Source organism: Suncus etruscus, chromosome 10, assembly GCF_024139225.1.
Source record: "Suncus etruscus isolate mSunEtr1 chromosome 10, mSunEtr1.pri.cur, whole genome shotgun sequence".
NCBI lineage: Eukaryota > Metazoa > Chordata > Mammalia > Eulipotyphla > Soricidae > Suncus > Suncus etruscus.
Window position 1 is genome coordinate 76,383,558 of NC_064857.1, and position 1,153,433 is coordinate 77,536,990.

A 1,153,433-nucleotide genomic window follows, 5' to 3' on the forward strand; every position below is an offset into this window, starting at 1 on the left:
GGTGTATTGTTGGAAAGATGTGTGCAGAAATAATGTTAACCGTATATTAACTTCTGATCCTCAATAAAAATAAGCTATTATAAAAAAAAAAGAAGTACAAAAAATTGAAAAATTTTCTGTTTACTGCCAAAGCATTTCATAATGCTGTGGATTATTTTTGTATTTAGAAAATAAATAAAACTGAACAAAACAGTATAAATTGGCTGAAATATAAAAAAAAAACATGTCTTATCAGGCAAAAGATCTTGGAAATGTGAGGGAAAACAGTTTAATTGCATGTTTTTAAAAATTTTTAGTTCAAAAATCTCAGTTATTTATGATTGGATTTCAGGCATACAATGTTTCAACACCCATCCCTTCACTACTGTCCACTTAGCTGTACTTCACCCCACCTTAGTTTGCCTCCCGCTTACTAGTTTGCTTCTACTAGAAGCAATTCTTTTAATATAATTTTTTGCTCTATATACTAATGTATATAGTATTGTCCGAATGGGGTTTCATACATGCCACTTTATCCCTTTTAATCATCACCCCCCCTGCTCTCAGTTGAATTCTTCCATCCACCATAAATATTATCCTTTCTGTTCTAGTCTTCTGTCCCTTTACCATGGCATGTTCCCTCCTGAACAGTTCTTAAGTGATTTATTTCCATTGTCTTTATATTTTACCATATGCTTCTTTATATTCCACATATGAGAGAGATGATATTCTTCAGGTCTCTTCAGGTAGCAGCAAATTTTATGGCTTTATTGTTTTTATGACTGATTAATATTCCATTGTATATATGTACCATATGTTTTTTTAGTTAAATTATCATGAGCTATGTAGATGAAAAGTTTTGATGCTTGAGTTTCAGTCATACAATATTCCAACATACATCCTTTCACCACACTGCCACCAGTGTTTACATTTTCTTTCCTCAGTCATCTGTTCTTGGACACTTGGATTGTTTCCAAAGTTTGGTTATTGTGGATAGTGGTGCAAGGAACATAGGGGTGCCAATATTTTGTCTTCATATTTTTTTGTCTTCAGGTTTTTAGGCCTTTGGGGGATAATTCAAGGAGTGGAGTTTCTGGGTCAAATAGAAGCTCAATTTATAGGTGTTTCCAAAATGTCTATGTTGTTTTTCATAAAAAATGAACAAATATATATTCCCACCAGCTGTGAATGAGAGTCCCACATCTGTGCCAGCACTGGTAATTCTTGTTCTTTTGATGTGTGTCAGTCTCAGTAGCATGAAATGATATCTCCTGGTGAAACATTTTTATGTATATTTTTATGGGTTCTTGAAGCTGCTCACATCGTTTGTTTTTAAGAATATTTTTATCTAGAGAAATTTACTGTACAGCTCTTATTTTCACTGTCCAGTATTATTTTCCCCCTTCATCCCCTATAAAGACACATGGTGTCCTCCCTTTACCTTTTTCCATCTCATCCAAACTTATACCACTGTTGAGCTTCAAGAAAGGAGTAGGTGAACAGTAACAAGAACCAGCAATGAATGAAGGTTCCTTATTTTAATGTCCATCAACATTGATTGTTACTATGCTTTTTATTTATGAGGTGATATCTCACTGTTGTTTTGATTTGCACCTTCCCTATTGGCTATCCATATGCCTTCTTTGAATATATATGCCTGATTATCTCTTCTTCACCTTCATGATGGGATTATTTAATTTTTGTTGTTGTTAAGTCATGCAAGTTTTTATGTCTTCGTTTTTCAAATTTTGTCAGAGGAGTGATGAGCAAATGAGCCAATGCTTAGGTAGAGTTGAATATAATTAGCTATGGTACTTTTGGTGAAATCCCCTAACTTTACTTCTATTTTAGATCTTAAGTAGCTTGTATGTCAAAAATTTTAATGTTTAAGCATTGATAATATTTATAGTTATATTATTTATAAATTAGAACATTGTAAGTTAGGGAATATTAAGTTATCCTATTTGATGGACATACTAAATATGTGAGGTAAGCAAACTCAATATGATCCTTGTGTTATAAAGATTAAAATGGAACTAGATATACTGAAATAGATAATTTTTTAATCTGTTTAAGAGCCAGAAATTTATAATTATAAGAATAATTGTTTTTATTTGTTTGGGAGCCACAACCAGAATAGGGCTTAGTTTTGGCTTTGTATTTAAGGATCACTCTGGTCCAGTTTCAGAGTAATGGTATGAGGTGCCAGGGATCAAACCTGGGTTAGTTGCTTACAAGTCAAATGTCTTAACTGCTGTACTATTATTCTAGACCCTCTGTAAGACTTATTCTTCTGAACAAAATCTATAGCATTATACTTTTTTTTCTTTCATTTTCCAAACTGGATCATTGGTAGAACCAACAGTTACTAACTTACCATCAATGTAATAACCAAGGACTCTAGAGAGTTTAATTTTTGCAGTTGATTTATTCTCCACCAAGATATCTCTCAAATCTGTTAGGCATTTGTCTCTTATTTATTTGTAGTTCAGGCTTCATGATCGTATATGGATTAAAATATAATCAATCATAGTACATTGGTGTCTATTACTGGTATAAAAACTTCCAACAGTTTTAAAATTGGAATCTAAAATCTGAGATTAAGTTGTTAGTAGGGTTGCTACTTCCTCCAGAAGCTTTAGAGGAGAATCCTTGCCACTTCAACTTTCATTGCCTACCACAAGTCCTTTGTGGCTAATACTACAATTTATAATTTTTAATCTGATACTGTCTGAATCTTTCTTTACCTTACTCTAAAGGGAATTCATAATTAAATTAGAAGCTATATAAATAATCTAAGGTAATCTGCCCATCTCAAAATTCTTGGTTGCATTAACAAAAGATGTTTCCCAATCCATGAAAGAGAAAATTTGCCAATTTCTGTAAAGCCTGATCTTATTATCTTAGATAAAGTTAGGGCATGTACTCCACTGAATTTACTGTGAAAATATGTCATGTATGGGATTTGACTTAAAAATTACTATTATCTAGAAGAATCACTAGTGAGCTGTTCTAATGTTTAATTTTTAAACACATACTATCCAGCTACCCTTCTAATTATTTGCCTATATTTTTGGCTTTTTCACAAAATAATTTCTTCAAAGAGTCATTGCCCATATATTGCAATTATTTTATAGCTTTTATTCCTTCTTTTTTCTATTATAATTTGGCTTCCTTTCCTGTTCCTTCACCAAAACTGCCTTAATTACTAAGTTATAAATTGTCAACCAGATGAGGACATTTTGAAAGTCAAAGTAGATATTGCTATATCAACTACTGTTTTATATAATAACCACAAAATAACAAGCAGCACAAACTAAGTAATCCAAGGAAAACTAGAGTACAAATATATTTACTTATAGATTTTTTTTATTTGTACCACTAAAACATTCTACAAGTACCCACTTCAACTTTATTTATTTATCACTATTATACCTTTCTTGCACCCCCCCATTTTAACTACTTAAAATTGTTTCTCTACACATAGTTGAGTGAATGGTTAATATTACTTTAGTAGAAATGTGCAAGGAGAAATGAAAATATCAAGGGTATTGACTCTTTTATATATGATAAAGCCCTGTGGTGAAGTAGCAATGTACAATGAAATTCTATATATATAAGAAAGGAATTTCTATTTAGAAGACTGTGTGTATTATCTTAGATAAAGTTACTTAGATAAAGTTACTAATATAATTCTGGAAAAGAAATATATCAGAAGGTTTGGTACTATTATAGAAAAAAATGGTGTCGTGATATGCCAGGTAGAATGAGTATTGCCATCTGCATATGACAAACAAAAAATCACTAATTTCAGCATGTTCTCTGTGGGGAATTTGAATGATATATGATTTTAGAATCATGGAATCCAGCATAGGATAAGGATGGGATGAGGAAAATAACTCCCAAAGAGACTTTATAATAAACTGTAAATGGCTCCAGATGCTGTTATTCCACCCTAAGGAAGTGGGTCTGGAGCAGGGGCTACAGAAAATAATCCAAACCAGGCTGGTGAGGATGACCTATGTATCTGAGGACCTTTCCACCACAAGAAGCAAGAGGAAGAGACCGCTGAGACCCAGTATTTATTGGAAAGTTAAGACCCCCCCCTTAGGTGGGGGAGCTAGGGTAAAGGACCTATCTAGAAATTCTTTTCTCCTACATGGGTCTTTGACATGTAAAAGAGGAAGCCATCATTGTTTAGGGTGAAGATTGGGTAACCAGATAATGAACAGTACTGTTAAGAATGGAGCAGAAGGCAAGACTCACAATTATAATTATTTTATATAAAATGAAATTTAGATCATTTCTTGAAGGAAATTATGGGATACTTTATGCAAAAATAGAAGTGCACCATGTCTCCAGGTGAGACCACAGCAATAATAACCAATGGAATTCACAGTGATGATATGGAGTGAAGAGCATGCATCAGAACTGAGGCCCTGTAGTCAGACACATCAGGTAATCAAGGTGCCTTTCATAGATGCTTATGTGAGATTAATAATGCTAGGAATTTGCCCCAGAAAATGCAGAAGAGACAGGGAGTTATAATTCTATATAATTCAATCCTAACTAACCACAATATTACTGCTTATATGAAAAGAAAATAAACAACACTCCTTCCATTCACAGATTAAAATGTATCTCACACTGTAGAGAGAATTTGGAATTATGAGCAAGACAAGATCAATTGTTTAGACAATATAGAATGCTACATGACTTTATATATACAATATATGACAATGTGTACAATTGTGTGGATGTATCAAAATTTTGGTTCCCATAGATCCTGATTATCACTTTTTTTTGTGCTAAAATGCCTTCAATTTCATTTGGAGTCTAAAGTTGGCAGTATACATCAAAAGACACAGAAAGGTATAGGCTAACTTGCATTCAAGTGTTTCTTTTCTTCACTCTTTCTTACTAAGAAAAATACAGATAACTATCCATCTATCCTTAATTTAGATAAGCAAAGATCTTTCCCTATGTGAGTTTTGATTAACTTTACCTTCTTCTGGAATGTTCCTTGTTCCTCAATACTCATATGGATAGCTTATTAGAATCTATTCTCTTGTGTCAGTTAGATGTTTACCCCATGAAAAAATGTTTGCTATCTAAAATTATCCATCAATAACTGAGTCCTCCCTACAGATAAATTACTAGACATTTCTTAGTCTATATACTCAGTTATAATAATCATTATTATATTAATCTGTCCTTTGCTCATCTTTGTAAGTAAATGATAAATTCATTATTTTATTTCAGTACTTATTCAGCTCTTCATACTTAATAAATATTTGTGTATGTTACAAATTTATATATGCATTTTCTCTTGCTTAGTATATTGTAATGAGCTGTCAGATTTATCCTGTAATTATTACCCTTAGCAGTATGTCTGGATGTATATACCATAAAAAAGACAAGATTTTAATAACAATACAAACTTTTGAAAACTTCAAATGCCCCTTATTTATTGTCACTATGTACCATAAATAATTCTGTGAAGAAAAAAATATTTAGAACCATATCGAAATCATCTATTAGATAAATTTACAACTATGTGGTTTTTACATATGTAAAGTATCACAGATATTATGGAGCAAGACTAAATACAAAGTTAGTAGTTATCTTTGTGACATAAAAGTGGTATTTATTAGGCTTTTGTCAACTTTTAAATTACATAATGTGTATAAAGCCCCTGGGCTCAGAATATTCTTATGAAGTAAATGTATAATTCTCGAAGCATTGTGTTTAGAAAAGAAAATAATTAATTCATGGGGCCAGGAAGTTAGTACAGTGGATAAAGAGCTTGCATTGATTATAGATAACCTGGGTTTAATTTTGGGCACTCCATTTGGTCCCCAGTGTACAACCAGGGCTGATCTCTGAGCACAAAGCAATCCCTGAGCAAGCTGGTTGTGCCCCTCCAAAAAAATTAACAACATATTCATAGTCAAATTTATAAAATTAAAATGTCATTGTTAGGACAGTTCCACAAAAAATTGTTTAGTTTGAATAAAAAAATTAACTTACAAAATCTACCACAAATTCAAAGCATAAGAATTGAATCTTAAAGTAATCTTAAGGTGAAAAATTGTTCTACTAAGGTGTATTTTGTCAAACTTATATAGTCAGAAGGGATATCAGCAAAGACAGGGAAATTAAAGGACTGTCATTAATTTATAAAGAAGAATGTTAATTAAAACCTGAAGGAATCTGGGAAAAATAGTTCTTTTATTTATTTCAAGAAATCTTTTGAACTGCTAATGAGAACATTTGGATTATTTCAGGAATAATTGCCTGAGTACTTATTGTATCAAATTATGAATTTCTAAAGTTAAGGTGAATGAGAGAGATTAGTCATATGTGAAAGAAAAATGTATAACAATATAAAATGGGAATAACTAAACACAAAAGAGGTTAAGTTTAGATTTAAATAAATAAAAAAGATGATACAAATTAGGTGGCTTTGAAAAATAGGATACAACAATTGCAAAAGTGTTGGAAGGGTTACCCCTAAAAATCATTTGAATTTTCCAATGATATTATTTATAAACTCATAAAAATATGTTAAATATATAATTAAAATATATTAACACAGGAAATGATTAATGAACTTTAAGTCCATTTCTCTTTGCAGAATTATAAGTAGACTACAGAAAAGAAGAAATAGGTCATTTACCTATCTTGAATTTTGTTTGTTTTCAAATACTCTATTTGGTGATCAGAGAACCAGGTAGATGGAAAAGATCACTTATTGAACTAAGTTACAGTAAATGAAACCTAATGAGGTTATCAGAGCAGAGAGTTTATAGAACTCAAGATGTAATAAAATGGGTCTGGGAACAATTTAAATATACAAATAATCCATTAACATTGATGTGAATAAATTTTCATCATTTGAAAGTGAGGGGCAGAAGGAATAATGGCGAGAAATTTTAAAAATGCAACAATAAAATTATTACTACTAGTAGGATCAGTACTCTTACTGATTTGACCTTACAGTACTCTACAGTTTGACCTTTAAAAAAATAACAATGCTATAGATGACCACGAATACAAACAACAAAGAGAAATGTGTGGAGAAAAAAATTAAGAAATGAGGTGATTTTGAGAATTTTTAAGAATTACAAAAAAGGGGGGCGGCGGAGCAGTGGCACAAGTGGTAAGGTTTCTGCCTTGCGTGCACTAACCTAGGATGGACTGTGGTTCAATCTTCATATAGTCCCCCAAGCCAGGAAAGATTTCTGAGTGCATAGCCAGGAGTAACCCCTGAGCATCATCAGGTGTGGCCCAAAAAGCAAAAATAAATCTAACAAATGAGTAGTTATTGATAAAAAATATATTCCATGAATGAGAGACATCAACCTTCTAGATAACAATGTTGGTTAATCCTCTCTGACTTTCAACTTACTTTCTGACCTATTACATTCACCTACACATGCACTTGTAAATTCTACTCAATTATAGTATCTAATAAAAATTTAAGATATAGTATTGTTTTCATCTTTCAAAACAAAAACTCTCTATATTAAGCAATTTCTCCCAATTATCCTATCTTCTCAGCCCCTGGTAGTCACCAATTGGCTTTTTGTCTATTGCATTTGCTTATTCTAAGTAACTCATACAGGTAGAATCATACACTTTGTCCATTTTTAAGCATATTTTACTTAGCATAATGTCTTCAAGGTCCAGCTATTCCAGTAGGTATTAGTGTCATATATAAGGTTAATGAATATCCTGCAGATAGAAATGTTACATGCTTGTTTGGTAAGTATATGAGTAACATTCACACTTTATTACTCTAAGCAATGCTTCTGTGACCATGGGTGTGCAATGTTTGTTCAGATTATATCTATTCAGTTACTATAACTATATACCCATAAGTAAAACTGCTGCCTTAATGATAACTTCTCATAAATTTTGAGGAATTACCACCAGTTTTCTTACTAACCATACTATACAGTTTTATATTCCCATCACCAATAGACAAAGGTGCAATTTTGCCATGTTCTTGGCAAAATCAATCAATTTTTTCTCCAAATAGAATGATTGAGATTAAGAACTTGATGATCTTTATACTGTTTCCTTCTTGTCATCTGTGATGCACTGCCTTCAAGCAAAAAAAAAAAAATTATAGAATTTTCTTCATGTCCCCAAAACTATTACAAACATTTAAGAGGCAATTTTATCTTAAAGAATAGAAAATATATCTAAATAAATATTAATAGTAGTGAGAGAAATGAAATGAGAGAAATCCTTAGAAGAACAAGGAAAGAGAGAAACAATGTGATTTAAATCAGGGGTCAGTTTCTAGGGTGCAATATCATAAAACCAATGAGAGACTTTTAGACTCAGTTGTTCAGGAAACTCTAGAGAAAAAAATGGTTTAACCCCTAAAAGTTGTCTCCACCAGAAGCAAAATAACTGGCATATCTGTCAGTTTTTAGTAAGCTCACCTCAGATATATCCTATTCTCTGTGAGAGCAGGCAAAGTAAATTGTGGAAGTCTAAGGCAATCCTTCCATAAAAATGTCTGGGCATTGGTTGTTGAGAAAAACAAAATGCTGGCAATATAAATGAAAATGGCCAGATCCACTGGGCAATTGTAGAGTACTATATCCGAAGCAACAAAGAAAGTAAGATCTATTCTTTGGATAGGAACATTTGGATATTATTAGTGTGATGACTGAATAAATACAAGAAAAGAATTTTGTATCAAAACTTTATTTATTAAACAAAAAAATGCACCATTGGAATAACATTTCTATAAAAAATGAATATGAGACTGTTCTACAGTGATTACAAAACCCCCTTTTCCTCGTGGAATAGTATACAAGATCATGTGTAGAAACAGTCATAGTTTTAAACTGTAAGCAAGTTTCCTTTCTCATAGAACAAGATTTACACTTAAATATTGCAATCACTAGTCTAGTTTGGTTAACAATGCTAGAGTCCAACAATTCAAAGAAACTCTTTGTGGGCTCAAAATACCTTTCTCCCTCTACTCACTCCCTTTTGAAGGTATTTTGTAGGCACAAAAACTTTCTTTTTCCACTAAGGCTAGTTAAAGCTGTAGTATACCCATTTCTACCAAATAAACCTACCACTAGCACAACAACTATTTGTTTGAATTGCAAAGCCCTTTGAGAGAAAGAGTAGCACTGTTGCCAAGTGCTACCAGAATATTTTAAGTTTGGTGTTAAATTGTTTGAATGACCCAGCATGGAAGAAGACAGTGATGATGGAGTCTCAGTGAGGCTTTGCCTGGCATTACTCTCATACTTAGCAATGGACAATTTACTTCTAAAGTGGCCCCTCTGAGATAGGGGACACTACAGCTTTAATAGCCGTTTCTAGATTCCCAACCAGATCTCCCGTTTTTATCATAAATTATCCAAAAAAGAAGCCACTCTAAATAATAAATTAAATATTACTTATAAAAAGTACACCCACACCCGCCCGCCCATCCCCCCGAACAAGCTGACAATTCACAAAGTTTAGAATTGCCAGGTTTCCCCTACAATAATAAAAAACAGCATTTCTCCTCCTCCCCAACATTCCTTTCTTGCATCTGAAAAATAAACTTTCAGCATACAGCAAGATCCCTTGGCCCATGCTTCTGTGATCGTGACATCTTGCAGAGTTTTGTTGTTGCTCCAGCCGACAAAATATCAGAGGCTGACAGTGTACAAAGGCTCTCTACTGAGAGCAGGAGAAGAAATCCTTCAGAGTGCAACTTGAAGCCCATCGAGTGAACATTATTCAATAGTGGCAATAGGAAACCATGAAATAAGATTCATTTGCTGCTATGGGTATGGGATATTTCTTCTACAAGTTCTCGCTCACCCACAGGCATTTCTTTTTTTTTTTTTTAGAATCAGTGCTTTTGTAAGCAGGTATTTGAATAGCAAGGTATATGAAAGTATGGGACTGCATGTTTTTTTTTAATGGAATCAAATCTCATATAAAAGAGCTCCATGATTTTCCAAAGTCATTAAAACATTGGAATCAATTGAAAAGATTTTCTATATAATATTAAAGTGATCTCTAAAAGTTACTGGGAAAATACAAAGTATAGCCCAAATGTTGCTCTGAAAGTGATTTTTACAAAAGGAGATTGTAGCTTTGAATTTTAGAACAACTTCTGCAGCTCCAGAACGCTGTGGGCTCTCTCATATCTATGGTTTTGAGCCAGCAAGAATATTAACCTCTGGCATTCAGATTGGTCTCCTGCTTCTTGAAATAAATTAGTTGAGAGAAAACAACTTTGTCCATAGATTATTTTAAAGTTCAGTTATTTTTTTCCCTTTAACCTTACCTAAGGCTAGAAACTTTTTCTGTTTTCTTTCTCTCATGGAGTAGAAACTGTCAATATAAGGCCACAGAAGTTTGACTCTAGGGTATACTTTTATCTCAAATGGTAAAGTCTTTAAAGTTAACTTTTTGGTTGGAATTATTGTTTGGTACAGTCCAATTGCCATTCATTTAAACAAGAACCAGTGGATCCATGTATCAAGAGTGACTAAGAATGCCTAAACAGAGTCTGATGGCTTCCATGTATACTTAAAGATTATGGGAAATGCCAATCAATTGTCAAACTTTCTTATCTTCAAATATTGTTTAGAATGAGGCACTATTGTTGGACAACTTTACTTTTTGCCATCTGTTCCAAGGCAGAAGACTGTTTATATAACTCATTTTGAAATATCCAATTTTTGTAAGAATAATGTTGTATCTAATACTGTCAGGTATTCTTAATAGGTTCACTGTTTATATTCCTAGACTGTATCTTTTTATGCATTGCTCAATTGGTTTTGCAATTTATAATACTAAAATGTAAAAATTCTCTTCTTTACATAGTCTAGAAATGTACAGCTCTTTTTATACAAAGAGGTAGCGATGATTAGGTTTGTCGTGAAAAGTGAATCACTAAGAAATATTTAACATTTTGTTAGACTATCTTCCAAATATGCTTTATTCATCTTGAACTATCTATACTTTTGTGAGTCTTATAAATGCAAAATTTTCCAGAAGAAAGAAAATAGCTGTCTTTTCAGAATTAAATACTAAAGAAAACTACCAAACTTTTTTCAAGAAAGCATTCCTTTTTGACAGTCAGCAGGATGCAAGGGAAGCCTGAGCATGCCCTGCCAAGCTTTATTTTCTTCCTTTTCAGAGAGAAATGAGTCCTGGTGGCAGAACTGCTGGTTGGCTGTCAGCATCACCCTATGGGATCCAGAGAGATTTATGAGCTTAAAGAGCCCTCTATGTAATGAACTAGACTCACAGTCGGAACAAAATAGAGGCTATCTTGTAATATTCACAGGTTTATTCTTGTCAAGAGATCAGGAGACTTGGAAATTAAATTTTAAAAATTACCTGAAAACTGAGGCAGTTTCACACAGGTGAATCATTTGAGAAACCAGAGAGCAATGTTGTACAGAAGTTGTGGTAAAGTTCATGCATACGGAAGCCGATGGGTAAAATCACAGAGCAAAATTTAAATTTGAGAGAAGGCAAATGGATTCTGCTATATGTTGGGGATTTACTTAGCATGGAACTAAGACTTATTAGCACTGCCAGTTAGTATGATAAACTTGTTTTGTTTAAAGAAGTAAGTTTCAAGACCATGCAACAGTAGTATACCTCCTACTAAAATGATGGATATATAAAACGTCCATGTGTTAAATTTTAAGTTCTTTTTTAAAGTCACTGACTGTGAAGTAGCTCTCATTTTATGAAAAAAATCTACCTCTTTTTATTTTTCATATAGTCTATCTGGTGAATATTGACTTAATCCTTGAAATCTGAGGTCAGGGATGAGAGTTCCTTCTAAACAACTTTGAGGATGAACTTCCTTGCACATTAAATGCCTTTTAGAATGTTCCTTATTTGTGAGCATCAGCAAAGAAAGGCCACTCTAGGACTTTTGGAGGGTAAGGCTAGCCTAGTAAACATTTTCTTTTCTGAAGTCAGGGAATATTTATGCAAGATTAATTCTCACATTAAGAAATGCCTTGTTCCAGATCAATGGAGGGTTATTTACTTAAGCACCCAGGTGTTAAACAAAAGTAATCTGCCCCATAGAATAATGTCATATAGTTTCACCGAAGGACTTCAAGAAAATCAGTAAGTTGTGAAGCACTCTTGTTGAAGGAACTATTTCACAAATGGACCGGACTTTCTAATGAACCATTGAACGAGCCCTCTCTTTGACATCAGATTTCCTTCCCGACATAAAACTGTAAAAAAATAATCTGAATTATTACTTCTGTTACAGTGCCATTTTGCTCAAAATATTTCATTCAGGGATTCATATATAATTACCCACCTAATAAAAGGAGCTATTAGGTTGTAAAGATCCTATCCCTTCCATGCTCTTTTAAAATTATGACCTACTCAAGCTTGAAATCAAAGGCAGAGCTGAAAGGAATAATTCAGCTGAAACTCTCTTAGTGGGTTTTCAAGTTGCCTAACTGATAAATATGCAAACTAGCTCCCTTTTGGAGATTCAGCTGCATAAACAGGGATTAACTCCAAATGCAGCAGAAAATTCAGAAACTAAAAGGGTACACACAAAATGGTCTTAACTTCACCTAGTTCCAAGCTGTATATAAACATGGCAAGAGAAGTTTAAAATTCTAGCTCACAATGAAGATGCAACTTTGAAAAGCATCCACTGGATATATGATGAATCCAAAGAGTTAATTGAGACCTTCCCCTCTGTTCCTCACTGTTTCTGGACAGGCCTGGTATAGAAAATTCCTTTGGCAGTGGGCCTGGTAGTTGCCACTTAGCAGTTCTATCTGCTCTAGTCAGCAAGGACCCTGTTAGTGGTAGAAGTGACTACACTCAAGAGAAGGTGCTATTGGAAACTACCTTCCTTTTTCCTTCCTTTCCTCAGGGGCTGTTGGTTCCCAGGGAGTTAGTTATTTTCACAGAGTTTCAGGGAGGCTGGTGAGGAGTCATAGAGTATCGCCTCCTCAGGAAGGAAAGGGTGGAGAGGGGCGCTCTCTGCCAGACTCCTTATGGAGATGGCCTTGGTGAAGCTTTGAAGTGTCATCACAGTGTGGTATGGCACAAGAGCCACGCAAGTTGAAAAGTGTCCTATCACAAGCATAAGCATATAATTGTCTGGGAAGATGGCATATCATATCATCTCTCAGGAAATGGGCTGTATGTACTGCTGCTGGCCAGTTGCCATTACTTGCAGATTTTATGTTCCTACTCTCCATACAGCAATGTTAACCAAGGGTGGATTTATAAATACTTGCGAAAATAGGTGAATTTTACAGCCACTTACTAATGTCCACTGCTTGTGCAAGATGAATGACTGAGATATAAAACCTAAATATTTGCTGCCTGTCTTTTGTTTACCGATTTACATTTTTTTGTGCTATCAAGGAAACATCCAATCCTTTGGTGCTATGTAGAGAGAAAAAATTCCCATGGGTGCTTTTTACTTTAAAGTTAAAAACGAATTAGTGAGCTTACACTGATTTGCCATGGCATGGTATAGGCTTAAATAAATGCACTTGCATTTGTAAGACTAGATCTACACATGAAGAAAATGACAAGTCTTAATGGAGGGAAAACATAGCAATAGTTATGATATTGTGGTCACTGCAGTGGCAAAGGCCCAGGACTATCCCAGCAGCTTCAGCTCTAACATTGCAGTGAAGATGCATCTTTACTTTTGTTTAGGGACCCCCATAATTATCACTGTAGATTCCCCAATGCCTATGAAAGAAGGGATGCTTATTCATTCTTGTTGACATTGCAGTGAAGATGCATCTTTACTTTTGTTTAGGGACCCCCATAATTATCACTGTAGATTCCCCAATGCCTATGAAAGAAGGGATGCTTATTCATTCTTGTTGAGCTGCTTCAGGATCTTCTGTAATGGAGGGATCCCAATGTTGACCTGTACAGTGGTTAGAGTTCTTGGACACAGGTGTGCTGTTTATGGAAAATTGGTATGCTGCAAAGTTCCTGGAAAATTCACTTCATCAATTCAGCACTATGTTAAAAGGCTGAGCCTGTGATGGCATTGAGTTGTTTCATTAGCCCTTCCAAACTTGCCATTTGTTCACTCAAATCATCCTGTTCATATACCTGCAGAAAGAAGGAGATCAAAGAGTTATCAAAAGAGAATACCAGTACATCCCTTTGTGAAGGGAAGGGTCACGTCAAATTACTTCATTTTAAATTCCCAGGCAAAACAATGGACAGAAAGCCAGCGGCTAAGCTCAGAATATAATTACTGAATAAAGATGTTGGTGAGAAAAATAGGTAGTTGTATGTAATTGCATAAGATTTCATTAGTTTCATCTCCTCAACAAGAAAAGGATTTGAAGGTTTCTAATCAAATTCTACTAATCACTGGTTGTTTGGTTTGGGTCATGGTAGTTAAGCTTTTTGTTATATAGTTCTTATGAAATTTTGACGTTCTTGTGTGTGGTGGGGGGAGAAGGTAATGGAAGCATCCGTGATATTGGTACTTATCAGTTTTCAGCACAGGGTGTGTGTAATATATGTATGGATATATATATTACATTATTTTGTTTTTGGTCACAGCTGGCCCTGTGCTTGGGCATCACTTCTGCAGGCATCAAATTAACTTATATAGGGCCAGGATCAACCACATACAAGGTAAGTAAGGTAAGCAAGATATTTAAGGTAAGGCAGCTTACTTTCTGTTCTAGTTCTCTGGTCTCATGTGGTACATATTTATTAAATATTTCCCTTTTTGTCACACACATATCACTCTTCAAGAACCAGAATTTGCATTACCAAGTTTTTCTTTGTCTGCACTGTGTGTATATGTCTGTGCAGGAGCTTAATGGACTTTCCTTTGACTAATGAAAGGTCTGTGAATGCTAATGGTGTGTAGAAACGGAGTCTCATTCTAAAGAGGAATGGCTATACTAATAGCTGTAGAGAAAATAGATTGATTATTATTATTATTGTTGTTGTTGTTGTTGTTTCTGTAAAGACACAATTTGATGGATAAAGTGAAGATGTTGAACTACTTTTTTTTGGGGGGGGCACACCCATTTAATGCTCAGGGGTTGCTCCTGGCTAAGCGCTCAGAAATTGCCCCTGGCTTGGGAGGACCATATGAGACAACCGGGGATCAAACCGTGGTCCTTTCTTGGCTAGCGTTTGCAAGGCAGACACCTTACCTCTAGCGCCACCTCGCCGGCCCCTGATGTTGAACTACTTAAATCTTAATGAATATAGTTTCTACCCTGTGTGCTGCTAGAATCCTGGATTATTAATTATCAGAGAACCAGATTACTGGCTTCAAGAATTCTGATCTAATAAGAAGAACTTGAATTATTTATTTATTTATGCCACACGTAGTGGTACCCAGTGCTTATTTCTGGTGGGCTCAGGGATTACTCCTGTTAGAGTTGGGGACCAAATAGGGTTTCAGAGATAAAATTCATATTGGCCTTGTGCAAGTCAAGTATCTTTCATGCTGCACAACCCATTTGAAGTTTTGTGTTTTTATTTTTGCTTTCAGACACGACTTCTTTTCAAAGTGTCCTTACATTGGCTGGATCTTCTGTTGGTTTGTGGCTCTCCTCAGATACTTCAGGGGCTGTCGGTACAGATACAGGAAGCAAAGGAGATCTTGCCTTTCCAGCTAAACCAAGAGAGGCTGTTTTAACGTGAGTCTTGGGTAGGGTAGGCCCTGAAGGAGCAAAAACAGAGTGAGGATGATAATGTATAGAACATTCAGGGAAACAATCTCTCAAGAATGTAAGTCAACTCTAGTGGATTGGCATTGATTTTAGGGTATTGTTCATTCTGTGGTATAGAGATGAATTCTGACACAATGAATGAGATCATTTTATTTCTACTCAATGGAAGACAAATTCTGATTAGGCCTCTCCAGAAGAAGCTCTACCCGTCATAAGTAATTTTAAGTGGATTCCAAATCATGCCCTGAAAGTTTTTCTGGCAGCTCCTGGCTCTTAATCCTATCCTATAAGTGTCAGGTGAAATCATTTGGCCGCTGCCTCGGCTTTAGGCCCCAAACTGCTGTGCTAAGACCACTTGAAAAAGCTCTAAATTGTTTAAGAGTTCTAAGAATATTTGTGTGGTTAAAAGATATGGTTATTAATATTAAATTTTGTAGGAAATAAAAAGTCTCGATAGTTAAGTTAACCTAATATTCTCATTAATAATCTCTTTTGGGGAAAACAACATTGTGTACTAACTAGTACAGTTTCTTGTGAAAAAGTTAACTTTCTAATACTGATACAACCCATGTGAGGAATAGCTGAAATTCTTTTAGGAGACATTTCTGTCTTTATAAATAATGTTGACTCTTTCTTTCTTTTTTTTTTTTTTTTTTTGGTTTTTCGGGCTACACCTGTTTGATGCTCAGGGGTTACTTCTGGCTATGAGCTCAGAAATTGCCCCTGACTTGGAGGGACTTTATGGGATGCCAGGGAACGAACTGCAGTCCTTCCTTGGCTAGCGCTTGCAAGGCAGACACCTTATTTCTAGCACCACCTTGCCGGCCCCAATGTTGACTCTTTAATATGAAGTCTAAAATTTATCTTATTGCTCTTTCTTAGCAACTTTGTCCTTACAGTTTAAAAGTTTTATCAGGGTTAACATAGTCAGATAGTATATACCACATGTAAGGACTTTTTGCCATTTTTAGCATTTTAACCTAAGCCTGAACATAAATAATAGTGATAAGACATGGAGAGAAGATAATGAAACAAGACATGGAAAGAAATACGCCAGTTATTTTCTATAATCAGTGATTACATTTGAATACTAATCCTAATAGCACACCTACTAAATACTAGGGGGGACATTCTTTTTTTGTTTGTTTTTTGGGCCACACCCAGTGACACTTAAGATTTACTCCTGGCTATGCACTCAGAAATTGCTCCTGACTTTGGGGGACCATATGGGATGCCAGGGGATTGAACCAAGGTCCATCCTAGGTTAGCAAGGCAAATGCCCTACTGCTTGCATCACCACTCCGGCCCAGGAAATATTGTTTTGATCATATTTTAGAAAATTAAGTCTGGTTACTAAAACTCAAAATTTATTCAGCCATCAATGAACTAGGAAGCATTTTTTTACTAGGAAAGGAATAATGCAAACAATTTGGGAAGTCAACAATTACTAGACAATAGTAAGTGATACATACCAACAAACACACCATTTAATATCTAAGACTTAGTATATAATTTTTTCACATGTGCAATATTTTTACTCTTAAAACTTTTAGATCAAAGTCTGCAGTTGAAATGATTTATCACTAGAGGGTGATCTTCAGTTTTTGGAAGCTCAGATGAGAACAAATAGACAAGAGAAACATGAATAATTTTTCTTTAAAAAAATTTACTAAATATCTACTAAACTCTAGGCCTATGCTGAGCCATTAGTTCATTTTAGGCAAATTAGAACTGAAGATAAATTAGGGATTTATTATTCTAATCAATGTTCAGGAGCTGTAAAACACAACTATATACTAACTATATAATCTTGTTCCACTAATTTAATTTCCTTTGCTTGCCTGTTTATCTGTAAATTGTGAGCAAAAATAATCTTTGAGAATTAAATAATATATATTTTAATACTATTATAGATTTGATATCTATAAACTTTCAGTAATATCTTAGGTATTATTATCTATTATTCATATCAAAATAATTCCACTATCATTTCTGGGGGGGGCACACCCGTGACGCTCAGGGATTACTCCTGGCAATTCGCTCAGAAATCACTCCTGGCTTGGGCGACCATCGGGGACGCTGGAGGAACAAACTGCAGTCCGTCTAGGTTAGTGCTTGCAGGCCTTATCACTAGTATCACCACTCTGCCCCCCACCCTTTGTGTGTGTGTGTGTGTGTGTGTGTGTGTGTGTGTGTGTGTGTGTGTATGTGTGTGGTTTTTTTTTGGGCCCACTAGCTATTATTCCATTTGTACATCAAAGTAGAGAGGAATTAGTTTCCCAAACTCACACATTTAGACAAGGGTACACAGAATAAGTGTTTGCATCAATCATTAACTCTACAGAGGACATTAAGATTTCATCGTTAATATGATGATCTAGCCTATCTTATTTAAATAGGTTTCATTTGATTTTGAGTTTTGGGGTCATACCTGGTGCTCAGGTCCTTGCTCCTGACACTGAGGAGTCCATATGAGGTGTCAGTATACAAATAAAATTTGGCCATGTATATGTACCGTAACCTCATACTATCTCTCTGTCTTTCAGTGAGTTTTAAAGAAGTATTACATAAACAACTGCCTAGTTCAAAGTAATTTTAAGTTAAAAACTATTTATTACGGTTTCTTATATTGAACCACATTATAATATAAAGGGCAAACTCCAGTACTGATTTCAATAACTGATTGCTATTTTATTTAAGTATATAAAATTTGGAATAATTTTTATAAACTTAGTTATTCTAATGAGGTAAAAACACATTTATAAAAAATTCTATGATATATAAAATATATTATATAACATAATATATAAAATATAAAATCTCTATAAATATAGAACAACTCAAATAACATTAATTTACTGTGTTGCACAAAACTTGAAGGTCAAAGCAGAATGATCATAAAGTTCGATACTGACTGCTGGTTCAGAGCTATTTTCAGTCAGATATGCTGTTTTTACTCTCATTATTTTTCTGACTGAATGAAAGACTAATATTTCAGAAAAATGTAATAATATCTGGTCTTCCTTGGATGTAAACAAACAATTTGTTCACTGCTAGCTACCTCTAGCCTTTTTTCTTTTAGCATTTGCTATAAACATGATATCCCCAAGCTAAATCAATTATCTAACTCAAATAAGAGCATAGGCAATCAAAATTCTAATACATTGATGCCATAAGATTCCTCTTTAAGGGCTTGATTGGTAGCACAGTGGTATGGCATTTGCCTTGCATGCGGCTGACCCAGCACGGACGTGGTTTAATCCCTGACATCCATATAGTCTCCATGCAAGGAGAGATTTTTAAGCACCACCAGGTGTGGCCAAAATTTTTTTCTTTAAATACTTTAGCTATATGTACCTCACATTAATATTATAGATGATTTCAAACCTAAGGAAAGTTTTTATAAACTACTGGTAAACTTGGAGAGCAGATTTAATCAGTCTCTATTTTGACTTACTTGGGTGAATAGGCCCTTCTAAAAGCCTACAGTCTCTCTCTCTCTCTCTCTCTCTCTCTCTCTCTCTCTCTCTCTCTCTCTCTCTCTCTCTCTCTCTCTCTCTCTCTCTCTGTTTTTGCCACACCTGGTGGCACTCAGGGGTTACCCCTGACTCTGCACTCAGAAATCACTCCTGGCAGGCTTGGAGGACCATATGGGATGCCAGGAATGGAACCCTGGTCCATCCCAGGTTGGCTGCATGCAAGGCAAACATGTATATCATATATATGTATATATAGTGCCACAATTTTAACTTAGTTTCATTTGATGACAATTTTTTATTCATTTTCTTTTTTCATATTTTTTGCCCCCCAATTCACAATACAGACCAGGCAAAGGGCCTTGGTTGAGGTGTATATGGGGTGCATTTACTGTACCTCCTCTTTCTATACAGTCAGTGTAAAGAACACAGCCTGTGGTAAGAATTGGGAGGCCTTATCTTTTCTTTTCTTTATTTTTTGATTTTCTAATATATATATATATATATATATATATATATATATATATAAAATTCTTCACCAGTGCAACATTCCTATGATCAATATCCCAAGTGTCCTTCCTCCCCATTTTTATTTATTATTTTTATTTATTTATTACTTACTTATTTTTATTTATTTTTTATTTATTATTTTTATTTATTTTCGATTTTTAGTCTTAAATAGATTTATTTCTCTTGTGTGTGAGGGTCATACCTTGGTTAGTAGCATGGGTGCTACAGAGTCATACCGGTGGTGCATAGGAAGAAAAGACACTGGTGCCAGGATTGAACAAGGGCTTTACCCATGCAGAGCATACCCAGACCAGACTTAATTATTTTCTTAATTATACCTAAAATTATAATATAATGTTTAACTGAACACAAATAACACATATCTATCACACATAGAAAATCTTTCTACAAAGACCCAAATAAATGACATAAAGTACAATATCTTATGTAAAAAATTAAAATAGGCCTCTTTTTACACTAAGAAACAGAGGATTAAGCATTCCTTTAGAATGAATCAGATGGGTTTAATTTCCCAATATTTTTATTACTCTTATTTCTGCATGCAGTTTTACATGTAGTATTCACTAAGAAATTATTTTATAATAGTGTATTTCCCACCTATAATCTTAACACTTGGATAAGTCTACAGCATTTTATATTGTCTGAAACACTTCTTTTATTACATTAAGATGCAAGTATGCCTAAAAGAATACCATTTCTCAAACCTATTAGAAATAAAAGCATTATAATAATTGATTTTCTTGAGTGTACAGGCAATGGTTACACATTCCAATCCTACTGACAGCAGAACAATGTACAAGACACTGCATTTTACAAAAGGAATTGAAGACATTGTTTTGGCTCAAAGACCACACAGTATGTTTAAACCTCAGGTGACTGCCTTTTCTTAAGTAATATTCACAGATTCAAAGAAATTTCAAGTTTTGGAGTCTCCAGGGCTCTTGGAGTTCATCTAGTGACCTTTACTTTATTTTGTTGAAGAGAATACTGAGGTCCCCAGAGAAGAAGAATTCAAGGTAGAATTAATTTCAATAAGATTCCAGTATAGGTGAAGAATTTGAACTGTTTCAGGGTCTTTATGATCCCAGTTGGTGTTCTAAATGGACTTACTTTTTTTTTTTCATTTTATTTTTTCAGAATGGGAAATTAAAGTATTATGAAGAAAATTTACTATTAGAGAGATATCAATTACCAGCAAGACAACTCTATTCTCCAAATTGCCTATTTGTATAAAAGATCAGACATCTTCAAACAGACTACATCCTATGTCAGAAAGCTAACACCCAGCTTTTTGGTGGTCTGTGCTCATAGCATCTTTATGCTGTTTGTATTGGACTAGATGCATTAGTTAATGTAATACACAACTACAAATAACACTACTCAAATAAAAATGGTCAAGTACAAACTAGAGTATTGACAACCCAAATACCAAATAAGTTAACTAGACCTAAGATAATTTAAAATTATACCTTTTCCTTCATTGTGTATTTGGAGATCACCATATGTTACTGACTCTTGTCTTGATTTTTCTGCTCTACTTAAGGTCAAGAAAAATGCCTTAAATCCATAACCTATATACTGGATATTTTTTATTCACTGTCTTCTAAAAAGAGTGTTTTTAATCCACTTTTTATAGCATTCAAACAGAAAATATCTTTCTCTAAAATAACTAGTCTCTGTACTAAAGCAATAGTTCAATGGGTAAGGCACTTGCTTTGCTCACAGCTGACCTATGTTTAATCTTTGGTATTCCATTTGGTTCCCCAGGGCACCACTAGGAGTAATTCCTGAGTGCAAAGCCAGAAATAACCCCTGAGTATTGCTGGATGTGACCGTAAAACATCCCTAAAATAAATAAAATAACCACTCTTGCTTTCTTTTGTTGTTATTTTGTTTTGTTTGTTTTGGGCCATGTTTAGTGGAGATCAGGGTTTACTCCTTGCTCTGAGCTCAAGGATCACTCCTGTTCATAATTCAAGGGAATATATATGGTCCAAGGAATTGATCCCAGGTTGACAAGCACCCTATCTGCTGTACCATAGCTCCAGCCTCTAAAGTAACTAGTCTTATAAAATGTTCAAGTGAGAGAGCAGTTTAATCACATGGCATTTGGATTTGTATGTGATGGTTGGACCTTGGTTTAATCTGAAAATGTCACTGGGAAACACTTTGTTGTCTCTCTCCCACTGATGAACTGTAATTATATATATATATATATATAAACATACAAACATATGTATACATATATGTAACTTTATATATATTTATATATACATACAAACATATATATATATATATATACTGGCTTTGCTCTTCCATATCAAATTTTTTTTGGATATCAGTGCTGATGATGCTCTGTCTCACTTCCTGTTAGGTGTTTTAGGGCTACTCTCAAAAAAACAGCTGCATAACAGCTTATTTTTTTCTTGTGTTCCTGTTATTCTCACCATATCCCCAGTCTTTGTGCTTTTTCCATAGTGGGCTGCCTTGAACCAATATATAGCTTTTGTCTGCTCATGGTGTTTTTATATACTGGCAGAGAGCCCAACTCTTGCCTTCCCAAAGAACTCATGGAACATTAACAATTAGAGAAGGCAGAGTATTAAACTTCTGTTCTTCTATGTCAAAAAATGACAGATATTTAAATAGCTGTTCTTTTCATCTTCATTATTATTATTTTTTAATATCTAGGGAACAGCCAACCAAGAAGGTTTAATTTATAATTGGTCTAAACATAAATAATGTCAGTGACACTTTTATGAGTTTTATTGAAGCAACATATCAAAGCAAAAGAAAAGAAATATTTAAAGAATCTTTTTAATGGCTTCCAGCTGCTACTTTAATATAATTTTTTTGCTTGACAGGTGAAATCTTTTATGATTTTTTTCCTAAATATGAAGGTTGACTCAGAATGTAATAAAGAAAGTCCATATCTCTTTCAGAGTGGGGACAGGAGCAAAGTCAAGAATGGCTGGAGGTAAGCAAAATAGCCACACTAGTGTATGAAAAACCAGAGTGTCTCCCTGGTATTCAAAGATTGGCTTTGAGAGATACAGGCTTCCAGTCCTTCAGATCAAGATAACACAAGGTTGTCAGTTATTAGATTATTTACTTCCTCTCCTCATGATAGTAAAATATGTCTGATCTGTACAAGGAGTTTTCTGCAGAACAAAACAGAATGAGGATTCATATCAATATATAAATATTCTGGAAGAGTCTTGTCTTGGGAGTTAGGACTTGGTCTTATATAGCCTATATTATTTGAGTATTAATCTATCTCTGTATCTCTATGTCCACATTTCTACCTACATCTATGTCATCTATATATCTATGTTTACATTTAAAAATGTGAAACAATTTCATCTCCAAATAATATTTATAAAAGTTAGGCAAGTGGGCCCGGAGAGATAGCACAGCGGCGTTTGCCTTGCAAGCAGCCGATCAGGACCTAAGGTGGTTGGTTTGAATCCCGGTGTCCCATATGGTCCCCCGTGCCTGCCAGGAGCTATTTCTGAGCAGACAGCTAGGAGTAACCCCTGAGCAATGCTGGGTGTGGCACAAAAACAAAAACAAAAAGTTAGGCAAGTAAAGAGAATATAGTTCTTCTATTTATCATTATATTTGAATTTCTTTGTTCTCTTTAAGATGTACAAAGCAATAATTAACCCATTGTTTAAAAATGAATTTTTAAAAAATAGTCCCTAGCTTGTGAATCCTTATCTCCTAAGTGACAATAGGATTTTAAAATTGCTGCTTTCTAAAAGATGTGTCCTATCATTCTGTATTAATAATATTAATGAAATCTATCATAAGTAGTCTTGTTTTGCTTTTCTATTTCAATCTAATGACAGTTCAACTACATTAAGTTGTATTAAATGGCTCTGCTTATTATATATTCAGCCAGCCAAGATTAATTTAAAAAATTAGATTTATAAATGTTCAATCTGAAATCTAAAGATTTTTTCCTCCCCGGGGTTCATGCGGATGCAGTATTTCAGGTGACCCTTAGGTGGAACGCATGATGTTGAGATGCGAAATAAATGGAACTACACTGATACACAGCTAATTAAGTGAGCATCACTTTGGTTTTAATGCTACTTTCCTCAGCAGGACTAGCAGAAGGGGGAGCAGCAAAAGCTCCGGCACTTCTGAGTGGGGCCAGCGGTATGCATCAGGTGAAGATGAGCTGCCTCAGCAGGAATTTACTGTTTTAAGCTTTATTTTCACAATGCAGTTATTAAACATTTCATTTGCTCATTAGGTACATAATCTATGACTGCCAGGTGCAGGTGCCTGCTAGCATCTCCCTGCTGTGGGTTCTCCCAAGTAAAAGGATGCTTGGTGAGGAGTGTGCTATTAAACTGCAGCAGATAGGGAGGGAACAGCTCACCTGGGTCCAATCAGAGACCAGTGCACCTCGAATTGTGATGCCAATACTCATTTCCACCACCATGTTCACTTTGGCTGACTTCCTATCTTTTCCGATCTTTTTCGTTTCTTTGCCCTCAAGTACAGAATTCAAATGGGTAGCTTTGAAGGCTTGACTGGAGTGTCATCTTTCCTTTGTCTCTGACCCATTCTCAGAGCTGAGCTTGCTAAAGTGAAATCATTCTCTCTGGCTTTAGTTTCTTTGAGAGCCATACTATTGATGCTAGTAAATGATTAACGAAAGTGGGAAAGAACCACTGGAGGGTGAAGCTCTCTTTTATCCCTAGGATCTACACCAGTGCCTGGAAGATGTTATACATTCTGAAATTTATTCCTGAACTAAAGACTGTCACAGACACAGACAACAAACAGGCCGCGGAACAGTCATCTCAGTTCTACTGGTCCAGAGGCTTCTTGATTTAGAAACTTCATGGACTATAAGAAGAGTTTCGGGCAAGTCATAGGTGATTATGAGACCTACATTAACCAGAACAGTTCTTTTGTTACCCTTTCTCAGTATTTTTTGAGAATGTTCCCAGGCTACATATTATTAACAAAATAGCTAAACAAAGTCACTAAAATATCAGACCTACACACCCTGTTTAATATAGTGTCAGGTTCCTATAAATAAGACTTAAGATGTTATTTCCATATTATCAACAGTACCATTTTAAGCAATCTATTTTACTTCCTAAGTTCTTTTGCATATAATACCAAAGTAGGGAGACTATTTAGTTAATTTTGTGCATAATACACATAAAATTTGCTTAGTTTGTTATAAAGGAGATATTTGTATAATCCCCTTTTATCCTACACTATTTGCAACAAATATATCCTTTTTTCCCTACACTATTTGCAACAACATATAACAAGTTTGAGCTCTTTGTTATTATAAAAATGAAAAATAGGCTAAAGAATACCTTTTTCATCTCTTTATTTTTGCTGGTACCCTAGTGATTAAACTCCAGAGAAACCACATTTTCAATTCATAAAGAAGAAAATAACAATCATATCTGCAATCAAGCTGTTTAAATAAGATATATTTATTATAAAAGAAGAAAATAATACTGTCTAAAGTCTTTATGTTTCATGAAAATATCAAAATTTGTGAATGCTCTAATTTTTCATAGTATTATTTGTAATAGGTTAAATTTCTTGTAAATATTTCCTAAGATATAAATGATAATAATTTTACTTCAAACATAATGCATTTATAAATATTGGAGAAATTTTCCTTTGGATTGTCAATATGATTGCCATGCAAAATTCTCTCTTTTTTTTTTTATAAAATCTTGATTACTCAGGACCACAGTTGTTAATATTAGGACATAATTAATTATGAAATTTGATTTAATTCTTATTCCTTTGGTTTGGAGACTTACTCAGAAGTCTTCAAGGCTTATGTGTGGCCCTGCACTCGGATCACTCCTAATGGTGTTCAGGGAAAATATGCGATGCCTGGAGTCAAACCATGGACAGCCATAGCCAAGTCAAGATATTTAATCCATGTACTAGCTACTCAAAATTATCAAACTAAATGCACACACATATATTCACTCAAACACAAATAGAAGCATGAATAATGCATGCACTCACATAAATGCTGGAAATAGATGCCATGACTGTGGCCAGACAGCTAACTTCCAGATTTTATTTGTAATCGCTGCACTACTAACTTAATCTAGTCTGTTTCAAATTTTATATCCATTCTTTGAGGCTGACTAAAGAAAAACAAGAAGAGGTAGTACTGGGGTATTTTTTTTTTGGAGGGGGAGGGTTCAGGTAGAAAACTAAAGAAAAACAAGAAGAGGTAGTACTGGGGTATTTTTTTTTTTTGGAGGGGGAGGGTTCAGGTAGGGGCATTTCCAAGGAATGCTCAGGAAACCTGATGCCACTTTAGAGAAAAGTTTGCTGACCAGGTTTCAGTGTTGCTGCTTCTGCCTGGTGTTGTTCATGGCTACACCAAAGGGTGCTCAGGGTCCTTAAGAACCCTGTAGTTTCTAAAACTACATTTCGCAATGCTTAGGGAACCATGTTGTACTAGGGATCGAACTTAGTTCCTGGTATATATAATGTATACATCCTTGACCCTGAACTATCTTACAGTTGAGTAAATAGTTTTTTTTCAGTTTATGTATATTTATATATACATAAATATATTCTATATGTTAATCTATACATATATTATAACTCACAATCATATTTCTAAAACTCTGTGAAACTTAATGTAACCTGATGATTTTAACTTTTGAATTATTTTCAACAGTACTTGTTAACCGGCACCCCAAAGGTTAACACCACCCTAATGAAGGTGTAAAACATGGGGAAAATAACTCAAATAGCATTGTCATTTACTCCATTGGTCACATCTTTCATCTATTTTGCTGCCTTTCTTCTAAAAGGTGGTCTACACTTGCACCTCCCTATTTATTTATTCACTATGGCTCTCTCAATCACCAGGCTTTTGCCCTCACCAATCTATTGAAATGTCAGATGGAAAGGTCATAAATACGCTCATAATTTTTCAGTCTAATGGGTATCTGCCCTGTAAACCTCTCCCTGGGATTTATTAGTTTTATGTTTTAATGCAAAGATTCAAAGCAGTATATTTGGAATTAGGTTTCTTTTTAAAAATGATTTTGTGCAATTATTACAGTTAAATTTTTTTCTCTTAAAATTATAGAACTTAAATTAATTGTATACTCCAAAAGCTCTGACACATTTAAATATTTTATATAGGTAAAGGTAAAGTGAACTGATATTGTAGTTTCCTTGGGAATGTAACAGAATTCAAATAGAAGGGTAGATAAGTCAATGTGATAAAGAAAATTGGAGAAACTAACTATATACTGTGGAAAGTGAGAATATGGAATTATACAGTTCTCTGGAGTAGTTGGTATTTTTTAAAATTAATATTAAGATAAAAAATCTCTGGAAGTTCTCAGTCAAGGAAATAGCATATCTAAAACTACCCTTTCAATTGATTTTTATTTTAATAAAAAATTAGATATGTAATATAAATATAAAATAAAATAAACTTTCTAGTACATCTTGTTACTTCATGATAAAATATAAATTATTCTTAAATTTCAATCATTGAAATATTTATTTTCCTTCCAATTCTTTCCAGAGAAGTTATAATTTATTTATTTCCACTGCAGTCTAAAACTCTTCTTTGAAAATAATTATCTATTTCAATTCTTTAATTCTTACTCCTCTTTTAATTCTTAATATTTTACCATTTATATACTGTATAATTCCTGTAGGATCTCCCATTGCCCCTTCATAATTACTGCCACATCTTTTCTTACTTATTTCAAGGAAAACTCTCGTCCATCTCATCTCTGTTTTCCTTTTTGTTTATAATCATGTTTCTAAAGACATAGGATTAAAAACAACTCACATACATCTTATCTCATCTTTGTTTTCCTGTTTGTTTATAACCAAGTTCCTAAAGACACATGATTAAAACTGCTCACTTTGGAACCCATGTTCTCCCTCATCCTTCAAATCTAATTAACTCTTTTCCACTGCCTCTTCCATCTGTTTTAATGTCATCAATCTGCATTGCATACTTTCTGTCTCAATTGTGATTTAGCATTTGATCCTCCCAAATCATTACTGTTTCCACTCACCATTCAATGCCCTTTCCCAGCTTATTATTTTCCAATTGCTCTTGGAATCATCTCTAAACAAGACTGCTTTACCTATAAATTCAGAAAAATATCTTATATTTTCCCATTTCTCGTCCTTTCTTTTCTCTGTTCCTTCTCTCCCTGGTACATTTGTGATCCACTAGAAATTGTGAAAAGAGGATAAATATTACAGTAATGCAGAACTAGTCATATTCTGTCTTGGTATTTAGTAATTTTGACCTTGGAGATACTATTCAACTATTCTATTTCATATATAATGACATAAACCTACTTTTTTCTTTTTTTTTTTCTTTTTTTGGTTTTGGGTCACACCTGGCAGTGCTCAGAGTTTTTTCCTAGCTCCAGGCTCAGAAATTGCTCCTGGCAGGCACGGGGACCATATGGGATGCCGGAATTTGAACCGATGACCTTCTGCATGAAAGGCAAATGCCTTACCTCCATGCTATTCCTCCAGCCCCGACATAACCTACTTTCAAATATGATGTGGGATTTAAGCAAAAGACATCCGCAAAATGGCATTTTTCTCAGTCTTTAGTTTATAGCTTACATAGAATTGACAACTGATAAACATTTATGTATTATAAAATAATTTCTATTTTACTTTGAGCTCTCCAGAAATGCAATTTCCTGAGAACAGTTTATTCCCCAAAAGATACTAGTTAATTGAGATTTTATTCATCTTTATTTGCAGTAGAACTAAATGTCAATGAAAAATTCTGACTAATCCTGGCCACGCGGTCCTAAAAGATCTCTCAAGCCAACATAAGGAAAATTATTTATGAGGTAAATATGTTTCTATGTGGTATTTTATCAACTCTTCAATATTCAACATATTCTACAGCATAAAATTTCTGAATATGTTAATCTGTAAAATGATTTGAAGCTAGTTCTGATAAATAGGTTGTAACATATTTTACACTCAGCTTAGATATGAGTGCATATTTTTTTAGACATTTGATAATTGCATAGGCATTTACTTTAGTTTTCTGGTGAAAAGTATAACTTTATCCAGTTGGTAAGTTAGACCTACATTAGTATAAAAATGTATATAAAACTAATGTAAATATAACATATCTAACATAAACATATCTAGAAAGAAAACTGAAGAAGTGTTACAAAATCAAAACCAATGAAATTATAAATAATACATAAAGAACATTAAATAATGTTTTGTAAATTTTCTTTTTCTCCTATGAATGCATAATAAGGTCATGACTATGGATTTCAAAGAAAAGCATTAGGATAGCTCTAGAAAAAATTGATTGCAACATATATACAGCTACATTTTAAGAGAGATGGCAAAAGATGTTGAGTACTGATTATTTGCAACATTACCAGTTGTAAAATTATTATTCTTTTATGTAAATATATTATAGTCATTCTGAATAATAAACTTTGGTTTTAGAAATATGTGCACCGACATTTAACTATAAAATGACTCTAAGTGATTTATTTAATCTTCTTCCACCCAAAGCTCCATCAGTAAATTTGGATAAGTAATACATTTCACTTTGTTTTCTTTTATTTTGGAGCTACACCTAGTTGTGCTCAAGAGATACTCCTGGCTTTTCCCTCAGAAAGCCTGTCTCATATACAGGAGGGGGTAAGGGGTAGGGAGTGGGGGAGGGAAGAGATGGGGGCATTGGTGATGGAAAGGTTGCATGGGTGAAGGGGGTGTTCTTGTTATGACTGAAACCCAACTACAATTATGTTTGTAATCATGGTGCTTAAATAAAGAAAATAATATATGTATATATGGACATATATATATCCCAGAAGATTCTGGGATGCTGCTGGGAACTGAACTCGGAACATATGAAAGGTGAATGCCCTACCTGCTCTACTACTGCTTCATCCCTACACTTGGTATTTTTATAAGATTTTATAAAGATTTTTTTTTGTTTTGTTTTTTTTAGGCCACACTCGGTGACACTCAGGGGTTACTCCTGGCTCTGTGCTCAAAAATCAATCCTGGCTTGGGGACCATATGGGATGTAGGGCGATTGAACCGCTGCATGTCCTAGGCTAGTGCCCACAATGCAAATACCTTACTGATAAATGCCACTGGTCTGGCCCCGAGATTTTATAAAGATTAAGACTTACTTACTGTTTAGAGTCTACTAATGGCAATGGTCAGTAATTTAGTTTGCAAACATATCACCTTGGTTATATTCAATTCATATTTCCTTGGTATTGTCTGAGGACTCACACATATTAGGCTTTTTCTTTACAGTGAAGGATATTAAGCTTTCTATGACATTATATTTAAGTCTTGGAAGACATATAATGTTCCTGTTACATAATATGTATAATATTACAGACTTAAGAGATGAAATATATACTTTAACTCGGAAAAAAAAATAAGGCAATATTCTCAATGTGTGGTTTCTAGGAGATAAGTGTGTGAGTGTAAAGACAGGAGAGAAATTGTGCTTTTCCTTTTGTACAAATTTGTGTCAAAATACAACATCTAAGAGTTAGATGTCTCACCATCCATTGAATCATCAAAAGTTATTTTTAAATTTCCTCCTAAATGATTTTATTGTTCCTTACAATCAACAATCCTGGCCCCTTACAACTTGCCTTGCAACTAGTATTGTTGTAAGGCAATGCATTCTCCAGATTATTCCAATCAGAATTTTTTTAGTTAGTGCAAACCTACTTAACAGGCCTAGGTCATGTTCATATGAATGGTCTCTTTAAAGGAAATGGAGCAAGCTTTAGGGTTTATATAAAATATCATATTGTTGGAAAATTGAAGCACAGTGATGTTAAATAACTGAATGAAGCCTAACCCAGCCAATAAGCAGGGGTAATGGGCTCGGTGGCATTTATTTTTCACCCGTCAGTACTCTCAGTCAGTTTGTAGCTGCCCAGAAGACCTGGACAAACTTCTACTGGTGGAAACCTCCTTGCCATGTGTCATGAAACTGCCTTTGGTCCTGTGCTGTGGTAGACATTTGCTCAGACTTATGTGTACAAAGTAGACTGTTTCTATTAACCAGGTATCACTCCAGAGAAGTGCAAAGAAAACAGACAACTATAATTTTAAAGGTTGCTTTGTGTAAACTTAGGAGTGAACTAATGGTGTCTGACATTAAGGCTATATTAGATGATCAAATCATTGCCATTTGTAGTAAGTAGCTTTTGCAAGATGACATCTAGTCAGATGTTCTGAAACAATTTTTTACAGGACCTTTTAATTCTTCAGTAAATTCCTGATAATCAGATGTAAGAATTAATAATTCAGAAGTAGGAGCTTAAAAGGGCTTTCCCTTTCCCATAACATAGTTTCACTAATCCATTCATATGGAAGTCTATGTGGACATTTTCTGTTAGTTTCAGAATTTTCCCCTGATTTTGATTAAAGCAAGTGGCACAACTTGATGAAATGTAAAGAACTCTGGTGACCACTTCGAATACTTAAAATGCACACTATGTAGCTCAGAATCTTTATTCAAATTAGTATCTTTTTCTTGAGCATATTTTTCAGCAAGCAAAGGAAAAGTACCAGGAGAATTACCATCTTTTTTCTGCAGTAATTAAGAAGGTTAGAATTCACATTTTATTCCTCTTTAAAGAGGAGAGTGTCTAATTTCACAGATGAGAATAAACAAACTTTAGGGGAGGAAAAGCCCTTCACAGTCAATAGAATGAAGAGAATAATCGTCGGGGCAGGCTCGGGGACCATATGGGATACCTGGAATTGACCCAGGTTGGCTGCGTGCAAGGTAAACAAACGCCCTACCGCTGCACTGTAGCTCCGGCCCTATTCAGAACTCTTTCTACTGAGATCCATAACTCTTTTCTTATGAACAAAGTAGATACTATTCTCCTCCACTGTGCTGTGGACGTAATTACATGTCTATTTATTCTCATGAAGTTAAATTACTGAATAGCAACTCCAGAGTGTGTTTTTCTGTTTGTTTGTTTGTCTGTCTTTGATTTTTTTTTAATTTTAACATTAATTTTTTGCTTTTAGATATACTGTTTAGAATTGAAATTGGAAGTTTGAATTTATTTTCTAGACTTTAATCTTTATTATCCTATCCGGACCAATTCAGCAAATATTTATTATATCTTAACAATATTGTTCGAATCCATTTTTTGAAAAAATCCTCAAGTTCTGCCACAATTCCAGATTACAAACTATCTGAAAATTCTTCATTTATTTTTGCATCTCTAAATGTGATTAGTTAGTCTTGCTTCTCGGGTAGGCATGGATTTGCTTGGAAATGTTCTTGATAAACAATTAAAGGGGACAAAGTATAAACAATTCATTTCAACAAGGCTAAATTTGAAAACGACACTTTAATTCTCAGCAAGTAAGGACCAGGGAGATGTCTTAGAGAATAAGGGCACCTGATGTCTATGCAGGAGTCCTTGTTGAACCCTCGTATCATATGGTCCCCTACCACTTACTAGATGTGGCCCAAGGTGGGAGTGGACCCTGATTACCTCAAATTAAATATATATGTATATATATGCACTATACACATGCACACACAAACATACACATATATGTATATATATATATATATATGTATATAGTCTAGGACTCTAGGCTATTCATAAATAGTTCGCTTCTGAACTATCAGTTTCTGAGGAAATGTAGAATAAATATTTGCTGCCTTGAAAACAATATATCACTTGAGGTTTACAATGATGTGTAAGCACAGTATAATCCAAGTATATTAACACATTTCTGAAAATAATTTAAATGCTCTCATAGTTATGTAAATGACAACTAATACTTTCACTGTAGAGTTTAATTGTACAAAGTTGATTTTCACTTTCATTGACTCCTACATTTCTCTACTAGAATTCTGATAAATATTCCCACATGTCTTAATTTATATCTGCACTTGCAGTTACTTCTGCTACTCTGTATTTTAGTATTGAAGTAATAAAAACAATCATCCATGGTGCTGAGGGCAACAGATGTCAACTCCTTGGCTTGCTGCCTCTTTGTCAAGGGATGTTTGAGGTCTGGAAATAGTCATCATTCTTGTTATTACTTCTTCCATGCATTTGGCCTATATAAATACTGAAATATTTCCTTGAGTAATAAGCACAATGACTCCAGCTACCTGCTATCAAGTAGTTCTTGCTGAGGGATATTTAATAATCAGAGTAATAATTATTTATAATAATTATAATAAGTACTTTCTTTTTTTTTTTTTTGGTTTTTGGGCCACACCCGGCATTGCTCACGGGTTACTCCTGGCTGTCTGCTCAGAAATAGCTCCTGGCAGGCACGGGGGACCATATGAGACACCAGGATTCGAACCAACCACCTGGATTGGTTGCTTGCAAGGCAAATGCCGCTGTGCTATCTCTCCAGGCCCTATAATAAGTATTTAATAATCAGATATTTAATAATTCTAAAAGTCCTCTAGAATAGTTCTAGAAGTGTATGGGAAAGTACACTTAAGAAGAACTAGTCACGTTATGAGTAAGCTAGTCACATTATAACAAGTCACATTATAAATACAATTTATTGTTCAAAATGAATTGTTTAAAATTTATTTTTTTATTTAATGTTTTATTTATTTATTTATTTTTCTTTCGGGATTTCCTCCCCTTCCGCCTGCCCGCCCCCCTGCCCACCCCCCCTCTCGTCCACCGCTCCTTCAGACTCTATTTAATGTTTTATTTTAATGCTTCTTTTATTTATAATTATTTACAATAGTTTTATTTATAATAAAATAATCTTTATTTATAATATAAGAACTAGTCACATAATAAATAAAAATAAATAAAAATCATTGTTTCTGTTCAGCGTTGTTTTATATGAATCTCTGGCTATTTTGACATTATCTCAATTGCTAATCTTGGGTGAACTTATTCATCATTTGGTCTTTTGTCTCTGTAAAGGAGGCACAAAGCATGAGGCTTATTTCTCATGTCTTCTCTAGAATTGTTTGTTTTCCAGAGTCCACGATTAATTTGTTAAGCAATTGTCATTAAGCAAGACAATTTGAAACAAAAAATTCAGATGAACTTACATATGAAATGAGATTTAATAGAAAGCAATATATTTCTTCACTAGAATCAATTGCTGACATTTTTTCCAATAGCATCAACCTATCTCCCTACTTAGCTGTGCTCATGATATATTTGAGCGAATTGGCCTGGAAACTAACCCTCTTGTTTCAGCTGCTAAGAAATGGCTGATCCCTTATGACCTCTACTGCCTGTGGCTGGTTTCAGCAGAATGGAACAACTCAGGTTGGATCCTTGATGAATACCCCCAATGGTGGCCCGTAAGTGGCTCAGGAAAAGCCACTGTATTAATGCTAGCTAGTAATTTATTGGCAGTTTTGTGTGATAGCATATTTACTGAAAGGAGGCCTGCCAAAATAGATCAGGTAATAGCAGGAACCCATGATTTCCCAACCAGACATAAAATAGAAATCAAATGCCTTTTCTGTCTACTATCGCCCCCCCTTCACCCCCTGCTTGTCCTCATTCCTCAGACAAATTGTAGCACATGCCACAATTTGCAGAGGGAAAATCAAACTCAATTTCGCAGTACAATGAAGTGCATTTTGGTATTGTTGTGTCCACTGACATATTGATCCCAAGAAGATTGAAATGATCAGTATATTTTGGGATTTTTTTTATAAATAAAAATGTGTAACAATGCATTGTGTAAAGAGAAGTCAACCTAACATTTATGTAGCTTTACATGATGCAAGAACTCTAGGGGGCTAATGTAGTAAAACATTGCTCTGTTCTAACAGTCACTACGTAAGAGGTCACATTTTCTTTCCCTCTAGAATTACTGCCCTGAAGACAAATGGTTTCCTAATCCAGGTTCATTTAAAGTGCAGCTGATCATTTCACAGCTAAAAGGAATTTTCAGTAGCAAAAGGAGGAGGGAGAACCTCACAAACAACACCTGATCTTGGCCCTTTGTAGAATTGATGTCAGATCTATAATACCATAAGTCTGACACTCCATCAAATATTTTCTATTTAACCTGAAAGGGGACTAAGCCAAATCACTTAGATATCCACAACTTTGATTTGCAAAGCGCAGTCATTTCAGCCTCCCCCAAATGCTCCAGGACTGCACAATTCCTCACGTCTAGAGATGAAGTATTAAGAAACAGCACAACTTCATCATAGATGATGATGGAATTTTAAGAATCACTATAAAACATCCAGGAGTCTGGGAAGCTAAATTTCAACTTGGCAGGAGGAATGGGAAGGAAGAAGCAACAACAACAAAAAAGGACTGAATCTGTTTTTTCAGGTAGGCAGAATTTCAGTTGTTATGACAACACGATGACTTTCTAATTATGATTTATTAGAGAAATACTGAAAATTTCTCTGCAACTTTATGCTGAACATCACTCCTTAATATGTGTTGTCCTAGAACTCATATAATATGACTGCAAACATGGCCCAGCACTCCTTACCAGAGGCAGACTGGGCACAGAGTGAGAACACTATTCATGAAAACACACAGACATATTTGAGTAGGCATTCATGCCCATTTCAAAGGTTCCAAGCAGAAGAAGCCTCTTGCTTGGCATGATCTTTAAAAAAAATTCATAGCACTGCCTCTCATTACCATATTCCAACGTAATTAGTCAGAGTAAGTAAAGATAAATTCATTAGTAATCACACAGTCCTTTATTGTGAAATTTAGAGCAAAATTATTTGAATTATTTTTTTTCCAAGCCGACAAGAGAATGACTTTCCTTCATCAATCAGTTTGACTAAAGTAATGATTTTCTTAGAATTAAAATTTGTTGAAAGCTCTAAGTATTTCATTTTTTAGGCTAAGAAGCATGTAGTTAATGTCACTGCTAATACATTTGTCAGTCTGCTAATTTTCTTTTTCTATTAGAATAAGTAAACATCAGTCTGTTCTTAAAAGCATACTATTTACCATGTGTCAGGAGCAATGCAGGAAGAACCTATTTGAAAATCATGAGGTAAGACATTATGAAATGAACAGGAATCATGGGGAGATAATGAAGGAGAAACATGCAAGGGAAAGGCTTTTAATAATTCCAAAATGATGGCAAGTTTGCATCAAGGTGGGTAGGGGAGGATGGCATTTAAAGGGGAACTATAAAAAAATCAACCCAAAAAATCAAGGCAGAGCTATTGAAAAATACAAAGGAGATGGTTCATAAGAAATAGTTCAAGTTATAAAAGAACAATAGTTAAACAAAAGAAGGCTCATAAATATACAATGGAACAAAAAAAAAAAGTGAACTCTTCCCCACAAGGCACTAGATCAGAGTTCTTCAGTTATAACTACTATTTCAGAGAATAGTCTATTGAGACAAAAAAAGATTTTTTTTTTCATCTCTTTGCGCAGGGGCCATGCTAATCTTTTCTGTATCATTCCAATTTTAGTATATGTGCTGCTGAAGCGAGCACTAATTTTTTTCATCTCTTAATGCACTCATTTGTGTTGTACTGTATCTGATTTTAGATAGTCTTAGATATTTTTTGGAACTAGAAGAAATATTAACTGGAAAATAACCAGGTCAATGCTTCATTCTGTCTGTTCTCAGAAGTTAATCCTGAAACTAGAAACTTTGGGATCATTTTGTTAGCATCAATGCCTGGATCATGGGTTGATTTTAAAATTTTGTGTTAGAAAACAAATATCACAGCCACAGTAGAATTATCATTTAAAAGGGACATCATATTATCATTTTCATCTTTTTTCCCTTCTCTATAACTGATGCTTATAAAAAAAAAACTCTTAACTATTCAAGTAAAATAGCCAAGAGTGAAAAGCACTCTAGTGCTTTTGGTTTTTGATGTTATAAAATTGGCATTTCTTCATGTAAAAACCCGCTTAACTTTTTTCATTAATATGTGAAAAAAAAGAACACTCCCAAGAAAATATCTTCCTCAAGTCAGAATTAATACAGATGTTTCCCTATTTTATCAGTCTTGAAATAATTTAATTTAATTGGTTTTTTATTTGTCTTTGATTTTGTCATTATATAAATTAGAAAAACTAAGATGTGCAAATGAGTTCATAAAATTTTAAAATTCATGCTCTCTGCAGTTAAAAAAGGAAAAAAGCGGGATCATTCACTGTGAAACTAGACTTAAGAGACTTCAAGATGCTACTTAAAATTTTTTGTGTGTGTATGCTATAATTTTCTTATTTGCACAATGAAGCTAAGAAAGAAGCTACTTTTAAAAGTGATTTTGAACACAAATAAAAGCTACAGATGTTCAGAAGAATGTCACTCAAAAGCACACCTTACTCAAAGCTTAATACAGTTGATCTTTGGACTATAAACTGGGGAGGTGGTGAATCTACTGTCTACTGAGTTTTGGATTTTTCTCAGTAAATATATTTTGGCATATATGCAATTATATTTTATTTTCACATTATAGTTTATTTTCACACTATCTTGCTATGATTGATCCCAGTGTTAGTACTACATATAACATTTACAGTGTTTTGTACCATATATGACAATATTGATGCAGGTACTGAAAGATGGTTCATCTTGTTAACACATGACAGAACAGATGGTATTGATGAATGCAGCAATACACTGTAAATGTAAATTCTCTTCTTGATTTTTAAAAATATTTTCTCTAGCTTTCTTTCTTGTTAGAATATAGTATATATATTGGCACACATCACAAAGAATGAGAACAAACAGTGTTGGCGGGGATGTGGAGAGAAAGGAACTCCTATCCACTGCTGGTGGGAATGCATTCTAGTTCAACCTTTATGGAAAGCGATATGGAGATTCCTCCAAAAACTGGAAATCGAGCTCCCATATGATCCAGCTATACCATTCCTAGGAATATACCCTAGGAACACAAAAATACAATACAAAAACCCCTTCCTTACACATATATTCATTGCAGCACTATTTAGCATAGCAAGACTCTGGAAACAACCAAGATGCCCTTCAACAGACGAATGGCTAGAGAAACTGTGGTACATATACACAATGGAATATTATGCAGCTGTCAGGAGAGATGAAGTCATGAAATTTTCCTATACATGGATGTACACAGAATCTATTATGCTGAGTGAAATAAGTCAGAGAGAGAGAGAAAAACGCAGAATGGTCTCACTCATCTATGGGTTTTTAAAAAAATGAAAGACATTCTTGCAATAATAATTTTCAGACACAAAAGAAAAAAAGTTCCAGCTCACCTCAGGAAGCTCACCACAAAGAGTGATGAGTTTAGTTAGAGAAATAACTACATTTTGAACTGTTCTAATAATGAGAATGTATGAGGGAAATGGAAAGCCTGTTTAGAGTACAGGCGGGGGTCGGGTGGGGAGGAGGGATACTTGGGACATTGGTGATGGGAATGTTGCACTGGTGATGGGTGGTGTTCTTTATATGACTGAAACCAAAACACAATCATGTATGTAATCAAGGTGTTTAAATAAAATATAAAAAAAGAAAAATTCTTAAGAAAAAAAGAATATAGTATATAATACAAAATCATACAAAAACTGTTAACTATTTATGAAATTGGTAAGGCTTACAGTCAAATTTGGGATAGTCAAAAGTTTCATACTGTTTATGAATCATGAGTAGGGTCAGTGTCTAACCCCCCATGTTGAACAAGGGTCATCTATGGTCGCAGTGCAACTACCATCTATCAGGAATATCAGTCTATTACAAGAGTTTTTCCCTTTGGTTGATTTTACAGTAGGAAGATAAAGGCCACACGAAATCACTAGGGTTTCTTGGCATAGGGATTTCAAGAAAATATTTTTCACATTAAATTATGCCCACTCAATTTAAAAGGACTTTAGAGATATAAGACAATATAGAACACCAGACTCATATGAAAAGGGTGCAAAACATGCTTATTGGGGAGGCTAGAGAGAGGAACTAGGGAATGCAGTCCTGCTTTAAATTCAAAATTGGGTTTTCTGTGGGGGTAGAATACTATTAGGTCTGAAATGAATGAGCCTAGAGTTCAGGGAGGAGCTGACCAAGCACAGGTCCTATGTCCCTTCCAGCCAAGAGAAACCTTCCTGTGCTTCAGCTCACCTTCCAGGGGCTGGAAGTGAGCTGAGAATTCATACTATATATCAGAGTGAGAATACTTCAACTCATGAAAAAAATTAATTCATAGTATACAGAAAGAAAGATACATTTTTATAATATATAAGATGTATTCTTCAAGAGTAAGATATTTTCTTAATATATTACTTGTATAGAATGAAATCTATTATGCTAAGTGAAATTAGTTAGAGGGAGAGAGACATATAATAGTCTCACTTCTTTATGGATTTTAAGAAAAATTAAAGATATTGAAATAATTCCCAAAGATGAGGGCCAGAAGAAAGGTCTTAAAATATGAAGCTCACCACAAAGAATGGTGAGTGCATTTAGAGAAATAACTACATTGAGAAATATCATAACAATGTCAGTAAATGAGGGATATAGAAAGCCTGTCTCAAATATAGGTGGGGCATGAGGAGGGAAGAGATGGGGGCATTGGTGATGAGAAGGTTGCATGGTGAAGGGGGGTTTTCTTGTTATGACTGAAACCCAACTACCATTATGTTTGTAATCACAGTGTTTAAATAAAGAAATTATTAAATATATATTATCTGTATAGAATGGTATTCTTAATATATCATAAGGAAGAACATTATAATTGCAATCTTTTCTTTAGTTTTTTTCAATGATCAGAATTGTTTATATACTTACAGTGGCTCATTAATATAGGTAGAGATGTGAGCTACAGAAACTTATGTGTTGGTGTAATGGTAGACTGGCCAGTCTCTCTGTCTTTGTCTATTGTTGGTGCAATCTCACTTAAGTGGAATCACTAAACTTTTCTATCAAATGCCTGATATATATGGGGCAATAATTATTCTACTATTACAAACAACTCACAGCATTACTCAGTTCTCTACATATCTACATAAACTTGTCATCTTTCATTCTATCTCCCTTTTATACACCTCCCTTATGGCCCACTGTACCAAAAGTCTATCTCTAGTCCTTCCCATTGGGTTACAGTAAAGGTAAAAGAGTGCCATTCCTTGAGGACTCTGGTTTTCATCTCTGCTATCTGTTTTTTATTTTTTTTCCAAAAGCATAAGAAATGAAATTAAATCTTGTTTGCACTTTGGTTTATTTCTAAAATTGAAGTTATTATCCATACTGGTTCAGATTCTCCTTTCTGGCCTTAGAATAAAAGCTCTTGGGAAGAAAACTATAAAAAGGTACAGTGTTTTTACAATCTTCCATACCTTTAACTGGAGTCATGGTTTCTAGCCTTAAATCCTCAAATTTATGTGACTGACTGTAGCTAAACACACAGAGCACACCCTGTTTTCCCCAAAACAGAAATTTTGCCCTAACTTCCTATTCCCTTCACAATTTTTGAGATTAACATTGATTAACATTAGATAGGCAGTTTTTGTTGTTGTTGTTGTTGTTAATTACCTTGGAATGGAATCTGATCAATAAAGATCTTATAGGAAGGACAGTTGGCATCTCAGTCATAGAAGCTGGAAACTTCTGAATTCATGCTTTTCTCCTGTAAGTCTACCTTTTTCTCCCCCATTTACCACCTCCCCCTGCCTATATTCAAGACAAGCATTTTACTTCTCTCACTAACTTTTGCAGTGCCCCTGCTTCAGACTTGTTTACCTGGGGTTAGATTATGGCCAGTAGAGCCTCTCCAACTGACTAAAGAATCAATAAAATGATTGCATATCACCCAAAGTACAGATGTACAACATATTTTATAGTTCTGTATTGATATTCAAAATTAATGAACAGTTTTCCAAAAGAATTGAAGGCAAGCATCCAGTTGTTTGCCAGGCAGATAATAAGAGCTGTCATAGATTATCAGTGCTAAAATATACAGTGGGCAATTATTCAATATATTGAAAAAATAAAACAGACCCAAGCTTTCTCAAGAACTTAAGTAGAGATGCTAAGGACAATAAAAACATTTTTAATTATAAACAAAGAGCACTTTACCTGGCTGAGACAAAAGCGGTGTGTAAGGGACTTTCGGTTCTATTGCACTCATTGGTGGAGGTAGCAATGGATTAGCAAAGCTGCGGAGTGGATGAGTTGGTCGAACACAAGCTGTGGGGATGGTTCTACTTGGTGCCTCCTCACTGCTGGGGTGCTCAGACTGAGTTGGGGGTATGATAGATGGCTGTTGAGTGGTTGGTCCTTCACTCACTGCTACAATGGAGAGAACAGAAGCCATTCATTATTTCAGGCCAAAAGAAAAAAATAGGTCTAACGTGATGGGCTCATAATTATATCAGATGTGAAAGAAATACCAAGGTCTGGCCAATCTCTTCAACTTACAAATATACCCTCATTGTTTTTCTTTTCTTATATTCATATAATTAATAGCATTTCTCTTCCTTAAACAATAGAAAAGATCCAGGAGGAAGAGATCAGTTTTCAGGATGAACATGAAGATAAATACAGCACTGACCATATTGTTTGAACTGTCTAGCCCCTGTAATCAGAAGTGATGAAGCGAGAAGAAAGACTTATTTCTTTTTTCATAAGTAGCAATGTCAGTGAAATTCAATGTACCAAATCCAAACTCAGCTGCATTATTATCCACCAACCAATATGCCAATTTTGTCTGTGATTTAAACATGCTATGTCAACTGTCAAACAAATCAGAGTTACTGAATGCTCAAGGCATTGCAAGGAAAATAATACAAATAGTAACCACTATCATTATCTTCCCTAACAAAATAGAAGTATACCCAACTTCAAAGTTATTTGAAAGCTGATTCTTTTTTGAACAAGTTACCTAAATGTAGAATTGTACTTCTTCCTTTTGGGTAGCTAGCCTTATAATTTTCCATTATATTACTAGAGCTGAGGAGGTTTCCCATAGTCATCTGACAGCCTTTGGACATGTAGACAGTTTTATATATAGAAACACATCTTTTCTCCTGAAAACATGGTTGAGTCAGACTATAGTATTGTTAAGACTGGAATACACTTATGTATTCAGATTCCAAGTAAACGAGTCTAGTTTAAGGTATAAATCAAAAGAACTGTAGAGTGTGAATGAAATAAATATATCTTGTTATCCTTTGAATAAAGTTTATTGATAAAATACAAAAAGAGAGGACATGATATCATTTATGAAAGAGAATTTTTAAACAGAAAATATTTTAAGGTAATTAGCTGGTGAGATAGTTCTGAGACAAATTTCTGGGAGGCTCAGCGAGGTTGGCAAAGGGCAGAGGAGATAAAAAAATTTGATACTGCTGAAAGAAAAGAAAAGATATACAAATAATTAAGGAAGACATATGAAAAATTAAATATAACTTCATTGTTAGTACTGGGTTTATATAAAAACTTATTTTTATATACCAAAAAAGGTTAAAGTTCCTCTGGATCATGAACCAGGCTCAGACTTCTTCCCTTCAAAGATGGCAGTAAGGAGATACAGTTTGACTAAAGACAGATATAGTCACAAAGCAACAGAACAAGCAGTTAAGCAAATATCATATTATATTATATTTTTCCTAAGGAGGCACAGATAAAAAAAACTACAGCAAACTGGAGACAACTTTGAGGTAAAAGGAGTTTGAACCTAAGAGTAAAACTCTAGGTTAAGAAGTCCTATGAAAGATGGAAGTCCTTGGAATGTGAAAAAGGTGAAAAAGGAGTCTCAGAGAAAATATTAAGGGGCTGGAGAGATAGCAGAGTGGTTGGGCATTTGCCTTGCATGCAGGTGACCTGGGAGGGACCTAGTACAATTCCTAGAATCCCATATGGTTCCTCAGCCCAAAAAGGGATCTTTCTTTCTTTCTTTCTTTCTTTCTTTCTTTTTCTTTCTTTCTTTCTTTCTTTCTTTCTTTCTTTCTTTCTTTCTTTCTTTCTTTCTTTCTTTCTTTCTTTCTTTCTTTCTTTCTTTCTTTCTTTCTTTCTTTCTTTCTTTCTTTCTTTCTTTCTTTCTTTCTTTCTTTCTTTCTTTCTTTCTTTCTTTCTTTCTTTCTTTCTTTCTTTCTTTCTTTCTTTCTTCTTCTTCTTCCTTCCTTCCTTCCTTCCTTCCTTCCTTCCTTCCTTCCTTCCTTCCTTCCTTCCTTCCTTCCTTCCTTCCTTCTCTTTCTTTCTTTCTTTCTTTCTTTCTTTCTTTCTTTCTTTCTTTCTTTCTTTCTTTCTTTCTTTCTTTCTTTCTTTCTTTCTTTCTTTCTTTCTTTCTTTCTTTCTTTCTTTCTTTCTTCTTTCTTTCTTTCTTTCTTTCTTTCTTTCTTTCTTTCTTTCTTTCTTTCTTTCTTTCTTTCTCTCTTTCTTTCTTTCTCTCTTTCTTTCTTTCCTTTCTTTTTTCTCTCTTTCTTTCTCCTTCCTTCCTTTTTCTTTCATTCTTTCTTTCTCTCTTCCTCCCTTCCTTCATTCTTTCCTTCCTCCTTCCTTCCTTCCTTCCTTCCTTCCTTCCTTCCTTCCTTCCTTCCTTCCTTCCTTCCTTCCTTCCTTCCTTCCTTCCTTCCTTCCTTCCTTCCTTCCTTCCTTCCTTCCTTCTTCCTTCCATAATTCCCTAATTCCTTCCTTCCTTCCATCTTCCTTCTTTCACCATACCTGGTGATGCTCAGGGGTTACTCCTGGCAATGCACTCAGAATTTTTTTTTGGCCTGGAGGGATCGAACCACGCTCCACCCTAGGCTAGCATGCCAAGACAGACACCTTACCATTTACACCACTGCTCAGACCCACAAAGGGCTATTTCTGAGTGCAGAGCCAGGAGGGACTCCTGAGCACGGCTGGGGTTGCGCAAAAACCAATCAATCAATCAATCAATAAAGTTTAAAAAAGAAAAAGAAAAGAAAATATTAAGATAGTGTTTGATGAAACTGACTCTCTGGGAAGAAAAATAAAAGATTTTCAAGTTATGTATTATTATATTAAATTTTTCCATTAAAATAAAAATTATGGTTATTCTTAGAAATATGCCTTAATTACTTTCTTTATTGAAGATGAACTTTAGTCTACATTACTACTTAAATTACTTTAGGGAGTAAAGAAATTTTATTTTGCAATGTCTTGTTTATTTTGCAATTCTATTCTTTTATCTAGTGATTTTGGTTTTAGAAATGAAAGAATTCTGGTTAAAATATTGTGATAAATTTAGTAAAATTTATATGTGCATTTTTAGTTCTCCAAAAAGTAGTTTCTAGTATGGCAAAAACATATACTCCCCAATAATTCAGATGACAAAAAATTTGACTATTTCTAAATAAAATGTGCATCAAAATATTTAAAGACAAAAATCACTTTATACCTCATCTCCATCTCCTGACTTTCAGTGGTGTCATGATTCTCTCTAAGAATACCATGATAAGTAGAGGATCGTGTCATCTGCAAACAGCGAGAGTTTGACTTCTTTCTTTCCTATCTGGATACCCTTGATCTTTTTTTTTGCCTAATTGCTATAGCGAGTACTTCCAGTGCTATGTTGAATAGGAGTGGTGAGAGAGGACAGCCTTGTCTAGTGCCAGAATTTAGAAGGAAGATTCTTAGTTTTTCTCCATTGAGGATAATATTTGCCACTGGCTTGTGGTAGATGGCCTTAATTATATTGAGAAAGGATCCTTTCATTCCCATCTTGCTGAGAGTTTTGATCAAGAATGGGTGTTGGACCTTATCAAATGCTTTCTCTGCATCTATTGATATGATCATATGATTTTTTTTGTTGTTGTTGATGTTGAGACTACAGGCATATTCAAAAAGGAAACTGCACTCTCCAAGCAAGTGAAAGCAGAGATTAACAGATGGGAATATATTAAACTGAGAAGCTTCTGCACCTCAAAGGAAATAGTGCCCAGGATACAAGAGCACCCCACTGAGTGGGAGAAACTATTCACCCAATACCATCAGGTAAGGGGCTAATCTACAAAATATACAAGGAACTGACAGAACTTTACAAGAAAAAAAAATCTAATTCCATCAAAAAATGGGGAGAAGAAATGGACAGACACTTTGACAAAGAAGAAATACAAATGGCCAAAAGACACATGAAAAAACGCTCCACATCACTAATCATCAGGGAGATGCAAATCAAAACAACTGTGAGGTACCACCTCACACCACAGTGATTGGCACACATCACAAAGAATGAGAACAAACAGTGTTGGCGGGGATGTGGAGAGAAAGGAACTCTTATCCACTGATAGTGGGAATGCCATCTAGTTCAACCTTTATGGAAAGCGATATGGAGATTCCTCCAAAAACTGGAAATTGAGCTCCCATAAGATCCAGCTCTACCACTCCTAGTAATATACCCTAGGAACACAAAAATTCAATACAAAAGCCCATTCCTTACACCTATATTCATTGTAGCACTATTTAGCATAGCAAGACTCTGGAAACAACCAAGATGCCCTTCAACAGACAAATAGCTAAAGAAACATTGGTACATATACACAATGGAATATTATGCAGCTGTCAGGAGAGATGAAGTCATGAAATTTTCCTATACATGAATGTACATGGAATCTATTATGCTGAGTGAAATAAGTCAGAGAGAGAGAGAGAGAAAAACGCAGAATGGTCTCACTCATCTATGGGTTTTAAGAAAAATAAAAGACATTCTTGCAATAATAATTTTCAGACACAAAAGAAGAAGGGCTGGAAGTTCCAGCTCACCTCATGAAGCTCACCACAAACAGGGATGAGTATAGTTAGAGAAATAACTACATTTTGAACCATCCTAATAATGAGAATGTATGAAGGTTATAGAAAGACTGTCTAGAGTACAGGCGAGGGATGGGTGGGAGGAGGGAGATTTGGGACATTGGTGATGGGAATGTTGCACTGGTGATGGACTGAAACCCAAACACAATCATGTATGTAAAATCAAGGTGTTTAAATAAAAAATATATATATATAAAATAATACCATGATATTGTTTTTGACTTGAGAGTAGAGTTAGACCAGTTCTTTGAGGGTCTTAATCCTATTACTTTCCTTAGCAAAAGCAAAGTAACTAATCTAATGCACCGAATGGAAATGGGAGGATCAATTCAGTGACATGGGTGTATTACTAATGCATAAGGGGCCAGTTTTTCAAAGTGTCAGTTTTTCACAATATGGATGCAGAGGACAAGAGAGGGGCTTTCCACTGACAATTCATAATTCTTACATTTTAAGTGGAGAGAAAAAAATGCTTTTCGGGGCTAGCTGATATTTAAGAATATGAAAACAGTTACACAAACTCAACAGCAATTGTTGAAAAGTTATCATTTTGGAGAGCTGTCTGTTTGTCTAGTTAAGTCACAAGCTTCAGGAAACCTATGTAAAGCAAATTGATTTAGTAAAGTGGCATTTTGTTGTACTAAGATCTCTGAAAGCAAAGGTAACCTCCTTAACCCACAAAGTATAGTTTTGCCACAATTTAGAGTGAAGGAAAGTAAGAATTAAATATGTACTGGCAAGATATTCAATTTCAAATGAGAATATAGTATGAATTCTTTGTATAAATAACATACAATAATATGACACAGTAAAGTTTTCAGGTACTTTATAATAATAAATGTCAAAGCATAAATAATTTCTATAAAGTAACGGGAAAAATAAAAAATAGGAATAAAGATTTTTCTATCAAAATTCTACTATTTGAAAAATATAATAATAATATACTAATAAGACAGAAGCCTTCTAAGAAACAAATTCACTCATCAGCATCAGAATATCATCATAACCATTCTTTTGGAATCCAAATTCCGTTAAGCTTGAATTCTAAAAATTATTTGAGATAAAAATCCAGGGACTCCATTTTATTACAGTCAAATCTCATTTGTTAGCTGATTTTATATTTTAAAATTAATTTGGGTATAAATATAACTTGGATAAAATTGACTAACTTCTCCCTAATCCAGTGTCAGATCTGCCAATAGTAGGAATAATCTATCCTCATTTTGTATCTCCCTGTTTTAAGGATGAATCAACAGTAGCAACAATCTTGTGGTGATTAGGAAGGCTTTGAGATGGTCAGAATTTTAGGTACTGAAATTAATAACATTGTATAGCATACAGGTGGCCAGTCTATTTCTTGCCTGAGCAATTGCACAGATGACACTATTTCCACCACTAATTGTCGAGTCATCATCCACCACAAATCATTCCCCTTCTACCTGTTCAAGCTGAAGACCACATGAGATGCCATATTACACCAGTGAGAATGGCACATATCAAAAATACTGGAAACAATTTGGGTTGGCAGGGATGTGGTGGAAAAGAAACTCTCATCCACTGTTGGTAGGAATGTTGTCTGGTTCAATCCATGGGGAAACAGTATGGTGGGTTCTCAGTAAACTCAGAATCAAGCTGCAATATAACCCAGCAATTCCATTTTTGACTATCTATCCCTGGGAAAGAAAATCCAATAAGATGTGTGCACACCACAATTTATCATAACACTCAGTACAATGGCTACAAGTTGGAATCAGCTTAGTGTCCATCAAAAGATGAGTGGATCATGAAGATTTGGTATATATATATGATAGATACACATAACTGTAAGGAATGATATAATCATGCAATTCATTGCAACATGATTGGAACTTGAAGATATATGTTATCTGAAGGAATCCAGAAGAAAAAGAATAAATCAATATGATATTTTATGTGGTATTTAGATTACTTATAAATTAATACAATAGTTTAAATGGGGGTTATCTGGAACACTCAGTTCAGAGTATAGTGAAAAGGAAAGAAATTGAGTGGGGGACTAGAAAGACAGATGTTAAAAAATAGGTGACAGCACCAAGAAGACTCAGGTGCATTGGTGGTGTTAAGGAAGAATAGAAATATGGGGCTGGAGCAGTGATGCAATGGTTAGGTGTTTGCCTTGCATGTGGCTGACCTAGGATGGACCACAGTTGGATCCCCTGGAGTCTCATATGATCCTCCAAGCCAGGAGGGGTGGGTTGGTAGTGGTATGGGATGGATGCTGGGAACATTGGTGGAGGAAAGATGACACTGGTGGTGAGTTTAGTGCTGAAACTCAACTATGAATAACTAAGTCACAAGTATTTTAAATAAAAAAAATAGATTTAAGGAAAGACAAAGATCTCAGTTTTCAAAATAGAGTGATGTTTACAAACTCTTCTGGACAGCTCATTTGCCAATAGAGGTGAAAAGCAGAACTCAAGTTTATTCTTTGAAAGATGAAATATTTTTCTATCTCACACATATATATCTTTATTGATGGGTCACTGAATATGAGTAACAAAAATGCACTCAGGCCTCTATATTTTTTTTCTCTGTAGTAGGAACAAAATTCAGTATATTCCTTCTGAAAACATATCTTTGGGGGCAGAGGTTTAGCGATTCATCTTTTTATAAAACTCAAAGGTCCTTCAGGTCCTTTATGGAGGGAATAGTCTCCATAGTCGGCACAACTGTTTCTTTTCCTAAGTGTGTCTTTCACTGTTTCTCAAGGTGACTAATACGGCATCTCCAGTCAGAGTCATGAAATGTTTTCTGCTTGAGAGAGAACAGGGATGTTTAGTGTTCTCCAAGGCATTTAGAAACCGATACCGAATTGCTGGAAGTTAACTGTTTCTGACAGTGATTTAGAGAATATTTAGTTTCCTAGAAAAGAGGGAACTTATTTTTACTTTTCCTAGCAATCACTTGGAAATACATATTTTTTCTTTTTCTTTTGCACTGTACATAGTTTTTCTTAAAAAATATAGTGAATTTATTCCTATATACTTTTAAAAATCTATGAAATCTTACTCGGGGTAGACTCTCCCTCACTACTAATTTTAGATAAAACTCCAAATGACTAAGCTAAACACTACTATAAATCTTTCTATACATAATTTATGATTACATTTATTTATTATACAATAGTTAAGTATTTATGATACTTTCAAATAACTATATGCAGTAGTTAAGTATCTGTGATACTTTCAAATAACTTCAAAAACTGAAAATTTATGATGTTAAATGTTTTATTTATCATTTATCTTAATTTTAGATCAGTTTTATTTTCATAGTAAAGCTAAGTAGAAGATAAAAACACTTCCCATGTTTCCTCTGCCATATACATATATCAAAGTCTTGCACCAGAATGGTACATGGGTTTCTAACCTCAGATATAAATGATAAATTGTCTTTAACTACAAATGAAAAATATTTTACACTAGCTCATTTATCATTTTTTGGTATAATTTCTTCTATTCCCTCCAAACTAAGACAAAAAGGAAGGGGTCTTTAGGATGCTGTAGTTTCAATATGAAACCTGACTTCAAAATTGAAGAAAACCAGTTTAGTTCCCAGGACTGCTTATGATTCATCCAGCATTGACATGTGCAAGCCCTGGGCACAGCCAGTTGTGTCCCAAACCCTCCTCCTAAGACAAAAAAATAGGGGAGAAAAGATAGATAGATACATAGCATGTATACAAATTAAATAATCTAATTTAATTAACTTTATTTTTGTGATCAGATAAAGATCATTCTGTGATGTGTGTGTGTTTGTTTGTTTTACACTTGCATTTAAAGATAAGAAAATATGGGGGAGGGAAGACAGGAGGCAATGATTCAAAGAGGAAAAACTAAACCAAAACTAGAGCTCCCTCTTTCAAAGTCAAGGAGTAGTATGTTTTAAATTTACCTTTCTAGTTTGTCATTCTAGAGCTGGTCATTTTTTGGTTGTTCTATTTTCACATCTTTCTCATTAAGCTCCCTAGAGTTTGGGAGACTTTTTTTTCTAGAGTCCCTTGCACACAACTCTATTCTGTAGGTCTGAAAAGCACTGAGAAAAAGGAAAATAAATCTAATTCTCTCTTGTAAGATTTTTGATGCCTTTTAATTCTAACCTTGCTACATCTAGACAATTTATGGTTTCTTGGAGCTGTCCCTGTTTGGTTGGAAAAAATATAGCTTTCCTTAGAAATATATTTTATTGCTGTTACTCTCTTATCTATCACAAAACATCCTATCTTACATGAGCTGCTGAGTCACCTGTTCTTAACTAAGAGAAGAAAGCCATAAAATCGATTTTAAAATGCTGTGCTTGAAGAACTAAAAAAAAAAAGTCAAAATGACATAGGAAAAACCACCAGGGTGTGTATAATAACTTGAATCTCCCTCTTTATTCTTCCCTTTCTTAAAATAAATGAAACATTACTCTAAGGAAACAAATTAATATATGAAAATATGCTGTTTCTATATACTAAACACCAATATCAGTGAAATTTTAATAAAACAATCTCATTAAATAAAACAATCTCATTAAATAAAACAATGCCACCAAAACAACAAAGAGCTTAGCAATAAACCTAATAAACTAGTTGTAAATATTCAGCTAAAAATTACTCCAAGCTTTTGAGGAAAAAAAAGGACACTTCAGGACAGGCATTCTATTTCTCTCACTATCATTGTCCATGGTAGTTGTCAGTGCAATTAGTGCTCTAAATGTACTCACTGCTCTTTGTGATGAGCTTCATATCATGGGTTGTCCTTCCAGCCCACATTTCTATTTTCTATTACCATATTGTCTTTTATTTTTCTGAAATCCCACGGATGAATGAGAGAGACTACTCTATTTCTATCTCTCTTCCTCTGACTCATTTCACTCAGCATAATAGTTTCCATGTTCATCCATGTATAGAAAAATTTCATAACTTCATTTTTCCCATCGGCTTCATTGTGTACATTGTGTATATGTACCTTTGTCTCTCAAACCGATGATGAGAGCCTATAGAAGGATCCCGCCCATTTTCGGCATATTAGACTTTTACCCTGGTTTATTACTTTTCTCTTCTTCAAACAAAACCACATAACTTGAACTATCTAGTCCTGCCTCCCAGTTAGAGGGGGAAATAAGGGAGGCAATAAGACCAAACAGGTGCAAGACTACTACGTAGTAAAGTAGGTACAGAGGGGACCACATTTTCTAGCAGCCCTGGGGGTGAGGGAGGAGGATTTGGGAGGTAGGACAAAAACAGAGGTATAGGGAGGACAAATCGGTGATGGGAATCCCCCTGATTTTATGTAAATATGTACCTAAAATATTATTGTCAACAATATGTAAGCCACTATGTTCAAAATAAAAATTATATTTAAAAATTAAAAAAAGAAAATATTGTTATAGATAATGTTTAGTTATCTGGATTAATAATGTAATGGTTGTATTAAAAATCTATAGATTTCAAAAAGTCAACTGAATATACATAGAACTGCCAATATAATGAGATTATAATTCTCTATTGAAAAACTATAGTGTCTTTTTAATCAAACAAATTGTATATTTAAAATAGAAGTGGAACAAGAAACAAAATTTCAATTGAAGAACATAAGACCTTTGCTTTTACATCATTATGAAAAATGAAATAGTCAAAGAAAGCTTTGAGAAAACAGAGATATTACATTTCCTGACTTCCTGATTTAAAGTTATATTACAAAGTAGCAATCAAAAATATGATATTGGTATAAACAATATGATGTTGGCAAAAAGTACCGAAGCAGATCAAAGAAGCTAGAAATAACCTTGCATGTATCATGTATGTTGCAAGTCAGCCCCTGAAGAGGTTGACTGATGGAGGGATAAAGGATGAGGTCTTTCCCCTCCAGCTCGGAGCACGCGTCTGCCACCGTGTCCAGCAGATGGTTCTGAGGTGAAAGGCGGGTAAACAGCTCACAGACAGTCAGGCTTGTGGAAATATTAGCTTTATTTGGTGGACAAGACTGAAGTCCAAAGACTCAGCATCAGTTCCAGCCAAAAGCCTCTCGCCTTCCACAGACCCTTGTTTTTATCCCCCAGAATCAGGTACCACCCAATGGTGGGATCAGATACCACCCAATGGTGGAAGCAGAATCAGGTACCACCCTAGGGTGGGGACAGAATGCCAGGTCACACCCTAGGGTAGGGCACAATCACCGATCAGGGTAGGGTCAGTAACATAATAATCCCCTAAAATATTTACATACAACAATCCCCCCATTTGTTTTTAGTAAACAAACAATATTGTCTACAATTATTAAAGGAAAAACTAGTCAATAATAAAAGAGCAGCTGTTTGCATAAGCGCATCACAGGAAAATGTAAAGAAAAACTTCTAACCTAAACACAGGGTGTCTAAAACCAGAAACATGTATCAAGGAATCAACTACAAGCTCCTGAGAAGATAAATGTAGGACGTAGATAGATCCTTCGAAGAGACACCAGAAAGGTTGTGTAGCAGACTAGAAGAAGCACCTTTTCTTTATTTGTAGTTAATGTTGGTGGTGGGTTTTAGGTCACACGTGGCAGTGCTCAGGAGTTACTCCTGGCTCCACGCTCAGAAATCGCTCCTGGCAGATACTGGCATTCGAAGCAATGACCTTCTGTATGTGAGGCAAATGCCTTATCGTCATGCTATCTCTTCAAACCCATTTTTATTCAAGTCCAGGTAGACCAGAAAGCCCATCTTTGTGGTCATTGAATTAGGCTCTTATTTTGGAGGAAGACACATATACCCCCTGCACAGTGGGGGGCCACTGCAATGATGATCAATAGGCTTCTGAACTTAATCCAAGTTCTTTTTTTTTTTTTTTGGTTTTTTTGGGTCACACCTGGCAGTGCTCAGGGGTTATTCCTGGCTCCAGGCTCAGAAATTGCTCCTGGCAGGCACAGGGGACCATATGGGGCGCCGGGATTCGAACCGATGACCTCCTGCATGAAAGGCAAACGCCTTACCTCCATGCTATCTCTCCGGCCCTAATCCAAGTTCTTAATCCAGGCTGAAGTCCATATGATGTCCGAAATTGATGTACTAATAAGGTCGATTATTTATAGATGGGAGCTTAAGTCACAAACCAAAACAAAAATGTTTAAGGCAGAGACCCTCCCTGTGTAAGTAAACAACTTGAGGGCCCATCCAAAATGGATGGAACCTCCTATAAACCTAGATGAAGCCTCATCCTCCCCATTCTTTCTAGGTAACTTGACCTTACCTGCAAGACCCCACCCATTTCCTGGGAGGGATCTTGGAAAGGGTAGATAAAGATTTGACCAGAGGGGATTAGGCCCTTTTTGGTCTTTTGCCAGCATGGAGGTCAAAGTGAAGATGGCTGAAAGGAGTTAAGATGCAGAGCTAGCTAAGAATGGCTGAATGCTTAAAAGGTTATGATATAGGCCACATATATGGTGGATAGGGCATGAATAAAGTTGATGCTTCCTGATGCCTGTCTCTGGATGAGTCTGATTCCGCTGTTCACCTAAACCTGGGACCAGCCAGCTGAATGGGGATTGTGGAGCCACGTGGCCTGGGATGGCAGAGAAAGATAATCTTCATCCATCCACCTCTATCGAGCACTATCGTTAATTATTTAATTCTACAATGTATATAAAATGGAAAAGGGAAATAGTATCAACTGGTGTTGACAAAGCTAATTCCCACTTGCATAAGAAAGAAACTGAACTTCTATTTTCCACTATATATAAAATGAAATAAAAATATTTTAAAACTAGAACATGAGATCTATAGCCAGAGGAATTTCTCCTTAACATGTATCTTACCTATGTTTTGGGGTTTATTTTTCCCTGAAAATCAAGACACGAAGATCAAAAATAAACAAACTAGACTGCAAATTAAAATTTCTGCTACTATGTAACAGAGCAGAATATTAAAGATTTCAGGAATATTTAACATTTAGGGTAGCAAAGGAGACAATTAACATTATTAAAATGTAATCACTAATCTGTAATATATTATATAATAAACAATTCTTTGCCAAAATAGTAAAAATTGGGCAAAGAGCTTATTATGAAGAAGAAATAGAAAGTATCAATAAGTATTAAAAACATTTACATTGAAATTAGTTATTATCAATGATTGAGAAAAATCTATTAAAAATTACAGTGAGATAGAGTATTTCAGACTTTTAGGATGTATACTATCAAAAACATAAGAGATAAGCTATGTTAGCCAAAAAGTCAAAGAAAGGAAATCCTTTCACATTGTTGGTAGGGATTCTATTTGGTGCAATTACTATGTAAAAATAGTATGGCGTTTCTTAAAAATGTTCTAAGATATAACCAAAGAAGCTGAAAAGAAGATCACAAAGAGTTATTTCTATTCCCATATTCACTGAAGCATTCTTCAAAGTAATCAGGTATGAAAACAATCAAAATGCTTATCAGAAAGTGAATGATAAAGATGTGGTCTAGTACATGTATAACAGGATACTATCCAGCCATGATAAAAAGGGCATCGTATCATTTAAAATACCCTAGATAAACTTGGAGGACTTTATGCTTAAGGAACAAGGCAGACACAGAAAGACAAATCATGGAGTTCAAATAAACCAAACTCAGAAATCAAGACAAAAATTATAGATAGCAGGTGTGAGGGGTTGGGGGAAAACTGGGAAACGTTAGTTATAGATTAAAATGTCCTATTGTGCAGTGAATAAATTCTGATGATTCATTATATAATATTGTCATAATCATTTATTTTATTATGTCATATATTCTTTAAAGGTTGTAAAAAGAGATCTTAAATATTCTCATCACTTGTCCAAAAATATTAATGATAATTTTAGGATGATAATGGGATTAGCTAATTCTATGGTAATACTTTGCATCCATTATCTTAACAAATAAAGACAGTATACACCTAAATGTATGCTGTTATATGTCAGTTATATTAAATTTATAAAAAAAAAAACTAGAGATAAATAACTGGATCAACAAGCCATATGGTCCCCCAAGTGTACCAGAAGCAATTTCTGAGTGCAGAACCAGGAGTAAGCCCTGAATGCTGCTGCATGTGGCCCCGAAACCACAAAACCAAAATCCAAAAAAAAATTAAAAAAAAAGAAAATATAAATGAAACATAACTTTCCTTTCCTTTCAACAACTACTTGTTCTTAAATAAAAAAGTTTTGCTTAACTGATTTAAAGAAAAAAAAGATTATTGATCTAGCTATTGATTCATTAGGAATCAGGGGAACATCTTTAAATATAACAGACACTTCAAAAATATTGGAAAATAGTCATATGATTATTAACTTTCTAGGTTACAAAACATAAACGGCCACCACATTCTTTTTTTTTTATCATTTAAGCCTTTATTTCCATATGACTTACCAAATTATCCATCTTATATACTCACATAGACACTTACAGAATTAGTCCAAAAATAAGTGAGTTGTATCTAAAGGAATAGACATACTAAAAAGATAATCCTGGTGCCCAGATCTTAGGTAAGTCAACCTTCCTTGTGATAACACTATCAAAACGCTACACATTTTTGTAAGACAATAATTTGTTATTCGTAAATAAATAAAAATACACCATACTAACTTTTTCCTGCTCCAAAACCTCTGTCCACTGACAGTGTTGGGAATGGAACAGGCCGGAGGGTGAACTGTGGGTGGGGGTATCCACATGTGGGTGATGGAAGAATTCCTGGGTATTGGGCACTCTCCAGGGTCGGCACAGGGATGGCACTCACCACAGCTGCAAAACAAAGATGCTGATGTTAATGTTTTGATTTACTGAGCCAGCAAAAGAGAAATGACAATATTTTCTCATTATTTAATCCATGGACACTCTTCCTACCATTAAGTAGATCTTTAAATTTGCTACCTGTCAATACTGTTCTTTTCCTACTTTTGGAAATTCAGCTCTTTTTTAACTAGAATCTGACTTACTTGTCAGCTTTTTTTATTTTTATTTTTTTGAGCAATGCTTAGGGGTTAATCCTGACTTAGTATTCAGGAATTACTCCTGGCAATGCTTGGGAACCATACGGAATGCTAGGGGATGCTGGGTCAACCATGTGCACCCTACTTGCTATTCTACCACTCTGGCCCCATGATTTTGGAGAGTTAAACCAGAAGTCAAAGACTTTTCATGATTTCAAAGAAATAATGATACAAACCTTAATAGAGCCACCTACAAACTTCCTGTGTTTTGTTTTGATCTTGACTTTAAAGGCATTAAAATTGTTGAGTCATACAGCGATCAGATATATTTAGCAAGAGGGAAGGGTTAGGGGATTTTTGTACAATAATGTTATGCCTTTGAAACAGTGTTGGAAAGAGGGAATAAAGGTATATTCTCAGTAATCATACCTAGATTTATATTTAAATCAACAAAAGATGCCTTCAAATAGTGTGGCTTGATGACTTAGTAGTATATTAATTTAAATATGGCAACATTTTCCAGGAATACCAAATAATGTTAGTTATGTTAGCTAAAAGATACAAATAAAATTTTACAATATTTACTCCACAATGACATTTATTCTTCCCATTATTTAAAACCTACTTAATGATAATATATTATAAATTATTACATATATTCTTATACGATATTTGATTAAAAATTAAATCAGTCATCATTGTATATCATGCTATAAATGTTTAATATGATTGCATATTATTAAAATTAATTTATAAGAATGATTAATTTTAGTATAGTCTTATCTATGAAACTCATATAGTTATTTCAATTAAAGGAATTATTTTGATTTAATTGTACTCTAACATGCATTTAACATGTATAAGCAGGTACAGACACCAAAGGAAAAACTTTCCTTTTTACTATTTTTATGTGGTTATATAATCATAGATATAATCATAGATATGTTATATGATAGTATTGTAACTTTAAAATATCACTGAAACAAAAAATACTTTCAAAAGTAAAGATGTAAATTATGTTAAATACAAAATTTAAATTCAAAGAGCGACTGCTAGCAAAACAACTTTAAATCTGCATCCTAGAGTTTGCTGTCCAGTATAATTATAATATCCCTTGAACTGCATATTACCATATTTATTTGAAATGTAAAATGAATAAATTTTTTTTAGGTACAAAAGTTTCATTGGCTTAAAATTAAATTAAATTGGCTCAATTAAATGATAGGGTCACCAAATAGATTGAATAAAAATAGAGATCAATAAAGACTATAAAATTTTTTATTGGGGTGGGTCACAGCTGGTGACACTCAGGGGTTACTCCTGGCTTTGTGTTCAGAAATTGCTCCTGGCAGGCACTGGACACAATATGGGAACCTGGGATTTGAACCACTGTCTGTCCTGGATTGACTGCATGCAAGGCAAATGCCCTACTGCTGTGCTATCTCTCCAGCCCCATAAAAATATATATTTTTGTTTGTTTTTTTAGGTCACACCTGACCAATGCTCAGGGGTTATTCCTGGTTCTATGCTCAGAAATCGCTCCTGGCAGGTTCAGGGGACCATATGGGATGCTGGGATTTGAGCCATCAACCTTCTACATGCAAGGCAAACGCCTTATCTCCATGCTATCTCTCCGGCTCCCATAAAAATATTTTTAAATTAAGTATTTCAGGGATGTAGTTCAGTAGAACAGTATCTACCTGGCAGGAAGAAGGTCTTAATTTTACCTCTCAACATTGACCCACATTCTCAAACACTTACACTGGTGATTCCAATGCCAAAATGAAGCATGAAAGCTCTTGTGCTCCACAACTCTGAGGACCACAGCTTGTGTGTAAACATTGCAACCTAGTGTGTGACATCCTGGCTATTGCACCAACAAAGGGAGTGAGAAATAAATTCCATTATAAAACGTGATGTTTTCATGGCTCTGATTCTACATCGATATATTGTAGTACAAGCTCAATTTGCCTTTAAGTGAAAAAAATGCAGATGGATTTTACAATTACTTTCTAAGCATTGGTAAAGTTTTTGATGGGTGAGCCTCTTATTGAAGAAGAGAGTAAATAACTTGAATGAGTAACATATACTTTTGAACAGCAAGTTTCTAATTTTCCTTCCAGAATAACTGAAGAAAACCATTATCTAGATTTTAGTTGAAAATTATTAAAATTAACTTGGGGTGAGAGTTCACAGTATGATTTCAAATGTGATTTGGAAGGAGTTCAAACCAATGAATAACTGCTAACAAATCTCATTTTTATTACACTCACCCACACATATATGTAAACAATTTTTCTCAGTGTAGAGAGAGTCTAGTTTTCAGAATGAAAACAACAATATTGTAAAGTCATTGCTTAATAATTAAAGGCACAAGAATACACTACCTTACACTACATGAACATAGGCAGTAATGGCACAAAATAAACTTCATTTCCATATCACTGAGTGACAGATGATTATAAAATAAGGCACTACTTTATTATACAGTTATGTGGAAATACTAATTGTAACATTAACACAATCTAAAAGGAAATAGAAATGAGCACATAAGTGCTTAATAAAATACAAAGTTTCCTTTCGCATAAGATTATTTTTTTTAAAAAATTAAACAAATGATGATGCTCTCCCTCCAAAAATAATTTTATTTATATATTTTGATGTAAGAAAGGCTAGTTTTAGGTCTTACTTCCGAGATGACCTTTTAAAGTGTTTATCAAGTGTTCATCAAGCTCAAATCACCATGGTATTCTTATATTTGGGGGGTTATTTGAAACAGTGATATACTAAAGAAATTGCATCTCTAACAGATGTTTCATTTACCCTATTTGCAATGTTAAATTAGAAATGTACTTGGGCTAAAGAGATAGGTTGGAAGTCTGGAGCACATGCATTTCATAAAAGAGGTATGAATTTAATCCTAGGTAGTTGATTCCCATGTATCACCAAGATAAATATCTAACCACAAAGACAGGAGTCTTCCCTAAGAATTGCTTCTTGCAAAAGAAAGAAGTTCTAGTTCCCCTAAATCTGCTAAAAAGAGGGTCCAAGAGACAATTTAATGGGAAAAGTTGGCTTTGCACATAACTGATCTAGATTTGCTCCCTGGTAATGCTTATGGGCCCTCAAAGCTTCAGCAGACATGATCCCTGAGCTCAAAGTCAGGAACAAACCCCACTGAGCAAAGATGGGTGTGGCCAAACTTTTTATTTTTTAAAGACGATGTTCTAAAATAGTTTCAGGATATTTTGAAAAAATTGTATACAATTTTGACAACAATTAGTATAGCATATAATAAATAGATATTTGATATTCATTAGATTACTTAAATGATTAACAAAGATAAATAAATGGTGGCCATAATAATACAAGAAAAGGCACCATAAAAAAAATTTGAAGAATGTTTTGAAAAGATTCAGAGATGCAAGTTGGCTACTTTCCAAAATGATGTCATATTTTAGATATAAAAGTTTGGGGTTGGATCGGTGGCGCAAGCGGTAAGGCATCTACCTTGCTTGTGCAAGACTAAGACAGACCATGGTTTGATCCCCCAGCATCTCATATGGTCTCCTAAGCCAGATGTGATTTCTGAGTGCATAGCCAGAGGTAACCCCTGAGCATCACCAGTTGTGGCCCAAAAACCAAAAAAAAAATTTTTGAATTCAAAATATTTTAGATAAAAAATTGGACATATATATATTTATTTATATATTTATTATAGTATATGTATTATTTATTCATTATTTATTATATATTCATACATTTATTATATATTAATATACATAAATACATATATATTTGCTTGATATATTGCTATCTCTCTTTATATTCATATAGAAATATATAATAGCCTCTGCAATCTATATTTATAAATCTGATATATGAATGCCATATTTTCCAGCGTATAAGACGACTTTTGAAACAAAAAATCAACTGAAAATCGGGGATCTTCTTATACGCCAAAAAATGTTTCAATATGCCACTAAATGAAAATTATCTGAATATTGCCACAAAATGAATTTTCCAACTCGATCCTGCACCAATCACTGCAAGGTTGCTCGGACCGCTTCTCTAACTCAGCCAATCCAATCAGGCTTTTTATGCATGCAAATTAGATAATGTTCTGGACCCGAATCTACACTGTAAAAAGCCTGCTCAGATTGGCCAGAGTCAGAGAGGAAGTCTATTACAGTAGAACCTTTGAACCTTTGCTTGTTGTGATTGGCTCACTGTGGTACATACAGTTGCAGCACAGGAACGTTCTGTCTGATACAGTGAATATAGGCCTATGTTTTAACTGCAAAATTAGGGGGTTATCTTATACGCTGGCAAATACGGTAACTTAATATAATATACACTTAAAGTAATTCATTGATTCTGTTTGTACTACCTCAGAGCAAGAATTTTCAAGTATATACATACAAATTCCATGGCTTATTTGACTTTTATCTGAAAAAGGCATAAACATGTAAGTTCTTTATTTTTATATTATACTATTATTATTATTATTATTATTATAAATTTATAGATTCTGGAGGATCCATGATTCATCAGTCTTTAAGGTGGATTGCCAGAATGCATAGCTTTCCCTAGACTGACTATTTTTACTCTCAAATAAATTTGACAGTGATAGCCTCTTCTAGATATAGAAGGTATCCATTCCACTGTAAGTAAATTGTAAACATTTACTTATACTTTGAATAGTCTGTAACATGACTATAAAATTTTTTAAAATACCTTAGTATAGATAAATATATAAATAAATAAATTATAAATAAATACACTAGATAAATTATAGATAAATATCTGAGAATAGGTGAATACATTTTAATGCAGCAACATAAAATAATTTGGGAAGTCACTTAATGTCAAGTTAAACAACAGGGAGACCTAAAAGTATATTCTAGTTCCAAGTACACTTTTGACTACTAAATAAAGTCAGGTACAAAGATTAGCCAAAAAAGGTCCTTAAAATATTAAAGCTGTTGCTTGTTTATATGTCTTAAAATTTCTCATTGTTTTGACGCTCTTCGACTTTGTGTTCTCCTTTGAACATGGACCTGTTGGCTGATCCTTACGTTGCTTTGCTTACTTATTATAATCTACTCTGGATAAACCTGTATTCTCTCTCAGACAGGTATTTCTCTTTTTCTCTCTCTTTACATCTTTCTATATAAGTTTCCATAAAAATGCCTTGCTTCACAAAATTTTTTTCATTGTTTTATTTTCTGAAATGAAACAGAATACCAAAGCAGTAAAAGCTTTGGTGTTGAGGAATTTTGATCCACAGTTTATTTCTAAAAATGCTTCGAGTCTACACTGACATATAAGTTGGTTGTTAGAAAACTAATCACTTGTAAAGTAAGTTGGACATAACAGTATATACTGAAGTGTCTTTTGGTAATTTTATGTTAGATGTCAGTTTGGAGAATAGCAGCATAGACATGCTATGATTCAAATCATTCACTGTGCTTCTATATTTATGTAAAACAGCTCTGGGAATGATATCATCAAGTATTTTCAATAAATCTCCATACTGTGGCCAAATATGACAAGAAATCTGCTCTGACACAGAAGGCCGACAATTGAATTACATCTCACACTGAGACACAAAAGATTTTTCATGAGAAAATTCCCTCGACAAATTATTAGCTCCCTAAACAATATACTTTGGTATTTGAAAACTTTTACAACATCTTAAAGATGTTAGCATTAAATGAGACCTATGGGAAGTCTAATATGGAGGTCTTTTTGATATTACAATTTTAACAAATAAAGCCCCTAGATGTTTTCCAACATCTTTGCAGAAATATGTTACACTACTAAGCCAGAGCAGCATGATATCTTTAGGTCCTAGTATTGAACCATCTGGCCCATTTGACCAATACTTATTGGTGTAGTTCCTCTAATCTCCTGAGCACTGTTTCAGTACCCTTCAACCAGAAAGATAAAAAAAATAATTGAAATGCGTGTCATGCATTGAGGCAACTAAATAGTTTCAAGATAAATTGTAATGCAAGAACCAGAATACTGTAGATTTTTGAACTTAGAAAGCTTATCTCCTGAGGATAAAAATGTAATCATGATTATTGAAGAAAACCTACCTTCAAATTCTGGCCCTGTCATTTATAAGCCAGGAGAAGACACTTTGTTAAAGTCTTGCTTATCCATCATTTCTGTGGCCTGCACACACTTTATAAAATGAGCTATAATGTGGGTTTTGAGAAATGGTGACTCTCAATCAATGAAGTGTACTGGGAGTCCCCTACCTTCCCCCACCACTTCAGCCTCCCCCACTTTTTTCAACTTGATTCTTTGAAATGAGAGCTGATTGTAATGTTCAGAAATGCAAACCAGGTGTGAACAACTGGGAGTACATGATAACAACATGAGAATCAGGGAGATGAGATATCAGAAAGCATCAACCCTGATCTGAGTATGAAGGATTCCTTATATGAACTAAAATGAAATCCTAGCTCCTTTGCTGACCAATGACCCCTAAGTGAGTTTACTTGCCATAATCTTTTACAAATTACCTCAACCCCTTGCCCCTCAAACAATGACCTCTTAGATGAAAAAGGGTTGGGGTAAAAAATGCATTTTGGGGGCCGGCGAGGTGGCGCTAGAGGTAAGGTGTCTGCCTTGTAAGTGCTAGCCAAAAAAGGACCATGGTTCGATCCCCCGGCGTCCCATATGGTCCCCCAAGCCAGGGGCAATTTTTGAGAGTTTAGCCAGGAGTAACCCCTGAGAATCTAATGGGTGTGGCCCGAACAAAAAATGCAATTTGTTGTGAAAATCTCAATCCAAGTGCCCATGAAGAGATGGCTGAATAAAGAAACCATGGTGCACATACACAATGGAATATGGCTCAGCTGTAATAAAAGATGAGGTCATGCAATTTTCTGCTAAAAGGAAGGATCTGTATTGCTCCTCTCCTATGGGTATGGCTGGGAATCTGGGCAGACAGCTGGCCAATGGCCTCCTGGGCTGACCACTTAGTCTAGGAGCCCGAGATCCCCCCATGCCAAACTGGTCTTCAGGGCCAGGTTTGGCAACTGGGCTCTGAGGGGAGGGGGGAGGAGGGAAACTCCTCCCGTATTCATACTGGAACTAATGCAGCGGTGTCTTTTCTTACTAATACTCATTTTTATAACCATGCGGGCGCATTATCGAAAAATGTTCTTCATTCTAGACGGTTCCTAGGAAAGGAAACGGAATACCAAAAATTTGGATGATAACACTTAAATAGATCTTTAAAGTCAGTCTTTATGGATGTGACTTTCCATACTGACTCCAAGCTGAAATCACAAACAATTCATATATATATATATATATATACATATATATATGTATATATATATGTATATGTATATGTCTATGTATATGTATATAGTATATAGCCCCTGTCATGTATTGCCTCTCCCCTACCCCTGTGTCTCCTCTATCCCCTCATTTTTCAATCCTGATTCGTTATCTTTCCTTAATTTAACCCTTTTTACCCTCAGTTCTTAACTTGGTAGGCACCAAGATTGACCTCCTGCCCCAACAGACCACCTACCAGCCTCTCAGTGAAAGACACCCTCTGGGTCCCCGTTCTCATGCCTCGGCAAAGAACTACAACCAGCATGCCTGCTGACTCATGCTTGATGGTCCCTCTCACCCCCACCAAATCGCGGACTGTTGCACGATACAGGAATTTGCCACAGCAAAACTCCCAGCTCAAAGACACTATATGGTCTCAAAATGCAGCAAAGCATCTCTCAAACTCAATTCCAAGGCCTGTGAATCAAAAAGTACCTTGGCTTTTACTCCCCACAAGAATATATCAAAAGACTTAATTGGAGTCTTATATTGCCTATGGAAGCTCAATACCTGTATAGCAATACATCTTAAGATGTGTATTCCTAAATATACAAGTAGCCTCCTCCACCACTTGTTTTATTCGAATACCTTTTCTTTTTAACTCAGTTTTATTTATTTGTTCTATTTTAATATATACATTTTTCCTCTATCCTTACCATTTTTGATGCTGCTTGGTACAAAAAGCCTTGACTGGGATAAAAGCTCAGAACAAAACCAGACGACAGAGACTGTGTGTGCAGCCTGTCATCCTTACCCAGAATAGCACCAGCAACACAGTATTACACCATACGATTTTGTATGGGCACAGTAAAAAAAAGAGGGAAACCATAGACACAGAAACAAGATCTTATCTTTTAGGAATAAGAACTCACTTTTTATAGCAGAAGGGTGCCTCCCATCCTGAGCATGTGTCATGTGGATACAACCAGTCCCCAGGAGATTGGACAGTGTTAGTCCAATCCGAAACCCCAGATCCCCGATGTAGAAATGATACAGCTCCGGGCAACACCACCAAGAACTAAGCTCCATTGGGAGATTTATAGCACTACTCTGGCACCAACTTGTGCCAGTTTTGATATGACAACGGGGAAAGGAAAACTTGACCTAAGACCAGGCTGTCCTATTACATCACCTAACACAAATGGAAGTCAGAAGAGATACCGTTCTTTGAACTGTGAAAAATAAGAGCACCAACAACAGAAAACTGACTTTGACAACCGTGATTGAACCGAGCCTACCTTGGGACTAATAAGGAAAACCCTACCCTAGGCTGTAGTCCAGGACACATTAAAAACAACAACAACAACAACAACAAGATGTCTTATTGCAGAGGTCCAACTTGGACAACAGAGACTGAGCAGAACCTTTGGATCCATAGTATCCTAGGCTTCGGCTTAGGGACTGAACGAAAACAGGGAGCAAGTGTTACAGAAGACTGAATACCATAACAAAGATGGATAGGAACCTCCTAGAGACTCTATCCTAGACCTGACCTATAACCTGCACAAATACCAAGATTGCTAGCTACAGTGGCTTGATTTTCTCACACACAACCGAGAGGAAACTTTCCTGGCATCACAAAAAAGCCTTTGGGATGGGATAATGAGTATATATAGAGCCAGGGGTTGATCCCATGATGGTATGCTTCAAAGATGGAGAAACCGTGAATCTCTTAGGCCACGGGAATTCCCTTTCTTCCCCAATGCTTACTGTGCCTATGCAAAATAAAAGTGGGGGAACACCAAACCCTACCACTCCAGCACCCATACTTTTTCTTGTTTTGTTTGATTTGTTAGTTTTTTACTTTATTTTCCTTCTTATTTTTCTTCCACTTTTCTCTTTCTTTTTCACTCTTGTGGTTATTATTTAGAGATTTATTTTTATTTTTATTTGCCGGGTCCACATTTTTCTTTTTTTTAATTTTTCTTTTCTTTTTTTCTCTCTCTTCTTTGTTTTTTTTTTGGTTGTTGTCAGCAATTTTTTTCTCCTTTTTTTCTTATTCTTTTTATCTCCAATGATGGTGGAATAGATGCTCAATCTACAACAAGCTGTAAAGTGGAGACCAGTTGCACTAGCATACTGGGGGGTAGAGGAGGGAGATATGGGATGCATACTGGGAACAGGGGCTGAGGCAGGACAGCATTGGTGGTGGGAATGCCCCTCATTCATTGTCACTATGTACCATAAATGATGCAGTGAAAGATTTGTAGTGCACTTTGATCACAATAAAAATAAAAAAAAAGGAAGGATCTCTAAAGTACCATGCTGAGTGAAGTTAATAATGAGAGGAGCAAATACAGAAGATCTCTCATATGCAGGATATAAAGAAACATAGAATGGAGATATTAAGTGGTCAAAGTTCAACAGAACTTGAGAACTGGTATAGAACTGAACTAAAGATATTGGGGGTAAAAAGTGTTAAGGTTTAAGGAGGGACCCTTTGTAGAAAATGTGTGGTTGGAATGTGTCACACTTGAAACCCTTTGATTAGCAGTAGCATAAATCATGATACCTAAAACAAAAAAATTGTTTTAAATCTCCTAGATGCTAGAAATTCAGAAAGAGATGTTGGGGATGGAGAGAAAATACATTGAAATAGATATTGATTGACCTTCCATGAGGCCAACCAGGATTTAATCCCTGATGTCACGTATGGTCGCCTGAGCACAACCAGGAGTGAATCATAAGCACAGAGCTAGGAGTAAGTCCTGAGCAATTCTGGATGTGCTCCCCACCAAATAAAAAAAAAAAACAAAAAAGAAATAGATGGCATAAATATTATAAATCAATGCATCTGCATATTTTCCAATTGTTAAAAACTTCTAAAACCTTTGTTTGTATTTGTTTTCCACTGTGCTATCCAGAAACCTTACACCGAAACTCATGGTCTGATATATATCTGATAAGCAAGCCATTTTGGTTTGGCAAAATCCTCCTTAAAGTGAATTTCTGTTCTCCTATAGGCATATTGGAGAGCTGGAAAACTGCAATTTGACTGTGTCTGCACAATCTTCCTGACCTGCTGACTTTGTTAATCCAACAGATGAATGACTAATCAATTAATTTTATTTAAAAAGCCATGTGCTTATAGAATTACCCAGAAACAACCTCTGTGCTTTCAACTTATTATCCATTACAACTCTTTTTAAGCTCCTGCAAGTCCTCTTTTGTAAAACCACTTACACAGCATTGTGAGAACAGTTAGAGCAAATTAAAACAAAAAGTGCTACCTTTTATAGAAATTCATAGCACAGGAGGGAGGGAGTTTGTCATTCAAGAGTCAAAGAATTAAAATGGATCTTGATAATGTTATGATCCAAAACTATTATTATTAATGCAAGTTTAAATGAATGTCAAACCCTAAGTTTCTTGCTCATTTTGAATAGTTTACTTGATATTTTATGGTATTAGAGTATTGCTTTCAACCTTCATCCCAAGAAATATTTTGATTAGGTCAGATTTTCCACAGGTGATAGAATAAATCAGTCTTAGAAGCCTTCTGCACCAGGGTCCCATTTAGAAGACTGGCTTCTCACAGTAGGTAGGTCTGTGAGGGTCCCACGGGGAGCTAGGCTTGGAATAAAATGTATCAAGGAGTATCCTCTCAATTGCCAGATTTCTCTTTCAACATTCCACAGTGGCACAGGACCTCAAGCCAATGGACTTCAACATTTTGGGATTTTTGTTTGTTTGTTTTGTTTTGTTTCATCACACCTGGTGATGCTCAGAGGTTACTCTGGGCTCCGCACTAAGGAATTACTCCTGGTGGTGCTTAGGGGGACCATATAAGATGCTAATGATAAAACCCAGGTTGGTTGCATGCAAGTTGAGTGCCATACCCACTGTACTATCTTTCTGGCAATAAACTTTAAACTTTTGAAGTCTTCTCAATAGCTTCTCTAACTCACTGAGTTCTCCAGTAAAGTGACAGAACAAGATGGTGGGCTTGGAAGTTAGACAAGAACTGAGATCTTGTGCCTTGTATGTAGTCTCCATATGGTCTCCAAGGTACTATAAATATGGATTTTTGGGTACTGAGTCAGAGGTAGTCTTTGAGCTGCTGAATCTGAACCAACCACCTTCCCTCACAATAAAAAAGAACTGTAAAAAACTGTAAAATAAAATAGAAAGTTGGAAGGCCTGGGAGACTTCATAGTTATGGAACACATACCATACTTAGCCAACTTCTATCCCCAATACCACTTTATAGCTCCTGAACAGTGCCAGGTCTGGCCCTGATGGTCCCCAGCATCACAAAGCTTGAGTAATGAACCCTCAGACTCACATAACTGGGCCAGATATCACAGGAAGTGACCCCTGAGCACTGCTTGGGAGTCCCCCTTAAGAAAAGTGTTGACATCACAGTGAGTGTTCTAGAAAGCCTCAAAATATACAACCACAGGAGCCCCTCAAGTAATCATAAAAGTGAAACTGTTTCTTCCTTGCTTCTGTGTTCACTAGATTTCTAAGGCAATCTTTTGAGACCCATTTTTTTCCTTCAAAAGTCAATTTTACATTTTTTTACTAAAATGTTTTTAAGGAATGAGGAGAATCTAAAATTCAAAGGAATTCTTCCAAACACTGATGTGTTGTAAGGTTTTCTGTAAGAGAAATGATCTTAGATGTCATCAGCTTCCCTCTAGATCTTTCTAGCCTGTTTCCCTGCCTTTCCAGTATTTTACAAAAGATGGCATGAGTTACAAAACAGCACTGCACCTTCCAAAAGTGAGGGCTACTGTAAGTTCAACAGGAGAAACAACAGTGGGAAGCACACACTGGTAGAGGGTGTAGTGTTATAGAGTAGGTATGGAGTCCTAGTTTGAACAGTATTGTAAATAGTTTGAACAGTATTGTAAATCAAAAAGCCCTTACTTAGTTGCATTGTGAACTAGAAAAGAAAGGGTCATAGAGTATTTGGGAGACAGATGTACACTGGTGAGAGACTTTACATTAGAATTAGGTCATGGGAGGCCATTATTAATAGCATTGTAAATTATGCAATCTTGATTTTTGATTTAAAAAATAAATAAAGGTAAGAACTTAAAAAATAAAGCTCTGCATTTATAAACAATAAATGGAAGGGGAAGTTTTTTCAATGCCGAACAAATAGTTTTCTTCTGCTAAGTAATACAGCTCTTGGGAGTAACTAAATCCAGATCTCGCTAGAATCACTGTCAGCTAAAGAAGTTGCTCATCATCAGGTACAGCCTATGTCCTTGGACAGCCTGGAATCAAAGACAAAATTCAAAGTTACATTCTCCCTTGTATTCTTTGGGATGAGTCCCAAGGACAGTTTCAGTTTCAGGATAACCATGGGGTCCACTCAGTCATCCAAAGAATTAGAGACTTCTCTCACCAATCCAAGGTCTCCCTCTCTCAATCTTGCATCCAGTTGTTAGACCAAAAGTTCTATCTAATAAATTTCCTATATTAAAAACTGTCTTCTTTGGATTTTCAGAAATCCAATATCTCAATCTAATCTATCTTTTAAAATTTCAAGAAAGTTATATCTGATGCCACTGATAACTTATAATTAATTTCAATTTCTATAAAAATATCGAAAATAATAATTTGTCAGTTGTCCTCTGACACCAATTTACAGCAAAGAGCACTGGAGCAAGGCATAGATAAACAGATTTTTATGCTAATGAAATTAAATATTTTTCCCCATAGAAATGTTTCAAGAACAAAAAGTATACTGAAGATAGTTTATTTTATCTGCTAATTAATATTTTCAGAACATGGTAAAACATGTTAAGGAAGAGGGGGAATAACCTAAGAAAAATACTCTTAAATAGAATGATAAATTTCTTTATACATTGACTTAAAATGTGAACAGTGCTATAATTTGAATTTTACATGATTCAAAATTTAATATGTTGAGAAATATAAAGAGTTATAAATGGGGACATCAGTATTTTGTATTCTGAATGAAATCATAACACTGTCAAGATATAACCACAGAAATTTTAGTGTCATTATCTAAATCCTTATCAGGCATGTCATTTTCAAAGACTCTATCATATCAGAAAGCTTAAGAATTTTCTATAGGGCGGTGGGGAGGGGAAAAAAAGAATTTTCTATAAAACCAATTTTATTGTATATTGGAGCCATTCCTTTTCTAATAGATTTACCAATAGAGATCAAAGAATGCTATGTAACAAAGGTATTAAAATATATGTTCTATTACCTTTATAATTTGAAATTTTGTTAAAATATGCTCTAGGTAGTAAAAACTACAACTAAGTAGTGCTTACTGATTTTCCAAAGTAAAATGCTTATAAAAATAATCTGGGGTATAAAATAAAAATATTAGACACTGCCCCATGGGCACTTATAGTGACTATTTGTAGACTTAGTTAAATTTAACCCTCAGATCATTTTTGTCTTTTAAAAATAAATCACTTTGGAATGCTATATTTCTTTAATCATTTTATCTAAGAGGTTCTTCTTACTGTCTGTTCCATGTGTGTTCATGTTCATTTCTGCAAGTTATTACTACATACTACAAGGCAGTACAAAGTGTTAGCAGTATTAAGTTCTACAAAGCAGTAAGGGTGTGAAATAGTGAAGTATTGAAGTATACATTACTGCATGTTTCTTTTGGGGTCCCTTTTATAAATTTTTACTGGTCATATATCTGCAAGATTGCAGCATATATAAGAATGTATTTTAGGGCCCGGAGAGATAGCACAGCGGCGTTTGCCTTGCAAGCAGCCGATCCAGGACCAAAGGTGGTTGGTTCGAATCCCGGTGTCCCATATGGTCCCCTGTGCCTGTCAGGAGCTATTTCTGAGCAGACATCCAGGAGTAACCCCTGAGCACTGCCGGGTGTGGCCCAAAAACCAAAAAAAAAAAAAAAAAAAATGTATTTTAAAGATTAGAATATCTTGCCTATTTAACCATTTGAAATATAGGTCATGAATTTTAGGATAATTTTTATGTCTAGTCAGAATATACTATACCCTTCTACAAATTGTGCAAAAAAGAAATAACCCCAAAATGGGACTATGGCAGAGACTAACTGGTCATTTATAGAAAGAATGGAAGGAGCAAATGTTCAACAAGTCCATGAAAATTAGCTATCAGTAAAATGCATATTAGGATGACAGGAAGAACAACTTTCTCACTGCTCCAGTATGGCAAAAACTCTGGCCTCACAATGTCAGGTATAACTAATAGTTACCTTTATTCTGATGTGAGGTTGTCAATGGATCATGTGTAAATTTTCAGATTGATTAGGGATTTTTATATTTTTTCTTATTTTTTAGATTTTGGGTCACACTTGATGATTCTCAGTGTTTAATCCTGATTCTGTATTTAGGAATCAATCCTGACATTGCTTTGGAGATCATATAGGATGATGGAAATTGGTTAGCCATATCTTTTTTTTTTTTTTTTTGGTTTTTGGGCCACACCCGGCAGTGCTCAGGGGTTACTCCTGGCTGTCTGCTCAGAAATAGCTCCTGGCAGGCACGGGGGACCATATGGGACACCGGGATTCGAACCAAACACCTTTGGTCCTGGATTGGCTGCTTGCAAGGCAAACGGCGCTGTGCTATCTCTCCGGGCCTTGGTTAGCCCTATCTTAGGTAAATGCCCTTCCCCCTGTACAGCCTCTCCAGGTAAATGATTAGGTATTTATGACAACTTTAAATTTTATTTTATTTTATAATTTATTTATTTAAACACCTTGATTACAAACATAATTGTAGTTGGGTTTCAGTCATAACAAGAACACCCCCCCTTCACCCGTGCAACCTTCCCATCACCAATGCCCCCATCTCTACCCTCCCTATACCCTACCTGTATTTGAGACAAGCTTTCTATATCCCTCACTCACTGACATCGTTTTAATAGTTCTCAGTGTAGTTATTTCTCTAACTGCACTCACCACTCTTTGTGGTGAGCTTCATATCTTGAGCCGGTCTGTTTAACTTTTATCTCTGGGAATTATTTCAATGTCTTTAATTTTTCTTAAAATACATAGGTGAGTGAGACTATTCTGTGTGTCTCTCTCTCCCTCTGACTAATTTCACTCAGCATGATAGGTTCCATGTACATCCATGCATAAGAAAATTTCATGACTTTATCTCTCCTGATGGCTGCATAATATTTCACAGAGGTACATATGACAACTTTTTAAAGAAAAACAAGACATGTCTTTTTATTCGAAACATCTCTAATATAGAGCAAGACATGAAGAATAAGAGAAGGTGATAAGTTGTTATCAAAAGTTAGCTCAATTCATTGGACAGATTGAGCAGTTTCCAGGTTTAGGTTCTGAGAGCCTAAATTTTTATATTTTTTTAAAGATGGTGATGAACCCATAAAAAACCTTTTTGTGGTGAGATCATATCTGAGGTGCTCAGTTGTAATTCCTTGATCTGTGTTCAGTATTGACTTCTGGTAGTGCTCAGACGGCCATATTTAGTGCCACAAATAGAATAAGGGTTGGTCGCATACAAGGCACATGTCTTATCTGTTTTACTATATCTCTCTCTATTCAATAAAAAATTTTAGGGATATAAATATTGTAAGATATTTTTAGCCTTTGAAAAGCAGTATACCATATAAATTTATATTTGCCTTTATGTGTTCTGGCATTATATTTTTAAGCTATGTCCCTTATCCCGTCTATAGTAAGAATAACTACATGGGAATGTTGCACTGGCGAAGGATTTTATGTATATATATATATATATATATATATATATTTAAATAAAAAAAAAGAAAAGAAAAGATAAGGCCTCCCAATTCTTACCACAGGCTGTGTTCTTTACACTGACTGTATAGAAAGAGGAGGTACAGGGCCAGAGAGATAGCATGGAGGTAAGGCATTTGCCTTTCATGCAGAAGGTCATCAGTTTGAATCCCAGTGTCCCCTGCACTTGCCAGGGGCAATTTCTGAGCATGGAGCCAGGAATAACCCCTGAGCACTGCTGGGTGTGACCCCAAAACAAAAAAAAAAAATGAAAGAGGAGAAACAGTAAATGCACCCCATATACATCTCAACCCAGGCCCCTTTCCTGGTCTGTATTGGGAATTGGGGGACAAAAAATTAATAACTACATATTAATATTATGAATATTCTACTAAATAATAATGGCAAAATATTTAACAAATGCATAATATTAATTAGTTTTCAATATTTATTAAATATTATTTTATTTATAAAATATTTTTCTTTCCAGTTTAATAAAACAATCTAAGTACCCTTAAAATAATAGAAGATTATAACATATTTTATCTATTGCAGATAGAAAAATATCCCTAAAATATTGATAATATAATACTAAGCATCTATTTACTTAGTTATCTGGCATATATTTACCAAGCAACGATTTTGTGCTTGGAATTATGATGCAATATACCATCCCCATTCCATTAGCATCATGTAATAATAATTCACAACCTATAATAAGAAAGAAATTTTGACTTGAATACCTAAATATATGAGATAGGACTATGTGTAATTAATGCCATAAGCTGGCTAAAAGAAGTGCTATTTAAACAAGGGAAAGGAAATCATATTTTTGCATAAGATAATCATAAAATAAAGAATTTATGAATGTAAATATCTGCTCTGTCTTTGAAAGATGCACAGAAACTTATTAGGTAGATCACTTGAAAAAAGACAAAGGGGTTCTAAAGGGACAATAAAGGGCAAATCATATTTTTGGACTAGTAACAAGAGTCAAGTACAGGTGTGTGTGTATATATATATGTATATATATATATATGTATGTATGTATGTTTACACAGAGTAACATATGTATCCACACAGGAATGTGAAACTTAACCTGTAAACCTGATGTTACATCCATGTCATATGTAAATTTTGTGTATATTTTTCCTATACAGACAAGGAAAACATGGTGAAACTTATAAAAAATAATAAGATGTTTAACTGGTTATACAATAAAATTTGGCAAACACAATGTGTAAGATTATAGAGAAAGCAAGAGACTAAATAGTAAATTGTTTTGACAGTTAACATGTGAGATCATAAAGATAAAAAAGTCTCTTCAGAATGAGAATTAGGGCTTTAGAAGATACTGTGAAAGAAAATATCAATAAAATATCAGAACTTATTAGATGAGAAAGTTACAAGTGACATAGTCACAAAGATTCTGAAGCACATGGTGTTTAATTTTTAAAAAAAGGCAATAAAACTGGCTGTAGGGAGGGTAGAGGCAACAAAGTGTAGTACGATATGTCCCATGTACCATAAAGGTTGAAAGAAGAAGGAATACTGACTGCTTTGCCAAAAGAAAAAAAAATGTAGCTGAGGACTTAATGATAAAGAAAGCAGAATTTTGAAGCCAGACCTTCTGAGTCCAAACTTTACTCAGGTAACTGCACATTTAGTACTCTAATTCTCCATGCCTCGGTGCTCTTATCAATAAAACAGGAATGCATAATAACCTCCTTTAAGAGTTGAGTAGTTGTATTCATTACAAATCCTAGGTAACTTTCTACTTTCATTATAGTTCAATTGAGAGTTGTCTTAGAATATACAGGAGACATGCCTTATAAGATAGTAGAAAGAAACTTATTTATACACTAATTTGATTAAACAGCTTTTAAGGAATGTTTTTTATGTGCAATATTCAGAATTAGATGGTAAGAATATGAAGTGTTATGAACCCAAAGCCCTATCCTCCAAAATAATATGTTAAGATACTGGAAACAAATAATAGAACAAAAATGCAAGGAGGCTAGCCATACACATGTATAAGGAAAGAAAAAAGAATCAGAGAGAAGGAGCTAGAACAACAGGGGTGAGACAATTCTCAGAGATCAGGTTGGGGCCTTGGTGCTTGAAATGTAGAAGGAAGTGAAGGCAAAGCTCTGAAATATCAGAGAAGAGAGATTCCAGGTCAAGAGAACAGTAAGTGATATGTTGCAGAATGAAAATCAGAAGAGGGCTTTCCTGTTGCAATGAATTACAGAGTTAATTAGTAGAGGTGAATTGAAGAATCTAGCTAGAACTTGGATCATGTGACACCTAGTGAGATGCAGTAATAATTTTGTTTTACTTTGATGAAAAGTCAAGAGGAGTTACATTATCTAATTTATATACTGAAAGTTGTCTGTGTACACAACTAACCCCATGGCCAAATGGTAAAAGAAGAAGAAATTATGAAAACGTTTTAGCTGGGGAGAGAAGTAGCACCAAATTCCAAACAGGAATTAAAGCAGAATGCTTGGATACTTTTTAGAATTATCAATTAAAAGGGGGAATCAGATAATGCAGGAGAGTGAAGGATGATTACAGGAGAGTCCCTGGTTGGTGGAGAAGAGATGAAATGATTGAAAGAGCTGGCCTTAGCCCGGACAGATCAATCTTGTTTTGAAGCTTATTCTGGGTGCTTTTGTTAGTAGCATAAGAAGCAAGAATATTCATTGAGAGTTGGGAAGGGAGGTATTGAAAGGCTGAGAATTAATAATATATATGTAATATACATGTATATATACATGTCATGTATTATATATATATAAAATATTCATCCTGTAACAGTGGTTACCAACATTTTACCTTTCAAAACTGTAGAATAGTAGTTGAGAATTCATCCTTTAAGGAGTGATAACTTTTTTACCCACAGAAAATGTCAGCATACTAAAACTAACCCATGAACCAGTAGTTGAAAGTCATTACTATTAAACGAGAAAAAGAATGACTAAAGAAATTCCAAATAGTTCATAGTTTACCCTAGATTTCTGGGCATAGATGACCAGTGAGAAATTTAAGTATTTTTGTTCAGTTAGTTATTAGAGTATGTGTTAAGTGTTGGTATAAAAACTAATTGAGCAAGACCAAGGTATTTGCTTTGCAAGCAGCTAACCTGGGTTCAATCCCCAGCATCCTATGTAGTCTCCACAGCACTTCCAGAAGCATTTCCTGAGTATAGAGCTAGGAGTTACTGCTGAACATAGGTGAGTGTATCCCCACAAAAACAAAACAAAACAAAAGCCACAAAGAACTGATATAACCATAGCTGATTTTGTTTTTCAAGTATGATGTGAAAAAAAAGGTCAAGGGAAAAGAGGGTACTCATATGAAATTATAAATGACTATGAGTTCTAAATTGAGTTTGTAGGGAAATGAAGCCAGTGGCAGGAGGGACAGTGGAAAGGTGGCAGGATTAATGCTCCAGAGGTCTTAGCAGAATGACGAATCGGTGGCAAGAGAATACTAAAATAAGTGAGCATGAAAGCTATAAGGTAATAGAAAAGGGATGATAAAAATGGACATTTGTAGTGGGTACAATTATTGGTTTAGTCTCTGATATAGAAATGATGAATGGAGGAGCAAAGGAACCTCTGTCACAGCAGGTCTCATAAAAGAACCAATGTCTAGGACATGAGATGGATTATCTGCACAAAGTTGTAATTTCCAAGACTGATCATTGAGATAATTAGAAAGGAAGTGATCCCCAGTTGCTAATATCTTCAACGGGATATGAGAATGTGACAGAAAACTTGGACAAGAAGCAGGTAGTGAGTATACATCAGTCAACAGACATTTCAAGGGCACTAGGCTATTTAAGCCTAGAAGGGCAACCTTTAAAACAACTCTAAAACACTTATATAATGATTAGGTATATATCCAGCAGTTTGCCATTAGACAGACAATATAAATATGTAAAATTAAACTCTTTAAATATAATACTTTTAATTAAATTACTGATTTTAAATGATAACGAGTGTATGAGACATTGTCCATTAGGCCTTTTTAACCAGAGAATACAAAGGAAACAAATTTTGATGATTTTATATAGGTAAGTTCTAGACAGAAAGTGTTTTATGAAATCATTTTTACTCACCAGGGTTGTTGGACTGGGCATCCATTGGAATCATAAGCTTGGCCCGGGTGGCACGGCGTGCAGCCAATGACCTCTCCAAAGTGGACATGGAGCTTCCTGCTTCCTCTGTGTCTTGCCCTAAAAGACAATGAAAGGATACAAAACGCAATAATGCAGCACTTTAGGCATTCCAATACCTTCTTCATATAATAATATTACATAATAATATTTTACATAATAATAACTTTCTTATTAGAAATCAATAAATTCTCATTGTATAAACACTAATAAAGGTTACTGTAATTTCATAACCAAAAGAATCATTATTCATATTTTGTTTTTTAGAATGTTTGCCTGCAAGTGTGACATGGTATATGAAAGATATTGAACTTTCAAAAATGGTATTATAGCATAAAGGTATTTTATAATCTATTTAAAATAATATGAGCATCTCTCTGCCAACAAATGTAATTTTTTATTTCATAATACTCAACTGTATAAGTTGGCTACAGTTTATATAGCTATATATATATATATATATACAGTTTATATATACAGTGGAAAGTGATTAAACAATATAAAAAGTAAAATGTAAACTATATTTCTCAGAAAGATATTCATATTTTATGATTTATTTAGATTTAGTGAAATATCATACTAATGTATCAAAAAATAAAAATAATTATATGTTGGCCCGGAGAGATAGCACAGTGGCATTTGCCTTGCAAGCAGCCAATCCAGGACCAAAGGTGTTTGGTTCAAATCCCGGTGTCCCATATGGTCCCCCATGCCTGCCAGGAGCTATTTCTGAGCAGACAGCCAGGAGTAACCCCTGAGCACCACTGGGTGTGACCTCCCCCAAAAGAAGTATATTGGCTATACATATGCATTTTCTATTCTTATTTATGTATATGCATAGCACAGATATACATAGGGTATGTATATAATCTGCATAGAACATGTATGCATATTTATAAATTATGTGAATGCTAAAATCAAATACAACATTTAATATTATTTGCCTTTAACAAAGATAGGGCTAATTTATTTTTTAATCTTTTCTATAAGTTTTATGCTTGATTTCCATTATTTTAAAAATTATATACTATATTTGCATTAAATTATAGCTAATAAGTCTCTAAGTTAAATATTTAAAAATATATTCTACATAAAAATGCCAGTTTCTGTCTAAATCTGAACCTGTACAAATAGTCTTAAATATAGATATATATCTATATTTATATGATCTAAATCAGACAACAAAACTGTAAGTTCTAATTCCTCTGGAACAATTAAAAGAGAACACAACAAACTTAGAATTACTTTAAATAAAGAAAAATAATTTTCAATAAACCATTACTCATGATGCTGCTACAAATACATTGCAATATTTGCAATATTGTACACTGAAATTTTAAAATTAGATAATTCCAAGCAAGGCAGAGAGAAGCAGCAGTCTCCTAAGATTGAGCTAAAGAAAACCTATACCAATAATAAAATAATTTGTTAACTATTAGAACCACAGCATATAAAATACACTTTTCTCTGTTGGGCCAGATCTGATAAAACCTTGAGTATATTTAGCAGGCATGATTTTGAGGGAAGGGATAACCACCTTCCCTGTTATCAGGAGGCTATTTATGTAGGTCTTTAAATTAGAACTAGAGGTACAAAAACTTTCTAATTTTAAAGAAAACATCTGATAAGTTTTTCCAATACTTATTAAAAGACAACAAACTGTATCTAGCTGTCTCAAAAAATCACTTCAGTGTGTGAAAGTAAAAGTACGAAGTCAAGAAAGAGGAGTCCTGGAAGTTATTGACAAAACCTATGAAAGCAAAGAGGCAACTCTGTGCTCCTTCCTGATTGTTGGTCAGTAAGAAACACAGCTGTAAGTATAAGCACCTAGAAAGTGTGCTAGTTCCCTAATACAAAAATCTGCCTTTCAGTCATTCTCCAGATTGTGAACTGCCCAGACATAAGGCTTGTTGGGCTACTCTGTGTCTGCTTAGAAAGAGAAAGAGATCATTGGAAGATGACTGCAGTGGAACAAAAATGCTCTCATTATTTAGCCTGATAAAGAAACATTATTTGAAATAAGTGGACACTTGGAAAGTTGGTCAGAATGAGACTTCTTGCTTTATTTTATATACTCCAAGAGCAGCTGACCCACTGCAAGACCAGAGAGGGTACTGTGGGGAGCTTCTCTAATTTGAGAAAGTTAAGAACTAGATATCCCATAACCCAGACTTTTTCAGTTGAGTAATCCATAGGGCTATATAAAGAATGTTTGAAGGACTGGAGAAAGAGTTCTCAGAGAAAGCACTTGTCTTACACCAGGTTCTATCCCAGGCCTCATATTTGGTTGGTGCCTTGAGCAGTATTAAAATAAATTCCTGAACACAGAGCCAGGAGGAAATTCTGAAAACTACTGGGTCTGCGAAGAGAAAGGAAGGAAGAAAAATATAAAGAAAAGGAAGGAAGGAAAATATAAAGAGAAAGGAAGGAAGGAAGGAAGGAAGGAAGGAAGGAAGGAAGGAAGGAAGGAAGGAAGGAAGGAAGGAAGGAAGGAAGGAAGGAAAGAAGGAGGGAGGGAAGGAAAGAAGGAGGAAAGGAAGGGAGGGAGGGAGGAAGGAAGAGGAGAGAGGGAGGGAAGAAGGAAGATAGGGAAGGAAGTAAGGAATAAAAGGTAGGAAGAAGGGAAGGGAGGAGGACGGGAGGGAGGGATGGAAGGAAAGAAGGAAGAAAATGAGTAATAATGCCTTTGTGGGGGTGCAAAATGGGAATTTTGGAGGTTACCTGAATGGGAGGTACTTTTGCTCCCCAGTTGGGTTTCTGATTGGCTGTGACTAGCTGGTGTGAGGTCTTGACAACTCTGAATAGGAGAGTCCCTTCCTGCAGGGTCAGGGACTGATGGCTTCTCAATATTTTTCATCTCCATTTCTTCATGATGGATCCAAAGATCAGGGGGCCGAAGATCCTTCTGGCTCCCCTTCCTCTTACCAACACTGTGGGTGGCACGTTTCCTATTGAACAAAAGGAAAGAACTGTGAGAGCCTCCGTGCAACAATGGCCCTTCCTCCCTTTTTGTCAATCAATTCAGTTAGAAGTAGGAAATGAAACAAAAATTCTCCCAGGAGGAAACTTCCGAAATCCAGGAATTGGCAGACTTATCTTGGCTGCCTTTCCTCTTCTCCCCTAGAGTTTTCCCATATTATGGGAGCCATGGTGTTAAATCTCCAGAGCCCCGGCTGTCTGCCAGCATGAGCCTGACTGCACCTTCCCCTGCTGCAAATTCATGCACAAGGTGACAAAGGTTTAGAGGGAGCCATATGCCAATCTTTGAAGGTAGGCATAAGGTACCTGGCGGCAACATCTGTTTAGTAGATAAAAGAAGAAGTTGCTTTGAAAGGGCAAATAGAAATAAAAAAGGCCAGAATCTGTGCCAAGTGCCAAGATTGGGCCTTAGAAGAAAGTCTATACCACAGCTGTGCGATTTAATGTGAAATTTGTGAAACTTGCTATTTGAAGACAAAAGGCAGAATGAGGGCATTAGAAGAATAAAGCTCCTTGCCTTGGATTCACTAAGAGTCTTGATTCAAACGCAGTAAGACCCATCCTTTTTTGCAAAGTGAAGGGTGTAGTTCAGAAGTATGCTTCAAATATAATAATATATTTTGATATTGGGGCTGGAACAGTGGCGCAAGTGGTAGAGCATTTGCCTTGCAAGCGCTAACCTAGGACAGACTGTGGTTTGATTCCCCCAGCTTTTCATATGGTCCCCCAAGCCAGGAGCGATTTCTGAGTGCATAGCCAGGAGTAACCCCTAAGTGTCACTGATGTGCCCCCCCAAAGATGTAAATAGCTATCAGAGAAACACATACACAAAAATACCAAAAGAGACACATACATGCACAACAACCAAGATATGGAAACAACAAAAGTGCCCAATTACAAATGAGTATATAAAGATGTGGTATTAATACACAAAGGAGTACTATTCAGCAATAAAAAATGATGGAATCTTGCCTTATTGGGTAACATGGATGAACGGATATCATGCTAAGTGAATTTAGTCAGAGGGAGAAATACAAAGACTGTATGATCAATCTCACTCCTATAAAGGATATAAAGAAACAAAGCCCAGTGATTGACAAAACCAACTAAAAACAGACTCTTCGACTCCACAAAACTGAGAGGTTCCCCAGTAGGAGAATGGAAGAGTGTTAAAAGTGTAGAGAAATCCAAATGAATTGAATAGTAAAGGAAAATGTGTAGCCTAGGTGGTGGGTAATGTGATAACATACATTTTGAAGAGGTATGAATATTATTCTAAAACTGTCTTTCAAATTAGTATTACCTCAAATTAAAAAATGTTAGGACTGGGGAACTATTATAGAAGTGAAGGCACTTGATAACCTTACATGAAGTTGAACCTGACTCAGTCCTGAGCACAGAATCATAAAGTATGATTCAAAATCACCTCTTCTTTGTCACCCCAAAATATAGCAAACATAAATATATTTTTCAGTTATTTTTTCATGTTTTAGAAGTAGTGAGATTCAAATGTTATTTGAATACAAAATGAAATAATATAATGCCCCTATTTAGCCATTTCCTACAGGAAGGCCAGACAACTATGGCTTGAAGATTAAATCATCCCACTGCCAGTTTTGAAAATAATTATTTATTGGATTCATTCCAAATTCTTTCATATTCTTTGTTCAGTAAGTTGAGTGGCTGCATCAAAGACTATATGGCATCCCAAAATCTAAAATATTTACTTAGGATTTTCCTGCTTTCCTGTGTGAGGCAGTCAACAAAGACACCATTGAACATAATATCTTCAGGGCCCTATAAACAGTAGGGCTGTCTCTGCCCAAAAGAATGGAGGCTGATTCTGGCCTTGTGTTTGGGCAAAAGAGAGACATTATAAAGGGCTGCTGCTTTGCTCCCTGCTTGGTTTTCTACTTTCCCGTGTGAGGCAGCCAACAAAGATGCCAGCAAACATAATATTTTCAGGGCCTACAGGTTGGCTGTCTTCACCCATGAAGGATGGAGCCAGTGGAGTACGACCATTCCTCTTCACTCAGCACATGCAACTTCTAGCCCAGGAACCCTACCACAACACACAGTAAAAAGCCACAATTCAAGCATGTCAATGCAGAAAAAATGCAGGACAACATTATGCATAGAGAATGAAAGTGCAGCTCTGATGACCTGAAAAGTACCAACCACCTAGTTAGCTCCTCAGATAAGGAATTTAGAGTAGAAATATGGAGGATGTTCAAAGAACTCAAAGCATAGACCAAGCTGAAAAGACTACAAAAAAGAAAATAGAAAACTCCAAAATGAAATAACATGACTGAAAAGCTCAGTAGATGAAATGAAAACCTCAATGGAAAGCCTCTCCAACAAAGTAACAGCAGCTGAGGACAGAATCACTGAGCTGGAAGATGAGATGCAGAACAACTCCATACAATAAGAGACTGGAAAGAACCTTAAAGTAAATGATCAGGCAATGAAAAAAATTCTCAAAGAATGTGAACAGATGAAATTAGAAATCTTTGATAAACTCAACAGAAACAACATAAGAAACACTGGCATCCCAGAGACCCAGGAACAAAATCCCCAGGAGGAGTCAATAGTCAAGAACATCATTACAGAGAAACTCCTAGAGCTAAAGACTTCATGCAACCAAATAATGCATGCCCAAAGTGTACCAGCTTAAAAAAGATCCAAAGAAAAGTACCCAAGACACATCCTAGTCAGAATGACTAATCCCACAGATTGGGATAGAATGCTGAAAGCAGAAAGATCAAAAAGAGAAATTACATTTAAAGGAGCATCCTTTAGATTTACATCAGACCTGTCACAGAAACCTTCAAGGTCAGAAGCCAGTGGTAAGATATAGTGACAAAACTCAATGAAATGAATGCTTCACCTAGAATACTGCACTCTGCCAGATTCACTTTCAGGTTTGAAATAAGCATATATAGCTACACGAATAAACAACAGCTCAGAATTTTACAGGCTCAAAACAAGCCTGAAAAGATAAACTGAAAGGTCTACTTTAAGAAAGAAAGACCAACAGACACCAAACTTCAACACAAAGATGGCACTAAATTCCATGACAATTATCTCACTCAATGTTCATGGGCTAAATGCACCAGTTAGGAGACACAGAGTTGCAAAGTGGATCAATAAGCTAAATCCAATATTCTGCTGCCTACAAGAAATACATTTGAGTAGTCAGGACAAACACAGACTCAAAACAAAAGGTTGGAGGAAAATCATCCAAACAAACAACTCCCTTAGAAAAGCTGGAGTGGCCATATAAACATCAGATGACATAAACTTTAGACTCAGAAAAGTAATAGGAGACAAAGGTGAACATTTCCTAATAAACAAATGGTATGTACAAGAGGAAGAATCACACTCTTAAACATACACACCCAATGACAGACCATCAAAATATTTAATACATTTGTTAAAAAATCTGAAAGAAGACTTAAATAGCAACACAATAATAGTAGAGACCTCAACACTGCCCTGTACCCCTTGATAGATTAACCAGACTTAAACCGAACAAGAATATACTAACTATGAAAAGAAAAAAATATATATATATATATATACTCCATACCCAGAAAACTGGAGACACATTCATTTCCAATGCACATGGGTTATTCTCCAGGATACACTACATGTTGCCCATAAACCATATCTCTATAAAATTCAGAGGATAGAATTGTGCAGACTATCTCAGATCACAACACATTGAAATTAGAAGTGAACTACAAAGGGACACAGAAGAAAAACTTTAATATCTGAAAATTAAACAGCTCACTACTAACAACCAGTGGGTCAAAGAGGAAATCAAAACATTCCTGGAAACAAATGCCAATGAAGACACAAATTATCAGAATTTATGATACACAAAAATGGTACTAAGAAGAAAATTTATAGCTTTGCAAGCAAACATCAGAAATAAAGAAAGGGCCTACATAAATAGCTTAATGACACAGTTTATAAAATTAGAAAATTATCAACAAAATCAACCTAAAATAAGTAGACAGAGGAAATAACAAAGCTTAGAGCAGAAATTAATGAAGTGAAAACAAAAAAAATCCAAAAGATCAACAAAAGCAAAAGTTGGTTCTTTGAAAAAATAAACAAGATTAATAAACCACTAGCAAAACTCACAAAGAAAGGGAGAAAGATAAACTTAACAAACCAGATTAGAATGAAGAGGGGGATATCACTACCGATAGAACAGAAATTTAAAGGGTATTCAGAGACTACTTTGAGAAACTCTGCCACGAAACATGAGAACCTGGAAGAAATAGAAAAAAGAAAAAAAAAAAAAGGAAAGAAGAAGAAAAGTATTATTGTAATAATGTCCAGAGACAAAAGAGATCAGGGTCAGAAAGACATGCTCATGATGTGATGCTCACCACAAATAGTGGTGAATTCAGTAAGAGAAATAACTACACTAAGAATTATCATGACGATGTTAATGAGGAGTGAGAGAAGTAGAATGGCTGTCTCAAATACAGGCAGGGAGTGGGGGAAGAGGGAGGAGAAGAGTACTGGTGGTGGAAATGTTGTACTGGTGAAGAGGAGGTGTTCTCTCTATGACTGAAATCCAACTACAGTCATATTTGTAATCATGACACTTAAATAAGGATATTATAAAAAATAAAATAATTGAGGCTGGAGCAGTGGTGCAAGTGGTAGTGGGCAAGGTAGTGCCTTGCATGCGCTAACCTAGGACAAACCATAGTTCAATCTCCTGGCATCCCATATGGTCACTGAAGCTAGGAGTGATTTCTGAGTGCATAGCCCGGAGTAATCCCTGAGCATCACCATTTATTTATGTTGGTTTTTGTGCCACAAAACTAAAATAAATAAAGAAATGCATATTTAGTTGGCATTTTCCTCAATTTTTTTCCATCTCTGACAAACAGCTTAATAATTTTTAAAAGCTCTACTGGTAGCTTCTATTGCTTTTAAATTAATAATGCCTATCCTAGGAAAAAACCAGGACTATTAAACAACCTTTGAAGGAAACCCATAAATATATCATTTCTGCACTTTCTTCACTAGAAATTAATGGCTCCTTAAAAAAAAGAAAAGAAAAACTTGCTTTCTTGTTTGTAAAATGCTTCTCACAACTCTGGGTGAAAACATTTTGCAGTTTGTGCCAGGCAATTAAATGTAACTTTGCTTGCCCAATTAATGCACATAGGCCTCTGCCCATACTAAACAATTAATTAATGTTTAATAATTTTATTTGGCAAATTTTCCATTAGCATTTTTATATCTTTTTGTAAGCATGTTGACAAGAATAGGAGGTGAATGAACCTCACACTTAATATTGATCTAGTAGTTTGGTAGACATATCACTCTATTTTTCTTCTCTAATATTTTCCCAACTATTACCTACATTTTGCATATTTCCTGGCAACAATCCTGGGCCAACTCCAGACAATGGCCTCTACCAACCCCTAGGTCATGTTCTTGTGCCTGAGACAATAAATCTCAGTTAACCATTCATCTGCTACACTTCACCTGCCCATAGGAAAGTAGTTTGCAGCTCATTTACTGTTTTTTATGTAATCTACTCTATGCAATTAACTTCTTAGAAAAATGTATGTCATCTCCAGACTACATACTTTTTTTTTTCTTTCTAAGGATTCAAAATGTTAAAAAAAAATTTAACTCCAGCCTGCAAGCATTATGACTGTAAACAGAAAAGTAGTAGGTCCTAAATCCAGGACAGGGCAGCTTTTATAACACATTATCTAAATAATTATGGTATATAAGTACATCAATTTTTTAAAATTCCTTAATTGGTAAATTATTTATTTACTTTATTTATTGTTTTTTGGGGGGCCACACCTGGCTATACTTAGGTCTTACTTCTGGTGTGGCTCAGAAAGACCATGTGTCATATGGGGGATCAAACACAGCTTGAGGCACATGCAAGGCAAACATGATGCCCATTGTAATATCTCTCTGGTCCTTGGTAAAAACTTTAAAAGAATATCCGGGCCGGAGAGATAGCATGGAGGTAAGGCGTTTGCCTTTCATGCAGGAGGTCATTGGTTCAAATCCCGGCATCCCATATGGTCCCCCGTGCCTGCCAGGAGCAATTTCTGAGCCTGGAGCCAGAAATAACCCCTGAGCACTGCCGGGTGTGACCCAAAAACCACAAAAAAAAAAAAAAAAAAAAAGAGAAGAATATCCATTAGCGTTAGGGTATAGTAATCTCACTAAACTGTGAGTATAGACTTATATTCCATCTTGAGAGCAGTGTAGAACAACCTCCAGGAGATATAAGATGCTCATATTCCTTTTTTTGATATAATTTTTATTTTGACCAAAGTGGCTTACATATCTTTTACAGTAATATATTAGGTACATATTAATAATGTGTCAGGGGAATCCCTATCACCAAAGTTGTACTCCCTCAACCCCCGTTCCCATCTTGCATCCCCTATCCCCCACCCTTAACCCCCAGCTGCTAGTATAAGTGGTTCCCTCTGTGTCTAGCTTACTACATAGTGATAATACAACTGTTTGGTCTTGATAACCTCCACTCTTTCCCCTTCTATTTGAGAGGCAGAGTACATAAATTTTTAAAAGTAAAGCTATATTATGACACTGATTTATTTCTGCTTGCTCTCACACATTATTATCTCGTTCATTGACTCATTTATTCACCCAGAACCCCAGGACCTCTGTCACAATGATACTCCTCAGTAATGTCTTTTCTTAAAAGTTTCAAATCTGATTGAAGTAGAAGTTGTATATGTTATGCTAAATAACCTTCATCTGTAAAGAAATATTATTCTTGGCCCCCTTCCCGCGCCCGGCATCTCGCGAGACTTCTCCGAGCCCTCCCTCTTGCGCCTCTCCAGCCGACATGCCGTCCAGACTGAGGAAGACCCGAAAACTCCGGGGCCACGTGAGCCACGGCCACGGTCGCATCGGCAAGCACCGGAAGCACCCCGGAGGTCGGGGTAATGCTGGCGGCATGCATCACCATAGAATCAACTTTGACAAATACCATCCAGGTTACTTTGGGAAAGTGGGCATGAGGCATTATCACTTAAAGAGAAATCAAAGTTTCTGCCCAACTGTCAATCTTGACAAACTGTGGACGTTGGTCAGTGAGCAGACACGGGTTAATGCTGCCAAAAACAAGACTGGAGCAGCTCCTATCATTGATGTGGTGCGATCGGGCTACTACAAAGTTCTGGGGAAGGGAAAGCTCCCGAAGCAACCAGTCATTGTGAAAGCCAAATTCTTCAGCAGAAGAGCTGAAGAGAAGATTAAGGGAGTGGGAGGGGCATGTGTCCTGGTAGCTTGAAGTTACAAAGGAAGCTTCATTAAAGGATACAACTGCTTTTCAAAAAAAAAAAAAAAAAGAAAGAAAGAAAGAAATATTATTCTTGATAAAATATATAGAATTACTTGATCAAGTTTAATCAGGCCCAAACTTCTCATTCATCTGGCTGTCAGTCAATAACTTAAAGCTCTCAAAACAGACTGTATTTCCTTTTAGTATTTTCTGTATTTTATCTGAATACTTAATTTTTATGTATTTTATCAGAAACCACCCAATTGCTGTTGAATCTTATAGTGTCTTAAAATAAACATTTGAAAAGCCTCTTATTCCTGCTTGTTATCCAGGAAAGTTATGAATAAAAGTGGCACATGCTCATAACTAAATCATCTGATATTTCTGTTAAAAATGCAGCAAATGGGCCAGAGCAATAGCACAGTGGTAGGACATTTGCCTTGCACATAGCTAACCAGAGAAGAACCAAGTTAAATCCCCGACACCCCATGTGTCTGCAAGTAGTGACTTCTGAGTGCAAAGCCAGGAGTAACCCGAGTGCCACTGAGGTTTTCCCAAAAGCAAAACAAAAACAAACAAAACAAACAAAATAAAAAAATTACAGCAATAGCTGTTACCTTGGCCTTAGCAGAAGCTGTTGGTCCTGATTCTCTGACACAATGACAGATGCCCAGCGAGAACGTTAGTTCCTCAGTCTCACCACTGGAATCATCAAATTTTTATATGAAGAGCAGCCCTGTGTAGTGGTTCCTGAAGTTTGGTCCTTGGATCATTAGCATTTGCATTACCTGGAAACTTGTCAGAATGCCTTCTCCACCTCAGATCTTAGGAGTCAGCAACTCAGAGGTGAGACAAACCAATTCATTTTAACATCCCTCTGGGAAATCTGAAGCATCTAAAGTTTGACAACTGCCTCGGAGAATTGTTTGGTTTCCTTTATAAAATTTAAACCGAGTATTTCTATTAGATATAGTGTTTCAAATATTTATCTTTTCTCAAGTCACGTTTTTTTCCATCAAATCACTCTTCAAGACCTGATCACTTTAGATCAGTATAACAGAATATCTAAATAATTTATTTCCTCTCTTTTTTCTTTTTTTCTTTTGATATTTTTATTTAAACACCTTGATTTCAATAAAATTGTAGTTGGCTTTCAGTCATGTGAAGAACACCCCCTTCACCAGTGCAACATTCACATCACCAATGTCCCATGTCTCCCTCCTCCCCACCCCACCCTCACCTGTGCTCTGGACAAGCTTTCTACTTCCCTCCTTTATTTATATTGTTATGATAGTTCTCAGTGTAGTTATTTCTCTAACTGCACTCATCACTCTGTGGTGAGCTTCATGTTGTGAACTGGACCTTCCAGCCCTCTTTTATCTCTGAGAATTGTTGCAAAAATGTCTTTTATTTTTCTTAAAACCCATCGATGTATGAAAATATTCTGCATCTATCTCTCTCACTTATTTCACTCAGCTTAATAGATTCCATGTAGAAGAATCATCTACAGTAGATTTCCATGTATAGGAAAATTTCATGACTTCATCTCTTCTGATGGCTGTATAATATTCCATTGTGTATCTGTACCACAGTTTCTTTAGTCATTCATCTGTTGAGAGGCATTTAGGTTGTTTTCAGAGTCTGGCTATTGTAAATAGCGTTGCAATGAATATAGGTGTGAGGAAGGGATTTTTGTATTGTATCTTTGTGTTCCTAGGGTATATCCCTAGAAGTGGTATAACTGGATCATATGGGACCTCAATTTGCAGTTTTGGGAGAAATCTCCATATTGCTTTGCATAAAGGTTGGACTAGTCGGCATTCCCACCAGCAGTGAATAAGGGTTCCTTTTTCTCCACATCCCCACAAACACTGCTTGTTCTCATTCTTTGTGATGTGTGCCAATCTCTGTGATGTGAGATGGTACCTCATAGTTGTTTTGATTTGCATGTCCCTGATGATTAGTGGTGTGGAACATTTTTTCATGTGCCTTTGGCCATTTGTATTTCTTCTTTATCAAAGTGTCTGTTCATTTCTTCTCCCCATTTTTTGATGGGATTAGATGTTTTTTTCTTATAAAATTCTGTCAGTACCTTGTATATATTAGATATTAGCCTGAGCCTGCCAGGAATGATATCTGAGTATTGATCTAGGAGCAACCACTGAGCACTACCAGATGAGGCTCAAAAACCAAAAATAAAGTTAAAACAGCTGATCCATAGTACCAAAAGAAATTATTTTTCATGTTTTTAATATGTGGTAATATTTGAATCTTGTGTACATGTCAAATCATATAAGAGATTTGGTCAACTGATGATTCTGGCAAGTGAAGCTTGAAATTTATTTATATATTCATATAAATGGTTGATCATTTTTATAACTATTAGAGATGAAATGATCATTGTATCTGAGATTTTCAGGATATCATAAATGTCAAAAACTTTGTTTTTACTATTTGTAGATATGCTCTAAGTTATAAATATGCTACATTTTCCAAATAATATTACCAGAATAATATTATAATATAATATTATTTATCAAATAAATTTTATTTTCATAAGAGATGCTTTTTCTATATTATGATATTATATAATTAAAGGATAAAGATAAGAATGATACCACTTATATTTTGTACTTAGAATAACTGAATGAAGGCATACAATTGTTTATAAATTTCTTTATAAAGGAGTTTATCTAGATCACCCTTTACCCCACAGTCTAGGGAGAAGGTAAGAGACAGAGTGAAGGGGAGGGAGAATAAGAAAGATGAAAAGTAATGATGTTTGGAATCAAGGGGAAATAGGTACATGTTAAGGAATAACAAACCTAAGTATAAAACAACAGGGTCAATAACTATAAAATCATAAAACCCCAAGTTTAAGAATCAAATTTAAAAAGTGCCTGATTGGGGGGGGGTATTTTATATGGAAGAGAACTTGGGAATATTGGTGAAGTGATGTTGATACTAGTAGTGTGATTGGTGCTGGAACTATTTTATATCTAGAACTCAACTATAAATAATTTTGTAAATTATGGAGCATTAACAAAATAATATTTTAGAAATGCAGAGAATCACATTATAAAATATGCTATGTAAACATAGAGCCTTCAGAGTGAGATGAAGAAAAACAAACCAGTAGTAATATATGAGTTCTAAGTTTATTTTTTTTAGAGTTTCAGTCATTTGTAAAATGATTTACCCTTCTTCTCCGTTCCTAATTTGAGTGGGGATCATACCCAGTGGTGCTCAAAGTCTATTCATGGTTCTGTCAGTGCTCAAGGTTCAAATCAGAGTCCTGTATATAAAAAGGAAGCACCTGTACTTGGGTCTCATTTTCTGGTCTTCAAAGAAAACTAGACCCAGGGGTAGGCCTCTGTTTTCTGAATAAAATATCCAAATTTTTACCAAAGTGTTTACTGTGAGATTAAGACAATGTAAGTATTTCTCAGAAGTATCAAATCCCACTTTTGTACACAGAGTAGATTGACATAATCAGTGTAGAAAAACAATATCCAAAAAGAAATGCATAGTTCACTGGGACATGACAATCCTAGATATTTTCCTTGCAATGATAAAAATAGAAACTAAATTCATGGGACTGGAGAGATAGCATGAAGGTAAGGTATTTGCCTTTCATGCAGAAGGTCATTGGTTCAAATCCCAGCATCCCATATGGTCTCCCGAGTCTGCCAGGAACAATTTTTGACCATGGAGCCAGGAGTAATCCCTGAGCGTTGCCGGGTGTGACCCCCCCCCCCAAAAAAAAAAAACAAAAAGAAAGAAAGAAAGAAAGAAAGAAAGAAAGAAAGAAAGAAAGAAAGAAAGAAAGAAAGAAAGAAAGAAAGAAAGAAAGAAAGAAAGAAAGAAAGAAAGAAAGAAGAAAGAAGGAATAAAGAAAGAAAGAAAGAAAGAAAGAAAGAAAGAAAGAAAGAAAGAAAAGAAAAGAAAAGAAAAGAAAAAAGAAAAGAAAGTCACCCCTCCATGGCTGAATTAAATTTAGTAAATGCAATCATAAATTCAAAACCTAGCATAGAACAGTCAAAATTATTTTGTGTGTCATCTCTACATCCACTATCTTAAACTTCCTCCTCTCTTGTTCAGAGACTCATTTTTGCAAAGTTTTCCAATCCAAGTTTGTATAAACCCTGAAGAAATCTGTAACATTTTTTTTTCTACTTTTGTTTTGGGGTCACACCTGACAGTTGTCAGGGCTTACTCCTGCTTTTGAGCTCAGAGATCTGTCTTGGTGGGGGTTCATATGGGGTTCAGGAGTCGTCAAACCCATGTTGTTCACATACCAGGCAAATGTACAGCTACTGTACTTCTCAGACCCTAGACAAAGAAAATTTTAAACAGCTGACTCAATCATTTCCCCAACTTCCTTAATAAAATCCCAGTGTCTTAAATATATATGTGTGATTATGAATTCCCAAGATGCTTTAAACACAAGACCAGCCTTGGAAAGCTCATTCTATTTGATTTCTTGTTAGGTCATAGTGGACAAACTCCTCCAGCTTTGAGATGATACAATATAATGCTACCAGATATAAAATCTGTCATTCCACATAAATAAACCAAATATCAAGACTGTGTTCACATCTCATTGTCATTTCTTCATGTACATTTTTTTGTATACTGATTCTAAGAACCCTACAATGCTGGAATATTTTCAGGATATCCACAAAAAAAGGGCACCAGAGTTTTACAATGGAAGCTTAGGATATTAGAAAATTAGTTACTAGAGAATATTTTTGTAGTAATATTTAGCCATTTTCAAATTAATTATCTAGCTTTACCTCAGGCTTTTAAAGTTAGCACAATGCCTGTCTCCATTAAAGAAAAAAATATCAAGAAAAGAGCCAAGTATAGGCAATGCAGTGATAGTACAGCTGGAAACAAACAAACATTATCAGGCTGGAATTCAAATGTGTTGGGTGAAGTAAAGAGAGCAAGAACAATGATAAGGTTCTTGCTGATTCCCCTAACTGATAGAGCCCATGTTCAAATGTTGGGTATGGGGTGTTGGTGAAAGGAATAAACTTTAAACAATCTTTGTATTATAAGATTTGCACTTTTCTGGGGGTATTTCTAAGAGCTGCACAATATGAAAATTCTTTTTAAATCCTCAAAAATGGTAAATATGGTGTTGGAGTGGTGGCGCTTGCCTTGCAAGCACTAACCTAGGACAGTCTGCAGTTGGATCCCCTGGCGACCAATATGGTCCCTCCAAGCCAGAACGATTTCTGAGTGCATAGCCAGGAGTAACCCCTGAGCGTCACTGGGTGTGGCCTCCCAAAATAAATATACTAAAGTCAGGAATCAGTAACATTCTGAATTTTTGTTTGTTTGTTTTTGTTTGGGGGCCACACCTAGTGATGCTCAGGGGTTACTCTTGGCTATGAGCTCAGAAATTGCACCTGGGTTTGGGGACCATCTGCGATGCTGGGTGATCGAACCATGGTTTGTCCTAGGTTAGCTACATGCAAGGCAAATGCCTTACCACTTGTGCCAACCCTCTGGCCCCAACATTCTGAATTTTTAAAACTTCTTCCAGCTACTGTTCTTAAATAAACACCCCATAACTTTTGACTACATTTGGTCCATGTTATTTGTAGTCATTTTTGCAACAAGCACTAAAAAATGTCTTTTGGTTTCCCTATTAAAATGTTTAATAATTGATTCAAGGGAACCCTGAGCTCCCAGAACAGGCCAGAGTGGGTGCAGGAGGTCGCGGACTGGAGCAGGTGGAAAGTGGCCATTCTAGGAAACCCTGAGCTCCTGGAACAGGCCAGAGTGAGTGCAGGAGGTTGCAGACTAGGGTAGGTGAAAAGCGGCCATTCAAGGGAATCCTGAGCTCCCGGAACAGGCTAGAGTTGGTGCAGGAGGTCGCCGACTGGAGCGGGTGAATAGCGGCCATTCAAGGGAACCCTGAGCTCCTGGAACAGGCCAGAGTAGGAGCAGGAGGTTGCCGACTGGAGCAGGTGAAAAGCGGCCATTCAAGGGAAACTTGAGCTCCCAGGACAGGCAAGAGAATGAACCTGCACTGTCTGGCTGGAAGGGAATGGTGATTGGTCAGGCTTGACTGAGGACGAGGGAAGGTCCAAAACTCAGCAACATCACCCAACATACTCACATAGAGACACATCCTGAGAAGAGACCCAGCCCCACACCACAGGTGGCAAAAGCGGACTGAAACCTGAAGGCACTGAACACCAAGCCAAGCCAATAAATGCAAAGAAAGATGGGTAAACCAAGGAAAACATTAACAACAGGGGAGATGGAGAGAAATCAGAACAAGTTCCCAAGTCCACCAAAACATGCAGACCCAAGAGAGGAAGACCTAAAAGCAGCCATGAGAACAGAATTCCAAGCCATGCTAGAAGAAATAAAAGACACACTGTCCAGAGATTACAATAAATTAATAGATGAACAAATAAACCAATTTAAACAAGAATTCCTACAAAATATGAAAGACTCCATACAAACAGAATTAGAAGAAATTCATAAAACCGTAGAAAGCAAAATCACACAGCTCGAGAATCACATAGAACAACTCAAAGATAAACTGCAATCAAAAGACAACAAAGAAGCCAACAAAGAAATAGAATGTACAGCACTGGAAGTAAAAGTCCAGTATTTAATGAACAAAGACAAAAGAAACAATCTAAGAATTGTAGGTATACCCGAAGGGGAGGAAACAGGGAAAGGAGGGAAAGGGGAAGAACAATTAGTCAGGGAGATAATAGCAAAAAATTTTCCCACCCTCTGGAAAGACTCATCTGAGCAAATCAATGAGTCCCCAACAAAAGAGACCCTAACAAACCAACTCCAAGACACATAGTAATTCAAATGGTAAGAAATAAAAGGAAAGGCAACCTACTTAAAGCAATAAGGGAGAAAAAAAACCCTCACATACAAAGGAAGGAACATTAGAATCAAACCAGATCTCTCATATGAAATACTTCAAGCAAGAAGACAGTGGAATGACATATTTAAACAACCGAATAAAAGAAATTTTTAACCTAGAGTCCACTATCCAGTAAAACTCATTCATATGGAAGGAAAGACTAAAATCATTCTCAAACAAAAATGAACTTGCACTATTTGAGCAAACAAAACCGATTCTAAATGACCTACTCAGAGACGAATGATACAATCCAAACCCCCGATTGTAACAACCACCCTAAACAACACAACTGAACAACAGCCCTCTCTGTCAATAATCTCCTTAAATATTAATTTAAGGACACATAATTTAAAAGACACATAATAGAGAACTGGATTAGAAAACATAAGCCAGATTTTTGCTGCCTACAAGAAACACACCTACAAGTACAAGATAGGCACAGGCTTAGAATAAAAGGATGGAAATAAATAATCCAGGCCAATGGAAATAACAAAAAGCAGGGACAGCCATTCTTATATCAGAACAAATTGCATTCAACCTCAAAAAAGGACAATTCAGTGATGGGAATTCCCCTGATTTTATGTTAATATGTAGCTAAAATATTATTGTTAACGATATGTAAGCCACTATAATTACAATAAAAATTATATTAAAATATTTAATAATTGTAGAGGAACACAGATATCTACCTTTTGTAAGTAACTGCAGAAGCCTCTGTAGGTCAGATCATGAGAGAACAAATTTCCAGGGAACATCTACCCTTACTTTAAAAGAAGACTCTGATCCAGAGAAGCAAAACCAAACAGAAATGCAACATGGATCTCCAGGTAGGTTCTGCCTTTATTCCTATAATTGAGTGCCCAGCACCTTATGTTTTGGACCAAGAATTGTTAAAAAGGCTAGTGTTTTCCCAGGTCAGAAGAAAAGGGGCACACAAATAATGAGAGAGCACAGGAAAGACCCATTTACAATAACATTCAAAAGGATCATCACCCTGACTAGCAATGACTTCTTTATCCTTGGAATCAGCTGTTACCTACTTTCTTTGCTGGGCTGAAGAGCGCCGGGTGCAAATCACAGCCACTGCTGCCACGGCCAGCACAGTGATGATGCCAATAGTGACCACAATGATGACAAGCAGGTTGCTGTTCTTCTGAGGGGTAACACCATGTGGTGGGTGCATCTGGCCAATGGGTGGCTCTGGGAAAACACAGGCAAATGGAGATCAAGTTTAGGGAGATGTTGTCAGTCACTGATTTAGATTAAGCTTTACTGAGGTGCAAATATTTTTTTCTGGGAAATCCTGAAATTGCAGTAAAATCAATGATAAATTAGATGAATGATATGCATTATATGTACTAAACAGCACTAAGAAAAATGTCCACGCTAAGACCTCTATAGGAAGAAACTTTTATAACAGCATTATATAGCATAAGCAAAGGTGGAAGTTGCCTAAATATTAATTGATGGGTGAAAGATTTTTTTAACATTGTGGTATTTATATCCATCAATGATTACCTGCTAATAGAAAAAAATAAAGAACATGCTATAATAAGCATGTAACAAGGAAATGATATGATAATTGAAAGAAGCCAGATGTTTTACATGGTTCCATTTAAAATGAAATATCCAAAGAGACAAATGTATAGAGACTGAATTAGATTAGTGTTTCTTTGTAGATAAGAAATGAGTAAATGGGGAAGGACTGTAAATGGGTACAAGATTGGGGGGTAATAAAATTCCTGGAATTAGTGATAAAGGCATCATAATCTTATAAATAAACCAAAATTATTTTATTGTGAACTTATGAGGGTGGATGTTATTTTAAACTATATTACAAATTCAAAATTAAGTTATGGAGCCAGAGGAATCGACAGTAGGTAAAGTGTTTGCCTTGCATGATTCTAACCCAGGTTCAATTGCCAGCATCCCATATAATCGCTGACAGAAATGATCCCTGAGTGAAAAGCCAGGAGTAAACTCTCAGCACCACCAGGTACGGCCCAACCTTCTCCTCCAATAAATTTCAACAATTAAATTATATATTAAATAAAAAATGGAGTGGGAAAGGAGAATGCTTCTTCTTACACTAAAAATTCCAGTGTGAAAACAACCAGAGAGATTGGGATTTTTGAAGAAATACCATTTATTTGATGGTGTAAAACACAAATTACTTGACGTTAATTACTCAAAATTTACTTCATTCCTTTTAAGTAGCTGTCTATAAAGATCATTTAATTCCCTTCTTGTCAAGGATCTATGAATCTGTCTTAAAAGCAGCCACTGGATTCAAAATTTTCCATAAAGTCTCACATATAAATATTTTCTGTGTTACAATTGTGCCTCATGGAAGATAATTTAAAATAAAACCAACATATTAAGACTTTTTGATAATTTGTTATTAAAGTAGATTAAAATAGTCAGCTATATTATTTTTTAAAGACTCAATTAAAAATAAAAATATTCTACATTCGTTATTACTAGTTATATATTTTTTAAAATAAATATAAACTTTATAAATAAATTTAGAAAGATTGAAGCTGTGAGTTCAGAATTTTCTTAGATCTGAGTCTGAATAAATGTTTTCCTTTAATAACCTAATTTAACTTTCTATACCTATGCAAAATACTTATACTGCTTATATTCTATATAAACTATAAAACTGAAATAAAGGGTTTTTTGTTTTTGTTTTTTAGCTTTTGGGCCACATTCAGTGCTGAGGGCTAACTCCTGACTCTGAACTCAGGAATAACTCCTGATGTTGGTCAGAATATCATATGGGATGTATTAGATCCTGAATAGAGATGTGTAAGGCAAGTGCCTTACCTGCTGTACTATTGCCCCAGCCCCTACAATAGAACTTATTATTGTACAGACCTATTATGAGAATTACACATATGAAAATAATATAAAGTACTTCAATGTATGATTTTAAGTGATTACTTATAATTGTGATACTAAAGTAGTAAATAAAAGTGTTCCCAATTTAATAAACTATTAGAACATTTAATTACTATAGGTACAAGATTACAAACTACATAATTTTTAAAAATAGCACATCGCATGAAAGATACAAATTAACATAACAGTATTTACCTCAACATTGAGACACTATTAAGAAATCAAATACAAATCAGTGCTCTTTGACATACAACTCCTTTAAATTTACTTTTGATCCATTATTATCAGAAAATAGTAAGCATTACTGATATAGTGTGTATGAGTTATATAAGTTAATACCTTGCATCTCAATATATATAATGTGCATTTTATGGGAGGAGTACATAAAAATTCTTTCAAGAGGACAATCTACTCAAAGATCTGATTATAAATGAAAGAAATAAGATTCCCTTGAAGCAATTTTTACATTTACTACAAAGGAATGAGGAAAGTAATGAAAGGTCAGATCTTTCTGTATCATAGTTTTACTTACAATTTAAAAAGTAATTTTACAGTAGTATCTCAATATGCCCTTTCTGAGCTTAATAAATTAGTTGATTGGAATAAATTAACCTTTTATGTGAGAACTTGCAATGGAAATAGAGAACTCACAGACTTTTAGATGCATGACTTATTTTTTAATAACTTACTATAGACATAGGTAGCAATACTTCTTATGAACATTTTGGAAAACACTATTAAATACATTTTTTCAATTTTCTTTTTTTTTCTTCATTCAGGAAAGTCAGAATTAATAACTGGAGCATGCTGAGTATTAGTGAGATTAATTTTAATATAATTTGACACCAAAAAGTCAGGTTTAGGAGGGCTCCCTTTATAAATCCTTTATTACCTGTCTTTATGACTTCCTCATAAAAGTTCCCTTCAGCCTAAAATTTACTATTCAAGACCTGTCATTAATTTTCCAATTTTCTCAGTCCTCAAGCCAAATAATCAGAATATCTTACATTGACTGGACAGGTAAGTAAATCAGGTGCACTGTTATCCTCAGATTCAGTAAATCTTTGTTATTTGAGGTAGAGATGCTTTATAAAGTCACTAAAAATACTGAATATTGCTTAGAGAAAATAAGTCAGATTTCTCTGAACCTTTTGTCAGATTTCTAACAACAAAGATATACCTGGTTTATATGTATTTGATTAAGCATTTTATTTAAATTTAATGCTGATTCTTTACTATTGAACTCATAGCAAACAGCACTCATGCCTGAATGAAACTTAATTAACATACATATTTGGTTTTTTTTTTTTTTTTTTTTTTTTTTTTTTTGGTTTTTGGGCCACACCCGGCGGTGCTCAGGGGTTACTCCTGGCTGTCTGCTCAGAAACAGCTCCCGACAGGCACGGGGGACCATATGGGACACCGGGATTTGAACCAACCACCTTTGGTCCTGGATCAGCTGCTTGCAAGGCAAACGCTGCTGTGCTATCTCTCCGGGCCCTACATACATATTTGTTTTTTAAGCTGCACCAGGCAAGGCTCAAGGAATCGTCATAGTTGTGTACTCAGTAATCACTCCTGGTATGCTCAAAGGACCAAATGGGATGCTGGGAATGAACTCAGGTCAACCACATGCAAGGTAAGTACCCTACTTGTTGAGGTGAAGATGAAAGAATTGGGCAAGACAGGGGAATTATTTGCCCTCAGATAATCTCTCCAGCCACAACACACATATTTTCCTCTACGGTACACCACAGTATTTTTTTTTGGAACACAAGATAACATGTCAGCACCTTTCAGAGCCCAAAACTATCACCGTCTACAATTAAAAGTAGAAATGTGAAAGAGTAACAGTAAGTCTATTGCAGAAAGGATACTTGTTTACAGTATGAGCAGTGAGGCAATACAGAAAGCCATCACCTTGATCTATCTCTGTTGAGTTCATGAGCACTGAATGTCTTAAATATTGACTGTCTGCATAAGTGTATAAATCACCATAAAGGTACCACAGGAATTGATTTGGAAAGTTACAAATTCATTTTAGCAGGTAAGTGAATTGCTAAGTACAGAATCTGCAAATAATGGTAATCAAATGTATATTATATATGTCAGAAGACTGCTCCTAAGTAGAAAAATATTTGGAGCAGAGGCTGGAGCAATAATATATTCTATCATATAGTCCCATGAACCTGCCAAGGAGTGAACTTTAACAGAGCCAGAAGTAAGTCCTGAGCACTATTAGGTATGCACCCCACAAAAATTAATCAAACTCAAAAATCAGATTAGTGCAATCTAGAGTTTTGGAAGACAAACTTATTCTAGAAGGAACAAGATGACATTTGCTATTTGGTGAAAGGAGACACAGGGCATACTGCAAAGAATTACAAATAACCTCTGGGTCACTGTGATTATTATTTCATGAGGTAAAGATTCAACACATTGATAATAAGTCCAGACATGGGCTGATATCACAAAACATTATGATGTTGTTCAATCTATTACATTTAATGTACTTTGTTCTAAATAAAAGGAAACAAAGCATCCTGCTCAATCTGCTTCCTGGTGTTGCTTTAACAAGAACATCTCATAGCAAAGTATTTATGATCTAGATGTTTTTTAGAACTGGAGAAAATAGTGTATAATTTTTCTAATTAGATGAGCACTCTATACATTTAATATTTTTATCAGAAAACTTTTATCCTTTTACTAAGTTTAGTAATAGGAGCATATATTTTGTAAACTGATTGCTCCATAGACAGCAATAAATAGAAAACAGGTTTGTGAAATGTTTTTAATTTTTATAATGTATTATAGACTTAACAAGACATGTTGTTTCTTACCACAGACACTTAAATAAACTAATTAATGGGCCTGCACAATGAGTACTTTAAATATTGTTTAGAAAATAATGCCACACATAGAATCCAAGACTCTTGGAATCTGCTTTTGAGATTAGGGTCCTATTGCTTGGCTGGCCATGTTAGCTCTAATAGCTGAACATTATAATAGGCAGGTAAACAATGTAAACATAGGGTTAACAGGCTCACTTGTAGTTGGAGAAAGAGCAAGTGAAAGCTTTTATTTGGGAGCTGAACTACTCTCCTACAGTCCCTGTCTTCTCAGACGTTTGCTATTAAGTCATTAGAATAGTTTGAACTCAGCATGTCTCAATAATTTCATGGGTCTTTAAATTTGAACAGAAATTCATATGGCATCAGAATCTTTCAGAACATTTTCCCTTGGAATAAAGTGTCATGTGGCCAATCATATAGACGAGATCTCACTGATAATCAAGCTCAATGTTCCCAAAAATGAAATATTAATCAATATTATAGAGAAAGGGGGTACTTTTTCTTGGCCTATTAAGTTGGAAAACATATTTCTTCCCTCAAATCTCAAATCTTTTGACTATAATAATAGGACCTGTTACTTGCCATCTGAAGGTAGAGAAGAAATAGTGAAGAATGTAGTCAATTGTTACATGAATATTTGTAGAGAGATCCACTTAGGTTCTGGGAATATAATTTTTTGACTAAAACAATAAAGGTCCTAAAAGAAGTAAGCTAAGTATAACAGACAGACATAAAAAGACAAAATCTGTACTATATTCCTTATATGTTATATTAAAAAGAGACAATCTCATAGACCATAAACTAAATGGTGGTCATTGGGCTTGGGAATAATGAGAGCTGTTGGTAAAAATATATAAACTTTCAGCTTAAGATGAATAAATTCTAAAAATGAAACATACAAGATAGAGTTAAAGCTATTATATTACAAAATTAAAGTTGCTCAGATGAAATATCCAATGATCCCATCACAAATATAAAATGTACTTGATGATAAGATAGAGGTATCAACCAATTTATATTAATAAAAATATTTCAATATAAATATTTATCAAATCAAGACATATACATTTCACTTATACAACACATAGGTCAATTATATCTCAATAAATCTGGGGAAATCATGAAAAATTAAAGCAGGTAAAAAACATGTATTAGATAAAAAGTATATGTGATTGTAGGGCTGGAGTGATAGCACAGCGGCAGGGCAATTGCCTTGCATGCAGCTGACCCAGGACAGTCCTGGGTTCTATTCCCAGTGTTCCTCAGGACGAACCTGGCTTTTATCCTCAGCATCCCATATGGTCTTCCAGATAGGAGTGATTTCTGAGCACAAAGTCAGGAATCCCTGAGCGTCACCAGGTGTGGCCCCCAAACAAACAAACAAAAAAGTATATGTAATTGTTTTTTTTTAATTTTTATTGTGACCAAAGTGCATTACAAATCTTTCACTGCATCATTTATGGTACAAAGTGACAATGAATGAGGGGCATTCCCACCACCAGTGCTGTCCTCCCTCCACCCCTGTTCCCAGCATGTATCCCACATCTCCCTCCATTACCCCCCAGAATGCTAGTGCAACTGGTCTCCAATTTACAGCTTGTTGTAGATTGAGCATCTATTCCACCGTCATTGGAGATAAAAAGGATAAGAAAAAAGGGAGAAAAAAAATTGGTAACAACTACCAAAAAAAGAAAGAGAGGGAAAAAATGGAAGAAAAAAATGTACCCAGCAAATAAAAATAAAAATAAAAATAAATCACCAAATAATAACCACAAGAGTGAAAAAGAAAGAGAAAAGTGGAAGAAAAAAAGAGAAGGAAAAAGTAGGGGTGCTGGAGTGGCGGGGTTTGGCTTTCCCACCACTATTTTTTTTTTTTTTTGCATAGGCACAGTGAGCATTGGGGAAGAAAGGGAATTCCCGTGGCTTAAGAGATTCAGGGTTTCTCCATCCTTGAAGCTTACCATCATGGGATCAACCCCTGGCTCCATACATACTCATTACCCCATCCCAAAGGTTTTTTTATGGTGCCAGGAAACTTTCCTCTCAGTTGTGTGTGAGAAAAGCAAGCCACTGTAGCTAGAGATCTTGGTATTTGCACAGGTTATAGGTCTGGGTCTAGGATAGAGTCTCTAGGTTCTAGGTTCCTATCCATCGTTGTTGTGGTGTTTAGTCTTCTGTAACACTTGCTCCCTGTTTTCATTCAGGAGACTGATATGTAATATAATTCAGGAGACTGGATCAAATGAAGTGAAACAAACTAGTTGAACCAAAATAAGAATACAAATTCTAAGGGCCCGAGCGAAGGCAGAGCAGTAAGGCGTTTGCCTTGCACACTGTTGACCTTGGATGGATCGTGGTTTGATCCCCCAGAGTCCCATATGGTCCCTCAAGCCAGGAGTGATTTCTGAGCGCATAGTCAGGAGTAACTCCTGAGCGTCACTAAGTGTGCCCCCCCAAATAAAAAAGAAGAAAAGGAAAAAAAGAATATAAATTCTATATAGTAAATGCCCTATCTTTTCTGTGCTTAAAACAACTACTGTCATGTTGTTATGCCATAATAGAATGTGAGGTTAACTTCTCACCTGGGATTAAGGAAGTTATTAGAGGAAGTTGTGAAAGCTCCATTTCCGACATAAAAGCTATTTTTCTTGAAGGGTGAAAAGGGAATAACAGCTAAGCTGTAAAAAGCACTTCTAAGTTTTATTAGTACCATTCTTAGATAGTTTCATAATCATTTCTTTGTTTTTGTCTTATATAATATATGGGCTAAGAGTAATTTCCATATCACAATAATACAATTATTTTCTATACTCTCAACACTAAATAGAAGATATGATTGTTGATTTGGGGGAGCTTGTCACTTAACTGGCAAGTTATGAAGTTAGGTCATGAAGTAAATAAATATGAAACTGTAAGTCTGGTACTTACAAATAGTTATGACTCATATAGAAGATGCAGTATGAGGATACAATTGGAGTAAGACAGAGGCCATAAAAATCTTTATTCCAGAAATAACAGAGGTTACTGATGTACTGCTAAGATCATGTTCCTCTTTCTTTACCAAGTAATTGAGACAGACCAGAGGTCTGGCACACTGAAAGGAAAGGGAATTGTCCTAAAATGTGACTACAAAGAGAAATAGGACCAGGTTGATAGAGAATCTGTAGAAAAGATTCTATGAATAGTAGAATACTAGTAAGTGTTTTCTGCAAGGATGAGTTAGAGTTGATTTGTGGCATGAATACAAACTATTCTTGCTATGTGGAGAGGGGTTGTGGTTGAAACAGAGAGCAGTTAAGAAAGATGATGAGATCTTGAATTGAGATGATAGCAATAATAATCAGGCAAAGTGGATTAAAAAATAGTATATATATATATATATATATATATATATATATATATATATATATATAGCCTAAAAAGTAAATGAATGAAAGAAATTTCCCATAGCGGAAATAATGAGAAAATGGAAAGAGGACAATTAATGAGGAAAGAACGTTTAATTTTGAACATGAGTTTCAAATCTCCTGAAAATTTATGGAGAGGAAGCTAAACTAGAAAGTCTACAGTAGAGATACAAATCTGGGGACCAGACTAGAAGTAGAATATGTAAATTTTGATAATGAAAGAGAGCACTGGAAGAAAGAGTAAATGAGCAAAGAAACATTCTCAGTACTGACTTTAGTGTTCAGGTAAAGGGTGAACCTGGAGAAAGAGGTGCCCAACCGATTTTCTAATGCTTATATGACAATGCAATTATTATTTCCCTACCCCCCAGGATCTCTCTTGGGACCACTGTCCCCACAACAACCTTTAGAGAATGGCCATTTAAATCAATGATTTTGAACTTATGGGTGGGGAGGGATTTGTCAATGTCTAGAGACTTTTTAGGTAGCTACAATATAGATGAGGTGGTACAGTGCTGACACCATGAGAATAGAACAGGGAGGCTGTTAAACATCCCACAACCCCATAATGCATATGACAGGCCCCATAATAAAAAGCTATCTAGCTCCAGGTGGCAAAAAGCGGAGGTTGAAAAAAATACAGAGAATTTAAGTGACTCAAATTCAAGTCATAAATACTAATCTTTGGCATAGTTCGTTCTGTACATTAGTTTGAGATTAATTTGAGAACCTTAAAATCATTTGAAACTGGATATGGAGGTGGTGAAGAAACCTTTTTGTAGTATAGCATTAAGGACTCCAGAACATTCTAGTTAATTTATTACGTTAGGGGGTGTCCACTGGGAAATGTTCAAGGCTACTTTAGGTTCAATACTCAGTGTCATTCTCTGTCATGTTCTTAGAACAATGAACTCTTGGAGGTTAAAATCCAGGCCTTCTGAAAGCAAAGCATGAGCTCAGTTTGAGCTAACTCTCTAGCTCTAGCTAACACTTCATTAATATTAGTTCAAATGTTACAAAATTATGGAAAAAACAACTAGTTTTCACAACTAGAGCTCAAAGCATGGCAATTTTTTCAACACATACTGTAAATCATGACTTATAGATATCTATTATAATAAATATTAAAAATTAATAATATTGATTTTAATGCATGTGAAAGTAGTTTTCAAATATTGATGCCAATATAATAATATGTTTATAGAATTTATGGATCTGTTAGTCAAAACCAAATTTTTTTTTTTTTTTTTTTGGATTTTGGGCCACACCCGGCAGTGCTCAGGGGTTACTCCTGGCTGTCTGCTCAGAAATAGCTCCTGGCAGGCACGGGGGACCATATGGGACACCGGGATTCGAACCAACCACCTTTGGTCCTGGATCGGCTGCTTGCAAGGCAAACGCCACTGTGCTATCTCTCCGGGCCCAAAACCAAATATTTTAATCAAAATTACTAATTCTATAAATTTTAGGAAAAGCTAGTATCAAAATTTAAGGTTTACCTTTATGAAAAATGATTGAACTGAAGCATGATTGAACTGAATTATTATTTTATTTTATTGTTTATCTCATGCATATGAATGACAAAATTGATTTTTTAGAAATTGAAATTTTTTCTTGTGATTCATAATTCACGACTGAATGTGTTGCAAAATAAATACAGTAACATATCACTCATATCAGCTTTGATTCCACTTGCCATAAAGCATAATTTAGAAAACCTCTTAAGTTTCTTCAATTTAATTAAGGGTTTCCAACTAGAAGAGAAAATATGAACTGTTGCTTTATTTTCTATGACTTGAATTCCAACAAGGAGTGAGATACAGTCAGAAAAAGTAAATGATCATAAAGGTCTAAATTTATTTCAACTGGTTTTGAATCGGCAAGTGTAATTTGGTCATTCTAAGAGGAGAGCCTTGAAATGCTTATTGTATATGAGGTTTAAATGCTTAGTTTTTAAATGTTCTTGTGAATGCAGCCAATTTTGTTAAGGTGGGATGGGATTGAACTTTTATCAGTCAGGATTCTACTTGTACATCTAATTGAAAAATAGACCCCCTTCTAAAGGTACAAAACTTTAGCAGAATTTTAATTAGGAAGCTAAGGTTTCCTGATGCCTTTGCTGATTTGCTTGTAATAGCCTAAGCAAAGTCAAATGGCATATTTACCATAATTTATCTGTTAGCAAAATAAAATAGGAAGCATATTAAGTTTGCTCTCCACTATTCATATCTCTGAGTTTATCAATTTTTAATAATTAGCAAAGTAGCCTATAATAATGTTTTATTCTAGTAGGGATTATAGAAATAGTTCAGGTTCATTTTATCTATTTAGCATGAAATACCTAAAACATCACTTAGTGATGCAGAAAATTGAAGCAGGGTAATGTCAATAATTCATCTAAACTATTTTGAAGGCCTTGGAAGCTATTAGTTTATTTTATTTTCATAATTTTCTCTGAGAAATAATATATATCAAGTTGAATTTAATTAAAGTTATACATCTCAATAGGAACCCTAAATTAAATGATAAAAGAGAAATAGAATGACAAGTATCTCCCTCAATTCCTATCATCCTCATCTGTTCTGAATTAACTGTCAGTTTTCTAAAGTCTGACTTCTATGAATAGTCTATTTTACTGGTTTGTTGAGGTCAAATTTAAGCTGGGCTTCTCTTTTCACTCAATTGAATTCTCTTTTTTATATTTGTTTTTATGGGGGGGGGTGCATACCTACTGGCGTTCAAGGATTACTCCTGGCTCTGTGCTCAAAAATTGCTCCTGGCAGTCTCGGGAGACCATATGGGATGTCGAGAATTGAACCCAGATCCCTCCTATGTTGGCCACGTGTAAGGCAAACACCCTACCACTGTTCTATCTCTTGGTTTCCAAGAGAATTCCTTTTATTTTTTAAAAGCAAGTAAGTACAGAAAATTGTTATCAAATATTTAATCTTAATCCAAAATTTGAATGACCGAATTCAATGAGCATAAATAGGTTTGAATTATTTCTAGTGCCCTATACCTTTGTATTGGAAACACACACACACATACAAACACACACAAATATATATACATATATATATATATATATATACTTTGATGAACTCTCTTATTTATTTTGATCATATTCTTTGAAAATTAAAAATACTATATAATGTGGCTAGAGTAATAACACAGTGGGGAGGGCATTTGCCTTGGACGCTGACAACCATTATGGACACGGGTTTGATCCCTGAAATCCCCTGAGGTCCCCCAAGCCTGCCAGGAATGATTTCTTAGCGCAGAGCCAAGAGTAACCTCTGAGTGCCACCAGGTATGGCCCCCAAACAAACAAACAAAATACAAACAAAAATTATATTGTACTGGTCTTCATATTTTAGTTGCTAATTCTGCAATTCTCTCCAGGGTAAGAGCAGTTTAGGTCATCCAGCTTAATAGAGAACAGAGTTCTGTCTGTTCTACCTTTAACACTCATAATAAGTACTCAGTGGAGGTGGACTCTACGAGAGAACAATTATTGCTTCCAAGTACCCATACCAACTCCCACTTTAATTTTCTAGTACTCTTTTTCTCCAAACAGCACTACAGCACTATCATTCATATATATATATATGTCAGGGCATAGTCACACCTTCAACCAGAAAAGAATTCCAATTTGTAATTCCCTATAGAAAAAATATCTCAAAATTAACTCTGCAGGATGATCATTCTGAGGACAATTCTGAGAGGACAATGTTCATTCCTTGCATGGGTCCAGGCCTAGAACTTTTTTCTCAGGGTATTGCATATGACAGGTTTTCAATACTGCCTCAACAACTTCCCTTAATGTTCATCACATCCCTAAGATTTTTCTCTCTCTTTTTATATTTCTGGAGTGTATTTCCATGCTTATCCACAAAGAAGAAATTTTCACTACTTGTAGGATTGCTTTTGCAGTGGTTTGTTTTTCACATTTTTCAATCTATGCCCACAGCTCGAGCAAGGGCCCCACATTCAATGAGGACTTAGTAACAGTTCTTAAGAGCTTGAATGCATTAAGTATGCTTGGATATTACTTAAACTGGATAAAATTTAAAGGAATAAAAAAAGTAAATGTAATGTTTTTGGGGGTGAGTACTATCTACCCATTTAACAAAATAAACCATTAGTCTATTTTTAATTCCCAGACTTTCTTCTCATCCTCCTAATGTGGTCTATCTCCCCAAATTGTCTCTTACATATACTGAAGTCTAGAAATGGTCAGTCAGGAGCTAAGAATAATAGGTATTTAAAACAAAAATACCTACACAAGAAAGTCATGTCATATAATAAGAGAAGAAAATCTGTGTAACAGACTGGAGAGTTGTGACATTTGCACCAATCTGGAAAAATAGAACCTTAGAGACATACATATAGAGATATATAAAAGTCTTGGATATCATGTTAGATAGACTTCATTGCAATATACTTAGAAGTTTAACTATTAGAAATTGTATGTGTCTGTTGGGTTAAGTAAAATTTACTAAGAACAAAAGAGGTTATGTCCAGCTAATAGAAAATGTAAATCTACATTTGATGCATGTTCATCATATAACCAGAATCAAAGAAACTCTGAGTGTTTGAAGCATCTGGTCTTCTTCATGAATGCACAAGCCTCCTATGGAGAGGTTCATACACTAGATTATCACAGTGGTAAGAAATCATAACTTAGCTCACATAAATTTTTCGAATTTCTGATTCAACAAAAAACATTTTAAATACAATTTTAATTTTGGGGGGGGGGTTTGGGTCACACCCAGGAGCGCTTAGGGGTCACACTTGGCTCTACACTCAGAAATTGCTCCTGGTAGGCATGGGGGACCATATGAGATGCCGAATTTGAACTACATCCTTCTGCATACAAGGCATACAATTTTAATGTTTATATAGATTATTGTTTTTAAAAAAGATCAGCCCAGTAATTATTTATCTGTTTAGTAACTCAGTTTCTTCTAAAAACCTAACAAAATTATATCCATATACTGAGTCAGTTCTACAGAATTGAATATTACATAGGTGCAAAAGTATGTGAAGGTGAGCTATACATGCATATGGATAAATATAAAAATTATGCATCAATGAAAATTGCAGTAGAATATATCGTATAATAAATGCATAAATTATAAAGATGTCATAATATCTACACACTCATATTTAATAAATGCCATGTATGGGATATTAGTTATGCCATAGTAGAGAATGGAAGAAATAGGGGGAAATCACATGAAAAGCCTGAGCTCTAAAAGAGATTTCAATTGCCAAAAGGCACATGAAAAAATGCTCCTCATCACTAATCATCAGGGAGATGCAAATCAAAACAACGATGAGATACCATCTCACACCACAGAGATTGGCATATATCACAAAGAATGAGAACAATCAGTGCTGATGGCGATGTGGAGAGAAAGGAACTCTTATCCACTGCTGGTGTGAATGCCATCTAGTCCAACCTCTATGGAAAACGATATGGAGATTCCTCCAAAATCTGGAAATTGAGCTCCCATTCGACCCAGCTATTCCACTCCTAGGAATATACCCTAAGAACACAAGAATACAACACAAAAACCCCTTTCTCACACCTATATTTATTGCAGCACTATTCACAATAGCCAAGCTCTGGAAACAACCAAGATGCCCTTCAACAGATGAATGGCTAAAGAAACTGTGGTACATATACACAATGGAATATTATGCAGCCATCAGGAGAGGTGAAGTCATGAAATTTTCCTATACATGGATGTACATGGAATCTATCATGCTGAGTGAAATAAGTCAGAGGGAGAGAGAGAGACGCAGAATAGTCTCGCTCATCTATGGGTTTTAAGAAAAATAAAAGTCATTTTTGCAACAATCCTCAGAGACAATGAGAGGAGGGCTGGAACTTCCAGCTCACTTCATGAAGCTCACCACAAAGAGTGGTGAGTGCAGTTATAGAAATAACTACACAGAGAACTACCATAATCATGTGAATGAATGAGGGAACTGGAAAGGCTGTCTGGAGTACATGTGGGGGTGGGGTGGGATGGAGGGAGATTTGGGACATTGGTGGTGGGAATGTTGCACTGGTGAAGGGGGTGTTCTTTACATGACTGAAACCTAATCACAATCATATTTGTAATCAAGATGTTTAAATAAAGAAAAAAAGAGATTTCAATTACATGGTATTTAAAAATTAAAATTGAATGTGAGTATATATGGTGACATGTGTTTGATTATATAAAACTTGCTTTATTAAACCAAATATTTGCTATTTATTTGTTTATTCATTTATTTATTTGGATTTTTAGTCCACACTTGATGCTCAAGGGTTACTTCCTGACTCTGTTCAGGGATCACTGCTGGCAGGGTTCAAGGGACCATTTGTGTATCAGGGATCAAACCCAGGCTGGCCATGAGCAAGGCAAGCACCTTATCTGCTGTACTATGGCTCTGCCCCTAAACCAAAATTTTAAAATCCTATTAAGAGGAACATAAAAGCATACATATATCTATAGCTAAAGATGTGCTTATGTACACACATATCAGTCCTTTAGGAGTTTGGATAATATTATTTCATTCTTTGATATTTTCAGCTTCAGAATAATTGAAGACTAACTTTTAACAACAGCTCCAACTCCAATCTGCTTTCTCCATATGGTTCTAGCTATTACCTCATCTGGTCATCTTCAAAGCAGCAGATGAATGCTCTATTAGGATGAACATAAATAAATATCTAATCATCAGTGAGAAATAATAGCAAGAAGGTGTAGGAGGAATTTTGAAAAGTAAACAGTCTCTAGGGAAAATATCCCAATACATTCAATTTATAAAATTCAACTGCCTTAGATAGTCAATCTAAACCAGTTCGATGCTTGGAAACATTTGATATATAAATAACATGTGAAATCTCCTATGTTTGGTGTGTCATGTGGGAATCAGTTCTGGAGCCAGTCAGAGCAGGCTGGAGGAAGTGCTGTCACTCTCTAAGCAGCTCTAAGGCTTGATGGCAAGTTTGGGCCTAGTGTCATGGATCACTGGGCCCAGGCCCCACTCATCCTCTAAACTCAATTAATAACTGCCATGCTGATTAATATTTGAGGCTAAGTGTCATGTGTTCCATCTCTGTGCCCTAAGATAGGGGTCCTGTCTCACAATGGAATAAAGGAGAAGACGGACTGACCTTTGCAGATATAGCTGTGCATGTTGCTCTACATAATGAAACTCAGTTATACCTGTGTTACAAAGTAAGGCTGGACCACTTAGAGTTATAATCTCTTTAATTTGAAAGTGTGAAGCTGAGGTTGAGCAGGCACCATCTATGCAGAACATTTCTTTAAAATAACTAACTGCCACTGTTCACAAAACTCACAGCAGATAAGTCTCCACAGAAGATTCACTTCTGTTGAGGTGCGTGGCTCAGACTGCAGAGATGCATGTTGAGCAGAAACACTGTAGACTGGGGTAAGCGAAAAACAACTCTTTGTCAGTGACAAACCTCAACAGGAGCAGTAAGCACACTGCAGAGAAATGCTTCCAAAACAATGTGGATTAAGTCCCATTTGTTAACGACTGAAAATTTATTTTGTCTGTGTTGTCTACTTCCTGTGGAAATGGTGAAAAGGATTTTGGTGCTAGCTCAATATTCTTCCAGCATCAGACCACAGGGGTAAATCGGATAGGAAAAATGAGTGCTGGGTAGCAATACACTGGGGAATGCTCATTACTTATGGACTAATGAGTGAAAGACCTAAATGACCAATGCAGTCATCTCCATCACCATAAAATTCCCCTAGAGAAGATGGTGTGTGGCAAAGAAAAGATGAAATGAATATGGAAAACCTGTGAGCAAAATTTACAGCCTCAGAGATCGTTGGTAAGTTCACATTGGAGAAAAGTCCTGTGAGTGTGGAGAGTGTAGAATATTCTTGTGGAATAGCTTTAGCTTCATTCAGCACTAAGAATTCATTCAGGAGCATGAATGTTATGAACAAGGAAAATAATTTAACAAGAAATCCCACTTCAGTAAACATCAGAGAATTCACACATGACAAAGGTCATATGAGTGTACTAAACGTTGTAGTTTCTTTACTTGACGCTCTAGTCTCTAGAACCCCTGAGAGTTCACTCTTTAGTAAGGCTCTGCAACTGCTTTGAATGTGGAAAAATTCTTTACTTGAAACTCTTCACTGAACATCATCTAATTCTTAGTGGAGAAAGACCTATCAGTTTAGCAAATGTGGGATGTCTTTTAGCCAGACTTTGTACTTCTTCAGCTTTGAAGAAAGATTTTTTGAGGACAGTGAATATGAAAAGTTCTTTACTGAGAACTCCAACCTCTAAAACAGCCAATAGAGTTCACATTGGATCATGGCCTGATGAGAGGAATAACGATGAGAGACAGTTATGTTAGTCTCTTTATGCATAGGATTCTTACTGGATCCAAGACCCAGGAGTGCAACAAATATAGAAATTCTTTTAGCCATATTTGTACCCTCATTAAGTACCAGAGTTTACACTGCAAAAAAAAAAACCTTCAAAATGCATGATTTTAGCAAATTTGCTTAGCCAGAATTCCAGCTATCGTATTCACAATGGAGAATATATATATATATTGTGTATAGTTGTGTGGTCAATTATTTACTGATAACTTCAAGTACTTACCAACAATAATGTTCATAATGGATGGAAGCCTTACTAATGTATTTTATGTGATAAATATAAAACCTAAATCAAGCTTTCTAACATTTTAGAAAGAATTATTTCTTTATCCATTATAACAATGATGGAAATTGCCATTTGCCTGATTTGAACCTCATACATTTGAAAACTATTCAGCAATTCAGGTAAGAAGGGGTTTATTGTACTCCTAAATTTACCTAGGGTTACTGCCATATTATCTTTAATATCTATAGCAGAAATCACTTCACTTCTCAATAAGAAAATCCATATAGTGTTCGCTTCGGTAGCACGTATACTAAAAATCGGAATGATACAGAGAAGATTAGGATGGCCTCTGCGCAAGGATGACACGCGAATTCGTGAAGCATTCCATATAAAAAGAAAAAAAATCCATATAGTGTGTTACAAATAGACCTTAGTGCTCACCATTTGTGAAAATTTATGAGTAGTCTGAGCACTAATGCCTTTTTTCTCCTTACTGATGTAAGTTAGGTCTTAGACCTTATACAATTTTTCCACAGAGGCTCAGTTGGTAACTAAGAAGGATGAACTATATTTGCAAAGGGTCTCATGCAACTTAAGTGATGAAATTTTTTAATCTTTAGGGCACTAATCTGAAAGTAGTTTGTTTACCTCTCATTGTTTTAGATCATACAATAATAAAACTTATAAATAAGCAGAAGATAATTCTTGGGGTTCTAGCAATTGCCTGGGTGGATGGAGATTTACTGGGCTGGCCAGCATGGGCATTGTTAGCATTTTTATGACTCTCTCTTAAGAAGTTGTCAGTAATTATCAACCTCACCTCCTTGTGAAATTTGCTACAGGTATATCATTATCTTAGTTTCTTTTATCCTTACCAAAATCCTTTGTCCTTGGTTCTTGCCATTTGGACCCAAGAGCAAATTTGCCTCACAGGTACTAAAATTAACCATTATATTAACATAAGTAATTCAATAGAAGCAAATTTGCATACATACCATTGAGAGTGCTTCGATCAATCAAATTAGTGTCAACGGGCCAATAACCTCCATCCCCATGACGACCTGTTTATTGAAATAATACAACATAATCTTAGTGAATGCACAATTTGAAAACACAAAGAAAACAATAAAAGACACAAACAATGCATTTTATAAAGTAGACAAAGAATTGGCTGGATTATTTTGTCCTTAAAAATATCTGGGAGGAGAAGGGCCAGAGTTATAATACAGCAGATAGGGTATTTCCTTGCATGTGGCTATCTTTAGTTTGAACCCTAGCATCCCATGTGAAGGGTTCAATCTCTAAGTCTCCTTATAGTCTCTAAGACCTTCTCTAAGATCCTTGAGCACAGAGCTAAGTCTAATCCCTGAGCACAGCAGAAATGACCCAAAATAAACAGATATATAAATAATGATATACTAATGCCATACCATTATACTTAATGAAAAACATGAGTCTATATGTGAGAAAAAAATTGAAAGAAAAGTTAGGGTGTCTGAATCTAAGTCCAATTCCATTCAGAAAAGCTGTTTTCTTCTCTTGTTTTCATCCAGTTCTTTTCAGTGGTACATAACCAAAAATCACAGCAGTATGAGTTTCAATATCACTTCCCTAAGCATCTCTGAATGGAGTAGTGTCGGTAATTTTCTAGAGCGTGTCAATATCCTGTATGTTGCAAGAGGTCCTGCCTACAATACTGCTTATCTGATATGGCTTTGGGGGAAAATGATCATTATGCTTCTACATGGAGACAGAACATTTTATCTTATAACTGAGCTTTGACTAGTTTTGTGTGACATGTCACATAGACACGTAGGGATGAGGTATTAGACATGAAGTAGAGAATGGCAAGGCTACTCATGTACCACATGGTCTGAGTACTGCTAATAAAGATTCCAAGAAAGAAAGATGGTTTCAAACCAACTATCACATTGTTTGAAACACTGTCTTCAATTAGGTGTTCAACAGTTGTAAAGAAGTATTTAAGATAATTGAGCCAGACATTAACCAGAAATAATTATTCTCTTATCTAACTGTAACTAATGGCATTTCATCACAGGTGATACCTTTTCTTTTGATACATTTGTAGAACTGTAATTATTTGATTAGAATGTAAATTCTAGAATATCTATTAATTAAATCATATATAGAAAAGACTTTAAGCATTAAATTTGTGTATAAACATATATAAGAATAGAATAAGTTCTCTGTTTTATTCCCTGCTGAGGGTCATTTCTGGATGCAGTTTCTGGGTAATGTTAGTTATCAATAATATAGAGGAAGGCAACTGAGGTAATTAGCTACAAAGATTTAGTTGCATTTTCATATATAGATGTTTTAATTTTCTTCCTTAGAAAGAAATTATTTAAGTCTTGTTTTTGTGACATCCTATCATTCTTGTTACTAAAGATTTCATTAACCTACGCCATTTTATTTACCAAATAGCTTTTTTAGTTTACCAAAGAACTAACTTAAATCTCTTTTTTTTGTGTGTGTGTGTGTGGTTTTTGGGTCACACCTGGCAGTGCTCAGGGGCCACTCCTGACCCTACGCTCAGAAATCGCTCCTTGCAGGCTCAGGGGACCATATGGGATACCGGGATTCAAACCACCGACCTTCTGCATGCAAGGCAAACACCTTAATTCCATGCTATCTCTCCGGCCCCAGAACTAACTTAAATCTTGTTACTAGATTATAAGATACAGAATTTTTTAAAAATGCTTTTATTACCAACCATAGCTTAAGATAAGATGTCCTTTCAGATTAGAACAATAAATTGAATCAAACTCAGCCTTTTCTTTTTTCAGCATAAAATAGCATATCATAATCTGTTTTCATTTTAAATAAGCACATTTCTGGTCAATGATTATGGTATAAGAAGGGTGAGGACTAGCATGGAAGGTCTTAGGTCTGCACATATATAGCACTAAGGAAAAAATAGAAGGAGAAATAATTGAAATAAGAACAAATTCTGAGAAAATATATGGGTTTCACTGTAAAGAAGATAAGTTTTGCCTGTGGGGCACTGTGAGATCAATGTAGGTAGTATTGAAGTGAGACAGATTTCTGCAAGAATATCAAGATGATTTTCCAACATCTAAAAGCAACTAGATTGCAAAGCAGTCAGCCAAAAGAGAAACTAAGAGCCCCATCACTTAGGCTAGTAAGCAATAAATGGTTCCTGTTGGGAGTAATCCTGTATTGACTGAAAATTAGGAAGCTACCCTGTGGAGAATTTTCCTTTTCTTATAACATCCTGACAAATGACTTTTTAATGAAGTTTTTCAATTTCCAAGGTAGTTTGTTAGCAGATGCGAAAACAAGCTCACCAGTACAACTCATTCATGTATTATTTAGATTTAAAGCTCTTGATAAAGCTAAAGTAAGTACCTATAACATTAGGGAGGTTCTTGATTTGGTGAATTTTGATCAGAGAAAACCAGATTTTATATAAGACTAGAATTCTGGGTAAGATAAAGGAATTCTGGAAATCCTTTCTAAATAGGAGAAGGTAATTAAAACTTGTGCATTCCATGCACACAATTCAGAGGACTGACACTGGTAAACTTCCTGTTGGTTATCACTGATTCAACCAAAGAAAATTAATTAAAGCATAACAAACCCATCAGAGAGTACTTTAAAACTTGATATCATCAACAAACAAGATTAGATTTATGGTAATTAGAGTCCAGTAAAAGAAACAAACTTCACTAGTCCACTAAAAAGAACAAACTTCATTTCAAGGATATTGATGAAGAGGAGGATCTAAAGTCACCGGACTTATATATATTGTTTGTTTGTTTTTGGGCCACACCAGGGGGTGCTCAGGGGTTACTCCTGGCAGTCTGCTTAGAAATAGCTCCTGGCAGGCTCGGGGGACCATATGGGACACCGGGATTCAAATCAACCACCGTTGGTCCTCGATCTGCTGCTTGTAAGGCAAACGCCGCTGTGCTATCTCTCCGGGCCCAGGACTTATATTTTTTATTGTATGTGCTATTATATTCCTATCTTCTAAAATGTGACTTTTAAGTTGCACTAAGTACTCCTCAATGAAACCATAATTCCACTTTTGGGGAGGAAGGAAGAACCAACAACCAAGAACTTGTCCAATAGGAGACACAGGAGATTGAGGAGGAGAGGAAATGACACTGTTTGGGCCTGTCAAAACATTGCTAAGGATGTTTCTTTCTTTGCTGTGAAGCAAATAGTGAATGTGCTTAATTAACTTAGTTAATTTCATAAGCACTAATTTGGAGAAATAGAGAACTAATTAGACTCTGGAAGGTGATTGAAAGGAAAGTAAATTAATGAAAGATAAAACTACATCCTATCCCAAAGGTCTTCCTTTTATTAATGGAGTTTAAAACCGGAAATAACTGCATGTGAAATGTACTCAGTGCTGCTGTATCTAAGTTAGAACTCTCGATCCTGAGGGATGGACATTATTAAAATATATTAGATATAGAACCTGTCATGATAGGTAGAGATAGAGTATCATTTCCAGATCCCATAACGGCCTGCTTATACTTAACTTTGGATTAAAACAAAGGGTTTTTAATTTACTCTGAATTAAAAACTTTAAGAATAGGGGCCAGAGCACTGGTGCAAGCGGTAAGGCATCTGCCTTGTTTGCGCTAGCCTAGGACAGACAGTGGTTTGATCCCCCGGCGTCCCATATGGTCCCCCAAGCCAGGAGCGATTTCTGAGTGCATAACCAGGGGTAATCCCTGAGTGTCACCTGATGTGGCTCAAAAAACAAAAAAAAGAAAGAAAAAAAATAAAAGAAAGAAAAAAAAACTTTTAAGAATAAATAATTGACCTAATACAATAAAATTATATTTATATTTATTTAAAAATATTTATTGCTTCTCTAGAAATATTAAGAGTCCCATACAAGTAAAATACAATGTATCACTTTAGTCAGAGATCCCAATTATACTAATCTTAAAATATATTAATTACTTTCATGTTATGTAAACCTTTGTCATTATATATATGTGTATATGTATGCATATATAAATATATATATATATATCACAATTCTATCCTTTATTTTGTGAGATTTGCAGGCCATATCTAGCAGTGCTCAGGGCTATTTCTGGCTATGTGTTGAGGAGTGACCCCTCCCTGTCCTTAGGCAATTTATGTACTCTGAGGCTTGTTCTACTTGTAGTCAGCATTAACTAAAGTATGAAATAAATAAAAATATTTTTCAATTTTAAATGAAGTAAATGAGTGCTTGAAAATGTGTCACTTTTATAGATTTAATGAAATAAATTTCAATGTATGCAGGGTATTTCATTCAAATGAAGCTTAACATGACAAAATAGAATTCGGAAAAGGGTATGTTTATAAAATTAATAACCTCTTAATTTTATATGAATATAGTAATCAAAATCTACCATATGAAGACAACATATCAAATTTTACATTATTCTGGATGCGATTTTTAATAGCATAAACTGAGGTTGAAATAAAGAATAAAAAACTAGAAAGGCATCATTTGATGCATTATTTATCCAGCCAAAAAATTCAGCCAGATAATTTCAACCCAAAATAAATAATAATCTACAAAGTTTTGATAATGAAAGAAAAAATTAACTTATGTTTAAAACTAAAAGTTTCAGAAAGATAAATAAAATAAATAAGATCATGATAAACTTTATTTATTGGGAAATCTCAAGCAGTGCTCTGAGTCCCAAGGTTATCCCTTGTGACCTTTTCATTTCTGGACTGGGAGTTTCAATAGTATAATCCCTAGTACTTCAGTGATGGGAACATGGTGTAGCTAGGAAAAAAATATGCCATGTGGTACCAGAGATTAAATCTGGGTCCTGGCACATCATTGTATATGGGTCCTATTTCCTTAGTCTCTTATGATTAACTCTAAATAGTACAGTGTTTCATAGTTCATTTAAATAGTTTTATTTTAAAATTTAAGGCTCTTTGAGTAGATTGATAACAGACATTTTAACTTCATTTAATAGAAAACATGGCTTGCATTTTTAAAAACTTTATATACAGAAAGTCATTTTTTTATGGTTTGTTATTCAATATTTCTTAAAGTTAGTATTTCAGAATGATCTTATTTTCATCCTCTTGGCCATCCTCTTGTGTATATATATATATACACACACACTCTCAAAAAACCTACTAGTTTCCATTCTTTTTCTGGCTCTCAGTTTCTGAATTGAGGAAAAATAGAGGTAACAGGAATTGGTATAATGAGAGTGGCCACATAAATATTATTTGATAGTTCCCAAAGTGAAGCTGATTTTTTTTTTTGGTTTTTGGGCCACACCCATTTGATGCTCAGGGGTTACTCCTGGCTAAGCACTCAGAAATTGCCCCTGGCTTGGGGGGACCATATGGGACGCCGGGGGATAGAACTGCAGTCCTTCCTTGGCTAGCGCTTGCAAGGCAGACACCTTACCTCTAGCACCACCTCGCCGGCCCCGTGAAGCTGATTTTTCAATGATTGAATCATGATTAGAGTAGTTAGAATTTCTTCTGTCAAACTATTATTTATATACAAGTTATTTTCTATTGATTATGTTCTTGCATATAACTTAAAATATCATTCCTATATTTTAATGAGGTATGAGTAAAATGCAAAAAAAAATAAGGTTTATATTATATTCCCATATTTCTCACAGATGGATATTGGAAAACAATTCCTAATATAGATCTTTCAGCACCTGCCAGAGATTCACTCAATTCTGAATTCAGTACCAGACTCTGTTTTTTTTTAAGTTTATGTTTTTCCTAATGTTTATAAGTTGACTATGAGTAAGTTAAAAATTAAACTGTAGGGGCCGGCGAGGTGGCGCTAGAGGTAAGGTGTCTGCCTTGCGAGTGCTAGCCAAGGCGTCCCATATGGTCCCCCCAAGCCAGGGGCAATTTCTGAACGCTTAGCCAGGAGTAACCCCTGAGCATCAAATGGGTGTGGCCCGAACCTTCCCCCCCAAATTAAACTGTAGAGGATGTAGATAAAACTGGATATGGTAGTTCTATTTTTAACCCATCTTCTCCAATTGTGGATAAAAGAGTTATTCCAGAATTGTACTCATATAAGAAAATCTCAAGAGAAGCCATATGACCCATAATTTAAATCAAATGTACAAACTGGTTATTTAATAAATATTCAGAATACATCTACCAAGAATACAGAGCACTGAGATAAATAGCTTTTTGATACTAGAATTGGTTCAGTGAAAATAGTTTTGAGGGTAGTAATGGAAATTATATTGATTTGATGTCTTTTGTATCAGTAGATAAATAATCTATTAATAGCACTTGAAAAACAGTTTCATAGTTCAATACACAGATCATATTGATATACATTTAAAGCAGATTAGTTTTCATAGGCTGAAGAATGTAGCTAAGAGATTAATTTATCATACATTTGATAATATGTTTATTTGATCAGAGACATCAGGACATCTTAGAACCAGGGAGTGAAGTTACATTCGTGCAAATGCTATTTTAAACATACATCATGAGAAAAGAAATAACCTCCTCAAAATTACCTCCTCAAAATTTCCTAAGGTTCAACACATGTACTCAAGTAAACATGAAAACCTTTTGACTAAGAAATATAGAAGATAAAATGCTTTATAAAAAAAAGAAGTGCTCACAATTCTACAATATTTGACACTTGATGTTCAATAAATCATTCTTGCCTTCCATTTTCTTTTTAAACAATCTCATTTAAATGTGGCACTTGCGGGTGGTGGAAGAGCAATAATTTGTAGAAATAGGAATTTTTAGAACTATTTAATGATCTCTCTAATTCAGACATAGTACACAAACAAATACACAATTGTCTGTCTTTCCTTCTGTGTTACAAGCAGGTTTTTGAAGGGAGTTATAGAATGTTTGCTTGTCTTATAAACATAAAATTCAGTTTTTAAGACTCAATCTTAGGGGCCAGAGTGATACACAGTGGGTAGGGTATTTGCGTTGCATGCAGCTGATCTGGGTTCCATCTCTGGCACTCCATGTGATCTGAGCCTGCCAGGAGTTATTCCTGAGCTTAGATTCAGGAATAACCCTTGTATTTAGACAGATCTAACAATTATTCTAAAAATCTAAGATTATAATTTTATACATAAATGTTCTTTAATAGAATGATTTGGCAATTATGAAAATTAGGACTTTTAAAGAAAGAAAGAGGATACTAGGACCCAGGTATTAATTAAGAAAATTCTGGAGAAAATGGTAATACATTTTCTTAGACATGAACAATTAAATAAATGAACCTTTAATTCCTGGTTTTAAATGACATCTTAGCTTGATTTTAGATTCCAATCCTTTAAATACATCTTTTCTCAGTGAATATCTAGAATCTGTAGCTACTATATGAAAACACTAGAATGTGAGCACTCTGCTGCCTATAGCACTAATATATGTTAATAAAGACAGTGTTGGAAAGTGAAAATCTTTCCATCTGTTAATTTTCTATATAGTCAACAGATGTGCTGTGTGGGTCCAATATTCTAAGCACTTGGGACATAAAATGTTGATTGTAAGGCTCATACAAGTGAGACATAGAGGGGGAAATGTTAAGTGAATAATAATTATTATTATTGTAATTCAAATACTTCTAAGTAGGTGACACATTAGTAAAATGGGATAACTGACTGTTTCTACCTAGAAGAAAAAAAAGGCTTATTAGGAAGTAAATTTGAAATAAGAATTAAAAGAGTAGAAATGTATCAGGTAGTGAAAAAGGGTGATTTGAGAAAGAGTAAAAGGACAGTGATAAAATGACATAAATCCCTATATGTTTTATCAAATCTGGAATTAATGTAAATAAAGATCCAGTGATGCATATCAGTGGCTCAATTACATAAGTAAATTAGAAGGATTTTTCTGGTGAAGTATAAAGTGTCAATTAATTAAATAGTTCATTTCACGAATTGAATAAAACTAATTTCAGATTTATGAGATAAATATTATTATCTCTATTTTTATCAAAGAGTAAACAGTGGCTCAGAAAGACTAATATATTAATTTAGAGGAGTCAAATCTCTCTGACTCTGATGATGATCTTACTATTTGTGGGTGAGTGAATAAGTAATATACGGAGAAGTGAGGAAGTTGGTCAGAAGTTAGAGAATTTTCTAGATATATAAAATTGAAGATATAGCAGTGTTAGTATGACTGAAGGCAATTGTTCCTGGTTCAATGGAACATACAAAGCAAAAAAGACTTTGGAGGGAAAGGTAATAATTCATTCTGTAGCTACACAGGAGCACAGAGCCAAGTGAAGGACTCACTTCAAAAAAGGCTGAGAAGAAGTCGACAAATGAAGCTAGGAAAACTCTAAGATGACCCATGCTAAGACTATTACTATTTCTGGTCCAAGTCATTCTTTCCTCTTTTCCCACAATACACCCAGATGAGAAATGATAAGCATCTACAGCTAAGACTGAATGAGGTTTAGTCTTGAGATCCAGGGAACAGTCAGGTAACCAGTGTAGACTGTAGGCACTTAATGGGTTGGAAAGCAGGAAAGCCCGAGTACTGCTGTTTTATAATAGAGAGAAATACAAAGCTCCTGTCATGAATTTATCTCATTATCACAGTGCATTCTCTGCAAGCTGGTATCCTAGTTGTTCCCTGCATACAGCCTATAATCCTTACTGTTTGAGCTGCTTCTTATTTTTTTTTAAAAGTAGAAAACATGATTTTATTAATAAATAGTGCTTAAGCATCAATGATAACTGTGAAAACATTAAATTCTTTTAAACATTCATATCTTGGCTTTAACGTTGTGGACACTGACCTCTATGGTACTGCAAGTAAACACATAAAAATATTTCCCATTTCCATGCTTAGGTATTGAGCTATGTTACCATTTACAGATTATTAAGGACAAGGTAACCTTTGCAATAATATTCATTTGAGCAGACACCATTAAATGAATATAAATCAAGCAAAAAGTCTATGTTCAATATGCTCTAGTTCATATTTTAATGTTGATTATTGAAAACTTAATTTTATTTATTTTAAAAGAACATCTTTCAGATGAGTGCTAAAATGAAAAGTGAGAAGTATGTTCTTGGAGCTGCTTCTTATTTTAACTGATGTTTTAAAAAAAGATTTTAAAATTTTATTTTTAAAAAAAATTTATTTAAATATAGCATCTCCAGAATCCCTTTATGGCAAGCATGTTTCCCTTTTCCTTTAATCAACTTTAAATTTAATTTTAAGTTAAATACTAAAAGTATATCATACTTACCCTTTCCTCCTTTCAACATCTAGTACTCATCCAAATTGACTGCCACAATTTTCATCATTGAAGTCGTCTCCTCCCTGTTTTAACTCCTGCCCCTGCCCCATGACAAGCTACCTACAAAGGACCTTCTTCACCTTTTGATTTTCCCACTTTAGGATTTCTCTGAATAAAAGTTTAATTTCAGGTTATAAAAGAAGAATTTAAGTCAGGTCATAGGATTTTAGAAGTTTCTTCTACTGCAGCCCCTTCTGAACTTCCACTTGAAATCTCATTTGTAAATAGAGGGTACAACCTGATGGTGTATTTTGTGTCTTTCATGTCAAACCAGTAAAATTTATATCCTTTTACCACAATATTGTGGATTTCTTAAAGATAGATCCAGGGAACTAATCTTCTTTCTTATGTTTGAATATCCAGCACAGTGCTAAGATACATAGCTGCATGCCAAAAAACAAGACTCTGAATCTTTCTCATTGGCACATTCAAAATTTTACAAATTCATCAACAGAGATTAGTTTTTGTTTTTGTTTTTTTTTTTACTTTATGTACTCAGAATTGAAATTCTGAAATGTGAAATGCAAGTGGATGAAATTTCTATACAAGGAGAAAGAAACACAGGAGGTCACAGCATGATCTACAAATGCAATCACCGTCATGGAGAACTTATTTTTCTGTTTGGCTTTAATTTCTGAAGTCAATAATAAAGGTCCTTATTCTGTGTTGAAAAAGTGCTTACATCTTTTAAACTACTTTCAGGATGTCAAGCACATAGTATTTATAGCCATGAGCACTATTATTTGGGGGCTCTCCAACACAGACTTTTGGTTTGATAGTATAGTTTATCTTTGCAGTTTATACTGTGAATTTTTCTGAAATCTATCCTATAATTCAGTTCAACAAACACATATTGGGCAATTTTAAGAGGTTCTAAATCAGAATCTAGGGGTGTAGGGTTGTGAAGAGCACAATGTTAATCAGGCTGATCCCCTGCCATCAAGGAATTTATAACCTGATGGTGGGGATATAAGTGGAAAATCATTAGAAATAGACAACATCACACATCATAAGAAATATATTGAGCACTGTGGTCATGATGAAGAATAAAAGACTGGATAGGAAAGAAAGAATTCTTGGAACAGATTAGAATTGTTGAGGGTGTATAAAAGGATATTCCCTCAGGAAGAAGCAATATCAGATTGGATATCAGAGAGGATATCTGATAGCAATATCAAAGAGGCTGCCAAGTGTGGAACCAACCCAGGTTTGATCCCCAGCATTCCCACACAGTCCCCTGAGCCCCAACAAGAATAATTCCTGAGGGTAGAGTCAGGAGTAACACATGTGTATTTCTTGGTGTGCCCCCACCCCCCAAAAAAAAGGGCAACAACAGAAGGATGAGGACTTCATTTCATGAAAACAGAAAGTATCAGTAAGTTTAGTAAAGAACAAATCAGAGCATGATGTTAAAGTGAAAATATAAAGAGTATACAAGTTTTTTCTAGAGTTATTTGTGATTTTTATTACAGGAATATAATGTTTGTGTAAGATATATTAATCTTGAGGGTGGGAAAGGAAGTTGGAGTTAAATAGCAAGATTTTGAGAGTTAACTTCCAAAACTGACTTTCATTATGGAAGTCATAGTGAACCATCTATATTTTAGAAAGAAACGTGAGCACAGATAGAGGAGCCTAGAGCTTGTAGAAGTGGAAGGAAATAAAATTGAAAACATGGTATTTGACACCTGATCACCACAAAAGGACACTGGGCAACTCAATTTGTCTTACAAATAAATATCTTGTTTAAGAGGTCTGCAGCACTCTTCACAAATGTCCTGTGTGTTTTCAAGCAAGGGTGTGGCCTCTAAAATATATAATAAATGATTACAAATAATTTGGGGAAGGCACGCTCAGCTGTGCTCAGATCTTACTCTGAAATCATTATTCCTGGATGCCCCCAGAACATCGGGGGTTTCCAGGGATCTACAGCATGCAAAGCTTTAGCCACTGTCCTTTATCTGGTCCCTTGACAAAAGGTAAAGACAATGATATCTACCTCTTCCAAGGTCTGAGAAAGTCTGAATCACATCATTTCTGGAGTACTACTTTTTTTCCTTTCAGAGTTACCTATCAAAACGCCTGAAGACCTCCTTAGGCATTGGCTTGGCTGTTTGCTGGGAATGATAAGCACTAAAACAATTTATTAAAATCACATTACTCATTTTTTTACCTCTGCTTTTCACCATAACCATAATTTTTTTCACCATAGCCATAATTTGTAGGAGTACAAAAACTGAACTCAGGTAAAGGACAAATGAGAACAGTTTTTTTAAGGAGGTGTAGCTAGCAATTGATAACTAAAGTGAGCTAAAATTATACATGATAATAGTCAAAAGAGGTTTTAATTTTTAATTAAACTGCTGCCATCAAAAGGTGATAAAGGTTTCCATTTTTTCAACAGCAGCCTGGCGGCTGTAATCCAGTCCCCATAAAGTCTGGATTACATTAACTAAACTCCAAGCTTGACTAGACTGCCTTGAAAAACCCTATTTCCCTGAAACTGGAAACAATTAACATTCTGTTTATTCATGAGATTAAAACTGCTCAGGTGTAAAATAGCAGGTGTGGTGTTAAGTACTTTGCCTGAATGCCCTATTGAGGAAAGACAAAGACCTTTAAACTAGATGAACTTAATGGTTCTGCCTTACACAAGCAGAACCTTAACAAAGCTTGTGCCAGGGAAAGCAGGACATTTCAATAATTTATACAAAGGTTAAGCGGAGTTAGTCTCCTTCCTTGGCCTCCTATAGATCACTTTTCTCTTCAGTCTGGAGAGCAGATGGGTGGGTTTAAGTCTTGCTGTGAGTCCTTGGGACTCAAATGACTTGTTCGAAGCACTGAAATGGAGATACACTGGAGGTTTAACATTGCAAACAGGAAGAATTGAGTCACGCAGGAGTTGGGGTAAGGAGGGGAGAGGTTGAACGAGGGCATACAGGGCAGGTTTATGCAATAAGCGAAGTCTCTCCCCTCCCTTTAACCCTACTGCTGACTCAGAATCCAGAATCGAAGTTCGCTGGAAATGATGTCAATGGAAATAATGTTCCTAAACCAGGTTTCTTACTACAGTGCTTCACAAGGGGTTGAGGAGATAATAAGTTCGCAAAGTCCCAGGAGTTCGAACTAGCAAAGCAATAGAGCAGACCGGAAATGATGGGCCTGCCCACAATTTGCAGCAGAGGAACCAGGTCAGATAAAAACTCAGTGCAGTGATTTAGAGAGGGCTCCCCCTAATTCTTGGGCCAGCTCACTCTAAACATCTCCAAGATTCCCTTTCTTTCCCTACTTTCCATTCATTTCTTAAAAAAAAAAATCTGTCAATGTCCTGTCTCTAAAAGCTTTACAATAACTTTATGCAGAAATTAAGGCAATTTTTTCTTAAGTATAGCAGCAAGCTACATTCTGGCAATTAAAAATGTGTATGGGTGCCAACTATGCCCACAAGTACATTTGTGTGACTTTGGACAAAAATTCCTCCCTACTTCTTCACCTGACAGAGAAAATAAACAATGTAAGTGAAGATAGAAAGCAATGTCAGTTTGCAATGTGTATGCCTTAAGCTTAATTGTTCTCTACAAATTTTCATTCCTTGAAGTCCTACCACACCAAGTATCTGTGTAGGGATAGGGGGTTGGTAATTAATAGTTCAATGAGTTCATAAGGGTGAGGTCCTGATCTTATGAGATTTTTATCTTTAGAAAATAATAGGGTTAAGTTTGTTCTCTCTGTGATGTGGATGAAAATATCAAGGTAGTGAGTGACTGACTAGATGCAAGTCAGGAAGAAAACTCCCAACAAATAGTGCTGGATTTTGATTAGAGACTTCTGGAAAGAAGTGTGGGAAAATTAACTCTATTTACTTGTCACCCATGATAAGCAGTGGAAAAGTCATCTCCTTATGTTTCTTAAAATAATGAATTAAACTAGCATAATCAACCTTGTTGGTCACACAAATTTCTATGAAGATAGTGCTCGATGAAAGATAAATTTTTGTTCCTTTGTTTTTAGAAGTGAAAGGGAAAAAAACAACATTGAGAAAATGTTCATATTACAAACTTTAAATGTAGCACTAGAGTGCTGTGCCAAATAAGTCTGATGGCTATGTGTGCATATATGTAACATAGGTGATAAGTATACTTGATAAGTATATATGTTATAGAACCTGGTGGTCTGGATTGGAATCATGACTGCTCATGGTTTACTGGCTTATGACTATAGTCAAATCAAACAGTCTGAACTTCAGTTTCTTCACCATAAAAACAGAGGCAAAAACAGTATCTCTCAGTAGTGGTAGGAGGATTAAGTGCATTAATACATATTAAGTGACTGGTGGCAAGATTTTAAAAGTGGTTCTTTTAACCATTACACTTACTCACATAGACATAAGCAAGTAAATAGTATGTACCAAAATTCATAAAATAAAAAGGAAGTAAAATGGAAAGTAGAGCATTGCTATGCCCTCTGCATCAACTTCATACAGGCCACACAATTTCCTAATGATTGTAGTCAATCTATTCTACCTGATCTTGCAAGATATTAGTCTGAGGTTAATCTCTAAATCTCATGATTACTATCCAACTCACTGGCCACTTATGCCTGGAAATGACTAGAGAATTAATCAGTACAAAGTACAAGTGATAAGGAACTGCAAGATAGAGGAGAGCATTTGAGTCGAGTTAAGAAACTTCTAGAGTGATCAGTTGTTAAAGTTTTCCATTCTCATTCCATAGAGGAAAGAGTTCTATGGAATTTTTCATCTTCACATTGCCAAAACCATTTTATTTTGCAGAAGAAAATATTTTTCCCAATTGCAACTGATTCCGATGTAATTGACTTTCTGTTTTCACACTTTGGCTTTTCAGGTAAGATACTAGATTCCCAGAAAAAGTAAATGTGACATGAGTCTATAAAGGTACTTGTTTTTTTAAAAACAATTAACATTTTTTCTCACTTCTTTTCACAGAAGCCAAATGCAACCTCCTGGTTTTCTGTTTAGGATTCATCTTTGCAAGCTTAAGTCTGGCCCAATGTGCCAACCATTTTTTTTTTTTTTTGACTCAGAGGGAATTGTCTCTTGACAGAAATTCAGCTCCTGTCATAAATGTAACAGTAGGATCATTTTGCCATGGGAAGAGGCAAATTACTCTAACTGTGGGCACCATAAACATATTCAACTGGATTGCTATGGACTGAGAATGAGAACAATTGAAGCAGTCTTTTTCTATTATTTTCATCAAGCTCAGAGGAATCTTTAATCTGTTATTTTTCTTATATATGTCATTAACTCAGAAGATTGATTTTGTTTGCAAAGAGCTTTTTATGGGCAGTAAATTTTATATACTTTTCTTTTTTAAGGATGTAGAAATTTTATTCAAAGCACCAAATTATGTTATCTGTCCTCAATTTTACAAGTGATTTAAGTTTGATGCAAAATACAGAATTTTATCTGACCATCTTTAAACTAGCTGTGACTGAATAAGTCACAAAATAGACATACATACATTCATCTCAATAGTATGAAATGAATAAAAGGATTAGTCATAGAAAAAAATAAATTGATTCAAACACTGGCAATTCTTGGGAATTTCATTTTTTTATAATAAAATCGAAGAATTTTATATTTTTTTACTATTGATGGTAAATCAAAGTATAATCCCCATGAAGATAATAATAGAGAAAATAGGGAATATTTTTTCTTTTATAAAAGGAATGTATTATAAAATACATTTTAGTAACTTCAAAGTTAATTAACTAAAATGGTTAAGTTAAAAAAAATAACAAAAGGGGAAAGGAGAGATAGCATGGAGGTAAAGCGTTTGCCTTGCATGCGGAAGGTCGGTGGTTCCAACTCCGGCAACTCATACGGTCCCCTGAGCCTGCCAGGAGCAACTTCTTAGCATGGGGCCAGGTGTAACCCCTGAGCGCTGCCGGATGTGACCCAAAAACCAAAAAACCAAACCAAACCAAACCAAACAAAAATAATAAAAGAAAATTTTTAAAAAGAATCAGAGATTCATTACACAGTTGGAAATTTATTGAGAAACTTGGAAACTTGATTTGCTATCACTATGTATCCGATAGCATACAATGTAATCTGGTTTGTTTAAATTTTTGTTGTTGTTCCTTCTTATGTAACTTTTTCTTAAACATAATTTTAAAATTTGGAGTTAATCTGCTTACGTAAGTTCCCAACGCATTTACAATAATAAGATGAGAGGTTTCAATTATTTACCAATTGAAATAATAATTTCTACTAATTAATCACCTCAGCTTTGGAATTGGCTACCACTGGTTTTTTTTTTTTTTATATTTTTGGGCTACACCTGTTTGATGCTCAGGAATTACCCCTGGCTAAGTGCTCAGAAATTGCCCCTGGCTTGAGGGGACCATATGGGACTGGGGGATCGAACTGCGGTCCTTCCTTGTCTAGCGCTTGCACGGCAGACATCTTACCTCTAGTGCTACCTCTCCGGCCCCAACCACTGGTATTTTATTTCCCTAGTAAATATATTCTAACTGAAAATTATTCATCAATAATTTTACAATTATTATTATTATTTTAAAGGTATTGATCAGATGGAAGTATTTCAAGGGAAAACAAGCAGTAGCACGGAGTGATTCATGAAAATGCTAAGTTTTAGGAACTCCATTGGATATTTTATAATATGGTTTCATAAGCAGAGTTAAAGTGTAAGGATCATTTGAACCTGAACACACACACACTACTAATGTGTGCAACCTTCTGTTATTAGTAAGCAAATTCATGTCTAATATTTATCAAAACCTAAAATGCATTCACCTCAAAAAGAATGTTGCCTCAATTTTACAATCTGGTGCCTTATGAGATATGATATGTACAAGTAGGTTCATTCTGCTGACTAAGGATATTCAATGCTTGAGATGCTGACACAACAAATATCACAGTGTTTTCAAACTCTACCTTGTTAAAAAGCAATATATTTGGAAAAAATAAAGCACATAAGCTATCATTTTTTCTCCTTTAGAATCCTATTAGTTATCCTTGGTATAAAAATAATAGAATCCTAATTTATCCATCTCAAAATCATGTAACAGTATTTTCATATCTATCTTTGAGCTAACTTATTTATCACCATTTTCCTTTGTGTAAGAACCAGTCCTGTTTCTCTCTACAAACAAGTTATTTTTAAGACATCATTTTCTACACAAACAAGTTTTTAGGAAAATAATGGGAGAGGGTAAGTCAAATCAGCATCTGATTCATGAAATGAAAGCTTTCTGGCTTCAAAACGAAAAATAGTAGCGCCCTAAAAAGTTGATTTAGCTTTGTTTTTATTTATTAAAAGAAGCTCGTTGTAAAGAAAACACACGTATGATTTATATTTTTTCTCCTCTGTAGAGCTACAGAACTTTAATCCATAGCTCAGGAAAGAGTGCAAGAACAGCTTGAAAATTATGCTGAGCTTAATTATACTTAATGTGAATTATTCAGAAGTGCAGACAGAGACTAAAAATTTATTTCATACAAAGAAGCTTGACATTTTAATTGGTCCTTTAGAATAGAGACAAAACAATTTCCTTTCAAGAAAATTTACATCTTTCCTATCAGAGTCACAGCCTCAGCCAAGCAGAACTTCATTAACAAGATTAATTATCAGGCGAGTGTCTATTTTATCAGGTGTATGGCCCAGGTGAAGAGAGGAATAGAAAATAATGACGGACATTTCTAACTGAGAAGATTGATTCAAATAAGTGGGAACTGGGAATGGGGTGGGGAGGAAAGCACAGATTCTACTACTTACCTTGATCATTAGCCATTTTGTCAGGATGTTCCACTGTGGGGGGGAAAATAACATGATCAACCTTTGACATTTTCCATCAAGAAAGCTGACACCACAATTAACAGATAACTTTATAGTAAGATTGAAATGAAAATTGATAAGAAATCAAGGTCAACATAATCATTATATAAATACTCAGAGGAAAGAAATGAAAAACGAATTTTATATAAATATGTTCTAAAAGTGGCTTCACAGTCCTTTAAACATGAACTTAGAAGAATCATCACATAAGTTTAATTACAAATAAAATGAACAGCAAAAAGTACTTGTGATTACCAAAGATTATCATTCATATATTTAAAATAAATTAATCTTTTCTTGTAGTCAAACTTTTTTAAACAAGTGAACCAATTCTCACCTCAGTATTGTAAAATAATAAGACAGCTTAAGTCTGGTTTAATTTAAATTGATACATATTTAGAAGTTGTGAAGAAAATTCTTGAGATTTTCAAATTATGTGTTATAATATTTTTAAATATTTTTTTTATTTATAATGTTCTTCAAAGTAACTTATAATCTAAAATAGCATCTAAACTTTTTATAATGTTTCACATTTTATCATTAAACACATATGACTATATTAGGAGGTAAATCTCCCCACCCCCTTTTTATATGAAGAGGTCAGGTGGACCATTTTTGGTGTTCAGGGCACTCTTCCTTCTGTGCTCAGGATTACTCTTGGCAATACCCGAGGACCTTATGCAAGAGCACAGATGGAACCAGAGTCAGAAGTCTGCAAGAAAAACTGCACTATCTTTTTCTGGTCACAGGAGGTAATTATATCATTACTTTTCTGAAAATTGTGCTATGGTATTTTGATCAATACATATTGTAAGTCTTTATTAATTAGAATTTTTGCTTATCTTGTTTTTATTTGTACTTTGAGTGTCTCGGGGATATTTAATTCATTTAGTTGTTCTCAAGCTTTTCACACTGTTCTATCTTTGCCAGTTTGATTCCTTCATTGTCTGAATTAAACTCACACACAGAAAAATGAAATAGTATTCACATGTGCAATAGTTTGCAATCTAGCCTATTATCTTATTATATGCCACAAATAACTTTAAGCAAATGTCTTGCAAGAAGTGTTTTTTTTTTCTCTAAATTAAGAAATACAATCATTTTCTAATGTCAATTAATGTATAGAGTTTAAATATTCTGGGGTAGAAGAAATAGTATAAGTTTAAGGCACTTGCCTTGCATGCAGTGACCCTGTTTGATATCCAGGATAGAATATGACCCCCCAGAACAATGCTAAGAGTGTTCCCTAAGCACACAACCAGGTGTAAGCTCTGAGCACTACCAGAGATGATGGCTGCCTCCACTCCCAAATACTACTGAAATAATGATGCTGATTTTTAGAAGCCTTTTCTGATCCACATAGTTTATGAATGTTCTATCAAGAAAGAGAATTTTTAAATTAAAGATTCTTCACAGCACCTTTTTTTGGGCGGGGAGGGGGGCACACCTGGCAGCGCTCAGGGGTTACTGCTGGCTCTATGCTCAGAAATCGCCCCTGGCAGGCTCAGGGTACTATATGGGATGTCGGGATTCAAACCACCACCCTTCTACATGCAAAGCAAATGCCCTACCTCCATACCATCTCTCCAGCCACCTCACAGCATCTTTTATTTTGAAATAGAATGGTCAGCATAAATGGGGTAGACAACTGACTTGGCTGCGGAGTCAAAACACTTACCTCTAAGGGGAAAATTCTCTCTTGTTCAAATATTTGCAAAACTTAGCAATTAGAACATTCAGTCATTCCCTAGAGTAAACCCATTTGAGTTTATGCATAATTTTGTGCAATCCTTCCATATGTTAATATTACACCTTTTTTCCATCTTTAACTAGCTCCCATCTTTGTTCAGGTTTTATTTTTCTTTCTGATGCAGGTCAAATGGATCCAGAATTAGAACCTAAAGGTTTTATTTATGACTGTAATTTTACTTGTGACCTTCCTAAACTATTTCAAAATAAAAATTATTGAGAACTAGAAGCTATAAAAGATATCTTAGCATGTAGTTGACTTTGAATTCTGAATTACTATAGAAATAGTATATGCACAAGCATTGTTATATTAATATTCTAAGTTTTACGAAGTTATAATATTTTGAAGATATGAAAATATGCAATATATTCTGTTAATTTCACCAAGTTATCTTATGGAATATTTTTAAACTAATTATGTAAGGTAGTATTTATTTGATTTTTATTTCCATAGAAGACCAATAGTTTCTGATTGTTTCATTGCAGTATTAGACAGTGGAAGGACAATGATTTTAATTGGTAACTACATTTTCCATAGTTAAGAATGCAACTTCCTTTCTTCCTTATTTCCTGTAGAAAGAGTGAATAATTAACTTTTCATAGTTCTTTTTTGTTGTCAGTTGATGGATTGTTTTGTGGTGTTAAGACTGAGCACAGGTCCTCAGAACTATTTGGAACAATATAAAGAAAGAAAAGAATACCAAACTCATGTCAATTCCCCGTGTTTCCTCTTTATCTTAAACACATGCATTCTAAAATCTATTAATCAAGACATTTCTTTCTTTAAAATTTTTTTTTATTTTGATGGTGAAATAGGGACCAAGTCTGACTGAACTCAGTTTACTCCTGACTCTGTTTAGGATCACTCCTGGTGTGACATGAGGGACCATATACAGTGCTGGACATTAAAGGTGGGTCAGATGGGGCCAGAGTTATATAGAGGGGAAAGAATTTGCCTTAATCAAGCTGACCTGAGTTCTATACTCTGTATCCCGTACAGTCCCCCAAGTAACCCCGGAGTATCACTTGGTATAACCCAAAAACCAAGTAAATGGATGTCAGCTGCATGCAAGACAAGTACCTTACCTAACTGTACTGCTTTTTAAGCCTCCTCAAAATTTATCAAGTTACAAATGAATCTCTTACAGAGAAAAGTCTCATTCTTATTCTAATCTTCTGGATTTATTTATTATAGCAAATAAGTACATGAGATATTTTGAACTTGTCGAGAAAGGTTATCGACTAATGATTATTCCCCATAGGGATCAGATACAGACTAATACTTCCTTTTTTTTTTTAGAAACAAATAATGGTGTAAAGGTATAATAATTTGTGCCTTGACTTTTTAACTTATTTCATTTTTCAAGAAAATCATTTAAGGGTGCCAGAAAGGGAGTTTGTGATGTCTAGGTGATGTCTAAGCACAGAACTAGGAGTAATCCTTGAGTATTGTCAGGTGTGGCTCAAAACAAAAAACAAACATAAAACCATCTAAGATCCTGATGATAGGTCAGTAGTAGAGCAGCTGCCCTCACAGGCGCTGAGTTCACTTTCTTCATTTTTCAAAACAGTCTGTAACTGGGAACAAAGCCTCTGTCAGAAAGCAACTGAATTTTGCATGTGAGGAAGACACTGAAGCATGCGACCCTGGTGAACAATAGCAACAACAAAAATATTTTAATCCTATCATTGCAACCACAAAAATAATTCCACAGCAGAAAAAGAAAACATGTACTATCAACCATGTATTGATAGTAGACAGTACTGAACCACTATTTTGTAGTTGAAGAATTGACTCCTTTGATGAGGAGAGACTTCCTTTCTACTGAAATTCTCTTCCTCCTCCAATAGGACCACCTTCTCTCCTTATTACCTAATAGGTAACCATGGAGCAGGCTTACAGGGACATACATGCCTGTGGTGTGTGTGTGTGTGTGTGTGTGTATGTGTGTGAGTGTGTGTGTGTGTGTTTCAAGATGATCTGTAGGCATTCCAATGGCAAGGAATTGAGTCAGATAATTTCAGACTCATATGTGTTCAGAAAATCTGGTTCAAGTTTCTTTTAATTAGCCTTCCAAGGAATCAGATATATGCTGTATTTGGATATACATAACAGCACAGTAATTTATGTATTTATTTATTTATTTATTTATTTATTTATTTTAGTTATAGATGTCATTTTAACTAGGCAGTGATAACTAAATTGAGTTTCCTCTACTCCTCTGGCTGGTAGTTAACATTTAAAAACGACAATAATCTTTAGTGAAAACACAATAAGTTATTTCTTTTAAAGCTTCGCTCTCTACGCCATTGATAACAATTTCTATATCTCCATCTAAGGGGCAATTCAGTAGGCCCACAAGACAAATTTTCTAAATTTTCCTGATGTGGAGAACTGGTAACCTCATGGAATTCCATCAAAAGGCCCGCTGTGGAAGCTTTACCCCTGCGTGGAGAGTTGAGGAATTTCCGAAGAGATATTTCTGAAGTTCATGTCATAGTACAGACATTACATTCTCTTCACATTATTCAGCCTAAATATTATTCCTCCTTTGTATATTTACAGGCCAAAATATGGCCTCAATCAAATCCTTTTGCCCAGAGAATTTTCAAACCAAGACTATTTTATTCTCTGTCAGCCCTATTTACATCATAAAGCCTGGTCAGAAACTTAGCTCTGGTCAGCGAAACTCCTAGCTAGGCACAAAATTTGTATTTCTTTGACCTGGCTCTTTTTTGCTCAAAAGCAACTTTCTCTGCTAGTTGGCAGAATCTGACAGACAAGTTAGCCCCTCTTTTTGGTATGCTAACTTTCTCCCTTCTAACTCAGGACTTCTCAAATAGATCCTTTTCACCTGAGCTGTTTAGCCAGGTAGATTGTTATGTATATCCACCAGGCTTGATGCTAATGTTTCTGTTTTTCTAAAACTCATGCTCTTTTTTAACACGGAAATTTCTTTCATGCCAAAGACTGTTTTACTCCTTAAATACTCCTAGCATAGAAATTAAATTTGGAGCATGCTTGCCAGAACATGTTTCCCCATACATTCATTGTGTGGTCTCATTTCTTCATATTTTTCCTTATGCCAGTTCGTATTTTTCTCATTCCCTGAAGCAGATTCATCGAAATCCTGCTGGAGCTGCAGGCCAGAAGCCACCTATAGCATTTTGCTACCATGGTTTACCATTATTGACAGGGTTATATGCAAACACATTTTAGCATCTATAATCTACTACCCTGGTCTGCTTTCCTCCACCATTGCTCCAGTGTGTACCCCAATCCTATTCTTCCCCTTTCCCTACCCTTTGTAAGCTTCCTACTGAAGACCAGTTCTCAATTTCTGTGGCCTTTGGGCATTTGATATTGTCCTACTATGTTTCTTTTTACCCACATACAAGAAAGAGATAGATATATTTTTCTGTGTCTATCCCTTTTCATCTGACTTCTTTAGCATAAAACTCTTCAGATATATCCACATAGTAGTAAATTGCATGATTTACTTATAGCCGAGTAGTATTCCATAGTGTATATTAAACCATAATTTTAAAGCTACTATGTTAGCAGAAACTGACTATGAAAGAATGAATGGTGTGGACATCTCCCTGGGGCATGATTTGCAATGAGTACTTGCTCATTATGGTGTCCTGAGAATGTTCTTAGCTTTCAGACAGAATACAAGGTTTCTTCTCTGTCAAAAAAAAAAAAACACTGTCTGAACAAGAGAGATCTTATGTTTTTAGCAGTTTTGAAAACTGAAAACCTTATATCAGGGAGAAGAACCAATATTTTTTATGCCTTTAATGATGATTTTTATTGTGACTTCAAATATTTTATGATGAGTATTTATTTGGGGCATTTGTCTAGACTACCTATCAGATGCATATTTGTAAAGTGTCAATTTCTTTTTTATTTTTGTTTTTGTTTTTGTTTTTGTTTTTGGGCCACACCCAGCGATGCTCAGGGGTTACTCCTGGCTGTCTGCTAAGAAATACCTCCTGGCAGGCACGGGGGACCATATGGGACACCGGGATTCGAACCAATCACCTTTGGTCCTGGATCGGCTGCTTGCAAGGCAAACGCGGCTGTGCTATCTCTCCGGGCCCAAGTGTCAATTTCTTAAATTGGTGGGCAAGTCAATGTTTCTGGAAACTTAGAAGTTAGTCATTTGATTCTTAGTTTATCACATGAATGAGAACTTATTTAAAAATCTAATATTTCGTATTAATCCTGCGTCAAAATTGCTAAACATTCAAAAGTCAGGACATTAGAAATAACTCATATGAACTGTTCTGACATGTAACAGATTCTTGAATTTTTCTGGCCTTGGGCATCATTTAATAGGTGAGTGATGATACTTAGGGTCAAGAATACCAAATAAGTTTTCGGGTTCATTAATCTGTCATATGTTTATCAGGGTGGGCCTCTGAGTCCTGTGATACCTCAGCATTTAATTGCTCAATACTTTTGGATGCTGTAAGTCATTTAAAACCCTCCCTGATATCTCTAGCTGGCACACATTGTGAGCATGAAATTAATTTGGCACTTGTCGATAGATAAAGATGAAGCATATGTGAAACACTATCTAGTTACATTTCATGCTCCTACAAAATGGATAACCAATTTCCTTTAGATTGCTCATTTGAAATGAAGAAAACTGATTTAGATGTGAAGGAGTAGAAACCTGGATAGAGAAAGATTAGCTCACTTCCTCCTGCCTCTTTCCCAATTCTACTCTGTCGTTTAGAACTGTCATGCAGACTTTGTCTGAATGCTTGTTTGTGTGTTTCTGGCAAATTTTCAGATGAGCTGTTACTGAATCTAGCATTTGAATAGTTTACTCACCAGAATTCAAAAGACCCACTATTTATTAGGGCACTTTCCTGGGAGAATTGAGAAATAAATTTTAGTGTCATTCTCAAATTCTCTGAATGGTAAGCAACTGAGTGAGAACTATCAATCATTAATGCATTTCTAATATTTTATTTGTTTGCCATCATGAATTAGTCTAGTTCTTAGTGGGATCTACAGCATAATATGGTCACAGATTTAAGGAACAAATCTTTAGAACAACATTGTATTATAATTAAACATGTATCTTTAAATATCAGCTATAGAATATTTAAATTATTTTAAATTACTAAATAGAGGTGCTAGAAGCCAGGCATCTTCCAGAAAAATAATACTACACCCTAAAACAGTAAGTATTTCATCTAAGATCACTCTGATATACTTATTATACTTGGACCTAAGTATTTTTTCTGTATATTTATATTATATATAAAACTAAGCTTACAATTGATATATATTTTATTTCTGTAAACATGTGGAACTTTCTTATAATAGTGATATTTCAAGATTTTGCTTTTGTATTTGCTAGTTTGTACCCTTAAACAAATTTATTTGAAATTTTTCTGACTTGCCATGTTAAAATTTCTTTAATACATAAGAATATTTCCTAGAAAAAAAATGAAAGTTGGCAATAGATGTCATTTTTAGTCAATGATTCTTAATTTTTATTGAATTTAAGCATTAAATGCTTAAGTGATTTCACTTTATTTTGAATAAAATTGGTATTATGAATCAGTAAAAATTCCTCAGAAGATAGTAGATTAAGATTAATAAAAATATGTCTTCTAAGTTTATTGGCAAAAAATGTAATAATGCAATAGATATCTCTTTGCTATATTGAATTTAAGTATAAGAAAGTATGGATTTTAATGTATTTTGTATATTGTAGTCATGTTGCCAAAAGAAATTGCATATGGTCATTCCTAATTCAAAATCATTTTTGATCCCAGAAGAAAGGAAAGTAAATAATAAAAAAAGAGGCAAACCTTTCAGAGTCCTGAAGAGAATGGGATCAGAAAGAGGCCCCACTCCTTTGGAATTGCGTGCTTGAATGCGAAAATAATACATAGTGTCAAGATTGAGATCCATAATTTGATGAGTTAGTCGATCACCACTGATGGTTTCCATAATCCAGTCATCAATTGGTATGTTCTTGTCCAAGGTATAAAACAAGATGTAAGCTGCAAAAATAGAGGGCAATTTTGCTTAGTGTACTGACTGCATATTTATTTTTTCCAAACACTCAGATTTCTCAAATAATTTTCCATTATTAGGTGTCCACAATCTATAAACTGTAGTCTTCAGGTTGGCAAGTAGTATTTTTTTCATATTACACAAATTAGATAAATAATTGCTTTTATATACAAAATCTGAAAATTGACTAGGCCATTACAAATAAAGAATATGTCACATTTAAAAATCAAGGATTCTACTGCCAATAAATCCTGATTATTGGTTTGTTCTAATATATTTGCATGAAAAAATGTAACACATAGCTGTTCAATTTTATTGTAGTCCAGTAATAAAAATAAGTAATGTTTATTTTGATGTGTGCTTAAATAATAAAAATATATTGAAAAATATAAAATGTTATATCTGTTTAAAAGCTTATAAAAGCAAGTGTCATGCTTGACTGTTACAGTAACTGTACTGTGGGCAGGGATGTGATTCTGTTCTTTCATAGATGATGATTTTGAGAATGACTCAAGTAGACTGTCAATGCCTAAGAAATACCCTCTATGGCCCAACTAACATTACAGCACTATTTTCTACACTTTAAACAACCTGGACAGATTAACAGAAAAGGAAACAAAAACTATTTATGGATAATTAAAAGCTATAATATTTCACTTATCAGTAGTCTCTCATCTTTCTTTTTTTCTTTTATTTGGGGGCGGGCATATCCAGTGACACTCAGGAGTTACTTTTAGCTATGTACTCAAAAATCGCTCTTGGCTTGGGGACCATATGGGATGCCAGGGATCGAATCATAGTCTGTCCTCAGTTAGCTGTGTGCAATGCAAACAGCCTATCACTTGCGCCACCATTCTTGCCCCAATCTCTCATCTTACAGTGATTGCTAGTACTGTACTAAGGCTAACGTGCATGTAATCCAATCTAGGTATCCCTTTAAAATGACAACACTTTATTTATCCAATATACAAGTAAGTTCTCATTTTAAAAACATTAAATAACTCACTATTTTGATCTTACACTATCAGTTGAAACTGACAAGAAATTCATTATGGACACCTTTGCTATATGACATGATACAGCATTCATATCTGCAATGATATTTGAAACCAATGTTCCCAGGTCTATTCTTATGCATTGAATACATTTTTGATGAATGATATTCTTAAAAATAATGTCTTCCTTTTATTTGCTTATTTCTTCCATTTGTTCCTCATGAGTGGGAGTGCTTCACACATAGATCTTTGCAATAGTATGTCAGAAGATTCTCAAACTCACATTTACTTTGTTCCCAGATAAGCAATTCTGGTTCTTACATCTCAGTCTAAACTTTTTCTCCACAATAACAGCCTCTTCTTCCTCTACATTGGCCTCACTTTATTTCCCCAAATTCTACCCATTCACCAGTCTCTAGTGACATCTCAGCTTCATCAATTGTTTTCTCTCCTAGTTTACAGAGATGTAAATTCTGCTAAATACTTCAATAAACACAGAAGCATTTCTTTGATTTTTGTATCATTCATAACAGACTGTAATGATAGATAAAACTGTCTTTCAATACTGAATTTAAAAAAATACTGAATTTAATATTTTCTTGTCATTCCATAAAATTCATTAATTTACAAACTCCAACATCCATAAGTACATTTATTTTTAAGTCTGAATTTAAGATTTCAGATGAAAATCTGAACCCATATATCTATTTTATTTGGGACTCACCTGCTGTCTGGGTTAAAAAATTTCATTCCCAACTAATCATATGAATTACTTGGGAGCTAGATACAAATGATAGGCTCCCAGAGAGAAGTTTGACTTAATATTTGATGGGCCCCAATTATTAATATATCCTATAATCTTATCCTCTTTTAGCCCTTTCTGTCACATGTAAGCAAGACCTAAATCTTTTTCAAAAACAATGTGATGGGCTAACACTTTTGTAATTTTTTTAAAAATCAGATAATAATTTATGTCTGACTGGCAGACTCTATAAACTCGCTTTTGTTGCTTTGGATGAAATAAGCCACCCTATATATTGGACCACTTAGCATGAACCAATGGCTGGGGCCAGAAGATTATCCAGTAAAGGATTGAATTTGGCCAACAACTACTGTATTTTCTGGCCTATAAGACTACTGGGCGTAGAAGACGACCCCCTAATTTTGCAGTTAAAACATAGGTTTAGGCCTATATTCGCTGTATCAGACAGAACGTTCCTGTGCTGCAACTGTATGTACCACAGTGAGCCAATCACAACAAGCAAAGGTTCAAAGGTTATACTGTAATAGACTTCGTCTCTGACTCTGCCGATCTGAGCAGGCTTTTTACAGTGTATATTCGGGCCCAAAACATTGTCTAATTTGCATGCATAAAAAACCTGCTTGGATTGGCTGAGTTAGAGAGGCAGTCCGAGCAGCCTTGCAGTGATTGGTCCCTTATCATAGGCACCTTTTTTGGCAATTCCCTGGTGGAGTCAGTTAATCTCTCCCACTACATGCACCAAACAACACCCCATCCTCGGACCCTAGCACTGAACCACCAACACAGTTAGCTGGGTTTTGCCGGAAGTGGCCCTCAGATCTCCTGAGTACTGTTTGGGAGCCCCCAAGAAAGAGATTTGGAAACTCTGTGGCCTGATTTTTTTTGTTTCGTTTAGCGGCATATTGAAACATTTTTCGGGATATACTCAGTGTATAAGACGACCCCCAATTTTCGGTTGACTTTTTTTTGTTTCAAAAGTCATCTTATAAGCCAGAAAATACGGTACATAAGCTTGGAAGCTAATGCCAAACATCAGCTGAAGCATTCCCTCAGGCTGTTTTCCTTGAAGCAAAATAAAAACCAAGAATTCTTCGAATCCAGACGGACAGATACAGAAACCAAATACGTGTTGTTTTAAACTGTTACTTTGGTGGTAATAGCAGAGAACAATCATAGATATATCATACAACAGTTTAAAAGTACCAGCCGCAAACTCCATCATTGCTGATTGATTACAAGTAATACTAGCAATATTCAAGATTGTTGAAAGGTCAGAAGATTTTGCTTTCTTTCATAATAAAGTCTTAAAAGTAGTGGTATGTGTTGGGATGTTAGCACTATGGAAACGAATGGCTTCTGATGCAAAGAGTTCAGAAACAGATAAAAGACTAGTTCAAAGGGCTGAGGAAATACTTTGATGCAGGAGGCCTGGATTTGATCTTGGCATTACAGGGTTTCTGGTGCCCCATCAACAGCAAACCCTGATAACAGGCATATCAGTAGCCCCTGAGCAACACTTGGGTAGTCCTAACCACAACCAACCACAACCACAGCAACCACTGCTACCACCACATCAAAAGAAAAAGATTTCTTCCAAATTTATAAAGGTAAAATGACTCCTCCCTATGGTTAATAAGTACACTGGAAAATTACAATTGAAAAGGGTTGTGAAAAACCATCAGATAAAAAGGAGCTGCTTCAGGCTCATAGATGCTTATTTTCAATTCAGTCTCTATGATCAACATCAATAAAATTTCATAATATTTTTGAGCCAGAGCTGTCTCCATTATTGTCTCCAAAGAAATACATCTATTGAATGTGAGATTCTGTTATAATAAATATTTTTCTTTGCTTTTATTATATCATGTCTTATCTCGTTAAACAAATACAACATACCTTTAGTGCCAGAACCATATCGCATATTACTTTTTTTTTCAAAAAAATAACTAATAAAATAGCCTACATATAATAGTTATTGAAATTCACCACGGAATAAAATCTCCCAGTTGGTAAACACATAAGTTTTGTAATGCAAACATTAAATGATATTGTTAAAGTGTCCACGAACTGTTATTAAGTGCACAATGAACCACAAAGTTTAGAAAACCGTGCTTTTATCACTGCTCAGCTACACAGTTCCCGATTATCCTCTCATTTTTGCAACGGATGAAATATTTTCATTCTTCTGTTTTGTTTTGTTTATGCATAAAATTATTTAATTATGCCGTTTTAAAATAAATGAGATTCCAGAGCTGAGGGGATTCCAAGTACAAATGGTTAGAGTGCATGCTAGCATACACCTGGGCTCAGTAACCAATAGCCCCTTGGACTCCTGACCACCACTAGGTATGCAAATCCCCAATAACAAATGGCTGGGGTGGCAGTGGGCAGTTTTGATGAATGGTCAGTAAAATGATGGGTACAGAGAAGAACTATGGGATAGAGTGAGGTGTCATTAAGACAGGCAACTAGAAATGTACACTATGTAGAATGTGTATAGTTGGAAAACCTGGGATAAAAATCAATTGCAGAGGCAAACTGAAGCCTGGCTATCATGTAGACACATTTTCAGAAAAGGCATCAAGGGGCATAAAGAGACCTGTATTCATGGAACAACACTTAGTATATATAGGGAAAAGTACCTGCCAATGAGTTTGGCAAGTTATAGCCTGGAAGATAGAAGGAAAGTGAGGCGGTGATTTTATTTTTAAAGGGTTTTGAAGAAAGGTGGAATTGGTTGAGAGCAGTATTTCCTAAAGTGGGTGAAAATCTCTGGGGGAAGCTGAGCCAATATGGGAGGGTAGAATAACCTTTGATATAACTGGAGGTTATATTTTGTTTTTCCACTAAAGAAGGCATGGAGGGGTGGTATGGGATGCACCTGGAGAACACTGGTGAAGAGAGGTGACACTGGTGGTAGGATTGGCCTTGATTCACTGTCTGTCTGAAACCCAACTATGAAGGACTTAATAAATCATAATGGTTTAAATAAAATTAAAATAAAAAATAAAGAGTAGATTTCTGGGAGACTAAGTTCTGAATTTTTTTTTATGAAGAGAGGGTGGTGGACCAAATACTTTAATTTGGTATCCTATGGTTGGTTAAGATTATTTTCCATTCATAACTCATTATTGCCCAGCATTCAACAAGAACTAGCACTGCCCAAAACATTCAGACTCATTAAAGGGTTGATTTTGAATTATTATTTTGTGACTGCACTTCTTAAAGACTTTACTGTTTCCAAGTCTTTTTTTATGACCCCCACTTATATTTATGTGACCTTATATTAATGGGTTGTATTTCAAAGATAAGAAGCTCTGGTGAAGAGTATCAAGTGACAAAGAAACAGAGTAATTAGACACTTAATTGATAAAGAAAAGGTCTACAGACCTTGTGTCTGTCCTTACAACTTTAAATCTAGTTTTTCAACTCTAGATGTACATAAATATATATTGAGAAGTTTTTCAGATATGTTACAGTCAAATAAATTATAGATAAATTAATTAATCAATCAGATGATCAACACTGTTTGTACCAATAGAATATGAGTAAGTAGGAGCAAAATAGTATAAAGAGTATAATAATATGGCACAGTTTTTTTTTTGGCCAGAATGATAGTACAGTGGGTAAAGCACTTGTCTTTCTTAAGGCACAGCTAGATTTGATCCCAAACATCCTATATAGTTTTCCTGAGCATATCAGAAGTTATTTCTGAGTGCAGATCCAGGAATAAACCTTGAGTATCTGTGAGTGTGGCCACCCCCAAATTAAAACAAGCAAAAAAAAGTGTATAAACCTCATTTTGAAATATAAGTTCTGCTACATTGGGAAGCATTTGACTTTGGAAAATTTGTCTCCCTTAGAAATCTTTCAACTTCAAAATAACAGGAATATATGATCACTTACTGCAACACTAAGAATGCCAATCATATAATAAATGTTTAATTTCCTTTGAACCATTTTCTTCTGATGATGTCAGTTCAAATTCCTGATTTGCCAGTGGATATTCAAGGAATTCAGACACTGAAATAACTCAGAGTCCTCTTTTAGGCATTTAATCTCTTGAAAGTATATATATATATATATATATATATATATATATATATATATATATATATATTCACAAACTGATTATTTGGTGCTATGCAAAAGCACATTAGTAGATACTTCCCCGGAAGAGATTTAAAAAACAATACTAATAAAAGAATAAAAACAACAGGTAATAGTTGACACTGGTTTTGAGATTGGAGTTGAAATATGATATGCTTAAAACTCAACTATCAATAGTTTTATAAGTCACTGTTCTTTAATTAAATAAAAAATTTAAAACCATAGGTCATTTGTTTCAATGTTTGTTGGACATAGGAGATTCTTCTTAGCACTCTATCTTAACAATTCTCCAGAACTGATTCTATCACTGTCTTTGAAAAAGAAAAATCAGGCTCCGGAAGGTTAAAAGATTGCCCAAATTTTTGTTCAACATCCTGTTCTACTATCGTCAATATGCAAGGACTAAGGAAAGCAAAGGAGGCTTTGGGCACAGCTATCCAGTCTGACACTGAAGTGTCCTAACACAGCGGCCATTTCCCTTTGCTTTTTCATCAGAAACAGAGTGTAGCAGTCTGGGGTCTGTCACTATTGGCTTGGTATGCTGAAAATTGTATCATCTTACTTTTCTGAAATTAATTTGACTGCAAAAAAAAACAAAACCTAAAGTATGCATGGGACAGTTGTCAAAAGAATTTGAATTTGTATTCTTCTTGAACAAAGTAATAAATATCAACTTGACAATTGTAACTTGTTTTTGACAGATGAACTAGGCTTTTAATGGCAGACAGTATTACCTCTGTTACTTTTGCTTTATCATGATAAAGAAATGTATTGTGCTGTTCAGAAACAAGAAATATCACGCCAAAAATAGAGTCAATTATGCTAAGCCCCAATTTACTAAAACGAGACTTAAACTTAATTATAGTTTCAGCTTCAACCGGAAATGAATCCCTTTTTTTCCTTGGCCTCCCAAATTGGGGAATGGAGATCATGGAGTCTTCCCCATGTTCTAAGCCAGCTGTAGCAAAGTCAGTGCAAGAGTTATACTAAATGCAGGATGCTATATTGGGGCTCAGACCTAATGGTTTCATGCTACAGTGCTCAGGGGCCACAACGCTGCAAATCAACAATGCTCAGGGATTAGCTCATAGCAGCAGTCATTTAACTAGCATCATTTGCATGAAAGGCAAGTGATTGAATGAACACCTTTACTATATCTCCAGTCCCTCTCTAGGAATGGAATCATTAGTTGATCTGTAATGAACTGCTCAACACTGATGTGATAATCTATCTGCTCACATAGTTCTGCCGGCCCCTAAAGGAAGGCGACCATGCCACAATCAATTTGCCTTTTACTAGCTCATCTTCCTCATCCTGCTCCCTTCTGTCTACAAAAATTTGAACCAGTTTTTTGAAAGACCCTTCAACCTGCTTGGTTTATGAATAATTGAATGAAGCCAGTAAAAACTTCAATATATTAGGTTGATTTCTAATGTTAACAGTAGTAAGAACCGATAAACGTTTTACTCTAAATAAAAATAAAACAAAATATATGAACAATTTTTCTTTGACATGTTCTGTGATGTTGGTATAAAGAATTTTGTTGCCTTGTTGAATTTGCAGTTCTTAACATGAGAAAGACTTCTATTTTATCACTTAGAAAGCAAAAGAAAATTCTTTTCAGAGTTGAGAACATATTCTCTTGTTTACATTGATTAATATATAAAATTTACTTAAATAAAAGTGGAGAATTGGATAGTATATGATTCATTTTATCTTTTACCAAAAATAGATTTTTTCCTATCAGAACTTGCCTCTATTTCAATAGCTATTTTTTGAACTTTAAATCCTTATCATCATGCATAAATAACTATTTATTACATAATAAAGCAGTCATCATATAAACAAACTAAAATCTACAAACTACTGAGATAGAATCAATGAAAGTAGATCATAACAGTAAGTGGGAGGGGGAGAAAATTAGAATTGAGAAAGTTTCAATTTAGAAAAGCTTGGCAGAGTGACAATTATACATATACAATTTGGGTGAGATTTTATGTTCCTCTTCTTTTCTTCACATTTGTTAGTGCAAATGAATATTCTGTTTGATATTGCTCTAAGAACAATTTTCTGGAGAAAAATAGTCTTTATGTAAACTTAAAATCACATTTGAATGTTCACATTTGTTTGCATTTTATAAGATTCAGCAAGTAACTCAGAAAGTATGTGGTCTATATAAGACTAATTTCCCAGTCTTATATCCATATCATAGAACAACTGAATTTTTGTTAACTTATAAGTGTTACCCACCTCATATGCAAAAAGAGGAAAGAAGTAAGTCTTATGTGTGACTAACCCAATGGTTCAAGTTAATTAGACTATAAAGTGCACATTTTGAGTTATACAATATTTTTCATAATAATTATATGCTATGGAGACATCTATTAAAAGCCTAAAGTGATCATTTAAATGCAAAATCCCTGATAGAACTCCATTATATTTTTCATACTAAATTAACATTACAGGCTTCTAATGGATGCTTTAATTAGGCATTGATGTTATCAGCAATATTTGGCAAAATAAAATCTGTCACTGTGAAATATTCATTAAGTTCAATTTGTGCCAGTCAATATTAAGTGTTTTCTGAACCTTATTATTTAAGTAAAAAGCTAAAAGCAAAGAGAAAGAAACTATCCCTACCCCCACCCCAACACAGACAAGTCTTCTCAGTATATATACGTTAAAAAGTACAGGCTCATTAGATTTCATTTGTACATTACTACTGCCAAACAACAGATTTCAATTCTTTTGAATCATCTGAGTTCCAGGCATTCCATTTAAGGATTGTCTTAATGCTCAACATGAAAAAAAAAAAAAAAAAGGTTTACCCTAATTAATAGAATCCTAATTGAGAAAGCAGCTCAAAGGAAATGTGTGTGTTTATTTGTGTATATTTGCACTATCATGAGAATTCCAAGAAGATGGTAATATAGTAAGGGAAAGAAAACCATCTGAGATGTTGAGATAAAAAAATAACTCACAAAGGACCTGGACTGTTGAGGTGGTCAGCATTCACCAGCCAGAGAAAGCTGTAGAAAGGAAAGTGTTGGAAAGGAAACTGAGGTGCTTACCAGTGATTTTCCCATTGGCTTCCAAGGGAGGCTGCCAACTCACAATGACAGCACGAGGCTTTCCTTCTCTAGTAATGACTGTCAAATCCTTGGGAGCAGAGGTTGGGGCTGCAAGATGAGAGACGGACAAGGCCTTATCATTGGATGCGAAAGAAAACAGACATTTATGAGACTTCTACTCATGAATGTAACACTCAGAATCTAGCATACAGGTTGTCATGCTTATTTGACCATTTATAAATCTTTCGAGTATTTTGTACTGAATAAGCCAAGGAACAAAAACATAGCAATCAATGATTTTCTAAGGAATTTAAGTCACTTTCATAGATGTGGGACTATAGAGAGGAGAATAGAATATGTGCCTATATGGAAGAGAAACATACTTTCAATTGGGTGCTACAGTACCAATGTAAAAATCCTTAAATGGTGAAAGAAAGGTACAGGAAGGGGAGCAGAATATATCACCCCTTAAAAGATACACATTTCGGCTGAGGATCATTTTTGGCTAGATATATTTGAGAAACTGTATATTTAAATAAATCTCAAAAAAACTATGTCGAAATTGTCTTTTAATGAGGTATTTATGTTTTTAAGGAAATTTCCATTTGTAAAGTGACCTTTCTGTACCATCAAAAGAAAGATAACAATAACAACAACAAAACTAAAATTAAAAAACTAAAATAAAAACCATTTTAATTAAAAATTAAAACAAAATTTAAAAAAATCAATGAAAAAGATAAAAGAAAGTTATACAATAATATCTGTATAACTACACTACCCTTATTTATATATCTTTGCCTGATAATCTCCCATAAAGTCATCTCTCTCCAACATCTTCTGTGTTCTTCAGTGAAACAAGGAAGGTATTTTCAGTGAGTCACTCAACATGTTTCTCTTGGGCATCTACCATATACAGTATTTAAAGCTCATGCTTGAAATAGTAAGATACAGTTGAGTTTAATTTAAATCTCAAATGGAATTTATTAAACTACTCAAAAACTAAGTAACATCTCAACTAGCAAGAAGAAAGATATGGCAAAGAAAGTTATAGGTAATACATATTAGAGGGATTTTATAATAAAGAGAAGGCAAGTATGATCAGGTCATTAACCAAAGAAAAACAGAATTACTTCAGGCAAAGTCACCTTCCATTAAGAAAGTGCTTTGGGTTTTAGGTAGGTTACTTCCTCTGTGCCCACTAAGGATGTGCTTAATTTAAATTTCTACTTTGGGGAGAGCCTGAATCCATACTAGGTTAGACATTATGTCTTGGTGAGGTCCCAGAATGAACATTCCCATTTTAAATAACCCCCCTTAATTTTTAAAAACAGTGTGATAAGCTCTTGTTTATTTGTTTCTCCTGATAATTTGTTTTTATTACAGCACATGTGTGAACCAAACACCTAGAAAGTAGAGAAGATTTAGTTTTCCTCTGCTATATCTACATACTTAGAGAGAATGATGATTACAAATCTTCAAAAACAACACACACACACACACACACACACACACACACACAAAGCATCTTTCTTATTAGGCTGAAGATCTAAACAAGAAGTAAAGAAGGCAAACAAAACAAAACAAAACAAAACAAAACAAAAACTTTAAACCTGAGGAGATAAGGATTGTGTGAGAGTTTTGGCATCAACCTGTTGTGAAATAAGATGACATGAAACCATGAAACCACATTTTTCTAAGAGCTATTTGACATATGTGTTGTACTAAACAAAATTTTAAAGACATGGTACTGTTGGCAGAAAGCCCTGGAAAGCAGTCCAATATCTGCCAACCTGTTCTCACAGGTTGTAATGCTTTGAAATAGTTAGTTTGTTCTTGCAAGTGGCTCACTATGCTTTAGTGGATCGTCCACAGTCTTTTAAAAAAATTTATCATGCATTTTCTATAGGTAGGTCAGAACATAACTAGGTTCTCTGACAGGGTTCTAGAAGAACTTTCTGATCTTTGTGAAACAGTAATGTAGGAAATTTGGCAGAAAATTTTAAGAAGCCACAAAGCCCAGAAATCTATAAATATTGATATATCTTATTACATAATATTAGTATAATATATAACTATATTATACAATGACATATATGACATATATTATGTTTGTATAATAAATACAATCTGATATATAATATGACATATAAAATATTATATATTTTGTATATCAGAGAACTATCAGAGTGCATTCAGAATTCAGTGTGCTTGTCTGTAGTACATCTTGTGCAGATGTCACTGCTGGCTAAGGCCGTAGGTTGGACTAATCTGAGGCCAATAACAGGAAAGAATAATGCTAGATAAGTCATTCCCCTTAATAATTGCTTGGCAAAGACTTATGGACCAAGCTAAAATACATAGGTTGACATAAACATTAAAGAAAAAAAAACAAAAATTATATAATCAGCTACTCAAACTTGGGGTGCTTCAGTTTAGAGATTTATGCTTACACCACTGTGGTTATGGATTTTGTTCTTTTAATAAGACTTTCTTTTGCAATCTGCTAATTTCTTCCTTATATCTTCTCTGTAATGAGGATAAGGAAGCAGATTCCAGGTGGAACTTGGGACCAATTTCTTTTTTTGTTTCTGCAAAAGAGATAACCTTAGTTTTGGTTCTCTTAGTTTTGGACTACCTGGGTGGGTATCAGGATTATTTCTAGTCGTCACAGATCAAGTGTGGATGCTGTGTGTAGACTGTCTTAGTGGGGCTGTGGAAGCTAATGTCCATACTCTGTAGTAGTTTACCCAGATTTCTTTCGTTCGGGGAGGGGGCAACACCAGGTGGTGTTCAGGTTACTCCTGACTCTGCACCTAGGAATTACATCCAGCCGTGCTTGCCCACACTTTCCTTGTCCTATCCTTTCTTGTAGAAGCCTCTGATGACATCTTCAGAAGCATATTTTTGTCATACAGACAGATAGACTGAATTCTGAATTCACTCTATTCTCTTTATTTTCAGTTAATTCTCTTCCTGAATTGTCTCAGAGGGGACATAATTATTTTCTTTTATCAATTTATTTCTAACATTTTTATCCTCCAAGTCATGAGGGTTCCAGATTAAATAAACTTGCACCTTATTTAATGTTCTGAAAATATGGGTATTTCATATACATAATTACAAAAAATAAAAACAAAACAAACAATAAGAGAAAAAAGGAGTTGAAGGAAAAGAGACAATGGAAAAGAGTATCAATGGGTATGAGGAGGAGGCAGAGAAGGAGTAAGAGAAGAAAAATTTAGAATAAATGATAATAAATGCAAATAAAATAAGGATTTCTTTGCAATAAAAATTGTAAGAGCAAAACACTATCTTAATGTGATGTTCTCTTAAAGAAGGATTATTCTCATTCATAAAGATTCATTCAGGATATTTTCTTAAGTACAAATAGGAAGATAATGCATAGTCACAATTTGACTTAGAATGTTATACAATGCATAAGAAAGAATTTTCCAATTATGTAAGTAATTAAAAGATCTGTCTTTTTAGCTACTCAGAATAGTTTATTTTTCCCTAAGTATGCTAAAATTTAAATTGTTGTTTATTTAGAAAACAGTCAAAGGATGATTAGACTGCTTCACTGAATCTACTATGGTATTCAAAACCGATAAAATAATTCTAACTTTATGTAACACAATAATACACTGAAATGTTTGTTATTAAAATAATATCTAACAACTTGGGAATAAAGAGACAATACATAGGCATGCCTTCCATGCAACTGACCTGGGCTTGATCCCTAGTACCCAATATGGTTCTACAAGCCCTACCAGGAGTGATCCCTGAGCTAGGAGTAAGGTCTGAGCACCACCAGTTATGCCCCCCCCCAAAAAATATAAATATAAACACATACATATATCATCTAATCTACTTCTGGAGAAATCCAATTTTTTCCCTCAAGTTATGTGAATGTTGGTGAATAAAGCACTGTCATATACAAAATATACACTATTGACTAATATTTAGGAAAGAATGTGGCCCTACAGACACCAATGATCCCTTTTAAATCAAGCAAACACTCTTTGTACTATGCCTCTCTCATGTTTCTACCTAGAATGCTGTGGTATAAATTCTCTTGACTGTCCATCCTCTGTGGATTAAATGTAACATACATAGCCCTTCTACATTTATATACTACCTTCTTTTACAACTTTGTTTCCCCTTATTGTCCCATAAAGACTATACTCAAGTTATCCATATCATTTGTGAGTGTGGTGTGTGTGTGTGTGTGTGTGTGTGTGTGTGTGTGTGTGTGTGTTTGAACCTTGCCTGGCAGTGTTCAGAGCTTATTCCTAGCTCTGTATTGCTCAGTACTTCTAGGTCTGTATTCAAGGATTACTCCTTGGTGATGCTTGGGTCTTTTTTAAAACTATCTTTATGAGGCTCTTATATATTTATATAAGCTGTCCTTGTCTTTGGAAGGCTCTGGAATAGAAACTTTAGGTTCTACCTAAGCAAGAGCCCAGTAATTACTTCTTTTGTGATACTATTTCTTGTTTTGCCAAATAGAATTTATTGTTAGATGTCTTTTTTCTGATATGAATTTGCCCAACATTTTTATTATTTTTCTCATATTGTTACTTCAACTGTTTTATTTTCAAATTAATTGTTTTCTTCTGTATTATATTACAGTGCTATCAAAGATACTGATTGTATCACCTTTTATACTAAGTTCCTATTTCAGGACCTGAAAATAATAAGTTATTGAAAAATCATAATAAATATCTGGGCCAACTGGATAAACAGTGATTTCTGTTTTGTTTTTTTTTTTCTGTATGAGAAGTCTCACCCTAAGGCATGGATTTATATTTTAAGTGCATGAATAGTACACAAGATTTTTGTTCTATTTATTACACAGATCATCTGCTACACCATCCATTTTCCCTGAATCTTTCTTCCCAGTAAGGATGTATTCACTAATCCCCTATTTGTCTATTTGATTCTTTTCTTCTTGAAGACTAAATGAATATATAAGGAAGGAAAATACAAAGATGTGAACTATTGGGATGGCAAAACCTTGGCCATGAGGCAGTGCACTGTTCTCATATCTAATGCTTGGGGATACTTCTGATTCTTTTCCTTTCTTTTTTCTTTTTTTTTTTTTTTTTTTTGGTTTTTGGGCCACACCCGTTTGACGCTCAGGGGTTACTCCTGGCTATGTGCTCAGAAATCTCCCCTGGCTTGGGGGGACCATATGGGACGCCGGGGGATCGAACCGCGGTCCTTCCTTGGCTAGCGCTTGCAAGGCAGGCACCTTACCTCCAGCGCCACCTACCCGGCCCCTTCTTTTCCTTTCTTAAGACATGATAATTTCAGGTGTCTTTCAATTTTTATTTTACTTAAGTAGAATAAAATTGAGGCTTCATCACTTGGACAAACGAAATGTTTGATTTCAAGAGTTTGCCAGCTGTTCTTATCTTTCTCCTGAGCAATTTTAGCACAAGCACATAACTACACAGACACAGTACCATGCAGTCTTTACGTTGTTGCAAAATTAGAAACAACCCCCAGAGTTACTTTATTCATTTTATTTCCGTCTCACAGTTATAAAATCTGGAGACACTTGTGAATTACATCTTGCCTCTCATCATCACCCCCGGATCTCATCCACATGTTATTTACACCTTTGGTCCAGATCATTATCTACTTTGACAATCACCATTCTGACTAACCACATTTCTAAAAGTTAATATATTTTTTTCAGCAATAGTCTTACCAACAGTTTCCCTACAAGACTAGGTAGTTGATAAGAAATCAATAAAATGCATTTATCAAGTCACATTTGGTGTGTATTTCATGTTTAAAATGGGAGGGCTGAATAAATTTGTTTGCTTAAAGAGGAAGTTACTGCCCCTTCCCTTTCACTCAGAGAAGCTCAAATGCCTCACTGATTTACATTTAGCGCCTTTCATCTCCTTTCAAAAGGAAGAGCAGAGTATTTATTCGCCCTCAGTACATAACTCATTCAGCTTGTCTTAATCTTCCAAAGAGTCTGTGAACATTGGCACATACAATTCTAGAAGAGAATGTCAAGATATGTAAACATGCAAAAAAGAAGACTAAGCTAGGATATTCTTGTACAAAAAGTAGTTACTCAAAAGGAAAATATTCACAACATACTATTTTGAGCTATTGTAAAAGGCAGAAAAAAATCAGAAATTTAAGGCCACACGACAAAGTCTAATGAAAATAATTCAATTTTCCTAAATAAGACTGTAATTGTCATAAGATTTTGAAATGTGGAAATACGTTTTACCTTCAAATCTGATATACTATCATTGAATTAATGGAAAACCTGTATTCCTGCCACAGTTGAGTTTCTGTACACTATAAATGCTAAGTGTATTGACACTGTTTGTTTAGATTTTAAACAAAACCTTAATAAATGAATCTGGTAAGCTTTAAAATGGCTCTTTTCCCCCTGTATTTGGACTCAGAGATCTTGCATGAATAATTTGCATTGAGTTTCCTTTTTTCCCAAAAAGTGCACATGAAAAGTCACAAACATCACCCCAAATCCACTGAAGTCATTTAGGTTAAGTATATGTGAGACTTCATGAGCAATGCAACAGTTCTTTTTATATAATTCTTCTCCAATAGTAACTATAACAATGTGACTGCTGACTGAGGATGTACATTTTTTGGGCAGAGATCCAGGTGAATTGCTACCCTTTTTTTTCCCTATCTTTATTCTATTAATAATTTTCATTTTGACCAAAGTGGATTACAAATCATTCACAGTAGTATTTCAGGTACATAGTGACATTAAATCAGGGATTTGCTATCTTTTTTTTTTTTTTTTTTTGGTTTTTGAGTCACACCCGGCAGCGCTCAGGTGTTGGCTACTCCTGCTCTATGCTCAGAAATCTCTCCTGGCAGGCTCGGGGGACCATATGGGATTCTGGGATTCGAATCACCATCCTTCTGCATGCAAGACAAACGCATTACCTCCAAGCTATCTCTCTGGCCCCGGTTTGCTACCTTTTAAAAAACATATTTTAAAGACATATTCAAATCCCCTGAGTTAATTGCCCTGGTTACTTCATTCCCTAGGAACCCATACTCTTATTTTCTAAAATGGGCAGAATAATATATTTTAAAATGTTATGGAGGATGGCGTGTCTTCTGATTTCATCTTTGATCTGTTCAAAAACAAAGATCACTAATTACAGAAGACAGACTGATAACCTCGACTGGGCAGAAGTTTTCCTGGGACCAATAAGAAAGATCCCAGACTATGCTTCGGCCTAGGATTTGTACAAAAACCAAGACCTTTAATCCCAGAGTTCTGACTTTAACTACCATGATTAAGCAGAACTTCTGGAGCCATAAGGAGGGACTCTATCCTAGACTTTGACCTAGGATAGAGTGCAAAACCAAGATCACTAATTACAGAAAACTGACTACAAGTAGCGCGATGGAACAGATCTTCTAGAATCATAACAAGCTCATTCCTCTTCATTGTCCTCTTTGTTGACCCATTGAAATACCAAGATCTCTAGCTACAGAAGACTGATTTTGTCATTAACAACTGAGCAGGAAGTTTCCTGGCACCATAAAAAGACCTTGAGATTTGAGAATGAGCATGTATGGAGCCCATTGTTACTCCCATGATTGTATGCTTCAAGGGTGGAGAAACTCTGTTCCTCCTAGGCCAAGAGAATTCCTTCCAACTTTCCCAATACTTATTGTGCCTATCCAAAAACCAACCAATCAAAACAACCAACCAAACAAACAAACAAACAAACTCCACAAAGCCTTGCCACACCAGCCCTTAATTTTTTTCTTTTCTTTCTTGTGGTTGTGGTTTTGGCGATGATTTATTTGTTGCTCCTGTTGTGTTTTGTTGTCATTGCTTTTTTTTTTGTTTAATTTTTTGATTATTTTTGTTTTTCCTTTTCTATATTTTTTCTTTCTTCTTCTGAATTGAAATTTATAGCCTCCAGACAGATTCCCCCAGCATTTTTTCTTTTTTTTTCTCTTCTCTTCTTTTTTTTCTTTTTCCAACAGAATCACAGAACTTAAATCAACTTGTTCTCCCTCATAAATTGAGGGGAAAATGGATGGTACCAGGAGCAACCAGTAGTATGAACATTGAGTGGAAATAAAAGTGATCAGACTTAAACACCAAACTCAAAGTCAACAACATCAGAATCGATACCCAATCTACACAAAGGGGAACTTTTATACTAGCAGTCCATGGGGGCTAAGGGGTAAGGTATGGGATGCAGGCTGGGAACAGGGGTGGAGGGAGGACAATACCAGTGGTGGTAATGGCCCTAATTCTTTGTCACTATGTACCTTAAATATAACTGTGAAATACTTGTAATTCACTTTGATCCAAATAAATATTATTTAAAAAATGTTATGGAGGAACAAAGAGATAGTAATCCAAGTGGAATTCAATTCCCAGCATCGTATCTGGCTCTTGAGTAACACTAGGGATAATCCTTAAGCACAGTGCAAGAAGTGAGAATTAACCATAGCTAGGTGTTAACCCCCCAAAAAATTTAACTCAAAATGCTATGGACTCTATAATAACTTGTCATAGAATGATATATAATTTAGAGATTACTGTACACACCTGTTTCCACGTCTACAGATCCCAGGAAACACCCTCACCAAATATACAAAATAGAACATGTGAAACTTGCCTGTTTGGACCTACCTGCTTCATAGGTGGTGGCATGTGCAGTCATGCTCCAAGTACTTGATCTTCTGTTCTTCGTGACCATGACTGAGAACTCATACATTGTGTTGGGCTTGAGGCCTGTGGCTGTGTAACTCAAAGATGTTGTGTCTTCTGACTACAACAGTGGGAAAGAAGCAGAGGAAAATAATAATAAATTCTATTCACTTGGTAAGAAAAGTATTCAAAATGAAGATCAATTCATACAGCAAAACTGGAGTCCATTTCCACACAGATGTGTCAGGACTGTGCTCTGACTCTACTTCTTTACTGTTAACCAGTTTACATGTGCTGATTGTCCATCCAAGACACAATTGATAAACATCAGGAATTATGTTGTTTAAAGGGGGCAGCTAGCTGATAGATTTGCCCAAGGAAGGCAATAACCACAGCAACAGCAATAATTGCACTTCCTTCTGTCAATTCTTTTTTTTTTTAAGATTATCTATACTGACTTTAACCTCAATTTATTTCTAATAATAGAGCTTTCTTTCTCAGAGTTTTTAATGTGACATATATTATACAGATTCTCAGCATTTTCTTCTAGTGGTGAAAAGTTCATATTGAGAATCCTACTGTTTGTGATGCTTTATTTGAATTTAATTTAATGTGTTTTAAGGGGGTCCCATTTTCAGTGCTACAGGTCAGCAGAACTACAGCCAGTGCTGCTGGTGAGGAAACATGGTGCTGAAGAGGTTGGAACCTCATATATGTGATCCGTCCCTTGAGAAATTATGTTTGGGCCCCTGTTGATCAGGTTTTCATAAAAGACTTTTAAGTCCTGAATTTTAGGGATTACAGAATCTATTCAGCTGTTAAAAAGCAAACAGATAAAGACACTTCTCTTTCTTTGTGCACTCTTCATATTAAACACATTTAAGTAAGGCCACAAAAACAGTTAATCAGGAAACAAAGGATTGCATTACCCCTGAATGCTTTATCTTCCACATCCACTTTTCTTTTAAATAGCATATTAAAGATATTTTATTAGAAAGTAAATTATCTTTATTGTTTACTTTACAGACTAAAATAGTAATAAAGAAGAAGCAACTTAATCTCACAGATTAATGCATGTTTTTATATTATCTAGGAATATTAAGGCAACTCATGCATCTTATAACGATAAATTTATAACTGCTACTTAGATGTCGATTTGCCTTCAAATTTACGTATTTACTTTTACTTTGAATTTTATTACACTTGCTATATGTCTATGACTTTTAAAAAATCAAGGAAATATCTTTTTATTTCCACTCATATTGTATCTCTTTCCTCTCTTACTTTTCTAGTGTGGTCTATCTTTTTTATTCTATCATGAATCCTTCTTAGCTTATAGCATGAAAACCCTCCATTTCACTACAAAACCAAATAAATATTTAACTGCACTAATGACATTTTGACGATGTGCTCATCCAGCCTATTAAAATGATGAACTCATAAACATCTCTCTGAACCTCTTTTTTTTTAAATATGTGCCCTAAATAAAAGTGAAAATAATTTGTACGCTCAGGAAGATGGAATTCCATCAAATAAAATATAAAATGGGCAGCTGTATCTGACATACTGATAAATAACTTGCCCAATCTTGCCCTCCTTTGCTACCATGAATATTTCTATGCCTTGGATGTAGAAAATAAGGAAGAGAATGGAACAATGAGAAAATAGTTTTATCTAGGAGGTAAAGATCATGTTTTGAGAAAATTAGTCTCTTTGAACTTGTACACTATTGATTTGGGGGAGCTAATAACCTATATTGTATGTATGTTTTAGAATGATATGCGTGAGTACTATGAATACTATAAATACGGTTTTCTTTTTTGGAGAATGTTGCACACCCAGTGGTATTCAGAGCTTATCCCTGGCTCTATTTTCCGTACTTAATCCACTCCTGGTTGGTGCTTAGGTAATTCTGGGGATTGAACCTAGGTCAAGCATTTGCACAGACAATACATAACCCTTTATACTATCTCTTCAATCCGTGGAAAAAAATTCATTTTAGTTATTTTAATAATCATAACATAGTGAAATACTATATTTCTGAGCCTTGGTTTCTTCATCTATAAAACATAACCATAGCACTAACCTGTGTTTTTTCAAGTACAAAATATAGAATCTTTTCATAAGTAAAGATTAATTAAATGATAGGTGTAGCATTTCATACATTATCCAGTGTGATTACTTAAGTATTATATTAAATATTTTTGAGTTGTATCATGAGGGCTGCAAACGAGCTTTGTATGAGTAGTCTTTTTTTTTTTTTTTCTTTCGGTTTTTGGGTCACATCTGTCAGCACTCAGGAGTTACTCCTGGCTCTACACTCAGAAATCGCCCTCGCAGGCTCGGGGGACCACATGGAATGCCATGAACCACCATCCTTCTGCATGCAAGGCAAATGCCCTACCTCTATGCGATCTCTCCAGCCTGTGTATAATTAGTCTTATATGACTTACTTATCTTCTGTAATTTCCAAACTGTATTATGTAAAATTAGCCCATAATTAGTACATGCAGTTTTGAAATGTAAATTTATAAAAAAATACTCATTTAATCATGGAAAATGTTAAAAAATAAATGCCACTATTTAATTAGGACCATCAACAGAGAGTTTTGATCAAAATATAAATTTCTTTTCTTTTTTCTGGTTGCTGGGTCAGACCTGGCAGCGCTCATGGGGTACTCCTGGCTCTATGATCAGAAATCACTCCTGGCAGGCTTGGGGACCATATAGGATGCCGGGATTTGAACCACTGTCCTTCTGCACGCAAGGCAAATGCCCTACCTCCATGCATTCTCCCTGACTCCAATATAAATTTCTTGAACATAGTTTTTATAGGAATAAATGAAGTAGAAGAATATTGTGCAAAAAAACCCCTTGGATTATACTTTTATGTTATCTGAGTTCTAGTCTATATTACTAGTGAATTTTTTGTTTGTATTGAGACTTAACCAGTTGGGCTAAGAGGCTACTTCCAGATTGGTACAAGGCAACCATGCAGTGCCTGGTAATGAATAATGTTCTTTTATATGCAAAATATGCATCCTATCTTTTTGAGCCATCTCTTTGATCCAAATATGGAATTGTATGTATATATATGCATATACATAAGCATATATACATATAAAGGTACAGATACTACTAATACCTTTATCTTCAGAGAGATATTAGTATATGGACTTAACTAGCTTCATAGTATACATTATTTTATAGCAGAAATAATTTGTCAATCACTTATGTAAGAAAAATGGGATTGACCAAATTAACATGACAAGACAGCAAAAGTAATTCTTGAACTCTTTATATGTGTGACACTTGAAAAAACTTTAGGTCAGGTAAGATGAAAGGGTGAGAGACTATTAGAGTCTTTCTTTCAATTATCAAAGCACAATCCTGAAGAGAAATTGGACACTCGTTTTTAGAACTAGTTTTTGAGTTGACTGATTTTACAGAAATTTTTGGCAAAGTCCAGTAATTCTGAGTCTGCTGTAATAGCTTTTTCACTGAAAAAATAATTGTCTCAAGAAATCTGGAATGCAAACATATCTGGAGAATGATCATTGTTCTTCAGAGCATTTATCATACCAAAAGTACCATTGGCCTTTTAATAAAATAAATTTATCTGCTAAATACTGGGGTTATGAGCACAAAAATGTTAAGCTAGTTTTTAAAGTAAACTTAAAATTTGTCAATCTGTATATGATTGTTATTTTTGTTTACTATTCTCCTATTTTTAATATTCTTATATTCTCATATGTTTCAGTGATTATTTCACCGATTGTCTTATATAATAATGTTAACTTTACTTGCAGTTCTGTTGAGTCTTAAATAAAATATTATAAGGAGATGGATAGGATACTTATAGCATATCTCATATCAATAATTCAATTTGAATTTCATGAAGAGTTTTTCTTTTTTTAAATTTTTTTTGTGGTTTTTGGGTCTCATCCGGCAGTGCTCAGGGGTCACTCCTGGCTCCAAGCTCAGAAATTGCTCCTGGCAAGCACACGGGACCATATGGGATGCTGGGATTCAAACTGATGACCTTCTGCATGAAAGGCAAATGCCTTACCTCCATGCTATCTCTCCGGCCCCCAATTTTTTTCTTCTTTTTTGGTTTTTCAAGCCACACCTGTTTGATGATCAGGGGTTACTCCTGGCTAAGCACTCAGAAATTGCCCCTGGTTTGGGGGAACCACATGGGATGCCCGGGAATCGAACCATGGTCCTTTCTTGGCTAGCGCTTGCAAGGCAGACACTTTACCTCTAGTGCCACCTCACCGGCCACCATGGAGAGTTTTTCTCAAAAACTAGAACTAACAAAGCAAAATTTCTAAAAAAAAAAAAAAATTTGTTTTAAATGGTTTTAACCAAAAACTAATTTATAATGAGATATGAATGTTATGCTACTTAAATGTGAAATAAAACTATTACAGATATAGCATGATTACAGAAGATAAAGGTAGAATTAAAGATTTTGCTTGGATTTTATTTTGTCTCAGGATGTTAGAGTTAGAAGTGGCAAAAGTGAAGGGCCGGCACAGTGGTGCAAGCAGTAGGGCTTTTTCCTTGTACATGCTAACCTAGGACAGACCAAGGTTCGATCCCCCAGGGTCCCATATGGTCCCCCAAGCCAGGAGTGATTTCTGAGTGCATAGCCTCTGAGTGTCATTGGGGGTGGCCCAAAAACAAAAAAAAAAAAAAAAGATTAGAAGAAGTGGCAAAGGTGATGTCTCATTGTCTCATTTCACTACTAACTTGAACTTGAATTAAGTGAAATGGCAGCTTGGTAGCAAAAACACTGACTAAAGTACAAACAATCCTAATTTTCTTTGAACATGACACAAATAAAATGAGTGATAAAGATACAGGATAAAAAGGGTTTGGGGTAGGTCAGTTTACAGGAAAAAAAACTATTAAATATCTTGGTTGTTAAGAACATTTACGATCTTATCGTCAACACTATCTTCTTTTTACCATCTTGTAAAAAGAAAGCTTATGAAGCCTTAAGAACTATATCTTTGAACTATATCTATGGAACTGTATATAAAATTAATTCCAAAATGATACATACGAGTTTAAGTACAAACAACTAGACTGTGTTTAAATCTTACATACTTCTCAGTAAGTAGTAGTAGGAACATGATAATCATGTATTCATATTGTCATTTTTGTCTATGTTAGTGTACTTATTTTTTACATGTGCTAATGTGATAGAAGTCTTAGGAAGGAATAGACACTACTGAGGTTAGCATAAACTTATGAAATTAGGAATAGGCCGGTAAAGATTTGAAAGTGATAATGTCAACATCTTATATAGCTATCCCTAAAGTGCTCTTATGTGGTTGTAGGATAACTCAGTTATTAGACAAGGTGTCTGTCTAATTCATTTTAATTTAAAGGAACTCTCCATTGTGGGTTTTCTTTACCACACAAAGTTGCTTGCAGCTAAATATAAAAGAAGATACTAATGGCTTTGAAAGCATTCTAAAGATATTTAAAATATCTCCAATTTATGTGTGCCCTGTCGTAGTCTCAGAAAGACTTGCAGTATTAATAGGAATGCCTTGGGCATCAATCTAGCTTCCAAATTAAAATAAAGACACCAAAAATCTATCTATCCAGAAAATGAATGTGAACCCTGCTATTTTCTAAGGGGAATGGCATTTTCTGGTACAGAATCAAATTATTTACACAAACTCAGCATCTGTTGGAATTCGAAGAACATTTTACAGCTCTTGATTTTTCTCTACCTTCCCTCAGAATTATTTCCTAAGGCACGATTATTCCTGTGCTAATTTTAGACACGGAGCTATTAAAATACTCGTTTTTTCAATTTAGTGTCACGGCAGCCAGATGACTCACGGCAAGACAGGAAACATTTACAACAAAGTATTAAACAAACGAGAGTTCAGTGAAAGGCCATATTACCAATGAGAGGTTCACCTTGTATTTTGCATTCGCGGAAAAGCTGGTCCTCCACCGGACAGTGTACAGTCGCACATCAGATGTTTTTTGGTTCTTAGGGACAGAGTTGTCTGCCCAGCTGACTCTCACGGCATCATGGGTAAGAGCCACAGCCTGTACACCTACTGGTGGGAGCATGGGGGTGGAGACGTCTGGGACAGAGGTGGGGAAATCATCAAGCAAAGGATAATAATCAACCGGGTCAGTGGGATCTGGGTTAAGAAACCCATCAAATGAAACAAACAAATAAGTATGTAAATAAACGAGTTAAAAAAATAAACATCAGTGGTCACACATCACAATGAGTTAAATGCATGGCAATAATGATGAAAGGGAACATAAGAAGAACAGAAAGATTCAATTAATTCCATTGGAAAACTCATTCAAACTCGTTTCTATTTTACAAAAATCATAATTTTCTATGACTTGAATATTTTTCCATAAGTGGTTTTAGCAATTTGGCTGTTACATATAGGTCAACATTCAAAAAAAAAAAAGTATTTCTTTTTAGAAGCTCCCACGTGGCTTATTAAAAGATCTAATGTAGAATCTTTTGGTTATGTAAGTAGACAAAGGAGTGAAAAAAAGGTGTCAGGTTTGCATGTTCTCCTGTAAAGGAAGTGAATGTGTCATGTATTGGTATCTGCTTTCCATGTACCTTGTTTCTTCTTCTATCTCCAACTGGGTACATTTCTCTAATGCTTTCATTGTTGGTTAGTTTCTAACTGAATACACGTTGTTTAGGCAAAAGAAAGAAACGATAAAGACCCAGGAGCTCTGCGATCTGCAGTTTTATACAGCTGTCTGCACTCGACAGATCCACCAGGCTCGCATGGCTTCATGATGACTTACTGGTGTATATCTGAAGTATATATGTCATTCAAATCCTCAGAGTAATTAGCTACATATTTAGATTTCGTGTTTGTTTACTTGTTTCTGAACCACTAAAGTTGTAGTACTCCTCACTCTGCATCAGGGATCAGTCCTGGGAGGTCTCAGTGGACTGTCATATGAGATGCCAGGAATCAAACCTTGATTGACAAGGGAAAAGGCAAGCCTCTTACTCACTTTACTATCTCTAAGCCCCCCCCCCCCCCTTTAGACATTTTAGGTCAAGCTTATATTTTACTTTCCTTGCTGTAAAATTTCAAGTTTGGTGAATGATTGTGTTTGTAGATAATGAAACAAAAGGAACTACCTCTAGACCTAACACAATCACATCTGTATAAAGCCATGTGTTTCTAGAAAATGCTCTCAAAGGTCATGCTTTATATACTGAGCTATTAATATCAAGAGCTTATTTTCAGGCTTTGGTGATAGTCCAGGTTTTGAGTCTTTTATTTTAGACTTAAAAATTTGCACTTAATATTCTTTACCTTTAAATTGTTTGTCTAATAAGAGACTCTCATCAATAAAATAAACAAAAATAACAGCAAGGCTCTCCATGCTGGGTCTCTGTTATTGTCTGGGGAGAAGAGACCTACTAACAGTTGACTATTGGAAGCAGTCTCCACATAGAATTTATATATTTAAACAGCCGGGCACCAAGTGCAGCAGCTGCTGACTGGATTTTGATGATTGCTTCACTTTGTCCACTGCATTTCAAATGCCTAGCCCCTACTCATCATTCTGTTTTCTAATGAATTATTTATTAGTTTACTGGGTTGTAGTCTTTGGAGTAAAATTTAAAATCTGAAAACAAAACAAAAAAAGAACAAAAGAAAAGCAAAAAAAAAAAAAGAAGAAGAAGAGAAAAATGTGTGTTTAAAATTTTATGACAGAGCCCAGGCATTCCGCATTTCCTTTGATGTGTCTTTTTATTATGGCTTCTTGAAACCCAAATGAATTTATGAAAGGATAAACAGGGACTGAAGATGCTGCCACCTCCAGGAGGATCCCAACATCCATCTGGTAGCCAAAGACCTGCCACCATGCACTTGTTTATATTTTTAGCTGATTTGAAAGAAGGTTGTATGCACCAGGGTCCTGTATAAATTACAAAGACCCTTTGGATTCATTCATTATTAAATGATCCTACTTATTGTTCTTTGGCTTAGTTTTAGTTTTGCAGGTAAATAATAGCTTTGTAGCCTTTCACTACATCCCATCCATTAGAAGTTTGCAAAGGTGTGTTTTTATTTTAAGACTCGGGAATATACATTCAATATATTTGTATATATTTTTATTTGTATATTTTAGAAGAAAAAAATTTCATGATCTATTGAGTTACTTGGCAAATCCTCCACATCTTAAGAATTTTTACAAAACTTGTCTCTCAGGTTCCAAGCTGTTGGCTGGTATTTATTGATGGACTAAAAATGATCAAACTATCTACCCTTATCTATTTTAAGGAATAAATTTTAAGTTTGGCTTGTCATTTGCTTTGCCACCTCCTTTCGAGCTTTGCTGTAAAATAGCCACTAGTTACATGGAAAATATAAATTGATTTAATTCAAAAATAGCATCTTTGGGTGTACTGGCCAATTTCAAGTGCTCAATGATCAGCTATATTGAATAATACAGAGACAGGGCATTTGCAACAAGGCAGAATATTCTATTGAATAGTTATAGTCATCACTGTCCTAAATGCATATTTGCTTCATATATTGCTAATTAGCTTTTTCTCTAAGGATAGTATAATCAAAAAAGCAAAATAAGACAAGTATTTTTCATTTCCATTAGATACTTTAATCAGGGTCTATGCGTTTTCAGTGCAGTGAGATTTTTAAAAATAAGTTTTACATCTGGAATAGAGTTTATGAATACTCTGATAAAATAGGCCTTCCCAAAATCCCAAACAACCAAGCAACCAACTCGCTTTATTATTTCCCTGCTTTCTTTCCTTCTCTACAATTAAACAGCCTTGCTTTTGCAAAAAATATAAAATAAAAAGTTTTACAGTGGAAATGAAGCTGTTTTACTGCCATGTTGACCTGGGAAAGTCTCTTCCAGTTTTCAGACTGACTTTGTGAAAATGAGACAAGACTCCAGAACACAGGAACCTGAGCAACTGCATGTAGCAAGGAGTTAGCCTGCTACTGGTATAGCTGTTGTCTCTTGTTTTATATTTGCTCTTCCAGACCTGCTTTTGAGAATACTCAGCGGAAGCTGAGACAGTTTTCTGTGTGGCACAATGACACATTTACTGAAAGAACTTCTGCCAGAACTGTAATGTTTGATTCCATTTATTTGACTTTTGTTCTCTGTGATGTAGGGAAACACAATAAAAATAAGTCTTCCAAATTCAGCAAGAGTCTTTGAAAAGCATTGCTTTCATCATTTCTTCTCTAAATTTGTTTTTTCTTCAATAAAGAATTTCTTTATGAAACTTCCAGCTTTTGGTGTCATTTTATTTATTGGATTCATCAATATTAATCATACCAGGGAAATAAAACATTTTATGGTTCACAGTATTTTAAATACAGTATTTGTTAATGCAATTTGCTTCGAATTAAAAAGGGCAAACATAAGCTAAAAGAAAGACATGGATAAGACCTCCAAAGTGTTCTTCTAAGCAAATTGTCCCTGGTTCAATACAAAGTTCTTGTTTTGTTTTGTTTTGTTTGTATTTGACAGACTCTGGTTTGGGTGAGAAAACAAGACAATTAAAAGACCAGCCATAGTATGATTCTATGTGGCATGATCACTATCAGTCACTGTTTTAATAAAAGTTTTAAGCATAAAAGAAAAAAATAAAGACTAGTCAATGGAAATGATAGCAGGCACAGGCATGATCAAAGAACCTGCTAGTTTTGTTTGTTTGTTTGTTTGTTTTTGTATTGATCCTGGCTGGATATGAGACTTAAGGAAAGTGAAAATCCTTGTCAGCCAATGCTCACACAGTTTCCATTTTGGTCTTATTTTTGTCTTATTTTGCCTTTTTTTGTTGTTTTTGGGGGGTCATCCCCAGCAGCACTAAGGGTTACTCTTGGCTCTGCACTCAGAAATCGCTCCTGGCAGTCTTGGGGGACAATATGGGATGCTGGGATTTGAACCACCATCGGTGGTCCTGGGTTGGTTGCTTGCAAGACAAACGCCCTAACACTGTGCTATCTCTCTGGCCCCTTATTTTGCTTTTAAAGATGATATTCTTCTCATCTTAACTCAAGCCTTGGCTTGAGTTGTCACAGAGGATGAACAGTCTTTGCTTACCTGTGATTGATCTGGTGGTGGCACTCTCATAAAGAGGAACTCCTTCTCCTGCATTGTTAAAAGCTTTTAGGGAGATTACATAATGGGAGCTTGACTCTGGAGAAAAAAACAGAAAGAATATGAACTGATTTGTTTAGTGTGCTGAAATATTCAGAGTAAACATCTTCCTGAAATCAAATTTAATATAATCTATTAAGTAAATGCTTGTTTAAAAAATGAGCATGTTTCATTCTGGGAAGAAGATGGCAATGATAGAAAAACAATTTTTTGATCTGCCTAAGTCTCCACATTAACTTGAAGAATGATTAAACAGAAAAAAATGAAGTACTTGGACATTTGCAACAAAATAAGATGTGACAGTAAACCCACCATCTTAACACAAGTGGATGAGGAAAAACCACTAGCAACTTTTGGGTCTCTGTGTCATCTGCATCTATTTAAGAGAACTAAGAGACATTCGATCTAAAATCTGATTTTACATTAACTATTGGGCAATACTTAGCAAAAGCAGTAGAACATTTTGATGATCTGCAATATTTCATTTTTAGGACAGGCTCACATTGAGGAAAAACTATAAGAAATAAGTTTTACTAACAATAAAAAAGAAAGACAGTAGACAATAGAAACAAAATGGTAATTTCAGATCAGAATAAAGGAGGATGGCCATGGGAAGTAAGGAAGCTATGTGATGGTTAATGAAAATCAGGGGTAGCCCACTGGATAGGCAAACAGTTTTATTTTACACACCACATCGTCACTCATTTCTACTGGCCCATGTTGATCTGCGTTTGTTTACAACTCTCTGGGAATATTCAAACTTAGTTAAGGGACTCCAATGAAAACAGGAGCAGGGACAGATTAGAACTGCAGAATCTATATGGTATGATATGCTTTGGTAAAAATCAAACCAAAACAACAAACAAAAAACTAGGAAGTGGGGCCGGTGAGGTGGCATTAGAGGTAAGGTGTCTGCCTTGCAAGCGCTAGCCAGGGAAGGACCGCAGTTTGATCCCCCCGGTGTCCCATATGGTCCCCCAAGCCAGGGGCAATTTCTGAGCACTTAGCCAGGACTAACCCCTTAGCATCAAACGGGTGTGGCCCAAAACAAACAAACAAACAGACAAAAAACACGCCTCTAGTATATTTGAGGCTGGCGTGGTGGCACTAGAGGTAAGGTGTCTACCTTGCCAGTGCTAGCCTATGTAGGACCGCTGTTGGATCCCCCAGCATCCCATATGGTCCCCCAAGCCAGGTGTGATTTCTGAGCGCATAGTCAGGAGTAACCCCTGAGCGTCACCGGGTGTGGTCCCAAAATAAAAAAACTAAAAACAAACAAACAAACAAAATTAAAAAGGGAGTTGGTATGCTCTAAAAAGCAATTGTTATTGCAAGAAAACAATTCACATGAAAGGAATTAGCAACAATCTATTAGGGTTATTTCTTTTTTTTCAAAATAAAAAAGGAAAATGTTATTCCTTATGCAAAAATATGCCAAAAAAGATAATACAAGAAAAAAATATAAATATCATGCAAATTACTAGTACAAAATAAGCTGAAAAACATTAAGAAAATAAAAGGCCAGGTATGAAAGTTCAATATAAATCAGAGTTATGGTAGTATAAAAAATGGCCTAACTAAAGAAAGGTCCATTTATAGGCAAAACACTAACTTTGACAATCAAAGGTAAGTGGATAAATGTATAAACCAAGGAGAATAGAAATGAAAGAAAAATAAGAAGAAAAACAATTCAGAAAAGGACAAATATTAGATAAGGTTCACTGATCAGACAGATTCATAGTTATCTTTAAATGGCCAGAAAAATAACAGTGGATAAGGTGTTTGTCCTGCACACAGCCAACCCAATTTCAGTCTTCAGTACCCCATACTGTCACCTGAGCATCACCAGGAGTGACAACAAAGCACAGAGCCAGTAGTAAGGTTTAAGCCAATAATGACTCAAAACCAATCAACCAAACAAAGAATAATTGTCCTTGAGGAAGAACATCAAAGAAAGAGATCAGAATATAGCCTTTTCTCAAAAAAAGTAATTTAAGATAATTTTGCTGACTTGAAAAGTTTTTGGCATTCCTATAGAAAAATTACATGACTTAGATGGTAGAAAACTAGGTAATTATTAGGCTTTTGGGCAGCAACACTTTATGCCAGAAGAAATTGGAGTGATTTATATGAGGCTTGAAGTAATAAAATGCGATTTTTCAAGGATTTTAGAGTCAACAAAAGTTGACTTTAAATATAAAGAGCCCAACCAAACTATTATTATCTTGAAAGCAATCAGAAAATATTGTTCCCCTGATCCCAAGAGCTACAAGAATATGAGCTTTGTACATTCAAAATGACCAGGGAGAGATATCAATCTAATGGCTAAGTGCTGAATAACAAAAGTAATGTACTAAAGCTAAATCAGGGTTAAAGGGGAAAGATTTTAAACTACAATATCTAAATGTTCTGATATTATAGCTACAGTACAATTATCAGATAAATTATCAGTTGAATCTACTATAATATATATATATTAGAATAATATATATAATAATACAAAAATAAATGCCCAAATATTAATATTAACCATGATATCTCCACTTTCATCATTATTATTATTATTATTTGATTAATATGAGATCACACAAACATGGCCATGACAGACTTGAATTATTTAAGGCTAAATTAAGCCATTATATTGTTGAGAGTCAGGTCTCGGTGTCAGTGGAAGGACAAACAACAGTAAAATAAATTGAATATAGTCTTATGTGCCTAAACTCATTTAAACTGCTCTGTCTACTGAAAACTAAATTGACAGACTATGTGTCAATAACAATAAGAATCCCTAGGACATAGAATGGGATTTTTGCCAAATATTTCACATTAGAAACAAGCAAACACCACAAAGAGTTTCTTAAAGATCCGATTAATTTCTGGTCTGGGACAGGAAAAGCATCAAGTGAGTATGAAATATCTTGACTAAGGAAGTGATGAAAGACTAAGAACTGATTTTCACAGACCAAGGATGAGGATAACCTGAGCTATGATTATGAGTTGCAATAAATTGAAACCCAACATCTATGTGAATGCTTAAGGATAATTTTTAAAGAAGAATAAGAGTAGCACACTACTGAAGTTGAACAGAAAATCAAGTTAACATCTTGAAAATGAAAATCAAATATTTATCATATTTTATTTGAATAAACTCTACCAGTATGTCATCAAATAGAATAAGAAGGGAGACATTTTCTTATATTATACCATCTAAAAAAACTAAATGATAGAAGTCAAATATTAGCTGTTTTGTAGTCCTAAAGAATAAAGAGTTTCTGGCATTAAGCATTCAGGACTGTCAAGAAAAAATAGAAACATATAGACATCATGTACCTCCTGAGGGAAAAAAAAAAGAAATAAAAAAAAATGCAACCTAGTTAGTCTTGTCAGGTCCCAGTATTTTCATGTTAATTTGCAGGAAATAAAGCAAAGAAAGAAGTTCAACTCCAACACCTCCATAACTCATTAAACTATGCATCTATTGCCATGATTTTCTATATGTGATTTTTATTTTACAATAAAAAAGCTTTTAAAATGAGTTAATTTATCTCCAGCACTGTTCTTTGAAAATTTATTAGCAGGATTTTCTTCAGGAAACTTTTATGTGAACTCTATATTAGTGCCAAATGTAAATGACTTTCCAAACCACAATGATTTAAGAACCACAATATAGCATGCAGAATCAAATTCACCTATATTTGATGTAGTCAAAAGGCTTTTATTGAGCAAATTACTTCCCTTACAAGGGGGAATATTTATGCATATTGAAATGTATCTTGTCATATGTAGATTATTAATAAGAGCATAATCGATGAACAAATACTAAATGTTTTTGGAGAAATAACCGTATTTGTAATAGATGGCTTTTTAGTCAAGCTATAATCACAATTCTGGTCAGTAAAAACGATGAAAAATACATAAAATTAGATAGAAAATGTTCAGGATAAAACTTATGAATGCTGCATGAGTTTAGAGGTCTAAAACTTTAGTGAGACTTAGGTCATCTATGTCTTCTAGGCAGGTATGAGCAGGGCTCCACAATTTGAGCACCTGGGTAGGATTTTAAGGGAGAAGTTCGATAATGTTTAGCAATTATGCTAGAGAAAATATAGAGATGTTGAAGATATAATTAAGTAGATCAACAAAAAAAAAACCACAAAATCATTTTCTGCTCAGAAAAATTCATGCTTATAATGAATGACTAAGAAAAATATTCAATTTGACATCAAATACGTTATCCACAGAACATACTATGTATGTTTTTTCATTACATCAAACTCTATAAAATGTAAGCAAGTTAAATTGTCGTGGTATACAAGAGAAAATAGGGCCATCAGGTTCTTGACAGTAATTTAATTAAGGATTAAGCCACCATTTAGCTCCATGATGTTAGAAGTATATGAAAGGCAGTTCCAGAGTTGTCAGAATTTTTTTCTCCTGAATCCAGATTTTATATGAAATCCCCAAATTTTTCCATGGTGGCAAGTAATTTAAACAAACAAAATAAATGCATTGACAAAACAAAGCATCTCTCTGAACTGAATCCAAACCCAGGACGTCCAGTCTAAAAGCTCATTATCATGAATGAATACTCACCTAGCCATATATAGAAAATTGAATGATTAGTTTTCACTCACTTAGCCTAGATCAACAGCAGCCAATTAGAAACCTTTCTCTGTGGTGAGGAGGGTGAAGATAAAAAACAAACAAACAAACAAACAAAAAACAAACAAAAACCCTGATTGCTTGGACTAGCTTGATTACAAGGCAATTGAGTCGAGGTCTTCTCTGTTCACCCTCCACTTTGGATTGCAGTTTGGGGGTGATTGACTATGTGGCTCAGGAAACTCTAATTTCAGCCTCACTTCTCTCTCCTGGGTGCCAGCTTTCCCCTTTTATACAAAACTCTGAGACATCACACTCTATAAATGCCTCACTCATTAGTGCTTCCAGGCTTCTGGAATGTGCAATGTATCATTTAAAACACAAATCCAAGGAGAGAAATTAGAGAGACAGCAGACAGACAGAGACAGATAGAGAGAAGGAAGTCACCTTCATGATCAGGTTCATTTTCATGGTTCTTCCCCCTCCCGCCCCCAGTCTGAATGACAATTTCACATCAATCTGATCTGGAGGTTGCCTCACAAGCAGAAGTCGGCAATCTGTCTCTGTTCCTTTATAGAAGTGATTTCCGTTTCTGACTCTTGTCTATCACCATTAAGTGACTATTATCTAGGTAATTGTGACTTCTCCCAGTCTGGGTCTAGTTAGGGTATGTTAACAGAATCCCTAATTCTGTCATTAACAAATGGTTATTTTTACAAGTTGGTTAAAAAATTTCACACTGAGCATTCACAAATTCTAACTACTTCGCGGCATGCATCTTAGGGAATTCATTCTTAAATATAAAAAGAGGTAATGATTTTGTTATGGAAAAGTCAAGATTTGCAATTGTTATAAATGGCTTAAGAGTATCCCAGACACATTTTTGTATCTTAGTGATTCATTTACATCTCAACCTGAGATGTATATACGTATGGTCTCTCTTTTATTTTTCTTTCTCTCTCTCTCTCTATTTTTTTAATATCACAGAGAGCTAGGAGTGCTGGAAACCTCTTGGCTATTTTGGTATATCCCTGTGGTCAGTTAGTAGTTTGATCATTTTCTTTAATATTCTTTTAAAGTGTGGCCGAGACATCTTGCTTGAGAGTGAATTGAGGGGAAAGATTCGGTAAGAGAATGGGGAGCAAAGGAAGGTTCCCCTTTCACCCCTGAAAAAGTGTCATTTTTAACTTCACCACAGGAGGGCAATGTGGAGCTATATCTTGCACATGCTCAGAGCTCTCAAACCTTAAAACCCGTAAATTACAAAAGAATAGCCTAGAATTGGTCTCTCTACAGAAGCATCAAATGAGTCAAACACATTTAATATTACCATAATGAATTCCAAATGAATTAATCATTAATTATGGTCAGACCTCATTGTTCAGGAACACGCTTAATGACAATTGTAACAGTAAATTTATTTTTGATTTGCTGAAATGTTGCAGATTTACATTTTTGTCAATTGCCCCGAAAAGGAAGATTGAGTAGTGTTTTATCATATGAATCTCCTGTAATTAAATTACATTTAATTATATATTCTTATGGTAAAATTTTTATTTTTAATTATTTTTCTTTGAGTGAACCACAGATTTCCTATGATTGATCAGGTTTTCCTCATTGTTTGGCCAACATTTCCTATTAAATATATCATATTAAGGACCATCCATGTAAAAGACTCAGTGGGCTAGAGTACATGCTTTGCACATGGGAGAACTGGATTCTATCATGGACACTGAGCATGACCAGGAGAGAGTGACCCCAGTCAGTATTTGGGGAGTATCCCTTGATCATGGTCAAATATAGCTCCACAAGTCTACAAAACCTTCTTTTCCCTTCACCAATTTCATAGGATTATGAGAGCTTAAGAAATACTTAAGAACTTCAAATGACACCTCAAAATGTCATCTATCCATGGATAAGGAATTAACTCTGAGTTAGTATTTTTTTATGATCATAAGAAAATGTAAGTACATTGGGGTTATAAATTTGAGGTATGCATAAAAAAGAGAAGTTTTGGTTGTCTTGTTGTCCAGAGACTTGTTCAATGAAAAATCCGATATTCTGGGAATTTTTTTGCAGGCCTGCTTTTCTTGAGGATAAGAGTGACTCTTTGGAGATGTGTGTGAAGGTTGGGGGAGGGAGATCAATAAAAAATTCAGAGACAGCTCCTCAGGGGATAGACTGAAATGCCTTAGTAGGTAGCAAAACCAGCCAGAACAAAGTCATTATTTTTAATTATCATTTGTGTGAATTTAATGCCAATGGCATGTGCCAGATTGACAGCTGATAGTCCTTTATTCATTACAGATTATGGACTTTATTCAGTGGCCCCATTCACGCCAAGTGTTTGTCTGGGTCCAGTCTCTATGTCCCTGCATCTCCTGCCCTGTAAGCATGGCCAAGTCAATTAGAGGAAGATCAGTGGTTGCTGTTTTTCTACTGCAGATGTCTGCTCATTGCCATTTATTAGCACAGGCACCAGAGGACAGGCCATTGGATGGCTGTCAAACTACATGTTCCAAGTACCTTTGAACCCATCGGATCTGAGTTGTTTCATAAAGAGTAATAGGCAGTTAGTAAACAGAACTGGTTTCATCATCATCCGTCTCTTAAAAGGATGAGAAATTCATACTGGGGAATGAGGCAATCTACATAACACATTCAACATTTAATGCACTTGACTACAAATTGAATTAATAGTTAATCTTGCAAGCATTTATCTGGAGAATTCCCCCACCTTCATTCCTAGGAAGTCTGTCCAAAGATCAGATTTTAATACAACTTGCTCATAATCACTTGCTTATAACCAGTCTTCTTGGTATTGGAGCTTTAGCTACTTTGTGTGAAGAAGGATTTGAGTTGAAGAAAAATAATTAGAAAACATGCTCTTTAATCAACCAAGATCTAATTCCAGGAGGAAAATTAGATGCAAACAGACCTTTCAAGAAAAATGCCAGTTTTGGCAGATAGAAAGTACTTAAACATTTGCTGAATTAATGAATGAGTGAGACACTCGAAGAGTAAGTCACTCAGTGAAGGCCCAATAGCAAGTCCCTAATCACTTTAAATAGAAACCAGATTTCTTAAATTCATGTCAAACATTCTGTTATCTGTAGGTCCATGTAAAGAGAATTCACGGAGATCACACAACATATCCATCCTGCATGTCCATATTCAATTTCTTCACTCATTTGTGCACTCATTTACTTATCAATTACCAGATAGCATCTTCAAAAACCAAAAACCAGGGATATACATTTTCTAGCACAGCATAGTGTTTAAAATAATTAAAACCTTATTTGTTCAGGTGAAAAATTTAATAAATAAGCTACGTTTAAAAGTTACAAAAATAAGATGAAGGTGTCTGGGAATCAGAGAGATATTTGTAGTTTTAATAATTATTTTGGGGGGCCAACCCAGAAGTGCTCAGGTATTATTCCTGGTTTTGTGCTCAGAAATCACTCCTGGCAGGCTCAGGGGAACAAACCCAGGTTGGCTGTCTATATGGCAAATGCCCTCCCCTTCATATTATCATTCTAGCTCCAGTTATACTAAATATTTTAATGGACAAAGAATGAACAGAGTGAAATTAGTTAAATACAAGTTCACTCTGGGAGGAGGTAGCATCAGGCATGTTAGACTCTATATTCTAGGACAATAAAATTTCTCCTCCACTTTGTCTTCTCCTCTATTACTTCTTTTTTTTCCTCTCACTTTTCTCCTTACTGTAGTAAACTGGTTAGATATCTAGGCTCTTAAATTAGGTTTTCTTGCATCTCTTATTTTATTTATAATTCATAATTCATACCTTGATCCAGGGTCTGGTATATAGCAAAAATGCCACAAAGATTTGTGAAATAGAAGTATTTTTTGCACTTCTAATAAGTGATAGAATTTCTAATTTCATAATTCAGTTTTTTAACATAGGGACACCTTATATTTTTATCATTTTTTTTTGTTTTTGGGCCACACCCGGTGACACTCAGAGGTTATTCCTGGCTATGCACTCAGAAATCGCTATTGGGTTGGGGGACTATATGAGACGCTGGGGATTGAATCGAGGTCCTTCCTGGATCAGTCACATGCAAGGCAAACACCCTATTGCTGCACTAATATTATAGCCCCATATTACTATGATTTTTAAGGCATTTTGAATAAGTATTTATCTCTTTTTGAGAAAATTAATTCCTTAAAACTATTTGATCCAGAAAAGATGGAAAAGTAGTTGCAAGGGGTCTACTTCATATTACATAGTAATATTTCCAGGGCTCAGGCCATGACTATATGGGACAGAAAGAACTCAGTTCAGAGATGAATGTCACCATTTGTTTCTACATTTAGAGGGACAATGCAGGAAGGGAAATCAAAAATGACATCTAGTTTGGAAGAAACTACACAAGCAAACTGCACTAAACACACACACAAACACACATGCACAAATTTCTAGAGTTTTAATCTCGTGATAGTTCTGGGTCCAGGAAGATATGAATAAGAGAAAAATATTCTGCTTTTGTTATTGATTTCTATGGAAAGCAGATGCAGTCTAGGAATTTCCTCTCTGATCTGAGTCCTGATCTTGGTAGAAAGATTGTATATAGTCACCCAATGGGGTCTCATTCTTTGAGTCCTAAGAAAGAAATTAGTCTCCTCCAGAGATTTTTCTAATAAGAAATTTCTCACCTCCTTTCTCTTTATCCCAACAGCCATTATATTGGTGGGTGGTTTAGAGTAATTAAGGTTTACTCTAGAGAGATTCTGTTTGGACATGTGATTCCTTCCCTGTGAGTTCTCCTATATGACAGAGAACATTCTGTCATAGTTAGGAAAAACCAATGTGGATGTGCCCAGTATTTGGTTTTTAGTAACAGTAGCTTAAAATCAGGATCTCAATAACGTGAAATAGTAGACAGAAAAGGGGTGATCATTCTTGTTTAGAAACATTGTGATATCAAGTCAAGATCATGTTATAGCCAGAGAATCCCTAAGAGAGCAACCTTCTTGCCTGTCTCAGCCAGGACTACAAGGGCTGGGGTTTGCTCCGGGGTGTTCTGCAGAGCAGTTTTCACCCACAAATTAGAGAGAATAAATTCTCCTCATTGGCTTCTGTTGATGGAGTGTTCTTTGGCAGAGAGCCCTGAGAATCACAGCCATGACTAGTAAATGCTTAGATTAGGGAGCACTACAAAATAGATTATAAAACCTCTTTATAAAGAGGCTTTTTAGTCAAGCTTTCCATCAGGAAATTCCCTGAGACGATGTATCCAAACATAATGAGTTTCTACTTCTGGGACAGATGTTACACACCAAATATATGACAAAGTAGAAATTGTGTGTGAGCATACAAGGAGACAAATATTAAGAAACACAAATAATAACATCATAGTTAACTCAGAAAAACTCATTGCTCATATATTTAAATGGTTAGTCAAAACTCAGTACCCAGCATTAGTACAATAAAGTACAATTAGTACAATTTTTGTGAGAAACTGAAAGAGGAAATACAATTTTCCCTTTTATCCTTTTTCCCATCCTTCCCTCTTATCCTATGGTCTTTCTTCCTTTTCTTTAGTTCCTGGACCCTTTTATTTTTCATTTTGTAAATTTAGTTACTGTGAATTAGAAAGTTACAAAGTTATTCATGATTCAGATTCAGCAGTACAGGTTCAGGAGAACACTTATACCTTCACCATTGTCTTCTTCCCTCTACCAGTGTTCTCAGTTTCCCTCTTGTCCACCCAGTCTGCCTCTATGTCAGGTACCATTGTCTTTTTTTTCCATTTAGGTAATGGGGTTTATGATACTGTTACTAATATGATTACTGTGTCAGTGATCACTTTCCTCTATCATTGACATATAGTGGTCAGGTAGTGGGCCTTCTTATCTAATCTAACCCATGTTTTTTCCAAAGCAGCAATTTTCTTTTCTTTTCTTTTCTTTTCTTTTCTTTTCTTTTCTTTTCTTTTCTTTTCTTTTCTTTCTTTTTTTTTCTTTTTTTTTTCTTTTGGTTTTTGGGCCACATTCGAAGACGCTCCAGGGTTACTCCTGGGTATGCGCTCAGAAGTCGATCCTGGCTTGGGGGACCATATGGGACACTGGGGGATCGAACCACCGTCCATCCTAGCCTAGCGCTGGCAAGGCAGGCACCTTACCTCTAGCACCACCATGCCGGCTCCCCCACCCCCCCCTTTTTTTTTTTTTTGTGAAAGCAGTAATTTTCTTACCTGACTAATTTCTTAATGTTTCTAGGAGAGAAGATTTGAGAAGCAGAAAATAGAAAATCCAAGACAGGAAGAGAAAGCATGCTAAGGAAACATGTGATAGGAATGCAGAGCTCAGGTAAGAACCTGAGTCCTTGTTCAGGAGCCCTTGCTACCACAATAATGACCTATCTTTGCTTTAAAACACTTCTATTCACAGAACCCTGAAAATGTAAAAGGCTACAGTGATTGTTCTCATTCTAGACTTGAAAAATTCAAACTTAGAACCTTAGCAATGGCTACTGAGCTAATAAAGTAGCGATGATGGGACATAAAGTCGTGCTTGTATTGTCACTTGGAAATTTACCCATGGTTGCCTGAGCACAAGGTTGAGTAAGACATTCTGGGCAACAGCTTGTACATGGCTGACCTACTTTATGGGTGTAAAAGTAGGAATAAAGATACAAAACAAGCAAATTGGTTCTTTTGCTTCACTTTAAGCAGATTTTTGATTTTACATTGATTTTTGTAACATATATAAGCATCCCATAAATACCATCTAATTATCTTCTAGCCTAATGCAAATATTTGCATAGGTCAAGGGACTATTATTTTATGCATTTGTTTGGCCTTTTCCTCAACTAGCATCTGAGATGTGTGTATGTGTGTGTGTGTGTGTGTGTGTGTGTGTGTGTGTGTGTGTGTGGCATATATCAGAATTTCCTGTTCAATTTCCCAGCTTTTATACAACTCACAGTTCTGAAATTTTTTATCTCGAAAATGTCTTTAGTTATCAGAATGCTAACTTTTAATTGTGCCAAAGAAAAGACAGTCACACTCAGGTGGCACATAGACTACACATAAATATGAGCTGACTTTTTACTTTTGCCTCCGCCCCTCCACTTTAACATAATAAAACTAATATCCCTTTTATATAATCCTCTAAGAAGAAGAATTCAGGGGCATTAGGAACACTGGTATTACTATAAAGGACTGGTATAGCTAAGTATAATATAGCTAAATACAGAGCCAACACAGTAAAAGCAAGTGATCCAACTTTTAACAATAGAAGTAAAAAATATGCTTGTCAAAGTGGTAGCCTAAAGATTGGGGTGTCTTTGCCTATGTGCAAAGGAATCTGAGAACTCTACTCTGTTGGAGGGAAGATACTGGTGTTGGCATTGATGATGGAACATAGCATGTCTAATACCCAAATATAAATAACTTTGTTAATCATGGTGCTTTAATTAAAACCAGTAATTTTTTTTAAAAACGATAAGCCCCAAATACTATAAATCAGCATTTTTTCATAGCCTTTATAATGATTTAAATAGTTAATGGGCAATTAATTACTGGGGAAAAGGACTCAGAATGTGACTGTGATTTAAAACTGTTTTCATATTATTTAATTTTAATTAATTCCAGTAAATGAAGGAACATTTGGGCAGTGGCTTCCATGTTGGACAGCGCCACTACAGAACAATTCTGTTTACCTTCTCTTACATGGTGTTACCATAGTTACTAAGGCTTTGTGAACAATGTCAACAGCTGATGGAACAGATTCAATGTGAGAGTGAATGCTGCTATTTTTTTCTCTTTAATGTGAAATAACGTGCTACATATATATGCCATGATTTTTATATCCTGGGTCAAAGTTTAACTTAATAGTCTCTATATCCATATATTGTACTTGAAAATAACAGAAATAAAGCATTTCTTTTTTTGCTTTGCTTTTTATTTGCTAATTTTTTCTATGTGCACCTAAAATGATTTTTATCCTTATGGGAAATTTTTTCAACTAATAAACTTCTAAGCACTCATATTTTATAATTTGGTATTTAAAATTAGAACTTATGAATATACATCCAACTCAAGAAAATTTAAGTAGCTACAAAAAACCCTACAAATATGTTAATAATGAAAACAGGCATTAAATTAATGATAAATCTAATAAAATTGAACTCATTTTTAATTTCATGCCTTAGTAAAACATGAAGAAATGAAGTGAAAATAATTAGGTACGAATAAAGACAGAAAAATATTAAAATAATACCAATGATAAATTGCATACTGAATATAACATTAAGCAATTTGATAGTAAAATATAAATTTTGACTTAATCCTCAAAAAATCAATTAGCATTTTAGCTACTAACATTGTCTTGGGCTGAACAGGATCATTAAGAGAAGAAAAACCAACTAGACTTACATGAGCAGAGTCTCATACTATCAATGTCATATTATCTGAGATACTAACAATATCAGCATTGATAGTATTATTCATGTATGCAAAAGGTAAACAAAAGAAAACCTTATTTCACTATTAGAAATCAAATGAAATAACAGAATAAATATTTTGGTCCCAACAAAATAACTGAATCATTTAATTACTGATATATATTTGGATTTAATAAATGATTTTGTAGAGATCTATGCTGGAAAAATTTTGGATAAAAGCATAAATAATGCAAAATAATAAAGTTACCTCTTCCATTGTGGGGAGAGAGAACTTTCCCAATTGTTCATAAAAGCCTTCTCTAAAACTTGTCACTTTGATATATGGATTTTTTTAAGCTGAGTTCCATCTAGACCCTGAAGGCTAACAAGAAAATTTGAGCTTTCCTTTTAATGAGTAAATTTAGTGAATAAAATATTTAGCAATATCTAAATGAATGAGTGAATTTAATGAATAAACTAGAAGAATGAAAACTAGATCACTTCTGGTAAAGCACACTCACATGATGCCACCACTTCATGGAAGGGCAAACATCTTGTTGCAGAGCACTAGGTCTCCATCATGAGTTACCATCTCCTTGTTAAACAGATCCACTGACTCTTCCTTGCAGCCCTAGATCCCTTACCTCATTTCAGAACTCAGGATTTATACCCTATAATAAACCTCATCTTCTTGGGAATTCACATCTATGAGAATTCCCATATGAAAGAAATGAAAACTTTCCCCCTCCCACTAATGATCTATTCAATATGCATTGATTGCTGAACCCACTGGAGAAGAACCCAGAGGGCTGGGGAAATTATTCACTTGCCCCCTACTTAAGCATGTGCTTAGACTGAGCTTTCTTCAATATCTTGTTTGTTTAGAGCCCTGGGGTGAAGACAAGTAGCCAGAGGAGATGATTTAGACAGAAAAATTCAAAAGGGGCCTGGTGGGGGATGGTCTCGATGCATTCATAAGTATTTGCTATTTTTCTGAAGTAGGAAGTACTGAGACCTTAAACTCAGAAGATACATTTTGTCCTTTCAGACCAGATAAAAATTTCGAAGTATTTGTCAAAATTCACAGAGTAGCAAACACACAGAGAACTGGGATTAGACACACGAGTTGGAAATAAATTTGACTTAAAAGTCATGCATTTATAAGTATGTTTTGAACATCCCTAAGCAGTAGCTCGAATTTTTTATCTGTAAATGTGAATTTTACTACCTTTTAAATATTTGATATTATTTTTGGGGGGTCTTCTGAAACACACCTGATGGTGTTCATGGGTTCCTACTGGCCTTGCATTCAGAAATCACTCCTGGCAGGCTTGGGGGGGGGGGATCAAATCCAGCCCTGTCCTGAGCCCTACTGTTGTGCAATCAACCCGGCCCCTTGATACTGTTTTAAACTACTAGATAGTAGTACGTTGATATTCAATAAATGGTAATAGCTTTATTATTACTATTTTTATTATTTGTTTTGGAGCCACCCCCGGTGACTTCAAGGGTTTACTCCTGTCTATGCGCTCAGAACTCGCTCCTGGCTCAGGGACCATATGGGACACTGGGGATTGAACCGAGGTCCATCCTAGATCAGCATCATGCAAGGCAAAGGCCCTACCTCTGCGCTATTGTTCTGAACCCAATTATTATTATGACCTATACAGAATGCCTCCTCATAACTATGGGTTACAGATTTCATTTGTTTGGTCCATTCTCCTTATTTTAAGTCCTGACCTTCTCTTGGAAGTCCTTTCTGTCTTTTAAAATCCTTAAAGAACCATTACCCTATTGTAACTATAGCAAAAGCAACGATAGCTTTGGCTTTCCCATTATGTCCTATGCAATAACACTGAGATGACTCATTCACTTCATTCTCTACATATTATAATAGGAAATACAACCATGCCTTACCTACCATTTCTTCCTCCTCCACTGACTCTAACTCCACTCCCTATAATGTAATGAGCAAGGATTATGGAAGGCCAGGTCCTTGGAAATGTTTCAAGATAAGAAATATAGATGGAGTTCCTGGTTATTTTGACCTTAAAGGTTAAAAAAAACCCAAGACAAGCTGCAAGTAGAAAAGCAATCTTAGGACTTTTAAACATTTTTGACTGAAGTATTGGTTCATATTAATTGTTAATTTTGTTTATAAGGTCTGGCCTTTAAGCACTATTGGCTCTTTAATAAAATTAAATTTATCAATTACATTTTTATTTCAGTGAAGAAATTCAAAGGAACATATTGTAATTTTAGAAGTTAGTTTTCCTGACAAAAATGTCCACATGAGACTGTAAAAACAATATTCCTGGAATAAGTATTTGCATCTTTAAGGAACTCCTTATATGGGAACATTTGGATCATTTTTTAAAAAGTAATTTTCAGGAAAGTTAAAGATCAAACCTAGAGAAACTAATTCAAAAATATTTGTAGGACTTCTCTGAATTCTAGATATCTTTAGACTTTAGAAGCTCTTAAAACTAAATAAGTTACAAAATAATATAAAGCAAGGAGTTCAAATCCTAAAGTGAGTGCTCTAACTATATTATTGTTAATGATTTAATTTATTTTCATGACTTAAAATAGGACATTTATTAATCTAGCTGTAAAAAATGAAGATTTTAAAACTGTGAATATAAACACTTTTTCTTTCACAATAATTACAAAATATTTAAATCAAAGTAAAAATAAAGTAGAAAAATATAGTTCTTTTTACATTTGAAGTAGTAATTTCAAAGAGCAGCAAAAAATTATTTAGTGGTAAGGGCTAACAAACTGAATTGATGGATTCAAGTAACTGAATGTAGTAAGAAATGTATTTGTTAGAAATATAGAGGGCTGGAGTGATGCACAGTGAGTGGGGCATTTTCTTTGTACTCAGCAAACGGGTTCTATCTGTGACATCCCATATGGTCCTCTGAACCTGACAGGAGTAACCTCTGAATGCTGCTAGATGTGGCCCCCAAAAGGGAAAAATACAAATATTGTAAAAATGCAAGTACTGTAAAGATCAAGTTACCATAATAAAGAAACATCAACATTTGGCTTCAGAAATAAAATAGAAGAGAGAGATATGACAAAAATGAACAGAAATGAACAATCCATTGCTTGTAATTGATTTTTGTCATCCTCTGTGGTTTTCACCTCTGGGTCTAATTTCTTGTCATCTCCCAACTAGCAAGAAAGAAAGGGGATTTCATGGTCACATATGCTTGTGTGGTTTATGAGGGATAAAACCTACCAATTTTGCTTATCTGCACTGACCAAACTTGAGTCACAAGTGTAAATAAGGTCAGACATGAAACTCACCTGAGTTGGCTGTACGTGAATCTTACTAAAATCAGGGACAGGTAATTACCAGGATTTTTCAGAACAGACATAACTGTTTAGACATAACCTCTCCTTTAATATCTACTTCATTCATGAAAAATGAGCATTTAGTTTAAAGGTGAGGTCAGCTTTCTTTATCATCTCTACCTGCTATAGTTTCTAAAATATATACATATGCATGTATATATATATACATATATATGTATATCTATTTTCAGTTTCCAGCACACAATGAGAACTTAAAAATTTATTCACTGAATTAAAAATGACTCCCTACCAGCATAAAATTAGAGATAAAGAAAACCTAATACTCAAACAGATCTCTTTGCCAAAGTTGTATGGCTTCTAGCTGGTAGCATCAGGATTCTAGAGGTTTTATTTGAAGTTTTACTCCTGAGTGATTCTTTTGCAAGCAAGTTTCTGTGATCAAACAAGCCATCTGCTTGAGAGAAGCTCTTCCACTGTAAACTGGAATATAAAATATGTAATGACAACAGCTTTGTCAGCAAAGGATTGGTTGTATTTATTTTGTGGAATATGAGAGAGTCAGGTTGGTCTCATAAATATCCTGAGCAATCACCCACTGTTCTCTTAGTCTTTTTCATGTCAGAGAAGTCTGTGGTTGACTGATTCTTAAATGTATAATTCTAAGAGGAAAGATCATTTCCAATGTGCTGCTTTTTCTTTCCCTGTGATCAACAGTAGGAAGGTTATCACCTGTAAATGGATATTTTAACAAATGCTCAATACAAGAACACTCACATATTTCTGATCTCATCATTTCCTCATAGGTTTAATGATTTCTGAACTGATCCCTTCAGAAACCATTATATCTGATAATGGACTAACTGAGCTTTCATCTATTGCTTTAAGTATTAATGGTCATTGAGGAAATTAAAAGTTTGCTGCTTTTTTTGTTTTGTTTTGTTTTTGGGTCACACCCGGCAGTGCTCAGGGGTTACTCCTGGCTCTATGCTCAGAAATAGCTCCTGGCAGGCACGGGGGACCATATGGGATGCCGGGATTCGAACCAACAACCTTAGGTCCTGGATCGGCTGCTTGCAAGGCAAACGCCGCTGTGCTAAATCTCTGCTGCTTTTTCTTTTATTCTCAAGGGTAGAATTCAGTTTGGTGACTGTTTAGTGTAAGATAAAATTTCTATTAATGTGAGAAACATCACATTCAGAAATGAGTGCAGACATATACATGTAAAAAGGGAAAGCAATATAAATTTGAAAGATTGTCTACTTGCTATATCAAGCATTTACAAACTTTTAATTTATGAAGTAATGTGTGTAGACAAGGTCTTGGCCAACAAAAATTTTGAAAAAAATGATATGTTACTATTTATGGATAGTTGAGAAACAGAAATTGGGAGATAATGGAAGCAAATTTAAAATATTTCCCCCCATATCACTACCTCCATTTTTCCCCCTTTGGATACATAAAAAATTTTCATGAAGGTTGGAATTTGTGTTTGATAAAATTAATTCACATTATCAACTTGACACGACACTTGGTGCTCAGAATAAACCTACTTTCTGATGTATAAATGAGGCTCTTTTGTTGAGATCAGGATGTAAATTGGTGAGCCTTCTCCTGGAATGATTTGAGAATCATTCAAACTGTTGAGCACTTGAGTAGAGAGAACAGAAAAAAGGAAGTCTTTCTTTCAATATTCTGAGTCACTGTATGGAACTGGAAGCTTTCCTCTCATCTCCCACCCTTAGAATAGGTTTAACACTCAACTCCTATAATTCTCAAGCCTTTAAAATCAGGTTGAACCATACCAATTATACCATTTAATTTCCTGGATCTCCAACACACACACACACACACACACACACACACACACACACACACACGTACTATTATTGTTATTTTTTTTCTCACAGAAATCCAAAAACACTTTTCCCTCCGTCCATTCTTTACTTCTTCCTCAATAAGAACACCCATGAATATCTGTTGGACTCAATGTCTTGGCAGAAAAAATAATTTACATTCCCAGTCAACTTTGTGGCTATTTCCATGAAAAACTAAGGATGTTTTTCATATAATATAGAGGATAATTTAAAATATATTATAAAATAAAAATTGAATGTTTTATACACTTTTTCCTTGTATCTCCTAATAAGAAATGCATTTTTTTTTATTTCTAATTTGACAGTGTGAAAGTGAGGCTAGGAGATGTGTCAGTGGTTATGTGTTAATGTTATATGTCAATGGTTTTCCATAAAACTGAAAGAAAATTCTAAACAAAGCCTTTGATTTCAAGGTTAAAGTTCTTTCTGTTCATCCATAGCCAGTGATAGCATTTCTTCTCTTTGGCATTGATGTGTGCTGATTGAATTGCTGATTTACAGTATTAAACTCCAAACACACTAATGCTTCAATAACTCTAATTAACTGAATAGACTTATCCAAGTAATTCTATTAGCTCTCATTACCTTGTTAATGATCTTGAACTATTTATTATGAGTTTTAAACCTCTAATATATATCTTATTGATAATAATAACCAAATAATCTACTGTGCTCACTACCATAGTCTTCTAGACAAAGTAATGAAGGCCTGTATTGCATACAAAACAACTGTTGCTTTTAAAGAAAGCAAATTAAAATATTGCTCAATTCAATTTGTAACACTTTGGGGGGGGCATACACAGTGGTGCCCAGGGGTTACTCCTGGCTTTGTGCTTATAAATCCCTTCTGGCTTGGGGGACCATTTGGGATGCTAGGAATCGAACCACCATCTGTCCTAGGTTAGCCAAGTGCAAGGCAAGCACCCTACTGCTTTTCTACCTCTACAGCCCCACTTTGTTGCATTTTTTAGCTTAAACAGAAACCATCATAATTATATTATAGAAGTCTCTGGATAACTGAAGTCAGAAACTTTAGTCAAAAAAAAAAGACATAACGTGAGAGTGGAAAAATCACAGAGACCTAAGTGTGTGTGTGTGTGTGTGTGTGTTTGTGTGTGTGTGTGTGTGTGTGTGTGTGTGTGTATGAGAAAAAGGGAAATAAGGGGTGGGATAAATCAGAAGGATAGACTTCTTAGGGTTACCAAAAAGTCTGAAAGAAATACTTGGAAAAATTTTTAGTTCTTAAATGCCTGTAGAGAAATTACTTAACTGTCATAAAATTACTGTAGGTTAGAGGGACTGGTTATATTATTGTGGTATTTTTCAAAGCTGTCTTTGGTGCTCACAATAGAGCTCTAGTAAGGTATTTTCTTCATGTCATCTAGCACAGTGTTTAGAAAATGCTTTAGATTCAGGCAGTCTGAGTTCTGGTTATGTCACTTGCTAAAAGATTTGGTACACATTATGTAATAAGCCTTCTTGGCCTCAATTTAACATCTATTTGATGCTAGCCCTTCAGTCATAGTCCCCTTCTCAGGATTATTGGGAAAATAAAGTGAGACAACACAAATGAAATACATAAAAACAAGGCAGTGCTTAATAAGCAATATTGTTTGCTATTGTTATTGATATATATTTTTCCCTCACTATAACACAGCCTATGAGTTTTTTCAGATTTTTATCACAATGATTTCAAACATCATAATTTAAAAGTTCCTATTTACTGAACATTATTATCATCTGTGGAATTCTCTGCCCTTCTTCCATGGTTTCTCCTCTAGGTTTAATGATAAACAGAGGTCATAGATAATAAAAAAATTCTTTAGTCTTCATAGATACACAAAAAGTTTTCAGCATTTATAATGCTAGCCTACTTGGAAATGGGGAAAAGAAAGGAAATTTTAGACCAGATTTTATTTGCTGAAGATCCATGATACTTATTTCAAAAATAACTTTCTCCTCCACCAGGCTGACAAGATCTGTTTTTTCCTCCTACTCTTGTTCTTGTGAAGGCCAGGAGTGCTTGTTATGCTCATTTGACAGATTGAGGAAATCAGGACACAGAGTCTTAGAAACTTGACCAACAACAGGAAAAAATACCAAAATATGTGTGCTGGCATTTTGGAACTTCAAAACACGTCTGCCTGCCTTTCAGGCCACTAAAAAAAAAAACAAGAGGAAGAAACAAACACTTTCTCCAAGTCACTGGCAAGAGGGTGAAAACTCTTATTGCACATTATAAAACACTCCTTTAAATATTTTCTATTAAACAATAGATGTGTCCATTCTTTCAGTGTCCTTATGTTAGCAAACACTCGCCCCATAATTGTGGCCAAAATAACAGCTTTTAAAGTTTTGCTATTGATTTCAAATAAGTCATGGGATGGCAATAGAGTTGAGAGAAATAGATAGTGATGGTGGAGAATTGAACTATTACCCACAGTTCCGAGATCAGAACGTTTGTAAAGAATACTGCTAGGAATCAGGTCAAGAATAAAATGGTCTCATCCTTTTTATTTCTGTTTTTTATCTTTTAATTCCTACATATTTCTTTTTAAACATTTCTTCATAGTCACTTTTTGTTTTGTTTTGTTTGGAAATCTCATCTGGTGGTAGTTAGGGATCACTCCTAGTGGTTCTCAATGGGTCTTGAGGTGCTAGAGATAGAACTCAGGTCAGCAGCATGTAAGGCAATCAACTTACTCATAGCACTCTCTCCAGACCCTATATTCTCTCTTTAAGGACTGCTGAATAAATATAGACTGGATTTTCCCCTTACACCAGTCGAGAATTTCAACAAATAAATTTTTCTGAGAATTTGTCTCAAAGCCAACCATTATTCAGTTTAAAGGTGTTTTGGGGCAAGCTTACCAGGCCTCCCACTGGAACTCCCACTGCCATCAGGTAAAAGAGAATGTACTAGCCTTGACTGAGCTTTTCCCCAGGGTGAAGTAACCTGTCTGCTATAAGGTATCTCTGGAAGGTCGGTTATAAGCAACCTCACATTTTAGTAGGACCAAGTGACATGGTTCACTACTAGCCATGCACCACTTCTAATGTCATGAGCCAATCTTGGAGGTTTATGTAGAACAATGTCTACTCTACTTCTTGTAGCTGAGTGTCCCAGAAACAGACAACAAGCTTAAGAGATCAAAGGAATGATCTTGAATTCAGGGTGTTTGAGCTTGCAACCTCAATCTGTCTTCCTGTGGGGATCCTGGAGACAAGCTTTCATCCTTATTCTTCCACAAGGCCTTTTCTTTAATAAACTTTGGGGAAATTCTGTCATCTTATACTTTCTGTTTGTTGACAAAGAATTTGAGTTCCCATAACATGTCCAGTGATTTAAAAATAACTTAATTTGTTTGGTTTTGGGGTCACACCCAGAAATTGGATCTGCACTTAGAATTACTCCTAACCATACTTAGAGGGAGCCTATGGGATTACAGATATAGAACCCAGGTCAGCAGCATGCAAGGCAAGGGCCCTACCTGCTGTACTCTCACTCTGGCTCCATGTCCAGCGATTTTAGCATTGCTATTATCTATGCAGAAAAGACTAATTGGTTTGTAAGTTTTTTGAATTAGATTGCTCTGGAGAAATTCATTGTTTTTTTTATCTTCAGTGGCTCTGAATTATTATTCTTTATAAGAAGTTGGGTTTTTTTTTTTTTTTTTTGGCTGTAAGTGTACATTGCTTTTAGGTAGAAAACATTTTTTTAAGAACCTTTCTGCACATTCATTGTTCTCTATTGAAGTTTATTTTTATTTTATTTTTGTTGAATGATAAAGGCCTTGACACATTCCAGGAAAGGTATATAGAGATACATGAAAGACAAGTATTCAGTTTCCATTTTTCTTTTAGCCATTTACGTCAGAGGTGTGGCTTACTAGCTAGCTAAACACAATTCCTTTCCACAGTTATAATACTGCTGCTGTTAGCACAAACTTAGAATAATCTTAATCATCTAATTTCACATTGACTGTAGAATGGCTATGCCACCTATTCAAATATATATATATGATATATTTATAATATCTATTTAGGTGATCAATTTAAAAATTGATGAAGATAGAAACTTATTTAAAAACACTTTCACAGAGATATTGTAGCAATTGTTACAGTTTCTGGCTTAAATTTAGCAATATTTTTTTTGTTTTATTCATAGTTCTACTGATTGAAAGCATAGAACGAAGGTGTCAGTGGGATATACTTGTCGTGGAATTCAGTGTGGGGTCTCCTGACATTCTCTTCCAGTTATTGTTGATTAGCAACCTCTCCTTTCTATGTCACTCCTATTTCTGCTTCGGTCTTGACAAAACTCCTCTTCTCTATGAGGATCTTATAAAGGCATATTTAGCATCCACAAAATGGCCTAAAAAGAGTTTAACTAGACATACAGATCTTCATTGTATCACTGAAAATAATATTTTTTCAATAAAATCATGTACTCAGGTTCTGAGGATTAGAAAGTAGGCATACAATTTGGAGCTTTTCTTTTCTTTTCTTTTCTTATCTTTTCTTCTTTTTCTCTTCTTTTTTTTTTTGTTTTTGGTTTTTGGTTTTTGGACCAAACCTGGTGACGCTCAGGGGTTACTCCTGGCTATGTGCTCAGAAATTGCTCCTGGCTTGGGGGACCATATGGGATGCAGGGGGATCAAACTGCTCTGGCCCCTATATTTTATTTTAATTATATATAAAACTACCTATCACATCTGGACTTTTAATCCCTTTATTTTATTTGGATTAGACAGGAAATGCTAAGCATAAGAAAGAGTCATTCCTAATGAGTAAGTAGAATTTGAGACACTAGCATTTTCAGCTGGAGTCTGTATATAACACCTGGTGGCACCTTTCAGAAGACTATGTCTCCATCTTTTATTTTTGGGGGGGCCATACCCGATGATACCACACCTGGCTATGCACTCAGAAATAGCTTCTGGCTTGGGGGACCATATCAGACGTTGGGGGATCAAACTGTGGTCCGTCTTAGGCTAGCACATGCAAGGCAGATGCTCTATCGCTTATACATATATGCGTAGTATATATATATATGCGCCACTGCTCTAACTCCTATGTCCTCAGCTTTAATTGATCATTTAGGGGACAATATTTCTACCACAACTCAATCATAATAATCTTCTAACCTACCAATATGATTATTGTTTTTGTGAATGTCTTTTATCTCACTTATTATATTCATAAATATATTATACGTATAAATAAGACTTTGGATGCCTATATTATAGACTATGATTTGCATTTTTTATGCAGTGCCCACTAGTCTCAAGTGGAGGGTAAGCCCATAAATAATGTAATAAAATAGGTAAGCACATACACCATTTGATCTTTTATTATACTAACTTTTTTTTCAAATTAAACACACAATTGAAAATTCACCTACCTTGTATCTTGAATTATATCAATTAAATGGCTAACATTTGAAAGTGAAAACACATGATGTTATAATAAGGACGACATTATTTATAAAACAAAAGGACTGAAAATTAGTAAGGTGAATTTCAGAAAACAGAAATATTATTTTTTGGATTTGCTGCACTTATATATCCACCAGTGAAACTTAGAATCTAGATATTGGAAAGTAACTTTGAGAAAATAATTTTCCTCAAAGACAAAAGACACATGCATATAACATAAACCTATATCAGCAATATCTTCCCAAGTTCTGATAGAAACGTTATCTCAGATCCTACTCATTAACTTTGAGGATAAAATTATATTACCAAATTACTGTCATTAACTTGAGAGTAAGTCATGAGTCTCTTTGTAACCAACCAAAATACAAAATAGAAAACAAGGTACCTAGACATTCCTAAGAATAGCATATACCACATACAATATCTGCATTTTAATGCTTCATTCTGATCCTCCAGTATGAAACACAGCTGGAGCTTATGTTCACAATTGTTGCTGTGTACATAAATGCTTTGACTAAGGGAAAGTTATCCTTCCTTTTTATTTTATTTTATTTACAATTATATGGCTTATTTCAATAGGGTTTTGTGATTGGGCTTTTCAAATTTAAGGTCCAAATAATTCTCCGTAATTCTACAACAAAAGATACAAAGCAGAAGTTTCTTAACCAATGCTTCCAAAATGTACAGTATTTCAAAATAATACAATGTTCTCTGCATGGTGCTTACTCATTTTTTATTCATGTATGTCAATGATTCTAGAGACTACTATAGCACATTGGTTTTTTTGACTAAAATGTTTGCATGTCATAAATTCAGAAATTCTACATTTAATGTATGAAAGGAATTATTTTTTTGATGGGGGTTGATATTGAGGTTAACATAGTAATTTATATTGTATTCACTGAACTCAGAATGCACTCTGGGAGTGATAAAGGTTCATTTCTCTACAGACTAAGAGATCTATTTCTAAAAGCACTCAACTTAAATTTAATATCCAAAAATACAACCTGACAGTTAGAATTTATTTTTGATGAGATCTGTGACAGAAATCAGAGAATAGAGATAATGCAGTTTGGCATCGAGTTACTCTCATAAAGGTAAATTTTGGTATGCTGGAATAATAAAATGAATATTTAATTGTTTATTAAAAGTTTTCTACTTGTAATCAAACAGTATACATAGGTAACACAATATACAATGATTGGAGAAATTGTATAGCAAGTAGGGCATTTGTCTTACACAGAGGTGACCTAATTCAATCCCTGGCACCATATCACACTCCTTCGTGTCTCACCAGGAGTGATTCTGAGTGCAAAACCAAGAGAAAGCTATGAGTGTGGCCAAGTCAAACAAATAAAAATGAATAAATATAAACAGAGACAAAATATTTGAAGCAGCATTTTCCGGATAACAGATCATAGAAAGAAATATAGATCAGGTAATGATTTCTAAGAGTAAGAAAAAGAAAGTGGTATGGAGCTATAGCACAGCGGGTATGGTGCTTGCCTTGCATGCAGCAACCATGGTTCGATCCCCAGCTTTTCATGTTATCCCCTGAACCTACCAGGAGTAATTTCTAAGTGCAGAACCAGTAATAACCCCTGAGCCCCACCAGGTATGGCCCAAAATCCAAATACAAAAAACAAAAAAGTGAGTACATTTACTTTCTTCCAAATTATTCCTTGAAAAGTTTCTAGGCTGCAGAAGTCTACAGATGGTCTTCCTTAAACCTTATCTTAATTATATACCCATATGTATGAGAAATTACCCTAAAACTGGAAAAACATACACCTAATGTTACAATGACAAAATATTTGGTTCTCACCCATATTCAATAATAAGTAGGCTTCTCACAAATTAGATCACTTGATGTATAGGGATAGAGCACTCAGAAGATAATGCTTCAATAGAAGGTACAACAATGTCCAGAACATTAAAATAAAAAGACGAATAAAAATACATATATACAGAGGGATATTGGGGCTGGCAATATTGCTCAGCAGTATAGCAGATACATGTATGCATGGTCATGTGTACAGCCTTTATTTATTCCAAGTAAATAAATAAAAATAAAACAGATATTGGGCCCGGAGAGATAGCACAGCGGTGTTTGCCTTGCAAGCAGCCCATCCAAGACCTAAGGTGGTTGGTTCGAATCCCGGTGTCCCATATGGTCCCCCGTGCCTGCCAGGAGCTATTTCTGAGCAGACAGCCAGGAGTAACCCCTGAGCACCGCTGGGTGTGGCCCAAAAACCAAAAATAAATAAATAAATAAATAAAACAGATATTAAATAGCATGCATAAATTAGCAAGTATGCAACAAAAAGTAAAAAATTCATATTGAACAGAAATATTAGAAATAAATAAGAACAGTGTAAGTCATTATAATTTGTTTTATATGTTCAAAAGGGAAGAGGGAAGATTGAGCATGTTAATAAGAATGTAAATTCAATATAGAAAGAGGTCTAAAACTAACTCCCAAGAGATAAAATATAGGAGGGCAATGTGGCTTTAAAGACAGTAATAGAAATTTTTTAAAATTAAATACCCAGACTTAAAACAATAAGGAATCAGTAATCTTTAGTAAAGCCTAGTACATCATAACTGATATATAATTGGATTTTATAGTAGAGAGGAGTAAGAGAAGGAAGGACTACTTGATGTAAATCTTCAATTTTTTCAAATGCGCTGAATTCAATAAATATACTTATCTAAGAATCCTTACAAGTACCAAACAGAAGTCCTATATAAAAAGAAAAACACAGAGCTATTATAATAATATCTTATAAAATCAGTGTGACCACCATGACTAGAATAGTTAGAAATGATCACTGGACAAGAATTGGGCATTGGAAGGAAGTAAGGTGATTTGCATGTGCCCCTTTAGTAACAGTATTACAAACCATAATGTCTAAAAAATAAAAAGAGGAAGGAGCAGGCAAAAGGAGAGAGAAGTACAGTGTCTGCATAAAGGCAGGCTCAGTAGGGGTAGATGGATTGAAGGGAAACTGGGAGAATTGGTGATAAAATTAAAAACATTCCTGAAGGGATTATATTGCAACACTGCACAACAAAAACTCAATTACTGGGGCTGGAGTGTCAGTAGTGCAGGTAAGGTGTTTGCTTTGCTTACAGCTGACCTAGGTTTGATTCCCAGCATTCCATATGGTTTCCCTGGCCTAATCAGTAGTAATTCCTGAGTGCAGAGCCAGGAGTAAATCTTGAACACCTCTTGGTATGGCTCACCGCTCTACTGGCACATACCTCAAAAAAAAAAAAAAAAACCCTCAACTATCAATAACTTTTTTTGTTTGTTTGTTTGTTTGTTTTTTGTTTTTTGGGCCACACCCGGCGGTGCTCAGGAGTTACTCCTGGCTGTCTGCTCAGAAACAGCAGCTCCTGGCAGGCACGGGGGACCATATGGGACACCGGGATTCGAACCAACCACCTTTGGTCCTGGATCGGCTGCTTGCAAGGCAAACACCGCTGTGCTATCTCTCCGGGCCCTCAATAACTTTTTAACTCTGTGACTTATATGATTTAATTTTAAACATTTTAAAGAAGAAAATGAATACAACATTTTATAATTTTAATTTAAAAATTAGTGGCAAATAAAAACCTCTGTAGAAAAATATAATGCATTATGTACAGGGGTACAAAGAAAAGTGCTGGATTTCTAATATGAATACTGGAATAAGGGAATATTGGAGGCAGTGAAATCTCTCACTAAATCTATTAAAAGAAGGATTGGAAAGGCAGTACAGGAGGCAAGATTCTTGACTTGCATGCCTTACAAACTGGACTCAAAAAATATCTACATATGGTCCACTAACTTGCACCAGAGGTCATTCTTGAGCAAAGCCAGAAGTCCCTAAGTGTTAATGGATATGGCTGAGCCCCTAAATCTCTCAAAATTATACATATACACTCGTATATAGGCATACAAATAAAAAGAAGTCCAAAAAGATTCACTGGCCAGAATGCATGCTTTGCATATAGGAGGCCTCTTAGCACATAGTCTCCTGAGTAACTCCAGGAGTGATCCACCTGTAGGATGAGAGTAGACCTTAAGCACTTATATATTTGAATATATACTGAACAATTAAATATTTGATATTCAATATATATTCAATATATTCAAACATTCAATATATAGTCACAGAAAGAAAAATTATTATCCTAGGATTGTAACTCAATTAAAAATTGATTTAAAAAACAAAGACAAAATTAAAAACATTAACACCATAACTCCATTACAAAAATATTAAGGATGCCACCCTATTATCGTTATTATTATTAAGGAAGAAATAAATGATAAGCTAGTTGAAAATGTGGATTAATATAATGGAATGAAGAGCACAAAATTGGTAACTTATTTATTTATATATTTATTTATTTTGCTTTTGGGTCACACTCTGGCAGCGCTAAGGGGTTACTCCTGGCTCTATGCTCAGAAATCGCTCCTGGCAGGCTCAGGTGACTATAGGGATGCCGAAATTCGAAACACCGACCTTCTGCATGCAAGGCAAATGCCTTACCTCCATGCTATCTCTCTGGTCCCAATATTTTTTTATTTTTATAATTTTTGTATTGTTTTGTTTTGGGGCCAGACCGAGCACTACTCACTACTTACTCCCAGTTCTGTACTCTGGGATCACTCTTGCTGGAGGCTCAGGGAAATATATGAGGCGTCACGAATTGAACCTGGTTCAGCCTCATGCAAGGCAAATGCCAACCCCTTTGTACTCTAACTCTGGCTTTTCTTTATTTTTTTATATATATCATTTAAAGCAGTGGTCCTCAAACTTTTTAAACATGGGCCCAGTTCACTGTTCCTCAGACCGTTGGAGGGCCGTCTACAGAAAAAACAAAAACTATGAACAAATTCCTATACACACTGCATGCTAAGTGCATACTGTGTAGTCTAAAGCAAGCTCAAAAGTAATAAAATAGCTATAGCAAATTAGTCCACAAAGGATGTACTAAAAATGATTAAAAATAACTGATCTCCAGGTAAACAAAAAAAGAGAGAAGACAAGGTAAAAAATGTAAGATGTCCAGACCAATATTTTACTATCTTTTATCTCCAAGTTTATTTTGAACTGAGTGCATAGGATAGCAACTCAGATGTACATGATACAATTCTGGGACTCATTTCTGAAGCTGGGAGTTGTACTTTCATCGGAAATTTTAGGACTGTGTTATATTTCACTGTATTTTTCTATGGTAGGATTGAAAAGATTTAATTATTCCAAAACATTCTCCCTCCCCCTTTAGGAAGTAGACTTTCTTAGCAGTAGGATGCTCTAGCTACAAGTCTAATCATAATTGGTTTGAGCCTTCTTTCTTATATAAAGAGCAAGGTCTTGGGGCTCCACAATGTTTATGACTATGTTCATGTAAACATTGAACTTTTTGTCATTAAAAAAATCAGCTTTGACTTTCCTTGTTTACTTTAGGTCTCTTGCTGTCTTCCCTCATTTGTAAAATTGGGGTGATACTTGACACTAATATAATGGAGAGGATGAAGGAAGAGATTAGTAATTGTAAAGTGCTTGAAAGAATCACACTGAGTAACTGCAGGTAAACACTCAATGACCGACAATTAAGGAGAGAGCTGGATTGTTCTGACTCCAACAGGATATCATCTAGAAAAATCAGGACAACAGTGGAAGATCAGGTTTTTTTTTTGATAGAATGCTGGAGTTTAATGCTGGTTGGATGAATGATACACATAATCTTCTATTTTATCAATTTAATGCTGTAAATGGCAAACATAGTTAAAAATACAAGGTAAAATATGAAAGCATTATAAAAAATGATCATGAAGTGGGGAGATTTTGAAATTTCTAATGAAATATATATTAAATATTAAATATATATAAACACCAAAAAGATCTAGTCTGTTCCAGTTCAATAGATATTCACCTTTTGTAAGAGATTTTTCCAAAAAGCCTTAGAAAAGTCACTAGGTGTGAGACAATGCATCTTGCTTTGGACCTCAGGGAGAGGGAAGTGAGAAGAGTGTTACAAATAGAAAGGTATGTATTATTAATAAATCACCCTGAGGCTGTCCTTAAAGACAGCTTGAAAATGCCTATAGGTTTAGAAAACAGTAACCACAAAAAATTGTAAAAAACAAAATACATTCTTCTTTATATATTCAAGTAATGATCTCATGAATGACCTTTTCTCTTCTCATTCTTCTTTGGGCAACTATACTCAGGATTTTCTAATCAGTATTCTATGTTAGCTGAAATGAGGAGTTGGCTTTTTTCTTTTGTCTTTCACACCAAATTGTCATGGAGTATTTTGATTTCAGAATAATGATTTAGTTAATAGGTTTTCTCTCTTTTCATGTATTTTTGAGCTTAAACTCTGTTTTACTTTCATTATTTCTGTTGACTCTCAGAAAAACAGGTAAGATACTTTAGAGAGTAGAAAATTGAAATCCAGAAAGGCCAAATTAAAAGTTATTCGACATTATATGAAATAAAAATTTATTCTGCATGGCAATGTTACCTCTTGTTAGAGGCAGAACTCATGTATTCATTTGATACATGTGGTACTAACCGATTCTAATCAGCTTTAGTCACAATGGGACATCAATTTTATTTATTTATTTATTTAGTTAGTTAGTTAGTTAGTTAGTTATTATGCTGCTTAAATATGCTCAGATCTGGGGACCAGAGCAGTGATTCTCAATCTGGCCAGTGGTTCAGTACAAGTGCCACAAAATGCCAATATTTTCTGATCCTGCAGTACCAGGAATACCTGAGACTTCCTGTGGGACTGAGAACCTACAGGGCTGTTTCTGGAAAACTGTGTGGTGACAGGAATTGAATCTGGGTAGAATTAAATAGATTGGAATTACTTCCAGCCATCAATCTTTTTTTTTTTTTTTTTTTTTTTAATATGGAACGCTTCACGAATTTGCGTGTCATCCTTGCGCAGGGGCCATGCTAATCTTCTCTGTATCGTTCCAATTTTAGTATATGTGCTGCCGAAGCGAGCACCCAGCCATCAATCTTAAACATGCCTTTTTTTTTTTTTTTTTTAAATTTCGAGAGTCCAAAGTATGGGGAGAGAGATAGTTTAGTGTGTAGGAAGATTGCCAACCTGGGTTCGATCCTGAGTCTTTCCAGGAGTGATCCCTGAGCCAGGAACCAGTCCTGAACACATCTGGAAATGCTCCTCCACCCTAATAAAAAGAAGTCAAAGTAAAATATTCCTAAACTGTAATATAAGAAGAGGAAACAGAAAATAAGTTTATCTCCTAAAGATGAATATTTTAGATATGGTAATGCTTTAATTTTAGTTAGAGTCAACTTGTAAAGTAGAGGCTTCACTTGCTGTATTAAAACCTCAAGTGAATGGGTCTGAAGCAAGGATTGAGAAAATAAGATACCAGAGCCACAGCACAGTAAGTAGGCAGTTTGATTCCTGGTATCCCATATAATCCCCTAAGCTGCCCAGGAGTGATTTCTGAGAGCAGAGTCAGGCGTGACCGAGTGCCACCAGATGTGGCCCAAAAAAAAAAAAAAAAAAAAAAAAAAAACAAACAAAGAAGAAAAAAAAAAGCATGGAGTCAGGGAGCTTCCAGGCCAAACTGTTCTCCCTGTATAATCTATATTGACTACACTCAATTCATCTGAGGGGGTAATTCATCTGAGGGGGTATTGTGCAGATGTAGTTAACAGACTAAACTATCTAATGCACATGCCTAGGTGGGTCTCAAAAAATTTTAGGTGGGTTTTTAATTCAAAAAGGGTGTGACAGAATCAAAGAGAAAGCTAGGGCAAAGTCTTTGCTTTAGGGAATGCAGGATGTGTGCTCTATATGTTTAGCTACAACATTCAATAATTTATATTCTACAGAGTTCAACATTTTTATTTCTACTATTTTCAATATCTGCAAACATCTCAACTGATAAGAAATAAATACTTTATTTCTCATTTTCACTAAACTAAATAACCCAGATTGAGAGTTTTATTCAATTACGTCTTAATTCTTTTGAGGCTTAGATGATGTTTGTAATGTGTCTATAAATTCTATATTCTACAATAAGCATTTGGGAAAGAATGAAAATGATATTCTTGTATTTATGAGAGAGTTAAAAAACACTTTAAAAAGAAGATATAATGATCATTAAAATTGGAAAAGTTTTGGCTGGAATAGTGTATAGGATGTTTAGCTTAAAGTAGCAGACCCAGGTTCAATCTCCATTTGTTTCCCAAATTTATTTGGTTCCCTAAGCCTGCTCAACATGTTCCCTGCATGCTAATCAAGGAGTAAACCCTGAACATTCCATGGTGTGTCTTCCTCAACTATTTGCCCCAAAATTCTAAAAGCTTTCATCGGACATTATGCCTTTTATAAGGTAATGCCAATTTCTAAACATCAGTTTGTTGTACCTCTCTGCTACTCTGCATCATTGGCAGTGAAAGAACTAATTTTCCTATGAATAATAACACAAAATTGTATAAACTTAGAGCTAAGTCTTATGGAGATGTTTGCCATGCTTGTTCAATGTCAGTTGGAAAAGCAATGGCTATTCTCTGACCTTCAGGAGTTTATAAAAGTGCACACTGTGATTATTTTTTAAATAGCATTCCCACTGTATGCTGTTTTTCTAAAAACAAACTTTTGTCAGAAGTGTTCAAAAATATTATTTTTAAAAATAAGCTGAGTTTAGTCAAATGTCTTAACTTTGGTCAGCAGTTTTACCCAAGGTTTCACTTTTAAATTAAACTATATACTCCACAGTCATTTGTGATTTCTATAATCTATTTTGTTAATACAAAACAGTGTAGTAGTATCCAATGTAATTTAGGTATTATATATTCTTTCTAGAAAACTATCTTATTTTATTAAAAATCTTCACCAGGGCCAGAACAATAGCGTAGTAGTAGAGTGTTTGCTTTGTATGCGGCAAACCGAGGATGGACCTGGGTTTGATCCCCAGTATCATATATGGTTTCCTGAGCCTGCCAGGAGTGATTTCAGAGTGCAAAGCTAGGAGTAGCCCTGAATGCTGCTGGGTATGGCCCAAAAACCAAACCCTCACAGAAAACCTCACCAAAATGGCTAATATTTTGGGGCTTAGAGCATATGGCCAACCCAGGTTCATCTCTCCCCTCCTCCCCATACCCCATATGGTCCCCTGAGATCTGCCAGTAGTATTCCCAGAATGCAAAAGCAGGACTGTCCATTGAACACCATTGAGTTTGGCCCCAAAACCAAAACCAAAACTAGGACCTGAGGAATAGCACAGTGGTAGGGCGTTTTCCTTGTATGCTACTGAGTGTACAGAACAGATTTGACCCCTGGCATCCCATATGGTCCCCTGAGCCTGCGTGGAGCAATTTCTGAGTGCAGAACCAGGAGTAACCCCTGAGAGCGACTGGGTGTGGCCTCAAAAAACCAAAACTCAAAACAAAAAGACGCAAAGCCAAAAAATAGCTAGTGTTTTAAAGTATTTAAAAATACTTTAAAAAAAGACAGTTTCCAGTTTTGCTGTGACATATATACTGAATAATAATAACCAAGTGAAGAGTCCCATGACATGGGTTTGATGGCCATAAATTATGAGTTGTATGATTGACTTAACATTCAAATTCAGAGATTGACTGAGAAAATATTATTTCTAAATGTCAAGCCAACTAAAATTGTCGAGATATTCAGTAGGTGCCTCTCTTGTTAGTGTTTGAAGCAATTACAGAGAGAATGGGTCAGTGCAATTTTCCTCCTGCACCGAGAAAAATCCTTTCTTGTTACTGAATTTTAACTATTCAAATTCAAATCAGGCTTCCCATCACAAATGTTCCTTTTGTGAGAGACTTGCAAATGCTTCCATTCCCCTCCCCCAATCAAATTGCCTTCCAGTGAAGAGGTCATTGTACATCGCAAATAAAACAGCATTAAATCTATAGGTAAAACCCACGTGCTTTTAGTATCATACGTAATACCTGACTTATTAATATCTTACTTATGACATATTTTTATTTCCCCTGCTTATGATATAGTCAATTAGTTTGCTATTCAAAATCAGATATAACATAAATAAAAACAGGTCTAGATATATTAGTCCTCTAAATACATATTTAGTGATTTCAGGCAAATTACAATGAGTATCCTTTGAGATGAGGGGAGTACAATAGGAGAACTTGAATTACAATAACAATAAGAACATCTGAACTGGGAAGGCACTGGAGATATGCAGAGAGGAGATAGATAACACAGTTACTAGTTTGATTGAAAACCCTCACTCTTCTATTTTTGTTACAATGACATGGTCATAAAATTTTATCTGTTAATGGTACGGGAAGGAAGATAATTGACTCAATAATTCAAGGTTATAGAAAAATTGACAGAACTGCATCCTAGTGAAAAAGAGATGAAAAAATGTATTGACTTTCTTTTTATGAGAACAATTAAGATGAGAAATTTCCATTGACCAGCAAAAAAAGAAATGATCCAATAAATTTCTTTGAATCTTTATGACACATAAGGAACATACCAGGGGCACCTGCCACTACAAAATCTTTGAAGATGAATATCCCAGATTCAAAATCAAGAGAACAAATCTTATAGATGCATAGGGGACTAAAGTGAGAGAAGAGAATGAAGGAGGAATCTTATTTGAGAATTAATATACCGGTATGCTAAAAACTGTATTCAAATCCCCATACATTTTTACATATATTGATAAGACTGCATAGTTTTTATTATTTTTTATTGATGTGGTTTATTACATTAATTGATTTGTGAATATTGAGCTATCCTTGCATACCTGAAATGACAAGTGGTCACTCTCTTATTTTAGTTTTTGGACCACACCCAATGGCACACAGTGATTATGGGGTTATTCCTGGCCTTCCTGGCTGGCATGCTCAGGGGACCATATGGGATGCCAAGCATTGAACCCATGTATCACTCTGGTCTCGATAGGTGATTTAAGATATTGTTGAGTGTGTTTTGTTAAGATTTTGTTCCAGATGTTTGCATTTTCATTTGTAAGTCATATTAATGTTCTTTTTTTTTTATCATGTTCTTTTCTACTTTTTATGATCAGAGTAAATATATTTGTCTAATAAAATGTGCCTGAAAGTATTCTTACTTCTTAAATTATTTGGAAAATTTTGTCAAGAGTAGGTATTAGGTTAATGAAATAAAATTAATCATTTCTTTGTGTAAAAGGGGAGGGGCAAACATAAAATAATCACACTCATCTGTGGAATATAAAAAATACTATGAGAATAATACCCAAAGCCAATAAAAATGATGGTGGAGGTGTGCAGTTAGGACAGAGAAAGGATCAATATGACAATAATAGATGAAAATGAGTGCTCTGGAAAAAAACTACTAATTTAAAGAAAGTGAAGTGATATGCATGATATTCCTTTAGTAACATTATTGCAAATCACAGTACCTAAAAGGTAAGAAAAAGAAAAATAGTGTCTGCCATAGAGGAAGGCTTAGGGTAGGGATAGAGAGATGGGAAGGTAACTGGGTAAATTAATGGAGGGAAATGAACGTTGGTGCAGGAATGGCTGTTGGAACATTGTCTGACTGAATTTCAACTATCAGTAACGTTTTAACTCTAACTCACAGTGACATAATTTTTTAAAATTTATCATTTCACTTAGAACAGAAATTACAACTACTCACCTAGTCGCTCAATGGAGTAATATCTCTGCTTACTGTCCACACGTACCGTCTCTGCATAAGGGCTTCCAACACCATAACCAATAATGTAACCTCTCACCACAATGTTGGGGTTCAGTGGAGGGGTCCAACTCATGATGATACAGTTGGTCTGGGGCCTTACATGTAGCGAGCTTGGTTGATCAGGAACTTGAGACTCTAGAATTCCAAGAGAGGCATCATCAGTATAACAGAATGCACCATATGGTAAAACTTCTATCTGAACAAGATGAACCATGAAACTACACCTATGTTCAAATGATACATCACATCATTGTCCAGGTTTTTGTTTCAGTTTGTGATTCATATTCATGTTTTGTTTGACTTTTGCAGACTATTTTAAGCATAGCAGTGTACTAAATTTCTTCACTGGCATAAAAGCATTGGATAGCTTTATTCTAATAGCTTCTTCTTTGAACTATTTTTTGCATAAATTTCTTCTTAGATATAATTAATAAATGATGAAGTTAAGGTAGTTGTAAGAATCATGTAATGTCAGATGTAAAAATCATGGAAAAGCAATCATCTAGATGTCAAAAACCTGACTTATTCAAGAATTACTTACTCTAATTTAACTACAATAATGAAATGGCCTGTTTTTTTTCTTATGAAGTTGTCATGAGAAATAATTTAGGGTTATAGTTGTTCAGAGTAATTAGAATGGCACTTGACTTACGGTTTATTGCATTTGTGGAAAGTGCATTTATTGAAGGGAAAAAAAAGATAGCCTGGATTAAAGCCACACCAACCTTGGAATGCTGAAATGTGTTTAGGATAAGGCTCTGCCACTTATCAGTCATATATCTCCATGAACTTAATTTATCTTTTCTCTATCTCAGTATACTTTCTTTTTTTGTTTTCTCTCAGTATATTTTCTAATTAAATAGTCATTCTAAAAAGTGTTTGATGCAAAGATGAAGTTCTGGAAATAAGAAGAGATGAGCTCACATTTGGAAGGGACACTTACTATCTCTAGGTTCAGACCAAATCGATCCACTCTAACCCTAATTTCCCCATGCAAAACAAAAACGAGAATAATAAGTGACATCTGGTTTGGGCATTATTTATAAGACAATGCATTAATAATATTATCATAATATGTCTTAGCTCCCAACATTGGCTTACTGTTAGGGAGAGAATATATGTATATGCTACCTCAACATAAATCTTAATAAAAAATGTGTTGAAAATAAATAAAAGTATATTCTGATTTTTGTATTCTTCTTCTATGTACTATATTTTAAGAAATAATAAATTCTATGGACATAGATCATTATTTAATTATAAATAGTCATGGAATATTTACAGTGCTTGGGGTTTAGGTCTTAGTACCCATATACTCAAGAACACAAGAGAAAACGAATATGGTAAAATGAGACTGCAATCACAAAAATTATGAATAAATATAAAAAGTATATATATTTATAAAATATATATATTTATATAAAGTATAAAAATAAAAAGGCAATTAAATACTATGTAATAAACAATTTAATAAGTATTTAAATTGTTTAATAAGGTAGCATATTCTTTGCAAACCTGCAGTGTATTATGAAAGTAAAAATTTAATAAGGAATATGATCACTTGAACTTTAATAGTCTGTTCGTACATAACAGTTCCCATTAATAATAGGCAATCAAAAATTTTAGTGATTTTTTAACTTTATTCAAAAGATGTATGTTCATTATTTCTTTCTTAACTGAAAATATCACCAGGTGTTATATGTCAAATTATTCAAAAGAATTTTATAACTAAAGATACTATTAGGTACAATACATTTTTTCTCAATATAATGCTGTATTTTCATTGTAATGATCATCAAATTTATCTATTTTCAATCTATCCTTCTAATTTAAGTGATAGTTTCAACCTTCCATTAAAGTTTTTAGGTAGATGTTCTTCAAAGAATACTACATTCAAAAGTTGCTACATCAATAGTATTTTCTAAATGTGCTTTATTTTTTTGTTCTGATGATGCCCATGTAGGAACAAAAAGGATCAAATGTTAACTACCTAGACAGAGAAATAATGTGCAAGTATATAATAAATATTATCTCAAACTGTGGATAACAACTGAGACGCAATGTTTGTAAATAAGATTCTAAATACTTTGTACAGTTATGGAAGAGATGAGTGCATGGATAATGCTTCTCAACTTTACACTTACAGCATGTCTCCAGTATCCTTGTAATATAAAGGATACTTTAGTGAATTCTATTTTAAACATTTTAAGATTCTGTAATAATAATTGAAACAATATAATATACCAATTTTTTTTTTAGAAGTAAATTAGGGCTAGGGAAATAGTACAAGAAAAGTGCTTGACTTGTACGTGGCAATCCCAGTTCAAGCCTAGCAGCACATCTGAAGCCTTGAGCACGCCAGGCATGATTCCTGAGCACAGAGCCAAAATTAAACCAGGAGTGCTGCCAGGTGTGTACCCCAAACCAGTACAATTAAATAAAGTGTTATTCGGATTTTAAAAAGATACATGAAAGCAAATTAATTGAATGATAATATTCAATATCTTGTTGAAAAATATGAAAAGTGTTTAAATGTTTGAATAATAGTTAGTTCTTCATCTTTCTGGAAATCATATCAGCTACAAAATATTCACAGAGGGACTCAGATCTAAGCTTTTAGATCTCTAGAGCACGCTCTGACTCTGAGGAGAAAAGAAGTTAGTGTTAATATCTTTATTTTACCTGCATTAAAGTGTCTAAATTCTAGAGAAAAGACTTAAATAATTAATATGAAAAATAAGGGTGCCAATACATGAGAATTATGCTGCCTTCCACCAAATACAGAATAGGCATCAAATTAGTGTCCAAAAGTCAAAAAAAGGTATGTACACATGAAGCAGTATAACATTTAACTCATTCATAATATATAGTTTCATCATAGTGATCACTGTACTCCAGGAATGTTCATAATTTGTGAGAGCTTAAATGTTCCTCCCACTCACTTTTTAGCATAAGAGAGAAATTACAATTGTACCATATGCCAAGTCCTCTCTAAAACGTTGCTTTGTAGAATATGAAAGGGGTTGATAGTAGAATTTACCCTAAAACATCCATTTAGAAAATTGGCTGTAACAAGGTATGTGACATGGATATTATTGGTTTTGGAGACCAAAAGTAAGTCACTACTCAGAAGTACATGAAAGATTTTACAAGTACCTCTAGGCCCATGATTGCATATCTAAAGCAGAGAGAAGTATTAAAGTAATTACTGAAATAATTTAAAACCAAAGAACACATTTTGCCTGAAATATTCAAATTAATGAGGCCTAAAATTTCAACTGTAGTCTAAATTATCAAGATAACTAGGTCAACTGCCATTCTTGATTATGCTGTGAAGCTATGGATTCTAACTTTGCTTAACTTGGCCTTAAAAACATTTATTATTCTTTGAGTAATGGCTACAGATTTATACTAATGAGTAATTTTCACATATGCCACAATGGGACATTTGTCAGATTAATCTCAGTGACACTTCAACAGTTATTCTGCAACTCTTATGTGCAACACCATATTTTGAGATAATGAGTTTATAATTTAGGAGGTATAAAACCAAAACTAATAATCAACGAGGAAATAAAGGGATGGAATTAGGCTGAGGGGATGACAGCTGTCTCTTTGAGAAAGGGATTTCTGATAATGTTTCAGAGTAACAAAGAGAAAGGCCAGAAAAATCCAACTTAGGACCGAAAGCTTTAGTGATAGAGCAAAGAACCGTTGCAAATTTGCCTTGCACTTGTGAAGGGGGTGTTCTTTTTATGACTGAAACACCGCTACAATCATGTTTGTATTCATTGTGTTAAATAAAGATATTATTAAGAAAAATATCAATGTTCTTAGAGAATGAGACTGTGAAAAATTAAAAAGCTTTAAACTTTAAATAGTTGAGAAAAAATGGTAATGATATAGGTGCACTTAAAATCTACTATGGAATTATCCTATTTAACAATGAAAATAATGCCTTTGCAGTAACTGACATCATGTTAAACTGATAATTTATTTGTTGCAGAGGATCCGGATCAATATTATTGTTTAATAATAACTTTTATCATGTTTAAATGTATAAGTAAACAAAGTAATAGATCATAAACCACCTCCACCCCCCCAATAAAGAATGGCCAGGATTCTGCAGATCTGCTACCAGAGCTCAAATTTCCTGCTCCCAAGAGAGGTTTGCGGGCCAAGCCCATCCACCCTCTGTCTTTAAATTGCTTGAACCCTAGCTAAAAGGGGCAGGCTCAGGAACCCTCTGGTCGGTCTCCCTTTAAAATAAGCTGGAGCCCATCTCGAGGATCACCTCCCCCAACCTCCTTCCAGGATTTCTCAGTAGCCTCCACCTGAGCTCAAACTTTCTACTCCCAGGAGAAGTTTGTGGGCCCCACCCATCTACTCTCCATCTTTGAGATAAATTGAAGACATTTCAATTCATACTATATAGTTCTAGGCAGATCAGATCTAGCATTTCTTCTCTTTAGAAAATGTATAGCCCCAAACCCAGAAAAACAAACCAATCAACTAGTTTGTAATATTTCTATCATACTTAGATAACCTCTTTTGTCTAGAATAAATAACCTATAAAACAGATATACCCCTAATCACCTCATAAAAAAGTTCAATAGACCACATTTTTTGAACACCCTGAAACTCTCGCATTTCAACTGATCAAATGCAAAGACAATGGGGAAACTAGCTGGGGATATGGAGAGAAATCCTAGCAAATTTCCAAGTCCACCAAAACTATGAGCCTTATAGATGAGGACCTAAAGTCAGTATTTAATATCTTAGCGATAGAAATCAAGAAATCGCTATCCTGTGAGATTAAAAATTTATAGATTAACAATTTAACCAATTCAAAGAACTCTATCAGAAGATGAGAGAATCCATACACATGGAACCAAGGGAACTAAAAACAGGTTAGAAAGCCATAGTAGCAGAATTACATACATGAGAATTGCATATGTGTACTTGAATACAAATTACAAGAAAGAAATGACAAAGAAGTCAAAAAAGAAATGAGAACAAAATGTTGAAGAAAATGTAAGTTACTTATTGAACAAAGACAAATGAAATAATTTATGATTTAAAGCAATACTAGAAGGGGAGAAAAAAGAGAACGAGAAGGACAAGTAATGAGGGAGATAATAGCAGAGAACTCAACCACTCCGAAAGATTGCTTCAAATTCAAGAGGCAAAAAGAGTGCCAAGCAAAATAGACCTTAACAGAACAACACCAAGACTTATTGTAATTCAAATAGCAAAAAAGCAAAGAGAAATGAACCTGGATGATTGAGACCTAGTAGAAAATACTTCATGGCATAGACTCCTCTTACAATGCTCACTACCAGATTGCTTAGTGTCCTAGATGTGAAAATTATGATTGTTCTAAGAATGTTCCATGTACATTTTAACACCAAAAGCTTTTATTTAGCAAAGTTTACCCTCACAATAATGGTTTGTCTCGAAAATGGAAAACCTTTCTTCATGATGTGCCAACCTCATTGTTTTAAAGTGCTCTTATCCATTTAATCAGGGTTAGCTCTTCAACTGCAACCTATGAATTGATCTCCAATGTCTGTCTATGTGGGTACATGTGAGTGTATATGTGTGAACACCTCTATGTCTGTCTAATGTATTGTACATAATGCCTGTCTATGTTGTATATTGTCCCTGTTAAATATAACCCTTCTTTAATCCTCTCCCCTGCCTACCACCTTACAAATCCTCTTCTATCCTCTCACTCTCTCAACCCTGATCCTCTATTTCTCCCTATTTAACCCTCTTTACCCTCAGTTCTTAATTGCTCAGGAACTGGAATCTTCCCCTTGCCCCAGCAAACTGCCATCTTCCAAAATGAAAATACAACCTCCCAGCCCGCCTTGTCTCCACATGGGCATAAGCTGTCATGAATGCGCCTTTTGACTCATCTTATGTGGCCATTGTTCTGCCACCTCTCCTCACTGTGGATTGTTGCTTGCTTTGCCTCCAGAGCTAGAGCACACTACTGATTCATGACTTCTGAAAACTATTTCTCAGACTCCACAAGACCATAGTACAGGATGAAAATGTGCCCTGGATTTTATCCTCCCACTCAGACTATCTCTAACGGGGATATCTATATTTTCTTTATATGTTTCTGTAGATGCATTTTCTTAATAGTTATAACTCTTAGTATTTATTTTCACATGTAGAAGTAGCCTCCCCAATTCCACCCCCCTTTTTTATATGCTTAGTAGAAAATTCTAGTAGAAAAGTCTCTTGGGATCTGAGTTCAGGTTAGAACAAGGCCATAGAGATTGTTTAGCTTGTTATTGTTTTACCCACAATGCATGTGACATTGTTCCTTTTGGAACAAGCACATTAAAATGGTGAAATCCTATGTATAGAAAGAAGTTCTGATCTTCTAGGAGACAGGAATTCATATATTTTATAGTGAAGGGGCATCTTTCACCCTGAACATTTGTCATAATGACTTGACTTAAGCCTCAGTTCATCAGACATCAACCTTTCAACCTGAACCTTTAATCCCATTCTTGGAACCAGCACAGTTTTCTGCAATAGCACCAGGAATCAAACTTCCACTGGGGAGGCCCTAATGTTGCCCTGACATTGACTTGCTTCAGGGTAGGTTAATATGACACCCTGATCATCAGGAAAAGCAACAATTCGCTTTGAGGGCAGATTTTCTAGACTCGTCATCTAACAGTGAGATGAAATCAGAAGACACTCCATGACTCCTTGACTTTGACATAAGATCTGTGCAAAAACCAAATTTATAATTACAGAAGCCTAACTGTGACAACAGCAATTGAGTAGAACGTTTCCTGAGACCTTGTGGTTCAACCTTGTGGTTGAACAATTAGTATGCCTGGAGCCTGTAGTTAGTTGGTCTTATGACAGTATGCTTCATGAGAAAAGACACCTGTTTTTTATTTTTTAGTCCAATGTTATTTTTTTTTGCTGCACCTATGTAAAAACAAACAAAAAAATAAATAAAAGCCCTGCCACCTCTTCTTAAAAATTTTATTTGTATCTTTTATATAGGGGCTCTCACCTTTTTCATAGAATCTTTGATCCTGAATTACTTTGTTTTAATTTATATTTCTGCATTTTCCTACAAATTGAGAAAAAAAATTGGATTGGGTTCAGGGGGCCAAGTGGTCTCAGGCGTATTGGTGAAGAATAAAAAAAGGTCAGAACTAAATATCCACACCGAGTCAATGATAATAGAATTAAGAGACACAAACTACAACAATATAAACTTAAAATGGACCTTTAAACACTAGTAGGCCAGGGGACTAAGGATGGAGGTATAGGATGCATGCTGGAACTTTGGTGGTAGAAGGTCAGCATTGGTAGTTGTAATTGCCTTCAGTCACTATCACTGTATGCCTGAAATACAACTATTAAGGACTGGTAATTCACAATGGTCTCAATAAAAAAATAAAAAAAAAATAGCATGCTCTTTGAAGAAACCAAAAGACATCACTGATTTGGAAACAGAGAGAGAGAAAGAAAATTTTATTTTATTTCATTTTATTTTATTTTATCTTATCTTTCTCTTTCTTTTTACACTCGAGCATGATTTGATTTCAGAACCGAGACTATTGTGTGGTGCTTGTCTTTATTACTGTAGTGCTCACTGGATATTTAATTTGATATTTCTTTCTGTGTTGTTGTGGTGTTTCAATTACCTTTTTCATGTCCTCTCTCAAACTGAGGTTGAAAGCCTCTAGAAGATCTTCACTCATTTTCAAAGTATTTGACTTCTTTTTTTAAATATTTTTTCTTATTTTGTACCCCATTCTATTGCTTTTCTTTCCTTCAAACAAAACCACATAACTTGATTTATCTAGCTCCGCCTCTTAAATAGAGGGGGAAACAAGGGAGGGTACCAGGACCAAACAGACATATGACTGCTAATAGTAAGCTAGACAAAGAGGGATCCACCTACTCTAGCAGCCTGGGGGGTGATGGTGGGGTATATGGGTTGCAGAAAGGGAACTGGGATGAGGGGAGGACAAATTTGGTGATAGGTATTCCCCTGATTCAATGCTAATATGTACCTAAAATACTACTTGTGAAAGATATGTAAGCCATTATGATCACAATAAAAATTAAAAAAAAAAGAAATTCACTGAATGTACCAGTAATTATAATGCATTTTTAAGTTTTATGAAAGCTAGTGCTTTAAAATGAATTGCCTAAACACCTTTGGTCAAGTTCCTTCATTACCAAATTGTAACAATAAAATATATTGGATAGAAATGGTGTGAGAATTCATTGAGAAGCTGTATAAAAATCACTTGCTGAAATAAGAGCTCATCAAATGATCAATTTTATAAAAATTAATCTGACTTATTTCTGTATTAAAAATGTATGGTACTTTATTTGAACACAAAACAAAAACAAAACAAAACAAAAAGGATGTTAGACCATGATAATGGAAAATAGTCAGCTATAATAACCAACATGGTTCCTCTCAAAAAATTAGCATTTGGATTATCAACATACCTGGGATCAAATTCATTAAGCAAGTACAAGTCAGGCATCTTACTGCTGTACTACCTCTTCAGTTAGAGTAGATTTTATTTTATTTTATTTTTTTATTTTTTTATTTTTATTTTTATTTTTTTTGGTTTTTGGGTCACACCAGGCAGTGCTCAGGGGTTATTCCTGGCTCCAGGCTCAGAAATTGCTCCTGGCAGGCACGGGGGACCATATGGGACGCCGGGATTCGAACCGATGACCTCCTGCATGAAAGGCAAACGCTTTACCTCCATGCTATCTCTCCGGCCCCAGATTTTATTTTTGATGTCTCATATCTTCTATACGTTTTCTCTAACTACAGTACCTAGTATACAGTTCATGGAATAAAATATTCAAAATATGAGAACAAAGTTTGTACTTCACATAAAGTTCAAAATACTTGTCATCAGTACCGTCACAAGAATAAAAATAAACTATAAGTTTGTTTATATGCCTGATATAAGATATGAATTTTAAAAAAGTTGGGTGACAGGATTAAAATAGATGAGAATTTTTAAGATATTTTAAGGTTTTAAAGTTATTTTCCAGCAGTGTCCAGCAAGATTTTTCTCTACTAGCTTATTTCATTAGAAATAATTTATGTGTGTATCTTCTGCTACAAAGGGGCATTGCCAAGTGGTGTCAGGTAGTCAGTACTTCTGACAAATACTCACATATCTCCACTCTATAGAGCCCTGTTTAAAACAGCTAAAATATTCACACATAACAAAATTTCCTCAGAGGTCATATTTCTATAACTTTTGACAGCATAGTCAAGAAATTACCATTCCTGTTATGCCACCAGTGTCTTACCCTCAAAATATATTCACACTGTCTGCTTGCTTTATTTATTTATTTATTTATTTATTTATTTATTTATTTATTTATTTATTTATTTATTTATTTATTTATTTTGATTTTTGGGCCAACCTGGTGAAGCTTAGGTGCTACTCCTGGCTCTGCAGTCAGAAATCGCTCCTGACTTGAGGGATCATATGGGACAACAGAGATCAAACAGAGGTCCGTCCTGGGTCAGCCTTGCACAAGGCAAGCACCCTACCACTGTGCTACCACTCTGGCCCCAACACTGTCCACTTTGTAACACTTCCTTCCCCAATCTCTTAACAACAATTCAAGCAATAAATTTGAAAATTCATCTATCAATAATATATATTCACCTGGCTATTATTTATCTTGGTGATTAAATAAAAAAAACTGTGTGTATTCCTTATGATAGTAACAATAAGAACTAAAATGTATGTATGTTTTTTATTTTTTATTTGATACAGAAGCTGGAATTTTACACAGTTTTAAGTATTTATCTTGATATTTTAAACTTTTAAAGTTAATATCTATAACCTAAACTGTATTTTTGGTTACTTTTAATAAACTTTTGATTACTTGTAATAAATGTATTTCTGCTGTTTTAATTTTTTAGCTAATCTTATAGTTCCATTTTTTTACTTTATTTTGGCTATATGTGTTCATCTTAGCATTAATTTCACTCAATTTTTATTCCTAAAATTGAAAATGTGTATATATATACATATGTATATATGACCCTGAAAGTTTGGGAAAAGAGATAGATATTGATCAAATTGTAGAAAGTCACAGCTATCAGATAATTAAAAATCTGGATTATACTGTTCTGGAATCCCCTATATTTATTAATAGTACACCAAATATTTGAAAATGATTAGAAAATTCATGTTATATTTTCTCTTTATCCACCCTCCATTAAATATTTGAGGTATAGATGTGTGAACTTACCTTCTTACCTTATTTTGGTAATAACATGCTTTACGTATTACAAACCTTGCCAGAATATGTCACTATTCATAAATTACATCAATATACTGCATATACTTGAATATAAACTGACCCCCTAATTTTGGCCTAAACCCTGGGAAAACTTAGTGACTCGAGTATAAGCCGAGGTAGCAAATGCAGCAGGCACTGGTAAATTTCAAATGAAAACATATACCCAAAACAATAACAAAAATTGAGAAATCAGTAGGTTAAATGTTTTTTAATATTTATTGATAAAGAAAAACTATAAACTAGTAACTTTATATAACTTTAAAACTTTAAACAAAAGTTAAGTTTTTCACTTAATTAAATGTAACATTGAATATTGTGGGTTCAATAGTTCAGTGGCATACAGTTCAGTTCAGCCACCTACCTCCAGCTCAGCCACAACTTGTGGACGAGCTGAAGAACTGTGACCTCCAGCAGACGGCAGAAGACGACTGGAGACTACATGCATTTAAGTTGGTGCATGTGACTAAAATAACCTGTATAATCCCAGTATGAGCCGAGTTTGGGTTTTTGGGCACAAAATTGCACTTATACTCGAGTATATACAGTAAAAACTAGAAATCACTTTTAAATAAAAATAATAAAAATAGAGAGAAAAAGAAAAAAAAATGATTCAGATATAAGGAGGTATGTAGGTATATAATCAATTGCTCCAAAGGAAATAGTCATCTCTTTAATATAACACAGTGAATTCTAACTAAAAATGAGTCTCCTAAAATGATTTTAATAAACTTGGTAGATTTTATGTGGGATGTGGTGATGGTGGTAGTATTCTCCTTGTCCTGTTCTTTCCTATTATCACATTCTTACTCTTAGCCACACATAGAATGGAGTTGTCTTTTCAGACTCAATAAATAATTCTAGTATATATTTTTTTTAAGTTTTAGTTATTGGGCAATATCTGGCACTGCAGGAGATCATACGAGGTTCTGTGGGCTAAACCTCAGTCAGTTGCATAAAAGCAAATACTCTAGTCTTTGGACTGTCTTTTTGATACCAGGATAATCTTAAAAATACAACTAATTGGAATTCAGATATCATATATACCCTTATAAACTAACCACAATTCACATTCAATGGGAAAAAAAATTTATAAAGATATGTAAGCATAATAGTATATTACTACCATTCACTATAAAATCTCAGTTTTAATATATTAAATTAATAATACAGACATTTGAATATGCATATGTAGAACACTGTCAGTACTTTATTTTTTGTCACAATTGATCATTAGAGATCTACAGAGATGGCAAAATGTTTTTTTTCAAGTCTTTATAGGTAAGAAAATAAGTCTTAGAGAAATAAATTGCCCAATTGTATACAAAAAATGTATTGGGGGCCGGGTAGGTGGCGCTGGAGGTAAGGTGTCTGCCTTGCAAGCGCTAGCCAAGGAAGGACCTCGGTTCGATCCCCCGGTGTCCCATATGGTCCCCCCAAGCCAGGGGCGATTTCTGAGCGCATAGCCAGGAGTAACCCCTGAGCGTCAAACGGGTGTGGCCCAAAAAAAAATGTATTGGGATTCATACCTTATCAAAATTTTAGAGCCTATAATTTTATTCATTATAATATATTTACAAAGCACTCAAGTAAGCATAAATTGATCAAGTATTTTATGTACACATTGAATTATTTACTGAGGACCAGTCTTAAAGTTCTTTGAAATGTACCCAGTTCTAAATAATTTGTGAATTCTGTTTATATAGATCTGAGATTTTTATAATCATTGCCAAATAAATGAATCATATTTAAAATAGCTTTATTAAGTCATTTTTGGCTTTAGTTGTAACATAATATTTCTTACATATAAAAAATTACACTTGAATAAGAGGATAGAATGCTTCTATTTCATGATGGACTGGTCAGAGTATTGCTTATAATAGATGGCTTCAATCAAAAGATTCTATAAAACAAGTTCTTCTGACATATCATCTACACCTGCATACAATACTCTTCTGACATCACATTATTTGGACAATGGGATCACATTTGTAAGCCCTTTTGATAGAATCTCTCCTTTTACCCTTAAATTATATCCTTTCTTGGATGCTTTTTAGTGGGATATCATTTTTTCTCAAAATGATGACAATCTGAAACCAAAACAAAATACTAACTGACAGCCCATGTTATTTTATGCAATTTTGAATTTTGATATAGGTATACTATTTATAAATGACTAAGCTCTTTATTTCCCCTGACAACTATGTTTCCCATGTTTGCTATAGTTGGTGGCATAAATGACTGCCCAAACAGTATTTTTTGGGGGGGCACACTCAGTGATACTCAGGGATTACTCCTGGCTATGTGCTCAAAAATTGCTCCTGAATTGGGGGACCAAGAGACGCTGGGGGATCAAATCGTGGTCTGTCCTAGGCTAGCGCATGCAAAGCCTTATCACTTGCGCTACCATTCTGGCCGCTCAAATAGTATTTTTAATTTCTTTGTCTCATATCTGTAGATCAGGACTCCAACACAGGATGCAGTGGACAAAAATCAAGAGGCCACTGGACTCTACTCTTTATAGAGGATCTAGATCAACTGGTTTTCTTGTCTTTAAAAGTTACAAATTGCCCACGAGTTTTTTGTCCCTGTCCTTTATTTCTCATTGTTTTGTTCCTATTATAAGAGCCTCTCTGAGTACAATGAGCCCTTGAGAATAATTCAAGATAATCCCTAAAGTTACAATGCTCAATTTAGGAACCATCTAAAGTACCTCATGATATGTAGAGCAACATGTACTCAAATTGCTGTGATTTAGGCAATGAGCCGTATGGGAGGAATATTTTTCATTTTATCCTAAATTTTTGTTTTTGTTTTTTTTTGGGGGGGGGCCACACCTGTTTGATGCTCAGGGGTTACTCCTGGCTAAGCGCTCAGAGATTACCCCTGGCTTGGGGGACCATATGGGACACCGGGGGATGGAACCGCTGTCCTTCCTTGGCTAGTGCTTGCAAGGCAACTACCTTACCTCTAGCGCCACCTTGCCGGTCCCTTTATCCCAAATTTTATATATACTTTGCTTTCCCAAATTTCTTCTTTTCCTCCTTTATTTAACTGTTGTTCTTCATTGTAGTCAATTTTCCTTCTTTTGCCATGGGACTGTAATTTTCAGATTCTATTTTTAAATGACAACAATCACTTATATGCATTAGGCAATCCTTTCACTGTTTGGAGGTTCCATCATTGTTGGCTTTATCTTAATACTGAAAGAAAAATTCTAATGTATTCATGCTCAAAATTCTATTTTCTTGGATTGGAGAGAGAGCTAATTGGGATGAACACAGATTTTACATGAAGAAGTCTGAAGTTTGACATCAGCACAGCCTTGTCCTTACAGGGTCAACCCCCAAGTACAGAATTATAGTAATCCCAATTGATGTTTAAATTCACAGCTCTAATCATCTGCTTCCTGGGGTGCAGGAAATACTAACTTGATGCTTTTTTCAGGTTTGTTACATCTTTCTTTCACCTTCAAGATCACAAGATCAGTCCTTTTTGCTAGCCAGGATCCTCTATTCTAGAGTTTTAATTGAAATTGCATTAGTGTTGACAGTTTTTTGCAATTTCCACCTGTTCACGTCAAATTGATAAAATAAAAGTAAAAAGCAGCACACACAAAAATTCCCCAAGCTCAATTTCCTGGAGAACACCTTGCTAAAATTCATTACCATTTCTCTCATTTCCTCTTGCAAGACATTTGCATAAGAACTTTAGGGAATTCTAATGATCTAGCTTTTTGTTTTTGTTTGTTTGAGGGTTTTTTTTTTTTTTTTTGGCTTAAATTTTGAAGCACAAAATAAATATTTTAAAACTTTCCAGATGCTAGTAATGGGAAACATGTTTTCAGGAGACCCCGAACAAACTGAGGTTTGGTTCTATAATCACTTTAACTAAACATCCTAATTAAAAGGACAATCCAGAAGGAATTGAGCATTCTTACATGTTTCTGTTTGATGTTCATATTGCTTAAGACAAAAAGAAGGAAGCAAGGCAAGCTACAGAGGAGAGGGGATTGTTTTCAGCATTTTGCTCCTGCCTCTTCCTTAATTAGATACTTTTTGAGCTCAAAGCTATTATCCTAATACTTGTATCACTCCATCACTCCATTCAAAGCAAGTTAGAAAACTATAAACCACAGTGAACTAAATGAGGGCTAACACTATAGATCTCTTCCAGAACATATTTCTTTGGCTATGACAAATGTAACTTCCCCATTTGGTTTTCCAAAGGACTTTTTCTCCTATCCATAACTTAAGAGAAATGATAACAAATTCATATAGGCATTTCAAACACTGGGATCCTTAGGACTCATAGCTATTCAACATTAGGCATGAATGCTTTGGATGAAGTCATTTATATTTTATTTTATTATTTAAGTATTAATACGAACAAGTTAAAATTAGATAACTATTTCAAGAACATCTAGTGTAAACGAAAAAGAATTTGGCAGTATAAGCATTCTTTTGGAATTATTGACAACTTTCGAATTTATTCATTTGTCCAAATGAGTAATTTTAATGAAGCTTAAACATTTTGATACTGAATGATATGACAAAAGGAAGGAAAACATAGGCTGGAAAAATACTGCAGAAGGTAGTGCACTTGTTTTGCACATAGTTGATCCAAGTTCAACCTTAGTATTCCATATAGATCCTCGAGCCTGAATAAGTGATTATTCAGTGCAAACCCGGGAGTAAGACTTGAGCACTGCTGGGTGTGGTCCACCCTTCTCCCTCCCCCCCCAAAATAAAAAGAACAGGATGATACAGGAAGTGTTGAAGTCTAACTATGCCAGAGAAAACAAGGCATGAACTATTATGTTATGAAGAACACAGAAGCAAATAAATTTAATAATATTAATAATTTCTTACAGCAAGTAACACACTACTTTAGAATGCAAATTAAACATATCAGTCTCATCTCATGTAACTAAATGCCTTGAAATGATTATTGGTTTCATTTATTGCTTTAGATGTAAACACACTCAAATAATAATTCAAAGAACATTGCTACAAAAAAACTCAGTTTATAAAGTTTTCTTATTCCAACTTTTTGTTCATCTTTTTATAAATATTTGTACATGATAATACATAATAATGTAAGCAGCCATCAGTTAAGTGAGTATATAAAAATACTTAGAAATGTTTAAAAATGAGTTGAAATATATTAAGATAATGACTGATCAAAGAACTACTTTTGAAGGAATAAGGGTACATTTTGAGGGCCCGGAGAGATAGCACAGCGGCGTTTGCCTTGCAAGCAGCCAATCCAGGACCAAAGGTGGTTGGTTCAAGTCCCAGTGTCCCATATGGTCCCCTGTGCCTGCCAGGAGCTATTTCTGAGCAGACAGCCAGGAGTAACCCCTGAGCACCGCCGGGTGTGGGCCCCCCCCAAAAAAAAAGGGGTACTTTTTTTTTTGGGTTTTTGGGCCACACCCGGTAACGCTCAGGGGTTACTCCTGGCTATGTGCTCAGAAGTTGCTCCTGGCTTGGGGGACCATATGGGACACTGGGGGACCAAACCGCGGTCCGTCCAAGGCTAGCACAGGCAGGGCAGGCACCTTACCTTTAGCGCCACCGCCCGGCCCCGGTACATTTTGAACTGAGTGGAAGAAATAATTTCCCTAATTATGTATTCCTTTGGAAAAATATCTATTATGCTAATCCCCACACACATTTATCTATGATCAATGCTCCAATCTCTTTGTCATTCCCACAACCCAACGCATTGCAGGAGTTTAAATCTATTTCATAAGAACTACAGCAGTACTCAAATAAGGGAAAGTAGGGAGTAACACTCCAAGAGAAAGACACTATTAAAACAAGAACATGGTAAGGTTCAAACGAATTCAATTAAGCAGCATTTATGACTCTCCTTATGAGCTGACATAGACATTCTTGATTAAAACACATGCATTGATTGGATTATATTTTGATTACATGGCTATGAAAATCATGCAATTAAATCAAAGCTTTGTACCATCTAAGGGGCTACAATTTTACATTTGGGTCTCACTTAAGACTGTGAATCATTCAGAGTGAGAAAGAACACATAATTTAAGTGGAGAGCCCCATTCATCTTGCTTGTTTTATAAGATCCCCATCCCCTTTGCTTCATTTGTTTTCAATCCTTCCAGTAAAAGATAAAGTCCCTTACTTTTGGGTAAATGATCTGACATCATTTCTTAGAATCCTTTGCCTTGAGTCACTGTTTCATGATAATGAGGTCAGTTTTATGGACAAATGAGGCTTTCTGTGATAACCTGTACTAAATATTGACTCACAAACTGCAGACTATAGTTTTACCCCCACAATTAGTAGCTGAGTGATCTGATCAAACTGCTTAAATAGTTTTAGCTTATGGGAGGCATTGACGGTTGGAATGTTTCACTAGTGAAGGGGGGTATTCTTTTTATGACTGAAACCCAACTACAAATATGTTTGTAATCAGGGTGCTTAAATAAAAATATTATTAAAATAAATAAAAGTTGGCTACAAGGTATTTTTCCCTAGGATCAAATGAGAGCATTAAAACAGATATATAAACTTTAGAAATTGGAGTAACAGTCATTGAGGCTCAGTCTTACCATCTAGATCGTTCTCTGGTGTTTCTGCTGTGTACCAGTTGGAAGGTGGCCCGGTGCCATTTACCGTCATGGCCGACACCTGAAAGCTGTACTGACTTCCTTTTTCTAGACCTGCAAAAGAATTATTCATAAGGGAAAAATGTTACTAAACAACACTAATTCCAGTTGGCTCTCAAAAGTTACTGCAGAATTTTAATGGCAGATTTGTTTTTTTTTGTTTGTGATTATGTAGCAATAATTGCTATTTTGACCAAAAGGGCAGAAATATTACAACATAAGTAAGATTATATTTCCCATATTCTCATTTATTTTTTTTCAAGTTTATAGAAATGTATCCCTCAAAGTAGCCTCAGGGCAGATGCAGAATATAAAATATGAACGATGGAGAAATAATCAAAAATAGCAAGGATCATTTTTTTTCTCCACAGCTCCTAATATGCCTGCCTATAAATCAAGACCAGTCAATCTAAAAATGCATGTCTCCATCCTTCACTCAAGGTCAGTGACTTTGTTTTCTTTGGCAAAGAGAGAAGAAATCAAAGTCCCTGCACTTCAGTAGAAAACCAGAGAACTACCTCTATCAAAATCTACATAAAGCATACTTTGTTTTGCATTGTTGCAATACTAGGGCAATAAATGAGTGTACCAGTATGTTATTTTAGACACATACTATTGTGCACAGAGATGAGTCACAGCTTTTCAAAGAGAAAATAGGAAGAACAGAGGGACCCTGTGACTCATTAGTATGAAATGCATTAATTTTATATCAATAACTTTCAGCTAAATCTACAAGTAGCTCATTAGTTCCACAAATCATTGTAAAATAAATGATAGTTGTCAAAAGACCACATGACTGCTTAAGACATTCAGGATCCAGTTTAAATCAATGGTCTTACTATCACAAGGAGTTGAACAATCCTGATAAAATAAAAATAATATTCCTCAGTGTCATGAAATAATGCAAATATTTGGTGCCAAATAAAATTCATGAAGCACAAACAACTTGAGAAATGATGCTTATATCATATACAATGTTAAATATTCATGACTGCACACAATATGAATACATCTTGATACTAGAGAAACTATAATATACTACTGAGAGAATTTTAAAGAAAATGGTTGTGCTATTGTTAAAAAAAAACCCCTCAATGCATGATATTCTTAGAAAAATCCATTTGATTAACTTATCCACACTAAAATGTTTATGCTGCAAAATGTTGTCTGTTCTTATAGGTAGGAAGGCTCAAATTTTATAAGCAGACTAAATGTTCTTGATGGCATACAATAAAAATAGTGTTAATACTATTATCTTTTTTTATACTATTGATGTTTTTAATGTATTGCCAGAAATTTCATTACAGTGAGTGAGAGCGTGGAGCCATACATGGAAAGTAACTGTGAAAGATCCACTAAAGAAGTGCTTAATGCAAAGGAAATATTGAGTTAAAATATAATATAAATGATAAAATATAACATATAGCAATGATACAACTGCTCTGGCACATATCATGAATATTTTAGGCCCCATATTCAGAGTCATTGGCATTGCATGATCTCCAAGTACTAGTGGGTGTACTTCCAGCAGCCTCAGAAACCTGATTTTTCCTGCTGCTGGTTATCATCAGCAAAGTATAGAAAGGACACTTTGGAAGACAATGAGTTTGTAATCTCTCAAGTGAGATTTGGCTGGTTTCAATTTATTTTTGGACTAACATTTAGACCGATACAGACACTCTTGTTGGTTATAGAGTCAGTAGGATTATAGAGTTTACTAGGAAACTAAAAAATGAATAGAGATAAAATGTTTACCTAATCACTGCAGCACATGATTTTCATTATGGTCTATTCTAAAATAGTTTTAGGGCATCAAGGATATGCTTTTTTGGGAAAGAAGCCAGAGTGATAGTACAGATTGTTGGGCATTTACTTTGCACATGGCTGACCTGGGTTTGATCCTCAGAATCCCATATGGAACGCTTCATGAATTTGTGGGTCATCCTTGAGCAGGGGCCATGCTAATCTCTATTGTTCCAATTTTAGTATACGTGCTGCCAAAGGGAGCACCCTCATAATCCCATATGTACCCCCTAAGCCCACAAGGTTGAAGCAACACCTGAGAACTGCCAAGTGTGGCCTAAAAGTTAATATATATGTATATACATGTACATACATCTGGTTCTTTACAATAAAAATCATTGAACTTCACATTTCTTTGCTGTATCTGGACAATTATGCCAATGCTATTTATTCCTAATAGTGGATTTTAAGTAATATTGGTTAATGATAGTCAATTTGATGTGTCAATTTGAGTAAGCTAGTTCTAAACATTTCAAGCAAATATACATGTGCTGGCATTTTGAGGATATGACTAAATCCTATATTAAGCTGATTAGACATGGGGTGGTGGAAGGCAATAAGAACAATCTGATACTTCTTTAAAGCAGAATGTCCACTGTAGAAAGCATTTTTAGCTTGAGCTTTTCAGCTCACTTTTTCTAGATTATTTATTTATTTATTTATTTATTTATTTATTTATTTATTTATTTATTTATTTTTGGGGGCCAAACCTGGTGACGCTCAGGGCTTGTGCTCAGAAATAGCTCCTGGATTGGGGGACCATATAGGATGCCGGGATCAAACTGAGGTTCATCCTGGGTCAACACCCTACCACTGCTCTATCACTCCATCCCCTGTAAACTAGATTTTAAAATAGCCTAATTAGTCATCAAAATCAACGAAGCCAATTTCTTACAATAATCTCAGTATGTTTCTCCACTGGTTTTGTTTAATAAGTAGAGTCCTGACTAGCACACTCCCTGACTGGCATGTAATAATATGACACACACATGTAAATCTTGTTTAAGTCTCCTATATTCTGTTTAATTCATATAACTTTTAATTATGTGATTTATGTCAATTTAGTGTGGAGGTCTAGGTCACACTAGAATATGCCCAGAGATTACTGTTCATGGAACCAAATCTTCTGCCAGGGATCAACTAGGGTCAGCCACATGAAAAGCAAGCAATTTAACTCCATACCAGCTCTTTGTCTCAGAATCTCATAATTTTAATAGAGGTTACTAAAAAATTCTCAACATAGAGTGGATATTAGAGTTTAATCTTACAATCTTTCTGATTTGATTTATATTTTTTGAATTCATAATCTATTAGTTATCAGTCATTCAATTTTGAGTAGAACAAAAATCCACTGTTAGATTGAAGTTAACATTGAAACTCAGCTTAGAAATAGTCTAATGTTTCTCACATGGGGTTCCACATGGCTGGTCAAATCATGTACAATCATATAGAACAGGACAAGTGATCTGTCACCCTCTTGGCCATATCTATAGTATAATTTTAATATTCCACAGATATTAGTGCTTTTGGTTACTCTAAAAACACTGTCGATTTTCCCATATTTAAATTAAACACTTTTATTTTGTTCTTTATATACCTGAGGAATCCCCAACTATCAATACTTTAGAAACTCTAGAACTATTTAAAATATCTATATCACTTAGTTGCATTTTTTAAATTAATATAGAGTCATATGTTTCATGAAATCTACTTAAATTTATATTATAAATCAAAGTGTTTCTAAAAGAAGCAGGCATACCATGGAAAGAAAAGACTTTAAAAATAGAATGGCTTCTCAAATTGAGGGGGAAATTATGGAAGGTATCAAGACCAATCAGTTGTATGATCACTAAGTAGTGATAAAAATGATCGGACTTTAACACCAAATCCAAAGTCAACAACAGAAGAATTGATACTCAATCTACAACAAGCTACATACAGAGGGGACCACTTATACTAGCAGCTTGGAGGGTAAGAGAAAGGCATATGAGATGCAAGCTGGGAATGGGGGCGGAGGGAGGTCAACTTTGGTGATGGGAATCCCCTGATTCAATGTTAATATGTACGTAAAATATTACTGTGAAAAATATGTAATCCACTTTGGTCAAAATAAAAATTATAATAAAATAAAAAAATGGCTTTATTGTTTATTAGAAATATTCTAGTTTGGGAAGCTGGAGAGATAGCACAGTGGAGGGAGTTTGCCTTTACAAATGCCGACCCAGGACCAATGGTGGTTCGAATCCAGGCATCCTATATGGTCCCCCGAGCCTGCCAGAAGGGATTTCTGAGCACATAGCCAGGAGTAACCCCTGAGCACCACCGGGTGTGGCCCCAAAACCAAAAAATAAAATAATCTGCTTCATTGCAGTATTATCTAGAGATGATTTCTAGTTTACATAGTCATATTAAAAAAATAAAAAATTAAAAATTTTTTATTCTAATTTTTATTTAATTTTTTTTTGTTTTTGGGCCACAATCAGTGACGCTATGGGTTTACTCCTGGCTCTGCACTCAGAGCAGTGCCTAAGCTTGAGAGATCATATGGGATGCCAAGGATCAAACCAAGCGAGGTCAGTCCTAGATCAGCCAGGTGCAAGGCAAACACCCTACCTTTGCGTATAGCTCTGGCCCTAATTCTAAGTTTTTTCTATCAAAAGATTTTAACCTTTGAACTTCTGCATGTAGATAGTGTAGTAATAAGAAAAATCAGAAAATATGTTTTTTTCCATAGAGTTTGGAGATTTTCTTTAGAATTCTAAACTGCACGTACTGGTAGTTCTACTACCCTGTTGTGAGATGTGTTTGGGTTGGCATGTTTTAGATGTGTTGAAAACTCTTGTGATCACAATTTCTGCTTTTCATTTTAATGAATTTTGAGAATCATATGACAATCAGTTTATAAAGATGTACTGAAAATTAGTCATTAGACTTTGACCAGCAATTTCTCTTTTAGTTATCATTTCTGAATCAAAATAGATGATATTCCCTAAAATTACTACATTAATATGATATAGATAAAATAGCTAAAGTTATTTTTTTATTTATCTACTTAAGCTCCTGTAAGAATAGTTGTATGTTATGTGTTTCCTAGCTAATACTCAGAATAGCTTTATTTTTAGGGAAGTATGGTATAAGAAGCAATTATTTGCTTACATATAATTTTATTGTTGGAAGCTGACTTCTAGAGTTTTTATCCCCAGTATGATATTCCTCCAAATTCTATAACTATTCTGTCATATTTCTAATTTATTTGAAATTAGAGTACATGAGGGTAAATTATTCAAAGTGCTATTTCACTTTATTCCCTTAATTTTAACTTTATTATAAAATTATTATGCTATTGTTTCTATTTTCAGTCCATAATATGTCAATACATACTTATTCTATATTGGTCATAAAAAAAAACACAAGAAAGCTCTTAATTCAATTTCAAACAACCTTCTTTGAAGAGCACTCAAAAATTTAAAATAGCACTTTACAATTTAGTTAACATGGATTCCTATGGTAAAACTGAGCAGTGATTTAAAATCCTTCTATAACTCTGAATTACTTTGTTATTGCAGATGTCTCATTATCCTAGCAAAACATACACACACAACAAAAAACACCTGTCAAACAGAGATGAAAAGAAGTTTAATTCTTTATACCTGAATATTATATCACCCTAATGAAGCATTCTGGCATTTTCAACTTTCCAACAGTCAAATCAATATAGTCTTCTTGTACCTTATAGGTATTGAAAACCCAGGCAAATATCCTGTACATTTTAAAGTGCTAAAGATTCATATAGATAATCAATTACTTTTGCTCATTACAAAGTGTATAATTTAGTATAGATATCCTGAACACAGGTCAACATCTAGCCAGTCTCCTAATTTGTAGTACCTCTGAGTTCCTTGGTGTTTTGTACAATTGAAGACATTCCCACAATAGTTAGCAGTGCCAAAGGCATTATTGAAAGCAGTGGAACAAAAGGGAGAGGCTATACAAAACTTTCTTTTAATGTTTTAAGGATGTGAGGCTATTCTCTGCAAGGTTGTATCCACACTCAAATTTAAATTGGATTCTGTGTGACCATTTTGCAACAAATAACAGGTACTGTCATAAATATAAATGCTCAGATTATGTTTACATTAGCAGCTGTATTTTATATCTACTGAAATGTACAATGTAAATGAAGACATCGTATTTGGAGATCAGAATCTAACAAATTTAATAAATCTGGAAAAGAGCTGTTCCAATAACAAGCTAATTGTAACAAGCTCATTAATTCATCCTGTTTCTCCGCCTTGGCTAGACTAATATTAACCCAGCATGCTGATGGGCTGCCTAATGCCTATCTTAGATACATTAAAATGTATAATTTAATTGTTTATTTTTGAAAATATTAAAGGGTATATTCAAAATCACTGTTACAACATAATAAAAGAAATTTTCAGTGAATTGAATAGTCCCCACCCCCCACAAACAATATATAATTGCATTGGCAGATGCGACCGTACTTATAAATAGGGAATTCACAGTTATAATTAGTTCAGGATCTTAGAATGAAATTATTCTGGCTTTTCAGTGGATTAATAGCTAATAATAAGTATTGTTTTCAGAGAAGAGAGGCCATTGAGACACAGGAGGAAGGAGAGGCAGATATGAAGACAGAGATCTGGAAAGATGCATTTAAATGCCGAGAAATGCCAAGGATTATCAGCAAGCATCAGGCATGAGGAGCAGAACAGGACTGATGCGCTCAGTATCACCAGGAGAGTCAATCTCAGTTGCATCTTCTTACTGACGTTCTGGTTTCTCCCAAGTAAAATAATATAGTTCTATTACTATGAATCATGACCTGCATAATAATTTCTCATGAAATCTCTAGAACTAATATAGGATCTTGGAGATAATTAAATAATGAAAATCCTGATACATGTTCCTCTGTAAAGTTATTCTTACAAAGAACTACCTTTCATAGGTAAAAAAATCCTGAAAGTTTGTGCATGTAGGAGCCAGAATTTTTGTCCTGAAAGTACTGAGGTGAATATACTAAACTACATTTGCCAATAATTATACATTCTAAATCATAATTTTCATTATTATTTGCTTCTAAAGTAACAGTTTTATGGGCATGATTATCATTAAAAACAGCAAAGAATATGAAGGAAAACGGAAATAAATTTCTCATTATTGGAGACATGGATTATATTTTGAGAAGAAAAATATTCATTTGTATATCATACACATTCTCACATTATATTAAATACCCCAGTGAATATATATTCTTCATTCCAAGTCAAATCTTATTTTAAATTTTCCCATAATTTAATTAGGAAAAAAACATAGAAGATAATGATTTTTTTTTCTAGCCTACCCTCTCTCAGAGATATACCTCATTTTGTTTTATTAAGTATTTTTTGACTTTTTCACTGAAATAGCATAAAATTGTACTTTAGAAGGTGTGGTAAAGTTCATAGGCATAAAAGGCAAAAATTAAAATAAATACGAGTACAAAAAGCATTTAGATCAAGTCACATAATATAGTGTTAGCAGTGCATGTATGTATATGTATATACATATATATTCATACATATACATATGTATATATATACACCCCCCCACACACACACTTTTCAACTTTCTCCACTTTCAACACCCTAGTTCTTGTCCATATCATCAGGTCAAACTATTATTATCCTAGTAGCTTTCTACCCTTAGCTGGAACTCCTGACCTTTGTCTTTATTGTCTCTGGATATTATTACTGTACTATATTTTGTTTTTTCTTATATCCACAATGAGTAAGATTATTCTGAATATACATTTCCCTCTGGTTCATTACACTCAGCATAATAGTCTCCTATTTCCTATGCAGTTCTCCACTATGAAACACAATATTTTTTATATTTTTTGGAAGGTGTCACACCCAGTGGTGCTCAGGGTGTACTCCTTGGTCTGCACTCATAAATCACAGCTGGCAGGCTCAGCATACCATTTGGGATGCTGGGGATCAAACCCTGGTTGGAGGGGCTGGAACAATGGCACAGCGGTAGGGCGTTTGCCTTGCATGTGGCTGACCCAGGACTGATCGCAGTTTGATCCCCCGGCTTCCCATATGGTCCTCCAATGCAGAAGCAATTTTTGAGCACATAGCCAGGAGTTACCAGTAAGTGTCACTGGGTGTGACTCAAAACCCAAAACCCAAACCACACCAAACCAAACAAAAAAGCCCTGGTTGGCCATGTTCAAGGCACATGCCCTACACACTGTGATATTGCTCCAGCCCCTGAAACACAATAGTATTTCATACAACTTTATAGAGATAGCTTTGAGGACAAGCAGATCTTGTATTTTTTAATTCTAAATTTATAGTTAATTCAATAATATACCATCATGATTTGATTTCTCTTATTTTATAATTTTTCTTATTTCCTCATTATTACCTGCTTTGTACTTCAAAGTCCTTACTTTGATTTTACAAAGATGTTTACAAAGAACCTAAAATGACTTGTACATAAATTCCCAGAAGTTAAAAGAAATATGCAATTATTCATTTTTTTACTTAAAGAAACATTTCAAAATAATTCCTGGAAACTGGACCTAGTCTTCATAAAGAAATTTGACCTATGATAAGTTCCATCAGTATTTATACAAAAGTGAATTAATTTTCACATTTACAGAAATGGAATAGGCTATATTTACCCTACAAATATAAATATTCACCCTCTTTTATAACACCATCCTCAGTCCTTTAGATTGAAAAAGGTGAATCCAACAGAATAGATTTGGAACCTTTTGATTAAATGACTTCAAAGTTGTAGATAAGACATGAGATGTTACTTACAACAGTAGTTATTTTTGAATCAGTTACATAGAGAGGCTAGTATCGTATGTATAAAAATCCTATTGTATACTTATTAATTATAATACTAATTAGAACAATAAATGTTAGAGTAATAAATGTTATGAAAAAGAGACTGTTGATGAATGTAAGTTTATCTTATTCCCAAAGCATTTATAATTCAACAGAATCTTACAAGATGACACCACATGAAAACTAACCTGTGAAGAGGTACCAAAGGTTGTTTGGTTCCAGCGTTTCTATCTCACCCCTTCGCGTTGTCTTCCTGTGTCGAATTTTATAACCAGTAATAAATCCATTTTGTGTACCCGATGGAGGAGGCAACCAGCTTACTTTGATACTCTGTAAAATAATAGATATACATTAAAACATTAAAAAAGGAGCAATACGACAGAGTAGAAGAAATGACCCAAAACCTAAGCATAAAAAAGCAGAGAAGCATAAAGTGGTAGTATTAGAACTAAATCAAATTGATTCTTAGAATCTAAAAATCTTTGATTTTTCAAATTTTGACAGAGATACAATTGTTTTTATTATATGAATTACTCTCTCAACTTTACAAGTACCACCACATTTCAAGTAACATTTGAAAAGATAATAATGAAAAGATAAGAGGTGTTAGCAAATAATGTAGTGAATAATGTGAAAAAAATGATAAATTCTTGGGTCCAGAGAGCTAGAATTGTAAGATGCTTGCTTTGCACCAGTTGATTCAAATTGGATATGTAGCACCACATATGGCCCCTTAAAATCACCTGAATGCAGAGCCAGATCTAAGTCCAGAAAACAGCTGGATGTGGTTTCCAAACAAACAAAATAAAAGATACATTTAAATAGCATTTTAAGAGATGCTTTAAAAATAGAAATTATTTGTGTGTCAAAATTTAAGGAGGACTGGGTATGATTTCTTCCTTAGGAATATATTAAAGTATATTTTTAAATATATCAAAAGAAAGGATTGAGTCATGATATGGAATGACAACTATATTGAAAATCCTATCTATATACAGAAGACCCCTGCCTCAAAACACTAGAGAGCTGAGTTCTTTATTTTCTAGGGACATTGGAGCAAAAGGAACTGATTTAGATATTCAATGAGAACAATATGAAAGAGAACCAGGAAGAAAGGTAAAGGGCAGAAACTCTACCAACGTCTGAAACAGTACAACATCACGAAAAAGAGAAGATCCAAAGCTTCCAGAATAGAGAAAAAGCTGATTCAATTTTTTAAAAAAAATTATAAGTACATTTCAAGTAAAGATAGCATCAGGCAAGCTTTGACCATTACCAGAGAAAGAAAAAAGGAAAGGTAGTGTGAAGAAGATTAATAGAGATGGAAATGTATAAGAGCTGTGAATTCAGACAAAAAAATAAACCAGGTGGTATCTCAAACTTCTGGATTAAGATAAGAAATTATGGACACTTACATAAGCACATTATTGAGAAGCAAACGGTAAGTTTTATATTGGAAATTATAGCTAAATATAGTGAAAAAAGAAGTCTGAAGAAAATAGGAATAGGCTTTAGGAAGGACATACAAGAATCCATTGCTTTTCAATAAATGCCTATTGGTACAATTAATTAAAATAAGTAGAATGTAATACTTTCATACATTTTGCATCAAGTAAAAATTTAATTTTTTTCTCTTGGTGTTTAGAAAATAAGGTCTAATATTATAAAGAATTTAGAGAGACATTAGAAAAAGATTGTGGGTCTCAGGATCCACAACCCTAAGGCCACTTTGATTTCATTTCAATCTTGGAGCAATGCAGTGGAAGCAAAATAATACTTGCCAAGAAACAGAACTCTGAAACCCTGCTTCTAGCTATTACTCTAAATGTCATTAAATTTCTATGTAAAATGAAATAAAAAGTAAGTTACATTCTAAATATTTAACGGTTTCAAAGCATGTGCCAAGTAGACTCAACTCTCATAATTTGTGATAGTCATGTTTTATGAACACAGAATGAAAAAATACTAAAATACAGCTTCTATGAAAAATAAAAAGTTCAAGCTTCTTTTGATTACCAATCTATTGACTTGTAAAAACTTGTTTTTTATGTGTTTCTACTTACTTTAATATTAGCATTCATCCATTAACATTGTATGCCCAACATACTTTATATGTCATGTATAAATGAAGATTATTAACACATGATTTACTCCACGGGGCATAGTATTCTGATTCTAAGTAGCTTTATACTTAAGTGGGGGCTTTAAACAGTACATTAACAATATAAACACCACCATCACCAAAAAAGTAGTGACTAACTACAAAAAGGGTATCTGCTTACTCAATCAGAGCTAAAACAGAAGAACACCTTCAGGTGCACCCTCTGCTGGAAATATTGCTACTGGGCTCAACATTTTGAATGTTTTGCATGTATGCACATTTTCAAATAACTGTAAAACTATTGAGCGAATTCATTTTGGTTAATTAATATATAGCCAATAGTAAAAATTGTAAATATAAACTCAGTAGATGAAAAACAACAATAATTATATGCTTTAATAATATTAGAGGGCAGTTTAGAATTTAACAGTCATTTAAGTTAGTAATACATTTTAAGTATGGTATACAAAAATACTTTATATTTATCTAATGATTCTTTACATGTAGAAAGTTAATATCATTTTTTTTTACTCTTAAAGTTTCTTTTTTCATATTTACTATAGACTTATTAATGGTCTAAAGCACTTTGCATCCCTGTATTTTAACCTGTCGGTCTACCAAAAAATTCCTTCCAATCAAGTAATGGCTATATAATTAGGGTGCTATATTGTTGCCAGGCAAACAGAATGTTACAGGGTTTTAAAATCAAATATTCGGATGGGACCCTGGGACTGGGCAGAGACTGGGATGGGATGCTACATATCAGTGTCTCAGGAACATTTCTTGTATTTTTTAGGTTTGTAGATGTAAAAGTTGAAGAATGCTGCTCTAATTATTGTTCACACAACGATATTTTGTTAAGGTCTCTTATACAATTTTGTAAATGGGGACACAGAATGATTAAGTATATTCAAGCTTTTTATTCAATATCTGATGTAGGTACTTTCTGCACTAGAGTGTATGAGTTTGATGCCGCCATTCTTTAATATTTAACCTTGTTTTTCATGGGAGGTCAAAACCCCCAGCCTCTAGGTCAACAAGGTAATATTCATTCACTGTATTTTACATATTCTTGCTAAGCTGCAACCACTAACCCAATATCTCGGAGACAAGGAAAGACCCATATATATGGGTTGTCACATGTTGTCACTATTCTGAATGAACGTAGATCGTGTATGTATACTAACAATGAAAACACAAACTATAAAAATATGAAATAGATTCAGAAATACAACAGAAATAAAGACAAAAATTAGTTTTGGGGATCTCCTTTATTATATTTTAATTTTAATGCCATGACTTACCAAGCTGTGCATGACTCAATCATTTTAGGCTTTAATGTTCAAACACCAATCCCACCATGAGTGTAATCTTCCCTTCACTAGTGTCTCCAATTTCCTGCTAACCACCATAGCCTGTCCCATTGCAGGAACATTTATATAAAATTGTTACAACATAATGAAATCAATTTGATATGGTTGTTATGTCTCTCCATGCTATTGTTAAAGTCAATGCCTCAGGATTTTCTGAGCTGTGATTGGTTGGACCTTCAGTGTTACTCTTTAGGCTTACCAAGATTGATAGATTTCTATGTATTAGATTTTTATGATACAACTGGGTGGACACTAGTATGAAATTTTGAGTTGTCTCATGGCTGCATGGTCCAGGATCTATATATAAATCTGAAACAAATTTGGTTGATTGACAGTTTGATAAGGTTAAATTGTGGAGGTAGGCCATTAATGTCAGATGAGGTAGCATATGTTTCTGGGATTTTGTAGCTTCATGTAGAAATGGGAGTCCACTCCCACCCATTCTGAGAACGTCCCACAGGTTACATGGTAAGCATCATAATCCATCATTTTTTTTGAGGTTATTAGAGCAAGTAGGCTGTTTTACTACCAGAAAGATGGCGGTGTAAGAGAAGACTCCTGGGTTTTCTGGTAGAGCATGTATGTGAGTTAGGGCTTGGTCCATTGAGGTCCCCTTTATACAGAGAACATCCTTCAACTCTAAAGATTCATTGGTCTGATAGGTAAGGCATTTAAGGCAGAGGAAAAGTCAAGAGCAAGTGTAAAGTTTAATAGTAATATAGAACATCTTTATGAGAAAGCTAAATAACTCATCACAGATCAAATGAGTTTTAGATGACAATAGAACATCATATAGAGGAGAAATTAAAGCCTTTAAGTTTCTGTTCTATGTGATTAGTTTATCTACTCACTATACTGAAATATGGGTTAAGTTCTTTGGGAAATAAACTAGTAAATAAAACACATGTACTGCTTCTCACTCTCAGAAGTCCATAACTATAAATGTATAGACACAGGCCCATATCTCTCCCCATGTCCCATATACATACATGTACATGTGTGGATGGTTATGTTATTAACTGATTTATAAGCTAGCAAAAATCAGAATAGATGGGGCCGAAGCAGTGGCGCAAGCATTAGGCATTTGCCTTGCACATGCTGACCTAGGATGGACTGCAGTTTGATCCCCACGGGGTCCCATATAGTCCCCCAGGCTAGAAGCGATTTCTGAGTGAATAGCTAGGAGTAACCCTTGAACATCATTAGGTGTGGCCCCAAAAACGAAAACCCCAAAAAATCAGAATAGATAACTAGTCATAACTTTGTTCTATCCTACTATTCATTTATATTTTTAATGTTTTTTATAAATTTATAGAAGATATTCTGATTTTTTTTCATTTTTATAGATGAAGAATTTGAGTCACAGAAGTGAATGGCCAGATAACCATATGTGATTACTAGAATATTGTCAAATTGTTGAGACTAATATTATCTTTCTTTTGTACTAACACAGCTAATAGCAGAACTTACACTTAGCAATTCTACTCATATAAATTATTCTACAAAGTGATACAAGTAAATTTAAATAATTAGTTTTTTAATATATTCAATGAAGTTTCCAATAACTATCCTTACAAAATCAAGAAGGGTCATTTTCTAAATATTACAAGCTTGTTTATTTTTAAAAGTAAAAGCTGCATTTCAATAGGAAATGGAAATACAAATGAAGATGTCAAAACTTAGGCCAATAGGAAGAACCCTGTGATTTCCAGTAATGCTTTGCAATGGCTTTTCTGAATGACCTCCCATAAGTCATATAAATGACCCCAATGTCATTGCACACATTGGAGAATGAAGAATAATTTTGCATAGTGTGCCTACCAAATGATTGTAAATCACCTGAGAAGCTGAGAGAACTTATTTATACTAATGGTTACATGAGCAATGCTTAATATTTGACAGATAATAATTTTTCTTTATTATTTTTGAGGATTTCCAGTGATTGCATAAATTATTCCCACATCTCCAGTACCTTAAAATCAATGTTCAGCAGCAATTAATTATCAGAATTGGTTATACACCATACATGCCAGGAGGTATACCCTTCAATGACTATTATTTATATTTGAAAATAATCTTTTATTTTTATTCATTCTCATATGTGAGTTGTAGCTAAGTTGTAGCTAATAAGTACATTTATTCTCTCCCATTTATTTTTATGACCCTACCAGCAGATTGCCAAAATTGGTGGTCAAAGTTCTTCTCTGAAAGTTCTACCATCTGGCTAATCAAGAAGTTATTTTGTTTTGTGATAACAAGTAAAGTTTTCAGCAACATTTTTTTTTATTTTCTAATCAATGTATTTTACTTCTATGATATCTTTTCATGCTCAGAAAATCAGACTTCATTATCACTCTGATCAATTCACCTAAAACTGTCACTTTGTTGGGAATATTAAACAATAATTCCTAGCTTTCAGGGGCAAGCCTGAAAATGACTTTTATTAAAAGTATTTTAATACTTATTTTTTTAATGCACATGATCTTTGCTTTTAAAAAAATCAACCCCAATTGGCTGTGACTTGACATTTGGTCATTTCTGAACTTGAGAGGGAGAAATTAATCTGAGAACCTAAAATTTTTCTCCAAAGTCACATTGCATAAGCTACTGTTTTTTGTTTTACAATCCCATTGCGCATGTTCATTCTGTCTTAAATTTTTGACAGTAAATTGTGGAGAAAGAGGAGAAAAAAAAACCCTTTCAAACTCAATTACTTTAGCAGAAAAGCCCTTTCTTGAATGTGGCTTCATTTGAAGAACTTAAACTGAAAGCATTATTTGGAAAAATATCTGTGGAGTAAAAGAAAATGTCTTGTCTGAAATACAGAAATCTAAAGATCTTAAATCTATATTCAAAATCAGTTTTGACTGCTGCCTACTTCTGTTCCATATTTCTGGTGACTTGTTGACTCTCGTGTGAAGCTGCTTGAAGAATGAAATATGCTTTAATACCCAAGAGCACATGTGGATTTTTATTAGAGTGCCCACCAGCACTTTGAAGAAATTTATTTTCATTGCATACCACATCTGTCCCCTTATATACATTCCCTCTGCCACTGTCCTATTTCAGACCTTAATTTATCATTGCTAAGAATATTACCATAGATACTAATTTATCCCCATGTTTCCAATGTTGCACTGCTCACAGCCGTATCAGGCTCTCTTCCTTATCAGTGAATGAGCCACTTAAGCTCCCTGAGTCCAACTTTTCTCATCTGTAATATAAGTTAATAGCAGAAAGCACCTCAAAGGAGTGCAGCTTGGATTAAAAGAGACAATACTTAGAAGTTCTATCAAAGTGATGATGCATAATAATTAAGGCGTGTCTTGTAAATATTTTAAAGACAAAAAGAAGATGAAAAGATTTGGGGAAAATGAAATAAGGTAACAAAATAGTAAGGGTTGGAATGAAGAAAGCAAGCAAGACCAGTCAGTTTGTGGGTACTAATTATTTGTTTATTGACTCAACAATTTTTATTCAGTAAGGCATAAAGAGTACCAAGACACATTACCAAGTAACAGATAAATTATTTTTCTTCACCTGCATCTACCGAGCAATATAATGATAAAGTATTTATTTTATATTTTTTACTGTGAAGAAATGTCACATTTCTTGTTTGCTGACAATGAAATGCCATGCCTAGATAGCAAAGAAGAGATCTTGGACGAGGATGGGGACTAAAGGAAAGCAGAGAAATGAAAATATACAAAATATATATTTGGAACAACTTGGTGATTTATTGAATGTCAAGTGTATATAAGGAAAAGCTATCAAGGATGACAAGCATGTAACTGATAGAAGCAACTTACTGGAAGACAATGCATGTACGGGGATAGTGTCTAAAAATCCACTTTGAAAAATATTTACTGTACCACTGTAGAGGTACAGTGGAAGTGGAGGAGAACCAGATAACCTAGTTAATTCAAGTTTACATTTTAAGCCTTGCAGGTGTGGGAGTAACCAGTTAGGCAGAAGAAATGACTAAAGGTGGAAATAAGAAGAGATAAAAGTAGTTTCTGTGTGTCTGGAAAGATAATATAGCAGGCAGGGTATTTTCACTGACTGTGGCCAACCAGGTTTGATCCTTGGCATTCCATTTGGTCCCCTATACATCATCTGGCTTGATCCATGAGTGCAGAACCAAGTGTCCCCCCGAACATTGCTGGGTGTAGCTCCCAAACAAACCAACCAAATAACTAGTCTCTCTGATCCCAACTCACAACCAAATCAATGGCAGAAGAAAAGGAAATTCACACATGTACAGAGAAGGAAAAAAAAGTAGGGGAACAATGAGCTACCAGCAGCGAGACAGAAACAGAGTTCCAGCAATGGACAAGAGGTCCACCAAGAGAAGTTGAACATCAAGGATTGGACAAGGAATATAGGAATCCTAGAGTCAGCAATCCCATTGGACACCTGAACATCCTTGAACCTGGACACTGTGGAACCTTGAACACTATAGGATACTTTGCACAGTGAACAAAGGGCATCATGTACCTCTGGACATTGTGGTACACTTGATATCATGAAACATGGGTATCATAAACCTTGGACATGGGGGGCCAGTGAACCCTTGACATCATCAGATTTCTATACATATGGCACTTGACTACAATAGCTACAGCCCACAGAAAGCATAATCCTGCATAAGTAGTTTAGCAAACAATGCCCAAATATCCTCAACATCTCAGGTTCTTGTGTGTTAACCTAATAGGAATGCCCAAAACCCAAATCAGCTAGGGCTTACCATGACACTAGTACCCATAAGTGGCAATTCAGCAATATGCAGAAACAAAGGCTGTTCTTATTTGCAGTAGATTATGTAATATTGTGAAGGGCATTTTCTAACTATAGCTTTTGAATAAATCTAAATCAATACCAAAGCTCTATAACAACACTTAATATGTAAACTTTAATATTTATCTAAATATTTAAATTATTCTTTTGCTAAATATGTCACTGAATTTTAAATGGAAATAAAGATTAAACTATTGAACAGGTATTTTAAATACCATTTTTGTTATAACTGTGAACAATTTTCCAAAACTGTTCTGCCTTTGTATAAACATATTCTTTATGGTATTAACCAAGTATACTTCATAAAATGTCAGTGAGATATTATAAGGACAATACATTTTTTTTCCTACTGTTGTATACTATTCTTGAAGATGTGACTTTTTCCCCTTACTATCATAAATATGCTATTTCGAATACATTTTGGTAGCAAACTTTGAGCCCACATAGGATATTTATTTAAAATGATGTGAAATGATGTTGACAACTATTATATGAGGCATCGGCTATTATCATAATATTTGAGTTAATTTTTATGCAATAACAAACGTTGCATACAAATTAAGTGGCATTTGATTTAAAGTATAATTTTATTAATACATCTTAAATTTGGGTAAGAAACATAAAAATGGAAGTCAATTGTGATATTATTTAATAATTCTGAATGATACAAAGATCATCAATATTTTTTCTAGTTACTACATAGATGTCTCTTTTTCTCAGTTGTTATTTGCTCTTCATAGCTTACTGCCAATGGAATACTATCTAGAAACTAAACCTTATTTGACCTACTCTGGGAAAATTCCATTTCTAGTTATGTAATAAGAAAAGTCTCACTGGGTCAATTTCTTGGGTTGCTCAAATTTAAAATCAAACACAGCAAATTTACTTAGGAGATTTGAGTTTAAGTTTAAGTAGCTGGGTTTCTCTATAGAGTAGCTGGAACATTTCTTTCCAGATAACTTTGTCTTGTTAATCAGCCTGGCTCATATGAAAAATCTGTATGTAGACCAAGTCCTTCAGCAGCTATTGTCACCTTTGTGAATTTGTGACAGCATGGTAGTTTCCATGACAGTATTTACTTCTTTCTCTCAATTTCCAATTCAGCTGTTTTCACACTTTGACCTGTATTTATCTAGGAGCCCCTGGCTCACCACCTCAGTTCCTCCGTAGTCACAATCTAGAACAGAACGACTGTCTCTCTGGTTATTGTGACTGTTCTTTCTGAAAGAACATTTTCCAACATATGACTTACATTAAAGTATACAGCCCACTTGAACATAGCTCTGAACTTTGTACCCATTCATCCCAGAGATCTATCCTTTTTTTAGAGTATACAATGGGCACAAGTCAGACTTCGAAAAATTCTTACACAGTAAAAAAGATCACTTTTAATAAACTCCATAATCTCTGTGTTTTATATCTGTATGTGTTTTAGCTAACATAACTTGGGTTTAATTTAAATTGATTCTCAAACATTGACATACTCCCACTTTGCTCCTTTTATCAAATCCTGGGAGTTCAACATTCACAAATCCAAGAGCAAGAGTGGGGTGTTAATCAATCACTTAACTAACTCACTCTATTTTGGAAGCATGCAGAATTTGAACTAGTAATAACTAGTGATATAGCTTATAAAAACTTTCTGTGAAAAACCAATTTAACACTATCCAGTAAAATAAAGGGCACTGATTCTGATAAATTTGCAGTCAGGTAGGGTCCTATTTTGCAAATATTGAAAGTAATTGTTTGGCAGCTCTTTCTTCAGTTATTAAAAGATGAGACTTCAAGGTGAGACTCAGGTAATGAGCAGACAAGAAAGCTTTATTATTCTGGCTAGAAAGTAGTTTTGAATTGGAGGTAAAAGAGAGTACAATGTTCTATCAATGAAATACACACCATAAGGTAGATGATGGAAACATACAGCTCCATTCACAGCTTTTCTTTCATGTACTCTTTCATGTACGTCATGAGGATGTATTTATTTGCCTTAATTATAAATTACAATCACAACCCTATCCTCTCCCTTCTTGTTGAGTGTTTATCAGGAGAAAGAAACCAGAAACCCTAAAAATATTACAGAATAGATTTTGTTCCTATTTTAATATATTTTTTTATTTTACAAATAGCAGAACATTAATAAAAGAGTAGTAGTAGTTGTGGTAACATATAATTTTAATTACCTTTTAATAAAAGAAATTAAAACTGAAGAGATTTATTTTTCTTGTTTGTTTTGCATCACACCTGGTATTGCTCAGGGGTTACTCATGCTTCTATGCTTAGGAATTATTTCTGAGCTTGGGGACCATAGGATATACCAAAGATCCAACATAAACTGGCCTTATGCTTGGCAAACGCTTACTGGCTGTGCTATGTCACTCTGGGACCTAAGTTTCTTTAAAAAATGATTCTAGGGACCAGAAAGATATAGCACAGTGGTAAGGTGTTTGTTTTGAACACAGTCAACCCACAACATACAGTGGCTCAATTCTTGGTATCCCATTTGATCCTTGAGCATGCAGGAATGATTTCTGAGTGCAGAGCCAGGAGTAATCTCTGAGCACTGCCAAGTGTGTCCCCCAAACCATAAATAAATAAATAAATAAATAAATAAATAAATAAATAAATAAAAGTCTGAACAAGAGGGAAACCATTTTGTAAGGACCACATAGTGTAAACCACATGCCTATTCCTCAAGCCTATTTCCATTAACACTGCCCCAAACTACCTGCCATACCAGGTATGGAAAATACCCCTAGAAAACAGGCATCATTTCAAATATCACCACAAAGCAATAAACTCCATATGTAACCCTATGTATGACCTTGGGCAGAATTCATCTCCTTCTAGAGGTAACCCTGATCAGTCAGTTTTGGTGCTGTTAGTAGACGGATTAAAGTTTTATTCAGTTTTAAAAAAAATTGAGTCACTGGCACATGTGCTCCTCGGACCCACACACATGGTGCCCATGATCATATAGCCTGCATCTCCCTTCTAGTGATATGGACTGTTCCACTTTTATGTTAGGTTGTGTACTGGAGCTCTCTCCACCTTTGGAGAAGCACACACTTTTTTTTGTTTGTTTGTTTGTTTTTGGGTCACACCCGGCGGTGCTCTGCACTCAGCAATCACTCCTGGCAGGTTCTGGGTACCACAAGGGATGCTGGGAATTGAACCTGGGTGTGTCCTGGGTCGTTTGCATGCAAGGCAACTGTCCTACCACTATCGCTCTGGCCCCAAGCCCACACATTCGCTTGAGAACGAGGCTCTCCCTTTCTTATCTTCTCCCTCCCTTTCTTCAGTATCTTCAGATAAAGCCTGTTTTTACTTAAAATTTTTTTGAGTCACTGAGAGTCAGTTTTACCTCACAGTTGGGTACTAAATACAAACAAATAAAACATAAATATCATGGATGAACAACTCTCAATAAGTCTGACCTGTCCTTATAAACATTTCATCTGATCGCAATATTCATGGTACATTTCCCTGGAAAATAACTTTGTTACTCAGAGACTTCAGACCATTGTATGCAAAGGTCATTTCTCTCTCTCTCTCTCTCTCTCTCTCTCTCTCTCTCTCTCTCTCTCTCTCTCTCTCTCTCTCTCTCTCTCTCTCTCTCTGTCTGTCTCTCTGTCTCTGTCTCTGTCTCTCTCTCTCTGTCTCTGTCTCTCTGTCTCTGTCTCTGTCTCTCTCTCTCTCTCTCTCTCAATATTGGTGAAGATTGAATTGCACTGAGCAATGCTTAGGGTTTGTATCTGGCTCTGTGCTCAGGAGTGACCTTGAGTGGTATTGAGGACCAAATGCGTTGGGACAGCGAGTGTTGTCAAACTTTGATTATCCTTGTGTGTGGCAAGTGCCTTAGTCCTCTGTAGTGTTTCTCCAGCCTTTGATTGGTCATTTATTGTGGCACATTGCCACATCCCAAATGAGTAACGCATAGAAATGTGCTTTTTACATAGATTATTAAAAACAGTCTTGAAGTTGGGGGCTGGAGTGATAGCACAGCGTCTAGTGTTTGCCTTAAACATGGCTGATCCAGGATGTATCTTGGTTCGATCCCGGGCATACCATACCAAATCAGGAGCGATTTCTGAACGCATAGCCAGGAGTAACTCTTGAGCATCACTGTGTGTGGCCCCCAAAAGCAAGAACAAACAAACAAAAGAACATTCTTGAAGTTAGCTTCACTTATGTGATTATATGCAGATTCTATAACTGGGGAGAAAATAAAATAATAATTTTTTTTCTTTCTAGCAAGATTTTCTTAGCCAACAAAATAAAATTAATACTACAAAACCAATAAAGACAATCACCCTAAGTGCAGAGGACAGATACTTCAGTCTAAAGAAAAAGAAATTAAAGACAGAGGCAGAATAGGTGTCTTTCTAGCATCTTCTTTTTCGGTAAACTCATAGATTTACAATATCATTGTTTTCAAGTGACACTTTTGGGGGGCAGAACGATGTTTCCAGTTTGTTTTCTTCTAGTCCTAGAAATGGGGGTTTAATTTCTAGGAGGTATTCACATTTTGACAAAATTCCATTACAATAAAGCAATTTGGTTGTTCCCAAGAGTTCATGATAAAGCGATCTTAGGAGTAATACATTTCAGAATTTGTCAGTATCAATAGACTTTATTCTCCAGTGCCTAAGTCATTTCCTGGAAGTTAGCTTGATGTTTAGGGAGGTTCATTAACACTTTCAGATCACTAGGTCTTTTCTAGAACCATTCATCTCTACCATATAAAACTACAGAAGCAATATAAAAGCCTTGATATAGGAAACAGAGTTAAGAAAGCCAGAGCACAACTACATCAGGGGACTTGCATGTAAAATTATGCCCTTGAAGAACTCGAGAAAATAGACTAATATATAATATAAGGCATAAAATGCAGTGTCCACTTAGCTTCCACTACCTTTTTGTTTTAGAAAATGGGTACTTTGATACTATTTGAGTAGTAAGGTGAATGGCATAACTTCAGAATATTTTATTTTATCAGATATTTAAGTAGCCTGGAACAAAGAGATAAGAGTGCAATGCTGATTTATGCTATATAAAAATTCCATCACTTTCTGAAAAACCAGTAAGAATTTGGGTATTGCAATAATGTACTTTTGCTAAAATGATCAGAATACACCAACTTAGTTTCTAAAAATGAAACTTTAGCTCAAAGGTTGCACAATGTTCAAAAGTACAATAAATACCATAATCTTGTGACATTTTATATTAAAATATTTTAGAGGAATAAAACCAGAAATCTTTAAACTATTGTCACAAAATATAATCTCTAACCAATGTTTGGTGGAAGACATATGATTACAAATAAATCTCATTTTGTATAGAACAATGCCCATCTACCTTTTCTATGCATCAAATTCAAGCAAGTTCAATATTCAGCAGTAAACATATATTGAATAAGAAAATAAAATCATACTCTGAAACAGTTTTCTTTTCAAAAGAATGCAGACACAGCTATTTAACACCAGCATATCTTTAAGCAAACTGTCAAATTAGTCCCTAAGTAATTAATCTCTGAAACCAGCAGGCTTTCAATCTCAGAGCAGCCATCTCAAAGACACGATTTACCATGTAATTACATGGGACATTACAATGTATTTATGAGGTCATTTGTTACAATGTACAGTAATTACAGACTACTTACATAGCTATTTATGTCTCATAAAATGAAGTGAGACTAAATATTTTAATTGTGTTGGAGAAATAAGGGAAAATATTTGAGTTCCAAATGTCAGGTGAGATTATAGGTCAGATTCACATAACTCATATTAACAGCTAGCTACTTCCAGAATCACAAGTGCTTTCTAATGATCTCTTGTAGAAAATGATGGTTTAAGAAATATTCTTCCCAAGAATATAGCAAATGAAATTGGTCTCCTCTGCTGTAATCTTTAGATAATGCCAGAAGACAGGCCAATAGTAACTTATATTCTTTCTGCTTTACATAAAAACCATAAATGGTGATGTGTTAAAAGATTTGATAGAGGAAAAACAGGATCACAGACAATGTTTTCATAAGTGATACTGTTTAGGCAATTAACCTGAATAACAAATAAACAAATATCAATAATTAAACATTTATTCTATTTTTTGGAATGAAAATGGTAGTTGTTTAGATTTTCATATATCCTATGTAAATCCATCCTTGTTTTCTTAAAAAAAGAAAGGCACCCTTTCAGAAGCATTTTCAAATACATTTTGTACTCCCAAATTTTCTACATTATTCACAATTTAGATTTGGATTCATACATATCCTAGTAAGTAAATCTAGCAGCAACTCAAAAGAGGGTTCTGAACTTATCACCACTAGAACATCATAGGTCTCTAGAACTTAACTCTTGCTTTGCATGGAGCAGCTCAACCCCAGAACAGGGAGTACCTCTGGGTTTAAAACATCAGCCCTTCCCAACTCCAACACACACAAACAACTAGTGGTTTCATAACTAAATTCATTGACTTAAAACATTGAATAAAAACTCTTATTTCTGGTGTTCTATTCATTGTATTAATCTCAAAAAGCAAATGTCACTATGTACCTAAAATACTACTGTGAATGATTTGTAATCCACTTTAGTCAAAATAAAAATTATTAATAAAAATTTTTTTTCAAAGAAAAAAAAAAGCAAATCTTACTATTTATGCAAGCCATTTTAGCAATTTATTCAACAAACATCTCGAATGCTATCTATGTTTATGGCATAATAATACAAGAAATATTTTATTGATAAGCATGGTACTTTCAGTTGATAGATTCTAAGATTTGTTGATCTTACTAAAGCTACTTAAATAAGTTGTCATGCTATAATATTCTGTTTTGATAAAAAATAAATTATATTATCTTTAATTTTTCAGAATTATAAGGTCTATTGTTTTATGAAACATGATATGCAAATAATGTCAAACTTTGTTTATTCTTGCTAAGTTTCCTCCCACTCATGTAATTCAGTGATTTAACAATACAAAATAATTTTAGTTTAGATAGTATAAAATATTCCATTGTTAGCTTGAGCCTGTCTTGTGACTTCAACAATCATTTTTCAAAAGAAATAACTGTCAAATATTTTTTGTCATGTGGATAGTCTAACCTCCAAATTTCTATAAATAAGTGAACTAATTAGTTCCTGTAAAGGCTGATCAGCAGGTAGACAGTGATGCTGAAATGCAACCTCCTGGCAAAATAGGATTCCATCAGTGTTCAGTGACTATTACATTATTTTAAAAATCATCCCAAAATTTGCCAAAACCAGATACTGCGTCTCACAAAACCATCTGCAAAATGTTGCCTGTTAATATGCAAATAAACCAATTAAAATGCACAGACTCATTCAACAGCCAGTCAGGTCAATTCTGATCAACTGTACCATTTTTATTTATACATGCAGAAAGAGAAGGTTCACTTTCCACTAAAGTTCAGAGAGGTACTTAGAAAGTAGCTAGGAACATATTCTCAATAACATCTTCCAACTTAGGAAGTAAAAATGATAGTTTGCTTTTAAAAAAGTATGGCTAACTATCAATACTTCAATCAGTATTTCAATTAAATATGCAATCATTATGCATCTAATTGATTAGAAATTACAGCACCTGTAGTGGCTATAATTTTAATTACTGACTACATTATACCTGATTACTTAAAATATGATATGCAAGGGAAATACTGGATTTTAAAGAAAAGAATACAACAATTCTGGAATATAATGAATCTATTAAAATTGAGTCTAAAACCCAATTAAGTAAAATAGTTAAAAATACTTTTTATGTTAAGCAATGTTAATGAATTTTATTTAAATTATACAACAGCAAGAGAAGCTGCCTAGTAATCATTTTAACATAACATGCCTGCCATTTTCGTGGGAGATGTATCTGGAAGTGGTTCAGAATAAGCCATTGTTCCTTGGAGCAAAAGGCACGGAAAGATTGTCCTATGTAACAAAAGACAATAATAGATACCCATTTCTAATCCATGCTTTTAAATATTCATGCATAAGAAGTAGTTTTGTTGAACATTTGTCACAAATATGACAGACTGGTCGATCGTCATCTTCAAGAGGGTACTTGGAATATTTTTTGGCACATACATATAAATAATTGTTCAAGCACAGCATTTTTTTTAAAGGAGAAAGCCCACGTTTAGCTAAGACACTTTAAAATTAGGTCATAGTAGCAAACATTTGAGTGGTGCAAATACTGCATGTCTACATTATGGTATTCTTGGAGATTTTAGTCAACTAGTTCTTGGTATTAGAATTAATAACATCTCTCTTATTTCCCCTCCATTGTGTCATGATAGAACTCAAGGCTTCCCATATGCAAGGCATGAGTTCTATAATTGAGCTATATCTCAGCCTTTAGAACCATAGAACCAAAATCTTTTCTAAACTTAAAGATCTACATCATTCTCGACTACTATAAGAAAGTGCATTAGGATATAGCACTTAAAATAGTTTTAATATCAGCTACTGTAAATTTTTTATAAATATTTTTGCAAAACTTAAATATTTGTACAAATGGCTTCTAAATTATTCAGAATTGCTATTTACATTTTAGAAACTTTATTACAAGAGTTCTCTATATTAAATTAGAACAATATGAAGTAGCCCTTCATGGTTATAGGATGGAAATGATTATGTAAACACATAATAAAAATATTGAGAAAAAATACAGATAAATTATAACCTTCATACATGCTATTGAAAATGTAAAGTGATACAGATGCTTTTAAAAGTAATTTGGTTGTGACAAGAAGTGTACACTGGAGACAGGATGGGTGCTGGAATATTGTTTGACTGAAACTCAAACATCAACAACTTTGTAACTGCACAACTCACAGTGATCTAATAATCATAACAAATTGACAGTTCCTCAAAAGGCTAAATAGAAATTTTTAAAAAGATCTGGCTATTATAGAAAAATATCGAAAAATGTCCTTTTTGTTTTGGGAGTACTGCATGCAAAAAAAATCTAAGTGTGCAATAACCTCTCTCTCTCTCTCAATGATTCTTACAGAAACATGAAATTATGTATGTTTCATAATCCAACATGGTTATTTCCATCACTGCTTTGGTAGCCTGCACTAGTGGTACACATGCGTGTTTGATGTTGGCAATTAAAATATACTGGGATAAATATGAGTTCCAAGAGGCAAAAAAAGCTCAATCTCATTCCATTGCTTCAGGCATTTCTTAAGTACATTTAGTAATCTTGGAATAGTTATCAGCCCAGGCATCTGGAAAGATCTCAATTGCTTAAGAGTTCTCATGAAATGCATGAAAGATTTATCGAGACAACAATCCAACTCTGTTTTAAAATGATCCATAAGTAATAGAGCTAGATAGCAAAACATGGTTCAGTTCACACATGGTGTTTATATTTTTGTGTGTAGAAGGATGGGGTTTGGAACAGAGAATGGGTCAGAAAACTACTGCATATAGATTAATAATTAAATGAGATGCAAGATTCTTAAAAGATGCCAGATAAATACTGTGATATTTATTTGTTTTAAATTCAATAAAATTAAATGAGGTAAACACTATTTATAGGTCATATTTTATGGATTATGTACTTTTTCTGATAGTATTTGTTTACTGTAGTTTACATTTCTATTCTTTATTTTTATCAAAGTCTTTTTTAGCAGCCTAGAATTCATGCTCATAAAGGATCCCAATCTTTCTGATCACAAGGTCCCTAATACAACTATCTTTTGTTTTTGTTTTTGTTTTTGGGCCACACCCGGTGGTGCTCAGGGGTTACTCCTGGCTGTCTGCTCAGAAATAGCTCCTGGCAGGCACAGGGGACCATATGGGACACCGGGATTCGAACCAACCACCTTTGGTCCTGGATCGGCTGCTTGCAAGGCAAACACCTCTGTGCTATCTCTCCGGGCCCAATACAACTATCCTTTTATTGTGGCCTAGGAAAACAGCAAAAGGAACATAACCAAGAAGTCCTGACTTAAATCTTTCCTTTTAATTTTTTTTAGCCCTACTTGCTATTGATTATTTACTTAAGTTTTTATATGGGAGCATACCCAGTGCTCAGGGCTTACTCCTGGCTCTGTACTTAGGGATCACTCTGGTTGAATGTAGGAGATATATAAAATGCTTGGGATTAAGCCCAGGTTAACTATGACTAAGGCAAGCATTTCAAATACTGTAAAACTGCTCTGGATCCCTGCTAATAATAATTTTTGTTTTCAAAATTAAGTTGCAATTTGTAAATAATTTTAAATTGTATAAATCAAGTTATTCAGACCTTCCTAAATCAATTTCTGAATCAAAAATTCAGATTGGAGGTAGAGGAGAGGAGACTGAGGAAGAAAATAAGAGAAATAAATGAAAAAGAGAAGAGCAGAGGAGAATAGGGCAGGGAGGAAGAAAGTAAAGAAGGAAGTAGGGAAAAGGAAGGAAAAGGAAATTCAGTTCCTTGAAATAAATCAGAATAAAATGTACTGGTAGCCAAGCAGATGTCAAACTTCATCTTGTCTATCCCAGCCAACTTACAGATAAATATTCTACTCTTTCAATTCAAGGTTTACCTTATTCATGAATTCTTGCTGAATTATTCTTTTTGCTCTAAGCGTTTGATTCATATGAAATATTGAGGTGCTTGAACAAAAATATTTCCCTACTCATGGGAAAAAAACATTCATTTTGCAATGATTGGGTCAATGCAGCCTTAGTGAAGCTATCATTTTTGTCCTTTTTTATTTTTATTTTTTATCCTTCTCTTCATTATTGAGTTATGTCAAGATCATGAAAATGTTACTGAATAATAAGACCAGCACAAGTGACCAAAAATTACCAGATAATATTCTGAGCATATTTTAAGGATTTAGTACTAGGGTGATTCAATGCTGACGTTTAAATTTTGAACCCATTATTATTTGCACAATGAGAAGTATTCTTTTGCTACTATATTCAATAGTATAAAACTAAGTAAGATTATCCATATAACTACATTTTGATTTAGAAAGCAAGACAGAAAAAAAAAAGAAAGCAAGACAGGATTCTCACTTTACTATCACCTCAAAGAACATGCATGCTTAAAACTATGTCTAAAAATGGAAAAATTGCAATGGTATGGAGAGATGTTATTCTGTAGATGTGGTTATATTCTATGTTCTTATCTCATAAACACATTGGAAAAATATAATACACTTTTTTAAATTATTGTGAAGGCCAATGAAGTACACACATAAAGGATTTCAGAGCAGGTAATTCCAAATGCTGTATAAGGCTAAATGTCGAGTTAAAAAATTAAATTCCCAACAGAAGGAAATCCTAATTAATTGCAATAAGCACGAATGATGAGCATAGCGCAAGTCTTTATTTTTTAAACATAAAAGAACATAAAAACTATTAATAGAAGAGAAGAGGAGAAATCACTGGACTTTAATTTACTTTAATTCTGCAACATTAATGCAGAAATAATAATTACTAGGAAGTTAACATAATCTGTCCTAAGAATGCCTGCTATGTTCAGAAAAATATAGTTGGTAGGATAAGTTAAACATCACATCTTTCATATCTAATAAAATAAAAAAATCCCTCCACAATATTATTTTGTTTAGGTAATATTAGTTTCAATTTGATGGAAACATTTTTTGCATACAGAAAAATCTAAATTTTGAAAATGAGATTGGTGACAAGGATATGATTTGAAGCCTGGAACATGCTAGGTCCTCGGTTTAGTCTCTGGTACCTTTGGTTCTACAAACTTTGCTGGGTATAGTTTCTACAACCTTATAAAATAAGATTGGCTTTAGATTCTACATCTAAGTTCTTTATAATTTCCAAAAGGTAGTGACTCCCTAGAAACTCTGACTCCTTTAACAAGGCAAAACAGGACAACTGAGATCCTGGAATATACCTTTTTCATTTTTTCTGGATTCTAATGTAAAAGCTTATAACAATGAATATTACTGTCATATTGATGGCTAAAGGCTTTATAACTATGAAAAGCAAATGGCACCCCACTGGTTATAAATATGGCAGTATGACCCATTGGCTGCTCTGGTAGCCATGGCCCCATGAAGCTGAGATTTTCTGCAGAATGAGAGCTTTATTTCTCCAAATGTTCAAGGAATCACTTTGGCACAGTCCATTGAAAGAGGGCAGAATTCACTGGAAGATTAGCTAACCAATTTACAGCTCAACTGTAACTTCAAGACAGCAGGGGGGAGAAATGAAGGGGTTAGAAATAATTTTTTCACATCTATGTCTGAAATTGAATGAGACAAACCCATTCCACAAGATATTCTAATTTTGTCAAAATTATATCTGCTGTCAAGTCAACTATTGGAATGCTGATGTGGCAGTAACATTGACAGTGCCCGGTGAATATTCAGGCTACATTAGCATTTGGCCAGTAAAAGTGGGGAGTGAACAGAATAGCAAATAATAGAGAATTGTCCTCCTTGACAAAGTCAAGAGCAGGTGAGGTAGAGGAATGCTAGGAAGTTCAGCCCTGCACAAGCTCAGTCAGGTATATCCCAAAGATCAGACCAATAGAGGCTTTCAGCTTTATTCCTAGCTCATGGATATGCACTGTTGACATTTAAAGTAGAGTAAAATTTCTCAGGACGTCAGATCATATTCTGGAAAGAAATTTTTTTACCTGACAACATAAAGATCCATCTAGAGTTTCCAAGGCTTCTGATGGCCAATTAGAATAGTATTCAGACCTTTCAAAAAGTCCCTTTGAGTACATCAAATGCAGTCAAAATCCCCCAAAGACTATCTAGTGGTTGAGTCTATGACTACAGGGATTTTTAAAATTCCCTTTTTTAAAAAAACAAAACAAAACAAAACAAAACAAACTTTGTTTTCCAAATCTCTCAGACATAGCTTTTGATCAATATTTTTAAAAGAATGGTACAGATATATGTATTTTATCCAATAATATTTTGTAAATTTTGGGTATACAAAAGTATGTTAAACATTTTTCTTTAGTAATTTAAAAAAAGTATGTATCAAGATTCTCAAATTAATTTTTTATATTTTTATTAAAATAATTATATATTTGCATATATTTTCAAAGTTTACATGCATTTAGAATGCCACATAATACATAACTTCTTTTTCTAGCACATATGACTAAGGTGAGTTGTCTGTTCCTATCATTCTAAACATCCTCTCTGGAGGCTATTTCCTTCTCCACTACCCCATCCTGGCTTCTCAATTTTTACCGAAATAGTATGTATAACTTACAGTATTGTTAATGATGATTCTGGTGAGGGAGGCAGCAAGTGTTACTTTGATAGGGTGTAGGCTTGGCCTACCCTCTCCTCCTAAGATGACCAGCTCTGTGGTCAGTGTAGCCATAATCTTCTACAGATTGGTTTACATATTGTTTGAGAAAAAAGTAAACACATGAATTTGGCCAGATTTGAACATGGTGACATAATAAATCTTCATGCAAAGGAAACTACAACCACACCCACTGTCAGAATGCCCCTTTACCCATCAAAGTCCCTTCTGATCACCCTTCTTACCACTTAGTAAGATCAGTTTTGTAGATCAATTCTCAGGTTCTGTTTTTTTTTTTTTTTTTTTTTTTGGCCACTGCTTGTTTTCTTGTTTTCTTGTATGTCTCCCACACATTACAGAGATTATCCTGTATCTGGCCCTCTCCTAATTGACTTTATTCAGCATGATACCCTTCAGTTCCATCCAAATTGCAGCCAATTGAATGATTTTATTTTATATTCTAGTTGAATAGTTTTCCATTATATATCTACACCTTAATTTGTTTATCCAAGAATGTATCTAGGTAACATTAAAATCAGCTTTCATGGTTTCTACCACTATAAAAGTTAACTTTCAAATATGTATTCTGTTTCCAGTTATTCAAATCACTTATCTAACTGCCTAACAAAACATCTTCTTGTTACCATACTCCCCAATATTAACTATTTCGTATATTTATTTTTAGAGTCACTCTTATTATCAGTTTTGTCTTTTTCTTCTTTTTGCACTTAAGTAGGGATGGTATTTTATTGAATTTATTTTTTAGGTCTTATATAGTTATTCTACACAATTATATCCTGGTTGAGTTCTAGCTTTAACGTAAGCCACTTCAATAAACTACAGTTACTTCATAATGTTATGAGGCTATGTGACATCAGAAATGTCATAACATATAGTCATCACTGAGCAAAGGAGGATTTTAGGATAACTTGGCATTGCTCTTATATTTTATTGAATTAAGAAGAACTAAATTATTGTTGGCATCGATCAAAGTGAAGCAAGTGTAATGGAGAGTAAACTAGAATTGATTTGACTCAGATAAATTTTATTGATTCACCTTGGATTATAATGCCATAAAATGTCAGGAGTACAATTACATGGCTCTAGAAGTTTATAAACCTCATAGAATCCACTACCATAGCTCTAGATTCTTCTAAAGATGGTTAGTCAAAAATAGTTATAATTTGGAAATAAAGAATAAAGCAAATGACCTTTTATCTCATGGTAACTTAACAGGCATAAATAAGGAACTTTAAGTTATGCAGGGTATTATATTTTATTGAACTTTCTTTCTGTTTATTATTGAGGGAAAGATCCTTAGTAAAGCTTTAGGTTAACTCATGAATTTTATTGTCAGCAGAATTACAAATAATTTTTATTCAGCAGGAAAGAAAAATTTAAATTTATAGTTTATTACCCAATGGACAATAAGCAATTTTATAGCTGGTATAGCAATTTTAACATTCCTAAATTAAAGTGCCCATAAATACAATCCTGAAATTCTTATTTAGACCATTAATGAATAAGATGCTTGATATGTTCATTTTATATGTATATGGGACTCAATTTTAATGTTTTAAAAAGTTATAATTTATAAATGATAAAATAACTGATTTTAAAAGAAAACATATTTTTTGTTGCTGCTTTGGGGTCACACACACTTTACTCTGTTTTCTGCGCTTAGATATCACTCCTGAATGTGCTCAGGTTGCTGTACATGGCCCAGGGATAAACCTGCGTCAGCCATAAAAAAACAAGTGCCTCTCTGGCCCAAGAAAACATGTTTTAAGGGACCATCATTTAGTCCATTAGCCCATATAACAGAAGTGCATGTCTGGCATTCATGAGTCCACACATTTGATAGTAAACTCTGCCTAGTACCCAGTGCACCAACAACCTACCAGGCATAGCCTGGAATTACCAGTATGGCTGAGTCAGACAGAATAGCACCAAATTGTTGGGCCAAGCATTTAACCACTAGGTCCTCATAAATAGGTCAAGTATCAACAAGCATGACCCCCTGAGTTGCTGAGCACTGTATAGGAGTCTTCTTCGTAAAAAAGGCAATCAGTCTAGCTTTAACTCATGACATATTTTAATGTGTATTCTGGGATTGAAATGGCAGGTCTTGATTTTAAAACATATAAAATTGATAAAAATTGGCTATCCACATAGCCAGTAATCACCTTCCTGGATTTATGGTCGCATTGGCTTTAATACATTAGTTCTACCTACAAAGCACAACCAATAGGAAATTAAACATAAGAGGCCTTGACTACTGCAGCCTGATATCTTTTTTAGATTTACCATTTTCACTATATTGCCATGACCAATTTCTCAAAATCGCTATAATCTTTACTTGACGACAAAGGCATAGTCTGTGGCAAAAGCACCTTGCTCCAATTTTTCTGCTGCACTGTAATACAATGAATTAACAGAAACCAGAAAAAAGGGTTGAATGAAAGAATTACCAATTGAAAACCTATTACAGAAAACTCTTTCCCACTGACCTGTTTAGTCAGATTGGAGAATTTAGGGCCAAGGGAGAGTGAGTTTACCAAAGGTCAATGTAATTTTGTAGCTATTGCATTGATGACAGAGGGGTTAAAAAATAAAAAGTCGGCCCGGAGAGATAGCACAGCGGCGTTTGCCTTGCAAGCAGCTGATCCAGGACCAAAGGTGGTTGGTTCGAATCCTGGTGTCCCATATGGTCCCCCGTGCCTGCCAGGAGCTATTTCTGAGCAGACAGCCAGGAGTAACCCCTGACCATCGCCGGGTGTGGCCCAAAAATCAAAAATAAATAAATAAATAAAATAAAAAATAAAAAGTCCAGGCTACTCTAAGTTTACTGGACAGTTGGACAGTGATCTTCCCTTTTCTAGAACACACAGAGTGGCCATAGTTCTGAGCTCAGATTCCAGCACTTGACTACATATAGGTTAAGATTGTTTTTAAATGTTTTCTGGGAAGCATGTTTTATCATCTATAATGGTAAGGCAATCACTACTCTGCTCTGCATAGTTGAACTCATTCCTCTCCTTATTGACATGGATGAGTCTCAAGCATGCATCATAGGCATCAAATACTAATTATCTTTGATTGGCAATTGGAACTTGTCAGTGCAGCTGAAGCTTATGTCCAGAGGACAAGGTTTGGAGTTGCAGTCTTGCAGTAGAGACATTTCTCTTCCTTTTAGAATAACTTAATGCAGAATACAACTGTCTGATGGCTCATTACTTCAGCACAGAAAGGTGGGAAAGAATTACTGGAGGTGTCTATTTAGACACAGATATGCATCCAATAGAATGAATCTGATGATAGAACCTACAGCTACTGATGATCCGAAGTGCTGTAGAAACCAAGCTGATGCGAGTGCCAATAGACAGCACTTTGGGCAGCAAATTGTGATCCACTCCAGGTTACTTGTTTCTGGAAAAGTTAAGCTGCACAGTCATCTGTTCTGGGAACTAGAATTCAAGTGGCACTTTCAAATAAAACCTTTTTTACGTCACTGAGAATAAGATGCTTTTGATAATTCAAACTAACTTGAAGGTAGTTCTTTCTATACTTCTATCTAATTTTCAGTGGCACTCTGGTATGCTTAATTGTGAAAAAATACTTCATATTTTTGAGGGGTACAACCGGTGATGCTCAAGGGGAACTCTTAGATCTGCATTGAAAAAGAAATGGTGGCTCAGGGGAGCATCTGGAATGCTATGGATCAAACCTGGGTTGATCTAGTGCAAGGCAAGTAACCTACGCGTTGTACAATCGCTCTGACCCCAAACATTTTCCATTCTCTCTCTCTCTCTCTCTCTCTCTCTCTCTCTCTCTCTCTCTCTCTCTCTGTCTCTCTCTCTCTCTCTCTCTCTCGTTTTTAGGCCACACCCAGCAGTGGTGCTCAAGGATTTCATCTAGAAGGCTTGGGAAACATTTATGATGTCAAGGATTGAACCTCGGTAGGCTGCCCTACAAACTGTATATGGCTCTGTCCCCATTTATCTTTCTTATCTAGGACTTAAGGCTGTCTAAAAACTTTACATAGACAACTACTCAATCTTTCTTTTTCTCTATATATTATAGCCTTATACACATGCTGCACATATTTACCTAGCATTCTTTATTCCTAGGTGGTTTTAGTTTAATTCACCTTTATCAGAAAAGCATTTTTCTACTTTCCCATGACTTCTTTAATATCAGATCATATGTCACAATCTTCTTTTTTCATATCTTAATCTTTCTCCTCTATCAAATTCATACCCAAACTAACTGTGCCTCTTAGATTCCTACTGAATTTGAACTATGTGCATAATTACACTAAAGCAAATAGCATTATAATTAAAATCACAGTCAATAAAAAAGATATGCATTGATTTTTTTTAGTTGCTCAATTCTGACCTATGTGGATCGTAAAATGACCATGACTGATAAATAAATCAATTAATTTTACTTCCATAGAATTGAAAGAAAAATACACAGAAGATACAGATTCAGATGATACTGAAGACATTTTAATTACTTACATCACCTCTGGAAAAAACAAGTAAGGGTGCATTGCACTTGGGAGAAAATTTAAGCTTACTAAAATATTTTTATTAGTTTTCTAGAGATGAAAGATTCATATTATTTAAGAACTGAATTAAAAGATGTAAGAAGAGATTTGAAGTTTGGAAGAGAATATCTCATATTTACTGGACATGCACAAATAGTAAAGTGCAAAAATAATTAGCAAAAACAAAATGAGAAAGAAATGATGGCTTTAATAGTTATCAAAACAGCATTGTATTGGAATAAAGACAGACCCTCAGATCAGTAGAATAGGCTTAAGTACTCAAAGAATGTTCCCCAGGCATACAATCCTACTTTTTGATAAAGGAGCAAGAAATCCTAAATGGAGCAAGGAAAGCCTCTTCAACAAGTGATGTTGGTACAACTGGTTAGCCACTTGCAAAAAAACGAACTCAGACCCCCAGCTAACATCATGTACGAAGGTAAAATCCAAATAAATTAAAGACCTCAATATCAGACCTGAACCTATAAGGTATATAGAACACTTAGGTAAAACACTCCATGACGTTGAGATTAAAGGCATCTTTAAGGAGGAAACAGCACTCTCCAAACAAGTGGAAGCAGAGATAAACAGATAGGGATATATTAAGCTGAGAAGCTTCTGCACCTCAAAGGAGATAGTGCCCAGGATACAAGAGCCACCCAATGAATGGGAGAAACTATTCACCCAATACCCATCAGATAAGGGGCTAAAATCCAAAATATACAAGACACTGACAAAACTTCAAGAGAAAAGAAACATCAATCGCATCAAAAAACGGGGAGAAGAAATGAACAGACAGGAGAGATGAAGTTATGAAATTTTCCTATACATGATGTACATGGAATCTATTATGCTGAGTGAAATAAGTCAGAGGGAGAGAGATAGAAGTAGTATAGTCTCACTCATCTATGGGTTTTAAGAAAAATAAAAGACATTTTTGCTATAATTCTCAGAAACAAAAGAGAGGTGGGCTGGCTGGAAGGTCCAGCTCATGACATGAAGCTAACTTCAGAGTGATGAGTTCAGTTAGAGAAATAACTACATTGAGAACTATCATCACAAAGTGAATGACCGAGGGAAGTAGAAAGCCCATCTAGAGTACAGGTGGGGTTGGGGTGGAGAGGAGGAAGATTCCGGACATTGGTGATGGGAATGTTGCACTGGTGAAGGGGGGTATTCTTTATATGACTGATGCCCAACTACAATCATATTTGTTTGACACTTCTTTTTGTACTGGTGGAGTGTTTCAGCTTTTTCTCCTTCGTCTCTCTGAGGAGGAGACCCTCTAGAAGAATTCCGCTTATTTTCTGCATATTAGACCTTTACCCCTGTTTACTACTGTTCCCTACTTCAAACAAAACCACGTAAATTGAACTAGCTACTCCTGTCCCTCAGTTAGAGGGGGAAATAAGGGAGGCACCAGGACCAAACAGGTGCAAGACTACTAAGTATTAGGCTAGATACAGAAGGAACAACATATTCTGGCAGCCCTAAGGGTGAGGGAAGAGCATATGGGAGGCAGGACAAAAACGGAGGTATAGGGAGGACAAATTGGTGATGGAAATCCCCCCTGATTTTATGTAAATATGTACCTAAAATATTATTGTCAACAATATGTAAACCACTATGATCAAAATAAAAATTAAATTAAAAAAAGATATTAATAAAAAAAGAAATGAAGGCTTCAATACTAGTAACAAGATTCAAGATCAAATTAAAACTATTAGAAGAGAAAAGACAGATATGTACTTCATTATAAAGTTTGACACCCTTTATTTACCCCTCCCCACCACTGAAATGACAAATATTGAGTATAGTTTGAGTTTCTCACATACATTCTTTTATGGATCTAATTTGCAACCTCCCACAAAATCTAGTTTACTGTAACATATACTAATATATATTTTCTTTAAATGTCACCACAGGGTGTGTTTGTATATGTATGTATGTGTGTGTATGTGTGTGTAAAGAACTTCCCTGTAAAATTAATGATACACCTCAGTGCCTTAATGTCCTTCAAGTATGAATTTCAGGCATGTCACTTTTACAACACTAGTTTCAACTGACATCACGGAATCCTGTGTCATTCTTGATTATATTGGAATTATAAATAAGTGATAACAAAACTTTCATCTTTAAGCAAGATGTGTAAAATCCTCAACACCCTGAATAATTCTTTAATGCATAAGAATATACTGTAATGACAGTATTTTTCAATTTATCCCATGTAAATCTTTATTGATTCACATTCTTTTTTTTTTTTTTTTTTGGTTTTTGGGCCACAACTGGTAACGCTCAGGGGTTACTCCTGACTATGTGCTCAGAAGTTGCTCCTGGCTTGGGGGACCATATGGGACACCGGGGGATCGAACCGCGGTCCGTCCAAGGCTAGCGCAGGCAAGGCAGGCACCTTACCTTTAGCGCCACCGCCCGGCCCCTGATTCACATTCTTACCATGGAAGTTTGTTCCTAATAAAATGAAAGAAGAATTGGAAACTATGGACTGCTAACAAGATTATGAGATTCTGGGTGATAGATAGATTTAGCTCCCTAATAGCTCCCTAAATCCAGTTCCTATATCAGTGTGTGATTTATACAGTATATTATGCTTCTTCTGTTGAATAAATGATGACTCACTCACATATTGATCTTAAATTTAAAAATATGAACTTATTTACCTGTAATTCATCTTGAAAAAGAATAAATACAGGATTCGTCCATGCTTTAAGAGCTCATGTTCTCTCTTAAAACATACATATTTTGATCTTTTCTTCCACATTTTTCTATGTAAATTTCTTGAAATAAAATTCATTTTGTAAAAGATATAAATATATATTTGAAACATTAGAGCATAGTTTATTCCTGCTTTGCCCAATCCTCTATTTGCTTTTTTATTTTAAAATATATTTAGAAAATTTCCGTTTAAATTAATCTTGTAGTTTGTCAGTGATGTTTTATTTCCATCTCCCTTAATTATCTCTTTTCCTCAGGCTTGCCTAAGGCCCTATTGATTTCTCTGTCCTGCCCAACATTCTCAGTTGGAAGAAGCTGTATCTAGATGGCTGAGAAACATGTGTGCAGACATGTCACAGATGTGCCATGTCCTCATGTGTGATGTGTGCATTCAATTTAGATAACTCATTTGGACATTGATGAGCGAGCCCCTCAAGTACTGCCTGAGTTAAAAAGAAAATTCATATTGAAGTCATGGGATTGAAAAAAAATGTAGCTGAAACAGTTAAGTCCCAAGGAAAAAAAAATTATGTGAAAGGGGCCGGTGAGGTGGCACTAGAGGTACATGTCTGCCTTGCAAGCGCTAGCCAAGGAAGGACCACAGTTCGATTCCCAGGCGTCCCAGATGGTTCCCCCAAGCCAGGGGCAATTTCTGAGCCCTTAGCCAGGAGTAACCCCTGAGCATCAAACGGGTGTGGCCCAAAAACAAAAACAAACAAACAAACAAACAAAAATATGGAAAAAAGGCATGTAATATTTTCAATGGTATGAATACTTAAGTACAATTAACCCAAAATTTATAAATGAAACATTTAATTTGTATAGGGGAACTTAGTATAAAAAATAATTTTCCTGTCACAGAGGCAATTAGTTAAATAATTCAAGGGGTTTGTTGAAAAGATTTTTGTGACATTTGCTTTTTAAAATCCTAACCAGTTCATAATTTGCTAATCCAGCTCATGAAGTTTTATTAGAGTGGAATAATTCAAGAAAGTCAGTTACCACTTTTGATATCTGTATGTATGTTGGTAGGAACGTAAGTAGTTAATATGTGTATGTATATCGGTAAATATGTAGGAAGGTAGTTGATATGTGTATGTATGCCAATAGATATGTATGTAGGTATATATTATGGTGTATCAGGAGGTGAAGTGAATCATGCCTGCCAGACAATGCATGCATATATATTCATGGCAATGTAAGTATATTAATGACCAGTGGTAAGAAATCAAAAACAAAAAAGTGTCAATTTTTTCAATCTAAGAAGAGTTCAGAGGCTCAGGTTCAATGTTCTATTATAAATGTAAAACATCATAGAGTGATGTTTGTTATGATTCCTTTAGCTCTGTGTAACTCAGTAAGATTATAAGATTTAATTGTAACACTACTACATTTAATTTACAACTCTATACTACTTGTCTGCCTGTGGCTGATCCTATTGCTGTTTAAAGGCAGGAACAATCAAGTTAAATTATTTCCATTTAGTTATGGCTCATTATCTCTCTGACTATTTGCTACTGACTCATAATCAAGGTTCAGATTCAGTCAATAATTGTGTTCTTTTACTCACTAGAGTATATTTCTTTATATTCACTGAGATTTTTATTCATCACAATTTAATTTAATTTGACCTCTGTCAAATGTCAATGTTTGGTGATAATTATCTACTCTGTAAGAAAAAAGATTTTCCAAACAATAAAAATGTATTCTAAGCTTGTTTTATAATAAATATATAAAGAAAAAGATATTACCTCAATCCAACATGGGATAGTAAAGATTGTTGAATACTTATAAATATACTTGTGAAAGTACATATATATTAGAGATAAATGGTGGTATTTAGAACTGGATTGAGTTTCTATCTCAGAACACTCTTAAACCAATTGCTCAGTCAGTAAATACAAGACAAAACAATTAAGTAAAGACTGGATTAATTCCATTCTAAAGAAATAAAAATTATTATTCCATATGTAAGGGACATTTTAAACAGTAAGTGAGAAAGTACTGAATATATTTGAAAGGCCTGTAGCCAAGAATGATAACTAATAATTAAGAAAGAATATGTTTCAAAACTAGGCCAAACACAATCTGACATAGAAAAAAATGCAATTGATAGTTTGCTGTATATATATGTATATATATATACATATATATACATATATATATACTTTTTCATCCATTAACACTATCTTTCTCCTTACTTTATATCAGAAAACTAGATTATGGATTATCCTTTCTTCAGACATTTTTAATAAAATCTAAATGAACATTTCTTCTGATTATCTCAGCTAAACAGACATGTACTAAATGGACTCAGGTCAGTCAAGTCAGTTGTAAGTCTAAATTAACTACTCGCTTAAACAAACTATCTAGTCAATGTTGCCTAAAATACCAGTTATTCTATCACAATAATGAAGGTTCATTCACTCTAAAGAAGATATAATTGAAACAATGATCACAACAGCAAACTGAATCAAACTGTTGTGAAATTAATGGAAGAGATTGTTTTCTTTAAAATAAGCATCAAAGTATACAGGTTGCTGTATCAATTAAATACAAAAACTGGCTAAGAGAAAACAGAATCATGGTTTACTGCTCTTTTATAATTCTAACTCTGACAAGGGGAAACACAATGTTTGACAAGTACACTTAAATTTCATAATAACTTCAATCACTTGGTATCAAGGCGTGTATAATGACCTCCTTAGGAGTCTGGGCTGAACCTATGAATTTTCTTCCAATAATGAAATCTAGCAAATGTGCTATCTACAAAAGATTGGAAGCCTCTGCAGCAGGAGATCTGTTCAAAACGTATCCAGAGTGCTCAGAGATCACTCATGATGGGCCACAGGGTACCATATGTGGTGACAGAGACCATTCCAGGTCAGCTGCATGTAAGACAAGTGCCCGTATCTTCTGTACTATTGCTTTGGTCCAGGTCTGTTGTGTTACACAAAAAAATTTTCAGGGTAATTTTTTGCAATTAGAAGAAAAATATCATACTTTCTTCACTCTTTAAGCTGTATATAATTAATATCCTACAGTTTTATAATCTATATCTTCAACTGTTAACTGCTTAGGAAATCTGGATTGAGTAGTGCTTATCTAGCTTATAGCCAAAAAGGTATTCTTAAGAAATAAGCAAAATACTCAGGTGTTAATTGCAAGACATATTGATTTAATATTATCCTTAGAGGATTAAGAAATGGTTCTCAGCAAAATTTCTGATGGCATTGCTTGGGTTCAACACTGAGCTCTGGTGAATAATACTTAAACTACTTTTTGTCTAGTTATTAAAATTGTCTTTTAACTCATTCATCAAGGTACTATGACAATTAAGCAAATTAAAAAATGTAAGGTGCTTATTATAGTAATTGGCTCATAGCAAGAATTATATGGGTGATACTTGCTTATAATATAAAAGCATCCTCGAGGAATTTTTTTTAATAGTCAGTGAAAGTAATAAAACTGTAGAAGCATGCTTATAATAAGAGCAAGGAGTTTTTTTTTAATAAATCTGTAAAGTTTAAATATGTTGGGTTATAATAAAAAGTCAAACTTAAAGGGTAACTATTAGCAATAAGTTTCCATATGCTATTTTGAAGCTAATTGTTTTATGCATTAGGAGGTATAAAGTAAAAAAAAATAAAGTACATTTTTATTCTAATTTTTATCTTCATTTTAAGGCTGTCCATAAGTATAAAAATTTTAAGAAGTAGACTGACAATGTCGTCTTTAAACAAGCTTTCAGTGATAAGGTCCGTCTAATTTCTTATTTTATTTTTTTGTTCTTGTTGCTATTTTGGGGGGTTACCCCTGACACTGCACTCAGGAATCATTCCTGATGGGTTCTGGATTGAATTCAGGCCAACCACATGCAAAGTAAAAGCCTTATCTGCTTTACTACCACTCCAGCTTCTAGGTCTGTCTAATATTTGTGCTCACTTATACATTAAATTAGTAATCTGAATGAAATATTTTTGTTCCTCAGATAAATATGGTCACTGCTTTGCCTCTCTACAAGTAGAAAAGAACTATGAAAATAGATAACTGGACAATCTTTCCTTGATAGTTCAACATTTTGGAGTAGCATTCTTAAAGTAATTTGAAACAAATTAAGGAAATTTCTCAAATTCATCATATTTTTTACAAAGGGAGTCCCAAACCAAGAACTTAAGGGCAGTAGTACTCTTTTGAGTCAAGTGGAAAGTAGTAACTATTTTAAGTCTATTTGAAGACACTGAGAGATAGGGAGGCATATAAAAACGGTATATTCTTCTCCCTTTTACGCCTCTATTTTCTATGAAGTTGTCTATATTAACAATCTTGCCTGGCAGAAACAGCCTGTTTGAATAGCCTAGTTTCTTTCTATTGTTTGGATTCACTATACTTATTGTTTACTTACTACATTAAAGAACATTAGCCTTGATATGTGTCAATTAATTTTCATAAATCTTTGGGCAATAAAAATGTTTTCTTGTCTTATTTTTTTTACTTTCAAGTAGCTTCTATCCTCTTTTATATTCCAAGTCTCTAATATCCAATGATATTCCTTTTCTAGGTCAAATTCAAGAAAATCCATCTTTGCCACATATTTTTTCTTTAGAGATGTGATTGAGAGTCAGGTTATCCTGTATGATATCTGTTTTTGCAGACTTCTGTACACTGAGACACTGTTTCTTAAAATTTCTTTGCCCTGGCTTGTATCTTGGTGAAATATGCTAAAAATAATAATATCTATCCTATTGAACTATTCTAAGAATCAATAATATAGATAATATGTATGCACAATTTAGCATGATGCTTCACACTGCATGCTTTGTACATGCTTAATGTTGTTACTAGTATCATCTCTAATCTCTAATACTATTGTTAATATGCTGTGTCTTTCTTTTGTCTTTTTTATTTTTTTTTTTTTTTGGTTTTTGGGCCACACCCGTTTGACGCTCAGGGGTTACTCCTGGCTATGTGCTCAGAAATTGCCCCTGGCTTGGGGGGACCATATGGGACACCGGGGGATCGAACCGCGGTCCTTCCTTGGCTAGTGCTTGCAAGGCAGACACCTTACCTCCAGCGCCACCTACCCGGCCCCTTTCTTTTGTCTTTTAACTTACATACAGGAGAACAATTTTCTTCATTCTTTTTCATCTTAGGATCAGAGTCAATAAAATGCAGAGGTTACAATAAAGTTGACAACGTCATCATAGATGAAATTTTGTGTCTAAGGATACTAGTTACGGTTGGGTGCCAAACATCATTACTGCTAAATATGGCAGTAATTATTTCATCTTCCTAAAATATTTTTGCAATTGTCAGAGTGCAATAAAGGAGATTTAAACTTATGTTTTTGTTAAATCATATATTTTTACTTTGTTAAAATAAATTAAAAAACAAACCCCATGTAATCAAACTGAATAAGCAAGATAAATATAATGCCACATTCACAGATACACACACACCTAAACTCACATAAACATATCCTTGTATCTCAGTCTAAAACTAAGTAATCGGATATTTTTGCAATGGATTCGAAACTTGAGTAAAACTTGCCCAAGCTACTTTTCCTGTTGAAGCCATCTGTCCACTAATAGACAATATTCTTTCCTCTAAAAACACATTTCAAGTCTAAATGACCTGAGGACCACAGTCTATAAGGAGCAATTGCCCTCGATTCCAGAGGTGATCTGTGTTGTCTGACTCCCCCTTGCACTCATCCATCCTCATTCTGATCGACTCCTCTCCCCAGGCCCAGCCTGGTCCTCTGTTCTGTGGCTGACACACAGAGCAGCATCTGTGGCCTCTTGTCCTGTTCAAGTTGTCATATTTAAGACAGAGAAAGCAGAACAGAGATGAGGCTTCCTGAAATCATTGTGACAGCACCACTGCTCCCCTGTAAAAACACTGCCATTTTACACTTAGGAGAGTGCAGCGCATGGACAGAGATATGAATCTTGTCATTTTTTTTAAGGCCAAATAACAAAGGGAAGGAAGAAGGAAGAATGAGAATGGCATTGAAAATGAGAAAATTGAAGGCTGAGAAATTCTGATTAGACATATTCTGGAGAAGAGCTTATTGAATATATAAAATGTGTTTTAGAGAGCAGTATTTTTCTGAGTGAAAGAAAATTTCTTCATTTTCATCTAATGAGCCTAATAAAGTGATCATTCTCTAGATTTTAAGTTTTGTTTTGTGTTCAGAATTACATGCCTTCTTGTCTTACCAAATTTTCGTGAAGTTATTTTGAATTTAACATACTCACCACATGTTGTATTTATACAAGTATGTGAGTATTATATTATTCTAATTTGAACTGCTTGATTTTAGGGGGAACAATTCTATAAAAGACAAGTTGTTTTAAGATACAGGAGAAATGACTCTTTGGAAAAAAGAGAAACAACATTTAGTATTAATCTAACTGTACCTGTTCAGTTAAACTGACTGTACCTCAGAGACCATCTACAAACTCATTTCTGCTGTTTGTGATCAAGTGGAAATCAAATATTTTAGACAGAGTAGAAGCGTCTAAATTCCCCCCGAATAATACTTATGTGATATGATGCTTTCACTGAGGAATTTTGAATCATTTTTAGGCTTACTTTTATATGACTACAAAAATATTTCTATCTATGGTAATACCAAAATAAATTTTTGAGATATTTGAGTCATTTGAATTTCATTAAGCATTCTAACTTGACAAGTTTTTCTTCACAGAGCTCAATGGCTCATCATGGCCACACAGCATGATAAATCTAAGACAAAAAGTTGTAAACCCATTCCTCCCTAATAATAACTGCATATGTGATTGGAAATAAATGCATGAAAATACAAAAACCTAAACCAAAATTGAAAATTAGCTTTATACAGTCAAAATCTCATATATAAACCAAACTGTATTCATGTTCAACAGTAAATGTAACTTACAACTAGAAGTCAGGATGGTGAGTTTTGGAGAAGGTGACTTCTTAATCTTGTCAAAGTTCCCATTTTTCATAGTCAAAATTCTCTAATTGAGTAATGTAAATCATAATAATTGCAATCAAGGAATATCTTTTATAATCTTTTATTTTATAAAAGAGTTTAAGACATAGTTGTGGTCTCCTGGAATAGTAGAATGGGGAAAAATGGAGGCTAACATCAAATGGATTAATAAAAAAAACTTTTCTAAAATCAGGTTGTGGTGGGTACAAGAGAGATAGTTCAGTGGATAAGGTGGTTTTTTTGCCTTGCATGCAGTCAACCTGAATTTTATCCCTATATAACACATTCTTCCTGGAGCATCACTAAGTGTAAATGCTGAGCACAGAGCTAGGAGTAAGCTCTGAGCATTGCTGGTATGGCAAAAAAGATGAATAAACAAAAATATCAGATTTGGGTAATTATTACACAACTCTATAAACATACTAAATTAATTGATGGCTGAAGATATACAGTTGATATGACAGGTGTCTTGCATGCAGCTGGCCTGGGTTTGATCCCTGGTACTCCCGATAGTCCCAGAACTTTTCTTTTTTTTCTTTTTTTTAAAATAATATCTTTATTTAAGCACTATGATTACAAACAAGATTGTAGTTGGGTTTCAGTCATAAATAAAACATCATCTTTCACCGGTACAACATTCCCACCACTATTGACCCCCTTTTTCCTCCTACCCCCATCCCCTGCCTATGGTCTCTCAGAGTGAATAAGTCCTGAGTCCTGCTGAATATGGTCCAACACACACACACACACCAACAAAAAAAATGCAAAAAAATAAAGGACAATTGTATTGCTTACTAAGTAAAGCAAAATTTTGTAATTAAGAATTAAGTCTACTATTACTGCTCTGGCATTGACTTACTCCAAAGGGTGCTCTCAATACCCAGACGACTCAGCAACAGCCTGCTTACAGGGCAGATTGCTCCACATCTAATGGTGTGCTGAAACTAGAGGATGCTCCACATCAGCCTGACTTCGATGAAAGAAATGCATAGAATCCAGAATCTTTAAATATAGGAACCTGATACCAACAACAGCTAAAGTGTGAAAAAGTTTCATCGGGACCACGGAGAATGACTCGGATTGGACAGTCTGGTGTGCCTGGAGCCCAGAGTTGGTCTTATGCCAATAAACCTCGGGGGTGAGGCCTTTTTGTAATCAGGCCAAGGATTTTTTTTTCCATTTTCCCCATATTTTTCTGGACTTTTGCAAACAACGGCAATTGCCACTGTCACACCTTTACTATTTTTTCTTTAACCCTTATTCTAAAAGAAAAAAAAATAATTTACTGAACTTAAAAACAAATAACTGTAGTAGAATGCCTGTCTCGAATACAGGCAAGGGAAGGAAGGGGGATATTGGGAGGGGGGAATGTTACACTGGTGAAGGGGGGTGTTCTCTTTGTGACTGTAACCCAACTATAATCATGTTACTTAAATAAAAATATATTTTTAAAAAATAAAAGAATTAAGTCTAAATAAAGGTACTTAAAAAGTAGCACAGGAAATTAAGAACTTTAATTGGGTCTGAGTTCACGTGCTTTTGAATAAAACTCTTACCCAGAGTCATTTTATCCTGAGCATTAAAATAGAAAAAGTGTAATAAAAATAAAGAAAATGATACATAAAAAAGATATTAGGTGAAAGAATCTCCTCTAATTACTCCAATTTTGTCTTTCTAAATATTCAGAGTAGCTATTATAGGACCTATGGAATAAACGGGAGGTGCAAAAAGGGTTTTCAAATTAGAACAGTAAAATGATAAATGTGAGATAGAAAGGCAAAGAAATAAGCTAAACACAAATAATGTACTGAAGTGTAGAGTAGAAATTGTAAAGCAATAATATAGAAATTCAAGATTAGTCTAGATCTGAGTTTGCAGGGAGTGCTGGGTGAAGATTTTGATAGGTGAGGAAAACATAGTCACCTAGAGTAAGAAGGAATATGGGCAAGTGACAGGGCAGAAATCAATAGTAGATGTTTTAATGGGTCTATAATAGAGATCAATTGGGAGGATGAAAAGAAATAAGAGATTGTGAAGAGATTAGCGTACCACAGTCTTGAAAAATGAATCCAAGAGATTTGTCAGAGAAACCTAGAATTACAAATTTTGCATCACTGGAAAATGTATTCTCGGGATTAGAATCCAGTTTTGCAGAGAAGATCTTAAGAGTCTGGGTTTAAAATTCTAGGTTTTATGAGATGTGGAAGATGGTCAGGCTTAGGTGAAAACTGGAACTCTAAAGAGTTAACAGCAGCTATATTCTTGACAATGTCTAAAGTAAACAAACATAATAGCACCTTACTTTTCTCATCTATATTGGAGGATCAAAGACGTAAAAAGATTAAACGAATAGACTCTTATAAGAAAAATAAGAGGCTGTGGTTAGTTAGGAAGAGAGAAAATACAACTATTATTTACATTATTTTCTCTGGCAAATTTTTTTTATGTCGATCACTTCTACTTAAAAATCTGATAATAATTAGTCAACCATTTTCCAAATCCCTCTTAGGCTGAGATTATTTTTTCCAAGACACAATACATTCTTACGAGTCAAATTCATGACCTAGAAATTATTTATGACATGTAAAATTTCACCTTTAACCTGTAATTTCTTACAGCCTGTCAGTTTTATTAGTAATATTGAGCCAGGTTATAGCTCAGAAAACTTAGTGCTAATGAGGCCATGCAGAAGTTCTAATTAGTTGGCATTTGAGAAAAAGAAAAACACCCCATTTTCCTATAGACTGCTTCTGGAATGGTGTCCAGTTGCTTCAAACAGGGTTTGTGCTCAATTTCTTTCTCTCAGAAAAAGTGTAGACTTGCTTTCATATTTTATGTTTTGTCACATATTAGACATATTGTATATAGGTAAAATGGAATATGCATCTTTTGAATGAAAGAAAAAGACAAATTTAAATTAAAATTTTTTTTCAAGATTTTCTTTTTCTTTCTTTTAGTTTTTGGGCCACACACAATGACACTCAGGGGTTACTTCTGGCTCACTACTCAGAAATCGCTCCTGGCTTGGGGAACCATATGGGACTCTGAGGAATTGAACCATGGTCCCTCCTGGGTCAGCCACATGCAAGGCAAACACCCTACCTCTACACCATTGCTCTGGCTCCAGATTGTATTTTTCTTATAAATTTCAATAATGGTTTCCAAGAGTCCTCTTTTAAGTAGCCATCACTTCTTTTTTTTTTTCTTCAAGATATGAAAGAGGTTTCTACTACTTAACTTGACTTTATAGCTTATCATTCTGTCCCTAGTAATTTTTCATCCTTGTTTTGTTCAGTATAAAAGTGATGAGAATTGTTGAGCTAAAGGGGAGAGGCATCTCACAACTATTTTAGAATGAGCTCAGCACTAAGCACCAGGTCTTACATTTGCGGTTCCTTAAAGATTGATATCACTTTTCCAAATTAAAATGAGACTAAGGTATATCTTTGATTGCATCTATGAGATAATGGAAGCAGACCATTGACTGTATTTAAATTCTAAGCCAAGGTTATTCAAGGGAGACTGGCTAGTAGCCACCATGAAAACTGTTCTTTTACTACTTCTTCCAACGTTCTGTGAAAAAAGAGATTTGAAAAGGTACAAATTTAGAGATGCTTTATTATAAAAATCTTCATAAGTATTTTCTCTGATGGTCAGAGAATACATTTTTAGGACAGAATATTAGAGACAGCTTCATCTTTAGTTCTTCTTTTAAAAGATTATTATTTGTGAACCAAATTATTCTACCTAAAATCAGAAAATTACTTTTATTTGATCTCATAGGGATTTTATTATATATACATATATACAATCTTTATTTAAGCACCATTATTACAAGCATGATTGTAGTTGGGTTTCAATCATAAAAGGAACAATACAACATTCCTACCACCAATGCCCCCCGCCTCCCAACTCTTGACTGTATTTAAGATAGGCATTCTACTGCTCTCACTCATTAATATTGTCAAGATTGTTGTTAGAGTAGTTATTTCCCAAACTATTCCTCTAATCTTTGTGGCGAGCTTCATATTGTGAGCCGAAAATTACATATTGTAAATTTTTATTTGGTTGGTATGAATTATATAGTTATTTGCATTTGGGTTTCAGGCTTACATTGTTCCAGCAACTAATCTCTAATTCCTTGACCAATGCTCACTACCTTCTTCCCATCCCAAATTTCCCTCTATCAAAATTCCCAATTCTCTTCTCCTGTCCCCACTCTGCTTCTATAGAATGCACTTATATTGTAACTTTTAGACATTGTGGTTAACATTACTGTTACTAATAGGGCTTCCTTCTTAACACATGACCCCCTTTCAGTATCTCCCTGTGCTGTAGAGCGACCCCTTCCATCCACTGCTGTTCTTTTTCCTATTCCATTTTAACATCACTCATCCATGTCCCAAAGTGGCACATTTTCTACTAAAAAATACATTTGATAGATGTTTAAATTATTGAAAAATTAAATCAGTTCTGAAACATAATAGCTGCAAATAGAGAAGGATAAAATATGAGGGGTACTACTTTATTATTAAAAAACATAAATTTATTAAATATGAAAATTGATACTTAAAGTCACAAACAGAAATGTAGTGAAAACTTGATTGACTTTTAAAGACTATAAAAGCAAAGCTATATTATTCATATTTAATATAAAATTCTTGTTCCTTATATCTAAAGTTTTGATGTGTATATGGCATGTCAACATTATGATTTTAATGCAATACAACAGTGTTCATAAGTTTATATATATATATATATTTTTTTTTTTTGGTTTTTTGGGCCACACCCGGTAATGCTCAGGGGTTACTCCTGGCTATGTGCTCAGAAGTTGCTCCTGGCTTGGGGGACCATATGGAACACCGGGGGATCAAACCGCGGTCCATCCAAGGCTAACGCAGGCATGGCAGGCACCTTACCTTTAGCGCCACCGCCCGGCCCCAAGTTTTTATATTTTAATTTCTACCTATGCTACTAAAATAACTTTAATGGGATTCTAAATTTCAATATACATTAAAATATTTATTTTCCAATAATAATGAGTTAAACTACTGATAGAAATATATTTTAAAGTGCATTTTATTGAATCATTGATATTGAACTCATTCAGAAATAGAGATTATTTCATTATTTTTTGGGGGTGGGTTGGGTCAAAACTGAAAGTATGCAGGTCTGGCCTTCTGATTCTAGGCTCAGGGATCAGTCCTGGAAAAACTCAGAAGACCCTATAGGATACTGGGGATCAAATTCAGGCTGACCATATGCTATGCAAGTGTATTACTTACTATACTATGTCTCTGGCCCTCAGAGATAAATTTTAATTGATCTTTATATATCTGTGTATATATTATGTATTTATACATGAAATTTGTTAGCATTGTCAAAATTTGATATCCTACATACCTATATATATATTCTCAAGGGAATTTTTCATTCCTAATGCTTATCAGTGAAAAAAAAATTAAGAAATTCAGTTACCCATGCTTTTTTATACTGGAGAGGGAGGCTGCAGCTGGACCCAGACAATCAATCCCACATGCCAGGATTCCTGCTCCTCTCCTATGGGTATGGCTAGGAATCTGGGCAGACAGCTGGCCAATGGCCTCCTGGGCTGACCACCTAGTCCAGGAGACCGAGATCCCCCCATGCCAAACTGGTCTTCAGGGCCAGGTTTGGCAACTGGGCTCTGGGGGGAGGGGGGAGGGAAACTCCTCCCGTATTCATACTGGACCTCCTGCAGCGGTGTCTTTTCTTACTAATACTCATTTTTATAACCGCGCAGGTGCAAATGCTCCTGCGCGACAAATATACTTTTTAAGCATTATCTAAAAATGTTCTTCATTCTAGACGGTTCCTAGGAAAGGAAACGAATACCAAAGATTTGGATGATAACACTCAAATAGATCTTTAAAGTCATTCTTTATGGATGTGACTTTCCTTACTGACTCCAAGCCATAATCACAAACAATTCATATATATGTATTATATATAGCCCCTGTCATGTATTGCCTCTCTCCTACCCCTGTGTCTCCTCTATCCCCTCATTTTTCAATCCTGATCCATTATCTTCCCCTAATTTAACCCTCTTTACCCTCAGTTCCTAACTTGCTAGGCACTAAGATTGACCTCTTGCCCTAACAGACCACCTTCCAGCTCCTCAGTGAAAGACACCCTCTGGGTCCCCGTTCTCATGCATCAGCAAAGAACTACAGCCAGCACGCCTGCTGACTCATGCTTGATGGCCCTTCTCACCCCCACCAAATCGTGGACTGTTGCACTATACAGGAATCCACCTCAGCAAAACTCCCAGCTCAAAGACACTATATGGTCTCGTAATGCAGCAAAGCATCTCTCAAACTCAATTCCAAGGCCTGTGAATTGAAAAGTACCTTGGCTTTTACTTCCCACAAGAATATATCAAAAGACTTAATTGGGAGTCTTATATTGCTTATGGAAGCTCAATACCTGTATAGCAATTCATTTTAAGATGTGTATTCCTAAATATACAAGTAGCCTCCTCCACCACTTGATTTATTCGAATACCTTTCCTTTTTAACTCAGTTTTATTTATTTGTTCTATTTATATATATGTGTATATATATATATATTTTTTTTTCCTCTATCCTTACCATTTTTGGTGCTGCTTGGTACAAAAAGCCTTGACTGGGATAAAAGCTCAGAACAAAACGAGACGACAGAGATTGTGTGTGCAGCCTGCCATACTTACCCAGAATAGCACCAGCAACACAGTATCACACCATATGTTTTTGTATGGACACAGTATAAAAAAGGGGAAACCATAGACACAGAAATAAGATCTTATCTTGTAGGGATAAGAACTCACTTTTTATAGCAGAAGGGTGTCTCCCATCTTGAACATGTGTCATGTGGATACAACCAGTCCCCAGGACATTGGACAGTGTAGTCCAATCCGAAACCCCAGATCCCTGATGTAGAAATGATACAGCTCCGGGCAACACCACCAAGAACTAAGCTCCATTGGGAGATTTATAACACTACTCTGGCACCAACTTGTGCCAGTTTTGATATGACAATGAGGAAAGGAAAACTTGACCTAAGACCAGGCTGTCCTATCACATCACCTAACACTAAATGGAAATCAGAAGATCTATCGTCCTTTGAACTGTGAAAAATTAGAGCAACAACGACAACAGAAAACTGACTTTGACAACTGTGACTGAACAGAGCCTACCTTGGGACTAATAAGATAATCCCTACCCTAGGTTGTAGTCCAGGACACATAAAAAACAACAACAACAAGATGTCTTAGTGCAGAGGTCCAACTTTGACAACAGAGACTGAGCAGAACCTTTGGACCCATAATATCCTAGGCTTCGGCTTAGGACTGAACAAAAACAGGGAGCAAGTGTTACAGAAGACTGAACATCACAACAACAATGGATAGGAACCTCTAGAACCTAGAGACTCTATCCTAGACCCTGACCTATAACCTGCGCAAATACCAAGATCTAGCTACAGTGGCTTGACTTTCTCACACACAACCGAGAGGAAACTTTCCTGGCATCACAAAAAAGCCTTTGGGATGGGGTAATGAGTATATATGGAGCCAGGGGTTGATCCCATGATGGTATGCTCCAAGGATGGAGAAACCCTGAATCTCTTAGGCCACGGGAATTCCCTTTCTTCCCCAATGCTTACTGTGCCTATGCAAAAAAAAAAAGTGGGGGGAACGCCAAACCCTACCACTCCAGCACCCATACTTTTTCTTGTTTTGTTTCGATTTGTTAGTTTTTTACTTTATTTTCCTTCTCTTTTTTTCCCCACTTTTCTCTTTCTTTTTCATGCTTATGGTTATTATTTAGAGACTTATTTTTATTTGCCAGGTCCATTTTTTTCTTTTTTCTTCCATTTTTCTTTCTTTTTTTTCTCTCTCTTCTTTCTTTTTTTGGTAGTTGTCACCAAATTTTTTTTCTTCCCCTTTTTTTTAGCCTTTTTATCTGCAATGATGGTGGAATGGATGCTCAATCTACAACAAGCTGTAAAGTGGAGACCAATTGCACTAGCATACTGGGGGGTAGAGGAGGGAGATATGGGATGCATACTGGGAACAGGGGCGGAGGGAGGACAGCACTGGTGGTGGAAATGCCCCTCAGTCATTGTCACTATGTACCATAAATGATGCAGTGAAAGATTTGTAGTGCACTTTGGTCACAATACAAATTAAAAAAACAAAAACAAAAACAATAAAAAAAGAAATTCGGGGCCGGAGAGATAGCATGGAGGTAAGGCGTTTGCCTTTCATGCAGGAGGTCATCGGTTCGAATCCCGGCGTCCCATATGGTCCCCCGTGCCTGCCAGGAGCAATTTCTGAGCCTGGAGCCAGGAATAACCCCTGAGCACTGCTGGGTGTGACCCAAACCCCCCCCCCCAAAAAAAAGAAATTCAGTTACACATACTATATTCTTATCATATTTTAAGTATTTTTGTTATAAATAATGTAACTCCTTTTATGAAAATGTCATAAAGTTAATTCTAGACATAAATGGAATTCAAATATTTAAGAAAAATGAATGTATTCACCTATTGAATAGACTTGGAGATTATTTGCGATTCTAAGCCTTTCTTTAAAATTCAGAATAGCTAGCAACAGGACTTAGGAAGTAAGTCTGTGTAATATGGCAGGCATAGTTTTTGTTGTTGTTATTATTTATCTTACATTTTAGTTTTTTTGTTAAAGCAAGGGAAATATTTTTTAAACTATAGTACCCCTTCCATTGTGCTCATTCCCCCAGGAAATATGTGCACACATTTAAATGTGTGCACAATGATGTGGCGCACAACAGATCATTGGAAAGTATAATAAGGGCTTCCACATCAGATTTTTCCTTTTAGTTTCTGGGCAGGCAGATTCAAGAATGAATTATTTAAAACTCACTGTATCTACACTAACATTGAAAGGTCAAAATATGTTAGTGTCATATACCACCATGCAGCAGACACTTGGTGTAAGAACTTGTAAACAAGAGGGTTTGGCCTATAAGCCTGCACATCCGGTTAATCTGCTTTATTTGATTTTAGGTTTTTGCCAAGATGAGGTAGAAAATAAGTGTAAGAAGAAGCAGAATTAGGTGTACTGGTCTGGATATGTTAAGAAGCTCAGAAAGAGGGGAAGGAGCCAAGATAGAAATTATTTTTTTTTTAACTTTTGAAAAACTTGTTCACTAGGACTAAAGCAAGCACTGAATTTAAATTAGGGAGTCTCCTGAAGAGTACTCAAGAGAATGAGAGCTGACTCCCAGCAATACTTGGCTGATAAGATTGGGAACCAATTGGGCCACTTGGAAGTTAATCAGGGGCCTCCAGGTTTACATTTCCCAGTGCTCAGAAGGCCATGTACTGTCAATGACGAAACCTGGGTCTTGCATGCATTGCTCAAACCAATTCATATACTATCTCCCTGGTCCTGAACTTACTTTTCAATTTTCAATTGTGTTTTGAGTGCTGGTGTTGCTGACTCTTAGAAAGGCTGGGAGGGAGAGAGGGGAGAGAGAGAGAGAGAGAGAGAGAGAGAGAGAGAGAGAGAGAGAGAGAGAGAGAGAGAGAGAGAGAGAGAGAGAGAGAGAGAGAGAGAGAGAGAGAACACAGAGACAGAGACACAGAGACACAGAGAGGACAGAGAGAGACAGAGATACAGAGAGAGACAGAGAGAGACAGAGAGAGAGCAGTGGATAGGGTTGCTTATCTTGCAAGTGGCCTAACTGAGCTTGATTCTCAGTGCTCTATATGGTTTTCCAAGCTCTTTCATGAGAAATTCCTGGGCAAGTGAGCCAAAGAAAGGATGCTGAAGAAATCTGTCCTGTTGAAGCTGGGAATGATGCCACGGCAAATACAAGCCTCTCTATCTTTATTAGTCTGGGCTGCTTATAACAATTCTGTATCATAGAATGGGACCTTATATAATAATTATTTTTCTAGCTCTAGATAGTTCTAGAGAATAAAAGTGTGAGGTCAGGGTTTCAGCCTTTCCAGGTTCTCTGCTGAGAATCTCCCTGTGCTCTACAGACTTTCAACTTGCTTCTTCATAAAGCAGAGAGCAAAAGCAAGTGAATGTGTAATTTCTGACTGTCTACTGTTTCTTCCCTATCCTCAGCTCTGCCTTCTCTAAACTCCTCCTCTCTGGGTTTTATAGGCACTAATCCTGTTTCTTAGGGCTACAACCTGATCTAATCCTAACTTCCTTCCTCTGTAAATCCATTCTGGTAATATAATCACATCAGGAGAAAAGTGGATTCAACATATGGATTTCTGGGAACACACACACACGGGAGTCCATTACACTCAACCTCATACTCATTTTCACTTAGAGATGGATGGATTGGAGCCCGCTGCCTCCTATAAAGTTTGCTCACTGTACTCCTTACCATACCCAGCAAATTTATTATAGCAGAGTAAAAAGTCACAGTAGATCTCAGGAAAATCTTTTTTTCCCCCACTTTCTTCAATGTCTGCTAGCTATGCTCAGAGTGAAGAAGTTGCTTTCTATAACTAATAAACCTGGTTATACTCCCCAAAGTAATCATTCATTTGTATAATGAGGAAGTCCTTTAAAAAATTCCTTCACTCATTAGCTTTTAAAACTGTCCAGATATTTTTGACTTCTGAGACTCTATGACACTTTATGCTAATACATTTAAGGGAAAACACATTTCATCTAATCAGGCATTGTTTAGACACCTGCCATCTAACATTGATTCCTATATATCCTTCACCATCCTGTCTCACAAAATGCAGCAGTTCTTAAATTAACTCATTAGTTCTGAAGAATAGCACTGGGTGGAGAAGAAGGGGATGATTTCTTATAAATCATAATGTCAGGGGTTTATAATTAGTTTCCATCTAACTCCTTAAATCTTCAGCAGAGCTTTCTTAGTTTCAGAGATCTGATCCAGCTCTCCTTTCTGACACTCCCACTAAATGGCTTTTAGGAACTTCATGATCCTTTCCCATTAAAAAAAAACAACACAATAATACAATAAATGTAACATGATGGTTAATTAGCTATTTTTTTCAGAGCACTCGTCAACTCCTTACAGAAAGTAATATCAATACAGAAAATTGTAATAATGAAAACAAACTGACTATCACTAATTTTAGGCAGCATGGCACTAAATGTGAAATTAGATATTCCCAGTTGAATTTGATATTAATAATCATCTTTAATTTAGAATGTTATTTTTATATTTAACTCTGATTATTCTTGGAAATGCTCTTTAGCCTTGTTCTGTTCTTTATCTGCAAAGTGGAGATGATAACTAATTGATAAATCACAGAACATTTTTAGATTGAAATAAAGTTTTTTTTTTGGGGGGCACACCCGTTTGATGCTCAGGGGTTATTCCTGGCTAAGCGCTCAGAAATTGCCTCTGGCTTGGGGGGACCATATAGGATGCTGGGGGACTGTACCGAGGTCCTTCTTTGGCTAGCACTTGCAAGGCAGACACCTTAACTCTAGCGCCACCTCATCGGCCCCAGATTAAAATAAAGTTTTATATATATGTATATTACAAAGTATTTAGACTCTTATTTAAAACAAGCTGTCAATGGATACCACAGGAAAAGATGAAGGATGTGAAGTTTTGGGGTTTTTTTTTTTGGTTTTGGGGCCACTCCCAGTGCTACTCAGGAGTTATTCCTGGCTATGTGTTCAGAAATTGCTTGGGGGACCATATGGGACACTGGGGAATTGAACCTCGGCCCATCCTAGGTTAGCTGTGTGCATGGTAAACACCCTACTGGTGCACCATTGCTCCGGCCCCAAGGATGAAAACTTTTATAACTTCAAAAAGAATAAGAAACAGTATGGTAGATTGTCAATATGATCTTGACTCACTACTGGTTTCTATTTATTTACAGATAAGTTTGATTTAAACTCATTTCTAATAAATATTTATCTATAGAGTATTTTGACACATAATATTTTAATAAACAGATACAAGAACATTAAACATAAATAAAATTATCAATGGGCTTGTCAACTGGTGGTGCATAAATAAATTGAAAATCAAATCTTATCATCTCTATAAATCATGTGATTCCTACCCTCAGTTTTCTCAATTAGTTTTGGAAGACAAAATGAGCCTTGATGTAGTGAACATTTTATTAAATTATTATTGCTATAAATTAGAAATTAAAAAGAAATTATAAATTGCTTATGGCTTATTCATGTATCTAAGGGTGTTACTGTTAATAAATCTTTAAGGGATGATGATGCCCTCCCCCCTGTAACTGTCAATGGACCGGGACACATCACCCTGTCATGATCAACTGACTAGGTATAAAAGGAAAAAACCTTTTAGTAGGAGAGCCAGGAAAATACTGGGGGAGAGTTTGGGGGCCTTGGGCCAGGTCTAATACACAGCATAAGCAGATGCACCTTGTTCTGCCTTGTCTCTCCCTCTGCAAGAAATATAGCAGTCTGGCCCCAGTGCAACAGGCATCCTTCTCCTGGTTCTCTCACCAGTAATCTCTCTCTCTCTCTCTCTCTCTCTCTCTCTCTCTCTCTCTCTCTCTCTCTGACTACTTTAGTTCACTACATTTGGCTTCGCTTCCATTCAAAGTTCTATCCTGTTCTGTCTTTATAAATAAATAAATGTCTTGTAAGCCATTTTCTTTAGGTCAGTGGCTAAGTCAAATTCCTGAAGTCAGGAGCTATGCCTTGGACTTTTCTTTTCTAAAATCCTGCTCCTTTTGAGTTCTGGAATACTTTCTGAGGACAGTTCAAACTTCATTGTTACTATCTCCTCTGAATCTTGCAATACTTAATTTCTTCTTATAAAATCTTTGAGACCTTAAATATTCCACTAATATTCTGGCTCAGGACCTTTAATTTGCCTCCTGGTATTTGAAAATGATATACTGCATTAGAAATAAAATTTGCAGTTACAATATTGTTGTGAGATCTCATAGCCTGATTTTTGAATAAATATTTTTTTATCTTTTGCACACACTATCAGGCAACATCTAAAATCTTAGAATGATGAACTTTCAGAATTCTCTTGGTGTGATTTTTTTGTCATAACATTTTTATTTTTACTACATATCATTGCTTTTTTAATTTCTTGCTTTGTCTCTATTTTAGACAAATTTATATCCTATGTAGCATATAATCATATGAAAAAATAAAAATACATAAATATACATTTAACCTTTAGACAATACAGGGTTTGGAGGCCATGGAAGTCCCCGTGTTCTAAAAACTACATATAACTTATAATTATCCCCTGCATATGTTGTTGCAGGGACTCAATCAACTATCACTCATTGAATGAACGAAGTTACCACACCTGAAAATGTAAACATTCTAGTTCAAGAGCAGTTGTGTATAGGATCTGAAGAAGTTTCTTGTAAGAAGTAGAGGTTGTTTAAACATAGTGGCAAACAATCTAAGGTCATACATTTTTATTTTATTTATTTATTTTCTTTTTTGTTTTTTTGGGCCACACCCGTTTGATGCTCAGGGGTTACTCCTGGCTAAGCGCTCAGAAATTGCCCCTGGCTTGGGGGGGACCATATGGGACGCCGGGGGATCTAACCATGGTCCTTCCTTAGCTAGCACTTACAAGGCAGACACACCTTACCTCTAGCGCCACCTCACCGGCCCCAGGTCATATGTTTTTTAACACGAGCAAAAATCATTTGGTGAGGGCCGGAGAGATAGCATGGAGGTAAGGCGTTTGCCTTTCATGCAGGAGGTCATCGGTTCAAATCCTGGCGCCCCATATGGTCCCCCGTGCCTGCCAGTAGCAATTTCTGAGCCTGGAGCCAGGAATAACCCCTGAGCACTGCTGGGTGTGACCCAAAAACCAAAAAAAAAAATCATTTGGTGAACAATAACAATGCTTTTTGTGACTTCTACTTTGCTCTTATGGGAAAATATATTTATTAATAGGATATGAGGATTCTATAAGCTATAACTGTGAAGTCAACATTAAGCTTATTTTCCTATACAATCCTGATGTCTTTGGGGGCTTATTTTTTATTATTTTTGGTCACACCCACTGATGATCAGGACTTACTTCCTGGTACTGTACCCAGGGATCAATCATGAAGGGCTTGGAGTACCATATGGAGTTCTAATTTTGGAATGTAGGTCTTCTGTATGAAAAGCAAATTTCATATCTAATGTACTATCATCTTAGCCCCGCTAGTTTGTGAATCTTAATAAACAGCTGCACTGTGTCTGTTTCTTGAGAATGCCAGAAAACTTCTTACTTGGGTTATTCCAAATTTAACCTAGAGAACTGGATGAACAAACCTCAGCAAGAAGAAGGTTGTGTGACATTGGAGACAGCCATTTTGGGAAATGGGAGAAAGATGCAAGGTGCATTTATCATCCACATTATTGTTCTGGATGTGCTAAATCATGAATGGTGACAGGATGTGCTTCATTATAAATGAATTTGGGGGCTGGAAAGAAGGCTCAAATTATGAGATCTCTTGCTTTTCATAAGAACACTGTAGTCAGTCCCCAATACTAGTCCAGCTCTAAAATTCAATTCCCCAAAACCTCAATGAACCTGCTTAACTAATGACGTACATCTAACATTCTTTCTTGCTGTTCTTGCTATTCTACATCTGGTTCCAGATGTGTGTGTACATGTACACAACAAGTGATTAGTCCAGTGTGTATGTTTTTTAACTTAAAAATAAAAATAAGGGGAGATAAAGTCATAAAATTTTACACATGGAATCTATTATGCTGAGTGAAATAAGTCAAAGGGAGAGAGAGATAGGCATAGAATAGTCTCACTCATCTATGGTTTTTAAGAAAAATAAAAGGCATTTTTGCAATAATTCTCAGAGACAAAAGAGAGGAGTGCTGGAAGGCCTAGCTCATGACATGAAGCTCACTACAGAATGATGAGTGCAGTTAGAGAAATAACTACAGTGAGAACTATCATAAGAATGTGAATGAATAAATGAATAAGGGAAGTAGAAAGCCTGTCTAGAATACAGGTGGGGATGGGGTGGGGAAGAGGGAGTTTTGGGACATTGCTGATGGCAATGTTGCACTGGTGAAGGGTGGTATTCTTTACATGAATGAAACCCAACTACAATCATATTTGTAAACAAGGTGTTTACAAAAGTACAATACAAAAAAATCCCTTCCTTACACCTATGTTCTTTCCAACACTATTTACCATAGCAAGACTGGAAACAACCAGGATAAATGGCTAAAGAAACTATGGTATGTATACACAATGGAATATTATGTAGCTGTCAGGAGAAATGAAGTCATGAATTTTTCCTATATATGGATGTACATAGAATCTATTATGCTGGGTGAAATAAGTCAAAGAGAGAAAGATGCAGAATGGTCTCACTCATCTATGGGTTTTAAGAAAAATGAAAAACATTCTTGCAATAAAAATTTTCAGAGACATAAGAGAGAAGGGCTGGAAGTTCCAGCTAACCTCATGAAGCTCACCACAAAGAGTGATGAGTTTAGTTAGGGAAATAACTACATTGAGAACTATCCTAACAACAAGAATGAAAGCCTGTAGAGTACAGGCAGGGATAAGGTGGGGAGGAGAGAGATTTGGGACATTGAAGATGGGAATGTTGCACTGGTGAAGGGGGGTGTTCTTTACATGACTGAAACCCAACCATATTCATGTTTGTATACAAGGTGTTTAAATAAAGATATTAAAAACAAGTTGTTTAAATAAAGTTATTATAAAAAAGAATCAAACTTGCCCTTGAATTTTAATAATTATGTTCATTAAAATACAAAATGCTATACTTGTACTTATTTGTTTAAAATAAAATTTTATTACATAAAATATAAAAAAGAAATCTATGATTTCAACAAATTTGAATTACTTAGTGCATGAAATCAAAAACTGTAGTTGAATATTACTGCTAGTTTTATCTATGGTCTAAAGCATAAATAATATATATTTTCATTGAAATGAACTGATTCTAGTTAAAAGATACAGAGACCAAAAGGAAAAATACCATGTGAAGTCAGCATATACCTGAAAAAGAAGAGAGTTTTTTTAAGGCGAAATAAAAGTTGTTTGATGCAAATCTAATTTTGTTAGGTCAAAATCCATCTGTAAATTGGAAGTAGGAGAAATTTCTGTGGTATATTTTGAGAAAATTGATATATTCATCAAAATGCTTCAGGCCTGTTAGTCAAACACAGTATGAGGGGAGAAGTCTAATAAAATCAGGAGAAGGGATTATAAACATCTATGCTATAGTTCTAAAAGTCACTAGTTATGGGATAAATGAAGGAAATGAGAGAAGAGGTGAACTGGAAGAAGAGACACAAGCAAGGAAATAGGACTGATGAGTCCCCTTTAGCTATCCTTTTTGGGCATGCAGAGTCATTTAAATGAAGTCCATTAAGAATGAACAATACAGATATTCTAGATGACCAGAATGAAAATAAGTTTGAAAAAAAAAAAAAAACAATGTAGCAGAAGACAGATAACAGGATTTCTGGCCTATCAAGGTAAAGGAAGTTAAAACTACATATGGGTAATTCTTTTTAAAATGTTGCTATAAAAATGAGGCAGATATTTAGTTAGAGAGATGACCACACTATCATGACAATGTTATTGATTGAGATAAGTAGAATGTCTGTCTGGAATACAGGCAGGGAGGGGGTGGGTAAGAAGGGAGGGAGTAGGGGTGGGAGAAGGGGACATTGGTGGTGATAAAGTTGCAATGGTGAAGGGGAGTTTCTCTTTGTGACTGAAACCCAATTATAACCATGAATGTAATTATGGTGCTTAAATAAAAATTTTGAAAAAATTAAAAAAAGAATAAGGCAGCTAAAAGGTTTCTTTCATAGGGGAAAATGTATTGTAGCCAAACACTGAGGAACCCACAGAGGACTGAAGATGTGAGAAAGAAAAGATAAGTAGAATGAAATAACTGAAGGATCTGGGGCCTCTGAATCAACAGGGGAGATAGATGGGCACTAAAAGCAATGGTCTTCCAGAAACCTAGAGAAAAAAAAGGAGTAATGTTAAGGTTGTATTATCTCTGGGTTTAAATTGCTGGGCACATGCCAGGGCAGGTCACAGTGGAACAATGCAGAAGGATCTGAAATAAAGTCACGAGAACTGGCTGATTTAAAGAACTAATTTCAAAGTTACTTTTTCTACTACATAACTATTGTATTTTTATTTTGTTTTGTTTTGTTTTTCATACCCGCTACATAACTATTGTTAATAGTGGCATTACTACTTCAACCCCTGACAGTTTATTTTATTTTTTGCAAAGCAAGATAGATTTTTTTGAACCTTATTTAGAATGATATGATGGCGAATAAAGGGAGACATATGTGTTCAAGAGAGAACACAGGTTTCTTTAGAACAGTGGTTCTCAAATAGTGGGGCGCGCCCCCTGGGGGGGGTACGAGGCCCCGTAATGGGGATTGCTTTTGACCTCGGCAAACACTGTCATAACAAGCTTAGCCCCGTGTTTATGTCTCTTTATGTCTTTGGAGCTGAGAGTTCCTGTGTCCTGCTTCAAACCCCACTTAGAAAAGCTATGCATTGCAAAACGTGCTCATTGTAGCCATTAATCCAGACATCACCTCTGATAAAAAATCAGCTCAAATTATTTTATATATTTTTGTTTTGCAGGTTAAAGTTTTTTTAAATAAAGATACTAATTACAGTCGCGTGGAGGGCACGAAAAATGTTTTCTTCCAAGGGGGGTATTACAGAAAATAATTGAGAAGCACTGCTTTAGAGTAAAAATAGACGAGCAAAGAAACAATGAGACCAGCAAGAGAGATATGTGTTCAAGGGAGAACCTGGGCATAAAGAGCAGCCAATGATCAACTCATTAGTGTTTTTTTATTTTTTATAGTGTTCTGCACTCATTGTTTATCAGTTATATTCACAAAAGAAGTTTCACCAAAATTTTCCCTTTGGGCATGCAGAATATGAATACACGCTACAATGATAAAACTTTAACCTTTAAAAATGTAAAGTAATAGAAAATGCAGTTTGATCTCATTCATATGTATCAATAATATTTCCAGAAAGAACTTCAACTCCACCTTATATTTACTAGGTGAAATAAATGTCTCTTACACACTATTTGATCATGTATTTGAATATTTTTAAAATGTGTTGGAGCCTTTTCAACATCATGGTTATACCATATAGTACACCAAACATTAGTGAGTGGCTTTCTTTTCAAAAGAAGAGTTTTTTCCTTAGCTTTTTATTTTTTAAAAAAAAACAAAAACAATTAAAATTAGAGTAGCATATTCTGCGATGAAAATTCTAATTTTATTTAATGATTACAAGAGGCATGACAGTGGCATAACTCAAAGGTATTATTTTAGCTTCCATATTTAATGACATCAGAAAATTATAATTAATCAATCATGGTTATATTTTTGGTGAAATTTATTTGAAATGAATTTATTTTAATTAAAAACTTGTTTAAATATGTTTTATTTACATTTCCAATAGCAACTATAATATAATACAGTTTCACATTTTAATAAAATAAAATATGTTTTTAACAAACTTAATGATGTAACAAAATTTAAAATGATCAAAGCAACTCCACACTTACCTAATTGGGGAAGTGGATAATTTCCTAAAGATAACTAGATTTGCTGGTCTCCATAGCTTACATTACTTTGGGCCTAGCAACTGTCTTAAAGCAAAGCAAACTTCAGAGGAAAACAGAGAAATCTTTGGGCTAAAGTATTTATGTGAATAGAATATATAAATTAAATATATAATATAGCATATTATATATTATATGATGTGCTGATATATTATACTATACTATAATATAAATATATATAAGTATATAAATTAACTCTTACTAAAAGAAAGTAAAAACAGTCAACCAAATTTTTTGCCCACATTGTGAAAGTGAGATTTTTCAGGCAAAGGAATTGTATGTACCAAATTGTTAATCATTTTTTTTTTAAACATTCTGGTTGTTTAGAAGGAAGGTAACTATTAACATCAACTTGTAAACATTTATGTTACACTATGGTAAGTAAGTTATAAAAACAAGACAAAATAAAACACAGAGTTTGCTAATGAGATATGGAGAGTGGGGAGTGAAAGGGAATGATGGGTCATTGGTGGAGCACAGGGATTTTGGATTTAGAGTTGGAATACTAAATTCCTGAAAACATATTAAAAGCTTTGCAAGTTATAGTGTTTAAATAAAATGAAAAAAAAAAGAATAAGTCTTAAAATTATTTCTCTAGGGGCCGGGAAGGTGGCACTAGAGGTAAGGTGCCTTACAAGCGCTAGCCAAGGAACAGACCGCGGTTCGATCCCCCGGCGTCCCATATGGTCCCCCCAAGCCAGGGGCGATTTCTGAGCACATAGCCAGGAGTAACCCCTGAGCGTCAAACGGGTGTGGCCCAAAAACCAAAAAAAAAAAAATTAGTTCTCTAAAAATTCATACTGAGTTAATACTTTATTAAATTATATAGATTTGTTTATATATTTTTTATTTTGTGTATATATACTGAAAAATATTCTTAAACCTTGTAGGGTGGCAGGGTAAAGAAAGTTATTTTAGCATTAAATTTCCCAAACAAGATTGGACCAGAAAATGAAAAACTTGTCCTGGCTATAACCACTTTTACTTTCTCACTCCCTTTTATATTTTATGTCCCATCTCACCTGGGCCTGCTTTTTAACTGTAACCCATCAATCAATTGATGAGTATATATATTTACCACACTAAAGACTGTCCATTGTTCATCTGTCATAGATATTTCAATTTCATGGTTTAGTCTCCCCAAACAGTGTTCATTACCACGTCACTGGGTTATTTTGACTTAAAATCCATGATTGCTCTTAGGAATGCTACACACACAACCTAAGCTATTCCTTTGATCATGTTTTACCTTTTCCAAGCATGACTGTTCTAAAAGTGAAAGGGTGGGGGGGGGACCATTTTACAGCATATTTTTCAGCTATACAGTACTTTTGTTCTTTTTTTCCCCTTCTTTTCTTCAAGTGTTCAGTCCCATATCACCTAGGAGGGCTTTTCAAATGAAATCCACAAAATTATCTGGCTGCTGATGTAGGCGCACGACTGTCTGTGCATGCCATATCATTGTCAGTCTAATTTTAGTCCGAAATATATACTTTGTATAGTGTCGTCCTCTCCATCATAGATAACCCTTCCTCCTCTTTCTTTCTGTCATCCCAAAACAAATGTATTATGATCAGTTATGTCAACAATGTGATACATTTTATTTAAATAAATAATTTAAATTAAAAATGATTGATTAGACTATTCTGAACTACCATATTTTCTGGTGTATAAGACAACTTTTGAAACAAAAAAAAGTCAACAGAAAATCGGGGGTCGTCTTATACACCGAGTATATCCCGGAAAATGTTTCAATATGCCGCTAAATGAAACAACAAAAAAAATCAGGCCGCAGAGTTTCCAAATCTCTTTCTTGGGGGCTCCCAAACAGTACTCAGGAGATCTGAGGGCCACTTCCGGCAAAACCCAGCTAGGGTCTGAGGATGGGGTGTTGTTTGGTTCATGTAAGTGGGGGAGATTAACTGACGCCACCAGGGAATTGCCAGAAAAGGTGCCTATGATAAGGGACCAATCATTGCAAGATTGCTCGGACTGCCTCTCTAACTCAGCCAATCCAAGCAGGCTTTCTATGCATGCAAATTAGACAATGTTCTGGACCCGAATCTACACTGTAAAAAGCCTGCTCAGATTGGCCAGCGTCAGAGAGGAAGTCTATTACAGTATAACCTTTAAACCTTTGCTTGTTGTGATTGGCTCACTTTGGTACATACAGTTGCAGCACAGGAACGTTCTGTCTGATACAGTGAATATAGGCCTAAACCTATGTTTTAACTGCAAAATTAGAGGGTCGTCTTATACGCCTGGTGGTCTTATACGCCTGAAAATACAGTAAATGCTATATGGATAAAAAAAAAAAGGAAAAAGCATTTGAAGTTCAGTTGGCTGTAAGAAAAGCCATATTGTTAAGTTTAAACAAAATCAATACAAAAAATTCAAAAGTAATACTCTTAGTAGCTAGTCTTCAGTCAACTTCAGACAATATTATTAAACAAATGAACAACTTACAAAATGATCTCATTTAACGTTGTGAATATAGCAAATCAACCATGATTTCTTATTACAGAAAATAAGTCTTAGTTCATTTTATTATTTATCCTTTGAATTATATGGTTCTATATTGTTCCAGACAAAATCCATGATTTTTTTACATTTGGGAGAGAAAATATATGAGATTCTAGTATCAGTCTGTAAAAAATTTCACTTCTTTTAATGCATACAAAGTTTTCCTGAATATAGACACATTTATGCCATGAATATAATTTTCTTTTTAAGTGCTTTTTTTTTTCTTTTCTTCACATTTTACTTTCTATGGTTCATGAAATATCCAAATAACCTTTCTAATCACAGTTTCTTTTTCCTCCTCAGAGAGGTTTGCTATTCCATTAGAAGTATACTAAGGGTCATTTGATTCTATGCAATGTAGGCAGAAATAAAAGCAATCTTTAGGTCTGCTTAAAAATAACCTCTGTCACTCTCCAATTATCAAGGTATCAATGTTTTCATGACCTAGGCCCAACTCATCTTTATAACTTAATGATCTATACCTTCATCAGTCAGTTCATTTTATATTAGTAAAATGGGACATTTTCTATTCATCTACTTTACTCAGATATTCCCATGCTTCTTTCATTCATAACCTACAGATTCTTTGATTCCTTAACTATAGAAATTACATAATTTGTATGTTATTCTGAAATTTTTCTTCTTTTCTAATTACCATTACAATCCTATTTTTGACTGAGTTTTCACTGTAAAGTCTCCCTTGAAGAATTCAGGCTGACAGCAAATTCTAATTATGTAGTAAATTTCTTCAACCTCATTATCCTGATATACTTAATTATTTTATTTCTTTAAATTCACCTATTTTCTCCACTATGACATTTGCTAATCCAGATAAAACTATACAATATAAACTAAAATATTTGTTATTTGCTTCTCTTGTTGCGTGTCAAAAAGTTCTAATCCTCTGCCAAACTAAATACACGGTTATTTTGATATGTGAAAGTCAATTTTCAAAAAAGACCCCAAAAGACACAATCTAGTTAGAGTTGCAAACATGAGATTGAAAAGAAACTGAGCAGCTAGAACACCCTAGATGATTACCTAGACTAAAGGAGAAAGGTATTAGATTTGAATGACTCCTACAGAAGGATACTAAAGACATATGCCTGGTAAAAGTAGTGGTATAGTGCAGGAAAATATAGAAACATAGGAGGCGTAAGGACATTTGAGAGATTAGAGGATTTATGATTTAATATGTGGATGAAGGCCATGGTGACAGTAGACTCATGAAAAACTACACAACAGCAGCAGGAGCATGCAAAGTTCTTAAGAAAAATGGCCATAGTAGCTAAGGATTTGAGAAAGCCTGTTAGAGTTCACCTTTAGAGTTTAAGGATATTGGAAATGCTTACACAACTCCAGGAGTTTCTGTGAGTGCTTACAGACTGGAAATAGCCAGGATGTTGGAATGAAGTGGATTTAAAGTAATACCTGGAAGAAAAGGCTTCACTATTACTTTGGGCTTGATGAGGGATAGCAGACAAGACAATTCTAATTGTTCGAATCTAGTGAACAGCCTTGCAATTACTGACAGTCTAAGAAATCCTTACATTTAATCATAACTTACTATGAAATAAGATACGATTAGTGCATTCTGTTTATAATTTCTAAGATGGTTCTGCTTAAGGAAAAAACTGTCTTCATGTATAAAAACATAATATTATCTGGGGAAACATCTATAACAAGGACCTGAATTTAAACAGCAAGCAGCTGTGTCTTGCTTCACTACATTTCTCTCTACATTTTATAACTCAGGCACCAGGAAAAATTCCAGCACCTTACTGAATAAACTTATGTAAGCCCCTAAAATTTCTATTAAATAAAAAGTAGTTATTCCATATAAAAAGTGAGGAAACTAGGGCACAGAAGTAAATGAGTTCAGTTTTTTTTATTCTTGTTTTATTTCTGTGTGTTTGTGTGTGGGGCACATATGAAATGTTTAAGGGTTACTCTTGGTTTTGCACTCAGGAATTATTTCTGGCACTGTTCGGTGATCCATATGAGATATCGGGGGTTGCTTTCTCATCTGTGTGCAATGCAAGTGTTTTCCCTACTTTATTCTCCCTTGGTCTCAAATTAGTTGAATTCTAAAATTCTTTGCATTATGAACTTCATCATGATAATATCTCCAATGATCTAAGATATGACTCAAATTACATATCCACATGATTCTGAAATTTGGGTGCAAGCAAAACCAGTATTAATGATCAAACATATGTAAATCGGGACTGGAGTGATAGCACAACAGAAAGGAAATTTACTTGCATGAGGCTGGCCTGGTCCTATCCTCTATATCCCTTTTGGGTCACCAAACCTTCCAGGAGTAATTTCTGAGTGCAGATTCAGGACCCCTGAGCACTGTCAGGTGTGGCCCCAAAACAAACCAAAAGCAGTAAGTAAATTATAGTTGATGTGAATTCACTGAGGATACTAAAATATTAAGCTATTCATGAAAATTAATAGCACATCTTCCTTGTAGTCCCAGTTCTGGAATATGAGATCGTTTAGGAAGTTTTTATTTAGATATTATGTTGGCAATCACATGATGTGCATATGATAGCTGAGTATGTAGAAATCATGTTTAACTTACATAGTTCTCTCTTACTGAATTTCAATTATTATGCTGTGAGAAACTCCATCAACACAGAAAAAGCAAATATAAGAGAGCAGAAACAGTATGATCAACATTCCCAATTGAGTAGCAAGGAAAGTTAACTCCAATAACCAACAGGCCAAGTAATATGTCTTGGTTCCTCTTGACAATTTAAGTCTATACATACAACCCTTACTGACATGCCACTGAACAAAGAATTTTACATCTGAACTCTGTGATCATTTATTCATAGAAGATAGTCCAAGAGTTATTCCTTTAAGCTCTAAGTTTGGGTGGTGACTTATTATGCAACAATCCAGAAAAATATAATCCTTTAATCATTTAGTTCAAGTACTGTAAAATTGTTCTGAGAGTTACATGCAGCTAATTAATCATAGGCACTTGTACGTCCATGTAATAGCAGGTACCAGAAGTGGAACGTTAGCTTTTCCATAGGTAGTGCATATTTTTCAAGTGCACCAAATTAACCTAATGTATCAACTACCCATGAACAGTTCTTTGGTTTCACAGGATGGAAAGAGTAGAACTCTTTGTGACAAGAGAATGCCAATTGCAGAAATTTTTACATTTGCTCACAGCTGCAAAGAAAAAATAACCTGAATGTTCTCAGATACAAAGCTGTGTGTAGCATGTAGAAGCTAAGTCATCTTTTCCTTCTAATGAGGGTCTGTTCTGCTTGTGATGCTTACTGAGAATATTAGCACATAACATTTGACAAATTAAGCTCTAAGAACAACTAATATCTTGCTCTCTTTTTTCCTTACAAGATTGTTTGAATATTGAATGTATTGCCAACATAATAAAAAGAGGAAAATAGGGCCCGGTGAGATAGCACTGCGGCTATACAGGGAAATATATCTACAATTTGACTTTTGCACAGAAATTTACTGAATCCATAAAGTCAGAAAAGTTATTCTCATCTATATACTTCAGCTAATATATATGAGTGACCAGGAACGCTATATGGCAAAAATATCATCAAACGTCTCAGTTCAAGGTAGTGGATAGATTCTACTTTCTAGTAGTTTCCGGATCTCCAGGTATGTCAAATTTGCTTACACTTTTTTTTTATATCATAGAAATTAAGGGGAAAATTATTGTCTTTGCTGAACACACCCTAAAGTATCATTTGCATTTGAATACTTTGGTGTGGAAGTGAGTGTGAATAGTTTAAAAACAAGTTGCCATGTGGTTCCTTCCACATTTTTTTTTCCAATCCCCTGATTGCTCAGAGAATGACACTTGACTCTTTGGTAAACATTTTAAATAATTTCCAGCATCTGGCATAAGGACTTCCTTACAATATGATAACTAAAGTCAGCAGTCAGGAACTCTTAGTTTGGGAATGAATTTGTTTCTCCATGGTCATGGTTAAAATGTCTTCCTCAAACTGTACTACATGATGATTGAAGAGAGAATATTTTCTCCCAAAAAAGCTACAATACAGGCAATATGAAGTTGTCTTCACACTCATAATGAGGACATGGTTGTGCAACAGCTCCAGTGACATTTCCTTCATTTCCATTCTCTCCCACCAAAAGGGAATGTTTTCTTCCTCATTCTGCTTTTCTTCTGAATCTAGAAATACCCTCATTGAGACTCAGTATCAGTTCATGTTAAAATAGTTCTTAAACCACAGTCAGAAGGCTTTTATATTGCCAGTGCCCTCTCTCAATACTTTCAGTGCTAGTAAATGTCAAAATGAGTAGTGCAGTTAATGCCAGTTCACAGGCTAAATGTCAGGAACAAACACCCATATACAGATACACACACACACAACACACACACACACACACACACACACACACACACACACCCCTTTTTATTCTCTTCCACTTCTAAGAATAGTCTGAACATCTTCCCAATAAAATAATTTTCTTTAGTAGCAAATATATGTGATTTTTGAAGACAATAAAAAAATGTGACATTGGCAAAACTGTCAAGCAAAATAAAACTGATAACTATTCTGAATTGGAATCTTTTCATATTTTATAGAACTATTTACACTCTTAATTCAAGCAGTAAATGATTACTGAGAGTGAAGCTGCATTTGTTTAGCTCCTAATATATACTCTGATGGATTTTAGATGTGGTTCTTATTTCATAACATTTCAGTTTATCATAAATAAAACTTTTATTTTGAGTATATAATGCATACATGTTAGTTAGCTTATTTTTAATCTAATCCTCCTCTGTTTACCTGGGAATTATAAAAGCTATCAGTTAAGTAAGTATTATATTTCAGAGAACATACAACATATTTTAGGTTACATAAATTTAATTCTGAAGGAATTGAAAACAGCAATCAAACAAGTTTCTTTTCTTCCTCACTAGAAATATGCATTAGTGAGTCTGGTTATCTTTTTATTTAAGTTTTTATTTAAACACCATGGTTACATGGTTGTTCATAATGCATTTGTTTTTTTTTACACACTTAAAGCTGTTCATAATTGAGTTTCGGTCATACAATGTACAACAAAATTCACCAGTGCATATTTGCTGCCACCAAAATTCTCAATTTCCTCTCTCATCCTTCCCAATGCTCTCTCGCAATCCTGTCTGAAGGGCATACATTTTTCTTCTTCTCAATCTCTATTTCTTTTTTTCCTTTTACACATTTTGGTTTACAGTACAGTGCATATTTTCTGCTACCAATGTCCCTAGTTCCCTTTTTACCCACCTCCCCTGCTTGCTTCTGGGGCAGGCATTTTATTTTTCTTTCACTTTCTCTCATTCTTTTTTTTCTTTTTTGATTATGTGGTTTGCACCATTGCTAAGGGGTACTGTGTATATAATTTTATCCCCTTTCAGCATCCAATTTTTTAAAAATAATTTCTTTATTCAAGCACCATGGTGAAAAACATGCTCCTAATTGGTTTTAGCCATAAAATAAAATAAAATAAAATAAAATAAAATAAAATAAAATAAAATAAAATGTTTTAGCACACACCTCTCCACCAGGGCAACTTTTCCACCACCATTGTCCCCACACCCTCTTACATTCTAAATAAAAATTTTGACATACTTGCTTCAAAATTTGTTGCTGCCCTTTGTCACCCAATGAAAGTCCTCAGCTTTCTTTGTGGCCTTTTTTCCATATTTTCATCAATACAACTCAATTTATCCATTTCTGCTTCAAGAAAATTTATTGTGGATAATGAGAAATAGGAAAACAAAATTCCTGGGAAGAAATTATTCTGTACTCTATATTTCCTTCTTCAAATACTATGTGTTTATTTTCTGACCCTACAAACTAAAGGTTTTTTTATAGGACCCCTTAGGGTCCAGTTATGTTTTGGTAAGTGTGAGAGAAAGTATTCATTACCCCACCCTTGATTCAGTGCATCACAATGCTCTGAAGTCTCTGAAGAAAGTCAGAGCCAAGGCCTGATTCAGTGCTCAGCACTTGTCCATTCTAACCCAACCTCTCAGTCTCAGAATCCATCAAATGCTGGGAACTTTCTATTCTGGACTTCATTGACAATAAAATTACCCCAATGTCAGTGGGTGCTTTCTCTAGTTTATCTCTTGTTCACAGTGATTTAAGACTTCAGCTCACCTCCATTTGGCCTGAATTCTTTTAGAAATTTGAAACTGTGATTTACAGAGCTAAATGGTAAGAGTTAATGAAAGTTTAATCACATATAAATATTCCAGTTCCTTACCCTTCACCATTCTGGGCTTCCCTTCACTGGTGTTTCAGAGGTGGGGGCTGATATCTTTTCTTAATTAGCTACTATGATAGCATCAAATGACATGAATATGTTCTCCCCAGTTCAGTCAAACCATTGACACTGATACATTTGAGGTTTCAGGTAAACTTTTGAGCAATTCCTGCCTCACACCAATTCTTACTCTGAGTCTCTCTGATGGGATAACACTGATTTATTCTACCAAAATGTCTCTCTATTATTCATCTTGTGGGCAAAAACCATCTAGAATCTATGCTTTGACAGCTCAAAGATCTCTGCTCCTGGGGAGATATGTAGCATATTTTAGGTTCTCTGAAGTCGTCAGTATATTTTCATTCTTATGAATCAAGAATAGGCCAATTTTGTAACAAATATCACTCCTACGAGCATAAGCAATTCACATATAATAGAACAAGACTGAAAGAAAATGAATCCATAATGACTGAAAATATCTTAAAAGTCAGTTGGCTAAAGCCAAGCATTTTAAAAATGACTTTGAAAAACTAGTTTTTGAAGTAGACTTTGTCTCAGAGAAAGATGGAAATATTAATAATGAAAATGAGAATAAACACTTTTGCTAGATTGTGTGCATTTCAATGAATGACTTTGATTATAATAGCAATCATAAAAGGGACAATCTAGACAATCTTATTTTGCTGATATGAATAGCAATATTTAGATGTTTAATTATGTAAAGTTCACAGGATTGAAAAGAGGTGCAATATCAATCTTTTGCTTTAAAGACCATTGCCTAATGTATTTTCTACAAACATTCCTACCAGGATATAATTTAACAGCTCTATGTCTTACCATTTTAGCAATAGAACCAGAATTGGTAGCTTTTATTTCTCTGCTTTTCATATATAACATTGACTGTAACTATGGCAATCACAGAGAAAATTGTTGATCCCACAATAGTTATGACACTCCATTCTGGATATGAATCAGGGTAGGCTAAGGCCATTTCAGAAATAAAAAAAAATAGTCTAAGAGGGAATATTTCTAATGTGCTAGTTACTGTTGCTTTTTAATTTTAAAAGGACTATTACATAGTTAACATTTATCTATAATTTTATCTGCCTTCCCTTTATTAATACATCATCAGGTAGTATCTAATATAAAGATAATTATATATATTTACTTTCTGAAAAACAATCTAATTATAGATTATAAATTTATGATGGTGTGAAAATATTATGATGATTATAGAACTGAACACATCTTATGTGTAAGTATTTTTACTTATTTTTTACCATTTTATATAATAAAAGTAAATTGCAAGAATATGACTTTATTAGTCTACCTTCTGCTTAAAATGTGTATGATGTTACCTCTTTACTTATATATAGCATTTTTACAATCTTGCATAAAAGTAATATATCATAGTAGTATATCAACTTTTGGTTATTTCAAACAAGAGTTCTTTTAATAAACTAAATACAATTATCCAATCTCTTTATGTAGACATTAGTGGATGGAGGTCGGCACTGGTGGTGGGAATGGCTCTGATCCATTGTATGTCTGAAACCCAACAATGAAGGACTTTATAAAATCATAATGGTTTCAATTAAAAAATGAAATTAAGAATTATCTGTGATCACAAAGAATTAATACAGATGGCTAAAAGCCACATGAAAAAAATCTGCTTATCACTAATCATTATGGAGATATAAATCAAAACAACAATGAGATATCATCTCATTGCCTCTACAGAGGCTAGCACATATCACAAAAATCCAAGAACAAGCAGTGCTGGTGTGGATGCAGAGGGAAAGAGACTCTCATTAACTACTGGTGGCAATGCAGACTGGTTCATCTTTTTTGGTAAACAATATGGGCATTCCTCAAAAAGCTAGAAATTCAGCTTCTATATGACCTAGCAATATCACTCCTGGGGATATGCCACAGGAACACAAAGATACAATACAAAAATGCCCACTGCACTCCTATGTTCAGTGCAGCATTATTTGTTGTTGTTGTTGTTTTTGGGTTTGGGGCCACACCTGGTGATACTCAGGGGTTCCTCCTGGCTATGCACTCAGAAAACATTCCTGGCTTAGGGGACCATATGGGACACCCAGGGGATTGAACTGCAGTCCGCATGCAAGGCAAAAGCCCTACTACTGCGCTACCGCTCAGGCTCCATGTACAGCACTTTATAATAGCCAAAATCTGGAAACAATCCAAGTTACCGATAACAGATGAGTGACTAAAGTTACAGCTATACAAGGAAATATTATGCAGCTATTAGGAAAAATAAAGTCATGAAATTTGCTTATACATGGATGGAAATTGAGACTCTTATGCTGAGTGAAATTAGCCAAGGGAAATGTATATTCAGAATAATCTTATTTATTTGTGGATATAATAAAAATAAGATATAGTACAGAATTAGTATACAGAGAGAATAGCGACAGAGGTCAGAAAGCTATTAGGATATTGATAGTTGGAATTGATGATATGGACAAAAACTAGGTTGTTGAAAGTGGAGAAACTAATAGGCAAAGCACCCACCTTTAACAATAGTGCAAACCACAGTGTCAAAAAGGAAAGAAAAGGGGTATATATTATGTCTCTCTATATAGAGAGAAACAGGAAGCAATTTGCCTGCCTTAGAACAAGACAGAGTTGGGGGGTGGAAGGAAAATGGGAGATATCAGTGATGGGAAGGATGCACTGGTGAAGGATAGCTTACATTGTATGACTGAAACCCAACAATGAACAATTTTGTAACCATGGTGTGTAAATAAAGCAATGAAAAAGAATAATCAGTGGTCTTTCTCTATAATTTTCTTAATACTACACATAAATATTAGTGTTCAAAAATTTGAAATTTCCTACACAAGGCACGAAATCCCTGACATTTGGTTTAAAACTTTAAAGCTATTTCTTTCTTGCTAATGGTGTTGATACACCTATCAAAAAGCTTGATGGTGTAATAACCCACCCCCATGCCCTCCTGCAGGTATATTTTCCATCACTAGAAATTCCAGCTTTGAGAAACTGCTTTTCCATCATCAGGAATCTTTACTAAAAAATTTCCACTCTCAAGTCATCTACAGTCCATGTTCTCTTTTAATATAGAGCTTAGACTAGGAATGTTAACATATCAATACCTAGAAATATATATCATGTGTTAATACATAAAACAAGGGAGAAAAACCAGCCACTTATGGTTATTATGGCTTTGAAGAAGATTAGATACCTGGAAGACACTTAAAGGGTCATTTTTATTTTTCCCTTTATTTGGAGTTTCCTTTGGGATCTGAATCTTTGAAATGGAGATTAGTAAACTGTGCTGGAATTTAATGATGGTTCAGAGACAAAGCATCTGATATACATATGGCAAATAACATTGAAGCACTTTGAATATCTAATGTGAGTACTTTAACTCCTCTGATTTCGCTTTCTGTAGGTGAGGAGGATACCTCACAGTAGACCAAGTTCTCTTCTCTTAGTGTGAGGCTATGTTCTTGTCTCTCAGCTGGAAAACTGAATTTTCCAAGTTCAATTTTACATGTTTTACAATTTATCTTGTAATTTTTTAGACTGTAAGTCCCTTAATAAGACTTCTTATATAGTATATAATATAGACTTCTTATATAGTCCCTTAATGAGACTTCTTATATAATATATCTACTACTATTTATAAGTATATTGGACAATAGGACAATAGGTTAGGTGTGTGAGGACAGACATACTAAGTATTGTTGACTTTTTTTATTTTTTTATCTTTGATGAAATTATATTTTGATTCCATTTATGTTATATATCTTTTACAATTATTAAAACGTATTAATCTTTTTTTTTTTTTGGTTTTTCATGTTTGAGTCACACCCGACAACTCTCAGGGTTAATCCTGGCTCTACACTCAGAAATTATTCCTGGAAGGCTTAGGGAATCATATGATATACCACGGATCAAACTTGGAATAGCTGCATGCAAAACAAATGTCCTACATGCTGTCCTATAGCTCTGACCCCATGCACCAATCCTTATTAAGAGTTATAAATCATTTAGATTCAACAAGAACTACCAGAACCTAGCATCGTAGTTATAAACGAAAGATTCATTGGATGAGTAGAAATCAAAGAAAAATTTCCTGGAGATGGTACTTTTCTCTTTGTCAAAAGTTAAACATGACATGGAAAAAATAAACAACAATATATACTATTTAAGTTCAAAAATATAAGAATTAGAATTATTTTTAACTACTGACAACTCTAAGTTCCCCAGGTAAAGGTTAAGTACATGTTTCATGGAATTCTCTTAGAAAGCAATTAACTCAAAGGTTTTCGACAACTTGCCTTCTCAGGTCTTTTCAAGCGAGCAATAGATTTAAAGGTTAAACCCCAATACAATTTAAGGTCTTGTTTCCTCATGGTGGTGTCAAGATGATGATGACCTAGCCGTGGATTTTCATGAAAATAAAACTAATGTATCATTATGTCATCAATATGTAAGAATGAAAATCTGTTTGTCGTATATTTTGGAGCAAGAAAAAAATGGCTATTTCTATTGATTTTTCTTTTACTTAGTAATGATTCTGTGAAATAAGAAGAATGACAGTTGAATACTCTTATTATTCAATTTTTTGGTGGGGGTGTATGTTAGACCACATTCTAAAGTACTCATCACTTCTTCTTTGCTTTGCAGTCAGGGATAACTCCTGCAGTGCTCAGGGGACCATATGTGGTACTAGGGATTGAACCCAGGTCAGTTTGTACAAGGCTAGCACCTTTCATACTGTACTATCTTGCTATTCCTGCATTCATTTTTTTTCTTTTTTTTTTTTCTTTTTGGTTTTTGGGCCACACCCGGCGGTGCTCAGGGGTTACTCCTGGCTGTCTGCTCAGAAATAGCTCCTGGCAGGCACAGGGGACCATATGGGACACTGGGATTCGAACCAACCACCTTAGGTCCTGGATCGGCTGTTTGCAAGGCAAACACCGCTGTGCTATCTCTCTGGGCCCTCAGTTTATTTTTCAAAAGTATATTTGGAGTTAAGCTTTATGGAATGGCCACTATCACAGATTTATTGAAATCTGCAATTCTGAGCAGGTATAGGAAGGACTAAAATCCAAAAGTCAGCTGGAGTGATGCTATCCCTGCTGAACTGTGGACTGGTATATGTACAGGTGCCAAGAAGCACATTTTTGAAAAAGGTTGAAGAACGCATCTAGGTTCGATATTAGGATATAGCAACTGACCTCTGGTACAAGCATATCAATTTATAGCATTAAAATAGTTTTCAGCCTTCAACCAAAAATCATACATAAACAGCAAACATGATGACTAATTAGTCATGACAGTAAGTAGTAAAGGAAATCTAGATTAATCATTTAAAGAAATTTTTTGGACAGAAGAGATAGTACGGTGGGTAAAAACCTTGCCTTGCATGCAGCTGACCCAGATTCTGCCCTGAGTACTATATATATATTCCACTCAGCTAGCCAGGAGTTAGTCCTGAGTACAGGTATGTTTCCACAAAATAAAAAAACAAATTGTTATTGGACCATTAATTTATTTATTTACTATGGAGCTGATAAAAGAGAGTTTGTTAAGAATTAAATTTGAATATGACACGAGGTAGAAATAAATGTTTTAGAATTTCTGGGCCTTAAAAGCTCTTCTCAGGGCCAGAAGGGCCTATGCCTTGCAGGCTGTTGACCCAGGACTAGCATCCCATATAGTCTCCCAAGCCATGAGTGATTTCTAAATAATATATAAATGAAAGTCAGACGTACAGGACAAATATTGTATGACTTCACTTATATGAGACATCTAATAGGCAATTTATAGACATAAAATAGGGGTAAGGAGAGAAGACAGTGCAACAATACTGTTAATGGATTTAAAACTTCTGTTTGAATGATGTAAAAAGTCCTGAAAATAATAGTGTTTGTTGCACAGTATTATATAAGCATACTTGTTAATAATAACCTAAAAGCACTTAGAATTGGTTCAACTGATGAATTTTGGGTTCAGAGAGATAGCTCAGGGGTTAAAGTGAATTTTTTTTGCATGTGCCAACTCCATGTCAATCCCTTGTGCCGCATATGCTACCCAATAAATAACATACATCCAGGAGTAATAAATGCTGAGCATCATAGAATGTTTCCCATCTCCAGTAAAATAAAATAACAAAATTTTATGTCCTAAGCATTTCAACTCAGTTAAAATATCAAATATATCTGGGCTGAAATTAAGTGAGGAGGAAGCATTAATTTACTTTTTTCTTTTTTTACCACTTTATGGTCATAAAACATTCTATAAATATTTTTTTATACTTTCCATACTATACATAAAAAACCAATCTTATGCAATTTGAAAAATAAATATCTATGGAAGGGAACAAAGATTCATTTTTCTAGAAGTTCCTTCCTCTTAAAACACAAAAAGAAAAATAATTTCAGGTATCATATGCTATACTAAGAAGTTTAGATTAAAGTGAGACAGCAGAGGCTGTCATGGAAATAATGAGAATCTGTGCCCACATACAGGGGATAATGACTCTTTTAATTATAAGTTACTGGGCCAGATTCAAAGAGACATGATGGGCAGGCATTAGATAACTAAATAATAAATAGTAATTGCATTTCTTCCTTTGCATTTTAAAGGGAAAAGCACCTGAGAAGCTCTACTTGATATTCCTTCCACAATATACCCTCAGTGCCATGAAGTCACTTGAAAGAATGTCATTTGATGCTGTGCATCCAATAACTTTAAATAACATCATTAACATTAGAATGAAAAAAAAATGAAGGTGGGCCATTCACAGTGCACCCTTGTTCATGCTTAGGAGGTTTCAAACACAAATTATGTGACTTTTCCTTTGTCACACATATTTGTCCTGTATCCTTAATAAATGAATATAGTTATCAAAAAAGAGAGGGAGAGAATAAAAACATAATTATCAAAGCATCAGCTTTAAACCCATCATTATGAAACAAATTACTATTTTTTAAGAGATTTAGGTATCAAAAGACTCATTGAAAATGCCAGATCATTGAGACTTTATGAATGTATATCTGTGCTTCCAGTTTAGAGCAAAGTATGTAGCTGAGGGAGAAAACTGATTTTAGGATTCTAGAACTGTCGCTAGATTCTGACAGATTTAAATATAGTTTAGAAATTATTTATTATGTCGGTGTTTATAAAGTATTATGCTTGTATTTATCTCTAAGGGTCTTCCAAAAAGGTTGTTAAAATATGATTAAAAAGAACAATGGTTTGGGGCCGGGACCTTGGCACAGCTGTAGGATGTTTGCCTTGCATGCAGATGACCTAGGACAAACCATGTTTCTATTCCCCCGGTGTCCCCTATGGTCCCCCAAGCCAGGAGCGATTTCTGTGCACATAGCCAGGAGTAAACCCTGAGCATCACCGGGTGTGGCCCCAAGACCAAAAATGAACAATGTTTTTTTTTTTCTTAGAATATACCTAACATTAACCTGGCACATCTGACTCCATGTGTATGACGTCTGAGGTTATAAAAACAAAAAACAAAAAACAAACAAAAAAAAGAAATCTGTTCAATACATTCTGAGAGTAAGAAAAATGGGAAAATTATTCCCATCATTTCCATAACTTACTTTTATTTTGACTCCTGGACTATTTCATATACACTAATATTTATAGTAATCCTGAAATTATAATCACTGGTTCCTATGTTTGGCACCCAAAGTATATAAGAAGTGTTTCAAACAAAATCAGATTAAATTCAGCCAGAAAATTAGGATTCAGATAAGAGAATCATTTCCCTCTTATTTTAATATTATTCATTGGGTTTTTGAAGAATGGGATATATTATTCTTTAAACTATGGACAATAGAATGATGTTGGGACTTAGAATAAATATCCTGTTATAACAAATAAATACCTCAAGTATTCAAGTATATACTTGAATATTCAAGTACACTTATTAACATATGCACTGGGCTTTAGTGGTAAAGAATCAGACTTTCATGCCTAAAGTTAAAATTCTATGACAGCACTGACCTCAACACAACTGCAATCCCAGCATTTCTGCTATTTATAGTCACTATTTCTAGAGCTAAGTGTGTTTCTGGTGGACCAGACACAGATGTGTGCTGGCAACACAGCAAAGTGATTTAGCACTGCACTCAAGTTTGGGAACTTAAGTGAAGTTACTCAACTCACACAAGTATCTTAACCCAAAAAACTGAATACACAAGTACCATAAAAATGTGTGCTGTGTCCTCAAACAGTCAAGTGTGTGACAACAGTAGCAGATATTACAACAACAGTAAAGGGAAAGGAAGAAGAAAAATGTGTAGAAAAAAAGGATTTCATCCTATAATTGTAGTCTAAATACAAAGAAGGTTGGGTTAAAGGTCTCATTCCCACTGACTAATTGATCTTTTGGAGAGGACCCCAAAAGATTTTGTGTGTAAAGGAGAAGAAATATTAGACCACAGTTCGATCCCCCAGGGTCCTATATGGTCCCCCAAGGCAGGAGCTATTTCTGAGCACATAACCAGGAATAACCCCCGAGCATCACTGGGTATGGCCCCTCAAAAAAAAAAAGGGAAGAAGGCTTTGCTCAGACTTTGAATCAAAGGTAAGGCCAAGAATTCCATAGGAGAACAATCTATAAGTACACATAAAAGCAGACCAAAGTAACATAACAGTAACATTTTTCACAAAATCAATGAAAAGGTTCAGTTTATAAAGAAAAATAAGGTAATGAAGAAAATGAAACAATCAAGCTGAATATGAGAAGTTAAGAAATTTAGTGAGAGCTAAAATATAATTCTAGCAAAATATTATTTGGGATGGCATGTTGAAAGTTTTTAATGGATGTACCTTCAATGGGAAGGATACATATGAGGCGTGGTCAGAGAAGGAAGAAAAATTAAAGTGAAAAAGAAGAAAGCTGTAAATGAAAAAGCAAACTGAATTTGAGCAGTGCATTGAATAACTGTATTTTTATTTTTGTTTTACTTTAGGATCTTATATGGGTGTTCACAGGTTTCATTTCTGGTCATGTTAAGGGAACCACATGTGTTGCTAGAGATCAAGCCAGGTTGCATGGAAGGAAAGCACCCAACCCATTGGACTATCTCTTTGACCGAGTATATCAAATAGTTGTATCATAAGATATGCCCCTTGCTTATTGTCTGGTGTGTACCAGGGATATAAACCAATCTTTTTTGGTTTATGAATATAAAATCAGTACATAAGAATTCCTGGGGCCGGAGAGATAGCATGGAGGTAAGGCATTTGCCTTTCATGCAGGAGGTCATCGGTTCGAATCCCGGCATCCCATATGGTCCCCCGTGCCTGCCAGGAGCAATTTCTGAGCCTGGAGCCAGGAATAACCCCTGAGCACTGCCGGGTGTGACCCAAAAACCACAAAAAAAAAAAAAAAAAGAATTCCTAAGTACTTCTAACATTCGTTAAAGTATTATTAGTTATAATTGTAAATTTTTGCATGTATTTACTTAAAAATAATTGATATTTTTTAATTAATTTAAAAAATTGAAACAAAGACAAAGAGCTTTCTGGTGTGGAATCAATAATTGACACAAGTGAAGGCAATCTAGTCTATGAGCATCATTCATGAATAGTGTAAAAATTTTACCTGTATAACAGATCTGTAAGTTCACAAACTACTGGAACATCAAATATAAGTTCAAATATAAAAGTTCACAAACTACTGGAACCTATAAATTATGCTTGAACTTTAATGTACCTATAGATTATGAGAATGAGAATATAATACTAGGGTTAGAAAGTTTACGTGCCATATGTAACCTGTACAGGGGAAAATGACTTATCAAATCAAAAGCTGAAAAACAAGTGATATATACTTATAGAAACAGGTTATTTTTCTCAATAAAGACTCAAAGGAGGAAGAGTTACTTAATAGATATCTTTCATTCAGACGTGAGCTATAATAGTTACCTGATGCATGAGATTAAGTCTTTAGAGCCAAAGGAGAAATATTATGGCAAATATGAGGAAGTTATAGGGAGAGATAAATTTGTTTTGAATAAAAATTTTGGAAAGTAAGTTCTATATATAGTAAAAGTGGTTCCATATAGAGAAAATAGTTCCCTGTCAGTAGAATAGTTCTGACATGAACTACAAGAAATTGCTTTAAAATGGATAAAAATATCAACTTTGGAAAACCCAACTTCATACTTTTAGCATTAATCTTGTGAATAAACAAAAGTTCAAAGTATTATCTGCTGAGTGTGTGGGAGAGAGAGGAGACTAGATTATTGAATCAAAACTGTGAATATTAGAAATGCAGTTACTATTATTTGAATTAAAGAACATTTGTGTAAAATTTATACTTTTAAAAGATGATCAAATTGGGGCTGGGTGGTGGCGCTAGAGGTAAGGCGCCTGCCTTGCCTGCGCTAGCCTTGGATGGACTGCGGTTTCATCCCCCAGTGTCTCAGATGGTCCCCAAAGCCAGGAGCGACTTTTGAGCGCATAACCAGGAGTAACCCCTGAGCATTACCGGGTGTGGCCCAAAAACCAAAAATAAATAAATAAATAAATAAATAATGATCAAATTAATACTTAAATTATTTAAATGCCATTTGCCAGAAAACCACCCTATGAAATACAAATTTAAAATTCAAACACAAGTTTATTATTGTTTTTTCTTCAAACACTTATTTATATCATTAGTCACATTTCCCTGAAAAATCAGGCATGGCTTGTTGATCTTTTGTATTAGTGAAGATGGGACGTGTTGCATTGTAAAGATATTGGCTTTATAGTCTGTCTCACAGGTACAAGTATTATTAGGTATAATAACTATAAATTTTCTTTTAGCATGTACTTATTTTGACAGGTAGTATTTTATGCATTTTATGGTCATTTATGACTTGTCAACTGAACAGCCAAGAGCATATTCAGAATTATATTTCCCAAGAATAGAATCATAACAAAAGTTTTTACTTAGTTTGAACCAAATATGATGTGACAGTACCATAGATATTTCTCCCTTTAGCTAAAGAGCATCACTTCCCATCAATGTCAGTTTTCCAGAAGACCCACATGTCAGAGTGTAAGTATATTTTCTTATAAATAACATCTGATTCCTGTGTCACTCTGTCACGTTGTAGCCCATAGTAAAGTTCTTGACATCCATGTCCTACTTCGAATAGAGGGGAAATCAATTTTAAAATCAAAGTAGGAGTTGGGCAAATGTTATTAGAAAAGTCATTTTGCTGAGCATAGCTATCTATATAACATCTCAAGAAGAGTAAATCTCAACCAACATGATGTATATATTTTTTAATCAAGATGATATCTGACACTTATAAGGAAATAATAAAACTGCTCAAACATATTTTTCAGTTGATATTCAACACTGAATTTCTCTTGGGAAATATAAAATATCGTAAATGTTTTCAGACTTTTTAAGCAACAATTTTGAAATTTAACATATACTTTTGTACTCTGTCATTCAAAAATTGTAAGGAAGTACAAACTGGTCAGTACTTTAGTTTATAATTCGATTTGCCTATATCCATGACCTAAATTTCAATTTATTTAATGGTGAGGAATTAAGGAGATGTCAGTATTTAACTGCTAAATAAGAGGAGTACACCTCTATTGGATAAGAGAATAGATCAAAGTGAATTGAGTAAATGGCCACACAACAGACGCAACTTATTATATACAGTTGGATACTAGCATTCTTTAAGAGTACAACTTTGTTGTCTGTGTACCATCAAAACGTTCAGATCATTTTAATAAAGACCATTATATTTCATGATTATTGGAACAGTGAAATTATTTGTATTATTCAGTATGCATAATAAATTATTCTTCATTATTTAAATGTTAGTATAGGATATAAACTTGAAGTAAAAAATTCTAAATTTTTTAATATTAAACATGATTTACTATGTAGGTGTGGAGATGTTCATTACTAGTAATCATTGCAGAAGGACAGAAGACTTTCTGAGTTTAATAATGTTAGTACAGTTTAGACACATTCATACACATACATGTAATCTCTTCATTTTAGCAATCATTTGCATGTAAAGATAACTGCAGAGAGAAACAAAGTAAAATAATTGTTAGAGTATACTCCTGGGTATTTTTCTCTAATATTATGAACGTGTCAAATTTCTTGGTTTCATAAGCAAATAAGTAAAATCTGTATATTCACAGCAAAGAACCTGACCTTTATTTTGAGTTCTTCTTTTTGATTTTTTAAATCTCCTTTATATTTTTAGATATCTCCTTTAGATTTTTAATTAATTTAATTTTTAGATTAATCTCCTTTAGATTTTTTCAGTCTCCTTTTATAATCATGTCTCCTTATATGCTCATGGCAATCCTTGTCTTGAGTTGTCTTATATGCCTCAGTATCCATGGAGGAAACTGATCATGAGACTAGGAATTGAAACTCCCAGTGCTTATTATTGTCTAGTGCCATGCAAACAAAAGTGAAACTAGTTTTCCGGGAGAACAAAAGTCTTGGTCTATAGAATTTTCTGAGCTGGGTATAAAATAAGTATAAATTCAAGTTATAACTATGAATTATTAAAACTGCAAGGAAAAGCTATACATGAGCACACCAGGCTCTGCATTTCCTCCTTATAGAGATGATGCAAATAAATCATGGCCCAGATGGTAGTAAGCAGTAGTGAGCAATGTGGAATTTATAGTTCTAACGTATAAAGTTATAAAATATAACTGATTATAAATTTACATAATTCAATTTTAATCATCATTGTACTTAGTAATTAAGTCATAAAGCATCTTAAAAATTTATAGATGCTCTTAGGAACTGATACAAATGGGTCTAGCATTCTATCCCAGAGACCAATGACTGCACATATTTTCGTTTGGAAAATTTGGAGGGGGTTAGCCACACCTGACTGTGCTCAGGGCTTATGCTAGTTTTCTGCCCTAAGATCACTCCTGGAGATGCTCTAGGCAGAGCATAAGTGAGTGATGCAGGGGATAAAACCAGAGTCAGTCCTGTGCAAGGCAAGTGCCTACCCCACTGCACTCTATCCCACTGCACTATCTCTTCAGACAAATTTTGCTTTGTTGTAGTTGTTGTGTTCAATAGATTTTATTATAATGATAAAAATTTTAATATCATTGATTAATTTTGATTTTATTTTGCAGAATGTGCAGCTCATCTGCCTCTCCGTGATTTGGCTTATCTGGGAAATACATGCTTTAAGGAGACAAACTAAAATAGAAGATTGTGTTTGCTCAGTAGAGTGGGAGGAATGGATTCTACAATTTTATGCAGTACCTGCCTCAGGGTATTTTTACACTTCTTAAAGTTTGAGAATTTTAACTTTGGGCTTTCAACTTCTTTCACTCAGCAGGAATAGCAGTCTCCAGCTGCTAAGTAAGTCACACTTGAGTTTCATTTCCAAGAAGCTAAGACAATGTGTAGATTCAGTCTCAATGGTAGCCAAGGTTTAACTTTATAGCTCAGATACACCTCATATCTCATAAGCCCCAAATATCTTTGACTTTCTCAAAACTAACTATCATAAAATTCCCCAGCTGCCTCTAAATAACAGCAAGTGCATCTGCTCCCTTTATTATTTGTAGAGAGATGATGAACGCTTTTTATAGGAATAGGACAGTGCAAGCATTGTCACTTTTCAGAGTGCTCTTTCATTGCTGCCACTAAGGAAGATGCTAAGATTTCTTCACTAATAAATAGCCAGTGATACCTCTTATGACACTTGTTTAGCAAGTGTCTGTCATGTGAGGTATGCTCAATGAATATTTTGTTTGTTTGTTTGTTTTCGGGCCACACCTGGTGATGATCAGGGATTACTCCTGGCTATGTGCTCAGAAATCATTCCTGGCTTGATGAATACTTATTTTTAAACAAAAATAAAAATTAATCAATTACAGACTTTAGTAAACACATCAAAGAATTAACTCAAGTTATAAAAGGAATAGTCTTTACATTTTCCATTGTTTGTACTCAATAAAACTTCTATATTAAGAGACCATTTTGAATTTTAATCTGACACTTCCTTTAAGTGCTATTACATTCATTTCATCAAGAGATCTATGTACATTAGCACCTACATGATATTTTTCTTTCTCTGGAGTATAAAAAATAAATCTCAACTTGGAGAAATTGAAGTATAGATCTCTGGAGAAATGTATGTTGATATCACAGCAATGGACAAAAAGACATTTATTCTTCACAACATCAGATTCATCTAAAATGAAAAAATAAAAATCTAGAGTGGACTTCTTATTTTAAAAGGCTGATTTCTGTTTAGTGCCAGGGTGAGGCATTCTTCAACTATAAATCCTTTTTGTCTGTGTGTTCTTCAACTTTATCTGTGCAAAAATAAAATAGACAAATATCTAGTTAATAGCTACTGTCTCTCAGCTAAAACACAAAATGGTAGGTCAAATAGATTTTTCTGAAAGATGGAAAATGTTTAGGAAGGAGGTACTTGAATTACTATGAAACGTGGGATTTGTTACCATATTACCCTATAATAAAGTTATCTTCAGAAAAAAACAAGTAATTTCTTCCAGTTCCACTAACATTGAATATATAATATGATCTTAAGTTTGTTTTATGAGAATCCACACTGGGTTAGTACCTTGTTTATTTTTCCCAATTTACAGACTCCTAGATGTGCTTGAAATTTTCACTTTGTGTTCAATATATCTAGTACTTTCTACAAAATTGTCAGTAATCAAGAAGATATTACTGGGCTGAACTGATAGCACAATGGGTAGTGCATTTGCCTCACACATGGCAGATCCAGGATGATCCATGTTCAATACACAGCATTCCATATGATCCCTCAAGCCTGCCAGGAGTGATTTCTGAGCGCTGTCAGAACAAACACACACAAAAAGATATTGCTCTTAAGTCTGTTGATTTCATATATACTTTTTTAGTGAGTTAATGGTTGTTTTAGAATTTTCAGAAACTAATATTTTCTACAAGAGCAATGTAATAAATAAATTGTGGAGGTTCAGTATTTTTGCTATTAAAACTGCAAAATGTTAATGGGAATTTTTTGGTGCTGTTGCCTATACTATTGTGCTTGAGAACTACTTCCAGATCTGTGCTCTGGGGTTCTTCCCAATAGTGCTGGAGAACCCATGCCATGCCAAGGATTGAAATCTGTTTTTTTCTGCATGTTAGGCACAAACAGCCTGTTGAGCTCTACTCTGGTCTTGTGAATGTGGTTCCTTAAAGAGATTAAACTAAAATAACTTTAGGATCACAGATGCTCAATGAAAACTTTTTAAACAAAAATAAAATGAATCCATGAGTACAGACTTTAGTAAGCACATCAAAGAATTAACTTCAAGTTATAAAAGGAATTTTCTGTACATTTTGCTTGTACTCATGGATACTAAATAAATATTTATTTTTTTAAACAAAAATAAAATGAATCAAAGAGTACAGTCTTAGTTTGAATGCTAAGTGCTCTTACTAGATACTCATTTCATTATCTGGGAAAGTTTCTCTGTAGATTTTTTTGAGGGGGAGGATGAAGAGAGGGGTTTGTTTCCCTATAGAGATTCAAGAGGTCTTGACCCTATTGAGAACTGTGAGCACGGATTATTCAGCGGAAATCTTGTGTGTTGGGGTACTGCCCATAATATCTAGAATATAAGGGCCACATGTTCTATGGGAGCCTCTGGAGTCAGGAACAATCTGCGTGGATTTTTTGGTGCTACTATAGTCTGAAACAAGTATTTCTCATCTTTACCTTACCTCTAGCCTTCAAGCCTCACTTCCTCAAGACTCCAGAAGATGACTCATTTTCTCACACTCCTCATTTTCCTAGCTCCAAACTGCTATCTATTTCTGTATTGACTCTTGCTCCCTTTGCTAAATTTACCAAAATCAAAGTATCTTGGTGTTGTAATGTGTTAGTTTCTTTGTTCGTTTGTCTTTGTGGCCATATCTGATGGTACTCAGGGGTTACCATATGGGATGTGGAGTATCAATCCATAGTTGTTAAACAGCCTAATCACTGTATTATCACTCTGGCTCCACAATATTGAAATATGTTCCCTTCAATTTATATGTTGGATTCTCTGCCTTCCTGCTTGTACAAAGGATTGCACACTTAAAATTTTCTACTTCCATTGCTACCTCCCTGGTGTCACCTCCCTTCTTTTGTCATGAAACCTCTTGGTTTTCATTTTACTCAGGAGGCAGAGATATAAAAAGTACACACAGTGAAAGTTTTCCAAGGCAGCTGAGAGAAGAGGGTAGCTATAGTGTCCTGAGGATTAATGTCCCTATATGCTGCATTATTTCTGAAAATGACAGTACCTCTCATGTCCAATAAGCAATACAAACAATAGCAAAGATGATAAACTAAAGTGATGTGGACAAATGTGAGATACTTTCATTCTTACACAATAGATTATAAGAAAAAAATAAAGGAACAGCCAGTGTCCAATGAAAATAAACCCTTGGTCATAAACACTAAATGAGGTTCTTCAGCATCAGGAGGGATCGGGGTAGGGATGTATTAGAGTAAACAAGACCTAAAAACAGTAGCAGAAGTTGAGGGGCATTTTTGTGGCTGTGGTGGAACAGTAACTTTAGATGTTAAAAGCACACAGACATTATGAGTAATCATATTCTTCAATAATAGTAAAATCAATTTTGACAAAGAAGAAAAATAAAGGCATAAATCAATTTTTTTCTCACATCAGTAACTCTCTAGGAATGTCATCAATACTTTGCTCAGGCACAGCAAAATTCCCTGTCTTCCCTATCTCCCCTCAATTCTCTCACGAACTTCAAACCTTCATCAATAGCAGTCACGCTAGTCATTTTACTATTATGGTTTTATTCTCTTTTACTTACTCAATTGCATAACTAGTGGCACTCATTCACCTTTGGGAAAATATATTTCTGCTTGGCTTCTTCACAGCAGTTTTCTTCTTTATAAATTATTTTCTAGTATATTTTCACCCTCTCTCTGTTGAGTCTCTAAATGTGAAGTATTCCACAATTCAGATCCTTTATTGTTGCTGTTTAGGTTTTTTTTCTTTTTTTGCTAACTACATTCTTTTCCTAGCTCTCATTGATATGGCAGTGAGTTCTAAATTTCTTTCTCCTGGCATGGCCTGTCAACAATCTATGAATTTTCATACTTGATTTACTTTCCTAATTGTATGCTTTGTATTGCTACAAACTTCAAACTTAGCGTATCTAAAAAAATTGATTTTTTTTCTCATTCTTATCTAATGTAACAACCATACAAACCAACAATTTCATTTTGTAGCTCCAAATCTAGTCTTTATCCTTGATCTCACTCTCTCCCCTCTTTCTTTCTCTCCCTTCTGCTCTTCATATCCAATCCACTTGCCAATGTAACTGATTGCTAATCTATCACACAGCAAATTTTTTTCCACTTCTCTTTCCATCTGATCTAATGACTTTCAAGCTCAAGCCAAAAATCATCTCACAAAGATGACTCAATTTGTCTCCTATCTGCTCTTCCTGCTTCCAACACTGCCCCATTTCCAATAATTTTCCTCATTGCATCCAATGTGGCCTTTTCCAAATCACTTTCCCTGTAAAAACCATTTCACCATAGAACAAAATCCTAACTTATGCCGTGAACTGTAAAGCTCCATAAGATCGAATCCTGTTCCAACAAATTGTGATCTACTCATGTGCCTGTTATTTGGGATTAACCACCTTACACAGAGAATTCCCTTTTCCAACTGTTTGGGACAGCTGTCAGACTTACTTGGAATATGTTGACTTTGCACATAGCTTGCCCTTTTTATATTATTTTCTCAAATCCAATGTTATTTGCTTAGAAGGCCTTCCATTACAATTTGGGTTAAATTGGGTCTTTTCTGTCATATCACTGTGCTTTATTTTCTTCAAGGAACTGTCATTCTTCTTTATTAATTGTTCACTTCTTTTTGTTTGCTTATCTGTCTACCTGATAATGTACATAATTCAGTTGTAGTAAAGATATTTGAGTACCTTCATTGTAGGGATCCCAGAAGTAAGCATATATTAAAATTAATATCCCAGTAATTATGTTATTCAGTAAGACATACAATTATTACAAAGAGTAAAGTAAATATTCCATTACACTTAGTACATATAGAAATAAAATGTCTTCTGAGAAAGTTACTATCATTACTATTATTATAATTATAATTAGGTGTAACTTAAATGTGTGTCAAAAGAGTTAATTACAACAATGCTATCATGTTTCAGATGAGCAATTTTTATTTTCACTCATTTTCCTAATGTCAAGATATTTTTAGCCACTCAAGTGAATAAGATCTTCTTTTTATTTATTTATTTTTTTACAATTTGCTAAAAGTTTCAAAATCTCTAAAATCAAATCACATATTTAGCAACCGTTTTGACAGAGCAACAGGACTAAACCTATTCATGTCTTCTAAGTAATCAACTATTTCAAATAGAAGGGCAAATTTCATGAACCAAATTAAAATCAGAGACCTTATCACTACACCAAGGTTCATTTAATTTAAGTCCATTATTAAACCTACCACTTTTAAAAAATGTATGACTTGTGGGAAATCTCATTAAACTTCATGCAAAGGCTAAAGGGAGCTTTGCCTTCAGAGCCACCCAGAAATAAAGTCATTAGAAATGTATGTGATGAAGTAGAGATTAAGAGGTGATATTAATGTGGGACTCAAAAGTAACAGTCTTTCTGTTACATATTTTAAATTCTTTGTCAGAAATTTTTGAGCACATATACCAAATGTCAGCAATTATAATATACAAAAAGTACAGGAAGTAAAAGACTATAACTTTAATACATATATCAGTAAAAAAATGATAAATCTGAGCATGTGAATGAGAAAAAATGAGAGGACTAGAAACTTTTTTTTAAACCTGATTACAAGATGCTAAAGTCAATGACAATAGAATCAAAAGACCCAAATTATAACAAGCTAAACACAAAATGGACCTGTTACACTGGTAGTCTTGGCAACTAGGAGTGGAGTTATGGGATACTTGAGGTGAACTATGGTGGAGGGAGGTCAAACTGGTGGTGGGAATGGCCCTAATTCACTGTCACTAAATACCTGCAATACCACTGTGAAAGACCTGTCATTCACAATGGTCTCAGAAAGTTTTTTAATTAAAGTTCATAGAGAGCTATGATTTAAATGTGTTTCTAATTTGTACACATTCTGTTTTTTATGTCATAGATTTCAACTTTTTATAGACATGTAAATAGGCATGTTACAAAGATTTCTTAGATTCAATTTGAATTTTTCACAAATTGAATTTTTCACACCTCCATTTCCTTTAGCTTACTTTATAATTTTAATTAAATTTTATTTATGTGGAGGCTCAAGTAATAGTACAGTGGGTAGAGCACTTAAACTTCATGAGCTGACCTGTCCAGTTAATTGCCAATTTGTCATTCCCAAGTCCCACTAAGGGTGGAGTAAACCTTGAGCATCACTAGGTGTGACCCCAAAACAAACAAATAAAAATTAATTCATGGAAAAATATACTGCAGGAAGCAATTCATCATATTTACTTGAAATGTGTAGTATGGTAGTACCTTTGAAAAATGGTTTAAAAGTAGTATGTACTACTTTTAAAGTAGTGAAGCTATTTCTGAAGTAAATACTTTGGACAAAACTAAGTTAAAGAAAAAGTGCTTATATTTTAATATCTCCATTAGGGGGCTTATATTTCTCACAATTTTTCTTTCTTTTTTTTTTTTTTTTGGTTTTGTCCATACCCGGCGGTGCTCAGGGGTTACTCCTGGCTATCTGCTCAGAAATAGCTCCTGGCAGGCATGGGGGACCATTTGGGACGCCAGGATTCGAACCAACCACCATAGGTCCTGGATCTGCTGCTTGCAAGGCAAAGGCCGCTGTGCTATCTCTCCGGCCCCACAAATTTTAAAATAACTGTAGCATTGTTGCTTTCAAGATTATCTGGGACAGTGTTTGCATAAAGCAGCGGTCTGAAAATTAGAGATAATTTGATACAAGGGTATACATTACAAAATCTATTTACGGAAAGCACCTAAGTCAGGATGATACATTTAATTATTTAAAAGTTGGTTCTCTACCACTGGGCAAATGACTTTCCATTTCTTTTTAAACTTTATTTAAGCACCCATGATTACAAGCATGATTGTAGTTGGGTTGCAGTCATAAACAGAATGCCCCCCTTCACCAGTGCAACATTCCCACAACCAATGCCACACTCTCTCCTCCCATTTTTTAACCTAAACGGCACACTAATGTCCTTCCAATTTATAGTTTATTTATTATGACTGTTAGAAATATTGAAAATTGTCAATTTATTGAAATTAAAAACTTATCAAAATGAATTTACTATTTATTAGTTATAGTTTAAATTGTGATGGGAAATGGAACTAAACCTATAAATCAAAATTATATTTCAAAATTGTTCATAGACAGTTAAATACACATAATCCCAGCATCCCATATGGTCTCCCATGCCTGCCAGGGACACAGAGCCAGGAGTAACCCTGAGCGCCACTGGGTGTGACCCAAAAACTAAAATCCCCCCCCCCCAAAAAAAGATAAGAAATAAAGTTTCTGAGTGTATATATGCATATATATGTATATATAACTACATATATTTATATATAATATTTAATTTTTCTACCATAATCAATTGCATGGGCAGGAGACCCTAAGCTTGATTTCCAGTAACAAATGGTACCTTCAGCATTAGTCTTTGATGTTTTATGAGTCATGAGAAATACCCCATCATTAACAATAGTAATTGACTTTAAGGGTAGGTTTTTAAAATCATTAATAAATGTAAAAATTTGGAATAGAAATATTCTGAAATCACTATGATAATGGGAAGCAGATGCTCCTTCCAAGTCAATTAAAATATTTGACTATCATTTTGATGATCATGATTCAGCCCTTGTGAAACTGAAGATATAAATTGTATTTTATTTCTCAATCAAAATAAAGTAAAAAGACTTTTTCCATGAATTTCTTTTCCTTTTTTGTTTGGCCCACACCTGTTGATGCTCAAGGGGTACTCCTGGCTATGCACTCAGAAATTGTTCCTGGTTTGGGGGACCATATGGGATGCCAGGGGATCTAACGGTGGTAAGCCACACACAAGGCAAATGCTCTACCACTGCCCCACTGCTCCAGCCCCTTTTTCATGAATTCCTATCTTCACTTTTTTTATAAATGGTCCATATATACAGAAAGTAAAATAGTGGTTGTCAGGGCCTAGAAAAAGGAGAAGAATTTTCCATTTGAGAAGATGAAGAATTCTGCAGATGAGCAATGCTGACAGTTATACAAGTGTAAAGTACTTCTGCCCAAAACAAGTCATTCCCAAATGTTAGAATGCAAAGCTGGAAAGGTAATTGCCTTTTATACAACCATCTCTGGTTTGATTCCTAGAGCCAGGATTCCTAAACCCTCAGAGAAGAGCCAGAAGTAAGTCCTGAGCACTGTAGTATATGACCCCAACTTCAAAGACTAAGATAGTAAGTTGTATTTTTAAAAAATCTCATTTTTTAAAATTATTGACTAGGCATAATTTTGATCACAGTGGAATTTTAGGATTTGGTTTCTCTTTAATATATTTAGATATAAATATTTAGTTCCAAACAATCCTAAAAATTATAGCTGAAACTAGACCATAAAATTATCAGAAAGTATAATTTATTTAGATTTATTCTCACAGTCTAAGATCTTTGTCAAATCAATTTCCATCTTGGTTCTGTGGATGTTATCTATATTCAAAGGATAACTATGATAAATCAATGACATTACTAATAACTAAAACAAACATCAATTTATTTTAATTTAATTAATTGATGAATAGTTGAACAATATATTTTATTCAAGAATAAAAGCTTTATTATGATTGAGTACAAGTACCAAAAATAAAGTTTCTGGAGCCGGAGAGAGAGTATAGCGGTAGGGTGTTTGCCTTGTAAGCAGCTAACCCAGGACGAATGGTGGTTCGAATCCCAGCATCCCATATGGTCTCCTGTGCCTGCCAGGGGCACAGAGCCAGGAGCAACCCTGAGTGCCACCAGGTGTGGCTCAAAAACCAAAAAAAAAATAATAAAGTTTCTGAGAATATATATATATATGCATATATATAACCACATATATTTATATATTATATTTAAATTTTCTACCACAATCAATTGCATACCTTATCTGCAGGAGACCCTAAGCTTGATTTCCAGTAACAAATGGTACCCTCAGCATTACTCTTTGATGTTTTATGAGTCATGAGGAATACCCATTATTGTTCTAAGCACTGCAGTTAGGCTCACACACCTGGGTTCAATATTAGTTGGATAAAAATGTACATAGGAAGCCCCCAAAATAGGTAAATGATAGATAAATTGATAGATAGTAGATAGGCAATAAAAATGATCAGTTTTTAAAGCAAATGTCAGATTCTAATATATTTACATAAAACTAATAATTTTTATATTTTCTTATTCTCTACTTTATATTCATTACAAAAACTTTCTGTATTTAGAGGAAAGGAACCATAGCTCTGCCTACAAAAAATCAGCAACATAATAGTATATTTTCTGAAAGACGAGATGATCAAGTGCCAAATTCCAAATTTTACATGATTGATTTTTCCATGGGCTATTTGAAGCCAATGGCATTGGGCAGCACAAAGGAGGTAGTTCACCTTGCACAGGAGGTGTGGGGAGATGGTGAACCTGTGTCCAGATCTCTGTACAAAGTGTCCATATTCATGGAGGCTGTAATGCAGCAGAGGGTAGAATGATAGAGATTTATAAGAGTCCTTTTGTATATGAAAGACGACACAGCTCTGACTACATCTTGAAATAACTTATCCTTTTTCTTTCTTTTTCTTTTCTTCTTTCTCTTTTCTTTCTCCTTCCTTCCTTCCTTCCTTCCTTCCTTCCTTCCTTCCTTCCTTCCTTCCTTCCTTCCTTCCTTCCTTCCTTCCTTCCTTCCTTCCTTCCTTCCTTCCTTCCTTCCTTCCTTCCTTCCTTCCTTCCTTTCTTTCTTCCTTTCTTTCTTTCCTTTCTTTTCTTTCTTTCCTTTCTTTCTTTCCTTCCTTTTTTCTTATTTTTTGGGGCCATACTGGCAGTGCTCAGGCTCTGGGCTCAGAAATTGCTCCTGGCTCAGGGGACCATCTGGGATGCTGGGGATAGAACCCTCATCTCCTTGGTCAGCCATATGCAAGGCAAACTCCCTATCAATGTGCTACCACTCTGGTCCTCACTATTCATTTTTTTATGTTGTTCTCGCTCTCCACTTTTATTCTTTGACTCAGAACCTAACAAGTGAGCCTGAGTCTAAATAATAGTCCCTTAGTTTTCCAGTCAGCTATGGACTTCTGTTGATGACAGAACAATCACAACCAGTACAATTACAGAAGACAGAAACCTCAATCCTGTCTCTCTGATAGGATTTATTGACCAACCTATGTCATGTATTTTTTTAAGGAAACAAATATTTCTGGGGCCAAAATAATCAGTTTGTTTTTGGTGCTAGAAATTGTTTGAATTTTTGAGTAACTCTATTTTCTTGTGAATTTTCTTTTGTCTTGTAAAGATGCCGTTTCTGAGCAAAAGATTTTTACTATGACTAATATGTAGTTCAACATGCTGTTTTATCACCTAAAATCTAGCTTCATAAGTGAAACTTACTTCAAAATAAATTTGTGTTAACAGTCTTCTGAAATAGAATCTTCTCTAGTATATATTAATATATCTCAGAATTTTCATTTCAACAAAAGAATATCAAAATAGATTTTTATGCTTTACCTTAATAAGCACTGGGAATGAAAAAGTAATATTTTAATCATCTAGTTTCTTTAAAAGTAATATAACAGAGGGATAGAGAGAATTATAAAAGACATTCTAGATTTTAGTCCTTCTGTATTCATTCTAAAAAGCTGATGAATATGTTTATATTAAGTTGTTGCAAGTTTTGGGATATGATAGATGAATAAGGGTCATTGTATTTTTGTTGCTGTTATTTTGGTGTTATTTTTAGGCCTACCTGATGGTGTTTGGTGGTTACTCTTGGCTCTGCAATTAGGAATCACTCTTTGTAGGCTCAGGGAACTATACAAAATGCTGGGATCAGATCCAGATTGATCACATGCAAGGCAAGCTCCCAACCAGCTATACTATTGCACCAGATCAAGAAATACTATATTTGTATTCATCTTATAAACCATGTGAACAAATATTAAGCAATCCAGGAATTCCTTTTTTAAAGTAAGTAATACATTTGTATTCATTGCAATTGTGGTGATTCAACAGTCAGTCATATCTCAGGAGAAATCATGTGTCCTTGAGAAGCAGACCTTTAATGAAAATGCTCACATACACAACATAGTCATTATTCTATTCTCTCCTGGATGAAAAATGTAAAAGAAGGGAAATACAATGTAAATGAGACATTGAGGGGCTGGAGCAATAGTTCAGTGGTAAAGGCATTTGCTTTGGTCACTGTCAACTTGACTTTGATCCCCAGCTTGTCACATGGTCCCCCAAAACCTATCAGGAGTAATTCCTGAGTCCAGAGTCAGCAGTAACCCCTAAGCAACATATGGTGTGGCCAAATAAAATAAGATTCACTAAAACAAAGTCAAACCATACTGACTTTTTTAATACATTTTATTCATTTACATTCTACAAAAATGGTACTAAAAATATACTTGACTTGATTTTATAGTCTCAATTTGAGTAGCACATCTATAAACATTTAATGCTACTGCAATGTCTTTTAGAGTGATGGTAATATCTGGTTATTTTTACTCAGCTGTGTGTTTTTCTCCCTAAAATCACTTTTTCTCCTTCCTTTCATTTTAGATTTGTTTAAAGCTCGTATCTAATAGACTGCCTAACACTATGAGGATAACAATTTTAGAGACATTTCATTCTTTCCAAAAAAGTGAATTTATTTGACAGAAACAAATCTAATAAAAGTCACAAACTATGGCTTCTCCAGAGAAATTTTACAAAATATGGCAAGAATTGTACATTAAGTGAAGTAACAATGACTGACACTAAGCTAGGTTCCTTGTAAATGTGGTAGTACTATTTCTTCACAAAAAGTCAGTAAAGAAGGCATTTACGATGTTACTAATATGAATATAGAGACTGTCTTATTGCTGAGGTTAAAAACTATCCTAAAGGCCAGAGTGGTGGTGCAAGAGATAAAGCATCTGCCTTGCCTGCGCTAGCCTAGGACAGACTTGTTCGATCTCTCTGTGTCCCATATGGTCCCCCAAGCCAGGAGCAATTTCTAAGTGCGTAGCCAGTGCATAACCCCTGAGCATCTCTGGTGTGGCCCAAAAACCAAGAAAAAAAAACCCATTCAAATAGTACATAGTTATTCAAAGAAAAAAATAGATTAAAAATTAGAGTATGCTTTTCTCTAAGAACCATCCAATATCCCTGCTTTCCCCCAGAGCTCAGGAACCAGTTAAACCAATCACTTACTAAGACACAGAGATCATGTACCAATTTCCCTGCTAGAAGGTACCCAGAAGAAATTATAGTCAAGTCATCATTCTTTGTTCTATTTGGTTCAACATAGCTTTGACTTTCAATCAAAACATTTAAAATGAGATATTTCTCAAAAACTTTCTTCCGGGAATTGACTCCTCATCTTCAGCTATATCTCACTAAATTTAACCCTTTTGAAAGTTACAACAACTTTTTGAATTAAGAAAGAATTAATCGCTAGAAACATGGAGCTTTATATTCCTAAGAAGGATGGTTAGAAATATCCTATTGCCATTCATCTTTCTGGAAACCAAATCACCCATGATCTGAACTCTTTTACTTATTTTCTCAGCTCTTGCATTCAATTCTGTCTCATAATTTATGTCTTATAATACAGGTATGCACAGGTAAAATAGACATTTTTGTTTCCTGATGGATTAGCCATTAACCATTTTAACACTTAGAAAAGTCAAGAGACTATAAATAAACCAGTCCTTTAATTTATGATGGTGAGTGAAAGATGTGCTATCAGGTCTTGTAAGGCAGTTTGGGAATATTTTTCTATGGGAACATTGCCACTCCCCACCAGAATAAATGTAAAATCTGCCTTGGTTATAAAATTATAAACATTTCAGTGACTTACCCTTGAATTAACAACTTCCAGGGACACATTCTGGGGTGAAGCACTTGGCACTAAAAGAAATTAAAAATGGTGAAAGTTATTGTCTAAGTCCTACTAGAGAAACTCCAATCTTCTCTCAAAAGAGAAAAATAGATATTTTTTTAGTTAATAGTGATTACATAAACTAATCTAGATGGCACTTTGAGTTTTCTTAGAAAGATGAAAAATAACTGCATTATCTTTTTTCTCAACTGAGGGTATAGTTCATGCCAAATTGGTAGGCACAATTTTACCTACCATAATACCAAATAGTACCAAATAAAGACAGTTTTCTTTTCATAACCTCCCAGAGAAACACAACATACCCTAGAGGAGTTTTAAATGCTTAAGATACATGGCATAATTTTATAATGATTATGTCATTGTAAGGGTCATTCATTTAGTTAATCCCTTGACTATGATCTTTACCTCTTTACTATAAAAAGAAGAAAAGCTTCGTGTTATTTACTTTTATTTATATTTGAAGCTGTGTGTCACATATAATTCAAAGCCAACTATTTAGTAAATTATTTATATGTCAGGCACTATTACAAAATTATTATAGTATAGAATATTATATTATATAAATATGAATATATAAATATTATATTATATACAGAATACATATGAAATATAGAATATGTATTAAGAATAGAATATATATAGATATAGACTACATATTATAGAATATTATTAAGCATATATTTATTTTTGAAAATTATATTTAAATTATATGTAATATCATTAACATAATATAATAAAATTTTGCACTTAGAACATGACATGTTCTGTATGTCTTGCTTTAAATACTATGCTAATCGATAAGTAGTTCTCAATTAAAACTTTAATTTTATAGCTATTAAAGCACTTTGCTCCAAAATAAAAATGAATAAAAGAACATAAGTACTTTTTACAATTTCAAAAAATTAAGAAGTGTTAGTTTTATGTACTGGGAATTTATGTCCAATGTAATAAAATCCCAAAGTTCTTAAAATAATTATTTTAGTATATTTTATCTGTCTATATATAAAGACACTGGATAATCTTAACTTGCAGAGATGGATAAAAATAGAATGTTTTCTAGAACAACTTTATTTATAGATTGCTACTGTTTCCTTACTCTTATAAACTTTTATATTACTTAGTTCTATATATATCGATACAAAAAACAGGACTAGATGCTTCATGAAGTGAGCAGAAGTCATATTTATCTGGGAGGTTTTTCTTGTATTCAGATCTGTTTTATTGCCTTATAAGGCAAATGAGTAGAAAATAGTTCATTGCTTTTCTCTTCACAAGGTTAAATGATTTATCATTTACAATAGGTTCATTAATGAGAATTATAGCATTTGATTGTGAAACTGCCCTGTGCATGGTGGAACATGGCATGTGCTATTTGACACAGTAAATCCTATCCTCATATTTTAAGATTAATCCCTATACATTTATATACTTGAATGCCTCCCTTGAGCAATAGTGTGCTAACCCATACATATATAATATGGATTAAAATATAAAATATAAGTATGAGCTTCTCAAGTTAAGGGACTAATATAATCATTGTAATTATATTAGTCCCTTAACTTGATAAATGTATTATACAATAGGAGAAAGTTCATTTGTTTTCAACCTGAATCCTACCTCTTATTTGCCTAAATCAAGTGAGTATATTTTGCTAGCTTTGATGTCCTTTTATCTTGGTTTTGTCTTTTGTAAATTAGGGGTAGAGTAAAATATGTAAAATTGGGGTGAGGATGAAATGTTATAATGTTAAATGCATTGTTAAGAGTCTTGTACTCTTAAGTATTAAATAAAGTATAGGTGATGACCCAGGCTGACTAGTCTAAAGGACTGTAGATTGGAAACAAATTAGAAAATTACAGGGCCAGAGCAGTGGCGCAGGGCATAAGGCATCTGCCTTGCCTGCGCTAGCCTAGGACAGACCTCGGTTGGATCGAGGGTGTCACATATGGTCCTCCAAGCCAGGAGCGATTTCTGAGTGCATAGCCAGGAGTAACCCCTGAGTGTCACCAGGTTGACCCAAAACACACACACACACACACAAACACACACACACACACACACACACTCATTATATAATACATTCTATACCAAATATGTGGCTGTTTATATTATACAATATATAATTTCTATAGTTTAAAGAGGTGTCTCTGATATACCAATGATAAATTGGGTCCTAAATTTGAATGAAAAATAATGCATTTTTCCCCACAGAAAAACAATCAGAGCAGAGATCAATTAGACTTGACTGATTTAAAAAAACATTGGTGATGGGAATGGCCCTGATTCAGTGTCACTATGTACCTTAAATATAATGTGAAAGACTTGTAATTCACATTGGTCACAATAAAAATTATAAAAATAAATCTTTGTAACCCTGGCACTATAATAATAATTTTTAAAAAGACTGTATTTTATTTGTTTTTGTACAATTTTCAATGATCTCACTATATATTTTATAAGAAGACCTATTTGTTAAAATACATAATGTTTTCTGTGACAGGGGCATATCTAGATGTAATCATATATTATATTATATATATGTTTTGAGATATCTATGTTTAGAGATAACCTAAATTTAAGTATCTACAAACATTTGCATAGTTTTGGCTGAACTGTCTGGTTAAGGCAATAAACAGCTATGGGGATATAGATAAAACTACTTTTTATTCCAAGTGCCACATACTTTAGTGAGAAAAGCAATAAGCACATTAGCATAAATAACATTTATTTACATACTTAAATATCTGTCACACTCAAATGTCAATTGCTTATACAGATTCAGTCTTTAATTTTTTAAATATCTTCCATACCATCAAAATCAAAGAAAAGAGGGTTTCATGAATGAGAATTGGGAAGTCAGTGACAATTGTGATTAAATGCATCAATGTGTGATGTATAACTTCAGCAAGCATGTCAGAAGACATGAGATTGAAGTGTGGAGAGTAAAGAATGTGCTAATGAGGGAATAAAAGGCAATAATGCAGGGCTTGTTTTGTTGAACATGGAAAGAGATGAGGGGATAACAAAGATGAATGAGAAGGTCAGAAAGCTCATTTATGACCATGCACTTCCTGCTCTCTCCAATCAAATCCATTTGATCCAGGGAAGCTGGTGGGAACTTGTCCAGTGAGTCTAGCTGACTATGATCATGCAATATTGTTCTTTTAGTTGCCATAATCGGTTAAGTCCTAACTGTTGCAATATTTCCAGATGATAATTCTTGGACTAATTAGTAATAATCTATCTTTCTTACTTATGACATTCGAAAACCAAAGTGGAGAATAAGGCCACCGTATTCCATTCAGAGTGTGAATTAAATTTACATAAATTATGTAAAATATCCATTTTCATTTGTTTTCCTTTTACTTTTATAATTATAAGTTGTGAAGTAATTTATTCTGCCAATAAGTATTCTGTTCTGTCTTCAATAACAGAATCAGATGGATAGGCATGAGAATATATTAGAAATGATATTGAAGTGGTGTCACATAAAAATCATTTTTTTCAAAGTTCAAAATTGCAAATGAGCACTCTTCCTGCGTCTTCCTTGTCCTGTCTGTTATAGTAGACGTGTCCTTTCTCATTCCACTGATGTTGTGTGGAATACCCACTTAGATTAAGGAAAGAAGGATCAGGCGAAGAATTACAAACTAAATAAAAATTTTAAAATGGAAAAGATCAATAATTTATAGAATTGTGCATTCCAACATGGAAACCTTTGCTGAAAAGAGATTACTTATTGCCTTTTGCATATTAATGGAGCCATCTTTGCTTTTCTACACCTGCCTGAATTTTCACTGACCCCACATCCTATACTCTGCTGTATTTTTATTTTGTCTTTTATCCCCCACACATTTTCTTGACCATCCTTCTCTTAGATCTTTACTTTCCTCACCACTGCTTCATCAGTCATTCTCTCCCTTAAGATATTTCTGGCTTTAAGAAAATATAATTAATCTCTATTATACAAAGTACAACTAAAAGCATGTCTTTTTGTAAGCAGTTATAATATCTTCAGTGCAGAATTCTTTCTTTTGAGATCAGGTACACAAAGGAGAATATGGTTTACTTTACAACATTCAATTTCTATAGGAATAAAAAGTTACTAAATCATGCCAGTGTAAACTAATTCATGCATCAGAAAAAAAGCATTTGTGGGCCCAGAGAGATAGCACAGCGGCATTTGCCTCGCAAGCAGCCAATCCAGGACCAAAGGTTTGAATCCCGGTGTTCCATATGGTTTCCTATGCCTGCCAGGAGCTATTTCTGAGCAGACAGCCAGGAGTAACCCCTGAGCACCACCAGGTGTGGCCCAAAAAAAAAAAAAAAAAAAAAAAAAAAGCATTTATATTTCTATAAATAAATAAAAATAAAAAGGGACTTTTAAACAATAGTAACACTTTTAAAATCACCTATTAGACATTTTGTCTCTGAGTCCTTAAGAAAGAAATTTAACAGTTGAGTAAATTACCTATATTTTTATTTTATGTTAATATATGTCACTCTAGTCTATCCATAAAGTTCTAGTTTGAAAGCCTTGCAACTGGAATCTATGGCAACCATCCTGTATTATTTCAGTATTATATAAATATTTTAGTCAAGTTTCCCTCTGCAACTTACCATCAGAAAGTGTAACTACAGTTATATCATCAGTAGATACACCAGGCCCATAGCGATTATATGCGAGGAATCGGAGACTATATTCAGTGAATTTTTTCAGGCCTTCCAGTTTATAAGACAGTCCATCAACCTCTATATTCTGAGGACATAAAATGCAAAGAGTATTATCCAGGAGGCACAAAAAAGAAAAGAAAAGAAAAGAAAAACACACACAAACCCAAATCTAAAAACCCAGTATGTTTTGTATATTCACTAAACAGTGAATTAGTGAAATAAAAATTAGTGTCTTATTTCACAAAGCTATACACACTTGCCTTTCCATAAAATGCTATAAATGCTAACATGTGATACACACATTCCCCCAATCAAGGTCATGTCACTCTGTAAATTCCTAATTAAAACAATACCACATTAATTTTAGAGTCGTTAAGTTCAATTTGTTGAACACCACCCAACAAGGTGAGTGGTGTTCAATATTCCACCTACATGAAACCTGAATAAGCAGCTTGTAAATCCAGGAAAGCAGAGTTATTTCTATATTCTAAGTAGAGTAATTCTCCAAGAAACAATAGATTTCCTCCTTCACTTCCTGAAATATAACCACAACTCTTGAAACTGACAGATAACTTGCCACAATTTTTCTCTCTTAAAATATTGTGAGCTTGTTTGAAACTGTTTTCAACATTACTCAGCTGCAGAAAGGAGGTACAAAAGGTGAAGGCCACTGAGAAATCAGTGCCAGTTCACTCTAGAAGACTGTTTTAACTTTCCAAAAGATACTCAAACACATCTATCTTGGGTACTATGATATTTGAATTTATTTAGATGGGATGTTGAAATGAATTATTAAAGAGCAGAAATGTCTAAAAAGTGAAGAGCAAAGCAAATTTAAATACTAACCAGCATAAAGCCAGAAAGTAGAGGGAGGGAAGAGAAGGGAAAGGAAAGGAAGAGGAGGGGAAGGGAATGGAAGGTAGTGAAGAGGAAATAGGAGAAAGTGAAGGGAGGAGAGAAGTGAAGGGAGGAGGGAAGAGGAGGGGGAATATTAGGGAAGGGAAGGAAAGGGAAGAGATAAGAAGGGAAGAATAGGAAAGAAGGGAAGGGAAGGGGAGCGGAAGGCAAGGGAAGGGAAGTGGAGAGGAAGGAAAAGGAAGGAAAGGGACGGGGAGAGAAGGGGGAAGGAAGGGGGAAGTTAGGGAAAGAAAGGGAAGGAAATGAAAGAAAGGGGAAAGAAGAGAACATGAGGAGATGGAAGGGAAGTAAAGAGAAAGGGAGGAAAGGGAAGAAAAAGAAAGGGGAGGTTAGGGGAGGGAAAAGGAGGGAAGGGAAGAGGAAGAGAAGAGGAGGGGAGGGACGGGAAGGGGAGGGAAGAGAGGGAAAGGGAGAGAAAAATGAAAAAAATAATTGAATGATTGATTATATACCAGATATTATTAATAGTTCTTTTGGTAAAACTTGATACTTTAATCTTAATAGGACTATCATAACAATTAAAAGCCAATTCAGAATTTGATGGAGGAAATTGCAGATGAACTGCTTGTCAAATTTGCCAATGCATCATAAAAACCCTCCTGCTTATGGAGCCCTCTTGTTCTATCTTTTTGAGTTTTTTGTTTGTTTGTTTGTTTTTTGGGGGCACAACTGGAAGTGTTCAGGGGTTACTCCTGGCTCTGCACTCAGAAATTGCTCCTGGCTCAGGGGACCCTATGAGATTGAACCTGGGTCAGCCATGTGCAAGGTAAGTGCCCAAACATTGTCCTACCACTTCGAACCAATGTTCTATTCTTCTTAGCCATCACTTGCCTATACATTTCTACAGAGTGTTCATAATTAGTAAATAAAACTATCAAACATGACCCTGTTATGCCAAAATATAAGAATTTCTAATTTGCATATCTTTATTTGTAATTACTCAAACTTGAAAATTTAATTTGACTATTTTCAGGTATCTGAGCTAATCGCAGAAGAAGCAACATAGCTATAACTGGAAGATATGTCAAATAAAGTAATCCAGAAGAATAAATTCTGAATAAAATTATTTACATATTATATTTAGAATAACTGCATGAATAAATGCAATGGCCTAAATGGGAATTGTCCCAAACACCCTTGGCACCAGAGTATAGTGAGGAGAATGAAAAAAGCTGAGTGCAGGAGGAGAAACAAAAATATGAAAGGATGAGGGCCAGGGGCCAAGGAGTCTGGATGCATTATTGGAGATAAAAAAATAAGAACAACTAAATATTCAAGCCAAATTCAACAATAATGGAATCAAGAGACCCAAACTCTATCTAAACTTTAAGTGGGACTGTTATACATACTGGCAGGCTGGGAGGCAAATGGTGGTAGTTGAGAACATGGTGAAGGGGGGTTGACACTGGGAGTGGGATTGCCCTGATTCATTATATATCTGGAATCCAACCATGAAGGACTTTGTAAATCACAATGGTTTCAATAAAATAAAAAAGATTGGGTAAAAAAAGCTAAATGTAGGAATTTATATTTGACAGTCCATTTAGGAGGAGGAGATGGAAAGAATATCAGATAGATAATCATAAAAACATAATTAGGTTGAGGTCATTAAATTGAAGTTCAATACATAATCTTGTTAAGGACTGAAAACAAAAACGACTTTTCCAGCCAGCTAGATTACTATGAATGCAGTTTTCCTGGGCTAGATCTCTTAACTACTCAAATACAAAATTGACCTCTGTTACGTTGACTTCATCTTCTTGTCCTTTGCCTCTCTTTCCAGAATTTAATTAAGATACTTAACATTTCGAATAAGAAGTCCTTTAAAACTAATCACCTATCTAATTAATGTGTTGGACACTGATCTGTATCAAGAGCTTGCAGATCTTTTCCTTTCTTACCTGTTCCTTTCCTGTGGACACCTCAGTACAAAACAATCTGTAACCTTGGACTGGACCATTTGCATAGGCAGGAGCTTCCCATGTAATAAGAATTGAGGTAGGTGAGGTAGATACAGCTTGTAGGTTTTCAACTGGCCCTGGAACTTGCACTAGTGATGAAAAAAAAATTGATTAATATAAGAGTTTCTTAAAACAAACAAAATGACATCTTTTACACATCAATGACAGAGCACATATACTCCTTTAAGAACAAGAGGGAGGAGAATATCAAATGTAAAGCAATAAAATTTTAGAAGCTTTTCATTTAAAAATCAGAGAACTTCTATTAATCTAACTTGCTTATTCATTTTACAGCTGAAGAAACTGGTTAAGGAGCATAAGTGATTAGGATAATGGCAGAAAAAGATTGGTCTTCTTAATCTAAATCTTAGTATAGCAAAATTTTCACTACAACGGCATGACTTTGTCGGTATATTGATAAAACTGCTGAACAAAAGAGGAAATACAATTAGTATTTGTACAAATAGACAGCACAGCTATGGATGATTTACTATATTGTCTTTATTTAAATGAGCATTTTAAAATTTTGATCAATTTCAGGTCCCTTACATTAACTTCAGTATTTAACTTTCAGTTTAACTCTTCAGCATTCCATTTTCTCCTAAAACTATTACTTTGCTTAATCAACTATAAGTGGCTTGTTCATTAAAGAAATTAGTTAGCACACGTCCACAATCACTTAACCAAAATATTTCTATTTTGAGAGTCAGAATTTTTTAGAATGTAGAACGGCAATATATGCAGTGTTTGTATAAACACCCCACGGGAGATCTTTGAAGCATGCAGAATTCAAATAATTTATTTCCTGCAAAACATGATTTTAGTGGCCAATAAAACATTAAGGATTACATAGATAGCATAAGGTTAAGAATTTGATGAATCAAGAAAGTCTTTAAGTTTCCAGATTTACTAAAAAATTTTTGTGTATATTGGTACAGACACAACAGAAATATAATCATGATAAATAGCAACTATGATAGACATGTTACTAAGTCTAATATAAAATAAGCAGTCTCACCAACATCACTATAATAATAATAACTGCAGCATAAACTCACACTGTATTTTCTCTAGTATGTAGAATCACCTAACTATAAAGAGATATACATTTTAGTTCTTGAATACAACGTGTGAGAGTGTACTTCCAATGTCAATCAGCAAATAAAATCCTGGCTGAGATTATTCCTTAGATTAGTGTTAAATTTATGCATTTGAATTTTTTAGCTTGTGTTCTATGAAATTCAGCTCCTTTGAGGCATTTACTGTGGACACATTTACTTGAAAATAAAAATATTCATGTCATAAGCAGACATTTTATGTACCTTTACACTTTCCAGTAGTCCATTATGATCTGTTATGGGATTTTTACTCAAATAAGTAATTGTTAACAAACATATTTGGAATTAATTTTAAACTACTGAATCTTTTAAGACTAAGAATGGCTCATAAAACACCCATTTTCTTTATGTAAATGTACCCATCGAAAGTATATATGTATGCTCTCATACCACATTTATCATTTTATACATACAGATGTGTATATATAATTATAGAGGCAATGTGAGAAAGAGAATATATACATATATATCCCATTGCATATTAAACTGTAAATAGTGTCTTTTTATCCCTAAAGACTTTCATGCAAGATCTGGAGATAAAGCAGGGGATAAGATGTGCAGCATATATTGGTTTGAATCTTTTACACCACATGTGACTCCCAGCTACGTTTAGGAGATACACAGCTGGGTGTTTTCCCTTAATATAAAGAATCCAGGGCACATTTGACAATAACTAATATGTAAATGAGTAATGTCACTGTTGGCTTTAGTGTATTTCATATTAATTTAATACTTTATGTGTTTTGGGAAGTGATATTAGGTCACAGTCAGCTATGCTCAATGATTAAAACTAGCTCTGTGCTCCTGGCAGTGTATGGGAACAATATAAGGTGTCAGGATAGAACCTGGGTTCATGTGCAAGGTAAGTACCTTACCCACTAGTATATTTCTGGTCCTTTAATATACTTTTATCTAATCATCTTCTGTTTTCCACTTGTGTCACTAGACCCATTGTTATTTCTGTAGCTTTATATTCAGGGTCCATCAAGTCTAATGTCAAGTATGCATTGTTTTTCTCTATTTTATTTCTGTACTTGATCTGGGGATTTTATCGAGTGGTACTCAGAAACTACTCTTGCCTCTGTACTTGGGTTTGCTTGGCAGAGCTCAAGGAGGCATATGGTGCAGGCTTTTTGCATTCAAACATTTTCTCCGTAAATTGAGCTTTCTTTAATCCTGCAGTATCTCTTTAGTAATTTTAACCTTGATCAACTTCATCTCCTATATTTACTTTTTATGTCCGATTTTGAATAGGTATTTTTATTAATGTAAATACATCCTTTAGTCTGTATTTGCTTCTTCAAGTTATATGATAGGTTATACATTCTAGCTTGACATATATAATGAATAGTGTCTGCTTTCCAGGCATCACTTTCAGAGGCACAAAAATCTCTAGCCATATCTTTTTTGTTATGTCAATTTTGAGTCACTGATCATGGCACCATCAATAGTCTCCTCTGTAGGGTAAACTAATCATATCTTTTATTTTATTTTATTTTATTTATATTAACATAATTTTTATTTTGATTATAGTGGCTTACATATTGTTGACAATAATATTTTAGGTACATATTTACATAAAATCGGGGGGAATTCCCATCACCGGTTTGTCTTCCCTACTCCTCCGGTTTTGTCCTACCTCCCATATCCTCTTCCCTCACCCCCAGGGCTGCTAGAATATGTGGTCCCCTCTGTACCTATCCTATTACTTCGTAGTCTTACACCTGTTTGGTCCTGATGCCTCTCTTCTTTCCCCCTCTAATTGGGAGGCAGGAGTAGGTAGTTCAAGTTACGCATCCCCTTACTCTATCATTTTCAACTAAAAAGTAATATGGGGAAAATGCTTTGAGAATTCCACTGCAAATATCAAGTACTTCATCATATTCCCTTAGGATTAGTTTAATGATGATTTGTTTTTCTCACAAATGGTGTTTTGCACGCAATCACTAATTCTACATTATCCACCCAGCATTCATCCCTGTAATATAAACCATCCAACTCATTTGAACCTTAGTAAGATTCCCTTTTGCTAAGCAGAGGAGGAATAGGCAGTTTATTGTTCTGAGAATGTCCTAAATCTTTATAATTGGGAAGAGAAGTTCAAAAGCGACCTGTGGACCTGAAATGGGTCTTCTTACCTGGACCGAAAGAATGAGTGGAAACTATTTTACTCATATCTCCACTTTTATCAAGAGCTAGAAAAATGACTTCAGAATTGCCTACAGTTCAAGGCAGCACCCCCAAAAAATAAACATTAGATCACAATCTTTACCTGTTTAGCCTTGCCAGTATCATTGCTATTCAACTACCTCTGTAGGAAAGGCCAAAACTTTCCATGTAGTTACCCAAATAACTGTTCATATTTCAATAAATATGCACAATTCTCGGAACACGTGAAGGAGTAACTATGTGCCTGTTAAAATGACTTCATAATTATCAGCATAAGCAAAAACTATTCAAACTTCATTTGATTTTGTTGACTTTACATTGTCATTACAATTGCTTTCTTCACCACAAAAACCTATTAAGAAGAATATGTGAAATATAAAATGCTAAAGCACATACACTGAAAAGATCCAATAAAATTACTGCCTAGGTTCAGTAAAACTTAGTCTGCAGAGAAAAGGCAGAGTAAAGCTGGAAAAAGAATTAGAGGTTTTGTTGTTTCCGTTCATATTTAGTTTTTTCTTCTTTTCTTTTCTCCCTTTATGTGCTCTGCCATTTTTTTTATCTCAAGAACATGTCCTTTATGTGGTGCTTATCTTTATTGTTGGAGTGTTCACTGGATGTTTTATTTGACACTTCTTTTTGTACTGTTGTGGTGCTCCACCTCCTCTTTCCCCTTCGTCTCTCAAAACTAGAATGAGAGCTTCCAGAAGGACTCCGCCTATTTTCGGCGTATTTGATTCCCCCCCCCCCCCCAGTTTATTACTTTTCTCTTCTTCAAACAAAACCACATAACTTGAACTATCTAGTCCTGCCTCCCAACTAGAGCAGGAAATAAGGGAGGTACCAAGACCAAACTGGTGTATGACCACTAAGTAGTCAGTTAGCTACAGAGGGGACCATTTATTCTGGCAGCCCCGGGGGGAGGGGGGGTCAGGGAGAAGGATATGTGAAGTAGGACGGGAACGGAGGTGGAGAGAGGACAATTAGGTGATGGGAATTCCCCTGATTTTATGTTAATATGTACCTAAAATATTATTGTCAATTATATGTAGGCCACTATGATTAAAATAAAAATTATATTAAAAAAAGAATTAGAGGTTTTGTTTTTGGTGGTGGAATTGCATTGAAACTGTGGCATTGCAAATGGTAACAATTACACATATATACAAACAATTAGTGGAAAAATTTAGGAAAATAGTATTTTCCTAATGAAATTCATGAGCATTATTAGCATTGATGTACATCTCCATGCTGGTTGATTGCATGCAGGTCTGTGTTCACTTTGCCATGAAACTTTCTTAGATCCATACCCACTGGTGCTCAGGGCGTTTTGTTGGCTCTATGGTCAGGGGTCACTCTTGGAGGGTCTCAGGAGACCAAACTGTAGACTGAAGATTGAAACCAGGTCCATGCAAAGCAGTGACTTATCTACTGTGGTGTTCCTCAAAGTTCTTTACAGTAACAGTTTTATATGAAAAAGCAAAAGGAGGGTATCAGGCAGAGAAATAAGACTGTTCTGAATCAGTTTCCAGTGATAGCATCAACTCTGATCATTTGTTCACCAGTGACCCATTGTCCCTTATTATAGCTCATTAGACATCAATAAGGCAAAGCACATGCCTGGGCTTGCAGAAGAATTTTCAACATATCTTACAGATATCAGAAATAAATTTTTAGTGATGTGGAGCATTTTTTCTCGTGCCTTTTAGCCATTTGTATTTCTTTTTTGTCAAAGTGTTCATTTATTTTTCCCATTTTGATGGGGTTAGATTTTTTTCTTGTAAAGTTCTGTCAGTGCCTTGTATATTTTGGATATTAACCTCTTATCTGATGTGTATTGGGTAAATAGTTTCTCCCACTCAGTGGACGCTTAAGATATTGTTCATGGGAATGTTGCACTGGTGAAGGATTTTTTTAATATATATATATTAAAAAAATATATATATTAAAAAAACAAAAGCAAAGAAAATAAAAGATAAGGCCTCCCAATTCTTACCACAGGCTGTTTTCTTTACACTGACTGTATAGAGGAGGTACAGTAAATGCACCCCATATACACCTCAACCCAGGCCCTTTGCCTGGTCTGTATTGTGAATTGGGAGACAAAAAAAAAAAGAAATAAATTTTTAAAAGACATTCAAAACATTATTTTCCAGGAGTACAAACATTGATATGTGTTTTTACCAACTCCAAGCCAGATATTTCCTGCAAGGTTGTGAAAAATGTATTGTTACTTAACTGATGGTGGTTTTCAACACCAGCTAAACTGACTGTTGTCAATCCACAGGTGAAAAAAGGCTTGAAACCACTATCTAATATATGACTACTACTCAGATAAAAATACTGCTTCTCAGCTGCTTCAAATGGACAGTATCAGCAGGCCCAAACCCCCACATTTTTTCTAAGCATGGACTGAGAAACAGAAGAAACAGAAGCTATGATTGGAGCAGCATTTGTTTCTCTCCAAATATAGACATTTTAGTTTACTTGTACACCAGTTTATTGTTGTAGATAACTTATTGGTATAAAGAACTTGATTTCAGTACAAAATAGCTTTGGGCAGCATTGATGATGCTTGATTTTGGTATGATTGTGAATATAACTGAAATAGTGAAATCAATTTTTCAAGTGTATGGGCACAAAAATTGGAGAAATTTTACATATTTCAACTTCTCTTATATGTTTTTTCATTTCTTTTATTTATCTTTTTCTTTCCTTCCCTCCTTCCTTCCCTTTCTTTCTCTTCCCTCCTTCCTTCCCTACTTCCCTCCTTCCTTCCCTCCTTCCTTCCTTCCTTCCCTCCCTCCCTTCCTCCTTCCCTACTTCCCTCCCTCCCTCCCTCCTTCCCTCCTTCCCTCCCTCCCTCCCTCCTTCCTTCCTTCCTTCCTTTCTTCCTTCCTTCCTTCCTTCCTTCCTTCCTTCCTTCCTTCCTTCCTTCCTTCCTTCCTTCCTTCCTTCCCTCCTTCCTTCCTTCCTTCCCTCCCTCCCTTCCTCCTTCCCTACTTCCCTCCCTCCCTCCCTCCTTCCCTCCCTCCCTCCCTCCTTCCTTCCTTCCTTCCTTCCTTCTTCCTTCCTTCCTTCCTTCCTTCCTTCCTTCCTTCCTTCCTTCCTTCCTTCCTTCCTTCCTTCCTTCCTTCCTTCCTTCCTTCTTCCTTCCTTCCTTCCTCTTTCAACCTTTTCTTTGGAACTACAGAGCTTTGAGAACTCATTTTAAAAGAATGGCATGAACAGTCCTCAGCCACAGTTGCAACGGTTGTAAATGCTCACAAATGTGCATTCTTAGGGTTTATCTATCTTTGGGTGTTGCAAGTTGTTCACTTAAAACATTCATTAAGTGGTTGATTTCTAGTTTTAAGTTAGCTAGCTAGCTGATAAGGTAGCAACTAAAGATTACAGTATTTGAGCATATGAAAGACTGCCTGCTTCCTGTGCTAGAAAATAACATATCTAAAGTGAAGACTTAAGAAAAAAATTAAGGAAAAGAAAAAAATAAAAACAAGATAATATATATACACTCATATATATAAAGGAAAAAATAAATAAAAATGAGTTTATAAAAGTAAATAAGGGAACAAAGTTTTGCAGGAGACTACCTTTTATTTTTGTTATTGTTGTTCTTTTCTTTTTTGTATGCTTTGTTTTGTTTTTATTTCAGGACCATGATTATTGTTTGGTTGTTGTCTTTATTTCTGTGGTGCTTTTGGGGTTTTTTGTTTGATTTTTTTTGTATGGTTTCTATGTTTTTCTTCCTTTGTCCCTTTCTTTTCTTAAATTGATATTTATAGCCTCTAGAAAGGCTCCTCTCATTTTTTTCTTGTTTGATTTTTACCCTCACCTTTTTCTTTATTTCTTTCTTTTTTCTTCCCTCCAAAGAGAACCACATAACTTGAACCATCTTGTTCTGCCTCACAATTTGAGGGGGAAATAATGAAGGGTACCAAGACCAAACAGGTGTATGATCATTGAGTAGAAATAAAAGAATGATCATATTTAAATACAAAATCCAAAGTCGATAACAACAGAATCGAAACCCAATTTTATAACAAGCTAGACACAGAGGGGACCACTTATACTAGCAGCCCAGGGGTCAAAGGAGGGAAATATGGGATGCATGATGGGAACAGGGGTTGGAGGGAGGACAACACTGGTGGTGGGAATGTCCCAGATTCAATATCACTCTGTTTCTAAAATATTACTGTGAAAGATTTGTAATCCACTTTGGTCAAAATAAAAATAATTAAATTAAAAAAAGGGTGACTACTAGATTATCCTTCAAATTCTGGATTAACTTTAAAATGTTCTTTATTTACAACAAAAGCATATATGTCACAGATTTAGTTAACATTTGGGACCTGGGATTTTGTTTTTTGTTTGTTTGTTTGTTTGTTTTTGAAATGGGAGCACTTTTTGCTTACAAGTTCATTAAAAAGTAAAAAAGTTTCTGTATAAATAAATATATAAATAAATAAATATGAACTGTACTTGAGATAGTCTTCACTACAACAATCTTGAATGATGATTGTGTGTTTTAGCTTTGCCTATTTCCTGGATAACTGTTATAAATTTGAGTTCATTATTTTCCTTATAGTTCCTCTCAAATTCTCTCTAGCATATATAGGTGTATAATAAGTTATGCCTTATGTTAGTTGTGAATATATATACACATATATGCATATTTGTATGTCCATAACTGGGTAGTTATTTAGAGTTATATGAAAGCATAAATGAAGTAGCGTAAACTTTTATATGGCACTCATTATATGCACATTAGAAACAAAGAGTAAAGAGTAAAGTAAAAAGAGAAACTCAAAAATATTCAATGTTTGGTATTTTATGTGAAATCAATATGTTAACAGCTTCAGCTTTCCTTTTTTATTAAATTTTAGAATATGAGTAAAGAAATTTAATGGACTTAACCACTCATCATTTTAAAGATGTCTTTAATAAATTCTCTGATCCCCACAGTTGGACAATAATTTTGTGGCAAACTGAATCTAATTTCTCTCTATCTATATTCATACCACTTCTTCAAAAGTAGAAAGATATCAGAATACATGAACAATCTATGCTAGTAACTCATGAATCACTAACCAACCACTTTTTGAAATTTCAATATTGCAATACAGTGAAAATTTATTATAACACCTGTATCAAAGGACAAATTAAATACTCATGTTGGAGTAAAAGAGATGTTTTACATGTCACTGTCTACACTGGAAATAGCATTTTCTGACTATATATAAAAATTATGGCATAACAGCACTGTATAATGATAACTTATTGCATAATAACTTTTAAAATGGCATTTAAAAGTTATCTAAATTTTAATAAAACATAATTATGACATGTAATTATACTGATATAATAATATGTAATATATAACATGTGTATTGTGTAGTGATATGTATATGATGCACGTAAGAAAGAAGACATAATTTAATGAGCTAAAATTAAGAGAACAATTTGAAAGTATTGCTTTTTCCCTCTATTTATGGAAGATAACAGCTAATTCACATTAAAATGCCTCAGGAAGAGTTTTTTGTTTGTTTGTTTGTTTTTGTTTTGGGGCCACATCCTGTGATGCTCACTTTTTACTCCTGGCTATGTGCTCAGAAATAGCTCCTGGCTTGGGGGACCATATGGGATACCAGGGATTCGAACTGCAGTTTGTCCTACGCTAGCACCTGCAAGGCAGATGCCTTACCACTTGCGCCACTGCTCCGGCCCCTGCTCCGGGAAGATAAGGCACATTTTTTGTGGTTACACTATCATGGAGTGGTGCTCTGAGAACATTCAGAGCCTAAAATAAAACTCAGCCAGAACATATTCCACTAATTAAGCCACATCCCTGTCACCTCTAGATAATTTTAAGGATTATTAATTCCTTATATAATATATAAATTCTTATGTAATATCCTTGTATACTTTAGAGGTATAAAGTTTACAGTTTTTATCAATATGATTTCTAAGCAGTAGTGCTGTATAGACTAGGCAATTGCTCTAGTTTATTTCTGAAAATCAGTGATTATTTAATATCAAAACTTGCTCTGATTCTGAATAAATTTGTCATGCAAAATATAGCAGCAATTTCCCTTTAAATAGACATTTATGATTTTTAAATAAACACAATAATTCTCAACACTGAAACATGTTTTTAAGACTTTTGTATTTCTTTTCAAAATCACAAAAATCAGACACTTGAATTTATCTAGTTTAATTCACCAAATATTTAAAATTTTACAAGATTTTGAAATCCTTATAATTAGGAAGTCATATTATAAACTGATATCCTATTTTTTCTTCTACCTTTTTTTTGGTGTTTCTATTCCAGTATCTAATCTTTTCATTGACCTTCCTGAGACCCCTGTACTGTAATTTGATATTTGTAGTAATCAGGTTAAAATAAAAATTATGATTTATCAACTACATTGTTCTGAAAATACCTTAATAACTTATATTAAGAATGTAATATATGTCTTTCATTAAAAAGCCTTTGAAGGCTAGACATGTCATTGTCATCATAATTCCGAGTGGAAGTGATGTCTTTTCCTCATTATTCTGATCTTTCCCTGCTGGAAGCTTGAAATTAAGACAAATGTAGTGTCAGAGATTATGTAGTTCAACATTTGAATAAAATTTTTTTAAAGTGACTGCAGAATAGTTAGTAGTATGCCATGATATCCTAAATCATCAATAGCCACCAAACCTATTTTTTATGTAAAATAACAGTGACTTTTGAAAAAATACCATATGCTGTCATTAAAACAATGACCTATTATTCATATGTCCTCAATGTAAGCCAGAATTTTGAGGAGGATGCTACCTCTTTATTCATTTGCAAAATTGAAAATGATTTTTTAAACCACATTTGAACTAGCCAGCACAGGATCTAACCAATTTTCTATAGTGATCCAAGTGGACTGACACCATGAAGCTCATTCTTTACACTGATCTTCCATCACTAATGATCTCTGTAATGAACATATTCAAACACAAGCCATTTCTGAAATGATTTGCACTTATTGATAATAAACTGCATGCTTTGATTGTCTGATTTTTTTATTCTCTAGTTAACAGCTTTAATGATATTTCCAATAAATCTGTTTTATTCTGTGTAGGAAATGTGGTATCAAAAAGCCGCAGGCAACATAATTATTAACAGAAGGAAAACTTGTCTGACTGAACTATATATACACAGGACACATGTCAGTGATTTGGCAAAAAGTATCATAACCTTGGGGCAGGTTTAGATGACAAAACTGCTGGAGATTGATGACTAATTGAAGGAAACAGTTATAATCTGATCATCTTTTTTTGTTTTAATAAATATTATATGTTAATTATAGTTTAATCAACTTTCTCATTATGTTTTGTGCATATCTACCTATACACACTATATAAAACATGTTTTATATATTTTATATATGTTTTATATATTTATATATGTTTTATATAGTGTTTTATAAAGTGTTTTATAAACATGTTTTATATAGTGTTAATATCATAATATGCCTTGTATGATATATAGTAGTCATAATGTATGATGAAGATAAATTACATCATATAAACTTATTACTTATACACATATCTATATATGCACATGCAAATAATATGAAATGAAGGATTCTTCTGACAATATGGTAGAGAAAAGCTTATTTTAACATTCATGTTAAAATAATTTTTTTTTTGGTTTTGGGTCACACCCGGCAGTGCTCAGGGGTTACTCCTGGCTCTATACTCAGAAATTGCCCCTGGCAGGCTCGGGGGACCATAAGGGATGCCGGGATTTGAACTACCATCCTTCCGCATGCAAGGCAAATGCCTTACCTCCATGCTATCTCTCCGGCCCAATGCTAAAATATGGTAATCTTAAATATTATGTTCTTATTATTTATTCTAGAAAAATAACCTTTTTTTGTTTTGTTTTTGTTTTTTTTTTGTTTTTTTTTTGTTTGTTTTTTTTTGTTTTTTTTTTTTGGAGCAGGGCACACACGGTGACACTCAGGATTACTCCTAACTATGCGCTCAGAAATTGCTCCTGGTTCGGGAACCATATGGGACACTGAGGGATGGAACCGTGGTCCATCCTAGGTCAGTCTCATGCAAGGTAAATGCCCTACAGTTGCACTACCACTCCAGCCCATTTCCTAGAAATAGAAACTTTTTGATAATGAAAATGAGTAGAGAAATTGACCTCAAGAACATGTTTTTCTTTTTTTTTATTTTTTTTAAATGTATCTTTATTTAAGCACCATGGTTACAAACATGTTTGTAGTTAGGTTTCACTCATAAAAAGAACACTCCCCTTCCCCAGTGCAACATTCCCACCAACAATGCCTCCTTCTTCCTTCTCCCCACACCATGCATGTTTTCCAGACAGGCACCTTACTTCTCGCATTCATTAGCATTGACATGATAATTGTTAGTATAGTTATTTCTCTAACTGCACACATTACTCTTTGTGGTAAGCTGCATATCGTGAGCCAGTCCTTTCGCACCTCATTTCTATTATCTCTGGCTTTTATTACAACAATGTATTTTATATTTCTTAAATCCAACAGATAAGTGAGACTATCCTGTGTATATCTCCCTCTGACTAATTTCATACAGCATAATAGTTTCTATGTCCATCCATGCATAGGAAATTTCATGACTTCATCTTTCCTGATGCTGCATAGTATTCCACCTTGTATATGTACCACAGTTTCTTTTTTTTTATATATAATTATCTTTATTTAAACACCATGATTACAATCATGATTATAGTTGTATGATTACAGTCATGTAAAGAACACCCCCCTTCACCAGTGCAACATTCCCACCACCAATTTCCCAGATCTCCCTCCTCCCCACCCCCCTATACCTGTACTCTAGACAGGCTTTCTACTTCCCTCATTCATTCACATTGTTATGATAGTTTTCAGTGTAGTCATCTCTATACTCCGGGGCCAAAAATGTTTGCAACAACTCCCCTTACATTTCTTAATTGAGTTATTCTAAATACCACATATAAGTGATATGATTCTATGTTTATTTTTCTTCTGGCTTACTTCATTTGACCTAATATCTTCCAGTTCTATACACATTGCTGCAAATTGCATCATTGCGTCTTTCCTTACAGGTATATAGTATTCCATTCTACAAATATACCACATCTTCATGATCCACTCATCTCTTGTTGGACATTTAAATTGATTCCAAGTCATAGCTATTGTACTGAGTGCTGCAATGAATAGTTATGTGCATGCATTCTTTTGGCTGAATATTTTTTTGTCCTAGGGATAGATACCCAAAAGAGGGATTGCTGAATCATATGGTGGCTTAATTTTGAGTTTACTGAGAACTCTCCATACTGTTTTATAAAGGGGTTAGACTAGTCAGCATTCCCTTCAGCAATCACCTTTCCCCTTAAATTACCTCTGCTGCTCCAAGCTGGAAAGCATTGAGAAAAATCCCTAAATGCTTGTGGAAGGCTTCAGATGATGAGATATATGAATATAAATAATTAGAATAGCTTTGATGTGAACTAAAGCAACATATCTTTCATTGAGAAAATAATCCCAAGACAAAAATGATCAATTATTAAACTGGCTTCCTAGTCTCCTAGCATTATTAAAATATCAAATAACATTATACAAATGACATTAAGGAACACTTAAAAAATCCATAAATTTTTTCAAGATGCTTTCTTCTAAGACTTACATTTTTTAACAAGTTTTAAGAAATAAAATAAAAATCTGCTAAGATATTATCAAGCAATTTTGATTATTTACATATAGATAGAGTATCTATAGTAGAAAGTTTATTTTAATAAGAATTCTGAGACAATTAGTAAAAATAAAAATAACCCATACGATTCACCTTAATTTTGCACCATAAATCAAAAAATTCGGGGCCGGGCAGTGGCACTAAACGTAAGGTGCCTGCCTTGCCTGCACTAGCCTTGGACGGATCGCGGTTCGATCCCCCGGTGTCCCATATGGTCCCCCAAGCCAGGAGCAACTTCTGAGCACATAGCCAGGAGTAACCCCTGAGCATTACCAGGTGTGGCCCAAAAACCAAAAAAAAAAAAAAAATCAAAAAATTCTTCTTCTATTTATTAATTATGTATATATTCTGTATCATACTTAGACCAAACATAGTACCCACATAATGAGTCATTATAAGACTTATTTAAGATTATATGGAAAGTGTCCTCTAATAACTTGGTAGATAATATTATTATTATTATTGCTTATTGTTACATGACAAAGGAATAATTTATTATTAATTCTCAAATTGTTGGAAGCTTGAGGAACTATTATATATGTATATACATATACCTATATGTATATATGCATATATACATATATGCATATATTATATATACATTATATGTACATTTGTATGTATATTTTTAAAAAAGTAAAATAGAAAACTCAGCAGTCCTTGATATATGTGAAAGCATGAATCTAACCAGAATGATGTTTACCAATCTGACTTGGCCAAGAGAGAGTGGTAAGAAAGTTGAGATATGCTTTGTGTGGCAAACTAATAGACATAATTTAAGTCTTGTAAATTCCTCATAAATAATCCATATAATCTTACTTTCATGGTTATACAAAGAATAGGTCTAAGTTTAATTTATATGGGGTGGTTCTCAAACAGAAAGATCTCTAGCTTTTCTCACATTTAGCTCAGACTCCTTTATAAATCAGGATTTTATTTCCGTAAAATTGTCATTTCTCCACAAAAAGATATGCATCTAAGAAACACATGTCTTCAGCTTAATTGAAAGCCAGAGTAATTCCTATGATAGTAACTTAATGAACTCCCAGTAACCATTCTTAAAGAGTGTATATAATATGGTCCATAAGGAGGAATCAATGTTTGATGCTTGTAGTTTTAATAGAGCAATAAATGACACATATAGATTGTGTTTATAGAGAAGCCCTTCTGCTGTTTACAGAGAAGAAAAATAACTTCTTCCAAACAGTCAAGAGAGTAGGTTTTTCTACATAGAAACAAAAAAAGACTCTACCTTAAAAGATACCATCTCTTTGTAGGAAGAAATGTATTGTTTATCTCTTTTTCTAGGCTTTAAAGGATAAGGAAATGCCCTGAGTAAACTGAGTCTTTGGGGAGAGACCATATATCAAAGAAGAAATGTAGAACTCTACCTCCTAACAGGTTTCACAGAAATTAGAAATCTGGGCTACTCTTAATGCAGATAATTCCAGCAGATTCTATCTACCAAGAGTCCTATTTAATGGTTTCTTCTTGGTAAGAGAAACTGAAATTAAAGAATGTGGTCTCAGAATTAGAGACCTTGACTTCAGGTACATAAAGCCATATATCAGGTTTGCTTAAAGTCTTCCAATTTTAGTATATTTCTTTTATTTTTGGTGGAGATAGGGAGAAGGAGTTTGGGGTCATATCCAGCAGTGCTCAGGGCTGACTGTGCTCAGGGATCACTTCTTATGTGACTCACAATATCATATGGGATGCTGTGGGTAGAAACTGTGTAGGCAGTGTGCAAGGCAAGTACCTAGTCAGCTGTGCTTTCTTTCCAGCAGCCAAATTTAAATTTCTTATGTTAAAAAGGGGGTCAATATCTGGATCTATCTCATGACCATATTACAGGTATTAATATTTAGAATAACAGCTGACATAAAAATGGGCAATTAATATTAACTAATTTTACAGTATACCAAGCGCTATAGATATTGACTTGGAAAACAATGAAAATTTTCATAACTATTCATCTAAATCAGTGTCCACAGTGGATAGGGTTCCAGTTAAAATAGAAGGGCCTGGAAAAGATAAATTAGCAAATATACTACAGACCTTGGAAGCCTTTTATCTTTCATTCTTTTGTTGTTGACTTTTTGTGAGCCACATCCAGATCTATTCAGGCTTACTTTTTTGTTTTTATTTTGTTTTTGTGGGTTATACTGGGTGGTGCTCAGCTGTTACACTTGGCTCTGTGCTTAGGGATCACTCCTAGTCAAGTCAAGGTGCCATATGTCATGCCAGGTCAGACACTGCAAGGCAAGATCCCTGTACACATTGGACCATCACTTGAGCACCAACTTACTCCTGGCTCTATGCTCAGGGATCACTCCTGGCAAGCTTGAGAAACCATGTGATGCCAGGGATTGAGCTGGGACAGCTGTAGCATTTTACCCAATGTACCTTCAGTCCGCTCTGAGTTTTTTATTCTAAGAATCAGAAAGCAATTTATGAATTTAATTAATTTAAGCTCTCAGTCACATGAAGAGTGATGAGGACAAATAGAGTTGATAGAAAATCACTTGGGAGGTTATTCAATAATACAGAAGAGAGATGTTAAGAGAATGAAAAACAATGTCAGTGGGAATGCAGAAACAAAGAGAAAAGGAGTTTATGAGTACATGGAAAGTAAATTCAACAGCGTCGATGGTCTGGAGGTAGGAGGACTCCAAGGATAAAGCATGAAGATTAACTCCTGCATTTCTGACTCACATAGATGAGCATTTCTGGTACTAATCACAGGTATAGGAATCTCTAAATCCAAATTATACTGGTGGGTGTGTAGAAGTGGGTATATGGGCTAGTGAATCTCAGTATTGGCACCCAAGTTAAATTTGAGGTACTTCATTATGGACGGAGATGCTTAGTGATTATTTAGTTCCCAATGGACAATTATGACCTATTGATTTTGTATTAATTTTCTTTATCAATACATTTTTGTCTACTAAATAGATAATTTCACACCCTTTTTATGAATGGCCTTATAACAGACTTCTTTTATTCCTGCTGTAATTCCTCCCCTCTTTGCTATATAGATATATAGATATATTGCTTTTCAGGAACATCAGCTGGTCTCCAGATTTTGTGATCATCTGCTTGTTCTGTTTTCACCTAATTTATCTCCACTAAACCCACACACTTGGGTCTTTTTTAAGGCACTGAAAATAATTACCACAATTATCAGATTGTGGAAAGGCACTTTTTACTTTTCTGAGCAATGCATATGCATGTTGAAGAATTTTGCTCTTTTTTTTTCCCCTCCATATACTTAAGAAAGGAGCCTCTGATAAATATTTCACAACAATGGCAACAATAAAAATTTCAATAATGATGGGCCTGGGTACACCTTGACCTTGACAATACCAAAATTAAAATTCTCTTTGTGATTTTGCTGACATTTATCACTGAGAAGCACCTTTCATGCCCTAACACACACATGCATGCAAAGGGAAGATTGATAATGGCACAGGGCAGAAAACCTAGTAGTCCTCTATCTGTAAGAAGCATCTAAAAGGCTCCTGATCTGCTGACTAAACCACCCTGAGGATTAAGTTTATTTTATTTTCAGTATTCAGCAGATAAGAAGTTTATTAACCATATGGAAGATCTGAGCTTGCTCAGAGATAGCAACAGGAAGACAAATCGAGTTTAGTGGCAAATCATCTCTCAGAAGTTGAACAAAGACCTTAAGTAAAAATGAACACAAGGACACAAGCTAATACACAGCTCTGGATCCAAAACTTCCTTTCATTTCCACCAAACCATCTCCTTTGCTTTGCTTTTCATTGATGCCATAAGGTGTCGTGCTGATAACAAAGAAATGTCTTTGACTCCTGATCAAAGGGTGCTGATTTTAATGTTAGTAAACATGAAGTTAAATGCAGATGGCAATGATTAAATATAAATGCTATTGAGATAACTTACAAACACTGAGGAAGGAATGACTTTAACTGCTGTGTTTCAATAACATTAAAGCCCCATTTAATAAAATAACTGCCATCCTCTTGATTTTCTCTGGTTAACCTTACATCTAAAGGGTAAATCTAACTCAGTGATTTCCAACAATCGACACCTACATATCACGGGAAATAGGAAAAATGACTTGAAAGATGCTAATGTGGGAATAACAAGCTTTATTTACAATAGCAATTTATGTAGTATTTTTATTTATGACTACAAAATGAAAATTTTATCCAGAGGAACATGTACTTAGTGACAATAGCTCTTTTATGAAGCCACTGGCACTTCCTACAGAACTGTACCAAATGGGATATAGGCAACTAATTGAAAGCCATTGATCTAAATCTCCACTGTCCATTATGTTCTTAATGGGAGTCATGAATGTACATTTGTAATTTGATATTCATAGTCACATCAGAAAAGTAATTATTAAATAAATGGACTTTATTTTATTTGCAATTTATTTTAAAACACAGCTAGTATTTTCGAGAAGCCAGGCAATGTCAGAAATTAAACTCAGGGTTGAGAATAAATGTTAAATTTATTCTCAATGTTTTTAGAAAACTCTCTGACCCCCTAATTTCAGTTAACCCTACAAAGCTAAATTATTCTCATTTTGAGACAACACACATATATGCGTTTGGTAAAAATAGTAAAATAAAATTTTTAGTGTAAGATTTTGTTAGTTTTTGTACTCTCTGGTCAGTGTGCATTTTATATTCACAGCATACCCATAACAATATTTATGTAAATTATATTTTATGTGCTCAATAGAAACTTGTGGAAGTGACTACCAGACTGAGAACTGCAAATAGAAAACAAAAACTTCATAATTGAAGAAAGTTTGTTATTTCTAAAGAGTGTAATATAATGTTATAAGAATATCAAATTCTAAGAAAAAAATGAAAAGAAATCACTTTGAGAGTGAAAAAATAATCAAGCTCTTGGAATTTAAATTAAGAGACTTTATATATATTATATATAATGGATTTAATAAGTCTCTTAACTTAAATTGTATATGTATGGGGGGCACACCTGCAGTAACCAGGGTTAACTTAATTATGCTAAGGAATAATTCCTGGTAGTCTGGTGATGCTCAGAGAACCATATGGAATGCTGGAGATCAAAGCCAGGCCACATGCAAGGCAAATGCCCTAACCTCTGTATTATTGCTCCAGCAACTATATTGTTATATTTTTAATTAAACATTTTGTTTAATGATGAAAATTAATACAAAACATTGCAATAAGACATTCTGGAAATTCTATGCATTATTGGTGATGAATTTTAGCTAAAACTTCAAGCCGATTATTTCCCTTGAGGAATGGCAGAGACATTAATTTTTAAAATTTCACTGCATGGTACTAGTACAAAACTGTGACTCAAGACAGTAGATTGAGGGTGAAGATTAAGTAAGTTGTGTAAAAGTGGGATTAGTAATGATGTGTCAGCATGGTCCTCAGCATGAAGTTGAGCATAAATCACGCAGACTGGCTTAGGTTTAATAATTTGAGATATAAAAATATATATAGTAATGGAATATGACAACTTTATATATGACATGGGATAGTTTAGTTTTCTAAACAGAAAAGAATAGTAGCTCATTAAAAATATTAAAATGTTCATTTTCATTAACTATGATTTTATTTTCCTGAATTACAATGTTTAATCTTAATTCACACACTCCCCTCATAATTCAAAATCCTGCCACATACTCACAAAACACACATTACCATTGGAGAATTATTATATTAGAGAACTATCATACTAGATTCAAAAATGGGTCTAATATTCTTAATTTTGTTAAATATATTTTTTCATATGTATGATTTAAGTTGGGCAAGAATTCTGATACTCAGTTATTTCATAGATATAATGAATACAAGTGGAAATACCTTACCCAGAAGTGTGAGGTGGGAAGTAGGGGCAGATCTACTTTGGTCATTGTTTAGATCTGTGGTACTTTTGTGATAACCTGATTAAACTCAGAGGGTGCCCAGAGATGGGGACATACAATAAATATGAAAAACAAAGAGCCTCTTCCTTGCAAGGTCCCCTATTTTACCTTTTGAATTAGCTCCCTGGTCCCGAATAAAGATATTTTAAGGGCATAAACCACTTATTAAGGGATGGTAGCTATTAAAGTAAATATCTAGAAGTTGCCATCAATGTCTGGGAAGAAATGGTCATATGAGCATGGGGGTTGCATTTACCAACCAAAATGCACTATCAGTCTGCCAGCCACAATCTCTGACAGTTTCTGCAATCTCTCTTAGTCAACTGATTCCTCTGACTGGTCATTTACTCAGGGTCTCCTAAGATATGTATAGGCCATATTTTTTTTCAGAAAGCATGTCCATCCAATAGTATCCAAGGCCAAGTTCGACTTCTGGTGAGAGGAATGTGGTCTGAGCATATCACATATGCTGTTAAGGACACTAAGTATGCTTTATAGCAATTCTTAGTTTAAGAGGTAATAGCTAAAATGATTTGAAATATAAATGGCTAGCTCCTTAATAAATCAAAACTATATGTCTTATAAGTGACAATGCAGAAACTGGAGGAGGCAATTAGTAGTTCAGGAGTGCTAGGTCCCATGAGAAACCAGGACTGGTTAGAGAAGTCGTTATCTAAAATTTTCAGATGGCAATGGAACTGTTCTGACTTATGATTGTCCAAACTATTAAAGAATCATGTCTGATTTTTGAATCACTTTCTTCAAGACATTTAGTCATAACTGTCCCAGAAAGCTAATTCTGACACTGTGATTTCTTTTATATTAGAGGAAACAGAATCAGAGGTTAGTAATATCCTAAATATTATGTGGCAAATTACAGACAATGTTTTAGTCTAGGAACCTAGAAATTTTGTTGATTGGTTTTCTTTTATGTATAGTCAGGGTAAAGAAGTCATCAGTGTTTGTTTTGGTTTAGGTCACATCTGAAGGTGTTCATTACTTAATTCTGGATCTGTGCTCAGAGATCATTCTGGCAGGCTTGCTGGAAACTATAGTCTGCCAGGAACTTAACTTGCTAGTTCTACTTAACAGCTAGTCCTACTAGCTGTACTTTCATTCCAGCCCCCAAAAGCTATAACTTGTGCAAGAAAGAATAGTTTAAACTAAACAAAGCGACTTAGAAATCTAGACATAGACATTACATTATACTGGCCATACCTATGATTGATCCAAAATTCTCTGAATAGCAAATCTATTCTTTGTAAAACTCAATGATTGGGATTCATTTCTTGAAAGGCACTTTCTGTACTTAACATTATGCTGCAGATTATAGTGTAAGTGCTTTGTATTCTAGGTGCCTTGTTTTAATGGGAAATATATAGAGCCTCTAAGACAAGGAAAGCCTGAAGAAAAAAAATTGAAGTTGCAAAACTAAGTTGAATTCTGTAGGCCTGCCTAAACCAGGCTTAGGCTATTTAAATTCTGAGACAGTCTTTGAGCAGGAAGTTAGTTCAATTTCTGGAGAATCCCTGAATAGAAATCCCATTAGAATTGCATTTCCTTTTGTAATAAACACAGGAAAAGTCCATATCAGAAAACAAACTGGTTCTGGGTTAACATTTATTTTGGCACTAATTTGCTGTTTTTGAATTGTTTCCTTAGAAAACCATGGCAGCTGGAAGACTAGACTGCAGATCTAAGGTCTCCTTTTATTCAATTTTCCTGGTATCAACAATCAGACTGCACTTTATTGACAGGGCAGCGGTTTTTCTCTGAAGACAACTTTACTATGATTGACACGTTTGTCCTGGGTGTGTGGCAAGCATATCTCTTTGGTGCATACTGTAGGGAAGTGTAGGGCACAAATGTTTTACAGTTTACATCATGAAAATTCACATAGGTTTTTGTTAACAAAGGTTCTGTTTTGCCACTGCACTATACAGTATTAGCTATTGGCCCAGCAGTAGGTGACATTTTCTTTTACATTTACAAAGTATTGAGTACTTTGATCTCACAACAGAATAAAGCAATATAACCCATACTATTTTCACAATTTCAGTTAACATTTCATTAAAATAAATCTTGATATTCTCCCCTCCTTCTAAACTCAAGTACTTGCCAACTCTTTAGTTTCTGGTTCCTAACAAACTGCTCCCCTGTCCACACTACCTTTCTTCGTCCTCTTCTGTATCAGTCTCTCCAGCCTTTGATATTTGCTATTTGTCTGAACAGAAGTCACCCTAGATTTTTGTGAGAACATCCTAAATGTATTCAGTTCATCTTAATTGACCTTACTTGACATTTACCCTAATTATTTTAATCTAGATCCAGCCCTACTCTCCGCAGTCTCTAGAACTCAAACTTATTTATTCTTCTGTATGTTCAGTGTTTGTTTATTAACATTTTATTACTGTAAACAAACCTTTTAGCAAGTGCTTTGCCTTTCTACTGGTCAAAAACCAGTGCTGAGAAAAAGTGTAATCCGTGAGGAATGAATGAGGAATAAATGCTGCATAAATGAATACATGAATGAATGAATGAATGAATGAGTGCCATATAACTAACCAATTTGGGGTGAGTAAAATTAGTTTGTTCATAAAAAGTAATTTTAGGTGGTGATTTAACCAGTGAAGGCTTTCTGATCTTAGAAATTATATGAAAAACGGGGCCGGGCGGTGGCGCTGGAGGTAAGGTGCCTGCCTTACCTGCGCTAGCCTAGGAGACGGACCGCGGTTCGATCCCCCGGCGTCCCATATGGTCCCCCAAGCCAGGAGCGACTTCTGAGCGCATAGCCAGGAGTAACGAAAATCTTAAAATAGAAGGAACCTCATGCCAAAAGAGAATATTTTAACCACGTGTGAAAAGACACAAAGATAGAAATGAAGAAATTATGTTTGGTGTGAGGGAAAATGATTACCTATGGGATAATTAGAAACCAGAAAATCAGGTATGTACTAAAAGCTAGCAGCTATGAAAAGCTGACAAAAATGCTAGAGCAGCTAAGTACTTTGTGCTAATTACCTCATTTAATCTTCAGAATAATCATCTGAAGATATACTTTTACACACTGCTTTACAGATTTTCTTTCATACTTTGCAACATCTCTGCAAGACACTTCTACATTATATGTGAAAAAACTGAGCGTTTGCAAAGCTAAAAGGTAGATATCCCAGTAAGCTGGTAAGGAAAAGAGTCAAATTCAAATCCAGTTTGATTTTTTCATCATTGGCCTTACAGCCTTGCACTCTTCATTCATTTAGAAGATTTGGGACAAATATGGAGCAGTTACCTGAGGTAACCATGGGTTAAGAGTTACCTCTTGATCTTTATTTTATATAAAACCTATGATCATCTATTCTAATTTTGGGGGCTAGGAACCAATGATGTTTAGGGCCTTATTCTGTCTCTACACTTAATGACCACTCTTAGTTTGATCCAAGGACCATATGAACTTCTAGAGATTCAACTTAGAACACTTACATGCAAGATAAGCATCCTACCTGATATGCCATTGTTGATATGCCATTGTATTAACCTGAACTTGACTGCTATGACATGAAACAGTAATTTAATGAAATCACCCTTCAAAAATGTTTTCAGGGCCCAGAGAGATAGCACAGCGGTGTTTGCCTTGCAAGCAGCCGATCCAGGACTTAAGGTGGTTGGTTTGAATCCCGGTGTCCCATATGGTCCCCCATGCCTGCCAGGAGCTATTTCTGAGCAGACAGCCAGGAGTAGCCCTTGAGCACCGCCAGGTGTGGCCCAAAAACCAAAAAAAAAATTTTTTTTTTTTTTTGGTTTTTTGGTCACACCTTGCAGTGCTCAGGGCTTACTCCTGGCTCCACGCTCAGAAATCGCTCCTGGCAGGCTCCGGGGACCATATGGGATGCCGGGATTCGAACCAATGACCTTCTGCATGAAAGGCAAAAATGCCTTACCTCCATGCTATCTCTCCAGCCCCCCAAAATGTTTTCATATTAATCCATGACATTCCCCTGTCTTGGTCATATATCTGTGATCAGAAATTCTGACACCAACTCAACTCCTAATATATACTATTTAAGCAATCCTATGGTAGGAAGATTGAGCTAAAACAAAAAAAGAATTTTCATAGAATAACATTATTATGAGATTTTCTCCTCTAGGTACTTTCCTAAAAGAAGAAATATCTGTGTTATAATAATATAAAAAGAAGAAATATTGGAATGAGTGGAAGGAAGCTAAAATCACATTTTGTCTTTTTGTGTAGCATATAATAGTTTTCATTTCGTCAAAATATAATTTGAAATAAAATATATATTTTGACATTAAAATGTATAACATTTATACATTATATGTATATATATACATTATAAATTATATATACATATGTAAACAATATATAAATCATGTTTATATATAAACAAATTTGAAATTAAAATTTTAATTTGAAAGTAAAAGAATTTTAAAATTAAAAGAAATTTTAATTTGCCATTAAAAGCATTTATAAAATAATGATTTTTAAGTGATATTTTCTTTATACTAAACAGGAATTATATCAAGTAGGCTAACTTCATTTTTAACATGGTAATTTCTAAAATACATGATCGTGTTTCATTCTAAAATTTAATATCCATTTATATTTGTGTATATATGAGTTAAATTACATGTTATTCTAAATTACTATCTTGTGCCCTTTACTATAGATTATAAAAGAAATAAATTTGATTTCCCATAGTATGATATAGAAAAATATTTATACTAAAGATAAGTTTGATTAAAAATAAAACATCATATCTTGCGGCACAGAAGTAGGGCGTTTAGCCCAGGACAGGCCTGTTTGAACCCTGGCATTCCAGATGGTCCCCTGAGTCTGCCAGGAGAGATTTCTGAGCCGAGAGCCAGGAGTAACCCCTGAAGGCCGGTGGATGTGGCCCCTAAACCAAAATATCATGCCAAAAGTCAGAAGTGTAATCCATGCTTTCTCTGTCATGCAAAGTATGCATTTAAAAACTCTTTGAAGCATCTCTTCTGTAAACTCTAATTTCTTTTATATAATTATTGCCAAATTATTTTATTTTCTATCTATAATGCTTGCTACATAGTAGGTGCTCAAAAATGCAAATGAACTGCATTTGTAAATTTTAATCTGTAATAATCAATAAATACATGTAATAAAATATATTAACATGTATGATGAATAGTATATAAAATTAATGAATTATATATATGTAGGTACAAGTACAGATGATAAAGTAGGAGTAAAAGTGTTTTATATCTAATCATATCAATAAATATACTGAACTATGTATATAAGCCTTTCATATCTAAAGTATTAATCTAGTTGAGAGTATATAAGTACAAACAGGAGAAAAATGTCATATTTTCTATAATTTGTTATTCTTCACTGGTCATTTGGCTAGTTTTCTATAGAGTTCTACAGTAAACTGAGATTCGCTGGTTTGTCTATTTAGTCAGATTTTATATGGTTGCTCCAACATGATAACAAAATCTGAGAAGATCTTCAAGTCTTTTGTTCTAATTTAGTTTAACAAGAAGCCTATCTTAATTTTCAGTAGGGAGCATTCTTATTATTAATATGATACTTCCATGTCCTGTGACTTCATTCTCATTCTATTCTTGAGAAATAAGTAACAATTTTCCCTATAAAATAAATCACAAAGTAGGGGGCTGGAGAGATAGCATGGAGGAAGGACATTTGCCTCACATGCAGAAGGATGGTGGTTTGAATCCCGGCATCACATATGGTTCCCCTAGCCAGCCAGGAGTGATTTCTGAGCATAAATCCAGGAGTATCCCTGACCACTGCCAGATGTGACCCCCAAAACCAATATATATATATATATATATATATATATATATATATATATATAATCACAAAGGAGATATCTTCTCTAGACATTGGGCTATAACAATAATATGGGTTATGTTTTGTGATCAAAGTAAAACAATAGAAATCTTAAAGAAAATAATTGAACAAATAGAAGTTTTGTAGAAAATAAAAGTGAACCAATAAAATTATTTTTGTTTTGCTTATTTATTAATTGATTTATGGGTCACACCTAGCAATTCTCAAGGGCTCTGCATTCATAAATAACTACCCATAGGCTCTGGGGACCATATGGGATGCTGAAGATCGACTGCATGTAAGGCTAGTACTTTACCTACTATACTAGTTCTCTCACCCCCTAACAGGATGTCTGTCAGAAAATTAAATTTAAGTAGCTGAACTGTTTAAGCCAACAAATAATCTTGACTTTAAGTTTTAATTTTTCTAAGAGAGAAGGGCTGGAAGTTACAGCTCACTTCATGAAGCTCACCACAAATAGGGATGAGTTTTGTTAGAGAAATAACTACATTTTGAACTATCCTAATAATGAGAATGTATGAAGGAAATAGAAAGCCTGTTTAGAGTACAGGCGGGGTCGGGTGGGGAGGAGGGAGATTTGGGACATTGGTGATGGGAACTTTGCACTGGTGATGGGTGGTGTTCTTTACATGACTGAAATCCAAACAACACAATCATGTATGTAATCAAGGTGTTTAAATAAAAAATATATTAAAAAAAGATTTAATTTTTCTTTGGAATATACTTAGATATATTATTTAAATATATTTATTTGAGCACTATGATTAAAACATGATTATAGTTAGGTATTACCGTATTTTCCAGCATATAAGACAACCTTTGAAACAAAAAAAAAGTCAACCGAAAATCAGGGGTCGTTTATACGCCAAGTATATCCTGAAAAACATTTCAATATGCCGCTAAATAAAAATTGTCTGAATATTGCCACAAAACAAATTTTTCAACTCGATCCTGCACCAATCACTGCGAGGCTGTTCCGACCGCCTCTCTAACTCAGCCAATCCAAGTAGTCTTTTTATGCATGCAAATTAGACAATGTTCTATACCCAAATCTACATTGTAAAAAAGCCTTCTCAGATTGGCCAGAGTCAGAGAGGAAGTCTATTACAGTATAACCTTTGAATCTTTGCTTGTTATGATTGGTTCACTGTGGTACATGACATGAGCACAGGAACACATGCAGCACATGCAGCACAGGAACGTTCTGTCTGATACAGCGAATATAGACCTAAACCTATGTTTTAACTGCAAAAGTAGGGGGTCGTCTTATACGCCCAGTCGTCTTATATGCCTAGTCATTTTATACGCCAGCAAATACGGTAGTCATAAAAAGAACATCTGCCTTCACCAGTGCAACATTCCCACCACCAATGCCCCCCTTTTCCTTCCTCCCCCACCCCCTGCCTATATTCTAGACAGGCATTCTACTCTCACTTGGATATATTTTAACTTAAGAAATTATGTGATGAGAGGCCTGTTCAATAGGATAGTGGGAGTGCATTTGACTTCCATTTGGCTAACCTATATTTGACCCTACGCACCCCATATGATCCCACAAGCTTCACCAGAAGTACTGCCAAACACAGAGTCAGAAATAAGCCCACAGCAGATTTGGCCAAAACAAACCCAAACAAAATTGATTAGCTTTCAATAACTACTCTAACAATGTAGTTGTATCTAGATACTGTAATCTTTCAAAAATAACTCTACATTAATTTAATAAATTATTGACATTTAAAATAATCATATCAAATATAATTATATAATTGTATTATATATTATACAATTATATGATATGTAATAATGTATTATATAATAATATAATTATATTGTAAGTGCACTCTGATTGGCATAGTTTCCAAAAGAAAACTACTTTCTTGAAAGTTAAGGCAGTATTTAACTTTGAGTCATATTATAATTTATTGGTGCTAGGTTTAAATTGGTGCTGTCCATTAAATGTTCTGCAATACGGTTGGGAAGGAGTGAGGGAGGCATTGGTGGTGGGAATGTTGAACTGATAAAGGGGTGTATTCTGTTTACGACTGAACCCCCCCCCCCAATACAATCATGTTTGTAATCATGGTGCTTAAATAAAGACTTTACAAAACAAACAAAAATGTTTTGCAATAATTATTACATGTTCGTTGGGTATAGCAGTTTTTTTCAACCTTTTTGTGCAAAGGCACACTTTTTCATGGAAAAAAAATCATGAGGCACAACACCATTAGAAAATGTTTAAAAAATTTAACTTTGTGCCTATGTTGACTATATATAAAGTATTTCTCTTGAGTATTCAAATAAACACAAAGAAATTATTTTATAATTACTTTATTATTACATAATAAAGTATTTTATAATTGTTCATATTTCTGTTCACTTAACTCTTACTCAGTGCAAAGCCTGGGCCTGTTTGGCTGAACACAAAGCTGATATTCTGACAGGAATCGAAGAAAGACACTCATGTAGACACACAACAGCTCTGTCTCTCTCTGTTTTTAGAATCTAATGATTGGTCTATTTGTGAGTCGAAGCCAGATAAAATTGGAATTTTCCCACGCACACCAGACAATATCTCACAGCACACTAGTGTGCCACAGCACAGTGATTGAAAAATGCTGGGTTATATCACTTAATCAGTATATATGTAAATGCTTGAAATGTATTTTAAAAATTTAAGTGGTTTACTCTTTAGTTTTTACTTAAAATTTAATTACCATTTAAATTTAATTAAATTTACCACTGTGCTATTTCTTCAGCCCCATAAATGGCAATTAAATTTTAAGTAAAAACTATGTTTTTACTGCCATGCATGCAGTCGATTCAGGATAGACAGTGGTTCAAATTCATGCATCCCATATGGTCCCCCATGCCTGGCAAGAGTGATTTCTGAATTTAGTGCTAGGAGTACCCTCTGAGTGCCACCAGGTGTGGCCCAAAACCCAAAACCCAAAAAAATTTTTAATTGCCATTTAATAGTGGAACTGTGTCAAGTGTACCTGAGAGATTACAATTTTAAATTTATTTTGTCAATATTAAAATCAAATACTCAATACTATATTGGACAGTGCTGGTTTAGAACTTAGGACAATAATTGTTTTAGATAAATGAATAGATAAAATGGTGTAGAATTTTTTGTGACATATCTTCTTGTACTTTTCTGATAAAGCAAACTATTCTTCCAAAGAACTTCTAATTCATGCTTGTTTTATGTTATAAAAGTCAGAATGTTTTCCCAACAATATTAAATCTAAGAAGATTATTTAGGCCTTCTGTAGTTGAGTATTCCAAACCATAAATTTTTTTGTCTTTTAAAAAATAATTGAAATACCACAATTTATCAAATTGTTCATAATATAGTCGTTTCAAGCATTAACTGTTTAAACACTAATTCAACCACCAGTCTGTTTTTCCCTCCACTGGTATTCCCAATTTTCTAACTCATAGCTATTGCCTTATAATATTTCTGTTTGTTGTATCTAAGACCATATTTGTGTTATGAGAAACTTAAAAAAATCAGTATTTGTATGCTACCAATAAAGGTATATTGTCAGTACTTCCCTTGGTCTCTTTTTAGTAATTCTGTCTATCTATTTACATGACCATCACTTGAGTCAGTGTTGGCTTCCTATATCAAACCCACTACTGGAGTTATACCAAATGTTCACTTAAGTTACCTGATCACATAGTTAGTACTTATAAATTGTTCAAGCAACAAAAGTAGTTAATTGAAAATATTGATTTACTTTTATCTTTTTTTTTTTTTGGTTTTTCGGGCCACACCCTTTTGATGATCAGGGGTTACTCCTGGCTAAGCGCTCAGAAATTGCCCCTGGCTTGGGGGACCATATGGGACGCCGGGGGATCAAACCGTGGTCCTTCCTTGGCTAGCGCTTGTAAGGCAGACGACTTACCTCTAGCGCCACCTCACCGGCCCCGATTTACTTTTATCTTTATAATATCTTTATTTGAGGTTGAAGCAGTGGTGTAGCAGTAGGGCTTTTGCCTTGCATGCAGCTGACCGAGAATAGACCACGATTCTATCCCCCAGCATCCCATATGGTCCCCCAAGCCAGGAGCTATTTTTGAGAGCATAGCCAGGAGTTACCCCTGAGTGTCATTGGGTGTGGCCCAAAAACCAATAAATAAATAAATACATAATATCTTTATTTAAGCACCATGATAACAAAGATGGTTGTAGTTGGGTTTCAGTCATAAAAAGAACACCCCCTTCACCAGTGCAGATTTACTTGGTTTAGCTAATAAAATCCAGGTGACATAAATATAGCTATGTTGCAAATTAAATATAGCTAAATTCTAACTGCACGTTTTGAATAATCAAATATTCATGAATGGCAATGCTGTAGCACATTTTAAAAGGAAATAGATCATATGGTTTCAAATTTGTTGAGAATGCAAAGATAAATGTTATAAATATTAAGTAAAAACAGTATAAACCAGTTTATAAAAAGTTTCATAAATTATAGAAAGAGAATAATAAGTGGGCAAGTAAGACAACCTTAATTAGCTGATTGTATCATAATCAAATCAGTTCCACAATGTCAATAAGGCTTTATATTTGTCTTAATGACTTTGTGATTATTCTACTTAATATTCAATTTTGTATTGCAGGGCAGTGGAAATTAGTTATATTATTATATGAGCTCTTAGAGGTGGGGGTTTCTCTCTCTTCTGTGCCTACAACATCGAGGCAATACCAAGAATTCCTCTAACCTATCACATTTCATCTTCACAACTGAAGAGTAGAAATAAATCATGTTGTCAATTTACAGCTGAGGAAACTGAGACTTTGAGGATTAAGAGACTTGTTCTATGATACATAATAATCATACAAATAGATTTTTCAGAGCTTAAAATTAATTTCTTTAGAAAAACATCTAATATTTATACCTCAAGGTAATATATTCTATAGTCATTCAAGTTGAGAATGGTTTTCACTCATCTTTTTCAGTGAAAAGAATATAATGGACTAAGAATATTACTTATGGTGCTTAAATATAAAAGGGTTTTATGGATAATTGGGTTGTGGTCTAGGAAATAGGCTTCCCTTTCTAATTCAAGCCTCCATTCAGTATGTAGTCCATTTTAACATCCTTTAAGATTAAACCGCCTTAACAACATCTTAGAGGACCCCAAATAATAATTCAAAATTTCTCCACATGTGGTGTGAAAAGATTAGACAAGTCTTAAGCAGGCAGGGACTTAAATCCAGCAGATAATACAGTGGAGAAATTATCCACCATAAAGGCAAGGAAAGGAGCAAGGGCTTAGCAAAAGGAAGATATAATCAGGGGACACACGCCTTCCTATAAATCAAGCCTTTCTATTCTGAGTGATTATTTCATAAAATGGATCTTGGTCTTTTGATCTCTTTAAATGATTACTATAAAATATATGCAGTTTTAGAAACAGTTGCTGGCTTATTTATATTTCAGGCATACTTCCCATCAGTGTTTATTCTTGAGAATATGGTTTTCATAATAGAGTTGAATTTTCAAGTATATGAAAAACTTGAAATTCAATTTGTATAAAAGCTATGTAATTCTAGTGTACAATTACTACATGGTATTTGGGAAAACAGTGAAAAGAAAAGGTGTAAACTGAATGCACACTCAGAAGAGAGCCCATTTTGAAAAGATTAAATCATGTCAGACACAGAAAAAGAAAATGATGGAAGCATCTCCCTCCCTTGCTCTATATTCTGATACTCTAGGAGAATAATAAATGAACCATGTCCTTCCTCAAAAACAGAGAAAGCTGGGTTTATTAGGAGGCAGATGAAGTACGGATAGTGGGAGGAAAGTATGGACACTGGGGGAGTGGGGGGGAGAGAAGGAGAGAGAGAGAGAGAGAGAGAGAGAGAGAGAGAGAGAGAGAGAGAGAGAGAGAGAGAGAGAGAGAGAGAGAGAGAGAAGAGAGAGAGAGAGAGAGCAAGTCTGCCTTTGAAAAAGAACAAGAGATTCAGAAGAGGACTATTTGAACTTCCTTGGCAATTGGCTTATTATTGAGCAGGCTTGGAGAAGATAAAAATCTTCCTTATCCTGGGAATATTTCTAAATTACCAAAACGACATTTTGTGTTAACAACGGAAAATCAAATACACATCTGGTACCTATTAGTCATGATAATATAACTTATTTATCCTAATGTTTGTAACAAAGACAGAAAGTAAGCTATACAATATTTTTTATCTAAATGGATTGACTTTTTTTTGCAGATGTAAAGAATATTCTGAATGTACTATTTATTGAGGTTAATGTTTCTATCTACCTATCTACTGATAGGAGATTAATTAACCAACAATTCTCAACAAAGCAGAGGAAGGCTTCTGTGCTAAAAGATGTAAAAGAAAAAGGTAAAAGGAGAAGTTTTCCTCCAGACAAAAACAGGAGGAGAGGTAATTTTACAGCAATCAATGTCAATATTAAAGGCCAAATATGTTAAGCATGGGGCCAGATAGTACAATCAATGGGTACAGTATCCCATATGATCCCTAAAGCAGCACCAGGAAAAATGACTGATTGCAGAGCCAAGGTCAACCTCTGATCATTGCTGGGTTTGGCCAAACAAAAACAAAAGATTAGCAGGCTAAGACTGTTCTTGCCACCAGTGATAAAAATTCAGTACTTCTAAAATAGACATATTCTCTTCTAATTATTTGGGGTGGGGGAGATGATTTATACGAGATAAAAATAGCAGATAATGTTTTATTCAGCCTACTACTTAGCTTTTACCTTGTGTCTTAATATCATTTGCGTTCATGTATAAGCAAAGTAATTGCTTATAGAAGCTGGTGCCTTTTGAGACCTCATGCACAAAATCTCCAACTACTTCCTGAAGAAGGAACCATGCACATTTTACAATGAACCTGGGCTGCTATTTTATAATCCAATACTATTTGAAGAGGCAGCCACAATACAATTTAGATGTAAACATTAGCTGGGTAACATGAATCAGCCATCACAGGTAATGGGCTTACAAGGAGACTGTGATTTATATTGTTTATACTTCATTTAACAATTTGTCTTGCAGATTGTCTTATGTTAGCTGTTTTGTTATTGTTACATATTTAGAAAATTTTCTTCTTTAAAGATATTCTGACCATGATAATGCTTTTACTTCAATTACATACGTATTTTTTCCTAAATGGACTTAGATGTCCTAAAACTATTTTAGGACTATAGTAGATATTCTTTGACCACACATATTCATTGAGTTATGGTGCTATTTTGGTCGCATACATTTTAAGGTTGTATGCATGATATTAATAAGCACTGATTCTAATGTTTTAGTGGTTAAACTAAAACATACAGTAACTGAAATATAAAACTTTTTTATAGAATGACCCAGAGTAAAGATAACAACAAACACCTTTGTTGTTCCTTGGCTTGAAAATGTTAAAAAAATTGTTAAAGTAATATAAAAATATTTGGAAAATTAGAAACAGTTTTATTGCTGGATGGGGAAACAACATAGCTTAGGCAGTAGGTAAGTCCTACTATAAAGGATTTACCATATTTTCTGGAAGTATAAGACTACTTTTTAACCCATGAAAACTTTTTTAAAATGGGGTCATCTTATATGCTGGTATACAGCATGCTGAAACTTATTCCAGTTTCAGGGACAAATACCTTAGGCATCCCTCTATTCAGCTCTATTCAGCTTTTATAGGACACAGAGGAGGCGCTCTGTTTACCTCTAGCTGTCCTATTAATCACTGCAGCCCAGCCAGCTGCTCTTGGAGGAACCCTGTCCCTGCTCTCAATGTAGATCACTGTTTTATTTTTATGTGTTTGATGTTTATAAGTGACAGTTTTCCAGCTAAGTACGTGCATGACATGAATTAAAATTTTCATTTTGAACTAAAATCTTACGGTTTTTTTTTGTTTGTTTTTAAGTTGATAAAAAGTATGTCAGTATTTTTAATTCATTCTGTATTGTGGAGTCCTAATTAATGTGGAAGAGTTCAGGAGATACTGAAGTACAAGACTTTTGGGATGTTTTTTAATTTCTATTTGTGTGCATTAAAAGAGAGGTAGTCTTATACGGCAAATATAGTCCAAAACCTATATTTTAACAGGAAAAGTAGGGGGTCGTCTTATATGCCCAGTCATCTTATACACCAGAAAATATTAGAAATATAGTGTAATCATGCCCAGTCAATAAGTACACAGAAATGGTTTTAAAAATATTAAAATTAAAAAATAAAATAATTATGGTATACAGATAAAACATCTTTTGAAAAATTAACACATTTTGGGGGGTTTGAGAGATAGTAAAGTGAATAAGGCATTTGCCTTGTATGCAGCTACCTAGGTTCAATCCCCAGGTTCTCATGCACACCAGAAGTGATTCCTGAGTGCAGAGCCAGGAGTAACTTCTAAGGATTGCCAGATGTGACTAAAAACACACCCTCAACCCCCAAAATAAAAAAAAAAAGAAAATGATCATACTTTCAAAATACTAGATAAATGAAAATGATTGTTTTCCAGGAAAATGTTTATGGTTGTATAAATTGTCAGTCTATATACAATAATCAGCTAAAATTTTAAATACATATATTAGTGGTTAAAATATAAATGTATTTAAATGCTATATTGTATAATGCTATATGTGTATGCTATATGTGTGATGACACTAGAACTTCAGTGTTGAATAATTTGGTGAATTATATATATAATTGAATGTATATAAAGGTTAAATTCTTGAAACCCCATAGTATTATCAAAAATATAATGCGAAAATGTATTTTTAAATATATATATTTGTTTTGTTCTTATTTAATCTTAATATTTAAAAATACTGAAAATTTATTCAAGTTATGAGTTCAATAAACATAGAATAATCAGTGAAGAAATTTATAACTTAAATAGTTCCCTAGTAGAAATTCTGACAAGAAAATTGTCATTATCTAGTGATTTAAGTCCAAAAATCAAATAGCATTAAAAAAAAGCTTACTAAGTACTAATTACCAGCTTAGTATCAATACAGTGTTTAGAATTAATACCTGTGTACCTAATGGTATATGTGATGGCATAAGCATTTAGTTTGAAGAGTCCTGCATGGAGAATGACTCAATACTCTGATGAAATTGCTGGGTCTTACAAAGTAGCTAGTATAATTCAGATATCTAAATCTCCTAATAATCATCTGAACCTAAATATTATAATGCTTTTAAAAATTTTTCTGGTGGGCTTATTTATTTGATGCTGCTATTTCTCAGTATCTTACAGCTTTATCTCTCTTTCTTCACTCCCACACAATATTTCAGTTTTTAACACTTTAAGTTCTTAACATTGGATAAGTAGTAGAAAGAGTTGAACTTCTCAAAGGGTAAAGCATGATAGCAGAACTCTAATTAAAAAACAAAGTATCTCCGTTTTCTCTCCTTCAAGTTTTTCTTTCCTTTAAAAGATGTGAATTTTGGACTGGACCTGAGGCGCTAGAGATGAGGCATCTGCCTTGCAAGCACTAGCCTGGGACAGACCGCAGTTCGATTGCCCGGTGTCCCATATGGTCCCCCTCAAGCCAGGAGCAATTTCTATACGCATAGCCAGGAGTAATCCCTGAGCGTCAAACAGGTGTAGCTCCCCCCCAAAAAGATGTGAATTTGTACAGACTATTCCATTTCACTTATCAATAATAATATTTCCCTTTTCCTTTTCTCAAAGAGTAAATAAGATGATTATTAGTTAAACGTGGTTTAAATAAAAAGACTAAAAACGAGAGAGCATCACTTATTTCTTTTACATATAGTAGATGAAACCAGATGTCTGTACAATGTAGCTTCTAATAAGTAGGTATTCATTTCATTTATTTTAGATTATTATTTTTAAATTTAAAATAAAATAGATTGAAAAGGCATCCCATCAGTAATTTGTGGGTTAGTAAAACATAAATTAGATGATACAGTTTGAGGACTATTTCTTTATATAAGTAAAAATCATATAAAATATTTCTCAAAAACATTAAACTGGGAGCTCGGTAGATAGTACAGGGGTTAAGGTACCTGCTCTGCATGCAACTAGCTCTGGTTGAGCCCTGATACCATATTTGATTCCTGGAGCACAGTCAGGAGTAATCCATGAGCACAAAACCAGGAATAAGCCTAGGCAGTGATGGTTTGTCTTGTCAATGCCTCAAAAGAAATAAAACATTGAGTTGCTTTTCTTTGTAGTCAGGTAGTTTAGAAGTAGTCCTTTTAGTTTAACAGTTGCAGAATTGCCCAATATAGATCCTCTTTTCATTCCTGGAGTTCTGTCTAGGTGACTTCGATAGTGCACCAGAACTTAACTTTGCTAGTATTTCTGTATTTAGAAACTCTATGCTATTTATTTTACCTTTGATATTATCCTCTTCATTCAAAGTCTTCCTTACAATTTGAAAATATTTTTAATATCAGTACAGATGGCTACAACCTGCTGCTGCTCTTGAAATAAACCTTGGCTGGTTATATGTCAGAAGAGTTAAGGCCCTTAACTTAAGGGTTTTTTGTTTGGGTTTTTTGTTTGTTTTTTGTTTTTTGGACCATATCTGGTGACGCTCAGGGGTTATTCCTGGCTATGTACTCAGAAATCGTTCTGGGCTTGGGGGGCCATATTGGGATGCTGGGGGATCGTTAACTTAAGTTCTTAAGTTTTTCAGTTGTTCGTTTGCACTATATGAACATGGCCCTGGAGAAATGACCATTTTATCCAGAATTTATTTTATCACTGAAGCTTTGTCAGTTAAAACCATCTCCAAAATCTTCTGTCATCCCATTTGTCACCTCAAGAAAAAGGTTCTATGGAAACACATTGCAATAAAAAAATAATCTTTTACGTGCTAACCTATCCCTCTATTTTATACTCACATTCAGGCTGAGTAGCCACTTTGATCGGTTGTGAACTCTCTCCAGGTCCCCACTCATTGTAGGCCACAACTCGGAAGGTATACATGGCTTCTGGCTTCAAGTTTCCCACAGTTAGTTGAAGGGACCCGGGCTGGGACGTATTCAATGCTCGTTCCCTGGGAGACAAAGTTACAAGAAAAAAATTATTCCAACATGAATACTCCAAAATAAACTCTGTCCAAAGCCCTGAACTATCAGGTTCGTAAAATGTGCCCAAAGTTGCTGACTCATTTAAGGTTGGCTTGATGTCATAATTCAACATTTTTGAGACTTACTCTGAGGCATAACTACCTGAAAGGGTCTACAAATAAATATTTCAGGTAGTGGTGTTTTCCAAGTTATTTTATTCCTCAGTAAGTTACAAATTAAAGACCATTCTCTTGACTTTTTTTTTTGTCATTCCTGGCTGTTTTTTTTTAATTCTTATTTATTTATTTATTTATTTATTTTTATTGAGACCACTTAATTACAAGTCTTTCACAGTTGTATTTTAGGCATATAGTGATAGTGAATTAGGGTCATTCCCACCACCAGTGTTGACCTCCCTTCACCAAAGTTTTATAATTTAAATTTTCAAACTTATTATAAAAAAGAGCTATTAAAGGAGAAACATCCGGAATGAAGACAGGGAGATTCATTTTGTGAGGATCCAGCTAATGATAGAAATCAAGGTTTCACAAATTGCCTTTGTCAGTATTGCTAACGCTTTGCATTACATAGTTTATTTTGTTATAGGAAACGATGTGGAAAAGGCAGATGCTAAGTGTCAATGTATGGGCTTGAGCTCCTGTGGTTATGTTAAGAGCAATTACTGAATGGGAATTATGCTTGCTGCTGCATGAGAAGATGCTGCAAAACATGTTTATTTGCCTTCTTCTTTAAGCTACATCTACAGCTGTCTCATTTATTTCAAATTTAAAAAACACCTTGGAGGTTCTAAACAAATTGCTGCTCGTTGTGTGACATACAATGCATCTCAAGAGAGACAACTATTTTGGAAATAGATGCTAACATTGAGGAAATAACTACCAAATATTCTTTAAGGCCTCGCATAATTCTTGATATTTATATCTTCAATGGTTTCACATCAGAGATTGAATGGGTAAAAGAGACATTTTATGGTAATCTGTTCAACTCTTTCCTTAAGAATTCTATTTCAAGGATCAGAGTAATAGCACAGCTGGTAAGGTACTTGTCCCAAACACAGCCAGTCCCCACCACTTTATATAGTCCCCTGAATTCTACCAGGAATGATTACTAAACTGGGGTAAAGCCCTGAGCAGAGCACCACCTCCCAAAAAAATTCTATTTCTAAAAATATCTCTTGTCTCATATTGGAATAACATATACATTTTAATTTTGCTCCTTGCTTTCATTTTTTAAAAAAAATTTTCTTTTATGTAAACCTTATTTTTACACTAAAGTTGGATTCCATAGAGAAAAATAAATCAAGTCAAGGGAGATAAAGCATATCATAGAACATTTTCCTGGTATGTACAGGACCTGGGTCTATCCCCAGAACTGCATGTTTTCCTGCATACTAGGGATATCACCCTTATACAATAAATCAAAACCAAACAAATTCTTCTAAAGATGTACATAATGGATCATGAGTATATATCCACTTTAATATGAAAGACACATCAGAGATTGGCTGCTCTAGACACAAACCAGTCTGTTCCTCAGAAGCTAACCTGCATCTTTCTGAAATCTGTTTGTCATATAAAAAGTAGATATGGTATTCTTCAATTTATATTTGTTGTGTTAATTAGTCTGTCTCACTACATATCTGCAATTATCTCATATTTGTGCAGTTCCAATCAATACTATAAAATTTTGGGATATATTCCTTACATGTATAAAAAATGTGGGTTCATTCCCTAGCAAAGCACATACAAACATGTACATAACACATATACCCTCACACATACATCATTTATGAAGTGTTTCAAAGAGAATGAAATGAGATGCTATCTTTAAATTATAAAATGGAGACATGGTTCCTAGTCTTTGATGTAGAATGTTGTTGCTGCTTATAATTTTATTATCATAGTAAATTAAAAGCATAACTTCAAGAGAAATGCATGCTCTAATTCCAGGGAAAGACATTTTCAACAAAGTATTCAGAACTAGAAATATGAAGAGAAAAAACAATAAAATGTAGCATTTAGATTTAACTTAAACAATAAGTTTATTCAAGTAAATAGATTTGCTTAGATATGGCCTGGTCCCTCCCTTCCTTCTAGAATTTTTTTTATAAACTGTTAGACCAATTATTTTGCACAGCTCAGTGAAATAAAAATAGTAATGATAACTACAGATATTGAATATGCCTTTTCAAAAGTGAAAATGGCAATAGTTTTTAAATGGGAGGCTTCACTGACAACTAGAAGTAATAGGTATTTCTTGAGTACTTGAGTAGCTGCCAGCCCATTGAAGTTGGGAGTTTGTGGCTAGGTTATTAATATGCTTCTTCATGTCCTACAGGGTAGCATTAACCTACTAATCTGATATAAATGCATTCTTGGAAAGTAGCTTTCGTCAGACTAAAAGACGGTCAAAATATCTTTTATTCCTGTGCCATGCATGAAAGCTCAAGTAAAACATCACAATTTTCCAGAGGCTTGTAAATTCTAACTTTGTAATGACATTTAACTGGAGTAGTTTGGTCCCAGTATACATGAAAGTTACCCACCTAAAGTAAATAGTTCATAATCTTTGCATTTAAGTAGTTAATGATTAGAGTTTCCTGTCTATTCATAGTGCTCTGTACTCCTCTGTAATAAGTATGAGTATTAGGTTCTAGAGCACCTAGAATAGCAGGCAGAGAACAGAGGAAATTAGAGTTAATTCAGTTACTAAATTGGGCTCAGACTATTCCTGCAAAAGTAGCAGGTCATCCATGGAAATTTTTTTGGTGTTTGTAAAGACATAGTTCCATTTCCAGGAAGTTCAGAGTCATGGTCTGTGGCTGCCAATAGACTGCAAAGATCCATTGCAAAGATCCATCTATGTTTTCTTAAGTGCTGATGCATTTTGGGTCACTAAATCTAACATGGTGGTATTGGAACAAACTTGAATAATTGATAACCCAATTAAACTTTAATCTGTTAGCCCTGAAATGTCCCCTGACCTTGTTTGTACTTACAAAGCTTTGATATAAGAATAAATTTTCTTATTTCTTTGTTACTGGCCTTCCCAATTCTTTCTACCTTCTACTAACAGACACATTTATATCTATGATACATTAACTTCTAATTCTGTGTTCAAAAATACTGTGATGGATGTTTTTCATGGTCAATACTATTTTGGGTCAATACTATTTTGACTCTATGGTTTAAGTTTTAAAGAGATGTGGAGACATTTTTGTCTCCAAGTTTTGGAGATATGAAGACATTTTTATTTTCATCTGGCCACAAAACTACAGCCAACCTTGACTTTTTTTTTTTGTCATTCTGTAATTCCTTCATTTAGTTTTAGTTAGTGTGGAGTTGCTTTTCCAAACTTACAGTTCCATCTCATTTTGATAAACACCTCATTCAGTCTATAAATGTAATTCAAACAAACTCTTCTAAGCAGAGTTTTTCAACCATCATATTCCTAATGCCAATGTATTAAATATTCTCTCCATTGTGATTTCATTACTCTTGGTTTATACATCTATTGTAGCATATATCATATTGTATTAACAGATCCGTCAATCTCTTTGACTTAGTTGTAGATTATTTTAGAACAAAACATATTTCATTCATATTTTATTAGCAGTAAGCTCCTAATACTGAGTAGAAAGAATGGCTATTTTGCTTCAACTAATATATTTTAATGAACACATAAGTAAATATAAGCTTTTAATAGAAAATTGAATAAGAACACCATATAGTGTGATTTCAGAAATCTTTAGAGAACTGAATTCTGGACCAGGATTCGTCCCAATTTAATTTGGTGATCTTTGGCTTGCTACTTTACCTCCCTCAGTTGTGACTTCATTATTTCAAAAGCAGAATGTAGGAACTAATCAATGAAAACTTTTGCACTATTTATTGGGAATTAAAACAAAACTAGTAAAAAACAAACATCTTTTGGTCAAAGCTATTGTATAATATTGTATTGTGTTGTATTGTATAGCAGGGCTATTGTGTTAGATATGGCTGACCTAGGTTTGATCCCTGTTTTTGTTTTTGTTTTTCAATTATTTTTCTTTACTTTCTTGTTTTTTTTTTAAATATTTTTATTTAAACATCGTTTTTACAAACATGACTATAGTTGGATTTTAGTCACAAAAAGAACACTGTCCTTCACCAGTGCAACATTCCCACCATCAATGCATCCCATCTTCCTCCACCCCCACTCCACTCCCTGCCTGTATTGTTTTTTACTAGTAAACAGGTATCTGATGGTAATTCCTCATGCTAGTTCCTATCTTGACCATATAGTGTTCTTGCATTTTCCTCAGGATGAGAAAAACTAGCCTGTGTTTAATGTTTAATAATTTCTCTTTCTTTTATTTCTGCCACAATGAAGTTCCCCAATAACAAATGGAAATAACAAATTTCTAAAATAAATAAATAAAATGTAACACTAGTAATGTTAAAAATTTATTTTCCATTTTATTTGAATATAATGATTTATATTTATATTTTGGGAGTAAGCAAGGTTTAATGACTAAACAATGATGTTTAAATCATGTTTGCTGTTTAGATTATGTTATAACGTTTCTCTAGTAGACACATTAAAGAAACACATATTGTCTTTACCTAAGCATATCCGAATGTTAGCATTTAGTTACAACTTTAAGGTGAAAAACAACTGCATTTTTGAGACATCAAATACCTAATTAATTGCTTCAAAAAGGAAGAGCTATACTCATGTTTCTTTGCAAGGAAGGAACAATGATATTTAATAGAAACCGTTTTAGCATCTCCTTTTTATCTACCTCACTTGCAATTTTATTTCTTTCATGACAGGAAGAATGGTGTACTGATGAAAAGATCTCAACGTGAAAATAGGATATTTACTGGAATAGGGGCCAAAGAGATGGCAGAAATAGCCACTCCAAAGCCATATTTCTAGAACACAAATGGCAATTAGAGCTATTTTATAAGGAAAGTGGGTGCAGAGGTAATTCACCACCAGATAAAGGTGATGAGAATGGAGACCATCTATTTGGTCTGAGAGATCTCCACTAAATTTGAATTTTAAACACTGGGTTTTGTTTTATTTTTGTAATATTAAAAAGCACAAATAAGGAACAACTCTAAAGAATGCTTTGAGTAGTGCTGGAGAAATAGTGCAGCAGGTAAAGAAAGGCACTTGATTTGCATACTGCTAACCTGGGTTTGTTCCCTGGAACCCAGAGCCCACCAGCAATGTTGCTTGAGCATAGGTGTGTGTATACATTCCATTTCCCAAAGGGGGGGAAAAGAATGCCTTGAAATTCAGAGAGCTATACGTTTAAGGTGCTTTCCTTGCATGAGGTCAACATTGGTTCAAATCCTGGCACTTGGTCTGGTCCTCCAAACACAGTCAGGGGGCACTGTTAAGCACATAATCAGAAGTGCTATATGTTGCACAGTTGAGGGGCTTAGATCTCAGAGACTGTACATTTTCTCCTGAGTGCCAGTTCTTATGTTCTTAATTCCCACTGTCTTTTCAATCTTCTACTGTCTTTTCAATCTCTAACTCTTAAAATACACATTTTCCTTTGTGATTCTCTTCTTTCTGTACTTTTTGGGAATGGCTGATTTTTTCCTTCTTTGCCTGTGGTAATTCCTTATGATAATTTCAAAATATATTATTTATATGAAATTCTATCTATATATTTAAATATATTACAGGTATTAATAACGAACTATCTGTATATAATTACATCTATCCATATATAAAAACATACCTTATCTGCTTACCTCATATATTATTTTAAAGATTAAATAAAATCCTACTCAAAAAAACATTGAAATTCTGTGATCTAAACTCCCAAACTCCTCATTCAGGAAATGTCATTAACTTGATATAGTATAGTGAAGAGATCAATAGACTAGAAACGGTGTATTAAAGTCATGCTTCTTCAGCCAGAAAGAGTATAGTCTATCAGGTGCTTCCATCCCTGGTAATTATCTACTTAAGTCCTACCAGAAGAGACCCCTGAGGTCAGAATCAGAAGTAAGCTCTGAGCACAGTTACATGTGACCTAAAAATTAGCAAAAATTATGTATCTAAAAGTGCAAGTGCACATACTTATACATACCCACATACACCCAAACACATACCCTTCCCTAGGAGCTCAAGTTCTATTAAGAGTCTGCTTGGCTTTTGCACCTGAATGTTACAATAATCTGTCTAAGACATGTCTGAAGGTAAATATACCATATTTATCCCAATAAACCCAGACCTGATCTTTTATTTTTATTTATTTAATTCTTTCTTTCTTTCTTTCTTCCTTCCTTCCTTCCTTCCTTCCTTCCTTCCTTCCTTCCTTCCTTCCTTCCTTCCTTCCTTCCTTCCTTCCTTCCTTCCTTCCTTCCTTCCTTCCTTCCTTCCTTCCTTCCTTCCTTCCTTCCTTCCTTCCTTCTTTCTTTCTTTCTCTCTCTCTCTCTTTCTTTCTTTTCTTTCTTTCTATTTTTTGGTTTGTGTTTTTTCGGTCACACCGGCCGTGCTCAGGGGTTACTCCTGGCTCTATGCTCAGAAATCGCTCCCAGGGGCCGGGCGGTGGCGCTGGAGGTAAGGTGCCTGCTTTGCCTGCGCTAGCCTAGGACGGACCGCGGTTTGATCCCCCGGCCTCCCATATGGTCCCCCAAGAAGCCAAGAGCAACTTCTGAGCGCATAGCCAGGAGTAACCCCTGAGCGTCACAGGGTGTGGCCCAAAAACCAAAAAAAAAAAAAAAAAAAAAAAAAAAAAGAAATCGCTCCCAGCAGGCTCGAAGTATCATATGGGATGCCGGGGATTCCAACCACCGTCCTTCTGTATGCAAGGCAAATGCTGTACCTCCATGCTATCTCTCTGGCCCCTGATCATTTATTCTTTTTATACGTTGGATGTCTTTATTTTACTTATTTTAGTTTGTTTAAAAAAATGAATCACCACGAATTACAAAGTTGCAAAGATAGTAATTAATGAGTTTCAGGCTTACTTTGTCTCAACAACAATCCCTCCACCAATGACCCAGCTTCCTTCCTGTCCCGTTATCCCCCCCACCCCGCCCCGTTTGTCTCTGTGGCTGGCACCTTTTCCTATCACCATTGCTTTGATGTTCCCGTCCCTTATCCACATCCACCTTTGCTCCAGTGGTGAGTTTCCTACCAAATACAATTCCCTTGCTCTTTATTTCTACTGCCATTGGGCATTTGATATTTACTTATAAAGTTTTATATTCCATATAGGGTTGAGATCATTCTGTGTCTTCTGTTTTCTCAACTCTCCAGATCCAGCAGCAAATTGCATGGCTTTATCTTTTCTTCCAACTGAATCATATACCACATAGATTGTTTAACCAGTTACTAGTTCCTGGGCATTTTCCATATTTTCACTCTTGTAATAGATTTGCAATGAGTACAGGTGTGCAGATGTCTTTTCTCCATTGTGCTTTTTTGGTCTTCAGGGTATATTCCCAGGAGTAGAATTGATGGGTCATAAAGAAGTTCAATTCAATTCAATTCAATTTAAAAAAAAAAAGCTCAATTTCTTGTCTTTTTTTGGGGGGATGAGATGGGGTGGTAATATCCAAATTGTCTTCCAGAAAGATTAGACTAGTTGATATTCTCACCAGTTGTGAATGAGAGTCCCTTTTCCCACAAATCCCCACCAGCACTAGCTATTAGATGAGTACCAATCTCTGTGGTATGTGGTAATATCTTATTCTTGTTTTGATTTTCATTTCTCTGATTATTAGAGCTATAGAGCATTTAGAAACCTAGGCCTTTTCTAAATAAATTTTAATTGAATCACTGTGAGATACAGTTACAAAGTTGCTCATTATTGAGTTTTAGTATACAATGTACAACAACCTACATCAGAGCACATTTATTACCATCAATATTTTCAGTTCCTCCCTTCTTCCCTGTCTCTGAAGGCAGACATTTTTCTTCTCTCTTTCTCACTCTCTTCTTTTTTTTTCCTTTTAGAACTACAGATTGCAACATTGTTCTGAAGGAATGCCGTGCTTATCACTTTATCTCCTTTCAACATCCAATTCTTGTCCAGGATAATCATTTCTAACTATCATTGTTAGTGGTCCTTTTATTTCCTTCCTAACAGCACTTCCCATTCCTTGTGGCAACCTTCCTACCATGATCAGTTATCTGAGGCCTTGTCTTCATTGTTTTTGCATATTATTACCATACGATCTTCTTTTTTTAATGGCCCATAAATGAGTGTGATCATTCTATGGGTATCTCATTTTCTCTGACTGATTTCACTAAGTGTAATACTATCTGTCCATGTATAAGCAAATTTTATTACTTCACTTTTCTTAACAGTTTCAGGAGTAGTATTGCTGGGTCATATGGATGCTAAGTCTGTTTCTCCCTAAATCAGTGCCAGCACAGGTTGTTCTTGTTCTTTTTAATGTGTGCCAGTCTATATGGTGTGAGATTGTATCTCATTGTTGTTTTGATTTGCATCTCCCTGATGATTAATGATATGCAGTGTTTTTCATTTGCCTTTTGGACATATCTATATTTTTTGAGAAAGTTTCCAATTCATCTCTTCTCCCTATTTTTTGATTGGAATTAGATATATTTTCTTGTTATGTTTTACCAGTGCTTATGTATAATATCTCATATTTTATAGATATTAACCCCTTATCAGGTGGACATCAGGTGATTAATTTCTACCTGTGGGCAGTATATGTATCCTGAACATTAATTTGAGATCCCATTTGTTTATGTTTTCTTCTACTTGCTTAGAAGCCAGGATCTTTTTTTTTTTTTAGCAATATCATCTTAGTTGCACCACCAACAAATTAAATGTATACATTGAAATAAGGCAGAGATCTGGAAACCCTTCTTGACTACCTCCTTTTCTCTCATCACTAATGTTCCATCCATTACTTAGTCTTGTGAACTTCGCTGCTTCCATATCTCAAGTATATCTTTACTTCTCTGTATCCACAAACATATACTTATTCCAACCCAACATCATCTTTTGCCCGAATTTCTGTAACAGCTTGTTAAATAGTATCCTAGCATCCAGCCAGTGACCTTGGGGCTAATTTCTCGTCTCCGACCACTGCAATCTCTCCCAAATGATTATGGCAAAAACATCATACATGGATTGCTTAACATTTCTTGCAGAAACATGTGCTTTTTCTTTTGAGATCTTAACTCAGTGTGTAGTTAGATATTTGTCTGCAGGAGGTTCTTCTCAACATTACTAAATTGCTTCCAATGAGACTTTTGGTTTCTTCATTTTCAACATCGTGCCAGACATATAGTCAAACTCACCAGAGACAAATGGATCATCATTTGTAATAAGGTTATAGATTAAATGGTTATTTTTTTTAAATATACATTATATTGGAAAGACTAAACCACTATGTTCTTATTCCTTAACTACAGACCATTTAGCGATAGAAAGAACAGGGAAGCAGAGTGAGAGGAGAGCCAAAACTGACAAGCTTTAAGCCAGAACCAGAATGTGGTACTTTGGATTCTGAGTCTAGTTCTCTTTCCATCACAACACATTCCCTTCATGGATAACAAGTTCCATCAGCTACAGCCCTCAACTCTGAAGAGCAGGAATAGAATATGTAAACACTGTGTTGAAAATGTAATGCACAGTGAATTTGAAAATGAATCCTTCATGTCAATCATGAAAAGCTGGTTTCTAATCCGAAGTAGTGAGCAGAGGTTTTCTGAGGCAGCACAAAGCAATATAAAGCAGACTGTGTTGAGAGATTGAAGACCCAGTCAGGCCTTTGTTCTGTCACAAAATAGGCATGTGACCTTGAGCAAGTTAAGGGCTATATTAGAGACTTTCCTACCTCATTTGCAAAATGAAGATACCAATCCCTTATCTGCCTACCTCATAGGGTTATTGTGAGGATTAAATTGAAGGAGGCTCATGAAAGTATTTTAATTCTTTCATCTGAACTCAGGCAATACTTTATATGTACCTCTTCTAAGAAATATCTTTTACTTGTTATGGTAGAGTGAAAAGATAACTGATCTAGAAACCTTCCATTTAAATTCTGCTTCTAATGTTTATTAGTCTTATAGCTTCATCTGCTAAACTTTTTTAGATTTTATGGATAGAACAAGATATATTCATCTGTGAAATGCAGATGCTCATATCTGTCTTATCTGAGGATTTAATATTTGTGTAAGTTATTTCTAAATATGAATCAGGGAACTCTACATAAAATTATTTTTGTGTCCAACTGATGATTGGCAGATGGAAATAGCTAACAATAATTGAGTGCATTTTGTATATCAGGAACTAAGCAAAACAAATATTGGGGCTTGTTTTGTTTTGTTTTGTTTTGTTTTGGGTTTAGGAGTCACACCCCATGATGCTCAAGGTTTATTCCTGCCTTTGCTTTCAGAAGTCACACCTGTAAGGCTCAGGGAACCATATATGGCATAGTGGAACTAACCCAGGTCAATTGCATGAAAGAATGGCACCCTACACTCTGTACTCTGACCCTAAAGAACATTTTTTATTTGTTATAGGATCATGCCAGGAGGTACATAAGGATTGCTCCTGGCTTTACACTCAGGAATTACTCCTGGCAGCATTCAGACCATATTGGATGTTGGGGATTGAATCCAAGTTGTTTTTATGCAAGACAAGTACTTTCTCTGCTGTAATATATCTCTAACCTCAGAGCATCTTTTTTATATGTCATTTAAAATTCACTACAGGTAAAACCTTTAGCCTGAAAATAGGGATAACCTTCCTATAAAATAAAATTTAAAAAAAAATCACCACAGGGAAGGGCAGAACCTGAGGAACCTGGCCACTCTGCTCCATGGCCCTTGCACATCTCCTAGTCAGCATATATAAAACACAACACTAGAAGCTTGACAATAGAGAAATAATGCAGGCTTCACCATGCATGGAGAATGAAGATGACAATTCTGATGACCTGGAAAGTGCGGACCACCTATTTAGCATCTCAGGTAAGGAGTTTAGAGAAGATGGAAAATTCTCCATAGAACTCAAAAAAGTATGGAATGAACAACAAATAAGAATCAAGAAAATATAAAAATAGAAATGAGAGGGGCTGGAGTGAAAGCCCAGTGGTAGGGCATTTGCCTTGCACGTGGCTGACCCAGGATGAACTTTGGTTCAATCCGGGTATCCCATATCATTCCCCAAGAAAATAGAAATGAGACAACTCCAAACTGAAATAATAGATCTGAAAAATTTGGTAGGCTAAATAAAAACCTCACTGGAAAGCCTCTTAAATAGAGTAACAGGCTGAGGACTAAACCAGTGAGCAGGAAGATGTGATGAGATCATAACAACTTCATACAACAGAAGAGATTGGAAAAGAACCTTAATGCAAATGATCATACAAAGGAAAAAATTCTCAAAGTATGTAAACAGAGGAAAATAGAAGTATTTGATAAACTTAACAAGAAAATTCCCATGAAGAATCAATAGTCAAAGACACCATTTCTGAGAAACTTCCAAATTTAAAGAGTGCATGCAACCAAATTTTTCATGCCTGAAGAGTACCAACTAAAAGAGATCTGCAGAAAAGCATCCCAAGACATATCCTTGTCGCAATGACAAATTCCACAGATAGGGATGGAATACTGAAAGCAGTAAGATCAAAATGGGAAATTATATCAATGAAGCATTTTTAAAATTTACAGCAGTGGCCGGAGAGGTAACACGGAGGTAGAGATTTTCCTTGCATGCAATGGTGGTTCAAATTCTGGCATCCCATATGGTCTACTGAGCCTTCCAGGAACAAGTTCTGAACATAGAGCCAAGAGTAAATCCTGTGTGCTATTGGGTGTGACCCAAAAACCAAAAAAAAAAAATTATAGCAGACCTGTCACAAGAAACCCTCAATGTCAGAAGGCAGTGGTGGGATATAGTTACAAAACCCAAGTAAATGAATGCTTCACCTAGAAAATTTTACTCAGCCAGACTCACATTCAGGTTTGAAGGAAGCATACATAGCTTCATGGATAAAACCCAGTTTAGAAACTTTACAGATTGAAAACCAGCCTTAAAAAGCAAACTTAGGAGCCAGAGCAGTAGGGCATCTACCTTGCACATGTTAACCTAGGTTTGATCATGGTTTGATCTCTCAGTGTCCATAGGGTTCCTCTCATCAAAAATGGGGAGAAGAAATGAACAGACACTTCCTCAAAGAAGAAATATAGATGGTCAAAACATGCATGAACAAATGCTCTGCATCACTAATCATCAAGGAGATCAGATCAAAACAATAGTGAGGTAGCATCTCATGCCAAAGAGACTGGCACATATTACAAAAATACCAAGAACAATCATGGCTGGAAGGGATGTGGGAAAAAGAAACTCTTATTCATTGCTGGTGGGAATGCTATCTATTTCAGTCTTGCTGGAAAATAATATGTAGAATCCTCTTAAAACTGGAAATTGAGCTCCTATATGATCCAGCAATACAAATACTAGGGATATTCCCTAGAAACACAAAAAAACATACTACAAAAATGCCATTTGCACAGCTATATGCATTGTTGTGCTATTTATAATAGGCAGAATCTGGAATCAACCCTGATAACTGCCAACAGTTGAGTGGCTAAAAAAAAACTGTGGTACATATACACAATGGAATATTATGATGCAGTTGTCAGGAAAAATGAAGACATGAATTTGTCTATACATGGATATATCTCAAAACTATTAATCTGAGTAAAATAAGTCAAGGAAGATAGATAGATATAAAAGAGTTTCAATCATCTGCAAGATTTAAAAAAAATAAAAGATGGTATGGTAATAATACCCAGAAATATTAGAGATGAGGGCTCAAGGACTAGCCCACATTATGAAGCTTACCACAGAGTGGTGAGTACAGTGAGAGAAATAATTACATTAACAACTATCATGACAATGGTAGTGAGTGAGAGAAATAGAATGCATATCTTGAAGACAGACAGGGTTGGGGGAGGAGTAAAATTGGGGGCATTGTTGGTGGAAGGTTGCACTGGTGAAGGGGTGTACTTTTATAATTTAAACCCAACTACAAACATGTTTTAATCATGGAGTTTAAATAAAGATATTAAATAAATAAAAGAGGATGCTTTGCAAACAAGGAGTATAGGCCTTAGTTTTTCTGACTCTATTATTTTATTAACATTATTGGGATAGATAATACAGGATAATACAGGGAATAAGGTGCAAAAATATTTACCAAAGCCTCATATATTTGCTATGGTTATCACCATCGTGAGAAAATTTAAACACCAATAATTGACCTAAGGTCACATATTAATCCATTAGATATGAGAACAGCTGTTTTAGACTACGGTTTTTATGAAATCCTGAATACTAGTTCAAAGCTATACAACAGACAACTTTTTTTAAAACCCATGGAGATGTTTTGTGGTGAGGATTACAGAAGATAATTTACATGAGATGTTTAGTCTGCTTCCCAACACAGTGAAAGCTCAATAAATGCTGCTTTCATCATCAGTGCTGTAGTTTTAGTTATTGCTTCTCCATGAATCTTGTCTTCTAGACGTTTTGGTAGCAGGATGTGGGGATATGACCTCAAATATTATTTCACCTCCAATAACCTTTGGATTCTATGAAAAAATGTTTTGATGTTGATGACATAACCAGGACATTCTGGTTTCTGGTTTTCAGGCTCTGAAATTGATGTTATTCTCTGAGTATCAGTGAAATACAATCAATAAAATCAATGAAATAAAAGCACCCTAAAGGTCTGGATAAATAACAGTGTTTTCTATGGCATTTGCTTAATTGACACCAATATCTGGAGGATTGATGGTAATCTGCACTAGAGTAAATTTTTGGACAAAGTGTTCTAAATCTTAGCAACTGTAAAATCCACTGCCTTTTGAAAAGCAATTGTATTAAGGAACATAAACTTATATGAGCTAACAGGCACCATAGCAAAATGCTCAAAAACTATGGCATGTGTTTGTTCTAGTTGAGAGCTCAAAAAATAAAAATGAACAGGAATATTGGAATCAAATTTCAAAATCAACTATTTTTTCATGATTAGAAAAGATTTTATTGAACTGCAGTCAGCTTATACATCTGCCTTAGTATTACAATCTGCTTTATTGGATAAGGAAAATCTATCGAGAATACCATCTTTATTTCCACGTAATCTCTATAATATCAGTTCTAATAAGTAAATATCTAGAGAAGGCATGGCATAGATACTTGGGTATAGAATTATAACAAAAAATCTATCTTTGATCATGAGGAACCAAAGTATACATTGTCTAGAATCAATGATAAAACCAGATAAAAAGAATCAAATGCTATATTTGAGATTTAATCAAAATGAAAGGGATGAATAAAGGAGAAACTGCTAAATTCTAAACTAGAAGAGGATGAAGAGTTTTCATAATAATTGGCAGTTAAGTTAAGGTTTTCATTCCAAAATATTGTGTGTCTATGATGGGCCAGGCATTGCCATGGTTGTTTATAATCAAGCTCTGTTAATTAGAAAGATTTAAAAAAATCCCTACCCACTTGATGTATGAATTGTGGTGGGGAGAAAGGGATTCAGCACAATTAGTGGAAGGTAATAAAGCTATGGAGAAAAATTAGAATAAAAACAGGCCTAAGGGATATAAAGAGTCAGGCCAAATCTCTAGCAGAAGGTACCATTTCAGTAAAGAATTTGCCAAGTTAGAAAATGATCCACTTATGTCCCAGAGAAAAGGATTATTCTAAACATATAAAGAGCAGGTGCAATCTTCTGGAGGGATGAAGACCCTTGGATCCTCTGGGAATTATAAGGAGCCAATGAAACCAGGAAGAGTCAGCAAATAGGAAACTAGAAAATAAGGAATGTAACTAGGAATGTTTTAAGGCATCAGAACAGGAGGGATTTCTATTGAATCTCTGCCTGAAACAGGCTACTTAACAGAATGAAAGAATCTTTTTCATGTCCAGTGACAAATCTGAATGCTTGAGTCCTTTTAGTTAGATGACATGGAAATTCTTAGAGATAACATCCCTTTTCCACTAGAGTGAAAAAATGTTGTTCTTATTTTTTACATAATTTATATATACAAACTATAGATCTTCATAAATAACAGTAGCATTTTTCAATTCAGCTCTTTAGATTTGGAAAACCTAATTAATGACCATGTTTTGAAATATTCTAGGTTATAGGAATGACAATAAATTTCTATAAAAACTGGGTATATATATCCATTATATATACATATTATACATATTGGAAATTTTCTTCAATTTAAATGTAAGAAAATCCACATTTTTATCAGCAATGTGAGAAGTTCCAATGTGTTTCTAAAGGAAACCTGGAGATTTTGAGGAGAATAAAATGGACAGTAGAAAGACTAGATAAGTAATGACAGAAATACAAGAACAAAGGGGACATGACTGAGCTATGACAGAGCAGATCTGACAGGATCTGATGAATAATGGCAAGTTTCAAAGGCAGGTAAGGGTAAAGTATGACATATTTTTGCTTGGTCAATGGATGGAAGGCAATAATATAAACCAAGGAAGAAGGAAAGTAATATATCTAAGGAAGAGACAGAGAATATGTTTTGAGGAGGATGAATTTAAAGTACCCCCAGGAAATACATGTGGATTCATACAAACAATTAGGCAAGAATAATAACTTTTAGTAGTCACATGTGCACACAATGAGAGCAAAAAAATTGTTAAAAGACATTTGAAGTTAATACAGTTGAATAATTGTTGAGTTTAAAAACTAAAACAAAGGACTTCTTTAAGGTAACAAATGTCTTAGAGGACACATATGTGTAGAGCAAAGTAATGGCTAGGAATGTGTGTGTGTGTGTGTGTGTGTATGGTGTGTGTGTGTGTGTGTGTGTGTGTGTGTGTGTATAAGGGTAAGGTGATTTCTTGGCATCTGGCTGACCTGGATTTGATCCCAACACCTCATATTGTACCTCAAGTCCTACCCTAAGTGCAGAACTGTTGCAGAAATACACCAAAAAGAAATTTGAATTGTACTGCTCAAATTATCACATCATACAGCATGTTAGACTAAATAACAATCTAGCCAGCCCGAGAATTATTTCCCTTTTAAGTCTAGAGTGGTTTCTAAAGATTGCTAGGTGTTCAAAGCACTCATAAATTTTAGAAACTAGAAACCTTTCACTTGAATTCATATTTTCCCCATGCATTCTATCACCCCATTCAATGGGAAATGTAATAACTCTGGTAGTAACCTAGTTTGTTCTTCTCCAAAGAATAAATGGTGTTAGCAAGGACTACACGGAGCAGTAGGATTCTCTGAAACATGTGTCATTTTCTCTCTCCCTCATTTCCTCTTGGGCACTACCATGCCCCCAAATATCTTATCTTTGTTATGCAAAAGAACTCTTTTTCTCTGGCTAAAAATTGTTATTGGAAAATAAAGTCTCAGTCAAGGATGAAGAAATTGCTTTAACCCAGAAGCTGCTGCCTACTAATGGATGTTCACTTTAGACTAGTCATACATAAAAGGAGGCTATAGAACAAAAGTGGGACACAGTTCAATCAAGTCTCTAGAGATAATCACCACGTATCTAAACGGCACTGCCAAAATTCTTGTCTACTGAAGACAAAAATGATGTTTATGAGAGGTACAGAAAGTTTTGTTGAGTAATTAGCACATTTGCCTATTTCTTCCTCAAGAATTTTGAGGTCTGTCTCCAAAAATGTTTCTTTAAAGTAATTTGGGGTTTTACTTGTCTATTCTTTAAATGTCTTTCTTTGGCAATATAGAAATTCCAAAAGAAAAGAAACTCAGAAGATTCCTAAAAATAGCATGGTGAAAGTCTGTTAAAACTGCCTATATTTTGTTTGGAATCTAAGTGAGGTTTTTATAAAGTAAGATAAACATATTATCTTAATCTTAAATTAGAAATAATATTATATATATTTTGTGGAGAGCACATCTGGGAGAGGTTCAGGGTCACTCCCAACATTAATGTTGGAGATCATATATGGGGTCTTAAACAGGTCTGTGCAAGAAACACATTCACTGTCTTCAAATGTTCAAATACAGAACATTTCTCTATTCAAAAATCAGTAATTTTTATTTTTAACAAATATAGAGAATGAATTCTATTTACTAATAATGCTAAAAGATCATTAAATAATTATAAAACTCCCTATTAAACAAGTCAAACTATATATTACAAGATAAAATATGTAGAGTGCTCCTAGATTGTTGAATACATTATTCAAAATTCCTTTTACTGAAGACAGATAGCATAACAGTTAAGATGTTTGCCTTGCCCACATCCAATCTAGATTTAATTCCTGTCATCCAATATAGTTCCAAGTCCCAGCAGAAATGATCCTTGGGCACAGAGACTTTAAGCACAGACAGGTGTAGCCCAACCTTATATCTTTCCTCATTTTTCACTTTTTTAAATTCATTAATCATTTATTATATTAGCAGCAAAGTAAGAAAAATCACAATGAGAAAGCAGTTCAATCTGTTAGTGTCTACCAATCAATAGGAGTTCAGAGCTTAGATTTTGGGAAGTAATAGGAAAACATAAAGGAAAGATTTCAGGTAAATTAGAATTAGATGTCTGATTATCATACTTCTCTTTTAGAACAAATCTTAAAGTAGCAAACCTTATATAAACTAGAAAATAAAATTTGCCTCAGGAGTAATTATGTACTCTTCATTTTATAAGATGAGAAAAATGTCAACTCACTTAGATTTTCTTATTATGAACCATCTTTCATTCACTTGAGTATTAACAGAGATTTTTAAAAAATTGCATTCTTAATGGGCTTTTTGCTAACCAATAAAATAACAATAGAAGATCTGTAGAAGCACCAAATAAGGCTAATAACAATTTTATTTAATGTAATCTCATCTTAGAAAAGTAACTCTTCCTTTAAGAAATGTTCTTGAAATGTGGTCCTCAGATTCAACAGACACATTTGTAAAGCCTAGAATTAACATCAAAGAATCATGCAAATACATGAGTAAATAACTTTCATGAGGAGAGGTCAATAAAAATTGATTTTCAAAACTGGTATAAAAGCTCAGAGACCTGAGGCATATGCCTTGTCTGTGAAGGCCATGAGTTCAATCCTTGATATCCTATGTTTCCTGCCTCTATGGCCATGGAGGCTTCCAACTTCCAACATACTTGGGGACCTCCAGAATCTCATTTATGGGCAGAAGTACTAAACTCTTGCCCAGTTGGATCAACAAGGTGTTAAGTAGTCTCTAAACCTCTGATAGTTACTTAAAATCCTCTCTACCCCTAACAACACACACACACACACACACACACACATACATACAACACACACACACACACAATCTCCAAATTAGACACACTAAGACTGACTCCAGAAAAGAGAAAGAACAAAATTGGAATACGGGGGCCGGAGAGATAGCACAGTGGTAGGGCAAGTAGCTGATCCAAGGTGGACAGTGGTTCAAATCTCGGCATCCCATATGGTCCCCCAAACCTGCCAGGAACAATTTCTGAGTGCAGAGCCAGGAGTAACCCAAAACAAAAAAAAATTGAATATAAGGTTAACTATATTTAATAAATGAAAAGCAATAGGAAAAATATTTAGAGTTTATTCTTATAGAATAGAATTTATCTGACATCTATCTTAATCTTAGAAATCAACTCTAAATTCTTAAATTAGCAAAAAAGTTTCAAAGTAAATGAAGAGGAATTTTTGAAGAGTACATATGCAAATCACATTTGCCTCGTTAAAAAAACATAAACAGTCTATTAAATAATACTCTTCTATGACATTTTACAAATGTAACCTAATTTAATACTAATAAGCATTCTAAGGAAAATTATTATTGCACTTTTATTCAATCATAAAATGAAGTTTTGAGAAATGGTCATGTTGTGATTTATAAGAAATATATATATATTTGGTTATTCAAATGACCAAAATATAGTTCTCATATATTTTTGGTTTCCATCCAAATTTCCTTGTTTACAGCTCCCCAAGCCTTTAGAACTTCTTTAGTGTTCAGAATATAGAAGGGTGTTTGTGTGTTTTGTTATGTAAATGAGGTGACCTTTTCCAGAGAGACAAAGAATAGATGCAGACTGCTTGGAGAACCAGCCTTGGTTTGGAGGCCTGTGCCTCCATGTCCAGGCCTCGAAAGTGTAAAGTCTGAATATTTTCTTTAATTATCAATAGTCACTGATTTAATCCATCCTACCTAAATAATGAAGAATCTGTTACAAAAATAAAAATAGTTTCAGGAATTTTTTTATTAATAAATATGTGAATAAATATGTAGATAAATATAAAAATATGTTGATAAATAAGTGGATATTTGAGAAAGGTGGAGAGAAGAGCATCTCCACAATCTCTCCTAACATCTCAGCTGGCTGTCCTGAGATAAGTATCTGAGAAAAATCAATGGTATAATGAGTAAAGGTTTTCCCCAAGTTCTGTGGGTAGCTCTGGCACATAAATCAAACACAAAGAGGAGCTGAAGTGATAGTACAGGATGTAGGGTCTTTTGCCTTGCATATGGCTGACCTGGTTTTGATCCTTGGCATCCCATAAGTTCCCATGAGTCCACTAAGAATAATTCCAAAGTGTAGAGCTAAGAGTAACTCCTGAGTATGGCTGGATGTTGACCCAAAACAAAAATAAAACAAAACAAAAATGAGGAGGAAATATTGAGAAACAGTAATTTACAGTCAGTTGTTCAGAAGTAAGGGAAATAACCTTGGTTTAGAATTGTCATCTGAAGTATAAAATGGGACTATGAGGATCTCAAATCTCTAACTTGATGGTTTGTTAGAAGCACATGTAACAAAGTGGGTTTGCAACTGACATTAGAAATCTTGGGAACCTGAATTCCTGACCTATGGAAATGATGTTATCTACTGATAGTATCAGAAATAAGATGAACTATATTGGATACTTGGGTTCTAATATCTGAGAATGGCTTGTTGTTGTGAGGAAGCCTTTTCAAAGATCCATTGTGATCCATTGCGATTGGGTTCTTGTAATATTTTCAGAAGTTTGGTAGTTTTTGTGAAATCACATGTCAGTGGCAGATGGGAAAAGACAGCTTGGCAGTAGTGATTTGTTATTCTGTCTATATACCACCAAATACTAGATATAGTAAGGTAGATATGTGTTGCATATAGTCAATATAGATTCAATCCCCATGTAAGTCCCTGAAGATTCCAATAGTATTCCCTCAATACAGAGCCAGGAATGAGCCCTGTACAACACTGAGTGTGGTTAAAAAAAATCAAACCAAAACAAAAAAACCTTACCTCATTCTGCTTTATCACTTTGAAAATCAAGGAACTGTAAAAAAATGCTATCATATATGCAATACAAAGTTATCTTTGTTCAAAAAGTGTTCTAAAATAGAAATAATTTTATATTCAAAATTTTAGAATTTTTATCCAGAATTCTTTTTTTTAATCCAGAATTTTATCCAAAAATTCTGTTTGAAAACACCACACAAGCAGTGAATAGATTTAATATTTAGAGAAGAAACTGGACATCAATGTCCAATATCTCTGTCATTTCTTCCACTGCCTTTTAGCACAACATGCACTTAAATGGATAATGGATGAGCATCTTACCTGTTGTCCCCTTCTCTCGAGAAAAAGACAGTGAAGGTTTGAATATTCCCTTTTGCTTCTGCAGGTGGGCGCCAACTGAGACGAATGAACCGACTGGAAACCAATACAGGGACTACATCTCTGGGTGCAGATGGAAGAACACTGGAGCTAGGAAAAGCTAAGGAGGAAGGAGAAGAAAGAGGCTGTCAGAGCATTGGTGGTATAAGAGGCACTTTGATGCACCAGAAGGCAAGCAGACCAAGTAATAAACACAGAATGTCTCATTTTCACAAACACTCAAAGAAAGGAGGAAACAGAAAGCAAAGAAGCACTCAATGGAATCCAAGATGTAGAATTTCTTAGGTCTGAAAACAAGGGAAACTAATTAATACCACATTTACTTCTATAATGCATTTGTTTTTGATTTTTTATTATTCATGGAAACCAAGAAATAAAAAAAATGTTCTATGTAGGTATAAAGTAGGGAAATGGAAATCTGAAATTACAAGTCTCTGTTAGCTAAGCAGTTATTACCAAAGCTTATTTTATTCAGAGCTTATTCATACCGTTTTTAGACAAAATGTAAAGATATTTGGTTTTGTATTCTCTAAGACAGCAGAAAATTAAAAGTAAGAAATTAAAGTTGACAGGCACAGAAAAGTAGAGGAATATTCATGGCCTACCTGCTCATAAAGAAAGAATAGAAAAATATTCCATTATATATAGACACATAGAAGAACTATGCATAAGGAGAACAGCAAATTTATAACTTTATATTTGCTATCAGTATAGCTATTTACAACATAATTGAGCAGTTGCTTATAGGAGAAATCAAATCATGTCCAATGGAATGCTTTATTCAAATATTTGATTCATTTGTGATCCATAGAAGAAGTTTCTTACTATGTGTCCATAAGAATTTACAATGTATCTTTGCTGCATATCTCTATTTTTATTTAATTTATTTAGTTTCCCAAGTCTGGGAAATATATTTTCTCTTGAGAGATGATTTCTAACCCTCCATTAAAAGTAATATTTGCCTACATTTAATCTTCAAACTGGCTACTGTAGGTTATTTTCCACAGTTTTTATTAAAGTTAGACTCCATTCTTGCATTTACTTACTCCAGGGGCTGTCTGAGTTGGCATTCTGGATGAACTAAATTCCTCTTAGCTGGAAAATCCATTTGGTAGGGATCAGAGAGGGAATTTTAGTTCCCAGTGGTTCCACAAACTGATTTACAATTCATAGTAATTCCAAAGAGAAAGAGAGGACTGCAGAAAGCTTTCAAAGTTTGTTCCAGGTCCATAGATTCTTAGCTGACTTCTCTGTAGATAAAATTTCCCCTTGCCTTTTTGATCAGCACAGTATTTGATATAAATGGATGACTGGCAACACTTAGTCAATCTTTTGTGGCAGACTGCTGAAGTGTGGGGGAAAGATTTATGCCCCCAAATGTGGCATCTCTAGAAAAATTATGGTTGATATTAAGTCTCTTGACAAAAAAAAAACCTTTACTTCCACACACAACAGCAATCTCAAACCAGCAAGAAAATTTATTGGAAGAAAAATTTATAAAGAAAATTTACACTGAAGAAAATTTATCCTCTCTGTCTTTCTTTACCACTCCCCAAGCCTGTTTTCTAGGCCACTTAGCTCAGAGTTTTATCATTATTGAAGCTCAGGAACTTCAAGTGTACAACCTATTTCTGAGCTTCCCTCACTCACAGGGCTTGTCCATAAGGTATATCTACTCAGTTTTATCTCCACTGACAACATACCTACACCATTGTCCTCCCTCAAAAGAATTCATGCAGCTACCTCAGGCTACTATGTTTTCCTTCTACTCATCTTCCTCAAATGTATTCTCCATAGATCACCTGGAATAATTTCTAAAAAAGACATCTGACCACAAAGATAACAGATGGCCAGGAGCATATTTTGAAGGTGGCAACATACATTCTCTACCCAGTACTGTGCATGGTCTCCTAAGTAACCCTAAGAGCATCCCTTGTGTAAAGCCAGAACTTAGCCTTCAGATCAATTGAGCATAGCAAAGAGAAAAAAAGTCAAGGCATATTTAATCATTTTGAGAATTCATTTACTGTCAATATCTGCTCCTTACTTCAGGGAATCTCCAACCTGTCTGCTGTCCAGGCCTTAGTTTGAAGTATTTAAGAAATTTAAGAGTAGCATTTAAATGCAAATGATTTCTTTGGGAGGTGATTCCAGGAAACAAATGGGGAGTAGGTAAGACAGGCTGGGGGAGTATAGGCAAAAAAAAAAAAAAAAAAAAAAAAGAAAAGAAAAAAAAAAAAGAATGTATTATCTAGTTATCTTCAATGTGAGAAACCTATGGGCAAATAGGGCACTTTTGAAGTCAGTCTAGCACACTTTGGAATCATAGTAACCTAAGGAAAATTGTTGTTTTATTTATTTCTCCTCCTCCACCATTGGTTGACGTAATTCCTAAAACCTTATCTTTCATCAAAACATCGCAAGATGATTCTGTTGTCTGCATAAAATAATATTTTTGGCTAAAGCTGATTCTAATCATTAATAAAATATTCTAAAGGAACCAATCTTGTGCCATTCCTGAAGAAAACAGATCTACTCAATAAATTACATGGTCTACATAGTTATTCTTCCTCTAATTCTATAAGTATGAGCAGAGAAGACAGAACAACCTACAGTTTAATCTCTCAACATCTTCCAGATTTAACTACAAAGATTCATCTCCAGCACAACTAGAACAGTAGGAAATAAATGGGAATAACCATGTAGGGGCCATAAAGTTCAATATGAGAAAATATCACTTAAGATGTAAACAACAGTAAATCGTCAGAGAGTCTTTAGTGACATTATAATTAGTATATGCAGTGAGTTCAAAGAAACAATATCACAAATATTGATATCACAGTCAACAAAGCACAAAAAATATGGGAATTAAAAAACTACTATAGTCAGAAATGATGGAAATGAAAAACATGGTAGGTTATATAGGAAATTCATCAAAAGATTGAGGAGCTCTATGATGAAGAGGAAATTTCTTGGAAATAGCAGAATGGGGAAATAATCTAAGAAGATACAAACAGTATACAGGATGAGTTTAAGCAGAGCAATCTAAGAATCATTAATCTCTGAAGCACAGGAATGCAAGTGTGACAAAGAAACAATAAAAACATGAATAACTTTACAGAGCTGAGGGTTATAGGTACCAAGATTCAAGAGGTCAAAATGGCCCCTGTAAAAATAGATCCAATTTGGAAAACTCCAAGATAAAATGAACAAATCGAACGATAGAGGCAGATATTGAAAGCACCAAAATAAAAAAGAAATGAAGTTACAAAAGAAAGCCCATTTGAAGTACATGAAATATATTAAAGAAGGCTGCACATGACAGATGAATATAGAAGGATACATATGCACATCTATATAGTACAAATATAGAATATAGAAGCATATTCACCAATAATAATTTATCCAGCTAGAGTAGCACCATTGGAGAAATCATAAAGAGCTTCATGGGCAGGAAACAGTTTAAGAATTCATAGACTTGGAAACAGTTTTGTAAAAAGTATTTGTTTAAAGAGCTCATGCATTTATTTATTTATTTATTTATTTATTTTCATTCACACCTGGCATCACTCAGGGGTTACTCCTGGCTCTGCACTCAGAAATTAATCCCAGGCACTGGTGACCATATGGGATACCAGGATTCTATCCACCATCTGTCCTGGATCAGCTGCGTGCAAGGCAAACACCTTATAGCTGTGCTATCTCTCCAGCCCTAACGAGCTCTTTTAAAGAATGGGAGAAACTTCCAATTATAGTGAATATGATCTCACTATATTTGTCTACGTTTGTCCTCTACTTTTAAGAAAGTTTAAAAACAGAGCAATTACTCATCACAAGATGACTTTTAATGATTTATTTTCTGACAATTTTATTTGCCATTTCTGACAAATTTTTTGCATCAATTATGTTTTATTGGACCAAGAAATATAAAATTTTTATATGCTACCAAAAGGACAGGCTGCGGGGTGGGTTTTGGTGGAGGAAAAGGAGCATTGATGGTAGGATTGATGTTACAACATTGTATGCTTAAAACAACTCTATTATGAAAAAGTTGTAAATCATGGTGTCTCAGAAAACATTTAAAAAATGTAGATGTTTCAATTAAAAAAAATCTGTCAGAGTAGTAAGAATTTAAATACATGTATCTTGCTTGGCCATGGTATGACTCTCTTTTGTTCTTTCAGTTGAAGTGTTTAAAGAGAACACTCCACAGATAATTTGGTTATATATCCTTTAAAATTAGACACTTTTATCCATTTACACAAACTTAGGTCTCTGATTTTGTCATTAAAAAATGGTAGAACATTCACCTGAAGTTGTAAGCAGCACATTTTCTCAAAATGTCATACCTATATATGTGACTGGCTTAAGTAAAATAAGGTGTTTATTAAAGAACAATAATTAAACAAAACCAACAACGAGTTGGATAAACCTTTGGAAACACTTGAGATCAACAAAAAATACATTTGAGAACAGGAAGGGAATTTACTCATCAGAATTTATTCCAGTAACACCTCAACTAATGGTATTCCTATCAATAAGGAACTGGTCTCTCTCTTATTTAGAAATTTTTGGAGAAAGGCATAGTTGTTGTTTTTTTTTTTTTTTTAATCAGAATGTTCTTTTCTCTAGGCTTCTGAAAATGTCTTCTAACAGAGCTAGTTTGATGATACAGATAATTTTCAGAATAGAATTAATCTCATACTCTTTACTTCAATAAATCCTTATATGAAAAGGATGGTTACATTTTTCACAACAAAATGGCTTCTAACTTTACACAAGGGAATTAATTTTGTTCATGCTAATCCTCCATGCTTTCTCTCAATAGTAACTTGTCCTCGCATAAGGTCTCAATAAGGAACCAATCAGGAATTCTTTTCTTTGCTCTGGAGGTCTAATCTCCAGTCTGGTTTTAATCTCTCTGTCCATTACTGTTGCCATGGTTACAGCTTCTTTATCTGTTGTCATAGAGAAGAGGTAAATTTGCCACACTAAAACAGTATTCTTAAAGAACCCCTTTTAAATTACTTTGATAATAGCAAAATTCAAAAGGAAAAAAAAGAGGTTCTTTTTGAAAAAAAAATGTAAGTCAAAGAATAATTTCAGCACAAAAAATTAATAATAATATCTTATGATGCAAACATTCTGATAACAATGATAATATTTTGTTAATTTTCTACAAAGCTATATTCTTTGTATATATCAGAGACTCTTTGGTCAGAATTTTACTAATGAACATCAATTTTCCCAAAGTCTATTATCAATCATACTATTATTGTCTATAAGGTATATTGAAGATGAAAGGTATATTCATACAAACAGAAAAATAGTCAATTTGTATCACATAGAATGAAGGTTCATTTCCTTGTCAGCCTTTCATTCTCTTTCATAGTACTTAATATAGTTAAACTGAAATGTTATAAATGTTGCAACCAATCAACTAGATGCCTAATTAGAGTCATATCTTTATAAGCTTGAAGATTTAATAAATGTAAATAATCAGAAAGCATTAGTTAAATAATAGTTGTATTTAATTGTCCTAATAGAAAAACATCTGGAATTTTTTCCTTTTGTGTTTTCATTTTCTATTTCCTTGATATCAAACTCTAACTTTTTGTTTTTGTTTTGGGGGCACACCCATTTGATGCTCAGGGGTTACTCTTGGCTATGCACTCAGAAATCGTTCCTGGCTTGGGGGACCATATGGGACACCGGGGTATCAAACTGCGGCTAGCTCTTGCAAGGCAAGACGCCTTACCTCTAATGCCACCACTCTGGCCTTCAAACTCTAATTTTTTTATCTAAAATAGTAAAGTAGATAAATTTTGTCATTTGGGACTGGAGAGACAGAACAACAGGTAAATACTTGCCTTGCCTGTAACCTAATGGTTTGATCTCTAACATTCCTCATATTCCTTTGAGCCCTGCCAATAATGTTTCCTAAGCAGAGAGCTAAGAGTAAGCCTTTTGTTCAGCCACCCCAAATTAAAGTTTGGTTTTAGAGTTTTACATTTTCTTGGTAGCTTTTTATAATGCAATACCCACTGACACCAAATCCACTGGTTGACACTCAGTGGTACTGTTGTGGTGGTGTGTGTATGTTGGGGGTAGTGGACATATATGACCAGGGATCCACCAATGATCTTGCACATGCTTGGTCTGTGTTCTACCACTTCAGCTAGCACTTCACCCTTTGTCTATGTTTTTAAAAATTTATAATATTGTTAGCATTGTAAATCACAAAAACTCAACACAAATTCTTTGAATTTACTCTTTGATAATTCAGAAAGTGACTTCAAACTTTTATGCAAAGAAGCTTGACTTATTTGTGTTGTCAGTGGCTCAGTAATTGGGGATGAAACAGGAAAACTCCAAAGAAAGATACTTAAAGCATAGACTGGGCCAATGTCCACCACCTATACTTCAGGCAATCCCTGACTTAGATTAGAGGCTGTAAAACCTGCTTCAAACACCACAATGCATGGGTGTTGTGGTGTGTCTTACCCACCCCACTAGGCAGTGGTCAGACTGAACCTAGAATGGACCCAGTGATCAAGATGCAGTGGATTAAGGCTGGAGTGAGGAATTGCTTTTTTCAGGAAGGTCGTCAGGCAAAACATTAGTGCAGGTATTCCTGGTCCATAGTCTTTCCCCTAGTGGAAAATAGTTTTATTTTCATGAAAAAGTGTAGTGATAAAATTATATTTTGGTTATTGGGACACACTTGATGACTCTCAGGGGTTACTCTGGCTATGTGCTCAGAATTTGTTCCTGGCTCAGGGAACCATATGGGACACCTGGAATCAATTCAGGACCATCTTGGGTTGGCCACATGCAAGGCAAAGGCCCTCCCACTGTGCTATCATTCCGGCCCTAGCAATAAGTTCTTACTAAATAAAATTTACTTAGATGTGAAGGGAGACAGTATTTAACAAAGAACACAAATTTCCCTTAAGTAGAAACAGAAAAATGCAAGCAGAGATTTGGAGACTAGAGAGGGAGAGATGCATTCAGGCTCCTAGAAGAACAAGCCCCAAAGGTTTAGGGAAGAATTTAATACAATTCTGCCAAGTGTTTTTTTCTGCTGAACTTTGTGTAGCAGAGGGAACATCTTGCAAGTTTAATCCCCACCCCACCAATCTTATCTTTGCACTGTGGATGGTATTTTCATAATTTCACAAATTCTCTTGCAGCTTCTCATTTTCTGAGGGTTTTACCTTTCTCTGGGTGGAACTTTAGATTTCTGCTAATGGACAAGTGTCTCATTTTCTCTTTTTCAAAAGAGTTCAGGATTTGTATTTGAAAGGGATAAGGCCATCATGCCTTTGAGCTACCTCAGGACTAGTCAATCCGATTTTAAAGTTATTATTTTCCAAGAGCATATTGGGGCGGGAAGCCACAAATCTGCCTACAACACTTGGTTGAGCAGAATAAAAACTTGTTGCAGAGATATTAGGAACCATAGTAATGGATTTGGGATAAATAATAAAATTTAAGAAGAAATTATTTTGGGCCAGAGCCAAAGCACAGTGGTAGGGTATTGGCTTTGCACATGGCTGACCTGAATGTCCTGGGGAACTGGCATTCCATATGGGGTCCCTCAAGCCTGCTGGGAGTGATTTCTGAGTGCAGAACCAGGAGTAACCCCTGAGAACGGCTGGTTGTTTCCAAAAACCCTAAACAAATAAGAAAGAAGAAAAAATAAGCAGAAAGAATAAGAATATAAGGAAAAGAAGGAGAAAAGAAAAGAAGAAAGAAGATTAAGGAAGAAGAAGAAGAGGAGAAGATGAAGAAAGATCAAGGAAGAAAAGGAGGAGGAGGAAGGAGAAGAAAAGAAGATGAAAGAAGAACAAGAAAGAAAAGGAGAAGGAAGAAATAGAATAAAGAAGAATAAGAGCGAAAAGGAGGGGAGAAAAAGAAGTAGAAGAAGAAAAGAAAAAACAAGAAGGAGGAAGAAAAAGGAAGAAAAGAAGGATGAGAAAGAAGAAGAAAAAAGAAGAGGAAGAAGAAAGAGGAAGAGAAAGGAGGAGAAGGAAGATAAAGAAGTAGAGGGGCCGGCGAGGTGGTGCTAGAGATAAGGTGTCTGCCTTGCAAACGCTAGCCAAGGAAAGATCGCGACCGCGGTTCGATCCCCCGGTGTCCCATATGGTCCCTCCAAGCCAGGGACAATTTCTTAGCCAGGAGTAACCCCTGAGCATCAAACGGGTGTGGCCCAAAACAAAGAAACAAACAACAAAAAGAAAAAACAAAAAAAAAAAAAGAAAAAGAAGTAGAAGAAGAAAGGAGAACAAGGAAGAAGGAGGAGGAGGAGAAAGAAGAAAGGAGAACAAGGAAGAAGGAGGAAGAAGAAAAGAACAAGAAAAAGAAGGTGGAGAAAGAAAAAGAGAATACAAACAAGGAAGAAAAAAAAGGAGGAGGAGGAGGAAGAAGAAGAAGAAGAAGAAGAAGAAGAAGAAGAAGAAGAAGAAGAAGAAGAAGAAGAAGAAGAAGAAGAAGAAGCAAGAAGAAGAAGAAGAAGAAGAAGAAGAAGAAGAAGAAGAAGAAGAAGAAGAAGAAGAAGAAGAAGAAGAAGAAGAGAAAGAAGAAGAGAAAGAAGAAGAACAAAAACAACAACAAGAAGGAAAAAGAAGGAGGGGGAAGGAGAAAGAAGAAGGAGGAGGAAAATTAGAAAATCCCAAAATGTTATGATATTTCTAAAAAAACACCGAGGGAATTAAAGTGATGCAAGGATAGTGGTAGAGTGTCTTTGGCACTTTGGGTTAGATAAGTAACTTTGGTAAAGGAAGAGAAACTGCACATTGAAACTATGAATGTTAACTCCTTTGCAACCATGTTACTTATCTACATTATAATAAATATTGAAACAGTACCATGAAGCCATTAGGAAAAATAATGTCATGAAATTTGCTTATATGTGGATGGACATGGTGATTAGTAGCTAAGTGAAATTAGCCAAAATGAAAAAGAATAAACATACAATAATCTCATTGCTTTTTAGGATAAAAGAAAAACAAGAGATAGTATGGTAACAATATCCAGAGACAATAAGATAAAGTGTCAGGATCAGTGTAGAAAACTTGCCACAGATGGCAGTGATTGCAGTTAGAGTAGAGAAGGGTCTACTAGGACAATAATAGATGGAATTGATCACTGAACAAGAACTCGGTGCTGAAAGAGGAGAAAGTGACAAACAATACGAGGCTCACCTCCATTAACAATAGTGCAGACCATAATGTCAAAAGAGAGTGAGAGAGAGATAGAGAGAGATACAGAGACAGAGAGGCAGAGAGAAAGAGAGAAGCAAATTCTTTTCTAGAGAAGCTTCTCTAGAGAAGCTCTAGAGACATGCAGGAGTTGGGGTGGGTGGAAGTGTGGCAGGAGACATTAGTGGGTGGAAGGGTGCACTGACAAAGGATGGTGCACATTGATTGAAATCCAACAATGAACACTGGGTCAAGTTCTTAAAAGGTTGACTGAAAGCCTGTCAAGCTCACATTGTTATTCTTAAAGCTACCTTTTTTTTTTTTAACTATAAATTTTGTCCTCAGAGAACAGGGAGAAATTTAAAGACACAAATGTAGGCAATGAATTCAATTGAAAAGTTTGATACATCCTCTAAATGTGGAAAAGGACAGTTATGTAGGGAACAGAACATGCGTTCTTCTTAAACCATTTGTCTACTGGTTCCAGAAACATGCATTTTTAATAGACTATCATACACATTCGTTTTGGAATTAGATCATATATTGTTTGAATTTTCTTTGGTTGTAAACAATTTCTCTATCTATTATTAATCTACTTAGTATACTCACTGGAAAATTACTATTTGTGAAACCCTGGGTGAAGCCTGTTTCCATCTTTGTTCATGCCCAGAATCAAAGCCAGTTTGGTAATTTTCTGCACTAGCTTCACTGTCAAGAACTGATCTTCTCCCACTTTTAACATTGCTTTTCCAGACAAATCTTTCCTTAGTTATAATTAGGAGGGACAAATCATAAGACAGGAATGGCTTCTCATTCAGACAAAATGAGAAAGTAAAAGATATGAGAGTGGACATGGGTGAAGACATTTTTCATAATCAAACATGTCCATTTTATATATGTAAAAATATCATATACCTTTCAAGAACTGTTTTTCACTGTTTTATATTAAGTTATCTTTAAACAATTGATTTAATAAGGATCAAGGACAATGGGTAGCTTGAGAAAGTAGTGAGTCATCATAAGCATAAACAAATGGGTTTGACGAGAAAAGGATTATAAATGGAGGCTTTGACTTTTCACTTTGCAATGTTATTTAGCATCTCTGAACTTTGATTTTGATAGTAAAGTTTGTCTAAATACCTATCCCTTAAAGTTAAATGATGATGAGAAGTTGATTTTAAGAGGGAACTCAAAGGGCCTAACGTAGAAAGATATTCAAGAAATAGTTGCTGGGTTGAAGAGAAGTGCATAAAGTAGAGTACTTGCCTTGCACATGGCCAACCTAGGTTCAATCCCTAGCACCCAGTATGGTTGTTTGAGCCTACCAACTATGATTTAGCTGGGAATCATCTGAGCACTGCCACATGTGACCACCAAATCAAAAATAAATAAATGGTTGCTGTGATTTGTCACAGAAAGTCTGCCTGCTAAACCCCTTTCACTATAACTAGATGTTTACAGATTCTAAAAGAAAGGCTTTGAGAAGGATAGAGGTTTACTAACATAGGTCAATTTTTGTTTGCCTTTTTTTTTTTCTTTTTTCCTTCTTTCCCCAGATGGTACCAAGGCCAGACAGTTGAATGTTCATTTGGTGGAAATTTAAAACTGATCAGACATGAAATCCAAATCCAAAGTCAACGACAACAGAATTGATACCCAATCTACAACAAACTGTACAAGGGGGGAACAGTTGCACTAGCATTATGGGGGTAAAAAAGGGAGAAGTGGGATGCATGCTGGGAACAGGGGTGGAGGGAGGACAACACTGGTGGTAGGAATCCTCCTCACACATTGTCACTATATGCCTCAAATATTACTGTGAGAGAACTGTAATTCACTTTGACCACAATAAAAATTAAAAATAAATAAGGATAACAGAATGTTTGGGGTCACATAAATTTTTAGGGTATACATATGAGTTAAAATAAAGGAAATAGAGGGGTAGGAGGGATAGCACAGGAGATAGGGCATTTGGCTTGCACAAGACCTACCCAGGATCAATCCCTGGCAGCCCATGTGGTCCCTCAAACATGCTAGGAGTAATTTCTGAACATGGACCAGGAATAAACTGAGAGTGCCGCTGGGTGTGTCCCACAATAAAATAAGCAAATAGGATAGAACTTGTTTGCCACAGTAATGATACATGACTATCATGACAAATAAAGGTTATAAAAAATAAAACTCAAAAAAATATAATAGGTCAAGTAAGTTGGGGATAAAGATGACACCTCAAAGTTCAGAATGTGTTTGCTGAATAGCTTTGCCTGATTCCACACTGATCAGAATACCTGGAAATTTCTATTCTTTTCTTTCCCCTTGTTAATCAGTTCACAAATCTGTTTCTCCCTGAACTGATATTACTTCAGATTCCCTTTAGCTCTCTGAATATTCTCCTTAATAATTTTGTGCCCTTTCCATCTGTCACTATTCCCAGGCTTTGTAAGACCACCTTTCATTATCTGTTTCAATGTCTCTGACTGGCATCTTACACCAATTGGAAGAAAGCAATGCTCTACCCTATCCTTGGTCCCTTTCTTCCCATATTTTCCCTGGGGTTTATGCCATTTATTTCTTAGTCTTTGTTTATTCCTTTCCCTTGCCAAGGGATCCCAAATATGCCATTTCAATCATTCCCTTGTCACCAGAACCTCCTCTGAGATCAAGAATGACATGCTGTGACATATCCCCTCCTTTTGCTTATGTGCCTTTATCAATGTTCACCTCAGCACAGCCATCTGGTGCTTTATCCTGTGCTTTATTCGAGCCTCTTCCCTGGACTGTGAAGAACATCTATCCAACACCTGATGATCCACATCAGCACAGCAGGTTTTAGGTAATAATATTCTTCCAGGAATTAATACTTTTGTAATAAGACACTTTTAAGGAAATAAAGATAAGTTGTGTTGTTAAGTTATAGGGGAGATTTGGGAAAGAAGAAATGAGACTGAAACAGTGTTAAAATTTTTTATTTATTTTTGTGTTAAGTAACTGAATTTTTCCAGTAAAAAAAAAAAAGAAAGAAATGTATGGTGAAGAAAATGCTAATTGAGCAAACAGAAGCTACTTTCTTTAGCTATGTGTAGCTACTCCCTCTTGCTATGGAGCTATATTTAAGAAATTCTACTCTTTCAGGATGCCAACTGATAAAATCAATGTCAAGCAAGTGATAACAACAACAACAACAAAACCCAGGTCCAATCTCATAGTAGAGTTCTAACAAATGCTGAACTTCCAAGTCTCTTCAGATTTAAAATGAACCTTAAAATTACTTTTCAGGGGGCAGTATAAATATACCATGGGATATTCATTGCAAGGATGGGCTAGTTTTAATATTCAAAAATGTCTCTGAGAACCAGTTTCTGAAGGACAGGTTGGCCAAACCATGTATTTACTGTGGACAGAGTGGGAATGATTCCTGAGAAAACCCCAGGCCAGTGGTACATTGACAAGGAGCAGTTGACAGCATATGAAGGCAGCATACAAGTAGGACCTTTATATGAATGTTATAACATTACTGTATGACAACAGTGGGGGGGCAGTGAATGTGTATTAAAGGTGTTTCTTTTTGAGATTGTCTTTCCAGTCCAGTAGAAGAAATGAGGAAGAAATAATACAGAGAAGTGGGGTAAGAGAAAGAAAGAGAAGGAAAAACAGGAACAGAGAGAGAGAGAGAGAGAGAGAGAGAGAGACAGAGAGACAGAGAGACAGAGAGAGACAGAGACAAAGACAGAGACAGAGACAGAGTGACAGAGACAGAGACAGAGATAGACAGAGACTAAGACAGAGACAGAACAGAGACAAAGAAACAGAGAGATAAAGAGACAAAGAGACAGAAGCAAGAGATAATTGTTGTTCTAGTCTTTCTGGAAAGTAAGTTGGTATGAGAATAGAGAACTTGATAGTATCGCTAGGGTGATTACTCATAAGCTTCTTCCTTTTTTGTTTTTAATACATGGTCATGACAAAAAATGATAGTGAAGCTGTAAAACATAAAAGAGGCTTATAGGTCTGATTCTGGCACTCATACTTCAAATTCATTAAGTAGGCGAACAAAAGGAATAACTACTGCAGATGATTGATTAAGTAATAAAAACATATTCTATAACCATAAACTGTGGCCATGCATCAAATTATATTATTCTCTTTGGTCACTCTAAATGGAACAATATTAATTCCAACAGAAAATATGGCTTTAAAAATAATCTTGCTTTATTGCTTTTTAAAAAAAAATCATTAAATGTGTTAATTTACCTAAAGGCCCAAATCAATCTGAATTACAGCTGACAAAATTAGTTGCATGATTGAAAATATAGCAAAGGGCACATGAAATTTTGAAATATGAGATACAAATGTCCAGCTCTCATAATTGATATTATTTTTAATTTTTGATTCTTGATTGCTATATGGCTGAAGCAAAATATACCTCAGAACTGTATTCAAATATTTTTTTACCAAGTGAGATACCCAGAGTAATGTAAAACAAATTTTGAGATGCAATTAGGAAAGAACCTGTATTCTTTTGGGTTAGTTTGGCAAATATTTTACTCTATCTGAGATTCACTGTTATGGTTTCTACTAATAAGGTCTCTTTTTTTATCTTTTTCTCACTTTTTTTTCTCTTTATACTTTTGTCTTTAAAAAAGGTTTCATAAATCTGAGACAAAATTAAGAACCCTCATTTAAGTTTCGCTATCTAATTGAGGGGTGAAATTGATTTTACAGATTACATGATATAGACCAAAGAGGGGAAAGTATAGTATTAGTACGTTAAAATAGAAGAATTTGGAACACAGTGATAAAGTAGCAGGAAGGACACTTGTTTCATACACAACCTACCCACGTTCAATCCTATATGGTTTCCGGAATCCTTCAGAAGGGAAACCTGAGTTGCAAAGTCAGTAGAAAAGTCTTAGTATGTCTGAAAACAGAACATTCATAAAGTATTTTTAGTTGCATTAAACCTGGTCTAATATACAGGGCACCAAACACGCCAGGCATTCCAAAGATACAGAAACCAAAGGGTAGAATATTTGTCTTAATCATTTTAACACCTTAACAAAAAATAGACATTTTCAAAATTAAGCAAAAGAAAAAAAAGTAATGTTAAGATGAAAATTAACATTGCTAATATCTGTTTGCCTTTTATTTTTGGTTTTAGGGCCAAACCCATCAGTGCTTAGGGGTTACCATTGGCACTGCACTCAGAAATTACTCCCAGCAGGCTTGAAGGACCTCATGAGATGCTAGGGATAGAATCCATGACAACCATGTGCAAGGCTCTCCCCCTATGGGCTTGATCTGGTCCCTAAAAATATCTTTAAATTGCCACACAACAAAGGTAGTCCTGGAAGTATTTGAGAACACAAACTTTTGCTGGGCTTATGCAAGCTCTGTCACTAATCACTTAATTGCATGCTACTAGATAGATGGGAAGTAGTTTTCATCATATGCAACTTCCATATTTGAGTTAGATACTCAAAACTTCTGAGCATTATTGCAAAGAAGTTTAAAAAGAATAATAGATTGGACTAGAGTTTTCGGAAGTAAATGGAAAAACAAACCTGTTAACAGTTCAAGAAAAACAGGGGTGAAATTATTATATTATCAGAGGGAAAAGTTTTATTAATTTAAAAATATTAGACTAAAATAGTGATAAAGACAAAGAAAATAAATTTTGTTTTGGTGAAATTATACTAAATAATATTATAATAAAAATGACAGACAGGGACCACAGTTCTAACAATATTATAAGGGTTAACTTTTCTTATATGTAAACAGTTGTCACAAATCACTTATAGGAAGACAGAATTAGCAAATCTGGGAAAAATATGCAACTTCCATTTTAATGTATTTTAAGATGCCTATTATTATCTTCTGTTCAACATAATTATTAATTATACCAAAAAAGAATTATTCCACTATAATGGATGTCATAAACACATAAAAACATAACAATACAAAGTATTAAGTCTTCACTCCTGAATGCAAAAATTTTAGATTTGAATGAGAAAAAAATTATAATCACACCTTCGCTTCTGTATAGCAAAAAAGTAAATTATATATGATATTCATAAGTAAATATTTTGACAGAGAAGAAATTCCTTGTACAGAGTTCAGAGCTCAATATAGGACTTATGAAAACATTTCTAAATTGCTATTATGTATTCTGATTCTTTTGCTAGTCTGCAGAAAGCAAAAAGATTTGATTATAAAAATTAACTAATTCTGGCCCTCAGTTCTATCCCTACTATGATTGTATCTGAAGAGAAGTCATAATATTTAAATAAATTAAGGTTCACTAGAAAAGAAAACAAACTAAGTGGAATTAGAGGGAACAACTTTGGCCCTCTAAGCCCCATTGAGTGATGTATGTCATAATTCAAACAAGTAACTGGGGACTAATTTTCCTGGTAATAGCTAAGAGGAAGAAATGTACAAATATACAGAATTAACAGTGCATGAAAATAGACACCATAATTGATAACTCTCAAGGTATTGATGTTGCATTTGTACTTGATCATCATGGTTTGTTCTCAAATGACCCTTAAACTGTAGTTAGGGCTTTGTGATTTAATTAGTAGATCTCCTTTTGTATTTGTTGTTTATATTTTTATGCTTTAATTAACTGTACTAATTTCTAAAATGTTGTAATACTTTTGAAATAATTTATAAACATATTTGGGTCTTATGTTAAGAATTAATAAGAAATTTTTCAAGCATTTTAAATTAAAATGTCAATAGGCTTTATGAAATTATTCATCATTGTTCTTGGGTGATTATTTTGGGTCTAGATAAAATATGAGAAATCAGGGAATAATGAGTATTATTGTTAAATTTTCTCTCTCTAATATATTATCCTACATTCTCAAAGGAGAAGCTACACATCTTAGACAATAGCACAAATATATATTACCTTCAATAATTATCTAATACATATTAGAGTATCAACAGAGAATTGACATATCTTACTAGATCTTAGTTATAGAGCCTATTACAGTCATTAAAAAGAGGTAGGACCACTAGAAGACAAGGTCAATTTAGTGACCTACTTTAAAACAGAACACTATGAAAAGGGAATGATAATGATTTGGTAAAACAAAGCAAATCTTTTACTTAACCAAAGTGAATGTTATTGCCATACAATGCCCTGTGGTTCTTATGCACTCTTGAGAGTAGGTGAAAAGAGGACAACTTCACATCTGTAATATTTTATCTAAAATAGTAAAAGTCAAGCAAATGATTTCAAATCCAGATGGGAAGATAGTGTGTCTTAACCAGTGGTTCTATAACAGTGTTTATCAATCTTCTGGACCTCCAGAATATATCAGAGATCACAGACACAAAGTTCCAAAACAGTGAAGTAAGCACAAGCTAAAAAGCCAATATTTTGACCAAGGAAGGAAAAAAATGTGAAGGCAAACATGGTCGAAATGATTAAAAAACACTCAACTACAGTGAGCAATACTTTTCTTGACAATCAAGGTTAAGAAAACCAAGAGAGAAACCTTGTTTAAATAAACATACTTTGGTAATAGAACCTATTGATGGGAGAAACTTGTTGAAGTGTAAGTATCTAAGAGCTCTGAAATTTCTTTACAGCATTTTTATAAATCAACAATTATTTATATATCCACACATATACATAAATATAATTTCTTTAGAAAAGGGTGAAGGCACTGTTGTTTTAATTATGGTTGTCAATTAGAACAACTCTAATGGTCCTACGACTGGTGTTTTAGCTGAAAGTAGACATAGAAGACAAATGACAAAGGGCTGCTTATATATTGTGAGAACACTATTATATGCATAAAGATTTAGGGGAAAAATGGAGCAAGAACTGTGATTTTTTGGGGGATTATTACAGTTGAGTCATAGCTAACATCAATCAAATATTAAAAAAAAAAGGTTAGTTCTATTGGCTAAAAGAAACGTGCTACACCTGACTTCCAAACACAGACCCAAAATATGCACATTCCCACACAGCAGCATGTCATCTAGGTGATGTCATCTCACCTAGAACCTAAGTAATTCATGTTGAGGACTTTGTATCACATGCATTGGACTAACTGTGTCCATTTTCTATTTTATCCTAAGGAGGAACATAATAAAAAACAAAAGTACTTTATTTCATTTTTTTAAATCTATGTAACACCTAATAGCAAGTCAAATTATTGATAACAAGATGGGCAGATTGATTTTTCAAGTTGGCAAGATAAATTTCCAGAGAGCATGAATAAAACTAACTGCCATATTAAGTTGTTTTCTATGGAAAATCTTGATCAAGAATTTGAATTATGTAGCACTATTTGAGTGATATAATAAGATACTTCCTTCCTTCCTTCCTTCCTTCCTCCCTCCTTCCTTCCTTCCTTCCTTCCTTCCTTCCTTCCTTCCTTCCTTCCTTCTTTCTTTCTTTCTTTCTTTCTCTTTCTTTCTTTCTTTCTTTCTTTCTTTCTTTCTTTCTTTCTTTCTTTCTTTCTTTCTTTCTTTCTTTCTTTCTTTCTTCTCTTCCTTCCTTCCTTCCTTCCTTTCTTTCTTTCTTTCTTTCTTTCTTTCTTTCTTTCTTTCTTTCTTTCTTTCTTTCTTTCTTTCTTCTTTCTTTTCTTTCTTTCTTTCTTTCTTTCTTCTTCCTTCCTTCATTTTATTTCATTCATTCTTTCTTTCTCTTTCTTCTTTCTTTCTTTCTTTCTTTCTTCTTTCTTTTCTTTCTTTCTTTCTTTCTTTCTTCTTCCTTCCTTCATTTTATTTCATTCATTCTTTCTTTCTCTTTCTTCTTTCTTTCTTTCTTTCTTTCTTTTTTTCTTTCTTTCTTTCTTTCTTTCTTTCTTTCTTTCTTTCTTCTTTCTTTTCTTTCTTTCTTTCTTTCTTTCTTCTTCCTTCCTTCATTTTATTTCATTCATTCTTTCTTTCTCTTTCTTCTTTCTTTCTTTCTTTCTTTCTTTTTTTCTTTCTTTCTTTCTTTCTTTCTTTCTTTCTTTCTTTCTTCTTTCTTTTCTTTCTTTCTTTCTTTCTTTCTCTTTCTTCTTCTTCTTTTTCTATTACTACTACTACTACTACTACTACTACTACTACTACTACTACTGCTACTGCTACTGCTACTGCTACTACTACTGCTACTGCTACTGCTACTAGGATTACTACTAAAATCCATTCAGTAATTGGACTTTTTTCTTATCCTCTTAATATTTTGTTTCTTTATTTTTGGACCACATCTGGCAGTGTTCAGGAGTTACTCTTGGCTCTGCTCTTACAATTATTCCTAGATATATGTAAGATTTTCCTTCCTTTTTCTTATTTATTAATTTTTGTAAATTCTGAAGAGCAGGGAGATACAGAGAAATAAAACCAGCAATATGATGTGTAAACATGTGGAAGGAAACATTTTCATAGCAATTACTTCAAGGAAAGAAAAGGATAATTAAAAATGCATAAAATCCTGGAAGTTAAAGGCACTAAAAATAGTATTTTTAAAAAGCTACATGCCATATATCAGACTAGATATTGGTTAGGAGTATTTCATAGAAGACAAAAATCTCAGATTGAATTCTATGTAATCTATTTGATCTCTAACTATTGCAATTTATAATTCTAGTAAAATCTGTTAGACCACTTGGTAAACAATTTTAACTAATTTCTCCTCCAAACTTTCAACAATCCTCACTAGCAGTTTTAATAAACAAATGTGAATTTCAAGTTACTCCCTACTATATCAATTTAGAAGCATAGCCCTGATTTTCTTTGCTTGCCTGTTTTTCTTATTAAGAATAACATACATATTCTGTTTCTCTTCTCCATCTGAGTATTCAATACGATTTAGCTAATTTTAATGATTAAAAATGAGAAAAATAAAAGCCACTAAACACTTTTTGTGTAATTTACCACTATAATAATCTTTATGACCAGAAACTATCATTGTCAACTCAATGACAGATCTATAGCAGACTAAAAGAACATTTGATGGAGCCTCATGGTATCAATCACAAAATTTATGAATGTATATTAAAACTTTATAACTTTTCTTAGTGACTTATTAGGGAATGTCTAATGTCATTTTAATGATTTTATTACTGTTATGAAATACATTTATAAGTCATGCTAAATATATCACTTCTTAGTTTCAAGTAGACCTTTGAGTATAAGATACTATAATTTGTTGAATAAATTATTAGAAATATTTTATATCCTTCTTGGTTTTATACATTCTGTTTTGTTTGGTTTGGTTTTGGCCACACCCAGCAGAGCTTGGAAAATACTCCTGGCTATATGCTCAGAAATCGCTCCTGGCAGGTGTGGGAGGTGCCAGGGATTGAACCTGGTTAGGTTCCTGTTGGCCACACACAATATATTTTCTGTGTTACCACTCTTGAACCTGTCTCAAACCTTTTTTGATGAGATTTACTTTTTTTTTCAATAATTTTTATTGTGACCAAAGTGAATTACAGATATTTCACAGTAATATTATAGGTACATAGTGACATTGAATCAGTGGAATTCCCACCACCAGTGTTGTCCTCCCCCAACCTTGTTCCCAACATGCATCCCATATCCTCCTTTTTTGCCCCCAGGCTGCTAATATAAGTGGTCCCCTCTGTGTCTAGCTTGTTTTTTTTATATTGAGTGTCGATTCTATTATTGTTGGCTTTAGATTTGGTGTTCAAGTCTGAGCATTTTTTTATTTCTACTCAATTTTCATACAACTGTTTGGTCTTGGTACCATCTATTTTCCCCTCAATTTATGAGGCAAAACAAGATTATTCAGGTTATATGTTTCTGTTTAAAAAAAAAGAGAAAAAAGAAAAAGTAAAAAGAAAAGAAAGGAAAGTAATAAAAACAAAACAAACAAACAGGCACCTCTTCACAGATATAGGAAGGAGAAGTGAGGGCAGACTATGAATGTAGAGGCTGCCATTATGGGTGCTTGTGGGCTGAGTTTGGAGGGTGATTCTGCACCTCCTCACAGGTATGGGAAGGAGATGTGAGAGCTGACTACCAGTGTGGAGGCTGACATTGTGGGCACTTGGAGATTGATGGTGGATGGCAACCCTATCCCTTCTCACAGGTATCAGAAGGGAAGAGACAGAAGGGCAGGGACAAAACTTGGTGACTGCTATCATCATTCCTGCTTAGGGTGGCATTCCAAAGAAGGGACCAAGTTCCACACCACAGGAGGCAAGTAGGGCTGAAACCTGAAGGCAGAATGCTCTGAGCTACCAAATGCAAAGAAATGTGTGTAAACAAAGGAAGACAATAGCAGCCGGGTCTATAGAGAGAAATCCTAGCAAGTTTTCAAGCCCACCCAAAACACATGAGCCCAATAGATTTGGACCTAAAAGTGTCACTGAAAGTCATATCAATAGAAATAAAGGAATCACTAGCCAACAAGTACAAGAAATTCATAGATGAACAAATCAACCAAGTCAAAGAAGAACTTTTACAGAAGATGAGAGAGTTCATACAAATAAAATTAAAGGAAATAAAAAAATTCTTAATAATCTATAATAGCAGAATTATACAGTTGGAGAATTGCATAGAGGTACTTGAAGAAAAACTACAAACCAAAAATGTCAAAGAAGCCATTTGGGAAATAAGAGGTAAAGCATTAAAAGAAAAATGTTAGGGATTTAATGAACAAGTAAAAGAAATAATCTACGGATTATAGGAATACCAGAGGGGGAGTAGGAAAAAGGGAAGAAAAAGTGGTCAGGAAAATAATAACCGAAAACTTTCTCACCCTCTGGAAAGAGGCTCGGTGCAAATCCAAGAGGCAAAAAGGGTCCCTAATAAAATAGACACTAATAAACCAATATCAAGATATATAATAATCCAAATGGCAAAAAAAATAACAAAGAAGATGAATCCCTTACAGCAATAAGGGAGAAAAAATCCCTCTAGTACAAAAGAAGGAACATAAGAATCAAACCAGATCTCCCATTTGAAACAATCCAAGAAAGAAAACAGTGGAACAACATATTTAAACTGCTGAATGAAAGAAAATTCCAACCTACAATCCACTAACCAGCAAAACTCTCATTCATATAGAGAGAGGCCTAAAAACAATCTCAGACAAAAAGAACTCACACTATATGTACTAATCAAGCTGAATCTAAATGAACTACTCAGAGATGAATTGCACAATCCAAACACCTAATTGTAACAAAAAACCCCTACTCAATACAATTGCACAACAGCTCTCTCTGTCAATAATCTCCTTAAATGTCAATGGACTAAACTCTCCCATCAAAAGCTACATAGTAGAGAATTGGATCAGAAAATAAAAACCTGATTTTTGCTGCCTGCAAGAAATACACCTAAAAGTACAGGATAGAAACAGGCTAAGAATAAAGGGATGGGAATCAATTATTCAAGTCAATGGGAAAAAAGTGGGGACAGCCATTCTTATATCAGACCAAATTGAATTCAACCTCAAGAAAGTGATCAGAGACAAAGAGGGTCACTAACTACTGATCAGGGGAACACTAGACCAAAAAGTACTAACTCTGGTCAACATTTATGCAACAAATGCAGAGCCATCAAAATATGTTAGGCATTTGCTTGCAACCTGGAGAAACATATGGAAGAAAATGTAATAGTAGTAGGATCTCAATACTCCTCTTTTTTCAGTGGACAAATCCATCAGACAGAAAACTAGCAAAGAAATAAGAGCCCTAAATGAAAAATTAGAAGAACTAGGTCTAATGGACTTATATAGAGCCCTCCACCCCCAGAAAGCAGAATACACATTCTTCTCAAGTGCACATGAAACCTTCTCCAGAATAGATCATGCCTTAGGATATAAATCTAACTTGCACAAAGTTACTAATATAAGGGTAATTAGAAGCACTCTATCAGATCATTATGCAACAGAGATCAAGATTGACTAAAAAAAAGCTATGGAGAAAATCCAACACCTGGAGAAATTAAACAATATGTTGCTCAACAACAGCTGGATCAAAGAGGAACTCAAGGAAGAAATAAAAGGATTTCTTGAAATAAATGATAATGAAGAGACAAATTGTCAAAATCTGTGGGGCACAGCAAAGGCAGTAATTAGGGGGCAACTAATAGCAATACAAGCTTATGTCAGGAAAGAGGAAAATGACAAAATCAACATTTTAAATAGACACCTTAAGGAACTGGAACAACAGACACAAAGAAACTCAAACATAATCAGAAGATAAGAAATAATAAAACCAGAGCAGAAACAAACAACATAGAAACTAAGAAAACAATAAAAACAAATCAATGAAACCAGAAGTTGTTTTTTTTTTTTTTTTTTTTTTTAAAGAATACACAAGATAGACAAACCACTGGTAAGACTCACCAAAAAAGAGGGAAAACACCCAAATAAATAGGATCACAAATGAAAGGGGAGAGATTACAACAGAATCCCAAGAAATCCAATACATCATGAGGACTTATTATGAACAACTATACTCAGATTAGAGAACCCAAAAGATATCAACAGACTTTTGAAAATATATCATCTTCAAGACTGGATAAGGAGGATTTAGAAATCCAAAACAGGACAATCACATCTGAGGAAATTGAATCAGTAATTAACAAAATCCCCAAGAACAAAAGTCCAGGTCCAGATGGTTTTACAGGTGAATTCTGTCAAACATTCTGAGAAGAATTACTACCACTGATCCACAGGTTCTTCCAAAACAATGAAAAGACAGGAATCCTTCCTAATTACTTTTATGAGGCTAACATCACACTCATTCCCCAAGATGGCAAAGACACCTCCAAGAAAGAAAACTACAGAACAATCTCACTAATAAACATAAATACAAAAATTCTCTACTAAATCATAGCTGGATTCCAAACCAATCCAGCACTATATCAAAAAAGATTATATACAATGATCAAGTGGGTTACATCCCAGGAATTCAAGGATGGTTCAACATATGCAAATCAATCAACATATACACCATGTCAACAAGAAAGACAAAAATCACACGATTATATATAATTATATATATATTCAATATATATATATATACCCACTAGAGGTTATAAATGTCACTTTAAAAGAAGAACAGGAAAAAAGAAGAAAAACATGACAGACAAAAAAAGAAACAGAAAAACAAAAAAAGAAACCAAAACAAAACTATAATGACAATAACAACAAAAAATCAAACAACAGTCCCCAAACGTGGACTGTTGCTTGATAACCAAATTCAGCTCCAGAAGGACCCCTAGTACAAGAACTCTCCCCAAGCCCTTTCAGCTGCAAAGCATTTCTCAAACTCAATAAGAGCAGAGTGTGTGATAAAAATGTGCCCTAGATTTCACCCCCACAAGAATATTTCAAAAGACAATGGGGAGACCTATATTTCCTTTATAACTTTAAGACCTCTATAATACTACCACGTAACCTGTTTATCCAGAAATGTAAGGTAGTCTCCTGCATCACTTTGTTCCCTTAATTTTTTTTTTTTTTTTTTTTTTTTTTTGGTTTTTGGGCCACACCCGGTGACGCTCAGGGGTTACTCCTGGCTATGCGCTCAGAAGTCGCTCCTGGCTTGGGGGACCATATGGGACGCCGGGGGATTGAACCGCGGTCCGTCTCCTAGGCTAGCGCAGGTAAGGCAGGCACCTTACCTCGAGCGCCACCGCCCGGCCCCCCTTAATTATTTTTAAACACATTTTACTTATATTGTGTATACATATATGAGAGTGTGTATATATGTATGTATATATATGTATTGTTTATGTTTTCTTTTTTTTTCTTGATGACACCTGTTTTAGTTCTGCTTGATACAAAAACCTACAAGAAAAAGTCTTACCAGAGATAAAAGCTCAGGTTAAAATCAGGGCACAGAGATGATGGATCTTGACACTCTCACCCCCAAATGCACCAGCAATATAATATAGCACCATTTCTTTTTTTCAAAGGCACACTAAAGAGGGGGAAATTTTACATATAGAAACAAGCTATTATCTACTAGGTATAAGAACTCATACATTTTAGAATATAGGGCACCTCCCACCTTGAACATATGTCATGTGGTCCTAACTTAGATTCCATGTAATTAGAAAGTGACTGTTCAATCTTAAATTTGTATTTCAGAAATAGATATAACATTGTTCTCTGCAATAGCTCCAGGAATCAAAACCCCTCTGGGGGACATTCTTAACACTGCTCTGACCCCAACATACACCAGTTTTGATATGATATCCTGACAATGAGTAAATGGCGACAACGTGGTCTAAGAGCAGGTTATCTTACCTCACCACCTAACAATAAGATGAAATCAGAAGACATATCACCCTTCTAATCTGTGAAAAAGTCAAGATTGCTAACTACAAAATACTGATTGAGACTATCATGATTGGGTATAACTTATCCTGGGGACAGTAAAAAGACCCTAGTCTAGGCTTTGGCCTACGATCTGTACAACAACCAAGATCTCTAATTCCAGAGGACTGACTGAGACAATTGTAACTGAACAGAACTTCTGAAAACAAAATGAAAGACTATCCTAGGCTTTGTACTAGGATCAGTGCAAAAACCAAGACCAACATCTACAGAAGACTGATTAAAACTACAGTGATTGTGGGGCCGGAGAGATAGCATGGAGGTAAGGCGTTTGCCTTTCATGCAAGAGGTCATCGGTTCAAATCCCAGCGCCCCATATGGTCCCCCGTGCCTGCCAGGAGCAATTTCTGAGCCTGGAGCCAGGAATAACCCCCTGAGCACTGCCGGGTATGACCCAAAAAACCAAAAAAAAAAAAAAAAATAAAAACTACAGTGATTGAACAGAACTTCTAGAACCATAAGAAGAAAAAAAAAACTTCATTCTAGTCTCCAACCTATGACCTGTGCAAAGACCAAGATCTCTAGTTACAGAGGCCTGATTTTGTCATCACAACTGAGCAGAAAGTTTTCAGACATCATAAAAGGACCTAGGGGAGAGTAAAAGAGCATGTACGAAGCCTAACGTTATTCCCATGACAGAATGCTTCAAGGGCGGAGAAACCCTGTATTTTTAGGTCAAGAGAATTTCCTTTATAATCTCCTCAATATTTACTGTGCCTATGGGAAAAAAGTAAGCACACATTAGTTTTGTTGTTATTGTTGTCGTTGCTTGATTTTCTGTGTTTGGTTTTGTTTTTATTTTGGGACTGTGTTATTGTTTGTTTGTTGTTGTTATTGCTGTGGTACTTTTGGGGTTTTTTTGTTTGGTTTTTTGGTTTTGTTTTTATGTTTTTCTTCCTTTTCCCTTTCCTCTCTTAAATTAATATTTATAGCCTCTAGAAGGACTCCTCCTGTTATTTGCTTGTTTGATTTTTGCCCCCTCCTTTTTTCTTTCCTCCAAATAGAACCACATAACTTGAACCATCCTGTTCTGCCTCACAAACTGATGGGGAAATAATGGAAGGTACCAAGATCAAACATTGAGTATGAACATTGAGTAGAAATGAAAAATGATCAGGCTTAAAAACCAAATCCAAAGCCAACAACAACAAGTCCATTAGAGGCTATAAATATCAATTTAAAAGAATGGGAAAAAAAGAAAAACATGACAAAACGACAAAAAAAAAGGAAATAGTGAAAAAAAAAACACAAAAAACTATAATGACAATAACAACAACAAAAAATTAAACAACAGCAACAAAGAAAATTAGTGACTACAAAAAAGCACCACAGCAATAAACACAACTACCAAACAATAATCATGAGCACGGAAAAAAAAAAAAAAGAAGAAGAAGAAGAAGAAAAAAATTATGCCTTTTTTTTTTTTTTTTTTTTTTTTTGCACAGGCACTACTGAGCAGAAAGTTTCTTGGCAACATAAAAGACCTGGGGAAGTAAGCTGTATGGAGCCTGTAGTTATTCCCATGACAGTATGTTTCAAGGGTGGAGAAACCCTGTATCTCTTAGGCCAAGGACAAAATTTACTTTTGAAAATTGGCCTTTCCATTTCTAAAAATAACCCCAACTCCTTCCATCTAAATACATTGACTTTATTTATATCTTTTTAAATTTAGCCTATATTAATATTTATATGAAAATGCAATTTTCTCTCTTGATAATGTTACATTCATTTTGAATCTGTATATCACATTATTTGGAGCAAATTTAAAGGCACGCAGTTTTAAAATATAAATGTGACATTTTTTTCTAATGTTAAGATAAACTCATGCATCTATAAAATCCTTTATATTCATCTCAATGTATTGTAGATCTCATTAGATTATATTTTGGGCTTGTATTTAAGACTAAGGCACCTCCAACAACCCTTCACCCCACCATTCAATTCTGCTTTTAGTTTTCTTATATAAAAATTCTACACATATGGAATGTTTCTGCTAAAATATGGCATTATAATTTCTGTGAATTTATTTTCACATGTACCACATTAATTTGAGTTGAAACTAAGCCATACAGATAAAAGCTTTTTTAATTTGGATTTAGCATATGTTTTCTAATATATTTTTAAAAACTGAGTAAATCTGTTTCACTCAGACTAAAATAGTTTTATGTATTAAACTTATTTGAACAGTTTAGAAAGAATGAAAATATACTAAACCCTATTAATTGTATAAATTATAGTTTACCATTTGAAACTAAAATTTCCTTAAATTAAGGGATACACATAACACAACTATTTATTTATCTGATCATGTATTTATCCAAATATCTATTTAAGTACTTTCAATGTATCAGGTAGTGTTGTAGGTGATGTAACTAGCAAACCTAAGAACTCTCTACCATCTGGGGTCTGTGTTTATAAAATGGATTAAATGTGTCAGTGATCACATGTGGGCAGATTAGACATTGTTTGACAATTCTTTTGTTCTGGAGAGAAATTTTACCATCAAACACTTTCACAACTTGTTCACTGTATATCTTCTCCCTAGTCACTTTATGCTGCTGGGCTTCTAAAGAAAATGTGGAGTAACATGAATGATAATAGCAGCATCTAACTCCTAGAAAAACAACTTAACAAACAACTGAGGAAAAATTTATGAAACCTGTATGAATACCTGATTCATAGGGGGATGAATACTCTAAGCTTCAGTTTCATAAAGGAGATGACCAAGGGACAAAAAAGGCAAATGATAACTGAACCTGAGACCATGAGACAATGTTTATTAGCTACCCTTTCTTTGTGTGCTATATTGAACATTTAGTAATCATTCATTTTTTTTCTATCATACACTTAAGACAAATGGGACCACATAAACTTCCACTGCCTCTTTCATTAGCTAAAGTGAGGTTGGATAACTTTATGATCCTAAATAAAGGATGCATAATTAGACATAGGAGATTTCATTGCTTTATTCCCTCTGATTTGCCAGCTCAAGGGTGTGGTTTTAGCTTGTAAACTTCCCAAATACTGACTGCTTATATTTATTTTGATGAAGAAATGCACTATCACTAGTTCTTGAATGTATCTTTTGATCCATGCAAATCAATTCAGGTACATTCAGTGGGTTCTTCTCTGATTTCATTTCATGAAAGGCTTTAGGGATTGTGTGAGTTTAGATATGGGCAAAAATGGCCTGCAAATTTGAGCTCCTGATTTGCAATTATACTGTATATTCTGTAACACAGGCAATAATGCTCTATACTCACCCTCAGTAGTAGTAGCTGCCATCTTCCTAGTTGAAAACACATATTAAGTGGTGAATGCTGTGTACTTGTCATAAAAAAATATTAGGTGGAAAGAGGCTAAAATTATTATAAGCCATATTTTCCCAGGCTGAGATTATTGATGCACTAGCAGTATTTAGTACCTTGTCAGAGTCGCCACCTTATTTTGCTGCAGTAGCATACGTTACTGTCATCGTTGAAATATTCACTAATTCAATGACAGAACTATAAATTCTTTTTAGTCTAGAAGTTTTAGAGCCACCTGTTATTTTGAAAACCTAAACAACATGTATTTAGTACATGATAAAATTAAGAAAGCTAGCAGTGTGTGAATCAGAGATGCTAATTTGCTGGCATAAATGTAGAGTGATATATTGTACAATCCTGGCAATTATGTCAGAAATCAGTCTAGAGTAATTAATTAACACCTTTTCTTCATAAAAATAGAGGAAGCTGACATCTGTAACTAAGATTATAATCTTTGTTATTTTATATTACGTTATTGATTTTTCTGAACAGTAGGCAACCATAAGATAATTGACTAGCTAATTATTAAAATACCATTTATTTCATTCAGTCACCATTCAAGAGTGTAGATTCATTTTGCAAATTATATAAATCTTTTTTTTTACTGATGAGGAAGAAGAAAATCGACAACTTTAGAGCATCACATTAACTCCTTCAGGACCAAAGGGAATTGATATACTGATGTCTAATCTACACAACAGGTGTAGCCTGAGTTATTTCATATAGAACTCAAACAGTACTAATGAAACTAAATTTTCAATGCATTAACATTCCAGTTAGTAAACACACTGGATTGTTAAACTATTTTGAGATAAATTCATAAACATAGAGAAAAAATGAATTAAAATATATAGCTAAAGAACTATCTATTTTAGGGTCTCTATAAAACAACTGTGACAGATGTCTTTTAAGGTGATGGTACTTTCTTTGAGTTTAGTTGCCTATAAGAAGAACATAATGGCATATATGAGATGGTACTCCCTTAACTGACATGGCAGAGTTAGTGGGTCACTTACAAATTGTATAACTTGTAGTTGATGGATCCATCAATTTACACAAGAATATAAGACCTTAGAAATCTTATAAGATAAAATATTTATTACAGAAAGGAAAGTGTTCCTTGCTAAACTTGAGGAAGTGATCTGCTACACTAAGAATTGTGGATGGAATGGGCCATATGACATAGAACTAGGAATGGTCTTTGTAATCTGAGGTAAACATGAGCTAATGCCCTAAAAGAAAATAGGCATTTTTATGCCATGCACAAAATTAACATGGAAATGGATTAAAGACCTTAATATTAGAAAAACTTTAACACATGGAAATTAAACAACTTAGCTACTTCAAGAAATAAAAGAGGACACAAGCAAATGGAGACACATACCCTGCTCTTGGATCGGCAGAATTAACATCATTAAAATGGCAATACTCCCCAAAGCACTGTACAGATTTAATGCAATCCCTCTAAGGTTACCCATAACATTCTTCAAAAAAGTGAATAAAATACTCCTGAAATTCATTTGGAACAATAAACACCCATGAATAGCTAAAGCAATTTTGGGGAAAAGGAATATGGGAGGAAACACTTACCCAATTTTAAATGATATTACAAAGCAACAGTTATTAAAACAGCATGATAGTGAAATAAAGACAGAAACTCAGATCAGTGGTTTAGACTTGAGTATTCAGAGAATCTTCCCCAGACTTACAATCAATTAAACTTTGATAAAGGGACATGAAATGCAAAATGGAGCAAGGAAAGCCTTTTCAGCAAGTGTTGCTGGGATAAACTCATCAGCTTCATGTAAAAAAAAAAAAAAGAGAAATCAGACCTCCATTTAAACCATGCAAAAGGTCAAATTTAAATGGATTAAAGACCTTGATATCAGACCTGAAACCATAATGTATATAGACCAAAGTGTAGGTAGAACACTCCATGACATTGCGGCTAAAAACATCTTCAAAGAGGAAACATCACTCTCCAAACAATTGAAAGTTGAGATAAACAGTTGGGACTATATTAAGCCGAGAAGCTTCTGCACCTCAAAGAAAATAGTGTCTAGGATGAAAAGCCACCCATAGAATGAGAGAAACTATTTACCCAATACCCATCAGATAAAAGCCTAATATCAAAGATATACAATGTACTGACAGAACTCAGCAAGATAAAAAACATCTAACTCCATCAAAAAATGTGAAGAAATAAACAGACATTTTCTCAAAGAAAAAAATACAACTATCCAAAAGACACATAAAAAAAAGTGCTCCACATCACTATTGAACAAGGAGATGAAAATCAAAACAACAATGAGGTACCATCTCATGCCACAGAAACTTGCACACATCACAAAGAACAAGAACCGTCAGGGCTGACTGGGATGTATGGAGAAAGGAACTCTCATTCACTACCTGTGGAAATGAACACGCATTACATCTAGTCCAGCTTTTATGGGAAACAATATGGAGATTCCTCAACAAACTGGAAATTGAGCTCCCATATGATCCAGCTATACCACTCCTAGAGATACACCCTAGGAACAAAACAACACAATACAAAAATGTCTTCCTCACACCTTTATTTATTGCAGCACTATTTACAATAGCCAGAATTTGTAAACAACCAAGATGCACTTTAGTAGATGAAGTGATGAAACTGTGGTACATATACACTATAGAATATGATGCAGCTGTCAGGAGTGATGAAGTCATGAAATTTTTCTATACTTGGATGGACATGGAAACTATTATGCTGAGTGAAATAAGTCAGAAGGAAAGAGACAGAATCTATGGGTTTTAAGAAACGTAAAAGACATTATTGTAATAATACCCAGAAACAATAGAGATGAGGGCCATGATATGAAGCTCATCACAAAGAGTGGTGAGTGCAGTTAGTAAAATAACTAAACTAATAACTATCACAATAATGTTAATAAGTGAGAGAAGTAGAATGCCTGTCTCAAATACAGGCAGGGTGGGGGAGAAGGAAGATGGGGGACATTGGTGGTGGGAATGTTGCACCGGTGAAGGGGCAGTTCTGTTTATGACTTGAACCCAACTAGAGTCATATTTGTAATCATGGTGCTTAAATAAATATATTATTAAAAATAAATTATAGTTTTTAAAAATAAAAAAGAATATTCTTTCATAGAATTTTTCAAGATAATAAGCATATAGTGTCTAAATAAATGTTGCAATGTTTAGGGTAGGTTTTATTTTAGGGTCACATCCACTAATATTTTGTGGTTGGTGGTTACTCCCAACTCTGTGCTCAGAGGTCTTTCACAGCAGCGTTTGTGGGCCATGCAGTACCAAAGATCAAGTCTTATTCTCTAGCATTAAAGCATATGTTTAACCCTAGAGGAATTTTTTGTTTGTTTGTTTTTTTGGGAGACCACACCTGGTGACACTCACGGGTTATTGACTATGCGTTCAGAAATTGCTCTTGGTTTGCAGGAACATATGGGATGCCAGGAGATTGAACTGTAGTTCGTCCTAGACTAGTTCAGGCAAGGCAGATGTCTTACCACTCTGGCAACTGCTCTGGCCCTGTGGAGTAGTTTTTTTTTTGTTTTTTGTTTTTAATAATTTTGATTTTGACCAAAGTAAGTTACATCTTTCACAGTAATATTTTATGTACACAGTGACATTGAATCAGGGGCATTCCCACCACCAATGTTGTCCTCCACCCCTGTTCCCAGAATGCATCCCATTTCCCCATTTCCCCCTCCTTTGTCCCCCAGGCTGCTAGAATAAGTGGTCCCCTCTGTGTCTAGTTTGTTGTAAATTGGGTATCAATTCTGTTGTTGGTGGCTTTGAATTTGGTGTTTAAGACTGATCATATTTTTATTTCTACTCAATGTGCATACGCCTATTTGGTCTTGGTACCAATCATTTTCCCCCACCTCTGTTTATGAGGTAGAACTAGATGATTCAATTTATGTGGTTATGTTTGAAGGAAAGAAAGAAAAATAAATAAATAAATAATATAAAGTGGGCAAAATCAAACAAACAAAAAACAGGGAGGAGTCCATCTAGAGATTATAAATATCAATTTAAGAGAAGAGAGGGGAAAAGGAAGAAAATCATACAAAAAGACAAAATAAAACCTCCCAAACAAAAAAAGCCCCAAAATACAAGAAAACAAAATCAAACAAATACCCGAAATACAAATACAAATAAATACAAAAAAATACCCGAAAGTACCACAGAAATAAAGAAAACAACCAAACAATAACCACAATCTCAAAATAAAAACAAAACTAAAAACAAAAACCTGAAAAAACAAGACAACAAAAAAAACAATTTGTGCTTCTTCTTTTTCTTCTTCTTCTTCTTCTTCTTCTTCTTCTTCTTCTTCTTCTTCTTCTCTTCTTCTTCTTCTTCTTCTTCTTCTTCTTCTTCTCCTCCTCCTCCTCTCTTCTTCTTCTTCTTCTTCTTCTTCTTCTTCTTCTTCTTCTTCTTCTTCTTCTTCTTCTTCTTCTTCTTCTTCTTCTTCTTCTCTTTGATAAGGCACAGTAAATATTGAGATATTAAAAAGGAAATTTCCCTGGCTCAAGAGTTACAGGGTTTCTCCACTCTTGAATCATACTGTCATGGGAATAACTACATGCACCATACATTCTCTTTTACTCTCCCCTAGGTCCTTTTGTGGTGTCTAGAAACTTTCCCCTCAGTCATGGATAATAAAATCAGGCCTCTGTAACTAGAGATCTTGCTATTTGCACAGGTCATAGGATGGAGCCTAGGATGGAGTCTTTCTTTATGATTCTAGAAGTTCTGTTCTAACACTGTTGTTTTAATCAGTCTTCTATAGTTGTTGGTCTTGGTTTTTGCACGGACCCTAGGGAAAAGCCTAGGAGAGAGTCTTTCATTATGTTTCCAGAAGTTCTGCTCAGTTGCAGTTGTTCAGTCAGACACCTGGAATAGAGATTTTGGTTGTTGTACAGATAGTAGGCCAAAGCCTAGGCTAGAATCTTTCTTATTGGTCTCCCAGGATAAGTTCTGCCCAGTCATGGTTGTCACAGCCAGTCTTCAGTAGTTAGCAATCTTGCACAGATCAAAGGATGAAGTGTCTTCTGATTTCATCTTATCATAGGTGGTGAGATATCAAGTTGTTGCCATTTCCTCATTGTCAAGATGTCATATCAAAAATGGCACATGTTGGTGTCAGAGTAGTATTAAGAATGTGCCAGAGAGAGTTTTATTCCTGGAGCTGTTGCAGAGAACCATGTCAGTTCTATCTCTGAGATCTAGGGTTTGGGGTTTGACTGCCTCTGTCATGGAGTCTAAGTTGGGTCCACATGACATATGTTCAAGGTGGGAGGCACCTATGAATTGTAAAATGTATGAGTTCTCATCCCTAGGTGGGGTTGTGATAAGAAAAGAACTCTCATCCACTGCAGATTGGAATGCTGCCTGGTCCAACCCCTATGGAAAACAGTGTGGAGATTGCTCTGTAGGGCAAGTTTTTAAAAGAACAACTGAAAAAGAATACATCCATGTATCACAAAGTCAATATGGTAAACTCCCCACAGACATTCACAAATTTTAATAAAAATGCTTTAGTATGGTAATTTTTTTAAATTTCTCTTTCTAGAAAAATAGAATTTATCAAGCTCATGAGAGAAAATTTCAACAATTTTTGGAATGGTCCTTTGGAACTTGCTCATTTGACATATTTTATATAAATAATCAATTTTAAGAATATATTTGAAGAAATATAAAATTGCCACAGAGGTCTGATAAATCTATGGCAAATCTACAAATAGCATTTGAATTTTGAGTGTATTATATATGTGTATATATATTTATATATTGCTCCTTTTTAGGAAAACTTTACTAATATATCTCTTAAGCAAACTATATACATTTGAAATACATGATTTGCTGAGTCTTGGCAGATGTATAAACCCAGAAAAGCATTGCCACTGTCAAGTATTTGACCCTAGTTATCAATCCTAGAAGTTTCTCAAACCCCTTTGTATTTTATATTTTCTTCCACTTTCAATCCCTGGAAGCCTGTGGTCTATTTACTGTCATTCTAGATTAAGTTTCATCTCTTAAAATTTATAGAAGTTGACTCATACATATGTTATCCCTTGGGTCTGCCTCTTTCCTTCATTATAATGTAGATCCTTTCCTAAATTTTATTCTCAGGGAATTGAAAATGAAAGCAATACATTTAAGTCTTAATATTTTAAAAATTCTTCTATAGGGCTATGTCCATATTTATGCTATTTGCCCTTGATTCTAAATGAGGAGAAAGTCTATAATAGTATTACTCAACCAGGGGAACTAAGATACTTTATGGACCCCTCATTATTCCAATGTGGATACAGGCAAAAAGCAAAGAAGACATAAATAGGACTTCATAGACAAAACTAGAAGTTCAGTTGTTTGGACAATGAGACTACAGAAAGGAAACAAAGTTGGAAGGGAACATCATCAGAAAAAGATTATGAAACACTAAATCACAGGATATTTGGCCAATAGTTTTTATTTATTTTTTTATTTTTTATTTTTTATTTTTTTTTTTTTGGTTTTCTTGGGTCACACCCGGCGTTGCTCCGGGGTTGCTCCTGGCTGTCTGCTCAGAAATAGCTCCTGGCAGGCACGGGGGACCATATAGGACACCGGGATTTGAACCAACCACCTTTGGTCCTGGATTGGCTGCTTGCAAGGCAAACGCCGCTATGCTATCTCTCCGGGCCTGGCCAATAGTTTTTATGACTATCAAGATCTACACAGCAAGAAAAAAGAGACACTTTAGATTTAATTAAAAAAGACCTGTGCAATAGGAAGTGGTGATGGTTGAGGAACTTGGTAAAAGTTCCCCAAGAGCCTTCTTTCAGAAAATCCTATTGCAAAGTTTATAACACTTGTCTATTAGTTGGGCATATTCAGAGGAGGATTGGGTAGGGATGGGTAATGACTTAAAATAGAAATTTGAAGCTTTACCTTGGCTTTGTTCACCCCAATAAAGAACGTTACTTTGACCCAAACTTTAGAAGTGAAAGCAGAGGCAGTGGCAACAGCTGAGCAGACTGGTACAAAGGCAGGTCAGACACCAGCACCTCTCCATGTCTTCAAGTTGGCCAAAATGTGAACCACGGTGTCAGCAACAGAGCTGGTGCCTGACACCCTCTTTTGGTATAAGTGAGTAAAATTCATTACATAGCAGTCATGTATGGTCTTATTTTTCTGCCAACAAAAACAAGTTTGTGTTTCTATTCTAGGTGCTGTACTTATGGGCATATAGCAGTCACCATTCTCCTGGTGTTTATCTATATAAAATACAACTAGATATACTTCAAATTCTGTTTTGCTCAAAATGAACAATAACTGACCATGTTTGTAAAGAAAAAATAAATTGAGCAGTCATAACGACTGCTCATTTTTATGGAGTGAATTACTCTCAGTAATTAAATGACTTCATAAACTAGAAAATCAATAAAAAAAATATGTCCAAGCATAGTTATCTTATTTTATCAATGGAGGTGGCATGTTCTACCTCAATTCCAGTATTGGCCTTGCCTGAACTACACAGCTGAGGTGACACCTGTCATCTGAGTTAGTCAAATAATAAAATGGTCTAAAACATGACTTAAAAATTAAGAGCAATTCAAAACCCTGTAAGTGTTCCCATAGGAAATAAAAATTTATTCTTACTTTCAGGCATCTTTAAATGGCTGAAAAATCATTTTTCCTTATTCATGTGAACTTAAAATTGCATATAAATAAATGCAAGAAAGTGAGGAACAATTTGAGAAAAACAAACAAATATAGAAATATGAAACAATACCAAGTTCTCAGTGCTGATAGCGCCAAACAAATCAAAACAGATTTAAAAGAGTGCAAAAGAATTATTAACAAAATTTACCAAAATGTTAACTCTACTGTCATAGATAATTTTATCTAGACTTTGAATGAGACATATAAAAAGCAAAATGTCATTCATATATTGTTGTATTTTTTACATAAAATAAATGGGTTATTTTGCTAGTATTTCCCCCAAAATCATTAATTTACACTTTAATGAAAACAGATGGATGATGGATTTTAGTTTCTAAAATTCTTATTTCATTTCTTTCCCACAAACAGTTATGTTATGTCATCTTGGAAGCACTGAAGTTTAATTTTGTTTTATTTTATTTTATTTTATTTTATTTTATTTTTTGGTTTTGGGGCCACACCAGGTGATGCTCAGGGGTTACTCCTAACTATGCAATCAGAAATCACTCCTGGCTTGGGGGACCATATGGGATGCTGGGGATCTAACTGAAGTCCATATTGGGTCAGCGGTGTACAAGTCAAATGCCCCACCACTGTGCGATCATTCTGAACCCTGAAGTTTAATTTCGGACCTGACCTCTCTCCACAATTTCCCATGACTAAAGTTCAGTTCTAGGTGCCAGATCTGTGGAACAAGTGGTAGGGCGTTTGTCTTGCACGTGCTAACCTAGGACAAACTGTGGTTTGATCCTCTGGGATCCCATATGGTCCCCCAATCCAGGAGTGATTTCTGAGTGCATAGCCAGGAGTAACCATTGAGAGTTACTGGGTGTGGCTCCCAAAAAACAAAAATAAATAAATAAAAAATAAAAGGAAGAATTTTTGTTTGGTCCTTTCCAAAATACTGAGAAGCAGAGAAAGGGAGTGAGGGACTTAAGCATTAGTACAGTGGGTAGGATGCTTGTTTTGCATACAGCCAACTTGGGTTCAATACATTGCATCCCATGTGGTCTCCAAGTACTCCAGGAGTAATTATGAGTGCAGAGCCAAGAATAAGCCTAGAGCATAAAATGGATATGGTCACAAAACAAGACAAAAAATATAGAGAACATCCCTGGTAAGGAGACTTGAGTAAAAATTAGGTAAATGATCCCCAGCATAATAAAAATCAATGAATGAAAGTAGCATTATGAGATCTTAGTGTCATTTTTGTTGTCATTGAAAAGGCCTAGGTTCACAATCCCCAAAAGTAATTAATAATACTCCAGAGGAACTCTGGATTTTAGGTTTGTGTCTAATGTTAGCAAGTGTTGCCTGTATTTTCTCATGAAGAATGTCATTCTTGTTTCTGTAAGTCCTTTCTTTAGACATAAGACTCAAAATCGGGGTTCATTATATCTTTCATTAAAAATTTTTGACTTCAAGTAAATGTACAAATTAAATAACTATATTCAACCTAACACTTAGATTAATATCAAAAGTGGTTTACAATAACATTAGTATTTGTATTTTAGGCAGGAAACGTATGGCACCATGCTTACCACTAAAATATCACAATATCTGGGTCTTTTAAACTACAGTCTCCTTACCCAAAGTCCCATTCTAAAACAAAATAGAAGCAATTGGTTCTTGTAACCTAAGTGATAGGTTAAATGTAATTTATTTATCTCTTAAAAATATGTCATTCAGCTAGGTGTGAATCTCAATATCCAGTGTACCACACATATATTTAAGAACATATTTAAGAACAGTGTGAAGCTTTGTAATATGAAATGCTTGAAAAGCTTGTGTATTATTTATATTTGCTTACATATTCCTATTGCTATGTAATTCATAAGCATGCCAAGTCCAAAACCTTCTATGTACTCAGCATATAAATGCTACTTCATTATTATGCAGCTAAATCAAGCTTAGATTATATAAAACTATAATTAATATAGAAAAGCCACCATTAAATGACTATAATTAAGTGTATGTCCTGCTTTATTAGGATTGACTAACCATAAAGATATTTAATACACCTCTGCCTGTCAACACATGTGCTGATATTCTAACAAACCTGCAGTACAGGGAAATGTCATTCACCATAGACACTTCCTTAAAATGCAGACACACTACAGAGAAAGGCAGCCTCCATGCATCCTTTTGCACAGTTATGAGTATGACTGGCTGACAATAAATAATTTTATACAGTGTGCACATCCCGCCCTGCTGGACTCCATTAACCTGGCTGGTACTCTATAAAAATGGTCTTTTGCTCTCTGACCATATTCATGGCCTCTCCTCTCAAATAGTATTTTCATCCCAGCTCACATTCATGCCTGATTCCAGCATCTGAACTCTAATTTTTATTCTCTGAACATTCTCTCCCAGCTCTTCACTACTGACATGACAACTGTATTCCTAGCTCCAACCTTTGCCTTTATCCAGCGAGGCTTCCCTTGAATGAACAATTTCTTGTTTGAAGATTTGGGGAGACTTGTAGACAAGGTTTTGAGGACAATGGCCCCAAGCAACATGTCCATTTGTTCATTTTGTTCAATGAAAAGGCAGAGAATGAAGTGGAGCTGACATTCATATACCAGAAAATTCTTTCTCGTTTATCTATCCTTCAGTCTTTCCAACTGTGCGTGAACTTTGATATGGTTGTGGTAATCTTTTTGAGCAATAGAGTCTTGAAAAGAGAATTACAAGGGCCAGAGCAATGGCGCAGCGGTAGGGTGTTTTCCTTGCACGTAGCTGACTCAGGATGGACCACCTACTGTTTGATCCCTCGGCATCCCATATGGTCAACCAGGGGCGATTTCTGAGCCTCAAAGCCTGGAGTAACCACTGAACGTCAGTGGGTGTGGCCCAAAAAAACAAAACAAAAACAATAAAGAACTATCTTTTGGGACCTGAGTGGTGGCACAGCACTAGGGCATTTGCCTTGCAAGAAGCTGACCCAGAGCGTTTCATGGTTTGATTCCTCAGCGTCCCATATGGTCCCCCAAGCCAGGAGCTATTTCTGAGCGCAAAGCCTGAGCGTCATCGGTTGTGGCCCCAAAACCAACCAACCAACCAAACAAACAAACAGAATTACAGAGGATGAGTAGTATTTCCAAAGGAGTAAGACAAATATATGCTTCCCCAAGAAAATGATTCTGAAACCACAGTGGTGTCTATAATCCATAAATTTTGTTTTGTTTTGGTTTGGTTTTTGGGTCACACCCGGCTGCGCTCAGTGATTATTCCTGGCTCTACTCTCAGAAATTGCTCCTGGCAGGCTCGGGGGACCATATGGGATGCCGGGATTCTAACCACTGACCTTCTGTATGCAAAACAAGCACCTTACCTCTATGCTATCTCTCTGGCCCCATATAATCCATAAATTTAAGACAATCATGTGCTTTCATTTTTGAATCCAGTATACTGAAAATTCAGCAGAACAAAGAAAACATTGGAACAATTTATTTCATGTATTTTCCAATAAATCTCAGGGAAATCAAGAATTTGCATCAGTGGCATTAAACTATATTTGTGTGAATAGTTTTATAACTAGAAAGTTTTGAAGTTCCATCTAGGTTTTTTCTAGACACGTCCTGAATACCAGCAAACCTGGAAGGGACAGTTGCGAATTGTCTAGATTTTGTCATATTAGGGGCTGACATCTTGGCATCAGCCAATGCTGTAAGCAGGTAAAGGGAAAATGGTAGTTCAGAGAACTGTTCGATACTCACTTATTTAGAAGTTTAGAAGAATTAAGTCAGATATTTAATGATAGGACAATAATGTGCTTATTTTGGCCTTTAGCAAAATTGGTTCTAATTATTTTCCCTCTCATTTATTTTTTACTGTGTCACTAGTTACTCAATACACACTCAACATTATCAGGTACAGTGCAAGTTTTGCTCTCCCTCCCCTCATGGTATATTAATTTACAATTAATGACTATTTCTATGATGTTTACTTCAGATTCCAAGAAAATGAAGTTCTGCCTAAAGAATTTGATTTAACAAGCCCTTCAGAGTTATAGTTTTAGATTCTTCTCTAGGCATCAGTAGAGAACTCTGGAATTATTGCTCCTGTTTTCAAAATAGCAACCCTGGAGTGACAAGTTTGTGTCAGAAGTGAGTTCATAATAAACAGCTGCACCACACCTGCACTGCACTTCAGGTCCTGACACCTCTCTTCTCTGCTCTTCATATCCTGCCACACATGTTTGCTCAAGCAACGAGTCACTGCTGCTATCAATAACAAATTAAATTACATTTGACAGCCTAAATGAACAAGATGCATATTGGCATAAAACATCTTTGACTTTTATAATGCTGTCACCAGAGCCATCTTTCTGAGCAAGAATGATAGAAGGAGACTTGAGACTAAGATTGGCACAAGAAGGACTAATATATTGACTATCTATCCCTACCCACATCTCATAGAATATCATCTGAGCATTGGGTATCTTCCACAATTGTTGGAGCAATTTTATACAGTATAGGAGAGCTAAATGTTTTCAAGTGGTAGCACATCAAAATTTCTTAACTTTTAAATTGGTAACTTCAGATTGGTTTTGGAAGAAATAGTCATTCAACAGAAATGGGCTTATGCTAAAAATCATCAATAGTTTATTATCACATTGCAGGTTAGATCCCTACCCCCTTTGAGTTCTGCTAAGAATTTTTCTTATTAAATAATAGCTTCATACTAGACAGTGAGAAACTACATGAATCTTTATCTTAGATAAGATAAGATGCTACAGGAAAAGGAAAAAAGGCACCAATAAATGATTTTTCAAAATTCTCTCAAAAAAGTGCCCCAAATCTAAAACACATGCAAAGGCTGGAGTAAAAGCACAGTGGTAGGGCGTTTGTCTTGCACACAGCTGACCCAGGACAGATGTGGGTTCGATTCCTGGCAGCCCATATGGTCCCCAAAGCCAAGAGCAATTTCTGAGTGCAAATCCAGTAACTTCTGAGTGCTACTGGGTGTGGCCCCAAAACAAAAAAAGTTTTCTATAGACTATATAATTTAGATGATCTCATAGATTCCTGCTGATTTACTTTTAACACCAATAACATATTCTACATCTTCTAGAAAGACATGAGTTTCCATTTGCCTCTGAATTTCTTTCTTTCTCTCAGCTAGAGTAGTACTTACTGGCTGTATAACTTAGTTGGTCCTCTATTGTTTTATGACACCTGCATATTTAAATTTTTCTGGTCAACTAATCTCTTTCAAAATCATGAGTATTCTAATATTTCCTGCTACTCTACCAGTGACTATAATGCCATAGATCCTTGATTTTATATGTGGATTGATAGGTGTAGAAAATTTTCCCAGTTATCTTATATATATATATATATATATAATATATATATATATATATATATATATATATATATATATATATATATATATATATATATCACCAATCACATGAACAGTCAAATCATGAGTGTCATTTTAACACATCATTTATTGGTCGACTACTATAGTGTCCATAATTTGTCAACCCCGATCCTCTCTGTTGTTCTCAGTGTGGTTAATTTATAACTTGTCTTTATCTTTGTCAGTGACATCCTCCCAAAGTACAGTCCAAAAATAATATATTTGCCTTGCAATCCTTCAACCACTGAATGTTCTCTTCCAATTGTATTTATTAGGTATTTTTCCTTAATAAATTCTATAATTACAGGTTTTCAAAGCAGTTCTTGAGAGGCTAAAAAAAACGTAGATGTACTTACTTTTATGGTTTTTCAAAGATAGGACAAGAAAATTATGCTGATCCTGCAGTTCATTTACATTTAAAAGGTGCTTATATCCTTTGTTTGAACTTTTATCCTCCTGATGATGAAGGGAGATTGAGCGCCACCCATAGTCTAAGGCTCTGTTGTTCCTTTGTGTCATTTTCTAAAGCATTCTTTTAAGCATTCTTGAAAATGAACGAACTGGCACCATTATATTTGGAACTTCAGAAATACTAAATTTGTTACTCATCAGTAGATATAAATTTCTTCTAATTAAATCTCCCATAGACCTTAAACAAACTTTAATATGAACATGTTGGATAAAACTAGGGACAACAAAGATATCAAATAGTAAGGTCCCTCCAAAAATATGAACAATCCTTTTGGAAATATTTGAAACGTCTATACCCAAAGATAAAGAGATGAGTGCAGGGCCCGGAGAGATAGCACAGTGGCGTTTGCCTTGCAAGCAGCCGATCCAGGACCAAAGGTGGTTGGTTCGAATCCCGGTGTCCCATATAGTCCCCCGTGCCTGCCAGGAGCTATTTCTGAGAAGACAGCCAGGAGTAACCCCTGAGCACCGCGGGGTGTGCCCCCCCCAAAAAACAAAAAACAAAAACCAAAAACAAAGAGATGATGTATACATATGATGTATTTCAATACATATTGAAATATGCTATATTATAATATGTAATATACAATAGAATATAACAAATAGTTTTAATATATTTATTATTAATATTTATTACTTATTAATAATATAATTTATTAAATAATTTAATTAAATACAGTGCAATATAATATAATTCAATGAAATATTATTTACAATATAAATTATGGATATAATTTATAAAACAAAATGTCGATATATATTGAAATATAATAAATCATATATACTATATTATAATGTATATATATTATGTTTATTTTTTTTGTTTGTTTTGAGATTATAATGTGCTATGCGATTCTTTTTTTTCCTTTATTTAAACATCTTGATTACATATATGATTGTGATTAGGTTTCAGTCATGTAAAGAATACCCCCCTTCACCAGTGCAACATTCCCATCACCAATGTCCCAAATCTCCCTCGATCCCACCCCACCCCCACCTGTACTCTAGACAGGCTTTCCAGTTCATTCATTCACATGACTGTGCTAGTTCTCTGTGTAGTTATTTCTTTGTGGTGAGCTTCATGATGTGAGCTGGAAGTTCCAGCCCTTCTCTCATTTTCTCTGAGGATTATTGCAAAAATGACTTTTATTTTTCTTAAAACCCATAGATGAGTGAGACTATTCTGCATCTCTCTCTCTCCCTCTGACTTATTTCACTCAGCATAATAGATTCCATGTACATCCATGTATAGGAAAATTTCATGACTTCATCTCTCCTGACAGCTGCATAATAGTCCATTGTGTATATGTACCACAGTTTATTTAGCCACTTCGTCTGTTGAAAGGCATCTTGGTTGTTTCCAGAGCCTGGCTATTGTGATTAGTGCTACAATAAAAATAGCTGTGAGGAAGGGGTTTTTGTATTGTATTCTTGTGTTCTTAGGGTATATCCCTAGGAGTGGAATAGCTGAGTCAATTGGTAGCTCAATTTCTAGGTTCTGGAGGAATCTCCATATCGCTTTCCATAGAGATTGGACTAGACGGCATTCCCACCAGCAGTGGATAAGAGTTCCTTTCTCTCCACATCCCCACCAGCATTGATTGTTCTCATTCTTTGTGATATATGCCAATCTCTGTGATGTGAGATGGTATCTCATTATTGTTTTGATTTGCATCTCCCTGATGATTAGTGACAAGGAGCATTTTTTCATGTGCCTTTGGCCCTCTGTATTTCTTTTTTATCAAAGTGTCTGTTCATTTCTTCTCCCCATTTTTGATGGGATTATATGTTTTTTTCTAATAACGTTCAGTCAGTGCCCTGTATATTTTGGATATTAGCCCTTTATCTGATGGGTGTTGGTTGAATAGCTTCTCCCACTCGGTGGGTGACTCTTGTATCCTGGGCACTATTTATTTTGAGGTGCAGAAGCTTCTCAGCTTAATGTATTCTCATCTGTTGATCTCTGCTTCCACTTGTTTGAAAAGTGCAGTTTCCTCCTTGAAGATGCCTTTAGTCTGAATGTCATGGAGTGTTTTACCGACGTGTTGTTCTATATACCTTATGGTATCAGGTCTGATATCAAGGTCTTTAATCCATTTGGATTTTACCTTCGTACATGATGTTAACTGGGGGTCTATGTTCCCTTTTTTGCAAGTGGCTAACCAGTTCTGCCAGCAACAATTGTTGAAGAGGTTTTCCCTGCTCCACTTCGAACTTCTTGCTCCTTTGACAAAAATTAGGTAATTGTATGTCTGGGGAATATTGTCTGAAAACTCAAGCCTATTCCACTGATCTGAGGGTCTGTCTTTATTCCAATACCATGCTGTTTTGATAACTATTGATTTGTAGTACAGTTTAAAGTTGGGGAAAGTAATGCCTCCCATTTTCCTTTTCCCTAGGAGTGCTTTAGCTATTCGAGGGTGTTTATTGTTCCAGATGAACTTTATAAGTGTTTGATCCACTTCTTTGAAGAATGTCATGGGTATTTTTAAGGAGTTCGCATTAAATCTGTATAATGCTTTGGGGAGTATTGCCATTTTAATTATGTTAATCCTGCCAAGTCATGAGCAGGGTAAGTGTTTCCATTTCCGTGTGTCCTCTCTTATTTCTTGGAGCAGGGCTTTATAGTTTTCTTTGTATAGGTTCTTCACATCTTTGATCAAGTTGACTCCAAGATATTTGAGTTTGTTTGGCACTAATGTGAATGGGATTGCCTTCTTGACTTCCTTCTCTTCCCTATTATTATTGGTGTATAAAAAGGCCATTGATTTCTGTGTGTTAATTTTGTAGCCTGCCACCTCGCTATATGAGTCTATTGTTTCTGGAAGCTTTTTGGTAGAGTCTTCAGGGTTTTTGTAAGTAGAGTATCATGTCATCTCCAAACAATGAGAACTTTCCTATCTGTAATCCCTTAATATCTTTTTCTTGCCTGATCGGTATAGCAAGAACTTCTAGTACTATGTTGAAGAAAAGTGGTGAGAGCAGACAGCCTTGTCTTGAACCAGAATTTAGAGGAAAGGCTTTTAGTTTTTCTCAATTGAGTTTAATATTTGCCATTGGCTTGTGGTAGATGGCTTCAACTAGATTGAGAAAGGTTCCTTCCATTGCCATCTTGCTGAGAGTTTTGATCAAGAATGGGTGTTGAACCTTATCAAATGCTTTCTCTAAATCTATTGATATGATCATGAGATTTTTATTTTTATTCTTGTTGATGTTGTATATGATGTTGATACATTTACGGATGTTAAACCATCCTTGCATTCCTGGGATGAAACCTACTTGGTCGTAGTGTATGATCTTCTTGATGATGCATTGGATCCTATGCTCCAGAATTTTGTTGAAGATTTTTGCATCAGCATTCATCAGGGATATTGGTCTGTAATTTTCTTTTTTTTTGGCAGTGTCTCTGTCTGCTTTTGGTATCAATGTTATGTTGACTTCATAAAAGCTGTTTGGGAGTGTTCCCGTTTTTTTTTTTTTTTTTTTTTTTTTTTTTTTTTTTTTTTTTTTTTTCAATTTCATGGAAGAGCCTGGCTAGGTTTGGTCATAGCTCCTCTTGAATGATTTGAAAAAATTCATTAGGAAATCCATCTGGGCCTGGGCTTTTCTTTTTGGGCAGATGTTTGATTACAGTTTCAATTTCCTCAGTAGTGATGGGGGTGTTTAGATATGCTACATCCTTCTTACTTAAATGTGGAAGGTTATAAGTGTCCAAGAATTTTTCCATTTCTTCTAGGTTTTCATGTTTAGTAGCATAAAGTTTCTCAAAGTAGTCTCTGATTAGCCTTTGGATCTCTGCAACATCTGTCGTGATCTCCCCCTTTTTATTTCTAATACAGGTTATCAGATTTCTCTCTCTTTCTTTGTGAGTTTTGCCAATTGTCTATCAATCTTGTTTATTTTTTTTTTCCAATTTCTTCTGCTGTGTTGGGTTTTTCTGCATCACATCTTCCAGTACTCCAATTCTCTCCTCAGCTGCTGTTACCCTGCTGGTGAGGCCATCTATTGAGGTTTTCAGTTGAGCTATCCTGCTTTCAGATCTGTTATTTCAGTTTGGAGTTTTCTGATTTCTGCCTTTGTGTTCTGTTTAGATCGATCTGTGCTTTCTTTGAGTTCTACAAACATCTTCCATATTGCTATTTTAAGTTCCTTATCTGAGAGGTTAATCAGGTGGTTGGAATTTATTAGGTCATCTGAGCTTTTGTCTTCATTCCCTGTGCATGGTGTTTGCCTGCGAGGTTTCCCCATTGTCACGCTTGTAGTGTGGTTTTTCCTACGTGTTGTGGTGGGGTTCATTGGTTAGAAAGAGTGCGTGGCCATGAAGCAGAGTGGCTACGCTCTTCTGCGGCCTCTAGATGACAGTAGTTTTTTTGGGAGGTGTGCTTCCTAGGTCTCTGAGTAGAGCTTCAAGTATTCAGGGAAGATGGACAAGCAAAGCAAAGAGTTCCCTTCAGTCCTCAGGGTCATCCAAGGCACAGTAGGAGGGCGGAGCCAGCCAAGAACTCTCTGTAGTAGGCAGGATTGCCCGCAGGAAAGCTGATGAAATCCAGTCTCAGGCGGTTGGAAGCACTAAGGCCCAAGATGGCTTCTGCGCCCTTTTGACACCCATCAGAAACCAGCAGGAATCAGTGTGTGTATGTCCCGACCCACCTCTGAAGCAGGCAGGATCACTGGCAGGAACGCTGATGAAATCCAGTCTCCTGCAGCTGGAAATCACGTGGCCCAAGATGGCTTCTGCACCCTTCTGACTCCCGGCAGAAATCAGAAATCAGTAGGAATCAGTGTGTATTGTCCGGACCCACCTCTGAAGCACGCAGGATCGCGGCAGGAATGCTGATGAAATCCAGTCCTTGCTGTGCTCTTCTATCTCCTGGTTCTTGAGATCACTCAGATGTACTGGATTGGCTGTGAATAATACAGGCTTCTTACCTGGTATCCTCCAGCCCCCAAACATTTTCTTATATTCATGCTTTAAGAAAAATATGCATATTCATATTCCAAATGACATTTGAAGTAGGTTTAGGATAATTGCTTTTTTTTTTTTTTTCATTTTATCTTATAATGGTTTTGGGGGCCAACCCTGGTAGTGCTCAAGTTTAATTCCTGACTGTGTGCACAGGGATCACTATACAGCTTGGGGGACCATAAGAAGTGCTGAGGATCAAACCCAGGTCAGTAACATGCAAGAGAAGTTCCTTGTCTACTGTATACATTTCTGGTGCTCAGGATAATTGTTTTTATTTTAAAATATTCCCAATTTTTATATCTTTCATAGACACAATTTAAAATATAAAAAACTGAATTTGACTATGTCTTTAAATAAAGAAGAGAGTGATAAGAAATGAGAATTTGAAGATTCTCAAAGGTTAATTAGGAAATTCTATTTGATTTGTAAATATATATGAAATAAATATTCAAGTACTCTGAGGGGTTAAAATGTTAATGAAAAATTATTCATTGATTTAAAAAGATTTGGCACATTACAAATTATTATAGAAACTGCTTGTAAGACAAAAATATTTTTTACAATAAAAGTGATTTATTAAACATTATAAAATCGGAATACTTAACTAATATTATAATCAAAAGATTAAACATCAGGAAATACCTTGATTACTGGAGAGGGGAAAGATAAAAAGAATAGTTTGTTTCATGTTTTCCTATTCTATGCCAGTTTCCTCATCCTTTTTTAAAAAAATAGAAAAAAACAAATGGAAGTATATTAGTACAAGTATTATGTTGCTTTATAAAACCAATGGCTTAGTCATATTAATATGAAGAATGACTGTTCATATTATTATAAGCGATTACAGCATATTTAGATTATCAAGGCATCTAAACTTATCAGGAGTTGATTAATGTTCATTGAGAAATAATCATTTTCATTATTCAAAAAGTGACCTATATGCTTATTAACTTTTTGTCATAAGAAAACCAATTTAAATACAAACTAATAGGATATTATTATGGAAATGATAATGGAATTTTTGTTGCGAAACTTTGACTTAGAGTGATGAGAATTGCACTTGAAACCTAAGAGGACTATGGACTGAGAGGAAGAATAAAGAGCTTAAATTGGGAATGTGGCTCAGTGTAGTGTAATTGTTGTTTATGTGTGAGTCCTGGGTTCAGATTCTAGTACCAGAGGGGGAAATGCATTTTATTATACATATGCCCATTGCAGAGGCATTATGTATAACAACAAAAATAAGGTCATAACCTACCTGTCCAATGACAAGTAAATATATAAAGAAATTGCAGTATAGAAATAACAAGAGAATACTACTTTGGTATTAGAAAAGATGAAATATTAGTTTTTGCTACATGGATGAAGCCAGAACCTGCCATGATAAGTGAAATAAGTTTGAGGGAGATGGAAAGATACTCCTAATGTCTCTTAATGTAAAAGAGAAACAAAGCAAGTTACAAAACAAATAAACAAATGCCAAATTTTTGAAATTTGATTAAATATTTGGCTACTAAACAGTAGAGGGAGGGAGAGGCAGATGAGAAGTTTGTAAGGTCAGAAGTGGACGGTCTTTGGCATTTTGGTGGAAGTGCAGTAACTTTGTTTACCAAAAGCATGATTATTATATGACTAACCATATTATCTCAATCATAATTAAAAAGAAATCAAGAATAAGGGAATGGAGTGATAGCACAAAGTAAGGGCATTTGTCTTGGAAACTGCCAATCATGGACAGACCTGGGTTCGATCCCTGGCATCCATATGTTCTCCCAAGCCTGCCAGGAGTGATTTCTGAGCACAGAGCCAGGAGTAGCCCCTGAGTGCCCCAGGTGTGGCACCAAATCAAACACACAAAAAGTAAAGAAAAGTTAAAAAAAAAAAAAAAGACTGAGGGTTGTGATATAAATGGTAGAACACTTGCCCTGTTCTAGACATGAGATTTGATCTCCAGTATTTCCTGGTGGCCCTGAGCATCATCTTCAGAGATGATCTACTCTATACAGCTCTGAGCCTCCCCACAAGGATGGAACATCACTTCTCTCGTTTTCTGAACTTTAGGGTCTTCAATAAAACTTCAGAATTCTTGCTTTTCTGCACATTTAAAATATAATGACTATAATTTTTTCTAGAAGTTTCCCCTTTATTTTGCTTAAATGATTGATTTCATTTTTTGGTAGTTTCATTACTGAGTACACAAGAAGAGATTATTTCTTTAAAGAGGTCAATTATTATAAACATCTAAAAATAAGTGACTTGGCAATACTGTGCTTAAAAAACAACACAGGGAAAATGTAGTTTTAGAGAGAGCTGTAGTCATTCTTTCACTTTCTTATCGATAATGTTGGTTTTAGAAATATAAAGTGGTCATTTATATTTATAAATATAAAGTAAACATATTTTAAGGAAGTGTATATAAGCAGTCAAGTGGAAGCCAGCCTGATGATGGAATATTCTAAGACCAACTTTAGCTTTGTTTTGTCCTGGCCAGGCTCAAGAGACCATATAAAGCACTGGAAATCAAACTCAAGTTGACAATGTGCAAGGCAAACAGCATGCCTGCTGTAAAACCAACTTTTTAAATTCATTCTCTACCTCTAATACTAGAATTTAAATATACCAGCTGGGTTCAGGTTAAAGAATTCAGGAAATCTACTATAAAATTACTGTGCAAAGTTGTATTCTTGTTGGCTTTTTAATTATTTCTTGGAATAGAATGTTGAGTGCCTTACTTGTTTATGAATTAAATGCTATTTACTATTTTTAATAGGAAAATACAAAAGGTCTATGATGGGGTTTGGCTGTCATTCAATACAAAGAACTAGTTTAAAAAATAGACTGAAACCCATCTGCAAACATGATTGTAATCATGGTGCTTAAATAAATATATTATTATGAAAATAATAAAATTTGTATAAAATTATGTGTATAAAATCCTTAATTTTTCAGGATTTAAAATAAAACCCTGTATAGCTTAAATTAACTTTCATGTGCATATTTTTCTTCTTCTACATGTCTTGCTTGCCTACTTTAGTTTTTATTTTGTTTTTTCTTTTTTTGGTTTTTAGATTTTTGGGCCACACCCCAGGATGCTCAGGGGTTACTCCTAGCTGTACGCTCAGAAATTGCTCCTGGTTTAGGGAAGCATATGGGACGCTGGGGGATAGAACTGCTGTCTGTCCTAGGTTAGCACATGCAAAGCACACACCTTATTGCTAGGACCACTGCTCTGGCCCCTTGTTTTTGTTTCTAACATCATCCTTAACCTTTACTTACTTATTCAAGAGTAGTAATTAGAATAAGAGGCTGTCCTCTTTGCTAACCCGAGGAAGTTGTTTCCTGACTTTTGCTCTTTCCTTTTCGAAACAGTTCCTTTCAGCTATGTACACTATATCTACCTGGATTCTAACTAGAGAAGAAAAAGTTTATAACTATTTTATTGGAATTGCCTTCTGACTCAGAATGAGAACCTCAAAAGGATATTCCATTTTCATCAGTCTTCTTGGGAAATATCAAAACAGTGTCTTTGGTAGAGATAAATCAAAATGTTAATTACAAAAATCACTATTTTCTCTGTGTTATACAATTGATACAAGAATTTCCAAAATTCAGAAGCAGGTTCAAAATTAATCGAAGATACTGGATTGCAAATGTATTATATTCTATTGTGACTTTTAAAAATTATTACAAATCTATTGGCTTAAAATAACATGACTGTACTATTGTTATTCTTAATGTTAGATCTATAGGATGGTTTTCTTCCCTGATATTTCTTTCTGTATTGTGGTGGTGTTTCAATTACCCTTTTCACATCCTCTCTCAAACAGAGGTTGAAATCCTCTGGAAGGACTCCGCCTATTTTCAGCATATTTGACTTCTTTTTTTCCCTCTTATTTTGTACCCCAATCTATTGCTTTCCTTTCCTTCAAACAAAGCCATATAACTCGATTTATCTAGCTCTGCTTCTTAAATAGAGGGGGAGACAGGGGAGGGTACCAAGACCAAACAGATATATGATCACTAATAGTGAGCAGGACAAAGAGGGGACCACCTACTCTAGCAGTCCGGGGGGTGATGGTGGGGTATATGGGTTGCAGAAGGGGAACTGGGATGGGGGGAGGACAAATTTGGTGATGGGTATTCCCCTGATTCAATGTTGATATGTACCTAAAATACTACTGTGAAAGATATGTAAGCCATTATGATCAAAATAAAAATTAAAAAAGAGAAAAAGATCTATAGGGTGGTTTATATTTCATTGAAATCAAGATACAGCAAAGGTAATGCTGTGATTTTCAGTTTGGTTCACAAACTGAACTCACATTTAAACTCACATTTACTAGCTTTGACCCTCCCTTCCACATCTTCACAGCCAATCATTTCAAGCTATAATTATTGTTCCTGGGTCATTACCACTTTACTCTGATCTCTTAAAACTTTCCAGGATGCTTTTCATTATATTGGACCTATTAGAACATCTAGAAAACATTCCCTATTCTAAAATCAGTTGGTGCCAAATGTATATAAACCTGCAACTGTAACTCCCCTTTGTAGTATAACATGATACATTCAAAGGATCTGGAAATTAGAAGACAAACACCTGGTAGAGGCACTTGTGTGTTTGCAGCATGTGCTCTGTACATCTGTTTCCTGCTCATCCTCCTTTCCCAAAAATTCTCAAATAACAAAGAACTTACGAAAATTGATTAAAATCCTGTGCTGGGTTCTCACAGATATACTTTCACTCTTCTTTATTCTATCTCTTTTAGAGGGTCTGGCCTCAGAACATATCAAAAGGCTCTGTTGAACTTTGACTTCCTTACAGAACACCCCATACTGAACACTGACTTTGAGAGAGGGACAAGCAAGATTCTAAGTGTTTATCTCCGCCTTTCTCTAGGCAGTTTTGTAAGACTCTTGCTTCTTTTCTCCAGTATAAATCCCAACTCCTTGCAATATCCACTTTGGAAGTTCCCCTGACTACCACTCAAAATACTCAGTTCTTCCATTGCTAGCAACTTCTTCATCAAGCCCACTGGAGTTCAAAGGTAAATAAATAATGTTCCACTGTAGAAAGCCTGTCAATATTGAAATATTGTGTTTTCCATATATTTTCATCTGTCTAAGCCTTGAAACACCTTTATTAATTTCTTCATTAAATAAATTGTGCTATTAACTTTTCCTTGGACTCCTTATACATATATTTTCATTTTAAAGTTTAAAACTTTAGTCCATGAAGAAAACTGTTACAGTATTTTATTTCAAAATGACTTTATGATATGACTTAGACACAGGCAAAATCTTCATCTATTTTCAACAATTTAGCTAATTTTCTTATATCTATCATTTATCTTTTATTATCAATCAGGGTTTAATCAGATCATGAAGGGCAGTGGTAGAAAATAGACTTATTTATAGGATTTAATATTACACAGTATATGTCATTTCTGAATCTGACCATTGAACCTGTAGTTATTAGTGCAGAAAGTTAAAAAGGGGGACATGTGCATAGATTAGAAAAAAAATAAGTATAAGATGTAAGTCAAATACTTGAGTTAGAGCCCATGGACACAAAACTCCATATCATCCTAGCACCATCTAGTACTCCAGACTTAGTAGGTCTAGTACTCCAGTCCTAAACATAAACTTAATCCAACAATTGGTGATAACAAAGTTATGGTAAAATTTGGAGGAGTGGGGCTGGAGAGATAGCCCAGCGGTAAGGCATTTGTCTTAGATACAGAAGGACAGTGGTTCAAATCCCGGCATCCCATATGGTCTCTTGAGCCTGCCAGGAGAGATTTCTGAGCAGAGCCAGGAGTAACCCCTGAGTGCTGCCGGTGAGACCCAAACAAAAAACAAAACAAAACAAAACAAACGAAAATTTGGATGAGTTTCGTATGACATTGAAGTAACATAAGAACGACATTTTTATTTTTGATATTGACAGATTTATTTACAAAAATTTCTTAGTTTTTCATGTAACTCCTTTAACATTGAAGGCATAGTATTTTTTCACAGTTCCATGCACATGCATATTAATTTAAGTTAACCACAAATGTTTAAATGATAAACCTTGAGACTTCCTGATCTGAAGTTAGTTGACAAAATTGATCATAATACATTTATGTCAGGAAGAACAAAGGCAAAGTTATTATTTTCTTCTCTCTCTCTTTCTCTTTTTAAGGATAAGAGTCAAAGGAGCAAAGCAAAAACGGTGTTAGAGTGGCAATTGTTGTTTGCATAGGCCCAGCGAAATATGGGTGACATGGAAAGAAAAAGCCTTGGCATAAATAAATGGATTCCTTACCCCTGAAGTTTCTGGCATAAGACCAACTCTAGGCTCCAGGCATACTAGGTTGTCCAACCCAAGTCATTTTCTGTAGTGCCAATAAACTTTTGTTTTTCACACAGTCGCTGTTGTTGGTGTCAGGTTTCTGTAGTTAAAGATCATGAAATCTTTGCATATCCTACATTGAAGTCAGGATAATGTGGAAGGTCCTCTAGTTTCACCTCACAATTGGAGGGCAATACAGGGAGCCCTGTCCTGAAAGCAGGTCGTGTTAAGTCTTCTGGATGTTAAGGGAAGTCTCTTTTGAGTAGGTCGATGCCAGAGCAGTGGTAGGGTCTTCCCTGGTAGAGGATTGCTTCCAAGTGATGTTATAGACAACCGTGATTGTTTCATAGATGGCACCCCTGGAGAATGCCCATTCTTTTGAGGCCTGAGCCAGGTCATAATGACAATGTTCAGGGTGTAAGGTCCCATTGCATTACAAGATTTGTGTGTTCCTATCTCTATTATATAAAAACTTGTTTGTATGTACAGTATTTTTCCATTTTAATGTGCCTATGCAAAAAAGAAACAATGCCACATGATGTTATTGGTGCATATGGGGGCCACTAGAACAAATCCAACAATCCCCGTGACTTGGTTCTAACATAAGCTTTAAACTGAGGGACTCTTATACCAGAATTCCTTATTGAACAGATCACAAAGAGAAGAACTGACAAAATAGTAAGGAAAATTGTCACTGTATAAGAAAATATTTAGTAAGAGTTATATCTGTTAAGGAAATAAAAATAAGATATTCAAGATAAAATGGGTAAATGTGGGGTAATGATGGTTGAAGGTGAGGGAGAAAAGGAGAAATGAGTTTGAATTCTAGAATTCAAATGAGCTAGAATTCTTAATTTTTTATACTGACATATTTATTTGCAACAATTTCTATAAATGGCAGACTGATCACATATGTTTGCTGCTCAGTATTTGTAGAACATGTGCTGAGTATGGTCAACATAGTCAACAGTATTGAAGTATTGATTATTCAGTTCTTATGCCTAAATAAACATTAATAGTTCTTTTATTCATTAGATTTTTCTATTATGCCTGTTTAATATCTGTGAAACCATACACTATGGCCACACCCAGTTGTTACTTGTGGTTTTGTGCCCCATGGTTACTTCTGGCCTAAATGAAGAACCATATGATGTGATGCTGATTGAATTCAGTGTTCCATGTGTAAGACAAGAGAAGAGTAGAGAAACATGCACAGGCAGCAGGTCCTCAGTCTCTTCCCATACATCAAATTTTTACCAGGTCAATATGTATATCTGAACAAGGGAAGTAGGTAGTCCACATTATTTTCTCTAAGTAGCGGTATGTTTATTGTCTTAAACTCTTAAATTAATTATTCCTTAATATTTACTTTGGATAGCAAAGACAGTACAACAGCAGTCATTTTATAGTAAGTGGTGTGTTATGTATGCATAGGCATTTAATTCAATAACATTTTCAGGATGCAATGTGTTTCTTGGATGAATTTCATAAATAGTCAAAAAAGGAGTCTTACAAATTCCATATTTCTTTGCATTCCAGACAACATTAGAAGCACTAGGAGAAGAGACACAAAATTAATATTAATGCATTAATATTATCTATGCTCACTTATATTTTAAGCACTCATAGTAGATTTGTGCTATATCCTTCAGTCACCAAAGGTTTCACATTTCTGAAATCAAGTATTTTACAAGAAACCTTAGATATTTACCACTAGCAGAAATATGTAAAATTTTAGATGTATATCACATTTATAATCATCATTTTGCCATTTTCAGCATGCTAGTGTTCACCTTTAATTAGAATAATTGTAAAATAATTTTCTATAAAATTGCTGTGAAGATAAACCATCTTGCTAAAACACAGCATTTAAAATGAGATGAGGTGGCAGAGACAGTACAGAGTGTAAGGCACTTGCTTTGCATGAGCCTGACCTGGGTTTAATCCAGCATTTTATAGGCACTTTTATTCTCTGACAAGAGTAACCCCTCAACACACACTGATGAATCAACCCTGAGCATCACTGATTAAACAAACACCACCATCAACAACAACCAAAGCAAAAATGTGAAAGGTATTTTATTTTTCTTTCTAGTAGAATGAGTTATTAAGGAAGGAAGAGGTCAGTGTTAAGGGGATTGGGAGGATGTAGAACCCAGGGAGGGACCTATAAAATTGCTAAAATAGGCTAAACAAGAATGACTGAGTAAATATCCAATGAGGCAGGACACAGAGTTTAGATATTACTAGTTAACATTTCTCAGGCCATTTTAAATCCAAAAACAATAAAAACCTATAACAGTAAAGCTCTTTATTTTTATTATTTTGTTATTTTTTGTTGGGGGGCACACCCAGCAGTGCTCAGGGGTTACTCCTGGCTCTGGGCTCAGAAATTGCTCCTGGCTCGGAGGACCATATGGAATGCCGGGGATCGAACCCAGGTCTGACCTATGTCAGCCATGTGCAAGGCAAACACCCTACCTACCACTGTGCTACCACTCCAGCCCCACAAGCTCTGTTTTCTGAAGCAAAACAAAATAAGTTTACAAGAAAACATGAGGAAACAGACTTCAGGTTAGTTTAACTTAAAATTGATAATGCTTAGTGATTTGTCAGTGAACAAAATAGTTATAAATACTTTAGAGATCTATTTTCAATAATATGCTACCTAATCTATTCTTTGCCTTAAGATATTTTGTCCTTAAACTATGAATTTTGTTTGTTTTGGGTTTTATACAAAAGTGCTCAATAATGTGCTACCTAATCTATTTTTGCCTTAAGATATTTTGTCCTTAAACTATGAATTTTGTTTGTTTTGGGTTTTATCCAAAGGTACTCTTGCCTCTATGCTCAGGGGTCAAGGATTACTCATGGCAGGCTCATGGTATCATATGTGGTGCTGAGAATTGAACCTGAGCTAGTCTCATGCAAGGCAAGTGACTTACTTCTGTCCGCACTATGGTTCTGGGTCCCTCAACTATAATATTTTTTTAATAGAGGATAGGCAAATAACTAGTATATATTAAGAAATTAAAAGAACAAAAGTTAGTTCATTAGATAGTTATAGTGAAAAAGTTTATGTGTTAAAGAAGAGTCTCTGGTGAGGCAAATGTTGATCATTTATAAATGTGACTAATAATAAATTTGAATCAGCCACTTGTATGTAATTTTTACAGTAAATTTATGAGATTTATATATACCTTATGAGGTATGGATTGCACATTTTACAACATTTAGTATTTTCTATTTAAAAAACCAAAATGACACCAATTATCTATGCATAATAAATTTATGCATCCCAACAGTTTATAAGAACTGGGGGGGGGGTAGTTTAAAGAACACAGTTGAAAGCTCCCTTTGAATCTGATCTGAAATAATATCCATGTTACTGCTGCTTGGGGATCCAGGAGTCTACCTCTGACAAGGACAGGTTTTAGATTAAGCATTTTTAGATTATAAATTACCATTGTTGGTAACTGGCCATCCCAATTATTATACTTTAGAGAAATGGTACAGACGGTAACACATATAGATTTCCAGAAAGTAAAACTTGGTCCTTAACTGTTCCCAACCTCCTCACCTAAATGTCCATGTTTTAAGAAATCGAATAATAATGTGAAGACACAGTTGAATTTAAATTGAAGTGAAGGACACTAAAATATCAAACTTAGTAGCCATTCCTAAGAATGACTGACTGACAATATTGTTAGAATCCAGTCATCAATTATAATTACATTAAATTTGGTCACCTGGGATAAAGTAAATGAGGCTTGGCTAAGAGAAACACTTTCTTGGACTGAAATTTTTTGGTATTTCTTTTAAATTTTTGTTGCATCTACACTTCAGGTTAAATCTATTTTGAAATAAGGTGGATGACTTTCTTGAAAATTAGAAAAGATGAAATGGAGGTTTCAGAGAAAGTGAAGATGCTTTGTTTATTATTCTGTTATTTAGAGATAAGACATTGGCACTGATTCATAAAATCATTAATTGGGAGATGTTTATACTTCCTAAATCACTGCATTTTGTGTGTTTTTGATTCTGGATTCTTCAAATATTGGATAATTATTTAACCATAATTTATATCTTATTATTTTTTAAAAATGCACTACTTTGATTTAAATTATTCCATGCATATACATATGTATAATACTCAGACACAGAATGTATATGCTTAGTTGCTATAGGAAGCACATTGAAAAATCAATCTGTGGGCTTCATGCATACATCCATATTAAACTACTTAGTCTATATTTAACACTATAACCAGGATAGGTAAGTAACTTAAATGGGTTTTATTTCCAGGTGGCAGGTCGCTAGTGTTAGTCAATCCACTTCTAATTTATATCTTGATTTGACACCGTGTCTGCCACAAATAGAAGGAAACATGAAGAAGAGTGGAAGATAAAAGAAGTGCTCATTTTCGATGTTCATATGGCAGTGGTTCTAATCAAATCAAATGCTGCCAGTGACATTACTCAGTGGTTATCTGATGTTCATGCATGCCCTTTAAGTTTAAGGCATTATTCCAAGATGGCAACAAATTGAATTCCCTCCACTAGATGGGTGAAGTATGTCTACCCAGTAAGAATCTTTTCATCAGTAGGAGAATGATTCACTTCTATCAGAAATGCATACTGGATATTAAGGCTCTGTCATACTCACCCTTATCCTTTATATTTCAATCAGCTAATAAATTAATAATGTACAGAAACTGCAGTCAGCATCTAAAGCTTCTTTTCAATCCAAATGCAAACAGCTAGTTTTTCTGCCATCTACTTCTTTACATTTATATTTGACTCCATGATCAGAGTTGCCACTTGGACAACATCGATCTTTCCCTTGGGAAATATTACAAACTATCCTTCTTTCAGTCATCTTCATTTCTGTTTTAATTTATTGAACCCAAAGAAGAATATTGCTCTTCAGTCAGAATGCTAATTTTGTTATTCTTATGATAAAATTTTTAGTTATCTACTTTGAGATTTTTAATGTTTTCTTAAACTTTCCATGTTTTATCTTTAGTGATACAATAGTTTACAGTTGCTGTTATCAATTAATTGATAAAATTAAGTACTTGTCTTTTAGGTCTTCTAATGAGTAACTGAGCATCTGCCTTAGGTATTTTACTGAGTACTTGAAATCCAAAGGTGATCAAGCAGGAGTCTTCAACAAAACATAGTCCAGGCTCTTTCTGTTAAAATACACTGATTCTACTTTCAAGTTTTCTACCTTCATAAATTATTGCTTTCCATCTGTCCAGGTATCATCCAGATTCTATTCCACATATGCAACTTGTAATTGTAATAACTCCCACGATTTAAATGACTTATATTGACTCCCTCTCTTGTTACATTCTGTAATAGTTCTATTTCTGTTAAGCCTATTGCTGAGTCTCTTGTTTCCAATTAGTTCTAATCCTCCTTTTGTCAGAGCCCATCCAGTTATCATCTACACACTGTATCCTGAGTCATTTCTTTAAAATCAGTCAATTCTTTAAAACACCAGTAGGCCAGATGTTTTGTTTGTTTGTTTTTACCTACTATATACCAATTGCAAAAGATTAGTCATCATTGACAAAATTCAATTCTCTTTACATCTTCTAATATGATCCAGCACCTTCTGAATCATTCATACTATTCTGAATATACACTTATGTTTCCATGCTATCTCCCAGGTTTAGAGGAAAGCTTCTCCTACATGACATTTCTTTGCCTTTCCTGACTTGGAAAATATGACTTGGAAAAGTCATATTTCTACCTACATAATCCACATATATTCCGATGTCAAATGCTCAGTAATGAGTTTCTCTGATCCTGTAGGAAGAGCTGTTTAAGCTCTACATTACTCTATCCACTGAACCTCAGTTACTAATTTTTAGGCCCTGAACAGTAAATTATTCTAAAGAATTCCCCATTATAACAAATGTGGACCTCAATATATGATTTCAGAAAACAGGAGTACCATCTTTAAGATCATATTTGTATGTAATAAACTACAGATTAAAATTTGAATTTTTATTGTTGTTATTATTTCTTACTGAAAAAGCAAAAAGTTATTTACAACTTTACCTAGTTTAATTTCCCAAGGGTTAACATATCCTTTCTAAGCAAGTGTATTAAGGCCTAAAATATATTATGAGAATTAGACTCAAAGGCTCATATTAAACAATGAGAAAAAGGCTCACATATGGAAAAGAAAGGAGGTATTTCTGAATGCCAAATGCTCGGAATTGAAATTCATAAGATCCAAAAGCTTATATCAAGGCTACAAGTCCTGACTTCTACTGTATCTTCCAATTTATGAAATTGAAAAGAAAACATAAGAGAAGGATATAAAATAGGTTACAGAGTGTCTATTAATTAGTGTCATCAATTTAGAAGAAAATCATTAAAGAATCAGTCTTCACTTAAATAATATATTTTGTTTTTGTACATACCCATATACTCACATTCATTTGATAGTTTTGGAACTAAAGGTTATTATTTGTCAGATCTTTAGTTAAAAGGGAACTAGTACTGAAAAGTACAAAGTTGGAGAAACTGTTTTTTCTGTTTGTTTTATTTTCCCTATACTTTTTAATGATGCATGTTTTATTTAGAAATTGGATTGGTTGGATTTTTTTTATTTCACGCAAATGTTCTTATTTTCTCTAATATATCAAATTCAGACAAGCATCTAAATGAGAATCAACATATTGTCAATACTGTCAGAGAAAGTTAGGGTCATCTACATTCTTAGTAGATATTTCCCAATACAAAATAATCAAGACAACTATGGGAAACCGATACTAAAGAATAACATTTTTTTGCCATTTCTTTTAAGTACAACTTCATCACAAGATCGTTCCTGCAGGTATATTTTTTTCCTTTTTTAATATCTTTATTTTAGCACCATAATCAAAGCATATTTAAAGTTGGGTTTTAGTTTAAAATGAACACCCCCCCCCTTGACCAGTGCAACGTTCCCACAACCAATGCTCTACATCCCCCTCCTTTTTCAAAACATATTTTAACTGAGAGCATCTAACTTAAATCTTGAAAAAAGAAGAGAGATGAAAATAATACTTCAAAATAATGGTAGAATGTAGTATTTGAAACAAAGTGTATAACATCTTAAATACAATTAGAACACCAAGGTGAAGATAGTACAGCACAGAGTGGCTCACTAAAATGTAACTAATTTATCATAAATTTAATTTAATTCCATATAAAGAAAGTAGCTTTTACTGGAAAATTCTTGCCATTTCTAATGTTTTCTTTCAGCCTGGGAGTCTCTGTTTCCTACATATGTGCTGAATTTTCAATAATAGCAATTATTACCATAAAAATCACTGTCAAATTGTATTCTATAATTAAGGTTAATTACATCAAATATATTTTTCTGGATCCTTGAACCGTGGGATTTTGTGATATAAGCACAGATGATGCGCATGTACAACCAGTAACTGATCTATTCTTGGTAAGGACTTTTTACACATTGTGTATTTAGACAGAAATTATTTGTGGGAAAAGCTAGAAATTTTAATACATTTTTAGATTTTATTCATTAGTAATTGTCCAAAAAAAAGTCTGAGTAGACTCAAATCTGAAACATCACTGATTTACTTCCACCATGTGGAAGATAGTGTGGATAGACAGTTAATTATGGCAGTGTCTGAGATCGTAGGTATAAAAGACAGACTGCCTGCAAGCTTCGTGACTTTAATAAGTTGGGTAGAAGCCTTCTCATCCACAGAAGAGAAAGGGCATGGCTGTAACTCCACTGGAATCTTGGGAGAAATCAATTAATACGTGATTGCAATGCTCTGACTCAGCAGTACATCTAAAAATAAAGATCGAAAAGTGATTTTGGTTCTCCACTACTTGGCAGCTATTTTACTGTTACAAGTGAATTACTAGTATTTTATATGAATATAATAACTCATAATATCTGACAGCTTTGGGCACAGATTTCTAATTTGTGAAATAAAAATAGTAATATGTGTTAGGTTGGATGACTGCAGAATTTAACAGAATGATACATAAAAAATACCTCAGCATAAGGTATGAGACACTGAAGCTTCTTGAAAATGCTATTTTTTTTCTGTATTCATAGAAACCTTTCTTTCACAAGGGCTTATTATAGTTCTGTTGGCATGTTCTTTTCTATAAATTAAATAGGAGTTGTTTTCTTGGCTTCTTGGCTTCTATGTTGATTCACATAGAAAATACTAAGATACCAAAGTCTTGTTTTATAATAGGCTTTAAGTGTTCAACTGTCAGAAAATGTTCTAAGTAGTGTATTTGTGGGAGAAAGTCAAAGATGACTTCACCTATGCCATGTTCTATTATAGTTTTTTTCTTGCATCCATGTATATTGATTTCAAAAAATAAAAATAATATGCCAGTGCTGAAGAGATACAATGTTTTCCTTGCATGTGGCCAGCCATAATTTGATATTTTTGTACCAGTTGGTCACCTGAACACTGTTAGGAGAGTCCCATTAGCACAGAATTAGAAGAAGCCTTAATGACAGACAGGTTTGACATAAATATTTCCAAAATATGCTATCATTTTTATTAAGATCTTTAAATATATTTATATTTCAATATTTAAATTTTTACTTAAGTTGTGAACTATAATTTCCTATATATGACATTTGGCAAAATAACATCCATTGATATATTATCCCACTATGTATTTACATATTAATATATGTGTGCATTGTATTTTATATTATGATATTTATATTTTAGTGTTCTATTCATGAGTATAGCTTATTTCATCTTAGGGTGGGTAGAATGATAAAACTTTAAGTTATAAAAAGCAGATAGTGTTATAATATTCCTATTTAATTCTCCAATCTGGTCCTTAAAAACAAATAACAAAGCTAGAAGACAAAATGAACAACTAAACTTATTAGAGATAATTTTCATTTCATCCCAATATGCTATATTTATATATTATATATTATTATATACCATTATATAATATAACAATTATATTATTAATATATAATATATTGTGTTAATATATAATTAATATATATTATATAGTATTATATTATATACTTCTTATATCAGATGCTATAATTTTACATTAGCAGATAAATATCTCTAGGACATTTCTAAACATAGTGATGTTTTGTTGCTATAGAAAGTATAATAAAAAAAAGTATAATCATTCTAGTTTCAGAAAAATTGACTATTTGCAGTCATATCCCAGGGCTGTTCTATCATAATGAAGTCCAAGGGAACTTTAAACCCCATATATAGAGTATATTTCATTTGTTCATCATATCAAAATGATCAGTTGAGCAAGAAATGGCAAATATATGAAAGGTTTTGAAAAATACATAAGCTCCATAGTTGAAAGGCAAATCTTATAAAGATACAGTGGTTTATTATATCAGCAAATATTTGATTACCCATGTAGTATGAACATGGCAAAACATGTCCTATGAACACGATAATTTTTTAATTCTCATATTTCTAGACACTATAAATGAATCACAGTATTTGTTTGGAATTTGACTATGCAGACAGAAAATTTGCTTAGATCCTTTTATCTGGAAATGTAAGCTAATATCACATTTCAGTAGGTTTTCAGAGGAGAAACAAGTTAAATATCAAAGCTGAGTTAATATAAAAGTTCTTCTGTTTTGTAGGTCATGTAGTCCAATAGTGTAGTTTATTAGAGATATTTATGAAGAAAAATAATTTGTGTTGTAATTATGGCATTTACCAATATAGAAAATATGCAACTAATAATTTAAACTTAGGTATTATATCACTAAATCTTTCACAGTGGATTAAATATCATTTATAAAATAGTTACTGGAAAATATTAAACTCAGCTAAAATAAAAATGTCCAGACACAGAATAATCTAGTAATCAAGTAGTGAGAATTCCTCATCCTGAGCTGGTTCTTTGAGATTCACCAAGTTATAATGTCAACCCCTATTGAGGAAAGCATTATATTTGGCAGAGGGTATAAGCATAAGGCAACAAAGAAGACCACATTTTCAATAACAATTGTACAAGTGTCTTCCTTATTTTCTTCAACTCAATACTACTAGGAAAACAAGCAGGGAATTCTATGAAATCTTATATGATACTACAATTAAAGATCTTACTTCCTAAGCAAAAAGGAATAATGGCATCATGTTATAAATAAATTCATAGGCTTTACTGATCTGTACCATAGCAACCAATGACAAGTTTTGTAATGAAACTGAAAAGTTTGACCTGATAAAAAAGGGACAAATTAGAGATGATATCCTGAAAAGATTGAGTAGTTTCCTCTTGATTCCTCTAGAGTATAGTATATAATTTGAATCAATAAGTACCATATAATAAACGACATGTCCAATAAATAGGCAGACTAAAGGGATATAAAAATTGGACTAGATGTTCCAGCTAAGCATTGGTTGACTCCACTTATTCAGTCTTTAATTCCTGAAATTTTAGGATCTTTGATGTAGAAGCCTAGATCTCAGAGAAAAAAATACTGCCATCCTTGAACAATTATAATTTCATGGTAATCTCATGTACCCAAACATGCAAACACAAAGAAGTAGTCAAGGTAAAAACAGTACCCAATGCATGAGGAGTAGATAGAAAAGACAAGAGGAAATTATTATTGCCACCCAGATTATTTTATAATGACTCATGCTTTACCCAGTTTTGATGGGAAATGGATTAGTACAGCTTCAAGAGACTTGCAAACAGGGTACGCATTTTGGCCTTCCCACTGGAAGAGAATAGCAGAGATGCTCGAGAGAAGTGAGAGAAATTCATAGTAGGCAGATGGAGAGAAACAACGAGTAGCTATTATAACTTGAAAATAAGTTGCAGTTGCACTATCCACTGGAGATAGTGGTTTCTCCCACTAACATTGCTCCCTTCTTAAGGGTATAAAACCAGTGGAATTCCTGGTATGGTTATTTCTAGAATGTAATGCTGACAACAGATAAGGCTGTCATAGGAAGAATATTACAATGGATAGAGGCACACACCATTTAAATTTTCCATTTAGGATTGCTGCACAAATTCCTGCAGCTGGAAGTAGACATGAGTGCTGAAGGTTTCCTATTGAGTCCATCTCCAATAATCAGCTAATGAGAATCTGACATGCAAGATCACGTCCACCTCACCTGGGAAGTGTTAGCCCAAGTAACTATCTCAGCTTCAAAACTGTTGGCTGGATTATCTGCGACCTTCATTGCAACTGCAATTTAATTCTTTCCTTCAAACTGTACATGAGTGCCACTTCATTGATATTTCAGCCACTATGTAGATATTATCATTCTTATAGTTATAATTTTTTATTTTATAATTTTAGTTATAAAAGTGTGTACCACCTAAAAATAACAGAGATAATTTAAAGTTCCCTAATAATCTTGGGCCAAATATTCATTGATATGTGTGTATGTATAGATAGATATGTCTATCATCAAAAGATAATGTATAGGTTAAAAACATAAATAAACAAGTGCAAAATGATTTGGGTTTAATGTAAAAATCAAAATTCTTCACTTTAGTTTCACTCTCTGGAATTAAGGGAAGGTGAAAAAAGAAAGAATAACACTTTGGGGTGTTTACCACGGACTAATGATGTGATCAATATTTATGAATCTATCAAGTCTTTTCATATTGTATGGATTTATAGTCATCACTGGTCTTGGGGTACTTGATATTACTGGAGAATTCATTTCTAATTTTAAAGTCTGCCATACAGTCATATCCTCCTGATTAGCACTGAGCTGGCTTCCTACTAAAAACACGTGTCAAATGAAGGACAAGGTGAATGACAAGACTGTATTTGCTGAGAAAATCTGCCAACATAAAACGGAGGAAAGAATATATCATTAAAGGAACACCACAAAGACTGTTGCAAACCTTTTCCTGGCAATCATTTTGAAACAGACACTTTCTTCACCTTTGTCTTCTGGATTAACCATCTAAACTTAAAATGCCAATACCATGAAAATATTTGTTTATTAGCTCTTTCTGAGAAAATATAAATTTGCTAGAAGATATAGTTTTCCTTATACTTAATCTAACAACTGCCTTATATTTTCATTATAACTATACAAACAAATAGAAGACTTCATAATAGTTAATACTTGTGCAGCAATTTCAACCTTCAAATCACTTTTTTACATATATTTATTGCAGTAAATCTTCAAGACAATTATCCATTGCATTGAGGAAATGGAGATCATGAAAGGTGAGGTAATATAGCCTAAGATTCTGCACATAAATTCTATTTTTCACATCTTAAGATACTTATAAGTAAACTAAGAAGGCTGCAGAAATGTGTTTATATCTTCTATACTAGAAGAAAACTTTAAGATGAAAAAAATCAAATGGCATATTTTATATCAAATTTGCCCTTGGCTGAACTTCTCAAGGAAAGTTTTATGTTAAGTGTCAACATATTTTATGGAAATAGAGACAAGTTAAAAATGAAAAAGAGCAAAAAAAAAAAAAAAAAAGAAAAAGAGCATAGAGAAATTTACTCTAATTTTTATATTTATTTTAGAAAAAAACCCAGAATTTTTTTTTTTTGCTTGTTTTAGGTAATATCCAGTGAGGCTGGGGCACATTCTGGGATCTGTGTCCTGAAATCACAGAGATTTGGGGAAATTACTGGTACTAAAGTGTGTGGGGTCTAAAATTATAGATAAATAATCCATAGTAATATTAGGTAAAGTTAATAAGCACCTTTAAATTTTTTATTTTAATCATATTGACTTTAAGTAATTAGTAAGGCCTATAAAACAAAATATTCTAAGAAAGCTTATTAATTATAATATCAGAACATTGGAAATATGTCCTCAAAATTTAAGCTGACTTTTACTTAATTAGATTTAATTATGGGATTCTAAAGAGAATGCTTGTCATTTTAAAAAACATTTCTAATATCTCAGTGTATGTGAGGAAACTAACAGTTCTTTTTCCAGTTTGAATCTTTCTAACATTAGCACATGGAATTTGGATCTTCTAAATTATTTACAAAATTTCAAAAACAAAATTTTAAGAACACACTAAAACAACTAAGCACTTAATCCATTAATAGACAAAAATTCAACTTAACTGATTGTGAGTGACTGACATTAATCTGAGAAACACACCCATATAAATCTAGTTAATTATTTCTATTTAGTTGCTTATGTTCTAATACACTGAAAAATTCTAAAAAAATTTGAGGTCAAAACTAATTGCGGGGCCGGAGAGATAGTATGGTGGTAAAGCATTTGCCTTACATGCAGAAGGATGGTGGTTCGAATCCTGGCATCCCATATGGTCCCCCGTGCCTGCCAGGGGCAATTTCTGAGCATAGAGCCAGAAGTAACCCCTGAGCGCTGCCGATGTGACCCCCCCAAAAACAAACAAACAAACAAAAAACCCAAACAAACAAATAAAAACTAATTGCATAATTTTTATTGCTTCTTACAATCTCACTAAAGTTTCTATGAAAGTCAATGCTTAATAGGAAATGCTCACTTAGTTGCAGTTATTTTATAATTATATGGTTCTACATCCTCTTGTCCATTTGGATTTTAAGGCAGTAATATTTATATTACAAAACAAGTTTTAAAATCAGCATGAATAAACGTCAGACTTTATAATTTAATAATCATAACGAAACTTAAAATACTTTTGTTATATAAAGACTATTGCATGCCTAAAACTTTTTCTACTTATAACCCATTTTTACTTGAAAAGTACATGGGTAAATGCTGTAATGCTGTCCTAAGCACTTTTTTTTTCGGGGAGGGGGCGGTGTTTGGGTCACACCCAGTGACGCTCAATATTTACTCTTGGCTTAAGTACTTAGAAATTCTTCCTGGCTTGGGTGCCATATGGAATGCTGGAGAACTCAGGTCTGTCCTGGGTCAGCCGTGTGCAAGGTAGAATGCCCTACTGCTGAGCTATCGCTCCAACTCCCAGAAAAACCTTTTTTAGGTTGTTTTTCTTTTCTTTCTTCTTTTTTTTTTGTATGCAGAAATTTTCACTGTTATCAATTTTTCTGCCCCATTCATTCAGTTTTATGACCTTATATGTGATCACAACATTATAATTTGAACTCAGTAATCTTCCCACAAAAATATAAGGAATTTCAATAGCTCCATTTTTTTTTAAATGTCTAAAACAGACCTGACTCTGGAATGGAAAATTCTGGTATTATTATTTTTACAGTGTTGGAGAAAAGAGAAAAAATACCCAGTACTATAAAATATTACTTTTTAACGTAAGAAACAAACTTGTTTTTTCATCTTTAAAAAGAATACAATAGTATTTTGCCAGAGCTAATTTTCAGTTAAAAGCTACTTATCATACCATATACTTATTTACATATATTAATTAAGCATAAAGAATCCATTGTTTCATTTTATAAGGAAATTTATATTATCACCCACCTCTGCCTTTTAATACAAAAAATTCCATAGTCCATATACTCCAATCATTCTCATATTGCCCTAACAATTAGACATTTCCAATTATTTGTACAGCAGACCAATGCTAAAAATTAATGTTGCTCAATACAGGAATGAGAAGAATTCAAACAAAAGCAACTTTCTACAGGATTTTCTTGATTTTTTCTAATTTTCTCTAGATTCTCCTCTCTTCAGTATTCGAAATTTGCTAGCTTTAAAACCTGGCAATCAGATAGTATCCATTTAATTACTATTATATTCAAACCTACTGATGGTGACTTGATGGTGTTTCACTCATCATCATCTATTAGGCCAATCATATGCTCATTTATTGTGAACCATTTGTAAATAAGGATACTGAAGCATTCTTATATAGTCTAAGGAGCAATGACAGTTAATCTGTTTCTTTTTGAAGAGGACTTGTTAACAAATTTACAAAATTTAAAACATAGATGATTTTATTTTGGAGTCGGAGTGGATGGAAGACCAGGGATATCTTAAGATAATGACAGAAGGATGCAAACAATCATGTGGTATTTATAGAAACATTAGCAGTATTATAAGTCACATTGCTTAAAATAAAATTATGTAAGTAAATATTGAATATAAGAATAAGTAATAAAAGAAGCAGCAAACTCATATTCAGTTCCTAAGTAATTAATAGACCATAAAAGATTGAATCAGCTTAACTATTGCACTCTCCTCTCTTTTACGGTGACTAAGTATTTTTATGTCTATGACATCTGTTCTTAGCTGTTTAATAATCTGTGAGTACATCTATATTTATATATAAATTGAACACATATATAAGTACATATTGAAAGACAGGTAGTAATCTGGAACTACATGTGTGGTGTTGGAACACAAATTACTGCTAGAGATTTGTATGGTCAAAATATTTTTTTCTTATAAGAGATTGGCCTTAATATTTATACAGTGGAAAAAAAAGTATATATAGATATATTCACAGGCTGGTGCACTCATTTCAATGTTTTCTCCAAACTAATTTTTCTGGAGAGGAAAACAAGTCATTAATTCAATTCCATTTAGTAAATTATGTTTACTTTATTTCCTGAGTCACTGATTTCTGAAGAGTGAATAACTAACTATATATCTATATATAAAAGACTACACTGCAAGTCCATTAAGCATATGTAAATATCCTCCAACAATGGACATTGGCTCAAATAGGTCATTGTGTGTGCTGCAGAGAGAAGCAGATTGTGATGGTTGCCAAGAGAAACTCTCGGTCACAAGCCTTGTGGATAGACCAATGCTGAACAGCTGGGCAATGTGAACCTACAATGTGCCTTAAAATACATGGTGACCATTTATTGTGGGAATTTAAACAGAAAGGCTATGTTCTTCCTACCATGGCCAGCCTTACTGCTAAATTTATATTTATAGCTGGCCTCTCTACCATCTGTGCATATGGTCTACAGTGTATCTCTGAGGAATTGAAGAGGCACTATTTGAAGAACTGATTAAATAGCCAGAAAAAAGCAATCCATCATTTACAAAAGGGAAATGTAGAACAGTAATGATGGTGCCTTGCTATGCTTTTGGATTTTCGTCTTCTTTTTCTTTTACTTTCCATCTAATCCAATGCCAAATACAGTAAACACTGACAGAGAATGTAGATTCTTCTAACAATGCTTTTCCATCTAGAGAGGGGAAGAATAAATTATTGAGATTTTCTGAGCTAGCTTTAATAAAGAGACAACCAACATTTCTCCTAAGAAGAACATCTCTTTCTTTGTTTCCTTTCTGGTCACATACAGGCAAATCAATCAGAACCCAAATAGAATACAAGACACTATTCATAAAAGATACCTGTTGGGATCAGGGCTTCCTGGTGTACTTGCTGTTGAATGCCCATAATTAGTTTACTGAATAAGCCAAACTCTTGGAATATTAAGAGGAAACTTTTATTTGATCCTGGCAAAAACACTGTCAGATATTGTGCCTACTCTAATAGTAGTTTGGGTGAATTTCTGGGCCCTGGAAACACAATTTTATTTTAAAAGCCTTATCTTTGTATTGACAAGACTTACTTTACAGTACTGAAACAAACAATAAAACAAAATAACAATTACAAGGCATAGTAAGAGCAGTGACATCTAAATCAAAATTTAGTGTAATTTTTCATTTAATATTTTCTGTTTCCTAAAGTAAGAAACCAATGTGACAAGAATTTTGGGAGTATTACCATTTCTTTTTTTCTTTTCATTTCTTTCTTTTTTCTTTCCTTTTCTTTTATTCTTTTCTTTCTTTTTGCCTTTTCTTTCCTTTACTTTTTATTTTCCTTTTAATTTTTTTTCTTTTCTTTTCTTTTTGTCATTTGTCTCTGTCATCCTGCTCCTTAGGTCATTAGCAAGGTTAGAAAGGAGAAGATACATTTAGAATAAAGAGTTATAGACTATTTTCCTCATCTTCTGCTTCCTAAAGTCCAAAATCATTGACAAAATCAACATATCTTTTGTTTGATGGGGACAAAACTGTTGAAACCTGAGAAAAGTTTCCTCTAAGACCTTTTACTTTGTGAACCTGGTTGCACTTGAAGCAGGAATTCCTTGCTGGAATTCTCCAGGAAAGCTATAGAAAAGGTTCTCTCCCTTTACCATTTTCTCTTTGACATAGTCTCCGCAGGCAGGGTCATTGGAAAGTCCTTTCAAGATGGCTCATTTCTCTTTTCTTTCAATACAACACACAATTGTAATCTTCCCAAGGGTGGAAGCAAAACTACTTTACAGGCTTTTCCAATTCTCTTCCTAGCATTATAGGAAACTCCAGACAACTTTCATTCAGAAGATTGCCCATTTCCCTTTTAGTAAGTGTATTTTCAAGTTGTAAACATGTATTTAGGACAACAAATCAAGTTGTAAACATGTATTTATGTTAAGAAATATAGGTACACACATGTATGTACACACATAATCCATGCAATGTTTTTCTTTGTTCCTCTACAACTTGGCTTGTGTGGCAGAAAAAATTTCTCTAGCCTAATTAATCCTAACAGTTCAAAGAATTATCTTTCCTATGGACCATAGTCAAAAAAGATCTCATGGTCTAGGTGATCAGGGTTAACAATTTCCAGAAAAGCTTCCCTCTTAGTCTCTAGAAATTCCAAAATATTTTTAGGTTAATGGTCTAAGTTGAAAATCTTAGTTAGCTAAAATCCTCCTGTTCTGTGCCTTGTGTAACAGTGTTATTGTCACCTTGGATAAATTATTATTACTAATAAGTAGGTACATAGTTTTCAAAGCTTGACTCAATAGGAGACCCTGATTTTAGAAATTAGCTTTTTTTTTTTTTACTTATCCATTATCGTTTTAACAGAAGCAAATTTACTTTGTCACACAAAGACAGTGACACTAACTCCTAAACACATTAATGGAAGGAAAATTAGTCTATAGAAGAAACCTATGATCTGGAACAAGAGTAATTTGTAGTGTTTTACACACACAGAATTCTTTACTCAGCTAAGGTAGTTTTTTAATGCTTGATTTTTGTTTGTTTGCTGTCACTCACATAAAGAAGAATCAGTTTTCTGATTATTATTAAAAACAAGAGGTTAAGTTCTTTAGCTAATTAGGAATTCATAAAACAAAAAGCTTAATTAGACTTTAAGTGACAAAATTAAAAATATTAACTCATACTTTTTATCTTCTTTCCACGTAGTAGATGCTAAAAGATTAAGACATGAGTAAGTCATGTTAAGAATAGATATATAAATGTTGAAGTTAATAGTCAATTAATTGCATGATAACTTTTAATAGGATATATTAATGATTTTAAGTAGTGGGTGTATTATACAATTTTTCAATTTCTGCTTTAAAACCTTTTTAATGTTCCTATTTTGTGGTCATTACCAATTGTACTCCTGTCCTATACTCATGGCTGTGCTTAAGAGACCCTACCATTCCTGGAATCAGTTGCATGCAAAACAAGAGTCATACTTATTGCATTAAAATGATATATTTAATCTTTTGCAGTGATACATTTTTAGAAGAGACTGACCAGTTGTTTATTCTGTTTTGCTCTTGTCTGCTTTATCCTTGCAGGTACCGTGTTGTTACTGGTATATTGCATGATGTTTCTAATATAGATTTATATTAGTTTGGGATTTACTATCAGAGTAAACCTCTAGAAGACTATAAAACATAAAATCAAAAATTTTAACAATTACATAAAATTATTGATCAAAATATATTAAAACATAGAAACATATTTTAAACTTCAAGCGAATATGTCTGCTATCTTCTGCTAACTTTGATACAAAACTCTATATAAGGATGCATATGTATGTGTATATAAATAATTTTATTTTTATATAGAGATTGTAAATTTTTGAGAAATACTGAGAAGAAAGGCAGTCCATAATTAAGGGAAATGATAATGATTTAGCAATTTTTGTTGGCAAACAACATGTTCAGGATGACTTTATCTCACTGGAAATAGAATCATATATTCACAAAGAGAGACCATTATTAGAAAGAATATGCCATCGGAAAAAAGAAAGCATATACCATCAAGGAAAAAATGTGCATCATGACAAAATTGTTAGATAACTTCAGATTAACACTGAAAACCAGGAAATGCAAGATAGGCTTTAGAAATGGACCATCTCTAGGCAGAACGGGAAGTTCCAGGTTAAAATTCTTCATCTTACCAGGCTTGGGGACAATGAGTTGAGCACTGGTCTGGGCATTTCCAGCTTCATTTTCAGCCACACACTGATAAAAGCCTTCATCAGACTTCACCACACCAAGGATTCGTAAGTTGCTTCCTCCCTAAGAGAGAGAAAGGCAGATAAAATATAAACATAAGTCAGGGAAAAAATAATTTCAAAGTACGAGTTTTTTTTTTTTAAATAAAACTTCAGAGAAGTGATAAGGGGTCTTAGCCTAACAGACATGTCTCCAGTCACTTGGAAAATGTCTTCTTCCCAGTACGTTGCTAAATCTACTTGTAGCCACTTTGTTCCACCGCTAAAAGTCCACTCATCAAAACACACATCATTCTCAATTTCTAAGAGCAATGAACACAGAGTTCTTTGATTAGGTCTAGAGGAAACAACAGTTATCTCAAGAGAAATCTTTTTATTTTACTTCCTGTTGAAAGAAAAAAGGTTCTCAGAGCTTCAGGGCAACAAAAAGGGGGTCATGTGCAACAAAATAGCTCCTAAAAGACACAGAACCTAGCTTGGACATTTGTCAGATTGTTATCTAAGAAAAATGTCCAAAATGTTTTTTAGAATAGTAATTTCTTGACCCAGACTCATTGGGGGTTTCTGGAAGATGGGGGCACAGTGAACTTTTTCCATGTTCTTTTGAACGTAGGCAAATGTTTCACCTTCAATGAAGGAAATATACACTTGTGACCTGTTTTATTAAAAAAAAATATGTGGCTACCACCATTTTTCAAGGATGGATGGAAAATGATAAAGAGATAGTATTTAATTATGCTAACTTGGTTTATCTTTGATATTAATGTAAGAATTAGTTCAGTAAGTGAGACATGTTAAATCACTTCCCCTGAAGTCATTAAGAGATAAATATTACCTCGTGGGGAATACTTAATTGTTTTTAGTGTCTTGTAGTCAATTCTCAGCTGAAATAAAATTCTTAGATAAAGCTGACTAATTTCTAATTAACAAGTCTCATATAAATTACTATTTGTGCTAAATGTTATATGTGTGCCAGACCATGGTTCTCAGATTTCAAAAACTGTTAAGGAAATATTTTTAAGTGTAATTTAATATATGACTGAAACTGCACAGTTCTTTTCAATTTAAGAAAAAGAAATTCTTTTAAAGAATTGAGCTATAATGAATCACACTGGGAGAAAGATTTTTTTTTCTCAAACTACAGAAAAAGTAACTGTTGCATTTTATCACATGTGTTTAAAACACTCAAAGATTTCCTTACTAGGCAAGAGGCATATATTTTAGGTCTATGCAACGCATTTCTATGCAACACAGTTGCTTTGTGACAGGTCATTTTTAAGCAGTGGTAGTGGAAATGGCATTACACTTAAAGAAGTTAATGGATTGGTGTGACATTCAAAAGTTAATTTCTCCCCTTTTTTAATTTTCTCCCCAACCAATTAATAAAGCACAGGGAACAAAAAAATGAGAAGTAGGAAGTAGTAACACAAAGATAAAGATACATTTTCTGAATTTGTCCCCTCACAACTTTATATTGTGTGACAAAATGTGTGCATCAAGAAATTATTATTTCTTAAAGTCCATAGATCATAGGATTCTTACATGTTTACCCCACTCTGCTTGGAGGACAGCCAAACTTCTGGACTGGATGAGGTCTGCATCTCAAATTTCAATGAACTGACACTAACACCATCTTTTCAGTTGTAGAGTTCTTTGAAAAGGGCTTTTTCTATTTTTTTTTCTGTGAATTCAAACCTTCCAGTGCTAACCTATATCTAACAGACATTTCCAGTAGTGTATTTTTAAATGTGCAAAACATTTTGCTGCTAACAGAGAAAAAAAAAAGCAATACTAATAATAGGTCTTGAGGGTTTTTTTTTTTTTTTTGCTATTTTCGCCATATACAGGAAAACTCAGTGACTATTATATTGTCCCAACTGTTCCTCTCCAAAATGGGGGCAAGGAACACACTGAAATGTAGGAATTTGGGGACAAAGGAGCCAATAGAGTGTGTAGGCACTTGACTTGGAGACAGCTGACCTGGGATCAATCTGGTACCACATAGAGCATGACCAGCATTAATTCCTGAGTTCAGAAGCACGAGCAAATTCTGAGCATAGCCAGGTATGTCCCTCCCCCCTCAAAAAAAAATAACCAAACCTTGCAGACATTTTAAAAAATAATATTCAGTGGCTGTCTGGCTTGTTTAGCATCACCCCTGCCCCCTTTCCCTGGCCCTATTCTGCTGCTCACTCACATGAACTGCTCCTCTCTGGGAGGGCAGCAAAGTTACTTGCTATTAAAGTCAGAGTATTATAGTCATGAGCAGTATATTTTATTAAACCCTTATTGTATTGGGTAAGAGTCAAAGCAATAGTTATTTGCCTTAACTTGATCCAGTACCCAACAGGGATCTAAACTCTACTATACCAATAACTGGCCATGAGAATCTGTAGAAATATCTTCATGGGCATGCTTCCTATTTTTCTTTTGATTGTTTGAAATCTTGTTCATAAAACAAGGTAGTGGGCTTTGCATTTTCAGCTAAAAATTCCATGCCTAGAAAACCAATTGGTCTATTAGAACAATTTTCTTAACACACCATGAAATTCCCATCAGGAACCTTCTCAGGAAAGAAAATAACTGAAAACAAGTAAACAATGAATGGGCTTAATAAGGCTAATATGAAAAAACATAATTACCACTATCTGAAAATATTCACTAGGAATGACCACATCTCCATTCTTCATCCAATTCACAGTAGGGACAGGCTTTCCAGAGACTGCACATTCAAACTCAATATCCATGCTTTCATAGGCATAGAGGTTGGAAGGGTGATTTAAAAACCAGGGCGGAACTGCAAAGACAGAAAAAAAAAGTGGGTGGGGATGAACTTGCATGCAAAGGTCTTCATTGAGTGAGAAATACTGCTTGAGAACTGAAAATATTGATAATTAACATAATCCCCCTAAACATGATTATATACAAATTAAAGAACTACCTTAGAATACATTTTCTTTCTTACACTCCCAAATGAAAAGAGCCATAGTTAATTATTTTGCCACAAAGAAAAGAAAAAAGATTTTGGGGAAAAAATCATGCATATTATAACACATTTTGAATACCCAACTATTTGTGCCCAAATGACCTATATAAAGGAAATTATAATGTACATGAAATGATGGAAAAAATGTTAATAAAGTAAAAAAAAAAAAGAAAGCTGGCAGGACTGAGAAAGGCAAGAATATAAGATGCAAAATGTTGACACCACTGGGTTTCTGGAGTTTCATTAGGTTTTAGTTTATGTGTTGAATATTTGCTCTGTTGAAACTAGTTTGGGCAATAGGACACTGAAAATGACTTGTCTATACTGAGGACTCATTTCCACTGTCCTAGCTATTATTTTTTTCCAGTATATTATAATACAGTGATTATTTTTGAATTAAAAAATTCTTTTATTAGATGCTCTATGTATACAAATCATGTTTATGACATGGGACATAAACATAAAGAACAAAAATACCCCTATACTTATCACATAATACCAGTTATTGCAATTGAAAGAAAATTACATATCTAACACACCTTTGCTAATAAACCTCTCAGGCCATATGTATTAAAATCCAACGTAGGGGAGAAAAATAAAAAATTATTAAAAAGTAACATTTCTTCTATTCTACAAGTGATATCAGATGTGAAAATGTATAGTATTCATGTTCCTAGGACTTGGTTATGTGTTTGAAAGTAGCAGCCTTGATTCTCTTCTCACCTAAGAAATAGATGTAAATTTTTTTTTGGGGGGGGGGGCATACCCAATGACGCTCAGAAATCGCTCCTGGCTTGAGGGACCATAAGGGACGCCCAAGGATAGAACTGTGGCCCGTGGTCCACTCTATTTAGCGAGGGCAAGACAGATGCCTTACAGCTTGAGCCACTGCTCTGGTCCCTGGATATGAATTTTTAATGACAATTTTTAAAGTTCTATATACTTTTTGTTATTGTTAAATTTAATTAAAAAAAAAAAAGGAGTGTTTTGCCAGTGGATGACCTGGGATCAACCACGTAAGTTCTCTCCAGTCACTTCAGGAATGATCCCTGAGCAATGAATCAAGAGTAAGCCTGAAGCACTGATCAGGAGAAAGGTGTGGTCCAATTCTCCCACTTCTGTAAAAAAAAAAAAAAAAGAAAGAAAAGAAAGAAAAAGCTGAAGCAACCAAATGGGGTTATTGATGGGGGAAGGATGGAGGTGGGCAAGGAGAACTAGTGTAAAATCTAGAGACTAGTGTAAATGGAAGTTTTGGAGAAGGAACTGTTTAGTGGCAAATAAAAACTTCCCTAGTGGAAATAATATTGCTGCTTTTAGAGAAACTCAGAAAAATGCCTCTATCTCTCACAAGTTCAAATTAAAAAAAATTTATATGGCATAAAATTTATTGTAAAATAATATACTATTCCTAAGATTAAACTATATTCACCAAAAAAAAAAAAAGAACAAACAAGAACAAATGGAAAAAAAGCAAAATGTGATGTGACTAAAAGGATTGCTCAACTAACCTATTTTAAATGTAACTAAATTTAGAGTAAAATGGCAGACTGCCTTATAGAACTGTTCAGAATATAATCTAGGAACTGAGCCATATTCCTGACCTCATAGACAATTTTTTAAATTTAATGCTAGATTTAGCCATTATTTAAAAGTTAATAAAAATCTTCGAGAGTACAATTTCTTCTATAAGTTTTCTCTCAATGGCATCACCAATGACCTCAATACTATTATTGACTCTACTTAATAAATGGATCAAGTATTTTTAGCAACATAACATGTTAATAATATTTCATCTTTAGACTTGGTTTCTAGTGAATTAACTTTTAAATAAGTTTAGCTATTCACTTCCACTTATTTAGGCACATCACACATATGGGGAAATTTTAAAATATGACCCTAATGCACATAATTAATAGTATGTTCTCCCTTGATGTTGAGAAAACTCTATGCATCCTGAAGATTTATTATGATGTTTTGAATTACTAAAGACTACATTTTAAAAGTCGTGCAGATGGATTAAATGAAATACAGGTAGCACCAATCATTTTAGTAAATGATAAACAAGAAGGAAAAGAATTGGTTAGTGATATTTTACTATGAAGGAAATAATTAGCAGTATCCTTCTGCAACTGAATTTCTACCTTGTCAACTGTGATTTCCAAATAGCTCCCCTGGAGCAGAGCTTGTTGTTATACTTCTCTACAATACAGAGATAATTTCTTGTTGAAATAGCAGAAATAATCCTGACATTTTTATTTGAGTGCAAATAGATGACGAGACTGGCCACCCTACATGTTTACTCCAAAATCACACCTTTATCAATGATTTTGCTTGCAAGATACCCAGTTTCAGGTTTATTTTTCCATGCTCTAGTTACCATAAAAGTCTTTCTATAAACTATGACTATTGACTGTACACCAGTAGACTATATTGGCATGACTATAAAATCAGAGATAGCAGAGAGTATAGGGGGATATTTTTATGTATTCAGGCTTCCATATTCAATACACTTGAAATAATTTAGAGTTATGGAATAGCTTTGTTAGTGTGTTGATAAATTTATGTATTAGAAATTGTTGCCTCTAATTTAAATAAATTGTGTTCTATCGTTTTAGCAAATTTCATGGAGACAATTTTAAATGTACATTAAAAATACTTCTTTACACAAGTGCTATATATGATGTTTCTCTGCTCATATCACCCCCTTTGTTCCAAAATTTTTAGATCAAGTAACTGGAATTCTACTTAACTACTCACTAGTTTGCTCTTTCTAAGCTGTGAATCTGTCTTCCCCCATAGGACTGATGGTTAAGGTTGTCTTTTTGTTTGCAATTAAAGTTGTTTCTCATACATACCTGTCACCATGCTCCTAAAATAATGGTTGTGTTTGGGAACTGGCCTTAAATAACTAAAATATATTCCACAGTGGAAATAAAAGAGCACTTGAGTCCTATTCTAACTATTGACTGTGACTCCCATTGGTCTGAGAAAATATTTTTAACTTACAAAATATTTTTCTTAGCATTGTTTTTGCTAAATTAGTCTGAACAGGCAGAGAAATGAAAAAAAAAGAGAAGTGTTGTCAGTACTGAAAAAATGTATAGTACTGGTTTTTAGGTCTTGATTTATTTTACATATATGTAAGGGGATATTTAATGGTTCTTTTCTTGAACAGGCATAACATCTCATTACTGAAAAGTAAAGAACAGAAAATAGTTGACTCAACTAAAATTAATTTCATTAGTTGATTGCATGAACCAACTACAATATTAACTTTTTTGTTTTTTGTTTTTTTTTTCAATAAGTGTGACCCTCTTTCCCCAACAGAGCCAAAGGAAAAAGGGTATCATGCTCCTATTACTATTATGACTTAAGAGATGCTATACTAAACTCAATAGTGCTATGGGGTCATAAAGATAGATGCTATCAATTGAATTTAGGGTCACACACAGGGGTAGGCATAAGCTCTATCACTTGAGATATCTTCCTAACCCCAGTTATTAGTTAAGGGACAGGCACACTGTCTTAACATCTTGTCCTCAAGGACAAAATTGCTATAAATGCTCATATATAAATTTATTTAATATTAATATATTCATTGGATGACCATAGCTAAATCCCTGGGCACTGTAGCATATTTTTGGCTACAGATAAACATAGCAATTGAAAATCAAAATAAGAAACAATAAGACTTAAAATGTATACTTACTTTTAGAGTAACTATCAATTACAGCAATGAAACATTAGAACACTCAATCTATCAGATATTCTAGAATGCAAAAGGAGTATTTCATTCATTTTAAAAAACTTTAAAAATAATAAACTCATTTTTTTAATTTATTCCATTAAATTTTTTTAATGTAAGGAAACTATGCAGAAAAAGTTTCGTATCTCAGTATTATTATTTATGTGCTAAGATAATGGAGAATATTTGATTTTCAATCATATCTTGAAAATCCTTCAGGTAAATTTATAAAATAATTTAGATCTTTCTTTACAATGTTCTTTATCCTGACAAATAATCACATTATCCTTCTTCAATTATAATTTTTTCTAATCGTATTTATTTCATTTTAAAATTCAAACTGAGCTTTGCATTTCTTTCATAGTGACTCATTGGACCAAATTGAGACATGATGTTGTGATGCTTAAACAAGTAATAACATAATAGCAGAATTATCTCAGGTCTACTTTTACATACTTATAAATGTATTTATATATTTATTTAATTAATTATTTATCTGAGTGAGTAAAAAGAGTAAAAGGGAGAGAGATGGACATAGAATGATCACATGCATATCTGAGGTATTAAAAAAAAAGCATAAGGAATATACCCAAAGACAATAAAAATGAGGGCCAGTGGGCCTGTTTTATGGCAGGAATCTTGCCATGAAGATTGAGGGAATATAGTTAGGACAGAAAAGAATCATTATTACAAGAACAGTTGGAAGTGATCACTCTGGACAATAACTGGGAGTTGAAAGAAAGTAAAGACATATATATATATATATATATATACACATACATATATATGTCTTTACTTTCTTATATAATAATATATCTTATATATATTTATATGTGTGTGATATATATGTATATATACTAAAAATTCTTCCAGCAGCAGTATTGCAAATTATTATGTCTAAAAGAAAAAAAAGAGAGGGAGAGAAGAAGAAAAGTATCTGCCTTGGAAGCAGGCTAAAGGGAGATGAATCGGAGAAAAAACGGTGAAATTGTAGCAGGAAATGAACACTGTGAAGGATGGGTGTTGGAACACTGAAACCCAACCATCAACAGCTTTCTAACTGCATATCTTACATTTAATAAACTCAAAACAAGATAAAACTAGATTTATTTCATTACTGACTGCCCAACAGCCTCAAGACCAGTCCCTCTTTGTCTCACAAATTAGTGTCTTTTTCTAATTAAAATTACATTACAATCACCCTTATTTAGGCCTGTAAGGCTAGTCTGAGAGCAGGAAGAGAATAAAGGATAATTCCTCCATATTAAGTTGTTTCTACCTTGATAAAACTTTAAAAAAAAGAAAAGGAAAAACATAATGTTACTTCATGTGCTGTATGTTTGATAATATCTATAATAGATATATACAAGGAGTTATCTTGAGATAAGAACCTGCTAAAAGGTTTGTGCATTATAAGGTGCTGACCTGGGTTTAATCCCTGAGTCTGTAGAGTGCATCAAGAGTGATCCTTGACTGCAGAACCCGAAGTAAATTTAGAACACAGGCAGTGTATTTATCCCCGAAACAAGGCAAAGAAAGAAGCCATTGGGTTTATAGGTGTGCATACTGTCAGAATCTTGAGAGCTATAACTTCCCCTCAGTCAAATTACTTTTAGCATATCTTCTCGTGTTTGAGAATAGAAATTGTGGATATTTCAAAAGTCTAGAAAAATATTTCTGTCATGCATGAGAGAAATTTTTATGCATTTTTATATGCACAAAAAGATTTAAGTAGAAAAATTTGTTCTCCAATTTCTTCTTAATTTTTCTAAGAAGGTAGAGTATCTAATTGATGGCTATTTTATTTGTTTTTGTTTTGGGCACACATCCAGAGGTGTTCAGAGACTTTTCCTGGCTTTGAACTCAGGTATCACACTCGGCAGGCTCAGGAGATTATATAGAATGATGGGGATAGAACCTGAGTCGATTGTGTACAAGGCAAACTCCCTGCCAACAGTACTATCACGCTGGCTCTCTCATTTCTTATTAGTAGTATATGTTCTATGTAGAATTTTTTAACAACTTAATAGAGAAAAATGATAGATTATAATATATCACTTTATTTTCCCTCCTTAATACCTAATAAAATAAAAATACTCAATACATTTCAATTTTAGTTACCTAAATCAGATCTACCAATGAACCATAGAAAAAGTTGAGTAGGAGGAACCAAGGGGGGAAAAGCACCTTTTAGAATATGAAAGGTAAATTGAAAGTAGAACACTTGAGGTTAGCATCACCATCCATAGAATCCTGAGAAACATAGAAATCAACAAGTAGCTGTGGCTCACTACTACAGAGACTTAATGAAAAATGTGAATATAAAAAACTGCCAGATTAACTATGCTCTCTTGTTGCTGCTTATAATTAAATTTAAAGCAAGTTACCATCAAAAAGATTCAGAATTATGTCAGAGTCACTGGTAAAAAAACAATGAATTGTCAGTGCTAAGAAAATAGCTTCCAACAAGCCAACATTAATTCAAGTCAGAGAACGCAAGGAAATAATTAATCTAACATCTACATTAAAAATAAATTGGCTAAAACCCTACCACCATAGCATTTGTGTCAATTTCTGGTTATAATTGTGACAATATGCTGATTCAAGTTTTATCAAATCATATTTTGAAGGACAGGCATCACACGAACATGCTGCTGCCAGGAATCATACTACATAGATCCAAGCTCTGGACCACTCGACCAACTCACTCAGCTATCAAGTCCTCCTGTTTTTACCTCCAAAATGTCTATGAAATTGGTGCCATTGGTACTATCCCTGTGTGTTGCATTGTTTGGTGTCCTTTAACTTCACCTATCAGTCATTTTGCTGTGGTCAGCATTATAATAGAAGTCAAGACCTTTAAAATTCACTGTGCAGCTTTGAGGGAATCTCCTCAAGAGACATTGTGCTCTTTAGTGTTAACAACTTGTTTATTAAGGACATTCAGTGTGGTGGGAGCACGGAAGGTAATTCATTTGCCTCATACACATATGAACTGGGTTTAATCCCCAGCACCCAATATGGTCCCTTGAACACCATCAGGATATCTCTAAGTGTAAATCCAGGAGTAAGCCCTGGGCAATGCAGGGGGTGCCTTCTTCTACTCTTATCCTTCCAACTTTCCAAAGATACTCAGTGTGGCATACTAGCTGGTGACAGCAAAAGGGACCCAGCAGCAAGAGCAGCTGGCTACAAGCTCAGATAATTATTCTCAGCCTTTCAGGGCAAATATATACCAGTTAGGCACCTGCTTTGCTAGACACCTGCGCTGTCTGACCACCAAGCTCACACTGTTTGCAAGTTAGCAGAACTGGAGATTGGTCAAAGTGTGGCAAAGTACTCAATGATGATTTCAAATTCTTTTTTTTTTTTTATTTGATTCCAATTTCTTGAACTTGGATGCTTCTACTATTATTGACATTGCGTCTGGAAAGAATATGTGGTTGGGAAACTCTCAGACTAGCTGCTTTGGGCCATTTTGCTTTTCATGACATAAGACTGACTGACATTGTATCATTAAAGCAGTGAATCAGAGAACAGTATAGAGCTGACAAGGTTGCTGTTTCTTTCCCGAATACATTAATTAAAAATTAATTATCAACACTACCCACAACTCCAGCTTTTGTAAGTTTGTAGAAGACCCACCAGAGAACTACCTTAACTACACATTGAAAATGAATAATAAGAGCCTGGTTAATAATAAAAAGACAATGATAAAACCACTAGAATAAAGAAAAATGATCTGTCAACCAGTTGTCCTATTGTGTACAAGCTTTAACTTGTTAGTTTATAAAGTCAGTTCTTTTTTTTTTGTTGTTGTTGTTGGGGGGCACACCTGGAAGAGCTAAGGAGTTACTCCTGGCTCTGTGCTCAGAAATCACTCCTGGAAGGTTCAGGGAACTACAGGGGATGCTGGAAATTGAATCCTGGTCTGTCCCAGGTCAGCTGCATGTAAGGCAAACACTCTACTGCTTTGCTATAGCTTTGACCCAAAGTCAGTACTTTTTAATAGTAGTAACTTGACCAAAGTCAATCACAGAACTTTGAGTCCTTTAAACAAAGCTTAATTAAGAGAACAAATTAAAAAAAAAAAAAGCACAGTCAGTTGCAAACAAATAAAACTCATTTGTCTCTAGGAAAAAACCTGAAAGACTGATTAGGTATTAGATGTTTATTTGACCTTAAATGCCAGAAATCACCTTTTAGTTTAAGGAAAAGTGAAAGACTTCTAACTGATATCTCAAAACCTAACTAAATGCAAAACATAAACTCGACTTAATGCTTTTCTTTTCTAAGCAAAATTGGAATGACTGTTGGAAAAATTCCAAAAAAATAGGACTAAGACAAAAGGCCCTTTGGTTACCAATAAACTGAAGATCAAATAGGTAACCACAGAACAATGGCACAGGAATATGTGAAATTGGGAGCCTCAATAAGTCCATGTTGTTGTTGTTGTTTTTGAGAATAACCAAATGCTGAAGGGACAGATGTTTACTGAACTCACTGATGACCATACCTATTTGAATGTCCACTTACTCAAGAGTGGATGAAAACCTAAAGTTTCTAAAATTCAACCTAACAGGTATCAGATAGGACAATTAAATCTAGAAATATAGAAGCATTTTTAGTTCTGATTCTACAAATAGAAAATGTGCACAGTGCTACCCACCCATAAGCAAGGTGAATGGCAGATATAGCAAGACTCTGGAAACAACCAAGATGCCTTTCAACAGATGAACGGCTAAAGAAAATGTGGTACATATACACAATGGAATATTATGCAGCTGTCAGAAGAGATGAAGTCATGAAATTTTCCTATACATGGATTTACATGGAATATATTATGCTGAGTGAAATAAGTCAGAGAGAGAGAAGGGCACAGAATGGTTTCACTCATCTATGGGTTTTAAGAAAAATGAAAGACATTCTTGCAATAATAATTTTCAGAGACAAAAGAGAGGAGGGCTGGAAGTTACAGCTCACCTCATGAAGCTCACCACAAAGAGTGATGAGTTTAGTTAGAGAAATAACTACATTGTTAATGTATGAGAATGTTTGAGGGAAATAGAAAGCCTGTCTAGAGTACAGGCAGGGGTGGGGTGGGGAAGAGGGAGATTCAGGACACTGGTGTTGGTAATGTTGCACTGGTGATGGATGGTGTTCTTTACATGACTGAAACCCAACCACAATCATGTTTGTAATCAAGGTGTTTTAATAAAATATTAAAAATATGAAAATAGAAATAAAAAAACACAAAAACACTTAGGGAGGGTGAGCAGTGAGAGACATAGAGTTGGTGGGCAGAAGGAGGGGAAACAAAGCATGTAATATTGAAGAAAAGAATATTGTACCATTATGCTTATGTAGGTATAAAAGGAACTTTCTCAAGTTGCTTTACACAATAGATTCACATAACATGAAAATAAATTCAATAAACTGGAGGTCAAAGACCACATTGTGAAACAAAAGATTGAAATGAAAACAGATTGAAATGAGCAAACCTAAGCAAAAAATTAAGCATAAAACACTGGAAAGCAAATTGATAAATTACATAAAACAAGTTTAACATAATAGATACCACTGAAAATCAAATCATTCACATAGGGGAGGCTTAAAAATAATCCTTTTGATTGTAGGTGGAAAAACTCAAGTAATTAGAGCAAAGCTTCTATTGAAAGTGAACAAGCAAAGATGAAAATATTCATACAATAGCATTAGTAATATAGCAACACCAAAAATAGAACAGAAATCATATTAATAGATAAAATAATAGAGTATTTTCCCTGAAAAATATATTAATATTTTAAAATTGAAATACTTTATGTATTTTTTCTTAGAAACTAAAGACACATTGTTAGTAGTGAGATTTATCTCTTTTGAGTTTTGGAATCAGATTTCTTAATTTCAAAATAAGAAAGTGAACTCAAAAAGACATCAGGTAGAGATGGAATCATGTTTTTAAACCTAGAACCTTGGCATATATTTTAAAAGAGACAAGTGATTAAATGGGCCCTTGATTCAAGTTTTAGAAGGTGGAATGGAATTCTATGTGTTCAAATTCTTTAAAACCTTCTTTAAGTATATTTGTTTATGAAGCAATGGTACTGATCGTCTCTCCAATCCTTTCATACCTTCAAAAAAAAAAAGGTTTCATATTGTGGCTAAGGAAAGAGAGAATACGGTAGGTAAGGCACTAGCTTTGCATGCAACTTGATGCAGGTTCAATCCTTAACAACACATATTGTCCACTAAGCATGCCAGAAGTAAGATTTAAGTACCACCAAGTGTATCTCCCAAACCATAAAACAAAAAGAGTGCCATCTTGCATATACTGAGTTTCTGCATATACTCAAAGCTACCTACAAACACTCCACAACTACAATAAAGTCTTTTTAACAAAGAAAACATTTTTACGCAGCTTTAGAATTCATTAAGTTTAACATGCAAGTTCAATACTGTTCAGCTAGACAGTTTATATCTAGTAGATTTAAGAAAGAAAGAACAGAGAAAATAAAATTGTCAGTTTGCTTTTTATTCTATCACTAAAATAATATTTGCCTAGAATTAATACATTGCTTAAAACAATAAATACCAACCTAAGCATCTCATAAAAATCACAGAAAGTGACTCAAAGGCAGGTCAAGGGTAATCAGTTCAACTCCTTGCTACAAAAAGACATTATTTTAAGATTATTTTGTGATATAGTACTTTCAGAAAACTCTACAGTCCATATTTGGTTACTCTGCTTCCTTCTTTATGTTTGGCCTTAAAAAAATAATGAAGATCCAGAGCAATGGTGCAAGCAATAGGGCGTTTGCCTTGCACTCAGCTGACCCGTGACTGACTGCGGTCGATCAACCTGCATTTCAAGTGGACCCCCAAGCTAGGAGCGATTTCTGAGCTCATAGCCAGGATAGTCCCTGAGTGTGACCGGGTGTGGCCCCAAAAATCATAAAATAAAAAATTAAAATGAAAAAAAAAAAACATGGGCTATAGGGCTAGAGAAATAGTACAGTGGGGGAGGGTTTGCCTTACATGCAGTTCAACTTGATTCAATTCCTAGCATTATTCCATATGGCCCAGAGAGCCAAGCAGGGATATTATTCCTGAGTGCAGAACTAGAAACTCTGTGTGTGGGACCACTGGGTGTGTCCCCCAAACAAACAAACAAACCAAAGGACCCTGAGCTAATACCCCACAGTAAAGACCAAAGTATATGTAACTTCACCGGTAGAAGTACATATTTCAGAAGTGTGCTTGTGTGCGCACATATTAGTACATCTCATAAATGGTCGCCATTTATAAAACTGAAGAGGGCCTGGGGAAGTAGCCCAAATTGTAGAGCAATTGCGTTGCATGTGTGTCCCTGTTTGTCCATCCTGATATACTGCAAACGTACCAAGAGAACAAGTGTTGAGTCACTTTCCTAAGACTGCATATGTGTAATGTGACGTTCTTTGGGACGTGGGTTGAGGTTTGGTTATCCCAAAGTTCCCCCAAAAGGGAAGAGATATCCTATACACCCTCTCCGGGGAGTACAGGAGAAGATGGTTCATTAACAATTCTCTTCAATGAGAAATCCACACAGATTACTGAGGAAATAACAGGCAAGAAAATTTACACTGCAAGCTGTTTACCCACAAACCAGTCGTTCCAATAAATGAACCACAAGCCTAGATGACAGACTCAGCGAAGCTTTCCTGCCTTCAATTTATTAAAATCCAAATTGAAGCCCCTCCCTAAGGGGAGGGGAAAATACCAACAGAAAATGATTGAGATACAAATCAGAAACAAATGGGGATTATTTCAGAACGCCTCAGTTTACTTAATACGTATGGTCCCCTGGGCACTTCCAGGTGAGACACCTGAGCACAGAACTAAGTCTGTGAACACAGTAGTCTCTGTGTACCACTGGCTGTGCCCCCCCAAAATACTCAACACCCTTCCCCAAAACACTAATAATGACAGTTACCTGAATAGGTTCTTATACAATAAATTCAAATATATATATTTGGTTTTGGGGCCACACGCGGTGTCGCTCAGGGGTTACTCCTGGCTATGCGCTCAGAAATTGCCTTGGCTTGGTGGACCATATGGGACGCCTGGGGATGGAAATGGGGTCTGTCCTAGGCTAGCACAGGCTAGGCAGACGCCTTACTGCTTGCGCTACTACTCCAGCTCCTAATTCAAATGGTTTTTTATTGTGATTGTTTTAATTAAGTTCTGTTGGGGACTGAGTCCAGGGTCTTAGACAATCCAGTCTCCTGTACAATGTCTGTGCCTATTTATAACTATTAAACCTATATATACCTATGTAAACATGGTGATAGTACAGCTGATATGTGTTTATCTTGCAAAGAGCCAACACAAGTTCAACCTCCAACACCATTGATTATCCCCTGATCCCTGCCTGTGATCAGACAAGAGTAATTCCTGAAAACTGAGCCAGGAGTAAGCTTCAAGCACTGCCAGGTACACTCCCAAAACAAAACAAAACAACAACAAAGAACAATTGTTTGAGTCTTTATGTAGATAGAGTTCTAGTTAAGAGGTCAATGGTTTACATCTGACATTGACAGGGATTCAAATTCAAACCCTAGCGTCAAAATGTTCCATCAAGCTCTGCTAGCTATGTCATTACCACTTGTAGCCCTTGTAGCAGCCATAACCATGGACCTGTGAAGAGATGCTTTATTGGGTCTGAGCATTGAATGTTCCAGTCTAGTTAACTGAAAGTCATGAGACTAGTCCACGGGGGCCCTGAATAGATCAAAGGATAATCATTTCCCCACCTTCAAGTTAACATTTTGGAGTATTCTTCTTGTTTATTTTGATAATTAATTGCTTTAACACCTTGCTTACAAAGTTGTTTATGATTGTGTTTCAGTCATACAATGTATACCACCCTTCACCAGGGCCAATTTCCCACCACCAATGTCCCCAGTTTCCCTTCTATCCTTCTCCTTGCTTGCCTCTGCGACAGACGTTTTATTTTATTTCTCTCTCTTAATCCCTCTTTTTTTTTTTCCCTTTAGACACTGTGGTATGACTGTTGTTAATGAAGGGATACTATGCATATCACTTTATCACCTTTCAGCATCCAGTTGTTGTTAGAATGATCAGTTTCAACTATCATTGAACAGCAGTCACTTCTCTACTCCAACTCCACTTTTTGTTGCAAGCTTCCTCCCAAGAACTGTTCCTCATGACTCTTGTCTTTATTGTCTCTGGATAATACCACACTATCTTTTTTATTCTCATATTCTACAACTGAGTGGGATAATTCTATGTCTATTCTTTTCCTTTGGCTTACAGTATATCACTCAGAATAATACTCCCCATGTGTAAGTAAATTTTATGATTTCATTTTTCCTAACTACTGTATAGCATCACAATGTGTAGATGTGTAGATGTATGCAGTTTCTTTAGCCATTCACCTGTTCTCAGGCACTTGGGTTGTTTCCAGATTCTGGCTGGAGTATATAGTTATATGATAAACACAGAAATACAGAGAGCTTTTCTGAATTGTGTTTTTGTATTCCTAGATTATATACCTAGGAGTGGTATTACTGGAAGATCAATATCTAGTTTTTTTGAGGAATCTCCAGTATTGTTTTCCAAAAAGGCTGGACCAGTCGAAATTTCCATCAGCAGTGAATGAGAGTTCCTTTCTCCTTAGATCCATGGCAGCACTACTTGTTCTTGTTCTTTGTGATGTTCCAGTCTCTCTAGTATGAGATGATGTTCAAAATGATATGAGAGGAGAAATGAGAAAACTTCAAACAAATGTCAGAAATGAAAAACTTGGTAGGCAAAATGAAAAACTCAATAAAGCATTTTTCTTTAACTTTGGAAATAAAGCTGAATGTTTATAAAATTTGTACATTATCTACAGTGTTAGGTTATATTACATTTTTTTTAACTTTAGACTTATTTTTTAAGCTTTTGTTCTTCCTAAAACACATATCTTACTTATTTGTCTCTGTTTCTTTGTGTTTTCCTACTCCAGAGAATCCTTTTTTCTTTCTTGAACAAAATCTGCCACTTTATCTCCTCTCACATTTTCCTAAACAAGTTTTATTCAATAAAAAGTATCTTTCTTCATAAAAAATTAACTTTATTTTAAATTTATAAAGTTCGCCATCTAACTTTATGACTCATTTATAAAAAAAAAATGTACTTATCGGGCCTGAAGAGATATCACAGCGGCATTTGCCTTGCAAACAGCCGATCCAGGACCTAAGGTGGTTGGTTCAAATCCCGGTGTCCCATATGGTCCCCTGTGCCTGCCAGGAGCTATTTCTGAGCAAACAATCAGGAGTAACCCCTGAGCACCACCGGGTGTGGCCCAAAAACCAAAAAAAAAAAAAAAAGTACTTATCACAAGATAAGCTCATTGGATGTACTTATCACAAGATAAGCTCATTAGATGTGTCCCAACCAATATATTTATTCTGCTTATAGAAAACATCTGCTTCTCTGATGTTTGAGTTGCTAGTAATATTCATTCTTGTATTCATATTTACCATATATTTGTTCTTATATTCATATATAATTTCTTTTCATATGCTAAATATTATCATCATATTAACCAACAAAATGCTCTATAGTGTGACTAAAAATAAATGCATATTTACACACTAAATGTATATAAAATACACACGTACATGTCACCATTTTTATATAGTCACAGATTTTTATGTTTCATAATTATAAATGATATTGATTACTTTTTGCCCCATGATGTTCATTTAATGAAATTAAATTTGAAAATTGAATACTTTTTCTGAATTAATTTCTTTTTCTTTTTCTTTTTTTTTTTTTTTGTTTTTTCGGGATACACACGTTTGATGCTCAGGGGTTACTCCTGGCTAAGTGCTCAGACATTGCCCCTGGCTTGGGGGGACCATATGGGACGCCGGGGGATCGAACCGAGGTCCTTCCTTGGCTAGCGCTTGCAAGGCAGACACTTTACCTCTAGCGCCACCTCGCTGGCCCCTCTGAATTACTTTCAATATTTTTAGTGCTAATATAAAATGTATTCTTTGTGTTAAGAGAGTTACTGAGTTGTAAGTCAAGTTATAAATTATGTAAGAATAATTGTTTTTTGTTTGGTTTTGTCCCTCAAGAAAACATACTTAGGTAAAGCAGAAATGTAGGCTGGTGCTCTAAGTGTGCATATTTAGCTAAATATTGTTACTTTATATACTTAAATATAATATTGTAAATATATTCTGTATTGACTGACTGAAAGCTATAAGGAATCTTTGAGATAATGTTCATCTCTTATCTTTTATAGATGAAAAGTTAACTATGAATGACATATTTGTATGGCATCCAAAGCTTATGAACATCAGGGCAGTAGAGAAAAGTAGTCTCCTGATTTCTAATCAGTGAACTTTCTTAGTCACTAAACTAAACTATATATAAATGTATTTATTATTTGAGTCAGCAATGTAATTTAATAGTCTATACAATCACTTCATGATGCCAAAACAGGGAAAATAGTTTTTTACATTTTTCCCCAAAGTGAGATAGAGACTCTCTTTCTTTTGCATTATTCAAAAAACAAACATGGAAAAACAAATGGCATCAGTTCCAAAAATTTTCCACTTAAAAATGTTTCCCAGGAGTATTTTTAATACTGTGCCTTTGAAAAGATTGCTTATGTATCTTGGTCTCCAGTACAATTTGACTTCATTAATTCTTCGCTATATGTTGATATAAATGGTGAGGACAGTAATACAGAGCTCTTTATAAAACTTTATTAAGCTAAATTGGGGAAATTTTCATATTTTTAAATAATAAGGTTTGTCCTAGTGTCACTTGAGCAACCCTGGGCTCCATAAGAACATTGCAATGTAGAGGAAATAGGCTCAAGTAACAGTGAGCTGTAGATGGTAACATGGGGAATAGCAAGGTAAATTTTTATGTAGCCAGAGTATTGACTAGAATTTGGAAATATGAAAGCATCTAATTTAGAGTTACATTAGAAAAATGAATCTGTTAAGGGATGCATGCAGGAAAATAAAATACAACTGAAATTTAGTGGAATAACATATTTCCCTGAAGAAAGTCAGTTTGAAATTTAGCAGACAAAACAAATTATTTTCAAAATTCTCTCTTAAAGAGCTCTGGGATAGCTCAATGGTAGACCACCTGCCTTGAAGTCATGGGATGGTAAATTTGATTCTCCTCATATATTGAGTGGGTCTCTTGTGCCACAACAAAGTATGAGATTACCCAACACGCAACATTTATGGGAGTGTCACAGCTAAGTTCGTGAATCCTGAAGAGTTTAGTAACTCAAAAGTATTTGAGCTACTGTAAACAAATATATGACTCCCAAAAAGCATAGCAACCAAAATGTGTGAACATTTCAATTAGACTGAATATATGAGGATTGAAACAAAGTGTGTGATTGCTAGCTATTAAAAGAGAGAGAAAAAGGAAAGGAAGGAAGGAAGGAAGGAAGGAAGGAAGGAAGGAAGGAAGGAAGGAAGGAAGGAAGGAAGGAAGGAAGGAAGGAAGGAAGGAAGGAAGGAAGGAAGGAAGGAAGGAAGGAAGGGAGGGAGGGAGGGAGGGAGGGAGGGAGGGAGGGAGGGAGGGAGGGAGGGAGGGAAGAGGAAAGAAAGAGGACTGAAGAAAGGAAGACAGAGAAAGGGTTGAAGGAAGACAGAAAATAAAGAAAAAAGGGAGGAAAAGACAGAAGAAAAGAGGAAAAAAAGAAATAAGAAAACAGAAATGTTTCTTTAGCAAGTGATCAAAAATTCTGAATAATTCCATCAGTTACACTCAACTCATTCATTCATTCATGGATGCATTCATTCATTTATTTAGATAACTACACTTTATAGATGTAGGATAAAAATCAAATGCTTTGTTTTGGTTCTTCTTATTTCATTGTTCCTTTGCTAATTCTTTTCCTAAAATATTTCAAATTTGATCATAGAAAAAAAATGATCACAATGTATAATCCTATTTTATCTCATGTACAACATATTTTTAACTAACTGGGTCAAATGATGTGTTCTCAATTTTTTATTAGAAGTCTCTCAGTGGCCTCTCACTGGCTGGCCAGCATAATTATTTCTCTCCTAGAGTGTTTGCATACCTACCCGAACATGTATTACAAAATTGTATCATGTTTTATTTTTTCTTTTTCCTTACAATTAATCTAGTAACTCCAGTATTAGAAAAATTATTTTCTTTAATTAGTATATGCTTATTTCTTTTCTTCATAGATATAAGGGAGACACTAAATAGATTCCCAAGATCTGACCATGTTGATGACCCTAGAAATTGGCATCTGATTTCTTTGCTGTGCTTCCACATAGAAAAAGAATTATTTACAACACAAGCCTGAGATAAGGAAGGTGCAAATGCTCCAGGAGACTTGGGAGAGAGAGCTTATTCAGGTAGATTGGGAAGTCTGATTGTAATCAGTACCATACTGCGGACTCGGTATAAGTAGTTTGGGAACTTATCCTGCACGCAAGAAACAATAAAATCTATGAACTAATATCATCTCTAATTTCTCAAATAATATGATTACCTTTAAGAAAATATAGTTTGAACTTTTTTTGTCCAGTAATGCTTACAAAGAATAAAAGTTGATATAGAAAATTCAGAGAGAAGCTTTATGGTCCCCAATTTTAAACTGAAAAAAAAAGCTGAATCTCTATAAAGGTTTCTATTTGATGGAAATTAATAACCAGAATGTACTGATATGAAGTAAAAAAAATGAACTATTCACAATTGCATATGCATGTCTCTCTTCAGAGATCAGGATGCTAACACATAGTATTATCACTAAGCATTTAAAGGCAAAATTTGATCAGTGAGCTCTGAGATTGGGGAATATTTAGCTAGAAAGTACAGTATTCTGTATTAAACTCTTCTAGAAGCTTCTAAAACAAATGGGATGTATGGATCTTGGAATGTGTAGGTTTAAAAGTTCTCTTTGTTATAACTTCAACATTTCCTCACAATATTTTTTCCTGCATGTAACAGTTGACGGTTGGCAAACAATAGTGTCCCTAGACATATATTATTTTCTGATCTAAAGTGGATTTTTCTTAACAATTTTTAAATGTATTTCACTGACTCAAAAACGGTCCTGCTTTCATCTACTGACTCACCTCTGCCAACATCTCATTTGAATGCTGCTTTGTGAATCTTGTTGTAATGCTATTAAAAAGTTCTGTGTTAGTAAATGGTTAAGAATAAGTCCAGGCTTAGAGACAACAGAGACAACTTAGGTTAGGATTCATTTTCTGCCACTTAGTGTGTAAGAGAATTTAGGGAATATAATTCAGTTTTTGGCTTCCAATTTGTTCTGTAAAGTGAGCATTCAAAGAACTCAAATAGATGATTAAAACTATCCTGTGACATTTCCCCCTAATTAGAGTATTAGGTGTTATTGCCTCCCTTCTGAATTCATATGTTGAGGAACTGGAGATAAAAGTACAGTGGCTAAAGTCTTGCATGTATCCAACCTAGTGTCTAATCCTAATACCACATATGGTCCCCTGATCACTTCCAGGGATGATCCCCTTGGTACAGAGTCAGCAGTGGGCCAGAGTTTAACTGCTATTATCCCTAATATCCCAAAGCAGCACCAGGCTGGCTTAGGAAATCCATGCATTGCATGCCTGAACAGCACCAAATCTTTGGACTTTTGCACTGAGCTGTAGACCTCTGGGGCTGCTAGATCTCCTTCTTGTAAGCACTTTTTCTCCATGTCAGGGGTATAGGAAAAAGATGCAAAAATTTCAGAGCAAGTTTCTCCTAATGCTGTACAGGGCTTTAAACAATGTCACCATATTGTATTTTAGATTTTTCTATTGTCCTACCACACAGAGCTTTATCAGAAGGGCAGATTCTGTTTTGCTGTATAAGTAGGCAAAATATCTCATCACTTCTGTACTCATATTTACTTCCAAGTTGATTTGCACACAGTTTTCTTAACTTTTCTTTGTCAATTCCTTCATCCTGAAAATTTTTCTAGGAAATTTCATAGAAACTATGCCTGCATGACTTTAAATTAGCATGCAAAAATCTCATATACAGGGCTGACTATCATTGAGGTTTAAACTCTGACATGAGCATAAGACTATTTAGGCATTGTTGATTGCTTTTGTAATATTACTTTGAGTACAATTTCTTTTCTTTTGATGTTCTCCAAAATTATATGCTCTGCTTAATCAGAATAATAGCTTGTTCACTTTTAAATCATAAATATAGACATGTTTTCTGTGTTTGGAAGAATTAATATTGGCCCTGCTCTACTACCTTCTTGAAAAACACTCATGTCTCTGCCACTTGTAACTGCATATCAAGTTTGAACTCATCTTTATCCTTCTAAGCAACTGAAGGATTCAATTCTATCCAAAATGAGGAGCAATGCTTGAAAGAACTCATCTTCCAGATGCTAAAGCATTTTTTCCAACCTGAGATATTCAGTTGCAATGTGGCTTATATCAAATCTCTGAACACTTTCTTTTCCATTTTAGTTTTTGATATCTCAAGTTTGCCTTCTTTATGCATAATTAAAGGACAAGAAGAGGGACACATATTGACTAATACTTGGCAATGCTCTCACCAATGACTCTAAGTTTTTAGGAAAGAATGCTACATCTCCAAACTAGATAGAAAACATAGATAATGCATAAATTTCATGTGACATCTGCAGTATGTTGAACTCATATACAGTCAATTTTGCTATGAGACATCTGTGTTCCTTAAAAACCATCATACTATAGCAAATACGATGCAAGGAATGTAATCTGAGGTCAGAATGCTAAAATATCAGATATGGACAGATGCAGCTCATAGTACCTATGGTGTAAAATGTAACTAAGAGATGAGTAATTTCTTTTTCTTTTTTTGTTTTTGAGCCAATACAGTTGTGCTTAGTGCTTACAACTGGTTCTGTTCTCAGGAATGTCACTTGACATTTTAAGGTTTTAAGGATCATGTGTGATACAAGAGTTTGAACCAAGTCAGTTGTGTACAAGACAAGCAACAAATTTACTGTACTATTTCTTTAATCCCAGACGTCTGATATCTGTTTACTCACATGCATGGGTCAGCTGGAAAATTGTATCTATTAGCCTATTTGTTTTTCTTATAAAGAAAAAATAACATAAAAATTGTTGAATTTTCATTGTCCTCAATTCCACATATCAGTTTGTTTAGATCAAGCTCATGACGGGCCCGGCGAGATAGCACAGCGGCATTTGCCTTGCAAGCAGCCGATCCAGGACCAAAGGTGGTTGGTTCGAATCCCGGTGTCCCATATGGTCCCCCGTGCCTGCCAGGAGCTATTTCTGAGCAGACAGCCAGGAGTAACCCCTGAGCACCGCCGGGTGTAACCCAAAAACCAAAAAAAAAAAAAAAAAGATCAAGCTCATGTTTATTTTTGTTTGTTTTGGGGCCACATGGGTGACACTTCAGGGTTACTTCTGGCTCTGCACTTAGAAATAGCTCCTGGCAGGGATGCCAGGATTAGAACCAAGTCCATCTGGGGTCTGTGGCATGCTAGGCAAGTTCCCTACCGCTGTGCTATCGGTCTGGCCCCAAGACCACATTTTTAAAACAACGTTATAGTAGAGCTTAGTATATCACAAATTGTATAGGTATACATATCTTAATCAATTGGGTAAAGATGTTTTAAATTGTTATCTCTTTCATAAAAAGTACATTTTTTGTAATATAGCATAAATACCAACACTTTGCAAATTTGAAATAATAAAATAATGCAATTTTTAAAGAAATATAGATTTATTCCTGATAACAATACTATTATTACTATTGTTACTATCAATAAGCAAGCATGAATATTATCAGCATTATTTTCATTAATATCATTAACCATAAGTATTAATAAATTAATAATTAATGGCATTAATATTAGCAATATCATTGTTAATATTAATTAAAACCAATCAAGTATTGAGTATCAATATTATTGATTACGATAATGTTGATAGTAGATATTAATTATATCAATCATTAATAGTATTAATTAGTAATTAATTATTGATATAGTCATATTGTAGCTGGCATTAAGAATCTCTTGTAGGACTAGAAAAATTTAGTTGCTTTTAATATGTATTTCAGCTTCTAGGAATCTGGCCCGTAGAATGAACAGAGAAATGATTTAATAATTACTGTTCGTAGAAGTATATTTTATAAAAATAAAATACTAAATGATTCAAGTAAAGAATAGCTCTATTCCTGATACACCCCCCAAAAGAAAAAATTCCGATGAATGATAGATATTACATATAAAATTGTCTAAAATTCTATGAAGATAATATGTTTGTTTGTATAGTAAGTTTGTTGCTTATCTTGTACAAAACTTACTTGGGTTCAAACGCTTTTATATATAATTGAGCATATATTAAAATATAAAATGTAAATAAATAATTGCATAAGGGGATCCATTACTATTGCTTGCAAAGGAAAAAACTTGAAAAAATAACTACCACCATCATTAATTTAATTAAATCAATTATGGAAAACTATGAGATCACTTACAATTACAGAATAGTCCTTAAAAGCAGCCTGAGGGGTGTAGGTAGACGGTGGGATAGTACAACTGGCAACATGCTTGCCTTTCACATTGCTGACCTAGGTCTAATATTTATTAGTTCAAATTATTTCCTGAGAACTGCCAATCGTGATTTCTTAGAATCACCAGGAGTGATTTCTGAGCATAGAGCCAAGGGTAAACCCTGAATACTGCTAACTGTAGCCTCCAAACCAATATGATAATAATAATAAAATAGTAATAATAATAATAAATTGCTTGATACCTAATTTATAAACAATTGGCGTCAGATATTGAAACTGTACCCACTATTGCTCACCTATATTGGTTCCATATACTTCTTTTAGCTTCTTCATCTGTTTTTATAACAATTACCATCATGAATTTTGATTCATATTCTATAAAGTAAAACTAAATTTTTTTTTTGCAAAGAAAATTTTTTTGTTTATATTTTTTGTTTTTTAAAAAAACATTCTCATCACCAATGTCCCAAGTGTCCCTCCTCCCCACCCCACACTGGCCTGTACTCTAGACAGGCTTTCTACTTTTCTCATTCAGTCACATGTTATGATGGTTCTCAGTGTAAATTATTTCTGTGACTGCATCCATCACTCTCTGTGGTGAGCTTCATGTTGTGAGCTGGGCCAAAACTGTAAGATTTTTGAAAGGAGTAACGTTCATTTGTTTTTATTATTAGCTTTTTAGACTAAAAAATGCTGAAAGCAAAATTTTAAGATTAGAATTTACATCTAGTCTAAAGATTCTAGAGTTCCCTACCTGCAGAATTATCTGGTCAAAATGGATATAATTAGACACTTTACTGTAGAATATATAATAAGCTATTTCATAATTATAAACTTAATATAACTATAATTTGGGTTATGTCAAAAGTTCAGGTTCTGTCATTTACATATGACATTGCACTCTCACTCAGAAGGTCTAGATTCTGAATTCTCATTTCTTAAGTTAGAAAGACAGAATTTGCTAATAGGCCAGAAGTGAATTTTGCAAATGGAACAAACTTGCTGTAAGAGATTTTGTGTTTTGGGGAGAGTTGTGAGGGCAGGTGTTCAGTCAGAGTTATAGATCTTCTATATAAATATTATATCTGGATCAACACGATAGTGACAGAGAGATTGTAAAGAGAAATGAGAAATTGGTTGCCATGTTAAATGTAATTCCAACCAAGTGTATAAAGGTTGCATATGTCTAGAGTTTACAGAAGAGATTTGGGACAAAACATAATGTGAAAGTTGTTAATATAAAGATAGTCTATAAAAGCAAAAATTGGTGGATATTATCCAGATAACAAAACAGAGAGGGTGAAGATGGATGCTATAGGAACCAGAGAGAAAAACAGCTGAAACATGCCCAGTCATTTTCATAGAAGAGGACATGTACATGGATGATGGAATGCAAAACAGAAGCTTATAGAAATGAAAATCAAAAGTGTGTATTCTAATAAAGATAGATTACAGAGATATTAACTTTTTTATGGCCTCTATTTTCCTAGTATTGTCTAAACCACCACCATAAGCATAAATGAGATAGGGAAGAATTAGTGGATAAACAATGAAAAGGAAACACTGTCCAATGATTTTTCAAGCAAGTAAAAAAACAAGTTGAGGAATAGAAAAACAACCATCAAACATCACACAGGCCCACTGGAAACTAGAAAGCACCGTATTTTAGAGTGATAAGGCAAGTGACATTTTTTTCCTCCCCTTTATTCAGCTTCAGGATTTTAGGTATAGAATAAAACAGTTTTAAGATGTTTTGGGTATTGCCAGTTGAAATCCTTTGACATGCTACACTTGATGCCTTATAGCTATTTTCATCTGTCCAGTTTTATTTTGGTCATTTCACCCTCTTTTGGGTAAAGTCACCATTTGCGACTTGCCAAGGATTTAGTGTGAACTTCCATGGAGATTCCATATCTTTTTAAATTATTAAAGTATACTGAAGCAGGGACTTTTCAACTCATTTATTATGAGACTTGGTGATAAACTAAGTATGTTGTATATTTTCTTAAAACTTTATGTGGAATGTCACTATTTCTACCTCAAAGCATAATTTGAGAACTGGTTTTTCTTTTTTATTAGCTTCTTTTCTCAGCTTCACTTGTCAAAATTATAACACTTAAGAATCTATATATAATCGTGGGTCAGAGCGATAGAGCAGACGGTGGGGGTTTGCCTTGCATGCAGCAAACCTGGGTTCGATCCCCAGCACCCCATATGGTCCCCGAGCCTTCCAGGAATGATTTTTGAGCATAGAGCCAACAATAACCCCTGAACATTGCTGGATGTGACTCAAAATCCAAAAATAAAATATATACATACATAGTATTTTCTCTCTGGAAAGGCAGGAGGAAGATTTGTGGCAGAAAATGTGCTCTGGTGAAGCTATGGAAATTGAATATTATATGATTGAAACTCAATCATGTGCATCTGAAAATGTATCTCATGATAATTCAATTGAAATTTATTTAAAAGAAAAAATAAATAAGAAAATAAATATAATAGTGTCTTTAAAAATTTAAAAAATATTGCATGTTTCAAAATGTAGTTATTTATTGGTGATGGGAATGTTGCACTGGTGATGGGTGGTGTTCTTTATATGACTGAAACCCAAACACAATCATGTATGTAATCAAGGTGTTTAAATAAAAAAAAAAAGAAAAAATATTGCATGTTTGATCTGTGTTCCTTGCTTGCACATCAATCCACAAAACACTTTTGGACTTTTACCAAAGTGGATACCACAGCATAAATTTCTGACCTGTTTTTCTATATGAATGCTAACATTTGGAATGTAGGAGCCTGAGACTCTCTGTTCTTACTAATATAAAACAGAATTATACTAAATAAGCCCACAAATACAAAAGCCTTGTAAGATAGATTCCTAATTCTTAGAAACATTTTTACAGCAAAGACAATACACCTATAAATTTAATTTTTCTTCAAAATGGACTCATAGTCTGCATGCAAAATATTTTTCTCAAAACACAAATAACCCCATATATCATGAGAGAAAGGTTAGATCAATAACTGCCTGTATCATATCCAAAAAACTGACAACAGGAAAATCAAATGGGAAAAATATATACTTGGTCTAACTATTTGCCACAAAATTATGTTTCCCTCAAGTAAAAAAGACTTCTTATATATTTTCTTTTCTTTCTATTCCTCCTGAAAGGAATGGAGATTGGAAAAATCAAAAACGATTTTCTCTCTCTTATCCCTCTGGTTCTACTATACATTCTTTTTTTATTATTGGAGGAGATTTGAAGTCTTACAACAAGAATAAAATTGATATAAAAGATGAAAGTGTGCTTTATATCATTTCTCTGTGATAACATTTTCTTGTTTGATATCCAAACAAGGAAGTTGTGGCTGACCACAGACAAAGACATACAAATTATACAAAAGAACACTATCTGTCTGTCATTTTACATATTTACTATCTCAACTTTGCAAAAAGGTAAATTGCCATTTTTAAACAAAACAGAAAAACACAAAATTAAAACTAGTTATACTTGTACAGATCCATGTTCACACATAAATTTATAATCATTTACAATATTCCAATGTACATTAAACACAAACCATTACATTTTTTTAGGGGCTGGAGAGATAGAATGGAGGTAGGGTGTTTGCCTTGCATGCAGGAGGACAATTGTTCGAATCCCAGCAATCCATATGGTCCCCCAAGCCTGCCAGGAGCAATTTCTGAGAGTAGAGCCAGGAGTAACCCCTGAGCCCTGCTGAATGTGACCCAAAAACCAAAAAAAAAAAAAAAAAAGACTTTTTAAGAATTTTCTTTAGGAAACTTGCCCAAATATATATTCAGAGTAATTTAACACATCACAGAGTTAAATTCTTAGAATGCCTGTCTCAAACACAGGCAGAGGGTGGGTGAGGAAGGAGACGGAGGGCATTGCTCGTGGGAAATATTGCACTGGTGAAGGGGGGTATTCATTTTTTATAACTGAAAACCAGCTACAAACCTGTCTGTAATCATGATGCTAAATAAAGATATTATTAAAACAAAAACATACAAGTGTTATAAATCAGAGGAAGGATACAAGGGACTATTAAAAATAACAGTTAAAATCATTACAAGTAATCTTAGTTTATATAGGTATTACATTGTTTTAGTTTTAGGGCCAAATCCCAGCTGTGATCAGGTATTACTGCTAGTTGTATGTTCAGGAATCACTACTGGCAGGTTCAAGGGGTACCATATTTGAATCTAAAGATTCAACCCAGCCAACCCAGGTTGACTGTGTGCCAGGTAATATCTTACCCCCCGTATAATCTCTCTGGTATCAAAAATAATTTCAGCTTGATATAAAAATTTTGATAAATCTTAACATCTCATATATTTTACTTGACCCAAATATGTTTTTAATTTACTTGTTTCATTAGCTTTAGTCACCTTCATTTGATCCAAATCCAATATTAACTTATAGCATAAGATAATTAGAACCTCACTAATCATAATCCAGAGATTTGCCCTTTAGCAACATTCAAATTTTTAAATTATGATAAATATCTATTTCAAAATTTTATGAACCATAAAACTTAAAAAATAAACTGTCATATAAAAAATAGAGAGAAGGCCACATTGTATCAGGTCTAGGAAAGAATTATATTGCCATTCTACTGGATCTCATGTCAGAAAAAAGAGAATAGAATGCAACACATAAGTTATATAATGCTGTTATAGTTGAAAGTTCACTGTTCAAAAGGATTATGAATCAAATCCAGAGCAGCTAATTTCTTGATAGACATAATTGACAACCTTGTTTATTCTAGGAATAACACTGTTTCCTAGAAATGCATTTCATTAGAGTTGCTATTGGCAGGCTTTAATGAAGTGGTGATTTGGAACAAGAACAGTTTGCTCAGTTACATAATAACATATCATCAATTTACTACCTAAAATTTTTTTACCAGGAAAATATTTCCTTTGAGTTGATCATGGAATCTACTAATTATAATCCAGAATAAAAATTCAAAAATATTTGAGTAAAATTATTATTTTAATATTCTCCTCTATTACAAAGTTAGTCTAGGGGTCATCAGCAATAAGCCCAAAAGTACAAACATGCCTACTGCTATACTAACAGTGGTTAACATTTTTAGCTACTAAATGTGTTCTATCATGTATAATGTTAGTTCTGCTTTGCAGACAGAAGAGTAAAATGGAACCAGATTTTGAGTTCAGTATCAAGGAGACCTATAAAAACATTGTACTGAACATTCTAAATGATCAATTATATAGAAAATATGTTTTGTGTCAGTGTGTTAATATTCTTAGAAAATACATTACAATAAAAATATGCATTCATTATTAAGCTATTTCTATAAAAATGATGAAAGTGTTGTGATTTTTGCCTTTTACTTTGGTGAGGACAGGGCAGATTACTAGTTAAAAATTAACATTTTCAAAAAACTTGTTTAATAAACTAGAATTTACTTGACTTTACTGCTTATTCTGAGTGGATGAAGCTTACAAAAATAAAAGAAAAGATACAGTCTTTAAAGATTAATAAAGCCTATCTAGAGAAAGGACTTACATTTCATCATTACCAGAGGCTACTCTCCATATAAGGGAAGGTGGCAAAATATGAGCACTTAATGCTGCATGAAATATCTAAATAGATAAATTCTGTTGCCTTATGTTTTTGACTCTACTTCCAAAAAGTAAAAAATAGAGAAACTATCTACCATTAAATATCCAGGTAAGTTAAAATAATGGCAAATAGGGATTAGCCTGGGTCAGAGAAATGGACTGTTCCCATGTCTTCTTCCTATCTTTGAGCACTTTGAGGCTGTTGAACACAAGAGTAGCTCAAGAATGGCTTGGACTGAACAGTTCCTCCATCTTTTAAGGAGAGGGTTGGGATTTAATGTGATTTGATATAAAGGAGCATGGGAGCCATTTTCCTCTAAGTTTACATAACAACACAAAATAGAGAGAGTCATAGAAACTTTCTTTAAATTATTCACAAGTTAATGATAGAAAATTATAGGTAGGATTGCATTTCCATAGAGCATGGTAATATTACAAACCAAGCATTTCCAAGTTGCATTGTTACATAGAGGTAATGATAGACTGCCTAGTTGTTGATTTTTTTTTTTTGCTTAAATGCACTAGAAAAAGGTTATAGAATTATTTACACAAATATTACAAATATTCCTTGTATCCTACTATATTAGATTGTGGCATTTCTGAAATTTACAAATATGATTGTATTTCCATGAGGGTATCAACAGACTTATATTAGATATTATATTTTATTAGTACACTTTATTAGTATCAAAAGACATATTAGTGTTTCTAGAAATTTCATCCTCTACCTAGTTACAATATCTTTATCAATAAAATATCAATAATTTATCAATACTTAGAGCCATTAACAACCTATGCTTGTGAACAGTTTTACTTTATTGATTTACAAGTTGAAAAGATAGAAACAAGGCTTTTTGTTTTATTTTGGGGACATACTCTGTAGTGTTCAGGAATTCCTGACTCTACACACAGTAATTACACTTGGTTCTGCTTAGGGAACTCTAAGGGATGCTGGGGATTGAACCTGGGTTGGCCACATTAAGATAAATGTCCTATCACATTACTATCACTCTGGCTCCACGAAGTTCACTTTTATCTCCTTAGTACTTATCTCAAAAGGAAAATAAAGCATTATGAATATCTTTCCAACTAATATTTCCCCATTTCAAAAATGTTACACTACAGAGCTCACTACATGGTGGTATAAATTGCAGGGGTCAGAGTGGTGGTGCAAGGTATAAGGAGTCTGCCTTACCTAGGATGCTAGCCTAGGAAGGACAGCGTTTCCGTGTCCCATATGGTCCCCCAAGCCAGGAGCGATTTCTGAGCACATAGCCAGGAGTAACTCCTGAGCTTCATTGAACATGGTCCAACCCCCCCTCCCCAAATCAAATTGCAGTGCATGTTTTATTTATCATTGCCATACATTGCAATCACAATAGTAATAGCATAGATCGGTAGCTTGGTTAGGTATATTTAGATGTAACAAATTCCTCTGAAGAGCCAAAGAGAGTGCAATCATTAAGCACTTGCCTGTATGCAGCTGACTCCCCTGGTTTAAGCCCTTCACCACAATAACAAAAACACTTCAATAGAATTATTTTTATTGTTATAAATTGAACCTACAATTTTCTTTGAAGTTTAAATATACAACAATAAGAAATAGATAAAAATAAACTTTGAGGGGCCGGCGAGTTGGCGCTAGAGGTAAGGCCTGCCTTGCAAGCGCCAGCCAAGGAAGGACCGCAGTTCAATCCCCAGGCGTTCCATATGGTCCCCCCAAGCCAGGGGCAATTTCTGAGCGCTAAGCCAGGAGTAACCCCTGAGCATCAAACGGGTGTGGCCCGAAAACCAAAATAAATAAATAAATAAACAAACTTTGATAAAATAGATTGATAATATAGATTAAAATAAACTTTTTAAAGAATTATTAAAATAGCTAGTTGGTTAACAATTTATGGAAGATTTCAGTCACCTTAATTCTTATAATCATTAAAATATTATGAGCTTTAACAATTACACAGCATGACTGATGATAGCCAATATTGTTTCTGGCAAAGGGAAAATATCGTGCATATATAAATAATTTTATGCAGTAGTAAACTCATTTGTATGATTTTCCACTTTGAAGAAGCATGGAGGAAGTCAAGGACATTTAGTTGGGAGACAGAGACATTATTAATTGACTATGAGAAAGAAAGTAATTATTAAATATATTTTAATGAGAGATCAGTGTTAATTAAAATAATTTAAGTTGTAAAATGTGAAAAAACAAAACGTAAGAAAGTTTAAAAAAGGAAGAAAAAAGTGTTGCTCTTAATAGTACTTAAGACAGATTATTATGTGGGTAATAGCAATTTCAAGTACTATTTATAGTATTATTCCTGGAAGCTAAACTTGCCTGGGCAGATAACATGAGTGATGTTTTTCTAACAATGCTATTAACTCAGGCACACCGCATATTTCAGAGTGGCTACCTGGGCTATAATAAAAATATACATTTGCCTTACTAGCCATTATTGTAAGATTACAATTTAATGCTTCTTAATATGTCTATATTAGTATTCCTTAACATATTTTTTATTGCTTCTAAACAAACCTTGGTAATTTTAGCCCATTTACACTTCAACTCTAAGACAATCTCACTCCCATATGGTCTCTTGTTATATATTGCCTGTTGTTCCCTTGGTCAGTTAACTTAGAACTTAAAAAAAATGTCAGATCTAAATAGCCAAGCCATAGTCAATGACAATGGAATCAAGAGACCCAAACTATAACAAACTAAACACACAATGGTCTGTTACACCAGTAGTTCAAGGGTAAAGGGGGAAGGTAGGAGATGAATGTTAGGATTCATGGATGGTGGAGGGTGGTCAACACTGGTGGTGGGAATGGCCCTAATTCACTGTGACTATATGACTGAAATACAACTGTGAAAGACTTGTAATTCATAATGGTCTCAATAAAATTTAAAAAACAACTTAGAATAGAATAAAACAATGCGTTCTCTCGTCAAGAACCAAAGCGCTACGCAAGTTAATGCTAAGATCAGTAGGATGAAAAAACAGAGCAGTAAAATAATTTAGAAACTAGGATTGAGGAAGAGAAAGCTAAATAAAAAGAGGGTAGAGAAAGTTGAAAAAGAACATAAACTGGGCCAGAAGATAGTAAAGTGGGTATGGTCTATGCCTTGCATGTTGTCGACCTGGACTCTATTTCTGTTATCCCTTTTGGTCCCCTGGGCACTGCCAGGAGAAATTCCTGAATGCAGAGTAACCCCTGAGGACTGCCAGATATGGGGGGAGAAAAGAGGAAGATAAAGAAGAGAGAAAAAAAGATAAAGAAAAATGATAAAGAAAGGGTTGGATAAAAGAAAAAAGATAAAAAAGATAAAGAAGAGAGATTAAAAAAAGAGAGAAAAATTATCAGCCTTTTAAGTAACTGGAACCAAGGTTCCCCTCTAATCTACATATATATAAATTTTATAGATCACTTACATTTTGATTAAACAAATAACTTTTTTAACCAAAGTCCTAAATCTTGTATTAATATTGAAGATGCAAAGCATACTTAACATTAATTGCATCATATGCATTAAATATAATGAGAGTTTAAAGAATTAATATTACCTGGCAATACTTGATAAGAATGAACTTTTAAAATATGTTAAAAAAATATTCTAATAGACTGTACAAAGTGATCTATACCTGTACTTAGATTAAGTATTTACTAAATTATATTGAGTAATGTAGAAATTAAAGATTTATAATAATTGAAATATTTTATAAAATAGAAAAATTAAGAGAATATACATTCTCACAGAAAATCACATGCAACACTCTTAAATAATGGTAAACAAGATATATCATTTTGGTTATTTCTGAAAGTATCTATCTAAACCTCCTATTATAATACTAGGTTGTGTAATGCAACATCTCCCTAAAAAGATAAATAGTCGATAAAGTTAGGATTTAACTTTCAGTTGGGATTCCAAGTGTTGCATCATTATTCCAAATAACTTTACTCTTAATTATTATATACTAATAATTTCCCAGTAATTTATAATTAATCTAAAAATAATTAACTCTTTACAAATAATAAATCTTGTATTTCTCATAATACAGATTTTCTTAAATTAAATTTTCTAGTTGTTAAAAAAATTCTGAACTTAAATGCCTTCTGGATTCTGTTGCCTGGTAAAAAAAAAAAAAGAAAATATCAAGGACTTCCATGATTCTCATGTTATATTTTGCAGCAGAAAACAGAGGGAGTTTCCAAATGGCTGCAACATTCTAGAATCCTCATACGTTAAAGTTTTAGTTTCTTGCAATCGTATCTGATAAACTGATTTAAATACATGCCTATTAGGATATGTATATATCTGCATATATTAAGCAATGTTAAATAGAAAATTACAAAGAGTTACATGCCTGCCAGTCAGAAATCAATAGCTACTTTTCTTACTCAGAAAATAGCAAAGAAACTTCCTTTAATTTTATGACTTTTTAACAAATGGGATAAAATGAGCCAACTTCCCATGAGGTTAGCTCTGCCCAACCCTACTTTTTTTTTCAGAATCTTGAATGTAAACCCCAGGATTATTACTATCCTTTGAAGAATATTAAAATCTATGTACTTCAGTACGTAGATGAATGGTCTCATTTCCCTTCAAAAAAAAATAGCTGAAATCAAATTTGAATTTACAAGTACTTAAGAAATATGTTTTATCAAAGTATTATTTTACTGTAATTATATATCTGGCTTCTATTGAACCATATTTACTCAAACAGGCTACAGAGTTTTCTTGACTTGGGCTAATTAAAAATATCTTCAAGGTTTAGCACATTGTCATTTTCACCTTTTTAGAAGAACAGATTCATCAGCCTTCTGTTTTGTTCTTTACAGTCATCCCTCTAATCTTAGGGGTGATAGCATATATTGTGATAGACCACAGAGTAACAGAAAATGTACAAAAATGTGTCAATTCACTTCAAGTATTTGCTAAGTAGGTGAGAATTACTTTGTGTAGCTTTAGTCTTCCAATGAATGTTTTATAGAATATAAAATCATGCTATATTCACTTTTCCTAAACTTAGGTAGAAATGCTGACTTTAAAATGATGAATCAATTGTTTTTAATAATAAAATTCAACAAGACCTGAGGCAAGATAGTTTAGGGAGAAAGGGTATATGCCTTGCACACATTGACCCTTACTTGATTTCCAGTGACACATATTTTCCCTGAGCAGTTCTTCGGGTCATTCTTTAACATAGTGCAGCCAGAAATAAGTCCTAAGAACAGCTAGTATGTTTCTTTAACTTCTGCCACAAGATAAAAAGAAAAGCAAACATTCATACATTAAAAACATACATACTATTTGGTATATAACATAAAAGAGACTAATATATATCACAATAAATCAGAAAAAATAACAAATAAATTTAAACATATGATATATTAGTTATGATCATAACTAATAATGGATACTCCCAAGGTAATGAGATAATGGAACTCCCAAAGTATTTGCCAAATACTGTGAATTCCCACTATGTGTTAAATACCCAGGTCAATATTTTTAGCTAACCTTTTTCATAATCTTTGAAAGATATGGCATTAATTTTGCCAAATTTACAAAGCAGATATGTTTATTAGTGACAAAAATAATCTACTTCAAGAACTAATATTTATACATTTTGAGCTATTTTGCCTCCAATTCTCTTATTTATTTTCCAGAATGAAAGCTAATTTGTTAGATTTTACAGAGTAACAAAATGGATAAATGAGAAAAAAAGAATAAAATTATATCACAAATTCAGAATCCAACAAATTATTATTTATTAAGACATAGAGATTAGATATCTGGGAATGCTACTGGCATTAGATATTGCTCTTAGCTTAGAAAATAACTACTTCACACAAAATATGTATTGTAAGTAGAATAAAAAAATAGCAATAAGATAGAGTACACTGTACACTACTAGCTTGCACTCTTGTCATGTATACCATGCATGGTTAACTGGGTCAAAGAAGACTATAGCCAATTATAACCAATATTTCAGATTGTTGTCAACTTTGGAATTTCATAATATATGAATTACTAATAAATAATATCTTTTTGCAAGAAAAAATTGTTTTTCATATTATGACCTAAAAAGAAATGAAGCAAGTTATTTTTATAAGAAAAACTATCATAAACAAAGAATCATAATTGGAAAAGAGATGAAATAATAAGAAAATGTTGCACTTAAATATTTTCAGAAAAGATTAAACTTTCCTGAATTACCCACAAATGGAAAACAAACAAGTCTGCTTCAATTATATATAAAGAACTTCATATGTTATTAGAGAGTTAGGGCTTAGGTTAAACTATTCAATAAAGATGAAACTCTCATGTTTAATAGTATAATTTAATTTGAACATAAAAATGTAACCAATCTGAAAATAAAATTCATTTTTCATATTTAATGTTGTATTCTAGAATATAACAAATCTATAGTGTATATATATAGTGTATATGTATATAATATACATATTAGAATTTAAATATATGAGAATGAGAAAACTGCCAATCAAAATTCGACTGAATATGTACATAAAATCATATAGTTAATAGCTTATATTTTATTTAAAAACATAAAACAGAATAATTATATTTACATTATAGTTTATCTGAAAGTTCAGTAAAAAATTAATGAGGAAAATTAAAGGAGACAATAAAAAATGACAATAAGCATAAAACAGGAGGAGTCCTTCTAGAGATTATAAAAATCAGTTTAAGAAAAGAAATGGAAAAAGAAAGGAAAACAAAAAAATAATAAAAAAACCCTAAAATAACAAAAACAAAACAAAAACAAACAAAAAAACCTGAAAAGCACCACAGCAATAAAGACAACAACCCAACACTAACTACGCTCCTGAAATAAAGATGAATCAAAGCACGGGGACGGGAACGGATAAAAAGGCAAAGAAAAGGGAAAAAAAAAAAAACAACAACAAATACAAAATATATTTAAAATTTTAATTTGTGCTTTTTTTTTTTTTTTTTTTTTTTTTTTTTTTTTGCATAGACACAGTAAAAATTGGGGAGAATAGAAAGGGAATTTCCCTGGCCTAAGAGATATTGTCATTACTTTTTCTTTTTCTTACCTTCAAACAGAACCACATAACTCGAACCACTTATTTTGCCTCACAAATTGAGGGGGAAATGGAGAGCACCGAGAGCAAACAGTCTTATGAACAATGAGTAGAAATAAGAAATTATCAGACTTAAACACCAAGTCCAAAGCCAACTACAACAGAATCGAGGAGTGTTTCCAGAGTTCAGAGTCAGGAGAAAATGCTGAGAAACAATGGGTGTGGCCAAGAGGCAACTAAATAAATTCATCTGAAATAGCCCCAAACTACTCAATAACAGTTCAGAAGCAGAAATTTTGTTATATACATATATGTGTGTATGTGTGTGCACACAAGGAAAATCCTATGCAACTAAAAGAGAAGATGAACTCACCCAGTTCAAGGCAATGCGGATGAATTGAAGTGTATAATATTAAGCAAAATAAGTTAAAGGACAAAGTATAAATACAAATCTTACAAAGCTATGAAATGCAGAGAGATAAAATAAGAGACAGGACAGCATTAAGGAATGACTAACCCTTGCCTTATTTAAAAAACAGTGAGGGGTGAGGGATGGAGGAAAAAGTCAGACTAGAGATAACATATAGACAATGATAAGTGCCATTGGAACATTTTTAGTGAGCAGCAGTCCTAATTTTGCACATTGATGGCATAGATTTTATTGTATCTGCCTAAACTATCATGACTAATATACAACTTTTTCCCCCTAAAATATGAGAAAACCGGGCAATGGAAACAAACCATTGAGAGTTTCTCTTTCTCTCTGTCAAATACAATTAGAAAAAAAAGTTGACTGTTAAAAAATAAATAGTAAATATCCTTTTATCTCGGGTTTTTAATTTTTCCTTAAACTGCTGTATTTTATAAACTTATTCATAGTTGGCTTTTAGACATAGATTGTTTCAGGACCAGTCCCACTAGCAGTTTCAATATTCTTCCACCAATATTCCCAGAGTCCATCTCATGCAATATCCCCCACCACAGCCTACCATCCTAAGAGATATTTTTTAAAGTTTAGGTGTTGAGACTGGAGCAGTGGTGCAAGAGGCAGGGTGTCTGCCTTGCACATACTGCTAGCCTAGGACGAATCATGGTTCAATCCCCTGGCATCCCATATGGTCCCCCAAGCCAGGAGCTATTTCTGATCGCATAACCAGGAGTAACCCCTGTGTATCACTGGGTGTGGCCCAAAAACGAAATAAAAAATAAATAAATAAAAGTAAAAAATAAAGTTTAGGTGTTAAAGTTTGAGTCTCATGATTTCATTGCTGTTGACCCTGGCTTACATATTTAGTTCTGTCCTTTTTAATACCACTAATACACCTGAGACCTCTTTGCCCATTTCCCTTCATTACATATGTGTCTTTCTTCTTCACCATTTAATTACTTTCCTTATCCTCACTATATTCTTCTCCAGGATGTTCTTGAAATCCCCGTTTAAGGCATTGTATTTATTCTTGTAGTTATTCTAATGCCACATTTAAGTGATATCATCTTGTATTTATCCTTCTTCTGGCTTACTTCATTTAACATAATGTCTTCCAGTTCCATTTATATTGCAGCAAATTTGATGATGGTATCATTCCTTACAGCTACATAATATCCCATGGTGTGATCATTTTAGCAGTGATAGTACTGACTGACAAACAGCACCCACTTACAGATAATGGTCTCACCATTACTCCAAACATAATTATTTTAACACATAGAATGTGGTTTTGAAAAATTAATAAGTAATGCGAAAGTTATAGACTCTGATGAAAGAGAACAGTGACTTTTATTTAAGATGTCATATTGGGGCCGGGAAGGTGGCGCTAGAGGTAAGGTGTCTGCCTTACAAGCTCTAGCCAACGAACGGACCACGGTTCGATCCCCCGGCGTCCCATATGGTCCCCCCAAGCCAGGGGCGATTTCTGAGCACATTGCCAGGAGTAACCCCTGAGCATCAAATGGGTGTGGCCCAAAAACAAACAAAAAAAAAAGATGTCATATATATAATATCGAAATATGTCATCTCTCTCAAAATATAAATATTAGGATATAGTTACATACTCATCATTGAAGAGATTTTAAGCTTAGTCTGGGAGGCCAGTTACTAGATAAAGAGGATAGTGGGATTTAGTAAGGGGGAGTTGGGCCTAAACATAAAGACAAAGTTATCTGCCATTAGTGAAACTATTTTGTGTCCCAAATTGACAATTGTATATTTTTAGGCAGAACATTGACATTCTCTGTAGAATGCCAATTCCTCCAGCCATCAATTGCTAGTGCCATACACAAATTTCAGAGTGCATCTGAGAATAATAATGGTAATATATTTAGAGCACTGTAGGAACTCAATAGGTTAAAGAGAAGTATGTTGAATCTAATATTACTATTGTTACTAGAGTAAATGGTCTTTATAGTATTTATAAGTTTGGATTATGTGGGTTATGTTCATTAATGAGCTATAAATCCTTCCCACATTTATAATACACAGTGTCAAATGTCTCTATAATCTTAGAACTAGATAGATTCATTTTTATTTCAGGTTTGTTCAGATATACTCAACACAATTAATGACTATTATTGCACTGTTGGAAAAATATGACAATCCAATCATTCTGGATGCTGTTATACTTTTCTAGGCTGCATTGACAAAGAAATCATATAATAAAAAGATAAATAATCCTACCAACATATAAATGTCCATAAGACTATTTTTATATTTGGTTCTCAAGGTTTGTACAAAAAAGGAGGGGACAGTTTCGATGATCACAAATGCAATGATAAGAAAAATCATGTTAAAGATATGGAGACATTAGAAACAGACTGAACAATGCTCTTATATCTTCATAATATTTCTTCAAATTATGTATTTGCCAGAGGAGTGGTATGGGAAATAAAAATTGCCCATGAGTGTATGATAGGATAGATATTTCTAAGTGAAATAATATTTAATAGAGTAAAATCAAACATTATAATATGGTATCAGAATAAGACTTTTTACTTTTATCCTTCAAAGAGAAAATGTTGACAATGATATTTTTATATAATGTAAATTATTAATAGTGACTAAGAAAATTATATCTTTAGAGTAAACCTAGATAAAATTACAATCGTAAAAAATACATTTTAATCTTATAAAACAAAAAAATAAAATTTCCATTAATATAACAGGGATATAATTTTCTCTTTTTTCTTCTAGTGTTTTAATGTGAAATCATAAACAATTAAAACCATGTGTAACTAAATTATATCATAATATGAGTTTATGTTATGAAAAACTATAAACACAAAAGTTCTTCAAATATTAAACCAAAATAATCTCTGATAACCTACCTTAATATATTTCAGGAATGATATATTAATTCCTACTCTTCTTCAATGTGAAAGTTCTTTCTACACAACATAATTAGTCAAATCTGTCAATAATTTGTCAATAATCTGTCAATTCCGTCTTTAATTCTCTACTTCTATACTATTCTCAACCAACTTTTCATATCATGTTAAAGCACACTAAATTTGGCATTAGAGTCAAATATTAAAATCTTACTTGAGAGTAGCCATGTCACAATAAGAATTAACACTTTTCTACTATACAGAGGTATTTCCATTGCACAGTATAATCTTACATGAACCTGTGTAGCTTCAGCATAAATGGCATTATGTCAGCCTTTAACAAATGTATTATACAGGTAAGGTCTGAAATCCCTAAATAAATTAATTATTTCAATCGATATCAAGTTATCAGAATTTATTTGTACATTACGTTAGTTTACCATAAGATTTTTAAAGATTAAGTTGCAAGGCCAGAGGAATAGCACAGTGGCAGGGCATTTGCCTTGCATGTGGCTACCCAGCACTGACCTGGGTTGGAACTCTGGCGTCCCATATAGTCTCCTGAGCCAGGAGCAATTTTTGAGAGCAGAGTCAGAAGTATGGGCATCCCTGAGTGTGGCCCCCAAACAAAACAAACAAGAAAAACCATTAAGTTACTGTAATTTTTCTTAAGTCTACCGCAACTTGCTATTCTGACCTAGCATTCTTAGATCTTCAAACCCAGTAATTTCACTAAAAATGCACAAGATTAGCTTTAAATTGACTGTTTCTATAAATATTCTTCAGTTCCAGATTAACCTAAAATAATTATTCACATGTAATTCAATACATTTCCAAATTTTGTCAGAGTAACTTTAAACTGTACAAAAGACATAGACATAGACTAATAAAAGAGATAGACCAAAGATCTAAGATCTCAATCTAAAGATTTGAGATCTAAAAAAGATAGACAAAAGATCTTATGGGGAAATCCATTTTTTTAAAGACTGAGCTGTTATATTGTGGTTCAATTTTATAATGTAAGCAGGAAATATTTCAGATTTTATTCATTTAACATAACATACACTTACAAATGGGGGATCTACAAAGATAAAAATTTCTCCTATGAAGATGCAAAAATTTATTTTTTTATTTGGGGGAGGTTGGGCCACACTTAGTGATGCTTAGGGGTTACTCCTGGCTATGCATTCAGAAATCACTCCTGGCTTGGATGATCATATGGGACTCTGGTGGATTGATCCCAGTCTATCCTAGGTCATTTGCATACAAGGTAAACACCTTACCGCTGCACCACTTCTCCAATCCAGAGATGCAAGAATTTAAAAGGGAGACATAAGTGAAGAATAATTTTTTTTATAAATTAAACTATAAAAACTATAAAAAACATGGCTAGTTTTTGTCTGTTAATAAACAATAATTATAATCCCTTTACCCATTGCTAATAAAATATTCATAATTAATACTTACATATTCAGAAAGTTTAGGAATTTTAAAGTGGATAAGTAATAATAATTTTGTCATTACTCAAAAAATCTAATCAAAGGATTAGAAAACCATAAGAGTGCTGTTATAATAGAACAGTACTTGGCTCAGATACTAAGAACTACTTGGTGTTTTTTCTTATGAACTGTTCATCCTCTGTGAGTCAGATGATGATACTTCTGCTTTGCCTCCTTCTTCTTCATTACCTTGATGAGTTTTTATATTTATAGGTTCTTTCCCTGGGCTAATGGGTGTCAAAAGCATTTTAACAGTCTTTCAAACTATGTAGGTATAATGTATTACCTATAACCTTGCATTTTTAACAGTCTTTTGAACTAAGTAGGTATAATGTATTATTACCTATAATCTTGCATATCTTCTCAAAAATGATATTTTGGAATTTTAGAATAAAAATGTTATTTACGGGGCCAGGAAGGTGGCGCTAGAGGTAAGGTGTCTGCCTTACAAGCGCTAGCCAAGGAACGGACCGCGGTTCGATCCCCCGGCGTCCCATATGGTCCCCCCAAGCCAGGGGCGATTTCTGAGCACATAGCCAGGAGTAACCCCTGAGCGTCAAATGGGTGTGGCTCAAAACCAAAAAAAATGTTATTTAAAATTTATTCAAAATTTAGAATAGAAACTTTGAGGCTTTTCTTTGTAACCCATATTTTAATAAAAATATATAATTTTAGGTTAAACATTTGAATAACTTATTATTTTGAACTTATAAGCATATGGACTAGTTCATATTTAATTATGATTCTTTAGCTAAATTATAATTTTACTTTACTATATTACAAGAGAGATTTGGTTGTAATTTGAAAAGTGCTCCCCAAAAATTCTCAGAACAACTTCTGGCAGTATTCAAACCATATTTTTAGGACTGACTAGTTTCAGGGCTTTGCAGCATTCTGTGGACTGGACAATCCTGGAGGCCTATATGGTTATACTTGTTGGTTTTCAAGTCAATGTTAGTAGAAATATAATGCAGTGAGTATTCAAGGTATATTTAATAGCCCTATAAATATTGTTTGTCCAGAATTGGAAACCTCAACTAAAAAGAAAATTGATAAAATGGTATTGATGTTCATGTCAAAAGCAGAATGTTGTTTTCATTATAATCACCCAGAAACTGCTGAAAATAGAGCTTTCCAAATATTTTAATTGCAACTTAATTAGCAAAGTTAATTTTTAAAAATGTATCCCAAAGAATATCCTTTGTAAGTATGTTTAAGTAAAGCTAGGTGTTCAGAATGAGGTCCAGATCAATCTTAATGCAGCCAATACCTAATTGCTTGATTTCTCTAAAACACTAATTAAGGTTTTCCAGAATTGTGCAACATCCATCAAATCATCCAAGTTTATTTTCCTTATCAGACCAGACTACAACAGTGAAGTGCTTTGCTTCATGCAATTACAGGAACACCTGTTAGAGCATAGTCTGATTACAGCAAGCAATTGCACTTTAAAATAGTTGTTCAGTTTTATAGAGAACACTAATATATCATCATATACTCCTTAACCTTTTCTCATTTAAACCCTTGCTTTGAGTCATATACATTCAAGTGTATATGGAATAGCAATTGTCTGCTTAATATTTCCTCTCAGAGGATGCTAGAAGGAGCTTGAAGTTTTACTGTCTCCAAGGTGTCTGGCACTGTCACTGGATACCTGAGCTCATAGACACTTAACAGGGTCAGAGAGAGATGCAGCCATTAACAAACGGTTAATTTCTGAGCATTCACTCAGAAATGGGAGAAAGCAGTAAAAGAGAAAGGAAGAGTAAGATCAAAGGGGTTTTTCTCCCTCTTGACTGGTTGAGCCCAAAGAAAGATAGTCATGAATCTCTTGGCATGTAGTCTTAGAATCCTCCCCAGGTCCCATATCTGTCTTCCTTTTGATTTGATTGTATTAGGAATTGCAATGAGTACTGTTAATCAAAAGTCACCAGTCTTATGCTTGTTCCCTAGACCTTATGCTAAGGATATTATTTCCAAATGGGAAATGTGGTGTCCCAAAACACTGTTTTAAACAAATATGCAAGAAGGCACAAGATATTTCTATGGTTTTTTCTTTGCCTCAACAGATATTAGCCAGTGTTCAATCAAGCCTAATTTGATGATATTAATATTTATTGAGAGTTAAATATTAATAAAGAATGTAGAGTATATCAGATTGATTACGTATGTTATAATAACCTTTGCTCTTGGAATATTGCTGGTTCAAATACCTTCCAGAAAAAGTTCAGTTTTAAAGAAAATTTCAGAGTTTCAATATGATCAATAAGTACGTCTACTATTTTTCTAAGCATGGTAATTGAAGTTTTAGAAATTTTAGATGATCTATGAAGATAGTTTTTAATTTGTTACTCTCCTTGGTGCTACACTATGATTCAATCTTAGATTTCTAAAAAAAAAAGAACATATTTTACCTGATGACCTAAGGCTAACTTCTAGCCTTATATAGCTTTTGGCACAAGTAAAACTAAATTGAGTCTTTTTTAATTTGAAATTTTTTTGCATGATAACACGAATTCCTTAACTCTTTGGAATAATTTTATTTCACAACATATGTTCCAAAACCTATTAAGACAAATTTATTTATGAATTGATAGTAGTTGTATTTCTTAAGCAAAACATGTGTCTATAAAAATGTCTATAAAATATGTGACTATAAAAATATTATGTAGTCTCTCTCATTAATATAATGTGATGAAAACTGAGTAACCATATTAAAGTAAATTAAATTGGATCTGTATTACACAGATCCTAAAGTTAATTCAAAGTACTTTGAGGATCTTGAGATGAGATCAGAATTAGAATCCTGAAAGTATACTGATAAAAATATAAGACAAATACTCAAAAATCTGATCTCAACAATGTTTTAAATTATATGATTCCATTGGCAAAGTAATAAATACAAAAATAAATGAGTGGGACCTCATCAAATTAAAGATTGCCCATGGCAGAAGAAATTTCAACTAGGATTAAAAGCTAACTTACTGAGTGAGAGAAAGTATTTATACATAATATTATCACATAAAGGACATATTAATGACATATATTCATGATATACAAAGCCTTCATCTAGCACAGCAACATGAATAGCAATAAGTCCATCATAATTTGCACAGAGGAGATGAATAGACACTTCTTGGGAGAAGACACAAATTTTTTTTGTTTTTTTTGGGCCACACCCGTTTGATGCTCAGGGGTTACTCCTGGCTAAGTGCTCAGAAATTGCCCCTGGCTTGGGGGGACCATATGGGAATCCGGGGGATGAACCGAGGTCGCGATCTTTCCTTGGCTAGCGCTTGCAAGACAGACACCTTACCTCTAGTGCCACCTCGCTGGCCCCAAGGACACAAAAATTTAAAAAATTAAAAATGGGTATGTGTATATATACATATATATGCATACATACATAAAAGTAAGAGAAAGATAGAGATCTGTAGTTGACATTTCAGTCCAGGGAGGATGGCTCATGACAGTATTTAAATTCTCTTCATTTTCAAAATATAAAATTTTCCACTTCATAACTTAATCACAAATAATAAGGTTAACATAAAGTCCTCTATGAAATATGGAGGTATTGACTTTTAAATTGAAATGAATTATTCAAGCAAAAGAGACAAATTAAGCCTCGATAACCAGTTATAAGATGAGTATGTTGACGAGCAAATGGATAGTGCAAAAAGACCCTAAATTTTAGAGGCAGCTATTAACTTTTTAAGGCTCTTAGCAATGTTATTTGTAAAATTCATATCTTAAAATAGAATTGCATGGAACTTTGGTATTCGCAGCATAGTGCTTAATACACTGATATAACCAATTTTCTTATAGAAATATTCATGTGTCAGATTCTAATCTTCAATAGAGTTTAAAAAGAAATTAACATTACACAAATAAAATGAATATAAAATGCATTATATAGATAGAAAAAAAGTGGCAGAGAGACTATGGCAGCAGTAGTGTCTGCAGCAGCTCTGAGGAGCCTGGAAAAGCTGAGGGTATCTCTTCTCCCTGAGTGATCACAAGTGTGAAATTCCCAAAACCTATGAGTTGGGCAACAGGGCATCTGACTCCTGGAGATGAAGTAGAGGCACCAGATTGAAAACAAAGCACCTAGGGAGCCTTAAGCAACAGAGGCTGTGCTGGAAGTGGTTCATGGCAGTGTTTCCACAAACAGGAGTCTGGCAGTGAGAGGCACCCTGAGTGATACTGCAGTAGGGTTTGGGACTGTGGAAGGCACAGGACTCAGACATTTGCACCAGGGGAGTGAGCAGTGGCAAAGCTTAAGGGGTAAGGAGGGCCCGATGATTTAGCTACATGGGCAGTTGCAGGGCAGTTGTGAGAGGCCAGCTAAGAGATAGCCAGCAGATGCAGTGAGGCCAGGTAGTGGTGTTGCTGTTGCCAAGAGACTCACAGGGAGCGATGTTCTGATTTGGTCTTGGCATTAAAAGTTGTGAGAATGGCTCAGAAGCATTTGTATGGTTGAGCTCAAGGACATATATATTATTATTGTCCAGAGAGTAAGAAGGGGTAATGTTAAGCAAGGCATGAGGGGCTCTGTTTTGACCAGATGGGCAGCCATGGCACAGCTGTGAGATAACAGGCTAGAGTTGTATGCAGTGACAGTGAAGTCAGAGATGCTCTGCTTGCAATATTTCACCCACCCCAGCCACCTATTGCACATGGCCCAGCGAGGCCCTTGGGCACAGCCTGCATTTCAAGCTAAGCTTATATACCCAGAGAAAAGCATGGCCTTGAGACAGACAAAAATAGAGATGAGCAGTTGTGGTGAATGTGGGTAGATTAAACTCAGGGTAATGCACCAAAAGAGAAACACAGCCTCTCCACTTTGCTTCTGTGGCCACAAATTTCTTCTAAGTTAGGAGCCCTACCACAGCTCATAAAAAAACAGAACCAAGCTGCAAAGGTCACAATAAAATAAAAATGCAGAACCCCACCACACTTAGTGAATACAGATAGTATTCTAAGTAGTCAACTAATATCAATCATCTATATTGCCTTTCTATTTTAGTACTTTAGAGTGCAAATATAGAGAAGTTCAAAGAACTAAATAAACCATGGAACAAATGAAACAATGAGCCAAAATGAATAAAAAAATGAGTGGAAATGAGAAAATTCTGAAAGAAATAACAGATTTAAATAACTTGGTAGGTGAAATAAAAAAATTCTTTGGAATAATTTCAGCAATAAAATAACAATCGTTAAGGACAGAATCAGTGTGCTGCATAACACCTTCATACACTAGAAAAAGTTGTAAAATATTCTTAAAATATATGTATAGAAGATTTAAAACCATAATCATAATAAGTGGACAACAATAGAACTTTTGGATAAGTTCAACAAGAACAACATGAAAATCATTAGGTCCCAAAAAGGCAGGAAGTAAATCCCTGTGAATAACCAACAGTCAAACATCATTATTAAAAGGTTCCAGAACTGAAGAATGCATCTACCCATATCCTGGATGCTATAAAGTAGCAGCTCAAAGAGACTCAGGATAAAGCACCGCAAACACATCCTAGTCAAAATGATAAAAACCATATTAGACATAGAATATTGAATGCAGTCAGATCACAAAGGGAAATTACAAATAAGCATCCTTAAGATTCACAACAGATTTATTAAAAGAAAACCTTCAGGCCTGAAGGCAGTAGTAGGATATAGTTATAAAACTCAAACTCAATTAAATAAATACCTTACAATGAATACTTTAGCTAACCAGATTTACATTCAGGTTTGAAGAAAGAATGTTACTTTTTACTGAATGCATGAAACACATCTAAGTAGAGCAAACAGACTCAAAGTCAAAAGTTGAAGGACAATATTTCAAGCAAATACTCTATTTAAAAGACTGTTATGGCCATCTAATATCAGACTTCATAGACTCTAGGCTTAAAAAGTTTAAAAGAGACAGAGTCATTTCTTAACAATCAAGGGATATATACATTAGGAATAAATCACACTCCAAAATATATTTGCATAAAATGAGAAGCAGGAAAATACTTAAAACAACTGCTCATAGACTTGAAGAAAGATATCAGTAGCAATACAATAGAAGTATTAGAGTTCGGGATCTTAGTGATAGCAAAGCAATAAAGTGTTTTCCTTGCACGTTGCCAATCTAGGATATACCTTTGTTCGATCCCCCAGAGTCCCATATGGTCTCCCAAGTGAGGATTGATTTCTGAGCACATAGTTACAGGGTGTGGCCCATAAAAAAAGAAGAAGTAGACTTCAAGACTCTAATACCTCTTGATATAAAAAGCAGGATAAGGGCCCGGAGAGATAGCACAGCTGTGTTTGCCTTGCAAGCAGCCGATCCAGGACCAAAGGTGGTTGGTTCGAATCCCGATGTCCCATATGGTCCCCCGTGCCTGCCAGGAACTATTTCTGAGCAGACAGCCAGGAATATTCCCTGAGCACCGCCGGGTGTGGCCCAAAAACCAAAAAAAAAAAAAAAAAAAAAAAAAAAAAAGCAGGATAAACTTTAAAATAATATACTGCTTTGAAGGTCTTAGTACACATATATAGGGCTTTCCATACTCAGAAAGCTTGATATATATTCCTTTCCAATGCACATGGGACATTATTCAAGATAGACCACCCCTGGACCATAAAACATACCTCTATAAAATCCAGAGGATCTATTAATTATGTTCTCCAATCATACCATAGTGAAAATAGAAGTGAATTAGAAACAAAAATGAAAAAATAACTTTAACGACAAAAAATTAAATAGCTCACTATTGTACAACTATTGGGTCAAAGAAAAAAAACCAAGAAGGAAATCAAAATGTTCCTGGGAACAAATGATAATGAAGACATGATTTAACAGAATTAGTGGAATGCAGAAAAAGCAGTATTAAGAGGAAAATTTATAGTTTTGCAAGCTTTCATAATTAAGGAAGAAAAGACTTATATAAATAACCTATTGGTACAACTTACTAAATTGGAAAACATTCAGCAGAATGAGCTAAAATAAGGCAATGGAACACTCAGTGCACAACTTAATAAACTGAACACCTAGAATGTAAAAAATCAATGAAAGCAAATATTGTTTCTTAAAAAAAATAACCAAAATCGATAAATGAGTAGTAAGACTCACAAAGAAAAGGAGAGAAGAAACTTAATAAATAGAATCAAAAATAAAAAGGGGATGTTACCATAGATATTACAGACTTAAAAACGGTTATCAGAAATTACTTTGATAACCTTTATGAAGAAAAACAAGAGACCTTGGAGGAAATGGATGAATTTTTGGATTACTCTAACCTCCCAGGTTTAAACCAAGATGATCTGGAATATTTAAAATGACCTATTATAATAAAAGAAACTGACATGACAAAGGCTTCCCAAAAACAATATCCCAGGCCCAGATGACTTAACTTGTGAATTCTTTTAAATCTCTAAAGAAAACCTACTGACAATGATCTTTATAATCTTCCAGGAAATTTAAGAACCAGAAACACTCCCAAATAGTTTCTATGAAGCTACATAGAAACTATATTTCAATCAGGTATTATTATATTAATATATCATATTAGTATGATATTGTCAGAAAGACACTACAAAAAAGAGAGAACTAGAGGCCAATATCCTTAATTAACACAGATGCAAAGATATTAAAAATATTAGCAAATAGAATCCAATATACTATAACTAAGTATAACTAGTTATCTACCATAACTAAGTTATATACCATATATATAGGATTTTTTCCAAAGATTCAAAGGTGGTTTAATATATGCAAGTCAATCAATATAATAGACTATATCAACAATAAAAAGCAAAAAATATGAGCATAGCATTATATGCAGAGTAAGCATTTGATAAGGTCCAGAACCAATTCATGATCAAAAAAAATTCATGATAGTCAAAGTTATCTACCACAAGCCCATTGCAAACATCATTGGGGTACAACTAAAATACTTTTCAGATGACGTGATACTATATGCTTAGAAAAAGCTAAAGACTCCACAAAAAATAATCTCTCTGGAAACACTAAATATGTGTGTTAAAGTGGCAGACTACAAAATCAATATACAAAATCATGTCTTTTCTATAAACAAATTATAAAAGAGAAAAATAAGATATTAAAAATAATTCCATTTGCGATTGTTTCTCAGAAACTCAAGTAGTGTTAGTTAATTGCACTGGAGAGGTGAAATACTCATGCATAGAAAACACTAATCACAGATTTAATGGGTTTAATGTTTACCTCTTCAGTACCTATTCGAAGCACCCAATATTTACTCTGTAATCCCAGACACATTGTGGCATTGGCAGTGACCAAGAATGAATTTAGACTCAGAGACCCAGGTGGTCTGAGCATCTTCCAATGGCTCTTTCTAACACTGGAACATCCCTACAGCAGGGGAACTTGAAACTGTTCCAGTGACAACAGCTTTCTTCCCCTTTAAGGGGTCTTTCCTCCCATCCCATCATTTTTGTTTTTATTTTTGCAATGGACCAAGAGAAATCAAAAATCTAACCTGACTTACAAGACCAAGACAGTAATGGCTATAAAGGGAAGGAAAAGTAACAAAACACTGAATCAAGAAATAAAAGAGGACATAGGAAACATACACTCTGTTCATGGATTGGTAGGATTAACAAAATTAAAATGGCAATACTTCTCAAAGCATTTTACAGAGTTAGTGAAGTCCGTACAAGAATAACCAAGGCACTTTTCAAAGATATGGATCAAACTCTTTTAAAATTCATGTAAAGAAATAAACCTCTATAAATAGCTAGCACAATCCTTCAGAAAGAAGATAGTAGGAATCAGTTTCTCAAACCTTAAGTTTTCCTATAAAGTAGTAATTATTAAGAAAGCATGATATTGGAATAAGGACATTCATATCTATGGAAAAGACAAGTTTTATTAAATAGACATGCAGATATATGACCAGTTAGTCTTAGATTAAAGAACATGAATTACAAAGTGGAACAAAGAAAACCTATTCAACAAACAGAGCTTGGAAAACTGGTCAGATATATGCTAAACAGTGAATTCAGACCTCTATTGAAAGCCATACATAAAGGTCAAATCACAAAGGTTAAATAAAATTCATTGTTATCAAGGTCAATCGATTTAAGACCTTAATATCAGACTTGAGACAACAAGGTACAAAGAGAAAATTATAAGCACAACATGCCATGACACTGAAGCTAAAGCCATCTTCTAGGAAGAACCACTAGTGGATGAGAAAGTGGAAGCAAAAAATAAACAAGGGAACTACATTAAAATGAGAAGCTTTCTAACTCAAAGAAAATGGCGACTAGAATACAAAGACTACACGCTATTCATCCAATATATCCGATACATATCAGAGAAGGGATTATTATTTAAGCTATCCAATGCACTGATAGAATTCAGCATAAAAAAATCCATCTAAAAATGGGTAGAGGAAATGAATAGACATTTCCTCAAAGTAGAAATGGAGATTGCCAGAAACACATGAAAAAATGCCTCACATCACTAATCATCTGGGAGATACACAGCAAAGCAACAATGCGATATTTATAATATAGACACTGATACATATCACAAAAGAAAAAAACAAACAAACAAGAACAACTAGTGTATGTATACAGGGAAAGACTCTCATTCACTGCTGGTGGAAATGCAGACTGGTCCAGTCTTTTTTGAAAAACAATTTGAGCTCCCATCCAATTCAGAAATACTACTTCCTAAAGATATAACCTAAGAACACAAAAAACACAATACAGAAAAGCCCCCTGATTTTCTATATTTATGGAAACACTATATACATTAGCTAAAATTTGGAAAGAACTCAAATTCCTGATAACAGCTGATTGGATACAGAAACTGTGCTACATTTACACAGTGGACTACTATTCAACAATTAGGAAAAATGAATTAATTAAATTTTCTTATACACGGGTGAATATCTAGAGTATTATGCTGAGCAAAATGAATCAGGGGAAGAGGGAAAGACATAGAATAATATCACTCATTTTGGAGATATTGGAAAAAAATATTGTGGGCATGTATATCCAGAGAGAATAGAAACGACGACCAGAAGTTGCCAGTTCATGGTAGGAACTTGCCAAAAATAGTGGAGCAGTGCCGTTAGGATAAAGAAGTGTCCCTGTGACAATGATAGTTGGACCTGCTAACTCTGGACTATAAATATTGAGTGGAAAAAAGTGATATACACAGTACCCCTTTATTAACACTAGTGCAGATCACTGTGTCTAAAAGAAAACAAAAGGAAGAGAGAGAGAAAAAGAGAAAAAAAGAAGGGAAGAGTAAAATGTCCGTCCAGTATAAGGTAAGGTAAGGTGATCATGATGTTTAAATAAAATAAAATAAAAGATCTATGACATATCTGAAAGAAAAATATTAAATATTGGGCCTGGAGCAATAGCACAGCGGGTAGGATTTTGCTTTGCATGCAACCCGGTTCCATTCCTGTCATCGCATATGGTTCCCAGAGCCTGCCAGGAGTGATTTCTGAGTGGAGAGCCAGGTGTAACATCTGAGCTCTTCCAGGAGTGACCCGTAAACAAACAAACAAAAATTAAGCATTGTGTATATAGTATAGTAGATAAGGCCCTTTCCTTGCATGCTACTTACCTAGGTTCAATTTCTGGTATCCTTTATTGTACTCCACCCACCAAACTTCACCATGAGTGATACATGAACACAGAGGATGGAATAAGCCCTGTGCATAGTGTGGTCCCTTTGCCCCCCAAAAAGCTCAAAAATGTTTTAAAAATGAATCATATAAAATATATAATTATAATTTAGTTTTTTTAATTTTAATATAATTTTAATTTTAATCAGAGTGGGTTACATATCATTGACAATAATATTTTAGGTACATATTATCATAAAATCAGGGGAATTCCCACCACCGAATTGTCCTCCCTCCACCTCCGTTCCTGTCCTACCTCCCATCTCCTCTTCCCTCACCCACAAGGCTGCTATAGTATTTAATTTTTCCCCCAGTTTATTACTTTTCTCTTCTTCAAACAAAACCACATAACTAGAACTATCTAGACCTGCCTCTCAATTAGAGGGGGAAATAAGGGAAGTACCAAGACCAAACAGGGGTAAGCCCACTTAGTAGTAAGCTAGGCACAGAAGGGACCACTTATTATAATTTAGTTTTAAAACAAATGTACCTACATTATATGACTAAAAGTGAAAATTCATTTAGTTTAATTTTATCTGGAGAATCTCTAGAATTAAAAGTGAAGAAATGCTATTTCATTAAATAATTATATTCTGATATTTATACTATGTTGTATCACTTAATCATTAATTCATACTTTTCTATTAGAGAAGTAAACATAGTTTGGATACTAAAATAAATGATATAAATAATAATATTCTGTTCTTTTGAATTTTATAAACAAAATAAAATTTTGTTTCATAATGAGGAAATCACAAAATTGGGAATTGTCTGGAAAGAGATGTTTAACTTATAGTAAAATTAAATCAAAGTAAGTTAAAATTTAGCTGACAAGACAGGAATATCCATCAAAGAGAAGTGAATACGTAATACCATGGAAAGAATAAAAACAAGTGATGGGAAAGAATTTGGCCAAAAATGCTTGTCCCCATATTAAAAACTTGAGTAATTCAGTCCTTAGATTTAGTCAATGCAGGTGGCAGTTTGATGCCAGTATTAACATATGTAATATTCGAAATTTATTTCTAGGTATGGATTGTTTAAGAATTGGTAGCATTGTACTTAGAGTTGAATGATGCAGCGACAACTTCTAATCTCCTAGATAACTGAAGAAAATCTTATTAATACTGAATATTACATGTAACAATGATCAAGAAAGAAATATGTTCACATCAGTGGAATACATTGTGCCTCTGCATGAATAAATTCTGGTAATAATCCAAATCCCTTACAACAAGCATTTAATAACAGGTAATGGAAACACAATGACATATTGCTGTGCAGAAAATAACATGGGGTAACTAGGGCAGCATGAAACTTAAAGGTTCTTACAAGTCCTAATTAGGAACAATTTAGGGGGGGATTTGCAGCAAGTATGTGGAAAAGGAAGTATTATAATTGTTTCTTTTGTGCCTGTGTGTCCACGTACTAAAAATAATGGTTATATGTAGAAAAAATGAATAGATTTAGAGGTTTAAGGCTATTACATTTTGAAATTTTAAAGCAAATATATGAATATGTATATATTTACATGGGGACTTGATGTGCCTGAGATTTCTAAAGTTTCTGGAATGTTGCTCTAAATATATTTTGAATATCACAAATATGTACATTTAATTTGTATGTTACAGTTTAGGTAGTTAATTATATTAAGAAATACAGATTAAGATTTAATAGGGGTACTTAAGGAATTTATATACACAAAGAAAGACTTTGGGGTTAGACAATTTAGTATGCCCGGAGCCTGTAGTTGGTCTTATGGCAGGATGCTTCATGGGTAGACTCTCCCTGTATTTAGGCTAATGGTTTTCCCTTTCTATTTTCCCCATATTTTTCTGTGCCTATAAACAAACAAACAAAATACTACAACACACATACCCTTTTTATTTTATTTTCTCTTATTTTTATATTTTTTATCTTTTAAGTAGAGTCTCCCTCATTTTCATAGAACATTGGGACACAGACTATTTTTCCACATATTTCCAGATTTTTCTTTAAAACAAAAAAGAAAAGAATAAAGAAAGGCTGGGGGCCAGGGGTAAGTGGTCACAGATGCATTGGTAAGGAAAAAAAATAAGAACAGAACTAAATATCTAAGATACAGTCAATGACAATAGAATCAAGAGACCTACATTTTAATAACCCAAACTTAAGGGGGCCTCTTAAATTGGCTGACCAGGGGGTAAAGAATGTAGTATAGGAGACACTCTGGGTTTATTGGTGGAGGGAGGTTGTCACTGGTGGTGGGAATGACCCTGACTCATGTATATCTGAAATTCAACTACGAAGGACATTGTAAACCACAATGGTTTCAATAAAATAAAATTTAAAAAATTTATAGACATCTAAGGTTTGCACAATTTTTTCACTAATATATTTTTGTTTACTTTGGAATACAGCCAGCGGTGCTTAGGTGTTACTCCTGCTCTGCACCAGGAGTTACTCCTGGTGGACTTAAGGGACCTTATCGAATGCTGAGGATCAAGCTGGGTTGTCTGTGTGTAAAGGAAGTGTCCTACCAGCTGTACTATCTCCCCAGTCCCTCACAAACCTGTTTTACATAAACTAGAAATCAGAAAAGCTGTGATAAAACCACAGAAAATAATACTGATAAAAAGTTGTATATCCTATTTTAATTGCAATGATGTTTCTTTAGAATGACATATTTTGTTTTCTTAATTTTTGCTTGTTTGGGGACATATTTGGCTCTGTTCAGAATGTATTCCTCTCTCCCTTCTCAGGGGTTTGTATATGGTGACAGGGATCAATTCCAACATGAGCACAATACATGCTGTACTATCTATGACCCCATCTTTTCAACTATTATCATAAATTGTTGATATAAAATATAAATAAAATATATTTTGTTCTATTAAGCATGGTATTAAAATTAATATTTGTAACCATCATATCCAACCTAAGAAATATCATCATTACTTTATGCCACCATCTTTTCAAAAACCAAAGAACTCCCCAAAACCACTTTTCAAAGAATCCATGGCACAATGTCATAACAAATATCTGTAGTTAAAGATTACTGCTTAGTCTTTTAGCTTCTTACTATGTCAACCAATAAACTTCAGGAAAATACTTTAGGAAAAATGTTTACCATAAATTCATGATTCAACTTTTTAATGATAAATTCTCAATATTAAATTGAAGACATGAAGACTCTTTAGAAAACAAACAGCCATTCTTTGTTTATTTCTTTCATAATTTGACACAGTTAAAAACTGATTTCTGTGGCATTTTCTCCTGAAGTAGTTCTCTAGTGTAAATAAACCAAAAATTTTGTCTTGTTTAGTGGAATTTGGAAACAAAAAACCTAGGATTTTACTATAGATTTTGACACATTTTAAATAAAAATATGTTAGGCATCATATACAAGTAATACTTTTAGATTTTACCAATTGTATGTTATATTGAATCTTGGTGACATTTCATTAGTATTATATCCTTACAAAAATACTGTTTCCTTTATCAGTAGTTTAATATTATTTTTTTAGAGAGTGGTGTCCCAGGAAATATGCTCAGGACTTACTCTTGAATGTACTCTGTATCATACCTGATGGTACAAAGTAGGCCAGATTAGGTGCCAGGGATCAAACCAGTTAGGCTGCATGGAAGTTAAGCACTGTATCTTCTCTGAAATTTCTCCAGCCCAATACTTCATCAAAAGCATTGTAACTATACCGCTTTCATTTGAAATAAATATAGACATTATACTCCTATATAAAAACCTATATATAAATCTATAATTAAATGCAAGAACATAGATTTATCTAAAGTAGTTTACAAACATTTCAACATTTCCCCCATCTATATACTTGAATTAATTGACATATGATTTCCCAGAACCACCAACAGCTAAGCAAAACCAAGTTTATATTAATTTGTTAGAAAAATGTTAATAAACTCCAATTGGAGGCAATCTGGAATTTTATTGACATTTAATAGACACTGGGATTAATAACACTGATACAAATTAAATGTTGTTAACATAGCTAATGATTGAAGCTTTTGCCCATTTTCAAATTCTTTATTCAACAGTTTGGGACATTTGGCTAGATCCAGCATATTTACTCCTTCTAGATTTAATGTACACTACATTTAATTATATAAATAAATGAATATCAATTGTGAATTAATTCCATTAAACTAATATTAGAAATAATCATATTAGAAAAAATGATAGCAAAGAGAATTCTAGTGGTAATCTAGAACTTGAAAAAATAGTTAACAACCTTACTCTCATATCAAATCTTTCAGGGAATAAAATCTCTAAGGAGATTAAAATGATGATAACTTTAGTTATGATTATGCTACTGTTTATTAGTGGTTTTATATACTAATTAGAGAATATTGTGTTTTAACAGTATAGAGTTAATTTGGGACTGTTATTACATATTGTGATTGCGATGCTGGCAAGCAAACCTTGGGTTTCACATAAAGTATTTGTTCAGGAAGTTATGCCAAAGCTGACTGATATGCCTGGCTTTTGATATAGGGTTTTTTAAATAGATCTCTGTAATAATAATTTTATTTCATAAGTAACTAAAATGTATAGATCAGTTCATCAATAATATTGTGTCATGTATTTCTCACCATAAAGTAATTCTGGATTTTGAAATATTTTCATTTCATATAAAAAATTTCTTACCAAGCATTGCAAATACCATGTCTGCAAGTGAAAAAAAAGAGTGAGTAAAAAATAGAGAGAGAACATTGTCTGCCACACAAACAGACATGGGTTGGGGGCTGTGGGTGACAGACAGTACAGAAATTGGGGACGTTGGTGGTGGGAACTGAACGCTGATGAGGAGATGGATGTTGGAACATTGCATGACTGAAACTCAAACATCAACAAATTTATAACTCAATCTCAAGGTGATACAACTGAAAAAAAAAAACAAACTTCATTCGAGGAGATCAGAGCAATACAACAGTGAATGGGGTATTTGTTTTGCAAGAGGCCAACCCAGATTCAATCCTTGGTATCCTAGATGATCACCAAACCCTACCAGAAATGATTCCTGGATCCAGCGCTAAGAGTAACCCTAACCCCTGAGCACAGTCCTGTATGGTACCAAGCTAAAATAAATAAACAAAAAAATTAGAGGGTCATGCCTGAGATTGAACCTGAGTCTGGTGTATGCAAAACAAATGCCCTACCCACTGTACTTTGGCTTCATCCCTCCCCAAAAAAGAAATGTTTTCATTTCAACTTTAGGTGCATATGCAGCTCCACAACCATTTTTGTAAAGATTTCCTTTGTAATTCAAATTCCAATCTAATGACCCTTTCTCTAGAATCTGAGAACAAATTAGTCTTTGAATGTGTCTTCCTCCATCTCCTGTTTATGTGATGTAGTGCTAATGTGCCTCACTTATTTAAAAATTAAGGAACATTATGTTTAAAGTTCCTACATTTACAAAAACAAAATAATTTGTCATCTTCTTGTTACATTTTGTGAGTGCTCTATATATCTTGGATGTCAACCCTCTGTGAAATGTGTTCTGAGAAAATAGTTTCTTATAATAAGTAGAATATCACATTTTTAGTCATCATTATTTTCGTAAAGTAGAATCTTCTGAGTTTTATTTAGTTGCATTTACATGTTTGTTTTGTGGCCACACAGGCAGTACTTGGGAGTTACTTCTGACTCTACATTTAGAAATCACTCATGGGGTGGTAAGGGGAACTTATGTGATGCCACCAAGGACCTAACTTGTGTTAGATACAGAGAAGACATGCACCTTACCCACTGTGCTATTTATTTGGCCCTAAACATTGCTTCTGTACATTTTTCCTGACAAGTGGTTTCAAGTATTATGGAGAGTTTTACCAATATTTTTCTTTGAATTTTATGGATTCAGGTCTAATATTGAGTACATTAATCCATTATGAATTATTTTTTGTGTACAGTGTAAGATGGAGATCAAGAAAAAAAGATTGAGAAAATATGAGAAAAAGAAAAAATTGATTTTAACTTTAGGAGTTTAGTGAGTGGAAGGGAAAATTTAATTAATTCCTACCAAATTGCAGAATGACTTTAATTCAAGTTAATATATACTTAGCTCTAAACATTTATAACAAAAAATGAGCTTCTTCATCAAAAAACATTTGCTGATTTTCTTTGATGTTATTTTATTTTTAAATGAATGTAGTTAGTATAATACAAAGCTTTGGAGAGTATTTTTACAAAGCAGTCTTGGACATTTGATGCTCTAGTTAAAAATCCACCATCAGTTTCAACATCTCTATAAATGACCAAAGATTTGAGACTTGGGCAGATAGTAAAGGAGATAAGATAAATGCTTTATATGCCACTGGCTCTGTATTTAATTCTATGAATTTTTGAGCACCACCAGGAATCACTTCTGAGCATAGAGATAGGAATAGCCTCTGAGCACCAATTAATTTGAGTCCAAAACAAAACAAACTATCCTCTCTCTCTTCTCATTCTGTCTTAAGAAAAAAAAATCCCTTTATATTTAAATTTTAAATATAAATAAAATATTCCCTTTTAGTTTGGGTCACATACTTATAAAAGTTGGCTTTTTTTAACTTTTTAAAATTTATTTATTTATTTATTTATTTATTTATTTATTTATGTATATATTTTTGGTTTTTGGGCCACAACTGATGAGCTCAGGCTATGCACTCAGAAATCGCTCCTGGCTTGGGGGACAATATACGACACCAGGGGATTAAAACAAAGTCCTTCCTAGGCTATTGCTGGCAAAGCAGATGCCTAACCATTTGCGCCCAGCTTATAATAGTGTTGGCTTTGATGGTTTTGATCTACATAGTTATTTCACATCTAAAATGCTGAAGATGTCAAGATTGTTAAGAAAAATCATTGAACAATATTTCAAGGTATTCCTTGAATAGTAAGTTCCCTTGAACAACAGTCCAACTCATTGTTCCTCACTGTCTGCCCCATACACACACTCATTTCTTCTCCAGTGGCATCTCATTTCTAAAACCCAGGGTCTAGGCCTCACCATCATTTGACACCTTTTATTCTTGTCTTCTTTTTCTATACACCACAGATAAGGGGGAAAGTCAGTTCTTAAAATAGCTTTGCAAAGAAATTTAAAACTGTAAGTCTCTCCTTCCATGTAATAAGAAATGACTAATATTCATTAGAAATATTTTTAAAGGGACTGACTTCTGGTAGTCTTTAGTTGTATAAGGATAAACATGCGTAGCTTGTATTTTTGGTAATGCAGTTATAACTCTAATGGGTGATAGAAGATACAATTAAAATACTAAATTTAAATATAAGAGGAAAATATAATTAATGTAAAACATATGTAAATTAGCTTATGTTTTTTAAAGAAGGAATGTTGTATTAAAATACATGAAAATAATTCAAAAATTAATTCAATACTGTTATTTTTAAATAGAATTTTTAAAGGATTATGAAATAGAGAAAATCTGAGCATCATAATACAAGTTTATTCAATGTTATGTAACAAAACATTAATAAAACATTATATTGAAATGTTTTGCTACAAACAATTGATATTAATTGAGCTAATTTTACATAGCCTATATATTTTTGGTTGGAATGAGTTTAGTCACTGTTTTTACAGAGTGACTGATAGCGTTTTTATCATGTACTATGACTTTATTATTACCATGAATCAAAAATTAAATTTATATTTTATAGGAGTGCAACTATTTATTATTATATTTGAACACACCCAGTGAAAGTCAGGGCAGTTTTCTTTAAAGATGGCAGAGCTATATTTTAATGTTGCTTAATGGACTTTGCCTTTTTAGTCTCTTACTAAATTATTTTGCTGACAAATCAAATATGAATTAAACATTCAAAATAAAAACTTACTTTAATCTTTACTTTTGAGTTGTTATTTCTAAAAATAATATGTGACATATACCGGAAGACATAAAATACTGATTTTGTCTATAACAATGGAGAGAAAAATTCAGAAAAAATTATTTATGGCTTTCTAAAATCTCTTCAACTCTGCTTTTTTTAAATTGGTCTATAGGTAGATTTGAAGTTCAAGTTTCTAGGTATACATATACCTATGAACTTAGTTTTCTTCTTGAATACTAAATAAGTATTATTGTTAGAAACAATCTACTAATTCTATTGAACATTTCAATATTAGTTGTATAAATTATTACAATGAAAATATAGAAGTCTTACTATTTGTACCTGAAATAAATATGACAAGCTATTAAAAATCTACCTTCCATTTCTCTCCTTGCCTTGCCTTTTTATTATATTATATAGAGCTAAAGGATTCCCCATCCGGTCACTATCCATTTATCTGTTCATTAACTGGATTGATTTAATAACCTGAGTAGTGTACTAGAGTGCCAGTGATGTTCATATGTTCTTTCAAATGAATATTTTTGTGTCTTGACAGTAGATACCCAAAGGTAGAATTGCTGGGTCATATGGATGCTCTATTACTTTTCTGAGAAATATCCATACTGTTTTTGAACATTCTGGGTTATACCAGAATTTTATATTTTATATTCCAAAGCAGCAAAAGAAAGTTCTTTTTATACATCTAACAAAACAGATTGGCTTTAGTTTTTTAATATTGTCATTCTCACTGAGTTAAAAATGTCATCTCATTGTCTTCTTTATTTTGCTTTTTCTGCTAATAAGTGATGATGAACACTGTTACAACACAGATACTTACTCTTACTTTTTTAAAGTTTCTTAGCTGCATTCTTCCTTTGCACAGTATTTGTTCATTTCTTCTTTACATTTTTACAGATTCTTAAAATATTTTGTTTCTCTATGTAAATGCTATGCATATATTGGATACTAATCATTTATCTGAGTTGTTGAGAATAAATATCTTTTCATACTATAGGATGTCTTGGAATTTTAGCCTGTGGAGAAGGTTTCTGAGTTTATGGTTTGTTTGTTTTCTTTTGGGAGGGGAAGAGGTTGGGCCACACCCAGAGGTTCTGAGGGATTACTCTTGGCTCTGTGCTCGGAAATAGCTCCGTGCAGGCTTGGAGGACCAATAGGATGCCAGGGATGAAACCTGGTTCCGTCCCCTGTAGGCAAACGTCCTACCATTGTGCTCTCAACCCAGCTCTCATATATTTTTCAAATACATTAGGGTTTGTCAAGCATTGTTCATGGCTCTGAGCTCAGTGATGACTCCAGAGCTCAGTGCATCATATTGGGTGCTGAGATTAAACCACCTAGTTAGTAGATCACATACAAAGCAAGATCTTTATTAATCAGACTATTTTCTCAGTTTCTCCATATTCATGTTTTTTTCAGCAGTCAGAACTTTCTATTTCAAAATCTATTTCAGATTTTGTCCCATTTGTTTATTTTTGTTTCTTTCATATATCTCCCTAAGAATGCCATATATAAATTTTAAATAAATGGATTTAAATTTATTATAAACACATACATATCTGATGCCATGTATTACATTTATTATAATTCACAATGATAAATCACTATTTATTATACTATATTCTCTATACACTGCTAATACTCAAGAATAATAAAGTGATAGATCAGATTTGACACAAGAGTCTGGCTTGAATAGGAATCTAAATATGCAAATAAACATTGAGTTGTTTCAAACTTGGCAAAATTAATTCTCTTTAATAATCACAAAGATAAGAAAAAATATGTATTTATTTTATTATGCTACTTAATAGTCAAGGCAATTTAGATTAGATTAATTAGAAAGCATGGGCATCTTCATTATATCACTATAGGAACAAAGAAATATCAACTTGTCATTTTCAATCATGACAACAGATCAAATTAAAAAGGGCATTTGTTTCAGATGATTTACACAAACGTATGTTGGCATGTAAAAACCTGAGGCATGAATTAGATTTTTTTCAAGGATTAATTGTAACATTAACAAAACAAAACCAGTATGAAGCAACATCATACAAGTTGGTCTGATTAGTTTTGAGAGAGTTTAAAGAAAAAAATTTGATGGTATGTTTTTAGAAAAACATCTTTCAGTCACACACACTTTCCAGATTTACTCTAGTTGCTTCATTGTCTTTCCTTTGAAAAGTCACAATGATAGGGGCAGGCATGGAAGTAGGGTGTTTGGCTTGCATACAGATGGAAGGTGGTTCGAATCCCAGCATCCCGTATGGTTGTCTGAGCCTGCCAGGAGTGATTTCTGAGCATAGAGCCAGGAGTAACTCCTGAGTGCTGCCGGATGTGACCCAAAAACAAAAACAAAAACAAAAAAAAAATTTCCCAAGGTGAAGACAATAAAATACCACTAGTGTATGGGAGAGGAATTCAAAAGCAGTCTAAGGTAGCAAGTGATAACATATTCTTTAGTATATTGTTCCTATTTTGTCTTAAGCGATGTTACCAGAAAAAATAAAGTCACAATGGGATTTCAATAATAAAATTCGGGATCTGATTAGACTGGTGACAATGCTGAGAGCCAATACAAATATTTTCCTTAACGTTAGCCTGTAGGTAAAACATTGGAAAATTAAACCTTGTAATGTTAGATGTCCTTTTAAGAATATTAAAAGGCATGATTGCATTTTTAAATTTCCAAATTACCTAATTAGGAGTCTTTAATAAATCTTAACTGAACCGAGCCTACTAAACTAAATGCCAAAATGTTTGACATTATTTTGATATTAATCAATATAGAACAAATACACTCCACATTCTTATATATTTTTGTATTCTTATATATATTTGTCAATATTATGACAAAATGCTCATGAGCGAAATTTTTTAACATATGTACTAAATAAAAGTTCACTTAATTGCCAAACATAAAATTGGCTTTTTAATATTTTACATTTTTATAAAAAATTTTCCTTTCATCATAAAATTCAAAAATGTCCTTAATCACATGGTCTAATATGGTATAAAGTATCTGTGCATATATGTACATACCTATATATATATAATATATATATATATATATCAGGAAACCTTTACCATAGTGATCATTTTATTAAAAATTTAGGACTGCAGCAAAGAATAAGCTTACTTTTTAAAAATTATATCACAGCAATCTTTCATTTGAAATAACTGTTTTATTTATTTATTTTAATATATTAATATATTTACTTAAGCATCATGATTACAATCATGTTTGTAGTTGATTTCAGTCATAAAAATATATACACACCCTCCCTCACCAGTGCAATCTTCCCACCACCAATAAAGAATCATGAAATAATATTTTTAAAGGCACTTAAAGAATATATTTATAACTTCTAACATATTATGTCAGGCTTAGTTCCAGATAAATATCATGCTCATACACGTAGGTTTGAAATATGGCGATTTTCAATATAGCTAATTCCACCTTACAAACACACAAATAATATGAGGTAATAGGTATGCAAATACCAAGAGTATTTCTAATAAAGTGAATTAATGTGTTTGACTCCCTTACCTGCATCTATACGTTCTGATTTAGTCTCTCCCCTTGTTTGCTAACACTCTATCATATAATCTGAATTTAAAGGCTGATAATATGGAATGTGAGTTTAACTATACATTTGTCATAATTATGACTTGGCAATAATATAATGTAACTAGTTACTTGATTGAACCTTGTGCTGTGCTCAGATTTACTGGTGAATAAACCTGCATTAGTTGCAAGCAAGACCAGTAACACTAAGATCTTTCTGGCCTCCGTCACTTGGTATCTTAAAAGTACTCATTTATAAATTGCTATCTTAAGAATTAATTGTGCTATTTTAAACTTGTTTGAGTTATATTGTTACTTTATTACTAATCCTGCTTATGTAGAAGTTTCCTTTTAATTAATTGCTTTTCAGTTTCTGCACATAGTTTTAACAGAATATATTCATTTATTTACCCGTTATTTATAAATATTCATTAATAAAAGTACAGTCCAAATGTGGGAAATGTTATTAAAATGCCCCACTGCAAAAAGAAAATATCTCAGCAATTTACACTTATGCAATGATTTTTTTTAACCAATGTATTCAATATTAATATATTTTAAATTCAAAGAATTTACTTAAAGCTTTTCTATTGCAAATATTTATTAGGTTGAACAGGGAAGATTTCTAATTATTCTCTCCACTGAACATATTATCTTTTCAAAATAGATGAATTTTCCTAGGCAGAACATATCCTGAAGCAATGAAAATGGCTTAAAGCTTCAGTTTTCAGACACTTCCATGGAAGAAAATTAAGTAGAAATTACTAACATATCAAGTGAAGTGTTATTAAGTAGAGTAGATATTAATAATCAATGGTAAAGTAGCATGAGTCAGAGAAATACTAAGCAAAGTGTTTGTCATCAATAAATATAAATGTGTGATATAAAGAAATCAAATGAATTAGCATAGCAACTTTAAGGAAACCCAGGCACATTGATAAAAAGTTCATAATATATGATTTCTTAGGTTAAAAATGCTACAAATGTGATTCATAGCATCTTAACAATGATAATAGACTTTAAATAAAATTTTATATACTAAAATCTATTTCATTTTGATATACTACATTCATAGATGAAATTATTTTGTGGTGTCAGTATAAGTTTCAGATCTGGGGAACTCCTGTCAAAATCTCCAGCATTTAAATTGTCTAAAAAGGATTTAGATCAGAAAACTAAAGTGATGACTGTAAGTATCCTGGGTCCTTCATTAGTTTACAATCCTTCAAATTCAGCATTACCCATTGATTCAAATGGTCATTTTCTTTTTTTAATGTTAGTCATGCTAATTTTCTAGTCTGTAATAAGTTTAGTTTTTAATTTCTGGGCTCACATTTTTGTTTTGGCCTCAGACTCTGTAGAGTTCAGGGCTTACTCCTGACCCTGTACTCAGGGATCATTCCTAGCAGGTTTTAGAGATTAGATGATATGCCAGGGATCAAACATAGGTCAGCCACAGACAAGGCAAATCTCTAACCTCAGGACTATTTCTTGGCCCCATGTTTTGTTATATTTAGAATAAAAAATATTGCACTTCTGTATATTCAATGAGACATTTACTTTCTAAAAACTTTTAAATGAAATACTGTAATTTATAAGACAGGTCATGACAGTTGTGTACATAAATCTTTCCACATTGACCTCCGTAGTTCCTTCTTGCTTCCTTCTATCAGTGTTCCAAAGGCACCTATTATTTCTGCTTCCTGTCTCTACCCCCTCTCCTAAACCTTTAACTCAGTCCTTTGGACTCCCAAATTCTGTTGCCTCTGGCTATTTTTAACTTGCCTCTGACTCTCAGCATATTTTACTTAAAACTTAATAGTTGATCTTTACTCCAAATTAGGTTTCTTTTCTTAATAAACACAGTTGCTACCTCAGCTCTTATTTGGTTCCAGACAATATATTTTGATGGATCTATTCTATAAGTTGTCTGTTTTTGCCAAGTAATGGGGCTCTCCATGGAGTTGGCAGTTCAAAGGAAACTAATTCTATTTGGAGTTTGATTGCTCATTTAATTGGTTGGCACCCACATCCCAACTTACCATAAATTTATTACAAAATTTATCATTGTCAACTTGGGTTTCTTTACAAGTTACCACATCTCCTGAAATTATTATAGCTGTTATAACTCAAGCTCAATGCTTTACCCACAAAAGCTAGATATTAAGCTTCTGTTTTACTAGATGCAACTGAGTTTTCTCTATGTGTGAGACTTGGAGCACTTACAAACAACTTAATATCGGTTATTTTGAGATTATTTGTTTCTTTTTCTGTCTTTTAAAAACACCCTCTGCATTCCTATCGACTTGCTCCATCATCTGCTGCAAATAAGTCTACAGTGATTAATAAGTTTCTGTCAAATACACTATTTCTGTTAGTAAATCACATGCACTAAAGCAAACTCTTTGAATCCAAGGCCATTATCATTTGTAGGAAGGGATGGTTGTAAAACAGCATGACCTTGTCATGCCCTGTTGGAGCTGGATCAGATGTCAGGTATTTATTGACAGACCTCAAGACTGAAGTGTTCTCCTCCCCAGAACTGACAATGTCAGAGCAGCTCACAGGTAGAAATGATACAAATGCGAACAACTTTACGACTATGATGACTTAACAATGTCTGTATCCTGTCTAGCTTAACCAAAGACTATGAAAGTACTGTACCATCACAGCCTTTTACTCAAAGTACTATCAACATGGTGATGGTAGGCATGCCTTTTACCTATAAGCTATTTTCTTGTGAAAAAATATTTATCAAAAAATTTATCAACTGTAATGTTAGCAAGATGGTGAAACCTTATGTGTTGACCCAGTCTCCTTCAAAAGACCAAGTAACACACCCACATTGATAAGAAAAGAAAACATTGGGGCCGGAGAGATAGCATGGAGGTAAGGTGTTTGCCTTTTATGCAGAGGTCATCAGTTCGAATCCTGGCATCCCATTTGGTCTCCCGTGCCTGCCAGGAGCAATTTCTGAGCCTGGAGCCAGGAATAACCCCTGAGCACAGCCGGGTGTGACCCAAAAACCAAAAAAAAAAAAAAAAAAAAAAAAGGAAAATAAAAAGAAAAGAAAACATTATGAAAATCTTGGAACTGGAGGGGAGGGGCTAGAGTGGTAGCATAGCGGTAGGGCCTTTGCCTTGCAAGCGGCTGACCCAGGAAGGATGCAATTCGATACCCTGCATCTCATATGTCCCCCGAGCCGGAAGTGATTTCTGAGCGCAGAGCCAAGAGTAACCCCAGGGCACTTCTGGGTATGGCCCACCAAAACAAACAAACATAAAAACAAACAAAAAAGAACTGGAGGTGAGCTGAAATGCCCAGCCCTGGAACAAACTGAGGAAGATGCATTAGAAAAGTAAGAGCAGCAACTATACACTAATCACTTTTCCTCATCTCCAATCCAAGCCAGAGATCTTCCTGGGTCTACAGTTTACCCAGAGATAAAATATCTCTCTGAATATTTATTCTACCCAGCATTCATCAATTTTCAAGGCAAGTTCAGTTGGGTGACCACGAGAGAAATCTGCAGGGCTTACTCCCTGGAGATTTGAGGATAAAGTGGAGATTGAAGCTAAAAGCAACTAGCAGACACACTTTGGCTGACTGCAGTTCTTTTTTTGGCGGGGGTGGGGGTGTGTGGGGGCGAGTTTACACCTGGCGTTGCTCAGGGGTTACTCCTGGCTCTACTGTCAGAAATCGCTCCTGGCAGATATGGGGAACTATATGGGATGCTGGATTCGAACCACCGTCCCTCCTAGAGTGGCTGTGTGCGTGCAAGGCAAATGCCCTACTGCTGCGCTATTTCTCCGGCCCTGACTGTAGTTCTGTTTGCAAAGAGCACCTAAGATGATACTGAAGCTAGTAACTATTAAGGTTAGCAAAAAAAAAATTTTTTTTATTTTTTCCTCAGGTAATTGCCTATTCTAAATCTAAAGGACCTCATGACAGGTTGGCCTGGACAAAGTTGCCAATTTCAGTTTATGTACTGAAACTGGTCATGAGACCAGTCCAAACTAAAAGGCCAGCCAGACAACCGTGACAATGGTAAAGCCCATCCTATGATCTTCCTTGTACAATGAAAAAAAAAAGCAAAAATTTATCCTAGTACTTAGTATAATTTTTAATTCCATATAACCAGGGAATCTGAACCGAAATTCTGGACATCATCAATACTCAACCTATGAACTATCCAAGCAAGGAGTTGAGCTACAACTTTCAGTGTAGCTTGACTGCTAAACACAGTTTGTCTTCATAAAAGTAACCAAATGCAGCTATAAATTTCAGAGGACAAAGGAATCTTACAAAAATTGAATTTTGACTACCTACCTTGTCTCCTATATTCCCTGTTAGTATTTGGACTGAAAACTGGATACCACCTTTGTCTTTATAGAAAAATTTTCTTTTCAAAATGAAGGTAAGTGAACTAGAAAGATAGCTCAAAGTGGTGAATGCATGCTTTGCATGTAGAACTACCAATTTCTAGCCTCCTCCCACATTAATTGGTCCTCTAAAAACTGACAGGAGTAACTCTAGCATATAGTGGCAAACGTATGCTAACATCTCTGGTTATGGTTCCAAACAAAACCATCAAACAATTAACAAATAAACTCAGTACTTAACTCACAAAAGCTAGATGTTCCTTTCTATTACTTTGCTTTCCACGAATAACTCTTGAGCACAGCCAGGTATTACCCAAAATAAAATAATAATAATAATAATAATAATATTAATAATAATAAAACCACACATATTGGGTCTGCCTTACAATTTTCCAAAATTAGTTGTTATTTATTTATTTTTTTTTTGGTTTTTGGGTCACACCCAGCGGTGCTCAGGGGTTACTCCTGGCTGTCTGCTCAGAAATAGCTCCTGGCAGGCACGGGGGACCATATGGGACACCGGATTCGAACCAACCACCTTTGGTTCTGGATCGGCTGCTTGCAAGGCAAACGCTGCTGTGCTATCTCACCGGGCCCAATTAGTTGTTATTTAAAACAGTCCATAATCATGAAAGAATTAGTCTGTACTTGTATTCTAATAGAGGGGTTTTATACAAACTGTGACATTAATAATTTCTATGCAAAAATGCTCCCTACACTAATTTGGGGAGATATATTTCCATTAATTAATTTATTAAGAATGATTATCATAGAATAAGAGAGAAAGTCCAGGGCTAAGGGATTGGGACTTTCTTCTCTTTCTAAGTAAGCCAAAAGGAGCTGTACCAACTTCGAGGACTTTAAAGCTTGAATGATCGGTGTCATCCTGAGTGTGTGAACACCATGATAGAGCTGAAAAAGTACATGCATTTGAGAAGAGAAATGACATTTTGCCTGTTTTACTGTGTCTTGATAGCCAAATTAGTATTTCCCCCTAGATCCATATCAGCTCTATCATTAACCCCATGGGCCTAAAATTGTGTTCAATATGTAATATAGATTCAAGATGATGGCATCTCTTGCTTTCACTCATTTATTGAATGGCTTACTTTCAATATCCATTATGTAATTAAAGAATAATGATTTCTTCCAGTGTCTTAATTACTTATCTGGTTCTGCCCATTAAGAAGTCATGTTGCTGAGGAAGCTGGAAGAGAGGAGACCCAGTAGGAAGTTTTACTTCTAGCTCCTGACACCTGTGACAACACTCCATTGACTTATTATATCACACTGTGTTTATTCTGTTTTGTTTTTATCTTATGCCAAGTTCCTTTTCCCCTAGACTAGAGCAATATGCTCGTGGTGTCTATAAGATACAGAAACTTTCCTAAAAGCAAAGCTTCCTTTCTTGAACCATAGGCTTTGACAGGTAACTTTCTATAGGTGGGAAGAATAAATCAAAAGAAATACACAGGAAACTTGGCCCTGAGCAACTCAGCTCTTTCTAAAGACCATGTGCTGAAAGAGTTTCTCACTGAAGAGCCATTCAGTCTTGTCTGTGAATACATCAGGTGCAAATCTATCCCTCTGTGCTTCCGACCTCCCCATTTGTCTTTTAAGACTAAGGCTGCTTCAAAAACAAATACTTCCTAAACATCTGTCATATGCTTCTTCTCAAAGTTCTGAGAGGAAAAGAAAAAGGATGTAATTAAAAAAAATAATGAGCATACTTCTAGTGTTTAATCAGAAATGAGTTGATTTTGAATCTCACTCAAAGCCAAAAGTAATCATTGGTCTATTGTTAATCTCTTGCTAATCCTTAATATTCCTGGTCACTTTGCCTATGAAAAGCCAAAGCAATGTAGCAGTTTCTTAACTGGGAAATGAAAAAGAAAAAAAAAAAAGAATTATTTACAGGAAATTTTCTTTGCAGTATCCACTAAATGCATAGCCAAACTTTTTTTTTCCAGGATACTTCAGTACTTAGATTTTCCTCACAAGACATATTGCCATGTTATGCTCTCACATGACAGGGGAGAGAATTATCTTTTTAAAGAAATCCATACCAAAAATAGTACATTCTTTTTTTTTTTTTTTTTTACAAATGCAGCATTTAATGATGTTGATGATGCTGACTTCTTTTCCGCTCCTTTTCACCCAGAGAAAACAATGACATTGGTCTACTCTAACATGTAGTTATTCTCATTTATAGCCACCCTCGCCCAAATCACCTTGTTATATTGTGCAAAATAAGGTTTCATCACAAGAATAATGCCAAAGTGCACATAAACCAGGAAACTAAGGACTTAATCAATATTAGCTATGCCTAATTAGTTATTAGTCATTAATTGGTTATGCCTACTCTGTACATTTAACAACAATAAAGTAATTACATTCGGAGAACTATACTTAACAGATTTTCAATTCAGTTTATAGCACCATGAAAATAAAATATTTTTTAAATTGCCTGGTGGTAAGGGCAGCAAAGTATTTTCACAACCCCAGTAATTTTCTCAGATTGTGATACATAGTTGTTGAACAATAAAAGCTAATGGAATTACAGAAAAGACAAATCTTATAGTTATTTTAGGTAACCAGGATGATTTTTTTTATTTTATGATTACATTCATCTGGAAAATCCCAGGGGCAATATGTGAAAAAAAAAAAAAAAAAGAACAAAGAGATTTTATCCAGACTTGTTCCAGAAAAAAAAAGTTCTTGAAGTTTGAATTATCATCTATCCCACATCTGAGGAGGAATAAGGAATAAAAAAAGAAGACTTAACAAGAATAGGTACATGATTTGTTTCAAATAACCTAAAGACATTTATCAGTGTAACATAATCAAAAAAGAAAGCAGCCTTCTGTTGCAGGTTAGAGTTAGCTACTCTAGAAAGTTTTCAGAAAGGTCACCCAAGAGAAAAGGGTTATATTTCAAATGCAAAATGTGTTTCATTGTTCTCATAAATTACAATTCAATCATGCAACATTTGGGACCCAGAAGGGATAAAATCTTGAGAAGGTTATGAACTTTTAACTCTTATTCATCTTAGGAGAACAATCGGTCATGATAAGTCATAAAAAGAGATGGTAGCCGATTGTTCTATGAAAAAATTGTAATTGGAAAACTGGCAATTCCTTTATGTTCATAAAGGTCAGCTGTAGACTTAAAGCCCTATTGTCAAAGTTTCTGTGAACTTTCAATTTATTCTTAAAAAGCCACAGTGGATCTTTTTTAAGCACTTACTTTTTTCAGCCTAGCCCAACATTCTTACATAAAATTCCAAATCATAAAAATCCCAACATTGGTACAATAGTGACTTAATGGGCAAATCTAATAAGGCTGAAGTTCCCAGTTCAAACCTAAGACAAGGACTCAAAAATAAATATATCAAGGACAATTCGGCAGAAACAAAAGGACTGAGAGACAACAATGAGTTCTGCCAGTCCATTCTGCTTAATAATACCTATGTAAGAACTTCTTTGAAAGGTGATAGCTACTTAATTGCTTTGATGTGTTAAGCATACATCCCAGCTCAAGGTGCCTCATTTATTTCAACTTTCTGATAGTCTCCTTTCATTACCTTTCATACTTTCGAAACAAATACATTATTCTTTAGCACCCATCTCCCAAAATAAATTTTATTGTTGATGGACAACAGTAATAAGGTGAAAACTGGGACTCCTAATGTTTCTACTAATTTCCTACTAATTTTTCTGCCTCCATCTACTAACCAGGGATTCTTAGCATGATCAGTTCCCAAGCCCTACAAATTCAGTAGGTCTCAAGTGCAGCTTGATTTAGGACTTCAGTGGCCACAAGCAGGAGCTTATGAAGATTCATTAGTCCTGATTTCACTAGGGAACTTCATCTGAAAATTGGCATACCATCTCACTCTTCGAAAAACTTTGCCACATTGATATTTTAAAGATACTGCCTTGAAGATCATAGGTTTGAGAAACGAATCACAATAACTCATCCTTCTGTAGCATTTTTATCAGACAAATTAAAAAGATGTAAATAACATTAAGAAACAGTGTCAATAGAGCTAGTATAGTAGGTAAGGCACTTTCCTTGCATTATTAAAAGTCATTATGATAGCATATATGCCCCCAAAAGAGTAGCTGAGCATAGCTCAATATATATATATTGGTTTTGGGGCCATACCCGTTTGATGTTCAGGGGGTTACTCCTGGCTAAGCGCTCAGAAATTGCCCCTGGGTTGGAGGAACCATATGGGATGCCGGGGGATTGAACCACAGTACTTCCTTGGCTAGCGCTCGCAAGGCAGACACCTTACCTCTAGCACCACCTCACCGGCCCATATATTTTTTTAAAAGAATAAAAGAATAGGCTCAAAGAAGTGCATCAAACTTCCTGAAATTCATTTGAAGCAATAGATGCTTAAGAATAGCAAAAGTAGGGCCCGGAGAGATAGCACAGTGGCGTTTGCCTTGCAAGCAGCCGATCCAGGACCAAAGATGGTTGGTTCGAATCCCGGTGTCCCATATGGTCCCCCGTGCCTGCCAGGAGCTATTTCTGAGCAGACAGCCAGGAGTAACCCCTGAGCAATGCCGGGTGTGCCCCCCCCCAAAAAAAAGAATAGCAAAAGTAACCCACAGGGGAAAAATATGAGAGACATCACTTTCCCCAAATTTAGATTGTTTTACAAATCAATAATTATTAAAAGAGTATGGTATTGGGTAAAAGACAGACTCTAAGATCAGAAAAATAGACTTGAATATTCGGGATATGATCCCCAGACATACAATCAATAATCTTTGACAAAAGGGCAAGAACACAAAATGGAGCAAGGAAAGCCTCTTCAAGACGTGGTTCTGGAACAGCCACATGTAAAAAAAAAGAAAACTCACCTTGCACACACAAAAAGCAAAACATCACACACAAAAGTCAAATCAAAATGGATTAAAGATCTTGATGTCAGACCTGAAGCTATAAGGTATCTAGAAGAAAATATAGACAAAATACTCCATGACATTGAGATGAAAGGCATCTTCAAGGAAGAAACACCACTGTCCAAATAAGTGGATGCAGAGATAAACAAATAGAATTATGTCAATCGGAGAAGCTTTTGCACTAAAAGGAATCAGCAACTGGGGTAAAAGGGTTACCCACATCACCTGCGAATGGGAGAAACTATTCATCCAATACCAATAAGGGCTAATATAAAAATGTACAAGATACTGACAGAACTTAACTAGAAAGAACATGTAATACCATCAAAAGTAGGAAGAAGAAATGAACCGACATTTTCCTCAAAGAAGAAATTCAGATGGCCAGGAGGGAAATGTAAAAATGCTTCACATAACTAATCATCAGGAAGATGCAAATCAAAACATCAATGAGAAACCATCTTACTCCAGAGACTGGCACACATCATAAAGAACAAGAATAACTAATGTTTGTATGGATATGAGGAAAATGGAATTCTCATTCACATCTGGTAGTAATATTGACTATTCCAGCCTTTCTGGAAAACAATATGGATATTCCTTAAAAAACTGGAAAGTGAGCTAACATATGACCCAGAAATATCACTGCTAAAAAAAAATATATCACTGCTAAGAATATACCCTACAAACACAAAAGCACAATACAATAATGCCCTCTGTATTCCTGTGTTCATTGCAGCACTATTTACAATAGTCAAAATCCAAATGCCAGACAACAGATGAGTGGCTAAATAAACAATGGAATACTATGCACTGGTTAGAAAAAAATGAAGTCATAAAATTTGCCTATACATTAATAGATATGGGGACTATTATTTTGAGTGAAGTATGTCAAAAAGAGAGAGATAAACACAGAATAGTCTCACTAATCAGTGGTATTTAAGAAAAATTAAAGGCAATATATTAACACACAGAGATAATACAGATGAGGGCTGGAAGAAACATTCACAAAGAGTGGTGAGCTTAATTAGAAATATAACTACACTAACAACTACCATGATAATAATAGAGAGAGAAATACAATACCTGTATTGAAAACAGGTAGGGGATGAGGGAGGAGAGAAATGGGGGATATTAGTTGTGGGAAAATTAGGGATGAAATCAAGATAAGTTGCATGTAAGACATATGCATTAAATCCTGTCATTTCTCTTAATCCCTTCAAGTTATAGTCTTATTCAGATATGAGGTACCTACTGTCTTCAGAAAGCATTACTTTTCTATAGCTGCCTTCCATAACGTATCACAAAGTATGAACTAGGCAACCTAAAACAGTAATAATATGTTTCTCACAGTTTTGTAGGTCACCAACTCAGAAACAGACTTTCAGTAGGACCATGAACCTTTTTAGACTCTTAATAGTATTATTTGCTCCTCTTCAGTATCTGGGGTGGGCAATGATACTTGGTTTTCCTAAACTTATTTTTTTCTTCCCTCTCATCTCATTTTTTTTTCTTGAGGGCACATATAGCAATGCTCAGGGATTCATTCCTTGCTCTTCACTCAGGAATTATTCCTGGGATATTTGAAGCACCATATAAAATGCCACAGATTGAAACTGTGTCTGTCAAATGCAAGGAAAGCACCTTACCTGGTGTGTTTCCTCTCTGGCCATTATAAAGACAAGACTTTCATTTTTTGGTGTGTTTCTGTGTCCTCTAATAAAAACAGTCAATAATTTGGCTTAATAATCCACATCAGTTGATTAAGAAATACATTTAATATAAGGAAGATATGCCTTTTTCCAAAAAAAAAGTTATGCCCAAGAAACAAAGACAGACTGCAGAATGGGAAATATTATTTGTTCCACACTCATCTGAATAGAGAATTAATATCAATGATATATAAGGCACTGTTAGAACTTTTTGAGAAATAAATATTCAGCCCCATAAAATACAAAGAGAAGAGATGAATAAACCTTCCTGAAAAAATAAATACAAGTGACCAAAAATACTTGGCATCACTCATCATCAGGGAGATGAAAATCAAAACAACAATGATATATTTATTTGTACCACAGGGGATGGAGCCATGGCGCAAGTGGTAGGACTTTTGTCTTGAATGCGCTAACCTAGGATGGACCATGGTTCTATCCTCTGGCATCCCATATGGTTCCCCAATCTAGGGGCAATTTTTAAGTGCATAGCCAGGAGTAGTCCCTGAGAATCACCGGATCTGACCCCAAACCAAAATAACCCAAAACAAACAAACAAAAAATATTTGTACCACAGAGACTGGCACATAAAAAAGAACAAAAACAGCCAGTGATGATGTGGATGAGAATAAAATAGGAATCTCATTGATCTGTAGAACAAAAATGGAGATTCCTTATAAAATCTAGAATTTGAGTTTCCAAGACCCAGCAGCAAACCCTCTTGGAATATAACTCAAAGGCATATAAAAATTGAAGAAAAGACATTTGCAAATTTATTTTGCTTATAGCACTAGCAACAATAGCCCAAATCTGGAAACAACCCATATACTCAAGAAGAGATGATAAGATAATGGAATTATGATACATATAAACAATTTAACATTACCTGGCCATAAACAAAAGTAAAACCATGGAGGAACCTGGAGAATATCATTCTGAGTGAATTTAGTTAGAGGAAGAGACCCTAATACAGAATGAACTCTCTCATATTCAGGATATAAAGAATCATATTTGTGGAATAAGAATGCCCAAGGACAATGAAAAAAAAATAATATGAGTACTGGTCTTCAATAGGAAACCTACCCCTTAAGGGAAATGAGAAATAAGACAGGGAGGGAACAACGACTATGGAGTTGTGCATAATAAATAGGAAGGACTGTTGGTGGGGGCATGCACTCAACTGGAAGGAGGAGTAGATGTTGAAATGTGGTAAAGTGTCATGTATAAAACCCTACTAACAAGGGTATTTTAAAGCACAGTGCATGGTTATGGGAAGGATGCACTGATAAAGGGTGGTATACATTAACTTAAACCCAACAATGAACAATTTCATAATCATAGTGCATAAACAATGTAATTAAAATAAAAAACCTATTTAAAAATAGATAGATGGATAGATAGATAGATAGATAGATAGATAGATGATAGATAGATAGATAGATAGATAGATAGATAGATAGATAGATAGATAGGTAGATAGGTAAATAGATAAAAGGTATATCAGAGAAGCAGACTGGTAGGTGGGAGTCAAATAGACATGTGGGGGTATTGGTCAATGGATTTGGACACTGGTGCAGGGATCATGCTGAATATTGTGTACTTGAAACACAAGCATGAATATTTCCATAATTTCACAGTGACTAAAATAAAAAAATAAAGACCCAGTCTTCTAGTATGTTTTTTTTCTTAATTTATTGCATTTGCAAGGATTCTATTTATATGTAAAGTTACATTCTTCGGTACTGGAGGATTAGGATATAAACAAACCTCTTGAGATGACTCAATTAAACCCTTAGCAAATGCTAAATTAATACTCTAGCAAATTATAAATAATAGGTGATAATTCCTTTATGTGATGTCTTTCTTCAAAAAAAAAGGTTGATCAAATTTTACAAATCAAGATTGCGGCAATGCCATGTTGCGCAAGCCTATTAGGTACTGTTTTTATAACAGCTAATTTAATTTTGTATTAAAGTGTTTTAGACTTTATTAAAAAGCACACAAGTTGAGCAGGAAAAAAATTTTAAGCAAAAAAAAAAAAAAAACAAACACAAAATGTCCTGGAGTAGATAGTAAATAGCTAAATTTTTGCATCTTGATAAGGATGCAACAGTTTTCCTTCCAGCACTAGCTTGAGAGTTTAATCTAAAGAATTATGCAAATTTTGGTGGGAAAATCTTAGTAATTTAAGATACTGTTCTAGTATTAAATTAACTGAGTTGACATACATACATTCCTAACATCTTGGTTAAGAAACTCCCATTTCTCACTTAAAATAGAAGACATTTGACTTATTAGCAGTTAAGCTAAGTACATCTAGAATCCTCTTCACCAAACACAGATTAAAATTGAACCATTTACTCGTTGAGAATACCAATTCAAGTTTCAGATGAATGGTTCAAGCTTAGTGTTCAAATTCGAAAATAAACTATCATTCTTTTTCCTTGGTGAGATAGAAACAAATTGTGTATGTGACATGGCTTAAAATCTGATTATAAGAAGAGCATATGCAAAATGAAGTTTATAGTCAGACAGATTTTTGTGCTATACATATTTAATTTTGAAATTCTCAGTAGGTGCATTTATGCCTTTTGGTTTTTCTTTCCCCAGCAGTTTTCTTTTATCTTTTGCCATGTTAAAAATGCAAATACCTACCTAAGATTACTTTCTCTGGATAACTAATTCAGTCACTACTGGCCGCTCTCTCAGGTCAGCAATTGTGAGCTAAAAACTATACTATCGTGTTCATCAAGGCATAGACCTATATCTATTATACCAATCTGTATAATCTAGTACCCCTGACTATTTATGGTTATTTAAATTTAATAAAATTAAATACATTTAGAAATCATGTTAATTAGATAATTTCATTATATTTCTCATGCTTGGTGATAATATTTGTGAGTAGTTATCACCATGTTGAGTGTAGACATAGACTATTTTATTTATATAATCTAAGAAACTTCCATTGATTCTAAAAACTGCACTGGATCAAGGAATTTAACCTAGACCTGCTCTTTCAGTTTTCTACATTTTAATCTCGCTACATGGAAGAGTCAGCAATAAAATACTGGGTAAAACTGAACTGAGAAATAGTGGATGTCCTATATCTAAAAAAGTATCAGATTGTTCACGTTGTTCTAGACACAAGGCTAAAATTTTGAAAACCTAAAAGCTCATTTAAGTTCAGAGTAAAGGGGAAAAAAGCCATATTGTCTACCAGGGGTCCTCAAACTTTTTAAACAGAGGGCCAGTTCACTGTCCTTCAGACTGTTGGAGGGCCAAATTATAGTAAAAACAAAAATTATGAACAAATTTCTATGCACACTGCATATATCTTATTTAAAAGTGAAGAAACAAAATGGGAGTAAATACAATATGTGGTCCACGGGCCGTAGTTTGAAGACCCCTGGAACTAATCTAACCAGGGTTTCCTGGTTAGATATTTATTATCTCAGGCTAAATAAAGAGGAATAATCAAAATGCAACAATTCTGTTGGCCAATGTTTAAAAAATTTGTGAAACTTCAGAATGTTGACTATCTGTAAAATATTCAGTAATAACTTTAGTTATGATACTCATAATAATAGGTTTTCAGAAGTAGTTTCATTTTGCTTTGCTTTAGAAGTTTTGACCCATTTTATTTTTAATATTGTGCATAGGTAAATTAGGAACAATATTTTTTAAACTGCTAAAACGGAGATAAAATTATTCATGAGAAAAATGTTGTCAATATTTACCTGCATTTATAATAGTGTTATAATTTATAATGCATTATAAATGTATTAATAAAATATAATGTGCTATATGATTTAGGCATATTATATGTTAAACACCAATAACTTTTTACAGAACATCAAAAAATTTTTGTGATTTGGCACTTGCCCAGAACCTTGGTTGAAAACCACTGTTTTAGAATATTTCAACTATACATATTTGAGAAATATACACTATGTATCCTTTTACTATGATAGTTTTAAGGAAAATTATTGTGTTTAAAAATATTTTCTTAGTTTCTTTTATTTTAAAGAAGACTAAATATAGAACACTGAACAAGAAACACAGTAATCATTACAAACAATAGTTAAGAAAATTGTGAATCCAGATCTTTGCATTAAAAGGGTAGACTACAACATAGAATTGTTTCAGGTTTTTTCTTTTAAAGTAATTAAACTCAACCATATTTTAGGGCTTTGCACTTAGTAATTATATAATAGTTATGCCCTAGGTTGGTTTTTTCCAAGCCCCTAAAAATCCCACTGATTAACAGGATCATTTCAGAAACTGGTATATTGCCCCTTTTTATCTTTATTTATTTTATTAAAAATAATTTCTTTATTTTAGACTGTGGTTCACAGAGTTTTTCATAATACAGTTATTTCTGGCATTCAATACTCCAACACTAATCCCATCACCAGTATAAGATCCCTTCCACCCTGGTCATTAGTTTCCCAAGCTCCCCAATTCTCAATTCTCCCCAAAGAGGCAGCTCCACTGCCCCTTAGCTGTTATGAAGGATTTATTTAATATTGCTTAGTACAACTAAATGGCAAGGGTACTATTATAAAGAAAACGACATTAAAAGAAAATTTATGAAAAGTGTAATACCTGGCAATGGGGTCTTTTGTCATTCTCTGAAGGGTTTTTAAGCTGTATATTATCAGTTGTGCATTCTGTTTCTGATTTTGTGTGTTGAAGTTATATATATATATATATTCTATGAAAATTTCACATCTAATTTGGTGTATTATTATTGCGAAATCAGTATTAAAATTATAGGGGTATTGTGCTGTGATTTTGAGGATCTCAGGAGCTGGGCTGATGATCTCTTATGGTGATAGCTGTGGTTGGTTCATATGGGCAGCAGTTGTAGAGCAGAATTTGTGTGCGAAGATATTGTCCACCTTTTTAATGGCAACAGTGGTATTTGTCATTTTATCTCTCTGCCTAAGAATACATGGTTCCAATTCTAAAACAAAGGTATAGGTTAACAAAGTATTAAAAAGTAAGATAGGAAAAGTAGGTGATATTGTAGATGAAAGACATTTCTGTTATCTAAGACATAAGTGTACTCTTTTTAATATGTATGGCAGAATAACCTTTGTCCTAGAGCAGTTAAATTTGCTTTATTAGGTTAGGTGTATACTTTTCTCATGGAGCTTCATTGCAAATGGGCCATGATCAGAATTGGTTAAGAAGAAAGCCACAGTGAGAAGACACTGAATTTGGGCTTCAAAAGAATATTAATTTCACTTCTGAAAAAATATAGATTTTCCTCTGTTGGCACAGCTTTTACCTGTATTACAATAAAAATTAGATTGCTTTTAATTCTATTATTGAGTTAGTTTATTTCTCTGTTAAATGTACATATAAATTTTCTTTAAAAACCACGAAACGAGGTCGGACAGTGCCGCAGTGGTATGGAATTTGCTTAGCTTGTGGCTGACCTAGGATGGACGATAGTTCAATCCTTTGGCATCCCATTCCATATGGGCCTCCAAGCCAGGAGCGATTTCTGAGTGCATAGCCAGGAGTAGCTCCTGAGCATCACCAGGTGTGGCCCCAAAACAAAACAAAAATAGAAATATGTCAAAGTTTCTTTACTTATCTATGACTTAATTTCTTAACTGTTAGTTGAGTTTGGATTGAAATCAATTACCAATTCTCTACTTTTATGATTAAATTAAACCAGTGGCTTTAAACTGTCAGTCCTCAGATCAGGGCTAGTCTGTAGAAATTTCCTGCCAATTCTTGAAAAATTTCTGCTTAATCTAATAATATTGCTGCTTCATTCAAGGCACATCTAGATTGTGTTAAGCACAATTTTAAACACTGATAAACATTACTATTGCACAGACTTTTTTGTTTCTACCTTAGGATATACAACATATTTTTCTATTTTCACTGTTTTTAAAGTACAAAAACCTTAAATACCACTGAGTCTTGACCATCTATCTTACCCCATGGATAAGAAAACACCTGAGCCTATGCCAAAAGTATAATGGAAATATATATTCTATATTCACATAAGGTAGTCTCAGTAACATGAGATGATGAAAAGAACATCACTGACAACAGAGGCATTTGTTTTGTTAAGTAGTTTGTTTACCACTTTAAACGTCTTGCTCAGAGGAATTTAGAGTCACAATTTTAACTGAACTCCTTAATATACAAATTAGAACTACAAATTCATCTGTATCTTAGGACTATGCATCACTAGTGGGATATAAATACATCCCTAGATATATTTTAAACATGTTCTCATTCTCATAGAAAGAATCTAATTGCCGACAAGTGTTTTATATTATTGTTATTTTTTAATTAAAACTGCATGAAGCTATCAAATTTATCAGATTTATTGGTAATGAGAAAATTGATCTACTGAAACCTTTCTTAAAATAAATTTGCTATTCAAGTTTTCAGAAATGCTTTGATTATTAAATTATAGAAGAGCTAAAAGTGTTTTTAATTAAGATATTTACTAGAATTATCTTCCTAACTAAATTTAATTTTCATTCTTCCATGTACAAGTCATATCAACCACTAATTTTCTATTAATTACTACTAAGGTCTAAAGTCATGGTTCTATAATATATAGATACATTTAAGTTGAACATCATACTTTGATAACTTACCAGAAAGCAAAGCATAAAATAAAATAATTGTATAATAGAATATTTCATTTTTCTAGTGTGCATGCATCATAGAGGGAAGGAAAGTCTTTCTAGCAAAATTGAGACTGGGAGTCACTCCAGCAATTATTGGTCAAGCAAGTCATTAGTTCAATGCCAGGAGCCAAAGATGTTGATGGGAAATGTGGTAACAGGAATTAGCTAGTTTATTCCTGTCATATTTGAGGCTCTTCATGGCACATCTGAAGATGTTTGAAAAACTATTATACTAAGGAATCAGACCAAGGATGGCTTCATACAAGAACTATACCTTAAACCCTATTATTTTTTGATTACAGTTTTTCTGTTTTTGTTGTTTTGTTTTGGGCCACACCCGGCGGTGCTCAGGGGTTACTCCTGGCTGTCTGCTCGGAAATAGCTCCTGGCAGGCACGGGGGACCATATGGGACACCGGGATTCGAACCAACCACCTTTGGTCCTGGATCGGCTGCTTGCAAGGCAAACGCCGCTGTGCTATCTCTCCGGGCCCGATTACAGTTTTTCTAATGTAGATATTTTTTCTTTCTGTTTTATTTTTTTTTAATTTTTTTAAAAGAAAATCTTTTTATTCTCAAAGTTTAAAAAAAATGGTGGTTTCCTATGTTTCAAACTATCGCATGATACTGCACCACACTGAGAAGAGTGATGGGCTTCTTCCTCATGAGATGTCCTAAATTTGGTGATGAGAGAATGGTTCCCATGGAGTCTTGCACTATCTGAGTTCCCATGATTGGTAATGTGCTTTCACAGTCATCTTAATAGTATCTTTGTATCTTATGAGAATCAGTGATGGAGAGGTGATATTAGTAGGCATCTTAAATCTATAGTTATACATAGAGACATAAGAAATAAATAATCTAGGTCAGTAGAAGCAAAGACACATGATTTAAAACAAGATATGTGTGCATTTAGAAAAAATAAAAGTATTTATTCGGTGCCGTGAGGTGGCGCTAGAGTTAAGGTGTCTGCCTTGCAAGTGCTAGTCAAGGAAGGACCTCGGTTCGATGGTTCGATCCCGCGGCATCCCATATGGTCCCCCCAAGCCAGGGGCAATTTCTGAGCGCTTAGCCAGGAGTAACCCCTGAGCATCAAATGGGTGTGGCCCCAAAAACCAAAAAACAAACAAAACAAAAAAAAGTATTTATTCAAGTAGTCAACTACAAACATAAAAATTTGTCTATCTTCTGTAAAAGGTTTCATGTGGAATCGCTAAGCAACATGTATTTCAATCTAAGCTCTTGAAAATTCTTGAAAATTAAAATAAAGTTTGAGGAATAGAGAGCTAATATATCATGTATGTATATTTGTATGCATGTATATGTATATGCTTGCTTCTCAACATTTTGATCTGGGTTGGGCCCCAGCATCTGATCACTCAAGCTTCACCAGAAGAGATCTCTGAGTTCAGACTCAGAAGTAAACTCTGAGAATATTCAAGTGTTGGTCCACAATTAAGATAAACAATTAAAGTAAAATACAATCTGCCATCATAACTCACACATTGCTTTTAGTTATGTTAAAAAAATATATATTTTGTAAGTGGGTCTCTCCTGCATTCATTTCTATAACGAGTATCATGTTATGGTGCTATTCAAAGACATATATAAGCTGTGCTCTTCCTTCTTCTATGTGGTGAGAGATCAAAGGAAGCCGGCAGGGAAAAAAAGCTATGGAAAGAGAACAAAATACTCTTCTCGACCCATGTGGAGGGCAGAGGAATTATGGGCTCAATGACTGCATCCTCATCCTCAACATTCATATACTTAAAGCATATGATCAAGATGACTGACATGATTAATCATGAGAATAGAACCTCCATATGTGGGGTGGCCTTCATCTGTAACACCCCAAAGAACGGGTCATCCTTCTTTCAAGTGAGGACCCAGCAAGCAAGCTCTTGCCAGATATTGCATCTGCTAATGCCTCCGTTTTTTCCCAGCCCAGAACAGTTTAAAATAAAATTAGGTTGTTTACAAGTCACCCAATTTTATTTTCATATTTGTAAGAGCAGACAAACTAAATTAAGATGAGAATTTAGGAACTTGCTTGGCAAAAATTACTTGGCTTTTTACAACCTATTGGCAGTAATAATTAGACCTCAGGATTTTTTTTTTAAAGATTTGATTTATACACAATTGTTTAGTGATTTGTGAGACCAACACAAATGCAAATGCTGATTTTCATAGCATCACATTCAGATTCCTATAATAAAACATTCTACATTGGGATACAAATGATGAACTTGTTTAGTTGTTACCTAGAGAAGAAATTATGGTATGTTTTCTCCTTTGTATTGGTACTTACTAAAATCTTATCACACAATATTTGCTAATGGTCTGTTAAAATAATTTAAATGAGTATTACTCAAGAATTTCACAAATTGTAACATTACTGAATAGCTAAATATATTTTACTAAAAAGTTTAAATAATAATTCATTTTTCATACCTTTACATATGACAGTAGCCTACAGCACTGGTTTAGAGGGTAAATGAAGTACAGGAGTGGACATTAAGTTTAGGAATTTTCATGAGAAAATACTGGGTTAAATCATATCGGGAGAGCAACATAGGATCACTTTAGAGAGAAAATAACAATAATTCACCTTAAAATCTTGGTCAATTCTAGGACTTATGTTAGGCAGAATAAATCAACTGGAATTCCAGAACAAGTACAGCTTTATTCAGATAAATTTTATTACTTATAGTTGATTTACCTGCCTAAAATGCCTTTCAATTGATCTATCTATAAGTTTGTAGTAACATCTTCTCTGTCCAAAACAACTACATATTTTATGATGTATACAAGAGCACACACTAAATGAGTATATAAATAAGTTTATCATTTACTAAAAAAATACTTTAAATTTTCACTCTCCCCAGTAGAGAAAACAAATAGTATATTGAATTTAGGAAACTTAGACAAAGCCCATGGGAGACAGGAGTAACCAATATGAAGGAATATCTCTTAACCTATGCCACTATAGCCTATAAGTTATAGAATTGCAACAAAGGCAACAGTATCTGTGCAATTAAGAAATTAAATTAATTTATATCAAAATAATATTGGTCTATAACTGAATCATATATAGACACTCTTTGGAACATAAAAACAAGTCTTTGAATTTTATTTCTTCCACTCATTACAACTATGTTTTGGGAAAACTTACTCATTATCAATGTCCTTATCAATAAACGTGAGAAAAAATTAGACCTCTCAAGGCAGTTATAAAATTTATTAAATTGATATGTGACTAATGATCATATGAGCATATCATATGTATTTTATATGTAACAATGTCAATCACACTTATTTTTTTTGTCAAAATAATTTTTGTGATGAATTAGGCATATTCATGTGTCTGGGCCATATTGGTACAAATATAGTTCAAGTTTATTTAGGAATTAAAATCTTAATCGGAATTTAATAAAAATAAGATGTTCTAAATGTGAATTTTAAAATTTTATGTATCTTTCTGGTTAACACAGACATTCTACAATTTCTGTAAGGAGGAAGAATAAAAACCCATGCATGTTTGCTATTAACACTAACTTTTATTATGTGTTGCAACTAAAGATTTAAGTGGAGCTTTGGGATTCCAAAGTACTCAAAATTATATTAATATATAATATATCAATATATTATATTTATATATTAGATAATTAAAAATATATAATATAAAATTATATTAATAATAATAATTTTTATTATCCTTGAATAAAACATATATATGTTAACACATAAGATGGTATTATAGTATTAAGAATAAAAATGACTGCATTAGGAACAAAGAGCTGTTTGCATTTCACCTGGTCTCCACCACTAACTTGCTGTGAGATCATAAGTTAATAAATTTAATTTTAAGCTTTGCTTTTTTAGCTATAAAAGGAGGGGAGTATAGTTTCATTTTCTTTTTATTAAAAAGAAGACTTGAGGGGCCGGAGAGATAGCATGGAGGTAAGGCATTTGTCTTTCATGCAGAAGGTCATCAGTTCGAATCCCGGCGTCCCATATGGTCCCCCGTGCCTTCCAGGAGCAATTTCTGAGCATGAAGCCAGGAGTAACCCCTGAGCACTGCTGGGTGTGACCCAAAAACCACAAAAAGAAAAAAAAAAGAAAAAAGAAGAGTTGAATAGTGGATTCACTGAAGCTAAAAAGATGCCATATGAGTAAGCAATGGCCAAAGTTAAAGCAGTATCTCTGAACAGATCAATGATATGTGCTCATGCATTCCTGGTAGCAGGACTTTCTTCTGTAGAAAGGTTTGAATATTGCCACTGGGGGTGTGACCACAGCTCTCATCCCTGGTTCTTAACTGACACTCAGAGTCTGATGAGGCTTTTATCACTCACCAAATTAGAACTATTCCATCATCTATATCACATGAATAATTCAAGCCACATGGTGACACATTTCAGCATTTCTATGATTAAAAAGCATCCCACTCATCAGAGAGTAGAAGAGATGTGTGCATGTTTAACTGCATGTAAATGCTTTCAAAGTTTGTGTTTCATCTCTAGTTGTAAAATTTTCAAGAACAAAGAAAAAAAGGGAAAATTCAATGTCTTTACTATGGTAAGTGACTTAACTTTTTCAAAATTCCATCAGAGATATCAAATTACTGAATGATTTTTTAAAATAAAATACAGTAATGACTGAAGAATAAAGCAACATATTTCTCAGTCAAAAGTTTAATCATACTTAAGAAGGAAATTGTATAAATCAAAGTCTTACTTTTCATTTTACCCACTCTCAAGAAAATATTTCTAAAATATTAGGGCAATATACTGAAGATTTAGTTCAATAGATTGAGTGTATTTTTAAGTGAAAACCTTTCTTAGTACCCAGAACTGTATGGTCCACTGAGCATCCACTGAGTACAGAGCTGGAGTAGACTTTGAGCAACACTGTTTATAGTGCCCCCCAAAAATAAATAAGCATAATTAAGAATATGTTCTTTTTCAGAGGATCCAGTTAGGTGGAATGTTCTCTGTTATATGTGTACTCCTAAAAATTCCATTTTTTATGATGTCAAAGTTATAATCTCATAGTAAATGATAAAAGGATACCTAATTAATATTTTATAAGTAGCCATGTAGAAAGAAACTTTGTTTCATCACTTACAGGTAAGTTCAAAGCAGGCAATGAGCGGTGAACTCCTATGAGGCTATAGCGTGACCCACACACACACAATTCTTTTCAACAAAGGCCGTTTCAAAAAGGCATATACATTTTATTGAGAATTTCTTCATCTATAATTCATATTTTTCATCCTAGTAGAAAGATTCAACTTTTTATATGCACAATACATAAACAGGTTTTCAAAATTTTACTCTAATAGAAACATGATCATTAGAATAAAAATGCTTTATAACCTTCGATCTTATAGCATCAAATATTTTGTAATAATTGACTCTTAACTTATATAATTTAAAATGAGAGGCACAATAATTAAGGACTGATGTAAAGAAGAGCATAATTTGAAAGTTTTTTAGTTTTTTAAATGTGTGAATATTTCTCACAGAACATCTCCATTTAATTTAATTTAGAGAGAAATCCTTTCATAAATAGAATAAAATGTCAATTATCTGAATACTTTATTATAAACTGAGAGTCCCATAGTTAGAGAAACTTCTGTTTTGCCCTCTTTTAATAATTCTATAAATAAATTAAATTTTTATAGAAAACACAGAAATATCACATATAGATAGCACAGAAGCTGATATTCCATTAATAATTGGCCAAAAAATAAAAACCCTGCTTTTATTATACTATTTCCAATTTTAACATTTTTTTTGGAATTTTTACCTTGTAGTGTGTAAGATACTTTAAATTATTTGGAGTATAAGTTTCAGCATTAGTAAAAAAAAGTTATTAACATAATGTTTATTAAATAGCCAAGAAAAACTAAAGAACAAATTACTTAAATTCTTCTACTAATTTAAAAGACTGTAAATATTGACAATTTATTAGATGAATTGCTTTAGCTTTCAAGCTAGGCAACACAGTTATCTAAGGAGCATCCAAGTCAGTCATGCAAACCAATCTAGTGCTTGCTGAAGAACTACTACCAGTGAGATTTCCTCAAATTTTGGCAATTGCAGACTACTCTAAAGAAAGGCTGAGAGTTTTATGAATAAGGCTAAGATTTGATCATTCTCCTTTGTGAGATTTTTAGCATATTTTCCCCTCTACCCTTCCTTTCAGTCTATGGTAAAAACAGCAGTGTTATTGAGTGTTATTGATCCTCTTGTTGCTCGCTAAAAATAGGCCTCTCTGTACTTAATTAGTGCAGGTGCTCCATAATTGCATATGGAATATAGGCTACTCCTAGAGACACTGAGCTGGTAGCTTGGAATCTGATAACTTCTTATTAAGATCCAGTAATGTTGTGTTGCTTGGAACCAAGTTTGCACAAATTTAATGGGACCACATCCGCAGGGGCTCCAGGCCATAACAAGTTAGAGATGTAACTCAGGGCCTGAACTTGAAACCTGAGAATGTCCCATAGTGATCTCCTTGACCCATTAGTTTTATTTTGTAGAGGAACAGAACTTTGGGTTTGGAATTTATGTAATTGCCAAGACCTGAGTTGCTCAATTGTACATTCATATTTCTTTCATAAAAATAAATTAAACATTAGTAATTACCAAGCACATTGAGGTAATTAGATGATGCGAAAGATCAGTCTAGTATAGTCAAGATGAAGAAGCGATTAAATATAATAAGAAATGAAAGAGATGTAATGTATAATCATAGTATAAAAATATCTGAACATACAAACTAGAATCAGATATCAGAGAAAAAGAGAAATGCTAGAACAAATAACTCTTTAAGCTAAATAATATATAATAATAAATTAAGATATTATGCCTACTCAACTGTAAATTTTAAATAAATGGAAATCTTTTTTTATAGAGGCCACACTGGAACCACTCCTTTAATGGTCAGTCCAGGCACTATAGTCTGGTGCTCTGACTACAAAGCGCATGCACCTTTCAGTGATAGTTGGATGCCACCAGCTTATAAGTGCTCATGGGCCCATGCAGTGCCATAGACCAAACACAGTGGTTTGCAAATGCTTAGCTTGTGTTTTACCTCCCTTGCCTCACATCTACTCTCTTAATATCTCATTTTGCACTGATCAAAAAACCAAATGAGTAGACTATATGAAGAGTAAAAGACATAGATAATTAACTTGGGATAGCAAGTAATACAAATTTTAATAACAAATGGCATAAGAAATGGAAGAACTTTGGACAAATTAAAGAAACAATAGAGAAAATATTCCATATCTAAAAATAATGATAGCTATTTTAGGAATAGATTAGGTGGTATGAGATTAGTTGCACAGCGAGACTCTACCAATGCATAAACGCCCCCCCAAGAAGTCAAACCTCCAAATATTTGAGCAGGATAATGAAAACTTCCAAAAGAAAAAATTGGACCTGTCTACAACGTAATGAGAATAAAATGGTATTAAATTTTTTATCAGTGGCTCTGAATGCCAAATGATGACAAAACAGTGTCTTCAAAATTCTGTTGGAAAATTTTTATATTCGAAATTTACTTTTATACATTTTGGCGAAGTTCAATGAGAAATCAAAAGTCTTTTTACATTTATAAGAATTCAACACTTGACCTAAGAGGTATAGGGTTTCTCTGCCTTTGAAGCATTCCCCTTATTCATTATCACTATGTACCTTAAATATTACTGTGAAAGATTTGTAAATCACTTTGGCCACAATAAACAAAGAATTCAACACTTAAACTTTTCACATACCTTTTAAGACTATTAAAAATATTGAAAAATTATTTTGTTTGTTTTGGGTTTATACCCAGCAATGTACCCGGCAATGTAAAGGGCTTACTCCTGACTCTGCACTCAGGGATCACATCTGGAACTTGGGGAACCAGAGGTGCATGATAGGACTGAGCCTGGGTTAGCTGCCTGCAAGAGAAGTACCCTATCTTCTGTCATATTGTTCCAGCCCTTTTAAAGTCATTATTTAAAAGGAAACAAATAGGAAGAAAATCTAAGCAAAGCATAAGAAGACAGAACTAATAATAGAACAATAAAAAAAAAATCTAACTACACTGACAGTTATTGGTGGAAGTGATTTGAACAGTATAAATCACAGTTTCAAGGGGGAAAATTATGTAATGAGAAAAATGCTCTTTATTTTAATAATTGTGATAATTAATAAATGGTAATCTTAGTCATAATCTGAAAGCATGCTATTAGATATTTTTGTTTTTGTTTTTGGGACGATGATGCTCAGGGTATACTCCTAGCTATGTTCCAAGGGATCGAACTGCGGTCCATCCTAGGTAAGCACGGGCAAGGCAAATGCCCTATTGCTTGCGCCACCTCTCTGACTCCAACCATGTTATTAAATTTTATTATGAAATAGTATTTTAAAATTCCATAAAAAATAAAAGAGAATTTAATAGTCAAGATATAAGACAAATTTTTTGGCTAAAATTAGAGAATTTATTTTACTTCCATGCATCAGAAGTACATACTTAGGGTCAGTAGATTATATTTTCTTGTTATGAGTCTAATTAAGTACTTGTCTCATATTTATGACATTATAGTATTTTTAAATTGAGTTCCAATTTCTTTATTAATCTATAATTAATTACTTACAATTAAATCATAATTTCATTTTTAATGTCATGTGAGACTATAAAACTGCATGTAGAGAAATTGATGGAAAATACCATATACTTGACAGTTTAAAACCAATATATCAGTATGAATATATAATAACAGCAATTTTCTGAGAATCATTTTTTACATTAACACAATAATCTAGTTTGAAAAGATACCATGATAATAAACTTTTAAGCATATATTTATTTTTCTATATGAGAGCTTCATGCATAATTTTCTATGAGTGAATCCAATACTAAATAAATACATTTTAGAATGTGGTATTTTGTCATGTTCATTTTTTAAGATAGCTAAATTCTCAGGTTTGTAATCTGGCATCGTCCCCAAAACTATGAGATACACACTGATCATAAGATAAAATCTTCTCATAGAGGAATGTTACTTCTAGAAAGTATGTTAACGATAGCTCAAACAGCAGTGCTTGACACATTAACTACAATTGTTTATTTTATTATATCTGTACTGAATAATTATTCCCTATGTAATTTATTGTGAAACATTATATCATAGATATTTGAAATATATTTACAGGCCACATGAGACACACATACAACTGCATTTACTTATTTAGATGTTTGCTCTATGGTGTGAAGATATTTAACACAGTCTCTAAAATGGTAAACATTTTGACTAGAAAAAAGTGTCTTTGCATGGCAGTCCTAACTCAGCTCAATGCCATATGAAAAAATTTCACTGCAAGAGGCAGTGAAAAACGACCACTCATTTATTTTTCTCCCAGCTGATACATATCTTATTTATTCTTTCTTGTAATATGTGAATGCTCTACCATGCCCTATTTTGTCTTCTGCCTCAATTAAAATGTAAATTTCTGCAGCCCATCTCTATAATTCCAAACTGCTCTAGGCAGGGGAATTTAAACTGCTTTTAATAAAACCAACTACAGATGCTGAAATAAGATTTCTTTGCAAGTCTTTGAATTCTCTATGTGTAATGGTAGACTCATTCCTCTGTAGTTATGTGTCAGCTACAGACCTTTAGATAAAAGGAAGGGAAGGTGACGGTACACTTTAATATTACCACACATGCAAACCTATTACTGGAGGCATATCCTTATTTTCCATTTAAACAATGCAAAGCAATCAATTCTTTTGATATTATAAAAGTTAAGTGATCACATCTAAAATTTTTAGCATCAGAAATATCTCTTCAAGGGTAACAATTTGAAATAAATATAATAAAAGTCCAGTTTTCTAAAAGAGTTTTTTGTATTCACAGCCACCTTTTGAAAAAATTCTCCAATTCTCCCATTTCTGTGTCTCACCCTTAACATTTAGAACCTTTTATGGTGTCTGGTAAACAATTTTTCTTTCTTGGTTAACTTTTTTTTTAATGTTTGTTTTTGTATTGGGGCCACACTTGGCAGAGCTTCGGGCTTACTTCTGGTTCTGTGCTCAGGAGTCTTGGGGGTCTTGGGGACAAGATGGGGTGCCAGGATCAAACCTGAATTGGCAGTTTGCAAAGTAAGTACCCAATCTACTATTTTATCTCTCTAGGTTCTTCTTGGTTACAGTTTAAGGATTTCACATGTCTCGCTCATTAAATAGTATGGAAAAAAATCAGAGGTACAATTAGCCTCTGTACATACTTCTTAGAATTTCCGGCTTGTTTTCCCTGCTATTCTAGTAGCTTTCATATTAGAATGATCATAAAATTTCTATGCAATTTATGATTGTCTAAGGTGAATGAAACAGAACTAGGAAATAAAAACATGGAGAAGACATGAACAAAAAAATACAGATACAAAACAAGACAGACTCAGCAGTCCTCCAGTGTAACCTCTAGTTACACTGATGAGCTCACAATATTGTTCTTTAGTAGATCTGAATGGAAGAGTTAGAGCATGCTGATACAGAACGCATGGAAACTACATAACTGACATTTTGTGGTTTTCCAAGGCTTCCAGTATTCACAAAACTAACAGCTTCATAATGTCAGAAAATAAAAAGAAATCTTTTCTTCATGTCATAAATGTTTAATGTTTAACAATACAATTTGTGTCTCCCAGACTAGTGGTTTAACAAGGGTAATTTTTTTCCTCAAAAGGAATTCCAATTAGGTTTAGAAACTTTTTGTTGTTGTTAATACAATCTAAAAAAGAGTGCTATTGGCATCCAGAGGGGGAAAAACATGACAGCATGGAATGTCCCAAGACTCATTGATTGTACCGATGTTCATAAATAATGACATAGTGAGAAAATCAGAGGGCAGGAACAAAAGGCAATGGAGATTTACAGTATCAATCCCAAGTATAAATCTTGTGTAGACCACAAAACCTCCCGTGATGAACCTGGACTCTCACAGTCTTCCTGTATTTGTCATCTCTTAAGTATGTTGCTCTTTTTACTTGCTATTGGAAAAATGATTCCAATAAAAGATGACCCTATCTCTGTCTTTTAATGAGTACTTTACTGTTGAAAGCAAAAGTACCCAAAATGGAATTTTCCATTTCTCTATTCTTTGAAAGGTCCCTTCTCTCAGACCTCTGCTAATATAATGGTCCAGAAGCAACGCAGACTTTTTGGTGCCTTACTCAAATGCCTTAGATAGCTATGTCCTTTCTTAGTTGCCATCTTTCCTGAAGCTATATTAGGAAACTCAACACCTAACTTTAGCCACATTATTCTCATTGCTGTCATCCATAATAATGTTCCTCTGTAACACTTCAGTGTCTTCAGCCAGAGATTTATCCTTGCTTCCATTTGCCTAGACCCATCTTATGTTTGCTAAGATTCTATTCAAAATTCACTTGCTTTATACTCTTCATCTTTCCTATTTCACTTCACTTTTTGAACAAATCATCAAGTTTTAATGAGCATAAAACTATTTTTTATCAATAGAAAATATTTAATACATATAAACTTATTCTTAAAAGGTAATCTTCAGGCCCGGAGAGATAGCACAACGGTGTTTGCCTTGCAAGCAGCCGATCCAGGACCAAAGGTGGTTGGTTCGAATCCCATATGGTCCCCCGTGCCTGCCAGGAGCTATTTCTGAGCAGACAGCCAAGAGTAACCCCTGAGCACCGCCGGGTGTGGCCCAAAAACCAAAAACCAAAAAAAAAAAAAAAAAAAAAAAAAAAAAGGTAATCTTCAGAAAACTTTCTTAAGGTGAATTATTCAAGGATCTTAATGAGTCTGTACTTTCCTTATTTATTATTCTCTCTGTTTATTTCCTTTTTTTTCTCCTTCAGTATAAGTATTACCTGTGTTATAAGTAGTATTTTATGAATTGAGTCTGCAGGTATTATTTGTTATTAGAAGGTATTTTCAGTGAACTAAAGTTTGGGATTAGCTAATATTTATCAAAATTCAGAAAACATTTATGTAATAATGAGGACCAGGGAAGTACTTGTAAACATTTTTTATGTTTGTTTTGTTTGGTCCATCGTGGTTCTGCACACAGAAACTATGCACTCTTGCTGAGCAGAGGACCACATGGGGTGTCAGGGAAAGAACACAAGTAAGACACACAAATGGAGTGTCTAACCTGCTACAAGGCTCTCCAGCCCATCTTTAAAAGATTTTGTATACATTCTATGGGGCTGGAGCAGTAGTGCAGGCCTTAAGGTGTCTACCTGGTGTGCACTAGCTTGGGACCTACTGAGGTTTGCTCCCCAGTCATCTCATATGCTCCTCCAAGCCAGGAATGATTTCTGATTGCATAGCCAAGAGTAACCCCTGAGCGTCACCGGATGTGGCCAAAAAAAACAAAAAAAATTTTTGTATACATTCTAAATTGTGAAATACCTACTTTTAATATGTCTTTATGTATACTGATGTTTTTTCAATGAAAAATAACTAATTAATTTTCACTGTCAAGCAATTTAATGTGATTTATAGATTAAAATTCAGCATAGTCTAACTTTTTTTTTTATCATTGTCTTTGATATAGCTTATTCCCTGGTTTCTTTTTTTTCACTTCATGACTTAATTGTTCTATGAGATATAAGTCTTTTTCTTCATTGACTAGCAAATTATAACTAGTTAAGTGAGTGTAGCCACTGAATTAATGTGACGTTTAGTGTCAAGAATGTGCATTTATTAATCAAATAAAATAAAATTTTCCTATATTTTAAAGAACTTCTATTTTACTTTACTTGAAGCTTATTGTTTTCCTTACAACTTTGACACCAATTTGTTTATATTGTCTCAAGGGAATCATAGCTAAGAAAAATAAAATTATATGATTAAGTGAATTATGATTCTTTTTTCTTCTTCCTCAACTTTTATAGAGATTATAATCTTAATAATCCCATAAAGCAGGCAAGCAAAAAGACAAAGAATACAAAGAAAAGAGGAAGAAAATGTATTACTTCTAAATACAATTCGTAACTGGATTCTTACCATTGTAGAAGTAAACAAGAGCCTATAGTGATTTGCACATCAAAAAAAACATGACATTTCTAAGTGTAACTGAAATAAATTCTTCTTTTAAAAAAAAAAAGAGAAGTAGCTGAAATCAATCTGAAAAAAAAATCAATTTATTTCCGAGACCAGGTCATCCTGTGACAGGAGGCAGCTGGGGCCCCATGTCGACTTCCCAGAGGAAGCAGCTGGGGAGAAGAGCTCATCCTTTATTGAATTCCCTAATAAAGAATGTACATCTTTGGGGATTTGCAGAAGCATCAAGCATCGTGCTCCTCCCAACCTTCCTTGTAAGGCAGACAGTCTGGGGTGGCAGGGGCAGATAATTGAATTAAATACAGTGATTGAACACGAAAGGCGTGCATATGTCTCGGGGGATGTGTGCTTTCTGGAGAACTGACATTCCCTTTCGTTTTCAAGTTAGATTGACAGTGACTGGGCTGTGTGTGGAAAGTTGTTGAAGTGGCCCTTGGCGACCACTCCACCTGTGAAGTGAGATGGGAGTGTGTCTGCATTGGGGATTTCATTTGAAGATTTCTCTCCTCTGAGGTTCTGCCTGCTTATGTTCGGAGAGCTGTTAATGTGGTTCACATCCATTCCACAGGCAGGCCAATCACTGCCAGTCTGCCTGGATATGATGCTAGTTCTCAGCTAATTCAGTGCACTGAGCGGTGGCAAATCAATCTCAGCTTCCTCGTGGGTCACTACAGATAAAAACTGTGTAAGAGCCTGTCCTTTGCTACTCTTTGATTGAGAGCTGTTTTAGGTTCGGCACTGTCTTTGCTTCTTACTAAGAAGAGAAACCATTAAGAGAATTCAATAAATCAAACTTGAAGAATGTGCTAGTTGAGAAAGATGGCGCTATACAGGTGGGTGAGTGGCAGTGTGATACCTTTTCCATACATGTGATACCTGCATTCCATATAGTCTCAAAGTTGGAGAAGAGCAATGACTACAGTGAAGCATAGCTCTCTCATTGAGTAGACGTTTTACCCTTTGTTACATGGAGGAATGCAAGTAATTGGGGGTGATAACTCTTCAAGATGTTCTAACTTTAATGCTGTTACTTCTCACATCTTTCCCTTTTCTCATCTCTTTCCTGAATTGGTCAATTTATCACTTTTTTCTTCTCTATTCTGCTTCTCCTTCCCCACTTATCTTCTTAGGGAACTACCATTGTAAACTGTTTTTCATATCTGCACCTTTTGCTTTATTCTTGCTTATTTATTTATTTATTTTACTTTATTAAGACCATAGTGATCTACAAAGTCCTTCATAGTTGAATTTTAAATATACAGTGAATAAGGGCCATTCCCATCACCAGCGTCAACCTCCATCCATCAGTATTCCCAGAATGCATTCTATACCACTAACCCTTTACCTTCTGGCCTGTGGATATAACAGGTTTGTTTAAGTTTAGATAGTTAAAGTTTAGGTCTCTTGATTCAATTGTTGTTTACGTTGGTGTGGAGTCTTGGTTATTTCTTAAAGCAATGCATAAGCAGTCATTCTTTTATGCTAAATCGCCCTCAAGGTTTTACTTTATCTATGTCTTCCTTCACAACTGGCATTAATAAGAAGTATTGTCTTGAAAACCCTTAGTCTAACAGTATAGAGTGGATAAGGCAAGAAAATGAGTGGAAGAGGAGAAACACAAATATGAAAGGATGGAGGGCAGGAGTCAAACAGTCTCAGGTGCATTGATGGAGATAAAAAATAAATAAATAAAAGGCAGAACTATCCCAGCCAAAGTCAACAACAATGGAATCAAGAGACTCAAATTCTAACAACCTAAACTTTAAATGTGCCTCTTATACTGGCAGACTTGGGAGGATGGGGTGGGATCCACTCTCATTGGTGGAGGGAGGTCTAAACTGGTGGTTGGACTGCTCTTGAATCATATTATGTCTAAAACCCAAGTACTTACGAAGGAAATTGCAAATCAGAATCATTTCATAAAATAAAATTAAATTAAAAAAAGAAAATCACTGTGAACTCTACTAAAAATAAAAGTGTCTAAAGGGAAAAAGGAACAGAGAGAAAGAAAGATAGAGTGAAGAAAAATGTATACAGACAGGAATGGGAGAGGGCACCAGAGAGGGTGAGAGAAAACTGGGGACAGTGTTGGTGGGAAACATGCACTGGTGAAGGTTGTTGTACATTGTATGACTGTAACTCAATTATGAACAACTTTATTGGGGGGGATTGTATTATGAACAACCTTGTAACGATGATGCTTAGATAAAAAATACAATAATTAAATAAAAGAGGATTTTTCTTTAGCTGTAATTCTTAGTTATACCTCAATATTTTTTGAACACTGATGTGGTCAAGATTATGGCTAGTTCCTAATGGATATCTACAAGGAGGTCTTCACTCTTTGATACTACAAACAGTTCTGCAAGTATACTAAGAGCATTGCTTCTGAAGTCAGACTTTTTAGAGAATTTACTAAGAACATTCACTGACTGTGAGGTAATAATCATAAAACTCACTACACTTTGGTTTCCTCATCAATAAAATGAAGTTATGATACAACCTGTCACTCAAGGCTAATGTGATTAATACATTAAACTGACACTCAAAACATATAGCAAGTATTACTCAGAATCTCTTCCAAACCTGAAATAGAAGATCAAAACATCCTTGTTAAAATTTTCTCTTGTTCAACTTTCAGGATTTTGTTTTGTTCAAGAATTCTTATTTATAATTTTATTTCTGAGCTCTAGTTCCTATTTTTTCACATCTTCTTCAAAACTTGGAATATGTCCAAATGAAACATTCTCCACAATATGACATTCATCTTTGTTGTTTATAATACAAATATAATTACATAAATTTGATTTTCTGAGAATAAAATTCTCTCCTTAAAGATCTTTTTATACCAAGAAAGTCTACTTACTCTCCTACAAAGTTGGCATGTTTTAAAACATTACTCAGGATTAAAGATTTAGTACATTACATTACATTACAATGCATGGCAAGTGGACGACCCAGGTTTGATTCCCAGCAACTCGTATGGCTCCCCAAGCACAGGTAGGAGTAATTCCTGACATTAGCATGAGTGACATACTAATCCACATTAATATAATGATGAATATAGATCCAGAAGTAATCTCTGAGCCCCGCTGAGCATGTCAACAAAACAAAGAGCAATAAAAAATTTACTCAAATCTAATCTTATATTCCCTTTTGAAATAAAATTTTATCAAAAACACATTTCCCAAAATTTGAAGCAGAATTATTATATTTGCTATAAACTGCCTATTGATTCTTTGCAAGTTTAATACCAAACCATTGTCTGTCTGCATTTTATAGTAGTTGGAGTCTATCAGTAGTATTGCTAGAGCAGTGTTCAAGGTTTCTATCAGAGGCTTTGCCCTCATGGCTTCCATTCTTTCTTCTCTTTTCCTTTTGCTCTTTGTAAACTGTAGTGTTAAATTTGACTCACTGTTTATACATTCTCATTGTCAAACCATCATCTTTACAGCAAATCTTGAAGTAATTACTGTATAAGATTTTTCTACCTATTTACTTCAATATTATGCCATTTTTTTCTGTACTCCCCACATAGAGTTGACTTTGCCAAGTCTAATAGCCATATCTCGACACTGGAAACTACCCTTATGGCTCTTCTCTGCCCAACAGATGAAGGATGTTCCATATTTTGTGGCGATAGATAGATTGAAATTTGGCATGAAGTGGTTGATGTTTGAAAGGAAAACCTGAATGCTCTATAATGGGAAAGAGAAAAAGATGGTCAGCAGAGGTCAGAGCTCTGAGAGGCCCCTGAATGATAAGACTTAGAGATGAAAATGTAACTTAGGCTGAGGAACAGCAAAGGAAGACCAAGTAGAATCTTCACCTATTTGGGCACAAGGTACTTCAAGGGACCTCTAGAAATGTGATAAGTACCCTTAAATTCTTCTTCACAGAACCTGCATTTTTCTTCTGGAGACAATAAAAGGAAGATGTAGTTAAAAAAGACATTCTCAGAATGAGAAAAGTAAAATGACCTTTCTCCCAAAACTGGGCTTAGAGATGTAAACCAAGCCATAAAAAATCATGCAAAATCATGAAATAGCCATGCAACTGTTAACTGGAAGTCTCAGGAGAATGCCAGCCAGACTCCTAGCTTGCTGAAGTTACATGTGCTGTATCTAACATCTATATTCACCTCTTTGCCTATTACCTTGCTTCTCTACTCCTCTACAATTCTCTGCAAAGACAGCAATCTGACTAAACTCCAGGTATGCAGGTATTTTGACTATTGCCAGGACTTTTTCGGAGTGATTGTGGTCATCCCCACATTCTCCTACTTCCAAGATATCTGACAACTGTAACCATACCTCATGATATCTGCAGTAGTAGTAATTATTTATTAGTAATATTTTTCAGTAATAGTGTTTGAATTCCTGGACATTGAGACTTCATTGCAGACTGGGCAACAACTTCATTTTTTTTTTGATGCTGTCATCCCCAAAGGAACACACCAATTTAGGTGCCAATGTGTAACTGAGGTCACTTCAGGTTCAGAAACAAATGAAATAACAGAATGGTCAGCTATCAACAAAAGCTTACTAAACCTTCTGCCAATGTTTTAATGACAACATTGGAACTACAATAAATGTTAAAAGAAAAACAAAAAACTTTATTTAAGAAAACAAAAAGACTGAATAGAGTAAGGCAGCACAGCTTTCAGATTATGGGAGTGATTTCCTAATATAGGGTTCCCAGATGGGTACTATTATTTCTCTACTTGAAAGACATGTTTACATTTAAGAGTAGGATTCTGGAGTAGAATATTTTCTCTTGTGAAAAATCACCTTGTACTAATCAATTTTAATTTTTTTGATTGTCTTTAGGTTTTATTTTTTCTCTGGAGTCATATCAGAGAAGAAAAAGTAAATAGCTTTTCCATAATTAAACATGATATTTATAAGACAGTGGAGATTTGACATGTTTTATGGACTATTATAAGATGAACTCTCAAGTTTCCTATATTAATGATATTACTTCTGATGTTATTTCTAGACAGAAGCATTTAAAAAGGCAATAAAGGTAAAATGAGGTCATCAGAGTTGGGTCCTTAATCAAATTGGATGCCTCTGGACACAACAGACTCCCACAAACAGAAAAAGAGTTGGCTAGTCAACTCCTTGACCTTGGACTGTAATCTCCAGAATTGGGAGAAAAATAAATTTCTATTGAAAAAGTCATTCAGCTATGGTAGTCTATTAAGAAAGTTTTATCTAAATAATATAAAGATAAACTTTTTGTTTTATAAATTTATAATCAGGAATGAGATTACATGAAGGAAGCAGATAACTGAAAAATGTACCAATATTCTCCTTAACTTCCTACAGAAAGAGTTCTGGGTAGGGTGAAATGGAGTAGAAATATGTTAAATAAAATTTCCTGGAAATAAAACCCAATGAACTTTTCTCATAACCATGATAAATGTTGAAGAATTTTATATGTGATCTAAATCACAGCAAAATACAACTTAACATAAAATTAGAAGCCAGTTATACTTTTTAAAGGTTAAAGTTAAAGACTGGAAGCCAGACTGTAATTTCTTCTAAGCTGTCTTGGTTCTTCACTGCAATCATCACTCTGGGTTTTGTTTTAAAAGGAAAACAGAAAAATAAAAATTATCTGTCCACATTGCAAGTGGAAATGACAAAGAAACATATTGGATCATTTGGATTCTCCTTACAACATAGACTCAGATAGTCCTCCTAGTGTTGATTCTCATATATTCTCCAAGCCTCTGTGCATTTGATTCTATGGGCCACCCTGTGGCTTTTCAAGCAAAATAATCATTCTTTTTCTTATAAATTCATTTTTGCAGTACTTGTGTTTTGATTTGCTGCAAGTCCTCTGGCACTTATTAACATTCAAAGTGGTTCAGGGCAAACTCATGCAAATGTAGCTCCTTCAACCAACAAAATGCACATTTTCTGTTTGACAATCAACATTTCATTAATAGCTTGTTAAATCTGGAATAAACCCTAATGATGAGCTATTTTATCCCCATTTCCCACCCAAAGCTATTCACAATAGATAAGAAAAAACCTAGGTGTTTAGTATTTTCAAACTATCATGCTATCACCTACAAATAATATTGGAGGATATCACTTCCACATATTGCTACATAGAGTGGACAAAAGAAATACTCAGTGACCTCATAAGCTGCAATAAAAATATTTATCAGGCTTGTCTTTAATTGAGTACATTGAGTACCAATATACTGTCTATAACTTTAAAACCAAATTATATATATATGTAGACAAGTAGATGATAGATAGATAGATAATAAATACAACATCTCTACTGTATTGATGCTTTAAGACCCCTAACTTTGCCCTTATTACTCCTGTCCACCTCTTCTTACTGTCTTCCTCCAATTCTCTCCTTCCCTGGCCTGTTCACTTCTTTTTTTTTCTTTTTCCAGGGGAAGACGGGGAAGGAGGAGGAGGAAAAGGTTAGTAGGAAGAGAAGGAGGAGGAGAAGGAGGAGGAGAAGGAGGAGGAAAAGGAGGAAGAGAAGAAGATGAGGAAAAGAGGAGGAGGAGAAGAAGAAGAGGAAAAGGAGAGGATTAGGAGTAGCAGCCTTTTCACTTCTATAGGAACAAGGGTTTGTCTATCTTGGGTTTGTCTATCTAGGGCCAAGGGTTTGTCCATTTTGAGTATCTTGCATTCACATGTCATTCCTTCCACTATAGATGAATAAGTCAGTATTTGACCTTCTTTTTCAGATTTACTTCACTTTATTATGGCTTCCACCAGTTAAAATTGCAGCAAATTCTATGATTTTAACATTTCTTGTGGCTGCATAGTGTCCATTGTGTATATATCATAACTTCACTCTCTGTTCATGTGTCATTGAACTTGGGTTGAATCCTATTAATTGTACTAAATGTTGTTTATTGTTTCTATGAGAATTTTAACCAACTCTTCAGGAAAGTCTAAACTTTGCACGGATTTATGCTGTAAATTGATGACAATGGTACCTTTCTGGGTACAGAAAGCACGCTAGTATACAGGTCCCTACAGTGTCTTTCAAAGCTAAGATCTATTTCTGTAAATTTATAAAATACAAAACAAGTGGGAGGAACAGAAAGTCTGTACTAGCCTAATAGGAATAAGAACATGGAGAGTTGGAGTTCTCGAACAAAGAAGCATTGATGTAACATTTTACTAAAAGAGCAGAAAGAAGGAAATATTTCTTTTAAGTAAAGTCTACTGTACCAAAACACCTACAATTAATTTTTGTTTTCAGTTTTCATAGTTTTTTGAGGGGTGATAGGGCTGTGCTCAGGAACAGTTCCATGATCTCTGCTCAGCAATCACTTCTGGTTCAGCTCAGAGGACAATATATGGAACCAAGTATTGGTTTGTTGTGAGTAAGGTAAGTGCCCAACCTGCTTCCTATCTCTCTGGCCTTCACATGTGATTGAATCAGTAATATTTGTAATAACCAGTATGCATGCCAGAAGTTGAAAAACATTAAATACCAAAATATGGACAGCATCTAGCACAAGAAGAACAAATCATAATTGTGATTTTGAAGTTCACACTAATATGGCATAAGTTAAAATTTTATTACTACAAGGTTCTTTCCTGTCATTAATGGTATCAAAATCAATAATGAACAGTTAACATGAATAATTTAAAGTAAAATATATATTTTCGCAGAAGCCAGCTGCCCTGTTTGGGACATCAGGCAGGGAAAAGCCACGAATCTGCACCTGCCCAGTGGAGCCCAACTGTGAGTGCTCCTTGTAAATGTTTCTCTACTGTCCTCTTGCGTGAAACTCTTGGGAGTGGGGCAAAAGATGCTCCAGAAATCTGCTCTCCCAGACGCCATTTCCAGGGCGGGTCTCCAGAACGTGAAAACCGGCGGGCTGTCGCAGAAGCCAGCTGCCCTGTTTGGGACATCAGGCAGGGAAAAGCCACGAATCTGCACCCGCCCAGTGGAGTCCAACTGTGAGTGCTCCTTGTAAATGTTTCTCTACTGTCCTCTTGCGTGAAACTCTTGGGAGTGGGGCAAAAGAGGCTCCAGCAGAGCACGGCCGCGTAGCGAAGCTACGCGGCCGTGCGCTCTTTCTAAGATAAGAACACCATCGTAACAAGAAGAAAAAATCACGCTAAGAACTGAGCTATAACACGGAAGCAAGCATTCCTCTTCGGACTGTCTTCTCCGTTGAATGCTTGGGCCTAAGATTTGATCCAGTGTGAGGCTTCACCCACGGAGGACTCCCCTCCCTTAGAGACAAGTCAGCCCATCCAGAAAGGGCGGAGCCAGAGAAGTGTGCTGCCTACATCATATAGCCAATGAATACCACCACAACACGTAGAAAAACCCAAAATACAAGTGTGACAATGGGGAAACAACGCAGGCCAGCATCAGACATAGAGAATGAAGAGGACAATTCTGATGACCAGATAATGGCCAACCAACTAATCAACCTCTCAGATAAGGACTTTAGACTAGCAATATGGAATATGTTCAAAGAACTCAAAGAAATCATGAATCGAGTTGAACAGAACACTAATAAGAACCAAGAAAATATGAAGACAGAAATCACAAAACTCCAAACTGAAATAACATATCAATTAACAGGCCTGAAAAAGTCAGTAAACGAAGTGAATGACAAAATGGATAAGCTCTGGGACAGGGTATCAGAAGCTGAGAATAGACTTGGTGCTGTGGAAGATGAGATACATAACAATTCCATACAGCAGGAGAGACTGGACAAAAAACTTAAAGCAAATGAGCAGACAACGGAAAAATTAGTCAAAGAATGGGAACAGATGAAAATAGAAGTCTATGATAAGATCAACAGAAACAACTTAAGAATCATTGGAGTCCCAGAGACCCAGGAAGAAAATTCCCAGGAAGAATCAATGGTCAAGAACATCATTAAAGAGAAACTTCCAGAGCTAAAGAATATAGGTGATCAAATCCTACATGCTCGAAGAGTACCAACCAAAAGAGACCCCAGAAAAAACACCCCAAGACACATCCTAGTCACAATGACAAATCCCACAGATAGAGACAGAATTCTGAAAACAGCAAGATCAAAAGGGGAAATTACGTTCAAGCAAGCGTCCTTGAGATTTACAGCAGACCTGTCACCAGAAACACTCAATGCCAGAAAGCAGTGGTGGGATATTGTGACAAGACTGAATGAAATGAATGCTTCACCCAGAATACTATACCCAGCAAAACTCACTTTCCGATTTGACGGAAGAATACATGGTTTCACAGACAAAAAGCAGCTCAGAAACTTTACAGACTCCAAACCAGTCTTAAGAGAAAAACTGAAAGACCTAATTTAAGACAAGACTAACCAAGAGACACACCAAATTTCGATATAAAGATGGAATTAAATCCCAGGACAATTCTTTCTCTCAATGTCAATGGACTAAATGCACCAGTCAAGAGACACAGAGTGGCTAAATGGATCAAAAAACTCAATCCAACCTTCTGCTGCCTACAAGAAACGCACCTGAATAGTCAGAACAAACATAGACTCAAAATAAAAGGCTGGAGAAAAATTATCCAAGCAAACAACACCCATAAAAAAGCTGGAGTGGCCATACTAATATCAGATAATGCAAACTTTATACTCAGGAAGGTTGTAAGGGACAAAGATGGACATTTTATATTAATCAAGGGGTATGTAGAGCAGGAAGAAATAACTCTCCTAAACATATATGCACCGAATGAGGGGCCAGCAAAATATTTAATACAACTGTTGACAAATCTGAAAAATAATATCAATAACAACACAATAATTGTGGGGGACCTCAACACGGCTTTGTCAACACTGGATAGGTCAACCAGACTGAAACCCAACAAGAATATACTAGACCTGAGGAGAGAATTGGAAGAAAGAGGCTTAGTGGATATATATAGGACACTCCACCCCCAGAAACCTGGATACACATTCTTCTCCAATGTACATGGGACATTCTCCAGGATAGACTACATGCTGGCACATAAAACATACCTCCATAATATCAAGAGGATAGAAATTTTGCAGAATACCTTCGCTGACCACAAGGCTCTGAAATTATTTGTGAACTTCAAAGGGACTCAAAAGAAACACTTTGACACCTGGAAGTTAAACAGCCTCACAGTCAATAACCAGTGGGTCCAAGATGAAATCAAGGAGGAAATCAAAAGGTTCCTGGAAACAAATGACAATCAAGACACAAACTATCAGAACTTATGGGACACAGCAAAGGCAGTACTGAGAGGAAAATTTATAGCTTTGCAAGCACACATCAGGAAGAAAGAAGGAGCTTACCTGAGTAGCCTAATGACACAGCTAATAGAACTAGAAAATGCTCAACAAAAGGACCCAAAAATAGGAAGACAGAAGGAAATAACAAAGCTGAGAGCAGAAATCAACGAAGTGGAAACCCAAAAAACAATCTGAAAGATCAACGAAAGCAGAAGTTGGTTCTTTGAAAAAATAAACAAGATTGATAGACCACTGGCAAACCTAACAAAGAAAGAGAGAGAGAGAAACTTGATAACTCGTATTAGGAATGAAAAACGAGAGATCACTACTGATATGAGAGAGATTCAGAGGGTAATCAGAAACTACTTTGAGAAACTCTAGCCACTAAAAATGAGAACCTGGAAGAAATGGATAAATTCTTGGACTCTTATAATCTTCCACGGTTGAAGGAAGAGGATGTAGCATATCTAAACAACCCCATCACCATTGATGAAATTAGAATGGTAATCAAAGGTCTGCCGAAAAACAAAAGCCCAGGCCCAGATGGATTCACTAATGAATTCTTTCAAACTTTCCAAGAGGAACTACTGCCAATCCTGGCAAGACTCTTTCATGAAATTGAACAAACAGAAACACTTCCAAATAGCTTTTATGAAGCCAACATCACCTTGATACCTAAACCAGACAGAGATGCTACAAAAAAAAGAAAATTACAGACCAATATCGCTGATGAATGCAGATGCAAAGATCCTCAACAAAATCCTGGCAAATAGGATTCAATGCCTCATTAAGAAGATCATCCACTATGATCAAGTAGGTTTCATCCCAGGAATGCAAGGCTGGTTTAACATCCATAAATCTATCAACATCATACACAACATCAATAACAAGAAAAATAAAAACCACATGATCATATCAATAGATGCAGAGAAAGCATTTGATAAGGTCCAACACCCATTCTTGATCAAAACTCTCAGCAAGATGGGAATGGAAGGAACCTTTCTCAATCTAGTTGAAGCCATCTACCACAAGCCAACGGCAAATATTATCCTCAACGGAGAAAAACTAAAAGCCTTCCCTCTAAATTCTGGTACAAGACAAGGCTGTCCTCTCTCACCACTCCTATTCAACATAGCACTGGAAGTACTTGCTATAGCGATTAGGCAAGAAAAAGATATCAAGGGAATCCAGATAGGAAAGGAAGAAGTCAAGCTCTCACTGTTTGCAGATGACATGATACTCTACTTAGAAAACCCTAAAGACTCTACCAAAAAGCTTCTAGAAACAATAGACTCATATAGCAAGGTGGCAGGCTACAAAATTAACACACAAAAATCAATGGCCTTTCTATACACCAACAGTAATAAGGAAGAAATGGACATTAAGAAAACAATCCCATTCACAATAGTGCCACACAAACTCAAATATCTTGGAATCAACTTGACTAAAAATGTGAAGGACCTATACAGAGAAAACTATAAAACTCTGCTCCAAGAAATAAGAGAGGACACGCGGAAATGGAAATGCATACCCTGCTCGTGGATTGGCAGGATTAACATCATCAAAATGGCAATACTCCCCAAGGCATTATACAGATTTAATGCTATCCCTCTAAAGATACCCATGACATTCTTCAAAGAAGTGGATCAGACACTTTTGAAATTCATTTGGAACAAGAAACACCCTCGAATAGCCAAAGCAATCATTGGGAAAAAGAATATGGGAAGAATTACTTTCCCCAACTTTAAACTGTACTACAAAGCAATAGTTATCAAAACAGTATGGTATTGGAATAAGGACAGGCCCTCAGATCAGTGGAATAGGCTTGAATACTCAGAAAATTTTCCCCAGACATACAATCAACTAATTTTTGATAAAGGAGCAGGAAACCCTAAATGGAGCCGGGAAAGCCTCTTCAACAAGTGGTGTTGGCACAATTGGATAGCTGCTTGCAAAAAATTGAACTTAGACCCCCAGCTATCATCATGTACGAAGGTAAAATCCAAATGGATCAAAGACCTCGATATCAGCCCCAAAACCATAGATATATAGAACAGCACATAGGCAAGACACTCCAGGACATTACAGGCATCTTCAAGGAGGAAACTGCACTCTCCAAGCAAGTGAAAGCAGAGATTAACAGATGGGAATATATTAAGCTGAGAAGCTTCTGCACCTCAAAGGAAATAGTGCCCAGGATACAAGAGCCACCCACTGAGTGGGAGAAACTATTCACCCAATACCCATCAGATAAGGGGCTAATCTCCAAAATATACAAGGCACTGACAGAACTTTACAAGAAGAAAACATCTAACCCCATCAAAAAATGGGGAGAAGAAATGAACAGACACTTTGACAAAAAGGAAATACAAATGGCCAAAAGACACATGAAAAAGTGCTCCACATCACTAATCATCAGGGTGATGCAAATCAAAACAACGATGAGATACCACCTCACACCACAGAGAATGGCACACATCACAAAGAATGAGAATAAACAGTGTTGGCGGGGATGTGGAGAGAAAGGAACTCTTATCCACTGCTGGTGGGAATGCCATCTAGTTCAACCTTTATGGAAAGCGATATGGAGATTCCTCCAAAAACTGGAAATCGAACTCCCATATTATCCAGCTATACCACTCCTAGGAATATACCCTAAGAACACAAAAATACAGTACAAAAACCCCTTCCTTACACCCATATTCATTGCAGCACTATTTACCATAGCAAGACTCTGGAAACAACCAAGATGCCCTTCAACAGATGAATGGCTAAAGAAAATGTGGTACATATACACAATGGAATATTATGCAGCTGTCAGGAGAGATGAAGTCATGAAATTTTCCTATACATTGATGTACACGGAATCTATTATGCTGAGTGAAATAAGCCAGAGAGAGAGAGAGAAACACAGAATGGTCTCACTCATCTATGGGTTTTAAGAAAAAAGAAAGACATTCTTGCAATAATAATTTTTAGACACAAAAGAGAAAAGAGCTGGAAGTTCCAGCTCACCACAGGAAGCTCACCACAAAGAGTGATTAGTTTAACTAGAGAAATAACTACATTCTGAACTTTCCTAATAATGAGAATGTATGAGGGAAATGGAGAGCCTGTTTAAAGTACAGGCAGGGGTTAGGTGGGGAGGAGGGAGACTTGGGACATTGGTGGTGGGAATGTTGCACTGGTGATGGGTGGCATTCTTTACATGACTGAAACCGAAACACAATCATGTATGTAATCAAGGTGTTTAAATAAAATTAAAAAAAAATAAAGTAAAATATTATTTGTTGCTACAGACTCATGCTATAGAAACATGTTCTATTGAAGTTCCACTCAAAGATGCAATTAAAGACACCTAAGGCAATCTGTCATTCATTTTCGACATGCAAAAAATATTTATTGAGCATCTATTAGGTCACAACACTGTTAGCAGGAAACTGGCTATGCTAGGAACCAGAACGTAAATGGTTCATCTTCCCTGCTCCAAAATGGCACTCTTCCCATTTATTTTGTGGCTGGATTATAGCCTCTTTCATTTTGGAATGCACTGGCTACATACTGCACAGCCCAGTGCACCCATATAAAAATGTCAGCTAGTGAGAATGACTCAACACTATTTTTAATGATATATCTAAGATAATGCAAGGGATGTCAGAAAAGCTTAACCCTAAGCAATAAATACATAGGATGGCTGCCTCTCAACACCATCAACTCCCACTGGGAAGAGAATTGTAACTCTCTCCCCCACTCTCTGTCTCTCTCTCTGTCTCTCTCTCTCTTCAAATGAAGCAGAAATTTAAAAATAAGATGACTTTTTTCCACTTATGCTTATTAAATTGTGTCTTAATTACTGTGGCTTATTCACATGTATCAGAGAAAATTTTGTTGTGAAGATGAAAATTGATATTTCAAGTTGAGAAATATCATATATTTTAATATTTATATATGTACAAGTATATTCAAATAAACAAACAGCCTATGACTAAACTTTTGAAGAAAAATAGAAGAATCTATTCTGTCCACCTCATTTTCTTTTAAATATTTACCAGGTTGGTTCTATTCTATTAGTGGACAAGATTTTTCCTTATGTTCATTTATTTCCTCACTCCACAGGCCTGATTTAAAATAGTATCCTCTGAGGGAGATCACATGCCACTTTCATATTCAGTTATCATTACCTAAATGTGTGAATTACTTGCTATGTTCATTTTCTAAAAGGATACACTGGGGTCCTTACATTACAGAGGAGAGCCAACAATTTTGTGGAGCATGGATCCTAGAATGACTCTTTCTGAGGATGGTGAAGTATATTAGATACAGAGACAACATTCTAGAAAAGAAAATCCAGGAAAATAAAAATGGTATCGACAGGGGCTGGCGAGGTGGCGCTAGAGGTAAGGTGTCTGCCTTGCAAGCGCTAGCCAAGGAACGGACCGCAGTTCGATCCCCCAGCGTCCCATATGGTCCCCCCAAGCCAGGGGCAATTTCTGAGCGCTTAGGCAGGAGTAACCCTTGAGCATCAAACGGGTGTGGCCTGAAAAATTAAACAAACAAAAAAATGGTAGGGACAAATGTTCCACCTAAAAGTGACCAAAACCTCTTTCTCTTCCTCTTTCACCAGTTCTCTATTCCATGTTCTAGTCTATAATCTTCCTGAAGCTTATCTTCTGGACTGTCTGTCATGTGCATATGCAACTGTCTCTCCCTGTGTCTCACGGTGACAGTGGAAAATTTGAAAGGATTTCAAACTCCTTTATGAAGATATTCTATTGATATTAGTCTGATGCCAATTCTACTTATTGGCCAGAGTCATAGGGAATTATATATCTACTGCTAAGTGGTCACAATCCCAGTGGTGCTGAGCAAGCTAATTTTCTGGCCCCACTTGGTAATGATCAATCAGCAGTGAACTCTAATATGACGATTCATCAATCTGAGTGTAAAAACTTCTGCTAGGGAATTCTGAGAAAATCAACCCTGGTTGGGGAAACTGAACTCAGGAGAAGGACCGCCAGGGTAAAAGATCTACTTACTTTTTGCCCTTGGCTGGAAGGGCTGACATCTGTCTCTGAGTGGAAATGTTTATTCTAAGTAAAAATCTCATTTTCATACTATAGGAGGGGGAGAGAAATCAGTGAATAAACGAATTTAGGATAAATTCTTAACTAATAATTATGACCCTTTCTAATCCCCTTGAGTCTCAATTCAGAATAACCGAAGCTTCACAACATTAGTTTTAGGAGCCAGACTTTTAAAGATGCTGCTTACTAGAAATGTCCTGATCTTTCTTTGCACAGCAGTGCTCTGCTGTGTCATTTTGTCTAATAATACCCCAAGCTCCACTTGTTACTAACTAAATAGGAATAAGTCTACAGAGGCTTCAAATGGAATGGTGTTAACCAACATGAATTCTATGGTGCTGAGGCTATAACATGCCAAAAGGAATTCTTTTTATTAAAGGCAAATAACCCACCCTTCTCCATTTATAATTTCTTTTCATTCATGCACATTTTCTGGAAGGTTAAATTAAATTTGCCACACTTGTTTTGTTGCTATCAATGCTTTGAGCCCTCTAAAATTTAGAAGCCACAGTTATTCCCATTATCTTTTAAACATGTGGTTATAGGTTCTTCAGTGGGGAAAAACCTTTATTAGATAAAAATCGTTGGAGGATAATACTTGTAAAACTTTAAAGATGGTTTTATATATTATGTGATACTTCTAAGTCTTGAGATAGTGAATAGACACTTCAGCCTAATAGCATTTTTCCTCTGTTTTCCCAGAGCATATCAAAAATACATACAATGTAATTTTAACTAATTTCAGACTGCAAGGGCTTAATTATGACATATTTATTTGTAGGGAAGAACTGTATGTTAACATAGCTTAGATGCTAGAATATTGACTGGCTCTGAAAAAGACCGAAATTGACTGTCAATATTTCTTGACTATCCCAAATAGAGTACTTTAAATGCATTTAAATATTTATGTAAATGTGCACCTTTCTAATCAAATTTAATATTCATATAAGTTTGAATCTTTATAAGTATAAAATTTATATATAAATCCAATAAAACCATAGATTACTGTATTCTAGTTTTTGAAATAGCCTGTCATTTTAAGACTCTATAACATAAGAACTACTTCACCAGCACATTTTGAAAATTCTCTTCCCTAGAAATACTACAAACGAATTTTAGAAAAACTACCCCTCTCTCTTTCTTGTCCATCCAACAAATATTGAATGCCTTTTACTCATGAGTATAAGGGAACCAAGAAATCAGGTCACAGGGCCGGGCGGTGGCGCTAAAGGTAAGGTGCCTGCCTTGCCTTCGCTAGCCTTGGACGGACCGCGGTTCGATCCCCCGGTGTCCCATATGGTCCCCCAAGCCAGGAACGACTTTTGAGCGCATAGCCAGGAGTAACCCCAGAGCGTCACCAGGTTTGGCCCAAAAACCAAACAAAGACAAAAAACAAAAAACTTTATTTAGGGGCCGGGCGGTGGCGCTAAAGGTAAGGTGCCTGCCTTGCCTGCGCTAACCTTGGACGGACCGCGGTTCGATCCCCCGGTGTCCCATATGGTCCCCCAAGCCAGGAGCAACTTCTGAGCGCATAGCCAGGAGTAACCCCTGAGCGTTACCGGGTGTGGCCCAAAAACCAAAAAAAAAAAAAAAAGAAATCAGGTCATGCTTAGTCTTTATCCCTTAAAGATAAGAATGGACAGATTTCAAAAGTCCAGTTTTGGGAGGTGTGTTCTGTAAAATTTAAAGTTACAAAGAAAAACCTGCAGAAAATAAAAAGCTGTTAGAGAATATTAATAAATAAGAAAATTCAAACTTGAAATTTGAGAAATCAAGATGTCTGATAATTTGTGAGCTAATGAGTTTGAATATGAGTATATGTGTATATGAAGTAGTGACACTGCATCTACTAACCTAAGTATGTAAATTTCCAAGGTTCTAATAAATTTATAAAAGAGGTGCCAGATTAACCCATGTTAAGAAAAATTATTGAAGTCATGGCTGGTTGATGTACTGATAAATAGAAAGAACGAGAAGGATGCATTTAGCATGATACCCATTATTCTACTTTCTTAGCTGGAGCTGGTTATATTATTTATTGACATGTAAGCTACATAAAATAATTCAAGGCAAAGATAGAACTGAATAAAAATAGAGTGTAATATGCAGACTCATGAACAAATTGCACTATTATCAACTTCCTAAACCCAATTCCTTTTCATTGGTAAGGTTTTTTTTTTATATATATGTCCTTTAAACTGTTAAACCTAGTCCCCTCAAATATATAATCCTTTTCCTTCATCCTTGCTTAATGTGCTACAATTTATTGTCCAGAACTAAATTCTATATAGAAAATGTGCTTGGCCATCTCATATCAAAGCTATTAATTTTTTAACTTTGTCACTCTAATAACTTTTTACTAGGATACCCTAAACCTTATACTGAAATTATTTTAACTATGCCTGGCTCCTCAAGTGGAGTAGTTAAGTGAAAATGTTCTGTCATTAAAGTTTATAATCCCCAAACTATCCCAATTTTAGGAGCAGTCCTGATGGTTACTAAATGGGAAAATAATAATGTATATTTCTCTAAGTTTTCCATATTATTTGTTGGCTATAACAATTATAAGTAAAGAAAATCCAGAAGTTGTATGTCTACTGGAAAAAATAAAACTCAACCAACTAATATTGCATTAACTTGCTATACAAACATAAACATATATAGCATGAAATATTTTATGTCTATTTAATAGTATCTTGATTTTACTTCCACAAAGCACATCAAAAAGTGAATCCATTGGAAAGAAAAAAGAAATATTTTTATGAGAAATAACTAGTCTATCAGAAAAAAAAGAGCAAACATATTTTAAACTCTATAGTATAGGAAAAAAAGCACAGAAGTATTTCCAGGCTTAAACAGAGAATATAGAAAAAGAAACTAAATAAAAAAAAAACTTTGGAGTGATTTGTATCACTTTTTATGTGGGAATTCTTGTATAAAGTAATGAAGTAAACTGACAAACTAAATTCAAGGTCTTGCTTAAAACTTGACTGTGTAAGAGATCAGAGAGATAGCATGGAAGTAGGGCATTTGCCTTGTATGCAGAAGGATGGTGGTTCAAATCCCAGCATCCCATATGGTCCCCCAAGCCTGTCAGGAGTAATTCCTGAGCGTTGCTGGGTGTGACCCCTCAAAAACAAAACAAAACAAAACAAAAAATCTTGATTGGTATTTGCCTTGGCAAATTTTCAAAAATCTGTGTAATCGCAATAACATATAAATACCACCAAAAATCAAATAAAGAACTTGAAGGCAGGATAGACCATGCTAGCCTTTTTTGAAGGCTTGTAGAAAATTAGACTGAATATACTCCAAGAAAAGAAAGAATTTTTCATAGTAACTGTTTTCTAGAGCATTTAATCAGACTCTTCTGGACTAGGTTTTCAAAATAGATACTTTCCTGGTAGACTTCCCTATTAGTCTCAGTATTATCTAATTTTATCATAAATTCTTAAAAGAATACTCTCACAGTCTATATTTGATTAATATCAGTATCTTACAGAATTTTCATCCTCTATCTCCCATGAGGATGTTATCTGGTCACTCTTACTTGCCTTCAACAAGACTGTGTTAGGTTATTGTAACCAGAATATATACATATTGAGCTCTGAAGTTTCTTCTCAGTAGATTTCCATCTACTTACACCTCTTCACTTCACCAAACCTGACCTAGTTCCCTACTTTCCGCTGTAGTCAAGGTGATTTCCATCTCTCTTCATACTACCAAATCCTTCAAAGTCCTGTAGTATCTTCCAGGAAGTCTTTTTGTCATCATTAGCAAGTGATGAAATTTTTTTTTCTCCTTGGGCTTTGGGGCATGCCCAGAGGTACTCAGCTCTAACTTCTAGCTCTGAACACAGGAATCATTTCTAGTAAAGGTTGGGGCAGATCATATGGGGATCTGTGATTGAACCTAGGTCAGTTGTTTTAAGATAACAACTAACTACTGCATTATTATTATTATTATTATTATTATTATTATTATTATTATTATTATTACTCCTACCCAAAGCTTTTATTTTCTTTAATGACAAGAACCAGGAAGAGGCACACTTCTGGAATAAACTGTCCTGATGAAAAGTACAACTCCCCTATTCTTATGGAATTGATTATAAAAGCCCTAAGTACCCATTACTTCTGCCCTTCAGTCTGCTATTTCCCAATGATGACTTCCATTAGGTAATTGCTGCAGAAGCCCAATTTTTCAAAGCACCTGGTTACTTAATAATATACAGCAATAATATACAACAAAGGTCCAAAGGCAACATAATGTGAAAACTGATTCATATAATTGAGTGGGGGGGAGGGAAAATCAAAGAAAGTGTTATGGGATCATTGTGGAGGGAGATGGGTTCACTGTTGATGAGTGAGAAACCATTAATGACATTTTGTGAACCAAAGAATCTCAATAAAAATAAACAACTAAAATTTTTAAAAAGCACTGTGTTAGTGTAGTCCCAATGGTCAAACTTCCACTCCACAATGCAGAGATAGGAAAGAATGACTTTTGGAGAAGTTAAATAAAGTTAATTAATAATACATTAATAAATAAATAGAATATATTAATAAATTAATTAAAAATAAAAATTATTTAGAAGTGTATAATAGCTGTAGAATTCAGCCATACAAAAATTAGTTTTGTTCTATTGCACATTTGAAAGTACAAATACAATTTCTCCTTGTGTAATTCATTTTTGGAATGTGAATAATTCAAGTTGTCACAGTATATAAGGAATGCTCCGTTATTCACAGTCAGGAAATAATTCTGTTTTCCAACAACTTTTTGTTTCAAGGAAAATTTTAGATATATAAGAGCAAAGTAGGAAGGTGATATAGGCTTTATGGTTTACTATGGGAACTAATCTAAGTATTTCTCAAGAGACTTCCTTCCTCACTGTCTAGCTCAAGTATCTGGAAATTAGAAACATAATAGGAACATGAGCATGATCTTCCTTTTCATTCTCCCCAGACAAACTTACATTGGTGCATTTATTGATTGTCCTAAAACTATTTCTATCCCATGGTTTAATTGGTTTATGAAAGAGACTCACATATGATTATTATACATTATGTTGAGACTTAACTCCAATGCAAATCACTCAGCTAATGAATCTAATAGAAATAAAAGTAAATTGGAAACCAAGAAATCAGGGTTTGGGAAATGAGATTTGGGTTCATCATTAATAATACAACCTCAACAAGGGAACATATTTTTGTAATACACTGCACTTTCCTTGTAAAGTTCTGGGTTAATTTATTTTTTGTGTTCAGTTCAGAATACTATTTTTTATGATTATATCTAATTCTAATGCATTTCTGAAACAATCTGATAGATCTTTGAAGAAATAGAAAGTGCAGAAATGGTAAAAGAATAAAGGAGAGGGAGAGATAGAAGCATTTCCCTTTCTCTCGCTATATTTTAAATCTGATTTTGAAATTCACAATTATATGATCATAAATATTAAAGAGATAAAGTGTGTAGAGATAGCATCACTAAAAAAAAGTGTTGAAGCTTTGGTCCTGGAATTGCTGATGACTTCATCCTTGATAAAATGTTCACTGTTGATTTTATCTATTTTTTTTCAGAATTAATATCTTTATTTTAACCATGAGGGTGTTACTTTTCTCTTTTAAGCATTTAGCTTTATATTCTTTATAGACTCTTCTTATCAATCTGGCCCAATCCAGAATCTGTTCTCTTGAATTCATAAAGATCTTTAACAAAGTTATTTATATAGTTTACTATGGACAGATCACAGTAGAGTTGGAAATATTACCTTCTGTACTAGGTTAAATAATGACCCACAGTCCCAAAAATATAAACATTTCAAATACTTATATCCTAATATCTGGAAGTTGCTACCTTTCATAATGAAAACCACTTTGTAGATATGATTAAGCTGAGGATCTTGAGATGAAAATTTATCCTGGATTCTCTATTAGGTCAATACAATGCAATCACAGAGGATTATCAAAGAACGAACCAGTTGATGTAAGGATTAAAGTAGGTGTCAGATAGTGTTAAAAGGTTATTATTGTCTCTGAAGCTAGAGAACAGAGAGAACAGAGAGAAAAGATAGTTTGGCTAGTAACCTTAATTTTAGCCCATTGAAAAAGATTTCTAGCTTCTGGATCTGAAAACCATAATATAACAAAGTTAATTCTAAGTTAACATCATCCATAAGTTTCTTTGAAACTGCACTTTTTTTTTTTTTTTGGTTTTTGGGCCACACCCAGCGGTGCTCAGGGGTTACTCTTGGCTGTCTGCTCAGAAATAGCTCCTGGCAGGCACAGGGGACCATATGGGACACCGGGATTCGAACCAACCACCTTTGATCCTGGATCGGCTGCTTGCAAGGCAAACGCCGCTGTGCTATCTCTCCGGGCCCGAAACTGCACTTCTTAATCAGAATCACAATAAAAGAATAAACCTAAATAAAAGTACTTCCTTCAAGTAAAATTATTTTTCTTAGCACTGCACCAAAACTGTAATAAATGAAACACTAATTTTGAGTATATGCTATATGCAATTATGTATTTTATGTCACTGAATATTTAATTATTTGTTTCCATTAGTAATTGAAACTAAAATATGCTAAGAATATTTTAAATACGGCCTTCTAATACTCTAAAATCTCCGTTAACCAAAGGAGTAAACACATTTTACAAATGCCTAAAGATTACACATTTTATAATAGATAGTTGAAAGAAATATTTGGCTAGAAAATAATGTCATAATTTCCAAAGCAATATTAGGCAATTAATTTACTCTATTGAACTGTAAGGCAATGGGCCAAAGATAGTTCTGATGGTTCTGAACTAAAATTGTAAGCAAAAATTGTCTCAGATTGAAAAAAATCAGGACCTGAGATATAGTATAGCATGCAGGGTACTTGCCTTGCATGAAGTTGATCTGGGTTCAATCACAAGCATTATATAAGATTGCCCACGGTCCACCAAAGTGAGCCTTGAGCACAGAGAAAACATTTATCCCCAAGAAGAGCTGGGAGCTTCCCAACACTCCCTAATATAAAAATTTAAAAAGAAATAACATTTACTCAGACAATGATTTAACTAATTGCCATATGTAAATTCTCTCATATATCCATAGCATAATGAATATATATTCATAATATAATGCTTTGATTTTTCTGTTGAATTTTAGATCATTAAGTTTTTTCAATATCAACGTATTTTATTATGGTCAATTTAATTTTCAGATTCAACATTAATAAAAACCTTTTTATTTAATATATGCAGATAAATTATTTCTGAATTTTCCCTTTGGGAGGAAGCTTAAGGTTTGGTGGATGGATTAGTTAATATTTGATTATTTTTAACTCTTTTTAAGTTAAGTCTTCTCTAATTCTTCTTTTATTAGTTATTTAACTCTTAAGACACCAACAAATAACTCCTACAAACTTATTATGGGTAAAGTGGCCATTACCTTTTTGTCTTGTATTCTTTGAAATTACTTCTTTAATAAGACATATTAAACCAATTGTAATTATTTATTTATAAAGTTATCTGCAATGTATAATGATTAAAATATAGAAATTTATGTATCTTTTTATCCCCCAATATTAGCACTGGGAAATCAATACATTAATATGAGTAATTATTGTTAATAATTACTCCTTATGTGAATGACAATTATACATTATAGTGCTTAGGAAAGCAAGAATTAAAACAGTAATCAGAATTTACTATCAATTTTGAGTAATAAAATCTGGATAATATAAGCAACAACCCTGATGCCATGTTTTAAAGTGGAAATGCTGTCCATGAGCCAAAGGATTATTAGTTGAAGACACTTTGGTTTCAGTAGTGCCACACTTGCTCCTTCAACCAGTTCTTTACAATATTCTTCATTTTAACAGACACCCTAAAATCCTCATTCTACTCTACTTGTTCCTAAGCCACATTCCCAATTAAGTATAGGTCTTCTGATAGTTGTATACATTGTGATGTTCTCTCCTTCTCACAATGGGGGGCTTGTACCTGATGTAGAAGGCTCCAGCTACCCTTTTTTTATTTTTGTTTTGAATTTTGACAATGTATAACAGTGCCCAGGACTTACTCATAACTTTACACTCAGAGCAGGCTAAGGGGATCATATAAGGGAGCAATGAATTGACCCCAGTATGTCACGTACAGGGTTAGTAACCTAACCATTATGTTGTTCCTCTGGCCTTGCTTTTTGTTTATTTTTTAAGACACCAGTACTAACTTGTTAAGAAAACATGTTTTGATTTATGTAGTTCTGTAGGGAAACTCCTTTCACACAGGATTTCTATATGGCATAATGTCTTAGGTAATAAAAGCTTTCAGATTACATGGATGTTATATGGAAGAATTTGTTTTAGAAGATCACTAAATTCCCCATCCATTAACATAAGCATATGTTTATGGATAACTCTGTTTCTCACTGCAGGAATTCATAAAATTTTATTGTCCTTTCTGAAGAGCTATACTAACTCTATTTTAAACTTACTTTAGCCTCATTGCAAAAAAAATGTTATAGAAGTATAACTGCATGATACGAATATTTTAAGCTCATTGCTTATTTCAAACATCATAAAATCAATAAATTCTTGATTTTGAACAATCCCTTAAGTTTCATAAATATTGAATCTGACATGTCTTTGGATAGGAACTATCTTAGAAGAATAAAAGGGGAGAGGAAAAATCACAAAATTTAGGTTGCCAAGGAAATTACTTAAGAGCATGAGATAATATTAAAATGTTGGGCATTCTTCGATCTTTTATGCCTATTGAATATAAGTAGAATATAACATCTTGATTTTGAAGCCATTGGAAAATAAACTCTGATAAAACATTTTTTAAAAATATGATTAAAATATACATGTAAGTAAAAGAGGGCGAAAAAAGTAAGCACACCAATGGATAAGAAGAGTCAGAAGACAAAGCATTATTAGAAATGTAGAAGATATATTATTAATAATTCTGAAACTTGGAATTATATGTCTTTAAATCGATGTTTTTCCGCCAATATAAAGTATAATTATTTATGTAATTTATTATAAATGTTTAAAATAATTACAGGAGATGCCAGGTATATTTACTGAAAAACTGTTCCTCTTAGTTATCTATAATAAAGGAATTTATGTTATGCAAAACATAAAAACAATCAAAGAGTGTGGATCTCAGGGAAAATGGGCACCTATATTATTTATGTATATCTGGTAAATGGAGATTGAGTTGAGGAAGAAAGAAAGCAGAAGGAATAACTGTATGACAGCTAGTTTTTAAGATATGCATTATTAGATTAGGTATTTCTAATCTGATTTTATGAGATTATCTTTGGAAATACTCTTTTGAATGACTGGTATACTCTCACTAACATAAAAATTATACTTATATAGATATCTATCTATATATATTTGTCTCTATGTCTATATGTCTTATGTTGATTAAAGTTCTTGATAGCAGATGTCATACGTTTTTATTTTAGTATTGGTTTGGTAATTTCTTCTGTCAATCAAACAATTAAATAGAGACTAAGCAGGTCTCAAAAATCTGAATGGAGAAAATTAAAAATAAACTTCAAAGTAAGTTTGGAGATAGGGTTATTATTAATTTTGTGGGTATAAGCCAAGTATTCCAATATTTCATATAAAAGCAGAATATGCAGGACAGTAAACTCAACATGAAGAACAGAGTTGTATTATTGATATTGTACAACTTCAAAACTTACAATTAAGCTACAGAAGGTAAGATGAAGTGATACTGGTAAAAAAATCAGGCTAATAGATAAAAGGACGGTATAGAAATTTTAGAAATAGATCTACAAAAATTGTAATCAGTTGATCTTGACAGAAGTACACCTGTAGTAAACCCATATTTTACAAGGATATGAAAGGTAATGTGTTAGATGCAAGATGGTTTTCAATAAATGGTACTAAAAAACTGCATTCACATGTGGAAAGAAGAAAGTAATTTACATATACTATTCAAAAGAAGAATTGTAAAGGGATCAAAGATCCAGATGTAAAATGTTCAACTACAAAACTGTTTAAAGATACATGAAGGTCACAGTATCAAAATCTAGGTGACTTTTGGCATACTAACATTTTGGACAGAGCATCAAAAGCACAATGCATGGCTGATACCTTGAAATTCATTACAACACAAAATATATGCTGCAGACAGTATTAAGAGAATGAGATCACAGGTCAGAGAATATGGTAAAATACATGCAGAGGATACACTTATTTAAAGAATATTATTAAAGACGTAGATATTTAACAAAATTCAAAACAAAAATAAATAATTTTGAGATGGTCAAAACATAGACTCATCACCAGAGATATTACTTAGATAGCAAGTAAATCAACAATTCAACACTACTACGTACCAACTAATTAGAACAATAGAAACAACCATTCATTGTGGATAGAAATGAAAAATGATAAAACTATTTTGGAAGATAGCATGGTACATTATTACAATATTTTACTATATATCTATTGCTCTGAAATCCAGCAGATATGTTCCTTGGTAATCTATCAAATGAACAGGAAACATATCAACACAAAAAACTTTACAGAGATGTAATATTACTTAAGAATTTAGGAGGAGGGAAGATTTAATAAACATAGAACAGAGGAATTGTAAGGCAGTAAAATTATTCTTAGGTTGGAGATACAGGGGGTAGGGACCTTGTGTTGTATACACTGACCAAGGATTGTTCCCTGGTATCACATATGGTCTTTTCAGCACTGCCAGGAGTAATTCCCCAGTACACTAAACAGTGTACTGCCAAGTGTGGCCACAAAGAAACAACTCTGTATAATTCTACAATGGAAACAGGAGAAATAGCCCATTCCATACTTTTAAAATATATATAAAATGTATAACAATAAGAATAAGTCCTAGGGGTCAGAGAAATAGCATGGAGGTAGGGCATTTGCCTTGCTTATAGAAGGATGGTGGTTCGAATCCCGGCATCCCATATAGTTCCTGGAGCCTGCAAGGAGTGATTTCTGAGCATAGAGCCAGGAGTAAACCCTGAGCGCAGCCAAAAGAAAAAAAAAAGAATAAGTCCTAAAGTAAACCATGGATTTGGAATAGTGATAATGTGTTCTGCTGTTTTATCAATTGGAACACAGAGTTGTGACATAGCAGTAAAAATAGTACAGGGATTGGTACCAGTCAAGGGACAAGGAATATACAGGAAACCTCCAAACTTTCTGTAAGACTTTCTGTAAAGCCAAACCTACACTATCAAGTTAATTTTGTATATACATAGATAGACTTAGTTTAGCTCTTTTTAATTCTGAGTCAGATAAATTTAAAATTTAATATTTACATGGTACTTCATATATGCATTACAGTAGATTTATAGGAGATGAAGAAAAGGACAAATTTTACTTAAGAGGACAAATTTAAATAATGTGGCTTTAAAAATTGCTTCTTGAGTGATCAGATATATAAAACTTGGCAATAGTTTCTTAGGCTATTAATCTGCCTAGTAGATTGAAAAATCCATGGGGAGATTCAGATCCTCAAGTCTCTAATCTTTACAAACTATCTTCAAGTCACCTTCAAGATAAGTGTTCTTTATCATCTGGATGTTGCTTCACATGCTCAAAAGCAGAGTTTACTTAATTTTCCCCCAAAAGACTACAGACAAAAAACAAAGATGTCAAACTAAATTCTATGTATGAAAAATAATGAAATGACAAATTTCATTAAGGTGGCAATATTTTAATAGCTAATCTGAGTATAATTATCTAATTTCCAAGAGGCACTCAAAAGAATAGCGATAGGGGTCAGAATAACAGTGCAGCTGTAGGGTGTTTGCCTTGCACACGGCTAACCCAGGACAGACCTGGGTTCGATCCCTGGCGTCCCATACGGTCCCCAGAGCCAGGAGCGATTTCTGAGCACATAGCCAGGAGTAACCCTTGAGCATCACCAGTTGTGGCTCGAAAAACCAAGAAAAAAAGAAAAGAATAGTGATATATATCTTAGCATTACAAAAACTATATTTCCTTTAATAACAATTATAATATCATAATTTTTGTATAGTTTTTTATACAGATCAGAGTTTAAGGGGGAATCCATGGCATTTAGGTTTGTAGATTTCTGTAGTCAGCCCAGTGTTTAATGATCAAAACAGACAGCATCAAAATGAAAATGAGATGAACAGTTCCCATTTTACAGAGAGAGAAGTTGAACAAAATTATATTCAAGGTGGAGACAATGTTCAAGTAAAGCAAGAATTAAAGAATCACTGCATCCTAAGATTTTGCTTAGGGCTTAAAATGCTTTTGTTTCTTTTTTTCCCCTAGAACACATAAGAATATCAAGGTATCTCAAGATTGCTGTTACTACTGTTAAAACACCACTGTGTTTTAGCCTGAATATGCCAACACTCTTGAAAGCTCCTGATTGCTTTTGCAAGCCCAGTATGTAAACAGGGGTCAAAGCAACAGCATAATACTTCTGAAAAACAACATTTACTTCGTGATCATTTTAGAGCTCTGCAGACACTGTTATATTGTCTGATGCACCTTCATTTCTTTCATAGTGCCTGAGCCCTTTAGATCAATCAGCTCAAATTTCTGCTTCTAACACACTGAAATGTTTGGTTAAGCTGACAAATTTGTGTGGTAAATATAACCGCCTGGCAGGAAGCTTTATATCTGCTTTAGTCAATGCTTTGAAATAAATCCAGCGGAAACATTTATTCAAGCAGCTTTGAAAGTCAGTGATAGAAACCGATACGCTATATGTGTGTCTTTCCTGCTGTATTGGAAGGACTCACTGGTCACACTAGGATCACTGTTCACGAAGGTCCAATGGAATTGGCAGCACCAGATTGATCCCAGCAGGAGTCACTCAACAGATTATGTGTGGGATTATAGGCTAGGTCAAAGAGGCAGGCAGCCTACAGGAAGCAGTTAGAACTTGCTGAGCAAATGATGTCCTAATCTGGCATTGTTCCAATAGTAGGAGAAGGATATCAAGAAACAGAGCTACTTCAGCTCCTGCTTGAAGGCTAGAGTCTGAATGCTGGGGACAAATTTAAAGACTCCCAGGATTAACTTTTAAATTTACTTCTGGATTTTTAACAAATATTCGAGGAGCCTGTGTTTTGGGGCAAAGGTGAGTGGGTATTGCTAGGTGAATCTTAGCCAGAGATCTAATTGGAATCCCCTAAAACCAAATAAAATAACACAGAGGAGAGTGGTAGAAGAAACCTTAGAACCATGCAAATGCCATCCTTTGGGATTTTAAATAAGTGAGAAATTACTGTTGGCAGATGGGTCAGGATATTTAGTGTATAAACATGTCCATTGGCTCAGATTATAGGAACAAAATAAACTGAACATATGTTTCAGTTATACAGAATAAAAGGGTTTTTGGCATTAAGTTGGATGAGTTTACACACAACACAGTAACTTAAATTTTTTAATATTTTTATTTGAGCACCAGGGTAACAAATATGTTTGTAGTTGAGCTTTAGTTATAAAAAAAAAAAGAACACCCCTCTTCACCAGTGCAAACATTTCCACCTCAAATGCCCCCCCATCTTACATGGTACTTTTATCATCACCATCACTTTTATAAAATCTATTCTGAATGATGAGAACAACCTTGTAATATAGAAAAATATATATCCACAAATTTTAAAACTAAAAAAATAAGCTTCTTGACTCATTTTTTTATAATCATATTAAAGTTGAATAAAGCAAAACCTATTTGAGCTAGGGTCCTCTCACACCAGGTTTTTTTTTTTCTAATCATAAGTTATAAGGAAACTCATCAAAGAACTGAAAAACACTTTAGAATCTGTCACCAGTCCTGTGTGAATTGGGCTTTGTAAGAGATGATATTTAGAATCCATACATGTTATTGTTTGCTTTGCTTTTATGTAGTACTCATTGTGGAATTAAGTATATTTAAAGGAAATATTCATGAGGATATAAAATAAATATAAGCAATATATAATTTTATATAGATAAAGGGTAAGAAAATAAACAAAAAAATGCAATCGATGACCCGCTATGTGAAATTGGAGGAGATAGAGACTAAGCAGTTTGAGTTCAGTAATAAATAGGCAGAATAATGCAATTACTTAAAGCTGGATCAATTTTTCCATCCCAAATATCACCTAAATCTAATACTATGATAGAAAATATCTCTTTTTGGAAAATTATTCCTGACCTGTAATCTGCAATACTGAACAAGTTATTGAAATTTCCACATTTGGATATCCTTTTTTCATGGACATGTATATGTACTATCTAACTCATTAATTTTTCAAAATATAATGTTTTTTTTGTTTATTTTTGGTTTTGGTTTTTGGGCCACACCCGGCAGTGCTCAGAGGTTACTCCTGGCTGTCTGCTCAGAAATAGCTCCTGGCAGGCACGGGGGACCATATGGGACACCGGGATTCGAACCAACCACCTTTGGTCCTGGATCGGCTGCTTGCAAGGCAAACGCCTCTGTGCTATCTCTCCAGGCCCAGTATAATGTTATTTTGCAACTTAAGAAACCATGAATTATTGATAATGATATATAATATATTATAAAATATTGTATGATATTAATATGTTTATAATGCATTATATTAATGGAATAAGTTAACATGTTACCTAAATTTTCAGAAGTAGAAATATCCAACTTGAAATGATTTATTGGGCCCGGAGAGATAGCACAGCGGCGTTTGCCTTGCAGCAGCCAATAGGACCAAAGGTGGTTGGTTCCCCGGTGTCCCATATGGTCCCCCCCCCGTGCCTGCCAGGAGCTATGAGCAGACAGCCAGGAGTAATCCCTGAGCACTGCCGGTGTGACCCAAAAACCAAAAAAAAAAAAAAAAAAAAAAAAAGAAATGATTTATTTCTCATAGAAATCATACATTGGTCTGCAATAAAACTTTATTTTCAAACAACTCATAATAAATATGGACTATGGAGATAATATATAAAGATAGATATCTTAGAACTATAACTCTAAAAATAGAGATTCTCATCTTGTAGTTTTACCTGATCATTACTATTAAAGGCAAACTTAAAATCTCTACAAATTCACACAAACATTGTAAAACTTCCAAGCACACAAACTCTCTCTCTCTGTCTCTCTCTCTGTCTCTCTCTCTGTCTCTCTCTCTCTGTCTCTCTCTCTCTCTCTTCTCTCTCTCTCTTTTATTTTGGGCTACACTCAGTGACACTCAGGGGTTACTCATGTCTATGTGCTCAGAAATTGCTCCTAGGGGGACCATATTGGTCGCCGGGGGGTCAAATCGTGATCTATCGTAGGCCAGCATGTGCAAGGCAAATGCCCTACTGCTTGCACCACTACTCCGCCCCCAAGAGCTCTCTTCTAATACCCCATAGGAATTACAAACAACGCAATGCTTTGCAATAAACATCTGGAATTTTAGGCAAAGTCTTTGGTTATTCAATTCAAATTAGCTATAGATATAGAAATGGATTCAGTCTAATGAAACATGTTAGTTTATAGCATTTTTATGAGCAGATAACTTCTGAAGAACAAGGATCTCCATATAAATTTGTCTTTGTTATTTCAGTTTATCTATCACAGAATGAATTCTTGTTAGCAAATATAATTAACTGTTACTTGTTTTTGTTTAAGTATGGTAGAAAAAAATTTATATTTTTTTACCTTCCATTTATACTACTCAGCTATTAACATAATAAGATATAAACAAATTATCAGGAAATTTACTGGTTTAAAAAATAGTAATTTTTCTTAAAATCGTGAATCATAGGCTGATAGTAATCTAAATGATTTAGACTGTCTGCGAACTGTGGGAATATGTCTCCTCCAGATTTTCTGGGACCAAACCATAGGGAGCTACAGCTCTGTTCATATCCTAATTGCAAATATGCATATTGTCCAAAAAAGGCTAAGCATAAAGTCCATGGGTGGAAAGTACCCTATATGAATCTTAAAAGCAGTAGGTACAATGATAAATGTACAAGAAGAAATGGGATTACTATCAAATCCAGAGCAAAATTTAGGGCAATAGAACACTTGCTTTTGTGACAGAAAGATGCAAAAGCCTCCACAAACAAGTTAATAATATTCAATATTGTTTTAAGAAGAAAAACTAGTGTAAAATTACATGGTATAAAAATAGTAATATTTCTATATAGTGCCTAAGACTGTATTTGCATTACTCATCTTTCTATCTGGGTCAACAACTTGCAGAAACTTATGTTCATCAATGATTCCACCAACACAGTCTCCTCAGTAATTGTTACCTTATTGCTTTTATTTGTGTCTTGGCTTTGCATTGATATAAATATGTGTATTAAAATATACTAGGAAAGCAATTCTCCAGGAGTTTAACTAGTGGATAATGTAAGATATATCTAGAAAAAAAGAATCCATATTAGTAGTTTCTAACATACCTATCTTTAATTTATAAAAATAAAATTATGTAATAATTGTAAAATTATGTGATAATTCTACCATAGGCCTATTTTATCAGTATATGAGAAATCATGCCTTGATCTTAAAAAAATTAAAAAATTTTGCATGATTCTTTTGGTGAACTTCTTGAAATGACCAATATTGAGTATTTAATGTGTCCTTGTTTATTTGTAGTGTTATTTTTGGCCACACCCAGTGGGACTAAAAACTTAATCCGGGCTCCTGGTGGGACTAAGTACACTAGAGGCCATTACAGAAATTAGAACCATGTTATCCTCATGCAAGATGATTTCTTTAACACTGTACTATCACTTCAGCTTACCTAAGTTCAATTGTGCAAATAAGAAGACTTTACATAAGGTCTTCCCAGTGATATAAAAAGATGGAGATTTCTTTAAGGTGTGGAAGATAGTAGGAGGATTTGTACAGAAAAATTTTTCCAACAGGGTAGGAGGGAGGACAACACTGGTGGTGGGAATTTGCTAATTCACTGTGCGATGTACCTTAAGTATAACTGTGAAAGATTTGTAATACACATTGGTCACAATAAAAATTATTTTAAAATAAGGAAATAATTTTCCATCCCTCACCATAACTGAAACTGATTCATTCCATGCCACATGCTTTAACATTTTCATCTCATTTATCAATGCATGAACAATATGTTACATTTTTCCCTTATAGAGTAAGGAAATTAAGGCTTCCAGCATAATTACAATATTTGGTAGCCTCCTAAGAAAGATCTGAGTGGAAATTTTAGTTAATATTTGCTGAATCGGCACTTCAGGTGACATATCTAAAGTTTTAATAAGCAGCTAAGAGGCTAGAAAATTAGTTTAATTTTAGGCTCCAGGTCTTAAACCTACCTATGATTCATCTAAGTCTGGTGTCTTCAACTGCAAACTGTAATGAATAGCACCTGCCCAACATAAGTCATATCTTTTGTTCTGAGTCCAACAAGGAGGGGAACGAGCTGTCTACAAATCACTGTTAGCAACCTGAAAGCATGAACTGCTGTAATGATTTGTACTGTTATCTCCCACAAGCCTACACTACTTTTGACTCTGAAGCATTGCAGGACCCAGATCTAAGTTGCATAAACACAAACTGGTCTAGGTAAGAGAAAAATACAATCTTAGGATTTAACTCTGAAGTTTCTTTCACCATGCAGTGGAGGCAATGAGATGCATACTTCCTTTATGCCTTCTGAATGGGTTTCAGCACACTCATGCGGATCATCCCCATATAGATTGGATTTTTCTGCCGTGCAGTTGGCAGCAACACACTAGTCATGGAGAAATGAGTCTCAGAATGGAGCAAATTTTGTACCATTTCATTCCCTGTGTTGTTTAGGTTTATTTTGTAGACACTCTCAACTGTACTCAGTTCTTACTTCTGGCTCTGAACTTGGTGATCACTCCTGACCAGCATGGAGGATCACATGAGATGTCAGGGCTCAAACTCAAGTTTGCTTCATGCAAAGCAAGAATCTTATCTGCTACACTGTTGCCCTGACTATTCTTTTTTTACTTTAAAACAGCATTTAATGATTAAAAATTTGGATAAAAACAATTCTGGCATTCCTGCTTTCTGTTTTCAAACACCCACCCCTCTTGTTTCCTTCATCTCATTTGAGCTTTATTTTCAATGCAGAAAGAAGAACTAGAGAGAAATAACTACATTGAGAACTATCATAACAATGTGAGTGAATGAGGGGAGTAGAAAGCCTGTCTAGTGTACAGGTGAGGGTGGGGTGGGAAGAAGGGAGATTTGGGACAATGGTGATGGGAATGTTGCACTGGTGAAGGGGCTGTTCTTAACATGACTAAAACCCAACCACAATCATGTTTGTAATTAAGGTGTTTAAATATAGATATTAATTTTAAGAAAGAAAAAAAGAACTAACTTTTCAATATACCACCATAATAGCCAGGTTTGTGTCATCCATTTGATATGTACATATTTTTGAGAAGCTATTGATCCAGACCTTCTGTTATGTTCTGGAAAGAAATTGACTAAGTTCTGCTCTTGAAGTATTAAAAATTTCCATTCTATTCTATGCTCTTTGGTGGCTAATATTCTTAGAGTTATATTAATCCACATGCTATTTCCTTTTATAATATTTATTTTGTTTCTAGGGGTCACTCCTGCTGATCCTGATATTGGTTTGATATAAGCTTGAAGCTTCATTTACTGAACTGTAGCTGTAGCAAAAAAACCCAGTGACAAGCCCAGAAGGGTTCCAGGGAATGAGGCCAGGAATGGTACTCAGGGCTTGGTACTTAGTACTTGGTACCTGCTAACCATGTTTTTGTTTATTCCTTGAGTCATATCCCTAATCTCACAGGATATTTTTACAAATTTCTCTGTGTTGTTGAGGGTTGAGAGCTGGTTTAGTACTGAGTGACCTAGAGTGAAATCTAGAGCACAAAGCTAGCAGGGTTAGGATCTGACTTTGATCTTCACCATCACATAGTTCTCAGATCACTGATGGCCCATAAAGACTACTGCCTTGCACTGTTCCATAGAGTATGGCCACTGTAACTATTAGTTTATTTTTAGTTTACAATATTAAATACTATCAGTTGTTTACTTCCGGTTTCAATATATGTAGAGGTCCCACAACATTGATCACCAAGTTTCAGTGCTAATCCACCAAACACACACATGTTTATATACACATCTGCCTATATATATAATATATATATTATATATACTATATATATTTGTATTTAAATATAGAAGTGATCCCATAGTTTATTGTTTTTATTCATTTATTTCACTTAGAATTATCTTTTTGATTCCCATCCATTTGGTACTGAAGGCAGAATTTCGTCATTTTAAATGTCAGTCTAGTTTTCCATTGATAATATTCACCACTGCTTTCTACCTGCCTATTTTATATTGGGTCTCTAGATTAATTTCACTTTTCTTTTGCTTTTGATTTTGGAGCACACTCATGAATTGACCAGGCCTTACTGCAATAGATAAAATGGTGCAAATATTCTTTTGTTGTCAGCTCCTTCAAATTAATCCTGAAAACTGAATCATATCTCAATCAGTATATTTTTTTACATTTCTCACTGTAAATATCCTATTCCAACAATTTATTACTCAAGTACACTTTAATAAAAATATCATAAAATTTGAATTTTTATGCTTTTAATGTTATTGTATTCAAAAAATTGAAATGTAACTATTTAATGATGAGGCAATGTTTTACAGCAGATGTCTACATCTTACATATCCTGTTTAATTGAAACTTCATGTCTGTTGAGATGACTCCATTTCACTCTTCCAAGTCCCTGTCAGCCTCCTTCCCACAAATCCATTTCATGATTTAACTACTTCAGATGTCTCTCAGCTAAGCAGAATCATGCAAAATTCATCCTTTTTTGTGCCTAGTTTATTTCACCTATCATAGAATCTCAATATCCATGCTGCAACAAAATATTTTTTAACTAGGACAAATATAATCTGTAAATCTGCAAATGGTCATTTTTGTTGTTCTATTCCTGGTCATACAGTTGGAGACAGTTGTCCTTTAATTATATCAATTCTTTGAAATCAATCACATTATAACACTGGAGTATAAGCTCTCTGACAACCAAATGTGATTTGGTTGCAAAAGGCTCCAAGCAAGTTCCTTTTATATGAGCTAAATCATATAGCTTGCATAACTCACAAAGATATTTATGACAAATTTAAGTCTCCATGTCAATTAATCCACAAAGAAGGGAAGGATTGCATACAGTTGTTTAAAAGTCTCCTTCTGTTTCAATAAATTCTTCCACTTGCCAAGGTTTTCAAGATAGAATTTGCACCTCAATCTTTTTAATAGATAGTAGCTCATTGTTTCAAGATGAATTCAAACTATACCATTCTTATACAAGAATCTCATTACTCAGAATCACTAATTGAAATTGTTTCTAACATACTCTGTAGATAGAACTAATAAAAATGATTGCAAGTCATGATTTGAATTTGAGATTGATCAGCAGGTAAATTGCAAAGAGGAAGGCTGTGTCTGTTGATACCCTGAACAAAGGTCTTTAAGAAGGAAGGACAGGCAAAAATCACCCTTGAGATAAACTTTTGTACCAACCCAAGTTTCTTTCATGGCAGCACTAACTGGAAACAATGGCTCTTTTTTGTTTGGTTGTAATTTACTAAAAAGCTTTAAAGGCATATTTCTTTTTAGTAATTTCTATATTTTAGGAGCACTAATAAAAGAAAATAATATACACATAATGAAAAGATTTAGTGTCATAGAAATTAAATTTTTATGACAATAATTTTATATATCTTCTATATCTAGTATCCCAGAATATATAGTGTTTTAATAACTTACCTATTTCAGACTAAAACTAATAAAACTATTTTTTAGGATAGCAGACTGTTTTGAAAACTTTTGCTATTGGGTTTGGAAATGAAGGAAAACAGATATAAATAAAAAAGATTTATCTCTGTATAAAATTATCCATATTAAGTATCATTCACATAAATTGTAGAAAGACAATTGTTTCTTGTCAAAAGTCTAAGTTCCTAATTTCAAAGCAAACAATGCCACCAACAATGCAAAGTCATAGGAGCATTAGGAAGAGGGCAAATTAAGCAAGAATATATGGATATTCTATATTTATAAATATCATAGCACAATATAAACATATGAGATTTTTATAGAGTTGTGGAGAAATTGGTATTCAAATAACACAATATTTGAGATCTTCAAATATTTTATGCCACTTGATATGAAGTAGAGGCTTACAACTAGCTAGTATAGAGACAGAATCCATCTATATTTAGAAAATGTTTGAAAACCAGGATAAAAAAATATATTAGCAAAGTTACCTGGTTTGTAAAAGATATTAGACCAAGACAAATAACTGAAACAAAACCATATTTTTCATCATACATTACATATTATTCAGCAATGCACTTAGCTTGTATATGTGTTTGTGTGTGAATGTAAACACAGAGGGAGATGGAGTTGTTGATCCATGCTTAAAATATCCCAACTTTATCCTATAAGTTTTATGTAAACATATGCAGGGAACATTCAGTATGGGTTTCATCTCTGCTATTCTATCTTCTCTCTCTGTCTTTATGTCTCTTTCTCTCTCTTTTTCCAGCCAAGTTTCTCCCTCATTTTTGGGTCACACACAGTTGTACACCTAAATTGTGTTCAAGCTTTGGTTCTTGATTCTTTATGCCAGTTTTCAAAATTTACCTTTTCTTTTTAATTTAGGACACATCTTAAATGCTCAGCATTTATTCCTGCCTCTGTGTACTGGTTTTACTCCTTACAGTGCTCAGGGAGATCATATATGCTGCCAGGATTTGAACCCCAATCAGTGCACACAGGGCAAATGCCTTATCGACAGTATTATCACTCCAGAAATAAAACCTATTTTATTTTTTAAAAATAGAGTTTTAAACATATATTATGAAAAATATAAATTGACTACTACCAGTCATCAATTCATAGACATCTCTTTAATGAAAATGTGTAATTTCAGGCCAGAGCAATAGCACAGCAGTAGAACATTTGCTTTGCATTCTATCCAGGACAGACAGTGGGTTGTTCTAATCTCGGCACCCCCAGAGCCTGCCAGGAGCAACTTCGAAGTGCAGAGTTAGGAGTAACCCCTTACTGAGCATTATGGGGTGCGACCCCTCAAAGAAAATGTGTAATTTTGGATATTTCTTAAATTTTTTGTTTAAAGTTAAGGACATACTCAAATAATCTATCTTCTGTCTCGGAAATCATTTTAAATCCTATCCTTATAAAGCCAATAGTTATATTCATTCTTAATTGCTTTGCTATCTTGTGAAAAACAACCGTATCTAAAATTCTACATTTTCTTTTGTCTTCAATTTATCCCAAGATTCAAAAGACTTCTTCACACTATAGCATTATTGTGTGTGTGAAAAATTAGTTCGTTCCACTTACTAATATTGTTCCTGGGCTTGCATCTTATTGTGTCCTTTTTCAACAATGATTTTACTAAATTAAAAATTACTCATGTCATTTATGCTATCATAACTTTGCTCATTTCAGTTCAAATTTCATACAATTTTATATAATTTAATGGAATATGTTGCATCAAACTTTGACTTCTTCTGCAAGTACAAAAATTAGTCTGTTCAAAGAACAGCACATAGGCAAAACACTACAGGACATTACAGGCATCTTCAAGGAGGAAACTGCACTCTCCAGCAAGTGAAAGCAGAGATTAACAGATGGGAATATATTAAGCTGAGAAGCTTCTGCACCTCAAAGGAAATAGTGCCCAGGATACAAGAGCCACCCACTGAGTGGGAGAAACTATTCACCCAATACCCATCAGATAAGGGGCTAATCTCCAAAATATACAAGGCACTGACAGAACTTTACAAGAAAAAAAACATCTAACCCCATCAAAAAAATGGGGAGAAGAAATGAACAGACACTTTGACAAAGAAGAAATACGCATGGCCAAAAGACACATGAAAAAATGTTCCACATCACTAATCATCAGGGAGACGTAAATCAAAACAACGATGAGATACCACCTCACACCCCAGAGAATGGCACACATCACAAAGAATGAGAATAAACAGTGTTGGCGGGGATGTGGAGAGAAAGGAACTCTTATCCACTGCTGGTGGGAATGCTGTCTAGTTCAACCTTTATGGAAAGCGATATGGAGATTCCTCCAAAAACTGGAAATCGAGCTCCCATACGATCCAGCTATACCACTCCTAGGAATATACCCTAGGAACACAAAAATACAATACAAAAAACCCCTTCCTTACACCTATATTCATTGCAGCTCTATTTACCATAGCAAGACTCTGGAAACAACCAAGATGCCCTTCAACAGACGAATGGCTAAAGAAACTGTGGTACATATACACAATGGAATATTATGCAGCTGTCAGGAGAGATGAAGTCATGAAATTTTCCTATACATGGATGTACATGGAATCTATTATGCTGAGTGAAATAAGTCAGAGAGAGAGAGAAAAACGCAGAATGGTCTCACTCATCTATGGGTTTTAAGAAAAATGAAAGACACCCTTGTAATAATAATTTTCAGACACAAAAGAGAAAAGAGCTGGAAGTTCCAGCACACCTCAGGAAGCTCACCACAAAGAGTGATGAGTTTAGTTAGAGAAATAACTACATTTTGAACTGTCCTAATATTGAGAATGTATGAGGGAAATGTAGAGCCTGTTTAGGGTACAGGCGGGGGTTGGGGGGGAAGGAGATTTGGGACTTGGGTGATGGGAATGTTGCACTGGTGATGGGTGGTGTTCCTTTTATGACTGACCCAAACACAATCATGTATGTAATCAAGGTGTTTAAATAAAAAAAAAATTAAAAAAAAAAAAAGAAAAAACTACTATTTTTTTGCTTGTTACAGCAGGGTTATTTTTTGCATTGTTAGCCTTTTGATCTCTTTATCTAATCTGAGCTCTTTTCAATTCAGATATATTTATTAAAATAATTTGAATTAAATTTCACCAGTTATCTTGCCTTAAATTTCCACCCCTTAATTGTATACATTATTATTTTGCCTAATCACACTTGATAACATATATATATATGTGTGTTTGATTCCTAAAGTATATATATATATTGGTGGTTTTTGGGTCATACCCAGCAGTGCTCAGGGGTTACTCCTGGCTCCATACTCAGAAATTGCTCCTGGCAGGCATGGGGGACCATATGGTACGCTGGATTCGAACTGATGACCTTCTGCATGAAAGGCAAACTACCTCCATGCTATCTCTCCGGCTCCTGATAACATATTCTTACATGGCCCATCTCTTAACTGGAAAGCTTCAGAGTTATCAGAAAACCATAAGAGCTCAGTGTACTTTTATTGACAAATTTTCTTGCTTAAGCCCACATTAGTATAGTGGCTAAAACTGAAGATATCCTGGGCCTGTTTTGAATCCTAATCTTTGTCTTTGTCTTTTGCCACATTCAGATGTTCATCCTGTATATTAGAGAGGAACTTCAAGAATTCAATCAAGTGATACAAGTGAAAAGGCCACAAACACTTAGATTCTGTATTTCCCCATTACAACCTCCTATCCAGCTCTTTTCCTTACCTGTTCTATGCTATATAAAGTTATTCAGCACTAAAAATAGTTTCATATTTTAATTTTAATATATTTTAATTCAAATTTTTGTAGTAGTGTTAATGTTATACACCTCACCTCTCCCTATACTTCCTAATATTTATTTGTGGACCTCTAACTCAATTTTTGTTGGTTTTAATTTTGGAATGCCAGTCTCACTTTTACAGATATTTTAAAGCATTTATAAGACATTGAGCTAAAAAATAAAACTAACCAGTTTTCAGTAAAAGTGAAAAATTAGGCAAAATGTATTCTTCTATTTACATAGAGAAGGAGAGAAAAGACAGTAAGGAGAAAAACTTACTCAATGATATCTTCTTCTGGGACCAAATTTTTGTTTATTATTATATTATTATTGCTTTACATTCAAGCAAGGAAAATGTCCCTACTTTCACTCTACTTTCTGCATATATCTACATAATGACTCTGGATAGTCTAATTCCCAAGGAGGTATTTTGCAAGCTAAATTATCATTCTAAAGAAGAACTCAGTTCTACGTGAACCATCCCCACTCTATCTGGCTAACCATCCTTTAGGAATCAAACACACACACACATACACACACACACACACACACACACACACGCACACGTACACACATGCACACAAATCAGACATCTTCCAGCTCATTTGAAATATCTTTTGTTTTCATGCACTGTAAATTGATGATAAAGTGTTATTACTGAGCACTCAGTAGAACGATGCACTAACTACATTTTGAATGTCAGTTAGAACATACCAAGGGAAAATTGAATTATATAATTTAATCAGTTGGGCTAATTATTTTTCTTTGCTGGTGCCCTAAAGAATTACTGAATGCGAAGTCACAAATATCACATTTATGTTTGTTAGCAGGAGGGAAGATCTGGGCTGTGATTAAAACGAAATCATGTTGCTTCATAGAGAACACATAATGGGTCTGAACTGCAAGAATAAGAAACTAGGCTACAGTCATTAACCCTGGTTTAAAAAAAAATCCCCTTTTAATTATGTAGGATGCTTCCACAGAAATGTATGTTTTCCACAGAAAACAACTTGCAACTACATAAAAGCCATAGTGGCATAACTTGTCTGCTGCTGCTAGTAGTTCATCATCAACCAGAACACTCCTTCACTCTCCAAATGTAGAGAAGGGAAGAGTCTTATTCAATAGCTTTTGTCAATCACACAGAGGATTCCCTATTGGCCTCCAGAGATTCTAAGTTCTGTAGTACACATCTACTTAATTCAATTTTATTCACAGCTACATTTCTCAAACTGAGAACATCACAGGAAGACGTTTTCACTGGTTTATCCTTAAAATGTATTTGTTTATTTATTTATTTAATATTTGTTTTGGGGACCACAGTGATGTTCAGGGGTTACTTCTGGCTATGAGCTTAGAAATTGCTCCTAGCTTGGGAATCCATATGGGACTCTGGAGAAATTGAACCGTGGTTGGTCCATCCTAGGCTAGCACTTGCAAGGCAGACACCTTACCTCTAGTGCCACCTCTCTGGCCCCAAAATGTATTTGTAAAAAGTTTAACAATATAATAATAATCAAATGAGATATGAGATATGTTCTTTTTTACTTGTTGTCTGTCTTAAATTTGTAGTTGTGCTTCTCTGACTTTCCATTCTATGCATCTTGAAATTGTACTCAAAATGTTCTTCATAGGAAGTCATTATTAAAATATGTCTGCTGCAATTGAGGACATTTTTCTGTCTTGATGTCCATTACTAAAAATTACATTTATATTTTTGAACAACAAAAATATAGATATTGAGAAAGATAACTTGGATTCTGAGGATTAAATATAATTTTTTTTGGTTACATGAAGAACTAAATGAATAAAACATGACTTTTTCTCATACTTAAATTCAAATTCAGGATTAAAATCAAAATTCAACTTTGAAAGAAAAATATGCATACTTCCAAATATATAGCTTATGGCAACTACTATAGAATATACCAAGAAGATGAGAATGATAAAGATACAATCCCTTCCCTTGAGAAATGAATCTGAGTTCTGTGTGATGAAAACTCAGGACTTCCGTGGAAGCTGTCTAAACAAAGTATTTATGTATCATTGTTTGGAATGTAAAAGAAATAAAAGTATAGGGAAATCAGATGGTGTCACAAGGGATGTGAAGAGTCAGATTTAATAATCAAAGAGCATATATATATACATATACATATGTATATATATATGACATGCCTTTAGATTACAGGAACAAATTACAAAAAGTAGCCTTGCCAATGAATACATTTCACCTATGTATCCAGTAACTCAAGTTACTCATAGATTAACTTATTCTCTTCCTCTAAAAGTGGTCTACTTCACTAACTAGTTCATAAAAAGCAATTGAAATTCAATAAGATAAAGATAAGTAACTGAATTAAAAATAAGCAAAAATATGAATGAACATCTCTTCTGAAGGAATATAAACAAAAGCTTATTAAACACTTAAACAGGTAACCAACAACACCTGCAATTAGACCAATACTAATCAATTTCACAATGACTTCTTTCCTTCTAGACTGGCTAAAATTTTGCCTTAATACAAGCATTGGTTAAGGTATACAAAAGCAGAAACACTCACACATTGCTAATTACAGTACAATATGGTAAACAAACTTAGAAAACTTGTATTTGGGAAACAGTGGTAATATCATCCCTTGGTATTAAACTAGAAACTGAAAGCACTTGTAAATAAAAATGTGTATAGAATTTTCTCAAGCAAGTAAACTTAATAGTCAAAAGATACAGACAATCCAATTATATATAAAACATAATATATATATATATATATGAGGAAATATTATTTAGTCATAAAAATAAATTAAGTACTAATATGTGTTCTAGGTATTAAACATTACAAAAATACTATACTCTTTAAAGAAATTCTATAAAGACAAGCAGACTGGTGTTTGAAGAGCAATTTGAAGAAGAAGCAATATGGAAGTGAAAACAACATGGTTTTATATTTATTATGAGCTGATGAAATGTTCAAAAATTGACCATGATCTGAGAAGCTGGCTCACATCTGTAGTTATACTGAAAACTTTGTACACTTTCTAAATGAAAAATGATCTGGTAAGTGAAGTAAAATAAATCAAACATACATAAATCTCTTTTTAAAGTACTGGACTAGAAACCATTACATTTTCAATATCTATTTGTAAGTGCATAAATAAATCTAATAATACCTATCAAAAATAGAAAGCCTTCATAGAAAATTCTAAACTTTCAGAAGTGTGTTTGCCCTTAGTACACTGCCACAAGGTGGTGGTAGAGCCTTGGTCTTAAAAGGATAAATCTGAAGGATGAATTAACAGATACTGGAGTGGTTCCCTGCTCAAATATAATCATCTTATAAAGATGACTCTGTAAGGACAGCTGAGATCATGCCCAAAAGAGACCAACCCAGACCTTGAGGAGTTCCCGCTTTTAAGAAGGAAAAGAGAGCCCTTTACTGCCATCATGGTGGCCACAATTCCTCCTGGAATTGGCAGGAGCAGGAACAGGCACTGCCTCTATTGTCTATCATGAGAAAGGTTTGAATGCCCTAAAGTCAGCAGTAGATGAGGACATAGACCTTTTTGAAAATCTGTGGCTGCCCTGGAAAAGTCCCTAACTTCTTTATCCGAGGTTGTTCTGCAGAATCGCAGAGATCTGAACTTGGTTCTCATGAAGCAAGGTGGGCTTTGTCCCGAGCTAGGGGAAGAGTTTTGTTTCTATGCAGATATCACAGGGATGGTACGAGAAAACATGGCCAAAATAAGGAAGGTCTCATACAGAGAAAACGAGCAGGGGAGGCTGAGGAAGGATAGTTTGAGTCTTGGTTCAATGACTCCCCATGGCTGGCCACCCTGATATCCACCTTAGCCGGCCCCTTAATAATCCTGTTTCTCCTGCTGACTTTTGGGCCAAACTAGTAGCATTTGTTAAGGAAAGAGTTGGCACTGTGCATGCAGCTCCTAGTTCTAGTGGAGCCACTGAGCAAGATTCCTAAGTATGATCTAGTGAAAAGGAGAAAAGGTAAGAAGAGGTGGGCTCAGGCCAACCTCACATTCACAAACAGACTGATATGCCTAGCTGGTTAGGCCCTAGGCTATGCTTTAACTATGCCTTTCTGCTCAAATAAATTGCCAGAGGTCAGGCTGACATGGGGAAATAAAGCCTACCAACCTTCCTAGAAGAAAAAAGGCATCAGGGAGGCACAAAAACTGATACTGATAGATGCCTATGATGCCTCCATAAACATTTATCCATGTCTACTCTCCCACATCCGGGCCTGGGGGACATGCTTTGTCTAGGGTGGCCTTGATCTATTTGAATTATCTTACTTGTGTTATGCTAAATGTGTAGTCTTTGCTATCTGTTTCCTGAAGCTAACTAAACAATGTGCAAGATGTCAGTGACTATAAAAACTCTATAGACACTGAGCCAAGGGCCTAACCTACATCCTGCTGAACAGGAGTGGTTGGACCTCAACATGATGGCTTAATAAACCCTGCTTTCTGACTTGCATTGCCAAGTGGTCTCTTTGTCCAATCACTGGGTTGCTAGCAAGAACCTAACAATTTCTAGGTATATTAATGTAACAATTATATTTAGATGAACTGAATAATAAATCAAAATCATATTATGATATATACCTACATATCACACATATATACTTATATATGGAGAAGGAGTAGGAAAGAGAGGGTGTGTGTGTGTGTGTGTGGGTGAGAGAGAGAGAGAGAGAGAGAGAGAGAGAGAGAGAGAGAAAGTGCTTTGCTTCTTAGACTGAACACAGTGGCCAGAACAACTCATGCTTTCTTTATAGCCTTAATTAATACATACTCTGCTAATTTATTTTAAATCCTATTGCAAAGTCAAACTCCCTCTGGAATGGCCTGTAATCTGGTAGTTTGGGACAACTTTTGACCAATAACATTCTTCAGGGCTGCTTCCAACATTGTCAGCAGTACTCCATCTAAACCACAGATGGTCAATTCACCTTGTCGAGTCTTAGGTCTAATTAAAATCAAAGCTTTGATTGCCTTTTTTAATGCTCTAAATTAGTATCTAAACTTCTCCTTTCCCTCTGTGCTTTCTATATTCTTATCTGTCCAAGTAAGAAAGAAATTCATTAATATCTCAAGGATAAATTAAAAACACTGCTAAACTTATGTTCTCCAGTAGAAGAGGAAAGGAGAGTTCATATACTAGCCTTTCAAATAAATGATATAAAATAAATTATAAAAATTATTCAAATAGTATTTTGGCTGCAGGTATAATTATAATAATTATTTTATTGCTAATAACATGAACTTTGTCTTTTCTTTGAACACATCTATATATTCAGTAGGATGGTTTAGATTTATTTTCTTTGGGATATTTGCATAATTCTGTAAAAGCAGTCATCCCAGTTAAGAAAAATAACTATGATAAGAAATCAAATTTTTTTTGGTTTTGGGGTCACCCCCAGCAGTGCTCAGGGGTCACTCCTGGCTCTACACTCAGAAATCACTCCTGGCAGGCTCAGGGGCTCTATGGGATGCTGGGATTCAAACCACAGTCCTTCTGCATGCAAGGCAAGTGCTTTACCTCTATGTTATATCTCCAGCACCAAGACAGCAAAATTTAGATGAGGAAAATAGCTAATGATTTTTATTGGTTTTAATTCAATATATTATGCATATATTATATAATACAAATTGTTATATATATTATATATGCATATATTATACGTATATAATCACTCCCTTAACTTATTTCAAGATGTTTTACAATTACTCTGTGAAGAATGATCAGCATAAACTTACCTAAAGAATCATTTTATAAATATATCATTAATTATGTCTCAATAAAAAATCACCACTAATAAATATCACAAATACTTAAACCAAAATGTTAACCACTTTAGAGAAAGGCATACAAATAAAAAATCACATATGGTGGGTAGAAGAATATATTTTTCAGTTACTCTCTTCCAAGGGTGTTGAAAGCCTAGTACAGTTGACTTGACACAAAACTTACTTAAACTTTGCATTGCTTATGTATTAGGTGGCAGATGCATAACTTATTCTAAGAAAGAAAATGGCAAAAAAGAAAAAGACTTTCAGTTTCTTCTTTTAGAAAAAACTATTCATAATCAAAAAGAAGAACTAACTAATGTCACAATTGCCACCAAAGTGCAAACTCATACCCTGGAACTTATAAGGTCACCTCACTACAGTGCTGATGAATCTCCACTGCTACACTAGCCATGCGGAGGTAGAAAACATATAGTACCAAGAATCCAACTAGGATCTTACACATGCAAATCATGTGCCTCTGACTCCAGTGCTCTCTTCCCAGCCAGTATTAATTTTTAATTGTCTACTTTCTTTACATTACTAGACCTTCTAATTATTGATGATGTATAAATAGTTATGTGCTCACTACAGTGCTGATGAATCTCCACTGCTACACTAGCCATGCGGAGGTAAAAAACATGTAGTGCCAAGAATCCAGCTAGGATCTTACACATGCAAATCATGTGCCTCTGACTCCAGTGCTCTCTTCCCAGCCAGTATCAATTTTTAATTGTCTACTTTCTTTACACTACTAGATCTTCTAATCATTGATGATGTATAAATAGTTATGTGCTTAACGTAATTCAATAAATTTATAGAGTTCATCGAAGAAGTTATTTAGAAAAAGAATAAAAAGCAATTTATTTGTTACTAATTCTATACTATTAAAATTGAGACATATTACTTAAAATTATTGGATCTAAAATATAATTAGTATAACTATGCATTATCTACAATATAAACAAATAAATTAGTTTTATTCATGACTATTGAAAAAGGACAGACTTCACACTTCTAGATATTTAAGATTAAAATAGTAGTGATAAGGAAAATATGTTGGTAATGGTGGGAATTCTTCCCAACCAAAGAAAAAATGCCAACATATATGCAAAGAATGCAAAAGTTTTCAAATATGTTCCAGGAAAGAACAGAAGAGCAAGAAAAAAATAGAATTGAAGACAAGTATCTGCCCGCTATAAATATATACAAGGCAAATACAGAATAGGACTATTAAGTGGCTTTTATATTTATAGGACAACATAAGCAAAAATAAATAGGGAATTGTAATAACTTTAGACTTTATGAATTCCCACAATTAGCTATGTAAAATATCTAGGCCTCTGACCTTCATAGATCTTTTGTATATGTATATGCAGTGGAATATTGTCAACAAAATTAACGGCTTAAGTGTTCAATTGGAGCCTAGATTTTGGAGCAATACTCTATTGAATAAATGGCCCAATGGGATGGTTTCCCAGGGAACCCCAAAGCTTGGGCAATCTTTGTATGCTTGTTTGTTTCCTTATGTGTTTGTCTCCTCCATGATTAACTCACTGACAGGACGGAGGCAGAAGGTACCAATCTGACTAGCTTTAGACAAGTAAGACATTGTGTTATGTGTCTAAGTAAAACTGGCTCAGAAACTTTTAATGGTATGATACATTGAGTACCTATTCTTTCTTAATTCTAATAGAGCAAATTAATAGACATAATAAAATATTAGAGACCAGAATGGTTTAAAAGATTTTAATTTGTTTTGCCAAATTCTAAATGCTGGAAATCAAAGAACAAAGTGCTAGTAAGGTTGGTTGTTAGTGGCTAAACCTCTCCTTGACTTGCAAGCAGCACCTTCCTTCTATGTCAAGGAAGTGGAAGCTTTTCTCTGTGGGTATTGTGAGGACATTTTAGTAGCAGTAGGGGTGACTCTGTGTGACATATGTGAAATGGGGGAAGAAAGGATTCACTGGCAGGGGGACAAGGGACTTCCCTATCTACCTGCCCACCTACTTTAATCTCCTTTCATTACAAAGACATAACTTTGGATTATGTCCCTGTACAGATGTGTATAAACTCATTTAATCATGATTACCTCCCAAAAGGGTCCTATTTCCAGAGAGAGTCACATTGAGGGTTAAGGCTCCGTCCTAAGAAGTATAAGAGGAACAACGCAGCCATAAGTGGTTTACGAAACAAGCAAACAAATATGAGTTTCACTGGAGAGCTTGTGAAATATTTTGATACAAAGTTACATAACATATTTTGATGCATCAATACTATTTCTTAGATTTAAAACTCAGACAAATCAGAAAATGAGCCAAGGATGTCAGAGAGCACAAGATGTAAGATCAGCTGCATTTGTTTTTTATTTCTCAAAATCTAGCTGCGAAAGAAAGCATAATAAATATGCTGTAGGAAAATACTGGAAATTTAGATATAAAAAATGTGTCACAATTTACCTTATAAACAACCAATCTAATTTCATGTTCGTATTTCTTTTTATTGGTGGCAGGAAAAATTTTGCACCACACATGATGGTGCTCAGGGGTTCTACTCCTTGCTCTGTACTCAGAAGATAACTCTGTCAGTACAATGGAAACTATATTTTGTTTCAGGGATTCAAACCAGGATCAGCCACATGCAAGTCAAAAAATTTACATCCTAGTATATGTCTTTGGCCTGTAGCTTTATTACAAAAAAGTACTGCCAAAGTGGTTATTTTTTATAACATTCGGTTATATCTATATGACTCTTCTTTTATTCATGGCAATGTGTAGGTAACCTATTTTATGGGGACTAGTGGTTGCTTTCCATATTTCAGAGATAAAGATACATTGATATGAAAAGAATATATGGTCTATTTTAATATTGATAATATAATCTCACATTTTATTTGGTTTTAATGTTTGGAACTAACATTTAGACTTTCATTAAAGATTGTAAGATTATATTTATACTATAATTATAGGATACAATTATATTTATAGAGTGCACAAAGATTTTCTTAGAGATTATAAATCATTTTTTGGATCTAATAAGTTTGAGCACAACTTGCCTCAATAAACTTCTCAGAGATATTTTAATGGAAGAAAAAATTAAAACTCAAACATCACTGAAATTTTTATGATCCGATAATGAGGAAAATGATATAAAAATCTCATAGTTCATTTCAAGTTTTCCATTTTGTGCAAAAGGCTGAACAACAAATTTATTTGTATCGAGAGTCAGTTCATGCCAGCTCAGGTCAACATTTTGGGGGGATATAGATAAAGGTATAATTGAGAAGTATATCATGGATATGTGTAGTATATATTTTTATTTCTGCTTTGAAAATTTCTAGGCCAAAAGGCACATGAAAAAATGCTCCTCATCACTAATCATCAGGGAGATGCAAATCAAAACAACGATGAGATACCATCTCACACCACAGAGATTGGCATACATCACAAAGAATGAGAATAATCAGTGCTGGCAGGGATGTGGAGAGAAAGGAACTCTTATCCACTGCTGGTGGGAATGCTGTCTAGTCCAATCTCTATGGAAAGTAATATGGAGATTCCTCCAGAACCTGGAAATTGAGCTCCCATTCGATCCAGCTATTCCACTCCTAGGGATATACCTTAAGAACACAAGAATACAATACAAAAACCCCTTCCTCACACCTATATTTATTGCAGCACTATTCACAATAGCCAGGCTTTGGAAACAACCAAGATGCCCTTCCACAGACAAATGGTTAAAGAAAATTTGGTACATATACACAATGGGATATTATGCAGCCATCAGGAGAGATGAAGCCATGAAATTTTCCTATACATGGATGTACATGGAAACTATTATGCTGAGTGAAATAACTCAGAGGGAGAGAGAGAGAGAGAGAGAGAGAGAGAGAGAGAGAGAGAGAGAGAGAGAGAGAGAGAGAGAGAGAGAGAGAGAGAGAGAATAGTCTCACTTATCTATGGGTTTTAAGAAAAATAAAAGTCATTTTTGCAACAATCCTCAGAGACAATGAGAGGAAGGCTGGAACTTCCAGCTCACTTCATGAAGCTCACCACAAAGAGTGGTTAATGCAGTTATAGAAATAACTACACAGAGAACTACCATAATCATGTGAATGAATGAGGGAACTGGAAAGCCTGTCTGGAGTACAGGTGGGGGTGGGATGGAGGGAGATTTGGGACATTGCTGGTGGGAATGTTGCACTGGTGAAGGGGTGTTCTTTACATGACTGAAACCTAATCACAATCATATTTGTAATAAAAATGTTAAAATAAAGAAAAAAATTAAAAAAAAATTTATAAACACTTGAGCTTTTTATATATTCCCTTCTGTATGTAAAAGAATAGTTTATAGGACCTGAAGAAGGTGAGGTTTCTCATAGTCCAAGATAGTTCAATGTTTTAAACCATGCATTTTTGTATTTATTCTGTTTTAATTCAGGTGTTAATTCTTTCTCTAATGTAGATGTATATGTGTATAAAGGGGTGCTTTCTGATAAATGGAAAAAATGGAAAAAAATTGAATATGTTCAGATATGGTGATTTTAATTCCTGAGCAAAAAAATGTGCATTTATAAAATAAAAACAATTCAATCTTTTGTTATTTTAAGTAGTTTAAAATGCATCTGTAGTGCTAAGGATTTAAACCCTCTTGAATAAAGCATATTGCTGTTGACAGATACATTCAGGACTTCCCCAGTCATCACTGCTTGAGGTTTTATCTTTAATCAGAGCAAAGACCATTAACTCTTGATGTCTTCAGAGAGTCTAAATTTATAAGCAATACAGAAAATCCTCTACTCACACTGTAATATATCATAAAAATGGTCTTATATGACCAATATAAAATTTGTAGCATCAATTTGTACACATCAATTTGTAGACATTTGATGAAAATATTTGTATCTATACTTCATGCCCATGGGAAACCGTGTTTTGCAGCTTTCTCAGATCCTAGTGTAATGTATACACAAAAAAATATTTCCACTGAGCTTATATTGACAGTTATTCTGACATATCAGATGTATTAACATGATTATCAAGAAAGGGCTACATGTTATATTCTCCCAGAGATTCTGACATATCAGATGTATTCACATGATTATCAAGAAAGGGGCTACATGTTATATTCTCCCAGGGATTCTTAGCCAAATGGAACAGAAGTTCAAGGTTAGGAACTAGAGAACTGCTCAGAAACTATGGTTCTGAGGATGTTGCTATTTTTTTCTAGGGACAAACCTTTTGATGCTCAGAAGCTTCCAGAGATCCTCCCAGAGATGTGTTTGAGATGATGTGATGCTAGTGGTAGATTGGAGTCAGCCAATTGCAAGACCATTGATCTTAACCCTGATACTATTTCTTTGGTCTTAACATGCTTGTTATTAAGTAGTCAACTTGCCAGTTTATTGAGATTTCATTTGTTTCAGATCTGGTTTCCCTTAACCTTATCAAGTATACATTACTCTAAAATGTTTTGTTATGGAACAATGAAGTGCATTATTTGTGTCAACATATATTGACCCTGAAGCTTTTTGAGAAAAATGACATTGCTATTCATCTTCTTCAGATAAAATGATACTGTACTTGAAAAATCTATTGATACAGGTTTCTTTTCAAAGTAAGTCTAAGTATAAGAAAGGACCACGAGTGGAAAGGCCAATAAAATACATGCTTAAAGGTTTGAAATGACCTGCTTGGATCTCTTGTAGGATTTTACCTAATAAAATATTAAATATACGCTTTAACTTTTTAAAATGATAAAAAATAAATATGAATAATGCTTATTATCAAATTCTTTCTCATTTTTCTACTTTAAAACAAAGTAATAAATTATAGTTTCCATCTCAACTTGAGATTGCAGAAGGAATTTACTATTATATTCAAATATTCAAATGCTATATAAAATATTTTAGTACATCAACCTGCATTTTAAATCCTGGGTTTAATAGACAGAGTAGTACTATTATTACATCTTCAATTAAATTACACTTAGGCTAAAAGAAATCTTTGAAATGCATACCTAGTATAGCTGCTATCTTGACCAATAAAATCAATTGTTCAATGCAAGCACCTGAGCATACAATGCCACTGATCCTTTGATGCTAGGATTCTAGGGTCACACTACTTGTGATAGTGCTCAGATCCTCCAATGAGTTAGGGGGACCACGTGCTTTGGGGATGAGATTAAGGTCATTTGTATAAAAAGACTTGCATCATAACCCTTTGGAGTATATCTCTACCCCCAAATTAGTGCTTTAGAAAATAAACTTGAAAACAATAAAAGAATACTCCACACTGATGAATTGAAGAATATACACCTGAACGAGGATATGGAGAGAAGTAATACATTTATTTATGCATGTTTCTGAAAAATGCAGCTTATATTTGTGATACTTTTTACTCAATATTTTTATCTGAGGATTTAAAACTAATTATCTTATTTCTTAACAAAAAGCACTGACCACTGACTAGTATAAAATATTCATTTTCATGTTCTGATAATAAAAAAACATAACATTTGTGGAGTGACAAATAACAAACAGTAACACAAACCACTTATGATATATATATACATATATATATATAAACTTTTGAGTATGGTATTTGCTTTAACCTATTCTCAAAGAACAATTATAATCCTTTCTCCCTTACCAAAGTCTCTGCTATTTCAAGAATTTTACAGTATTTTAATATATTTTAACTGAAGTAAATGACAATAGACAATTACTAAGTAAGATGAAATGTTAGAATCATCTCATTTACATCACACAAGCCCACTTTATTCTAAATGTGCTTCAGAAATAAAAAAACAAATGAGAAATACATTGAGGGATTGGCAGCAGAACAGCGGTAGGAGGTGGTGGAATCTAACTTCTAGGCTGTGAAGCCTAGATTTTCCAATGATTTGCTGTACAATCTGGGGGTAGTTTCCTATTTTTCTGGCACCTCCATGTCCTCATTGGTAGAAAGGGGTTACTGGTAGCCCCTACTATTGGGCATAGGGGAAGGGACCACTTCTTACACATCACTAACAATTTCTTCCTTAGGAATGGATCTGGTATGTCTGATTCCTAATAAAAGCAATGTTTCTTGATGCCAGGCTTGTCCTGCCTTGAAGAAGAGTGGGAAGTGCAGTTGAGGTGGTTAGATATATGACACATATGACTAAATCATATTGGGAGAAAATAATTCACCTTTTTCCCTGCCTTTGTCTATTGAAAGTCCATCTGGTGAAAAAAGGAGCCAATGTTCTCTTTCGATTAGCCACCTAGAAAGAGAATAAGGCTTCCGCATTCCACACTGACAATCCACACTGACAAATACCAGGGGGGGGGGGGCTCTCTCCCTCACACAGAAATAACGACATATTAAATGACAGCTTTTTAAAAATAAAGTTGACATTTGAGTCACCCTATGTCTTAAATATTTTTCTTATTTCTCAATTGGTAAAATACTACAATGATTAAGAATATGTTTATTTATGGGACACAGTGACTCAACTTCCACAAAGAAACTTATAAAGTAGAAATAGCATAGCATGGTAGCACTCAGTAAGACTATTTTATTTGCATGTATCCTCATGTGCTTGTAATGTATACACATATACTTAAGTATATAGGCAGATATATAGACACAAAACTGAAGTTTTAGATAATTGTATAAATCTATGTACCACATACTAGGTACCACATTATAGTAAAATATAATAATATGACATAACATTTTAAAGTTGATGAAAACTAATTAGAAGTGGAATAATAGAGTCATCATTGGAAATAATAAAAATGTAAAAAAAATTGGCCGGAGAAATAGCACAACATTAGGGTGTTTGCTTTGCATGTAGAAGGAATGTGGTTCTAATCCAGGCATTCCATAGGGTCCCCCAAGCCTGCCGGGGGCAATTTCTGAGCTTAGAGCCCAGAGTAGCCCCTGAGTGCTGCCAGGTGTGACCCAAAAACAAAACAAACAAACAAAAAAGTAAAAAAAATATTCTAGTACTTCTTACCTACATAACTTATATATACTTCAGTGAGGAAACTATGAAATAAAATATGCCAAAGTATTGAAATTATTTACCTCAAGGGTATAAAGGTGAAGCTGCATACTAGAGAAATTTATTCATTTTTCCTTACATGTTTATATAAAATTATACATATATGTCAGAAAAAAAAGGTTTTATTTTATGTAATTAAATAGGGTATCACTATATATACCATTTATCTATAAATGCTACTTTCTTAGTTTATCCTTCAAAAGTCAGAATTTATATATTTGGTTTAGATATTCATGGAACTTTAATGTCAAAATAGTTTGCATTTATTTGACATAAAATTTGAAATCATGAATTTGCATCTAAAAGTTTAACTATGATCAGCAATAACTCAAACTTATCCCATAACTGCATTCACTTTATGATCAGTAGTCATACACATTACAAGAAAATTCTATTCTCTTGTAAGAAGCCATTCTCTGAATCACTTTGCAAACCATTTTGCATTAATGTATTTTGATGTTAAAAAATGGGAATGTTCTTTTTTCTGTTTTACCAAAAGACTTCCATATAAAGTAGAAAAAATAAAACTGGTAACATTTTTAAAACAGTTGATATTTAGTTAAAATAATGTTACATTTAAAATCAAAGAATGAAGATCCTTTGCCTATCCTCAGTGTAATATTTATGCATTATAGTACTGTAATGTAGTTTAGCAGATAAAATCAGTGTATCATGCCTCTTCTTTTCTGCAGAATAACTTTTGAAGACAATATCATTTCTCCTGGTTTCTTTAAAAGGTAAAAGACTTATTGCACAGAGAAAAAATAATGGTAAGCATTTTTTTGTAATAAGAAAGAAGCAAATTGAAATATAAATATTTAGGCACTGTCACAAAACTACAGGATTCAAATAATACAATATGAGTTAGAATATGTACAATAAAGAAGCATCATTAATTTGTAATGACACCAGGTGACCAGACCATTTTAAATATGACCTTATCTATATTTAATTTTTTAATTAATCCTTGCTATAAAAACTTTCCTTCAAAATACTTGACTTTAAGGATTTATCAGAGATATAAAATTAATGGTAAGGTGCTAGCCTTGTAAGCAACAGACCTAGGTTTGATCTAACGCATCATATATGGGCCCTGAGTAAAAAGCCCAGAAGGAGTAAGCCCTGATCATAGCCTGTTGAATCCTCCAAAACTTAAAATTGTGTTACATCTGTTGTATTATGTTCATATCAATAAAATAAATGTATATAATCATGTCAGGGAACATTTCATCCTAAAATAAATCTGACTTCTATTCAAGCATACTTTCTCTTTGCAAAATTTCTTTAATTTTATTTCCACAAAGATTTGAAACCTCTTATATATAATTTACTATATTTTAAATATCAATATAAGTAGGTTTGACTTGTGCTTCCTGAATAGTGTAGCTAGTATTTAGTCAATGAACAATAAATATTTCATTTTATCACTTTATATTAATGTAAGCATATCAAGAGTAGGTATCAAGTATTGATATTTGCAATGATCATTAAAAATATAGAGACCATTTTAGCGGTGAGAATTTTAAATGTATGTTATTATAAAATATGTAGAGAGTACAATGCGGACTCACTTCAAGTCAATAACTTACCCAATACTGTCAGTTCTGCAGAGGCACTGATATTCTCATTTTTATATGTGACAACACAGGTATATGTTCCACTGTCGTCATCTGTCACATTGGAGATAAGCAAGTTGCTCCCACCCAATAAAGAATACTTTTTGGACCTAAAAAACAAAGGCATATTAAATTGAGAAAACAGATTAACATAGATGCGTACCAAACAAGATATGGAGGATTAATGAACTCTCCTATAGCTCAACATATAAAACAGGAAAGTGATTGTATATCATAGAAAGCTTGCTTGATAGTGTCATATTTATTTATCTAAAAATTCACTCAAGGTAAACAACTCTCATTAAAAGTCTCTCTATAGTGATCAGAGACAAAAATCAGAATGAACTTGCAGTTTATTGTAATAAAAAGGTATGCTTATAGGTAAGAAATTCTCCACGTGTATGATACTGCTCCTGCAATGAGTACTGCGAGGTTTCAGGGGGATTAGTATTAACCTTGGTTGCAACTGGGAGATAATTTCCATTTTGTAAAGTATATTTACCAGGGTATAGTTATTATTTTATGAAAAATGAGACATAGGATAAGTAGGTTTGAACCTCTACTATGGAGAGTTCAGTTTTTCTCAGTTTAGTTCACATGGTACAGAGAAGTGGTTCTCTGCTGTGGAAGTCAAGTTCTGTATCTTGACATCTAACTTAGTAATCTTCATACAAAGTCCCATCTCACACTGTAATAGTAATATGTGGCTGGCTGGATTTAGGAAACAAATCCTCACTAACTCAAATGGTGAACAGATTTTTTTGCATTCTTTTTAATTTTCATAAGTATAGTGACACCATACCACACAGTGCTGTATAAGTAAATCTTTAAGGCAAATAAAACTTAAAGATGAATTAATTTTCATGAACAGATTTTATTATATTATGTAAGTGTATTTACAAGAAGCACACCAGTCTTCAAAATCAATGAAACTAATTACTTAAGTGAGATTCATTTAATCAGTGCTTCAGCCTAAGTGTTCCATTCTATTGAGTTAATTTCCCAACTGAGCTTTAATATTAATGTCCTGCAAGCCTCAGCCAGAGACCCTTGCCTTGTTTTATCTAATATATTTATTTATAGATGAATGTAGACACCAGGAAAGACTTACATGGAAAACTTCTATCAGCAGACTGCAAGTCAAGGTTTAAGTGGCCTTCTTGTAGGCATGAGAATGAGAGAACAGCTTGTTTCTAAAAAGCTTGTACTTGCATCTAGTTATAACATTGACATTTTATGCTTACTTGAGAATGCCTTTGATCCCAGGTCCCTTAAAAAAGCACTGCTTTCAATAAACCAGGCTCTACTCTTATGGTAAATTTAAGGATCCTTGCTCATGTGAGTATATTTCCCTCTTCACAGGACTGGGTGGTGGTGTTGACTATCACAGTTAAAATAGTTATAATAGATATTATTAATATATACAATAGATATACTTGAAGATTCAAAAACTGATCAGAGGACTAATGTATTTGTACAGTGTGTAAGTCACATGCCTTGATGTCTTTAACATAAATGTAATCCCCAGCATCATATATGGTAATGCCATGAGGAGTGATAGACTGCAGAGCCAGGCATAAGCTCTGATCACTGCTGAATATGGCTCAAAACTAAAAACAAAGCAAAAATCAAAACCCATAGAGAGGCTGATGAGATAGTATTGGCAGATCTCGCATGCAGCTCACAACCTTAGTTTATATAATTAGTACTACATACTGTTCCCCGAGCATGGCCAATGCAGAGTCAAGAGCAAACCTTCCATAGAACTAAGTATGTCCAAAATTTAAATATTCTCACCCATAAATAGTAAAAGCAAAAATTAAACTGCATAAACATACAACGTAAACTCTATCAAAGATCTATATGATGAGAATTCTTTTATGACATTTCAGGGGAGGCTTCATCTTAATAGTGACTTACAGATATAAAATCTCCTTGAAAATGATTTTGTGTCTTTTAATTTTTTCTCACTCCTTAAGTTCAGTGGTTAAATGTGTTTTATAAACTATCTGTTGGGTAAATGATAAATTATTATTAAAAAAATTGTAGGCATTAATGTCAAAGTAAAAAAAAGTGTCATTTCTTTCACAAAGGTAATGCATTCATAATACCTGAGTTGATGGGCCTGAGAGATAATCTAGTGGAAGAGTATTTGCCTTGCATGCAGTCGACACAGGAAAGACTGTGATTCAAATCCCGGCATCCCATATGATCCCCAAGCCTGCCAGGAGCAATTTCTGAATGCAAATCCATGAGTAATTCCTGAGTGCAGCCAGGCATTCTCCAAAAATAAAACAAAACAAAAAAATTAATAATACCTGAGTTGGATGACCTCCTCTCCACGAATCCAGGTAAAATATGGAGGAGGATAACCAGAAACACAACATTCCAGAACAGCATCTTTTCCTTCAATTGCCACAACATTGGAAGGTCTTTGTAGAAAATAGAGTTGCCTGTGTAGTCCTGGATCTGTAAGAAGAAAATATGTGATTATATACTTTATTTAAAATAATATAATACAAATATATAAGTACTATAACATAACTAGATATAAAGAGTGTAAGCATAACATTTTTACAATTTTATTGTACCAAAACACCAATAAAAAGAGAAATGGAAAGATGCCACTTTTTAAACGTAAGGCATAGATGCCCCCAAATAAGTTTTCAACCTTCAGTGCCTAAGATTAGATATAAAAGTGTTGGGGTTCAATGGCACCATTATATAATGGCAGATGGTAAAATATGAGTCTAGTAGTCAAATGGGCTATTCTTGATAGGCAACAAAATATATAAATATAGTTTGCACTATTTTATTTTTTACCTTTTGATTTGGGGCTTACCTCTATCTCTAAGCTCAGATATCACTCCTGCTGGTGCTCAGGGAACCATATGTGGTAGAGAGGGATCAAACCAGGGTTGGCAGTATGCAGCGTAAACATCCTACCCACTGCTCCACCCCGATTTCACTTCTTTCCAAAAGTTTATCTCCAACCTTCTATCTCACTTTTACAAAAGGCAACATTAGCATCAGTTTCAGTAACGAAAAATCAGGGGGAATTTCTGTTTTTGTATCAGTAGGCAAAAGTAAACCAAGCATGCAGCTTTTGTTTTGTAGCAGCAGCTGACTTAGAGATGGTACAAATTCAGACTGCTGAGAAGAAGAAGCTCCTTTATTCAGACTCCTTTTTACAGGTTGCATGCTTGTAGGAATGCTTATCTAGATGCTAGTGCTATTTTAAGTTTCATGTATCATTTGGTAGTTTATGGGTGAACTATTGGAATGATCTGATATTTTTCTATTTAAATAAATGAAAATTACTTCTTTGCTTTAAGCCATTTTTATTTTTGTAAGTTGAGTAGCTGCTATCTCCTTCAAGAGAATGTGGTAAAACTGCATTACTAGTAACATTTTTAAATGTTTTCATTTGAAACTTGTTATTACACCCATTTTATATTCATTTAACATAAATGAGCATCTATTCTACTTCCTTTGCTTTGTTTATTTTGTATCAGAAGTTGGGGGATGATATAAAAAGTTACAATTTTTTATTTTTTATCTTTATTTAAACACCATGATTACAAATATGATTGTAGTTGTAGGATTTCAGTCATGTTAAGGATGTACAGGGAATCTATTATGCTGAGTGAAATAAGTCAGAGAGAGAGAGAAAGACTCAGAATGGTCTCATTCATCTATGGGTTTGAAGAAAAATGAAAGACATTCTTGCAATAATAATTTTCAGACACAAAAAAGAAAAGAGCTGGAAGTTACAGCTCACCTCATGAAGCTCACCGCAAACAGGGATGAGTTTAGTTAGAGAAATAACTACATTTTTGAACTGTCCTAATATTGAGAATGTATGAGAGAAATGGAGAGCCTGTTTAAAGTACAGGCGGGGGTCGGGTGGGGAGGAGGGAGATTTGGGACATTGGTGATGGGAATGTTGCACTGGTAATGGGTGGTGTTCTTTACATAACTGAAACCCAAACACAATCATGTATGTAATCAAGTTGGTTAAATAAAAATAAATAAATTAAAAAAAAGAAAGGTCTGGAGCTGAAGGAAAGAAATAAATATTAGATTTCACTGTAAAAAAAAAAAACAACAACCACCCACCTTTACCAGTGCAACATTTTTACCACCAATCTCAAATCTCCCTCCTTCCCATCCCACCCACACCTGTACTCGAGACAGGCTTTCTACTTCCTTCATTCATACACATTGTTAGGATAGTTCTCAATGTAATTATTTCTCTAACAGCACTCATCACTCTTTGTGGTGAGTTTCATGCCCTGAGCTGGACCTTCCAGCACTCCACTCTTTTGTCTTTGAGAATTATTGCAAAAATGTCTTTCATTTTTCTTAAAACCCATAGATGAGTGAGACTATTCTGTGTCTATCTCTCTCCCTCTGACTTATTTCACTCAGCATAATAGATTCCATGTATATCTATGTATAGGAAAATGTCATGACTCCATTTCTCCTGACAGGTGCATAATATTCCATTGTGTATTCGTACCACATTTCTTTAGCCATTCATCGGTTGAAGGGCATCTTGATTGTTTCCAGAGTCTGGCTACAATGAATATAGTTGTGAGAAAGGGATTTTTGTATTGTATTTTTGTGTTCCTAGAGTATATCCCTAGGAGTAGTATAGCTGAATTGTATGGGAGCTCAATTTCCAGTTTTTGGAGGAATCGCAATATCGCTTTCCATGAAGATTGAACTAGAAGGCATTCCAACCAGCAGTGAAAAAAATTTAAAGTAACTTATCAGTTAGTATAATATATATCTGCAGTACACAGAGAAAACATCGACTTCCTTCAAAAAGGAAGATACACTAAATTATCTTGATTTATGAGTTCATGCATTTATGTTATTCTCTTCCAATCATTGAGTTGAGGGCCAAGAACCACTCTTGGTGAATCATGATTAGTCAAATAAATGGTGTAATGTTTGATGCCATATTTGATGCTTAGAAATCTTCAGGATGATGCCCTGTGTTGGAATGGCAGGAGGGAGGAGGAGCAATGTGATGCCAAGACTGTATCTTGGTCCCTTGTGTATACTGCATTCTGTGTCTTTGAACATGAAGCCAACTCCCTATCCATAAAGTTTGTTTTTGATAAAGTAAAAGTGTCATTTTCTAAATCTTTTATCACTGTTTCTAAGCCTTCTCTTTAGGTTCTCTTTCTTTCCTTTCTTCCAACCGTACTTCCTTTCTTCTTCCCTTCTTTCTCCCTTTCTTTCTCCCTTCCTGCCTCTCTTCCTTCGTCCCTTCCTACCTCCCTTTTTTATACCTCCCTCTCCCTCCTTTCTTTCTTTCTTTCTTTTTCTTTCTTCTTTCTTTCTTTCTTTCTTTCTTTTTCTTTCTTTCTTCTTTCTTTCTTTCTTTTTTCTTTCTTTTTTTCTTCTTTCTTTTCTTTCTTTCTTTTTCTTTTCTTTCTTTCTTTCTTCTTCTTTCTTTCTTTCTTTTCTCTTTCTTTCTTTCTTTCTTTCTTTCTTTTTCTTTCTTTCTTTCTTTCTTTCTTCTTTCTTTTTCTTTCTTTCTTTCTTTCTTTTCTTCTTCTCTTTCTTTCTTTTCCTTCCTTTTTCTTTCTCTTTCTTTCTTTCTTTCTTTCTTTCTTTCTTTCTTTCTTTCTTTCTTTCTTTCTTTCTCTTTCTTTCTTCTTCTTTCTTTCTTTCTTTCTTTCTTCCTTCCTTCTTCCTTCTTCCTTCCTTCCTTCTTTCTTTCTTTCTTTCTTTCTTTCTCTTTCTTTCTTTCTTTCTTTCTTTCTTTCTTTTTCTTTCTCTTTCTCTTTCTTTCTTTCTTTCTTTTCTCTTCTTTCTTTCTCTTTTCTTTCTTTCTTTTTCTTTCTTTCTTCTTTCTTCTTCTTTCTTTCTTCTTTCTTTCTTTCTTTCTTTCTTTCTTTCTTTCTTTCTTTCTTTCTTTCTTTCTTTCTTTCTTTCTTTCTCTCTTTCTTTTTCTCTTTCTCTCTTTCTTTCTTCCTTTTTTTCTTCCTTCCTTCCTTCCTTCCTTCCTGTCTTTCTTTCTTTCTTTCTTTCTTTCTTTCTTTCTTTCTTTCTTTCTTTCTTTCTTTCTTTCTTTCTTTCTTTGTTTCTTTTCTTTCTTTCTTTCTTCTCTTTCTTTTCTTTTCTTCTTTCTTCTTTCTTTCTTTCTTCTTTCTTTCTTTCTTTCTTTCTTTCTTTCTTTTCTTTTCTTTCTTTCTTTCTTCTAGTAACTCCTGGATCTACACTCAAAAATCACTGCTGATAGGCTCACAGGACCATGTGCAATGCTTGGATCAAACCTCAGATCACATGTAAGACATGTGTCCTATAGACTGTACTATTGCTCTGTCTCTAAAATGTTCCTTTTTAATAAAATTGCAAGATAAATTTTATACTAGAATTAAGATTAACTGAAGAAAGTTGACAGCTTTCTACTTCAAAGCATTTTCCAGTTTCTAGTTGTGTGTGTATGTAGGTAAGTAAATGTGTGCATTATTCATGTTTCTACCAGCTAACTAAAACAGTATCATCTGAACCTAAAAATCTGATTCCATTTAAAGTTACAAGTCAGGGTTAAATTTATACAGTAGTTAAAGATATTGTTTTACATGCACTAGCCCTGGTTTCACCCCTGCCACTCTTCTATTTCCTTGAACCCCACAAGAGCTAATTTCTGAGCAGCACAAATAAATCCTGATCACCAAAGAACCACTCCAAACTAAAACAACCAAACATACAATTCATGAGATTCAACAATGCTATGAGTGTATCAGGTTAAAAAATGGAAAAATATCAATAAAGTCCTAAGCATAAAATTCAAGACTATCAGGAATGATCTATGAATGTGAACAGCTTCCGTATCATTCTTCATATATATCCCATTTCAAGTGCTGGGACATACCACCAACAGCCTTGGATTCAGTGGGATTGGAAGACTCTTTTTCAATCATGATTCCACCCTATAGTCTAAACTACTAAATTCTTATTACTCAGTTGACTTCTAGCTTCACTTTAAAATCCATACCCCACTATGAAGATTTAATTCAGTCTAATTTTAATTTAATGCATCGACTGACATTAGTATGTAATCTGTCCTTTAGAAACAAAACAAAACAACCCCCCATAGGATTTGGGTAGATGGAGAGGTGCCAAGGGAATTAACATTCATTGCATCACAAGGTGGTTTGTAGGTGATCAGAGTGGGAGGGAGGTGACAGGAAATTTGGGAGGCATTGACATTGTTAAACTCTCTCAGTCTCCTGCAACTTCACCCTAGCACATCACAGATTAATAGAGGAATACCAGTTCTTCAGTTAATAGTTGAGATAGTAATTGTCATCTAAAATAATCTTTGTGCAGAGAGAGAAATTCACACTTCCTCAGTCTTCTCACATCTGCCTCTGGTTGTTACTGCAACAAAAAGTAAATATTCTTCACAATAAAAATATTGAACAAATTTTCAAAATGTGTTAATCTTTATCAAACCAATTCAATATTATTAAAATGATATTGAAAACTTCAAAAAAGACTGGTGATACATTTAATATCCTAAAAAAGTAATTTTTAAATAAAATTAAAAATATTTGTAAGAGATATCTCCACAAATTAAACACATTCTCTGCATGTAAGAGTTTCTGGTTCCATTCCAAGCACTTTAAGCATGGAGTAGCTCATGATATGCTTGGATCACATGTTTGGTTCCACCCAAACACAACTGAGTTGGACCAAAAGTAAAAGAAAACAACAAAATGGTTGAAAGGATACTATTTTTTTAAAAATTAAATTTCCTAAAATGGGTTCTAAAAATGTGCACTGGGAAATAGCTACCTTTATAAAGAAGGTCTACCTTGTAATTGCTTTACAATTATTGTTACCAACACTTCCTTGATATAAATGTTTCAGCTAATACAGTACATGTATCATTTAGAAATAATAGTATTTATGACAAAGATCCAGGAGGTATACACTAGAAATTTTAGGCCGTATTTTTGTTATCTAAATTTTAATGAAACTATAATAAAATTGTTGTCTTCATACAAGCAATTTATTGTTATTGCTATTATGTACTGACCCATATGAAAACCATACAGCTGGAGCCAGTGAGGTGGCGCTAGAGGTAAGGTGTCTGCCTTGCAAGTGCTAGTCAAGGAAGGACAGTGGTACGATCACTCGGCATCCCATATGGTTCCACCAAGCCAGGGGCAATTTCTGAGCGCTTAGCTAGAAGTAACCCTTGAGCATCAAACCGGTGTGGTAAAAAAAGAAAGAAAGAAAGAAAGAAAGAAAGAAAGAAAGAAAGAAAGAAAGAAAGAAAGAAAGAAAGAAAGAAAGAAAGAAAGAGAAGAGAGAGAGAAGAGAAGAGAAGAAGAGAAGAGAAAGAAAGAAATAAAGAAAGAAAGAAAGAAAGAATAGAGAGAAAGAAAAAAGAAAGAAAGAGAAAGAAAGAAAGAAAGAAAGAAAGAAAGAAAGAAAGAAAGAAAGAAAGAAAGAAAGAAAGAAAGAAAGAAAGAAAGAAAGAAAGAAAGAAAGAAAGAAAAGAAAGAAAGAAAGAAAAGAAGAAGAAAGAAGAAGAAGAAGAAGAAAGAAAGAAAGAAAGAAAGAAAGAAAGAAAGAAAGAAAGAAAGAAAGAAAGAAAGAAAGACAGAAAGAAAGAAAGAAAGAAAGAAAGAAAGGAAACCATACAGATACTAGCATAACACTTTTTTTTTTTAAATTTTTTACTGAGACCATTATGAATTACAAGTCTTTTACAGTTGTATTTCAGGCATATAGAGACAGTGATTGAAGGCCATTACTACCACCACTGTTGATCTTCCTCCACCATAGTTCACCAAATGCATCCCAAACCTCCACCCCTAACCCCCTGGACTAGTGTAACCTGTTACTATTGTAATAGGTCCATTTTGTGTTTAGCTTGTTATAGTTTGGGTCTTTTGATTCTGTTGTTGTTGTCTTTGGCTTGGGTATTTAGATCTGACCATTTGAAGTGTTATTTTTATGGCAGCTGTAAATCTAATGTTAACATACATAGTCAGAAGCACCTTGGAAAGGAGATTGCATAGGCTGACAGTGACTTTACACTTTTATGTATATATACAATATGTTATGATTTTGAGCAATGTATAAGATTATTGAAAAGACACTTAACACAAAATTAAAAGGAAGATACAATCAATTTGATGATAATGATTGACTCTTGGGAAATGGCATCAAAGTACTACTTTACAAAGTTTTATTTAATAAATTAGGAACAAATATACCTTGCTTTTTTATTTGTATTCTCTCAACTAGCCTTATGTTTCATATACTATCATATATATATATAATTAAAATAAATATGAAAAAATAATGTCAAAGGTAGATTGTTTGAAGAAAAATTTCCAAATTAAACAAGTTAACATCAACGTTTAATATTTAAATTGTATAATACTGAAGAAAACCCATTCAAATATTCACTAGGAGGGAAATGGCCAAAATTATATGAATAGCTTTCATTTTCCCCCTAAACTGGTTACAAGAAATCATCATTTCTTCAATGAAAATTCAGCTTAGTTTTTTTTTTTTTTCCTATCAGGAGATTATGTGAGTCAGATTCTCTAGCCTGATCTTATTGTCATACTGGTTTCAATATAGCTAATCCTTCACAGAAAGCATGAGGGCTGTATGTAAATCGAGAAAGGGAGCAGTCATTACTGTGATACTGATCTCATACGCACAAGATCTAACAAACACAGAAAGCTCTTTTCTTTTTCATTTGTTTTCTTTCTGTTTCTTTTCCTTTTCTTTAACTTTTATAAAGAAACATTTGGCCTACTCCAACTCAATCTCTTATCTCTAAATTACATATATATGGTCATTTGTTAAATAAAGTAAATGGTCCCCCTCACCCCCACATCCACTACAGATGGAAATACCATTGATTACTGCCTATAGAAGAGAGTATGAAAACATCTCCAAAAAATTTAAGAAGTATACTTTTATATAATCCGGCACTTTCTTTCCTTGTCATCCACCCCAAAACACAAAAATACCATTTTCAAATAAATAAATAAATAATTAAATAAAATACCATTTTCAAATTTTTCACTCCTAATTTTAATCAGCATGATGAAAGAAACCCAATATATGGAAACTCTTTATGGAAACAATCCAGAAAAAGATAAATAGGTAAAGAAAAAACTGCTTTGTGTACATAATGGAATATTACTCAGTTCTAAGGAAACATAAAACATACGGGGCTGGCGAGGTGGCGCTAGAGGTAAGGTGTCTGCCTTGCAAGCGGTAGCCAAAGAAGGACCACGATTCAATCCCCCAGCGTCCCATGTGGTCCCCCCAAGCCAGGGGCAATTTCTGAGCGCTTAGCCAGGAGTAACCCCTGAGCATCAAACGGGTGTGGCCCAAAAAAACAAAAAACAAAAAGATAAAACATACAATATGCTGCAAGATGGATTAAAGTAGAGCTCATTGTACTGAATAATATCAGGGAGAGGAAGAAAGAAACATAAAGATAGCTCTCATTGGTAGACTACAAAGAAACATAGCAAGGACATAGCCGTTGACAATAGTAACAGAACCTGTGAAGTAGATTACTGAAAAGAGTCTTCTAAGTCATTTGGGTTGAAAAACTTTTGGGGACTTTGGTGGAGAGTTATTGACACTCTGATTATGTTTGTACTATTTGAACATATTATGCTAAAATTCTGTTATTTATTAATAGGAGTTAAATTATGGTGACTAAACACATTAAACTAAATAAAAATAATAACAATTAAGTAACAGTGGTTCTCAGTTCCTTTGGTCTTAAAAATCATTTGTAATCTTAACATTATTAAGGACCCAAAACCCTTTGTTTATGTAGATAACAGATTTAAGTGGTGGAATATTAATAACAAAATTAAGATTAAAAAATATAATACATATATAATCATACTTTTCCCAAACAAATCATTAAAAGTAACCATACTTCCTAAAATAGATCAATCTGAAAGTGACAATTTTTGCATTTTTGTAAAATGTTAATAAGTTTTCAAATAAGACACCATATGTTCTGTATTCACTTTTGTCTGATATGTTGAATTTATTTATTTACTTATTTATTTATTTTGTATTTTTTGGCCACACCCGGTGATGCTCAGGGATTACTCCTGGATATGCTCTCAGAAATTGCTCCTGGCTTGAGAGACCATATGGGACGCTGGCGGTTTGAACCTTGGTCCATCTGAGGCTAGCGCTGGCAAGGCAGACACCTTACTGCTCCACACCACTGCTCCAGCCCCATGATATGTTGTATTCATTACAGTATATGAAAATAATCTAACAACAGACAGAAGCATAGTGTGAAAGTGTTTTATTAGTTTTTTCAGATTATAATAAATTGTATTCTTTATCACAACAGCCAAATTCAACAAATAGCGTCTTAGAAATTATTGTAATGTGTAATTTGACATCATAGTGATGATTACTTTGTGCTATGTTACATAAAATTCCTTGATTTATTTACTTTTTTATTAGATTTGTACTCAGGCATAAATTTGTCCTATCAGTCAACAATCATTTAGAATGGCACTATGCATGAGACAGATCTTCAAATTGTTGACACATTTCATTATATAGTATCTAAAAACTCATTTTTTACTATTTACATCAAGCCCTTTAAAAAGGCCTTTAACAGTTGTGAAGCTGTCAAGCATCTAGTGGTGGATATATGTTTTCCAAATTTCTAATTTTAACTTAAAAGCTTGAATTTTATCTTTGGCAGAAAATTCTATTTCTATTGTAGTAATAGGATTACTTCTTTCACTTTTGAAAAAATATCTAGCTAGTAGAGAAACCAAAAAGTAACAGTTTTCTGTTATCTTTACTTTCAAGTAAAAATAGTTTTCTCTGTTTTTTTTTAAACTTTAATTCCATATCAAATGAAAATGATCACAAAAGCGATCCAAACTCATTGTGTTTGCCACTCAAAACTTATTGTTCTTTGATACCTGTCATGATAATTCCCACTTTGACATGTGGATCATTGATGATATACTTAAGAATTGTCATAATAAAATTAATACATTTCCTAGTTAATTGAATTTATTTTAGGCCACTGTAGTAAATACAAAATATATTAGTACTATTATTAAATGTTTGACTTCATAAATCACCTAAAGGATCTCAAAAGCCATCAAGTGTACTAAGAGACCTGGATTCAATCAATGTCTGACACTGAAAATCAAATGGTCAATGAGCCATACCTGGGAACTACTGTAGACAAAGTTTCAACAAATTGGCCCTTCTTCAGAGACATCTAAGAAACTTACTTTCCCTTCATATGGGAATAAATTTGTATCATACAAGCAGTATAAATATTTTTTCTTCTTTTCCTCACTCATGTTCTCCTTATTTTCAGTTTTTCATATTTGTAAAGGCAATGTGAAGTTTAAATATTTCCTTTGACTGTCTTTCAGTGATAGATTATTTAAACTAAGAAGCGTGGTGGGTCTCATGAAGTCAAAATTACCTAAACTTCACACAGTTCAAAATAGAATCAATGCCTAAGAAGATGTTGGGAAGTCAGTTAGAAGTGGAGACCATTTTGTGTTTAGAGGCATATCTAAAAAATAAAAGCCTGCTACTAGAGATTATCCATGTCAACTTAAATGAATCTTGGAGGCATTACTTCATTCATAGGTTATTTCAAATTCTTTGAGGTTATATGTTATTGTCTTTCTCCAGGACACATGAACAAATAATTAATGATAGAAATCTTCTCACCCCAGATATATTTCATAATGGAAGATGATTTTTTTAAAAATATATATTTTATGAAATAAGATATGATCGATTTGATACTAAGCCATGGAATTTGATATCAAGTGTAGAATTTGTGTTTGTTCAATGAGAATAATTATTTTTCTTTACTGGTAGTGTTTCAACAAACGATTGAGTTTATACAAGTAAATCAAAGGAATAAAAGAATTAGGAAACATTAATTATTCACTGTTATTCTTGTCAGCAAGGAAAGAAAAACAACAATATTTTTCACAAATGTCATTCGTAAGATAACTGATATTTGCTTTTAATTTTTAGGCTTTCAAAATGTTCAAATCCTTCTTTTATTGTACACTTTCAAGGTTTCTTTCTTAAATTCCAGCCTCAATGGACTATCAAACACTTTTCAAATTGGAAATGAAAGGTCGCCACAGGCTACGGTGGGTTATTCTCTTTGATTTCTTCTTAGGCATAAGAGTTACAAATTAATTTAACTTTAAAGCACGTTGTCTCTGTCTGATCCTCAATTTCAAACTAGCCTGCTATATACCTGCTGACTCCTTAGCCTTCCTGATCAAGTTCTTTTACAAGTCCAGCAGGTACCACATGCCTTGAAATACAAGTCAGTAGCGTAATATGTGCTCTAAGTGAAAAATTCCATGAAAATACTTCTCATTTTATGTTTAAAGTGTGTTTTACTGTCTTAAAGTCCAATTCAGACTGATCTCAGGAATAAAATGTTATCTGATAAAAAGAAAAAATGCCGGGCCAAATGTCAGAAATCTGAACTGAGAAAAATAAAGACATTTCTCAAGAGTTTTTTTTTTTTAATTGCACCATGATTCTATTCCTTTCCTTCTTCATTTACAGGATTTAGTACTAAAAATAAAATCTTGTTCTGTAAATATTCTTACATCTGTTCATGCTTCCTCATTTTTCATATATATACACAAACTGAAATTTGTAGTCAGAATTTGGAGGAAGAAAATGGAATGTCTATTATTATCATTGGCATATGGCTATATTCCTTCTGTCTCACAGGCAAATCTGGAGTCTATCAGTTTTATTTAGCAGCTTTGGGGGAAGTGATTTTTCATTTATAGAATGATTTTTTTTAATTTTTACAGTTGACACTAGAGTCCCAGAAAATAAATATTTCCATTATCCGGTGTCAAAATTAGTTTAGTAAACCCAGAAATGTTCATAATCTATATAAATTCATAACACAGCATTTAAAATTTTCTAGGAAAAATGGAATTTTTGTTCTAGCACTGTATTTTATAAAGAACTAAAATTATATGGTTTATTTTGTATCACATTTTGAATGAAAATATTGTGTTCAAAAATCATAATCACACACTTTTATTATCTAAGAAAAATTTATAGCAAATGAGACCAAAGAACTCAGTTCAATCAGTCCTTTTATTCATTTTTGTGATGTTGGCACACAATATTATAGTTTGGGTTCCACATATGTTCAAGTAAACCATCTTGATTGTTCATAGGTCAGGACACTTTACTAAATGTTTAATAACTCAAACCCTTGGGTTGAAAAGCTCATAGTTTTTGGTTCCAAAAACTTTTGTTATTTCAAGAAATATTCATTTCTTTGTGCTAAGTATATTCCTATATGTTTTGCTTTTGATAATATGTGCAATAATTATGAAATAGGAATTAAAAGGAGATCATCATTCCACATTGAAAATTGGTAGAGGAAGTGAATTTGAAGGCAAAAAATCACTAGTGATATGAAAATGAGAGACATGATAAAATTGTAATTATTGCTCTATTATTTGCCTGGGAATCCACGGTTTATTGATATCATACCCAAAAACATTGGAAATAAAATTTTGTTTTCATAATAAAAATGGAATATTTTTCCATAGCAAGAATGTTAATGCTTGCTACATTCTCCCTTTCTACCATTCTCCCTCCCCCTTACCCCTCTCTTTTTCATATATAATATCTCTTTCTCATATCTAAATGGAATTTTATCAACATGCGAATTACTGATTGTCTATATTTCACATTGGCTTTTAAGGTTAAACTTTTTAGACTGTAGGAACTAATTCTATTATATATTATATTATATTATAATAATATTATATATTATATTCATGTGTTCATTGTTCATATCTAATTGTTCATGTGGCAGTGATCACATGAAATTGGGTTAGTTGACTAATCAATCAGTTTTGAACTAACTATCCAATTAAATTCTTTCTGTTGTACTTGTTGTGTACTTGTTGAAACAATATAAACCAACTAAAAGTATTATTTTTAATTAATATAAAAATAAGACACCCATAGATTTTATAAACTCTTCCAAGACCTCCCTGCTGCAAATCTTTTGCCAATCTGAAGAAGGTCAGGGGGTGTGATGGAAAGGTGCCTGGGAACCCACACACCACAAGAAAAACCCAAAAGACAATGAGAAAACCTGTACTTCCAACATAAGTATAAGACCTGTATTACACCACCTCTTTACCTGCTTTTTCCCAAATGTAAGGTAGTCTTTTGCATCACTTTGGTCCTTTAAATACTTTGTTAATTCATTTTTTTAAAAATGTCTGTTCTACATATACATATGTGAGCACATACATTTTTAATCCTATTTTTATCTTTTTTGGGTATATGACCTGTATCTGTTTTCCTCTCTGTCCACCCCCAAATACAATGACGATATAATGTAGCACCATTTCTCCCTGCAAAGGCGCACTAAAAAAAGGGGAAATCTTACATATAAAAAAGAGTTCTTATCTACTAGGGATAGGAATTTATAGTTGTTTACAATACAGGGATATCTACTACCTTGAAAATATGTCATGTGGACTCAACTTAGACCTCAGGTGATTAGACACCATCCATCCAGCCTTGATGACCCTTTACCCATAGCTGAAATATTTCAGAAATCAATATAGAGAGAAGTATTTGTATATTGAACTTATATGGCAAGGAAAACAGTAGCAAAAATAAATTAATGATGAAATGGGGCTGGAGAATAGTACAGATGATAAGGCACTTGCCTAATATGTTGCCAACCATTTGGGATTCAATTCCCAGCATCCCATATTGTTTCCTGAGCCCTCCAGGTGCGATTCCTAAGTGAAAAGCCCAGAATAACTCCTGAGTGCCACCAGGTGTGGTCAATACCCTATTTAATGACAAGGTATCAAATGTAAAAATTTTACACAGTGATATAAACTGTGAATAAATTATATACAACCAAAACGCTGAAAGAAAATACTTATATATCATACATTGACAAGGGGATAATATACAAATCATATAAATAATCCAACAACAACAAAAAAGAAAGAGCGGTAAGAATAACACAATATATAAAATAGGCAAAATATCTGAGTAGATATTTTTCTGAGGAGGACATACGAAAGATTGGTGTCCTATATATGTTGTTTTTGGACATGTCCAAATTACTAAGCTTTAAAAAAATTAAAATATAAACATGCACAAAGAATTATTTTCTCTCACTTTTGAGAATTTAAAGATTTAGAAAAAAAGCAAGTGCTAGTGATAATGTAAAGAAAAAGGAACTTTGATAGGTTGATATTTTTGGACTATAAGTTGAAAATAGTACATGCTATGGAGACTGCTTAAAAATAAAAAAAGTCACAGTCAGTTAACTATAATACAAAAATATAGCAATGCTACTCTTCAACATATATATGAAAGATAATAAAGTTTAAATTCTAATTATATATTGGCCCTGTTTTTCACTACAGAATGATTCACACTAACCAAGACATGGAACAAATATAAATCCTAAATTATTTTCTTAAAAAAAAACAAAAACAAAAAAAAACAGAATCAGGGCCCGGAGAGATAGCACAGCGGTGTTTGCCTTGCAAGCAGCCGATCCAGGACCAAAGCTGGTTGGTTCGAATCCCGGTGTCCCATATGGTCCCCCGTGCCTGCTAGGAGCTATTTCTGAGCAGACAGCCAGGAGTAACACCTGAGCACCGCCGGGTGTGGCCCAAAAACAAAAACAAAAACAAAACAAAACAAAAACAAAACAAAACAAAACAAAAAACAAAAAACAGAATCGAAACCCAATCAACAACAAGCTAGATACAGAGGTGACCACTTATCATATGGGATACATGCTGGGAACAGGATTGGAGGGAGGACAACACTGGTGGTGGGAATGCCTCTGATTCAATGTCACTATGTACCTAAAATATTACTGTGAAAGGTTTGTAATCCATTTTGGTCAAAATAAAAATTATTTAATTAAAAAATTTTTTGATCTATATCTAGCAGTATTCAGACCTTATTACTGACTCTGAAATTAGGGATTGATCCTGGCTTGAAGGAAGCATAAAGTGCTTAAAGGGTGCATATGGGACACCAAAGATTGTACCCTGTTTTACTGCACAAAACACAAGTGTCCTAACCATTTAACTTGCCCAAGACATGAAGCCTTATGGCCAATTTATTTATTTATTTTGTTTGGGTCCACACCTGCCAATGTTTAGAGCTTATTCTTGTGCCTGCACTTTAGGTTCATTCTTGGAGGACTTAGTTTCCTGGAACTGAATCTTGGTCAGCTGCATACCAGGCCTTGTATTACATCATCGTGCCTGATGTAATATCTCATTGGCTTCCATAAATTAAAAATAGTTTTAATAAATGACTGGATAAAGAGGTCCTGATAAATACATAATGAGTATTTAGTAATAAATTCTCAGTCTATTGAAATGATTTCTATATTTTATATATCAACAAAATCAATAAAATAAAAATTAAACAAGTAAAAACTGAGGCTTTAGGAAAAATGTGTTTTGGGGCAGTATAGATAGTTCCTTTGGTAAGGTGCTGTCTATGCACACAGTTGACCCAGTTTGATCCATAGCACCACAAATTTTCTCCCAAGCCTGTCAGAAGTGATCTTTGAATACAGAGCCAGGACTAAGTCATGAGAACCATGGGAGCGGCCAAAAGACTAAAACCCAAAAAGGTGTTTTAGTATGGCCTTCGACTTTTAATATTTAGAATTTGTCTAGAATTTTGAACTCTTAAACCCTGAGTTTCAACAGGTGTAAAAAGGATGAATGGCTGATGAAGGAATGAGATTCTTGGCAGTAAGATTTGGAAAGACTAGTACAATCTCTTTAAAATAAGGAATTCAAGATTTTTGGAGCCCAACTCAATTAGTAATGGCTAAAATGTAGGTACTAAAAATTTTAGCTATTTCTGATTTTTTTCTTGCTAAGTTTTATATAGCAAAATAAATGATACTAAAAGCTGAAAATAAGTTAGCAAATTGTTACTAAGTCAGAAGTATTTGCATTAGATATGGACTTGTAACCTATATAAAAATTCCCCCAAGAAGCCAGGAGCAACTTCTGAGCACATAGCCAGAAGTAACCCCTGAGCGTCACAGGGTGTGGCCCAAAAACCAAAAAAAAAAAAAAAATGAGTATATTACACAAAAATACAAACACAAATCATTAACTATCAGTAGGTATATTTAAAAACTCAGAATCCAAATAATAAAATATTATTAGCACAATTTTTAAGTAACTTGCTCTAAACTGCACAACTAGAAAGTGATAAAACAAATTTGTTCAATGTAAGACTAAGCGTTTAAGATGTTCCCTTTTGGGGGTTCAGGGACATGTCTGTGTTCAGGGAATACTCCTAGATGTGAATATAGAATTCCAGGGATCTCCATGCAAAGCATGAATCCTAGTTCAAATTTTCTTTTAACAATTTCTTATAACAGTTTGAATTAGGATGTTAAAAATTAATTTAACAATCTTCTTTCATTATGAACTGAATACATGGTAGATTGCAATACTCCTCAACCTGTAATCTAATCTGGATCAAAATGATAAATTATTCAATAAAATAGAAACTTCATGCAGTTTTTTTAGACTTTATTTATTGATTGATTGATTGGTTTTGGGGACACACCCAATGGCACTTAGTGGCCACTCCCGGCTCTGTGCTCAGAAATCGCCCTGGTAGGCTCAGGGGACCATATGGAATGCCTGGAATCAAACTGGGTCCCTCCCAGGTCAGCCGCATGCAAGGCAAACGCCCCAACTCATATAGTTTAATTATAGTAAGAGTGCCTTATACTTTATACTTTTCTTAAAACAAATAAAAGAAAACCACAACAAATATTTTTACCTAACATAGATCTATAAAAGACTGGCAATATCCTATTTATAGAATGCTTTAATACCTAGCTGTATTCAATGTGAACCTTAAAAATATAACTATGAAGAATCTAATACATTCAAAATGCTTAGTATTAAAAAAAAGTAAGTCAGTTAATGTTAACTAGTGTTCTTATTTATAGTCTTTAATTTTATTTTATTGAAACCATTGTTATTTACATATTCTAGAGATTAATGTGGAAATAATTATAAAATAAATTTTTGTCACTTCAAGTTATTAGGATGATTTCTACACAAGCATGTTTATATTGGAATGCAATTTCCTTTCTTGGGTGAGGGGTTTCCCAAACAGTGGGTCCAAGTCCCATTGTTCATGTAAGGAAAGAAAAATGCAGTGCTTCTCATGCATTGAAGTGCCAAGGACCACCAGGACAAATCTGCTAATGCTCAGGGTTGTGAATGCTTTCAAATACCCTTTGATATTTGTGACAAGATGAATATTAAATGAATATTAATGGAAAAAGTGAGCAATTATTATTAGTCCTTCACTCTCATGTTTGTGTAGAAGAATGACCATGTAATGGCATTCATTAGATTTCAAATTATCAGTGAAATAGATCAAGTTCAAGTTCCTGGACATCAATTCCACATCTTCTATAAGATAATTCAACTCTTCTCTACAAAGTTATCATAATTTATTATTATTATACAAAAGTTTATCTCCTGATGATCTGAAAAATTAATCACCTATATAAATATTTAAAAAATTTTTCATCAAGGATTTATTTAGTCTTTGTGTTGATTTGGAATCAGATACATTTACATAAATTTAACATTCGATAGTTTATTTAATCATGCTGTTTTATGGATTTTGTGGCATCATGATACATTTTCACAAAAATAGTGTATTTTCTTTGATTTCCTTTATAGGTTTTTTTTAATAGTTATTCTGTAGAAACTTATAAAATAAATGATGAAAACAAATAGTCAATTCATATATATGAAAGATTAGCCAAACTTAAAGATTTAATGGAGCTGTGGAATAATACATTATTAGTAATGAAAATTATTTTCTGAAACTATACCTAAAACTGAAACTTTTAATATAAAAAGAACTTCATTTTTCTTTTAACCTATACAAATTTTAGAATGATTTTTATAATTTACTTTAATATAATAAAAGTTAAAGAGAATAAATCATTTACATATATTTTCCTTTGATTTTATGAAATGCCAATGTTTCTAATTATATAGGCATTTAGTTCAATTCTATCCAGACATGTAGTCATCTAAATGTATTAAATGAATGAACAATAGATTGAACTACCAATTGATCAATTCAATTAGGCCATTAAGAAAACTGAAATTGGAGTTCTAGTGAATAGGCCAGTTATTTTAGTCAACCCAGTGCCCGTAGCAGATTTATAATTCAGCAATTCAGTCTACTGTTTGGCACTCAAATGTGATGAGAAATGAATCCCAATGGTTCTTTCTTTCCCTCATATGTTCTCAATCCATCACATGCAATAAGATATTTAAAATCATTTGACCTCTTCATTTTACAAAATTTCAAAATTAATTCTTTACATTTTAATCTAAAATGTGCAATTCCTCATAAGCAACTATCCAATTTTAGTCTTAAAACATCAAAAAGTTATAATTAGTTTATTATTTATGAATTTACATATTTTTTACTTTCTTACAAAGCAATGGAATTTTACTGAGAGAGACTAAAATTCTAAGAAACATGTGAGATCATCCAAAGAGAGAGAAGTATTTAAGCAAAAAATCAAAGTAGGTATTAAATATTAATATCTGGGATATGACCTTCCACAAAGAGTGAAGTGCACTTACTTTGCTTTGAATAAAATTAATAGGTACCCACTTAATTTTCAAAAAATGTAACTTTTTTTAGTTTTATGCTTTATGGTATAAGATATATATTAATGTTGCTTAGTTTCTATTGAACATAACTACTCTATTCTCAAACTCAGTAAAAATGTTGATAAGATTGTATTTCATCACTTTCTTATAAAAAACTCTTAAGTTTCTAAAATCTATCTTCAGTATTTCCTATCATCTTCATTTCTGAATCTCTTGAGATAACTTTATTAGTTTTGATAAATTTTTTCCAGTTCTCACAAAACATCCTATTGTGCATTCCATTTTTACTTGAGTCTCTTAGTTTCTTAAATTTGATAGATCCCGATTATTTGGTGATTGAGTCTGTTATATAAAAAGTAGAAACAATAGGTCCGGCGAGGTGGCGCTAGAGGTAAGCCTTGCAAGCGCTAGCCAAGGAAGGACCGCGGTTCGATTGCCTGGCTTCCCATATGGTCCCCCCAAGCCAGGGGAAATTTCTGAGCGCTTGGCCAGGAGTAACCCCTGAGCATCAAACAGGTGTGGCCCAAAAGAACAAAAAAATCAAAACAAAAAAAAAGTAGAAACAAAACATTTTAATATATAAATTTGTATAACTACATTAAAACATATATTCATATAACCTGTTGTGAAAATTACCTTTGGGCAAATTTTATTTTTATTTTTAAATTTATTTTTATTTTTATTATTTTTTGTTTGCTTTTGACCACACCCAGTGATGCTCAGGGGTTACTCCAGGCTATGCGCTCAGAAATCACTCCTGGCTTGGGGGACCATATGGGATGCCAGGGTATCAAGCCATGGTCCATCTCAGGCTAGCACACGCAAGGCAGATGCCTTACCACTTGCAGCACCCAGCCTCATGTTGGGCAAAATTTCAAAATTGGAAGTATAAACAAATCAAAGCAAATTATTAATTAATATGGTAAATAAAGGAGCATCCAAAGCACTTTTTCATCAAAGTGGTGATAATTCAGGCACTGCTTTACAAGTTATATTAATCATATTACACTCTATTTTAATTAATATATTTATATGATAAAAATAGAAAATACGTATATGTAATTTATTACTTTCATAATTATACTTATTAAAATGTTTTGTGAAATGATTAACACATATTTCAATAAAGAGCCATATGGTACCTAAAAGCAAAGGTATAAATAACCATTTATTTAATTATTTTTTTGTTTTATTTTGTTTTGGGGCCACACCAAACATGTTCTGAGCTGACTTCTGGCTCTCTCTTCAGAGATCACTTATGGTGGGCTCAGTAGACCATATGGGATGCCAGGGATTTGACCCAGATTGGACTTGTGTAAGGCAAACACCCTATCCATTGTATGATCACTCTGGCCCTTCATTAAATTATTCTTTTACTTATATTATATTTTATGTCTGCGGGTCAATGTACTGACCTCTACATCATGATGCAAATATAAATATAAATAGGACCAAAATTGCTCTTTCAGGGATCCCATTATTGGAAAATGACATTTGAAACAATTTAAGTATAAAAATAGTGTATATGCATATGTAGTAATCATAAATACTTATTTTGGGGCATATATTTGGTTTCATAGAATTGGTGAGAACATTTTAGTCATCTTTATAATGATAAGTTTTTATTTAGGTAAGAAATCTGCACAATATTGAAAATATGTCAACATATTTTTATTTCAGCCAAATAAACAGTATAAAATTGCAAATTTCTTATAAAAATATAGCTTATGGAATGTGTTGATTTGAAGATTCCATAATTGTGACTTTCAAAATATTTCATTTCAGATGTGTAATACTTAATTAGCTAAGCTTATTCATTAATATCAGTAGAAGACACTTGTCATAATGAGATAGTAAACATATTATTGCCAGCTTTCTTAAGCTTTTTATAGTCTAGCCACTTTTGACTTAATATATGCATTATTAATGATATATGAATAAAATATTTAGATTTTTGTATAGATAATGCATTACTCACTAAAAGTATGTTTGGGAAATAAATGCTACATTTGCATCTGTCACCGCCTAATGACTAGAAGGTAACTGTGTTACTAATGATTATTGACATATTTAAGTTACTTTCTCTGTGACTAATCAAGGAGAGAATGCACAAAAGAGAAAAGCTTCAAGAGACATCCTAATTAAAATTCTGGGAACTTTCAATCAAACTGAAGTTTGCTTTAAGAATGAATTAGGAAGTTTACCTTCCGCATAGCTGAAGAACTTGTGACAAACTCACACAGACAAGGACCAATCAGAGCACTGATAAGCTCTTTGCCTATTACTTAAAGGTATACCTTTTTATGTACCATCGCAAATATTTCTAAGCAAAGTTTACAAATGAGACTAAATGTGAAGTAGATATTGAGTACATAGAGTCATAGTCTTTATTAGAAAAAGAAGACTTAAAAATTAAAGCTAACCTATGATCATTTCAGAGAGGAAAATAAGCCAAACATCTTAAAGATATTTTTTTGAGTGGGGGTTGGTTTTTGGGTCACACCCAGCAGTGCTCAGGGGTTACTCATGGCTCTATGCTCAGAAAATCTCTCCTGGTAGACTCAGGGATGCCGGGATTCGAACCATCGACCTTATGCATGCAAGGCAAACACCTTACCTCCATGCTATCTCTCTGTCCCCCATCTTAAAGATTAAAAAAAAAAAAGATGTTGCTTTAAAAAGTCTCTATTATGATATACATCACTCCTTATTGTAACATTTTCTGCACATATTTATCCCAATTTTAGCAGACGAGATTTTTTTTCAGCATTAGATGTTTTGTATTTCTATTTTTCAGTGCAGTACTTCTCAGAATTTAGTGGAAACAAGAATAAACAGAATATACAGCGTTATACTGGAGAATGTTTTGGTTTAACAAGGCAGAAATAATCAGAATTGTCTAATATTAAAACAAAAATATTCAATATATTGGGCAAGAATTTTAATCATTCAAAACCTTCCCTTAAACTTTTAAAATGAGTGTAATTGAAACTTCTTCAACTATTGTTAAAGAATAAAATAAAGAATAAAACAAGAAAAAATAATGAGCAATTTATGAGCTTTCTTGGACTTGGTTTTATATTAAAAAGAAGCCCTCATCATCTTTAATGGAGCATGAATAAATAGATGAATGATCAAAAAAGCATATAAAATACCTGATTCTCCAGAAACTTCAACTCAAAAGACAAACAAAAATTAAAAAAAAAATACTTTGGCATACCCTCATCAAATGAATGAGAAAAATAGAAGGAAAAAATCTATTGTAAAATAAAATCCCAATAAACAATACAGAACTGATAATGACAAAATGGTTATGGGAGGGGGAAAGGAAAGTATATAAATTTTATTTTGTTTTGTTTTGTTATAAGTTTTCTTCAAACTACTCAGGAGTCTCTCATTTAAGGGAAAAAAAGAATAATTATAATACCTGATAAAATTCTGACTTCAGCTTCATTTCCTGCTCTGGAGCTGGCTGGGTTCCGAGCTAAACATCTATAGATCCCGATGTCCCCATGCTGAAGTCTGCTGATCTGCAAAGCGCCAGAGGGCAGGACCACCACCCGGGAGTCACCAGGGACTGGTGTCAGGTCTTGTTGGTTTTTCTGCCAGTGTATTGTTGGCATGGGCTCACCAATGACTTCACACTTGAGTAATATTGTGTCTCCCATAAAGGCTGTGACAGATTCTGTCTGGGAAAGGAACCGCAATGGTCCTAGGAGAGAAATAAAGAAGGATAAGCATATCAGTTTTCTGTAGAGAATATTGCATTTTATGAACAATTTTATCATACTTTATCTTATTTACTTTACTTTTACCCTATTTTGTTTCTGACAGTATAGGAGCTTTGGTGGCTAAACGATGCTGTAGAAGTTGCCATGAATCTCTTAGGAGTTTATAGTTTCATTATTATTGGTTAATAAAACAACTGTAAAATAGATATGATCAAACTAATTTTACACATGAGGACACTAAGGTTCATAGAAGGCACCTACGCCCAAGTTATTTCATGGTTTGCCTGCAAATGAGACGAGTCTTCTGAATCCTAGTGCTATGCTCTATTACCAGGAATTAGCCAAGGACTATGGGATTCTTCAAGGACTAGCTATATGGCATAAAGTAAGGAGGTTGAAGAATGAAAATAATAGTAGTGATCAGAGTAAAGAGAACATTTTTTAAAAGGTTGACTGCTGAAAGTTATCACTCAATATTTGCTAATTCGAGTTTTGTTAATGTCAACCATTGCTAAAAATTGAGGACTGGTGTGTGTTTCTATCATGGGTAGACCACTTTATCTGCATAAGTTCTTTGGTAATGTCTTTCTTCAAAGATCTTTGCAATAGAATATGAGCTAATACATCTCACATGATCACCATGATGTTCATAGAAAATAAAATTTAGAGATTGAAAATATAGTTTAAAAGGCTTTGCAAGCTGAAGTTAAGCATTCAACCCATGGTTCCAAATATTCCCCTGGGCACTGTCAGGAGCCGCTTTTAACCACCAGAAAAGAAGTTGCCCTAAGCACTGTCTGGAAAGGCCCACTGGTAAATATAAAAAGATAAAATGAAAATACATATATTTATATGTATAATTAAGTTAAAATGTATATATGTATAATTAAGTTAAAATTTTAAGTTGGGTAGCACTAAGCATCAACGTAGTAAGAGAGAAAACTTCTCCATAATTATGCTGTGGGAAGGGTAGGAAATATTTGAGCTTTCCTTTATGAAGATATGTGTTAATTTTTTTAATCTTTTTATTTTGGCTTTTGGCTTTTGGGTCACACCCGGCGATGCTCAGGAGTTACTTCTGGCTATGCGCTCAGAAATCGCTCCTAGCTTTGGGACCATACGGGACTGGAGGGATAGAACCCAGGTCCATCCTGGATCACCATGTACAATGCAAATGCCCTACCACTGCGCTATTGCTTCGGTCCTGAAGGATATTTTTTAAACTAATGCTCTGACCATGTAAGCAATTATTTTTGAATTTTTAAAAATATACTTGAATAAATTATGTCAGTTCTGAAATCTCATTAAGAATTTTGTCTCCTACAGTTAATTTAATAAAATATTGTAATTATATGATCCATGTTATAGTCATCATAGCTAATTATTACTTTTATTGCTTTAATCTTACTGAATTGTTTTTAATATATATTTATTTGGCAATAAATTGTAAGTCATTAATCAATTGGATTGTCATAAATTTTTTCTGCTCCAATTTTCTGTTACTGTAATGTTATTTTACAAGTGTATTTAGCTACATTATATTTTGGTCCAGTTTTATATTTATCAAAGAGAATTAACCTCAACATTTATTTTATGATAAGTGTCTTGTTAATGTTTATGAATATACATATTTATATTGTGAAATTTGTGAATATTTGTTGATGTTCTCTGAGACTCAGAAAGTTTAAATAGACCATTGGAAACATTTAAATTTTGATTGAGTGTTAGATCTGATGAAAATTATGAAGCAGTTTGGGACTGACCTGTGAGCAAGTTTGGGACTGACCTGTGAGCAAGAATACTGCTTGGGTACAGTTTTAGCTACTGTTAGTTTTAATTAAGATTATTTTATTCTGCAAAGCAAAAACAAATAGAAAATTCAAAGCTACAAGTACAAATCATGATCATTTAATATATGAGGTACTCATTAAAAATACATAATGTTTTTCTTTCTTTGGAGATATTTTACTTTCTTACTTTTACTCCTTTCCATACCTTTCAGGGAGAAGAGTCTTTCATTCAATAAATAGATGAATATAGAAATAGAAAATTACACATATAGCCTAATTCATCTAGCGTAAATAATTATATAGAGGCATACAGTTTTGAGTATTATTAGAATTAGGCTTAGTAAGATTGGCTACTATCCCATGAGTCTAGTCAAATGTAATGTGGGGCTTTCATAATAAATGTGGATCTTAATAAATACTTAATAATCCTCAAATTGTATGCTACTTAATATTTAATGATATGATTAACCTCAGCAAATATTTGACATTGTGGAGAAATGTTAAGTATGCTCTGTAGCTTTTTGTCTTTGTTGTTACAAAGAAAACCATAAAGCATTTCTAAGATTCTAAATGGCTTTAATTCATACTCTCAATATTGTACTGAATTTTAGCACTAATGTACCATGGTAGTTTAACAAACCAGTTATAGTATTAAAGGAAAAAGTTATAGGCTATCAACTTAGTATTATAGTTTTCAAGTCATGAGCATGAGCAACTAATAATGAACATTAAACTCATTGTAAGTCTTAAGAATGAAATACAGTGTTTTTAGAGGAGTCATTTAATGCTCTAGTGCAAGACAAACAATTTCTGTGTTCCGTTTGTAGAGAAATACAGGCATCATTTTAACTAAATGAAGAAGTTCCCTGCTTAACAGGAACTTGCTCATTGACAAGATCTGTTTCCGACTTTTAGATCACGTATGATCCATTATAATTATATTTCAAATGGTCTTCCAATGTTCCATTCTTCACTCAAGTCATTCCCATAATTTATTCAAAGAAACTTCAAAGTTCCATTTTGTTCTAGTATTGTCTTCTTACCCAAATTCTGGTAACCAATATTCTAGCAATGCACCATTCAAGTTATGACAGAATATTGGAGATAGAAAGAAAAGGAGATTAAGGTATTTGCCCAGTTTGACCACTTCTAGTACAATACCAAAATGACTATATGGTCCCCTCACTACTGAAAGAAGTCACATAGTTGGGAGCAGCTCTTGAGCACAATAAGTATATCCCTCAAACCCCTATATACAATAACAAAAAAGCTGTTACCTAACCAAAAATAGTTGTCCCATCACCTAAATTAGGATACTTAATTTTATTTATCAAATCTATAAACCATAAGATATGAATTCAAATGTTTGAAATCTCCTTTTCAGTTTTGCATATGAAAATGATTTTCAAACCTTGAAAAATTCCTTAGTGGTTATAGCTACCATGACATCTTTGATGATATGTTTTTAAATTGCCAAAAATATTTTGTTTGCATGCATATATTATGATTATACTTTTTATTATTTTATGCTTATAGAATATATCAAATAACTACTAAATAAAAAATGTTGTGAATATTTGCTGATGTTCTCTAAGACTGAGAGGGTTTAAATAGATTATTGAAAACATCTAAGTGTTAATTGTCAAATCTGATGAACATTCTGTGCTAGTTTTGGATGGTGGACAAGAATACTACTTGGGTACCAGATTATCTATTTCACCATTTAATCAGCTGAATAACTTTGGACAATCACTAAGTTGTATCACTTATATTATTCTAACTACTATAATAAACTACCTCTTTAATCACAGTTCTTTAGAATATCTTATTTTCTCCAGTTGATAGATAGCTATAGAATGGGAGAAAATTTTAATCAAATGTTTATATTTATCATACATAATATTTTTAAAATTCAGTTCTCAATGTACATACAAAAACATTTCATTATCCAACATAAGTGAGAATATCTCAAAATAAGTTCTTTTATATCTCAGTAGACATCCATCCCCTTCTTTAGTCCCAACAAAACACAGAGCTCTGAGAAAAGTCTTGTTGCTTAAGTACATTCTTTCCTAGATCAATCCAAAGTTCAGCCTGTAATATTTAATTATTTAAAAGGTAGCCAGGGGCTCTGGGATGTGGTTTCATGGTAGAGAGCCTATTTAGTAAGGTTGGAGATCTGAGTTCCATCCCCATTACCATTCCATATCACCAAAGGCCATCCCAGCTCTGACAACACCAATTCATTGTCCCACAAAGATAATGATTTGATAGAAGCCTGGAAAATTCACAAAAACAAAGCTTATAACTGATCACATATAAATTTATGTGGCTTAACTAAAATTTTATGGATGTATTAAATATAACTATCTCTCTGCCCACCACAATCTCTTTAATATGGGTTTGTGCTTCATGAACATATGCTTATTATTTTCAGTTTTCCCTTTCTCTAAAAGGAATCTATTTATTTCCTCTTTTGGTGACACCCTACCTGCCCCACCAGCCACCATTGGTCATTACCATTCTTACTGAAATCTCCAGTGTTTAAATACACATATATACATATATATGTTATGTTTGTTATGTTATGTTATGTTATGTTATGTTATGTTTTCTTTTGTGGGCACACCCAATAATACTCAAATATTACTGTGGGTTCAAGAGAACATATGAATGCCACAAACTGCACTCAGCTTGACTGTATGCAAGGCAAGTGCCTTATCCTCTATACCATCTATCTGGATTCTAAGACTTTAGGATTTTGCCTAAAGTAATTTACTTTCCAAAAAAATACATTATTTTCATTCAACAAATATTTATTAAAAAATTACATGTCTGTCACTGTGCTTAGTGCTCAGGGTGCAGAATAACATAGACTCAGTTCAGCTTTTCTGGTGTTTACAAATCATCTTGAAGTAAGACTATTAAATTATTTCCAAAATTAATTAATCTCAACTAAAGAAAGTCTCCCAAAGGACAGATGAGACTTGTCCCTATCTGTGTTTGGGAGAAATCTCAGTGTAGAAGTGAGATTTTCATGTTGGTGGTACAGTTTTATTCTAGGTATTCCAGTGTGGTTTTTTACTGACATCTGACAAAATAATAACTTCCCTTCTTTCATGGACAGTTCAGGAATATGCTAGAAGAGGTTAAAGTTTGTTACCAATAAGGCATTCTCAAGAAATAGTAAATAAAGTGACCTTTTTCTGATAAAATTAGTTTCTGTGAAAAAATAAGAAGGATCCTTTACAGAAATAAAATTAAATAAGGCCAAGTAGTAACACATTGGGTAAGTATATCCATATCTTGTTTATGGTTCCTGAAATATAGGCTCTGGCCTTTGTTATGTATGGAGGTTCAGGTTATGTGTAAATATGTAACTTGACTGGTATGACAGGGCAGTTAAAAATTCATATGTTCTGGGGCCAGGTGGAGCTGTAAGGCATCTGCCTTGCTGGTGCTAGCTGAGGACAAACTGCAGTTAGATCCCCCGGCATCCTGTATGGTTTCCCAAGCCAGCAGCGATTTCTGAGTGCATAGCCAGGAGTAACCCCTGAACATCACCTGGTGTGACCTCCTCTAAAAATTATATGTTCTTCAATAACCACACTAAAACAAAGAAATCGACCAAAAATAGACAGGTAAATAAAAATAATAATCGTAGTACATGAAAATAAAAAGTAATATATGAAAAATAAACAATGATTTTTTTCCCTCCTGCCCAGGCACAGTAAATATTGGGGTCATTCGAAAAGGGATTCACATGGCCTAAGAGATATGGGGTTTCTCCGCCCTTGGAGTATATTGTCATGGGATCAACTATAGACTCTGTTCATGATCCTTTATTCTCCCGGTGGTGCATTTGTGGTGTTTGGGAGGCTTCTGCTCCGTCGTGGGTGATACAGTGAGACCTCTGTATCTAGAGATCTCAGTATCTGCACAGTTACAGGGGTGGGACTTATGATGAAGTCAGTCTTTGTGGTTGTAGAAGTTCTGTTCCCTCAGTGTCATTTTAGTCCATCTTCTGTGGTTGGTGGTCTTGGTCTTGGCACTAAACCTGGGATGGCACCTAGGATAACGCCTTTCCTTGTGTTTCCAGAAGCCCCATTCCGTTACAGTTGTCTCTGCCAGACCTTTGGAACTGGGGATCATGGTTGTTGTGCAGGTCGTAGCTCAAACCCTAGGCTAGGGCTTTTTTATTGGTCCCAAGATATATACAGTCTGGTCATGGTTCTAGCAGCCAGTCCTCTGTAAATCGCGTTCTTGGTTTTTGGACCTACCAGTGGGTGACAAGTCTTCTGATTTTGTCTTATCGCAGAGATTGCTCCTGGCGGGCACGAGGGACCATGTAGGGTGCCGAGATTCGAGCCGATGACCTCCTGCATGAAAGGCAGACGCCTTGCCTCCATGTTATCTCTCTGACCCCTTCTTTTCCCTCTTCATGTGCTCTGCCATGGTGCCTATCTCAAGACCACGGCGTTTTTTGTTTGTTTGTTTGTTTGTTTGTTTTGCTCTGTTTTTGTGGTGCTTAGCATTACTGTTGGAACTCTTAATAGATATTTGACACTTCATTTCGTAGGGGTGGAGTGTTTCACCTTCTTTTTCTCCTTCGTCTCTCAAACCGATGACGAGAGCCTCTAGAAGAATTCTGCTTATTTCCGGCGTATTAGACTTTTATCCCAGTTTATTACTTTTCTCCTCTTCAAACAAAACCACATAACTTGAACTACCTACTCCTGCCTCCCAATTAGAGGGGGAAATAAAGGAGGCATCAGGACCAAACAGGTGTAAGACTACGAAGTAATAGGATAGGTACAGAGGGGACCACATATTCTAGCAGCCCTGGGGGTGAGGGAAGAGGATATGGGAGGTAGGACAAAAACGGAGGAGTAGGGAAGACAAACCGGTGATGGGAATCCCCCCTGATTTTATGTAAATATGTACCTAAAATATTGTCAACAATATGTAAGCCACTATGATCAAAATAAAAATTATGTTGAAAAAATTTTATATGTTCTAAGATCTAAAGCTTGTTACATACTTTTGATATTACTCATTTTTGAATATAGTCATTCCCAAGGATAATAATGAAAGGCTTAGATGAAGACCCCAAAATAGGTTGTTTGCTATGTTTTTATTTTTAACCAGATAGGACACTACAATTGGTAGCTGCAGGTATCAATCAAGCTTCTCCTCATGCCATTTCTCCATAGGTTGGCACCATCAAACTCGTAGCTGTCACCAGACCAATAGAAGTGTAAAAAGCAAATGTAGCAAATATTTGGGTCTGTTTTTTTGTGATCTTAATAAAAAAGTACATGCGGTAAAATTGTCATGGTAATGAATGAAAAAGTTCCTAAATCTGCAGACAAATCAAAAGTGTAGTATACTTCAAGGGTGGAGAAACCCTGAATCTCCTAGGCCAAGAGAATTCCCTCTATAATATCCCCAATAGTTACTGTGCCTATGCGGGGGGGGGGGAGGGGAAGCACAAAATAACCATTTTATTCACATATATATTTATTTATTAATTTTTTGACTTCTTTATTTTGGTGTAGATATTGAAGTTGGTGTCTCCAATTTTATTTTATTTTATTTTCTCTTCTCTTTCTCTTTCTTTTTGCACTCCGGCATGGTTTGATTTCAGGACTGAGATTATTGTGTGGTGCTTGTCTTTATTGCTGTGGTGCTCACTGAATATTTAATTTGTTATTTCTTTCTGTATTGTTGTGGTGTTTCAATTACCTTTTTTATGTCTTCTCTCAAACTGAGATTGAAAGTCTCTAGAAGGACTCTGCCCATTTTCAGCTTATTTGATTTTTCTTTTTATTTATTTATTTATTTATTTATTTATTTATTTATTTATTTATTTATTTATTGTTTTCTACCCCATTCAATTGATTTTCTTTCCTTCAAAAAAAAAAAAACACATATCTTGAAATATCTAGCTCCACTCCTCAAATAGGAGGGGGAAACAAAGAAGGGTACCAGGACCAAACAGATATATGATCACTAATAGTAAGCTAGACAAAGAGGGGATCACCTACTCTAGCAGCCCAGGGGGTGATAGTGGGGGATATGGGTTGCAGGAAGGGAACTGGGATGAGGGGAGGACAAATTTGGTGATGGGTATTCCCCTGATTCAATGTTAATATGTACCTAAAATACTACTGTAAAAGATATGTAAGCCAATAAGATCAAAATAAAAATTAAAAAAAAAAGTGTTAGGCTCTCAGAATTAAAATCAGGAGAACAATAGTCTCTCTAACCCTGCTCTCTCTGCACACATAAGCCACAAAGAGAAGAAGAAATCTTTTTATCAAAGCCACAAGGTCAGAAAGTTTGAATATGACTCTCATTAATTTAATTTAAGCTGCCTTGGTTTGTAAGCAAAGGTGGATAGAAGCATTTCACAGTCCAGGCTTATGTCAACATTTTCAAAGGAGAACTTTCCTCCACATCTCCCACCCTCGGGTGCAGCCTATGCCTTTTTTTCAATTCTAATATTTAACCCATTCTTCTGATCTGCCCTTTGCCTCTTTGGTAGACTATCAGGGTCCTCATCTCCTCACAAAAGAAGTCTAATTATTATGTAATTAAAGTTCCTTTAATAAAGAGCTATTAATTGGGGGCAGAGAGACTGAACTCATGCCTTGCTTTTAAATATTTTGCAATCTGACAGTATTCCACAACTACCAGATGAAACCCTTGCAAATTCTTTCTTTACTCCACGTTGAAGCTTGAAGGCTATATCCCTTCAAGACCAGGACTTATTTATTCACTTTTAATTTTCACATTAGTTATGGAGCAGAGATAGAGTTAATCCAAAAAGAAATCCACATCTAGTCTGCTCATTTGTCAGAAGACTAATAAAGGACTCCACAGAATTTGTTATCCACTTAATTCTGGCTCTGTGTTCCTCCACAAGTTATTATGTCCCTTATTTATTTTTTTCTCAGGATTTTGGGGTTTTATTTCATTTTCTATGTTTCACTAGCACATTTACAGGATCTAGGTTTAATATAGAAGAAGTTGCTTGAAGGTAGCTGTGCAAAACTTGTCTATTTAAGAGTTTCAGGTGGGTGCCTGTCACTGTCTCCCAGTGTGAGATAATGTACAAAGCACCAATAGAGTCAATTAGTTGACAGAGAAAGAACTAATAGAAGTGTAAAAGGGAAATAATCACTACAGGTAATAACACAGTGTTTCTGTTCTCATCTGCAAATTTTCTCGCAAACTCATCACCAAGGCAAAAAAAATAATATAAAATAAAATAAAAGAGAAATGCCATTAAACTTTTATCATAAAAAGCTTTTTCAGAATTGTCTTTGGATTATGTCCAACATAAACACTCTGAAGGCTTGGTAATATCTCAAATTTTGAAGAATGGGTAAATATAAGTCTTGAAAACAGGTAGTCATTTGGGGACTACTGTAATCTGTAGTTGGCCCATTGCCAATTTGAGTTTAAATCTATAATCTCAATAGTCTTGCTAGAATTTTGATCTTTAAATAAATAAGTTATTCAGAATTTTCCATTTTTATCTTTCTTACTATTAACAACTACAGCACCCCTGAGAGTATTCAAGAAATTTTTTATAAAATGTATAAAGTGATGTAACCTCTGATGGAATGAAATTTTAAAATGTATTCCCAGGATTGCCTGCAACTCTAGTGTTGCATTTCAGGCCTCCCCAACTTCTCTTGGAAGCAGTTCTCAAGCAGAATCACTCCCATGTACTCACACACCTGTTCCCCTTTATTTCATCAGCAATGATCAGTTAAACAAGATCTGACTTGGCCCATCCGTGATTTTGTTAACTCAGGGTCAAGAGGGGGAGTTTATAGAAGCATTTAAATAGCTTTTTTCTTCATTCATGAGTCTATTTCCTGGCAAAAAAACTAAATATCAAAATGAGCCTTTCTACTTTTTCCACAAATTCACATGGTACTATCTTCCTGGATATTGATCCTTCATAAAATGTAGTTAATTATACTGGAAATCTATGCCATTAATCTAAATGAAAAATAGAATTGATTCTGTCTGTAACAGAGCTAGCTAGCCTTTCCAGACTAAGGGCAGAGACTTTATGACTTAGGTATATTGATGATTATAACCATTATTATCATTATTTTATCAGATTATAAGCAATATATAAAAGCAATATAAGCAACAAACCAAACACAAAGTCTAATTCTTTTCTTTTTTAACCCAACACATAATGTCTAATATTTTTTTATTTAAACACCGTGATTACAAATATAATTGTAGATGAGTTTCAGTCCAATTCTTTTCTATGACTTTTTTCTATTTTCACTATAGTTTGCTTTCTTTATAATATATATATATATATATATATTTAATTAAAGGACATACTTGATATTTTTTATAATCAAAGTTCATGGGGCAGTGGGGAGTAAACAAAGCTCTTTAGTAATCAAAACTGATGAAATAAAGAAAAATACTATAGTATTTAAGGCAATGGATGCTGTAAAGCTTTGTAAACGACCATTTATAATGTTTCTGAAAGCACAAATTGACATGCAGTTTTCTCCAGCTAGCTGAAAGTAAAGATGTTATCCTGAAACCCAAAAGGCATAAAACAAAAGAACAATTATTATTAATTTGAATACAAAGTTTAGCATTTTCTCTGACCACAAAAATATTCTACAAAAAAAAAGCACCTAACCCCATCAAAAAATAGAGAGAAGAAATGAACAGACACTTTGACAAAAAAGGAATAACAACTGGCTAAAAGGCACATGAAAAAATGCTCCACATCACTAATCATCAGGGAGATGAAAATCAAAACAACTATGAGGTACCATCTCACACCATAGAGATTGGCGCACACTACACAGAATGAGAACTAGCAGTGCTGGCAGGGATGTTGAGAGAAAGGAACTCTTATCCACTGCTGGTGGGAATGCCGTCTAGTCCAACCTCTATGGAAAGTGATATGGAGATTTCTCCAGAACCTGGAAATTGAGCTCCCATTCAACCCAGCTATTCCACTCCTAGGGATATACCCTAAGAACACAAGAATACAATACAAAAACCCTTTCCTCACACCTATATTTATTGCAGCACTATTCACAATAGCCAGGCTCTGGAAACAATCAAGATGCCCTTCAACAAACAAATGGTTAAAGAAACTGTGGTACATATACACAATGAAATATTATGCAGCAGTCAGGAGAGATGAAGTCATGAATTTTTCTATACATGGATGTACATGGACTCTATCATGCTGAGTGAAATAAGTCAGAGGGAGAGAGAGACACACACACACACAATAGTGTCACTCATCTATGGGTTTTAAGAAAAATAAAAGTCATTTTTGCAACAATCCTCAGAGACAATGAGAGGAGGGCTGGAACTTCCAGCTCACTTCATGAAGCTCACCACAAAGAGTGGTGAGTGCAGTTCTAGAAATAACTACACTGAGAACTACCATAATCATGTGAATGAATGAGGGAACTGGAAAGCCTGTCTGGAGTACAGGTGGGGGTGGGGTGGGATGGAGGGAGATTTGGGACATTGGTGGTGGGAATATTGCACTGGTGAAGGGGGTGTTCTTTACATGACTGAAACCTAATCACAATCATATTTGTAATCAAGATGTTTACATAAAGATAAAAAAGAATAATCATAAAATTTTCCTATATGTGGTTGTACATGGAATTTATTACATTGAGTTGAATAAGTCAGAGGGAGAGAGATAGATACAGAATATGGATTTTAAGAAAAATTAAAGACATTACTGAAACAGACCCAGAGACAATAGAGTTAAGGGCTCGAAGGGCCAGCTCACAATTTGAAGCTCACCACAAAGAATGGTGAACTCAGTTAGGGAAATAACTACACTAACAACTAGCATGACAATGTTAAATGAGAGTAGAATGCCTGTTGTGAATACAGGTTGGGGAGGTGTGGGGGGGGCATAAAAATAAAGAAAGTTTTAAGACTGTCAGATCTAGTAGAGCATATTTAGTTTGGCATATGGAGTTATAGAATGAAGAAACTACTGAAGAGAAAGTGGGGGAATATAAAATGTAAATGCTCTTCTTTCCTTTCTTTTTACTTTCTTAACTTCCTTGTGGAAATCTTTAAACTTCAAACCTTATAGAAGTTAGTCTATTTTTTTTTTTTTTTGGTTTTTGGTTTTTGGCTACACCCGGTAATGCTCAGGAGTTACTCCTGGCTATGTGCTCAGAAATCGCTCCTGGCTTTCAGGACCATATGGGATGCCAGGGGATCGAACCACAGTCCATCCTAGGCTAGTGCAGGCAAGGCAGACACCTTACCGCTTGCACCATCGCTCTGGCTTCACTACTTAGTCTATTTTCATGTAATCAGCAAGTCGTATTTCACTAAAAGTATTTCATTAAAAGGAATAGGTTATATAGATGGAACATGAGTGTTGAGAACCAGTGGACAAGAGACACATAACAAAATATCCTCTTAGAGATGTGGAAAGGAAAGGCAATACAAATATTAAACCCTAAAAAAACAAACAAAAACTGTGATAGATCTTATTTTGTTGATACCAATTCTGACTGCTCTGTAGGGAACAGTGAGAATGAGTTTAAATGAAATATAGTAAAAGAAATCTCAGAAACTGAAGAGAATTCTGGATGAAGAGGCAATTTATTGTCTTGTGTTGAGAAACACAATCAGCTTCTAAATGTAGTTTTCTGATTTTCAGTCAGCCACATAGATGCAGACCTTTGGCTTTGGGTATTTGTCTAAGAATATACATCTCTGTTTTAGACTTAATAATTTTTTGTCCATTTTAATAAATATATTGATGGGTCTCTGGTACATACCAGTCTTTACTAGTTTAGACTTTACAAGGGGATGATTGGGGTTTTCTATTGTGCTGCAATAAGTGGTGCTAATAGGACAATTGTCTTGCATCAGCTACTGGAGAACCCATTAGTCATGAAGACTGACATCCACAATTTGAGTGGAATTGTCTCTTCTCTGAGCAAAGCATTTGTCTCAACCAATGCTTGACTGTAGTGTTTTCCTTGCCAACTCTAACACCAAGGTACTATAAATTGAAATGCTTATATCTCTTCCCTGGCATCTTTAACTGTAGCACAGTGAATGGTTTGTTCCATAGCTTAGTTAAGTGAGGTAGGAGTAAAGGAAAATAGCTGTTATACTTTTTGAGCCATAATAAAAAACCTTTCAAAGGCTGTATGTAAGGTTTGAGATAGAAAGGGATGGATAAAGAATGATTCTGAATTTTCAAATAAAATTTTAGGTTTTAAAATTTCCAAATAAAATTTTACATTGTAAAATTAAATAAAATTTTTGAAAATTTGATTTGTGGCAGTGTGGAAGGAAACAAGTAAAATAACCCCAGTGTAAAAAAGATGACAAGAAAAAATTAATGGGAATAAGAGATAAAATATGTATTGAATTATAATCTCAACATCCCCACAAATGAAAATATTCAAATAGATGATCTTTATGTAATTCATAAAATTATGTAGAATAATCATGTTTTTCAACTCTTAAATACTCTAGTCAGCTATTATATTCATCCAGCAATATTTCTAAAAACAGAGACATTATGTAATGCTAATCAGTAGAAATATATGCGTAAATAAGGTATTTCCCATGATTTCCCCAATACCTTTCTAGTAGAAAATGTGGCACTCATCATATAACTTTTATCATAAATATTAGTATAGATAAACCAAAAAATAAGCTGAAAGATTTATGGTAAGAGAAGAGCCAATGAAAAATTTTGAATGTTGCAAAAACTGACCCACTTAAATTACCCTGAGCAATAAGTTCGTTGATTCAAATGACAAGTATACTACCTTATAATTTATCAAATTTCTTTTTAACTAAAGTCACACAATTTTACTTTGGATTGGAAAATAGAACACTTGTTCTTAAAGTCTGTTTAAAACACAATAATTTTTAAGCCATGAAGCTTTTTGACCAAGAGAAGATTAAAAGCATGAATTTTAAACAGCCACATTTATCCTAAATCTGGCCAAGGCCTTTTAATTCACTTTGAATCAAATTCTGCTTTCTTTGAACTAAACTCTTTTTATGTATTTTACCCCTCTCCTAAGCATTTGAAGATTTGAGAGATTCTTTAGAATGATTTACAGCTACCTCAACATCAGAATGGTGTTTGAAACACATATTGACATCTTGCTGTAATCTCCTTTTTACCTTTGGGAAATGTATTATTGAACTGAGTCCTTAGATCAAGAACTATATATTAAGATGCCATGGAGTCCATCAACCTAAAGCCCTGTGTGGATGATGTTTGAAGAGCATCTTTAAGGAAATATTTTACTCATAAACTTGCGAAGGGCTAAAATAGTTTTTGCTTAATTTAGGGTTTTCAAAAGAAAGCATAATTTTTCAGATATCTTATACTTGTTGTAGGGAATTCATTTTTAATGAAAATTTTTAACTTCTCACTCTAACTTTAACCCTACATTTCTACTTTAGTTAACTGTAATTTTCTGTGAACTTTAGTTGCTTTGCCAACACTCTGCTTTCCACTCAACTGCCTATTTTGCTTTTGTATACCTCATAAGAATGGAACCTTGGGGCCTGAGAGTTAGGGTTAGAAATTTGCCTTGCAAGCTTCTGATCTGATTTCATCCTTAGTGTCATCTAAGGTTCCTTAACCTAGTTACATTCACCCCACCCAGTCATATTGTAAAAGTAGAAAATCTTGATTAGACTTTTTGCTACTGTATTACTAGCACTCAAGCCTTATCCATTGAATAACTATATGCTAAATACACAAATAAGATATATAAACACATGGGTTGGAGGTACATTGCAGTGGGTAAAACTCTTGCTTTGCACATGACTGGATCAGGTTCTCCCCAACATCATATAGAATTCCCTCAGTACAACCAGGAGCAACTTTTTTTTTTGGGGTTTTTGGGTCACACCCAGCAGCGCTCAGGGGTTACTTCTTGAGTGCAAATCCAAGAGTAACTATTGAGCATCATCAGATGTGGCCCTAAAACAAAAACAAAAGTTATATGAACACAACTTAATCTTCTAGATTCAAAATAAATCTACTTTCTCTTTTTTTGATCTATCAATACATTTACTTATTGGCTCCATTTTTAAATCAACTCTATTGCTATTCTCTAATTTTTAAATATCTTCTTTCATCAAATCAAATTTATATTGTTCAAGGATTTATATACTGTTCAGTATTAATTTGAACATTTATAGTTCAGAATTTTACACAATAAAGACATCAAACTGTTCTTGTTTAATCACAATGAAGATTTATCTTCTTTTGCCTCTTTGAGCAAAAGAATCATCTCTTCAGGAAACTCTAAAATAGTTGGCTGTAATTTATATAAAATAGACGATGGCCTTGCAGAATATTTTAGTTGTAAAAATTGAAAAGAACAGGGCCGGAGAGATAGCATGGAGGTAAGGCATTTGCCTTTCATGCAGGAGGTCATCAGTTCGAATCCTGGCGCCCCCTATGGTCCCCCGTGCCTGCCAGGAGCAATTTCTGAGCCTGGAGCCAGGAATAACCCCTGAGCACTGCCGGTGTGACCCAAAAATCACAAAAAAAAAATTGAAAAGAACTCTTATTAGTATAATTTAGAACTTTTTATAATAATTTGGGGCCTGAGAGATGGCGCTAGAGGTAAGGTGTCTGCCTTGCATGCACTTGCCAAGGAAGGACCTCAGTTCAATCCCACGGAGTCCCATATGGTCCCCCAAACCAGGGGCGATTTCTGAGCGCTTAGCCAGGAGTAACCCCTGAGTATCAAATGTGTGTGGCCAAAAAAAAAAAAAAACCGCGAAAAAAAAAAAGATACTAAAGAGTTAGGATGTAATTGAAGCAGCTATCAATAAAATTATTTTATAAACAGATTAGTTAACAAAATTTACTGCTCTGTATTTGGGGGGGGGTGTCAAACTCAGCAATGCTCAGGGATTACTCCTGACTCTGCTCAGAAATCACTCCTGGCTGACTCAGGGGACCATATGGGATGTCTGGATTCAAACCATCATCCTTTTGCATGCAAGGCATATTCCCTACCTCCATGCTATTTCTTCGGCCCCTTGGTCTGTATTTTTTCAAGTGACCAATCCTGATATTAAAATACAAGACTTAAATATGCATTCTACCTTACTTATCAATTTTGAAATCCTTGTGTACATATTTACCCAAATTTACTAAGATTATAGAAGGTAAGAATAAAGTTTCAACTCATTTGTATTCTCTTCTGTCCAGCAGAGTGCTTTTGCTATAGTGTGTGGTCTATGTTAGTGGTCAGTTAACTATGAAAAACTGTTTCAGCTGTTTTTTTCCTACAATCTTTCTATATTTCAATAATCTCTATTTTTCCAGAAATCTTAAGAATTTTTGAAAGAATTTGTGAGGATAAAGTGTTTCATTATAAACGTAGAATTGCCTTTTTAGATAAAATGGCCTAATAATTTCATTCAATTAAAATATGTTGAATAAAATATATGTGTAATTTTTATTCCAGTTACAATTAACTTTTTCTAGTTTCTATTGTTAGAGTTTTCTATCTCTTGAGAGAATGCCTATATGTGATTTGTTGACAAAGGTATATTTAAGGGCACACACTAGTATGTACTAGTGGGTGAATATATTTAGATATTTAGAGGTAATAATGTTCTGTATTTTCTGTGAGTTTATATTGTGAACATCAATGCTATTTAAATAAAATAGGAAATGTGGAACTATAGCTCATAAATACATATGTTAGCCAAATAAAAGAACCAACATGCCTTGCATCCCCCACAAGAAATGATAGTAGGCCTTAGAGAACTCAATGGCAAAACACCTTCCCTACAAACTAGATGCAATAGAGCTGTACATTGAATCCCTAAATCACACCTACATGACCAAGATCATTCAATCTCTGGAACACAGCAATGAAAGTGTATTTCCACAACTGAGATGCAAATATTGCAACCAAAAGTGTGAGCTTGATCCAACCCAATGAATACAGCAACCAAAATATGCCTGAATACTACACCAGTTATGTCTCCTCAGTGAGAGAGTGTACAAGTCTCACAACCAAATGTGTGTGACCTCTAGCCTTCAAAAGAAATGGGAAGGGGAGTAATAAATTAAAATTAAAGGAAGGGAGGCTGAAGCTTGAAAGAACCACATACTCAGTCTCTGAATCTCTGACTCCATAATCTCTTTTAGGCACTACTGAGAGTAGCTCCTGAACACCCCTCCCTATGGCTTTCCTATTCTGGTAGTAATATATATTGATTTATTTAGAAATATTACATTTATTTTTTATTTTGATGAGGAAAGGGTCTGTTTCATGAAAGGTAAACACTTTATTCCCTCTATTATCTCATGGGTCCTGGATGTTTATGGGATGGTTTCAGGGAAGTATGGCCATGAAAACTTGTTCCAATTTTCTTTTCTTATCCTATTTTCCCCAAAAGAAATACAATTTGGAGACTAGATTGGGAAGAGTACTTGCTTTGCATATGGCCATCCTAGGTTCAATTTCTAGTCTTTCATATGGTCCTCCAAAGTCAACTAAGAGTGATTACTAAGCACAGAATCAGGAATAAGTCTGTATTGGTAGTTGTGACCCAAAGACCAAAAAAGAAAAAGAAACACTATTTTTAGTTGGAAAAATTGTTGCTGTTGGACATGAGCAACATACACACATGTACACACACTTCACATGTATTTATGCAAAAATATATAGCTAAATATGTAAATGAGGTCAGAATTAATTGAATAGAGTAACCATATAATAACAGTGATTTGGAATACTGAATATTTTTTCACCAATAACATATGTATTATTTCTTGAATACATAACATTTTCTTCATTGATTCCTTTCACTACTTTTGTCTTCTTATCAAATCTTGATCTAAAAATAAGTTGCCTTTAGTTCTAACATTTAAAGAAAGGATAATAGTCTTATAAATTATAAACTTGTCCATAATACAGATTTCAAAATATGATTCAAGCTCCTCAGTGAAGATGCCTTATTATTCACACCAAGATGATCTGCTAATTTTCAGAGACAAATGCACCTGTGGAAAAAGAAATCATATCTTTAAATTGTATTATCCACTGACAAGACCACATACTGTTTTGTCCTTGTTGTTAATACAGAAATCAGAGAGTGTAAATCTCTTCATCTTCCTGTCATCACTTCTGGCCAGGGTGTTAATGGCCTGAAGCCAGGAAGTTGTATAGGCTTCCAGCCAATCAGCAATGAAACCATTAAATAAGCTTTTCTAACAGGAAGCACAATTTGTGGAGGTTGGGGAGTTCACTACTAATGCATTTAGATGGGAATATTTTTTTAAATCTCCAATTAAAACAAGAAACTAGAGATCTTAATCCGTTGTGATATAAAGTGGGTACAGGAGACTCACTTCATTTATTAAGTGAAAGGTTAATTTTACTGATTGAAAACACATTAACAACATCTTAATAGATTTCTTTTTAAAGGCTACACCCAGTGTCTCCCTGCCAAGATGAAAGTATCTTATTTCTTTACAGAATGTCAGAAAGTTCCCCCTGCTTGGAATGCATGCAAAGGGAGAAGAATTACTTTGAAACATAATAAAATATCCTATGTAGAGTCAAATTAGATTGAAAAATCAGGACCCTCATTAATAATGACCAATAACAGTGAATGTACAAAGATCTTTTGACATTATTATGGGAAAATTTGGATGTTTCAGTAAAATTAATTGCCTAATCTTGAAATGTTTTCTGGTATTTACAAGCATTGCAATAAAAATACAATATTATTATTTAAATTATAAGCAATTGATTTAAATATGTTAATGAATTACTGAAAAAATAAGCATGTGAACAAGATAATCAATTAGAAAATTACAAGTTTTAAGTTTAAATTGTATAGTATTCAATACCTGGACACAGTACACATTTGCTAGAACTATCTCTGCAGCTCGGATGACACAAATATAAAAATATAAATAAAAGAGAAATGCACAAAGCATAATCATTCCTTAATACACAAAGACAATAGAAATGATATTCAAGAGGACTAGTTCATGGTAGGAAGCTTGCCACAAAGAGTGGGGGAGTGCAGTTAGGACAGAAAGGGGGACATTAGGACAGGAATAGTTGGAAATAATCACTCTGAACAAAAAATGAGTACCCATTTCAAGATAAAATAGTATGCATGGTAAACATTAAGTCACAATATTGTAAATCATGTGTCTAAAAGAAAAAAATTAAGAAAGAGGAGAGATAAGTATCTGACACAGAGGCATAGTAGGAGATGATGTTGAGGGAAACTGGAGCATTAGTGGTAAGAAATATGCACTGTTAAACACTGTGTTGGACAGGAGCTGGAGCGATATAGCACAGCGGTAAGACTTGCACACAGCCAATATAGGATGTACCCTGGTTCAAATCCCAGCATATGGTCTTCAGCCTGCCAGGAGTGACTTCTGAGAGCAGAGCCAGGAGTAGCCCCCTGAGAGTGTCGGACTTGATCCAAACAACAAAAACAAAACAAAACAAAGAAACAAAAAAGGTGTTGGGCATTGTATGGCTGAAACCCAATCATGAACAACTTTGTAACTATGTATCTTATGGTGATACAATTAATACATAATTTATTTATAAAAAAAAAAGAAAAGCAAACACTATTTTCAAGTCTCCTTTTCTGCAAGTACAGACTGATTTGAATTCTGACCTTTCATTTAATATGGCATTGAAACCAATCCAAAAGAATTAAGTCTTCTCACAAATAAAAGTAGCAGGCTCTCTCTGCACCTGCATAGTTGTTTCCCTTGGTGCCTGCAAGATAGTTCAGGCATTAGGTACATGTCTCATATATTCCCCATGGTCCCTGAGCACCACCAAGTGTTACCTTGGAGGTCTCCAAGAAGCACAGGCATGGTCGTGATAGTCTCTGAAAACCTAGGGCATAAGCAACTATTGATTCTTGGTTCCTGAATTCAAATATCCACTACAGTTGGCTGAGAATGTCTGAGAAAGATCAAAAGGTTTGCTTTCTCTTGTCCTTTCTAAAAATATCTACAGAGTTAATATAGTATAAAATAAATATAAAATATCACACATTATAAAATAAATATAAAGTATCACACAGTCCACCAGTCAACAATAAAATTTATATATCACACAGTCACCCCACTCTGTGACCTGTCCTTTCTAAAATACATACTCAAGCATCTAAGACAGACAGTGAAAAAAAAGTTTCAGTCTATTTGCCCAATAAAATATCACTCAGCTATCTGAAAAGATAAAATTAAATCTTTTTTTAACAATTTGAATAAATCTTAAATTGAAGAATCATGTTAGATTGAAGAATCATGTTTCAGACAGGAGGGCAAAACTGGATAATCTCAGCTATAGTTAGTACATAGAATGAACTAAAATAAAAGAATGTTGATATCTAATGTCAGTAATGCACTGGACTTTGAAATACGAGTGTGGGTTGAAAGTGGACAAAATGAGGGGACCTAGAAATCATACCAGGAGAGTCCTGGAGGGTCTTGAATGGTGGTGGTGGATGGGCCATAATTTTTCATACCACATGCCTGAGCGAGCATAAGTGCCTTCATAACTGTGTTCTCAAATACAACATAATAAATACAAATATATTTTCCTATTTGTCTATAAAAGCTGTAGTGGCCATGTCAGCAAGATTGTTCTTTAGGATCTGAATCCACCATTTTCCAACTTGCAAGCTTGTTTCATAATAATCACTTTCTCTACCATTATCTTGTTCCCAATAAACTGGCCCCCAAAACAACAATGAAACCAGATCTCTTCCAGACACATACACCTTAACCAGGGCTATCGAATCTAGCTAAGTAGGATTGCACTGAAATAACCTTGAAACAAAAAAATCATAAGTCAGAATCATCCACAAAGTAGCAAATTGAATTATTTCATCTTTTCTTACAGTTAAGTTACATTCCTTTGTGTATACATTCAAGTTCCTTCTTCCTATCATCTGTTCTCAGACACTTGAGTTATTTTTAGATTTCAGCTTTTGTAAATGATGCTGAAAGAAATATAATTAAGCAAATGATTTTTTTATTTGAGGTTTTTGGATGATTGGTGTAAATTCTAAGAAATAGAATTGCTGGTACTTAAGGGAGATAAATCACTAGTTTTTAGAGGAGTGTCCATATTGTTCATAATAGGGCTTAGCCAGTCAACAGTGGGTGAGGGACAGATAGAAAACGATTCACCTTATCTGTAATATATAAAGAAACATCGTAAGGAAATAAAAATACCTAAGGCAACAGAAATTGAGAACTGGTCTTTAGCATGAAGCATATCATTGTAAAGAAATGAGAAGGTTGGCAGAGGCTTGGGAGTTGGAATACTAAGACATGGTGAAGGAAAACTGATATTCTGTTGATGTTGAAATGTTTTATAAATAAATCCTGCCACTATTAAAATTATAAATCATGATACAAAAATAACATAGCATTTTAAAAGAAGTCATCAAATTAGACTGGTTTTGTTAAAGCCCAACTACAGTTTTGTGCCACAATTTAAATAAGGGAGAGACTATTTCATGACATGTTTTATTCATGACATAAAATGAAAATTATGTGTATATAAAACAATACACTAGAAATATAGCCATACCCATTTACCTGTTATCTATAATTGATTTCAAACTACAGTGGTAGAATTAAACAGAAGTTATGTGGCAAATTTAGAAATATTTGCTAGCTATTGCTTAAGGAAATATCTTCGATGACTAAGTAAGGAAAGGAGTTCTAAATTATCTACTTACTCATGTACAGCTGTGCTGTAAATTTGATTAGATAAAGGAGCTACTGATTTGGGATACTTGACCTATGTGATCAAAAAATAATTATTTTTATATGAAAAATAATTATTTTTTGTATAAAAATAATTATTCAATGACTTAGCACTCCATGTACAATCTCAAATGGCTCTACTGAAGACAATCAAAGTGTTGAAATAAAAGAAAACACTTAACAAATAGTTTTAATCTGCTTTCTTCTAGTTACAATTTTATTTCTAAAGAAATTTAGCTAGTCAAAAGAAATATACTCTTTATTATATCAGGAATTGTAGAATTTATATAACTTGGAGGTAGATATTGAGGAAAAGAAACATTTTTAGTATTGTTTACTCCAAATTTTAATCTATGTGTTTTCTCAGTTTTCACCCTAAACTTTACATGTGAAATACATTTAATGAATGATTCTATAACTCGTTGTATATGAAAAGTTCTATGGCTAAAAGTTTTGTTTCTACTAGTTAATCTATGAATATTATCACAGATAAAATAATTTCACTTTTATTTCTCTTATTTTTTTATTGTATGGATTGATCCCAGGTTCTTTTAACATGCAAGGCAAGACTATACCTCTAGGTTAAAAATTTTAAAGCGCATCTGTTATTTTAAAGTGATAACAAACTTTTCCATATTCAACTTGTGTTTAATAAGCATGTAATACATTCCAAATATTGTTCCAGGCACAAAGGAAAAAGTAGCACATCAAAAAGACAAAGACATGCTGCCATAGTAAAAGTTATATACCAGTAAGGGGAATTAGATAATAAACAAGTAAATGGAAGTAGAAAAGAGGCTGTTGACTATCAATAGAAAACCAAGAAAGGAGGTTGGTTGTTTGGAGACTGAGAACTCTAGTGGTGTTCAATAGGGGGTCAAGAAAGGCCTCAGAGAACAAAGTTCTTCACGTGGAGAGAGGGTAGTCAAGAGTCTGGTATAAAACACACTTTAGTAAAGGCCTCAAGGTGAGTACAATTGGGAGATTTAGCATTGACTTATTCCCCAATCCAACAGGAAAGGTCTTTCAAGTAAGAGAAATCAAGAGATTTCTGTGCTGTGCTTTACAAAAAGAGACAGATCAGGAGTCAGAAGATATTACTCTGGGCTCAAAGAACAAAAATATGTCACGGATATAGAGTACAGAGTAAGGTGCTGGCATTACATGCAGTAACCTATTTCATTCCCAAACAATGCTGGGGAAACATCACACACACACACACACACACACACACACACACACTCAAAGTAAAAAAATAAATCAAAACAAATAATTTAGAGACTGTTTAATGATTCTCAGAGATATGGAGCTGGAACTGGCTACCACCATAACCACAGGGTGTAAGTTCAGTTTGTGTTGAATGACAGGTTAATTGAAGAAGTCTATAGAAAATATGCTAAAAATACTAAAGGGAAAAAGGTGGGGAGTAGACAGAAGGAGAAGATGATCTATGCTAGGTAAAAGATTCAAGATTTATTCTTATAGGCACTAAATACGAATATATGTGTATAATTTTCTTAACCTAGAAACTGGGACAATATACAGGAAATTGCGCAATTAATACTATAGCTGATAAAACCATAAACTGAAAAACTGCATGTGTTACAGCAGGACAAAATAGTTTTATATAGTATATAATATTTTTCTCTAAAATGTTCAGTAATTTGATGTTTACTAATCTGATAGCTTTTGCTAATCTATAGAAAATATTTTATAATATGCATAAAACAATTCAAGGTAACTCAGAAACTCTCATTTTACATCATATTATATACATCAAGGCAAGAGCAACATGAACACTCATGTTTCTGCTCCCTAAAATTGAGAAATAAACATGCTTATTCTTACAGTAATTCTTACATAGTACTTATAACATTTCTCCTTCTAGGCACTAGGGGATCTTACGTGGAAGTTACTTAGCTCCTCAAAAAAACACACACTGGCAATATCAGACATTTGAATTTTCACAGTAAGGGAGTAGGCAGAGTGGAACAAATACACCAGACATTTAGTTGGTAAAGAAAACACATGCTGCCTCTTCTCGTTCAGTGCACAGGACAGGACAGCTTCCCCACACAAAAATATGATGGCCCCAAAACAGTGATAGAACAGAACTTCTAGAACTGAAAAGAAAGACTCTATCTTAGGCTTCATCATATGACCTGTGTAATTACCAAGATCTTCAGTTAGAGAGGCCTGATTTTATCATCCAAAACAGAACGAAAGTTACCTAGCACCATAAAAAGACCTTGGAGGTGTTAAAAGAAGTGTGTACAAGCCTGTAGTTGGTCCCATGACAGTATGCTTCAAGGGCAGAGAAACCTTATATCTCTTAGGTCAAGGGAATTCCCGTTCTAATTTCCCCAATATTTACAGTGCCTTTGCAAAGAAGAAGAAACATAAACATTTTTATGTTCTTGCTGGTTTAGGTTCTTTGACTGTTTGTTGTTTTGTTTGTCTTGTTTTTGTTTGTTTTTGTGTTTATTGCTTGTTTTTTATAGTTGTTGATTTTGTTTTATTGTCATTTCTTTTCTTGTTTTATTTTTGTTGTTGCTTGGTTGCTAGTTTTTAGGTTGTTTTTGTTTTGTTTTGTTTGGCTACTGTTTTTTCCCTTTCTTCTAAATTGAAATTTATAACAACTAGAAGGACTTTTCCCAGTTGTTTCATTTTTTTCTTTTTCTTTTCTTTTCCTTTTTATCTCCAACAGAATCCTATAACTTGAACCATCTTATTCAGCCTCAATTGGATGGTACCAGGACCAGACAGTTGTATGAACATTTAATGGAAATAAAAAATGATCAGACTTGAACACCACACCAAAAGTCAATGACGACAGAATCTATACCCAATCTACAACAAGCTGCAGAAATGCTAGTTACACTAGCATTCTGGGGGTGGTGGTGGTGGTACAAGAGGGAGATATGGAATGCATGCAAGGAACAGGGGTGGAGGGAGGACAACACTGATGGTAGAAATGCTCCTCATTTATTGTCACTATGAACTTTAAATACTACTTTGAAAGATTTGTAATTCACTTTAGCCACAATAAAAATTTACAAAAATAATATGATGGCCCAAAGTCAATAGTATGGAATTTGGTTAAGATAAAAGCACAGGGAGAATTCAACAATTAAAATGTAACATATTTAAAGTTCAAATAAATAATGAGTATGGTTTTAATACAAATATATGAGCATCACATTTCATTTATTTATTTTTGGGGTGGTGCACAAAGCTTACTTCTGAATTTATTTGGGAGGACCATACAGGTAATCTGGGATTGAACCCAGACCAGACACAAGCAAGGCAAGTGCCTTGGGTGCTGTATGCTCTCTGGTGCCACACAGTAAATTTTAAATAGCAATATACCAAAATGTCATGAATGGTTTGAAATTAAAATTTAACTGGACATTCTAAACTTTGTTTGCTAAACTTACCAATATCATACTAGGAAGGTAATCAGATACAAAAAATTATAAATTTGCAGCAAAATTTTATTTTATGGAAAACCCAGGAGCAAAAACAAAAACCAAAGTTGATTTTACAAGAAATGCCTAGAAAGTTTGAAATTTTAAGGCAGCTCCTGAGTATTGTGCATTAATTTAATATTTTTATGACTATTAGAAACGGACAGCTTTTCAGATTCTACCCCTAACTACTGAACTTCTAGGAGATTCATAAACACATAACAAATCAAGAAGCACTGACCTAGACCACTTTTTCTGTTAGTCATTAAAACAGAATTGAAATATAAAGCTGTATATACATATATATATATCCATATGTATTTTTTTCATAAAATTGAGTTCTACAGACTGACAAACATGCAAATTTTTCCTCTAAAACTGTTCCTAAAAACAAGGATGGCCAAATAAATAGTAGGAATTTTGAAAATAATATATAGATTAAACACATTGTCACAGACAAATTTTGTCCTTAAAGGCTCAATTTGGCATATTTAGCCATTGAAAGTAAAACCTATTAAGTTAGGAATGCAACTCTAAGTGTTTAATGTACAGAAAAGGAATGTGGTACAGTGCCAATATGTATCTGGGAAAGGTTAGCAAGTCAAGAAATATTAGAGTATTAAGTTCTTTTAGATGATGTTAATACATAAAGGACAAACAGAAATATGTCATTGTTGTTGCTGATTATTCATTTGTACTCTGCTTGTCCACGTGGTATGGATATTTCAGGTCAGTCACTCTGGCTTATAGAACCTTTGTCTTAGAGCAGATGTCTCAGAAAGCTCATTGATGAGATTGAAAGGTCCACTTTAGAGGAATTACACAAAAGAACTAGGAACCACTAACCTCTTTGGTAGCCTAATTTCCTTGTTTATTTCCATTCCAAGAGGTAAGGCTTCAGAAGACACTCCAGTTAACTTAGATCATTTTTCCTTGCCAGACTGATAGCAATGACAACAGAATCTCAAACTTGAAAATTATAGAAACCCGCTAGGGCTTACGAAGCACTAACATAGGAAAGCTGTACCATCATTTCACCTAAATCTAGGGTTTCCTGCAGCACTGATACCAGCATAAATATTTTATACTAAAACATCCCTGACTATAAGTTTTTGTTTTATCAGCAGTTTATGTTTAAGACTTTATTTTCCCTCACAATGCTTGTGACTCATGTTTCTTCAATTCAATACTCATATTTTCAACATGTACTTCAGAAAGTTTTCTGTACATACAAAAATTATTACACACAGTGTTTGACTTTCATCTCTCCATCAGAGAAAGACAGTTTGGAAAGTAACCAAATTTCTCTAGCAACAACTAAAACATGCTACACTGAATGCTATGTTGAAGTAGTAAGTTTGTAAAGGGAAATTTTAAAGCCTTTAAGTAAAACTTTTAAATCAACTTTTGCAAAAAAAAACGTAATATTTATTTTTCAGAAAAAAATTTCAAATTCAAAACAAAAGCAGAATTGTTTTGGTTTTTACTGCAATTGTTGTTCCAATGTAAATAAAGGGCAAGTGAAAGTACAGGTATACAGATGTTAAGAATTCTCTTGCAAGGGCCAACCCCAGTTTGAGGCTGAGCATGACCTATGGTGTGATTGCACTGCTCATAAGCAATTTGAGCACAGAGCTGTAAGTAAGCTCAGTACATCACTGAATGTAAAAAAGACATAAAATACAATAAGAAAAATAATTACATAAAATACATGTTGAATAACAGCTACAGAGATTCCTCAACTCACTATGTTTGGGATAGCATTAGATACAAGGCAAAAAATAAAACTTGAAACAGTTTGGTTAAAAGAAGTTCAGCATTTTGAAAACAGAAACAGGTAGAAATTAAATAGTGTTTCTGGTTCTCATATTTACAACAGATGTGGAAGGGGAATTTCTCATATTCTACCAAGCAATATGTATCAGCTAGATGCCTTAAGTCACCTCAATTCTTACTTTTATTTTTTTCCCAAAGACAACATTAGGATTCTGAAGTCCAGGGTCTATACATATGAGTCTTTCCATTCCTCCAGGTTACTCAGTTTGATTAAGTTCAAGTGTATTTTCATCTCAAGGGTATATTTAAGAGTTATTTTCCAACTAATGAAAAACAGGACTTTGACAAAACTGCATGTATTTTATACATATTTATTAATAAGTGAGTAAAATGAAGTCTGTATAGAAAAGAAGAGAAATAAAAATGGTCTTAAATTTTCTTTTTTGTACAAAAATAGTTTCCAGGTTTAAAAAATATTTAATTTATCTACTTGCTTCCAAAAGCATTTTAATTAAAGAACAATTACTCATTATCATCCTTTAAGATTCTAATCATGGAAAACTCCTTTCTTTCCCTCCTCCAGACTTCTATAATTCATCAATACCATTCATCCAGCAAGTAGTAGTCTGCTTACGACACCTACTGCAGGGACTGGAGAGATAGCAGAGCAGTAGGGTGTTTGCCTCGCATGTGGACGACACAGGAGTAACCTGTTTTGATTCCGGGCATCCCATATGGTCCCCAAGCCTGCCAGGGGCAATTTCTGAGTGAAAAACCAGGAGTAACCCTGAGCGGTGCTGAGTGAGGCCCCAAAACCAATAAACAAACAAACAAACAAACAAAGTTTAAACAAAAGACACCTACTGCATTATAAGCTTTGATTGTTATATACCTACAATGTTAGCAATATTGTTTAGATAAAAGAAGCCATACACATCTTCTTACCTTGGGAATTGGTTAAATTGCTTTAATGGTATATCATCCAACTTCTATAGATATTATGTATCTTAATTTTGATGTAGCAAACAAACATTAGCCACTCATATTTATGAAGTTCATTCAATAATTTAGGGTAGTATTGTTTTGGCAGGACAAGAGGTTTTACTTTCTTTTTCTATTCTCCCCTCCCCTCCCCTCCCCTCCCCTCCCCTCCCCTCCCCTCCCCTCCCCTCCCCTCCTCTCCTCTCCTCTCACTGGTTTGGTTTGGAGTAACACCATGGTATTCAATGGTTACTCCTGGCTATGCACTCAGGAATCACTCCTGGTGTTGCTCAGGAGACCATATGGGATGCCAGGGTGTAGGGTTGGCGGCATTCAAAGTCAGTGCTCTACCCACTACTATCTCTTCTTTCCCAAGTCACAGGGTTTTAGCGCTAAATTTTTACTCAAGATGGATGTGGAAATGAAGGAAGTACCTAAAATTAACTATTCTACACACATGGCAAACTGCACTACATGCAGATGATAGATTTTTTTTTAGATTTTCTATGGCCTAATTTTTCGAGACAGAGGGAACTATCATTCATACAGCTGGGGCTCAATAGCTTTGCATTAAAAATGAGAAGTTTGGGCTGGAGCGGTGGCACTTGTGGTAGGGTGTTCGCCTTGCATTCACTAACCTAGGACAGATCACAGTTTGATCCTCAAGAATCCTATATGGTTCCATAAGCCAGGGGCAACTTCTGAGCACATAGCCAGGAGTACCCCTGAGCATCACCGGGTGTGGCCCAAGAAGCAAAAATATTAATCAATTAATTAAAATGAGAAGTTTGTCTTTTACCACTGAGTACCATTTTTCTATAAGATGATAGGGAGAATTTAACAAATATTGAAGGAGAAATCTTTCAGGGAAATTTGACTATTAGAAATGGTGAATATTAGCTACTATTTATATTTATATCAAAAATATATTTATTTTATTTAGTTATTTAGTTTGTTGGGTTTTGGGCCATACCCGGTGATGCTTGGGGGCTGCTCCTGGCTCTGTGCTCAGAAATTGCTCCTGGCTTGGGGGACCACATGGAATGCCAGGGGATCGAAACACAGTCCGTCCTAGAATAGTGCATGCAAGGCAAACGAATCGCCCCTTACACCACTGCTCCGGCCCCAAAAGTATGTTTATTTGAGTGTAACTTTGAATGGCAATTTTTGGGATATTATGACAATTTTTTTAGGAACTGAAAACTGTGTAACTGAGTAAATTCTAACAGTTGGCCACCACAAAAAGTATTACTGTATTAGTAAAATTTAGAGATGATGATCAGTTTACATCCTTCTTTTATTAGTTATTTTTTTACAAATATATAATAGTTTCTGTTTCATAATTTGTATCTGTTTCTTGAATTGGCTATAATAGTTCAAACAACTAGTAATTTGCCTAAAGTGTCATATAATTTCTAAGCTTTTAAGAACTAATCATTGTCCTCTCCTTAGGACCAGTAACATCTATCATAACAGTATGAAATGGGATTGAATATGAAACTCAATGGTAGATAGAGCACTGATTTTGCATGTATAAATTACTGGATTTAATCCCAAGAAAGAGTAATATATATACACAAATATATATTAAAAAGCATATGCATCAACATTATTGTAGATATATCCAAAACACTTGTCATACTTAAAGTCTTTGCTTAGACGGTTTTGCTTTAACTTAGATATTTTTGCATGTAAGTTTTTTGGGACATATTCAACTTTGTAACTCTGTCTATCACAAAACAAGTAGGAGACAAAAGGTCTTTTGTTTCTAAAGTGGCTGAGTCTTTGCTCAATTCTTACTAAAGGATCAATAAATAACCAAGTGAAAGAAACCATATCCTGGACTCTTCAGAAAAGAGTTTGCTGCCATGCATGCATGCAGCTAGAGTGTTCGCATGTAGGCGCACAGATCACCTGTTTTATGCTCAGCGGTAACTGCATTTTTACTCTGGGATATTTATAATATCATGAGATCATAGTATGGCATTTACTCTATTTGCTCAGATTCTCTTCCTTTATAGTGCTGAGTGAGAGACCGATGAGAATGCAAAACAAGACACTGTTATCACAGAATGTTCTTGACATTTAATCTTTGCTTTTAAAAATGCTCCGACAAGGTAAAAGACTTTGCCGATCTGTTTCTGGGGCCATTGTGTCCACTCTCTTTTCTTCTTTGTTGTATCACAACTGTTCCCAGGAGCCATGTCAAAGGGGACACTCTTCTGCTTGACTGTCTTCTCTTCTAGCTTGAGTTGCCCTAGAGACTTCCCTCTCTAACAGGGTTGCTAAAAATACAATATTAGCTTCCAGTTTGACTTCTCAACTCCATATTCTCAAGAATAACAACATTCAATTTTAAATATGTAAGGAATTTAGCAGACCTCAAAGAATTCAGAGAAGCCAGAAAAAAGATCTTAAGAACCCTGACAGAAAGATCTAGAGCAATAGCACAGCAGTTAGTTTGCCTTGCACATTTACAATGTGGGTTGGTTCCCTGGCAGCCCATATGGTATCCTGAGACTGAGAGGAGTGATTTCTGAATGCAAAGTCAGGAGTAATCCCAGGTGTGAAACAAAAAAAAATCCAGACAGAAACATGTTTGTATGTTAGTGCTATTTGGTTAAGTCTTAATATGTGCAGACACATTTCTATTTATTTTATTCTAATTTTAAATACAATCTGCCCATAAACTGAGTATGGCATGAATTATTAAAACATTACTGTCTTTATGTTTATGTAACAATAATTTCAGCAAATGCTATGGATAGTGGTAATGATCTATGTACTGCAAGTGAGTGATGTCATTCCTAAATTCTAATTCCAATTCATAACTCATTTCAACCCCAAGCAAGCCATTTTTCCATTTCTCCATCTGTGAAATGGGTTTCTAGTATTTCTTCCAACAGGTCCATCTTTCAAAGGAATAAAAGAGCAGTAAAATCCTACTTGAATTAACAACACATCGTTTCTTGTTAAATAAACTCCAAAGACAAGTACAGTGATTGTTTTTGCTAAAAAATCAAAATAAAGTTCCAAAATGTACATATGTAAAGAAGCCAAAATTATTTTAATTCCCCCTTTCCAGGAAACTATTTGGTTTTAAATTACCTATATTTTGATCCAAATAATGCCTTTTTTTTTTTCAAAAACTCATGACCAACATTTTATCTGAAAATGAACTTTGCATGATAAAGAGATTATTATTTTCTCATTTGCACAGATTTGGCTCATTAGAGCTATAATCCTTTTCTTTCAGGCCACAGATTTTAAAAGCCACCTTTTTCTCTCATTTCGAGAGCAAAACTAAATATTTTTAATAAAAGTTCAAATCATAGTGACTGGAAGTCCTGACTTCTATGACCCTTAATTATAAGAGTGGCCCGATGAGAGGTCAATTCCCATATATTCCATTTGAGGACTTTCTCAGTAATCATTTATGAAAGTCACTGCACTTCTTCTTGGTGGCCTCATAAAAATATGATGTTAAATTCGAATTATGTGATATAACATCATGGTGTCTAGCCAGCCAAATTCAAACGACATTCAGTTTATACTTCTCTAATCTTTCCAAGTGCTTCACTGGGTCATTTATAGAATTGAGTCTTAATGGCTAGAAATTAAATTAGAAAGGGAATATGCATCATGCGTCTACTGCACTAAAATGAAAACTTTTTTTTCTAGTTAAGTGGACCATCTTTCTCTTTTGGATATTTAACAGGAAAAAGAACTAATTTAATGGAGTGAGCTCATTAATGCTACTTTAGTCCATCCATTAGCATATGTCTTTAGAGCAAAGATAGCAAAATGTTACTCAAACATGTCTGCAGCTTGAATATACTAAAAGCACTTTCCTCTCAGATTCACCCCATTAGGCATTTACTTAATGTTTGTTTTCACCAGAGTATCCTATCTGTTTAAAGGAGGATATATATTCTATTTTTTTTTACCTTTTCTTCATCAAAATGAAAATATAGCCCACATGTAATTGTGATGGATTAGTTGAATAGAAGAGTACTTATGAAACTAGAAAATTCGGAGAGGGTATGAATTAGCTTAAAATGTCCAACCTAGCCAACTGATTTGATGTTAAACCCACACCAACAGCCTGAAGAGGAAGAATTAATTTGAGAATGGAATTTTATTTTATTCATACCTAATTTGATATTATAAAAAATATTTCTGGTGCCAGAATAATAGTGTAATTGGTAGGGTTTTTGCCTTGCATGTTGTCAACCTAAATTCTATTCCTGGCACAACATATAATCCCCCTAAGCCCTGCCAAAAGTAATTTCTGGGTGCAAAGACAGGAGTAATTCTGAACATAGTCAAGAGTTACTCCAAAGCAAAAATATAAAAAGTGATTCCTAATTTTTTGGCCAAAGAACTCTTGGATTAATCTAGGAATATGATTTATGGTTATGTAAATGAGTCCAGTCTATTTACATAATGACAATTATCTCAATGAGAAAAACACAAGAGAAAAAACAGATTAAATTATATATAAAACTACTTTTAAAACTAATATTATATTGCTACTAAAATTAAATTTTATTTAAAATTTACAATATATCTTCCAGTAACAATATTACAAAAAGAAAAGGAACAAAAGAAGAGGGGCTGGAGCAGTGGCGCTAGAGGTAAGGTGTCTGTCTTGCAAGCACTAGCCTAGGACGGACCATGGTTCGATGAACCCCTGGTGTCCCATATGGTCCCCCAAGTCAGGAGCAATTTCTGAGTGCATAGCCAAGAGTAACCCCTGAGTGTCACCGGGTGTGGCCCAAAAACCAAAAAAAAAAGAAAGAAGAAAGAAGGAAAAAAGGAAGGAAGGAAGGAAGGAAGGAAGGAAGGAAGGAAGGGAGGGAGGGAGGGAGGGAGGGAGGGAGGGAAAGAGGAAGGGAAGGAGGGAGGGAGGAAGGAAGGGAGGGAGGAAGGGAGGGAGGGAGGAAGGAAGGGAGGGAGGGAAGAAGGGAGGAAGGAAAGGAGGGAGGAAGGGAGGGAGGGAGGAAGGAAGGGAGGGAGGGAAGAAGGGAGGAAGGAAAGGAGGGAGGAAGGGAGGGAGGGAGAGAGGGAGGAAGGAAGGAAGGAAGAAAGAAAGAAAGAAAGAAAGAAAGAACGAAAGAACGAACGAAAGAAAGAAAGAAAGAAGAAAGAAGAAAGAAAGAAAGAAAGAAAGAAAAAAGAAAGAAAGAAAGAAAGAAAGGAAGGAAGGAATGAAGGAAGGAAGAAAGAAAGAAAGAAAAAAGAAAGAAAGAAAGAAAAAAGAAGAAAGAAAGAAAGAAAGAAAGAAAGAAAGAAAGAAAGAAGAAAGAAAGAAAAAAAAGAAAAAAGAAAGAAAGAAAGAAAGAAAGAGAGAAAGAAAGAAAGAAAGAAAGAAAGAAAGAAAGAAAGAAAGAAAGAAAGAAAAAAAGCAAGAAAGAAAGAAAGAAAGAAAGAGAAGAAAAAGAATCTGTCTCAGCGGCAGGAAGGGAAACAGGTGGGAGGAAAATGAGGGACAGAGACATTGTGATGGGAAATGTGCACTGGTGAAGGGAACTGTACATTGTGTGACAAAAATCATGAACAACTATGCAACTGTGAAAAATACTGCATTATTAACACCATTGTAATCACAGTGTTTAATTAAAGTAATTTAATAAATGATATATTTTATGCAATTATAGTTCCTAATATATATAAAAATTAAATGATGTATAACATGTTTATCTCTATAAATAGACATCTACTATATATATATGAGCTTCCATTTATAATAATTATACATAGTCTATACATAATATTAATTAACTGCTTAATGAAAGTGAATTTCATTTCTTTATTTTATTTAAAAAAACTGTCATATATAATATTGTTAATGATAGGGTTTCATGCATACAATGTCCCAAAACAACGTCCTCTACTAGAATGTCTGCTTTTCCTCACCACTTTCTCATGGTCCCCTCCTAATCACCCCTGCTAGATTCAAATTCAAGACAGTGCTCAGTTTAAGCCAGTGGATTTTAATCATAGTGGGTTTGTCTAGTACCAAAGTACAGATAATAAAAGTCACTTAAAGCACAAAACAACTGATTTTGTAACAATAGCTCAAATGTTTGAAAGATAGTTGCGCTGAGTTAAATGAAGCTATTTAATTGTTGTTAATGCAAGGTTTTTATAGCAATTTAGAGCTGATGTACTTTTCAGACATCATGTAGTGGGAATGGGAGGGTCGAACACCAGGTGAACTAGTCAATTTCTATGGTCACTTAAAAACATGCCAACCAAAAAGAGTCTCCAACCAATATAGATAATGGGATGGTTGGGGTGGGATATAGCAGTAGATAAAAGGAGATCCCCAGATTGGTTCTTTCTTCACCCACTCACCTATGCCCTAAATGACAACAGGAGAAATTAGGACTTTTATAGCCTGACAGAAGGTAGGACCAGGCAGAAGGTAAGACTTAGGCTCAGGAATATGGTAGGAGCTCACCCACATACATGTGGCTGTGGCTGGAAACTAAGGAAAGTTGGAATGACAGGAATCCACTGGGGAGCAGTCCTAAAGAGATCAAGATAAGAAGATTACAGAATAGGAGCAAGACTAAGCAGAGAATGAATAGAATGGCATTGGTGGCAGACAGGTATTGGACATCATATACTAGAGGTTTTTAAGAGACAGAATGAGTGATGTTTTATGAGTCAAAGAAGAGGCTTGGACATTGGGGATGGACCTGACTCATCTGTTTGGACTGGACAATAAATTCTAACTTTTGGGGGGAGTTGGGCCACACCTAACCGCAATGAGGGGTTACTCCTCACTCTGCACTCAGAAATTAATCCTGGCAGAATCGTGGGGACATCTGGGATATTAGGGAATAAACCCAGGTTGACCGCATTCAAGGCAAATGCCCTACCCACTGTGTTATTGTTCTAACCCCTAAATTCTAACTTTTAAGATGAAAATATTCCACACACTTCTCAATAATTTACTAGAGCAGAAAAAAATCATTCTCATGCTAAAAATCCTGATGATCAATTGACCATATTTTTTATGCTTCATTAGTAACAACATATTACTGGGCTTATGTATATTTTTTAAATAATAATAACTCTCATGTCTTATTTCCTATGCATAATTAAGATATCTTAGGGCCAAGATGTTTATAAATGTGCAGATTGTATTTCTGGTATATATCTGTAAGTAGAGTTGCAACTATTGATTATAAAGTATAATTTTGAGTCACATGACAAAATAAATCATTGTGTATGCCAATCACCAAAAAATATTTCAAAATTTCATGAGGTTATATGCAAGTGTAATTTTATTTACTATTATAACTACCAACAGAGAAATAAATTATAGGAAAAAATACTTAAAAGTCTAATCTTAGGGGTCGGAGTGATGGTGCACTGGCAGGGCTTTTGCCTTGCACATGAATGACCCAGGACAAATGGCAGTTTGATACCCTGCCATTCCATATAGTTCCTCAAGCCAGGAGCAATTTCTGAGAGCATCACCGGGTATGGCCCCCAAATGAACAAAATACAAAAAACAACAAACAAAAATATAATCTACTCTTAGTTTGTCCTAAGATTTTCAGTTCTTTTGTGTCAAGTTCTTGAGACTGCTATATTTTACTAATGAAGCTATGAGTTAAATAAGAGATTTGTAATAAGGAAATATGAGAAATAACAAGCTGGAAAGTAGAGTAAGTGATATCAATAGACTGGAGAACTTTGTACACTGGGAGAAAAAAAAGAGCTAAAAGCAAATTGGGTTAGTGGATCTACTGCGGAGGCAAACTTTATGCAGAGTGTAGAGGGAAATCAGACCCCCAGAGCATGAGCCTACATTGTTTGCCTGATTTAAAAGGAGGAGCTGTTGTATTCTTTTGCGAAGTACCTCTTCATTTCACTGTCAGCCATGAGTTTGGATACTGCTTCCACCGTAGAACTGACCCTGTAAGTCATTTCTGACAGTTTCACTTAAGAAGTCCAGGTCATGGTTTTCATTCCTGTGGGGGCCAATTATCTCTGTTCTGAGAAAGAGAAATGCAGTCAGGCCTTGGGAGACTCTCAGAAGGCAAACCCATCGTTAATGGGTCAATGCAAACACTTTGGCTATGAAGACACCAAAGGTTTCTCTTCTAGAATTACACATAGCCCTAAAGCTCTGCTGATGGGCGTTATGTGATGAATGACTAATACACATATTCTAAAAAAGTGAGAGCTTTAAATATGACGCTCATCTCTCTTACTAATACTATTTACAAAAAAGAAAGAAAAGCTGCCTGTAGCATACTTACTGCACCTGTGAGTCTAGCAGATCAAAGCAACTTTTTTTAGAAGTATGTCTAACTATTAAGTAATAATATGCTATAGACTCTCTTCTACTGTTGTATGTATGTATACGTGTAAGTGTTTCTTCTACATATAAAACATAAAACATAAAGAGGGAGAGCTTGCTAATTTATTAAAGTAGATTTATTCTTGATTATTTTTGAGTTTAGAAAAAGAAGTTTTATAAGACTATCTGTTTTAGGGCTATACTTTCATATCATTTAAAATATGTTACCATAATATACCTACCACTAATGGAATTTACTTTTACAGGAAGACAATGAAATGTCTATTTATCTTTGGCAAATCAACCAAACAATTGTAGAATCAATTTAAAAATTGATATTTCAGAAACTGTGAGAAACTGTGTTGATCCACTGGATACAGATTTATGAGCACCAAATGAATCAGTGGCTGTCATTTTCCCTTCTGATGCAACACAGGATCAAAAGATCTCAAGCCCATCAGTATATTTGCAGTGTTAATTGTGGCTTCCTGAAAAGCCCTGTGAACTGTGTTTAGAAGCAATGTTCACATTACAGCCTTATCACTTATTAAGTCTTTTTAAGTTCCATCTGTCTCATAGCCTAATACTCAGCATTTCTACAAGTAAAATATCCAGTAAATAAAGACTAAGGAAAACAATATGCCTCAAACTGGACAGCTACTAATTGTATTGTTTACTAAGACTCAAATTACCTTCCGCTAATGTTTAATTTTTTTTAAGTTTATTTAAACAACTTTATTACATACATAGTTGTGTTTGGGTTTCAGTCATTTAAAGAACACCACCCATCACCAGTGCAACATTTCCATCACCAGTGTCCCAAATCTCCCTCCTCCCCACCCAACCCCCGCCTGTACTCTAGACAGGCTTTCTATTTCCCTCATACATTCTCATTATTAGGATAGTTCAAAAAGTAGTTATTTCTTTAACTAAACTCATCCCTGTTTATGTTGAGCTTCATGAGGTGAGCTGTAACTTCTAGCTCTTTTCTCTTTTGTGTCTGAAAATTATTATTGCAAGAATGTCTTTCATTTCTCTTAAAACCCATAAATGAGTGAGACCATTCTGGGTTTTTCTCTCTTTCTCTGACTTATTTCACTCAGCATAATAGATTCCATGTACATCCATGTATAGGAAAATTTCATGACTTCATCTCTCCTGACAGCTGCATAATATTCCATTGTTTCTCTGTACCACAGTTTCTTTAGTCATTCATCTGTTGAAGGTTATCTTGGCTGTTTCCAGAGTCTTGCTATGGTAAATAGTGCTGCAGTGAATATACGTGTAAGGAAGGGATTTTTGTATTGTATTTTTGTGTTCCTAGGGTATATTCCTAGGAGTGGTATATCTGGGTCTTATGGGAGCTCGATTTCCAGTTTTTGGAGGAATCTCCATGTTGCTTTCCATAAAGGTTGAACTAGACGGCATTCCCACCAGCAGTGGATAAGAGTTCCTTTCTCTCCACATCCCCGCCAACACTGCATCAGATAAGGGGCTAATCTCCAAAATATACAAGGCACTGACAGAACTTTACAAGAAAAAAACATCTAATCCCATCAAAAAATGGGGAGAAAAAATGGACAGACTCTTTGACAAAGAAGAAATACAAATGGCCAAAAGACACATGAAAAAATGCTCCACATCACTAATCATCAGGGAGATGCAAATCAAAACAACTATGAGGTACCACCTCACACCACAGAGAATGGCACACATCACAAAGAATGAAAACAAGTAATGTTTAAAATTTTTACTATGATGTTTTTCTTCTCCCCAGACACTCAATAATGGAACTCTAGTTTTTTCAGGCTGTATCTATATGCATCTCATCTGTTAATAGGCTGAATACTTACCCATTCTCATTTCCACATGTTGTACTATCATTACCCTATTTGCTACCATTTCTTTGGAGGAAAAACTTGAATTATTAGGCTATGAAGAACTCTGACTCCAAGTTCTGGAAATCAAATGTCTTACCATTGTTTACAGAATATCTTGGCTAATTTTTTGGATGTAAACAAACCATGGGGAATAATGACAGCATGACTGCCAATTTCACAAAGTTCACCTTTACCCTGTGTTAAGTCCATCTATTCATGTTTTCTCACAAAATTTGAACATCTTTATATACTATAGTTAACTACCTGGAAGGTATGTTGTTTCATAAAATAGTCATAGTCCTTAATGATACATAGTATCAAAGTAAGTAAGCAACCTCATTAGAACAGGATGGTAATTCTTGAAGTCTGATGTCCAACTTTTGAGATGCTATGATCTTGGAACATTATTTTGTTCAGTCACTCATTCATTTGAAACAGATTTCAGAAGGTAGATTCAGAAGGCAAGTATCTTTTTAGGTACTGAATTCCTGAAACTGATTGTCTAGTGCCTACTCTGTAAAAGTGATATGAGTTTCTCAAACTGCTAAACAGGTGAACAATTGCTCCGATCCAGCTCAATTCTGGAGTATCTACTCTTGGAGCCTTTGTCGCTATGTTTGTCAAACAAATGATGATGAGAACAATCTTGCATTAAATTGAATGATATATTAAAATAAAGGATTAAAATCCAGAATAGGTGGTGAAGACAAAAGTGAAGATGTATATTAAGAAGTAGACTTTGGTGAGGGGATGGAGTTGTCATAAGGGTCTGTGATCAGGGATTCACTCAGCTGTGCTCAGATGTGCTCTGGCTATGCTTGCAGGAACCACATTTGGTGCCAAAATGGAAAACAGGTTGCATAAGTGCAAAGCAAGCACCTTATTTGCATTAACGACTGCGGTACAAGAGGCAGAATTTTTAACTCTGGGATAGAAGGGAATGTGGGAACACTAATGGAAGGAATTTGGCACTGTTGAAATTGGTGCTACAATAGTATATGTTAAAACTCAGCTATCAATTTTGTTGTAAATTACAGATCTTACAAAGAAAGCCTATCACTATAAAGTAGACATTTTATAACCAAATACCTAGAGGTCTCAGAAATAGTTATACAGATCAAATTAAATTATTCAGTATATTATTAATAGAAATGTTTATTTTTAATAATAGAGGCTATTATTCATAATAACTATTCTTTAAATAGGTATGTATATTTATATTATGCTTATTTTTATGCTGAAAAATAAGTATGCTTATACTTATCTGCAAAAGAGGAATAAAAGCTAACAGAATGTTAAAGAAATAACAAGCTACGCCCTTGAAACTACAAAAAAAAAGCTTTTTGCCTATTATGCACTTAACATAAAAATATATTTATATCAAGAGCCAATTGAAAACCAAATGTTTTTGATATATAATACAAGTCTCTAGAATTAAAGATAAAAGATTTACTTATATTGATTTGCTTATTTTTATATTTTATCAGAAAATCATTCTACATAAAGCATATACAGAGATTTTTGGTCTTTTCTGATTTTTATTTTACTTTTTATTGTTAATAATAATATTCTTAGATTTGGGAGACAGATCTCATAATACTCCTGAATCTGTACACAGGGATCACACTTGGTGTGACTCAGGGAGTCATTTTTTGTATTTGCAGAGCAAACCTGTATTGGTTGGTGCAAGAGACCAAATGGAAGTCCCTACTTGCTGTACTACCTCTCCAGCTCCATATATTTTGGTTTTAAAATACTTTTTATTTTTTACTTGAGAAAAATAACAGCTAAAAATGGGTATATAACAGTCTTCAACAATCTATACACAGAGGGACCAGTTACACAAGCAGTCCAGGGGCAAAGGTGGGGGATGCTGGGAATAGAGTTGGAGGGAGGACAACACTGGTGGTGGAAATACCCCTGATTCAATGTCACTATGTACCTTAAATATTACTGTGAAATACTTGTAATTCATGTTGGTCACAATAAAAATTATTAGAAACAGAAATAAATTAGTTAAAACAATAAAATGGGTATATAAAAGCTAATCATATCAATCTTTTATTTTATACCTATCTTTCATATCAAAAAGTTAAATATATTGCTAGAGAGCCTTGAGCAATATGATTATATGATACTATCAATCCAAGTTATAATACATTTTAAAATTTTCTTGTCATAAAATGCAAACATTGACTTTAATTTCTTTATCAGACATTTTTATATTAATATAGCATATCAATTTCAATTAAAGCATATTATGGTGGTAGTATGATTACTAATAAATGTTAAAAAGTAAAATGTATCAATATTTAATATAATAGTCAAATGATTATGTGTAATTTATATGTGTATTTTATGTTTTTATATAAAAGCACTTTATTCAGTGTTTCAATTTTTGTAAATATAGTTTGATCCCTGGTCTTCCATATAGCCCGCTGAACCCTTCATGAATGATCCCTTAATACAAAACCAGTAATAAGCTCTTAGCATCGATAGCCAGGTGTGTCCCCAAAACTAAACCAAACCAAATATTTTTTGAAAAAAGCAGATGAAGTTGAAGTGATTATGCCAGATAAAGTAAGAATGGTGGAGCAGCACAATAATTCCAATTCAGTCATCCGAGGAAAAATAAATTAACAGGCAAGAAACAATAAAGCGCGCCTGGATGCAATGAAAATCGTGACCAATACCAGGGATAAAGTAAGAGAATTAAAAAGAAGGTCTGTACTTTGGGTGGTGGGATGGCAATGAAACCATAATGATGAAAGTGGTGACCATAAGAAGACTGACTTTGATAAGTGTGACAAAATCCCTGAGAGGAGTTAACATAAGTATTATTCATTAAATGCAAAACAAGAAGTAACCCCTGAGCATCATTGGTGTGCCCCAACCAAAAACATTACTTAAAGATTTCAATGTCTTAAAGATTTTTATGTCTTGATTTTTAACAATATATATTTCTGTGGACCAGTGATTACAATATAGCATAGAAAGGTCTATGAAGAATGTGGTGAATTATAGCGTTCGTGTTATGCCTCAAGTCATGGTCAGACAAAAGACAAGGTGCTGCATGAGTACCTAACAGCTCTGTAAATTCTATTTTATGGCATATATATTCTTTAGATGGTGTCAAACATTTAAAGAGTGACTATAGTATTATTTAATTTTGACCAAACCTTTATAAACATCAAAATGGGGCCCGGAGAGATAGCACAGCGGTGTTTGCCTTGCAAGCAGCCGATCCAGGACCAAAGGTGGTTGGTTCAAGTCCCGGTGTCCCATATGGTCCCCCGTGCCTGTCAGGAGCTATTTCCAAGTAGACAGCCAGGAGTAACCTGAGCACTGCCGAGTGTGGCCCAAAAACCAAAAACCAGAAAAAAAAAACATATCAAAATGTCCTATAAATTAAAAAATAAAACATAAAGCAAAATAATATAAGAAACCTAAATATATTGACTTTTTAATTACATTTTAATCCACTGTTACACATTTTTGAAAGAATAATAGCAGTTTGAATAATAGTTATATTTTAAACTTTGATATATTATAAATATGGCATTAATTGTATTACTTTTATTATGCTTTTCATTTGTAGCAGTTTGAAAATACTAACAATATAAATCCTGTTTAATTATTTAGTTGTAAGTTTGTCCAAAGGATAGGTTGGAGGGATAGGTGGACACTTGATGCATTGATGGAGGATAGTGGGTATACTGTTGGAACACTAAATGCTTGAAATTTAATAATTAGCACTATTGTAAACTACATGACTATGTTAAAATTTGAAGGGGGACTAGAAGTTCCTGGTCATTTATTACTAGAGATATTATACAAATTTGATAAATGACATTGAAGCTATAAAATACCCTAATTTTGCCCCTGGTTTTAATACTGCCTTTTAAAATAGTAAAAAACAAAAAATAAATAAATAAGTAAAAAACCACAAGTGTGGGTATTCAATTCTATTCCTATTCTCTGAGAGTCTATCTTCATTCCAAAATCATGTTCTTTTAATTATGATTGCTTTGTAGTAGAGTTTGAAGTTGGGGAAAGTAAGGGCTCCCATCTTTTTTCTAGGATTGCTTCAGCTATGCATGGAGATTTATTGATTTATGTGAATTTGATATATTTCTTTGAAAACCATTATGGGTATCTGTATAGGAGCTTCAATGAATCTGTCTCCAGGTATATAAGTGAACTTTGATGAAAAAGCAAAAAATGTGAGGTGGATCGAGGAAAGCCTTTTCAGCACATGGTACTAGGAACAGTAGTCAGCTACATGTAAGGAAATGAACTCAGACCTCTATCTAATACTATGCACAAAATTCAAATCAATGTGGAGTAAAGACCTAATATCAGACCTGAATAATAAGATACATGATAGAAAATGTTGGAAGAATTCTCTATTACATTGAACCTTAGGGATCTTCAAGGATAAAATTTTATTGATCAAGCAAGTGGAAGCAAATATATACAAATGGAACTACACTAAAATAAGTTTATATATTTCAAAAGAAAAGACCAGAATACAAAGACCAACCACAGAATGGGAGAAATTATTCATCCAATCATTACTTTTCTGATAAGGAATATATAAGAGATATAAGGCACTTCTAAAGCTTAACAAGAAAAATAAATCTTACCTACCAATAATTGGGGAGAAGAAATGAATAAAAATTTTCACCAAAATAATTGAATGAAACAGTTAAAAGGCACATGAGAAAAAATGCTCCACATCATTAACATTAGGGAAATATAAATCAAAGCAACAATGAGATATTACCTCACACCACAGAGACAGGTACACATGGAGAAGAATAAGAACAAACAGTCCTGGGGCAGATGTAGAGAGAAAGGGACTCTGATTCACTGTTGATGGGAAAATTAATTGCTCCAACCTTTTTGAAAAACAGTATGGACATCCCTTAGAAGAGCAGAAATTGAGCTTCCATTGGATTGAGAAATACCACTCCTGAAAAATATACTCTAGGGCCCTATAAGCACAATGCAGAAAAGGTATCTTTATTCCTATGTTCACTGCATAGTACTGCTCACAATAGCCAGAATCTGGAAACTACCTAAGTGCCCAAGAACAGATAAATAGATAAAGAAGCTACAGTACTCATGCACAATGAAATACTATGCAGCTGCTAAAACAATGAAGTCATGGGATTTTCTTATACATAAATAGACATGAAAAGTACCATGCTGAGTGAAATGATTCAGCAGAAAAGGGGCAGACATGGAATGACTGCACTCATTCATGGGATATTTAAAAAAAAAATAGAACAAGCATATATGAGACTAATACACAAAAGCAATAAAAATGATGGGTGTGGGCCCGGAGAGATAGCACAGCGGCGTTTGCCTTGCAAGCAGCCGATCCAGAACCAAAGGTGGTTGGTTCGAATCCCGGTGTCCCATATGGTCCCCCGTGCCTGCCAGGAGCTATTTCTGAGTAGACAGCCAGGAGCTGGGTGTGGCCCAAAAACAAAACAAACAAACAAACAAACAAAAAAATGATGGGTGTGAGTGAGTGTAGTTAGGAAATAGAAGACAGCACTATGACAATAATATGTGCTAATGATCTCTGGATGAGAACTGGGAACTGACAGAAAGTAAATTGATATAGCCCTTGGGTAAAAATAAGGCAAACCAAGGTCTTAAAAGGAAAAGAGACAGACAGGCAGATAGGCAGACAGACAGTGAAAGAGAGATAAGTGTCTTACAGGGGCAAGGTGGTTTGGGAATGAGAGAGTAACCGGGGGAATTGGTAGCTGAAAATCAACACTAGTGAATGGATGGTTCTTCCACTGTTGAAACACATCAACAACTTTTTAACTTTGTATCTTGTGGTGATTTAGTAAAAATTTAAAATTAAAAACTTCTGTGACAATCATGCATTAATCTAACCAAAACTGACTAAAGAGACATCTGGATCTAGAATGTGTTCAGTTATATAAAATAAATTCTGAAACTAAAAATTACTCTCTATTTTTTTAAACTTTTGCCAAAATTATCATATGTGCAGATGGGTTAAGGTAAATTTCAAGAGGAAAAGAGGTTAAAGAAGTACTTTCTAAGGGAAAAGATGAAAAAAACAACTTTCAAAGAAGTCTGATTAATTCTTTCCTATGCAAGAAACTAGATATTACTTATTATACATTCTAATCATAAGCTCATTAAGAACAAACTCTTAGTTATATTCAAGAACATGGATGAGCCTGAAACTTACTGAACAAGAAGATCCAGTAATGAAATTTCCCTTCTATAATAAGATTAACCAGTGGGGCAGCGTGTTTAACAACCAGTTAAAAATAGTTTTATTCTTAAAAAAAAAGAAGGGATAAAATTTTAATGCCTATTTTTGAGAAATGTTTTGGAAAAGCTGAAGCTAATTGCTGAACTAATTACACTTTTCTTGAATTTCTTATACACAAATGATGTGCTTCCAGATTAATTAACTTTACTTCCGAAAAACTGGGAGTGATTCCAAATGTTGTCTTTGATTACTTGACTTCCATAGAAAATATTCCTTAAAGCTATTCCCTTGAGCAATTGATTTTAGAGATCCTTTCATAAAGTGTAAGTAGAAATGCAAAAATAAATCTGGCTTTGTAACTCATCTCTATACAACAGGATGGTGAAAAAATTTCTGGTCATCCAAAATTGATTTGAAGATTCAAAAACAAGTTAACAAACCCCAGCAAGTACAGAAATACAATAATCTCCAGTTCTATTTGTTTGGAATTTTATTTTACTCAAGGACAATAGTGTTTTCATATAACTAGGGGTATTGGAGTATTTTACAAAATGCTATTCCCCAGCTTGTATAATGTTCTCTTCTGCCTCCCAAATCAAATTAATACAGTTTATAAACCCATGTGCTCTCTTGGCTAAACCCCCTAAATGTGAACAACTGAAATCTAAAGTTCAATTCACTAGCTACTACATTAGAAATCTATATCCCTTTAGTTCCTTCTTTTGTTATAAAAGCCTAGTCAAGTTTTACTGTCCTAAAGAAAATGTAAAAACATCCTAATAAATAATAAAGTTAAAAAAGTTACTTTTTATGAGCTTTGCTTCTTCAGGGCATATTCAGTTACCAATGATGCTTTATTAAAATAAATTCTCGAGACTGTTTGGGGAGCAAGTACAAAATATACTACACTGCCTGTGAATTTTTGCACTTTGATTTCTCCAACACACTCTTACTGCCCTCAACTAGGTTCATAGCCACTAGATTTAATTTCAGTTGCTCAGCTAGGGGCAATATTCCCATCCTTGATTATGAGTCAACTTTTCCCTATAGAATTAGAGAAAGAAAGACAAAACTGGCCAACTCTGTCTATAGTTGGCAGGGTTTGCACAAAACCAGCACCAGCAGGGAATCCGTCTTTGTTTGAAACAGGAGAGACTCTAGTTTATTTCCAAGGGGGAAGAGCAACACATAATTAAGTAGGGCAGACATGACCTAGGGCAGATGGCAAAAGCAGTCCAGTGGGGGGTATTCTGTCTACAACAAAGATTCCAGCTGGGTAGTACTAATCTCCAGCATTAGGAGGGACTGAGAAAGCTGTCTCCAAAGTGATCTGAGTTTAACTTACTTAATTGTCTAAAAGTCTCTTAGCACAGACACATGCAAAGCATTGGGACAAATTGCAAAACATAAATAAAATTTAGGTGTAGAGGAAAAAAGCAACCTAGTACTATGACTCAGTCATGATACTTCAGATGAAAAGTAAAACAATTGCCCATATGTTATGTCAGTTATTTAAAGAATTTGATCCCCAACTTACAACATGTATGATCAACTGTGTTTTAAAATTAGAAAATTTGATCATCAAAAAGTTGTGCCATGTGGGTTCAGAATAACAGGTAGAGGTTTTTTTTTGTTTGTTTTTTTTTTTTTTTTTGTATCTGGCAGACCTGAATTTGATCACCAGCATCTCTGAGCCCAGAGCCAGATGCACAACAAAGTAAAAGTTGTGTCATTAGATAGTGTTACACTCTCATTTCCCACACTAATTATTTAATCATAGTGAATCATAGTGAAAAAGAAATAAAATGAGAAGTTAAAATGTCCTTGAGACATGTTCATAAGAAAAAGAGTAAGTAGAAAAGGTAGTAGTAGTAGTAGTAGAAAAAGTAGAAAAAAGACTTTTCACAAGTAAAAAAAAGATGGACAATTATGAAGATGCAGGGCAATTACATAAACATCAAAATATTGAATATTCAAATATATATTGAATATATAAATAAAATTACAGACAAATCACAACTAATAAAAAGCTATAACTTAGTGACTATATTATATAACTAAAATATATGAGACACTGACTTAAATAAACCAACAATTATTTTGTAATTTTGATATTCAACTATTAAAGAAAACTTATAGACAGTAAATAAAGGCTTAATTGAATGAAATGAAAGGATCTAAAATTGTATGGTGAAATATATAAAAATATTATTTCAAATGTATTATTTTAAATGACTAATATATATGTGCCACTTCTCAACAACAACTTCTACTTATTGATTTACAGTGTACCAGGGGTCCTCAAACTTTTTAAACAGGGGGCCAGTTCACTGTTCTTCAGACTGTTGGAGGGCCAGATATAGTAAAAATAAAAATTATGAACAAATTTCTATGCACACTGCATATATTTTATTTAGAAGTAAAGAAACAAAATGGGAATAAATACAATATGTGGCCCGCGGGCTGTAGTTTGAGGACCATTGATTTACACTGACATGGAAATAATCGTAAACATTAAAATCATAAGGAAATCAAGTTGATAAACCTTTACTATTCCCCTTTATATACACAATAAAAGCATTTCTCTCTTTTTATTTACCCAATTAATTCATAAGATAAGGTTCTTTGGGCACTTATAAGTGTTGATTTATACAATAAAAAAAATATCAAGACCAGAGCAATGTGTGATTACTGCATTCTGCTCAGTTTTATCCATCAACAACTGTGGCCGGTGACATGCTCAAGGTCACACAGCTAATCTTTAACATTGTTTATCTTTAGTATTAATACTGCATTATAGTAACCTAGCAAATGAGAAGTTTGCAGTTTGGATAATAAGGATGGAAGTAATCATTGTTATATCTCTAGATAGTTTACAGTTTATATTGATGAATCTGTTAATAAAAGAGCTGTCATTACACTCTTATGAAGAAATTAACTTACTTATTGTGAGCAAAAATTAGCAAGTAGGGTGGAAAGAATATGAACTCCACCAGTTTTATCTCAAATTTTGTCACATGTTAGAAATGTATATACTACATGTCTACTGAATGCTAACTAGATGTAACCGTGGCAAATTCAATATCAAGTCCTCACATGTCTATTTTGTTTTGTTTTGTTCGGGTTTCTCCTGTCAATGATGTTATTCCTAATGGTACTCAGAGGATTACCTGGTATGCCAGCGATTGAACCTGGAACCTGGATTAGCAAGGCAATAGTTCTACCCACTGCACTATCATTCTGGCCCACAGTTCTGAATAAAATGGTTCCCATGTCTTAAGGATAGGAAATCTATTCCAAGCCTAGCAATATTCAGAACACTTATTTATTCTAATTTTTGAGCAAAGTTTCCAATGCATGCCCTTTGTTTTCATTAATTTCTCTTTTGTCTAAAATATTAAGTAATTTTTAGCATGACTACAATTCAATAATTCTATTATACTTGTAATTGATTGATTTTTAAATTACTCACGTGAATTTTTGTTTTTTCAAAGAATTTGTAAGTCAATTCGGGTAAATAACATTTTTGTACACTATTTCTCTCTAGCAAGGCAAAACACCAAGAAATATTTTTTACTGACTGATTGTTTAGTGATCCCAAACCTGTGTGCTCCATTTCATTATGTTTGTCTTCCCCCAAGCTATTCATGGGACAACATTCTACCTAACTCAATTCCACACTTCTTCCCTAAATTATATTCCTGCTCATTAGAGAACTACAAAAAAGACAAGCCATGAAGCTGTGTTTGTTACTTCTTTCATTGGTCAAATTTTTATTCTAGTAATTTGAAAAGAACAAATCAAGCTAAAACCAGATTAATTATTTTTCAAAATATCTTCGAAATATCTTCTTTTGTTTTATTAATCTTTCCCCAAGGTTTAAAAACCAAATAAACTAAGATTTTGTCTACCAATATGAAGTTGTTCACATTTCCTATAATTTATCTTTAATCTTGCATTTTAAGTCTTCCTTGAAGAATTTTCTAAAACCTGTAGTCACAGAAATAAACAAGGTCTTTTTCTTTTCATTAAGTTGTTTTTATTTATTCAAAATGTTGTCATTTAGCTAGTCTCATGACATTTGATGGTTGTTCTTGGATAAAATATTGAAATATTTCTGTTCATCTGATAAAATAGCTACTTACAACCAGGTGCAATAAAGCCTAGGCATGTTCAATGGACCATCTCAATATCCAGAACCAATAGGCCTAAATTATTCAGCAGAGAGCCTCAGATTCCTTTTCAACTTAATGCCTCAGATTAATTCTCACTGGTCATTAATTGAGCCTCACATAATGTTAAACATTTACACTATCCTAGGCATAAAAGCAAAACTTTAAGTCTAAATCACAGAAATAAATTTAGTTTAAAAAAAGCAGGTTGAACTAGATAGTCCTGCCTACAGTTAGAGGGGGAGATACGGGAGGCATCAAGACCAAACAGGTGCAAGACTACTAAGTAGAGGGTTGGATACAGAGGGGATCACATATTATGGCCGGCCTGGGGGTGAGGGAAGAGGGAATGGGAGGTAGGACAAATACAGAGGTGTAGGGAGGACAATCTGGTGATGGGAATCCCCCCTGATTTTATGTAAATATGTACCTAAAATGTTATTGACAACAATATGTAAGCCACTATGATCAAAATAACAATTATATTAAAAAAAAGCAGGTTGAATAACTTCCCAAACAAATTTCAATTGATAATATAAAACATATTTAGGAATACTTTGTGAGAGATAAATTCATTTGTGACTATTTGCAAATGAAAATAAATCTTCAAGATTTCCAAATAAAAGCTTTTCTCATTGCTTTTCAACTAATATAGAAAACAGATACATTTTTATGTGTTTATATTTTCTAAAAGTAAATTGTATGCTCAAGACGTAGGGTAGAGAAATATGTAGGACATCTATAATAACATCTATGTCTCATTATTTTTCTTCTCATATGCTTTCTTCTCTTACAGAGAATAGATACATTTTATACTGTGTCAAGACTGCACAAATAACTGGTGTACTAAATCTGTAGGATAGGGAAAGATGTAGGACATCTATAATGACATCTGTGATGACATTCGCTATATTTTCACACACTGGCAGTCTATCTGCCCATCCTCCAAACTAATAAATTTATCTTTTGCATAAATATTTAGCAATAATTCCTCTCATATATATATTTTTAATTTGGAGTTTATTTTGAGCCATATTTAGAAGTGCTCAATAGTTTTTCCTCTATCTATGCTCAGGAAATCATGCATGGTGGGAACATGGGAAAATATGGTGTGTTGGGATAGAACCAAGATGGGCTAAATGCTAAGTAAATACCTTACCTGTTGTACTAGCATCATGGACCTCAAAACTATGGCTCTAGATTTCAATTAGTATTGAATTTTCTTCCCACCATTACCTATGTAGTTGAAGATCAGCCATCCTTTCCTAATTCTAGCTCTCCACACCAGGAAATACCTCACAGCAGGTATACCAATTCGGAACTCCCGAGTCTCTGCTTGGAAAGCTAAAAGAAGCATATCTCACTACATAAATTTTGGGAATGCAAATGGTTAAAATGTAATCTTTAGCAGTTTAAAGGCTATTTGTTAGCATTCCCCTCTGTCCTCTAGCACCATAGTTCATAAAACTCTACTTTTTTCATTGCTTGCTTCCTGCAAGAAAACTAAGTCATGTGCAAAAATGTATTTTCCCTAGAAATCAGATTCCTTCAAAAATGACAAAATTAATATTATCTATGATCCATTCAGTCTATTTAACAATTTATTATGGTGACTATCAAAGCCCTTTGGTGAAGTGTTGCAAGTCAGCCCTGAAGAGGTTGACTGATGGAAGGATGGAGGATGAAGTCTTTCCCCTCCAGTTCGGAACTCGCGTCTGCCACCCTGGTCAGCCGGCGGTCCTGAGGTGAAGCGGCGGGTAAAAGGCTAGCAGACAGTCAGGTTTATGAAAATTCAGCTTTATTCGGAGAACAAGACTGAAGCCCAAAGCCTCAGCATCCGTTCCAGCCAAAAAGCCCCCCGCCTTCCACAGACCTTTGCTTTTATGCCCCAGAATCGGGTACCACCCAATGGTGGTATCAGATACTACCCAACGGTGGGAGCAGAATCAGGTACCACCCTAGGGTGAGGGAAGAATGCCAGGTCACACCGTAGGATAAGGCACAATCACTGATCAGGGTAGGGTAAGTAACATAATAATCTCATAAAAATGTTTACATACACAACAGTGAAGGATTAGCGTTCATGTAGCATGAGTAGGTTACTACACTATATTTTCAGGAAGTTTCATCTTACTCAATGTAAACTATCCCTTACTTAGTTACTAGAAGTGAAGCTATAATTGGTTACTCTAAAACTTTCAGTGTGTTTTTTTTCTTGAGGATAGGGATGAGCTAAGGTTGGAATCAGCACTTCAATTCTGTGGGGCCTTTCCTGTGTTTGTTCTATTGCTACACTTATTGTCCTATTCAGGAGAGAAGAAACTATTGGGAACATCCATGATGTTTATATATCTTACAAGCTTAAAAAAAGTATCAATATAAAATTATCTTTCTACCTCTTACAGACTACTAGGAGGTGTTGAATAACAAAATGTAAGTTATCTCTGTTCATCTCAGTTTCCTTTATGATGCTGTTGCCTTCTCTTGGTATCACAAGGGAAAGACTATTGGAAATTGCTCTCATGCCTTTCCTCAGGCCAGCATTGAGTGAATTCTGGTTCTCTCTGCCCCCAAGGGAACTGGGATGCATCTCAGTAAGTTCATTTTTCGCTGACATCTTGTCAAGAAGGAGGTCGAAAGCTAACACAGATGAATACCTCTTGGACAGGTCTTTTCAATGTGTTGGGCAGAAAACTGCCCCCTTTTAGTATATATTCCTCTTTCTTTGACTAAAAAATATCTTTTTTTAGTTCTTTCACAGAATATGTTACCTATAAATCTTGAGTCAAATCTTTCAGATTCTCTTTGTTCAGAAATATTTAGTAGCCAAAATCACATTTTTTCTCTAACAGATATCACTGGGGAAAAATACCATGAAGTAACCATATCTTTTTCAGTTCACAAGGCAGTACATGGGTAAAAGAATTAAGGCAGTGCGTCTTTAGAAGAAAATTAAATTGAACTTAATTCTATATGAACTTTTTCTTTGTCTTTACACTTTATCACTTTTTTCAATATTTATGATACTGGTATCCTAGGGCAAATTTAAAACTTTTAGTATAAGTTTTAGTATATGTATAACTTAAATACTTAGATTTAAAAACAAATAATGCAGTGTGTGCAATTATGAATAAATTATTGTGAATTACTTTTGCATATAACACACTAATATTAAAAGTAGGATATAACTGTTTATGTGAAGAAAAATACGACAACCATAAATCAACTAGAGTAAGGAATGAAGATTTCACCTAAACTGAAGACTTCTGTATCGAGGGTTATATGGTGCCCAGTGGTACTCACAAAGAACAACTAAAATATAATTAAATTTCTACTAATTGATTGTCCCCAAACACAAGTAAACTGGCTTTTAGTTTAAAGCGAGTTAAAGTCCAAATAGATAAGATGAAATACATACATTCTTCCCAAGTACTCAGAATCCACTACCCAAGTTTAAATTTTCTTAACATTTAATTATTGCACGATAAATTATATATTTATTTAATTTTCCTCTGCGGTGATTTTCGAACCAGTCATATCACTTAAACTATCTTTGTTTTGATTCTAAATCACTTTAAAGTGTACATATATAGCCATATATAATCATCAATTTAACCATTATAATCATAAACTTAAACTATTTAATAAATGTGTGAATATATAGTAGAGAAGCACAAAATACATATTCTTTAAACAGAAGATCATACCTGATCCAAGTATACCACATTGTTTGTCTGAAAGTAATCCTGGTACTTTATACTCTGCCAAGAGATATCTTTAAAAATAATCAATCTTAGATAAATAATAACTTCCAATTCTAATTTTCACTTGATTAGAATGATCCATCTTCCACAAAAACACAAGAACACTAATTTGAAAAGATATATAGACAACTATGTTAATGTCAGCTTTCTTTACAATAGCTATGATGGAGACACACACAGCCCATGTACCAAAAGCACTGAGTAAAGTAAGAAACAGGTCTACATACACACAGTGGAATACTACTCAGCTATACAAAAATATAAAATCCTGCATTTCACTACAGTATAGTTAGAAGTAGTGTCATAAGAAAGCAAAAGTAAATCAGAATTAGAAAGATAACTTCTCCTTTACTTGGCAGAGCATAATAAAATAAGAATAAAACATTTCCAATGTAAGTAAATCTCTTTTGGAAGAAGCAGAAAGGAAAAGCCTATGGACAATGGAGAAGGAAATAGGCCCTTGGTGGTGGGTATGATGTATTAATACCGTAGCACTAAAATATATAAACATTTAGATTCTTATAAACAATTGAAGTCTGAATTAAAATAAAAAATGTGAGGGACCGGAGTGGTGGCACAATCCCTAATGTGTCTGCCTTGCCCACGCTAACCTAGGAAAGACTGCGGTTTGATCCCCCGGCATCCCATATGGTCCCCCAAGCCAAGAGTGATTTCTGAGTGCATAGCTAGGAGTAACCCCTGAGCGTCACAGGGTGTGGCCCCCAAACCAAAATAAACAAATAAATAAATAAAAATGAAAATGTGGGTCATTTCCATTTTAATACAAAAATAATTTAATTATAAAATATTTAAATTTTTATATTTATGTGAATTCAAAAATACAAAAACTTGTTCTTTTTTCTTAAAAATTAATATATTATTTCATAGCATATTGAAAATTTACAAAAGCTTATTGCTTTATCAGATAGAAAACTTTTTCATCTAATGGTCTATTTGTTTAAAGTAGGCATTCTTGCAGTTCAAAAATTGGGGCAGCGAGTGTAAATTAGGGGTGTTATTGGGCATTTGCAATATTCTAAGTAAAGGTTCTAAAGGTTTTATCATTGTTACAATGTTAAATCCTCACAAGAACCCAAGGGGGTTGTCTCTTTAAAGGTAAGAAAATTGAGTGGAGACTGAACAAATCCCTTGGCCAGCTTAGACAGTTGTGATGAACTTAAGCTATTATATCTGAACTCAGAGCCTAGATTTTGCAAGCAATTTTTATGTTATGCTAACATTGTTCTTAAAAAGGTTAGAACATTCTTACAGAAAAACAACTCTTGGAAAGTGAGTCAGTCATCAGTGGCTCCTTTCTTTCTCTCTCCTCTCTACCTAATCTTTCCTGTTGTGCCTCACCTGTGCTATTTCCTAAACAGTATTAAAACTCTCAACATCTGTTCCAACAATCTAGTTATAATACTGGGTTACATTTCTCACTATAAGCAACTGACACAACTAATGTATAATGTGCATAGTTTTTCAATAAGTACTGAATCTTAAAATTTCTGAATACAATGAATGCATTTTTAAAATTCATAAGATACCACTTCTCTTAATCAATTAAAAACATTAAACAAAAATTGGAAATGAAATCAGCAGTAAACAATATTGAGACATGCAATAAGTTACAAGGCATACTTTTATTAATCTGACTAATAGAAGTTGCCCAAAATGTCTTCATATAGCAACACTTTATTTTTGTTATTAAAATAGCATATCTTATGTGTGCTTGTACAAAAGCTGCCATGTATAGATTATTCTGTAGCTTTTATCTTCTAAGTTTTCTTTTTTTCATTTCATATTTGGATCATGAAACAGATCTGCCTTTTTTTTTAACATCACACCAACTTTTGCTCTTCAGGCATCCGGGAAATCTGTTCTCTTCTAAAAGAAGCTCTCACTATGTTTACCAGGTTAAAAAAAAAAAAGCCAAAAACATTCTTCATGCACTCTTAAAGCTATTTCAGTCTTGAAATTTCTGATTAGTATTTGGCAAAATGTGTTTGATCTTTTGTGAATAATTGGTACAAATAGTCATATTAATAATGTAGTTAACTACAAATTGCCAGTCATATTAATAAAGTAGTTAGCTACTAATTGGTATTATTAATGTTTTAGAACCCATATGATTATAATAAAGTAACTATATTCTATAAACTTAATATTAGATAAAATTCACATAAGCCTACTTTATACATTTCCCAATACACAAAATATATTGGAAGTTCTTACCTTAGATTCTTATCTAGGGTTATTTCTTTCATCATCATTCTATAATGAAAGGCCTAAAATGAATGACTCAAGTCCTGACTTTACTTGAGTTCTAGATTGTTATACTGATGACCTATCTTAAATTCCTACTTATATCTCTCATAAACACCACAATCTTGATTTTATTCAAAATATTGTATTTCATTTTTAAATCTCATTCCTTCTCATGTACTATTCAATTTTAGCTAAAAGAATTATAAAAATCTCTAAACACCCTCAATTCTGCTTTTTTCTTCATTTCCTGTCTTAGACTCCATCTCTTAGTTTTTCAGAAAAGAAGAGTCTTTGTCAAGGGCTTTATTAGGAGGAACTGTTTTATTGAAAGTTTTGAAGTTGAGTTTTCATCAAAAAGATTTGTCAAATTACAGATTTTTGGACTCAACCCAGAAATTTATAATTAATTAAGTCTAAGTAGAATAAGGGAAATTTAAGATCTTCCATTGTTCCAGGCAGCTATGATTCCACATTTTTTCAGGAGTAACTGACATAGAAAATAATGAAATAAGAAAAAGCAGATGGAGCTTGCAGGAAACAATAGTGTGGACTTCAATGGAACTGACAATTAAAAGAGAATCAAAAAATCAACACTCCCAAAAAGTAGTGACTCCTTTTTTTTTTTTTTTTTTTTTTTGTGGTTTTTGGGTCACACCCGGCAGTGCTCAGGGGTTATTCCTGGCTCCAGGCTCAGAAATTGCTCCTGGCAGGCACGGGGGACCATATGGGACGCCGGGATTCGAACTGATGACCTCCTGCATGAAAGGCAAACGCCTTACCTCCATGCTATCTCTCCGGCCCCAAGTAGTGACTCCTTGACTGTCAAAGCATATCTGAAGAAGGCACCTTAGTATCTATTAGACTCTCTAAATCCATTTTTTCATCATCCTTTTCAATTCTATAAAGACCCTGAATTACGTATCCATGCTAAAATTCAGTTTCATTGTCATTTTTTGAGCAAATTGCCTTCCCTTCCTTTGAATTTCTTTACTACTTTTTTTTCTAGGACAGAAGTGCCATTTTTAGTATGGTCAATCTAGAATATGCACATAAAAATAAGAGCAAGCTTAGAGTAAAAGAATGAGAAGAAGCAAATTCAAGTTTCCCATTTGAAAAAAAGGCCTGAGAAGATTGTATAGGAATGTCTATTCAATTCAAACATAACTCATATTTTCTCACTCCTCCAAAATTTTTCTGTGTGTATAGAAGAAAAACAACTTTATCCCACGAATAGAAAGGATTCTTTTTTTCAAGATTTTCATCTTATATTTAGTTATAGATTTGGTTAGTTTGGAGGAACACTTATAGCTATCCTCAGGACTTATTCTGGTCTAAGCTCAGGAATCACTCTGGTAGAAACAAGTTCAAGGGACCATATGGGAGGCCAAGAATAGAGTTTTGGTTAACTAGATTTAAGACAAACACCATATCCAATATACTATCTACCAGGCTCCCATTTAATCATTCTAAAAGCTTTTTATGTACCATCATTTCAAATTCTACCTCTCAGTACATAAATATTATAGTAATTACCATGGTTGCTTTACCATTACCTTTACCACTCAGCTCAAATACTACGTCCTTAAAAAAAAAACTACACAAAGCATATCTACAAATTATATATGTTCATTAACTATATAATATTGCCCTGTTTTATTTCTGCCATAACACAAAATAACCTAAAGTGACCCATTTTATTAACCAATGTGCATGATAGCACATCTTTGCCCTTAGATAAGAAATAATACCAGAGCGAACACAATTTATTTGTTTATATCACTGTTAAGCCCAACATTTCACAACCAGGAATATCACACACAACAGGAGTTGTAAAAAAAAACAAACTTTTCAAGTCACATAAATAATGTTTAGAAAGTGAGTAAGAATGATATTTTAATTCTTAACCTTCAGTTCCTCTACTGGCTGTAGGCCAATATTTTAGTTATTTTCACTAAGGTCATGCATGGTCACTTCAGATTAGAAAGATTCCAAGAATCAATCTGATCATGACTAATCAACATAGTTTATATATAAGATAGTTTCTTTAGGACAATAACTATATCTGCTTTTTGACAGCCAAACCATCCATCAAAAAGACAGCAGGAGCTGATTAGTTTGACCAAAGTTACATTTAGAATGGTTCTCCAAATACTGAGAGTTTAAACACAACATAACTGCATCACTGCTTGGATACTAGCACACAGGAAACCAATTTAAGAAAACACAATTGGTAGCATTTCTCAAGAAGTTAGAAAATTGACTGCTTGCTTCATGGACACAGACCATAAAACCATGGCTAGAATTGCCATAGAAAAGAAAGAAATGAAACAGGAATTTAGGTAAAAGAACAGAGTAGGCTCAGAACAGAATTCAGAGGATTTTAGGATTGGAATTTAGGATTTGGATTCAAGGAAGCTTTCTGAAAGCACAGTTAGAAGCTGAATATCTTACAGACCATAAACAACGTAAAATTATACCTTCATTAGAATTTTCTTCACTGCTTTTTTTCCAGGGCAGTGGTTCATGGTCACCAAAATGGTGGATTAAGCATCACCAACATAATAATATTGACACATTTTAGATAGAAATAATTCTATAGAATTAATTCTAATAAGTCCAACATACTTCTTAGCAGTGAAACTCTCATTGCAGAAGACATGTGTTTGGGTTTTAATATACTCTACCTCTGATTCTAATGCTCTCAAGTTTGAGAACACTCTTCCAGTAGTAGAGCCAATATGAGTGGTGAAAAGAGGTGATCTCAATTTTGATTAAAAACCTGCAATTGATAATAGTGGCTTGGCATGAAATTAGAGTCTGGCATTCAACTTTTTATTAACCAGTTTAACAAAATGCTTTGTTCAGCTTTCCTATTTTCAATGTATGAATATTCCTCAACATCACAGATAGTTTCACCAACTGAATGTCGAAAGCGTTCCAGAAAAGCACAGAAATGAATGCTATTGCAATTCAAAGAGATATGCTATAGTTTGCCCTTGGCATAAATTTTAATGCAATCAAAAGCTCTTTGCAAAGAAAAAGCACTTTATCTGCATGATCTAATATACTTATTTGATAATATTCGACAACTGTGTCATAGGAGGCTGGTGGACAGAGCTGAGTAGTTCCTGAGAAAACACCCATCTGCTCATAAGTCACCCTCTAGCTGTTCAATCCTTTTTTTAATAAGAGATCTGTAAGAATCACTCATAATGCCTCAACATGTCATGGTTGAGGAGAACATAAAAGGAAAAATATCTCAGGATCATATAAAAAAAAAGGTTACCCTACCTGATCTTGTTTTTTCTCATTTCTAATTGGCTATGTACCAGTAATCTTCTGTTGTGAAAAATAAAAACTCCAGCACTTATATACAAACATGTATGTCTGAGCAGGGGTGGCTGAGCAGATACACACCTCATTGCCTTGTTTAATAGAGACTTTCAACATTAATGTAAAACAAGACTTTTTCTCCATATATTATTGGATAGGTAGACTCACGTGTCTATCTTTTCCTAAAAATTAAACTATAAAAGGATTTTGAAATGTTGCCACTTGACTCCGAAATGAAGACCATCACTAGACATAGCCAATATCCATGTTGTTTTTCTTTGTCATTTCTGTTATTCCTTCAATGGTCTCTCACTACAGTTTCCTAGCATTTATTCTCTGTTAATTTAATAAAGTTCATTTATAACTTTGCTCAAGCAATTTCCCTTCTTAGACTTACCTCTTTTTGTCTTGTTTGGTTTGAGGGCCAATCCCAAGCAAAGCTCAGGCCAATATATGCTTTCCTTTAGGAAACAACCTTAAAGTAATCATAGATTAAATTCGGGTCAGCAGGATGCCAGGAGAGCACCTTAGCCGCTGTAATATCTCTCTAGCCTTCACAACTCTGAACACATCTATTTTTCCTAATAGAACCTTCAAATTCTAAAATAATCCCCATTTTCTCTTCAAGTTCTCATTAAAGTTTAATATAATCCCCACATTGCCCCAAAGTGCTGATGAACTACTTTCCTTCATCTTCCATTTACTGAACTCATATAATTTAATAACTTCCTAACATATTTGAAAATGTATTGCTCTGGATAATTATATAAATTTGATATATGATCAAATCTCTATATATTAAGATCCATTAGGTTAGGGAATATGTTATGTTGCACTCCAGTGCTTTGAGTAACAATGGCTCACAGTAGGAAATTGAATCAATATTTGTTAAATTATTTGGAAACAGCACAGAGCCTGATAATACTAATTTATTTAAAAAAAAACAGGTGGCAGAATGACAATAATTATTACTATGAAAAATTATAAAGCACTACTCTTTTCTAGATTCTTTTATGGATTAGACAGATGAAACACAATTATTGTATATAAATAGTGGACATTTTATTTTTCACTTTTATATCCATAAATTATTTTGAATAATTCTATAAATCCCTCATCAATCAGGAAATAATTAAAATATACTTCCATAAATTTCACTTTATAAGGCAACAAAATAGAACCACAAAGTTAAAAAATGTCCTTGGAATCAGAGCAATAGTACAGCATGGTTGGGCTCTTGCCTTGGATGCAACCAAACCATGTATCCCGTGTAGTACAGCAAGCTGACTATGTGTGAATGCTAAATACAAAAACAGGAATAAGCCCCAATATCCACTGGTTGTAGACCCACAAATAAACTAAAATTTTCTTCAATAAAATTATCAAAGGAGGGGCCGGAGCAATGACTCAAGCAGTAAATTGTCTGCCTTGCACGCGCTAGTCTAGGACTGACAGCAGTTTGATCCCGGCACATCCCATATAGTCCCCCAAGCCAGGAACGATTTCTGAGCATGTAGCAGGAGTAATCCCTGAGTGTCATGGGGTGTGGCCCAAAAAACAAAAAACGAAAACAAAAAGAAAAAGAAAAAAATCACAGGAAAATATTATTGATGGACCAGAAAATTATCTCTACCAAAATATAGTATTCCTAAAAAATACATTAAATATATAAAATTTAATTTGTAAAGACAAATAGTTACTATATAAAAATGCTGATAATTTCCCAAAATGCAAATTTCAAATCTGTTTTCAACAAGTATGAGTATAGTTTTAAAACCTGGTACAAGTTGCACCAAGATAAAGTTTTTTTTTTTTTTTAACGTTATCATGTGATGAAAATACAGGCAGATGTGGAGGAGGAGAGTAGGAGGGCATTGGTGGTGAGAATGTTGCACTGGTGAAGTGGGGTGTTCTGTTTATGACTGAAACCCAACTATAATCATGTTTGTAATCATGGTGCTTAAATAAATTTAAAAAAATTATCATGTAATGAAGATACTTAATTTGAGTTATAATTTATTTTAAAAATATACAGTTTTGACACAGTAAAGAAGGGAATTGCATTGCATGTGACTAATTTAGACTCAATCCGGACAGTGCCTATATTGACTCTGGTCTCTCTAGGAGTGATACCTGAGCACAGAGCCAGGATGAATTCCTCAGCATAAATCAATGTGGCCTGAAAGCAAAAAGTTTTGTGATAGCTCAAGGGATAGAACAAAGAATTTGCAAGTGATAGCCCTTAGTTTACTGCCTGCAGGAGCCAGAGGATGGGTGCTCACACCAGTGTCATTAACAACTGTTTTTTTTTTTTGTCCCTCAATTCACAATACAGATCATGCAAAGGGCCTGGGTTAAGGTATATATGGGCATTTACAGTACCTCCTCTTTCTATACAGTCAGTGTAAAGAACACTGCCTGTGGTAAGAATATTGCTTTGTGGAAAGCGATATGGAGATTTCTCCAAAAGCTGGAAAGTTGAGCTCCCATACGATCCAGGTATACCACTCCTAGGGATATATCCTAGGAACACAAAAATACAATACAAAAATCCCTTTTTCACACCTATATTTATTGCAGCGTTGTTTACAATAGCTAGACACTGGAAACAGCCTAGATGCCCCTCAATAGATGAATGGTTAAAGAAACTATGATACATATACACAATGGAATATTATGCAGCCATCAGAAGAGATGAAGTCATGAAATTTTCCTATACATGGATGTATTTGGAATATATTATGTTGAGTGAAATAAGTTAGAGGGAGAGAGATAAACACAGAATGGTCAACCTTCTGCTGCCTACAAGAAACGCACCTGAATAGTCAGAACAAATATAGACTCAAAATAAAAGGCTGGAGAAAAATTATCCAAGCAAACAACACCCATAAAAAAGCTGGAGTGGCCATACTAATATCAGATAATGCAAACTTTATACTCAGGAAGGTTGTAAGGGACAAAGATGGACATTTTATATTAATCAAGGGGTACGTAGAGCAGGAAGAATTCACTCTCCTAAACATATATGCACCGAATGAAGGGCCAGCAAAATATTCAATACAACTGTTGACAAATCTGAAAAATAATATCAACAACAACACAATAATTGTGGGGGACCTTAACACGGCTTTGTCAACACTAGATAGATCAACCAGACTGAAACCCAACAAGAATATACTAGACCTGAGGAGAGAAATGGAAGAAAGAGGCCTAGTGGATATATATAGGACACTCCATCCCCAGAAACCTGCATACACATTCTTCTCCAATGTACATGGGACATTCTCCAGGATAGACTACATGCTGGCACATAAAACATACCTCCATAAGATCAAGAGGATAGAAATTTTGCAGACTACCTTCGCTGACCACAAGGCTCTGAAATTATTTGTGAACTTCAAAGGGACTCAAAAGAAACACTTTAACACCTGGAAGTTAAACAGCCTCATGCTCAATAACCAGTGGGTCCGAGATGAAATCAAGGAGGAAATCAAAAGGTTCCTGGAAACAAATGACAATAAAGACACAAACTATCAGAACTTATGGGACACAGCAAAAGCAGTATTGAGAGGAAAATTTATAGCTTTGCAAGCACACATCAGGAAGGAAGAAGGAGCTTACCTGAGTAGCTTAATGACACAGCTAATAGAACTAGAATATGCTCAACAAAAGGACCCAAGAATAGGAAGACAGAAGGAAATAACAAAGCTGAGAGCAGAAATCAACGAGGTGGAAACTCAAAAAACAATCTGAAAGATCAACGAAAGCAGAAGTTGGTTCTTTGAAAAAATAAACAAGATTGATAGACCACTGGCAAACCTAACAAAGAAAGAGAGAGAGAGAAACTTGATAACTCCTATCAGGAATGAAAAAGGAGAGATCACTACTGATATGACAGAGATTCAAAGGGTAATCAGAAACTACTTTGAAAAACTCTACGCCACTAAAAATGAGAACCTGGAAGAAATGGATAAATTCTTGGACTCTTATAGTCTTTCACGGTTGAAGGAAGAGGATGTAGCATATCTAAACACCCCCATCACCATTGATGAAATTAAAACAGAAATCAAATGTCTGCCGAAAAACAAAAGCCCAGGTCCAGATGGATTCACTAATGAATTCTATCAAACTTTCCAAGAGGAACTACTGCCAATCTTGGCAAGACTCGTTCATGAAATTGAACAAACAGAAACACTTCCAAATAGCTTTTATGAAGCCAACATCACCTTGATACCTAAACCAGACAGAGATGCTACAAAAAAAGAAAATTACAGACCAATATCGCTGATGAATGCAGATGCAAAGAATCTCAACAAAATCCTGGCAAATAGGATTCAATGCCTCGTTAAGAAGATCATCCACTACGATCAAGTAGGTTTCATCCCAGGAATGCAAGGCTGGTTTAACATCCGTAAATCTATCAATATAATACACAACATCAATAACAAGAAAAATAAAAACCACATGATCATATCAATAGATGCAGAGAAAGCATTAGATAAGTTCCAACACCCATTCTTGATCAAAACTCTCAGCAAGATGGGAATGGAGGGAACCTTTCTCAATATAGTGAAGGCCATCTACCACAAGCCAGTGGCAAATATTATCCTCAATGAAGAAAAACTAAAAGCCTTCCCTCTAAATTTTGGCACAAGACAAGGCTGTCCTCTCTCACCACTCCTATTCAACATAGCACTGGAAGTACTTGCTATAGTGATTAGGCAAGAAAAGGATATCAAGGCAATCCAGATAGGAAAGGATGAAGTCAAGCTCTCACTGTTTGCAGATGACATGATACTCTACTTAGAATACCCTAAAGACTCTATCAAAAAGCTTCTAGAAACAATATACTCATATAGCATGGTGGCAGGCTACAAAATTAACACACAAAATTCAATGGCCTTTCTATACACCAATAGTAATAAGGATGAAATGGACATTAAGAAAACAACCCCATTCACAATAGTGCCACACAAACTCAAATATCTTGGAATCAACTTGACTAAATATGTGAAGGACCTATACAAGGAAAACTATAAAACTCTGCTCCAAGAAATAAGAGAGGACACACGGAAATGGAAACGCATACCCTGCTCATGGATTGGCAGGATTAACATCATCAAAATGGCAATACTCCCCAAAGCATTATACAGATTTAATGCCATCCCTCTAAAGATACCCATGACATTCTTCAAAGAAGTGGATCAGACACTTTTGAAATTCATTTGGAACAATAAACACCCTCGAATAGCTAAAGCAATCATTGGGAAAAAGAATATGGGAGGAATTACTTTCCCCAACTTTAAACAGTACTACAAAGCAATAGTTATCAAAACAGCATGGTTTTGGAATAAGGACAGACCCTCAGATCAGTGGAATAGGCTTGAATACTCATAAAATGTTCCCCAGACATACAACCACCTAATTTTTGATAAAGGAGCAGGAAAGCCTCTTCAACAAGTGGTGTTGGCACAATTGGATAGCCACTTGCAAAAAAATTGAACTTAGACCCCCAGCTAACATCATGTACGAAGGTAAAATTCAAATGGATTAAAGACCTCGATATCAGCCCCCAAACCATAAGATATATAGAACAGCACATAGGCAAATCACTCCAGGACATTACAGGCATCTTCAAGGAGGAAACTGCACTCTCCAAGCAAGTGAAAGCAGAGATTAACAGATGGGAATATATTAAGCTGAGAAGCTTCTGCACCTCAAAGGAAATAGTGCCCAGGATACAAGAGCCTCCCACTGAGTGGGAGAAACTATTCACCCAATACCCATCAGATAAGGGGCTAATCTCCAAAATATACAAGGCACTGACAGAACTTTACAAGAAAAAAACATCTAACCCCATCAAAAAATGGGGAGAAGAAATGAACAGACACTTTGACAAAGAAGAAATACACATGGGCAAAAGACACATGAAAAAATGTTCCACATCACTAATCATCAGGGAGATGCAAATCGAAACAACGATGAGATACCACCTCACACCCCAGAGAATGGCACACATCACAAAGAATGAGAATAAACAGTGTTGGCGGGGATGTGGAGAGAAAGGAACTCTTATCCACTGCTGGTGGGAATGCCGTCTAGTTCAACCTTTATGGAAAGCGATATGGAGAATCCTCCAAAAACTGGAAATCGAGCTCCCATATGATCCAGCTATACCACTTCTAGGAATATACCCTAGCAACATAAAAATACAATACAAAAAACGCTTCCTTACACCTATATTCATTGCAGCACTATTTACCATAGCAAGACTCTGGAAACAACCAAGATGCCCTTCAACAGACGAATGGCTAAAGAAACTGTGGTACATATACACAATGGAATATTATGCAGCTGTCAGGAGAGATGAAGTCATGAAATTTTCCTATACATGGATGTACATGGAATCTATTATGCTGAGTGAAATAAGTCAGAGAGAGAGAGAGAGAAAAACGCAGAATGGTCTCACTCATCTATGGGTTTTAAGAAAAATGAAAGAAACCCTTGTAATAATAATTTTCAGGCATAAAAGAGAAAAGAGCTGGAAGTTCCAACTCACCTCAGGAAGCTCACCACAAAGAGTGATGAGTTTAGTTAGGGAAATAACTACATTTGGAACTGTCCTAATAACGAGAATGTATGAGGAAAATGGAGAGCCTGTCTAGAGTACAGGTGGGGGTCGGGTGGGGAGGAGGGAAACTTGGGACATTGGTGATGGGAATGTTGCACTGGTGATGGGTGGTGTTCTTTACATGACTGAAACCCAAACACAATCATGTATGTAATTAAGGTGTTTAAATAAATTAAAAAAAACACAGAATGGTCTCACTCATCTATGGGTTTTGAGAAAAATGAAAAACATTTGTGTAATGATTCTCAGAGACAAAATAGAGGAAGACTGGAGGGTCCAGCTCCTGACATGAAGCTCACCACAGGGATCATTTAGTGCAGTCAAAGAAATAATTACACAGAGAACTGTCATAACAAAATGTGACTGATGAGGGAAGTAGAAAGCCTGTCTAGAGTACAGGCTGGTGTGGGGTGGGGAGGAAGGATTCTTGGGATATTGGTCATGGGAATGTTGCACTGGTGAAGGATTATATATATTAAAAAATCAAAAAAAGAAAGAAAAGAAAATATAAGGCCTCCCAATTCTTAACAACAACTGTTTTGAATGTAATCAATTTTTTGGGGGGTGGTCACACCTAGCTGTGTTCAGGGTTTACTCATGGCTCTGCACTCAGAAATCACTCCTGGCAGGTTTGGAAGACCATATGGGATACTAGGAATGAACCTGGGTTCATCCCAGGTCAGCCACATGCAGGGCAAAAACCCTACTGCTGTGCTATCACTCGGCCCGATTGTATCAATTTTGTAGTCATTATAGTCACACACACACTATTTATATATAGTAGTTTATCTTAATACATCTATTCTGAAAACATTTTGAAGGTAAAGATTATATTTTCTTTTTGGGATTACAATCTCTCATGCTAAGGAAATATGCATTGCTGGATACCCAGCCTTGGGTTTTGCATACAGAGCATGTTCATAAACCTCTGAGCCACCTCTCCTGCCTATGATTATCTTTTTATTATGTTAGTTATTAACTGGACACTTGGGTCACTCCCTAATATATATGTTGGCACAGCTTCATCCCAATATTATGGTTAGGAGAAGGGGCCTTTGCTCAGTGATTATTATCATGAGAACAGGCAGCATGCAGACTTCTAGCCTCCAGAACTCCAAGAAATGCTTCCCATTATTTCGTATCCTTCCAGTCCACTGTACTTAGTTCCAGCAAGACCAGGTGAAGAATAAAGCCATAATCTCAGTGTCACAGATGTACCTTTTTTTTTTTTTTGGACCAACCAGCAGTACTCAGGAGTTACTCCTGACTCTGCACTCAGAAATTGGTCCGGGCTCAGGGGAACACATGAGATGCCAGGGATCAAATGCACATCCATCCTGGGTCAGCCGCAAGCAAAGCAAATGCCCTACCGCTGTGCTACTACTCCAGCCCTTCACAGTCAAATTTTATACTTAGAACAGGACCTGATAATATCACAATCAAAATCTAAACACAATCTGCCTCCCCAAAATATCTATTCACAACTTACTCTCTTACCTATTTGCAATGCAGGGTAATCAGCAATAGTTTAACATTGGAGTGAAAGAAATGTTTACACACATTTTGTATTAAAAATTCAAAATTTGAAGCGCTGAAGTGGTGGCACAGAGCATTAAGGCATCTGCCTTGCTGGCGCTAACCTAAGATGAACCGAAGTTCGATCCCCAGGCTTCCCATATGGTCCCCCAAGAGAGGAACGCTTGCTGAGGGTATAGCCAGGAGCAATCCCTTAGCGGCACTGGGTGTGACCCAAAATACAAAAAAATATAAATTTGAAATTAAAAATAATTTTTTGAAGTCAAAGAAAAATAAATGGTAATTCACTTTTAAATTACATGGCATTCTGAGCAGTGCTTTCAAATGATTTATTCATTTTGGGTGTGAGAAATTAATATAAATTGTGCTTTGGGATATATGGAAATAATTCCTAATTGGCCATTCTGTTAGAGTGTTAAATAACTCACAATTCCAACTTGGTTTATCATAAAATATACACAGAGCATTAAATAACTCAAATTCAATGATATTTTCAGTGAATTAATTTCAGTGAATTAATTTCCATTAAAACATGCTTAAAGGACTATTTGTTCCATGGAAGAAAGTATGACATTTAAGAACCATTAGAGGCTAGTGTGCTGGTACAGTAGATAGAGTGCTGGCCATGCATATTGCTGACCTGGGATCAGTCCCTGGCACCATATGTGGTCCTGTGAGTCCCACAAGAATTGATCCCTGAGGATAGTACTAAAAACCTGGTGTGTATCCCACCACCTAATGATTTCTTTTCATAGACTATACAAAGGAAGATATACTTTAGCATCAGAGAATAACAGACACAGTTGCATCTATAGGCTTTAAGAAGAGGTCAGGTGAACTGATGTCAAATAAATAAAAAGAAAGACAAGAATGGAGATGCTAGACCTGCACAAGTGCCAAGCTACATGGAAGAAGCCATAAGAACCCACTGAGGTAGATGCGAGAGCTTGGCAAATGGTCTTGTCTGCACTGCTGCTTCTAGGAAATATAAGATCTCCCGCATAAATAAATAGGGTGTGTGCTCCCTATTTATTTCATATCTCACAATGGCTTGCCCCAGTGGGCTTCTCTGCTTAGAACTCCTCTAGTAAATTTGACAGAATGTATTGGAATAAAAATTTCAAAACAACAGGTTACAATTCATCCTCAGAGGCTCTACAAAGAGGCTCATTATCCCTCCAATGGACCTTTGGGTTTGAGAACCATGGTGTTTATCAGTGTAATCACCAGAATGAGTTTGTTTAGGAAATGTCTCCCATGTACCCAGAGAGGTGGACTTGCAATACAGAGATAATTAATGTGAACCAGTTGCTGAGAAAAGCCACTTGACAGTGAGTTTCAACTTTTAATGCAATTGAAACTCTGCCACACTTTCTGGCTGTGGTTAAGTTTCAGAATGTTCTTTCGATTCATAATATCTCCTATCTCTTGATGGCAAAAATCATATCATGATTAAACAAGAGACTATTATATTTTTGCTATGGCAGAAGGCTGTGCATATGGCTAATCTAAGAGTAGTTTCAAATCATTAATGTATAAGTTTCAAATTTTAGGAAAAACTATAGCTCTGTTAAGTAATGTTTGGAACTGCCATCTGCCTTTCAGGGGACCAATTCAGTTAGCTCTGCCTGTTATCCTGATAATGAAAAGATCTTATAAGCATACCAAACCCAGAAAACTGGAGCAAGCACCTCTTGACCAGAGCCAACTTCTGTTTTCAAAAACAATGACCAATAGAGAGGCAATGAATTTTCTAATAACTTTTAATTATTTCTGACAACTTTTTCCATCAAGTGACTTTAATAGTAGTGTAATAAATACTTATATATAATTTCTATTTCTCATCAAGAAAATAAAACTAGACAGAGCATACCAAACTTAAAGCAATTAATATATAAGCCAACAGTTTTGAAAGAATAGTTGTCAAACTAATGAGTAGTTTGGGGCTACTTTTGTTAGTTTGTATGCTTGTTTGTTTTTGAGTTAACTAATTAGTTTCTTAAACAAGTCAGTAGCTAACTTCCAGAAGATTGATAAGAACTACAGGCATAAACTCTGATACAAACAATTAGTATTCTCTATGCAAGTATAAACATAGATGCAGATTTCTGGATATGTAACATTTGTCATCTTATTAGACTCTTTTCTGTTTCTTCCCTTCTAATATGATTGTGTTTGCAATGATTGATAGCCACATGCTATGGTTGATGTGCTCACCACTAGTTGCATGCTAAGTTGCACTGATCACATACACTTGATTTCAGGAAACTTCAGTTCATACACTTCATTATGGTGCCAGGTATAGCAAATGCTGATGCCACTAGGATCAAATATGACATATATGGTGTAGTTGGGGATCAAACTCAGTGTCTCATTCTTACTATTCTAATATTCCTGGGCTCTCTTGACAAAGACTTAAATTTTAACAAAGGAAGGAAGAACTCTAAATAGAATTTCAGTTTTTAAAATAAAATCATTTTAAAAGGCTAAGGTGACCATACTAATTTCAGATGATATAGACTTTAGGCTTACAAAGATTATAAGAAACAGATATGGGCATTTCTTGCTAAGCAAGGAATGTGTGCACCAAGAAGAAATTACATTTCTAAACATACATACATACAATGATGGGCCAAAAATATGTTTTAAAAACTGATGACACTGGAACCAGAGCGATAGCACAGTGGTAAGGCGTTTGCCTTGCATGTGGCTGATCCAGGACGGACCTCAGTTCAATCCCCACTGTCCCATATGGCCCCCAAACCAGGACTGATTTCTGAGCACATACCCAGGAGTAACCCCTGAGTGCCACCGAGTGTGATTCCCAACAAACAAACAAACAAACAAACAGACCTGATGATAAACTTGAAGAAAGACATCAATAGCAACAATAACAACACAATCATAGGGGGAAACTTGAACCACACCTTGTCATCTTTGATAGGTCAACCAGGCTAAAACTGAACGAAGATATACTGGCTCTGAAGGAAGAAATAGTAGAGAAGGGGTAAATATATTTAGAGAGAGTTCTTCAACTTCAGAAAAATGGATACACATTCTTCTCTAGTGCACATGGGACATTCTCCAAGACATGACACTTGATAAGCCATAAATTGTAAATCCATATAATCAAGAGAATAGAAATTAATTCTGCTATCTTCTCAAACCATAATACACTGAAATAAAGGTGATTTACAAGTAGCCATGGATAAATAACTTTAAAATCTGGAAATTAAACAGCTCACTACTTAACAAGCAGTGGTCAGATGAAATCAGAGGAAATAAAAACATTGGTAGAAACAAATGAAAATGAATATATGAATTAGCAGAATCTGTGGGACATAACAAAAGTGGTATTAAGAGGAAAATTATACCTTTACAACTTTCATAAGAAAGGAATAAAAAGCCTACATAAATAATTTAATGGCACAGCTTAAGAAATTAGTTTTTAAAAAGGCAACAAAAAGAGCCCAAAGTAGGAAGGCAGAAGGAAATTGGCAGAAATTAGTGAACTGGACACTGAAAAAAACATCCAAAAGGTCAATAAAAGCAAGAATTGTTTATAAAATAAATAGTACTTAAAAGTCATTATCAAGACTCACAAAGAAATGGTGAGAGATAAACTTCAGCAGAATCAGAAATGAAAAGAGATATGCCACTAGAGATATTACAGAAATAATTTTTACAAACTTTATGCCAGAAATTAAATAAATTTAGAATAAATGGATAAGTTTTTTAACTCTTTCATCTTTCCATGCTGAACCAATATGATCTTGATTATCTGAACAGACCTAACACTATTGAGGAAATTGAAAGGGTAACCCAAAGGCATCCGAAACACAAAAGCCCAGGTCCAGATAGATTCATCTAGTGAATTTTTTCAAAGTCTTATAAAGCATATACTGCCAAATTTCTTCAAGCTCTTCAGGAAATTGAAGAAACATAAATATTTTCAAATGACTTCTATGAAACTAATATCACCCTGATACCAAAAGCAGACAATGCCACGATAAAAAAATAATTATAGGTCCATAACATTGCTGAACATGGAAGCAAATATTCTCAACAAAAGTACTAGCAAACAATCTAACAACTCACCAAGAAGTTTATAGGGGCTGGAGAGATAGCGTAGAGGTAAGGCATTTGCCTTGCATGCAGAAGGAAGATGGTTCAAATCCTGGCATCCCATATAATCCCCTGAGCCTGCTAGGAGCAATTTCTGAGCGTAGAGCCAGGAGTAACCCCTAAGTGCTGCCAGGTGCAAACCCCCCCAAAATAAATAAAATTAAAAAAAGAAGTTTATACACCATGATCAAGTAAAATTTATTCCAGGAATGCAAGGATGGTTTAATGTACATGAGTCAATCAATATACATATCTTTTGTTCTTTGTATGAAAATTTTTAATGAATTATGAGTCACTGATGATTACAGACTTTAAGCCTTACTATTTTGTATTTCCTATGTAAAATCAGATAATTAAAACAGATAAAATCAGATAATTATAACAGAAGACTGTAGTATATAATTAAAAAAGAAACAATAGCAGATGATCATATCAATAGATGCGGAGAAAGCATTTGACAAGGTCTAGCACCCATTCATGATAAAAACTCTAAATAAAGAAGGAAATTGATGGTATTCTTTTCTATAACTGAAATCCAACTACAAACATTTTTGTAATCATGATGCATAAATAAAGATATTATTATTTCAAAAAGAAGGGAATTGATGGAATGTTTTTTCAGTATTTTCAAAACCATTGATAACAAACCCATTGAAAAATTATACTCAAAGGAGAAAAGTTTTTCAATAAGATCTGACATAGGCATGTTTGCCCTTTCTCACCTCTACTATTCAATATAATAATAGAAAGTACTTTTCATAGCATTTAGGCAAGGAAAAGACATCATGGACACCCACATAGGAAAGGAAGAAGTGAAAATCTTGTTCTGTATCAGAAACATGTTACTGTACCTAGAAAATACTAAATATTAGACAAAAATATCTAGAAACAATAGGCTTGTATAGTAAATTGTCAGACCAAATGGTTTGTATGCAAAAATTCATGGTTTTTATATACTCAAATAATAAGAGAAGAAAAATATATTAAAAAAGAATCCTATTCACAATTTGGCTTCAGCAAATCAAATACCTTAGAGTCAACTAAATTAAAGGGTGAAAGAACTTTATAAAGAAAAATATAAAACACTGCTTTAAGAAATTAAATAGACACAGGAAATGGAGACATATATGCTGCTCATGAATTGGGAGGATTAACATCATTAAAATGTCAATATTTCTAAATATTATATATATTTAATGCTATCTGTTTAAAAATTCCCATGATATTTTTCAAAGAAGTCTATCAGATGCCAGATGTTCCTGAAGTTTATATAAAGAAGTAAATGTCCATAAATAGCGAAAGCAATCCTTGGCAAAAAAAAAAAAATGACAGGAATAATTACTTTGTGCTCTTTAAACTGCATTATTAAACAGTATTCATTGAAACAATGTGGTATTGGAATTAAAATAGAACCTCAGACCAAAGGAATAGGCCTGAATATCCAGAGATGAACCCACAGGTTTACAAACAATGAAAAATAAAAACTCTGGTATAAATGCCTTTTTTAGGTTCTGCAATATGAAACTCATGTGAAAACTTTATGTATTCTTGACAATGGCATTCAAACAAATTAGTATCAGTTTTGCTTGTGATAGAATGTTCACCTTTGGTGGTAAGGTCTATGTTTTACCTTCATAAAGATACAATATTTAGGTTTAATAACCTACATTCTTGGAATGCGTCCAGATTATTTTAATGACATACTGATATGCCAGGAGGCATTATCAAAGATGAATATTTGAAATTTTTCTTCATTTGTATGCCCAAATCATCCTTTATTAGAGTAGAGGTGCTTTGCTACTGACCTTTGATCTATCTTTAGACACTCCTTTGGAGTTTATTCTCTCTAATTACTTCAAGCCCTATTGTAAATGATATTTCTCTCATTGACATCTTTAATTTAGATATGAAGATGACATATGGCTATAAATACATATTAATATTACCCCCTAGAGAAGTATTTAGAAAAAATACGGAATTTCCACAGATTAAGATATGTCCAAAGCAGAATCATGTATATTTTCAAATTATCTTCCTCTAGAATCTCTCCTTTATAGTGAAAGAAATCCTATTCTAGTCTTTAGTTCCACAAACATTATCATTGTGGTCTCTTCTCTGTCTCAGATACCACCTACAACCTGTGAGCTAATCCTTCTAGATTTGTGTTCAAGTATAATTAGAATGTGACCATTTTGGGGGCCGGCGAGGTGGCGCTAGAGATAAGGTATCTGCCTTGCAAGCGCTAGCCAAGGAAGGACCGTGGTTCGATCCCCCGGCGTCCCATATGGTCCCCCCCCAAGCCAGACACAATTTCTGAGCTGAGCGTTTAGCCAGGAATAACCCCTGAGCATCAAATGGGTGTGACCCGGAAAAAAAAAAAAGAATGTGACCATTTTGTATCACTCTACACTCCATATCCTAGGGTAACACATCAATCAGAATATTATGCTTAAATTAGCTCATGTTTTCTTCTCTCTAGGGTTTACATTTCATACAAAGCAAAATTTCAGTCCTTACAAACATTTTCAAGCAATGTCAGAATCTGCCTCCCTCTTCCATTCAGAACTCATGCCCTCCTTATTATCCACAGCTCTCTTCTCCAGACATACCAAATATCCCTGTTATGCTTTGAATTTAAGTCACATTTCTGCCTTGGAGCTTTGGAATCACCCGTTGCTTGCTTATGCTGGTTTTCTCTCAAATAGTAACTCCTAAATCCCCATAGCTAACTTTCTGACCTCTTTAAAAGCTTGCCTAGGCTTCATTTTCTTATTAAATCCTAATTAAAAATCTTTGATTTACACTGAGATTTCTTCTATTCCTGTAGTTTGAGCTTATTTTTATGTTTTTTTTCTGTTTCATAAAGAATACTCCTAATAGCTTGACCAGTTATTTAATGTGTCCATTCTTTTCATATGACTTGCTTCATTTCTCTCCTTTCTAAAATGAAAGTCCTTGAAGGCAAAGCTACTTCTCCCTTTTGTTCACTGATACATCCCAAGTATCTCTGTGCCTGGCATAAAGCATGTGCTTATTTAAAGAGAACTGCCCTGGGTGTATAAAAGTTAAGAAACTTGGCATCACCAGTCATATGTTCTTAAGTAACCAAACCTATAGAACTACAATTTACTGGAGTATTTTTTAGAGTCAACCATTAAAAGCAAATTACTTTGAGAAAAAATCCCCTAGAGATAATGTAGAATTTACCTTGAATAAAAACTAGTCCTTAGAAAGTATAATTTCTGTGAACCATTCAATTGTCCTAAGAGGTCTGCAGCTTTTGCTCTTCATTATTCTCAACCCAACATCCCTAAGGATCCTTTTAAGTAAGGATCCTTTCTGTAATCTCTTAATGTCACTCATTCACAGTAAAAGGCAGTTATAAAATGTTTCAAATAAAACAAGGGCAGACAGTTAAGGCACTTCAAGCAATGCTTCTTAAACTTTTTTATGCATGGCCGCTGTTTGCCTGAAATATTTACACAATCCAAGTATGTGAGTTTAAAAAGTAGATCTGTAAATATAATTTTCTAAAAATAGATCACAGAGAAATTAATTTTAAGACAAAATTAAAGTTTTTATTTTGGTTGTTGTGTTGTTACAGGACACCCATATGGCTTTAGCCATACTTTCAGAAGTAGAGTATTTTGAGCTCCAGCTTTGCAAGCACAAGGCCAGGAGTTTAAAAACCAATATTGCTGCCTCCATGTGCTCAACATGATCCTGCCAGCTCCAGAGTGTGACCTATCACACCAAAATGATTACTGGTTCCTTTCTCTCCATGCAGGCTGTGTGTAAGAATTATGGAAAGGTGTGACACCCAGAAAATAGAACTTTATAAGTTCTATAAGTTTTTCTGTAAGTTTTATAAGAAAGTGTGTGAGCATGTGGATGGGCACCAGATTGTCCTTCCAAATACGATGGGGTGCCACTGTCAGATCTGTTGTGACTTTATCAACATTATAGTAACAGCAAAGAGAAGGAAGGTGTAAAAACTTCCCAACAAAAATTATACTTGCTATGTCCTTGTTATATTTTGACTTTGAGGCAGGCAAGCAGACATGAAGGGAAACCTCTCCCCTAACCCAATACACCTTCACACACACACACACACACACACACACACACACACACACACACACACACACAAGTAATGAATTTTTGAGACTTAGTAGAAGTTCTTGAGATACAATAAAACCAAGAGATGGGATTTGAAGGAGTTAATTCTTTTAAGATAAAGCTTCATCTGGCCTGATTGCAAACCCTGAGAAGCCAGAAGCCCCTACCAAAAGTCTTCAGCCAGAATAAAGACCAGGAAAGAACTATCAAAATCTCTCAGTACCCCCACTGGTGACTACCTGACCAAAAGACCCTTATCTAGATGGAAAGCTCCACTTGGGCAGGTTCAGAAAATACTTATAAAAAACAACTTTAAAGAAACAAGATGAGTACATGTTGCCTAGGTACATGGTGTCCATGCATCTGTCATGTACATCTTGCTCTCGAGACGAGGACTTCATACCTTCACACTGGAATATGTACTTGGGCTCTCTCATCCTTTGGAGCAACCCAAATTCTCTCTTGAGTGAGTTACTCTCTGTATTTTCTTCCTCTATCTCCATTTCCTCATAATTTCTAAATAAAACTTGTCTTTACTGCATTGCTCATCTTCTGACATTCTTTGTTGAGAGAAAGGCAAAGAAACTGGAAGGCCTGGGTAAGGTCTTGGACTGACTTTCTTTCCTCAAAGAGCAAGGCCTACAGTCTGAAATCTCCCCAGACACTTCCCTGGGTGGCAGAGGTAGGTATAGAGAGAGTGACTGATTTTTTTTTTCTTGGAGCTGCACCCTCTCTCCCAATACTTCACATCAGTCGTTCAAGGATTCCCAATGGCATAAACTTGGTCTTTCTGTCTTCCTGCCTCACTTCCTCTGTCCACAAAGTATATCTGCTATTTCTCCATACTAAAAAAACTAACCTCCATCTCCAGGCATCCACACCTGCTTGCAATGACTGGACCATCTTTCCGCACCAAACTTTTTGAAATTCTACAAACTTCCTAAAGTTCCACCCTAAAAGGTGACTTCTTAGGCAGAACCTCAAAAGACAAAGTATTTTAGTAAAATGTGCTTCCCAGAAGTTCACATTAATTTGCTGTTTAACTTGCATGATAGTTTAATATTTTTACTCCATTAGTTCATTTAAGACCTAGTCTATTTTATTATATCTACTTGATTACTGTACATTTTCAACACTATTATTTAAGAATATAAACGAATAAAAAGAGATATTTTTTCATCTGCTTTTCCTCCAATATACCCAACATCTAGAATAGGAGCTGGCAAAAGTACACAGACAAAGCCCACATTCATTTAGTGAAGAGATGACTGGAAATATATATGTATAGATATATAGTCTTGTAAACACAATTACCGCAAGCTTTCTACAGTATCATTTAATTTATTTTCAGAATTATAACATTTTATTTTTGTCATAAGAAGCTCTATGATAATAGTTATTATCAAGCAATGGTCAATGAAAAAAACAGAGTCATGACAGGGGAGGGAAGTTTGTACAAAGTCTAAACAGTAACAGTAATAAATAGAAATGATAAGGTTTCATCATAGACAAGAGGGGAGATGAAGAAGCCAGTGTTACTAAATTAAGCAGGAACTTCAGTTTGATTGGGCAAGATTTGATAGCACAGAACTGATCAACTTTTGCCTTTCCTTTTCTCTTTCTGGCACAGTGTGGGGAAGGCTGCATTAATTTCCCCTAGTATGCTATATTGGAGGGGGGTCATTACCACCATAATGGGAAAGATCATTTAAAATCTTATTTTAAAATCAACTTTGCACAAATTGCTATGATTATTTAACAAAAACTCTTTGGCTTAATCTGAGCCTTTCCTTTGATGGGGTCGCTTCTTTGAACAATTTCTATTTTGAACAGCTCATATTCAGGGGTATTGCACACATGTAAAAGCATAAGGGTAAATCTGAAGCCAATGTAAAGGGGAAAAGAAAGGATGTTCCACATCCAGAAAAATGTGCATAAAATAGGATTAAAAACCCTGGGTCAGTGAAATGAATCAAAGGGCTGGAACACACCATACTTTTGACTTGTAGGAGCCCTAGGTTGCATCCCCAACACTGCAAGGTTTCTTCTGCACTGGCAGGTGTGATTCAAAAAAAAACAGAAAAACAATTTTCCTGAGAGCTTCCTACACTTTCCATCCCAAAAGTACTGCGAGTGGAGTATTCTAGAACATGGAATTTATGTGGGATATTCCTGGATATGAAAAAATATTTAGAAAAACTAAAGACCCTAAAATACATGCAAATAAGAGTCTTCTGGCAAAAACACAATTAATATTGCAGTTTGGAAAACGATATGGAGATTCCTCCAAAAACCAGAAATTGAACTCCCATTCTATCCAGCTATACCACTCCTAGAAATATACCCTAGGAACATAAAAATACAATACAAAAATTGCTTCCTTACACCTATATTCATTGCAGCACTTTTTTCCATAGCAAGACTCTGGAAACAACCAAGATGCCCGTCAACAGATGAATGGCTAAAGAAACTGTGGTACATATACACAATGAAATATTATGCAGCTGTCAGAAGAGATGAAGTCATAAATTTTTCTTATACATGGATGTACATGGAACCAATTATGCTGAGTGAAATAAGTCAGAGAGAGAGAGAGATGCAGAATGGTCTCACTCATCTATGGGTTTTAAGAAAAATGAAAGATTCTTGCAAAAATAATTTTAGAGACAAAAGAGAGGAGGGCTGGAAGTTACAGCTCAACTCATGAAGCTCACCACAAAGAGTGATGAGTTTAGTTAGAGAAATAACTACATTGTGAACTATCCTAACAATGAGAATGTATGAGGGAAATAGAAAGCCTGTCTAGTGTACAGGCAGGGTGGGTTGGGGAGGAGAGAGATTCAGGACACTGGTGCTGGGAATGTTGCACTGGTGATGGGGGGTGTTCTTTACATGACTGAAACCCACAATCATGTTTGTAATCAAGGTGTTTTAATAAAATACAAAAAAAAGAAATGAAGAAAAAGTAATGGTGGCTAACTAATTGGTGAAAGAACACTAATGAATCAAGAACAAATTTCCACTTAAATAAATGGAGGGTCTAACTAGAGTCCAAGGTAAAGCTACCAATATCTGCACAGAAAGAGAAAAAGTCATCTATTCAAGAGATCAGTCTTTTAAGCTCAGAGGTCATTTACATTTTCCAAGGATTAGTTTACACAATGATTTGAAGGTACACTTCTCTAACAGAAAAAGATGCACATCACTCTAGCTGGCAGTAAGCACAGGGTTCTATTCTTTTCTTTCTTTGTGCCTTGCTGCAATATTGATGCATGATACCTGTTCAAAAAAAAACTGAATGATTCTCTTTAAATCTAGCTTATTATCAGAAGAGTGATGTATACATGAGAAACTGTGATTAAAGCTTAAGTCCAAAGGCAAGAGATAGACTATTTTTAAAAATATGTAGTTGAGAACAAATATCTATGATGAATTAAGAAATACTTAAAGTTAAAATGACTAATAACTATGCACAACAATCTTTTTTAGTATCTATTCATTTTTTTCTTTACAAAAAAATCTTTTACAGGAATCCAACAACTTAATCTAGTTGTAAAAAGCGAGACTATTTGTTCCACCTTCTTCCTTTTAGTACTAGCACTTTATTACATTTTAGCTTTCTTTTGATAGTGTTTAAATACTTGACTGTTACACTCTCAAAATAAGTGAGAATCAACAAATTTATGTCTTTCTTACTTTCTAATTGCTATTATACTGCTATAAATTTCATTCTCAAGAGCTGCCCGAATTTAATCACCTTCTTCAGCAAATCTGATCTCACACGCACAATTTTAGAACTATACATGTAATTAAGGATCTCTGCAAAGATCTCAGCTCTTACAAAGCTCAGTTCGACCACCTGACTGGCCACGGAGAAGAGCTGGTGGAAGAAAGTACTTGAGGCCGAAAGCACGTTCCGGTGGGCCTGGAATTTGTGGTCTTCGACAATCATGGTCACATCTCAAAAGAGCCCATGGCTAGGCTGCTCATTCAAGGAATTCAGCAGGCTGCTGGAGGACTGGATGTCTGTAAGCAGAAATCACTTTTTTGCTCTCCAGGCCTGCTGCCTGCTGCCTCCAGCCTCCACAGCTGGCACAGTGTCTCCGGTTGTGTCAAACCGGAGAAAGTTTGCAAAGCATGAGGTGCCCAAGGGTGCTTCAGCTCCGGTTTAAACATTGACAGTCTTCAGTCAATCAATTGTCAGTCATTCGTCAGTTAGTCAGTCAGTCAGTCAGCCACTCAGTCAACAGTCAACCAGCCAGTCAGTCAGCAAGTCGTCAGCCGTCCATCAGTCACTCAGCATTTGTCAGTCTTCAGTCAGTCAATCGTCAGCCAGTCAGTTGTCAGTCAGTCATCAGTCAGCCAGTCAGTCATTCAGTCATCAATCAATCAATTGTCAGTCAGTCAGTCAGTCAGTCAGTCAGTCAGTCAGTCAGTCAGTCAGTCAGTCAGTCTGGCCCTACATTGCCGGCACAGGCCGGCACAGCACGGAGGTGCCCATGCTGGAGTCACCCAAGCAGCTCAGTGCGCCAGAAGGAACCGTACTGACTGCACTGGGACTCGGCTCCTTCCACAGCTTTCCAACAGCATTTTAGATGCTAAATATCTACTTCCTGAGAGATTAACAGCATGGTTATTTCAAATTGTGCAAACATGGGGCCGGGCGGTGGCGCTGGAGGTAAGGTGCCTGCCTTACCTGCGCTAGCCTAGGAGACGGACCGCGGTTCGATCCCCCGGCGTCCCATATGGTCCCCCAAGCCAGGAGCGACCCCTGAGCGTCACCGGGTGTGGCCCAAAAACCCAAAAAAAAAAAAAAAATTGTGCAAACATAAGCGGATCAAAGTTTTCATCTCTTTTTTTCTTTTTTTTTTTTTTTAGATTCATAACATTAACTTTTCTACCTACCAAGAGAATCAATAATGGAAATAATTTAAACTGGCCCAGCCCTATATAAGCATGTCACAAAATATAGATGTTCACTATGTTGGAGAATAGAGAGATTGTGGTAATGATACGTTGTTCACTTAGAGATGGCAAGTAAATAACAGACCTAAAGTCAATTATCAAGTTATCTCAATTCTGCGAAAAGGTCTAAAGTATTTTCCCCAGTGCAGAGATTTTACTCCAAGTGGGCTCTTGAATCTGTTACTGCACAATGAGAAAACTCAGAAAACATACTGAATAACGGACTTCTCTGGTGCATGTAGCTTTTCGTGAGAAATAACAGTTAAGTCATGTTTCCTGGCTTGTGAACAATTTTCACCTGTATTTCTATATTAATAATTATTTAGAACACATTAAGAAAGGTCTAAATCATGTAACTATATTTTTAAGAAATCAAATTAGTCATATGACAGCTAATCATATTAGTGTTAAATTCAGCTTATTTTTATCTGCAAGATGAGAAATTAATCTCGTTTTTATTCTGTTAAAATGGCTGAAGATTAAGAACTGACTTCAATGTAAGTGGCAATATTATTGATGCCTTTCCAGGGTAAAATGAAAATTTGTTCAAATCAATTATTGCAAGTGGTTAAACATTTATTGATAGTGTTTAAACATAAAACTTTCTTGCTTAAATGTCTTTCATACAACACTAACATATTAATTAGAGACTAGCTACCAGGAGATATAAGGTTTATGAACATCATTGCTAGAGAAGAAACAGATTTTCTTTATTTATATGAAATAATAACAGTACTCTAAGACAAATGTTTAATAAAATTTTACTTCAAAAAGGCTCATACATCGCAGAAAAGCTCATTATAAATCTATCAACTATATATAATATATATTTTTTTAATTTTATTTACTGAAACCATTGTGATTTAAAAAGACCTTCATAGTTGAGTTTCAGACATGCATTGAATCAAGGCCAATCCCACCACCAGTGTTGACCTACATCCATTATGTTCCCAGAGTGTATTCCTACCACCACCTTTGGCGCCCCCCTCCAGCCTGCCAGTATAACAGGCCCATTTAAAGTATAGATTGTTAGGAGTTTGGATCTTTTGATTTCTTTGTTGTTGTTTTTGGCTTGGATATTTAGTTTTGTTCTTACTTTTATCTCCACAAATGAACCTGAGATGCCTCCTGGCCCCCATTCTTTCATATCTGTTTCTCCTCCTTCACTTAGTTTCTTTTCTTTTTCTCTCTATACTCTGGGATCAATATATTCTAATTCTCAACAGCAAGAATTATCAAAATATCTCTAGAAAAGAAGACAACTATCCATGTCCTTTCCATTGGATTTTGGAGATCTCAAATTCATTCAAAGTAAACATAAGAGTTAGATTACATTCACTTAGGCAATTATTTTTAATTTTTTTTAAAGTTTGACTACCATGTTATTTTCAGGTATTTTTTAAGACAGAGCTATGCATATCTTTGGTGGCAGGCAATTAACAGAGACAACACAAATTGTTGGCTCCATCAGAACTATTAAGATCTCAATAGTCTGCAGCCATGGATCAAATCTTTAAAGATTACACTTAATTGAAATCAATATAACATCTAGTGGTTGATGCAACAACAATTGCAAAATTCCAGTGTGAATTATATATAGGTGTCTTATAGGGAAAAAAAACACCTGAGAGTTGTATTTGAAAGTACAAAGAATGTGAACTGAATAGTGATGTGGATACCAAAACATAGATAGCTTATATTCAAGCTACATCAGTTACAGAGAGCATGGAAATAAATTGTTTATATAGCCTGATCAAAGCAGTCAAGACATGGGAGTGACTGAATAATTTGTTCAAAATGGTAATGTGAAGATCCTTGTTCAAAACATATTACAAGTTTCAGGACAGCTACAACAAAGAATCAAAACAAGTGCGGGGTTCATCAAGTCTGTGGAGCACTTGCTAGATTGCAAAGGTCACCCACCCATGAAACCAGCTTTACTGGATTTTATACTAAGTCTACCCAATCATTGCACTTCCGCAGAAGTGAAGTCTACACTGACCCCTCAGGGGTCAGTTCAGAAAGTGCACTGAGATTGTGCAGATTGTAAATGAAATCAAAGAAATACAGACCGAAGGAACCAGAGAAATTTTTGGACAAGAAAGGACTGATGGAAGCACTTGCCAAAGCCTATAACAGAAGAAAATTTCCTGCTACATTAGAAATAAGTTGGATTCTTCATGATCCCAGGTAACAGAAACAGTGTCCTGGGAAGAAAGGCATATTTTTACTTAGTTTTGATATTTTGTTATAGGTTATTCTATTTAAAAGAGACAAGCACATAAGCAAGTAATGATTTTGCAGTAATTAAAGGTATGTATGCATTTGGGGTTACTCATAGATAAGTCTCTATAAATATAATTCACAAAGGGAATCACAAAAAAAAAATCTATGCTATACATGCAACTTCAAAGGGTATGGAGATTTCTCGAAATGCCATTTCTTGTCCTTCGACCCTAAGATGCATTTCGAGAAGTGATACGTATTGCTAGATCTCACTAGCATAACTTGGTAGCCAATAATGACCAAAAATTCCTGTTTTAAGTACAGAAGATGGTCCAACAGTCAGAGATGCCAGAAGACATCTTTGATTTGTACACGGAAAAATCTCAGCATCCTTTTTAACATTTTTAGACATATGTATATAATTTTAAACATCATTTTTACTATGATAAAAGATGAAAGTAGTGTGTTTACACACTGTTGATGTTTAGGGGTTTACACCTCTCACAATCAAAGTGCCCAAAATTCCCTTCCCAATATTTCTGTTTCCTTCAAACATTTTCACATTTCTCAGAATGGAAAGATTATTTTTTCTAATATGTCAATTATGTTATATAGTGCATTTTTCTATTTTTCTGATTTGTTAGTATACATAATGAAAAATGGTAAGCACAGAATGCAGACATTAGTATGTAAAGTCAGAAGGACTAATCTGTCCACTGAAATTGCTTAGAAGAGATGCTAGTATGATTTGGGGCTGCTATTTTCTAGGAAGAATGAGATGTGTTATTGGACATGGTGTTGGAAGTTCCTCCTAAAAGCAGAGAAAACCTACATTTCCTTTTGGGAGAAAAGTAGAACTTATTTTTCTTCATGTGAGCTCCACATATGCCTTCTGGTGGAAGCACCTTCCTGATATCACTCTCATATGATAAATCCTAAACAAACACTTAAATAATTATTTTAACAGAGTTACAACTAAAACAAAATATACGGTACTATGCCAACATATTTTTATTTTTTAAGTGTTCTTTAAAAGAATTAAGGACAACTTGTGAGAGCATGGAACATATATTTAAAACTGTGTAATTTATTTTTGTTATAACATCTTTGCTTAGAGGTATATCAGAGGATATTTTTCAATCTGTTATTCATCACAACACATGAGGGCATCTATACTTAAAGTCCATCAATTGGAAAAAATGAGAACATGGAGTAATATGTCCTAAATATAAATTGAATATTTTTCTTTTTTTTTTAGGGCCATACATATACTATGATGATCAGGAATTAATCCTGGCTAAACTCTCAGGAATTACTCTTGTGATGCTCAAGAAACCCTGTGAGATGCTGGAAATTGAACTTGGGTAAGCTGCATGGAAGGCAAAAACTGTACCTGCTGTACTGTCACTTCAGCCTCATGAGTTGAAATTCTTGAAAGCAGCACCGATTGTAACTCATGGCTGTGGTGACACAGTGAGACATTTTGAGTGTTATTCACACTTATGTTCCAAAATAAGTTGACTTTTAAAATTAATCATTATCCAGTTGTTTTGTAATGTATTATTGAAACTTTCTAAGAAATCTTAAGAGCAGAATTTTTTCTTTAAAATACTGTTTGTCCCTGTTGCCATGACCTTTTTAAAAATGAATAGGCAATTTTCATAATACATTTTTAAAATTACCATTGTGCACTATGATGTAGAAGTTGTAAGTTTATAAAAGTAATAGTGTAACAAATGAAAGAAACATTTTAAAGCCATTTCTCTCAATTTTTATATATTTAATGCGGGATTAAATTATATTAATTATATAAAATAAAACACAATGTAGTATATATAAATTGAATAATTATAATGTACTTTACTCAATGGCATTGAACTGTTACATGCTTATTCTCCTAGTAAAGCCTTAGTTAAATAGTGTCATGTCTATTTTAATAAGGAAGAAGCCAAGAGAGAACAAATTGGCTAGTTTTGTTCATATGGGCAATTATGCTATCATTCTAGCATTATCTGAATTGATTCTTATTTGGAGGAGGGATATTGGGCCATAGTCAAGTGTGCTCAAGGGCTATTCCTGGATCTTTTCTTGGGAGATACTTCTATCAAGTGTTAGTCTTCAGAAATATCTATACAGTACTAGGGATCTAACATAGGGATCAGCCCTATGCCAGAAAAACATGTTAATTCCTTTACCATCTCTCTGGCCCATTACTATATTACCCTACCCTTGTTCAAGAACAATAAATTAACCTAGTGACAGCACTAGAAATTTATAATAAAGGTTTACTTTTCAAACTTTAAGGAAGAGTTTAACAGATAAATGGAGAAACAGCTTTAAGTTTAGTTTTCTGTTCTTAATTATCTATTTGACTTGCATTCTGTTTCCTGTCATTTGACTGACTATACAACTAAGGGAGACAGTCCCAGTCATTACCAGACACCACCAGTCACTAAAACAAGTAGCTTGGTCAGTAACAAATGTGTTTCCAATCAAGTTCTCTGTGCTTAGGGAACTTTGGGCTGCTAATCTTTGCCTCTCAAAAACCACAGCAACTCTACAAGTCTGATTCTGGTTTGTGGCTCCTCTTTTAAGTCTCCAAGTATTTAAAACTTGATCTTCTTTCCTTTAAGGGAAGTGATTTTGCAGTACAAGCACACACAAGAGTCTATGAATACAGTTTTATTCAAGAGAACATTTGCCAGATCTTTCTGCCCTGGAATAGCCTTACAGTAGTCCATGATGCACAGTTAGAATCCATAAAGTAGACAACCCTTGCAGGTTACTGTACATGAAAAAGCAGAATAGGGCTGGAGAGAGAGCATGGAGGTAGGGCATTTGTCTTGCATGCAGAAAGATGGTGGTTCAAATCCCAGCATCCCATATGGTCCCCAGAGCCTGCCTGGAGTGATTTCTGAGGTCAGAGCCAGGAGTAATCCCTGAGCGTAGTCGGGTGTGACCCAAAAACAAACAAAAAGAAAGAAAGAAAGAAAGAAAAAAAAAGCAGAATAAATGGCTATCTTATGTGTTTTAACCCTGTTTTTCTTGTCTCATAAATTAAAAGCCAAAGTGATAGTACAGCACATAGGTCACTTTTGCATGTGGCTGATCATGTTCAATGTCCACAGAATTTCATATGGTCCGCTGGGTACTGCCAGGTATTATCCCTCTAATCACAGCTAGGAATAAACTCTATACCCAACAGAGTGTGGCCAAAAATAAAGAAAGCATGCAAACAAAACGAAAAAATAAAAGCCAAGCTTTCCTTAAAGCATAGAAAAGAGAAGTAGGACAAATGGTCTTCAACAGAGAGCTTGCCACTGAATCAGGGGTGGTGGGTTTCGAGGAGAGGGTGGATAGTTAAGAATGGACAACAGCAGAGTGGGATTGTGCCAGGCACAGAAAAGGCCGGATTTCCAGAGCAAAATTGGGGACCTCGGTGGAGGGCAGGCATTCACACTGGCCAATAGATTGTTCTTGGAACAATATATGCCTGAAACTAAATCACAAGAACGTTTGTAACTTTGTAATTCATAATATTCCTGTAAAAAAATAAAGAGGAAAAAAAAAAACAAACACAGAACCCATGGTCCACCATTTCATCATTTGATTTTAGTAAATTATATAAATTCTTTAAAAAATTCTGAAATAAATCTGCCATCACTCACCATACAAAAAGAGAATAAAACAAGCAAAATGGCTTTCAATTATTTTAGAGAAACTACTGGAACAAAAGTCGACAACAAAATTTCCACTATTTCCTTGACTAAAAACTGTTGTGGTTCTCAAGACAAAGGGGTAACTCACTATTTTGTATTAAAGCCAATAGGAATGCTCTTATAATGGAAAGAATGAGAAATGAATCACAAACATCACATACACACATACAACTATATATGTATATATAATAAACATACATATGTAGATATGCAGATTTTAATCACACTACTTTTTTCCACTTCTATTTTTCAGTTTCAGAAACTGAAATATTCTATTTTAATTTTAATATATTTTAATTTAGAATATTCTAAAATATTCTATTTTAATTTAGAACTCCCTCTCCCTTCCTACATAGTAGGAGTTGTGGAAACAACCTATTTGTACCATTAGTGGTTAGTGGCAGTGCCCTGCAATTACACACATTGTCCCCTTGATATAATAACTGTTTATTACTTGCCTCTCTTTCAGGTCCCCTTTTATACATATCTGTACATAATTCTAAATGTACTTTGACAGTCTTAATCAAAAGAAGCAGCATACACAAAAAATCTTGCAGTCATCAAGTATTATTTAAACTATACTTCTGATCTTTGGATTTCCAGAATAATAGAATTAAGAAAAGTCTTTTTGGGGGAGCCAGTGAGATAGAACAGGAAATAAGATGATTACTTTGCAGGTGGTCAACTCTGGCAGGATTATTGGCATCACTTATGTTTTCTTGAGTAATACCTGGAGTGATTTCTGAGCACAGAATCAGGAATAAGCCCCAAGTAAAACTGGGTCTGATCCAGTGTACCAGCCTTACAAAGTTTCTTTAGATTTTCCTCTTTTTTTTTTAAGGAGTCCTTATAAAATGGGAAACCAGATGGATAAGCAAAATAAAATGTAGTTTCAAATCAAAAAATTTCTTTAAGTTTTTATTTTTGTTGTTATTTTGGGCCATACCGGGTGATGCTCAGGGGTTACTCCTGGCTATGTGCTCAGAAATCACAAATCAAATAAATGCCTTACTGTTGTGCCACACTCCAGCCCCCCCCCAATTTTTTTGAAGTTTTTGAAAAATTCTGTAATCATTGAAAATAAAAACCAACTCTTTAGCACTATTACCAAAAATGTAGAGAAAAGTGCTCTGATATAATTATATTACGTAAAAATTACATTCTTAACTATATATACACTTCATTTTTACAAATTTTCATACATAAAATATAACATCTGACAAACCCATATTATGTACTCATTGATAATTTATCCAGTGTAACATTTACTTACTATAATTTAAAAAAGAGAAATATAAAAAAAATAAGATTTATATGTTCTGGTGTTTTGAGCTAGTCTTTTAACTTTGAAGTAATGATAAATAATAAATAATAACTAACTTGATAATAAAGAATATCTTAATAATAAAACAAGTCCCCCCTACCACTTCCCTTCCCTCGAGTTGTGCTGCTCACCCAGTTTTAATTATGGGAATGGCATATCCCTAGGTGGAATCACTGGCATAAGCACAAAGAGCAAAACTTTCAGAATCCTGGTGGCCACATGGGCTCCAAGAGGAAGCTTGTCACTTCCAAGAAAGGCACTTTAGCCACTGATATCTGCTAAGCCCCAGAACACCACCTCTAAGACATCCCAAAGGATTAAATCTGACCTTTTCACACTTCCATACTTATTTGGCCTAGCACCTTAATATCAAAAAATAAATTACTATAAGGCTTCTTGAAATTTAGTTTCATAAAGCAAACAAAATACTTCCTTCGTACATCTACATTAATGGCTGCTCCCAACTTCTCTTCAGATTGTCCCAATGTCCCTGGGATGGAGTCACCTAGAGATTTTTTTTAAGCTAAAATATACTTTAAATGTAGTCAAATACCAACTAATATGTATCTCCTGAGGGTATACTGTTTAACAGAGCAATTTAAATTTAAGCAATTTCCCCATTAGCTACTTTTACAGTCTTAATACCATAGAACAATATTTTTATCAGCAGACCAAAAGATACTCCCTGATTTAATCAAATTTGGAGTCTTGAATACACTAAGGTCTCTTCCCAAGACTGCCTGTCTGACAGTTTCAGAACAAGAATTCATTTGAAAGCAATCTCATAATTCTCTTCTTTTCTTTTTTTCTCTTTCTTGGTGTTATTTTTTGAGGAGGAGGGATTGTTTTGTTTGAATAAGGAAAAATAAACAGGATGGGATTAGACTGACTAGACTTTTATTTAATATATTTCTGTGGCCTAGCTTACTGGTGTTCTGGAAGAGGAAAATTTTTAAATTGATAGAGACAGGAGAGAGAGAGAGAGAGAGAGAGAGAGAGAGAGAGAGAGAGAGAGAGAGAGAGAGAGAGAGAGAGAGAGAGAGAGAGAGAGAGAGAGAGAGAGAGCACTAGCTTCCCAACTCAGCTACCAGTTAACTCTGGGTTATAAATAGACTTCTTGGCTGCTGCCTAGACTGGGGAGATTATTTAGGTCAATAGCTGGATGGAGACCTTTGCAATGAGCTGGGATGGCGGGGCATGGAGCTGGTAATTGGATATTTTGCACATGCTACTCCTTGTTGACACTTATCTCAGCAAGGAGAATGACCACTGCATCACAGAGATATCCCAGTCAGATGATTCCAAGAATATAAGGCTTATCCTTTGGGGGCCATAGCCTTGCAAAAGTGTCTGGGATTTAGCCTTATGTTTTTATGAAATACTAAACCAATTTAGGGGATGCTTTAAATTGATTTATCTTGAGTCAACTGAAAAGAGTACACAGTAAACTGTATAGTTTAGTTGGCATATTAGATAAATTAATTTAAAATTAAAATAGAGATACCAGGGGCAGGAGTGATAGTAGTATGTGTAGGGTGTTTGCTTTGCACACAACCCAGAGGGTTTGATCTTAAACACCCCATATGATACCTTAAGCCCTTCCAGGAGTAAGACCTGAGCACCAGTGAATATGACCTACAATGTAAAAATAAAAGATAAAGATATCACTGCTACATTATCGGTATAAGTTTTACAATATCTAATAGCTAGTGAAAAAACTATGCATGAAGGAGAGAGAAATAAGACTGTAATTTCTTGGTAAGATGGAAAAGGAGTAGAACATACATGGGTATGCTGAATAGACACTTGCCAGGAAAAAATCTTCTGAAATTAGAGGCAACTAGAACATATGGCTTAGGAGGTTGATAGGTTTTGGTATGAGAAAAATAGAACATTTTTTTCTAACCAATTCCCTTTCATGGATAAGTAACACATGAATACAAAAAAGAATGAAGAAATATGGGGGGAAAAGAGTTTAAAAGATGACAGTAAATAGTATTTTTACAGAATGGGAGAGCAAATTCACAGTAAAACAAATAGTCTTGTTTATCATTCTGTTGCCTTTACATGAAAATCCCTGCGTGTGTGTGTGTGTGTGTGTGTGTATGAGAGAGAGAGAGAGAGAGAGAGAGAGAAAGAGAGACAGAGAGAGAGTATGTAAACATATTGTTATAGGTAAATGTCAGTATGGAGGGCTTTCCCAAAGAAGGGCTTTGAATATGGTGTTTCCAGCATCATGTCCTTGCTTTTCTTCAAGATTGAATTTTTTTATTAATATATTTATTTAAGCAGCATGATTACAAACATGTTTGTAAATGGGTTTCAGTCATAGATATGTACACTTCCCTTTACCAGTGCAACCTTCCCACCACCAATGCCCCTCATATCCCTACTCCCCAACCCCCTGTCTGTGTTTGAGACTGGCATTTCTATTTCTACCACTCACTACCATTGTCATGATAGTTGTTCATGTTCATGTTCATGTTCATCTTTCTAATTGCACTCAGCAATCTTTGTGATAAGCTTCATATCATAAGCTGCTCATTTGAAACCTCATTTCTACTGTCTCTAGGTATTATTACCCTTCTATCTTTTATTATTCATAAATCTTTTATTATTCATAAATCCCACAGTGAGACTTCTCTCTCTCTTTCTCTCTCACTCACTCACTCACTTAATCACTCACTCACTCATTTCATTTAGCAGAATAGTTGGCATATCCATCCATGTATAGGAAATTGAATTCTTAACTTTCACTCACTGTCATCTCTGGTTCTAGATATGAGTAATGTTAACTATGAACTTCTGAGTGCTGAGCTCAGGGCATTCACGATGAAATTTTAACATTTTCTTGTCCCCACCCCACCCCCGAACTACTGGTCCCATCTGAATTAAATGTACCATCAGTAAATCAGAGTTTCTGGTTACTTTGTACTTAGGCCTATCAGGCTTCTGCTTCATTCCTGCTCCTATTTTATTTCATAACCAATATGAGATGGCTAAATTATACTGTCAAATTCAGTCTTACTTTGGAATGATTCATGGCCTGTAGACTTGTGAAAATTATGAATGTGTAGCTAGCTTATAAAATTATTAAAAACATTTGCTACTTTATAGACTCCTCCCACTTAAATTAAAAAAAATACATGCTTAAGTTTCCTAAATATACAGCTCCAGTAAAATATATGTGTGGTGGGGATGGAGAAGTTGTTTTTATGCTGACATGTACAAGCACATTAGGAAAGACATTTTAGTCCTTTTATTTTTTTTCCTGTGAAAAAGCATCATCATTATCATTCATTAAGGTACTTATGGCTTATACATACTTAGAGCTTGGAAACTACAGTCACAAGCATTTATTTAGTTCTTTTGTCTGCTTGTTAGTATGATCCAATATCAAATGCAGGGGAAGCCTAGAGAATCTAAATATTTTTTCACAAATGGAACCAAATGTATTTAAATGCAAAGTCAGAAATTATTCACCAAAAAAAGACACTTATCATTGGTAATGCAATATAAAAGTTCACAAGTTTATATCATATAACAAAGTAATGGTAAGAGAGAACATCTTTCATCTTTTTCAAATGTAAAGACGCGTGGTCATATTGGGTTAATGACATGATCTAATATAATAACTTTTAAACTTGTTTAGGTACATGAGTCATAATTCATGCTGGCTGTAGATATCATAAAATAAAATATAATAAGCTTAAAATAATTAGATATAGATTTTAAAACTAAAACAATTTCAGTGATTCCATCTGTTTTCCTGAAAATGAAGAGAATAATTCTTTTGACTTTGGGTGATGAGATAATAGTGTAGAGGGTGAGTTATTTGTCTTGCACATGGCTGACCCAGTTTTGATCCCACAGATGATCCTCCAAGCACAATCAGAAGTGATCCTTGGGACCAGAGTGATAGCACAGCTATTGGGCATTTGCCTTGAATGTAACCAACCTGGAATGGACCCAGGTTTGATCCCCAGCATCCCATATATTCCCCGAAGCATGCCAGGAGCAAATTTTGAGTGCAGAGCCAGGAGTAACCCCTGAGCACTGTCGGGTGTGGCCCCAAAACCAAAAATACTAAGTGATTCTTGAGCACAAAATTAGAAAGAAGCAATAAGCATGGTCAGATATGGCTCCCCAACAAAACATACAAGAACTAATATTATTATTAAATTTTAATCAGTAGGAGACACTGAAATCTAAAAAGGCAAATCAATACAGGAGAAATAAAATTAATAGACCCTCTTTTAGATTATATACTTCAATTATTTATTTTGGGGGGTTTGGGGCCACACCTGATGATTCTCAGAAGTTATTCCTGGTTATGTGCTCAGAAATCACTCCTGGCTTGGGGGACCATATGGAATGCCAGGGGATCTAACCGTGATCTGTCCTAGGTCAGCCGCATGCAAGGAAACACCATACCGCTGGGCCACTGCTCCAGCCCCTATATACTTAAATTTTTATAGTAAATTTTACGAAGATAATTCTACAAATTTTAAATAAGACATTACAATTAGTGGCTGCTACCTGTAATATATTACAGGAATAAAGTGTGTAAAATTTTCTCTGGTAGAGTATACCTCTTATTTTTAACATCTAATATAATGCATCATATACCTAAATGCTTACTTTCTTAACAGAAGCAGGTGTAACTCACAGTCTTTAATATGCTACATGATAAGCCATGAAATAATGTGAATAATTTAATGAAAACATCCTGAAGTAATAAATAAGTTGATTTGGAACTTTATTCATCCTTTTATATCTATTACCCTCAAAGTAGCCACTGCTATGGAGAGTATGAAGTTTTATGTGATGAATTTACTTTGCTGTCTATTATTTAATGTCAGCTATGTCTTGTTTGTTCTGGAACCCTTAATCTCTGAATGATTTGTCAGTTTTGTATGTGACTAGTACACATAAAGCAAAAATATACAGAAAATTTACAACTGAAAAAATACAACTGAAAACTTGATACTGGTTAAGTAAAACAATGATTTAAACATCTTTCTTTTTCATCTATTTAAAGTTCTGAAATAATTTCATTTTTATATTTTAGCATCAGGAACAGCCTTTCATAAAATCCATAAAATTGAAAGAGAAAAATCAGAATAAATTTATAAATGACACATCTAACCTCTCTCTTTAACACATGATTTTCCTATCTAAATGCTGTGTTTGATATTCTTCCTTTTATATGATAATATAAGTAAAAATACTAATTACCTTGTTTCCTTCCGCAATGTATTATTGAATCTGTTCTTACTGTTAGGAACTATGACATTTAGCATTGCAAATTTATCCATGACTTTTGCAAGCTATTAATAGCCTCACAACCCACCTAGAGTGATACATATATGATTCCACAGAGATGCTATTATATTTTAGGCACTGTTTATAATAATATGTTATGCATATAACATTCAAAACTATAAACTCCACCACTGACTTGGTGGCCTTTCCCATCCCCACTCAATATCCTTCTAGGTCAGTTCAGTTCTGTAGACCAGTTCTCAGTCTTTGGCCACTTGGCCATTAGCTATTTCCTTTTCTTTCTATATATGAGATCATCCTATAACTGAACTTCTCCTTCTGAGATTCTCTCCGTTAGCTCCTCAAATACATCAATATCAATTCAATAATGGAATGGGATAAAAACAATGAAATAGTTCAGGTGAGATTTATTATGTTAATCCAGAAATATATAGTTAATCTGTCAGATTTGTTGAGCTACTGTCACTAAAACCATGATGTTTTTCACTGATCAAAATGTTTCTAAAGAGATGGGCTTCAAGATTTTATTCATCAATCAATATATCTATATGTGGCATCTACTACATGACATAATACATTTTTTGGAATGCTCTTGGATGTTCACAGTGGAAACATGAATACTTGTGATTCTAATTATAGGGAGGCACTGGTCTAGATGTAACAATGTAGCTATAACATGATATAACATTTTTGCAGTGAATATTTAAGCAATGAGAAGAAAAAAGCAAATATTTTCTGGCTCACTAAAAAGCTCCTTCATGGAGTTTGTGATATTTTAAAATGCTACCAATGATAAAATTTCAATTATAGAAATATCAGAATATTTAGGTAACTGGAACAAGTTTTTTTTTTTTGACTTTGGGTCACACCCAGCAGTGCTCAGGGTTTACTTCTGGCTCTAAGCTCAGAAATCACTCCTGGCAGGCTCGGGGGACCATATGGGATGCTGGGATTTGAACCACCTTCATTCTGCATTCAAGGCCCTACCTCCATACTATCTCTCCAGCCCCATTTTGGAACACATCAAATTTGCCCATATATATAATAGCATTATTAATAATTTAAGATTACTTGAATACACATACATCAAAAGCCCAGAAAGTACCTGGAATAGTACAAAAGCTGAATAAGTAGTATCTATTATTATTATTATCATCTTCTTTTTTCCCATCAGTATTCTAGTTGACCAATTCTCCCATATATATGTAAACTTCAATGTTTTTTAAAATGTTCTACAAATATATATAAATAAGAAGCTAAATACTCCAAAGAAAAATCCAATGTAAGTGATCAAAGCCTTTCTCAAGATGACAACGTGACAACATGACATTTTTTATATTTAGAGCTATGCTGTATAATCATCTAATAATGTGCCATTACTATTGTTTTTGTGCCTTTAATGGTTAATTTCTTGTTTTGTGCCTAAAGTAGAATAATTAATTAGAATGAGTAAACACGATTATTTTATTTGTTAAGCATGAAAATTACCGTGCTAGTTAACTCAAACTGCCATAACAAAATGTCACAGATAAAGTGCCTTAATAGAAACTTGTTTTCTCACAATTCAAGAGTCTGGTTCTCCAAGGTCAAGTGCCAGCTAATGAGGTTCTCCAGAAGATTGTGACTGGGAACTAAGTAACTGCCTTTAACTGTGTTCTCAGTGTGTGCAGAAAGAATGAGATAGGATCCGGGATCTCCTTCTCTTTCTATAGGGATACTAGCCCTATTGTAGTAACTCAGCCTTACCACCTCATTTATCATGCCATTAAGTACCATTAAACCTATTATTTAAAGTCATCATTACAGAGACTGGAATTTCACAAAAAAAGAATTGGGGATATGGATTAATATAATTCTATTGACAGCTATAACCAAAATTTCATCAGTCTTAGCCCGAGGTTTTACTAGATCCATGTTTTATTATAATCACCAGACCTCTACTTAGTTTCATTGCAGTATCATTCTTACCACAAAGTCACTCATCTTCTCTGGTTCACAACAGTACAAGCATGTGACATCCCTAACTGAAACCATACATTTTCTAGCTGCCTAGGCTTGCAATTTTGAAGTTACTTTGACTCCTCTCCTTTATCATTCATTTCCAATGAGTAGCTGCATTGTATTGACCCATCCTGAGAAGCACTTCTCAGCACTGGCCCTCCATTTTTATTAACCCTGTCACCACCTCATTGCAAGGCCCTAATCACTTGATGGATCACTGTAAGAGCATCCCAACTAATCTTGCCTGTGCTCTCCTCCCTCCAGAGGATCATGCACAGTCAATTACTCTTTCTAATATAACCCTATTTTCATTTGATTACTTGCTGAAAAGTCTGGATTTCCCAGTGTCCATCATATTGAGTCTAAGAAAGTCTCCTTGGTATTCCAAAGCCTTTGGATTATAACCTGCTTATATTTCCAACTCCTTTGCAAAATAAATCTTCTACAAACCACTGGGATAATTATATTAGAATTCTGAGCAAATGCCTTAAAATGAAAAATTTTCCAAACTCTCCCAAAATACTATTTTATTTCAGGGAATAAATCTGTTTTTTTGTTTGTTTGTTTGTTTGTTTTTGTTAGTTTGTTTTTTGAGAGCAGGAGGTGAGTAATATACATGAAAGAGCCTGGCAATATGGTGAACTGTGTGGCTGGTGGTCATACTGTAGCATGTAGCATAGATTTTGAAGTATGCTGCCATAAGCACAAAACATACATCATGTTAAATTTATGTTACTACATTAATTTTAATGTGTTTTAGATTTACTGTGTTTTATACTATCCTTGATTTTCAATATTAAACTTTTCAAAATTTTTTAGCAGAGAGATACACATAGGGACTGGCTTTTTTGCACAAGGATCACTCATAGAGGGTTTTAGGAAAGTACATGAGTGTTGAAGGTCAAATCCAGATGGCCATATTCAAGTCAAGTTCCCTACCTACTATACTATAGTTCTGGTCCCTCACTGGACATTTTTTACACGCAAACTTTTTCCAATAAAAATTATTTTTTATGGTTCATTTTTTAGAAATTTAATCTAGCAATATGGGAGGCCAGGATCAAGATAGCACAAAGAGAAACTTGTTGTTCACTTTTGGTACATGGGAAAGAAAGTGTCTGAGTTTAGCGATGGCGTTCTCTCCTGAAGAAGGCTGCATCCAAACATAGCAGAGATTTTCAGATTTTCATAGTCAATGTCTCCAGGATCTGGGTTGATCACATGGTATCAACACACTCCATGACAATTTTCTCTCAGTTAAACCCAGGCAGTGTGCATTTCTGCACTCAAAGGTTGACCTCTATACTTACCTTGGGAAGTTAAAAGAGGTGTTGGATTATTTATTTTCCATTTTAATTTGCTTATTTGGGCCACACCCAAGAGTACTCGAGCATTAACCTAGTCTGTGCCTTGTGGTCCCGCCTGGCAGGATACTCAGGGGTCAAGATAGTGCCAAGGATTGAACCCTAGCTTTGACAAACCCTAGGCATGACAAACATGCCCTGCCCTTTGGACTATCCCCTGCAGTTCCAACTCAGAAATTTTGTACTGAGATACACATTATAACGTGCCGGATTGTGCGATACTTAAAGAGATTCAGTATAAAGGAGATGGCATATATCATGAAGGTCACTGGGAAGTATTGATATTTGCAGATCAATAGTTGAAGTTCAAATTCCAGTAGGCTCAAGATGCAAGAAGAATCAATATTTATTCTGAAACCTAAGACCAGAAATGACCAATGTCCTCCTCAGAAGATTTACTAGTGGTCTTTGTTAACTCAGTTTTTGTTCTCTAAAGTTCTTGTTGGGATAGAAGACTCAGGTGGGAGGAGGCCAGTGTGTCTTGATTAGATCTATCTAGTCATCTTATAAAGTGTTCATTTCACTTCCAAATCAACTTAAACAAGTTGATCGCTATGTGAAATTTATCATCACAAGTTTCTTCTTTTCCTTTATTGACTTTAATAAACATACTTCTTAAAACCTGGCTCTGTTCTCAGGGGCTTCTCCTAATTCTGTGTTTGAGTAGAGTTCAGGGGACCACGAGGAACCCTGATTCAGCAAGATAAGCACCTCTTTAAGTACTATCTACTTCAACCTGATTCACAAGTTATTGATTTATATCAATGAAGAAAGAAATAAGTGTTATTTAAAATATATAATAAATACAATAAAACTGCTCATGGAGCTATTAGTTTATTTTTGTGAACTATGACAACTACATACTTTCATTTAATATTGATAATAAATATCAATGTTTTATACAATGTTTTATACATCTGCTTGGGTTCATATCTCAAATATGATCTCCACGGTTCTTTTCCACTATGATAAAAGATAGCAACCAGAATGTTCTGGTATAGAAAACCATTGCTTTTGTATGATAGACCCTAACAAACTGCCTTTTACATCATTTGCATTTAACCTCTTGTGCAAATTCACAAAAATTAACTTCATCTTTGGAGCTGGAGTGGTGGCACAGTGGATCTTTAAAATACAAAAACGTTTAGTTAGAAATATATGGTTCATTACTGTTAAATGAAGATAAACTATTATATTGACCATTCACTTAGTTATTAACTTATAGCTTAATTTTTCTTTACTTATATAAATTATTTTTAGTATTATTTATAGCATTTAAAGTGGCTACTTAGGGTCAGAGAGATAGTATAGCAGATCAAGGCACCTGCAAACAGCACATCTGGTTTCAAGTCTCAGTACCACATCTAATCTTCCAAGATGCCAGGAGTCATTCCTGAGCACAGAGCCTAGACTTAAGTCCTGACCACTGTTGATTGTGGCGTGAAAACAAAAATAGGTACGGAATGCTTTTATATTTCAACCCCTAAAAAGGGGATGTTTTTCTCTCTACAATGGTGATAAGGTAAAGCATTTTCATATAATTATTTTAAAAATCTCTCAAACATATCCTTTTTCAGAAGGCCTGTTAAGTCTTACATGAATGTGAACAGATTCTTTACATACATTATTTTCACTATGATTTTTCTAGGCTAGATGATTCTTATAATTGAGGAAACAATAAGCAACCCTACTGTATCTGCTAATGCTTTCAAATTCCTCCCAGAAATCATTATTCATATTTGTAAGACATTAAATATTCTTTAATACCAGGCAATTGATGGAGTTCAAGACTTATATCTTGGAAGCATGACATCGGACATATTAAATATCTTTTTTTTTTTTTTTCAGTAAAATAATTTTATTTTTTTATTTTTTCTTTTTAAGATTATTTTTTTTCTCTTTATTTGGATATCTTGATTACATAAATGATTGTGATAAGGTTTCAGTCCTATAAAGATCACCCCTCTTCACCAGTGCAACATTCCCGCCACCAAAGTCCCAAATCTCCCTCCATCCCACCCCACCCCCACCTGTACTCCAGACAGGCTTTCCAGTTCCCTCATTCATTCACTTGATTATGGTAGTTCTCAGTGTAGTTATTTCTATAACTGTGCTCATCACTCTTGTGGTGAGCTTCATGGAGTGAGCTGGTGTTCCAGCTCTCCTCTAATTGTCTCTGAGGATTGTTACAAAAATGACTTTTATTTTTCTTAAGACCCATAGATGAGTGAGACTATTCTGCGTCTCTCTCTCTCCCTCTGACTTATTTCACTGAGCATGATAGATTCCATGTACATCCATGTATAGGAAAATTTCATGACTTCATCTCTCCTGACGGCTGCATAATATTCCATTGTGTATATGTACCATAATTTCTTTAGCCATTCGTCTGTTGAAGGGCATCTTGGTTGTTTCCAGAGCCTGGCTATTGTGAATAGTGCTGCAATAAATATAGGTGTGAGGAAGGGGTTTTTGTATTGTATTCTTGTGCTCCTAGGGTATATCCCTAGGAGTGGAATAGCTGGGTCGAATGGGAGCTCAATTTCCAGTTTTTGAAGAAACCTCCATATCGCTTTCCATAGAGGCTGTACTAGACGGCATTCCCACCAGCAGTGGATAAGAGTTCCTTTCTCTCCACATCCCCGCCAGCACTGATTGTTCTCATTCTTTGTGATGTGTGCCAATCTCTGTGGTGTGAGGTGGTATCTCATCGTTGTTTTGATTTGCATCTCTCTGATGATTAGTGACGAGGAGCATTTTTTCATGTGTCTTTTGGCCATTTGTATTTCTTTTTTATCAAAGTGTCTGTTCATTTCTTTTCCCCATTTTTTGATGGGATTAGATGTTTTTTTTTTGTAAAGTTCTGTCAGTGCCCTGTATATTTTGGATATTAGCCCCTTATCTGAAGGATGTTGGGTGAATAGTTTCTCCCACTCAGTGGGTGACTCTTGTATCCTGGGCACTATTTCTTTTGAGGTGCAGAAGCTTTTCAGTTTAATGTATTCCCATCTGTTAATCTCTGCTTCCACTTGTTTGGAAAGTGCAGTTTCCTCCTTGAAGATACCTTTAGTCTCAATGTCATGGAGTGTTTTACCGACATGTTGTTCTATATACCTTATGGTATCTGGTCTGATATCAAGGTCTTTAATCCATTTGGATTTTACCTTCGTACATGATGTTAACTGGGGGTCTATGTTCGCTTTTTTGCAAGTCGCTAACCAGTTCTGCCAGCACCACTTGTTGAAGAGATTTTCTCTGCTCCACTTAGGATTTCTTGCTCCTTTGTCAAAAATTAGGTAATTGTATGCCTGGGGAATGTTCTCTGAGAACTCAAGCCTATTCCACTGATCTGAGGGTCTGTCTTTATTCCAATACCATGCTGTTTTAATAACTATTGCTTTGTAGTACAGTTTAAAGTTGGGGAAAGTAATGCCTCCCATTTTCCTTTTCCCTAGGAGTGCTTTAGCTATTCGAGGATGTTTATTGTTCCAGATGAACTTCATAAGTGTTTGATCCACTTCTTTGAAGAATGTCATGGGTATTTTTAAGGGGATCGCATTAAATCTGTATAATGCTTTGGGGAGTATTGCCATTTTAATGATGTTAATCCTGCCAAGCCATGAGCAGGGTAAGTGTTTCCATTTCCGTGTGTCCTCTCTTATTTCTTGGAGCAGGGCTTTATAGTTTTCTTTGTATAGGTCCTTCACGTCTTTGGTCAAGTTGACTCCAAGATATTTGAGTTTGTGTGGCACTATTGTGAATGGGATTGCTTTCCTGACTTCCATCTCCTCCTTATTATTATTGGTGTATAAAAAGGCCATTGATTTCTGTAGGTTGATTTTGTAGCCTGCCACCTTGCTATATGAATCTATTATTTCTAGAAGCTTTTTGGTGGAGTCTTTAGGGTTTTCTAAGTAGAGTATCATATCATCTGCAAACAATGAGAGTTTGACTTCTTCCTTTCCTATCTGAATTCCCTTGATATCTTTTTCTTGCCTGATCGCTATAGCAAGAACTTCCAGTACTATATTGAAGAGGAGTGGTGAGAGAGGACAGCCTTGTCTTGTACCCGAATTTAGAGGAAAGGCTTTTAGTTTTTCTCCATTGAGGATAATATTTGCCATTGGCTTGTGGTAGATGGCTTCAACTAGATTGAGAAAGGTTCCTTCCATTCCCATCTTGCTGAGAGTTTTGATCAAGAATGGGTGTTGGACCTTATCAAATGCTTTCTCTGCATCTATTGATATGATCATGTGATTTTTATTTTTCTTGTTGTTGATGTTGTGTATGATGTTAATAGATTTACGGATGTTAAACCATCCTTGCATTCCTGGGATGAAGCCTACTTGGTCGTAGTGTATGATCTTCTTGATGATGCATTGGATCCTATTTGCCAGGATTTTGTTGAAGATCTTTGCATCAACATTCATCAGGGATATTGGTCTGTAATTTTCTTTTTTGGCAGCATCTCTGTCTGGTTTTGGTATCAAGGTAATGTTGGCTTCATAAAAGCTGTTTGGGAGAGTTCCCTTTTTTTCAATTTCATGGAAGAGTCTGGCTAGGATTGGTAGTAGCTCCTCTTGAAAGATTTGAAAAAATTCATTAGGAAAACCATCTGGGCCTGGGCTTTTCTTTTTTGGTAGATGTTTGATTACAGTTTCAATTTCCTCAGTAGTGATGGCAGTGTTTAGATATGCTACATCCTCCTTACTTAAATGTGGAAGGTTATAAGTGTCCAAGAATTTTTCCATTTCTTCTAGGTTCTCATGTTTTGTAGCATAAAGTTTCTCAAAGTAGCCTCTAATTATCCTTTGGATCTCTGCAATTTCTGTTGTGATCTCCCCCTTTTCATTTCTGATACGGGTTATCAGATTTCTCTCTCTTTCTTTGTGAGTTTTGCCAATGGTCTATCAATCTTGTTTATTTTTTCAAAGAACCAGCTTCTGCTTTCGTTGATCTTTCGGATTGCTTTTTGGTTTTCCACTTCATTGAGTTCCGCTTTCAGCTTTATTATTTCCTTCTGTCTCCCTATTTTTGGTTCATTCTGTTGGTCATTTTCTAATTGTTTAAGCTGCGCCATTAAGTTATTCAGGTATGCTCCTTCTTCCTTCCTGATGTGTGCTTGTAGAGCTATAAATTTTCCTCTCAGGACTGCTTTTGCTGTGTCCCATAGATTCTGGCAGTTTGTGTCTTCATTATCATTTGTTTCCAGGAAAGTTTTGATTTCCTTTTTGATTTCATCTCGGACCCACTGGTTGTTCAGTAGCAGGGTGTTTAATTTCCAATTGTTAAAGTTTTTCTTCTGTGTGGCTTTGTAGTTCACATCTAATTTCAGAGCCTTGTGGTCAGCAAAGGTAGCCTGCAAGATCTCTATCCTCTTGATTTTATGGAGGTATGTTTTATGTGTCAGCATGTAGTCTATTCTGGAGAATGACCCATGTACATTGGAAAAGAATGTGTATCCAGGTTTTTTGGGATGGAGTGTCCTGTATATATCTACTAGTCCTCTTTCTTCCATAACACTTTTCAGGGCTAGTATGTTTTTGTTGGGTTTCAGTCTGGTTGACCTATCAAGTGTTGATAGGGCTGTGTTGAAGTCTCCCACAATGATTGTGTTATTATTGATTTCTTCTTTCAGATTTGTCAGTAATTGTATTAGATAATTTGCTGGTCTCTCATTGGGTGCATATATGTTTAATAGTCTGATTTCTTCCTGTTGCACATATCCCTTGATTAGTACATAGTGTCCATCTTTGTCCCTTACCACTTTTCTGAGTATAAAGTTGGTGTCATCTGATATTAATATGGCCACCCCAGCTTTTTTCAGGGTGTTGTTTGCTTGGATAATTTTCTTCCAACCTTTGATTTTGAGTCTATGTTTGTTCTGACTATTCAGATGTGTTTCTTGTAGGCAGCAGAAGGTTGGATTCATCTTTTTGACCCATTTTGCCACTCTGTGTCTTTTAATTGGTGAATTTAGTCCATTGACATTGAGGGAGATGATTGTCATAGGATTTAATGTCATCTTTGTAGATAAGTTTGCTGTGTTTGTTGGTCTCTCTTGTCTTAGAGTAGACCTGTCAGTTTTTCCTTTAAGGCTGGTTTATCTTCTGTGAAGTTTCTGAGCTGTTGTTTATCCGTGAAGCTGTGTATTCTTCCTCCAAACCTGAATGTGAGTCGGGCTGGGTGCAGTATTCTTGGGGAGGCATTCATTTCATTCAATCTTGTCACAATATCCAACCACTGTCTTCTGGCCTTGAGAGTTTCTTGTGACATGTCTGCTGTAAGTCTTAGGGATGCTCCTTTGAATGTAATTTCCCTTTTTGATCTTGCTGCTTTCAGTATTCTATCCCTATCTATGGGATTTGTCATTGTAACGAGGATGTGTCTTGGTGTGTTTTTCTTTGGGTCTCTTTTAGCTGGTATTCTTCGGGCATGCAGTATTTGATTGCATGTAGGCTTTAACTCTGGGAGTATCTCTTTGATGATGTCTTTGACAGTTGATTCTTCTTGGAGATCTCCTTCCTGGGTTTCTGGGACTCCAATGATTCTTATGTTGTTTCTGTTGAGTTTATCAAAGACTTCTATTTTCATCTCTTCGCATGCCTTGAGTACATTTTCCATTGCCTGTTCGTTTGTCTTAATGTTCTTTTCCAATTTCTTCTGTTGTGTTGAGCTTTTCTGCATCTCATCTTCCAGTACTCCGATTCTCTCCTCAGCTGCTGATACCCTGTTGGCGAGGCTATCCATTGTGGTTTTCAGTTGAGCAACCGTATTTTTCAGATCTGTTATTTCAGTTTGGAGTTTTCTGATTTCTGTTTTTGTGTTCTCTTCAGATCGATCTATGCTCTTTTTGAGGTCTACAAACATATTCCATATTTCTACTCTAAACTCCTTATCTGAAAGGTTAATCAGGTGGTTGTAATTTATTAGATCAACCGAGCTTTCGTCTTCATTCTCTATGGATGGTGTTTGCCTGCGAGTTTTCCCCATTGTCACGCTTGTAGTGTGGTTTTTCCTGCGTGTTGTGGTGGGGTTCATTGATTAGGAAGAGTTCGCGGCTGCAAAGGGAAGCGAAGCGGCTGAGCGCTTCTGTTGCCTCTAGTTGCAAGTCCTCAGAGTGAACAAAGGCAGGGCAAGGTAGAGCGATCCCGCAGCCCCAGAATGCAGCTGCTCACCAGCTTCAAAATGCAGTTTTTTAGGGGTGCACTCCCTAGGCCCCTGAGGAAACCTTCGGAAGTTCAGAAGCACAGTTTCAGGCAGACAGAGATAGGAGTTTTCCCCGAAGTCCTCAGAGTAAACAAAGGCAGGGCAGGGCAAAGCGATTCCGCGGCCCCACAATGCAGGCACTCACCAGCTTCAGAATGCAGTGTTTTTGGGGGTGCGCTCCCTAGGCCCCTGAGGAAACCTTCGGAAGTTCAGAAGCACAGTTTCAGGCAGACAGAGATAGGAGTTTTCCCCGAAGTCCTCAGAGTGAACAAAGGCAGGGCAGGGCAAAGCGATTCCGCGGCCCCACAATGCAGGCACTCACCAGCTTCAAAATGCAGTGTTTTTGGGGGTGCGCTCCCTAGGCCCCTGAGGAAACCTTCGGAAGTTCAGAAGCACAGTTTCAGGCAGACAGAGATAGGAGTTTTCCCCGAAGTCCTCAGAGTAAACAAAGGCAGGGCAGGGCAAAGCGATTCCGCGGCCCCACAATCATATTAAATATCTTAAATAAAAAACGATTTGTGAAATCACAGAACCAGAGAAGACATTTGAACTTTCTACTTGACTCTTCTTCCTTAAAATTACCAGCTCCACCATCACCATAAACATACACACAATGAAAAATACCTAGGAGTCAGGAAGAAAGACATTCTCATCACCACAGATGGAGCAAATGGGGCAAAAATTCTACATAAATATTTTGCCTTTAACAATATCATATTAATTGTATCTTTACCAATTATTGTTATTAGCCCAAGCTTCTTTTGGGGGCAATTCTTCACAATTGTTTTTTTTCTTCTTTGTCTTAAAAGGATGAAAGTTATTTGTTCTGATTCACTCTTTAAGTCTCCATATTCTTGTAAAGTGTTCCATGTACATGAAAAATCACTCAAATTAATTTAATTTTCTTTCTTTATTTGTCCTTGTCAATTTAACTTTCATATGTACAAAAGAGGCCTTAAGGCTCAAGAACTTCTTTCTCTCCAAATACAACCCAATCTCCAGTGAATGGCCACAGGCATTTTATATATATATATATATATATATACATATACATATATGTATATATAGTGTATATATATGTATATATATATATGCTTAATTACATGGAAAATCTCAAGTCCAAGATGCAATTGTAGGGCCTACAGTACAGGCCTGGGGTCATTTTCTGATTTTATCTTCAGAACCACAAGATCCCTCCACTCCCAGAACTAGAGCTAGAGTTTACATGGCAGCTCCCAACAATGGGAGGCTGAGCACTGAAGTATACTTCTTAGTTGGCTGAGTAAATTCTGCGGGAATGACCCCAGGGATTACTTGGGGACCTGTTTCTTTCTCCTGTGCCCTAAATCCACAAAGAACCGAAAAACAAACACAAAAAACAACAGACTAACAGACCTCTTCTGTCTGGATTTAGTGTGAAAGGCTCCAGAGTAGTTAGTAATCAGGGGACCTGGTAACCCCTCAGAAAGATTCTTAGCCATATCAGACAGCAGTGCAATGCAAGAGCACTCAAGAATGTCCTGGAAATGCTTGGAAGATCATGGTGCTAAGGAACAAGACTGACAGGCAAATTCTGAACCTTAACCCTGAAGACACATATAACACTCAAGGTTCTCAGATCATGTGTACTGAGTCTAACTCAATAACATGCCATTGAGTCTAACTTTACTGGAAAGAACCAAACAAAACTTACATTGCTTTCTTTAAATACATACATCTTAAGCACAATGGTTTCTCTTGAGTTTTCATATGTTTCTGTTCTTCACAGTGCTGAGTGGAACAATTCAGTGAAGAACTTCCCTGGAGTAACATTTCTGCCAGCTGATTCTCAGTGATCATTGCAAATGCCTACAGAATTCTGGCCTGTCTTTATCCAGAGACGTAAATTCCCAGCTTGAGAGATGATGAACATCTCAGCCAAATGTGTTCAGTGGTGTTTGTATCTGTTGAATTTTAATATGGTCTTGCCTTCAAGTACCAGAATAGAAAAGAGGGAGTCAATCAAGACAGCTAAACCTAGAACCCTATTATCTGCAGCCACTTTTAATAAATGCAAAGTCAGATGATTTCTTTCATCCTGAAAACCTACACTCTTAGGCTTTGAAAACAAATGTGGTCAGTTTTGATTATTCAACAATTTTTTTTAAAGATGAAAGTATTGCCTTTGGATGTTACTTTCCTTCCAGTTTCACACACTCTAGGATTTAAAATATTAGATGAGAACAAGATAGGAATTTCTAAAAGAATTTTTAATAAAGTACATAAAAATATAATAAAATAACATCAAGAAAACTAAGGCAAGTTATAAACATTCTATTTTTAATCCTATATGGTGGGAAAAATTATTGTAAACTGCATTTAGTCGTTTACAGCTTATCTCTAAAATATTGAGTATTTCCCCCATATCAAATGTCTCCTGTTTATGATAATTTTATTTTTCTTTGAAAAACTTTCACAAATTTTATGATTCTGAATCATAATCCAACTTATAAATGGAAATTTTTCAAAGTTGTTGTGTGAAAGAGTTTTGGGTTTCTTGATTTTCTAATACAGAAAAGGTAAGTTAAGATTTGTAAAAGAACACTCAAGATTGATTAATCTGAAGTTTTAGCTGGCATTCAGTTTATTCCTTCCTCAGATATACCAAATGTTTTTTGTTGATAAGATAAAGATAATTGAAAGTGTGATTGATGTAAATTAAAGGAGAGCCAGAATAGGATTGAAGCAAAAGCATCTTTTTAAAAGAAAATTTATCTATTCAGATCTTAGATAAAAATAATGAAAAACAACCAAAGACATGTTCTATTGTAATTTAGCATACTGCTATTTTTCTTTTACATTTATTAAGATTGTAATTTCACTTGTAGTGCTAAAATGTTTATTCTTTTTTATTGTAAAAGAAGTGGAATAAGAAGGGGAGAAAAATTGCTGGCTCCACAATTCAATATATGAAAATAAATTTTCTCTGCCATCTAAATAAAAACACTAGTTTTCTTTTTACAAAGTAATCAGCAATTCTACAATATGAAGTGATTTTATTTTCTAATATTTTTTATTAAATATAATTTTTATTTTAATCATAGTGGCTTACATATCATTGACAATAATATTTTAGGTACATATTAACATAAAATCAAGAGAGTTCCCATCACCGAATTGTCCTCCCTCCACCTCCATTCCCGTCCTTCTTCCCATATCCTCTTCCCCTACCTCCGAGGCTGCTGGAATAAGTGGTCCCCTCTGTGACTAGCTTACTACTTAGTGGTCTTACACCTATTTGGTCTTGGTTCCTCCCTTATCCCCACCCATTGGGAGGCGGGACTAGATCAAGTTATGTGGTTTTGTTTGAAGAAAAGTAATAACCTGGAGAAAAAAAAGAAAAAAGAATCAGATACTGCGGTAATGGGCGGAGTCCTAGAGGCTTTCATCCTTGGTTTGAGAGGCGAAGGGGAAAAAGAAGGTGAAACACCACAACAGTACATAAAGAACTGTCAAATAAAATATCCAGTGAGCATTCCAAAAAACAAACAAAACAAAACAAAATGAAAAGGGTAAGCACCATATAAAAGCCATGGTATTGAGATAAAAAAAAATGTGGCAGAGCACATAAGAAAAGAAGAAAATAAATAAATAAATATAAATAGAGACATCCACTTCAATAGCCAAACCACAACAATGAAATCAACAAAAAAAATAGATAAGTAAATAATAATAAAAAAATGGTTTTGTGCTTTTTTTTTCCTCCTGCAGATGCACAGTAAATATTGGGATCATTCGAAAAGGAATTTTCTTTGCCTAAGAGATACAGGGTTTCTCCACCCTTGAAGTATATTGTCATGGGATTATAGACTCCTTTCAGGTTCATTTACTCTCCCCTTGGTGCTTTTGTGGTGTATGGAAGACTTCTGCTCTGTCCTGGGTAATAACATCAGACCTCTGTATCTAGAGGTCTCAGTATCTGCACGAGTCAAGGAGTTGAACTTATGATTATGTCTTCCTTTGTGGATCTAGAAGTCCTGTTTCCTCAGTGTCATTTTAATCCGTCTTCTGTGGTTGGCGATCCTGGTCTTTGCGCTGATCCTAGGAAGGGGCCTGAGATAGCGTCTTCCGTTATGTTTCAGGAGGTCCCCTTCCTTTGCAATAGTCTCAGACAGACCTCTGGAACTAGGGATCATAGTTGGTATGCAGGTCGTAGCTCACACCCAAGACTAGGGCTTTTTTATTGGTCCTAGGATACATACAGTCTGGCCATGGTTCTGTCAGCCAGTCATCTGTAAATCTCAATCTTGGCATTTGGATAGACCAAAGGGTGACATGTCTTCTGATTTTGTCTTATCGTTAGCTGGTGAGGTAGGATAACTTGCTCTTAGGTCAAGTTGTTCCCATTTTCCGCGTTGTCAGGGTATCATATTAGGGCTGGCACTTGTTGGTGTCCGAGTACTATTAAGGATGTCCCAGTTGGGATTTGTTTCCTGTGGCTGTTGTGAAGAAGTGCCTCGTATCTATGTCTGTGGTCCAAGTGTTCAAGGCTGGACAGTTGGTGTCTAAGTTGGGTCCACGTGACATATTTTAAAGGTGGGAGATACCCCTGTATTGTAAACAAGTATGAGTTCTTATCCCTAATAAATAAGAGCTCGTTTTTATACGTAAGATTTCCCCTTTTTTTAGTGTGCCTTTGCAGGGAGAAATGGTGCTACATTATATTGCCGGTGCATATGAGTGTGGAGAGAGAAGAAAACAAAAACAGGTCACACACCCAAAAAAGATAAAAATAGAAATAAAAAAATATGTGCTCACATATATTTATGACAAGAAAAAATATTTTTAAGAAATGAAGTAAAAAATTAATTAAAGGAACAAGGTGATGCAAGAAAGTATCTTGCATTTGGGGAAAATATTTTCTAATAATTTTTACAAAGAAAGTTATTTGCTCCATTTTACTTCTTTTAATCAAACTAATACTGTTGAGTGGGGCATTTTCTCGTGACTCATTTAAGAACAGTTTTCGTTAAAATTAATTAGCTCCTCTATATAGTTAACCTAATACTCTATTGAATATTACCCATAAAACTTGAGCTAGTATTTACATTACGTACCTAATACAATTAAAAGCTATTGCACCACTGGGAGTAATTCCTGTCATTCCACCCTTACCATCACTACCACCATGACTATAAAATTATAGAGAATGACACTTGTCAGTTGGCACTCACATCTATTAGGGTATATTTTGTTTCCTTCAGGAAGAGAATGCGGGCTTAATACTGGTATTTGTAAGGACTATACCTTTTGAAAATGAAAATCGAACTCTGAATCCTAAGCTTTCATATTTTTAAAAGCCTGTTTATTAGGTGGCTATTTCTTTCATTATACTGATCACTATGCTGCCATTAAAGTCTCCTGATCCTCTGTCTTTACAGCCAGCCTCCCCTGCAAGGAACAATTTAGATATGAATGAACACATGCTCTGGATCTCCTCCCAATCTCTCTGTCCCATTCACTTGGAGGTGTCTAGTTCTAAGCTGTTTCCTGCCATAAGACCCTCCCTCAGGACTCCACACACCTGCACTGCTATTTTTGTCTTTAAAAGTAGGTATTTGCTGATGCCTTTATTACCTCCTGTTTTTATTAGAAAACTGTATTTTATTTTTGTGCAATAGAATATATCCAATCACTTTGTCTTCATAAAGGCATTAAATATCTTCTTTTAGAGAATATAATGCTTTTATTTATTTTATTATTAAAATACCTTTTTCATATAAAGTAATTATGCTAACATGTGGTTTTTGAGTCACTTTTTTAGAGTATGTGCAGGGTCCTTTCTGAGATAAAAATGGCAATCAAAAGTAATTGCTATTAATCACTATTAATTTTACCCCAAAAGGTTTATATATTTTATTTGGTTCTGGGAACACATCCAGCAGTGTTCGGAGTTACTCCTGGCCCTGTACTCAGGAATCACTTATGTCAGGAACTATGGATATAGAGATTGAATACAGGTTGGCCACATGTAATGCAAATGTCCTACTTACTGTACTATTTCTCCACCACCAATAAAGTTTAATTTTGAAAGTTTCAAAGAAATCCTCCAATTTCTACTACTTATTTTTTAGGATTCCTTTGGGTGCTCTAAACAAATTATGAGTTGTAAGCTGATTGGTTAGTCAGCTCAATAAAATAATAAAATATTAATAATATTTTGGATGCTGTAAACCAGTCATCCTCAAACTATGGCCTGCGGGCCACATATTGTATTTGTTTCCATTTGGTTTCTTCCCTTCAAAATAACATATTTAGTGTGCATAGGAATTTGTTCAGAATTTTTGTTTTTACTATAATTCGGCCTTCCAATAGTCTGAGGGACAGTGAACTGACCCCCTGTTTAAAAAGCTTGAGGACCACTGTAAACAAACCATGATATGTGGACTAATTGGTCAATTAGTTCAATAAAATAATGTAATGTAAATAACATAAATAAATGAATAATATACATATAATAAAATACTAATATGATTGGGGCTATTAAATTAGTGATGACCTCAATAAAATAATATAATGTCTAACCGCTTAACATATGAACTAAAGTAAAAATTAGCATTACTCTGGTATAAGATTTTGTAAACACAGATATAGTCATTGAAACTGAGGGAAGGTTTTGGTTTAAAATCATAATTTCGAAGACTTATAGTCAACTTAAAAAACTAAATGTCATTACTCCCGACTAGTTAAGGTAACGATTTAGAAAATTAGAGGAACCTATAAAGAATCAATAAAACTGGCAATAAAACAAAAGAAAAGGATGTGGAAACGATGGGGATAAATTCAAACACATTCTCATGTAATAGAAGAAAAGTGAGAATTTTCACATTGTAGTTAAAATAAGGTTTATGGGTGCAACAGGTGACCTCTTCGCAACATACCAGTAGGTGGCAGTAGACACTCCTTTGGATTTATAGTTTGGAATCCCATTCTTGTTACTCCCAAAATCTGGACATATTTTTCTGACCAAACAGTTTATCTTTTCTTTTCCTTCCTTTTCCTTCATCTTCATTTTTTTAAATGTGAGCTAATCCTTTCAAACTGAACTTGCTTTCTATGATGTATGCTGATATTCACGACAAACTGTAGATCAAGCTAGACTTCTGTAATAGTTTTTTTGTAGGGGTTGCAAAAATACCAAGTCAACCATTTCCTCAGAATAACCTTTCCTTAAAATAATCTTTTCACAAATACTTAGTTACCTAGAAAGTGCTTCCTAATAGTTTGACAAAGGTCAAATCACACCACAGGTAAGAGTCCATTAAGAAAAAAGACAAGATCAATATCAAATCATTTTTCTGATTCAAAAGTCTAGAATAAGACCTTTCAGACATTGAAGAAGACAGAACCTAAAAGCTAGCACACAAGTTTTGCATGTTAAAGGCATATTTGGGGAATGCTTAGATGATTCTACCACTTCTCATTCATGCATGTATCTGAGCTCCTGTAATCCTATGCATAAAAGGAAGTTTGCAAGGAAATAACTGTGAGATGACAGCTTCAGAATTCAAGTTAAGTGTGGGTTTTAACAACACAAAGCATTAGTGGTCATAGCAACAGCCAAACCATGGCCCAGGGTCATGGTTTACTATGGCTCAGTCAGAATTAACACATGAAAGGGGATTGGGATGGGTTTCAGTGGCAAAGCCAAAGCACAGTAAATGAAATATTTCCTTAAGTTTATTGGGAGGGTTGAGAAAGGCGATATGTAATTGGATATTCCTCACTCATAATAGGAAAAAGCAAATCACATTAAACTCTTCCATCTACACCTATGTTAAAGTCAGCTTTTCTAAAAAGGATAAACACCTGTTTGCAATAGAGTCAGTAAAAATACCAACTGTTATAAGATTATTATAGATCTTGTAAAAAAAAAAAAAGAGAGAGAGACCAGAGGCAAAAAGAAGAATATGATGGAATTGATTTATTGCAAGCTGATATTTAATGAAAAGCCAGATCCTGAGGACAAAGTTGTAATAATGTTTCTCCTGCCTTCCAAGCCTCCAGCATCCTTTGGCTGTGATCCGTTACTAAACTAATAGCAGTACTGTGAAGATTGCTGCCATTGTTTTTAAAATAATCAAATATGTATGTTTGCATTTATACATCTGGCTTTCACTGACAAAATCTGTGCTAGACTATATTGATATTACTGCCCAGTCAGATCAACGGTCTGAGATCTGCTTTATTTTACACTGAATTACCAAAACTCTAGCAGAAAAGAAAAAGATGAGACAGAATGTCACCAAACTGTAGGGACAGATTATTCAATGGATTCAAGAAAATGATGTATCCTAATGTGGATTATGGACCTTTGATGATAATGATGTATTTAAGTAGATTCAGCTTTTGGAACTCCCCCACTGGAGAAGAAGTTGACACAAGGGATGATACATATATGTGCGGGGATATGGGATCTATGAAAACTCTTTTTCCACACATTCAGCAGTGTTCAGTACTTACTTTTGGCTCTGCGCTCAGGGATCACTCCTAGGGCCTTTCCCCTAGCATGCTGATCTATTTCACTTCCCACATCTACTCAAATTTGTTGAAACCTAAAATAATCTTTTTAGAAATAAAGTCAGTTTTTAAAAAATTCATAAATGACTCATCACAGAATCTTTTTTTTTAACACAATGCCATATACAGAAGATTAAGTTCTTACATCTTAAGTCTCTGGCAACAGTTTAGGAATCTTTCAAATATTTCTTACTTCTTACAACCTAATTCCTTCTGTCTGTCCCATCCAAATGAGTTTGAATCACTGTGAAACTACAACTATCTCTTGTTCTACTGTATTTAAGTGGTCTTTCAAATAACTCACATTCCAATGAATCTACCTGTTCTGTACTAAAACATCCCAAATCATATTGGGCCTCCAGATTTTTAATCATCCCAGGGTGACTTTCATTCTTGGCACCTCTTCTACTTCCAACCATGAATTTCTGTTATTCCTCATGACAATCCAGCTGGGACCTAAGATTGACTCATACTATGAAGGATTTTGTAAAAATTTGATATTTTGGCATATTTTAAACAAAATTCATAAAACTTTTTTTAATTTGAACACACTGCTTTTTCTTTTAGAAAGGAATATCTATTGCCTTCTCTGAGAGAATTTAAGAATTTCTCCTGGTGGCACAGTTCATATGTCCTTACCTGACCCTGACTCTGCAGTTGTTTCCTCTCCTACCTACCTTCTTCAATCTCCCCTTTAGTCCTCCTTCTTGGGGCACAAAACAGAAATTGCTGTAATTTTCTTACCCATAAAAATTTAACCTCTTTTTATAGCTGGATTTCCTGCTGACATGTCTGCCCTTGGAGGTGCACCTTCAACAAATATGTATTAAGATAGTTTGACAAATAAAGTTTCTTTCCTAAGATGAATTTTGGTACCAGCTGTTAATATAATACATCTTTCTTTGGTTATATAAGTTGCACTTTTTCATCTGTCCTGAAGCTACCCCATTGAACTAAAGAAAAACAAGACATTATAAGCAAACTTAGGATATACTGACAGTTGGTTAGATATGCATGCTTAGGTTTTTATATAAATATTGTTTATTTCAGTGAAACAACTATACTGTTAGGCTTACCTAGATATGAAGAAGTAAAGTTTCAAGTAGATAAGCTTAATATAGATGTGTTTAGAAACAAATATTAGATTTAAAAAATTCTATACTGATAAAAAATGTTTATGTAGCCCATCTTTTGTCATTAGAAATAGATGTAGGCAAGTGGAAAAAAGTCACTAGACCTTAATGTAATTGTAAAATAGTTCAGGTTTTTAAGTATATATATATATATATATATATATATATATATATATATGCTTTATATTTTATATATATACTTTATATTTTAAGTATATATATATAACACCATGGGTGAAATTGTCAAACTTCTTAATTTTCATCTTTCTTTTTTTTTTTTTTTTTTTTTGGTTTTTGGGCACACCCGGCATTGCTCAGGGGTTACTCCTGGCTGTCTGCTCAGAAATAGCTTCTGGCAGGCACGGGGGACCATATGGGACATCGGGATTTGAACTAACCACCTTTGGTCCTGGATCGGCTGCTTGCAAGGCAAATGTCGCTATGCTATCTCTCCGGGCCCTTCATCTTTCTTTCTTGTCTATAAATTTCTTGCCCTTTTGATTTAGCTAAATTTTCTTTTCTTTTGATTTTAAGGCCATATTCATAAGTACTTAGAGACTACTCCCAAAATATTATTTATGGGTGTATAGTGTACCATATGGTATAAGAAATTGAATCAGTTCCTAGTTCATAGAAAACATACACACTAGTCTTTTGAGCTATCTCCCTTACCTACTAATTGAGTTTATATAAGAATTATATTAATTTGGGGCCTGAGCGATAGCACAATGGTAAAGTGTTTGTCTTGCACATGGCTGACCCAGGACCGACCTGGGTTTGATCCTCGGCATCCCATATGGTCCCCGAGCCAGGAGTGATTTCTGAGCGCATAGCCAGAGTAACCCCTGAGCATCATTGGGTGTGGCCCAAAAACCAAAAAGAAAAATAAGGAATTATATTAATTCACATATATTAAGAAATCCTCTAATTCTTTAGTGCACTGAAGAAGTATATAAAGTTGGCTATGGATGGCTTGGGTCTCAACCACAATCCATCTGGACTTATAAACAGTGTGGACTTGGTCAAATTATGTACTTCTTTAAGACAGTTTCTTCACTATGCAAAAAATTCAAGGATACTAACTTCTGAAGTTGTACCACTTAGATAAGTAATAAGAAACATTACTTAAAAGGTTCTATATAACACAGAGTAAAAGGTGAATAAACTTATGATTATTCTTATTATATTTTGAAAATATATTGGACCAATGTCATTCCTTTAAAAGCAAGGCTATTAAATATAACAATGCCAGTTATTTATGTAGTCTCATATATGAATCATAACATCCCAAGATGTACAGAATGGCAGATTTTCTTCACAAGATCCATCTGTATAATTAATTTTGACACCAAACAGGAATGCTCAAGTTGTTGGAGTGCTCAGTAGCTGTAATAACTCTCTTTTCACATCTTATTCTTGGAGACTCCCTTATTTCTCTACCTAACCCCAAGAAAACTTGATTAACAAAAGGATGTAGAAAGAGACAGAGGGAGCTGTGGAGAGAGAGAAAGAGAGAGAAACAAATTGCCTGTCCTACCAAGACAGGCAGGGGTAGGGAGCGTGGGATGTGGGGAGAAAAACAAGGAGACATTGGTGGCAAGAAGGGTGCATTGATGATGGTTAGTGTACATTTTATGACTAAAACACAACAATGAACAATAAAGTAATTAATTAAAAAAATGAATAGAAATAACCTTGAACCCATGGATGTTAAGAGTTGAAGGCCTATCATATACTCCTTAGAAACTGGCAAAATGGTGAAAAGAAAAAACATGTAAATGAATTTAGATTGTTACAGATTATTACTTAGTAGAACACAGCTGAGTGAAACATGGACTTTTTCAATTAGCTACTTTATTCTGCTTGGGAGGAATTACTTCCAATATCAAATCCTTCTATGAAATAAAATGCAGTCCCTTCTATAATGTGGAAATAGAAACAGGAGTCACCCCTACTTTTATTAGTTCCAAAGCATCTTCATGTAAGAGATGCTAGTGTTAATCATGATTTAATCAATAATTTTCACATGAAGATTTAATTATTTCTCCTAATGTATATTCCTTTTTACAACTGGATTCTATTAATTTTGGCCTGTCTCTCAATGGATCAAGTTTCTTATGTTTTTTTGTATATCTTGAAGAATCACTTTGACTCCCAGAGGGCTGCTTTATCCACTAGTCACTACTCTTTAATGAGACCCCAATCAGACCTTCTTCTAACTTGGAGGACATTAGCATTCTATTTTGTTTAGAGAAATGCAGAATAAATCTAAATTTAAAAAATAACAAACAAACAACATGTCTTTCTGAAACCTTGCCAATGTTTAAAAAGAACAGAAGCAATAACATGTGGCTATAGTTCTGTATAAGAAAAAATAATAAATTTGGAAACACGGAATAATTTAGGTGGATCTATGTAACTATGTTCTGGAAAGGACAATGGGGTGAGTTAATAAACTCTAATTTTTTGGAAAGCAAACCTGAGATGCTTTTAATGACTTCATTGGCTCATCAGGCTTTTCTCCCTCCACTGGACTAATTAAAGCAGAATGTTTCCTCCTAAGTTTCTAAGAAAAAAACTATGCTTTACTGTGGAGAAATGTTGGAATGATTGGCCAAAGATATTTTTCAGATATTACTCCACCATCCTGAGAAAAATAGTCTTTGTGTTAAGGAGGGTTATCTGAATCTGTGAAGATGGTAAAAATATTGACAGTCTTTAAAATTTTAATTTTATAAAGAACTTCTTGGGATTTTTCCACATCTATGACTCTTGGCAGTTTATGTATATTAAAATGTGTTTACACATACAAACAAAACAGATTGATACTATTCATTCCTATACTTGGTGAAACTATTGGATACTAATGTAGCTTAGCAGGAAAGAGCAATGAGATGTATGACGTTTTATTTCTGAACACAAATATAATAAATGGAGAATTAAAAATAATAAAAATTATCAATGCTTAGATTTATTGATGACAAAAAAGAAGGAAGGGATATAAAGGTGCTTTTGTGTGTATGTGTGTATATGTACATATGTATATGTATGTATGTATGTATCTGTGGATGGATATTGGGGCAATACTAATATAAACTAACCAGGTTGTCAGCATAAATGTGCTTTATCCTAGTGCAGATCACTTCTTATGTGGCAGTCAAGGTGCCTTGCAGCTGTCCTTGAACTGCTCCTCAGTGGTTTCATGAGTTGCAAGAACCCACCTGGCCGTCCACACAACTCTGGCTGTTCTTGACTAACTACACAGTCACAGCTGCAGCTGGGCTTAAATTTTATTTTCCCAATAGATTTCCTAGTGTTCAGAGCTTTATAAAAACTTCTGGTCATGTGCCCAGAATTTAATTTATTTGGAATTTCTGTATGTTACAGTAGAATTGGTGCAAATTCATGAATGCCCTCCATTTCTTTCAGCAATACAACTTCCTTAGTCACCCTTATTCCTCAAACTGAAAGGTTTCTCACTCAAAACAAATAAGGCACTTTATGTAAATAGATTCGAAAAACCTAAGCCAGAGAGACAGTACATAGGGTAAGGCACTTGCCTGAAATGTGGTTAATTTCAGTTCAATTCCTGGCACCATATCTAGTCCCCTGAGTGATACCTGAATATAGAGACAAGATTAAATACTGAGAGCAAGTAGTTATGGTCCCAAACAAAAAGATCAAAAAGCAAAAAATTTGAAAATCTAAAGGGACACCTATTGGTTGGTCAGAACTGTATAGAATAATTGTGCTGGACCCTTTCTGAGACTGATTCTCTCGCTAACTGGCACAGCCTTCAAGTTCAGCTACACCAAACTCCTGTACAGCTAGAATAAGTTTTTATCATGTCTCCAGGTATCCTGGCTTTTATACTAAAACTAGTATATAAATATTTATTCCATTGGTTTTATTTTATTTTCATTTTTATTGATGGAATATTGGTTGATAACATTACATTGGTGACAGGTGTACAGTATTATAAGCCAACATTCTACTATTTTATTTGCCTCTAAATATCTATTTATATCTTAATTATTAATTATTATTAATTATTGATTATTAATATCTTAATAATATAGTCAATTCCTTTTTGAGTTCTGTTCTTTAGGGTGGTTAGTTTCAGCCAACCTAGTGCTTAAAGGGACCACATACTCCAGCAAATTAAACTCAGATCTCTTGTATTAATTCCTCAATATCCCCAGCCATCCATTTTGAGAATTACATAAAATATTGACATTTAATCAGTAAAGTTTAGGACATTATTCTTTTATTAATTCCACAAGAGGCCAGCAAGGGTCTGGAGAGTAGTTCTGCAGGTACGCCTCTTGCATGCCCTGCACCAAAGATGTACATCTGAGTCTACCAGGAGTGATCCCTAAGTGCAGAGCCAGGGGTAAGTCCTGATTACCATTGTGTGTGACCCAAAATAAAAAACAAAAAGAGATTAGTGACTATATGAGTTAAATAAATGTCCTAGATCTAAGGGGAAAAATGTAAAATTTGTAATGATACATAAATATGTTTTTGTTTGTGTCCAGATACACACAGAGAAAAATGTACAAGTACAAATCTTTAAAAACAATCTCACTAATCAAAGAGACAGTAATTCTGAGTACCAGTAATTCTCAGTACAAATTCTGAGTACCACTGGGTATGATCAAATTTCTGATCCCCCGAAAAAGATATTTTGATTCTAAGATGCAATCAATCTTCACTGTTCATACATTTAAAATCCCATAAATAATCAGTTATTTAATTCAGAACTCCTCTTCTTGAGACTGTTTCTTCAGCAACTGCAGTTTCATAAATAGCTATTTAGTTATTAAATACTAAAGAGCTAGGTAGAACTAGAGAGAACTTTTCCCAAGTGAATGCTTTGTGACTCTGGTGGTGGTGGTGGTGGTGAAGGGGGGAACAGTTTCTTCCTAATTTTACTCTCCTGAAGTAATTGATTCAGAAGTGATTTTCTACATATTCAAATTTCCATCTACTACCTTATTGCCACACTTCAGTAGTATCTGCCAACTGTCAGCAGAGTTTTCTCCATTACTATTAAGAGATACTAAGAGATAGAAAAGAGAGAGTTGTTTTCAAAAAGGCCAAGGAAGAGGATATGAAGAGGAATTAAGGGGATGTAAGGGAGAAGACAAATGAATTAGAGAATAAAATATTCCAAGGAAAATTAAACAGTTGAAAACTCTTGAGGTGATACAAAGATGCTTGTTGAATTTTTACATACCAATGTAATCCCGAATCATCATTTGGGAACAAAAAAGAAGAGGAAAAAATAAGGTACTTTGTATACATCTCTATATTCTGTAACAAGACTACATTTGGATCAAAATCAGAATTTAGTTTCCAATTGAAGTTTAAGTATAATATGACACTAAGTTTCAAACTAAAATGTATAAACAACTACTGTCTTATAAGATATTAATAGATAGACAATTAATAGATAGATTTTGAAGAATTATTCCTAGGTTCCAAGTTTGAAAAGTGTATTTATAACCTTGCTTTCTGTGAAAGACTCACAGTATACATGTGGAAGTCCTAAGAGAAAAGTGCATGAATGTATGGATGGATGAAGGATGGAAGGATGATGAATGGATGGATGGACAGATGGACAGAGATATATAAATTTATCATTGTTAACATTTTTAAATTTTTATAAAAATGTAGATTTTATATCATATAAAATTGTTATTTTTCTGTGATTAACATTAGCATGAGTGATATTAGGAAACTAATACATATAATATACAGTTATTGTGAAAATTAATTGAAGTAATAATATATATGAAGCATCCAGAACAGAGCTTGACAAAGTCTTCCCTGGTTCTATGTGTAATATTGCCATTGTGAATATGAGTATTTTTGAAAAATATTACTTATTGAGAAGGTTGGTATATAAGAACAGTATTATTTGCTATGATAAATTATAAGATGGTCTACTCTCTAAAAGGTTTTTTTTTACTTTTTGAATCACAACTGGCATTATGATGATTTCTGAACAACAAAATGTGGTAGAGACTGCACTATAAATTTATATCTAGAAGAGAAGATGTAGACTTGTACACCTGGATTCTCTTTTTTATAATTCCGGGTGTCTCTCTGGGATCTCTATGTACACACATTCCAGCTATTCTGCTAAGAATGAGACCACAAATGAAGAGGTCTTGGTTTTTCCAGGTGAGGTCATGATAAACAAGTCACTCCCACTTCTGCTTATGCCAACTGACAGCAAGTGCACAAGCAAGGCCAGTAGAGTTGCCCCAGTCAGAAAGAATCACCAAAATGATTTAATAAATAATGACTCAAGTAAACAGTTATTGTTTTGAACCAGTATGTTCTGAGATGACTTGCTATGCAATAAGAGCTGATACATTAGAGAGAATAAAAGAACAGAAAACAACCTCTGGCACTTTTGTTCCAGTTTATCCTCTCAGACAGTAATTTTGAATATGATATGATGTTAACAAAATGCATATTCTGCTATTTACAAGCAGTCATTTATCTGTAAAAATATGCCACATCTATTCAGAATAAAGAAATGTCATCAAAGATTTTCTAAGACTTACTTATATATGCATCTAATCATAACTACTCATATCATCAACACCGTTTCAATCTGAGACAGAAATATATGCACCAAACATATAATCATTTTTCATATTAACCTACACACCTTAGTTGGGTATGTACTTTGTTGATACCTTGGGTCAAGAAATAAGAGCACATTTTCAGATTAATCTGACTAGACTGTCATTTTGCAGAGCATTTTCTAGTATTTCTAATTCTTAAAACACCGATGACATTAAAGATTATGCAAGACATTTAATGTTGGAATATATGTTTTAATGAATTATTCCACATTGCATTAAATTTTTCAAGCATATGAATCACATTATTAGCTTGGGAACACTTTTATTTTCTTTTACAAACTCTGCTGATGGTATATATGGAGTGGAGCTCATAGATTCTACTTGAATTCACTGAATGTTAAAGAAAAATGCATCTTATTAGCATTTATCAAAATGAAAATGTAACCTAGACTAGCATTTCTCTAGCTGAGGCATATGTATAGCTTGGCCCCCATGATATTTCAAGGAATCAAAGACAAAAAAAATCACATAAATGTTGTATGTGTGTGTGTGTGTGGGGGGGCAAAGCACAAGAAAAGGGATCTTGCCAGAATGCCAGAAAGAAAATAAAATTTAAAGAGGCCACAGTTAAAAAAAAAAAAGATTGAGACTTAGTGCTTTAGCAATATTATTTGTGTAAATTCAAGGTAATGGGTGCTGTATTTACTAAAAATTTGATAGTATAAAAAATTTAAGATGAAGAACACTGTGGCTGCCTTCAAAGAGCTCTCAGTAAAATGGAAATTGTCAATACCTATAATATTTTAAGACAAAATATTTACTGATTCCTTAATTGGTTTAATAAGCATTATTTTTGTTATTTATAAACAAGAATAAAATATATATATCAAAGATTAAGAATTATCATTAAGTTGGATATCTTTCTTCCTAGGCATTACTACAAATGAATATTCTGCAACACTTCTATTATTGTTGACCCCGAATTTGCATATTGGGGTATTAAAAACATCTCATTTGTTGATAAGCTATTGGTACCAGTTGAGTTTTATCTCAACTATTAAAATTTTTGAAATCACATAATTGAACAAATTGTACTATGATCAAAGCATCTGAACATAAAAGACTGACTTTAGTTTTAATTCTGGTTTTGTCCAATTAGAATCTGTGGCATATTCACTAAGTCAACTAAGCTTCTTGCCCTTTGCCTTCTCTTCTGCAGATCTTCCACCCTACATGCATAGTCAAGAAGAAAAGATACTGTGGGGGGCAAAGAGATAGTACAGACTGTGTACTACACTACAAAGCAAATACGATATTTTACTGGTTTCTTATTACTTTTATGGTGTTGAATTTTTTACTCCAAATATTTCAAAATATTAAGTCCCTATAATCTTTTAAAACTGAATGTAGAGCAGCATAACATACTACACAGATCACAAGAAGAATGAAGATCTGTGCTTACAAATCAATTAAGTACCAAATAGCCATCATGGAACAGCTGCTTTATAATTTCAAGAACTTTAGATATCTGTCTCATGTTAAGCTTTACAGCACAAAGATTTTTCATGTAAAATTAAAACAGCACTTTGAGTTTTATTTCAATTATAAAATAATAATATTTTTGTACAGTAAACATTGGCTACAAATATAGTCTTTTCTCTTGTCTCTCCTTTTGCTGCTGCCTCTTTTTCATTATCATTTTATTACCTACTTACTCACATATTTAAATTTTCACCATCATAAAAAGACTCAAGAATATAGATGTACATATACCTACATATACATGCAAATTAGAATAAGCTTTTGAATATCCTGCAAAGGATAATACAATTAATTGCATGTATGTTTTGAAATTTATTAGAAAACACTGATGCTTCCTTCAATTATAAAAATTGGAAAATAAAAAAAATATTTCCAAATCATTGTCATAGGTTGATATTTATTTTAAAAACTATGAAAAATAAATGATTGCCATGATAAGATTTTCAAAAAATCATTTATTTAAAAGTATTGGGTTTGGGGGCCGGAGAGATAGCAAGGAGGTAAGGTGTTTGCCTTTCATGCAGAAGGTCATTGGTTCGAATGCCGGCATCCCATATTGTCCCCCGTGCCTGCCAGGAGCAATTTCTGAGCATGAAGCCAGGAGTAACCCCTGAGCACTGCCAGGTGTGACCCAAAAAATCCAAAAAAAAAAAAAAGTATTGGGTTTGAGGACTTTGATGAAATGAATATTGTTGAGTGCAAGGATTATATCAAAAATGTATTTGAAATTCAAGAGGTATCTTTTATAGAATGTATAGAAAAATGCACTTGACACTATTGATTAAAATGTCTACAGAACAGAATGAATCATAGACTCTTAATATTTTCCTTTTTTTGGGGGGGGGGTCACCACACCTGGCAGTGCTCAGGGGTTACTCCTGGCTTTACACTCAGAAATTGCTCCTAGCAGGCTAGGGAGACCATATGGGATGCCGGGATACAAACCAACGTCCTTGTGCATGAAAGGCTAATGCCTTGCCTCCATGCTATCTCTCTGACCCCCTATTTTCTTAAAATATGTATATAAGTTACATACCAAGGAATAGTAAAATTTATACATGACTAAACTACAACTAACATTATAATCAAAGGTGGAAAATTGAGAATATTTTCTTTAAGAACATATACAAGAACAGAATGCTTTTCTCACCATTATCATTCAACATATCCAATAAACATAGAGCCAAGAGTAACTCTGGTTACAGTAAGATGTGGTCTAAAATTGTGAAATAACATAAACAGTAGTATACAATGATGTAAAAAGGAGTTAACTAAAATGTGTTGGAAAGATTAATATTGCTAAAGCATTATAAAATTTCAATTCATTCCCTATTCAACTTAAAAGATTGACAACTATCTCTGAAATTCATACAAACTAACAAAACGCTGTACCTGCATAGACAAAACAATCCTGACACAAAAAAATAATGTAAGCATCATGCTACCCAACTTTAAACTATGCTCTAAAACTCTAGTGGTACAAAAAGTATGATAGTGGATTTGAAAGAACATAATTGAGAGACCATATATTCAAATATACATATGTGTGTAGCTAATTTATTATAAAGAAACAAAAATTATGAAATAAAGAAATCTTTTGAAAGAAAGTGTTATGGGAAAGCTGGAACAATATGTATATGTTACCTATTAATAGGCTAAAGACTTACAAGTTTAACTCAACCATAAAGTGAAATATACTCCCTGATATTAGCTTTCTGATGTATTCATGTAATCATATCCAATAACAACACAATTACAACAAAGGGGAAACTAAAATAAATAGTTCACAAACTAAAATCTTTCTCTACACTGAAGAAACTATCATTAAAATTAAAATATATCCTGAGGCTAAAGAGCAGGTATGATGCTTGCCTTGCAAGCAGTCAACCTAGTTTAATATCCAGCATCCCATCTGATACCTGGATCCAGGAGTGATTTCTGAGTGAGGAGCCAGATATAATCCCTGAGCATCATTTTGTGTGGCCCAAAGATTAAAATAATAATAACAATAAAATATCTTATTGAATGAGATAAATTATTAACATGCTATATATTTGATAATGGACAAATATATAAGGGCATAAACAGTAAAAATTAAACAAATAAAAACCATAACCTCATTTAAAAAATTAAAAGAGCTGAACAGACTTGACCTAAGAATTATACACTTAACTGCAAATCAAAAAGACAATTATTATTTCACAGCTAGGAGCATGTCCTATATTAAAAACAATAACAGAGGTGAGTTATTTTAGAAAATTGCATTTGTAGTTGGTAAGACTATTGAAAAAGGAGATTCAGTCCCTATGGAAAACAATATAAAATTTTCTCAAAATATTATAAGAAAATCTTTCTTGTGTTCCAGCAATTTTTTTCTCCCAGATATCTACTCAAATAACACAACATACTTATTTGGAAACATATGTATACTTGAGGTAATTATACTGTTACTTATAATACACTTAAAATAGAAATAAGCTAAGTGCCATTGACATGAATGGTTAAAGAAAATATGAGATATATTGCACCACATGCTTTGAAGACATGTGCTATTGTACTTCTACAACATACATAGTTTTCTCAGTAACAAGAAAAATCATATAAACTTAGCAGGATTTGACTTGTATCATCAATTATCATCTTTGTCATGTATTCTTGAAGATGTGGGGATGAAAACTAAGCAGTCCTATGAAAAGCAATGACACATTTGCATATTTTAAGATATTGGGAGAGGTGGGAGGAAAGGGGTGTAGACTTAATAGAGTGATAAAATTGTGCTAGATGTACCTTGGTTCTCTCCCCAAAAGCGCTTGTGGGAAGGGGTATTAGGGTTGGTAAAGTATGTCAAGAGCACCTGCAAGCATAGATATGAGGATCCTACCACCACAATGCGTATCAACCAAGCTGCTCAGGCCCATCCATGTGCTGCAGGACTTGATTTTCATCTACCCACCACAGCCAGCATTCAAGGAACTGTGGCCCCAGAATAGAGTGAGGTGTTGCTCTTTGCAGGAAAGGAAAAATCAATTCTGACCTTTACTCAAGTTTCCTGGGCTTCTTTTCTACATTTATAGAAAAGAATTTCAGGAAGAGACATATGGTAAAGTAAAATAATCTTACGTAAAAAAGTATGAGAAGAAAAAAGAGCGAGTCACATGCCTGTGATAATCTGGGTTTATTTAGAAGGGTAAGAGTGTAGAGTACCTCATAAGATAAGAGAAAGGAACTATGCACCCCAAATTGGAATTACAGTGATACCTAAACAGTAATGTACACTGCTTGCATTTGATTCTTTTTTTCCCCTTAAATTGTCCTGGATTTTGTATTTTCCATGTAGATAAGAATCTGTTGCTAGGGTACAGTCAAGAGAAAATAACTTTGAACTTCTCACCACACATCTTCTTTTATGTTCTTATCATAACACTTTGTTCCTGCTGAAGTAGCCTTTTTCTGAGCATTGGTTAGAATTTTATCAGACCTTAATCCCTGCATCCACAAAGGTGGCCCAACCGTCATGATTCTGGGCTACTTTGGAACTAGTGACAGAGTAACTTCTTGAAATTACACCTGTTTCCTTACCTTTATTACCTTCTAAGAATCTCATTGCCAAGGGCCCCTCATCTACCTGCCTGCCTTGGTTTGATTTTTCTTTGATTTTAAAAGTCGAAGCAGAGTAAAAATAAATTACATTGGGTTCTGGATAAACAGAGGCATCTGTTACTTGGAGACTTTAAAGAAAAATAAAACCACTTTTGTGAGTAATTTAAGAGTAGCATTTACGAATGTCTAATTTATTTATATTGGCAGTCTATAAATAGAATTTCCTGCACAATTATTAAGTATTCACGAAGATTTTAAAGTAGAATCCTAAGGTATGTATACTATAAACATATCTGTAGGTTAGGTTCCTTTCACATATGGCATAGAACATAATTTTAGAAAGATCAAAGTACCGGCAATCAGTATGAACTCTTGTTTTTAGCTTCTTTGAATCTAACAGAATACCATCTGTCCAAGTACATTAAAGCCATTCAATGATGGAATAATGATAATTTTCCTTCAAAGGCAAACCTGATATCTAATTTTTCTACATGGATAGTAAGGTTTTAAAATTAAAGTGTTTAAAGGAGTAACATTATTGGGAATATATTCTCCTAAATTGCTCTGCAAATTTCTTCTTTCTTAGCAGAATATTGGGAATAACATTGTAAGTTTGCAGTTGTTTTTTTCTGTATCACAGTAACAAGAAGTTTTAAATAAAGCAATGAAGAACAAATGAAGTGGTCCAAGCCTGGAGAGAAAGTCACCTTCATGAAAGACTGGCAAGTCCAGAAGCTTGCAATAGAGAATCAACATAGGTCAAACTCCAGAGCTGTGTATCTGAGATTAAATTGACCAATAATTGGATGAGCACATGGTGTAATTGATGTACTTCTGTTCAAAACAGAAGAGCCTAAAGTTAGGAGCATCCAGTGTCAGAACCAGTTGGAGAAAGCTGGTAGGAAGAATCTAGAATACCAGGCAAAATACACAAGAAGTCGAACCAGCCCTGAGGAAGGAGTATTTTTTTGAGATCATGATTAATAAAAATATTTCTTATAATATAAAAATATACATAAGAAGTCAAAGTTTAAAGATCTGGTTCTCACTTTCAAATACTGCAACTATTTCTCCTAAAACCACAACAGGTTTGCTTCTAGCAGATGAGCAGATACTATAAACCAGCCTCTATTACCAAACCTTTTATAACCAAAAGAAACACACTTCTCTCTAAAATTCTTAAGAGAGTCATATGACTCTCTGAGACTTTAAAATTCATCAATCGAAGGAGCCTGTTGAACCAAAGAGGGGTTGTTTAAAAATAGTCCTTATTTGTGAGGGTTCTTTTGTTTATGGGACGCACCTTTGTGTTTAGTTCTGAAAATGCATTAACTGAAGAGGCCTTTTACTTTCCTACTTCTACTCAATGGTACTTTACCTTGACTACCTTTATGAGCAAATGGTTCTTTTCATCACTCAGAAAATATTTATTTTTTTTAAATTCAGGCTTTGTTTTTTACCACTGGCTGCTACTTGTATTTATCAGCATTGAATGTAGTTATTCTCTTCAATGGAGTAACTCTTTACTTATGTTCTAGTAGTATTTGCAGAAAAAAAAATAATCCAAGCTTTCTCTACTCTTTTCAATATAAAGAGGTGGACAGATAATGTCAAATTGATGAGCCATGTTTAAATAAAAACACTACATTTAATGGCCAAAACTGTAAAGGCCAAAACTGAATATTACATTTCAAGTATAGAGAGACAAAAATCCTCTTTGTAAAAGCACCTGTTTTTTAAACTTCATAACAGGTCAACAAAGTTCATTTCTATATCATTCTGAGAAAACAAACAGTAATGAAAGAAAAAGCATTAGAGATTGCAGGTGAAAAGCATTGATTATTATAAAACGTGTTGATTCTGTATATTCAAAACAAGACCCCTATCATCTGATTGCTAATAAAAAAGGCCCCATGACCAAGCTTAAATGTAGTTTCTGCTCTGCCCTAAAGAATCTGAACATATTCAGCTATGAATGATTGCCTGCTCAGTACTAAGGATGTCTTCTTTCTGAAAGACCCCTGACATTCATTTTTAGGAAAGTAATGCAACAACTAGCCTTTCTTTTTCAAATTGACTGACTTCGTAGTGCCCATTTTATTTTGACAATATATGTTTTCCATAATATAAATTTTCTCTAAGTTCCTGTCTATCTATAATAATGAATGTTGTTCAAACAGAATCAGTAGTTTTCTTAAATAAATGTGGTAGGCCAGGGAGAATACAGGGATTAGAGCCCTGGTTCAATCTCTAGCTACTCCTGATCCAGCACTTCTAGATAGTTATGAGGTCTCTTCTATTGTTAAGACCCAGCAGCCCTGTGTCCTTTGACCTTAGAAACTGCTCTGGCCCCAGTTGAATAAGAACCATTAGAAGTGACCACTTGGAAGGTCAAATTAAACAAATTATCTTAATATGTTCCAGATTTGTTTTAATATTTTTAATTTAATTTTATTTTATTTTATTGAAATCATTGTTAGTTACAATCCTTCAGCTTAGTTTCAGACATACAACGAATCAGGGCCAATCCCCTTCACCAATATTCCTGACAGTATACAATATCACTTTGCTTCCAACCTGAGCCGCCAGTATAATAGACTCATTTAAAGTTCAGATTGTTAGAATTTGGGTTTCTTGATTCCATTTTTGTTGACTTTGGCTTGGATAGTTAGTTCTGTGTTTTGTTTTTTTTTTTTTTGTTTTTTTTTTTTTATTTCCACCAATGCACCTGAGACCAGTTGGCCCCTCATGAGTTTTTTTTTTTTTTTTAAGATTATATTCACAACGCTAGATACTCATTTCTGCCTTTTGTTACAAGGTAAGTATTTCAAGGGAGAAACAGACCCCGCCACTACTATGAGACACATATTTACCAACATGCAGCAAATACTGACTATAAAATTCAGTCATCAAGGTCCAACGCAACCAACCTCGTTCAGTAGCTACCAAACTAAAGCTTTCACCTACCACTTTGTTCTTATAGTCCTATAGACCACATGTCTTGGGAAACAACTGGTTTAACAACTAATGTGGGAGCCGGAGAGATAGCATAGAGGTAAGGCATTTGCCTTGCATGCAGAAGGACAGTGGCTCGAATCCCGGCATTCCATATGGTCCCCCGAGCCTTCCAGGAGCAATTTCTGAGTGTAGAGCCAGGAGTAACCCCTGAGCACTGCCGGGTGTGACCCAAACAAACAAAAACCAAAACAAAACAAATAAAAACAAAACAAAAATAATAATTTTCAAATGCAAAGTAATTAGAATGAAGAATTGATAAAGTTTCTTTATCACTTTATAGAGATGATAAAAAAAATTCAAAGTAGCTGGGGAGAAATACTTGAGTTTAGGGTCTCAGGTGGACACTAGTTCAATAACCCACATTATAAACTCTCCCCCAGAATACTTACAATACCACTGGCCTGAGTATACCTCTGGAAAAGTCCTAGTAGTCCATGGAATGACTGGACATGAGTAACTCTACTACTTGGGGCTAAGCATTAAACTGTTAAACCCAGTTGTTCAATAATTGCTGGGAATAGCACTAAGGCCCCTGAGCACTGATTGGGAGAAATCCCCCCAAAAAAGTTTCCAAAATTAAGCAATAATATATTGATGTTCTGGGATAAATCTATTAAAATACATAAAAAGCTTAAATGATTAGACTTCAGGATAGTTTTGAAAAGCCAAAATGAAAAGATAAACATATTATTTAAAAGTACATTGTCCAAAGTTTAAGCTAAAAATTATCCATGTTAAAGATGATTCTTTCTGTAAGGAAGCAAATACCATATACTCTAAAAATATATTTAGAAAGAAAGCTAATTTATTGGGAGAAGTTTTGAAGTAGGGTGAACCTTCCTTTCCTAAACTCATTTATAGTTACAAATGAAAAATTCTGAAGGTGCAATACATGGGACACTTTAGCTCCCATGCTCCTTTTAATAAGGAAGGCTGAACTTCAATTTAGTGATATGCATTTCCTTGTGCTATTTGGTAGCTAACTTAATTAAACTTCCTCTTCCACTACCTCCCCCATTTTTTTCTTGGCTACAGGTTTTTATATAACGTCTGAAATCTATGTGAATACCTGACTGACTGATCTCTCCCAGATATACAAAAGTATACATATTATTAAGTAATCTGTTATTTTCTCTTTCTCTTACTTCTGATACTTTGATAACTGCCTAGTACCAGAAGAAGCCAGATACAAGATTCTTTCTTTTGTGTTCAACATTCCTCAAAACATTTACAAGCCAATGTAATTCCAATCCAAATCCCAATAGGAGTGTCATGTAAATCTTCAAAGTCAATTAAAACTTTCTGTAAATGTAAGACAAAAAATCAGTCCAAATATACTTGAATAAAGTACAAAGTAAGAAAATTATATTTCTAAATACATCGACAGATCAGAGTGATGGTGTCAAATTTGCAAGTTATTGTTATAGGTTAGACAAATTGAATACTGACAAAGACAAATTGAACACTGAAAATTTATAGAAATGCTTTCTCCATAAATTGAACCTTGATATTCAACTGGCTATTTTTGCATGACGTTCCAAAGCAGTTGAAAATGATTTTATCCAGAGATGAGCAAACAATAATAGATAAGGCACAAAAAGAAAATGATATGGATTAGGGAAATATAATGCTGAAACATCATTTTCTATTATATTAATCAGTCAAAAACATTTCATGGTAAAGTACAGAAAGTGAATTAATAAAACTTTGAGAGGATAATACTTTGGGTTAGAGAAAGAATTATTTTATGAACAACAACACAAAAAATACGTAAGATTTTTTTAAAGGATGGAAATAGTCAAAAAGGAAGTCAAAAGTCTATAAAACTAAGTCAGAATTCAAATCATACTTCTTGTTAAATTGTTTGTGTGCAAATTGTGATGTCACAATGAAATAGTATAAGTAGATATTCAAAGAAAACTTAAATGCTTTTATTGACATGGAAATTTTTATTAAGTTTAATTAAAATATTTGGATTTTATTTTATGTATTTTGAAGGGTGGGCCACACTGGGTCATATTCAGGGATCATTCCTGACTTAGTACTCAGGAATAACTTCTGATGGGCTTGAGAAACCATATGGGATGCTCAAGATTGGACCAGGTCAGCAATGCATAAGGCAAATGGCCTATTAACTGTACTATAGTTCTGGCCCTGAGTATTTAGAATGTTTTATATTAATTTCACTTAGTAGCAATTTAGTAAAGAATTAATCAAGGCTAGGAAAAAAAACAACAATCCATCTAAAAAGTAGTGAAATAGGCAAAGAATAATTAAAATTAATAAAATTTTAAATAATTTATTTTTTAAAATACACCAGATTTATTAAAATTTAAAATTGGAGTGGAAGTGGTAAGTATTATAGGTAAGGCAATTACCAACTTGGTTTGATTTGTACCAAATATGATAGATCACTGAGTACACTTCTAGCTGGATGTGGCTAAGAAACAAAGACTTAAAAAATGTAACAAAAATTATTACAAGTTCCTTTATCACCTTTTGATAGATTAAATGTAGGTGTTATGGTACAAAAGAAAAGGGTAGATTACTAAATGCAAGTCTCATTCTCAGGGACAAAATGTTTATTATATTTTATTTAAGCGCCATGCTTATAAAATTGTTCATGTCTGAGTTTCAGTCATACAATGTATACCACCCATCACCAGTGCAAATTCCCAACACCAATGTTCCAGTTTCCCACCCATCTTCCCGGCTGCCTGCCTCTGGGGCAGAAATTGTTTTGTTTTGTTTTGTTTTGTTTTTCTCTCTTTTTCACTTGCTTTATGACATATTCTCTCTCTCTCTCTCTCTCTCTCTCTCTCTCTCTCTCTCTCTCTCTCTCTCTCTCTCTCTCTCTCTCTCTCTCTCTCTCTCTCTCCCCCCCCCTTTTGACACTGTGGTTTGCACTGTTGGTTTTGTTAATGAAGGGGTACCAGGATTATCACTTTATCCCCTTTCAGTTTCTGTGGAGTGATGAAGGGTCCACTATTATTAGATTGCGCCTCATTTTACCTAAAACAAAGATCATCCTTGGTTCCTTTGTATGTTTGTTTACAACTTGGATTTACCCCAAAACAGAGATTGTCTTACTTGTAAACCTGGGTGTGTACTGGCTCAGGACAGCCTGAGCTATCTGTCCTAACTGCCCCACCGTGGGGGGTGGTCTCTGTACTCAATAAAAGCAGCAGTTCTGGCAGTTAAAGGGCTGGAGATACATAGTAGAAGACTGCCAGACTACATGGGTTTCACTCTCAGCCTGGTTTAGATTATTTTTGCGCGACCGTGATTCAGATTCATTCACTTGGAGTTGGAGATGCTGCGTTGGGGTGATTTTACACAGTTGGAACTGATCACCTTTAGGGACTTTTAAAATCTCACCTGTGGCTTCTTGTTTTATGGATGCAAGCAGGGTTTGGATCAGAGGGTGGTGCTATAAGATTACTTCTGTCTCTGTGCTCAGCAGTCAACCCAGCCACAGTATGGGTTCTGCACAGTGTCAGGGTTGAATTGTGTTCAGCCATATACAAAATAGGAGCCCTAACCCCTATACTATGACCAGCCACTAAAATTGCTTCCTTTAGCTTTTCTGCATGACATGTTTTTTCTATTACTTTAAAACCTTTTTACAATGACAGATCAGGATTTATATCAATTACACCAGAATTCTCTTCCCCTAGTATGCTACTAAAATTATCTATATTAATCACCAATAAAACTTATATGTAACAGGGGCTGGAGCGATGGTGCAATGGTAGGGAATTTGCCTTGCACGCTACTGACGCAGGACAGACTGCAGTTCTATCCCCCAGCATCCCATATGGTCTCCCAAGCCAGGAGTGATTTCTAAGTGCAGAGCCAGAGACATTGAGATCTCAAAAATCAGATCAATAGAGGAAGAATAAAATTAGTGGACTCTCTTTCAGATTATATACTTCAAGTTTTTATTTATTTATTTTTTGGGAGTTTTGAGGCCACATTTGGTGACACTCAGGGGTTACTTCTATCTCTGTGCTCAGTCAGTATAATCATTTTTCCCCACCCCTAAGTTCTCCATTAGTTGTAGGTCCCAGCCCTTATCCTTAGAGTCTGAAAGTATTGTTTAAAAAGAATTTCGTCTCTCAAACCGATGGCGAGAGCCTCTAAAAGAATTCTGCTTATTCCTGGTGTATTAGACTTTTACCCCAGTTTATTATTTTTCTCCTTTTCAAACAAAACCACATAAATTGAACTAGCTAGTCCTGCCCCCCAATTAGAGGGGGAAATAAAGGAGGCATCAGGACCAAACAGGTGTAAGACTACGAAGTAATAGGATAGGTACAGAGGGGACCACATATTCTAGCAGCCCTGGGGGTGAGGGAAGAGGATATGGAAGGTAGGACAAAAACGGAGGAGTAGGGAAGACAAACCGGTGATGGGAATTCCCCCTGATTTTATGTAAATATGTACCTAAAATATTATTGTCAACAATATGTAAGCCACTATGATCAAAATAAAAATTATGTTAAAAAAAAGAATTGTAATTGAGATAAGGATCTTAACAAGTCAGAGATATAATGCAGAGTGTAAAGATAGGGTATGCAGCCAGGTTCAATCCCCAACACCCTGTATGGTACCCCATGACTGCCAGAAGTTATCCCTGAGTGCAGAACCAGGAGTAAATTTTGAGCACTGAGGGTTGTAGCTTTCACCCCCCATAAAAGGATAAGATATTCAAATGAGGGGCCGGAGTGATAGCATGGAAGTAAGGCATTTGCCTTTCATGCAGAAGGTCATCAGTTCGAATCCCGGCGTCCCATATGGTCCCCCATGCTTGCCAGGAGCAATTCCTGAGCATGGAGCCAGGAGTTTCCCCTGAGCAGTGCCGGGTGTGGCCCAACCCCCCCCCAAAAAAATGATATTCAAATGAGAAGATCATCTTTGTATTATCAATTAAACATTTAAACATTTAATCCAATCACAAGTGTTATTATTAGCTCCTTAGAGAAAATTTTGAGAGTAAACATAGAAAAGAAATCAGAACAACAGGAAGCAATTGAATGGACAAGGAGACTGGTGAAGTCAACACCTGAATCAAACTAAGCTAGTAAAAGAAGAAAACAAACAAACAAACAAAAAACCCAGATTATCCCTGGGGCCTCTAGAAGATATATGACCCTATTTGAATTTTACCACAAGGACTTCAGAATAGCAGAATACATTTATGTCAAAAATAAGTCAATTAGATTAATCTTAGGAGTCATTGATGAGGTTATTGAGACCAAAACTACAAAATATAAGTACCAGATACCTGTGACAGGAAGGAAGGAAGGAAGGAAGGAAGGAAGGAAGGAAGGAAGGAAGGAAGGAAGGAAGGAAGGAAGGAAGGAAGGAAGGAAGGAAGGAAGGAAGGGAGGAAGGGAGGGAGGGAGGGAGGGAGGGAGGGAGGAAGGAAGGAAGGAAGGAAGGAAGGAAGGAAGGAAGGAAGGAAGGAAGGAAGGAAGGAAGGAAGGAAGGAAGGAAGGAAGGAAGGAAGGAAGGAAGGGAGGGAGGGAGGGAGGGAAGGAGGGAAGGGAGGAAGGAAGGAAGGGAGGGAGGGAGGAAGGAAGGGAGGGAGGGAGGAAGGAAGGGAGGGAGGAAGGAAGGGAGGGAGGAAGTAAGGGAGGAAGGGACGAAGGAAGGGAGGGAGGGAGGAAGGAAGGGAGGGAGGGAGGAAGGAAGGAAGGAAGGAAGGAAGGAAGGAAGGAAGGAAGGAAGGAAGGAAGGAAGGAAGGAAGGAAGGAAGGAAGGAAGGAAGGGAAGTACATATGGAGGTAGGAAGAAAGAGTATATTAAAGGGAGGGTTAAATTGAGAAAGGAGAAAGGGATGAGGGTGGTGAGAATTTGTGCCATAACTGGCACAAATATAACTCAGACCTCCCTATATTTCCATCTCTGACTATAAAGAACCTTGTATTGTTTCTGTCATTGCAAGTTTCTTCTTACATTCAGTGTACTCCATCCTGTTGTGACCTGGTTGAATATATGCTGTGTGTCCACAAGTCTGTGTGCTACTGCAATGTATGATTTGATCAATTTTCCTTCACTTTTCTTAACTATTATAACAGATTCAGTGGAAGCTTTTCTTTTATCTAGCTCAGCACTTTTCAATTAGAAGACCCCATTGGAAAAATTACTTTCCATTTTTAAGAATGTCTTCCCTTCCATTTCATCTGCTCTCTCTTCTGGTATTTCTATTAGACAGACATTAAAACTCCTGACCTGATTCTCTTATCTTTTCTTTCCTTACACAGTCTCTTTAATGGAACCAATTTTGGTGAAGTCCTATCTTCTATCATTTAAACTTTTCATTGGTTTTTAAAATCCGCTGAAAAAATATTTTTTTCCAAAAAAAAGGTTGTTTTTTGTTCTCTAATTGTTTTGTTGTGATTTGTTTCTTTGTTATTGGCCTTAGAGTAAAATATTTTCTAGTTTCCCTAGGAATATTCTTTAATTTATTCATGATGAGAATATGATTCTTCATTCTCCTATGTTACAATGGTATTATTTTATTTTTAGGTGGTTTATTCTTTTTTCTTTGTTTAGTGACAGTAAATATTAAAGTATCTAGGTACAATTTGTTGAAATTTATTTTTCAATATGAACAATAGAAATCTTTATCTGGGTTGATGTGAAGTTGGGGACACTGCCTGAGGCCAATTGTTTTAATGTAAGTGAGAAAGGAGGTCCTTTATATATATATATATACATATATATATGTATATATATATGTATATATATATATATATATATTACAGCTTTCTCCAGACTAGAAAGCAGAACTCTTAATTGTTATGGATCATTCTAAACATATTTTCCTTACTCATGATCTTCATTTTTCATTTAGGTATACTACTTAAATCAGTGGCAACAAAAAATGGGGTAGAATATCCCTTGAGTAAATCAACTGGATATTCCTTAATATTTTCCTTTTCATCTACCCCCTCATTCTTCCTTTTTCCTCACTTTCTACTTGGAACTCTGCTTAAAGTCTTCCCAATCTGCAAGGATGTTCTACACCACCCACGGTGGTACATTTTATTCATAAATAGTGTTTAGCCACTTGGTCAATCCATGCAGGTAAAAAAATTTAAAACCACTGCTCTAAATCAATGGGTCTAGATTTGTTCTCTGAGGGACCTTTCAGACACAGATTTCTGGTATTGTCTCCCTGAATGTTTGTAAGTAAGTGGCTCCAAAAGTTGAGAGCAAATAATTCTGCAGTTAATCAAGGACCACTCAGTGTGGACCACCATTCATGGCTTTACCATATCTAAATATGGCAACCTTCTAGGGCATTTATTCTAGAACAGTTTCTGAGCCCTTCATCAATCTGATCATTACAAAACAGTAGAATTCTCAAGACAGTATCACTAAAAACATCTAGGTGGCTGAGGCTTCTAAGAATCTGGGGATATCTTCTTCCTAGATCTAGTTCATTTTACTACACACTTATACAACTTTTATCTATATAGGGACCTAATTTTTTTTCTTATTCTTTTTGAATAGTAGCTTTTTAATTCTTATAAACTTTTTTATCAGTGCCTAAAATATTACTGGGGAGAAAATCAGGCTTGGTGAATAAATCAACTGAAAATGGAACTCACAGTTAAATATATGAAATAGAAAAGTGGTTTATTCCCTTTGCTTGTCAAGCTAAATAATGCACAACCCACAAAACTGACATCATCTGACATCTACATTGAGATAAAATAGTTTTCCATATTAGATTCTGAAAGGCCTGGAGTCCTGTTTCAGATGTCTAACTGACTAAAAACACACAATTTAATTGAAACCTTAGAGGTTTGGAGGAATCTAATGATATCTGGGCTCTTCCACTGAAACTATAATGTCCCTTTTCAAGGTTTTTCCCCTTTGTTATTATTATTATTATTATTATTATTATTATTATTATTATTATTATTTGGCAATTGGAAATGATGTCCTCAAGTTTACTTATCTTTGCAATGACAGTGGCTATCCTTTTCATTTGGCCATGTACTTAGAATGACAGTGAAAGATTTTCTAAGGAGTTTATTGTCAGCAATCTTCCCCTAAAAGTTTATAAACTCAGCACAGCCTGTTTATAAAATTTGCTTACTGATAATTTTTCAGACTCCAAAGTCAAACACAAATGTATCAAGTATCACAATGTTTATTGATAGATACACGTATATAAAATCAGGGCATGAACATGACTTTATAAATTAAGTAGACTTAATTTCAATACTATAATAGGAGTGACCAATTCAAATTCTCACCATTTGTTTCACACCCACAAAAACCACTTCAAGGGCATTAATGATCTCTTCTTTCTAGCAGCACAGGAGTCACCTCCATGACAACATAGACTATTTGAGGCATCATGTCTGAATTTTCCAGCCAAATAGTCAATTTTATGTTTCAGGAGTTATGATCAGAGCACCGGATATGAAGCCATTGAAAAACATGCAAAGTTAATCTAACCAATAAAGTTCTTTTCATGCAAAGGGACATAGATTGAAGCAGGAAACAAGGAGAAGCAACACAGAGATAGGAGTGTATTTCTACATTGACTTAAACTGTAGAGGTAAAAATATAGAAATGTGATGCTTAATCATTCCTTGGTGACTTTCAGCTTTAGCTATCTTTATCATAAAAGCAAAATAAACTAAAGAATTAACCACTTCCCCCATAAAAGCCCACTATGATGGCTCAGATGTCTTATGGAACCCAAACCTCCTTGAGGGGAGAAGAATCTCTAATCTGCAATCATTTGTTTTGAAACAGCAAATTTAGTCAATCTAATATTGACCATGAATACAGGCCTTTACCCTTTACATTATAATATTCTTAGTAGGGCCTCCCACTGGTAGTTTCTCTGATGAAGCATGTTGGAAATGAAGCATCAGGCAAAGGGAGGGAAATGAAAGCATAATAAATTTTCAACTCTACACTTATTAAACCTCTAACACAAATCATCACATCACTTCTGCCTTAAACCATGGCAATCCACAGTGATGCATTAATCAGTCTTTCTTAATCTAAATTGCTTGTGCCCCTCAATGCACACTTATAAACCTCTTGCTGTTATTCTACTTCTATTCATGGGTTACTGATTGTTTTTAATCATGATACAATAGAATATTCTTCAAAGAATAACAGTTAACATAAAGTTCCTAAATTAACAAATGTTCAGCATAAATTGATAAAATTACCATTTATTTAAATAATTGCTATTATAATTTTAATAAAAGGACCTGATAGACAATAGTTCCTAGAAATAAAGGTTCAAAATAGTAAGTAGTAAGAAAATACTACAGAATAAATAACTGCATTGTAAGCTAAAGATGGGTAAAAGAATTCCAAAGCATGATGGTCTGTTGTCTAAACTTGAAACACAAACATATTAAACTTGGTAAATAATTGAATTATCTGGGAAGTTAATAAAGAAAACAACCTAATTAAAGTGAGACAAGGTTGAGCTGGTCCTTGAACCAATTTTTGTCAGAAGATCCAAAAACAAAATTTGAGAAGCCCTACATTCAGGATCAAAGTAAATTATGAGAATAATAACAAGAAAGCAAAATGGAAAAGTTAAAGTGTATAGCAAGCTTTTGGAGAAATTTTCATTCTCCTCAGATCCCAGAGCATTAAAAAGTATCATGCCAAATTCCCTTCTAGTGAGCATTGAGAGTGAAAGCTTTGGCACTATCTGGTTTCTATACACTGGCTCCTAGAGTTTCCTGCAGAGGGAGTTTTCCAGTTTAACTGTCTACCACTGGATTATGCAGAAAGAAAGTGATGTATTGACAATGATGATTGACTCACTCATACATTTAAGTATTTATTATATTTATATAAATCATCAATTTTCTTTGAAAAATCACAATTTAAACAATGGTCTCTGTCCTGGGGTTGCATGCAACATCTGGGTTCATACCCCAGCTCTGAAGGGTTGGGCACCGTAGGTGCAAGTATGCAGATCAGATAAAAAAGATTATTGAGACCTGGAAGGCAACTAGGAAGAATTTGAAAAAACAGTTTTTGTACAGGAAAGCAAGTCATTCCTTAAAATAAAAAATATAGGTCCAGAGAGATGTATAGTGGATAGAGCATTAACTACCTTGCACTCAGCTGACCAGTGTCTTATATGGTTTCCGTGAGCCTGCCAAGAGTAATTCCTGAGGATATAGCGAGGAATAACCCCTGAGTCCCTCTGCTCAAAACAACAACAAAATTAAATTTAAAAAATTGAACATTTTTGGGTCGTGTTGGGCAGAAAAGATATCCTATATATTACTTGTAGAAAATAAAGGCATTTCATAAAAATAAATAAATAAATAGGGGTCGGAGTAGTGCATGCAGTAGGGCATTTGCCTTCATGTGCTAACTTAGGACAGACCTTGGTTCAATCCCCTGGAGTCCCATATGGTTCTCCAAGCCAGCGGCCATTTCTGATCCCATAGCCAGGAGTAACTCCTGAGCGTTGCTGGGTGTGGCCCAAAAACAAAACAATAAATAAATAAATAAATACCCTTCAAATTTTCTTCTGTGAAGGTTCAGTACACAGAGAAGACGGGAAACAAATATAATCCTAAACTTTAAGTATCTTGAAGATATAGAAAATGAAAAACTTTGAATCATTTAATGTACAGAAAATAGAAAAACTTTGAATCATTTAATGTACTAAGGTTAAATAATGAAGATCATCAGAGCAACCTTGAAGAATACATCTTTTTCTAAATCCAGCTTTTTATAACTCTCTAAATACCCAGTCTCTAGTCTATCTCCTCACATTTTTTATTAAAGTATTTGATTTCCAATTGAATTGGGTAACATCCAGATAAATAGGGCAATATTAAATTCCTCCAGAAATAGGGTCTCAGACTACAGATGCTGACCCTTTGTACTACTATTCCACTCCTTTCTAATAAATAAAATTCACAGAATGCCCCTGTTATCATGCAATGACATATGACTGGCTTAGGGAAGATACTATTGAGTGTTAATTATGATAGAGAGGGCTGAAGGGGTGGCACAAGTGGTAAGGTGTCTGTCTTGGGCGCGCTAGCCTAGGACGTACTGCGGTTCGATCCCTCGGCATCCCATATGGCTCCCAAGCCAGAGTGTTTCTGAGCGCATAGCCAGGAGTAACCTCTGAGCGTCACCGGGTGTGGCCAACCCCCCCAAAAAAAAGTGATAGAGAAGAAGTATAGTAAAAAAGTTAGCAACAATCTGTTAAAATTAGAGTGATATTTGTCAAGCTTTAGGAAAAAGTCTTACACAACTCACAATGTAATACATGTATTAAAATAAACAGACAAGAGGTTAAGGATTTTTTCCAATTACTCAGTTTTCTCTGTAGAGGTACGTTGTACAGCAGTCTTTGATTAGTGCATAGGCTAGCACACAGTGCTGGGGGCAGTAGAACACTTTTACTTTCCTGAATCATGGTTTGTAGTAGTGTGAGTTTTAGTGATAAAAATTGGCAAACCTGACCAGTGTTGATCACATTTGTAGCTTGTTTCCCTTCACATGGCAACCTACCACATGTATTTCTTTGGCCTCCAATTTCTGAGACAGCAGCCAAGCAGAAAAGTATGAAAAAGGTTACTCATTATAAACCAAGAAATGGATAAACTCATAATTTTTAAAACGTAAGAAACACATGTTCCCAGGTAAGACCCTGCACTCCAAAATGTCAGGTCAAAGTAAATTTTGAAAGTTGAGTTATAAAGGTCTGAAAATAGAGTTTATAATGAAATTGTTGACAGGCTCTTGGAGCCACTTGTCGTGTAGAAAATTTAATATGTCACCTTGTTTTACAAGATTTTACTGGAATTGAAGAAAATTAAAACATTTAACATTTCTCACTTCACCAAATTGCTTTCCTTCTCCAAAAGATGGTGCCATTTATAGTGCTGTTTTATTTATAAACATTCTTTTTATTATTGTCGCCAGGTCGAACATGCACAGTCTCAGTTTTGTGCTTCACATTTCATTTTCAAAGCACTGAAAATGTTTATTGGTCTAACATTATCTAGTAATCTTATTCACATTTTCTGCAGGCATGTGAAGCTATAAAAGTTCTGATGGCAAAAAAAGACTGAAATTATTTACATAGCTATAGGGGTTATATAAATCATATTGATTATTAAAATATTCTAAGACTCTCTCAAATAGCCATTTTAAGAAAGAATAAACATCACACTGCTATTATTTGACTAAATTTGGAGAATAACGATAAAGACGAATGTTGGAGGATGCAACTTTAAGTCCACTTACCAAAAGAATGACTGTTTGCTTTTTAATACAAATAAAAAACAGGATAAAACAGTGGATTTTTCACTTTAAGTACATGAGGAAAAATCAAAAGTTGTTTGAAATGTGGCTATTAATCTGTTATAATATTAACTTGAGTTTCTTCATTCTTGTAATAAGTTCTGTCTTACATGATAATCTGCTTTCATGTTATGAGAGAGGTAAACTAGAATGATAATGAGTTTCACTCTTTTCAGAGAGGAAAGGTAGACTGCCCAAGTTGGCTGCTCTGGAGACAGCTTCTCAAAGTCCTTGACACACTTAGAACATTGGCTGAGTAAGAACTAAGCATATACTTCAATGATTTCAAATAATAAATTCAAGACCCTTCTATTATCCAAATACTTTCCAGTTACATAAACCTGGTTATTTCAGGCAAGAATATTGAGCCTGCAATTATGATGGCAAGAATTTTAGAGAGGAATATTGAACCCTACAGATAAGCACAAGATCTGTCTAGAAGAAGAAAGGATGAGATACTGGCTAGGAAACAAGTTGGATAATGACAGAGCATGCAAGGCAAGGAGATGTGCGTCCATATAGGAAAAAGAATTATCTGCTTCTGGTTGGGACATTCTTCCCATTTGTTGCAGGGGACTGTTAGCAGTACTGCAAATTCCTGTTTTTTTGTTTGTTTGTTTGTTTGTTTTTACAAACATTATTTGTTAAACTTTTACTAAGACCCAAATTTTTACAAAGCAATTATTGACTGTATTCCATTGATTTCCATTGATTTTAGAAGTTTAAACTAAATCAAATAAAAATTGTACACAGCAAGTGCCCTAAGGGTGTCTATTTATAGAATTAAAGAAAAGTTAGAAATAAAATTCAAAATCTGGCTGGACAGAGAAATAGAGAGGATTATATTGTTGAGTGCTTTACACAATACTGAAGAAAGCACATGTACCCTGTGTTTCAAGAATTTGTGTACTCTACTTAAAAATGTACATACTAAGGAAGTGGGGAGGGATAAGGGGACATTGCTGGAGAGAAATCAGCACTAGTGGTGGGATTGTTGTTGGAACATTTTATCTTTGAAATTCAACTTGGAGTAACTATGTAAATGACAGTGCGTTAATGTTTGAAAAAAATAATTAAAAATAAATAAGCGGGCCGAAGCGATAGCACAGTGGTAGGGCATTTGCCTTGCATGTGGCTACCCAGGACGAAACTGGGTTCAATCCCAGATATCCCATATGGTTCTCCCTTACCAGGAGCGAATTTTGAGTGCAGAGTAACCCCTGTGCATCACTGGATGTGACCCTAAAACTAAAATAAATAAGTAAATAAATTAGAAATTAAAAAGATAAAGAATGCAGGGTTTTCATGGTTTAAGAAAGGATGTTTTAGGGCCAGAGAGATAGCATGGAGGTAGGGTGTTTGCCTTGCATACAGAAGGTTGGTGGTTCAAATCCTGGCATCCCATATGGTTCCCTGAACCTGCCAGGAGTGATTTCTGAGCATAGATCCAGGAGTAACCCCTGAGCGCGTCAGGTGTGACACACACACATACACATACACAAAAAAGGATGTTTTATATCCTTAAAAATGGTCCATTTGAATGAGATGTGAACTTGTTTGAAAGAAATGGAAAAGTAAGACTGATGAATGTGAAAATAAATCATAAAATAAAGCATATACAAAATAATTAGTATTAAAACATGCCTGTATAAGAACCTGCTGTATAAACACAATGAATTGAAAGAGAAAAAGAGGGACTTAAAAAGAGGTGGGAGAGAGAGAGAGAGAGAGAGAGAGAGAGAGAGAGAGAGAGAGAGAGAGAGAGAGAGAGAGAGAGAGTAGAGAGAGTGAGAGACCCCTGGTCACTAGAATCTGTTTGATCAACTACAAAAAAAGGGACTCCATGATCCTCTAGAAATTAGAGTCCAATAGTTTTATATGCTTCAGTTAGCTAAGGTACCAACATAACTGAGTGACATTTAGAAGGAAGTCCCACTTAAGGAAAGGTGATAAGTTGTGATAAGGGCATTTTCTCCAAAGCTATGTCAAATTTTCAAACCTGCTTTTTTTTTTTCTCAAACATCTCCGACCAGTGTGTCAAAGACTTATCTATAAGGTTCAATATTCCTCTCTAAAAAATTAATAGGACACCTCAAAATCAAAGCATTTTAACTATATCCATGGGGATAGGGACTTCACATATTTGTGGTTATTTTATATTTATATATATATACATATATATATGTAAAAGAGTGGGAGATGAGAAGAGAGTTTCAAACCTACTGCTATTTGATTTTGTATGTCATTCTTGAAACAAAATTCAAAGAGCAAATCACAGTCATATGCTAAACATTTTTTAAACAAAAAATTAAATTACCATGAGATTCAGAATTAAAAAGCTGTTAATAGTTAAATTTTTGGTTACATGATGTTCTAACAACATTGATTCTCCTAAACTCATTCTTCAAAGTCCAATAGAAGCTGTCAATTATCCAGTACTTTTGATGTCACCTTCATACCTTAAGGGTAACTGGACATTTTCAAAGAACTATTTTTGGTTTACATAATTTTTAACTCTATCAAATAAAATACTTATTTAACAATGATAGAAGAGCTCAACGGATAAGACTTCTTACTGTAAAATATGCATGTATATATTATAAAATTAGACCATTAAAATACAAATATTCTAAAAAAATTAAATATTTCCACTAATGCTATTTATTACATCAATTTAGTACATCAATCTGTATATATTGATGCTGACAGGAAAAGTTTAGGATAATTTGTATTATATGTATATGTATATGTGTATGTATATATATATATATATATATATATTTATATCTTGAGAATTTTTTTTTGTTTTTGGGCCACACCCAGTAAGGCTCAGGGGTTACTCCTGGCTTGGGAGACCATAATGGATGCCAGGGATCGAACTGCAGTCAATCCTGCGTCAGCCATGTGCAGGGCAAATGCCATACCACTGTGCCATCACTTTGGCCCCAACCTTTTTTTTTTTAACTAAAGGTTTAAAGTGTCTCTTAAGTTTGAAGAATGTCTTGTAGAAATACTTTAGATACACTGTAAGAAAGTATATTAAATATAAAAAGTTATTTGAAAAGTCTCTACTAAAATGCTTTTAAATAAAACAATTAGCATGTGCAGGAAAAACATAATAGAAAAACTCAGTACCAGTAATAGGTTCATAAAAGTAAAAAAAAAAGCCTAATTAATTTTATTATGGCCATAATTTTATCAGACATTTTCAGTTATGCCATGAGTTCTATCACTTACCATGGTTTAAATTTCTGGTAGTCTAATCCTTTAAATATTAAATATTTTAAAAATATTGAAATATTTTTAAAAAATTAAATATTAAATATTTTTCTCTCAAAAAGGGTATTTGAAAATTTTAAAAGATTTTTATATATACTATTGAATTATTTTAGATAACTATTTATATTTTCAGTACCAGCAAAATGTCACCCTATAGCTACCTAATGGTTGAATAACAGAAGTACAATATTGGGCTGCAGCCATAGTACAGTGCGTTGGACAGATACAGTTCTTGCCTTGCATGCACTGATCTTTGACACCCCATATGGTCTTCCATACACCTGCAGGAGTAATTCCTGAGTGCACAGCCAGGAATAAGTCAGTAATCAGCCAGTGTGAGACAAAAAAGGAAGAAAAAAAATAAAATAACAGGGCCCGGAGAGATAGCGCAGCGGTGTTTGCCTTGCAAGCAGCCGATCCAGGACCAAAGGTGGTTGGTTCAAATCCCGGTGTCCCATATGGTCCCCCTGCCTGCCAGGAGCTATTTCTGAGCAGACAGCCAGGAGTAACCCCTGAGCACCGCCGGGTTTGGCCCAAAAACAAACAAACAAACAAACAAACAAAGACAATGTTCTTAAAATTCTGAATATTTTATTTGTTTCTGACTAAACCATATTCCCCATTTTCTTCTGGGGAGCATGGCACCTGGTTCAGCCTTTATGAAAAGAAAAATGTATGGAGATATCTCTTGAAAGTAAGGATGGAACTCCCATTCAAACCAACTGTCTCATACCTCGGAACCCCAATACATATACACAAAATTCCAATATATGTGCATTGTAGCACTTAGTATGATAACCAGGATATGTAAGCAATCCCCAGGTTCAATAGGAGATGAACACATCAAAAGTTTTGGTATATTTACAACGAGATACTATGCAGCCATAAAAAATGAAGTCATGCCTTTAGAAGGAATTGGAGGGTATCGTGTGAGCATGCAGCAGAAGGAAAAATATAGAATAATATCACTATAGCATAGAGAAAGTAAATCAAGGGAATGTAAAATAAGAATTGATAGTAAACACTGGATACTGGAATACAGACTGGAGAATACTAGGCTCGATGGGAGGGTGTAATAGAAGCTTCGTGTTCCTATCCTAAGGGATTAGGGAGAGGCAGGTCTGGGAACAAACACAGCCAGAGGAAATAATCCACACAGATTAAAGGCAATAAAACAGGTTCAAGAAATTTTCACCACAATTTTCACACATCTCTTATTCATGAATAAGAGATACCACTAGGCAGATTATACTGTTGTAGAAACAAAATCCAAAAGCAGTTTCTTCCTGAGAACTGAGGTCTTTATTGGTAAGAGAAAGATCACATCCTGAAGTGGATACAGGTAGGGTAAAACCAATCCAGAAGTATTTCCAGACAAGCACTGGTAAGGAAGAATTATCCGGAATAGAATCAAAACTCTTTACTCCCACAGGAGGAAGTGAGGTGAACTAATGGGTTATCAAAAAGCAAGAACAGAACAGGAGGGGGTTTCAAAGCACATAGATGGTACTAAGGAAGGTCACAGATGCAATGAAGCCATAAGGGTCAAGAAAGAGTCATTCAAGTGGAGTGGGCAGGAAGGAATTCCAGATTAAAGGTGACAGTTATTGGAGAGTGGAGCTGTAAGCTTTGCATTGGTTGCAGTGCGTAGTGATTTTGTCCAGTGATACTATAAACTTGCAAACTACTCTAACTTTGTTAACTCATTATGTATGTTTAAAAAGCTTTCATAAAGATACAGATGTTCTCAAACGAATAATTAGCTACTTCAATTGCTACATGAATTAGAGTTCATAAGAAAGAATATGTTAGATTTTTAAGTTGTTTCATTTTGATGTTCCTACTATTTAAAAATTCCTGCCAAGTTCAATTTTGCAATTTTCTAAGCAGTTGTCTTTCTTTCTGCATATTGTTAAGAAATATATTCCAATTTTAGCTTTCTTGAATTGACTTTTTGAGGAAGGAGCTAAAATCCTACTACAAAATTTAATGCAATTGCTTATGTTCAGGATGTGGGAGTATGTGGGAAAGTAAGTTTTAAGACAATATCAATGGGTAAGTAGGCCTGTAAGCCAATATAAATTGGTATAACAAGTTTACTTGGTAATACAATGAAGAATAAATAATAAGACTAGCATATATGCAGGTACTTCTAACACCAGATTTTTTCTAACATTTCTTTCCCCATGCTTTAGCCATAAACCAATAGAATTACTTAATAAATGGATATGATTAAGATAATTAAGTATTACAAAATCAGAATGATTAATTTTCCTCTTAGTTTGAAAAAAAATAATCTTATCAATTGAAAATAAATTAAAAAAAAAGTCTTTGCTGCTCTGTAATTGAAACTCCTCCAAACAGAATTCTCAGAATATTTTAGCTCTGGGACATATTTTCCAAAGGGCTTCACTGGATGAACTTGACCTTCTAGGCAAGATTCTGATATTTGTTTCCTGTAGAGAAAAGAAATATGAGTATTTTCTTGCTGTTTCCTTTCTACAACATCTAAGTGACCTGAGGCAATGTAGTTTATTCTCCTTTCTCTTAAGACAAGCTGCCTTTTCTGCTTTCCTTTAAGTAAAAACCGTAAAGGTCAGGTTATCATTTCACAAAATGTTCCATACTGCCAAGGCAATCCTCAGTTCTCTTTCACTATAACATGCTTTCCCTAATTATTTCATAACTCATTTAATGGGGAGTATTCTGGAGGGAAATTCATGGAAACAACTTCTAAGCAACTAATTATTATTTTTAAACACAAGGGAATTTTAATTATAAATGCCTGTTTTTTAAAGCACAGTGCAACAATTTGCACCATGAAATAGCAATTGCAATAAAGAAGGGGAAAATGACCATGAATGAAATAAGTTCTGCACATTTAGTTGTGTTTTTATATTCCGGAACTTCAAGAAACAAGAAATTAAAAAAAAATCAAACTTGATCTGAATTGGAAAATCACTTGCAACATAAAAGATAACCCGAAATTTGTCCTAGAAAAACTAAGGATAGGCTTACTTTTAAAACATTTTCTCTAGGAGCCAGACAAAGTGATAGCACAGCGGTAGGGCATTTGCGGCTGACCCAGGACAAATCTGGAGTCCCAATATGGTGCCCCACGCTAGGAGTAACTCCTGAGCATCATATTCGGTGTGGCCCCCAAACATGGTCTCTATATTTCAGGAAACATTTCTCATGTATTGTTAGTTAATACAGAGACACAATAGTAAAATCTTAAAAAATCTTAAAATAAAACATTCAAATAATAGTCTTCCCTCAAGGAATTCAAATTTACTAGAGATTAAGTAGACAACAACAATTTTAATTACCATTATTATTATTGATATTACTATATTCATTTATTTTATATTTTGGAGTATTTAATTCAGTGGTTAAAGACAATCAGCCTGAAGCTGAAGTGATAGAATGTGTACTTCACATATGAGATACCTGGAATAACAGAACTTAGCCCACAAAAAGAATAAATACATACAAATATATGCAAACCTGCAGAAAATAAGTAACTAAATAGCAAATTATTCTATATCATGATTAATCCAAGTGATAAGAGAACAAAATAAATGTGTGGCTAGAGTTAGTTAATTTGAGTTCCAGTCAACTTGTCAATTTGGGGATTATATGAGATGCTAGGGTTCAAATCTGGGTTAGCCACATATAAGGCAAATATACTACTCACTATATTATCGTTCTGGCCCCTAGACTTCCTTCTTTGTTTTTGAGCATGCAAGAAATTCATATTAATAAACTTTCCACAGAAAAAGCTACTAAAGAAGATGATCAGTGGTTTTAGTTTCAAAAACCATGCCACCCCAAGATGTTCAGAATGGCCACGTTCCTACATGTCATGTTGGTATGTGGTTTATATTGAACTGAAAACAAGGCTTTGCACAATAATTATAAATATTTATTACTTAAATATGTAAAAAAGAATAAAACATACCCAGCATTTTTACTAGAACTATCATTTCTACCAGAGAATGCCTATCTAAAGTCAGTTACAAACTATCTAATTTTGGTCTTTTTTCACCAACTCATTGTCACATAAGTCCCCCTTTCCATTACAAATGTGGCCCTTTTCACATTCATAAATTCAGGTATTTATCTTCCTTGTTCTATTGACTTTGAAAATCAATACCTACATGGATTCATCATCAATATGTAACACATTTTTGGTCCTCCTACTAGTCTTTGTGATGAATGTTTTGGTTGCTGAAATAGCTAAGAGGAACCCAGAAGACAGGAGAAAATTTCCCGTCTGCCCTACATTGCTTTACATACTAGATAGATGTTATTGAAAAGCAACCTGGAACTAAGTTAATTATTAGTATGTCTGTTTTATAGATGAGGAAACAGAGGTTCAGATAGGTGGTAAGAATAGGTAAGATAGGTAAGAAAAATATATTGTGAGGATGCCTGCTAATATTGATTTGTGTAAAGGAATAAATAGCATCCACATACTATCTTTTCTTTTTTTTAATGTTGGCATCTAAAAGAAAACCTGGGGCCTTACTTCTATAGGACAATCAACTATATACCACTACCATATATATGTCTATATATATACATATATAGACATATATATGTGTATATATATATATCTCAGGTCCCTAATTTGATGGGAAGCATCCTCATTCATATTCACAGTGTCCAAGGGTGATTGTGATGGTTCAGTGCTGGGATCTAGCAATGTGGTAAGAGGAACTGCCAGTGCTATATCCAGCAGTGCTCAGAAACCAAGCAGTGCCAGGCATCATAGCATGAAATGCTCTCTTCCATACAATTTTTTGTGAAGGATTGGCTTTAAAAATTGTTTAATGGTCCCAGTAATCAAACCCAGAGCCTCAAACACACAAGGGAAATGTTCCATCACTGAATTATATTATTGGATTGAGTAGCATGTAAAAATTTTAGCACCATTTATGTTTTAAAAAAATTCTCGATTGTTAGCCTATAGGCTATTGAGATAAAAGAAAAAAGATTATAACTTCCTTCCATAAGAGGTTTTATTATGCCTCACAAAAGTTGGTAAATTAACCTCATTTCATCAAATACAATGAAGAGGGAAGAAGGAGAAAGAGAAAAGGAAAAATTAGGAGGGATGTCAAAATACTAGAAGGAACCAGAAAAAATTATGGAGAAAAGGACTTGCTATCCATATTGCAAATCTCAGTCCTAAACCTGAGCCTCCTAAGCAAGACATGGGAAGCTGAAGATTTGTCTTAAAATCTTAAATTATAAAAGAACAGAAGGGGGAGGAGTAAAGAGATGGAGAGAGAGAGAAAGACCTTGACAATGTTTATAAATTCTATGTAAGGCATAAAGTGCCTTATCTTTAAATGCCTATTTAAATGCCTATTTAACAACTACTAAATAAGCCAGATGCTTTGATAGGCACAGAGTAGAAAAGGTGATCAAAGGTTTATAAAGTGTAACTTGACTTCTTCAAGCTGTTTTAATCTACTAAACACAGTTGTCAGGGCAGAGATATAGTACACAATTTATTAGACCAAATTGAATTAAAAATAATCCTTTGTAAAAATTTAAAATGAATTAAAGCTTTTTATTGGAATTAAAAATATATCATCAATTTTGGCTCAATTGCTTTCAAGAGGAGATTTTATAGTTTCTGCATTTCTTAAAGACTGATCACACAATTGTAAGAAACATTCAGCCCCTGCACACTGAGACTTGAGCCAGCAATTGGGTGGGATGGTAATCCTTGGTTTATTTGTTCTACTCTCCCTCCCTCTCCTGTTAAGTGTGTAGTCAAGGAGTGAAGAACATGTGAAGTTCCCCGAAAGCAGGATAAATGTGTACAGCAAGATCACTGCATAAAAAGTGCTGATTGATTAAAGACAGATTTCATTTGCCATATTTTATTTCATCAAAAGACATTGCAAGAGAGCAAAAATGGAAGGGGTGCATTATTTTAAATATCCTCTACCTGGCACCTAGGCCATCAGAACCAAATTTTTTTTCACCCAAGCGAAGCTGTTACCTTTTAGTGGTGACTGGTTTATTGACTGCTAATGCTTAAAAAATGAGATTAAATCAGGCTCACGGTCTTTATTACAAGGAAGATATATGCTCCTTATGCATTCCAGTGGTTTGGCAATCTTAACCTCAGCAGAAATAACATTGATGTATGCTGTGTTGCCAAACAGCACTGTGAGTCTTTAAAATGCTGTGAACAGCCTTATTGCCTTGAAATGATACAATCTAATATTAGATTGTAACTCAGTGACTGAATCTGCCAGCCTATCCTTGTATGGAATATGAAAATCGAAGCCACTTTATTTTAATGTTGGTTGCACAAGGATGGGATCTTTCCTCATCTCACCATTGAAAGAAACCAGATAAGAATGAACCTCATTTGCTCAAAAACTAATATTCTAACCATCAGGTCATTTTCATCAAAAGCTCATAAATCTGTATTAAGTTCTTAAAATGCCAACTCTCTTCATTGCAGTCAGTTGAGCCACCTTGGTGTTCAGTCTTCTTGATGATTAGAATCTGAGTCTACAGATTCTCTCAAAAGAGAAAATCATAAAAAAATGCTTATCACGTATCATCAGGAAAATCCAAATCAAGACGACAGTGCGATAACAACTTACCCAGTGAAGATTGCACATATCAAAATATTGGGAACAATTTGTATTTGTGAGGATATGGTATGAAAGGAACAGGACAACATTAATCCAAGGATGTATGCACACCACTATTCATTGCAACATTCAGTACAATAACTAAGACATGGAATCAATCTAGATGTTCAAAAACAGATGAGTGGATCATATATATATATAGATATAAAACAAAAAACCACTTAGCTGTAGGGAATGATGAAATTTGCTATAAGGATGGAACTAGAAGATATTATGTTAATTGAAGTAAGCTAGAAGAAGGGTAAATACATAAAGATTTCACTTATATGTGATATTTAGAATGACTGCATGAAGAAATTCAATGGCTTAAATGGGAGTTGTCTTAAACACTTTAGGCCCCAGAGTATAGTGAGTAGAAGGAGAAGAAATACACATGAAACAATGGAGGCCAGGGGCCAAGTGGTCTCAGGTGCATTGGTGGTGCTAAAAAACAAAAACAAAAACAAAAATAAATACCCAAGCCAAAGTCAACAACAATAAAATCAAGAGACCCAAACTCTGACAATTTAAAATTTAAATGGGCCTGTTATGCTTGCAGGCTTGGTGGCAGGGGTGGTGGTATGGGATGCATTCTGGGAACATTGGTGGAGGAAAGTTGGCACTGGTGATGGCATTGGCCCTGATACATTGTATGTCTAAAACTCAAGTATGAAGGTCTTTGTAAATCACAATGGTTGCAATAGAAAAGAGAAAATCTAACTGTACCCTGGCTACTCCATTTGGAGAAGATCTCTAGGAAAGCAGCTTTTACTTTAACCTTTAGCACTTTTCTGCTTTAACTTTTAGTCATTCTCAATTAAACATAAAGACCTTTGGTTTCCTCTAAGCTTTATGCTCGTCAATCAAATTTGACATTTATCACTCATGCTCCAGGTGGCTGATAGACTTTGTTTTTATGATCAGGCTGACAGTTAATTTTTGCTTTGAATAGAGGGGACTTTATGTATACCAGGATTTACTCTTACTCTACTAAAGCAGATGAAGGTCCTGCTAAGTAGGTTGGCCTAACCTTATTTTAAGAGGGAGGAAGAGGTTTCTAGCACATGATAATTAAAACTTGATTGGTCCAACGCTAAATCAAGCTAGAGTGACACAATATCTCTAAATGTAGATCCAAACCATCAAAACATGTCCATTTGGGTATGACTGAAAAGAGGAATCATGTTTACTGAGGAAAAGAAGCTATAAAAGACAAGAATGGCCCTGGGTTTATGAAATAATTGCACAATTATGGGTTTCCTCTCATAACACCAAATTAAAAAAACTTTTTCATTTTCAACTTTATACACTTTCACTCAAACATTTGAATAGTAGGAATTGACAGTGGTGATCCTGTCTGATTGTCTAAGAAAGTAAGTCCTTACTCTCTTTAGATCCAGCATTATTGATCAAATAGAATTTGAGCAAGACAACTCATGTCAAATAGCCAAATAACAACCCATGGGGCCAATGTTTTCTCAGAATTAAAGATTAAACTTGAAAGTTGCTCTTCAAATATTCTTACTCATTTGAAGATGAAATTTATTTTAAGTTGAATCAATTCATTTTTATTTGTATCCTATGCCATAACTTGCAAAAGTTTGAACTCTTTGCCAAGTCATTATAAAGAAAAATACCATTCTTTTCCTACAAGACTAAAACTGTTAGGCCAAATATAATAAAATGAATAGCAAAGTGATAAATTCCATCTTCCCAATGTAAATAGTACAGAAATTGAAATATCCATGGGTTTTGAAATAATTAGGGTCAAACCACTTGAAAATATCCCAATGAAGAAAAGTAAAGGGCTCATCTCATTACTCAGTTCTAGAGCAAGCTAATTATCAAACAATAAGATACCTTAAAGCAATGATAATCATTCTTTAGACACAAAACCATTGAATAATTCAAAGCAGATATTTTTTAACATTTTCACAATTAATCTATAAAATACAATGAGGAAAATATAAATGAAAGCTCCAACACTTAGACCACAAAGAGGTCTTTAATGATATGATGCCATTGGCAAAGGCTAGGCAATGAAAACTACACAAATGTGACACTACATCAAATTAAAAAGTCAATGTATGGTTAAAAGAAAATTAAAAATAAAAAGCAGCTAACTCAGAGACACAAATATTTTTACTCAATACATCATATAAAAAGGTTGAAAACCAGGAAATATAAATACAAAGATCAATAAAAAACTTTGAAAGCCCATCAAGAAAAGGGAAGAATACCACTACTCTGAGCAAGATCAATGGATATTTAACAGGCACATGTAATGATGCTCACCATCACTTATTAGTAAAGCAATATCAAGATAACAATGAGATAACATCTTATACCAGAGAGACTGGTGCATATAAAAATACTAGGAATAATAAGAATGATTTATAGTGGTGGAAATATGGTTAAAAATGAAATCACTATTTGTGGGTATGACTGGTCCAACCCCTCAAAAAGCAATTTCAATGGTTCTTAGTAAACTCAAAATTGAGTTGCATATGATCTAGCAATTCCAATTATGGGGATTTCTCCCCTAAAGAGAAAAACAAAAAATATTTTTTAAAACATCCACTATTCATGGCAGCTAAGATATAGAATTAACTTAGATGTCCAATGGCATACAAATGGATCATTAATGTGCTATATGTACACCGTGTAATATATTAAAGTTGTAATGAAATAGCCTGAGAAGAAGGATAAACTTAGGAAAATGTGATATTTAGAATAACTAGATAAGAGAACTCAATGGTTTACATGGGGTGGGGGGAATGCCTAGATAACCCTGGGCTCCAGAGTTCAGGAAGGAGAAGAAAGTAAATTGCGTGAAATGCTGGGGAAGAGAGACAGATGAGAAAAAATGTGGGTAGGGAGTCAATAAGTATTTTAATATCAATAGTGCAAAGGACTGATAACACTATCTATAACACAGAATCAACAGCACTGAATTCATGACTTTAACATGGAATTAATAATATGTCCCTCGAGGTAGCAGGCCGGAGGTAAGACTGGAGATTAGGGGAAGGAAACACAACAATAGTGTGGAAAGTTGACACTGGTGGTGGGATCAGTGCTTCAATATCATATGTTTAAAACTCAACTATGACTAACTTTGTAAATCACCATGGTTTAATAAGAATTAAAAAACGGGGGGGGGGATAAAAAAAGAATTAAAAACATCTCCACAATATGGGTCAAACAGTTGAAAGCCCATTACATTGTAAGGCCATGAGAACTGAAGTCAGAACAGATAGATCTTGTGTTTTTCATAATGTTATGTTAATTGATAAGAGGTATCCTGTTAGGACTCCCAGAAATCAACTATCTCCACTTTTCTTAATACAAAGCATAATGTTAATGCAAATTCACTCTGAGTAAGGAGGAAATAGTAGCAGAAAGTAGAAAAAAACTGAGTAAGGAGAAATTGTGGCAAAGAAAAGGAGGAGAAGGAAGACTCACATACCCGCTACTGCAACTTTGGCAGTTCGACTAATGATGGAGCCCGCATCTCCCAGAGAGGCTTCACATTGGTAAAGTCCCTCATCAGGCTTGTGGTGTCTGGAGTGAAGTATGTTTTCGATTAACAGAGATCCATTTGGAAGCTGCTGTTTCCTGTCATCCATCCCCAGGGCTAGGTGGATGCCATCTTTCTTCCACTTGATAACTGGGACTCCGCGGTCGGACTCTGCAGAGCAGTTCAGGAGGACATTCCCTCCTCGCATGGTGATGGCATCCGAAGGCTCCGACAGGAAGTGCAATGCTGTAAATGCCTTAATCTGGAACCCTGAAACGAGATACCACCAGCAGACATGTTGACTTACTCAAATAGTGATTTAAATTTTCTGAAATTTTAGAACTCTTTTCTTTCATCTGTATAAAAAATTTAAAAGAACAAACTGGTCTTAGCGTTTATTTATATATTTATTTTTATATATTTATATTTTTCTTTTTGGGCCACACCCTGTGACTCTCAGGGGTCACTCCTAGCTACGTGCTCAGAAATCACTCCTGGCTCCGGGGACCATAAGGGATGCTGAGGGATCGAACCAAGGTCCTTCCTAGATCAGCCCCATGCAAGGCAAACACCCTACCACTGTGCTAACACTCCCAACTCCAAGCTGGGTCTTAGTAAAGTGTCCACAAATAATAGCACTTAAAATAAAGCATGATATAATAAATGAGGAAAATAGTGAGATAATAATGATAAAACAATTACTCCAAAATCTAACAAGAATAATTAAGAATATTCAAATCTAGATAGGCTTATCATTGGTCAGTGTTTGAGAACTAAGAAACTATAGTTTTCAAATATAACTACATATTTTAAAGTAGTATAATTGGTTGTGGAGTAACTAAAGTTTGAGGAACTGTTTTTATGTTTATATTTTAAATATAAATACTACTAGTTAAAAATGTATAACTCAGTCATGTTATTTTATTATTGAACAATAAATTATGTAGTAATGGACAGTGGGAAAAGTATTGTAACATGTAAGCGTATGGAAAGTACTCATTTTCACTTACTATAAGGGAAAAAATTAAAATGGCAATGCAATATTTTCTAGCATCAGTAAAAATAGTATATATAAAAAAGACTAAAAATAAACAGCATTGGCAGAGATGAAAAGGAACCTGCATTAACTATTGGTGGCAAAGTCATCTTGTCCTGTCTCTACAGGAAAGAGTATTGAGACTTCTCAGATAAGTAAGTCTAGAGTTTCATATGAAGTCTAGTGATTCGACTTCTAGGAGCAAAAATAATAATAATTTCAAAAGGTATATGCAGAGCCAGAGAGAGCATTTAGAGGGTAAGGTGCTCATCTTGTAAATGTCTGACCTGGGTTTGATTCCATGGACCCTGTATGATTCCCTGAGTAAAGGATACCCTGAGTAAGCCCAGAATGAAGAGTCAGGAGTAACCCTGAAAACAGTAAGGGAAATTCAGTACCCCTCTTAGCCCCTCAAAAATATATGCACTCTCATGTTTACTGCAATTCCAAAATACCAATAAGAGTATAAAAACAAGCCTAAAAGTCCAATGATCAGGTGAATGGATAAAGAAGTTGTGGTACATATAAATAATACAATACTATGTTAAAAAGAGAAGACGAATTTGCAGTTTTTCTGTAGCTTGGATGAAACTGGAGGTTAAGTGAAATAAGTCAGAGGAGAATGACAAATATTGGATGACCTCGCACAACTGTGGTATACAGAGATTCAAAACGAGGGAAGAGATGGTATTAAATAATGACAAACTCTTGGCTTTGTTCTACAAAGTTGAAATTACTAAGCATTTGGATATTGGGGTGGCAAAGAGAAAATGAAGAGATGGAGCAGGTTCCAGAATAAAGATGGTTCTGAGCCCTTTGTAATGAAGCAGAAACTTTGTACATAAAACTACAAATAACTTTAACACTATTATAACCAGGGTACCTAGACTACTGTAGTGTACCTGAGACCCTAAATTTGGTGTAGATACCTAAGACCACCCATTTCTGGGAGGGGTCTTGGGAACCGGATATTAGGTGTGACCTTACCTGCAAGACCCGGCCCATTCCTGGGAGGGGTCTTGGAAAAGTTAGATAAGGCTTGGACCGAGGGGATTCGCCCCTTTCAGCCCTGCTGAGCTCGCTGGCTTTGGGGTTTCTGTGTTCTGGTCTTGGACCGGCATGGAGCCCAAAGGGAAGATGGCTGAAAGGAGTTTAAGATGCAGGGCCAAGAATAACTAGTGCTTAAAAGGTTATGAGATAGGCCACACACATGTGGTAAACAGGGCATGAATAAAGTTAATGCTTCCTGAAGCCTGCCTGTGAGTGAGTCTTGATTACGCTGATCACCTGGGCCTGGGACCCGCCGGCTGCATGGGGGATGAAGCCACGTGGCTGGGGCCTAAGCACAAAGGCCTCCATCCATTGCCATCCAGCCCCATTGCTAATTATTTAATGCAAGAGACTACAATAGTAATAATAATAATAATAATAATAATAATAATAATAATAATAATAATAATAATAATAATAATGCTACACAACTTGCATTTGTTTCATGAGACTTTCAGAAACAAGTCAATAATCTGCTCCTTAAAAATTACAAATCTGTAAAGTGTCTTAATTTCTACCCAAATGTTGCAGTCAATAAATCTACAATTGAACAATGTATCTGAATTTGTAACCCATAAAGAGAAATGAACATAAGATATGCACAGAAAAAAATAAAAAAATATGTAAGAATCCTAAGATGTGAACTAAGTATCATTATATACTGGATTTTGTCATTTTGTGATTGCTCACAAAGCATTTAGCAACATGTTTGAATGTTCAATCCAAAAGATTGAAGAGTTTTCAGGAGGTCATCTGTTCATCTTTTCTCAGACAGGTGTAAACCTAAATTATTCAAGTAAAATCACTTTCAATTTTATTGTTAATGATCTCTGGGGCAAGAAAGTCTGTGAAGTCCCTTGGTAGCTCATTCTCAATATTTAATCATTCTTAAAGTCTAACAGAATTTTCAATTTCCATTTAATTCCAATTTCTGAATCATTATGTTAAAAGAGCAGAGAAGATGGAAATTTCTTTAGAAGAAACTTTAATTATTTTGATGGCTATATTTTTTGGTTTGATTTGGTTTTGTTCTTTGTTGTTGTTTTTATTTTTAAACACAGTAAAGATGAGGGGTAACTGGGCTCTGCACTCCAAAATTACTCCTGGTAATGCTCAGAGGGCCATATGGGATGTCAGGAGTCAAAGCCAGGTCAGCTGCATGAAAGGCAAGCACCCTACCATTTGTACTATCACTCTGTTTCCCTATTTTGTTTCTTTCTTCTTTTTGGTGGGGGGGATTTGGGCCACATTCAGTGATGCTCAGAGGTTACTCCTGGCTATGCACTCAGAAATCACTCCTATCTTTGGGGGACCGTATGGGGAACCTTGGTCTGAGGTCAGCTGTGTGCAAGGCAAACTCCCTTCCGGTGAATCACCTCTATGGCCCTTTTTGTTTCATTTTTAAAAGTAAAAGATTATGCTATGCTGCTGGGGACCCTAGGGACATTCTGGCTGGAAATTTGAGTGTATAGCCTTATTATATAGTATTTTTTCTATTGATGCTTAGAGGATAAAATGGCCATATCTGAAGAGTGGGGGGACACCATGCAGTTTTTTTTTTGGGGTCACACCCGGCAGTGCTCAGGGGTTACTCCTGGCTCTATGCTCAGAAATAGCTCCTGGCAGGCATGGGGGACCATATGGGACACCAGGATTCGAACCAACCACCTTTGGTTCTGGATCGGCTGCTTGCAAGGCAAACACCGCTGTGCTATCTCTCCGGGCCCGACCATGCAGTTTTATGGAATTGAAGTCAGGCTTTGGCACATTCCAGCCGTGTGCCATGCCACTTCAGTTCTCTCACTAGTCTGCTGTTTCCTTTCTTTAAAAGCATCGGAACCTTCAGGGGTCGGGTCTTTTTGTATTTAGGCCAAGGTTATTTCTTTCCATGTCCCTCATATTTTGGTGGGCCTATGCAAACAATAATTGCCACTCTAACACCATTTTTGCTGTGCTCCTTTGACTCTAATCCTTAAAAAGAACCCAGTTAAGATTTGAGGTTAACTTAAGCTAATATGCATGAATATGGAAATGTAAAAAAAATGCTATGCCTGTAATGTTTAAGGAGTTATGTAAGTTTTATGGCTTTAGATTGCCTTGTGTGCTGTTAAGAAATATTATAGTGTGTTACAATCTTAATGTTCTTTGGATGAAATTTCAAAGTTGGGATATCAGCAAGGGGACTTCTGAGAATTATGTTATGTATTGTCCTTCCACTGTAACTTTACCTTGTCCTCTTTCTTTGCATCCTTGTTCTCATAATTAAAAAAAAAAAAAAAGAATAAAAAAAAAAAAAAAAGCATCTCCAAACTCTCCCAAAATAGTCTTTATAATTCATACAATAGAAGCCAGCTTCATTACATACTTTTCTTTTTCTGTCAAAATAATTAATGTTTAAAGGTCCGCGGTTCAATCCCCCGGCATCCCATATATTTCCCCCCAAGCCTCAGCGCTTAGCCAGGAGTAACCCCTGAGCATCAAATGAGTGTGGCCCGAAAAACTAAAAAAAAAATTAATGTTTTAATACTTTGTAAAATTGTTCCAATTTTTTATCATTAAACTGCCTACTTTAGATCACCTAAGTGACCTATATAATCATTACTCTCAGAAAGATTGACTCATACCAGAACCTACGGGAAGGTTTATTTCTGTCTTTGTATTGTCCAACATGAAGACATCCAAGAAATGAGTAAATTTAGTTAGAGTTGATAGTCTTAGGAGAGGGGTGGTTAAAAGGTACTCAAAGGACTTTTCCTAATTAGCAGAATACTGGCACCATCAGCTCTGATGATGGGAGGGCCCAGTATTCACTCTTTTGACCTTTAACCTCTCCCAGAGAAAGATAATTCAGAGACATTTTGCATTAGCTTCCTTTATACACCCTTCCTTTAGACACCCTTTATTGAGATATAAAGACTCACATAGGCTTGATTAATATTAGATAAATATTTATCTATCAACATCTGCCCTTATTCCTATGTTGATTGGCCCTGAACAATAAATACTAGAAACAGGAAAGTCTCTCAGTCCACAAGGCTGAGAGATGCCTGATTAATGCTTTTCTCTATTATCTGCCTTGTTTTCTTAATCTTTGCTACATCTCTGCATCAGACCCTTTCAACAGGGCTGGACCTTGGCACTGTATAACCTATTTTCCAGTGAATATAAACCTAAATAGCTTTGCTATCTCTCTATTTCTTCATGATGGTAGTTGCTACTTTAATTTTTTGTAAACCTTGTATTTGAAATCTTTTACTTTACTCCTATTAAATTTAATCTAATAAGCAGCATTATTCATTGCTGGGCATTTACTCACTCAACTAGGTCATTAATCCAAAGAAAGCAGCTGAAATTTTCCTCAAATTAAAACCATAAAATAACAGTGAACATTAAAGCCTATTGTGTATACTAATGTATAGATCCCAAAATATGCAGCCTCCAATGGGTTACCAGTGGTGCCCTGGTAGAAAGGCATATCCTTTGTATGGGAAGGCAGGCTGGAGGAATTTGCCCCTGCTGTGAGATTACAAACTGGGAGAGACAGAGGGGGCCTGTTGCCTGTTTGTGTTTCTCTTCTTTTCTGTCTCCTGAACCTTCCCTGAGAGGGCTGAGAAGGGTGCAGTAAAAACTCTCTCCTAGAGGCTCCAGAAGAGCATGGCCACTCTGCTTCACTTCACAGACACACACTCTTTCTAACTAAAGAATCCCACCATAACATGCAAAAAAAAAAAAAAATCACAGTACAAGAGTGACAATGGGGAAACCTCCCAGGCAAACACCATGCACAGAGAATGAAGATGATAGCTCTGATGACCCAAAAAATACCAACCATCTGATTAATCTCTCAGATAAGGAGTTTAGAATAGAAATATGGAGAATCTTCATGGAAATCAAAGAAAACGTATCTCTAGCTGCACAGAACACAAAGATAGAAATCAGAAAATTCCAAACTGAAATAACAGATTTGAAAAACACGGTAGCTGAACTGAAAACCTCAATGAAAAGCCTCTCCAACAGGGTAACAGCAGCCGAGGACAGAATTAGTGAACTGGAAGATGAAATCTAACATAAGCAGTCTCAACTCCTGACAGCCCCCAAATCTCCCTTTCTTCAAAGATATTTTGTTTATTCAATTGTACTCCATGATTTAATGTCACTCACAATTGATTTTATGAAGTCATTCAGTCATACAATTTGTCAACATCAATCCCATCACCAGTGTCAGCATCCTTCTATCAATGGTCCCTCCACCCCACTCTCATAGCCTGCCTCCTTGACTCCTTTTAAGTTTGATTATTATAATACGGATCTTACATTATCAGCTCTGTTAATTATATAGTTATCATAGATTGTTTTGAACCATAACCAACCCATATTAGCACTTTTGCTTCTTCCAGTAAGTGTTCATCAAATTCATAGTCTTGTAATTAAGCCTGTAGTCCTGTTCTTTATGAATTACTCTATGACTAAGAGTTTTTATAAGTGTCAAATTATCATTCTCTCAAAATTTTTAAATGTAGGTCTTGGACCAGATTTGTAACTCAGTGTCAGTATGGAAACTTCCAAAACTTGAATGGATTGAGATATTTATGGAATTAATTAAGCTAAACTTAATGAAATGGGATCTGATTTTGCAGCAAATTCCTTCTCAGTGTTGATATGATATCCTCCTAACAAGAAAGGAAACGCAAGCAAGTGAACATTAAGATTGAAATATACATAAAGAATGAAAAGGCATAAGTTCTAATGTCCTTGAATATTGCGCCATTTCACTAAAGCAGTCCTTGCAATTTCTATACAAGTAGCGTCAATATAGCAGAAATAAATTTAGAATTCATGACCAGGCAAGAATATGTAAAAGCATTTATTGCCTTTTAGTTCTTCTTGGGGCCTATATTTTAACAACAACCTCATGTTGAACACCTTATTTATGTCACAGAACACATAATACATTTAATGCAGCTGTTTATGACAATATGTTAATGAGCACATGTGCCCATTATCACAAATAAATAATCCACTTAATCTGAAACAAGGAGGTTATGACAGCTTTCAGTGCCATGAGTGCATAATTTAATAAAGTTAAATAAAGATTAACTTTTCTTTAGCACAATTATCCTTGCAGTTCCCTGGCAATTTGAGCCTTTGTATTCCTTTAAACAATTACCTTTTGAATATATGGCTCTGGAATAAAACAACCCACTGCTTCAAGCAAATAGTTTTAGTAACTGAGATTTTAGACAAAATGAATGCAAGCAGAGTCTGTTTCCAAATAACAGCTGTGCTGCCAGTGAAACTCTCTCCAACTTTTCAGCCTGTCTTAGACCCAAGCTGCCTTCTTTCCCTTGGGTCTTTCAAAGGGATTAAATAATGCCCACAATACATCACACTGAGTTTAATTTTAGTTAAGTGCTCCCTTTTCTTTAGGAGTATTTAATCTCTAACACATATATGAGATTTATTTTACCAGGACATATATTTTCCTGATCGGTACATAGTGGATTGAAGTAATATATTTTATAAGTATATACTTTACCAGTACATATTAAGATAATATAAAATGTTCTTTAATTTTATATTTTTTATTTTTATATATCTAAATGAACTTTTTTATCGTGACTAACGTGAATGACAAGTCTTTCACAGTTATGTTTAAGGTACAAAGCGACAGTGAATTAGGGCTCTTTGAGGAAGTCTAATGGATGGCCAATAGACACTTGAAAATATTCACCATCACTCATCATTAAGGAAATTCAAATAAAGAAAACAGTGAGGTGCCACCTTACAACAATAAGGATGACACACATAAAAAAAATAACAAAATCTTTGTTGGTGGGGATGTGGTAAGAAAGGAACTCTCATCCACTGTTGGTGGAGATGCTGCCTGGTCCAACCCGTATGGAAAACAGTATGCATGGTTCTCAGTAAACTCAAAATAGAGCTGCTATATGACCTAGCAATAGCACTCCTGGGTATCTATCCTCAAGATAGAAAAACATTCATCCAAAAATATGTATGCACACCACTATTTATTGCAGTACTCAGAATAATAGCCAAGACTTGGAATCAATCTAAAGTCCAACAAAGGAGGAGAGGATCATGAAGATGTGGTACGTATACACAATGGAATACTACATAACAGTTTGAAAAGATACAATCATGCAATTTACAGCAAAATGGATGGAAGGAGAAAACATTATGTTAAATGAACTAAGCCAGAAGAAGGATAAATACAGAATTACAGCACTTATTTAAGATACTTAGAATATATAAACATAATACTTCATAATATAAAATGTTTTATATCAAAATGTTTCTTCTAAGAAATTGTAATTAACAACATTGATATAATGCATGAGAAAAAAGGACAGAGGTGAAATTAAAGACACTCTTGAAATGTGAGGACTTTTGCTCAAAATAATTGTGATTACAATTAGAAAATTTAGATCTTAATGAAGGTCCAAACCAGAGTCCCATATCTTTGAAAATAAAAACTAATCAGAAAGCAAATAACATTTTTTGTTGGATGCACACCCAGTGGCGCTCAGGGGTTACTCCTGGCTCTATACTCAGCAATTGCCCCTGGCAGGCTATGGGACAATATGGGATGTCAGGAATTGAACGGGGTTCTTCCTGGTTGGCCACATGCAAGGCAAACGCCCTACAACAGTGCTATATCTCTGGCAAGCAAAGAACACTTTTGAAGAGTGTGAAAATATGTCCATCCTAACAATGGAGTCAATTGTTAAAATATCATTCAGAGCAAAGAAAGTTTTTCTTTATATACTTTTGCATAGTTTTTATTATTAAGATGTTGGTGTTCATTCTTTTGAACCCTCTAATATTAATATTTCTATTAATTGCTTCATAAAAACATATAAAATATTCTTTGCAGATTCCCCAATTTAACCAAAAAAATCTATGATACATTATCATTAACCAGAATTCCTGGTGAGAAAAAGTGGTTTTGTACCACTGTTTCTTTGTCTCTCTGTCTCTCTGTTTCTCTGTGTCTCTTTGTCAATGTCTCTCTTTCTCTTAATGATCACACAGCAGAGATTTCTAAGATTTCATGGCTAATATTTAAGCAAATAACTATCAATTTATTTAACTAATTGGCTAATTGTTTTCCTTATCTATCTCAGTCTAAAAATATTAATATAAAAAGTAATAGAATCATATTTTCATCAGATATCATTCCTTTTTTCCATGGAAGTATAGCGACATTGAAAATATTATTATTGCTATTTGGAGACCCAACAGGACTGGCGGTGCTTTGCTATTGCAGCTGGGACAGGCACACTCATAGGTGAACCATGTGGTCTGACAGGTATAAAGGGAGGGGAAATTGACCCAGGCCTGGACCTCAGCCACACCTTCTGACAGGTAAAGGGAGAGGAAAAATCTTGCCACGGTTGGGTGAGGTGGAGGGGACCTATGCCTTCTGGCAGGTAAAGTGAGGAAGGAGACTTGAGAGCGAGGCCAAACCTCAACAACCATCATACTCACCTAGAGCCTCACTCCAGAGAAGGGACCCAGCCCCACACCATAGGTGATAAAGGAGGGTGAAATCTGAAGGCTGTGCACTCCAAGCCAAACCTCTAAATGCAAAGAACTATGGGTAAACTAAGGAAGACCCAACAACTGGGGATATGGAGAGAAGTCCTAGCAAGTTTCCAAGTCCATCAAAAAGCATGGGCCCAATAGATGAAGACCTAAAAACTCAATGCAAGCCAGGGCAAAAGAAATCAAGGAATCACTAGCCAGTGAGTTCAAGAAATCCACAGATGAACAAATCAACCATCTCAAAGAAGAACTTTTACAGAAGACGAGAGAATCCATACAAATGGAATTAAAGGAAATAAAAAATGTCTTAGGGGGCCATCGAGGTGGTGCTAGAGGTAAGGTGTCTGCCTTGCAAGTGCTAGCCAAAGGACTGTGGTTCGATCCCCTGGCATCCCATATGGTGCCCCCAAGCCAGGGGCAATTTCTGAGTGCTTAGTCAGGAGTAACCCCTGAGCATCAAACGGGTGTGGCCCCCCCAAAAAAAAAGTCTTAGCAAACTATAATAGCAGAATTACACAGTTGGAGAATTGCATAGAAGAACTTGAAGAACTAAAAACTAAAAATGACAAAGAAGCCAATAAGGAAATAAAAGATATGATGATATGAATGTTATTATTATTATTATTTGAAGCAAGGGCTTATACCAGTTCTAGCAGTACTTACAGGCTATTGCAATACTTTTGGATGTTCTTTGGAGGTGTTCCTTTGGAGGAGCATACTCAGTGCCAGATATCAAAATGGGATCTTAATTGCATATAAATTAAGCACCTTACTACTTTCATTATTTCTCTAGCCCGTTGTAAAATAGTAGATTGTACATATATAACAAAGCTAAACTTTCTGTGGTTTCCAAGTAATATAAGAAAGTCAAGGGAAAAGCTTTGGCATCTATTTTGTTTTGGGGAAGAGTTTCCCAGACAGTGTTCAGGTTCCAAGGATTATTCCTAGTGATCTTCAAACAAACCAGGCTTAACCATTCAATCTAAGGATCTCACACTGTCACTTTTATCAGCCCAGCAATGCTGAGGCCATCAGGGCCACATTCATGATTAAGGGTGAGGGTAGTTGTTGTAGTTCTAGGGATTGAACTCAGGGTCTTACACATGTGAAATATGACTTCCTGATTCTAAACAACCCAAAACATTCTTTTCCTTTAGATTTATTAAACATATATAATCATCAGAGGTAAGATGGTTAAGGGTAATCAATGTTTATCTTAATTCAGTATCTGGACAAGATACTCAGAGAGATAGTTCAAAAGCTGGAGTGCATGCTTTGAATCAAGAAGATTCAAGTTTGATTCCTGGAACCCCAAAGTCTCCTGAGGACAGAGCTGGGAGTGGTCCCTGAGTACAAGTGGGTATGACCCAAAAATCTTGTCTCCCCCAAAAATAGGTATCAGAAGATTGTACAAATATAAGGCACCTTCATTTCATGTGACAAAGTAGGTTTTATTTGAACACTGTGTATTGCCCATAGGGCACATCATGCATGATTCCTGAGTACAGAGACAGAAATTGATTTTTTTTGTGCTTACCATCCTTAACAGATTCTTACTAATTTCAAAGATCATAGGAATAGCTAGCTTAGAATGGTTTTCTTTTAGGTGTGACATTTTATCTTCAATATCAAACATGGCTGAGTAAGAAAAATAATTCCCCAAGGAGTCAGAAATTCCTCCTTAAGTCTAAAATGTAAAAACTTCTACTTAAACCAATAAAAGTTAAAAAATGAAATTTATGAAAAGAAGTAAGGAGTTAAAAATGAAGCTCATGAATGACTTTAAAGGAAAGAAATGTCACAGAAATCCCCACAGAACTTGCTATGCATAATTTTATCTCTTTTCCTCTTACAGAAACTTTCACATTGGGATACTTGGACATTCTGAGAATCTCAAATTTTTAAAATCAATCTAAAATATCTTGTCTTTACCATATCTTCTCAGAAATAACTGCTACTCTTTTTTTGGGGGGGCCACACCCGTTTGATAGGCAGGAGTTACTCCTGGCTAAGCGCTCAGAAATTGCCCCTGGCTTGGGGGGATTATATGGGATGCTGAGGGATCGAACAGTGGTCCTTCCTTGGCTAGCACTTGCAAGGCAGACACCTTACCTCTAGCGCCACCTTGCCGGCCACCTATCTGCTATTTTTATTATGATTGAACAAGATATCTCATTTGAAGAAAATTAAATTAGTCTGTGGTTGATGGATGAGCATAATTAATTTTTAATCCATCAAACATCAAATACATACAGTATTAATTCTAACTAGTCCTAGCAAAAGCTTATGTTAGAGATTTGCTGCAATGATGTGAGACATTTTAAGAGCAAAATAAAGTAATCATAAGTAGCAGTATTCTATATATTCGTGAGCTTTATGTGACTTAATACACAGAACATGAATGCTTTATTAAAATGATTACATTAAATGAAAAATGTTACATCTAAACATTTTTAAAAAACTATGATTTCTAAATATTACTATCCTCATATACTACTACTCTGTGAGATACTACATATCCTTACATAAAATATACTACTCAATGGAAATGAACAATCTCTTATACTCTACTTCAGACCTGTCACTCATCCATTCCAAAACTCTCTGAGGCTGTATACTCCTGTACTCTAACACTTGGCTATTCTTCTTCTAAAATATCTGATAATCAGGACAAAGCAATGTATTTTTATGTTGTTTAGAACATGTCACAATTGTTAATATTTGCAACTTAGGTCCATTGCTTTTCTAATAACAAAGACAAAATTATAAAGGATGATGGTCTAAGAAGGCAAATAATTGAACACATATTCAACCTATATATTTTTAATAATATTTTTATTTAAGCACCATGATTACGAACATGACTGTATTTGGGTTCCAGTCATAAAGAGAACACTCCCCTTTCACCAGAGTAACATTGGTGGTGGGAATATTCATCCTGTAATCTTATTTATTTTGGTTATATCTGTAAATGGTGGAAGGGTCCAGAATGCAAGCTGCTCTTGACAATACCTCAGCTTTCTTCTACTATAACTAGTACTCTGTTTAAACTCTAAATGACTCTATTTCATTGAACAAACAAAAATTCTATAGTCAACTGATGTTCAGAATATTTCTTAGAACATTTCTTAATTATAAAAGGGGCTGTTAAAAATTAGTTTGATCAATGGTAATGACAATAATCATATCTCCAAGAAAGTTTTGGTTAAAAATAATGTTCTTGTGTGTCTGGCCATCTTGGAGTCTGTGGAAGAGCCTGGATTTTTAAATAATGGCTATTGCTAGGAAGCTGTGGGTCTGGGTATCCTTGCTGACAATAAATAGGTTTTCTGGAGCTGGGGGGGATCACACAAGTCTTAAAATTGAAGGTTTTCATGTCTGAGATAAAAACTGAATTCTTTCTAGGTAAGAGATTTGTTTACCTGTAAAAAGCAAAAAGTTGGTACAGTGACTCATGGTGGCAAAACTACCTAACAAAATCAGAGGAGTCTAGGAAAAAGATACTCATCTCAGCAAAGTCAACTGAAAAGTATTGGTGCTTTGTACCCCCTACTTTGACAAGAAACAGATAAAATAATTATTGAAGGGATGGTAATCTCTAAAAGAGTATGTACCTTCTAGCTTCTGCTAGGGACTAATTGAGTGTGAAGGTATTCAACCTGAAGATGAACTATTATTATTAATAAAAAGAAACCATACATAAATCATATTTTATGAAAACATTTATGACTTTAAAAAACACAAAGAAAACTGACCAGGAATAGAAGTTATTCTAGAGATTTATTATGTATAATTAAATATAGAGAAACTATGGATTAAAATATAAAACAGTTCCAAAGACTGGTTCAAGTTCTTCCTTTCAATGGTTGCCAGACTCGCCAAATAAAAGTTGATAGCATCAGTCCTATTAGCATTGTATATAAACAAAAATAATGTTTTAGAGTAAATCTATCTTATTTATTTAATTTTGGTTTTTGGGCCACACCTGTTGAAGCTCAGGGGTTACTCCTGGTTATACACTCAGAAATTGCTCCTGGCTTGGGGAACCATATGGGATGCGGTCCATCCTAGGCTAGTGCTTGCATGGCAGATGCCTTACCTCTAATGCCACCACTCCAGCCCCAAGAGCAAATATATCTTAAATATTTATTTTGTAGGAGATGCTTAAACTAAAATGTTATTTAATTTTCAGCGAAAATTCAAATTTAACTGGTCACTGTGTATTTTGGTTGGAAAAACCTGCCCCAACCAGGCCCCATGAACCTGCTTCCATAAGACCATGACCAAAGCAAATAATCAGAGTATGAATTAATATTATTCTGCTCAGTTCTGACATATCTACAGAGAAGAGTAAACTCTGAGAAAGCTACCGGGATTGAATCAGGAAAAGTGATTTTAGGGTCAGGCTATTTGCCAACCTAGTCTAGTATCACCAAATATCTGTATGAAAAGTTGCTGAACCTGATTTGTTCTTGACATTCTGATTTATCCTTCTCTTCCCCCCTTTTCCAAGAGAGAGAATTCAATTTAGAACTATAAATACAACATGTGGAGTTCAAGAAACTCCTGCCCCAGCAGAAATCTTTTTAGCAAGCCCACCCAGAGGTTCCACATCAGACATTCTGAACACATGGCACTTTGCACAAAGCAAAGGCAGCTTTGTTGAGATCAGAGGTTTTTACGGGGCTGGAAGTGTGTGTGCCCCAGGCAACTGTCTGAGTGTCCTCTGGCTAAATTCAATGTTATAGTAAAAAGGATAAGAGCCAAGATAGAGTGGTGGAGTAGTTTCCTCATCCCACTGCTGCTGCAAGAGTGAAATCTCTAGACCACAGTTTGCTTTTGCTGTGTGATATGGGATAAAGTGTAGTGAGATTTATTTCAGCTCAACAGGTAATACCATCTGACAGGGAGGTTATCATTCCCAAAACTCATGCAAAATTAATACCTACAAAAAATAAATTGATGTGTTACTCGATCTGTCCTTAGTTTGAATGCTAAGTCTTTGTTTTTAGTTAACTGCAAGTTGTTCTTCCTATGAGTGTTTGTCTACCCAGTGGTCTTTCTCAAAATTGCAAGTTGAGCTGAGTAGTTCGGCAGCTTTTCATAACTGTAAAGCTATGAGGTGGAAGGCTGAGAAAATTTATATTCAAATTATTTCAACAATGTTTAATTTAATGGGTATCCAGAGCAGCATGGTCTCCCCATCTGGAAAAGGTATGGCTGGTGAGGAGTGGATAAGGTGTCAGTAATAATGAAAAGACCAATCAACCTTCAAAACCTTACTATCAATCAAGATTATAGTATTAATATGCAAAAGAAAACATGGTGATAAGACAAAAATCAAGCATAATCCTATACTGATCACTTGGTATAATCATGTTAAAGTTTATATTAAATTCTTTCCCAGTTTTATTTCCAAGTAATTATCTTTATTATTTTTTATAATGGTTATAATAATATTATTTAAAGGAGAGAGGTAGAGAATTAATTCTAGTCTCTTCTCTTCTTACAAGGACTCCAAAAAAATCATGAAGCTACCACCATTATCACCCCAAATAAACCTTATTCTATCTCCAAATATAATATAGTGCATAGGTTCAATATATCTATTTATTATATGAATTTAGAGGGGTTACAAAGAATCAAACTTTAAGAAATGTAGAATATATACACAGGGAAAGAAGTTCCACAGAAAGAACAAAGATCATATGCCAATTGAGGTGAGAGTATGACTGGTCTTCTCCAGGAACTGCAAGGCTGGGCCAGAATAAAATAAATAATATCTGCTATACCCTGGTTTTCTTTCTCTAAATACCACAAATGAGTGAGATCATCTGAAATGTGTCCTCTCTGTGGCTTAAATATATTGCACACAAAATTTTCCCAGTTCTACAAAAGGGGGTTTAAGCAGAGCAGTTATGGTGTTTCCAAGAGATTAGGTGATGTTTTTTAAAGAAGAAAAGATGTCAGATGTTGCCAAATAGACCAATAGAGCAATTTGGGTAACTTGTGTGCAAATCAAAACCAAACAAACACTCTTGCAGAAGAAAGCTTTCTACACAGTAGATCAGAAGAATAAAAAATTGTCTCATTCTACCCCTCCTAGCCTTCTGCGTGTGGACTAAACCCCTGGACTCAAGTTAGTCAAGAATACAGTGCAGAGCTTGAATGATATAATTTCTAAAGATACTCGGAACTAGTATTCTAAAATAAATCTATGCATCTATACCTATTTACCAGAAATTATTTACCAAAAATTTAGGAAGAAAGTTATCATTGAAAGACATTTGTTATATTCAGCCTGTGACCAGCTTATCACAGACTAAAAGGAGATTTTAAAAAAAAGTGTAATTACTGAAGGTGTCAAGAGACCAACAACCCACCTCATTATCCATAAAATATAGAGATAATTGAATTTTTTCTCTTGCAGATAAAAGACTAAAGAGGTCAGCCTGCCAACGAAGCACTGGCTACTTTATTATGATTCATGAGAAACAAAATATTCATCTTGTGGAAACTGCTATTACAAATATGAAGAATTAATTCCATAAAGGCCTGACAGTTTCAAGGAAAGCCTGAGAAATGCAGCAAAATCATGTTTGATATTCTGGTATAAAGTCTGATGTAGGGGCCATACTGATCGAATATGTCTGTTAAAACAAGTCTAATTTTATAAAAATTGAGGTCAAATTATGGTTTTCATTAAAATCCTGTCATTCATTTTGTCATGTTATTTTCAGGATCTTGTCTCAAAAGAAAGATGATATTGTCCTGTTTAGTCTGTGAATGACATCAAGAAAGAGAAAGCCTATTGACAAGAAGAACATCAACCTTGGAACTGAGTCAATGAGCTTCAATCTTCAGTAAGAGGCCACCAATTAAAAGGGCACTGTCAAACAATGTGCCCACTAAGGTGGTGATGTGCGTACAATGGAAGATTATTAAAGCAAGGATGAGGTACTTTTGGAGTCTACAAATTTAGGTGAAGTGTACCAAGACTATTTGGACAACTTTTGCCTTTCAGGAAACAAAACGAAACAAAAACAGCCAAATACTACCAACAAGGAAAAAACAATTCCCTATTACCAATCACCCTCCTCCCATGAGGGGGTTATACTGGCCACTTCGGAATATAACAGCTTATAGTCTCGATTGCAGCCTGCATAACTCTTTACCAGGCCAATTCCTGAAACACACAAAAGACAAAGCTCAGCGCAAAAACTTCTCTAGGATCAATCAGAAGTCATTGACTCATTTTGATTTGTAGTCATAACAAGTGAACTTGGTCATCAGATTTCCAATATGGCATCACTAAGATGTCCCTTTCAGTACTGCTATCTATTTTTTGTTTTAATTTTTGATTTTTGGCCACATTTCTCTGTGCTCAGTGTTTATTCATTGTCTGTGCTCCAGAATCACTAAAGCTGGAATTGTGTAATGGGCAAGTCCAGGGTTCTAACTCAGTTATGCAGCATGGAAGGTAAGCACTATCATTCAATATCCCTTTGACCAATATTTTTGTTGGTATGTATATCTTTTTTATTGACAGATCTTAGAATAATATGAATTGTAAGTCACTGTATTAATAAACATCAGGAGTCATTAGTTCCCATTTAACAACATGAAAAATGTTAGCACTTCAAAAATAGACACTTTATTCCACATTTACTGTGCATCTATTCTTTCTCTAACAAGTCATATTTTTTTTTATTTTTTTCTTTTTGATACTCAGGGGTTACTCCTGGCTCTACGCTCAGAATTAGCTCCTGGCAGCCTCGGGGGACCATATGAGATGCCAGGATTTGAACCACCATCCTTCTGCATGCAAGGCAAATGCCCTACCTCCATGCTATCTCTTTGGCCTCACAAGTCATATCTCTAAGAAATTTTTCCTGATATTAAAGATTCCAAAAAAGTATAAATGAATAATACTCATGTCTTTACAATGTACAGCCATTATAGACTTTACTTATCACATAGATATTTAGTAAATATGAATCAAAATAATCATTTTTAATAAAACATGTATAATCCATAGTAATTAACAAATAAATTGAGATTAATAATTAATTATTCACTGAAACTTTGATAGAACTCAGGGTATCTTGTTAAGTGAAGTGAGTCAGAACAAATTACAGATCCTCTTACTTTTCTGAGTTATATAGAACAGTATAAGGTATTGTAAAATATCAAAGAGGGTACATAGATTACCCTTTATTCTGAATTACAGGAAACAGGGATCATACCTCTAGGGTATACTAATGATATAAATTTGAGGTATATGTATATATTTAAACCAGAGAGCTCAAAATGCTGAAAGCATGAGACTAAAACTCATTAGCCAAAATTAAAATGGTGCCTTTCAAAATGGTAAAGTGGGGGATGAGAAGGACCTGGGGACATTGGTGGAGGGAAGTTGACACTGTGGGATTGGTATTGGAATATTGTACTCTTGAAACTCAACTATGAATAAGTTTGTAAATCATGAAGCCCTAATAAAAAGTAAAGTAAAAGACAAAAGTAGAAGTAAAAGACACTTTACAAAGAAAATTAATATAAAAGTGCAAAAAATAAACCCATGTAGACCAGCTGAATAACAGAAATAAAGCAATAGTATAACAATTAAAATTGGATATACGTGTTAACATGAATAGCCTGAGATGGAGTTGATTTCTGTAAGTGGGTTGATATTTTTTGCTTTGTAGAACATAAGATACTCAAGGGTATCATAGAGATACTTTTGATGATTTTAGAGATAAACATTAAAAATATGAGCCATAAGGGGGTTATGAAGAAAGTATAGATATTTTCCATTCCGGGGTAAAGCCCAGAACCACATGGTTTCTTTTCTTTTTCCTTTTTAATAGATATGTAGTTTCTATTTTTTTAAATAATTTTTATTGTGACCAATGTGAATTACAAGTCTTTCACAGTAATATTTAAGGTACATAGTGATATTGAATCAGGAGTATTCCCCACACCAGCTTGTCCTCCCTCCAACACTGTTCCCAGCATCCCCCTTTATTGATCCCCTGGACTGCTAGTATAACTGGTCACCTCTGTGCATAGCATGTTGAAGATTGGCTATCAATTCTGTTGTCGTTGACTTTGGGTTTGGTGCTTAAGTCTGATCATTTTTTTATTTCTACTCAATGTTCATACAACAGTTTTATTCTATTACAATCCATTTTTCCCCTTGATTTATGTGGTAGACCAAGATGATTCAATTTATGTAGCTCTGTTTGAAAAAAAAAGATGAAAATGAAAAATAAAAAAAAAAAACAAAAAATGAAAAACAATACAAACAAACAAAAAAAACTAGGAGGTGTCTGTCTAGAGGTTATAGATATCAATTTAAAAAGAAGAAAGGGAAAAAAGTAGAAAATCATAAAAAAAATAAAACAAAAAAAACAACAACAAACGAACACAGAAACCAAAAACCAACATCAACCAAATATACAAAGCAAAAAAAAAAGAAACATAAATCAAACAAATGACCAAAACCAGCAACTACAAAAATACACCACAGCAACAAATACAACAATCAAACAGCAACCACAAGACCTAAAGGAAAAAAAAGAAAGAAATGAAAAAAGGAAGGAGGCCTGATGTGACAAAGCTTTTTTTGTTTTGTTTTGTTTTGTTTTTGTTTTTGCATAGGCACAGTAAATATTGGGGAAATTAAAAAGGGATATCCCTTGGCCTAAAACATACAGGGTTCTTCTGCCCTTGAAGCATATTGTCATGGGAATAAATACAGGCTCCATACACGCTTCTTTTCACACCCCAAGAAATTTTTATGGTGCCATGAAACATCCCACTCAGTAGAAATTTTGGTATTTGCACAAGTCATAGGATGAAGCCTAGAATAGCATCATTCTTTACGGTTCTAGCTGTTCTGTTCCATCACTGTTGTTGTAATCAGTCTTCTGTAATTGGTCTTGGTTTTTGCACAGATCCTAGGATGAGTCTAGGATAGAGTCCTTCATTACGTTTCCAGAAGATCTGCTCCATTGCAGGTCAATGTCAGACCTCTAGGATTAGAGATCTTGGCTTTTGTACAGTCCTAGGCCAAAACCTAGGCTAGGGTCTTTCTTATTGGTCCCAGGACAAGTTTTTCCCAGTCATGGTTGTCAAGGTCAGTTTTCTGTAGTTAGAGATCTTGGTTTTTGCATAGATCAAAGGATAACATGTCTTCTGATTTCATCTTACCGTTAGGTGATGAATAGGACAGCCTGCTCTTAGACTGAATTGATGCCATTTCCTTGTCAGGATGTCATATCAAAACTGGTGCAAGATGGTGCTAGAGCGGTATTAGGAAATTCCCAGGGTGAGTTTGGTTCCTGGCAGCACCACATGGTTTCTGAAACACAGCTGGATGAAGAGTTGGAGGTCCCCCATTAATACTGGACATATTCTCTTGATCTCTGCCACAAGGGCTCCTCATCCTCTGTACCTGGTACTGTCAGCCTGGTTGGCTAATGATCATCATCAGAGAACTACTTGGGGTTCTCTTCCCCACAATGTATAATTCATTAGGAGAGGAAAAAAAAAAAAAACAAGCAGGCAGAAGGCCAAATCAACCCTCTCTCTTGAGCTATAATGTTTGAGCTTGGTTCTAAAGAATTGATAACTTCCAGTGAGGAGTTTGAATTTCTAGCTCTCACCTTGTGCTAAGCTTAATATTTCAATAATATCTTCCTCTTGAAATCAAGATATCATTTACAAGTTCTTTAACAAGAATATTTAGTCTAGAGGTTATGTATCCAGAGACGTTTTGCATCCTAGTCAGTCAGTTATCACACATTATTAAATGTCTACAAATGTCCAAATAATTCACACAACCTTTGAATCTAAAGTTGAGATGGTTTCTATCTTCTTGACTTTCACTTTGCTGCCTCTGATAATTTGTGACCTGATGTTCTCAATGTGCTCCATCTAGTTCAGGGCGTTAATAGACACAGTAGTGGGGAATTCTGTGAATAACACATTTTTTTATGTTGGAAATATATTAAATGCATTTTATCATCATATCATCATTTACTAAAACTCCCCAAAGGGGGGGAAAAAAACAACAGGCTTGGCAGGCTGTTTCTTCATTTACATGAAGAAATATTCATGTTGAAGGGAAAACTACTTTTATTTTTTCACTGAAATTAAACTGACATTTTGTAAGCCCACTACTGCAGCACAAGACATTTTCATTTCCTTTACAAAAATGGTACAAGGGAGCCAGTGATTTGGCTCAGTGGAAGAAAACTTGCTTGCATGAATGAGACTTAGTTTGATTACCAGAAATGGCTGATCCTTTCAGCATTGCACAGAGTGAGTCCCCAAGCACCCTTGGATGTGGGCTTAAAGCAAAATCCAAAGGAACAAAATTTAAAAAGTTAAAGAGAAGTAAGTCCTCAAGATCTACTGTTACACAATCATGCCTAGAAATGTCTACAATGTATTGTTTACTTAAAAAAAATTTTTTTTTGGTTTTGGGCTACACATAGTGATGCTGAGCGGTTACTCCTGGCTTCTGCACTCAGAAATCTCTCCTGATTTGGGGGGCCATATGGGTCACCCGGGGGTTTAAAATGCAGTCTGTCCCAGGTTAGTGCGTGCAAGGCAAACAAATGCCTTACCACTTGCGCTACTGACTCCAGCCCATTGTTTACTTAAAATTTTTCTAAAAGAGATAATTTATACAAAAGGTTTTAATTATGAAAATAACTTTTAAAAGATGACTGGGTACCCTTTGGAAGATGATGAATATATATGTTTATAGCATCTGCATTGGGTGATCATTTTCCTGAATTAATGCTGACTTACAAATTTATAAAATTGTACACAATTTATCTGTACAGCGTTTAGTTTATTGATGGAAACTCAATATTTAATAAAGCAACCTGAATTAATCACTTTTGAACAAATAGTGAACTGCTACCATATATCACCTATATTCTAAAGTTTCTGCAGATTTTCACTATTGTTTTAATCATCACTGATAATTGGTAAGCTACTCTTTAATTTCACTTCATGTATTTAATCTTCTTTAATCTTTAACATCTTCTTTCACATGATCTCTAATTAAAGGAAAATCCAGTGATCCAAGAAAAAAGTGTTATTTTGTGCTCCTACTTAGGAATAGTAAATGTCTAAAATATATCTCAATAATAAATAGCAAGCTCCCTAGATGGCAGAAACTAATTCAGTTGACGGTGAAAGTGTTATAAAACACTCAAAGGTAAATTTATATACAATTAACAGATGAAAAGTAAACCCAGGAGCAAAAAGAGTGTTCAGTTTGTTATCTGTAACACACAGGTCTCCATCTCCAACGTGGGTTACAAAACTTTCCATCATGAAGAGATATTTTACCTATGACCTGGGACAAATACATCTTCCTTTTAATCTGTTTCATTTAACTACACATTGACTCAAGATAAGAAAATACTAGACTTAATAAATATAACCAATGTATATAATAAGGTTACTTTGGGTTTTGTTACATTCTGATTTGTGAGGTTATTTGGTAAATAATTTAAATCTTATTAGTCTGTTTACTATGTTTTTATTGTAATCAAATAAAGAAAATTTGCTTTCAAATTCTTCAGTTTTAAAAATAGCCTGAAAAATATGTCATTGACATTTCATAGCAGGATTAATAACAGTATAGATGTGTGATAGATGTGTGTGCAGCACAGGGTGTTCGTGCGTGTGTGCAGTGTATTTGTTTACTACCTTATGCTTTGAGACCTTTCTCAGGATTATAGTAAGATTTGTTGATGGTTTTCATAGTATTTTATACGTACAAAGCTGTGTTTTAGCTTTCTTTGTTTATTTCTAATATTTCCAGTAACAGATTTATAGGGTATTTGAGGTTAGGGAGTGTTGGGGTCATACCCAGCTCAGGGCTTACTTCTAACTCTGTGCTAAAGAATTCTCCTGACTGTGCTGTGGCGACCATATAGGTCAGCCTTTGTTTAAACCTGGGTCTGCTGTTTGCAAGGCAAGCACCCTGCCTGCTGTACTATTCCTCCAGCCCATAGTTTATGTAGTAGCCTGAGATGGGGCTGCTAGTCAAGGGGAAATTGTGCATTTTAATCAACTGGTAGTAAAGAAGGTGGAGAGAGGTTAAATGGGCTAAATTACAGAGCTCAGAAACAAATCTACTAGTATAATTTAGATTTTTTTTCATTCTGCTCTAAAATTTATTTGATGTCACTATTTTGCTTCTCCAGCTTGACTTTTCTTTTTGTTTCACTTTACATTGAAAGGAGAACACATGGTAAAGTGACACTATCCCATCTCAAAAGAGAAAGCATAATATTAAATTAAATATTTCAGACTTCTCATCTACTCTGGTTACAGCGAATCCATAACTTAAGGGTCTAGTTGTTGGAACCTCCTAGATCAAGTTAATATGGAATTTTAGAGAAAGAACAAAATCAGTTTTCTGATACCTAAAATAACTGGTTACTAAATGGATTATTAGACTATAGAGTTTTTTTCACCCAATTAACCTTAGTAGGAAAAGTCTTGAGTTATCACAGAGAGCACACTCAGGAGAGCCTAATGAGCACCTGCTAATCTTCCACTAAAATACAATGATGAAATTTCTGTATTAGATGAACCCAAGTGCCTGTTAATAGGCAGGAAGGCTGGGGAAGAAAAACCACAATATATTTTCTGAAACCAAATTTAAAATATGTTGGAGTTGAATTTGAATGATAGCACAATGGCTACTTGCTTGCCTTGCAAGTAAACAATTTGGGTTTGATTCTCAGTACTCATATGTCCCTCCAACTCCAAAAGTGATCTCTGAGTGCAGAGTCAAAAGTAAACCCTGAATGTACCCCCCAAAAAAAATAAAAGTAAATTAAAATAATTGACATTCCATTATCCACTTAATTTTCTCCTCAATTCTATTACATTCTTATATCCAACATAATTGAATCTTAAATAACTAGCACTTTTGCTGATTATAATTTATAAATAACAGACCTCTCAAAGTTTCATTTAGTGTTGAAAACATACATGGATCATAAAAATAATGCGGTTCATTATTTTCAAATAATTACAATTATTTGAAATTACAATGAAAGATTTTTTTTTAAATCTGGTTACTGATTAACTTTGGAAATGATGTACCTTTAGCAATAAACTGGAAAAAATATTGATCAGTGCTAGATTTAGGGTATTTAAAATGTTCAAAGAATCAAAAGGAAATAAAAGGTACAGTTTTTAGCACTTAACTTCAGTCATCATTTTCTACTTTGGTCCAAAGTTTGGTTCAATAGCTCTAAGTTTCAACTGTGGTCCCTCAGTTATGGATAAAAACGTCTAAAAATAGTTCCTAACCAGAAGTTAAAGACATTCATGGATGCACTCCTGGGCATATCCTATATATAACATTAGCAATAGATTGCTGAAGGTTTTAAAAATAGTATTTTAATGGAATTGCTTTTGAATCTCAGTGTGTAAGTTTTTAATTTTTTATTTGAAGCATGTCAAACAAATTTTAACTACTAATGTAAAATATAGTAAAACTTTAAAAAATGTGATAGCATGAGCATAGACTAATTATGACATGGCACATTTATTTTTCTCTTGACTAATTTCAAGCTAAATTATTATAGTGATCATGAGGATAATTACGTAATTTTTTACAATATGCTTTTCAGAATGAAAGAGGATAAATATATATTATGCTGGTAAAATATGTACAACTAGAATTGTTTTAGGCAGCTTGAAATATATGGTTTGTAATCTAATTCTATTTGGAGATGATACTGGTGCTTGTACTCTTTAAAAAAAAATCGGTTTATTTTTGTTCAGTAGTGACAAATCTTTTCCAGGCAGTAAAGGCATTCGGATTTAATTGTACTGAAATATAGGATGTACATCTCTATTTTTGAAATATATAAAAATATGCTCCTGGGCTTTTTCCCTAAATTTGAATTATAGAGAATTATTAAATGTTTCTCATCTAAATGCTGATTAACATATATAAAAACTTCTTTGTATGAGGATAAAAGACCAATATCTACTGATAGTAATTGGTAAGGAGTGGCAACAGAATAGTAATACTGGCAGGTAGCTGGAAATAAAATAAAATAAAATTTTCAAAAGGGTGATGGTTTGAGTGATAGAGACTATGAACCCAGAAATATCACACTTCTCTGTCAATCTTTAAAGTGGCTGAAAAATGACACATTAATCAGGGTAGAAAGGACTGAATTTCACTTAGAAGCTATTAGCTCTACTGATTTTAACCAAGAAGAATATTGGCAGAATGAAACATGAGGATTGGGATCACAGGGGAGGTCTCTGCTCCATCACAGTCAATGACTCTCAACTCTACACCTTTTTTGCCTTAATATTGGTGGGTTTCAAGCTTGGCAACAGATAAATATTTTCAGAAAGTGTTTCCATTATTATTTTTGGTTCTATTATTTATTAATTCATACAAAGTGCCTAATATTTTACATGGTATTAATTAACCTCTTCCTGATGTGGGGATAATATAAATGTAACTATGAGATAATGTGAACAATATGAGAGAATATGAATACAAATAATAGTTTTATAAAATTCTTACTATGTAGGAGAAAAGAAGATGGGATTGCATTAATATTGCTGCATATGGTTCAATTCTTTTCCATCAGATCAGGGTGGAAGATTTTAGGGAAAAAGTACAGTGACTAAGGTTTATTGATGAATTATAACTTTCCCAATAGATTATTTGAATTTAAATAATATTCTAACTCCAAATTCCATTTGCATTGGTCAGATTTGTGTCTGCATGTGTGGACTCTGTAACTTTTTGTTTCTCTAAAAAAGAAGAGAATCAATATTTTGGGCTTTGTGGAGTAAATAACTATAAAATTGTCACAAGATTGTTGTCATACACCGTGTGAACATAAATGGGCACATCTTTACATCCTCACTCAATCCCTTGGCCCAGAATATCATTAGAACTACCACCAAATTATTTTAAATGATGTAAAAAACTGAGGTTATATTTTAATAATGTCATTTAATACCATCAGAAAGTAAAAACTGGATAGAAACAATTTGCACTTAATTCTATAATTTAAAAGCACTTCTCTTGGGATAAAGTACCTTATTTCTAATATTAAGTTGCTTCTCAAAATGTCATCCATACCTTTACTTTCTAGTCAGGAAGCTTAACTCTAAAACATTCTATTCTCAGTTTCTTATTTTTAAAACCTATTCAAAATAGCATCACCTTATAGAAGGCAATCTTGACTCTCATGAAGGTACATTTACCTAAAACAACTTTAGCTTCAGAGGGCTTTGCTTAATTAAATTCAAGAAACATTTCCTGATTTCATATGGAAGAAGAAATATATTTTTATTTGCTTCTTGACTGGGGGTCATACTGGCTTTATTCAGATCTTATTTCTGATTCTACAGTCCAAGATCATTCCTGATGGACTTAAGAGAACATATATAAGTGCTGGAAATTGAACAGGGCAACCAAGTACAAAACAAATGTATTACCTCCTGTGCTATCTCTTCAGACCCCCAAAAGTGGGAAAGTATGTTGAAGATGTGATGTTGACTAAAACCAAACAGGATTTAACAAAACAATTCAGTCCATTTCTACATAATTATCTCAAGAAAATTATTCCTTGGAGGAAAAATACTATATAAATTTAAGAAATAAGTATATGATAATATTTGTCACAAAAGCAAATACAGTTTAACAGAAAGCTATTAAATGTCTAATATTAATAAAATAAGTTAACAACCCAAAGACTCAAAATATAATGACAATAGGGAATGATGAAATTGTCATTGTAAATACCAGGAGAAAACAGGCAGAACTTAAGCAAAGAATTGGAGCAAAACATGGATAATGGCTTGGTAGAAAAATTTCCTTCCTGAAACACCACAAAATAAAGACAAAAAGTACACCACCAAATTATCCTGGGAGATAATTATACTGCATAGTTCTAAAATACTAAGATTAAATGCTAGCATATGTAAGAAAAATAAATGATTGCATATGTGTAAAAGGAATCTGATACTTCTTCATCTTTAGCATTTACAATCAAGAGAGATACTGGATTATTGAAACCACAACATGGAGAAGGCCTCTGTTTTATGACTAAATATTCCTTTTTGTCAACTATATAACAGTTAACTGTTAACTATGTCACTTCTGAAAGACACAGGCATAGACCAGCCCTTTTATTTGTGTGTAATTTTTCTTTCATTTTGAAGTCTGCTCACTCATTCCTCAGAGGCCAGTTAGCAATGAAATAAATTAATTTGTACTTTGGAGTGAACTCTTTAATCCTTTTTGTTCTCTCACCTCCCAAACACACACTCTCACATTTGCATGTATTAACATAATGAAACATCAATTACACAGTGTCTAGGATAGGACAAGCAAAGAGCTTCAATCAATCTCAATAACGCGCATCAGGAAAGTGAAAAACGCTGCCCAGCCTTATCAGGACCACATAATAGACACAAACACAGACTTGGTGCCTGTTGTGGGTGTGATTTATAACCAACATCTGAAAACAAAAAGCAGAAAATTACAAGGAGACTAATCAATATCAATTATCTTAATGATAGATGAACAAATTTTTTTGTCTTTTGTTGGATGGTATTGCCAGTCTAGTAGTTGTCTGCAACAGGAGATGAAGATTAAGCAGACTGTTCTAGAAAACCAATACAATCTGCAAAAATGCTTAATTTCTGGGGTTCAAATAGTCATTGTGTTATCCACTTTCCCTTAAGAAATTGTGAGTTCACTTTAACCAAAGAAGGGGATTCCCAAGGCTCACTACAGTGTCTCCCCAACCCTTCTAGATAACAGTGTTCTTCAAAGTTCTCTTCCCATGTCTATGTTCTTATCTGTTCAGAAGCTCAAATTTCCACCTTTGTTCACCTGCAAGGCTACCCTGTTTGCTAGCAGCTAGCATCAGCAATAGTTGTGCTGATCTATGCTAGGTGTTAATTATGTGAAAATAGACAAGACCACCAGCTTTGGAAAGCAGTACTTAAAATATCTTACAAAAATGGGGCCAGAGATATAGCATGGAGGTAAGGCGTTTGCCTTTCATGCAGGTCAGTGGTTCGAATCCCGGTGTCCCATATGGTCCCCTGAGCCTGCCAGGAGTGATTTCTGAGTATAGAGCCAGGAGTAACCCCTGAGCACTGCTGGGTGTGACCCAAAAACCAAAAAAAAAATCTTACAAAAATATGTGCAGGTATATTTCATATATTCCTTAATATGTAGTTCTATGTCTAGAAACACAGCTATTGTAGATTTTCTTAGAAACTCCTAGATCAATGAAGACAAAAAGAAAGCAAAGGCCGCTCTGAGACTTATCAAATTAAATGTTTCTAGCTTGTGAATTTTGTTTGTTTTGGGGGCCACATTCGGTGATGCTCAGGAGTTACTGCTGGCTATGCACTCAGAAATCACTACTGGCTTGGGGGACCATAATACATCTGGGGATCCAACCAAGGTCCATCCTAGATAAGCTTCCTGCAAGGAAAATGTCCTACTACTGCACCACTGCTCTGGCCCCTAGATTGTGAATTTTTAATTGAACGACCTTGAGATACAATTATGATTTTTGACACTATATGTGCAGTATTGATATTTTGGACTGGATCAATAATCAACAGATAATTCCTTGTCACCAGGAGATGGCTTTTGCCTTTTAAGCTCTTCAGCAACACCTTCGGTATCTATGCACTGGTAGCCCTACCACTTTCCATAAAAATAATCAACATACAAAAGTATAAAACTAGAAAGCTGCCTAACCTACACATCATTTAATAATATATCCACAAAATTAATCAACTTGAGCTAAGCGTGCAGGAGTAAGAATAGAATAAGTGCATACAATCTGACATAGGCAAATATGCTCCTTAATATTATTAGGGCTACAGCTGTGTTTAGGGACTATTTACCAATGACAATAGAAATGTAATATTTTGTATAGTGAAAAATACTTGAATTAAAATGAAAAGAAATACAATGAATGAAAAATATATTTGAGCATCAGATGTCTGAGAAGGAATTTCTATACAAAATATATCAGAAAATTAAAAAATCCCAATGAATAATAAAATTAACCTGTAATTAATGGGAAGAAGATATAGTTTTTTTCTCCCCAGAAGACATATTGAAAGCCAGCACGCACATAAAGAAGTCTATCAGTTCTAATTACTTAAGAAATATGAATCAAAGCAATGACATAATAACTATGAGAAAAGCTAATACCCAAAATAAGATAAACAAATTATAATAATTAGATAGAAAATGGAAAGATGGAATTTCACTTATACTGTTGGTGAAATACAAATTTGGGCAGCTGTTTTTAAAAACATATGAAGTATCACCCCAAAATATATCTATATGTCAGGTTATGACATTCCAGGTGAGATTCAAAGTATACATTTAAAACAACTAATTGAGTATATGTACCATAGTTTCTTTAGCCATTCATCTGTTGAAGGGCATCTTGGTTGTTTCCAGAGTCTTGCTCTGGTAAAGAGTGCTGCAATGAATATAGATATTAGGAAGGATTTTTGTATTGCATTTTTGTGTTCCTAGGGTATATTCCAGGAGTGGTATAGCTGAATCATACGGGAGCTCAATTTCCATTTTTTGGAGGAATCTCCATATCACTTTCCATAAAGGTTGGACAGCCATCCGAAGAGATAAAGTTCTGAAATTTTCCTATACATGGATGAACATGCAATCTATTATGCTGAGTGAAATAAGTCAGAGAGAGAAAGATGTAGAATTGTCTCACTCATCTATGGGTTTTAGAAAAATAAAAGACATTCTTGCAATAATAATTTTCAGAGACAAAAGAGAGGAGGGCTGGAAGTTACAGCTCACCTCATGAAGCTCACCACAAAGAGTGATGAGAGAAATAACTACAATGAGAATGTATGAGGGAAATAGAAAGCCTGTCTAGAGTACAGGCAGGGGTGAGGTGGGGAGGAGGGAGTTTGGGACACTGGTGATGGGAATGTTGCATTGGTGATAGCGGGTGTTCTTTATATGACTGAAACCCAACCACAATCACGTTTGTAATAAAGGTGTTTAAATAAAATATTAAAAAAATTAATCAATAAAAATCTAAATAAAAATTTAAAAAAAAAAACAACTAATTCAGGGGCTGAAGCAGTGGCACAGCCGTAAGGCATCTTCCTTGCAAATGCTAACCTAGGACCTACTTCCGTTTGATCCCACAGTGTCCTCAAGCCAGGGGCTATTTCTGAGCACATAGCCAGGATTAACCCTTGAGTGTCACCAGGTGTGGCCCAAAAACCGAAAACCAAAACAAAAACAAAAAACAAAAAACCTAATTCAGAGAGTGACACAAGAATTCCCATGCCAGCATTTCTTATAAGAGTTAAGCATTGGAAACAAACTAAATCCCATTGATCTTTGAACTGATAAAGATGAAGTGTGTGTAATTATATATATACATATATACACAATGAGATACTATTAATATATTAAAATAAATTAGTTCTACCAATTATAGTAATATAAGGATAGCCTAGAAGATATTATGTCTAATAAAATTAGGCAGAGAAAGAAAAACACTCTGATTTCACTCTTATGTAGTATATTTAGTAAGAAATAGATGAAATAAATGAAGCAAAAGCAAAGTTTTAAATTATAGTATAATTTATTGGTTACTAAAAATAAAAGATAATAGAAGTAAGTAAATTGGAGGAAAGATGACAAATACAGACAAATTGTAGACTTGATTGTAAATAGTAATTTTGAGCTAAATAAAACATGTATTTACACAAAATTTGATACACGTGATGATGCACACATGAAACAAATGTCATGACACAACTTAAAAAAATAATACAGATGTAAAGTATTATAAATATCCACCTACTTAAGGGCTAAAATTATCTCTAAATGGAAACCACTGTCCTATATAGTTTTGTACAAAAATTATATCTAATATCCACTATATTTTAAAAAGCTAAATACACTTTAAAAATAGCATTTTTGAAAAAAATTTAATTTCTAAGAATTCTTTAAAATGATTAATTTTTATTATTTTAAGTAAAAAATTTTAATTTATAAAACAATAATATCTAAGACATTTAAATTTTACTCTTGATGATTCTGTTCTGATTGTTTGAGCTTAGACAAATAATAACTCCATTAAATTTTAGGTACAATGGTTTACAGCATAGTTGATTGTAGGGTTTTGTGCATAAAACATTCCAGCATTATATCTACCACCAGTGTATTCACTTCACTCTACCACTGTCCCATTGTAAACCCCACAACTCACTCCAACTAACCAACATGGTAAACTTCATACTGAAGACAACACTTCAGTTTTGTTGCATTTGGACACTTGTAATTTTCCTTCTATGTTTCTTTGTATACTATATACAAGAAAGGTACAGGCATTCTGTGTCTATCTTAGCCTGATACTCTGAATATCTATCCTTATAGCTGCAAATTGATGATTTTCATCTTTCCTCAGTGTGTATTATTCCATTGTATATATGTAACATATATTTATTCAGTTTTCTAAAGACTGCCCACATCCAATAATCTTATATTATACATATATAAAATAGAAGATTATATACTATATTCTATTATATATAATAGGAATATATATCAGATATAATATATTACAATATATGATATATTCACATATAGCTATATATAAACATATAATATATAACTATATTTATATATGATATATTTATATACTTATATATCATATATACTTTTATTTATTATATTCTATTATATATAGAGAGAAAAACGGATATCACTTTTCCTTCTGCAAACAAAAATTTGAAAGAAAATAATTACCAATGGCCAGAGTGATAGCATAGTGGAAGGGCATTTGGCTTGCATGCAGATGACCCAGGACAGACCCAGTTTGATCCCTGGCATCCCATATGGAGTGATTTCTAAGCACAGAGCCAGGAGTAACCCCTGAGTGCCACTGGGTGTGACCCAAAAACAAACAAACAAACAAACAAACAAATGATGGCCAATTCACTATTTGGTGACTTATTTAATCACACCAACATAGGAGTGATTAGTTGTGACTTAGTTCTATTTATTTATTTATTTATTTATTTATTTATTTATTTTCAAGGTTTTTTTTTGTTTGTTTGAGGGCCATATTCAGCAATGCTTAGGGCATATTCTTTGCTCTGTGTTCAGGGATAACTTCTGGTGGAGCTTAAGATATGATATGGGGTACTGGAAATTTTAATCCCTGTCAGGTTCTGAATTACCTCTCCAGCTCATTGATTAGTTCTTTATACAGGTGTATCCACCCTATTCTACTCAGTGTACTAAACAGTTCTTTATTTGACTTCTACTTCTCTGAAAGCAATAAATATTCCTAATTTTAACCTTGTAAACATTTTAAAATCGCAAGAAAAAAAAGCTATGTAATAAAATATATATATGTAACTCAACAATGATATAGGGGCATTATACTTATTTCTCTGACTTAAAAAAAAAAAGATATTTAGGGCGTGACCATTAGTCAAACTTTTCTTCAAGACTTGGGTGTGATCACCAGGTAGCATATCAACAATACAAACTGCTAAATGGAGTCCTATATTCTGCTGTTATGTTAAAGCTTTCTCTTTCCCATTATAATAGCTTCATATAAAATAGAGATTACACTCCAGAAAAAAAGGAACAACTAAATGCATACAGTTGTTAAGAATCCAATTTTTCTATTTGACCCTATGGAAAGTCAGGTCTCAGAAGCACATGATTTCTGATTTGCAGTTCTCAGAGCCCATTAATATTTGTAATCACTTCTCCAAATACACAATATTCACTGAGCTCCCTGGAGAGTGTAAAGACTAATCTGCTCTCTGACAGCTGTCGAACCCTTGTTTGTAAGAAAGACGCAACAAGTCAATGAAATCATCCCTTAGTTCTCTCTGTCCTGTCAGCTATTGACTATTGAGACTCATCCATCCGTAGGCCCTCATTTGGACCCTTTCATAATGGATATGTTAGCGTGTTCATTCCTGCAATTGCTCATGTGACTATGAAATAAAATGACATGACAGAGACACAACATTGTAATTCTCTGCATCCTGAGATTCCAAAGGCCTGTCTGCCAGTCTACCACAATGTGCTCCCATTTACATTGCATTTATCTCAACAGAGTTGAGGAAATCATCACTCAGATAGGTTGTACCTGTCTCTTTTCATTGCCTCTCAACACTCAGGAAGATGCATCAAAATACAATGATCCTTATATTTTCATGCATAGCTGACTTGAGAAAAGGAAGACAAACTCCTCCCTTTGAAACGGAGTAAAAAAGTGCCTACATTACATAGACAAGTTTCTAAAGTGATCATTTGTGAGGTATCCCCTGAGTATTACTGCATTCAATAGGCCACTGGTAAGAAAAAGAATTTGCTTTCTAAGGGCAGCGGCAGCAAATAATTTCTAATTGTAACAACTACTGAATTTCCCCTCTCCCATTATTTTAATATACTACTCCTAAATAATTTTACATTTACTTCATTAATTAAAAAAAAAGAGTCAAGCTTAGGATGCTTGCCTTGAAAAAGGCTGACCAACTCAGGTTTGGTCCCCCACACACTATATGATCCCCCAAGTTTTTTCAGGGTGGATACATGAAACAGTTAGCATCAATAGGTGTGCCATAAAAGGAAAAGAGAGAGAGAAGAGAGTCTTAAAAGTAAAAATTCTGAAAAGCTGGAGGGATAGTATAAAAGGTGAGGAGCTCGACTTTACTCAGCTAACTGGGGTTGGGTCTCTGGCACTATACCCGATATAATCCCAGAGCCCTACCAGAAATGACCACTGAACATAAAGGTATGTCCTTAGCATAAGATGGAAGGAGTGGAGAAGAAAAGGAAGAAAAGTAGAATTGAAGGAAGGAAGGAAGGAAGGAAGGAAGGAAGGAAGGAAGGAAGGAAGGAAGGAAGGAAGGAAGGAAGGAAGGAAGGAAGGAAGGAAGGAAGGAAGGGAGGGAGGGAGGGACGGAGGGAGGGAGGGAGGGACGGAGGGAGGGAGGGAGGGATGAAGGGAGGGAGGGAGGGATGAAGGAAGGAAGGAAGGAAGAAGGAAGGAAGGAAGGAAGGAAGGAAGAAAGGAAGGAAGGAAGGAAGGAAGGAAGGAAGGAAGGAAGGAAGGAAGGAAGGAAGGAAGGAAGGAAGGAAGGAAGGAAGGAAGGAAGGAAGGAAAGAAGGAAGGAAGGAAGGAGGATGGTTATGGTTCAGCAGTAAAGTTTATGCCACAATATGTGAGGTCTTGGGTCCAATCACTGACACATAAGTTTGGTGAAAATGCATGGGCGCCAAAAAAAAAAAATGCATGGGCGAAAAGGATGAGAGAGGTGGGAGGTCATCCATTTATAACTTCACAGGAAACTCACCTACAAATGCCAGTAGCCACAAGAGAAAAGCTATATTATCTTATGACTATTCAACACTATAAAAATGAAGCCCCTCTAGTTTGCATCAATCTCTAATCAGGAATTGAGAAGGGGTGTATACTTACCATTAGGTGATAAATTGCAACACTATAATGAAATGAGAGAGTTGGGAAAATAAACAACTAATTCCCTGTAAATGCAAAACCGCTCTTTCTCCATAAAATGAAATCTACAATAAAACTGATGGGCCATGGGTTATGAATACATTGTTCTGGGTTTTCAAAACCCAAAGATATTTTAAAAACCATAATCCAAACATAACTAAACCATAAAGCAGTCAATAACAAATGCGTACATTTCAGCCCCGCCATTCCAACCAGCACTACCAGCAAAATTTCCCTTTCATGCTCTCCTGACCAGCTGTATTTGGTTACACTTCACAAAAAGTCAGAGCTTCTAGATCTCATTTTCTTTCAATTCGGTGGATTTGGCCATTTCAACATAAAGAAATTAAAATCTGAAAATAAATAAATAAAAGGATGCATGGGTCATAAATTCACAAGCTCAGCAGTTTTAATGTTTAAAATAAATGTTTAATGTCCAACAGCAGGATTAGGTTATATTACAAATGTGGATCATGTTCTTCTCTGAGATGAACAAAGCAAATAGAAGAAGGAAAAGCAATCAAAGTTGCAGGATCCTGAAACTTTGTTATTCATTACACTGTCAGCTTCAGGTCAGAACTGGTTGTCACATTTCTAAGTCCTTATCCCAATTCCAGGAAACTTTCTTATTTATTAGCCCAGAACAGTCTCAGATAAATAAGAAATGTCCTTCTTGATCATATTTTTAATATTGGTCAGACATTTATTCTCAAAAGAAAAGCACACTTTCCACAATCCATCGACAATGAAAGATTAGAAAATATCACCTTCCAATAAGATAGGAATAACAACGAAAAACTGCCAATCATCAATTATTTAGATTTTCCATTTTCAAGTCTTTTCTCTTAAAATTTATCATTGTTGCTGAAATGGCACACCAGTATCAAATTTAAGATTTCCTCAATTCAAAAAGACAACGTAGTTAATTTTACTTATTTTAGAGAGAATTCTATTTATTGCACCATTTGAAAACACCCAGACTTTCTAAGCAAGAAACCTAACTGTGAGTTTTTTCCCAAAGCAGTAACTTTTTTGATAATCATAAGAATATTGATTATAAAAATCACATTTTACTATTGTGCTACTTCAGATCAGTTATTAACTATGTAAAATAATTCTAAAAAAAGTAAGATAGTTCTATTACTAGAAGAACTTATATATGACCTATAATCTAGCTCCCACTATCTGTATGAACTGTGGCTCAGAGATAGTATATATGGTCTATATAGTGTAACATTTTTATCCAGCAAGGCTAATTTTTGAACTTGATTTTCCTTACTCTGGGGTTTATACTCTCCTTACTATAGAGACCATAATTGCATTTAGTGTTAGGGAACTTGAGTTGCAGCACTAAATTTAAAATACAAACTTTATAAATTGTTTATGTCTTAAATATACCCACATTCATAATAAAGAAGAGAAGTGACTACAAATAGCTCCAAAGAACTGAATGTGTTGGGAAACCAGACAGGTTGAGACACTTGGAGGATGATAGATGAAAGAAGTGATGGGTGAAGACAAGCAGAGAAGATGATACAAATAGTGAAATAAACTAAAATGAAAATACTATGGTCAAGAAGATATGATTTACCAGTAAAGTTATGAGTATTCAAAATTCAGTAGATACCAAATATATTCAATTAAGGAGACAAATTATAGAATAGCACAGACACCAGAAAGAAAACATCTTAATTTAAATGCATTTTCTGACAGCTAAGTGACCTTACCAATTACTTGTACTCTTGGTCACTTTTTTTTTTTTTTTTTTTTTTTAGAAAGCAAGAATAAATGTCATTATTCTTGTGTTAGAGCTGTTGGGATTTTATTTTTGTTTGGGGACATATCCAGCCATACTCAGTGTGTACTCCTTGCAGGGCTCTGGGAACTACATGGAGTATTGAGGATTGAATTTCTGTCAGTCATGTGCAGGATAATAGCTTATCTGCTGTACTATATACCTGTTCCCATGGGATTTTATGTTTAATAAAGCAGTTATATTAATGACATTAAATGTTCAACAGTTAATCATCTATCACATATATTGGTTAATATTTAGTACCTACAACTCAACCAAATTATTCCACATTTAAACTTTGATATGGCAATAATAATAGCTCAAACAGTCTACCTGATTAACTGATATAAAATTCATAAAACATTTTCATAAGTAAAAAGTATATAAAATACCATAAGTATATAAAATGGGTGAGCAGATCAAGTTTGTCTAGACTCAGCTGTAAAATTTGAATTAAAAACTGTTGAAATTTGGGCTGAAATGATAGCACAGTAGTAAGGCATTTGACTTGCACACTGCCAATTCAGAAAGAACCTGGTTCGAAACCTGGCTTCCTGTAGTCCTCCTATCCAGGAGCGGTTTTTGAGCTCAGAGCCAGGGTAACTCCTGAGCGTCACCAGATGTGGTTCAAAAACCAATAAAAGAAAAGTGTTGAATATTGTTTGATTGGGTTCCACTGAGGCTTAATTAATGATGGCAGACCCTTATATACATTATTTTACAATTTCCATGTCATAATTTCTCTTGCATTTCTGTAATATACATTAAATACAATCTAAGTCAAAACTACTTTATTTAATACATTAATTCAATTAAGAAAATTGTTGGGATTTTATTTTTTATTTATTTATTTTTTTTGGTTTTTTGGGCCACACCTGTTTGACGCTCAGGGGTTACTCCTGGCTATGCGCTCAGAAATCACTCCTGGCTTGGGGGGACCATATGGGACACTGGGGGATCGAACCACGGTCTGTCCTACGCTAGTGCTTGCAAGGCAGACAGACACCTTATCTCTAGCGCCACCTTCCCGGCTCCAGGATTCTATTAATTTATTTTACTTAAATAATGTTTTATTTATTTGTTTTGCTTTTTTGAGGTCCACACTGGGTGACGCTCAGGGGTTACTCCTGGCTATGTTCTCAGAAATAGCTCTTGGGTTGGGGGAGCATATGGGATACCGGGGGATCGAACTGCAGTCTGTCCTAGGTTAGCAATTGCAAGGCAAATGCCCTACCGTTTGAGCCACCACTCCGGCCCCAATAATGTTTTATTTAAAAAGAAACAAATTTTTAAAAAAGTCTTCTCTATTATGGAATAATGTATTTTATTGCCATATTATAAACACATATGCATGTTTTCCCAAGTCATGATATAGAATTTCTATAATTCTTGTCATTTTTGAAATAATGAGTACTAGAAACATCTTGTTCTAATATTAGACTTTTGGTTCCACAATCTAGACAGCAAGTTCTAAAATCTCTCGGTACTTTCTGGGTGATAACAATATTTTATTCTATGAAGTGATTCTTGATGAGTTTCTAGATGAGGACTATGTATCAAAAAATCCAACCATAATTAGAAACTTAGAATTTAAAATCCATACCCATACAGGAGACAGGGGCAGAAATGATGATAGTTATCTAGCTGTTCTCTGTGATGAATATCTCAAATATACTCCAAATTATGGGCCTTAGAGAGCTTCCAGGGTAGAAGGTGGTATGTGGATACAGATTTCTATAGGAGAGTACAATACCTCAATTCCAAAGGGACATTAGATAATCTCCCAGACAATTCTCCCTATAAAGGATAAGTGTTTACTATATTGTTAATCATAGAATGTATATTAATAAACTGATAAAATAAATAATAAACTTAGTTCTATAAGCATTTCTAGCAAATTATTAAGTTCACAGACAAGTTGTTGAAGAACTTCTGATTTGTGTCCTAGGAGGACAACAGTTGTGGGTAACTGCTGAGCCTATTTCTAGTGCAGTCTTATGAAACAGAGTCCTTGACCTGTGATGCCTAACACTGCCTCCAGGTAGAAAATATCAAAAGTGAATTAGACTATGGAGCACCCAGCTGACATTTATGAACTTACTTGGTGTGTGAAAAGCCCTTATATATCTAGTAAGTCAAAATGTTGTGACTGTAGTAGCAAGATGAGAGGAAAATGAACATTGAGGAGGAAAACAAGATTATTTTAACTCAAACTAGTAGCACACATTTTCTCAAAATGGAATCCCTAACACTTGCATCCCATCTTTTTAATAAATCATCTGATAATATTTCAACTTTCCCCATTGCTATCTACTTCACTATGTACAATAGACCAAAGAGCTTATATTAAACATGTAATATGTATGCTATATTCATAGGAAAGAGTATTTTTGGTACCTGATAAAGAAATTGGCCTATAAATATTGATTAAATTAGATTATTATCCTATAAAATGGTTTTTGAAGTATATAAAGGTGTTGAGAAGTCTTTTATCATCTTTTATTGAATACCACCCCACTCCACCCCCAGAATATAAGCAACTTTAAGACAGTGTGCCACACATAACAGGAATTAGTGATTTTGGCTCTCAGCTTTGCTCAAGATTTCCCACACTTTGTGGCATATCTTCTTAATCATAAACCACAATTCTGCCAAAAATCACCACTATTGTCACTCATTTACAGCTATTTTGAATAATAAAGCAAAGGCTATGCGCGGATATTACTTTGCAGAGACCTTCTGGGCATCTACCTAATGGGAAGACTTGGGATGTGAACAACAAAATACATTTTAGTGAACAGTTTGTGATTCCTGCTTATGTAAGTTTTTCATATGGTCATCAAGATGAACTTCAAGTGCAGATAATTCTTAGAATAAGCTATTGTGTCTGTGTATGTGTGTTTAATTTGATGTTACCTCCCACACAATTCTGAGAGACCCTGTGGTTACTTATGGTGGTACAATTGTGTTAATTGTGCTAATGCAATGTTCTATGCAATATCCTGCTCAGGCTAACTGGTGCCAGGGATCATCAGTGCTATCATGGTGGTACTCCTGGACCACCAGGGCATCAGCAGGTAATGGCAGGAATAGGAGCAAGCAAATGATCGGTATAAAAATTAACTAGGCTTGCAATGCATGTACACTGTTTCTCAGCTCTCTCCCAGTTCCATGTAGCAGTTCTATATTGTTCTGTACGCACATCTTTCCTTAGCTTGAATCCATGTAAGACTGATGAAAGGGTCGGGAGGAATTAGAGTTTGCAGAAGAGGCTAAATAGAGTCTTTTCCTATGTCTTTCACTGAAATTGTGGGTTTCAGGTGTTTGAAGATAGCCTTTGATTCAGGAATATTTTTAGGCAATTATGGAAAAAGAAAGGCAGATTCAATAAGTAATAAGTGATCACTAAAAGTCAAAAATATACAGAGTGGACCATCATGTTTTCTTTTAATATTAGAAAATTTAATTTGTATCAGCTTATTTCAATAGTGAGTAAATATTCTGATTATTCTGATTATACACTGACCTATAACAATTCTTCTACTCAGAGAAGTGACATTCAAATTTTGTTTAACCCAGAATGGCACACTCAAAAGTAGATCTTCTAAATGACATTTATATGATGTTTTATGTTTAATTCTTCATGGTTGTACATATTTAGCTACTGTTAGTTTGAGTTTTAAAAGAGTCTAAAAATTTTAACAAAATGATAGAATAAGTTGACTTTAAAAATAATAGTATTAGGGGGAGATAGAGAACTAGGTCAGGCAGAAGGGCATTTTCCTTTCAGCTGACCTGGTGTTCAATTCCTGGCATCCCCTATGTTACACTGAGCCTGTCAGGAGAAATTTCTGAGTGCAAAGCCAGGAATAACCCTTGAGCACTACCTGATATGGTCCCAAAACTAAAACAAAATACTACTACTACGAGTAATACTACGATTACTACTACTACTACTACTACTACTACTACTACTACTACTACTACTACTACTTGATCAGAGAGAGAGCTCAATGAGCTCAGTCTATGCTTTGTATGGAGAGGTTGGGGTTTTATTCATCATGGCCTCTTGAGCACTGATAAGTATCTCCGAAGCCCCATATTGGTGATTTCCAATTAAAATAATGGTAATAATTTCTTTAGTGAAGTTCTTGTACATTACTTTAGGATAGTCTTGTTATATGTCTGCTGGTAACCCATATTTTCTCTCCAAAGAAAAACATCATCTGATGAGTAAAAAAGTAGAGGCCAGAGCAACAGTATAGTGGGTAGGGTGCTTAACTTCCATGCAGCTAATTTAGGTTCAAACCCTATAAGGTCCCCCAAGCAATGCCAGTAGTGATTCCTGAGTGCAGACAGGAGTAACCCCTGAGCATTGACAGGTGTGGCCCCAAAACAAAAACAAAAAAGTTAAAATTTTGACTTCTCACAATTAGGATATATCTTACTATTGACAAATTTATGATTTCAAATACAACCTGATCTTTTTATACCTGAAGCAAATAGATTTATAAACAGAGCTCCAGCACCATTCTTCTTTCTCTCACTCCACAACGCTATACTATTATACACAAAGTTTGTTTATAATAACATTATTTGCAAAATTTTGTGAGCTTCATGGGAAAACAGAAAGATCAGCCCAACATTAAATTATTCACTTGAATGAATTTCTAAATTGAAATCACAATCATTGCAAGTACAAAGTTGTAACTATGCAGGAACCCATTTGAAATCATTTCAGAACTGAACATTGCCATACGGTTCTGTTGGTTTCAACAGAGGCAGCTTCCTCAAGTGGATAATACAATGCAAAGGGGTCAGTGCTGCAGAGGCCTCCTGCCAAGGCCTCTCCACCTAGTCTACCTCAAGTAGCCAGAATCTTTTCAAGAATTATCTATCCTTGTAAAGAGGATCTCAGATTGGAAGAAATTATGCATTTATGCTATCAGTTTTTCTTTGGATAAAGAATTTTTACTATGAGAGTTATTTGTTTTATCTCTAAGGTAGTTGCCTGCTCATGGCAATGACCACATTTGCTAATTTAGTGCTTCCTTTCTTCAGCCAATGACATGGGGAGACAAAAGAGGAAAACCAGAATCCCATGAGAGAAATTATATATGTCTAATAGTTCAAGTAACATTGTACCACATTGCTTCTAATCACAAGAGATACCGCCATAAAGTTTAATTTCATGGTTAGAACACATCTTCCTTATATCTCATCTCACTCTTATCTTTTCATCTAAAAACTAAGACTTTTGATGATAGGAAACAAAGGTTGTAAACCAAGATTATTTTCGTGTGTTAAAGTTAAGACAGTTTTCTGATAGACTATAGGGTCTACTGATGGTGAGGATAGTCTAAGCAAACATCCCTCCATCTTGGACCTTGTGTTTCAATACTGTGTGTAGTTTTACTTTCTAAGACCAATTAGCTGATTTGAGAGTCATCACAGGGCATATCTGCATCATTTTACTACTGGACCTGTCTTTCTGAATTGCACTTTGGAAATAAATGAATTAAATTTTCATGACTAATGAGTGGGGATTCATGGTTCTTTCTATTGTTTCAAATTTATTAGAAAATTTGTTTATTTCATCTGTTTTTAATGTCAGTTCTAACCGTGATCTTCCTTGGTTTTTTACTCTAAACTCAAACTCTAATAATGACATATCAAAGATAGTGGCTTCTGCCCAGTAGACTCACCACTGGATCTATTTGAAATTATATCTATCTCTGCATCTGGCTAATTCCAACACATCACTTGGTTTCAGTTGAAATAGCACCTTTAAGAAAACTTTGCTGATATTCAATAAAAAAACAGACATCTCTTCTTCCTGTGCACCTCTGCCTCTCTGTCTCATAGTCTGAAACAGTGATCTCTTAATAATTTGCATTTATGGTTTTGTTTCTTTGTTTTGTGGATAAAATCTGACTGTACCTTTTATATGATAAATGTAATGAGATTGACTTTTATTTCTTCCCATTTATCACTCTCAAATCCATATCTAATACAATGTCTGGCACACATTTGGGGCTCAGTAATATTTTGCTGCACATGAGGATGAGTACATGAACTCTGTTTCTACATGTCTATGAATTTTGAGTGTTGAAAAAAACTTTACTTTGAGTATTTACTTAGCCTGAATTGTTGGCACTACAGGGTTATTAATATTGACTTTATTTTTCTTTTAGGAATATCTCTGTGGTGGGTTGAATAATGTCTTCTCTCAATTTTATGTCCTCCTGTAATTTAGGTTGTGTTAGTTGGAAATAATATTTTTGAAACTAAAATTTAAATATAAAATCAACTTATATTTCAGGTGGATCTTTAATTCAAAAATAAAATCTTTAGGAAGTAGAAAAGTAAGAGGAATAGATTCAAAAAGAAACACAGACCCTGAGAAGCCAGAGACAGGGATCAGGGTGAGACAGCCACTAGTTAAGACATCCTATGACTGTGTTGATGGGAGCCACCAGAAACTGGGAGAGGCAAAGAAGATTTCTCCCCAGTAGATCTGAAAAAGATGGGCTGGGAAGCAATACCAATATCTTGGATTTGTTCTTCTACTGCTATCAAAAAACACATTTTTCTGTTTCAGTCCACCCAGCATGTGATACTTTGTCATGGCAGCCTTAGAAAGCTAATCCACTGTTCTGAAAACAATGTATTATTCTGTCACCTCTTATTACATGCTTTCATATAGTTAGTTACCAAAAAAGAGGTACAGCTATAGAACCCATATTTAATAAGTGAGTTACAAATGAATTTACAAATGCATAGAGGAATGACAAAATTAGAATATTATAATTAAAGAGGTCATTCTTATAGGTTATTTTGTAGAACTCCCCATAATATAAGGCCTTTCTACCAGACATCTCTTTCAGATGGTTCCCTGGTCTATGTTAAATGACAGGAAATCACTATTCCATAACACTACAAAGAGTTAGAACTTTTTTAAAAAAGACATTGAATTTGCCAAGTATTCTACAGTCAACTTTGATCACTGCAGCTGCAATGTTTCTATAGCTTTAAAGAAGCAAAGCAACTTCAGAATTAGCAAGACTGTAGTTCAAATGCTGCCAAATTTTTACTCTGCCTTCCTTGAATTTATTCAAATTTTTGTTAGAAATAAATAATATGAATATTATCCAATGACATATTTGTATTGAATTATCCCTGCCCAATATCATGTGGTAAATGAGGAATGAAGTTAATTTTCATATTTAATGACTAAACATCAAATTAAATAAAATCAACAAGCGTGCATTGAACACAATTGTGTGTTGCTGTTGTTAAAATGTTTTATGTGAACAAAACTCAAGTCTAGGGAAGAATGCCAGTCATTGCATATTGTACAATATATTTTACAAAGGAAACAACTTAGCTATGCAACACTGTAGATTAGAACTAGAAACTTACTAGTCTCTCTAAACCCGTTTTTTTCTCTTTTCCTATCACTAAATTAATCACAATGGCCACATCTGACTCATTAGACTGCTTGTTTCAGGAGCGGGGGTTTAGGAGGACATTAAATTATAAATTTGACTATTTTAACCATGTAACAGATTAATTTGGGGGAGGGCACATCAGTGACGCTCAGGGGTTACTCTTGGCTATGCACTCAGAAATCGCTCCTGGCTTTGGGGGATCATATGGGATGACGGGGATTGAAAATAGGTCTGCCTTAGGTCAGCTGCATGCAAGGCAAACGCCCTACCGCTGTGCTATCGCTCCGGCCCTGTAATATATTAATTTTAAAAAATTTGTACCATGCCCAGTAGCACTCAGGGTTTACTCCTAAATTAGTCACCATGGATGACTCCTAGCAGGGCTCAAGGAACCATATGGGATGCCAAGAATCAAACTTGGATATTTTTCATTTTAAAAGGTATAATTCAGGAGTTGGGAGATAATAAAATGATTAGTTTGCATACTTAGCATATGCCAGGTTTAAGTTTAGTTCTAAACCCTGAAGTATAGCAGCTTGAACCCAGTGAACCCTGGAGTATAGCAGTCTCTGAGCCCTGTGGTTTGGTCTTGGTCAAACAGGCACCCTTTGGGTGGCACAGGGAATTTCTGACACTGTAGGGTCAGAGCAGAACTATATCCTTAGACCTCAAGCTAAAACAAAGTTTAACTTCTGAGTTAGAATTTTTGGGTTGGGAGGTACATGAGCCTCCTGAACATGCTTGGGATCCTCCTTCCCCACAAGTATAACTCAGTAACATTAAACATTCTGCCACATTTTTATTTTTATTTTATTTTTTGTTTTGTTTGCTTTTTGCGTCACACCCAGCTGCGCTCAGGGGTTACTCCTGGCTCTGCGCTCAGAAATTGCTCCTGGCAGGCTCGGGGTGGGGTGGGGACCTAAAGGGATGCCAGGAATTGAACCGGGGGCTCATTCTTGATTGGCCACGTGCAAGGCAAACGCACTACTGCTAGGTTTATCGCTCAGGCCCCTTTTGCAAGTTTCTAATTTGATATAAATGGAGTCAAACTTCAGTTTAAGAATATATTCTGATGGAGGCTTCTTACAGTTAACATCCATTTAAATCATGTCATGTAGGCAGAAAGTCAGTAAATAAATGTCTTTTAAGGTATTTTATCCACTGAAGAATAGCACTAGTATAACTCCAGCATAGGAGAATTTATGGGTTAAAAGGTCCTGAGAGACACGTATTATATTTGGTCCATTATATATAAATGTAGTGTTGAGCCTTTCAAATTACTCCCTAGATGACTGCCTGCACTCTTAAGGGTAAAATTTCAATGCTTTGGGTTTGGAACATTCAGGTGTCTGGCTGGATCTGCAGCCATAGAGAGAGGAATCATGGTTTGCAGCGAGTCTGGTTGCTCCAGAGTAGCATCTAAATTGGTGAAACTTTTCTTTATGGAAGCAACAAGAGTTGAGGAAATTCTCTTAATTGCAAATAGAAAGAAGTAAGAATGACCTGAGTCTTAAATTACAAAATGCTGCTGACAAAGAGAAAACAAGCAATAAAACCAGGCTTCTCATTGAGCAGGTGTGCTATATTTTAAATGTTAGACAAGATACAGTTCAATGACCTAAATATAAAAACATTTTATTGTGCTTTATAAGACTTGTTCCGCTAAATATCACACTCCTTTCCCTACTAATAGTTATGAAAGTCTCATGTTCATCCTGGTTATGAATCTAGGCAATGCTTTGTTAATCTGCAGAAGCTCTATGGACTGTTCTTCCTTGGGGTCCCTGTTCTTTTAGACCCTTATCACCAAGGAGATTCTTTGCTGAGGTTGGCCACTTATCACAGTTTGTTTGACATAAAAAAGGAAGTAGTTATTACTCTCAATGGGCAGGGTTGGTAAGAAGGGTTAGAGCAATAATACAGGAGTTAGAGTGCTTGCCAATAATGTGGCCAACCTGGGTTTCATCCCACACATTCTCTATAGTTCTCCAAGCAATGCTAAGAATAATTGTTGAGTTCAGAGGCAGCAGTGATCCTTGAACATTGCTGAGTGTATCCCCCATCCCACTAAATACAACTATTCTTGGTAATTTGTTATTGAATTTAGCTTTCCATTTCTGAAGTTTTTCATTCTCTGCAATGTTTTTAATTCAAAAGAAATTATTTTTAAAAAATGATAAGGCGGTTTGGAAGATAGGGAGAGTTTTAATGCAATAACATAGTTACTTAAGACTGACATATAAGCACATACATATAAGCATATATGTAGGACACTTGGGAGAAAGGAATTAAACTTTTTAAGAATTATGGAATTGGGGTCCAGAGAGATAGCATGGATGTAAGACATTTGCCTTGCATGCAGAAGGTCGGTGGCTTGAATCCCAGCATCCCATATAGTCCCCTGAGCCTGCCAGGAGCAATTTCTGAGCATAGAGCAAGAAGTAGCCCCTGAGCGCTGCAAGGTGTGACCCCCAAAACGAAAAAAAAAAAAAGAATTATGAATTTAGGTTTCCAGGGAGTTAGCTCAAAGGGCCAGAAAGGGTTTTCTGGTACCACAGAAAATGGGCCCAAATCATATATTTAAAAGTCATGAATAGCTTAATACAAAACCTCAAAAAGGTGTAGTCTTTTCCCAAACATCAAATCACTAGGGTGGACAATAGCCATTGTATGGTGCTCTTAAATGGCTCTCATGCTAACTTATCCTTGTCATCAATCACAAAGGAACTTGCCAAGCACACAGCTCTGACCTTCAATCATAAGCCACATGTGAGACCAGTGAAGTTTTCAGGAGCAGCTGTTACTATTGGGCCCATCACGAACTTCCATGATTCCCAACAGTGTGTCCAAAAAAAAAAAAAACAAACTCCTTATTGACTACAGTGGAGAGTTAGGTAATCAATAGATAAACCCCTGAATAGTGAATTCCTGGGGTTCATAGTGAATGCCTACAGGACAGATTGCTCATTTCAAATGTAAAGCAGAACAGAAAAAAGCACCCCAGGGGATTTCTGTGCTGGGCAGGGAGACAGACACAGCCTGAAAGGATTGGGACAGGAATGCCAGGGCCAAGTAAGAGTTCCCTTAGAGCAGGGGTCTCAAACTCAATTTACCTGGAGGGCGCAGGAGGCAAAGTCGGGGTGAGGCAGGGCCGCATAAGGGATTTCGCTTACCGAATATTTGCAATAAAAAATCGCATTAGTAAGAAAAAAAAATCGCAAAAAATCGCATTAAACATTTGTATACCCCGAACGGAACTGCTGGGGTATGCGAATGTTCAATGTGATTTTTTTTCTTACTAATGCGATTTTTATTGCGATTATTCGGTAAGTGAATAATCGCGAATACTGCGATATTTGAAGGCTGGCCGCGGGCCACAAAATGTTGTACGGAGGGCCGCAAATGGCCTGCGGGCCGTGAGTTTGAGACCCCTGCCCTAGAGGGATGAGTGAGTATAAGGTGAATTTAGAGCAGCTGAGAACCCAAGTACTTCAGCTGCTTCCCAGGCCTGAACAAAATCATAAACTAATGGAATTGGAGTGACCATACAGTGGGTAGAGTGTTTATCTTGCTTGCAACTGACCTGGGTTTCATCCCTTGTGGGATGTGTGGTTCCCTGATACTGCCAGGAGTAATTTCTCACTGTAAAGCTAACAGTAACCCCTGAGCATTTCCGTGTATTTCCCAACAACAAACTAAAAAACAAAATTACCATAGGTTAACAAAGGAGTTTGGGAATGTCTATACTACCTCCTCTTAAAAATGAGGAAACAAGGGCAGTAAAGACTACTACAAATTCATGGCCCCCTATCTCGTGAGGAAGCTGATTAGAAATAAAGAAATAAAATACAGATCAATTGACTCCTGACCACTCCTTCTACTGAAATTAGAATTTTCAAATCCAGAAGAAAAAAAAAACATACTTAATTAGTTCAGAACCTCAGATAGTTGCTGAGGAAATATGGGATGGTGGAATACTCAAAGTCTACCAGGCAAGTAATTTAAGTATCTCCAAAATATTTTAATATGGCAATTCAAGATTAGGAGGGTGACTTTTAATTAGTTGTGGAGAACTTTATTACTAATGGATATCCAATATGAGACTTCATGTAAAATTATTTCACAGTAGGAGGAATTTCTTATAATGGTAATGATTTCTAACACACATCCACAAGTTCAACTGTCCTGACATGAAGTAGAATCAGGTTATTTGAGAGTAAAAATAAAATCACACTTTTTCTTCAGAAAGAGAAATGGTGGGGCCAGAGAAACAGTATGGGGGTTAACATGCTTGCTTTGACATGTTCAATTCCTGACACTGCATATGGTCCTTAGAGCCTCACCATCAGTGATCTTTGAACTCAAAGGCAGGAGTATGGACTGAGGACTCTGGTATGGCTCCAAACTTTTACAATATTAAAAAAAAAAGGGGGGGGGGGAAAGCAAGGAGAAATAGAGGGAGGAAGGGATGGAGGGAGGGAGGAAGGAAGGAAGGAAGGAAGGAAGGAAGGAAGGAAGGAAGGAAGGAAGGAAGGAAGGAAGGAAGGAAGGAAGGAAGGAAAATATGAAAGAATAAGATGAGGCTAAATGGTATTTTGTCCTTTACCTGTATCCCATCATAAACCTTTCAAAAAGAAATTATGACTGAAACAAGAGAAAGTTTGAGAGTAGAAAGAAAATAGATTTATCAATACACACTATTTCAACTAAGATCTTTCAACACATGTAAACACTGAAGCCTTTCAATGAATTAATCAGAACCAAATAAATAGTAATGAAGTATTAGTATTAGAACATGTGAAAATCAGAACTTGAAGGGCTGAGATACTCATTAAAATGATCAGAATATTTGATGTGTTTGTTAGTTCTCATAGCATCAATATTTTCCCCAAAAAGTACATCCCTTACAGTTTAATACATAAGACTTGCTTTAAGTCTTATAAGTATTAGAATATTGCCAGTCTTTTAAGTATTAGTATACTTAAAATTGTATTACAAATGTCATCAAATGTACATGATCAATCTGGATTCATTCCCCAGCACCTCGTTTGGCCCTGAATCCCTTCATGTTTGAACCCAGAAACAGGAATAAGTCCTGGCCACTACTAGTGTGGCCCCCAGAGGCAAACAAATAAAATGTTTACCAAATAAGGGGGCAAAAAATGGAGGTAAGGCTTTTTGCCTTGCATGCAGAAGGACAGTGGTTCAAATCCCAGCATCCCTTATGGTCCCCTGAGCCTGCCAAGAGCTTTTTTTTTTTTTGAGCATAGAGCCAGGAGTAATCCCTGAGCACTGCCAGGTGTGACCCAAAAACCAAAAAAAAAAAAAAAAAAAAAAGTTGACCAAATTATTTAATTTACTATCCTAATTCAATGAATTCTAGTCTTGCTTCTTTCCTTATCTGTTTGATTGAGATTTATGCTGTGATATACATGATGTCCACTGAAATTTTCAAACAGTGCTATGATGTGATGGAAGTTTATCCCCTTAGTCTCATTTCCTAGACGTGTCAGTTATTTTCTGAGGTGTTTTAGTGCAGTCTTACTGTGAATCATTAGGTCAGAGATTAGTTTAGTCTTTGTCTCTTACTAGTAGTATCCTCAGTATTACCACCTGGTGAATGGCTTGGGCATAATCACAATATTTTCCAGGTAAATCTATTCATTGATAGTCTATTCATATGAAACGTAAGAACATATTCCGAATTGGCCCAGGTATGTTACAATAGTTTAGAAGTGCTACTTCCTTCACTGGATCAGAAATCCTTAAATGAGGGACCGGGCGGGGGCGCTAAAGGTAAGGTGCCTGCCTTGCCTGCGCTAGCCGTGGATGGGCCCCGGATCGATCCCCCGGTGTCCCATATGGTCCCCCAAGCCAGGAGCAACTTCTGAGCACATAGCCAGGAGTAACCCCTGAGCGTTACCGGGTGTGGCCCAAAAACCAAAAAAAAAAAAAAAAAAAAAAGAAATCCTTAAATGATCATTTTAAGTCTGAAAATAGGATCGAGGCAATCAAATACTCTTAAGACCATCTTTACATGAACTTGTAATATTGTCTCTTTCCTGCAAAGAGTATGTTTTAATAAGTGCATCTGACCAGCAAAAAAATCAAGTACCTTCTTGCATTGCACTCAGCACAGTGCCTCATGCAATTACAGGCTTAGCACTTCCATTCTGATGAGAATGATGATGATAGTAATAGCATCATTGATAATGGCTAAGAGATGACAAATAACCTGAAATTCAAAACTTGCCCAAGGAGGAATCCCTCTTTTAGTTCTGGGCCCAACACAATAAAAATGACCATCTCAATCATAGATGCAATTAAGGGCCTCCCTGCAGGAAGCTGAAAACTAAAGATCCATCAAGTACGCCAGGGGTTGCCCCAGGAGGATTTTCTATCTGTGCCATTTTGTAGTCTGCTGAAAAATATGTACTTGCACCCAAGATCCCTGGAGCAGCAGGTAGGCAGGTGACCAAAACAGTGTCTCGAAACATTGTTGTTCAGTATTATTCTCTTCCTTATTGAAATGAATGTTCTATTTTAATCAAATCACTCTTTCCACAGTTTTCCTGAGCTTCTTGTATTCACTCAGTGTCCCTCCATTATATTATGAGACTTTGACACTCCTGTAAAACTTTTATGTGAACCCATGTAAGTGGAAGTTAAATAAGATATCTTTCTCTTTTTCTTATTTTATAATAATATCAAAATATGTTAATGAAAAACATGCATGAGAAAAGCAGGACCTAAAGAAGCTAAAATACTTTACATTTTCTTCTAGGAGTCCTTTAGTATTCTTTTCATTGACAGAATTTTCAGAAATTTCTGTTGAAGTACTAAAATAATTTTGCCTACCAAAGGGCCTTCCTTACCCATTAATATTTAGTTAATGGGTCCAAAGATGAATGGCATGACTGGAAGTGAAAAGGAGAGTCAGGCAGATACAAGAACATAGAAAGAAATCTGTTTCTGTTGGTAGCTGGCAAAGGAACAAAAATGCTATGATTTCAATTTCTCAGAAATTCTTCACACACTTGAACCGAGGGAAAATAAAACTGCCTCCCCAGATCTCCTCTCTGTCTTTGCATAGCAGTTTGCTTACAGGACTGAAACAGATGAACTAGAAGCTCAGATAACTTCAGAACAAAAGAAATCTATTAACAAAGCAAGTCTGTATGATGAGAATCAACAGAGCCAGCATTAATGTCTCTGAAAATCAAGCTTATTATGGTACTGATTAATTTTGTGGACTGCTCTTTTTGTTCCAGTTCTAAGTATATGTATAAAACCAAAGAGTTCTGTGAGATGATTCTTAAGTGGACTGTGGATAGACTAAAATCTTACTTCAGATCAGTTATACATGAGTTGTCATAGGCTCATCTTTCTAAATGTATGTACCAAACAGAACCCTAAGTAAGGGTGAGTAAGTAGGTAATGGATGCAGATAAATGAACATATGGCCAACTTTACAGGAATATTTAGCAAAAAGAATATGTGTAATGTTGTATTTTATACATTAAAATATGTTTAATCCTGTTAAATTGATGCTCCATTTTAAAAATTAAATAGGTGATGGATCTTTGGTGTAACTTAATGCTGAGATCAGGCCTTGAATTTCTGAGTCCTAAGTTCTATCAAAGGTCCCCAAAATATAAATAACTGTGAAGTAAAAACAAATAAGGAGAAATTACTATAAATTTGATAAGTCTCCAATTGTGTGTTTATTCAATGTTTCAATATAATTTAAATACTTAAAATGTACTTGTATGTGTCAGGTCAGCTATAGAGAGAAGCTAGTGATTCCCAAAATAGTTATCAGTGAGGGGCCAGAGAGATAGCATGGATGTGGGGTGTTTGCTTTGCATGCAGAAGGATGGTGATTGGAATCCGGCATCCCATAATGTCCCCCAAGCCTGCCAGGAGCTATTTCTGAGTATAAAGCCAGGAGAAACTCGAGCGCTGCCAGGTGTGACCCAAACTTCCCCTCAAAAATAGTTATCAGTGAAACAGCAAACAGTGAATGGGATTAAAATTTTCTCATTGCTACAAAGAATGTTTCCTCATCTCTATCTTCTTTAGAATATCTGTCCTTAACCAGAAAGATTAAGTGAGAGTATGGTGGAACTGTGGAACCTCTACCATCTGAAATAAAAGCACAAAAGTTACTATGGTTTTGAGCCAAAGTTTTCTTATTTCTTTTCCAGAGTCTGAGCCTACAAACTTTGTAATACAAACTTTATAATACACCTTTTACAAATAATATTTTAATACTATTTCCAGACAAATTCTTCTTAACCTTTTTTCCTAACTGTGTGTGTAAAGTCTAGCTTATGGGAAACAATACAGCTAAATGAACTCTTGTTTACTGTATGCAATTTGACAAATTAACTAAAGGGGGCAAAAAAGAAAATTAAAATTTTACTCTAATTTACAAGGAAGACTACCATCAAGAATTTGTTCTATTCCCTGCATTTGTAGTAGATCTTTCTTTTTTTCTCTTCCCATGTATACCTAGACACACATATACACACACCATATTTTCATCGCTATTCTGTTTGTTTCTAACATTACATTAAAATTATAGATTAATGTACAATACACTTTTCTGCAGATTTTTATAGCCCAAAATAATATGTTCTGTGATTATACCATAGTTTAATTAGTCGTTTCCAAATGGGTGTTAATGTAGAGCATTTTCATTCTCTTCTGCTCTTAAAAATGCAGCTGCAATTAATATTTGTTTATATAGCTGGCCATTTTAGTGGTTTTTGATAACATTGCCAAATCAATATCAGAAATTTGTTCTAGTGAGCAAGCTTACCACAAATGTCTAAACTATCTATTCTAGCATAATCTCTAAAGATGAAATGCATCATTTCCCTCTAATTCTGTTATTTCAATAACAAAAACATATATATATATATTGCTACTGTTAAAGATCTCTTTAATTTGCTTCTTCACTGAATTGAAAAAGTTTTTCCTACAAAGTGTTCATTAATATGTTATTTTTTCCTCTAAATTGTCAAATTCACATAATTTGCCCATTTTCCTAATGATTTTAGAATCTAATTTTAAATTTATTTTAAACCAATTTTGCTGGCTAAGGATTCTTCTTTTATTTATAGGTTGCATGAATCTTGGGAATACATTGGACTGATGTGATGTGGTCTTTCAAAATAAATTTATCATCAGAGGCATTCTGTAAAACGTGTACTGCTGGAAGTTTCAATCATGACACACAAATTTTACCATTTTGATTGAATGTAGAGGTAACTGTTTTTGCCACATAGTGTCAGCCAAACCCCACACTCTTTCCTTCCTGTCCATCCATGAATCGTTTCTCAATGCTGATCCAATATTTCAGAGGGTTCTCTTTCTCTGCATCTCCAGAAACAGAGCTAGATCCCTGTGGCATACTACTTATCTTTTCCACATTTGCCTTTTTTACTAGCACCACACTACTTTCTTAATATTTTCTAATTCAAAATGTTACTTTTAAACATTTTTATTTAGGTATTAATCTAGTAATTAGACAATCAGGCTATCTGGACTATTGACGTATTCCTGAAGAGCACAACCTTCCAATTAAATAGATATCAAATAATGATTATGTAATTTGCTATTATTTTTACTAGTTCCCAGATATGTGATCTTGAGGTGATCATTTAAACTCTCTAACGATACCTTTTCTCATTTGTTAAATGGAAATGATTATAGGTACCTAGCAATTCAGTGGCACCCTCCATGTTTAATAACTGTAAAGTATCTTGTAAAGTGGTTGTGGGAAGGGGCGGCTACTCCAATATAGAATAGATTGCTAGAAATAGATATATCAAAAATTACCTTTGTTATGCATACTAATTCAATACTTGATTTTTTAAGTTAAGTAAGGGTGATTACTACTATATATTAATTTTAATCACAATAAATAATTATGATGAACTGATTTTTTAGTACTTAGCTATGCAAACTTATTCTGCAACCCTGGAGCCAGTGTCCTTGGTCCATAAATCCTTCATTCCATATATGTATATATATGTAGATATATATCTTTTGGTATACTTGCAACAATTTTGTTGTATGATTTTTGAAATTTATAGGGTTTACCCTCCACTATTAACTAGGTGAGAATTTCAAAATAATCTGGAGTATAACTCAGAGTAAACTGGTTGCTGACTTGGGGAGACGAGTTTCTCCCTCTTTGTCTCCCTTTCTTTCCCCCCACTGTACAATATTGCTTCCACTCTCATATTCAGTTTTCTCATGGTTACAGATCACCACCGCAAATTCAAGACTGTCTTTCTGTGTGTGTTTGAAATATCTTGTTCTCATTACAGACATGTTCCTCCCATATTTTTGTATTTGTTTGTTGTAGTAAAGAACAAAAAAATATAGCATTTGTTTTAGTTAACAAAAAATACAATTGTATTTCAACTGTAAGATCATTAAGGGCATTGTGTATCATTTTAATACCTTCCTTCCCAGAACATAGCAGTATACATTATATGAGGTATGTTGATGGTAAGTGGAAATAGATTTTTATATCAGTAACAGTAGAGTGATAAAAAATATTATCAAAGCAGAAAATTGCAAAGCAATTTGTGGCAAGATTTAAACCCAGACATCCTGAACCGTTTTCATGAGTACTACTCTGCATTGAGGTTAGACTAGAACTTGGTGATCAGAGAAAACAAGATTCAGAAATAGCCTTCCAGAGCTTAAAATGTCAAAGGAAATAATGCTCACAAATAGCTTCAAAGAAATAGGATAAATCTAATTACACTTGCAAAAAGTCTAAAACATTACCATACCGAAAATATCTGCCATGCACTGGATTATTTGAATCAGACCTTTGTTCTCAAATTAGCTCTTTAATACAGATGAAATTATTTTTTCTTTGAAGTTTTGTTATTATTGCTTAAATGTCAAACACATTTTATAACTGACAGATTTCTGAGTGTACTAACCCTTCTATTGTATATTAATGAATTTCCATCATGTCCTAATCAAGATGTCTTTATATCAACATACTAAAATTGAGCTTTTAACTAATGGGTCATCTTTCTCTCTTTGGTTTACCCAGTTATTCTAAGCTTGTTGCTATTATGATGCATTTGAATGTAAAGGGACAGAATTAAACTTCAAAACTTAGAGTCAAATTTGATGAAAAATATAATCAATTTTGTATCAATTTACTTCTCACTCAAAACATGTTTTGTTTGCTTTTAATAGTTATAAGCAATGCCTAAGATGAGCAAGGTAAGTGTAGCAATACAGTTTAGTATTATAGTTTCAGATTAACATTCATGTCTTTACTTAACCCTAAATCAAAAAAATTTTGAGTGCATGTTCCACACTTATATTATACACTCATCCATCAGTGGATGGATTAGCTATAGTTAATAATGATTCAATAAAACAGGAGTGCATACTAAATCTACATACTAGAGCCAGTCTAGCTTGTTCCAGAGAATCCCAGTTCTTCCTACAGGCTTTTTCTTCTTTCTCTTTCAGACAAATTATATACATAAGAGAGGAAATATTTCATAGTCATCAGACCATTCTGTGTAAAGTCCAGCAGCATGACTACTAATGGACAACTGTAGCTGGTGATGCAAGATAAAAGGATACAGTGAACATTTTTTACACGACAAGCAACATTTCATTTCATTCCTCTTAGCATCTCTTCAAATATAAAATTTTAAATGCTATATTCAAGAAGCATCAGAGTTTTCAACACTCTTCAAGGCATCCAGCCTCATTCTTTTATGTTCCCCAAAGTCTATTTTAGGCCTATTGCCACATTTAATTAACCAATCTGAAAGCCAGAAATCTCAAAATTTATATTAGGATAGTCATAGTCATATGAGCAATTGCTGATAATTATCCTCTCCTATTCCCAAGGGAAGAGCAGACAAAAAATGTACAGAGAGAGTAATGAGGCAAGTATTTACATACAGTGTATGAGAACCAAGCTTGTTACTTGGTAGTCATAGAATAATTTTTTAAGGGGATCCTAAGAGATGACTCCCGTGACACAGCTGTGGACATAATGCCCAGGATAATTTCACCATCTGGGGACCCAATGCCCCAAAGCTTCATATTAAGATGCATGAGGGGCACAAGAGGCATGATTACACATAAATTAGGGCTTAATATAAATGACCAGGCTGCAACACATCCTCCACCACAAAGAACAGACATTAAGGAACCTAAGAGCAAAAGATTGAAAGCAAATCCTACATGTCCCTCACTCCAACAGATATAAAGTTTGAAAAAGCATCAAGAACACCAAGAAGTCATGAACACTGGGGCAATCTGAATCCACAGAATAAAAGAACATTTAATTGTCTGACTGAAGAAAGATGGAGCCTAAGCTATTTAATACCAGCACAATCTCAAACTGATGGTAGATGCTGCTTCATGGTTCTTATCTAAAGACAAAAGATCATTCATTTCATTTTAAATGCAGGTTTTTAATAACATAATGCTTTCTGCAAGCTCCATTCTTGACTAGAAATCAATAATCTGTATTTTCACTTAATAATACTAAACTGTGTGGACTTGGTAGTATCTCTCAAACATGTACAATGTAAAAAGTTGGCAATAAATCCAAGATCATTTTATTTTGAAAGCCAGGATCTCTATTTTTTAAATAAATAAGCAATTAACAATTAAATATTTTAAACAAACAGGCTAATGTGACAGATGAAGACATGTTATGAAAAAATAGTATTTTAAAGAGTGACAAATGGTTACATATAAATTTCATCATGTACAAATATTATGAGTTTAATGTACAGTTTGGCAGACTAAAATGATTCATATTATATTAATTTAATTAAAGATATTACACCTTTGAAATAACTTAGACCAACTTTTATAAACATGGAAGTCAATCATTATGTGATAACCCTAATAATAAGAACTACTTAACTAATGGCATAAAATTATTTAAATATCCAGAATAAATAGAAACACACTTCGCATGGCATTACTTAACCCTAAAGTTTGCAATAAAAGTGAGAAATATAGACATATTTTGCTGAGTCTACATTAGGTGATAGAACCATGACCGGGCAGTATGTACTCTGGGACCAACAAGAAAGCCCTAGTCCAGGGTTTGGTCTACATGCTGCACAACAATCACGATCTCTAAATCCAGAGTCCTGACTGAGGCAATTGCAACTGAACAGGTCTTCTGGAAACATAACGAAAGATGATATCCCAGGCTCCATCCGAGTTTCAGCACAAGGGCCAAGACCACTAACCACAGAAGACAGATTCAAATGACATCGAGGAAACAGAACTTCTAAAATCACAAAGAAAGTCTTCATCATAAGTTCCACTCCTTGACCTGTGCACAGACTGAGACCTCTAGATTTAGAGGTCTGTTTTTATCATCCAGATCGGAGCAGAAGTCTTCCATGTGGCACAAAAACACCAAGGGGAGAGTAAATGAATGTGAAAGGAGTCTATAGATAATCCCATGACAAAATATTCCAAGGGTAGGGAAACCCTGTATCTCTTAGGCCAAGGGGATTCCCGTTTCGGATGACCCCAACATTTACTGTGCCTATGCAGGGGGGTGGGGGAAGAGACAAAAAAAAAACACTAAATAATCCTTTTTTAAAATTTTTAAATTTTTTATTATTTTTTAATCTAGTTTTGATCGATTTCTTTGTTTTGGGGTAGATATTGAAGTAGTTATCCATTTTAAATTAATTTTTAATTATATATTTACTTTTTCTTTTTTTCTCTTCTTCCTCCTTGCGCCTCGTCATATTTCCTATCTCAAGACCATGGCCACTACGTGGTGCATATTTTTATGGCTGCGTGCTCACAGGATATCTTATTTGATTCCTCTTTTTGAACTGCTGTGATGTTTCACCTTCTTCTTTTCCCCATTGTCCCTCAGACCAAGGATGAGAGCCTCTAGAATGACTCTACTCATAGTCGGCGTAGTAGATTTTTACCCCATTATATTACCTTTCTCTTTCTCAAACAAAATCACATAACTTGATCTTTCTAGTCCCACCTCCCAACTAGAGGGGACAGTAATGGAGGCACCAAGACCAAACAGTTATAAGACCACTGAGTAATTAACTAGACACAGAAGGGACCACACATTCTAGCAGCCCCTGGAGGGGAGAGTGGAGGATATGGGAGACAGGATGGGAGCGGTTGTGGGAGGACAATTCGGTGGTGGGAATTCCCCTGATTCAATGTAAATATGTACCTGGAATATTACTGTGAATGATATGTAAGCCACTATAATTAAAATAAAAATTATATTTAAAAAAAATTCCCCTGATCAAAAAATTTAACTTGTTGCACTCTGCCAGAAGATGTGTTGACCCCACACAAAAAAAGTGAGAAATATAAAAGGATCTTAGATTCCCCAAACCTACTCACATATATCAGGCTCTGCTTTTCATGTTATATTTATTTCCACAACCTAAGTATAAGAACGTCAGAGTGATGTGTGCTGGTTTCTTCTTTTATCTGGTCTAAGCTTTGCAATTTAACTTTTTTCTTTTTTTTCTTTTTTTTCTTCTTCTTCTTCTTCTTTTTTTTTCCCTTCGTTATGTGCTATGCCATGTTTCTTATTTCAAGACCATGGCTTGTTTTTGGTTTGTTTGTTTGTTTTTGTTTTGTTTTTGTTTGTTTGTTTGTTTTGCTTTGTTTTTCATCTGTTTTTTGTGGTGCTTATCGATATAGCTGGAGTCCTCACTGGATAATTGACACTTGTTTTGGTACTGGTGGAGTGTTTCACCTTCTTTCTCTCCTTCATCTCCCAAATCGATGATGAGAGCCTCTAGAAGGATTCCACCCATTTTGGGAGTATTAGACTCTTACCCCAGTTTATTTATCTCCTCCTTTTCAGGCAAAACCACGCAACTTGAACTAGCTAGTCCTGCCTACAGTTAGAGGGGGAGATAAGGGAGGCATCAAGACCAAACAGGTGCAAGACTACTAAGTAGTGGGTTGGATACAGAGGGGACCACATATTCTAGCCGCCCTGGGGGTGAGGGAAGAGGAAATGGGAGGTAGGACAAAAACGGAGGGGTAGGGAGGGCAATTTGGGGATGGGAATCCCCCCTGATTTTATGTAAATAATGTACCTAAAATGTTATTGTCAACAATATGTAAGACACTATGATCAAAATAAAAATTATATTAAAAAAAACAATTATATCACCTGAACACATTTTTTTGTACAGAATCTTTTTTAAACCTTTTAAGACTGACTTGACCCTAAAATCCAACCCACATTTCCATACCCACTTATGTATCCCACTTTTCTTCACTGCCTACTCATTTTTATTTCCCTTTATACTAAAAACAGTTTATGCCCTAAAAAATCCCAAAATCTTTAAGGAGAAAGAAAATTTCATTTCTTCATTTTTTCAAATTATGTAGATATTCATGATTGCATTTTAGACACACAGTGTCCCAACACCAATTACTTCACTGGTGTCCACTGCTACTCTTGATCACCATCCTGTCTCTGTGGTAGACACACCTTCACAACTGTCCTAGTGTTTTCTTCACTAAATCATTTCTCCCTACCCCACAACCCATAGTCAGGTTTCCTATGGAAGACCAATTCTCATGCTCTTTGGAGAAAGTTTTTCTTTTGAGAGACATACCTGGCATTGTTCAGGGGTTACTCCTGGTTCTGTAATTAGGAATTATTCCTGATGGACTGGGAGATCATCTGGTATGCCAGGGTCTAAACCTGGGTCGGCTGCATGCAAAACAAACTCCCCACCTGTGATACTATCACTCTGGCACCAGAAATATCAATTTTATTTTTAATTCCATTTTTATACTGGAAACAAAATAGAGTGATAAGTGGTGTTGGCTGGTAAGATGAAGTCTATGAAGAGAGCATCATATTCAGCAATTGGCATCTAATTAATTATGTTTTTTAATAGAATCTTTGTAGGTGACAGAGACATGTGAACATAGAGAATGTCTTCACTTCTTATCTACAAAGTGAACACAAGAGATTGGCTAGGAGATGGTAAATAAAGATTGGCACCAAGAGATGTTTTTAAATTGATTCTGTTTTTGTATTAAAGTTGAAATGATATAAAAAGTCAGTGAGGAAGAATCCTGTAGAGGTAAAATGTTAGAAATTCAGAAAGTCAATAAAAATACATGATGAACATAACAGAAAAGAAGAGCATGAACAAGAAGAATAATTTCCTTGAATAAAAGAAAGTGAATTTCTTCCTACAATCACAGAAAGATAGTGAAAATGGTTGGTAATGAATCAGAAGTTCTAACATGAAAATAGGCAGGTAAAATATTTTAATATCAAGAACTTCAGCTTTCACTATACAAGTTGTTTTATTGTTTTTGCTTGCCTTTTTTTTTTTTTTTTTTTTTTTTGCCTATTTGAGACCAAAACAGCAGTACTTAGGTTTTCTCCTGTCTCTGCATTTAGTATTCATTAGTAGTGGGCTTCAGGGATCTTATGGAGTTCCAGAGATCAATTCCAGGGTAGCTGATTGTAAAATAGAACCTGCTGTATTATCTTCCCAGTCCCAAAATTGGCAGAAAGTTTCTTTAAAAATTGTTTTATAAAATTTTATTTGTTACAGAATGGTAAGTGTATATGACTAGTGTCATGTATATATAATCCACACTAGGAATATTCAAGAAAGATAAAGCATAAATGAATAGTTTCAAAAATCACATAATGTCTTAGACCCTAAGAAACTGATGGTTGTTTAACTGAAGGATCATGGTTTATAATGTTAATGTACCCATAAGGCCAAAAGAGTAAATGTTTTAAGATGGTAGCAAGAAGTCATATTGAGTCTAGATTTTTAATGGAAAGCCAATTACATCAAAATTTTATCAAAAAATTAAAGAATGTATGTGCTTAGTAGTAGTAAGAAAATATTACAAATAAAATAACATGCTTGAGAATTAAAAGGGCATCAAATAATAATATCATAATATCAAAAATAAATATGACACCAAGAAAATGTGTTTATATGGGAATATACTCAAAAGGGCACAGAAAATCATCATTACCCCCCCCAAATCATGAATTTGATATAAGGCTAGATTATGGATGATGATGTTAACAGATAGGACAATAATAAGTATAATTAGGAGAAGAATATCAAAGTTTTATGCTCATTGGACTTAGGGCATGCAGAAGTTTGGTATGCCTTGATGTTATAGGACTACAAAACAGAGAATAGGAATAAATAAAAACAATCTCCAAATAATAAAAATTAATATTTTTTCTTGTATGTAGGATATAGGAGCATGAATTGGTAATACTTAGAATGACACCTAAATCTTCACATAAACACTGAAAGGCTTAAAAGCGATTCATGGGATTCATGCAATATACAATACGTAGAGCAATTATATTGCATATAACTAAACCAGATTCCATACCCAGCATCCCACATAGGCCCCTGAGCCCATTGGGAATGATCCCTGAGCACAGAGATAGGAGCAATCCCGGAACACTGCTAGGTTTAGCCCTCAAAATAACAACAACAAAAAAAAACATTAAATACGGATCTATCTCAGAAATGTTTTTATGAAGCTCAGTCTCTTCCTTTCTTAGAGAAAGTGAACTGTAAGATAAGGAAATTTCAATAATACCACAAGTGTCTATACCTACTTTACTGCATTGTCTATTGAATGGAAAGGAAAGAAATACTCACATTTAAGTGTTATTTTGTTTGCTGATAAATGTCCTATTGAAAAAGAAGTCCCAGCCCTAAGGGCTTTTAGTACTATTGATATGAATAGAATCATTGCTTCCAGTTGAAATTATTGTGTTCTTTCTTTCAGGACAAGTAAGTCAAGATGAAAATATTTGTTTGGGTTTCTAGGACACACCCACTTATGCTCAGTGTTTGGTCCTAGTGGATGCAGTGTACCATACAGCGTGCGAGGGATTGAAGCCTGCTTGAACATCATATCCCCTGTACTATTAATTCTGCCTCTAGTTGAAAACATTTGGCAACACTTTTTAAAACAGTTCAGGTGACTTAATTCCTTAGAAATGAATTTTTATTTTCTAATAGAAGTCCTTATCAGAAGTCACTCAGACAATGTTAGTCATTGTTCAGAAATTCTCATAGATAGTATACAATATGACGAATAAAAATTATTGTGGCAAGATGTTTGTGTACAGAAATGTGCATGGGTTTAAATTTTAGCTCCCATCACAGAAAAAATATAATACTTGTAACATTAAGGAATTGATATAATGAGCCTCTCAGTTTAGTAATAATACCTAGGCCCCAGAAATTACCTAGTGTTTCATTTTCAAAATATTTGAGTTTTTGGAAGTTGACTTTGATGACTGTCCCAGGAAGAACCTATGTTTTACATATAATAAATATATTTCTAGATAATTGTATATAAACCACATGACCCATATTCATCAAATGTAAATGACAACTAATATGTGGGCTACAAATAAGTTAATTATCTTTCTCAGAAAATATATACACACAAAATGATATCAGTCCATATATGTGAGACAACCTTTCTACATAAAAGATAAAGAGAACACACATTCCTATAAATAGGGAACTTAAAGTACAAGAAAGTGAGACAGACTGGATGTAAATAGAAAGAGAAATGCAAGCTGGAGATTATAAGGAAAGGACATTGAATGAATCTGTGTGTGTGTTTGTGTATGTGAGAAAGAGACAAAGAAAAATGTATAAATATTCATCAAAGGAAGCATGAAAAAATATTGATTCGTAGTTTGCACATGAGGAAACATATCAACAGATTTATATGAAGTGATAAAGGCACTTCAATGGACAGAATTAACACAAGTCTGAATATACTAAAAACTAGTCAACTATACCAGTTAAATGGATGTGTGTTTTTTTTGTTTGTTTTTTTTTAATCTCAATAAAGCTGCTATTTGAAAAGGATTAATCTGAACTTGAGATTCAGTTCAGACCGTAGATTTTCAACCCAGACGGGGGGAAATGTACTGTCTTAATAATCTAAACAGAGTCAGGACAAAAAAGGTAGAAAAGTTCTGTTCCCTCAGTGTCATTTTAATCTGTCTTCTGTGGTTGGTGGTCTTGGTCTTTGTGCTGATTCTAGGATGGAGTCTAGGATAGCGTCTTTTGTTGTGTTTCCAGAAGACCCATTCCATTGCAATTGTCTCAGACAGACCTTTGGAACTGGAGATCATGGTTGTTGTGCAGGTCGTAGCTCAAACCTTAGATTAGGGCTTTTTTATTGGTCCCAGGATACATACAGTCCGGTCATGGTTCTATCAGCCAGTCATCAGTAAATCGCGATCTTGGCTTTTGGACTGACCAAAGGGTGACAAGTCTTTTGATTTTGTCTTATCGTTAGCTGGTGAGGTAGGACTTCATCATAAGTTCCACTCCTGGTCCTGTGCAGATACTGAGATCTCTAGATACAAAGGTCTGATTTTATCACCCAGGATGGAGCAGAGGTCTTCCAAACATCACGAAAGCACCAAGGGGCGAGTAAATGAACCTGAACGGAGTCTATAGTTAATCCCATGACAATATACTCCAAGGGTGGAGAAACCCTGTACTTCTTAGGCCAAGGGAATTCCTTTTTGAATGACCCCAATATTTACTGTGCCTGTGCAGGAGGGAAAAATAAAAGGCAAAAAGCACAAAATATTTTTTATTTTTATTTTTTTTATTTACCTATCTAGTTTTTGTCGATTTCATTGTTTTGTTGTGGTTATTGAAGTTGTTGTCTCCATTTATATTTATTTATTTATTTATTTATTTTTCTTCTTTTCTTTTCTTTCTTTATGTGCTCTGCCATGTTTTTTTAATCTCAAGACCATGGCTTTTTTGTGGTGCTTATCTTTATTGTTGGAGTGCTCACTGGATATTTTATTTGACACTTCTTTTTGTACTGTTGTGGTGTTTCACCTTCTTTTCCCCTTCGTCTCTCAAACCAATGATGAGAGCCTCTAGTTGGATTCCGCCCATTTTTGGCGCATTTGATTTTTACCCCAATTTATTACTTTTCTCTTCTTCAAACAAAACCACATAACTTGAACTATCTAGTCCCGCCTCCCAGTTAGAGGGGGAAATAAGGAGGTACCAAGACCAAACAGGTGTAAGACTACTAAATAGTAAGCTAGGCACAGAGGGGACGACATATTCTAGCAGCCCCGAGGGTGAGGGAGGAGGATATGAGAGGTAGGATGGGAACGGAGGTGTAGGGAGGACAAAGAATCCCCCTGATTTTATGTAAATATGTACCTAAAATATTATTGTCAACAATATGTAAGCCACTATGATCAAAATAAAAATTATAAAAAATTATTTTAAATGTACTGTTAGAAAATTTAAAAGTAAAATATTGTAATAAAAAGTTTTAAAAAAGGGGGGTTGGGGCTGGAGAGATAGCATGGAGGTAAGGCATTTGCCTTTCATGCAGGAGGTCATCAGTTTGAATCCCGGCGTCCCATATGGTCCCCCGTGCCTGCCAGGATCAATTTCTGAGCATGGAGCCAGGAATAACCCCTGAGCACTGCTGGGTGTGACCCTCCCCCCCAAAAAAAGGTGGGGGCATCAAGATAAGGTGTCTGCCTTGCAAGCGCAAGCCAAGGAAGGACTGGGGTTCGATCCCACGGCGTCCCATATGGTCCCCCCAAGCCAGGGGCAATTTCTGAGCACTTAGCCAGGAGTAACCCTTGAACATCAAACAGGTGTGGCCCCCAAAAACAAAAAAAAAAACGGTAGAAAAATTTTAAATCGTAGAAAATTTCTTGTTTTCACAAAGACCTACAGGTCCATCTGTCTTTTCCCTGGGATACCACCAAAAGCAATTATCTTTGACATGGATACTGAATAATCAATCACATTTTAGTATTCAACAAAAAGGTTATGATTCATTTGTCATCTTAACCACTAACAGTCTGATGAGCAGATTCATAAGTGATCAAAAACAATCACAGATAACTATTATTTTACAATTCTTCTTTCTAAAGATTCTTGGATAATTATAGTGGTATCCTCTGACTTGTCATCACTGCTGCCATCACTGTCAACTCAAACCATGGATGGGGAGAAGGTAAGATACAGATGTAGTCTCTTTAGTTTCATAGTAAAAAAAATCAATCACGTTTTGCATATGATGGCTGTATCTATGGCCACAGATTTTCAAACGTCATCCCCCAACATGAGGTCACAACTAGCTAAATGACTAAACATCTGGACAAAGGGGAAAATTTCAAACAAATATTCCAATTGCTCTATGAGTTTTGAGGTTCAAGGCTATAAATTTAGCCTATACATCTCACAGCAGCCCGTACTCACAGAGTTTAAAAACTGAAAATTTGTGATTCTATATATCCATGAAAAATTTTATTCATACCATAATACAATAATGTAAATGTATATTCCCTTTAAAATCAATCTGTGGAAACCACAACAAATTCTCTCACAGACTTATTAAATTATCTAAAATTAATAACCAAATCTATGTGACTTGATCTCACAATGAATGGTCAGGTCATAGCATTTCTTATACCCCAAAGAGAACTCTTTTTAAAAACCTCAATTTTTACATTGTAGATCATCTATATTTTCAAGAAAAAATAAAACAACACCTATGAAGATTTGCCAATGTTGCCAATATGATTGGATAAAAGGACCATAATTCAAAAATCAAGTTACTTACAGAGAGTTAAGATTCCTACTAAGTCAAATCAGAAGAATGAGGGTATTCTCATCAGTTCATTCTCCTTGTAATAATTGAGATATAACTTCTTAGAAGAAGCCATCTCTAATTCAAATTGATTCTTTATTTGTGGTGTAAGATTTTGAAATTTAACTTGTGGTACTCCGAAAGCCATATGAAGTGCTGTGATCAAATCAGGTTAGCTGCATAAAAGGCAAGCACTCTACAAGTTGCACTATCCCTCCATCTCTTTTTTACTATCTCCTTCACCATCCTTTCAATCTTTAATGTGTCATACATATATAAATATACTTTCTAAAGTTATGAGATAAAATCACAATAAACAATTTCGAAGGGGCCAGAGAAATAGCACAGTGGTATGGCGTTTGCCTTGCTCGTGGCAACTCAGAACTGACCTAGGTTTGATCCCCGGCATCCCATATGTTCCCCCAAGCCAGGAGCGATTTTTGAGCACATAGCCAGGAGTAACTCTTGAGTGTCACCAGCTGTGGCCCAAAATAAATAAAAAAAATAGTTTTCCAAGGAGTTTGGCATTGGTCTGTGAAGAAAATATGATGGTTCTTTTTGATTGTTCAAAAACTAATCATCTGAGCTGTATACTTTCATGGGTTTAAGAGAATAAAAAAATTAATTAAGTCACTAGAACAGGTGTTTCCAAAATATGCATTTAGTCTTGGAATATGGAGATAGCTTTACTAAAATTCTATTATAATAAAGTACTGTAAAGAGTATGTTTTGTTATGAGAACACAATAATGCTACAATTAGAGTCAATTAGATCATGTTGCTGCTTGAGTAACTTTTGCCCATAATTTATAATTGAATTTTTACATCCTCAAGGGATTTATTGGCATAAAGCTTCACTTATTATTTGCAGAAGCAGCAAAACATAAGATATTCAAATCATCCAATGTCCTCCCATGGTTGATGAGTAGGAAGTAGACTTTGATTTCTACCTTTATCCCAAAATAATTTTCAGTGTCACAAGATAGATGACCTCTTTGTAAGAATGTGACTTCAAATTAAAAACCAAATTGGGAACAGATGATACCCTTTAGTGATAATGAATAAAAGTAGGAAAGTCTAACAAGGTGCCTGATACTTCCAAAATAGAATCTCAATCAGTCTTCCAAAAATGTCTTCCAGAAGGCTTAAACAGCTGTTCTTCAATGGAATCTCTTGGATCAACGATTATATTCCATATTCAATTTTATGTTTAGTAGTATGGCATTTACAAACTTATTTATTTAACAATGTGCTTGTATCTAAATATGTTTAAACTCTGTACTCAAAATCTTTATTTTAAAGTCCAAAGCTATATTTTGCAGTAGTGTAAAGAGATTTGTGTGTAAAGTTCAGACAAGTTATTTTTTAAAAATAAAAACCTTCCCAGATATTTCCTTAATAAATATTATCTATCACCCTTCAGTTCTTATTTCAACCAAATACTGGAATTTTCAGGTTATAGCACAAGCATAAAAGAATATGTGGAGGAGAGAAACAAGGTGGATTGGAGTGATACAATCTAACTTCAGACTCAAATAAAATGGTCAAGCATGATCAGACATATTGCATCTTCAAAATAAAATAACCCTCATCTCTGTCTTTTGAGGCTATCCACATCCTGAACATTTTAACTTTGAACTATGGGTCTGGTCATTAGAAACTGGCATGATTAGAAAACAGAAGGGTAGATACATAGTCTATTCTTTTGAAGAAAAGAGACACACACACACACCGCAAGAAAGTAGCACACAGATGTATTCTAAACTGATGAAGAAGACATTCATTGCAGTGGAAGAATTATCCCAAGTTTCCTCTATGTTAGGGTCTATATGTTGTTATTTTTATTTCCCTTTTATTCAGGCACCACAATTACATGATTTTCAATCATCCAATGCCCACCACCCTTCACCCATGAACATTTTCCACCACCAATGTTCCTGGTTTCCCTCCCACTCACCCTGTGCTTGCCTCTGGGGCAGATATTTTACTGTTCTCTCTTTATCCATCCATCCATCCTTCTATTCATCTATCTATCTATCTATCTATCTATCTATCTATCTATCTATCATCTATCTATCTATCATCTATCTATCATCTATCTATCTATCTTTCATCTAGACACAATATAGATGAGGGCTAGGAAGACTAGTCCATAATAGAAAGCTTGAGCCAAATAGTGGAGCAGTGCAATTAGGACAGAAGAAACAACTATGACAATGATAGTTGGTACTGATCACTCTGGACAATAACTGGGTGTTGGAGGGAGGTAAAGTAATATGCATGATACTCCTTCAATTAGTAGTAGTGCAAACTATATTGTTTAAAAACGTGTTTTTGAAATAAAAGTAGCATTTGAGGAGTCAGTATCAGACACAATGGCAGCTTGATGTTTTAGAATCTTTGGGATAAGAACCAATTTAATGAAAAATGGTGGGCATAGAAATAATTGATTCTACAATGTTAGCTCTTGGACTCCCTGAAACAGAAAGACTTAAAAACTGAATTAAAAGCTACAGTTCGTAATTTTCTATTTCTCCAATTGGATAGAGGAACCAGAAACTCTACAACTCAGCTTCATGGAACTATTCCCATGAAGTTAGGACATACAATAGAAACAGTCATCTTAAAAAACAATTTGTGGATGAATATATAATATTATAATATTGGGATTTAGGAAGTTGGCTTGCAAACAGCCAATACTAGTTTAATATATGCCATCATCAGAGTAATTCCTGAGCACAAGTTAGGAGTAATCCCTAGACAATACGGTGTGTGGTTCCATCCTACACCAACCATGACAGTGTGTACCTGTTCAAAAGGAGTGTTCAAAAGACTCTTTTTTTTTTTATCAAGGACATTTAAATATAACTTTGTGAAACTAGGGTTGAGGCCTTAAGAACTAAATGCAGTAGAGACACAGATATTTGCCCAACCAGAAAGTTCATTGTTACCAAATACATTTCCATGACTTTGGAGAAAGAGTATGAGGGTTAAAGTGTTGTCTTGCAAACACTGACCTGTATTCTATCTTTGATACTTTATAAAATCCATGAGCACTTCCAGGAGTGACTTCAGAGCACAGAGACAAAGGTAAACTCTGAGCACCGATGGGTTTGCCCCAAACACACTACATCTCACTCCAAAAAGAACATACTTCCATGAGTGTTTCAGTAAAATGGGTTTTCATTTCCTCTGTGGCAGCACATAGTAAGTCTAGGTGTACAGAATATTATCTATTTACAAAATGAAGAACCTACATGATTCTGCTTTCTGTCATCACCTTGGGAAAACTAAACTTCTCTGTGCCTTTAATTCCACCAGGGGATCCAAAGATCTGGCAGATAATGTAAGAAAGAATAAGTCACAGAAAAACTTCAAACGTTTCAGTGGGGATCCAGAGTGATAGTATTTGACTTGCAAACAGCTTACCTGAGTCCAATCTCCAAATACCTATATGGTACCCAAGCTCCACTGGGAGGGATCTCAAAACACAGAGCCAGGAGTAAGTAAGCTAGTTGTGGCCCCCAAACAAAAAAAAATAGTTGTAAGGAGTTATGTGAAATCTAATGTTTTTGGAAAATTGTGTTCTATTAAGTGTTTCTAGGGAATATTTTTTGGTTCCCAAGTTTGGAATATATTTCAAGTATTCTAAGTTCTTGAGAAATAATTCTGTTTTTTAATTCTCTTTGAAAAATATTCTTTTACCATGCATATAAGGTGCTAGAGCCTTCTGGAGATCAGATATTCTGATATAGCCCAAGTCCCTGCAATGCAGACATCTGCTCCCCCTTGCCATGGGCACAGAGAGGAGGGCAGATGCATGGAGGAAAGAAGTGAGAAGCTTATTGTCGAGAATCTTTCAAATATCCTGTGCCCACAGAAAGCCTAAGCTGGAGAAGAGCCTTTCTCCAAAACCTATTTAACACAAATGCACATAAGCTGAAAATATTCTCAAGTTATTAATCTTCCACTAAGGCGCCCATCAAAGCGGATCCTCACAGTTGTGCTTGTCCCCTGCTGCCTGGTTTCCCCTGGGGAAAATCTCCCAGGGACTTGCCTGCATTGTTGATTTATTAGCATAACCATAAATCAAGTAGAGCTAACATCTACTCTAAAACTCTCTTCCAAATCTTTCAAGTTCATGTAAGAAGAATTAAATCTATTTATTTGCTTTATTTAGGCTTTATTCAAAGCTAGAAGCATCAGGGACTCTGCCCTTTGACTATTCCTAGCCTCAGTTAGACATGAACTATTGTCATTTCATATATAATGACCACCAAAGTTCAGGAAAATTCAAACTTCAGCCACCTAAATAAAAATGACCTAACAAATTGCAGCCTTGGAATAATCTTTGTTCAATTCATTCTCATAATGCAATGCAAAGTAACAATTTTGATTTCTGTTTTTAACTCAAGAAATTGAGGCCCACAGAGGTTAAATGATTTGCTTAAGATGTTCAGATTAACTTTTGACATTGTCAGAACTCTGCTAAGTGATGCCTGAACTAAGGCAAAAAAGGGAACCAATGAAAGGCATTCTTTTTGATGTACTTCATTCTTAATATCAGCTAATATACAAAGTACTTGTTTGTTTGTTTGTTTGTTTTCTACAGATTTTGCAATTATTTTGAAAGCAGAGAGATAACCACAGATTTCTACAGCAGGTATATCTGTAGTGTGAAAGAACCTTATTTATATGTACCAGGAATTACACTCTTTATTCCTTGGACTTAATAGTTTGTTTTGGAGCCACACCCAGCAGTGATCATAGCTTACTCCTAGCTCTGTACTCACAGATCATTCCTACAGGTGAACAGGGGACTATATGGTATTGGGGATGCCTCAAACTTATACACTTTGTACATATGGAGATCTTTCAGAATTATATATCCTTATTGAAAAAATTATCTATTTACTAATCTGATCTTTATTGTGCAAACAAAAAAATGAGTCATAGAAATGTGACCTATCCAAAGTCATATGTTTGCAAGCAGCCAGAAGTAGAATTTTATTCCCTAGAGATTCACTGCTGAGTATAATCCTTGTCTCAACTACATTTTATCTTATTTTCATTTTAAGTGTATTATTTCACCTGATGTACAATGTCCTTTCCTCTAAGCAATTCCCCTTAAACTATTAAAAAAAAAGAAAGTATATGAAAGTATACTTTTCTTCTAAAAAGAAGTGTTTTTAAAATAGGGGGAAAATTAGAGAATATCTCTAAATTCAAAATATCAGCAAGTCAACTCTTATGTGCCAGGCAAGCATCCTACTTGATGTACTAACTGTCTAGCCCCATATTTCTTTTTTTCTTTTTGAGTCACACCTGGCACACAGCACAGGTGTTAGCCCCAGCTCTGCTCTTAAAATCACTCTTGGAAGGTTTGGTGACCATCTGGGATGCAGGGGTCAAACCCAGGTCATCTGTGTGCAAGGCAAACACCCTACTCACTGTGCTTTTGCTCCAGCCCAAATGCTCCATAATTTTGTATCTCAATTAAAACAGTTTGAGGTATTTTTATACCCAAATATGACAAAAACAAAGTGTTCTAGAAATAAATTTCTCTTAGGCAGATGAGTAAATTTTGGCTAAGTGTTTGGTGTCCTTGGTAAAATGATCTTGTAAGTGCCATCATGTACAGTCAAGAAACATTTATTGAATTCTCTTAATGGGCTCTCTTCATCTGGAAAGTATATGAATCATCAACTTTTAAAAAGAATTATAATAGGCATTTCTTGAACACCTGCTTGCAGTAATGAAGGTATCAGTTATGCCAACAAAATATTGTGATACCTCACAATACAGTGATGCATTTCATCATACATTAATAAATCTGTCTCTGCAGTTTGATAGTAAAATATTCCCTTAAAAGACAGACTTGCTAACTAAAGAAATTTTGAGAATTTACAAATCTGAGTGCCTAACTTGTGACATGAGTAAATTTGCCCCTGGAAACTATTTGTGAAACAATGCCCAACCTTTCTGATTAAGGAACTATACATAACATGCCAGTATTTAAATAAAAAAAAATAACAGAAGTGATTTAACTTCCACCTGGCCTCTTCTAGCACTATTATTGCATCCTGTACTTTGATTTATAGATTGCATTTATTTCAAGAAATGTCTTATCTCTGTGTCTTTATGTGACTGACTCAGATGTATCATTCTAATGGCATAAGAATAGTAATAATTTCTTAGTCTATTCAACTGGTTCTTGTGAGCATTATAACATGCTGTATACATAAATACTGTTAAAGTAAAAGATAGATAGCACAGTGGTAGGGTGTTTGCTTTGCATGCAGCAGACAGGATGGATGGTTGGTTCAAATCCTGGCATCCCATATGATCCTCTGAACCTGCCAGAAGCTATTTCTGAGCACAGAGCCAGGGGTAACCTCTGAGCACAGTCAGGTGTGACCCAAAAACCGAAAAATAAAATAAAGGGGCTGGACTGGTGGCACAAGTCGTAGGGCATTTGCCTTGCACTGGCTAACTTAGGACAGACGGTTCTATCCCCCAACATCCCAGATGGTCTTCCAAGCCGGGAGCAATTTCTGAAGTGCATAGCCAGAAGTAACCCCTGAGCATCACTGGATGTGGCCCAAAAGAAAAAAAATAATTACAAATAGTAGTGTCATATTAGTGCTAACTTGATTTTTCAGCTATCCAATTTCCTAAAATATTGTCCATATGAACACAAAGTAGCAAAGTATGTGGAAAATACCCTCAACATTTCACATGTCAAATGTAAAATACTTATATTTCAAAATTAAATTCAAGAGTCAACACTGCCATAATCTCTTCTACTCCATCTAAACTCTTATTACTGGCCCAAAGGTAAGTGCACACCTGTTTTTTTTTCCTGCATTCAATTGTTAAGTTCTTAAGAGTAAAAATCAAGTTTGTTAAAGGTAGTAACAAATCTTGCCTTTGTATCATCACAGCATTCAATGGAAGTTCACAGGACAATCTACTAAAACACACATTCTCACACAGTTCATGAGAATCAAGAGCATGAGTACAGTTTAGCTCAGCAAAACTTTCTTGACTAGGGTCTCATCAAGCTGAAATGAAGATATGAGTGGTCTTCTGAAGGTTTGATGGGTTAAAAGGTAAGATTACAAGATCACTCACACTGGCTGTTAAAAGAAAATCTCAATTTCCTATCATGTGAGCTGCTCCTTTGGTGGCCCTAACATTTAAGTGTTTTAGTAGATAGATAGATAGATAGATAGATAGATAGATAGATAGATAGATAGATAGATAGATAGATAGATAGATAGATAGATAGAGAGATAGATAGAGAGATAGATAAATAGAGAGATGGCTAGATGGATAGATAAATAGATGGATAGATAGATGATAAATATAGTTATATAGTATATATAGTTACAGGTGTATATATGTGTATATATAGGTATTGAAGTGGGGAAACTAGAAGGCAAAGTTTGAATTTTAGGCGTTTTTAAAAATTGTCAAGAGCACTTATGATGCCTCTCAGTGGTCCTCAAACTATGGCCCGCGGGCCACATATTGCATTTGTATTTGTTTTGTTTCTTCATTGCAAAATAAGATATATACAGTGTACATAAGAATTTGTTCATAAGTTTTGTTTTTACTATAGTCAGACCCTCCAATGGTCTGAGGGACAGTGAACTGGCCCCCTGTTTAAAAAGTTTGAGGACCCCTGCTAGATACTTAGAAGGGTCTGACTGCAAATGGACACACCTATGGATTGTGGGTATCTATCAATAAAGTATGAAGACATATATCTTTTCAAAAATATAGATAGAGATATAACCAAAATGTCTTTGCTTTATTCTATTCATTTAATATGAACTATATATTTAAACTCAGATGCAACTAAAAGAAATCAAACAAGAATGCACATGTAAGAAAGAAGTGCTCTTTGGAGACTTTTCCTACAGCTGGCTACTATAATTGCTAGATAAATGATTACTTCAATGACATTGGAATGCTTATCTTTTCTTTGGAGTAGTATTCTAGATGGCAATTCTGTGCCAAATATAAAACCTGGGATTCCTGAATGGTCTGTTTATCTTTATTTTCTACTAAGGGTTTTTCCAAACCCTCCTTTTTTCAGTCAAAATACAATTTACTGAGGCTGGAGAGACAGTAAGCTTATATTGCCATGCATGCAGGTAACCCTAGTTTGATCTTTGGAACTAATCATGGTACCCAAGTATTTCCAGGAGTGGTCCTTGAGCATGAGTCAGGAGTAAAGCATAAACAAGCATTATACTTTTGTTAAATTATGCTTGAATATCAATGATAATAATTAATATTTGTGTTTAAGAAGTCAATATACAATAAAGAAATGTGAAGTTAAACAAAAGTAGCTTTTGTATTCTCTTTTGTATGAATTCTAAACTTACCTCCAATGTTATTACACATAAGTAACTAAAGGAATGTTTTCCCAAAGTAAAAAGAAACCAATTTTTTAAGCAATGTCATACCAACAAAATCAGCAAATATCTAACTGAAATTAGGTATTTTTTAATCTTTATTTTCCATATTGGATTGTGTCCAATTCAAATCCCTCTCTTTCCCACATATACTGAAGTAACACTGTGTTTATATTTATATTTAATCCGTATGATATGCTTGTTACTATGTATAAGATATAACAGGAATACAATTCACAGTGTGGCTAGAATTACTCCTTTTACAAGAGAACAAACAAAACACCCACCGGCATTCACTAGAATCGGATACACATTTTATTAGACCCCAATCACTACTTTCACAAGCTAATATTTGCATGCATTTTAACTTATGAATTTCTTCATTTTTCTTTTCGACTCCATTTATCCAAAATGGAAATATTTCTTGAAGGCTACCCAACACGTTATAAAATGTTATATAAATACCAATGTTTTCAGTAACCTTCTGCTTCCTTGAATTTCAATAGCATATTAGCACTTAATTATAAACTATCTTGCTTATTTTTCAAATTGCTTTATGTGATTTAGTCATATTACCCCACAGATGGCAATTTCTTTTAGGTCCGTCCTTAGAAGGCACTCAATTCTGCTTGCCAGTTGATGGGTAATAAAGATAAAGTATTTGTTTCAATGTCCTTGTCCAAAACTCTGCACATTTGAGTCTGAACTAATAAGACCAGTTTGTGAATTAATATTCTAGATGCCTAAGGCTGAGGCTAATTTGAATTAAAATTTACATAAATTATTTTAATCAAAATAAATGCACAGTGCCCTAATCTTTCCCGTACTTAGGATTTATTGAAGAGATTAATAAGTTACTGTTGCTTAGTGCAAAAGCTTAGCAATTGGAATGCTAAATAGTCCACTTTTTCATACCTATATAGAAAGAGCTATTATTATGTGCTACATTCTTTAGAGAGAGTACCTGAAACAGCCTGAGGTTTTGAAAATAATTTTGGTTTTAGAGTTATAACACTATGGGTAAAATAAATTCTATCATTTCAGCCTGATACAAAACAATCACTCTAAGCTTCCGCTTCTCATTCATAAAATGAAGATATTACAAATTGTTTCTAAAGATTTGGGGGAGGATTATACAATGTATCTATCCCAAAGTCCTGGTAATGAAGAATAATTTCATCTTCCTCTTACTTATTTAAGAACTATTGGAGCTCTATGAGTTTGAGGATGGGGAAAGTAAACATTGTGGAGGCTGGGATTCAGTGACAAAGTGATTAGTTGGTATGTAAATAACCCAAATATTGCTTATCAACTAAAATATCAATTGAATAACTTAACATTAAAACATCATTGTTAAAAAACATCATTGTTTTATAGAAGTCAATATTTGTCACTTCTGAAAGTGTACTCAAAGAAGTGGTTGAAAATTTAACCTATGGCTAACAGATATTAATGAATTGTCAAGTATTTGATGCAAACACAAGCATAGCCGAAAAAATGAAGAAAAAAAATGGCCAATAAATTGAAACATCATGAAAATCAAACCAGTCTTCACTGAAGATTTTATTCACGTATTGCTTTCGGCATAATAATCATTTTTTCTGAATTGGCAAGTTTCAGTTTTAAACTACACAAGCTTCAATATAACTGCTGTGGGTTTTTTTTTTTTGTTTCTTTTGTTTTTGTTTGGTTTTGGTTTTTCCTTCACACCCGGTTAATGCTCAGGGGTTACTCCTGGCTATACTCTTAGAAATCGCTCTTGGCTTGGGGGAGACCATATGGGTTGGGACTTGGGGGATAGAACCGCGGGTCTGTCCTAGGCTAGCATGCACGAGAAAGACTCTTTACACCCTGCGCCACACCTTCTGGCCCTTCAATAAAAATTATTTAAAAAAAAACAGAACTATCAATAATTCAATAGTAAGTGAGAAATCATCCAATTAAAAAGCAGGTAAAGAAACTGAATAGTCCTTTACCTACGATGGCACACATATAACCAATACAGAATGTGAATGTCTAAAAAAAAATGTTTGATAATTGTATGAACAGAACTACAGAAAAGAAAATTAGAAAAATGTTTAAAAAGGGGAAAGACTCTGTAACCCTGTTCTGAATAGAAAAATAGTATCAAGTCAGGTTCAGAGATTAGCTTCAAACTCTCAGGATCAAAGTGAAAATTAGAGTGAATTTTGCTTGAAGTTTAGTAATTCTTTGATCAAGAAAAATTCCCCTGGATGGCAGTCAACCTATATTTCTTTGGATTAAAATAAGATATATTTTCTCCAGTATTGGTTTTCCATTCTGTTCTTCTAATATTTTCTGACCTCCTTCCCTTCTATTTGTTTGTGGGAGGCACTCATCCATTGGTGATCAGAGGCTATTCCTGGCTCTGTGCTCAGGAGTGATCCTTGGTAATGCTGAGGGGACAGTGCTGTGCTACCAGGATTCAAATCAGGATTGTTAGCCGGCAAGGCAAGCACTTTACCTTCTTCATCAACTGTAGATTATTTCTACTCCTTTAGGAGCATATTATTAATAAGATGAGTTATTTTGTTCATTTAAATAAATATTCATAGACATCACTTTTTTTTTTTAAAAAAAAAAGCGAAGTGAATGGTCCAAATTCTTTGTGACTGTGAGTTCAGAGACCTCTTCAAATTTACTTTTGAATATTTCACTTTAGTGGAACATGACTTAAAAAAGTACGAGGCAATTAATATTTCAGGATAATAAATGGGTGGAAAATTAATGGAAGGAAGAAGTATGAAGAAAAAAATATCACTATTCCTGTAGTTATCTGGTTTCTTAAAAAAGAAACCTTATTCCAAGGTAGTTACACTTGAGTCTACTGTTTTCTAACTTCTCTAAAATATGAAAAACTTTGTTTTCCTAAGAGAAGTTTTTTTTAGCTAATTAAAGGACAAAGTTTTATTGGACACAACTTGTATCCTTAGTCTATCTTAAATCCTGCTTTTCAGTAAGAAAAATGAGAAATAATGTATATATTCATATATAATTACACTTGAGGGATAGGAAGGAAAGATATAAATCAACCAATCAAGTAGGAAAATATAAAAGCTTTGCAGAAAAGTAATGTAAATTTGATTGACAACACATTGTGTAACTTGGAATCAGATAAGGTCTCAGTCAGAGGAAACAAACAGAACAAAAATCTTAAGACGATAACAATTATTTTATGTTGTTTGCTGTTTATTTTTTAAAAAAATATGGGGGTTTACACCACAACCCCAAAGCTCATGGCTTGGTTTGGTCATCTACATTCTGGAATCACACATTGCAGAAGTTGGGGGAGTATATGGCATGCTGGGAATCAAACTCTGAGTAGCTGCATGCAAGACAAGAACCCTACCATTGTATTATCTCCTCAGTCCCAACATGAGAACAATTTTCAAGTGTTCAAGGACACCTTGTGGGAAGATAAAACAAGATGGGCTGCGATTAAGGTGGTATAGATATTATTGAGTTTTGAACAGCCTCAAATCATTTGGATCATATCACAGATTTAACAGCAGTAGAAGTAAACATATACATTATGTTTAAAAAATCACTGTGAACAGATTATTAGAGGCAGATGGATTCAAAGGCAACAGATGTGGATTATTTTTGCTAGCGCAGGGGAGAGATGACAGCACCAAGGAGAATGCAATAGTAGAGATTAGATATGGGAACAGGAGTTGTGTGTGCTCTGGAACTTGTCAGTGATGATGAAAGTGCCTAAAAAATAAGGGAGAAAGAAAATTCGGATTGATTTTGTTATTCTCATTTATTTCAGCCATTAGAAGTTAGTAGTAGCATCTATCTATAAATAGATATTCTATCTAGGGATCTGAGTGAGATTCTGGATGATTGAGTTTGAAAAAGATAATCATGTGTTTTTCATTTTGGTTATTCTTAAATCTGATACACTTTTAAAACAAGAATGTTAATTAAGTGTTATAAACAGGTTAAATGTTTTTTTTTTCTGAGCTGGAGAAAAATATCTACTTATAGTTACAGATGTAGATGAAAATAACTTCATTCCAGATCTGGGAGTTAATAGGACTGACATGTGACTTAGTGTATTCCATACTATATTTCTATTAACTTTGTTGTTTAAAAATTATCAATAAAATATTAATAAGTACAATAATAAATTAAAAACATCACCGGAAGTTAAAGAGTCATACTTGTGTGAAATTAAAAGAGAGAGAGAGAGTAAGAGAGAGACAGAGACAGACAAAAAGTACTGAGAGGCAAGATATAGACCGTAGGTATGTGACTACAGTAAAGAACTATACAACATGTCTATTTTATTATTTAACTCTTAGAAAATAGGGACGTTTTTCAATTTAATTTTGTCAGAACAGATAGTATAAAGTCTTAATATATTTAAATTGAATGAAGATTGGAACCAAATCTGTCATCAAAACACAAAATTTTATCCACAAAGCATAAGAAAAGAATTCAAAGTACATGTCTATGCATTAGTATTTTATAGAAAAGGTTAAAGATAACTAGTAGCAAATTATGCTGCAACTATTAGGAATAGAGATTTAATTTTTAATATTATCCACTTTGCATGAGAACACAATAAATTCATGTAGATTATGATTGTGTCATTAGTAGTTTAAAACAGATTAGCCACCTGCATACTTGAAGGCCTTTTTTCAAATGCCTTTTATACTCATTTTTTTCTGAATATTTTAAATGCATTGGAAACTATGCAGACATCAATCCCTGCTTTTCTGCTTCATGCCTTCATAGCTTCAACTGGCACAAGTTAAATGGATGAGTTTGCCCAATCACTACAAGGGACATTTGGAATACCCATCTTGACTGATGTTATGCAAAATGCCAGACTTTTGAATCTGATCTTGGCATGACATGATGGAAACTTTCCAAATGCAAAGACTGTAGAGAGTTGTACAATCACCACACAAAGGGACTGATGTGTTGCATATTGAATTCCAGCAATGATTACATATAATTGTATCATTACCATCATTACCTAGAGTGAGATTAATGGAAGCAACTATTCAGAAAAACAAGAAAGAAATTAGCTTTGAAGTAGCATAATGAAGGATTTTAATTGTGGGAAGAATTCAGTCACATTTTAAAATTACCGGTTGTGATTCGATCAAACTCACTAACCCCAAATCTTATTCCCTGCCTCAATACATGTGCTTTATTTCATTTGACCACACAATGATTAACAAAGGTCAGATATTCATGGAAACAAAACCCATTGCAAATCTAATAAACCAACCTGACAAAAGTGTTTATTTTTAATAAAAAGGAGTTAGAAGTTCACCTACTAACAAAAGCAAAAATGAAGTGTTTGTATATACATATATATGGGGGTCTGAGGGTCAATAAAATTAAATTAAAACATCAGTGGCTGACCCATACTTAGAAGGAAATATGTTATAGATGACTACTAGATATTAAAATCAAGATCCCTAATATCAAGATAATAGTTTACTTTTATTAATCAAGTCATAAAATTTACAGATTTAAATGTTGTGTATTTTTTATTACCAGGGGTCATTCCCAGATGAATTTTCCAAATACACCACAAATTATTGCTATTTCCTATTTCTGAGTAGAGAGAAGTTTCAACCAGGAACTCTGAAAAAGAATGGCACTAAACTCCTAAATGGAGGGGCCTTCACAAAGTGCTCTCCTTCTTATCACTGAAGCTATTTTGTCGACTTTCAAAAGGAAGTCTTTTTGGTAATTATAAGATTAAGTAAAATGAAATCTAGAAATAAATTCAAACAGTTAGCTACATGGCCTAGGCAATAGTATAGAAAAGGGTATTTGCCTTGTACTAGCTGACCTACGTTCAATCATTGTAACCTCATATGGTCCACTGAGATGACCAGGATTAATTCCTGCAATTATAGCCAAGAATAACCCCTGAGATATGCTAGGTGATGTTTTCTCAAAACACACACACACACACACACAACACCACTGAGCTTCATATTTGAGTTGAGTTAGAAGTAGTTTAAATATTCTTCAAACAGCCAGTCATTATGACAATAAAAGAAATTGGAAGGGATAACATTTCCTAACTTGAAATTATTTCATAAGGCTTGCAGCCTCAAAACAGCATGGCATTGAAATAAGGGTAGACACAGACTTAAGAACCAGAGATGCATTTTCACAGGTACTGACCACCAATTTTTGACAAAGAAGATGGGTACTTAATGTGGAGATATAAAAACCAATAAGATAAAGAAATAAAATTAGATCTATGTCATATACCATGCACAAAGGCTAGTTCAAAGTGGATTAAAAGCCTGATGTTAGACCAGAATACATTAAAAAAAAACCTGCAGATAATCTATAAAGAATTCTATAGTATCTGGAAGCTAAACACATCTTCAATTATTTGATCCCTCTAGAAAAATGAAAAAAAAACAATTAACAAGTAATAGTACATTTAAGATTCTTCTCATAGCAAAAGAGACTTGGGCTGAAATTAAAATGCACTATTCCAAATGGATACATATTTGTACACAATACACAAATAAAGGAATTATGCATAAAATATATGAAACACTCCCAAAGTACAGAAACAGAAACCAATGGTCTACCAAGAAATGGGGAGAGAAGGACACTTTCATGAAAAGCACAAGGGGTAGTTAATAAGAATATGAAAAAGTGCTCTTTGTTACTTATGAGGGAAAGAAAAAATAACAATAATATATCATCTTATATCAGTGAATATGATGCATATATACATATATAATACATATATATGTATATATACATATATATCATCCATATACATATATATGTATATATTTATCATATATACATATGTATGTATCATCCATATATACATATATCATACTCAAGGATATAAGATGATATATTATTGTTGTTTTTTCTTTCTCTCATAAGTGACAAAGGGCACTTTTTCATATTCTTATTGACTACATATCTTATTGACTATATATATACTGGAAATAACCAGTATTGGCAATGATGTAATAAAAATGGAACTGTCCGGGGCCGGAAAGATAGCATAGCAACTTTTGCCTTGCAAACAGCCGACCAGGACCTAAGGTGGTTGGTTCGAATCCCGGTATCCCATATGGTCCCTGGTACCTGCCAGGAGCTATTTCTGAGCAGATAGCCAGGAGTAACCCCTGGGCGCCACCTGGTGTGGCCCAAAAACTACACACACACACACACACACACACACACACACACACAAATGAAACTGTTTGTGGGAATGCTGTCTGGTTTAGAATGCTGTCTGTAAATTCTATGTGAAGATTTCCAGAAACACTGAGAAAATTTACCTGTGATAGATCCAGTGATTCCATGTCTTGACATCTATCACTAAGTAATACATTGGCCCAAAAAAGATATGCACACCTATGTTCATTACAGTGCTTAATTCAATAGCCAGGATAAGCAGAAAGCCAAATGTCCAGTGACAGATAATGTATAAAGAAGTTGGAGTGTATATTCAAAGCAGAATACTAAGTAGCCATAAGAAAAAAGAGAAATCGTGTAGTTCACTGCAATTTGGATAAAATGGAAAGGTTTTCTGCTGGATAGAATAAGCGAGATTGAGAAGGACAAGCACCAGATGGTTTCATTTACCTGTTGTATTTAAGGAAAGCAAAGCAAGGGCATAGATAAAATTAATTTATAAAATACCTTGGTATATGTAGTTCAAACTGAAAACACTAGATTAAGGGGGGATGGGCAGATTAGAAGTGATATAGATCATGGGTGGGGGTTTGCAGGCACTTTGGAATTGGTAAGGTAACCATGCAACACTAGAAATGTCAATAAAAGAGAAAGTGTTGAAATAGTAATTTTGTCAGTCCAGTTCAATCAATATGTCAGTTAATATTCATCCATATGCAAATAATATGTAAATTTGATATAAATGCTATGCATGGTGGGTCTCTTTGCATAACTTCTGTGTTAAATCTGGAAACTCAGAAGAATTCAAAGATTTATATATTCAAATTTAAAAAAAATTAGGGTTTCTCCTGTTCACTCTATTCCCCATATATCACTTTATATAGCAATATTTTTCTTATTTATTTTTATTTTAAAAATATTTTTATGAAGTAACATGATTACAAGCATGTTTGTATTAGGGTGTGATTTATAATCAATCTTCCCATCACCAATCTTCCCATCACCAATGCCCCATCTCCCTCACTCCACCCCCTGCCTGTATTTGAGATAGGCATTCTAACTTCTCTCACTATCATTGTCATGATAGTTGTGAGCGTAGTTATTTCTACTGATTTCTTTAGAAAATCTTTAGCAGTAGAGAAACTAGACATAATGATATCTTCTTAAGGAAAATTATAAAACAGTAAATTGGTCAAGGTGAAAAAAATATTTTGAAAGCATTTCTTCTTCCTACAACTTCAGAACTCTTTTTACAAGTGTTTTTAATATAACAATAAGATTTAGTAATAGCAATGTGAAACTAAGAATCATCCCCAATGATAGAGTGTATCTATATGAAGCAATGTGTCTGCATCTACATGGTCTGAAGTACCATCTACTTTCGGAAACTACAATAATCACTGTACTGTATTTTGCTTTAATTTTTCTCTACTTTCATCTGTTTTGTACTCTGTAAACAGGATGACTTTATTGGAATGAGGATATGACTGTGCCACCTTCTTGCTTAAGACTTAGCACTTTTACATGGAAAACTTTGCTTAGAACTCCATTCAAATGCCACCTCGTTCTCCCAACTATAAGATAGTCACTCTTCATGTCAGTTAAATTTTTATCTTCACTTTGTTTTGGATCTCTTCATGGCACTTACCAGCTATTATATTCTTTTTTGTTTTTATGGACACCCAGCAGCTCTCAGGGGTTACTCCTAGCTCTGTGCTCAGCAATCTCTCCTGGCAGGAATGGAGGACCATATGAGATGCTGGGATTCGAACCACCATAGTCCTGGATCGGCTGCATGCAAGGCAAATGCCTTACCACTATGCTATCTCTCTGGCCTCCCACCTAATATAGTCTATAAATTTAATTTTCTATATTTTCAGGGATTAATCAATTTTGCTCACTTCTACATCCACAAAATATCACCTCATAACAGATGGCTGATTTTTCTTATTTGAAAAAATATATCAATTTTGTCATTGGGGCTGCTATAACTATATAGCACATATTGTGTGGCTTATCAACCACAACAATGCATTTTTCTCAGGTTTGATGTTGAAGTTCAGGATCAAATTATCAACAATCTGTTTATGGCACAATGCTCCTTTTGGAGGCAGACTGTTGACTTCTCATTAGCAGAAGGGTTAGGGAGCTCATGAGGGTCTCTTTGATAATGGCATCAATCCCATTTATGAAAATTCTACCTTCATGCTAAATGTGCTTCCCAAAGTTACATCTCCTAATGAGATGAGCATGAGTATTTTAACATATAAACGTTGGGGGTGGGAATATAAACATTCAAAACATAACAATGCCTTGTAATATAGTGCATGATCTAGTGCCTGCTTACATTTTCAGCTTCCACTCATTTAGCTCTTTCTTGGCTCTTGTTCTTCAAGAAAAACAAGGCTTCTTCAAATTCCTTAAATATTCTATGATTCCTTCTATTTCATTGTCTTGTTCTAAAGTCTGTAAATGTACCTTCAAATTGTTCTCTAGTTAATGCCTATTCCTCCCATTAGATTAGAAGGCTCATCAAGGCAGACATTTTTGTTGTCATTATGCTCTCTTTTATGTCATCACTAGGGTCTATAGTGAACATAAATGTGGTATGATATTCATATATATATATATATATAAAGAAAGTGTGCTCATGCTTCACGTAATTAGGTCATATTTGGAAGTGTCTAGAAGAGTATACTAGCTAAACTAATGCAGCTGATAAACTACTAAAAGTGGAATTCCATTGACAAATTGCCTTCTACTTGTAAAGATAGTAGTGACAAACTTGGTGTGAGTTTCACAATGTGCAATGCTTTTAGTTCAAATTAAATTACTACATTATCAAAACCTCTGCGTAAACCACATTTATTAAGCCTAATATTTAAATATAATAAAAGTAAGCTTGAAATATTTAAAAGATCATAATGACAGTATTTTATTGTACAGGGAAGGACCTTCTAAAAGGCTGCCGTTACATTTTCAGTATAGAAATTGCACAAAATAAACTTGTTACACTAACAATCCGGGGTCTCAGGATGGAGGTATGAGATGCAGGCTGAGAACTATGGTGGGGGGAGGTCAACACTGGTGATAGAAAAAGCCTTCATTTACTGTCACCCTGTGCCTAAAATACAACTGTGAAAGACTTGCAATTCACAGAGGTTTCAATAAAAAATTAAAAAAAAAAAAAAAAAGAAATCGCAAAAAGGAGGCACATGTCCCTACATTCACTTGTGAAGAGAACGTGAATTTTTCTCACATTGTCAGCTACTGGAATTGGTGAACAAGAAGACTGAAGAGATTTCTGAGTTTTGTTGTTACCATCCCGAGGAAAATTTAGTTTCAGTGCTCAATATTTAGTTTGTAAATAGAATTAACCAATCAGAAAGGGTCCATCCTTCAACAAAGTTTGATTGTTCCAACAAATCAACTACAAATAAATAAGTAAATTATTACCTGTGTGGTTTTTTTTTAATTTCTGAAACACTTTACCTAAGATTTGCCATACTTTAAATAAGAAATTTCACTAGCATTATTAAAATAGATGGGTAATCTTTTTTTTTTTTTTTTTTTTTGGTTTTTGGGCCACACCCGTTTGACGCTCAGGGGTTACTCCTGGCTATGTGCTCAGAAATCGCCCCTGGCTAGGGGGGACCATATGGGACGCCGGGGGATCGAACCGCGGTCCGTTCCTTGGCTAGGGCTTGTAAGGCAGACACCTTACCTCTAGCGCCACCTTCCCAGCCCCAGATGGGTAATCTTTATTAAGTTTAAGTTTCTTTTTGAGTCAGTGGTTCTCAGGACTTAACCCTGGTTCTATACTCAGGGATCATTTCTGGCAGTTATCAGGGAACATATGGAGTACCAGGAATAGAATCTACTTTACTAACTCTCTGGACCCCTAGATGGGCAATCTTTTTGTTTGTGGGCCATAACCAGTAGTGTTCAGGGCTGACTTCTGGCACTACACTCAGGATCACTTTTGGTAGGCTCAGAACCATATTGGGTGCCAGAAACAAAATGTCAGCTTCTGAGTAAGAAGCTCATCACTTCTGAGATGAGCAATCTTAAAAAACGTGTTTCCTAGAAAATTTACACTCTAACTATTAATTGCTCACAGGAGTCAGTGATGATGTAAGAGGATCTGGAGCAATGGAAAAAACAATCTGGGGATTAAATTAATTTGAGATTATTTAGATTAAAAACATTAAACTTTTTTTTTTTTTTGGGTTTTTGGGCCACACCTGGCGGTGCTCAGGGGTTACTCCTGGCTGTCTGCTCAGAAATAGCTCCTGGCAGGCACGGGGGACCATATGGGACACCGGGATTCGAACCAACCACCTTTGGTCCTGGATCGGCTGCTTGCAAGGCAAACGCCGCTGTGCTATCTCTCTGGGCCCAAAATTAAACTTTTCTAAATATCAGTATACTTCCATTGAGGGTGGTAATAATGAAATACATAAATCATATTGCTGAAATACAAATTAAATATGGCAACTGGAGATATAATTCATCAGTGTAAGTGAATGCTCAGTATGATGAAGGCCTGGGTTCACTTTGCAGCCCTGCATTATCCATCAAGCACAAAGCTAGAATTAGACCCTGAACAACTATAGTTATGGCTACAAAAAAAAAAAGAGTCAAAAATAAGAAAGTGAAAGAAGAGGAGAAGCAAAGAGAAGAGAAAAGAAAAGAAAAAAAGTGAAGCAAAGTGAAGCGAAGTGGAGGAAGAGGGGGAAGATAAAGGAATCTAGGAGAAAGGAGGAAGGGGAGAAGAGAAGAACATCAGCAATTTTCTTAGTAAGTCTCATTCCTCATAAACAGTCTCCATAATAATTTAATAGACTCTGGTGGGTAGAGATTTCAGATACCTTATTGGATCAATGTAAGAACACAACTAAGATTTTTTTGACTATCCAGAAAATTCATCAAAATGTACACTACTTGAAATTAAATAATAAACTAATAAACAAACAATATAAATTGCCCAAAATTATGCTCATTCATGTTATAATTCTAGATAAAGCAATTTAATATAATATATGTTGAAAGTTCTGTGTATTACCAAATGTTTTATTTTTCTTTCAAGATACCAAAAAGAAGGAATATGGACTTAGTCATCCATAGCATGAAAGCAGGAAAGCAGGTACTTCAATGACATGATTTGCAGACCTACTCATTCATTCAACATCAAACCATTCCTCTTTGCAAGGTACTTTCTTACTGAAAGGGGATACTATGAATAAAGCTGCAATAGCCTTTCTTCATTTAAGAAATTTAAGCATCTAGTGAAGGAGTCTATAACACTATTCATTATATAATTAAATACTGAGATAAAACCTCTGAAAAAATGAAGCAAAAACTGCGATAACACATGGTAAAGGAATTCCAGATGAATAAAGAAGGTCAGGAAGACTTCCCCACAGAACGATGAGTTGAATATTTGAATGAGTTAACTGAGAAATCAAAAAGCACCCCTGTCTTCTCTCTAGGAAAAACCCCTTATCATTAAAGATACATCTCTTCAACGCCTCTGATTCCCTTGAGTCATGTTGATCCTACCAAACTATCCCCATTCTGCTCTGCTTTAAGGTTTCCCACTAAGGTATATCTTGTATATCTCTCCCACATGTGCTATGAAACTTGGATGTTTCCAGTTCTCAGAAACCTCTATACTTACTGCCCAAATACACAGTGGGCATACTGACAGTTTCAAGAATGAATGTGGACCTTTCTGATCCATAAAATCTTTAATACTTTTCTCAGAACTTATTTATCTTAATGAAGAATCAATGTATAAGAAGATTAGTAGTATTTTTTAAATGCTTATGGTGGCAGTATGAGAAAAGAGTAAGATTATTAGAATATGTATTTTTTAAAACTGCTTAAACAAGTTATAAGGATTTTTGAAAAAATATTGGAGCCAGGATATGAGAAATTCACACCTTAGTTCAAGTAACTAATGGATATAAGAAAAAAGGAAAGGTAACAGGATCCTGGGCCACAAAGTTTTTGATGCAGGGAAGTAAATTCAAAATACAATCTTTGGAAATAAGCAAGAAAGACTTACAGGTTATTTATAGCAATGATTAAATTGAAACTGCCAGGAAGTTCTATAAGGCTAAGTGGTACTTTGTCATGTAATAATAATTCTGTTTGGTTCAGCAAAATGCAAGGAAATGCAAAGAACTTCTCTCCTAAGGAGGTTTCTGCATTTCTGTTAGATCAGATACACACTGGACCTTGCTTTCCTCCTAGTATTCTGTTACCTAGCAACCATCACATCTAGGAGTTTCAAGCATGGGGGCTATATGAAAATACACCCTCCCTCTCTTAACAATAGAGAAGGAAAAATGCAAGTATGTGTGTGGGGAGGGAACAGTTATACATTATTATCAACAACAACATAAAAGATAACATCTAAAAGTTCTCTTGAGACTGAGCACACCTACTAACCAACACACATTGCTGATTTGCATGTAATCTAAACATCTTCCTCAGTGCTTACATAGGGGTATACTTTGTCTCCCCAAGTTGATTTTAATATCTCAAACTCAAAGCAAAATGACCATAAAAGTAAAATTAGGAAGATCATTATCATTATCAATTCCCCATTCAAGACATTTTCTCCTGCAATGGGTGTCTTTTGATGTTGTTTCCATAAATGACATTAATATAAAAGAAATTGTTATGCCCTATGGAAACAATAATATCTCAAACCTTTATTCCTTGTAGACTGTCGAGCTTTTCAAGTGACCTTATACCCCTGGGTCAGTAAGGCTTTTCCTATTAAAAATTGATAAGGGATAGAGGATGCAATAAAGCAGGTAACAGTAAAAGCAATGTCTGGAAGAAAGGTTGTTGGTGTTGGAAATAGAGAGGAAAAAAGTGACTCCAACACCAGCTGGCAGATTTAACAATAGAATCATTGATGAAAGAATGGGCCAATAGGATGGGGAATAAAAAAAGAGGAAAGAAAAAAGTGTGAGAGCCATGGGGTGGAAACAAAAAAAATGGATAATGAAGGCAGTGAGTAGAAATGGTTTCCTAGTGAAAAGGTTAATTAAATCTTCCATTGCATGGAATTCTTAAAGAACTACTTCTCTGATATGTGTGTAGATATTCACGTGTGTTCTTTGTAAACACACAGAGATGATAATGATTCTCTAGTAACATCCTTTCACATCATGCTTGAAACACTTTTTTTTTAAACAGGACAATAATTTATCTTTTTAAGCTTTTTATATATTGAGCAGAACGAAATTTAACACTGCTGACCTGCAAACAAATCTCAGAAGCTGTAGTTTATTCTCTTTTCACTGCCTAGCTTTTTTTTTCCTTCTCCAAATTGTAAGACCAACAATAAACAAGCAAATCTTATATCTCTACTAAAATTAATGGCAAAATGATAAACTTTTTATAAACAATGGAAGGGATGAAATTCACAGGGCTCAATTTGACTTTATACACCAGGAGGCAGATTTCCAAGCTGAAGAAATGATCATCCCAGGAGGGCGGCCAACCAATAGGATGGCAGAAGTGCTATTTGTTTTCTGCCTTTTGTGTGTTTCTCTGTGTTAGCCTTGTGGAGCTGACATGCAGATTGCAGCAGCCCAGGGCAGACTGAAGGCTCTGGAAAGTGGGCGTGGTTTTTGTTGTCAGTCTAAAGGCAAATTCTGGGAAGTTTAATCAAGAATACACAATCAATGCAAGGCATGATATGGGGTCTCCATTACTGTTACTCTTTTAAGTTTATCCAAGTAGATTATGGGCAGACACTGTCTGCAGTAAATACATTTATTTTGTGTATTTTTTTCTGAATTCACCCTTAGTATTGTCTTAAAAAGCATTTGATTTATGTTTTCAGAATCCTAGGGCATTTTGGCTACTGAAATAATTACAGTTGATCAGGCTACAAGTTGTAGGAGAAAAAGTATTAATATACTTGCTCAACAAGAAGCCCGCTGCCTAGACCCTCCTGTGCTTAAATAGAATCCTTTCATGTGGAAAATCAAAAACAATAAAGCACAGCAGCTTCTCTAGGAAGGCAGGTTTTTTTTCTCTTTTCCATTTTGTCAGAAATAAAATGTGTGTCTGTGCATATTTGTGTGTGTGTGAGAGAAAGAATGAATCATAGATATTTCATTGTGCCACTGTCAGAGAAAGAAATAAGTCAGTGGTTACATCTCTTAAAAAAGGTCCTTTAGCTTCTTTACAAGAAAGACATTAATTCATTTTTTCAAATTGTACAGGTTGAACATTTTCAGAAGTTCAACTGCTGTAATAATGAGGATGACGATGATGGCAACATCCCCAATTACTACATAATAGAAAACAGAAATAATCACAGAGAGCACAGCCAGCATAGCAAGGTAACAGTGGATCTGACATCTACAATTTATTACTATGACCAATGAACATACTTGTTCTTGAGCCTCAGAACAGGTTCAAAAACAATCATTTAAAAATTAAATTTCTTATTGAATGCCCATGTTCTTTCTTTTTCATAATTACATACAGAGCAAAGATAGCTTTTGCATTATTAAATTACACTAGTGATACTAATATAACATAATCTGACAGAGCCCAGATAAAGGATGGTGACTATTTTTTATTAAATTTTTATTGGGGGGTGGCAGAGAAGTAGTAAGCAGACATATTAACTTGTGGTACATGATGTTAACCAACCTGGGTTTGACCCTTAGGATGCAATATGGTCTCCCAAGCCCTGAGCACCACTGCTAAAGCCCCAAAACAAAAACTAAAAAAAAAAAATCTATTCTAATACATGCATTTAAAAAACAAGTCTCAGAAGACAAGATATAAAGCCAATCCTGTAATGTAAATGCATTCTGTTATGGCCACCACAGAATGCTGTTGAATATTAGTTTCTCAGAGCAGTTTGGACTACATTAAAAAGGGTTAGTGGATGTCATTTGTTCATATTTCTTTAGTATGGAAAAATAAAATATTTCAACAATACTTCCTGTACCCTCTAGTCATACACAATCAGTTAAGATTATATGTATGACACATAGAAGACTTCAAGACAGAAGAAAATCAACCTCTAGGAAGATCATGAGTGGATAAAGCAGATCTAACTCTGTATTTCCTGCATTGTGCTGATGAAGTCCCAGTATATCCTTTAAGAACATAAACCCAAGAGAAAGAAGAAAATCAGCACAGGATCAATCTTCCATTGACTAGAATTCTAGCCTTGTGACAGGGCCTTGGCTAATTCTAATTTTCTTCTGTTGTTTCACAACAACCACAGAACTAAATCCTATCTTAGAAAATCTGGTCCTAAGTTTTGTCATCTATAAAATGGACTAAAATATCCCTTCAAAAAAATCTAGAAGCTAGGTCTGGTTTGGAAAATGTGTTCAGATGCACGTGAGACTCTGAGCAAACTTAATTTTATTATCTGAGGACACAACTTAATGGAATATGGATTATGTCTTTGATTTCATATCACTACCAATTGTAGTCAACTCCCCAATTAAGTAATATCTATGACTTTTACTTGAAGACTTATTTTAGTAAGTCTTACTAAGTACTTTTTATAGCTTAATTTTTTAAAAACTCTGTGATTATAACTACCTAGAAACTCAAAATAGTTAAACTTCAGACCTCAATGTTTACAGGTAATAGAATTAAAACTTAAATATCTCTATTTTTCTTTGACACACAGGGCAACCCACAGTTAATGATCCAGCAATCTAACCTATTTCAAGAATGTTTCAGGCTTTTTTTTTAATATATAAAACCTTTATTAAAACACCATGATTACAAGCATGATTGTAGTTGGGTTTCAGACATAAACAGAATACCCCCCTTCACCAGTGCAACATTCCCATCACCAATTTGGAAATAGCTTGACTTGGACTGCTAAACAAAAGGATATGTTGGAGGAAAAGAAGTGCATTAAAAATTTCAAAAAAATACATCACTGCACTGAACAATCGTTAAAGGCCATTGAACACTCTCATTTTACAGATAATTAAACTAAGACTAAGCAAGACTAAATCACTTGCTAAATGTACCCACCTACATAGTCAACACAAGATATTGTGTTGTAACTCTTCCAAATTTAAATTAGGAAAAATAAGTTATATTTTAAATTCAGAAAAAATATGGTTCACAAATATATTGATTATCTAAAAGTTTTAAAAATATTTTTCTATATCAGTATCTGTTACATAGAAGCTAGATTCTCTGCTTTAGAATACAAAATATTTTGTATTTTCTTAATATCTTGTTTTGTTTTTGTTTTAACAGACTGTAGTGGGAATAACACTGAGTGGGACTAATTTGGCTTTTACTCACAATTTCACTAGTTACTCTGTAAATTCTACTCACCATTTAACTAAGTATTATGTAAATGTGCAAATTATTGTAAGACTTTCTCAGCAAAATATAAGCCTGGATTTTCTCTTTCTTGTAGGTTGCCACCTGCATTGACTATTAAGGCATGTGATTTACTTTGATCAAAGTTACATCATTAAGTATGAGACAGTGAGGCTAGCACACTGAGGAAGCTGGGGTAGCAATATGAAAGTGCTTGAAGCCTCTCTGAGATTAAGATAAGATCAGACAGTACAGTTATTGCAGTTCAGACTAGGCAATGGAAACCAAAAGTTAGTATTTCAAGAGCAACCAAACAGAGCATCATCAGCTAAAAATAATATAATAACTTGAGCTGAAGTGACAATACAGCAAGAAGCGTGCTTGCCTTGCACAGAGCCAACCTGAATTGAACCATCAGCGGTACAAATGGTCACTGAGCCTAGCCAGAAGCTCAAATTGAGCAAAGCCAAAAAGTAAACCCTGAACACCACCAAATTAAGTGTAAACTTAAGGCAGAAAGTTTTCTCTGTAGCAGTTTATCAACATTCAAAGAATTATTTCTCTTTAGTGTCTTGTGTATCACTAAAATATTAATAATGCAAACCTATCCATGGATATAGTCATCCAGTTTTTCTACTCACATCAGGTTGTATCCTATGTAGAACTATCCTCCAATTATTTACAATTGAGTTACACATAGTGAATGATGTACAAAAATAGTGATAAAAATTATAAAAATTTCATTGGGGAAAAATTGTCAAATCCAACCTTATTCAAATAATCAATTATCAGCACCATTTTAAATCAGATTTGTTTATGTACATATGACAGAAAGTATTTTTCCTCTCTCTTAGATTCTTTCTAGAAAAATTAAGTTCTAAACACAAGATAAACAAACAACCTCAAATTATGAAGCATTCTATAATCGCTGAATAACTGTCAAGGCCATAAAAAGATATAGAAGACAAAAATATTGTTAACCAGAGAATCTAGGAAGACATGAAAACTAAATGCAATGTATAATTATATATTTTATTTTGAAACAGGAAATAATTTTCATAAGGAGTAAAATATAAATAAAATCTGAAGTTTAAAAATAAGAGGGAAGTCAGTCTTCTGTAGATATTTTGGTTTTTGCTTAGGGCAAAGGATGATATGTCTCCTGATTGCATCAGACAGTTAGATGATGAGATGGGGCAGCCCTCTCTTAGCTCAAGTTGTTGCCGTTTTCTCATGTCTGGATATCATGTTAAAACTGATGCAAGTGGTGCTGGGATGCGGAGTTCCCCCGGGGGTAGTTTGGTTTCTGGTGCTGTTGCTGGGACCTCTGTTGGTTCCACGTCTGGGATCTGGGGTTTTGGTTTGGACGGTCACTGTCCAAAAACATGGAGTCTAAGTTGGGTCCACATGACACATGTTCAGGGTGAGAGACGTCCCTGTATTATAAAAAGTATGGGTTCTTATCTCTAGTAGATAAGAGCTTGTTTCTAGGCTTAACATTTCCTTTTATTTAGAGTGCCTATGCAAAAGGGTATGGTGACATATTATATTGCAGGTGGATTTGGAGGTAGGAATGATACTCTGCACAATCTCTGTGCCCTGGTTTTGACCCGAGCTTTGATTTCAGGCAAGACTTTTCTTGTAGGTTTTCGTACCAAGCAGAATCAAAATAGGTGAGATTGGAGAAAGAGAGGGGAAAAAAGAGGAAAAAGAAAGAAGAAAGAAAAAAAAGAAAGAAGAAAGAAAGAAAGAAAGAAAGAAAGAAAGAAAGAAAGAAAGAAAGAAAGAAAGAAAGAAAGAAAGAAAGAAAAGAAAGAAAGAAAGAAAGAAAGAAAGAAGAAGAAAGAAAGAAAGAAAAGAAAGAAAGAAAGAAAGAAAGAAAAGAAAGAAAGAAAGAAAGAAAGAAGAAAAAAAGAAAGAAAGAAGAAGAAAGAAGAAGAAAGAAAGAAGAAAGAAAGAAAGAAGAAAAGAAAGAAGAAAGAAAGAAGAAAGAAAGAAAGAGAAGAAAAAGAAAGAAGAAAGAAAGAAAAGAAGAAAGAAGAAAGAAAGAAAAAGAAAGAAAGAAAGAAAGAAAGAAAGAAAGAGAAAGAGAAGAAAATATATAATAGAAAAAATAAAAATATACACTTAAAAAAGGTATTAAAAATGCCGTTTACAAGGCTAACTTACTTTTGGGAATAACCAGACTAGGAGGTATTATTATAGAGGTATTAAACAAAACCACTACCAACAAAAGACTGAGTTTGACAAACATGAACTGGGGCCGGGAAGGTGGCACTAGAGGTAAGGTGTCTGCCTTGCAAGCGGTAGCGTAAATCGGACAGCTGTTCAATCCCCCTGAGTCCCATATGGTCCCCCAAGCCAGGGGCAATTTCTGAGTAATAGCCAGGAGTAACCCCTGAGCGTCATACTGGTGTGGCACAAAAGCCAAAAAAAAAAAAAAAAAAAAAGACAAAAGACAAACATGGACTGAACAGAACCTATCAAAGGACCAATGAGGATGTTCCTAGCTTAACCTCAACATAGGACTCGTACAAAAACTAAGATCTCTAACCCCAGAGGTCTGAATATTCTTTTCTTTCTTTCTTTCTTTCTTTCTTTCTTTCTTTCTTTCTTTCTTTCTTTCTTTCTTTCTTTTCTTTCTTTCTTTCTTTCTTTCTTTCTTCTTTCTTTCTTTCTTTCTTTCTTTCTTTCTTTCTTTCTTTCTTTCTTTCTTTCTTTCTTCTTTCTTTCTTTCTTTCTTTCTTTCTTTCTTTCTTTCTTTCTTTCCTTCCTTCCTTCCTTCCTTCCTTCCTTCCTCTCTTCCTTCCTTCCCTGCCTTCCTTCCTTCCTTCCTTCCTTCCTTTCCTTCTTTCTTTCTTCTTTCTTTCTCTCTTTCTTTCTTTCTTTTTTTTTTTTTTGAATATGGAATGCTTCATGAATTTGTTTAACAACTGCAACTGAGCAGAACTTTTGAAACAATGTTGAAAGACTATATCCTAGGCTCTGAGCAAAAACCAAGACCACTAATTACAGAAGACTGATTGCAACAACAGTGATGGAACAGAACTCCTAGAACCATAAACAAACAAACAAACAAACTCTCTTCTAGCCTTCACCTACACCAATAACAAGAGCTCCAGCTAAGAGTTCCAGCTACAGAGGCTGGATGTCATCACCCACATCTGAGCGGAAAGTTTCCTGGCACCATAATAAAAAGACCTTGGGGTGTTTAAGTGAGCGAGTAAGGAGCCTGTGGTTGTTCCCATGGTAGTATGCTTCAGGGCAGAGAAACCCTTTATCTCCTAGGCCAAGGGAATTCCAGTTCTAATTTCCCCAATGTTTACCATGCCTATGCAAAAAAGGATAAAAAAGGAAAAAGAAGAAACAGAACCTTTTTTTAAGTTGCTGATCATTTTTTTCTTGTTTTGTTTTCTTATCTTTTTCTTCTTTTATTCTCAGTCTTCTTCAAAATGGATATTTATAACACCTAGTTTTTCTTTTTATTTTGTTTGCCTATTTTTTCTTTTTCTTTCTTTTTCTTTTCTTTTTTTATATCTCCAATAGAATAGCATTACTGGAATCACCTTAATCAGCCTCATAATTTGAGGGGGAAAATAGATGGTACCAAGACCAGACAATCATATGTTCATTTCTGATTAGACATGAATACCAAATCCAAAGGCAACAGCAACAAAATCGATACCCAATCTATAACAAGCTGTACAAGTGGGGAACAGTTGCACTAGCACTACAGGGGTTAAGGAGGGAGATGTGGGATGCATGCTGGGAACAAGGGTGGAGGAAGGAAAACACTGGTGGTGGGAATGCCCCTCATTCATTATCACTATGTGCCTCAAATTTTACTGTGAAAGAATTGTAATTCACTTTGACCACAATAAAACAATTTTAAAAATAGGGAAGTTCATAATGCAAGAAATTTCACTACTTCTTTTCAACCCCTGAAAGAAAGAAATAAAAAAATTATTCTAAGGGCTGGAGAGAGAGCACAGTGGTAGAGCATTGCCTTGCTTAGGAACAACAAAAGACAGATCCTGGTTCAATTCCTGGCATCCCATATGGTCCCCTGAACCTGCCAGGAGTGATTTCTGAGCACTGAGCCAGGAATAACACCTGAGCACTACCGAGTGTGACCCAAAAAGAAAAATAAAAAGAAATCTATTCTCATAGAATAAAGAGATATCTCTACATATTTTCCACTCAAAATAACAAGAATAATTTCGGTATTAAACCTACAATATACTTAGTAATAGCTATTATGGAACTGAAGGTATTCTTGGACCAGCAAGGTGTTATACTGGGTAAAAACACTTTGCCTTAATATGCATCCAATCCAGGTTGAATCCCTTGAATCTCATAGAGTTCCCTGAGCATGGCCACAAGTGGCTCCAGAGCAAGAATAAAATCTGAGCATAGCTGAGTGTGACCCAGAAAGTAAAACAAAGTTTAAAGTCTTCCTCAAAGCCAGGGCAAAAGGTGAGAAGAATAGAGGATTGAAGAGGAATAAAGTGATTTTTCTGCTTGTACTTATACACATTTTGCATTAAATTGGATTACCTGAATAAAAACATTTGCTAGAAAATTAGATGAAAAATTCAGAGAGCTGCATACTAATCATTCAAATGTGTGCCTGTATGCATGACATTTGTAAAAGTATTATTAAGAAATATTCATACTAAATGTTAATATACTTCGGTGTATTCTCTATATGACTTCTTTGATGAACAATAAATGTAATAGTAATATTACTGTTTATTTTGCAGAAAGAATCCAAGGGTGGACACTATTCATATTAGTTTATCTAAACTGCTTATGACAATATGGCCTGGAATGGAGATATAGGGAGAATATAAAAATATGAAAGGAGCTACATGAATAAAAGCTTATACATGGACAAAAGTGCATCTGGCTCTTTAAATATTCATGAAAATACTACTAGGAGACCTCTGCTCTGTGGGGTGTTTACTCTCTTTTCAATAGTTTAGTTCTGCAAATGTGATAAATAGGTTGGCATATGATACTGAATAATGCTATTGTGATAGAAGAAAAAAGTGTCTGATAGCAAATGACATCATCTGTGCCTTTTGTGTGTGTGTGTGTGTGTGTGTGTGTGAATGTGTGTGTGTGTGTTTAAGGATATTTAAAGGAGACCAAGAAATGCAACTTGGCAAAGAAGATGATACAGTGTGAGGGAACAGAGGGGAACGAACAAGAAAAATGTGCTAAATTCAAACCTGTCACTTTCAGAATTGGTCACACTTTCACTCATAAGAAAGAAACTGTTGCTTCATTATGAATGACATTCTTTGGTGATAGAAGTGACTGCAGACTTGAAAAATCATTTGATCTGGATCTAAAGGACACATATTTGAAGTCCACATCTATCCTAGGATAAGCCAAATACTGAATTTAAGGATGATGATCTTCAACCTCCCAGTAGGGGTCACTAAGATAATAATAAATATAAGCTCAACTATAATATATAATTACTGTTTCCAAAGACAACATGATGGTGGGAATGAATTAAAAAATTCTTGTGAGAAACTTTTGAATGAAAACCCAAACACTTTCTCAAAATGATAACAGCATTTTACATAAAGTGTTGAAATCACCTGTCTTCAACCTAATCATAGATGGCTTTAGGAAGAACTTCTAGACAGGTTCTCCACCCCAATAAAAACTGTGGCTCAGGCAGATCTCTGCTTCTCCTGGTAAAATTATCTTTGGAGCTGTTTCATCTCTACAGCTTGGTTTTGATTCTTTCCTGCAGTGGCCTTGCTTTCAAACCCACAACCCCAATCCTCAGGATTGAAGTGTGAGGAATAATCTAGATAAAGAATAAGAAAACTTGCAAATTTTAGTCATATTTAGAGAAAGAACAATAGTCTACAACATGCTAATATTCAAAATCATAAATATTTAAGTTTGTTATACAATCTGAGTGTTTTAAATCTATATAAGGCTAAAGACCTAACAAGGATTAGACTATCTAGCTATGATTTTAACTTTATGCTTGAATAGTTTGAAAAAATATTAGAGCCAAGAGCATTTGATTTATATACATCCAACAGTTGTTTAAGGATTATTTCCTTCCATCACCATATTCTCAGAGGAACATTGGTTACCTCATTCTGGTACTATTTTTCATATTTTCTATAGTCTCCTGATGATGGCAGGGTTGTGAAATTTGAAAGAATTCTATTGATATTAGATTAAAATTGTGAGACAATGATCTTTTACTCAAAAGATATACTTCACTTATCATCATCCACAACCCAGTTTCTAAAATGAAAAAGTTGATAATGGAGCTGAGTATAAGTCTGTTTGCCAGCCTCTAAGTGAAGCTTAGGGTTAAGAGAGCTTCAATAGGGTCCCTTCTTCACTTTGGATATTTCCCCTCAGACACTGGCTCTTCCTTGTTTGAGAGTGGACTAAGAGCAATGTCCCCAAAGGCTAAGTGCTAGCTCCTTTGAAATCCTGTGGAAAAGCTCTTCATGCTGACAGTTGGATAGTACTTTGCTCACTTTCTTTCACTCTTCCCATTATTCCTTCCTCAGAAAAGCTCCACTGACCACTAGACCAAGGGCAGAGAACCTATTTAGTGCAAAGGGTCATGTGTAATTTTTTTCCTTTTTTTATTGATTGAAGTTCTGTGATTTACAATACTGTTAAGAGGTGGAAAATTATAACATTATTTGCAGTCCAGGGAATGCAGGCATATGTGCTTCCAGCGCTCACGAGAAGTAAGCAACTTCAACACAGACTTGTCCTGATCATATAATCTTGGCTTTATATAGCGTAAGGGCTGGAAAGTCTCCATAATCTCTTGACCACTCATATCACTCTCTATATTCTAACCAAATCTTTCCTTCTTAAAGATTATTTACTATTTACCTTCTAGCATTCTTTGCATAATACTATAGAATTATCATTCTTAAAGCAATTGTGTGTGTATGTGTATGTGTGTGTGCGCTTGAGGTCAAACATCAAGACTCATATGTAGTAGAGGAGAAACTCAAAACTGTTTTCCTATTTATAATTTACAATGCCAGCCATTTAATCTAGTATACCTCACAATGCAAAGTACCTACCATTGAACTATATCCTTGGCTACATCAACAGATATTATTGAATAAATGAATAAATAGGTAAATGAACAAACCAACATCTGTATCATATGTCCCCCAGTTAGGAGGATCAGAAATAGATGAATCATAATGATACAAGAGTATCCTATTTAATTAAACAGAAAAGAGTTGAACACAGAATGATTTTTTTGGGGCTGGAACTAGAAAAATGAGAATAAGGTGCTTGACAAGCACATGGCTGATGCAGGTTCAATCCTGGACACACTTTATGGTCCCAAAGTCCCACAAGATTAGATGCTTGAACTCAGAGCCAGGATTATCCTTTTGGTATAGGAATTGTGCTCAGGGATTACAGCAAGTATCCCCCATCAGAAATTTTTATTGAAGTGCTAAATATTATTTGAGCAAAACTAATAAAGAGCAGATAAAATGTACTTTGTTTACAGAAACATCAGCCTTCAGTAGGACCAACTCCTCTCAAGTGAACTAATCAGGTGTTAGTAGTTTTTTAAATTAATCTTTAGTTCTTTGAGAAATTTATAAGAAAAAAAATTACTATTCTCCACTACAAAAAAAAAAACCAGTAACTGTGGTTGAATAATACACTGTTTTAAACTCATATAAAATTTCTCAGAGTGGGATGCTCTTATTACATTTCATATTTATTCTTTTATCTCCAAATTCATAGCACAGACTAGCACATCAGACACTTTGAAGATGAGAGATCATTTTGTGAACTAACAGCATTAAATTAAATATTTCCTCTGCCTCTTTTCTCTTTTCCAGTTCTCACCAAAAAATAGATGTGAAAATGCCTTTTTCTTCTTTGCTTCCTGCCCATGAATCATAACTTTAAAAATCTGAAAATCCATATTTTTTAAGTTTAAACATAAGTTTAAAACTCCAATTTGGATTCTTTCTTATTTTTGAAATAATTGAAAACAAAATTAAGGAAGAATTTTCTAATAAATGTGAAGTTAAGATTTTATTCGTTTTTTTTTCAGCCTCTATACAATCTCAACTGCAATAATAAATATTCAATTAATGCAAATATTCCTGCTTGACATTCCATAGAGCTGGCAACCTTACACCTCCTTCCTTTGATAAACTCATTCATGTTTTCCACCCAGCAAGGAAGTAAAATAGTGGAGAAAACTAAGGGGTTAAAAAGATACCCCTTAATGAATGTGTTTAATAGCTGACATGTCTTCTTTTTGTTCCATTAAACTGGCACATACTTAGCTTAGTATTGTTCACTTTGAAGTGGTTTTTCATTGTTCTCCTACCAGCCCCTATCAAGACCTACTGACAGATGACCTATAAAATGCTTCCTCCTTTGTCTCCCCACCTCCCTACCACCCCCATTCCTTTCTTTTACTTTTCTTTCTTTCTTTTTTTTATAAAAAAGACACAATCTGCTCACCCTCTGGCTCTTCCTCCTTCAGGACTAGCAGTTGGTAAGCCTGGGCCCTCCCAAAGCCAGAGGTTGTTATGCAGAACATGTCTGGATCCCAATTATCCAAGGAGAAGTTGTGCATAAATTAGTAGATAGTGTTTCTAAAGCTGTCAGGGATAAATTGTTCTTATTTCCTGAAACTGTCATAGAAAAAGGAGGGTGACTCTTAAGATGAGCTCTGACACCCTTATTGCTGCTTGAAGACAAAGAGACCCTAAAATCTCCTGCCAAATCTGAGTCAAAAATAGGCTGAAATCAGAGTCACCTTATAACAGAGTTTTAGGAAATAAAGTAGACCTAGCTCTGTGGTCAAAAAGTTCCCCTTCAAGAGCAGAAGGTGAAATCTGTCAATCCTCACTCCTGAATCAACGGGGCAATTTATGCTGGGGCAGCTGGGAGGACACCTAGAAGGAATCCACCAAGAAGTTGGAGTTAGGCTTATCTGACTACTAACTGTAACCATGACCTTTGTTCCTCAGAAGATTGATAGAAGTGGGAGTGTTGAAACCATGCTCTTCTCATGTTCCTAAACACAGGCTCTTTCAGGTTCCTCTCCTGGTAACAGATCTATGTTAAGTATAAGCTGATACCTGTTCTCTCATACTCCACCATTTAACTGTAAGTCTCTCTTTGTTTCCTCCAAATGTTGATGTTGACATACGAATTGCATTTTTCAAGATTCAACTGAACATCATTCACATATTAAGTGATCAATTACCTATTCAAATTATCTATTCATATGGCATATATATATGGCATATATATATATATATATTTGGGCCATATTAATAAATAGTTTATAAACCCCACATAGATGTATACTTCTATCTGATACTTCTATATATATTATTTTAAAAATATATTATATATTTCCATTAAAATTTGAGAGCTACATTTTACTTTTTTTTTAATTTTTGGGTCACACCTGGTGGCGCTCAGGGGTTACTTTTGGCTCTGCGCTCAGAAATTGCTCCTGGATTGGGGGATCATATGGGATGCTGAGGGATCAAACAGTGGTCAGCCCTAGGCTAGAGCAGGCAAGGCAGATTCTTTACCGCTTGTGCCATCACTCTGGCCTTATAGAGTTACGTTTTATTTATTTATTTTTTGCAACCCCCCTTTTCAAGAGTTACTTTTTTATAAAAAATTTCTTTTATGTGTTAGCTCTTTAAATGATACTTGGTCAAACTGACAACAACCTCCTACATAATTAGATTATCTCCAATGTTGATGCCAGGAAAAAGTTATTTATATCTGGAAAATTATAGATGAGCCTGTTGTCTTTGCCTTTTTCCAAATTGTGTAAAATATTAGAATAACTTGAATACATTTTACTTGCTGTTGTTTCCCAGGGGTCTTCTCAAAGCTTCTGGGGTTAAAGAAGACTATCCCTATTGGTATTTAAGAGGCCATGCAGTGCTGGTGATCAGATATGGGTCTTTATGAATGTAATAAGCATGTACTTCTGCAATTTAAACTGTGCCTTTTATATTTAAATAGAATACCCTAAGGATAGCACTTATAGAGATAAATCAAATTCTGAATTACATTAAACATTTGATTGGTAGAAATAAAAGTCATAAACATTTTCCTTTTTAAAGCATTCCTATAGTTACAATTTTATCTATTTATTGCATTGAATATAAATATAAAAACAAACCCCAAAGAAAAGCAAATTCCAGTTCTGATATTTGTTTATCAAAGCTGATATCAGGTAAACCATATAGACTCTGTAAGTACTGTCACATACTAGAAAAGCAAAAGCTAGTGATAAACTGTCTGATTGCTCCCCATTCTCCTTAGAGAGAAATTGTACCACAATCTTAATCAAGTTAGAGAACCGGATGTAAGTGAAAAAGATAAATATTTTCAAACTAATGTTGGATAAATTTGTTCAAATAAATGGCTCAAAACAAGGTATATAACTTCAGAATGTTTTCATAGTTCAGGCCCTCTAAATAAAGCATCTTTTTTCTTTCTTTTTAATTATCTTTATTGGGGTTTGAGTGGTGTTGCAGCAGTAGGCGTTGGCCTTGAGCATGACTGACCTAGGACAGACTTTGGTTTGATCCTCCAGCATCCCATATGGTCACCCAAGCCAGGAGCGATTTCTGAGTGCAAAACCAGGAGTAACCCCTGAGCATCACTGAGTGATATATATATATATATATGCATATATACATATTTATACATATATAAGCATCATTTATATAAGAATCATAATTATAAACATGTTTGTAGTTGGATTTTAGTTATAAAAAAGAACACCTTCCCTTCCCCAGTGCAGCAATCCCACCATAAAGTCCTCCAACTCCCTCATCCCCCATTAGGGAAAAAAAAATGGTTCTTCCAAGTTAAAAGAAATTTTTGTTTGGTTGCTGTGTGTTGATTTAAAGAGAAAACAGGTTTTGCCTTTCCTTACATTTGGCTGATTAAACTTAAAATCTTGTAGTATGCTATAATTACCCAAATATCACCTTGACATAAGCCATTTCATACTGCTGCGTCACTGAAAATATGTAGCTATTGTTTTTCAATAGATGGTATAAATCAGCCTCCGATTATCTAAACAGTTACAATTCACTAACTTCTGGATGACATCCAAACTCTTCAAGCACATCTGCTCTGCACACCAGCAAAATGTACAGCAACTAGTGCCACACAATTCAACATAACAATTTAAATATTTTATATAATTAATGATATGTAATTAAACTTAATGTAATTACATTTGGGTTCTCTGAGGTAACTATTTTACAATTAGTGTTTCATCAACAAATAGCTTTTCCTAGGCACAGCACAGCTTTTCCTATAGTAACAAACCATACCCAGAAGTGGTGTTGTTAAAGCAAATAAATTACAGAGAAAAATTAAACATTCTAAACCACTACTCTTTAGTGTGTGATTGGATCTCCAAATCATACACCAACCAAAATATTAATGGTTTGGCCTTTAACTTCCTAGAAGTCAGACAAGAATAAGCAAACCCAACAGTATATGCTTTTTCTCCTAACACTTTATTTTTTTATGCTTGGTGTGTGAGAACACATATGGTAAAGTTTGGGCGATACATCCATAATGGTACTCAGAGGTTGCTCTAAACAATATTTGGAGAGTCATGCAGGGCCAGGGAGCAAACCTGGTCTCCTGAACGAAGAGCATGTTCTCTTATCTTTCGAACCAAATCTCTGGCTGTATCTTCTAACTTTAAAGTTGGTCACAGGTCAAGGGAATAAAAAGATAGAGTTTGTCAACATTATAATGGCCTGTCCTACAGTGTAAAAACATGCCATATACTGTATTTCTAAACCAGGTATGTGGGTTTGAAGCAGGGTGGCTGCAAGGATAAATAAACCAAGTCACACATGAAGGAAACAAGCATGGAATGACGTGACTTCTAGCCTAGTGCTCTCTGGGTTCTCTTTATTGACTAGCTCAAATCCAACCTGGAGAGGGAGAATCAAGTGAAATTCAAAAGTAACTAACAAGCTAATCTAATCTAGGTCGACTTTTACATGTCAAAGTGATTCTTGAAAAGGAAAGAGAAAGCTGGAAACCCCTTTGTTTTGGGTATAACAGAGAAAACCAGGAATAAGGCTGCATTTTCTTTTGGGGATCAGGAATCTGATGAAGAGTTGCTGGAGGAACGTCTTTTGCCTGCAGTGTTTTTTCAAGGACAGTTGCACAGAACTCAAATGGGGGCCTTATGGAATCATTCCCCAATGCTGACTCAAACTATTGGCACCATCGTCAAGCTAACTGCAAGGAGATCTTGTCCTTAGGATATTTGACGTGAAGCATTTGAGCCACTAAGGTGATTTACAAAGCAGATAGCTGATTTTACAATACATCTGCTCCCTAGGTTTGTGCTACTTCAAAGAAATTGTGGCCAACAGTCTTTTTTTCTTTTTTTTCCCTACTTTGTTTTTGGTTCATACCTAGAAGTTTTCAGGACTTATTCCTGGCTCTGTGAACAGGGATCACTCCTGGCAGGGCTTGAAGGAAACAGGGGTTGTCAGAGATCAAAACCAAGAACCCCCATGTCCAAGGCAAGTGCCTGACCTGCCATATTATTGCTTCATCTCAGGACTCCTGATTACCTAGAGAGCTCAAGTCTGTAAGTAGCTCTTTCTCCAGACAGTCTTTTCAGGCAAAAACTTCCAATGGAATTCAGATTTCTCTTTCACCCACTTCTTCCTTTCAAAAATAAATTTATCATTTCTGGTCTTCACATGGCAAAGATTAAAGTTACTTGTTTTAAAATTTTTATTCAACAAAACATGACAGGTTCATGGGAAACTTCAAATCATCTCGGACACAGATTTACTTGGTTTAAAATACAAAACAAATGAAAATAATCACAGCTTTCCAGAGTGACAAGTCAGCTCAAAACAATTCATCTCTCTTTTTTTATTATAATATAATTTTTATTTTGATCATAATGGCTTACATATTGTTGACAATAATATTTTAGGTACATATTTACATAAAATCAGGGGGGATTCCCATCACCGAATTGTCCTCCCTACCCGTCCGTTTTTGTCTTCCCTCCCATTTCTTCTTCCCTCACCCCCAGGGCAGCTAGATTTGAAGTTGAGGTTCACACCTAGGAGTACTTAAAGAACTTAGTGGTGGCAAGGACTAAACCCAAGGTTCCCACTCTTACTGGTACATCATACATTCCAGTCCTTTGAGCTATTTTCTTTATCTTTTATTTCTAAACCCTATACTTGTTTTTTTTATCCTTTGAACCATTTTCCTTAACTTTTATTTCTAACCTCTATTCTTGTTTTGAATTTTTTTCTATTGGTTTAATAATTTAAATTGAATAATTTCTATTCTCTTGGTTTAATGACTTTATAAAATGGACAATGTGAGCATAGAAAACTACTGATAAGAAAACCCCCAAAGAAGAGAAGAGGAGAAATGAGGATAGCAGTAAGAGAGGAAACAGCAGCAGTAAGAGCAGTAAGGGAAACAGCAGCAGTAAAAGACAAAAACTACAGTTTTGGAAACTGCAAAGCAGATGAGTCAATGATAACTGAATTAGATTTCAAAGGGAAGAGCAAATTCCTACAGTTTAATGCTAAGTAAGCAAAGATTTGGGGAATTGATGGGGAAAGGACATAGGGACAAAAGTGGAGAAAAGTGGACTTGGTGAAAGGTGTAGAGCTGGAAAGTTTTGTGCTTGAAATCCTACTATTCAAAATTTTATGAACTACACTGCTTAAAATAAAATTGAAATACAATGAGCTGCCAAAAAAGATGTTTAATAATTGCATATTATTAATTTGTATTGAATATAATCATACTAATCTGATATTTTAAAGTGTACCCTACCCTATATTTAAAATAAGAGATCTGCTCTTTAGATAGAGAAATACCATGTCTTAAAGTACTGCAACTATATTCTTGTTGTTTATTATATACGTTTTAGGCATGAAGATCTCTAGAAGCTCTTGTACTAGGGAAACCTGAAAACACAACAGATTCACTTTTCCTTAGTAAAAGCCTGCATGTTTGTGTGTTACTGTGGAAAAAAAATGTGTTGGTATCATTTGAAGGCATAAAAATGTTGATGGACAATGGGAGCACAAGGAGACTTGATTCTCACCTGTGCCAGGCAATAAAAATAGTTTGATGGTAAAAAGAGAGAGTCTTGCTCCCCAAACTTGAACACAGGTCAAACTCAGTAAGCACAATTTTGAAGGCTACACAAATTTAAAACGTGATAATTTATAATTTTCTATATTTACATTAAATGACTATAGTCACTATTTCACCATTTGAATCCCAAGGGTGACCCTCAGATTTACTTCTTTTACCTTTGATCTCAAGATATGGTCAATGTGAACCAGGGCAAGGCTGTCACATGGGAGATGTGATAGTTTATTTCAGCACAGTTGTCTCCCAGAAAACAGCAATGAAATTATATTTCTGCTTTACCTAAATTTTCTGGTTGTTTATCATCCAATGTTTTCAGAAATTTTCTTTCACATTTAGATGTAGTAAAACTACAAGACAGCCAGACATAAATACACACACACAAAATATAGAATTCTGAAATTTGTTTTTTGTTTTGGGGCCATGCCGGGCAGGGCTCAGGGGTGACTCCTGGTTCTGAGCTCAAAAATCATTCTTGGAAGGTTTGGGGGACCAAACGGGATACTACGGATTGAACCCTTGTTGGCTGCGAGCAAGACATATGCCTTAGCCACTGTACTATTGCTCAGCCCCAAGAGTTCTGGGATTATTTTTAGTGACAAAAAATTGCACAGTTCCAAAGCAATACTAAGTCAAGAATGGCAAAATAATGGAGAAGACTACACACTTCTATTCGATACATCCTTATTTGCCCATGAAATAAAAGCTGTGTCGTTAATAGAAGGTTATTAATAGATGTCTAGAGAACTGGGTCCCAGTTTTTCTCAGCCATTGAGTAACCAAATCTTAGAAACCATGTATCATTTTCAAGTTCTAAAACAATTTGGTATTATTAGATCTTTTTAAAAAAATTATTACCCTTTCCTCCAGCATTATTAAATTTGGAAAAATCATTTACTCTGTATTTCAGTGCTCTAATGCATAAAATAGGAGGTATGGTCTGTGCAATATCAATAGTATGTCTCCTTTCATTGCTCTTCCTCCAACTGCTTTTCTTACTCATACTAAAGATGATGAATAAAGAGTGACAAGGATTATTGCTACCTATACTTATTTACTTACTATAATTCCAAAAGTGTATTCTAAAACAAAATAAAACATATTAGGTCTAGTGGTTCAAAACATTTGCAGAGCTTTAGTACAAGCAGAAGTGAAACATAATTGGGAAGCTAAATTAATTTTAATGCATTCTATAAGCTTATGGTGAATGCTCATGTTCCACCATTGCACTTGTTTTGGCCTGGTTCATTGGGTCTCTGACTCTGTGAGTTCTCATCAGAATGACTTTTTAGATTACAAATTTAAATAGCTTAAGTCAGTGAAGCATTGCATAAACACAAATAAAAAGTGGACATTAGAGGAGCCAACAAGTGCTGTCACCACTGCCTGAGATTCAGCTTAGAGACCCTCTGTGACATATCTAATGAAAGTCAAGTCAACGGCATGTTTTTTCTAGGAAAAAAAAAACATTTTTAATGTTATTTTGTCTCATTTTAAAAATAATTTGAATGAAGAGTCCTGCAGTATTAGCACCCCTGTATTTTGTATTATCACTCACTCCCCAAAAAGAGGCTTGTTTTTAAACTTGGGTAGCAATTTATTAATGTGTCATTACTTTATAACAAAGGTAGTATCTGACTGATCTCAGCACTTGACTGCATTTCCATTAGTTCCTGTTTTACTTCTTGTCCTGGTGGTAGAGAAGGGTAGATTAAATCTCTACTGGCAAATGGTAAAATGTGAGGCATTTATCAAGAGTGGATGATTGCCACAGGCTAAAACATCATTTCAGAGAACTTTCTTTCAGTTTTTAGATTAATAGCAAGCTACTTTTTTTTTTCAATTTGCCAGGAGATACCCATCTACTTTTGAAGGGCAAGTAATGAATTATATTGCAAAACAAATTTCTATTTAAACACCACCCAAAAGGGATCAGAGGTGACTGGAAAAATAATTTTTAGGGCGGTCATCTGAAAAGCTAAAATATTTATTGAGATGTTTAAATATCAATAGAAATTCACTTGAAGGAATTATTTTATCTAGAATACATTGTTCCAGTAACTTTGTGCCCTTTATATTCGTAACCCAGGACTTTACTTGTGAAAACCAACTCAGACCAGACCCGGCTTACAGTTGAAGCTCAGGGAATGGAATATATTTTCTAGGAACAGGCACAACAATGAAGTGATGTGTGATGACCTTCTAATCTCTTGCTTCTCAGATTAATTAGAAATCAGCACTTAGTCGTCACGATGGTGTAGAACTAGAGGGTGAAAAGAGAAGCACATTCAAGTTCTGGGTCACTGCCACAAACTCAAAGCATTTAGCCCCTGGGTGTGATTCTTTCTGAGTTTGACTCCAAGATTGAATGAGGAGTCCATGACATGCCCAAGGTTATTTAGATAAAAGGTTTTATGTAAAGATGGAAGGTGCTTGTACAAGCCTTTAGTGCTTGATCATCTATTCAAAAACATAAGTCAGTGACTTTTCGTGAACTGGAGCCCTTCAGAGAATTAACTGCAACTTGAATGAAAATTCTAAGAATGAACCTTGTCACCTTTCCTACCTATGAGAGAGCAAGTGCAGCTGACTGGAAAGCCAATAATTGGTGTCTCCCATGAATTAACACTCCCACCTCTCCCATAAATTAATTGTGTGACATTCAAAACGGGTACTCAGCTTTGCATTCTCATGTGATAGCTAACTCTGACTCAAAGTAGTTACATCTTAGATATAAACATGTAGAAAATGGGCAAATTTTCTCTTCAAATAGTGAAGAGAGGAAAACACTTTTTAATGATTGAAAACTGAGGTCAGAACCACATCCAGTCAAAGAGAATCATAATGGATGAATGATGGGATAATAATTCTCTAAATTTGAAGATTAATCTTTATTTCATCATTTTTCATGGAAAAATGCAAGGTCTAGATAGGCTAGGTAATAGGCAAGTGGTTAGTGTAGTTATAATGTAGTCAATCCTTATACATGTTGTGTTTGGAAAAGTGGAAGGAAAAAATATTAGTAAACAAAGAGTCTATTTTGAGGAGATCAGTAGCCCAGAGCAGAAATGAATGCAGAAACATGAAATTGCAATGCAGCCAGCATAGTCTTAGATTTGATTAGGACACATATCTTCTTGTTTATCTGTAATATCTATATATCTACATAGATATAAAGATATATAGATATTACAGGTAGCAAGATGGGCAGACTGCAATGAAAGAAAACTTTAAAATCACTCCAGGCACATCGCAGGAGTTCTTTAGGAAGTCTGGAGTCCTGCTGGTTAAAATAAAATCCTGACTATTAATATAATACCGTGATCACCTACAATGAGCAAACCTTGACCTCCCCTAGGGGGATTTTAGAACATTCTATCTAGTTTAGAATCCTGGGAAATGCTTCCAGCTATCACTGAAATTTACCAACTGCTATGTGCGAAGCTCAGTATTTCCACGAGCACTCCTCTAGCAATCCCAGACAGGCCAAAAGGGGACACAGCGTACTGGAGCATTTGTGCAAACTGCAAACTGCATTTGACACTTGCTTCACACACACTGTGAGGAGCATCACAGAGAGGGTGTGGCAATGAATCAAGAGTTGAGCTTAGAGAACAGCTTTTTTATTCATCCCAGCATGGACTCAATCTTACTGTATGATACTGGATGGCTCACTTTACTCCTGTCCATGGAAAATTTTCATCAGTCCATTAAAAGTAAAACAGAACGAAATAAAAGAAACTTGAATTTCACCATATTTCACAACACTAAATACAACGCTTCACAAACAGTTTCAAAATATCGCCCCAGAATAATCACAACAGGCATATGAGGTAGAAAGGAGGCATTTCTCCCCGCTCTTCAATGCAGAGATTCAAAACTGATTTTTTCTTAGACTTATATTTAGAATGGGCCACTTTAAAAAAAAAACAAGTTTACCTTGTTGATAAACTTTAGAATAAATGATGGTGCTTGTAACTCCACAATAAATAAAACATGATGCAAGATCAAATCAAACTTAAGATTCTAGCCCTACTGGCACTACATTTTTTCTTGTAATCTTTTGTTGTTTAGGGGCCACACTTGGTGTGAGGATCATGTTGTGCTAGAGATAGAATCCGAAAATCCTACAGGCAAGCATGTGCTCCAGCCCTTTGCACTCTCTGCCCAGTTGTTGTACTACATTTTTTACAAAATGACCCTAGTGAGTAATTGTTTCCAACCTGGAGTAGAGTGCTACCTAGATGGACCAATATACAGCATAGAAATAGAAGTCACCTCTACCTCTCTTATTATGGTTTGATGTTATAGAAGCTGTTTCGTGTATTGGGAAAAAAAAAAAGTAGAGGTCTCAAAACAGACAGCACTAGCAGTGGTGACAAATGCTATGCAATAGAGGCAAGAGGGCATCTTTGAAGAAGTAAAAATGGCAAGTGAAGAAATGAAAAGATATCTCTGTATGTTAGTGAGAAGTGAAGGATAACAAGAAGTGGCAAGATACCTCCATCCCATGAACTGAGGATGTCCAAGAGGAAATGATACTGTGAATATATGAGGAACTTTTATTTCCAAGGGACTGTGAACCTCGTTTTGGGGAACTGTAGGAATTAATGATGGTATCCTTCATTTATTAGTACAGGTGAGAATCATCCATTGAAAAATAAATGCCCCCCAGATATAGCAAATAAAATAAAATTAAAAAACATGAACATTTGTTTTGATGTCATTTTACCTACTCAGGAAGTCTGAGCATGTCACACTTTCTTTAGATTAGTAAAATTGCTGTAGGATGTTAAAAGTAGGAGACTCACTTAGGATAGTTTGACAAAGAGGAACTACTAAACAATAACAAAAACTTAAGATAATTCAATGTATAGAAACACCCCCCAAAAAGTGAAGTAAACACACAGAACTCTGTCTAAAGTACATATTGTATATTTGATACTACTGAGAGATTAAATTGGGCTATGAGAATAATAGAAGTTAAAAAGCTGCCCCCCGAGGTATATCCTCATATGCTGTTACATTTTAGCCTTTCATTGTATTGATTTATACAAATTTCCCTTCTAGATATACTGTTTTTGGCACGCCTAGGTGGGGATAGGTGTATTTGTTTTCTTATAAAAATGTTGTTCTATAAGAAATAATTTACATCTGCGATAAAGAAAATCATTCACCTACAGCTACCAGGTCTAATTACAACTCAAAATTAGTATCTGGCTCACTCACTTGTCATTTACACAATCAGTCCTTGCTACCTGTAGATAAGAAATATAGACCACTGCAAATATCCATCTATAAAAACTTATGTGGATTAATATAGACTTAATGGTTCAATTTATCATTTTATGAAAGAAAGAAAACAGTCATACTAACTTCAAGCATATTTTCTGTGTGCATGCATAATGTATAAATACATAATAAACACTACAGCCTAGATAATATGTGATTAGCATATGTACTGTATAACACATTATATACTTTATATCTGCATTAATTTAAAAGATATCAGGAAAAGAAAAATTCTGTTGATCAATTTTTAAATGCCTATGTATTCAAATTACTTCAGGAATATAGCACATATCATTTGGAAAATCTAAGAGTCTAAATAATATTTAATCTGTGGAAATTTTGAAAAATAAAGTTTTTATATTTTGTTCATAATTAACTACTTTATATACTTCTGATATATAAGTCAGAGAATTGTACTAAGTTCTCATTTGAGAAAAATGTTATGCATTTTTGGTAATATGAAAACCTATGCTTTTTTAAAAAATTATGTCTTAAGTACTATGAGTACAAAATGTGGAACTCATAGGAGATATATTTTTAACCCTACCCTAAAATAAAATGGGGGATTTCCATAGGAAAATTAGAACAAAATTATCACTTCCATTGTTCAGAGGTGATATTGAACTAAATATATAATGGAATTTAACCAGTTTTGTTTCAAGGGTTCCATTTAGATTGTGCCATTTTCAAGTGAAGGTAAGAACTGGTATGGCTCAATTAATAATGTCTCAAAATGTTACATAAGGAAAGTTTCACCTCTTAAAAGAGCTTAACTCAATGCTCACCAATGACAAGTAGACTTAACAAGACTCTATGCCTCATTTTAACCAAGCAGTGCTTGTTTTTCATCAACAGAAACTGTGCTTGAGTAAACATTAATTTACTGCTCTGGGTCCATGTTCTTTCCCTCCCCTCTCAGGGAAAAAAAGTATATAAATAAAGGCAGAGTAATTGCTTAAAGGTGAAAGTGATTAATGGGTTAATGTGAAAAGGTACAGATTCAACAATTCATTGTGGCACATTCACCTTTAAGATCACTTCAGATCTACAGTTCAACAGAGACAAATTTATTTTTGTACTAATTCATGGAGAATTTAAGGTTGGGTGTTTTAGATTATAGTCACTGCAGATAAACAATAAAAATAGCTGAGTTAAACATGCAGAAGGGATATTTTTGTTGGAAGATGGTTTCTTAATCGTAAAATAGCAGTTTCTGACCCTGTTGTAGAAATTCTCATATAGAAGGTAAAAAGCTAGGAGAATCTTACTAATTGGATTTGCAATTTTGACCATGGAGAGAACAGGGGGTATGTTAATAGCCGAGTTGTCTTGACATCCTTCTCCAATTCATATAGTGAAGTCCTAACCCTAGTACTTCAAAGTGTGACTAGATTTGAACATAAGATCTTTAATGAGTTAAGTTAAAATGGGCTACCATAATAATGTAATTCAACTTGTCTGAAAGGGCAGGGTGGGGGCCTCAAAGTAAGTCCACCCACTGGCTCTTTAAGCTTAGGAGTCTGGCCACCAGGATTAGGCAAGAGAAGCATGTTAGTTAGCCCTGTAGTATCTCTCCAAACCTCTACTACTTTTAAACAGCGTAAATGCACTCTCAGAATCACGTGCATATTTGGTCTTCTCCACATAAGGCAATGGAAGAAATACAAAGAGTACTAAGGACTGGAGTGGAATGGTGAAGAACATAGAAGATACAGGCTGTGAAGAATCCAATGGAACAGAACAAATAAACAAAAGGACCAAAGACAGGAGACAGCCTAACAGACATAGGGGAAGCAGTCAACACAAAGGGCAAGGGAGCTTCTTTCTTATTACTGTAAGTCATTCCAGCTCTCTAAACCTTGCCCTGTATCAAGGATGCCCATAAAGCCAAGAATTGTGTTGCTGCTGTTTTCTAAAAGTTTACTAAACTTCTATTGTTAAAATGTTTTAAAAGTTTAAAAAGTTTTATTAAACTTTTATTAGTTTATTAACAATTTTATTTATTTTTTTATTTTTATTATTATTTTTTAATTTATTTAAACACCTTAATTACATACATGATTGTGTTTGGGTTTCAGTCATGTAATGAACACCACCCATCACCAGTGCAACATTCCCATCACCAATGTCCCAAGTCTCCCTTCGCCCCACCCAATCCCCGCCTGTACTCTAGACAGGCTCTCCATTTTCCTCATACATTCTCATTATTAGGACAGTTCAAAATGTAGTTATATCCCTAACTAAACTCATCACTCTTTGTGGTGAGCTTCCTGAGGTGAGCTGGAACTTCCAGCTCTTTTCTCTTTTGTGTCTGAAAATTATTATAACAAGGGTGTCTTTCAATTTTCTTAAAACCCATAGATGAGTGAGACCATTCTGCGTTTTTCTCTCTCTCTCTGACTTATTTCACTCAGCATAATAGATTCCGTGTACATCCATGTATAGGAAAATTTCATGACTTCATCTCTCCTGACAGCTGCATAATATTCCATTGTGTATATGTACCACAGTTTCTTTAGCCATTCGTCTGTTGAAGGGCATCTTGGTTGTTTCCAGAGTCTTGCTATGGTAAATAGTGCTGCAATGAATATAGGTGTAAGGAAGGGGTATTGTATTGTATTTTTTGTGTTCCTAGGGTATATTCCTAGGAGTGGTATAGCTGGATCGTATGGGAGCTCAATTTCCAGTTTTTGGAGGAATCTCCATATCGCTTTCCAAACACTTTTATTTTTAACCCTAACAAACATAAAATAAAATAGTAGATATTAAGCCTGGATATAAAGCCTCTTTTACATTTTTATTTGGGTAATAATCTAACAGTGCTTGGGGATTTCTCCTGGCTTTGCTCTCAGGAATTACTCTTTGTGAGTTTGCAAAAGATCAAATCCAGGTTCACTGCATATATAAGAAATGCCTTACATGTTGTACCATTACTTGGTGTTTCCTTTAAGTTGATACAGGCAGCGAGAGAAAGAGCATCAAATCACAGCCTGTTGTACTCCCAAGGTCCAGTTCTTAGTAGCTCTAAAAGCAAGCTCATTTATTCTTTCTTCTTCTTATTCATTGGAAACCTTTCAGAGATGGCTTATTCTATCAGGTTTATTGAATTCTTACAGTTAGATTCATAGGGCAAAAGAATTATAGGGTCATAGTGGGCCTTATTAGTCAATATTCTTCTGCAATGATGTATGACTATATAATAATTTGCACTGAACAATTTGCCTAGATTTGCTAATGCTTTTCAGAAGTTGCATAAAAGATACCATTCTCTGATAGCAAGCACACTTTTCTCAGTGCACAGAAGAATTGTGGTACTACTACCAGACAGGACTTTCTACAAGCATACAAAACCCAAGTTGGTGATAGCTTTTCCTTTTGGAGTATACTTAAGGATTCACCATTATTCCTTTGCTCCACAGTTCCCTAAATTGTAACTTGCAACATATAAAAAAGGGATCAATATGACATCAAATATTTATATATACATTTAAGAAGATGGAAAGATTCAAGAAAATCACTGATATCTATCAGTAGAAAAGTTTTTATTTTGCAACAGCATTGAGAGATTCAGTTGGTTCATGCTTCAGCATCTCTGGTCATAAATATCTCATAGACTGAGAAATAAAACAAGAATAAAAAACAATACAAAATAAGGGAAAAGGGAAAGATAAAAGAAAGTCATGAAGCAAGATCTTCATGAATCTTATATCTAGTTGAATTTCTATAATGACAGTCTATGGTAGAATAAAGTTACAGCATTTATTTTCTAGTATAGAAGGGTCCTAAGGAATAAAGGAAAACTTAGTTGTTAATCCACATTGAAGCAACTAAACACCCAACCTATTGACTTCTCTGTTTTGTTTCCATTTCAAAGACCACATCCTACAGCTAAAATAGTTAGAAAATATACAAAAACAGAGTTATACAGAATAAAATATGGTGATTGCAGATTAAATAACCTAATGGACTTTCTATTTCGGTATGCAGAAACCTAAACAGGTTAGCAAATGCAGTGTTAAAGCTTCATAAACTCCAGAAAAATATTATTTAGTCATTGAATGTTAAAGTTACTATATATCAAATATATTATCTTATAATTTTTTATTTTTGTCCTTAAGGCTTCTGGTTCTCATTTTCTTTTATTCAACTCTAAGTATTATAAGCAGGCATCTGAGTTCGGATACACAATTTGATCCTACACAAGTGTAGGATGAAGAAGAGTTACCTGCAACACAAGATTTTAGTACAGCAACAGGCAATCTTAGTGCCAAGTGTTTTTGTTTTCCAGCATTTGAAAAAAAACAAATGACACCAGATTTTTGAAGCTCACCAGCATTAGATTCATTCAGAAGAATATTATTTTGTTGGTTTTTCACACGGCCTTGACACTCAGCTATGCTGCTGAAAGATTCATTTATCCTATCTCAGCCCAAGTATTTTTATTTGAGAAATCGCAGAAATAGCATTCATATATGAGAGATCCTTTGAAAGAAAAAAACACAATAGCCAAGCTATTTTGGAGGAAGGGTAGAATGAGACAATCAGCCAATTTCTGCTATGTAAGTACTATACCAAATTGTTTAAGTCGCTGAATACCAAAGCAGGAGAGATGGGTATAATTGAGATTTGGAAGCTGACAGATAGGATCTGGTTCCAGCATTCCATGGACTCCATTTCTCTCTGAGTAATAAACATCACAGATGGTCTTTCACTCAAATTTTACTCACACTCCACTTAAACTGGAAAGATTTTTCTCCTTCCTGCTCATAAGTCAAGATTTGACCTTCATGCCAACTTCCCTCAAAGCATTTTGAAATGTTTTACATTAACTCCTTATTATATTCCTAAGTGAACACACACCAAATTTCTTATATTAGTTGCTAACAAGTCTATTTTTGTCTTGTTTCCCCTTTCTCATCACAAGCTATATCCTTGAAGCTTCCTTCTAGTACTTGACAAAACCCATTGAAGGCAGCAGGGGATGGATCCTCGAATAAATAGATCCTTAAACTGCTTTGAGAAACTTTACCAAATATTTTATAGAAGAATTCTTGCCCTCAATTGAATCATCTTTGAACACAGTAAATTTTTACTCCTGTTTCTGTTCTTAGTCTTTAATTTAAGTCAGATGAAAGTTCAGAACTAGAGTGAATAGATCTAGAGCTTCCAAAGTAGTTGAGGCAGATGCCAATGTGAGAATGGGAGTACATTGCCTCAGCAAACCCTGGTCAATCTACCCAGAGGATGTCTGCTTCAGAAACTTTATGCTTACCTGTGAAAACTAGATTTGTTGTAAAATATTGGATCAGTAATACCAATAAGCCTTAGTTATCACTAGATGGCAAGACAGGACTAATAAAGCAGCTGAGAGGTGCACCCTGTCTCCTGACCAGGCAAGCTATGTATGCAGACATGAGGGACAACATACTTTCTTAGTTATTTGTAAGCAGAAGTAATCAGGTTCTAAATTTGATGGGCATGGGCTGAAGGATTGGCCAACAGAAGCACAAAATGTTAATCTAAATGCAAAATTCCAAAAATGAATAACTGAAAGTTATTAGCTTGAAAGAATTAAAATCTAAGGTTTGAGATTTACATGAGGCAAAAAGGTAAAGCTGAAAATAGTGTCTGACCTTATCATAAATGAAAAAGTCTGCTGTCTGACATGTTCCAGTGAGGTCAATATCGGGAGTTGCTATTTTTTAGTTTTCACGAAATAACATTTTATTAAATGAGCTATCATAATTAAAGGATATCTCAAAAGTCATTTAAGAATGATGATAAAGTTCATTGATGACTGTACTATAGTAAAAGTACCAAATGCCCACTTTAAAAAGAGGCTTGGAGGCTTCAGAGACTTGCACAGACAATAACACATGGCAGAAAACTCAGGTTTTTGTTTTTTTTTTGATCTAAATTTCTTGTTCCTTTCTACTATGTGTTTGAACAAAATAAAGAAAAAGCATGATTTTTAAACTAATGTTTGGTTTGTGTGTGTGTGTTATTTTCTGAAACAGCTTACATATACTGAAAAAAATTCTGAAAATGTCAGTGCTTAGCTACTGGGTACCTTGGGGAATAAGAGGCAGGGCAGGCATGTAAAAGTAGAAGCTCTTAACAGAAATTAAAAAGGAAGATTTGTTACAGTCAGGCCTCATATATTTTAAATAGTGTTGCTGTTTTAGTTGACTCCAAAATGGTGAATTAAAGTAAATTTTTCCTTATAGGGTTCATTCCTGAACACTCTAATCCATCTGTTCTTGTGCTCGTATAGGCCACCTGGTGGATTTCTACCTGGGGAGAAGTCAGAAATTTAAACATGCCAATTAGCTTTTTTGTTTTATTCTCTATGATACCTATGAGGCACCTAGAATTTCACTCTCACTTGCTCTGAAATATATGTACATATATGAATATATATGCTCCCTAGTTTTCCTTTACTCTAGATTTTTTGTGGTTGATTTTAATTAAATTAATATCCAATAATATTTAGTTATCTTATGCTATTTTTGAGAAATAAAACTATTATCAGGATCTTTCTGAGAAAAATAAATGTATTTGGAAGACTGCCTTATGATATGATAATGGCTATTTGTCTATATGAATAGAATGATATTATGCCTCTCCTACACTCTATTTACTAAATTATTTTTATTTTATTCACAGACATTGAGATCATTTACATTTTTTGTTTGGTAATTTGGTTTGGGGGCTTTACTCTGTGGTGCTCAGGGGTTATTTCTGACTCTGTTCTTAGAAACTACTCCTGGTGGTGTTCACGGGATGGTTTGCTGGGTATCAAACACAGATTGACCATGTAGAGAAGGTAAATGTCCTACTTGCTGTTCGATCTCTGATTTCCTGCAATGAACTCTGGTTTAAAATTTTATTTTTCATAGCATTGATACCCAGGAAAATCAAAGCCGAGCAACCCATGTCTCATTTAGACACACAACAGAAAGCAAAACTCAAATAAATCATCTCAAGAAAATTCAACCAAAGTACAAACATCAGTAACTAAATTATTTACTAACCAAATTATTTGAAGAAGTGACATAATCAACAACAAAGCAGTAATTTTTCTATATAGGAGATAGAATTCTATTCAGAAGAATAGTTTTTTCTATGAAAATTTGTCACATGAATATGATTCACATAGATATGTGTCAATCACAGTCAATTGCTAGTAGAACTTGCTTTAATTTTCAATAAACCACAGCAACTTAACTACACTATTGCCTCAAGCTACAATTAAGAATTTGGGATTTGGGGCCAGCGAGATAGCATGGAGGTAAGGCACTTGCCTTAGACGCAAAAGGACGATGGTTTGAATTCCGGCATCCCATGTGCTCCCCCGTGCCTGTTAGGGGTGACCCAAAAAACAAAACAAAACAACAAAAAAAAAGAATTGGGATTTGTTAATACATGCTCAACTGTGTAAGAGATCTTTTCCCTTTTGCCCAGTGCAAGTAACACACAAATTGATCTTAATCATTCCTCTAGAAAATGAAGTTCTATAAAACACATTACTCCTAATGTATGATTCTCCAAGTCACACATTAGGCCATATATTACTAACTACTTTCTCATACTCATTCTTGTCTTCTCTCTCCTTTGATAAGGTCAAACTAGCACATACTTCAAGAAAAAAAATCAGCTAAAAGAAACCACTGTATTAATCTCTGCACTATTTTACAAATGTTATTTTATAGTGGACCAAAAGTGATTTTGGCAATATTCTACCCTTGTGTGGAAAAGCAAGATGAAGATTTTTGTTTTGTTCTTCATATTGAAGGAGTATAAGACCCTGATAGAGAAGCTTTCTTCTCCCTTCTCTCTCCAAGTTTATGATTGTTTTTGTTTTCTTTTCCCTTTATGGGAGATAAGGTAAAAAGTTTATTGATCTACTTTGAACTTTGTAAAGAGAAGAGAGTCCAAGATTATAGCTGGTTCTTTCTACTCTTAAAATCTTAATCTCCAAAATATACAAGGCACTGACAGAACTCTACAAGAAAAAAACATCTAACCCCATCAAAAAATGGGGAGAAGAAATGAACAGACACTTTGACAAAGAAGAAATACGCATGGCCAAAAGACACATGAAAAAATGTTCCACATCACTAATCATCAGGGAGATGCAAATCAAAACAACGATGAGATACCACCTCACACCCCAGAGAATGGCACACATCACAAAGAATGAGAATAAACAGTGTTGGCGGGGATGTGGAGAGAAAGGAACTCTTATCCACTGCTGGTGGGAATGCTGTCTAGTTCAACCTTTATGGAAAGCGATATGGAGATTCCTCCAAAAACTGGAAATCGAGCTCCCATACGATCCAGCTATACCACTCCTAGGAATATACCCTAGGAACACAAAAATACAATACAAAAACCCCTTCCTTACACCTATATTCATTGCAGCTCTATTTACCATAGCAAGACTCTGGAAACAACCAAGATGCCCTTCAACAGACGAATGGCTAAAGAAACTGTGGTACATATACACAATGGAATATTATGCAGCTGTCAGGAGAGATGAAGTCATGAAATTTTCCTATACATGGATGTACATGGAATCTATTATGCTGAGTGAAATAAGTCAGAGAGAGAGAGAAAAACGCAGAATGGTCTCACTCATCTATGGGTTTTAAGAAAAATGAAAGACACCCTTGTAATAATAATTTTTAGACACAAAAGAGAAAAGAGCTGGAAGTTCCAGCTCACCTCAGGAAGCTCACCACAAAGAGTGATGAGTTTAGTTAGAGAAATAACTACATTTTGAACTGTCCTAATATTGAGAATGTATGAGGGAAATGTAGAGCCTGTTTAGGGTACAGGCGGGGGTTGGGTGGGGAGGAGGGAGATTTGGGACTTGGGTGATGGGAATGTTGCACTGGTGATGGGTGGTGTTCCTTTTATGACTGAAACCCAAACACAATCATGTATGTAATCAAGGTGTTTAAATAAAAAAAAAAATCCCCTAAAAAAAAAAAATCTTAAGTCTCAGGGCCGGCGAGGTGGCACTAGAGGTAAGGTGTCTGCCTTGCAAGCGCTAGCCAAGGAAGGACCATGTTTCGATCACCTGGTGTCCCATATGGTCCCCCAAGTCAGGGGCAATTTCTGAGCACTTAGCCAGGAGTAACCCCTGAGCATCAAACGGGTGTGGCCCGAAAAAACAAATAAAATAAATAAATCTTAAGTCTCCAAATTGCTAATTAGTTACTAAATAGTGACCTTTCACTCCATCAAAGATTATTTGGGGAAGGAGACATACCTAGTTGGAGACTAGAACTTTAGAGATTATAATTTTGAGAGGGAAAATAATATTTTAGAATTAAAATTTTACCAGCGTTATTTAAGGTAAATAAATTATGCCAAACTCATACATTCTGTCATTTTTTTCTAGCTCATATATTTTCACTAACTTTTGAAAAGGAAAAATGGAGAAGAGGGCCAAATTATAGTGTGGTAGCTAGGACGCTTGCCTTATATGCATCAGACTTGAATGTGGTTTTAATCTGAGGCATCCCATATTGTCCCTTAAGTATGCCAGGAATGATCCCTGAGTGCAGAGCTAGGAGCCTTGAGCATCACTAGATGTAGCCTCAACACACACACACACACACACACACACACACACACACACACACACACATTTGATCCTTAGATATAACAGGGGTACAAGTGCTAAATATTCCGATTAAAACCATTTTTATTCCTTGAGAAGGTCAGATGCTGAGTGTCTCAATGTATGTGTAGTTATGTGGTCAATAGCTTGAAATTTGAGCAGGTAGACAGTCCAATTATGCTCAGTCTCTGCAAACATTCTTAAAGGATAGCCCAAAGAAAGCCCATTTCAAATAGTATAGAAATTTGATTTCCTTCCTAGTAAGAGGCTTTCTCATTTATAAAAGATCCATCTTTTCTTTTTATGTTGAAGTCTCTTTCAGATATTTATATGAAGTACAGTTATTTGAGAGGTTTGTATAAGTAATTTTTTCCATTTCTGATCAAATAATTTAATTTTTTACCCAAGCAAAATAGTTTGAGGAATAATCTCAAGGATTTTATTAAGATTCTTGATTTATTTTTTTATTGAAATACAAAACTTGAGCACAAAGAAACAAGAATTGCTTGCTAAGTGCCAAGTATATACCAACTATGTCCCCTTAGGGTTGGGGACAGAAAGAAAAGTCAGTAGTGGTCTTTGCCCAGAGGAAATTTATTTCTAGCCAAGAATTAGCACATGAGATGTGAAAGCAGCCAGGTCAAAGTTTCATTGATTTATTGTAGTTAGAATGGAACATGTGTTAGGAAGAAGATCTATGAAGAATGCAGAATAAAAATTTGCTCTGGCTTCCTATCTGTGAATGGAATGAAAAGATAATTTGTTTTACCATCTACAAAAAATATGGCTAATTCAATTTTATTCTTTAAAAAGAGTACTTCTGCTCAAAATGCATTAACTCTGCTAAGAATTTTTTCTTCTATCAAATTGCATAGGAAAGGTGAGATTGTGATAGAGTGGTGTGTATTCCCAAAATGCCTATTCAGACATGATACTTTTGGGTTTATAATGTCTAGCAGGTAACTCAAACACTTCTTTTAGTCATTTATTGCCTAGCACAGTGCTATGCAAGAGAAGAATGTTCATTTTTAATAGCAGTGAGAATAAATTGCTCTTCATAAATGGGATGTTGTGAATTGAGAGAAGAGTTACTTGCAGGGATTTGGAGTTTCTTGAAAAGAGGTGTTATCTGAATCAAAACCTGTGAAAAGAAGAATAGCTCTAACATTTTCTGACAGTGAAAAACTATCAGGTTATAAAATGGTTTCTAAGGGGAAGAGTGCTCTAGACATTATTTTTCAAATTTAGAGAAACAAGACAAAGCAACACACTAGCAACCAGTGGAAATAATACCATTGCCAGTAGGGTAGAGAAAATAACTTATTACTAATTTCCATGGCCCGTGTTATAAGAATAGAAAAAGTGATAGCAAGCATATTTAATAGTATTAAATCCTATGTTTCATTGGAGAAATGAATGGCCAGGGTAGCTTCCAGTCCATAGATAATTTTATCATGGCACATTATTTTCCCTTTCTAAGTTTTTAGAAAGAAAATTAAAGATTTAAAGGTCCAATGGTGTTTTGCTCTACATGGAAGGATGGAAATAGGAGAGAAAGAAAAAGAGAAAGCATCATTCAACAGATCAGGATATCAAATAAATAAGAGCTATAAAATAAATTTTTGAGGTCCCTAATATAAATTATACTTCTAAATAAAATGAACTCACAATAATTGAATCTATAATAATCATTGTCATTACCGTGCTAAAACTGAACCTTCTGTATTCAAAGAACCATTAAAGTAATTCAAATTTTCTTCCATGATTGCTACGCACTTTTATGCCATTTTACCCAACCACATAATAATATATTTTTTGAAAGTCAATAATAGATGATCTCCATCCCCCATCAGATAATACATATTCTATGAATATTAATGTTTCTTAATACTTTTTAACCAAAGTCATTAATACGATAATACTTTGGTAATGAATGTACAGAGCTACCATACAAATACTACATGCGCTAATACAATGCAATACTGTGGAAATAATATGCATAATGCATTAGGCTTTGTTACAGATGCCTGCCAAAAATAGTGTTTGGCAAACAGTAGCATGCTTGAAAAGTGCCTAACCGATTAAAATTTATTGCTGCTGATAGACCCAGGGCAAACACAGAACAATCTATGCTATTCATGCCCTGGCAGACACATCAGTTCACTGACTGCTCAGATTATCTCTGAAAGCTTCTGGACATCACTAAAATTAAGGAAGACACTTAATGAGATGTTTAATGACGGGGAGAGTGACTCCTCCAAACAAATGAACCCCCCCCTTCATATACTGCAGTTCCACGTCTCTGGGTGTCACTACTGGCACATGGTCTGAGCTCCATCCAGCTGCCACAGCAGGCCTGCTCTACGTTTGGCTTCCTCCTTTTCACAACATCTAGTTCTCTTTGAGTGTTCTAGAACTACTGCTAGGCACTTTCTTCCATGATAGTATAACTGTCATGATGATAGCTTTTTAAAGCTTTATTTAAACACCATGGTTACAAATTTGTTCATTTGTTGGGTTTCAGTCAAACAATATGCACCATTCTTCACCAGTACACCCTACCTTGCCACTGATACATTTTTTTTTAATTTGGTGGCTTCAATTTTCAACATCTGTGGATTTTCTATGGCTGTTTGGTAGTGAAAGGAGATGCAAAAGCTAAATCATTCATTAGAGTCATAAGAGAAAGGGACTGGACTTTGTGTGTGGGGGGGGGGAACTGTCTAAAAAAATGATTTTCTTCTTCAGAAACTCTACTCTGAGAGTGATGCCACTGAATATTGATGCGAATGAAACAAAATTTATTCAATTGCTCAAAGGTCACAAGTTTATTAATTTGCTTAGCTCTTTTGAACCTGTGAGGTAGTAGAATCAATTTAAGTTAGCTCCATAGATGGACATATTCAGGTATCTACAAGGGAATTGACTTGGCTGAACACCTAGCTAATTAGAGGCAGAGGTAAAACGTCAATTCCTTATTTCCAGTTCAGGATTTTCCATCACCAATGGTAATAGTTTTATATATCTATAGCAAATGAACTAACTTTGGGGGAAGGGGTACATTTTGTGATTCTCAGTGTTTGCTTATTGCTCTGGTCTCAGGATTCACTCCTCGTGGTGCTCAAGGGAACATGTTGGATACCAGGTATCAAACCTGGGTTGGTTATGTGCAAGGCAAGTGGCCCCTCCACTGGGCTATCTTAACACTAGCACATACACTCTTATGTGTCAGTTATCACTCACTACCACAATCTAATCCCCACTGTATTGATAATTCCTTCAAGACATTGGAGGAGAAAAATGTCATGAATAAGGATAAACAGAATAAGTGGGTCCTATTAAAGAGACTGAAATGACTCAAATATATAGTTCAATTCAAATAAAACAATTTAAAAAGTGCTAAAAAGGAAACTATAGTTCTAAAGTCCATAAAACTTTTTATTCCCTTATTTATTTTGACTCTCAGAAAGATGACTCATTTTCATTCATTAAAAAAAAATCCCTAACTCGGGCCCAGAGAGATAGCACAGCGGTGTTTGCCTTACAAGCAGCCGATCCAGGACCAAAGGTGGTTGGTTCGAATCCCGGTGTCCCATATGGTCCCCTCTGCCTGCCAGGAGCTATTTCTGAACAGATAGCCAGGCAGGAGAAATCCCTGAGCACCGCCGAGTGTGGCCCAAAAACCAAAAAAAAAAAAAAAAAAAAGAAAAAAGAGAACTTCACAATTTAGAGACACTCCTAGTTTATTAAGGTTTAATTCACATTCGTTGCTTCTGAATTTTAGAAATATAAAGGACAACAAAGATCAGTAAATTGGCATAAAACCACGGAGAATAGTCATCAATCAAATGTTTTTAGAAATACGCACTCCCTGTTAGAGAAAATTGGATGATTCATAAAAACATGTAGAAAATAGATATAAGAATCATTAGCAGAAAAATAAGCAGGAGTGTGGAACTACAGGCACGCACATAGTCAGAATGCAAAATTTTAGGCCCTGAGATGGCAAGATGTATCTATTAGGAAAGAAGGAAAAGCCCATAATAAAGTGACCAATGGGTTCACTTAGAATCTACTTTAAATTAACTGAAAGCTACCTATGTGGAACATAAATTTCAGTTCTGAAGCCAGATATCTCAAGCTGCTCCCTAAATAACAAAACAGAGCATGTATTGTTCACTCAAAGGCACTCTCATCCCACTGAGGTCTGTCCTGGAAATATCTAGAAGTCTGTGAATTTGAAGAACCTTAAACCAATGCCATCAACCAATGACATCTGTTAGTTGTTGATTATGGGCCATGTAGGTTGTTAACTGAACAAATTGTTATAAATAAAAATGGATGCTGTACCTGAGTCCTTGGAGTGTATTCTATAACTGGAAAAACAAGAGTGAATTGAGACACTATTCTAATTCATTTCTACTGAGAAATTATATACTATGATCTCAGAGAGGAACAAGGCCTACAGTTAAGTGTGATTAGCAACCATGGGAATCTGTGAGACTTCTCTAAAGGGATGGTACTGACGTAGATATAGGAAAAGCAATGGAGTTACTAAAAGGAATTGCAAGAAAGTATTCGAGAGAAATGTTATATCAAAGGACTTGTTTGAAGCAAATGACTCCCTGGAGGTAGAGAGAACTTGATTCAGACAGTTTCCTCAATCTCAAAGCCTTGTTCACAGGCTCAGCTTTCCAAAAAAAAAAAGGATGATTAAGACAATACAAGAAGTATCTACAATGCACTTGACCTCGTTGAGGCCTTCATTTGGTCAATCAATATAGTCAGGCATTTTTCCAATTGAGGTGAGAAGATCAGCACTTTCAAAGCGTACATTAGTTTGTATTAAGTTAAAAAACAAGTCACACAACATCTTCTCTTTCATACAATGGCTTCAGCATTAGTAAAATCTAGTACAATACTGGAAACTATATCACAGGTAAGACTGGCTTGCCAATTCTGAGGTAATTCTTTCTCTTCTGAAAATACGAATCATACCACAAAATCATCAGACGAAGGAATCAGTTTGGCCCACAATGAGGCTAGCATTACCTCTGTCTTCTTCTCTTCCCTTAATATCCCTTTAGTAAATGAGGCAAGAAAAGAAAAGAATAATAGCTTACTAGAGTATAAATAGGCTGGGAGCCAAGTAAGAGCCACTGGTTCTGCAAGGTGATGCCTTTATCTAGAAAACTATTCATTTTGAGACATCCTGTTCAAATAACCAATTTTATTTCCATTTATTTATGCAGCTTCCCCTAGGCTTTTTCTCTCTTCCTTTCTCTCTGTCTTCATCAGTCAAGCCTGTGGCTATCATGTTGGCATGAGGAATGCTTAATATAAACATAAATTAAATAACAACTACACATTAGCAATAACAGATGACAGAAAACAGTGCCCCAAATGCATTTATTTTTAAAAACATTTTATTAGAGATAATGCGACCTCTCTCTTGTGCATGCGCTCTCCTCTCTTTAATTTTTGCCCCCCTCCCATGCAACCCTTTAAGGCCATGTATAGAAATGTAATACTTCAGAGGATGGAGAGATAATACAGCAGGTAAGATAAAGTACTTTCATTGCTAACTTGGGTTTGATCCCTGACACCCACTAAGACCCCAAGACTGCTTAGAGTTATTATTGAAAATAGATCTCTGAGTAAACCCTGAACACTTCCAGGTGTATCCCCCAAAACAGAATTCAAACTAAATAAATATAAGGCTTTTATACAGGATTTAGGGTAAGAGACTGCTTCCCCAAGGTGCATTGTTAGGGAGGACAAGTTTGAAACAGATAGAAAGAGGAGGCAAAGAATACAGGTATTAAGCTGGCCACCATTTCTATATTACAGGCTCTTCATGAGTGATATTAGTACACTGGCAACAGTGCTCCTCTAGTTCTCTCTCCCATCTTCTCCCATTTATCTTCTCTCTCTCCCCCTCTATCTCCCATTTTCCTTTTTTACTCTTTTATCTTTCCCATCTCTCCTCTCTTCAACCCAGGAAAGTGAAATGAAGCAAATTGCTTCCACCTGAGTAAGAATTAAAGTGTGTTTAAAAAAAACACAAAAACAAAACAAAAAAACAACAGTGCTCCTCTCGAAGTTACTTGCAGATGACTATCATCTGCATTAGGGCAGAGGTTCCCACACTTATTTGACTTGCCAAGCCCTTTTCAGAAAAAAAAAAATCATTCAATGCCTCTTTGAAATTTAGGTGAAAATATAGAAAGGATCTCCACCCTCACTCTCTTTCCCAACCAATTGCATCCAAGGCTACCAATCCTCCCCCACCCCATCATTCCAGTGACCACCTGTAGGGGCGATAGCATCAATTTTTTTTTCCTTTGAAGATAACCTTTAAATATCAGTTTCTATAATATCACTGTCTGCCCCAAGTTTCAGTTTCTTGTTTTTCCTTTCAAGAGATAGCATAATTACACTGAGAAAAGCAATCGTCTTTAGAGACATACCAAAATAGCTCCATCATAAAGTTTTATCCAGAAGTCAATAAAACAGTTTTATTTTCTGTTACCTTAGTAGCATTATAATTAATTCTCATTTATTTTTCTCATTAGAGCATCCACCATGTGCCTTACTATGTTTCAGGCATTATGATTCATAGTTTCATAAATATTACCTTAATTAAACTTCCTTTTAACACTATTGCTATTTTCATTCATAAGTAAGGAATTGAGAGTCAGTAAAATAAAATTCATTGCCTAAGCATGCATAACCACAGGCAGGATTTTAATGGAAAATTGAGAGTTTTGCCTTTGGCTATTATACCTTAAATTACTCAAGTTCTAAAGAATCTGATCTCTAGATTTCATCTATAACCTTTCACTATTTCAGCATATAATCTTCTTGAAAGATTAACCTCTGGGATGCCCAATTACTAATTATTACTTTAGCCAATCATAACTTACCATTTTTGGTTTGTTTTGGTGCCACAGTCAACTGTGCTCACACTTACTCTCAGATGCATGCAGGGATCAATTCTTGTAGTCTTTAGGGAGCCATATTTGGTGCAAGAATGGAAAAGATTAAACCCCTGTCAGATAGGTGCAAGGCAAGCACTTACCCATCTTTGCATCTGCAAAGATATATCTGAATAGGTATATTGTCTTTATTTCTGTACAAGTCCACCCTTGCACCCTTTTTTAGTATTCAAATTTTGTGTTTCATATATGATCTCCTTCCACATCATCTGTGGGATCCTTATTTTAAATATCTAAGATTCAACTGACCAAGAAGAAAAAGTAATGTCCACATATGTATGGCTCCATGAGGGTTTTCTCAGCTAAAATAATGACAATGATAAAGATCTGCAGCAGAAATAAGAAATTTTATTTCTAATTTTATGTCAAATTGTTGTAAGTCAAATGAGAAGTCTATTTGGGCAAGTAGACCAACCAGAATATATATATATATATATATATATATTAATATGTAATATAATAATATATATTCCACTTGGGGGATAAGGAAACACCTAGATGAAATCAGAAATTACTCCTGGCTTTGTGATCAATGATCACTCCTGACCATACTCAGAGTACTGTCTGTTGCTAGGAATCAAAACGGGGTGAAGGCATGTAAGGCAAGTAATTTATCCCTTATACTATATCTGAAGCTTGACATTTTTTTCATTTTTAAACAAAGAACTTATAAAGGAATGACATCATGCTAAAGACTGGTTTCTAGAAGAGAACTCTGAATATAATGAACTGATACACTCAGTGTTACGTATATAGAACTTTCCTGTGAGATTCTTACAAAAACTAAGCAAATGAACTTTCCTCCAAGGCGTGTAAAGACAAAATTCTTTGAGGCTGCACACATAAACTTTCTCTTAGATTCCTCACTTACAAAATAATCATGGCTGCACCAATTTAAATACATTTTTCAATTGTACACCTGAAAAGTAATGGCTTCTGAGAAAGAAGTATGAAAGTATGAAAGTGTCAACTGTGTGCTGCTGCAGACACACAGAAGCAAGTGGGCACTCGGTTCTCACAGCTACTTTAAGTTCATGTTGCTAACACTTGCAGCCTCAGCAATGCAATGCTTTGCTAGTGACAATGAATCAGATACAAGAGATCTTGGGCCTAAGCCATCAAAGACCTGATTCCATCATGAAACATTCATAACAGGGCTGTCTCCTCCCTTGTGTTACTACCTGTAAAGTCTCCAGGACTCTTTTTTTCCTTCTCCTGTTGTAGTCAGAAGTTTTAATGCATAAGTGGGGATTGGGTGCGTATGCATCAACTGTATTTGAATCACCTGTTTATATTGTCAACAAAATTGGTGGTACTTGAAGACCATGGGAAGTTATACATGAATGTAACTTGCACAGGTTTACTGTCAGCTGCCTCATTTATTGAAAACCACTGAATATCGTCACAGTATATGTCAGAATATAGTCACAGTAAGGACACATTTCAGAAAAGTTCACTTTCATTGAAGGAAATATTGGAAGCTGGCTCTATGCATAACAGCTTTGCATAACATTTTCTTAATTATGTGTTCTGAATATTATAGTGAAAAGAAGTTCCTAAAGTAAGTTTATTTTCTTTCTTCAGTGCAAAAATTTCTGAAAAATTTGGAAAGGAATAAAACCAGTATATTTCCAAGGTCATCCTAATTGAATGGCTCTAAATTAGAAAGAATTTAGAGCAAAAGGAGTAACACAAACATTTTTCATAGTAGATACAATCTTAAGTGTGGACAGAGAGAAGGAGAACTGGAAAGGTTAAGGGAAAATACCGTATTTTCTGGCATATAAGATGAGAGGGCATATAAGACGACCCCTAATTTTTCAGTTAAAACATAGCTTTAGGCCTATATTCGCTGTATCAGACAGAACGTTCCTGTGCTGCAACTGTATGTACCACAGTGCGCCAATCACAACAAGCAAAGGTTCACAGGTTATACTGTAATAGACTTCCTCTCTGACTCTGGCCAATCTGAGCAGGTTTTTTACAGTGTAGATTCGGATCCAAAACATTGTCTAATTTGCATGCATCAAAAGCCTGCTTGGATTGGCTGAGTTAGAGAGGCGGTTGGAACAGCCTTGCAGTGATTGGTGCAGGATCGATTTGGAAAATTCGTTTTGTGGCAATATTCAGACAATTGTCGTTTAGCGGCATATTGAAACATTTTTTTGGGATATACTCGGCGTATAAGACATTCCCCGATTTTCGGTTGACTTTTATTTTGGTTTCAAAAGTCTTCTTATATGCTGGAAAATATGGTACTTTTTTCTCAGAAAGTTATAAACAGAAAACAAATACCTTCCAAGGCAGAGTCATCAAATTACACAGACATCAAAGTTTCCTGCAAGAATAAAGCAGGTCAGAGAGACCTATAAGGAACATACTGAACACTATAAAAATGCAGAGAAAAGCAGACAAGGCCTCTGAATGTTCCATGTCAAATTGAAATCAGAAAGAGCAAATATATTATGTGTAGTAGGAATAAGATGGATTGACTGCATTTCTAAAGTATACATCCAAGACCTGAGAGTAGAAAAAAGTTCATATATTCTTGCCATGTCAAGTTCCTTTTCCTCCCTGGCCCTCATGAAGCAGTCAGCATTCTTTTTACACAAAGAAAGAAGTACTTTCTGTAAAGATAAGTTAAGGAAGCTCAAATGAAGAAATACTCAATCACCAACTAATGTTATGTAACAAATATCTTTGATGTCACCTTCTTTTAATATGAATATAAGCCCATTAGGGTCAATTTATATCTAGGGGCTGGGAGATGGTACAGTGGTAAAATTTGTGCTAGGTGTTCAGTGGTCTAGATGCAATTCCCTCAACTAAACGACCTTCTGACCATTTCCAGGTGTATCTGTGGAGTCCCCAAGCACTGCCAGGTGCCCCTGTTTTTCTCTAATGCATAAGGTCAAAAATAGTACTACATACTGAGACTAAGGTCTAAATGGCCACAAGTACCAGTAGGAGTGATTCCAGAAGTCCCTGGGTACTACTTGCAAATTCTCTCTCCACTTCAGATCTGAGAGCCACAGAGAATTATAAATCCTCTATAGCCCCCTCTATATATGGTAGTGGGTGCTGGTAATACAGCAGTGACCCAAATGTATCACATCTCTCTTGTGCACCTTACTTTCAGAGGAAAGAGATGGCCAATCCAAATAAAATTAGAGAGCCATTGCAAATTGTGAAAATGCTCTGAAGAATACAAAAGATGGTGGAAGGTAAGACAATTACAGTTTTTCTTAAGACTAGATAGTGAGGGAAAAAGCTGTCTGAGGTTTTGAGATTTAATACTGGAAGTAAAGATAAGAAAGTCTTGATAAGAATGGGAAATCTCAGGGCTAGAGTGATAGCACAGCAGTAGGCTGTTTGCCATGCGCAGGGCTGATCCAGAACAGACCTTGGTTCGATCCCCATCATCTCATACGGCAACCCAAGCCAGGAGCGATTTCTGAGTGTATAACAAGGAGTAACCCTTGAGCATCATCGGGTGTGGCCCAAAAACCAAAAATAAAGTAAAATAAGAATGGAAAGTCTCAATAATACAAGGAAACTACAATGTGTCATGATGCATAACATCTGTGGAAAGGACAGAAAAAGGGCAGATCATCCACAGAGATGAGCTGAATCTCATCTCATCCTATATATTTGTGAGCATTTCCAGGCCTAACTTCCCAATGTGGGGCAGAGAGAGTAAAGTTTTTAGACCACGATAATCTGATTTGGGTTTTATAACCATCATTCTCTTTACTTCAATGAGAAAAATTAGGAGAGTCAATAGCAAGGTGAAGAAACAGCAGAAAGACAAATTGACATGGCTATTGCAATTGCAGGAGAAAGATGACTAGGATGGACCATTGAAGGTAGGCAGGAAAGGTAGGAGAGTCTGCACATACATTTTCGAGGAAGAACTAACAAGATTTACTTGTAAATTAAAGGTCAAGAGGTCAAGAGAATCATAAAGGTGCTCAATGCCATAACAGGTAAAAGTCAGATTGCAAAGATAAATTAATATGTTCTGGGCAGATCTTGCTATATTATGTCCAATAAAGAGATATGTTCTAGGAAAGCCTTGTTATATAATGTCCATTAAAGAGCAAAGTTACTTTAGGACTGAAAAATGGGGCAGAGCTAAAGATAAATATACATTGACTCTCTTCATTTTCTATTTGATGCGGAATTCTAGAATACTGATTAAGAATATAAAATTTGCATGTGCTTAAAAAGAATGGAACAGACTAAAATATTATGGTTGCTTGAAATGATTAAGTTGGGTCTATATGCAAGTAACTTTGAGAGGAACATAGGTGTAATAGGTATAACAGAAGGAGCTGATTAAAGCTGATGGAGTTAGGAGCTGCTAAAAATAATTTTTACCGAATATGTGCCCACCTGTGTTCAAAAGTGCCGGGGTAGGATTAAGGAGGAAAAAATGAAAAATAACATAAGAACATAGTATGTGATGGTATTGATAATCCTAAGAAAAATCTGAGTCTCAGGAGTGGTAGAGGTAATAATAGAATGGGAAGATCAGGGTAGGGATGAAAAGAGAGGGGATAGAGACTGCAGAGATTTTTCCAAGGACTTACTAAAAGACTTTTCTAAAGGACTTACTGAGTAGGAACACTGGTATTGCCCTGGTTGCAATGTTGTGATGGACTGTAGAACAGAGAGGAAACAATATTAAGAAATTCAGAGTGCAAAATACCAAAGTAGGGCTATTGGTCAAGATGACAGAGGATTAAACTTCCAAACTGAATACTGACCTTGTTTAAAACAGAGTATGTTGCAATTGGAATACAGGGAGATGCAGAAGGTAGTACATGGTTTTTGAGCAAATGAATGAATGACTCTGTAAGTCAAGTTGATTTATACAACTGACATAATAGTATTTTATTGATATCACTAAATATGTCATCATACTTTTGTTCTGCTTTTTCTGGGCCCACTCTACATAAGGCAGGTAACATTTTGGATGCAAGCATCTTTTAGCTAGTTTCTTTTTTAAGCCTTAAGTTATAATGTCTTTTATTTTAAAAGTAAGGGTAACCTATACTCTCTGAAGTCACCAGCTGTCTGAATAAAAATATTTATCATACTATTATTCTAAGGTCAAGCCATAAAATATTATTAGTAAAATTAATATCGCTTCTAGAGGTAAGAATCCATGACACGGGCTACTGTAAATGCATAGTTTAGTCTCCAAAGTATATGTGCTGTGATTGCAATATGGCTAATATCACTAACTTTTCATTTTTAAATCTAATCAAGTGTTCTAGCAGAAAAAAAAATCCGAGTTCAAAAAGAAAAACAATAAACCCTCATAACAAAACAGAATAGTAAAACCAACTTTATTTTTAGTGAGAAATAAACCTCTCAATTAAAATTCAACAACAGTCACTATAAAACAGTGCAAACACTAACCAGTTTTCAGGACTATCCTAGAAAATAATGAATCTTGCCATTGTACACTAAACTATGTGACAAAAAGTGATAGTTTTACTCATGCTCTCATGGAAGGTGAGTGAAAAATATAAGAGTAGAATTAATTTGTTTGGGATATTTTACTAAAATTAATTTGAATGTGGATTTTAATTATAGAATGCAAGGTCATGATTAATTTAATTTGCCTGTCAATTTATAAAATGCCTTTAGTTATTGGAGTACTTTTGACAAAAAAAAATTTTAAAAAGCTTTATTGAAGATCTCATATCTGTGATTTACTGTCCAAGTATGTACTAGGTTCCTTTAATTATGTAAAAAATGAATATTTGCCCTTGAAGTTGCATCTATTGGACAGGTGGGGAGGCAATGCCTATATTATGGTATAGACTACTATTTGTGAGGGAAGCTGCAGATTAAAAATATCTTGTTTGGTTTTCTTGTCATAAATCTTTTTTTCCTGGATATTCAATACACACATGTGCATTGCTGATTAATGCTGAAATCCTGGCTGACATTATGATAAGCTTTAAAGTAATCCTGTCAGAAATGGGGGTTGGAGAATGCTGAGGATATTGCCTTTTCTTGTAGAAAATATCTTAAATGTCTGCGGCAAAGGAAGGAAAGGTGAGGCAAACATTGAAAAGGGAACACTTGAATATAGGAAAAGGAACTATAACATAAAGGGAAAGAATACTACCCAAAGAAGTATCCTTGAATAACCTTGTTGAGAAGATTGCAGAAAATAAGCCAATCTATGTAATCCCGTTAAAAACTGTTAGCTTAAGGCTTTAGTCACACAGAAACTGTGTAATGAGATTAAACCACGTAAGGAAACATGGTTGTCTGCTGCTTGCTGGAAGAACAAAACAAAGAAAGCAATAAATGGACAATTATAATCCTGTGCTACTCTCCCCAACCCTTCAGAAACAAAACAATTAGGAAGGAAGATCTCCTGATAATATAAATGCCAAACTTTGGTCTCTCCCAGCTGCTCATTTTGGAGAGAATGCATCTGCTTTCATTATTCACATCCTAATGTTCTTTTTATTATGATGGAAGAATGTGAATTTTAAAGGAAAGATAAGTCCTGTTGAATACTTCCTCTCTCTTACAGTTTCTTTTCCTGGAACAAAAAAAATGTGTCATAAAGTATTCGATTCTCCCTGAATATTTCTTTTCCCTCCCACCCAACTTAATCTCATCCTACAGGGTTTATATTGAGTGGTGAATACTCAACACTCTCATTGTAGCCATAGGCAATAAGTAAATGAGTATGAGTGCTTATGCCAATAAAACTTTATTTACAAAAATATATGGCTTATCATTGAGCTACAATTATTAGACATCTGGATTATAATAAAGGCATACAGACAGGTTGGAAGCAGGGAGGTGGGGATGAATACAAAGGAGCCCCTTGGCAAAGAATTTGAGGGGCAATAAAATCAAGAGATGATCTTTTTTGTCAATCCTGAGTTCCTGCAGAGAATGCAGGACTGGACTTCTTATGAAGATGATTCTAAAAGAATAAAGATCCAAAACTACTCTAAGTGATATAATCCCAAATAGTGAAGGACAGATAGTCATGGGAATGGTAAAACTTCAGTAAAAAGAAAAAGAACAAAAAAACCATTGCTAGAAAAATGGACCACCAAATGTACACGTCCTTTTCACTTGACAATACCTAGAAATGGAATCTTAGAATCATCTTAAGCCTGTGCTAAAGCAGTTTGAACAAGTACAGATATAGCCATCTTTTCAAAGGCAAGCACAGAATAGTCCATTTGGGGGATTACCTACACTCTATGAGGATGAATATAATTATTTTTTTTTCTCAAGGGTTTCTCTATTTACTTCCTTCATTCATAGTTCCTACATTGGAGTACAGTAATTCACTATCTCCTGCAATTTTTTTCTACAAGAAAAGATCAGAATCTTCCAATGGCTATTTCTGACAAATTACTTATCAAAAGGTGGTAATAAGCCCATTATTTTTAACATTAAAGAAATGCATTAGTAGGACTGGATTGTTGAGTTTTAAATTTATGGCTAATCAAGATCCTGTGTAATTGTAGACAACTCCTGAAATAGACTAGTGTCTCTTAAATGGACTATCTTAATCAGTTTATTAAATCTCTCAATGTTAAAAGATGCTGCTTGTGAGAATTAGACATTTGATAGACCAATTGAGTGTTTAAAATAGAATTGCTTCTTAGAACAGAAATACATAAAAGTGATATGATTGTTAACAGGTATATGCAGTTTTGACTAGTTTTTTGATAAGATTTTTAAGACATTCAAAATGAAATGAATGAATAAAACACCTAAGTTAGAATGAAGAATTGACCACTGATTTTAAATATCTAGTTTATATCTAGTAAAACATGTCAATAAAAATTTAAAAGGGGGGGCAAGAGATAGCACAGTGGTAGGGTGTTTGTCTTGCATATGCTAACCTAGGATGGACACCCCAGATGATTTTGGCACACTCTTAAATTTTAGAATCACTTGAGAATATTTCTTGTTTATCTAAGCTGTCAATAAATTATATTCAAATAAAAAAGCTTTTGATAGGACTTGTATATTTCAGGGGCAAAGAATTGGTCCATAGTAGAGAAAAAATGGGGAAATTTTCATCATTTACATCAAAGTGATGGTAAAAATAGATTATAAAGAGAAAAATTTGGGGGGGAGGGGCATACCCAGTGACACTCAGGGATTACTTTTAGCTATACACTCAGAAGTTGCTCCTGACTTGGGGGACCATATGGGGTGCTGGTGATTGAACCAATGTCCATCTTAGGTCAGCCACGTGCAAGACAAATGCCCTACTGCTGTGCTATCACTCTGGCCCCATAAAGATAAAGTTGATATTTTTATGTAAGAAGTTTGTGACCACTTTTATTTTGACACTTTATCTACTTCTAACGTACCCCCTCATTTTCATAGGAAAATAATTTTATTATTCATCAAAAAAAATATAATTTAGAGAGCAAGCTCATAGTAAATAAAACACATCTAAGAAGACATACAAATGAAAATAATTGCAATGATATATTGTTCTGAAAGAGTTCATTTTACCTTTATTGTGAAGCAAAGTAATTCTGGATATATATAACATAAAACCTGAGCAACTATTCAAAAGTAAGTCGTGAGAAAACCTTGGGTATGATAATCACCAGCTCAAAGACAATTCTGGTCAAAAAGTCAAGAGGTCTGTAAGCATTTAAGTTCACACTTTGAATTGTGTTCAAGTGGAAATAACTGTCAAGGAGCACTTGGAGACCTAAGAAGTCAAAATTGAAGACAAGTGTCCTTTCTTCCTCCAAGCTGTTCAGATGGTGCCTATGATTCCTTCAATTATAAATGTATGCTCCTTTGCACTCAACTGCTCTGCCTGTGGTCAAATCCTGAAGCACAGAAAGCATATCACAGAATGAGATGATAAACTTTGGTATAAAAAAAAGGAGGTCTAGTGACTAAATGGGAAGGGAGAATGGACTTCCTAATTTAATTTTTATTTAATGAGCTCTCCAGAGACCCAAAGTCTACCACAGAATCCTCCTTTGGCAGCTTTCAGGAACAAAGGTTTTATCTGTTTCAAACTCTAGTTCTTCACCATCACAGTCATATCAGCTGTGTGTATTAAGCACCTCACAGTATGGTGTGGCTCTATCCAGTTTTACAAAAAAAAAATCCTATTAGAGAATAATTGATTAATTCAGCCTGCTGGATTTTTAGCAGGTACACCCCAGCAGTGTCTAAATATTTTAACAAATGTTAACCAAGAACAACAGAAGTAGTTAATGTCAACACTGTAAATGAGAAAAGCAACTTGGACAGCCACTGGAGATGAAGTTTTGATCTGGAGTGATTTTCTCCAGTTTTTTTCTGACCAAATACTTGGATTCAAAAACAGAAAGCAAACCACTAGTTCTGAGAAAAGTCAGTCTATATAAAATTTTAGTATGGAATTTAAAATGAGAAACTTTCAGTATAATTGCAGAGCCTATGTAAATTTCAGGCTTGGGTATGGTTCTTGACTAAATTTTTTTTCATGTAACATCTTACAGCAGTATATACACAATAGAGTTGTGCAGTACTATAGAAAGTATAGAAAGTAGCATTGTAGTATAGGAGTAATAAGGCTGTAGTATCATTTCTAGTAGTGCCAATAAATATTTTTACTAGTAATACTATTAGTAGTGGTGTAATAATATACTAGTGTAACTATAAGGAAATGTTAGCTGTCTCTTGTGCACTAGATAGCCTTAAAATATAAGTATCTCAAGTTTGGGATGGGGTAAACATTGTAAAATTGTGCCGTCAAAATTATCTTAACTCAAATTTAAATCAGGTTTATGATAACTAAAGAGTAACTGAAACATTAGAGAGATAGTTCCACAGGTAAATTACATGCTTTCATTCAGGAGGTCTGAATCTATTCCTGGAATTATCTATTTCCTCACATTGCCAGAAGCAAACCATAAATACACAATTCAGAGTAAGTGTGAGTACTTCTGGATATAACTTCAGAATAAAACAAAAAAGTGATATTAAAATAGAAAATAAAACTAAGAAAATAAAATAATAGTAATTTAGATTTGCAGCAAGCTGAAAATTTGTCTCCAAAGAATATTGGCTAATAGGTTTACCACTACTCAAGGAAAACATTGCAAATATTACTAACTCAAAATGTTGCCACTAGAAAAATGACAATTCAGAGATAATTATCTAATTCAGTAGCATGGAACTCTTTTCTTCATTGTGCCAAAATTCAGTATTTTTGGAAAAAACAAATGAAAAATTAGTAGATGCTGAGGAAAACAGCTGGAAAAATTTCCAAAATATTATTTTGTTTGAGAATGGATGCCTAAACAAAAGCAACAAGAATATTTAGACAAAACAAAATGGTGCGTGATACCTCTTGATTGGTTATAACTATATGGACAAAAAGATAAGATGTCGCAGAGCAAAATGTCAGGAGTTAACTTTCTGAGTCAAAAAATCATTTGGATAAATATAACCAGGAGATGCCTGAGAGCAGATGAAATTTAAGCTACCTAGGGAACTTGCTAAAAGTTCTGTCTAAGTTAAAAATCTGAGAGGGATTCTAAAAATAATCTAAAACAATAGCTTATATTAATAAAGCAGAGCCTGGAAAATAAAGAATATTAGAATATAGCTAGAGGATAAAGTCATTTCAGAGCCCTGAAATCTACGAAACCTGAGAGATTAGACTAGTTCAAAGAAGATGACAGGTATAGTGAGAATAACAAAGATATGCTGTGTGAGTAATTGCTAATTTAAAAAAATAAGTTGTTCTTTGGTTTGATAATACAACCTAGTAAGTGAATAAAAACTCTTTAATGGGGCCGGAGAAATAGCATGGAGGTAAGGCGTTTGCCTTTCATGCAGAAGGTCATTGGTTCGAATCCCGGCATCCCATATGGTCCCCCGTGCCTGCCAGGAGCAATTTCTGAGCATGGAGTCAGGAATAACCACTGAGCACTGCCGGGTGTGACCCAAAAACCACAAAAAAATAAATTGTACTTTCTTTGGGGCCGACAAGGTGGCGCTAGAGGTAAGGTGTCTGCCTTGCAAGCGCTAGCCAAGGAAAGGACCACGGTTCGATCCCCCGGCGTCCCATATGGTCCCCCCAAGCCAGGGGCAATTTCTGAGCACGTAGCCAGGAGTAACCCCTGAGCATCTAACGGGTGTGGACCGAAAAACCAAAAAAAAACAAAAAAAACAAAAAACAAAAAAACTCTTTAATAAAATTTGAAAGGCTATTTGGAGATGATTATTATATTTATTTGTAGATATCCAAATAAGACCAATACATTAAATTTAGTTACTTCTTCCATTTTTATTGATTTTTTTATTAAATGGAAGAGAGATGCTTATATTGTGCTGAATCTCCAGTCAAGGCAGATGATATGAAAGCTATGTGTTTTATTTTATTTCATCATAATTATTAAGACCATGACTATGATTTTTAAAATAAAGTTTTATTTATTTGTCAGTAATTTTGATTTTGGTTTAAAAGTCTATGATGGAATCATCATAGTCTTTTGTTTTTTGTGCTAGGCCAAACTCCATGTGCTCAAGAGTTCCTCCTGGCTCTGTGTTTAGAACTGGGACATTGGTGGTGGGAATGTTGCACTGGTGAAGGGGGTGTTCTTTACATGACTAAAATCATACAACTACAATCATATTTGTAATCACGGTGTTTAAACAAAGATAATTAAAAATAAAAAGAATTCACTCCTGGTGAACTTGAGAAACCACATGGATGTCAGGGATAAAAACCAGATCAGCTTCTTGCAAGGGACATCCTACCCACTGTACTATCTTTCCAGCCCTGGAATCTTCTATGGAATGTAAGTGATTAAAGAAGTTCAAGGAAGATGACAGGTATAGTGAGACTAACATACCATAGATTTTATGATGCTACTTTTTTGTCTATAAAATGGAAATAATGACAAGAAAATTTTTTCTAATTTAAATGAGATAAATAATGAGGTATGCTGACATAAATATATATCAAAGCTGACTAATACTTTAATAAGTAAAAAATATAAAGATTATAAAATAGCACAGTAATGTTATCTTTGATTTTCAAAAATCTCTTGTTTAACACATGAATAATTTTATATCACAATTAAAATTTTCATTTGATGTATTTTGTAATATTTCTAAGATAGCCCTTAGGTCACAAACAAATTGGACAAATGAATGAGAAGTTGTTGATGAAAGTCAGCATTACAAATTTAACCCTACTAAGAGTAAGAATAATAAATGACATCAAATAGTAAGCAAAATAGGAGCCAAAGGAGTTGCAAGTGGTAGGGCATTTGCCTTGCATGCAGTCAATCCAGAACATATGGACAATAGTTCGAATCCCAGCATCCCATTTAGTTCCCCAAACCTTGCCAGGAACAATTTCTGAGGGAAGAGCCAGGAGTTAACTCCTGAATGCTGCCAGTGTGACCCAAAAACAAAAACAAAACAAAACAAAATAAAAAAAAACTTATCAATTAGTAAGCAAAATAATTGACCTTTTTAATTTTACTAATAAACATTATTTGTATTTCTTCACTTTTTAAGGAAAAAACTTATCTTCCTACTAATATTTCTAAAAGTCAAAGCACATGTGAAAATGACATGATAATAAAAAGCAAATGATCAACCATCCTGTGATCTAAATTAGGGGGTGAGTTTCTTAAAAAAATAAATCGTATATAACCCAATCTACAACAAGTTAGACACAGAGGGGACCACTTATACTAACAGCCTGGGGGGGTAAGAGAGGGGGATTAGGGATGCATGTTGGGAATAGGGGTGGAGGGAGGACAACATTGGTGATATAAATGCCCCTGATTCAATGTAGCTATGTATCTTAAATATGACTGTGAAAGATCTGTAATCACTTTGGTCAAAATAAAAATTATTATAAAAATGGCATCTAATATGCACAGGACAAAGTAAGCAGAGGTTGGAATTACAAACTCATAAAATAGTTTGGAATCAAAACACTTCAAAGTCTCTGAAAATGCCAAGGATTAGATTAATCTCCAACACCTTATTCTCAGACTCATTAGTCTAAACATCTTTTCGTACTCAAGTAGCCAGAGTCCCTATTTCCATTTTCTAAAGTTAATATCATCTCAATTTATGTTGACTATTAAGAATAAGCACTTTCAATGCTGCTCTTCTTTCTCCTCTTCCTTGACCCCTCTTAATATTTCCTCTTCAGCCTTTATCTGTTTCTCCAAATACTACACACTAATCCTTCCTATCAGATATAACTCAGATATTCACTCATTCTAATTTTATTAAAGCCAACTCACTGTCTACTAAAATTTTTTTTGCACAGAATGGTATTTAGAGACTGTACTTTAACCCTTAATAAATTTATTCTATGATCTCTTCACATATCAACTTTTTGCATATTTCATTTATAATACTGCAACAGTCTACCTATGTTCAAAAAATAAGGCAATCTTATATTGTCCCCTCCCACTTCTGCTACTATCTTCTAACATCCTCAAAACCAAAAGTAAATTCTATCTAGATCACAGATCAATCTTCCAATACCTTCAGATCAAAATGCATCTTGCATACTAACATATGGGTGGCAGTTATAGCCAAGGTGAAAGACCAGTAGTTTTCAAGATTTTTAGCCCATGTAGTTCATCACCAACCTATGGACCAGTGGTTGAAGACCACTCAATTCCAGTATACATTTCTGCCTTAACAGATTACTTGGAGTAGGTTTCTTCGATTTTTTCCTTCTTCCAATTGCAAGTATAATTTGCTTTATAAATAGGACAAGTTCAATAAGATACATGAAGAACAGGCTCGTTTTCTTTTGTCAAGAACTAATTTCTAACATACTCACCACATCACCTTCAATCTTCCTTTGGTGATATCTCTGCCATCTATGGTTTTCTGGTTATTCTCAAGTATAAAAACAATCTCATTTAGTAAACAACTATGATTCATTTCCAGGTATTAAAGCATGACATTCTATTTTAAATGAAACTGAGATCATATGCCCGACTTGGACTCCATGAGGTCATATAAAAAATAGGAATAAAAAACTATCATAAACCATTGGAGATAGGAAGATGTAACAACTAAAAGAAAAGTAGAATATCCTGCTTTGGATTCTAAACAAGAAGAAGAAAAAAATGTGATATCCCAATAAGTTTGAAATTTTATTACTAGTTATTGTACCAATGTCAGGTGCTTAGTCATGACAGAAATCAGGCAAATGTGAAGTGTTAACAATGGAGGATTTAATGGGGGTATATGAAGTTTTTTGGCATTTTTTTAGAAATTTAAAATATTTATACATATTAATTAAAAGTTTTACATTATATCCAATTCTAAATTTTATTTCAACTCATCTTCATCCCTTGCCAATGATCATTAAACTTCCCTAATAGTTAAGAAAATCCCATTAAATCTCCTGTTACTTCTAGAATACCACTGGCATAATTGAAGTTTGGGATAATTTGTGAAGAGAGACTTTCTAATATCAAACTTAACATAATATGATACCAGATTACACAAAAAGATCAAGACACTGACACAGATACATTTAAAGCTTGAGTAGATATTGATTTGAACGACATGAGATCAGTTTTGCCTGAAGCCAGAGAACAGATTTAATAGTTTCTCAAGGTGTCCTATTCTTTCCATGTATTATCTGTGAATGTCATTTTCAAAAGTGAGCATTCCCATTACCTTGAATCTTAAAAGAGGAATTACACATATTTCTAAATGGCAGGGAAATTTAGGAATGAATGGAACCCTCCAAGGATCTGATCAGGACGGGACACAAGGAGTTACTCATTTCTCTTAGTAAACACCACACATTCAACAGAATCTAAGGATACTTCCTAGAATTTCAGTGCCTCCAGGTTATGCTCCATCCCAAAACACTTTTTCAAAGTCCATGAGCCGCTTACATCTCTCAGAAATTATTACTTTACGGGAAATTAATATTTACTACTGTAGTTAGTGTTTCAATTATTTGCTGCTATCCAAATTTAAGGGAGATGTGATCATATAGAAAGAATGTTGACATTTTCATGACATTTCTGCTGAAAGTGAAAAAAAAAGATTTTTTGCCTTTTTTTTAAATTCATCACTGAGTTAGAGAAAAAGGGAGGGTAAACATTTTCTGAATCAAGTTTTCTTCTCTTAGTTTCCATGATGGATAACATGCCCCAATGTTGGCTTTTAAGTTTCCATTTTCTCAAACATCTTATGTTCCCCTGATACCTCCCGCTGCTGATACATTATAGAGACACTTAAGTCATGAGGCTGTTAAAAATCAGAGACTTTTCGGAAAGAACATGCTTTATATTCAAGGATTTTATTCACCATGGGACTTTCTTTCTGGTCTTGTTTTCATTATTGATGGAGGAAATGTTTGCCAATTTTCCTCTTTTTTTTCATGTTTTTTCCCTTGACATATTTAAGGAGGAAAAAAATAGTGAGACACTCCATCAGGTTCTTTAAGCAGAGCTGAGGTATTATCCGCAAGGTAAATGTCAAAATGCATATCTTAGACAAATTGCTGTTGTAGCTGTCATGGTTTTCTAAATCGACTTCTCACTATTTTTACTATTTTAGGTGTAACTGAAACAATTGGGTTTTTGCACGGACCTTTTTTTTTTGCTCTGTGAAAAGCAGAATGCTGTCAGACATTAAGGAATCTTGTTCCTATAGTTTTGGAGCATGACACCCATCTATTTTAGAAGGTGAACCCAGAGTTTGAATGCAATGTGACGAATTGATTGGTCACCCTTAGGAGAGAGTTATTATATTGGCAACTCATTCTAGCAGTCTTTTATTCTTCTCAATTGAGACTCCTTATTTCATTTTAAATAATAAAAGTAAACTATATTTTCTAAACATAAAAGAGAATTATGCCACATGCAGGAACATCCACAGTGATGGAAACAAGGATTGCTATTGCAAAAGATGATTCAAGAAAGGAAAACCAATTTATAGCATTGAGTGTTGATTATCTATTCCCAACAGCCAGGGATCCATCCACTCTGAGCTTAACTTTCTGGAAGAAACATAAACACACTCCCAAATATTTGTGGTCTGATTGGGAGGATTATTCTATATGTGCTGGAAATACAGTGATGAAGTAATTTTCCCAGAGTTAGAATAAAGTCACCAGACTGATGAAACTGGTACCTTAGATATGCTGTGAGTCTCTCATCCATAATGTGGCCATACTTAACTGATTTAATTAAGCAAATGCATGGTTCTCTGGGGGAAAATAAAAAAAAGAGAGGTTCAAGTGCAGAAGTGGAAAACTGAAAGATCTACTCTTTTTTTGTTTGTTTGTTTTTTCGGGCTACACCCGTTTAACGCTCAGGGGTTACTCCTGGCTAAGTGCTCAGAAATTGCCCCTGGCTTGGGGGGGACCATATAAAATGCTGGGGGATGGAACCACAGTCATAATCTTTCTTTAGCTAGCATTTGCAAGGCAGACACCTTACCTCTAGCGCCACATCGCCGGCCCTGAAAGATCTACTCTTAGGCTACTTGGTTTCTATTATTATTCTTATCATTTCTGATTTTTTAAATTTTTCTATATTTCTAATTTATTTAAATTTCTATATTTTAATATATAATTTGCTGTATTTCTAATGTTTTCAATATCTCATATTATTTCTATTCTTATTCTATTCTATTTTATATTAAATAACAATTCTTTACAGGTGTTTTCTGGGAGTCCACATAGTTTATCATGAAATAATTTTTCTAGCTATAAAAATATATTTCCGTGTGCTAAATGGCGCAGAATGACACAGCTCTTAATACAAAGTTATAGCTCTCTGTTCTGCCTTCATTTGGTAAAGAGCAGAACATTCCAAGAAGTAGGCATGTGGTGAATACATGATGGCCTTATATGGGATTAAAAAATTGTAAACATTCATGGTTTATGTAATCCTAACATGTGATCTTTACGTAGCCACGTTATGTAACCTCTGCCTTAAAAGATGAACTTAGAACAATAAACTCTGCGGCCATTTTGCAGGTTATCCTCCTGTCCCCTTCTTTCTTATCTTTCAGCAGAATCCCCAAAGCCTGTGCTCTCACTCCCTGCAGGACAGGCTAGTGAGACCTACCCACTGAACTAGATCTCTGGGCTTCAGATAAATATAATTAAAAATAAAATAACTGGAATCCTATGATTAATAATTAATACCAATGAATCTAGCATTTGAAAGAAATGAAAATAGAAGAGACAATGCAAACCTCAAGTTTCTGAATTATGCACTTGATCTAGAGTGGTCCCATTTAAAGATAAAGACAGTTGAGTAGGAAAGGTCTAAAGTGATGACAGATGCAGACTTGTTTTGAGATCCTTGAAAAGGAATTCATTGAGTATTTGTATGTTTCAGTCTGAAGTGAATCTCTCTGCATATATTTGAAAGTCATCTGCATTTAAGTATGAGTGAGAGTCTCAGAAAATTCTAAATATCATAGGACAAAACCATATAGTACGTTTTAAATCATAAAACCTGTCATTTGTCTTTTATTCTGTAAAATATTAATTTCTTACCTAAGTTCATTTTATAGCATATATATTATCTTTAACATTTTTATATCCTTATAGTAGCATACAACATATTGAAGTCAGCAAACAATGACAATTAATTCAGGTAAGCAAATCTTAGCCTGGCAGCAATGTCTACTTAATCAGTGTTTTGGATTTTTAAAAATACAAAAAAAAAAAAAAAACCCACCCAGAATAATACTCTGTTGTTTAAAAAACAACAGAATAAGATAATATAATGTGTAAAATTTTAAAATTCAAGGGTCTATTAATTTTATTGAAATGTTGCTGCATCTGTTTTTTTTTTTTTTTTCATAGTGTCTGGTAGTTTTATACTAGAATAGCAGAGGTGAGGACTTTTCTGGACCCTGTAATTTCAGTTATAGTAAATACCAGGACCATTTCAATGGTTATCTACTATTAAGTACAGAAAAGCTTCACATATTATTAGATATACTATATTTGGTACTTAGTTGTTTATTTGAATAAATTAAAAAAATTAAACTCAGAAACTCAAAAACTCTCCAATAAATCTAACAGATGTTACATAGTATTTTTGTTGCTTATTTGTTTATGGCACCATTGCTGTTAAGGATCAGAGACTATTCCTGCATCTATACTTCGAAATCATTCCTATAATTGTTGAGAGAGCTTTGCAGAGATCAAATTGGGGTCAACTCTATGTGAGGCAATCTCCTGTACTATCTCTCTAGTTCAATACACAGTATTTTTGTTTGTTTGGAGACTACATCCAATGGTGCTGAAAGTTTGCTCCAAACTCCGAGTTCATGGATCTCTCTTGGTAGTACTGGTGGAGCACTAAGGATTTCAGATATAACAACAGAGTCAACTTTATGCAAGTCAAGTGCCTAAACCACTGAATTATTTTGCCATCTTCTTAACATATTGTATTTTAAAGGAAATAAATGTTAATGAACACTTCCCTTAGAAAACAGGAATAACTTTATAAGTATATATACATAAAATTATAAAAATATAAAATTTTTATTCTATAATAAAAATTCTCTATAATCATGGACAGTAATTATTATTTTATTTCATGTAAAATACTTCTGCCAGAAAACCATGAAAAGTGATTTTTTTAAATGAATCATGCTTTTATAAGATGTGTCAATTTCTTTGGATCATCTACATTCCCTAGCATTTTTATTAATGCTTTAAAAACTTTGCCTTAAATAAATTCAGGACACAGAATTTGAAAAATATTTTTTCAGGTTCCCTTAAAGGTATAAGAATGAAGGAGAACACTATAAATTTTAGAAATTTTAAAGCAACAGTTTTTGGGGGAATAATAGAAATATTGAAAATCAAGATGCCCTGAAAACTAGAATACAGGATCACTAGAAGTTGGCCTTCAGAGTCATTCTACCAAGCCAACAGTTTTGGCTCTTTAACACCAATCATCATCTAATGGGACTAAGTGACCTGAAGCCAATATCATGACCAATCATAGAAATGTCTAATAAATGATAATTACAAGTGGAATGAATAGTTTGACAGCCACCTGGCAAGCTAGCGTTTGATATTAAAATAGAATCAAGACATCTTCTCCAAAGGCTGGATTCTGACATACTACTAACCCTCTAAACACATGTTGTAATACAGCAAGAATTTCCCCTTAGATAAGTTTTTTCATTTTCTTTGTCTTTAATTCTCTGATCAGTAGTTCCTGTTTCTAAGAATTCTGTTTCTAAAATAACCCTTCGTGATGAATTGCATTCTCTGAGTTTGCATCTTTGCAAAAAAGGTAAAGCATATTAAACATATGAATCAAATATTCCTCCCTGTCAAAAAATAGAAAAGCACACCTTTATATTTATTTGCATTTGCCAGTCTATGTCTCAATCTGTAAGCGTGAATAAATATTTTATAAAAGAATGTCACATTGACTCAGTCTGAGATGTCTGCTTCAAGCACTGGAATCCATGATATTTATTCATTCTTGGGAATTCATACAGGGAAATTGGGGACACTCACTTTGCGGTCAACTTTGATGTAATGAACTTGTGTAATTTGAAGATATATATTTTAGGCCAGAACAGAAAGGAATTTGATTCCTAAATACTGTATTTTGTAAGTCTCAGATACTGCCTCCTTTTTAGGCAAATTCAAGATATACTACCAATAATGTACATAGAGTTTAAGGATCAAAGTGCTGCACTTTGTAAACAATTTTCAGTAAACACTTTGTTTTTCCAGATAAAACCCAGTTTCCTTATGTTATCATCTGATATCTGTCTTTCACTGAGAATTGCTTAGCTATTTCCACTTCCAATTTGCACACCAGCTCAGCAAACTGTTGATGGATTACCTATCTTCTAGTGATCGCTTTCATAGTTACCTACTCTTCTTACAAATCTCCAGGCTAACAGAGTCCTTATTGCTCCTTTTGTTAGGAAGGTCAAGCCTTCCATTCTCTCATAAAGTAAATTTACCTCTATCTTCCCTTTGATCTATTATTAGAATGCAGTGTTCAAAGGGTACCCATGGATCCATATTTGGGGGTAACTACTTGTGTTTTCTGAAAGCCATGAGCTCCTAGGAACCCACTATGGACCGCTCACATAAAAATTACATGTTCTGGTCCTTTGCATTTTCTTTTAACTTTTGAACACTTTGTTTTACACATAAAAATTTCTCAGTGTTATATGTAAGGTAGAGCCCTTACTATTTTAACATATTTGTCATATTTAAAGTGACTCCTGTTTTAGCAAAGAAAATGCTAAATTATAGGAGTCAGTTCCAAAAGTTTAGGAGTAATAGAGCAGGAGAGGGGTGGGAATGAGGGAAAAAGTGATGATAAAATAATGTACAAGAAAAGTCCCTTTCCTATAAATAGTATCCTTCTAAAATATAGCAGGGAATATAAAAAATAAGACTAGAAAGTGTAAATGGAACATTTTACTTTAAGTACTGTGTTTATGCCATAGTCAATATTCTTTTATTATACCTAAGATATCAAAATATCATTTATCTTTTCTGCTGCTCATTCAAGACCTGACCATAAGTTAGTTGAACTCCTAGAAATCTTATATTTCCATAAAAATATATTTTATTTTCAATACTTTGGGAAATATTTGTACATAATTTCATACTGAATTTGTATAGTACTTGTATGGCTATTTATTTTGCCTTTTTATTTTTTAATGAAATAACTTTTATTTTGACCAAAGTAAATTACAAATCTTTCACAGTAATATTTTGGTACATAGTGACATTGAATCCTGGGCATTCCCACCACCAGTGTTGTCCTCTCTCCACCCCTGTTCCCAGTATGCAACTCTATTTTTACTTATTTTGGGTTTTGAGTTACATTTCCTAGTTTTCAAAAGTGTCCTGACTCTTAGGTCAGGAAGTAAGTACTCCAATGGAGATTGGGGACCATGTGCAGTGCTGGATATAAAGTAAGGGTTAGTTTCATGCAAGATGAAGATAAGAACCATACCTATTGTACTCTCTCTTTGGCCCCTATTTAATTATTTTAAAATGAAAATACTCTAGACTATCAAAAACTTAAGGGTAAAGATGGTCATTTTTATACTCTTTAAATTCTCTCAATACTTTGTATTCCTATTACAATACTTCATAATTCCTTCAAAACATGAGATATACATGTATTGATAACAATTAAAAAACTTGGGGTCGAAGAATATCATGGAGGTAGGGTGTTTGCCTTGCATGCAGAAGGACAGTGGTTCAAATCCCGACATCCCATACAGTCCCCCAAAACCTGCCAGGAGTGATTTCTGAGCATAGAGCTAGGAGTAACCCCTGAGCACTGCCGGGTGTGACCCAAAAATCAAAAAAAAAATTAATAAACTTAAAATGTGAGCAATTTGCTTAGAAAAGACTGCATAGGGCACCCTCTGGCACTATAGAGGTGTATGATTTAGATTTAAGCTACAAATACAAACTGAGCAGGTAGTGAAGATACTGTGGGCTGAAATCAACTGTTCAGCCTTTATTTTTTTTAACCTGGCATAATGAACCTACATTGAAATGAGATGCAATAAAATCAAAGCATTTAGGAATACTTGAGATATTCCAGCTGTTGTGAGGACCAAGGATTATTTGAAACATGAACAAGCCCACATCAGACATTATATGAATAAGAATAAAATTTTGGTTGTGTTTAGGCATTAATACAGATGTCAGAACATATGACAAGTGTTGAAGAAGCAGAGATTCTCATGGAATAAATTGATAGTCACCACTTATCAGATATATGTATTTTTTCATATAGCATCTTCTAGGGTTGAATTTTCAGACTGCTAAAGTACTTGAGAATTGTTTTTGAATTTTAAGTAATGTTTCCCCTTTGCCTTAAATATTGTTTAAAAATCCTTTAGTGTTTTAAAATATTATTCTTGAAAAGTACTTCAAAATAATAAACTGCAGAATATGTTTATGGTAAACCATAAATAAATATTGCCTGACGTCTTGAAATTACTTTAGTTCGAAGCTTGCATTCTTTGTAATATCAAATATAAGTGACCTGAATAACATACATTTTGTTCATGTCCCTTCAATTGATAGACCCACCAAGCTTGTAGTTCTAACCATTACCATTGTCAGGCAGCATAAGACTATTGATTAGATTTCAGAAGGATGCTTTGGTGAATTGAGTTCTGAATTTAAAAGTAACTGCTCCCATTATCCTTAATCAGTGATTTCCTTACTCAGGTACCATTCATTCACTCTATGACATTCCAATGATACTCAAGTCGTTAGATGTAGCACCATCTAAGACCTATATGTAGGAGAACAGTGACAACCCCTGTAATTGACAGAGTATCTCCCAGTCTTTAGCAAAGTCAGGAGACAAACATCTGCTGAAATGTTACTGTCCACATATAAATGTACATTTGTAATATTTATTGTTTCTTAATCCACATTGAGTAGACTTCAGATTAGACTACATTTTCTTGAGTTCTACATTTCTGAAGTATTCTTTTTTCTTTCCCTCACCATTTGGTATTGAAATCATACTAGAAAAAAAAAATGGCTGTTAATTTTAGCAACTGTAGGAGCTGTTGTGAAAGCCTAACAAATCGAATGAAATAGCATATTAGTTGTAATTTCTCTCTCTTTCCTAGTTTAGTTATACCACTTTAGAAGAAATGTCATATTACGGTAGGAGAATAATTCCCATTCTCCCTGGCAAACCTGTCACTTGACCAATTTTTCTTCCAGAATATTAGAAATAGTCTATGAAATGCTGAAATTAATTTTCCATCCTACTGCTTAATTGTTTACAATATGCTTGAACATTTTCATGTTTATGTTTCAAAACAAAGTAGTCTTTATCACTTTCCCCATTCTATGTATAAGTAAATGAGTCTCATTTATTGCTGCCTGACAAGCCATAAAATACGAAGTCTATATAATCTTATAAATAAAACACTATAAAATATGAAGATTAAATTGCAAATGAATGATACTATTCTATTTATTATTCTTGAGTCTGAGCTTCTTATAGTAAACATACTGCTACTAGCTTATAACAATGTGGATTAAGGTGCCAAAGTATTTAAGTGTCCATTGGGTACTTATTTCTTTGAACTATACAAATAGGGACCACTGACCTCTGTTTCTTGTGTGTTTCTCTTTCAGTCTTTTAGTCTTTTTAACAAAATAATTATTTAATTGATTCACCATGAGATATAGAGTTACAAAGTTGTTGTGATTGAAATTTAGTCATACAATGCCTACCGCCCACTCCTTCACCAAGGTGTGTCCATTCTTTTCACCAATGTCTTCCACTCTGCCTATCTTTGTAAGATATATTTTCTTTTCTCTATTTTGTTTTCTCGCTCTCCTTTCTTCACCTTTTAGAAGAAGTGGCTTGTAATATTGTTACTGACTGTAATTGTTACATGCATATCACTTTACCTCCCTTCAGCCCTCAGTTCTTTCTAGAGTCTAACTATCTTTTTTAATTTCTTTGTCATAGTGGTCCCTTCTCTCGCCTAAATAAATTATCCCACTATTTACCTCTAATCTTTAAATGCTTACAAAAGTATTAAGTAAATAACTATTGTGGTCATGTGAATTAAATCACAAGTATAATAGGATGTCATAAAAAGTACCAGATCTAAAGGATATAAGTGAATATAATGTTGGCAGTTCTATTGAATAGCTACTATCACTTTCTTATTTCCTCTCATCACTTTCTTATTTTCTCTCACTATAAAGCAAGATAGCCAATGTTTCACTTTGCTACTACAAGTTGACACAGCATGTATAATTCTGGAACAAATCTCAGAGAAGGGTTTCTAGTGAGACATATCCTCATGCAATAATAAGAATGGACGAACACAAAAAGTAGAACCCTTTGCTAACATCTGTTCTTTTTACTATGACTCACCATGTAAGAAAATATATGAAACCTGTATATATCTGTGTTTGTTTGTATTAACTTCTCTATCCCCTCAGGGTTCTTTGAGAAGTTTTATAGTTCTCTGAAAATAACATGAAGGAGTTAGGCTATTACTCAAAGGGCCAGAGCATATGACTTGAATGTGTGAGGCTCAAAGTTTGATCTATGTAGAGCCTCACTCCCCTTCTCCCAGGACCTAGCTCTGTAAGTTATATCCTACTGTGTCCTACTAAGGCTTGGCCTGAGCATTAAATTGGACAACTGGTTGGCTAAATGCCTTCCTAGAACCCCAAATTTTGCCTAGAAGACTCACCCTCAAAATTGAACAAAACAAAACTACACATAAAAAGTCACTTTTTAAGTACACTATCTCTTATTTGATATTTTCTCTACAGTATTTGTGAAATCTATAATTTCACTTTTGCCATACCAATTTTTCTCTATATTCCCTTATTTTATGGAATGAAGTAAATGCTATGTCTTTGGATTTTAGAGTTGAAAGGAAATTGATTATGTGGGGTTTGTTGTTATTGTTGTTTTTGTCTTTCATCTAATGAATGAGAGTATCAAAGCTAAAAGTTCATGGTTGGAGCAATAGGACAGCAGGTAGTGTACTCACTAGTTGTATTTAGCCAACCTGGGTTTGATCCCCAACAACTCATATGGCCCTTGTTCACAATGCTTGTTCGCACCTCCAGGATTGATCTCTGAGCACAGGTCTAGAAATATACCCAAAACCCAAAATATCAACAAATAATAATGCTAGGTTAGTGAACCAAGTTCCTAATTGCAGTTAGTGAGCTTAATTTAGAACTAGATACAGCACTTTAGAATTCCAGTTAGATAATGATAACTCTTTTCAATATGCATTAATTGATCTATAGTAATACTAATTTTACTATGAAAATTCATTCTTCATTTTTCAGACTCATACAGTTAGTACAAATTGGCCTCTTTAATCGTTTTTCTTAAAAAATATTACTTTCTTTAAGAACCATGATTACAAAATTGTTCATGGTTGATTTTTCATAGAATGTATGCCACCCTTCACCAGTGTACATTTTTTGCCACCAATGTTCCTAATTTCCCTCCTAACCCCCTAACCCCTGCCTGCCCTTGGGGAAGGATTTTACTTTTCTCTCTCACTTTTTCCTTTTGACACTGTAGTGTATATTACTGTTAATGAAGGGACATCATGCATATATATGACTTTATCCCCATACAGCACTCAGTAATTGCCCAGGCTGTTAATTGCTTTTTTAAGTACTTTTTAGGTCATTATGATGCAGTTACCTGTGGACTTCATGCTGAAACCCATATACAAAGATAGCTAATTTTCCATGCTAGCAATTCAGATACATCCAACTACATTGGGGACTACTCCAGCCTTTGTGCTCTGCTTGAAGATAACTCCTGGCAGTGCTAAGAAGATCATGAAGTGCTATGTGGTAAGAGCAAATTTAAGTATTTATAATAGTTGATAACAGTAAGTGCCTACTAGGGTTGGTGTAATAGTACAGGGGTAGGGCACTTGCCTTCCATTTGGTAGACCCTGATTTGATCCCCAATAACCAGTCCGGACCTCCAAGAACAGCTAGTAGTAATTCCTAAGTGCAGAGCCATAAATAGCCCCTGAAAATTTTCCAAGTGTGTTCCCAAAACAAAATAAAACAACCAAAAAAGTAATTAGCTTATGTTAGATTGTTTGTTAAAGGTTTTAACCTACCAAAGACTAAATTTATGCATTTAAATGCATTTCCTTATGCTGCTAATACAAAATGGTGATTTGTCCTTGAATATATATTATATTAACATAGACATACTTAAAGGAAGGAAGAGTTTAACTGGCTATATCAAAATTATAATTAGTTTAATGTATTAGTTGTGACTGGCAAGATGTGTGTATAATACATCAGGTGTCTATGATCAATACTCAATTGGCCAGCTTACAGGTGAAGGGAAAAATTAACTGTCAGAAGAAATATCTTGAAATTCCTTATCATTTTCACTTTAAAATATTTAACTTTTCTGTTAAACATAAGTAGGTACAGGAATTGGAGTGCACAAATAGTAGTAAGAAGTGAAATAGAAGACTTTATGTACCTGACTATGTAAATAACATAGAATACACATTTACCAAAATGTTGCATACTCTGAGTAAGCATTCTATTTTGAGCACAAAATCTTAAAGATCATTCTGGTAACTGGGGACTTTTTAGCTAATTTTCATGTATCGATATCTGAAAAACATAGTGTCCATTAGTAAGTTGTGACAACATTAGGTCATATATTTGAAAATATTTTAATTTTGAAAATCAACAATTTATCTGACAAATTCACAAATGTCCACATAAAATTAATATAAAATGTGAAGATCCCTCACAGTTAATTTCCTTGCAAAACTGCAATGATAAATATTGACACAAAGTCATGGAAATTCACCTAAGAGCAAGTGTTTTAGCACCTGGGTGAAGTGATAAAGCCGTTAATTTATAATAAGAAAAGCTAGAAGCATGTGGAAATTACAGAGAAATATGTTCATTGAGCATTTCAGGATTTAAGAAATGAACCAGAACAAAATACACATTTTGTGGCAATGCAAAAAAGCAAAAAGACCTAAGAACTCAAGTATTGGTGACATAATAACTCTACGAGGGATAAAAAAGATAAAATAGGGGGAATGCATAGCAGATTAGGAAACTTTGAATAGTAACTGGAGCCTCACAAACTGCTATACTACAGAGAAAAAATGAAGATATATGTAACAGTATGAGTAAGAAAACAAGATAATGGGGCTGGAGAGGTGGTGCTAGAGGTAAGGTGTCTGCCTTGCAAGCGCTAGCCAAGGAAGGACCGCGGTTCCATCCCCCAGCGTCCCATATGTATGGTCCCCCCAAGCCAGGCGCAATTTCTGAGCGCTTAGCCAGGAGTAACCCCTGAGCATCAAACGGGTGTGGCCCAAAAAAGCAAAACAAAACAAAACAAAAAAAAAAGAAAACAAGATAATATCACAAGCTTCAATTTGTCACCAGAAACTTTATATCTAGAAGTCAAAATAAATAAGAGGAAAAAACTGAATATGCTTGTACTGTTGACAGCCTTAAGGAGAGAGCTAACAAGAAACTAGATGTTTATAGTACAAACAAGCAGGAAAATCTATAAACATTTTCCACAGGAAAAAGAAGTCAGAAATGTAAAATAAAGGTATAAACTACAATTTTAGGTCAAAAATTCAGATACATTAATGTCTTAAGTCTGAATTTATTATACTGGGGATGTATATGATTTATATAGGTCTGCAATTTAACACCCCAAAAGTTATACAGACTAGTAGGCTATATATTTGAAAAATATTTAATTTAATTCAAACACAAGAGACTAATGTATAAAACCTAAACAACTCTACCAATTATTATAGCTTATCTTTATTTCCTTCCTCAATTCGACCCAAAAGCAGTTCATGACGCTCATGGATATCTTTCTCTTTCTGACATATATTAACTTAATTTCAACCAAAATGAAACTTCTTTCACAAATTTGGCATTATGCAAATTTGACAATTAAAAAATACAGGTTTAGCCACTGGAGTAAAAGCTTTCTAAAAAAAATAAAATTTGTGTTTTATCATTTTCAACTTGCTAATTCCAAATTTAAAAAAAAAATAAACTATTCAGTTTTGCTTGATTTGTTTTTGTTTTGGAGCCTCACACAATGTTGCTAAGGAGTTACTCCTGGCTCTGCACTCAGGAATCACTTCTGGTAGTGCTCAGGGATATGTGATGTCAGAAATTGAACCTAAATTGGCTGCATACAAGGCAAGTGACTTCCTGCTGTGATATGTTCTAGTCTCAAGCTACCCAGATTTTTGAGGGTAATCATAACAAAAAGGTACAAAATATTTATGGAGAAATTTATAATTATATATTTATTAAAATTTTTTATAAAGGAAACAAAGAAAGAGTATGGGGGCTACAGTGCTCATCTTGTATGCTACCATCCCTGGTCCAATCACCAACACCATATATATTTTCTGCAAGGCGCTACAAACCAGGTGTAATTCATGAGCACTGAACAAAGAGAATATACTGTCCACTGCTAGCTTTGGCCTAAAAACAACAACAACAACAACAACAATTAAACCAGACTCCATACTGAGAAGAACATATAATGACCACTAGGAACAAAATTAAACATTGTAGAGAGATGTAGACTATGTTGATTATACTGAATTCTTTTTTTGTTTTGTTTTGTTTTTTTTGTTTTGTTTTGTTTTGTTTTGGTTTGGTTTGGTTTTTGGGCCACACCCGGTGGTGCTCAGGGGTTACTCCTGGCTGTCTGCTCAGAATTAGCTTGTGGCAGGCACGGGGGACCATATGGGACACCGGGATTCGAACCAACCACCTTTGGTCCTGGATCAGCTGCTTGCAAGGCAAACGCCGCTGTGCTATCTCTCCGGGCCCTATTATACTGAATTCTTAATTTTAAATTACTGTTCAAATGCATGGAATATTTTGGAAGCAACTTGGAGAGCTGACTCTAATATGCAGATGAAAAATAAACGTTTGGAATATTTACTTTTACAAAGATAGATTTATAATAAAGCTCTAGAAATTTGGAAAATGCAGTATTAGCAAAAAACAAAATGTAGCTGACTGATATGTGCAGAGCTAAAATTAGAACCAAGTTTGCTGGTATTTGTAAGCTTGAGAGGGAAAAGTATGTTTGTTGAACAATTAGAGAAAGATGGCTTTTCAATAAATGGACCTGGGAAAGTTGGTTATCAATGTTGGGGTTCCCAGTCTAGAGTCTCAAAATTGGTTTCCTCTAGATTCCCTAGCTCTGGGATGCAGATTATTTGTAGTTGAGAGCAAAGAAGGTCCTGGAGGCTAAGACAAAACTGCCATTCTGCTTTTAGTTCTTTTCTCCCTTGTTCATTCTCAGTAGCAATCACTCTCTCCTTCTAATGACCTAGAATGTAGTTGCAGGGTAGGTATTTTTTAGGGATAGATTAATATCTAAACATTTCTTCTTTGATAATCTCCTCTTTACTCCCCTAGTAATGATGAATCCAATTAATCCTTATCATGTGAAGCTTCTCTATTCTCTCCTTGGCATCCATCCTTAAACTCCATGATCCAGCATATTTATTATTGGTATTTCTTGTGCATTTTATTAAATTGATTTTTCTTTTGATAATCTTTTGGTTGTTTTCTTTTCTTTCTTTTTTTTTTTTTTTACTAGGTGTCCAGCCCAAGAACAGCTCATAATAGTAAGGGATATTTACAGTAAATTGACAGATGAAAATCAAATTAAAGGGCCCAGAGAGATAGCATAGTGGCGTTGCCTTGCAAGCAGCCGATCGATCCAGGACCAAAAGTGGTTGGTTCGAATCCCGGTGTCACATATGGTCCCCCGAGCCTGCCAGGAGCTATTTCTGAGCAGACAGCCAGGAGTAACCCCTGAGCACCGCAGGGTGTGACCCAAAAACCAAAAAAAAAAAAAAAAAAGAAAATCAAATTAAAGTTTCCCATTAACTAAAAATTTAAATGCACAGGGGCCAAAGCAGTGGCTAAGGCATCTGCCTTGCCTGTGCTAGCTAGGATGAACTGAGGTTCGATCCGCAGTGTCCCATAGGGTTCTCAAAGCCAGGTGCAATTTCTGATCGCAAAGCCAGGAGTAACCCCTGAGTGTCATTGGGTGTGGCCCAAAAACCAAAAGCCGAAATAAAATTTTCTTGGCTTATTGGAACACAGCCACACTTTCTCACTTTCCTATTATCTGTGACTGATTTCATGCTATACTGGAACAGAGTAGATATGACAGAGACCATATGGGCCACCAGACTAAAAATATTTACTATCTGCTTGTACCCAGAAAATGTTTGCTAACCTATGGCTCACAAAGAACTACACTGCTATGTAATACATGCAACTTAAGGCAGCCTATAAACACGACTATTTCTGACACACCTCTATAGCCATGCTATCTTCTGTTGTACCAATCATACCCCTCTATACATAAATTTCATAATTCAATTTGCACCTGACTCTGAAATTAAATTTGGGTGGGGTTTATTAATCTCAGAAGGGAGTTGGAACCACAGCATGGTTGGGAGGCCCTCTGTTGACCCTTATTTATGGCTCTGTTGATGACTCATTGCCATATAACATGCTCATTGTTTGTAAGTCATGTTCATATACTGAGATGTCATGTATTCCTGAATGTTCACATAATCTCATAATCTTTCCCTTATGCTGTGAGTGCTTTCCTCAACATATTGCCCTACCCAATATTGTTCCCCCTTTTTATTAAACTTACATAGCATCTATTTTCATGAGAAAACTGGATCAAAGTTCTAGAAAGGTAATTCTTTGTGCTTAGCTCTTTTGCATGATTTGCATGTATACTGCATAGTCTTTCATATAAGCTCATATCTCAATTAAAAAATAAAATATCATTTATTTGTATCTCAAATTTATGGACCAAAAATTAGCTTAGAGAAGCTTATTATCTAGCTATGGGCCATATTAGCTAATTAAAGTGAATAAACAAAAAAAGCAAACTCAGGTTTCACTGAATTAAAAATTCTCACTAACTCCAATACAAATGCTTTTTTACAATACCACACTGATGAAATCCATCTAAGCAAAATAGCTATGTGCACAAATTAAATGCCAGAAAAAACAATAACAACAACAAAACCTATTTACGATCGAGGAGTATTCAGAAAATGAATACTAAAACATTAAGGTTTCAATTTTAGACATCAAAGAAAAAAAAAGCTCAGAAACTCTGAAATACATTTTATCATCTCTCAACCCATTGAATAAACTCACAAACATGAATCGAGAAAACTGGGGAAGTTTTAGAGAATAATCCTCAGCAGTCTACTTTAAAATGCTTCATGTTAATATGTTTTGAGTTTGAAAAACTATTTCCAAAGGATCAATTATTCTGTTTGCTGCCAATACGCAGAGTAGAATAGGGTGCATAGGTGTCTCACATTCTTGACTTTGATCTTTGCCCTCCTAAAGATTTTGGTATTTCACTAGGCTAATCTCCTTAGTTCCCTAAGTCAAAGGTTTGGTCTCGAATAATTCATTTTTCTTCTCCTTCAAGTCTAGACCAGTTTTGGCAGCTAAAAAAAAAGGGTCGAAGAGGAAGGAAAAAAAAAAAAACTTAAGCCACTTAATTGGTGTGATCGCGTATTTTCTACTTTGTGAAGAGTAGTAGAAGCAATATTGACCCATCACTGCTGGTTGACAGTGAAATGTCAAGACAGGGCTGTAACATTATTCTCTGTAATGAACCAACTCTGAATACCAAGTAGAGCAGGCTTGTGGAAATCAAGTGAGAATGAAAAAGTATAAACACTTCTGATTAACAGCCAATAGCACCAGCTGGAGCAGACAATATAACACAAAAGGGTCAGTTCCAGCGCTGACAGGTTTGGCAAGGCAACCTCGTTAACAGCAAGATGAAACTTCATTTGCTCACAATTTCATAGGCTGTTTCAAAGACGCCTCCTGCAAATTGACTTGAGGAGATGGAATTGCATTTAGCTTGACTTTTCTGGCAAAAATAGAAAGAATTTTGCCAAGTCTTTCTTGGTGATTGCAAAGGTTTAGATTCAAAAAAAGAGAGCATGTGGGGAAGCAGGAATAAAATACCCGAGTAGACATTGCTACAACAGAAGTCTTTGGAACATTTTAATAACTCACTGAGTGTATCTGGTCAGAACCTCAACAAAATATGCAGGCAAGGCAAGGAAAACTCAGGGAGAAAATAAAAAAATGGTGGTCCCAGAGAGGTTAGGATGGTCATATTTTGGATATGGAAGGGTACTAAGTTCGGCTTGTAAAGTAACTATGTAGGAAGAATGTGCCAGGCGTTAAAATCCAGTATCAGTGCAAAGCAAAGAATTTCAACCCTGCGTATGTATAAAGACCAACATCACAGGCAGTGCTGATAAGATGAAACTACTTTCTGGAGAAGCTTTGTTTCTCAATCTGATACAATGGTTAGCTGATACAATCATTAGTTTAGTCCACTCCCAGGTGATTCTTTTCATACATTGACTGAGTCTCAGTTTGCAACAGTAAAGAAAATTGGTCAGCTCATTAGTTAACAAGTTAATTACTATATTATATATGATATGTTTATATATATTTATATTTTGTATTTATATTTCATATTTACATAAAATTTATATATTATAGAGTGAGTGAGAAATGGCTGCAGGTGGGGGTTTCCAGGCAGAGTGCTGACTGCTCTACCTGCAGAATCTCCACCGGGCTGTGCTTCTTCTGGGGAACTGAGCACCGGAAGGGAGCCCTGTCCTACCCTTCTCTGTCTTTCCTGAACTCTGGAAGCTCTCCTCAGAGCCCTGGGAAGCGAACCCCAAAGAGGCTACATTCGGGAGCTGCCCAGCGAGCCAGTGAATGAGTGAGAAATGGCTGCAGGTGGGGGTTTCCAGGCAGAGTGCTGACTGCTCTACCTGCAGAATCTCCACCGGGCTGTGCTTCTTCTGAGGAACTGAGCACCGGAAGGGAGCCCTGTCCTACCCTTCTATGTCTTTCCTGAACTCTGGAAGCTCTCCTCAGAGCCCTGGGAAGCGAACCCCAAAGAAACTACATTCGGAAGCTACCCAGCGAGCCAGTGAGTGAGTGAGAAATGGCTGCAGGTGGGGGTTTCCAGGCAGAGTGCTGACTGCTCTACCTGCAGAATCTCCACCGGGCTGTGCTTCTTCTGAGGAACTGAGCACCGGAAGGGAGCCCTGTCCTACCCTTCTCTGTCTTTCCTGAACTCTGGAAGCTCTCCTCAGAGCCCTGGGAAGCTAACTCCAAAGAAACTACATTCGGGAAGAGATAACAATGCTATCTGGGCAAAAGCCGGCTCCCTGTGTGTGACACCAGGCGGGGAAAATCCGCGAAAGTACACCGGCCCAGTGGGGCTCAACTGTGAAAGACTGTGAGTGTGACCTGTCTATGTCTGTCTACTGTCCTCTTGCGTGAAACTCTTGCGAGTGGGGCAAAAAGAGGCTCAGAGGAGCACGGCCGCTTCGCTTCGCTACGCGGCCGTGCACTCTTTCTAAGGAAAGAACTCCATTGCAACAAGAAGGAAAAATCACACTAAGAACGGCGCTATATCACAGAAGCAAACATTTCTCTCTGGACTGTCTTCTCTGTTGCATGCTCAGGCCTAAGATTTGACCCAGTGTGAGGCTTCATCCACGGAGGACTCCCCTCCCTTAGAGGCAAGTCAGCCCATCCAGAAAGGGAGGAGCCAGAGGAGTGTGCTGCCTACATCATATAGACAATGAATACCACCACAACACGTAGAAAAACCCACAATACAAGTGTGACAATGGGGAAACAACGCAGGCCAGCATCAGACATAGAGAATGAAGATGACAATTCTGAGGACCAGATAATGACTGAACAACTAATCAACCTCTCAGATAAGGACTTTAGACTAGCAATATGGAAGGTGCTCAACAGACTCCAAGAAACCATGGATCGAGTTGAACAGAACACTAATAAGAACCAAGAAAATATGAAGGCAGAAATGACAAAACTCCAAACTGAAATAACATGTCAACTAACAGGACTGAAAAAGTCAGTAAACGAAGTGAATGACAAAATGGATAAGCTCTGGGACAGGGTATCAGAAGCTGAGAATAGACTTGGTGCTGTGGAAGATGAGATACATAACAATTCCATACAGCAGGAGAGATTGGACAAAAAACTTAAAGCAAATGAGCAGACAATGGAAAAATTAGTCAAAGAATGGGAACAGACGAAAATAGAAGTCTATGATAAGATCAACAGAAACAACTTAAGAATCATTGGAGTCCCAGAGACCCAGGAAGAAAATTTCCAGGAAGAATCAATGGTCAAGAACATCATTAAAGAGAAACTTCCAGAGCTAAAGAATATATGTGATCAAATCCTGCATGCCCGAAGAGTACCAACCAAAAGAGACCCCAGAAAAACCACCCCAAGACACATCCTAGTCACAATGACAAATCCCACAGATAGAGACAGAATTCTGAAAACAGCAAGATCAAAAGGGGAAATCATGTTCAAGCAAGCTTCCCTGAGATTTACAGCAGACCTGTCACCAGAAACGCTCAATGCCAGAAAGCAGTGGTGGGATATTGTGACAAGACTGAATGAAATGAATGCTTCACCCAGAATACTATACCCAGCAAAACTCACTTTCCGGTTTGATGGAAGAATACATGGTTTCACAGACAAAAAACAGCTCAGAAACTTCACAGACACAAAACCAGTCTTAAGAGAAAAACTGAAAGACCTAATCTAAGACAAGACTACCCAAAAGACACACCAAATTTTGAAATAAAGATGGCGTTAAATCCCAGGACAATTCTTTCTCTCAACGTCAATGGACTAAATGCACCACTTAAGAGACACAGAGTGGCTAAATGGATCAAACAACTCAATCCAACCTTCTGCTGCCTACAAGAAACGCACCTGAATAGTCAGAACAAACATAGACTCAAAATAAAAGGCTGGAGAAAAATTATCCAAGCAAACAACACCCATAAAAAAGCTGGAGTGGCCATACTAATATCAGATAATGCAAACTTTATACTCAGGAAGGTTGTAAGGGACAAAGATGGACATTTTATATTAATCAAGGGGTACGTAGAGCAGGAAGAATTCACTCTCCTAAACATATATGCACCGAATGAGGGGCCAGCAAAATATTTAATACAACTGTTGACAAATCTGAAAAATAATATCAACAACAACACAATAATTGTGGGGGACCTTAACACGGCTTTGTCAACACTGGACAGGTCAACCAGACTGAAACCCAACAAGAATATACTAGACCTGAGGAGAGAAATGGAAGAAAGAGGCCTAGTGGATATATATAGGACACTCCATCCCCAGAAACCTGGATACACATTCTTCTCCAATGTACATGGGACATTCTCCAGGATAGACTACATGCTGGCACATAAAACATACCTCCATAAGATCAAGAGGATAGAAATTTTGCAGACTACCTTCGCTGACCACAAGGCTCTGAAATTATTTGTGAATTCCAAAGGGACTCAGAAGAAACACTTTAACACCTGGAAGTTAAACAGCCTCATGCTCAATAACCAGTGGGTCCGAGATGAAATCAAGGAGGAAATAAAAAGGTTCCTGGAAACAAATGACAATAAAGACACAAACTCTCAGAACTTATGGGACACAGCAAAAGCAGTACTGAGAGGAAAATTTATAGCTTTGCAAGCACACATCAGGAAGGAAGAAGGAGCTTAACTGAGTAGCTTAATGACACAGCTAATAGAACTAGAAAATGCTCAACAAAAGGACCCAAGAATAGGAAGACAGAAGGAAATAACAAAGCTGAGAGCAGAAATCAACGAAGTGGAAACTCAAAAAACAATCCGAAAGATCAACGAAAGCAAAAGTTGGTTCTTTGAAAAAATAAACAAGATTGATAGACCACTGGCAAACCTAACAAAGAAAGAGAGAGAGAGAAACTTGATAACTCGTATCAGGAATGAAAAAGGAGAGATCACTACTGATATGACAGAGATTCAAAGGGTAATCAGAAACTACTTTGAAAAACTCTACGCCACTAAAAATGAGAACCTGGAAGAAATGGATAAATTCTTGGACTCTTATAATCTTCCACGGTTGAAGGAAGAGGATGTAGCATATCTAAACACCCCCATCACCATTGATGAAATTAAAACAGTAATCAAATGTCTGCCGAAAAACAAAAGCCCAGGTCCAGATGGATTCACTAATGAATTCTATCAAACTTTCCAAGAGGAACTACTGCCAATCTTGGCAAGACTCTTTCATGAAATTGAACAAACAGAAACACTCCCAAATAGCTTTTATGAAGCCAACATCACCTTGATACCTAAACCAGACAGAGACGCTACCAAAAAAGAAAATTACAGACCAATATCACTGATGAATGCAGATGCAAAGATCCTCAACAAAATCCTGGCAAATAGGATTCAATGCCTCGTTAAGAAGATCATCCACTACGATCAAGTAGGTTTCATCCCAGGAATGCAAGGCTGGTTTAACATCCGTAAATCTATCAACATAATACACAACATCAATAACAAGAAAAATAAAAACCACATGATCATATCAATAGATGCAGAGAAAGCATTTGATAAGGTCCAACACCCATTCTTGATCAAAACTCTCAGCAAGATGGGAATGGAGGGAACCTTTCTCAATATAGTGAAGGCCGTCTACCACAAGCCAGTGGCAAATATTATCCTCAATGGAGAAAAACTGAAAGCCTTCCCTCTAAATTCTGGCACAAGACAAGGCTGTCCTCTCTCACCACTCCTATTCAACATAGCACTGGAAGTACTTGCTATAGCGATTAGGCAAGAAAAGGATATCAAGGGAATCCAGATAGGAAAGGAAGAAGTCAAGCTCTCACTGTTTGCAGATGACATGATACTCTACTTAGAAAACCCTAAAGACTCTATCAAAAAGCTTCTAGAAACAATAGACTCATATAGCAAGGTGGCAGGCTACAAAATTAACACACAAAAATCAATGGCCTTTCTATATACCAATAGTAATAAGGATGAAATGGACATTAAGAAAACAACCCCATTCACAATAGTGCCACACAAACTCAAATATCTTGGAATCAACTTGACTAAATATGTGAAGGACCTATACAAGGAAAACTATAAAACTCTGCTCCAAGAAATAAGAGAGGACACACGGAAATGGAAACGCATACCCTGCTCATGGATTGGCAGGATTAACATCATCAAAATGTCAATACTCCCCAAGGCGTTATACAGATTTAATGCCATCCCTCTAAAGATACCCATGACATTCTTCAAAGAAGTGGATCAGACACTTTTGAAATTCATTTGGAACAATAAACACCCTCGAATAGCTAAAGCAATCATTGGGAAAAAGAATATGGGAGGAATTACTTTTCCCAACTTTAAACTGTACTACAAAGCAACAGTTATCAAAACAGCATGGTATTGGAATAAGGATAGGTCCTCAGATCAGTGGAATAGGCTTGAATACTCAGAAAATGTTCCCCAGAGATACAACCATCTAATTTTTGATAAAGGAGCAGGAAATCCTAAATGGAGCAGGGAAAGCCTCTTCAACAAGTGGTGTTGGCACAATTGGATAGCCACTTGCAAAAAATTAAACTTAGACCCCCAGCTAACATCATGTACAAAGGTAAAATCCAAATGGATTAAAGACCTCGATATCAGCCCCCAAACCATAAGATATATAGAACAGCACATAGGCAAAACACTCCAGGACATTACAGGCATCTTCAAGGAGGAAACTGCACTCTCCAAGCAAGTGAAAGCAGAGATTAACAGATGGGAATATATTAAGCTGAGAAGCTTCTGCACCTCAAAGGAAATAGTGCCCAGGATACAAGAGCCACCCACTGAATGGGAGAAACTATTCACCCAATACCCTCAGATAAGGGGCTAATCTCCAAAATATACAAGGCACTGACAGAACTCTACAAGAAAAAAACATCTAACCCCATCAAAAAATGGGGAGAAGAAATGAACAGACACTTTGACAAAGAAGAAATACGCATGGCCAAAAGACACATGAAAAAATGTTCCACATCACTAATCATCAGGGAGATGCAAATCAAAACAACGATGAGATACCACCTCACACCCCAGAGAATGGCACACATCACAAAGAATGAGAATAAACAGTGTTGGCGGGGATGTGGAGAGAAAGGAACTCTTATCCACTGCTGGTGGGAATGCTGTCTAGTTCAACCTTTATGGAAAGCGATATGGAGATTCCTCCAAAAACTGGAAATCGAGCTCCCATACGATCCAGCTATACCACTCCTAGGAATATACCCTAGGAACACAAAAATACAATACAAAAACCCCTTCCTTACACCTATATTCATTGCAGCTCTATTTACCATAGCAAGACTCTGGAAACAACCAAGATGCCCTTCAACAGACGAATGGCTAAAGAAACTGTGGTACATATACACAATGGAATATTATGCAGCTGTCAGGAGAGATGAAGTCATGAAATTTTCCTATACATGGATGTACATGGAATCTATTATGCTGAGTGAAATAAGTCAGAGAGAGAGAGAAAAACGCAGAATGGTCTCACTCATCTATGGGTTTTAAGAAAAATGAAAGACACCCTTGTAATAATAATTTTCAGACACAAAAGAGAAAAGAGCTGGAAGTTCCAGCTCACCTCAGGAAGCTCACCACAAAGAGTGATGAGTTTAGTTAGAGAAATAACTACATTTTGAACTGTCCTAATATTGAGAATGTACGAGGGAAATGTAGAGCCTGTTTAGGGTACAGGCGGGGGTTGGGTGGGGAGGAGGGAGATTTGGGACTTGGGTGATGGGAATGTTGCACTGGTGATGGGTGGTGTTCCTTTTATGACTGAAACCCAAACACAATCATGTATGTAATCAAGGTGTTTAAATAAAAAAAAAATATGCAAAAAAAAAAAAAAAAGGATAATTGGGGACAACAATTTCAATAATCACATCCAAAAAGAGAAATCGACCAAAATAGCTAGGTAAATAAAAATAATAATAACAATAATAAATTAAGGTAATATATATATATATAAAAATTTATATATTATAAATATATAATTAGCTAGTATATTAGCTAATTAGTATATTAATTCATTCAATATGTATCAACACTGCGTAGAGAATTAGTTAAAACATTGACTGCCTATTTCTAGCTCCAACATCTTTGAATAAGTAGATATGGGGTAGGTCCTATATTTTTAGCAAGCTTTTAGTGATGTCCATACTGTTGGTCTATTAGGGATTATATTTTGAGAATGTCTAAAGAGCCCAAAGATATCTACTATTTCATTATATTCTTTTAACACTGACTTTTCAAATATTTAGTGTTTTTTGTTTGTTTTATTTTAGGACACACTCCATAGTGTTTAGGGACTACTCTTGGCTCTGTGTATGCAGGTCAGTATTAGTGGAGCTTTAGAAAACATGCTGTGCTAGGGATGAAACAGCATTGTATAAAGGAATTGCCTTCACTCCTGTATTGTCTGTCCCCCCAATAATACAGATAACTAGTAATGAGGTGATGTGATCTATAAACTAGATAACTATTAGAAATAAAAACATACAGATTTGTATATATGCTGTACTGAACACATTAAATTATAAAGGAGTTTCTACAAAATTATGTAACTAGCATAGCAGTAGAAGTTTCATTTCTTGGAAATCTTTATAGGAAGAAGAATGCCTTGAAAAACTCTCAGGTGAACACTATAAGCAAAATAAAAAGATGGCTGTATTTTAGATTTGTTTTTAACAAAGTTTTTGCTGAGTAGTCTAAATTATAGCCAATGTTTATGAAATATATGGCATTGTATAATATCTTTATACTGTCCAAGTTATAAAATTTTAACCATATTCGCATATGGACAAAAAACTGGTATTAAAATCTCTGACTTTAAGGGAAGTGACCAAAAGAATAAAATGGGAAACATTTTGGGTGTGATTCATTTTTATGATTAAGCTTTGAAATTCAGAAGCTCTGGTCATGAATAAAAAACCTAGGTTTTGTCCTACTCTTGGACAAAGGTTTGCTTTTGTATATAATTCAGTGATTTTAGAAATCTATATCCAGATATTTGTGCTTCAGCAATTTTTTTTTTTTTGGTTACTCCTGACTCTGCGCTCAGAAGTCGCTCCTAGCAGGCATGAGGGACCATACATGATGCTGGGATTCAAATCACCATCCATTCTGGATTGGCTGTGTGCAAGGTAAACGCCCTTCTGCTGTGCTATCTCTCTGGCCCCTGTGTGGATATTTTTATAATGTCATGACAATATGGGAAGAATAAATTATGTGATTGTAGGTAGTGATAATACAAATGTTATTTAAAAATAAAACTATTGCTGGGTAATGGTTGAGGGGTGATAAGAGAAAGACCTGTATTTGTGGGATGTGAATCCCCAAATGAAAGGTTACTATTGGATATTAAGAGGAGAAAATGCGAATGAGTATAATTTTGAGCAAACAAGGAGCAGCAGGGATAATGAATATGTTTGTAATGAATAAGTTCAGTCAGGGAAAGAAAATTTGATATTTAAAATAAGGAAAATGATCTGGTTTGACAATTTAAACATAGATTCTAGAAAAGCTGTTCTAATGAGGATTAGGGTGTTATCACCTACAGATAAAACCAAGCTGTGGAGCCCACTGGGTAAGTGAATGTTCATCACCGGGGTCCACTAAAATTTAACAGATAATTATTTAAAAATGAGGAGGAATTCCCAAGGAACTTATTTATGAGGGGAAAGGACTTTATTTAGGGAAGATATAAAAAAAGTCCTAGAATTATTTCCTTATGAGCAAAGAATTTATTCAATATAATATACATCTATAGACTAAAATTTGATCCCCAGCTCTCAGTCTCGCAGAACCTCTAATTGTGGCACCTATAAAACTAAGATAAAGCTTAATTTAGTTAATTTCAGGTTACACATGAGTGTGTTTCATTTTTATTAAGGTTTGTCACTATGATTTCGAAACTGGAGTGATAGTACTGTAGGTAGGGCTTTTGTCTGTAAGTGTCAGATGCAGATTCAATCTCCAGCACCTTATATGGTCCCCTGAGCCTGCAGGAGTGATTCCTAAATGCAGAGCCAGGAATAAACACTGAATAAATTTGGGTGTGGCCCCAAATGTAAACAAAACATAAAGAACAAAATTATTATTCATTATTTGAAAATGGCATAAATCTAAGAGAATAAAAAATTGGTTGGATGTTAACAAATAATAGCATTTAAGTTTTCCATCTTTAGAGAAAAATTGACTAAAAAGAGGAGTCCAGAATATTTTTTTTATTATATGTGTTCTGGGAACTAATAGAGAGCTGGTATTTGAAGGACTTGGGGATAGGGGAAGCATCACACTGAGTCAAATGAAACATATATGTGTTAACTTCTCAGATTCTGACTTGGACTATTTTGGAAACTTACCTGGTATTGGTTGGCTTCCACCAAACTTGGTAAGCTAAAAAATAAATTTCTGACAAAAAATAAACTTTAACCAATTTTTCAGCTACATGGATGCTTTGGATTAAACAATGAAGAAAGAAGAAACAAAATCATTCTTTCAAAGGGCAGAGTGTTTCTTCACCTTGAACAGACCATTAGCAATGGAAATCAATTTTGTCTTTTAATATTTTATTAGACAGTGAATAAACATGCAAAAGCATTGTGTTTTTTCACCTTTTTTTTTGTTTAATTCTTACTAAGAAATGTGTTGTTGGTTCCTTAGTAGTGTAAAGAGTTAATTTGGTAAGAGTCCTGTTACTGAGTCCTTCTACACAGGTTCATGATAATGTCGTCTGCAATTTAGCTAGAGAAAAGGAGAAATGAGGGATAGTCTGTGTAGATTAGATTCCACATGGGACCTAAATGGTAGTATTTGGTTTGTACCTGAAAAGTCTCTGAAAAGCCCATTCAAGGGAAAGGAAAAGCAGCACACATTTCTGTCCTTTTGAGCAAGTTTGGACCAAGGTTATTGAAGAAAAGAAGAGGAAACAACCAAATAATTACATTAAATAGAACCTTTAGACTCTGATAAGGGATTCCCAGCTGTCCCTGAAAGAAGGTCCTTCATTCGTGCCATAGAGAATATCAATCTGGTTATTTTTTAGTGATTACTCTTTCAATTCCAGATGTGAACTGAAAAGTGTAGTTGGAAAAATTGGGAGCTTAATTCTTGTCTCATCCCACATGATTTCTATTTGTCACTTTCAATTAAAATGATGGCAATGGGGAAGTAGCAAAATAACTTATGAAAACTTGTTTGTAGATACAATGATAATATGAAGACTTATTTCTATTTTCATTTTTCAGAATGATAACTCCTTGTTGCTTTTTTTGAGTTGCCTATGAAATATTTAGGATTTTACAATAAGCTTTTGCAACAAATACTGACAACCGACTCTGACCAATCAATTGCATTTTCATGAATTTATTTTTCAAATACATATATCTATATATCTTTATTTAAGCACCATGATTCCAAGCATGTTTGTCATGAATTTATTTTAAAGATTAATCACATAGAAAGAAAGACATGTGAAACAAGGTCTTGCATTTAACAGTATAATTTTTGTTGTTTGGGGGCTATAAGCAGCTGTGATCAGGTTTTACTTCTTGCTCTGCACTCAGAGATCACTCCGGGTAGTATTCACGGAACAATCAGAGGTGTCAAAGATAAAATCCAGGTCAGCAATGTGCAAGGGAAACACCCTGCCTGCTATACCATGGCTCCATCCCACAGTGATTATTTATATGCTAGATATTATAACTGAATTCTATGCAGCCAATAAGAAATATGTTGGGAAAGGAAGCCAAGAATCTACTTTTGTGGTATAAAATGTGGTTTATATGTGTGAGGCTTTGGGTTTTATCCCTGTCATGGTAAAACAAAACAAAAACCAAATTAACTTTTCACTCTTCCCATCCCAAACCATAGTAACAAAAATTACAAATATTTATGAGACTATAAAATTGAACATATTAAGAAAAAATTGCTTTATGTTTGGAAAGATAGAGAAGGGGTAAGAAGCTGCTTGCATATCAATGACCATTATTTGATCCTTAGCATCTCTTATAGTTCTGGAGCACTATCAAGAGTGATCTCTGAACACAGAACCAGGAGTAATATCCCAAGTTTGACCAAACTCATCTCACCTCAAAAAGAGAAGTTGATAAAATGACACTATATGTTTATTTTTTTTTGGGGGGGGGGCCCACAGCCGGCATTGCTCAGGGGTTGCTCTTGGCTGTCTGCTCAGAAATAGCTCCTGGCAGGCACGGGGGACCATATGGGACACCAGGATTCGAACCAACCACCTTTGGTCTTGGATCTATTTTTTATTTTAATATGAATTTTTTTGTTGTTTGTTTTGGGTCACACCCGGTGGTGCTCAAAGGTCACTCCTGGCTCTGCACTCAGACATTGCTCCTAGCAGGCACAGGGGACCATATAATGTGCCAGGATTCGAACCACCTCCTTTCTGGATCGGCGGCATGCAAGGCAAATTCCCTATCGCTGTGCTCTCTCCGACCCCTGAATTTGAATATTTTTTAAATTTGAAAATCCATATACTAATGTTAATAGTATTTATAGATATATGATAGGTAAATAAAATGATTTTCCTTTTCATAAGTGCATTTTAATTTTATTATAACATATATACATGATTCTTTAACAAATAAAAGCATACAAATCTAACAATAAAAATAATTTTTATGACCTCAAGTTATAGCAAATTTGTACTAATTTGGAGCCATTATTTTGTTAGTATTAAAAGTTGTATTTTTTGTTATTTTTGTTTGTTTGTTTGTTTGTTTTGTTTTTGGGCCACACCCGGCGGTGCTCAGGGGTTACTCCTGGCTGTCTGCTCAGAAATAGCTCCTGGCAGGCACGGGGGACCATATGGGACACCGGGATTCGAACCAACCACCTTTGGTCCTGGATCGGCTGCTTGCAAGGCAAACACTGCTGTGCTATATCTCCAGGCCCAGTATTAAAAGTTTTAACACATTTAACCTGAAACAATGATAGAAATTTGCAATCGTTATAGAATATAAAATTAAAATTGGGCAGTTTATCTATAGCTTCAATATCTTGATAGTATAGCTGCTGAATATTTTTAATGCTTGCAGCATTGAGAACATTATTGATTTCAAAAGAAACAGCCTATTTGGAGGTATTTATCTGCTTGTAATCGACAGTGTATAATCCATTATTCTAATCACTTAATGTTGTTTTAACTAGGAATAAAAGAGTGTGACTCTTAGATTATAAACTGTTCTTGCTCATACACATATGGTACACTTATCAGTGTCTCTGACTATATGGAACTTATTTTAGGTCAAGTATTTATCAATTATATTCTCTGTGTAAGCACAGACATCTGCACTACTTCTGGGGAGCCTGCTAAGGTTATATGTAAACTGATGTCTGTATCTATTCTGATAGTACCTATTACAACACAGTTTACCAATCACAGTACAGAACTTGATCTCACACACTTATCACTAGAAATGTCCTTTAATACTTAACAAAGTTTCCTGGAACAAATGAATTAATACCAATGCATGTAGGGCTTCAAAAGTACAAACTGTCTTCATTTTGTCAAAGAATTTACTTTTTTTCTCACATAGGCTGTCAACTTCTGTAGCATAAAATCACTATCTAAAACAACATAGTAAATATAAATTTGGGAGATTTCTTGCACCTCCCAGAATATCAGATATGTACTGAAGCACATATATTCAGTACAAAAAAGAATTGCTATTTACTTATTCTATTAGGATAAAGCCCATGCAGGAGACTAGTCCTTGACTAAGAATAATACTTCAGATGCTCTAAAGATTCTTCTATGGATAATTTTAATGTAGTTCTTGAATAAAAATTAAAAATTGAAACAAGAAATTACATACAAATTAATGTCTGCTATTAATTATTATATACATTGCTATGTATATAAACTTTATTTATTGATCGATTGATTGGTTTTTGGGCCACAAACAGAGATGCTCAGGGGTCACTCCTGGCCATGAACTAAGAAATAGCCCCTGGCAGGCTGGGGGACCATCTGGGATGCTGGGAATTGAACCGGATTGTTCCCCAAGTTGGCCGCATGCAAGGCAAATGCCCTACCCCTGTACTATCTTTCTGGCCCAACATTGCTATGTTTAAACTAAGTAATAAATATGGATTATTTTACTTTAAACAATAGAGCATGGTCTTTAGATTTTTCTCACTGAACTGTTACTTTGTTATTGAAAATATTTTAATATTTAATTGTATTTACATTTTATCTGTAAGCTAAAATATTAAATTGTGAGCTCATCACTAAAGAACTAGCCAATGAAATTATTTTCTTCTCATGAACTATTTAAAGAATAACTTCTAAATCATATGCATATATATATCTTAGAGCTTTTCTTTGCTGGCTTACCAGTAGTAGAATTACACAACTGGCAACTTGCTTTAATTCCATGTATTAATTCTCTTACAAGTTCTGTTTCCCTAAGATAGCTATTAATTAGTCAATAATTGCTTCAAGGCTCCAATTGATTGGCACTATAACCAGAAGCAGGTTTATGAAGTCCTTTCATTTTTGAGTTGCATTTAAGATTAAGTAAAATGTTAGTAGCATGTCATTCAGCAGATTGAAGAAGAGCTGACCATAATCCACTAAAGAGGCATGACTAAACAAGTCATTGGCTTATCCTTCTTTGCTTTTCCTAATGACAAGAAACAAATGAGGACTATGAATATGCATTTTGAGAACATGATCAAAATTTGCACATAGATATTTTAATCTTAGAAATTATCCAGCCAAGGTATGGTAATTTAACCCAACCCTGAAAACTTAGTGGACTTTATATCTAAGAACCATTTGAGACCATTTTTATCCTCTGTAATTTTTGATAGCGCAGTATCTAATAAGAAATTTTAATACAATATAAAATTATTGAATAAAGGTCATATTTTGTTTGTAGGTTCTTACCTACATTTATAGGTAAGAAATCTTCTCTTTCTAACTTTATTGTTGGTTTTTATATCCTAATTGTCATCCTAAAAAGTATATATTTTAATAACTTTAATTAGATACCTTCCCACCACCAATGTACCTATCTTTCTCCTGCCCCTCACCCCTCCTGTCTTGGAGTCAAGCATTCTATTTCTCTCACTCACTACCATTACATGATAGTTGTTGGTGTAGTTATTTCATTGCACTCACTTTGTGCCACTCACTTTGGGGTATGCTTCCTATCATGGGCTGGTCATTTAATTTCTTATTTATCCTTAATTTGGAGGTCAAACTGGGCTGTATTCGGTACTAACTCCTGACTCTGCACTCAGGAATTACTCCTGTTTGGTCTAGGGTAATGTATAATTTTTAAGTTCAGAAAAGATATGAGTCACAAGTACTAGAATCATCAAAAGCCAACATTTTCACTATTTTCTATGTGATTTAAACTGGCTTATTTTAAAACAAATTAAAGGAGATTTTTCTTTTTCAGATGTCTCTTTCTCAAAATCAAATCCTGTTCAAACTGCTCTTCTAATGAACCAAAAATGATCGTGTGTACTTAATTACTTAATTCTCTTTCAGAAACTTTACTTTCTGGTCATAAAAAATAAATAAAGAAAAATAATAAAAAACATTTGAGTAGTCTGAACAGGGAACACTTTAAGTGTTTCTCATTGCTTTTAAGATGAAGACTAAGTTTTAGGCAAGTGCACCAGAGTAGAAATAAGTGTCTCATCATTTTCTCCACAGAAAACAAAAAAGAAGAGCATTATAAATGAGAATATAAAATCAAATAGTAGGAAAGTAAAGTATTGATCATTTTCATTAGTTCTGCTATTATATTATTTAAATTCAAGTATAACTTATTGATCTGACTATGCTTGTCTCTGTAAGGAATAACCATTCTGGAAAGCCAATTTGCCCATCTGGTAACCTGTTATAGAAGAAGAGTAGATACTTAGAAATCATTTGAACAGGTCAATCCTTCATTTCATTTCATTGCTATTGATTTTAATTATTGGGTGATAGGGTATAGGGTAATTTCTTCAGTCAATAATTATGTACATCAAAGAAGAAATACCAAATATTCTCACTTGAATGCCTACAACTTCACATAAGAAACACATCACTTGTGAGTCTTTTTCTTATTGACAAGAATCTTACCATCGCTTCTAAAGTAAGAAATACTTCAATAGCTCCTTGGAAAGATTAAGTAAATTTCTACTATAGTGAGAAGACTTCATTCATCCTTTTAGCTCTATTCCAAAACCACCTTACTTCATGTGAGTCTCTTTTCTAAAAGGAATGTTCCAGGTGTCACTTTTATCTGAAAGTGAGGGAAATGATTAGTTTTTATACTTTCTGTCTAGTGTTATAAAAATCCCGGGTTTTGGGGCATGGCCACATGTATGACACAGAGTTCTCTAATGCTTTCCTAATCTTGATTCCTGATTCAACTCTCTGCCCAAAGCAGAGACTCTTTACTTGGGACATTTGAGTTTGTGCTATTTTACAAGGAGTCCGTAGTTAAGACATTTTTTAAAGCCAAGTTTTAAAGCATTTTTCAGCTTTAGAAAATGAACTCATTACCTCTCCAGGAAGAGGTGATGTCGTTCTTAAAAGTACTCACATTAGTGACAAGATAACTTCCTGAGACATTTTCTGAGAAAATAATATGTCCTATCTTTTTTTTTACTATGGTTTTGAATGTCTAGCATTTGTTGTGTGTTAAGAAAAACACCAGAAAATACTTATAAGAAATACGCCCAGTATTTGCCCAGAATTCATGCCATAGTACCAAAGATTAATATTTCTACCTACTAGTATCAGGTGAGCAAATGAGGCAAACTATTATGTAGAAAAGTGGCCCATCTGGCATTTCAAATTAAGCCAAATTCTGTGCACATTTCTATTTCATATAGTAATTTTTGTCATTTAATTTCCTGTTTATCTTTTATTTGGGTGTCACATTGGGCTGTGTTCAGTCCATACTCCTGATTCTGTACTCAGGAATTACTCCTTGGGGCTAGGGTACCATATGTTTGTGATTCCAGGGATTGGACTTGTATCCTCTTTGTGTAAGGCAAGGACCCTACCTAATATACTCTCTCTCTATTCTCTATCTACCTCTCTTTATTTTTTGGCTTTTGATAACAATAAATTAAATCAATCAACTAATTGGATCAAAGATATATTTACAACATATGTGATATATAGCCATCTCAAATTTTGATCTGACATTGGTCCAGAAGGACTTCTCTATTTTCTGAAGATCCAATTGATAGTTAACATCTAAAGTCTACAAAGAAAATATTTGCTTCTAGATAAGTTAACAAACAGGGTTCAACCATAAATTTAAATAAATTTCCCTACAGGTTTGCAACTTTCTAGAGTTGCATAGCTGAATTAATAGTCTTTGCATAACATTAAGTGTCATAAAAAGAAAACACTAGTTATTGTCTAATGAAACAGAATCCCTTGGAGCTGGCTACAGTGACAATTTTGAGTTCTCTTTTATTTATTACTAGAAATACCCACAGTTTGCAAGAATGTCAGCTATAGTTTAATATGAGGTTGGACTTTGCCTTAGAAATAATGAGCTATCGTTCAATAATCATCTATAGTTCAATATGAGGTTGGACTTTGCCTTAGAAATAATCTAAAATTTTCTCATTTTTAATCTATACTTTGTAAAATTTTGCAAAAAATAGGAAGGTAGAGGCTGGAGAGGTAGCACAAGCTATAGGGAGCTTGCCTTGCACACACTAACCTAGGATGGATGGTAATTCAATCTCCTGGCATCCCATATGGTCCCCCAAGCCAGGAGCGATTTCTGAGAGCATAGCCATGAGTAACCCCTGAGTGTTACCAGGTGTGGCCAAAAAAGCAAAACAACAACAACAAAGTTATCAAATAAAATATAAAACATTTAAAAATGGTTAGATTATGAGATTAGATTTAAATGGTGTGAACGACATAAAATCCTAGAAAGTTTATAGAAAAAAAGGCTGATGGTTATATATTAATCAAAGTATTGGTATATTTATAACAATCTAATGTATACCTGTAAACATTTGGACTGCCTGAACCATCTTCCTCATTCTGGTCAGAAGGTCATCTCTAGCAGAAGTAATAAGAATCTAAGATATGAAATTGTGCAACAAACCCTTTGAGGAAAAGGAAAAAATTGGGCTTCCATAAGCTCATCTTTAAAAGCCTTTGTTTATTTTTCCAAATTATGTGTTGTCTTGTTACAAAATATATAAAACAATATAGCATCTTAATCCAAGTTTTTTATTACATGCTTTCTATGTATTTTACATAGGTCAATTTATTTTAATTACCATATACAATACTGCAAATGATCAGATATGGTACTAGCCAATTAATAGAAATTAAAAGCCTGAGGATAATACATTATCCAGGGTTATGCTACAGGAGAATTGAATGTGAAACAAGATTTTCTAGCTCTAAGGTCTAAACTACTGCTCCTATGAGACCCTAGAAACTAGCTGTCATTTGTCTGTTAAACATATTAATCAAATTAATAACTTAATATATAATTGTGACTTAATAGTCTTCTCAGGATTGGATGGAGCATTGACCCTAAATTAGTATCAAGTTCTGGTTCAGTCCGAAATCAGTATCCCAGATGGAAATAAAATAAAATTGCCAGACACCTCTCTTCAGATATTCAATCAACCTACCTCGATTCCACAAAGCCGACATCATCAAAATAAGAAAATTACCTCTCGTAATAAAACTCATACTTTTTCTAGGCAAATAAAGTCAATATCTTTGTCTAGCTTATTGCAATCTTAAGAAAGCTCAGGTTTTCAAGTTATTTACAATTTAGTGACAGAATAAAAGTGCAGCTTCAAGAAACACAAATTTTGAGCCATTCACTATATAAGATTCTAGGCAGTATAAAAAAAGAATGTAGGCGGGCTTTGATGAAAAACACACTGAGAAAATAATACAGAGATGAGAGGTTGTGAAAGAAAAAGAAAAAAGAAAAAGCAATTAAGGTTATGAAAATGGGGCATTTCAATGCAAGGTGGGTTATATTTAGAAATACCTTGTCAAGTTAAAATATTTTTCAGAACTTCTTCATGTAAGTCATATACTGTATTGTTAAATCTATGAATAAAAAGGCAAGTAATAACTAGAACAAATGCTAACTCATTTCATTTATTTTCTAATGTTCATATCTTCTAACTCAGATCATAAATTATCTTTCAAAGATTAAATGGAATATTTATGTTAGACTAAAGTGATGATACTGATAAATTTTCCCAAAGAAAACTTACTATTCACTCAATAGATCTTTTTTGGAAGGGTGAGATTAGCTTTGGGGTCATGCCCAATAGTAAGTAGGAGCTATTATTGGCTCTGTGCTTAGGGACTTAGTTATACCAAAGTTATGAGGGATTATTATTTGTGGTTTGAGGATTCTTTTTTTTTTTTTTTTTTTTTGGTTTTTGGGCCACACCTGTTTGACGCTCAGGGGTTACTCCTGGCTATGTGCTCAGAAATCGCCCCTGGCTTGGGGGGACCATATGGGACGCCTGGGGATCGAACTGCGGTCTGTTCCTTGGCTAGCGCTTGCAAGGCAGACACCTTACCTCTAGCACCACCTTCTCGCCCCTTGGTTTGGGGATTCTAACCAGAGTCAGACATGTAATGTAAGCACCTTACCTCCTGCAATATAACATACTTTTCATATCTTTTCAGCCCTAATGTCTGAAAGAAATTTTCCTTTGAAAAAGTATTAAATTTCAAATATAAAATTTCAAAAGACATAAACAGATGTTTTTTTGTTGTTGTTCTGTTTGTGGATTTTTAATATTACTTTCCCTAATGCTCAAGGTTTTCTACTGACTCCGTGCTCAATAGTAAGTCTTGGCTGTGCTTAGGGAACCATATTTGGTGTTGTGGATCAATCTGGGGTTGTCCTTGTTTAATGAAAGCAACTTAACTCATGCATTATCACTTTGACTATGTAAATTTATATTTTATATATGGATAAATTTTATTTGGCATATAACTATTATTTTTACTTTAGTATTTTGTGACAAGTACAAATAAAAGTATGATAGAGAGACACATTCATTTCTTATACATTTTTCTATGTGCTTTTGAGCTCAGAAAAAAACTATAATAGAATAAGCTACTTCTTGTTTCCAGTACTTTAGTACAAATTGATCAATATATATTAGCAAAGTGGCTATTTTTATGTTAGCTATTATAGGCAATGAAGTGGCAAGAGAAAACAAAACATATTTTAAAAATTCATGTTCTTATGAAGCACAGCAAAATATTAGCTCTTTTTTATGTTCCCTTATGAGTCATTTTCCCCCAGGATCAGTTTTAGAAATGAAAGCGAGCCAATGGCAAAAGCCCCTTTCTCTTAGATATTTAGTGATGAGTGCCCCAGCAAAGATGCCCTTCAAAAGCTATTGAGATGAGAACATACACATTGAACTTGACAATAATACAGTGGTTTCTGGAACCACACAAACTCAGTTTCACAAACCCCATCATTAAGAAATTGTGGTGTTTTTTTGTTTGTTTGTTTGTTTTTGTTTTGTTTGGGGGTTTTTTTTGGTTTTTTTTTTTTTTTTTGGTCTTTGGGTCACACCCGGCATTGCTCAGGGGTTACTCCTGGCCGTCCGCTCAGAAATAGCCCCTGGCAGGCACGGGGGACCATTTGGGACACCGGGATTTGAACCAACCACCTTTGGTCCTGGATCGGCTGCTTGCAAGGCAAACGCCGCTGTGCTATCTCTCCGGGCCCAAGAAATGTTTTTAAACTTTTAAAGACATCAGGAATAAAAGTTTTCATTCCCTTTCCTCCTTTTCTAGGACCACTCTTTAAACTTCCTTCTGTTCACTGACTTCTGGCCAGTCTCAATTTCACAGCCACTGGTTTGCTATAAAAGACAGTGGCTCCATTTGGGCAAAGTAACAACAAAGCCATGCTTTATTTTGATATATCGAGCTCATCCAAGAAAGTAATGGCCTTGTCTTGAGTTTTCTTTTATCTAGCTCCTGCAGAATGGTAGAGAATGAGCTAGTAAAAAATGCAAAGAAAGCTCTCACTACTTCAAGCACCACTCCTTGTCTCTGATTTGAAGCTTTAGAACTGATGATCAACACTTCCATAGCATGGTCATTCCAAACACAGAAACATTAGTTTATGGGTTTGCAGCAATAAATGAAGCTTTTCCATATTTCAACAGAGACTCCCCTGGTTAAAAATGAGCATAATTATGAGTAGGGAGATTAAGAATTCTAAATGCTATTAAGCCCCACAAGCTGTCAACTTCCAGATCAGCATGAAAGAACTCTCAGTGCCAAACTGAGAATCAGCTTCCCATTAAAGAGGAAAATCCCACAGGGACCATTTTCCAGTAACATGTAGATGGTAATATTGGGATAAAATTAAAATCATCCCTTATTAACCAGCTACCTTTGGAGAACTCTCAAAATCTGAATATTGAAGAAACCAGGCTAAAGCCTTCCAGTTCAGTTCAAAAGAGAATTTAGAAATAATACCTAAACTGTGTGCCCAATGGCATGTGAGATTATGATCAATTAAGAGAAGTTTTTAGATATCATAATGGTAGCATATTGTTTATATCACATTAACCTGACTGACAATTAAACACAAGTATCAGTGGTTGGAGCAATAGCACAGGAGGTAAGACTTTTGCACACAGCTGACTCAGGTTCAATCTCTGGTATCATATATGTTACCTTGAACTCATCAGGAGTGATTCCTGAGTGTTGAGACAGGAGTATCCCTGGAACATTGCTAGACATGGCTCCAAAATAATAAAAACAAAAAATAAGTAATAAGGGCCAAGAGATAGTTCAGTGAGCAGGGTACTTAGCTTGCATGCTTAGACCCCGAAACACCACAAGGAGTTTTTTCTAAGTGTAGAGCCAGAAATAAGCCCTTGCACACTGCCAACTGTGGCCCTACTTCTCATGATCCCTTAAAAAATATAACCCTTTGCAGCAGAAAAACTGTATTGCATTCCTTGGATTATACACTGTATAAATTTTCTCTGGCTTAAGTTAAATGTATCAGTCATGAAAGTTATTTCAACATCCTGGTGAACAGTTTCCACTGATCAGAGTACATTGGGTAGGTAATGATATTTAGTCTTTCAGAAAATGTTAAGGAAATACATTTTTGTTTGTTTTTGGGTCACACCTGGAAGTGCTCAGGGGTACTCCTGGCAGGCTTGGGGGACCATATGGGATGCTGGTATTCAAACCACCATGCTTCTGCATGCAAGGCAAATGCCCCACCTCCATGCTATCTCATTAATGCAATTTCATTTCCTGTGATTACTAATTAAAAATAATTTCTAATCCTAACCCAGGATCACAAACTTGTTCTTCTAAAAGTAGACACTGGTGAAGGGATTGGTGTTGAAACATCATATTCCTGAAACTCAGTTGTGAATACCTTTGTAATTTTTATGGTGACTAAATTAAAAATTAATTAAAAAAAATGAATAAAATTCCTCTGAGATTGACAGTCTGCAAAACAAACGAAGAAACTTTGGAATAATGAGGAGAAAAGCACAAGATTAAATTATTTATATAATATTTATTTATAACATATCATATAATAATACATCATTATATAACTATAATATATAATTATTACATATTATATATTACATTAATTATAATTATATAAATATTAGACAATTATACTATTTATTTATATACTATTATTTATATTATATTTATTTAATCAGATTATTCAATATAATGAGGAAGGTGAAGAACAGAAAGGAAAAGCTTTGTAAATTATGTGTAAAGAGAGGTGAGCAGATGTCATCAAAATCAACAATAATTACTTATCTTGTTTCTTATTTATTTAGACTGCCACTCATTCTAAAATTGAATTCAGTTCTACAAATATTTATTGAGTTCCAACTACATACAGATTCAGATTCATATAGATTCAGAATATAATAATTTCATAGTACCAAGGATTTTTCAAGCTATAAAGCTGAATCTAAAATTATCTAATCCTCACAGTAATACTGTAACTTGGGTATTCTTTTTATCATATTTCTGACAAGAGAGCTTAAATAATTTATCCAAGGTCATATGGCTAGCACCCTTATAAAACTGTGGCACCAAACTGTCATTTGGCTCAAGCATTGCTCTTCAAACATTTAACGCAGAAAAATACAGATTTTATTTTATGTGCTACAAACATATGTGCTACATACAGTGCTACATTGTCTAAAACCATGCAAAACTATGGTTCATCATTTCATATAATCTCACAACTCCTTAAAAGGTGTTTGAAAATAAATAAATACTTCAATGGTTTAGTATCAGAAAGTGTTTGATTTTTATGCCTACTTTGGTTTGCTAATACTCAAGGTCACAAAATTTTGTCAGGGGGAAAAGAATCCAAATGAAAAAGGATCAAAGAAGTCCTGTAGTTAAGGTATGTGCCATGCATTCAAAGAACCTAAATTAGATCCTCAGCTCTGCCCATGATCTTTTATGTAGTAGCCTTTTGAGGACCTGTGTGTGGTCAAATACTTCACCCCACTATCAGTAACAAAAAATATCAGATCTAGAAGATAAGATAGCTTTTCATTTAATATGGAAAGGGGAATGAAATGAGCACATACAGAATGAAATAGAAGCTTTGGGATTGAACACACTGATAAAATCTTGAGGATGAGTATGAATTGTTAGAAAAGTTCTTAATTCAATGCTATAGATTTGTTAGTGATAGAGATTCTTAGAATTCTAGTTTCAGTATATTACACAGTGGTTAAATAAGTGTCACAGCTCAGTCTTAACAGGAAAATAGGGATAGCCTATATTATAGGTGCTTGAGAGTTTAGGAGATGGCTAAAGTCAAATGTTAGAATTCTGATGGCTCCAGTAACAATGAGAAAAGTTAAGAATCTCTAGCTTTTTGTTTGGTTTTTATTAGGTTTGACTTTTGAGCCAGACATAACCGTTCTCAGGAACTATTTCTGAATCTGATCCCAGAGATCATTACTGGCAGTGCTCTTCAAACATATGTGAGCTCAGACATTGAGCTAGATATGGCTATGTGCAAGGCAAGTGCCTTTATTTACTTCTATATCATCTCTCCACTTACCCTTATGTTTTGGGTCTGATTATTCATCCTGTCATCCCTCAATCATTAGAGCTTAGAGAAGACGCTGTTGACTGACATACCAAGATGGAGTCCAAAGAAAAGTCCAGAGACTAAGAATGGGGATGACCAGGTTTACCAGTAATAAAAGCAAAGCAATATCCACTTATTCCACTTCCCCAAAATATCAAGGAGACTGGAGGAAAATAGTCGCAAATAGTACTTTAACATGTGTGAACTTAGCCACAAATTATATTTCTTTTATGAGGTACACTGAAATTTTTCTTACCTTTTCTCTCTTTTAGTGAAAAAATACAATAATTCTCAGGTATTACTCTATGTGATGAGTTAACAAATTTCTTTTTTTTTTTTTTTTTTAATTTTTTTTTTATTTAAACACCTTGATTACATACATGATTGTGTTTGGGTTTCAGTCATAAAAGGAACACCACCCATCACCAGTGCAACATTCCCATCACCCAAGTCCCAAATCACCCTCCTCCCCACCCAACCCCCGCCTGTACCCTAAACAGGCTCTACATTTCCCTCATACATTCTCAATATTAGGACAGTTCAAAATGTAGTTATTTCTCTAACTAAACTCATCACTCTTTGTGGTGAGCTTCCTGAGGTGAGCTGGAACTTCCAGCTCTTTTCTCTTTTGTGTCTGAAAATTATTATTACAAGGGTGTCTTTCATTTTTCTTAAAACCCATAGATGAGTGAGACCATTCTGCGTTTTTCTCTCTCTCTCTGACTTATTTCACTCAGCATAATAGATTCCATGTACATCCATGTATAGGAAAATTTCATGACTTCATCTCTCCTGACAGCTGCATAATATTCCATTGTGTATATGTACCACAGTTTCTTTAGCCATTCATCTGTTGAAGGGCATCTTGGTTGTTTCCAGAGTCTTGCTATGGTAAATAGAGCTGCAATGAATATAGGTGTAAGGAAGGGGTTTTTGTATTGTATTTTTGTGTTCCTAGGGTATATTCCTAGGAGTGGTATAGCTGGATCGTATGGGAGCTCGATTTCCAGTTTTTGGAGGAATCTCCATATCGCTTTCCATAAAGGTTGAACTAGACAGCATTCCCACCAGCAGTGGATAAGAGTTCCTTTCTCTCCACATCCCCGCCAACACTGTTTATTCTCATTCTTTGTGATGTGTGCCATTCTCTGGGGTGTGAGGTGGTATCTCATCGTTGTTTTGATTTGCATCTCCCTGATGATTAGTGATGTGGAACATTTTTTCATGTGTCTTTTGGCCATGCGTATTTCTTCTTTGTCAAAGTGTCTGTTCATTTCTTCTCCCCATTTTTTGATGGGGTTAGATGTTTTTTTCTTGTAAAGTTCTGTCAGTGCCTTGTATATTTTGGAGATTAGCCCCTTATCTGATGGGTATTGGGTGAATAGTTTCTCCCACTCAGTGGGTGGCTCTTGTATCCTGGGCACTATTTCCTTTGAGGTGCAGAAGCTTCTCAGCTTAATATATTCCCATCTGTTAATCTCTGCTTTCACTTGCTTGGAGAGTGCAGTTTCCTCCTTGAAGATGCCTGTAATGTCCTGGAGTGTTTTGCCTATGTGCTGTTCTATATATCTTATGGTTTTGGGGCTGATATCGAGGTCTTTAATCCATTTGGATTTTACCTTTGTACATGATGTTAGCTGGGGGTCTAAGTTTAATTTTTTGCAAGTGGCTATCCAATTGTGCCAACACCACTTGTTGAAGAGGCTTTCCCTGCTCCATTTAGGATTTCCTGCTCCTTTATCAAAAATTAGATGGTTGTACGTCTGGGGAACATTTTCTGAGTATTCAAGCCTATTCCACTGATCTGAGGACCTATCCTTATTCCAATACCATGCTGTTTTGATAACTGTTGCTTTGTAGTACAGTTTAAAGTTGGGAAAAGTAATTCCTCCCATATTCTTTTTCCCAATGATTGCTTTAGCTATTCGAGGGTGTTTATTGTTCCAAATGAATTTCAAAAGTGTCTGATCCACTTCTTTGAAGAATGTCATGGGTATCTTTAGAGGGATGGCATTAAATCTGTATAATGCCTTGGGGAGTATTGACATTTTGATGATGTTAATCCTGCCAATCCATGAGCAGGGTATGTGTTTCCATTTCCGTGTGTCCTCTCTTATTTCTTGGAGCAGAGTTTTATAGTTTTCTTTGTATAGGTCCTTCACATATTTAGTCAAGTTGATTCCAAGATATTTGAGTTTGTGTGGTACTATTGTGAATGGGGTTGTTTTCTTAATGTCCATTTCTTCTTTATTACTGTTGGTGTATAGAAAGGCCATTGATTTTTGTGTGTTAATTTTGTAGCCTGCCACCTTGCTATATGAGTCTATTGTTTCTAGAAGCTTTTTGATAGAGTCTTTAGGGTTTTCTAAGTAGAGTATCATGTCATCTGCAAACAGTGAGAGCTTGACTTCTTCCTTTCCTATCTGGATTCCCTTGATATCCTTTTCTTGCCTAATCGCTATAGCAAGTACTTCCAGTGCTATGTTGAATAGGAGTGGTGAGAGAGGACAGCCTTGTCTTGTGCCAGAATTTAGAGGGAAGGCTTTCAGTTTTTCTCCATTGAGGATAATATTTGCCACTGGCTTGTGGTAGATGGCCTTCACTATATTGAGAAAGGTTCCCTCCATTCCCATCTTGCTGAGAGTTTTGATCAAGAATGGGTGTTGGACCTTATCAAATGCTTTCTCTGCATCTATTGATATGATCATGTGGTTTTTATTTTTCTTGTTATTGATGTTGTGTATTATGTTGATAGATTTACGGATGTTAAACCAGCCTTGCATTCCTGGGATGAAACCTACTTGATCGTAGTGGATGATCTTCTTAATGAGGCATTGAATCCTATTTGCCAGGATTTTGTTGAGGATCTTTGCATCTGCATTCATCAGTGATATTGGTCTGTAATTTTCTTTTTTGGTAGCGTCTCTGTCTGGTTTAGGTATCAAGGTGATGTTGGCTTCATAAAAGCTATTTGGAAGTGTTTCTGTTTGTTCAATTTCATGAAAGAGTCTTGCCAAGATTGGCAGTAGTTCGTCTTGGAAAGTTTGATAGAATTCATTAGTGAATCCATCTGGACCTGGGCTTTTGTTTTTCGGCAGACATTTGATTACTGTTTTAATTTCATCAATGGTGATGGGGGTGTTTAGATATGCTACATCCTCTTCCTTCAACCGTGGAAGATTATAAGAGTCCAAGAATTTATCCATTTCTTCCAGGTTCTCATTTTTAGTGGCGTAGAGTTTTTCAAAGTAGTTTCTGATTACCCTTTGAATCTCTGTCATATCAGTAGTGATCTCTCCTTTTTCATTCCTGATACGAGTTATCAAGTTTCTCTCTCTCTCTTTCTTTGTTAGGTTTGCCAGTGGTCTATCAATCTTGTTTATTTTTTCAAAGAACCAACTTCTGCTTTCGTTGATCTTTCGGATTGTTTTTTGAGTTTCCACTTCGTTGATTTCTGCTCTCAGCTTTGTTATTTCCTTCTGTCTTCCTGTTCTTGGGTCCTTTTGTTGAGCATTTTCTAGTTCTATTAGCTGTGTCATTAAGCTACTCAGGTAAGCTCCTTCTTCCTTCCTGATGTGTGCTTGCAAAGCTATAAATTTTCCTCTCAGTACTGCTTTTGCTGTGTCCCATAAGTTCTGAGAGTTTGTGTCTTTATTGTCATTTGTTTCCAGGAACCTTTTGATTTCCTCCTTGATTTCATCTCGGACCCACTGGTTATTGAGCATGAGGCTGTTTAACTTCCAGGTGTTAAAGTGTTTCTTCTGAGTCCCTTTGGAGTTCACAAATAATTTCAGAGCCTTGTGGTCAGCGAAGGTAGCCTGCAAAATTTCTATCCTCTTGATCTTATGGAGGTATGTTTTATGTGCCAGCATGTAGTCTATCCTGGAGAATGTCCCATGTACATTGGAGAAGAATGTGTATCCAGGTTTCTGGGGATGGAGTGTCCTATATATATCCACTAGGCCTCTTTCTTCCATTTCTCTCCTCAGGTCTAGTATATTCTTGTTGGGTTTCAGTCTGGTTGACCTGTCCAGTGTTGACAAAGCCGTGTTTAGGTCCCCCACAATTATTGTGTTGTTGTTGATATTATTTTTCAGATTTGTCAGCAGTTGTATTAAATATTTTGCTGGCCCCTCATTCGGTGCATATATGTTTAGGAGAGTGAATTCTTCCTGCTCTACGTACCCCTTGATTAATATAAAATGTCCGTCTTTGTCCCTTACAACCTTCCTGAGTATAAAGTTTGCATTATCTGATATTAGTATGGCCACTCCAGCTTTTTTATGGGTGTTGTTTGCTTGGATAACTTTTCTCCAGCCTTTTATTTTGAGTCTATGTTTGTTCTGACTATTCAGGTGCGTTTCTTGTAGGCAGCAGAAGGTTGGATTGAGTTTTTTGATCCATTTAGCCACTCTGTGTCTCTTAACTGGTGCATTTAGTCCATTGACGTTGAGAGAAAGAATTGTCCTGGGATTTAACGCCATCTTTATTTCAAAATTTGGTGTGTCTTTTGGGTAGTCTTGTCTTAGATTAGGTCTTTCAGTTTTTCTCTTAAGACTGGTTTTGTGTCTGTGAAGTTTCTGAGCTGTTTTTTGTCTGTGAAACCATGTATTCTTCCATCAAACCGGAAAGTGAGTTTTGCTGGGTATAGTATTCTGGGTGAAGCATTCATTTCATTCAGTCTTGTCACAATATCCCACCACTGCTTTCTGGCATTGAGCGTTTCTGGTGACAGGTCTGCTGTAAATCTCAGGGAAGCTTGCTTGAACATGATTTCCCCTTTTGATCTTGCTGTTTTCAGAATTCTGTCTCTATCTGTGGGATTTGTCATTGTGACTAGGATGTGTCTTGGGGTGGTTTTTCTGGGGTCTCTTTTGGTTGGTACTCTTCGGGCATGCAGGATTTGATCACATATATTCTTTAGCTCTGGAAGTTTCTCTTTAATGATGTTCTTGACCATTGATTCTTCCTGGAAATTTTCTTCCTGGGTCTCTGGGACTCCAATGATTCTTAAGTTGTTTCTGTTGATCTTATCATAGACTTCTATTTTCGTCTGTTCCCATTCTTTGACTAATTTTTCCATTGTCTGCTCATTTGCTTTAAGTTTTTTGTCCAATCTCTCCTGCTGTATGGAATTGTCATGTATCTCATCTTCCACAGCACCAAGTCTATTCTCAGCTTCTGATACCCTGTCCCAGAGCTTATCCATTTTGTCATTCACTTCGTTTACTGAGTTTTTCAGGCCTGTTAGTTGACATGTTATTTCAGTTTGGAGTTTTGTGATTTCTGCCTTCATATTTTCTTGGTTCTTATTAGTGTTCTGTTCAACTCGATCCATGGTTTCTTGGAGTCTGTTGAGCACCTTCCATATTGCTAGTCTAAAGTCCTTATCTGAGAGGTTGATTAGTTGTTCAGTCATTATCTGGTCCTCAGAATTGTCATCTTCATTCTCTATGTCTGATGCTGGCCTGCGCTGTTTCCCCATTGTCACATTTGTATTGTGGGTTTTTCTACGTGTTGTAGTGGTATTCATTGTCTATATGATGTAGGCAGCACACTCCTCTGGCTCCTCCCTTTCTGGATGGGCTGACTTGCCTCTAAGGGAGGGGAGTCCTCCGTGGATGAAGCCTCACACTGGGTCAAATCTTAGGCCCGAGCATGTAACAGAGAAGACAGTCCAGAGAGAAATGTTTGCTTCTGTGATATAGCGCCGTTCTTAGTGTGATTTTTCCTTCTTGTTGCAATGGAGTTCTTTCCTTAGAAAGAGTGCACGGCCGCGTAGCGAAGCGGAGCGGCCGTGCTCCTCTGAGCCTCTTTTTGCCCCACTCGCAAGAGTTTCACGCAAGAGGACAGTAGACAGACATAGACAGGTCACACTCACAGTCTTTCACAGCTGAGCCCCACTGGGCCGGTGTACTTTCGCGGATTTTCCCCGCCTGGTGTCACACACAGGGAGCCAGCTTTTGCAAAGGATAGCCGGTTTTTATGCTCTGAAGTCCCTCCCTGAAAATGGCGTCTGGGCGAGCGAGGTTTCTGGAGGCTCTTTTTGCCCCACTCGCAAGAGTTTCACGCAAGAGGACAGTAGACAGACATAGACAGGTCACACTCACAGTCTTTCACAGCTGAGCCCCACTGGGCCGGTGTACTTTTGCGGATTTTCCCCGCCTGGTGTCACACACAGGGAGCCAGCTTTTGCAAAGGATAGCCGGTTTTTATGCTCTGAAGTCCCTCCCTGAAAATGGCGTCTGGGCGAGCGAGGTTTCTGGAGGCTCTTTTTGCCCCACTCGCAAGAGTTTCACGCAAGAGGACAGTAGACAGACATAGACAGGTCACACTCACAGTCTTTCACAGCTGAGCCCCACTGGGCCGGTGTACTTTCGCGGATTTTCCCCGCCTGGTGTCACACACAGGGAGCCAGTTTTTGCAAAGGATAGCCGTTTTTATGCTCTGAAGTCCCTCCCTGAAAATGGCGTCTGAGTTAACAAATTTCAATTATGTCTAACAGGTCTTATTTTTACATCAACCAAAGTATAGAATTTAGATTTAAAAAAAGATTCAAAAAAGTTAGTTCTTGGGCCAGAGTGATAGCACAGCAGTATGGTGTTTGCCTTGCATGCAGCTGACCCTGGACAAACCTTGATTTGAAACCCAGAGGCCTATGTGGTCCCCAAGCCGGGAACAATTTCTGAGGGCATAGCCAGGAGTAACCCCTGAGTATCACAGGGTGTGGCCCCAACCCTTCCCCAAAAAGTTAGCTCTTTAAATAATCTTATTATGTACAGTATGAGTGATACTGTCTCACAGCACATATGGACACCAAATAAGTGTGATTTATCCTGTTGGGCTTAAGGTTCTACACATAACACAATCAAATAAGCACAAAACAGTATGACTGCTGATGCTGTCATTAGACTTGCATGACCCTCATAGTTGCAGGACTCTGCAAGGCCAGAAGAGAACATTTTGTCTCACATTTTTTGACTCAAATTTTGTCTCCCCTCACTAGTGCCATCCATATGTAAATAATCATGTTGGAAGGAATAGCAAAATAGTTTGAGAAGATGGAGATGAAGCCTGAGGGATATGTGTGAAGAAACATTCTCGTTGCCTTGGTGATCCTGGGTGATAGTCAGGGATGTAATGAGTTGATGGCATATAAATCATTCTAAAGACATTTTTAGCACAGGTAGGTGAAATAACCTCTTTTCCCCTGACTTGTTAATAAGTTCTTTACACTATTCCAATTGATGACCAACTATGCTGTTTTTACTATTAAGCCAGACATGTTGATTTCCTTTCCTAAACTCAACATAGGGTCCCAGGAAAATAAAAATAGATATTATTTGTTAAATAAATTATCATTTTCAATGAAAAGTAGATTATTTAAATTTTCGAACTAAGAACAATAATTTTATCCTCTTTCCATAGAAACTACCAAACTCTAAATTATAAATATAATATTGCTTTCTCTTAGGAGGCCTGGGAGGGAGGAATGAAGAAAATGAGATAAAAGTAACTGTCAAGACTGTATCAGGAAAAAAAAAAGAAATTTGAAGAGAATAAATGTTTTCAATTATATGACAGTTAAAAATAACTATTGAACTATCAACATAAGAATTCAACTTTAGGAAGTTGTTTCAATTTCCTACCACAAATGTTAGAAGAAAAACTCAAATGGTATTTCATTATTTTCTAAATTAATGCCTTTAATCCAATGCAAAGAATGCTATCATATACAAAAGCACCACAACATTTGAAATCTAGTTACTAATAAACATCTGAAAGGTGCTCAAACTCATAATGATTAGAAAATTGCAAATTAAAAATAACCTTTTGATATTATCATCCAGCCATCAGATTGGAAAAAGTTAAAATGTCTGACAATTCACACGATTGCAAGATGTATAGCAACTGAGACTGTTTGTTATTCACTGCTAGTGAAAATATAAATAGGAAAGTTGAACAAACATAGTTTATATACCAGCAGTGGGTCTCCAAAGTATATAAACTAAAGAGAATCTTATTCAGGTGCATCTTAATGCATTAGTAGTTTTCAGGACTGCATTGCTTATTATAGAAATAAATCACAAATGCAATGATAAATTATAAAAACTTAAAACTTTACTCATTCATGAATCAAAACATTGTACAGTGAGAAAAGTGTGGGATAACTAACATAAAATATGAATAAGATTCATGCATGTAATACTGAGAGAGTCTAACTTCTAAACATGAAATTTATTTAACATTTAAATTTGATGTCATTTGAATATACTATTATAAAATAAATCATTTATACTATAGATTCTAGATCATAGTAGAAAAGAGTAAAGCATGTAACACTACTGAGATTTCAATGTATGCCAACGACAATAGAACTGGAGAAGCATCCACAATAAAAGAAAATTAGCTTTTTTCCTTGAATTTTCATTTTTTTTTTTTTTTGGTTACAACTTGTGATGTTCAGAGACTACATTCAGGGATCACTCATGGTGGGCTCCGGAGACCATCTGGGATGCTGGAGATGGAACCCAGGTCAGTTGCATGCAAGACAAGTGCCCAACTTTCTGTACTATTTTTCTGGCCCTTGAGTTACCAATTATATGTCATATTATTAGAATTTGGTGATTAGTCATATCAGATATTAAATATTAGAAATATTTAAGAACTTTGCATAGATAATTATTTATGATCTCTGGTGATCACTGAGCCACACAAGTCTCTGAGAAAGAAAATATACAAGTTGCTATACTGTATACAGAAGACACTGAAACAATTCTCTATGATAAAATATTGGAGGAGAATGCTATTTTTTCTAAATGGAATGCATAAATGTTAAATTAATATTATTGCTATTATTTTTATATTATTTTACTGATTTTCCAATGCATGTAAAAGTGCACAAAGTTTACTCTTAGCTCTGACAATTACATTTGAGTCATGGTGGTGTTCAGAGGACTATATATGGTGTTAGGAATTGAACTAGGGTCAGCAGCATGCAAGGCAAGTGCCTTTGATCCCCGTAGTATGTCTTTGGCTTACTTGTTTTATTTAACACTAAATTATAACTGAAAGCTTTCTATTTGTCATTGTTACTACCACATTGTCCTATTTCTTCAATGACACAATTGATACACCAGGATAGAGTCCACTGAGCGAGGTAAACATGTCATATACATATATATACATATATATTATATGTTTTATACTTGCAGGGCAGAATATATAGAACTAGGTAAACAATTCATATGTAATTGTTTTCTTGTGTCCCTAAACATCTAAAATAATTACTATGACAAAATTTCTATTTCATTATAGAATTTTAATATAGAAACGATATATATTATAGTTCATATATAATTCACATATGTGTGAATTAGTATGGAAAACAAAAATTACTTGAAATACTTTTCTTTTGGTTTTTGAGCCACACCCAGCAGTACTCAGGGGTTACTCCTGGCTCTGTGCTCAAAAATCACTCATGGTAGGCTCAAGGGACCATATGAGTTGCTGGGGATCAAGCCCCGGTCCATCCTAGGTTGACAGCATGCAAGGAAGGACCCTACCGCTATGCTATGGGTCCAGTCCCACCTCAATTACTTTTTAAGGTACTTACTATTATTTCTTGTTCTAAAATTTTTCTACAAGGACAAGAGCAAATTAACTAATAAACTAAAATTATCAAAGAAATGTGGGAAATAATGTTAACAATTCCTAGATTTATGGTTGATGTAGAAAACCTTAAGAAAATGTCTGCATAGATGCTAATGAACATATTAACAACAGACACAAAGAATAAAATTTTATTTCCAGAACCATTCTGACTACAGATGAATCAAGTCAGTTATATATGTATTTTTATCATTTTGAATTTTTTAAAACTTTGTTTACATTTTTAAAAGACAACTTCGTTTAAAATTTTTTAAATTCTATTCTAGTGTTTATAGTTTTGAATACAAAGTTCCTGACCTTTCACTACCACCAAAGTCTAAAGCCTCTTTCTAAAAGTAATATGATGTCATTCTAAACATTAACACCCCAATCACATATGATCACTTCTTTAATGGCGTATAATTTTAAGCAGGTATGCTTTGATAATTTACAAATTTAAGGTTTAGTAATTGAGATATTTTCTCCATATAGTGATTATGTACAAAATATGGTTCTGATTAAATGAAATAAAATAACCTGGTTCAGAAATGAGAGAATTCAGAAACAAGGAAAAACATAAACTAACCAAACCTCCTATCTATGTAACACCATATTCCAGTTTTCTTGACTAGATTTGATATTTAAAATATCCTCATGAGGCCAGTACTATTCTCAATTCATTTTAGAAATCAGAAAAAAGCAATCTAGAAAGTTAAAACAACTTTTCAAAGTTCATATTCCCTTGTAATAACTTCCATCTACCTGATTTCAGAGGAGCTAGTTGTATAAATTTCTATGCATGTGTTAAAATGTACTTCAATTTAATGAAGAATTATTGATTTTTGAAACATTTTAGAGTTACTAGCACTCTTAATTTTTCTCTTTGTTTTTTTGGGGGGTGTTGCTGTTGTTGTTGTTTTTGGGTCATACCTGCCAGCACTCAGGGATTACTCCTGGATTTTAGCTCAGAAATAGCTCCAGGTCATCTATGGGTTTTAAGAAAAATGAAAGACATTCTTGCAATAATAATTTTCAGACTCAAAAGAGAATAGAGCTGGAAGTTACAGCTCACCTCGGGAAGCTCACCACAAAGCGTGATGAGTTTACTTAGAGAAATAACTACATTTTGAACTGTCCTAATAATGAGAATGTATGAGGGAAATGGAAAGCCTGTCTAGAGTACAGGCAGGGGTCGGGTGGGGAGGAGGGAGATTTGGGACATTGGTGAGGGGAACGTTGCACTGGTGATGGGTGGTGTTCTTTACATGACTGAAACCCAAATACAATCATGTATGTAATCAAGGTGTTTAAATAAAATATATTAAAAAAAAAAAGAAATAGCTCCAGGTACTTGCAGGCTCGGGGAACCCACCTTCTGACCCAAGTCATCTGCATGCAAGGCAAATGTCCTGCTGCTGTGCTATCTCCAGCCCCAGTTTTTCTCTTTGTTAATAGTTGATGCACTGTGCAACAAAAATATATACCATGATAACAAAAAATAGGAAAAAATGGGGACAGGACAGATAATAGAGTGGAGTAAAGCACTTTCCTTACATGAAGCCAACCACCTTCAATTCCTGGCATCTATATGGTCCTCAGAGCCCACCAGGCGTGATCTTTGAGTGTAAAGCACCACCAGGAGTGACCAAAGACTTAAAAAAGTAAATTGAAAACAGGTGACTGGATACAAAAACTATGATTAAGATCACAAAATAATAACAAAGAGGTCATATAGCTGGTGGGGAATTTCATTTCTTACTCTCATACTTTAAAGCTATAAAAGTTTTATAGTTTCAAACTACATTAAATTGATGATTGCACTTACTTGGAGAGTTGAATTTATTTGAGTGCAATTTCTTTTTAGACTTGAATAAGGCCAATTTTATTATTCACTTTCCAAGTTCTGAACTCTTCAATATTTGGTTCTAAAGAACTATTCCAAGCTGTAGCGAACAGCTTTATGAAGGAGGTTATAATATTATGCTTCAGTAGCCTTAAGATAAAAGTGTGTTGCTGGGAAGAAATATTGCTAATATTGATGGTGCCACAGAATTTCCCACAGCTGTTATGAATTGTTTCATATCAAATGTTGTTTTGTCAAAATGCCAAAATATGCACTTTAATTTCTAGAGACTCACATTCATAAATGCTGGCTTCTGCATCACATGCTACTTTATAATCTTTATAACGATTATCAAAAATACTGATAATATATTATAAAAATTAATATTTCTCAAAGGGTAAGACACTCAGAAGTGAGTTATCAATGTACTTTTAAAAATAATTTGATGAGCCAACATTAAAATTTACAAAACATCTTAGGCTTTCAAATATTGGCTGAATTTGCAATTGAATGAGTGGTTGATATTATGAAGAATGAGAGATGAAGTAAAGCAATATTTTTGGGACAAACTAGACATAAACCTAAACTTTCTGTTTTACAAGTTGCTAAATATCAGGATAATCTATTTAGTAATGAATACTAGAAAAGAAACAAAAGCAACAATAAAAAATTGGTGAGAAATACAATGTTGTGAGAGATGTCTTTCTCAATTTATGGGGATTAAGTAATTTCATGGAATATTGAAATTACAGCATTAAGTCTAGGAAATATCTGAAAATTTGGAACAAGGTGTCATTATGGGAATCAGAAAAATGAAAGCATAGAATCTCAGACGCTAGTAGTATATGAACAGATAACCTATTAACTTTGTTTTTTTTTCATTCACAAAAAAAGAGAGAATTACTGTGGACTAGATAAATTTTAAGACCTTTCTAATTTAGAAAAGTGCCTAATCTAAGATGCGAAGAATTTGTGCCAGGCCCAAAAATTGAATATGAAATCAGAACAGATTAACCCATCAAAGGATAATTAATCTTTTGAAAAGAAGATAGAGTCAACAAAACTGAAAACAAAGGAAGTTAAAAATTTAATATTAAGGGGCTTTCGAAACAGTACAACAGGTAAGGCAATTGCCTTGCCCAGAGCTAATCTGGGCTTGATTCCTGGCATTTGGTACCAGAAGCACTGCCAGCAGTGATTCCTGAGTGCAGAGCCAAAAGTAACCCCTAATCATTTCCAGGTGTGGCCCAAACTCCTCCTCCAAAATAAAGCATTTCCTATTCTGGAACACTCATGCAATTTACTGAATGAAATGCACTTTAATTTGGTGTCAAGAACACAATTAAAACACCCAATTAAGTAAATGCTACTGATTTTTAAATTCTTGAAAGCTTTTTGCTTTATAAGAAAGTATCCAGAAGATGATTTTGTTTAGAAAAATTGATTGACGCCCCAGGGACCCCGGTGGGCCGGCTGGAGGAGTGAGTGAGGGAATTTCTGTCTCTTTGCGCCAGTGTCTGGGCCGGACCCTCTCCCCAGGGACCCCGGCTGGCCGGCTGGAGGAGTGAGTGAGGGAATTTCTGTCTCTTTGCGCCAGTGTCTGGGTCGGACCCTCTCCCCAGGGACCCCGGCTGGCCGGCTGGAGGAGTGAGTGAGGGAATTTCTGTCTCTTTGCGCCGGTGTCTGGGTCGGACCCTTTCCCCAGGGACCCCGGCGGGCCGGCTGGAGGAGTGAGTGAGGGAATTTCTGTCTCTTTGCGCCGGTGTCTGGGTCGGACCCTTTGGCGGGCCGGCTGGAGGAGTGAGTGAGGGAATTTCTGTCTCTTTGCGCGCGGCATTTGGGACGGACCCTTCCCCAAGGAACCCCTGCGTGCCAGCCAGAGAGGGTTGAGTGACTCCCTTCCCCCAGGTGGGTGACTAGAAAGTCAAGTTGAGCGACCCGAACAGACGGGAGAGATAGGGCCAGCCATCTGGACTCGCAGGGGAACTAGAGCAGTCCACCTCCCTGGACCCTGGAGTGGACCAGGGACTCCCCAAGGGTGAGGACAGAGCCTGAAGGGTTGAACTGAGGGAACCCTTCAAGGGAGGCGTGGAGGGGGCGGAGCTCCATTGACTCCCAGAGAAAGGAGGGGGGACTGAGAGCTAGGCTCAACAGCGCCAGTAACCATTGTGGCCAGGAGTGGAACTGCACCGCTGACAGAAATAAGGAGCAGAAAGGGACAAGACCCACAGCAGGAAGGCTGCACTCTAGGTAGCAAAGGGGAGGAAAAAGGGCTAGGCCCAACAAACTCACCCAACAGGCCCCTCTAGAAACACCTTCAGGAAGGGGACCAAAGCAGGCCAAAATTAGAAGCCACAGCACTCCAAAATACACCATTAAATACAAAGAACAATGCGTAAAGCAAGGAAATCGCTAATAACTGGAGACACCATGACAAACCCTATCAAATTTCCAAGTCCACCAAAGCGCACAGATCCATGGGAAGAAGACCTAAAAGCAGTCATGAGGAAGGAAATGCAAGAATTACTAAAAGAATTAAAAGAAACCCTAACAACTGAATATAAAAAATCCATGGACGAACGAATCAGCCAAATTAAAGAAGAAATGTCAAAGAACATGAGAGAGTCCATACAAAAAGAAGTGAAGGAATTAAAAGACAAGGTAACAAGCCTTACGAGCAGAAACACAGAGTTGGAGAAGCACATAGAAGAACTCGAAGGAAAACTGCAATCAAAAAATGATCAAGAAACCAACAAAGAAATAAAAGGCAAAGCACTGGAAGGAAAAATCCAATATCTAATCAACAAGGACAAAAGAAACAATCTAAGAATTGTGGGTATACCAGAAGGGGAGGAAATAGGGAAGGGGGTAGAACAGGTAGTCGGGGAGATAATAACAGAGAACTTTCCCACCCTCTGGAAAGACAATTCAGGACAAATCCAAGAAGTCAAGAGAGTCCCTAATAAAGTAGACCCCAATAAACCCACACCAAGACACATAATAATCCAAATGGCAAAAAACAAAGAGAAAGAGGAACTCCTGAAAGCAATAAGGGAGAAAAAAAACCTCAAGTACAAAGGAAAGGACATAAGAATCAAACCAGATCTCCATTTGAAATAATTCAAGCAAGAAGACAGTGGAATGACATATTTAAACGACTGAATGAAAGAAATTTCCAACCCAGGGTCCAATACCCAGCAAAACTATCATTCATATGGGAGGGCAGACTAAAAACATTCTCAAACATGAATGAACTTGAACTATTTGTGCAAACTAAGCCGATCCTAAGCGACTTACTCAGAGAAGAATTACACAATCCAAACCCCCGATTGTAACAACAACCACTCCACACAATACAACTGCACAACAGTCCTCTCTATCAATAATTTCCCTAAATGTAAACGGACTAAACTCTCCAATTAAAAGACACATAGTAGAGAACTGGGTTAGGAAAAATAAACCAGACTTCTGCTGTCTGCAAGAAACACACCTACAGCTACAGAATAAGCACAGGCTTAGAATAAAAGGATGGAAAGTAATTATTCAGGCCAATGGAAAACAAAAAAGAGCAGGGACAGCCATTCTTATATCAGACCAAATTGTATTCAACCTCAAGAAAGTGATCAGAGACAAAGAGGGTCACTACTTACTGGTCAGGGGAACATTAGATCAAGAAACACTAACCCTGGTCAATATCTATGCACCTAATGTAGAGTCACCAAAATATGTGAGGCAACTACTGGCAAACCTGGAGAAACACATGAAGGGAATTGTGATAATAGTAGGGGACCTCAATACTCCACTATCACCACTGGACAGATCCTCCAAGCAGAAAAATAGCAAAGAAATAAGAGCTCTAAATGAAAAATTAGAAGATTTAGGGCTAACAGAATTATATAGAGCCCTCCATCCCCAGAAAGCAGAATACACATTCTTCTCAAACCCACATGGAACCTTCTCCAGAATAGACCATGTCTTAGGATACAAAGCCAACCTATGTAAGATCACAAAGGTAAGGATAATTAGAAGTACCATTTCAGATCACTATGCAACAGAGCTTAAAATTGATGTCAAGAAGAAGCAATGGAGGAAAACTAATACCTGGAGACTAAACAACATGCTGCTTAAAAACAGCTGGATCAAAGAACAACTCAAGGAAGAAATAAAAAGATTCCTTGAGACAAATGACAATGAAGAGACAACATGTCAAAATCTATGGGACACAGCAAAAGCAGTAATTAGGGGGAAACTCATAGCAATACAGGCCTATGTCAAGAAACAGGAAAACAACAAAACCAACAGTTTAAAAGATCACCTCAAAGAATTGGAACAACAGCAACAGAGAAATCCAACCACAAACAGAAGGCAAGAAATAATAAAAACCAGAGCAGAAATAAACAATATCGAAACTAAGAAAACAATACAAAAAATCAATGAGACCAGGAGTTGGTTTTTCGAAAAAATAAACAAGATAGACAAACCATTGGCGAGACTCACCAAAAAAAAGAGGGAAAACACCCAAATCACTAGGATCACAAATGAAAGGGGAGAGATTACAACAGAACCCCAAGAAATACAACATATCATGAGATCATATTATGAACAACTATACTCAAGTAGGCTAGAGAACCCAGTAGAAATCGACAGATTCTTGGACAAACACCCTCCTCCAAGACTGGAAAAGGAAGATCTAGAAAGTCTAAACAGACCAATCACTTCAGAGGAAATTGAAGAGGTAATTAAAAAACTCCCTAAGAACAAATGCCCAGGCCCAGATGGATTTACAGGTGAATTCTATCAAACATTTAAAGAAGACCTATTACCACTGTTCCAAAGGCTTTTCCAAACCATAGAAAAAACAGGAATCCTCCCCAACTCCTTTTATGAGGCTAATATCACACTCATTCCCAAAGAAGGCAAAGACACCACCAAAAAAGAAAACTACATACCAATCTCACTAATGAACATAGATGCAAAGATACTCAACAAAATCCTAGCAAACCGAATCCAACACTTCATCAAAAAGATCATACATCATGACCAAGTGGGTTTCATACCAGGAATGCAAGGTTGGTTCAACATATGCAAATCAATAAACATGATACATCACATCAACAACATGAAAGACAAAAACCACATGATCATATCAATTGATGCCGAGAAGGCATTTGACAAAATCCAACATCCTTTCATGTTAAAGACACTCAGCAAAATAGGGTTAGAAGGAACCTTCCTCAAGATAGTTACAACTATATATGAAAAGCCTACAGCCAACATTATACTTAATGGCGAGAAACTAGAAGCATTCCCACTAAGGTCAGGAACTAGGCAAGGCTGTCCACTCTCTCCACTCTTATTCAATATAACCTTAGAAGTGCTAGCAATAGCAATCCGACAAGAGAAGGGAATCAAAGGAATTCAAGTAGGGAAAGATGAACACAAGCTAGCTCTATTTGCCGATGATATGATGATATACATCAAAAACCCTAAAGAGTCCACAGTAAAACTCCTAGAAACAATCAACCAATACAGCAAAGTGGCTGGATACAAAGTCAATACACAAAAGACAGTAGCGTTTCTATATACAAACAATGAAGTTGAGGAGAGAGAGATTAAAAATACAATCCCATTTAAGATAGTATCAAAAAATATCAAGTATCTAGGAATAAACCTTACAAGAGAAGTGAAAGACCTTTACCAGGGAAACTTCAAAACACTTCAGAAAGAAATTGAAGAAGATCTAAAGAAATGGAAGAACATCCCATGCTCATGGATAGGTAGAATTAACATAGTCAAAATGACTATCTTACCCAAACTTCTATATAGATTTAATGCAATCCCTATCCAAATTCAGACACAATTCTTTAAAGAAATAGAACAATCAATCACAAAATTCATCTGGAACCACAAAAGATCCAGGATAGCCAAACACATACTGAAAAACAAGAAGCTGGGAGGCATCTCCTTACCTAACTTGAAACTATACTATAAAGCCATAGTAATTAAAACAGCATGGTACTGGAACAGAGACAGGAGCTCAGACCAGTGGATCAGAACAGAATTCCCAGACATAAACCCCCAGATATACAGCCAACTAATATTTGATAAAAGAGGCAAGAATCTGAAATGGAACAAAGAAAGCCTATTCAACAAATGGTGTTGGTACAACTGGAAAACCACATGTACGAAAGTGAAAATTGACCCATACCTCACTCCTTATACAAAAGTCAACTCAAAATGGATCAAAGACCTTGAAATCAGACCTGAATCTATAAAGTTTATCGAGAATAAAATAGGCAGAACACTCGAAGACCTATATATCAAAAAGGTCTTTGAGAACGGAGCACCAATGGCAAGAACGTTAGCATCAAATATAAACAAATGGGACTACATCAAACTAAAAAGCTTCTGCATGGCAAAAGAAACCCTACTGAATGCAAGAAGACAGCTAACAGAATGGGAAAAAATCTTTTCACTTGACATATCAGATAAAGGGCTGATATCTAGAACATACAAAGCACTCAGAAAGCTGAGCCCCTCAAAACCAAATAAAGCCATAGAAAAATGGGGAGATGAAATGAATAGACACTTCTCTGAGGAAGACAGAAGGATGGCCAACAAACACATGAAAACATGCTCACCTTCACTCATCATCAGGGAGATCCAAATCAAGACAACAATGAGATACCACCTTACACCAGTGAGGTTGGCTCACATCAAATATAATGGAAACAACCTTTGTTGGCGAGGATGCGGTATGAAAGGAACTCTCATCCACTGCTGGTGGGAATGCCCCCTAGTCCAACATCTATGGAGAAAAGTCTGGAGAGTGCTCAAAGAACTCAGAATTGATCTGCCATTTGACCCAGCAATTGCTCTACTAGGCATATACCCACAAGATGGAAGGACATTCATTCCAAAATATATATGCACCCCACTATTTATTGCAGCACTCAGTATAATAGCCAAATCTTGGAACCAACCTCGATGTCCAACAACAGATGAATGGATCATTAAGATGTGGTACATATACACAATGGAATATTACATGGCAGTCAGAAACGATACAATCACAGACTTTGCAGCAACATGGATGGACCTAGATCATGTTATGTTAAACGAAGTAAGTCAGAAGACAAAAGATAAACACAGAATGGTAGCACTATTCTGAAACACCTAGAACACATAGTTTATACACAACTAAATCCTATCAAATAACAGGGTAGAAACTCCGAACACTGTAATAGTCAGCATAGACGTGGGAGCAGTGTCCAAAATACATGAAAAAGGAACAACGCAAACTCTTGACTACACATTATACCACAAAGAAAACAGCAACAACAGAAACGGCAGCATAGAGAGAACAGGTATGTAATCAGACTTCTACAACAAAGGTCCACAATAATCCCTGAGAGTTCATATACAGGAACACAAGTATAGAACACCAAGGGAAATCACGGACTACAATGGCAACATACCATAACACTACCTTTTAATGCCTTTATCTTACTATACTTTAAATAACCTCTCAGCTTTTCTGCCCACAGGTGCCCTTGGATACAAAGGGCGGACAAACTAAGGTGGCAACTCGGGATACCACACGGGATACCATACCTTGCTTGCACTACGAGATGGCCACAAGAAAACTCTTTAACATACACTTTATCTTTAGGTAATACCTTCATTTAGGAATTGAAGCACGTGACCAGTCAGACCACTGAAGCAGTACCTGAGACATACAGACTTAAACTACAGGCTCTATTCTTCGAACACATTCAATCAAACCAGCATTCCCTTGCTATTCTCTCCCCTCTCCTCACTACTTTTTTTTTTTTCTTTTTCTTCTTCTATTCTGCTCATTACTTTTCTCCCTTTCTCCCCCCCTTTTCTCTCTAAGGTATTTTCTCTTTTCTCTCCCTTCAAACCCTTCCCATACACCTTCCCCTTTCCCCCCTCCGGAAATCCAACTATCCCCTCACCCCTCAATCCCATCCAGATCTCCCACCATATTAAAACTCTTCTCCCCCAGTCCTTATTCTATTAGGCATCAAGATCGACCTCCTACCCAATGAACCAGTACCCAGCACCCAGGCGAGAGGACACCCAGATAAAACCACACCTCGTCTCCTGAAAGAAAAGACAGCCAACTCCCCTATGGACTCATGCTGCGAGGCCCTCCCGACCAACTCCCCCTAACGCGAACTGCTCCTTGAAACCGGGCCTAGATCCAAAAGTATCCCCAATGCAAGAACTCTTCCAAGACCCCTCTGCCGCAAATATTTACCAATCTGAAGAAGGTCAGGGGGTGGGTTAGGAAGATGCCTGGGAACCCACACACCACAAGAAAAACCCAAAAGACAATGGGAAAAACTGTACTTCCAACATAGGCATAAGACCTGTAATACACCACCTCTTTACCTGCCCTCCCCCAAATGTAAGGTAGTCTTTTGCACCACTTTGGTCCCATAAAAATTTCGCTAACTCATTTTATTTCTTTTTTTTTTTAATTTATTTATTTATCTTTTTTTTTTTAAATGTTTGTCCTTCATATATATTTGTGAGCACATACAGTTTCAATCCCCCCCCTTTTTTTTTTCCTTCGTTTTTTGGTAGGTGACCTGTGGCTGTTATCCCATCAGTCCACCCACGAATACACAGACATTATAATGTAGCACCACTTCCCCCTACAAAGGCACACTAAGTAAAGGGGAAATTTTACATTTAAAAAAAAAATAAAAGAGAGCTCTTATCTACTAGAGATAGGAACTCATAGTTATTTAAAATATAGGGATATCTCCTGCCTTGAAAATATGTCATGTGGAATCAAATTAGACCTCAGGTGATTAGATACCATTCATCCAGCCTTGAACCCTGGATCTCCGACATAGAAACGGCACAGCTCTCCACAACAGCTGCAGGAAACAAACTCCATCCAGGACGGCCTTAATACGACGAGACCAACAACAAGGCCCACCTCTAACATGATATCCTGACAACGGGGAAAATGCGATCATTTTGACCTTAGAGCAGATTAGCCTACCTTACCAACTAACGACAAGACAAAACCAGAAGTCTTGGCTCCCTTTGGTAGGACAAAAACCCAAGATCGGGATTTACAGATGACTGGCTGCTTGATTCACGACCAGACTGTATACATCTTGGGACCAATAAATAAGCCCTAGTTTAGGGTTTGAACTATGACCTGCACAAGAATCATGATCCCCAGCCCCAAAGATCCGGCAGAGACAATTGTAACGGAATGGGGCTTTTGGGAGCACAAAGAAAGACGCTATCCTAGGTGCCACCCTAGGCTCAGTGCAAAGACCAAGATCATCAACCACAGAAGATGGGTTAAAATGACACTGAGGTAACAGAACCTCTAGAACCACAAAGACTGACTTCATCATAAGTCCCACCTCAGGATCTGTACAGATACTGAGACCTCTAAACACAGAGCAGAAGTCTTCCACACACCAAAGGAAAAAAAAAGAAAGGAAAAAAAAAAAAAAAAAAACACCACCGGCAAAGTAAAGGATCCTGAGCAATGTCTAGAGTTGATCCCATGACAGTATGCTCCAAGGACGGAGAAATCCCATATCTCTTAGGCCAAGTGAATTCTTTTTCGAATGACCCCAATATTTACTGTGCCAGTGCAGGAGGGAAAAAAACAAAAATACAAAAAGCACAAAACCTTGGTTATTTTTTTGATATAAATATATATAGTACCTTCATTTATTATTGTTATTATTATTTTTGATTTACCAATCTATTTTGGTCGATTTCTCTGTTTGGGTGTGATTATTGAAAGTGTAGTCCCCAATTATACTTATTTTTTCTATTTTTTTTTCTCTTCCTTTCTTCTCTTTCGTTATGTGCTATGCCATGTTTCTTAATTCAAGACCATGGCGTGATTTTTGTTTGTCTGTTTTTGTTTTATTTTTTTTTCTACTTGTTTGTTTGTTTGTTTTGTCTGCTCTGTGTGGTGCTTATCGAAATAGCTGGAGCCCTCACTGGATATTTGACACTTCTTTTGGTACTAGTGGAGTGTTTCACCTACTTTTTCTCCATCTCCCAGAGTGATGATGAGAGCCTTTAGAAGGACTCCGCCCATTTTCGGGGTATTAGACTCTTACCCAGTTTATTGCTTTTTTCTCCTTCAAACAAAACCACGCAACTTGAACTAGCTAGTCCTGACTCCAGATAGAGGGGGAAATAAGGGAGGCATCAGGACCAAACAGGTGCAAGACTACTAAGTAGTGGGTTAGATACAGAGGGGACACATATTCTAGCCGCCCTGGGGTGAGGGAAAAGGAAAAGGGAGGTAGGATAGAAACGGAGGCATAGGGATGACAATTTGGCGATGGGAATCCCCCCTGATTTTATGTAAATATGTACCTAAAATATTATTGTCAACAATATGTAAGCCATTATGATCAAAATAAAAATTTATATTAAAAAAAAAAAAAGAAAAATTGATTGACAATAATACAAATCTCTCCTTCCTGAAACTTAACTTACTATACCACAGTATAGATAAATGTACAAATTTATGTTTCCCACTTTCAATTCTCTATTTTAATATATTTATCTATATTATATATATTTTAATATGCTTACTATAGACAAATTATTTAATTTGTTCTATATAATTTTATTTATTATAACACTAATATGAAAATAAAATTATTTCTAATTTTTTTCATGTGCAGCCTTAGAATGTATATGATTTTTCCACTGCAGAACCATTATAGAAAGGTGCTTGCATTGCAGCCCACACAGTTTCTGTTCAGTTATGCCTTTCCTGGACCATATTGCCTAATAGATTTTCTGGCAGCAGACACTAACCACTTTTAAGAGTCATTTAATGTGAAGCATTTGTTTACCTCTAGATTCATTATTAATGAAAAGCCAAGCAAGGCACAGTTCAAATCAGACAGACATTATGTGGATCAGTCACCTGCATTATTAAAATGTACCCGGAAGGGATAAGGATTATTCACCCTATTCAATTATTTCCAATATAAAAAGTAACTCCCTCCAATCTCCCTCAACAATATTACTCCCCAAAAGAAAGCTTGCTCTTCCTACTGACCTACTAAATGTACACAAGTGTCTGGGTTGTCTGTGCTCCAGAATCCAAGTAAGAATCAGAGGTGGTGCTGAGGGAGCAACCATTGAATAGCCCTGCACTCCTTCTCCTCTCAGCTTGTCTTCAAAAGCAAAGCCCCATGGGTAATAACAACTCAAAGCCCTTGACTGCTGGTCCTTTCTTTAACTACAGAAGGTCTGGAAGTTCCGACACAGTCAGTCCCTGGAGTGTATGTCTACATGGCCAGGAAGCAGAATGTTGTCAGGGAGCACACCTTAGCTGTCATCAGCCAGACCTCAGACATCAGGTAAAGACAGATCCGGCTCTCTTGAAATCTCCATTATAGGTACAGTTAGAAAATCAAAGCTGTGTAGAATGAGAGAGAGAAATGACACAATTCTGACCAGCCAGTCTTCATTTTTCCCCTTCTCTGACTCCAAATTTCACAACTTCACACACTGTATATTTTGATGTGAGTGAGAGGTGATATTTATAGCTAGTTCCTCACTGGTACTTTGGTTTAATCTTGTCATTTATTACAAGTTGGCCTTGATGTCACTTTAGAGTGTAAAAACCTAGAAAGCCTTCATTGTTTCTAGGGAGTTTTCTCTTACATAAGCTGATTATGAATTTGATTTTAGGCTTGCTGTGACAAACAATAAGGGCCATTCAGATAGGTTTATCATCTTTAAGAATATTGTATATTGTATATATATAATATAATAATATTATATAATATTATAATAAGTGTGTATGTTACCTATGTTTGGACTTTGTGATGAGTTAAGCCACTGGCAAAACCAGTGAATGCATGCCACTATTCAATCTAAATCACTAATAAAATTTAATAAAGCAGTGGCATCAGAACTCTCCAATGCTCAAAGCCATTTTTCACTGTATTTTGCAAGAGTATTTAGCAAAATGATTATTTTTAATCATAACTTCAGTATTATGTCAATATTACGTTGCATCTTAAATCAAACAACAGGAATCTTAATAGTGAATTCAATATTGTGAAAATAAACTATCACTTGTATTTAAATTTTTTTTTAGATTTTTTATATCTTTTTTTTTTTTTTTTTTTTTTTTTTTTTGGTTTTTGAGCCACACTCGGTGGTGCTCAGGGGTTACTCCTGGCTGTCTGCTCAGAAATCGCTCCTGGCAGGCACAGGGGACCATATGGGACACCAGGATTCCAACTAACCACCTTTGGTCCTGGATCGACTGCTTGCAAGGCAAACGCCGCTGTGCTATCTCTCCGGGCCCCTAGATTTTTTATATCTTTATACAATTTGATTGCAAACATGACTGTAGTTGGGTTTCATATAAAGAACATTCCCATTCACCAGTGCAACATTCTCATCACCAATGTCCCAAACCTCCCACCTCCCTAGCTCCCCCCACCCCCACCTGTATTTGAATTTCTAAGCCCATTAAATGAGGATTGATAATCAGAGAAAATATCTTAAGAATTAACTAGAGCTGGAGAGAGAGTTCAGTGTGATCAAGTGTATATTTGGCCTGCTGAAGCCTGTTTTTTTTTATAATTATCTTTATTTAAACACCGTGATTACAAATATGATTATAGTTGTATGATTACAGTCACGTAAAGAACACCCCCCTTCACCAGTGCAATATTCCCACCACCAATTTCCCAGATCTCCCTCCTCCCCAACCCCTCACACCTGTACTAGAGATAGGCTTTCTACTTCCCTCATTCATTCACATTGCTATGATAGTTTTCAGTGTAGTCATCTCTCCAACTGCACTCATCACTCTATGTGATGAGCTTCATGTAATGAGCTGCACCTACCAGCCCTCATCTCTCTTGTCTCTGAGATACTGTTAAAAATGTCTTTCATTTTTCTTAAAGCCCATAGATGAGTGAAACCATTCTACATCTTTCTCTCTCCCTCTGACTTACTTTACTCAGCATAATAGATTCCATGTACATCCATGTATAGGAAAATTTCATGACTTCATCTCTCCTGACGGCTGCTTAATATTCCATTGTGGATATGTACCACAGTTTCTTTAGCTACTCATTTGTTGAAGGGCATCTTGGTTGTTTCCAGAGTCTGGCTATTGTAAATAGCACTGCAATGAATATAGGTATAAAGAAGGAATTTTTGTATTGTATTTTTGTGTTCCTCGGGTATATTCCTAGGAGTGGTATAGCTGGATCGTATGGAAGCTCAATTTCCAGTTTGTGAAGGAATCTCCATATCGCTTTCCATAAAGGTTGTACTAGATGGCATTCCCACCAGCAGTGAAAAAGAGTTCCTTTCTCTCCACATCCCCGCCAGCACTGCTTGTTTTCCTTTTTTGTGATGTGTGCCAATCTCAGTGGCGTGAGGTGGTACCTCATAGTAGTTTTGATTTGCATCTCCCTGACGATTAGTGATGTTGAGCATCTTTTCATGTACCTTTTGGCCATTTGCCTTTTGAAGCCTGGTTTTGATCCTGACCCATAACCAATGGAGGAGGAGCAGAGGACAATTTCCTCTAGAGCTGAAAATAGCCCCAGGCATTGAGTGCTGTACATCCCCAACAAGAAAGTTCGCAGTGCATCTATTCCATTGTATTTGTCTTCTTTGTTCAATATAGCTAAAACTTTAATATTATAGATCTCAATTTGTGCCCTAGAACTTTAGAATATACATTGAAAAATATATATTTATTTTAATAAAACAAACTAGTTTTTATAGAAAGAATTTTAGGTGGTGGTTTAGTAAAAGAAATATATTTAAAAATTAAATAATACATGGATTAGAAGTAAATATATATTACAGAAAATACATTAATCCAGGAAAAATAGGAGATACTAGAAAGCACTTTAGGTCACACACATTGTAATAATCTTTGTCATAGCCAACATATCTTTCAGAAACTAGATAGTCATGATCAACCTGAACTAGCACCCTGTTTCACCAACTTCACACATTCCCCTATACTCCTATTTTCTTTTGATCTCACTGTTAGCACTTACTGCTCTCTTTGAACCACAGGGCCACATTTTAGTAGTCACTGAATTTGACAGAGGAAGAAATCTATTTCCTGTGGAATGCCATGGAAAAATTCAGAACTTCCTCGATACTTAAGTGAAATAGTTTCAAGAGAGAAAGGAGTTCTATATCAAATTTTATATGACTCTATTTCTCTCTAATTACATTTTGAAGCTATGTTTCCCCCCAAACGATTGCAATATACAGAATGTTAATGATAGCTTTAATTTCTTGAATAATTTGTGTGTGCTGAGTGCCATGATAAGTCATTAACTTTGCAACAAGTCAGTGTGGTTGATAAGTCATACAGGTTCCATCATACAGGTGAAGAAATAAAAGACTTGGTAAACTGAATGGATAATTTGTATAAAATCATAGACTTATTAAAATATTTGGCAGTGGACCCGGAGAGAAAGCACGGCGGCATTTGCCTTGCAAGCAGCCGATCAGGACCAAAGGTAGTCGGTTCGAATCCCAGTGCCCATATGGTCCCCCGTGCCTGCCAGGAGCTATTTCTGAGCAGACAGCCAGGAGTAACTCCTGAGCACCGCCGGGTGTGGCCCCCCCAAAAAAATTTGGCGGTGAAGCCAGAAGTCTCCATTTTCACAATAAATATCTCTCATTCCTTTTTAACTAGTTCAACAATTCTTACACAGCACAAAATTGATGAATGAGTACCAGATAGCTTGGAGGTGGTCATAAAAGTCCAGTAAAAACCTGTTATGATATAGCTTGTTATTACACAGACTTATAAATGATTCAAAGCATGTACTCCAAAATATAACATCTTTATCAGAAAAGCCTGACTTAGCACATCAGCACATATAGCGTTAGTGCTGCATTTCCACATCAGTCCTAGAGATATAGCTTATATGAGAATACATCTGTATATATTGCTAAGTCACTTTATTTACAAACCACAAGGCAAGCGCACATTTAGTCTGATGGTTTTCAATCTTAGTTATATTAGAACTGTTAATTTTTAATTGTCGATTTATTTTATTTAAATGGACATTTAAAAATAGAACAATCTTGGATCAAAGTTCTGCACGTGTAGCGATTGCACTTTGCAGTTGCACTTCTGGAGCCCAGCAGTGCACTAAGAAAAGTGCGATCTGAGTTTGCACATCTCCGAGTCTCGTTAAGAGGTTTGAGCCTTAGCAGGATACTTCAAAGAAGAAACTGATTTGAGACAAAAAAGAAGAATGAACTCATATAGAATGTCACAGAAATGAGAACACTATGCCTGAACTTACAAATACTCATTGTTTAACACTCACTCACAAAACAATCACTGAATCAATCCTTAACCAAAAAATTTCTACATGTCTATGTAATCATTGCAACAGTACTACGAGGAGTCATCATTTTTTTTTTGTTTTTTGGGTCACACCTGGCAGTGCTCAGGGGTTACTCTTGGCTCTACGTTCAAAAATCGCCCCTGGCAGGCTCGGGGGACCATATGGGATGCCAGGATTCGAACCACTGACCTTCTGCATGAAAGGCAAATGCCTTACCTCCATGCTATCTCTCTGGCCTCAATGAACATCACTTTTAAATCTGGTTTTTAGTTTTTTGGGGTCACTATTGCTTTTATCAATTGTTTGAGACAGGCCTGAACAAAACACTTACAAACTGCTAAGCAATAAACTGTGACTTAGCCCTAAGAAGACCAGGGACTATTTCTTCCCTCCCTCCTGGGCTACTGCCTTATTTTTGAGCATTTTCACATAAGGTAACAACTGAAGTAACAGTTAAAAATGACACTAGGGAAAAAAAATTTTTTTTTGGTGGGGGCACACCCGGTGATGCTCAGGGGTTACTCCTGGCTCTGTGCTCAGAAATTGCTTCTGGCTTGGGGAACCATATGGGACGCCGGGGGATAGAATGATGATCCGTCCTAGGCTAGTGCAGGGAATAAAATTTTTTTAAAAAAAAGTCACTAGGGAAACTTGATGATAGATAAAAGTCTGCTTATTTACTTAAGCATAGTTATGTGACTATTAAATTACAGTTTAAAATGTAGGTAGACACTTTCTAAGTTTAAAAGGATGATTAAAACTCTGCTTCTTAAGTAATATTAGACTTTATGAAATTATGATTTTGAGCTAAAGCACAGTTGGATATTGCCATTTCACAGGCTCCAATCTAATATAATCACAATCAGTACTTAGGGCTTACTGGGTGTTTTATAAACGTTAATAATATTCTTAAGCTAACATCATTAAAAGGTAATTCCTGGATTCAAATAAATGAAAAGCCCATACTACCTCTTTCAATGTCATTACATTGGTTCAGACATTCTAGCAGTTTTCATCCACTGTTCACGTATTACTTCATCCCTTTTCTTGCAGATGGCGTAATTGACACACATCTGAGCCAGGAAAATTCTAATTTTACTATGTCCTACACACAGGTGGTTAACACTTGCAAATCCCCTCTATGTTTCTACTCTTTTGGACTCTGCCTCATGGTTTTGGCCTTCCACAAACTCCTAAATATTGTGAGAACCCTTTATAGCTTCATAAGCTGTTTTATCACAATATCTGATTTGAACATCTACAAATGCAACCTGAACCTGTTTCGCAATAGTTCTTTTTTCTGTTTCCAAAGATATAAGTGCTATTCTGGAAGACACTTACCATCCCATTGGCTCTGTGAAGAACCAGTATAAAAGAATGGTTTTATTTTGTAGCCTCTCTAGTTGGAATTATTGATCAGTTTAAAGTCCACCTTCTTACCAGGCAAAAATCTCCTTAGCCCTATATAAGCATTTAATTTTCCTTTTTATGCTGTGTAAGAGCAAAATTTCCCAGATTCTATTTAAGTAAATATTCTGCTAAAATAATATTCTTTAGCTATGCATCAATTCTCCTCTTCTTAGTTGTTATAATGCAACTGTATGAGCTTATTTGTGGTGCTTACTGGGGTTCACACTCTATTTTGGGGTTTTCCTACATTTGACACTGATGTGCCACCAAGATGTCCTTCTGCATGTGTGGCAATTCCAGTAATCAAACATAGAGCTTCACACCTTCAAGGGAGGAGCCACTGAGCTCATCTATTGGCCCACACAAAGTAATTTTTAAATAATGTTAAGCTGTAAAATGAAATCATGCGGCTCACTGTAATGTGGATGATATTAGAGATGTTAACTAAAGTTTAGTCAGAAGAAGGACAAAAAAACCACATGATCTCATTCATACTAAACAAAAGAACAGATAGAATTGAACAATAGCATACCCTTGGCCCTGGATTTCAAAATTTATTAATCGGCAGTGAAGAAACAGGTGAGGGAATGAAGATCAAGCCAATGGTGACAATTAGATCAGTAGGGAGGGGCATGAGCCCCTTTGCTGGTAATTGGGATCCAGTTATTTTTTACATCTTTGCCATAACTTTAAAGCTACTGTAACCATATTAAACTATAACAAAAATCAACAAAACAAAATTAAAGCCTATTTAATGATAAAATGCCCCTTCATTTGTTTATGAAAAGGCAGTTACAATATCTAAATCAGGTTTACCTGGGAAATAATATTAAACTCTGTGATCCTGAAGATTCTAAAACTTTATATCAAAGGTTTAGTTTTTCCAAACATTACTTTTATTTTTCTAAAACTTACTTTTCCATGCATGCTTAAGAAGGAATGTTTTAGTCATACGCTGAGTGATTAAATTAACATCTAAACACACCAATCTGTCAAATATGAATAAATTTATTGAACAGACACTTGGCAAAAGATAATCAGCATCAATTTTTAAGGATAGGGCTTATATTGTCATACTTAGAAATTCTGACAACACGGAAGAGTTGAAGATTTGATTTGTTCTGATACCTACAGTCATGAAAGAGGAAGAAAACTGAAAGAGCTGACAGTACTGATGACTGCAGTAACAGTGAAATTAATATTTGCTGTTAAATAGAAGTTGCCAGTAAAAACTATACTTAGGATGCCAGAGACATAATATAGTAGTAGAACAGGCATGCTATGCATGTTGCAGACCACATTCAATCACCAGTACCCATATAGGCCTCTGATCTCAGATCCAGGAGGAGTCTGTCCTAGCACCACCAGTTTTAACTCCCAAATAAACAAATAATTAAAAAAATACTGTGATGTTATTTGTGTTTTATGTTTTGGTGACTAAATTTGTCTTCCTTTCCCATAAAGTATAGATGCTTTTCAATTTCTGGGGTCCAGTTGAAGGTGCTATTTTTTTTTAATTTATTTAAACATGATGGTTGCAAAGTTGTTCATTACTTGGTTTCAGACTTACAATGTACACCACCTTCACCAGTGCAAATTTTCTGCTGCCAAGTCTTCGGGCAGTTTTTTTCTCTTTATCTCCCCCTACATGTATCTATCTATCTATCTATCTATCTATCTATCTATCTATCTATCTATCTATCTATCTATCTATCTATCTATCTATCTATCTATCTATCTATCTGTCTGTCTGTCTGTCTGTCTGTCTGTCTGTCTGTCTGTCTGTCTGTCTGTCTGTCTATCTATCTGTCTATCTCTCCCCTTTTTCTCCTTTTAGACAGTGTGATTTGCAGTACTGTTAATGAAGATGTACTGTGCCTATCATTTTATCTCTGTTCAGCCCCTAGTTCTTAACCAGCAGAATCAGTTCTAATTATCAATTTCTTGGTCCTTTCTCTACGCACACTGCATTGCTCCACTATTTGTGGCAAGCTTCCTTCCATAGACATTTTCTCCTGACCTCAATCTCAATTGTCTCTGGATATTATTATCAACTACCTTTTTTTCCCTATATATCAAGAAGAGATAAATTGGGTCTGGAGTTATAGCACAGAGGTAGGGCATTTGCCTCACACGCAGTTGACCTGGGATGGACCTGGATTCAATCTCCAGCATCCCATATGGTCCCCTAAGCCTGTGAGGAACGATTTCTGAGCACAGAGCCAGGAGTAACTTCTGACAGTCACCAGGTGTGTCCCAAAAATCAAAACCAAAAAAGAGAGAGAGACAAATTTTGTGTAAAATTACCCTTCTAAGAAAACCCAGGATTAAAACACTCTCCAAGTTAAACAAGTTCAATTTACTTTAGACCATGGAGGCTGCTAACACTTAGCCAAACAGAAAACTGCCCTGCTAGGTTGTAGTTGAAGTTTAGTATGACTTTAAAACTATATATTAAAGGTCTACCACCTGCTTACCACCCTATGGCCATAGTTATACAAATATTCCAGCATTTGTTCCTAATGAGAAAGTTACTTGTATACAATGGCCCACAAGGAGGGAGTTGGGTAAAGAGAGATTCTTTAATAGCATAGTAGCCACTTGGTGCTATGATTTAGACAGTCTTGCTTATAGCTTCATTCTCTGCAACTAAACCTTCAAGTTGGGGTTGGAAAATTGTGTTTGGCAACAATCAGCTGCAAATCTTACATAAATAAAATAATATTAGATCAGTGGTTTTCAAGACTATTAATGATGGTTTCTGTGAAAATAATTTCAATACCTATTCAACACCTATTACCAGCATACCTTCATTTTTAATACAATAACCTTGGACACTGTTTTTCACATTGCCCTATTGTATCCTGTGACCCATTATGTGGCTCTGTACTAGGAAGTGAAAATCTGCTCACAATAAATATGATAAACGGAATGGGAAACTAGGGTCTAATGGTACAATTTGTCGGATTCTTGTATTGCCTACAACGGGACCACATTCAATTTCCATTGGTCCACCAAGCCCACTAGGAATAATCTCCAAGTGCAGAGTCAGGAGTAACACCTTGAAAGCATTCCCAGGTGTGACATATCCCCCTGCTCCCTCAAAAAAATGACAATCAGTTAGATGATGCTTAGTCACTTCTGGTTTCTTTAAAATGTCACCAGAACATTTTTAGTATTTTCCACTCATTTAAATGAAAACCTATAATCAAGTAAAACACAAAAGCATTGATTTAAGTGCAATCTAATCTCTTTATATAAAAAGTATAAGGATATAGGCTCGGGAAATTATTTATTCTACTCCTAGTAAAGTGCAAGGTTAACAAATCTGTGATTTCAGTGCACATTTGTCTTCAAGTAAAATTCCTATTTTGCTGCATAACCAAAGGGACATTTCAGGAAAATATGACAGCCTAATTGTCTTCAATACATTATATTCAGAATAATGATTTGTAAAACTTCTCCCTTCTTTTAGATTCAGATAAAAATGAACCTTCTTTTACCACCCCCAGTAGCCTGTCTAAAACCTCTCTAAACCATGACCAAGACCACAATGTGTCATGCATAATTGTGCACTCATTTTATTTCTCTAACTAGAAAGATGTCTCTTGAGGGCTACTACATTGATATTTTGTCTGAGATTTTAATGGGAGGTGAGACATAGCAGTCACTTAATAAAGTATTCTCGATTAACAACTGCAAATTAATAAAAAGTAAATGGTCTCTCTGACCTACTTTGAAAAAAATGCAGTTAAAGCATTTATTCACTGACTTGAAAATAGCTTCAGGAAAAAAATGATGGAGAAAAATGAAGTGAGTGGTTTCAGGGAAGTTGAACAGATTACTACAAATATTTATATAGTACTTTTCAATTTACAAAACATATTTTGTAAATAGTCACATATTTTCTCATTTAATGTAAACCCATCTTGTAAATATCACCATAAAATGCCACTGCAGAATTGAGAATGGCATTCTCATTCTCTTCAGCAAAAAGCATTGGCCTTTTTTTTTTTTTAATCAGTAGTGATGTGCTGCCCATAATGGCAACTGGCTCTAAAAGTAAATAAAGTTCCATTTACTTAGTACTTCCTCACTGGCATTTTCAGGTTACACTCATAATCTATAAGATATTGGATACCTAGAATGTGAGTTAAGAATTTGGTTCTGAAAGTGGGGAAACTAACAGGCAAGGCACTGCTCCAACAATAGTGCAAACTACTGTTACAAAAAAGGAAAGAGAGTGAGAGAGAGAGAGAGAGAGAGAGAGAGAGAGAGAGAGAGAGAGAGAGAGAGAGAGAGAGAGAAGCAAATTGTCTGCCCCAGAGTAAGGCAATTGAGGGAGATGTGGGAATGGTGGGAATTGGTGATGGGATGGGCGTGCTAGTGAAGAATGGTGCACAATGTATGAATTAAACCAAACAGTGAACAATTTTAACCACAGTGCTTAAATAAAGCAATTTAAAAAAAGAATCTGAGTTTAAAAAAGTTACCCAGTTTAATGTGGTACATCTATTTAGAGTGTATACATACATTTAAAAAGCCTATGAATATGTAGTTATAAATTCTGTTTAGATAATCATTCTTCCAAAATAATTTTTCACATTTGTGTATAGGGTCCCACCTAGTGGTGCTGGGTGTCCAAAATATTCTCACTGGTAGCAGGACATTACATTTGAGGGCTCCCCCAGAACCAGAGATAGAAGCTATGACTCTGCATATGATGGGTAAGTGCTCTATGGTTTTGAGCCACACCCCAATAACTTCACCTGGGCTAGAGTGAGAAGAATGGGTAAGCTGATGGCCTCACACATGGCTGACTTGAGAACTGTATACAGTCCTCTGAATACTTCCAGGACAGAATACTCTGCACTGACCTAGAATAAGACCTAGCTAGCATTGTTTAGTGTTCCCCCAAAACCAAAATAATAATATTCATAATGATAAATGATATAAATTAGTACCAAATATTTTAAAACAGATTGAAATAAGTTTCTAGGTTTATACCTTTATACATTATAAACTATAGGTTTATAAATTTATAAGTTTTTAGATAATCATTTATTTGTAATATTCAATCATGGACCTCATTCTTGGAAGGCTTCAATATTCTTTTTTTTTTTTTTTTTGGTTTTTGGGCCACACCCGGTAACGCTCAAGGGTTACTCCTGGCTATGCGCTCAGAAGTTGCTCCTGGCTTGGGGGACCATATAGGACGCCGGGGGATCGAACTGTGGTCCGTCCAAGGCTAGCGCAGGGAAGGCAGGCACCTTACCTCTTGCACCACCGCCCGGCCCCAAGGCTTCAATCTTCTAATTCAACCTTCTAAACATGTACTCTAAATGCTGCATCTCTAGTCTTTAACTAATGGTTTTTAATGTAATTAATAAATAAAACTTTTCATAAATATGACTAATATATTATCTTTCTATAAATCATAGTTTTAAATCATAGTAAATATCAGTATATAAAATGTTCAGTCTTCTAACATGTTTAGAAATTAAATCATAAAAAATGAGGCAGATATTTCTTTAAAAATATATGAATCAATTTCCTGCAAAGTCATTTATATCTTAGAAAAAGTTGTCATTAGTGTCATAAATAAAATAATCACATTTTTATCACAACCAGTAATTTATCTATTTCTCTCTCATGCATGATACTGAATTGAATCCTGTACCTGCTACTTTTCATATTCCAAATAAAGACATAAGCATAAACCTCTCAGTGGAAGAAAATGATAAATTTTGAAGAAGACTGAATGTCAACAGCATCTTATATTGTTCAATAATCATATAAAGAGATGATAGCATAAAGCATAAGAATTTAGGTTTCTAAGCGGTGCTACCACTCAAGAAAAATCAAGATCAAGAATTCATAGTACATCTTTTTTTCCCCCATTTTTCACCTGTTCAACAGTAGAAAGATATACTAAGAGGTACATTAGCACATAAATTGGTTCACTTATGTATAACAAAGAACATAGTAATGGTTACCAAGCCCTTGCAATGAGGATATTGAGAATAACTAGGGATCAACAAATGAATGCCCAGAATAAACTCAGCATGGTTTTCAATCTGACAATAACAAACTCAGAAAAGATTTTATGTATTTTGCTGTTTGACACAAATCAAAAGGACATTATTTTGTGACTCATTATACAAAATTCCAATTTCAGTGTCCATGAATAAAAGTGCACAGTCATATTCACTTATGACAATGGCCACTTTTCTGCCTCAAGGGCAGCAGCCAGTAGTTTCAATACTGACCATATATTTTTCTAAAACAGAAATTTATACTCCTTCCTACCTAGCCTTTATGAAAATGTTTGCTGGTCCCAGTTAAATGCAGTAAATAAGCATTGAGTTGGAATTGTTTTTATTACTTGATATCCATGCTAATTCTAAAAGAGAGGGAGAAGGGAATGCATGCATGTAATAATTAAATACAAAGTCAGATACAGAAAAATCTTCATTTTCTTATAACCCCTACTGATATCATTTATAGCTTGCTTTTCTATGAAATATTAATGCCTAGGAAACATAAATGAAAAAGCTAAAAGCAAATTGCTCCTATGCCTGTTTGATTTGCTTTCTAAATAATAAGTCCTTTTCTTACTTTCTTCTCCACAATAGGGGGAGATAGTCAAGATTTATGTGAAAAGCTTTGGCATTGTTCTAAAATTTACATGGATGTGAATATAAATCAAACTCTGGGCTTTTCTTTCTTTTTCTAAGAATAAGTTGTTTGTGACCTAAATAACTATTGAGATAGAGGACCAGGCAGAAATAGGTATTTATATTATATTTATGCTTGCTCTGTATACAAAATAACATTACTTATTGGTGTATTTTGTTTTCAATTTTGATCACTTATTTAATTTTGATTCTTTGGATATTTTGTCAGTATTGCATGCTAGCTTTATTGGTATCAAAGTCCATTAAAACATGAAAACAGAGAGAGGTAATGTGTTTCTAATAGGAATTCTATGGTCAATAAAGTTAGGAGATGGAATTTAAAAAGACATATTTTAAAATAATGTCTCTAAATAATGGAAAGCAAATCAACAGATAGTTTAAAAGAAAAAGGATCAGTAGTTGGAAAGAGAGGGAAAGATTAGCAGACAAGAAGAAAGACCACTGCCTCTATTTCTACAACTATTCATTACCAGCCCTTGAAAAAAAAATCACAACTGTACTTCCTGTCCTCAGTTACCTAGACCATCAAATAGGAGAATAAATTAGCTAAGATTCCTTACTGCTTTAACCATTTGTATTTCTAACTACTGTGTTCAACAATTAATTTATGTGGATATAATAAGAATTCACCACATCACTGGCTTTAATTTTTCATTTAAAGTTTCTTATTAGATAGCATTAAACCACAAGTTGGAGCTGGTTTTCTCACTAATCCCATTGGTAGATTAACTTTGGAGAAGTGAAGACTGTCTTAAAGCAGCCAATTCAGTGGATCTTACCAGACAGTAGAAGTTTAATATGAAATAATAGAAAGTAGGCAAACTGAAGGAATATCAGTAAATATAAAATCTAGTCAGACAAATATTTATCTACCCAATAACTATGGTATATTTTCTATTTCACAAAGAAATTATATGTATTTACACAAACACACACAGTCAGCTTTTCATAGATGGAGCAAACTCATAAACTGCTTTTAAATAAAAATGGAAAGACAATTAAAACCAATTTGATATTATGTAGAAAGCAATTCTCAAAGTACCAAATATTGTTAGACCTAATATTTCTACTTTGGATAAGCTACACTATACAGGGAATTGTTTATGTTTGCTAAGAATTCAATTAATTTCTCAGAAGACAGTTTGGTTATCCAGTAATTTTCTAGCAGTGTTAATTTTCAATAATATGAAATTTATAATAATAGCTATGTGAGTGCTTGTATTTGATCATTGAAACAATTATTAAAATATATTTATTATAATGTATCCTAAAAAGATTTGGGGCCTGAGCGGTGGGACAAGCAGTAGGGCATTTGCCTTGCATACACTAAACTAGGACTGACAGAGGTTCTATCCACATGGCTTTCAAGCATGAGCCATTTCTGAGTGCATAGCCAGGAATAATCTCTGAGCATCACCAGGTGATTTTGGCCCAAAAGCCAAAATAAAATAAATGAAATAAAATAAAATAGATTAGCAGCTAAAATTCTACAGGAGAACGTTAAAACATAAAATGTATGAATGATAAAAGTTCTAGGGAATAGTTCATAATTTAGTCAAGTCATCAGGGTCACATGTTTTGTATGAACCAAGACCTTCATTTAAATCCTGATATCATATGATCCTTACTATGATGGTCACAGTGGTTCCAAGTATCAGAAGGCCTAAGTAACTCCTCATCCTTGGGACTCAGCATGGAACTGATTGGACAAATGACCAAGAATAATCAGAAGTAATCCATGACCTCACAGAATACTGATTATGTAAATCAACTAAAATTATAATGCATTCACAATTTCATTTTGAAAAGCAAAAATCAAGATTGGAGAGATAGGGGCCGGAGAGATGGCATGAAGGTAAGGCATTTGCCTTGCATGCAGAAGGACAGTGGTTCGAATCCCGGCATCCCATATGGTCTCCCATGCCTGCCAGGGGCGATTTCTGAGCATAGAGCCAGGAGTAACCCCTGAGCATTGCCAGGTGTGACCCCCCCAAAAAATTGGAGAGATAGTATAGTAGTAAGGCATTTGTCTTGCACTGTCATTTAAGTTCAAGACAAAAATGATTAAGGGTTGTAATGCATATAGGTGTGAGGAAGAAAATTTTGTATTGTATTTTGTGTTCATAGGATGTATCCTTAGGAGTGGTATAGTTGGATCATATGGGAGCTCAATTTCCAATTTTTTGAGGAATCTCCAAATTGTTTTCCATAAAGGCTGGACTAGATGACACTGCCACCGGCAGTGAATAAGAGTTCCTTTCTTTCCACATCCCCATCCCAGCATTGATTGTTCTTGTTCTTTGTAATGTGTGCCAGTCTCTGTGGCATGAGGTGGTACCTCATCATTGCTATGATTTGCATCTCTCTGATGGTTAGTGATGTGGAACATTTTTTATGTGTCTTTTGGCCATTTGTATTTCTTATTTGACAAAGTGTCTGTTCATTTTTTGAGCCATTTTTGATGGGGTTAGATGGTTTCTATTTTTCTTTTAGTGAAGTTCTGTCAGTACCTTGTATATTTTTTATATTAGCCCCTTATCTGATGGGAATTGGGTTAATAGTTTCTCCAATTCTGTGGTTGGCTTTTGTGTCCTAGGCACTTCCTTTGAGGTGCTGGAAACCAAGATGTCCTTCAATAGATGAATGGCTAAAGAGACTGAGGCACATATACACAATAGAATATTATGCAGTTGTCAGGAGAGATGAAGTCATAAAACTCTCCAATACATATAATCTAGTATGCTGAGTGAAATAAGTCAGTGGGAGAGAGATAGACATAGAATAGTCTCACTCATTTTTAGGTTTTAAGAAAAATTAAGGATATTATTGTAATAATGCCCAGAGACAATAGAAATGAGGGCCAGAAAGACAGGCTCACAATATGAAGCTCAGAACAAAGAATGGTGAGTGCAGTTAGGGGAATAACTACACTAACAACTGTCATGACGATCTAGATGAGTGATAGAAGTAGAATGCCTGTCTCTAATACAGGCAGGGGTTGGGAAGGAAGGAGGGGAGCATTGGTGATAGGAATGTTGCACTGGTGAAGGGGTGTATTCTGTTTATGACTAAACCCAACTACAATCATGCTTGTAATCATGGTGCTTAAATAAATAATGTATTAAAAATGTTAAAAAAAAGGGGGGGGGGGCGGAGAGATTGCATGCAGGTGGTTTGAATCTTGGTGTCCCATATGGTTCCCCAAGCCTGCCAGGAGCGATTTCTAATTTTAGAGCCAGGAGTAACCTCTGATGCTGCCAGGTGTGACCCCCAAAAAACCAACCAAACAAAAATAAATAAAAAAATCAACACTCACAAATTCATAGTGTTTTTATATACAAATAATGATAAAATATAAAGAATAATTAAGGGTTTCTTGAGCATTGCCAGTAGCAGTTACTGAAATGAGCCAGGATAAAGCCCTAGTACAGCAGGGTGTTACACCAAAACAAAACAAAAGAAAGAAAAATTAGGTCTTGAGAGGCACTTGCATTATATATGATTGATACCAGTTCGATAGTACCATTTATTGTCCCCTAGGCATCACCAGAGTGATTCCTGGACACCAATAGGTGTCCTCCCCACCCTCTTCAAATAAAGAGAAGCTAAAAATAAAGTTAATTTGAAACTTAATTCACATAAAGTTAAAACATGACTTAGGTGAAAGCCTTGGGGTGTCTAATATTCTTAAATTTTTAAATGGCTTGTTTTATTACTATTTTCACTTGCTCTAAAAGATAATATATACGCATTAAAGAACCCAGCAAATACAATGGACAACATGGAACAATAGTTTTCTTCATGATAATAATCCCTGCAAACTAATTTTAATATTTTCTATAACTTTCAAATTTTAAGTATTGTTGCTATAACATTGCCATGCAAAAAATATGCACTTAATAAATATTCAATTAAAGAATGCATTATTTTCACTTACAATCTTTCTAGATTTTCTATTAAACTAGGCAAAATAAGCTTGAACATTTGTTTTTAAATATAATATAAATATTACTACTATAAAATACTAGTTGCAAGTCTCCGTATGGAAACAAATGCAAAATTGTACAACAGCACCTTGATTTAAAAATTACTGATTTCACATTCCTGGATTCCTGCCAGACTTGTGTCACTTACCTTATGAATGACTGATTTTAACAATATTCTCAAATAAGGTAATATATGTATATGTTAGTTTTTCATAATAGATTTATTCTTGACATCTTAGATAAACTGAATAGTGTTTAAACACTTAGCAGGGATCTATCTTTAAAGAAACCCATGCACTCTATCTTTTTGTAACTAAAGGAACTTAGTGAGATGTGAAATTCATAAAGTCACATGTATGTAAATCTACCTTCATATATGAGACTTGTTTGAATGGAAGTCTACAAGACTAATTTATGTGGTCTTTTCTAAGGAATTGGGTATATAGAAGTTGTTTTCTATTACTAGATTGATATAAAATCAGAATAAAATTAATTTGATTTGAATAAGGACAGGGATTTAAAGGTTATATGAGAGAAATTACACGGCTGGAATTAAAGAATACTGCAGATAGAATACTTTCCTTGCATGAGTGGTCTGGATTCAATTCCCTATGGACCCCTTAATCTTATATGTGTGATATCTGTGTGCTGAGCCAGAAGTGAGTATTGCTGGATGTGCTCATAAAAAGAAAATAAATAAATAATCAAAATAAGAGTATTCAAAGATCTGAGTGGAAACAATCTTTGCATGTGAGATGCCTGAATTCAATATCTGGCATAGCTTATCCTTTAAGTATCACCAGGAGTAACCCCTAAGGAGAGTGATGGAAGTAGATTGAGGAGCCCCAACCCCTCTGTGTGGCCCTGAAACAAAATAGAAAACAATTATGTTTACCATTGTAAACATCTCAATTTATGCTCTGATGTCACTTCTTTCCCTTTAACAACAGTTGTTTAATTTTTCAGAATGCCAGTATACTACAGAAAAGGTATTATTTTTAGTTTCTACTCACTAAATATTACTGAACCTGACCATAATTAGCTGAGTTGGAACAAGTTGCCAAAAATAAATAAATAAACAGTTGTGACATTGAGTTTATGGAGACATGCTGTTTCAATTTGGGATCAGAAAATTCCTAATAAAGCTCCTCCAGGTTTTGGTAGCACATATTCTAAAATTGGAACTTTCCAGAGAAGATTAGCAAGGCCGTTGGGCTACGATGACATGCAAATTAATGAAGCATTCCATATTTGTCTATGTCAACTATGTGAAACATTTTTTTAAATAAATTAAAAATAAAAAATTAAAAACTTCTCCAGGTTACTAGTTAAGCACCAAGAATGAGAATTTCTAAGATCAAGGTTTTTATTAGAGATTTCTAAAAGCTGCTATCTAGAATGTTATATTGATTATGAAATAGCTTCAATTTTTTTCTAGAAAATATTTCAATGAAATTTCATTCATAATGAATTGAATATTCCTCACTAAAGGGTTATACACCAAAGGATATAATGACTCAAAGAGCTATAAATATATCAATATCATAGCAAACGTTCACAAAATGATGCTTAATGAGTGTGGGTAATGGAATGACTCCAGAGGCATCATGAAGAATTATTAATGAATAATTATAGTACATCAATTTGAAGAGGAATAAATGATTTCTAAAAATACTAGAAATAACAGAGGCTATATGTCACTCCTTAAATAATGACTTGTTCTTTTCCATTAAGGCTAAATGATTCCAAACTAGATGTTCCCCTTTAGCAAAATATAATTAAATGGAAACAGAATTTTTTTAAAAAAATCATAATCTCCCGTGTCAAATTATCAAACCAAAACTGCGATTCAAAAGCAATCCTAAGTATTTCTCCTGCCTCTGAGTTTCAATAATAGTCAGCAATTAAAAATTACATTTCTAGATAACACTGTATTCCTTCATTGTTATAAAAATATAAACCTTGATAAATTTTCTTTAAACATATAGGGTTTTACTCTCCTCACAAAATTATACATATTACCATATCTGTACATTATTTCTGTATTCAATATAAATTAAAATATCTGCCAGAATTAGTATATAAACATTATAATCTTCATATCATTAATAAATTGTAACGTGATTTAACTGTTAAGCTTTTCTTGAGATTCCCTATAGCACAAGAATTTTTGAAGATTTTAAAGTGGATATTCACTTACACATTATTTGCACTACTGTAGATTTATATTGATTAAATTTTCATAGACCAATTTTTAGCCCAAATTCAAAATGATTTTGTATTTTGATTTATACTATTTTTATTATCACTGTATTAGAAATCTTTATATTTAGATGAAATTTTACAGGTACTCCAATACAATTCTTTTGTCCTGCTCTATAGAATAAGTGAGCCATGCTTAGAAACCTTTGTTACTGGCTAATTCAAAATCATCCCATTCTTTTGTCTTTTGAATTAAAGATCCTATATCAAGCCTCAGCTCTGCCTTTTATCATTCATCATTCATTCATTCATTCATTCATTTATTTATCCTACTTCTGCCCTGAGTTTCTATTCAGATTAATTTTTATTTTTATTTTTATTTTTATTTATTTATTTATTTATTTATTTATTTATTTATTTTGGTTTTAGGGCCAGACCCGGTGATGCTCAGGGGTTACTTCTGGATATGCGCTCAGAAATCTCTCCTGGCTTTGAGAGACCATATGGGAGGCCTGGGAATCAAACCACGGTCTGTCTTTGGTTAGAGCTTGCAAGGCAGATGCAGATGCCCTACAACTTGCACTACTACGCTGGCATCTAGATTACCTTATTTTCTTCATAACTTAACATAATGATATTAGACACATTTTCTATTTTTTCTTTTTCTCTACTTTTCTTTTCTTTTTGTTTGTTTGTTTGTTTGTTTATTTTTGTTTTTGGGCCACACCCTATGACTCTCAGAGGTTACTCCTGGCTATGAGCTCAGAAATCACTCCTGGCTCCAGGGACCACATGGGATGCCTGGGATGAATCTCAGATCTGCCCTGGGCAGCCACATGCCCTATCACTGTGCTATCACTCCAGCCTCTAGACACAATTTTTATCTATTCCTTTTCAGACCACACATAAATTTCAAAAATAATAGGACTAAGTTTATTTACCATACGACAAGTAATAATTTGAATTTAATTTTACCACACACTAGCTTTTTTATTTTTGTTGATCAATATTCAATTTTATTATATAGGCTACGTAATTCTTTTTCACATGATTCGGGTAATATGGATACCTCTCCTCTCTCCTGAAATTTTGTCACCAAAAGGGCAAAAACCTAAAGTCAGAAGTTCACATATCATTAAGGAGAACAATTAGAATTTTCATCTTGTAAATTACAAAGAAGTTTTCATCTAGTCATTTCATATCTACTGGAAGCTGGAAACCATCTCAAGTCATTTGCAACCCCTCCAACTTCTTGCCACCTCTAAATTTCACAATCATTCATCTCTGTTGATTAAAATGGTAAAAAAGGATAAATAGGAATTTTGTGTTACTAGAACAGGCTTTCTCTTTTAAGAGATAGCCTTTCCTCTCCAAATCAAGATCTCACCCTCGTTCTTTAGTCACCTTTGCTAGGTCAATATGCCACATGCCCTTCCACTAAAGGTTACTCTTTTTGAGATCTAACAATTCCCAATTTATTCTATTTAGTAGGAAATAAAAAACACTATTTCACTTAATACAACAATCCTTTGATGTGGCCTTACTTGTTTTCCCATTTTACTGGCAGAAAAATTCAAATTTAGAAGTAAAAGGTCTTTTTCAGATAAAGTAGCCAGTTAAGTGTATTTTTAAAATGGAGCAAAATTCTCTCTTCAAATCCTGTGCTACTAACTGCTCTGATCATATGATATTAGGTGGCATTGCATAACATATATTATGTCTTTGTTTTATACTGTACTGCATAATTTTTCCTCTGAAATAGCTTTCTCTCCTAGTCCATATGGACTTATCTTTACCCAGTACAAACAGTATCCTTTCTATTAACCCTCCCTTGCCCTCCTCTTCGACTCCCTCTGAGCTTCCATAATTGCCTTCCTTACACTGTCATTATTGTTTACCCAATTTGGCTCCCGTCCCAGAGTTTGTGCTCACACCCTGAAGGCGGGGCTCTTCACTCATTCATCTTTGTTTTCTCAAAAATTAACACTGCACCTGCCTCTCGAAGGTGCATATAAATGTTTATCGAAAACAAATCCACCTTGGACAGTCATTCATTGATCTTGTGGCCCATTCTCTCTGTGTCATTGGTCAAACTAGTCAGAGTTCATTCAGCACCATCAAAACTTACACTCCCTTGGTTTTTCTTGCCATCATTGCACCTGTTATTTCTCTGCTTGTACATACATCTGTAATTGAACAGATCAGTTCAAGATAAAAATCACTGGAGTGGAGCCTTCAGTGTTATCCCATCAGTTGCGTTAAGTGGGAAGACGCTGGGTGCTTGTTTTGCTCTAGCCAAAAAAAAATTCTCAAGTATTTTTCCAACACCTCAAGTCAAATTTGGGTCATTTAACTCTAAACTATCCAATTTTTCCACCCTTTGGGGAAATAGTTAAGCATGCCAAAATACTCTTCGTGTAGATTTCAAAAAGATAGTCCCTTTTGAAATTTAAATCAAAACCACTTTAATCTCTATCCAATGAAACTATATATAAAATTCCTTAATTTCAACTTTAAAAATTAACATGTTCATAAAAGAATTTGTGTACATAATAAACTTCTTCAAAACTATGTATAATTAGGGTCCAGAACAGTGGCACAGGGCGTAAGGCATATGCCTTGTGCACACTTGCCTAGGACAGACCTCTGTTCGATCCCCCAGCGCCCCATATAGTCCCCAAAGCCAGGAGCGATTTCTGAGTGAATAGACAGGAGTAACCCTTGAGTATCATTGGGTAAAGCCCCCAGAACTTAAAAAAAGCTATGTATAATTAGTAAAAGTGTAAGAGATAATTTTTTGTGTAATTTTATTCTTGCTCCAATCTTCTATATCCACATACACATATAACCTGAATATAACTCTGTGGATGAAAAATCAAAGGAATTTTTTTAGATATTCAAAGTCACAAAACTATCTTCACTATATAAATGGATATGATTCTATGTTTTCATTACTGGAGTTAGGAAAGAGGCATGAAGATTGGATGGAAATGGGCTTGATTTTAAAAAGAACTAGATGGGAAATTGCATGGAGTTGAGGTATAAAGAAAAAAATGAAGGTCTGAGGAGAAAAGCTTGCAAAGCTTGTGCCTGGCTGAGGAAGTCATTTTTGGCAGTGATGTGGCAGAAACAGCTTATGGAAGTTTCATCTTTAGGGAGATGATGGTTGAATGTGACCTTAAATCAGTTTGATTAGCTATAATAACTTTTCATCTTACTAGTAACACTCAAAATTGAGTAATGTAACAATGGGGTAAAAATTTATATACTTTCATTCTATATATGTATTTTTTCTCTGACTTAAAAAAAAAACTGTGAGGGTCAGAGTACAAGTTCAATGGTAGGGATTTTGTTTTACATGCAACAATCCTAAGTTAAATCCCTGATATCATATATGTATTCCTCAGGGCCCTGTGTCCCTTTAGGACTGCAAAGCCAGAATTAAGAGCAGAACTGAGTGCAACGCCAGAACTAAGAGCCTGATCATCTCTGAGCTGATCCACAAATAAATAAATAAATAAAAATGACAAATAATAAATTGACTTGTTATTTGCTAAATAAATACATAGCCAATATGTTTCCTTGTAAGCAGCTTAACCATATTTTAAAGATTTGCTCTTAATTATCTTGATTTTTTTTCCTACTAAGATCAGCCTCTCATATCTCCATCAATGCATTCTTCCTTTAACATCTTGGAATACTTAGCTCAAAAATTACTATGGCTGCAAGAGGCAGCAGCATGTCGGAAGTGCCTTATTAGGTGACTATTTTCCTTGAACACAAGATCCTACAAGTGATGATAAAAACTTCTTGCATCGTTTTTCTTTGCTTTATTATTTCCTATTAAAAAACCTCTAGGTTTTCAGTGTCTAAAAGAAAAAATGGGAAAGAGTGAGAGGGAAAGACATAGACAAATAGAGATAGAAAGAGAGAGAAAAGAGAGAGAAGAAAGGAGGGAAGCTTGGTACATTAGTGGGGATGTGTACACTGGTGAAGAGTGTTTGACATTGTATGACTAAAATTCAATCATGAACAACTTTATAACTGGGGTATATCCCATGATGATTCACATGGAAAATTTATTTATAGAAAGGTAAGTGTATTATATGTTCAAATGTCACAAGCTTTTAATATTTGAAAAGAATATGTCTGTATCTTAACCTTAGAATATATATTTAATTTACCTAGTTAGAATCAATCAACCATTTATTTGTGTGTGGGGTGTGTGTGTGTGTGTGTGTGTGTGTGTGTGTGTGTGTGTGTGTCTGCAATGCACCCAACAGTACTTAGTAGATATTAAATTGATGAGGCCTGAATATGGGTCACTAGAATGCAAAGTATATTCTCTGGTTCTTAAAGCCATCTCCCTAGTTCTCAATCTGTCACTCTTTGAGACCTCAGTATCTTTATGGACCAATATTTATATGCAATCTGCTGCTTGATAAACTTAATCCTTATTTAGAATTCTTTTTTCAATGAAATGATTTCCAATACTGAGTATCGAAAAGCCCCAGAATGATCGTTTCTTTTCTATTTACAAAATCTCCACACCAAATCCAAGTTTCCTAAATATACTAGAATAGTACGTTTCAGTATATAAAAAGCGTTTATAAACAATGTTATCAGTGTAAGCACACAGTAAAAGATAGTCTATCTATCAGAGACTTAACTGAGTCCCTTAATAAGTCACTCAAACCGACTGTTAGCCTCTTTCAAAACCTTTCTTTTGTTGTTGTTGTTGCTGCTGCTGTTGTTGGATTTTTTTTTGGGGGGGGTCACACCCGGCAGCGCTCAGGGGTTACTCCTGTCTCTATGCTCAGAAATTGCTCCTGGCAGGCTCGGGGTACCATATGGGATGCCGGAATTCCAACCACCGACCTTCTGCATGCAAGGCAAATGCCTTACCTTCTTGCTATCTCTCCGGCCCCTGTTGTTGTTTTCTGTTTGTTTGTTTTGGGGCCTCATCCAATGATGCTCAGGAGTTATTCCTGGCTATGCACTTAGAAAACGCTCTGGCTTGGGGAACCATATGGGAGGCCAGGGGATCAAACTGAGGTCAGCCCCGTGTAAGGCAAACATCCTATCACTGCATTATCGGTCAGGTTCCCAAACCTCTTTTGTTAAGAATATTAGTGCTAAAAGTGTGTGATGCATGTAGGAGGGTATTATAACAGGAAAGAAGTCTATTTGACCTTCCAATCATTCTTCTAATTTATTACTTTATGAAGTTAAATAGCTCATTTATTATTAAAAGTCAGTCTATAAATACCAATAGCCTTTCAACTAAAATTTTAGGGTTTTGTTCTTCCCCTTTTGATCTAGGTCATAGTCTGCTTTAAAGAAGAATATTTGATTTTGTTAATTCTTATGGTTTGAATAGCTCAATGTTTGACCTGCAATTTACATGAATTTTTACTGATAAATTCTATCATTACTACAATATATTATGGGGATTCAGTGATGATTTCTTTTCTGCTACTTAATTTTTATGTAGCTTTGTCTAAATGCAGTACGATTCATTTCATGTCAAGTTAAAGTTCATTTCCATGATTAATATTTCAGAAGTATGATGTCCCCCCCCCCCCCCGAGCAATCCTCTCCTGAGCTCTGCTACATAGAGTTGACATTTTAATTAAGAGCACATGCCTGCCAAGTCCTTGTTATGCCCACTCTTCCATGCCCTCCACTACTGGCATATGACGCTAGCGCTTTGGTCACTGACCATACTCTCTACTTTCTTAAATGATGCCATAATAGGCTTTTATTGGACCTTGTTTTGGGCTGCATATCACAGGACAGTTTCTGAATTTAGAAAGCAGAAAATTTTTACTTGAAAAGACACAGTGTTTGTTCTTATGTTTTTCACACCTACCTCTCTTACTAGATTATCATTTTATTCACCGTAATACACAAGTTTAAAGCAACCCACTTCAGTTATTTTAAAAAATGGTTTCCCCATGGGGCAAAAGTGACAGCTCAGTAATAGGGCATTTGCCTTGCACATTGCTGACCTGGGATGGATCTTGGTTTGATTCCCAGCATCCCAAATGGTCCCCCAATTTCTGATCCCAGAGCAATGAATAACCCTCGAGTGCAGCTAGGTGTGGCCCAGAAAACTAAGCAAAAAAGAAAAGTCACTGAACATAGCCTGGTGCAGAATTGGAGCTTTTGAACACATACACATAAGTATTGACTTAGAGACCCCAATAGTCATGGAGTGTCACTGTCATTTCCAGCAAATCAGGACCTGAGAAACATGGCTTCCTCCTCCCTTGCATTAACTGTAAGTATATTTGGCTATAATTCATCAGTGAGGTTCCAGGATATTCTGACTACCAGTTGCAAGACCCCCCAGAAAAAATGAAATGAATAATTTTAGTTTAATATAATAGGAATATTAATTTCTTATAAAAGGTTTCCCCATATCATTTTACATTAGATTGACATGTTCACTACTACTAAGGAAACAAGCTAACATCAAAAGTGCAATTGTTGTCCAGTTTACCTTAGTGTATATGTTTCAGGATCTGATTGTTGAAGATGAATATTATTAAATATTTCTTAATAAGGGGCTACACTGTGATTTGGGGAAGCAAGTGAAAAATAGGTATCAAATGAAGAGCCCATGCTATCAACCTGGCATTACTGCTAATAATCACCTTGATCCTTTAGCTGGGATGGGATTTATATGTGTGGTTCTTTCCTTAGAGAACAAGACCACTCCACCCCTTTCCTATTTTCTCTTCAGAAGAAAACCATTTAAGGAATTATAAGATTCACTACCCCTTAAAGGGGAAGAATTTATATACATCATACAAAATTTTTCTGCAGGAATATTTTCTCTTCTCCAATTATTTATTCAATCATTGATTTATATATTAAAATAGACTCATAAATTACATTCCACTTTTTTGGCACTCACATTAAGTTCACTGGGTCAATTTTCTTCTCTGTATCAATTCCAGGCTGACACATTTTCAGTTCTTGTATTTGAATATCTTTTCTAAATAATATGATGAAAAGTGACACTTAAAACTATTTTTTTAGAGAACTGTGGAAATTGATTGACCAAGACCTCAAGGTAATTCTATTTAAAATAAAAGAACAAATAGCATATATTTAAATCAAAGACTATCCATCCTAGGTTCAAATCTCTCTCAGTCTTAGTAATAGTTTTTGAAGTAAAGTAGTTTTTTTTTTAATTCACTGTAGTAGGGCTAAGGGTCTTACCTTGCATGTGGCCATCTCTGGTTCAATTCATATGCTATGTTCAAATACATATGGTACCCTGAGAAAGAGTAATACCTGATCACAGAACCAGAAAATAGCCATCAAACTATTGAGGATAACTCCCAAACAAAATAAACTTTATCATAATCTATAAAATAAAATTCTAGTACAAAAAATTTGGGATTGTTATGATAACTGATTAATATAATCTATGTAAGAAAACATTCCAATGTCTAGAAAAGAAATAGAAAGGCTTTATACGTCCAGACGATATTGGACCTATAAGTTGTTTGCCAACTTAATTTTGATCCCTGGTACCTCATACTGTCCCCCAAGCCTGCCAAGAGTGATATGTGATCTGAGTGCAGAGCCAGGAATAAGTCCTGAACAAAAAGAGATGTGGATACAAAAGAAGAAAAAATATAGACAAGTTTTAGAGAAATGTTAACCATGGAAAAAAACAGTTCGTTAATACTTTACATATTACTAATATTGTCATACATCATCAGAAAGGCAACTCTGAAAATGCTAAGAGAAAGCTCAGAATGATGGGCTATAGGGACACTAGTTGTTTTGTAAATTTGTTTTGTAAATTGGTTGCTAAGATGCATTAAACACATGGGATTGCTTTTCAACTTGTACAAGAACAAAAACTCATACTCTGTGCATTCTCTGCAAAGGGGATTTTTCCTATTCTAAAGGATAATTGAATCGTTTTGCCACTTTAAGCTAGGAAAAATAGAGCTAGTAAGAAGTTAAAGGAATCTAATCTCCCAAAGTTCCCAAATGTTCATAAAATCATCTCTATTTTGCCTGGCTTATGACTTAAGCAAACAGGTAATGAAGTCCTGGTGCCTCAGCAGCAAAAACACCAACTTTGCAAAAAGCAATCCACAAGTTCAATTCCCTGCTGTGGCCCCATGTACCAAATGCAGCCCTTGCAGCTCTGCACAGCATGATCTCTGCCACATATCAGGTGTGTGAGGCCACTGACCAGCACTGCTGCTAAAGCTATGGGTCAGACAAATAGTATAGAGAGCAGGGCAATTGACTTGTATGCAATCTTCCCAGGCTGAATTCCAGTACTCTATATGGTCTCTCTCTATTGCTGTGACATTAAAAATACACAGTAACTTTCTTTACCCCAAGCACTGCCAGGAATAAGTCTGAGTACTGCCATGTATGCCCTACCCTTAAACAACAACAATTAAAATAGACAAGCTCCAAGGACAGGATAAGCAGTCCTTGGGAAGCACATATTTGAGTACAGCAGTGACCCCTGTGAGCTCACCCCAAGAGTGAGCTAGTACCATAACAGAGTTTGGGAGCCTGGTGCTCCAACTGATATAGGGAATATCAGTGTTACAAGGATTATCACTGGTGCAGGGATTGACCAGGGCAAGATAAAGAGGGCAAGATTGGGAAAAGGATAGAGAAGAACATTTGACCTGAAAATAGAAATGACTGGAACATTTTAGGAACAGATCTGATAAAGGGCATGATTGTGGGTTATCCTAAACATCTCTCCTATCTCTGATGTGTGGTGGTTCTTTTTGTTGTTGTTGTTGTTGTTGTTGTTTGTGTTTTTTTCTGTTGTTTTTATTTTTAGTTTTGTGACTATAACTGGCAAATGCTGAGAAAGTACTCTGTTGCTCTGTACTCAGAAATTACCTTTGGCCGTGCTTGGGGGACTATTTGGGTTGCCAATGATCAAACATGGGTTAGCTGCATGCAAGGCAAATGCCTTACTTGCTATATTATTGCTCCACCCCCCCCATGTCTCTGTTATAAAATCCATCATGCTTCTGGCCTCGCAAGAAGATAAAGAGTATGCCAGAGCATTTCCTTATTTACAAAGATATAAAGTACAAGGGGCAGGGGGTGATGGCATCTTCCCACTACCAAGCTGTTCTGGGGTCTCCTCCTGCACAGGAATATTCCTTTCTCACTCAATCTGCTTGAGTTTAACCCAAGAGAGAAAGAGAATGATAACATGCAAGCTGCTATAACCAAAGGGACAACTGACACTAAAATTTCTTTTCTAGACTAAGGTCATCTTTATTTACCCAAGTCCTCTAGATTTGGTGGGAGAAAGAGTAAAACCACAGAATAAATAGATAATGGTTTACTGTGTTAATATATGGAAAATACTGTATTAGAATTAGGTTTTGGTTGGAGCTTCAGGAAAGGTAAATAAAGAAGTGTATATGAAAAGTAAAGTTCCTATGAGCAAACTTGTAGTAGGCTGAAGAGATATAGGTGTAAGCAGTAGGACTAAAGTATGCAAACACAATAAATATTTCTGCTTTAGATAGAATCAGAAGGCAAAATGGGAGAGAAATGTCACTTTAGTTGACAGTAAAACCAGTATTTCTTTTTCTATCTCCAGTGTGCATAGAGTGACTAACCTTGTCATTTCCAGAATGAGAATTCAAATATTTTCTTTTTTTTTCATCTTTTCAATAAACATAAAATATTAATCTTTCTCTTGACTGAAAATTTAAGTTGTTAAATATTGTAGAAAATTACAGTCCCAGACTACACACCCTAGTATATTGTTTTTCATAACTTCACTTGTTCTCACCCCATTTCAGAAACCTAGTCCATAATTTCTTCTGAAAGAATATGAAGTGTGCTATGGAGCAATGTTTAGATCCAAATGACATTCCAGTAAAATTAGCAAATATATGGGACAAATAATAGTTGGATGAATGTTAATCAAATTATTTTCATCTTATTATCCATCTATAAATGGGAAATATATATAAAACCTAATATTCTAATGTTTCCATTAATGTAAAAGTACTTACTGGTTGAATATTCAAGGCTGAACTTCAGGTTCTTCCAAAGTTGAAAGGACCAGACTGGAGATTCTGAGAGATTTCACTGATGCTTTTACTCAGCATGCACTGTATCCTACTAACTTGAATTTGGAACTGAGAACCATTTAATGCAGTCCATCTCTTCTCTCTATTACTGCACAAATTACTTTTTTGTAACAATTACTAGCTTTTTTATTTCCTAAACTCAGTGAACATAAAACCAGCCCAGAATTGATTCCTACATTTTTCCCTGCTGAAAGGCTTTATTTTTATTTTGCTGATTTAGGTGACCAACCACTCTAATTTTTCTTACAGAGTCCAGGATTAATCTATGAAAGTCCCATGTTTCTTCATGGGACTTCAAAATCCCTTCAATTTTGGAAATGAGAGAAGTTACTGATCCCACCTCTAATATACCTTGAAGGAAACATAGCAATCACTTGCTATTACCCTTGATCATGTGTTACTTGGATCATGGAATTATATCCTGAATGGTTGGTTAAGTGTTGTATAATCTTAAGAAAGTACTTCTTAGCTGAAAAGGGCAAAAAGTTGAAAAGTTGAGTAAAACATTCAAAAATGGAAGAAAAAGAGTGTATGAAACAGAATATTAAAATTAAGACTGTTGAAGATTTTAGATATTCCTGATCTCTCTTTTCAGCCTTCAATGGCTCTGGGGATCATTAAACTCTACAGCCCAAGGACGACTACTAATTTCTGCAAGTGCATATTTATGAGCTAATTTGTTTATGGCCTCTTTTGCACTAAATGACATTTAGCAAAATTTTTACTATCTGGCACTTTACCAACTACAGTTTTCTAATTATTGTCCTAGGAAAACTAGTTTATGTTTCTTCACAGATACCTTTAATAATTTCTGCTTCAATAGTTTGGCATTCCTATACTTTAAAATGCTCTTCCCTTTCTTTTTTTGAAGTAGAACTGTAATATGCTTAAGGTATTTTGTTAATTTCCATCTTCCTTATAAACCTTATTCTAGTTTTCAATAAAGTGTTAGTCTTCCCTGATCTTCCAAAAGTCTAACCGTCTAAGCAGGTTATCTAATGTCCTAAGGAGTTATTTATGTCACTGACTTCACTATGTTCAACTTAACTTACTTGATTATTTTCAACTTAATTATGAACATATTGAAGCAGAATTTACCTTTGCATTTTCATCCCCCAAGTGACTATTTTATCTTAATTAAGAGTGACATTCAATAGCTGCTGAAGGTAGGCAGACAAATTATTAAGGGATTAATCAGTAGTCTAAAAATTAATATGAGCTAAATATTCATCTCTGAGCATTTTCTTATCCTATCCTTCCCAACTTGCTATAATAACAGTGGTAAGTAAGGCAGTGAGATTGGAAATTACAAAATCAAGCATATAAGAACCCTTATAAAAAATAAAATACTACCTGTTTAGTCTCTAGTGTTAGTATTGAAGTAATCATCAAGTGGACTGAGAACATAAGTTTGTTCCTGAATTTTGATGTCTTGATTAAGAAAACAAAATCAGGTATTTAACATGAGGGTGATGTCACTTAACTATATTTATTATTTTATAGTGATTTGATATTTATTTATTTTACTAATCCAACTTTGACTGTAAATGATTTGTACAAGGCAAATTTTTTAGGAACTCAAAACAATCATGAAAACTAAGACTCAGTGTTTAACTTAACTGACTAAGAAGGTCCAAAGACATACATGTAAGGCCTAACCAAACTGAGTTTATCATTTAGTGGCTCACATTCTGACATACTTTTAAAATGGATCCAATAAGAGTCGTTTGGTAGAAACAAATTTCCATTGGCATTCTTCTCCTAATCTATAAGCATCACCCATTTGCTATATAGGTTCAGAGAGCATGAGAATTTGCCAGGCATCAGCCCAAAGTGTCAATTAAAAAATACAATGGCAGTATGGTAGAAGACATTTTAGATAAAGAATTAAAATACCTGTTCCCTAACCCTTGTTTTACATTTTACAAGGCGGTTTAGTGTTTACTAACCAGACCAAGTCTCATATCTTTTCTAGGCTTCTTTTGTCTATTTGAATAATGAAAGATACTAGATCCAAGTGATTTTCACATTCCATTTAGTGCTAACTAATATTTTATCATTCTAAGCCCATGCTGAGTGTTGGGAAACATTATTCAAATATTCTTTTTTTAATATATTTATTTAATCACTTTGATTAAAAATATGATTGTACTTGGGTTTCAGTCATGTAAAGAACACCCCACTTCACCAGTGCAACATTCTCATCACCAATGTCTCAAATCCCCTTCTGAGATTTCAGCTGTATTGCTGATGTACCCATGGTTTTTCACTATTTAGTTTATATCTCTTTTTTTCTAAAATTTTAATATATTATTTATTTAAGTAACATGATCATAGTTGGGTTATAGTCATAACCAGAACACCCCCCTTCACCAGTGTAACATTACTCCCTCCCCCCTTCCCATCCCCTGCCTGTATTCGAGACAGGCATTCTACAACAGTTATTTGTTTTTAAGTTCAGTAAGTTGTATTTTTTTAAAGGATAAGAGTAAAAAAATATAGTAAAGGTGTGATAGTGGCAATCACCATTGTTTGCATAGGTCCAGAAAAATGGGGAAAATGGAAAAAAATCCTTGACCTGATTACAAAAAGGCCTCACCACAGAAGTTTATTGGCATAAGACCGACTCTGGGTTTCAGGCATACCAGTCCGTCCAACTCGAGTCATTCTCAAGGTACCGGTGAAACTTTTTCACACTTTAGCTATTGTTGGTATCAGATTGAGTCTTTAAATATAAGAATCTGATACTAACATTATTCGAATATTCTACCCAGTCATGGATTATAAGAAGGAAGTAAATGTTGAGTAAGGCAGGAGGATTTACATCATTAGATATAGCCAAATCAGTCGTCTCTTTTCCCTATAGCTAAAAAGCTTGATTCTTACTTATTCTTACTTATTAATACTTTCACAGCTCTGATCACGATTCTACATAAAAATAAGTTTCTCACCCACAGCTTACAACTTAGAAAGGCATACACATGGTAATCATCCCCATTCCTTTCTTCCTTCAATCTAACTATAATTTCATTATATTATGTTGGCCACGGTTTTATTTATATCCATGCAGTTTGGAAAATCCCTTGTGGCACTAGCTGTGTATACATTTAGAATGATAGCCCTAACTACAGTGTAAGCCTTGTGAAAGATCCAGGAATGAGCTCTTAGCACTGCCAGGTATGACTCCATTCTCCCACCACCCCCCAAAATTTATTATAGTATTGTACAGATAATCAGCAATGATTATCTGACAAAATAATACTTTTTTATTTCTGATAGCATCTAATGCAGTGTAAACAATAAACTGTTTATTATAAATACATTTTAATTCAGAAACTAGATTAATATATGTATTTACATAAAAACATTTATTCTACTTCTTTCTGGAATTCATGCTTATTTGTAAAGGGAGGAAACTTGTCCATTCTATCTTAAGACTCTAATTTTGAAAATGTAACTTCTGGTCTCAGAATTTTTCTTTGGAGTGTTATGAGAAAATTAAATATTATTTTCACCAGATACTATCCTTATTTTAATAATATGTGATCATTTGTTGTATGTGTAACTACATACCATTACTCAGGTACAATGAACTGCTTTCTTCAATGTTCAGTAAAGAATATCTAGTAGATCGATATAATTAATGATGATACTGAATCTTTGATCTGGTTTAGACCACAACAAAATTACTAGGAGATAACCCAGGAGGAAACAAAGAAAAATGTCAATATTACTGTATTATTTCAGTTGTATGTGAAATCTAAAGATGTCACAGAGAGTATATTAGTGATTTCCAGCAGTGAGAAATGGAGATAGCTAAAATAGGTGAATATGCTCAAAAGATAACAATTTCAGTAACACAATATATAAGCCCTGTATGTGTACATTATGTATAACTTGGAGTCTACAAATAATGGTACTGTAGTACACATTTAAAATTGATGACTAGATCTTAAAAATTCTAAAGACCAAAACAAAAGTGTATATGTAATTAGGATGATTATTTTTAATAAACTTATGATGACCATTTCACAAAATATACTCAAATTATTACATTGTATACTTGAAACAAACATAATAAGTCTATCTATATTAATTTTCTAAAAAATGAAGCTACATTACTGAATTACAGAGTCAAAATATCAAGCAACTGTATCTACTTATCTATTTCTGAGTGACAATGCCAGAAAATATCAGGACAGTTATTAAAACAAAGGTTCCTTTCAGTGCTTACTCTTACTATTTCTGAAAGGCATCTCTAAAATGTTAAAGGAAATATCAGGGTTTACCGTTCTGGATGCTCATTCCTTTCAATTCAGAGAGACAAAAAGCTTCCAAGTTAGACTCAATATCTTACCTTTATTTATCTTTCAAGAGATAATATCTAACCCTAATCCTAACCCTAACCTTGTAAATTAAGTTCTAAATAGCTAATATTCTTCAAAGTATAAAAATGATTTTGAATGTAAGAGGCCCTTGGTTCTACAATCTAATTAATTGTCTTATCTTCTCTACAGATTTATATTCTGTCATTTTCTTAGATTCTTTTGTTTTATTTTGTTTTGTTTTTTTTTGGGGGGGGGGCACAACCAGTGATGCTCAGGGATTACTCCTGACTATGTGCTCAGAAATCGCTCCTGGCCTTGAGGGACCATATGGTACGCCAGGGAATCGAACCGTGGTTTGTCCTAGACTAGCGCTGGCAAGGTAGACACCTTACCGCTTCACACCACCACTCCAGCCCCTCTTACATTCTCTTTTAACGTTTCACTTATCACTCAACTCTGAACCACTAAGTGTGCTTAAAGCAGTTCTTAATTGTTCTGTCTCTAACCTACACTGAAGTGGCAATTGAACAGGTATAATAGAGCATAGTATTACTCTCAATAACCTAACCTTCATTAGGTTTAATGGGTGATTATAATGGTTATAACTCAGGTAGAAAAGGAAGAGTGTCACCTTTTGCCCATCTCTTAAATTTTCCAGAAAATTATTGAGTCCATTCAAGGGGAGGGAAGTACTTTCTGAGTAGGGGATATAGTTCTAAAGAGATAGTAAAGAAGGTAGGCATTTGTCTTGCATAGAGCAGAACCAAATTCTCTTCTGGCACCACATATAGTCCTCTGAACACTGTCAGATGTCACTCCTGAACACAAGTACAAGAAGAGCTCTTGAGCACCACTGGATGTGGCCCAACCACTCATCCCCAAGAATAGAAAAAAGCAAGCAATAAAAGAGCTGATATATACCAGTTTATATGTAATGGGCTCAGATGATACTGGCAGATTTAAAACCTGACACTTGTTTACTTTATTTTTCCCCACTGTTATAAAATCCTGACATGCAGAAGACAAAGCAAGCTGAGGAGTGAACTGAGTCCCCAGAAAGCTGAGTCAATTGTTCTTGATCTAAATGTGACCTATGTGATCATGAGCATTTATCACAACAGGGAAGTGCAGTTGTGGAGTCATGAGAGACAAAAAATAAAAATAAAAAAAATAAAGCTAAAAGGAAACACCAATAGGGATGACATTAAAAATAGACTAAATGACCTGCTTGTTTCTTGGCTGGAGTCAAAACATTCAGTACTTCAATTTACTTATCACCAGGTGCTCTTTCCTTTATATGACAAGGTGAGAACATTGGGGAGAGCAAGTGACAAAAGAAAATCCCTCTAGCATTTGTGAGAAAAAATAATGACTTGGCAAAATAAACATAGGAAATGGATAAGTCGCAGTTTACATCTATGGAGACTCTTAGGCAGAGGTGGCTGGTTCTTGGCAGTTTCTACACCTTTTCCACCTCTCAGGTCACCCCCTGGAAACTAAAACCCTTCCTAATAAGTATAGTTACTATTGCATGGGCTAGGTTCACTGTCACAGGTTTGTAGACTCAAAGATGTTTGGTCTTCAAAGAGTAGGTCAAAGACCACTCTCATAATTTTTGCTTGACAAGAGGCTCATGACATTCGTCAATTGATGGGATCGAGGAAAGTATAATGTTACTACTGCACATTAGTCAGAAGTCACTTCCAAAACTGACTTCCAGAAAGTGAAGATGCTTAAAATCCTGTCCTGAATCCAACTTTTCCCTGACATAGAATAAGAATGAGTTCTTAGTTCTTGTGGCCTGAAAGATGGCACAGGGGTGAAATCTTTTGCTTTTCACGTGGCTGAGCTTGGTTCAACTCCCAGCACAACATATGGAGTCCCAAACACAACAGAAGTGATCTCTGATCACAGAGACAGGAGAAAATTCTGAGCAACATCAGGTATGGCCCAAAAGAACTAAAAAAGAGGGCTTGTGTTTTAATTGCATTTTACTTGTTCAAAGGAGTTCTCTTTTCAACTTCTTAAGTGACTATATCCATTTCTTATCCTCTCTCCTCCACAGTCTCTAGGTTAGGCAACTTTCTTGCCAGTAAAACTCTGAGTCATGGATTCAAAGTGTCTTTTCGTGAAAAATGGTATTGATCTGCCTACTGCCCCCAACTACCTAGTTAGAGAAATATGACTTTGTTCTTAATTTTTGACAATTTAAAGTCGATCATTTTATTTGGGTGCTCAAAATGTGTACCATGTAATGAAGCCAATGGATGACTACAAGGGATTTGATATGTGCTCAGTTCAAACTGAAATGTAATATGTAAAATATACCCTGGATTTTGAAGACCTAAGACAAAAATATAAAAAGTCTCACGAATGTTATTCTATTAAATTTATATTAAAAAACTTGAAACGATCACACTGATTCGAACAACAATGTATTTCCCATCAGTTTGTTTCATTTTATTCCAAGTGATTACAGAAATGTTTTAATTAGGCATTAAATCTGCTCTGCTCATATTCTCCTTCTGCTGATCATCACTCCTTTGACACATCGTGACCAGTCTCTACAGTATTTGACAAGGAACTCAGCCCAGTGAGAAAATCTGTGCATTTAACAGATCTTAAATGTAGAGTATCTTTCAAATTAAGATGACACCTCTCTTTGTTTACTTAGACACTAGGTTAAAGTTAAATAACTAAAGAACAAATTTAGTTCCTCTATCTGTGGCAGAAGTTCAAATACCGCAAGGAATTTATTATATTTATTATACCCCACCCCATTAACTCTTAGAATGAAAAATCACAATTCATTTACAACATATAAATTCCTCTTTGTGAATGCTCTTCATTCTGATTTGGCTCACTCAGATTTACACAAACCATTTTCATCTATTTTAGAAAATCAAGGTTAAAGGTTTAATGATTAAACCTTAATCCATCGAAGGGTTGTTTTTGTAATTCTTTTTGTTTTTGTTTGTTTTTTTGTTTATTTTTGGGTCACACCCAGCAATGCTCAGGGGTTACTCCTGACTCTACGCTCAGAAATTGCTCCTGGCAGGCTCGGGGGACCATATGAGATGCCGGGATTCGAACCAATGACCTTCTGCATGAAAGGAAATGCCTTACCTTCATGTTTTCTAGCTGCACCCCCCCCTCTTTTTGGCATTAAAAGGAATCATCATCAGTACAGAGGGTAATGAGAAGATATAATTAAAATTGTCTTCACAGTTCAGAATTCACTTGCTTTTGCTTGATAGAGCAGAAGGAGAAGACCATATGGTTATTGAACAAGGATAAGATATGAGTAAGGTGGCCAAGAATGGCAGAGAGAACACTGCTTCAGAGATATTGAGCTCTAGTCTTCGGCCTCTTCCCTTTTGTGTCATCTTACATGAATGTCCATCACATTTTCATCCAGAAAGCAAATAAAGACAATGTTTTCTTCTCTATTCGATCCATTAGGTGGCTTTGAGGAGCAATGGCCAATGCTAGTTAATGAGTCTTGGGACAAGGGAATACTTCTTAAGAGCAGATGGATAGTGGGAAAGTTGCACTGGTAAAGGGGAGTTTGCATTTTATGGCTAAAATCCAATTACAAACATGTTTGTAAGCTAAAATGAGAAATTATTAAAATAAAAAAGAGCAGATTGGGACTTCCAACTTTCTGTTGTCCAATTACTTCCTAATTAATTGGACACCACTTGTTCCAATCTTTTTATTGATGTTATAGAATTTTTAATTAATATTTTTACATAGGCTTTTGACAAATACCTTTTCTGAGAAGTGGACTTCACCTCCCTTTGCAGGTCTCAGTTTTAAAAAAGGCCATCTAGTACCTTGCAAAATACAAGCATGAAAAAGGAAGAATTTTCAGAGAATCTGAAACAGAAGCTAGTTTCAAACTCACTGACAAACATCATGACAGATAATCAAAGCAAGAGAAAATATTAAAGTATCGTTCCTCTATACATAACAAAAAACTGGATATCCTGATTATTTAGAGAAATATGGAATTATTTTCATTTCTTTTATATAAGTGAGGTTCAACTTGAATGAATATCCAAGCAGTGGATAATAATAGTCATTATTGTTATTATAATCATAAAAAGTTTTCATGTTAGTAATGGAATAAATTACATAATAGATGTTTTAAAATAAGTGATATTATGATATAGGTTGTTTTTTTTCATATAATTTTATAATGTTATTCCAATATTTTTCTTTATTTGTGTTGATCAGTATTATACATGGATATCTCAGACACAAAACCACCATATCTAGATATTTATCCTCTGCAGAAAGTGAAAATAGATAGTAGGTGAAACGTAATATAAGTTATATTTCTATTGAAACAAAATTAGCAGATAAATATAGAATTGTTGCCAAACCTTTTAATGAGTTTAAATAGGTTCTGAAGTCAAGAACACAAACAGTAAATAAATGTTTCCATATTTCACAAATAATTTCTAAGTTTTAGGAATAAAACCTCTGAGAAATTAAATCTTGAGCTTGCCTTTCATTAGCTCTTTCTTGGACACAAGAAGGTGGCATTTTTCCCCATTATGATCTATCTTTTTGAATAACAACTGTGTCCTTAATAAAGGCCTGGGAAACATTAGCACAGAAACCAATTCAATTCAATGAGTGTTTCCTGAATCCCGGGATAATTTCTTTGTGGAAATGAGACCAATACATCTAAAACAAAAGATGAAATTAGAATAACATGCTTAATCTAATAAAACAATTTAATTTGTAGGATTTAGAGGGCTGGCAGAGAGACCTAGGAGAATTGGTCCAAAGTCTCATTCTATGCTGAGGTAATGGAGTGAGAAGTGGATGACATTGATTCACACCTAGGAGAGGGTGCAATTCCTTGTGTGACATACAATTCACCCCTACACTTTCTCTGCTCATTATTTTTCTCAGTAGTTGTACATGAAAACAAGATCACTCAAATCTTTCCCTCTTAAAGATAAACTCACAGATGCAATCCTTTACTAAGTAAAAAGTTCTCCAAACCTCTGGAGTATTCTTTCTGCTTCTCCACATCTTTGGATTTCTGTTCCTGTTAACTTGATTGACTAAATAATTGCTGGGTTTCTGTGAGCCCTCTCATCCCTTCAATACCCAAAGACTCGCTTCAAATATCTGCTTGTGTCTGTAACTCTGAATTGTAGAGTACAACGATGTTCCTATCCCTTTACATAATGGCTGATTTCTCATTAAAAAATGTACTTTATTTTGTCTCTGGAGGAATAGAAATGAAACACATCCAAGTAACTCCCAATAATAAGTGATGGATTTATCTTCAAGTCAACCCATCTATACATTAGAGACCTATGTAGGTCGACAGTAGAACAGGTAAGCACATTTCCTGCACATGTCTCATCCAGGCTAAATCCTGCCTGCCACCACATATGATTTCCTGAGTTATAGGGGTGATCCCAAAGCACCAAACCAAGTAATAATTGCCCATATGAGATCAAGTCTAATAATGGTTGATTTGAGAACTTTCCATTTATAGACAGTTACTTTCAGAGTCTATGTGTTATTACCTTTCAACTCCAACCGACTGGCTCCCAATTTGGATGAACTCTTCATTAAACTGCCCATACTATCTTACATCTTTCTTTTCTGAAATAATTTTCTTCTTTACAAGTTCAAATTCTACATTATTTTTCTAGGTGCAAATTCTGCTTCTCTCCAAGCAAAAAGAACCTCCAAAAATGACTCAAATCCATAATTTCCATAAAAGTCTTCACAAGAGTACTCAGAATCACTAAATTTCTATCTTCTTTAATAATAAAAATAGTAAAGTCAGGGATGTGAATTCTAATTTTCTTTTATTTTAGTACAGTTTCAGTATATACATTACTTCAAAGGAATGTTGTTTATTTTGTGGGTATTTTTTGTAAAATTAATTCTGCTACTCACCATGAACCTAAAAGGCAATGAAACAGATGAAAGTGAATATGAGAGCAATTCTGTCCTTAACAAGGTAGCATTACAGTAAAACACATTGCCAACCATAAATAATTAACTTCTAAATCTTTCAAAAGCTCAAGAATTTTTCTAAATAATTTCAAATATTTTATCACCAGTATAAATCATTAAATGACTATTGTATACAATTAAATGCAAGGGATATAATATAGAAAAACTAACCAATATATTGCTTTATATATCAAAATAATGACACTGCACATCAAATATCACAAGTAGAAACAGTGAATTTAACCCTTAAAATTCAATTACACTAGAATTATTACGATTTCCTCTGACCTTCACTAAGAGGACCTTTATAGAAAATTTTGTACATGGACCTTAAAAATTTTCCCAGGACTTTATTAATTATTAAACTATTTGTGGTACAAAATTCATTACAATATGTTAAGACACACAAATATTGGATTAATGACATTGCAGTATAAATTAAGTCCATAAAATTATTAAATTAAGAAAGGAAAACTTTATTTACTGACTCAAAAAAGGTACAGTGAAATCCCCAAACTATTATATGTTCTACCTAACATTTTAATGCACATTGCTGATTAACATACAATTATTGAAAGTAGAATATTCCCCACATGCAAGAAATCAAAGCTAATTTGAAAATTTAAATGTAAGACTTTCACTTACAGTCTTAGTATTATCCCCACCTACTGTGTAACATCCATTAATTAACTTAATAGACTCTATTAACAACATACTCTGCCTCTAAAGACTCCCAGAACAAACCAAATCAAAACTAGGTAACAGATAACCATTAGTAAGAAATTTACAATCAATTAAAATAGAAAAGATTTCCATAAGAAAACACTAAAGAAGTTATATTAAGATAAGCAAAATATGGCAGCAAGAAAAGCAGCACTTTGGGAATAAGCTTAGCTTAGTGCTTTCCCTAAGAACTGGGCCTTTGAAAGTGCTACTGGAGCTAAGAGTAAGGAATATTGTAAGGATGAATTAGTATAGTCAGAATAGAAAAGGTTACATTTGAACAGTATATATCAGAAAGGATTCATAGGTATTGATGAAGTTAATATTTGCATGTGATTTTTTCATTGTACAAGTAATATGGAACCTGGCTGTGAAAAGCACTACTGGAAAAGAAACCTAGAGACAATGGAGAAGAAATGGGTGTTTTGGTGGCAGGTTTGATGCAGGAATACAGGAACATAGTAGAACAAAGCATAAGCATAAATTCTATTATAAATCCTATTTATTCAACAACAAAATTAATAAATGCTATTTATTCAACAGTCCTATTAACAACAACAAAAAGCATCCGTGGAAATAGCCCAAAGATTGGATCACATGCCCTGTGTATGAGATGCTTAGGTTCAATCCCTAGCACTACATAGGCTGCTCTCACCAGGTCAGAAATACCACCCAAGTACCACAGCATACGTTCCAGGAACAAAACTCATAAAATAATAACAATAAAATTAAAAAACTTGTTGAAAGAAAAAAAACACATAATTAAGAATTGCTTTTGAAAGGATAGCAAATGAGAAGACAATTCTGGTTGACTCAGTAGTAAGAAAAGAGCAGGAAGGCAGCGAGAAGTTAGTAAATTCTGAATTTTTAGGCCCCAATTTGGTATGATGCTGAGTGGATGATGATGACTAGGTGAAAGAAAAAGAGCAGGAACAAAAGCACTGGAGAAACAGGCTGGGATGTCACATGGAGATGTGCTGTCATGATGGGCATGAAGAAAGTGCTGTCAAATCTTACAGTTTCCTGAATGCCTGAGTAAAATGTCTGTCAATTTTAGGGAGATTCTCTTAGTGATGACTAATGGGCAGACAGGACCCCGGGAAAGAAGATCAGTAGGTCACTACTGCTACCAAAACAGTTGTTCCTGCTACTTCTGGAACAACAGAAAATGCACTGTTCCAGCTACTTCTGGAACAACAGCAAATGCACTGTTGGAGCAATAGACAGAAGATAAATCTAAATACTGAATAAGAGCAGGATTTTATGAGAGATAAACGACAGAAATGCAAACTTAAGGAATGTTGTTATGCACTATCAAAACAAAACAAAACAAAGGGAGACTGACTTCTGACAAACCAACATAAGACCTGGTTATACCATGAGTACTGCTGGGTATGGTTCCCCCAAAAGGATCTGATCACAATTTGTTTTTTGTTTGTTTTGGTGTATGTGGGGGAACTCAGGATTTAGTCATAGCTCTGAACTAAGGGATCAATCCAGGCAAGTTCTGGAAACTATAAGGTGTGCCAGGGATTGAACCCAGGCCAACTGTGTGCAAGGCAAACATCCTACCTGCTATGCTATCCATCCAGCCCAAGATTAGTTTTTTTAAATGGGAAAATGAACATTTTTCATTGACAATAGTGAAAAGTCATACACTGTTGTCTCTAAGAATCTACAGGTTTTTTTTTCGTTCTCTCTGTGTTATTCACAACCCCTCTTCCCAATTTTATAGTCCTATAATATTCGGGGAGACAGGGTAGCCATAGGAATCCAAAAGTGTATAAATGCTGTGGATTGTAGCTGCCTCCGCTGGACTGTAATTGTAAGTCTCCAAGTTAGAAACCCCAGGAGCTATTTATATGTGGAAGAAGATTTCAGCTAACTATGCAATTGCCTCCAGGCTACAGTCTCAACAGTAGCTATGTTTACTTCCCAACATTGAATGGGAAACATCATCTTGCAAAAGCTAATTTCTAAAAACCCACCCACAATAGCCTAATTTTAGAATGTATGAAAGCTAATAATTTTACAATTCTACCCTGCAGCTTCTTGTGTATGTTGCTCAACCCAAGTCTAAATATACCATAAGGGGAATTTTTAAATATTACTGTCTGTTTATTTACCTATTATTGTATTTATTTCCAAAGCAAAAGAGCATGGCAGCTTATTGTTTCCCATCGAGGTCTGTCCTCTCGACTGATGACAGCTTTGCCATGATAAGATAGACTTGATGAGAAACTCAGATGAAGAGAAATGAGACTTCCCAGTTAAACATTCACATAAAAAGCATCAACTCCAATAACCCTACACTAGAAGAGTAGAGGCTGCTGCAGACTCCTCCTGACAACTCCTCTCTTCTTAAAGATGATTAAAACCAGAAAGACACTTTGTCAAGTGTAAATCTTACATGAAGGAAAGAATCATCTCACCTGATTCTCTGAGAGGGCAGATGTTTGGTGATACAGAACTTCAAAGAAGAGATCATTTTAAACACTGCACCCTCCCCCTTTAAAAAGTAACCATAATGCTTTCTTGGAGATTAAGCATCTTTTAACAAACAATGAAATGATCTTTTAGATAGAAGCACAGACTTCTTGCTGTGAGTGAGAGCACAGAGGGGTATGGCATTTGCCTTGCACATGGCCAATCCAGGTTCAATTCCTGGTATCCTATAAGGTCCCCTAAACTTGCCAGGAGTAATTTCTGAATGCAGAGCCAGGAGTTACCTCTGAGTGCCACCGGTGTGCCCAGTTCCCTGAAAAGAAGCAACATCAATAGTAAAAAAAAAAAAAAAAAACTAATAATCTAGCTTGAAATAAAAGGGATATTGCACTGGTGAAGGGAGGTGTTCTTTACATGACTGAAACCTAATCACAATCATATTTGTAATCAAGTTGTTTAAATAAAGAGAAAAAAAAGTTTAAAAAAATCTAAAAGGGGGCCGGGAAGGTGGCGCTAGAGGTAAGGTGTCTACCTTGCAAGCGCTAGTGTAGGACGGACCGCGGTTCGATCCCCCGGCGTCCCATATGGTCCCCCCAAGCCAGGGGCAATTTCTGAGCGCATAGCCAGGAGTAACCCCTGAGCGTCAAACGGGTGTGGCCCAAAAACCAAAAAAAAAAAAAAATCTAAAAGCACCATAAATAAACTGCAATTTTTAAAAATTTCACATAATAAATATATTCTCTGATCAAAAAAAAGGGGGGGATATCTGTTTGGATTGATGTAAATCTCGTCTTTGAAAAGTTACTTCTGTGATCTACCTAATGCAGAAACTCCTGCCTTATTTTTCTGTAAGATTTGGCTTTGAGTCAAGGACTTAATTTCTAAGTAATGATCAAGTTTTAAATATGACTGATCTATGAGATTACAAGTACATTAATAAATCAATATTCTGGTGTCTATTCACTCTAGAATAGATCCTCTGGTGAAACCTCTATACCTTTGAAGCCCTCTGCAGGACAGTTAACCATTCACCAAATAAAATATTAAAGGTAGGAGGGGATTGCCTACTACTTCAAACCATCTCTTAGAGTAACGTTTCCGTATTTTCTGTGTGTTCTCCACTTTGTAACTGAAAACCGATTTTCTCAGTTTCTACGTTCAATATGCCTTTGTGTCTCCAGTTCCTTATCTCTTCAGTAGATTTTTTTTCTTTGTAATGTTATTCTATTTTAGGCATCATGGTTCACAATACTTTTCATGAAGATTCTCTTGCATAAATCTTTCCAGCACCACTTCACTCCACCATTGTCTCATAGCTTCCCCAGGCCCCCACCTAGCACTTGCTAACTTCCTACTGAAGACCAGTTCTTCCTTATATCAATATTATCTGCCACACATTGATGTCCATCACATTGCTGCTTTAAAATGCCATGCATGATGTTCAAATAAAGCAATTAAAAAAAAAAGCCATGCCTGATTCTATGCATTTGACTGACTTACCCCTTATTAATGTTCCAATTTAAAGGCAGCCTTCTCCTAGAGGCCTCCAAATTCCTCCAAGCGCTTATATTTTTATATCTGTGCTCCTTAAACATGTATACAAACTCATACTGCCTTAAGCACTTTTCAGTGTATTATCTGATTTTTACCATCTTTGCAAGAGTGGAGTTTTCGGTCCTGAAGGCCAAGGATCAATATTGTCCCTCTATTGTGCCTATGTATGCTTTCAGGAAAGGCTTATTGAAAAGATCAGTTTGTAAATATAACATTTTAAATAGGTAATTTTAAATAGGTATTTTAAATAGGTAAAACTTACATTTTTAAATTTTTTCTACTCAGAGAACTACTTAACTTCTGTACAAAAGCATCAGTCTCAATTTTCCCAAATTAATAATAGGTTCATGGCAACTGTTACCTTTTATTGAACAGCATATTTTACTAGACATGATTTCAATACAGAGTTATACATTTTTTCCAAGCTTCAGAAAAATGCATCAGCTTGATTAACAGGAAATGCTTTTCAATAATATATCCAATAGAGTTTCATCTATACACAAAATCAGGTTCTGAGGGAAATAAGTAGTCAAGCAATGCAAACGATCCTTTTCTCCATACACAATTCTGCTCTCCTATTACTAAACTTTCTTAAAGGGAACCCACCTGGGACTGTTCCATCAGGCAAGCATACAGGACAATGGCAAAATGCCCAGTAAATGCAGAAATTGAATCTTGCAATATTAAGCTTGTGTGAAGCTTCCATGGTAGAAGGTGATGTATGATTACTGTCACTCGTGTTTGATTGATTATTGATTATAATCATCTGCTCTCTCCCATGATGGAGCTGGCTATAACTCGTCCATGCAGTGACTGATAATGCCATGTCCCGTTTTTACAAAGGCACTGTATGCATATTGCTGCTAGAGATAAATTGCTCATTGACAGTGGGGGATGGAGTAAAGTGGCAAAGGAGCAACTGAAGTTTATTAGTTACTTAATGATATATTGTGCTCAATATTGTATTCCAGCTCTACATAATTAGTTTGGACAAAACGGACAATAGGGTGGGGTGCCAGCATGTCAGGTAGTCTGCTCTTTGGTCCTTTAGCACGAAGTAAAATAAATGATTCTTTGGATGCAATTTCAAATTAAAGTCCAACTGTCTCAAAATAATAAGTCATGATTACGTGAAGATCACTACTGAGGTAACTTAAGTTTAAAATATGTAACCAGATCATATTAATTAGGGAACTAGATGAAATTGTAATCTCAATATGAAATGTAATATTAAGCCATTGCTTCTGCTCACTGTGGAACCTTGCCTAAGTTAATTGGCTTTTCTGAATCCCAGTATATACCACTCAATCAATGATATGAGGCTCTCTACAAATATTTGTGCACTGAATGAATGAATCTTAATTTATTTATCTGTAAGATGATTTAGAAAGTAAGGTAGGTCTGGCAAACTGAAATTCCTCATAAGGTCAAGCAGGTTAAGTAAGTGAATTAATCCAATGTGCAGGGGTCTGTAATGAATGGTAGGTTCTGAATTTTTATTTTCAAATATGTCTTAGTCAAATTAAAAAGTATTTATGATACATTATTTTTCAATTATGTGAATATCCAATTTCTTTTGTGACTTGGATTATAGTATTACTTTGAAAACTTGTGTGAGACATAAAACATGAAGCATGGTTCTTGCTATATTTTTTAAATTGAAGTATTTTAATTGGCTTTTATTTATTATTTGTTTGGGGCTAATACTGGTGGTGGTCAGGGTTTACTCCTGCTTCTTTACTCAGTGATGACTCCTTCTGGGACTCTAGAAACCATATGGAATGCTGGAAATCAAACCCAAGTGGGCCACATTAAAGGCAAGTACTCTACCTGCTTACTATTGCTCTGGCTCTTAAGCTTTATTTCAAATTATATTCTAAAACATAAAATTTGAAAGTATTTTATATAGACTTCCACTATTTCATGAATGAATAAACATATGGTTTTATTTATAAAAATAAAGCATCATATGTCAATATAAAAGAATGTAATACTGATAAAGGTTAAAATATAAATAACCTTTTAAAATAGTGTTAATAAAATAAACTGGCCACATGGGACTATAATTATAGTTACTGTCTCAAAATAGCTGAAAAAAAAAGCTAGCTCCAAATGCTGGTGATAATGTAGAATCACTGGATATATACTTTTCTGATGGAAATGTAAAATAGGATAGTAAATCTGAGATCTAGTTTGGCAATTTCTTGCTAGACTTATTTCAAGTAAGATGCATATACCATATGACCCAGAAATCACACTTATTAACTCGGGAATGGATTCATAGTCATTTTAAAAATACTCAAAAATTAGTCTTTTCAGAATAGATATATTAGCCTACTCATAATAGTTGTTTGAAACAGTTCTTATTTCCATCAATAGTTTTTAAAAAGGTAAATAAACCTAATATCACACAATAATAAAGGAGATAAACTATTAGCATATGCAGCACTTTGAATGATCACTAGGTAATTTACACAAAGTAGAAAATGTCAACCCTAAAAGATTAAATATTGTTTGACTCCATTTTTATAACAGTTAAAGTTTTATTTAAATGGAGAGCAAATCACAAAATTTTAGAGTTGGTGAAGGTGGTAGCATACACAAAATCCCTGTTATAGGAAAACATCTGGATCTTTGGTTTGGAGCTTAATTCTGGCCCTGAATCAGGGATCACTCCCCTGAAGTTCAGAGGACTGGGGGTTGAACTGGGGTTAGCCCTGTGTAATACAAGCTCCTTAAGTAATGTACTATCTTTCAGATCCTACTTTGAACTTTTATTTCAGTGGTAAGCAGACAATCTTAAACCTTTCATGAATATATGCAGGACTAAGTCTCAAGTACTTGCACACAAATAAATGATTATAAGTAAAACAGGAAAAAAATCTCAATTGCAGTAATTGGTGATTGTCAGCAATAGTATCTACTGCACTACCATTGCAAGATGCTGCCACTGGGGAAAAGTGGGTTACAGCTATGCCTATTCTCTAAATGATCTCTTAAAGTGAATGGCAAGGGAAATAAGGTATCTATTACTTTTCAAGGCATAGCAACTATGCTCTACCAGTGATCCTCAAACTATGGCCCTCGGGCCACATATTGTATTTGTATCTGTTTTGTTTCTTCATTGCAAAATAAGATATATGCAGTGTGCATAAGAATTTATTCATAAGTTTTGTTTTTACTATAGTCAGACCCTCCAATGGTCTAAAGGACAGTGAACTGGCTCCCAATTTAAAAAGTTTGAGGACCAGGAAATGCCCTGAAAAGGAAACCTTACACAGACATAAAATAGAAAAAGTAGGAATGGAACAGGCAGAGAGAAGGCTGGGAATTGGTGAGATTGCTAACCTGCATAGCATTTCTTTTGGAGATGATGGAAATGGTGATTAGAAACTCAAAATGGCCACACATCTTTGAAAATACATTAAAAAACACTATAATACTTTAGAAGGGTGAATTTTGTTATGTAAATTGCTTCTCCTGTACTTTGACAGTTCCCTTCTGTGTGTACAAAGGTGATCTTATTGAATGAGCAAAAGGATAGGACAGCATTCACAGACAACTACTGTCTCTCACCTACCATCTTTTGGACAGTAAAGGTCTTTCCTAAAGCTTAATTGAATTAGTCACTTGAACAAAAGGCTTCCATGCTCATACCCTTCATATTTCAGAGCTTTTTATCTTCTCCACTGAGCAATACATGATCAGAAAATTCAATTCTACCCAGAATTTTTCCTTCCATGCCAATTGCCCTATAAGAATGAACATTAAAACCCAAATTAATGTTAATATTATTCTGTTTTCACATTCATCATACAGAACCATTTATAACAGTGGGTCAAATTCTAGAAGTTACCATGGTGAAACATTAAATATTACCCACCACTTAGGAAAAAAGCATCAGATAATCCACCTTGCACTACCAAGCTACACACACACACACACACACACACACACACACACACACACACACACAATTTAGGAAAAAAATGTTAAAAATGCTCAAGATAATGAATGATTTTATATTAATTTTTTACTAATCATGATGTGCAATACATACACCCTGAATGATTTGTTCTTAACTTTTTTCTTCTTTTTTCTTCTTTCATCCTTCCTTCCTTCCTTCCTTCCTTCCTTCCTTCCTTCCTTCCTTCCTTCCTTCCTTCCTTCCTTCCTTCCTTCCTTCCTTTCTTCCTTTCTTCTTTTCTTTTTTTTTTGGCCACATCCAGTTACTCCTGGCTCTGTGCTCAGAAATTGTTCTTAGCAGGCTCTGGGATCTATAAGAGTTTACCACGGATCAGACCCTAGTCAACCACATGAAAGGCAAATGCCCTACGGGCTCTGCTATTACTCCAGCTCTACTTTTTTTTAAAAAATCTTAGGTGAAAGCACTAGTATTTTTTCTAGACTTTGAGAAACTAGAGATCATTTTTAATTTAGACTAAGTGCTCCAAACATATCTCCAAAGATATGCATAAGCACAACAGTCTCTAGTATATTTTATAAGGTAGAAATGGTTCTAAAACTAATCATGTCACTGTTCAGAAAAATCACAGTAAAATTTCTTATCATTTTCTTTGTGCAGGAGAAAGAGGAGGTGTCTATGAAAATGTGATTTGCTCATCCAAATTAAAGAGTTACATAAGACAGTGGGTTGATTGGGGGGATTAACATTTTTTTCAGACTAAGAATAAATCAAGGATCATGCTGGATTATTCCAGAACACTTTAAGAAATATTAATGAAGACATTCAGACTTAGAGAAAGCAATGACAATCGGTGACAATGAAGCAGAAGAAACTTCAAAAGGGAGCATGAGAGTAGGAGTTATGGGAGGTGGCTCGAATACACAAATATAGCAATATTATTGAGTAATTTTTATAAGACACAAAACAAGTGAACATATAAACTCTGATTGCTTTGAGACATTTTCAGTACTACTATTACCTGGATAGAAATGTTTAAGAGGAAACAGCAGTGACAATGATTATAGGAGGTTAATAATTATAATATTAATAATATGAATATTATTTTGTATTTCAATTTGGAAAGGCTACTACATGTTATGTTATTATTTCAATGAACTATTATAGTGGATTGTAGTTATACTCAAAGTTTTTATTTATTGGTTGCTTTTAGTAGATTTTTCTCATTATTATAAGAATTTGCAGACATTTTTCATTCTATTGAAAAAGAGAATTAGCCTAACATTTTTCCTAGAAGGTACATAAGTTAAGGAGTAGAAATATTTTTTATCATTTGATCATAATACAAGATATTTGAATCTCAACAATGACTTTTGTTGGTTAAAAAGTTATCTAGAAGCAGATACCTCTTCTAGAAAATATTGTATACAACAAGAAGTGATTCGTATATTTGCTGTCATGGACATAAGCATAACAGGTGAATGACGCCTACAGAGGAAAAAGTGATACCAACAAACTTTTAAGAAGCCTAAAGAGGTTGAGGAAACAGTAAAATGGTACTATGACACGCTGTGTGAAATAGCACAGATAATAGGGATTATCCTCTCTTAGACTGAGATCACCAGATCCAATTCTTATCAATGTATATTTAAAATGTTTCTGTTCTTTTTTTTTTTTTTTTTTTTTTTTTGGTTTTTGGGCCACACCCGGTAATGCTCAGGGGTTACTCCTGGCTATGCGCTCAGAAGTTGCTCCTGGCTTGGGGGACCATATGGGACACCGGGGGATCGAACCGTGGTCCGTCCAAGGCTAGCGCAGGGAAGGCAGGCACCTTACCTTTAGCGCCACCGCCCGGCCCCAATGTTTCTGTTCTTAATAAAATTTTAAGAAAACATATTTTTCTCTGTTGAAAACCAGTTACACAGAGGATCAGCAGAACATTGTTGCACTGCAATTTATCTGTCAAATGAGAAAATCCATTGCAGAGCATTTGAATGCCCTCATTATCTTGTGTGCACAATAGCCTAGGGTGGACATGGTTCCCCGAAACCAACTTCACAACACTTGATTGATAACTATAAGACCTGTAATTCAAAGCTAGAAATCTATATGCTGAGTTATAGTTTAAAACTGGTAAAAGTTCTGTAAGTAGAATATTGGTGACTAAACCTAATATTTCTTCTGTCTCAGAAGATTTGTGAAGTCATGCAAAGGTTTAGTGGTCAACAGCGTAAATGTAGTGTAAACTTCAGGAGGTGCTAAAATATTATGAATAAGCAAAAACCATAAGTAAACTAAATATCAAGGGAAATTTTCATTATAGTATGAACAGGAGAGCACATGCACAGAGTTGTGGTATTTTTTTTTCCACTGAGCCTACAACAGGGATAAATGAACTCTTGCTCTTGAGGACCAACTGGATAACACTGTAGCTAAGGCTGCTTTATCTTGAGAAGCTGTAGGACATAAATCTGATTTCTAGATTCTGAACCAGGCTCTCCTTTTTTTGAACCTGCTTCAATATACTAAATGTGTGTGCCCAGTGCATTTGGATCTGTGTGTTATAAGCCTGTCCACATTGTGGATTTAGAAGATGGGACTGTTGGGAGGAGCTCAGACCATCAGAGTAACACTGAGGATGATTAGTGAATCACAGAAAAGGATAGATGACTTGATTAGAAAGACACAAAAGTTCCTTTTCTCTTTCCACTCACTAAGTGAGAAAATAATGAGAAGTCCACCAACTACAACCTAGAAAACAGCGATCTCCAGGAACAGATCAGTGTCTTGATAACCTGACTTCACATTTCAGGTTTCTACAACTGTGAAAAACACTGTTCTGTTGTTTAATGTCAACCTACCTATGGCAATTTATTATAACAACCTGATTAGTTGGATACCAATGAAACTGTTCTAGTCTTTGAATCCTGGTGGAATAGATATTTCTAGATACTTTTATAAAACCAAAATACTGAATTTCTGAATCTTTTCTTTTTGTAGTAATCTTAATTTTAAAAATTTCATTTTAAAAAAAAATCTCAGTTTTTAAGTCAACAAAGTAAGTCAGCATCATGGCAACAAATACAGTCAAGTGTATTTGTGTAAATACAAGTACACTGTATTTAAAATTTGAATTTTAATAATGTATTCAGTTTAATTTTTAAGAAGTGTGCTATCCCTTCAATGTGCAACATTTTTAAAGTGTTTATGAGAAAAAGAAAAAATACAAGTTTTTTGTTATTTTTTGCTTTTTGCTCATACAAGAGGGCACACTAACTCATGTTCAGTTCATTACCTTAGCACTCTGATTTATAAACTACTTGAATCATCTATGTACTATAAGTCTGCAAAAAGATTCTACATCTTTAACTGTATAAAGGATAGAACGGTTTTTTTGGAGCTTAGAAATTCAGCAGGAATTTTTTTTTTTTTGCTTGGCAAAAAAAGACAAGGAAGATAACGTTTCATAGTTGTATTAAGAATCTTCTTCATCTACATTTGCAGTCACAAAAATCATTCTGCTGAAATCAGGCAAAGCTCTTGAGAACCAGACAAGTTTCCCTTTCTCCCCAGAATTAGTAAAGCCTGGAAGCTCTTGACCTACTGCACTTCTGCATGTGAATCAGGGACAGTAATTTCATTTTCTTGAAAATATTCTTACCAGTCAAAGAAATAGCAAAATTAATCTCAAGAGACCTTAAATTGTAACTGAAATTGAATGGGTATGCCTTTATTGAAAGTTAAATACTGATGGTTTATTGGAATTTATGCAGACTGAGTTGAGTTGGTCAGCTCCTTCCAAAACGTACATGTTAATGGGCTAAATTACTACATATGTAAACATTAATAAGCTCATTTAGCAACCACTGAACTTTGTCTCTTTCTTACACATTTGCTTTAATCCTTTCACTGAAGATAAACAATTGAGGAAAATATACATCATTTAAGTGCAATTAAGCTTAATAATTACCCAAACTTGTCATCCATAAATCATGACCAATAAAACATTTTCAACCATTAGTTTATGGGAAGAATTATTTGCCATGCATTCGTTAAAAGAGAAGAAGCACTATTTTATGTATCTGTATATAAAATATCTTTGTTTAAAAGAAAGATCTTGTTTATTTATGTTTCATCACATTCTCCAGTGTACTCAATATAGTATGTGTCTAGCAGTTATGGTAGAGTCAAAAACAATGAGAACAAATCATGCAAAATCTAGGAATCTGCTGGTAAGATTTGTGTCATTTCAATTATTGGTTTTCATCATCATAGTGTAAGAAAAATTAATTCTTCTATGATTAGCAATGTGAATATGGAATCCCATAAGATCCCTAGATTACACACCTATGAAAATGATGCTAGCCACATTCAGCAAAGATATAACACAGTGTTTAACACCTAGAAGGAATTTTGCTTATCACCTAAGAACACATTGATGTGTAATTTCATATATGTAAATGTGACCAACCACAAAGATAGTTTCCCCATGATTTCTGGGGACATGCATAATCTAGTATGAGGGAAAAGGGACCCATTAGATTAGAACACAGAAGGCATTTTACTTTATTTCAATTTCCTTTTAAGCTGCAATGTTCAGTCTATGAGATGAACTGCATCTAAGTGCATGTATGCACATATTTGAGTGCATTCAGTGGCACAGCTGATTCTATTGGCTCTTCTTGGAAATGTAATAAAAACCTATGTTCTTAAGTGATTATTCAAGATAATGTGTGTCTGTAATTTTAATATTAGTTTATGATTGTACTCCAAGAAGACCACTGAAGGCATGATTTCACTAAATGATTTGAATTGTCTTAGAAATAAAAGGAATGATAAATTTACAGATGTGTTATAGGAGATCTACACTTAGTGACTAGAGATAGACTAGTCTGATGTCAACTTTAGGCTTTCTGAATGGCCAGCGTTCATTTCACAGGGCCTACGGAGCCTCCTAGATCTTAAACTGTTCTGAGCTGCAGTTTAGCAATAACCTACTCACCTGTGTTGCCAGATGTTCCATATACCTATGCTATTGCCAATTCTGGTGGAAACAATGGCCTGCTAAATTCATCAGGCTTAATTTTCCCCACTTTAAATGCATCAGTCATATAGATATACTATATCAGGGGTGGCGAACAAGTTCGACACAAAGAGCCAACATTTTAAACTGTGAGAGTCAGAGGGCCACACCACGCAGTGACCTGCCAAAACAGACAAACACTCACACAAAAGCATCTAATTTTAACAATAATATATTAAACACATATTGCATTCTGCCATTTTGAGTGAGGGTAAAAAAAACCTGTTCGCCACCACTGTACTATATCATTCCCTTGACACATCTCTCTCAAGGATCTGTTTTCTTTTCTGCAATATTTACTTTCCCATCTCTTGCTCCACTGGGGCCAGTAGAAATCACTTCTTGTCAAATAAGTTTTCCTAAAACAGCAAACAATTTGGAGCATCACCTTCTACTTCTCTGCATAGCCCACATTTGGCCTTTCACCAAGAACACCACTTTCCTTTGAAATCTTTAAGAAGTAGTTAAATGTACCGATTACATTTATTTTCACATAAACAAAATAAAAGCTACAAGTTTGTTCACTATGACATTATAATTAGGTTAATAAAGAATTGTTGCTTTCATTGATCAGATATAACCGAGGCTCATGGAGATAGAACAACTCAATAGCAGCAAGTGGCAAAATTAGTCTACTTTATTTTCCATCCTTTCACACTAATGTGGAAGCATAATGGATATAATCAAAGATCGTGAACTCCCTTTAGTCACACGTTCTGCCAAGAAAGGGATGATGCTGGCATATAATTCAGATCTAAGAACTTTATATCCTGGGACTGTACAGACAGTATAACAAGTAGAGCATTTGTTTTCCATGATGTCAACAGGGGTTCAATGCCTGGCACTCTGAACCCCACCAGGAAATCTCTCTGTGTGCAGAGCCATGAATCAGCTCTGAGCATCCCAGGATATGGCCAGAAAAATAAAAAAAAAAAACACTTTATTTCCTTCAAACATAATCAGTATACAATTATTAATGCGGTTGATGATATTTCTCTACACACTGATGACAGTGACAAGTAACGGTGGTTGTCATGTAAATACAAACTTATCTCTCTTCTCTATACATATTTACAATATATTTTAAAATCTAGGCATGCACTTGAGAAAGATTACATGTAATCATATGGGACAGAAGGTTATTCAAGGTGTTGACATATTTAAAGATTGAGTTTTCTTCAGTTGTGAAAATAATCATACACCAACTTAATTGTTTTATTTATTTTATTTTTACATGAGTGCTTCTCCAAATTAAGACCTACTGAAAAATGTTTGTTTAAATGAAAGACCACTTCTGATATAAGAAGTAATGTTAATAAGCATTCATTCATTACCAGGACCTTTTTTCACAAAGTTACACATTGCTGCCTTAACTTTTAAGAGTATATAGAAGAAAAAAAGAATATGTTGTATAAAATTTTTACAATAAACTAGTTCAAGTTATAATACTTATAATTATGACTCAAATATTTAACCTATAATTATGTAGCTGTGAGAAAGTTGGTATAAAAATGCCTTGATTTTGCATTGAATGACAAGACATTGACATGAGACAATCAATAGGACTGTAAAAAATTATGAATTGAGAAGAACAGAAAGTAAGTATCTTGCTCATTTCAGATTCATTTTTTATTACTTGGGAAAAGTCACCTAAGATCTGCAATATTGGCTCCCTTTTTGAGGGGTTCAAGTGACAAAGTACTATCTAAATGATAATTAAAATTCCTTGATGTTATTAGTAACATTTAAAATATATAATTGTAAATTATTGATTCCTTGCCAAAAATCTGTCACTGGTGTATAAATTAACATGAACATATGTTAATGCATAATTCACCATTTGCAACAGAGCTTTGTTGAAAGTTGATGAAAATTCATGAAATCAACCTTTTTAGATTAAGTTGCTCAATAAACAAGTAACCAGAGGCATTCACAGCTTAGAGCTTTAGAAATTAGCTCTGATACATTTTATGGGCCATGTTCAAGATGTTTATATCTATATTTTTTATTTTAAATCATGTCTAAATTTATTTGCTAAACTGGGAGAAATTATGAGATTGTTGTTTCTAGTGTGTCCCAATGTGTCCCAATGTGTGACACGAGCTTCCTTTATCTTCCTAGCCAAAATATCTTCTATGAGCCATCTCATGGAATGTGATACATCTTGGCCCATTCCCAGCATGCATGATACCATGGTAGCAACATTTTCTTCCAAGTATATCAGATATTTACTATGGATTATAAAGTTGAGATGTACCATGTAGAGAAACAGGCAAATTCACTTGAGGTCATTAAAAATCAAAAGCACGCTGATGCTATTTATTCCTAGTGTTTTGTTTTTTATTACTTTCACTTCAGAGTTGCTGTCCCATGTTTTATACAACAGTAATTAAATAAGAACTATAAATGTATGATACATAACAACAGCAATGATTATTCTATAGTATAGACTCATTACCAACTGTGCTATAAAAGAAAGTTGGTGATTATATTTAACAAGTGATTACTATGGAACAAAACCTTATATTAGTATCAAATATAAGAACTTATTTTGTCCTTAAAGCAAACATCTGAGGTAGGTGGTATATAACCATTTCCTTTTGCATATTAGGAAACTGAGGCACAACTAGGTCAAATAACCTGCACTTATGACAGTGTAATTGCCAATTCTCCAAGTAGAAATAATACAAAACAATAGCAATAACAAAATCCACACCTAACTTTATCTTATTCAGCTTTATCTTATTCAAATTATCTTATTTAAATTATATCAAATTACATATTATTAAATTTAACTTTATATTCTTCAAGTTAAAGGAGAAAATAATGTTCTAATGATATTGAACTGTGATATAAAGGATCATTGATCAAAATTTACCTCTAGGAGATCAATCTTCTGATAAACAAATTCCTCTTTGAATATATATAATGACTATATGTCAATTCAGAAAATAGTCATTTAAACTTGTATGTGATTTGTTTTTTTGCAGTTAGACTCTTGGAAATTCTGAAAGATTAGTGAACTAAACTATAAAGTAGAAATCAAAATACAATTCTGGTTGTTTTATCACAATTAGAAAGTAAAGAAGATAATCAACTAAGTTTTCCATAAATGACAAATAATTGCTAAATCCTATTTTCCAAATTTTTCAACATAATAATATATTTCCTATTAAAGTGTATTTATTGCTTATGAAAGTTTAACTGAGCACTTTGATTTTTATTTGGTTTGGGGCTTGACCACTATTTAAAAATGGTATAATTTTGGGTAATGCAGAGAGACACTACCACTGAGAAGTTTATGTCCAAGAGAGAGGAAGAGAGAGAGAGACAGAGACAGAGAGACGGAGAGAATATATAAATTGACTATACTGTCTTATGTCAGGTATGTTTAGCATTGCCAGGGAATCTTGACATATGCAAAATAATGATGAAAATTTCTGAATAAAATAAAAGTGTTAAAAAATTGTGGGATTATGAACATGTGGATATGAAACTGAAAATATGTAATTACTCCTGAGTAACTAATGCAATTCAATGAATGAATTTTGCATTTTGCCATATGATTGATTAGTCATTTCATTAATGTCTGTTTCCCAACTAAATAAATCACCAGATTCTTAAAATCTGGGTATATCTAACCTAGTCTTTAAAAATTAAGATTGAAGAAAATACCTACTGAATAAGTTTCCAGACCAACTCGTTGTTATTGTTTCAGGCCTGATTGATTTTTCCTAACTTATTCATATATTCATTACTTCCTTCAACAAATATTTATTGAATGTCACTCTGTAACTTGCTTTGCTTAGAGAAGCAGTATTAGGATGAAGGATTGAGGTTCATATACAAACCAATCTGATATTTATGTACACTTTAGTCAACATAAAAATTATTTATTAATAAACAATCCCAGGGGCAGGTCCTTGGCATTTTTATCTTTAGTTTTAATACAATGATGTGCTTAAATAGTATAACTTAGAATACTGTACGTCTTTCCCAAAAGAACATACGGATTTATAAATAACAGATTGAGCTTATTTCATTAATTTCTACTTGCCACGAAGATTTACTTAAAATTCAAAAAAATACTTTGGGGTGAGATTCCTCAAGCAGTATCCAGGGAACCCTGCCTAGTGGTGCTGAGAAAAATAGGGAAACAACCACAGAGTTATAAGGTGACATGCATTACTAGGGATTAAAATGGGGTCACTGACCATGCAAGGCACATTGCACTATCTCTACACCACCAAAGAAACGTTCTTTAAAGTCATTTTTCCACTTTAAAACCAAAGGATCTTGGGGCAGGAGTGGTGGCGCAAGTGGTAGAGCATTTGCCTTGTACACGGCTAACCTAGGATGGACCTTGGTTTGATCTCGCAGCGTCCTATATGGTCCCCCAAGTCAGGAGTGATTTCTGAGGGCACAGTCAGGAGTAACCCCTTAGCGTCACCAGGTGTGGCTCAAAAATAAAATAAAAAAATGAAAAAAAAAAAAAACCTCCAAAAGCAAAGGACACATTTTACTCATGTAAAATAAATAAAACAAGTAAGGGGGCCAGAGCAATAGTAGAGCAGTAGGGGCTTTTGTCTTGCACAGAGTCGACCTGGATGAACCTGGGTTTGATTTCTGGCTCCCATATGGTCCCCTGAGCCTGCCAGATGAGATTTCTGAGTGAAGAGCCAGGAGTAGTAACTGCAGGGTGTGGTCCAAAAACCAATTAGTAAAAATCAAACAAATAAAAAATAAAAAAAATAAAAAAACAATTGTTTAGCAAAACTAAGATTTCAAAAGTAATTTTGTATTGAAATATACTATTATTAAAACATAAAAAAATACATTTTATACAAATAGCCCCCTTCATTTTGCATAATTGACAGAACTTAAAATGCACTTGTAAGAAAAACAAAACTATTGTCCAAAAACTTTATAGGTCAAAAAGCTTGCTCTTCGATTTTAACCACAACATCACAATTGTCATGACTAAAAATAATAAGATATACAACAAAATAAAACCTATTTGTGGAGAAGCATTTTCTGCAGTGCTTTATGCTGAAAAGATATTGATTAGCTGACCCTAAAAATTGCCAAAAATGTAAAAAAAAAAAAAAAGAAATAAAATGTTGCTTATATTCTAAGAAGGACTTACTAGTGAGGCAAGTTGCTTTGAATCAAAGTTATCAGAAAAGCAAAACCATACATACACATGAATTATACTATTTGACAATAATAAGAGATATGAGGGTATTATAAACAAGGCATACCCACAGATTTCTTTCTCCTCTTTTTCTCAGACACTACAGCCCATCACACTACATTGACATTTCCTCATCTTAAAGCAATTTCACTTCAAGTGTCAGGCAACCCCCAATCAAAATGGCAATTAGCCAAATGCCAGCCCTTTTATTTCCTCCATCCTCAGTTCAATATTACTTAATGGCAGGCCTGTTAACTAAGGTGGGGCTCACCAGGATTTTGCATTGAAACCTGTAAAGAATCTGAAAGGGTTTCTCAAAGATTCACTCCAAATAGGAAAAGAGAACCAAATACATATTATTCTCTTTTTAGAACTGTGTTTGCTCTCATTCCCTCCCAAGGAACCACCCATTGCCTTACTCAGTCTCATTGCAATTTACGTGAATATCCTAAAAAGTCAACTTGTTGGAGATAATTAATCCACAGCCCATATATTTTCAAAAGCACTATTTTTATTCTCTTTACCAGCAGACTCCCCTAGCAGCATCTTCTCCCCTAAACCCTTATCCCTCCAATCAGAAAATTAAAAAATAATAACCATATAAGTTTTAAAAGATCCTAATTTACTATAATTCATATGTAGTAAAAGTTTGAGGCAGGCTAGTTCTGCTTAAAAGAAAAGTCCAGACACAGAAAGAGTAGCCTTTGAAGTCTGAGAGTGCCTCCGAGTGTTCACCTGCTAATACAGGGTCGTTTCACAATTCGGCAAATGGATTCTTACATTTTCCCACCAACGCGCATTTTTCAAAGGCAAGTGGAGCTAATAAATAGGAAAGTTGTCATTCAGAAAGATGTAATCATCCAAGGGGGAAACCTTTCCACATATTTTCATCTGCTACCAAAAAATATATAATTAGCAAGATGGGTTTTCGTCCACCTACTGAACTGTTTCAACTCAGGGGCATGGTTAGAATTCCCTGGCCTTCATTCAGGGTCACGAATTAATCAGTACTTCAAATGCTTAGACAGGTGATTAATCTCCCTGAGAGAAAGGTAAGTCCAGAAGGAGCTATACGCTAGCAGGCAGGTATTTTTGTAAAAGCAACTAACACAGCAATACACTGTAGGGGTCCGGTGCATTTTCTTTCCCTTGGTAGCTCTATTGTCAAACACTCAGTTTATGAGTTAAAAATTGTTTTAATAATTGCCAACACAGCGCTGTATACATTGCAGGCATACACACACACACACACACACACACACACACACACACACACACACACACCACAAGCAACATACAGACACAGAGACAAACACACATCCTACTGAGCTATCATGGTGGGAACTGTTTTTCTGTATTCAGTTACTCCTCCTTTATAGCACGTTTTCTTGGACTAACAAAGCATTGTTGCTGCTATTGTTATAAGATGCAGTAAATCAAAGACTTTAATGTTATTCTTACATCTATTTCCCCTTAATGATAAACTCTAAAAGCTTCCTACAGAGAGAGACTGACTTATATTTCCACAAATCACAGCACTAATATTTGACCAGCCTAAACTAGAAATCCAGAAAGTTGCATCGTAGAATTTATTAAACTGCATGGTCAATACAAAAGCAAATATAAAATATTAGTACATAAAATATTCTTAGAGGAAACATAACAAAGCAATCAAATTCTCTGTTAGCTGTTTTCTCTGTTACCATCATTTACTTCCTCAATACAGATGAGGGGCTGGAGCAATGGCAGAGTGGTTAGGGCATTTGCCTTGCATACAGATAACGTGGCTTTTATCTTCGGCATCCCATATGGTCCTCTTAGCCTGGAATGATTTCTGAGTGCAAAATCAGGAGCAATCCCTGAGAACCAATGGGTGTGCCTCCCCCGCAAAAAACTAACAACTAAGCAAGAAAAATAAAATAATTTATCAGAATATTTTTTTCCTTTTATATGAGTCTACCTTGTTTTTCAATGCAGAACAGCTTAATAGTCCTATTAAAAAGCATTACAACTAAAACCCTGCAGGTCTATCAGAAAACTGTTATAAAAATAAAATCAGAAGCCAGAGAGAGAATACAATGGGTATGGCACCTGCCTTGCACAGGTGGCTGACTTGTGCTGATCAGGTTTCTCTTCTAGGCATCACATTTAGATCCCAAGCTCTGCTAAGTGTGATTTCTGAGTGCAAATCCAGGAGTAGTTAAGATGAGCATCACTAGGTGTGACCCCAAACTAAAGCAATATAAAAATGAACAAAATCAAATAACAAGTTATGGCAAAAGTGTGGAAAAGGGACACCCTTATATATTGTCGGTCACATATAATCTGGTGAAGTCAGAAAATTTCTCAGCAAATTACAAATAAAAAGATATATGACCCAACATTTTCATTTCTAGAAATTCACCTAAAAATATTAAAACAATTTGGATAGATACATGCAGCTGTGTCACTATAAAATTAGTGCAATGACCAATAAATGAAAACAACATAACTGTTCATGCGGATCTACATAGACAAAGAAGACAGGATAAGATATATTGTATTTCTGTATTTGACTCTTCATATATCTATCTCAGGAAATTCTATATTACTATATTACTCAGCCATAAAAATGATGAAATCTAGTCCTTTGTGAGAACAAAGATGGTGAGATGTGAGAATATAGAGAGTATACCTTAGCATTATTGTCAGTGAAAAACATTAGATTTTACCCACATGTGGAATATAAAGAAAACTACTAAAGAAAAGTATCTTGGGGCCTGGAGAGATAGCACAGTGGCATTTGCCTTGCAAGCAGCCGATCCAGGACCAAAGGTGGTTGGTTCGAATCCCAGTGTCCCATATGATCCCCTGTGCCTGCCAGGAGCTATTTCTGAGCAGACAGCCAGGAGTAACCCCTGAGCACCGCTGGGTGTGGCCAAAAAAAAAAAAAAAAAAAAGAAAAGTATCTTGGCACAGAACCACCCCATAGGACTAATGATATTTGGTGTCAGATAATTCTTAATGTAGGAGTTGTGCATTAAATAAAAGTAATAATAATTCTCTGCCTCTTTTAGGTGCAAGCACAGTCCCCTTAATTTATGAATTCTAACCAAAAATATCTGTAGACAATGACAAATGCACTCAAGGAGTAAACTTATTCTTTTCAAACTATTGCTTCATGCCTTTGAATTATGTTTTTTCCACATTGAAAAGCTGCATATTATCATTGAGACTCATTTTAGAGGATGAAAGAATTAAGATATATAACTTTAATTCAGCTCGACCTGGTTTGATATCCAGTACCATATTTCCACTCCCTAACACTAAAGCACTGCAGGGCCAGAGTGGAAGCCCTACAGGAACATGGGACCTGAGGAGCAGCACATTCTTGTGTCCTAGAATTGAACTACCAGCCTCATTGTCCAAAAGCCACTGGGAGTACCCCCAGATTCTTGAACATTGCTTGAAAGAACAACCCAAATAACCAAGAAACAACCCAATTATATTTCCATTATAGCGTTGTTGCAAATTATTTTCCAAGTTTCTGTCTCTATTTCCTACTATAACACAAGATTTATGATTGTTTCCTCATGGTATTGTAAAGGTCTTGTCTATGGGAAAATTAAAGAAATATTAATGGCTTACAGTTTTCCAAAACTGGATGAGCAAAGTGAATTCTCTTGTGTTTGTTCCCATTATGACCACCTAAACCAATAAAATAGTCCTTTCTTGGTCTATTCCTGTTTGTCATTTATAAAGGTTGTTGACTTTGCACTAATAAATCTCTAATAAATAAATCATTAGAGGTGGTCAGATCAGATCTAGTCATATATATGTATTATATATTATATATAATATATTCATATATATTCATTATACATTATATATAACATTTATTTCTTAAAATATATATTTTAGGATAAAAAGATGCACAAAATGATGCACCATAAATTTACTCTGAAGTCACATTGAAGGACAGTAACTGTTCTAATGTGAGGTCTCATTGGTCTATTCCATTCAGTTCATAAGGAAGACCAAGTCACAGTTGGGAAACAGAGGGAGATGGTAATAATATGGGAACCACAGTATTGGGGTTATGAGTGGTAAAGTCTTTCTTCAGGAGGTTTTCTGGTAATAGTAATGTTCCAGGAACACTATCAATCAATCTGAACTATTATCAGCATCAAGTAAGTCAAAGAAAACAGAGTTGCAGAGACTCAAGTATTAGCCTAATAAGATCAAGTCTGATTCAATTTAATGTCTTAATGACATCTCTAATAACATGATCTCAAATTTGGAATGGAGGAAAGTATATGAAGTTCTAGGGAAGAAGGAAGAGAAAAACAAAGGAGCAGAAAACTCTTGTTTGAAGAAGTATTTCTCTGCTAAATTTTAAGACACTTTTAGAGTGGAAGACCCAGAAATTAAGATTTAAGACAAAAAGCCAAAGTAAACAGTTTAGATCTATGCAAAGGAGGAAAACTCATTTCATGAATAAAAACTTTACTACCTTCAATACAGTATAGAAAATAATGTTAGATCACAAGATCTTGAGTCAGGAAAGTTTCTTCTTGTGGACTGTCCAGGTTAGTGACTCAGGGCCAGAGTTAGAGCAGGGATAACACACCAGTGAGAGTGATCTATATCAAACAAATAACAAATAAAATGTGCTGACAGTGATGTGGTGAAAGAGAAGTTGTGTTTCTTGAGGGTGGGGGTATTTTATGATTCAGTCTCTTTGGAAAATTGTTGGAAGAATTCTCAAATAATTAAGAATCGAGTTTCCATATGACCTTGCAAATCACTTCTGAACAATTGTCCCCAAAGCACAAAGCCAAATGGATATATTTACACCTATGTTCACCACTAGATTGTTTTTTTAAAGGCAAAATAAAAAATAACTCAAATGCCAAACTATGGGTGAATGAATGCAAAAACTGTGGTATATACACACAAAGAAATTCTACTTATCTATATAAAGAAAATATTAAATAAACCTTGAAGTTTGCTATACCTTGCATGAAATTGGAGGTTGTCTTGCTAAGTGAAGTGAGTCAGAAAATATTTTTTTAAAAAAAAGGCAAGATAAATAGCTTAGTAGTTTGAATCTGTAGTTTGCAAGTCAGAATTTCAGATTGAGAATGGGAATTCCCTTGGCCTAAGAGATTCAGGGCTTCTCTATCCTTGAAGCATACCATCATGGAATCAAACCCTGGCTCCATAGATACTCATTACCTCATCCCAAGTGCTTTTTATGTGGTGCCAGAAAACTTTCCTCTCAGTTGTGGGTGAGAAAATGAGGCCACTCTAGCCAGCTGTTTTGGCATTTCTGCAGGTCCTAGGACAGGGTCTAGGTTAGAGTCTTTACAGTTCTAAAGGTTCTGTACCATCATTGTTGTCCTGTTCAGTCTTCTGTAACAGATGCTCCCTGTTTTCATTCAGTCCCCAAACTGAAGTATGGGATATTATGGATCTAAGGGTTCTGCTCAGTCTCTGTTGACCAAGTTGGGCCTCTGCTATAAGAAATTATTTTTTTTCTTTTTTTTAATTCTATGGTAAGAATTTATTCAACAGACAAAATTGACTAACATAATGAGGTAAACTAATATAACATAATATAGTGACATAACATAACATATAATATAATTGATATAATAATAATACATGTAAGAAAGTTTCTGATTAAAAACACATTTTCTTTTTAATAAGAGTTCTGGTCTATAGTCTAGGGCAGGGTTTTCCTTATCGGTCCCAAGAAAAGTTCTGCCCAGTTGCAGCTGTCAAAGTCAGTTTTCTGTACATGGTGCTCTTATTTTTCGCAGTTCAAAGGACAGTGCATCTTCTGATTTCCATCCAGTGTTCGGTGAGGTGATAAGACAACCTGGTCTTGGGTCGAGTTGTCATATCATAACTGGTACAAGTTGGTGCCAGAGCTGTGCTATAATTCTCCCAGTGGAGTTGGTTCCTAAAGTTGTTTCCCAGAGCTGTATCAGTTCTACATCTGGGATCTGGGGTTTGGGGTTGAACTAACATTCCCATTCTTCCCCAATGCTTACTGTGCCTATGGAAAAAAAAAAGTGGAGGGAATGCCAAACCCTGCCACTCCAGCACCCCTTCTTTTTCTTGTTTTGTTTTGATTTGTTAGTTTTTAACTTTATTTTCCTTCTCTTCCTTCCTCCACTGTTCTCTTCCCTTTTCACTCCTGTGGTTATTATTTGGTAATTTTTTTCTCTATTTTTTCTTTTCTTATTGGCCGGGTACATTTTTTTTTCTTTTTCTCTTTCTTTTTTGGTAGTTGCGGCCAAATTTTTTTTTCTCTTCTTCCTTTTTTTTCCTTATCCTTTTTATCGAAAAAGACAACAGAATAGATAATCTACAACAAGCTGTAAAGTGGAGCCCAGTTGCACTAGTATTCTGGGGGTAAAGAGAGGGATATATGAGATGCATGCTGGAAACGGGTCTGGAGGGAGGACAGCACTGGGGGTAGGAGTGCCCCTCATTCGTTGTCACTATATACCATAAATAATTCTGTGAAAAAAATGTATTTTGCACCGTGAAAAAAAAAAAAAGAATTCCAGATTCAAACTCATACTCTCAAGCTTTTCTGAGCAATCCCTGCACAGAGCCAAGAGGAGCCCTCAAGATCCACAGGGTGTGAAGTCACACACAAAAACAATAAAATAAGAAAAAAACATTGAGTTAGAAGCAACACAAATTGTTAGAATATAATTTTAAAATAATATAGTGACAGTACAGCAGGTAGGGCTTCTGCCTCCAAGGGTTCAATTCCCATGTGGTCCCACAAACCTGCCAGAGTCAGGTCCAAAAACAAACTCACCAAAAAAGTAGCTTAAAATTTTGTAGCTGCTACATTTAAAAAGTGAAAAGAAAGCAAAGAAACAAGTGTGAATAATACATTTTATCTCAACATTCCAAATATTTTGGTTTATCATGAATCAATCATAAAACAAATGGAGATGTTTTATAAAGATCTTATTTCTTGTATATCTCAAATTCAACTATGAAGGATTCTGTTGAACACATTGTTTCAATAAAATAAAATTTAAAAAAAGATAAAAAATAAAAGAAAAATTTAAGTACAAAAAAATTTCATTTCTAATGACATTTATTTTGTTCCTATGTATATTTTATGTTTTATTACATCTCTTTTCAGAAACTAGATTTTGATCTATATTGAGATTTAGTAGTACAATTAAATAAGTCACTTCACATGCTCAAGTAATTCCAAATACACTTCTTTTTTCCACAAATGGGTCATTAGGTTTTAAATTGAAATTAATTAAAACTGAAGATTAGGATTTTAGTCACTAGTGCCATTTCAATGGCTCAACAGTTTCATATGACTGGTGCTTACTGTAGTGGGAACAGGGGTGGGCAGTGAAGATTTTAGTGCTATGAATGAATTTTAAAGTAGTATCTTCATGTATCACTGTGTAGAGTAACATCTTACTTGTCTGAGAAATGCCTCATATCAGACATCAAGAAGATGGGCTGGGAAAGATAGCATGAAGGTAGGGCATTAGCCTTGCATGCACAAAGATGGTGGTTCAAATCCTGGCATCCCATATGGTCCTCGGAGCCTGCCAGGAGCAATATCTGAGCATAGAGCCAGGAGTAACCCCTGAGCACTGCTGGGTGTGACCTCCCACCCAAAAAACCCAAAAAAACATCAAGAAGAGAGTTTATTTATTGCTAATCTACAATTGGATAATTCTCTCTCTCTTTATAAGTGATTATACACTTTTATCCTCTAACCATCAATAGTTCTTGAATAAAAGTATAATACCTTAAATTAATGTATTAATTACTGTATCATCAATCGTGTTTCTACTTCAGGTATCTTTGAACTTTATTTCCATATATTTTATTTCAGTAATAAATTGGAATATAGTAATTTTAGCCAAGATTGTTTTTAGTAGTGAGGTGTATGTACGAATGTACTATGCAAAGTGAAATTCTAAATCTCCAAAGAAAGATTCATTTATTTCAAGGATGGAATTCTTCTTCTTGGGAGGGAACAGTAAACTTTAGAAGATTATTAGTTGCATGATAATTAATGATAAAGCAAAAGCATATAAGGGCAATTCCTTATTCCAGATAACACATTTACAACTCTAAAATAAGAGAACTTCAAATTTAATATAAGCTGCCTATAGGAGAATCATCATCCTAAGAAGAATTAATCATAAGTAAAAGCCAACTGACCTATTTCTTGAACCTGAAAGAACCATTTAAAATATCTGGCCCTTTAGATAGGATGAAATAATTATTTTATTTTCAAAAGTGATGACACCACCATCCCCAAACACTTTGATCCTAAAAGATGCACAGACTCCATTATATCTAAAAACAGATTTTTCTTTTTTTACTTCTATGAGAATAAAGATCTATCTAGAACCTAGACTGTGTGCTTGCTGGTAAGAACTTCAAAATACGATACTTTATTTACTATTGCTACTAGTCATATATATATATAGCTTGGACTTGAAGGAGAAACCTCAGTTTCATAGGAAGCCTGTTTATGTTTTTTGTTTATATATAAATATTATATTTTACATCAATATAAAATATATAAATATATTTTAAACATAAGTTGACTACCTCTGATTTGGCATTGGCCCTGATACTGCTAAAGCTCTTATCTCTGATTTTCACGTTAAGAATGCAAAAGCTTAATATGTTCTTGGACAAAAGCTTTTTTATACCATCCTCAAAGCAATCATTCCCACACTAATATACTTATAGCACTGTGTTATTATAGTTGATTCTATGACATTTGAAATGACTAGAAAAACAATGTATTGATGCTATTCACCAAACTTCGATTCATTTGACAGAAATTAATTAGTTCAACCTGATTGGTTCACTTTAATAATAATAATAATAATAATAATAATAATAATAATAATAATAAGTAGCAGTTAAATAAAGCCCAACAGAGACTAAGACTCTGGAGTGAGACTATGTGATTTTTAATAAGCTATAAAAAAATCAACAGTTTATCTCAGGTTAACAAGCAGCCTTGGTCTAGAAGTCTTGTTAACTGTTCCATGGCCATTTTGCATTAATGACTTGCTATCTTTGGATTGTTTCCAAAGCTTGCTTTGGCAACTCCTCATAAATCAATATACTCCATCACCAATCTTAACTGAAAAAGCAAATCACCTAAAATACCAATGGCACATCGACAGAACTATTACTTAAATTCTCAATGTCATATTATTAATAATTCTTGAAAAATCAAAGTAAATTTTGCATTAATATTGATACTAAATAACCTTGGTAAAAAAAAAAAAGACATGGAAGAGTAGGAGGCATGGGAGGATTGTGGAGGAGAGATGGAAGGCAGGGAAGGAGAGAGGATTTATTGCCTTAAATACAATGCATGAGAAGATTTATAGACTTAAATACAGATTTTTAAAGAAAAATCATATAGCATTAATCATAATGATGAATATTGAAGTATTGCCGGAAAACACCATTGACTTAATAATTTTTAAAATATCAGGTAATAGATATTACTTTATCATCTTGAGAACATGCATCCAGAATATATTACAAAGGCAATGATCTTAATGAAAACTATTTATATGAAGATGAATTTTGAGTGTTGTACAACTATTTATTATGATATGCCACATAAGTAAACTCTATTATAAGATGAATCATGTTTATATGGGCCTGTATTTTTCACCAGTAAATCTCAAAATGTTAAAACAAAAATCTAATATATTTGAACTAAGTGATAGTACAAGAGGTTGTCTTGTACTGTTTGTTGTCTTGTACATGATCCCCAGCATCTCATGTAATTCCTTAGCATCAACAGGAGTGCAGAGCCTGTAGTAAGCCCAGAGCATTGCCAATTGTAGTCTAAAAAACAAAAATTAAAGAATAACAACAAAAAATCTAATAGAGAATAAAACCTTAACATTAAGTAAAAACATTTATACTGAGTCATGGATGTCTAAAATATTTTATTTTAATGCTTGTTCTTAAACTTTATTAATTAGTTCCACAATGTGTTTTGTCACCTAAAATTATACAAAATAATTCATCTTTCAAAATTGTAGAGAATCAAAACACCTAATTATTAAAAAAAAAGGAGAGAAAATAAATAATATACTAGTACTCTTCCTATGGGAATTTGATATAGCCTAGGCAATAAAAAGTGATGATGCTATGATCACATTAATAATTTCACACTTTCCTTAACCCTGGCAGGCGGCTCTGTTAACATAGAAACATGTGTAAATGTGTTTCCTCACCACGAAAGAAATATTTCAATGAATTTGCAGATTTTTATAAGTGACCTTTTTAACACCACTGGTAGGAATTAACAAATATTTCAAAAAGATCACAGCTGTTTCTGAATTTCCTTTTAAAAAGTGATGACATTTTGGCAGCATCAAATATCCCCAAGAGGGTTGGTCATTCTTTCATTTCATCATTTTTATTATTTTAATTTTCAAAAGTAAATCCCTTCTGGGTCTGGGCATGTAGCTTAAATTGGAGAGCACATGTGTTGCATGTATGAGGCCCTGGGTTAAATACCATGATTCACATCAGCTTCCAAGCCACTCTAGACACTGATAAATATGATCCACACACAAAATATTTTTCCCAAAGGAAGTTTCTTCTGGGACAAATAATAGACTGAAGAGAAGTGTGGTAGATAGTTGCCTTTCAAATTGAACTCAATTCTTTGCTGATATATTCTACCATTTTTCTTTTAATAACAAAAGCAGCTATTCTTTTAATGTCTAAATCAATTAGAAAGTTATTATCTCTACAAACATTTTACAGATATTTTAATATAAAATCCCTTTTATTATCATTGGTAAAAATTAAATCTGATCTATAATAATTAAATGTTTTCTATAAATTGGAACATCGAAAAACTAATAGAGATTTTATGTTAGAATGTTGGAGTCCTTTCTCAGTGACTTTGTAACTACAGAAAACGGGGACATTATTTTTTCTGTCATGGTTCTACAATTAAGAAAAATTGTAAAGAAATAAAAAGATAAACTTTTGCTTATTTGCTATAATATGAAAACAAAGAGTGTCATATCAATTCAAATATTTAGTGAAGAATGTAAATAAACAATAGAGGATTTCAGGAAGAGGAGTTACTTAATGAAGCAAAGTAAGGAAGAGTTCATATCTCAAAAAGCAAAGCTTTAGGATTAGGGAAATAGCACAAAGAAAAAAGTACATGAGGTTTAAGGGAGTCCAGGGTCTGATCCCCAATCTGTGTGGCCTCCAAAGTAGTATCAAGAATGAACCCTCTGAGTAGGGTATAACCTGAAAACAAAACAAAACAAAAAACTTTAGACTTTAAGAACAGAACTTAGGTGACTTGAGCCTGGAGAAAGGGGACATTAAGGACAGAAATAGAGGGATATTGGACTTTCAAGGTGAGTCTTAACCTGGAAAAAATATTAACTTTGGCACTACTGAAAACAAATATCTGCAAGGATTATCTATATTTATATGGATATATACATCCATGGATTATATATCTAATGGATTAAATATACATATATATATACAATGGATTATATATATATAAGAATTCTCAGAGTTTTAAAAGAATTAAAATTAGATGTAAATATTATTAAAAGGTTGAAATATTAGTGTCATTTTAAAGGGAAAACACACAATATTCTTAATAATAATAAAATATAAAACCCAACTGTTTGCTGACTGCTTCAAGAAATTTAATTTGCTCAAATTTGTTTTCACTTAATATTATTCTTTCACTTTCTCCCATTTCTTTTTCATCTATATATAAACAAATACTCTGACAAAACTCCAAAGATATTCTAATTGCATTTTCATGCAATATGAGTATTCTGAGATCTTATCAGATTTATTTGCAAAAGGAAAACAACAAAAACAGAAAGGAAATTTTTGGTTTTTAAGTATATATATATATAATATCATAACATATATCATATATACGAATATATGTATATAAGAAAATAGAGGTATCTAAAACTGGAATTGTCAGATGATTACAGTGGAAGGATGCACGCTAAAGTAGAGACCAGGGAGAATAATTTTTTAAACCAATAAAATCAAGTCCGTCCAGGCAGACATATGGGTCCAAGCAAATCAACTTGATTCTGAGGAAAAATCCCAGGGGGTTTTCTGCTTTATTTCCCTTATGTGCACATTCCTTCGTTGTGCTGTAAGTAGAAGGAATAATCATGGTGACTTCCTTGGAATATCAGAGCAGTGAATGTGGGGGGGGGGGATTGGGAGAGAATGTGACAAAGTGACACCTCCAGAAAAATCAAATCAGTGTTGGTGATGTAGAAGCTCCAGCCATCACCATGGTCTGTCTTTGTTATGTCCCTCTGCAACCCTCAACACTTACTGCAACACTCAGGGCTCTATACTACAAGTGAAACCAAAGCCTGGGACTGTCAAATTTACCTTTAACAGTAGGGGTAGCTAAATATAGAGTGGAGTATCAGAATAAATGGCCCATCTTTCCCAATAATTACCCACCATGCCCCAAGTATAAGCAGAGATTTTTATGCCCCTGGTCAGCCATAAGAGTGCTACTGTCCCTTTCAGGGTAAAGAGATCACTTACAAGATGTCTCTTGTAACTGACAACAGAGGATAGTTTGGCCAGAGGTATATAAGGCCAAGACAGAAGTGCTGGGGGCCAGCAGTTTCAAGGAGTACCTCATAATTAATGGCTTCACTCTTAAAGGAACAGTAGCACACTTAAGGCTGGCCAGGGGCTATAAGAGTCTTTGATTTCCTATATCCGCTGTTTATACTACACAAAGGTCTTCTAACTATAAGTCAGGAAGAATAGGAAAGAAAAAAAGTCAGGAAAAAAATTGATCCTTAAAATCTATAAGAAGTTGTTGGCAAGATATCCTGGCAGATACCCTCCATCTACATTTAGAAGTTCAAGAGTAGAGCAGGGTGTTTTCCTTTGCTTCCTACACTAAGCTTTCTTAACATACACATTTCAAAAGTGCTTCCATTTCCACATGGCATGAAAAAGCCAGCAGAATATTTGTAGAGGATGTCCAAGCATGCTCTTCAACAAATTCTTTGAGAAACCTTGAAAAAGGGGCTCAGGAAACAACCATTTATTCTCTTTAGAGACTCTGAATAGGACCAGTGAGACCAAACCTAGGTGAATTAAGAAGAGCCTTTCCTTAAAATAAAGGGGAAACCATAAAAGAAAGGACTTGTTTAGTAGGTTCAGAAGCCAAAAAGAATCTCAAATGTCTGTGTGAAAGAGCAACAGCTATAAACAGAGGGGCATGTCATGGTCATGGCAGCAGGTGGACATCCAAGATTTCTCACTCCAAAAGAGATCACAAAATAAAAAGAACCAAGATTTTATGCCAGAACATTTGCTCTTCCTGTTGCATTTCCATGACTATTCCTAACCTTAGGGTATATAGATAGCTTAAATTTAGCATCAAAAATGACTTAAATTTAACACAACAAAAACAACCTACTTAGTTTAGCCTTCTATTTGACACTTATGACACTCATTTTGAGATTGGTAACAAAAAAAAATGTCTGACTCAAAGGCCCAATTTGCTTGTGCAGTGTGATGACCTTACACTTTCCAGTGCCTGGCGGTTTAGTTGATGGATTACATATTTATTCAACGTCTAATTCCTATTTGTCTTTCACTGTCTTACTAATGGACTATTTCACTCTGGCACCAAATAGACATAACTTTAAGATATGGCTATGGCTTTATAAACAACACTAACTAATCAAGCATCCAATTACCTCCCAGACTACCCCACACACAAAAACCCTACATAAAAATATATAGAAATGAAAGAAATTTCTGCCCACTTTATCTGGCTTTTTAGCCTCTTCAGATGAAGGAGGCTCCTTTATTTAGATGCAAAGCAGCTAAATCTAGTTTGTATTGCTGCAGTTCATTTTGCTGAATCAAAAGTCCAAATAGCAAATGTATGACAAATGTTCAAAAAGGCAAACATTAACAGGACAGCACAAACTAAAGAATGCAAATCTGAACTGAAAAAAAAAGAAATGTTTTGGAGTACTTGGAAATTCTCCCAGGACTGTCCCTTCCATATCCGATTCTGAATGCCAAATATACACAGTATGAACTCCCGCCTCGAGGCTTTTAGAATATCCCAGAAGAATTATGTAGGTTACTGACTTGTGCTGTGTAGGCAAAAAGATAGACTTTGCATGTGGCAGGGCAATAAAGCAAGAATTTGTCAGCTTCCAAATTGGAACCAACAATGAATTGGCTGTTTGCAACATTGCTATTTCTACAGGCATGATGCTAACATCCTTTACTCCTGTATAATAGATGGGATGATCAATTCTAGAAGCGCAGTGGCCCAGAATATTTTATTATTATATTATCTTATAAAATGAAAAAGTATAAAAATAGAAACCCATCTAACAGGGAAAATGTATCTCCCTTAACCACTCTTCAAAGAGTACCAGGTTGGAAAATTACAGATTCTTGTATAGTTTTTATAATCGAGGAGATTTTAGGTCCTGGGAAAGGTTTTTGAGCATAAACACATAGCAAGAAAATACAAGTAATATGTTCTGAAAAGTTAATACTATTTTCAACATATTCAATAGTCTTCTATATGGTGAATTGAACATTTTATTCTTCTTTATTTACTCTGATCTTGCTCCCCTATTTTGCAACTTCCTTCATTTAAACCAACACAGAGCCTGACATCTAAGTTTTGTTTAGGAATGTGTGTCAAGCAAACTTTTACCCAATACCAAGTTCCCAAAAGTACTGTGAAAGACACATGAAAATCAAGAATCGAGAATGTGGTTCTCAGAGTTCAACCTATTAAAAACTTCTGTTTTGTCATGCCCTTGCATCATAAGACAGCAGATTCTTGAACAACTTTCAAGGTCTTTTGTTATCCACAAATTGTAGGCCTTTGGAAGACCTTTTAATTTTATTTGGGACATATCAAGAAAACATGGATTGCTAGACTGATAGCACAGGGATAGGGCATTTGCCTTGCAAGCAGCAAATCCATATGGTCCCCCAAGACCACCAGGCATAATTGCTGAGTTAAGAGCCAGGAGTAATTCCTGAGTACTGCCAGGTGTGGTGAACCAATAACTAAAAGTAAAAAAAAAAAAAAGGAAAATACGAATTATCTAGAGATTATGAGAAATTTGAAATAAAGCAATGGGCTCATTGTAGATGACCCTATGTTAGTCTGTTTCCCAACATACACATGCTAGTTTAGAAGAACCCTTGGTTAACATTATTTTGAGCAATAATTAATTAGTATATCTGCCTAGAAGTCTTGATAGCATCTACAATAGAGAAAATAAAAGCGAATCATGGAGGTAATACACCTGAATAAAATTAAATAAAATGTTATAGAGTTAAAATCAGTCTAAAATTGTGCATGCTTATAGATTTTAGAGTCAAATGTTACCACATCACAGCCATCAATAGAGTACTAATATCTCTTATCAATAACACTGGTCCTGGGCCAGAACGATAGCACAGTGGTAAGGCGTTTGCCTTGCACGCGACCAACCCTGACGGACCTTCATTTGATTCCTGGCAACCCATATGGTCTCTAAGCCTGCCAGGGGCAATTTCTGAGCACAGAGCCAGGATTAACCCCTGAGCACCACCAGGTGTGACCCAGAACCCAAAACAAAAAAACCCACACAGGTCCTTTTCTCTTATTCCTATCCCACATTTAGTAACCTCAGAGTTAAAATGTTTGGTCAAAATAAAATGTTTGTTTTCACTGAACACTGTCTATTCCATGGCTTTGTTTCTATCTCTGCCATCAATCAGTGAAATCATCCTGTATTTGTTATTTTTTGACATTGCCTAGTATAAACGTCCACATTTCCATCCTTAATGTCATAATAGACACAACTTTGTCTTTTCTAGCAGCTGAGTACTAGTCCACTACATAGCTCTATCATGGCTATATTTTTATCCACACATCTGTCATTAGACATGTGGAAATGGTTTAAAATCTGACTGCCAATTCTCAAGTGGCAGACTCAAGAATGCTACCATCATCACTCTTTGTGTCTCAGTATGAGTAAAAAGTCAGTGGCAATAGACAAGAGCCCTCCTACAAACAGCATTCATTGATTCTATCTTTTCTCTCTTTTCTAAATAGCAGTTCACCAGACTGAAATTCAACTTGAGAGCTAGTCTCTTTTCTTATATTACCTTTTGTGATAAACTGCTGCTGAAGAGAGAGAACATAAAGACATTCAGTTATGTGTGACAGAGGCATAGAAGAGACACATGCATATGAAGTGAGCTTAGAGATCCCTCCTCAAAACTGGTAACGAGAAAGAAATTGTATTTGGGGACTGCAGTAAATTGATTCTGGCATACCATTTGTTGCATGATTTTCTATATCAAATTCTTTGCCTTGTAGCTGTTCCATTTTTAATAAAAGTATTCAGAGAGTCTTTAGGAATAAGATTGCTGCAGCTTGGGACCTGAGCAATGGCATAGCGGTAGGGTGCTTGCATTGCATGTGGCTGACCCAGACAGACCACAGTTTGATCCTCCAGCGTCCCATATGATACTTCAACCCCAGGACTATTTCTGAGCTCATTCCCAGGAGTAACTCCTGAGCATCACCGGGTGTGGCTCCAAATGAAAAACAAACAAAAAAGAGTGCTACAACTTAACATTTCAGTAGTAATGTGTACATCCATGCACTTGGATAAAAAGAACCGATGAACAAAAATAAAGATGTTCTCATGAAGACATGAATTTTGCTCTTCTTAATGCTATTGTTTTTTGTAGAAAATTGTAATATGTTAGGATCAGTGCTCATAGCCATTTTTAATACTTTTACTTTCAGGCTTAAAAATAATGATAATCATTATTACGTCAATAAAATTCATATTAATTTTTGAGTTATTTACATATATCCTTGATTTTTTTTTGGGGGGGCCACACCCGGCGATGCTCAGGGGTTACTCCTGGCTATCTGCTCAGAAATAGCTCCTGGCAGGCACAGGGGACCATATGGGACACTGGGATTTGAACCAACCACCTTTGGTCCTGGATCAGCTGCTTGCAAGGCAAACGCCGCTGTGCTATCTCTCCGGGCCCTATCCTTGATGTTTTAAATTTTCTAGAAATAATAACTTTACTTTTATTTTGCAATTGAAAAAAATCATGGGAGGAGTCGAAGTGGTGGTGCAAGTGGTAAGGCATCTGCTTTGCCTGCGCTAGCCTAGGACAGACCATGATTCAATCCCCCAGCATTCCATATGGGCCCCCGAAGCCAGGAGCAATTTCTGAGTGCATAGCCAGGAGTAACCTTTGAGTGTCACCAGGTGTGGCCCCAAAACAAAAACAAACAAAAAAAAGGGGAAAAAAATAGAAAAAATTAAGGGAAAGGTCAATTAATTTGTAAGTTTTCTTGCTAGCTCTCATTGCTGCTGAAATAAAATAACTTTGGTTCAAAAATATAGCTGAGTAGTATAGCACATGTCTTGCATGCATGAGATCTTGCATTTGAGACCTAGGATATACATTATCATCATTTTACAAAAATAATAGAGATATTTTTAATGAATTTTCTAGAGCTCTAGCACTAAAAATGTTCATTATATTACATTTGGTTATATTAAAGCTATGTGTTAAATTTCAGCAGAATTTGGAATAAATATAAGTTTGTGTTTATTTGTTTATGGACTACACTTGGTTGTTTTCAGGGCTTATTTTGGTTTTGCACTCCTGGCAGGCTTAGAGTACCATATGGAGTGCTGGAGATTGGAACCCAGTTGGATGTTTGTAATGTAAGTACTTAACCCACTGTATTATCACACTAGCCTTCATTTCAAGGTTTTGAAAGAGGACGCAGGTAGAAAGAAAATATCCAAGAAACCAATCTGGAGGAAAAAAAGAGGCATAGCTACCAGAACTAAAATAATTGTCTGATACAGGAAGCTTGTTTGACATTGTCTAAAAACAAGTATTTTAATTATGTGAAGTTTTTCTTTGAAAATACCATATTAAATTCTGGAATTACCTGATTGTTTACCATATGATAAATCTAGAGTAAAATATCAAGAAGTGAACCTTTCCTTCCATAAGAGGTCATTTCTTCTGGATGCTAATACATGGCTTCTGTGCAAAGCATCCTCGTTCCCTATACACCAATCTTGTCCATGCACCCTTTACTTCTAGCTCAAGTCTGCAGTGCTAGTAGGCATTTTCAAGAACTCACCCCAAGACCAGGGAACACAGTGTGACTGTAGTCACTTTGTGATTAATGCTTGTATTGTGCCAAGAGAAAGTGTGTCCTCTCACCTGTACTCTTTAGTGTGAACAGAAAACCAGCCCTCATTATAAATATGTTACTAAAATAGCATTACATGCCTAGAATCCTATGGAATCGGGAAGCTGAAACTTCATTGAAAACACTGAGGAGTAAAAGGTGGAGGCAATGCAAGGTGTTAATTCATGTCAATTTCAGCCCAAAATCAGCCAAGCAGATGAGATAATGCACGGGTTTATTCCTAAGCCATTCCGTCTTTCTTCAGACATTAAATTGTGATTGTGACATAGATAACCCTTGAGAATGACTTATGGAGACTTTATCCAAGCCTCCATCTGTTTGTGCCATGAGCCACTAATGCAAACATTTCCAAGGCAAGTGAGGGAAGCTCCGTCTTGGGAGTCATTAAAAAGAGACTAGGCAAAACACTAGAATATATAGAGCAGGCAACAATACAGAATAACTCCCCTGAGACTCAACTCACTGTGACCTAATATTTATGATTGATAGTCCAGCGATGTTGAAACATTAATAGTAAATAAGATGTGCTGAAAGGTCTTTGTTAAACAAGGACCTTGAGTTAATGATAGCTACCAAATAGGTATCTGATGAGGTGCACACTGGGGAAGGGTTGAAAAGAGCACTTTACATAAGTCTGGGTGATGAAATAGCTGATCTTCACTCTGCATCAAAGGCAAGGTGAAACAATAAAGGTTATCGTAAAAGTTATAGATTTGTAGTTCAGGCTTTCTCTCAAGCTTAAATCCCTTCTAAGTGCCAAATAATTCAACTCTCTTCAAAACTGACATCTGAGAAATAGTTTACAATATTTATTAATCCCTTCATAGAGATGTTCAAAATACCCTCATATCTCTTTCCCAGTGATAATGAAGAAATAAGCAAAAGAAATCCTAAGGAACCTACAAACACTTAGCAAATTCAGAGAATCAAGATGAGGAAAGATTGGGCTATATCATTTCCAGTTTACAGTTATTAAATGATAAACTCAGTCCAGCAATTCAGTTGTTATTTGTAATCATGGATCTTTGGTGAGTACTGTTTACAATCTAATAGTCATGTTAATTCTTTGATTGGATCTATATGCTATCCTAAGCATATAAGACCTTACTGAAGTGCTAAAGAAGGGACACAGTTAACATGGACAATGGGCAGATGGCAGAGAAAGTTGTGGGAGGTGTGATCAGAGACAGTAGAGAGAAAACTATATTGGGCATTGCAAAGGAATGAATCGGATGCCCTCAAATTCATATGTCAAAGTATTATGTCTCAAAGTGACTAATTTGGAAGATAACAATCTTTAAAACATAAAGATAAATGAAGTTATCAAGATCTAATGGGATCCATATTCTTAGAAAAACATATTTAAGAGTTCCTATCTTTTCTTTTCCATGTGAAGGCATGGTGAAAAGCCAACTGTGGAAGTTATAAAGACTAAGTGAATTTTGAAAAACAGACCAAGATAAGTCTTGATTTGGGCTTCCAGGCTTCTGACTGGTAGACAGCATAGTCTTTGTAGACTCAATCTCTGAGTCCACTACATTTTGCTATGCTAAATGTGGCAAACATATACTTCAAAGTTCTGAAGACAGAACACATCCCAATAAAGCAAGCAATGGGATCTATGTCAGGAAGAGACAAACCCATCCGTCAAACTACCTGTACTTGGGGGCTTAAAATAGTTTCTGTATTTTTGAAAGGCAGGGAAAAATGATGAAAAGAATAATATTTTGTGAAGTGTTACACTGACATAAAGTTCAAATCTCAATGTCCATAAATGAAGCTTTGGTGGAGCAAAGCCACACTCATTTGCTTATATACTGTCTGTGACTCCTCCACACCATGAGAGAGTTGAATCCTTGTAACAGAGACTTCATGATCTGAAAAACTAGAGAGTTATGATCTGGCCGATGATGTGAACCATGATAATGAACGTCAAATATCCTCATCAGTACCCTATGATTTCCTTACTATAGCCCCAAAGTGGATTCTGGTTATATATATATATATATATATATATATATATATATATAATTGAGAACTTGAGAGAATTGAGAACTTGAATATCTCAGGAACTCCCAGTGCTCTATCTGCTACTCTAAAAGATCCACCACTCGATTAGGATGATTCAAGAGCCATTTCTCTAGTCTCCAGTTTTCCTTTAGAGGAACAGTTCCTAAGTATGTCTTTAATTAGGTCATCAACTACAAAGTACTTTAATTATTATAAAAATTATCAGGGTACAGATTAGGGCAAGGAAAAAATAAACCCTGGTTTACAGCTTGGAAATCAAAAATAATTAAAAGCAAGAAAATATGACAAAATATGACAAAGAAAAATATGACAAAATATGTTTTTGTTTTTTTCTTTGTTTGTTTGTTTGGTTTGGTTTTTGGGCCACACACCATGGCACTCATGGGTTACTCTTGGCTCTGTGCTCAGAAATCCTTCCTGGCATGCTCGGGAGACCATATGGGATTCCACCAGTGACCAAACCCTTGTCAGCCACATGCGAGGCAAATGCCCTACCCACTCTGTAATCTCTCTGGCCCAAAAGTGAACATTTATTAAAGGAATAATTTTTATATGGTCCCTCATGATAGTTATTTTAATTTTCTAGAAGATATATCCTGTGTCTTTTGTATACTATTATACCAGTACCTTTTTATTGGTGGCATAAAAGAAACCAATTCCTTGCAACTTGGGCAAGCATATATTTTTCTCTCTAGTATAAGCTTTTAGAATAAAACTACTAAAGCAAATATTGAGATTTAAACTGATGAGAAACAGATTGGGTATTGCCTGTCAAAGCCCTAAAGGCCACATAATAAATGAGAAGTTAAGAGCAATGTCTGCTCATTGAAATGCAGCCTGTATTCACTGAGATTTCATATGCATGTCTTCCCTCTACTGTCTCCTTAACAGATGTCATCATATCAGATATACAGGGCCAGGGAAATGAAGTGCAAATGCCACCCCAGTAGCTGCTGAGACCCAAGCTACAGGCGCCTCAACCTGTGAACTACACATGTGCAAGTGCCTTAGAATAAATTCATCAGGCAGAATCCCAACATGTCATTGGAACTAAAACATAAAAATTGTTCCTCTCAGGATTTAGCTATTTTAGTATGATATTTTGGCGTGCCATGCCTAGTTCAGCTCACTTATTAAAGTGCTATTCTGTAAAATGTATGGAAAAACATACTGCACATTTCTCTTTTCTTAAGTTCAAATTTGAAAACAATTAAGTTTGTGCTGTGTTCATTGGTTAATATGCTTTGGTTGCTAGAGGCAGCAAAATTTTATGAGTCTCATCAGTTAAACAATATTCTTTATCCCATGTTTATATTACCTTATTTTGCAGTTAAAAAAGTGGAAAGGTTTGAGGAATAGAAGATGACTAAGGAGTCCACTTAAAGTCAAATTAGAGGCAGAGAAAACTCAAGATGAGCAAAATATTTCTATCTTCAATTGAATCAGTATAGACGAGTACATTGTACATAACAGACTGAAGTGAGATAGTAATATATATGTGCATCTATAATTCTATAGAGGTATTTGCACATAAATATGAATATATGCATAAAGGTGGCACTTTGCTTCATAGAAGTAATAAATATAGTCTCACCTAGATATGCCTCCAAATACGGGAAGTAGGTTTCTCTCCTTCCATCTCAGATGATCAAAGCAAAATTTAGGGAGATGTTTAGTATCTTGATCTAGACTACGATTCCTATGTCAGATATTCTTTCTAACTATTCAGAAGAGTACTACAAAACAATACTTCACAAAACCCCAGCCTGATAGCAAACCTACTTACCATTAGGGCAAATAATTTCATATGATTTATTTTGGGTAAGGGTATCTTTTTTGGGGGGAAATTTCTGCTTCTCTAAGTAAGATGGAATAGCCTGTGAACAAATCAGATTTCTTGTTTATTCTAGACAATGTGGGAAAGTTTGGAGATAGTGCGGGGCGGGAGGGAGAGAATGAAGCAATAATGTGTTAAGATTTCAGAGAAAGATTCACTTCATAAAGGGACTCTTCTATAGAAGGCCCTTTACCATATTGGGAAGTATTTGTCACTTCTTAATGCATAATCCACATTTTGCTTGGACAGGACCTCTAAATGAGGCCAGGCAAATCAGCAGATATTTTCCTGTTCTTGCTGAGGCATATATGGACATTTGGGTAGCCAGAATCTTACCAAAGGAGAGTTAAAAAAAATGACAGAAATCTTGTATATGTTTGCTTATCTTGTTTAGCAGAAGCCTCCCAAGTGGTAGCTAGAGATTCTTGGTCAATCTGTTCAGTACAAGTTCAGTTCAAGGGCCTGCTCAAATCCTGCAGTGCTGGGGGCAGATACTTAAGTCACCATCCCTAGGGCTATACCATGTGATGCTCTGTGACCAGATGTGATCAAATCAAGGTCAAATAGATGCAAAGCACATGTCTTAACTGCTGTATTGTCTCCTGGCTCCACTTTTCATTTATTTTGTCTCATATGCCAGACTCTGAAGTTATACATGAAAACTAAAATGCAAACTTCTGCAAAGCAGAGTTATTTCCTGACAGACCTGGGCAGTTGTTGAGATGCGAAGTGTGTGAGACCCTTCAGGAGAGACGTCCCAGTGTGAACAAGGAAAACTACAAGTCTGTTTGACTTACCTTAGTTACTTTCTGGGTTAAAGGGGATCAGCCTGACTGGAGCAATGAAATAAGTCAACCTCTGACAGGACAGGAAGGTGATAAAACCTGAATCACCAGAGTCATTAGTGTACTCTCTTAAACAGTTCATCAAAAATACTAGACATGACAAAACACCAAGCAATGCACTCATATAATAATAAAGATGATAGGGGCCGGAGAGATACCATGGAGATAAGGCATTTGCCTTTCATGCAGGTCATTGGTTCGAATCCCGACATCCCAGATGGTCCCCCGAGCCTGCCAGAAGCGATTTCTGAGCATGGAGCCAGGAGTAAACCCTGAGGGCTGCAGGATGTGGCCCAAAAACCAAAAATAAATAAATAAACAAACAAACAAATAAATAAATATGATAAAAATAGAAATACACTTAGATGGCTATTTTAATTAGCTATCAAGCAAATAAAGAACAAGTTGTAGTAAAAAATAAGTATTTTCTTTAGGTAATTGGAATATATTAAAAAATGCAACAGATATATCAGAAATATAATAGTAAAGGTTAACACTGTATATATGAATTTGTAAAAAGATACTTCAAAAACAAAGTTCCAAAATAGAGAGCATCCACGGAAGAGCTCAGCAACTTTTAAAGCATTAAAAAAATAATGAAAAGAGAATAAAGGATGAGAAAGAGGATATATAAGTCATGTCATTGAACACTCAACTAATTATATATATATTATAAAAGAAAATATGGGGCAAAAAAGAAATATTTCCAAAAATTTTCAAACTAATAAATGGCTTTGCTTTCACATTGAGAAATCTTAGTCTACTCTAAGCAGGGTGATACATACATATGGTATCTATATGCAAAACTTAGCCATAAAATATCAAATTTCTAGAAGTAAAAACCAAGAAAAATATTTTTAAAAAGAACAGGAAGTACCATATGTGAGTATATATATGGATCTAATATATATAAAACATATAATATATGCCTATATATTTAATATACCTAGAGATATATATTACTAAGGATACTACTAACACATATTATATATAACTATAACTTTCAATTACACACATCTAGTCATATAACCACTGCTGAAAGGAAAATCTATTTGAAATTAAAAGGAACACCATATCACACTAAAATTTTAATAACTAAATTTTTTGGTTAAGGAAATAAATTTACTTATCTTTATACTGTCTTACATGGTCTCAACCTGCCCAATTCCTTGCTTCATTCCTTTTCGGTCCCTCTCTGTACTTTCATCCCAGTGTCTTCTTACATTTCTCTAAGTAAGTTTACACAGTCCTCAACTCAATTCTTTATCACAAACTTCCTGTCTGATTTTTTTTATGTTAGTACACATATTACTCCCATATCACCATATAAAATACCTAAGCCTGTTCTCTTTCTGCACTTGAATTTACTTCATGAATCAAACCACAATTTTCACTTATATATGTATTTGACATCTGCATTTCTTTTCTACTAGACTATAAATTCCATTGAGATTATAAAATGCAGGTCATAATCACCCTCTATCCTTATTACCTGGCATAAAACATGACATGCATCATGTAGCAGCTGCTTTATTTAACAGATTAAAGAATAAAGCGAGATAAAAAGAAAAGACTAGAGAGGAGAACTCATGATGTAAAATATTCCGAGAGTAATTAATGAATCTATGGAAAGTTAAATAGAAGTGAATTTGTTTTCATGTCCTACACACAGTTGTGTATAATATTAATACTAATTAGATTTAAATCTGTATCAAAAGGCAATTTTTATTATTATAATGTCTAAGGTTTATGTCTGAAATGTAAAAATCTCTTGTGGGAAGGGAGGGTTGAATTCCACTCAGCAGTATCCTAGATCACTCCTGGCTGTGTTCAGGTGACCATATGTAGCATTGGAGATTGAACCCATGTTGGCTGCATTTAAGGCAATCCTGCCTGCTGTACTTTTCCAAAGTCTGTGAATTGTACAACTTTAAATTTGTGAGGAAATCCCCATTCCACCATTCACTATAGAGTCTTTCAGAAAACTATAGAAAACCTGGAGATAAAATCTTTTCCTGGTAGTATTTTTTAGGACGAATGGAAGTATCTTGTCCTGTAAATTAAATACTGCCAATAATGCACAATTCCAATGTCTTCAAAACAGACTCATCAAATACAGAAGAAAAATTGAAGAATGCGGGGCCGGAGCAGTGGCACGGAGCAGTAAGGTGTCTGCCTTGCCCACGCTAGCCTAGGACAGACCACAGTTTGATCCCCCACCCCCACCCCCAGCATCCTATATGGTCCCCCAGGCCAGGAGCAATTTCTGAGTGTGTAGCTAGGAGTAACCCTTAAGCATCATGAGGTGTGGCCTCCCCCCAAAAAACAAAACAACAAAAAAGGAGGTGTATTAATAATAACATATAACAAAAAATGTATGACTTAAAATTTTGAGAATCTTGGGCTGGAGAGATAATATACTGGGTAGGGTGTTTGCCTTTCCCTGGCTCTATCTCCAGCACCCTATATGGTCCCTTGAGCCTGCCAGGAGCAATTTCTGAGTGCAGAACCAGAGGTAGTCCCTGAGTGTCACCTGATGTGGCCCAAAAGCAAAAACAAATAAACAAAATAAAGAATTTTGAGAATCCTAACTGATAGTGTAAGAGAACTGAATGGAATAAACACTTCATTGGAAAGATGTCTGGTTTCTAGTTCCAGTTCTGCTCCCAACAAGCCAAAAACAACTATTTTATCTATCTTTACCATAGTTTTGTGGTCATGGAAGCAAAGGAATTAGGTTCCTATCTAAAGGCCTATTCTTTTTTTTTTTTTAATTGATTTTTGAGTCACACCTGGCAGTGCTCAGGGGTTACTCCTGGCTCTACACACAGAAATTGCCCCTGGCAGGCTCGGGGGACCATATGGGATGCTGGGATTCGAACCACTGTCCTTCTGCATGCAAGGCAAATGCTCTACCTCCATGCTATCTCTCCGGCCCCAAGACCTATTAAATTTATAAAGTCAAATTTTGCCCTATTTATGTTATAGTCCTACATAGTTGTATGACCAGGAAATGAAAACATTTTACAGAAAAAATATCCTGTTGCTGTTGTCTATTTCTTTGAACAGGTGATCTCTTTTTCATGACTAAAACCTCATTATTTTCTTTGTTGCCTCACTATAGAATGAAATCTGCCATTTTTTCTACCTTGTTAAAAGCTTCTATTATAGAAATTGCCAGATCTATTAGAACATCTTAATTACCACATCTTGTTCTGCTTTTAGCCTCTAGTGGGACAAAATTGCCATGATTTATGCTTTACTAACAATGATATTTTTACATTAGAAAGAAATTAAAAAGCTAAGCAGCACTCCTGGGAAGTTAAAAAAAAAATACACACCGCAGAAGGACTGCATCCTTCTGACTTATATCTACTCTAATTGTATTTACAGAAAACTTATAAAAGTATAATATTGTGTCAAAATGTTTACGGTACTCACAATATGTTTATAAAGAGAGAAATATTCCTGTTTTATGTTAACTGTGGAAAGAACACACATAAAGTTGGAGAGAAAGACTCAAAGTCAAACTATGTGATAAATAATGCTGATGTGGGGCCGAGAGACAGCATGAAGGTGGGGTGTTTGCCTTGCATGCAGAAGGTTGTTGGTTCGAATCCTGACATCCCGTATGGTCCTCTGAGCCTGCCAGGAGTGATTTCTGATCATAAAGCCAGGAGTAACCCCTGAGCATTATTGGGTGTGACCCAAAACCAAAATAACAATAACTATAACAATAATAATAATAATAATAATGTGTGAGAAACATACTAAAGAGAGTAGCAAAAATTAGGAGGTTATAAGGAATTTGAGCTTCTATTCAAAGATTAACTCTTTGATACCAAGAGTTAATATTCTAATATTAATAATATTCAAGAAGGAGGAGAGCAAGAGGCAAAGTAAGAAAGGAGTGGAAATAGAAAACACATGAGAAGAAAAGTGAAGGAAAAGAGGAGAAATGGAAGACTAGAAGGAGGTAGCAACTTCTGAAGTTATGTTGCATAATTTCTTGTTTCTAAATTTGCTCTAAAATAAGCCAAACTTCTACATTTAAAAGTGGATATCTGGAGTCAGAGCAGTGGTGTAAGTGGTAAGGCATCTGTCTGCCTTGCCCACGCTAGCCTAGGATGGACCACGGTTTGATGCCCCTGCGTCCCATATGGTCCTGAAGCCAGGAGCGATTTCTGAGCACATAGCCAGGAGTAACCCCTGAGAGTCACCGGGTGTGGCCCCAAAACAAAAACAAAAATAAAAACAAAATAAAAGTGGATATCTTCTGCACACAGAGGACATGCAGAGTTTACTGTCAGCTTCCTTGTCTCTAAGTCACCTACTCTCTTAACAGTGATCTCTTGCCTGAAAAGCACCTTAGGGAGGTAGTTTCAATAAATACATTTAAATAATACAGGCTGAGTGTTTACAGGGTAAGGCTATAATAGTTTCAGATTAAGCTTGGATATTCAACAAGTGAAGTAGCAGCAACAGGCCCTTGTTTATCACATCACAAAGAGATTTCTAGAAAAAGGATGAAGCAGCCACAAGTATCTTCTTGTCCTCATCAATGCCACTATTGAACACACTGTATTTTCTCTTATTTCTCCAGGTTTGGTATAAGAAAAATTAATGGTTTGGCAAAATGTATCAATACTTGGAGGAAACAATTCATCTTGACTTTGTTCCTACCCTCTCAAGTACATTCCCTTCATGAAATTTTGAAGTTTATTTTGTAAAAGTTAGGTTGTACTTAATCTGCAGCTTCTAATTTACTTTTCTTCAGCACTACAGATTTACATCGTTTTGGGATTTCTGAAGAAAAGTGCAAAAGTTTTGCTTTATAAAAAAGTGAGAATAAACGCAAATGGGGAGAATCTTCTTTCTATTCAAAGATTTTGGGATTTTGTTTTTGTTTTCTGCTCTTTCCCTATGAAGGTACAAGGGGAATCTAAAGTTCCATAAATTTTTAGTTGGGGTGGGACAATAGGTCATTTAGAGATGCAAAAACACCTTTCCTGTCACCCTTTTTGGTGATTAAACATGTGCCATTGGCAAAGATCATAATTCTGAAATATTTTAGACTTTAGGAGTTTCATATCCTGAACTTGATTTGTAATTAGAGAGTGAAAAAAAATTGGGGGGCCACACCCATTTAATGCTCAGGGGTTACTCCTGGCTAAGCACTCAGAAATTGCCCCTGGCTTGGGGGGACCATATGGGACACTGGGGGATCGAACCACGGTCCTTCCTTGGCTAGTGCTTGCAAGGCAGACACCTTACCTCTAGCGCCACCTCTCCGGCCCCTAGAGAGTGAAAATTTAGTGATTGTGTATGAACTGTTATAATTGTATTTATTTGAATGCTTCCTCTATTGTATATTTTTCAAATACATGCAGTGCTATTTGGAGGGGGGGTTGTTAAACACAGTGAAACTCTGAAGTTATTCCTGAGTCTGCACTCAGTAACGACTCTTAACAGGCTCAGACGACGATATGGAAAGCCAGGGATGGAACTCGGGTGGCTGTGTGCAAGGTAAGTGACCTCCCTGCTGTACTATTAGTGTCCATATATGTGTGTGTACAAATTCACACAGAAACACTGTGTGGATAGGAGGTGGAGAGATAATACATCAGGGAGGTCACTTGCCTTGCACACAACCAACTCTGACCTAATGCAGTGCTTTTTATTTCAAGATGATCTCCAAGAATGCTGATCACAGAATCCCAGGAAGGCAGAATATATATTTAGTATATTTAGTCTTCTATAGATGTGTCCACAGAAATATTTCTAGGTGGGGAGTATCTCAATAACAAAAACCAAAATAGTATTCAATTTGATAATTTCCCAGTTTATTATTAATATTAAATATTTGCTTTCTTTCTAGATGCATCTATATTTTATAATAAAATGGTCCTTTCACATTTCTCACTCACTACTGTTTGAGGTGCTCTTAATTACTAACACATTATGACAATGATGATAGATTTCACTTAATAATAAAAATTCCCAGCAACTGGTAAGCTCTCAATTAATACTCTGAATTTAAAGAACAATATGTGTAGATATCCTCAATATATTATAAACTACTTTCTATTTAAAAATTGCTTGTGGAAAACATTCTGTTTCTTAGTTGTGTTCCATCTAAAATTTTAAACTACATGCTGCCTAATTCAGTTTTTCCTGTTTCTCATAGAGAATTATACTTTCTCATATAGAATTATATATAATTAATGAGATTTAATACTCATAGAGAATTATATGTCTCCAGTGCTAAAGAAAGAGTGAGTAATTTACCAAATCGGAGCATTCTGTAAAAGACACCGTTTTGTTTTGATGCTCTTATGTAACTGCCACCAACTTTAATGAGAATTACACATATCTGTCATTGGGCAGAATCAACCCCATTATTTATTAGAGCTTAAACCCACCATTTGCCATAAAGTCTTCATCTAGTCAATAATTAACAGATATAAGACTCCCAGATTTGTGGTTTACACTCTATCTTTCTGATGGATAAAACATGGTGATGAAAGAGAATGAGCTAGGGAGAAATTTACTAGACCTCAGAAGTGTTCTTCAGTTTCCATCAGCACATAAGGAAATTCCATCTTTGGTAATTGAAAAGGAAATAATTAGCTTTGGCGGGTATTTGCTTCTTTGCAATCATTCAATTATTTTAAGTCATGGGAATTAATTTTATTTGCTGTTATACATAAATTGCCTTCTATTCTGCAGAATCATCTGGAAGTTTTAATGAGGAGAAAGGATCCAGTTGTTTATTCTTAGGACTCTGTGTCCTTGACCTCTCACTTAGTTGTGCAAGTGGCCAAGTCAGTGGACTTAGTATCATATATTGGTGTCAGCTACAACCACTTAGGAAGGAAAATCAGGAACAAATGTGCACATTTGTGTTTGGCATTAAAAAACCCTTCAAGTGACACTATGCCACAAGAGATGGAAATCTACCAATCTATATAATATCAACACGCAAGCCTGTACATAAGTTGTAAAATAATTGCCAGATAGGAAAGAATAGAAACAATACATGTTTTATTTCCCCTTTCTGCTGCATACTGGTATTTAATGCAAAAATCAATTAATTTGTAAAATAATATTTTGTTAAATATTTCAATAATTATTAATACCATGCTTTATTAATTTCCTTGGTCATATTTACTATTGAATTATTTTTGGTTGGAAAAAAGATGTTTTGCACATTTTACTAGATTATCTTTCTGTTTCTAATGCAATGTTTTTTGAACAATCCATTTTATATCTTTCCTTTTTTTGCAGGGGAAAGGGCAAACACAGGGCACCACTACTACAAAATATACAGTCAAAGTTCCCACGTTTGAGGGAATCGAAGAAAGTCAGCATATCTAGAGTGCAAAAAATAACACTTGCCCCTGGAAAACCACCTTCCTGGTTATGATATCCCCCCTGCCAGGTTAGTATTCCATTTATTTTCTATTGAAATACCTCTTATGTTGGTACAAATGTTTTTAAAGGAAGATAATCTGTTCAATTTTCACTATTTCCCAATTTTGCTGAGACTCAACTAGAGTTTCCATTTGTTCTACAATACTTTGTAACTGAGGTGGGGGTGGGAAAAGCTATTGGTGCCAGTACACAGCAAGAGAGTACATAAAAATGTTTAATGATGCAATTTATCTGCTAGCCTGAAATCCATAGCAAAGATGGAAGAAATCATTCTTTTAGTGCTTCATTCTTAACTGTATTCTGCATTTAAAGCACCTAAAATTCTCTCTGGCAACAAGTCTATACTACAATGATGGATAACAGATCTCCAGCAGTGCTATAAAGTGATTATTAATCCATAAGCATCTGCCTGCTGAGGTATTCTATGGTTTTAAAAAAGTTAAGGCCTATTTCTACACAGCTAGTATTATAATCGTTTTTAAGTCTTTAGTTTTGGAACTCCTAGCTGTTACCATATTTCTTTATTAATTTAAGCTGACTGCCAAGATTTCTCAGCACCAGGCAGTCCAGTTTCAGAACCATAGAAGAAGAACACAGTTAAAGATATGAACAAATAAACAGAATAAATCAGTAGCACTATGTGGTATTTTTGTGCTCCAAGTTTCTATGGCCAGAACAATGCAGGTATCATCTTAAAGCATTCGATTTCAGGGACAAGAAGAATCCCAGATATCAACAAGACAATAAGAAAAGAAATGGAAAGGAAAACAATTGTATTAACACCTGATCTCCCGAGAGAGAAATCAACTAACAGAAATCTTAGAAACGTATGTAGGTAGTTACTAAATAAAAGACTCTTCTCTGTTGGGAGAGAGAAGCACATGTCTCCTTAATTATTTTTGCAGCTACAGAGATCTTAGGCATGTAACTCAATGGAAATACTGGCTGCTACATAGTCAAGCTCTGAAACTTTTGACTTAGTACAACTCCTTACATCTTACAAATGGCAAAGCCAAGACTCCAAAACTAAATTACGTTTTTTTCCTAATATCAACTAGTATTAGATATAGTATTTGGCCAATTTTCATATGTTCTTGATTTTTTTTCAACAAAATTGTAACTAAGGAAGTTGAGCAAGAAATTCTGAGTGGGAAAAGGAGGAGGATGTAAAGATCTTATAGGAAAAGAGATAGATTTCTTCTTATGGTAAGAGTTTCAGGTAATTAGAGCTGCCATCTTTCCTTTCAGACAAAGGGATTATTATGAAATTGAAAATCAGTGGGGTGGGTAAAGGTATGATCAACTAAAGGCAGATACCTTGAAACCTAAATGAAACTTGGGCAAAAATTTTACCAAATCCAAGTGTATGATAACTGAACAGGAGAATCTGCCAACTATTACTTTAAGCACAAGAGACAGAATACAGGTGTGTTTGTTCTTTGTAGGTCAAAAGCTAGAACCTGAGATGCACATGAAAAACAAGTGGTCTGGCGCTAAGTGGTCTCAACAGATTTGGTTGACAGTTTTAATCAGGAAGAAGAAGAAATAGCTATCATGGTTATGAAGTTATAATCAGGAAGAAGAAAAAATAGCTATCGTGGTTATGAAGTTAATTGTTTTCTCTTTTCTCTATTTTTTATCTTTAAGGAATGTCACTAGCATGAAAAAACAGGGTAAAAAACGTGGGGAATGTGATTCAGGTGTAAAAAGAATGGAGGGGAAAAAAAAGCCCCAAATGAAAAAAAATATTCCCATAGAAATAAGAGAATAAATTACCTCCATTGACAATAACTTAAAGCTCAAAAAAAAAAAAGAATGATGAGAAAAAGTTTTTAAGTATTTAAATTTAAATATTTAAATATATGACAATAAAAATTACAGGAGTTTAAACAGATTGCCTAGAAAATAATCAAGGCTAAAATAAAGTAAGCAGTGACACTAAAAGATATAAATGCATAACTGTTATAGCAGTATGTTCATGCAAATGGGGACAGAATGAGAGACGTGCAGTCCAGTCTCAGTCTTCTTCAATAAAACAATATTAGCAAACAACTTCCTGATGGCAATATATATATATATATATATATTTTTTAAAAGAGATTTAAACAATGAGATGATATTTTGGGTTGAGGAATAAATAATTAAGCAAAGGAAAATCTATTATAGGAACAAATCTATTACTAAAAATACTTAATAGTGAACATAATGAAAAGTGTACTAATAAAAATTATGGTATAGTTAGATGGGGTGTTAACAAAGGAAGTGATATGTGAACCAGTATGATTGTATGAGGTGGAGACAGGTAGTTATAGGGATGTGTGGATGGGTGCCTGTGTCTAATGGGGGCAAAAGTGAAGACTGAGTGCACATTCATCTTTTATAAACCTGAAACATTAAAAATGAATAACAATATATACTTTCAAGTTTATATCTGGTAGCAAATGAGAAATGATCCATTAGAATCAGTGACAAGTTATCAGACGTACTTGTAAAAATAAGTGAAACAAAAGCAAAAGTTTACTAACCCTTATTTCAAGATATAATAATTTTCACAAATCTTGTTTTAGTTTCTTTCCCTTTCATCATTTTTGCTATTTTTTTTTCTTTTTAATAATTTCAAGTCCACCTACCTGGAAACAAATGTACTATGATCAACTATGTCAACTATGTGATACATAGACTTTAAATAATGTAATATATATTAAAAATTAAAATTAATAAATAAGTAAAAAATAATTAAAAGCATTTAAGATCGTAAAGTTTTAATAATAATAAGTTTTGCGATTCTGATATTGTGTTAAATGCTTTACACTGTATCATTTTTTAAATTTAAAACAGTCTGGCAGGGAAGGTACTAGTACTTTATTTAATTGAAAAGGACCTTGGAGAAACAATGGTTATAAAATATTGTTAGCATCAGATTGAGAACTTAAAATTATTTTTATAGTCCAGACATTCATCTTATCTTTTTAATAAGATATAATATTTGGGGTAGGGCAGAGAGTACAGTAGACCAGGCAGATGTCTTGAGAAAAATCCCATATGATTTCCCGAGCCCAACAGGAGTAATTCCTGAGTGCAAAGACAGGAGTAAGACTCAAACATAGCTCAGTGTGAGTCCAGAACAAAAATAAATAAACATTGGGAGGGAAATCGGGCTTCTTGTTTAACAAACCTGGTAGAACTAGTTGACAATTAAATTGAAGAACTTAAGGGCTGGAGCAATAGTGCAGTGGTATGACTTTTGCCTTGCACATGACTGACACAGGATGGACCTGGGTTCTATCCCTGGCATCCCATCTGGTCCCCAAGCCAAGAGCGATTACCCCTGAACATCACCGAGTGTAGCGCAAATACCAAAAGAAAAAAAATTATACAATTTATCTGTAATATTACTTTGGTCAGAAAAAAAAGAAATAACAAGATGAAAGCTGATACTATTTTATTTTTGGGTGGGATTTGACTTGATTAGTCAAAGTGACAGAATGAGAGAACATTTCCTGGTCAAATGAAACTTTGGTTTGTTACATTGTGCTGTCTCCAGGTAGCAAAGGGTTAAGATAGAAAGAACCCCTGAGAGAAAAATAGAATGTGGACAAATGTGTGAACTACCAAAAGAGGGAAAGTTTGGGAAATCTAGGGGAAAAAAAGCTTGTAGTCACAAGCACCAGACTGGCACACATCTCTGCTATAATTGCATTGTTGTGCCAATGATTCATTCCCATATATCAAGCCAACACCTGTTTAAACGTAAGTTTCAGAATTTGAAGAAATTAATTTGCATGAAAATGAAGCAAAATATTTAAACCTCAATAAGTATGTTTGCATTCTCTGTGCCTGAATTTATTTATAAAAATTATCTCCATTCTATATGAAATGAGTAGAGGAGGTATTCTAGGACATTCTCATTAAAATTAAAATACTTTTATGTTTCTTGCAAGTTCTAATTTAACTTGCAAGATGATGCATCATGATAGAAAAAGTTAAAGGGGGAATAAAGTATTCTCCTAGTATTTACAAAGATTTTATTTTCTTTCAAAGTTATTGACTTGAAACAAGTCTATTATTAAAAGGTATAGGGCCTAGAAGTGAGAATAATTTGGGATATTAAGATATTGAGCCATGCCCAATAGTGCTCAGGGGTCCCTTCTGACAGCTCCTAGGGTACAGTAATATAAACTGTTCATGAAAGAGATTTGATTCCATATAAGTAAATGCATTAATACCTATACTGTTTATCTATCCTACAAGTGAGAATTTTACACACAATGTAGCTCTTAGATAGAACCAAATTATGCAATTTATGGAATTTGGACAAAACTACAGAATATCATGCTGAGTGAAGTCAGTCAGATGAAAGTATAGGTAAGGAATAGTCTTTGGTATGTGACACTTAACTGATAAACAGTAAAAATAGCAAAAAAAAAAAAAGGCCTAAAGCAATAGAACTGGAGAGTTGGTCCCCAACTTTGGGGACTTTGGGGACTATGGGAGTTGAAAGGTAGGAGCCTTGGTGATTTTGGAAGAGGGAAGTAAATATTCTGGTAATGTATGTAATATAGAAATAATGTATTCAAGAAACTGTTATTAGCATAACAGAGTACTTAAATCAATAAATTAAGGAATAATTTAAAATTGGGATATATCTAAATCCTGATACAATGGAAGATGACTAATTGATTGACAATGTATATAATGTATGTATAAATATATATATATATATGTATATAATGTGTGACTTGATATAATCAAGTCATTACAGCTCAAAATTTATAGACCTTTTAGTTTTATAACTACCCAAACTTAAGTTCAGTAAGGATAGTGAAGATATAATTACTCATAATTGCAAACAGTAATTACATTTTTAAAATCAAACACAATGAACGATTCTAATTTCTGATTCTTTCATTACTCACAAGAAGATTCTGATATCATTCTGTTGATATCAGCACTATTTATTACAGAAATTGTCTTGGCAGTGTTAGTTATGTAGATCAACCTGCGCTAAAATTTCTAGAAAACAGGTTCTCTTCACTACTATTATACTAAAAATTAGTTCTCTTATTCATTAATGTAAGAACTTGACACTCATGAATACTTTTCACTGTAGTCTCCCCAGGAAGTGGGTGCCTGCTGGAAATACTGATCAAACTTCCTTATCTCAATTTAATAACTTCAATAAATATGAACAAGTCTTCATTTTTATTTTTGATTTTGGGGTCTCATGTGGTGGTGCTCAGGTTTTCTCCTAAATCTGAGCTCGAAATCTCTCCTGACAGACACGGGGATCCATATGGGATGCTGAGATTCAAACCACCATCCATTCTGAATTGCTGCTTGCAAGACAAAAGTCCTACCACTGTACTATCTCTCTGGCCCAAGAAATCTTCATTTTAAGTCAGCATATGAAAATAAATACAGTAAATTGATAACATAATATCTGCATATTTATCTCTATTTAATAAATTAGGCTTTGTTTTAGAACAGTCAAGGTAATGATAATGTTTTGAATAGCAAGAATGAAAAAACAGGAGCCGGAGTGGTGGAGCGAAGAGGTAAGCAGGAGCTATTTCTGAGCACATAGCCAGTAGTAACCCTTGAGCAATCACTGGGTGTGCCCCCCAAAAGAAAAACAAAACAAACACCAAACAAAAAAATAATAACAAAACACAAATACTAAAATTCCCAGAATTAATGCACCAGAGAACAATCCTATATTCTTAAACCCATTGACTGTATGACATGGAGTATTTTTTCCATATTTCTCTGATACCTGGAATTAATAATAAATGTGGCTATGTTGTATATAGTAAAACTAAAGAGAATATGTTGATAGAGCTGATGTTCAATTTATATTAGACTCTTATGACTGGTGAAGAATCTTGTGAATATATAATTGTCTATTAATTGAAAACTAAGACATATATGAGGGGAAATGCTCAATGAAATAACATCCTTTATCGGTAAAGCAGAGCTCATAATGTGAAGGAGAAAGGAAAAAATAGTATCTGATTCAGTTTAGCATGAAAAATATTTTATTGATTAACTTCCTTTGTATTTTAGCCATGTGGATATAGGAAAGAGCAAATTTAACAGAAACTGTCAGCATTTGTCCTTAAATTATACTTGAATGAATTAGTTAACAACCATCATTTTGGGATTAGTGTGTGAAGAAGAGAGTACCACTTGAAATAAAACTTAGAATGAGAGTGGCAGAAGTGGTCAAAGAGAGATAGGCAGCGAAAGACAGTGAATGAATGTAGAGTAAAGGAGAGGAAGTTGGGAGGCTGGCATAAAGGAAAGATTTTACAGATGTTCTCACAGCTTTCATTGCCCAGAGACATTCTCAGAACTATATGTAAACAAACTACTGGATATAGATGAAATGTTTAAGTTGAGACCAAGGGACTAAGAACAAAATGATTCCCCAGTGCTTTAGTTCTCCAGGATGATGAAATGGGATTTTGATAGTAAGTGACTTTTCTAATGCAAGGAAGTAACAAAACAGCTTCTTCTAAAAATACAGTTTGAGTGAAGAGACTAAATCTAAAAAAAAACACAATGCTTCCCTTGCATGTAGTAAGTGCTTCATAACCAGAAGTCAAAGCTTTAGCAATCAAACATATTGAAGAAATTTTGAATAGGAGAATAAGCACCCACAGAAGATTAAGGTTTATTTTCTAAAATTAGGATTAATTACAAACTCTTGCATCCATGCATGTATCTAGTTAACCTGGAAACAAACATGGAATTGAAAGTCTAAAGACAAAGAAAAGCATATTTAATTTAAAAGAGACAGAAAGTTAACACTCAGACTATAATACACTTCCTGGTGGCCACATTTACTGATATCTTTGATAACTAAATAAGAAGATGACACTTTAGCTGAGAAAATTTAAGATAACCCTACATCCGTCTTATATTCTAGGTAAATCTCTCCATTGTGGTTAATGGTTTTGGTATACCACACAGTGTCATATTATAATCAAAGGTCTTCTTAAGATTCAGTAAATAATAGAAAACACCCCGATGTAAGACAATTCCTTTCTAGAAGCTGGCAATTTAGTTCAGTGGGTAAAGTGTTTGCCATATATCAGGCCACCCTAGGTTCAATCCTTGGCAGAACCTCAGAAAATCACCAAGAGTGATTCTTGAGCATAAACCTGGGAGTAAATCTAAGCACTGCTTGATGTGCCCCAAGTCAAAAATAAATAAAAATTCCTTTCCATAATTTGATGTTTTGAAAGTGGGAGATATCAACCACCATATCTTTACTGCTTATTCATGATGAAGAAGATAAAGATGAATCTAAATCCCAGAGGAAGGACTCAGAGAATGAAAAATTTTAGTCACACTCCTGGTCCTAAAACTTGACTGTTGGCTGGGTTGCTCCAATTACCTTGAACACTGTTGGTTCAGAGGTCAACTTTGACTCAAACTAGTTATCATAGAATTTTAGTTATATACAACAAAACATCGTCATCATATCACCTGCGTACAACCCTATTGATTCCTACAAGTATTTAATTAAGTAATGTTAATTTAATTAAGTATTGTTTTCTATGTTTCCCCATGTCATAAGTATCTGAATTTTACTCTTAATTGAGTGGAAAGTACAATAATGTTATGAGATATTTTGGTTTTTGGGTGCAGTTAGCCTACACTGACTATTACGGAAAGGGACTTATCCAGAGTCAATTAGTTAAGCAGCAGCAGACTTGGATGAAAATCTTTCTCATCCAATGCCATCTCCCTGAAACTCTCTGATTGGTTATGAATGCATAAAGGTAAAAGGGAGTAATTAAACTTTTATTCCCATCTAAATGAATGCTTTTGACTAAGTCAGCATGCTTAAAAGGCAGTGGTATTACATGACAGATTATACAAATAAAAAACTTGCCATAGTTTTCGAAACACTACATGAACAAAAGAAAAATCATTGCTTTGGGCTTAGACAGCATGTCACATCAGTTTAATTAAACACACATACATACATAAAGGCACACACACACATGCAGAAACACAGCCCTAAACAACCAAAATCTACATTGGAAGGTCCTTATGTTGACAAACCAGACCGTTTAAAATAAAATTTCAAATGGCTTTTGTAGGAAATAAAAAAGAACAAAGAAAAAAGAATGTGGCTATGTGTATGGAAGATGGAATCTGATTAAAGTTGAATCTACAATACTCTATTTTTAGCTTGAGTGTCATGGAGAAGAACAGAGTTTGCTTTAGATTGTGTTTAGATTATAAATGGAGGGATCACCTCGTGACATCACTGGTTCGCACCCCGAGAGCCAGGAGCTTTGCAATTCTTGCTATAAAAGTCACATGTTTATTTTGTCAAGGGTCAGGACAGATGCTGATGGTGCTCAGGGATTACTTCTAGGGTTCTTTGGGAAACTATCTGTGCTTCCAGGGAATCCAACCAGTGGTGGCTGTGTGCCAGGCAAACCTCTCAATTTCTATACTATCTCCCTTTGTTCTATGAAAAACCTGTTTCAAAAAGGTCCTAGAATCCTTTCCGAAAGCTACCTAAAAAAGAACAAGTTTTGGGGGGATTGGGTTTTTGGGTTACACCCGGAGGCACTCAGGTCTTACCCCTGGCTCTGTGCTCAGAATTTGTTCCTGGCAGGCTCAGGTGACCATATGGATACCAGGAATCCAACCCGGATCTGTTACAGATCAGCTGTGAACAAGCAAATGCCCTACTGCTCTGCTATCGCTCTGGTCCCAGAACAAATCTTTGAGTGCAAATTTTCTCAAAAGAATAGAAGGTATTTCAATTACCTTTTTCACATCCTCTCTCAAACTGAGGTTGGAAGCCTCTAGAGAGACTCAGCCCATTTTCAGCGTATTTGACTTTTGACTTCTTTTTTTTTTCCTCTTATTTTGTACCCCATTCTATTGCTTTTCTTGCCTTCAAACAAAACCACATACCTTGATTTTTCTAGCTCTGCCTCTTAAATAGAAGGGGAAACGGGGGTTCCAGGACCAAACAGATATGAGATCACTAGTAGTAAGCCAGACAAAGAGGGGTCCACCTACTCTAGCAGCCCGGGGGGTGATGGTGGGTTATATGGGTTGTAGAAAGGGAACTGGAATGGGGGGAGGACATAGTTGGTGATGGGTACTCCCCTGATTCAATGTTAATATGTACCTAAAACACTACTGTGAAAGATATATAAGCCATTATGGAAAAACTACGTTTTTAATCAGAAACTTTCTTTGACTTACATGTATTATTATTATATCAATTATATTATATGTTATGTTATGTCACTGTATTATGTTATGTTAGCTTACCTCATTATGTTAATCAATTTTGTCTCTTGAATAAATTCTTACAATAAAAAAAAAAAGAATAGAAGGAGTGGCCAGAACGTTTGGCTTGCACATGATGAACCCGGGTCCATCCCAGTTCCTGGCATCCCACATGATTCCCCAAACCTGCCAGGAGCGATTTCTGATCACAGAGCCAGAAGTAACTCCCTGAGGGCCACTGGGTATGGCCCAAAAGCTATAAATAAAAAATATAAATAACCAAATAAATAAATGAATAAATAAATTTTAATAAAGAATAGAAGGAAATGAAGTAGGATGGAAATGGAAAATATATGAACAGAGACCCCAATTGAAATCAAGATAAAAATTGTTATAGTAATTGCAAATAAAATGATTTTGTTTGTTTTCTTTGAGGACCACTCCCAGCAGAGCTTGGGGTTTACTTCTGACTCTGCACTCATGAATTACTGTAGGCAGGGCTAGAGACCACATGGGTGTGTTTGGGTGCAGTTTTTGAATTATTAGCAAGGAAAGTTCTTTACCCATTGTTTTCTTGAAATTCAAAATTATTACTTTAATATGTATCCTTTGTTCTCTCTCCTTTTCTTATCCTGACTAATCACTTTACTCCCTTCCCTCTACTATATTTTCACATCTCAAAACAAACAAAAAAGCACTGGAGTTTTCTAATAATTAAAATAACAAATTCTTTCTTAGAATACTGTACTCAGAACCTAAAAATGAAGATGGGCCAGAGAGATAGCATGGAAGTAAGGCGTTTGCCTTACATGCAAAAGGATGGTGGTTCAGACGGTGGCTCGAATTCTGGCATCCTTTATGGTCCTCCCGAGCCTGCCAGGAGTCACTTCTGAGCATAGAGCTAGGAGTAACCCCTAACCCTGAGCACTGCCGGGTGTGACCCAAAGCCCCCCAAAAACCAAAACCAAAAGAAACAAACAAACAAACAAAACTAAAAATGGGCAAATGCTCCTGGTCTCATCCAGTCCCAGAAGAACACACACACACACACACACACACACACACACACACACACACACTTATAAATTCCTGTACCAGAAATAAAATTTCTTTGTGTCGCATGCACAAAATTTGTTATGGGTCCATCAATAAATATCTCTGTTTTTTTTACCAAGCAGCAAGCAGGAATGATCCAAGAGCTTAGTGGTATTATTTATTAATCTTCCTTGTACACATTTTTTTCTGCTACAGAGATTTGTTTTTGTTTCCTTAACAAGCACTATTTTTATATTATATTTATCTTGATGGTTCCTACTGAATTTGAAAGTTTTTAGAACACATTTTATTTTTACCTCTGGACATCAATATAAAGGCCTTAAAACACTTTCTTAGAGTTGTGTATTATCCATTTTGAAGTATGAAAATATAAAACACGAGAATATTCCTCATGTTTCACCCTGGATTTGTTTTAGAAATCACTAATTTCCATTGCTAGTGTCAAATAGGAGAATCAGCTCTAGGCTAAATTTTGGTATGTATTCTTAAAACTCATTGTATTTTCTTATTAGAACCTAAAAAAGTCTAAAAATAAATAGCAGAATCTGATTATCTTTCCAACCTTTGGATAGATATCAAAGAATGGGTATATTGTTTTGCTTTTGTTTCACAATGCCATGAATTAGGTCCAGGGCCTCACACTGCAATATTCTACCATTGAGCCATATCTTCTGTCCCAGTTTGAAAAGAACTTTTTTTAGGGGTGAAATGGAACATCCAGGAGTGGTCAGGTATTACTCCAGGCTGAGCACTTACTCCTTGTGGTGCTCAGGGTATATGGAATGAGGGAGATCAACTCCAGATCAGCTATAAGTACCCTTCCTGCTGTACTATCATCTCTCTAACCCATAGAATGGGAAGATGTTTAAAGACTAAATGGTGGAGCATGTCACAGAGCTGACGGAGTAACAATGACCTTTATGGGGGCCCACAATGGTCTCTATAGAGTAGAGTTGTCTTAAATGGAAAACATTATGATACAAAGAAAATTCCGTGTAAGAGCTTCAAGCTTATTTCTTTCATAAATTGATTCATCTCTTACTGTGCAATCTTGTAAACTGACTTCACTTCTCTGAGTTTTCATTTCCTGATTCAGGAAAAGTCTTGCCTCACTGCTGGAAAGGCTCAGAACATAGGCTGTGACCTTCAGCAGTTGCAGGAATTTAGAGTTTTTCTGGGAGATAGAAGTTTCAACCATTGTCACAAGAAGGGGCAAAGGAACATAGTGAGCTGCCATTACAGTATATTATTATCTCAGATTGGAAGTTTAAAGGAAAAGAAAGCATGAGAGTTGGACAGTTTAGAATCCCCCTTCCCCCTCATTACTTGAATTTCCTAATCTCTCTTCTAAGGTTAATCTTTTCCACTCTTTAAATCAGTATGGTAATATTGTATGCAATGCTTTATTATTATTTCATACTCTTGGAGATTATTTTGAATAACTCCTTGCAAGTGTGCTAGCTCCGGTTGGAGGGAACAATCCACAAAGGGCCTGGAAAAACCTCTGTTCTCTCTCCCTGCTGTCTCTGAACACAAGGAGGTCATTCCTCAGCTGTGAAAACTGACTTCATTATCGTGCACTCCTGTTCCACTGTCTCCTTCATGTGAGAATTGCAAACAATTCCAAAATATGAGAGGAAACAATAATGAAAATTCAAGGTGCAGCAAGGGCATGCAAAGTAGTCCAAAGCCTTTGAGAACGCTAATCTTTCATTAGTTTTTTTTTTTTTCCATGATTAAAAAGGGAGGAGCTCTGCAGGGTGAATCTGATTGCTGGATTTAGATGTGCCTGTGAAAACACAGCCTTTTGGATTATTATCCTGGTATAATTTACCACATTTTCTTTAGCTTCATCTGCATCTTCTGTATGCAGAACTTCGGTTTTATTTATATTTCAGTAGGTAAAGTTCTCTGATCATAAACCAGAATTCCCTGCTGCTACAATAAACTTAGAAAAGTAATTTTTAATTGTTTTAATTTTTATTAAAGGGTCATAATTTACAAACTCATTGATATTTTAGACAAGTGATGTTCTGGAACACATTCTACCACTACTGGCAATTTATTTCCCTCCTCCCCTTGTTTCTCCTCCTCTCCACACACACTTCTTAAGCCTGCACCTTACAGGTACATTTTAAAGTCCAGTGATTATAGTTTGAAACTTAAGTTTTCAGTGAATTGTATCTGTTGCTTCGCTATAAAGTTATGCTATTTCCTCCCACCCCCATATTGCCAATGTCCCCGAGGTTCTTGACCTTGGTCTTCTATTAATCATTGATGAAAATGCTTGACATGTCTTCTCATTCTTAAATATTATAAAATATTCAAACAGTGGGGTTGCCATTCTATTTTTAGGGCTTACCTAGATTAAACTAGAATCTATATAAGCTATCCCCACAGAAAAGAAAGGATTGGCTCAGAACTGGGAATCAATGTTAGATGTTAGGACTTTTTTATTTCTTCTTTTTCTTACTGTCTTATGACAGATTCTGCCTATTTGTTACAGTAAATGTTCATTTTTTTTTAAAAGCTTTTATTGTGTTTGTGACACAAAATTAGATTGGAAGGTTAGAGCTTCTGCCCTCCAGGAGATGGGTATCTAATTCTAGAGACAATAAGTGTGATAAAAGGATCAACAGACAATTCATAGCTTTATGTTGTTCTAATGCTGTGATGGAATATAATATGGTGTCTCCCACTGGGAATGTTCATGTCATTCTGTATAGAGATTTAACAACGAGAATAGGACATTTATAGAGAAATCCCTGAGATTCTTGACTTAGTGTTTGCAAGTCTCACATTTGAATCATATCAAATGAATGTTTGTTTGTTTGTTTGTTTTTATCAACTAGCTCTAGAACATTCCTACCTCTATTAAGGGCATTACTTCATTGTTTTATTACTGCCCTGATGCTTACTACACAGTTTACAAAACTTAAGCCCCTGTCTTTTCTTTTATTATGTTATAACAAATGTAAAAGCAAAAGAGGAAGTCTAGAATATTAGCAATAAAGTGGGATGCTATCAGAGACAGTCTAGCTTGTGCAGAAAAAAAAGACTGCAAATTTTCAAATTCTCTAGAATCTATTTCCTGCAAAAGAGAGAAAATTTATATTCTTACTTGGAATTGCCTACTTCAGTATATTTGCATAACCTTCCAACACACTTATATAAACAAAAGAAACAGATATAATTCTAAGGACTTTAAGATTCTGAATTAGCCTATTTCCAACAAACAATGTTAGTTATTTTTCTAGAATTTCATACACGTCACCAATTCTTTTACTGCTTCTCCTCTGTTTCTTCTCTTTTACTGTTTTGTCCTCTGTGATGAAAACAAAGACCATGTAATTACCAGTTTTCCTCTCTTTTATAGCTGATAAGGCAACTGTATAATTATCTGTGACCATGTAAATAATTCTGTCCAAAACTGGGAATAAAAGTGGTAAGTGTCCCAAGTGTTACTTTTAGGCTTTTTGCCTCCCATAATCCTGTATGAACTCCAGCAAGCTGGAGCTGCCTGATGAAGGATTATGAGTTCATGTTGATGTGAGACAGAAAGATTTTTGGATCCCTGAGTCACTACTTGTAACAGAAAGAGATATCTATTGGATTTCCACCCTTCCACCATGTTACACAGTTTCAGAACCACATGACAGATGGAACCCCATAGAGCAACTGTACAGGGGATTCTCTTTGAGGAGAAAGCTTTAGAGACACTGCTCCAGCAATAGGGAAGGACAGCACAAAAATGGGCACCATAGTTCTGATTAGTGATCACTCTCAGGCTTTTTTCCTGGCCTTCCCTCCTCCTCACAGAAAGCTCCTTTTTTTTTTTTTTTTTTTTGGTTTTTGGGCCACACCCGTTTGACGCTCAGGGGTTACTCCTGGCTATGTGCTCAGAAATCGCCCCTGGCTTGGGGGGACCATATGGGACGCCGGGGGATCGAACCGCGGTCCTTCCTTGGCTAGCGCTTCCTTACCTCCAACGCCACCTACCCGGCCCCAGAAAGCTCCTTTTAAGGGAGATTACAGGTCACTTTTTTTGCCCACTGTATTGCTCCAATGAGACTATTCTTTTTTTTTCTTTTTTTTTTTTTGGTTTTTGGGCCACACCCGGTAACGCTCAGGGGTTACTCCTGGCTATGTGCTCAGAAGTTGCTCCTGGCTTGGGGGACCATATGGGACACCGGGGGATAGAACCGCGGTCTGTCCAAGGCTAGCGCAGGCAAGGCAGGCACCTTACCTTTAGCGCCACCGCCTGGCCCCGAGACTATTCTTAAGCTCCAATGTTTTATGCTTATCTTCTTTCTTCCAGGCACGCCACTTCCCGGCTATGTCCCTAGCTCAGCCACCCTGCACATCTTTATCTCTCAGTTCCTTTGTTCTATATAAGCATTGTTGGAATGAAATAAATTATCTCTGGTCATCCGCCTGGGACCCTGACTGGCCAACTCGATGGACACAGTATCTATACTTTATATTCAACTTGTTATGAGTGAATTTATTTTTCACTGCATTGATGAAACCATTGAAATTTGTGTGCTATAGTTCTTAGCACAGCCTGATAAACACCTCTTTAAATGTAAAATATTTGTGAAAACTAACTTTTCTATAACTCCTAATAATTCTTATTCACATTCCAGGTCTCCATTCCATGTTTCCTGGATTCTAATTATATATACATATATATTTTTTAAACAATTGGATAAGTAATCCTCTATATTAAGAGGTTGTTATTTAAACTAAATTGTTTGCTAATGATAGCACCATTAGTAGACTGAATTAAAATGCTCTTCAAGTAAAGAGTGAAAGTTTAAATTCATCATATGTTCAGGAGCCTGATTGTTTATAATACAGTTTCTCCAAAGTTAAGAATCAAGAAATCGTAAACTACTTGTACTGTTTGCATATCTAATTCTGCAATACGAAGAAATGTAAACAGCAACATTTCAAAGCTAAAATTGTCTTTCAAAAGCAAATTCTTTTTTTCTTTTTGTATTTAAACAACTTGATTACAGATATGATTGTGATTAGGTTTCAGTCATGTAAAGAACACCCCCCTTCACCAGTGCAACATTCCCACCACCAATGTCCCAAATCTCCCTCCATCCCACCCCACCCCCACCTGTACTCCAGACAGGCTTTCCAGTTCCCTCATTCATTCACATGATTATGGTAGTTCTCAGTGTAGTTATTTCTATAACTGTCAGAAGCAAATTCTTAAATCTGAATGTAGCAAGAACTATGAGTTTTGAAATAGAAGTGTGAATGATAATCATGGGCAAAGAAGCTAAGTAATAGGATTTTACCTGTCCTGTGGTGAGCCAAGTCCATCTAATCTTCCTACTATTCAAGTCTCAAAGCTGCCTAAAATGATGGTAAACCAGGGTAATAGATTTGTATTTGCTTTATTAATGCAAATGTTTACATTGCTAAACATATCAACTATTAATAAGCCTTCAAATTGGTCATTAAGGAAACCAAGGAAATGAAGGAGAAACAAATGCTACCATTAAGGCGAAGTTTTGCCAGAAGGCACAAATGGGATGAGGGTGGTCAACAAAACTTATTTCAGAAACTAATACAATTTAGCAATTAAATGTTTCTAAATAGCTCAGCAAAATTATCTAGCACAATTGAAAGACATGCTTGAGATTTATTCTGCTTTTATCCTTGTCTCTGCCTGTCCTTGTCCTACATAAATAATTTTTTTGCATACAACAAAGTTTTAATGGTTACTAGGTCACTTCCCCATTTGAATTCTTAGTCCATATGCTTTGGTTGTATTCTGTCTGCTGCTTTGATAGACACATAATTTCATCTAGCTAATACTTTATTTTTTCTATGTTTTATTTATATAACTGTCTCCTCCCCAAAGAAAGATTTTCTTACTTATATTTGTATCCATAGAGTCTGGTACATACTAGAGGTTCAAAATTTTTGTTGAATAAATGAACATATCTCTATATTTTATCAATATAAAATTATCAAAGCAATATAATTGTTAGAAACTTTTCTGTAGAAGTTTTAGAAACAAATATACAACAAAAATAAATAAATAAAAATACTTTAGTGTATGAGGTCAGGCTCAATGGATCTAAAAAATCCTAGGTCTGACCTTTATTATCTGTGTCATGTTGGACACACTGGCTGTGATCCTTAAGTCTCTGTTTTATTGTCTTCATTTAATGTAGGCAACTGTAACAGTTATAAAAATATATGTTTTTTGTTTGTTTGTTTGTTTGTTTTTTGGGGCCACACCCGTTTGACGCTCAGGGGTTACTCCTGGCTATGTGCTCAGAAATCGCCCCTGGCTTGGGGGGACCATATGGGACGCCGGGGGATCGAACCGCGGTCCTTCCTTGGCTAGCGCTTGCAAGGCAGACACCTTACCTCCAGCGCCACCTATCCGGCCCCCTTTTTTTTTTGTTTTGTTTTTTTATAAAAAATATATGTAAAGTGCTTAATTTGGCATAGATTAAATATTTATCAAATATCAGAGACATTTTGGGAGAGGGCACTGAGCTGCACATCACTCTGTGCTCAGGCTTTATTCCCACAGGGAGCCCGCAGAGCTGGGGGCTGAGTAGAGCTTGGATACATGCACAGTTAGCACCCAAGCTCCTTGCTGTCTCCAGCCCTAGAACAATCTCATTGAGCAAACTTAGGAGACTCACTCTAGTATGTTCTAATCTGAAACCTCAGAAGACCAAATGCGATTTCATTTCAGTTTGAATTAGGAGCCAAGAATGTAATTATTGAATTCTAAAGTTTCAGTAGATCAGTAAACATTATGTTCAGTCAAAATGATACTGATAGTTTAATCTAGGCCAGCAAATCATTTGAGAGGAACTGAATGTGTCACACCATGAGGAAGAGGCAGATAGGAATAAAACTAGTAAGTCTTTATTATTGTTGTTATGGTTATTATTAGTAGTATAGTTTAAGAAGTTACAACAGTATGAAGGTTTACAGTATCAGTATTCAAGTGACCACACCCAACTGTCAACATGCCTACAATCTTACCTTCCACCTTTGTTCCTAATCATGCCTTATTCATAATTGTTTCCCTAAATTGTTGGTCTTCATTCCATGAAGACATTTCCTGGCTATCACATGGCTAATACCACTATCTCATCACCCATATGTAACTGAGAAAGTGGAATACATAAGCAGAAGTTCTTGGACAACTAAAAGTTCCAGTTAAGACTAAGTGTTAGGGCCAAGAGTGATTGCACAGTGGTTAGGGCATTTGCCTTGCACATAATCAATCAGAATCTGACCCTCGGCATCCCATATGGTTCCCTGAGCACTACAGAAGTAATTTCTGAGCACAGAGCCAGAAATAACACCTGGCACTGCCTGGATATGAACCAAAAACCAAAAACCAAAACAAAACAAAACAAAAGAAAGACTCGATGTTCTCTGAAGCTGCTTGAGTTATAAGTTGAACTGAAATTTTACATTATGGCTATGGCAAACTCATTTTTTTTGTTTGTTTATTTTTGGTTTTAGTTTTTGACTTTTGTTTGTTTGGGTTTTATTTGGGTTTTTTTTTTTTTTTTTTTGTGACACTCAGGGATTACTCCTGGCTATATGCTCAGAAATTGCTTCTGGCTTGGGGGACCATATGAGAGGCCTGGGAATCTAACAGTGGTTCGTCCTAGGTTTGCATTGGCAAGGCAAACGCCCCTACCACTAGTGCCACTGCTCCGGCCTCACACCCATTACTTTTTATGTCTAATCAACCCTAGACTTATAATCAAGTGTCCTCCTGTCACCTACTGCATCTTCCTATTTCCAGAGCGAGAATTAAGCTGATGAAAGGTGGAGGCAAGATCGCGCTATTAAGTCTTGTGACCCAGAGAAGCCAAGCCGCTCCACACAAATCTGGCTTCTTGAGGGTTGATTTCTTGAGTGCTGTGATTGTACTGTCTTCATATCAAATCGCAAGAACAGACAATTCAATAATTATTGCTAAGAATACATCAACTGAAGTAATTCTATCGAAACGCAGCTCACTGGGCTTGAAGAGGCAAGCGTGCTTCATCATGTATAAAATGTGTTTGATCACAGCTGTTTTCTCTGTGTCTCTATAAGAATGGAAAGAACTATTGTCCTGCCAAGGACCCCCAAGGCCTCCCAAAAACTGTCACTTTCTGCTGGTGACTGTCAAGATTTCTTGAGGCGAAAGACCTGAGGTGAGACCTTTTCAGCATTAACTAAACAAAAAGACTAAAGGACAGACAGGTTTTCTTTTCAGGAAATTCTTTTAACAATGGGGATAAAATACTTACAGGGCTAAAGTAGTGGACTGGGCCTGAATAGATCCACTTCAGACACTGCCTTTAACAGAGGTTTCTTTGTTATGAAAATAGGACTGTGCCTCGAGCTAAAATCAACTGCAATGCCCTGAGTCCCAAAGGGCAGCTGCACAAAAGTTTAGGACTGGAAAGGGGTGAGCAAGCCATTGTGCCTGGAAAAAAAATAAAAAACAGGGGAGCAAGAAAAAACAGGGGCCTCTTGGAGAAAACCCAGCACTCTGCACTGAAACATTCTTGTATTTGGGCCCAGGAAGGAGAAAATGACCAAAGGAACAGGCAGTCAAGTCAGTAGCAGAAGTGGATTTCTTAGCTGAAGGTGACAGGTTGCACATACATAGATTATCTACATTTTCACCTAAGTCAATAAAGAAAAGAAAGGTCTCTTAAAACCCCCTTCCCCCAAAACCTCAGCAATGACCAAGAAGATGTGGTTTCCATTGCTCCCTAAAACAGCCACTATACAAAGCACAGTTAAATATAAAAAATCTTATATCAAGCTTTCATGCAGCTGACCCTGTTCAATCCCCAACATCACACAGGGTTCCCTGAGTTCTTTTGAGCAAGGCCAGTAATCCTTACTTATCTCTGAGTGTGATCTAATATTCCTGTCCATCCCCACCAAAAAGAGCAAGGATGGTTCTTTGATGTTAAATAAAAGTAATAAAAAAAAAAATCCCTGCATTTTCAACTGTCTGAATAAAATCCCCTTTAGGTTTCTCACTGTCTAATCTTCAAACTCAAGTTTTAAAGTAATGTGGCTTTTGAAGTAAATATGAACTAAAGTTTTAGAATTTTCAGTCCATGTCTAAGCATCTTCTGAAACTAGAAAATCTGCATTTTCACGTGCACAATGTCAAAAATAGATAGTTGCAATTAAATCACATAACTTCATATCTTTCTTATGCTCAGATCTGCTGGGTCACCAACCAGTCCTTACTTCCTAATGAACATTCTTACTTAATTCTACAGAAGCCAGCTCTTCACACAGAGAGCTTACTTCTATTACTTCTATTAAAGTTTGTCTACGACTTATATTTGAATATTTTTCTTAAAGATGCATGAGATTAAAGAAAATTTTAGATCCTAAGTTCAGAAGTTTGGATGTTCTGATTCCATGCACAGCAATAGAACTTTTAAAAAATCACCCAAATCAGAAGTGTTTTCATCTTTCCAATCAAATGGAGTGTATTTTTAAAAAGATTCCATACCTAACAGAAATGAAATAGACCTATGTTAATATAATTCTGTTTTAAGAGAGAAAAAAGATTATCTTAGAGGAATATGGTAATTTAATATAGAGAGATCCTTTATATTCAACAACTATTCAATATATAGAATCAAGTGTATAAGAAAGTCAGACAAATATACACATTAGAACTACAAAGTTACAAGTGTAATATTAATTATAAAAATTAAGTTTGATAGATTAAAAGTAATAGAAATTAAAGTTGTTGATACTGATGAAGATTCACCATATAACAGAAAAGCCTAATTAATCTATTATTCTAAACGAAGCTACAAGAACTAAACAATAGTAGTCAAAGATAATCAATGGTAATCAAAAGTATTAGATGGCTCCAATTTATATCCATGTGTCATTTTCATTCCTTATGATAATATAATATTTTAAAACATGATCTAAATGAAAAGTTTTATGGAAGAAAAGTATATTTATGCATGTAATATCAGTGTTCTACTGAAAATGCCTACCTAATAATATTCCTGAATATATCTCTAATTGGAATCATAGTCAGATTTAAAGCTCTGAGCTCAAGTCATCAAGGCCTAAAATTTAGATCTAGTACTTCAAACATAGATGTAAAACACTAGATCCGTTATTTAGTCTGTTTAATCTTCAATTCTCTCACTAGCTAATTGAGATAGTAACAAGGATCTTAGTAAAATAATATGCTGAGTGCTTTGTAGAGTCTCATTTAAGTTGACAATACTAAGTATACAGTACTTTAAACAGCTTGCATTGCTTATGTATACAAAGGACTATTTATTATTTATTATAGTAAACATTAGTGTATATAATTAAAATTACATGCCACAACCTTTGATGTCAAAAAAGTAAAATCAGGCCAGAAAGCTAGAAAAACAAGTAGGAAGGAAGAACACCCAATTTTGCTGAGTAACCCAGAACAGGACTGGGACAATCTACCTAAGACACTTCCAGGAAGGTCACTGAATTGCAGTAGTCAGGTCAAGATGGGTAGTAGTAGGTGACCTAGGAACCACAAAAAAAGTAAGAATTCATGAGAAAGTTGAGAGGACATAATTTAGAGGAGGAATCTTAGCATTAAAATTACCCTGGACAGACCTGGGGCAGAGTTTGGTGACAGGGTATGAAACAAAATAAAACTGTTTAGTTTGTGGTGAGGGTTCCATGATTTTGCCAAACTCTGTCCCATCAAGAATATCAAAAGCAGGAGTCTGTGAAACAGCTAGGGATATATCTCTGGCATGAATGTAGTATGACATCTTGCAAAGGCCACACTACACAGCTGGAGAGAAGAGAAAGGTTCCAAATCTTTCTAAGGTCAATTTTGAACATCTCAACAGATAACTTGGACCTGAGTTATATTGGTTTCTTTTTCTCTTTCCTCCATTCCTTTCTATCATTTTAAGTAAGATTGTGAGGGTGATTGAGATTTTTTTTAATATAATTTTAATTTTGATCATAGTGGCTTACATATTGTTGACAATAATATTTTAGGTACATATTTACATAAAATCAGGGGGGCTTCCCATCCCCAAATTGTCCTCCCTAACCCTCCGTTTTTGTCCTACCTCCCATTTCCTCTTCCCTCACCCTCAGGGCGGTTAGAATATATGGTCCCCTCTGTATCTAACCTACTACTTAGTAGTCTTGCATCAGTTTGGTCTTGCTGCCTCCCTTATTTCCCCCTGTAAGTGGGGGCAGGGCTAGCTAGTTCAAGTTACGTGGTTTTGCCTGAAAAAGAGAAAGTAAATAATCTGGGGTAAGGGTCTAATACCCCGAAAATGGGTAGAATCCTTCTAGAGGTTCTCATCATCAATTTGGGAAGTGAATGAGAACAAGAAGGTGAAACACTACCAGTACCAAAGGAAGTGTCAAATATCCAGTGAGGACTCCGGTTATATCGATAGGCACCACAAAAAACAGATAAAAAATATTAAAAAATATAAGAAACAAACAAACAAAAAAGAAAAAACAACAACAACAACAAAAACAAAAAAAAAAACACGCCGTGGTCTTGAAATAAGAAACATGGCGTAGCACAAAACGAAAGAAGAGAAAGGAAGAGAGAAAAAAAATAAGACTAATTGGGGACAACAATTTCAATAATCACATCCAAACAGAGAAATCGACCAAAATAGCTAGGTAAATAAAAATAATAATAACGATAATAAATGAAGGTAAGATATATATATATATATATATATATATATATATATATATATATATATATATATATATATATATATATATATATATATATATAAATGTCCAAGGTTTTGTGTTTTTTGTATTTTTGTTTTTTTTTCCCTCCTGCCCTGGCACAGGTGATTGAGATTTTTAAGAGTTATTTATTTTTATTTTTTAAAGCTACTTCCCTGTGGATGGGAATTCAAGTATACTGTTGAATAAATGAGTAAGCTTATACTTACATCTCAGTTTCTGAAATTGGTTATGGGAGCTGTACTTCAGAATACATAATGAAATGAATTTTTCAAAATCCCCATTAAAAATATTTACATTCTTTGTTCTTTTTTATATACATTTTATTTGTAGTTTTTTTGAGAAATTATGTATATTCTGATAATATTTATGATTCTACTAATATATCTGATTCTAAAAGTTGATTATTTAATTATTTTAACTACTTTTACTGTTAGTGACCCCCATTCCTCCTCTATTCCATCTTGTATTACAGATATGTTTAATATAACTCAAGTATTTAATGTATGGCAGAAGGTATTTTGTGTAGTGCTGTAACAAATAAAATATAGCAGATTCCAAAATGATTGAGTATAGTACATTCATTCTCCTGCCACTTTATGAAAATCCTCTAGACAAGATTCCTCTCTTAGTGATTTCTTTATAACTCTATGATTGCACTAAATTAGTCTTTCTTTTTCTGCTTTTGTTCAGGTAACTTAATTTGGTATGTGTGTGTGTGCGGGGATTCGGGGGAAGAAGGACATATCTAGGTAGTGTTCAGAGCTAACTCTTGGATCTAAACTCAGGAATTATTCCTGGCAAACTTGGAGGACCATATGGGGTGATGATGATCAAATCTGGGTCAGCTGTATACAAGGCAAGTGCCCTCCCTGCTGTACTAGCAGGACACCTCGTTTTTTTTTGTTGTTGTTGTTTGTTTGTTTTGTTTTGTTTTTGTTTTTTGTTTTTTGTTTTTGTTTTTGGGCTACACCCGGCAGTGCTCAGGGGTCACTCCTGGCTGTCAGCTCAGAAATAGCTCCTGGCAGGCACGGGGGACCATATGGGACACCGGGATTCGAACCAACCACCTTTGGTCCTGGATTGGCTGCTTGCAAGGCAAACGCTGCTGTGCTCTCTCTCTGGGCCCCAGGACACCTCATTTTTAAATCAAAGATTTCATTGATGATTTTAAGGCCCAATTCATAATTATAAATTATTTCAACTACTAAAATCAAAGAGCTTTTTTTGGCAAGAGAACCAGAAATGAAAAGCTAGTACAAAAACAGCCCCTGAGTATTATGTTTCCATAAAATGCTGTATAATAAAGATTCTATGCATGTCAATACAAACCAGAGAAGAAATCCTGTTTTAAAGGAAAAGCATGAAAAATTTAAATTCTACCAAAAATATCTGAAGAAAATGAATAAATTAATGTCTGATATGGTTTAACAAGTATAAACTGGAAATCACTTCTCAAGAGGTCAGAGTTATAGTACAGAGGTTAAGGCACTTGTCTTGCACATGGCTGACCCTAGTTTGATCCCTGGCAGTACATATGTTCTCTGAAGCACTGCTAGGAGTGACCCCTTAGCACAGAGTAATGAGTAAGCCCTGAGTGCAGTGAGAAGTGACCTAACTCTAGGTCACCTCTCCCCTCCCTCACAAACACTAAAGAAATAGAAAAGCAGAAACTGAAAAGACATATGTGCCATTATTAGCCTTCAAGTGAAATAAAACAGCAGAACATGTTTACAGAATAATCAGTACAATTTAAAGAACCTGATTAAAATTATTCACTTATGCCATTCTGATAAGATTAAAGAACAAAAATAGCAATTTTGAGTAAAAAAATAATGTCATAACTTGGTCATTTGCAATGGCTGTCCATGGCTTTGGGCACAATGTCTGTGGTGTGTATGTGTGTGCACAGATAAATATTATAACTATATGTTGTAGAGAACCTGCCCCCTAACTCCCCATCAACAAAACATATAACTACATTCCCCTCATAAGAGATTGGTTAAGCTCATGTAGAACATGACATATTCTATCAGCTCAGTTTTCCAGATTTCAAATTGTTCCCTGAAATTAATTCACTAAATAACCCAGGCAGTCAAAGCACAGATCCATTAAGCTCCAGAGAACACATTCGTTAAATGTTAGTGCCATACAGTGAATATTTGATAAGTACATCATTAATAAAGCTTGGTGCAGGATAATTGATATGTGGATGCTTAATGACAATGCCAAATGATGGAGCACACAGAAACTAGCCAGCCCTCAATCACCATGCAGGTTGCTTCTTCACCATGTGACAGACACAACTGAAAAAAAAAAAAAGGCAGTCTGATCTTCATTAGTGGCTATCTGTAAATGGTTTTCATTTACAAGATAAATGATTATAGCTTGACTTTATTAATTAAGCATGCATTTCTCCAGAGCAAAGTAATTGAATAAAATAGCCAGTGGCTTTTATATGATGCAGAATCTTCAAATCTCAGAGAAAAGTTGCATCTTTATCTTTAACTTCTTATTTTGAGAGTACACTAACTGAAGTTAAGGTGTTGATAAATACTGTTGGTATCAACTAAATGTAGTTGATAACTACATTTTGCATACAGGAATAGCTTTTAATTTCACACTTTGAGGCTATTATGATAAAGTTATTTCTTTTTCAGGTTTTACCAGAATTGAAAGACTGAAACCCAAGAATATGAATGGATGAAAATTGTAAGCATTGGTGTTTGCAGAAATGATGGGACATGTTGCATCTTGAAATTGAGCTTGTAAGTGTAAAGTAGTCCATGAGAAATCTTGATATATCATTGCTTGAATCATGCCCAGAAAATGAACTAATCATCCGTGAACAACAATTTAAGTTCTTATATTACTTTGGGTTCAGGAAGGATGCTTGGAAGATAATATAGTACACATATTCCTGCCTAGTTCTGTTTTAGAAATAAAATATAATTCTTAGAATACCATATTTATAACTTTAAACATTCACTATGGAAAAAAAACTTAAATTTTTTTTCTTGCTTTGACTTTTATACATGTGCAGAACTTTTAAAATAAAGACTCTAGTATAATTGTGCAGTAATATATGAAAACATTCTTACTCGGGTAGTTTTTCATAGATTGAAGTCCATTAAATCAATAAAAAATTACTCCTTAAGAAGGCAGAAATCTAGGGCCAAAGTGATAGTACATTGGGGAGGGTACTTGCCTTTATAAGGCTCATTCAGGTTTAATCCCTGGCAGCATATATAGTTCCCCAAGTCCTCTAAGAGTGATACCTAGACATATAGCTAGGAGTAAACCTGGGAATTCTGGGTATATCTCCCTACTTGCTCAAATGTAAACAAAACACCTTTTAAAAAAAGCAGATTGAGTGCTCAAAAAATTATCTAAAATAAGTCAGGAGAGGCAAATATATATATACATATATATATACACATATATATTAATGTGATCCATACTGAAATACATAAAATCAATTAATGTCATAGAATATTCTGGCAGTGAGTAACTTTTTCTCACTAATTCTACCATGTATTAATATTATTTTGAAATCACTGGCAGAAATAGATTTTTAAATGAACTCCTTGTCTGTAGTCTATGATCACTCTGTAGCTAATAAACTTACTATATTATCATAAAACTGGGCACTTGACCTTCACCTCATCTAAAATACTTTTATTTGTAATGTTGTCATTGCATTTATTGGTGATTATGCTAATCCTATATGCATATGCTATTGATTCTTCAGCACACATGCAGCTTTGAAGGTGATGGTTTTATTCTATTGTTACAGTTTCAGAAACTCACCATTCACTCTTAGTATTTCTAATCATCATGAACGGGGAAAACGTTTTTATAGTTTATTGTCACATTCTCATAATGTGAGGTTACTGGCAATAGTCAGAACACAATGGCATGCAATTCCTACATGAACTAAAAATACCACCAGACAACTCAAATGATTTATTTTCTATTTGCATGTATTCCTCATTCTATTTTATTAATCCTAGTTTCTTCTTTAGCATAACCATTAAATTCTATATTATGAATGTAATGTATACACTAAACTTAAATCCCTTCATTAATTTAATAATTGTTGCTATGCTTTTGTTTCTAAGTTTCTTTCATCTTTAAAAATGTTCCTTAGATTACTAACATAGATGTAGAGATCATTCTAATTTCATTTCTTTTTTCCAACCATAAAACCTCTTTTAATATAAATCAATATATTCGTTGTATTTTTCAGAGTTAGTGGATAATAACTATCTCACATGATAGCCATAGGATTTTTACTTAAGAGAAATTCTCTCATATTCTCCCAGTTCAAACCAGATCAGATTGTGTTACTAATTATCTGCCTGACCTGAAGCACACGTCTTTGTCTCAGTGACTAATAGCTCTACATGTTTAAAATGATGCAGACTGACAAGGACATAGGAATTTCTAACGGAATCAGACAAGGTCTGATTGCTCTTTAAAATCCTATGTTATAGTAAGACTTGGCCACAAATGAGGACTTTTAGTGGCACAGTTAAGCATGACTGGGTTGTGATCTTAAATTCTATACAGAGTAGTCTTGTAATTCTGGGCAACCTACTTAAACTCTATTCCAATACTTCCCCAAAATGTGGTTATTAGTTCATATTCCATAGGGTGAGCTGTTAAAATTATTTACAAATGTGCTTGAATGTGTATAGCTCATGGAATGTGTTAATGAGTATCAATGGTTTTTCAGTGCCTACCATTGGAAAACATTATAATACCCCCATTTTTACTTCCCATATTCATACGCATCTAAGTAAAAAAAATTCTGATTTCTCAATATGGTGATTTTAAAGATTTTAGTTAAAAACAGTTTGTAGGGCCCGGAGAGATAGCACAGTGGCATTTGCCTTGCAAGCAGCCGATCCAGGACCAAAGGTGGTTGGTTCGAATCCTGGTGACCCATATGGTCCCCTGTGCCTGCCAGGAGCTATTTCTGAGCAGACAGCCAGGAATAACCCCTGAGCACCTCCGGGTGTGGCCCAAAAACCAAAAAAAAAAAAAAAAAAAAAAAAAAACAGTTTGGAAAATTAAATTCCTTAAAATGTTAAGTACGGGGCCAGAGAAATAGTACAGCATGGAAGGCATTTGTTTTGCATGTGGCCAACTAGAGTTCAATCCCCAGCATCCTATATAGTCCTCTATGCCCACCAGTAATAACTGCTTAGTGTACAGCCATGAGCACTATGGTGTGGCCCTATAATTAAAACCTTTTTTACCAAAATACTACAAAAATACTATCAAATTTTACTACCAAAATACTTAGTAGTACATAGTATTTTTGCACGTACAATGTCATATCAATATGCTGTAAATCAGTGGCAAGTGCCATTCCACAGGATAACTTTCTGCATGTTCATTACTATGCTGAGCACTTTGTGGATCTTCTTGCAAAACTTAGCATTGGCAAGCCATATACAAAAATTCTTGATTAAGTGACCACTTTTTATTTGCTTGTTTATTTGTATTTGGACCTCACTCGGCAGTGCTCAGGGGTTACTCCTTGAGTCTGTGCTCAGGAATCCCTTCTGGCTAGAATAATTGACCAAAAGAGATGCAGAGGATCTAACCTGGGTTGACTGAGTGCAAGATATGCACCCTATCTACTATGTGATCAATCTGACACCCCCCCAAAAAAAAAGGGATAGCTCTGGAGACATAAAAGCATTGACCCTATTGAGTCTGAGTGAGAAATTAAAAGTAAAATAATTATTAAAAAAACAGACTGAACATATCTACCTTGATAGTAGAAAATAGAATACAGAGAGCAATGACCAATAATGATTAACATCACTTTCAGATATTTAGAGAGGAAAGGTCAACGCTGGACTAAAACAAATACATGAAAGTTATTAAAAATTTTATTGCAAACCTGACTTTTCCTAGAGTATAGAGAGTAGTGTTTTATGTTTGTAGTATTAATGATATGAATTTTAACCTAATGCTGATATTCCAGAAAACAGAACCTCACTGTGCTGTATCTCAAAACCTTTGAGAAGGTCTTTATAATCCCTTTAGTAGAGTCCTGTGAAATTGCTTTATCAGAAGCATCTGCCCAGTAGATTATTGGAATCAGAACAGAGTCAAATCCACTTGTGCCTACTGAGCCAGTAACACGTGATTCAGTTATAGAGCATCCGAAACTCATGTCAATCCTGGCAAAAAAAAGAATGAAATGGGAGTATAACCTTCTCCTTGGACTTTTATCAGACAAAACCAGAAAGAATAGGAACTTTTGTTCCTATTCTTCAGACTGTAAAGAAAGCTTAGAGTACAAAGAGGCAAAAAGGATCACCAAATGAACAAGAGGAAAAGTCTTATTTAAAAAAAAATGACACAAGACCTACAACAGTTGCTGAAGTCAGTTCATGGGCTTATGCAGTCTGATCATTCATCCACTTGCATTATTTAAAGACAATTTTAAAATTATAAAAACTCACATACAAATGCTTGTGTGTCTGTGCATAAGTGTGCACACACCCATATCTCAAATATTATGCTTAGGGACTCTATTACTTGCAGCAAAAGAGCCCAAGTAAAACCTGTTTCAGGGAAGTGGATTATAAACTACATGTTGTAATTGAACAGAGCTCAGTAAATGTACTTTAACCTTTTCTTCATGCCTGAGGCCATATTTACTAACAACTACTGAGAGGTGATGTGACGCAGTGACACTGCTTTCTAGGCTTGTTGTGTGTGCAGGGCTCTTGATTTCTTCCTCAAACAGCCTCAGAAATGATGCTTTTTGCACCCCTAGTCTTCTTTTGTGGGCTTTCAATATTTTTCATTACCATAAATCTGCTTGCTTCTAACAGCTTGCTTTCTACCTTTCTGCTTCTAATCTCCTGGAGGCTGGGGAATAAGATAACCAAGCTTGATGGATTTTGTGTGAAAACAAGAATATGGTTCATACAGCCTAGGTCACCTCTCAAAATGTGATATCTATATACAGTAAAAGCCTGACAAATGCAAAGAAAGGAGGGAGAAAAAACATAGTTGGGTCTGGCCCTGTTCTTAGCAGCAATTTAACAATTTCCTCTTTCACATATCTTATATTCCTTCCCTTACAACATGCCCAGAGTGAAATGTGAAGACTACTCCTGGTTATTTCAACAACAGAAGTTGCCACACAAACTTTAATAACTGAGAAAAAATATTTTAATGTGTTTACTAAACATGGCTTTCAAAAGCAACCGAATTTTTTTAAATGTTTTATATTTTTAAATAATTTTAGAAAATATTTTTAATTATTTAGAAACATTTTTAGAATAGTGTGTAATATTTTTATAACATTTGGAAAAATTTTAGATTTTCTTCCTAAAATAAAATCGGAAAATTAATTGCCTAATTAGAATAAATTTTAGAGCTGGAGAGATAGTACAGCAGTAGGGAATTTGCCTTGCACAAGGCCAACAGAGAAATGACCCTGATTGGATACCCAGCATCTCATATGGTCTCCTGCGCCTGCCAGGAGCAATTTCTGAGTGCAGAGCCAGGAGTATACCCTGGTTTACTTCAGGTGTGGCCCCCAAAATTAAAAAAATTTTAAAAAGATAATAAAAAGAATGAATTTTAAAGTTTTTTGTTAATCCTCTTTCAATTAAACTTTGTCTTTTTCTGTTGGAGAGGGTACTCCCAATGGTGTGCAGGGCTTACTCCTGGTTTTGTCTCAGAACTACTCAAAGAGCACTTCTGGTTGTCTTGGGAGACCATAACTGGTGCATAAATTGAACCAGGGTTGTCCACATGCAAAGATGACAGGACTCCTACCTGCTATACCATCTCTCTGGGCCCAAACTTTGTCTGTGTTAATGGATACTAACTGTTCTTAATTCTCAAATAATTGTATAATCAGTACTTTTTTAAAGTGATAAAAATATATGATTTATCATTTATTGCTAATATTTATTGAATATATTGAGCACTTGTTATGTTCTCACAGTAAGGCTCAAAGGTAAAACAAACTGACTAGGTTCGTTTTTATTAGGGTTATTGTATTGAGAACACCAAAACAGTCCTTTATATTATCTAGATAACTCTATGAAGCATACTGGGCCAGAATAAGTTTATTTCCTCTTAGGTGACATTTTATCCAAGAGTTTAATTTATCATTCAAAAGTTTACCCTGTTGAAAAAAAGCACAAAGCAATCATTTTTCCACATGTTTATTTATTGATTGATCGACTTTTTTGACGTCTTTATTTTGGTGTGGAGATTAAGGTTGATGTCTCCAATATTATTTTATTTTATTTTATCTTGTCTTTCTCTTTCTTTTTGCACTCGAGCATGATTTGATTTCAGAACCGAGACTATTGTGTGGTGCCTGTCTTTATTGCTGTAGTGCTCACCAGTTATTTAATTCGATATTTCTTTCTGTATTGTTGTGGTATTTCAATTACCTTTTTCTTTTTTTTTTTTTTTTTTTTTTTTTTTTTTAGGTTTTTGGGCCACACCCGGTAACGCTCAGGGGTTACTCCTGGCTATGTGCTCAGAAGTTTGCTCCTGGCTTGGGGGACCATATGGGACACCGGGGGATCGAACCGCGGTCCGTCCAAGGTTAGCGCAGGCAAGGCAGGCACCTTACCTTTAGCGCCACCGCCCGGCCCCTCAATTACCTTTTTCACATCCTCTCTCAAACTGAGGTTGGAAGCCTCTGTCCATTTTCAGCGTATTTGAGCTTTGACTTCTTTTTTTTCCTCTTATTTTGTACCCCAATCTATTACTTTTCTTTCCTTCAAACAAAACAACATACCTCAATTTTTTTTTAGCTCTGCCTCTTAAATAGAGGGGGAAACAAGGGAGGGTTCCAGGACCAAACAGATATGTGATCACTAATAGTAAGCCAGACAAAGAGGGGTCCACCTACTCTAGCAGCCCAGGGGGTGATGGTGGGGTATATGGGTTGTAGAAAGGGAACTGGAATGGGGGGAGGACATAGTTGGTGATGGGTATTCCCATGATTCAATGTTAATATGTACTTAAAATACTACTGTAAAAGATATGTAAGCCATTATGAAAAAAATGTGTTTTTAATCAGAAACTTTTTTTGACTTACATTATTATTATATCAATTATATTATATGTTATGTTATGTCACTATATTACGTTATGTTAGTTTACCTCATTAGGTTAATCAATTTTGTCTCTTGAATAAATTCTTACAATAAAAAAAATACCTCAGAAAAAAAAGTTTCCCTGTTGAGAACTAAAACAATTGAATTATGAATAATATTATGTCTAAGCCTAGACCTAGGTAAAAGCAGATAGATAATATAACTTTCAGTCATTTAGTGAAATACAAAGGACATATAACAAGTAGTCACTGAGTAAGTTGACAAAGTTACATCAAAAGCCATTCAACTAAACTCTTAATGAAAAATATTTTAATTTACTCTGAATGAAAACTAATTTAATTTGCTATTTATTATTTTAATTTAAGTTACTTCCTATCTTACCATAAAAATGATAAAATAATATATGTCTGCTGGCCAAAACTTCTGAAATATCACAAGAAAATTATGTGGACTGAAGGTTGCCATATTCTATTTCAGTGTTCAATACAAAACTTGTTTCTGAAAAAAAAAAACTTGTTTCTGAAATTATGGCCTTACATCATCATTTATTTTTACAACTGATTACTAACCCTTCATTTACATTTACATACGTACTTGTTAGACACTTTTTTAAAAATTTTTTGAAGGGGGGCCGGAGAGATAGCATGGAGGTAAGGCGTTTGCCTTTCATGCAGGAGGTCATCGGTTCGAATCCCGGCGCCCCATATGGTCCCCCGTGCCTGCCAGGAGCAATTTCTGAGCCTGGAGCCAGGAATAACCCCTGAGCACTGCCGGGTGTGACCCAAAAACCAAAAAAAAAAAAAAAAAAAAATTTTTTTGAAGGGGGCATACCAAGAAACTATCTCAGAACTAATTCCTAACTCTGTGCTCAGGGATCACCACAAATTATACTGGGAATTGAACCTCAATCAACTGCATGTGAGGACCCTACATACTGCAGTCTTCTCTCCATGCCCTCCACTTTTAACAGTATATTAGAGTACTGTCACACACACACACACACACACACACACACACACACACACACACACACACACACACACTCTAGCATAAAAATCTCATGTGCAACTGTTTTTTCTTTAAAATTTTATCAGTCAAGAGGCCAGAGCGATGGCGCAGTGGTCAGGCGTTTGCCTTACACGCAGCTGATCCAGGACTGACTGCTGTTAGATCCCCCAGAGTCCCATATGCTTCCCCAAGCCAGAAGCCATCTCTGAACACATTGCCAGGAGTAACTCCTGAGTGTAACTGGGTGTGGCCCAAATTCAGAGAATTAAAATGTAAAGTTTTATCAGTCAAAGTCATTTCGTTTTATTGCCCTTTCCCTTCCCCATGAACAAGTACCATATGCTACATTGCTATCACTTTTATCTGGGCTTTATAACTCAGAATTCATCAGTCCTCAATCATTAAGGAATCATTGCTCTAAGGACTCATATATCTGCACCCATGAGTGTGTTTTGTAATTTCTCATTTTTTGAAACTATATGTAACTTGTTTATAGATGCATATTTTGAGGTATGCTAAATACTTTCTCTTGTTTTAGAAAAGTTCATTCTTATGTATGATCTAAAGACATGCTCTCAAGGAGCAGCAAACAATCAAAGAAGAGTTGGTCTACAGAAATGAGCTTAGAGGCTGGAGGAGGAAAGGGATGGACCTTTGAAAATTTGTTGGAGGGAAGTAGTTACCCTGGCGGTGGGTGTGGTATTGAAATAACAACTGAATGCAACTACCTAAATAGAAATATAAGTCACAGTGCTTCGATAAATATTTTATAAGTTTTAAAAAGGCTCTGAGATGTGCCATTATCATTCTAAGAAAATAACCTAGCAAATATTTAGCTCCCCATTTAATTCTCAGGAAACTATTTCATAAATTTATTTCAATAAATTTGGCAAATCAAAGAAAAAAATAGGATGGGGAACTCCACTAGTTGGAAATCTGACTGTACAAAGAATTATGCATGTCTACTACTTAGATACTGCATATAAGGATAATATTCTCTTCTTTACACTGCTACTATTCTTTCTGGACTATAAGGATCTCATTTGTAAATATCCCCTGATATTATTTCTAAAAACAAATGTAGCCTATATATTTTTCTCTTCATAGTTTAAAAACAGCTGATCAGATAAACTCAGAAAATCACTGTCTTTAAAGTATCCTTAATTCTAATAGCACCAATTACCTTTGATTAAAATTTTAAAAGTTAATGAATGCATTAGAAATCCTTCGTAAACGTATCTAACATTGTTCCTATTCATGAGCATTTTGCCATATATAAAAATACATTTTCCAACCACCAAACACAGCATTATTATATTTATAACTTTATACTAAGGTATCATATTCACCAGACTCGTTTCTTCCCCTTCTGGGAAAATTTGAGTCAAGTCTGGAGATCCTCCTCTTCAAAGTCTTCTACAATGTGTTTACACTTGTTCTTAGCCTTTCATACTGAAAACTTTCTGTTATGATTTTTTTTTTTTTTTTGGTTTTGGAGCCATACCTGGTGACGCTCAGGGGCTTTTCCTGCTCAGAAATCACTCCTGGCTTGGGGAACCATATGGGACGCTGGGGGATCAAACCGAGGTCCGTCCTAGGCTAGCAGGGGCAAGGCAGATACCTTACTGCTTGCGCCATTGCTGCGGCCCCAACTTTCTACTATGATTTTATATAAAACTATAAAGTATATGTTCATATTTTTTTTCTGACTATGTTGATGTTTCTGGAAGACAACAGTCATTTTATTCTTGATTTTCTATCATTAACACTATTTTTGATGATGGTGATAATATCAAAGACTCATATAAGTAGGGTATTATGAATCAAGATGGATAACAATATTTATAATTCAGTTTGTTTCACTTGAAATTTTGAGACTCTAGTGTTTCTTTCCTGTGAACTTCCACCTAAAAAATATTTTCTTTCACACTGTACTTTTAAGGATATGAAAAAATGACCACAAATTGTGTGTTATTACTATGAAATGATATTCGTTTCTCAGAACTACTCAAACAGAACTGAGGATGAAAACTGGCAAACAGTGCTTCTGTGATTATACATAGAAATCAATCTGTTGAATTCAAATATCTCTCTGGGCACTCTGCTGAATCTAACTAGCCCCACTATTTAATAATTGGAAACTAGGTTCTGTGCAGCTCACTTCAAAATAAACTGCTAGGAAGATAAGTGAGTTTGATGGGGGCTCTATGCTTTTTCCATCTTAATGGCAATAATATATACAAATATGTATCATTCTTTCATATTCATAAATAATTTGTCAGGATAATATCCAGACCAAAAATTAGTAGAATGAAGATATTTCATAAAAGATAAATTACACATGAATACAAATCAGCCACATATAACATCAAACAGAAGTGTCATACCCACATTAATAGGTCTAAGGGAGAATCAGGGAAATAGCACAATGGTAGATCACTTGCCTTGCATGTGGTCAACCTAAGGTTAATCCTTGGAATACTATATGACCCCCCAGAGAACCACCAGAATGAGTGCAGAGGGCAGAGTCAGCATTGAACTCTGAGTATCATCAAGTGTTCCACCCCTCCAACAACAACAACAACAACAACAAAATTCCAAAAGAAAAACATTGAAAATCCTATCAAAAATAACAACAAAACTAAACATCTCAAATGCATTTGTGTAGAAGTGCCCATCAAAATAAGATCAAAACCTAGCTGATGGTGCTAATAAAATGATAAAAAAGAAAGATGATGAAGCATCTGTCCATGACAAGGCACTTTAGATTTGGAGAAATATACATGCTGTAGAAAAGTAGTTTTCATAAATAACCATAAATAACCTGATCATTTATTATCATATTTCATAGTAATTCAGATTAAAATGAATATAGAGGTTTCTATGTGTGGAGAAAAATATTTTGAAATTGTTTTAAAGATCTAAAAGGTTACAGGCTGGTATTCATATCATTCTATTGTTGGTGACTCAAAAGTTATCTTTCTCATGCTATACTCCCTTTGCCCCCTACCAATACCCTTTACATCTCCCCCCATATCATACACAAACACTCAATGTAATAGTATATCCTCTTTCTTGGGCCCAGTTACTCCAAATTCAAGGATCCTGGATAAACATCTTCAGTCTATTCTGAATATTAATTCCTATGCAAGGCATAACTTACTCTAATTCTCTTTTTTTGTCTTTTCATTTCACTGATATTAACCACTCATATATTTGAAATACTTAAGTTAGGTAGAGGAAACATCTGAACATATCACCTTAAGGAGAGAATACACACAGACACATAAGCAGAGAAAAACAACATTTTAAATTTGCATTTGAAGAGCACACAATCTATGTGAATAAAGAGGGCACATTTATAAAGAATTATGCAGTCCCTTAATTTTTGTTACGGTGTTTTTCTCAGTATTTTTGTTTGCATAATGATGCTATGAGGAGAGAGGTAAATAAGTGTGCAGCTGCAGAATTCTTTAAGAATAATTCTACTGGCAAATTGAGAATCATTGTTAACACTCCTACTGTTCCAAAACCTACATGTGAAATCAGAAGTTGCAGAAATTGAGTTTACTGGGAATCACTATTAATACTAGTTTTATTGTTCTCAATGGAATGGATTCTGCTGCCACTTGTTAGTTATCAAGAGCCATAAATTGTGCTGAAAGAAATTGTTATTTTAGAATCAAACTAGTTACTAGGTCGCTTGCCTTCTCTCTCTTTTTACTTGAAATTGTCATTATTACAAAGGCAGAATAACTCTTGCATAGGTTCCTACCTCGCATACCTAACCCAGCTAAACCCAGTTACTGTTGGAAAAATGCAGTTTTTACAAATAATAATACTTTATATATGTATATATATATATATATATATATATATATATATATATATATACACTTATCCACGAACATCATTGAACCACGGTACTTTTTAAATTATGCAGTGTGCTATGTTGTTTTGAACTGCTTTTGACCATATTTACATATTATGATTTGAAAAATAGGCGCTATATGTTGCTATCTTTCAAGTCACTGTACTGTTAGGTCTAGGAGGCATTTAGATGAGTATTTTTTTAATGGTTTTGGGGTTACATTTGGCATTGTTCAGGTGACCACATGGGGTACCAAAGGCAGAACTAGGCTGGCCACGTGCAAGGCAAACACCTTACTATTGTACTTGCTCCTCCCTGGATGACTTTTTTAAGTGATTACTCAGAATACAATTTAGAGAAGACTATATTTCAAAATATTCCCAACACATTATATTTATTGAATATAATAGAGCATAATATTGAGTATATATAATATTGAATATATATTGAATAACATAACTGAATATAATTGAAATTATATTTCAAAATTAAACACAAGAGAATATGGTTTAATACTATACAAGCCTAAATTTAAAATTATCTAGTAGGGGTTGGAGAGATAGCACAGAGGTAAGGTGTTTGCGTTGCATGCAGAAGGATGGTGGTTCAAATTCTGGCATCCCATATGGTCCCCAGGGCTTGCCAGTAGCAATTTCTGAGTGTAGAGCCAGAGTAACCCCTGAGTGCTGTCGGGTGTGACCCAAAAACCAAAGTAAAAAAAAAAAGTAAAAAATTATCTAATAATTTCCTAAATGACTACTAAAGGTAGTCTTTTCATACCGAATATAAACAAAAATGACAAACATATGTTATGCAAAAATATAAATAAATGGGTTGAGTTTAAATTTCTTGGCATGAAAGTCTCCCAATAACAGAGCATTTTTATTTTTTACATACATAATGTTTTGATTATTTAAGTCAAATTTTTGATTGATATTGGAATTTGGCTATTTTAGTGGCAACTTTTTAGGACAAGTGGTTATCTGGTAACTTTGCCAAATATTGAATAGAAAGCTCCAACCCACCATTCTCTGAACTAAGGAAAGACATCACAACAATTGTGATGCCATACTTTGTCAATATACTAGAGTCTTTCCAGATGTCCAAATCAGAAACTTTGGTAACATCTCAGTTCTTCCCATAGCCTCTTAGTCAACAATTAGCTCCTAAAATCATGAATCCAGCACCATTAATATTCCAATCTCATTATTTTGCAGCCTCTTCAGCTTTAATCTAAAGTAGTTCAATACTGGTTCATTCACCACCTTCCTCTCTCTCACCCATTTTAAAAATGTAAGATAAATCATATTTTTAAAATTAAAATGTATGAATTACTTTCATCTAAATTTCACTCCTTAAATATTGTCCCAAAATTACACTATAAAAGTCCAGACTTCTAATACTTTATTTTTGGTCCTTTTTTTCTCTTTTCTCTCTCTCCAATCTCCATATCATCTACTGACATCAGTTTGCTTGCAGATTCTTGTCCAAGACATGTTTTTTTTTAATACTTTATATCTTTGCTCTCTTTTTGACTAGAATGGTTTTCTTTACCTGACTGGAAAGCTCCTGAAGATCTATCATTTAGGGCTCGATTAGCAAAGTCTACTTTGAAAAGATCAACTAGATTTTTTAGGACAGGTTGTCCTCCTGATAATAGTTCAGTTTTTATAGGTGTCTCTGCTGGTATAGAACAGAGTAATGGAGGAACTGTTCCCAATCAAAGAGATTATGTAGAAAGATTTCTGAATCTTTCTATTCTCAGTTCAGCATATTCTTTCTATTATTTTTATTTTTTAATAGTACTACTTAGTTCTACTTAGTTCAGTAGAATTCAAATCTATTCAATTTTTGACCATTTTCATTTTAAGTAATTTTAAATGTACCAGGAACATATTATAGAGGATTAATAAGACACATGCCTTTCAAACATCAACCCCTGGTTTAAAACCAAAACCAGATGATTCTTCCAGCAGCATCAGATATAATCCTGGAGGTCCCTGAGCATAACCAAAATGGCATGTAATCTCTGTCAAATAGCATCAAATCCTTAAAATCTGGCTCAACTGGAGAGAAATTCGAGTAGGGGTCCATAGGCCCTTAAGCACCACTTGAAAGTCCACATTTAAAAAAACTCAGTGTTAGAGAGACAGCATAAGAATTAAAGCACTTTGAACTGTCCTAATAATGAGAATGTATGAGGGAAATGGAGAGCCTGTTTAGAGTACAGGCGGGGGTCGGGTGGGGAGGAGGGAGACTTGGGACATTGGTGATGGGAATGTTGCACTGGTGATGGGTGGTGCTCTTTACATGACTGAAACCCAATCACAATCATGTATGTAATCAAGGTGTTTAAATAAAAAAAAAAAGAATTAAAGCACTATGTACAATAGCCTACTCCATTGTGATCCCTGGTACCTCCCCTGATTCCCTGAGTCAGGCCAGATGAGTGCTGAGGACAAAACCAGATACAATCCCTGAACACATCTGATTTAGCCCCATAATTCATCCAAATATGTGAAATTAAATTAAAAACCATATATTAAAAATAGGTGAATAATTTTCAAATTTCAGTGATGTTTATTAGAGAAGACAGACGTAGGAGAGTTAAGGATAACCGATCTTGTCCTCCTATTTATTTTTAGTTCTTTTGTTTCTTTGTTTCTTTTTTGACCATACCTGGAGATGTTCAGAGCTTACTCCTAGCAAAACTTGAGGATGCTGGAGCTCAAATACAGTTGCCCATGTATAAGGCAAACATTCTATCCACTGTAAAGCTCAAATTTCCTTCCTGTCAAGCTAAAACAGAACTATTGCACATTTAAGATATTATTTATATACTGATGTCTTGTCATATTTGGCAGGAAAGTGTATTCAAATCCTGAACCAGAGCTAAAAACCCACAAATTTAGGTAAAGGGCCTATTACATGAAAATTCTGCACTGAAAAGTAGTATAGTGGGAAGACTATTTACCTTGCATGCAACCTACCTGAATTAGACCCCTGAGCACTGACCTGAGTATTGTGACCTGAGCACTGCCAGGAATGATTCCTGAGTTCAAAGCCAGAAGTAAGCCCTGGTTACCTCAGGGTGTGGTCCAAATACACCCCCCCCTAAAATAATGAAAATCCAACTGTTAGAATTATACTTAATCAAAGACATTGTCTACTAAAAGTTATATTTGTCTCTCTTCATTTAGATAACACAGATGCTCAACCTTGCTCTTATTAACAATCAACAATTATGAGTTGCCTAAATTTAGGCTGCAATGTCTTTTCTTCTTACTTTAGCTACATCAGGGAAACTCTCCTAGTTCTAATTGCTCCAAAGAGATAAAAAAATAGGAGACAGTCTCTTTTTATAACCAAGATTAAGAATGTCACTCTGAGATGTTCATGTTAGACTAGAGTTAGTCTCACAAAAGGGACAGAGGCATAAAAAATCACATTCCATAACTATATTACATTCCTTCTCCATCACCTAAAGGACATTGTAATGCCAAAGTCTAATAATGTTCATTTGATTGGCTCTGCCCAAACAGCCTTTTATCAGGCATAGCTACTTCTCTATGATGGATGGCTATGGTTTATGGTGCACATCTCATTTGCAAACGGAGTTTGAAAATTCCCCTGCATTCCCCTGAATTCTGATGAAGCTTCTACTACCATTATTGCACACTAAACTTATTAGAATAAAAATAAGGAGAGAGTGTTGAGGTTTAAGGATGATTCGTTAATCTTGTTGTGTGAGAAAAATACATTTAATTTTCCTATGTGGAACCTGACCCCTTTTGAACTTTTGTTTGCTTTTACTTGACAGATTCCCCTAGGTACTTGGAGTGCTTCCATTTGAACCTTTGTGGTTAAAACAGGGTGGTAATCAAATCAAATCCAGCTTCAAAAAATACCTTGATGGATTTAAATTCCTAAAAATGACTACATCAGGGTGAAAAAGATGGAAATGATGGGGTTTAAAAAAATACAAGAGTAAGCTCTTTTTTTTAGGATAGAAAGAGCAGAGGAAGGTGCAAGGGGTGATGATTATCCTGGGTGTTTTTCGTTATTTTTACAGTAAGATTTAAAGCAGAAATGAATTTCAAGAAAAATTAAAGTAAAAATAAAATGAATAAAGCTGATCCACATTCAGAGAAAAGAGCACCTAGAGAAGCATGAAAGAATAAAACATATAGACTAATATTTTTCAAACAAAAATCAATACAAATATTTATCACCTTTACAATCACAGCCACTCATCCTGCTTTTGTGGGCCTCCTGTTATTCTCATTCCTGATTCAGTATCATGCTGTAAAGATTGCAGTTTCTTAAAATAAATGGTCTCAGACAAATGAACATCTCATATGACTTCCTAGCTACACTAAGAACCAGTGATAAAAATCAGTGATTCCAAATTCTCACTGATTTTCATAGGAAATTAATCATAGAAAGATATCACTGTTTGCTTATGTCCACAGCCTCAAGGCAAAGTTGAGAAAGATAAATGTGCCCTTGGATTTGTGATTAAGTTGCTATCAAGCAATCCCCAGATGCTTTGGTTGTGTGTGTGTGTGTGTGTGTGTGTGTGTGTCTTTGTGTGTGTTTGTATCTAGGTTTTAAGTGCCATACTCTACTTAAAGAAGAATTATATTGTACCTTTAAATTAATTATACCTTTATAGTTTTCTTTTTCAATTTACACAAGATATTTATAGAGGATAATTCTCCTTTTGTTTTCCCTTTATTTCTATGGCTCCAATTATGTTCCTTGAAAGGGGAATCTTGGCATAATTAGAGCCAGCTCTGATTGGCAGAAATCTATATATGAATCACTAGGAAATGAATGATTTTACCCATACAGAAGGGGTGCCTAAGACTCAGAAAGTGTGAAATGAAAAACTTAATGTTCTCCTAAGATTGCAATTTAAAATAATGCCAATATACCACATGTTATTTTCCATAACTTATGTTTAAAAATAAAATAAAAATAATGGGTTTTTATTGTATGAGACTTTAGTTATGCAATATGACTCTCTTCCACTTAATTGTTGAGGGCATCAAGCAAAAGAAGCTATGCCATGAACTATATCAGCTTTGGTGTAGTAGACAAAATGCCTTTTACACAAACCTGAGATAAATAGATCTAGAAGCACTATAAATATCACATTGGCTTATTAAAAACAATTTTAAAATGATAAAAAGAGACCATCTAAGAAACCACCAAGTTTCTAAGAAGAATTCTCATAGAATTTTCCAGAATGAGAGGACATGTATAGTGATCAGGGTTTCTCTGAATTTTCTCACTGTTAGTAACTAGTTCTGATAAGAGACAAGTCATGAAATGGGCATGTATTTCAAACTGGAGTCTTCTGAGACTTCTTTTACACAAATTTTCTTAAATACAACCATTTTTATGCCTAATTCTCAAACTTATCCAAAACTAAGGATCATGTTGTGCCTTCTTCCCTGAGAAACATCTGTCAGTTTCTGTCTTTGTACATGGTCATCATTTAGTCATTCACTAATTAATTTATTATTGAATAATTCATAAAAAAGTATTTGAGAACTCAAGATTCTGTGGATATAGAAATAACAAGAGAGCTATGCTGACGGGTCATAAGTTACAACCGTAAGAGTTCTATTATTTACCAGTTCGATTAATGTGTGTTAAAATTTCAATAGCTCTAGTTATCTTAAACTACCAATTTAAATTCAGCCCCAAATTAGATCTTGGGTGCCTTTTAACAAAAACTCAGTGTCTTATCTTTGGAGTTATTAATGTGGGAATGTTGGCCATTTCAACATCACAAAATATGACCAACTGGGACCAGAGTGGTGGCAAAAGTGGTAGGGCATTTGCCTTGCATGTGCTAACCTAGGACGGACAGAGGTTCGATCCCCTGGCATCCCATATAGTTTCCTAGCCAGGAACAATTTCTGATTTCTGAGTGCATAGCCAGGAGTAACCCCTAAGCATTACTGGGTGTGGCCCAAAAAAACAAAAACAAAACAAAACAAAGAAAGACCTACATCTGTCAACATAAATAAAGTATTTTGTTTGCTTGTTTTGTATTTGGGTCACATCCAGTAGCATTCAGGGATTATTACTGGCTTGCACTCAACAATTATTCTTGGTAGGCTTGAAGAAATGTATGATATGCCTGGAATTGAACCCACATCGGCCACATGCAAAGCAAAAGCTCTACCCATATTGCTATTGCTCTGGCCCAATGAGGTCTTTCTATCTTAATAGAGATTTGAGAAAAAAATGGAAAATTAGGGGAGTAAGTCCATACTAAACTTCAGTTAATGCAACCTCTAAGTTTGAATAATAATTTCATTTTGAGCTTGTTTTCTTATAACTTCTCTTTATCTATATTATTTAATTGTTGTAGTAAGAGATCATCTACATTGGGTCCTTCTATCAGAGAGACAATACAAATATAATTAATGCAACTATTCTAGAATATTGAAAGAGCAGTGTGTTTACTTGTGCTTTTAACTGATGTACTTCCCCAACCAAACTTGGAAAAAAATGTTTAATAATTTGATCTAATTTTCCTCTCCCATCTGGCTACCACATTTTGTATGAGCAATAAGGAGCTCAATCTGTGTAAAGAAAATTCATTATTCTTTCCACTAGAAAGGAAAGTGTTTAGCCACCATTCACACCTCTTCCACTGGTCTTTCCAAGTTGTCTTAGTTTATGACAAAAGGTGGAGATTATAGGTGCTTTGTGTTCTCTGCTATTCCATCAAGATCAAGATTAATTTACCTAAAAATACCCCCACAATCCATATGTAACATCATACATTTCATAAAATTTTATCACGGTAGTATCTGATCATCTTAGAGGTGGAATATATGATATGATAATGAAATAGTGTTGCCACTTCGAAACCTGAAGTGCTAAGTAAATACATAGCACCACTTTGTTGTGGCAACTTCAATCAATTCAAGTGTGAAGAATACACATTTTATTTTATTTCATAATCTATAGAAAAAAATTGGTTTGTGGAGTTGTTAATATCTATGCTTGATTACAAATTGTCAAAGGTTCAATTATTTACATAAAATTCAAGTTTTTGTTTAGAGAAGTTGAAGTCGGTGTTTGAGACAGATGACTTCATCTTGTAGACTTTTCCAAAGGGAACATAATCTGAACTAAGTAGATCACGTTAATGTGAAAAATTAATAAACTTCTATTTCATGGTTCCAGGTGGACCATTAGAACTTAAAGTACCTTTTTAGTGCACTCTTAGTAATCCCAAAGAACATCTGTTGTAGGACCACACAGGGAAATAGCACTTCAGTATTCTCTTGATTAAAGCCAAGGGACCAAACAATGGCAGAACTTTACTATGCTCGTTCTCAATCTTGCAAGCTCCAAAATTATAATTGCCCACCAGAAATTCAGTGCATGTCAATAGCTCAATAGAGCAATGGACATTGTGCATTTATGGTTGTGGGGAGCAGCAAAGGAACAGACAAACTGCATAGAAACAGCCCCTGGGTCTGTTGTTAGAAACTAGGAATCATTAATAACAGTAGCATCTAATCACTGAGTCTGCATATGCCACCATTCACCCTAAAAGCCTTCAATTTTTCATCAACTATTTATACTAATATTCATGAAAAGGAATGTGGGGCCGTCTAGCTTAGAATTGGGGATCTCCAATATACATTCAAATCTGAGTAGATGGAAATTTAAATAGATGATTTCCCAACTTAGCACACTCTAATGCAAAGAAATATCTACCACCACTGGAAAAAGAAGTTAATATGTACTAAATCTCTGTTTTGGAGTATAAGTGAACAGTCATACCTATTAAAAATAACCTGAACCCAGTGGTTAAAATATGCTTAACAGAAGACAACTAGAATACCTAGAAGGCAACCAAGCTCCTGTGATATGGCCACAAAAGTGCAATTCCGAGGGTTGGAGTGATAGTACAGTGTAAAGGCCACTGCCTTGCATATAGCCAACCCAGGTTTGATTCTTAAATCCCATATGATTCCCCGATAACTGCCAGGAGTAAGTCCTAAGTGCAGAGCCAGGAGTTACTCTGAAGCATCAGTGGGTATGTTACCAAAAAAAAAAAAAAAATCCACTTATTTTTTTCTTTTTCTTGTATCTATCAAACTGTAGTGAGAGTGAGGGTTAAAAGTACTTTTGGTCCTGTGTATGAAACATGTGTCATTATCTTCTGTCAGCCAGTGACTCTCATTGAAGCTGTTGCTCTAAGGACGACTGTCTTTCCTCAGAGGCTGTCCACAACCTTTCACTATTTCTAGCGCCATCTGTTCCAGCCTATTTCCAGCTGCTGTTCAGAGGAAAGGCCATGGTAATTATCTCCTTAACACATAATTTATCTTGCTGTGACCATCTTTGGACTGCCAGTGTGTGGAGAGCCCTGGTGTTCTCTTTCTGTCATGTAGCTATCATCTGCCTTGGGAATTTGACACAGGTATGGTACCTTATTGCCTTATGCATCTATCTGCATATTCTCACAACCCTAAACTTGCTTTCTCACTTGACAGTTTAATGTCTCAGAGGGATCACAGTTTTTCATTTCAAATATTTAAAACTTTATTCAAAAGGAAAAAAGTAATATCAACTACATCATGAATTCTAGGGGAAAGGACATAAAATGAATGATCTTTAAGTGTAGATAAAAAAGATTCGCTTTCCCATGATAAGAAGCAAAAGAAAATCTTACTACTCGGAGCATCAATCTCCCCATCAGTAAAATTGGAAAGTTAAAAATCATCACAGAAGTTTATTCTGAGGGTAAGATCCAATTACAGAGAAAGCAGAGCATACCCTGTGTTTATCTGTAGATGAAGTTCTTGTGAACTTACAAATCAGATTCTGGCCTGTAGATCTAGACAGGATTTAAGTTGTGTATGGAACAAGATTGTGGGTGAAACCCATGCTAAGGAACTGGGGCAGAATATTTAGCCGAAAAAATAGATACTGTCGCAAGGGACTGGCCCCAGGGTGGCTCTTTGTTTTACCCAGAAAAAGTAATTTCTCCTCTACAGCGCCTACGATCAATGCTTGTCTCCAGTAACTGTGTTTATTTCCTTACTTAAATGAGAAATACCAGAACATGGCCCAGAACAATAGTCTAGCAGGTAGCACACTTGCCTTTTGTGAGTTGACCCAGGCACCATCCTGGCACCCCACATAGCCCCCAAAACTCCAAGAGTAAACACTGAGCACAAAGCAGAGTACACTGCTGGAATTGATGGCCGAAATGAAAATATTTTATTGAAGATGGGAACTTCCTTCAATAGAACTCTCTGGCATACCAAGAATGATACAAGGAGGAAAAGACTGTGGGCTATAAGATTGTAATGGAACTTCCTGCCCCCTGCAGGCAGCAAGAGTGATGCTCCGTTTAGCAAACCTGCCCACTGAGGCCCGAGCAAACCTAGTGCAGGAAATGGCACAAGTATCAATCTCCAAAGCTGGCAGCCGAGCAGGTGGCCCTGGAGAGAAGGCCAGAAAGGTGGATTGCTCTCGCAGTTGTGACAAATGGGAAAGACAGCTCAACTCTGTAAGAAGGTGATGAGAAACCCGTCAGAGCTGGGTAAGCATCTGAGAAGTCCTGAACAGTGACAAAGCCTCAGGGATTAGCGAGCATTAGTGTGTGTGGTCCCATCCACCTGCAGCTGGATGAAGTTATACTCGCAGCCAGGAAGGGCAGAGACCCTGGAACTCTTACTGCTTCCCCTTGTCCATGGGGGAAAATTATCCCAAAATAGAAAAACGAGAGAAAAACTGTTGAAGGAAGACAGCTATTTAACACACTTGCACACACACATATACACACGCACAGAGGCAAATTGTACTGGGAGTTTCTTGGTGCAGAAAAGCAATCAGCAAGGTAGCAGGGAAAACTGCTGAAGGAGAAACATTATAAATGGCAAAGGCCTGACAGGTTAGCCAGGCAAGAAGGTGAACAGATTAAAGAGGGGATTGGAAAGGCACCGGTACTAATACTGGCCTCCTGGTGCGAGAATATAGGTACACACTAAGGAAGATGATAACTACAGAAAGACAAACTCTAGTCTGGACACAATGTGAGATTAGCAGATCAATCAGTCCTGAAAGAGCACTGTATGGTGGTTTAGAAAGAAAATTACAATTAAAAGTGATGGGGATCTATGGGCACAAATAAGTACATGGACAGAATTTCTGGAATCTGGGTAATGTATGCTAATGTCTACTAGATGATGCTATTAAAACTCAGAAGGGCAATATTGAAAGTCAGCAAGCTCTGTAGAGGAAAAGGAGATGGGCTGGAAAAGGGCTGTGACAATGCTGATGGGGATGTTGTTAATAATAAGTGGACATAATTACACTCTTATTTTGAGAAAAAAATTGAGGGATATGTTGAGAAAGCAGCAAAGCACAACCCCAGGGTTATGAGCAACAGAAATCTCTTTGCCTTTAAAGGGTCTCTGGTCAGAAGAAAATGGAAAAACTGCTTGTTTTTTAATCTAACCCAAAAAAATAAAAAGCCTAAAGTAAAATAAAAAATCAATTGAATTAGCATGTAGCACAGTCTCAATTTTTTAAAGCAGATTTCCTTTAAATGGTTTTGCAGACCAGTGTATTTTCTTTCTTTTTCTGTTGAGCCAGGGATCAAACTAGGCATGTGTGGTATTATGGAGGTACACTGGCAGTTCAGGGAGATGAATGGTTATAACTATAGCATCTTGATATTTTTCCCAATTAGGGGTTCATAAATTGAACACAACTGCTATTAGGTACTTTTACCTTCACATTGTCACAACCAAAACTGTTTCTAAAAATTGACAAATATACCATAGGAACAGAACCACTTCTTGAGGATCAGTCCTTTAAAGTATATATAATCACAGTGAACTAGCTAGCTTCTTCGGTAAATCTAAAGCCAATAACTGGAGAAAAATAAGGCACACTATCATTGAGCAGAAGTTGGGATGTATAATAACTTTATCCCTTCTAGGATGTTTTTGTAAACCCTCTGATCTTGCTAGAAATTCTATGAACTAGTCATCAAAATGACATAGCACACATTTGATTAGCAGTTCCTGTTTTCGGGCACACTTGGGTCCCCTGGGCCTAACCTAGATGATGTTCTTTTACCACCTTTCTCTAATGTGATTGTCATTACCCACTTGGTCTGCACGGCTCCTGTCACTGGGAATAATGCAAACTTGATGCTGAGCACATATCCATTATCAAATGTGCTATCTTCCAAGATGAAATTCCTTTGAAGGATGAGCTTGCAAAAGGAACAGATTGAGAACCTACCAAGTCTGAAGGAACTAAGTATTATTGAGGCCAATGTGACATAATCAGATCGAGAAAAAGGAATCCAGGGTTATCCATAAAGGACAGATCACAAACAATTTCTTCACTATTGACAATTCCTCTATAAGATTTTATAGCTTTGTTTTTATATCGATTACCACAAATCATGTTTCTAATGTAGTATAATTCATGCAGAGTTCATTTCAGGTTATTTGTTGTGGTTGATGTGCCATTGTAGCATACCTAAGAAATAGTTCCTTTTATCACATTTCCATGTAGAACAGAGAAGTGAAATTATATTTGAGATAGTAAAACCAAAAAAAAGAGTACTATACTAAGTCAACTCCTTTCCCATAATCTATTTCATATACAATATGGGCCAAACACTACTCATCCTTCTCACTCAAAATCTAAACAATTGCATTCAGATGGAATGCACATGAGTACTGTATATGTCCAAGCAATAAAAAGCATATTGAAAGATAATTGTAAAACTCAATTTCCTCATATCTAAAGACAAGCAAGCTTTTAATAAAGCTGAACAAGCTCCACTAAAAATTATTACTGAATATGAAATGATAGAAATTAATAGGCTATTTTGTTTTCTAGGTATATACCTCTGAACTATCTATTAAATCTGGAGAGACTGAAAGTTAATAAAATCTACATATCATCCATAAGAATAAGTACAACTGTTTTTCTTAATATAAAGATGACTAAAACAAATAAACAAATCTGTTTCCCTTCAGATTCACTTGTGTTTTTGCTTTATATTTGCTTCTGTCCAGATGAAAGTATAAAACTTTTATCAATAACCATATGCTGGAGAGCAAAGGAAACTCTGAAATATGTCAGGACTTGCTGTTAGATTTGATTTTTGCCAATCTTCTTTTGACCAGCCTTCAAAGCACTTAACCTGTAAGCACCAGTATGCTCCAAAGGCCCCCACAAAATTCAGGGTTTGCATGTAAGATTGGCATTCAGTTTTGCCCAAGAAGCTTATAAAAAAATAACAGTAAATTGAATCACAACACTTATAAGTGATTATCAACTATTAAACCTCTTTCAGAATTTGACTTATTTTTATCTTCAGTCAATTCGCCTTGCATTAAAGAGCCATTTATGCAAATGTAACATGAGGCAAAGGGGACAGATAAAAAGCTTACTAAAGCTTTATGAATGACTACATTCAAACTGTCTGTTATTGCATTTCTTTTAGTAAAATTCTATTATTCACTGTGGAAAGAACCACTCCCTTACGTTAATAGCACTGCAGAGCTTCTTAGGATAAAATTAGATGTGGGAGGCAGGAGGAGCATGTCTTTATTTGGTTCCTCTTAAATATAAAAGGGACATAGCAAGCATCAAACCTGAAGAAGACAAGTACATCAAGGAAGCTAAAATATCTGCCACAGAGCCCCAAAAGCCTTCATACATCAAAGGAGACACAAGTCAGCAGGATAAACATCCAGCTTGGTAGCCAGACCTGCGACTGTCTGCTCCAGCTCATGAGAGAGATATATTATTAAAGCTAAAAGACACATGCAACATGGTGAGTAGCATTGGCCAATATAATCGAGTGAGGGAGGTACCAACAAGGGGGTAACAAAAAGGAGAAGCAATGTTTCCAAAGCTAGAACCAAATATTGTCAAGGAAGAAGATAAAAAGTGGAAAACAGGGGCCGGTGAGGTGGCGCTAGAGGTGAGGTGTCTGCCTTGATCTCCCGGTGTCCCATATCGTTCCCCCAAGCCAGGGGCAATTTCTGAGCGCTTAGCCTAGAGTAACCTCTGAGCATCAAACGGGTGTGGCCTGAAAAAAAAAAAAGTGGAAAACAGAGCAACAAGGGATGTGCTCGAGATAAAATAGGAGAATGAGAAATCGGCCAAGGCAGCCCTGACATTTACTGAAATACACTTGGGTTTCAAAGATGTCAGAGACTCAGGGATGATTTCTCGAGCTGAGCTCCAAGAGATCATGAAGCAAGACGGATGGAGGAACTGAAAGCCTTCTCCCCTTCAGTGAGAACATGCTGTGTGAGATGAATCAAATGGAGCTTGAAGTTTCTGTTACACTGTGCTCAGTGGTGAGATACTTTCGCCGCGAATCTGCTCAGTGAAGAAGGAAAGGCTACTGTCCGAGGAACACCAGTAATCCAGAAGTTAAGGATTTAGTGACTAAGTTGAGTAAAGACACATCCACTCTTCATATTTCCTACAATGTTATACAAGGACTAAATGCAGTTTTTAGACCGGGACCATCAAGAATTTCTAGTTCTATGAAAGCACTGCATAATATTTTGTTAAGATGAATGGTAATTGAACAAAAACCACCCAAAGTCATAGTCCTATCCCTGTTGAATACGTCACACATTGTTCAGTAACAAGCACCAACTGGATTCTCCAATCTGTTAAATGGATACTGAAAAGTATCGAAGCAAAATTTATCCTGGCCTCAAAGAACGTTCATTCGTTGGCTTAGAGAGATAGTGAGTGAGAACTTACTGTTTAGTTTTGGGGCCACATCTGGCCATTTTCACCAATTACTCCTGCCTTTGAGCTCAGTGATTACTTCTAGTGGTGCTCAGGGGTCTATATAGAGTGTTGTCAATCAAATCCATAAATCAGCAGTATTCAACCTACATGTTCTTTCCTACATACTCTCTCCAGCTCCAATGTTTTTGTTGGGGGCCTCACTCACTTGTGAGGAGCCAAAGGTCAAACTAGAGTCATAGCCAAAATCACTGCATACGCTTCTACTCTCTTTAATGCCAAAATATTGGCTTTTGTTTGTTTTTGGGTCACACCTGGCAGCGCTCAGGGTTTACTCCTGGCTCTACGCTCAGAAATTGCTCCTGGCAGGCTCGGGGACCATATGGGATGCCGGAATTCGAACCACTGGCCTACTGCATGCAAGGTAAACGCTTTACCTCCATGCTATCTCTCCAGCCCCGGCTTTTTTTTTTTTTTTTTTTGATCATTTCTTCCATTCTATTTTTGTTTCTACTTATGTAACTGTTCATTGGACTTTAGAGCCAGATACAGACCAATAGCTTTTTTTTTTAAACAAACATTAAAAACATCTAAGGGACCTGTATAAAGGCAGTTTTCTGGGTCCCATTCCTTGCATTTTCATTCAGATATATTAGCTATCTCTAACAAGTTGCTTATCTATATTTCAGAATTATATATAGAAAATAACTGATCTACAGTTAATCACAAATGAAAATTTCTAAGTGAATGATTCAAAATCTGGTCAACATTTCATGTACAAATGTCACCAATTTCATAGGTTGTACCTAGCCACTGCTTGCTATAAATTATATAAATAAAAATGTTAAGACATAAATATGGATTATGAGATGATTATAAAGATTAATGAAAGTCATTTCAAGTATCCAATAAAATCAGTGGTATTCTTAATGACAGTGTAGGATTTTCTGTTAAAATCTTTATCAAGAGTGACTTTTCAATCACTAAATTAACTGTGTAAAATCTCTTCATTTATTTTATTTCTTCCTGAACAAGTGTTACATTCTAAGTAAAAATTGCTCATTGGAAATCATCAAACTGGGAATCATCAAACAGATTGAATTTTTTCAGAGATTTTAATATATATATCATATTTGTCATTTGATTATATATTTATGAATTAGAGATGAAATTAATAAAGGTTTTGTATCCTCCACATATTTCTACCTTAAATCCAGTGCATTCAATCACATTTATTATGCACCAGTCTTATTTGTCAACTAAGACTTAATTTACCCAGCAAAACAAATCACTAGCTATTTGACTACCTTAGATGAAAATCTCTTTCGTCTCTATACTTCTCATGTTCAATTGGTCAAAGTATTTTTGTATTTTTTTTTATTTAAAACATACACCCCTTGTCTTTTTTCATCATTGTTGATTTAGTCAAGAAATATATCTTCATTCAGAACTGTTGTCAAGTCTCCTATCTTCATTTTTTACTTTCTTTTTACTGTTATGAGGAACATGTATTATTATAACTCTCATGCTCAAAGTAATCTAGAGGATTCCTGCTACCAGTAAAATAGATATTTGGTTTCTCTTGGAGGATCCAAAAATCCTTTTGGCTCAGCCATCTCATCTCTTTAGGTAGAATTTTAATTCCACATGTATTCTGCATATATTTCAAGATCTGTGTTTTGCTCTCTACATAGCTTGCACCTTTTCCCTACTTGAATTTTATGTAACCAATCGACCACTCACCCACCTTAAATCCACCCTCAGAAGCCAATATTTCTTTATAACTCCAAATACCCTATTCATATTTTGACTTGGTTGGAGAAATCTGCTTTTATTTTTAATGCCTAAGCTTCATAAGAGCAGGAACCAGATTTTAATTTCTTTTAGACTCCCCAAAGTAATATATATATTGTAGCATGTCTACAACAGCCACTGGTAATAAACAAATGCCACATTGAGTTGGACAGAATTAAATCAAGATATGTCATAACAGAGCTCTGTTTGGAAGAATGTTATTCTGATGGAACAAAAGCAGTTTCAGATTAGAGCTTTAAAAACATAGATCTCTTGTGATTTAGATTTAGATCAAACACCATAGGACCACTTTTACTAGCAGACCGGGGGTCAGAGGAAGAGGATATGGGATGCATGCTGGGAACAGGGGTGGAGGGAAGACAACACTGGTGGTGGGAATGCCCCTGATTCAATGTCATTATGTCCCTAAAATTTTACTGTGAAAGATTTGTAATCCACTTTGGTCAAAATAAAAATTATTTAATTAAAAATAATAAAAATTATTTAAAATAGCCTTGTTTTTGAATATTGAAAAAAAATTAAAAAATAAAGTACTGTTCATTTCTTCTCCCCATTTTTTGATGAGGTTAGTTGTTTTATTCTTGTATAGTTCTGTCAGTACCTTGTAAATTTTGAATATTAGCCCTTTATCTGATGAGTATTGGGTGAATAATTTCTCCCACTCAGTGGGTGGCCTTTGTATTCTGGGCACTATTTCCTTTGAGATGCAGAAGCTTCTCAGCTTAATATAGTCCCATCTGTTTATCTCTGCTTCCACTTGTTTGGAAAGTGCTGTCTCCTCCTTAAAGATGCCTTTAGTCTCAATGTCCTGGAGTGTTTCACCTACATGTTGTTCTATATACCTTATAGTTTCAGTTCTGATATCAAGGTCTTTAATCCATTTGGATTTTATTTTTGTACATGGTGTTAGTTGGGGGTCTGAGTTCGCTTTTTTGCAAGTGGCTAACCAGTTGTGCCAACACCACTTGTTGAATAGGCTTTCCTTGCTCCATTTAGGATTTCTTGCTCCTTTATCAAAAACTAGGTGGTTATATGTCTGAGGAACCTTCTCTGAGTACTCAAGCCTATTGCACTGATCTGAGGGTCTGTCTTTATTCCAATACCATGCTGTTTTTATAACTATTGCTTTATAATACAGCTTAAAATTGGGGAAAGTAATGCCTCCCATATTCATTTTCCCAAGGAGAGCTTTAGCTATTCGAGGTTGTTTATTGTTCCAGATGAATTTCAGAAGTATTTGATCCACACTTTGAAAAAGAAGAAAGGCAAATGGCCAAAAGGCACATAAAAAGATGCTCAACATCACTAATCGTCAGGGAGATGCAAATCAAAACTACTATGAGGTACCACCTCACGCCACTGAGATTGGCACACATCACAAAAAAGGAAAACAAGCAGTGCTGGCGGGGATGTGGAGAGAAAGGAACTCTTTTTCACTGCTGGTGGGAATGCCGTCTACTACAACCTTTATAGAAAGCGATATGAAGATTCCTTCACAAACTGGAAATTGAGCTTCCATATGATCCAGCTATACTACTCCTAGGAATATACCCGAGGAACACAAAAATACAATACAAAAATCCCTTCCTTACTCCTATATTCATTGCAGCGCTATTTACAATAGCCAGACTCTAGAAACATCCAAGATGCCTTCAACAGATGAGTGGCTAAAGAAACTGTGGTACATATACACAATGGAATACTATGCAGCCATCAGGAGAGATGAAGTCATGAAATTTTCCTATACATGGATGTACATGGAATCTATTATGCTGAGTGCAGTAAGTCAGAGGGAGAGAGAAAGACGCAGAATGGTTTCACTCATCTATGGGCTTTAAGAAAAATGAAAGACATTTTTAACAGTATCTCAGAGACAAGAGAGATGAGGGCTGGTAGGTGCAGCTAATGACATGCAGCTCATCACATACAGTGATGAGTGCAGTTGGAGAGATGACTACACTGAAAACTATCATAACAATGTGAATGAATGAGAGAAGTAGAAAGCCTGTCTCGAATACAGGTGTAGGGGTGTGGGGAGGAGGGAGATCTGGGAAATTGGTGGTGGGAATGTTGCACTGGTGAAGGGGGGTGTTCTTTACATGACTGTAATCATACAACTATAATCATGTTTGTAATCACAGTGTTTAAATAAAGATAATTATAAAAAAATAAAGTACTATTTTTAAAATTAAAAAAAAAATCATAGATGCCTTATTCTGGTGTGCATATTTTAGGCATAAAAATATTAATTTAAAAAGCCAATAATAGGGTATTCATTATAAAGCATGTTTACAGAATCAAAGTAAAACAACCTTATGGTTAAAATGTATTAATATACTTATATCATTCTAATATCATCTACATAATTAGGAATGTTATATCATCACTATAAAGCAGATGATTCTTAGAGATGCAAGGCTAATATTACTAGCAAGTGTAGACTTTAGGATCACACATACATTAGTGTGATTTCCCACTCTCATTTGTCAAAAGCTGTGTGTTTTTGAGCAATTCATCTAACATGCCTAAGTTTTCTCACTGGAAAAGAGATAGTAAAACAAAATACATAGATTGATATTAAGGCTAAATAAGATAATGTGTTTAATAGTTTAGTGCAACACCCAATACTAAAATAGGCCTCAATAAAATGAGTTCCAAACAGTTTTAAGTAAAAAAACGTTGACAATTTGTGATTTATTTGAATTGAAACTGGAATGCTTTGATGGGAGAATGAAGAAAAAAGAGAAGATAGGTGTTTGTGATGGAAGCAAGAAGGAAGTAGACAACAATAATCATCGACATAAAAATTTGCTCCTCTAATACATAAACTCTTCAGTCAAATCATACTTCAAAGTTTTCTTATTATTTCCACTGTCTTTATATGGGTAGTTTTTACTATATTTCATGTTAATTTACCATTGTTTAAGCACAGGTTTATATCCCAGGAGTGTTTCTAAGAGTTAAAGAAAATGCATTGAAAAAAAAAAAAAGAAAATGCATTTGGATTAATAAAAATCCTATTCATAGAGGAGCCAGAGCCCTTTTGTTGTTTTGTTTAGTGGTTTATTGCAGTGAAAGAAAGATCTTGAAATTATAATTAATTACCGTGGCTTCCTCTGGCTCCCACAAATGCCCCAGTACCAAGTTTATATTTTGCAACAGTTTGAAAACAATAAGGCTAATGATGACAATAATAATTTACATCAGTAAATGACTCAATTAAAAGCACATTTGATTAAATCATCTATTAAATGCTAAAAACAGGTGTAGAGTTTATTGTTTTTGGGCTTCAGTTCTCCATTTAAAAATACACACTTTCTCTAAATCAAGTGTATCCCCATTTAGCCTTGCCCATGATGACACCTTTCAAATATTCTGTAAACTTTTAATTTTCCTCCTAATTATGATTTTAAAAGCTTTTTGAGGAGGAGGCTACATTTTAAGATAATTTTATGTTAGAAATTCTGAAATTTATTTTTTTCTTTTTCCTTTATAACTATTACTAATGTGTCCTAGAATCTCTATATAAAACAGACAAGGAATACATTGTTAGAAATGTTTTGAGTTAAATACTCTTTTGACCACCAACCTAGCACTAAATAGGGAAGCAGAAAAAATACTAGAGAATTGATAAAGATGTAGAGTGGCACTTTTGGTAGTGCTAAAACAAAGGAACGACAAGGGACAGCAAGTGCCAAAAGAAACTGCAAGTAGAAGTTGAGAAGAAAATGATTATAGCATTCAAAAGACAAAGTGCAGTTAGAGAAATAACTACACTAACAACTATCATGACAATGTTAATGAGTGAGAGAAGTAGAAAGCCTGTCTCCAATACAGGCAGAGAGTGGGGAAGGAGGTTGATGGGAGGCATTGATGATGGGAATGTTGTACTGGTGAAGGGGGATGTTATATTTATGACTGAAACCCAACTACAAACATGTTTGTAATCATGATGACTAAATAAAGATATTATTTTAAAAATAAAAGACCAAGACATCAAGAATGAAGATAAGAGCAAATGAGGCTGAGTGACAGCACAGCAGTAGAGCGTTTGCCTTGCATGTGGCCGACCCAGTATAGGTCTGGGTTCGATCCTTAGCATCCCAATTGGTCCTCCAAGCCTGCCAGGTGTGATTTATGACTGCCCATCCAGAACAAAACCCCAAAGCACTGCCGAAAGTAGCCCCAAAAATCAAACAACAAAAAAGAAGATATAAGCAAAGAAACCAAGATAATTAGGAGCTAGAGTTGTGATATAGATAAGCAAGAGCTGGATTGCTACTAGGCTACACATGATGCAGATGCAGGGAAAAATAGCTTATGTGTCTGATTATTATAAAGAGGAAAATACTATGCAAAAGGCAGGAAAACTGCATAAACTTTTATGTGAACATTCATGTTCACATGTTATTCTGAACATGCAACCTATGGAGCTAAATAATATTTACAAATAATGTTGCCCACAGTAGTAAACATGCCTAAGAGCTGAAGATGTCTTAAAATAAAAATTGTGTGTGTGTGTGTGTGTGTATGTATTTTTACTAGCTATAAGATCTGACATAACCTCTGGCTTATCATGTGATAGTGTCAAAGGACTCAGAATCCTATCTTAAATCAAGTAAATCCAATATTCCATTTGATATATCTGATATGAATCTGAATTTTATCTTTTTCCTAGTCACCCCTATTTTCATTATTTTTCTTTCTCCTTTCTTTCAATTATCCAATTATCCTATTCTTCCTAATCCCTTCCTCCTACCTTTTATTTATTCATTCCTCCCTCTCATTTTTCCTTTCTCTTCACCTTTTTTTAACTTCTTTTCCTCACTCCCTTCTTGATTACTATCCCTTTTTCCTTCTCCCTCAAGTATTTTTAGAATACTCTCATAACTTGATCAAAGAACTTAGAGAGAAATAGCCCTACATCTAAAAAAAAAAAAAAAGGAAAAAGGACATACTAACATTAAGGGCTATCAGTGGATCTAACTTCTCATCTGGACTCTTCTACCAGGTATTTCTGTGTCTTTGACCACTCACAAGCAAGACTCATCTTGTAGCCTCCTGATTTTCATGGTCTGACACACAGAAAGTATCATACATACAGATTATAATTAAATAAATGAATGTATAAAGCTATGACCTAGAGAAGGCAGTTAACAGATAAAGAACTTTAACATTTTTGACTGTCGAATTAATAAAGCTAAGAGGGTTAACATCCATGAAACTTAACTGGTCTTACATTGTATAGTGTTATGAAGGTAAGGTTAGCTCCCACATGGGAAGCATTGCAAAGTGGCTAAAAGCAGCATGAGAAAACAGACTGGCCCAAATTTAGCCATTTAGACTAATTTTCATTTTTATATCTTATCACTTCCCTTGATTTTCCTATAAATCTGTCACAGATTCTTCCTTTCATAATATGTACAATACTCATTACTAACTCACCCTATTCCTCTTTCATTTTTTAGACTGGGCTCAAAACACTATCCTTTTTCATCTTCATTACAGAACTTGCTGGATTGAGCATCTGGTAAGAACCTCTTTGTGATAAGCCTGAATGCATGTGAGCAATCTGATTAGGTACATTTATTTATAGTCATACATTTTTATTTACTCCAAGACTATACAAAAACTTTCCAACTACTATCTTGAAGGTATGAAGATGAAGAAAAAGGAAATATATGGCACCAACACTATTTCTTGCCCATATGCTGAACATGTTGACTAGTAATCCAGGGTAGACAGTTATTATTAAATTTCAGGGTACCAAACCCCAACATCATAAAAGTTATCCTGACACATGATACAAGAATTAGAATTACACTGCATCTTTTATTAAGTTATATAAAAATATTAAGCTTTCAGGGCACAGAGAGTACAGTGGTTAAAATACTTGTACCTTTAACCTTGAACCAGGTTGGAGTCCCTGGTACTGAATATAGCTCCTGAGAACCACTATGGTCATTCTTGAGCACAGAACCAGATATAGTTTGTGAGTGCTGCTGAGTGTGACCACAATACAAAAATATAAAATACAAAATACAAAAATATAAAAATTTTAATAAGAATTATTTGTTACAGCTTGGTGGGTAAAAATATATTCAATGGTTTATGATGCCTGTTACTATCACATACAGTAGGTTCTTCGGGAACATCACTGTTGTATTGGATAATCACAAGGGCTAACAACAACCATAAGGGTCATAGAAAAGGGAGAGCTGAAAAATAAAGCACTAAAAGGTTAAAATAACTTCATCGCTTTTTTAATCTCTCTCTTCTGTTCTTGGCAAACACAGGAGACCATTAATCTGGGGGATTAATCAAGAAAACTTCTTATGCCAGACCATTCATTTACCCTTGAAAGAAAACTCAAAAAGGCTCTAAGTGCCAAGACCAACTGATTTCCTTTCCTCAATCAAGGTGAGTTCCAAAAAAATATTGGGGAAACAAGATGTGTCAAAAATATTCTGGGGGCCCAAAGAGATAGCACAGAGGTGCTTGCCTTGCAATCAGCCGATCCAGGACCAAAGGTGGTTGGTTTGAATCCCAGTGTCCCATATGGTTTCCCATGCCTGCCAGGAGCTATTTCTGAGCAGACAGCCAGGAGTTACCCCTGAGCACTGCAGGGTGTGGCCCAAAAACCAAAAAAAAAAAAAATCATACCTTATTTAAACCCAATTTTATCAACTCAGTGCTACTACTGAGTTTAAATTTAAGCAATCTGACATATTTTACTTTTAAAATGCATTATTCTTCAGTTTTCCATACCCTAAGCTTTATAAGAAAAAGAAATATGCCACTTTACCTCATAGAGCACCTATAAATTCCTTCACCCATACAAAGTCTAAGTCTAGGCATTGTCCAAAGCAATCTGATAGGGTCAATCTCCTCTCTAGAGATGGGTGCATTCACTGTTCAACTGTATTTGATCTTGCAATTTACTCTGTTCTTTACTTTTCCACATCTAGACCACATTCATATTTATGAGACATCATCACTTTGGAGTTTTGACTGAGCTTCTTTCAAAACGCTTCTCTCCCTTGACTGTTGTCTGTTTTCTGCTTTAGCTCTTATTGCTGCACTAGGAAATATCTTCTCAGACACTTCTCAATAGTAATAGCAATAGTAGTACTTTGTTCTACTGAAACATAACAAACATAACCCCCTATATAAGGAAGATGATTCCCAGTTTTCTACAGCCTCCAAGTCATGATAAGCAATACTATAGTAATCTCTACTATGACAGCTATAGCTGGTATTTCTGTAGTTACTGTCCATTCATTTTAATTATGAGCTCCAATAACTTGAACTAGATAAATATGGAAAATTATATGTTCATAAAATATTAGTAGAATTCTCATATTTATTAACAAATTCAAAACATAAAAATTGAATATTTTTCTCTTAGCATTAACCTGCTAATATTTTTTTTGCTAAGTTTGAGACCAATTAAGAGCAAAAATAAAGAATTTTTATTTGAATAAATGTGCTCAGCCTCTCCTATTTGTCCAATTTTGTGTGTTTTTAAAGTTTTGAGGTCTTAACACGTTTATTACAGAAAATAATTTTGGTTTTGTTTATGTCAATATGCTGGGCTTCTTCAAATCCTAGAGGGGAAAAGCCAAGAATAGAGATGTCCAGAAAACTTCTTTCCAAGGTTGGATTTTTTCATTTCAGTGAGCTGTTCTCACACTGGTGGATTAGCACCAGTTTCTAATTGATCAGTTTCTAATGTGGGTGGACTACATATTTTCTCTAATCAGCTTTCTTTTAATTCCCATTCACTGTTGCCTCCGTTCTCCCCAGGTTAATATAGTTTTCAGTCTATATACATTCAGCTATTCTATCCAAGAATCACCTTAGTCATCTTTTCTAAGAGTAATCTCTCCATGAATAACCTTAGTCATCTTTTCTAAGAGTATTCTCTCCATATCTATCAACAAACTCTTGGGGTTTTTTTGTGTGGGGAAGGGAGAGAGGCCGAACTCGGTGACACACAGGGGTTACTCCTGATCACACGCTCAGAAATCGCTCCTGGCTTGGGGGATCATATGGGACGCTGGGGGATCGAACCTCAGTCTATCCTAGGCTAGTGCGTGCAAGGTAAATGCCTTATGCCCTGCATCATCCCTCTGGCCCCTCAACAAACTCTTGGGTGGCAAGGTTCCTACTGCCATAACCCTGCCACATTCCTTAAGACTAGCATAATGTCCTGCTTATTGTGCATGCACTATAATTGTGTATCAACTGAAAATTAATACTGAATTCTGTACTTTGCTTATAATATTCTCCCTTGTAACTCAAAATACATACAAGCAATGGATACCTTCCAGAGATTGTCACTACTCCTGAAAACTGCAAAACTGGAATGCAACTTACTCAAGTCATTATATATTGTAATTGGTAACAGCTAGATACCTTATGCTTTTCATGCCAAATGAGATATGTTTGAAGACATATTGAAAAGGTTACAAAATGAACAGATGGCTTATAGCAGGGTTGTAAACAACCTGATATGTCCACAAAGATCTAAAAAAATGACATTTTTTTTTTGTTTTTTGGGCCACACCCGTTTGACGCTCTGGGGTTACTCCTGGCTATGTGCTCAGAAATCGCCCCTGGCTTGGGGGGACCATATGGGACGCCGGGGGATCGAACCGCGGTCCTTCCTTGGCTAGCGCTTGCAAGGCAGACACCTTACCTCCAGCGCCACCTACCCGGCCCCTAAAAAAATGACATTTTTTAAAAGACTCTACAATGTTAATAAAAATGTTCAGTTATTTTGGTAAAGGCAGACAAGAAATTTAGGGAGGTTCTTGTCAGTCTTCAAGATTATGTAAAATTGTAGAATCACAGATTTTATTTTCTTCCTCACATTTTTGAAATTGTATGTGTAATTCACTGATAGAACTAACAGAAAGACTAATCTTGGTGTGTAATCCTCAGCAATTATAGAAAAATGCCACTACTTTTCTGTCTCTTGCTGTATGAGATTGGGTTAGAGAGAGACATAAACCAATTAAATGTCAGGAGTAATTAACTTCCGCATCTTTTATGCAATGCAAAATGAGAAAATGTTATAGTTCTCCTATAATTACAGTTAATAAAAATAAATGCAAAATTCCCTAAAGGCCTATAATTCATGCAAGATTCTATGACCACAACACACAAAAATCCCCCACCTTGCAAGAGTCTCAGGTCTTTATTCGAAGTGTTGTAGGGACTGTTTCTACTTGGTTTCCACAAAGACCCATTGCAATCAACCCACCAACATGGTTTTTCACACTACATAATAAAAGATAATCACCCTAAGCTCATAAAAGATATAGGATGTTGGCATAACATCTGTTTGGGCCACTGAAGATTTTGAAGGCAGAAGAAATTCTATGCTCCTTAATCACAAGTCAGTCCAGGAGTTACAAAGACTAAAAGTAATGGAAATCTTCAATCAAGAAACAGAAAAATCACATTTAGTCTAACTTCAAATCTACTTCAAGAGCTCTAAATCAAGGATATTGTCAGTATTTTCAAGTTTCAGCTGAAAGGTGTGTGATAAAAACAAATGGTTATTCTTAAATTTAGAGATGCACGTGTATTTACTGACAAATTATTATCTGTGGAGAGCACTTCTCTACCAACCAGTGGATACATCTGTACATAAATATCAAGTTCTCTGCATATGATTATAATGTAAGGAATAATATTACAAAGAGAAAAGATACTGAAAATCCACAAATACTTCCTTTAGGATTTTTTGTTTGTTTGTTTTTTGGCCACACCCAGCAGCGCTCAGGGTTTATTCCTGGCTCTGTGCTCAGAAATCACCCCTCGCAGGCTTGGTGGACCATATGGGATGCCAGGGATCAGAATTGAACCCAGGTCTATACTAGGTTACAAAGCAAACGCCCTACCACTGTGTGATCTCTCTGGCCCTCTTCTTTAGGATTTTAACAAAACCAGATGCTAGAAATGTTCAGGTCCAAACTATGTCAGTGATCTTTTCTGAAACACTATAAAAAATAATTTTTTATAAAGTTTAATAACTCACCAATTCAAGCTAAATAGATTAATTTGTTAGCATAAATTAAAAATTAATACACTATTATACAAAAGGAGCCAAAAGTATCAGAATAGTGTAAATAGATTTAAAATAATTATACAGAAGCTGATATAAAAATAATTTTTATTTTTGATGTTTTATGAATTTTATAAAGTTTGATAATGTTACACAACTATATTAATGTCAATTATTTAGAATGGCTAGAGAAAGCATAAATGATTGTAATTAAATAACTTTTGAATGATTTCATCCTTTTTGGTATAAATGATAAGGTTGGCGATACAATCTTAACTCAAAGATTTGCCTATTTATTAATGTACTTGATAAACACATTGGGGTTTTTGGTCCAATACTTGTAATAATCATAGACACAATGTAGACATACTATTTTAAAGAAGAGGAAAAAGGCAATTATCTTTCAGGAAAATAAAGAAAACAAAAACTCTAAATTAACTCAACTTACTCATCCAGATCAAGCAAAGTTAACATAAGTGGCAAATGTCAATGCAGACTAGGTAAAATCCATATATTAGAGCTTTATCAAAAGTATGTAATGGCCTTAAATGATTTAGCATAAATGTATTATAACAATCTATTCTACTTACACATGAATGAATACAAGCTAGATTTCTGGATATATTATTCATAGAAAGAGGGGAAAAATACATTGTTTATTATATGCAAAAAGTCTGCTGCATGGCAAAGGTTATGGGAACATTTTCAGTCAATGAATACTTCAAGGAGGAAATGAATGTGAAAAACTCAGGTGAAGACTTGATTGAAACTTACTTTGATTGATCAGCAAGAAGCTAGAGATGCCAAAAGTAGAGAGAAGGGAGAGAGAGAGACAGAGATAGAGAGACAGAACAAATTAAAAGTTAGAACCATGTTTTTAAAATCAGGAAACAGTGCTGTTATGTTAAAATATGTAATTATTAACTAAAAAAATCACTGGTGATTTTTGGAAAAAATATTATCATATTAGAATAATATTGGAAATTTGGTTTTTAATCAAACTTCACTTGTGTATTTGCAAACATGTGCTATAAATAATATGCATGTATACAGTTTATTAGATGTTTCTTGTATCTCATCCAAATTTTATTTTAGTAGATCTATGATAATAGAATAGACATTTAAAAACTTGATTTGCATGTAGCTGCTCAGGTTCAATCACTGACAACTCATATAGTGTCCAGAGTGATCCCTGAGCACAGAATCTGGAGTAAATACGATACCACATAAATGGCCCAATTCTTTCCCCCCAAAATTACCTCCTTCTGTATTACTCAAAATTCAGAGGTCAGGACATCTATTTTATTCTAATTAATCCCATTGTAACAGAGTACAAAGCACATAATAAGAATACATATTAAAGTAACATAAATTCACAAAAACTTTGATACACATGTATAAATGTAATTTAGAACATACATATGAACTATAAAAACACAATTGTTTGAGGTAAATTAAGTTCAAGGAAGAAATAGAGTTCAATTACAAAGTATATCTCTAATAAGGGGAAGTTACCTGTGGGAAGTAATTCCAAGTATTAAGATACTCTGACAGACATTGAGTGCTGACTTTGGGGATCATATGTCTACAGAATAAATGTTTAACTATACTTTGCATATGATGGCTGGGCATGTAAACATGATGCTTTGTGCATATCCATTTAGCTTTACTGAATTTTGGTTGTTATATCCATTTGACAGATACTGGTGCTCAGAAAATTATCTGTGGTCATTTTTTATTTATTTATTTATGTATTTATTTACTTATTTACTTATTTATTTTTATTTGGTTTTTGGGTCTCAGGGGTTACTCCTGGCTCTACACTCAGAAATCGCCACTGGTAGGCTTGGGGGGCCATATGGGATGCCGGAATTTGAACCACTGTCCTTTTGCATGCAAGGCAAACCCCTTACCTCCATGCTATCTCTCTGGCCCCTGTGGTCATTTTTTAAAAGAGTCAGTAAGAGTCTATCTTGTGAGTGTTTTTTAAGCCATGCACAGTTATTTCTCCAAGAACTACTGGGGAGCCATGGAAGGACTTGAACAGACAGGGCATAAGTACATTTGTTTTACATCACACTGGCTGCTTAGTGGAGAATAGCTCATTGGAAGGTGATGGTATTAGTATAGGTTCTGCATTCTAAGATGATAGTGATGCACATTAGATAATGGTAGTGAAGGTGTATAAAAGTTGAATAAATACCCAATCTACAACAAGCTCTACAAGTGGGGAACAGCAGTACGGGGAGGGGGGGAGTGGCGGGTAGAGGAGAGAGATATGGGATGAATGCTGGGAACAGGGGTGGAAGGACAGCACTGTTGGTGGGAATGTCCCTCATTCATTGTCATTAAATATTACTGTGAAAGATCTGTAATTCACTTTGACCAATAAAAATTTAAAAATAAAAAGATACTTAGGAAAAAATGAATTTTTATTGAAATCATTGTGAATTACAAGTCCTTCATGGTGGATTTCAGGCAGAGATTTCAGAGAGTGATTTTGGGCCATTCCCGCCACCAGTGTTGTTCTTTCTCCACCAAAATTCACAGCGTGCATTCTATACCTCCACAATGGCCTGCAAGTGTTACAGGCCCATTTTAAGTATAGATTGTGATAGTTTGGATCTCTTGATTTTATTGTTGTTGTTGACTTGGGCTTGAGTATTTAGTTTAGTTTTTTTTCTTTTTAATCTCTACCATTGCAGCTGAGACCGCTTCACCACTGGATCACATCCGACCTTTTATTCTCTTCTCAATTTTGTGGAAAATGCATAAATATGAGGAAAAATTTAATTCATGTGCCAAGGTTCTAATATGAGAAAGGCAGGAGCCCTGTCTAAAGATACAAATAAAATTATTTTAAAAAGGAGGTGGTAGTTTGTTGTTGTTGTTGTTGTTTTGCATAATTGCAGCACATGTTGGGGAAATTAGAAATACCCTCAGCCTAACAAAACAGGATGTCCCTATCCATGAAGCATCCTGTAATAAGATCAACTACAGGTTCCAGGCATACTAATAATCTAATCCCAGGGACTTTCTTCATGTTTTCCCAAAAGGTTCTCAATTATGGTTATCATAGCTAAGTATCTGTAATTAGAGATCTTGGTTTTTGCACAGATCTTAGATTGAAGTCTGGGTATCACAGAGCATCCTCTGATTTCATCTCACCCTTAGGTGAGATTCCCTGAAAACAAATTTTTACTGTTTCCTGGTCTTTAGTGTGTCGTGTGAACAATAAGTCTGTGGAGTAAGGAGTAAGTAGGTGTCAAGGCAGCATTACGGCCTCCCCAAGTGGAAGTTTGATTCCTAGTGCTAGGATGGGATCCAAGATTGGATGATTGAGCTCAGTCAACTGAGCCTAAATCGAGTCTCATGACAATGGTAGTGAGAGAAATAAAATGCAATGCCTGTCTTGAAGAAAGGCAGGGATGTAGGAGAAAGAAATGGGGGGGTGGGACATTGGTGACAGGAAGGTTCCACTGGTGAAGGGTGGTGTACTTTTTATTACTGAAATCCAACTGTAAGCATGTTTGTAATTATGGTGCTCAAGTAAAATATTAATATAAAATAGGAAATGCAAGGATTCAAATATACCATACAAACTGCTAAATTTTATGGGGCCAGTGATAGCACATAGTAGAATGTTTGCCTTGCATGCAGAAGACCCAAGAAGGAACTGGCTTCGATCGATAGCATCTCATATGGTCCCTCGTACCTGCCAGAGTGATTTCTGAGCACAGAGCCAGGAGTAACCCCTAGGTGCTGCCAGGTGTGGTTCATAAATAAACAAACAAAACAAAACTGCTAAAAATTTGATCAAGAATGGGTGTTGGACCTTATCAAATGCTTTCTCTGCATCTGTTGATATGATCATGTGATTTTTATTTTTCTTGTCGTTGATGCTGTGTATTATGTTGATAGATTTACGGATGTTAAACCATCCTTGCATTCCTGGGATGAAACCTACTTGATCCTAGTGGATGATATTCTTATGAGACATTGAATCCTATTTTCCAGGATTTTTTTGAGGATCTTTAGATTTGCATTCATCAGCATGAATAACTCCAATTCATGGCAATTAAATTAAAAAAGAAACTCACCTAAAAAGACTACTTTTAACATATGCATCCAAAGTATATTGTGTTTTTTATATAACTTAACATTTTCTCAATAATCTAATAATAGATACTTTTTGATCCTATTCCTACGTTTCCTGTTACTTTAGATTAATGTTCTGTTTCATGTTCATGTATTATGTTTATGTTATATATTATGTCTATGCAGATTATTCAAATATGTTTACAGTGTTGTGACTTTTTCAAGGTACAAAAGGGACAAACATAATGTCTTCACAGTGGTAACATTAACGGCATTTGACCTGAAAACAAATTTTCCTCAGAACTATTTCACTTCCTCCTGTGAGACCTCAGACAAGGTTCAGCAAACCTTTACTCAGCCAGTTTTCTGAGCCATCATATAAAAATACTAATAAGTATCCTTCAAGAAGCATTGTGAATGTGAAGACTACTTACATAGATAAAACTCTAATGTTTTAACAACATATGTTAAATAAACCATTTAACAGATTTTTGACCACAAAAGCATCAAATAAATGGGACAGAAATTACTCACATATCCTCTTTTTCCTACTTACAGTCTTCCAACTATGAATTCTTTACCCATGAAGTGCAATTGCTGCAATTGGTAAATATACTGAATTGCCATCTGAAGTCCAGAGTTAAATGAAGTGTTCTCTCCTAATATTGTATATTCCATGGATCTGAACACATTAATATATCATAATGTCATTTGATAATTGTGGTTTGTCAGTTGTCATATCACAAAGGGTAGATTCACTGCCTTAAAAATCCTATGGTTCATCTACATATTTCTCTCCCTCTCTCAACCCTTGGTAAGCACCAAGCTACAGTTCCAGAATGTCATAAGATAGAATCAAACAGTGTGCACAGTATCTTTTTACAATGAATTTTTCATACAGTATTATACATTTATGTTCCTTTATATAGTGATGGTTTGATAGCTAACATAATTTTAGTGCTAAGAAATATTCTATTCTCTTGTGTCATTGCTTATTCAGTCATTCTTTTCTGTAAGTTTATCTTTTGTTCATCCAGATTTTGGCAATTAATACATTTGTTAGTAGAAAAAAATATTTTGAAAAGAGTAACTGTTAGGTATTTCACAACTTCATGACTTAATAAACCAGGACTATGAATGTAGGGAATTGGGCTTTTGACTAACTATGATGACATGAAAACACTCTTAGAATCAGTTGCAGAATTTTATCTAGATCTGTGACACTAAGATCACCATCAGACAGGACCCGGAAAAGAATAATAACATTTAGAGAGTCATTCTCTACTTTGGAAGATAGTTATCTGCATTAAATTTTTCTTTTAGCTTTTACAATTGCTTATAATGATCAGAGGCTTTGGTTTTGCAACTTACAGTATCCTATTTATGACCATATTATTAATAATTATTCACATATAAAATTTTCCTTAGCCATTTTAAATTAAATTACAGTAGAATACCCTCATATTAACATGGAATCTCTCACCAGAAACTATTAGTCAAAAAAGTTGATAAAGGGGCCGGTGAGGTGGAGCTAGAGGTTAGGTGTCTACCTTGCCAGCGCTGACCAAGGATCAGGACCGAGGTTCGATCCCCTGGCATCCCATATGGTCCCCCCAAGCCAGGGGCAATTTCTGAGCACTTAGCCAGGAGTAACCCCTGAGCATCAAGTGGGTGTGGCCCGGAAAACCAAAAAAAAATAAAAGTTGATAAATATCTTATAAACTAAACTGTTCTTTGTTCCAACATGTAACTCTTCAAATTATAATGGATTTGTAAAGGTCACTCAGAAGGCAAGTGGCAGTATTGGGACATGAGCCCAATTCACAGACTTTAAATTTTGTACTTTCAGCTATGGCAGGTGGCCTTTGCAAGGAGAATGATAGATGCAAAAGAAGAATATTAAACTACATAGTATTATTGTTTTGTAAGTTAAAAATAATTGCAGACAATCTATGTTATATAACACAATTTATAGTTTAAAAATATAAAGCTTTTATACATATACAAGTTATTGGGATAAATTATGGATAATTAGCATTATATAAAGGCCACTATTATTCACAACAAAATCAACTGCTTTTGAATAATGTCTCTACTTTCAAACAATATATTCAATGTTCCTAATTGCCAACGTAAGAGTTTTCACTATGTAGTTCTGAGATAGGCTGTACACAAATAAAATTCATAATACATCCTAACAGCCCAATAATATAAAAACTTTTGTTTTAAATTGACTGCATTTTTGGCCAAAAAAAATCCCACCTGAAATATTATTACAAACTTCTTTTTTTGAGATCTCAGAACTGACTTTGAAAATATATCCCAAGACATTCATTTGACCTTAGTGAACACAACTGAACTTCTATTATATCATATAAATATATCATATAAATATATATGATATATATCATATAAATAACACAGATTTGTTCAATTAAAAAAAAAACTAGGGACCAGAGCGATAGCACAGTGGTAGCGCATTTGCCTTGCTCGTGGCTGACCCAGGATGAACCTTGGGTCCATCCCCGGAGTCCCATATGATTCCCCAAGCCAGGAGCAATTTCTAAGCACATAGCCAGGAGTAACCCTTGAGTATCACCGGGTGTGGCCCAAAATGCAAAATCCAAAAAATAAAATAAGTAAAAACTAATAAGAAACCCTTATCTTCTCCCTAAATCAATTTATTTGTCCTTTAAAGGAAATGCTCCAGATTAAAATTAAAAAATGCTAAGAAATTAAATTTTGTATTTATTTATTAGATCATATGGCATAGGAACCCCCAGGTCTCTGAGAACTCCAGGTAATCTGATAATTCAGAAGAAACAATAATTAACAATCTACATATCCCAAACATTATTTTGCCTCAACTTTTTCATCTGGGCTCAGTATCTGAACACAACTACATATAAACTAATTTTCAAGCCTCAGATATTTTATGGCCCACATCAAGATCATAATCATCCCCAATGGGGGATCTTATCATGTATTTCCTAGTTCTAAAATTAAATTCCAGTTCTTAACTTTAGTTCATAATTCTTTATGCATCCTGAGCTCAACAATTTTTTGTTATAGATGCTTCATAAAATACTTAATAATTACTTTCTAAGAGATTCTCCCTTAGGAAGCATTAATGAAATTAAAAGAAATTTTAATTACTTTTTATATAAGCAAATGGAAAGGAATCCAATCCCATTTAAAAAATAAATAAGATATGAATTGACACAGATATATAGTATCGCATGTCTGTGTATTATTTTGAATACCATAAATAGTATATGACTATACAAATTTTAATAAATCAGGGCTGAAGTGATAGCACAATGCTAGGAGATATGCCTTGAATATGTTCAACCTGAGATGGACTCGAGTTCAATTCCTGGTATCCCATATGGTCCCCCAAGCCTGCCAAGAGCGATTTCTGAGCACAGAGCCAGGAGTAAACCCTGAGTGCCGCCTGGTGTGGCCCAAAATCAAAAATAAAAAGTCCAAATTTCAATAAACTTTAGTTAATGCATGTATATGCAATGCTTTTGTTTGGGGGGGGGGGGTTCATACCCAGCAGTGCTTACTTCTGGTACTATACTCAGGAACTGTAGCTGGGCTTAGAAAAGCAGAACAAAGCTCCCACCTAAGGAGACCAGTGAAGGCCACCATAAAGTTGACTCTCGTTAGATCCAAAAACAAGCATCAACATGCAAGTGCATCAACATGCAGGAGAGGCCAACCCTGGATGGGGAGATGAGCACTAATCAGAACTGCACAGCCGGCCTCTCAAAGGGGAGGCCATACCCTGATTCTTCCTCTTCCACTAAACACTACATGCGCGCACAAGTCACCTGATGGTCTTGTGACCAGTAAAGACCTTCATTTCCCTTTGTTTAAACTTCCCAAGCATCATATTTGCCAGACCTCTGTATAAGTACCCTACCTTCACCTACAATAAAGAAGCTTTCTCCCTGAATTTTCTCCGCCGGGAGAGGGGGATGCATTCTTCTGTGACTCCCCACACTTTTTCTGTCCTGCCCTAAGCCATTCCTCCCCAGCTTGGTTGCAAACTATCTGGATCCAAAACCACTGGCAACATTGTAGGAAGAATTTACTTCTGGTGGTATGCCAGGGACCATACGAAGTGCAGAAGATTGAACCAAGTGACTGCATGCAAGGCAAATGACTTATCCATCCACTGTCCTATCACTCTGGCCCTATGTCTATGCAATTTTCACTGCTTACTGAATAAACAACATATTTTTGTGATACCCAAATTTGCTGATACTTATTTCCTCATATAAGAATAGCAAAATGTATCAGTGATTATAAAGTTAGTTCAAAGATTCATTAACCAGATGAAATTAATCGTTTATGACTACAGAGACTAATGTTAAATAAAATAAATTCAAGGGACAAATAAACTATGGAAAGTGTTTTTATCTCATTTATTTTAAATGAGATAAATTATTTATCTCATAATATTATCTCATAATAATTTAAATTATTTTAAATACAGCTTTTACATTAATGTAGGCACTGAGTAACTGTTATGCAAAAGTTCTGAAGAGAATTTATACATAGAGTTCACAAATAGTTTAGACAGAAAGATTTTTCTAAACTTTTTTTCCCAGAAGTGCTTTGGTTTGGTGGAAAATTGTTTAAATGTTCACATTTAAACCTTAACATTCATGAAGTAATTTATATATATATATATATATATATATATATATATATATATATTCACTCAATGTACTAAGTATGTATTGTAAAATATTATAATAAAACTAGAAGAAGTTTTTTATTATGGAGATTCATACTTTTAATCAAACTCTAAAAATGTACAAAATAGATAGAACACCTATACTTAAGGACTTATAAGGTCAAAAACGCTTAATGATACGAGAAAGTGAATATCAATGAAGTATCTGAAATCTGAGTAGGTTCTTGATGTATTTTGAGTAAGATCTTAAAGAAATTAATAATTTTGATTGGGACAACTAATCATAGCTATGATGTGCAATTACTTTTGCTCAAATTCATTTTTTCTTTATACGTTTTATTCTTTATTTTTTGTTTCTATAAATTAGTCCCTGTTTATTTCAGAAAAAATATTGAGCAACAGTCTGGAGGAACTGTATCAACAATTCCCTTGAAGATTATCCTAGTTCCACCCCTGGCACTTCTGATGGTCCCCTAAATATGTCCTGGAATGACCCCTAAGCAAAGAGCCAGGAGTTAGCCCTGAGCACTGTCGACTATGTACCCAATTCTTTCCCCCTCCAAAAAAAAATAAGGCAATAAAAGATAAAATAAAATAAAGTATGACTTTTTACAGTTTACCTTTCAGTGCTCATTTTTTCTGCTTATAACATGATTATACTAATGTTACCATTCATGATTTTGATTGGCAAAATTATGTACCTTTTATACCATCAAAGTATCCCAAATATTTCACTTCTTTTTTTGGCTAAGGGTTGATTTTTGGGCTATACCTGGCAGTGCTCAGAGGTTATTTCTGGCTCAGTCCTCCTGGCAGACTTGAAGGACCATATGGGATGCCAGGAATCTGAACCTGGGTCTGCCCCAGGTTGGTCTTATGCAAGTCAAATGTCATACAGCTGTGCTATCACTCCTATAAATTCTTCACTTCTATCCTTTTTTTACCCTAGTCTATGTCTTCCATCATTTGACACATGACCCCATCTGTTAATACCAATTTGCATGAGAAGCCAAGCAATATTGACTTCTCCATTGTTCTGTTTCACTACAATATATTAATGAAATCATCCAGTGTTTGCTCTAAATCTAAAATAATTTGATTGTCTCTAGTTACATCCAAGTTGTAGCAAACTACAACATTTCATCTTGTCTTACAGCTACATAGCAGTCTACATAGCAGAATGTGTATACTTGTGCATGTTTGTTTGTAACACAACTTCATCATCCATTCTTCACCTGTCTATGGATCTTAGTTGCTATATATGTGTGCATGTATTTCTTCCTATTACTGTTTTTGTGTTCTTGGGACTGAATCAAAGAAGTAGAATCATTAGGTTACATGGAAAAACTATTTTTAGTTAACTTTTTAAAGAAGTCCTCATTTTTTATAGATAAATAAGACAGTGACAATTCATTTTTTTACTATATCATAGTTAACACCATTTGCTTCCTTTTTATTTTTAACATCATTATTTATAATTAATGATAAAATTTTTGCCAATAAAGTACCAATTTCAGATCTACCACCACTTATTACCCCTTCACTAATGAATGATCCATGATCTTTTTCCTCTCCTAATGCCATATTCTTCCTAAACTCATTTTTATATAGTTTTTATTTATATATACTATTTATACATTACTGAAATGGCCAATAATCATATATTATCATAACTCTAACTCCTCATTGCTTCCTTACTCACCTAAATAGCAAGTTGGTAGGAAAAATTTTTTAAAAATCTTTCTTCAAAAATATATGAAACTGTTCTATAATGTAATCCATTTGCAAAGAAGAAAAGAGGAGATAAAGCAAACACAATTTCACAAAGAACTCATTAAAAGAAAAGAAAGCATAACTATCAAAATTAGTAAAATAATTACATAAGTGCAGGTTTAGACCAGGACAATTGTCTCAAGGACATTAGAGAATAAACTTTAAAATATGCTTTCTTTGGTTTGATTTAATATTACAAAATCCCATATAACGTTTACAAACATTTAAGTTATAAAGAGAAACATAGAGACACAGATCATGTGTTACAAAGGACATATTCTAACAAATTTATCATTTTTTGAATAGTCTTTCCCTCAGAAGGCATAGGAAGACCAGAGAATCAATCTTGACTATCAAAACCTAAAGCCCATTAGCCAGAGTCCAAAGACGCATGATGCTGTTCTAATTCTAGAGGAAAAGTGACAATTCTTATATTTTGTTTGTTTGTATTTTGGGTCACACTTCAAGTTATGTAAATGGTCTCAACATTTTTATCTTTACTTACAAAAGTACTCACTCTGTATGTGAACATAGTCAAAATTCAAAACTTACAATCTTCTGTTAGCTTTCAGGTTGAGAATCAGAAAGTCACTATCTTAGGAGGTTAATTGTTTTCCACACTGTAAATCCCACATCTGCAATAAAAGCAGCCTAGCTGACCTGTGGAAGAATGATTTGCCTAGAGACATCTTTACATTTAAAACATTTAAAAACATCTTCACTATAAACCTAGTAATTGTTCTCCTTAGCATACGATCAATGACACCTTGTAATTGTAGGATCATAATAAACTGACACCATAGTTTACCTGTTCATGAAACTGCACTGCATTTATCCCCTTAAAGGATAGAAGAAACTTCTCTACCCTATTAGGACCTCCACTTTTGAAAAACAATTTGCTCTTCCAGAAAATTATCAATTAAAGTAAATAAAATGCAGTGTGAGTTACAGAAAAGGCTAATACTTACTAATTATCTATGATTAAATTGCCACGTTATGTTTAGTGACACAGAGAATTCTAAATAATGCCTAATACTTCATGCATAGTGCAATAACCAGACATTAAAGGTAAATCCTTCCCTAAATAATGTAGTTACTGCTACTGAAGAGGAACTCCTCCAGTATGAATTTATGGTACTGCTTTAGAAGTAAGCACATTATTTAGGGAAGAGTTTACATTTAATGATCTGAAATCACAAAGATATTCCCTCCCTTTATTTCATTGGTCTTTTAGTAAATCTTTTTTTTGTTTGTTTGTTTGGTTGGTTGGTTGGTTTTTTGGCCACACTGGTGACACTCAGGGGTTACTCCTGGCTATGCACTCAGAAATCACTCCTGGCTTGGGGGACCATATGGGACGCTGGGGGATCGAACCGCAGTCCATCCTAGACTAGCGCTGGCAAGACAGAAGTCTTATTGCTTGTGCCACTGCTCTGGCCCTTCACTGGCCTTTTAAAGAGAATTTTCCATTTCTGGGGCTGAAACTAAAGTACAGCAGGTAGGGTGTTTGCCTTACATGTGACGGACTGGAATTTGATCAATATATTAGCATTCCATATGGTCCTAGAAGCACCACCAGGACTAATTCCTGAGTGCAGAGTCAGGAGGAATCTCATCACTGCCCTGAATGAGAACTTAAAATGAGTTGAGTTCTTTCTTGACTAAATTGACCATTCCAAGTATGGTCCTCCCCAAATCTATCTTCCTTCTTATGCCATCTTACTGGTTAGACTCCAATTTTCATGCCCAGATCTCTGATTTATAAGATTTTCACTTGCAGCTCCTTTGGATATTCTGGTGGCTGACAGAAGATCAACTACCTTCAGTTGAAAAACACTCTCATAGAGGACTAAGAAAGTACCAGGCATACTGCCTTATGAATTAGTCAAATGGTCAAGAAACTTGCAACCACAAGAACAGATGTTGAGATCAATGAGAACTAGATAGTTCCTAAACAAGGTCTTCTTATTTAGAGGAAGACAAGGCACACGGGCTAGAGACAAAATCTGAGCGTACAGAATTGACTTTCATTAATATTTCTCCTATCAACAACCTAAATGTCTTTACTCTCACTATTGTCACTAACTGTTTCAGCTCAATCTATGCACTACAAATATTAATGATAATTCTAATCCTTTAGTACATCAAGGAGTGCTAAAAAAAAACAGAGAACAGAGAAAATATTCTCAATAGTTGCACATTTCAAATTTTAAAATTCAATAGAATAAAAAGCAGCTGATTTAATAAAAAGAAGTAAAGACAAAAGCAAAAAGAAGAGCCTTTTAAGTAGCAAGATTTGGGACTGTAGCCAACTCTTAAAAGAGGAGGTGGAATAATAAGTCCTTGAAATTTTCAAATCACAGCTTGATGTACACATCTCTAAAATGCTTAAAGGACTGAGAGAAAAGAAGACAAAGAACACAAATAGAACATGTAAAATGAATTGTAGAGTGGTTTGCAGAGTTGAATAGGGGCCACAAAAGTCTAAATATACACACCATTCAGTGCATTCTTGTTTACAGAATTAAATATGCTGACAACTCAAAATGCAGCATGCCAGAAGCACGGTTTCAAATTTGTTCAAAATTTTCACAAGGTGAGTTGTTGACCCTTTTTCCAAGGTAAACTTTGCTGTACATGAATAATAATAAGCTATTATTTTCAAGTTATTAAAGTACAAACCTTTGAAGCTAAACTCTAAATGCTAAAGAATAACCCAGATAAATTTGTATACACATATCAGATCCTTTATTAAATAGATAACCCATGCAGTAATAGAATTGCTAACAATAAAACAAAAACAACCATTTTAATCCAAAATGAGCTATATGATGTTGAAAATTTAAATAACGGGGAGTAGAATCAATAGTACAATGGATAGAGCATTTGCCTTGTGTTTGTTGACCCAGGATTCATCCCCTATATGGTTCTCCAAGGAGTGCGAGGAGTAAATCTGAGTGTAAAGCCAGGAGTATTTCATGAACATTGTCAGGTATATTACAAAAACATAACAAAGTTATAGAATTTTATTCTAAACATACAATTTGATAAAATGAGATTAAAACACACCCCCACACTTTATATTAAGTAAAAATTAAATAGATTAGAAAGACAATATTGTTAATATTTCCTTTTGGAAATATTAACTGAATGCAATCACGTTTTAATTGAAGAAATATTGTTCTTATAACTTATATCTTGTTCAATAAAATTAGTGGTAAAATGTATTATGATGTATGCATTTTAACATCGATGTTTGATCTCTGGCACAAAAAAGAGGAAATAAATACAAAGAAAAGAGAAAAATAAAATAATTCTTTCTGGTAAATTTCATTCTTGGAAGAATAGAAAAATTTCATTGCTCTGGGCTTAAATCAGCACTCAGAACTAGAGTTCCAAATTATAATTGCTGAATTTATATTCATTTTTTTCCTGCCACACCCGGTGATGCTCAGGAGTTACTCCTGGCTATGCACTCAGAAATCACTCCTGGCTTGGGGGACCATCTGAGATGCTGGGGAATCGGACTGCAGTCTGTCCTAAGCTAACAGGCACAAGGCAGGCACCTTACTGCTTGTGCCTCTGCTCCTAAATTTATATTCATTTTTGTAGCTGAGAAGTATGTTAGAAAATAAATGCAAAGGAACAGACCATGTTCTCTACCTCTTTGCTCTAGAGGTAGTGACTGAATTAACTGGATCTAAAATTCCTAGAAAATTTAAACTTGGTGTCAGAATTCAGTGTAGTCCTAAATTTTTGGTAATGTGGAAATCAATTTTATTCCAAATCAAGTGGTTATGATGTAAAATTTATTCCATCTTTATTTAGGGATTTATAAAATCACCTGACTTCAAGTCAAGATGTAATTTTACGGGATAAGATATGCTTAACAAATGTGTAGAAATGAGGTAATATGATTCTACCAATGCTACCCACTTCAGAAAGCAATCATGCCATGAAGGTTGTCAGAGCTCATTCTATTGGGAAGGTGTATGATGATAATAACATTTTATTCCACTTTTAAAACTCCAATAAAAAAAATTTCTTCACTTGAAAGTCTCCAGGATTTACCCATTGTGTGAGATACAAGCATTATTTTGTTTTCCTAATAAGTGTACATTAAGTTTTATGCAATTGAGTAGATTCTATTTTCCCTAACACATAACTTTATAAGCAGCTTTTAAAGAAACTATTATATGCAAAAAAGTCATGCTCAATTCTTATCACCTGACATCACTTATTTTAATATTAGCTTCTTTAGAACAAAACAGTTATATATTTTGTATTTCTTGCTATCATCACAAACTGGAAGCAAAATTAATTTTAATTGCTCTATCTTCGGGTTAAGAAGTGCCATAACATATCTCCCACTTTGAATATACGTCATGTGTCCTCACTTAAAACTCCATGTGATTAGATAGTGATCGTCCAACCCAGAACCCTAGATCTCAGACATAAATCTGACACAGTTCTCCGCAACAGCTCCAGGAAGCAAACTCCTTCTGGGACATTCCTAAAACTGTTCAAACACCAACAAACACCAGTTTTGATATGACATCCTGATAATGAGGAAATGGCAACAACTTGTTCTAAGAGCAGCTTGTCTTATCTCACCACCTAATGATAAGATAAAATCAAAAGACACATTATCCTTTGATCTGTGCAAAAGCCAAGATTGCTAACTACAGAAGACTGACAGTAGCAACCATAACTGGGCAGAACCTATCCCAGGATCAATAATAAAGACCCAAATATAGGCTTTGGCCTACAACCTGTACAACAACCAAGAACTCTAATTCCAGAGGTCTGATTGAGACAACTTCAATTAAACAGAACTTCTGGAAACATAATGAAAGACTCTATCCTAGGCTTTGTCCTAGGATTGGTGCAAAAACTAAGACCACCAACTAAAGAAGACTGATTAAAACAAGTGATGGAACAGAACTTCTAAAATCGTAAAGAAAGACTCCTAGGCTCTGTCCTATGACCTGTGCAAATTCCAAGATCTCTAGTTACAGAGGCCTGATTTTATCATCCACGACTGAGCAGAAAGTTTCCAGACATCACAAAAGAACCTAGGGGAGAGAATAAGAGCATATACAGAATCTGTAGTTATTCCCATGACAGTATACTTTAAGGGTGGAGAAACTCTGCATCTCTTAGGCCAAGGGAATTCCCTTTCTAATCTCCCCAATATTTACTGTGCCGATGCAAAAAAAAAAAAAAGTACAAATTAAGTATTTTCTTGTTATTGTTGTTGTTGCTTGTTTTTGTTTTTGTGCTTTGTTTTGTTTTTATTTCGGGACCGTGGTTATTGTTTGGCTGTTGTCTTTATTGCTGTGGTGCTTATTACTATGGTGCTTTCAGATTTTTTTTTGTTTGATTTCTTTGTATTGTTGTTATAATTTTCTTCCTTTTTCTCTTTCTTCTTTTAAATTGATATTTAATGCCTCTAGAAGAACTCCTCCCATTTTTTTGCTTGTTTGATTTTTGTCCCCCCCCCCTTTTTCTTTCCTTCTAACAGAACCCATAACTTGAACCATCTTGTACTGCCTCACAAATTAAGGGAGAAATAATGAAGGGTACCAAGACCAAACCGTTGTATAAACATGAAGTGGAAATAAAAAATTATCAGACTTAAACACCAAATCCAAAGCCAATGACAACAAAATCGATACCCAATCTACAACAAGCTAGACAAAGAGGGAACCACTAATACTAACAGCCCAGGGGGCAAAGCAAGGGGATATGCGATGCATGCTGGAAAAAGTGGAAAGAAGACAGCATTGGGGGTAAGAATGCCCCTGATTCAATGTCATTATGTACCTAAAATATTACTGTGAAAGATTTGTAATCCACTGTGGTCAAAATAAAAAAATATTTTTAAAAATGTGCCATAACAAAAGCATACATTCTTGTTTTTAAAATTAATTTAATACAATAGGGTTGAATTCTATATTGCTCTTGATGAGATATTTTACTTTCAGACATATTTTAACCGTCATGAAAATATGGTGAAAATAAAGTATATAGCAGTATTTCCACAACTGTATTGATTTTTCAAACTTTTATACAAGAAAGATGCACTAACTTATTGTTACAGCTTCTTGTTATTTGATCCATGTAATTAATAAAACCATTCATACATTATTTCAAAAAACATAATTTAGCCAATACTGATAATAACGTATATTCTATATATTTACATAAGTAGGACAGAAACTTCGTATTATATTGAGCATACTTTTTACCTTCTTTTATGGTTTTTGGGTCACACCCGGTAATGCTCAGGGGCTATTCCTGGCTATGCACCCAGAAATCGTTCCTGGCTAGGTGGACCATATGGGATGCCGAGGATCAAACCAGGTTGGTCCTGGATCTGCTGCTTGCAAGGCAAAGGCCTACCGCTGTGCTATTGCTCTGGCCCCATATGGAGCATACTTGAGTGAAACATGGTTAGAGTAAAAATTGCTTTAGAGTAAAAATTAATTTAAATAAATAAATAATAAATAAATGTTAAATAAAGTGGTTATTATACATAGAAAGTAGAAAATAATATAGGCATTTTAAAATTTAATATTTTAAGTGGCTTGACATTGTATGTGTTCCACAAAGACAATGCAGATATTCTATAAGCAAAAAGAATCAGATTCACTCAAAATCATAATATTTGAGGAGTAAAAAGATCAGCTACAGCAGATGTTATGGGATATGGAATGGTGAAGAAGCTGCAAAAAAAAAAAAAACCAATAGAAAGTAACATTGATCTTCCATATGATAGGTCTGTTAAATCCCACTTCACTAATAAAAACTAATACAAACAAGCTTAAACAACAAAAGTACGTGCTTCATGTAGACATGAAGAAAATTAATGTGTATTCTATGTCTGTTGTTTATAAAACAAACCAAAATTTTAGAGAAAAAGTAATTTAAATAAATCCCATCTATGTCACTCCTGATATACTATTATGAATGAAAATTGCTTTATAATGCTGTCTTCATGCTTAAGTGTGTTACATATCTTGGATCTACTACCAGATCAAACATTTTTGAAACTTCTGAATATGAGACCATATATTCATCTTCATTTACTTATTTCAACATACATATATTTCAATATAAGTAATGGTGTCTTAAACATACAAGTACTAAATAATTATGTACTAAAAGAATAGCTTAGAAAATAAATTTGAAAACTAATGAGAGGTTACACTTAACTCACATATGTTAAATAAAAGTACATAGAAGGCTAGAGCAATAACACAGTGGGAAGGGCATTTGTCTTGCATGTGGCCAATACAGGGTTCAATTCCCAGCATCTCTTATGGTTCCATGACTGCCAGTACTAATTTCTGAGTACAGAGCCAGGAGTATCCCTGAGTGCCACTAGGTGTGGCCCAAAAATCCAAACTCAAAAAAAAAAAAAAGAGTATATAGTATATCAAAAAGATGCATGTCAAGGAGTTTAAGCATATCTTTTTCTAGAAATGTGAATAATGTTTTAAAAAAGAGTAATCAGTACGTGTAACTCTAAGGCAACTAAAATTCTTTTCACAAATGAACAAATTTAAAAACTTTGTGCTAAAAGAATGTGGATAATGGGGCCAAAATTGTGAAATCCACTACCAACAAACTATATCAGTTCTTCTCTCTTCTGTTGCCAATATAATCATCCCCAAACCAAAAATCTATCCTACACACCCTCTTGCAAAATACCCAGGAACCAGTTCTGTTGCTAAGAAAGAAAATCAGAGGCAGATCAGTCAAATAAACTTTTAAGCTTAATCCTCTAACTAAAAAGAGAGCAAGTCATCTGAGAAAAATATAATAATTTTCCAGTGTTTTTATTAAAAATATTTCTTACATTTTAATGGGAGATAAACGAAAGAATAAATGTAGCATAATTGGATGAATCCAGAGTCACCTGGATTTAATTAAAAGAATAACCTTTTAACAAAAATGCAAATATAGATAGTGAGGCTTCATTGAAACAAAAACATTGCATAAATATAAGACACAGGGCTAGTCAATACCATTTTCAGACTTTCATAGAGATAGGTCCTGTTTCATTTTTAGAAGCATTCCTATGTGAAGGGGCAACAAATTAGATCTAATAAAACAATAGCAATTCTGAGGTCTTCTAGAACATAAATTAAAGACTCAAAGAAATTAATATATTATTGGGTAAGACTCATGTGGCTATCCTTCATCAAATGCAACTAAATGAAAAAAAGAGAGAGAGAGTCCAACAGCCAAGATTATAAACTTTTCTTTATAAGTGAAGGTTCCCTATAAACTGAATCTACAGACTCAGACAGCAAAATTCAATGTACTTCCTCTCACCCAGGCTGAAATATTTATATGATTAATGAATACTCCCAAGTGTGTTCTATGTTAAAAGACTTGTGTTTGAAGAAGAATTGGTCTGAAGCTGAATAAAAGAAAACTGTGACAGGGAATGTATGTAGACGTTATAAGACAGCAATTCTCAAAATGTAGTTTTCATACCTAGCAATATGAGATCCTTTAGTAACTTAGAAGCAACAACTCTCTTTGGAGCTTTCCTCAGACCAATTGAATTAGAAATGCTAGGAGAAAGGAAAAAAGAGTATAAATTTAGAATTATCAATATAACACAAGCTCAAGCTTAAGTATTCAGAAAAGGAAAAAGAACACAGGTGAGTCTAACCTTAGGGTGAACACTATCCACCTGATATGTCCACAATTAACCAAGAGTCCCATACTTTTCTCTAAAGAGAAATATTTTCTAAACATTGACTTACACATTAATTTATTCAAACCCACTATGTGCTCTACATTTTTCTGGGAGTTGTTATGAAAAAATTAACAGTCATAGCTCTCTCTGAAGAAAAAGAAGCCTACTAGAGCAATAATCTTTGGTTTGGGTTCTACTCAGCACCCCAGATGTTTGTTTAATATCTTCTTATTTATTATTCAATATGTGGAGGTGACCCACCCGTTAAAAAACAACTGCCTGGTTAAACTTACTGATTTTAAATCAAAATTTACTGCTATTATCATTCATAACAGTATAATGCATGGTGTTTTTCTTTTATCGAACCTTTTCTATAATGAAATAAAATAACCAACTGCCTGTCAATTAAATATTAATACCAACGAGAATTGTAAAAGCTACTGAAATGAATATTGAACCACAGAGTTTTTTCCTAACGAGGAATGAATATCTCAGGCCAGCTCAAAACTGTTTCACTAAGCTCAGGTCAATTTTCAGGAATTAACAATGACTTATTAATTGACCTAGAGGTTGCCCCTGTCATACAAGAGGTCTGGAGTAATTGGTTGGCTAAACTGGACATTGAGAATCAACATCCCTAAACAAATATGACTATCAGATTAGAGGAGCTCCTAGAGTTTGCTTTATTTTTCTGATTTTCTAGAATACCTGGTTTCTTTAAAAGCTTGGGACTGATGGCCTCAATATATAACTATATCATTTCATGTTTTTATGCAGAATTTGAGGATGTTTATCTAATTTTTTTGTTATTATTATTTGATTGTCAGTAACACTAATACCCAAATCAGAAAATTCTGGCAAAATCAGATTAGGGCAGAACCTGTCCGAGTCCTATCCCAAAACTTAAAGTCAAATTTCTGGAAATTTCTGGAAATCCCAGAAATGACTCACAGTTTGCTTAGAAACATACAATGTAGTAATTTGACTCAGGATTTGTATTTGAGGGATCTGATTTCTGTGTGCCGTGATAAGATGCAATTGAGAAATGGAAGTTAGCCACACCCTTGATTGTCAGGCATCAATGGGGAAGGTGTCACACATAGAGATATATACTTGATTCTAAAATTTGTGTGAATATGCAGAAACTTACGATCTTTGGGTAAGATTGCATTCAAGAAAGAGAAAAGGAGGTGCACAAGTATCAAGATAGTTGATAGAAATACTGTTTTGGAATTTATGACAGGCTCTGACCCAAAGCAGTAAATAATCCCTCAAATC

The 1,153,433-nt window shown here is 34.8% G+C and overlaps 5 protein-coding genes, 6 non-coding genes and 5 pseudogenes across 11 annotated transcripts in view; 6 read left to right on the top strand and 10 right to left on the bottom strand.

The window, feature by feature from the left end:
- Positions 1-13,757: 13,757 nt before the first annotated feature.
- On the bottom strand, positions 13,758-85,504 carry LOC126020220 (netrin receptor DCC-like). The gene is made up of 8 exons (XM_049781674.1): positions 85,406-85,504; positions 78,796-78,974; positions 78,371-78,597; positions 75,593-75,709; positions 55,057-55,212; positions 40,754-40,966; positions 15,537-15,679; positions 13,758-14,094 (listed from the first exon to the last, which is right to left on the bottom strand). Exons 1-8 carry the CDS (start codon positions 85,502-85,504, stop codon positions 14,005-14,007), a joined length of 1,224 nt encoding a protein of 407 aa, XP_049637631.1. The 3' UTR covers positions 13,758-14,004.
- On the bottom strand, positions 19,488-19,620 carry LOC126021110 (small nucleolar RNA SNORA51). The gene has a single exon (XR_007499721.1). It is a non-coding gene; the product is annotated as a small nucleolar RNA SNORA51 (small nucleolar RNA).
- Positions 36,087-36,182, bottom strand: LOC126021723 (uncharacterized; annotated as a pseudogene).
- On the top strand, positions 71,510-71,587 carry LOC126021252 (uncharacterized; annotated as a pseudogene).
- LOC126021257 (uncharacterized) lies at positions 71,699-71,821 on the top strand (annotated as a pseudogene).
- Positions 85,462-85,980, top strand: LOC126020657 (60S ribosomal protein L27a). Its single transcript, XM_049782159.1, has one exon. It carries the CDS (start codon positions 85,503-85,505, stop codon positions 85,947-85,949), a length of 447 nt encoding a protein of 148 aa, XP_049638116.1. The 5' UTR covers positions 85,462-85,502; the 3' UTR covers positions 85,950-85,980.
- Positions 85,981-91,778: 5,798 nt separating this feature from the next.
- Positions 91,779-315,098, bottom strand: LOC126020221 (netrin receptor DCC-like). The gene is made up of 14 exons (XM_049781675.1): positions 315,092-315,098; positions 314,820-314,869; positions 225,619-225,760; positions 216,708-216,818; positions 199,721-199,915; positions 164,343-164,438; positions 160,170-160,402; positions 154,209-154,347; positions 145,541-145,648; positions 136,394-136,588; positions 128,750-128,782; positions 111,661-111,726; positions 93,926-94,047; positions 91,779-91,991 (listed from the first exon to the last, which is right to left on the bottom strand). The coding sequence occupies exons 1-14, from the start codon at positions 315,096-315,098 to the stop codon at positions 91,779-91,781; spliced, it is 1,710 nt and encodes a 569-aa protein (XP_049637632.1).
- On the top strand, positions 110,952-111,059 carry LOC126021697 (U6 spliceosomal RNA). The gene has a single exon (XR_007500188.1). It is a non-coding gene; the product is annotated as a U6 spliceosomal RNA (small nuclear RNA).
- Positions 194,960-195,066, bottom strand: LOC126021462 (U6 spliceosomal RNA). The gene has a single exon (XR_007499976.1). It is a non-coding gene; the product is annotated as a U6 spliceosomal RNA (small nuclear RNA).
- Positions 218,673-218,774, bottom strand: LOC126021738 (U6 spliceosomal RNA). The gene has a single exon (XR_007500218.1). It is a non-coding gene; the product is annotated as a U6 spliceosomal RNA (small nuclear RNA).
- Positions 315,099-318,365: 3,267 nt separating the features above from the next.
- On the bottom strand, positions 318,366-604,112 carry LOC126020222 (netrin receptor DCC-like). The gene is made up of 10 exons (XM_049781676.1): positions 604,040-604,112; positions 603,230-603,380; positions 600,885-601,021; positions 453,474-453,628; positions 450,775-450,895; positions 378,910-379,066; positions 358,129-358,283; positions 322,355-322,503; positions 319,482-319,620; positions 318,366-318,511 (listed from the first exon to the last, which is right to left on the bottom strand). The coding sequence occupies exons 1-10, from the start codon at positions 604,110-604,112 to the stop codon at positions 318,366-318,368; spliced, it is 1,383 nt and encodes a 460-aa protein (XP_049637633.1).
- Positions 327,681-327,809, top strand: LOC126021165 (small nucleolar RNA SNORA51). Its single transcript, XR_007499773.1, has one exon. It is a non-coding gene; the product is annotated as a small nucleolar RNA SNORA51 (small nucleolar RNA).
- An 81,464-nt stretch (positions 604,113-685,576) lies between the features above and the next one.
- On the bottom strand, positions 685,577-685,700 carry LOC126021227 (uncharacterized; annotated as a pseudogene).
- An 18,498-nt stretch (positions 685,701-704,198) lies between these two features.
- LOC126020223 (netrin receptor DCC-like) overlaps positions 704,199-1,153,433 on the bottom strand; it is a 504,403-nt gene continuing 55,168 nt past the window's right edge. The window contains exons 2-3 of the mRNA XM_049781677.1: positions 777,978-778,298; positions 704,199-704,290 (exon numbers count right to left, since the gene is read on the bottom strand). Coding sequence (XP_049637634.1) covers positions 704,199-704,290; positions 777,978-778,298 — 413 coding nt within the window. The remainder of the gene's footprint in view (positions 704,291-777,977; positions 778,299-1,153,433) is intronic.
- LOC126021760 (uncharacterized) lies at positions 1,000,212-1,000,312 on the top strand (annotated as a pseudogene).
- On the bottom strand, positions 1,070,937-1,071,101 carry LOC126021314 (U1 spliceosomal RNA). Its single transcript, XR_007499870.1, has one exon. It is a non-coding gene; the product is annotated as a U1 spliceosomal RNA (small nuclear RNA).

Bases quoted from the DNA above. Each gene is read 5' to 3' on its own strand.
- LOC126020657 (XM_049782159.1), top strand. From the start codon at position 85,503: ATGCCGTCCAGACTGAGGAAGACCCGAAAACTCCGGGGCCACGTGAGC.
- LOC126020220 (XM_049781674.1), bottom strand. From the start codon at position 85,504: ATGTCGGCTGGAGAGGCGCAAGAGGGAGGGCTCGGAGAAGTCTCGCGA. The intron at 78,975-85,405 runs GTTATTTAGCAT...GCCCTTTCAAAG, and splicing joins ATATTTCTTTACAGATGAAG to CAACTTCTTCTTTTATCTAC. The intron at 75,710-78,370 runs GTAACCTCCAAA...ATTGTCTTTTAG, and splicing joins CAAAAGTACCTCCCATTCAG to GGCAAGACACAGAGGAAGCA.
- LOC126020221 (XM_049781675.1), bottom strand. The intron at 199,916-216,707 runs GTAAGACTGAGC...TTGGAATTCTAG, and splicing joins ACCAGAGAACGATCTAGATG to AGTCTCAAGTTCCTGATCAA. The intron at 128,783-136,393 runs GTTTGCCTCTTT...TCCCCCCCACAG, and splicing joins TCTCTTCAGGACTCTGAAAG to TGGAACATCCTGACAAAATG.
- LOC126020222 (XM_049781676.1), bottom strand. From the start codon at position 604,112: ATGCAACCTGTAAAAAGGAGTCTGAATAAAGGAGCTTCTTCTTCTCAG. The intron at 453,629-600,884 runs GTAAGTTATTGA...CTGTCTTTGCAG, and splicing joins TGCAGAACTGACAGTATTGG to TTCCGCCCTGGTTTTTAAAT. The intron at 358,284-378,909 runs GTAAGATGCTCA...TTTGTCTCCCAG, and splicing joins TCGAGAGAAGGGGACAACAG to GGAACGAGCATTGAATACGT.